Below are 1,153,433 nucleotides of genomic sequence, written 5' to 3' on the forward strand. Positions count from 1 at the left end.
TTCCTACCCCACCACACCCAGACAGCGCGCTCTGTTTCCTACCCCACCACAACCAGACAGCGCGCTCTGTTTCCTACCCCACCACAACCAGACAGCGCGCTCTGTTTCCTACCCCACCACAACCAGACAGCGCGCTCTGTTTCCTACCCCACCACAACCAGACAGCGCACTCTGTTTCCTACCCCACCACAACCAGACAGCGCACTCTGTCTCCTACCCCACCACAACCAGACAGCGCGCTCTGTTTCCTACCCCACCACAACCAGACAGCGCGCTGTCTTTCCTACCCCACCACAACCAGACAGCGCACTCTGTTTCCTACCCCACCACAACCAGACAGCGCGCTGTGTTTCCTACCCCACCACAACCAGACAGCGCGCTGTGTTTCCTATCCCACCACAACCAGACAGCGCGCTGTGTTTCCTACCCCACCACAACCAGACAGCGCACTGTGTTTCCTACCCCACCACAACCAGACAGAACGCTGTGTTTCCTACCCACCACAACCAGACAGCGCACTGTGTTTCCTACCCCACCACACCCAGACAGCACGCTGTGTTTCCTACCCCACCACAACCAGACAGCGCACTCTGTTTCCTACCCCACCACAACCAGACAGCGCACTCTGTTTCCTACCCAACCACAACCAGACAGCGCACTCTGTTTCCTACCCCACCACAACCAGACAGCGCACTCTGTTTCCTACCCCACCACAACCAGACAGCGCACTGTGTTTCCTACCCCACCACAACCAGACAGCGCACTCTGTTTCCTACCCCACCACAACCAGACAGCGCACTGTGTTTCCTACCCCACCACAACCAGACAGCGTACTCTGTCTCCTACCCCACCACAACCAGACAGCGCACTGTGTTTCCTACCCCACCACAACCAGACAGCGCACTGTGTTTCCTACCCCACCACAACCAGACAGCGCACTCTGTCTCCTACCCCACCACACCCAGACAGCGCGCTGTGTTTCCTACCCCACCACAACCAGACAGCGCACTCTGTCTCCTACCCCACCACAACCAGACAGCGCGCTGTGTTTCCTACCCCACCACAACCAGACAGCGCACTATGTTTCCTACCCCACCACAACCAGACAGCGCACTCTGTTTCCTACCCCACCACAACCAGACAGCGCACTCTGTTTCCTACCCCACCACAACCAGACAGCGCACTGTGTTTCCTACCCCACCACAACCAGACAGCGCACTCTGTTTCCTACCCCACCACAACCAGACAGCGCACTGTGTTTCCTACCCCACCACAACCAGGCAGAGCACTGTGTTTCCTACCCCACCACAACCAGGCAGCGCACTGTGTTTCCTACCCCACCACAACCAGACAGCGCACTGTGTTTCCTACCCCACCACAACCAGACAGCGCAATGTGTTTCCTACCCCACCACAACCAGACAGCGCACTGTGTTTCCTACCCCACCACAACCAGACAGCGCACTGTGTTTCCTACCCCACCACAACCAGACAGCGCACTCTGTTTCCTACCCCACCACAACCAGACAGCGCACTGTGTTTCCTACCCCACCACACCCAGACAGCGCACTGTGTTTCCTACCCCACCACAACCAGACAGCGCACTCTGTTTCCTAGCCCACCACAACCAGACAGCGCGCTCTGTTTCCTACCCCACTACAACCAGACAGCGCGCTCTGTTTCCTACCCCACCACACCCAGACAGCGCGCTCTGTTTCCTAGCCCACCACAACCAGACAGCGCGCTCTGTTTCCTACCCCACCACACCCAGACAGCGCGCTCTGTTTCCTAGCCCACCACAACCAGACAGCGCGCTCTGTTTCCTAGCCCACCACAACCAGACAGCGCACTCTGTTTCCTACCCCACCACAACCAGACAGCGCACTCTGTTTCCTAGCCCACCACAACCAGACAGCGCACTCTGTTTCCTACCCCACCACAACCAGACAGCACACTGTGTTTCCTAGCCCACCACAACCAGACAGCGCACTCTGTTTCCTACCCCACCACAACCAGACAGCGCGCTCTGTTTCCTAGCCCACCACACCCAGACAGCGCGCTCTGTTTCCTAGCCCACCACAACCAGACAGCGCACTCTGTTTCCTACCCCACCACAACCAGACAGCGCGCTCTGTTTCCTAGCCCACCACAACCAGACAGCGCGCTCTGTTTCCTAGCCCACCACAACCAGACAGCGCACTCTGTTTCCTACCCCACCACAACCAGACAGCGCACTGTGTTTCCTACCCCACCACAACCAGACAGCGTACTCTGTCTCCTACCCCACCACAACCAGACAGCGCACTGTGTTTCCTACCCCACCACAACCTGACAGCGCACTGTGTTTCCTACCCCACCACAACCAGACAGCGCACTCTGTCTCCTACCCCACCACACCCAGACAGCGCGCTGTGTTTCCTACCCCACCACAACCAGACAGCGCACTCTGTCTCCTACCCCACCACAACCAGACAGCGCGCTGTGTTTCCTACCCCACCACAACCAGACAGCGCACTCTGTTTCCTACCCCACCACAACCAGACAGCGCACTCTGTTTCCTACCCCACCACAACCAGACAGCGCACTGTGTTTCCTACCCCACCACAACCAGACAGCGCACTCTGTTTCCTACCCCACCACAACCAGACAGCGCACTGTGTTTCCTACCCCACCACAACCAGGCAGCGCACTGTGTTTCCTACCCCACCACAACCAGGCAGCGCACTGTGTTTCCTACCCCACCACAACCAGGCAGCGCACTGTGTTTCCTACCCCACCACAACCAGACAGCGCACTGTGTTTCCTACCCCACCACAACCAGACAGCGCACTGTGTTTCCTACCCCACCACAACCAGACAGCGCACTGTGTTTCCTACCCCACCACAACCAGACAGCGCACTCTGTTTCCTACCCCACCACAACCAGACAGCGCACTGTGTTTCCTACCCCACCGCACCCAGACAGCGCACTGTGTTTCCTACCCCACCACAACCAGACAGCGCACTCTGTTTCCTAGCCCACCACAACCAGACAGCGCGCTCTGTTTCCTACCCCACTACAACCAGACAGCGCGCTCTGTTTCCTACCCCACCACACCCAGACAGCGCGCTCTGTTTCCTAGCCCACCACAACCAGACAGCGCGCTCTGTTTCCTACCCCACCACACCCAGACAGCGCGCTCTGTTTCCTAGCCCACCACAACCAGACAGCGCGCTCTGTTTCCTAGCCCACCACAACCAGACAGCGCACTCTGTTTCCTACCCCACCACAACCAGACAGCGCACTCTGTTTCCTAGCCCACCACAACCAGACAGCGCACTCTGTTTCCTACCCCACCACAACCAGACAGCACACTGTGTTTCCTAGCCCACCACAACCAGACAGCGCACTCTGTTTCCTACCCCACCACAACCAGACAGCGCGCTCTGTTTCCTAGCCCACCACACCCAGACAGCGCGCTCTGTTTCCTAGCCCACCACAACCAGACAGCGCACTCTGTTTCCTACCCCACCACAACCAGACAGCGCGCTCTGTTTCCTAGCCCACCACAACCAGACAGCGCGCTCTGTTTCCTAGCCCACCACAACCAGACAGCGCACTCTGTTTCCTACCCCACCACAACCAGACAGCGCACTCTGTTTCCGAGCCCACCACAACCAGACAGCGCACTCTGTTTCCTACCCCACCACAACCAGACAGCGCACTGTGTTTCCTACCCCACCACAACCAGACAGCGCACTCTGTTTCCTAACCCACCACAACCAGACAGCGCGCTGTGTTTCCTACCCCACCACAACCAGACAGCGCACTCTGTTTCCTACCCCACCACAACCAGACAGCGCACTCTGTTTCCTAGCCCACCACAACCAGACAGCGCGCTGTGTTTCCTACCCCACCACAACCAGACAGCGCACTCTGTTTCCTACCCCACCACAACCAGACAGCGCGCTCTGTTTCCTACCCCACTACAACCAGACAGCGCGCTCTGTTTCCTACCCCACCACACCCAGACAGCGCGCTCTGTTTCCTAGCCCACCACAACCAGACAGCGCGCTCTGTTTCCTACCCCACCACACCCAGACAGCGCGCTCTGTTTCCTAGCCCACCACAACCAGACAGCGCGCTCTGTTTCCTAGCCCACCACAACCAGACAGCGCACTCTGTTTCCTACCCCACCACAACCAGACAGCGCACTCTGTTTCCTAGCCCACCACAACCAGACAGCGCACTCTGTTTCCTACCCCACCACAACCAGACAGCACACTGTGTTTCCTAGCCCACCACAACCAGACAGCGCACTCTGTTTCCTACCCCACCACAACCAGACAGCGCGCTCTGTTTCCTAGCCCACCACACCCAGACAGCGCGCTCTGTTTCCTAGCCCACCACAACCAGACAGCGCACTCTGTTTCCTACCCCACCACAACCAGACAGCGCGCTCTGTTTCCTAGCCCACCACAACCAGACAGCGCGCTCTGTTTCCTAGCCCACCACAACCAGACAGCGCACTCTGTTTCCTACCCCACCACATCCAGACAGCGCACTCTGTTTCCGAGCCCACCACAACCAGACAGCGCACTCTGTTTCCTACCCCACCACAACCAGACAGCGCACTGTGTTTCCTACCCCACCACAACCAGACAGCGCACTCTGTTTCCTAACCCACCACAACCAGACAGCGCGCTGTGTTTCCTACCCCACCACAACCAGACAGCGCACTCTGTTTCCTACCCCACCACAACCAGACAGCGCACTCTGTTTCCTAGCCCACCACAACCAGACAGCGCGCTGTGTTTCCTACCCCACCACAACCAGACAGCGCACTCTGTTTCCCACCCCACCACAACCAGACAGCGCGCTGTGTTTGCCACCCCAGCACAACCAGACAGCGCACTGTGTTTCCTACCCCACCACAACCAGACAGCGCACTGTGTTTCCTACCCCAGCACAACCAGACAGTGCACTCTGTTTCCTACCCCACCACAACCAGACAGCGCACAGTGTTTCCTACCCCACCACAACCAGACAGCGCACTCTGTTTCCTAGCCCACCACACCCAGACAGCGCACTCTGTTTCCTAGCCCACCACAACCAGACAGCGCACTCTGTTTCCTGGCCCACCACAACCAGACAGCGCACTCTGTTTCCTAGCCCACCACAACCAGACAGCGCACTCTGTTTCCTACCCCACCACACCCAGGCAGCGCACTCTGTTTCCTACCCCACCACACCCAGGCAGCGCACTCTGTTTCCTACCCCACCACACCCAGAGAGCGCACTCTGTTTCCTACCCCACCACAACCAGACAGCGCACTCTGTTTCCTACCCCACCACAACCAGACAGCGCACTCTGTTTCCTACCCCACCACACCCAGACAGCGCACTCTGTTTCCTACCCCACCACAACCAGACAGCGCACTCTGTTTCCTACCCCACCACACCCAGACAGCGCACTCTGTTTCCTACCCCACCACAACCAGACAGCGCACTCTGTTCCTACCCCACCACAACCAGACAGCGCACTCTGTTTCCTACCCCACCACAACCAGACAGCGCACTCTGTTTCCTACCCCACCACAACCAGACAGCGCACTCTGTTTCCTACCCCACCACACCCAGACAGCGCTCTCTGTTTCCTACCCCAGCACAACCAGACAGCGCGCTCCATTTCCTACCCCACCACAACCAGACAGCGCGCTCTGTTTCCTACCCCCCCCACACCCAGACAGCGCGCTCCGTTTCCTACCCCACCACAACCAGACAGCGCGCTCCGTTTCCTACCCCACCACACCCAGACAGCGCACTCCGCTTCCTACCCCACCACAACCAGACAGCGCGCTCCGTTTCCTACCCCACCACACCCAGACAGCGCACTCCGTTTCCTACCCCACCACAACCAGACAGCGCGCTCCGTTTCCTACCCCACCACACCCAGACAGCGCACTCCGTTTCCTACCCCACCACAACCAGACAGCGCGCTCCGTTTCCTACCCCACCACACCCAGACAGCGCGCTCCGTTTCCTACCCCACCACAACCAGACAGCGCGCTCCGTTTCCTACCCCACCACAACCAGACAGCGCGCTCCGTTTCCAACCCCACTACAACCAGACAGCGCGCTCCGTTTCCTACCCCACCACAACCAGAGAGCGCGCTCCGTTTCCTACCCCACCACACCCAGACAGCGCACTCCGTTTCCTACCCCACCACAACCAGACAGCGCACTCTGTTTCCTACCCCACCACAACCAGACAGCGCGCTCTGTTTCCTAGCCCACCACAACCAGACAGCGCACTCTGTTTCCTACCCCACCACAACCAGACAGCGCACTCTGTTTCCTACCCCACCACACCCAGACAGCGCATCTGTTTCCTAGCCCACCACAACCAGACAGCGTGCTCCGTTTCCTACCCCACCACAACCAGACAGCGCACTCTGTTTCCTACCCCACCACACCCAGACAGCGCGCTCCGTTTCCTACCCCACCACAACCAGACAGCGCACTCTGTTTCCTACCCCACCACACCCAGACAGTGCGCTCCGTTTCCTACCCCACCACACCCAGACAGCGCGCTCCGTTCCTACCCCACCACACCCAGACAGCGCGCTCCGTTTCCTACCCCACCACAACCAGACAGCGCGCTCCGTTTCCTACCCCACCACAACCAGACAGCGCGCTCCGTTTCCTACCCCACCACAACCAGACAGCGCGCTCCGTTTCCTACCCCACCACAACCAGAGAGCGCGCTCCGTTTCCTACCCCACCACAACCAGACAGCGCGCTCCATTTCCTACCCCACCACAACCAGACAGCGCGCTCCGTTTCCTACCCCCACCACAACCAGACAGCGCGCTCCGTTTCCTACCCCACCACAACCAGACAGCGCTCTCCCTTTCGTACCCACCACAACCAGACAGCGCGCTCCGTTTCCTACCCCACCACAACCAGACAGCGCGCTCCGTTTCCTACCCCACCACAACCAGACAGCGCGCTCCGTTTCCTACCCCACCACAACCAGACAGCGCGCTCCGTTTGCTACCCCACCACAACCAGACAGCGCGCTCCGTTTACTACCCCACCACAACCAGACAGCGCGCTCTGTCTCCTACCCCACCACACCCAGACAGCGCGCTGTGTTTCCTACCCACCACAACCAGACAGCGCACTCTGTTTCCTACCCCACCACAACCAGACAGCGCACTGTGTTTCCTACCCCACCACAACCAGACAGCGCACTCTGTTTCCTACCCACCACAACCAGACAGCGCACTGTGTTTCCTACCCCACCACAACCAGACAGCGTACTCTGTCTCCTACCCCACCACAACCAGACAGCGCACTGTGTTTCCTACCCCACCACAACCAGACAGCGCACTGTGTTTCCTACCCCACCACAACCAGACAGCGCACTCTGTCTCCTACCCCACCACACCCAGACAGCGCGCTGTGTTTCCTACCCCACCACAACCAGACAGCGCACTCTGTTTCCTACCCCACCACAACCAGACAGCGCGCTGTGTTTCCTACCCCACCACAACCAGACAGCGCACTCTGTTTCCTACCCCACCACAACCAGACAGCGCACTCTGTTTCCTACCCCACCACAACCAGACAGCGCACTCTGTTTCCTACCCCACCACAACCAGACAGCGCACTGTGTTTCCTACCCCACCACAACCAGACAGCGCACTCTGTTTCCTACCCCACCACAACCAGACAGCGCACTGTGTTTCCTACCCCACCACAACCAGGCAGCGCACTGTGTTTCCTACCCCACCACAACCAGACAGCGCACTGTGTTTCCTACCCCACCACAACCAGACAGCGCACTGTGTTTCCTACCCCACCACAACCAGACAGCGCACTGTGTTTCCTACCCCACCACAACCAGACAGCGCACTGTGTTTCCTACCCCACCACAACCAGACAGCGCACTGTGTTTCCTACCCCACCACAACCAGACAGCGCACTCTGTTTCCTACCCCACCACAACCAGACAGCGCACTGTGTTTCCTACCCCACCACACCCAGACAGCGCACTGTGTTTCCTACCCCACCACAACCAGACAGCGCACTCTGTTTCCTAGCCCACCACAACCAGACAGCGCGCTCTGTTTCCTACCCCACTACAACCAGACAGCGCGCTCTGTTTCCTACCCCACCACACCCAGACAGCGCGCTCTGTTTCCTAGCCCACCACAACCAGACAGCGCGCTCTGTTTCCTACCCCACCACACCCAGACAGCGCGCTCTGTTTCCTAGCCCACCACAACCAGACAGCGCGCTCTGTTTCCTAGCCCACCACAACCAGACAGCGCACTCTGTTTCCTACCCCACCACAACCAGACAGCGCACTCTGTTTCCTAGCCCACCACAACCAGACAGCGCACTCTGTTTCCTACCCCACCACAACCAGACAGCACACTGTGTTTCCTAGCCCACCACAACCAGACAGCGCACTCTGTTTCCTACCCCACCACAACCAGACAGCGCGCTCTGTTTCCTAGCCCACCACACCCAGACAGCGCGCTCTGTTTCCTAGCCCACCACAACCAGACAGCGCACTCTGTTTCCTACCCCACCACAACCAGACAGCGCGCTCTGTTTCCTAGCCCACCACAACCAGACAGCGCGCTCTGTTTCCTAGCCCACCACAACCAGACAGCGCACTCTGTTTCCTACCCCACCACAACCAGACAGCGCACTCTGTTTCCGAGCCCACCACAACCAGACAGCGCACTCTGTTTCCTACCCCACCACAACCAGACAGCGCACTGTGTTTCCTACCCCACCACAACCAGACAGCGCACTCTGTTTCCTAACCCACCACAACCAGACAGCGCGCTGTGTTTCCTACCCCACCAGAACCAGACAGCGCACTCTGTTTCCTACCCCACCACAACCAGACAGCGCACTCTGTTCCTAGCCCACCACAACCAGACAGCGCGCTGTGTTTCCTACCCCACCACAACCAGACAGCGCACTCTGTTTCCCACCCCACCACAACCAGACAGCGCGCTGTGTTTGCTACCCCAGCACAACCAGACAGCGCACTGTGTTTCCTACCCCACCACAACCAGACAGCGCACTGTGTTTCCTACCCCAGCACAACCAGACAGTGCACTCTGTTTCCTACCCCACCACAACCAGACAGCGCACAGTGTTTCCTACCCCACCACAACCAGACAGCGCACTCTGTTTCCTAGCCCACCACACCCAGACAGCGCACTCTGTTTCCTAGCCCACCACAACCAGACAGCGCACTCTGTTTCCTAGCCCACCACAACCAGACAGCGCACTCTGTTTCCTAGCCCACCACAACCAGACAGCGCACTCTGTTTCCTACCCCACCACACCCAGGCAGCGCACTCTGTTTCCTACCCCAGCACACCCAGGCAGCGCACTCTGTTTCCTACCCCACCACACCCAGAGAGCGCACTCTGTTTCCTACCCCACCACAACCAGACAGCGCACTCTGTTTCCTACCCCACCACAACCAGACAGCGCACTCTGTTTCCTACCCCACCACACCCAGACAGCGCACTCTGTTTCCTACCCCACCACAACCAGACAGCGCACTCTGTTTCCTACCCCACCCACACCCAGACAGCGCACTCTGTTTCCTACCCCACCACAACCAGACAGCGCACTCTGTTTCCTACCCCACCACAACCAGACAGCGCGCTCTGTTTCCTACCCCACCACACCCAGACAGCGCGCTCCGTTCCTACCCCACCACAACCAGACAGCGCGCTCCGTTTCCTACCCCACCACACCCAGACAGCGCACTCCGCTTCCTACCCCACCACAACCAGACAGCGCGCTCCGTTTCCTACCCCACCACACCCAGACAGCGCACTCCGTTTCCTACCCCACCACAACCAGACAGCGCGCTCCGTTTCCTACCCCACCACACCCAGACAGCGCACTCCGTTTCCTACCCCACCACAACCAGACAGCGCGCTCCGTTTCCTACCCCACCACACCCAGACAGCGCGCTCCGTTTCCTACCCCACCACAACCACACAGCGCGCTCCGTTTCCTACCCCACCACAACCAGACAGCGCGCTCCGTTTCCAACCCCACTACAACCAGACAGCGCGCTCCGTTTCCTACCCCACCACAACCAGAGAGCGCGCTCCGTTTCCTACCCCACCACACCCAGACAGCGCACTGTGTTTCCTACCCCACCACAACCAGACAGCGCACTCTGTTTCCTACCCCACCACAACCAGACAGCGCGCTCTGTTTCCTAGCCCACCACAACCAGACAGCGCACTCTGTTTCCTACCCCACCACAACCAGACAGCGCACTCTGTTTCCTACCCCACCACACCCAGACAGCGCACTCTGTTTCCTAGCCCACCACAACCAGACAGCGTGCTCCGTTTCCTACCCCACCACAACCAGACAGCGCACTCTGTTTCCTACCCCACCACACCCAGACAGCGCGCTCCGTTTCCTACCCCACCACAACCAGACAGCGCACTCTGTTTCCTACCCCACCACACCCAGACAGTGCGCTCCGTTTCCTACCCCACCACACCCAGACAGCGCGCTCCGTTTCCTACCCCACCACACCCAGACAGCGCGCTCCGTTTCCTACCCCACCACAACCAGACAGCGCGCTCCGTTTCCTACCCCACCACAACCAGACAGCGCGCTCCGTTTCCTACCCCACCACAACCAGACAGCGCGCTCCGTTTCCTACCCCACCACAACCAGAGAGCGCGCTCCGTTTCCTACCCCACCACAACCAGACAGCGCGCTCCATTTCCTACCCCACCACAACCAGACAGCGCGCTCCGTTTCCTACCCCACCACAACCAGACAGCGCGCTCCGTTTCCTACCCCACCACAACCAGACAGCGCGCTCCGTTTCCTACCCCACCACAACCAGACAGCGCTCTCCCTTTCGTACCCCACCACAACCAGACAGCGCGCTCCGTTTCCTACCCCACCACAACCAGACAGCGCGCTCCGTTTCCTACCCCACCACAACCAGACAGCGCGCTCCGTTTCCTACCCCACCACAACCAGACAGCGCGCTCCGTTTGCTACCCCACCACAACCAGACAGCGCGCTCCGTTTCCTACCCCACCACAACCAGACAGCGCGCTGTGTTTCCCACCCCACCACAACCAGACAGCGCGCTGTGTTTCCTACCCCACCACAACCAGACAGCGCACTCTGTTTCCTACCCCACCACAAGCGGACAGCGCACTCTGTTTCCTACCCCACCACAACCAGACAGCGCACTGTGTTTCCTACCCCACCACAACCAGACATTTCACTGTGTATCCTACCCCACCACAACCAGACAGCGCACTCTGTTTCCTGCCCCACCACAACGAGACAGCGCACTGTGTTTCCTACCCCACCACAACCAGACAGCGCACTGTGTTTCCTACCCCACCACAACCAGACAGCGCACTCTGTTTCCTACCCCACCACAACCAGACAGCGCACTGTGTTTCCTACCCCACCACAACCAGACAGCGCACTCTGTTTCCTACCCCACCACACCCAGACAGCGCACTGTGTTTCCTACCCTACCACAACCAGACAGCGCACTCTGTTTCCTACCCCAACAGAACCAGACAGCGCACTCTGTTTCCTAGCCCACCACAACGAGACAGCGCACTCTGTTTCCTAGCCCACCACAACCAGACAGCGCACTCTGTTTCCTAGCCCACCACACCCAGACAGCGCACTCTGTTTCCTAGCCCACCACAACCAGACAGCGCACTCTGTTTCCTAGCCCACCACACCCAGACAGCGCACTCTGTTTCCTAGCCCACCACACCCAGGCAGCGCACTCTGTTTCCTACCCACCACACCCAGACAGCGCACTCTGTTTCCTAGCCCACCAGAACCAGACAGCGCACTCTGTTTCCTACCCCACCACAACCAGACAGCGCACTCTGTTTCCTACCGCACCACACCCAGACAGCGCACTCTGTTTCCTACCCCACCACAACCAGACAGCGCACTCTGTTTCCTACCCCACCACAACCAGACAGCGCACTCTGTTTCCTACCCCACCACAACCAGACAGCGCACTCTGTTTCCTACCCCACCACGACCAGACAGCGCACTCTGTTTCCTACCCCACCACAACCAGACAGCGCACTCTGTTTCCTACCCCACCACGACCAGACAGCGCACCCTGTTTCCTACCCCACCACAACCAGACACCGCACTGTGTTTCCTACCCCACCACAACCAGACAGCGCACTCTGTTTCCTACCCCACCACGACCAGACAGCGCACTGTGTTTCCTACCCCACCACAACCAGACAGCGCACTGTGTTTCCTACCCCACCACAACCAGACAGCGCACTTTGTTTCCTACCCCACCACAACCAGACAGCGCAATGTGTTTCCGACCCCACCACAACCAGACAGCGCACTGTGTTTCCTACCCCACCACAACCAGACAGCGCACTGTGTTTCCTACCCCACCACAACCAGACAGCGCACTCTGTTTCCTACCCCACCACAACCAGACAGCGCACTGTGTTTCCTACCCCACCACAACCAGACAGCGCACTCTGTTTCCTACCCCACCACAACCAGACAGCGCACTCTGTTTCCTACCCCACCACAACCAGACAGCGCACGCTGTTTCCTACCCCACCACAACCAGACAGCGCATTGTGTTTCCTACCCCACCACAACCAGACAGCGCACTGTGTTTCCTACCCCACCACAACCAGACAGCGCACTGTGTTTCCTAGCCCACCACAACCAGACAGCGCGCTCTGTTTCCTAGCCCACCACAACCAGACAGCGCGCTCTGTTTCCTAGCCCACCACACCCAGACAGCGCGCTTTGTTTCCTAGCCCACCACAACCAGACAGCGCGCTGTGTTTCCTACCCCACCACAACCAGACAGCGCGCTCTGTTTCCTAGCCCACCACAACCAGACTGCGCACTGTGTTTCCTACCCCACCACAACCAGACAGCGCGCTCTGTTTCCTAGCCCACCACAACCAGACAGCGCACTGTGTTTCCTACCCCACCACAACCAGACAGCGCACTCTGTTTCCTACCCCACCACAACCAGACAGCGCACTCTGTTTCCTACCCCACCACAACCAGACAGCGCACTCTGTTTCCTACCCCACCACAACCAGACAGCGCACTGTGTTTCCTACCCCACCACAACCAGACAGCGCACTCTGTTTCCTACCCCACCACAACCAGACAGCGCACTCTGTTTCCTACCCCACCACAACCAGACAGCGCACTGTGTTTCCTACCCCACCACAACCAGACAGCGCGCTGTGTTTCCTACCCCACCACACCCAGACAGCGCATTGTGTTTCCTACCCCACCACAACCAGACAGCGCACTGTGTTTCCTACCCCACCACACCCAGACAGCGCACTCTGTTTCCTACCCCACCACAACCAGACAGCGCACTCTGTTTCCTACCCCACCATGACCAGACAGCGCACCCTGTTTCCTATCCCACCACAACCAGACACCGCACTGTGTTTCCTACCCCACCACAACCAGACAGCGCACTCTGTTTCCTACCCCACCACGACCAGACAGCGCACTGTGTTTCCTACCCCACCACAACCAGACAGCGCACTGTGTTTCCTACCCCACCACAACCAGACAGCGCACTGTGTTTCCTACCCCACCACAACCAGACAGCGCACTGTGTTTCCGACCCCACCACAACCAGACAGCGCACTGTGTTTCCTACCCCACCACAACCAGACAGCGCACTGTGTTGCCTACCCCACCACAACCAGACAGCGCACTCTGTTTCCTACCCCACCACAACCAGACAGCGCACTGTGTTTCCTACCCCACCACAACCAGACAGCGCACTCTGTTTCCTACCCCACCACAACCAGACAGCGCACTCTGTTTCGTACCCCACCACAACCAGACAGCGCACGCTATTTCCTACCCCACCACAACCAGACAGCGCACTGTGTTTCCTCCCCACCACAACCAGACAGCGCACTGTGTTTCCTACCCCACCACAACCAGACAGCGCACTGTGTTTCCTACCCCACCACAACCAGACAGCGCACTGTGTTTCCTACCCCACCACACCCAGACAGCGCATTGTGTTTCCTACCCCACCACAACCAGACAGCGCACTGTGTTTCCTACCCCACCACACCCAGACAGCGCACTCTGTTTCCTACCCCACCACAACCAGACAGCGCACTCTGTTTCCTACCCCACCACGACCAGACAGCGCACTGTGTTTCCTACCCCACCACAACCAGACAGCGCACTGTGTTTCCTACCCCACCACAACCAGACAGCGCACTGTGTTTCCTACCCCACCACAACCAGACAGCGCACTGTGTTTCCGACCCCACCACAACCAGACAGCGCACTGTGTTTCCTACCCCACCACAACCAGACAGCGCACTGTGTTTCCTACCCCACCACAACCAGACAGCGCACTCTGTTTCCTACCCCACCACAACCAGACAGCGCACTGTGTTTCCTACCCCACCACAACCAGACAGCGCACTCTGTTTCCTACCCCACCCCAACCAGACAGCGCACTCTGTTTCCTACCCCACCACAACCAGACAGCGCACGCTGTTTCCTACCCCACCACACCCAGACAGCGCACTGTGTTTCCTACCCCACCACACCCAGACAGCGCACTGTGTTTCCTACCCCACCACAACCAGACAGCGCACTCTGTTTCCTACCCCACCACAACCAGACAGCGCACTCTGTTTCCTACCCCACCACGACCAGACAGCGCTCCCTGTTTCCTATCCCACCACAACCAGACACCGCACTGTGTTTCCTACCCCACCACAACCAGACAGCGCACTCTGTTTCCTACCCCACCACGACCAGGCAGCGCACTGTGTTTCCTACCCCACCACAACCAGACAGCGCACTGTGTTTCCTACCCCACCACAACCAGACAGCGCACTGTGTTTCCTACCCCACCACAACCAGACAGCGCCACGCTGTTTCCTACCCCACCACAACCAGACAGCGCATTGTGTTTCCTACCCCACCACAACCAGACAGCGCACTGTGTTTCCTACCCCACCACAACCAGACAGCGCACTGTGTTTCCTAGCCCACCACAACCAGACAGCGCGCTCTGTTTCCTACCCCACCACACCCAGGCAGCGCACTCTGTTTCCTACCCCACCACACCCAGGCAGCGCACTCTGTTTCCTACCCCACCACAACCAGACAGCGCACTGTGTTTCCTCCCCACCACAACCAGACAGCGCACTGTGTTTCCTACCCCACCACAACCAGACAGCGCACTGTGTTTCCTACCCCACCACAACCAGACAGCGCACTGTGTTTCCTACCCCACCACACCCAGACAGCGCATTGTGTTTCCTACCCCACCACAACCAGACAGCGCACTGTGTTTCCTACCCCACCACACCCAGACAGCGCACTCTGTTTCCTACCCCACCACAACCAGACAGCGCACTCTGTTTCCTACCCCACCACGACCAGACAGCGCACTGTGTTTCCTACCCCACCACAACCAGACAGCGCACTGTGTTTCCTACCCCACCACAACCAGACAGCGCACTGTGTTTCCTACCCCACCACAACCAGACAGCGCACTGTGTTTCCGACCCCACCACAACCAGACAGCGCACTGTGTTTCCTACCCCACCACAACCAGACAGCGCACTGTGTTTCCTACCCCACCACAACCAGACAGCGCACTCTGTTTCCTACCCCACCACAACCAGACAGCGCACTGTGTTTCCTACCCCACCACAACCAGACAGCGCACTCTGTTTCCTACCCCACCACAACCAGACAGCGCACTCTGTTTCCTACCCCACCACAACCAGACAGCGCACGCTGTTTCCTACCCCACCACAACCAGACAGCGCACTGTGTTTCCTACCCCACCACACCCAGACAGCGCATTGTGTTTCCTACCCCACCACAACCAGACAGCGCACTGTGTTTCCTACCCCACCACACCCAGACAGCGCACTCTGTTTCCTACCCCACCACAACAGACAGCGCACTCTGTTTCCTACCCCACCACGACCAGACAGCGCACTCTGTTTCCTACCCCACCACAACCAGACAGCGCACTCTGTTTCCTACCCCACCACGACCAGACAGCGCTCCCTGTTTCCTATCCACCACAACCAGACACCGCACTGTGTTTCCTACCCCACCACAACCAGACAGCGCACTCTGTTTCCTACCCCACCACGACCAGGCAGCGCACTGTGTTTCCTACCCCACCACAACCAGACAGCGCACTGTGTTTCCTACCCCCACCAAACCAGACAGCGCACTGTGTTTCCTACCCCACCACAACCAGACAGCGCACGCTGTTTCCTACCCCACCACAACCAGACAGCGCATTGTGTTTCCTACCCCACCACAACCAGACAGCGCACTGTGTTTCCTACCCCACCACAACCAGACAGCGCACTGTGTTTCCTAGCCCACCACAACCAGACAGCGCGCTCTGTTTCCTACCCCACCACACCCAGGCAGCGCACTCTGTTTCCTACCCCACCACACCCAGGCAGCGCACTCTGTTTCCTACCCCACCACACCCAGAGAGCGCACTCTGTTTCCTACCCCACCACAACCAGACAGCGCACTCTGTTTCCTACCCCACCACAACCAGACAGCGCACTCTGTTTCCTACCCCACCACACCCAGACAGCGCACTCTGTTTCCTACCCCACCACAACCAGACAGCGCACTCTGTTTCCTACCCCACCACACCCAGACAGCGCACTCTGTTTCCTACCCCACCACAACCAGACAGCGCACTCTGTTTCCTACCCCACCACAACCAGACAGCGCACTCTGTTTCCTACCCCACCACAACCAGACAGCGCACTCTGTTTCCTACCCCACCACAACCAGACAGCGCACTCTGTTTCCTACCCCACCACACCCAGACAGCGCTCTCTGTTTCCTACCCCAGCACAACCAGACAGCGCACTCCATTTCCTACCCCACCACAACCAGACAGCGCGCTCTGTTTCCTACCCCACCACACCCAGACAGCGCGCTCCGTTTCCTACCCCACCACAACCAGACAGCGCGCTCCGTTTCCTACCCCACCACACCCAGACAGCGCGCTCCGCTTCCTACCCCACCACAACCAGACAGCGCGCTCCGTTTCCTACCCCACCACACCCAGACAGCGCACTCCGTTTCCTACCCCACCACAACCAGACAGCGCGCTCCGTTTCCTACCCCACCACACCCAGACAGCGCACTCCGTTTCCTACCCCACCACAACCAGACAGCGCGCTCCGTTTCCTACCCCACCACACCCAGACAGCGCGCTCCGTTTCCTACCCCACCACAACCACACAGCGCGCTCCGTTTCCTACCCCACCACAACCAGACAGCGCGCTCCGTTTCCAACCCCACTACAACCAGACAGCGCGCTCCGTTTCCTACCCCACCACAACCAGAGAGCGCGCTCCGTTTCCTACCCCACCACACCCAGACAGCGCACTGTGTTTCCTACCCCACCACAACCAGACAGCGCACTCTGTTTCCTACCCCACCACAACCAGACAGCGCGCTCTGTTTCCTAGCCCACCACAACCAGACAGCGCACTCTGTTTCCTACCCCACCACAACCAGACAGCGCACTCTGTTTCCTACCCCACCACACCCAGACAGCGCACTCTGTTTCCTAGCCCACCACAACCAGACAGCGTGCTCCGTTTCCTACCCCACCACAACCAGACAGCGCACTCTGTTTCCTACCCCACCACACCCAGACAGCGCGCTCCGTTTCCTACCCCACCACAACCAGACAGCGCACTCTGTTTCCTACCCCACCACACCCAGACAGTGCGCTCCGTTTCCTACCCCACCACACCCAGACAGCGCGCTCCGTTTCCTACCCCACCACACCCAGACAGCGCGCTCCGTTTCCTACCCCACCGCAACCAGACAGCGCGCTCCGTTTCCTACCCCACCACAACCAGACAGCGCGCTCCGTTTCCTACCCCACCACAACCAGACAGCGCGCTCCGTTTCCTACCCCACCACAACCAGAGAGCGCGCTCCGTTTCCTACCCCACCACAACCAGACAGCGCGCTCCATTTCCTACCCCACCACAACCAGACAGCGCGCTCCGTTTCCTACCCCACCACAACCAGACAGCGCGCTCCGTTTCCTACCCCACCACAACCAGACAGCGCGCTCCGTTTCCTACCCCACCACAACCAGACAGCGCTCTCCCTTTCGTACCCCACCACAACCAGACAGCGCGCTCCGTTTCCTACCCCACCACAACCAGACAGCGCGCTCCGTTTCCTACCCCACCACAACCAGACAGCGCGCTCCGTTTCCTACCCCACCACAACCAGACAGCGCGCTCCGTTTGCTACCCCACCACAACCAGACAGCGCGCTCCGTTTCCTACCCCACCACAACCAGACAGCGCGCTGCGTTTCCCACCCCACCACAACCAGACAGCGCGCTGTGTTTCCTACCCCACCACAACCAGACAGCGCACTCTGTTTCCTACCCCACCACAAGCGGACAGCGCACTCTGTTTCCTACCCCACCACAACCAGACAGCGCACTGTGTTTCCTACCCCACCACAACCAGACATTTCACTGTGTTTCCTACCCCACCACAACCAGACAGCGCACTCTGTTTCCTGCCCCACCACAACGAGACAGCGCACTGTGTTTCCTACCCCACCACAACCAGACAGCGCACTGTGTTTCCTACCCCACCACAACCAGACAGCGCACTGTGTTTCCTACCCCACCACAACCAGACAGCGCACTGTGTTTCCTACCCCACCACAACCAGACAGCGCACTCTGTTTCCTACCCCACCACACCCAGACAGCGCACTGTGTTTCCTACCCTACCACAACCAGACAGCGCACTCTGTTTCCTACCCCAACAGAACCAGACAGCGCACTCTGTTTCCTAGCCCACCACAACCAGACAGCGCACTCTGTTTCCTAGCCCACCACAACCAGACAGCGCACTCTGTTTCCTAGCCCACCACACCCAGACAGCGCACTCTGTTTCCTAGCCCACCACAACCAGACAGCGCACTCTGTTTCCTAGCCCACCACACCCAGACAGCGCACTCTGTTTCCTAGCCCACCACACCCAGGCAGCGCACTCTGTTTCCTACCCACCACACCCAGACAGCGCACTCTGTTTCCTAGCCCACCAGAACCAGACAGCGCACTCTGTTTCCTACCCCACCACAACCAGACAGCGCACTCTGTTTCCTACCGCACCACACCCAGACAGCGCACTCTGTTTCCTACCCCACCACAACCAGACAGCGCACTCTGTTTCCTACCCCACCACAACCAGACAGCGCACTCTGTTTCCTACCCCACCACAACCAGACAGCACACTCTGTTTCCTACCCCACCACAACCAGACAGCGCACTCTGTTTCCTACCCCACCACGACCAGACAGCGCACTCTGTTTCCTACCCCACCACAACCAGACAGCGCACTCTGTTTCCTACCCCACCACGACCAGACAGCGCACCCTGTTTCCTACCCCACCACAACCAGACACCGCACTGTGTTTCCTACCCCACCACAACCAGACAGCGCACTCTGTTTCCTACCCCACCACGACCAGACAGCGCACTGTGTTTCCTACCCCACCACAACCAGACAGCGCACTGTGTTTCCTACCCCACCACAACCAGACAGCGCACTTTGTTTCCTACCCCACCACAACCAGACAGCGCAATGTGTTTCCGACCCCACCACAACCAGACAGCGCACTGTGTTTCCTACCCCACCACAACCAGACAGCGCACTGTGTTTCCTACCCCACCACAACCAGACAGCGCACTCTGTTTCCTACCCCACCACAACCAGACAGCGCACTGTGTTTCCTACCCCACCACAACCAGACAGCGCACTCTGTTTCCTACCCCACCACAACCAGACAGCGCACTCTGTTTCCTACCCCACCACAACCAGACAGCGCACGCTGTTTCCTACCCCACCACAACCAGACAGCGCATTGTGTTTCCTACCCCACCACAACCAGACAGCGCACTGTGTTTCCTACCCCACCACAACCAGACAGCGCACTGTGTTTCCTAGCCCACCACAACCAGACAGCGCGCTCTGTTTCCTAGCCCACCACAACCAGACAGCGCGCTCTGTTTCCTAGCCCACCACACCCAGACAGCGCGCTTTGTTTCCTAGCCCACCACAACCAGACAGCGCGCTGTGTTTCCTACCCCACCACAACCAGACAGCGCGCTCTGTTTCCTAGCCCACCACAACCAGACTGCGCACTGTGTTTCCTACCCCACCACAACCAGACAGCGCGCTCTGTTTCCTAGCCCACCACAACCAGACAGCGCACTGTGTTTCCTACCCCACCACAACCAGACAGCGCACTCTGTTTCCTACCCCACCACAACCAGACAGCGCACTCTGTTTCCTACCCCACCACAACCAGACAGCGCACTCTGTTTCCTACCCCACCACAACCAGACAGCGCACTGTGTTTCCTACCCCACCACAACCAGACAGCGCACTCTGTTTCCTACCCCACCACAACCAGACAGCGCACTCTGTTTCCTACCCCACCACAACCAGACAGCGCACTGTGTTTCCTACCCCACCACAACCAGACAGCGCACTGTGTTTCCTCCCCACCACAACCAGACAGCGCACTGTGTTTCCTACCCCACCACAACCAGACAGCGCACTGTGTTTCCTACCCCACCACAACCAGACAGCGCACTGTGTTTCCTACCCCACCACACCCAGACAGCGCATTGTGTTTCCTACCCCACCACAACCAGACAGCGCACTGTGTTTCCTACCCCACCACACCCAGACAGCGCACTCTGTTTCCTACCCCACCACAACCAGACAGCGCACTCTGTTTCCTACCCCACCATGACCAGACAGCGCACCCTGTTTCCTATCCCACCACAACCAGACACCGCACTGTGTTTCCTACCCCACCACAACCAGACAGCGCACTCTGTTTCCTACCCCACCACGACCAGACAGCGCACTGTGTTTCCTACCCCACCACAACCAGACAGCGCACTGTGTTTCCTACCCCACCACAACCAGACAGCGCACTGTGTTTCCTACCCCACCACAACCAGACAGCGCACTGTGTTTCCGACCCCACCACAACCAGACAGCGCACTGTGTTTCCTACCCCACCACAACCAGACAGCGCACTGTGTTGCCTACCCCACCACAACCAGACAGCGCACTCTGTTTCCTACCCCACCACAACCAGACAGCGCACTCTGTTTCCTACCCCCACCACAACCAGACAGCGCACTCTGTTTCCTACCCCACCACAACCAGACAGCGCACTCTGTTTCGTACCCCACCACAACCAGACAGCGCACGCTGTTTCCTACCCCACCACAACCAGACAGCGCACTGTGTTTCCTACCCCACCACAACCAGACAGCGCACTGTGTTTCCTCCCCACCACAACCAGACAGCGCACTGTGTTTCCTACCCCACCACAACCAGACAGCGCACTGTGTTTCCTACCCCACCACAACCAGACAGCGCACTGTGTTTCCTACCCCACCACACCCAGACAGCGCATTGTGTTTCCTACCCCACCACAACCAGACAGCGCACTGTGTTTCCTACCCCACCACACCCAGACAGCGCACTCTGTTTCCTACCCCACCACAACCAGACAGCGCACTCTGTTTCCTACCCCACCACGACCAGACAGCGCACTGTGTTTCCTACCCCACCACAACCAGACAGCGCACTGTGTTTCCTACCCCACCACAACCAGACAGCGCACTGTGTTTCCTACCCCACCACAACCAGACAGCGCACTGTGTTTCCGACCCCACCACAACCAGACAGCGCACTGTGTTTCCTACCCCACCACAACCAGACAGCGCACTGTGTTTCCTACCCCACCACAACCGGACAGCGCACTCTGTTTCCTACCCCACCACAACCAGACAGCGCACTGTGTTTCCTACCCCACCACAACCAGACAGCGCACTCTGTTTCCTACCCCACCACAACCAGACAGCGCACTCTGTTTCCTACCCCACCACAACCAGACAGCGCACGCTGTTTCCTACCCCACCACAACCAGACAGCGCACTGTCTTTCCTACCCCACCACACCCAGACAGCGCATTGTGTTTCCTACCCCACCACAACCAGACAGCGCACTGTGTTTCCTACCCCACCACACCCAGACAGCGCACTCTGTTTCCTACCCCACCACAACCAGACAGCGCACTCTGTTTCCTACCCCACCACGACCAGACAGCGCACTCTGTTTCCTACCCCACCACAACCAGACAGCGCACTCTGTTTCCTACCCCACCACGACCAGACAGCGCTCCCTGTTTCCTATCCCACCACAACCAGACACCGCACTGTGTTTCCTACCCCACCACAACCAGACAGCGCACTCTGTTTCCTACCCCACCACGACCAGGCAGCGCACTGTGTTTCCTACCCCACCACAACCAGACCGCGCACTGTGTTTCCTACCCCACCACAACCAGACAGCGCACTGTGTTTCCTACCCCACCACAACCAGACAGCGCACGCTGTTTCCTACCCCACCACAACCAGACAGCGCATTGTGTTTCCTACCCCACCACAACCAGACAGCGCACTGTGTTTCCTACCCCACCACAACCAGACAGCGCACTGTGTTTCCTAGCCCACCACAACCAGACAGCGCGCTCTGTTTCCTAGCCCACCACAACCAGACAGCGCGCTCTGTTTCCTAGCCCACCACACCCAGACAGCGCGCTTTGTTTCCTAGCCCACCACAACCAGACAGCGCGCTGTGTTTCCTACCCCACCACAACCAGACAGCGCGCTCTGTTTCCTAGCCCACCACAACCAGACTGCGCACTGTGTTTCCTACCCCACCACAACCAGACAGCGCGCTCTGTTTCCTAGCCCACCACAACCAGACAGCGCACTGTGTTTCCTACCCCACCACAACCAGACAGCGCGCTCTGTTTCCTACCCCACCACAGCCAGACAGCGCACTGTGTTTCCTACCCCACCACAACCAGACAGCGCACTCTGTTTCCTACCCCACCACAACCAGACAGCGCACTCTGTGTCCTACCCCACCACAACCAGACAGCGCACTCTGTTTCCTACCCCACCACAACCAGACAGCGCACTCTGTTTCCTACCCCACCACAACCAGACAGCGCACTGTGTTTCCTACCCCACCACAACCAGACAGCGCACTGTGTTTCCTCCCCACCACAACCAGACAGCGCACTGTGTTTCCTACCCCACCACAACCAGACAGCGCACTGTGTTTCCTACCCCACCACAACCAGACAGCGCACTGTGTTTCCTACCCCACCACACCCAGACAGCGCATTGTGTTTCCTACCCCACCACAACCAGACAGCGCACTGTGTTTCCTACCCCACCACACCCAGACAGCGCACTGTGTTTCCTACCCCACCACAACCAGACAGCGCACTCTGCTTCCTACCCCACCACAACCTGACAGCGCACTGTGTTTCCTACCCCACCACAACCAGACAGCGCACACTGTTTCCTACCCCACCACAACCAGACAGCGCACTGTGTCTCCTACCCCACCACAACCAGACAGCGCACTGTGTTTCCGACCCCACCACAACCAGACAGCGCACTGTGTTTCCTACCCCACCACAACCAGACAGCGCACTGTGTTTCCTACCACACCACAACCAGACAGCGCACTCTGTTTCCTACCCCACCACAACCAGACAGCGCACTGTGTTTCCTACCCCACCACAACCAGACAGCGCACTCTGTTTCCTACCCCACCACAACCAGACAGCGCACTCTGTTTCCTACCCCACCACAACCAGACAGCGCACGCTGTTTCCTACCCCACCACAACCAGACAGCGCACTGTGTTTCCTACCCCACCACAACCAGACAGCGCACTGTGTTTCCTCCCCACCACAACCAGACAGCGCACTGTGTTTCCTACCCCACCACAACCAGACAGCGCACTGTGTTTCCTACCCCACCACAACCAGACAGCGCACTATGTTTTCTACCCCACCACAACCAGACAGCGCACTGTGTTTCCTGCCCCACCACACCCAGACAGCGCATTGTGTTTCCTACCCCACCACAACCAGACAGCGCACTGTGTTTCCTACCCCACCACACCCAGACAGCGCACTCTGTTTCCTACCCCACCACAACCAGACAGCGCACTCTGTTTCCTACCCCACCACGACCAGACAGCGCACTCTGTTTCCTACCCCACCACAACCAGACAGCGCACTGTGTTTCCTACCCCACCACAACCAGACAGCGCACTCTGTTTCCTACCCCACCACAACCAGACAGCGCACTGTGTTTCCTACCCCACCACAACCAGACAGCGCACTCTGTTTCCTACCCCACCACAACCAGACAGCGCACTGTGTTTCCTACCCCACCACACCCAGACAGCGCATTGTGTTTCCTACCCCACCACAACCAGACAGCGCATTGTGTTTCCTACCCCACCACACCCAGACAGCGCACTGTGTTTCCTACCCCACCACAACCAGACAGCGCACTGTGTTTCCTACCCCACCACACCCAGACAGCGCACTGTGTTTCCTAGCCCACCACAACCAGACAGCGCGCTCTGTTTCCTAGCCCACCACAACCAGACAGCGCGCTCTGTTTCCTAGCCCACCACACCCAGACAGCGCGCTTTGTTTCCTAGCCCACCACAACCAGACAGCGCGCTGTGTTTCCTACCCCACCACAACCAGACAGCGCGCTCTGTTTCCTAGCCCACCACAACCAGACTGCGCACTGTGTTTCCTACCCCACCACAACCAGACAGCGCGCTCTGTTTCCTAGCCCACCACAACCAGACAGCGCACTGTGTTTCCTACCCCACCACAACCAGACAGCGCACTCTGTTTCCTACCCCACCACAACCAGACAGCGCACTCTGTTTCCTACCCCACCACAACCAGACAGCGCACTCTGTTTCCTACCCCACCACAACCAGACAGCGCACTGTGTTTCCTACCCCACCACAACCAGACAGCGCACTCTGGTTCCTACCCCACCACAACCAGACAGCGCACTCTGTTTCCTACCCCACCACAACCAGACAGCGCACTGTGTTTCCTACCCCACCACAACCAGACAGCGCACTGTGTTTCCTACCCCACCACAACCAGACAGCGCACTCTGCTTCCTACCCCACCACAACCTGACAGCGCACTGTGTTTCCTACCCCACCACAACCAGACAGCGCACTGTGTTTCCTACCCCACCACAACCAGACAGCGCGCTCTGTTTCCTACCCCACCACAACCAGACAGCGCACTGTGTTTCCTACCCTACCACAACCAGACAGCGCGCTCTGTTTCCTACCCCACCACAACCAGACAGCGCACTGTGTTTCCTAGCCCACCACAACCAGACAGCGCACTCTGTTTCCTACCCCACCACAACCAGACACAGCACTCTGTTTCCTACCCCACCACAACCAGACAGCGCACTCTGTTTCCTAGCCCACCACAACCAGACAGCGCACTCTGTTTCCAACCCCACCACAACCAGACAGCGCACTCTGTTTCCTAGCCCACCACAACCAGACAGCGCGCTCTGTTTCCTAGCCCACCACAACCAGACAGCGCGCTCTGTTTCCTCCCCCACCACAACCAGACAGCGCGCTCTGTTTCCTAGCCCACCACAACCAGACAGCGCGCTCTGTTTCCTAGCCCACCACACCCAGACAGCGCGCTCTGCTTCCTCGCCCACCACAACCAGACAGCGCGCTCTGTTTCCTACCCCACCACAACCAGGCAGCGCACTCTGTTTCCTACCCCACCACAACCAGACAGCGCACTCTGTTTCCTACCACACCACAACCAGACAGTGCACTCTGTTTCCTACCCCACCACAACCAGACAGCGCACTGTGTTTCCTACCCCACCACACCCAGACAGCGCACTGTGTTTCCTACCCCACCACAACCAGACAGCGCGCTCTGCTTCCTACCCCACCACAACCAGACAGCGCACTGTGTTTCCTACCCCACCACACCCAGACAGCGCGCTCTGTTTCCTACCCCACCACAACCAGACAGCGCGCTCTGTTTCCTACCCCACCACAACCAGACAGCGCGCTCTGTTTCCTACCCCACCACAACCAGACAGCGCACTCTGTTTCCTACCCCACCACAACCAGACAGCGCACTCTGTTTCCTACCCCACCACAACCAGACAGCGCACTCTGTCTCCTACCCCACCACAACCAGACAGCGCGCTCTGTTTCCTACCCTACCACAACCAGACAGCGCGCTGTCTTTCCTACCCCACCACAACCAGACAGCGCACTCTGTTTCCTACCCCACCACAACCAGACAGCGCGCTGTGTTTCCTACCCCACCACAACCAGACAGCACGCTGTGTTTCCTACCCCACCACAACCAGACAGCGCGCTGTGTTTCCTACCCCACCACAACCAGACAGCGCACTGTGTTTCCTACCCCACCACAACCAGACAGAACGCTGTGTTTCCTACCCCACCACAACCAGACAGCGCACTGTGTTTCCTACCCCACCACACCCAGACAGCACGCTGTGTTTCCTACCCCACCACAACCAGACAGCGCACTCTGTTTCCTACCCCACCACAACCAGACAGCGCACTCTGTTTCCTACCCCACCACAACTAGACAGCGCACTGTTTCCTACCCCACCACAACCAGACAGCGCACTGTGTTTCCTACCCCACCACAACCAGACAGCGCACTCTGTTTCCTACCCCACCACAACCAGACAGCGCACTGTGTTTCCTACCCCACCACAACCAGACAGCGTACTCTGTCTCCTACCCCACCACAACCAGACAGCGCACTCTGTTTCCTACCCCACCACAACCAGACAGCGCACTCTGTTTCCTACCCCACCACAACCAGACAGCGCACTCTGTTTCCTACCCCACCACACCCAGACAGCGCTCTCTGTTTCCTACCCCAGCACAACCAGACAGCGCGCTCCATTTCCTACCCCACCACAACCAGACAGCGCGCTCTGTTTCCTACCCCACCACACCCAGACAGCGCGCTCCGTTTCCTACCCCACCACAACCAGACAGCGCGCTCCGTTTCCTACCCCACCACACCCAGACAGCGCGCTCCGCTTCCTACCCCACCACAACCAGACAGCGCGCTCCGTTTCCTACCCCACCACACCCAGACAGCGCACTCCGTTTCCTACCCCACCACAACCAGACAGCGCGCTCCGTTTCCTACCCCACCACACCCAGACAGCGCACTCCGTTTCCTACCCCACCACAACCAGACAGCGCGCTCCGTTTCCTACCCCACCACACCCAGACAGCGCGCTCCGTTTCCTACCCCACCACAACCACACAGCGCGCTCGGTTTCCTACCCCACCACAACCAGACAGCGCGCTCCGTTTCCAACCCCACTACAACCAGACAGCGCGCTCCGTTTCCTACCCCACCACAACCAGAGAGCGCGCTCCGTTTCCTACCCCACCACACCCAGACAGCGCACTGTGTTTCCTACCCCACCACAACCAGACAGCGCACTCTGTTTCCTACCCCACCACAACCAGACAGCGCGCTCTGTTTCCTAGCCCACCACAACCAGACAGCGCACTCTGTTTCCTACCCCACCACAACCAGACAGCGCACTCTGTTTCCTACCCCACCACACCCAGACAGCGCACTCTGTTTCCTAGCCCACCACAACCAGACAGCGTGCTCCGTTTCCTACCCCACCACAACCAGACAGCGCACTCTGTTTCCTACCCCACCACACCCAGACAGCGCGCTCCGTTTCCTACCCCACCACAACCAGACAGCGCTCTCCCTTTCGTACCCCACCACAACCAGACAGCGCGCTCCGTTTCCTACCCCACCACAACCAGACAGCGCGCTCCGTTTCCTACCCCACCACAACCAGACAGCGCGCTCCGTTTCCTACCCCACCACAACCAGACAGCGCGCTCCGTTTTCTACCCCACCACAACCAGACAGCGCGCTCCGTTTCCTACCCCACCACAACCAGACAGCGCACTCTGTTTCCTACCCCACCACACCCAGACAGTGCGCTCCGTTTCCTACCCCACCACACCCAGACAGCGCGCTCCGTTTCCTACCCCACCACAACCAGACAGCGCGCTCCGTTTCCTACCCCACCACAACCAGACAGCGCGCTCCGTTTCCTACCCCACCACAACCAGACAGCGCGCTCCGTTTCCTACCCCACCACAACCAGAGAGCGCGCTCCGTTTCCTACCCCACCACAACCAGACAGCGCGCTCCATTTCCTACCCCACCACAACCAGACAGCGCGCTCCGTTTCCTACCCCACCACAACCAGACAGCGCGCTCCGTTTCCTACCCCACCACAACCAGACAGCGCGCTCCGTTTCCTACCCCACCACAACCAGACAGCGCTCTCCCTTTCGTACCCCACCACAACCAGACAGCGCGCTCCGTTTCCTACCCCACCACAACCAGACAGCGCGCTCCGTTTCCTACCCCCACCACAACCAGACAGCGCGCTCCGTTTCCTACCCCACCACAACCAGACAGCGCGCTCCGTTTGCTACCCCACCACAACCAGACAGCGCGCTCCGTTTCCTACCCCACCACAACCAGACAGCGCGCTCCGTTTCCTACCCCACCACAACCAGACAGCGCGCTCCGTTTCCTACCCCACCACAACCAGACAGAGCGCTCCGTTTCCTACCCCACCACACCCAGACAGCGCACTCTGTTTCCTACCCCACCACAACCAGACAGCGCACTCTGTTTCCTACCCCACCACACCCAGACAGCGCACTCTGTTTCCTACCCCACCACAACCAGACAGCGCACTCTGTTTCCTACCCCACCACAACCAGACAGCGCACTCTGTTTCCTACCCCACCACAACCAGACAGCGCACTCTGTTTCCTACCCCACCACAACCAGACAGCGCGCTCTGTTTCCTACCCCACCACAACCAGACAGCGCGCTCTGTTTCCTACCCCACCACACCCAGACAGCGCTCTCCGTTTCCTACCCCAGCACAACCAGACAGCGCGCTCCGTTTCCTACCCCACCACAACCAGACAGCGCACTCTGTTTCCTACCCCACCACACCCAGACAGCGCGCTCCGTTTCCTACCCCACCACAACCAGACAGCGCGCTCCGTTTCCTACCCCACCACACCCAGACAGCGCGCTCCGTTTCCTACCCCACCACACCCAGACAGCGCACTCCGTTTCCTACCCCACCACAACCAGACAGCGCGCTCCATTTCCTACCCCACCACACCCAGACAGCGCGCTCCGTTTCCTACCCCACCACAACCAGACAGCGCACTCCGTTTCCTACCCCACCACAACCAGACAGCGCGCTCCGTTTCCTACCCCACCACACCCAGACAGCGCGCTCCGTTTCCTACCCCACCACAACCAGACAGCGCGCTCCGTTTCCTACCCCACCACAACCAGACAGCGCGCTCCGTTTCCAAACCCACCACAACCAGACAGCGCGCTCCGTTTCCTACCCCACCACAACCAGACAGCGCGCTCCGTTTCCAAACCCACCACAACCAGACAGCGCGCTCCGTTTCCTACCCCACCACAACCAGACAGCGCGCTCCGTTTCCTACCCCACCACAACCAGACAGCGCGCTCCGTTTCCTACCCCACCACAACCAGACAGCGCGCTCCGTTTCCTACCCCACCACAACCAGACAGCGCGCTCCGTTTCCTACCCCACCACAACCAGACAGCGCGCTCCGTTTCCTACCCCACCACAACCAGACAGCGCGCTCCGTTTCCTACCCCACCACAACCAGACAGCGCGCTCCGTTTCCTACCCCACCACAACCAGACAGCGCGCTCCGTTTCCTACCCCACCACAACCAGACAGCGCGCTCCGTTTCCTACCCCACCACAACCAGACAGCGCGCTCCGTTTCCTACCCCACCACAACCAGACAGCGCGCACCGTTTCCTACCCCACCACAACCAGACAGCGCGCTCCGTTTCCTACCCCACCACAACCAGACAGCGCGCTCCGTTTCCTACCCCACCACAACAAGACAGCGCTCTCCGTTTCGTACCCCACCACAACCAGACAGCGCGCTCCGTTTCCTACCCCACCACAACCAGACAGCGCGCTCCGTTTCCTACCCCACCACAACCAGACAGCGCGCTCCGTTTCCTACCCCACCACAACCAGACAGCGCGCTCCGTTTCCTACCCCACCACAACCAGACAGCGCGCTCCGTTTCCTACCCCACCACAACCAGACAGCGCGCTCCGTTTCCTACCCCACCACAACCAGACAGCGCGCTCCGTTTCCTACCCCACCACAACCAGACAGCGCGCTCCGTTTCCTACCCCACCACAACCAGACAGCGCGCTCCGTTTCCTACCCCACCACAACCAGACAGCGCGCTCCGTTTCCTACCCCACCACAACCAGACAGAGCGCTCTGTTTCCTACCCCACCACAACCAGACAGCGCGCTCTGTTTCCTACCCCACCACACCCAGACAGCGCGCTCTGTTTCCTACCCCACCACACCCAGACAGCGCGCTCTGTTTCCTACCCCACCACACCCAGACAGCTCGCTCTGTTTCCTACCCCACCACAACCAGACAGCGCGCTCTGTTTCCTACCCCACCACACCCAGACAGCGCACTCTGTTTCCTACCCCACCACACCCAGACAGCGCACTCTGTTTCCTACCCCACCACAACCAGACAGCGCACTCTGTTTCCTACCCCACCACAACCAGACAGCGCACTCTGTTTCCTAGCCCACCACAACCAGACAGCGCACTCTGTTTCCTACCCCACCACAACCAGACAGCGCACTCTGTTTCCTAGCCCACCACACCCAGACAGCGCACTCTGTTTCCTACCCCACCACAACCAGACAGCGCACTCTGTTTCCTACCCCACCACACCCAGACAGCGCGCTCTGTTTCCTACCCCACCACAACCAGACAGCGCGCTCTGTTTCCTACCCCACCACACCCAGACAGCGCACTCTGTTTCCTACCCCACCACAACCAGACAGCGCACTCTGTTTCCTACCCCTCCACACCCAGACAGCGCACTCTGTTTCCTACCCCACCACACCCAGACAGCGCGCTCTGTTTCCTACCCCACCACACCCAGACAGCGCGCTCTGTTTCCTACCCCACCACAACCAGACAGCGCGCTCTGTTTCCTACCCCACCACACCCAGACAGCGCGCTCCGTTTCCTACCCCACCACAACCAGACAGCGCACTCTGTTTCCTACCCCACCACACCCAGACAGCGCGCTCTGTTTCCTACCCCACCACAACCAGACAGCGCGCTCCGTTTCCTACCCCACCACAACCAGACAGCGCGCTCCGTTTCCTACCCCACCACAACCAGACAGCGCGCTCCGTTTCCAACCCCACTACAACCAGACAGCGCGCTCCGTTTCCTACCCCACCACAACCAGACAGCGCGCTCCGTTTCCTACCCCACCACAACCAGACAGCGCGCTCCGTTTCCTACCCCACCACAACCAGACAGCGCGCTCCGTTTCCTACCCCACCACAACCAGACAGCGCGCTCCGTTTCCTACCCCACCACAACCAGACAGCGCGCTCCGTTTCCTACCCCACCACAACCAGACAGCGCGCTCCGTTTCCTACCCCACCACAACCAGAGAGCGCGCTCCGTTTCCTACCCCACCACAACCAGACAGCGCGCTCCATTTCCTACCCCACCACAACCAGAGAGCGCGCTCCGTTTCCTACCCCACCACAACCAGACAGCGCGCTCCGTTTCCTACCCCACCACAACCAGACAGCGTGCTCCGTTTCCTACCCCACCACAACCAGACAGCGCGCTCCGTTTCCTACCCCACCACAACCAGACAGCGCGCTCCGTTTCCTACCCCACCACAACCAGACAGCGCGCTCCGTTTCCTACCCCACCACAACCAGACAGCGCGCTCCGTTTCCTACCCCACCACAACCAGACAGCGCGCTCCGTTTCCTACCCCACCACAACCAGACAGCGCGCTCCGTTTCCTACCCCACCACAACCAGACAGCGCGCTCCGTTTCCTACCCCACCACAACCAGACAGCGCGCTCCGTTTCCTACCCCACCACAACCAGACAGCGCGCTCCGTTTCGTACCCCACCACAACCAGACAGCGCGCTCCGTTTCCTACCCCACCACAACCAGACAGCGCGCTCCGTTTCCTACCCCACCACAACCAGACAGCGCGCTCCGTTTCCTACCCCACCACAACCAGACAGCGCGCTCCGTTTCCTACCCCACCACAACCAGACAGCGCGCTCCGTTTCCTACCCCACCACAACCAGACAGCGCGCTCCGTTTCCTACCCCACCACAACCAGACAGCGCGCTCCGTTTCCTACCCCACCACAACCAGACAGCGCGCTCCGTTTCCTACCCCACCACAACCAGACAGCGCGCTCCGTTTCCTACCCCACCACAACCAGACAGCGCGCTCCGTTTCCTACCCCACCACACCCAGACAGCGCGCTCCGTTTCCTACCCCACCACACCCAGACAGCGCGCTCGGTTTCCTACCCCACCACACCCAGACAGCTCGCTCTGTTTCCTACCCCACCACACCCAGACAGCGCGCTCTGTTTCCTACCCCACCACACCCAGACAGCGCACTCTGTTTCCTACCCCACCACACCCAGACAGCGCACTCTGTTTCCTACCCCACCACAACCAGACAGCGCACTCTGTTTCCTACCCCACCACAACCAGACAGCGCACTCTGTTTCCTAGCCCACCACAACCAGACAGCGCACTCTGTTTCCTACCCCACCACAACCAGACAGCGCACTCTGTTTCCTACCCCACCACACCCAGACAGCGCACTCTGTTTCCTACCCCACCACAACCAGACAGCGCACTCTGTTTCCTACCCCACCACACCCAGACAGCGCGCTCTGTTTCCTACCCCACCACAACCAGACAGCGCGCTCTGTTTCCTACCCCACCACACCCAGACAGCGCACTCTGTTTCCTACCCCACCACAACCAGACAGCGCACTCTGTTTCCTACCCCTCCACACCCAGACAGCGCACTCTGTTTCCTACCCCACCACACCCAGACAGCGCACTCTGTTTCCTAGCCCACCACACCCAGACAGCGCACTCTGTTTCCTACCCCACCACAACCAGACAGCGCGCTCTGTTTCCTACCCCACCACACCCAGACAGCGCGCTCTGTTTCCTACCCCACCACACCCAGACAGCGCACTCTGTTTCCTACCCCACCACAACCAGACAGCGCGCTCCGTTTCCTACCCCACCACAACCAGACAGCGCGCTCCGTTTCCTACCCCACCACAACCAGACAGCGCGCTCCGTTTCCAACCCCACTACAACCAGACAGCGCGCTCCGTTTCCTACCCCACCACAACCAGACAGCGCGCTCCGTTTCCTACCCCACCACAACCAGACAGCGCGCTCCGTTTCCTACCCCACCACAACCAGACAGCGCGCTCCGTTTCCTACCCCACCACAACCAGACAGCGCGCTCCGTTTCCTACCCCACCACAACCAGACAGCGCGCTCCGTTTCCTACCCCACCACAACCAGACAGCGCGCTCCGTTTCCTACCCCACCACAACCAGAGAGCGCGCTCCGTTTCCTACCCCACCACAACCAGACAGCGCGCTCCATTTCCTACCCCACCACAACCAGACAGCGCGCTCCGTTTCCTACCCCACCACAACCAGACAGCGCGCTCCGTTTCCTACCCCACCACAACCAGACAGCGCGCTCCGTTTCCTACCCCACCACAACCAGACAGCGCGCTCCGTTTCCTACCCCACCACAACCAGACAGCGCGCTCCGTTTCCTACCCCACCACAACCAGACAGCGCTCTCCGTTTCGTACCCCACCACAACCAGACAGCGCGCTCCGTTTCCTACCCCACCACAACCAGACAGCGCGCTCCGTTTCCTACCCCACCACAACCAGACAGCGCGCTCCGTTTCCTACCCCACCACAACCAGACAGCGCGCTCCGTTTCCTACCCCACCACAACCAGACAGCGCGCTCCGTTTCCTACCCCACCACAACCAGACAGCGCGCTCCGTTTCCTACCCCACCACAACCAGACAGCGCGCTCCGTTTCCTACCCCACCACAACCAGACAGCGCGCTCCGTTTCCTACCCCACCACAACCAGACAGCGCGCTCCGTTTCCTACCCCACCACAACCAGACAGCGCGCTCCGTTTCCTACCCCACCACAACCAGACAGCGCGCTCCGTTTCCTACCCCACCACAACCAGACAGCGCGCTCTGTTTCCTACCCCACCACAACCAGACAGCGCGCTCTGTTTCCTACCCCACCACAACCAGACAGCGCGCTCTGTTTCCTACCCCACCACAACCAGACAGCGCGCTCTGTTTCCTACCCCACCACAACCAGACAGCGCGCTCTGTTTCCTACCCCACCACACCCAGACAGCGCGCTCTGTTTCCTACCCCACCACATCCAGACAGCGCGCTCTGTTTCCTACCCCACCACACCCAGACAGCTCGCTCTGTTTCCTACCCCACCACAACCAGACAGCGCGCTCTGTTTCCTACCCCACCACACCCAGACAGCGCACTCTGTTTCCTACCCCACCACACCCAGACAGCGCACTCTGTTTCCTACCCCACCACAACCAGACAGCGCACTCTGTTTCCTACCCCACCACAACCAGACAGCGCACTCTGTTTCCTAGCCCACCACAACCAGACAGCGCACTGTGTTTCCTAGCCCACCACAACCAGACAGCGCACTCTGTTTCCTAGCCCACCACAACCAGACAGCGCACTCTGTTTCCTAGCCCACCACAACCAGACAGCGCACTCTGTTTCCTAGCCCACCACAACCAGACAGCGCACTCTGTTTCCTACCCCACCACAACCAGACAGCGCGCTCTGTTTCCTAGCCCACCACACCCAGACAGCGCGCTCTGTTTCCTACCCCACCACAACCAGACAGCGCGCTCTGTTTCCTACCCCACCACACCCAGACAGCGCGCTCTGTTTCCTACCCCACCTCAACCAGACAGCGCACTCTGTTTCCTACCCCACCACACCCAGACAGCGCACTCTGTTTCCTACCCCACCACAACCAGACAGCGCACTCTGTTTCCTACCCCTCCACACCCAGACAGCGCACTCTGTTTCCTACCCCACCACACCCAGACAGCGCACTCTGTTTCCTAGCCCACCACAACCAGACAGCGCACTCTGTTTCCTAGCCCACCACAACCAGACAGCGCACTCTGTTTCCTAGCCCACCGCAACCTGACAGCGCACTCTGTTTTCTACCCCACCACAACTAGACAGCGCACTCTGTTTCCTACCCCACCACACCCAGACAGCGCACTGTGTTTCCTACCCCACCACAACCAGACAGCGCACTCTGTTTCCTTCCCCACCACACCCAGACAGCGCACTGTGTTTCCTACCCCACCACAACCAGACAGCGCACTCTGTTTCCTACACCATCACAACCAGACAGCGCACTCTGTGTCCTACCCCACCACAACCAGACAGCGCACTCTGTTTCCTACCCCACCACACCCAGACAGCGCACTCTGTTTCCTACCCCACCACAACCAGGCCAACTTGAAGGGGTCTCTGAAAAACCACCACCAACCTATCACCTGTGGAACCAGAAGAACCAACACTGTTATATAACAATATAACAATTACAGCACGGAAACAGGCCATCTCGGCCTTTCTAGTCCGTGCCAAACTCTTACTCTCACCTAGTCCCACCGACCTGCACTCAGCCCATAACCCTCCATTCCTTTCCTGTCCATATAGCTGTCCAATTTAACTTTAAACGACAACATCGATTCTGCCTCACCACTTCTGCTATCAAAAATGCTTACCATGCCAACCCACACCCACACTTTGGAAAGTCCAATCACCTGGCTGTACTTTTACTCCTGGCATTCAGGCAGACACTAAAGATGGCAGCAGCAGTGGTGAGGACCAAGAATGCATCATCACGGGCAGAAGAGGGGCACTTACAGTACTGATTTGAACCGGTGGACTGGACAATATTCAGGCATACATCTTCGAATCTGAATGTCACGGACTTCATGAAGATCTGTGTGGCTTGAGTGTATGCTTGCAGGAACATACCAGGCATACCCAATCAAATGCCATGGATGAACCAGAAGATTTGTAGTCTGCTGAGGGATAGATCTGTGGCATTCAACACTGTTGATCCAGAGCTACACATGAAGTCCAGATCCAAGTTTATTTTTCTGATTGAGGTTAGAGATGGAATCGGATGCACATCAGCTCTGGCAGTGTTTGCAGGCTATTAGTTCCTTAATACCGAAACCTAATGTCAAAAAGAGCAGGGTGAGTTGCCTCAATGACCATCACCCAGTTGCACTCACATCTACTGTGATGAAGTGCTTTGAGAGGTTGGTCATGGCCAGATCAACTCCTGCCTGAGCAAGGACCTGGACCTGCTGCAATTTGCCTGTTGCCGCAATAAGCAATTAGTAGATGCAAACTCATTGGCTCTCCACTCAGTCTTGTATTATCTGACAATAACAACACTTACATTAGGCTTTTTTTATTGATTAGAGCTCAGCATTCAAAACAACAATAACCCCTGTTCTAATTAACAAGCTCCAAAACCTAGGCCTCTGTACCTCTCCCTGCAATGAGATCCTTGGCTTCCTCATTGGGAGAAAAAGTCTATACTGTTACGTAAATGGCAACAATGAATATCAATCGAGACAGGTTATATAAAAACAACCGAATATTTATTAAACACATATAAACGATAAGGGAAAAAAACAAAAGAAAACTTTAACTGGAAGTTAGCAGATATGCAGCTGTTCACCAACTCGTCACTTGGCTCTGGTTGTTAAAGTGTTAAAGGCAAAAACAGTTCTTAAAGCAATACAGTCAGATATAGTTCTAAAAGCAATAACTTCGAAAGTCCAACAGTTTTACACATTCAATTGGGGGAGACTTCCCTGGAGAAGGATTTCTTCACAGACGCACCTTTACTGCTGGTTCTGTCCACAGGATTCACGATGCCGAAAATAAACAGTTTACATCAACTGACCTTAAAATCCTTTAGGGAGAGAGAGAGAGCACCTTTTTGCATGAACTCCTTGCTCTTTCTGGCAAGAGTTATCTCGATGCAGGTACTCCTCCAACAAAGACTCAATAAGGTTGATTCTTTATTAAACTGCCAAACGATGCCGACTTCTCTCGATCCTTCGATAAATTCTTCACTCTCCCTTCAACTGTTGGAATTGAGTAAATTGGCACATCCAGCCACAAATTTCCAGTCCAAATAATATGGAATCTTTAAACAGAACGCACAACCGTTTTAAAAATGAAACTGAGTCACAAAAACAAACACAACAGAAACAGAGGCACGGCACGTTCTACCTGGAAATCTACAAACTTAAAAACCCTACTGCGTCACCTGAGTCGACCCTTATATAGTCTCGGGGTACATGTCATCACGTGACCTCACATCGGCGGGAAAATCACATCAGGTGACCTCCAAAAGACCATTACATCATTCTCACAAAAAAACGGATCTCCTTGAGCATGTAACACCTCCCTCCAAAAAAAATTTTGTTCTCTGAAGAACAAAATTTTAACAATTTATACAAAAAAATACAAAGGTATAAAATTTACAATATATACAATCTTATCTTTCAGCCCTTTACAAACTAATCTACAGTAGGAGTGTTACAAATGTTAAACTATCACTCCAAAAAAAAACAAATTTTCATTGTACATTTAACATCTAGACAAACAATCAGCGATCACATTGTCTTCACCCTTAATATGAGTGATCAAAATATTGTATTCCTGTAACATTAAACTCCAATTTAATAATCTTCTATTTTTGTTTTTCATCTTGCTTTAAAACACTAATGGATTGTGATCGGTATAAACTGTGAGTGGTTTATGCGTAGAACCAATACACACTTCAAAATGTTGCAAAGCTAAAACAAGAGATAACAATTCTTTTTCCATTGTTAAATAATTTCTTTGATGGGCATTACATTTCTTCAAAAAATAAGCGACCGGACGATCAACTTCATCACCATCATCTTTTTGAAGTAACACTGCTCCTGCAGCTTCATCACTAGCATCTACAGCTAACAAAAATAGTTTTTCAAAGTCAGGAGATTTAAGTACAGGTTGACTACATATTATAGCTTTCAATTTATCAAATGCCTCCTGACAAGACTCTGTCCAAACAAACTTCTCATTTTCCTTCAAGAGATTAGTTAATGGAAGAGCAATGTTTGCAAGATCCTTACAAAATTTTCTGTAATATCCTACCATACCCAAGAATCTTCTGAGAGTTTTCTACTAGTGGGAGTGGGTACTTCTAAAATTGCCTGAACTTTTGCTTGAACAGGTGCTAAATTTCCCTGACATACAACATAACCAAGGTAAGTCGCTGTGACATGCCCAAATTCACTTTTAGCTAAGTTAATAGTTAAGTTAACTTTTGAAAGTCTCTCAAATAATTTCTCCACCGCCGCATTATGTGCTTTCCACGTATTTCCTGTAACCCGATCATCAATATAGGCATCTGTATCTTTTAATCTCTGAATCACGCTATTAATCATCCTCTGAAAAGTACTTGGTGCATTCTTCATCCCAAATGGAAGAACATTATATTCATATAATCCAGATGGGGTTACAAATGCAGGAATCTCTCTACCTCTATCCGTTAGTGGAACACACCAATAACCTTTTAACAAATCAATTTTTGTAAGGAATTTGGCCTGTCCAACTTTATCCACACAATCATCTACTCTAGGGATTGGATATGCATCAGTTTTTGTCACAGCATTCACCTTTCTGTAATCCGTACAAAACCTAATACTATTGTCTGGTTTAGGCACCATAACACACGGTGAACTCCAATTCAAATTAGAATGTCTAATAATATCATTCTCTAACATGTACTTAATTTCCTGTTCAGCAAGTTCACATTTTTCCCTGTTCATTCGATATGGATGTTGTTTTATGGGTTTTGCATCTCCAACATCTACATCATGTGTAGCTACAGTGGTTCTTCTAGGGACGTCTGGAAATAAATCTCTATATTTAAAAATTAACTGTTTCATCTGCTCTGTCTGTCTGGCTGTAAATGAGCTAATTTTTCATCAATATTTTCCAGAATTTTTGAATTTGGTAACCTGGCTGAAATAATGTTGGGTTTAAAATGAGTTTTGGATGAATCCTCCAGTAAGTTTTCATCAAGATCAGTCTCATTATTGATCACAACAGTCATAGTAGCAAATTCTCTCTCATAATACAGTTTTATCATATGTATATATGACACAGCTGTGTTGTCTTCCTCCGATCAGGGGTTTTTTACCACATAATCCACCTCATTTACCTTAGATTTAATCTCATAAGGACCATGGAATTTGGCTTGTAATGGGTTTGTTTGCACTGGGAAGAGAACCAACACCTTATCTCCAGGCTTAAATGACCTCATCCTAGCTTCCTTATCATGCCACGTCTTCATCTTCACTTGAGCTAACTTAAATTTTCCTTGGCCAAACTACAAGCTTTGTACAATTTGTCTTTAAATTTCAAAACATAATCTAGCAAATTAGTGTGTACTTCTTTATTAATCCACTGTTCCTTCAGCAAGGCCAAATGTCCTTGAACTCTATGTCCAAACACAAGTTCAAAAGGACTAAAACCTAATGAATCCTGTTCTGCTTCCTGTACTGCAAAAAGTAGTAAATGTACGCCTTCATCCCAGTCCTTTTCATTTTCTACACAATATGTCCTAATCATAGTTTTAGCGTAGAATGAAATCTCTTGTGATTCTGGATGATAGGCTGAGGAAATAATCTGTTTTGCTCCCAGTTTATAAACTATTTGCTGAAACAACCCAGACATAAAATTACTACCTTGATCTGATTGTATTTCCTTAGGCAACCCAAAATAAGTGAAGAATTTTATAAGAGCTTTTGTCACAGTTTTGGCTGTTATATTCCTAAGAGGTACTGCCTCTGGAAACCTAGACGCTGTGCACATAATAGTTGATAAATATTGATGTCCAGTTTTAGTTTTTGGCAATGGACCTACAATGATTTTGGAGAACGGCTCACCGAATACTGGAATTGGTTGCATTGGGGCCACTGGAGTAACCTGATTAGGTTTACCAACAATTTGACACGTATGACACGTTCTACAAAATGTCACCACATCTTGTCTTAAACTAGGCCAATAAAAATGTTTACAAACTTTGTTCATAGTTTTCTTTACCCCTAAATGACCACCCAAAGTAATACTATGAGCCATAGTCAAAAGCCCATTTTGGTAAATTTTAGGAACAACAACCTGATGATTAACTTCCCATTCCTCACTAGCAGGAATTGTAGGCGATCTCCACTTTCTCATTAATACCCCCTTTTCAAAATAATATCCAACTGGTAGTTTTTCAATTTCACTGTCTGGAAGAGCTTGTTCTTTTAATTTAACTATCTCAGGATCTCTACCCTGCTCTGCTACCATCTCCTTCTGAGCTAAAGACAAATCTTGCTGATCAGACGTACCACCAGAATCCTGATCAAATAAGGTAGGTAAGAAAGTTTCTGATACATCCTCAAAATTCGAATCTTGATTTGAACTGTCATGGGTAACAACCTCATCCTTTACATCAGTCTTTTTAGCCATAGCTCTTGTTACAACACAGGAAGAATCTGTGTTAGTATCCCTCTGTGGTTCCTCAGAATTTGAATTGATTGTCAAATGCACTTCAGGAAAAACTTCAGGCTAGATCATTCCCTAACAAAAGAGAAACATCATTCACAGGTAAATTGGATTGTAATCCTACTTTAACAACTCCTGTAACTAAACCTAACCTTAAATTTACTGTATGTAAATGTACTGGCATAAGGGCACTCCCTACTCCTCTTATATGATTTACCTCACCAATGTCAGACTCATCACTAGACCTTAGCACACTGTCTAATATTAGTGATTGTGAAGCTCCAGTATCCTTATTGGTACTACATTGGATCCTTCTTTCAAGGATACAAATCCTTCTGTTATGAAAGCTTCATATCCCCTCCTAACTTGGTCAGACTCTGACACATCTTCATTAATATTTTCTAAACCCTGTGGTTTTACAGGTTTTCCAATATGCTGCACACAAGCATCTGGGGCCACTTCTTTCTCTTTCCGTTTCAATCGGAAGCAATTAGCCACTACATGTCCAGGTTTCTTACAATAATTACAAATAATACCAAAATGTCCTTCCTTCACATGTCTCCCTTCATCCTTACTTATCTCACTAACTTCAGATTTAATTTCTGGTTTACCTTGACTCTCTGTGCTAGTTTTCCTTTTAAAAATTTTACCTGGAGAAAACTTATTCTTGTGAATTAAAACATACTCATCAGCCAATTTAGCAATCTCCTGCAAAGTAGCAGTGTCCCGTTCATTTAAGTATGTTCTCACTTCAACAGGAATGCTTCTTTTAAATTCCTCCTGCAAATTCAGCTCTTTTAATTTATTATACTCCCCATTCACATTTTTAGGAAACCCATCTCTCAAAACACACAGATTTCTCATAGGCAAATTCCACATAAGTTTTTTCCACCAATTTCTTCAAACTTCTAAATCTTTCTTTATACGCTTCCGGAACCATCTCATATGCCTTTAATATTTGCTGTTTAACAATATCATAATCCAGTGCTTGCTCAGCATTTAAAGCTGTATAAACTTGCTGTGCCTTGCCTTTAATTACACTTTGTAACATCACTGGCCATTGCTCTTTCGGCCACTTTAAGCTCAGAGCAACTGTTTCGAAATGCTGAAAATATGCATCCACATCAGTTTCATTAAATGGAGGAGCCAAAACAACCTCACGACTAGCAATAAATAGTTTTGTAGAACCAGAAGTCTGATTCCCAGACCTTATTTTCTCCATCTCTAGCTCAAATTTCCTCTGGTTTTCAGCTTCTCTTCCTCTCATTTCCACTTTAAAACTTTCAAATTTTAACTGTTCAAGATGCAACTGCATTTCCAGATTACTCATTGGAAACTTATCTAACACCTCCTCCTCAAAATATTCCAAATTAATATAATGTTCAGCAATTTTCCTTTGTATGAAAGCCTTGGTGGAATTTCTTGTAATTCCTTTAATATCCAACTTCCTAGCAATGTCCAATACCACAGGTTTTCTCGCATTCTCTAAAAATCCCAAGTCAGGTGTCTTCAAAAACTCGTCAATATCCATTGTTGCCGAATACAACACACACACCAATCAAACCAAAAAAAATTGGGTATTTCCCTTTTCCAAATCAAAATGGCAATTACCAGCACTTAAATTCAAAATGGCAATATATCCTGGATGAGCCCCCACAAATTATGTTACATAAACGGCAACAATGAATATCAATCGAGACAGGTTATATAAAAACAACCAAACATTTATTAAACACGTATAAACGATAAGGGAAAAAAACAAAGGAAAACTTTAACCGAAAGTTAACAGATATGCAGCCGTTCACCAACTTGCCACTCGGCTCTGGTTCTTAAAGCATTAAAGGCGAAAACAGTTCTTAAAGCGATAACTTCGAAAGTCCAACAGTTTTACACAGTCAATTGGGAGAGACTTCTCTGGAGAAGGATTTCTTCACAGATGCACCTTTACTGCTGGTTCTGTCCACAGGATTCACGATGCGGAAAATAAGCAGTTTAAATCAACTGACCTTAAATTCCTTTAGAGAGAGAGAGAGCACCTTTTTGCATGAATTCCTTGCTCTTTCTGGCAAGAGTTATCTCGATGCAGGTACTCCTCCAACGAAGACTCAATAAGGTTGATTCTTTATTAAACTGCCAAATGATGCCAACTTCTTTCAATCCTTCGATAAATTCTTCACTCTCCCTTCAACAGTTGGAATTGAGTAAATTGGCACATCGAGCCACAAATTTCTAGTCCAAATAATATGGAATCTTTCAACAGAACGCACAACCATTTTAAAAATGAAACTGCGTCACAAAACCAAACGCAGCAGAAATGGAGGCACAGCATGTTCTACCTTGAAATCTACAAACTTAAAAACCCTACTGCGTCACCTGAGTCGACCCTTATATAGTCACGGGGCACATCTCATCACGTGACCTCACATCAGCGGCAAAATCACATCAGGTGACCTCCAAAAGACCATTACAGCATTATCACTAAAAAAAAACCAGATCTCCTTGATCATGTAACAATACAGATCAGAAATAACATCTCCACCTTGCTGACCATCAACCCTGGCACACCTCAGGGTTGTGTGCTTGGCCCACTAGTCTATTCTCTTTACACCCATGATTATGTGGCTAGGAGGAGCTCAAATGCCATCTATAAATTTGCCAATGACACAACTAACACAACTATGTTGTTCCGTTGTTTAAAAAAGGATCGTAAAGTAATCCGGGAAATTATAGGCCAGTAAGTTTAATGTTGGTAGTAGGTAAGCTATTGGAGGGAGTACTAAGAGACAGAATCTACAAACATTTGGATAGACAGGGACTTATTCGGAGAGTCAACATGGCTTTGTGCGTGGTAGGTCATGTTTGACCAATCTATTGGAGTTTTTCGAGGAGGTTACCAGGAAAGTGGATGAAGGGAAGGCAGTGGATATTGTCTACATGGACTTCAGTAAGGCCTTTGACAGGGTCCCACATGGGAGGTTAGTTAGGAAAATTCAGTCGCTAGGTATACATGGAGAAGTGGTAAATTGGATCAGACATTGGCTTAATGGAAGAAGCCAAAGAGCGGTAGTAGAGAATTGCTTCTCTGAGTGGAGGCCTGTGACTAGTGGTGTGCCACAGGGATCAGTGCTGGGTCCATTGTTATTTGTCATCTATATCAATGATCTGGATGATAATGTGGTAAATTGGATCAGCAAATTTGCTGATGATACAAAGATTGGAGGTGTAGTAGACAGTGAGGAAGGTTTTCAGAACCTGCAGAGGGACTTGGACCAGCTGGAAAAATGGGCTGAAAAATAGCAGATGGAGTTTAATACAGACAAGTGTGAGGTATTGCATGTTGGAAGGACAAACCAAGGTAGAACATACAGGGTTAATGGTAAGGCACTGAGGAGTGCAGTGGAACAGAGGGATCTGGAAATACAGATACAAAATTCCCTAAAAGTGGCGTCACAGGTAGATAGGGTCGTAAAGAGAGCTTTTGGTACATTGGCCTTTATTAATCAAAGTATTGAGTATAAGAGCTGGAATGTCATGATGAGGTTGTATAAGGCATTGGTGAGGCCGAATCTGCAGTATTGTGTTCAGGTTTGGTCACCAAATTACAGGAAGGATATAAATAAGGTTGAAGGAGTGCAGAGAAGGTTTACAAGGATGTTGCCGGGACTTGAGAAACTCAGTTACAGAGAAAGGTTGAATAGGTTAGGACTTTATTCCCTGGAGCGTAGAAGAATGAGGGGAGATTTGATAGAGGTATATAAAATTATGATGGGTATAGATAGAGTGAATGCAAGCAGGCTTTTTCCACTGAGGCAAGGGGAGATAAAAACCAGAGGACATGGGTTAAGGGTGAGGGGGGAAAAGTTTAAAGGGAACATTAGGGGGGGCTTCTTCACACAGAGAGTGGTGGGAGTATGGAATGAGCTGCCAGACGAGGTGGTAAATGCGGGTTCTTTTTTAACATTTAAGAATAAATTGGACAGATACATGGATGGGAGGTGTATGGAGGGATATGGTCCGTGTGCAGGTCAGTGGGACTAGGCAGAAAATGGTTCGGCACAGCCAAGAAGGGCCAAAAGGTCTGTTTCTGTGCTGTAGTTTCTATGGTTTCTATTGTTGGCAGAATTCCAGATGGTGATGAGGAGATACCAGACGTACAGGAGTGAGATAGATCAGCTGGTTGAGTGGTGTCGCAACATCCTTGCACTCAATGTCAGTAAGGCCAAGGAATGGACTGTAGACTTCAGGATGCGGAAGTCGAGGGAACACACACCAGTCCTCATCGTGGAATCAGCAGCGGAAAGGGTGAGCAGTTGCAAATTCTTGAGTGTCAACATTTCTGAAGATCTATCCTGGGCCCAACATATTGATATAAATACAGTTGCTATATTTCATCAAGCATGTGAGGACAATTGGTATGTCACCAAAGACTCTGGAAAATTTCTGCAAATGTACCACGGAGAGCTTTTCTAACTGGTTGCATCATTGTCTGATATGGAGGGGATAGTTCAAAGGATTGGAAAAGCTACATAAATTTGTAAACTCAGCTAGCTGCATCATGGGCATTAGCCTCCCAGCATTGTGGAGACCTTCAAAAGGTGATGCCTCAAAAATGTGGCATCAAGGGCCCCCATCACCCAGGACATGCCCTCTTCTCATTGAAGCCATCAGAGAGGAGGTACAGGAGCCTAAGGTCACACACTCAACATTTCAAGAACAGCTTCTTCCCCTTTACCATCCAATTTCTAAATGGACAATGATACCTCATCATTTTTTTAAAATCTCTTTTTGCAATTCTTATTTAGTTTTTCATATATACTTCATATTTTTTTTGTGTATTGCAATGTACTGCTACTGCAAAACAACAAATTTTATTACTTATGCCAGTGATACTAAACCTGATTCTGATTCTAGATTGAACAGATCACTTCCTTGATGGACAATAATGAAGAAGTTGCTTTTTTGTGACAACCCAGAAGTTATCACAGTGCTTTATGTTTTTGATACTTACCAATGATTTAGAAAATTTACTGAATTTGATTTCACCATTTCTATTGGCAGTATTTTGTTGCAAGATATCCTGGGTCCCTAAAGAATGCAGTAACCACGGTAATAGCACATCATATTTCTAGAACCACTTAGACTAAATATTTGCATAATCCTCAATCACTTTAGCTACCTCTTTCAGAACCCTAGAGCATGGTCTATCTAGTCCAGGTGTCTTACTGCCTTCCATCTTTTCAGCTTCCCAAACACCTTCTCCTTAGTTATAGCAATGACACCCACTTCTGTCCTTTGACACGCTCACATTTCTAGCTTTCAAGAATCACTAGATTCCAGAATGGTTCTTAAATACTGGAAAATTGCAAATACTGGAAAATTGCAAATGTCTTTAAGAAGGGAGTGAAGGCAGAAGAAAGGAATTTACAGGCCAGTTAGCCCGACTTCTGTGGTTGGAGGGGTGTTGGAGTCTATTATTAAGAATAAAATTTTCGGCCAAAATCAGTATGATTTTCTAAAGGGGAAATATTGTCTAAGAAATCTTGGAATTTTTAGAGGAAATAACAGGCAGGATAGGCAAAGGAAAGTCAGTGTATGTTGACTGCTTGGATTTTCTGAAGGCCTCTAACAAGGTGCTGCAGATGAAACTGCAAAATGAAAGAGCATGTATTATGCAGAAGGTACTAGAATGGACAGAAGATTGGCTGATTGGCAGGAGACAGAGAGTGGGAGTAATTGGGATCTTTACTGTTTGGCTGCCAGTGACTTGTGGTGTGCCACAACGGTTGGTGTTGGGATCACTGCTTTTCATGTTGTATATCAATGATTTGAATGAAGGCATTGAGAGCTTTGTGGCCATTTTTACAGGCAATATGAAGACAGGTGGACAGGCAGGAAGTGTTGAGGAACAGGGTGGCTGCAGAGGGACTTAGATTGGGGGAAAGGGCAAAAAAGTGGCATGGAATACCGTGTAGGGAACTGCATGGTCATGCACTTTGGCAGAAAGAATAAAGGCATGGACTATTTCATAAAAGTGAGAGCATCCAAAAATCAGAGGTGTAGAGGGAATTGGAAGTCCTTGTGCACGGTGCTCTAAAGGTTAACTTTCAGGTTGAGTTGGTGGTAAGGTAGGCAAATGCAATCTTAGCATTCATTTCGAGAGGATTAGAATACAAAAGCATGGGTGCATTGCTGAGGCTTTATAAGGCATCAGGCAGACTGTAGTTGGATTATTGGGAGTGTTTTAGGCCCTTTATCTAAGAAAGGATGTGCTGGTATTTAAGAGAGTCCAGAGGAGGTTCCCAAGAATGAAAGGGTTAACATACAAGGAACGCTTGATAGCTCTGGGCCTGTACTCGCTGGAGTTTAGAAGTATTAGCGGAGATCTCATTGAAACCTGTTGAATATTGAAAGGCCTAGATAGAATGGATGTGGAGAGAATGATTCCTATAGTGGGAGAGTCTGGGACCAGATAGCACAACTTCATAATTGAGGAATGTTCATTCAGACCAGAGATGAGGAAAAATTTCTTTAACCAGAGGGTGGTGAATCTGTAGAATTCTTTGCAGACCAAGGACTGGGTATATTTAAGGTAGAGGTTGATAGGTTCTTGATTAATCAGAGTATCAAAGGTTACGGGGAGAAAGCAGGAGAATGGGGTTGAGAGGGATAATAAATTAGACATGATAGAATGGCAATATAGACTTAGTGGGCCATATGGCCTAATTCAGCTCCTAGGTCTTATGGTTTATTATCCACCCACTACCAGCTCCCAATTCCCTCCCCTCTGTGGCACAACCTACCTGTCATCTTTCACCCCTCCTCAATTCACCATCACCTCAGGTTCAAACAAAAGAAAATCTGCCGATGCTGGAAATCCTCTTTGATCTGTACGCCCTGACTCCGTCTCGTAAATGCCTCGACCTCGCTCACCTTTGCCTTTGCTCGACTTTGCCTTGCACCCATACACTTCGACCCTCGACTCAGCCTCACCCTCTCTCACCTCTTCCTTGTTTGCGGTGATCATTTACCATAATTTTTTACAGGAAAAGTGTTATTAATAAAGAATTTAGTTGTATTCTGAATCCATTTTCAACAGTGACTTAGTGTTTTTAGAACAATGACAATATTCATAATTTTCAGTAATGGAGCAGTTCAGAGAAGGACACCTAATTCATTCAATGATCTAATAAAAACATCAGTGTTTTTGGATAATGGTTGATTCTTTATAAGAAAGGGTCCTAAGAAAATGTGCAGAGACTGAGGTGTTTGCTGTTCACAGAGCTGCTGAATTGGCTTAATCATGCTTAAGGTAAACTGGGTAACCAACAGGAGGATTGCACGGCTACATACAGGAAAATTAATAAGTCTGCAACTCCCATACAGGAAGTTTTCTCGGAGCTGCACTTACTGATGTAGAGTATAGGGAAGCTCCAGCAGGACAGGTAAAGAACCAGGATGACTCAACTTCACACAATGGAAATCATCCAAAGAGAAAGTTTCAAAAGGGTCAACCGAGGAAAAGATGGATGCAGCACCTAAGTGGAATTGTGAAGTGAGACAGTATTCTGTATGGGGAGTATTAGAAGAACTAAAGTTAGAAGGGTTTTTTTTTTTTAGTAATACACAAACCAGCTATCAGGAATTCCAATGACTCACCGGATGATGTTTGCTGCTCTTCATTTCACTCACCGGGGCCCTGTCTCCCATGCTCCCTTCCAACTCTTTGGTTCACACTCTGGCCCTGGTACACACTTTTGCTTTAAACTTATTGGATTCAATGGAAAATGTATTATATTACTATGTAGCATCTTTAAAAAACATGGATTTTGTCGGGAAGTTAAAAATTATGTTAGGAATATCATCCAATGGTCTGTACTGATTTGTGAGACTTGAGAATATATTGATATTGATTGATAAATGTGATTCCTGCCACAAATAATTGATTATATTAGTTTAAGTTTAGTTTGGAAGTTACAACTAATGTTTTCATAGTTACGTGTAGTCAAAGTAACACTCTAATACAGAATCTAAGGTTTGACAGAGGTGGAGCCTGTTGGAGAAGTCATCCATGGGATTTATCAGCATTCAGGATATATACTTCATATGTTGATTAGTATTATGGTTGAGAAGAATAAAGAAATGGGTAATATTTAGCAATAATTAGCAAATAAATAGTTACTCGTATGCTGATTGGCATGATAGCTAAACTTATATGAATAGTCATTTTTTGTTCTGGGTTTGTTGCATTCTTAAAGGGAAAGCAATGTAGTATATAGAGAGCATACATAATTTTAAGAAAAATGAGTATCACCAGGTAAGATTTTAGATATATTATTGCTTCAGCCGTAACTAGATAAAAATAGAAAATGCTAGAGATATTAAATGCTGCTAAGTATTAAATGTTTCTCGTCTTCAACATAGGATACTTAGAAGTTTTATTCCTGTTAATTGTCTTACTGAATAGTGATGTAGAAGAACAGATGCTGCATACCACATTAATCTTAGCAAGGAAGATGCTGCCAAAGTGTCAGGAAAAGTCGATGTCGGGCTAAAAGTTGAAATCTCCAAGAAGGCCATATCTTGTAGTGGTTTAGAGGCTTGTGTGCCTCAATGACCAGGAAGGCTATGCTGCCTGGAGTCAGGGCTTTGTGTTTTGGCTCTTGGTAAGTCACCCATGCCAAGCAGGTCAAAGGGTAGACGCTAGATTAGAATGGTCCACTGATTCTCCAGATTCGAAAGTTCAGCTCAGAGCTAATAACCCTGACTGGTCAAACAAAACTTTTATGGAAATATCAATGAAGAATCTTTCTGTATCTGTGTGCAGCAGTATTCTTGAATCTCTAACTGGGACATGATGGCTGACAGCAGTGAAAACCAAGAGGAAGCCACTGGCATGATGAAGGAAGCACCGAACACCAACAAGACCAAGACAAAAGTTGGCTTCTGGAATGTACAAATCATGAACAACGCTGTCAAAACTAGCATAAATAACAGGAGAAATGCATAGTTACAGCCTACATATACTGGGTGTCAGTGAAAGCAGATGGCAGACGAAAGGCAGAAACTGGTGAAACAGTTCTATACCCAGGAAGGGAAGGTGGTTAGCATCATGATGGTGTAGCTGTCGTTTTGAAGAAAGGCATTGAGAAGTGCTTGCAGAAACCAATCAACAGTAGGCTGATGAGAATCAGACTGAAAGGGAAGCAAATGAACATGACTGTGATCCATGCTGTGTTCGAACTACTGATAGTGACATTGATGAAAAGGAAGTTTTCTATGAACAGCTGCAATTGGAGGTAGAGTTAACACCACACCATGACATAATTATCGTCATGGGAGATTGAAATGCCAAAGTGGGAAATAACAACTCACTCTTCGCTAAAGTCATAGACACATGTGGATGTGGAACGATGAATAACAATGGTGAAAGGCTGGTGGAATTCTGCACCAAGAACAATCCAGTCATAGGAGTGACCCTCTTTCCACACTGTGAAAACCACAAACTAACTAGGTGTTCAACCAATGGATGCAATAAGAACCAAATTGACCACTTAATGATCAATGCTTGGTGGAGACGATCCTTGCAGGATGTAAAGGTGAAGAGAGGAGCAGATACAGGAAGTGATCACCACCTTGTTGTAGCAGTGATGAAACTCAAGCTGAGAAGCACTGAGATCAGAATACATGCACCAAGACATTTTGATGTTGAGAAAGTCAAGGGCATCAGTGTTAGATCTGCCTTCCCCATAGAATTGATTTCAGGCCTTGCAAGACTTTGAAGAGGATGCATCAGTAGAAAAGATTGACACAATGTGGAAACAGATTGCCTCAGTCTTCAAGGAGAGCAGCAAAGAATGTCTAGGATGCAGAGCTGGAAAGAAGAATAAAGAATAGATAAAGCAGGAAACATGGATAGTTTAGAAAAAAGATGGAAAATTAAGAAGCAAGTATGAGATGCAAAGTTAACATAACTTAAGGTGAAATTTCAACTAGCATTCACTGAAGCTAACAAGAAAGTGAAGAGACTTGTAAAAGTCTGCATGGAAGACCTTACAGTGCAGGCCAAAGAAGCAACCAGTCAAGGTGACCAGGGAAATATACGTAAGATTTCAAAATTGGTATGCGGAAAGTTCTAGGCCAGATCCAGTGGTCCAGTGAGAGATAACAACAGTCTACTTTTAACAAGAGAGAAAGAGCAAGAAGCATGATGGACAGAGTATTTCAGAGAATTACTGAATAGACCACCAGATGAAAAAACTGACATACAAGAGGCAGCAGAATACCTCAACATCAGCACAGATCCACCCAGGAAAGAAAAGATTGTCGCTATGATTAAATTACTAAGAAGCAGCAAGGCTCCAGCACATGACAATTTGAATGCTCAACTGTTCAAAGATGAACCAAAGTTGCAACAGAGACAACAGTGTGTGAATTTTGTGGACTTTGTGGCTTTTGACAGCATCCACAGAGAGAACCTCTGGTAAATTCTCAGATCATACAGGATCCCTTCCAAATTGTCCAGCTCATCCAGCTTACCACCTGCACAGTTAGGAGTGTAATTGGAGCTTTGAAGTCACGACAGGAGGCAGGCAAAGCTGTGTGATGTCGGCGATATTTTTTAACCTGGTGATTGGCTAGGTTATGATGTAAACAATGAAAAATTAGCAGGGCGGCGTTAGATGCAGCTTAATGTGAAAAAGACTAAGGAGCTGGTAGTGGACCTGAGGAGAGCTAAGGTACACCCGGTGACCCCTGTTTCCATCCAGGGGGTCAGTGTGGACATGGTGGAGGATTACAAATACCTGGGGATACGAATTGACTATAAACTGGACTGGACAAAGAACACTGAGGCTGTCTACAAGAAGGGTCAGAGCCGTCTCTATTTCCTGAGGAGACTGAGATCCTTTAACATCTGCCGGACGATGCTGAGGATGTTCTACGAGTCTGTGGCGGCCAGTGCTATCGTGTTTGCTGTTGTGTGCTGGGACAGCAAGCTGAGGGTAGCAGACACCAACAGAATCAACAAACTTATTCGTAAGGCCAGTGATGTTGTGGGGATGGAACCGGACTCTCTCACAGTGGTGTCTGAAAAGAGGATGCTGTCTAAGTTGCATGCCATCTTGGTCAATGTCTCCTAGCCACTACATAATGTACTGGGTGGGCACAGGAGTACATTCAGCCAGAGACTCATTCCACCGAGATGCAGCACTGAGCGTCATAGGAAGTCATTCCTGCCTGTGGGCATCAAACTTTACAACTCCTCCCTTGGAGGGTCAGACATCCTGAGCCAATAGGCTGGTCCTGGACTTATTTCATAATTTACTGGCATAATTTACATATTACTATTTAACTATTTATGGTTCTATTACTATTTATTATTTATGGTGCAACTGTAATGAAAACCAATTTCCCCCTGGGATCAATAAAGCATGACTATGACTATGACTAGGACTAGGTGGACTCTATTCTCTACTTTAGAAGACCTTGACTTTGCAGATGACCTTGCATTACTAACACATACACACCAGCAGGTGCAAGAGAAAACTCTGTGCCTGTGAACCTTTGGTGGACAGTTTGGACTCAGAGTCAGCCAGAGAAAGACTGAGTCCATGACCCTCAATGTAGGATCTCCTCCTCCCAACAAGGCATATGGTGTTGACTTACCCAGCACCGGCAGTTTCACCTACCTAGGTAGTATCATTCAGCAGGAAGGTGGGACCAAGGACAACATCCAGTGCAGACTCAGCAAAGTTAGATATGTCTTCACAGCGATGAGCAACATATGGGGATCAATCAAGTACAATGTCCACAGCAAGGTGAAGCTGTACCAGAGCTGTGTTCTGTCCACAGTCTTGTACAGTTCAGAATGCTGGTGGATAACAAAGAATGACCTTGCCAATCTGTCATTATTTCATACCATGAGCCTCTGGAAGATCCACTGCATCTTTTGGCCAAGAAGTATCTCCGACCATGCCCTACTCCTTCAGTGTTGGAGATGGATTGGGCACGTGATGAGAAGGGAGGTCAACTCCATCATCAAGACAGCACTTCACTGGACACCTGAAGGGTGGGGGAAATGTGGGAGACCAAGGACAACCTGGTGCCATGTCATATTGTAGAGGTAGAAATGAGGACCCTAAAACACATCTGGGGAACACGATAGCCGAGGACAGACAGAGGTGGGGGACCTGCATTGCTGCCCTAAACTCCAGTGATAATGGGCAGTACGTAAGTAAGAAGTTGAAAAGTGGAGGTGTCAGGAAGGCTAACGATATTTAAATTACCTTGACCATCTGGATTGCTGTGGGAAGGAATGGTGCATAGAGGCATCTATAGAATCAGGAATGGTGTCTGAGAACTGGACAATGTTAAATAAAGTCAGAGTCGTAGTTCACTACAGCACAGAGACAGGGCCTTCAGCCCATGTAGTCCAGGCCAAACTAGTCCCACTGACCGTAGCCCACCATACCCCTCCCATCCATAGGTTCCCCTTCAGGCAGAAACCTTGCCTTTCTTTAGTATTTGCCTGTTATTTTTTCATGAGGCCGAGTTGCGAGCTTGATGTTCAACCTAACGCAGATGGAAAGTGTGTAAGCAGCTGGGTGGATTTGAACCTGGGACCACTCGCCTCACGTCTGGTGCAGATGCCACCACACCACCAGCCATCCATGTACTTATCCAAATAGTTCTTAAATGTTGAAAGCGAATCTGCATCCATCTCGTCTGCGGGCAGCTGGTTCCACACGCACACCACCTTCTGACTGAGGAAGAGTCCCCTCAGGTTCCCCTTAAATATTTCACATTTTACCCTTAACCTATGACCTCTACTCCTAATAGCAACCATTTTCAGTGGAAAAAGCCTGCCTGCATTTACCCTATCATATTTTTGCATACTAATGTTACACCTTTGTTCAAACATTTTGTATAAATGTTACACCTTTGTTCAAATAAGGTCCTGAAGATAAATTTGGCAACTAAATTCAGGCAGTTTAATCTCAGTGAAACAAAGAAAATTTAAAAATAATAATTAGGATCAAAATTAACAATCATTTAGGCATGCATAGAGAAAGACAATATGGTTTTGCTAAAGGCAAATCGTGTTCAACAATATGAAGTGTTTAGATGAGAAAGGGAAAGGGTCAGTGAGGGAAATTGTTGAAATGGTGTGTAAGGAATGTTAAAAGGTATTCAGAATCAGAATTATTATCACTGGCATACTGTATGGTTTGAAATTTGTTGTCTTTACAGCAGCAGTACAATGCATTACATGATAATAGAGAAAAAAATCTGTGAATTACAGTAAGTATATATAAATTAAATAGTGCAAAAATAAAAATAAAAAAATTAGTAGGTAGTGTTCATGGGCTCAATGTCCATTCAGAAATTGGATGGCAGAGGGGAAGAAGGTGTTCCTGAATCATTGAGTGGGTGCCTTCAGGCTCCTGTACCTTCTTTCTGATGGGAGTCCTTAATGATGGATGCTGTATTTTTGAGGAATCACTCCTCGAATATGTCCTGGACACTACGGAGGCTAGTGCCCATGATGGAGCTGACTATGTTTACAACTCTCTGCAGCTTATTTCGATGCTGTGCAGTCATGCCCCCCCCCCACCTTAATAGACAGGGATGCAGCCAGTTAGAATGCTCTCCAATGTACAGCTGTAGAAATTTTAGAGTAACTTTGGTGACAAACTAAATCTCCTCGAACTCCTAATGAAGTATAACCACCATCATGCCTTCTTTGTAGCTGCATTGATATGTTGGGCCCAGGATAGATCCTCAGAGGTATTGACACCCAGAAACTTGAAATTGCTCATCCTTTTCACTTCTGATTCCTCTATCATAGGAGGACTGGTGTGTGCTCCCTCATCTTACCCTTTCTGAAGTCCACAGTCAGTTCTTTGGTCCTATTGATGTTGAGTGCAAGGTTGTTCCTGCAACCCCACTCAACCAGCTGATTACTTCCTACAATGAGAAACGTAACATCATGAATGACAGTGATACCTCCCTCCCAGATGAGCTCAACATTTTTTATGCTAGCTTTGAAGCTATAAATTACAAAGTGTATCCATTCAGATATTTGTGCCAATGTTGATTGTCAGCAAGGAAGAGTGGAGGAGATGCTTGATAGAGTGCTACTTTATAATGTTATCAAGATTGAGATCCACAGGATAAAACCAGCTGTAGCAGGATAGATAGAAAATTGGCTGAATAGTAACAAATAAAAAGTAGTACTGAAAGTTTGCATTTCAATCTAGAGAGAAATGTACAACAGAATACCCGTAGGTTCTATGTGAGTAATGTTGCGTTTCTTAATGTATGCTAATGATCTGTACTTGGTACATTGAGCCAATGTTTCCAAATTTGTAGATGACAGAAAACATATGAAAGCAATTATGGGGAGCACAGTTACAGATTTCAAGAGGAGACCAACAAGCTGGTAGAAATGGTGAATATGGAAAAAGCAAAGTCTTTCATTTTGCGGGAAAGGATGAGGAGAGACCATGTAAGGTACAGGTCACAATTTAAAAAGGAGTACAAGAACAGAGAGATCAGGGAGCAATATGCTTGAATTTTAGAGTGGCAAGCCAAGTTGAGAAAATGGTTTAAAAAAGCATACCAGATCTTGCAGCTTACAGAGAGAGCTGGTAGAGACCATTGTAAATACGTACCAAAACCAGAGACCCCCACGGTCGAGTTGCAGAGAATCGTTCTTACCAAACTCACATATCTCTACCCAAAAATTTGAGACATGGAATAAAATTCATTCTTAAGGAATTTATTTGTGTGGAGAAATAAATAAATGAACAAAACTAAAAAGAAACAACAAATTTTACCCCCTCCCTCACCTCCAATCAGTCCCTCTACTAGGTGAGGCGACACTTCACCTGCGAATCTGCTGGGGTCTTCAATTGTGTCTGGTGCTCCTGATGCAGCCTCCTCTACACTGGTGAGATCTGTAGGAAGTTGGGAGATTGCTTCGTCAAGCACCCCCACTCCATCTGACAATAGCAGAACTTCCCGATGTCTGAACATCTTGATTCTGATTCCCATTCCATGACCTCCCCTTGTGCCAAGTGAGGCCACCCTCACTGTGGAAGAACAGCAGCTTATATCCCATCTGGGTAGCCTCCAACCTGAAGGCATGAATATCATCTTCTTCTTCTGGTAAAAAAAATTCTCCCCCCTCTTCCTTTATTCCTCACCCTGACCTTTTACCTCTTCTCGCCTGCCTATCACTTACCCCTGGTGCCCCTACTCCTTCTCTTTCTCCTATGGTCCACTCCCCTCTCCTATCAGATTCCTTCTTCTCCTTCTCTTGACTTTTCCCATCCACCTGGCTTCAACACCTATCACCTTCCAGCTAGCCTCCTTCCCCTCCCCCAACCTTTTCATTCTGGTATCTTCCCCCTTCCTTCTCTGTCTCTGAGGAAGGGTCTCAGCCCCAAACATCAACTGTTTATTCATTTCTATTGATGCTGCCTGACTTGCTGACTTCCAGCATTTTGTGTGTGTTGCAACAAATTTCGTCTAATTTTATTTCTTTTAGCTCTCATCGATTGACACATGCACAGATAATTGTGTGTGTTTTAGTGTGCAAAATGCACTTCGCTGTCTAGCAGTTTTAACATTGTTATTGTTATTTGCTACATTATATTGGCATTGGCTTATTATTTTCACGTATCAAGAGAATGCAAAGCTTCTCTTAACTACTGTTCATGTAGATCAAAATCATTCCATATTACACTGAGGTAGAACAAGATAAAGTCATAACAATAAAGATCAGAGTAGGAAAGGAAGTTGAAATGGTGTATAAGGACTTGCAAGAGTTATGTTCTTACTCACCATTTTAATAATGAAGAATAAAGTGTAAAAACTACAGAGAAAGAGCAGTGCAGGTGAACAATGAAGTGCAAGATCATAACAAGGTAGATTGTCAGAATTAAAATCAGGTTTAATGTCACCGGTATACGTCATGAAATTTGTTGGCTTTGCAGGCTTTGCAGCTGCAGTACAATGAAATGAATATATAATATACTAAATAGTTAAATTAAATAAGTAGTGCAAAAATAGAAATAAAAAAGTAGTGAGGCAGAGTTCATGGGTTCAATATCCATTCATAAATTGGATGGCAGAGGGGAAGAAGCCGTTCCCGAATCATTGAGTGTGTGCCTTCAGGCTCCTGTACCTCTTTTCTGATTGTATCAAGGTGTGCCCCAGCTGCTGGGGGTCCTTGTGCGGTCAAGAGTCCATCTTATCTTACTTAGTCATCTATCCCACTGTTATCAAACGTCTGATAACAGTGGGATAGAAATTGTCCTCGAGTCTGGTGGCATGTCCTACTCTCTTATCTGTGCTTACAAGTATATGTCTTCAGTCAAATGGAAGGCTGGAAGGTGCTAAGTAGAGACACAAAATGGTGCTGCCTCTCCATCTTGCTATTCCCCCATATGGTTCCATCTCGCCTTTTTTTCTTCATTCATTATCTGTCTCCTCCAAGAGGATCACAATCTTGTCATGGCTTGGAGGGTTGCCTGCCTCAGTGACCTGGAGAGCTATGTTGGCAACAGTCAGGGCTTTTTATTTGGCTCTTAATAGGGTCACCCATGCCAAACAGGTCAAAGGGTAGAGGCCACACTGAGTGGTCCACCAGGTTCAGGGGTTCAGCTCAGGACTAACATCCCTGACTGGTAAAATAAAATTGTTACGGAAACAGCAATGAAGAATCCTTCTACATCTGAGTGTGATGGTGTTCCTGAATCTCCAAACTGCATGAGTGACAGTAGTGAAAACTGAGAGGAAGCTACTGACATGATGGAGGAAGTCCTGAACACCACCAGAGACAGAGGACCTTCAATGCTGCCCTAAATGCCAGCGGCATAATAATTAATTATCTGTCTTACCTTACAGCCTCCAATTTGTTGTCTCCAGTCACTTGTGTCTTGAATACAGCTACTGCCCACTTAAGTGTTCCCTGGCCTCCAGCTACAAATTAGAAGCTGCAGAGCTTTCATTACTATTGAGAGAAAAGCATCTTGTAGAAACATATCTCCACCTATATCATGGGGTTCAATGGGAAATCAGTTTCGCAATGTGGAAAAATCATAATACAGAGAGTTTTCTCGGAATGCACCCCCTCTGTAACATTGGGCGCAACCTGTATCAAAGTCAACTATCAGTTAGCAAGACTGTAATCTTATCTCATAAAACTTCTAAGATCATATAGTATGGACTATGTAATTTATCAGATACTGTATCCTGTCAAATACAACAACAAATATATTAAAAAACTGGTAGAAACAAACTGCTAATCCTTTGTCTACTTGTTCAATATTAAGTGGGTTAACAGTAAAATATCAAACAAAAGAACATCACCTGAATGAAGGGGCTCAGCCTGAAACATTGACCATCTATTAATTTCCTTGGATACTGCCTGATCTGCTGAGTTCCTCCAGCAATTTCTGGGTGTTGCTTTATCATTAAAATGTGTTAATTTTTTTTCATCATTTAAAATTGTCAATGCAATCCTCCAGACAAATAAAAAAAACCATGGTTAGTCAAGGCACCAATTGATGAATAGAGCAAATTAACTGGTTATCTTGATACCTTAGATGCAAGTGACAGAATAGGCAGTGAATATTAAAACTGCACAACAGTTGACCATCTGCCCTATCAATTGTACTTACTTGTAAGAATCAATGGATTAAACAGCAAGGGAGAAGACAACAGCTTATGGTTGCCTTCCAGATGCTGAATTTCAGCCTTTGCATACCAAGCCCTGTTTATTATTGTCAATCTGTTCAGTCCTCATTATTCTGCAGTGTGTTCACTGGTTAAGGATAAACCAGATGTTTCTGTAGAACTTAAAAATCATCGGGTATGCTGTTTTTAACAATCAGGATATAAACTTATAGGTCCTTAATATAAATTTGTATTTAAGCCTGCAGCACAAATACTTCCACAGATACAAATTCTGTCTTCCTCATTGAAAGAAATACTTAGATCATAAAGTAAGGCCATCAGTAGAATCAGATGCTTTAGATGTATGTACATATTGCAGAAATAATTAAAAATTGAAAAATACAATTAAAATAAAATCACTTTCCTGACACACCCTCTCAGCTGTCTATGCAATCTTTCTGAGACATGCTCTTCTGCCATTTACTATTTACATAGATGCAAAGCAAACAGAACAGAAAATGACATAATGTATTTCATTAAAGTGGAACATATTTTAGTGAAGAAAGATCTAGGATAATGGCATTTCTCAGCTTAAGTAATTTCCACATTAAGTGTTGGGAAGCATGCTCAATTTTAAAAAGGAAAACAGCTTCATAGAGATAACCAATCCTAATTCTGACTGTGAAATGAACCCATCATCCATAGAATTACCAGCAAATGGTAACCCATATAAAAACTGAATATGAACTTACTCTAGTGCTAGTTCAAGAATTATGTTTGAACACACATAAAATGCTGGCACAGCTCAGCAGGTCAGGCAGCATCTATGGAGGGGAATAAACATTCAGTGCTGTGTCCTCTAGTCTTAGACTCCTTCACCATAGGAAACATCGTCTTCGCATCCACTCTATTGAGGCTTTCAACATTCCATAAGTTTCAGTGAGGAAGTGCGTGAGATGTAGGTGTTCTGGTCTCCAACTGGAGACATGGTTTCCAATCCCACTCCTGGCATCTGCTGACTTTCACATTTGTAGGTTCAACTTCTCTTTAACCGGATGGTGATGAACATGTGAAATTCAATGGCTGTGGAGGCCAAGTCATTGGGTATATTTAAAGTGGAGATTGATAGGTTCTTGATTAGTAAGGGCATTAGAGATTACAGGGAGAAGGCAGGAGAATGGGGTTGAGAGGGATAATAAATCAGCCATGATGGAATGCCCTAATTCTGCTCCTGTGTCCTAAGGACTTGTGGTCTTGGTAAAGATTGTTGATAGATGAATGTTGGAAGTGTATTCCATTAATAGACAATAGATAATAGGTGCAGGAGTAGGCCATTCGGCCCTTCGAGCCAGCACCGCCATTCACTGTGATCATGGCTGATCATCCACAATCAGTATCCAGTTCCTGGCTTATCCCCATAACCGTTGATTTCGCTATCTTTAAGAGCTCTATCCATCTCTTTCTTGAAAGCATCCAGAGACTTGGCCTCCACTGCCTTCTGGGGCAGAGCATTCCTTATATCCACCACTTTCTGGGTGAAGAAGTTTTTCCTCAACTCCGTTCTAAATCACCTACCCCTTATTCTTAAACTGTGGCCTCTGGTTCTGGGCTCACCCATCAGCGGGAACATGCTTCCTGCCTCCAGCGTGTCTAATCCCTTAATAATCTCATATGCTTCAATCAGATCCCCTCTCATCCTTCTAAATTTCAGTGTATACAAGCCCAGTCGCTCCAACCTTTCAACATATGACAGTCCCGCCATCCTGGGAATTAACCTCGTGAACCTACACTGCACTACCTCAATAGCAAGAATGTCCTTCCTCAAATTTGGAGACCAAAACTGCACACAACACTCCAGGTGTGGTCTCACCAGGGCCCTGTACAACTGCAGAAGGACCTCTTTGCTCCTATACTCAACTCCCCTTGTTATGAAGGCCAACATGCCATTAGCTTTCTTCACTGCCTGCTGTACCTGCATGCTTGCTTTCAGTGACTGATGTACAAGAACACCCAGATCTCATTGAACTTCCCCTTTTCCTAACTTGACACCATTCAGATAGTAATCTGCCATTCCGTTCTTGCCACCAAAGTGGATAACCTCACATTTATCCACATTAAACTGCATCTGCCCACTCACCCAGCCTGTCCAAATGTGTTCTCATAACATCCTCCTCACATTTCACACTGCCACTCAGCTTTGAGTCATCTGCAAATTTGCTAATGTTACTTTTAATCCCTTCATCTAAATCATTAATATATATTGTAAACAGCTGCGGTCCCAGCACTGAACCCTGTGGTACCCCACTGGTCACCGCCTGCCATTCCGAGAGGGACCTGTTAATCGCTACTCTTTGTTTCCTGTCAGCCAGCCAATTTTCTATCCATGTCAGTACTCTGCCCCCAATACCATGTGCCCTAATTTTGCCCACTAATCTCCTATGTGAGACTTTATCAAAGGCTTTCTGAAAGTCCAAGTACACATCCACTGGCTTTCCCTTGTCCATTTTCATAGTTACATCCTCAAAAAATTCCAGAACATTAGTCAGGCACGATTTCTCCTTCGTAAATCCATGCTGACTTGGACTTATCCTGTTACTGCCATCCAAATATGTCGTAATTTCATCTTTTATAATTGACTCCAGCATCTTTCCCACCACTGACGTCAGGCTAACCGGTCTATAATTCCCTGTTTTCTCTCTCCCTCCTTTCTTGAAAAGTGCGACAACATTAGCCACCCTCCAATCCACAGGAACTGATCCTGAATCTATAGAACATTGGAAAATGATTACCAATGTGTTCATGATTTCTAAAGCCACCTCCTTAAGTACCCTGGGATGCAGACCATCAGGTCCCGGGGACTTATCAGCCTTCAGACCCAACAGTCTATCCAACACCATTTCCTGCCCAATATAAATTTCCTTCAGTTCATCCATTACCCTAGGTCCTTTGGCCAATATTATATCTGGGAGATTGTTTGTGTCTTCCCTAGTGAAGATAGATCCAAAGTACCTGTTCAACTCGTCTGCCATTTCCTTGTTCCCCATAATAAATTCACCCGTTTCTGTCTTCAAGGGCCCAATTTTGGTCTTAACTATTTTTTTCCTCTTCACATACCTAAAGGAGCTTTTACTATCCTCCTTTATATTCTTGGCTAGTTTACCTTTGTACCTCATTTTTTCTCCGCATAGTGCCTTTTTAGTTATCTTCTGTTGCTCTTTAAAAGTTTCCCAATCCTCTGGCTTCCCACTCATCTTTGCTATGTTATACTTCTTCTCTTTTATTCTTATACTGCCCTTTACTTCCCTTGTCAGCCACGGCCTCCCCTTACTCCCCTTAGGATCTTTCTTCCTCTTTGGAATGAACTGATCCTGCACCTTCTGCATTATTCCCAGAAAGACCTGCCATTGTTGTTCCACTGTCATCGCTGCTAGGGTATTGTTCTATTGAACTTTGGCCAGCTCCTCCCTCATAGCTCCATAGTTCCCTTTGTTCAACTGTAATACTGACACTTCCGATTTTCCCTTCTCCCTCTCAATTTGTAGATTAAAACATCATATTATGGTCACTTTCTCCTAATGGCTCCTTTACCTCGAGGTCTCTGATCAAATCCGATTCATTGCACAACACTAAATCTAGAATTGCGTTCTCTCTGGTAGGCTCCAGTACAAGCTGTTCTAAGAATCCATCTCGGAGGGACTCCACAAATCCTTTCTTAGGGTCCGGTACCAACCTGATTACCATCCTTTCTTAGGGTCCGGTACCAACCTGATTTCTACAGTCTACCTGCATGTTGAAGTCCCCCATAACAACTGTAGCATTACCTTTGCGACATGCCAATTTTAACTCTTGATTCAACTTACACCCTACATCCAGACTACTGTTTGGGGGCCTGTAGATAACTCCCATTAGGGTCTTTCTACCCTTAGAATTTCTCAGTTCTATCCATACTGACTCTACGTCTCCTGATTCTATGTCCCCCCTCGCAAGGGACTGAATATCATTCCTCACCAACAGAGCCACCCCACCCCCTCTGCCCATCAGTCTGTCCTTTCGACAGGACGTATACCCTTGAATATTCATTTCCCAGGCCCTGTCCACTTGAAGCCATGTCTCTGTTATTCCCACAACATCATACTTACCAATTTCCAACTGAGCCTCAAGCTGATCCACTTTATTTCTTATACTCCGTGCATCCATATACAATACTTTTAATTCATTACTCCCCTCACCTCCCATATCAGATCCTATATCACTTGGCCATACCATACAATCCCTTCTTGAGCTTTCTGCTCTGTTGATTCTGTTGTCATTCTCAACTTTTCTTATTCTCACTTTCCCTTTATCTCCATCCTTATATTTCCAGTTCGTTCCCTCCCCCCCACAACTTAGTTTAGACACACCCGTGTTGCAGAGGCAAACCTGCCTGCCAGAATGCTGGTGCCCCGCCTATTAAGGTGCAACCCGTCCCTTTTGTACAATTCATCCTTACCCCAAAACATACCCCAGTGGTCCAAGAATGTAAATCCTTGCTTCCTGCACCAGTTCCTCAGCCACACATTCAGATCCATTATCTCCCTGTTCCTGACCTCTCCAGCACAGGGAACTGGAAGCAAACCAGAGATAACCACCCTCGAAATCCTGCTTTTCAGCCTTCTTCCGAGTTCTCTGAAGTTGCACTGTAGAATGTCTTTCCTCTTCTTCCCGACGTCATTTGTGCCAACATACACCACCACTTCTGGACGTTCACCTTCACCCTTGAGGATTCCGTGCAATCGGTCCGTGACATCCTGGATCCCGGCACCAGGGAGGCAACACACCATCCTTAACTCTCGCCTGTTGCCGCAGAAACCCCTTTCTGTACCTCTCACTGTGGAGCAATGTGTAAGACTAGTTTAGCAGTTATTGGGAGGTAAGGTTTGAAGCTGTATTCTCTGCCCTGTGAAGTCTTTGAACATTTTTGCAGTGCCTCATTCAGATCCTAATGGCTTGATGCACCACATTCACATCAGTTTTTGTCTCTTTCCGCACCAGATTCCCTCACTGGATAATCTAGAAAAATCTGGAAATAATAATCATATAAGGAGTCAGGGTAAGGGAATAGCCTCTTAGGATGAAGATGAGGAGAAATTTCATTCGGCTTCTGGTTGACACCTTATAAAATTTTCTAGCCCTGATATTTGAATGATTTAAACGCTGGGCCAGATGGATTGAAAAGGCAGGGGCGAGGGTTGGGCTGGTTCTGCTCACTGCTCTATGATGTTTACTCCAGTACGTGCTGAACTGAAGCATATGCTGCTTGAACTCTGGGGTATCTTCAGTGTCCACTTTTATTTCAGATTTCCAGCAATTATTGTGTTCTGCATTTCATGGTTCCAGTATTTATTTTCTCTCTAGTTCCCTCATTCGCCTCCTTATATTTCCACATCATCTGATAAGCATCTCAAACACTTCTTTTTTTTTGAGATCTCCAACATCTGCTGTATTTTAGCTCTTCCCCTACGCATAAAACAATTGTTTGCCAGTTGCAGTTTGTCTTGGAAAATAACACCCCCAGGTGTTAAGTTGAAATTGTCACCCTTTATATTGTTTGACGACTATGGTCAAATACCTAAATTATTGAGATAACTCTACTGTTACACCTATTCATCCAAAATATCATTGCCATCCATTTTTTTTCAGAGAGACAACATTTATTGTAACTCTGCTTAGGAAATCTCTACATGGTAATGTCCATTCTTTGTACTCCATCAAAGTTCCGTAAAATTTTTTCCCTTAGATCAAAAATTACTTAGGAAACAGAATCACCTCAAAAGTTCAAAAATATGCACATTAATTATTCATTAGCCCAGAAGTTTCAACTCAATCCTGGTAATAGTAAATGCCACACTTTTTTTCTTTCTATATTCAGGCACCTTTAGGTGAATTCAGATAACTGAAAAGAAGATAATTTTTAAAATTAATTGTCATTCATTCATTTTAATTTGGACTGCATAAAACAAAAGAAACTTAGATGTAACATAGTCATTGTAAAACCAGAGTTTGGGCTTCAAAGCTGCACCTTCTCCCAGGAAAAAACACAAAGTTGTGGATGATTCATGCAGTTTAAATAATTTCAAAACCATAAAAGAACACTAAAGATCCACAAAAAATTTGTATAGGTTTGAATACTTCCAACAATGAAGATAAATATCACAAAAGGTGAAAAGCTTTCAATTCTTTAACAGAACAGAGGCTGATACTGAACACAAAGAGCAAACATTTCTACAGATGTACTTTCAAACAAGGAATACTGCAGCAACAAGACATATTTTTGCATGAGCTGAAGCTGCCCACTTCTTTTACTCACATGTTTTTATGGCCCCATCTTCATTGTGTAAAGGTTTCAGTTCTGATCTCATTTGAAGAATGATGTTGATAAGGTACCACTTCCTGGATCATGGATTTTATTCCTGGTTGTGCTTGGGTTTCAGTATTTGCCTTTTTCTGTAAATCATCCAAGTTTTACAGTATTAGAAATTCTCCATCTAGTGCCCCCGAGGCACTGCCCTGAACCCTTTGACCTATTGGCCCTTTGGCAGAGCAGTTGCCTTTTAAGTTGCCTAATCCACTGTCCACCTGTCCTATACTTTCCATTCTTCCACTGTCAACCTCTCAAGGTTCAATCAACGTGGTCTGTGCATTGTGGACTCGAACTCACATATGTTGTGTTTCTAGTTTTTCTGGTTGCTATTTCTTGTTGCTTGTTTGGGCAATTGTGAATCGGGGCGGACTGCAGATAACAAACACCGAGCTGATGCTTTTTGATTTTGTGCTTGATATTGAGTGCTTTTACTCTTATTTTTGTTGTTGTTCTGCAATTTTTTTGCACATAGTGGGGGTGGGGTGGGGGGGTTGATGTTCTTTTCTTTGTTTTGTGACTGTGGGAAGATGAATCTCAGAGTTGTATATACTTTGATAATAAATGTACTTTAAATTTGTGGCTCCGGCAAACCTGACACAGTGGGACAAGACACTCACTCTTTCACCCTGTACCCAAATACCTTCCACTCTTCAACTTTCTTTTACACTTCATATGAGCTCTTGAGTTTTAATGGGAACAATATGAAGCCTTCAGGATTTGTTGTTTAATTCTGCCTGATTTGCTCAATGACAATTACAGTTCTCTTCTTCTTCTCAGACTGATTCTGATCATTAATACATGTGTACATGTGTCTTCATATGAAACCATCAATCCTAGTCTTTCTCCTGCTGCTCTTCTCCAGAAGTGGCTGCGTGACCTTGGCTTCACTAGAAGAGAGATCAAGTCAACCAGCAGGGCTGTAGCTGAGGCAGCAGAGAGAGGATCATTATGGGTGTGGACCAAGTATGTCCAGAGGGGCAGATAGTCAGACAGTGTATACATATCTCGCAAACCCTTCAGTAGTTGCATAGACACCTGAAGAGCAGACTATCTGTTGGATGGAAGTGACCAACAACTCTGATAGAGGCAGATGCCAAGTTTTTAAGCTCACCAGTGGGATGTGGTGCTTTAGTACTGCTGGCCCACCACCTCGAGGGAGTCTTGATCATAAGCGGGCCGAAACTCCTGAAGACAGGTGGCAGATCAACTGATGATCCCACTGGTGATAGCACAGGACAATTAACATCTTAGTCCACATGTTTTTTGTAACGCTATTTGCTTCTGTTTCTCTCCTTTAGAAGTTGGTTTACTAAAGCTTCCCCATCAGAGGCTGCTGCCAAGGCATCTTCCATAAGACATAGAAGCAGAATTAGGCCACTCAGCCCACTGAGTCTGCTCCACCATTCCATCATGGCTGAACCCAGATCCCACGCAACTCCATACACCTGCCTTCGCGTCATATCTTTTGATGCCCTGACAAATCAGGAAACTAACAACTTCTGCCTTAAACATACCCACAGACTTGGTCTCCACTGCAGTCTGTGGCAGAGCATTCCACAGATTCACTACTCTCTGGCTAAAAAAAATTCCGCTTTACCTCTGTTCTAAAAGGTCACCCCTCAATTTTGAGGCTGTGCTCTCTATTTCTGGATACCCCCACCATAGGAAACATTCTCTCCACATCCACTCTATCTAGTCCTTTCAACATTTCAATGAGTTCCCCTGCATTCTTCTATATTCCAGTGAGTACACATCCAAAGCTGCCAAATGCGCCTCATGTGTCAATCGCTTCATTCCCAGAATCATCCTCGTGAACCTCCTCTGGACTCTCTCCAATGACAACACATCCTTTCTGAGATATGCGGCACAATACTCCAAGTGCGGCCTGACTAGTGTCTTATAAAGGTTCCTTGCTTTTATATTCTATTCCCCTTGAAACAAATGCCTTGTACAGATTAATTTTTTGACCCTCATTGTTTTTTCTGTTGTTGGTATGCTAATGGCCAGTTATCTCTCATAACTTCTCACTGCTGCATGAACCTGTGTCACCGGTTCAACTGCGTCTATCAGTCTATTCTCCTTCACAAAGTGCCTCATTCACTTGCCCAGAAAGACATTTTTGCTGTTCCCTACAGAATAATTTATTTATCTGTTATCTTTACCATTGTCTAATCCTGACAGGTCCCCAGTATATGTGTATATTTATTTGGAGAAACAGCACAGAACAGGCCCTTCCAGTGGAATGACCCGCCTAGTTAACACTAGCCTTATCACGAGACAATTTACAGTGACCAGTTAACCTACTAACTTGTGTGTCTTTGCACTGTGAGAGGAAACCCATGCTCATGGGGAGAACACCTCCTTACAGAAGGTGCTGGAATTGAACTCTGAATCACCCCAAGCTATAATAGCATTGTGCTAACTGCTACGTCACCATGGCGCCCTAAATTTAGTAGAGCCACTAAATTTTTTAAATATGCATGATTTACCCATCTGTTTTAAAAATCAGCAAGAGATTATTACTGATAGATTACAGGAATGAATTGAATGTCAATGTTGCATGTACAGTAATCCCTGATTACTAAAAGTCATGTACAAATGTACATATCTACAACCATCAGTATGTACATAACTCAACATTTCAACAAGTATTGGCTTAGACATGACTATATGTAGCTCTTCTGTGGGTGAGTGACCAGTTTGCTGCTTCTACTGAAGCTACGGGTATTGGTTTCCTGGCACATTTATATTCTCAGACCTAGGCTCTTATCTGTAATTTCATTTTGATGAAGGAAGGACAGTAGATGTAGTGTATATGGATTTCAGCAAGGCTTTTGATAAGGTACCCCATGCAAGGCTTATTGAGAAAGTAAGGAGGCATGGGATCCAAGGGGACATTGCTTTGTGCCTCCAGAACTGGCTTGCCCACAGAAGGCAAAGAGTAGTTGTAGATGGGTCATATTCTGCACGGAGGTCGGTGACCAGCGGTGTGCTTCAGGTCTGTTCTGTTCTGGGACCTTTACTCTTTGTGATTTTTATAAATGACCTGGATGAGGAAGTGGAGGGATGGGTTAGTAAGTTTGCTGATGACACAAAGGTTGGAGGTGTTGTGGTTAGTGTGGAGGGCTGTCAGAGGTTACAGCGGGACATTGATAGGATGCAAAACTGGGCTGAGAATTGGCAGATGGAGTTCAACCTAGATAAGTGTGAAGTGGTTCATTTTGGTAGGTCAAATATGATGGCAGAATAGAGAATTAATGGTAAGACTCTTGGCAGTGTGGAGGATCAGAGGGATCTTGGGGTCCGAATCCATAAGATGCTCAAAGCAGCTGCGCAGGTTGACTCTGTGGTTAAGAAGGCATACGGTGTATTGGCCTTCATTAAACGTGGAATTGAATTTAGGAGCTGAGAGGTAATGTTGCAGCTATATAGGACCCTGGTCAGACCCCACTTGGAGTACTGTGCTCAGTTCTGGTTGCCTCACTACAGGAAGGATGTGGAAGCCATAGAAAGGGTGCAGAGGAGATTTACAAGGATGTTGCCTGGATTGGGGAGCATGCCTTATGAAAACAGGTTGAGTGAACTTGGCCTTTTCTCGTTGGAGCGATAGAGGTTGAGGGGTGACCTGATAGAGGTGTATAAGATGATGAGAGGCATTGATCATGTGGATAGTCAGAGGCTTTTTCCCAGGGCTGAAATGGTTGCCATAAGAGGACACAGGTTTAAGGTGCTGGGGAGCAGGTACAGAGCTGACGTCAGGGGTAAGTTTTTCACTCAGAGAGTGGTGAGTGCGTGGAATGGGCTGCCGGCAACAGTGGTGGAGGTGGATACATATGGGAAAGTCTAGTAATTTCTAAGGTGGGGACATGTTTGGCACAACTTTGTGGGCTGAAGGGCCTGTATTGTGCTGTAGGTTTTCTATGTTCCTACGTTTCTATTTTCCTTGCCAAACTACAGCTCTTCCCAGAAATGATGAGACTGAGTCCTGTTCAAGGACAGCTATACCCAAAAGGATGGTGTTCTGTTCAGTTTATTCAAGCAGTCAAATAGGTCAGGTGTCCATAACACCACAGACTGAGTGAGGAATCCCCACAGTCCTTGTGTTGATAGTTATGGTAAAGTTAAGGATATATTAGATAATACACTTACAGATTGAGATGCTGAAATTCATGGTCCACACCTCTTGAATACCCCATTCAGAGTTTCCAGATCATTTTAGAATCTATCCCTTGAGCACCATTGCAGTATTGCACAATGTGAGTGTGAAGTTGAGTGGGGAGAGGACGTGACCTAGTCTCCATAAGGACTGTGCTATCAGTACCATTATAGACATCTGCAATGGGTAGATTGGTGAGAATGGGGTAGAGTACGTTTAACCCGTGTTGATTTGTCCTCCAGTTGTTGCATACCCAGTCCTGAGTTGTGTCCTTCAGGATGACCAGTAATGGTGACACACCAAGCTATTATCAGTAATGGACTTGAGGGAAAAGTAAAGATCAATCATTGTTGTGTATCTATCTATTTCGATATTACTTAATAAATTTGTTATCACACTAACCTTGAAACCATGAGTGAGAAGAAGGAATTACTTGTGACATTTCTCCCCAAGTCTTTGGGACTTTCTCCCAGTGCTGCTACATCTTTGTTTAGGCTTCTAGTATTTAGCCCTTCCCAGCATCTCTTGTCCTCATTAACTTGGACTATGATGCTTATATTAGTAAATCTGGCTATGAAAACATCCTTCACAGCTGGAAGTGTTCCAGAAGTAGACAATAAGTGGACAAGTAGACAGAAGTAGACACATGAAATAAAGTGGCTGGAGATCTGTACAGGGATATAAAGGGAAATAAAGCGATATAAAGGGAAATTTGTACAGGAATATAAAGTGGAAGGGTAAGGTCCCTCAGGGGATGTGTTAAAAGAGAGAAATAGAAAAATGGTAGTCTTCAGTGTATAAGACATGAAGAGATTTGCCATTGAGTTAGATATGGCCCTTGTGGCTACGGGAGTCAGGGGGTATGGAGGGAAGGCTGGGGCGGGGTTCTGAGTTGGATGATCAGCCATGATCATAATAAATGGCGGTGCAGGCTCGAAGGGCCGAATGGCCTACTCCTACACCTATTTTCTATGTTTCTATAACAGCGAATCAGGGAGGGAGGAGTTTAAAACAATCCTTATCACAAGAAAAAATGTACAAAGAACTAGTTTCATCTGGATCTGATATCCTGCATCTTGGGGTCTTAAAGGAAATGGGTGTACTGGTTATAAACTCCCATGATTTTGGAGAAGTCTTAGAGGACTGGAAAATTGTAAGGGTAATGCCACTTTTCAAGAAAGAAGGAAGACAGAAAGCAGGATAGCCTAATGTCTTTCATTGAGAAAATGTTGGAACCATTGTTCAGAAGATAATTGCTGGACATTTAGAAAGTCACAAAACTATCAGTTCAAACATTGTTTTATAAAAGGGAAACTTGGCACAAATTCACTGGACTCATTGAGGATGGATAAAGGTCAACCAGTAGGTGCATATTTAGATTTCCAGAAGGTATTCAATATAATGCCACATGAAAGGCTCCTGCACAAAATTATTGAGCACGGGTTTTTCATGGTTTGGGGAGTGCCTAACTGAGAGAAAACAAGGAGTTGGAATAAACAACCAACAAATTACTTGCTGGAAGAATTCAGCAGGCTGTGTGGCATCTGTTGGTTGAAAGAAATTGTCAATGTTTGGGGTTGATACCCTACATCAGAACTGAGAATGGAGAAGTGAAATGGCCAGTAAAAAGGATAAAGGAATCTTTTTTCAGATTGCGCTCAGTAACTACTGGGCTACCACAAAGATCAGTGTTAGTCCTCAACTTTAGGGTTCAAGTGTTCAAGAGTTCAAGAGACAATCTTGTCGGGGGGAGCCACAGCGATCAGGTCTCTGGCACTGAATCTGGTGTTGTGGCTCAGAAGAGCAGAGAGATGAAGAGTTCTGTAGTGTTGATAGGAGATTCCCTAGTCAGAGGAACAGAGATGAGGTGTTTGGGCACCATAGATATACCCAAATGGTATATTGCCTCCCTGGTGCCAGGATCAGGGATGTCTCGGATCGTATTCATGGCATTCTCAAGGGTAAGGGTGAGCAGCCAGAAGTCTTGGTGCATATTGGCACCAAAGACATACAAGGTAAGAAGGTCCCAAAGAGAGATTTTAGGAAGCTAGGTAGAAAGCTGAGAAAAAGGACCTCAGGAGTTCAGTTGTGGATCATTGGGATCTCTTCTGGGGAAGATATGACCTGTACGAAAGAGACAGGTTACACCTGAACCAGAGGGGGTCTAATATTCTTTACAATCTCCAGAAGAGATCCCAATGATCCATAAATCTGAAACCATGTCCCTGCAGCAGTTCCTCAGCCATGCATTCACCTGCCAAACCATCCTATTCTTACCCTCACTGGCACATGGCACGAACAGCAATCCAGAGATTAAACTAATTTGACAGGGTGATAGGAACTGGAGTACTGTAATAGTTCTGAAGATGAGGTAGCTGGTTTACAAACAGAGGCAATGTGTAGTGAGGAGAGGCTGTTGATAGGGCAAAATTGCAGTCAACAGGAAGAGCTGCAATGTAAAAAGTGGACAGAATCAAAAATGGTGAATACAGGATTGAAGGTGTTATATTTGAATGCACACAGCATACGGATAAGGTAGATGAATTTGTAGCACAGTTACAGATTGGCACGTATGATGCTGTAGGAATCATTGAATCATGGCTGAAAGGAGATTATAGCTGGGAGCTTAATGTCCAAGGATACACAGTATCAAAAGGATAGGCAGGAAGGCAGAAGGGGTGGTGTTGCTCAGTTGGTAAAAAATAAAATCAAATCCTTAGAAAGAAGTGACATAGGGTCAGAAGGTGTTGAATTGTTGTGGTTAGAGCTAAGGAACTGCAAGGGTTAAAAAGACCTTGATGGGAGTTGTACACAAACCCTCAAACAGTAGTAAGGATGCAGTCTACAAATTACAATGGGAGGTACAAAATGCATGCCAAAAGGGCAATGTTACAACAGGCAAGTGGAACTTCAATATGCAGGTAGATTGGGAAAAACAGGTTGGTGCTGGATTATAGGAGAGGGATTTTCTAGAATACTTTTCAGAGCAGCTTGTGGTTGAACCTACCAAGTGATGAGCTATTCTGGTTTGGGTGTCATGTAATGAATCGGAATTGATTAGAGAGCTAAAGGTAAAAGAACCCTTAGGGTCAAGTGATCTTAATATGATCAAATTCACCCTGAAATTTGAGAAGGACAAGCTAAAGTCAGATAGATCAGTATTACAGTGGAGTACAGGGGATTACAGAGGCATGAGAGAGGAGTTAGCCAGAATTGATTGGAAAAGAACACTGGCAGGGATGACAGCAGAGCAGCAATGTCTGTAATTTCTGGAAGCAATTCAGAAGGCACAGGATATATACATCCCAAAGAGGAAGAAGTATTAAATGCCAGATGACACAACCGTGGCTAACAAGTCAAAGCCAACATAAAAGCCAAAGAGAGGGCATATAATACAGGAAAAAAAGTGCAAAGATAAAGGATTGGGAAGTTTTTAATAAACAACAGAAGGCAACTAAGAAAGTCATTAAGAAGGAAAAGATAGAATATTAAAATAAGCTAGCCAATAATATTAAAGAGGATATCAAAAATTTCTTCAGATGCATAAAGTTCAAAAGAGAGGCAAGAGTGGATATTGGACCACTGGAAAACGATGCTGGAGAGGTAGTAATGGGGACAAGGAAATAGAAGACAAATTGAATAGGTATTTTGCATCAGTCTTCACTGTGGAAACCACTAGTAGTTTGGTAGAAATTCCAAGTATCAGAGGTCATGAAGTGTGTGAAGTTACCATTATTAGAAAGAAGGTTCTTGGGAAACTGAAAGGCCTGAAGGTAGATAAGTCACCTGGACCAGATGGTGTACAAAAATGAGAGAAAATATGCAGATGCTGGAAATCCAAGCAACACACACAAAATGCTGGAGGAACTCAGAAGGCCAGGCAGCATCCATGGAAAAAATTACAGTCGACGTTTCGGACCAAAACCCTTTGGCAGGGTTGAAGAGATTGAAGAGGCATTAGTAATGACCCTTCAAGAATCACTAGATCCTGGAATGGTTCCAAAAGACTGAAAAATTGAAAATGTCACTCCACCCTTCAAGGAAGAGAGGCAGGAGAAAGGAAATTTTAGGCCAGTTAGTTGGGAAGATGTTGGAGTTGAAGAATGAGGTCTCAGGGTACTTGGACACACATGATAAAATAGGCCATAATCAGCATGGTTTCCTCAAGGGAAAATCTTGCCTGACAGATCTGTTGGAGTTCTTTGAATAAATAACAAGCAGGATAGACAAAGGAGAATTGTTTGATGTTGTGTACTTCGATTTTCAGAAGGCCTTTGACAAGGTGCCACACATGAGGCTGTTTAAAAATCTACAAGCCCATGGTATTACAGGAATATTTCTAGCATGGATAAAGCAGTGTCTGACTGGCAGGAGGCAAAGAGTGTTTTTTCTGGTTGACTGTCGGTGACAGGTGGTGTTCCACATGGGTCTGTGTTGGGACTGGTACTTTTTACATTATATATCAATTATTTGGATGATGGAATCGATGGTTTTGTTGCAATATTACAGACAATATGAAGATAGGTGGAGAGGCAGGGAGTTTTGATGAAGTAGAGAGGGTACAGAAGGACTTAGACAGACTAGAATGGGCAAAGCAATGACAGATGGAATACACTGTTGGGAAATGAATAATCATGCACTTCGGTAGAAAGAATGAAAGGGTTGGCTATTTTCTAAATGGAAAGAAAATACAAAAAACTAAGATGCAAAGGGACTTGGGAGTCCTTATGCAGGATTCCCGAAAGGTTAATTTGCAAGTTGAGTTTGCGGTGAGGAAGGCATATGTGATGTTTGCATTCAGAATCAGAATCAAGTTTATTATCACTGGTATGTGTCGTGAAATTTGTTAACTTAGCAGCAGCAGTTCAATGCAATACATGATATAGAAGAAGAAGAAAAAAACATTTAAACATAAAAAATAAAATAATAATAAATAAATCAATCAATTACAGTACAGTATTAAAAATCATGCAAAAAACAAATAATATACATATATTAAAAAAGTGAGGTAGTGTTCATGGGTTCAATGTCCATTTAGGAATCGGATGGCAGGGGGGAAGAAGCTGTTCCTGAATAGCTGAGTGTGTGCCTTCAGGCTTCTGTACCTCCTATCTGATGATACCAGTGAGAAAAGGGCATGCCCTGGGTGTTGGAGGCCCTTAATAATGGACGCTGCCTTTCTGAGATACTGCTCCTTGAAGATATCCTGGGTACTTTGGAGGCTAATACCCAAGATGGAGCTAACTAAATTTACAACCCTCTGCAGCTTCCTTTGGCCCTGTGCAGTAGCACCCCCCGCCCCCCGCCTATACCAGACAGTGATGCAGCCTGTTAGAATGCTTTTTACAGTACATCTATAGAGGTTTTTGAGTGTATTGTTGACATATCAAATCTCTTCAAACTCTTAATGTAGTTGCTGTCTTGCCTTCTTTATAACTACACCGATATGTTGGGACTGGGTAAGGTCCTCAGAGATCTTAACACCCAGGAACTTGAAACTGCTCACTCTCTCCACTTCTGATCCCTCTATGAGAATTGGTGTGTGTTCCTTCATCTTACCATTCCTGAAGTCCACAATCAGCTCTTTTGTCTTACTGACGTTGAGTGCAAGGTTGTTGCTGCAGCACCACTCCACTAGTTGGCATATGTCACTCCTGTATGCCCTCTTGTCTCCATCTGAGATTCTACCAACAATGGTTGTATCATCAGCAAATTTATAGATGGTATTTGAACTATGCCTAGCCACACAGTTATGGGTATAGAGAGAGTAGAGCAGTGGGCTAAACACACATTCCTGAGGTGCACTAGTGTTGATCGTCAGCACGGAGGAGATATCATCACCTCATTTATTTCAAGAGGACTAGAATACAAAAACAAGGATGTAATTTTGAGACTTTATAAAGCAATGGTGAGGCCTCACTTAAGAGTATTGTGAGCAGATTTGGGCCCCTGGATGTGCTGAAACTGGAGAGGGTTCAAAGGAGGTTCACGAAAATGATTCCAGGATTAAATGGCTTATATGAAGAGTTTTTGATGTCTCTGGGCCTGTATTCACTGGAATTCAGAAGAATGAGTATACACTGGAACATGTGGGGTGTCCATGTTACCAAATGCAATGAAATTGAAAGGAGCAGAGAATAAAGTACAAATAAAAAATCTGGCATATAGATTTGGCTAATGAAATTATTTTTTTTCAGGGAATAAGGAGTGTCAAAATAGGACAGTTTGAAGGAATTTTACAGGATCCATGTTTGGATGTTGCATAGAACTTGGTCTCCATAATTAAGGACAGATGGACTTACATTGAAGATGGTGTAGAGAATATTCACTAATTTGGTTCTTGGTATGAAGGAGTTGAGCAGCTTGTGTCAATTCTCATTAGTCTCCTCTCTGTGCTGAGCTGAGGCGGTAACCTGGAGCGGCTGTAGTGCTGATGGCTTTGTGGCTGTGGACTCACTTTTGTGAGCTTCAGTTGTTTTTAGGCTTTTGTTGTTTGTACAATTTGCTTTTTCTCATGCACATTGGGTGCTTGATGGCCTTCTGTTGGGTTGCTTTGATTTGTGGTTGCCTGTAAGGAGATGAATCTCAAGGTTGTAGATAGTATAGATACTTCAATAATAAACATATTTTGTCCTTATCTTGACCCAGATGAAGTGGAGATTATCTTATTGAAACACAAGAGTCTGAGTGGGGTTGACAAAATGGATGCTGAAAAGATGTATCTCCCAATGGAGGTGTCTAGAACTAGAAGGCACGTTTTCAGAATAAGGCGTCACCCACTTCAGTCAGAGATGAGGAACAATTTCTTCCCTCTGACAGGGATCTTGGAAACTGAACACCAGCAAGATGGGGAACTGGAGTCAATAAATACGTTGTCAGTTATTTAAACCACAAGGAATTCAAGGTGTATGGTGAGAGAGCGGGAAAGTGGTACAGCAGAGTGTTGTGGTGATCAAGTATAATTTAGGAGCTTGAGCCTCACTTGAATTAACGCATAATCACTTTCCAGAGTGGCAGAGTAATACCTTACTAAACAACCCTTAGATGTAGCCATCAGGAAAATAGTACATATGCACTGAAAGTGTACACATGCATTTATGAGAACTGTGATTCTAAATTGTGTGTCAGTTGGTTAATAATAATGTATTGTAGAAGACAAACCATGTACCTATCCAGTTAATGTTTTTAATGGCAGAAGAATTTCCGGCTATCTTTTCTTTATTTATAATTTCTACATGATCTTGCTGCACAGTCTGATATATTTGCATTAAATGATCTCTCGCATTCTCATATAGTTGCTAATCCTGGTGTTGAATTGGGATGTGCAGGAAATCAAAATTGAGTGTGTGAAAAATTGGCAGAATTGAATTTCTTTGATACCTTTGAGAACATACTTGACTCTTCCCAGTAGAGCCATCCATTGATAACACAAGAAAAAAGATGACATTTTAGACACTTGTTGAAGGAAAATCTCTGTGGCAAAGATATACACTCAGCAGCCACTTTATCAGGTACAAATGTACACCTGCTCGTTGATGTAAATACCTCATCAGCCAATGCAGTAACTCAATGCATAAAAGCATGCAGTCATGGTCAAGAGATTCAGTTGTTGTTCAAACCGAAACATTAGAATGGGGAAAAAATATGAGCTAGATTATTTTGCAGCGGAATGATTATTGGTGCCAGACAGGCTGGTTTGAGTATCTCCTCGGATTTTCATGCAAAACAGAGAATGGCATGAGAAACAAAAAAACATCCAGTGAGCGGCAGTTCTGAGGGCAAAAACGCCTTATTAATGAGAGAAGTCAGGTGAGAATGGCCATAAGATCATAAGAAATAGGAGCAGAATTAGGCCATTCAGCCCATCACATCTACTCTGCCATTTCATCATGGCTGATTCCTGAATCAACTTAAACCCAAACACCTGCTTTCTCACCATATGCTTTGATGCCCTGACTGATCAGAGAACTATCAGCTTCCGCCTTAAATATACCCACAGACTTGGCCTCCACTGCAGTCTGTGGCAGAACTTTCCACAGATTCACTACCCTATGGCTAAAAAAATTCCCCTACTTCTGTTCTGAAAGGTTGCCCCTCAATTTTGAGGCTGTGCCCACTAGTTCAGGATACCTCCACCATAGGAAATATCCTTTCCACATTCACCCTATCTAGTCCTTTCAACATTTGGTAGGTTTCAATGAGATCTCCACACATTCTTCTAAATTCCAGTGAGTACAGACCCAAAGCTCCCAAATGCTCCTCATACGTTAACCCCTTCATTCCTAGAATCATCTTCATGAACCTTCTCTGGACTCTCTCCAATGACAATGTATCTTTTCTGACACATGGGGCCCAAAACTGTTGACAATACTCCAAGTACAGCCTGACTAGTGTCTAATAAAGCCTCAGCATTATCACCTTGCCTTTACATTCTATTCCCCTTCAAATAAATGCCAACATTGCATTTGCCTTCTTTACCACAGACTTAACTTGTAAGTTAACCTTCTGGGAGTCTTGCACGAGGACTCCCAAGTTCCTTTGCACCTTTGATATTTGAACCTTCTCCTCATTTAGATAATAGTCCGCACTATTGTTCCTTTTATCAAAATGCATTATCATACATTCTATCTGCCAACATTTTTTCCCATTCTTCCAATTTGTCTTAAGTCCTACTGCAATCACATTGCTTTCTCAGACTGGCTCAAGCTGATAAGAAGGTGATGGTAATTCAAGTAATCATGTGTTTCAACAGTGGTGTGCCAAAGAGCATTTCTGAATGCACATGGTGAACCTTGAAGTGGATGGGGCACAGCAGCAGAAGACTACGGACATACACTTAATGTCCAGTTTACTAGGTATCTAATAAAGCGGCCACTGAGTCTATATGGTACTATTGTAATTTCAGTAAATCAGTTATAAGTTTCTAAGTACTTACATCATAAACTTACTGCCCCACAAGAGATTTTATATACAAGAAACATCAAAGAGACAAGCTGCCTGGGTATTATCTATTAGTTACTCGATTTCTGTCATTTTATAACTGAGGTTAGACGGCAGACCAGTTATAAAAGAGTTCCATGTTTCTGCTGAAAAAGGAAGCTGACAGTGGTTCAGATCATCAACTACAACCAAGTTTTTTTCTGTATCACTTTTCAGTCATTTACTCCAGCATAAAACATGCCAGAATTTTGATAATCAGTAATAGGTTACGGCCATTTTAAGTTTACAAAGTTTTAAACGCCCCATGCCATAGCCAAAGAGAGTATTGCTCACATAGTGCTTCCATCAATACATAATGATGAAATGCAATATATAATGTAACAAATACATTTTACCTCACAATCTGCCCTGGCTTTGCTAAAAACTGAGTGATAATCTACAAAAAAATGGAGAAAACACCATAGTTTTGCAAACTGACAGGAGTTTCTAATCCAGGTAAAATGGAGCTCAATTTTCACAAATCTGGTGAAGAACAACAAGGCCCCCAAGTGGATGCAGAAGGAACATTCACAAGATTGAAAAGAAGGATTTTTAAAATTCAATGATTAGGGTCTGGGCATCACCCACAAAAGCAGCATTTATTAGCATTCATATCTGCCCTTAGAAGTTGGTGGTAAATCACCTCAGACTGCTGTAATCCTTCCGGGAAAGCAGAGCTGCTGAGGATCAACTTCCAGGATTTAGACCTGTTAACTAAAAAGTACCAGTGGTATTATTTCCAATCATGATGGCCTGTGACTTGGAGGGGAATATGGCAAGTGGTAGTACTCCTTTTCATCTGCTGCCATTGCCCTTCTGAACAGTAGAAGTTGCTGTTTTAAGAGAAACTGTGGAATAACTGAGCTGTGATGTCACAGCAACAACCTTGCACTCTATGTCAGGAAGATCAAAAAACTGATTATGGACTTCAGGAAGGGTAAGACGAGGGAACACACACCAGTCCTCATCTCTATGATCAGAAACAGAAAATGTGAGCAATCTCAAGTTTCTGGGCATCAATAACTCTGAGGATCTATCCTGGATCCAGCATAACGATGCTGCTACAAAGAAGCCATGACTATATTTCATTAGGAGTTTGAGATTTGATATGTCACCAAAGACACTCACAAATTTCTACAGATGTACTGTGGAGAGCATTCTAACTGGCTGCATCACCATCTTGAATGGTGGGGGTGGGGGGCTACTGCCCAGGATCAAAATATACTGCAGAGATTTGTAAAATTAGTCAGCTCCGTCATGGGCATTAGCCTCTATCCATACTATCTAGAACATTTTCAAGGAGCAATGCCTCAAAAAGGTGGTATCCATCATTAAGGACCCCCATCACCCAGGACACCCCCTGCTCTCATTGCTACCAGCAGGAAGGAGGTACAGGAGCCTTAAGGCGCACACTCAACGATTCAGGAACAACTTCTTCCCCTCTGCCATCCAATTTCTGAATGGACATTGACCCCTTGGACACTACCTCACTTTCTTAAAATATTCATTTTTACCCTAGTTATTTATTTAATATAAATATACTTACTGTAATTGACAGTTTTTTTTTATCATGCATTGCACTGTTCCTGCAAAGACAACAAATTTCATGACATATCCTGGTGATATTAAACCTGATCTGATTCTGCTGTGTATTTTATAGGCAGTACACATTGCAGCTATTGTGTACTGTTACAGAATGAACAAACGTTTATGGTGGTGGATGGGACAGCCGATCAAGTGGGTTGCTTTATCCTAGATGGATTCATCTTGGAGTTGCACAACTGTGGTCAAATCTTTATTTTCCATCACATGTATCCCTTAAGGATGGTGGAAAGAGGGCAGCAGGTGAGTCACTTGCCGTAGCATACCCAGACGCTAGTAGCCATGATATTGTAGTGACAGGTCAAGTTGAATGTGGTCAATGGTGGCCCTCAGAATGCTGATGGTGATGGCAATATCAATGGTAGGTGAGTAAGTGACACTTATCAGCCCACTCTTCCTTTTGCTTAGACTTTACTGCATGCAGACATATATTGCTTCATTTGTTGAAGAGTTGCAAATGAAAATAAATCAAGTCATCCCACTTCTGATCGTATGATGGAGGCTAGGTCATTGACAAAGCAGCTGTATATCGTTGGCCTGAGGAAAGGCAATGATGCTTTGGGGCTGAGATTACTAACATCAACAACCAAAAACCTTAGTGAAAAGGATGAGTCCAACCATTGAAGGCTTTCCCTTTGATCTCCATTTTCAGTTTTACCACACTTTGTCATCTGCTGCCTTGATTTAAATGGTAGTTATGCATACAAAATGCTGGAGGAACTCAGCAGGAGAGACAGCATCTATAGAAAAGAATAAACAGTCGATGTTTCAGCAGAGACCCTTCTTCAGGACTGAGAAGGAAGGAGTTAAGATGCCAGAATAAAAAGGTGGGGGGAGGAGAAAGAGGCTAGCTGGGAGGTGATAGGTGAAGCCAGGTGGGTGGGCAAGGTCAAGGGCTGAAGAAGAAAGAATCTGATAGGAAAGGAGAGTGGACCATAAGAGAAAGGGAAGGCTGAATGGACCAGGGGCAAGTTAAAGCCAGGTGAGAAGATGTAAAAAGTCAGAGTGGGAAATAGTGGGGGGGGGGTAATTTTTTTTGACTGGAAGCAGAAATTGAAATTCATGCCATCAGGCTGTAAGCTATCCAGACCAAATATAAGGTTTTGCACCTTCATCCTGAGGGTGGCATTATCTTGACATAAGAAGAGGCCATATTGGTTAGTACTGAAGAAGGATCTCGGCCTGAAACATCGACTGTTCATTCATTTCCATGGATGCTGCCTGACCTGTTGAGATCCTCCAGCATTTTGTGCGTGTTGCTTTAGACTTCCTGCATCTGCAGACTTTCTTGTGTTTATGAAATGGTACTTACTTCCATTTACCACTGGAATTCAACTGTTGGTAGATGTTTACCCAAAAGACAGAGCTGAAGCCCGGAGCAGAATGCTCCTATAAATCAGACTGAGCATCAGTGAGCACACTATTTATAAGTTAGGTAATTCTTGATGGCACTGCTGATTATAACTGTAGCACTTTGCTAATGATTGATAGCAGACTGACTCTTTAGTAATTAGTTGAAATGGATTTGCCCTGCTGTTTGTGAATAAAACACAATGGAATAATTTCCACATTTTCAAGCAGCTATCAATGTTCTAACCGTAGTGGACCAGCTTAAACAGAGTTGCAGCTATGCTGGAGAACAGGTTCTCAAGTTCATGTTTAAGTTCAGTTTATTGCAATTCAATACATGTATACCACCAAATGAAACAATGTTCCTCCGGACCAAGGTGCACACCACTGTACAGATAACTCACACACATATCACCTAAAGTAATATTAACACTAGTTATGAGCATGACATTATTACAGCTCAGGGCATCGGAATTCTGACGTCACCTGTAAGGAGTTTGTACATCCTCCCTGTGGAATGTGTAGGTTTGCTCCAGGTGCTCCAGTTTCCTGCCATAGTTCAAAAATGCAATGATTAGTAGGCTAATGGGTAATTGTAAATTGTCCCGTGATTAAAGTAAGGCATCCGTTAGTCTTGCGAGACCATGGATCTGCTCCTGGAAAGTCTTCACTCTCCAGGGCGCAGGCCTGGGCAAGGTTGTATGGAAGACCAGCAGCTGCCCATGCTGCAAGTCTCCCCTCTCCATGACACCAATGTTGTCCAAGGGAAGGGCATTAGGACCCATACAGCTTGGCACCAGTGTCATTGCAGAGCAATGTGTGATTAAATGCCTTGCTCAGGGACACAACACGTTCCCTCGGCTGGGGCTCAAACTCACGACCTTCAGGTCACTAGTCCTATGCCTTAATCAATTGGCCACATCCCGTGATTAGGCTGGGGTTAAATCAGGGGTTACAGGGCCTATTCTACCCAGTACCTCTGAATAAAAATAAAATAAATTAACAAATAATAAAGTGCATTTACGACTCAAGTTAAAACAATATACCACTAGCACTTTGTGGGTGATGAAGTCTCTGAGTGGTGGCAGGACATTCAGCAGTCTTACGGCTTGGGGAAAGAAGCTGTTTCTCATCCTAACAGTCCTTGTCTGAATGCTACGCTACCGCCTGCCTGATGATAGGGAGGTCACAGAGATTCTTCGACGTATGGGAGGGATTATTGACAATGCTAAAGGCCCTGTCAATGGTGCAAACGGACTTGGGAGTCCTTGTGCAGGATTCCCTAAAGATTAACTTGCAGGTTGAGTCTGTGGCAAGGAAGGCAAATGCAATGTTAGCATTCATTTCAAGAGGACTAGAATATAAAAGCAAGGTTGTCGTGCTGAGCCTTTGTTGGTCAGACTGCAGTTGGTGTATTCTGCGCAGTTCTGAGCTCCTTATCTAAGCAAAGAAATGCTGGCATTGGAGAGGGTCCAGAGGATGTTCACAAGAATGATTCCGGGAATGAAATGGTTAAGATATGAGGAGCATTTGATTGCTCTGGGCCTGTAGTTGCTGGAGTTCAGAAGAATAAAGGGAGGATTTCATTGAGCCCTTTCAAATATTGAAAGGCTTAGATAGACTGGATGTGGAGAGGAGTCTAGGAGCAAAGGGCACAACCTCAGAATAGTGGGATGTTCCTTTAAAACAGAAATGAGGAGCAATTGCTTTAGCCAGAGGGTGGTGAATCTGCAGAATTCATTGCCACAGATGTTGTAGAAACCAAGTCACTGGCCATATTTAAAACAGAGTTTGATATGTTCTTGATTAATTAGGGCACTAAAGGTTACAGAGAGAAGGGAGGAGAATCAGGTTGAGAGGGATAACAAATCAGCCATGATGGAATGGCGGTGGAGACTCCATGGGCATAATAGCTTAATTCTGCTCCTATGTCTGATGGTCTTACAGTGGTTTGATGATGAACTTCAATAAAAAATAAATTTTTAAAAAAGAGAGTTCAATCAATATCTGACCTCCCACAGCCTTGCTTACTATCCCTAATAGTCAACATTTTGGGCTGAGGCCCTTTGACAGGACACTGTCCTGTCCTGCCAAAGGGTCTCGACCCAAATCGTTGACTGTACATTTTCCATGGATGCTGCCTGGCCTGCTGAGTTCCTCCAGCATTCTGTATATATTGCTTTGGATCTCCAGCATCTGTAGATTTTCTCTTGTTTCTGGCTACTTTCCATGTTCTTCTCCTTGGTGATGCAAAGTACTCACTTAGTAACTCGCATACATTCTGTGGCTCCAAGCATAAATTCACTCCTTTGCTCTTGAGTGGTTCTACTCTCTCCCAAGTTACCCTACTGCTTTTAATCTATGCATAAAATAACTTGGGAATCTTTTAAATCCCGCTTACCAAGAACTTTCCATGGCCCTCCTGATTCCATTGAAATTCTCTCCTTATATTCCTCATTCCTGCCCTGCCCAATTTCACCTCCCGGTTTCTTACATATGCTTCCCTTTTCTTTGTTGTAATTGTCCTTTCCCCAATTTAGCAATTTACTACATGGTCCAATCTTATCCATATCCCTAAGTGACTTCTCAAAATGCTCTCCCAGCAAAACTCCAGTCACTTGTTCAAGCTCATTTCCCAATCCAAGGTCTAGTACAGTCCCTTCCTTGGTTGATTACCCACAATCTGTGTCAAAAGACATCCTAGATGCACTTAACACATTTTGCCCCTATCTAAGTCTCTGGCACTATGGGATTCCTGATCAATACTGGGGAAAATTAACATCATCCACTACAAGAAACATGTTGCTTTTATATTTTTCTGTAATCTGCCAACAAATCCATTCCTCTACGTCCCACTGGTTATTGGGAGAACTATAGATTAACCCTATCATAGTGATTGCACCTTTCTTATTCCTGAGGTGAACCCATATGACCTCACTGGATGAGACTTCCAGGATGTCCTCTCTGGGTGTAACTGTTAACATTTTCGCTGATTAGTAATGCAACTCCCCTACCTCTTCTACATCCCTGTCTACTGTGTCTGAAACTCCTGAATCCTGAAACTTTAAAGATTACAGATTATCTTTATTTGCCACATGTACGTTGAAACATACAGTGAACTACATCATTTTCTATCAGGTCAAATCAAATCAGTGAGGATTGTGCTGAGGGAAGCCCGCAACAGTTGCCACACTTCTGGCGCCATCACAGCATGCCCACAACTTACTAACCCTAACCTGTACATCTTTGGACTGTGGGAGGAAACCAGAGCACCAGGAGGAAAATCATATGGTCATGGGGAGAACGTGCAAACTCCTTACAGACAGTGGCAGTAATCAAACCCCGGTCACTGATTCAGGAGCCTGATGGTTGATGCTCTGCACCAGGACCTTGAGAGATAGTGCCCGACCAACTCAGTTCCTCCAGCAGTTTGTTCTGTGCTCCAGGTAGCAGCATCTATAATCTCTCCTGTCTTTACTTCAGTGGCTGGGCGTCATCACAGCACCACCAGGGATTCTGCATGTTTCTAGATTACAAGATAAGCCATCTGGCATCCAGTACAGGTCAATATGGGCACAGGCAACAGCAGCAGTAGCACGATCTGGCCTATTTGATGGAGTATCAAATTAAATGTACCCCTTATTTCCAGAATTAATACCATTTCTCTCATCCTTTAGTTATGTGTCCTATTTAACAGCTGCATAAATATTATAAACTAACTAACCTAATGATATCACAAAAGCAAAACTCTGCAGACTCTGGAAATCTGAAACAAAAAAAATGCTGGAAGACTCAGCAGAGCAAGCGGCAGCAGTGGTAGGAAAACAAGAACAGATGTATCAGAAAAGGATCCTTCATCAGACCTAGAAAGTGAGAAAAAAAGTATGTTTTAAGTTGTAGCAAGGAGAATCCGAATCAGCATATCACCAGCATATGTTGTGAAATTTGTTAACTTAGCAGCAGCAGTACAATGCAATACATAATTATATAGAAAAAAATTAGCAAATCAATTACAGTAAATATATATACATATTAAATAGTTAGATTAAAAATAGTGCAATAGAAGAGGGGAACAGGCTGTTCCTGAATCACTGTGTGTGTGTCTTCAGGCTTCTGTATCTCCTTCCGGATGGTAGCAATGAGAAGAGGGCATATCCTGGGTCACGCCACCTCTCTAAGGCACCACTCCTTGAAGATGTCTTGCATACTGAAGAAGCAAGTACCGAGATGGAGCTGACTAATTTTACAACTTTCTGTAGCTTCTTTCGATCCTGTGCAGTAGCACCCCCCCCCACCATACCAGAAAGCCTGTCAAAACACTCTTGACCGTATATTGTAGAAGTTTTTGAGTGTTTTAGGTCACAAACCAAATCTCTTCAAACTCCTAGTGAAATATAGGCACTGTCTTGTCTTCTTTATAGCTGCATCGATATGTTGGGATCAGGTTAGATCCTGAGATATTGAATTGAATTGAATTGACTTTATTTCTTACATCCTTCACATACATGAGGAGTAAAAATCTTTACATTACATCTCCATCGAAATGTGCAATGTGCAATCATAGTGATTTATAATGAATAGAACAGTCAATGTAACATAGAATATACTCAAATCAGCGTGAGTTCATCAGTCTGATGGCCTGGTGGAAGAAGCTGTCCTGGAGCCTGTTGGACCTGGCTTTTATGCTGCGGTACCACTTCCCAGATGGTAGCAGCTAGAACAGATTGTGGTTGGGATGGCTTGGGTCCCCAGTGACCCTTTTTACACACCTGTCCTCGTAAATGTCCTGAATCATGGGAAGTTCACAACTACAGATGTATTGGGCTGTCCGCACCACTCTCTGCAGAGTCCTGTGATTAAGGGAGGTACCGTTCCCATACCAGGTAGTGATGCAGCCAGTCAGGATGCTCTCATTTGTGCCCCTGTAGAAGGTTCTTAAGATTTGGGGGACCATACCAAACTTCCTCAACCATCTGAGGTGAAGGAGGCACTGTTGTGCCTTTTACACCACACAGCTGGTGTGTACAGACCACGTGAGGTCCTAAGTGATGTGGATGCTGAGGAACTTGAAGCTGTTTACCCTCTCAACCCCAGATCCATTGATCCTCCTGTAATCCACAATCAGCTCCTTTGTTTTTGCAACATTGAGAGAGATGTTGTTTTCTTGACATCACTGTGTCATAGAGATCCTCCTTCTAGGCCATCTTGTTATTGTTTGAGATAAGGCCAATCAATGTAGTTTTGTCAGCAAATTTAATTAACAGATTGGAGCTGTGTGTGGCAATACAGTCATGGTATACAGCAGTGGTCCCCAACCACCGGGCCGCGGACCAGTACCGGGCCGCAAAGCATGTGCTACCAGGCCGCGAGGAAACGATATGATTTGGCGATATGAGTCAGCTGCACCTTTCCTCATTCCCTGTCACGCCCACTGTTGAACTTGAACACACGCAAGGTCATTACTCACACGCCATCCATGTCAGCGCGGGAAGAAGATCAACTCCTCGAGCATGAAAATGATGACGGGCTGAAAAGTATGTTCGATATAACATCTCTGCCGGCATTCTGGATCAAAGTCAAGACTAAATATCCTGAGATAGCCACGAAAGCACTGAAAACGTTGCTTCCATTTCCAACATATCTCTGCAAAGCCGGGTTTTCTGCAATGAATGCAACGAAAACTAAATTGCGGAATAAACTGGACATAAGGAACCCCCTTCGAGTATTGCTGTCTCCCATTACCCCTCGATAGGACTGTCTTGTTGCAGGAAAACAAGGCCAGAGCTCCCACTGATTCAGCGATATTGGTGTGTTGCAATGATTTTATATGTTCATATGATGAAAATATGTGCTGTGTGTTTAATATCCAAACGTTACTTAAAATGTTATGATGCTATTGACTTATAAGTGACTTATAATTGAATTATCACTGTATTCATGTGATGCACTGTGTGATTAATATTAAATTCGTTAGATAAACCCTTTTAGAAACGAAATTGAGTGTATTAGCCACTTATAAGTGACTTATAGTTGACTTGTCACCTATATTCCAGTCATGATTAACACCCCACCCCCACTAGGGTTGCCAACTGTCCCGTATTAGCCGGGACATCCAGTATATTGGGCTAAATTTGTTTGTCCCATACGGGACCGCCTTTGTCCCGTCTTTCCCCTGCTAAGGTAGAGCGTTCCTATGAAATCCTTCATACTGAAATGGCGTAAAGCAAAGAAGCAATTACCGTTAATTTATATGAGAAAAATTTTTGAGTGTTCCCAGACCCAAAAAATAACCTACCAAATCATACCAAATAACACATAAAAGCTAAAATAACACTAACATATAGTAAAAGCTGGAATGATATGATAAATACACAGCCTATATAAAGTAGAAATAATATATGTACAGCAACACACGTCAAAGTTGCTGGTTAACAGAGCAGGCCAGGCAGCATCTCTAGGAAGAGGTACAGTCGACGTTTCAGGCCGAGACCCTTCGTCAGGACTAACTGAAGGAAGAGCTAGTAAGAGATTTGAAAGTGAGAGGGGGAGGGGGAGATCCAAAATGATAGGAGAAGACAGGAGGGGGAGGGATGGAGCCAAGAGCTGGACAGGTGATTGGCAAAAGGGATATGAGAGGATCATGGGACAGGGGGCCCAGGGAGAAGGAAAGGGGGGGGAAACCTAGAGGATGGGCAAGGGGTATAGTCAGAGGGACAGAGGGAGAAAAAGGAGAGTGAGAGAAAGAATGTGTGTATATAAATAACGGATGGGGTACAAGGAGGTGGGGCATTAGTGGAAGTTAGAGAAGTCAATGTTCATGCCATCAGGTTGGAGGCTACCCAGGTGGAATATAAGGTGTTGTTCCTCCAACCTGAGTCATTTTTACATCTTTATCTTCATCTTTACAGAAGAGGAGGCCGTGGATAGACATGTCAGAATGGGAATGGGATGTGGAATTAAAATGTGTGGCCACTGGGAGATCCTGCTTTCTCTGGCGGACAGAGCGTAGGTGTTCAGCAAAACGATCTCCCAGTCTGCGTCAGGTCCCGCCAATATATAGAAGGCTACATCGGGAGCACCAGATGCAGTACATCACCCCAGCCGACTCACAGGTGAAGTGTCGCCTCACCTAGTAGGACTGTCTGGGGCCCTGAATGGTGGTAAGGGAGGAAGTGTAAGGGCATGTGTAGCACTTGTTCTGCTTACAAGGATAAGGGCCAGGGGGGAGATCAGTGGGGAGGGATGGGGGAGACGAATGGACAAGGGAGTCGCGTAGGGAGCGATCCCTGTGGAAAGCAGAGGGGGGGGGAGGGAAAGATGTGCTTAGTGGTGGGATCCCATTGGATGTGGCGGAAGTTACGGAAATTAATATGTTGGACCCAGAGCCTGGTGGGGTGGTAGGTGAGAAGGCGGGAGGATGGAGTGAGAGCAGATGTGCGTGAAATGGGGGAGATGCGTTTGAGAGCAGAGTTGATGGTGGAGGAAGGGAAGCCCCTTTCTTTAAAAAAGGAGGACATCTCCCTCATCCTGGAATGAAAAGCCTCATCGAGGGAGAATACCTACGCTCTGTCCGCCAGAGAAAGTAGGATCTCCCAGTGGCCACACATTTTAATTCCACATCCCATTCCCATTCTAACATGTCTATCCACGGCCTCCTCTACTGTAAAGATGAAGATAAAGATGTAAAAATGACTCAGGTTGGAGGAACAACACCTTATATTCCGGCTGGGTAGCCTCCAACCTGATGGCATGAACATTGACTTCTCTAACTTCCGCTAATGCCCCACTTCCCCCTTGTACCCCATCCATTATTTATATACACACATTCTATCTCTCACTCTCCTTTTTCTATACCCCTTGCCCATCCTCTAGGTTTCCCCCCCCTTTCCTTCTCCCTGGGCCTCCTGTCCCATGATCCTCTCATATCCCTTTTGCCAATCACCTGTCCAGCTCTTGGCTGCATCCCTCCCCCTCCTGCCTTCTCCTATCATTTTGGATCTCCCCCTCCCCCTCCCACTTTCAAATCTCTTACTAGCTCTTCCTTCAGTTAGTCCTGACGAAGGGTCTCGGCCTGAAACGTCGACTGTACCTCTTCCTAGAGATGCTGCCTGGCCTGCTGCGTTCACCAGCAACTTTGATGTGTGTTGCTTGAATTTCCAGCATCTGCAGAATTCCTCGTGTTAATGTATGTACAGTGTAGTTTCACTGGACAGAATCGCCAAAACTGATTTGTAGAAAAAAAATTGGCACGTACACGCATGCATATGGCATGTACGTGCATGGGACGCATGCGCACACAGGTGCCCACACAAGGCTTCATGGTCATGGTAGTCTTTCTCAGGGTAAACACAGTGAGAAAGTGAGCAACCCTACCCACCCCCCCACCCCCCAGTCGGCTGGTCCGCAAGAATATTGTCAATATTCAACCGGTCCACAGTGCAAAAAAGGTTGGGGACCCCTGGTATACAGGGAGTAAAGGAGGGGACTCAGTACGCAGCACTGAGGGGCTCCTGTATTGAGAGTCAGAGGGTTGGCGGTGAGGGAGCCCATTCTTACAACCTGCTGGCGATCTGACAGGAAGTCCAGGATCCAGCTGCACAAGGCAGGGTCAAGGCTGAGGTCTCTGAGCTTCTTGTTGAGCCTGGATGGAACTATGGTGTTGAATGCTGAACTGTAGTCCAAGAACAGCATTCTCACATAGGCATCCTTCTTCTCCAGATTTGTAAGGACGGTATGTAGAGCAGTGGCTATTGCGTCATCTGTCGATTGGTTATGTCGGTAGGGGAAATGTAGGGGGTCCAGTGTGGGTGGTAGCAAGCTGCAGATGTAATCCTTGACCAGCTTTTCAAAGCATTTGCTTATTATTGAGGTAAGTGTGACAGGACGCCAGTCGTTCAGGCATGTTACCTCGGTAAGTGGCGTATCTAAGGTATGGCACGTTTCCTGGGTGCCACTGAGCAGTTTCTACTAAAGTCAGACAAGCCATCCTCGGATAGTGAAAAAATAATTTTCTTTAGATGTATGATCTGTCTTTGATCATCATGGGTGAGAAGCACTAGGATGGCCTTACTTCAGAGCATTGTGTAAGAAGACCATGAAATGTTTCTTCACGAAGAAGGAAAGTGGACCGAAGAGACAAAAGTTGGAGGTGGAAGAAGCCAAGAAGTTGAGCAAGTTCTTCATGCCCTTCTCTGAAAAGCCTGGAACAAGTAGTCTGACACGTTGCATGGAGTCGCCTGCACCTGCTACAAGTTTGTTAGAATCCGAAGGTGGATCAAGTACAAATGCGTTACAAGCCGAGGAGGAAATCAAGTCAGATAAATCCGAGTATATTGAGATTAAGAGTGAGGCTGCCACAGAGAATGTGGACATGACAGGAGGGGAAGACGATGGTGGTGGTGGTGATGTTGAGTTTATCGATGAGATTTTACCTGACGACACTGAACCTAGTGAACTGGATGGTGTCAAAGAGCCTCGAACTGTCATATCAGAAGTGATTGAACAGCATGACATTGGACTTCTGAAGTTCGACAAGGATACTGGAAAAGCAATTCTGCCTGACACGTTGAGAACAGAAATAATAAAGCTGGGTTTGAAGTATTTCCAGAACAATGAGGGGCTTTTCCTACTAACAAATAACCGCTCAATGAACAAAACTTAGTTCAAGAGGAAATTGGGAAATGGTCGTGGTGAGGAAGTGACTGGCTCCTGGCTGGTCTATTCCACTTCTAAAAAGTCTGCATTTTGTATCTGTTGTCTTCTCTATTCCCGGTCAGACCATCAATCCTCATTGGAGCAGGAAAGTGGATTCAACCAGTGGAAAGCACCTGAAAGGATTAGTGTTCATGAGAATGCCAAGAATCATCTGGAATGCTTCACACAGTGGAAAGAAATTTAGCTGGAAACAGAGGAGTTATTGACGTGGTATTTCAGTCCCAGATTGAGAAGGAAAAGCAGAAGTGGCATGATATCTTGATGAGAATCCTTCGCTGCATAAAATTCCTTGCAACTCAGAACCTGGCTTTGCGAGGACACAGGGAGTCACTTCAGCTAGACAATGACTCCAGTGTGGGAAATTCCCTTGGCTTACTGAACTACTGGCCATCCTTGACCCTGTCATAAAAGAACACCTCACTCATTTGGAAAGTCATCCTGGATCCACGTCTTATCTTTCACCAGGTGTCCAGAACGAATTCATCCACATGATGGCATCCACTGTTCGCCAGAGTTTACTGAGAAGCATTCGTAAAGCCAAGTATTATGGTCTCATGTTCAACTCGACTCCTGATTAGGCACATTGTGAGCAGGTGTCAGAAGTAGTGAGATATGTGGAAGTTAATTTTGAGAGGAAAACAGTCCGTGTTAGAGAGTCCTTCCTTGATTTTATCTAGATAAGCCAGAAGGATGCTGAGAGCTTGGTTGAAGACATCTTGAAACAGCTAGAGAAGGATGAAGTGGAGCTACAAGATTGTCGGTCACAGTGCTATGACAACGCTGCTGTGATGGCTGGACACAGAAGTGGTGTTCATCAAAGAATAAGAGAGAAAAACAACCTGGCAGTGTTTGTGAATTACGACAATCACTCACTCAACTTGGTGAGTGTACATGCAGCCAAGCAGGATACAATGATGGTCACGTTTTTTGGAACCATCGACACTGACGCCAAGTTTGGGTTCCTTCTCGATGTCGAGGACTGTGTCATGTGCTGACAGTAACGACCTAAAGAAGAAGTGCAAAAATTTGGGTGAATTGTACGATGTTGATGGACACCAGCTATATGAAGAAATTTTGGATTGCAGAATGTTGCTATCAAGGCGGGTCAACATGAAAATATCAAGACCTGAAGAGCTCCTTGAATTTATTGTTCAGTATGGAGATGAGAGCGTCTTCCCCAATCTTTGCATTGCTATTCAGATAATGCTAACCATCACAGTTTCTGTCGCCAGCTGTGAGAGATCATTCAGCAAGTTAAAGCTAATACTTTCGTATTTGAGAGCCTCCATGGGTCAAGGCAGACTCTGTGATCTTGCTCTGCTGAGTGTAGAAAGAGAAGAAACTGAAAAAACTGACTTTGATCACATCATAGACCAATTTGCATCAGTGAAAGCAAGGAAAGTGTAGTTATAATTTTCATGTAGTGCCATAATTTGTTAATTAAAAGATTAACGAGTTTGACTTGTATTTTTGAGCTCATATTATGGTAAAGTTATCTGAAAGATGGGTGTTAGATGTTTAGACAGGGGTGCAATTTCAGTGCTTGCCATAGGCGCTATTTTCCGTAGATACGCCCCTGACCTTAGTCTTTTTTGGTACAGGGACAATGGTGGATAATTTGAAGCAGGAAGGCACTCTACACTGGGAGAGGGAGAGATTTAAAATGTAAGCACACCTGCCAATTGTACTGCGCACATCCTAAGTACTGGGATGCTGTCTGGTCCTGCAGCCTTGCGGCTGTCCACTCATTGGAAACATCTGCATACTCCAGCCTCAGAGATGACCAGGTTGCAGGTTGTAGCGGTGGCTTTCCTTGGAGACTCAGAGGCTCAAGATTTAAAATTGCTCACTCTCTCCACTTCTGATCCCTCTATAAGAATTGGTTCATGTTCCCTTGTCTTACCCTTCCTGAAGTCCACAGTCAGCTTTCTAGTCTTACTGATGTTGAGTGCGAGGTTGTTGCTGCGACACCACTCAAATAGCTGGTATACAAGGGGTGATTGATAAGTTTGTGGCCTAAGGTAGAAGATGAGTTATACAGCTCTCGTTACATGCACACTCAGTCCAACATATTGAGTGATTATGCAGAAAGTTTGAAGTTGATAACTCATCATCTTCTATCTTAGGCCACAAACTTATCAATCACCCTTGCTGTGGACAGTTTCTGGAGGACCAAGATCCGTATGGTCCACGACCGCTGGACTAAGTGTGTAAATGTAGGAGGGGACTATGTTGAAAAATAAATGTGCTAGGTTTTCTAAAATTGACTCCTTCTACCTTAGGCCATGAACTTATCAATAACCCCTCCTATCTCATCTCCATCTGAGATTCTACCAACAATGGTTGTATCATAAGCAAATTTCTGGGCAGCATTTGAACTATACCAAGCCACACAGTAATGGGTATAGAGAGAGTTGAGCAGCAGGCTAAGCACACACCCAAGGTGTGCCAGTGCTGATCATCGGTGAAGAGGAGATATTACTACCAATCTGCACAAATTGTGGTCTTGCTGTTAGGAAGTCAAGGATCCAATTGCAGAGGGAGATACAGTGGTCCAGGTTCTGTAGCTTGTTGATCAGGATCTTGGGAACTGTAACTATAAACACTGAGCTATAGTCAACAAATAGCATCGTGACTTAGGTGTTTGTATTGTCCAGGTGATCTAAGGCCGTGTGAAGAGCCATTGAGATTGCATCTGCGATAGACCTATTGTGGCGACAGGCAAATTGCAGTGGGTCAAGGTCCTTGCTGAGGCATGAGTGATTCTAGCCTTAATCAACCTCTCAAAGCATTTCATCACCATACATGTGAGTGCTACTGGACGACAGTCATTAAGGCAGCTCACACCATTCTTCTTTGGCACTGGTTAAAGCCCTTTTGAAGCAGGTGGGAACTTCCAACCACAGCAGTGAGAGGTTGAAAATGTCCTTGAATACTCCCGCCAGTTGGTTGGCACAAGTTTTCAGAGCCTTACCAGGTACTCCAATAGGGTCTGCCACCTTGCAAGGGTTCACCCTCCTGAAAGACAGCCTGACATCGGCCTCTGAGACAGAGATCACAGTGTCACTGGGTGCAGCAGGGATCCTCACAGCTGCGAAGCGGGCATAGACAGTGTTGAATTCATCTGGTAGTGAAGTATCGCTGCCATTCATGCTATTGGGTTTCGCTTTGTAGGAAGTAATGTTTTGCAAACCCTGTCAGAGTTGATGTGCATCCATTGTTGTCACCAACCTCACTTGGAATAGCTTCTTCACTCTCGAAATAGCCCTCCACAAGTCATACCTGGTTTTCTTGTACAGTCCTGGGTCACCAGCCTGAAATTCCACAGATCTAGCCCTCAGCAAACAAACAACCTCCTAGTTCACCAACGGTTTTTTGTTTGTTATAAGTTCTATGCTCTATTTGAAACAAGCAATAGTCACCTGGGGTCTATCTTCATCCATCTTTGCCCCAACTTAATCAGTTTCAAGCATGACATGATGTTGAACTTTTCTTCTGCTGCCTTTATCTTCATGTCCATTGTCCTGGCCAGGGGACCTCATGGCAGACCGTGGGATCTTTTTCCTGTCTACAAAACTTCTAATCCAGCTGGAAAGCTGATTTCAAATTCTTTCCTTCTCTGGATCTGTACATAAAGGGTGGATGCAGGTGGGGGAGGGGAAGAAGGGTAATGTAGAATGGTGGGGAGGGGGATTTGAAAAGAAGGAGTGAGTGAGAGGACCTGGGTAATGAGAGGGAGAAAGAAACCAGCAGAGTGCAAATTATGCGTAACTGGGGAATTCACTCAAACACGAGGAAATCTGCAGATGCTGGAAATTCAAGCAACACACACAAAATGCTGGTGCAACACAGCAGGCCAGGCAGCATCCATAGGAAGAAGCACAGTCGACGTTTCAGGCCAAAACTCTTCATCAGGACTAACGAAGGGTCTCATCCTGAAACGTCGACTGTGCTTCTTCCTATGGATGCTGCCTAGTCTGCTGCGTTCCACCAGCATTTTGTGTGTGTTGGAGAATTCACTGTTCATGCCATTGGGTTATAAACTACTCAGGCAGAATATGAGCTGAAGTTCCTCTAGTTTAGCGTTCAGCTTCAGCCAGGCAGTGGGGCAGTGGAGGAAGCCAAGAACAGTCTGGTTGCTGCTGAACTGGGGAAGGAAGGGCAAATAACATGCTATCAGAAGCTCAGGATAGCATCTGTGGACAGAGCCCAGATGTTCAGCAAAGCAGTTGCCTAGCCTACACTCAATCTTGCCGATGCAGATGAGGCCACATCGGGAATGCTAAATGAAATAAATGAGATTGGAGGAGCTACATGTGAATCTCTGCCTTTTCAGTCATCCTTACAGTATCTAGTTTATTTACCCACCTTCACCTGGTCCCAGCTGCTTATCATCCACACTGAGTCCAATTCGCTCCCTTTGTCTTCCTACCCCTCCCCGCAACCCCCCCCACCCTATTTCCATCTGCCAGGCATCGCTCCCTAATCTGGTTCCAATCAGCACCTTCCATTTTTAACAGATTTCATAATCTGTAGCCCTCTGTTGTCTCCACAAATCACCTACAACCCTCACTCCATCTGCCCATCAACCCTTCCTCACCTAGATGCACCTATCACTTGATAGCTCTTGCCTTATGCCTCTCCACCATATATTTATATTGGCTATTTCTCCTTTACATTCAGACCTTTACAGATGCTGCCTGACCTGCAGTTACAAATTCTCCAGATCCCAGCATCTGCATAAGATATAGGAGCAAAATTAAGCCACTTGGGCCATCAAGTCTGCTCTGCCATTCAATCATGGCTGATTCTTTTGATCCCATTCTCCCACCTTCTCCCCATAACCATGAAGGCCCTTACTAATCAAGAACCTATCAATCTCTGCCTTAAATATACCCAACTAGCTCCATGGCTTCTGTGGCAATGAATTCCACAGATTCACATTCTGGCTGAAGGAATTTCTCTTCACCACAGTTTTGGAAGGGAAGTCCCTTAATTCTGGGGTTGTACCTGAAAATCCCAAACTTTCCTACTAATGGAAACATCCTTTCCACATCCACTCTATCCAGGTCTTTCAGTATTCCAGAAGTTTCAATGAGATTCCCCTTCATCCTTCTGAACTCTTATCAAAGTACAGGCCCAGGGCCATGAAACACTCCTCATATGTTAAGCCTTTCATTCCCGGAATCATTCTTGTGAATCTCCTCTGGAAGCTCTCCAAGGCCAGCATGTTGTTCCTAAGATATATGCTCCAAAATTTCTCAACAGTACTCCAAATGAGGTCTGACCAATGCCTTATAAAGCCTCAACATGCTTTAATACATATGTTTATATTCTGGATCTCTCAAAATGGATGATAACAGTACATTTGCTTTCATTGCTACCAACTTAGCCTGCAAGTTAACATTGAGGGAATCCTGCATGAGGACTGCCAACTCTTCTTTTCCTTTCCTACTTGTGAATTTTTCTCCATTTAGAAAATGGTATACACCCTTATTCATTTACATCTACCACTTTTTTGCCCAATTGCCCAACCTGTCCAGGTCCTTCTGCAGATTCCCCGCCTCTGCGACACTTCTTGTCCCTCCAACTATCTTGGTATTGTCTGCAACTATGGCCACAATGCTATCAAATTCTCCATCCAGATCAGTAATATATAACATGAAAAGAAGCGGTCCCAACACTGACCTCTGCAGAACCTCACTAATCACTGGCAGCCATTTTGAAAAGAACCCCCTTTACCCAACTCTCTAACTTTTGCCAGTCAACCAATCTTCTAACCATGCTAAAAGTACCTTGCCTCTAACATCATGGGCTTGTATTTTGTTTAGCAACCTTGGTTGTGGCACCTAGTCAAAGGCTTTCTGAAAATTCAAGTAAATAACGTCCAGTTATCCAGTTAGCCTTTGTCTAACCAGCTTGTTACCTCACAAGAACTCTAACAAGTTTGTCAGACAAGATCCCCCCTTAACAAAAGTGTGCTGACTTTGTCCTATCTTATCATATACAATCAAGTGCTCTGAAATTTCTTCCTTAATAATGGACTCTCTTACCAACCACTGAGGTCAGACTAACTGCTTATAAATTCTTGTGTTTTGCTTCCCTCCCTTATCAAACACATTTGCAATTTTCCAGACTGCTGAAACCTTCCTTGACTCCAGTGATTCTTGAATGATCACTGCTAAAGTCTACCCAATCTGTCCAGCTATCTCTTTCAGAATTCTAAGGTGTAGACTGTGTGACCCAGGCGATTTATCCATCTTCAGGACTTTCAACATCCCCAGCACCTTCTCCTTAGTAATATTCACCTCTCAACTTACCTTTGTTTCTTGACTCTCTTAAATCTCTGGCCTGTTACTGTCACTGTGAAGACTGACACTAAGTACTTCCTGCTACTTTACTGGTACTTATTAAACACTGTTCCACCCTCTTCTTTGCTAGGGAGAGCAAGTTTAGAAATCCAAGGTGCAAAGGGACTTCATGCAATATTCCCCAGAGGTTAGCTTGCAGATTGAGTCAGTGGTAAGGAAGGAAAATGTAATGTTCGCATTCATTTTGATAGGGCTAAAATATAAAAGGAAGGGTGTAATGCTGAGGCTTCATAGGCACCGACTGCACTTGGGAGTATTGTGAGCAGTTCTGGGCTTATCTAAGAAAAGATGTGCTGGCATTGGGTAATGTCCAGAGGAGGTTCACAGAAATGATACCGGGAAAAAAGGGCTATTGTATCTGATGGCTTTGGACCTTCATTCACTGGAGTTTAGAAGAAATGGGGGGGGGGGGGTAAAACCCATTGAAACCTATCAAATACTGATAGGCCAAGACAGAGTGGACATGCAGAGGATGTTTCCTACAGCCTCAGGGATCAAGGAGATTTCAATGAGACCCATTTCACTCTTCTACTCTCCAGAGTCATTTCTTTAACCAGACAGTGGAGAATCTGTGAAATTAATTGCCACAAACAGCCGTGGAGGCCAAGTCATTGGGTATATTTCAAGCACAGGTTGATCAGATCTTGATTAGTAACAGTGTCAAAGGCTATGGGGAGAAGACAAAAGAATGGGTTGAAAGGGTTTAAAAAAAACCATGATGGAATGGGGGAGCAGATTCAATGGCGAAATGGCCTGATTCTGCTCCCATGTCTTATGGTCTTATGTTGGTAGGCAATAGGTGAAGCTAGGTGAGGGGGAAGACGGGGGGGGGGGCACGTGAGGAAGGGGGATGAAGTGGGAAGCTGGGAGGTGATAGGTAGGAAAAGTTAAAGGGCTGAAGAGAAATCTGATAGTAGAGGAGAGTGGGCCATGGGAAAAAGGGAAGTATGAGGGGCACTAGAAAGAGGTGATGTGCAGGTGAGGAGGAGAAAAGTGTTGAGGGGGAGCCAGAATGGGGAATGGAAAAGAGAGAAGGAGGGAGGTAGGAGTAATTACCAGAAGTTAGAGAAACCAATATTCATGCTATCAGGTTGCAGGCTATCCAGACAGAATAGGAGGTGTCGCTCCTCCAACCTGAGAGTGGCCTCATCATGGCAGTAGAGGAGGCCATAAACTAACATGTTGGAATGGAGATGGACAGTTGAATTAAAATGATTGTCTACTGGGAAATCCTACCTGTTTTGGCAGACGGAGCAAAGGTGCTAATTGATAAACTGATTTCTCTCTCGTCTTACTGAACTTATTTCTTCCTACCTTGAACCTAAATAAGTAAGAAGTCTGCAACCATTTCAAACTATTAGTGGAAACCTTTGCATCAATAAACATTGGCAATGTGCTTCAATCCCAGGGTTGTCATACGGAGGCATAAAGCATTTTATTATTAAAAGCAGGGTGATAGAAGTTCAAACGTTAAACAAGCTGGTAATTTCAGTACTGGAATTTCATCCCTGGATACAATTGTGAAATTGTGCCTAACATATACCTGAAGATGTCTCTCGAAGGTGTATATGCATTCATGTTTTCACACACACAATTTAGTATCACCTTTAATTGTAGAACGCACATTAATCAGAGAAATCAATATCGATAATTGAAAGAAAATCTGGAAAAGAGTCAAAGAAATTTCCAAATGCTTGTTGAGAATAAACCCAGATAAACAAAATCCCTTTTAGATGGATCCTGGACACTGCAAGGAAAGCAGCAGTTTTCTCCACCCTCAAAACTTAAATATATTTGTGTAAATAACTGTCTTGAGACAATGAATTCTCTCCAATATTTCTTTATTGCAAGTGATTGACCACCCATACTCCAAGGCAAGGCTACCCAAAAGACGGTTGTCCATTTGGTTCAGAAACACGATTACCTCGATATCAGTATTAGTCACATCAAAATCACTGTATCCTCGGAAACATAGCCCTTGTCCAGGGAACTAAGCTGTCACAACTACTAAGATAGACAACTATTTTTGTATAAATTATAATGGTCTGATTAGTTCAGAAAATGCCAAGAAAGCTAGGAAACGTTCTACAGTGACCAATCTTATCGTTAGACCTGGGTGACAGGAACAAAGAAGCCAACCCATCATTCCTGCAGACAGGTAACAAATTAATGCAAAACACATTAATCATTTATTTTTTTCTCTTTGTGGTAACAGAATGTGTGTAATGCATATGAAAAGTTGCAAATCTAAACCTTATACATATTAAACAAAACAGAATGCCACTTTAAACTTAAGGGAAACTGCTAATCAGTTACAGCAGTTCTTTCATTTGCTTGTATTGCATTTCTCAAAGACTTTCACACAATGTTTCAGGAGGCAAAATCTTCTGTTAGTTGTGTTGAGTTGTCCTCTGATCTTGGCAATTTACTTGCAAATGTTTCATCACTGTACAAGGAGACATCATCAGTGCGCTGTTAATTGCGATGTGTTCTCTGAATGCTTGGCCTTTATATACTTACCAATCAGCTGACTGGATCTTTACCGAGCAAAGCTATTGAACAAGACCAATGTGGACTACAAAATCCAGTGCAGGGACTGCAGCAAATATTACATCAGCCCAACTGGGAGAAAGCTATCCACAAGGATCCATGAATATCAATTGGCTGCAAAGAGCTAGCTCTTCCTTCAGTTAGTCCTGATGAAGGGTCTCAGCCCGAAATGTCGACTGTACCTCTTCCTAGAGATGCTGCCTGGCCTGCTGCGTTCACCAGCAACTTTGATGTGTGTTGCTTGAATTTCCAGCATCTGCAGAATTCCTCGTGTTTACGTTTTTAAACTCTGCAGATGCTGGAAATCCAAAGCAACACACACAAAATGCTGAAGGAACTCAGTAGGCCAGGTAGTACCTATGGAAAGGAGTGAACACTCGATGTTTCAGGCCGAGACCCTTGTGTGTTGCTTAGAACTCCCAGAAGCATGGTTTTCCACAAACAATTCTGTCAACAGACATGTAGATCTCAATCCTATTTATGAGCCAATATAGACAAAATTCCAGACTATAATGCACAAAGTTTGCCACGTAACCATTCAGCAATGAGACTTCCTCCCTACATCACAATTGAGTTTCCATAAAGCTGACCAGTCAGCTGATTGGTAAGTACATAAAGGCCAACACATCACAATTAACAGCGTACTCACGATGTCTTCTCATATGGTGATGGAATGTTTGCAAATACATTTGTAAATTGCCAAGATTGGAAACCCAACCATCAACCAGCCGAGCTACCCATTCTTGTTACCTTATCCAGTGTCTCTACACACTTACATGCTTGAAAATGCCATCTTCATCAACATGCGGCAACATCTACAGATCCTCAATTATGATATTCTTCTTCAGATGCTGGAGAAACCAATGGACATGGCCTAATACTGAGGCGAAGTTACCCACTCTCCTGCTTGACTCTCTTTTTATTTATAATTTTTTTAAGCTGTCTGACGACATCAGTGGGATTTTTGTAGATCATCCGTCTGTCTGCCTCTTTAATTTTGATCCATTTGACCAAGGGATAATTCTGCGCACTGAATCGTTGCTGAAACTGGAACATGACCTGTAGTAAACATTAAAAGAGAATATTTAAACATAGTGTTTCTAAAACCAAGGCTTGGAAGTGCAAAGAGATTGATGGGATTACAGCAGAGAGAAGTTTAGAATTTAAATGGATATGAAACTGCAGAGAGTTTCAAGGTGAGGAGGGCCAGTTCTATTCATTTGCAACATTTTCCATACTGCTGCTTCTCTGCAAAGTCAAGCTGAAGTACCTCACCTCAAATGCTTCTACCACTTACTTACTTTAAATCCATACATCCTGGTTTTTGATCCCTCTGCCAAGTGATATAGGTCCTTCCAATTTATCTATGTTGGCACCTCAATTAAATCATGCTTCTACTGCAAAGAAAGCAACCCAAGCTTATCTAATCTTTTCTCTCAGGGACAATTTTCCAGTGTGGTAACGCATTTATAAATCTCTTCTGCCTCTCTCCAGTGCAACAACATTGTCTCTGTAATATGGGCCAACTACAATTATGTAAATTTCTCTGTTCTTGCATTCTGTGTCTTGGGAAAGAAAGCAAAATTTCCTGTACGTCTTCTCAAGCACCTGATCGATCTATCCTGTTACCTTTTAAGAATTAGTGCATATAAACTTCTAAATAATACTGCGTGCAACATTGCTCCATATTCTCCCATTTAGTGGATATTCCTTTGCCTTGTTACATCTCCCCAAAAGCATATCAAATACAGCATAAACAGAACCACAAGATCAATGTCTAATCTTTCAAGGCCTCACAAAAAGCTGGCTCTTCTGAGACAGTGCTTCATATAGACGATGCACTGACTTCTGGCAAACAGCAGCTACAGAGTGTCCACAGTCACAGAGTATTAGCATCATAGAAGACTACATCACAGAAACAGGCCCTTCAGCCCATCTAGTCTGTGCCGAACTATTATTTTGCATAGTCCCATTGATTTGCACTCAGACTCTAGCTCTCCATTCCCCTCCCATCCATGTACCTATCCAAACTTCTCTTAAATATTAAAATTGAACCCAGATCCACACACTCACCACCCTCTGAGTGAAAAGGTTCCCCCTCATGCTCCCTTTAAACATTTCACCTTTGACCCTTCCCCCATGACCTATAGTTCTAGTCTCACCCAACCTCAGTGGAAGAAGCCTGCTTACCCAATCTGTACTCCTCATAATTTTGAATACTTCCATCAGATCTCCCCACATTCTCCTATCCTCCAGGGAATAAATTCTTAACCTATTCAACTTTTCCCTACAACTCTGCTTCTCAAATCCCAGCAAAATCCTTGCAAATTTTCTGTGAACTCTTATTGATACCTTTCTTGCAGCTAGGGGACCAGAACTGCACACAATACTCCAGATTAGGCCTTATGGATAGCCTTATACAACTTCAACACAACATCCCAAATTCTGTACTCAGTACTTTGATTTATGAAGGCCAATGTGCCAAAAGCTCTCTTTACGACCCTATCTACCTGTTTATGGGCTACCCTGGAGTCCACCATAATCAATAGCTGTGAAAAGACTCTTGGCTTCTCCACCTAGAAAAATATCAGAACCTGACTGATAAAAATTATCAAGAGATCAAGGAGACAGCATGGTCGAAATTCACCACTGCCTTCAACACATCAGCAGGACCTTTGTTTAATTTAGCTACAAGATATTTAAAGATGAAGACATCAAACATAGCACAAAAATCATGGTTTACTACACAGCTCAGATCACTGCTTGAGACCAGGAATATTCTAACTGGATTCCCCAGGAATTGGAAAACACCATCAATGCTGTCTTCATAAAATTCTCCAAATTCACAGTAAGTATAAGAAAATCAACATTGGTGAGTTACCTCTCCCAAGCCCATAGTCCGAGGATTGCTTCAAATATATGAAGCAGATTTGTAACAATAAATATTAAACCATAATTTGACAATTTAGTTGAAATCCTTTCCCATATTCCCCTGGACTGTATTGTACAACCATCTAACTGCAACACTAAAATTAAGACTTTATGCTACCTATATGTATCAATGTCATGTCAATGCCATATGATATTGATTAACTATAGATAAACGATTAGAACATACAAATCACTTTTTTACTGATGCCCTGACCTTCATGATAATTGTTGGCTTTTAGCTTGTGTACTTTCCTGATTACCTTCCTGAAGTTTTTATTTTCCTGATCCACCTTGAACATCTTGGTCAGCCAATGATAAGAGACCTTCAGGGGTTCACATTACTATTGTTATGTTCACAGTTAATTACTTCCTTGTAAGTCATTACATCTGCACCCACAATTCTTTAATAGTCCCATGAAGATATTCGCAGGACTGCAAAACCCAGTTAAAACAAAAAGTTTGCATCAGCTAAGATTCTCTGCTTTGGAACAGAGAGACTGAAAGAAATTAAATTATCATAGAGTCATATAGTACTACAACACAGAAACAGGTCCTTTGGCCCATCTAATCAGTGCCAAACCATTATTCTGCATAGTCTCATTAACCTGCATCTGGACCATAGCTATCCATACCCCTTCCATTCATGTGATTATCCAAACCTCTCTTAAATGTTGAAATCGAACCCTCATCCACCACTTGTGCTGGCAGCTCGCTCCACACTCTCACCGCCCTCTGAGTGAAGAAGCTCCCCCTCATGTTTCCCTTAAATATTTAACCTTTTACTCTTGACCTCTAATGCTAGCCTCACCCAGCCTCAGTGGGAAAAGCCTGGTTGCAATTTACCCTATCTACAGCACTCATATAACATGCAAAATTTTAGGAGAGGCCTAGAGAGAATGTATAGAAAGGAAATATTCCAATTATCTGAAGGCTCAAAATTCAGTGGGCATACAGTAAATTTGAAGTAATACAGACATATATTTGGGAGGAGATGGAGAAACACGTTTTCACTCAGAGAGTAATAGAGTCTGTATAGACAGGTGGTGGAGGCAGAAACCTGCATCACACATGAATAGTCATTGTATTCAGAGAACTATAACCTTCAGGGCTTGGACCTATACTGGAAGGTGGAATTAATTTATGTAGCTCTTTGCTCTCTAGCAGACAGAATTGATCAAATGGCCCTTTTCTACTATAAGCTACTATAAATTCCTCTATTTCCTAGAGGGGAGTATTAGCCATTTATTCAGAACTTAAATCTTCTTTTATAAATAAAATTACAGACTTTAAATTCTAACCGGAATGAGATTAAACTGCATGTTTTGACTTGAACACCTGCTTTCATTATACAACTGAACGCTTTGAAATGTTTCCAAAACATTATGTGATGAGCTATTTGTTGTGACAGATCAGATCCAGAATGCAAACCTTCTTCAGGGTTGGAGTTAGCCAGGCCACTGAAAAAATAGCTGCATTTGTTTTGTGAAAACATTTAAAAATTCAAATGACAGTTCAAGTAAGGATTTCCTGCAGGCAGGTGAATAATCAACACAAAGACCTTGCCTGCTAACCTTGGAGTCAAAAACGTAGCTGGCATTGCAAAATTTTTAAATCTCTGCATGTATTATTAAGCAGTAATCCTGACCGCACTTCAAAAATTGATTTCAAAGCAGTTGAAGGTCTGGAGGTGCATTATTATTCTTTCAGAATGTTGATGGTTTGCTCCAGCTCTCCTTACATTTCATGAACAACCTACAGTATCATATAGTTTACCAATAACACCAAATGTGGCAGAAACGCAAACAGTGATGAACTTAAGAGAATGATCAAATGCTAAAAAGAGACAATCCATGAGTGGTGGAGTTCAGTGTGGAAAAGTGTGAAACATCTTACAATGGAAGCACAGGCATGATACCTTACTTAAATGGCATAATTTTGAAAAGTGTAGATAAGCTAAGAAACTATGTACGTAAGTACTTGGAAGGTGCTTTACAAGCTGATTATAGTGATAAAATCAGATGGGTTTATTTATTTAATGAGATAGAGGGTGGAATAGTCCCTTCCAGTTCTTTGAGCCACACCGCCCAGCAAACCCTAGATGTAATCCTAGCCCAACTACAGAACAAGTCCCAATGACATATTAACCTACCAACTGGTATATCTTTGGACTACGGGAGGAAACGGAAGCACCTAAAGGAAACTCATGCGGCCCATTAAGTCTGTTCCGCTTTTCAATCATAGCAGATCCTTTTACCTCCCTTCTTCAGCCCCACTCCCTGGCCTTATCCCTGTAACCTTTCATGCCATGTCCATTCAAGAACCCATCACACTCTGCCTTAAATATACCCAATGACCTGGCCTCTACAGCTGTCTGTGGTAATAAATTCCACAAATTCACTACCCTCTGGCTATGAAATTTCTTTGCTTTAAATGGACGCCCCTCTATCCTAACGCCATGCCCTCTTGCCCTAGACACCCTGACGATGGGAAACATCCTTTCCACATCAATTCTGTCTAGGCCTTTCAACATTCGAAAGATTTCAATCAGATCTCCCCTCATCCTTCTAAATTTCAGCAAGTACAGACCCACAGCCATCAAACGTGCCTCATATGATAACCATTTCATTCCCGAAATCAACCTTGTGAACCTCCTCTGAACCCTCTCCAATGCCAGCACATCGTTTCTTAGATGAAGAGCCCAAAACTGTTCACAATACTCAAGGTGAGGCCTCACCAATGCCTTCTCTGCTCTTGTATTATAGACCTCTTGAAATAAATGCTAACATTGCATTTGTCTTCCTCATCACCGGTTCAACCTGCAAATTGGTTCTTTAGGATGTTTGCACAAGGTCTCCCAAGTCCCTTGGCATCTCAGATTTTTGGATTTTCTCCCTGTTAAGAAAATAGTTTGCACATTCATTTCAACTACCAAAGTACATGACCATACATTTTCCAACATTGTATTTCATTTGCCTCTTTCTTGCCCATTCTCCTAATCTGTCTAAGTCCTTCTGTAGCCTATCTGTTTCCTCAACACTACCTGCCCCTCCACCAATCTTCGTATCATCTACAAACTTGGCAACAAAGACATCTACTCTATCATCTAAATCACTGACATACAGCATAAAAAGAAGCGGTCCCAACACCAACCCCTGCAGAACACCACTAGTCACTAGCAGACAACCAGAAAAGGATCCTTTTATTCCCACTTGCTTCCTCCTACTAATCAGCCAATGTTCTAACCATGGTAGTAACTTTCCTATAATACCATGGGATCTTAACTTGGTAAGCAGCCTCATGTATGGCACCTTGTCAAAGGCCTTCTGAAAGTCCAAATATACAACATCCACTGCATCCCCTTTAACTATCCTACTTGTAATCTCATCAAAGAATTCCAACGGGTTCATCAGGCAAGATTTTCCCTTAAGGATATCATGCTGACATTGTCCTATATTGTCCTGTGTCGGTAAGTACCCCATAACCTCATCCTTAATAATTGACTCCAACATCTTCCCAGCCACTGAGGTCAGGCTAACTGGTCTATAATTTCTTTCCTGCTGTCTTCCACCTTTCTTAAAGAGTGGAGTGACATTTGCAATTTTCCAGTCCTTTGGCACCAAGCCAGAGTCCAATGATTTTTGAAAGATCATTTCTAATGCCTCTACAATCTCTACCACTACCTCTTTCAGCACCCTAGAGTGCAGTTCATCATGTCCGGGTGACTTACGTATTTGAGCACCTTCTCCCTTGTAATAGTAACTGCACTCACTTCTCTTCCCTCGCACATCTGGCACACTGCCAGTGTCTTCCACAGTGAAGGCTGATGCAAAATGCTCATATAGTTCATCTGCCATCTCCTTGTCCGCCATTATTATTTTTCTGGCCTCATTTTCTAGCAGTCCTATATCCACTCTCATCTTTTATTTTTTACATGAAAAAGCTTTTACTATCACTTTGATATTGTTTGCTAGCTTGCTTTCATATTTCTTCTTGCGCATTTCTTAGCGCGCATGCGCCGGTCGTGCATGCAGCCTGTTACAGTTGCTCCGTCTAGTTTTCTTACTTTTCTTCCTTTTTAAACTTTTTTACCTTACATTATTTGTTGTATTTTTTTCACAGTAACACGTTGAAGCTGCACCCTCTCTAACATGCTGGCGGAGAGTTTTATATGGGTTTTTAGCACTGGAAATAGTTACATTCGGACACATCTCATTAGCGGGGCAGCAGTATGGTCGCATTGTTTATTCCAGGGACCAGCTGATTGCGCTTATGCTGGCCGGTTTAGCGAACAGAGTAGTGGACACCCCAGCTGAAATCTGGAGGAAAACACACTGAGGATGCAGAGGGGGATCAAAAAGGCAAGGGAAGAGGACCGGGTTGAGACAACAGCGACTTATGGAGAAGAGGAGTTATAAGCTGTGTCTTCCCTCTCTCATTATGGGCAATGTGAGATCGCTGGGTAATAAAGTGGACGAGTTGACGGCGTTAGCCAGGAGTCAGAGAATATTTCGGGAGAGCAATGTTATGTGTTTTACTGAAATGTGGCTGCACGTGGACATACCCGACCAAAACGTTTCCATAGACGGCTTCCAGACCGTTGGGGCTGACCGGAATTGCACTGAGAGCAGTAAGCGTAAAGGAGCGGGGCTTGCTGTTCTGGTAAATAACAGATGGTGCAATCCTGGGCATATTACGATCAAGGAATGGGTCTGTAGCCCGGATATTGAACTTTTTGCTGTTGGACTCCGCCCATATTATTTGCCAAGGGAAATCTCACATGCAATTGTGGTTCTTGTGTACATCCCTCCCTCTGCCAACCCGACGTCGGTGTGTAACATCATTTACTCCGTCATAGCCAGATTACAAACACAGCACCCGAGTGCCCTCATTACCATTTCGGGTGACTTCAACCATGTTACCATGGCTAGAACACTGCTCAACTTCATGCAGTATGTGAGCTGTACAACCAGAGGGGAGAGGACTCCGGATTTGATGTATGCTAACGTTAAGGATGCGTACAGCTCCTCTCCTCTCCCCCCACTGGGAAGATCAGATTACAACCTGGTGCATCTAAAACCCTGCTACGTGCCTCAGGTGAAGAGTAAACCTGCAACCTCGAGGACAGTGAGGAAATGGTCGGAGGAGGCTTATGAGGCACTCCAGGGTTGTTTTGAGGTGACAGACCGGCAGGCACTCTGTGAGCCACATGGAGTGGATATTGATAGGCTCACAGACTTCTATGTGGACTGCAATGTTCCAACAAGAACTGTCCTTTGTTATTCAAATAACAAGCCATGGGTAACAAAGGACATTAAGGACATTCTGAACGCTAAAAAGAGGGCGTTTAGAGATGGAAATAGGGAGGAGCTGAGGGCAATACAGAGGGACCTGAAAGCCAGGGTCAGGGAGGCTGAAGACAGGTACAGGAGGAAGCTTGAGCGGAAACTCCAGCAGAACAACATGAGAGAGGTCTGGAGTGGGATGAGGACCATCACTGGGTTCCGGCAAACTAGCAACAGAGGAGCTGAAGGCAGTGTGGACAGGGCCAACGAACTTAACCTGTTCTTTAACAGATTTGACATTGTGGCCTCTGCCCATCCCCCACATGATTCATCTGTTGTCAGCCCCCAACCAACACATATTTCACTCTCCCCTCCTACCCCTCCTCACAGTCCCCCACCCTGCTCTCATGACTATACCCCTTCCCCACACAAATTCACCACAGTGGGCTTCACAGCTGAACAGGTGAGAAGACAGCTGAAACGTCTCAACCCAAGCAAGGCTGCGGGCCCGGATGGTGTCAGTACCAGGGTGCTCAAAGCCTGTGCCCCTCAGCTATGTGGAGTACTTTGCCATGTCTTCAACCTGAGCCTGAGGCTCCGGAGTGTTCCTGTACTGTGGAAGACGTCCTGCCTCGTCCCAGAGGCCTCAATGACTACAGACCGGTGACATTGACCTCCCACATCATGAAGACCCTGGAGAGACTTGTTCTGGAGCTGCTCCGGCCTATGGTTAGGCCACACTTAGATCTCCTCCAGTTCGCCTACCAGCCCCGACTAGGAGTTGAGGATGCCATCGTCTACCTGCTGAACCGTGTCTACACCCACCTGGACAAGCCAGCGAGCACATGAGGGTCATGATTTTTGACTTCTCCAATGCGTTCAACACCATTTGCCCTGCTCTGCTGGGGGAGAAGCTGACAGCGATGCAGGTGGATGCATTCCTGGTGTCATGGATTCTTGATTACCTGACTGGCAGATCACAGTACGTGTGCTTACAACACTGTGTCCCCGACATAGTGATCAGCAGCACTGGGACTCCACAGGGGACTGTCTTGTCTCCCTTTCTCTTCACCATTTACACCTCGGACTTCAACTACTGCACAGAGTCTTGTCATCTTCATAAGTTTTCTGATGACTCTGCCATAGTTGGATGCATCAGCAAGGGAGATGAGGCTGAGTACAGGGCTACAGTAGGAAACTTTGTCACATGGTGTGAGCAGAATTATCTGCAGCTTAATGTGAAAAAGACTAAGGAGCTGGTGGTGGACCTGAGGGGGCTAAGGCACCGGTGACCCCTGTTTCCATCCAGGGGGTCAGTGTGGACATGGTGAAGGATGACAAATACCTGGGGATACGAATTGACTATAAACTGGACTGGTCAAAGAACACTGAGGCTGTCTACAAGAAGGGTCAGAGCTGTCTCTATTTCCTGAGGAGATTGAGATCCTTTAACATCTGTCAGACGATGCTGAGGATGTTCTACGAGTCTGTGGTGGCCAGTGCTATCATGTTTGCTGTTGTGTGCTGGGGCAGAAGGCTGAGGGTAGCAGACATCAACAGAATCAACAAACTCATTTGTAAGGCCAGTGATGTTGTGGGGATGGAACTGGACTCTCTGATGGTGGTGTCTGAAAAGAGGATGCTGTCCAAGTTGCATGCCATCTTGGACAATGTCTCCTATCCACTACATAATGGACTGGTTGGGCACAGGAGTACGTTCAGCCAGAGACTCATTCCACCGAGATGCAACACTGAGCGTCATAGGAAGTCATTCCTGCCTGTGGCCATCAAACTTTACAACTCCTCCCTTGGATGGTCAGACACCCTGAGCCAATAGGCTGGTCCTGGACTTATTTCCTGGCATAATTTACATATTACTATTTAATTATTTATGGTTTTATTACTATTTAATTACTTATGGTGCAACTGTAACGAAAACCAGTTTCCCTCGGGATCAATAAAGTATGACTGTGACTATGACTATCCGTTTCCCTCCTGATGATTCTTTTAGTTGCTTTTTATAGGTTTTTAAAAACTTCCTCATCTTTTATCTTTCTGTGAATTTTTGTTTTGTTAGATGCCCTCTCTTTTGCTTTTACATTAGCTTTGACTTCCCTTGTTAGTCATGGTTGTACTGTTTTGACATTTGAGTATTTCTTCATTTTTGGAATACATCTCTCCTGCACCATCCTTATTTTCCCAGAAACTCCAGCCATTGCTGCTCTGCTGACATCCCTGCCAGCATCTCCTTCAAATTTACTTTGGTTAAATCCTCTCTCATACCACTGTAATTTCCTTTACTCCACTGAAATACTGCTATGTCAGACTATTTCTCCCTATCAAGTTTCAAGTTCAACTCAATCATATTGTGATCACTGTCTCTTAAGGGTTCTTTTACCTTAAGCTCCTTAATTACCTCTGGTTCATTACATAACACCCCTAGTAGGCTCAACGCCAAACTGGTCTACAAAAATCCATCATGTGATTAGTCATTAATTACACCTCAGTTGATTTATTATGTACATTTCTGGATAGAAAACCAATCAAAATGTTAAAAAAACTGCAAATGTACTTTACTCTGATGTTGTTAAGTCTTCATTTTTGAGGGGTTAAGTCTGAATCCTTTGGAAGAGAGAAAATTTAAAAGCTGACTTAAATCAGGCATCAAAGATAATGAATACTAGTGATAGAAAGGATAGGGAAAAAGAAAATCCTCCACTCATTTTGTTAAAAACCACAGCTGATAAATTCAAAACCATTGCTGAAAGATCTTCACAGGAAATTATGAGTTCTTTTCAGTTCTGTTGTCAGTTTCCAAAATCTTTCCTGGAGAGTTTCAAAAGTTGTCATCCTAATTTTAAAATGTTTGAAAACTGAGTCTGAAAACCAGTGTGAGATTTAGTAAGTGTGTTTTTTCAAGGAACTTGTGCAGGAACAATAAGATGAGTGGCTGTAACTTTCTAATTTTCTTTCCTCTTCCTGCCGTGTCTGATATACGGTAGCCTCAAAAGAAAGACCTGTAGTCCAGAATGAACAGTTAGACCTTCAAGGGAAAATGGCGAGTACAAGTACAAAATGCTCCCTGTAGGTGGTGCCCAGGGGTTCTAGAAGTTCTATTTAATTAAAGGGATGGTGTGGGGGATGAAGGGGATGGGGGAAGTGGTATTAGATTGCTCAGCTATAATGTGAGTAGGTAGTGACCATTAGCATAAAATCCTGACAAAAGACTTATTCCAACCTGATTTAGCAGCTCCTTATACTGAGCAAAGAGCAAAAAGCATTGGATAGAATTGGGTACGAGGCAATCACCAATGGACACTTTGTCAGATCCATCTGTACACCTGCTCCTTAATGCAAATATCTCATCAGCCAATCATGTGGCAGCAACTCAATGTATAAAAGCATGGTATCATGGTTAAGAGGTTCAGTTGTTGTTGAGGTCAAACATCAGAACAGAGAAGAAATGTGATGTAAGTGACTTTGACTGTGGAATGATTGTTGGCGCCAGACGGGGTGGTTTGAGTATCTCAGAAACTGTTGACCCCCTAGGATTTTCACACACAACAGTCTCTTAGAGTTCACAGAGAATAGTGTGATTTTTTTAAAATCCAGTGAGCTCAGTTCTATGGGCAAAAATGCCTTGTTAACGTGAAGTCAGAGGAGAATTGCCAGACAGGTTCAAGCTGACAGGAAGATGACAGTAACTCAAATAAACACGCATTTCAACCGTTGTGTGCAGAACAGCACCTCTGAATGTGCAACACATCAGAACTTGAAGCGGATGTGCTACAGCAGTAGAAGACTACAACGGGTTCCACTCCTGTACTTAATAAAGTGGCCACTGAGTGTAACATCCATGCCAATGTCCAACCTTTATTCACTTTGGTCATCTTAAAGTCCTCAAGAAGATTCATCACTGAGATTAGTTGATGAGGTGTGCTGTAATTCAATGTACGGATCTTGATTACAACAATTTGCTGCTCGGCAATGTCTAGGACAGTTGCAAGCATGAAACTTGGGCCAATATCAACACTCAGCTGTTTGGTACAGTATATGGTTAAAATATTTAGCAATCACCTGCTTCTGTCCCCAAAACAATAGGCTCAATGTTATAAGTTTCAGATAAAACATTGACTAAAACAACTAGGTATTTGCAACTGCAAATATCTTGCTTCCCAGAAGTAGATGATGACACCATAAAGTTAATATATATTAGAAACCTGGTGCTTCCTCAACATTTGTTATTTAAACTGCATGATGGCTATCACATATCCATGATTAATACCCATTTTGTTAATTTTCATTAATATTCAAAACCAATTAGATAATTCAAAGATAATTATTCAAATAATTCAAAGTTTACTGTTGCATAACACAGGTCAAGTCAAGCTTATTGTCATTTAACTATATACATGTATACCATTAAATGAGACAACATTTCTCCGGACCAGGGTGTAAAGCACACATAAAGCACAGTGCAGCACAGGGTGTAAAGCACACATGCAACGCCCAATAACTTAAGAATAATATCTACAAATGAATTATGCATAAAGAGCATAAACTAAATATTGTAGGGTACAGAACAATAAACCTACAGAGTTTAGAAGGGCCATTTCATTCTTGAGAGCTAGGTGCCATACACATCTTTAGGAGAGGACCTTACAATCCTGTGACTATTGCACATTACGTAGACATAGTTTCAAATGGATTTTCACATTCTCTGCAGGGCAATACTGTAAGTTCCCATTGATCCAGGTTCAGTACTTGCCTTGTTCAGAGAATCAGGAAGCAGTTCATCATAAAGTTCTCCTGTGATCATCGTTACAGAAGTTGCACTGGACAGAGGTTTAAACTGTGAAATGTCTCTGCAATAAAAGAAAAAAAAATTAAGATGCCAATAACTTACATGAGATTGCATGCATAATTTACCACAATACCATGACAACAAACACAAACAGAAATAACTTCAAAACACTTTGCTTCCTCTCTCAAGTTACAAGTTTTACTGTAAATCACAACAGTTACTTATAATTATTACATTCACTAGGCAGACCCAAAGTCTGGTTACTATATCTCCAAAGAGATTAATGCTTTGCTTGAGGTTATTTAGTTTGTGTTAAGAATTACAGCTGACCAGGATAATTTATCTTCAGTTTCACCCTACTGTATACTCCATTATAAAAGCTTTCATAAAAAGGATATCCATGTTAAAAATGCAAGGAAGTATGTTTTTATCAGTAAAATGAAATAAAAGAACCAAGGAGCTATTGGCTAAACCTTTCCGTTTGCTCAATATATGAATATACTTTGCGTTATTGCCATTTTGCTTTCTGGATCGACTGAACTGCATCAGTAGCTGAGGGCTTCATTCCATTGACCTGAGATCCTTGGCTGTGTTCTTTCATGGATTGCCTTTTATGTGGAGCACAACTCACACTGCTTCAGTGAGGGAATACAGTGTAGGACCAGGCACAGCACAAGCAGCTAACAGCACTCTCAGAAAACCTTTGATGCACATTAGGTATGATTAATAAGTCTGTGGCAGCATGGAGATTGGTGGTGCTGTGGACACCAAAGTAGGTTGTCTAAGATTGCAGCTGAGTATGAATCAGAATAAAAATTGGACAGAATATTAATACGTAGAATTTCATCCTGACAAGTGCACGGTAATGCATGTCTAATAGGGGTGAGGCACATACAGAAAATGATAGGGTACAAAGAAATGAAGAACAGAAAGACCAAGGGGTGCAAGTCTATGGTTTCCTGAAAGTGGCAACACAGGCCTATGAGGTGAGCAATGCATTTTGCATGCTTGTCCTCTTAGGCTGGGTTATGGAATACACTGTAGGAGTTGAGACATTGTATTGCAACTTTACAAAGTTTGGAGTATTGTCTGAACAAGTCTGGTCACCACACTTTAGGAAGAATATGATTCCTTTGGAGTGGGTACAGAGGAAATCCACCAACATCTCAGCTAGACTGGATATCTTTAGTTATGTAGAGATTGGATAGAATGAGCTTGAAAGAAGTAAACTACATTACAAGAGGCAAAATCCTTTTCCCATGGTGGGAATATCAATAACAAGTGGTCATAGGTCTAAAGTGAGAGGAAGGAGACTTAGAGGATCTGAGTCATATTTTTTATTTTACACAGAGAATGCTCCCGAGGGACGGCCCCTGCATTTGAATGGTCTCTCTCTCCCTCGATGCAGTCGAAGGATGGTACCGAAGTTCTGAGTCAGCAGTTTATGGACTAGACTAACGAACATTGAGCGGCACTGAATATGGACTCTTTTGATTTTGTGTTTCATTTTCTGTGTTTTGACCCGTTCTTTCTTGTTGCTGTTTGCACGATTTGATTCTTTTGTGCGGGGGGGGGGGAGGGTTGAGGGTTTTCCTTTCAAGGGCTCCATGCTTTTCTTTGTTTTGTGGCTCTCTGTGGAAAAGATGAATCTCAGGGTTGTAAACTGCATACACACTTTGATAATAAATGTACTTGGAACCCCTTGAGTAGTTGATTTCTGAAACTCTGCCAGAGGTGGTGGTGGAATCAGATGCAACTGCAATGTTTCAGAGTCATTTAGATAGACTGTTAAATAGGCAAGGCATAGATGGACATGGTCCCCAATATGTTCAAATGAAAAGGTAGAAACGTCTGCGCAGATACGGTGGGCAAAGGGCCCCATTTCAGTGCTATACAACACTATCAATTTATAAGAATGGCAACAGTGACTCAAATCAAAGTATCAATGGTAGTCATGTGAAAACCATTTCCATATCACCAAGGAAGAGTATGTAAAATGCAGGATGATATGGTATAGAGATGGTGCCAGGGCTACACCAGGGACAGATTATATAACCACACTTTGTTATACATCATAGTAGGTAGTGGTTTGGTCATTGGATCTGCACTGGCTCTTTAAAAAAGCAACAATTTGCACTTTGACTTTACCCATCAATACTCTTTTGATAAGATTGGATCTGTATCTACTACCTTTCAGGTTCTGCATCGAAATCATATCTCCTCAATTCAAAACCAGATCTCACTTCACTTCCCCTTTGTTTTCTCTTTGTCAAATATCTTAATTCTCTGATGAACTACTTTTGAGAGGCAAATATTTGGTATGTGCCTCGTCCATTTGCAGTTGGAGGATGGCATTTTTATTTTATTGTCTCCATGGATTGACAGTGGATATGCAATGGCAAGCAGTTAAGGATTGCATGGATGAACTACAAAAATTGTTCATCCCAGTTTGGCAAAAGAATAAATCAAGGAAGGTAGTGCACCCGTGGCTGACAAGAGAAATTAGGGATAGTATCAATTCCAAAGAAGAAGCATACAAATTAGCCAGAAAAAGTGGCTCACCTGAGGACTGGGAGAAATTCAGAGTTCAGCAGAGGAGGGCAAAGGGCTTAATTAGGAAGGGGAAAAAAGATTATGAGAGAAAACTGGCAGGGAACATAAAAACTGACTGTAAAAGCTTTTATAGATATGTAAAAAGGAAAAGACTGGTAAAGACAAATGTAGGTCCCCTACAGACAGAAACAGGTGAATTGATTATGGGGAGCAAGGACATGGCAGACCAATTGAATAATTACTTTGGTTCTGTCTTCACTAAGGAGGACATAAATAATCTTCCAGAAATAGTAGGGGACAGAGGGTCCAGTGAGATGGAGGAACTGAGTGAAATACATGTTAGTAGGGAAGTGGTGTTGGGTAAATTGAAGGGATTGAAGGCAGATAAATCCCCAGGGCCAGATGGTCTGCATCCCAGAGTGCTTAAGGAAGTAGACCAAGAAATAGTGGATGCATTAGTGATAATTTTTCAAAACTCTTTAGATTCTGGACTAGTTCCTGAGGATTGGAGGGTGGCTAATGTAACCTCACTTTTTAAAAAAGGAGGGAGAGAGAAACCGGGGAATTATAGACCAGTCAGCCTAACGTCGGTGGTGGGGAAACTGCTGAAGTCAGTTATCAAAGATGTGATAACAGCACATTTGGAAAGCGGTGAAATCATCGGACAAAGTCAGCATGGATTTGTGAAAGGAAAATCATGTCTGACGAATCTCATAGAATTTTTTGAGGATGTAACTAGTAGTGTGGATAGGGGAGAACCAGTGGATGTGGTATATTTGGATTTTCAAAAGGCTTTTGACAAGGTCCCACACAGGAGATTAGTGTGTAAACTTAAAGCACACGGTATTGGGGGTAAGGTATTGATGTGGTTAGAGAATTGGTTAGCAGACAGGAAGCAAAGAGTGGGAATAAACGGGACCTTTTCAGAATGGCAGGCAGTGACTAGTGGGGTACCGCAAGGCTCAGTGCTGGGACCCCAGTTGTTTACAATATATATTAATGACTTGGATGAGGGAATTAAATGCAGCATCTCCAAGTTTGCGGATGACACGAAGCTGGGCGGCAGTGTTAACTGTGAGGAGGATGCTAAGAGGATGCAGGGTGACTTGGATAGGTTGGGTGAGTGGGCAAATTCATGGCAGATGCAATTTAATGTGGATAAATGTGAAGTTATCCACTTTGGTGGCAAAAATAGGAAAACAGATTGTTATCTGAATGGTGGCCGATTAGGAAAAGGGGAGGTGCAACGAGACCTGGGTGTCATTATACACCAGTCATTGAAAGTGGGCATGCAGGTACAGCAGGCGGTGAAAAAGGCGAATGGTATGCTGGCATTTATAGCGAGAGGATTCGAGTACAGGAGCAGGGAGGTACTACTGCAGTTGTACAAGGCCTTGGTGAGACCACACCTGGAGTATTGTGCGCAGTTTTGGTCCCCTAACCTGAGGAACGACATCCTTGCCATAGAGGGAGTACAAAGAAGGTTCACCAGATTGATTCCTGGGATGGCAGGACTTTCATATGAAGAAGGACTGGATGAACTGGGCTTGTACTCATTGGAATTTAGAAGATTGAGGGGGGCTCTGATTGAAACGTATAAGATCCTAAAGGGATTGGACAGGCTAGATGCAGGAAGATTGTTCCCGATGTTGGGGAAGTCCAGAACGAGGGGTCACAGTTTGAGGATAGAGGGGAAGCCTTTTAGGACCGAGATTAGGAAAAACTTCTTGACACAGAGAGTGGTGAATCTGTGGAATTCTCTGCCACAGGAAACAGTTGAGGCCAGTTCATTGGCTATATTTAAGAGGGAGTTAGATATGGCCCTTGTGGCTACGGGGATCAGGGGGTATGGAGGGAAGGCTGGTACAGGGTTCTGAGTTGGATGATCAGCCATGATCATAATAAATGGCGGTGCAGGCTCAAGGGGCCGAATGGCCTACTCCTGCACCTATTTTCTATGTTTCTATGTGTGTGGTATAATAAATGCAGTTTCTAACTTTCTGCATGCCATACGTATTGGTTGCTCAGTTCTGATCCAGATGGTCCCATGAAGCGTCAGGAGGGGTGGCAGTGCAATCACTTGAGTTGAGTACGATGCTCTTGTCTATTGGTGGGTCCTCAGGTGGCTGTAGAGGCCATTCATTGACTTTGTTTAACGTGGGGAGGCTGACCTTGACAGATCATGGTCAGGGTCAGTGGGGCTCCTTCACTGCCGTTGTGATGTGTCATCCTCTTCCACCGTTGAGAAGCACATAATGAATGAATATAAACTACTGAATGTCATCTTCACCTGTACTGAACCAGCATAATTTTTGGGAAGTTTCAAAATTCCAGTCATGCTGAGTGTAACCAAATTTACTTTCTGTGGCCTGCACAGGAAATTACTACTACATTAAATGCAGGAGAAATAAGGTATAAAAATGTAAGAGAGGAGAGCTCATATGAATCAGAAGCAGGAAAGGCCATTATGTCCCCAAGCACTGCTGCCATTCATTAAGATCATGACTAATCTGACTGTAATCTCAACTCCAAATTCTTGCCAAGTCCCATAATCTTTCACCCCCTTGCTAACTGAAACTTAACCTCTGCCTTAAAAGCTATTCTGAAAGTCTGCTACCACACCCCCTTCCCTACTTTGAGGAAAAGTTCAAAAAATTCACACCTGTCAAAGAAAATGTTTTATCACATCTTTTTTAAATATGCAGTCCAAGACAGTGACCATGGTTCTAGATCGTCTCACAAGAGGAAATATCCTCCCCATATCCATCCTGTCAAGATCCCACAAGGTATCATTTGCTTCAGTCAAGTCTCCTCTCATGCCTCTAAGCTATAGCAGATAGAAGCCAAGTTTCTCAAACCCTTTCCTCATTAAAAAATACTGCCTAATAATTAGCCGAATTAATCTTCTCTGAACCACATTCAGTATTTTACAGTATGTCTTTCATTAAGTAAGGAGCAGACCTATATACTGTGCTCCAGATGTGATTTCATTGATGCCCTATGTAAATGAAGCATAACTTCCCTGCTTATATATAAATTTCCATTCTAATTACATTCCACTGGAAGGATAAATCATACAGCATCTGAGTCTTCCCAGACCAACATCTCCAGCACTGACAAGCTAATTAAATTCAGCTGCCTCCACACTTCTTGCACAATCAACACCAACTCCCAAATCAGACACTCTACCTCAAACTGTCACAGGAAGAGACAGAGGGAAGAAATACAACTCATTGAAAAATCAAGTATTGACTGTGAGAATCACTGGCCCACAACCAACTCCATAAGGCAGAGGAGGAATGTTCAGTTGAGAACATGAAGTTGCTGTATGAAGCCCTATATGAACGGTTGAAGGAGTGTACTTCCTCACAAAGTACCCATCTATCCACTTACCCACCCCGACACCCATTTCCTGCTCCAACTGCGAAAGTATCTGTGCTTCCCTCACTAGCTTCATCAATCACCTCAGGATGCACACAAGGTAGCGTAGTGGTTAGCGCATCACTTTATAGCACCAGTAATCAGCGATTGAGGTTCAATTCCCGCCGCCGTCTGTGAAGACCTTGTACATTCTCCCCATGACCATGTGGGTTTCCTTCATGTGCTTCAGTTTGCTCCCACATTCCAAAGGGTTAGGGTTAGAAAGCCGTGGGTATGCTATGCTGGTGCTGGAAGCATGGTAACACTTACGGGCTTCCCTCGACACATCATTGGACTGTATTGGTTGGTGACGCTAACGACGCATTTCACTGTATGTTTTGGTGTCTAAGCTAAATACCTCACTTTTTAAATATACAGTATTTCTGTTTTTGCACATTTTTTAAAATCTATTCAATATATGTAATTGATTTACTTGTTTAATTGTTATTGTTCTATTTTTATTTATTATTATATTTACTCTCTCTGCTAGATTATGTATTGCATTGAACTGCTGCTGCTAAGTTAACAAATTTCATGTCACATGCCGGTGATAATAAACCTGATTCTGATTCTTATCTGTTTAGAAACGTCCTCAATCCCAATGAACAGCCTCAGAAGAAAAGCAGTAAAATCCTGTGAGTTTTCCTAATTACATACTTCCATGTTGTCAATCATATACTTGGGCACTGAGGTTACTTTGCATCTGAGATCTTTGCAATCACTCACCATCTGGACATATTCTTGTTATTTTTCTTGCCAAAATTAATACTTCCACATCATCCTACATTTTTCCCTCAACAGATTCTGTTCAGCAGTTTGTCTGTTCCAGCATCTACAGTCTCGTGTTTCCTTCCTACACAATGCTTCATTTGCTATTTTTGTACACTCTATCTACTTATATATCTTTGTAGCCTTCTTATATCTTAGAATACAGAACATACAATAGTACAGCACAGTACAGGCCCTTCGGCCCACAATGTTGTGCCGACCCTCAAACTCTGCCTTCCATATAAGCCCCCACCTTAGATTCCTCCATATACCTGTCTAGTAGTCTCTTAAACTTCACTAGTGTATCTGCCTCCACCACTGACTCAGGCAGTGCATTCCACGCACCAACCACACTCTGAGTAAAAAACCTTCCTCTAATATCCCCCTTGAACTTCCTACCCCTTACCTTAAAGCCATGTCCTCTTGTATTGAGCAGTGGTGCCCTGGGGAAGAGGCGCTGGCTATCCACTCTATCTATTCCTCTTATTATCTTGTACACCTCTATCATGTCTCCTCTCATCCTCCTCCTCTCCAAAGAGTAAAGCCCTAGCTCCCTTAATCTCTGATCATAATGCATACTTTCTAAACCAGGCAGCATCCTGGTAAATCTCCTCTGTACCCTTTCCAATGCTTCCACATCCTTCCTATAGTGAGGTGACCAGAACTGGACACAATACTCCAAGTGTGGCCTAACCAGAGTTTTATAGAGCTGCATCATTACATCGCGACTCTTAAACTCTATCCCTCGACTTATGAAAGCTAACACTCCATAAGCTTTCTTAACTACCCTATCCACCTGTGAGGCAACTTTCAGGGATCTGTGGACATGTACCCCGAGATCCCTCTGTTCCTCCACACTACCAAGTATCCTGCCATTTACTTTGTACTCTGCCTTGGAGTTTGTCCTTCCAAAGTGTACAACCTCACACTTCTCCGGGTTGAATTCCATCTGCCACTTCTCAGCCCACTTCTGCATCCTATCAATGTCCCTCTGCAATCTTTGACAATCCTCTACACTATCTACAACATCACCTACCTTTGTGTCGTCTGCAAACTTGCCAACCCACCCTTCTACCCCCACATCCAGGTCGTTAATAAAAATCACGAAAAGTAGAGGTCCCAGAACAGATCCTTGTGGGACACCACTAGTCACAATCCTCCAATCTGAATGTACTCCCTCCACTACCACCCTCTGCCTTCTGCAGGCAAGCCAATTCTGAATCCACCTGGCCAAACTTCCCTGGATCCCATGCCTTCTAACTTTCTGAATAAGCCTACCGTGTGGAACCTTGTCAAATGCCTTACTAAAATCCATGTAGATCATATCCACTGCACTACCCTCACCTATATGCCTGGTCACCTCCTCAACGAACTCTATCAGGCTTGTTAGACACGATCTGCCCTTCGCAAAACCATGCTGACTGTCCCTGATCAGACCATGATTCTCTAAATGCCTATAGATCCTATCTCTAAGAATCTTTTCCAACAGCTTTCCCACCGCAGACGTAAGGCTCACTGGTCTATAATTACCCGGACTATCCCTACTACCTTTTTTGAACAAGGGAACAACATTCGCCTCCCTCCAATCCTCCGGTACCATTCCCGTGGATTACGAGGACATAAAGATCCTAGCCAGAAGCTCAGCAATCTCTTCTCTCGCCTCATGGAGCAGCCTGGGGAATATTCCATCAGGCCCCGGGGACTTAACTGTCCTAATGTATTTTAACAACTCCAACACCTCCTCTCCCTTAATATCAGCATGCTCCAGAACATCAACCTCACTCATATTCTCACCATCATCAAGTTCCCTCTCATTGGTGAATACCGAAGAGAAGTATTCATTGAGGACCTCGCTCACTTCCACAGACTCCAGGCACATCTTCCCACCTTTATCTCTAATCGGTCCTACCTTCACTCCTGTCATCCTTTTTTTCTTCACATAATTGAAGAATGCCTTGAGGTTTTCGTTTACCCTACTCACCAAGGCCTTCTCATGCCCCCTTCTTGCTCTTCTGAGCCCCTTCTTAAGCTCCTTTCTTGCTTCCCTATATTCCTCAATAGACCCAGCTGATCCTTGCTTCGTAAACCTCATGTATGCTGCCTTCTTCCTCCTGACTAGGTTTTCCACCTCACTTGTCACCCATGGTTCCTTCACCCTACCATTCTTTATGTTCCTCACCGGGACAAATTTATCCCTTACATCCCGCAAGAGATCTCTAAACATCGACCACATGTCCATAGTACATTTCCGTGCAAAAACATCATCCCAATTCACACCACAAGTTCTAGCCTTATAGCCTCATAATTTGCCTTTCCCCAATTAAAAATTTTCCCGTCCTCTCTGATTCTATCCTTTTCCATGATAATACCAAAGGCCAGGGAGCGGTGGTCACTGTCCCCCAGATGCTCACCCACTGAGAGATCTGTGACCTGACCCGGTTCATTACCTAGTACTAGATCTAGTATGGCATTCCCCCTGGTCGGCCTGTCCACATACTGTGACAGGAATCCATCCTGGACACACTTAACAAACTCTGCTCCATCTAAACCCTTGGAACTAATCAGGTGCCAATCAATATTAGGTGCAAATCAATATCTTCTTCATAACTTGCTTTCCTACTTAAACTTTGCATCATCAGAAATTTTAGCACCATACCTTCAACTCCGTGTAAGGCATGAAAGTGCCCGACGCAGGTCTCTCATGGTCTGAGTGGACGTTCCCTCCCTGCCCCCTTAAACGCCCTTCATTCATATGAAGTGTAAGAGCACGAGGCAGCTCCAGCACAGAATGCTCTAGAATACCACATATTTTGAACAAATCTCTGCTTTATGTTGGACAACCAATCCTCCATTTCCATCACTATATGATCTCCTAAACCATAAGGGTCTACATTCTGTAATAACCTTTAAGGTGGCACTTTATTAAATGTCTTATGAAAATCGAAGTGTTCAACATGTACCAGTTTCCCTCAACCACAGCACAAATTACTTCAATAAATTGATTGGAAACAATTTCCCTTTCAAAAAACCATCTTAATTTTGGCTAATTACTTGGAACTTTTTTCAGTGACACCTTTAACAATAACTTCTCAAATTTTCCAAAAGACAGTTTTAAACTTATCATTCTTCCTTTTGAATGTAGAATTAACATTCACAATCTTCCAATCCGATTAACCTTCCGTATCTATGGTAAATTTTAGAAAATTAAAACATTTCGAAAACATGGACGTGAGAAATTCTGCAGATACTGGAAATCCAAAGCAACACACACAAAATGCTAGAGGAGCTCAGCAAGTCAGGCAGCATCTATGGAAATGAACAGATAGTTGATGTTTCAGCCAAGGACTGGACTGCAAAATCCATTTCTTTTCAAACCGTCGGAAGAACCCAGAGAACTGTTAGGTATAGTACTACTCCTCAACCGATTTTAGTTTTTCCAAGTTTCATCCTCGCTTCCACTTCCCGATTCATAGCTATTTGTGAAATGGTAAATGTATTTCCTATTAAAAAGACCGATGAAAAAGTTAATTCACTTGCTTATTTTCTAATACAAGTTTCCCCCGCTATCCGAAGGTAGAGCGTTCCTATGAAACGGTTCGTAAGCTGAAATGTCGTAAAGCGAAGAAGCAATTACCATTTATTTATATAGGAAAATTTTGTGAGCGTTCGCAGCCCCAAAAATAACCTACCAAATCATGCCAAATAACACATAAAACCTAAAATAACAGTAACACATAGTAAAAGCAGGAATGATATGATAAATACACAGCCTATATAAAGTAGAAATATTTTTCCACAATCATTGCCGGCACAGTTCTCCGTAGCGAAAATCTCATGCAAGCGCCGTTGGCAGAAAATCTCACGCAAGCGCTGTTGGCAAAGACACGGCGCAAGTGCTCTCCAGTAACCTTTAAACTATGAAGCTGCCAAATCATACCAAATAACACGTAAAAATACACAGCCGATATAAAGTAGAAATAATGTATGTACAGTGTAGTATCACTTACCAGAATTGGTTCAACACCGAGCACACTGATGATGGTGTGTTAGGCTGAGTTAGAATTTGGGTGGTGCAGTGGCCCCCACCCTCCGGGCCACTAACTGATACATTGCCGCGAAGCACGCAGTGGTCCAGCGGTAGCCGGGACGCACCCAGCACATCTTTAAGAAAAAAGCCAAAATAAACAAGCTAATTAATTACGTGCTGCCGGACACGTAATTGTCGGCCCAGATCAGTGCCGATTGCCAATTGCATCGCCTCTGATCTGGGCCGACAATTATGTGTTGGGCAGCACCTAATTAATTAGCATGTTTATTTCAGCTTTCTTCTTAAAGATGGGCTGTGTGCCTCCCGGCTACCGCTGCATTCTCCGCGAATCGGTACAGTATCTGTCCAAGGCCCAGGTGTTGGGGTGGTGGGACACGGGGGTGTCATCTCATCATCGATCAGGGCAGGCAACTCATCTTCTCCTATGACTGCCCGCCTCGATGTCGAAGGTCGAGGTTCGTCGTCTGCTGTGGCTGATGTGGAAGGCTTGCTTGACTGCTGAGCCTCGCGCATTTTTCTATCACACAGTTCTTTGTAAGGACTCAAAGAATCTTGCAAATATCCCCTAAGCCTACATACCCTTTCAAAATTAAAGGCGTATGTTATCATTACTCATTCGGTTGTTATCCTTTCCTCTTCCAATTGCATCAGCTCTTCATCTATCAGTTCTTGGTCATGAGATGCCAAAACCTCTTCAACATCATCTTCGTCAGCTTCCACAAGCCAAATTCATTTTGTCCTTGCTTCGTTCACCACGATCGAAACGCTTAATTATGTCTAGTTTTACGCCAAGTGTAACACCCTTACGAGCTCTTTCAGGCTCTTCCGACACCATAGAACTTATCTTGCAAACGACTGCTCACAGGCTCATGTTAAAGCAATGCTGGTGAGATTGCCGTTCCGAATCCGGGGAGAGTGGCTGCTCGGGGCGCACGCTGCTTTTTATCGCGCGCTGAATTTTTTTCATAACAGTGAAAACACCTTCTGAAAGCGAAAACAGGGTACTAATGTAGGTCTTTCGTAACAGTGAGGTTTCATAAAGCGAACATTGGAAAAGCGGGGGACACCTGTATTCACCCCCCCAGAATCACTTCTTATAGGACCAACTTCATTAATCTCCACCCCCTCCCAATAATATTGACATAATGTGTACTTTACCTTCTTTATTAATCTTTCAGTCATTGTTTTTTAATGTTTTGTCTGGTCTTTTAATCTGCCACTAACGGTACTATAGGCGTCTTTAACTTTGGAACTATATTTCTCTTCTGTAATTAACCAAAGATGGAGGATCCTCTACCAGGAATTTAGGACATATTCCCTTCAATGTCTGTTCCTTCATTTTGATTGACCAATCCCCTAACCTTATCTGTCAGTCCACTTCAACGCCCTCATAATTGCTCTTATTTAAGTTGAACATGCTGGCATTGCACCCCTCTTTTCAATCAAACTAACTGTAATATTCAATTATATCAGGACTACAGCTACATTCTATCTTGTTTCTCACCTCCATTAACAACAGGCATAGCTTGTTCTCCAACTGGCTCCAGAAAATGCTGTTCCAAGAAACTATCATGAAGACACTTCATGAACTTGTCAAAAGGCTACCTCTGCCAGACCATACATAGATTAAAATCCCTCATTATTACAAATGTAGCTTTCTGACATTTATGTTCTCTCTCTCTCTCTCTTGTCCCATGTGGTTACTGTTAGGGAGCTTGTACACCGGTGTTCTAGATGGTGTTTCATCTCACTGCAAGTTTTACATCCTAGTATTTTGAAGTTAGGTCATTTTTCTCAAACAAACCCACTGACAATTTTCTACCTTTTCCAACTTCCTGTCCTTAAATGTCATGTACTCTTCAATATTCCATTCATGGTCTAGGTTGCCTTACAGCCATGCTTCTGTAGTGGCTATCAAATCATACTTACTCAAGTCCATGAGTTTTGTTTTGAAATTAAGGTGCATTCAATGCAGACTGTTTTTAGCTTCTGTCCTTTCCCTATTTTTGTAATCTCTAGCCTTACCTGCTGATTTACTGTTAGATTCAAAATTCTCTATCCCTTTCTGCTGATCTGATTTTATTAAAGAAGTATGAAGCAAGAATTATAAAATCTTCAAAGATGGTTGAGTTCTACAATGTTTCTTCACAGTCTAACAGCAAATCCAGCCATTTGCAGTTCAATGGTTCAAAAGATGATGTTAAAAGATGTGATTGGAATTTTAAGTTCATTTATTGAATTTTACTTTTTTTTAAATTTAATATTGTAGAAGCATCATTCCTCGCTATTAGCCTCCAAACTTGGTGTATTAGGGCCAACAGAAAGGACTGATTTTCTCCTACAAAGTGGAAACATATTACTGAAGGCAGAGGTTGCTTGCTATAATCATTATCACCTTCACCTTCATCTGCAAAATACAATTGTTGTGTGCTACCAGCTCCACTTGAAGCTCTCTCGTACTGTTGACAGCTAGTTAGTAGATTTTAAATGGAGATGTGCTTTCCAGCTGAAGTATATGAGGTCAGATGTTCTACAGGTAAGCCAGCATGGGGAGAGAGCAAAGTATGGTGCAGATGGGAAAGCCCTTGCCCCAAGGCTTTCAACACTCTACTCAAGTCCCTGGTGGGCAGTAACAGATATGTTGGCTCTTCAGGACAAGATAACTTCAAGATACGCACTCAGAAGGCAAACAGAGTAGGTAGTCATGAAGATTCATGTTAGCCATGTAGCCAAGAAGGAGGAAAAAAATAATTCGTCTTCCAATTCATTGCTCAACACACAATCTGTGCACATGGCCAAATGTTCAATCACAATGGTCACATCACCCTCATATTTTACATTACACTTACTGTCAAGAGTTTTCTTGGTCTTGATGGACAAGTTGATACATAAAAGGAGGGATCAGCTCCTATCCTAAGCCCAGGGAGGGGATACAGTTAAACATTACTTGCTGAGAAATAATTCAGGGTGACATGGTAGCGTAACAATTAGCATAACGTCATTACAGCGCTGATGACTTGGGTTCAATTCAATGCTATCTGTAAGGAATTTGTCTGTTCTCTCTATGCCACTCAGTTAGCCACTCCCACATGGGAGGAGTTCACATACTGTACAAGCAGGGTTATCAATAAAGTTCAGTTGAGTATCCTGAAAAAAAGGAATTGGGGAAAGAGAAAGAGAGGGAGAGAGAGAAAGTGGGGGAGAGAGTGTGTGTGTGTTAAAAACAAAGAGAAAGACAGCTATAATGTTGGCAATTCTTTTTTATATTTATGTAAGGAGCATAATTTATGTGTTATCGTTAAAGTGAATGGAATTGCACAATATCATTAACTATAATTTCAATGCAGCTCTATAGACAAGAAGTATGTGCCTAGCTTTTATTTTTTTCAGGAAGGGAGATGTAGTGGCAGTTAATAGTGGTTTTCCTATGCCACTCAGTTAGCCACTCCCACATGGGAGAAGTCACATACTGTTCAAGCAGGATTATCAATAAAGTTGAGTTGACTATACTGCATGCTGGCATCCTGGTGTGCTCTGCACTATCCCTCAATAACGAACACAATAGTAACTGTGTGGGTTTACTCTGGATGCTCTGGTTTCTTCCAACTTTCCAAAGACACATGGGTTTGTAGGTTTATTGGTTGCACGGGTGTAATTGGGCAGCATGGGCTCATTGGAAGGGCTTACAACGCTGAATCTCTAAATAAGAAATAAATGAAACCATATTCTCATTATCCTCATACATAATCTTCTTTTGCACAACCAACCTCTCCCATTAAGCTCACTCAAGAGCCAAAAGTTGGAGCACTTAACAATATTGTCTAGATTTTATTTAAAATGTATTGACTGAAACTTGGCAAGCAAATGCAATGAATGTCACTTGATTTTATGCTCATGGCCATATTGACATAAAGTGGGATTATATTGGAGGTTAAAGGAAAGCATTATATCTGTCAGAATAAAAGTTGCAAAATGTAAACTCTTTTTTAATACATAAAGAGAGATAATCATCTGGACATATAAAGTTCTCCAGCAGTTCAAAATATTTTAGTCTGCACTGGGACCAAAATGGCTTGTAAAACTAAATGATCTCACTAAACACAGAAGCTCCAAGAGCACCCGAGCGTTGGTTGAAATAGGATAAGTCAAGCTAGAAGTTACATTTCAAACCCAAGACAACCGGTGAGTGACAGAGTCCAATATCAGCAAGCACTGGAAACACAGCTTGAGGAGAAACTCATGATAATATGAGCATAATTATGCAAGCAAAACAGAACATTTTATCAGAATGCTAAATAAATTTTGATTTGCATCACTCTTTAATAAAATGTTTGGAAGTCTAAGAATAAAAACAGTACTAGAAGTCCAGATAAGGACCTAGGCAAAACATTAACCCCCTTCAACACATTGGGACAGCATAAAAAGTTAATTTACCCTTTTAGAAAAATCTAATCCAGTTAATTACATTTCTTATCAACACTTGGCTTGTCTGAACTTGGCTGATGGTGCATACCCAGTAGTTTAGCATATCTGCAATTTTTTGCGCATCATTCTGGAGAAGAAGCATTTAAATGTAGCAACTTCAAATCTCATCCTGAATTTTAATTTTGACACATTTTATTAAACTGAACAAAGTCAAAACTGTGCCTCAGTGTGTAGTCTCCAAAAATAATCAAGACACTTTGCATAGTAAAAGCAGGTGCATAATACTCAATTTTTCATCTGTTTTACTGCTGGCCTTCATGTCAGCTGACAAGGCAGTAAGATTCTGATGGCAGGGTGGAGAGGTGGGGGTGGAACAATAATTAGTGTATGTTACAGCAGAAAGATTTAAACATATATAGGGATGTTGAAAACTACGGCTTTTTAAAATAATACTTCTTATAAGATTTGTACTTTTTAAGAAACAATTGTATTTTTCACACTTGGTGGCAGAAAGCAGTGTAGCAGCTAAACTAACAGTTTCTCACCTTTCTCATTTTTTATTAGCTAAGTAATCGCACATTACCCACGTGATGTAATTGTTTTAAATAAGTAGCCTATTAACTAATTCATTCCTATTTAAGGAATTTTCCTTAACTTATTATAAAAGTGATAGATCTTTCAGAGGCACCATTTTAGCTTCTCTATTCCTTTGTATCCATACACCTCTTCGTATCGATTCTCAGCTCTTTATTGAGTTTACTTAGCATTTATATGTTTCTTTGTACTCTAAAATAAACTGAAATATTGGAATTAAGACTGCTCATCATTCCTGACTCCCAGTAGAACCCCAAAGATCAGAAAATAAACAGAGGTTCATTCTTTGTTTCTTTGTTAATCTTTTTATTGATTTAAAAAAAAATAGATACAATCAAATATAATCAAGAGAATTAGTTCAAATATATATCAGTAACCAAAATTAAAATAGACACTGTCAAAATCATAGATATTGTTAAACTAGTATGAAATATATAATAAAAAAAAGAAAATAACAATTCTCCTCTTACCAGTTAAAAGGAGAAAGGAAAAAAAGGGTTTTAAATAGAGAGAAAAAAAACCCACCACACTATAAAAAAGACCAGAACAAACAAAACAAAACAAGACAAAAAAAAGGGACTGGGCAGTCCATTTTGAGGATACAACCAAAAAAAAGAGAAAAGAAAAACTTTCTGATCAAATCTAAAACATCAAAAAACTTGAAAGAGTAATAAATCAAATTAAATGAAAATATTGGATAAAAGGTCACCATATTTGTTCAAATTTAAAGGATGTATCAAATGTCCGCCTTCCTTTTTTCTCTAAACTTAAACAGGACATGATAGAGGAGAGCCAATAAAAGACCGTAGGTGGATTCGAATCCTTCCACTTCAATAAAATGGCTCTCCTAGCCAGTAAGGTCGAAAAGGCTATCACATGTTGAGCAGAAACAGGAATATTTCCTGCTTCCGTTGGGATAATCCCAAAAATTGCCGTAAGCAAGTGAGGTTGTAGATCCAAATCCAAAACTCTTGATAGTGTTTTAAAAACATCTCTCCAAAAGTTATCTAGCTTTACACAAGACCAATACATATGAGTTAAAGTGGTCAACTCAGTATTACATCTGTCACAAATAGGATTAATATTGGAGAAAATACGTGCTAGTTTATCCTTTGACATATGGGCCTGGTACACTACCTTGAACTGTATCAAGGAATGACGGGCACAAATAGATGAGTTGCTAACCAAATGAAAAATTTTACTCCATTGACTATCTGAAAATGACTCTTGAAGTTCCAATTCCCAAGTGCGTGTAATGTTATTGTTAGATATCATTCATAAACTCAATAACCGTTTACAGATTATAGCTATCAACCCTTTTTGAAATGGTTTAAACTGAAAGAGAACATCTATCATATTAGGTGGATAAGCCGAAGGGTAATTTGGTAACAAAACACTTAAAAAATTCCTGATTTGTAAATATCTAAAAAAAAGTGTACATTAGATAAATCATATTTATCTGCTAACTGAGAAAAAGACATTAAACAGTCCCCTAAAAACAAAACAGTGGTTCAACAGGGAGTACATTCCTCGAAGAATGGGGTTATGTTGGAAGGGGAACAATATGGGACTTGGCATGTTCATTAGTATGGATCAGTTGGGCTAAAGGGCCTGTTTCGGTGCTGTACTATTCTATGACTCTGCTTGAAGAAATTTCTCCTTATCTCAGGTTTACACAGATGTCCCTTTACTACTGAGGCTGTGCTCTTGGATCCTGACTTCTGCTAATGGAAACATCCTCTATGTCCATTCTAGCTGGGCTTTTCAGTATTCAGTAAGGTTCAATTACATCCTCCTCCTTTCTTCTTGATTGACTTCAGGCCCGTAGATATCAAATGCTCTTCATATGTTAAGCATTTCATTCCATAAGAACATAAGATATAGGAGCAGAAGTAGGCCTTTTGGCCCATCAAGTCTGCTCTGCCATTCAGTTATGGGCTGATCCAATTCTTCCAGTCATCTCCATTCCCCTGCTTTCACCCCATACCCTTTGATGCCCTGGCTAATCACAAACCTATCTATCTCTGCCTTAAATACACCGAATGATTTGGCCTCCACAGCCACTCGTGGCAACAAATTCCACAGATTTACCACCCTCTCACTCAAGTAATTTCTCTGCATCTCAGTTTTAAGAGGATGTCCTTTAATCCTGAAGTCATGCCCTCTTGTCCTAGAATCCCCTACCATGGGAAATAACTTTGCCATATCTAATCTATTCAGGCCTTTTAACATTTGGAATGTTTCTATGAGATACCCCCTCATTCTCCTGAACTCCAGGGAATACAGCCCAAGAACTGCCAGACGTTCCTCATATGGTAACCTTTTCATTCCTGGAATCATTCTTGTGAATCTTCCCTGAACCGTCTCCAATGTCAGTATATCCTTTCTAAAATAAGGAGCCCAAAACTGCAAACAATACTCCAAGGGTGGTCTCACGAGTGCCTTATAGAGTCTCAACATCACATCCCTGCTCTTAACATCTATACCTCTAGAAATGAATGCCAACATTGCATTCGCCTTCTTCACCACCGACTCAACCTGGAGGTTAACCTTTAGGGTATCTTGCACAAGGACTCCCAAGTCCCTTTGCATCTCTGCATTTTGAATTCTCCCCCATCTAAATAATAGTCTGCCCATTTATTTCTTCCACCATACACTTTCCAACATTGTCTTTCATTGGCCACTTATTTGCCCGTTCCCCTAAACTATCTAATTCTCTCTGCAGGCTCCCAACACTACCTGCTCCTCCACCTATCTTTGTATCATCAGCAAATTTAGCCATAAATCCATTAATACCGTAGTCCAGATCATTGACATACATCGTAAAAAGCAGCGGTTCCAACACAGACCCCTGTGGGGCTTCACTGGTAACTGGCAGCCAGCCAAAATAGGATCCCTTTATTCTCACTCTCTGTTTTCTGCCAACCAGCCAAAGCTCCACCCATGCTAGTGACTTCCCTGTAATTCCATGGGCTCTTATCTTGCTAAGCAGCCTCATGTGCGGCACCTTGTCAAAGGGGTTCTGAAAATCCAAGTACATCATGTCTACTGCATCTCCTTTGTCGACCCTGATTCTTGTAAACCTCCTCTGGACCGTCTCTCAGACCAGCACATCTTTCTGTGAAAACAGTGCCCAAAATTGCTCACAATATTCCATATGTGGTCTGACTAACACCTCATACACACCTTAATTATGGCATCATCCATCATTAAGGACCCCCACCACCTGGGACTGCCATCAGAAAGGAGCCTGAAACACACACTTAACATTTAGGAACAGCTTGTCCCCTTCCGCCATCAGATTTCTGAATGGACAATGAACCCATGAATGCTACCTCAGTACTTTTGCTCTCTTTTTATTTAATGATGTATTTATTTTACCACCTGTACCTAGTAAAGTGGCCAATGAGTGTATGTTCGTGGTCTTCTACTGCTGTAGCCCATCCAGTTCAAGATCTGATGGACTGTGCATTCAGCAATACTCTTCTACACACCACTGTTGTAACGTGGTTACTCTCACCTTCCTCTCCATTTGAACCAGTCTGGCCATTCAGTTCTGACCTCTCTCATTAAGTAGGATTAATTCTGAACTAGGATTCCCAAGTTCCTTTGCACCTCTGATTTCCAAATTCTCTCTCCATTTAGAAAACAGTTAGTGTAATACATATACACACTGTACATCTTTATTCTTTCTACCAAACCGCATAATGTCACACTTCCCTATGTTGAATTTCCATCTGTTACTTCTTTGCTCACTCTCCCAAGCTGTCCCAAGTCCTTCTGCAGACACCTTCCCTTTTCAAAACTGCCTGTCCACTTCTGCAGACACCTTCCCTTTTCAAAACTGCCTGTCTGTCCACATACATTAATGCATAAAGTGAGTTGTGATCTCTGTGGATCTCCACTAGTCTCCAGCAGCCATTCCGAAAAAGACACCTTTATTCCTACTCTCTGACTTCTACAAGTCAACAAATTCTCTATCCATGATAGTACTTGCCTCTAACACAGTTGGCTCTTCAATTTTTTGGCAATATTGTCAAAGACCTTCTGAAGATCCAAATAAATAATGTCCACTGACTTCTCCCTTGCCTGACTTGCTTGTTACTTCCTCAATAAATTCTAACAGATTTCTCGCTCTGTAACAAAACCTTGCTGACTTTACCATATTTTGCGTACTTCCAAGGCTCCATAATTTCATTCTTAATAATGGACTCTAAAATTTTACCAGCCACTGAGGTCAGACTAACTGGCCTCTAAATTTCCTATTCTCTGCCTCTTTCCCTCCTTAAGCAGAGACGTCACATTTGCAATTTTCCAGTCCTCTGGGGCCCCTCCCTGACTTCAGGTATTTTATTCAGCTCCCACTTTCAAGACTCTCAGGTGTAGTCCATTTGGTCCAGGTGATTTATCCACCTACAGGCCAGAAGGAAGTTCTCTATTACACTCTCCTGACACTTCATGCATGAGATGGTGGCAGGAAATGATGGGAAATTTTTACACTCAGATTGTATGGGATCTTTGGAATTCTCCAAGACACAGTCACTGACTGCAATCAAAACCAAGGTCACTGTTATCAAGATATTAGAGGATAAGGAGACAAGTGGTACAATAATGTAGAGGCAGAAAATAAGTCATGAAAATTATTTTCTTAGACCTTGTTTCATTTGAAATGCAATAACAAGACAATCAAGGTAGTGTGCAGATACAGGTCGACCTTCACTAATCCAACTATCTGTAATCCGGTTCCTTTAAGCACTGATTATGCTTAATGAGATCCTTCTGTAATTTGGCATTTTCACTAATCCAGCACCCTTCCGGTCCCAATAGTGCCGGATTAGTGAAGGTTAGCTATTGCTTAATGCGATCCTTCTGTAATTCAGCATTTTCACTAATCTGGCACTCCTCAGGTCCCAATGGTGCCAGATTAGTGAAGGTCGACCTGCAGTTGAGAAAATAACAGGTGCATATCAACAATGACACCTACAGAGATGATCTCTACTCTATCAGATGTTGCAACTTAAGGAAGGATTGTAACTTCTGCCAGACTAACTTTAATAACTAAGGCTCAACGTCCAGTGCAATGTTCTTTTCATCAAATGTAATTATGCCCCAGTGTCACATCAGGTAGATCTGCTAGCTTACAGCTTCAGTGACTGTAGCTCATTACTGACCCCCAGTGCTGTTTCTGTGAAGTTTGCATGTTTACCTTGAGACCATATGGGCTTTCTCCAGGTGCTCTGGTTTCCTCTCACATATGGGCTGGTAAGTCAGTTTACTACTGTAAATTGACTCTAAATGTGTAGGATAATTATAGAATCTAGCAATGGGGAGAGTAAAATGGGATGAGTGTGGACTTGTGTAATATGGGTACTAGAGAATTGGAATGGACCTAGTGAGCTAAAGAATCTGTTTCTGTGTTGTATGACTCTTTGATGTTGTGAGAAAGAATTGAAGCAAATTATGTGAAAGTGCTATTCTTAGTTTCCCCTGATGTAAATGACATTTTTTGAAGGTCATTAAATAATTATGCCAGAGCTCAGGGCACTATGAGTGAGCTAATAGTTAAGCAACTCTTACTACATTTTGATTGTGATAAGAAATATGAAATTTTCAGTATTCTTATTTGCATGGAGATGTTTGCATCTGAATAGTCACAATAACCTCTTACTGTGGTCTAAAGGAGACTCCATAAACTTTAGCATAATGTTCCAACAAGTCGGTCCATGGCCTCCTCTTGAGCCAAGATGAGGCCACCCTCAGGATGGTATTCTGTCTGGGTGGCCTCCAACTTGATGGCAGAAATGTCAAATTCTCCTTCCGAAAATGATTTCCCCTCCCAATTGCCTTAATTTATTCCTCACTCTTACCTCATCTCATCTGCTTATGACGTCCCCCTGGGTCCCCTCCATCTTCCCTTTCTCTTATGGTCCACTCTTCTCTCCTATCAGATTCCTTCTTCTCCAGCCTTTGACCTTTCCCACCCACCTGGATTCACCTTCAATTTCCAGCTAGCATCCTTCACCACCTCCACTTTTTTATTCTGGTATCTTCCCGCTTCCTTCTCAGTCCTGAAGAAGGGTCTCAGCCTGAAACGTCGACCATTTATTTACTTCCATAGATGTTGCCTGACCTGCTGAGTTCCTTCAGCAATTTGTGTGTGCTGCTTTGGCAAAACTTGTCTGCTTTGGACTCAGTAGCCTAGCCCACTGTAAGGAGTCTCTGTACAGTGTCCCTATGGAATGCATGGGTTTTTACCGGGTGCTCCAGTTCCCTCCCACTGTCCAATGATGTACCAGGTAGGTTGACTGGTCATTGGACTGGTCTGGGCCTATTCTATGTTGTATCTCTAAATAAAATAGATGATTGTCAATAATTTCGGATTCTTTGTAATTCCTAACTTGCTGAAGTAGTGAAATAATTTCATTTTCACTCCCAGCTATTTCTTGAATCTCTAAGCTTGAATGCTTGAAAATGCAGTTCGCTAAACAGTTTGGAATAGTCTTCATGCTTTTTTATCGTCAACTACAGAGACTAAAATTGCTGCTTTTTGAACACAAGAAGATGGAACTGATGCTATTTAAAAACTGTGTGGTCTAAGTACGGTGTAGTGACTAACAGCCACACAACTGGACACTAGTTAAAAACTGTTCGACAACAATCTCTTGCCCCAATTAAGCAGCAGAGTGTCCCAGATAAACAAAGGGAATCCTGGCTTTTCTCTGGATACATTTTTATTCTTTAAGAGTTGTCCCAAATAAGCGGCTGCCCTGATTACCTAATGGTCTAGCTAACCAGAATCCACTGTATATGCTGGCTCTTCTCAATTAACTCAAACATCTCTATTACCCTCACTTTATTCAGTTCCATTTCAATTACCTTCAATTGAATTTTTTTGTTTTTGAAGTAGTCATAGAAACATAGAAAACCTACAGCACAATACAGGCCCTTCAGCCCATGATGCTGTGCCGAACATGTACTTAATTTAGAAATTACCTTGGGTTACCTATAGCCCTCTATTTTTCTAAGCTCCATGTCATAAGCTCCTATCCAGGAGTCTCTTAAAAGATCCTACTGTATCCGTCTCTACCTCTGTCGCCGGCAGCCCATTCTATGCACTCACCACTCTCTGCGTAAAAAACCCTGACATCTCCTCTGTATCTACTTCCAAGCACCTTAAAACTGTGCCCTCTCATGTTAGTCCTGGGAAAAAGCCTTTGTCAATACACACGATCAATGCCTCTCATCATCTTACACATCTCTATCAGGTCACCTCTCATCCTCCATCGCTCCAAGGAGAAAAGGCCGAGTTCACTCAAGCTATTCTCATAAGGCATGCTCCCCAGTCCAGGTGGCATCCTTGTAAATCTCCTCTGCATCCTTTCTATGGTTTCCACATCCATCGTGTCGTGACGTGACCAGAACTGACCACAGTACTCCAAGTGGGGTCTGACCAGGGTCCTATATAGATGCAGCATTACCTCTCAGCTCTTAAATTCAATTCCACAATTGATGAAGGCCAATGCACCTTCTTAACCATATAGTCAACCTGTGCTGCAGCTTTGAGTGTCCTGTGGACTTGGACCCCAAGATCCCTCTAATCCTCCTTACTGCCAAGCGTCTTACCATTAATACTATATTCTGCCATCATATTTGACCTACCAAAATGAACCACCTCACACTTATTTGGGTTGAGCTCCATCTGCCATTTCTCAGCCCAGTTTTGCATCCTATCAATGTCCTGCTGATACTTCTGACAGTCCTCCACACTATACACAACACCCCCAACCTTTGCGTCATCAGCAAATTTACTAACCCATCCCGCCACTTCCTCATCCAGGTCATTTATAAAAATCACGCAGAGTAGGGGTCCCTGAACACGTCCCTGAGGCACACCACTGGTCACCGACCTCCATGCAGAATATGACCCGTCTACAACCACTCTTTGCCTTCTGTGTGCAAGCCAGTTCTGGATCAACATAGCAATGTCCCCTTGGATCCCATGCCTCCTTACTTTCTCAATAAGCCTTGCATGGGGTACCTTGTCAAATGCCTTGCTGAAATCCATATACACTACATCTACTGCTCTTCCTTCATCAATGTGATTAGTCATCTCCTCAAAAAACTCAATAAGGCTCGTAAGGCATGACCTGCCTTTAACAAAGCCATGCTGACTATTCCAAAGCATATTATGCTTCTCCAAATGTTCATAAGTTCTGTCTCTCAGGATCATCTTCATCAACTTACCAACCACTGAAGAAAGACTCACTGATCTATAATTTCCTGGGTTATCTCTACTCCCTTTCTTGAATAAGGGAACAACATCTGCAACTCTCCAATCCTCCGTAACCTCTCCCATCCCCATTGATGATGCAAAGATCATAAACCAGAGGCTCAGCAATCTCCTCCCTCGCTTGCCACAGTAGCCTGGGGTATATCTCGTCCGGGTCCGGTGACTTATCCAACTTGATGCTTTCCAAAAGCTCCAGCACATCCCCTTCCTTAATATCTACATGCTCAAGCTTTTCAGTCTGCTGCAAGTCATACCTACAATCGCCAAGATCCTTTTCCATAGTGAATACTGAAGCAAAGTATTGATTAAGTACCTCTGCTATCTCCTCTAGTTCCATACACACATTTCCACTGTCACACTTGATTCGTCCTATTCTCTCACGTCTTATGCTCTTGCTCTTCACATACTTGTAGAATGCCTTGGGATTTTCCTTAATTATGCTCACCAAGGCCTTCTCATGGCCCCTTCTGGCTCTCCGAATTTCATTCTTAAGCTCCTTCCTGCCAGCCTTATAATCTTCTAAATCTTTTTCATTATCCAGTTTTTGAACCTTTCCGAAGCTTTTCTTTTCTTCTTGATGAGATTTTCAACTGCCTTTGTACACCACGGTTCCTGTATGCTACCATCCTTTACCTGTCTCATGGGAACATACCTACGCAGAACCCCATGCAAATATCCCCTGAACATTTAAAAACGCAAACACGAGGAATTCTGCAGATGCTGGAAATTCAAGCAACACACATCAAAGTTGCTGGTGAACTCAGCAGGCCAGGCAGCATCTCTAGGAAGAGGTACAGTCGACGTTTCAGGCCGAGACCCTTCGTCAGGACTAACTGAAGGAAGAGTTAGTAAGAGATTTGAAAGTGGGAGGGGGAGGAGGAGATCCAAAATGATAGGAGAAGACGGTGGGGGGGGGGGGGGATGGAGCCAAGAGCTGGACAGGTGATTGGCAAAGGGGATATGAGAGGATCATGGGACAGGAGGTCCGGGGAGAAAGACAAGAGGGGGGGTAACCCAGAGGATGGGCAAGGGGTATAGTCAGAGGGACAGAGGGAGAAAAAGGAGAGTGAGAGAAAGAATGTGTGTATATAACTAAATAACAGATGAGATACGAGGGGGAGGTGGGGCATTAGCGGAAGTTAGAGAAGTCAATGTTCATGCTATCAGGTTGGAGGCTACCCAGATGGAATATAAGGTGTTGTTCCTCCAACCTGAGTGTGGCTTCATCTTTACAGTAGAGGAAGCCGTGGATAGACATATCAGAATGGGAATGGGATGTGGAATTAAAATGTGTGGCCACTGGGAGATCCTGCTTTCTCTGGCGGACAGAGCGTAGGTGTTCAGCAAAACAATCTCCCAGTCTGCGTCGGGTCTCGCCAATATATAGAAGGCCACATCAGGAGCATCGGACGTAGTATATCACCCCAGCCGACTCACAGGTGAAGTGTCGCCTAATCAGTTCTCCTCAACCACCACTCTGCTCCATCTAGTGGAATTAGTCCTTACTCTTAATACAAATGCTTGTAATTTCTCCTTTGGCTCCTCCCACTTCCTCCAAACTAAAGGTGTAGCTATGGGCACCCATATGGGTCCTAGCTATGCCTGCCTTTTTATTGGCTTTGTGGAATAATCTATGTTCCAAACGGATTCTAGTACCTGTCCCCCACTTTTCCTCCGCTACATCGATGACTGCATTGGCGTCAGGACTAACTGAAGGAAGAGTTAGTAAGAGAAGAGTTAGTCCTGACGAAGGGTCTCGGCCTGAAACGTCGACTGCACCTCTTCCTAGAGATGCTGCCTGGCCTGCTGCATTCACCAGCAACTTTGATGTGTGTTGCTTGAATTTCCAGCATCTGCAGAATTCCTGTTGTTTGCATTTTGTGTATGTGAGTAAGAATGTGGTCTAAGGAAAGGGAGTCAGCAAAGTGCGAATGGAGCAGATGCTAAAGTTTGTACTGATAACAAGGAGATCCTTGTTCAATTCTGAAGAACTTTAGGGCTCACCTGAATATTTCTCATGAGATCATGTTATTTCTGAGACACTAGGCCACACTATGAGAAGAGCCCTCCTCCTGCCAATAATCCCTGACTGTAGCCTAGTCTGACTGTAGTCTGCTGCGTTCACCAGCAACTTTGATGTGTGTTGCTTTTATCTCAGTTGTCTTCTTTCACTCTCTGTCTTCCTTTCCACATGTCCCTGTCCCTTTCTTTTGTCTATCTCTTATCTCTATCCTTCTTACCTTCTCTGCATATCTTTTTACCTGACTCTTCCCCTCTTCCTGCCCCTATATTCATGCCCACACACTCACTCTCTCTCTCTCTCGCATTTCTTTCCATCTCTGTCGGACTCTATCACTCATTTCTTGCTTTGTCTGCGCTGTTATTCAGTGTGAGAAAGTTTCCCTATGCATAACATCATTGTTTCTAACAAAGTTGGCTCTGTACTGGGTCAGAATCATACTGTAGTTGCAGGACAGTTGGGATCTGCTGCAGAGTGTTGTGAAGTGGTGGGGAGCTTCTGACATTGGTGAGGGGCAAGGTTCAAACATCCATCCTCCACAAAACTTCCCCCTCCCCTCCCCACCTCACCACTGAGCAACTCTCTCTCTTCCCTCATGTACCATACCCCAGCCTCTCACATAACACACGGTAAGTCTGTCCCCACTTCTGTCATCTGCCAAATTCTTCTCAAACACACAATACACACATTGACAACAACTCTGTCACTGCACTAGTGCACTTAGTTCTTCAGCCCATTCGTTCCCCAACATCCACCCTCAAGCACACATGACCGTCCACAAAAGCTTCCAAGGAGGCAATAATCTACTCAACAAACTTCGGAGCTTTCATCTGAGGTTGGCAAATATGCAGGAGATTAAAGGAGAGCATATGGGACTTCATAAATACTTGGACACGCAAACAAAGAGAAGCTTACACAAGGGCAAGGAATACTGCTGTCCAACAGACCATGAGTTTTGCACTAAGCAATCATAAAATTCTCGTTTTCTCAACATGATCAAGAGCTTTGCTAGTGCATTGAGAGCTATTGTGAATTCCATTATTAGAAATAGAGCAGGTCAAAGGCTAGGTGAGCAATTCACCTCCTCTGTGTCTTTTTCACCATCTACAAGGCACTAGTCAACAACATGATGGAAACTTCTCTGCTAGCCAGGATGAATGCACTTTCAACACTCAGGAAGCCTGGCACCACACAGGACAAAGCAACCTGCTTAATTGGCTTACATTCATCACGCAAGATATTTATTCTTCACATCATCTGCTCACAGGCTTTGTACCAATAACAAAATGAATGCCAGTTTCTGATCTGGACCGATTTGAAAGCACCTCACAGAAGACGGTGGCAGGTGTATGAGAGCACCACACCTGCAGCCTTCCCTCTAAGTCACACGTTACCCAGTCTTGGCAATAAATGGTCATTCTTTCAATACTATTGAATCTAAATACCAGGCTCCATATTGAAGAACACTGTGAGAGTACCTTCACTAGAAGGATTGCAGTTTTCCAAACAGTAGCCCTGTGACATCTTAGATCATTTAGGATGTGGCCTAATGAAGGGTTTTGGCCCAAGACATTGACTCCTTATTCCTCTCCATAGATGCTGCCTGACCTACTGAGTTCCTCCAGTTTTTTCTGCGTGTTATTCAGGATTTCTAGCATCTGCAGAAGCTCCTGTGTTTACAATTAAAAATGGGGTGGGCAATAAACACTGGCTTTTCTAGAACTCCACATATCTTAAAAAAGTAAACTGAAAGAATTTTATAAGGATGAAAAAATAACCTACTGTCATTTGCCACAAAATGACCTATTTTTGTGATCTTTTTCCATTTCTTTATTACATTCAATGGAGTTTTTTTAAATTGAGAAGACAATGACTGTGGCTCCTGACAAGGCTGTCCTTTCATACGGCCTCAGTAAGTTGTCCAGGTAACCAAGGACTGGCATCAGAAGCAACCAGAGCTGCCAATGGCAGCTTGTTATTATCAGGCTCTCTTACTGCGTTATGATTTAATGCTAGCAATCATTGCAAAATAAAGCAGATGCTTGAAAATGATATAATCCTTTAAAGGCAGAATTCATTAAAAAAAAATTGAAGTGGTACAGAGTGAAACCAAGATGGATCCAATCCTGTAAGGGGAGCAAGACACCATCTCCACCGAGCCATATCACCACAAGCTGCCAAACAGGCAGAAGGACGGGCTACCCTTCATGCCTTACAGCTACAGAAATGTCAATCTGTCCAAAGTTATTACTGGAGAAAACTCTCCATAGGGTAAAATACTATATATCTGCCTGAAGAAGGTTGTAACAAAGCTCTAGGGTCCCTTTTCGTTTCCAGAAGCTTCACAGGAACAGCAGGATCCCAGTGTGCTAATCAAAGTATTGTCTAGGTCTATAATTGTATTAATTAATTGCAAAGAAAGGCTGCAAAGTTACGAAATTAACAGCTGCTTCAATTTATGCCATGAGGTTAATGTGAGTCTTTTCTTGATCAAGTGTGAAGTCTACTTGCACCTGTTAGGTAAGCAATATTCTGTTTAATCTGGATGAGACTGATAAATGTCCTTCAGAACTCAGTGAGTTATCCTCATTGCTCTCATCCTAAATAAGCACCAGCACACTTAACTGTAAGCATTCTTAAGTAAATGACATGATGAGCACTTAGATGATTTCTAATAGTCAAGAGGATATTGTTACAAGGGTCACTCCTTAGTAATAATGATGAGAGAAGCACAGGAGAATCTGTGATTACCGACAAGTACCTTTACTGTCTAAACTATCAAGCATGTGACTTCATACATTAAGTACCTGTGTGCACACTCACTAGGTTTCCATGACCCCTGAATAGACAAAGAATAGAAAAGGAAAGAGCTGGGCAAAGGAGTCGACACTGGCCAGGTGTTCCTCATAGTCATATAACCATATAACCACATAACAATTACAGCACAGAAACAGGCCATCTCGGCCCTTCTAGTCCGTGCGGAACTCTTACTCTCACCTAGTCCCACCGACCTGCACTCAGCCCATAACCCTCCATTCCTTTCCTGTCCATATATATCTATCCAATTTAACTTTAAATGACAACATTGAACCTGCCTCAACCACTTCTGCTGGAAGCTGGTTCCACACAGCTACCACTCTGAGTAAAGAAGTTCCCCCTCATGTTACCCCTAAACTTTTGCCCTTTAACTCTCAACTCATGTCCTCTTGTTTGAATCTCCCCCACTCTCAATGGAAAAAGCCTATCCACATCAACTCTGTCTATCCTCCTCATAATTTTAAATACCTCTATCAAGACCCCCCTCAACCTTCTACGCTCCAAAGAATAAAGACCCAACTTGTTCAACCTTTCTCTGTAACTTAGGTGATGAAACCCAGGTAACATTCTAGTAAATCTTCTCTGTACTCTCTCAATTTTGCATCCTTCCTATAATTCGGTGACCAAAACTGTACACGATACTCCAAATTTGGCTTCACCAATGCCTTGTACAATTTCAACATCACATCCCAACTCAATGCTCTGATTAATAAAGACCAGTATACCAAAAGCTTTCTTCGCCACCCTATCCACATGAGATTCCACCTTCAGGGAACTATGCACCATTATTCCTAGATCCCTCTGTTCTATTGCATTCTTCAATGCCCTACCATTTACCATGCATGTCCTATTTTGATTAGTCCTACCAAAATGTAGCACCTCACATTTATCAGCATTAAACTCCATCTGCTATCTTTCAGCCCACTCTTCTAACTGGTCTAAATCTCTCTGCAGGCTTTGAAAACCTACTTCATTGTCCACAACTCCACCTATCTTAGTATCATCTGCATACTTACTCATCCAATTTACCACCCCATCATCCAGATCATTAATATATATGACAAACAACACTGGACCCAGTACAGATCCCTGAGGCACACCACTAGTCACTGGCCTCCAATCTGACACACAGTTATCCACCACTACTCTCTGGCGTCTCCCATCCAGCCACTGCTGAATCCATTTTACTACTTTAATATTAATACCTAACGATTGAACTTTCCTAACCAACCTTCCGTGTGGGACCTTGTCAAAGGCCTTACTGAAGTCCATATAGACAACATCCACTGCTTTACCCTTGTCAACTTTCCTAGTAACCTCTTCCAAGAATTTCAATAAGATTTGTCAAAACACGACCTTCCACGCACAAATCCATGTTGACTGTTCCTAATCAGACCCTGTCTGTCCACTTAATTATATATACCATCCCTAAGAATACTTTCCATCAACTTACCCACCACTGACATAAAAACTCACAGGCCGATAATTGCTAGGTTTACTCTTAGAACCCTTTCTAAACAATGGAACTACATGAGCAATACGCCAATCCTCCGGCACCATCCTCGTTTCTAATGACATTTGAAATACTTCTGTCAGAGCCCCTGCTATTTCCATACCAACTTCCCTCAAGGTCCTAGGGAATATCCTGTCAGGACCCAGAGACTTATATTCCACTTTTATATTCCTTAAAAGCTCCAGTACTTCCTCTTCTTTAATCATTATATTTTCCATAACTTCCCTACCTGCTTCCCTTATCTTACCCAATTCAATATCCCTCTCCTTAGTGAACACCGAAGAAAAGAAGTTGTTCAGAATCTCCCCATCTCTTTTGGCTCCACACATAGCTGTCCACTCCGATTCTCTAAGGGACCAATTTTATCCCTCACTATCCTTTTGCTATTAATATAACGGTAGAAACCCTTGGGATTTATTTTCACCTTACTTGCCAAAGGAACCTCATATCTTCTTTTAGTTTTACTAATTTCTTTCTTAAGATTCTTTTTACATTCTTTATATTCCTCGAGAACCTCATGCTGCCTATATTTATTGTAGATATCTCTCTTTTTCCGAAAAGTTTCCAATATCCCTTGAAAACCATGGCTCTCTCAAACTTTTAACCTTTCCTTTCAACCTAACAGGATCATAAAGATTCTGTACTCTCAAAATTTCACCTTTAAATGACCTCCATTTCTCTATTACATTCTTCCCATAAAACAAATTGTCCCAATCCACTCCTTCTAAATCCTTTCACATCTCCTCAAAGTTAGCCTTTCTCCAATCAAAAATCTCAACCCTGGGTCGAGACCTATCCTTCTCCATAATTATATTGAAACTAATAGCATTGTGGTCACTGGACCTGAAGTGCTCCCCAACACAAACCTCCGTCACCTGACCTATCTCATTCCATAACAGGAGATCCAACACTGCCCCTTCTCTAGTTGGTACCTCTATGTATTGCTGCAAAAAACTACCCTGCACACATTTTACAAACTCCAAACCATCCAGCCCTTTTACAGTATGGGCTTCCCAGTCTATGTGTGGAAAATTAAAATCTCCCACAATCACAACCTTGTGCTTACTACAAATATCTGCTACCTCCTTACAAATTTGCTCCTCCAATTCTCGCTCCCAATTTGATGGTCTATAATACTCCCCCATAAGAGTTACTACACCTTTCCCATTCCTCAATTCTACCCAAATAGCTTCCCTAGACAAGCCCTCCAATCTATCCTACCAGAGCACCGCTTTAATATTTTCTCTGACAAGCAATGCAACACCTCCCTCATTTTCCCTCCGATTCTATCACACCTGAAGCAATTAAATCCAGGGATATTTAGTTGCCAATCACACCCCTCCTGTAACCATGTTTCACTAATAGCTACCACATCATACTTCCAGGTATGAATCCATGCTTTAAACTCCTCCACCTTTCTTATAATGCTCCTAGCATTAAAATAAATTCATTTAAGATATTTTCCACTTCTTACTCTGTTTATCACTAATGGTGCAAACAACTTCACTATTTTCTTTTTCCTCCTTCTTCCCTATATCTGTTCCTACACTCTGGTTGCCCTCCCCCCTCGTATCTAGTTTTAATCCACCAGCCTCTCTAGCAAACCCACTTGCAAGAATATTTGTCCCCCTCCAGTTCAGATGTAGACCGTCCCGCCGGAACAGGTCCCACCTTCCCTGGAAAACTGCCCAATTATCTATAAATCTGAAGCCCTCCTTCCTGCACCATGTCTTCAGCCACGTATTGATCTGCTCAATCTTACTATTTTTAAACCCGTCTGCACATGGAACTGGTAGCAATCCTGAGATTGCTATCCTGGAGGTCCTGTCCTTTAACTTGGTGCCTAACTCCATAAACTCTCCTTTCAGGACCTCCTCACTCTTCCTACCCACGTCATTGGTCCCTACATGGACCACGACATCCAGCTGCTCACCCTCCCTCTCGAGAATACCATGAACTTGATCCGAGATATCGTGGACCTTGGCACCAGGGAGGCAACAGACCATCGGGGATTCTCGATCTCTTCCACAGAACCTCTTATCTGTCCGCCTAACTATCGAATCCCCTGTCACTACAGCTCTCCTCTTTTCCCTCCTTCCCTTCTGAGCTGAGGGTTCCGTCTCGGTGCCAGAGACGAAACCACTGCAACTTGTCCCTGGTAGGTCGTCCCCATCAACAGTATCCAAAACAATGTACTTATTATTGGTGGGAATGACCACAGGGGTGCTCTGCTCATTCTGTCTATTCCCCTTCCCTCTCCTGACAGTCACCTGTCTCCTGACCCTTAGGGGTGACTATCTCCCTGTAACTCCTCTCTATTTCTGCCTCTGCCTCCCAAATGATCCGAAGTTCATCCATCTCCAGCTCCAGTTCCCTTACTCGGTTTGTCAGGAGCTGCAGCTGGATGCACCTTTCGCAGGTGTAGTTATCAGGGACGATTGTGCTCGCCCTGACTTCCCACATCCTGCAAACTGAGCACTCAACTGCCCTAACTGCTGCCTCCATTACCTACTCTTAAGGTAATTAAATTAATTAAAGGAACTTATCCGGCCTTACCACACTTAGAGTGAAGTTCTTCCTCAGCTTCTGCTCGCCAAAGCCTCCCTATTCTGTCTCCCTCTGCTCCGTCACCCGCTCCGTTAATCTGCTCTCTTTTAAATACTTCCGCTGCCTCATGGTCCGACTTACACCCGCTTGCACAGTCATGCCCCGTTCAACTGCCGAAGAAAATGACTGACTTCCACAAACTGCTCTCTTTTAAATACTCCCGCTGCCTCACGGTCCGACTTACACGCATCCAGATTTATTCTCCACATGTTCCACCTAGGGTCGCTCACACTTGTATCTGTGATGGTTAATCTTTGAAGTTGTCACTACATTGTGTTCGAAATCTCAGCTTTTATGTTCATTCCTTATCAGTTCAAATGTTGCATTTCAGTGTCATTGACTGACCTATAACACCTCCTTACTGGCTCTCGTCCAGGTCAGCATCCATTCTTTCACGGGTGACAAATGGTAATTCTTTGGCTCTTCATTCGAAATCAGTTACGAAACCAGTAGTCAGCTTGAACCATTCAGGGTAGACACAGACCCCAGCATTCACAAACCTACAAATTATATCTAACCAAAGAACACCTCATAAATAAGTTCCTATTTGGAAGTTATCTATAGTCCAGCAGAATACCTGGAGCATCATTGTTTCTACTCAAGCCAAGCAACTCCAGCTCAAAAATAGAGGATTAAGAGCAGCTTCACAAAATGGCAGCCCCCATTCCTTCAACTTCATGGCAAAAACGAAGGCAATTGGTCCATCTGCTTCCACTGTCCTTCATTCTTTCGAATCCACTGATTTTAGACTGTAAGTTGTTTCTGGCCAACAATATTCACCATCTGATGAAATTAATTCAAGGCACAGAAGGAATCCCTCGTGAGAAGTGGAGTACAGTTAAATGAGTGTATACACTGAAATGTTTGTAAGGGGCATTGTGCTGAAAACAAACAAACAACCAGGAGAAACATGCACATGGTTACAGGGAGGACGGGCAAACTCCACACTGACAGCAACACAAAATTGATCTTGATTTGCTGGAGCCATGGGCCATCAATTTTATTAGCCAATCCCTCTAAGGTGCCAGAACTCATAAACTGCCCAGGGAGGTCTAGCTTCTCACTAATGGGAAAGACTAAGTCACCTGCCCGAAATCATGAATAAATCCTGTGGTGCTGCAGTGAAGATGTGGCAGCAGCTTCGGGAATAGCATTCTCGGAAGAGCACTGCAAAAATCCTGTGATGGTGTATAAACACAACACCCTTATTGGTGTGTGCGTGACAGGAGGATGAGCATGCTGCAATGTTTGAATTTTCTGAGCAGCATGAAAACTTCTATGAATCAGAAATCGCTAACTCACAGTACATGTGGGAATGAGATAGCCGGAGCAGTCTGGCACCGAGCTCCTGTCGTTGAGTGACTATACTGATTGGGTCCTGCTGTCTTCGCTTTCCTCTTCTTCTTGGTCTTCATGTTTGGCCTGATCCAGGTATTCACACTGCCAAAGTGCTGGTCTTCCCCTTAATCTGTGATTTCAAACAGCGGCTGCATTTGTGTGATAACCAGGATTATGGACTGCTACAAAGCATAACACCTTAGCTAATGTGCAGTGCAATGCAATCGAGAGTGATAAAGACACAAAATCTCGTTCTGAGTGGCTCTCCCAAGGTCAGCGTAATGCTCCTCGTGGTGGGAGGACTCTCCACATGGGGGTGCTCAGTGATTCTCACTGAAGTTCTGCAAGGACTGGAAAGCTACCTGAGGAATGAATCTTTAGTCTCCCTCAATATCCATCCCCAGAAGCAGTGCAGACCCAGAAAGATAACAATCTCTGACACTGTGAAAGAATCAGAGAATCACGAAAGCTACCAGCGTAGCTGGAATTGACAATGAAGAGGTCCTTGTGATGGCTGACCACCACAAGTTGCATGCTGAGTGAACACACTCCCTTCCAGTTAAAGAGTAGCTCAGGTTGTGAAGTAGATCTTTAACAGCTACGTTTGCTGTCTGTGAGACCTGCCTTGCAGGGAAGCTTGAAATGAGAGCAAATGCCCATCACCAGGTCTGCCTGTTCTTTTGCACTGGAGGAAAAGTAGGTGAATTCTCCCCTTTTAAAGATCCATATTTTAGATTTTTTTTTAAATCACTAACCTGAAACATCAACTCTCTGCACAGATGCTGCCTGGTCTTCTGAGTGCTTCTGACATTTTCTGTCTTTACAGAAAACACTGGAAATACTCACCTAGTCAGGCAACATCTGTGCAAATAGAAACAGCTAACGTTTTAGATTTAGGATCTCTCATCAGAACAGGGAAAACGAGCTAGATTTTAGGTTTCATCAAGGTCTAGTATGGAAACACCAAACCTCATGAATGAAAAGGACATGTTTAGCACAACATTGGGGGCCGAAGGGCCTGTATTGTGCTGTAGGTTTCAATGTTTCTATGAAAAAGGCTACAGAAAGTACAGGATACAGCTAGTCCATCACGGGCAAAGACCTCCCCACCATCAAATACATTGATATAGAGCACTACCACAAGAAAGCAGCTTCATCAAAAACCCCTACCATCCAGGACATGCCCTCTTCTCGCTGCTACCACCTAGCAGGAAGTACTGAAGCCATAGGTCCCACACCACCAGGTTCAGGAACAGCTATTTCCCTACAACCATCTGGCTCTTGAACCAACCTGGATACCTTCAGTCACCACGGCTCTGAACTCATCCTAGACGCACTTTCCAAGAATCTTCACAACTCATGTTCTCAGCATTATTTTTACTTAAATCGTTGTCTTCTTCTGCACATTTGCTGTTCGTCAGTTTTTTTTTCAGTTTATGGATAGCATTTTTGTAAAATTCAAGAACATAGAAACATAGAAAACCTCCACCACCATTGCCGGCAGCCCATTCCACGCACTCACCACTCTCTGCATAAAAAACTTACCCCTGACATCTCCTCTGTACCTACTTCCAAGCACCTTAAAACTATGCCCTCTCGTGCTAGCCATTTCAGCCTGGGAAAAAGCCTCTGACTATCCACACGATCAATGCCTCTCATCATCTTATACACCTCTATCAGATCACCTCTCATTCTCCATCGCTCCAAGGAGAAAAGGCCAAGTTCACTCAACCTATTCTCATAAGGCATGCTCTCCAATCCAGGCACCATCCTTGTAAATCTCCTCTGCACCCTTTCTATAGTTTCCACGTCCTTCCTTTAGTGAGGTGACCAGAACGGAGCACAGTACTCCAAATGCGGTCTGACCAGGGTCCTATATAGCTGTAACATTACCTCTCGGCTCTTAAAATTCAACCCCACAGTTGATGAAGGCCGATATACCGTATGCCTTCTTAACCACACAGTGAACCTGTGCAGGAGCTTTGAGTGTCCTATGGACTTGGACTCCAAGATCCTTCTGATCCTCCACACTGCCAAGATTCTTACCATTAATACTATATTCCGCCATCATATTTGACCTACCAAAGTGAACCACCTCACACTTATCTGGGTTGAACTCCATCTGCCACTTCTCAGCCCAGTTTTGCATCCTATCAATGTCCCGCTGTAGCTTCCGACAGCCCTCCACACTATCCATAACACCCCCATCCTTTGTGTCATCAGCAAATTTACTAACCCATCCCTCCACTTCCTCATCCAGGTCACTTATAAAAATCACAAAGAGAAGGGGTCCCAGGACAGATCCCTGAGGCACACCACTGGTTATCAACCTCCATGCAGAATATGACCCGTCTACAACCACTCTTTGCCTTCTGTGTGCAAGCCAGTTCTGTATCCACAAAGCAATGTCCCCTTGGATCCCATGCCTCCTTACTTTTTCAATAAGCTTTGAATGGGGTACCTTATCAAATACCTTGCTGAAATCCATATACACTACATCAACTGCTCTACCTTCATCAATGTGTTTAGTCACATCCTCAGAAAATTCAATCAGGGCATGTAAGGCACGACCTGCCTTTGATAAAGCCATGCTGACTATTCCTAGTCATATTATGCCTCTCCTAATATTCATAAATCCTCCTCTCAGGATCTTCTCCATCAACTTACCAACCACTGAGGTAAGACTCACTGATCTGTAACTTCCTGGGCTATCTCTGCTCCATTTCTTGAATAAGGGAACAACATCCAAAACCCCCTAATTCTCCGGATCCTCTCCCATCCCCATTGATGATGCAAAGACCATCGCCAGAGGCTCAGCAATTGCCTCCCTTGCTTCCCACAGTAGCCTGGGGTATATTTCATCCGGTCCAGGTGACTTATCCAACCTGATGCTTTCCAAAAGCTCAACCATATCCCTCTTTCTTAATGTCTATATGCTCAAGCTTTTCAGTCCACTGTAACTCAACCCTACAATCGCCGTAGTGAATACTGAAGCAAAGTATTCAGTAAGTACCTCCATTACCTCCTACGGTTCCATACACACTTTTCCACAGTCACATTTGATTGGTCCTAATCTCTTACGTCTTATCCTCTCGCTCTACACATACCTGTAGAATGCCTTGGGATTTTCCTTAATCCTGCTCGCCAAGGCCTTCTCAAAGCCCTTCTGGCTCTCCTAATTTCATTCCTAAGCTCCTTTCTGCTAGCCTTATAATTTTCTAGATCTCTATCATTGCCTAGTTTTTTGAACCTATCATAAGCTTTTCTTTTCTTCTTGACTAGATTTTCAACTGCCTTTGTATGCCACAGTTCCTGTACTCTATCATCCTTTCCCTGTTTCATTGGAACGTACCCATGCAGAACGCCATGCAAATATACCCTGAACATTTGCCACATTTCTGCCATACATTTCCCGGAGAACATCTATTCCCAATTTATGCTTCCAAGTTCCTGCCTGATAGCTTCATATTTCCCCTTACTCCAATTAAGCACTTTCCTAACTATCCTGTTCCTATCTCTCTCCAAAGCTATGGTAAAGGAGATAGAATTGTGATCACTATCTCCAAAATGCTCTCGCACTGAGAGATCTGACACCTGTCATTTCCCAATACCAGATCAAGTACAGCCTCTCCTCTTTGTAGGCTTATCAACATACTGTGTCAGGATACCTTCCTGAACAGACCTGACAAACTCCATGCCATCTAAACACTTCGCTCTGGGGAGATGCCAATCAATATTGGGAAGTTAAAGCCCCCCATCATGACAACCCAGTTATTACTGCACCGTTCCAGAATCTGTCTCCCTATCTGCTCCTCAATGTCCCTGTTGCTATTGGGTGGTCGATAAAAAAATACCCAGTGGAGCTATTGACCCCTTCCTGTTCTTAACTTCCACCACAGAGACTCAGTAGACAATCCCTCCATGACTTCCTCCTTTTCTGCAGCTGTGACAGTATCTCTGATCAACAGTGTTACGCCCCCACGTCTTTTGCCTCCTTCCCTGTCCTTTCTGAAGCACCTAAAGCCTGGCACTCTGAGTAGCCATTCCTGCCCTTGAGCCATCTGTCTCTGTAATGGCCTCAATATCATAGCTCCAAGTACTGATCCACGCTCTAAGCTCATCCGCTTTGTTCTTGATGCTTCTTGCATACAATTCTGCTGTATTTCTTTTTTAAAAACCTGCAAGAAGATGAATTTCAAGGTTGTAGATGGTAACATGTACACACTTCGATGATAAATTTACCTTGAGCTTGAGGTTTCAGTAGTGATCCTCCAATACCTCTCCTACTCCCCATATCCCTGATTTTCTCTGGTCCTCTTTAGAATCATAGATTTGTACAGCAAAGCAAAATCTCTTTGGCTATCGTGCTTATCCACACAAATCCCAATTCCTGCATTAATTCCGTATTCCCCTATCCACACAAATCCTAATTCCTGCATTAATTCCGTATTCCCCTATGCCTTGCTCAGTCAAGTACTTGTCCAGATACTTCTTACTGTTATTGCTGTACCTACCTCCTCCAGCTCCACCTGCAGCTTATTCCAGATAGCAACTTCTTCCAGTGATTAAGATTCACCCCTCAGGTCCCCTTTAAACCTTTTCCTTTTCACATTACACCTATGTCCTCCAGTATTAGACACTAGTACCATGGGAAACAGGCTCTGGCTATCTTCCAGAGGTCTTTCATATTTTTATATACCTCTATCATGTCACTTCTGAGCTTGCTCTGCTGCAGGAAAAACAGATCCAATCACTCCTGATAATGCAGGCAAATTCTTTGTGAAGTTTTTCTACACCTTCTCCAGCACAATCACACTCCTCTCTTGCATAACTGCAAAAAGAATCAGACACTAATCTCTAGGACTGGTCTAATCAGCATTTTATACAACTGTAACACGATATTCCAACTCTTTTCATTATTGCCTCAGCCGCGTAAGATTAACAGGCCATAAGCCCTCTTCACCACCCTGTCTTATTTGTGTTGGCACTTCCAGGGAACTATGTACTTGTACACCTAGATTTCTCTGTTTAACGACACTCGATAGGAGCTGTGTATGTCCTCACCTGGTGTAATTTACATCACAGTCATCACTACCATCCCAGTTCTCTCTAGTTCCACCCAGTTCACTCTGCCAGGCAGCAACAAACTATGTGTCCTCCTGCTTTCTCTGAGCCTCAGCACTTCCCTGCTCTTTGTCTCACATTTTCTGCATCTGCGTCCCTTCCCACTTGTTCCTTCTTCACCTTACTTCACTCCTCCCTGTTTCCCTCCCTCTTCTCTTCCTCCCTACCATCTTCTACTGGAGTAATTGGCCCAAAGATGTAGACTTCATTTTTTTTGCCAAACAGATTTTTACCAATATATGTTAACTAGATATCATCTAGTTTTAAAACATTTCTGACAAGATGTGGCAAAAAATAATCTGTCTGACAATGAAGAACATCAGTTCCATATTCTCAAATCTTATTGAAACTAGCGGATTCCTATTTCACATTATTGAGCTGTTTGCAATATCTTCACAAAAATGTAAAGGCTGTCTTTTTTTGATAATGATTATTTAGTTTGATCAGTTAAGCAGCATCCTTATTGAATAGGACACCAGTTTCAAAGGGTCGTATGACCCACTCCTGTTTCTTTTTATGTTCTTATATTCTTTACCTTTTTTACCTCAAACAAAATATCTTTATTGCTCAGAAAAAAATCACCACAGCTGAAGGATGCAAAATTACCAAACTATTTTGTGGATAACTCTGATCTATTAGTTGGTGCTGCAAAGAAGATGAAACAACAGAGGCTACATAACACTACAAAATGGAAAGGAAATTAAGATGGGAACGAGGATAAGGCAAACATCAGCTACCAGCAATGAAACAAATAAAAATTGGCAACAAGAATCCATAAGGCTTAAACAATTTGGAACAACTTAACAGCAGATGCTACATCAGAAAAAAACAAACAGGACTAGCTATCTTGAAACCATTTCTAGAATATCCTAGACATATTGAGAAAGATCAAGATATCATGACCAAAAGGAAGTCCACTTACTAAACGCAGCTTTGATTTCACTATCATTCTGGCTGCTTGACCTGATCATTCACTAAAGCACTGGCACTGCACATAAAGCAAATGAATCAGTGAAGGATCAAATCAGACACAAATTTGGCACATTACTCAAGGACACGCACTCAGAGGCCACTTTATTAGGTACACCTGCTCATTAATGCAAACATCTAATCAGCCAATCATGCGGCAACAACTCAGTGCACAAAAGTTGACTTGTGATGTTATCTTTATTTAAAACTGTGAACTCTGGCTGCACTTACTATAAAAATGCAGCTTTCTCGTGGAATGAAAATATAGTCCATTGATGATACAGCTCTGGTATTAAAGCACCAAACATCATTTCATAACTTCCTATTTTGTGGGACTGCTCTAGATAGCATGCCTGAAACTAAATTATATCTGACAAATATTTATATCTTCAATATTATTCCAGCTCTGAAGCATCTCTCAATCTCTTGCACAACACAGAGAAAAATGGGTTCTTCCGGTCTTGAATCTTGTATCAAAGGACTTCCTCTGGCCAAAGAATTACAAATGAGAATTGATTTTTGTGAATACAAACTCACCATATTCATTTATTGGGCTCCATATACCATAACTACAATTATACCTGCAGAATTGACTGATAATCTGGAACTAAAATAGGTTTCTTGCTGAATAGATGGGGATGGCCTGATTCACTTGGACGAAAAACTTAATTTTGAAATTTCAGGTGTAAAACATGATTCTTTTTCTCTCTCCTTCAGTTTTCCTTGTTAGGAAAATTTGCAACTTCTCTATCAATGTTATAATTATATTCTCTTAATATACTCTTATTTCATTTCCAGCAGCTAACATAAATTCTGGCCAGGGGCAAATCATATAATAGAGGTTACAAAATTTGTTTCTAGGTGCCATAAATTTTCATAAAATTTTCATTTTAAGCAACATTGTATCTTATCTTTTCATAACAGAACCACATTCAAATCAAATAGAAATTTATGTTTTAAGTTGATGACGTTATCAGAACTAAGAAAAGTTAGACATCAAATGTCTTCAGTTGCAGAAAAGGGGAGAGGTCTGGAGAGAACAAAGGGAATGTCTGTGATAGGATGGAGTCCAAAAGTGATTGAATGAAACAAATAAGGGTGGTACTGGCTGAGAGAAGGTAGCAGTATCTGTAGAAAGCCAAACTGAGTTAACATTTTAGATAAAAGATTTTCTATCTATCCCAATCAGGGAAGTAATAAACCAAGTTAATTTTAAGCTGCAGAGAGGGCGGAGAAGGGATGGATGGGGACATAGGGAATAGTGAAGCCAAAGTTGCCATAGGACCAAGCTATAGATTTGGAGAGCACAGGACAACTTTTTCAAGTTTGGTTTTCCTGACAGTGAACTCAATAGAAGATAAATATCAAAAGCCTGCAGAAACTCTCTCTTCTGCAGTTTCCTTTTTTTGATTTTCATAGAGAGTTAGACTGGCAGAGGGATGGAATTAAAATAAAAGACAACTGGAAACTCAGATTTGCCTTTGTGCTCTAAGTGACTCTCGTAATGACAATCCTAAAAACTGACACAATTGTCATTATGAAATATGAAAATAATTTGATACGTTTCAATTCTTGACAATAATTTTTAAGTTTATGCAAATATACTTCAGTTTCCTGTGCAATTAATTATTTAAAATTACTTGATTTCTATGGATGCCAAAGGAACCAGCAAATCACTATTTCCACTCCCATTCATATTGGGTCGCACGTACCATCACCCTGAAGTTGCTGTCCACCTGTCCTTGAGTCATGCAGCTTGTTCTAGTATTGCTACGGAGAGAGACTTCTGCATGGGATTTAGTTTCTAGAATACTGGCCGGCTGTACAGACACAAAGGTTGCAATAGCTAATGAGGTTCTATGCTCAGGTTCACATTTACCAGTGTTATTAAGTTAAACTGAGTGTCTGTAAATGTTTTTAGATTCACAAATTTTCAGAAACACCTAGAATCTGACTAGAAAAAGTATTATAAAAATTAATACAAAGAAGTTCTTTAAATATTTGACAACTATTAAACTTGCTAGCTAAAAAAAAATACTGAAACCAACAACAAAATAATTTATAAAAATCTCTTTAATGTTCTTATAGTAGCCAATTTCTCCCATTGCTCTGAATCAGAAATGTTGTGTTTGCTCAACATTTAGGCCCTCCAAAACTTGCCGATGTTCACACAACTTGGGTCTTAAGAGTAGCTAGTAAAGTATTTTAATTCCGATTCCCACTTCTGTTCCAACCTATCAGTCCATGGCCTCCTCTTGTGCCAAGAAGAGGCCACCCTTAGTGTGGAGGAGCAACACCTTATATTCCATCTGGGTAGCCTCCAAACTGAATACATGAATATCAATTTCTTCTTCCAGAAAAAAAATTCCCTCCTCCTCCCCCTTCTCTTATTCGGCACTCTAGCCTTTTACCTTTACTCACCTGCCTATTACTTCCCCGGAGATTCCCTCTTCCTTCCCTTTCTCTTATTGTCCATCCTCCTCTCATATCAGATTCCTTCTTCTCCAGCCCTTCACTTTTCCCACCCATTTGGCTTCACCTATCTCCTTCTAGCCTCCTCTCCCTCCACCCACTTTTTTATTCTGGCGTCTTTCCCCTTGCATTTCAGTCTTGAAGAAGGATCTTGGCCCGAAACTTAGACTTAATTCATTGCCTGAGCTGCTGAGTTCCTCCAGCATTTTATGTGCGTTGCTTTGGATTTCTCATATCTGCAGGCTTTCTCGTGTTAGTAAAATATTAATGTGTGGCTTTATTTGCACAAAATTTCTGAGGCTTTAAGAAGCTTCCAATAGATTGGAAAGTAGGAAGTGTGACTCTTTTGCTCAAAGGGGGAGAGAGGAAGTAGGAAAGTAAAGGCCAACCAGCTTAACATCCATCACAGGAAAATAGGAATTATTCTTAAACATTTTGTATCAGGACACTTAGATAATCAGGAAAAGGAAATCTTGTTTGACCAATTTACTGGCAATCTTTGAAGAAATAACATGTACTCTGGATAGAAGTGATGGAGACTGCACAAGGATTTCCAGAAAGCATTCAATAAGGTGCTGCATCAAAAAACTAAACACATGGTCTAAGAGATACTGGCAGAGACAGAAGATTGTCTGGCTATCGCAAAACAGAGAGAAGGCAGAAATATATTTTTTTCCTGCTCTACAATTTACTTATCTTTATTTATTGTGATACCTTTGGGATATGCAGAATAAACCCTTCCAGCCTTTCAATCCACACTGCCCAGCAATCCCCTAATTTACTCCTAGCCTAATCACAGGGCAATTTACAATGACCAATTAACCTTCCAAGCGCTACCTGTTTGGACTGTGGGAGGAAACCAGAGCACCCAGAGGAAACCCATGTGGTCATGGGGAGAACGTACAAACTCCTGCAAACAGCAGCAGGAAATACCTGCATTGCTGGTACTGTAAAGCGTTGCACTAATCATTACACTACCATGCCGCCCCAAGATGAAACAAATGGTGCTCCATAATGAACAATTTAAACAAACAACTTGTTCGATGGCTGGTTTGTTTGTGAAAAAGGATAGGTGGAAAAATAAATCCTGAAGAAGAGGAAGATACAGATATAGTAAGTGAGCAGAAAAATACCCGGCAAATGGAGCATATTGTGAACAATATTGAAATTGTCCACTTTGATAGGAAAAATTTTTAAAAATTGATTTCAAAGCTGAGACCAACAGTCCCGAATACCCATCCTCTCAACTGAGCATCTGTGTTGAAATGTTTATTTTCAGATTTTGGCTGCCCAGATCTCCTGCAATCTTACTTATTTAATCAGTTTGTCTGGTAGGTACTGATAATAAAATGTTAAATAATCAAATAATATAAATAAGATAATCAAATGTTATACAATGGAGTGAAAGGAATTAGAGTTTAATGAGTGGAGTGGGGAATAAATTAAGGGATTACAGGTTAGACAGGTCAGTGAGAAGCTCCTAGCATTCACTTTCAGGTTAGACCCATATATCAACCCCAAAATTATGTAATCCACTCATTAGTTTTCTCAGCAATAGAGGATCTTAAGAGCATTCCTGACTTCCAACAATTCAACTAACTCAAAACTGATTTATACTTCAATTTGATTTTCCTATCTTTGTTATTTTATATCCTATAGCCATGCCTAACATAAATCAATCAGCCATGCATATGTACTTTGCAAGTTCATTCCTACGCAGTCTAACTCCAACTTTACAATTACTCTCATTCCAGTGAGGTCTGGAACATCTCCAGTTATCCTTGCCAAGAGCCCAATGCTGAGAATGGAGCTTTGTCTTCTATTAAAGCTCACAGTGTTTTCAATGGTTTTCAAATGTCTCTGCAGTTTAAAATTACTAAGATTTAAATAAATAAATATTTTAAAAATATTTAACTAAATTAAAAGTGCTGAAACACTTCAATTTAACTAAATTAATAATGAGGTTTTTTTTCTCCCCGCTCTTGTTCTGCAAATCTAGAATCATCCCTGTGGTCCCAGATTCTATGCCATGTCAGGCCTAGTGTACGATCCAAATGGCGACTCACCAAAGCGGTGCTAGGGAATCTCAGCAGGACTGTGCTCCACCAGTGGATGCCATGTGGAGACATTACAAAGAGTGTTGTGGCAGATGCAGCACCATCTGTCATTCAGTAAGTCACTCACAACATGCATGTGCTGTTCCGGAACTGACTTTCATTCAGATGGCGTGGTGCCAGCAGTTCACAACCAACAAGATACAGTCCATCAGTTTACTCCCCCAGACTCTGCAGAGAAAGCAGGGGAGACTTCCAATGCTCCATGTTTTGTAGGCAAAAAAAATACACCTGACAGAATAGTAACAGTGTAGAACATCGCCCATTCAATGCTATACAGACATTACTTGAGAGGTATATACTGTATTTCCTGCTTCACATTTCCAACATCCAAGTCCTAAAAGTACAAAAGAAACAGGAATCTATGTGCACATCTACTGTCACAACAGTATGTGGTTTATCCGACTACAAGTGGTGACATTAATTCACTTTGCATATGTAGACGTGGGTTATCACACTTTGGATGTTACAATTCCCGCCAAAAGTTTAACACAAGTCCCTCCGTTGGTCGAGGTTGACCATGAATTTTGTAACCTAGCTGTCTACGTGATACACAAGCCAGGGCAGTACGATATGGACAGCAAGTTGTTGCCCATGCAGCAGGTTCCCCCTCTCCACACGGCTGATGAATCTAAAGGAATAACAGAGACCGACACAGTTTGGCACCAGTGGTGTTCCAGGAGTTGCCAGTCAGCATGGAACTCAATGGAGGACTGCCTTCGGGACTCTAGCTCTGGATATTTCCTTCGGGAAGACTTCCCCATGAATGGGTATAGCCACATAATTCTCTGCAACTTCCGCCATCTCCAACGGGATCCCACCACCAAGCACACCTTTCCTTCTCCCTCACTTTCTGCTTTCAGCAGGGATCACTCCCTACACGACTCCCTTGTCTATTCCTCCCTCCCCAATGATCTCCCTCTTGGCACAAGTGCCATACCTGTCCCTACACCTCCTCCCTCAATACCATTCAGGGCCCCTAACAGTCCTACCAGATGAGGTGGTCATTCAGCTGTGAGTCAGTTGGGGTCGTATACTGTGTCTGGTGTTCCCGGTGTGGCCTCCTGCATATCGGTGAGACCCGACCTAGACTGGGAGACCGCTTTGCCGAGCACCTATGCTCCATTCACCAGAAAAAGCGGGATCTCCCAGTGGCCACCCATTTTAATTCCACTTCCCATTCCGTTATGTCCATTCATGGCTTACTCCACTGTTGTGATGAGGCCACACTCAGCTTGGAGAAACTACACCTTATATTTCATCTGGGTAGCCTCCATCCTGATGAAATTAACATCAATTTCTCGAACTTCTATTAATTCCCCCTCTTCACCATTCCCCATCCCCTTTTCCCTCTCTCGCCTTATTCCCTTGCCCGCCCATTGCCTCTCTCTGGTGCTCCTCCCCTCTTTTCTTTCTTCCATGGCCTTCTGTCCTCTTCTATCAGACCGGCCCTTCTCCAGCCCTGTATCGGCATTTCACCAATCACCTTCTGTTTCCCTCTCCCCCCATCATTTAAATCTCCTCCTCAGCTTTTTTTTTTGCAGTCCTGCTGAAGAATCTCAGCCCAAAAGGTCGACTGTACTCTTTTCCATAGATGCTGCCTGGCCTGCTGAGTTCTTCCAACATTTGGTGTATGTTGTTTGATTTCCAGCATCTGCAGATTTTCTCTTGTTTGTCATTACAAGAGAAAATCTGCATTCTCTTGTTTTATATTTTTCTTATGAAGTTGCACTCTCAACAACATAAGGAATTCAATACCACAGATGGCTGTGGAGGCCAAATCATTAGGCATGCTTAAAGCAGAGGTTCAGGTTCTTGATTAGTACAGGTGTCAAAGGTTACAGGGAGAATGGGGTTGAGAGGGATAATAACTCTGCCATAATGGAAGGCAGGGTGGAGATATGTCTCCACCAAAGAAGATGTAAGGTGCTCCAACTCTCAGGCTATGTCCACATTAGACCGGATAATTTTGAAAACGCCGGTTTCAAGTAAAAACGACAGGCCTCCACACTAGGCGTTTTTCAAAATATCTCTGTCCACATTAAAACGGATATTTGGGCAATTCTACTCCTACCGGGCATGCGCCGACACATCTACAGAAACCATATAATATTTATGTTTCTGCTGCGGCGTTGTGCTATTTCCATTGGTCAAAAACTACAGTACCAACAACAGCGAAAGAAAGTTTTCAACAATGTCTTCGAGGGATACAAAGAAAACCTCCACTGGAAAAATCAGACCGGACTTCTTCGTTTAGACAGACAATGAAGGTGAGCTGTTTCTGTGAGTTACTAATGACTACAAAGTCAGCAAAGCAGTGGAGATGTTTAACTCCAAACAAGCTATTAACGTAGACAATAAAGTAAATAACACATGCATGAAGCCGTCCTCTACCCAAGATCAACAAGAGAGTGGAATCTTCTGCCGCCAGACCTGCGCAGTATTTCTGACATTAATATCTTAAAAGATTGACTCAATCAAATCAGTTTAGGGGATCTAGTCAAAAAAGCTCACTTTACAATTTAACTCTCACACCATTCACACCAACTGCACGTTATAACAGCCGTCCGGCAGTGCTTGCACAGTACCAAGCAGAAGCAGAAAAAGCATTGTTGTTGTGGTGTTGTCATGACAGCGTTTTAAAATATCTCCGTTTACCCCATCCACACTGCAATGCACAACAATCGTTTTCAAATTTACACACTCTGGAGAGTGTTTTCAAAAATCTCCGTTTTCGGGGGATGAAAACGCCGTTTCAATGTGGACGGAGGGTCAAAACGAAGAGAAAAAGCTTCATTTTCAAAATTATCCGGCGTAGTGTGGACGTAGCCTCAGTTAGCCTCTAGGTCACCCTTGGGCAAGGAGTAGCACCTGCTTAGTTCATCCCAATCAGGGTCACGTGAAACCATGGGAGCAGGTGGTGGATGACCGTATGAGCAGCTGGTGCACATCACAAGTCCTGGTTATGTGACAACTGCCACCAGGCAGACAATCTCTGAAGAGTACTGGTAAAGATTGGGGTCACCCATCTTGTAAAGACACTTCCCAGAAAAAGGCAATGACAAACTACTTCTGTAGAAAAAAACTCCAAGAACAATCATGGCTATGGAAAGACCATGATCTTCCACGTTATATGACATCGCACGTAATGAAGGAACGATAATGGAATGGCGGAGTAGACTTGATGGGCTGAATAGCCTAATTGTGTTCCTATGTCTTGTGGTCTTGTATGTTCCTGCAGCAACTCTTGCTGAGTGATGCTATGTTGAACTCACAACTACAAAAATTAGGTTTTGTAATACTTTAGCATCCAAAATCAATAGTGATGATTCACTTACCGGACTTGGGAGCAGCTCTCGTTGATAAGGAAGTGTTCATCTACAGCTGTGCTCAGATGGGCTGGATTGCTCAGCAAGTATTTCTACAGAGCAGAAACTAATTGGTAAAATGCTTAAATAATCTTACGAAAATTCACAACACAGGTACTGCCCCCCACCTTGACTGCTTGGTGCAGGCATGCTCAAAGATGCAAATTTCCCCTCATAAACAATGATGCAAACTAATCAAAACAAGCACTTTGTTCTGTTTTGCTCTCCTTCAAGTCACCTGATAAACTCTCTTTCATCAGTACACCATAAACACAAGAGATTCGGCAAATACTGGAAAGGCAGAGAAACACACACAAATTACTGGAGGAACTCAGCAGGTCAGGCAGTATCTATGGAGAGAAGTAAAGAGTCAACATCTTGGGCTGAGACCCTCCAGCATTTTCTGTGTGCTGCTCTTTCATCAGCACTGGTTCTCAACAGGTTTGAACATTTATGTTACATTTTGGTTCACATATATCCTAATCTATTGTAGGCATAATGCTGAAACTTGAGAAATCAGTTTTTTGTACTATTTATTGGAAGGGTAATTTAGCTTTTTTGAGACCCCTTTTAATATTTGTGTATACACATACTGTCAACAGAACTGGGAATGTCAAACATCAGCTTTATGGTGAAAAGAAGATGGCGAGGTTGAACAGTACAAATGGAATATCTCTGAAAAGGTGAGACCAGGTTCTGGAGGTGATCCCATTGCTTATGGATCTATCAGGCTGATAGATTAATGAGGATATTGAGAAAATAAAAAAAGGGACTTGTTAAAGCTGTGAAACACCAGTCACATTTATGGTAGAAAACTGAAACCAGAAGGCGGCTGGAAAATACCAAGGAACAATCACTGTAGAGCAGGGGTTCCCAATGTGAGGTCCACGGACCTCCCAGTTAATGATAGGGGTCCATGGCATAAAAAAAGATGGGAACCCCTGGGGTAGAGAGATAACTATGTTAATGTTAGATATGGATAACATTATTTACCAATCATGACCTGATGACTGTTTCCAGAATTTTCTGCTTTTGTGTGCTCTCCTGTTTTATAGAAAAGAATGTTCCAGACTTTTCCAGTCAATGAGACCACTCTTGTGCAGTTCCTTCATAGTTATCCAAGAATTATGAAAGTATCTAAGCAATGACTTCACTAGCTTGTCCATCATCCCAGGCGGTGCATAAGGATCTATCTTTGCCCATTTTCTCTTCCTCACTTACATGCTTTAACTTAACAAAGAAAACCTAAGCACAACACAGGCCCTTCAGCCCACAAGGTTGTGCTGAACATGTCCCTACCTTAGAAATTACTAGGGTTACCCATGGCCCTCTATTTTTCTAAGTTCCATGTACCTATCCAAAAGTCCCTATCGTATCCGCCTCCACCACTGTTGCTGGCAGCCCATTCCACGCACTCACCACTCTCTGCGTAAAAAACTTACCCCTGACATCTCCTCTGTACCTACTCTCCAGCACCTTAAACCTGTGTCCTCTTGTGGCAACCATTTCAGCCCTGAGAAAAAGCCTTCAATGCCTCTCATCATCTTATACACCTCTATCAGGTCACCTCTCATCCTCTGTCGCTCCAAGGAGAAAAGGCTGAGTTCATTCAACCTGTTTTCATAAGGCATGCTCCCCAATCCAGGCAACATCCTTGTAAATCTCCTCTGCACCCTTTCTATGGTTTCCACTTGGTCCTGTTAACAAAAGAACAGCAAACACGAGGAAATCTGCAGATGCTGGAAATCCAAGCAACACACACAAAAAATGCTGGTGAACGCAACAGGCCAGGCAGCATCTATAGGAAGAGGTACAGTCGACGTTTCCGGCCGAGCCCCTTCGTCAGGACCAACTGAAAGAAGAGATTTGGAAGTGGGAGGGGGAGGGGAGATCCGAAATGATAGGAGAAGACAGGAGGGGGAAGGATGGAGCTAAGAGCTGGAAGGTTGATTGGCAAAAGGGATATGAGGCTGGAGAAGGGAGAGGATCATGGGACGGGAGACATAAGGAGAAAGAAAGGGGGAGGGGAGCCCACTATAGTGAGAGGGACAGAGGGAGAAAAGAGAGAGAGAGAGAGAAAAAAAAGGGGGGGATAAATAAATAAATAAGGGATGGGGTACAAAGGGGAGGTGAGGCATTAACAGAAGTTAGAGAAGTCAATGTTCATGCCATCAGGTTGGAGGCTACCCAGACGGAATATAAGGTGTTGTTCCTCCAACCTGAGTGTGGCTTCATCTTTACAGTAGAGGAGGCAGTGGATAGACATGTCAGAATGGGAATGGGATGTGGAATTAAAATATGTGGCATTTTATAGAATCAGTTTCATACATAAACCTATTAAGCCACTCCATTGCATTTAATTCCCAGATCATCTACCAACAGGCAGGTGTTCTGCCTTACTTTGGGAACAGGAAGGAACGTCTGTTTCAGGCAGATATAGGTACCTGTATTTGAAGAACAATACAAATATATTTTGCTCTTCCACAAATCTATTTCTCTATCACTTCTCTGTTCCGTTTCCACATCTCAGTGACAGATCTGCTCTTTGAAGTTAGAACATTAGAAAGTTTTTGACAAGAACAGGCCATTCAGCCCAACAAAGCTTGCCGATTCCTCTTCACACAGTGTGTTGAAATAACTATCAAGTTTAGATTTGGAAGAGTCCAAGGTCCTACTCGCAACTACACAACAAGGTAGTTTGTTCCATGTGTCCACAACTCGCTGTGTAAAGAAATGCTTCCTGATGTTAGTCTGAAATCTCCACCTACGGCCCCATGTCCTTGATGATGGATTAATTTTGAAGTAGCAGCAGGCATCCACCTTACTTGTCCCTTTAATGGTGCTAAACACTTCTATCATGTTCCCTCTCATTCTACATCTACTTAGGCTAAAAAGATTTAATTCTTTCAATCTTCCTTCATAGCTCATACCCTGCAGACCTGGAATGAGTCTAGTCACTCCTCTTTGAACTCTCCTCAGTATCTTCACATCCCTCACAAAATATGGAGACCAAAATTGTACTCAGTACTCAAGGTTTGGTTTAGTCTGTGCTCCAAAAAATACACAGAGAAGTTAGCCTCTGTTTATCTGAATCTGTGCCATTCAACTAAACTGTCCTGTCCTGTGTTGAAGGAACTACTGGACTATCTTCATTTCAACCTGCTTATCTTTCCCATTGCAGTCCAGTGGAGTGCTTTGTTTCAGGCAGACCAAGAGTGTGCCAGCTGAGAGGGGTTTCTGCGAGACAAACAGAAAAGAGCATCTTGCTCTCTAATCACTACTTACTTCTGAATATTGATGGGGAAGGGATTTCCAGATAGAAGTACAGCCGGAGCCAAGACAAAGTGGGGATCAAACTGAGTGGATTCAGAAATTCTGGAGGGGTGAGCAGACAGAGGCTATTGTCAATAACAATGTGAACACCAAACACAGAAAACAAGATGAAGTCCTGTCTGCAGATTGATAGAGAGTTAGCTAAGAAGCAGGACCTCAAAGATAGTAACCTCCAGATTATTCTCAGTGTCAGGTGCCAGTGACCCCAGGGAGCGGAGGATGCATGGCTGGAGAAGGGATACAGGATTAGATTTTTGTGGCATTAGACCCGTTTTGAGGAAGACAGAACATGTACAGCCAAAATGGATTGTATTCAACAAGGCCAGGAAGAGGCAGCTTGCTGGTACTGCCTGGGAGAGTTGAAAGTAACTTGGCAGGGGTTGAAAAGCTGAGCAAGGTTCAGTAAGTAAAAGCAGAACTAGAAATAAAAAGTAGAAAATTAATGAGAGGATGGAATGCAGAGATTAGAAGGTAGACAACAATGGACCGCTCCCTGCTCTGAATGGTCTACCCCTAAATGCAAGGAATATGAAAAGCGGTATAAAGTATTGGTTGATATGTGGAGTATATGATAGATATTATGGAAATGTGGTTTAAGAAGGAACAGAAATGAGTTATGAGAAAAGATCAAAAGAAGCTGAATGGATTATACTGAAGGGCAAAATAGGATCAAATTAACAGTGTACTATCAACCTCCAAAAAGTAAGGCAGAGGCAAAAAGCTAACTTTCAGGCAAATTTTGGACCAAGGCATAAGTATCAAGGCAGTAATTCTGGGAGATTTTACTTACCAGAATATTAACTGAGATACAGTCAGTGTAGAAATGTATAGTGGGCCCAGAATTCATAAATTGAATTCAGAATAACACGTGGAACCAGTATAAAGAGAGGATTCTGCTTAACTGAGCCATCAGTTAAATGGGGCTTCTGCTTGTTTGGGACAAATCTTAAAGAACAAAAACTAATCAAGAAAATAGCTGGGATTCTCTTTGTTTATTTCAGACACTCTGCCACTTAACTGGGGCAAGAGATTGTTGCTGAACAGTTTCTAACTAGCGGTAGTCACATGCACTTGCATGGCTATTAGATGCTATACTGTGCTGAGTGTGAACAGTTTGTATACAGCATCAGTTGCACGTGTTTGTGTTCAAAAAGCAGCGATTTTTGTCACTGATAGTTATCAAGAAATAAGCAGTAAGACAATTCAGAACTGTTTTGATCACTGAAGTTTCAAGCATTCAGCCTTGGAGATGACAGAAACTGCAAGGAATATGAAAAGCGGTATAAAGTATTGGTTGATATGTGGAGTATATGATAGCTATTATGGAAATGTGGTTTAAGAAGGAACAGAAATGAGTTATGAGAAAAGATCATCAGAAGAAACCGAATGGATTATACTGAAGGGCAAAATAGGATCAAATTAACAGTGTACTATCAACCTCCAAAAAGTAAGGCAGAGGCAAAAAGCTAACTTTCAGGCAAATTCAGGCTGAGAATTTAATGAAACGATTTCACTACTTCAACAAGTTAGAGACATTGAAGAATCTGAAGATATCAACAATCACCTTGTATGTTACAATGAAAATGAAGATTTGGAGAATGCAATCATCAATAGCGTTGTATGAAGGAAGTCCACTGTCTACACTAAGTGTGCTGATTTTGTTCATTTACAGTCAAAAGAACACGGTAAGGACAAATTCCTCCATCCATAAGTATTAGGAACTAATACACAAGTTTTATAATACTCCAGTAGTATTGGAAGTGTTCTAATTTGTTCTATATTTCATTTAAATACATAGTTTATTACAGTTTGTAATTTTTATACCATTTTGGAGGAGAAGACAGCGGCGCGACACAGCTTGCGCGGCCACTCCGGTGAATGATATCTGTAATCTGTCAAGTAGGGTGCCGTGCACAATTCTGATTTGATGGAGATAGACGTGAGAGAACAGAGGAACATCTGGAGAAACCTCTGAAATGCCTTTTTTGTTGCCGTTGTTACCGTGTGATCCAGAAACTCCGGAGGGGAAGGCCTCGAATCCTTGGCTTTGCTTGTTGCTTGGTGGCTGGGACGGGGTCGAAGCGCTCGGCAGAAATGGTGCTCGGTGTTGAAGGGCTAGTCGGAGGCTCGAAGTTTTCGGACGGATTCAGGGTCAGCTGTGGTCAGGTGCTTCCAATGCATCGACAGTTGTCAGTGCCTGGAGGTTTATGGCAGAGAGAGTTTCTGCCTTCTGCCGCCTGCCATCGGGCACTATCGGGAGTCAATCAGAACTTTGAGAATTTTTTTACCATTCCCATGGTCTGCTCTTTATCAAATTACGGTATTGCTTTGCACTGCTGTAACTATATGTTATAATTATGTGGTCTTGTCAGTGTTAGTCTTTGGTTTGTCGTGTTTTTTTGTGATATCACTCTGGAGGAACATTGCATCATTTCTTAATGCATGTATGCATTTCTAAATGACAATAAATGAGGACTGAGTGTCCTCATAATCTAACCTAATCTAATTTCATGAACTCTGGCTAATTGCGACAGCCACTTAATTGTGCCAAGATGTGCTGGTCCCAGTGTGGTCAATTAAAACCAGAATCTGTCCTCACTGTTTGGAATTATGTGTTTTGTTTGACGGAAAGCGTATCAGTAGAGAGCTCCTTCATTCTGTTGCTCATAATTATGTTAGCTTAACACGGATATAGAAACTGACAGAAACAAAACAGGATCCTAAATTACAAGTTGGGATATGTCCAATCTTCTTCTTCTTCTTCTCCATCTTGTTTTACGGTGGTTGGCACCCAGCTTAATGGCGTATTACCGCCAGCTCCTGCTCCGGAGTGTGCAATAGACTTACATTCTAAATCCCTTCACCCAATCAAACACACACATACCCTAACCTACACTTTATCCTCCCACCTTTGGCCGTCCTAGTACCCTATTCCTGAGTATCTATCATATCCTATAAAAATCCCCTGTACCCCTTAAGAAAGCTAAAAATACCCTGACCTGTGCTCTCTCACCCATGCCCAGCAACCCTTTTAATGTGAATTCCTGCATCCCCAATTCTCTTAAATTAATTCTCATCATCTCTCTCTGTATCCCATGCTTCCTACAACTCAGAACTACATGTTCTCCTGACTCCTCTTCCTGACATTCCTCACACAATCCTGTCTGGTGTTTCCCTACCATTTTCAATATTTTGTTTAATGCACAGTGCCCCAGCCTTAACCTAGTCCACACAATTTCCTCTCTTCTGTATCCACTACCTACCCTAGTACCTATCCTTTGTAGTCAAAGGATACAGTAGGTTATAGATCAGTTGGAAATACGGGTGGAGAAATGGCACAAAGAGCTTTAAACTGGACAAGTGTGAGCTGTTGCAGTTTGGGAAGTTTATATGTTAAAAGACAGGACCTTTTGCTGCACTGATGTTTACAAGTTCATAGGTCCCTGAAAGCGGCAAAACAAGTAGATGGAAAAGTGTGGCGCACTTGCCTCTATCAATTGGAGATCGAGTTTAGGAATTAGCATGTCATATTGCAGCTCTATAAAACTTTGGTTAGACCACATTTGGAGGACTGTGTACAGATATGGTAACCGCATAGTGGGAAGGGTGCAAATGTTTTGGGAAGGGTGCAAAAGAAGTTCAATGGGGGTGCTGTCTGAATTAGAGTATTAGCTATGAGGAGAGGTTAGAAAAAGCCTTGGATTGTTTACTCTAGAACATCAGAGCCCGAGGGGTTATCTGATAGATATTTACAAAATTATGAAAAGCATAGACAGGATATGTAGCTAGTCTTTTTCCCAGAGAAGTGATGTGAAATACTTACATTGCTTTAAAGGTTAAAGTTAAAGTAGATTTGAAAAACAAGTCTTTCTTTCACACAGAGAGTGAGTGATCAGTGTCTAGCACTGAGAGGAGAGGTGTGGAAGCAGATACTACAGCAAAGTTTGAGAAGCATGCAGATAGACACATGAATATGAAGGGAACTCAGAGAATCAGGCCACGCGCAGGCAGATGGTCAACATAGACACCATGGGGTAAAGGGCTCTTTACATGTTCTAGAAAAGCCTGGATGGAATTATACAGAATAGTCACGGAATTAAAAGGGGAAGCAGAACAGCAGAGAGAGCACATGAGAAAATAAGGTTCAGCAAAACCACTGAAAACCCAAATATGTTTAGTAAATACAAGAGCAAGAGAATAACAAAATTATGAACTAGTACATATTTGGTACCAAGAATATAAATTAACGTGGTTAGGACTTTTAATAATTATTTTGCAGCCACTTTATCAAAAGCAGGGGAAAAAAGCTGACGTTGAAGTGGACCTTTGCAAAGTATTAGCTGAGATATCAATACTAAGGGAGCATCCCATATTTCAGCATCTTTTAAACTGGATAAGGAAGTTTTGGACTGCTGGATGCAAATCGTATGGTCAGTTGGCAGAGAAGCAGTAAGTATGATTTAATGCAGAGAAAACGTGAGGCAATTCATTTGGAGAAGTGCAGGAAGGGAAGAGAATATGAAATAAACGGGAAGACACTAAGAAAACTGGAGGAACAGAGGGACTGCTTTTACTGACTTTAATACAACCACAGACCATTTAAGGGAGTAGTACAGGTAGAAAAGATAGTAAAAAATATATATAAAATACTTTCTCTGTACCCTTTCCAATGCTTCCACATCCTTCCTATAGTGAGGTGACTAGAACTGGACACAGTACTCCAAGTGTGGCCTAACCAGAGTTTTACAGAGCTGCATCATTACCCCTCGATCCTTAAACTCTATCCCTTGACTTATGAAAGTTAACACTCCATAAGCTTTCTTAACTACCCTATCTACCTGTGAGGCAACTTTCAGGGATCTGTGGACACGTACCCCCAGATCCCTCTGCTCCTCCACACTACCAAGTATCCTGCCATTTACTTTGTACTCTGCCTTGGAGTTTGTCCTTCCAAAGTGTACCACCTCACACTTCTCCGGGTTGAACTCCAGCTGCCACTTCTCAGCCCACTTCTGCATCCTATCAATATCTCTCTGCAATCTTTGACAATCCTCTACACTATCTACAACACCACCAACCTTGGTGTCATCTGCAAACTTGCCAACCCACCCTTCTACTCCCACATCCAGGTCGTTAATAAAAATCACGAAAAGTAGAGGTCCCAGAACAGTTCCTTGTGGGACACCACTAGTCACAATCCTCCAATCTGAATGTACTCCCTCCACCACCACCCTCTGCTTTCTGCAGGCAAGCCAATTCTGAATCCACCTGGCCAAACTTCCCTGGATCCCAAGCCTTCTGACTTTCTGAATAAGCCTACCGTGTGGAACCTTGTCAAATGCCTTACTAAAATCCATATAGATCACATCCACTGCACTACCCTCATCTATATGCCTGGTCACCTCCTCAAAGTACTCTACCAGAGTATGCATTATGATCAGAGATTAGGGGAGCTAGGGCTTTACTCTTTGGAGAGAAGGAGGATGAGAGGAGACATGATAGAGGTATACATGATATTAAGAGGAATAGATAGAGTGGATAGCCAGCGCCTCTTCCCCAGGGCACCACTGCTCAATACAAGAGGACATGGCTTTAAGGTAAGGGGTGGGAAGTTCAAGGGGGATATTAGAGGAAGGTTTTTTACTCAGAGAGTAGTTGGTGCGTGGAATGCACTGCCTGAGTCAGTGGTGGAGGCAAATACACTAGTGAAATTTAAGAGACTACTCGACAGGTATATGGAGGAAATTAAGGTGGGGGGTTATATGAGAGGCAGGGTTTAAGGATTAGCATAATATTGTGGGCCGAAGGGCCTGTACTGTGCTGAACTGTTCTATGTTCTATACTTCCCTTTATCAACCAAGACAAAGAATACAAGATGCAGCCTGGCCTGCTGAGTTCCTCCAGCATTTTGTGTGTTGCTTAAGATCAGAGAGATTATGTATACAACACTGGTTAGATCATAGCTTGAATATTGTGTAAAGTACATCAGAGGAAAGATGTAATTGAACAAAAGATGACGCAGATATCTACAAAGGTGTTGCTAGTATGGAAATATAGTAGCCATGAAGAGAGGTCAGAAAGCTCAAACACGAGGAATTCTGCAGATGCTGGAAATTCAAGCAACACACATCAAAGTTGCTGGTGAATGCAGCAGGCCAGGCAGCATCTCTAGGAAGAGGTACAGTCGACGTTTTGGGCCGAGACCCTTCGTCAGGACTAACTGAAAGAAGAGATAGTAAGAGATCCCTTACTCACTCTTCCTTCAGTTAGTTCTGACGAAGGGTCTCGGCCCGAAACGTCGACTGTACCTCTTCCTACAGATGCTGCCTGGCCTGCTGCGTTCACCAGAAAGCTCAAGTTGTTTTCCTTTGAAAGGGAAGGCAGACAAAAGACTAAAGTGGGATATATAAAGGCATGTTTGGCAGGAGTATGGTAACCAGAAAGTGGAGGGATGGAGAGGAAGGTAGATGTCATAGCCAGTAAAAATAGGCAGGAATAAAATATTAGATATAATAGGACAGATAGTTTGAAATGTGTATATTTTAATGCTAGGTGTAAAATGGGTAAAGGCGATGATCTTAGAACATGGATCAGTACATGGAACTATGATGTGTAGCCATTCCAGAGACTTGTTTGAGAGGGGAACACAAAGAGGTGCTTAATGCCCCAGGGTTTCGATGTTTCAGTAAAGATAAAGGGAGAAACTGGGGGGGGGGGGGGGGGGGGGAAGAGTTACACTACCAGTTTGGGACAATATCATAGCTGCACTCCCTGGGGAAATAATGGAGGGCTCATCACTGAGTCTATATGGGTAAAAATAGGAAGGGTGCAATCACTCTGATGGGACTGTAATACCGACCCCATGAGTCGCCAGGACATATAGGAACAGACGTGCAGGTAGATTAAGGAAAGGTGTAAAATCAATAGGGTTGTTGTCATGGGAGACTTCAACTTTCCTAATAGAAACTGGGACCTTCTTAGCACAAGAGGTTTAGATTGAGCAGAATTGGTTAGGTGCATCCAGGAGGGTTACTTAAATCAATATGTGGATAGTCTAACAGGAGGAGGGGCTGGGTAATGAGCCTGGCCAGGTGATTGGGTGAGCAGTTAGGGAATAGTCAGCAAAGCTCCTTAAGTATTAAGATAGCTATAGATGAGGATAAGTATGGACCTGGCAGGAGAGTTTTTAAATTGGAGCAGGGCAAATTATGAGAGCATCAGGTAAGAACTAGGAGAGTTATTTGGAAACAAGTGTTTTTGTGCAAGTCCACATCTGCCATGTGTTGGATGTTTAAAGACCAACTGCACAGAGTACAGGACAGGTACATTCCAGTCAGAAGGAAGGACAAGGATGGCAAGGTCAGAGAACCTTGGATGTTGAGAGAGGTGAAGAATTTAGTTAATTTAATTAAGTTTAGGAAGCTAGAATCAAACAAAGCCCTTGAGCATTATCAAGATTGCCAGAAAAGAACTCAAGAAGGGAATTAGGAAAGCCAAAAAGGGCCATGAAAGGTCCTTGGCGGGTAAGATTAAAGGGAATCCCAGGGTGTTCTACACATACATCAAGAGCAAGAGGATAACTGTGGAGAGAGTATGACCACTCAACGATTAAAGGGGGAACTTTTGCTTCAGTGCAGAGGGTATGGGTTAATAAGACGTGACCTGCCCAAACAAACCCATGCTAGCTCATCAGTATTTCCCAAAGAGGAGAACATGAAATATGGCGAGATCAATGCTGGGTGTAATGATATGTCAGGGCATTTTGAAGTAAAGGAGGAGATAGTGTTGGATCTCTTAGAGAGCATTAAGTTGGATAAGACCCCAGGGCCTGATGGGATATACCCCAGGTTATTGAGAGAGACAAGTGAAGAGATTCTTGGGGCTTAACCTATATCTTCGTGTCCTCTCTAGCCACAGGTGAGGTCCTGAAGAATTGGTGAGTATCTAATGTTGTTCCACTATTCACGAAAGACACCAGGCAACTATAGACCGATGAGCCTCAAGTCAGTGGTAGGGAAATTACTGGAGAGAATTCTTAAGGATAGCACTTAAAAGCATTTGGACCTAATTAGGGAGAGCCAGCATAGCTTTGTTCGGGTCAAATCAAGTCTGGCTTGAGCTTTTTAATGCTGTGATGAGGGTGAATATTCAGCTGTGGATGTTGTCTATATGGATTTTAGTAAGGTGTTTGACAAGGACCCTCATGGGAGTCTCATCCAGAAGATTAAGATGCATGAGATCTGTAGCAATTTAGCAGTTTGGATTCAGAACTGGCTTGCCATAGAAGGTAGAGGGACGAGCTAGAGGTCTGTGATTAGTGGTGTTCCACAGGGATCTGCATTTATGATATAAATGACCAGGATGAAAATATAGATGGGTGGGTTGGTAGGTTCGCAGATGATATGAAGATTGGTGGTGTTGTGGATAACATAGAAGATTGGCAAAAAGTACAGTGCAATATAAACCAACTGCAGGTATGTGCAGAGAAATAGCAGATGGAGTTTACTTGGCCAAAGGTGAAGTGTTGCACATTGGCAGGTCAAATGTAAAGAGGCAGTACACTGTTAAGAGCAAGACCGTAACAGTGGCGATGAGCAGAGAGATCTTGGGGTCCACATTTAATATCCCTGAAAGTGGCTACACAGGTTGAAAGGGTGGCCAAGAAGGCATAAGGTATGTGTTCTAAAGTCAGAAAGTTAAATTGAAGCTTTATAAATCTCTGGTTAGACCTCACCTGGAGTATTGCATGCAGTTCTGGTCACCCCATTAAAAGAAGGATGTCAAGGCTTTAGAGAGGGTGCAGAAGAGGTTTACCAGGACGCTGCCTGGATTAGAAGGCATGTGCTATAACAAGAAGTTAGACAAACTTGGGTTGTTGTCTCTCTAGCGGCGAAGGCTGAGGGGAGAACTGATAGAGGTTTATAAGATTATGAGAGTCATAGATAAGAGTAAACAGACAGTAACTTTTTCCTAGGGTTAAAATGTCTAATATCAGAGGGCATGCATTTAAAGTGAGAGGGAGTAATTTCAATGGAGATGTGAGAGGGAAGTTTTTTTTATAAAGAGAGTGATGGTTGCCCGGAACGTGTGGCCTTGGGTGGCGGTAAAGGCAGATATATTAGATACTTATCACATTTAGATAGGCACATGAATGTGAGGAAAATGGAAGGATATGGATATCGTGTGGACAGAAAAGATCAGTTTAGTTGGCCATTTGATAACTAATTTAATTGGCCGAAGAGTCTGTTCCTGTGGTGTACTGTTCTATGTTCTAGGCTCATGAATATAGGATCCACCCATTGATTGGCAAAAGAATGAGCATGGGTGTGATACAATATGATGCAGTTACCCATTTCCCTTTGAAGCTGAGATCACAGCCTGAGATGTAGATTTTAAGAAAATGCTAAAATGATTAGCAAGGAAATAAGAGTAAATAAAAAATCATCAGGGGTGACTGGAACTCACTACCAGGACAGATGTTAGAAGTAGTAAAGCAATGAGCTGTAGGACTAGAGATCATGATCTGGAAGGTGGGATACACTGGCCAGGTAGTTTTTGACTGGCACAGACTTACAAATACTGCCAAATATTACAAATTTTCTATGATTCTACAGAAATACTGGTATAGAAGCCTGATACATCAAAGCCAAAAGTTCAAAGTAAATTTATTATATAAGTACTTATATCTCACCATATACGACCCTGAGATTCATTTTCCTATGGGCATACTATGGAATAGTAACCATAACAAGGTCAACAAAAGATGAACCAGAGTACAGAAGACAACAAACTGTGCAAATACAAATTATAAATGAATAGAGAAAAATAACAAGAATGTGAGATAATGAGATAAAAAGTCCTTATTGGTTGTGGGAACATTTCAATGATGAGGCAAGTGAGTGTAATTATTCCCTTTTATTTAAGGGCCTGTTAGTTGAGGGGTAGTAACTGTCCTTGAACTTGGTGATGTGAGTCCTGAGGCTCCCGTCATGAAGTCAATTATTTTTGAATGAATTCAAAGCAAACAAGAGATTGGCTAGTCAACAAGAACAGTCAAATCAAGTTAAATGTTTTGCTGCTGGTTATTTCTAACCCGGATGTCCAGACATGGATGGTTAAGAATTTTCAGTTATAAAGCCTCATCAATGTAGGCTTGCAAAGGCTTTGTGCATGACTAATTGGCTGTGGGTCAACAAACAAGCTACTTGAGGACATCAGCAAGTCAGGCAACATTTATGGAGGTAACTGGACTGTCGATGTTTTAAGACAAGAGCCGATGAGTTCGTCCATCACCAGGGATCCTCACCACTCAGGCCATGCTCTCTTCTCGCTGCTGCCATCAGGTAGGAGGTACAAGTGCCTCAGGACTCACACCAAGAACAGTTACTACCCCACAACCATCAGGCTCTTGAACAAAAGGGGATAACTCCTTTCACTTGCCCATCATTGGATGTTCCCAGAACCACTGATCTCACTTTAAGGACTCTTTATCTCATGTTTTTCTTATTTATTGCGATATATTTATATTTTGCATTTGCACAGTTTAGAGTCTTCTGCACTCTGGTTGATCTTTCATTGATCCTGTTACAGTTATAATTCTATCAAATTGCTGAGAATGCCCACAGGAAAATGTATCTCAGAGTTGTATATGGTGACATGTATGTACTCTGATAATAAAGCTTACTTAGAATTTTTGAACTTTTCACAGTATCTGTGTTGCTCCAGACTCCAGCATCTGCCGTTTCAGCTGTGGGTCAGCCTTCCGTTAAAGAATGAGTCAGGAGACACACTGGAAGAAACAGCAAGATCCCATTACTGTGATCATCCGAAAAGCAGGACCAGAAACATGCAGACTAAGAGACATTTCTAGTCATATGTTTGCTTAATGCAACAAATGTGTGCGCTTAGTTTGCAGTTTTCAATGATACTTACTTTTTAAATGAGTGAGTATCATGAAGAGAAGTAAAATTTAAAAGTAGTGGAATGGCCAAAAGCGTCTTTGCAAAAAATAGTTAACCTGTTGAGAGAGGTATTTATTTATTTATTGTGGTACAGCATGGAATAGGCCCTTCAGGCCCTTTGAGCAGCATCCTAGCCTAATCACGGGACAACTTACAATGACCAATTAAACTACCAACCGGTATGGCTTTGCACTGTGGTAGGAAACTGGAGCACCCGGAAGAAACCCACATGGTCACGGGGAGAATGCACACACTCCTTAAGGCAGCAGTGGTAATTTAACCTGGGTTGCTGGTACTGTAAAGCTTCGTGCTAACCACTACTCTACCGCACTGCCCCACAAGTCATGAAAGCACACTGGACCAAACATGATTTTTTCCTAATGCGGAGCTGCAATCCTTTCCTAAACTGCGGCAAACATTTGAGATCTTGATACTTTGCCACCTCACTATGGAGAAAACAAATTGATTTTAATAAAACTCCAGAAGAAAACACTAGAACTTCACAATACAATTTCCAGGTGGAGGTATGCAGCATCACTGAATTAAATATTTTGAAATACCACCAGAGGGCAGTATTTTCTATACATTTGACCCAGAAACCATACAAATTCCAAATAAAGTAGCAGAAATAGAGGAAGCCTCAACTTTTATAGATAAGTCCTCAATGAGAATTAATGTGGCAAAAATAATGTGTTATTAGCTTAGATTATTGCCTGTAAATGTTTTTTGTTCCACTTTTGTTGTGCCTACAACCATCAGGCTTCTGAACCAGCGCGGATAACTTCACTTGCCTTACAAGTTCCACAATCTACAGACTCATCTTCAAGGATGCTACAACTCATGTTCCCAGTATCATTTTTTTTATTTTTGTACAATTCTTTTGCACATTGTCAGTCTTTGCCATGTAAAGTTCTTAATAAATTACATTTTATTTCTTTATTTTCCTGTAAATGCCTGCAAGAAAACGAATCTCAAGGAGGTTTTGGTGACATATACGTAATTTGACAATAAATTTATTTTGAACACCACAATGCACTGATATACTAAATCAGGCCCCACTACAGAAATTCAGTTTTTAGCCCCTAATCACTGAGCAGGGGTGCGCCACAGCTTTGAACATGGAAAACCAATGGCAGCTTCAAATCTTATTTAGCTGTAACAAATTTGTTGCACAACAACCAAAGCGGGATTTCAGTCCTGAACAGCACTTCTGTGAAAGTCAGAAAGGAGAGAAATGAAGGCTGGAGAAGAAAGACCTGGAAACACCCTCTGGAATCTTCTACTTGACTGCCTTAGTGACAGCCCAGTTTATAAAGAGTTAAAATTGGCATGTCACAAAGGTAATTCTGCGGTTGTTATGGGGGATTTCAATATGCTGAATGGCCTACTCCTGTACCTATTGTCTATAATGGAAAACCAGGACCTCAACTAGACACATAACAACAAGCTCTACATCATAATGAAATAGTAATCATTTAAACCGGCTGTTATAGAGATAATCACTCTCCCAGCTCCCCAACCCACCCCGACAGACAGACACACATACACACACACACATCTGCACATGCACTCCAAGTTATAGAAAGGAAGTTACAGGAGGAAGACCTTCTCATGCACAGAGCCTCATCAGGTTGGAGAAGATCATCCTCCTCTTCTCTAGAAGGAGAACACTAATCTAAAACAAGGCCCAGAGCAAAAGCTGAATAATCTATCTCATATGAATGGCAAAAATATTTCCCTCTCATTAATCCATCCCCCAATATTGCTCAAATGTAAATATTACCACATGTGCTGCTCCAATCCTTCAGAGGTCACAGCTTGAGTCAAAACAAATCTTACGTTTTGCAAAATCAAATAAAACAAATGCAAGAGAAAATGCTTAACCCATACACAAGTACTTGGAAGCAATTTGTTAAAACATTTCAAATAAAGCTACTACTTTAAATTATGCCATATCGGCTGTCCCTGGGTTATGAACACCCTACATCTGGGTGTCCCTACAAACTCCCATAACATTATTACATTCAGAATGTAAATACTTCATTCCTACAAACAGCACATCTGGTTTCTTCTCTCTCTCTCTCCCTCCCTCCCTCCCTACATTTAGTAATAGTTCTTTCCTATCAGCCTTGTCATTCTTGGGGTGGCATTCATTACAATACCGTGGAGATATTGTTTCCATATCAAGTGCTTTTTATATATTTTCTAACTTGTGGACAAACATGAGTGATGGCTGTTTGTACGATCGAAACTCATTCATTACCTACAAATACCTGTATTTTATATCTGAGAACAAGACTACATCATGTGCAAATCCTGTCTATATTATGAAGGTTATGGTGATCAACACTTGCCTGTTGATGGAAACAGCAAGGCTACAGTCACCATAATATCCTATGAAGGTGACCCTCATGCAGTTCTGCTGAAGAGCAGATGAACTTACACCACAATGGACTGTCTCTGATTGTGTCTTTATTTAGTATAACCTTTTATCTTCACTGTCTTGGATAATTTGTATACTGTGTGTTACCTACATGTCTGTAATGCTGCTGCAAACACGTTTTCCATTGTACCTGTACCTCACTGTATTTATGCACATTACAATAAACTCAAATTGACTTTTGTTCATTGAAAATATGTGGCAACTTGGGGGTATCAGAAAGGTCCTACTGGACTGGCAGATGAGAGACTGATAGTTCATACAACCTCTCCTCGGTCACAGCAACGTGGGTTCAGTTCTTCCATTGTTGGTAAGGAGTTTGTACGTTCTCCCTGTGAGCACATGGGTTTCCTCTGGGTGCTCCAGTTTTCTGCCACATTCCAAAGGCATATGATTTAGTAGTTTAATAATTTAGTAGTTAAAGGGCCTGGTACTGTGACGTATATCTAAATAAATAGAAGTATAAAAATATAAAGCCTGTGAGAGATGCTTTGAAATATGGAGTACCACACTGTGCAACTGAAGATAAAAACAAAAATCTAACACCGTTCCTATACTGACCTTGAAATTCAGCCGAACCCAAGTATGATCACTTAATGCCAGTTGAAAGTTGCTCCAAAAACCCCTCCTCTGTATGAATGCTCCATACAGTCTTGATATACAGCTTTTTAAAGGAGGGATGTCTATGAGGGGGCTAAAGGCTGTGAACAAGACTTTGGGATCATCTCTCCAGTGCACTGCATGTTACAGTCTGCTTCAGCACTGTGTGGTTTTCAAAGTCGAATACACAGATCGGCTGCTGAGAGTTGAAAGCTGACTCTTTCTCCAGAGATCTGTACTAACTGATTGATTATTTGGTTGGACAGATTGTGAATTGATTATGCTGGTCAGGAGACAGTGTGCTTCTAAGAAACGTCAAATGGAATAATAATTTCAACAATGATGTCCTTAGACAAAGTGAGCTCAAAGAGGGTTCTCTCATTGATAGGTAAGCGTGACCATGATTATCTTGGAATTTTAAACCTTCATTGTGGTACGTTATCCTCTTCATGTCAGCCTAGAACACTGTGATCTTACTTTCCCTCAGGTATTTGTGTTACATGTGACTGCCACTGATGTAGTTCTGTTGGTCTTCCCTGAGGATCGTCACTTTGTCTTATGAGTCCTTGAGATCCCAAGAGAATGCCACCCGGAACACCGCTCCTGGAAGGGTCACATGTGGTGGTAAGGTCAAGGGGGACATTTCAAACAAAGAGCGACTCAACGATGGAGCTGGCAGGAGATGATGATGGATCACAACAGCAGTAAAGGTGGAGGAAAGCTGCAGCAGGGAAGGGTCCCCAGTCACCCTGCATTTCATGACACAACCCTGATCCCAATCTGTCACAAACCGTGTGGCGGCTGGGCATCAGCCTCCTCACAGTCATTCTCCATAGGAGAACAACCCCTTAGGAGAGCATCACACTCGGCTCAAGTGATCACACTACCACTAGTTCCATAGACAATTTTCAGTCATTTTACTACTGATGATACGGCAAAGTAGATCTCAAGAAAGCTTAAAAAGAGAGTTCATAGGGTAAGATTCCAAGTGATGTTCTGAGAACGAATTCCTTCATGTGGTTAGGGCAATGCAGATAGACTGTTAAGCAGATCTACCAAAAATGAAGGAGTGAAATATAGGAAATATAGTAGTGAACATGAAAAATTCCTCCTGTTATCAACAATTACTGGATGTGTGCTCTTATTATTGACATGTAGAGGCTTTAAATCAAGGATTTTTCAAGGCGATGCACATGGCTGTATGATCAGATGTCATAGAAACCATAGAAAAACTACAGCACAGAAACAGGCCTTCTGGCCCTTCTTGGCTGTGCCGAACCATTTTCTGCCTAGTCCCACTGATCTGCACACGGACCATATCCCTCCTTACACCTCCCATCCATGTAGCTGTCCAATTTATTCTTAAATGTTAAAAAAGAACCCACATTTACCACCTCGTCTGGCAGCTCATTCCATACTCCCACCACTCTCTGTGTGAAGAAGCTCCCACTAATGTTCCCTTTAAACTTTTCCCCCCTCACCCTTAACCCATGTCCTCTGGTTTTTTTCTCCCCTTGCCTCAGTGGAAAAAGTCTGCTTGCATTCACTCTATCTACACCCATCATAATTTTATATACTTCTATCAAATCTCCCCTCATTCTTCTACGCAAAAAAAGTATTTTTAAAAAACTAATTTCACCAGAGTGTCCATCTTGCATTTCTCATGTCACTGATTGTTAGTGATTAACCTAAATTAATGAATACAAAACAAAATCAAAGCAACAGTCCTGAGCATGCATCAAATCGAGATCTTCAGCAGCTCTGAGCCTGAAAGATCAGGCTTCAGGTTGCACTAGCCTGATGTGGGTCTGGGCTGGCTGAAGCAGTGGCAGTGAATGTGGCCGTCTGAGGGAATCACTTCTGTTCCACCAAATCATTTATACATTGTGCAGTGCCTCAGCATTCAAAATATTCCATCAGAGGTCAGAGTTCTGGAGTACAATACCTCAGAAACCTTAAAACACTGCTAACCTTGTATTTTGAGCTTCTAATTACAACATGTGGACATTGGACAAATTCTGCTTGAGACAATGCAATAAATGGATGGTTGAAAAAGAACTAGCTATCAATTCTGTACTAAGAAGGATGGGCTCTAGGCTCCACAGAAGAGCCATCTACTTTACATTTCACGTGGGCTTTGTAGCATACACACCAATGTAATGGATATCATATTGTTTAAGGAAATCATCTTTCTGCCATTTGGAAGTCTATCTACATCTTCTGAAGATCCTATGTGTGACGCTGCCCAGCAGAGGGCTGGAAGGGCTACCCTTTCCCGTTTCCCCCGCTCTGCAAGGCAGGCTATTCACACATGGTGAGTCCAAATGGAAGTCCTGTCTCCAGGCTGTCCTCTACACAATGCAAAGTGTCAGAAGAAGAGGTGGTGGCTGTAGGAGTAAACTCAAATAACAGGATGTATTCATTATTGCTTCTGTTAATCACTTTCAGGTCAAGTGACCTCTGTCTAGAGGTAATAAGGTACCGTACTGTGCAAAAGTCTTGGGCACATATATAGCTAGAGCTTCCCTAAAACCTTTGCACAATACTGAATTTGTCAACATAGAGCAGAGAGCAAGTTTGAGAGTCTGGCAGAAGCAAAGGAAGTTGGAATGGTGAGGATGAAGTGCTGCAGGTGGGTGTGCGACAGCTGGCAGAGAAGAATTGCTGGGAAGGGGGGTGATGCTGTGTATAGACACCCCTGCCTCTGAGACAACAGGCAAGGTCATTTGATTCCAAATGATCGGTTTACTCATCATTACAGAATGTCTCTCTGGTGCTTCCCAATCCCTTCCCCTTTTCTCAACCATGATTCCCTTCTCCCTGCCTCCTTCCCACTCTCAGTCCACAATAGAGACCCATATCAGAATCATCACTCACGTATGTCATGAATTTTTTAAATTTTTGTGGCAGCAGTACAGTGCAATATATAAAATTACTACAGTACTGTGCAAAAGTCTTAGGCACCCTAGCTATATATGTGTGCCCAAGACTTTTGTACACTACATTAATAGGATGGGGGAAGAGCATTAGAGGGGCATGTTTATACTGTCTGCAGATTGTAATGAGAGGAAAAATTGAGATGATTGGGGTAGGTAGGAGGGGGACTTCCGGTAGAGCTCATGGAGTGAAGTCGTGTTCTTGACTCGCTCCATTACCTCTGAGTTTTTCTTCTTATGATCAGCTATATTTTAATTAACCATTAAGGCATCGACTTTTACAATATTTTGAAATAAACTGGGCTCTTTGATAATCGGATGCTTTTAAGGTCTGCTATGTCTAAGAATGGGAAAAACGGGAAGGACGGCAAACCTCCGGTTAGACCGAAAGGTACTGATTTTCCTCCGACTGAACCACCGGTGACTTTGAAAGCTATATCGGAGCTAATTCAAAGGGAAATTTCAACCTCTATTACAGAGCTGATTCGTGCGGAAATTTCAATTAATTTCCAGAAAATTGCCGATTCAATCGATAAGGTACAAACATCTATTACGGAACATCAGTCGGCTATATCTGATCTTCAAAAATCCACGCAACAAAATGAACTCAAGATGGGGAAAATTGAAGAAACAATTACTATAATGAAGAAAAAACTTGACTTTCTGACCTTTAAAAACTCTGACTTAGAATCCAGAATGCGACAGCAGAATCTTCGAATGATTGGGGTGCGTGAAGCTGTTGAATCTGATAACCCTATGAAGTATTTTTCTCAACTTTTAAAAGATGCATTTCCTACTGTATTTCCTGACCAACCACCGTTATTGGATCGCGTTCACAGAGTTCCATCATACTCATCCAAGTCAGATAAACCTCGACATGTCATCTTACGTTTTCATTACTTTCAAGACAAGGAGAAACTGTTTCGTTTCGTTCAACCTAAAGGTTACATTGATTTTTTTGATCTTAAGTTCCGATTCGTGGAGGATTTCAGCAAACCAATTCGGGATCAACGGGTTCGTTACAGATCTGTGATGTCGGAACTCTACAAGATGGATTTAAAACCAGCGCTGCTTTACCCAGCACGTCTAAGGATTCGTACGTTGGATGGAGCTCTCTGTTTTTTTGAATCTCCATCGGATGCCCAAAGTTATCTGGGTCAATTTTCACCTTCAACATCTTAATCGTAATTTTTAACTATCTCCATTTGATCGGAGGCTGTGAATTTGTCGCCCTTAATTTTTTTTGCCTTATATGGGCAGAAAAGTTTATTTTTGATTAATTAATATGGTTGCTAAACTTTCTTTTTATCTGCGTCATTCCTTTCTTTTTCCCAGGGGATTCTGGGTGGTTATTCCCTCACCGTCATTCTACGTATTTCCTTTGAGGCCTTAAATTTTGTAGTTTTTAAATCTACTTCTTTTTGTAGGTTTTCATAACTAGTTTATGTTAATAATCTCATTTCTTTTTTTGTTTACTCATAGGGTCTGGGGTTTGTTGCGGTTTTTTTATATTTTCTGGCTTTTTCTCTGTTATATTAAGTGTTTGTTTTAATTGATTTACCTTTTTTTATTTTTTTTACTGGTTTATAATTAGCTGATCTTTTTTATATTTACACTTTTTTTAGGGAGCATATACCGGAAGTCATGGGGGTAGTTTTAGTGCTTGCTTCTTTCTGGCTGGTCTGTGTTAGATTTAGCCTTAGGGTCATGGGGTGGGGGGTGGTGGGAGGGGCTTCACGTTTTAGTTTCTTTCTTCTTGGGCTATGTACACTATTGAAGTATTGGTTGCGTTCTCCTTCCCGGTATCTCTTATTTGTTCTGTTCCCTTTCCGGCTTCATGGGTCGAGCCTATTGTCAATCCTCCTTGTTGCGGGTTGACTTTAGGGTTTATGGAGTCTATTATTAATTTTGTCTCCTGGAATACTAATGGTCTTAACCATCCTATTAAAAGGAAAAAAGTTTTTAAAGTGTTCCGGAGACTTAAAGCACAAATTTTATTTTTACAAGAGACCCATGTGCGGAGGGGGGACAGACTACGTTTTTTTTAAATTCTGGAAGAATCAACAGTTTCATTCGAACTCTAACGCTAAGATTCGAGGCGTCTCTATTTTTATAGACTCCTCAGTTACTTTTATACAACATGATATTATCTCTGGTCCGAATGGTAGATTTCTACTGGTTAGTGGTCTACTATTTAATAAAAAGGTAGTTTTGGTTAATGTTTATGCTCCCAATATGGACTGCCTGGAATTTTATAAATCATTATTCAATCAGTTCCCGAATTTGAATGAGTTTTCATTGATCTGGGGCGGAGATCTTAATACCTGTTTATCTCCAGCTTTGGACCGTTCGGCTCCTCTACGGACCTTACCTAATAAATCTGCAACTTTGATTAATTCATTCCTCTCTGATTCTGGGTCGACGGACATTTGGCGTTTTTTGCATCCTCAGGAAAAAGATTTTTCTTTTTTTTCACATGTTCACCATTCCTATTCAAGAATTGATTATTTCTTTATTGACTCTCGTCTTATTTCTTCAGTGATTAAATGTGATTATGACTCTATAACCATTTCGGATCATGCTCCACTTAAGCTTTCTATTAAAATTCAGGCCAATACACAAAATAATAGACAATGGCATTTTAATTCGCTGTTGCTTCAGGACTCGGACTTTGTTAACTTTATGAATGAACAGATTGATCTTTTTTTTACAATCAACTATACAGAGGATATTTCTGTGAACATTCTTTGGGATACTTTTAAAGCTTATATTCATGGTCAGATTATTTCATATTCTGCTGCTTTGAGGAAGAAGCTGAAGCAGGAGGAGATGGTAATTGTGGACAAGATTAAGGAAATTGATAAGAAATATGTTACAGCTCCCTCTGAGGAGTTATATAAACAAAGAACTGAACTTCAAATGGAACACAGTCTATTACTTTCGTCCTCGATTGTAAACCAATTAAAGAAAACAAGAAGTGAATTTTATGTACACAGTGACAAAATTGGCAAACTGTTGGCTAACCAATTGAAGTCTAACTCACCTTTTTTCCCTCTTTTTCGAGGTACTCGACAAGGTTGTCCTCTTAGTCCTTTATTATTTGATATTGCATTAGAACCTCTTGCAATTGCCATTCGAGAATCTCCAAATATTACTGGGATAACTCGGGGCTTAAAGTCCCATAAAATATCACTCTGTGCTGATGATTTACTTTTATATATTTCTAATCCTCAAAAATCCATCCCTGCTGTTTTAGAGTTATTAGCACAATTTAGTCCCTTTTCAGGTTATAAATTAAATCTTAGTAAGAGTGAACTTTTCCCGATTAATAAACAACTTCCCTTATATCATAACTTTCCGTTTAAATTGATTAATAATTATTTTTCATATCTTGGGATTAAAATTACTTGTAAATACAAAGATTTATTTAAGATTAACTTTTTACCCTTAATTGACCATATTATTCAACTTTCATCTAAATGGTTCCCTTTATATTTAACTTTGATTGGTCGTATTAATGCAGTTAAGATGTTTTTTCTGCCAAAATTTCTATATATATTTCAGGCATTACCGATTTTTGTTCCAAAATCTTTTTTTGATAAAGTTGACTCAAAAATTTCTTCATTTATTTGGCAAAATAAAAACCCGAGACTGGGTAAAATACATTTACAGAAAGCTAAGAGAGATGGAGGTTTAGCATTACCTAACTTTAGATTCTATTATTGGGCAATTAATATTCGACATATGAAATTTTGGTTACTTAACCAGGATATACTATCCATTCCTAAATGGGTAGCATTGGAATTACAATCTGTTCAGGGCTATACACTTGGCTCTGTTTTAGGTTCCTCTCTTCCTTTTGATTTGAAACGCCTCAAACAGGTATCTAACCCAATAGTTAAATATACCTTACGTATTTGGTTTCAATTCAGAAAATTTTTTGATCTTAACCAATTTGGGTTAGCGATTCCTATTTTAGGTAAAATATTTTTTCCTCCCTCTTTTACAGATCATGCTTTTCAAATTTGGAAGACTAAGGGTATTTCACGGTTTTTGGATTTACTTTTAGATGGTTCCCTTATGTCTTTTGAACAATTATCTAATAAATATAATTTATCAAGAATACATTTTTTTAGATATCTACAAGTTAGAAATTTCCTAAGTACTATACTTTCTTCTTTTCCAATGCTTCCTCCTACATACATTTTAGATACTATAATTAACCTTAATCCATGTCAGAAAGGTGCATCGGCTATTATTTATAATATTATTATGAAACTTAGGAAAGCTCCATTTGATAAGATTAGGATAGATTGGGAACAGGAATTGGGGTCTATCATTTCCGTGGATGATTGGGGGCAGATTTTACAATTAGTCAATACTTCCTCTATTTGTGCTAAACATTCCCTAATTCAATTTAAAGTTGTTCATAGAGCACATATGTCCAAAGATAAATTAGCTCGCTTTTATTCTCATATTAATCCTTTTTGTGATAGATGTCCAGGGCAGATAGCCTCTTTAACTCATATGTTTTGGTCTTGTCCTACTCTGGAAACTTTTTGGAGAGACATTTTTAATATTATCTCAAAGGTATTGAATATAGATATCTCTCCTCATCCTATTACTGCTATCTTTGGACTACCTAAAATTTCCAGTAATCTTTCTCCTTCAGCCCATTGAATGATTGCATTTCATACTTTAATGGCGAAAAGATGTATCTTACAACATTGGAAAGAGCTTAATGCTCCAACCACCTTTTTTTGGTTTTCTCAGACGATATTATAGAAACATAGAAAATAGGTGCAGGAGTAGGCCATTCGGCCCTTCGAGCCTGCACCACCATTTATTATGATCATGGCTGATCATCCAAATCAGAACCCTGCCCCAGCCTTCCCTCCATACCCCCTGACCCCCGTAGCCACAAGGGCCATATCTAACTATGCTTGAATTTGGAGAAAATTAGAAGCAATCTTTATGATTCCTCACTTAAATTTGAACAGACCTGGAGATCTTTTATTCAATATTTTCATTTAATATAATTTTTTTTTCTTCTCTTTTTTGCTCCATATTTATATACCCTTCTTGTTTTTTTTTACTGTTTTTAATGGAGGTCGGGTTTGAGGACGTGATTTTAAGTTCATTAACTCTACTTGGTTTCAAGTTAGCCCATTGCTTTGCTTTGCTTTTAGTTTAGCTGCACGGTGGGTTTTTTTTGGGGCTTTTTTTCTTTTTCTCTATTGAGAGAGAGAGATGTATATATATATATATAAATTAGTATACCATTATGTTACCTTAGTATGTTATGTTTAAATTACATTGTTTGTATCACTTATTTTTCTGTATTAATATCTCCTGTAATTTTATTATATTCTAACAGTGTATTAGTGCCTATATGGCTCACCTTTTTGTATACTTATTCAATAAAAAGATTTAAAAAGGATTGGGGTAGGTAGAGAATGTCTCATCACTGTAAAGTCTTTGTGCCTCTGCTGGCTATAGATCTGTGACAGCTGCTCTGATAAATCTCTCCTCTTACAGAGATACAGTAATGTGTGCTCCCTTCAGTTTCTGGAGCCGGCACCCGTGATGCGCCATCCCCTCCTGCAGAAGAGTAGCCACTTTAATCATTAATTTGCAACCTTCCTGCCATGGCAGAGTATGCTATCTGAGGTGTGGGGCATGGATTGGTGATACTTGAGTATGTGGTGGAACTTGTGAATGTTTGAAAGGAATGGGGATTGCTGTTACCTAGGTGATAGTAGAGCTACTAGGACTTGATGTTTCAGTCCCTATGGTAAGCCGGCACTCTCGATGTTGGCAGTGGGTTTGGAGTGGTGACAAGGAGGGAAGATGGGTACCTCATCGGGGTCATCAGGTGGGCACCCTCCTTCTTTGACGTTTCATTGATAACCCACGACGTCTCCAGAGGGCTCAATGGTGCTACCTGGCGTCCCAGACACACCACCCTCAGTTCCATACCCTCCTGTCTTCATCTTGCAGGCCAGTTGTTTTCTTTCCTTTTAATCCAAATCCAATTGCTGCTTTCTTCTACTGCATTTGACAAGGACTTGATTGCTTGTTGGAGGGAGTGACCCCTCACCCCCATCTTCTTCAATAGACTGGTTGTAGATGTAGCAACGAATCCCCTGCATCCCACTTCTACAGGAAAAATCCTGGTCTTCCAGCCATCCTGGACAGCTTCATTTGCCAGTTCAGAGTACTTGGTCTTTTTCCTCTCATAAGCTTCTTCAACACCATCTTCCCATTGTACTGTCGATTCCACAACATATGCCAGCTTGGCTGTTGTGGACCACAGGACCATGTCTGGCCAGAGTGTTGTAGTCACAATGCCTGGGGGAAACACAAGCTTTTTTTCCCAAGTCCACATCCATTTTCCAATCCCGAGCAACCTGTAAAATGTTTACATCTTTTGATGTTATAGGGTGCTCTGGAGGTTGGCCTGCTGGTACAAATCGTGTGATGTGGACATTTCCTGCTGACAGATGCACCATGCAGACGTGTGAAGTTTGCACTACAATTATGAGATGTTGGTTAATTGTGTCCTCATTTACCCTGAACACATATATGAGGTTATTAACCTGAACCCTCTGGATGTACACTAAAGTAATAAGCCACACAGACTGGTATAATGAGACCAGAGCATGTTTCCGCACCAAAACTGATGAGTTCAGTTTAAATCGTGCATAACCATCTTCATGAATACTTTCATTAACTTTCCAAATTAAGTCATCAGGTTTCCTCTCCTCAATCTATTTTGTCCACGCCATCTCTTTTTAAATTTATTCATGGTGATTATCATCCTCTCATTCCGTTACAAAGAGATTACCTTTGTCACGTGAGCATCAAAACATACAGTGAAAGAGAGAGCCTGTGGAGCCTTGGAGCTCGGAGAAGAGGCGCGGAATTGTAATATCGGAACAGCAAATTACTGGTCTCTGGTCTCAATGACTCAGGAGTGACCTTTCTCGTCCTCACTGGAGAGAGAGATCCTGTCTGAGATACCGAAGTGCCAGTTTGTGGCCTGCAGCTCGATGAGCTCTGGATCAATGGACTCTTTTGGTGCTTCTACCTGCTGCTCGCGGGGTGGGTGGGGGGGGGGGTCAATGCTTCTGCTGGAACGGGTGGGGGTGGAGGGGGATGTCGATGCTTTAGCTGCTGCTAGTGGGGGAGGGGCTTCGATGTTTCTATCGTTCTATGAGGTTTCTTTGTTTCTGGCCCTCTATGAAGAGGGCAAGTTTCAGGTTGTGTATTGTATACATACTCTGATGTTAAAGGTATTTTGAAACTTTGACATAGTCACTTCCACCAAAGATGTCCTGGAGGCAATCTCCAACTGTCAGCTTGCTTCCAATGTCAACATAGCGTGCCCAAAGCTTGCTAACCCTCACAATTATCTCATCGGAAATGTGAAAGCAAACCAGAGCACCCGGAGGAACCCCACACTATCATGGGGGGGGGGGGGGGCCACAGAAACGCCTTGCAGATAGTGGCGGGGATTGAACTCTGACCTCACAACTGGTGTGTTGTTAAGTGTTGTGCTAACCACTAAACTACTGTGCTGCCCATGTACTGTATATTCCTATAATACATAAAAATATTTTTATAGCATGTATAAAAATACTTTTATTCACTTTCATCAGACAATAAGCTCATTTACAGAAGTGTGTGAGTTGAAGTTATTTTAAAAATTGTACATTCAGCCCCCAAATATTCAGAAATAAATGAGAATAGTTGTAATGCAGGAAATTGGGGCAGTGAGTCTCTGCGTCATTTTATGGAGTTGATCTGTCAGATCTGCAATTATCTTCCAATGGTTTGGTTATTACTTGTTCAGCATTTTTCTGAAATTTCAGAATATATGTAATTGTCTTTAATATTATATACACCAACAGAACAGCAAAACTGTAATTAAAGGAGATGGGCTTGTGAAAAAATTAAGTAATCACATTAGCAATGATATGCATAGAAAATATACCTACTTTAGATCTCTCCCTCCACATCAACAAGCTGTAAATATGAAGCTACAAGTTATGAGGCACTTAAAAAATAATCACTGAAATGAAGCTATTATACTATAAGTAACATTAGATTAACTGCTAGGGGAGCCTGAACCATGAAATAATAATTGGTCTAAAAATTAATTTTTGGACATTAACATTATTGATACACATAAGTGGGATGCAATTGACTGTGAACTAATCTTTTAAGACTATATGGTCCTGAAAAATTGGTTTAAAAACCATAATCCATCAGTGAATTCTCTCAGAATGGAAGGTAATGCAAAGAGAAATTTTGGCCAATTTTGTTGCCTTGAATCAATATTTGAATGACCTTTTTTCATCTAGTCAATAATTATACACTGAGATTTTTAAAAAAAGATTCCAAGTACAGTTTATATGTACAGTATATGACTATTCTGCCTAGCTCCCACAAAATGCATCAGAATACAGCCACGTTTATGTTACAAGACTCCATTTCATTTTATACCACAGTTTCGCATTTGGCAACTATGTGCTTATTTTGATATCCAGCATCATGTTTATGCAGAAATCAATTTTAGCTGCGTGAATATTTAATTGTATAACAACAATATGAAAGATCTTATAACATCACTTCTGCCATAAGGCATTTACACAACAGATTTAGAATCTACAAGGATCTATGACATTGAGAATAAAAATATGTGTGTGTGTGTATTTATTTTATTTCGTATTACAGCATGGAATAGGCCCTTCTGGCCCTTCAAGCCACACTGCCCAGCAACCCCTGACAACCCCAATGTAATCCTAACTTAATCACGGGGCAATTTACAATGACCATTTTACCTACCCAGTACAACTTTGAACTGTGGGACAAAACTGGAGGGTCCAGAGAAAACCCACACATTCCAGAGGGAGGACATGCAGACTCCCTACAGAGGATGCTGGGATTGAACTCTAACCTCTGATGCCCCGAGCAGTAAAAGCTTTGCACTAACTGCTATGCTACCATGGTACTTCAACTGCAGACATCCCACCTCTCCCGGAAGTTCTAGGACTCTCCCGCATATTGATAGCGGTTCCCTGATGCCCGCAAATTATATACAATATCCCGGAAATCAATTTTTTTGAGGGGGAGAGAGGGAGAGGGACAGAGCGAGCATTCTGATTGGTCTCCCATTGTGCTAAGTAGATCTATCAGTTTTCTCTGTGGGCGGGCTTTATAGTCGGCCTCTTTCTCTCTTTCATTGTCCATCAGTTCAGTTTAGTGTCCTGCAGCACCATGGCAGAGTGTTCCAAAAAAAGAAAATATAAAACGTACTTCACCCCAGACTACTAAAGTGTACTCCTGCCTAATAGGGGTCAAAAATAATGACAGTGTTGCATGGTGCGTCACATTAAGACAGAATTCAGAAGTCAGCTGTCTCAGAAAACACTTGTGAATCTGATGCCTTGCAAAATTAACAAATTCATTGACACAGACATTACAAGGTTGAGACTTCCGGTAAAATGCTCAAATCTGCCAAGCAAGCCACATCACAGTACAAGGAAAGCTTGCAAAAGAAATAGAAAAGCTATTTGCATTTAGCTATTAGCATTGAGACTGCCAACAAAATACTCAACAAGGGATATATATATATATGTAAATAGTTTCAATATATGATCAAATAAATCATTGTGTTCTTTCATAATCAAATGTCCTGTATGCATACACCCTTGGAGGTCGACCGGGGGGGGGGGGTATGGAGTTGCAGGGGAGTTGGGATGGTGGTGCTACCTCCCCGAAATGAGTTTTTGCAGGGTGGGATGTCTGCAACTGTGTATGCGTGTGTGTGCAGGTGTGCGTATGTGCAACAGCTTACCTGTCTCATCACAAACTCCGAGGAGATATTTTCCCCTGTAATTGCTGGTTGCAGCAGCCCTGTGATTAAAAGCATTCGATTTAAACCTATAGCAGCAGAGAACTGTAGAATCTGATGATACGAGATCAGTTCTTTGTACCTGAAAAAAAAGCAAATAAGATGAGGGAATTTTACTCTGCATCACAATGGTAACAGAATTACTGAATACCAGAGAACAATTTGTTTCTCCAGAGCAGTAAATGGGAGGGGTTAAATTAGACAGACATTTCTTTCCATCTGTTTTAGCTGTCGTCACATTGATGCATACCATGATATGGTTGCAATATCATTAAGTCAAAACATACAGCACTCTGTATGTAAAGAACTTACCCTTGACATCCCTCCTATACTTTCCTCCAATCACCTTAACATTATGCCCCCTTGTATTAGCCATTTCCACTCTGGGAAAAATAAATTCTCTGGCTATCCACTTAATCTATGAATGACTTTGATGGGGTTCTGCCTCTCAATAATCAGCAGAAATTGAAATATCAGATATTTAAGCAGGTCACAGAGGGATGTAAAAAGAACAGGGGAATTTAACTTTACTGGTAGTGACTGGCATTGCCTTAGTCAAGGGGCTCATGCAGAGTGGAATTTGTAAAATACATCCAAGAGAGAATTTTCAACAGTATATAGAGAGCTCCTGGAGAAGTCATTACCTTGGGCGATGAGTGTAGACAGATAACAGAAATGTCTGTGCAAGAAACCTCGGTGGACAGTGACCACAGTAAGTTTCAAGGTAAACATCGAAAAAGTAAAGTTTAGAACTTGAGGTAAGCTGGGGTAAGGTGATTTTCAATAGCGTTAGTCAGTACATGAAGAAGAATACTGGGAGCAGCTGCTGGACAGGAAAACAGTATCTGATAAGTGAGAGGTATTTGAAGATGGCATTTTAAGAGTTCAAAGTTAGCTTATCCCTATAAGGCTAGAGGTGAAAATGGTAACGTTAGGGAATTTTAGTTAACAAGGGATATTGAAAATTTGATCAGGAAAAAGAAGGAAATGCATGTTAGGTATAGGAAATTTGTATTGAATGAGTCCTTTGAGTTTTATAGTGAAAAAGAGGAAAACTTGAGAAAGAAGTTAGGGGACAAAAAAAAAACATGGAATGACCTTGGCAAGTAGGATTAAGGAGAATTCTAAAACCTCTTTTAAATATATTAGAAACAAAGGGCAGCTAAGGAAAGAATAGATCTCCTCAGGGACCAAAACAGTAATCTATGTTTTGTGAGGGGATCCAGGAGTGCCCCTATTAACTGTTTGAAGAGAGACAGAGTTATTTACATTTATCATTGATGGTTTGTTTGGAAAGGAGAGAGAGACAGAGTTATTTACCACCAATATGTTGCTTTTGAAAAGAGAGAGAGAGAGACGAAGATTAACGGTTGGACTGTCACTTTAAGGCATTGGAAGTAACTTTGGATTTTTACTGAGTTTGGAGTTGTAGACAGCACTGAGTAAGTTGCTATGGCGACCGAAAGCAGTGTTATTTAATGAACTCTTGATGTTATGATTTTCAGCTGGTTGCTGATGTTACTTTCAAGGACAGGTTGCCTGCTTGTACATTTCTTCACAGACAAAGGAAGGAGGGACTCTTTGAATGACAGGTGATGCTCAGCACAGAGAAATAAATGGGAGGTCAGATGATACAGACCTCGGACACATGACACGATCTGGACACTGAACGAGCATTGTTGTGCCCGCAGAGAAAGTGGGTTTTTGGAGGATCGATCAGACAGATCGATTCCAACTTGCTATTCCAGTTTGAGGAGAAGGGGTTGACTGGTGGGGAGTTGTCTCGCCGGGGTGATAGCTCCACCACAGGAAAACTGATCCCCCTGGTTAAAGTCACAGTCGGGGACTTGTAAAGGATTTCGGAGTATGACAAGAAGATCGACGGCATCAGCTCACCTGAAGACTCAACTCACTCTCCCCCTCTCTCCCCCCCCATCGCTAGTCAACTAAATACCACGAACTGAACTGAACTTTACTCAACATCGTAAGACTGTATCTTTTTACCCCTCGACTTAAAGAAGCTTAGTTTTCATACATATATATTCCACACTTATTTTTATATATAATCATTGCTAACTTGTTTGATTTATCTACATTTATATTACTGTATTGCGTAGTTACTAATAAATATTAGTAGTTTATAGCAATATGAGACTCCAAAGTGGTCTCTATTTCTGCTGGTTTCTTTATTCCCGTCACGTGACAGTTTAGATTACTGGAACCCAGTGATGTGAGTAAGATCCTAAATTGGTATTCACTGGGGAAAGGATGTGGAGGCTGGAGAGCTGGAGAGTTAAGGGAGAGTTACACCAATAACAGCATATCTGTATCAGGAAGGAGAAACCCCATTTGAGATAGTGGATCAAATTATGTTGGATAAATTCCTAGACTTGAGATCTATCTCAGCATGCTAAGGGAAACAACGGAGGAGATTGCTGGGCTGAGATGGCAGGAAACTGTAGGACAATTCATATTGTTCCTTTATTCAAAAAAATGCAGTAGGGGTACATCTTTTACCTACAGGCCAATGAGCCTTAAATAAACAGTGGGAGTTATTAGAGAAGACTCTTAAGGGACAGGGTTATTATCCATTTAGAAAAACATCAGTTGATTAGGAGGAAGCTGCACAGTTTTGGTGAGGCAGATTATGCTTCATAAATCTGATTTGAGTTTTTGAGGTAACTGAGAAGCTGGTGAATGTAGTCATGGCTTACATGGGCTCCAGCAAGGCTTTTGACAAAGTCCCGCATGTTAGGCTGGTCCAGAATTTTAAGGCACAAGGGATCCCAGGCATGTTGGCAAACTGGATCCAGAATCGGCTCAGTGATAAAAAGCTGAGGGAGTGGTGCATTGATGATTTTTTGACCGGAAGTTTGCAACAAATGTTGTATTTCATGGATCAGTGCTAGGAACTTTGCTGTTTATTATACATGAAATGTCTGTGAGTGCAGGTGTCTGATTAGTAAGCTTGCAGATCACATGGAACTCAGTGCAGTTATCGGTAGTGGACAAAGCTGTGCAAAGAGACAGGGAAATATAGATAAACTGAAAAGTTGGATGGAGTGGTAGCAGATGGAATTTAATCCAGACGATAGGAGATAATGTACTTCGGTAAATCATATTCTGATAGGATATAAGTGGCAGGGACCTTACAGCTCTTTGAAAGTGATGATACAGGTGCCTAGGGTAATGAAGACGGCATTTGGTATGTTCCCTTGACAGATGTAATGAGTAGATCCGCAGAAGGCAGCTTGCAACAAGTCACCACGTACTGGCAAAATCTTGCTCTGCAGTCATCTTCCTGGCTAAGACATCCAGTACGAGTCTTGAGACATCATGTATATACAAAATATTGGTTGGAGCTCATCTGGGGTATTGCAAAGAGTTCTGATCGTCATACTACATGAAGCAGGCAGTAGCAATAGAAATTGTGGAGAAGATTCACTAGGCTGCTACCTGAAATGGAGACGTGTTATAAGGAGAGATAGGTTAGGCTGTGTTTATTCTCACTGGGAAGTTGGAGGCCGAAAGGTGACCTTTTTAAGCTTTGTGAAATCATGAGGGGCAGAGGTAGGACAGAAGGTCAAAATCTTTTTAAGGGCAGAGGAGTCTAGAATTGAAAGGCATAGATTTAAGGTGAAAAGAGAGATACTTAAAGAAGATCTGAGGAGAAAGTCGTCCCACACCAAGGGTAGTGAATATCTAAACTAGGTGACCAGCACAGGCAGTGCAGGCAGCAGCAATTACATCGTTTGCAGGGCATTTGGGGAGGTACTTCAGTGGGAAAGGCAGAGAGTGATGTGGGTCTGATACAGGCATATAGAATTAGCATAAATAGGCATCTTAGCACGAATGAGGTGGGCCAAAGGGCCTATTTTTGTGCCAAGCAATGCTATGTTTCCATGAATATTCTAATTATTAGGCTTTATTTATGAGCTTTATAACCCAGAAGGACTGGCAGTCAGCAAAATTATAACCTTTAATATTTGCTGGTTCATTATTAAACAAAATCAGATATCAGCCCATCACAAGTAAAACAAGTTATTAAAATAAATCCCTTTATGCAACTGTTGTTTCCAACCCACTATCCGTCAAAATTCAAAACCTGCCTGTGATTTGAATAAAAGTTGTTTTGATATGAATTGCTAAAAATGTAAAAAAAATGAAAATATTAAAGACAATGGATAAATAAAAACTGACACATTTTACTGGGAAACAGAACATTAAAAGAAACTGAAAAATTATATAAAAGTGCAGAAGGTTAAAATCTGAAATAAAAACACTGGAAATAGTTAGAAGGTCAACTAGTTGTGTTGAGGTAAAAACACAGTTAATGTGATTCTTTATCAGAGCTGGAAAAATGAGAAAATAAGTGGCTTTTAAATTGTTGATTTCCATCTTAATACAATTCCTCACACCTCTCCACTTTGATCAGTATCTTTTTGTCCTCTAATAGTTCCAACAAAGCCTAGCATAAGCTCGAGGAACAGAACCACAATTTTTGTCTGAACATTTTGCAGCCCTCAGCAATGATTTGTGGCACAGTAGCATAGTGGTTAGCGCAAACGCTTTACAATACAGGCAACCTGGATTCAATTCCCACCGCTGCCTGTAAGGAATTTGTACATTCTCCCCGTGACCACATGGATTTCCTCTGGGTGCTCTGGTTTCCTCCCACAGTCCAAAGACATACCGATTGGTAGTTTAATTGGTCATTGTAACTTGTCCCAATATTAGGCGAGCATTAAATTGGGGGATCTCTGGATGGCACGGCTCGAAGGGCTGGAAGGACCTGTTCAATATTGTATCTCAATAAATAAATATAAATTTTTCAGATAAACCAATGTGTTTTCATTAGAATTTGCAAGCCCACCTCCCCTTCGAAGGTATAGGCCGCCAACAGCAGCTCGCCAGGGTCCTCTGTCCTGGGCCAGTCTTTCCAGTTGTCGCCAGGTGTAACACAGCTTCAAAGATCCTTCCTCTCCCAGGTCTTTGCAGCTTCTGTTGGTATTTCTGCAGCTCTGGGTTTTTAACAGGACGTGTTTCCTAGACCTATGCCCAATCCTTCTCCTTTTACAGCTGGGTTTGGAACTGTCCGTGGCAGAGTTGCTGCAAGATCAAAGACCTGCCGTATTAACTCAAAATTTTCGAAACCGCCCGACAGCTGCACATTTCCAGCATTCTGTTTGCATTCAGATTACCAGCAATTGAAGTGTTCTGGACCTCACAGCTGCAGATGGCTCCACTTTTCTTACAAACGTTTGTACTTCTCTCTCACTAAGTAGCACTGAAACCAGCAGGTCACCTTGGTCTCCTACCTATCACAGACACTTTCTTTGGTCTCTCCTCCCTCCTTTACTCCGCATCTTAAAAGCAACCAGTTTTCTCGCATTTTCAGTTCTGATTAAGGGTCATGTATCGAAACATTAACTCTACAGATTTCCCTTTAGAAATGTTTTTTGACCTGCTGAGTGTTTCTGTCACTTTCTGGTTTTATTATAGACAAAAAAAAATTAAATATTTTATGTACAATGAGTTTGACAATTGACAGGTTCAATAATAACTTATTTGTACTCCTACCTTGGATACCAAGATTCAAGATTCCATCTCCATCCTCTCTTTATTTGCCCTTGAAACACCAATTTCTTTGAGTTTTAAGTTTTTGTTAATATAGGTAAACATTTAGTAGATGTTGTACTGTGCAAAAGTCTTAAGCACCCTAGCTATATTTATGTACCTAAGACTTTGGCATAGTACTGTATACTGCTGTGACATGCTGGAAAAAAACATCTTAAACAGAGATAAATGATGCCCTAATGGCAGCAAACGGAGGTTCTGATGAAGGGCCTCAGCCTGAAATGTTGACTCTTTATTCCTCTCCATAGATGCTGTCTGACCTGCTGAGTTCTTCCAACATTCTGTGTGTGTTGCTCTGGATTTCCAGGATCTCTGGAATCTCTTGTGTTAATGAGGTTTCTTAGCAGCACCTAGATTTGTGATTGAACATAGCAACAAAAATAGGACACCTAATGCTTCAAGTCTATTCCGCCATTTAATGAGATTGTTGTCATGAAAATTTTGCCCAAATACCATGTGGAAAGTTTTTTTTCTCCCCCATATCCTCTAATATCTTTGGCTAACGAAACATTTGGAAGGTTTTAACAGAAAGAAGGCTTGTCAATAAACAGTGCAAGCTCTGACTGTCATTTTTCAGTGTTCTTTGTCTGCAGCCGTGGTACCAGAGGATGGGAAGGATGCAGCAAAGTTTCAGGTAACAAAGTGTTGCTTGAAAACAGACAACAGAGAGACAGTTGCTACAGTGACAGCATAACCAAACATTAGAAAGGTAAAGGTTAATCTAGGACGGTCAGCATTGATTTGTTAAAGGAAACTACTTTTTGATTTATTTATTTGAATGTTTTGAGTAAATAATGGGGATGACCAATGAGGGTGCACATTTCAACACTCACAACACGCTGGAGGAACTCAGTAGGTCGGGCAGCATCCGTGGAAAAGATCGGTCGACGTTTCAGGCCAGAACCCTTCATCAGGCCTGAAGAGGGAAGGGGCAGAGGCCCTATAAAGAAGGTGGAGGGAGGGTGGGAAGGAGAAAGCTGGTAGGTTCCAGGTGAAAAACCAGTAAGGGCAAAGATAAAGGGGTGGGGGAGCGGAAGCAGGGAGGTGATAGGCAGGAAAGGTGAAGAAGGAATAAGGGAAAACACAATGGGTAGTAGAAGGAGGCGGAACCATGAGGGAGGTGATAGGCAGCTGGGGGAGGGGGCAGAGTGACATAGGGATAGGGGCAGGGAAGGGGAGGGAATTACCGGAAGTTGAATTCAATGTTCATACCAAGGGGCTGGAGACTATCTAGACGGTTTATGAGGTGTTGCTCCTCCAACCTGAGTTTAGCCTCATCATGGCAGTAGAGGAGGCCATGTATGGACATATCTGAATGGGAGTGGGAAGCAGAGTTGAAGTGGGTGGCCACTGGGAGATTCTGTCTGTTTTGGCAGACGGAGCGGAGGTGCTCGACGAAGCAGTCCCCCAATCTGCGTCGGGTCTCACCGACGTAGAGGAGGCCGCACCAGGAGCACCGTATGCAATAGATGACCCCAACAGACTCACAAGTGAAGTGTTGCCTCACTTGGAAGGACTGTTTGGGGCCCTGAATGGTGGCAAGAAAGGAGGTGTAGGGACAGGTGTAGCACTTGCGCTTACAGGGATAAGTGCCAGGTGGGAGGTCCGTGGGGAGGGACGTATGGACATGTGGTCGATGTTTAGAGATCTCTTGCAGGATGTTAGGGATTTATGATAGGAAACTTTGTCACATGGTGTGAGCAGAATTATCTGCAGCTTAATGTAAAAAAGACTAAGGTGCTGGTGGTAGACCTGAGGAGAGCAAAGGTACCGGTGACCCCTGTTTCCATCCAGGGGGTCAGTGTGGACATGGTGGAGGATTACAAATACCTGGTGATACGAATTGACAATAAACTGGACTCGTCAAAGAACACTGAGGCTGTCTACAAAAAGGGACAGAGCCGTCTCTATTTCCTGAGGAGACTGAGATCCTTTAACATCTGCCGGACGATGCTGAGGATGTTCTACGAGTCTGTGGTGACCAGTGCTATCATGTTTGCTGTTGTGTGCTGGGGCAGCAGGCTGACGGTGGCAGACATCAACAGAATCAACAAACTCATTCGTAAGGCCAGTGATGTTGTGGGGATGGAAATGGACTCTCTCACGGTGGTGTCTGAAAAGAGGATGCTATCTAAGTTGCATGCCATCTTGGTCAATGTCTCCTAGCCACTACATAATGTACTGGGTGGGCACAGGAGTACATTCAGCCAGAGACTCATTCCACTGAGATGCAACACAGAGCGTCATAGGAAGTCATTCCTGCCTGTGGTCATCAAACTTTACGACTCCTCCCTTGGAGGGTCAGACACCCTGAACCAATAGGCTGGTCCTGGACTTATTTCATAATTTACTGGCATAATTTACATATTACTATTTAAGTATTTATGGTTCTATTACTATTTATTATTTATGGTGCAACTGTAACGAAAACCAATTTCCCCCTGGATCAATAAAGTATGACTATGACTATAAAATTGTCCCAGTGAGGAAGATAAAGAGTGGTAGGGTGAAGGAACCATGGGTAACAAGTGAGGTGGAAAATCTAGTCAGGTGGAAGAAGGCAGCATGCATGAGGTTTAGGAAACAAAGTTCAGATGGGTCTATTGAGGAATATAGGGAAGCAAGAAAGGAACTTAAGAAGGGGCTGAGAAGAGCAAGAAGGGGGCATGAGAAGGCCTTGGCGAGTAGCGTAAAGGAAAACCCCAAGGCATTCTTCAATTATGTGAAGAAAAAAAGGATGACAGGAGTGAAGGTAGGACCGATTAGAGATAAAGGTTTGAAGATGTGCCTGGAGGCTGTGGAAGTGAGCGAGGTCCTCAATGAATACCTCTCTTCGGTATTCACCAATGAGAGGGAACTTGATGATGGTGAGAACAATATGAGTGAGGTTGATGTTCTGGAGCATGTTGATATTAAGGGAGAGGAGGTGTCGGAGTTGGTAAAATACATTAGGACGGACAAGTCCCCGGGGCCTGATGGAATATTGCCCAGGCTGCTCCACGAGGCGAGGGAAGAGATTGCTGAGCCTCTGGCTAGGATCTTTATGTCCTCGTTGTCCACGGGAATGGTACCGGAGGATTAGAGAGAGGCAAATGTTGTCCCCTTGTTCAAAAAAGGTAGTAGGGATAGTCCAGGTAATTATAACCAGTGAGCCTTATGTCAGTGGTGGGAAAGCTGTTGGAAAAGATTCTTAGAGATAGGATCTATGGGCATTTAGAGAATCATGGTCTGATCAGGGACAGCCAGCATGGCTTTGTGAAGGGCAGATCGTGTCTAACAAGCCTGATAGAGTTCTTTGAGGAGGTGACCAGGCATATAAATGAGGGTAGTGCTGTGGATGTGGTCTACATGGATTTTAGTAAGGCATTTGACAAGGTTCCACACAGTAGGCTTATTCAGAAAATCAGAAGGCATGGGATCCAGGGAAGTTTGGCCAGGTGGATTCAGAATTGGCTTGCCTGCAGAAGGCAGAGGGTCATGGTGGAGGGAGGACATTCGGATTGGAGGATTGTGACTAGTGGTGTCCCACAAGGATCTGATCTGGGACCTCTACTTTTCATGATTTTTATTAACGACCTGGATGTGGGGGTAGAAAGGTGGGTTGGCAAGTTTGAAGACGACACGAAGGTTAGTGGTGTTGTAGATAGTGTAGAGGATTGTCAAAGATTGCAGAGAGACATTGATAGGATGCAGAAGTGAGCTGAGAAGTGGCAGATGGAGTTCAACCCGGAGAAGTGTGAGGTGGTACACTTTGGAAGGACAAACTCCAAGGCAGAGTACAAAGTAAATGGCAGGATACTTGGTAGTGTGGAGGAGCAGAGGGATCTGGGGGTACATGTCCACAGATCCCTGAAAGTTGCCTCACAGGTGGATAGGGTAGTTAAGAAAGCTTATAGGGTGTTAGCTTTCATAAGTCGAGGGATAGAGTTTAAGAGTCGCGATGTAATGATGCAGCTCTATAAAACTCTGGTTAGGCCACACTTGGAGTACTCTGTCCAGTTCTGGTCGCCACACTATAGGAAGGATGTGGAAGCATTGGTAAGGGTACAGAGGAGATTTACCAGGATGCTGCCTGGTTTAGAGAGTATGCATTATGATCAGAGATTAAGGGAGCTAGGGCTTTACTCTTTGGAGAGATGGAGGATGAGAGGAGACATGATAGAGGTGTACAAGATAATAAGAGGAATAGATAGAGTGGATAGCCAGCGCCTCTTCCCCAGGGAACCAGTGCTCAATACAAGAGGACACAGCTTTAAGGTAAGGGGTGGGAGTTCAAGGGGGATATTAGAGGAAGGTTCTTTACTCAGAGAATGATTGGTGCGTGGGATGCACTGCCTGAGTCAGTGGTGGAGGCAGATACACTAGTGATATTTAAGAGACTACTAGACAGATATATGGAGGAATTTAAGGTGGGGGGTTATATAGGAGGCAGAGTTTGAGAATCGGCACAATATTGTGGGCCGAAGGGCCTGTACTGTGCTGTACTATTCTATCTATCTATGCACTCTGAATGAGTCACCAACTTCATTAAAACCTGTGTGCATGAGTGTGCTGTGTGCTGAAGAGAACTTACTGCAATCAAATCAAGTCGTGGATGAACCAGGAGGTTCGTAGTCTGCTGAGAGGGCTGGATTTGTGGCATTCAAGTCTGGCGACCTAGTACTATGCAAGAAAACTAAGTACGACTACAGAGGACTATCTCAAGAGCAAAGAAACAACCCTGTTTGAGATTGGAGGCAAATGGGAAGCACATCAACTTTGGCAGGGCTTACAGGCCATTATTTCCTACAAAGCGAAACCTAACACCATGAATGGCAGTGATGCTTCCCAGATGAGTTCAATGTCTTTTATGCTCACTATGAAAGGGAAAATAAAACTACAGCTATGAGGGTCTCTGCAGCTTCTGGTGACCCTGTGATCTCAGTCAGAACATCTTTCAAGAAGAGGGTGAAACCTCACAAGATGACAGGCCCTGATGGAATACCAGGTAGGGCTCTGAAAGTCTGTGCCAACCAACTGGCGGGTGTGTTCAGACATCTTCAGTCTCTCATTGCTACAATTGGAAATTCCCACCTGCTTCAAAAGGGCAACAATTATTCCAGTGGCCAAGAGCAGAGTGAGCTGCCTTGACAACTATCATCCGGTAGCACTCAAGTCTACAGTGACGAAGTGCTTTGAGAGGTTGGCCAAAAGAAACTCCTGTCCCAGCAAGGAATGGACCCACTGCAATTTGCCTATCACAATAGATCTCCAGTGGATGTGATCTATTGGCTCTTCGCGTGGTCTTGGATCATCTGGCCAATGCAAATACCTATGTCAGGATGCTGTTTATTGAGTATAGCTCAGCATTTAATACCATCATTCCTACAGTTCTGGTCAAAAAGGTTTCTGTACCTCCCTCTGCAACTGGATCCTCAACTTCCTAACCAGAAGAGTAGAATCTGTACGGATCAGAAATCGCATCTTCACCTCGCCAACGATCAACACCGACTCACCTCAGGGATGTGTGCTTACCCTTAGCCCACTCTCTTGCACCCACAATGTGTGGACAGGTACAACTCAAATGCCATCTATAAATTTGCTGATGGCACAACTACTGTTGGCAGAATTTCAAATGGTGACAAGAAGACGTACAGAAACGAGATAGGTAAGCTGGTGGAATGGTGTCTCACATTAACCTTGCACCTAGCGTCAGTAAGACCAAAGAGTTGATTGTGGACTTCAGAAAGGGTAACACACACCAGTCTTCATTGATAGATCAGAAGTGAGCAATTTCAGCTAACTTCGTGTCAACATCTCTGAGGATCTATACAGGGCCCAACATATCAATGCGGCTATAAAGAAGGCACAACAGTGGCTATATTTCATTGGGAGTTTGAGGATAATTGTTATGTCACCAAAGGCACTCATAAATTTCTACAGATGTACCCTGGAGAGCATTCTAACTAGCTGTATTGCCATCTGGTATGGGGGGAGGAGCAACTCTGAAATAAGCTGCAGACGGTTGTAGACTTAAGTCAGCTCCTTATGGGCACTAGCCTCCATAGTATCTAGGTCATCTTCAGGAGCAATGCTGCAAAAAGGAAGCATCCATCAGTAAGGGCCCCCATCACCCAAGACCTACTTTGTTCTCATTGCCACCATCAAGGAGGAACTACAGGAGCATGAAGTCACACACTCAACAATTCAGGAACAGCCTCTTCCCTTCTGACTTCTGATCTCCGAATGGACATTGAACCCATGAACACTACCTCACTCACACAATGCTGGAGGAACCCAGCAGGCCAGGTGGCATCTACGGAAAAGAGTACAATCGACATTTCAGGCCGAGCCCTTCATCAGGACTGGACTCCTCTTGCGGAATGTGGGAAGGCAAGGAGACTTCCAGTGTCTCGGATGACTACACTTGCAAGAAGTGCATTCAGCTGCAGCTTCTAACAGACTATGTTCAGGAGTTGGAGCTGGAACTGGATGAACACCAGATCATTCAGGAGGCTGAGGGGTTGATAGACAGAACATACAGGAAGGTAGTTACACCCAAAGTGCAGGGCAAAGGCAGCTGGATGACCATCAGGAAGGAGAAAGAGGATAGGCAGCCAGTGTTGAGGACCCTTGTGACTTTTCCCCTTAGCAAAAGGTATACCACTTTTGATACTGTTGCAGCGGATGACTTAGCAGAGGAAAGCCACAGCACTGAGTCTGGCTCTGTGCCTCAAGAGGGAAGGAAGTGAAGAGGCTAGCAGTAATGATAGAGATTTGTTGGTTAGGGGATCAAAAAGGAGGTTCTGTGGACAAGAATGAGATTCCTGAATGGTATGTTGCCTCCTGGATGCCAGGGTCAAGGAGATCTTGAATTGAGTCCACAGCATTCTTAAGTAGCAAGGTGAACAGCCAGAGGTCATGGTCCATGTAGGTACCAATGACATGGGTAGGGAGAGTGATGAGGTTCTATACAGTGAGCTTGGGGAGATAGGTGCTAGGTTAAAAGACAGGACCTCCAGGGTTGTGAACGCAAGATTGCTACCCATGCCAAGTTCTAGTGATGCCAAAAATAGGAAGATAATACAGTTTATCACGTATCTAAGAAAATGGTGCAGAACGGTGGGCTTCAGGTATTTGGATTCTTCCAGGGAAGATGGGGTCTGTACAGGAACAATGGTCGCACATGAACTGGGGAGAGAATGGGAACCAGAGAATCAGAACAGATAGTGCAGTGATTGTGGAGAAAGATGTTGTTAAGCCTACATACGATGTCAGGTCAATGAAATCTCTCTGACGATACGACGAAAGGAAGCCAGCAAATAATATCAAAGAGGATACTAAAAGCTTTTTCAAGTATATAAAGAGTAAAAGACAGGTGAGAGTAGATATAGGACCGATAGAAAATGATGCTGGAGAAATTGTAATGGGAGATAAGGAGATGGCAGAGGAACTGAACAAGTATTTTGCATCAGTCTTCACTGAGGAAGACATCAGCAGTATACTGGACACTCAAGGGTGGCAGGGAAGAGAAGTGTGCACAGTCACAATTACGACAGATAAAGTACTCAGGAAGCTGAATAGTCTAAAGGTAGATAAATCTCCCAGACCAGATGGAATGCACCCTCGTGTTCTGAAGGAAGTAGCTGTGGAGATTGCAGAGGCATTAGCAATGATCCTTCAAAAGTTGATAGATTCTGGCATGGTTCTGAAGGACTGGAAGATTGCAAATGTCACTCCGCTATTTAAGAAGGGGACAAGGAAGCAAAAAGGAAATTATAGACCTGTTAGCTTGACAACGGTGGCTGGGAAGTTGTTGGAGTCGATTGTCAAGGATGAGGTTACAGAGTACCTGGAGGCATATGACAAGATAGGCAGAACTCAGCATGGTTTCCTTAAAGGAAAATCCTGCCTGACAAACCTATTACAATTTTTTGAGGAAATTACAAGTAGGCTAGATAAGGGAGATGCAGTGGATGTTGTATATTTGGATTTTCAGAAGGCCTTTGACAAGGTGCCACACATGAGGCTGCTTAACAAGAGCCCATGGAATTAAGGGAAAGTTACATACATGGATAGGGTGTTGGCTGATTGGCAGGAAACAGAGCGGGAATAAAGGGATCCTATTCTGGTTGGCTGCCGGTTACCAGTGGTGTTCCACAGGGGTCCGTATTGGGGCCGCTTCTTTTTACGTTGTACATCAACGATTTGGATTACGGAATAGATGGCTTTGTGGCTAAGTTTGCTGATGATATGAAGATAGGTGGAGGGGCCGGTAGTGCTGAGGAAACAGAGAGTCTGCAGAGAGACTTGGATAGATTGGAAGAATGGGCAAAGAAGTGGCAAATGAAGTACAATGTTGGAAAGTGTATGGTTATGCACTTTGGCAGAAGAAATAAACAGGCAGACTATTATTTAAATGGGGAGAGAATTCAAAGTTCTGAGATGCAATGGGACTTGGGAGTCCTCGTGCAGGATACCCTTAAGGTTAACATCCAGGTTGAGTCGGTGGTGAAGAAGGCGAATGCAATGTTGGCATTCATTTCTAGAGGAATAGAGTGTAGGAGCAGGGATGTGATGTTGAGGCTCTATAAGGCGCTGGTGAGACCTCACTTGGAGTACTGTGGGCAGTTCTGGTCTCCTTATTTAAGAAAGGATGTGCTGACGTTGGAGAGGGGACAGAGAAGATTCACTAGAATGATTCCGGGAATGAGAGGGTTAACATATGAGGAACGTTTGCCCGCTCTTGGACTGTATTCCTTGGAGTTTAGAAGAATGAGGGGGGACCTCATAGAAACATTTCAAATGTTGAAAGGCATGGACAGAGTGGATGTGGCAAAGTTGTTTCCCATGATGGGGGAGTCTAGTATGAGAGGGCATGACTTAAGGATTGAAGGGCGCCCATTCAGAACAGAGATGCGAGGAAATTTTTTTAGCCAGAGGGTGGTGAATCTATGGAATTTGTTGCCATGGGCAGCAGTGGAAGCCAAGTCATTGGGTGTATTTAAGGCAGAGATTGATAGGTATCTGAGTAGCCGGGGCATCAAAGGTTATGGTGAGAAGGCGGGGGAGTGGGACTAAATGGGAGAAGGGATCAGCTCATGATAAAATGGCGGAGCAGACTCGATGGGCCAAATGGCCGACTTCTGCTCCTTTGTCTATCATGGCGGGACTAAAGTTCTATGATGCATATATTTCAATGCAAGGAGTATTGTAGAAAAGGCAGATGAATTCAGGGCATGAATTATGACACTGTAGCCATTAGTGAGACTTTGTTGCAGGAGGGGAAGAACTGGCAGCTCTGGGGTTCCGTTTTTGATGTGATAGAGCGGGAGGGATTAAGGGGTAGGACTGGCATCACTAGTCGGGGAAAATGTCACAGCAGATGAAGTATTGAAGAGTATAAGAAATGCAAAAGAACCTTTAAGGAGGAAATCAGGAAGGCTAAAAGACATGAGGTTGCTCAAGCAAACAAGATGAATAAGAATCCCAAGAGCTTCTACAGATATAGATATTAAGAGCAAAAGGACAGCAAGGGGTAAAATTGGTCCTTTCGAAGATCAGAGTGGTAATCTATGCATGGAGCTGATAGAGATGGGGGAGATCTTAAATACATTCTTTTGCATCTGTATTTACTTGGGAGATGGATAGAGTCTATACATGTGTGGTAATGCAGCGGGGACATCAACAACCCTGTACAGATTACAGAGGAGGTGATGTTTGCCATCTTGAGGCAAGTTAGGGTGGATAAATCCCCAGGGCTTGACAAAGTGTTCCCTCTGACGCCATGGGAGGACAGAGCAGAAATTGCAGGGACTCTAACTTAGATATTTTAAACATTTTTAGCCACAGGTGAGGCCAGGGGACTAAAGGATAGCTAGTGTTGTTCAGTTTCTTAAGGAAGGCCCTAAGAATAAATCAGAAATTATAGGCTGGTGAGCCTGTCGTTGTAGTGGGAAGGTTATTGAAGGGTGTTCAAAGGGACTGGATATGTAAGTACTTGGATAGGCAAGGACTGATTAGGTACTGTCAACATGACTTTGTGCATGGTAAGTGGTGCTTAATCAATCTTATAGAGATTTTTGAGGAAGAAGAAAGAAGAAGGAGAAAGCCCATAACTCCGAGTGGAGTCATCGGGACAGCGTCAGGACAGCGGTTTTTTTAGCAGGCTTTCTTATTTTTATGAGACCGAGTTGCTAGCTCGATGCTCAACCCAGCACGGATGGAAAGTGTGCAAAGGAGCCGGCTGGATTTGAACTCTGGAGCCATTGCTCCGAAGTCTGGCGCTGATGCCACTACGCCACCAGCCGGTGATTTTTGAGGAAGTTACCAGGAAAGTTGATGATGTGTACATGCACTCCAGCAAGGCATTTAACTAGGTCCCACAAGGGAGGTTGGTCAAGAAGGTTCAGTCGCTTGGCGTTCAATATGAGGTAATAAACTGGATTAGAGTTTGGCTTCACGGGAGAAGCCAGAGAGTGGTAGTAGATGGTTGCCTCTGTGACTGGTGATGTGCCATAGGAATCGGTGCTGGGTCCATTGTAGTTTGTCATCTATATCAATGATCTGGATGATAATATGGTAACTGGATCAGCAAATTTTCAAATGACATCAAGATTGGGCGTGTAGTGGACAGCAAGAAAGACTATTGGGATCTGGAGCAGCTGGGGAAATGGGCTGAAAAACGGAAGATGCAATTTAATGCAGACAAGTGTGAGGCATTGCACTTCAGTAAGACCAACCAGAGTAGGTCTTACACAATGAGCGGTAGGGCACTGGGAATGCAGATTCATAATTCTTCGAAAGTGGTGCCACAGGCAGATAGGGTCCTAAGGAAAGCTTATGACACATTGGCCTTTACAAATCAAAGTACTGAGTACAGGAATTGGGATGTTATGTTGAAGTAGATAGGGTAAGTGCAACCAAGCTTTTTCCACTGAGGTTCCACAACAACTAGAAGTCATGGGTTAAGGTTGAAAGGTGAAATATTTTAGGAACATCAGGGGGAACTTCTGCATTCAGAGGGAAGTAAGAGTGTGGAACGATCTGCCAGTTCAAGTAGTGGATGTGGTTTGATTTCAACCTTTAAGAGGAATTTGGATAGGTACATGGATAGGAGGGGTATGGAAGGCTATGGTCTGGGTACAGGTCAATGGGACTAGGCAAATTAATGGTTCAGCAAAGACTAGATGGGCCAACAGGCCTGTTTCAGTGCTGTAGTGTTCTATGACGCTCTAAGTTATATAAAAAAACTGGGCCAAGACAGAGTAACCATTCAGCCTGTATTGTTATAAGATTTATTTGTCCAAAAACTGGAAATCGTTCCAGTTTTCCACCCAGGCTTTGCCATTTTTGACAGAAATTCATTTGTCAAGCAAATGTTCCTGTGTGAATACTTCATGCTGAGTAAATAAATGATGGCGGAGATTTGTACCATTCATTTCTGGGTAACGGTAATGACAAAGGCACATACATAAAATCACGCTCAAGTTTTGCAATCAGACTTTGCAAACGTAATTATTTCCTCCAATTACTTAAATGGGATAGATGGATCTGTTTGGTTCACTGAACAAGTACAACACAAAGAGGAACAAAGATATAGCTTTTAAAATATCACAATTATTACAATAAAAGATCTTGCTAATAATATGTTACACCATGTTATTTCTGTCAGCATATTAACATTTCAGCACTGAAATATTAGTCATCTCAGGGTGCAATTGCTCTGCACTGGTCTAAGTTCATCTGTGATTAGTAGATGATGCCGTCAGCCCTCATCGATCAGCTGATGACCTCCAGCACATCCTTACTTTTCTACATTTGGTTGGATAGCACACTGGCTCGCATATATTTATTATTGATTACCATCATTTGGATTTCAATCAAGTTAGATTCACTACTGAACTGTTTGAATCAACTCCTATTTATCTTTGACAGAGAGGAAGGTGGCTAGAAAAAGCAACTGGAATGAATGTGTTTTGTCAGTTCTCTACCTTTGAAATATGTGCCGCTAATTATGGTTCATGCAGATGTTCAATTAATGGAGCTAATTCAGAACTCTGTTAATCAACCAGTTGAACTGAATTAAGTTCCAAAATTGCAATTAAGTTTTTATTTTTATTATTCTATTTACTTAGCAATATAGCACAGAGGCAACCCTTCCGGCCCTCTGAGCCATGTCGCCCAGCAACCCCCAACCAACCTGCTCAACCCTAACCTATTCACTGGACAATTTACAATGAGCACTTTACCTACCCATGCATTCGGCGGGATAACGTACAGACCCCTTACAGATGGCACTGGAATTGAATTCCTAACCACTATGCTGTCTTGACATTGTGGAGTTGTCGAACTCCTCATAGGAAATGAGCCAGCATCAGCCTGAGGACGTTGATTCCTGAATCTTGCACCAGATCTGATCTGGAACAGGACACAGGATCCTGGTGATCACCATGGAATTTGTAAAGCGCAGATTTAGGAGTCATACAGGAATACAGCACAAAAACAATGGCTACCCAAATGCCTCTTAACTGTTGTAGCTGTACCCACCTCGATCACTTCTTCTGGCAACTTATTCCAGGTATTCACCACCTTCTGTGTAAACAAGTTACATCTCAACTAAACAAGACATCCGTTTTAAATCTCTCCCTTCTTATCTTATATCTGGGCCCTCTAGTTTTGGACTCCACAATACTGGGTGAAAAACTGACTGCCCACCTTATCAATTCCCCTCATGATTTTATAAACTTCAATGAGGTCACCTCTCATTCTCCTGCAAGGCATCCTCGTAAATCTCTTCTGCATCCTCTTCATCTTAACTATCCTATAACGGAGTGAACAAAAATGTACACAATACTGCAAGTGCCAAGTCCACCTCATGTCCTTTTTGTCCTCCTGATTTTCATCTTAAACCTAATCTTGAACTTTTTAGATTAATCGAGGGATTAATTCATACCCAGCTGCCTAAATGTGATGTACTCTTCCTTCTTTTTCCTCACCGGAATCGCAATATTTTTCATCAGCCAGGGTTTCCTGAACTCGGTGTGTCTACCCTTCACTGTAACAGCAACATTTTGCCCCTGGACTCTTTTAAGTTAGATTCACTACTGAACTGATATAACCCTTTTAAAAGCCAACTATGCCTTTGCCTAAAAATAGTCGCCCTGTCCACCCCTACTAGATCCTGCCTAATGCCGTCAAAGTTTGCCCAGCTCCAGTTCAGGACTTTAACCCGTGGACCTATTCTGCTTTCTTCAATAACAATTTTAAGAATAATAAAATCGGGTAGAAAAAGTCGTTTTTTTTTAAACACTGCTCAGGGAGAAGGGTCTGCACTGCGCAGGCGCGTGACATAGCGCGCCAAGGTTTAAAAGTAGACCTCCATATACAGCGGCCATCGTTGTAGCGGCCATCGTCGGAGTGGACTGAGTCAGAGTGGGACGGCTTTGGCTCAACAGGCTTCGGCGAGAACAGGCAGAGGCCAGGGTAGGTTCCAGTAAGTTTTTTGTCCAGATTGTTTAGTGCAGAGAGAATGCCAGGTAGGATGTTGGAATGCTCCTCTTGCAGGATAGGGAAGTCAGGGAGCCCTCTGGTGTCCCTGACAACGACACCTGCAAGAAGTGCATCCAGCTGCAGCTCCTGACAAACCACGTTAGGGAACTGGAGCAGGAGCTGGATGACCTGCAGATCATTCGGGAGAATGAGGAGATTATAGATCGTAGCTACAGGGAGGTAGTTACACCAAAGGAGCAGAGCACAGGAAATTGGGTCACTGTCAGGCGAGGGAAGAGGAAAGGGCAGGCAGAGCAGGGTTCCCCTGTGGCCATTCCCCTCAACAACAAGTATACCACATTGGATACTGTTGGGGGGGATGACTTACCTGGGACAAGCTGCAGCAGCCGGATCACTGGCACCGAGTCTGGCTCTGCAGTGCAGAAGGGAGGGTGGAAAAAGAGGAGAGCAGTAGTGATAGGGGCTTCGATAGTTAGAGGTGCAGAAAGGAGGTTCTGTGGTCGTGACAGAGAATCCAGGATGGTTTGTTGCCTCCCGGGTGCCAGGGTCAAGGATGTCTCTGATCGATTGCATGACATTCTGAAATGGGAGGGTGATCAGCCAGATGTCGTGGTGCACATCAGTACCAATGACATAGCAAGGAAGAGTGAGGAGGTCCTGGAGAGTGAGTATAGAGAGCTTGGTAGGAAGTTGAAAAGCAGGACCTCGAGGGTGGTAATCTCAGGATTGCTACCTGTGCTAGGTGCCAGTGAGGGTAGGAATAGGATGCTCTGGAGGATGAACAAGTGGCTGAGGAACTGGTGCAGGGGGCAGGGTTTCAGATTTCAGGATCATTGGGACCTCTTCTGGGGCAGGTGGGACATGTACAAGAGAGATGGGTTACACTTGAACTACAGGGGGACCAATATCCTTTCAGGGAGGTTTGTTAATGCTATTGGGGAGGCTTTAAACTAGATTTGCAGGGGATGGGAACCAGAGTGCCAGAGCTGACAGTGTGGCTGGGGTGAAAATAAATGATGTTCAAAGTTCAAGCAAATCCGCTAATAGAAAGGTTGTGAGTGGTGGTAAAAATCTTCTGAGGTGAATATATTTCAATGCTAGGAGTATTGCGGGGAAGGCGGATGAGTTGAGGGTGTGGATTGACACGTGGAATTATGATGTTATAGCAATTAGTGAAACTTGGCTACAGGAGGGGCAGGACTGGCAGCTTAATATTCCAGGGTTCCGATGTTTCAGATGTGATAGAGGCAGAGGAATGAAATGTGGGGGGTGTAGCATTGCTTGTTAGGGAAAATATTACAGCAGTGCTCAGGCCGGACAGATTAGAGGGCTTGTCTACTGAGTCCTTATGGGTGGAGCTGAGAAACAGGAAAGGTATGGCCACATTAGTGGGATTGTATTACAGACCACCCAATAGTCAACGAGACTTGGAAGAGCAAATCTGCAGGGAGATAGCAGGCAACTGCAGGAAACATAAAGTTGTGGTGGTAGGGGATTTTAATTTTCCGTACATTGATTGGGACTCCCATACTGTTAGGGGTCTAGATGGTTTAGAGTTTATAAAATGTGTTCAGGAAAGTTTTCTAAATCAATATATAGAGGGACCAACTAGAGGGGATGCAATATTGGATCTCCTGTCAGGAAACGAGTTAGGACAAGTGACGGAAGTCTGTGTAGGGGAGCACTTTGGTTCCAGTGATCATAACACCATTAGTTTCAATTTGATCATGGACAAGGATAGATCTGGTCCTAGGGTTGAGGTTCTGAACTGGAAGAAGGCCAAATTTAAAGAAATGAGAAAGGATCTAAAAAGCGTGGATTGGGACAAGTTGTTCTCTGGCAAAGATGTGATTGGTAGGTGGGAAGCCTTCAAAGGGGAAATTTTAAGAGTGCAGAGTTTGTATGTTCCTGTCAGGATTAAAGGCAAATTGAATAGGAATAAGGAACCTTGGTTCTCAAGGGATATTGCAACTCTGATAAAGAAGAAGAGGGAGTTGTATGAAATGTATAGGAAACAGGGAGTAAATAAGGTGCTTGAGGAGTATAAGAAGTGCAAGAAAATACTTAAGAAAGTAATCAGGAGGGCTAGAAGAAGACATGAGGTTGCCTTGGCAGTCAAAGTGAAGGATAATCCAAAGAGCTTTTACAGGTACATTAAGAGCAAAAGGATTGTAAGGGATAAAATTGGTCCTCTTGAAGATCAGAGTCGTCGGCTATGTGCGGAACCAAAGGAAATGGGGGAGATCTTAAATAGGTTTTTTGCGCCTGTATTTACTAAGGAAACTGGCATGAAGTCTATGGAATTAGGGGAAACAAGTAGTGAGATCATGGAAACTGTACAGATTGAAAAGGAGGAGGTGCTTGCTGTCTTAAGGAAAATTAAAGTGGATAAATCCCCTTGACCTGACAGAGTGTTCCCTCGAACTTTGAAGGAGACTAGTGTTGAAATTGCGGGGGCCCTGGCAGAAATATTTAAAATGTCGCTGTCTACGAGTGAGGTGCTGGAGGATTGGAGAATGGCTCATGTTGTTCCGTTGTTTAAAAAAGGATCGAAAAGTAATCCGGGAAATTATAGGCCGGTGAGTTTAACGTCGGTAGTAGGTAAGTTATTGGAGGGAGTACTAAGAGACAGAATCTACAAGCATTTGGATAGACAGGGACTTATTAGGGAGAGTCAACATGGCTTTGTGCGTGGTAGGTCATGTTTGACCAATGTATTGGAGTTTTTCGAGGAGGTTACCAGGAAAGTGGCTGAAGGGAAGGCAGTGGATATTGTCTACATGGATTTCAGTAAGGCCTTTGACAAGGTCCCGCATGGGAGGTTAGTTAGGAAAATTCAGTCACTAGGTATACATGGAGAGGTGGTAAATTGGATTAGACATTGGCTCAATGGAAGAAGCCAAAGAGTGGTGGTAGAGAATTGCTTCTCTGAGTGGAGGCCTGTGACTAGTGGTGTGCCACAGGGATCAGTGCTGGGTCTATTGTTATTTGTCATCTATATCAATGATCTGGATGATAATGTAGTAAATTGGATCAGCAAATTTACTGATGATACAAAGACTGAAGGTGTAGTAGACAGTGAGAAAGGTTTTCAGAGCCTGCAGAGGGACTTGGACCAGCTGGAAAAATGGGCTGAAAAATGGAAGATGGAGTTTAATACAGACAAGTGTGAGGTATTGCACGTTGGAAGGACAAACCAAGGTAGAACATACAGAGTAATGGTAAGGAACTGAGGAGTGCAGTGGAACAGAGGGATCTGGGAATACAGACACAAAATTCCCTAAAGGTGGCGTCACAAGTAGATAGGGTCGTAAAGGGAGCTTTTGGTACATTGGTCTTTATTAATCTAAGTATTGAGTATAAGAGCTGGATTGTTATGATGAAGTTGTATAAGACATTGGTGAGGCCGAATCTGGAGTATTGTGTTCAGTTTTGGTCACCAAATTACAGGAAGGATATAAATAAGGTTGAAAGAGTGCAGAGAAGGTTTACAACGATGTTGCCAGGACTTGAGAAACTCAGTTACAGAGAAAGGTTGAATAGGTTAGGACTTTATTCCCTGGAGCGTAGAAGAATGAGGGGAGATTTGATAGAAGTATATAAAATTATGATGGGTATAGATAGAGTGAACGGAAGCAGGCTTTTTCCACTGAGGCAAGGGGAGAAAAAAACCAGAGGACATGGGTTAAGGGTGAGGGGGGAAAAGTTTAAAGGGAATATTAGGGGGGGCTTCTTCACACAGAGAGTGGTGGGAGTATGGAATGAGCTGCCAGACGAGGTGGTAAATGCGGGTTCTTTTTTAATTTAAGAATAAATTGGACAGATACATGGATGGGAGGTGTATGGAGGGATATGGTCCGTGTGCAGGTCAGTGGGACTAGGCAGAAAATGGTTCGGCACAGCCAAGAAGGGCCAAAAGGCCTGTTTCTGTGCTGTAGTTTCTATGGTTTCTATGGTAATAAAATTGAGATCACTGGACCTCAAGTGCTCCCCAACTGCCACTTCAGTTACTTGGCCCACCTGAGTCCCTAAGAGGAAGTCCAATATCTTTCCTTCTCGAGTAGATTCCTAAATATTTTCCATGAGGAAACTGTCTTGGACGCACTGCACAAAGTCTACCCCATTCAAGGCCCTCTACACTCTGGGTGGCCCAGTCGATACTGGGAAAATTGAAATCTCCCAATAGCGCAATTACATACAATTTCTCAACACAGCTCCTCCACGAGTTCCCATTAACTACTAGGGGGTCTATAGTACAGCCTTCCCAAGGTGACCATTCCCTTTCTTATTTCTAAGTTCGACCCAAATGGCCTCATTAGATGATCCCTCGCGAATTTCCTCCCCTCAGGTGAGAAATAAAATACTTACTTTTGTAAAATTAGTTTGCGATAACTTTAAATTATCCATTAGAATATAAATATGTTTGTAATTAATAAATTTTGTAAAGTATATTTTAATGGGCTGGAGCCAATTTAGAGATAATTTATTTTCTAAGTTTTACAAGGCCTCCCAACACTTTGGCATTTGCTTTCAGGTCGATTACATTATGTCAAGTTCAGCTGTGTTTATGGAATTCTGACACTCAAGCTTACATAAAATAAGGCTGATAGTACGTTTAACTGGTTGAGGGATCAGCCAAAAATCTGAAAGTATCTGTTGTCTGATTTTTCTTCTCAGTAAAGAGATTGCAATTGCAGCTCTAAATTCTCTTCAACAGCCACTAATGATATCCTTCCTACTGCCTTCAGCATAACAATGACACTAATCTTTTCCAATGTCTCTCAGTATCCACCTTTCTTGATTTCAAAGCACACTTATTATCAAAGAATGTATAAATTATACACCTTGAAATTTGTCTGCTTATAGGCAGGTACAAAGCAAGAAACTTGAATAACCCAATTTTTAAAAAGATCAAAAAACAGAGAAAAATACACATCATGCAAACAACAGAAGCAAGCCAACAGCATTCCAAACCAGACTGAGTTCCAGATCCGCTCCAGGAGCGGCCGGAGTAGACCTAATCTATTTGGAATGACCTTATTGACAATATGATAACATTATTTTTATCTTGATTTACTATTTCAATTAGTTCTGCATAGATCATTTTTCCAATGTATCTTTTAATTTCTCAAAAATTATTCCTTGATGAAGAAATATAATTTTTGCACAGATTATCCAATTTACTTTAACCAGGTCCTATCATCTCTTGAATTAGTTTGGTTTTAAATTTTTTCATAAGGTTCCATTACCTTAATTCATTCTTCTCTATATTATGTGGCCTATCATTAAACAATTTTGATTAATTTTATGATAAGTATTTGACACTAGAAATGGGGTGGACAACAGTTGAAAGTCAATTCATAATAGCTTGGTCATTTCCTAATGATGAGTAAATGAGAAATGGAAAGTTCATTATAAAGAGTCATTACAGAAATAAATACAAGTTTCACATATGTAAATTAACTGTAAAGCTGGGTACGTTTACTTACCAGTACTGCAACCATACGTCTTCCATGAATAGTTCTTCAGGGATTGGATCGATGAGGACAAGATCAGACACCTCCCTGTGGGACAGAGATAGGTTTGCCAACTGAGGGTGTATTTCAGCAGACAGAGTTCAAGGTACAGCAATAACCCAGCCAAATAGACATTACTGAAGATATACTTTATGGAGCAATTTAGCAGATATTGGAAAACTCTTGTGAGTATAGCATTTGTGATATCCATTTACCAGCTCTTTTTGGAATTGCACTCTAGTGTTGACATTAATCTTTATATCGCTGCATACGGAACATTAAACAGGGGCATATAAAACCAAATAAAAATGAACTTGGATAGTTTAGAAACAGAAATACTTGAAACACACTTATCAATCATCACTTAATCTTTGCTCTCCTATTGCAAATGCAAGCAAGCAAATCTTTACATCAACAGTGGTGGAAACTGCGAGCAGTGTCAAACACCCGGGCGTGCACATCACACCCAATCTCTCGTGTCCCAGAACACATTCTGCACAATCGAGAAAGCTCACCAACACCTCTACTTTCTGAAGAAGCTGAAGAGAGCTGCACTATGCACATCTACAGTGTATACACGACTTCTACAGATGCACAGTAGAGTGCATTCTAACAAGCTGTATTTCTGCATGGTATGAAAACCGTATTGTGGCAGACAGGAAGGCTCTACAACAGGTGGTCAGAACTGCGCAACGCATCACCGGTACCTACCTACCATCAAGGACATGTACTGAGAAAGGTTCCAGGAAAGAGCCAGTAACATCATGAAGGATCACATACACCTTGCTCATGCACTGTTTGTTCCACTCCCATCTCAGGGAGGAGGCTACATAGCATCCATGCCAGGACCACCAGACCCAAAAACAGTTATGCTCTTCAAGCAGTAAGGCAGATCAACACCTCCATCCACTAACCCGCACTTCCACCACTACTTTATCATTTCCTGTCAATCACCTCACGTACAGACCTCGCGTCTGTGCCGTGTCACTTAATGAATATACAATTAATATATGTATATAAGCTATCTTAACTATTTATATTTATTGAGTTTTTTTATTGTTATTATTGTGTTCTTTATCTTACTGCCTTTTTTTGTGTTGCATCGGATCTAAAGCAACAACTATTACCTTCACATACACTTGTGTACTGGAAATGACACCAAAAAATCTTGAATTTTGGTTAAATTTCAATGAACAGTTAATCATCTCTGGAAAAGGGTAACCAGTCAATGTTTTAAGCAGAGACATTTCATCAGGAGAGGGAAGATACATGACGTTAGAGCAAGAAGGTGGGGGAGGGGAGAAAGAAGTACAAGGTGGTAGGTGATAGGTGAAACTGGGAGGGGGGAGGGGTAAAAAAAGAGCTGGAAAGCTGATAGTTGAAAGAGATAAAGAGCTAGACGGGGGAAATCTGATAAGAGAGGATAGAAGACCATGGAAGAAAGGAGTTGCTCCTCCAACTTGAATGTGGTCGCATTGATATAGAGGACGCCACACCAGGAACATCAAATACAGTAAATAACCTCAATAGATTCACAGATTTGTGTCCTCCCCTCCCCCTACCTTCTTGCTGCAACTTCTCATCTTTTTTCCCCCAGTCCTGATGAGAGTCTCAGCTTGAAACATCAACTCTTTACTCTTTTCCATTGATACTGCTTGGCCTGTTGGGTTGCATTTTGTGTGTGTTGTTTTGGATTTCCAGCATCTGAAGATTTTGTCTTATTTATTCATTTCTGCTCTGTTTCAGTCTCTTAATCACTTCTCCACCTTCATCAAAATTTAAGCCCAAAGCCATCAACTTGTGGTTCTTGTCAAATGCTTGTTGAATGTCCACACAGGCAACCCCTGTGTTATGGGGATTGGGATGCAATTCCATTTGCAGAAAATAATCCTTGTCATGATCTTCCCCAATGGGAAGCCACATCAACTGTGCATACATCAAGGAATGAGTTGGAAAAAAATTATCTACTCATTTTCACTTAAATTTCCTGAAAGCATATCCCAGATTGTTTTGGCAGTGACATGTGAATTCTGAGAAGGTAAACTTCATTCCCAAAGTGCCATAATGCAGGATTCACCTGTATACTCAATTCACTAGTTCCCTCGTATCATTCCTGCCTCAATTAGTTTTATCAGAATCTATTTTCCTTTAAAAAAAACATGTTGCCTCTGCCTAATCATGCTATCATTTTCTGAATACTCTTCAATGATGGATTTTAGCATTTTGCAGACAAGCCAGATTAACACATCTGTCGTTCCCCCATTTTCTCTCACTTCTTGTTTGAAAAAGTCTTGCACTTATTACCTTCTAATCTGCTCAGACTGTTCGCAAAATTTTAGAGGAGTTATTATAAATGCAACAATCATCCCTGCAGTACATTTGAACACTTAGTTCAGAGGGTTCTGTTAACTTTTACTTCCCTTAATTTCTAATTTACTTCCTTTTTAATGATAATAATTACATCAAGTTACTTGCAGTGTTCATTTCCAATGTTACTGATTTTAATTATGTTTTCTAAAGTGATTATTTAACGTTTTCTTTTCACTTCCCATAATTATTTCTTCGGATCTTCTGTGACAGACACACTTAATTTCAATACTTTCTTTACTATATTGCAGATGTTCTTAAATCTTTTTTTAATATAATTCATGCCAATATATTTTCATTTTTCGTCTTTATGGCCATCTATTGATGGTTCTTAATGTTCTCCCACATGCCAGCTTTATTACCCTTCTTGACAACATCGTAAACCTTTCTAAACACCTTCAATCTAATACTATCTTCAGCCTTCTTAATGCTCAACATTGATGCTTCATTTTTACTATGAAATGCACATTTAATTAGAATAATGAAATTTTTTTTAACCATGTTCTAGTGTATATTTATCACAAATCTTTTAAAATAATTTCTCAGTTCTGTTTTGGCTAAATCAACACTCATAAATATATAATTGGCTTCATTTCAAGACTCTAATTTCCACCATCTGAAATGTCAAGATTTTTATCTTACCAGTTGTGAATGTGGGCATAAAATCTTGCATTGAGTGCCCCAAGCTCCGATCCCACGAGTACAAAGGGGCTCTGCAGCTTAGCTTCCTTAATAAGTCTGTGCAGATCATCTACCATTCTTTAGAAGAAAAAAAGCAAATTAATATTTACGAAGATCAACAGTGATGAATAAATCTCACTATCAAGACAGCACATTCCTCATATTTGCCAGCTTGTGTTATTCTAAATTAGTAATCCACATGGCTGTATACAAAAAAAAAGAATGCACAAAGCTTAACAATTTTACTCCTTCTAGTCATAGTCATACTTTATTGATCCCGGGGGAAATTAGTTTTTGTTATGGTTGCACCATAAATAATAAATAGTAATAGAACCATAAATAGTTAAATAGTAATATGTAAATTACACCCGTAAATTATGAAATAAGTCCAGGACCAGCCTATTGGCTCAGGGTGTCTGACCTTCCAAGGGAGGAGTTGTAAAGTTTGATGGCCACAGGCAGGAATGACCTCCTATGACGCTCTGTGTTGCATCTCGGTGAAATGAGTCTCTGGCTGAATGCACTCCTGTGCCCACCCAGTACATTATGTAGTGGATGGGAAACCTTGTCCAAGATGGCATGCAACTTAGACAGCATCCTCTTTTCAGACACCACTGTCAGAGAGTCCAGTTCCATCCCCACAACACCACTGGCCTTACGAATGAGTTTGTTGATTCTGTTGGTGTCTGCTGCCCTCAGCCTGCTGCCCCAGCACACAACAGCAAACATGATAGCGCTGGCCACCACAGACTCGTAGAACATCCTCAGCATCGTCCGGCAGATGTTAAAGAACCTCAGTCTCCTCAGGAAATAGAGACTGCTCTGACCCTTCTTATAGACAGCCTCAGTATTTTTTGACCAGTCCAGTTTATTGTCAAACTGTCAATAGTCCTGCAAAGGCAAAATGTATCTGGGTGCTTGGTGATGCATCTCCTCACCCAATACATGTATTTCATTAACTAATGTGATTTCACAAATTATCAGAAACTCAACAAACAGGATGAATGAATGCCATATCAGGGATGGAATGTAAAACAGAGAGTGTTAAAGGTTTCATTGCTGCTGTTTCTTACACCCATGCTGAGCTCATCAATTTCATCAACTTTGCTCAACTTCATTGGTGCTGTTTTCCTGCACCCATGCTGAGCTTGTTGATTTCATCAACTTTGCCTCCAATTTCCACGCTACCCTCAAATTTACTTGGTCCATTTCTGGCACCCCTCCCCTTTCTTGATCTCTCCATCTCCACCCCTGGAGACAGTCTACCTACTGATATCTTTTGTAAACTCACTGACTCTCCCAGTTATCTGCACTATACCTCTTCCAACCCTGCCACTTGTAAAAATGCCATCCCCTTCTCTCAGTTCCTCCACCTCCATCACATCTGTACTCAGGATGAGGCTTGTCATTCCAGAACAACTGAGATGTCCTTCTTCAAAGAAAGGGGCTTCCCTTTCTCTACCATCAATGCAACCCTTATCCATATGTCTTCCATTTCGTGCACATCTGCCCACACCCCATCTGCCCGCTGCCACGCCAAGGATAGGGCTCCTCTTGTCCTCACCTACCAACCCCAGTAGCCTCCACATCCAGCGCATAATTCCACACAACTTCAGCCACCTCCAACGGGGCCCCCCCCCTCGCCTCCTGCCTGTTTTCCGCAGTGATTGCTCCCTACACGACTCCCTTGTCCATTTGTCCCTCCCTATTGATCTCCCTCCTAGCACTTATACTTGCAAGTGGAACAAGTGACACACCTGCCCCTACACCTCCTCTTTCGTTATCATTCAGGGCCCCAAAAAGTCCTTCCAGGTGAGGCGATACTTCACCTGCGAATTATCTTGGGTATCCAGTGCTCCCGTTGTGGCCTCCTGTACATCGGTGAAAAAGCACAATCTCCCAATGGCCACCCTTTTCAGCATGTTCTCTACTGCCGTGAAGAGGCCACACTCAGGTTGGAGGGGCCACACTTTATATTCCATCCGGGTAGCCTCCAACCTGATGGCATGAACATAAATTTCTCAAACTTCCAGTAATGCCCCCACCCCTCTACCATTCCCCATTTCCTGATTCCCTCTCTCACCTTATCTCTTTAACTGCCCATTATCTCCCTGCTCTTCCCTTTCTTCCATAGTCTTCTACCCTCTCCTATCAGATCCCCCCCTTCTCCAATCCTTTATCTCTTTCATCAATCAACTTTCCAGCTCTTTACTTCACCCCCTCCCCCAGTTTCACTTATCACCTACCAACTTGAACTTCTTCCTCCCCTCCTCCCACCTCCTGCTTTGACTTGTCCCCTTCCTTTCCAGTCCTGAAGAAGGATCTTGGCCTGAAAAGTCAACTGTTTACTCTTTTCCATAGATGCTGCATGGCCTGCTGAGTTCCTCCAGCATTTTGTGTGTGTTGTTTGGATTTCCAGCATCTGCAGATTTTCTCTTGCTTGTGAAAGAAATACCATGAACAATTTCAATGAACACTCTTTTCATTACCATCATGGGTAAAGACCTACCCACCACTGTTGCAGGAAAGCAGCATTCATCATCGGGACCCCACCAACCAGGACATGCTCTCTTCTTGCTGCTGTCATCAGGAAGTAAGGTACATGAGCCGTAAGACTCGCATCACCAGTTTCAAAGTTTCAGCAACAATTATTACCACTCAGCCATCCGGCTCCTGAACAAAAGGGGGATAACTTCACTCGCCCCCATAATTGAAATGCTCCTACAACCAATGGACTCACTTTCAAAGACTCTTTAGCTCACGTTCTTGATATTTATTGCTTATTTATTTAGATTATTGTTCCTTCTTTTTGCATTTGCAGTCTGGTGTCTTCTGCACTCTGGTTGAAAGCCCTAGTTTGGAGGTCATTCACTGATTCTGTTATAGTTACTATATTCTATAGATTTGTTGAGTAGGCCCACAAAAAATGAATCTCAGGGTGACATATATGTACTTCGATAATATGGTGACATATATGTACTTCGATAATAAAATTTATTTTGAACTATGTCAGTATTTACCAAGGACAAGGTCATGAAGAATACCGGAGCATGTTAATATGCAAGGGCATTTTGAGATAAAGAAAGAGGTAGCATTGGGTCACTGGAATAATGTTAAGGTGAATAACTCCCCAGGTCCTAGTGGAATTTACACCAGGTTTATTGAGAAAGACAACAGGTGAGATTGCTGGGGCTTTGACCAAAATCTTTGTGTCCTCACTAGCTACAGACAAGGTCCCAGAGAACTATCAAATAGCTAATCTAGTTCTGTTTCCTCAAGAAAGGAAATAGGGATTTCACTCGTACGTAAAGACTGGAGAGGCTCACGTCAGTAGTAAGAAAACTATTGTAGAGGATTCTTGGCGATAGGATTCATGAGCATTTGTAAAACTATGGCCTAATTAGGAATAGACAGCATTCCATCTCCCACTAAAATAACAACTCAGATTCTCACTCTGGTACTCTTGTTTTGTCATTTATCATTTCTACAAAGCCTCTGGGAACATACTGATTGTTCAAAAAGATCACACATACCCCTAGAGCCCACTTTATAAGCTCCAACTAAACCCTTGCTCGTTAATGCAATTATCTAATTAGCCAATCATGTGGCAACTACTCAATGCAGTAAAACATGCAGACATGGTCAAGAGGTTCATTTGTTGTTCAGACCAAACATCAGAATGGGGAAGAAATTGTTCTAAGTAACTTTGACCGTGGCATACTTGTTGGTGCCAGATAGGGTGATATGAGTATCTCAGAAACTGATATCCTGGGATTTTCACACACAACAGTCTCTAAAGTTTACAGGGAAAGGTGTGAAAAGAAAACATCTAGTGAGCAGTAGTTCTGTGGGCAGAAATGCCATGTTAATGAGAGAGCGCAAAGGAGAATGGCCGGCTCTGGTTCAAGCTGACGGGAAGGTGACAGTAACTTAAATAATGACACATTACAACAGGGATGTATAGAAGACCATCTCTGACTGCAAAACACATACAACCTTGAATTAGGTGGGCTACAGCAGCAGAACACCACAAACATATAGTCAGTGGCCACTTTATTAGGTACAGGAATATTACAGTGGAGAGAGGAAACTCAGCCTAACTTTTTGTTTCCCTATTTAACCCAGAGATCTTTCTAGCACATCATACTTCATATTTGCAATTGCTTCCTTACAAGACCATCACCCCTTCATTTTTATCCCGTCCTTCTCATCTGAAAAATCCTGTTACCAGGGATATTGTGACACCATCTGTCTCTAACTTCCCCTTAGTATTCTGTGCCTTTGCTGCCAACTGGCACACTGAACAAGGTGCAGACTGTATGCCGAGGGATACATTCAAGTTTGGTGAAGCCACCACAGAGTCTTTGTAGGGAAGGACTACAGTGTAAGGATTTGCCTCCTCTGGGCATTGAGTGGGTGGGTCCTGTTTTACAGTCATTCAAACACTTTGTTGGTATATTGCTGAAGGAGGAGATGTGAGTGGCACTGGGGCATTGTAAGATAATGATTTGATTTTATGCTACAATAAAAACATAAGACCATAACACATAGGAGCAGAATGAGGCCACTTGGCCCATCAAGTCTGCTCTGCCATTTCATTATATCTGGTCCATTTCCATCTCAACACCAATCTCCTGCCTGCTTCCCACAACCTTTCATGCCCTGACTAATCAAGAATCTATCAATCTCTGCCTTAAATACACCCAACAGCCTCGCTTCCACAGCAGCCTGTGGCAACAAATTTCACATATTGACCACCCTCTGGCTAAAGAACTTCCTCCTCCTCCCCGTTCTAAATGGACATCCCTTTATTCTGAGGGTGTGCCTTCTGGCCCTAGACTACTCCACTACAGGAAATGTCCTCTCCACATCCACTAGGCCTTTCAACATTCGATAGGTTTCAACGAGATCACCCGAATGAGGAGCAATTGACGGCTCTGTGCCTTTACTCATGGGAATTTGGAAGAACGGGGGGTGGGAGGGGGGGATCTCATTGAAACCCATCAAATGTTGACATGCACTAAATGCATTTCATGTCTTTAATTATTATTAAAAAAACTATATTTTTGAAATTTAAAAGTCTGCAATTCTGCTATGAATAATTTCTTAGATTATTAGTTTATATACATTAACCAAAATCTCCCAAATTTCCTTCTCCTTCCCATCTCTATTTATACAGAAATGGCTTTCTATTATTGAATTCATCTGGACACTGTTCTGGTCAGGTTCAAATGAATTGTGTCACAAGAGAGCAGCTCCCTATACTCTAATAATCGTGCCAGTGCCCCACAATTTAAAGCCCTTGTCACACATGCCAGTTTGGGCCACAGATTTTCTCTATAGTTTCTTTGTTATATGGACTCAACTTATCAATACGGCTATAAAGGAGGCACAACAGCAGCTATATTTCATTAGGAGTTTGAGGAGACTAAGTCTGTCACCAAAGACACTCACAAATTTCTACAAATGTACCGTGGAGAGCATTCTAACTGGCTGCATCACTGTATGATACAAGGTGGGGAGGGCTACTGCATAGGATACAAGTAAGTTGCAGAGAGTTGTAAACTTAGTCAGCTCCATCATGGATACTAGCCTCCATAGTATCTAGGGCATCTTCAAGAAGCATTGCCTCAAAAAGGCTGCATCCATCATTAAGGACCCCCATCACCCAGGTCGTTCCTTGTTCTCCATGCTACCATCAGGAAGCCGGTACAGAAGCTTGAAGGCAAATACTCAATGATTCAGGAACAGCTTCTTCCTCTCTGCCATCCGATTTCTGAATGGACATTGAACCCATGAACACTACCTCACTACTTTCTTTTAACTACTTTATATATAATATATACACATCTATACATACGCATACTTACTGTAATTCACATTCTTTCTTTCTATTATTATGTATTGCAATATGCTGCTGTTGCTAAGGCAACAAATATCACAACGTATACTGGTGATATTAAATCTGACCCTGTGATTTCTTTTTTTGCACGCAATCTTGTACACTGCTCCACTTACATATAGACACTGCTCATTTTAAGCCCAAATTTTTAAATATTATTCTTGGCTCCTCAGTGATTCATCCCAGAAACATGCCTTTCACCCCACTTTATCCACTCTTTTGCCCATTACACAGCTAGCATTTAGGGCAGCAATGAAGGTCCTCTGTCTCTGGTGGTGTTCAGGGCTTCCTTCATCATGTCAGTAGCTTCGTCTCAGTTTATTACAGCTGCAGGGATGTGGACTACAAATTACAACAGGAAATAGAAAAGGCTTGTCAGAAGGGCAGTGTTATGATAATTGTGGGGGATTTTAACATGCAAGTGGATTGGGAAAATCAGGTCAGCACTGGATCTCAAGAGAGAGAATTTGTAGAATGTCTGCGAGATGGCTTTTTAGAACAGCTTGTTGTTGAGCCCACTAGGGGATCGGCTGTACTGGATTGGGTATTGTGTAATGAACTGGAGGTGATTGGAGAGATTGAGGTGAAGGAACCCTTAGGAGGCAGTGATCATAACATGATTGAGTCCACTGTGAAATTAGAAAAAAAGAAGCCGAAATCTGATGCGTCGGTATTTCAGTGGAGTAAAGGAAATTACAGTGGCATGAGAGAGGAACTGGCCAAAGTTGACTGGAAAGGGACACTGGCGGGAAAGATCGCAGAGCAAGACAGGTATATTCCAAAAAAGATGAAATTTTCGAGTGGAAAAAGGATGCAACTGTGCTTGACAAGAGAAGTCAAAGTTAAAGCAAAAGAGAGGGCATACAGGGAAGCAAAAATTAGTGGGAAGACAGAGGATTGGGAAGTTTTTAAAACCTTACAAAAGGAAACCAAGAAGGTCATTAAAAGAGAAAAGATTAACTATGAATGGAAGCTAGCAAATAATATCGAAGAGGATACTAAAAGCTTTTTCAAGTATATAAAGAGTAAAAGACAGGTGAGAGTAGATATAGGACCGATAGAAAATGATGCTGGAGAAATTGTAATGGGAGATGAGGAGATGTCAGAGGAACTGAACAAGTATTTTGCATCAGTCTTCACTGAGGAAGACAGCAATATACCGGACACTCAAGGGTGGCAGGGAAGAGAAGTGTGCGCAGTCACAATTACGACAGAGAAAGTACTCAGGAAGCTGAATAGGCTAAAGGTAGATAAATCTCCTGGACCAGATGGAATGCACCCTCGTGTTCTGAAGGAAGTAGCTGTGGAGATTGCAGAGGCATTAGCGATGATCTTTCAAAAGTTGATAGATTCTGGCATGGTTCTGGAGGACTGGAAGATTGCAAATGTCACTCCGCTATTTAAGAAGGGGGCAAGGAAGCAAAAAGGAAATTATAGACCTGTTAGCTTGACATCCGTGGTTGGGAAGTTGTTGGAGTCGATTGTCAAGGATGAGGTTACAGAGTACCTGGAGGCATATAACAAGATAGGCAGAACTCAGCATGGATTCCTTAAAGGAAAATCCTGCCTGACAAATCTATTACAATTTTTTGAGGAAATTACAAGTAGGCTAGATAAGGGAGATGCAGTGGATGTTGTATATTTGGATTTTCAGAAGGCCTTTGACAAGGTGCCACACATGAGGCTACTTAACAAGATAAGAGCCCATGGAATTACAGGAAGGTTACGTACGTGGATAGAGCATTGGCTGATTGACAGGAAACAGAGAGTGGGAATAAAGGGATCCTATTCTGGTTGGCTGCCGGTTACCAGTGGTGTTCCACAGGGGTCAGTGTTGGGGCCGCTTCTTTTTACATTGTACATCAACGATTTGGATTATGGAATAGATGGCTTTGTGGCTAAGTTTGCTGACGATACGGTGGAGGGGCCGGTAATGCTGAGGAAACGGAGAGTCTGCAGAGAAACTTGGATAGATTGGAAGAATGGGCGGAGAAGTGGCAAATGAAGTACAATGTTGGAAAGTGTATGGTTATGCACTTTGGCAGAAAAAATAAACGGGCAGACTATTATTTAGATGGGGAAAGAATTCAAAGTTCTGAGATGCAACGGGACTTGGGAGTCCTCGTACAGGATACCCTTAAAGTTAACCTCCAGGTTGAGTCAGTAGTGAAGAAAGCGAATGCATTGTTGGCATTCATTTCTAGAGGAATAGAGTATAGGAGCAGGGATGTGATGTTGAGGCTCTATTAGGCGCTGGTAAGACCTCACTTGGAGTACTGTGGGCATTTTTCTCTCCTTATTTAAGAAAGGATGTGCTGACGTTGGAGAGGGGACAGAGAAGATTCACTAGAATGATTCTGGGAATGAGAGGGTTAACATATGAGGAACGTTTGTCTGCTCTTGGACTGTATTCCTTGGAGTTTAGAAGAATGAGGGGAGACCTCATAGAAACATTTCGAATGTTGAAAGGCATGGACAGAGTGGATGTGGCAAAGTTGTTTCCCATGATGGGGGAGTCTAGTACGAGAGGGCATGACTTAAGGATTGAAGGGCGCCCATTCAGAACAGAAATGTGAAGAAATTTTTTTAGCCAGAGGGTGGTGAATCTATGGAATTTGTTGCCACGGGCAGCAGTGGAGGCCAAGTCATTGGGTGTATTTAAGGCAGAGATTGATAGGTATCTGAGTAGCCAGGGCATCAAAGGTTATGGTGAGAAGGCGGGGGAGTGGGACTAAATAGGAGAAAATGGATCAGCTCATGATAAAACGGCGGAGCAGACTCGATGGGCCGAATGGCCTACTTCTGCTCCTTTGTCTTATGGTCTTATTATGTCCATGTTGACCATCAATTAATCATCTAATCCTATATCTAAGCACTTCGTCTGTTCCTTTCAATGTCATAGCAATTCAGGTGCTTGTCTAGACCAGTGGTCCCCAGCCACCAGGCCGTGGACTGGTACCGGGCCGCGAGGAAAAGGTACGAGTCAGCTGCACCTTTCCTCACTCCCTGTCATGCCCACTGTTGAACTTGAACGCACGCAAGGTCATTACCCACGCGAGGACATCAGTCGGTCATTAACCTACAACTACCTGATAAATAAAAAAAACAAATGTCGCTTGAGAGTTTCTTTGGAAGAGATGGTAGGGGACATAAAAGGCCTAACGATGATGATAACGCAGAGACAACTGAGGCCGAGACTGCAAAAAAAAGAAAGCTTCCTTCAACAGAAAATACAACAAGTCATACATAAAATATGGCTTTATTGCGACCGGTGACTCGCACGCTCCAAGCCCCCTGTGTGTGATATGCGGAGACAGGCTGTCTAATGAGGCAATGAAGCCCTCAAAACTGCTTCAGTACCTTGAGTCCAAGCACCCTGCACTTAAAGACAAACCCGTTGAGTTTTTTGAGTGGAAAAAACGTGAGCAAGCGGGACAGAAGCAAGTGCTGAGAGCCACCACTTCCACAAATGCTGCTGCTCTGAGAGCGTGGTACTTAGCGGCTAGTCGTATTGCTAAGGCTAAGAAGCCTTTCACAGTTGGTGAGGAATTGATTCTGCCTGCTGCCAAAGACATGTGCCGTGAACTGTTGGGAGAAGCTGCAGCTAACAAGATGGCACAGGTTTCTCTTTCAGCTACCACAGTTTCGATGATATAGTGGAGGACATCGAAGCACAGCTGTTGGAACGGCTTAACGAGTCTGGTTTCACTACCCGAGTCAAAGAGGTTGCTCCTGAATGCCAGTCTACACACTGTGTCACACACAGGGAAATGCTGGTTCGCCGAAAAATGTCACTTGATCTTAACAGCGTATTGAATGACGTTGTTGAAGTTATCAATCACATCAAAGCAAAAGCCTTTAACTCACGTCTGTTTAAGCAGCTCTGCGAGGAAATGGATGCAGAGCACAAAGGCCTTCTCTTACACACTGAGGTCAGGTGACTACCAAGGGGGAGAGCCCTGGCCAGGGTTTCTGAGTTAAGAGAGCAGCTACAGAGATTTCTTTCAAGAAAAAAGTCAGCACTGGCAGTACACTTCAGTGATGAGGAGTGGATAGCAAAACTCGCTTATCTGTGTGACATCTTCAACCTGCTCAATGAACTCAATTTGTCACTTCAGGGGAGAATAACAACTGTCTTCAAGTTGGCAGATAAAGTGTCTGCTTTCACAGCCAAACTGGAAGTGTGGGGACGGTGAGTGCACAGGGGCATATTTGACATGTTCCCAACATTAGCTGGGATTCTGGGAGAGACTGAGGCTGCACCATCCTTCTCACAGCTGGTGCGCGATCACCTGTCTTCGCTGTCGACAGAATTCGAGCGTTACTTCCCCACCACAAATGACCCAAGACTTGCAAAGGAATGGGTCCGTGACCCATTTGTGAATGTCCCCGGTGAATCATCCATGTCAGCACAGGAAAAAGATCAACTCCTCGAGCCTGCAAATGACGGCGGGCTGAAAAGTACGTTTGACATAACATCTCTGCCGGCATTCTGGATCAAAGTCAAGGCTGAATATCATGAGATAGCCACGAAAGCACTGAAAATGTTGCTTCCATTTCCAACATCATATCTCTGAGAAGTGGAGTTTTCTGCAATGAATGCAACGAAAACTAAATTGCAGAATAGACTGGACATAAGGAACCCCCTTATGACTTATAATTGACTTATTACTATATTCATGCGAGGAAAATATGCACTGTGTGTTTAATATTAAATTCATTAGATAAACTCTTTTAGAAACAAAATTGAGTGTATTAGCCACTGATGAGTGACTTATAGTTGACTTATCACCTATTTTCCGATAGTGATTAACCACACCGCCCCCCCCCCCCGCCCCCCACTGGTCAGCCGGTCCGCAAGAACGTTGTCAATATTAAACCGGCCCACAGTGCAAAAAAGGGTTGGGGACCCCTGGTCTAGACAGTCACTCTTTAAATGTTACAAAAGTATCCACTTTCACTTGGCAGTCCACTGCAGACTCCACCATACTGTGAATGGAAAAAAAAATTCCACTGGTCCCCTCTAAACTTCATACCTTAAACCTATGGTCTCCAGTTATTGACATCTCTGTTATACAGAACACATGCTGTTTGTTCTGAAGACAATCAGAAACATATCCAATCCATTGTCACAACAACTTCTCCTCCAGCACAAGGAGATACCATTAGTTCTGACTGTTGGTAGTACACAATCAGGATTCTATGCTGTATATTAGATTTTGTAAAAATGGAAGTCCTAACAATTCCAAGTGACACTTTAACTTTTTGTGAGCTTGCAGCATGTATGGTATCTGTACAAGTTAAACACCAGGTTTGTTAAATGTTTGCTTATAGTGGTTGGATCTTCTTTGGCCTCAGGCACCAGTGGCATAAGAACAGAAGACCAAAGAGTTTATCTGTCCCTGCGTGACTCTAAATGCTTGTGGATTGAATCCCTATTTATCGAAAAGCCTTTTGCTTAGTTCTTAGGACTTCACCTATCCCAAGGAATCACAATCAATCGGTGCCTAGGAGGGACCCAGGGTTTGGGTTTGGGTATTTGATCCTCCACTATTCCACGTGGGAATTTAAACTGGAGGTGGCAGTGTTTTTTTTTTACAAGGTTGAGTTGTAAGCTCGACACCAACCTGGCATGGATGGACAGCACGCTCAGGAGCGGTCTGTCACTGGATCGAACTCGGGAACCCCCGTTCTCGAGCCCGGAGGTTCCCAAGTTCGTGAGTTCATTTCATGAGTCAGAATTCGGAGCTCCCCCAACAACAGCCACAATCAAGTTCCCCATCAACAGCAACAATTAATTGGAGACTAAGAATCATGAGCCCCAAAATCTCTGTGGAAATCTTTGTCTACGAGTATACCATTGAAAAACAAAAGAACTACTTCTGATCAAGATGGCACCTGTGTATAACGCTCCTTCAGTCGACATCTTCTGGATAGATTATGAAACCATATGTTTCACTTCTTTTATTTCTTTTACATTTGTTTTATTTTTATCTTGATTGTGATTCTGGAACTGTTGATTTACAGTTTGGAGATCATTTGGGTGTTTCAGCGCTCAGCAGTCTCCAAGAGGATTCCAGGAGGCAGAGACAGCCTACACGAATCTCGTGGCAAGACTGTTGGACAGCTGTGGGGTGCGAGCCAAAGTTTGATTCTATTTCACGGATTAAAGCTTCCATTGTTCGGCGATTAAAGCTACGAGGGAGATTGAAATATCTAGGAAAATGCAGAAGGTGAACACCAGCCTTTTGATCATTGGTGGGATCACACTGCTGCCAGAGAGGGGACACTGTCTTTTGATTGCTAGGGGATTACTCTGCTATCAGAGAGGGGAGACTGCTTTTTGATCATTAGTGAGATCACTCTGCTACTGGAAAAGGGAGACTACCTGTTAATTACTAGTGATGTTGCTCTGCTACGGGAGAGGGGAGACTGCCTTTTGATCCTGGCGAGATCGCTCCGCTATCAGAGAGGGGAGACTGCCTTTTGATCGCTAGTGAAATCACTCTGCTACCGGAGAGGGGAGACTGCCTTTTGATCGTTGGTGAGATCGCTCTGCTGCCAGAGAGGGAAAGGCCTGCCGCTGTGTCCAAAGAATGTTACCCAGCTTTTCTGTGTTTTGATATAGTTTTTGATATTGTGTTTTTTGCCCAATCTTTCTTGTTTTTCTTTGTATGCGGGGGAGGGAGGTTTGCAGGTTGATGTGCCTGTTCTGCTTTTGTTCATTTTTTTGTGCGCAGAGGAGGGATTTGGGGGTTGATGATTCTACTGTTGTTCTTTTCTTTCTTGGTTTCGTGGCTATCTGGAGAAGAATAATTTCAGAGTTGTATACTTCGATAATAAATGAACATTTGAAACTTTTATATATTTATTCCATACATCCACTTCATTCCTATTTACAGCCTCCTGATGAATGGAATTGAGTATCAACCAGTCACTTTGATTGTTTGCTTGTACTCACTGTATCTAAAATGGTACAATTTGTTTTCTGTACTTTGCTGGTCATACATACTTGGAATGGAATCATCCGAGAGAAGAAGATGATACTTAAATTTGAATCAATTTAGTATGGTTATAATCATATGGAAATTGTGAGGTGCTGTTTCAATAATGCACCAATCTTGTATTTTCATGAGTCACACACAAATGAGTAATCTGTTGTTTAGAGTAATAATGACATATGAAAGCAGTTGAACAGCAATTATTCAAAACATTGCAAAGTTCATAGTTACTTCAGATGTCAAAATTACATATATAGTTCCACACAAATTTTAAAAGTACATTTACGTTGAAAGAAGCAGACCCATTACATATTTAGCACCCCATTCAGAATCTTCTATGATAAACATGAGAGAGGCCTCCATTGGTCAGGTTCGACCACAGGTGGTGCATCCTAGCTGTCTAGATATGCAAGCCAGGGCGGTACAAATATGGAGAACAAGCTGTTGCCCACGCAGCAAGCTCCCCCTCTCCACACAACTAATGAGCCCAAAGGAATAGCAGTGACTGATGCAGTTTGGCACCAGCAGTATCGCTGGAGTTGCCAGTCAGCTTTGAACTCAACATAGGGCAGCCTTAGATGATAAACATGAAGATTCAATCAATCAAGCAAAGGAAAATGAGACTGCTGCCTGCCCTGGCAGTGACTGAATCTGATATGAATGAAGAGGCCAGTCAACATCAGGTTGGCTATGCGGTTGAGGACCTGACTGCTGTGGAAACACAATGGGCTGAATGTTACTCCAGAACGTATTACAAACCAGAGTTTGGAAAGTATTCCACTGAATAAATTACACTCCTTTTTGAACTTTTCAGAAAACTCTTAGAAAATAACATTATAGATCAGATTACAGTGGAACAATGAAAAGAGGCAAGTAAAACAAAAAGATAATTGGCTAGGAAACAGTGCTGATGAGTCTTGAGAGACAATTGAGACAAAATATAAAGTACACTAAAAAGAAATGACATGGGCTCAGATACTTCTTATGTTGATCAGAAGTTTACCAGATCAAAGTATGATTTCCACAATGAGTACCTTCCAGTTGTTGACTGAGTCCAAGGTTTATCCTGTCTAGTTTCTTCAGACTGGAATGTTTTCTTACTGAAGCCAAGCCCAGCTCTATCATATATACAAGCCTGTAGGATAAGAGAAAGTAAAAGGCATTTCTGAAGGGATGATGTATCGAATGGTCTTATTTTATCTCCTGAGTATCATTTCCTTTGTATGAGATATGCCTAATAAATAAGAATCCTTTCATCAGTGGTATTAGGATTGTAACTGGGCCATAGTAATATTAAGTAGATGAACTCACAACCCAGATGTACAGAAACTGTAAAAATGAGACCTAAGGTACATCTCTTGATACCTTTGCATAAACTTAATTTTGTTAATAGAAACAAAATGCTTGATCAAGTATCAGCTAATTAATTATTCCCCAAAACATCAGCCTAGCTTTTCCACACAAGCATCCAGCAGAGCAGAAGCATTAACTAAAGCGCTGCCATCACAACAAATTACATCCCATACACCCAGGCACATGCACAACAGCTGTAGGCATCTTAGCAATGTCCATCAGGATGGTGCAGACCTCCATGGGTACCCAGCTCCTCGCTTTGAGCCTGCAGCAGACTGACTCAGCACAAGTTCAGTAACCCTGGTGAAATCATTGGGAGGAAGTGTTTTTGAAGAATGGCCTGTCAACTGTTATATTTGATTTAGAGCATTATCGCACATGACCCACGATGTTGTGCTGACCTTTTAACTTATTTTAAAATCAACCTAACCCTTCCCTCCTACACAGCCCTCCATTCTTCTATTATCTATGTGCCTATCTAAATGTCCCTAATGAAACTGCCTTAACCATCACCCTTCCAGGTATGTTCCATGTACCCATGGCACTGTGTAAAAAGTTCAGACATACTTTGATAACTTTGAATAAGCTTAAATCGTTAAAACTTCAGGTATTTTGTGTTTAATAATAATTGTTAAGATATGCTTTTATATTTTTACTAGTTCTAGAGCTATTTTGAACAGTTACATTCACAAATATTTGATGCCATGGCAGCTTTTACGTGGCTGGTCACATGCCTTTTGTCAAAGCCTTTCTGGGATTAATTCTGGCTTCTTATAGTCATAGTCATACTTCATTGATCCCGGGGGAAATTGGTTTTCGTTACAGTTGCACCATAAATAATTAAATAATAATAAAACCATAAATAATTAAATAGTAATATGTAAATTATGCCAGGAAATAAGTCCAGGACCAGGGTATCTGACCTTCCAAGGGAGGAGTTGTAAAGTTTGATGGCCACAGGCAGGAATGACTTCCTATGGTGCTCTGTGTTACATCTCGGTGGAATGAGTCTCTGGCTGAATGTACTCCTGTGCCCACCCAGTACATTATGTAGTGCATGCAACTTCGACAGCATCTTCTTTTCAGACACCACCGTCAGAGAGTCCAGTTCCATCCCCACAACATCACTGGCCTTACGAATGAGTTTGTTGATTCTGTTGGTGTCTGCTACCTTCAGCCTGCTGCCCCAGCACACAACAGCAAACATCCTGGCCAAACTGCTGTACTGCCTGACTCTAATCCCAACAATACACATGCAGTGATGAAAAAGACAGAATTATACTTCCATACACAATGCGAATATAAGTGTTGAAATCAAATGCTCAAAAGCAGTCTATTATAGCATCAATACATAGAGATTAAAAGTGTAAATTGTTGCATCTTGGCTTTCAATTGGCCACATACAATTAAAATGCTGGATTATTCAAATAACCACTGATTCTTCCTCCCCACATACTTTTGGAAACAATTCCAGCTCCTTTCACCTGGCAGCTATGCCTGACAAAAGACACTCTCCAGATCATACTAATTTAAGGCATAGGACTCAGCCACTTGCTCGATTACATCAATACATTCTAGACTCAATCACACTTCCTAGCTCTACCAGTGCCGAACTTGGTATTTTGTAAATATATTGAAGGCTCAACCATCCCTTTCAACTTTTCCATTCTAAATCCCTACCAGGCAAAACGTTTAAAAAATATATTAATTCCCCAATAGACCTTCCACTACTTCACCTCAGAATCAGGTTTATTATCACTAACATATGACATGAAATATGTTGTTTTGCAGCAGCAGTACAATGCAATACATAAAATATACTATACATACATTTATAACTATAAATATACTAATATATGTATATACGGTAGTGCAAAAATAGAGCAAATATTGTGAGGTAGTGTTCATGGGTTTGTTCATTGTCCATTCAGAAATCTGATGGTGGAGGGGAAGAAGCTGTTCCTAAAACACTGAGTATGTGGCTTCAGGCTCCTGTACTTCTCTCTGCTGGTAGTAATGAGAAAAGTCCATGTCCTGGCTGGTGAGGGCCCTTAATGATGAATGCCGCATTTTTGAGGCATCGCTTTGTGATGATGTGCTCGATGGTGGGGAGGTTAGTGTCCAAGATGAACTGTATAACCCACTGCAGCTTTTTCCGATCCTGTGCAGATGGTGACGCAACTAATTAAAATGCTCTCCATGGTACATCTGTAGAAACTTGCTAAAGTCTTTGCTGACATATTAAAGACTCACTGAACTGATTCATCTCCCCTCAGTTTCTTTTGCACTGAAGAAAAACTTCTCCAATCTTGGCAACACCCTTGTAAATCTATTCGGCACCCTTTCTAGAGCCATCTCATCTCTCCTATAGTGCACTGATCAGAACTGTACACCGCACTGTAGTCTGTTTTATGGAGTTCAAACAATCTATCAACTCCTGTATTCTATGAGTTAGCCAATTAAAGCAAAAATTCCATCTGCCTTCTTAAGCAACTAATCAGAAATCATGTTTAATATCACTGGCACATGTTGTGATACTTGTTGTTTTGCAGCAGCAGTATATATATAAAATAAGTAGGCACTACTTATGAGAGCAAAAAAAGAAATAGTGCACATGGGTTCATTGTCCATTTAGAAATCTGATGGCGGGGAGGGGGAGAAGCTGTTCCTAAAACGTTCAGTGTGGGTCTTCAGGTTCCTGTAGTAGCAATGAAAAGAGGGAATTTTGTGCCTATGTGTCCAGCCATTTTCAGTGTTTTCTTTCTTATTCTGTTTCCCATCCCCAAATAAATTACCTCATACATTTTAGACCAAATTCTATTTGCAGCCTTTGTACCCACTTAACACTCCACAGATATTTTCTTGTAGATGGGAATATTTTTCCCTCAGTATTAAGGACTTTATTAACTTACACCTCGGACTTCAACTACTGCACAGAGTCTTGTCATCTTCAGAAGTTTTCGGATGACTCTGCCATAGTTGGATGCATCAGCAAGGGAGATGAGGCTGAGTACAGGGCTACGGTAGGAAACTTTGTCACATGGTGTGAGCAGAATTATCTCCAGCTTAATGTGAAAAAGACTAAGGAGCTGGTGGTAGACCTGAGGAGAGCTAAGGTACCGGTGACCCCTGTTTCCATCCAGGGGGTCAGTGTGGACATGGAGGAGGATTACAAATACCTGGGGATACGAATTGACAATAAACTGGACTGGTCAAAGAACACTGAGGCTGTCTACAAGAAGGGTCAGAGCCATCTCTATTTCCTGAGGAGACTGAGGTCCTTTAACATCTACTGGACGATGCTGAGGATGTTCTACGAGTCTGCGGTGGCCAGTGCTATCATGTTTGCTGTTGTGTGCTGGGACAGCAGGCTGAGGGTAGCAGACACCAGCAGAATCAACAAACTCATTCGTAAGGCCAGTGATGTTGTGGGGATGGAACTGGACTCTCTGACGGTGGTGTCTGAAAAGAGGATGCTGTCCAAGTTGCATGCCATCTTGGAAAATGTCTCCCATCCACTACATAATGTACTGGGTGGGCACAGGAGTACATTCAGCCAGAGACTCATTCCACCGAGATGCAGCACTGAGCACCGTAGGAAGTCATTCCTGCCTGTGGCCATCAAACTTCACAACACCTCCCTTGGAGGGTCAGACATCCTGAGCCAATAGGCTGGTCCTGGACTTATTTCATAATTTACTGGCATAATTTACATATTACTATTTAACTATTTATGGTTCTATTACTATTTATTATTTATGGAGCAACTGTAACAAAAACCAATTTCCCCCAGGATTAATAAAGTATGACCATGACTATGACTAACTTTGGTATTAACAGCAAACATTGTACTTGCTGTCCCAACTGCTCCATCCAGGAAAATCAGAAAATATAACATACTTGTAAAAGGTAATGGGCCAAATTTTGTGGCAGTCTGGACAGTGAAACTAGTTACATTTGCAATAGTCACACTGTAGCGGTGTGCTACACACAGCGCTAGAATAACCACACGGAGTCGGTGAGTTGGAGTTGCGATAAAAAGATTTATTCGCGGCCTGCTTTAAAGCCTTCCCGTTCCCGCCCTCCCTGGGGTGGGATTGCTGTGGGGAATGCATATTCCCAGACCCTTCCCGTGTGGGGGATTTTCCCCCTGCTGGTGAAGATGGCCTGGTGTCCTTTTTGGGGCCGGCCCTCTGCCTGCGTGCACGGTTTCGTGAGCCGGTTCGTGTGTGCTACAAAGTGGGTCGCCACATAAACCCCCCCCCCCCCCAGAACCGGCAATACCTCCCCCAATGTCCACAGTCTGGATCGGCCTCTGTTTGGGAGGTCTGCCCCTGCGCCACGGTGCCTGAGCCTGGACCGGCTGTGCCACGTCAACATGGGCTGGTTTGAGTCGGTCCACCGTGAAAACCTCCTCTCTCCCCCCAATGTCCAGCATGAACATGGACTCGTTGTTCCTGATCAGCTTAAACGGCCCCTTGTAGGGTCACTGTAGCGGTGCCCGGTGTCCGCCCCGTCGTACAAAAAGAAACTTACAGTTCTGCAGGTCTTTGGGTACGCAGGTCGGGCTCTGTCCGTGCTGTGAAGTGGGGATGGGGGCCAGGTTACCGAGCCTCTCCCGTAGTCTGTCCAGGACTGCTGTGGGTTCTTCCTCTTGCCCCCTTGGGGCTGGTATCAACTCTCCTGGGACGACCAGGGGTGCGCCATACACCAACTCGGCCGATGTGGTGTACAGATCTTCCTTGGGCGCCGTGCGGATTCTGAGCAGGACCCAGGGAAGCTCGTCCACCCAGTTAGGCCCCTCCAGGCGGCCCATGAGAGCCGATTTCAGGTGACAGTGGAAGCGCTCCACTAGTCCGTTCGACTGTGGGTGGTAGGCAGTTGTGTGGTGTAGCTGTGATCCTAAAAGGCTGGCCATAGCCGACCACAGGCTGGAGGTGAACTGGACGCCCCTGTCGGAGGTAATGTGGGCTGGTACCCCGAAGCGTGCTACCCAGGTTGCGGTCAGTGCTCAGGCACAGGATTCGGAGGTGGTGTCGGTGAGCGGGACTGCCTCTGGCCATCTGGTGAACTGGTCTATCATAGTTAGGAGGTACTGCGCTCCTCGCAACACTGGCAGGGGCCCCACGTTATCCACATGAGTGTGGTCGAACCTCTGACGGGTGGGTTCGAACTGCTGCGTCGAAGCCTTGGTGTGCCGCTGCACCTTGGCCCGTTTGGCACTGCATGCACGTTTTGGCCCATTCACTGACCTGTTTATGAAGCCCATGCCACACGAACCTGTTGGCGACCAGCCAGACGGTTGTCCTGATGGAGGGGTGCGCTAAGTTGTGAATGGACTCGAAAACCTGCCGGCGCCAGGCTGCTGGGACGACGGGGCAGGGTTGGCCGGTAGCTACGTCACATAGTAGGGTCCTCTCACCTGGGCCGACGGGGAGGTCTTGAAGCTGTAAACCGGAGACCGCAGTCCTGTAACTGGGGATCTCAGTGTCTGCCTGCTGTGCCTCTGCCAGCGCTGCATAGTCCACCCCCGGGACAGGGCCTGTATGGTCGGTCGGGGTAGTGCGTCGGCCACGACGTTGTCCTTTCCCGAGACATGCCGGATGTCCGTCGTGTACTCGGAGATGTAAGACAGATGTCGCTGCTGGCGGGACGACCATGGGTCGGACACCTTCATGAACGCAAAGGTTTGTGGTCTTTAAACGCGATGAAGGGCCTACCTTTTAAAGAAGTCCCTGAAATGCCGGATTGCCAGGTATAGTGCCAATAGCTCCCAGTCGAAAGCACTGTATTTGAGTTCGGGTGGTCGTAGGTGTTTGCTGAAGAACGCCAGGGGTTGCCAGCGACCCTCGATGAGTTGTTCCAGCACTCCACCGACTGCTGTGTTGGATGCGTCCACCGTGAGGGCAGTAGGGACATCCGTTCTGGGGTGCACTAGCATCGCGGCGTTTGCCAAGGCTTCTTTGGTTTTAACGAAAGCGGCTGCGGCCTCTTCGTCCCAGGTAATGTCCTTGCCCTTACCCGACATCAGGGTGAACAGGGGGCGCATGGTTCGGGCTGCTGAGGGGAGGAAACGGTGGTAGAAATTCACCATACCCACGAATTCCTGCAGGCCTTTGATTGTGTTGGGTCGGGGGAAGTGGCGGACCGTGTCTACCTTGGCAGACAGAGGAATTGCCCCGTCTTTAGTAACCCTGTAGCCCAGGAAGTCGATGGTGTCGAGTCCGAACTGGCATTTGGCTGGGTTGATTGTAAGGCCGAATTCACTCAGGCGGGAGTAGAGCTGGTGGAGGTGGGGCAGATGCTCTTGACGACTACAGCTGGCTATGAGGATGTCGTCCAAATAGATGAATGCAAAGTCCAGGTCGCGTCCCACCGCGTCCATTAGCCGCTAGAACGTCTGTGCGGCATTCTTCAGACCAAACGGCATTCGGAGGAATTCAAGAAGTCCAAACGGGGTGATGAGTGCTGTTTTGGGGATGTTGTCCGGATGTACCGGGACTTGATGGTATCCCCGGACGAGGTCTACCTTGGAAAAGATCCTTGCGCCGTGTAGGTTTGCTGCAAAGTCTTGAATGTGCGGCACAGGGTAGCGGTCTGGCGTTGTAGCCTCGTTCAGTCTGCGGTAGTCACCGCATGGTCTCCAGCCCCCCGTTGCCTTGGGCACCATGTGTATGGGGGAGGCCCATGGGCTGTCGGACCGTCGTATGATCCCTAATTCCTCCATCTTCTTGAACTCCTCCTTCGCCAGTCGGAGCTTGTCCGGGGGAAGCCTTCGAGCACGGGCGAGGAGGGGTGGTCCCTGGGTCAGGATGCGGTGCTGTACTCCGTGTCTGGGCATGGCTGCCGTGAACTGCGGTGTCAGTACTGACGGGAAATCCGCCAGGACCCTGGTGAATTCGTCGTCGGACAGTGTGATGGAGTCCAGGTGTGGGGCTGGCAACTTTGTTTCACCCAGGGAGAACGTTTGAAAAGTCTTGGCGTGGACTAATCGCTTCCCTTGCAGGTCGACCAGCAGGCTGTGGGCTCGCAGAAAATATGCCCCCAGGAGTGGTTGGGCTACAGCGGCCAGTGTGAAGTCCCACGTGAACCGGCTGGAGCTGAACTGTAGCCGCACCGTGCGTGTGCCGTAGGTTCGTATTGTGCTGCCATTAGCGGCCCTCAGGGTGGGTCCGGGTTCTCTGTTGCGGGTGTCGTAACTCGTTGGGGGTAAAATGCTGATCTCCGCTCTGGTGTCGATCAAAAATCGGCGTCCCGACTGCTTGTCCCAGACGTACAGGAGGCTGTCCTGATGGCCAGCCACCGTAGCGATCAGCGGTGGCTGAGCCTTAGTATTTCCCGGGAATTTGCAGGGTGGTCTACAACAGCGGGCCTCTGGGCCCCACCGCTGGTGGTAGAAACACCATTGTTCGTTGGGCTCTGCTGCCGGGCCTGGTCTGGTCTGTCGTTGGGCATGCAGCTTGGTGATCTGTGCGATGGATGCCCCTCTCTCCTTCTTGGCATTCCACAGCACAACTGCCTGGGCTGCCACGTGTCGGACAGCAGCAGGCACATGTCCTCGGGCAGTTGCTCTAGGAACGCCTGCTCAAACATGAGGCAGGGTTTGTGTCCTTCAGCCAGGGCCAGCATCTCGTTCATTAATGCTGACGGCGGCCTGTCTCCCAAACCATCCAGGTGCATTAAGCGGCGTGCTCGTTAGCGCCGTGAGAGTCCGAAAGTCCTTATGAGCAGGGCTTTGAATGCTGTATATTTGCCGTTCTCCAGGGGCGACTGTATAAACTCCTCAACTTGTGCAGCAGTCTCTTGGTCGAGGGAGCTCAGCACGTAGTAGTAACGAGTGGACTCCGAGGTTATCTGCCGAATGTGGAATTGTGCTTCTGCCTGTTCAAACCACAGACGGGGTCTCAGCGGCCAAAAGCTTGGCAGTTGTAATGAAACTGCGTGAACAGATGCGGCGTCGGTCATCTCTGGACCAAATATTGTTTGGGCCATCGGGGTCACCAAATGTAGCGGTGTGCTACACACAGCGCTATAATAACCACACGGAGTCGGTGAGTTGGAGTTGCGATAAAAAGATTTATTCAAATTTCGCGGCCTGCTTTAAAGCCTTCCCGTTCCCGCCCTCCCTGGGGCGGGACTGCTGTGGGGAATGCATATTCCCAGACCCTTTCCGCGCACGGGATTTTCCCCCTGCTGGTGAGGATGGCCTGGCGCCCTTTTTGGGGCCGGCCCTCTGCCTGCGCACGCTGTTTCATGATCCAGTTCGTGGGTGCTAGAAAGTGGGTCGCCACAACACAATGAAACTTACAGCAGCTTCTAGAGTACACTCTTTGATGCAAAAGCCTCAGGCTAAGCACTACAGACCTCACCAACACTGTTCAGTCTTTTCAAATTCCTGTCAATCCTTAAACTTTGCTATCTGATGATAAAGTAATGCTGAAATCAACTATCCCTTGGTTGTAATGGGATTGGTATGTCAATCACTGAATAAATATATTGATATATAACATCAAATGCACTGTCATTACATGCTCTTTGTTACCCCCACATAAAATTCAATTAAGTTTGTCACATTTAACAAATCCATGTTGAACATCCTCAGTTAACATCTGCCTCCCTAAATGCTGATTTACGTAAGAATTTTCCCAACAATTGTCCCTCTACTAATGACAGATCTGCACTATTGTTCTACTAATTTTTCCCTTTTTTAAAACTATCTTAAATTTCCCAATGTCTTTTCTCTGCTTATAGTGTCATAGAGAAATAGAAAAGTACAGCACAGAAACAAGCCTTGGGCCCATCTAGTCTGTGGCAAACCATTTAACCGCCTACTCCCATCGCTGTACATGGGGATTGCAGCCCTCCATACCCCTGCTATTCATGCACCCATCCAAACTTCTCTTAAATGTTGAAATCGAGCTTGCAAGAATCACTTTTGCTGGCAGCTTGATCCACGCTCTCACAACCCTCCAGTGAAGAAGTATCCCCTCATGTTCCCCTTAAACTTTTCAACTTTCCACCTTAACCCATGACCTCTGGTCGTAGTCCCACCCAAACTCAGTGGAAAAAGCCTGCTTGAATTATACCCCTCATAATTTTGTATATCTCTATCAAATCTCCTCCCAATCTTCTATGTTCCAACGAATAAAGTCCTAACCTATTCAATCTTCTCTCCAGACCCAGCAACATCTTTGTAAATTTTCTCTGTACTCTTTCAACCTTATTTATTTTTTTCCTGTACTATCATTACTGTATGTATTATCATTTCTAATATTTCACAGTATTTCTCTACTATTTCACAGTAAATGCTTGTATCAAGCCTGTATTCACTGGAGTTTAGAAGAATGAGGAGAGAATCTCATTGAAACCTATCAAATATTGAAAGGCCGAGATAGAATGAATGTAGAAAGGATGTTTCCAATACTGTGGGTATCTAGGACCTGAGGGCACAACCTCAGAATACAAGGATGTCTCTTCAGAACAGAAATAAGGAAGAATTTCATGAGCCAGAGGGTGGTGAATCCGTAGAACTCATTGGCACAGACAGAGGCCAAGTCATTAGGTATATTTAAAGTGGACGTTGATCGGTTCTCGATTAGCAAGGGCATCAAAACTTGGGGTTGAGACGGATAATCAGCTGTGATTGAATGGCCAAATGACCCAATTCTGCTCCTATGTCTTATGGCCCTATCTGTAGAGAGAGCATGCAAAACCTAGTTTTCCACTGTCTATCTGTACACATGACAATAATAAAACTATTATCAATGACCTTCCAGTCTAGATCAACGTGGGGTCCACAGACTCCTCAGTTAATGGTAAGGGCCCATGGCATAAAAAAATGTTGGGAACCCCTGGTCTAGATTAATGATCCAAACCCAAAACGTCAACTGTTTCATTCCCTTCCAAAGATGCTGAGTTCCTCCAGCAATTTCCCTTTTGCTCCAGTGAATCTTAGCCCTTGAAAATGTTCATCTCTCAGGTACAATGCTGTCAATGGCATGAACATCAATTTCTCGAACTTCCGGTAATAACCCCACCTCCTTTTTCACCATTCCCCATTCCTGTTCCCCTCTCTCACCTCATCTCCTTACTTACCCATCACCTCATTCTGGTGCTCCTTCCCTTTCCCTTTCTTCCATGATCTTCTACCCTCTCCTATCAGATTCCCCCTTCTCTAGCTCTTTATCTCTTTCACCCATCAACTTTCCAGTTCCTTAACTTCATCCCCCGCCCCTGGTTTCACCTATCACCTACTACCTTGTACTTCTTCCTCCTCTCCCCCCACCTTCTTACTCTTGACTTCTCATCTCTTTTTGCCAGTCCAGATCCAGATGAAGGGTCTCATCCTGAAATGTCGACTGTTTACTGTTTTCTAGTAGATGCTACCGCCCGCTATTCCTCCAACATTTTGTGAGTGTTACTATGTTTTTATCAGATCTAACTCCATATATTCTTTTCAATTCTACTTCCCATTCCCATATGTCAGTCCTTGGCCACCTCTATTGCGGAGATGAGGACCACTGAGATTGGAAGAGCAACACCCTTATATTCCATCTGGGTAGCCTCCAACCTGATGGCAAGTTCAAGAAACTTCTGGTAATTGCCCCCCTTCACCATTCTCCATTCCTGTTTCCCTCTCACTGTATCTCATTACCTGCCTTGGTGCTCCTCCTCCTTCCCTTTCTTCCATGGTCTTTGATCCTCTTCTATCAGATTCCCCCTTCTCCAGTCCTATGTCCCTTTCACCATTCAACTTCCCAGCTCTTTACTTCACCCCTTCTCCCCTCCTCCCCGTTTCACCTATCATTTGCCACCTTGTACTTCTTCCTCCCCTCACCTTCTTATTCCGACTTCTCAGAGTGTTACTTGCAATACTGATCCCGTAGCAGCCACCTGCAACCAGCTCTGTCCTTCACTCACATCACAATCCAATCACTGACATCCAGGTAGATCCCAACCAGCTGAAATCAGTGCACAAATCTCCCCCATCAAGCTAGCAGTCACTCCCAAACGTACCTGGGTTATGAGGGACACGTCCTTTTGAATCGAGAGCCATACATCAGAAGACATACCAGTGGGAGCATCAAATATTACTAGGGAGTAGATAGATATTTTAAGTTAGGTGGTAGATTGGATTTCAAACTAACCCATATTTAGTTCTGAGCTTTCATAACGAACAAACATTTCTATTTTTAAGATTCCAAATGCATTTCATAAAGAAAAGTCATCTAGTTGAAAAGGATGGTAGGACATTAAAGGAAAATTATTCAAGTGCATTTGAGAAAGGACGAGAGTAGTTAGAAATTCAGTTGTATTAAATTAAGCATTTGTTGCATAGAATTAGCTTCAAGTATTAAATAAAAAAGAGCACTTTAATTCAAGCTCACCAAACTTTGTGCATTGCACTTCTCCACAAAATTCAATTTAAAGCAGCAAGTTTCATTTTCAAACTTTTAGATCAACACTTGTAACAAAGGAACAGATTTGAAGCATCTGCAGAACTTCTTGTGTTTACAATCCAGGAAATTACTAGAAAATCTCACAAATTGTTCTGCAATCTAAACTGACACCAAACTATTCAACATAAAATCAGTTCAGGCAGTGTGAAAGTGCATTCTCTGTACCTTTCTCCTGACTCCAGACTAGGCCTCATTTCCTAACATTCTGCACTTCTCATCGTGAAAGCTTGCTGAAAGCTCTGTTCTCTAAAAGATGCCTCCTAATCACAAGATGATGGAAACCTAGTAAAGCCTGAAGAATCAGGACTACTCAATGACACCTAGAAAATAGTGCAACACAAGATAAGGGCATTCAGCCTGGTTTGCAGAGGCTCTTTCAAAAAGCAATTCAGACAATCGCATTCTTCCCAAATATTTCTTCCTCTTCATTTTAAAACGCTTATTCAATACCCTTTAAAATGCTCTACCTTACAGCCCATAATTTCAAATCATAACGTGTGTTGCATTAAAAATATTTATCAATATTGTTTTTCCTTTTGTTCATCAACCAGTCACCTTCATCCATTCGAAACAGTTTCTCATTACTTATTCCATGAACAAAAGTTCAAAGTAAATTTTATTACCAAAGTACACTTATGTCATCATATACAACCCTGAGCATACTCAATAAATCTCTAGAATAATAACGATAACAGAATCAATGTAAGACCGCCCAACTGGGACATTCAGCCAGAGTGCAGAAGACAACAAACTGCACAAATACAAAATGAAGAAACAATAATAATAAATAAATAAGCAATAAATTTTGAGAACATGAAATGAAAAGTCCTTGAAAATGAGTCCATAAGTTGTGGGAACATTTCAATGATGAGGCAAGGGAAATCAGGTGAAGTTATCCCCTTTAATTCAAGAGACTGATGGGTGGGAAGTAGTAACTATTCCTGAACCTGGTGGTGCAAGTCCTTCTTTCTGACGGCAGCAGCAAGAACAGAGCATGTCCTGGGTGGTGGACGCTGCTTTCCTGCAACAGCGTTTTATATAGATGCACTCAATGGTTGGGAGGGTTTCAGCCGTGATGGACTGGACCATTGACCATGACCTGTTGAACTTTTGGTCAAAAGTACATGCTTAGATGAACTCTTCAAATGACAGGTAGTTTGGTAACGTCCAGCTGACTGGGAAGCCCTGTGGTAACAGGGCCAGACCTATCCCTTACAACACCGGGGCAGATAAAACTTCAGCAGGCAGTGCCACTCGGTGCCAATGTGCTTTGGATACACACACAACCTGATGCAACCACGAGTGAAGATGGTCATCAGGATGGGGCAACATTGCCTCCATTCTCTGGGGATTTGTACCATTAAGACTTACCCACCTCCTGAAACCGTTAAGAGGAACTGGGAGATAGATTGGGTAGTTACAAAAGCAGAACACCAGGGGATGGACCACACTTGTGATAAGTACAGTAGCTCTGCGAGCACATAGTACTCCCAGTTATTGAGAGAGAGCAGCATTTCCACAGCCCCAATTTTTGTTTGCCATTTCCGATCCACTCCAGCCAATTCCTGTTATATGCCTCAGCACCTCCGAACCAGATTGCCAACACCTTCAAGTGGTCAGACCTGGCAGTGAAGGGGAGATTGGATCGGTTGGGCCAATGACCAAAGAGCATGACCTTGCTCTTACTGTGATTGACACTGGCTTCTGAAGCCAACCGGATGAGTTGATTCAAAGACCATTCCCACCGCCAACGAGGAGGAAGCATGGCAAATTATATGCCAAATGCAAGGTGAAGAATTTGCTGTCACCTTCAGACAGAAATGTAACATGAATAATCGCCACCAGTCTTCACAATCAAATACACACTATTTCATATTCGGTAAGGGAAGTCATCATGGATAGAAGCTAAGCAGCTAGATAAATTCTATGGCAATGAATACTACGGTATCTAGATTATTACTGCATCAATGCCTACAGGAGCAGGTCAGAAGGTGAAAACCCTATGAAAAATGCTAAATTCCTGCTTTTCCAAAACTCTTCCATAACTTAAAAGGCACAAGACAGAAGTGGGTTTGAATGCTCTCCACTGTCATTTGCAAGGATGAGCACAGCTCCAAAAACACTCATCAATATTCAGGCCAAGAAAGACCACAAGACATAGGAGCAGAATTAGGCCACTTGGCCCATTGAGTCTGCTCTGCTATTCCATCATGACTGATTCTGCCTTCTCCCTGTAACTTTTGACACCCTTACTAATCAAAAACCTATCAACCTCTACAATGAATATATCAATGACCTCCACCCCCATCCATAGCAAAGAATTCCATAGATTCACCAATCTTTGGCTAAAGAAATTCCTCATCTCTGTTTTAAACTGGGCATCCCTCTATTCAGAGACTGTGCCCTCTGGTCCTAGACTCCCCCACTATAGGAAACATCCACTCTATCTAGGCCTTTTTGTATTTGATAGATTTCAATGAGATCCCTTATTCTTCTAAACTCCAGTGAGTACAGGCCCGGAACCATCAAATGCTCCTCACACATTAACCCTTTCATTCCCAGAATTCTTCTCCTGAACCTCCCTCCTCTGGACCCTCGCCAATGCCAGCACATCTTTTCTTAGATAAAAGGCCTCAAACTGCTCACAATACTTCAAATGCTGTCTGGGCAATGCCTTATAAAGCCTCAGCATTACATCCTTGCTCTTATATTCTAGTCCTCTTGAAATGACTGCATTTGCCTAACACAATTTACCACTAACTCAACATGCAAGGCAACCTTTAGTGAATCCTGCATGAGGACTCCTAAGTCCTTTTGTACCTCTGATTATTGAATTTTCTCCCTATTTAGAAAATAGTCTACATCTTTATTCCTTCTACCAAAGTCCATGACCATACATTTCCCAACACTATATTCCATCTGCCACTTTCCCCCCCATTCGGGTTCACTACATAACACCCAATCCAGAATTATCTTTCCCCGAATGGGCTCAACCAGAAGCTGCTCTAAAAAGCAATCTACAAATTGCATCTCAGAGGATCCAGCAGCAACCAAGTTTCCCCAATCTACCTGCATATTGAAATTCCCCCATGATTATCACAACATTTCCTTTTTCACATCATTTTTTCATCTCCCGTTATAATTTATATCCCACATACTGGCGACTGTTCAGAGGCCAGTAAATAACTCCCATCACAGTCTTTTTACCCTTGCAGTTTCTTAACTCTACCTACAATCTTCCAATCTGATGTCACTTCTTTCTATGGATTTGATTTCATGTTTTACCAACAGAGTCACACCACCACCTCTGCTACCTGCCTGTCCTTTCGATATAATATGTATTCTTGGATGTTAAGCTCCCAACTATGATTTTCTTTTAGCCACAACTCAGTGATACCCATAACATCACATCTACCAACCTCTAAATGCACTACAAGATCATCTACCTTATTCCATATACCACATTCAAATATAGCAGCATCAGTCCTGTATTCATTGCCCTTTTTGAGTTTGCCTCCATGTTACACCTCAACTCATCCCACTGACTGTGATTTTGCCCATCTGCCTGTCCTTCCTCACAGTCTCACTAGACAATGCATTGACTTGTAAACCAACTGCCTCATCCTCAGCCCTTTCACTTGGTTTCCCAGCCCCCTGCCAAATTAGGTTAAACCCCCTCCAACAGCTCCCACAAATCTGCCTGCAAGGATATTGGTCTCCCTTAGATTCGGGTGTAAACCGTCCTCGTTGTACAGATCACACTTACCCCAGCAGAGATCCCAATGATCCGGAAATCTGAAACCCTGCCCCCTGTGCCACTCCCTCAGCCACTCATTCGCCTGTACTGTCATCCTATTCCTGCTCTGACTAGCATGTGGTACTGGACGTAATCCACAAACTACTACCACGGAGATCCTGTCTTCAGCCTCCTCCCCTAACTCCTTGTACTCACTGTAGAGGACCTCTTCCCCCTTCTCTACCTATGTCATTGGGCTGCTCACTTTCCTTTTTGAGCATCTTCTGCAGCCACTCTGAGACATCCTGGACCCTCACACTTGGGAGGCAACACATCATCCTGGCTTCTCTTTCGTGGCCACAGAATTCCCTGCCCATCCCTGTAACTATTGAGTTTCCCATCACCATTACGCTACCTGACTTTACCCTTCCCTAGTAAGCCTCTGAAACTGGCCTGGCTGCTGCTGCAGTGCTCTATGTCACTCTCTCCCCAGCAGTATCCAAAGGGGTTTATTTGTTGCTGAGGGGAATAGTCACAGAGGAACCCTGCACTGACTGCTTACTCCCCTTTACTTCCCTGGTGGTCACCCATCTACTATTTGAAGCCTGCACTCTGGGTGTGACCATCTCAGCGATGAGCTTTTCAGTCTCCAGGACGATCCCCAGTACATCCCCTTAACCTTGTCAGTCAGGAGCTGAAGTTGGGTGCACTTCCTACAGATGCAGTCATTAGGTTCACCGTTAGGAACCCTGAAATCCCACATATCACCGGAAAAAACATACCATTATATGAATTATCACCTATCACCTCTACCTTTGCCAGCTTAAGTTCTAGCCTGCACCTGTACTCACCCAAGCCTGTTAAGCCTGTCCACTTGAACATGGCCTGTGGCCCTGCCAAGTGTCTAAAACGTTATGATGATGCAGCCCACCGAAAAGTTCCAAAAAGGCCCCAAGCTCTTTTTAAATCTCGCGCTGCCTCACCAACAAACAACCATTTGCGATGACTGCAGCCCGCAGCAACCAGCTCGATTGGCTCACACCTACCAAGATTGTTGCATCATGGCTAAAGCATAGCATCTACAAAATGCGGTGAAACTTTCCACATTAAATCCAGCCCACTGGCACGTTCCTGCAGCTGGAACTTTCTTCCTCATTACCAATTGCACTATGAATTTTGGTATCATTCACAAACTTTTTAATTGTAGCCCTCACTTAATTGAACCAATTTAAATTAACTGCAAAAAGCAAGGGGCTAGTACTGAGACCGCACCCCGCCCCCCCCCCCCCCAGTCACACAACCCCGTAGTCATTAAATCATCATCTTGTGACTGAACCAATATTAAATCCAACCTATCTTTTTCCCCAGGAAAATACTTTCTTGATCAATCTCCCAGATCCTGTTAGCTTCCAACCTGATGGCATGAAAACCAACTTCTCTAACTTCCCCCTGCTCCTTCTCTCTTTTTGCATTCACCGTTCCGGCTCCCTTCCAACCTCTTTTTTAACTCCTCACTTGCCCATCACACCCCTGTGGTGCCCCTTCTTCTCTTTCTTCCATGGTCCACTCTCCTCTATCAGATTCCTTTACCTTTTCCACCTATCACCTCCCTGCTTCTCACTTCATTCCGCACCCCTCCCCTCCACCCAGCCACCTTCCACTGCACCTAGTTTCAACTATCACTTGCCACCTTGTACTCCTTCCCCTCCTACCATCAGCTTATTTGGACATTTTCCCTCTCCTTTTCCAGTCCTACAGAAGAGTCTCAGCCTGAAACATCGACTGTTTATTCCGCTAACTAACCTGCTAAGCTTCTCCAACATTGTGTGTGTGAGAATCTTCAATGTGCCTTCTCTCTCTCTCTTCCTCTGTTTATTTCCAGTGATAACCCCATTCTTTCTCTTTTATATTAAAGCTTAGAGTGTTCCTGTATCTTTGAAGTTAAATACCAAACCTTCAATAGGAACTTTACAGCTCTACCTTCTAGAATGCTCAGATTACCACTTCGGTGTCTAATGAGACTGACTCTTTTTAATTACCTTTACAAATATCATAAAACATATTAGAACTTTCCTCAGTTTTATCTACCAATTTTTTTCCATGCCCCTTACTGCTTGCCTAATTTCCTTTTAATTTACACCCTGTACCCTCAATCCTCCTCCAGACTTTCAGGGGTATGAAGTCCTTAGTATCTGTCAGCCCTGGGCACTCAGATTGGGAAATTCAACCTTTGCTTTAATGTGAATTCATTTGACTTGAAACTTTACCATCTTCATTTTAAAGGGATCTTGTCAGTACTGGAAAATAGTAACTGTAAGGAAAGACTGGATAGGTTTTGAGAATAGCGCAGTCTGTGGGAAAAGATAATTTTGCTCCATAAAATTATGAGATCTAGGTGAAGCAAATTAGATTTATTTCACATAGAAGAGATAACAAAGTGCAAAGTAAATTTATGATCAAAGTACATCTATGTTACCAAATACTACCCCGAGATTCATTTTCCTGCAGGCATTTACAGGAAAATGAAGAAATACATCAGGATTTATGAAAGATTATACATAACAAAGACTGACAAACATTCAATGTGCAAATAACATAAGAACATAAGAAATAGGAGCAGGAGTAGGCCACCCGGCCCATCGAGCCAGCCCTGCCATTCAATAAGATCATGGCTGATCTGTCCGTAAACTCAGCTCCATCTACCTGCCTTTTCCCCATAACCCTCAATTCCCCTACTATGTAAAAATCTATTTAATGGTATCTTAAATATATTTAGTGAAGAAGCCTCAACTGCTTCCCTGGGCAGAGAATTCCACAGATTCACCACTCTCTGGGAAAAACAATTTCTCCTCATCTCCATCCTAAATCTTCTCCCCTGAATCTTCAGGCAACAACTTTCCTACTTCTATCTTATCTATCTCTTTCAAAATTTTGTATGTTTCTATAAGATCTCCTCTCATTCTTCTGAATTCCAGAGAGCACAGTCCCAGGCGACTCAATCTCTCCTCACAGATTAACCCCTTCATCTCTGGAATCAACCTTGTGAACCTCCTCTGCACTGCCTCCAAAGCCAGTATATCCTTCCTCAAGTATGGAGACCAGAACTGCACACAATACTCCACGTGCAGCCTCACCATTACCCTGTATAGTTGCAGCATGACCTCCCTGCTCTTGAATTCATCCCTCTAGCAATGAAGGCCAACATTCCGTTTGCCTTCTTAATAACCTGTTGTACCTGCAAGCCAACTTTTTGCAATTCGTGAACAAGCACTTCCAAGTCCCTCTGCACAATAGCATGCTCCAATCTTTCACCATTTAAATAATAATCTGCTCTTCTACTATTCCTTCCAAAGTGGATGATCTCGCATTTACCAACGTTGTATTCCATCTGCCAGACCTTGGCCCACTCACTAAACCTATCTATATCCCTCTGCAGACTCTCTCCACATCCTCTGTACAATTTGCTTTTCCACTCAGATTAGTGTCATCAGCAAATTTTGCTATGCTACACTTCCAAATCATCAATATAAGTTGTAAACAGCACCAACCCCTGCAGCACTCCACTCACCACTGACTGCCAACCGGAGAAACACCCATTTATACCAACTCTCTGCCTTCTATTGGTTAACCAATCCACTATTCATGCCAATACACTTCCTCCGACTCCATGCATCCGAATCTTATTTATAAGTCTCTTGTGCAGCACCTTATCGAACGCCTTCTGGAAGTCCAAGTATATGACATCCACCTGCTCCCCTCTATCCACTGCACTCATTATGTCCTCAAAGGACTCCAGTAAGTTTGTCAAACAGGACCTGCCCTTTCCGAATCCATGCTGCGTCTGTCTAATGGAACCACTCCTTTCTAAATAGGAAGTAAAGGCCCACCAGTGCCTTTACTTCCTGAGAAAACTAAAGAAATTTGGTCTGTCCCCTAAAACCCTCACTAATTTTTATAGATGCACCGTAGAAAGCATTCTTCTAGAGTGTATCACAACCTGGTATGGAGGTTGTCCTGTCCAAGACTGAAAGAAGCTGCAGAAGATCGTGAACACGGCGCAGCACATCCCACAAACCAATCTTCCGTCCTTGGACTCACTTTACACCGCACGCTGTCGGAGCAGTGCTGCCAGGACACAACCCACCCAGCCAAGACACTTTTCGTCCCTCTTCCCTCCGGGAGAAGTCTCAGGAGCTTGAAGACTCGTACAGCCAGATTTGGGAACAGCTTCCTTCCAACTGTGATAAGACTGCTGAACGGATCCTGACCCGGATCTGGGCCATACCCTCCAAATATGCCTCTCGGTTTTTTTGCATTACCTTACTTTCCATTTTTCTATTTTCTATTTATGATTCCTAATTTAAATTTTTAATATTTACTAGTTTTTATTATTTTTAGTATTTAATATTTGTAATCCAGAGAGCGGGAAGCACAGAATCAAATATCACTGTGATGATTGTACGTTCTAGTATCAATTGTTTGGCGACAATAAAGTATAAAAGTAAAAATAAATGTTCCGCTATTTCGCCCTTAATGGCAACTTCAAGCATTTTCCCGACTACAGATGTTAAGCTAACTGGCCCATCTTTTGCCTACATCCTTTTTTAAAAAGTATCATGACATTTGGTGTCTTCCAATCTGCCGGGCCCTGCCCAGAGTCTAGAGAACGTTGGTAAATGATTACCAACGTGTCTACTATAACCTCCACCAATTCCCTCAGCACCCTGGGATGCATCCCATCAGGACCAGAGGACTTATCTACCTTCAGGCCCTCTAGTTTGCTCATCCCCATCTCTTTAGTGACAGTGATTTTATTGAGGTCCTCACCTCCCATTTCGTCCATAACATCATTCTTTGGCATATTAGACGTGTCTTCCACCGTGAAGACCGACACAAAATAGTCATTCAATGTCTCAGACATTTCCTTATCACCCAGTATCAACTTCCCTTTCTCGTCTTCCAAGGGACCTATGTTGACTTGAGCCACCCTCTTCCGCTTTATATATTTATAAAAATTTTGCTAACTGATTTACATTTTGTGCTAATTTAGTTTCATACTCTATCTTCCCTTTCCTTATTTCTTGTTTATTTGTTCTTTGTTGCTTTTTAAAGTTTTCCAACCTTCCAGTCTCCCACTATTCTTTGCGACTTTGTACATGAGTTTTTAATTTGATACTACCTTTTATTTCCTTAGTTATCCAAGGCTGGCTCTCCCCACACTTACTGTCCTTACTTTTGACAGGAATATATTTTTGTTAAGCACTGTGAAAAATCTCTTCAAAGTATTCCACTGTTCCTCAACTGTCCTACCGAATAGGCTGTGCTCCCAATCCACATTAAATCATATTATGATCACTCTTTCCAAGAGAATCCCTGACAAAAACCTGTCTCATTGCACAGGACTAGATCTAAGATAGCAGTTTCCCTTGTAGGTTCACTAACATACTGCTCAAGCAAGCCATCACGGATGCATTCTATGAAGTCCTCCTCAAGACTTCCTTGACCAAATTGATCCACCCAATCTATGTGGAAGTTAAAATCCCCCATGACAACTGCTGTTCCATTCTTACAAGCCTCAGTTATCTCTTGGTTAATTGCCTCTGCCACTGCAATATTTTTGTTAGGTGGCCTACGGACAACTCCCACCAGAGATTTTTTTCCCTTTATTCTTAATCTCTACCCAGATGGACTCAACATTCTGCTCCATAGATCTGATATCACCTCTCGCAATCGCCCTGAACGCATTCTTAATTAAGAATGTTACCCAACCTCATTTGCCTTCCTGCCTATCTTTCCGTATTACCTGATACCCTTTGATATTTAATTCCCAGCCATCTCCACCTTGCAACCAGGTTTCTGTAACGGCCACTAAATCATATGCCTTGATACTGATCTGTGCCACAAGTTCACTAACCTTGTTTCTAATACTACGGGCATTCAGATAAAGTTCCCTTATACTCGTTGTCCTTTTAGAATCTAGTGACCTAAGCGATTTTTGCTTTTTACTTTTATGCACTCGACTCTTACTTTTTCTTCACTAACTCTAGCTATGGTCTCTGCATCACTTCCTCCTTCTTTTCTGTGTGGGTTCCCATCCCCTACCATATTAGTTTATAACTTCCCCAACAGCACTAGCAAACAATCGCCCTAGGACATTGATCCTGGCCCTGCCCAGATGTAGACCTTCCAGACAGTACTGGTCCCACCTCCCCCAGAAGCAGTTCCAATGCTCCAAGAATCCGAAACCCTCCCTCCTGCACCACCGCTCAAGCCACATACTCATTCTAGCTATCCTGCTATTCCAACTGTGGCTAGCACGTGGCACCGGTAATAATCCTGTGATTATTACCTTTGAGGTCCTACTCTTTAATTTATCTCCTAGCTCCCTAAATTCAGCTTGTAGGACCTCATCCTGCTTTCTTCCTATAACGTTAGTACCTATATGCACCATGACAGTTGGCTGTTCACCCTCTCCTTTCAGAATGTCCTGCAGCCTCTCCGAGACATCTCTGACCCTTGCACCCAGGAGACAACACACTATACGGGAGTCCCGTTTGCGGCCACAGAAGCTCCTCTCTATTCCCCTTACCATGGAATCCCCGATCACAACAGCTCCGTCACTCTTTTCCTTGCCCTCTTGCACAGCAGAGCCACCCACGGTGCCATAATCCTGGCTACTACTGCAAATAATAAGTTTTAAATAAATAAATACTGAGAACATGAATTGTAAAGACCTTGAAAGTGAGTCCATAGGCTTTGTACTCCCTGCCCTATTGTAGTAGTGAGAAGGCAGCATGGGCTGGATGATGGGGTCCTGGATGATAGATGCTGCCTTCTTGTGGCTGCACGCCATGTAAGCATGCTCAATGATGGAGAGGGCTTCACCTGTGAGTTGTATCCATCACTTTTTGTAGACTTTTCTATTCCTTGGCATTGGTGCTTCCATACCTATAATTTCCGACTCTGAATGTACGTGCTATGTTACATACCCCGTAATTGGGTTGCCAAACCAGCAGAAATGGACCACTTAGTTGGAGTCTGGATTACTGGAACTAAGAAAGTTTTATTAAAGAAATAAGTAACACAGTTCTCTAATCAAAAGGATATAAATGCCACAGGTTAGCAATGGTAAAACACATATGTACACAGAACTATGATAATAGGATCAATCAAGCTCTATCGCAGTCTAGGGGTAAAATGATCAGTCTCAAGTGACGCAGAGTTCAGTTCAGCTTAGTACAGTTTGCAGCAATCGCTGTTGTGCTGTTGGAGAGAGAGAGAGAGAGAGCGAATATGCAAATTTCCTGATTCAAAACAGACCTTTGATGTTCCTCGCAGTTAGCTTTCGGGCGAGCCCTTTTACTGTCTTCTGAGGTCACCGACTGTGACCCCTCCGTTCCGGATACGATCGTCCTTCCGCGGTGAACCTGGCACCCAAGCAAGGGCGGACACACACACCAGGTTCCCGCCAATCGTACCTTTTCACCCTGTGCGTCGATGGTCGGTCCCGCGTCAGACCTCCAAAACTCCCACCAACTTGTGGGGGCACACTGCACTTCCAGGGTCTCGTTATCTCGTGATCTCGTGGTGTCTGTCTTGCCTTAGCGAACCTGTTCCTTTTATCCCCCTGCTGGGGTATCGCCTGTCCATCAAATTTCAAACAGTTCAGGTTCAAAGCAACCGGTCTGACAATACTCGGAACTGTGTCTCTTTTCGTTAATCTCTCTCGTCTCTCATTAACATTTCCAAATGCTGCTCCATTGTCTCACTCATCTCTTTCATTAGCATCAATCTTCTGATAACTTGGTCTTTCGTCACAGCTACCAGTAAGCAATCTTTGTTTTACACTTGTTCATCACACATATGTACTGATGCAGCCATACAGTATGTTAGATTTTCATCAGCAACTATTTTGGAAAACTCATTAATGAATTTCTCTGTTGCTTCATGATCAGCAGACACTATCATGACAATTTTTTTAAAATTTAATGACATGTTTTTTCTTAAATTACTACAATCAGCATACTGAATATTCACAATTATCTTCAATTTTCAGTTTGTCATTGTAGATCTTTGCTTGCTTCAAGATCAACATGACATTGAGTAGCATATGTTCAATTCGACACTGACAAATCCACTCTCTCAATACACAGTCAAGATCTTCATTTTACGCTTTATGGAGTGTTTTTCTATTTTTCATTAACTTCTGTTGATTATATGTGTGAGGTCACTTCTCAGAGCTATCTGTGATGTGCAGAAACTTGTGCATCGCCTGGAAACCCTCTGAGAACCTTGTAGAGTTCTCCATTTGTGGTGTCATGTCAGCGCTCAAAAATATTTCAGATTTTGGAACTGCGGATAAGGGGTACTTTCAGTACTCTGGATGAACTCAGCAGGTCGGGCAGCATCAGTTAGAAACGATGAGTCGACGTTTCGGGCCAGAACCCTTCGTCAGGACTGAAGAATGAAAGATGGGGAAGGATTTGAAGAATGCTTGTAGCTTCAGTTGAGTCAGGATGTGGTCGAAGAGTCAGAGAGAGGCGGAAATCACAGAGGAGGAGCAGTGAGAGAGGGTCTCACTGAACTCCCATCGAAGAGAGGATCTAAACTTCTTCAGGGTAGACATACCTCGAAGAGACTTCGCAGCGGAGTAACGAATCATAAACACAAAATAATCTGCAGATGCTGTGATCAAAGCAACACTTTCAGTACGGATAAGGGGTACTCAACCTGTAGAAGATGAAAGAGGAGATGGGGAAATATCTCTTTTATCTGGAGGTGATAAAGGTCTGGAACTCTGCCTGAGAAGGTGGTCAAGTCAGAAATCCTTAATACACATAAACACCATTGGAACATATACTTAAAGAGCCATGTTTGAATAGCTATGGCTTGGTGTTGAAAGCTGGAAAGATTGTGTAGCTCTTTGACTAGCACATCATAAATTTTCTGATTGAATGATTCCCGCTTGGATGCCTCTCACTGCTCTAACACTGATTTACATCCAAGTGGCTCTTTCCAGCTGTTTCAACAATTGGCTTGTCCCAATTTAGAACATTTACACCTGGTCTTTGGCCTTTCCTATAAGTAGGTTAAATTTATCTGAATGGTGACAGTGCCCACGAAAAATTTCCCACTGGAATCCACTCAACTTGACCAGATTCATCCTTCCTCTCTTGTTTGTTGTTTGCTCTGTACACTGAACAGTGCCACTGCTCTAGTTTATATTAAGGTAGTTAAATTACTCCATCTTCGCTGACTGATCATTTTGATTCCTTCTAAGTGGCCCACAGTACAGATTTAACAATGCAATTGCTCCTTTGATCCTCAGTTCAAATTCAGATTATTGTCATCCAACCGTACACATGTATCCCACCAAATGTAACAAGGTTTTCCCGACCAAGATGCACAAAACAGTACATGTAACTCACACAGATTACACACAAGGTAATAATACCACAAATACATTATCAAATAATAAGCAGCATTTACAACACGTTAAAAAGTAAACAGTAAAACTCTACTGGCACTTCATATGTGATGAGGCAAGGGCTTCAGTAGTCTTATGGCCTGGGGCAACAAGCTGTTTCCCATCCAAACAGTCTATGTCCTAATCCTGTGGTACTTCCTGATTAATGGTAGGGAGGCAAAGAGATTGCTGGATGGATGGTAGGGATCCTTGTCAATGCTAAGGGCCCTGTGTATGCAATGCTCCTGATAAACATCTCGGATGGGTGGACCCCAATGATGCACTCAGCAGTCCCCATAAACCTTTGCAGTGACTTACAGCCAAGTGCCTTGCAATTTATACACCAGATGGTGATACAGCTGTTCAGGACACTCTGGGCAGTGATCGTGTAAAAACTGGTTAATATTGGGGGAGGGGAGTTTGTGGGATCCTCACTCACCTCAATCTCCTCAGAAAGTGGAAACACTGCTGTGCTTTCTTCACTAAAGATGTGGTGTTGAGGGAACAGGTGATATCATCCATTATGTCTACTTCCAAAAACTTGGTGCTCCTATCTCTCTCCACAGAGGAGCTGTGTATGTGCAGGACTAGTCAGCATGCACATTCCTGAAGTTAACAATCATCTCTTTGGTCTTGTCTACATTGAAACCCAACCTGTGTTTGCACTGTTCTACCAACCACTCTACCTCCTCTCTGTGTGTCATCTCGTTGTCGCTGCTGATGAGACCAACCACTGTTGTGTCAGCAGTGAACTTGATGACTCAGTCTGAACTGGATCTAGCAGTCATCTGTCAGCAGCATGAACAGCAGTGGGTGGAGCACGCATCCTGGGGAGCGCCAGTGCCTAGCGTTTCTGTCAACACGGACTGACCTGGGCCTTTCTGTCAAGAAGTCCAGGATCCAGTTACACAGCGAGGTGTTGAGACCCAGTGAGGACAGTTTACCCACCAGCTTCTGAGGGATGATCATATCAAATGCTGAGCCGAAGTTGAAAAACAGCATCCTGGCGTATGAGGCACCATTTTCCTGATGGGACAGGATGGAGTGAAGAGGTTATGGCATCAACAGTGAACTGATTTGAGTGATAAGCAAACTGGAAAGGGTCCAATGAAGCAGAAGGATGGGATTTAATGTGGAGTACCTCACCATGTCTTCAACCTGAGCCTGAGTCTCTAAAGGGTTCCAGTGCTGTGGAAGACGTCCTGCCTCGTCCCTGTACCAAAGACGCCGTGCCCCAGTGGCCTCAATGACTACAGACTGGTGGCATTCACCTCCCACATCATGAAGACCCAGGAGAGACTTGTTCTGGAGCTGCTCCGGTCTATGGTTAGGCCACATTTAGATCCCCTCCAGTTCACCGACCAGCCCCGACTAGGAGTTAAGGATGCCATCGTCTACCTGCTGAGCTGTGTCTACGCCCACCTGGACAAGCCAGCGAGCGCTGTGAGGGTCATGTTTTTTGACTTCTCCAGTGCGTTCAATACCATCCGCCCTGCTCTGCTGGGGGAGAAGCTGACAGCGATGCAGGTGGATGCTTTCCTGGTGTCATGGATTCTTGATTACCTGACTGGCAGACCACAGTACATGTGCTTGCAACACTGTGTGTCCGACAGAGTGATCAGCAGCACTGGGGCTCCATAGAGGACTGTCTTGCCTCCCTTTCTCTTCACCATTTACACCTCGGACTTCAACTACTGCACAGAGTCTTGTCATCTTCATAAGTTTTCGGATGACTCTGCCATAGTTGGATGCATCAGCAAGGGAGATGAGGTTGAGTACAGGGCTACGGAGGAAACTTTGTCACATGGTCTGAGCAGAATTATCTGCAGCTTAATGTGATAAAGACTAAGGAGCTGGTGGTAGACCTGAGGAGGGCTAAGGCACCAGTGACCCCCGTTTCCATCCAGGGGATCAGTGTGGACATGGTGGAGAATTACAAATACCTGGGGATACGAATTGACAATAAACTGGACTGGTCAAAGAATACTGAGGCTGTCTACAAGAAGGGTCAGAGCCATCTCTATTTCCTGAGGAGACTGAGGTCCTTTAACATCTACCGGACGATGCTGAGGATGTTCTACGAGTCTGTGGTGGCCAGTGCTATCATGTTTGCTGTTGTGTGCTGAGGATAGCAGACACCAACAGAACCAACAAACTCATTCGTAAGGCCAGTGATGTTGTGGGGATGGAACTGGACTCTCTGACGGTGGTGTCTGAAAAGAGGATGCTGTCCAAGTTGCATGCCATCTTGGACAATGTCTCCCATCCACTACATAAAGTACTGGTTGGGCACAGGAGTACATTCAGCCAGAGACTCATTCCACCGAGATGCAACACTAAGCGTCATAGGAAGTCATTCCTGCCTGTGGCCATGAAACTTTACAACTCCTCCCTTGGAGGGTCAGACACCCTGAGCCAATAGGCTGGTCCTGGACTTATTTCCTGGCATAATTTACATATTATTATTTAATTATTTATGACTTTATTACTACTTAATTATTTATGGTGCAACTGTAATGAAAACCAATTTCCCTCGGGATCAGTAACGTATGACTATGACTAACCAGCCACTCAAAGCACTTCAATATTGTTAGTGGACGGTAGTCCATGAGGCAGGTTCCTGTCACCCTCGTGGGCACCTTGAAGCCTGAGGGGACAGTGGTCTGTTCCAGAGAGATGTTGAAGATGTCTATTAGAACTCCAGTTAACTTGATTGCACAGTCCTTCAGCACCCAATCAGATGTATTATTTGGCCCAACGGCTTTACTTTTGGATGACACTGACAAGTGTTTTTCTCACGTTTCAGCTGCTGCCAGACGGCTGTAAACTTTCAGTGACCATTCCCATTTTGCCTTCCTGATAGCGTAGCTCTATTAACCTGAGCGCTGTCACATTCCCCAATTTGAAGGCAACATTCCATTCTCTCAGCCATGGCTTCTGATTTGCCCTCACAGAGGTGTTTAACAACGGTGACGTCCTCAGTGCACTTCTCTATGTAACCAGTCACAGATCTCACATATTCATCGATGTTCAAAAACAAGAGGAAATCTGCAAATGCTGGAAATCCAAACAACACACACAAAATGCTGGAGGAACTCCATTGATGTTAATGTGATGGTCGTAGGTAGCCACATCCCTGAACATGCTCCAGTCTGTGTTTTCAAAACAGTTCTGTAATAGTGAGGTAGCTTCTTCTGGCCAGGTCCTTCTCTCCCTTTAAACTGGTTTGACTCATTTAATCAGTGGTACGTACTCAAGAATTAGCATAACAGGTAAGTGACTGGAGAAGTCAAGGTGGGGGTAAGAAGCACCAAGGATGTTGGCATAAACCAAATCTAATATGTTCTCGCCTCTGGGATCAAAGTCAACATGCTGACAGAATCTAGGCAGGTCTGCTTTTAAGTTAGGATGGTTGAAGTCGCAAGCAACAACAAAGAAACCATCAGGGTGTGAGGTTTACAGGTCAGTGATGGCACAGTAGAGCTCACACAGCGCTTCCCCAGCATGAGCACAGGGCACGGGGAGGGGTGGGAGGGGAATGTATACAATCACAACCACTGTAGCAATGAACTCCCTCAGTAAATAGAAGGGCCTGCATTTCACCGTTAAGAACTCTAGAAGGAGCAAACAGTACGTTGTTACTACCAAATTGTTTATACGCCAGATCTTATTAACGTACACCATATGGCTCATTTATTGACCTTTCCATTACACTGTATAGTAGCTTGGAAAAGTACTCAGCCCCTACAATTATGGTCACATTTTACTGTCTCATTTTCTACATTTAAAATATACTGAAGTAGGATTTTTAAGCTGACCTACAAAACATTGTGGATTATGTCAAATCAAAAGAAAAATTCCAAAACTGGTCAGCAATTTACTAAAAATTAAAAACCAAAGTTGTGAGGCTAAAAAAGTATTCATCCCCTTTGTAATTACTATGCTAACTTTCCTCAGATGCAATACTGAATATTAACTGACCAATTTGCCGATGTAGAAAATGAATTCTTAAGAATAAATACACCCTCTCTCTGTAAGGTCCAGTAATATGGTAGATTTTCAACAGACCAAACCAAAATGAAGACAAAAGAGCATTCAAGGTAAATCAGAGAAATGGTAATAGAGAGATACAAATCCGGGGAAAGATACAAGACCATCTCAAAGCACTGAACACACCTCGGAGCTCAGTTCAGTCCATCTTGAAAAAGTGGAAAAATATGAAACCACAGCCACACTGACTACATCAGGCCACCCCTCTGATCTTGGTCACCAGAGAAGAATGGCTCTTATAAGAGAGGCTACTGTAACACCAACAGTAACTCTGAGTTGCAGAAGCAACTAGAGATGAATGAAGTTCATGGCTCCACAATCTCTGTGGCCTTACACAAAAAAGGGATCTATGGAAGAGCGGCAAAGAAGAAGCCCGGACTAAAAAAACATATAATTGCCCATAAAGACTTTGCAAAGCATCACTTAGAAGATACTGTAAAAATGTGGAAGAAGGTCTTGTGGTCGGATGAAACTAAAGTGGAATGTTTTTGGCTTCAACGCTAAATGGTACATGCTGTGCATCAGACAGGTAACACCATCCTCACTGTAAAGGATGGTGGCGGTAGCATCACGCTATGGGGATGCTTTTCAGCAGCAGAGTCAAGAAACCTGGTCATGATTGATGGGAAGATGAATGCTGCTAAATACAGAGAGATCCTGGATTAAAAACCTTCTACCCTCTGCCAGAAAGTTTAATCTGGGGAGCAAGTTCATCTTTCAGCAGGACAACGACCCAAAGTACACTGACAGAGCAACCATGGAGAGGCTTCAAATGAGAAAAATTGATGTCCTTGAGTGGCCCAGTCAGAACCCTGACCTTAACCCGATCAAACATCTCTGGCAAAACCTCAAGATTACTGTCCACCATCTCCCTAACTAACCTGGCACAGCTTGAGCAATTTTGCAAGGAGGAATGGGCAAATTTTGCTCCATCACATTGTACAAAGCTAATAGAGACTTATTCAAAAAGAATACTGGCTGTAATAGCTGCGAGAGTACTGAGGTAAAGGGGGAATGAATACTTTTGAACTGCTGACATTTCAGTTTTTGTATTTTTAGTTTATCATGCTTTACAATTTCCCGTTTTTTGGGCTCCACTTTGAAAAAGGAGCACATGATTCAGAAATTAAAATTCTCAGTTAAATTGATCAAAATCCCTGGTTATACTACTCATTTACAAGGTTCTGTACATCCTGTCTGAATGCCAGCCCCATGGCACCCCCACCCAAACTCCTGGACACACTCTCATCCTGGCCCGGCCACTTTTCATCTTTTATTGCTGCTGTTACACATAGTTATATGACTGCTTGTTTTATTATAATAGTGCCAGAAACATTCTACTGTCCCACATAAACATGCACCTCACGCTTTACGTCAACATGTCAAACCTCAGGCCACGCCACTCAGGGACCCGTGTTAATCTTATCTTTACAACTATAAAAGACTGTTTACAAGAGGGGATAAGCAGACTCTATTTCTAAGGAAGCTGAGATTCTTCAGTGTGTGCAACAGTATGTTGGAGATTTTTTTTACCAGTCTGTTCTAGTGAGTGCAGTCTTCTTTGTGGCTTTATCTTGGGGGAGAAACATCGGTGCCGGCAATGCAAAAAGACTAAGTAAACTCATCAAAAAGGCTGGATCTGTCCTTTTGAGTTCGTGGTGGAGAGGAAGTCACTAAATAAACTGGTATCCACTATGGACAACACGGCACATCCTCTCCATGACCTTCTGAATAAGCAGTGGAGCACCCTTTCAAACAGACTCATATAGCTCCACTGTCACAAGGATCATTACAGAAAACCTGTCCTACCAAATGCAATAAGCATATACAACAGTTCATCTGTGTGTGACAGGAGAACACACATCATAGTACGATAGTCTGTTTTATTATTTCGTACATTATTATTGCACATTGGTAAATTATTATTGTGTATATTATTATGTACTTTATTACAAGTTAAGTCTGCACACTAAGTGTGTTTTTAAATATTGCTGTTGTAACGAAAGAATTTCTCACTTGGGATCAATAAAGTACTATTATTATATGTGCTGTACATGACTATATGTACTGTATTTGGCACGTTGACCCAGGAGAACAGTGTGTTTGTTTAGCTGTATACATGTGTATGGTTGAAGCAATAAACTTGAACTTTATCTACTCTTACAGCAATAATACCACAAATGTCCTATTTCACCTCATCTACACCTTCCAAAAGAGAAGAAACTCATTCCAGAAATGTACAGCTGCCACTCCTGCCTATCTTTAAGCCAGATTTCAGTAACAGTCACATTGTTACATTCTATATGATTTCTGTGTCCTAATTCATTATCTCTAATTTGCTGACACTTTCTAAGTTCTTGTTTCCTGTACCTTCGGCTTGTTAACTCAATTCTTGCCCTTCACATCCAGTTTTGTCATTCACTATTCTGAAAATGCTAAGTTCTAATTTCTCTCTCATTAATTTAAACCTTAAAGATATTAGTCCCAGCCTTATGAGTTAAATAACATTTAGTTTCTGTAAGTTTCAACTTTAGAAACTGTCCCAAGTTCTTCCTCTTTCTACCATCACCTGAACACAAGAGATTCAGCAGATGCTGGAAATCCAGAGCACCACACACAAAATGCTGGAGGAAGTTGACAGGTCAGGCAGCATCAATGGAGAGGAATAAACATGATGTTTCGGGCTGAGACCCTTCATAAGGACTGGAAAGGAGGAGGAAAGATGCCTGAATAAGGTGGTGGCGAGAGTGGAAGGAGTACAAGCTAGAAGGTGATAGGTGAAACCAGGTGGGTAGGGGGTTGGGGGGGGGGGTGAAGCAATAATCTGGGAGGTGATGGGTGTTTTCACCCTGGTTATTATATATAGTAGATTCTGGTTAATTGGGCCATTAGTTAATCGGGACAACCACTTATTTGGGACAGTTCTTACAGAACAAAAACTAATTGAAGAATAGCCAGAACTCCTTTCGTTTATTTGTGATACTATGCCACTTAACTGGGACAAAAGACTGTTCCCAAAGTTTCTAACTAGCATCAGTCATGTACATTTGTGTGGCCACTAAACACTACACTGTGATTAGAACGAACAGTTTTTAAATAGTGTCAATTACATGTGTTTGAGGTCAAAACGCAGTGAGTTTTGTCACTGATAGTTGGTGTGAAATAAGCAGCAAGACAATTTAGAACTACACGTGTCCCCCGCTTTTGAACGTTTGCTTTACGAAACCTCACTGTTACAAAAGACCTACATTAGTACCCTGTTTTCACTTTCAGAAGGTGTTTTCACTGTTATGAAAAAAAATTCAGCGCACGATAAAAAATCAGCGCGCGATAAAAGGCAGTGCGCCCCCAGCAGCCGCTCTCCCCCTGATTCAGAACTGCTTTGCTTTAACACGTGCCTGTGAGCAGCCGTTTGCAAGATGAGTTCTAAGGTATCGGAAAAGCCTGAAAGAGCTTGTTAGGGTGTTACACTTACAGTAAAACTAGACATAATTAAGTGTTTTGATCGTGGTGAACAAAGTAAGGACAACGTGAGTTTGGCTTGTGGAAGTTGACGAACATGATGTTGGAGAGGTTTTGGCATCCCATCACCAAGAACTGACAAATGAAGAGCTGATGCAATTGGAATAAAAAAGGATAACAATTGAAACCGAATGAGTAATGATAAAGTACGACTTTAATTTTGAAAGGGTACATCGGTTTAGGGGATATTTGCAGGATGGTTTGCGTCCTTGCAAAGAACTGTGTGATAGAAAAATGCGCGAGGCTCAGCAGTCAAGCAAGCCTTCCACATCAGCCACAGCAGACGACGAACCTCGACCTTCGACATCGAGGCGGGCAGTCATAGGAGAAGATGAGCTGCCTGCTCTAATGGAAACAGGTGACAAGATGACACCCCAATGTCCCACCACCCCAACCCCCAGGCCACGGACAGATACCGATTCACGGAGAATGCAAAGCTAGCCAGGAGGCACACAGCAGATCTTTAAGAAAAAAGCCAAAATAAACATGTTAATTATTTAGGTGCCACCGACACGTAATTGTCGGCTCAGATCTGAGACGACGCAATTGGAAATCAGCACTGATCTGGGCCGACAATTACGGGCGGCACCTAATTAATTAGCATGTTTGTTTCGGCTTTTTTCTTAAAGATGTGCTGGATGCCTCCCGGCTACCGCTGGACCCCTGCATTCTTCACGGCAATCTATCGGGTTGACGGCCTGGAGGATGGGGGCCACTACACCAGCCAACCTGCGACGGCTCAGTCTAACACACCATCATCCGTGTGCTCTGCGCTGTCTTCCCAATTCCAGTAAGTGATACTACACTGTACATACATTATTTCTACTTTATATCGGCTGTGTATTTTTACGTGTTATTTGGTATGATTTGGCAGCTTCATAGTTTAAAGGTTACTGGAGAGCACTTCTGCGTGTTTCTGCCGAGAGCGCTTGCGTGAGATTTTCTGCTGACGGTGCTTGTGTGCAATTTTCGCACGGAGAGCAGTGCAGTAATGATTGTGGAAAAGTATTTCTACTTTATATAGGCTGTGTATTTATCATATCATTCCTGCTTTTACTATGTGTTACTGTTATTTTAGGTTTTATGTGTTGTTTGGCATGATTTGGTAGGTTATTTTTGGGGCTGCGAACACTCACAAAATTTTCCCATATAAATAAATGGTAATTGCTTCTTCGCTTTACGACATTTCGGCTTACGAACCATTTCTTAGGAACGCTCTACCTTCGGATGGCAGGGGAAACCCGTATTTTGGTCACCAGTTTCCAGCATTCAGGCTTGTAGATGCCAGAAATGGTCAGGAGTGAAAATGAAACAATTTCACGATTTCAGCAAGTTAGGAACTATGAAGAATTTGAAGGTTTCAACAGCTATCTCAAATGTTACAATGAAAATGAAGATTTGGAGAATGCAATTGGCAAACACATTATAGGAAGGTAGTCAATTATCGGCACTGGGTGTCTGCACTGATATATTCAAGCGTTCAGTGGTTCCACTTAATTTCTGAGAATGTTTACAATATACAACCTGAAATTCTTACTCTTCACAATCAATCAAAAGAACACAACAGCATACAATAACTTTATCCGCTCAGGGGATCTCCCATCCACTGCTACTACCCTTATAGTTCCCACACGTCGCACTGCCCATTTCTACCTCCTACCCAAGATCCACAAACCTGCCTGTCCTGGCCGACCTATTGTCTCAGCTTGCTCCTGCCCCACCAAACTCGTTTCTGCATACCTCGACACAGTTTTATCCCGCCTTGTTCAATCCCTTCCTACCTATGTTCGTGACACTTCTCACGCTCTTAAACTTTTCAATCTGGACTATTCCTCTTCTCACCCTGTCTCTTGCAAAAACGCCATCCCCTTCTCGCAATTCTTCCGTCTCCGCCGCATCTGCTCTCAGGATGAGGCTTTTCATTCTAGGACGAGGGAGATGTCTTCCTTTTTTAAAGAAAGGGGCTTCCCTTCTTCCACTATCAACTCTGCTCTTAAACACATCTCCCCCATTTCACGTACATCTGCTCTCACTCCATCCTCCCGCCACCCCACTAGGAATAGGGTTCCCCTGGTCCTCACCTACCACCCCACCAGCCTCCGGGTCCAACATATTATTCTCCGTAATTTCCGCCACCTCCAACGGGATCCCACCACTAAGCACATCTTTCCCTCCCCCCCCCCCTGCGTTCCACAGGGATCGCTCCCTACGCGACTCCCTTGTCCATTCGTCCCCCCCCATCCCTCCCCACTGATCTCCCGCCTGGCACTTATCCGTGTAAGCGGAACAAGTGCTACACATGCCCTTACACTTCCTCCCTTACCACCATTCAGGGCCCCAAACAGTCCTTCCAGGTGAGGCAACACTTCACCTGTGAGTCGGCTGGGGTGATATACTGCGTCCGGTGCTCCCGATGTGGTCTTTTATATATTGGCGAGACCCGACGCAGACTGGGAGACTGCTTTGCTGAACACCTACGCTCTGTCCGCCAGAGAAAGCAGGATCTCCCAGTGGCCACACATTTTAATTCCACATCCTATTCCCATTCTGACATGTCTATCCACGGCCTCCTCTACTGTAAAGATGAAGCCACACTCAGGTTGGAGGAACAACACCTTATATTCTGTCTGGGTAGCCTCCAACCTGATGGCATGAACATCGACTTCTCTAACTTCCGCTAATGCCCCACCTCCCCCTCGTACCCCATCTGTTACTTATTTTTATACACACATTCTTTCTCTCACTCTCCTTTTTCCTCCCTCTGTCCCTCTGAATATACCCCTTGCCCATCTTCTGGGTCCCCCCCCCACCCCTCCTTGTCTTTCTTTCCGGACCTCCTGTCCCATGATCCTCTCATATCCCTTTTGCCTATCACCTGTCCAGCTCTTGGCTCCATCCCTCCCCCTCCTGTCTTCTCCTATCATTTTGGATCTCCCCCTCCCCCTCCCCCTCCAACTTTCAAATCTCTTACTCACTCTTCCTTCAGTTAGTCCTGACGAAGGGTCTCGGCCTGAAACGTCGACTGTACCTCTTCCTAGAGATGTTGCCTGGCCTGCTGCGTTCACCAGCAACTTTTATGTGTGTAGCATACAATGTGCATGAATTCCTCCATCAATAGCTATTAGGAACTACAGTTTTATAGTACAGTGGTAGTACTGTTAGTGTTCTAGTTTGTTCTGTATTTCATTTAAATACATGATTTATTACTCAGTTAAATAGTAGATTGTCTCTTACACTTTTTAACTATTTCCATGAAACTGGGTAACTAGAGCAGCCATTTAACTGGGCGAAAATGTTCTGATCCACATATGTCCCAATTAACTGGAATCACTGTATATCACAAACAGCAGAGGTCCTGAATGAGCACAACTTGTCACAGACCTCCAGCCGGGACAAATCCCTTTGACCACTACCCTGACTTATATAGATGGGCCAATTCTCCATGGATCCCATGCATCTTAGTCTTCTGAATGAAACTCCCATTAGAACTTTGTCAAATGCCTTACTAAAATCCATGTAGGTAACATCCACAGCTTTTCCTTTAACAGAGGAGTCAAAAGCTGAGAAACCATAGAAACCATAGAAAAACTACAGCACAGAAACAGGCCTTTTGGCCCTTCTTGGCTGTGCCAAACTATTTTCTGCCTAGTCCCACTGACCTGCACACAGACCATATCCCTCCATACACCTCCCATCCATGTATCTGTCCAATTTATTCTTAAATGTTAAAAAAGAACCCCCATTTACCACCTCATCTGGCAGCTCATTCCATACTCCCACCACTCTCTGTGTGAAGAAGCCCCCCTAATGTTCCCTTTAAACTTTTCCCCCCTCACCCTTAACCCATGTCCTCTGGTTTTTTTCTCCCCTTGCCTCAGTGGAAAAAGCCTGCTTGCATTCACTCTATCTATACCCATCATAATTCTATATACCTCTATCAAATCTCCCCTCATTCTTCTACACTCCAGGGAATAAAGTCCTAACCTATTCAACCTTTCTCTGTAACTGAGTTTCTCAAGTCCCGGCAACATCCTTGTAAACCTTCTCTGCACTCTTTCAACCTTATTAATATCCTTCCTGTAATTTGGTGACCAAAACTGAACACAATACTCCAGATTCGGCCTCACCAATGCCTTATACAACGTCATCATAACATTCCAGCTCTTATACTCAATACTTTGATTAATAAAGGCCAATGTACCAAAAGCTCTCTTTACGACCCTATCTACCTGTGACGCCACTTTTAGGGAATTTTGTATCTGTATTCCCAGGTCTCTCTGTTCTACTGCACTCCTCAGTTCCTTACCATTATTCTGTATGTTCTACCTGGTTTGTCCTTCCAAAGTGCAATACTTCACACTTGTCTGTATTAAACTCCATCTGCCATTTTTCAGCCCATTTTTCCAGCTGGTCCAAGTCCCTCTGCAGGCTCTGAAAACCTTCCTCACTGTCCACTACACCTCCAATCTTTGTATCATCAGCAAATTTGCTGCTCTAATTTACCACATTATCATCCAGATCATTGATATAGATGACAAATAACAATGGACCCAGCACTGATCCCTGTGGCACACCACTAGTCACAGGCCTCCACTCGGAGAAGTAATTCTCTACTACCACTCTTTGGCTTCTTCCATTGAGCCAATGTCTAATCCAATTTACCACCTCTCCATGTATACCTGGCGACTGAATTTTCCTAACTAACCTCGCATGCAGGATCTTGTCAAAGGCCTTACTGAAGTCCATGTAGACAACATCCACTGTCTTCCCTTCATCCACTTTCCTTGTAACCTCCTTGAAAAACTCCAATAGATTGGTCAAACCTGACCTACCACGCACAAAGCCATGTTGACTCTCCCTAATACGTCCCTGTCTATCCAAATGCTTGTAGATTCTGTCTCTTTAGTACTCCTTCCAATAACTTACCCACTACCGACATCAAACTTACCGGCCTATAATTTCCCGGATTACTTTTTGATCTTTTTTTAAACAACGGAACAACATGAGCCACTCTCCAATCCTCCGCCACCTCACCCGTAGACACCGACATTTTAAATATATCTGCCAGGGCCCCTGCAATTAAAACACTAGTCTCCTTCAGGGTCCAAGGGAATACCCTGTCAGGTCCTGGGGATTTATCCACTTTAATTTGCCTCAAGATAGCAAGAACCTCCTCCTTTTCAATCTGTACAGTTTCCATGATCTCACTACTTGTTTCCCTTAATTCAATAGACTTCATGCCAGTTTCCTTAGTAAATACAGATGCAAAAAACCCATTTAAGATCTCTCCCATCTCTTTTGGTTCCGCACATAGCCGACCACTCTGGTCTTCAAGAGGACCAATTTTATCCCTAACAATCCTTTTACTCTTAATATACCTGTAAAAGCTCTTTAGATTGTCCTTCACTTTGACTGACAAAGCAAACTCATGTCTACTTTTAACCCTCCCGATTTCTTTCTTAAGTATTTTCTTGCACTTTTTATACTCCTCAAGCACCTTATTTACTCCGTTTCCTATACATGTCATACAACTCTCTCTTCTTCTTTATCAGAGTTGCAATATCCCTTGAAAACCAAGGTTCCTTATTCCTATTCACTTTGCCTTTAATCCTGACAGGAACATACAAGCTCTGCACTCTCAAAATTTCTCTTTTGAAGGCCTCCCACTTACCGATCACATCCTTGCCAGAGAACAACCTGTCCCAATCCACGCTTTTTAGATCCTTTCTCATTTCTTCAAATTTGGCCTTCTTCCAGTTCAGAACCTCAACCCTAGGATCAGATCTATCCTTGTCCATGATCAAGTTGAAACTAATGGTGTTATGATCACTGGAACCAAAGTGCTCCCCTATACACACTTCCGTCACTTGTCCTAACTCGTTTCCTAACAGGAGATCCAATATTGCATCCCCTCTAGTTGGTACCTCTATATATTGATTTAGAAAACTTTCCTGAACACATTTTACAAACTCTAACCCATCTAGGCCCCTAGCAGTATGGGAGTCCCAATCAATATATGGAAAATTAAAATCCCCTACCACCACAACTTTATGTTTCCTGCAGTTGCCTGCTATCTCTCTGCAGATTTGCTCCTCCAATTCTCGCTGACTATTGGGTGGTCTATAATACAACCCCACTAATGTGGCCATACCTTTCCTGTTTCTCAGCTCCACCCATAAGGACTCAGTAGACAAGCCCTCTAATCTGCCCTGCCTGAGCACTGCTGTAACATTTTCCCTGACAAGCATGCTACCCCCCCCCCCCCCCACATTTCATTCCTCTGCCTCGATCACATCTGAAACATCGGAACCCTGGAATATTAAGCTGCCAGTCCTGCCCCTCCTGTAGCCAAGTTTCACTAATTGCTATAACGTCATAATTCCACGTGTCAATCCACACCCTCAACTCATCCGCCTTCCCCGCAATACTCCTGGCATTGAAAATATATACACCTCAGAAGATTTTTACCACCAATCACAACCTTTCTATTTGCGGCTTTGCTTGAACCTTTAACATCATTTATTTTCACCCCAGCCACACTATCAGCTCTGGCACTCTGGTTCCCATCCCCTGCAAATCTAGTTTAAAGCCTCCCCAACAGCACTAACAAACCTCCCTGAAAGGATATCGGTCCCCTCGTAGTTCAAGTGTAACCTGTCTCTCTTGTACAGGTCCCACCTGCCCCAGAAGAGATCCCAATGATCCTGAAATCTGAAACCCTGCCCCCTACACCAGTTCCTCAGCCACTTGTTCATCCTCCAGAGCATCCTATTCTTACCCTCACTGGCACGTAGCACAGGTAGCAATCCTGAGATTACCACCCTTGAGAAATAGCTTTAAAACAATTTGCGCGCAAACTAGAAAGAAGATTAAGGATTTTTTCTGACCCAAGGAGCTACAGGAGTCTGAAATCACTGAGTAAATAGGTGGTTAAGGCAGGAAGTTCATTGCTTTATAAAACTCTAGTTAAACTACATCTGGAGTATTGCATACAGCTCTGGTCATCCCCATTATAGGAAGGATCTCGAGGCTTTGGAGAAGTTGCAGAAGAGGTTTACCAGGATGCTGCATGGATTGGAGGGCATGTGCAAAGATGAGAGGTTGGACAAATTTGTTTTTTTCCTCTGGGCCAGTGGAGGCTGAGGGGGGGGGGGGGGGGGGATCTTATAGAGGTTTTTAAGATTATGAGAGACATAGATAGCATAGACCAGGACTATCTTTTACCCAGCGCTGTAATATCTAATACCTGAGGGCATGGTAAGAAGGGGAAATTTCAAAGGACGTGTGAGGGGCAAGATGTTTTTTCATACAGAGAGTGGTGGGTGCCAGAACTGTGCTGCCTAGAGTGGTGGTAGAGGGTTTATAGACTCTTAACAGACTTTTAGATAGGCACATGGATGTGAGGAAAATGGAAGGCTATGAATATACGTGTAAATGAACAAATCAACATTGTGTAAGCAGAGGGGATGAGTTGAGTAATTTACTAATTTAATTGGTTTGGTAATATATGTGGGTCAAAGCGCCTGCCCTGGGCTGTACTGTTCTATGTTCTATATTCTCTGTTACATATTTTCCCATGATTCTACATGGTTTAGGTCCCAATTTCTGCACCCTACCTCCCCCAGATACCCAGGGTTCAGACAGCAACTCTTAGAAAAAGCTCCAGGCCCACAGCGACCTGAAACTAACCCGCAAACAATCCCCATCCTCCAATCTTCTAAGTGACTTAAGCATCCAACCCATAAACTCCAATTGGTGGCCTCAGTCTCCATGTACCACTGCTGCTGATTGCCACCCAAAATCACAGCTTATTCATTTTTTTGTTGGACTCTCTTCAACCCTCACTCAATCCCAAGCAATAACCTCTTGACCTGTGGCCCCAGGCCATCTCGCCCCTCCATTGTCAGTCACTGGGATCCATTATCATTTTTGACAAATGCAGCCACAAACTTGAGATAAGCAACACACACAAAAAGTGCTGGTGAACGCAGCAGGCCAGGCAGCATCTATAGGAAGAGGTGCAGTCGACGTTTCGGACCGAGACCCTTCGTCAGGACGAACTGAAAGAATAGATAGTAAGAGATTTGACAGTGGGAGGGGGAGGGGGAGATCCGAAATGATAGGAGAAGACAGGAGGGGGAGGAATGGAGCCAAGAGCTGGAAAGTTGATTGGCAAAAGGGATATGAGGCTAGAGAAAGGAGAGGATCGTGGGACGGGAGGCCTAGGGAGAAAGAAAGGGGGAGGGGGGGAAACCCAGAGGATGGGCAAGGAGTTATAGTGAGAGGGACAGTGGAAGAAAAAAAGAGGAAAAAAGGGGGGGAATAATAAATAAATAAGGAATGGGGAACGGGGGGGGGGGGAAAGAGGCATTAACAGAAGTTAGGGAAGTCAATGTTCATGCCATCAGGTTGGAGGCTACCTAGACGGAATATGAGGTGTTGTTCCTCCAACCTGAGTGTGGCTTCATCTTGACAGTAGAGGAGACCATGGATAGACATATCAGAATGGGAATGGGATGTGGAATTAAAATGTGTGGCCACTGGGAGATAAGCTTCCACTTTTGAATCCCTCTCACAGCAACATCAGATGTGAAATAAAGGTATCTCAAATTCCAACAGGGCAAATAAATACATAATTCCACTACAGCAAAATACTTAAGGAGATCAAAATTTTTACTTACCAACAGGTTGTCCTTTCCCAGTGCAGGACAAATATAATTTTTGACCCTGTCCAATGTCAATCAGCTGACCTTCTGTCAATACATAATATCACAGATGAAAATTAGATTACATTCCTCAACAACGTCACACTCAATAGGATTGTGCAGCAGCAGAAGTATTTAAAATGAGAGCATGTGATGAATCATGCAGCTTAACTGCACGTGACTCAAACACTAATTAATTGCTCTCATCTAATTAATTCATAATTTCAATCCCTGTAAGTGCACTCATGCATCAACCCAGATTGTGCTGCATCTAGTTTTTGTTCTTCTTGTTCTGTTTGTTCAACTTTTTCACATGTCTCTTGGTTTTTCAAAAAATTGCACAAGTTTGCTAATGGTGGAAGCTGCTGACAGTGCAGCAGGACATCTGGGGTCTTAATGGGCAGTGAGACAATCGACATTAAGCTATCATTATCTCTTGTCCTTCCTTTATCACCAAAAAGGACTACAAAGGAGGATTACTAACCTTTGGGGAATTATGTGTCAAGTCAGGTATAGGAAGAGAAACAAAGAGATACAATTGGAAGAATATGGAAGGAGGAAACAGAGGCATGCTCGAAAATTTCAAAGTAAATTTATTATCAAAGTACATACATGCCACCAAATACTACCTTGAGATTCATTTTCTCGCAGGCATTTACAGTAGAACCAAGAAATACAATAAGACAATGAAAAACTACACACAAGGACTGACAACCAACCAATATGCAGCAGAATACACTGTGCATATAAAAAAGAGATAGATAGACAGACAGATAGATGATACTGAGATCCAGAGTTGTAGAGTCCTTGAAAGTTAGTCCATAGGTGTTGAAATGATTTCAGAGTTGAGGTGAGTGAAGTATCTACACTGGGGCAGCTAGTAGAGCTATTGCCTCAAAGTTCCAGTGATTTGGGTTCAATCCTGACTGCTGAGTTTGCACATTCTCCCAATGATGGTGTGGGTTTCCTGCAGGTATTCCAGTTTCCTCCCACAAGCCCAGTTGGTAGTTGAACTGGCGATGTTAATGGCCCCTACGTGTAGGTGTGTATAATGGCAGACTTTTGGAGGAGAACAAGATGAGGTGAGCATACGATTAACATAAATAGACTCAGTGCAGACATGTTGAGCTGAACGCTTATTTCTGTAAACACAAAATATTCTGCAGATGCTGGGGTCAAAGCAACACTCACTACAAGCTGGAAGAACTCAACAGGTCCACGGATGCTGCCCAACCTGCTGAGTTCCTCCAGCTTGTAGTGGCCCTTATTTCTGTACTGTATGACTCCATGATTAATTTTTTAACAGCAAACTTTAATGGGATTTTTAAGATCTAAAAACTTCGAAGGAATGACATTCCACACTCATTTATTCCTTTACATGAAAGAGGTTAATGAGCAGTCAATAACTATTACATCATCACACAAGTAATTATGGTACGCACTACAGGCAGGGGTATACTGGTTGAATATACTCAGTAACTGAGCCACCAAAGCCCAATGATTCACTGTCCTCTGGGTGAAGAAATTGCCTTCCTGAATGGCAAACACCTTACACTGAGACTGTGGCCCCTGGTTGAAAGGAAACATTATCCTTGAACTCACCCTGCCAAGCAGTCTGCTTATTCTCTTCTTATAGGATAAACTAACCATCAGTCTCACCACCAAACAATCCCAGGAACCAAGATTGTGAACCTTTATTGCAATCCCTCTGTCAAATATATTATTAGATAGTGAAAACAGATTAATGCAGATTTAACAGAGCAAATAATCACCAAAGTTCAAAGTACATTTATTATAGAAGTATGTATACCTTATACAACCTTGAGATTTGTCTCCTTACAGGCAGCCACAAAACAAAGAAACCCCAAAGAACCCATTAAGAAATACTGTCAAACACTCAATGCGCAGAGAGAGAAAAAATCAAATTGTGCAACCATAAAAGCAAGCAAGTAGCATTCAATACAAAAGTGAGTCCACAGATGCAAAGCCCGGAGCAGCCTGAGCAGGCCACAGCCTCAGCCTCAGTTCAGCACAGAGCCCACAGACACAAAGCCTGGGGCAGCCTGAGCAGGCCACAGCCTCAGCTTCAGTTCAGTACAGAGCCCACAGACACAAAGCCTGGGGCAGCCTGAGCAGGCCACAGCCTCAGCCTCAGCCTCAGTTCAGCACAGAGCCCACAGACACAAAGACTGGGGCAGCCTGAGCAGGCCACAGCCTCAGCCTCAGTTCAGCACAAAGCCCACAGACACAAAGCCCAGAGCAGCCTGGGCAGGCCACAGCCTCAGCCTCAGTTCAGCACAGAGCTGAGTAAACGTTACGGAGCCCAGAGCAGCCAATGTTCAAAATTCAATCACTATCACAACAAAAAGCAGATTATCTAGTCAATAGCTCAGAGATCACGTACATAAATTGACTACATTACAATTTTTCTACAAAGTGCTTTGGAAGGCATTATATAAATGCAAATCTTTCTTTTTGTTATAATATCACAGAGAATCATTTATTTTTATTTATGTATCGTGGATATCACTAACTATGCTATCCCTGATTGCCCTGGAACAGAGGATGCAGTTACAAACCAACCACATTAATGTGTTTGAAGTCACATATAAGACAGACCAGGTAAAGATGGAAGATTTTTTTCTTGAAGAACATTAACAGCTGTTTTGAAAACAAAAAGCAAGATATAAAGCAGGGAAGTAGGATCAATCAGAGCACTTGTGCAGTTTTGGTTCCCTTCCCTATGGAAGAACAGTGACATTGGAGGTGGTCTTATGCCACAATTCACCAGATTAACCAGGATCCAAAGGGAACTTGACAGACACATTGAGATGTCTTTACTCATGGAAGCACGAGTTTCCACTAGTGAAACTTGGGGTGGCACAGTTCCAGCACCAGTGATCGGGGTTCAATCCTAGCTGCTGTCTATAAGGAGTTTGTACGTTCTCTCTGTGACCATCTGGATTTCCTCCAGGTGCACCGGTTTTCTCACACATTCCAAGTACATATAGGTTAGGGTTAGGATTAGGAAGCTATTGGCACCAGAAGCATGCTCACATTTGTGGGATGCCCCAGACATCCTCAGACTGTGCTGGTCATTGATGCAAAACAGCCCATTGCACTGTATGTATTGATGTATAAATGTACAAATGACAAATAAAGCAGCATCCATTATTAAGGACCTCCAGCACTCAGGGCATGCCCTTTTCTCACTGTTACCATCAGGTAGGAGATAAAAGAAGCCTGAAGGCACACACTCAGCGATTCAGGAACAGCTTCTTCCCCTCTGCCATGACTTTGGACACTACCTCACTTATTTTACTATACAGTATTTTGCACATGTTTTAATAATCTACTCAATATACAGTACATAATTGGTTTACTATTATGTTTTATTTTTATTTATTATTATACTTTTTCTTTCTCTGCTAGATTATGTATTGCATTGAGCTACTGCTGCTAAGTTGACAAATTTCACATCACATGCCAGTGATAATAAACCTGATTCTGATTCTGATAACCTTTAGCGTGAGAGTCAGAGCAACAGTCAGAAGACAAGGGCCAACAATTTCACACTGGTGCATGGACTTTTCTTTCAGATGCCGTCCAGTATCTAATTCAGGCTACATACCTGGGAGAAGACAAGGCCTTTGCCACATTTCACTTTCCATCAGTACATTCCCCTCATCTTCACGATTTGCATACCACCACCAGCCACATCAACTTGTTTTTCCAGTAGGGTGCAATGTGAAGTCACAATCTAATGACTTGCTTTATTTGTAAAGCGTCTGTCTTTATTCCTCACTGTAAACGTAACTTTGCTGGATCAAATAATGACAGCACAAAAAGATCGTTACTTACCTTTTCACCCGTTTATTTCTTTGAGCTCAGCCAGCGAGTGAACTTGGAAACGACATCAGGGAGAGAACCTTTCTCATCTCTCCGGCGGTTCTACAAGTTCACTGCCCGATGTTAGAATTGTCAGAAGTTATAAGGCCACCGATACAAAAGAACAATCAATGTGATAAGTATTCCAGCCAAATCAATGGACTATTGATACAAAAGTACAGTCAATTTGTTAGACACTCCAGCCACCTTAATTAAAGAAAGGAATGTAACACCTGGTTTGCTGGAGCCACAACTTCATTACAAAGATAAGAACATCCGTCAAATTTATGCTTTAAATAAAAAGGAATGTTCTGTCTAATTTCCATCAGGTACTGCTTTTTGTCAAAATCAAAAGGTGTGAAAAGCCCAGAGATGTCTTATGTGGATCTGAGCGAACTTTAACCCTTATCTTGTTCCAAAGAAGGCAGCTGTGAGACATTATTCAAACACACTGCAGTCACAGACATAGTCAGTACTTAATTCACTGTTTACAGGGATCTGACAATCCCCCATTCTCATCACCTCTGCGCCTGAATTCATTCTACTTACTAAGACAACATATCATCTCTGTAGACTTGCTGATGAGCTGCAGGACAGGGTGTTGTGAAGCCATTAACCAAAGCTGGAATTACTTCATGAAGTGAGCACCTCTCATTGCACAAAGATGAAAAAAGCAAACCATTCTTTCTTTCCCTAGTGAGCTTTATAATGGGTAGCATAAATTAAAGGTTTGCTTGAATTGATGCATTTTCAGACCCAATGTGCATCTGATGAGGCCCAGACTTGCTGAACAAGGAATATGGTAATTCTTTTCAAAACGTGCACATATTTTAAAACTGTGACTTAAATGCTTACAAAACTATTGATGCATCCTCTCAGTTAACTGTGTCCATAATTTCTACTTATAAATTCAAATTTCCCCATTTACTGTAAAAACTGACTGTGCATCTGTGCAACAACACTCTAAGAACATACCATGTTGTGCTGCTTGTGTAACAGATTTATACATGTATTTTCCATTTTAAATGGCTTAAGTATATACAGAGAGGACGTCGAGAGGCTTGTCAAATGTTGAGAACAACAACCTAAGTTTCTTCCTGGACAAGAGAGAAGAGATGATTGTGGACTTCAGGAAGGCACAAGTCGGCCACTCTCCATTGCACTTCAATGGCTCTGCCGTGGAGAGAGTGAAGAGCACAGAGTTCCTCGGTGTGCATATAATGGCAATCTAACCTGGACCCATAACACCTCCTCATTAGTCAACAAGGCACAGCAGCGTCGACACTATCTGAGGAGATTAAGGCATGCAATGCTCCCCACCCCCCCATGCAATCATCTTTCTACAGGGGCAGCATTGAGAGTGACCTGTCTTGTTGAATCATTTTGTTTTACGGAAGCTGCAAGGTGTTGGAACACAAGTCCCTACAGAGGACAGTAAAAACCACAGAGGATTATAGTGGTGTCCTTCCCCCCCCCCCCCCCCACTAATGTGACATTTACTGGGAGAGTTGTACACAAAGGGCCCAAAGCTTTGTGGAGGATCCCTATCACCTATCCCACAATCTCTCTGACCCACTCCCAGCAGGAAGGAGGTACCAGAGCACCAGAACTAGGACTGTCCGACTAGGTAACAGCTTCTTCTCTCAGGCTGTGAGACTGATGAATATCCTGCCACCACTGAGATTTCTGCATTAGGACAGCAAGCAGTACGGTCTACCTGTGCTGCACACTACATGCACTTTGAATAATATTTTATTAACTTATTTGTGGTAATATATTGTTTTATGTGTTGAGTGGGTGCACCATGGTCTGAAGGGATGCTGATTCATTTGGTTGTAGGTAAGAATGTACAGTCAGATGACAATAAATTTGAATGATAGCACTGGCTTTGGGTTAAGATTCAAAATTGGAGAGAGGCTGATTATGATAACATCACAAAGGATGTGTAGATTGGAATAGGTTGTTTTCTGGCAAAGCAATGCTCAGTAAACGGGACACCTTCAAAATGAAATATTGAGAGTACAGAGTCTGTACATTCCTGTTAAAAATAAAAGATAAGCCTATCAGGTTTAGGAAACCTTGGTTTTTGAGGAATATCAAAGCCCTGGTTAAGAAGGAGGTGCATAGCAGGTGTAGGCAGCAAGTAACTTTGATGTATTTGAGGAGTATAAGAAATGCAAGAGAATATTTAAGATGAAAATCAGCTGTCACGCAGGTGAGAAACTGCTAGAAAGTTCTGCAGTCTGATGAACAAGGAGGCAATTAAAAGAGAGAGAGGGTACGGTGCGAGCTGAGGCACGAGCTGGGAAGTCACCATGGTAACAGCTCAGAGCGGTTGAGCTAACGGATGCTGGAATTTTGGATGGATTATAAAAAGTGGATCCTTCGGTCTGATAACGGCAGAGGAGACACGACACGAGAGAACTGCGGAAGCTACCCGAGAATCCACTGGTGGAGTTTAAGACCACCACGAGGGTGGAGGCAACAGACCGATTAATTTCCACCCGTGATTACCAGTGCAGATACGAGCTTGCCTGTGGTGGTCTGCTGTTGGTGAACCCGTGCCGTGGACCATTCCCTAGAAGGGGCTCTGTCCATCTGTGTCTGTGTGGGGGTCACACGAGGTGACTCTGAAGACTCCGGGAGCAAGAAAAACTAAAGCTGCCAACTGGAACATCAACTCAATTAACTCTCTCTCTCTCCATCAATTCAACTCGACGCAACACAAAGTGAACTGAACTGCTTAAGCTTACCTGACACCGTAATAAGTGATATCTACCTCCTGGACTATTATTTTTGTATCCACACACACATTTATGGATATATATATTAGAAAAAGTTGATAACCTGTATTGTATTATTCAGTTTAATGATATTAATTCGTAGTAGTAATAAATATAATCTTAATTTATAGTAAACCAGACTCCAGGTGTGTTCCATTTCTTCTGGATCTTTTCAACCCGTCACGGGGTTCGTGACAAAATTGGGGCCTGCGTCCGGGACAGGAACAAATTTGGTTGGAGCCAATTTTCGAAATTGTGTGGGGGCTTGTCTTGATTGGGGAAATCCCTTGTAATTAATGTGTGTGTGGAAAACAGCAGAAATGGAGGCTAGTAAACTTATAGAGAACCCTACTCCTCTGTTTTTGAGGACATAATAAAGGTTGGGAACCCCTCGCCAAGAGTTTACTTTGGAAGTATGACCACATTTTTTTAAGACTGGGTTACATTAAAAATAAGTCCAGATTTCAGGAATATATAACTGGCAAAAACCGTATGATATTTTCTTTTCCCTGTGTTATTAATTCAATATCTCATACAACATCCAGAATTACTCCTGTGCTGTTCCCAAGATCTGCTGAACCACGAGACTGTTGTGGCCCAGCCGACAAAATTCTCTCTCATTGTTGTAAATCCTCTTTTGATCATCCAGGCAAAATAAAACATTTCATTCTGTCTAAGCTTGTACATGTGGATGGATCTAAAATATCTCACCTTGAGGCTGAAGCAATGTTCCTTCTCTCTGGAGAGATGCATAATTTAGGAATGGTGGAATCACGACAATTAGAAGAAGGTACTTTAAAACTGAGGTAAGGCGAGAACAGATTCTCAAGAATGAAAATGAATCTGCATTGGTTTCTGTAGAACAACCTCGTGGTGTATTGGTTTTCTGGAGAAGAAAGAGACAAGTAAACAAAATGATGGCAAAACAATATTTGATGCAGGACAAATTACCATATCAAATTGTGCACATACCAGCAGTAATAAAATTAAATTAAATGCATTAGGAGTACGAACACATTGCTTTATCTCCCCTCTATCCAGTCTTCCACTGCTTGTCAGTGAAGCACTTACACAAAGCAAGCTGAATAGGAATTGAAATCTTCCTGCAGGGATTCATTATTAAAATATTGAACCAAACTTACTGGCCATATTATCCCTGGCTACAATTTTCAATATTCCTCCTTGATGTGTTCTGGTAGCTTTTATTACAATAATGAAATCATGAACAGCCATGAACTAAAAGAAAGCAGAATAAGCTTGAGGAGCTGAAAACATTGGAATTGTTTTCACACTGATAGTTCATGTTTACAACTACTTTCTTTACTTAAGTAGTATAAATCCAAGTTTATTGTCATTCAACCATACAGATGTATACAGCTAAACAAAATGTCATTCCACTGAGGCCGAGCTGCAAAACACAACATATATAGTTACATTCTAGCAAAATAACATTAGCACAAGTCCCTGAGACAACAAGATGTAGGAGCAGAATTAGGCCATTGGCCCATCAAGTCTACTCCACCATTTCATCATGGCTCATCAATTATTCCTCTCAACCCCAATCCCCATATCCCTTCAAGCCCTGACAAAGCAAGAACCTATCAACCTCTGCTTTAAATATACCAATAACTGTCATCCACAGATACTTGTGGCAAAGAATTCCACAGATTCAACACTGTCTGGGAAAGAAGTTCCTCCTCATCTCCATTCTAAAAGGACACCCCTCTATTCTGAGGCTGTGTCCTCTGTTCTTAGACTCTCTTACCATAGGAAACATCCTCTCCACATCCTTTCTATCAAGACCTTTCACCATTTGATAGGTTTCAATTAGGTCACCCCTCATTCTTCTGAATTCCAGTGAATGCAGGCCCACAGCCATCAAAAACTCTTCATGTGAAAAACCGTTCAATCCTGGAATCATTTTTACGAACCTCCTTTGAACCCTCTCCAATGTCAGTACATCCGTTTTAAGGTAAGGGGCTCAAAAATACTCACACACCAAGTGAGGGCTCACAAGGTCTGAAGATTGACAGGTAAACATAAAGTATGAAGTGCATGTTTATGTAGGAAAGCATAACGTTACTGGCATTATTATAGATAAAACAAGCAGTCATATAAATATGTGAAACACAGCAATAAAAGATGAAAAATGGCCAGTGCAAAATGAGAGTGTGTTTGTGAGTTAGGGAGCAGGGTGGGGAGGAAACAGAAACTTTGGAAAGAAAAATCAGGCAGGGACACTGCCCATTTACAGCTACATTACACCCTCACTTGTCAGTGTTTCATTTTCGTTTACTGGAAAGTGTGTACCATCTCAACCTAAGTTGATGACTGTGTTTCAAGGATCAATTCTGCATTAAAAATTCGAAGCTCAGCTTACTGTCAAATGCACTAGTGCAATGAAAACCAGCAAATGGTTGAAAGGACATAACTGTTCCTGAATCTGGTGTGGGGCTTTGGGTCCTACCCGACGGTAGCTGCGAAAAGATGGCATGGGATCTTTGATGAATGATGCTGGTTTCTTCAAGCAGCGTCTCCTTTCGATTACTGATGTTGGGGAGGGATGAGGCTGTGATGGGCAGAGTCCACTGCTCTCTACGGGTTCTTACGTTCCTACAGATTCAAAGTGCCATAACAGACAATGATGCAACCAGTCAGGGTACGTTCTACAGTGTTTCTGTAAAAATCCATTCAAGTGTTCAATGACAAACCAAAACTCATTAACCTCGGGTTAATGAGCAGGTGTTTAGTGCCGTTTGCCTGTGTTTGACTGGTCTCTCTCTCTCTCTCTCTCCCCCCCCCCCCCACGCGTTCGCTGCTGTCAAAGGAGGGTGCCTGCATTTGACTCGTCTCCCTCTCCCTCTCATTTGATGCTGCCACAGGAACGGTAGAGTGGTGGGTGTGTACCAGGCACTGCCAGCAGTGGTGGTAGAAGCACCTAGATTAGGGATATTTAAGACACTCTTAGATAGGCACATGGACGATAGAAGGAAGGGAAGGGGTAGATTGATGTTAGAGTAGGTTAAAAGGCTGGCACAATATCATGGGCTGAGCTGTATTGTTCTATATTCTGAAGAACACCAATATAACACACATTAATGTGCTGTTGATGGCATTGGATGAAAAGGAAATATTGGCACAAATGCTGGGAGAACTCTCCAGCGTTTTATTGAAACATTTTATAGCCACCTTATACAGTTATAAAATAACATTACCCCTAGGGAGAGTTGTAGAACAGAGACTGAGGGGTACAAATATATAGCTCAAGGGGTGCAAACACATAGTTCCCTGAAAGTGGCAAAACATTTAGTCAGGGTGAAGAAAGTATACTGTCTTTGCTAAGGTAGTGAAGTTTCAAACTAAAGGGCACAGGTTAAGGTCAGAAAAGGAAGGTTTAAAGGGAAATTGAAGAGCAAGTTTTTTCCATACAGTGTATGAACATGCATTGTATGAACATATGTGAAATGAACTGCTAATGAAATTGGCAAAGACAGGTACAATTACAACATTGAAAAGACATTTGGTCAGGTACATAGATAGGAAGGATTTAGAGGGATATGGGCAAAGCACAGGTGAAGGGGATCACCTCAGTGCATTTACTAGCTCAGTACTTTTTGAGTAATATTGTAAATATATTGTTTGATGAATCATTCTTTGTTTACAATTCATTATAGGTTATACGTAAGAAGTATGTGAACGACATTCATAATTACGCCAACACATCATATGCGAGTGCCACACTAAAAGAAAAAACTAAGTAGACATGTTTTTCAGGCTCCCGTGTCTTTCTTTCAATCAGCTTCTGGAGTTACAGAACATAACAAGGGCAACAAGGAAGTTTTAAAATGAACCCGAGATGACTATCTATCTGCTGAAGTGCAGCATGTTTTTTCTTTGCAAGGCAAGAGAGACATTTGAGTTTAAAAAAAAGAACAGCACATTTCTTCAGAAGGGGAGAGAGACTTCGAGTTTTGAAAAAAGGCAGTTAGTACTGGATGATAACAATAATAAATTTTAAAAAAGCAGAAATGACTGGCTACGTTGGAAAGACAGACACATTCGATTGCACAACAGATAACAGGATGATGCATACTGAATGAACTGAGCAGTATTTTGAAGCAAATTATATAACTAATGAAAAGTGAGTGCTAGAGTTACTGACGACAATAGGTCAAAAAGCATACAGTTTGCCTAGAAGTCTGAACATTCCAACCAAACCAGCTGAAATCCCACATCCTACAGATGTGGGAATTCGGGACACCTGACTGTCTCCCTGGTGTCTACATCTGCGGGAAGTGCACCCAACTTCAATGCCTGACTGACTGGGTCAAGGAGTTAAGAGCTAGAGTTGGATGTACTCAGGATAATTCAGGAGGCTGAAGCTATTATAGATGAGACTTTTGAAGAGGTGGTCACATCCAGAGTACTGGCTTTGGACAGCAAATGGGTAACTACCAGGAAAGGTAAGAGGATTAAGTCATCAGTGCAGGGTTTCCCCTGTGACTATTCCCCTCAGCAATAAATATATCCCTTTGAATACTGTTGTTGGGGGGTGGGGGGAAATGACCCATCAGATCACTGCAGCAGCCATCAGGCTGTTAACACTGTGAACAACAGGAATTCTGCAGATGCTGGAAATTCAAGCAACACACATCAAAGTTGTTGGTGAAATAGTTAAAAAGTGTAAGAGACAATCTACTATTTAACTGAGTAATAAATCATGTATTTAAATGAAATACAGAACAAACTAGAACACTAACAGTACTACCACTGTACTATAAAACTGTAGTTCCTAATAGCTATTGATGGAGGAATTCATGCACATTGTATGCTACACACATAAAAGTTGCTGGTGAATGCAGCAGGCCAGGCAGCATCTCTAGGAAGAGGTACAGTCAACGTTTCAGGCCGAGACCCTTCGTCAGGACAAACTGAAGGAAGAGTGAGTAAGGGATTTGAAAACTGGAGGGTGAGGGGGAGATCCAAAGTGATAGGAGAAGACAGGAGGGGGAGGGATGGAGCCAAGAGCTGGACAGGTGATTGGCAAAAGGGATACGAGAGGATCATGGGACAGGAGGTCCGGGAAGAAAGACAAGGAGGGGTGGGGGGGTGGGACCCAGAAGATGGGCAAGGGGTATATTCAGAGGGACAGAGGGAGAAAAAGGAGAGTGAGAGAAAGAATGTGTGTATAAAAATAAGTAACAGATGGGGTACGAGGGGGAGGTGGGGCATTAGCGGAAGTTAGAGAAGTCGATGTTCATGCCATCAGGTTGGAGGCTACCCAGACAGAATATAAGGTGTTGTTCCTCCAACCTGAGTGTGGCTTCATCTTTACAGTAGATGATGCCGTGGATAGACATGTCAGAATGGGAATGGGATGTGGAATGTGTGGCCACTGGGAGATCCTGCTTTCTCTGGCGGACAGAGCGTAGGTGTTCAGCAAAGCGGTCTCCCAGTCTGCGTCGAGTCTCGCCAATATATACAAGGCCACATCGGGAGCACCGGACACAGTATATCACCCCAGCCGACTCTGCTCCATCTAGTGGAATTAGTCCTTACTCTTAATAATTTCTCCTTTGGCTCCTCCCACTTCCTCCAAACTAAAGGTGTAGCTATGGGCACCCGTATGGGTCCTAGCTATGCCTGCCTTTTTGTTGGGTTTGTGGAACAATCTATGTTCCGTGCCTATTCTGGTATCTATCCCCCACTTTTCCTTGACTACATCGACAACTGCATTGGCGCTGCTTCCTGCACGCATGCAGAACTCGTTGACTTTATTAACTTTGCCTCCAACTTTCACCCTGCCCTCAAGTTTACCTGGTCCATTTCCGACACCTCCCTCCCCTTTCTAGATCTTTCTGTCTCTGTCTCTGGAGACAGCTTATCCACTGATGTCTACTATAAGCCTACTGACTCTCACAGCTATCTGGACTATTCCTCTTCTCACCCTGTCTCTTGCAAAAACGCCATCCCCTTCTCGCAATTCCTCCGTCTCCGCCGCATCTGCTCTCAGGATGAGGCTTTTCATTCTAGTACAAGGGAGATGTCTTCCTTTTTTAAAGAAAGGGGCTTCCCTTCCTCCACTATCAACTCTGCTCTTAACCGCATCTCCCCCATTTCACGCACATCTGCTCTCACTCCATCCTCCCGCCACCCCACCAGGAATAGGATTCTCCTGGTCCTCACCTACCACCCCACCAGCCTCCGGGTCCAACATATTATTCTCCGTAACTTCCGCCACCTCCAACGGGATCCCACCACTAAGCACATCTTTCCCTCCCCCCCCTCTCTGCATTCCGCGGGGATCGCTCCCTACGCGACTCCCTTGTCCATTCGTCCCCCCCATCCCTCCCCACTGATCTCTCTCCTGGCACTTATCCGTGTAAGCGGAACAAGTGCTACACATGCCCTTACACTTCCTCCCTTACCACCATTCAGGGCCCCAAACAGTCCTTCCAGGTGAGGCAACACTTCACCTGTGAGTCGGCTGGGGTGATATACTGCGTCCGGTGCTCCCGATGTGGCCTTGTATATATTGGCGAGACCCGACGCAGACTGGGAGACCGCTTTGCTGAACATCTACGCTCTGTCCGCCAGAGAAAGCAGGATCTCCCAGTGGCCACACATTTTAATTCCACATCCCATTCCCATTCTGACATGTCTATCCACGGCCTCCTCTACTGTAAAGATGAAGCCACACTCAGGTTGGAGGAACAACACCTTATATTCCGTCTGAGTAGCCTCCAACCTGATGGCATGAACATCGACTTCTCTAACTTCCGCTAAGGCCCCACCTCCCCCTCATACCCCATCTGTTACTTATTTTTATGCACACATTCTTTCTCTCACTCTCCATTTTCTCCCTCTGTCCCTCTGAATATATCTCTTGCCCATCCTCTGGGTCCCCCCCCCCCACTTGTCTTTCTTCCCGGACCTCCTGTCCCATGATCCTCTCGTATCCCCTTTTGCCTATCACCTGTCCAGCTCTTGGCTCCATCCCTCCCCCTCCTGTCTTCTCCTATCATTTTGGATCTCCCCCTCCCCCTCTCAAATCCCTTAGTCCTGACGAAGGGTCTCAGCCTGAAACGTCGACTGCACCTCTTCCTAGAGATGCTGCCTGGCCTGCTGCGTTCACCAGCAACTTTGATGTGTGTGGCCAGCTTTCAGCCTCGACAGGGAAGGGTAAAGTCAGGCAGTGTGGTAGTTACAGAGAGCTCTAGAGTTAGGGGGACAGAATTCTATGGCTGCTAAACAGACATCAGGATGGTGCATTCCCTCCCGGGTGCTAGGGTCCATGATTTATCACAGCCGCTGCATGATACCTCAAGGAGAAAGGGAACAGCCAGAAGTTGTGGTGCATATTGGCACCAATGACATAGACAGGAAAAGGGAAGAGGTCCTACATAGTGAGTATATAGAGTTGGAAGGAAGCTAAAAAGAACCTCCAAGGTTGTCATCTGCAGATTTTTCCTTGCACGATGGGTATTGCAGGTAGGAATGGGGTGACAGCACGGATGAATGAGTGGTTGCAGAGATGGTGCAGGGGGACAGGGTTTCAAGTTCTTGGATCACTGGAACTTTTTCTTGGGAAGGGGTGAACTGTACAAGAAAAGGTCCATTGTTATTTGTCATCTATATCAATGATCTGGATGATAATGTGGTAAATTGGATCAGCAAATTTGCTGATGATACAAAGATTGGAGGTGTAGTGGACAGTGAGGAAGGTTTTCAGAGACTGCAGAGGGACTTGGACCAGCTGGAAAAATGGGCTGAAAAATGGCAGATGGAGTTTAATAAAGACAAGTGTGAGGTATTGCACGTTGGAAGGACAAACCAAGGTAGAACATACAGGGTTAATGGTAAGGCACTGAGGAGTGCAGTAGAACAGAGGGATCTGGGAATACAGATACAAAATTCCCTAAAAGTGGCGTCACAGGTAGATAGGGTCATAAAGAGAGCTTTTGGTACATTGGCCTTTATTAATCAAAGTATTGAGTTAGAGCTGGAATGTTATGATGACGTTGTATAAGGCATTGGTGAGGCCAAATCTGGAGTATTGTGTTCAGTTTTGGTCACCAAATTACATTAAGGATACAAATAAGGTTGAAAGAGTGCAGATAAGGTTTACAACGATGTTGCCAGGACTTGAGAAACTCAGTTACAGAGAAAGGTTGACTAGGTTAGGACTTTATTCCCTGGAGCGTAGAAGAATGTGGGGAGATTTGATAGAGGTATATAAAATTATGATGGGTATAGATAGAGTGAATGCAAGCAGGCTTTTTCCACTGAGGCAAGGGGAGAAAAAACACCAGAGGACATGGGTTGTGGGGGGGGGGGAGTTTAAAGGGAACATTGGCGGGGGCTTCTTCACACAGAGAGTGGTGGGAGTATGGAATGAGCTGCCAGACGAGGTGGTAAATGCGGGTTCTTTTTTAACATTTAAGAATAAATTGGACAGATACATGGATGGGAGGTGTATGGAGGGATATGGTCCGTGTGCAGGTCAGTGGGACTAGGCAGAAAATGGTTCTGTGCTGTAGTTTTTCTATGGTTTCTATGGATGAGTTGCACCCGAACAGAAGGGGAACCAATATCCTGGCCAGCAGGTTTGCTGATGCTACTCAGGAAAGTTTCAACAAGTTTTGCTGAGGGCTGGGAACCGGAGCCCCAGGTCAGTAGGGGAAGAATTGGACCAGAAGGTAGATGTCAAGAAAAGTACTGAAAGGCAAAATCAAAATAAAAGGCATGATGTGTCAGATATTTTGAACTGTGTATATTTTAATGCTAGGAGTATTATGGGTAAGGGTGATGAACTTGGAGCATGGATCAATACGTGGAACTACGATGTTGCAGCCATTACTGAAACTTGGTTGAGAGCGCGGCAGGAAAGGGTGATTAATGTACCAGGTTTTCAAAGTTTCAGAAAAGATAGAGGAGGAGGTAAAAGAGGAAGTGGAGTTGCACTACTAATCAGAGACAATATCACAGCTACACTTAGAGGAGACAAAATGGAGGGGTCACACACTAACTCCATTTGGGTAGGACTCAGGGATAGGAAGGGTGCAATCACACTGATGGGATCGTACTACTGACTCCACAATAGCCACTGAGATATTGAGGAACAGATATGTAATGAGATTAAGGAAATGTGTAAAAATAATAGGGTTGTTGTCATGGGGAATTTCAACTTCCCCAATATAAACTGGGGCCTTCTTAGTGTAAGGGGTTTAGATGGCACTGAATTTGTTACATGCATCCAAGAAGGTTTCTTAAATCAGTATGTGTACGGTCCAACAAGAAGAGGGGCCATACTAAACCCGGTGTTAGGTAATGAGCCTGACCTTTCTGTGGGTGAACAGCAACCACAAATCTTTCAGGATAGCTGCAGACAAGGATAGGTATGGTCCTTGTGGGAGAGTTTTATATTGGATTTGGGAAAATTACAAGGGCATTAGGCAGGAACTAAGAAGCATTAACTGGGAACACCTTTTCTCTGGCAAGTCCACATCAGACATGTGGAGGGTGTTTAAAGATCAATGGCACAGAGTACAGGAAAGGTAAGTTCCTGTTAGAAGGAAGGACAGGGATGGAAAGATAAGAGAATCTTGGATGTCCAGAGAAAGGATGAATTTAGTCAAGAAAGTTAGTTGGAAGTTAGAATCAAATGAAGCACATGAGGAGTGTAAGTAAGCCAGAAAAGAACTAAAGGGAATTAGGAAAGCCAGGGGGTGGCGGGGGGGGGGGGGGGGGGGCGCGGTGGTCTGAAAAGTCCTTTGCAAGTAGGATTAAGGTGAATCCCAAGGCATTCTATACATACATCAAGAGCAAGAGGATAACTAGGGAGGGGGTGGAACAACTCAAGGATAAAGGACGGAACATTTGCTTGGATGCAGAGAATGTGAGAGATGTACTTAATGAGTACTTTGCTTCAGTATTTACCAAGAAAAAAGATATGGTGGACCAGGAGATCAGTACTGAGCGTATAAATACGTTACAGTGCTTAGAGGTCAAGGAGAAGGAAGTGTTGGGCCTCCTGAGTATTAAGGTGCATAAATCCCCAGGGCCTGATGGGACTTTCCCCAGGTTATTGAAGGAGGCAAGAGATGCAATTGCTGGGCCCTTGACCAGTATCTTCATTCCTCTCTAGCCACAGGTGAGGCCGTGGAGGACTATCGAGTGGCAAATGCTGTACCTCTATTTTTAAGACTGGAACATGGGAAAATCCTGGGGACTACAGACCAGCGAGTCTATCATCAGCTGTAGGGAAATTGATGGAGAAAGTTCTTTGGGTTTGGATATATAGGCATTTGGAAACCCATGTCTAATTTAAGGAGAGACAACAAGGCTTTGCGCATAGCAATTTGTGCTTTACCAACTTAATCGAGTTTTTTGAGAAGGTAACAAGAGAGATTGATGAGGGCAGGGTAGCGGATGTTGTCTACATGGATTTTAGTAAGGTGCTTGAGAGTCCCTCGTGGGAAGCTAATTCGGAAGATGAAGATGCATGGGATCTGCAGTGAATTGGCTGTTTGGATTTAGAACTGGCTTGTGCGTAGAAGACAGAGGACAGTAGTTGAAGGGAGTTATTCGAACTGCAGTCCTGTAACTAGTGGTGTTTATTGGAGAATGCATTATATTCTATATGTATTGCAGTATTTACTCAGCAGTATTTACCCAAATGTACACATTGTAACAGCATTTACTCAAAGGGACATTGTATTTTCTATATTCACTATGTAACTGCTGCTAGCTCAGTGGAAAGTATTCACTATGTAGCCATGACTTTTGACCTAATCACTATTAATTCATGAAGAGAACTAGAATGAAACCAAGTAGGAAGATAACGGTGGCGAGTAAGGTAATGAAATATGTGGCAGTATGTCAAAACAAGACCAATTAAGAAATAACTGTGGTTAGGGATGAGGGGACACCTGGTCTAAAAAGTAAACTAGGACATAATTAAATTGGGGAGTAAAACAATAGTGGAAGGTCGAGAGCGGATGTATTGATGATATGTGATCACAGGCCGTCTGGATATGATAATGTAGCTAAGATAGGAGATTGCTATAAAAAATGCTGTGTACAAGCCTCGATGGGCAGTCAGCTACTAACTTTCTGATTGTCTCAGCCTTGATTTGCAAATTAAAGTTTAAACCTTCTTGAAGGATTTTCTGCGTCTCCTTGTTGTTTGTAAGAAACGAGAAACCACGACATGTTCTGCAGGGTTCTGTGCTGGGCCTCTGCTGCTTGTGATGTATATAAATGACCTGGATGAAAATGTAGATGGATGGGTTGGTAAATTTGCAGGTGATACCAAGATAGTGTCGAAGACTGGCAAAGACATCGCGATATAGATCAGTTGCAGATCTGGGCAGAGAAATAGCAGATGGAGTTTAACCCAGATAAATGTGAGGTATTGTAATTTGGTAGGGCAAATGCCAGGCAACAGTACACTGTTAAGGGGCAAGATTCTAACAGCGATGCTGAGCAGAGAGATTTTCGGTTCCAAGTTCATAGCACCTTGAACATGGCTACGAGGTCGACAAGGTGGTTAAGACTTATGGAATGCTTGCTTTTATTAGTCGAGGCATCGAGTTCGAAAGTCAGGAGGTTATGTTGCAACTTTATAAAACTCTGGTTAAGTCACATCTGGAGTACTGCATACAGTGTCACTCACCCCACTATAGGATGGATGGTGAGGCTTTGAAGAGGGTGCAGAAGAGGTTCAGCAGGACGCTGCCTGGTTATACGTAAAAAGTACGTGAATGGCATACCTCATTACAGCACCATGCCATGAGTGGATGGCTTATTAAAAGAAGAAACTAAGTAGACATGTTTTTCCAGCTCCCTGCTTCCCCCCCCCCCCATTAGTTCTTGGAGTTACAAAACATAACAAGATAGGCATCTCACCCGGTGTAAACAACTTGGACAAAAAGGATATTTTCAGTGCTGCAGGATTGTACAGCTGACAGCCCAACAGCACAGCAGGGGCTGAGGGAGAGAGGATCTGCAGGGTGTGTGGGGAAGTGTGAAACAGAAACATGTGGCTGTACATAATACAGTAAAATTCATCAAATTGCCTGTTGCTACATTTCAGCCAGGTAGGTCTCTGCTGTGCCCATCTCAGTCCCAAACAGCCCGCATGGCCTACCTCACTCTCCCTGCAATTAATCTGTCAAGCACTTTAGGAATTTAAGATTTTACATTATAAAAATAAATTTGCTGTGTATTGTCAAAACTTCAGTTGTGCAGAAACTACATGTAGAAACATTACTTCGAACAACGTCCATGCCTCAGCTTTTGTTGTGGCAATGAGGGTTGCTTTGTTTTTTAATGGAATAATTCTGCAATAAAAGCAGGGTTTGTTTGTGCAATAAAAGCAGGGTTTTCAAACAGTCACGGGCAGGAGGACGGTCGTAATTTCACGTGGTCAAAATCCAGGTACAAACGGGACAGAAGAAGCGCGTATTTGGTGCACTTGCTAGACATTTTACTTAGTAACTCCAGCTAGTGAGTTTTAAAGGAAAGAGGAACATTGTTTTTACCAGCAGTGTGTCATACCCGCCAATACACCGGTGTCGTGCGCAGTGTGTAGGCGTCGATTCAAGCTGTTCCTGGCGGCTTTAGAAAGAGTGCACCCGGTTTATCAGCAGTACTTCCTTCAGGCCTGACCTTGCTGACACTCAGTACGTTTACCTGCTCTGTAGTTTTCGGGATTTGCCCTGGCGACGGCAGGTTCTGTCTCCTCTTCGATACTCCTCTCATTTCTCCGCTTTCCACGGACACTTCCGCTCCTCGCTCTCGGACGTCAGCGACGGGAGGCTGTCCCAGGCCACGTCCTAATCCACGCTGAAAGGTGCTGGGGGCAATTGCTGGGAGCATTGGAACGGACTGGAAACTCGGACTGAAAAATATGCATTTACAGACCTACAGTTGAGTTTTAAACAGATTGTTGATTTAAACCTGTTCTCCAGCATCATAATCAAAAATGTATACTTAAATTGCAGTCCTGCATAACCTTGAAAATTAAATTATATATACCCTCATTACCCTAAAGCATGGGTTCCCTTTTTTTATGCCATGGACCATTACCATTAACCGAGGAATCCGTAGACCCCAGATTGAAAACCCCTGCCCTAAAGCTTTTCATGTTTAAATGGATGTTTTGAGAATTTGGAGTTATGTGAAATCTAATATTGCTGCTAACATTTTATTGTGAGCATTTTACTGGTTGAGAAAAATAACTGGCGCCTGTCCTTATGCATTAATGTACGTTATGGCGTGCCTTCAACTAACATAGCTCAAGCATAGCCATGTTAAATAGTTGAAGTAAAAACACTGACTTGTCAATACTTATCCTGCATTCATTACCTTATGAACAAGACCTTCGGAACATGAACTATGGGAAATACTATTATGTGCACCTGAGGTGGTGATTTCATCCCCTCCCAAAATAAACCTTTGCACAGTAATCCTGCTGTTCTTAGGAGACAGCAAACTGGAACATTGCAATTAACACAAACCTGTTCTCAAGGCTAGAGATGTATTTCGTTACTGAAGGAGAGAATATAGATGAGGGAGTTGCAGCTGATGTGGTATTTATAAATGATAAACTGTCACTATAAATATGGGAGACACCATGTAATAAAAGTTCAAAGTAAATTTAGTATCGAAGTAGATATGTGTCACCATATACAACCCTGAGATTCATTTTCTTGCAGGCATACTCAATAAATCTACAATAAAATATTAACCATAATTGAATCCATGAAAGACTGCACCAACTTGGCCATTCAACCAGTGTCCAAAAGACAAACAACTGTGCAAAAACAATAAGAAATAATAATAATAAAAACAATAAGAAATTAAAATATCAACAGCATGAGCTGAAGAGTCCTTGAAAAGTGAGTCCATAGATGGGCAGAGCTACAATGGCACTAGCAAGTGGCTTCTTTGAGCTCATCTGCGGAAGTAGCTTAGATTCTACATTTAACATCTCTCTTTTTCCTTTTCAAGGTGGATGGGATTCTGTCGAAGAAACTGACGTACAATTCCACTCAAACTTCAGTTCCTTACATCGATGGTTCTGCTGTCGGGGCTCACCGACCAGCCGTTTTTTGATATCCCAATGACTTCACAGCCCTACGGACGAGCCGACTCCATGCCAGTGTCATTGACTGAAACGTAATGGGAGAAAATGGAATATTAGTCATGGTCATAGTCATAGTCATACTTTATTGATCCCAAGGGAAATTTGGTTTCATTACAGTTGCACCAACCAAGAACAGTGTATAAATATAGCAATATAAAACTATAAATAATTAAATAATAATATGTAAATTATGCCAGGAAGTAAGTCCAGGAGCAGCCTATTGGCTCAGGGTGTCTGACCCTCCAAGGGAGGAGTTGTAAAGTTTGATGGCCACAGGCAGGAATGACTTCCTATGACACTCAGTGTTGCATCTTGGTGAAATGGGTCTCTGGCTGAATGTACTCCTGTGCCCAACTAGTACATTATGTAGTGGATGGGAGACATTGTCCAAGATGGCATGCAACTTGGACAGCATCCTCTTTTCAGACACCAGTTCAGTTCCATCCCCACAACATCACTGGCCTTACGAGTGAGTTTGTTGATTCTGCTGGTGTCTGCTACCCTCAGCCTGCTGCCCCAGCACACAACAGCAAACATGATAGCACTGGCCACCACAGACTTGTAGAACATCCTCAGCATCGTCCGACGGATGTTAAAGGACCTCAGTCTCCTCAGAAAACAGAGACGGCTCTGACCCTTCTTGTAGACAGCCTCAGTGTTCTTTGACCAGTCCAGTTTATTGTCAGGAAGAGCTGATCAGCTGTGAGAGGGTGCTGTACTTGGCTCTCCCTCTCCCCCTCCCCCTCCCTCTCCCCCTCCCCTCCTCTCTCTCTCCCTCCCCCTCCCTCTTTCTCTCTCCCCTCCCCCGTCCCCCCTCTCCCCCTCTCTCCTCTCTCCCCTCTCTCCCCCTCCCCCTCTCTCTCCCTCTCCCTCTTCCCTTCTCCTACTCCCCCATCTCCCTCTCCCCCTCACCATCACCATCCCTCTCCCTCCCCCCCTCACACTCTCGCTCTCTCTCCCTCTCCCTCTCCCCCTCTCTCCCTCTTCCTCCATTCAATGACATTATGGTACCCATACATTTCTTCAAGTGCAGAGGGATCCATGTTAGGATTCCTTCAATATCCGAGATAGAGTGTCAGTTATCATTTTCTCAAGTGATTCTTTGCCTTCACAAGTAACTGTGTCCTCTTCGTCTGCAAACTGGTCAGTGTAAATTGTTAAATTGACTTCACCCCATAAATCTGTGGAGACAAAGGAAACCTGCTATCTCACTGAACTCCCACAGGAACACCACAACCTTACCATCACCTTCAGTAAGAGGGAAGCCAGCACCCTGCCACCTCACAGACCATATAACTGCACAATCAGCCGCCAATGTCATTTCCTTCCTGGGTCACAACCTTTCACCCCAGAGCATAACCATGGACCCACAGAAAGTGTGTGCCTATTTTGAATGGCCCCGACCGCACTCCCTCAAACAGTTACTGCATTTCTTGGGCTTCTGCAACTTCTACCACTGTTTTTCCCGAAACTACAGCCAAGTTGTAGCTCCTCTCTCTACCTTCACCACCACCTATCTCATGAATAACCTGGTCTACTGCCATGGGCCACGCTTTCGAAGAGCTCAGGAGACACTTCCCCACCAATCCCATTGTCCATTCTGGACCTTTTGTTAGAGGTGGATGCATCTGACGTGAGCGCCAGGGTGATCCTCTCCCAGCGAGGACTGGTGGAAAGACACATCCTTGTGCCTTCTTCTTGCGCAGGTTCAACTCTACACAGTGTTGTTATGGAGTGGGACACAGGGAGCTCCTCACCATTAAATGGGCCCTAGGAGAATCAAGATATTGGCTGATGGGAAACACTAAGCCCTTCCTGAAGTGGACTGACCATTGGAACCTCACATCCATGCAATAGACCCACCATCTCAACCCACTTCAGACTTGCTGGGTCCCCAGTTCAACCTCACCATCTCCTACCAACCAAGCTCCAAGACCACTCAGGTGGACACCCTGTTCAACACAACAGTTCAACCCAGATGAAATGGAGATGGTCCTTCAACCTATTATCCCATCCTCGCAGATCCTCTGCATGATCGTCAGGACCATATCTGCCAGGCCCTATGGCATGAGCCTGCTCCAGCCGACAACCCTGTACATGCTGGCAGCCATGCACTCTGAGGCACTACAGTGGGCCCACTCCTCACCCCTCTCTGGCCATCCTGGTACATGATGGACTCTGGAATGCCAGTTCTGGTGCCCCCAGGTGTACATCAGTTCATCTCTGCCTGCCCTCAATGTGCCCAGTCCAATTCCTCCAACCACTTGCAACTCCTATAGGTCCCTCAATGTCTATAGTTACACATCGCCATGGACTTCATCACAGGTTTAATACCTTCCGATGGGACTGTGGTGATCATGACAGTGCTGTCCAAGTTGGCACACTTCATTGCCCTTCCTAAACTTCAGCCACTGAGATGGCGGACCTGTTTCTCCAACATGCAGTTTACCTCCATGGTTTCTCTTGGGACATTGCGTCGAACCATGGCCCACAATTCTTCTCTCGCTTCTGGCGAGCATTCTGCTCCCCCCTCCACACCTCAATGAGTTTGTCCTCTAGCTATCATCTGCAGATCAACAGGCAGTCAGAAAGAGACAATCAGCAAGTGAAGAAGTTTAACAGTGCTAGCATTGCATTTGCCATCCTTACCAGTGACACAACCTGCAAATTAACCTTTAGGGAATTCTGCATGAGGACTCCCAAGTCCCTTTGCACTTCTGAATTTTGAAATTTCTTCCCATATAGAAAATAGTTTACATCTTTACTCCTTATACCAAAGAGCATGACTATACACTTCCTGACACCATTTTCCATCTGCCACTTATTTGCCATTCTCCTACTCTATCCAACTTCTTCTGCAGACTTCCTGGTTCATCAACACTATCTCACAAACTTGTCACAAAGCCATCAATTCTATCATTCAAATCTTTGACCCAGGACAATTTACCCCAGGAAAGACTACCATGACCATGAAGCCTTGCGTGGGCACATGTGTGTGCATGTGATGTGCGCATGCGCATATGTGCTGATTTTTTCCCCCACAAATTGGTTTTGCCTTCATCTTCCCGACTATACATACATTATTTCTACTTTATATAGGCTGTGTATTTATCATATCATTCCTGCTTTTACTATATGTTAATGTTATTTATTTTCTGTTTTATGTGTTATTTGGTATGATTTGTTAGGTTATTTTTTGGGTCTGGGAACGCTCAAAAACTTTTCCCTTCTTCGCTTCACGCCATTTCAACACGAAAGGTTTCATAGGAACGCTCTCCCTTAGCAGGGGAAATATGGGACAAACCAATTTAGCCCAATATACTGGATGTCCCGGCAAATACGGGACAGTTGGCAACCCTATGTTCAAGTTCAACAGTGCGTGGCAGGGAATGAGGATAGGTGCAGCTGACTCATATCGTTTCCTCGTGGCTCGGTAGCACATGCTTTGCGACCCGGTGGTCGGGGACTGCTATAGCATAAAAAGAAGCAATCCCAACTCTGACCCCTGTGGAACACTACCAGTAACTGGCAGACAACCAAAAGAGGACTCCTTTGTTCACACTCTTTGCTTCCTGTCAGTCATCCAATCCTCTATCCATGCCAGCATCTTTCCCATAATACCATGGGCTCTTATATTGTTAAGAAGCCTCATGTGTGGCACTATGTCAAAGCCTTATGAAAATCCAAGTATACAATGTCCACTGACTCTCCTTCACCTATCATGCTTGTTAATTCCTCGAAACATTTCAACAGATTTGTCATTCAAGATTTCTCTTCAGAGAAACCATGCTGACTTTGGCTTATTTTGTTATGTGCTTCCAAGTACCCCAAAACCACATCCATAGTTAGAAACATAGAAAATCTACAGCACAATACGGGCCCTTCAGCCCACAAAGCTGTGCCGAACATGTCCTTACCTTAGAAATTACCTAGGGTTACCTATAGCCCTCTATTTTTCTGAGCTCCATGTACCTGTCCAGGGGTCTCTTAAAAGTCCCTGTCGTATCCCTATTATGGACTCCAATGTCTTCCCGATCACTGAAATCTTGCTAACTCGCCTATAATTTCCTTTCTTCTGCCTCCCACCCTTCTTAAAGGGTGGAATGACATTTGCAATTTTCTAGTCCTCCAGAACCATACCAGAATCTACTGATTCTCGAAAGATCATTACTAATATCTCCACAATCTCTTCAGCTACCTCCTTCAGAACCCTGGGGCGTAGTCCATCTGGTCCAGCTAACTTGCCTACCTTCAGGCCTTTCAGCTTCCCAAGCACTTTCTCCTAAGTAATAGCAACTACACTCAATTCTGCCCCCAACACTCTTGAATTTCTGGCATACAGCATGTCTTCCTTAGTGAAGACTGATGCAAAATACTTATTAAGTTTGTCTGCCGTTTCTTTATCCTCCATAACTATCTCTCCAGCATCATTTTCTACTGGTCTAATATCCACTCTCACCTCTCTTTTACTCTTAGATTGCAAATGGGTATACTCACTAAAGGGACGTTACACTGTAACTACCTACACTTCAAGAACTACAAACGTTTGTAGTTCACTACCCTGTTTATCCTCCACAGTGAGTTTAGTTACCAAATACCCACTATTTGAGTGACAGGTCCCCCCTCCCTACCAAGAAGGAAATACTTCCAGCTAACAAAATAGTTTAAATGCAGTTCGTTTATTTACCGTGATACACATTTATATCCAGACAAAACTCTTGAAACACATTTAAAACGCAGAACATTTTCTATCTTACAAAACTTTTCGAATGACAAACAATTTCTAAAACACAAAGGATTTCCAAACCACAGGACAATTCCTATATGCTAAACAGACATACCAACAATGAATTGTTCATCACAGAAATCGAAGGCAGAGAAATGGATTCTGGTCACCCTGTCCTTCTATCATTCTTCTTCATGTTCTTTAACCATTCCTAATAATCTTGAACTGCTGTTTATACTATTTTTATATTTATACTACTAATGTATACTGGACAGAGAAATGTCAGGTGGAATTTGATATAGACAAGTGTGAGGTGTTGCACTTCGGTAGGACCAACCAAGGTGGGTCTTACACTGTGAATGGTAGGACACAGGGAAGTGCAGTAGAACAAAGGGATCTGGGAATACAGGTCCATGTTTCATTGAGTGTGGTGTCACAGGTAGATAGGGTCGCAAAGAAAGCTTTTGGGACATTGGCCTTCACAAATCAAACTATTGAGTACAGGAGATTGGATGTTATGTTGAAGTTGTATAAGACATTGGTGAAGCCTAATTTGGAGTATTGTGTGCAGTTTTGGTCACCTACCTATAGGAAAGATGAAAGTTGACAGAGCACAGGGAAAATTTACTGGATTACCAGGTCTAGAGAACCTGAGTTATAAGGAAAGATTGAATATGTTAGGTCTTTATTCCTTGGAATGTAGAACATTGGGAAGAGATTTCATGAAGGTATACAAAATTGTGAAGGATATAGATACCTTAAATGCATGCAGGCTTTTTCCAATGAATTTGGGTGTGACTACAACTAGAGGTCATGGGTTAAGAATGAAAGGTGGAAAGTTTGAGGGGAACATGAGGAAAAACTTCTTCACTCAGAGGATTGTGAGAGTGTGGAATGAGTTGCCAGCACAAGTGGTGGATGCAAGCTCCATTTCAATGTTTAAGAGAAGTTTGGATAGGTACATAGATGGTAGGGGTGTTGAGGGCTACGGTCCCAGGGCAGGTCAGTGGGAGTAGGCAACTTAAATAGCTTGGCATGGACTAAATGGGCCAATGGGCCTGTTTCTGTGCTGTATGTTTCTATGATTCTATGACTCTATACTTGAATGGGATAGACAAGGTTTAGAGGGATATGAGCCAAACGTGGACACATGGAACTAGCTTAGATAGGAATCTTGGTAGACATGGACCAGTTGGGCTAAAGAGACCATTTCTATGCTGTATGACTCTATGAGAGTCCAGACCCAGTAAATCCCCAACTCAGAAATGAGAAGGAATGTGGCTAGCTCTCGTGCTGGGAAGTGGATTGCTAAACATAAGCTGAATATTGTAATAAACAAAAAAGGATAGCAAATGAGATGCCCTGGTGATATGAGTTGTTCCATTAACACTGAGGCTTTAGAAGCAAATTTTAAATCCAGCTCTGTGATTTTTAACAGTTAATGAGTTATCAATAAATTTAGTTTGAGCTAAATTGCAAATAATTTTCTTCCCCATTAGCAGGTACCCTAGAAGGTAACGTGGCAAGTGGCTAGGTTTTTGGTGAACATGGAGGAGTGGACAAGATAGTCTAATGTTTTCCTTTCTTCTCAACACAGGATTCCATTCCACCATGGTTGACAAGGTCCTTATTTGCCCATTCTGTGCCGGCACTTCTGATCTCTCCTTTTTCCCTCCCTCCCTTCCATGCAGCTAGAACATATTCACTATCTCTCTCAATTCCCAACTCCAGTGATTCAAATCCAGAATTTTGTATTTCCTGAGTTAAAGATCTTGATAAATTTTTACACAGTTAAGCTGGTAAACTAATAAAGTAACGGGCATTATATTTTCAATCTCTTAATCTAACCCATTACCCTAATTTTCAGAACAAAACAGTGCTGCAGTTTTCTTTCGCCACTCACCAACTAACTTTCTTTGGCATCTGTCTGTCTGTCTAGGTACTATATCCGATGCGGACATTGGTGACCATGGTTTTCCATATAGATCTGTCCTTCGTTCTTTGGATGACTTCCATCTCCTCGATGTGTAACCACCTGTCTAGGCTTTTGATGTATATAAGCCAAGGTCTTCCTCTCGGCTTGCTCCCCTCGATCTTTCCAGAGAGCATGAGTTTTTCTAGCTCATCTTTCCACATGATGTGTCCTAGGAATCTGAGTTGTCTTTCTCTTATTGTTGGTATGAGTGATCGAACTGCTTGGGCTCTTCTGAGAACTTCTTCATTTGATGTGTGTGTGGTCCATGATATTTTTAACATTCTCCGGTAGAACCATAATTCAGCTGCTTCTAGTCTCTTTTCCGTTGCTGTGGAAATGATCCAGCATGTACTTCCTCAGGATAGAATAGAAAGATAGAATAAATGTAGCACTGCAGTATTCTATTTTTAGTGTACATGCTCATCTTTCTGTCTGTTAATATGGTCTTCATTTTTTGGAAAGCTTCTTTCGCCATTGCTATTCTGTATTTGATATCTGTGTCGCAACTGCCATTACTTGTTAATTAGGCTGCCAAGATATCTGAATTTGTTGACTTGTTTGATGTTTGTATTTCTGATCTTGATCACACATTGTGGGATGTTTGGCTTTCTGTCTTCTTAGTGTTGATTGAGAGGCCTCTGCGAATACTTTCTGCTGCCACTATAGTGAGTAGTTCTTGAAGTTTTGTTTCTGAGTCAGCTATTAGTATGCTGCCTCCAATTGTGAATCCTTTGATGTCTTTGATACCTCTCAAGATATTTTCACTATACAGATTGAATAAGTCTGGTGAAAAGACACAACCTTGCCTGACTCCTCTCATGATATTCACATACTCACTCACTTCTCCTTCTATTCTGATGGATGCTGTCTGGTCCCAGTATAAGTTTCTTAAGAAACGTATATCTTTCCCATCTATGTCAAGATCTTGAACCATATCTAGAAGATCTTGCTGTCTGACAGTGTCAAAAGCTTTTGTATAGTCAATGAAACATAGGTAGATGTCTTTTTGTACCTGGATGGCTCGTCCACTTATCATCCGTAGCATGAAAATTGCATTTCTGGTTCCAGTGTTTTCCACAAAGCCGTATTGTTCTTTACTGATTTCTGGTTTTATACAGCATCTTGCTCTCATCATGATTACTCTGAGAATAATTTTTGCCACATGGCTCACCAGGCTTATTGTGTGATGTAACTCACATTCTGTTGCTCCCTCTTTCTTTGGAACTGTGATGAACACTGATTTACTTAAATCATCAGGCATCTCCCCATGATCATAGATTTCATTTCTGTTATTTTCTCTATTCTAAAATCTTCTAAGGCCAGTATCATTTCAACAGTGATGTTGTCTGGACCAGTTGCTCTGTTATGTTTTGTTTTATTTATGGCTGCTCGAGTTTCTGATTTTAGAATGCTAGGTCCTTCAAGATTCTTCTTTATGTTCAGTTTTTCTCCTCTTCGGTCTTCAAAAATTTCTTTTATATATTCTGTCCATCTGTTTAGGATTTCCTCTTTGTTCATAATTAAGCTGCTGTCTTTTGCCTTGATGCATCCACTTGGTGAGTATGGTAACTTCCCCGTTAGTTCTTTAATCTTACTGTGCATCAACTTTGTTCCAGGGTTATGGGTTTGTAGCATTTCTATCTCTGAGCATTTCTCATTTAGCCATCTGTCTTTAGCTTCTCTGCATTTTCTTTTTATTGTCTTATCAAGTTGTTTGTATTCTTTGATGTCTCTTGGTTTGATGGTCTGTTTCTGTTGCATCAATTGTATTATATCTTCAGTTATCCATTTCCTCTTACTTTTCCATTCTTTTCGTGGGATGGTTTCTTTTGCAGCTACAATAATCAGATAATCACCAACACTTGGTTTAAACAACATCCAAGAAGGAAATGGACATGGAGAAGCCCAGATGAGAACAACAAAAATCAAATTGACTGCATGACAATCAATAACAGATTCAAAAACTCAATAACTCAATCTAAAAGCTACCCTGGAGCAGACTGTGGAAGTGACCACATACCAGTCATTTGCAAAATGAAAATAAAGATGAGAAAATTAAAGAAACCAAAAAGATCAGAACTACTGGATTATCAACAACTACAAAACAACACTCATCTGAAAACAGAATACACAATCAAGGTGAAAAACCGTTTTCAATTGCTGCAGGATGAAGGAGGCAAATCTTCCTGGGACATACTGAATCCTTGGCATCATTCCTTTAATTTGATTTTTTTCTAACTGAAGTTACAGGGTTTACTTACCTGCTCCTTCCCACTCTGGATGTAATTCGGTTTAGAAGCAATCATGGAACAGGCCCTTCAGCCCATTGAGTACCTGCTGGTCATCCATCATTCATTTACGTTAATCCTACACTAATCACATTGTATTCTCCTCACATCCGCATCAACTCCCCCAGATTTTACCACTCACCCACACAGTGTGCTTTACATCATTATCAGCATGGGGTGGCATGGTAGCATAGTGTTTAGCACAACGCTTTACAGTACAGGCACCTGGATTCATTTCCCGCTACTGCCTGCATGGAGTTTGCATGTTTTCTCCGTGACCACGTGAGTTTCCTCCGGATTTTCCAGTTTACTCCCACAATCCAAAGATCTACTGGTTGGTAGGTTAACTGGTCATTGTAAATTGTCCTGTGGTTAGGCTGGGGTTAAATTGGGGGTTGTTGGGTGGTGCAGCCTGAAGGTCTGGGAGGACCTACCCTGCACTGTATCTTGATAAATAAACACTAGGGAGCAGCTTACTGCAGCAATTGACCCTCCACCTGAAACAGGAGCACCCAAGGAATATGGTCACAGTGAGAACATGCAAATTCCACACAGACAGCATCCAAGGTCAGGAATACAAGTCTTCCACCCTGCTGGTGAAATCAAATCCTTGATTATTACATTGATTGACATATTCTGTTCCAGGTCTGATCATATCTTCTCCGCTTTGTCAATATGTGAAGAGACTCACAACGCTGAATAGAACAAAGAGTGGGTATGTTACGATTGAAAATTGATGTCTCAGTAAATCCATGTTGAAATATGTAAAATTTGCAAGGTATTGATAATAGTGTTATAAACACGAAAAAGCAGGCAGATTTTGGAAGTCCGAAGCAACACACACAAAATGCTAGAGGAACTCAGCCAGTCAGGCAGCATCTATGGAAAGTGAATAAACAGTTGGTGCTTCGGGGAGAGACCATTCTCCAGGACCGAAAAGGAAGGGGGAGGATACCAGAATAAAAAATGAAGAGGGAGGGAAAGAAGACTAGCTGGAGGATGAAAGGTGAACCAGGTGGGTGGGAAAGGTCAAAGGCTGGAGAAGACGGCATGTGATAGGAAAGGAGAGTGGACCAGAGGAGAAATGGAAGAACGAGGAGACCCAGGAGGAGTAATAGCAAGTGAGAAGAGGTAAAAGATCAGGTAGGGAATGGGGGGGGGGGGGAGGAATTTGTTTATCAGAAGGAGAAATCCATATTCATGCCATCCGGCTGGAGGCTAGCCAGACGGAAGATAAGGTGTTGCTCCTCCACCCTGAGGGTGGCCTCATCTAGGCACAAGAAGTCAATTACTTTCATAACTTTGGTGAAAGATCAGCAGAAACATGTGGAGCAGTTTACATTTCTTCACAGACCTTTGGAATTATAGACACTACTTAGTCTATTGTGACTGTGCTAGTCAAAAACGGAGCGAGCCGGCAAAATCCCATGTTTCAGCTCTTCATCCACAGCCTGCAGGAGAGGGCTTTTCAGACCAATGTAAAAGTGTTTTTTAATGTGGTGAGGGATTATGCCTTGACTGTCCTTTCAGAAAGTGAATAGGAGAAGGCCAATTGGCCTCTCAAGCCTGTTCGATTCTTCAATAATCATGGCTGATCTGCCCAATCCTCAACCTCTCCTCTCAGACAGCTCTCCATTGCCTTCAACTTGCCAATCTTTCAAAAAATCATCTATGCCTTCTTTAGATACTTCCAGTGATCCAGCTCCCATGTTTTTTTGAGGAAGTGAATTCCAGAGTTACACCACCTGACTTTCAAGACACTCAACCCAGTGAAAGCATCCGTCATGCCATTAGGATCTAATATCTTTCAATAAAATCACCAATCATCTGAGCTCCAAATAATGATTGTGATTGTGATGAGCGATACAACCCTGGAAGAAGTGACTTCCTTTGTCTATCTTGGAAGTGTGTGTGTGTATATGGTGCAATGGATGAGGGTGCCCAAGCCAGGATTAACAAGGCCAGAGTAGTTATTCAACATCTTGAAGAAAGTGTGGACATCCAGAGTCATATCAAGGAAAACCAAAATCAGAATCTTCAACTCAAATGTTAAAACAATGCTTCTTCCTGGAGAACAATAAAGAATGATCATGCAGAGAATGATCCTAAACATTAGAAAGACTGACAAAGTAACCAATCAGACACCTTGGGAAAACACTGACTAGGAATCCATAGAGATACAAATATGCAAGTGGGAATAGAGGTTGATTGGTCTCACCTTGAGGAAGCCAACCAACAACAACACCAGGCAGGCATTAAAATGGAATCTCCAAGGAAAGAGGAAAAAGGGGTATCCAAAGTACACATGGAGGAGAGACATCGAGGTCAAAACTAGATGATAGGCACACTCCTGGATCACTCTCAGGAAACTGGCTCAGAACAGAGCATGATGGAGACAGGAGGTCATTGATGGGCTATGCTCCACTGAGAGCTAAGGGCACAAGAAGACTTACTGTCCTCACCATTTACTGCACAAGCCTGCTTGCTTTTTCTTTTTTATGTACAGGATCACCTAGAGCTATTTGCACTCCATTCATTTACGATCTCTCTTCATTCAGATAATTGCCTGCCTTTAGATTCCTCCTACAAAATGCATGACCTTATACATTCCTATAATCTGTCCACTTGCTCAACCTATCTGTACCCTGTTGCAGAGTCTAAATATCCTCAATGCAACATTTTCTCCTATATAATTCAGAGGATCTGTCCTGGTCCAGCATGTAACTATCATTACAAAGAAGGTGTGGCAGCACCTCTATTTTCTTAGAAGTTTGTAAAAATTTGGCATGTCACTTAAAACTTTGATGAACTTCTATAAATTTGCATTGGAGAGTTAAATGATTGGATGCATCATTGCCTGGTATGGATACACCAATGCCCTAGAACTGAAAAGCCGACACAAAGTAATGGATACAGCCCAGTCCATCACGGGTAAAGCCCTCCCCACCATTGAGCACATCTACAAGGAGTACTGTCGGAGGAAAGACCCCACCATTCATGCTCTCTTCTTGCTGCTGCCATCAGGAAGAAGGTACAGGAGCCTCAGGAATAGTGATTATCCCTCAACCATCAGGCTCTTGAATTATAGGGGATAACTTGACTCAACTTCACTTGCCACATCACTGAAATGTTCCTGCAACCTATGGAATCACTTCCAAAGACTGTTCATCCTATGTTCTCGATATTTGTTGCTTATTTATTTATTATTATTATTTCTTTCTTTTTGAACTTGCAGTTTGTTGTCTTTTGCACATTGGTTGGACCTCAAGTTGGTTCAGTCTTTCATTGACTCTACTGTGGTTATTATTCTATTATGGATTTATTGAGTATGCCCACATGAAAACGAGTCTCAGCATTGTATATACTTTGATAATAAATTTACTTAGAACTTTGAAATATTTTAGTGTCATTGGCAAACCTAATTACTTTATCCTTTACCCTCTCCTCTAGTTCGTTAACATGAATAGCAAATAGTTGAGTGCCAAGAAATGAAGACTGGGGTTTTTCAATAGTCATGTCCTCCCATTTATTCTAAATCTTTGTATTCAATTATATAACCAGTCTTCAGTCCTCACTAATATACTTACCCCAATGCCATGAGTTCTTAAGTGGTGAATCAACCATTTATGTGACATCTTATCAAAAGCTTTCTGGAAATCCAAATTTGCTACTTTTACAAAGAATCTGAGTAATTGGAAATATCTCAAAAATATGGAGCTTGTGGTTGACAATTGGGTTGACTTATTCTCTGATCTTGGCAATCCATTTGTAAATGTTTTGTCTCCATATGAGAAGACATCATCAGCGTACTGTTTACTTGTGGTATGTCCTCCAAATGCTTGGCTTTTATATACTTATCAATTAGTTGATTAGTCATCAACTCTAGGTGGGCAACAACCAAGAAGTGACCAAGTGAGTTGTCCTTCCATACATTTGAAACATCTTGGAAATGAAAGCCCGACTGCTCCCAGAACATAGAATTTCGGTCTCGCATAAACCAACAGCAACGTTGAGGAGAGTACTTTGCAGACCTAAAGAACAAGCCAAGCTATTGGACGAGACCAATGTGGTCTACAAAATCCTATGTGGGGACTGCAGCAAATGTTACTTCGGCCAAACTGTGAGAAAACTCTCCACAAGGATCCATGAACATCAACTGGCATGACCAACTCTTTCTAGTCTCTACCCATGAAGATCATGAGGGGCACAAATTCGACTGGGCATCAATAAAAGTCATGGTGTAAGCAAACATGTGGCATGCAAGAGAACTTCTTGAAGCAAGTTTTTTTTGCAAACAATTCTTTAAACAGACATGTAGGCCTTGATCCTACTTATAAGTTCACGTGTGCAAAATTCCACACAATGCGCAGAGTTCATCATGCAACCAACCAGCAACAAGATCCCCTCCCTATGTTACAATTGAGTTTCCATAATGACGACCAATCAAATGATTAATATGTGTACATATTTATTTGGAGAGCACACCACAAGTGGACAATGCATGGATGATGTCTCCTCATATGGTGATAAAAAGTTTGCAAATGTATTGCCAAGATCAGTGAACAATTCAACCCAACAAATCTGAGTAATTGCATGAAAAGGGAATTAGTTATTTTCTTCATTATATCTTGCATAGTTATGAAAATTCTTATCCAGTTAGAGGTCCAGTTCACTTCACAAATTTTGTATAATGATTGCCAATAATATATAAAGTTGTATGCAAAGTGAATTTCTGGAAATTAGTTTTGTAATATTCAGTGGTCCCGGAGCTCCAGGTCACGGACCAATACCGGGCCGCGAAGCATGCAGGGGTGCAGTGGTAGTCGGAGTGCACCCAGCACATCTTTAAGAAAAAAGCCGAAATAAACACGCTAATTAGTTAGGTGCCGCCTGGCACGTAAATGTCAGCCCATATCAGAGGCGATTGCCGATTTCACTTGCTGTACGCGATGTTCACTCCTCTTTCCAGGGCACTGGAGCCTTTAGCTGTTCCATTGTTTGGTCAATTGAAATGCCAGCCCAGACAAGCTGAAAAGACAGGGCTGTCAGGATCGAGGTGACATGTTGAGCCTACACAAACTTCTAATAAGGTATAGGCGCTGCCATGCTTTCTTTGTAATGGCAGTCACGTGCTGGTCCCAGGACAGATCCTCTGGCACTTTTCGGTGAGAGAATAGTCAATCCTTAATCCTGAAGAATTTAAAGTTATTGACCCTCTCCACCTCAGTTCTTTTAATGAAGACTCGTTTCTGGGTGGCACCTAATTAATTAATTTGTTTATTTCAGCTTTTTTCTTAAATATGTGCTGGGTGCGCTCCGGCTACCGCTGCACCCCTGCATGTTTTGCAGCCCGGTGTTGGTCCATGGCCCGGAGGTTGGGGACCACTGAATTATGGATAATACAACTATAGAGTTTTCCAAGTTTGATCAAACCTAACCAAGGGTCCTTGCAATTTTAACTCACTTGCTTCTATTCTTTACTCCTTATTGTTTTGTTCATTTGACAACTGCTTCATTTTTCCAGTAAATTCATGTTCTGACACTGTAACATTATCAAAGGCTTAACAAAATAACTGAATAAGCTGTCCTTGATTTTGTCAGTGAGTTATTAAAGTACGTGAGTGACTGCACTTGGCATCAAGACTGCATTTGACTGATTCACTGTCGTATAGGGATGACTTAGTAAAGCCAAAGTCAATCAGCGTATTTTATTGGGTGGGTAATTGACCTTGACCAACCACAAAAGGTGATGTTTTTCTTGGTTGAGGTCATTTATCACAGTTCCATGTCATGATTGCATGAATTCCTCAGGGCAATGTCTAAAGCCCAATTACCTTTGGATTAACATCAATAAGTGTGGAAGTCACTGATGATTCCAGAATGTTCAATTCTGTTCAATTCTATTCAGGGTTGTTTGGAAATAAAGCAGCCCATATGTATATGACATGACCTACACCACATTCAGGTATGGGATAACAGTCATGCCACAAATATGCCAGTCAATGAATAGATCCAATGAGAGGTAATCTCACCACTGTTCCCTATTTATTTATTTATTGAGATACATCATGGAATCGTCCCTTCCAGCCCAACAAGCCACACCACCCAGCAACCCCCAATTTTTAACGCTAGCCTAATCAGAGGACAATTTACAATGACCAATTAACCTACTAGCTGGTATGACTTTGGTCTGTGGGCAGAAACTGGACCACCCAGAGGAAACCCATGTGCACGTGGGAAGAACGTACAAACTCTCTTGAAGAGGACCCTGGATTTGAACTCCGAACTCCAACACCCTAAGATGTAATAGCATCATGCAAACTGCTACGCTACCATGGCGCCAAAATTCTTTGGGAAAATAATGTCACTCCTTCATGTTCATTGTCTAAGTTCTGTTACTATGCTGTAAACAACATTCTGGGAGTATCTTCACCAGAAAGAGCACAACAGCCCAACAGCTGATTGTCACCTTCTTACGGGCAAAAATGTTGTGTTGCCAGGAATGGTGAACCTAAAAACATATAAAAATAGTTACATTCTTGTAGTCTGCTAGTTTTACTTCCAATTTGAAGTTTTACTGACAATTAACTGTGGCAGATTCAGCTTCAGATTCATTTATTTATCACATGTACGTCATTTGCATCATTAGTGATAAACAGAGAGAAAGAGGTGGAAAATTTCTTAAATGCATTTATTTTAATGATAGGAGCATTATAAGAAAGGTGGATGGGCATGGATTGATACCTGGAAATATGATGTTGTAGCTATTAGTGAAACATGGTCACAGGAGGGGTATGGTTGGCAACTAAATATTCCTGGATTTAATTGCTTCAGGTGTGATAGAATCGGAGGGACAAGAGGGGGAGGTGTTGCATTGATTGTCAGAGAAAATATTACAGTGGTGCTCTGGCAGGATAGATAAGAGAGCTCGTCTAGGTAGGCTATTTGGGTGGAATTGAGGAATGGGAAAGATGTAGAAAATCTTATGGGGGTGTATTATAGACCACCAAATGGGGAGTGAGAATTGGAGGAGCAAATTTGTAAGGAGATAGCAGATATTTGTAGTAAGCACAAGGTTGTGATTGTGGGAGATTTTAATTTTCCACGCATAGACTGAGGAAGCCCATACTGTAAAAGGGCTGGATGATTTGGAGTTTGTAAAATGTGTGCAGGATAGTTTTTTGCAACAATACATAGAGGCACAAACTAGAGAAGAGGTAGTGTTGGATCTCCTGTTATGGAATGAGGTAGGTCAGGTGACGGAGGTTTGTGTTGGGGAGCACTTCGGGTCCAGTGACCACAATGCTATTAGTTTCAATATAATTATGGAGAAGGATAGCTCTGGACCCAGGCTTGAGATTTTTGATTGGAGAAGGGCTAACTTTGAGGAGAAGCGAAAGGATTTAGAAGGAGTGGATTGGGACAATTTGTTTTATGGGAAGAATGTAATAGAGAAATGGAGGTCATTTAAAGGTGAAATTTTGATGAGAGTACAGAATCTTTATGATCCTGTTAGGTTGAAAGGAAAGGTTAAAAGTTTGAGAGAGCCATGGTTTTCAAGGGATATTGGAAGCTTGGTTCGGAAAAAGAGAGATATCTACAATAAATAGAGGCAGCATGGAGTAAATGAGGTGCTCAAGGAATATAAGGAATGTAAAAAGAATCTTAAGAAAGAAATAAGAAAAGCTAAAAGAAGATATGAGGTTGCTTTGGCAAGTAAGGTGAAAGTAAATCCCAAGGGTTTCTACCGTTATAGAAATAGCAATAGCAAAATTGGTCCCTTAGAGAATCAAAGTGGACAGCTATGTGTGGAGCCAAAAGAGGTGGGGGAAATTCTGAACAATTTCTGTTCTTCGGTATTCACTGAGGAGAAGGATATTGAATTGTGTGAGATAAGGGAAACAGGTAGGGAAGTTATGGAAACTATGATGATTAAAGAAGAGAAAGTACTGGAGCTTTTAAAGAATATAAAAGTGGATAAGTCTCCGGGTCCTGACAGGATATTTCCTAGGACTTTGAGGGAAGTTAGTGTGGAAATAGCAGGGGCTCTGACAGAAATATTTCAAATGTCATTGGAAACAGGGGTGGTGCCGGAGGACTGGCGTATTGCTCATGTTGTTCCATTGTTTAAAAAGGGTGCTAAGAGTAAACCTAGCAATTATCAGCCTGTGAGTTTAAGGTCAGTGGTGGGTAAGTTGATGGAAAGTATTCTTAGAGATAGTATATATAATTATCTGGATAGACAGGGTCTGATTAGGAACAGTAAACATGGAAGCGTGGAAGGTCATGTTTGACAAATCTTATTGAATTTTTTGAAGAGGTACTAGGAAAGTTGACGAGGGTAAAGCGGAGGATGTTGTCTATATGGACTTCAGTAAGGTCCCACATAGAAGGTTGGTTAGGAAGGTTCAATCGTTAGGTATTAATTTTGACGTAGTAAAATGGATTCAGCAGTGGCTGGATGGGAGACACCAGAGAGTAGTGGTGGATAACTGTTTGTCAGATTGGAGGCCGGTGACTAGCGGTATGCCTCAGGGATCTGTACTGCGTCCAATGTTATTTGTCATATACATTAATAATCTGGATGATGGGGTGGTAAATTGGATGAGTAAGTATGCAGATGATACTAAGATAGGTGGAGTTGTGGATAATGAAGTAGGTTTTCAAAGCCTGCAGAGAGATTTAGGCTGGTTAGAAGAGTGGGCTGAAAGATGGCAGATGGAGTTTAATGCTGATAAATGTGAGGTGCTACATTTTGGTGGGATTAATCAAAATAGGACATACATGGTAAATGATAGGGCATTGAAGAATGAAGTAGAACAGAGGGATCTAGGAATAATGGTGCATAGTTCCCTGAAGGTGGAATCTCATGTGGATAGGGTGGTGAAGAAAGCTTTTGGTATGTTGGCCTTTATAAATCGGAGCATTTACTAGAATGTTAGCTGGGTTTTATCACCTAAGTTACAGAGAAAGGTTGAACAAGTTGGGCCTTTATTCTTTGGAACATAGAAGGTTGAGGGGAGGGACTTGATAGAGGTATTTAAAATTATGAGGAGGATAGGTAGAGTTGATGTGGACAGGCTTTTTCCATTGAGTGCGGGAGATTCAAACAAGAGGAAATGAGTTGAGAGTTAAGGGGTAACATGAGGGTGAACATCTTTACTCAGAGAGTGGTAGCTGTGTAGAACGAGCTTCCAGCAGAAGTGGTTGAGGCAGGTTCGATGTTGTCGTTTAAAATTAAATTGGACAGCTACATGGACAGGAAAGGAATGGAGGGCTATGGGCTGAGTGCAGGTCGGTGGGACTAGGTGAGAGTAAGCGTTCCACATGGATTAGAAGGGTCGAGATGGCCTGTTTCCGTGCTGTAATTGTTATATGGTTATATTTGTATAATATAACCATCACACCAAGGATGTGTGAGGGGGCAGTGTTGCCACACATTCTGGCACCAACATACCATGCCCACCGTACTCATCAGAACAACACAGAACAAAACAACAACAAAACAAGCCCCGTTCCTACCTCTCACACACACACACACACACACACACACACACACACACACACACAAACAATCCTCCAACACCAGAACAGTAAACACAAAATAATCTGCAGATGCTGGGGTCAAAGCAACAGTCACAACCTGCTGGAAGAACTCAGCAGGTCGGGCAGCATCCGTGGAAACGAACAGTCAACGTTTCGGACCGGAACCCTTCGTCAGGACTGTAGGGGGAAAGGGCAGAGGCCCTATAAAGAAGGTGGGGGAGGGTGGGAAGGAGAAGGCAGGTAGGTTCCAGGTGAAAAACCAGTAAGGGGAAAGATAAAGGGGTGGGGGAGGGGAGGCAGGGAGGTGATAGGCAGGAAAGGTGAAGAAAGAACAGGGGAAATCACAATGGGTAGTAGAAGGAGGCCGAACCATGAGGGAGGTGATAGGCAGCTGGGGGAGGGGGCAGAGTGATATAGGGATAGGGGAAGGGAGGGGGAGGGAATTACCGGAAGGTGGAAAATTCTATGTTCATAACAAGGGGCTGGAGACTACCTAGACGGTATCTGAGGTGTTGCTCCTCCAACCTGAGTTTAGCCTCATCATGGCAGTAGAGGAGGCCATGTATGGACATATCTGAATGGGAGTGGGAAGCAGAGTTGAAGTGGGTGGCTACTGGGAGATCCTGTCTGTTTTGGCGGACAGAGCAGAGGTGCTCAATGAAGTGGTCGCCCAATCTGCGTCCGGTTTCACCGATGTGGAGGAGGCCGCACCGGGAGCACCAGATGCAATAGATGGCCCCCACAGACTCACAAGTGAAGTGTTTCCTCACTTGGAAGGACTGTTTGGGGCCCTGAATGGTGGCAAGAGAGGAGGTGTAGGGACAGGTGTAGCACTTGTGCTTACAGGGGTAAGTGCCAGGTGGGAGATCCGTGGAGAGGGACGTGTGGACCAGGGAGTCACGGAGGGACCGATCCCTGCAGAAAGCGGAGAGGGGTGGAGAGGGAAAGATGTGCTTAGTGGTTGGGTCCTGTTGAAGGTGGTGCAAGTTGAGGAGGATAATGTGCTGGATTTTTCCGGAGGCTGGACAGAACAGGCTGTCTCCAGACTTCAGCCCCCAGCCGACTCATGGATTCGAAGGCAGATATTGGGCCTTTGAGTTCTCCAGTGGGTTCACAGTGGATGCAGTGGTCTGGCCATTGGGACTCAACTTCTGGACTTCCAACCAACCTCCAGGCTTTGATTTTTGGCATTGACCCCAGGACTTGCCGATGATACAGAAAGAGCAGCCTGGATGGAGATTCCAAGCACTATTCTTGACTTTAATAAATCAAGAATAAATCCGTAGGTTATTATCAAGGCAAATAGAACAGCAAAGTTTAAGAGGCATTTAGATAGGCATATGAACAGACCACATGCAGGCAGATGAGTTCAATTCAAATTGTCATCATGGTCAGCACAGACATTGTGGGCTGAAGGGCCTGTGCAGTACTGTTCATGTGATTCATCCGTTCCAATCAGTGTGTGAGCGTCTTACCTAGTAGAATATTAAAGTAATAGCAGAGATAGAAGTATTGCCTTATATTTATGAGTACTCACTCTCAATACAGGACCAACTCCTTACTTTTCCTTTGGTGTATTATGATAACCTAACAGAGGTAAAATACAGATATTATGTATTTGTGAGAAGTCTCTTACTAATTTTATAAAATTTTCAGCTTTACTATTTGACATAGTGCAACGGTACCACATACTGAAAGCACCGTATTTCATCAAATGTTGCGAATTATACGGTAATACAATAAAGCTCCAGAAATCTACTATCCATTTGTTTGGATTGCTGATGGTTTGACATCTGGTTTCATGTGCTTCCTTTTGACTCATGGAGTCTGTTCAAAGTCTTAATAAACTCACCACGGCCCCATACCTATGCTTGTTTTAAACACACTAGAGCCCTATTCCCCATAATCCATTTCAGCACACCAGGGCTCCATTTTCCACTCTTCTCTTCTACTCAGCTGCTTCACTGAAAAAAAACTATTATACTACCCTGTAATATCAAAAATGGGGATTAAAATTGAGTTGTAGCATCAGTAGGACCAGCATCTAATAGTACAGAAAATCTGCAAACCAGGCACTGCCAAAGTCATGATATATCCTCCTCAGTTCGCCAATCATTCTGAAGTCTTTTCACGTCACTCTCCTTTCCTTCTATATGCTGACCACGTTGCCTCTCCACTCTGATCGAGGATTTCAACCTAAAATGTGAACAATTTCTTTTCTCCTATAGATGCTGCTTGAATCGCTGAGCTCTTCCAACATATTGTATGATCACCACCATCAAGTACATTGGAGTACATAAAGCTGCATCCATCGTCAATGACCCTCACCATCCAGGCCATTTTCTCTTCTCAGTACTTCCACTAGTAGGAAGAGCAGGAGCTTAGGTGCCACACCATCAGGTTCACGAACAGTTATTACCCTACAGCCATCAGGTGCTACACCATCAGGTTCAGGAGCAGTATTACCTTACAGCCACCAGGCTCCTGAATTGGCATGGATAACTTCACTCACCTCAATGCTGAACTAAATCCACAACCTACGGAATCACTTTCAAGGACTCTGCAACTCATGTTCTCAGTATTCTTTACTTTTTTATTTGCACAATTTGTCCTCTTTTGCTTATTGGCTCTTTGTCAGATTTTGGTTATGAATAATTTTTCATATATTATACTGTGTGCATATTCCTATAAATGTCTGCAACAAAATGAATCTCAAGGGAGTAACATGGGTAACACACTTGATGTTGACTTTGCTCCTGAAGCTGCTGGATGCTCATGAACTTTACTCAATCTATCAAACATTATTCAAAATGATTTTAAAAAGCTTTTAGTTATCATTGAAATAAGTCTAGCAACTTTAATGGAATTACTGTAGTAATCACACACAATAATTAGAACATGGTCATGCAATTTGCAAAGGTCAGCACCAGCCTTCTCCCATAGCCTGGCCACAATCTTGTGCCGAAATTAAGGTATCCTTGTTGGTGGACTTCAATGTGCTAAATAAATATTGTTTACACTGGCCCCAGGTTCTGTCTTGTTCCAAACCAAACACTGGTATATACGAATGACAGGAAGGCAGAATACCTTATTACTATGTATTAGATACTCTCAATGCACGCTCAGGTTTTCAGATGGGATCGTTCAAATTTGTCAACAGAAACAATGTCACAGTGTTTTAACAAGAAATCCACGCTAAATATCCAGATATTTACATGTGCTATGATACTTGTTGAATAACTGGCATTTCGAAAAAAAATTGAAGAAAAAAATTCCATTGACAATGAATGCAAAACGCAGGAAGGTAGACACTGAGTGCCGAAATTTCCAAGACACTTGGACACTAGATTACTTCTTCATCGAGCAAGCTTTGTCTCATTTGCCTAGAAAATGTTGCTGTGAAGAAGGTGGCAAGTATCAGGCAACATTACGAGACCCGCCATAGTGGAAAGAAAGCTGCAATTGTGGGAGTACCAGCTTCAAGAAGGAAATTGTGCACATTTTCCCACTGTTCAAAAAAGTAAAGCACAAGATCCAGGCATTTTTATGAATATGGTCCAAGAATTGAGAAAAGGGTTTTCATCTCGTTTTGCTGATTTTCACTTGCATGCAAATGAGTTCAAGCTGTTTGCTGCTCCATTTGATGTGGAAGTGGATACTGCATCAGAAATTTTAAGAATGGAATTGATTGAGATGCAGTGTGATGACATATTGAGATCGAAATTTCATTCTGAGGATTTGTCAGTGCTTGACTTCTATAGAAAAGATATTCATCCAAGTGGAAAGTATCCTAACTTAATGGACCATGCAAAAAAGATGGCATCATTGTTTGGCAGCACTTATCTGTGTGAGAAATTATTTTCAAAAATGAAGCACACCAAGAACCATTTGAGAACAAGATTAACTGATGCCCATCTGGATAATGTCTTGCTCTTGGCATGAACAAGTCTGACACCCAATATTGAGAAGTTTTCAAGCAACAAACAGCATCAAATTTCACATTGATTCATCAACTGTTTGCATTAAAATTTTCTTTATTATTATACTTAATTTACCACCATTCAATGCATCATGTTCATACGTTTTATGTTGAAAGATTCTTTGTGTCCTTTTAATAGATTCAAAAGATGCCTTGATTGAAATAATTTTTTCTTACATTATGAGGACATTCAGTCCTAGTTTATTGTCATTTAGAAATGCATGCATTAAGAAATGATACAATGTTCCTCCAGAGTGATATCACACAAAAATAGGACAAACCAAAGACTAACACTGACAAAACCATATAATTATAACATATAGTTGCAGCAGTGCAAAACAATACAAATAATTTGATAAAGAACAGACCATGGGCACGGTAAAAAAAAAAGTCTCAAGCCCCGATCGACTCCTATAGTCCCCAATAGCAGGCGGCAAAAAGGGAGAAACTCCCCTGTCATAAAGCTCCAAGCACCGACAACTAACAACTGCCGATGCATTGGAAGCACCTGACCACAGCCAACCGAGTCTGTCCAAAAACTTCGAGTCTCCGACCAGCCCCTCCGATACAGCCTCCCAAGCTCCATCCTCTGCTGAGCGCCTTCGACCTTGTCCCGGCCACCAAAACAAGCAAAGCCGAGGACTCAGAGGCCTACTCCTCCGGAGATTCCGAACCATACAGTAGCAGTGGCAGCAAAGCGGGCATTTCAGAAGTTCCTCCAGATGTTCCTCCGTGCTCTCACGTCTGTCTCCATCAAATCAGAATTGTGCACGGTACCTTACTTAATAAGTACGGATATCATTCCGGAGTGGCCGGGCCGCGCGCGCTGCATCGCGCCACCATCTTTTCCTCCTCTCCTTCGACTTTGCAACTAAACTGAGCTCTTTGATTACCAATTGGCATCCTTGGTTAAGCACAAATGATTTTCTGGCATGCGTTATTCATTAATTTGAGGCAAAACATATCTAGATGTACTTAAATTGTAATTCCCATATTTCAAGTTTTTTATGGCATTTATCTGGCCCACCGTCCACTCATTAATACACGATCCAGCCCACAGAGGCAGAGAGGTTACTGACCCCTGGTCTAGACATATCCAATATGCTCCATTTTTCTGGCACAATGACAAATGAGCTCACCAAACTGCCGGTTCTTCAATCTTTTGTATGACATTTATCAGTTCCAAGCGTGCTAGGTCTTGTTTGAGTTTATCTCTAAGTGCAAATGGAACTTTCCTGCATGCATTGACAACAGAAGGCACGGTCTCTTCTACACAAATTTTGTGTACATCAGGTAAGCATCCAGGCCCTTCAAAGGCATCTGCATTCTCCTCCATGAGTGTTAGGTAGTCATATTTGGTCTGTGAAGCCATTGTGAAAACTCTTTTCACCAGCTTAAGCCTTTCACATGCAATTAAACCTAATATTGGCAGAACTCTCTTTTCTACAATTATTAGCAGTGCTCTTGTGCTTGAAGGTTACTATGCAGCCCCCTTTACTGGAATGTTCTCTCCAGTATAGCCTGTCACTTTTAACTTCACCGGGTAAATCTTGCTCTTTACTTTGGAGCCTTGTAATCATCCATGGACAATGGATTCGTCTGGGCTCTGGTGTCATGCTTGAATGGAATTACTATCTCAACAGCAGTCACTGGACAATCCATTCTGCTTTACCAGCACCAGCAGTCTGTAGAGAATCTACAAAGACTTCCTTCATTTCCACGTTAACCATGTGCACCTCTCTCTTGGTAGGCCAGCTTTGCAGCACTTTGGATAAAGATTCTTCTTACCACAACTATAAGACCATAAAGCCATAAGACATAAGAGCAGAATTAGGCCAGTTGGCTCATCGAGTCTGCTCCACCATTCAATCATGGTTGATCCTTTTTCCCTCTCCTCAGCCACACTCCCAGTCTTCTCCTCATAACCTTTGATGCCATGTCCAATCAAGAACCTATCAAGCTCTGCTTTAAGTACACCCAATGACCTGGTCTCCAAACTTGTCTGTGGTAACAAATTCCACAAACTCACCATCCTCTGGCTCAAGAAATTTCTCCGCATCTCTGTTTTAAATGGCTGCCTCTCTATCCTGAGTCTCTGCCCTCTTGTCCTAGACTCCCCACCATGGGAAACATCCTTTCCACATATACTCTGTCTAGGCCTTTCAACATTCCAAAGTTTTCAATGATCCCCCCTCATCCTTCTAAATTCCAGTGAGTACAGGCCCAGAGCCATCAAATGTTCCTCATATGATAACCCTTTCATTTCTGGAATCCTCCTTGTGAACCTCCTCTGAACCCTCTCCAATGCCTTTATAAGTGCCTTATGAAGCCTCAGCATCACATCCCTGCTCTTGTATTGTGGATCTCTTGAAATGAATGCTCACATTCCATTTGCCCTCCTCACCACCGACTCAACCTGCAAGTTAACCTTTAGTGAGTTCTGCACAAGGACTCCAAAGTCCCTTTGCATCTCATATTATTGAATTTTCTCCATGTTTAGAAAATAGTCTGCACATTTATTTCTACTACCAAAGTGCATGACAATGTTTTTTCCAACTTTGTATTTAATTTGCCACTTTCTTGCCCATTCTCCTAATCTAAGTCTTTCTGCAGCCTTCCTGTTTCCTCAACACTACCTGCCCCTCCTCCAATCTTTGTATTTGGGAACAGTTTCTTTCCAACTGTGATAAGACTGTTGAACGGATCCTCACTCGGATCTGGCCGTACCCTCCAAATATCCGGACCTGCCTCTCGGTTTTTTTGCACTACCTTACTTTCCCTTTTCTATTTTATATTTATGATTTATAATTTAAATTTTTAATCTTTACTATCGATTTGTACTCCAGGGAGCATGAAGCGCAGAATCAAATATCGCTGTTATGATTGTACGCTCTGGTATCAATTGTTTGGCGACAATAAAGTATAAAGTAAAATAAAGTATCTGCAAACTTGGCAACAAAGCCACCTATTGCATCATCTAAGTCATTGATACACAGCATAAAAAGAAGCGTTCCCAGCACTGACCCCTGTAGTAAACCACTAGTCACTGGCAGCCAACCAGAAAAGGATCCATTTGCTGTCTCCTACCAATCAGCCAATGCTATAACCATGTAGGTAACATTCCTGTAATACTATGAGCTCTTAACTTGGTAAGCAGCCTCACGTGTGGCACCTTGTCAAAGGCCTTCTGAAAATCCAAATATACAACATCCCTTTTATCTATCCTGCTTGTAATCTCCTCAAAGAATTCCAACAGATTCACCAGGCAAGATTTTCCCTTATTGTAGGACTTTCCATCAGCAGAGCACATCCTTGGAATAAGGCTACCTGTACATTTGCTGATTTGCCCTTTGAGCCATTCTTTCTGCTTTGCTGTTGCATTGGGAAATGTCTTGTGCACTGTTCCTCTGTTTCCACAGCGTTCACTGTTGTGTCTGCCCTGTGCAGCTCATTAGCCTGAGATTGTGTGATCTCCATGCCCTGCTCACCTTCACAGCCTTTTCCAGGCATCAAATCTTTCTGACACAGCAATCTTTGTCTCAGCCCATTATCTGGAATTTTGCAAACTATTCTGTCTCTAACTAGTGAGTATCTCAAATCTCTAAACTCACAGGACTTAGTATGTGAAGCTCATCGAAGTATTGGTCAAAGTTAACACCTTGTTTCTGGTCACAGGAAAAGAATTTATACCTTTTAAACTGGATGTTTTAACTTGAGACAAAATACTCCTCAAAGTTGGTCACCGGAGTGTCCAATATAAAGGCTGTCTCATCAATTTGAAAGCTGTTGTAGATATCCAAAGCACCTTCGTCAATCACATGCAGAAAACTTTCAACTTTTCATCAGTTCCCCCCCCCACCACCCCCGGCTCTGGTAGCAGGTCAATATATGTTAAATCATTGTTTGAAGCATTTCCAGTTATTTATTAGATTGCCAGGTGAGGGATGACTTAGGTGTCCATGATGGAAACTCTTGGCCTCTCACCTGAATTTCTTGGTGAATTCGTTGAACTTCAGGACACAGATATTCTGGCCAGCACCATCTCTCCATTGCTAGCATCCCTTTTTCAGTCACACACAGTTCTCATGTACTGTTTGTGTTTAGACCTCATGCCAACTTCCAACACCAGGCTATATTCGTTGTTAAAAAAGACATACTTATTCTGGCTAAATGCTAGAACATTTTATTACTGAACTCTGTTCAACACTTAGCGCATGTGACCCGCCTACTATCGAAGCATCCGGTTCCAGGTGAACTGCCCACGTTGCACACTGGGAACTGAAGTTCTTTATTATGCACACATAATAACACAGATGAGTCAGGACCAGGGGGCACAGCTTCGTACTAGGGCAGGTGTTTCCAAACTTTTCTATGCCATAGACCCCTACCATTAACCGAGGGGACCACAGACCCTAGGTTGGGAACCACTGCAATAGAGGAACATCCATTTAGAACAGGGATGAGGAGGAATTTCTTTAGCCAAAGGGCAATGAAATCAGTGGTGTTCATTGCCATAGATGGTTGTGGAGACCAGGTCACTGGGTATATTTAAAACGGAGGTTGATAGTTTTTTGATTAGTCATGGTATCAGAGGTTACGGAGAGAAGGCAGAAGAATGGGGTTGAGACATAACAAATGAGTCATGATGGAATGGCAGAGAACACTTGGGTGCAAAGGATGTTGGGGATGGCAAGGTGGAGCACTGTGGGAGAGTTGTGGGTCATGTGGCAGCAAAGGAGTGCCAGGGACGGGAGGGTGGCGCAGGTGCAGACACAGCTCCCCAGTCATCATAGACTAACCTTTACTACTGAGCAGATGAGAAGGGCTCTGGGGAAACTCAGACATGGCAAAGCATTGGGACTGGATGGTGTGAACCCCAAGGTCCTGAAGGAGTGTGCTGAGCAGCTGTGTGGAGTTCCTCAGTGTATTTTCAATCTGAGTCCCAGCCTGGAAAGGGTCCTGACTGTGTGGAAAACATCATGTGTGGTCCCAGTACCCAAGGAAGGACAACTGAATATCTTAAATGACTACTGTCCAGTGGCCCTGACCTCACACATCATGAAGACCATAGAAAGGCTGATCTTGGCTCACTTCCAACTCCTGGTCAGATCAGCCCTTGATCCTCTGCAGTTTGCCTATCAGGAGCACATTGGAGTCGATGATGCTGTCATCTACCTGCTGAACAGAGCCTACTCCCATTTGGATAAGCAGGACAGCACTGTGAGGATCATGTTTTCTGATTTCTCAAGTGCCTTCAATACCATACAGCCCTCATTGCTGGGGGAAAAGCTCCACTCTATGCAGTTTGGCACTTCCATTGTATCCTGGATAATGGACTACCTGACTGACAGACCACAGTATGTGCGGCTTCAGAGCTGTGTGTCAGACATGGCTATAAGCAGCACTGGGGCCCCGCAGGGACTGTATTAGCTCCCTTCCTGTTTAACCTTTGTACCCCAGACTTTAGATACAACACTAAGTCATGACATCTGCAGAAATTCTCTGATGACAGCAACGGTTGGGTGTATAAAGCAGGGGTCCCCAACCTTTTGTGCACTGCAGACTGGTTTAATATTGACAATATTCTTGCAGACCGGCCAACTGGGGGGGTGGTGGGGTAGGGTTGCCAATGGACAAGAGTAGCAGTCGAATACGTTGTGTTTACCCCGAGAAAGACTACCATGACCATGAAGCCTTGCACGGGCACCAGTGTACGCATGCGTGTACGTGCCAATTTTTTTCTACAAATCATTTTTGGCAATTCTGTTTGGGGGGGGGGGTTTGTTAATCACGACCAGAATATAGGTGATAAGTGGCTAATACACTCAATTTCGTTTCTAAAGGGGTTTATCTAACGAATTTAATATTAAACACACAGCGCATATTTTCCTCGCATGAATATAGTGATAAGTCAATTATCAGGGAGCTTGAAGTAAGTGTTGAACGAACTTCCAGTAGAAGTGGTAGAGGCAGGTTCGATACTATCATTTAAAGAAAAATTGGATAGGTATATGGACAGGAAAGGAATGGAGGGTTATGGGCTGAGTGCAGGTCAGTGGGACTAGGTGAGAGTAGCAGTCGGCACGGACTAGAAGGGCAGAGATGGCCTGTTTCTGTGCTGTAATTGTTATATGGTTATATAAGTCACTTATAAGTCAATAGCATCATAACATTTTAAGTAACGTTTGGGTATTAAACACACAGCACATATTTTCCCCGTATGAACATATAAAATCATTGCAACACACCAATATCACTGAATCAGTGGGAGCCCTGGGCTTGTTTCCCTGCAACAAGACGGTCCCATCGAGGGGTGACGGGAGACAGCAATACTCGAACGAGGTTCCCTATGTCCAGTCTATTGAGCAATTTAGTTTTCGTTGCATTTATTGCAGAAATATGTTGGAAATGGAAGCAGCGCTTTCAGTGCTTTCGTGGCTGTCTTAGGACATTCAGCCTTGACTTTGATCCAGAATGCTGGCAGAGATGTTATATCAAACATACTTTTCAGCCCGCCGTCATTTGCAAGCTCGAGGTGTTGATCTCCTTCCCGTGCTGACATGGATGATGCGTGGGTAATGACCTCGCGTGCGTTCAAGCTCAACAGTGGGCGTGACAGGGAATGAGGAAAGGTGCAGCTGACTCATATCGCCAAATCATATCGTTTCCTCATGGCCCAGTAGCACATGCTTTGCGGCCCGGTGGTTGGGGATCGCTGGTATAAAGAGAGGACGGGAAGATGAATACAGGGCCCTGGTGGAGGACTTGCCAAATACTGGAAGCTGAATCATCTGCGCTTAACATCAGGAAGTCGATGGACTTTAGGAGCCTGAACTGCTCCCTGTTGCTGTTGATGGTGAGAACATGGATGTGGTGAGGATCTACAAGTACCTGGGGTGCACCTGGATGCCAAACCTGAGTTGTGCACCAACACAGAGGCTGTGTACAAGAAGGGCCAGAGTCACGTCTACTTTCTGAGGAGCCTGAGGTCCTTTGGAGTATGCAGTCCTCTCCTTCACATGTCCGACCGGTCTGTTGTGAACAGTACAATCTTCTATGTGGTGGTATGCTAGGGCAATGGCATCAACGTGGGTGATGCCAACAGGCTCAATAAACTGATTAGAAAGGCTGGCTCTGTTATAGGAGTCATACTGGACACACTGGGGCTCTGGTGGAACAAAGGGCCCTACAGAAAATCCTGGCAATTCTGGACAATGTTTCTCACACTCAGCATGCCACATTAGCTAAACAGAGGAGCACTTTTAGTCATAAATTAAGACAACTGCGCTGCTCCAAAGAGGGCTACATGAGGTCATTCTTATCCTCGGCCATTAGGCTCCACGATAAGTCAACCTATGGCCGGGGCAGCGACGAGTCCCCTCCTGTTAGACTCTTTTAGGTAACTTAATTTTTATTCTTTCTACTTCTCTTCTAATATTTATATCTGTGCACTTGTAATGCTACTGTAAAACTGTAATTTCCTTTGGGATCAATAAAGTATCTATCTATCTACATCCAGCCCTGGACACCAGGCAAGGCCATTTAATTACAAACAATTGGTTTATTGATCATTACAAAATGTTTCTCGTGCTCCCTCCTCTCTCCCAGCCCCTTCCCAAATTTCAGTTCCCAAACAAGACCCGTATCAGAATCAGGTTTATCATCACTCACGTATGTCATGAAATTTGTTTTTTTTGTGTGGCGGGCAGCAGTACAGTGTAGTACATAAAATAACGACAGCACTCTGCAGAAGTCTTAGGCACCCTAGCAATATATATATATACGTGCCGACTTTTGCACAGTACTGTATATATACCTAGAAGTAAAAGAAGAGTCATGCTGGTTCGGTGTTGCCTGGATTAACAAGGTCCCCGCCAATGGTTGGGAATCTGGGACTATTTGGTGATAAATTGGCTACTGGAACAAACCATAAATGGACAAGACCGGACGAGATGGAATTAATGGAATGCTACTTTAACAGCAACCCACATGAAAGAGGAGACATCAAGCACATGTGGGGACTCTGGCAACATTGAAGACCATCGTCCACATTCACAGGAAAACAACTGGCTACCCTGTGATCAAACATTGCCAACAGAGGATTGCCATCACATCTTGAAATGGAAGATGTACAATCACAATGCACCACAGCAACATCATCACAGAACTGAGCCGATCAGGACATACGATTTCAAGTCCTACCTCCACAACTCACAGATGGCGCAAAGGTAATAAACGTTGTGCACAGGAACTGCAAGTTGGAACCTCTCCTCAGGGCATATCGACGCTGGCTGCTGCAATCAGAGAGAATATCATGGCTAAACTGACCATTTTAGCCATGATATTCCCTCTGATTGCAGACTTAGTGATGAAATTCCAACAGACAGCATGCTGGAAGCAGCTAATGAAGCTCTACTCACAACTGCAACCTCCAACATAACTGAGACCAATTACCTGATATATGCATCAGAAACAGCAGTCCTAAAAATGCTGGGCCACAAAATGAAATACAGTGGAGAATACTGTCATAACCCCCCCCCCCCACCCTGGAGACAACGATTGGAAGTCAAGATGAAAACCACAAGGGTGGAGGTCAGCAGACTAAATGAGCTGCAGAAAGGTGGGAAGACCAAAGACTCATATTGGCTACTAAGGAAATACAGAGGAATGCCCATAGCTGAAGCCAGCAGTAGTTAACAGTTCTGGCTACCAGACGACAGAGGTACACTAAGGGTGCAGAGGCCAAGTGAATACATGCACTCTTAGAAACGTAGAAACATAGAAAATAGGTGCAGGAGTAGGTCTTTCGGCCCTTTGAGCCTGCACCGTCATTCATTACGATCATGGCTGATCATCCAACTCAGAACCCTATACCTGCCTTCTCTCCATACCCCCTGATCCCTTTAGCCACGAGGGCCATATCTAACTCCCTCTTAAATATAGCCAATGAACTGGCCTCAACTGTTTCCTGTGGCAGAGAATTCCACAGATTCACCACTCTCTGTGTGAAGAAGTTTTTCCTAATCTCGGTCCTAAAAGGCTTCCCCTTTATCCTCAAACTGTGACCCCTCGTTCTGGACTTCCCCAACATCGGGAACAATCTTCCTGCATCTAGCCTGTCCAATCCCTTTAGGATTTTATATGTTTCAATCAGATCCCCCCTCAATCTTCTAAATTCCAACGAGTACAAGCCCAGTTCATCCAGTCTTTCTTCATATGAAAGTTCTGCTGTCCCAGGAATCAATCTGGTGAACATTCTTTGTACTCCCTCTATGGCAAGGATGTCTTTCCTCAGATTAGGGGACTTCTCCAAAGAACCAGGAAAAGTATTCACACAATTTCAGAGCAACAGCATGCTAATATCTGAACCAACCAGAACAGCAACTGAGGAGCACTGGAAGACTATATAGGAGAAAGAAGCATCACATAACACCAGTGCCCAAGAGCCAGTCACCATCACAGCAGGAGATATCCAGCAACAGGGAGCAAGTATAAAGAACTGGACATCACCAGGGCCTGACGTGATCCACGCTTATTGGCTGAAAAGTCACGTACCCGTGATGGGTTAAAGAACCAGCAGAAATAGAAAACACTTTGGAGTCCAGTATTGCTACTAACTAATGGTATTTATTAGTAACTATGCAATACAGTAATATAAATACATATATATAGAAACATAGAAACATAGAAAATAGGTGCAGGAGTAGGCCATTCGGCCCTTCGAGCCTGCACCGCCATTTATTATGATCATGGCTGATCATCCAACTCAGAACACCACCCCAGCCTTCCCTCCATACCCCCTGACCCCCGTAGCCACAAGGGCCATATCTAACTCCCTCTTAAATATAGCCAATGAACTGGCCTCAACTGTTTCCTGGGGCAGAGAATTCCACAGATTCACCACTCTCTGTGTGAAGAAGTTTTTCCTAATCTCGGTCCTAAAAGGCTTCCCCTCTATCCTCAAACTGTGACCCCTCGTTCTGGACTTCCCCAACATCGGGAACAATCTTCCTGCATCTAGCCTGTCCAATCCCTTTAGGATCTTATACGTTTCAATCAGAGCCCCCCTCAATCTTCTAAATTCCAATGAGTACAAGCCCAGGTCATCCAGTCTTTCTTCATATGAAAGTCCTGCCATCCCAGGAATCAATCTGGTGAACCTTCTTTGTACTCCCTCTATGGCAAGGATGTCTTTCCTCAGATTAGGGGACAAAAACTGCACACAATACTCCAGGTGTGGTCTCACCAAGGCCTTGTACAACTGCAGTAGTACCTCCCTGCTCCTGTACTCGAATCCTCTCGCTATAAATGCCAGCATACCATTCGCCTTTTTCACCGCCTGTTGTACCTGCATGCCCACTTTCAATGACTGGTGTATAATGACACCCAGGTCTCATTGCACCTCCCCTTTTCCTAATCGGCCACCATTCAGATAATAATTTGTTTTCCTATTTTTGCCACCAAAGTGGATAACTTCACATTTATCCACATTAAATTGCATCTGCCATGAATTTGCCCACTCACCCAACCTATCCAAGTCACCCTGCATCCTCTTAGCATCCTCCTCACAGCTAACACTGCCACCCAGCTTCGTGTCATCCGCAAACTTGGAGATGCTGCATTTAATTCCCTCATCCAAGTCATTAATATATATTGTAAACAACTGGGGTCCCAGCACTGAGCCTTGCGGTACCCCACTAGTCACCGCCTGCCATTCTGAAAAGGTCCCGTTTATTCCCACTCTTTGCTTCCTGTCTGTTAACCAATTCTCTATCCACATCAATACCTTACCCCCAATACCGTGTGCTTTAAGTTTGCACACTAATCTCCTGTGTGGGACCTTGTCAAAAGCCTTCTGAAAATCCAAATATACCACATCCACTGGTTCTCCCATATCCACTCTACTAGTTACATCCTCAAAAAATTCTATGAGATTCGTCAGACATGATTTTCCTTTCACAAATCCATGCTGACTTTGTCTGATCATTTCACCACTTTCCAAATGTGCTGTTATCACATCTTTGATAACTGACTCCAGCAGTTTCCCCACCACCGACGTTAGGCTAACCGGTCTATAATTCCCCGGTTTCTCTCTCCCTCCTTTTTTAAAAAGTGGAGTTACATTAGCCACCCTCCAATCCTCAGGAACCAGTCCAGAATCTAAAGAGTTTTGAAAAATTATCACTAATGCATCCACTATTTCTTGGGCTACTTCCTTAAGCACCCTGGGATGCAGACCATCTGGCCCTGGGGATTTATCTGCCTTCAATCCCTTCAATTTACCTAACACCACTTCCCTACTAACATGTATTTCGCTCAGTTCCTCCATCTCACTGGACCCTCTGTCCCCTACTATTTCTGGAAGATTATTTATGTCCTCCTTAGTGAAGACAGAACCAAAGTAATTATTCAATTGGTCTGCCATGTCCTTGCTCCCCATAATCAATTCACCTGTTTCTGTCTGCAGAGGACCTACATTTGTCTTTACCAGTCTTTTCCTTTTTACATATCTATAAAAGCTTTTACAGTCCGTTTTTATGTTTCCTGCCAGTTTTCTCTCATAATCTTTTTTCCCCTTCCTAATTAAGCCCTTTGTCCTCCTCTGCTGAACTCTGAATTTCTCCCAGTCCTCAGGTGAGCCACTTTCTCTGGCTAATTTGTATGCTTCTTCTTTGGAATTGATACTATCCCTAATTTCTCTTGTCAGCCACGGGTGCACTACCTTCCTTGATTTATTCTTTTGCCAAACTGGGATGAACATTTGTTGTAGTTCATCCATGCAACCTTTAAATGCTTGCCATATGAAAAAGGGTAGCATTGAATATATATTTATGATTGAAATATATGAAAACCAAGCTTCTTCAAGTCTTGGGGTAGCTGTGTACATACATCTACTGATGCCTCTGGACACATCTTCAGTGATGCTCCTGGAATCATCGGGTGTTTCGGGTCTTTCAACATCATATACCCTCCTCCAGGTGACCTAGCCGGGGCTGATCAGACCCCAGTTTGTGTCCAGATGGCTAGTTACTTATGACTCCCCTCTTTTGAGCCACAGCCATCTTGAGGCACTCTCTGCTGCATCGGTGGTACTGCGGATGGCTCTCCTCTTCCTCTCTCCCTCGATGCCCAAATTGCTGAAGGCTCTAACTAAGGAACGGGCTGCAAATCCCCTACAACCAACCTCCACTGGGAGACACCTCGCTCTCCATTCAGCCTGCTGACAGTTGCTGACCAGTCCTGTGTACTTGGAGAGCTTCCTTTCAAAGGCCCCTTCCAAGCGATCTTCCCATGTCAGCTCCTGCAGTACCACTTGCTTAGTAGACTCAGACACTGGGACAATGTCTGGTCACAGGGTGGTGGCTGCGATATGGTTGGGGAACTTCAGCTGCCATTCGAGATCCACCAACAGCTGCCAGTCCCTTGCAGAGGTCAGGATGCCTGCAGATGTGCTTTTGGCAGGTATTGGCTGCTCCCCAGCTCTGACAAAGGCAATGGTATGCTTGGAGGGTTGGGATCGCTTCGCCCACTCAACTCCTGCGCTGACGGCTTCAGCGATGGTCTTCAGGACCTGATCATGCCTCCACCTGTACCGTCCCTCACCAAGTGCCCTTGCACAGCCACTGAGGATGTGCTCCAGGGTTCCTCGCTTGGAGTACAGTGGGCACGCAGGTGACTCTGCCTTGCCCCATGTGTGCAGGTTTGATGGGCTTGGAAGCACATCGTACACTGCCTGGATGAGAAATTGGATGCAGTGTGGTTTGACTTTCCAAAGATCAGCCCAGGTCACTTTCCTCTCAACCGCATTCTCCCATCTTGTCCAAGCTCCCTGTTGCTTCATTCCCATCGCCTTGCAGGCTCTCATCTCCTCCACTACTGCTCTCACCTCCTCCTGAACTAGACGACACCTTTCCTTCCCTCTGGTGTCCATTTGGGGAGTTGGAAAGGATGCTAGCCCAGTTCGGCCTCGTGTGACCACTCCCACCAGCCTCCTGTGATGCAGCCTTGCCTCTAGCCACCTTCGGATCACTTGAGTCCCTGTACTGTAGCACTTCTCTGGCTCTTGTTACCTTGAATTCTTCCTACAAGGATTTGTAGGGTAGTTGCAGTTTGTTGTGGTGTCCATAGTGTGCGATGCTGCTCAGGCTCTTTGGCAGCCCTATCCATCTCCTGAGGTGGTTGCTAACCCTCCTCTCTAAGGTTTTGACTGTCGAGATTGGAACTGCATGGACGAGGAGGGGCCACAGGATTCTGGGAAGAATGCCATGCTGATACACCCAGGCTTTGAACTTCCCAGGTAGGCCAGACTTATCCACAGATTTCAGCCAGCCATCCAGCTTGGTACAGGTTGCCTGAGTGGATGTCGTGCCCCTTAAAGAGCTGTCAAAAACTTTGCCTTAGCTCTTGACTAGTTTTTCTGTGATGGTTGGGACGGCTGTGCCTGCGATGCTGAACCAGAACTTGTTCTCCACTTTCCCTTTCCTCAGCACCATCGATATTGACTTGGTTGGTTTGAAACACATCTGGGCCCACTCCACCAGCTTTTCGAGCCCTTGCAGAATCCTCCGGCAGCCTGGGACTGATTCTGTGGTGACTGTGAGGTCATCCATGAATGCCCTGATAGGTGGTTGCCGTTGAGCGGAATTCATTCTGGACCCTCTGCACTCTGGTTCAGCAGACTTAGTGAGCATCTTCATGGCTAGGGAGAACAGTGTCACTGAGATAGTGCACCCTGTGATGATGCCAATCTCCACCTGGTGCCAGGTTGATGAAGAGACCCTCATCCTGAAGTTGCTGTAATAATCTGCGATAAGCTCTCTGATTCTGCTGCGGACGTGATATTTGGTCAGTGTGAGTTGCGCCAGCTTGTGCAGAATGGAGCCATATGCATTTGCCGGGTCGAGCCACAACACTGACAGGTTGCCCTTGTTCTCTCTAGCTTCCCTGATGAGTTGTGTCACCACACCGATATGCTCCAGACAGCCTGGCATCCCTGAAATGCCACCCTTCTGGACTGATGTATCAATATAGGTGTTCTTTGCTAGGTAGGTGCACCACCGGTTGGAAACTGCACTGAAGAAGATCTTCGCCTCGACACACAGCAGGGAGATGATGTGAAACTGATCTACCTGGGTGGCATTTTCCTCCTTCAGGATCCACACCCCTTCAGCCACTCTCCACTGTTCTGGGATCTTCCCCCTTCTCCAGAAGATTCTCAGGATCTTCCACAGACGCAGCAGGAGTTTGGGGCAGTTCTGGTACACCTTGTATGAGGTGTTGCTTGGTCCTGGAGATGAGCTTGCCCTTGCTTTGAGGACGACCTCTCTGACTTCCTTTAGTTGCAGCTCTGACATGTCGAACTGCACATCCGGTTCAGGTGGGTCTATTGCAGGTGGATGCTTTCCTGGTGTCATGGATTCTTGATTACCTGACTGGCAGACCACAGTACGTGTGCTTGCAACACTGTGTGACCGACAGAGTGATCAGCAGCACTGGGGCTCCACAGGGGACTGCCTTGTCTCCCTTTTCCTTCACCATTTACACCTCGGACTTCAACTACTGCACAGAGTCTTGTCATCTTCAGAAGTTTTCTGATGACTCTGCCATAGTTGGATGCATCAGCAAGGGAGATGAGGCTGAGTACAGGGCCACGGCAGGAAACATTGTCACATGGTGTGAGCAGAATTATCTGCAGCTTAATGTGAAAAAGATTAAGGAGCTGGTGGTAGACCTGAGGAGAGCTAAGGTACCGGTGACCCCTGTTTCTATCCAGGGGGTCAGTGTGGACATGGTGGAGGATTACAAATACCTGGGGATACGAATTGACAATAAACTGGACTGGTCAAAGAACACTGAGGCTGTCTACAAGAAGGGTCAGAGCCGTCTCTATTTCCTGAGGAGACTGAGGTCCTTTAACATCTGCCGGACGATGCTGAGGATGTTCTACGAGTCTGTAGTGGCCAGTGCTATAATGTTTGCTGTTGTGTGCTGGGGCAGCAGGCTGAGGGTGGCAGACACCAACAAGATCAACAAACCCATTCGTCAGGCTGGTGATGTTGTGGGGATGGAACTGAACTCTCTGACGGTGGTGTCTGAAAAGAGGATGCTGTCTAAGTTGCATGCCATCTTGGACAATGTCTCCCATCCACTACATAATGTACTGGGTGGGCACAGGAGTACATTCAGCCAGAGACTCATTCCACCGAGATGCAACACAGTGCGTTATAGGAAGTCATTCCTGCCTGTGGCCATCAAACTTTACAACTCCTCCCTTGGAGGGTCAGACACCCTGAGCCAGTAGGCTGGTCCTGGACTTATTTCCTGGCATAATTTACATATTACTATTTATGGTTCTATTAATATTTAATTATTTATGGTGCAACTGTAACGAAAACCAATTTCCCCCGGGATCAATAAAGTATGACTATGACTATGACTATTAGGAAGTTGCACTCTCCCAATTCCTGCTCTCTTTCAGGATCATCATATACCTTCTTCAGATGTTGGTCTATGTCTTCCTGCGAACAGGCCAGTTTCCCACTGCACTTCTCCCCCAGCAACTCCTTGGTGAACTTGAAGGGGTTGGCGATAAAGGCAGCACGTTTTTGGGCCCTTTCACGCCGCCACGTCCGATGCCACTTTTCCCGGCGGAGGATCCTGATCTTCTTTCGTAGTATGCTCATCAGCTGGGCCAAGCCAATGCACTCCTCTTCTCCTGCCTCCTTGTATTGGGACTTTAGCGCTTTCATCTCCTGCCTGATGTTGTGGATCCTCAATGCTCTTTGGTTCTTCGAGTAAGATGTTTTGGAGCCTTCCTTCTCCTCTTCTCCGAACCGTTCAGCTGTGATACTAACAATAATTGTTGTCATGGCTTGCAGCTTCCTATCAACCCCTCCCTTCGTCGTTGCCTCCAGAATTTGGTTAAATCTTCATCAAACTGCTTCCACAGTGATGTCATATTAGTTGCAGGCCATTTGATCCGCCTCCTGTTAGACTTCATGTTAGAGGGATTAGTTTGCAACACTTGGAGGTTCCGGGCACTATGGGGTGACTCCGGGCCTGGCCCCTCCTTCGTCTCACCAGGTTGGTTACCTACGCATTGTACTGCTCCTGCTCCCGCCAGACACTTCATCCTCGCTTGGTGGATCTTCGAGCCACGATCGTTCTTGCAGATTTTGCCACATGCACACTGCTTCCTCATCGTCATTTGTTCATTGCCTGAGTCTGATGTCGTTGTGTCCATCCGACTGGGGTGCTCATCCTCCCCGCCTCTCGAGCACTCCTGGGGTAAATAGATTGTCTTACAAAGATGAGTAAAGTTCAGTTCAGTTCGTGGTAATAAGTTGAATAGTGATGGAGAGAGAGAGATATTTAATTCTTCAAGTTATTAATGCGAGATGTTTGTAATCCAAAGGCGAATGTTGTGAGAAAGCAATTATGTCGATATTCCACAAATTCCATGACAGCAATACAGAATAACAATAGTGGTAGGTTTTATCTCCAAAGTTGTTCCACTCCACACATGAAGTATCACTGACAGTGATCTTCAAAACATATCCTTTCAACACATGTGGTACCACACCCGAATTCAGCTACGGGTCATCCCAAAGTGGTGGCCATGGGGTACTCCAACAGAATCCACGTAGGGATTATCACCAACGGTAGTCTATCACTAAGGGGACCCTCTTCAAGTGATAAAATTACCAACCCAGGCAAGGATTATCACACACAGGTAGTTTCCACACAACTGTGATAGCCACTTATCCAGTTCCACGACATATGAAATAACTCCAACAGTGATTTGCCACAGGGGTGCCTTTCTTCAGTGAACCACCACACCCAAACAAGGGTAACACACAAGTGGTATTCACAAAGGTACTCCCCTCACCAGAGAACCCACTCCTGTGGATTAACTACATGACAGTCACACCTTCATATTCGAATGGAATCAAACTCACCCTTACGGGCTACTTAGAGAGAGAGTCCAAACAGTGACCTCTTTGTCACTAGGTTTCTTCTGTTTCAAACCTTCTCTCCCCTCTTCTCTTCCTTTAAAGTCACCGAATGTGACCACAACAAAAGGGGACCATTCTTCTGTGGTGGAATTATCAACCCAGGTGAGGGTTGGACACATTAATAACTCCCCTCCAGTCACACCTTCTCCACACTGCGAGTGCCACTGATCGATTCTCCTGACCAATCCTCCAGAAACCCACCTTTCTGTAGACTCAACAAAGCTCATCCAGTGTCCAAGACCATGTGTCTGTCAATCTATCAGCTGACCTTCTATTTATCTCACCATGCTGAACATCAGCTGTCCATCAAGTAGCTCCTCCCTTCTCTCTCCCTGCAAACTCATTTCAGTTGCAGATAACTTGTAAGAGTCATTTATCAATACTCAGGATTGATCTCAACTCACCCCTTTTCGGGCTGCTGAAAGTTTAAACCAGGACCTCACTCACTGGTGTCTTTCATTATTCGAATCCATCTTGACTCCGAGTATGTGTTTCTCTGTGTCTGTAACTGTCCTTATAAAAAGTAAACATGCTGCAGAGAAACCATAACATCGATTGTCCATCAAATAATGCTGCCCTCAGTCACCCTGGTGACCCACAAGCTGCTCGGTGCCCTCTCTCTGAACTCAGCAGAAATCTAAAAGTTAGTCTCAGTTCTTTCTCATGCCTGAAAGTGACAGTCGACAGAAAAAATGAACCTTAGGGGTTCATAACATCATCTCAAAGCAGTCTTCGCCTCTCTCTCTCTTAATAACAAGGTGTCTGGTGTTGAACAACTCTCTCTCTCTTTTTAAAGGTATAGTCCATAAAAAATATGACCCCTAGGGGGACATAACAGAAGAAACTAGCAGCATTACATACACGGCTGGCAGCTCAAATGACCCAGCAGGCTCCCACCCTGACTGGCTAACTCAAGGAAGGACACCACACATAATGAAAGATCCTCACACAAAGGAGCAACACCATCAAGCTTCCGGCCTATAACAAACAAGAGAAAATTTGCAGATGCTGGAAATGCCTATCAACAATGTGGAACATGTGTGTAAATTCCTGAGCCTGCTCAGAGGGGGATTGGTAATGGAACCAGAGACTCCAAGCACCAAGTACTGGTAGACAAAGCTGTCATGCGAGACTCCAAGACCAGGCAAACCAACCTAAGCACAACCTGGACTACCAGAAAGCATACGACTCAATGCCTCCCACATGGATCCTGGAATATCTGCCTCTGTATGAAGTCAACAAGACCCTAAGGACCTTCTTCAAGATCTCAATGGGCCATTGGGGGACAATGCTAGAGTTAACTCAAAGCCAGTAGCACAAGTGATCATCAGATGTGGAATATACCAGGGTGATGCACTCTCCCAACTGCTGTTCTGCATAGGCTTGAATCCCCTCAGCCAGGTCATCTCAAAGAGTGGATATGGGAACGGGATCAGGAGTGGAGTGACCATCAGTCATCTGTACATGGATAACATCAAGCTGTATGCCAGAAAGGAAAGAGACATTGACTCACTAATCCACCTGAGAATGGTGCATAGCAGAAACATCGGGATGTCATTTGGACTGGAAAAATGCAGCCGGGTGATAGTGAAAAGAGGCAAACTTATCAAGACTGAAGGAGTTGAGTTACCTGAAGGCCACATACCAGGTGTACAGGACAGATACAAATACCTGGGGATACTGCAGGTGCATGGAAACCACAATGAGGACACAAGGAAGGCTGCAACATCCAATTACCTCCAAAGAGTAAGGCAGGTCCTAAAAAGCCAGCTGAATGGGATAGAACAAGATCAGAGCCATCAACACATTCGCCCTACCAGTCATAAGATACGAGTTGCAATAATGCGCTAGCCAAGGTTTGAACTGGAAGCCACTGACATCAAGATCTGGAAACTACTAACAATACATGGAAGATTTCATCCAAAGTCCAATGTCAAGCAACTGTACACCCGCTGGAATAAAAGAGGATGGAGACCTGTAACTGTCAAGGCCATAATCCTGGAAGAAATGCGAAACATCCATGAGTATGTCAGGAAGATGGCCCCTAACGATGACCTGCTGGAGAATACCTCAGACAGCAGGCAGGGGGTATGGAACTGGAAGTGCATGAAACAGAGCCAGAGGACCAGAGGCCATGGCAGGACAAATCACTGCACGAGATGTACTATCTCCATATCAGAGGTGGCTGACTTAAGTGCCACCAATGGCTGGAAATGGCAGGGCTGAGGGACAGCACAGAGGCACTGCTCATGGCTGCACAAGAACAGGCGCTGAGCACAAGAGCAATAGAAGCAGGAGTCTATCACACCAGACAAGACCCATGATGCAGACTGTGTAAGGAATCCGCTGAAACCATCCAGCACATAGTAGCAGGGTGCAAGATGCAGGCAAGGACAGCACACACCGAATTGCACAACCAAGTTGCAGGAATTGTGTACAGGAACATCCGTACTGAGTATGGATTGGACACTCCCAAGTCCAAATGTGAAGCACTTGGGACTGTGACACCTGGACTGGTAGAATGTCTCCAACAAATCCCAGGACCAATATCTGAGGTCTTGGTCCAGAAGAGCACACTACTAAGAACAGCAAGGATACAGCACCGAACCCTCAAGCTCTCAGGTATCTGGTAGAGGACCTGAGATTGGAGGAAAAATACACATACACTCCACCCATTAGGGGTGAGAAAAAGTATTATATATATTATATAAGTTGAGATGCATTCTATATTGAGTTGGACTTTATAGCTGAGCAAGGAGGAGTGCTGTGTGATTAATATTTCACTAATATTTGAGTAATATTGTAAATACATTGTTTGATTAAGCATTATTTGATGTTTCAATAATTAAGTACAGGTTATATGTAAAAGTACGTGAATGGCATATGTCATTATGCCACCATGTCACATGTGCACACCTCACTAAGGTGAAAACGTAACTAAGAAGTACACATGCTATGTTTTTCTTTCAATTAATTTTATGTTTTAGAGTTACAAAACATAACAAGTATAACTATAACCTCCCAGCATCCTGAAGTAGCCACTTCAGAATTCCTTCAGCATCAGCTGGAAGCATGGTGCCCTAGTTATATATATATGTGCACAGTATCATAAGCATATCAATTAGGAGGAAGGATAGGTCATTTTGGCTCATTAAACTTGTTCTGCAATTCAATAAGATCATGATTGATAAGATTGTAACCTTAACTCTGCATTGCAATTTTCTTATGCTGAGCTTTAACTCTCTTGTGTATATTTATCTGCTAGCATCTAGCCTTTTCCTGTTACATTTATAGCTCCCAATATTTTTTAGATAGTACAGGAGAAATTTGTTTGACATAGATCCAATGTTGTATTTATTGCCCTCTTCAACGAAACTTTTGAGTCATCACAGTTCTCACCTGCGGTAGCTCTTTCTATATTCCTTCCTTGACCTTTTTTACACTGGCTATCTTATCTATCTTTCCAAACAAATGAAGAGTCTTGACTTGAGTTGTCAACTGTTCACTTCCCTCCACTGTCACTGTCTGACCTTCTTAGTTCCTCTACATTCTGAGTATTGCTCCAAACTCCAACAATGGCACTCTCTTGTGTCTCCTCGTTCAAAGTGTTTCTGACTGGTCTTGTTCAGTCTTCTACTCCAGCTTTCCTGCTTAATAATTCTACCCATCTAGCCTGGATATTTCCTGCAATGTTTCCATGTCATGTCAAGTGCGAAGTTGTAAGAACAAACTTGCAGTCAATGTCAGCAAAACCAAGGAACTGACTGTGGACTTCAGCAAGGAGAAGTCAAGAAAACCTACACCAGTCTCCTTTGAGGGGTCAGCAGTGGAAAGGATAAGTAGTTTCAAGTTCCTGGGTGTCAACATCTAGGAGGAAATATCTTGGATCTGGCACATTCATGCAATCATGAAGGAGGAATGCCTATGCTCTACTTCATTAGGACTTTGAGGAGATTTGGTATGTTACAAAGACTCTTGCAAATTTCTACCTGTTGTATGGTGGAGAGCATTCTTATTAGTTGCATCACAGCCTGGGATTGAGTCTCTAATGCAGAGGATTACAAAGGGCTGCAGAGAGTTGTAGACTCCACCAGGTGCATCATTGGTGCAACCCATCCTGCCCTTGAGGAGATTTTCAAGAGGGAGTGCTTGAAGAAAGTAACGTCCATTATTAAGGGCCTTCACCATCCTGTACATGCCTTCTTCATGTTACAACCATCAGGGTGGAGGCACAGGATCCTGAAGACCCACAGCTGATGTCTTCTGCCATCAGATTTATGAATGCTCCATGAACCCACAAGCACTGCCTCATTAGTTGTCTTTTGGAGCATTTATTTAATTTTGCAACTTATCATAACTTTTATGCCTTACCCTGAACTGCTGCCACAAAACAACACGTTTCATAACAATTGATATTAAACCTGATGCTGATTCATCGTGTTTTTTTTTGAGAACTTGTGAGATGGTGAGATTTGTGTCAATGAGAAGTCAACTTTCATTTAAAATTATGTTAAACTTGGAAAGGATGGGGGTGGGGTGTCAAGTATTTTACTGACTATTTTTTATTGCTGCTGTCACAGAAACACACCCAGAATTGTCTGGGACAATGTAAATCAACAAACTTTTTCTTGCAGCCTCACTCCATCAATATTTAGTTAGTCAGGTCACAGATCTCTTTACATTCTGGAACACAAAATTCCAAAGATTCTCAACTTTATGTAGAAGAAATTCAAAGCACATTTAGTAACAAAGTATGTATGCAGTACACAACCCTAAGATGCGTCTTCCCAACACACAGCCATGAAACAGAAAACCATGCAACCCGTTCAAAGGAAAACATCAAAACTCCCCCCATGTGCAAAAAAACAGACAAATTGTGCAAGCTGCAACGAAAAGTATGAGCAAAAAACACAGAATATAAAACAAAAAATTGCAAGAGTCTTGGCATATTTAGTTCACCTCGGTGTCCATAATCTGCAGGTTGCCTTGATTCAAAATTGCCCAAAATAGCAACAAGAAAAGGCGTGACCAGAAGCCAGAAACACAACATTACAATTTCCTAAGTAGTTGTTCCCTTATTATGAGAGTGGACTATTTATTTCTGGATTTCCCCACTAGAAAAACATCCTTATAAATCTACCTGCTTTAAAATGTTACATTGCAATAAAGTTACTACAGTCTTTTGAACACATTATTGTGAGTTCTCTCCTTATGACCTTTTCTAATATGGCAAACTTTCATTTCAGGAATCAATCAAATGAAACTTCACTTTCACTGTCTTTAAGGCAAGTATGTCCTTCCTTGAATCAACATTGTAAGCACTATGTGGTTCCTTTACACCTGTGGCATTGCAGCGAGACTTAAGATACAAAGATTCAAGATTTCAAATACATTTATTATCAAAGTATGTATGCAGTATACAACCCTGAGATTCGTTTTCCCACAGACAGCCACGAGATAAAGAAAATCTTGGAACCCTTTCAAAGAAAAACATCAATTCTCCCCACGCACAAAAAAAAATCAAATCACACAAATGGCAAAAAAGAGCAGAGAAACAGAATATAAAGCACAAAATGTACAAAACTCTTTCCAGGCATATTCAGTTGAGCTCAGTTCAGTTCAATCTAGTGCCGTGTCACTCATCACCTGCAGGCTGCCCTGAACAAAATTGCCAAAAATAGCAGAAAAGGAAGGAGTGACCAGAAACCAGAAACACATTTGCTTTAAATGGTGAGATCAGTGAGAAATGGAGTCAGTCATGGGCTCGTGCACCGTCTCTGGCCTTCTTGGACTTGAGGATGCATGCTTCGCTCAAAACCACTTGGAAACAGTAAAGTGTCAGATCACACAATCAGGCCAAAAACACACCACCAAGATGTGGATCACAGGCTTCAACAGCAGCAGAACCACATTTAAAAGAAAGAAAAAAACATAAAAGGAGTGAAAGAAGTAGTTTTGTGAACCGTTTGGAGGATATGGCCCTTGGTCTCGTTGTTCACTGGTGCCATCTTCTTCCAAAATAACTGTTATTTTGGCAACACACATCAAAGGTGCTGGTGAATGCAGCAGGCCAGGCAGCATCTATTGGAAGAGTTTCAGTCGACGTTTCAGGCCGAGACCCTTCGTTAGGACTAACTGAAAGAAGAGCTAGTAAGAGATTTGAAAGTGGCAGGGTGAGGGGGAGGGGGAGATCCAAAATGATAGGAGAAGACAGGAGGGGGAGGGATGGAGCCAAGAGCTGGACAGGTGATAGGCAAAGGGGATATGAGAGGATCATGGGTCAGGAGATCCGGAGAGAAAGACGGGGGGGGGGACAGAGGATGGGCAAGGGGTATAGTCAGAGGGACAGAGGGAGAAAAAGGAGAGAGAGAGAAAGAATGTATGTATAAAAATAAATAACGGATGGGGTACTAGGGGGAGGTGGGGCACTAGCGGAAGTTAGAGAAGTCGATGTCATTCCCTTTCCGATGAATGCTAATATTATATCTTAATGCTTGTAGAAGCCCCACTAGGGCTAATATAACCATCACACTTAGTGGTTAATGTGTGTGAGCCACAAGCCAGTATGCACACACCAGTGAACAGCTGCAGTCCTGTCCCCACCTTGCAGAACTACTACGTTGTTTGATATCATATGCAGGCTGCAAGTGTTCTGCTTACATTCACTCTCACAAGGCTTTACTATTTTTGTACCTATACCTTGTTCCACATAATAATTTTTAATGTCAGAAGTTGCTAGGTTGCATGGAGCCATTTTTAATTGGGTGACTTGTAAATTGTTAGCTTTTCAGACTTGATGCATGTAATTCTATTTTTCATTGGACTGTAGCTCTGCATTTTCAGATATCTCTTTTACAGGTTGTTTTCTGGGTTGTAAATGTTGGCAGTGAGCTTACTGAGGGCAGTTTTGGGCCTATTATCTAAGATATGGTGAGTGTCCAGGGGACGCTCATAAGAATTATTCTAGGAATGAAAGGGTTAATGTATGAGGAGCATTTGTTGGCTCTGGGCTTCTACTCACTGAAGTCTCAAAGAATAAGTGGAGGGGGTCTCATTAAAACTTATCTACTATTGAAATGCTGAGATGGAGTGGACATGGAGATGGAGAGGGAGTTTCATATAATGGGGGAGTTTAACACCAGAGGGCACAGCCTCAGAACACAAGGATGTCCCTTTAGAACAGAGTTAAGTTGTAATTTCTTTAGTCAGAGGATGGTGAACATGTGGATATCAATGCCACAGATGGCTGTGGAGGCCAAGTCATTTGACGTGGAGGTTGGTAGGTTCTTGATTAGTAACAGCATCAGAGGTCAGGGGAAGAAGGCAGAAGAACGGGGTTGAAAGGGATGAAATATAAGCCATGATGGAATGGCAAAGCCAACTCAATGGATCAAATGGCCTAATTTTGCTCTTATGTCCCATGGTCTTATGGTCTTAATACTGACCATCTTGCAGAGGGATTCTTGTTCCTTTAAGAAAAACTAGGCAAAATAATGCCGATAGTCAGAAACGGCCAGTTCTGATGCAAAACGTACACAACTCATGCCTTCCTTCTTTCATATTAGTGTTGGCTATTTCTGCTGCTTTTTTATTATTATGGCTCAGTCTTTTTCTTTTATTTTTGTATAGTTTGTCCTGCTAGACATGTCATCCTGCCTTATCAATAGCAATACATTACACAAATAAAGAAGCTGAAACGTAAGTTAACTTTTCTTTAACTGCCACAATGGGGTCTCACCACATCAAGGATATTTCTTTTGTTTCACCCACCTTCCTCCCCATCCTTCTGAATGTTAAAACTAGGTTGTTTCTCGATTCCCTCTCTTTACCAGGTCCAGGACCTGAAATGTTAACCAATTCTCTTCCAGTAGTTGCTGGATGCCCATCTGAGTTCTTTCAACAACTTTTTTGCCCCCAGATTTCCAGTATTTGTAGTTTTGTTTTCTCCTTTAACTGGCTGGGTCGCTATAATATACGCCCTCTAGTGGAGTATCCAGCAGGATGCAATAGCACTGAACAGACGAACACAAAGTTGGTGGTGTACTCCCTGTAGTGTAAACAAGGCAATCATGACCTCTCTGTTCATTTTCATTGGTTTTTAAATATAGCTAACATGGAATTTATATTTCATAGTCTAAATTCCACGGCCAAGAGGATACCTGTCAATGGAAGGTATATTTGATTTTGTTGAACTTGCAAAAGACGAGAATGTGCTTTACCTTCCTCTTAGGTTTCAAGGTAAGCTTAATAAAGAAGTAGAAAAAACGAATGGTGACTTGCCATTGCTCTTGCTTATTGAGTGACTAGAATACTTGTAACCTTGTGTAAAGAAAGAGAGGCTGACATTCATCCAGTAGCAAACAATCTGTGAAATCTGATTTATCATTTTATAGTACAATGCATTTTTACATTCCAAACTGTTGTATAAGACTAGCCATTCAACAGTTTTATCATCTGTCTGGTGAAAGAGATGTCAGATTTAATTGTTTTGATTTTTGGTTTGCCCTTCAGCAAGCAGGTGCTTTTTAAAAAATCCTGGTTGTGGTTGAATCCAATTCCCCCTTCACTGATTGCAGCTTGGTAGGCTCCAGAATGAGATAGCCACATTACTGAGCATGTCTGAGGCAGAGCTGAGAGGTGATGCAGTTGGAGAAGTGGTGAATGTTAAGGCCTTGGGCAAGTTGTGAAATGAGAGATGTGTGCATCAGCATTGCGAGTAAGTAGCTGCGAATATCGATATCTGATTGGAAAGGAGCAGCGATGTTGTTGCTACCTCCTATTGTAGATAATGCACTGGGCTAATCAATAATTGATATGTGAGTGATGGTTAACAATTCTGTGGCAAATGATATTAAGAGCTCAAGTAAAAGCAGTGACATGGGTCAAGCAGGAAATGTTGGAGCTTTCGGACTGAGCGGTGCAGTAGAATGTAATGGATGGTGAATTAGTCCTGTTTCAGGTAAGCTGTGACACTGCTGCAGTGCCGCTCCAGAAGGTGTGTAAACGGCTGCAGATGAGAATTAATACTGAGTGATTGGAATTGACGGTTTTAATTAGATTACTGTCATTGACTGAGATACATAGATAGAGCATATCTCAAAGCTTCTGGATGAAGTGCAAATTCTGTTACCATGCACCGACAGTAATTTCTTGGGGACCCGTTCAGTAAAGTATACATTATACAGAAATTAACTCTGAGCACCCATAACAGAGTTTCTTGACAGGATTTATTTAATTATTCGATGAAGGTTATAATTGAAACAAAATGACTTCCAATATTTTGGCATTGCAACATGATATTAAATCTTAACCGTTAAGATATTAAAAAAATCAACCGAAAATAGTCTTCCAGACTGCATCCAAACATTAAAATATTGTAAAAGCATTGAAGCTGTTTATTAAATTAAACACAGTACTTGTACTTTTCTCCTCAAATTTGCATAAAGAGAACAGGTTGATCACACAGCTATTTTTAAAGGTTTGTGGTGTTGCAAAGAATTTTCAATGCTGCCAGTAATAAGATAACCAATGAAAGTGCCATTTTAAAAATTAATAATCTCAGATATGCTGAAAGGTTGTCAATGAAGTTTGAGCTGATCTTACTGACTGATTTTTTTTTCCCCCTATTTAGTTCCTGAAAGGTGGGAGCTTTGCCTCAGCAGCATTCCTTGGCTGCTGGTAAACCTCCTGTGACTTGCTAAAGTGGCCGTAATTGATGCGTAAATCTAGGGTATGAATGCCGTCAAATCATTGAATGACACGGATGAAACATTTCATTTTTCAACTACACTTTTCATGAGTGCTGCTGGCTACAAAGATTATAGGATAACAATCAGCAGATGGTTGCTCTTCTATCTTGCCGACTGAATGTTTAATAGTATAACAATTTTAAAAAAAAATTAAAATGTGAACAAATATTTAAGTTGTGCGAGTGGTAACGTCATGCCAACAAGTACTCGCAGGCAATATGTTACAAAGTTTTGTGAAACTACTGAAAATATAGTGCTTAGGGCACACATTTAATTTTCAATGTTATTTTCTATACATTTTAAGTGTACTTAAATTCGGACATGGAGTGCTTCTTTTATTGGGTGAACTTGTACTTGAAGTATTTGTAGGTTCTGTTGTCTAAATAGTGAAGCGTAATAATGTAAATATGCAAAGCACCTGGTTAAACAGGATTTATCATTATATTTATCATTATTATTTAGAAATACAATCAACACAGAATCAGTGATTGGACAGGCAGTGCTTTTGATTTAAGGGGAAAAAAAACTGTTATAGTTTGTTTGACTAGAAACAGCTGAGTTTTTAGTGTCAATCTGTTTCATAGTTATTGGAGAACATCTCCCCAGTCTAGCTTGGAAAAAAATATCAACAGGTAGATGTTTTAAAATTGCAACTCATTTCTAAGTTTTGTGTGCTACTTCAACAATTGTCTTTAATCCTGTATGCAGTTTACATTTTCAGTATAATAATTAAAGTGCGAATTCTAGTCTTTGCATTCCACTTCAGCTTTGGGATCTGGGAACTACTTAATGTGGTCAGCTTAGCAACATGCTTCATTTACAGTTTTTCTGGTCATCTTTTAGATAGAACCCTATTCCTAATCTACTCAAAATGACATTCATAGAAACATAGAAACATAGAAAATAGGTGCAGGAGTAGGCCATTCGGCCCTTCGAGCCTGCACTGCCATTCAGTATGATCATGGCTGATCATCCAACTCAGAACCCTGCACCAGCCTTCCCTCCATACCCCCTGACCCCCGTAGCCACAAGGGCCATATCTAACTCCCTCTTAAATATAGCCAAAGAACTGGCCTCAACTGTTTCTTGTGGCAGAGAATTCCACAGATTCACCACTCTCTGTGTGAAGAAGTTTTTCCTAATCTCGGTCCTAAAAGGCTTCCCCTCTATCCTCAAACTGTGGCCCCTCGTTCTGGACTTCCCCAACATCGGGAACAATCTTCCTGCATCTAGCCTGTCCAATCCCTTTAGGATCTTATACGTTTCAATCAGATCCCCCCTCAATCTTCTAAATTCCAACGAGTACAAGCCCAGTTCATCCAGTCTTTCTTCATATGAAAGTCCTGCCATCCCAGGAATCAATCTGGTGAACCTTCTTTGTACTCCCTCTATGGCAAGGATGTCTTTCCTCAGATTAGGGGACCAAAACTGCACACAATACTCCAGGTGTGGTCTCACCAAGGCCTTGTACAACTGCAGTAGTACCTCCCTGCTCCTGTACTCGAATCCTCTTGCTATAAATGCCAGCATACCATTCGCCTTTTTCACCGGCTGCTGTACCTGCATGCCCACTTTCAATGACTGGTGTATAATGACACCCAGGTCTCGTTGCACCTCCCCTTTTCCTAATCGGCCACCATTCAGATAATAATCTGTTTTCCTGTTTTTGCCACCAAAGGCCAATGGTTCTTTGAGTTTCTAATTTTATTTATTTGTACAAAGAACTTTTTGGAGGATAACTATGACCAATTATGTTCAGTTAGTTATTAGTGTGCTTATAACCAATTCACATTTCTTGCTGAAATGATTTTGTATTGGATAATTTTTACTAACACTTCTATGAACAGTCTTTTCGGTACTCAGTGTGAAAACTAGAGATTGAATTAACGAGCAAAAGAACCTATCTGACTTATTTATTTATTTTTAAATTTATTTCTCTCATATATGGGCATGGCTTTTCACCTTTCTTTTTCAAAATTATTCAGTAGTATTAATTTTGCATCTCATGAATCAACAAGTTAGTGCGATGTTCGTTTTGACCAAAGCAAATCTGAAGCCAGTTAAGCACATTATCAAGACACTATTGAACATTTTGGTTTCCTTTAATAGACCTGACTCAGTTAATTAATTTTAAGTGATGGCAAAGTTGATACTGACACAGCAGTTGCCTAAGTTCAGGTTTAAATTATGTGGTGACATTGAGTAAGTGGAGCTTTAGTCTGTCTCCATCATGCCCTGTATTTGGAATAGGAATGATGTGTATTTGTGCTGAATGACAGAAGATTGAAAATGTCCAGTAAAATACAGTATATACTTCAGAAGGAAGCCATTAACTTATTGTGTTCATACTGGTCAAAACCTGACTTTAAATTAACACAACTTCCCAACCATCAGTAAGTAAATTTAGGGCTCTTCAAAAGGCAAGTCAGGTATTTGATAAATCTGGTGAGGTTTACCGCAGTGATTCCTTCAAGAAGAAAGGCTAGACATGCTTCCACTTCAGGAAAGAGATTGTGAGTGCGCACAAAAGGTGGACTAAACTGCAAATGAATAGATGTCTCAGCAGGAAGCATGGAGAAACAAGACATTGTTCTTCAATAATAACCTGCTTCAATGTGAGAGGCCTGTGCTATCTGTAAACACTGAATATGAAAAACCGTATGCAAATAAACAGTGTCTGTGTGTTGTTAGCCATCTGACTATAATGTTTGCATGTTGGCCTTGTGTATGTGTGCGCATGTTTGTGTGTGTGTGTGTGTGCATAGTGATGGAGGAACCGCTCTCCTTCTGTAGTAGGGTGCTGGCCTTGGCCAGCAGAATGCATGGAGGTCTTGCACCATGCAGAAGAATTTTTGACCTAGTGCATCATTGCTTTTTGAAATGGCTGTTGCTTATATTTAAAGTGTAATTGTATTGTAGAATACTCTTATTGACACTTTTTACTTTTAATCATGCACAATAACACTTTTACACAAGTGCATTACTGAACCATTTGTATATTATGTTGTGTAAATCTAACGCAGGGATATCATAGAACATGGAACAGTGCAGCACAGGAACAGGCCCTTCAGCCCACAACTAATCCCTCCTACCTACACAATGTCCATATCCCTCCATTTCCCTCATATTCACGTGCATATCTAAACGTCCCTTAAAAGCCTCTATTATATTGGCCTCTACCACCACCCCAGGCATTGTAATCTAGGAATACACCGTTATGAGTTTTTTAAAAAAACTTATTCCTCACACCCCCTTTGAACCTACCCCCTTTCACCTTCAATGCATGTCCTCTGGTATTAGACATTACAACCCTGAGGGCAAAAATACTCCCTGTATTACATTTTTGTATATTACAATTTGACAGATGCATGTAAGTGCAATTTTTAAAAAGAATCCTCATTTGATTGCTTGAGAAAGGAAAGAGTAATGATTGGGGAAAAAAGAGTCTGGAAGCTTGATACTGTTGTAGTGCCCCCCCCCCCCCCCGCCTGGCCAGCCTCAGGGTCACCTGGCTCGCTGTCGTCGAGGGAAACAGCCTCGGCCCCGCCAAACGTGGTAATTAGTTTGTGTGGATGCTGTGTGATGTACCCCACCCCACCCAAATAACAGACAATACACCAGATACAATTAAATGAATTACAGTTTATAGATATTACTGGAACTATATAATTAATAGAGAATAAAATATAAAAGGAAAATAAAAGGCGCCACACTTATCAAAGTTCAATCTCTTCATGCACAAACAGTTGGAGCTCAGGACCCTTCTTCTTCAGCCTGCGACCCCTCGGACCACCTCGACCGGCCGCCTGGGACCAACAACAGTGGTCAACCAGGATCTCCACACAAGTCCGTCTCTGTCTCCTCTCCTCACCGAACGCCCTGCTTGGGGTCTGACCCCGTTAGCGGACATCACAGCACCTGGTCCATCCTCTGTCGCTCTCTTCTGCCTTCTCCCCCAAAACCCTGCGCATAGAATATCTTCAGATACACCAAAAACATAACAACTATCCCAATTGGTTCGTAATATATTCTTATCCCACTCTAACCCAAAAACAAGCTGCTAGCGCAAGAACTTTCTCAGTGTTTAACATAACAAAGAAGCATTCCCAAGTATAACATAACAAAGAAGCCATTTTAATTAGCCTACGCAGTAACATAAGAGACAAAACCCCCTTACACTCTCCCTGCCAAACAAAGTCATGTCCTCATGACTTCTAAATAACTCGCCAACCAGTCCTGCAGACACACAACAAACACATACACAGATACACACAGTGACAGTGCTCCCCAAACAGTGGACCTTACGGACACTACATAGGCCAACCTATCTGGGAGCTTCTTAATCCTCCGAGACCAACGTACCCCCCCGCCCCACCTAAACCCTAAAGGCTCAGACACTACTAGGGATACCTCGGGCCTGCCTGCCAACTCCTCTCTCATTCAGGCCACCATTCCAACTCGGAGCCCTCTGTCCCATGTCCGGGGCCACGCTTCTTTTCCTTCCTGGTCCTGCTGCAACTCAGACTGCCCACAGCTAACCCTCCCCACTACACCTGACTCAGTGGGAGAAGGGCCAAAGGTCTCTTCCTCAATCACGGGGAAGTTAGTGAAAGGCAGCATGTACCACATGTCCAGCACGTTATCCTTCGAATCCGTACTCTTCCTCATTCCCTCGATCGGTAGCTGCTGGTTAGGTTTCTCCAAACTGAAACATTTAGCCGGAGCTACCCCTTCAGCCTCCTGCAGTCGAGACGTCAGCTTCTTTGGGGACTCCTTCAACTCTCGCCACAGCCTCAGTAGTTCTGACTCACGCTTCTTGGCCATCTCAATCTGAGACGCAGTTACCCCACCAGCTTCTTCCACCCTGACCTGACAAGCAGCAGTTAAAGAATGTTCAGCCTCCGGTTGTTTCTTCCTGAGGACGTCTTCCAGGTCAACTTTCAGTTTTTCCACTTCATTTAAACTGTCGATAGTCATCTTCAGGTTCCTTTCAAGCGTCCGCCTCCCTTTTCCGAGATCTGTCCTCCATTTCTTCACTTCCTCGGGAGTGTAGTCAAACTCCCCTCCCTGGGCTCTCGGTTTCCTGTTGACCTTAGTCAGAACACTTCCTTGATCTTCCCTAACTTGTAATTCTTCCAATCTTTTCTGGATCGACGTCTTGAGTTTCTGCTGATCCCTTCGAAGGTGGGTCATTGTTTCTTCTCGCTGGATTAATTCATCAGTACATGACCGCAGTGTCGGCTCAGAATTCTGTTGCTTCTTCTCCACGTTGACGAGCGTGAATTCCAAGTCTGCAATGGTCATCCCACAAGTGTGGCACTCAGTCTCCAGCCGGCATTTCTGAGCACTCAGTTCAGCGGTGCAAATCCCCTCTCCCCCCTGTGTCTCATTCAGAGTGACGACCTGGGTTTCCATCCCCAGGTCCACCACCGTCTGTTCCAACACCAGGAAGTTCAACTGGTATGTCGGGTCATATTTCTCACATTGCACCAAACTCCTCCGGCCAAAAACTCCTCCACGTTTGACACTTCGCTTCTGTCGCCTGGGCTCTGCCACTCGCCTCGCCTCATAGTCCCCCCAGGCAAGTCCAAGCTCTAGGTGGTCATCCACATACGCCAAAACTCCACACATCTTCACTTTCCCCATGGTCTTCCTCATGCCCCGTGGGAAGGATGCAGGGGCTCCGGATATGCCCATGGGCATCTTTTTGGATTGGAAGAATCCTAGGGAACTATAGAGAACTGATAACGTCCGTCGTCAGCTCAACAGCTGCACTCCTCAGGATCTGGCAACATCCACTCCTCAGATCCAGCACATTAAACCACATCGCATAATCCACACAAACGCTGCCTTCATCTTCCACGCCGCCAGGGTCCAGTCGCCACGACCTCTCTCTCACTGAGGTGTCTTCAGCGGTGAACTCCCCTCCCTCGTGATAGTTCAGAGCATCTACTAAGAGGGTCTCACCCTCAGCTATTTTCCTCAGGCCGTACCACCGCTGGGTCTCGTTTAAATTCGGTACCAGCTCAAGGCTACTACACACGTCCTCAGAAGCAACTTGACACACAGGGTGCCCAGACAATTCCCCCATGAACTCCAGGGTCATTAACCAATCATCGTCTTCTGGATAACTACTGCCACTAGTACCCAAAGTCTCCGGTGCCCTTGCAGTTGTCAAGGGTAAATGCTTCAGACACTGTTTGTAAAACGAACTGTACAACAACTTGACCTGCACCCCGAGGTCAAGGATGGCTTTCACATCGCTTCCCTCTATCCGTAATGACACCCTGGGGCGTGGTCCCTCTAAGCCTTCAGGAATAGGGTCTTTTCCTTTCTGAAGTTCATTGGTACATTGCTGGGAACGTGCTTCCCCAGAGAACCCAAGCCGTTCCCCCACTGGGCCTCCACTAAGTTTCCCGACACCTCTCTGATCAGCTGAACAACTGGAGGAGGGGCTGATCTCCTGAAATGATCCCCCTGGCACTGCAAGCAATTTAGCCGCCCTCCTAGCCAGAGAAGACACACTGAAAACTTTCCCCCCTCTTTCAAATAACTGACAGCCGTCACTACGGTGTCAGTGAACCTGACAGCTCTAACACCGTCACCAACCCGCCTACTTAAACTTTCAACCAATCCCTGTCGCTCTCCCTCAACCGACCACTGCCACTCATCTAACAACTGAGAGATCCGCTCCGCCCGCGTCTCGCACGCCGTCACCCCTCCTGGGGTGGACACTATCCCAAACGCCAGGCGGAGCCTGCCAGAGGTGGAACATTTATTCGCAGACACTACCTCCAAATCAGACCACTCTTTCCTCTCTCTCCCAACAGCATGGACAGCCCCAATTTCCACCTCCAACTCGTCAATGCCAGCCCAAACTCGAATAAAGACCTCACCCACCACGCATACAGCAATAACCAGCAAATAACCCACAGAGACACACATTACTGATTGAAACAGGGCACCCACACAGCATACCAGTAGATCCAATCCTGGACAAAAGCCCACAATGTAGTCCCCCTCCCCCCCCCCCCCCCCCACCCGGCCAGCCTCAGGGTCGCTCGGCTTGCTGTCATCTAGGGAAACAGCCCTCGGCCCCGCCAAACTGGGTAATTAGTTTGTGTGGATGCTGTGTGATGTACCCCACCCCGCCCAAATAACAGACAAAACACCAGATACGATTAAATGATTTACAGTTTATAGATATTACTGGAACTATATAATTAATAGAGAATAAAATATAAAAGGAAAATAAAAGGCACCACACTTATCAAAGTTCAATCTCTTCGTGCACAAACAGTTGGAGCTCAGGACCCTTCTTCTTCAGCCTGCGACCCCTCGGACCACCTCGACCGGCTGCCTGGGACCAACAACGGTGGTCGACCAGATGCTCCACACAAGTCCGTCTCCGTCTCCTCTCCTCGCCGACCCCCCTGCTCAGGGTCTGACCCTCTTAGCAGACATCACAGCACCTGGTCCATCCTCTCTCTCTCTGTCCCGTCTTCTCCCCCAAAACCCCGCGCATACAATATCTTCAGATACACCAAAAACATAACAACTATCCCAATTGGTTCGTAACATATTCTTATCACACTCTAACCCAAAACAAGGTGCTAGCGCAAGAACTTCCTCAGCGTTTAACATAACAAAGAAGCATTCCCAAGTATAACATAACAAAGAAGCCATTTTAATTAGCTTACGCAGTAACATAAAAGACGAAACCCCCTTACACTGTGAATGTAGGGTCTTTAGTAATGAGACTTGAAAATTTATGCCAAAATTGTCTGCATTGTTCTTGGTGAGGAAGGGAGTCTTCAGCTGCAGGAAGGTTTTGTTGGACAGAATGCAGTAGGGACAAATGGAATTCAATCAAGAATAGTAAGGGAATATGTTTGGGAAGAGTGTGATGAGGTAAGGTACTGAAAAGTAGAGAATTAAGGGGACCCAGGACTAGATATACACACATATTACTGAGAGAAGCAGAATAGGTGTTTACGGCATACAGTATGGGGAAAGTTGGCTTGATCGATGTGACCTACTGCAGAAGAACGACCAAGTATTTTTCCGTTCGGTAAACACAAAAGAAAATCCCTCTTTCCTCTATTCCCCACTCTGACCTTTTACCTCTTCTCACCTGCCTATTACTTCACCCTGGGCCCCCTCCTCCTATGGTGCACTCTCCTCTCCTATCAGATTCTTTTCCCAGCCCCTGACCTTTCTCACCCACTTGGCTTCACCTATCACCTTTTAGCTTGCCTCCTTCCCCTCCCCCTCACCTTTTTATTTTGGCATCTTCACCCTTCCTTCTCAGGGGGAAGAAGGGTCTCGGCCTGAAATATCGCCTGTTTATTTACTTCCATTGATGCTGCTGAGTTCCTCCAGCATTTTCTGTGTGTTGCTTTTGATTTCTAGCATCTGCAGAATTTCTTGTGTTAGCAACTAAGCTGTATTTCATTACTGAAAACACCAGGGAAGCCACAGGTTGAAAGCTGTGTACAGTTCACCAAGGTAGCAAAAAGCTCTGAAAGCATTGGAGAGGAAGCAGGGCCGACTTGAGAATTACAGTGATAAGAGAAGATGGTCTCTGCTGCAATTATTTTGTTTGCAGGAATGGAGATGTGAGTTTTAATTGGTGTGTGTACACAGGGGGTGAATAGAAAAGAACGCATGCTGAATAATAAGTCAGCAATTTTGTGGAATTGAGAATGGACTTAACCTCAATCAAGCAAAGTTCACCTGCAAGCACCCAGCAGGAACTGTGACTTCTGAAATTCCAGTTGTGAAATCTGGAAATGTGATTCTAGATTTGAAGTTCTGTGACGCGATTCTGGAAATTTTCCCCCAAATGTGCATAATGCACAGTTTGCAACTGGAGTGCAATTCTTACTGCATTTTCCCAGAATGTGGCAATACTTGTGCACTCGGTCTCCAGTCACTTGTGCACTCAGCCAGTCACTTGTCATTACTAACCTTGTTTTCTATGAAGCTCTCACTTAACGAGTCAGTGCTCAAATTGTATTCTTGTCTTCACTGAGATCTGTGACTTCATGTGACCTCAAAATGCAACCTCAGAGATTTGCTGAACTCTGGGTCACTCTTGGGTTCCCAGTTTAGGGATCATTCCAATCTCCTGCTGAATCTGCCACATTGTTGTTTGCTTCTCACCACTGTATACGTGTGTACTCCACAAGCGCATTCCATAGTCACAGAGCAGAGACCTCCTCTCCTTTACATGTAGCTCAGCAGAGGAGTGTGCATCCAGGCCCTCGTGAAGGTGTGACTGGGAACCTCCTGGCAGGGGTGCATTTGAAGTTTTCCCTGCCACCCCCCCCCCCCCCAGGTGCATAAGGAAACTGCCTCTTGTGGGTTCTTCACCACCCTTTCTGGGACCTTCTGATCCCTGTTAGAAGTGTCAGAATTAATCTTGGAAAACCCAAAACAATTGCCCTATGGACTGTGCAATGAAGGTTTTGCTTCAAATGCAAACGATGTTATGGTGACTAACGATTCTATTTTGAAATGAATGCAATGGGACTAAGGAGTAAGAGACAGAATGTTCTCTGAAGTAATCCTAATGATGTCACGACTCTGACTTTTCTTTTTGAATGAAATGCTCAATACAAATCACTTCCAGATAGTTGCAGGGGTTGGAGTTGAAGGTGTACAAGCCCATCCCAAGGTAGTCTAATCAGGTTAGCTATGCACTACTTCTGACCAATAAGAAATTATATGGATCATATTCCACCTAAAACATAACAGAGCTTTAATTTGTATTGCTCCAAAAATCCTCATTTGTTTATGAGGAGCTTTAGCCACAAATCCACAATTTCATTATTCACATCTGGTAAGGTGGAGATGTTCCAGGGGCATGGCCTTATAGTGATCACACGAAGGGAGTTACATTGACTGTAGTAACCATGGAGGGGCAACTCTGTTGTCTGCCACAGCCATAACCAGGGTTCTTCTTAACTGCCTCCAGCTCGTGTTGGAAGAACTGCTCGCAGAATGACAGAGCAGATTCATCAATCCAAAAGCACAGGGAATGTGATTGTCACTGCACAATAACGCCATGGAAACGTAAGAAATAGCATCATGTTTTTCAGCTTCACAAAAGCCTTTGACTTCATTCATTAGAATAGACCATGGAGCACTTTTTCAGCACATTTTTCTCCCTATAGTAATTCATCTCCATTTTGTTCTGTGCCATTCATCTACCTGATAGGCTCACAACAGAACTAATCTCAGTGAAGACTGGTGCAAAACAAGCTGTCATTACTCCAAAGTATTTCTCAATCTTTCTTGCCTTGGGGTTATGCTTCATCTCTAACAAGTTCATTAGAAACGGAGCTAATCTTCACAACTGACAGCAATCTGTTCAAGCTATGACAACCACCCTGCAGAAACTGAAGTTGTCTGAACCTCAGTAACCCAAACTGCATTATGCAGATGACGCTTGTGTTTGCCCTTGCTAAGTCACAAACATGAAAATAGATTGCGTACTCAACATTCATGGGACCAAGGTCCTCCTTCAACCTGACCTTGTTACATCACACCACCTTCCAACAGTAAAGGTACATCGCAAGTCCCAGGAAAGCGACTTGTGCTACCTTGGGAGCCACCTCTTAGCATGAGCAGGTATCAGTAATGAAAGTTACCTCTGTCTTCAATGCACTAGCACAGTCTTTGGTCACTGGAGGAAAAAGTATTTGAGGACTGGAGCTTTTTACTGGTCCCAAAACTCCATGGCCTAATGTGTCACAGTGATCTCAGCTGTCCTCGTGTGATTCTGAAACCTGCAGAAAGCTCATCACAGAGAAGGCACCATCACTGCTGTTTCCTCAAAATTTTCCACATTCTCTGAAAGGATACATGAATCGGCGTGAGTCACCTCTCCCAGTCAATGCCCAGCACTGAATCCTGATTTGCACTCAGTCAATGATGTTGGGCAGACTATGTCATTCTTGTTTGATGCTACCAAATTCTTGACACACTTCCTATGTCAGAATTTGAAGCATATATTACCAGGAAGACTGGAAAAGATTCAAGGCTAACACAAAATCCTGGAGGAGCTCAGCAGGGCCGATAGCATCTGAGTTGATGTTTCAGGCTAAGACCTTTCATCAGGACTAGAAAAGGTTTGTATTTCCCACATTGGCTTATTAATCATTTTGGAGCTCTCAAAACTGGAGAGAAAATGTGTTATTCTCCCTTTCAAGGGTTTGTCTAAAGACAATCTGCCTCTGAAGTTTGTCTCCATTGACATACTATACAAATAAAATCATTTATATTACACAGTTATCCTGCAGAGTAAGTCAAAAGCCTAAAAATTTATTGACCAAAAATTTTAATCCTCAGAAATCGCATTATGAATAAAATATTCATGAATCTATATCATGAATAAAATGTTGGTGATTATTTTTCTGTTTGGGTCTCCTGATGACTTGTTATTTCAGTGTTAGATTTTGTTCAAATCCATTGGTCTACATGGGTTTAAGGCAAAGGTTCTCAAAATTCTTTATGCCATGGACAATACCATTAAGCAAGGGGTCCATGGAACCCAAGTGGGGAACCCCTGGTTTAAAGGATACCATTTTGCTCCAAGTTTTAATGAAAATAAAACCAATTGCTGGAGGGTTGGCAGCAACTGTGGAGGCAAAGGGACATTTTTGGGTGGAGACCCTGCTTCACCCTTGATGAACTCTCACTGCTCCCCTCTGAATTCTGCTGCTTCCCTGCACTCTGACCAGTCTTCACCTGAAACGCTGACAATTCCTTTTCCTCGCAGAAAGTCCCTTTCTCCCACAATCTGCTGGAGGAACTCTGCGGCAGCTCAACCTGCTGACTTCCTCGCGTAGATTATTATTATTTTAAATTCAACTCTGAAGTCTGGTTGATCCTCTAATTGTACCAACAATATTCTGTGTTGTGAAATGGAAACCACTTCTGCTGTTCAACTAAATCCAATGATACAACCCATCAATTAATTAATAATCATTTCCTTTAAAATGTGGTAACTGTTGGCAGCTGAACATGCAAGACCATGGAAATGTTCCTTCTTTGTCACAAATGTATATTCCTTTCTCCTGAGCAAAATATATTTACACAACCAGTTGACAGGACCTGCCATGATCACTTGAATTTCAGGTCAATGAAGAATTTACCAAAACAAATGAAACCAAAGCCTCAAAATAGTCAGACCTTTTATGAGAAGAGAATATAGAGGGGGAAGAGAGGGGAAAAACTGGAGCGGACAATTCAAACATAAAACTGGCAATGTCAGAGTATTTGCAGATTGTCTGTTAATGACACATCATAAGTCAAAAGGTCTGGACATAGTAGCAAGCAAATCAGGCAGCATCCATGCAGAGAAAAGCAGGAACATTGACATGAACATAATTAATTATGGTTGACCTGGATGAAGGAATGTCACAAGAGGTGCATGAATGGGGGTAGCTGTAGAGCAAGAGTTCCCAATCTGGGGTCCACGGACTCCTTGTTGAAGAGTATTGGCCCACAGCATGAAAAAGGTTGAGAACCCTGCCATAGAAGGGAAAATGTTGTAACTGAGATGTGGAACACAGCTGTTATTCAGTATTTTTTATTGTTAAAATTCATACCAAAAAGGCAAAACAGCGCCTTTATTTCCTGCGGAGATCAAGAAAGCTCATCTCTGTCCTAGGATACTGACGGACTTTTACCGCTGTACCATTGAGAGCATACTCACCAACTGCATCTCAGTGTCGTATGGCAATTGTCCCGTATCGGACCACAAAGCCCTCCAGCGTGTGGTAAAAACTACCCAGCAGATTATTGGCACCCAATTGCCCACTATTGAGAACATCTACCATAAACGCTGCCTGGGCAGAACGAAAAGCATTATCAAGGATGCATCTCACTCAAACCATGGACTTTTTACTCTCCTCCCATCCAGTAGGCACTACAGGAGCCTCCGCTCCCGCACCAGCAGGTACAGGAAGAGCTTCTTCCCTGAGGTTGTGACCCTGCTGAACCTCACATCACAGTGCTAAGCAGTATTGCATCCGTATTGTACTGTCTCAGTACTTTTATATTTGTGTGCTGTAGCACTTACTTTTTATTCACAGTTATTTTGTAAATAACACTATTCTTTGCATTTCTGGTTAGATGCTAACTGCATTTCATTGGCTTTGTATCTGTACTTGGCACAATGGCAATAAAGTTGAATCTAATCTAATATTGAGGAAAGAAAATCCCAAATTAAGATTCAAGATTCAAAGATTCAAAAAACTTTATTGTCATTCTAACCATACATCAGCTCTGCAGGGCAGAATGAGACAGCGTTCCTCAGGGGCAGTGCAATCATAACATAACAAATGCAACACTAAATAATAAACATAACAATAAATAGTAAAACACAATAGCCACATGTCAGTTAGATCGGTTATAAGTGTTCAGTGCAAGTTAAAAATGTCCAAAGCAGAGTCAGGTGGAGCAGCTATTTAGCGGTCTGACTGCCTGTGGGAGGAAGCTGTTTAGTAGCCTTGTGGTTTTAGTTTTGATGCTCCTGTAACGTTTGCCTGATGGCAGAAGAACAAACAGTTCATGGAGAGGGTGTGAGGGGTCTCTAATGATGTACCGTGTCTTCTGGAGGCATCGACTCTGAAAGAGGTCTTGGACAGAAGGTAGGGAGACCCCAATAACCTTCTCTGCTCCCCTAACCACCCTCTGCAAGGCTTTTTTGTCGACAGCACTGCAGCTGGAGTACCAGGTTGTGACGCAAAAGGTCAGCACTCTCTCAACCACGCCTCTGTAGAATGTAGTTAAGATGTTAGTGGGGAGTGATACTTGTTTAAACTTCCCAGAAAGTGCAATCTCTTCTGGGCCTGTTTCATAATCCCAGTGGTGTTCCTGGACCAGGTGAGATTGTCTGAGATCTGCACCCCAAGGAACTTGATGTTTTCCACTCTCTACTGTGGAGCCGCTGATGCTGAGGGGTGTGTGCTCAGGCTGAGACCGTCTGAAATCGACGATCATCTCCTTGGTTTTGGTGACATTAAGCATCAAGTTGTTATCCCTGCACCAGCTCTCTAGGTGTTTGACCTCCTCCCTGTACATAGTTTCATCATTTTTGCTGATGAGCCCCACCACTGTGGTATCATCTGCAAATTTAATGATCAGGTTCTCCTTGAATCTGGCTGCACAGTCATGTGTTAGCAGTGTAAACAGCAATGGGCTAAGCACACAGCCTTGTGGGGATCCAGTGCTCAGTGTGATGGAGTCAGAGATGTCAGATGTTACTGATACCTTGCATCAGAGCTGACCTGTTCCAAAACAAACCAAAGGCTCTGGTGATCAGAACTTGTTGAGTTCAGTATTGAATCCAATGTGCTAAACAAAAGATGAAGTGCTGCTTAACAAGGTTATGTTGGACTTTGAACAGTTCAAGTTGTGAAAGACTAAGAGGTCAGCGTGGGAGTACACTGACAGGCAGCTAGAACTTAAGGTCACTCTGGTGGGTCATTACACAATGAATTGGGTCATTGTCCTCTGTACGGCAAATTGTTTAAAGTGCAGTGCAAGTAGAGCTTGTAGCATAAGCTAAAACAAATTCTACTAATGAGAAGGAGAGTAATTTCTCCAGGAAAGTGGAATGAGTGAAAATTGGTTGATAACAAATGCTGTACAAAATCATTCAATGTCAGTTACTGCACTGTGATTGCCAGAAGATTGATAGCAATTAGAGTGGAACTCCATGGCAATGGTGGGAGAAGCCTCACTTTCTGGGGGGAGAAAGGGGGCATCTCAGTCCTGGAATGGAGTGCATCATCATGGGAACAGATGCAGTGGAGACTGTAGAACTGAGAGAAGACAGTAATGCCATTGCAAGTGACATGGTGGGAAGAGGTATAGTCAAAGTAACTAGGAGTCAGTAGGTTTCTAAAAGATAATCTGTCTCCAGAGATGGAGACACAGATGTCAAGAACAGGGAGAGAGATGTCGAGATGGATCAAGTGAATTTGTTGGCGGATTAACGAGTGCCGTACTGGTGTAGGAGGCAGCACCAATATCGTTGTCAATGTAGTGGAGAAAGAGTTGGGGATTGTTGCCATTGTAGGTTTGGAACATGGATTGTTCTATGTAGCCAGCTAAAAAGGCAGGCATAGATTGGGACCATGTGAGTGCCCATAGGTTCTCAAGAGAAAATGGGAACAACTGAAAGAAAAGTTGCAGTTCTGTCAGGTGGAGGAGGATGGTGGTGGTGGGGAACTGTTTGGGTCCATTATCAAGAAAGTGGAGAGAATTGAGACCTTCCTGATGGGGGTGGAAGTGTATAGGGAGTGGATGAAAATGGTGAAAATGAAGTGGTCAGGGCCAGGAGACTGAGTTTTTTGAAGTGATGGAGTCCATTTGAAGTGTCACGGATGTAGGTGGGGAGGGACTGAATCAAGGGGAAGAATATAGAGCTGAGATAACAAGGACAGGATTTTTTTCTTTGACACTATCAACAGAAAAAGACTTTTTCGTGTCAAATGTAAAATACAAAATAATTGATTGCATATGTATTCACTCCCTTCAAATCAGTAGTTAGTAGAAGCACCTTTCACAACAATTACAGCCCTGAGTCTGTGTAGATAGGTCTCTATCAGCTTTGCACATCTGGACACTGCAATTTTTCCCCATTCTTCTTTACAAAACTGCTCAAGCTCTGTCAGATTGCATGGGGATTGTGAGTGAACAGCCCTTTTTAAGTCCAGCCACAAATTCTCAATTTGATTGAGGTCTGGACTCTGACTTGGCCAGGACAAGAACTTTGTTGCTTTTAAGCCATTCCTGTGTTTCAGAGTCTCCTACATGCCTTCTGACAAACTCTAGGCAAGATATCATGTGAATGTTTTTTCAACAGTGACCTTTCCTTTGCCAATCTCTTATACAGCTGTGATTGGTGAAGCCACCCGGGCGGCAGTTGTCGTATGCACAGTCTCTCCCACTGAAGCTTGTATCTCCTCCAATGTTGTCATAGGTCTCTTGGTGACCTCCCTTACTAGTCCCCTCCTTGCATGATCACTCAGTTTTTGACAGCTGTGCCATATTCTTCCAATTTTTTGATGATTCACTTAACTATACTCCAAGGGATATTCAGTGACTTGAAAATTTTCTCATATCCCTCTCCGGACTTGTGCTTTTCAATAATCTTTTTGTGCAGTTGCTTGAGAGTGTTCTTTGGTTTCTTGGTGTAGCTTTTAAGACCATTTGGCCCATTGAGTCTGCTCTGCCATTCAATCATGGCTGATCCCTTTTTATTCCTCCTCAACCCCGGTTCCTGGCCTTCTCCCTGCACCCTTTGATGCCATGTCCAATCAAGCACCTATCAATCTCTGCCTCAAATGCACCCAACATCCTGGCCTCCACAGCTGCATGTGGCAACAAATTCTATAAAATTCATCACCCTTTGGCTAAAGAAGTTTCTCCACATCTGTTTTGAAAGGGCACCCATCTATCCTGAGGCTGTGCCCTCTTGTCCTAGACTCTCCCACCATGGGAAACGTCCTTTCCACATCTACTCTGTCTAGGCCTTTCAACATTCGAAAGGTTTCAATGACATCCCCCCCACTCATCCTTTTGAATTTCAGCGAGTACATTCCCAGAGCTATCAAAGCTTCCTTTCATTCATGGAATCATCCTTGTGAACCTCCTCTGGACCCTCTCCAATGCCAGCACATCTTTTCTAAGATGAGGCCTCACCAGTGCCTTATGAAGCCTCAGCATCACATCTTTACTCTTGTATTCTAGACCACTTGAACTGAATGATAATATGGCATTTGCCTTCCTCACCACCAGCTCAACCTGCAAGTTAACTTTCATGGTGTTCTGCACAAGGACCCCCAAGTCGCTCTGCATCTCAGATTCCTGGAATTTCTCCCCGTTTAGAAAATAGTCCGCACATTTATTTCTACTAACAAAGTGCATGACCATGTATTTTCCAACATTGTATTTCATTTGCCACTTTCTTGCTCATTCTCCTAATCTGTCTATGTCCTTCTGCATTCTACCTGTTTCCTCAACACTACTTGCCCTTCCACCAATCTGCGTATCATCTGCAAACTTGGCAACAAAGCCATCTATTCCATCATCAAAATCATTTATATACAGCATTAAAAGAAGTGGCCCCAACACCGACCCCTACGGAACACCACTAGTCACTGGCAGCCAACCAGAAAAGCATCCTTTTCCATTCTAATATGTCCCATTCCCATTCTGATATGTCTATCCACGGCCTCCTCTACTTTAAAGTTGAAGCCACACTCAGGTTGGAGGAACAACACCTTATATCCCGTCTGGGTAGCCTCCAACCTGATGGCATGAACATTAACTTCTCAAACTTCCGCTACTGCCTCACCTCCCTCTTTGTACCCCATCTGTTATTTATTTATATTCTCCCCCTCTCCCCCTCTCCCCCTCTCCCCCTCTCCCCTCTCCCCTCCCCCTCTCCCCCTCTCCCCCTCTCCCCCTCTCCCCCTCTCCCCCTCTCCCCCTCTCCCCCTCTCCCCCTCTCCCCCTCTCCCCCTCTCCCCCCTCTCCCCCTCTCCCCCTCTCCCCCTCTCCCCCTCTCCCCCTCTCCCCCTCTCCCCCTCTCCCTTGCCCATCCTCTGGGTTCTCCCCTCCCCCTTTTTTCTTTATCCCTAGGCCTCCTGTCCCATGATCCTCTCATATCCCTTTACCAATCAACTGTCCAGCTCTTGGCTCCATCCCTCCCCCTCCTGTCTTCTGCTATCATTTTGGATCCCCCCCTCCCTCTCCCACTTTCAAATCTCTTACTAGCTCTTCTTTCAGTTAGTCCTGACGAAGCGTCTCGGCCCGAAACGACGACTGTACCTCTTATAGATGCTGCCTGGCCTGCTGTGTTCACCAGCAACTTTTATGTGTGTTGCTTGAAGGATCCGTTCATTCCCACTTGCTGCCTCCTATCAATCAGCCAATGCTCTAACCAGGTTAGTAACTTCCCTGTAATACCATGGGCTCTTAACTTGCTAAGTAGTCTCATGTGTCACACCTTCTGGAAGTCCAAATATACAACATCCACTGCATCCCCTTTATCTATGTTACTTGTAATCTCCTCAAAGAATTCCAACCAGTTCGTCAGGCAGGATTTTCCCTGAAGGAAACCATGCTGACTTTGTACTATCTTGTCCTGTGTCACCAAGTACTCCAACACCTCGTCCTTAACAATTGACTCTAACGTCTTCCCAACCACTGAGGTCAGGCTAACTGGTCCACAATTTCCTTTCAGCTGCCTTTCTCCTTTCTTAAAAATTTTCAGTTTTCTAGTCCTCTGGCACCATGCCAGAGTCCAATGATTTTTGGAAGGTCATTTCTCATGCCACCACAATCTCTAACACTATCTCTTTCAGAGCCCTAGGGCGCAGTTCATCTGGACCATTACCTAGAGGCTCACACCTTCCGGTCCCCTGGGTCCGACCATTGTCTTGAGATTATAACTGTCGCGTTCCCTAGGTCACTGAGTGACCATTACCTGGAGATGCTTGCTGTCTGGACCCCTGGGTCACAGACTGGCAATTACCTTGAGACACACACTGTCTGGTTCCCTGGGTCACAGACTGAATATTGTCTTGAGATGCACACTGTCCGGTTCCCTGGGTCACAGACTGAATATTGTCTTGAGATGCACACTGTCCGGTTCCCTGGGTCACAGACGGAATATTGTCTTGAGTTGCATACTGTACGGTCCACGGGGTCTCAGAATGATCATTGCCTTTAGATACACACCGTCCGGTTCCCTGGGGTCACAGACTGAATATTGTCTTGAGATGCACACTGTCCGGTTCCCCTGGGTCACAGACGGAATATTGTCTTGAGTTGCATACTGTACGGTCCACGGGGTCTCAGAATGATCATTGCCTTTAGATACACACCGTCCGGTTCCCTGGGGTCACAGACTGAATATTGTCTTGAGATGCACACTGTCCGGTTCCCTTGGTCACAGACTGAATATTGTCTTGAGATGCACACTGATCGGTTCCCTGGGTCACAGACTGAATATTGTCTTGAGATGCACACTGTCCGGTTCCCTGGGTCGCAGACGGAATATTGTCTTGAGTTGCATACTGTACGGTCCACTGGGTCTCAGACTGACAATTGCCTTGAGACACACACTTTCCAGTTCCCTGGATCACTGACTGACCATTGCCTTGAGACACACACCGTTCGGTCCTGTGGATCATTGCCTTGAGATGCAGACTGTTCTGTCCCTTGGGACACAGACTGATCATTGTCTTGAGACATACACTGTCCGGTTCCCTAGGTCACAGACTGGCCAATACCTTGAGACACACTCTGTCTGGTCCCATGGATCACAAACAGACCATTGCCTTGTGATGTACTCTTTCTGGTCCCCTGGATCACTGACTGACCATTATCTCGAGACGCACACTGTCCAGTCCCCGGGTCACAGACTGACCATTACTGGGAGACGGATACTGTCTGGTCCCCTGGGTCGCAGATTGACCATTACCTTGTGATCTATGCTGCCCTGATCCCTGGATCTCATCCCATCCCGTAGACGATGAGTGACATGTAACAACTATTCAAGTCATTGGCAAAGTCTCACTTAGAGAGTTTTGTGTGCAGTTCTAATTGCTAATCTATAGGAAGGACATGATTAAGCTGCAAAGAGTGTAGAGGAGAATGACAAGTATGTTACTGTTGGGTTTTGTGTTATATGGATAGACTAGGACAGTTTACCCTGTACATAAAATAATAGGGTGTAGATGGGGGTTGATGGTCACAGTCATTTTCCCTGGGTAGGGGAATCTTAGAGCCGAGGGCAGACATTTAAAAGGGACCGAAGGTGCATTTTTTCACATGGAGGGTGATGGTTATAAATTTCATGCAGTCAGAGGAGGCTACAAACACAAATAAAATTACAAAGTTGAGAAGATTTGTGCTGGAGAAAGGATAGAAGTCGTCTATGAGGGAAGTTTGGGAAAGCTGCAGGGAAATGCGGCAAGCTCAAAGACTTTTAGATCAGCATAAGTTAGTTGGGCTGAAGGCCCTGTTACCAGGTTGTAATGTACTGGTTTATTCCACCTGGATTCACATAGTTAATCACAATCACAATGCCCACAGAGACAGAGATTGTTGGTCAATGGTTAGACCATAAGATATAGGAGCAGAATTTTTACAGTCATCCCCACTCCCATGCCTTCTCCCCATATACTTTGATGCCCTGGCTAATCAAGAACTTATCTATCACTGTTAATGACTTGGCCTCCACGGCCACTCCTGGCAACAAATTCCACAGATTTACCACCCTCTGACTAAAGTAATTTCTCCGCATCTCTGTTCTAAATGGATGTCCTTCAATCCTGAAGTTTTGTCCTCTTGTCCTTGTTACAAACCCACAGGTTCCGTTTACTGAGACTGTTTCTTTAAGAGCGCCTGAGTGAGGTGGGACTATGATGTCAGTCACAGGCTGAAGGAGTTTGCTTCAGACTTTTACACAGACAGAGAGGGAGAGGAAGAGGGAGAACGAACGAGAACCAGCTGTCGGGATTTCGGCTGGTCACTGCGATGGTTTGGGACTCTTTTAAGCCCAAAAGATTGGGTTAAACATCAGCACACGATGCACAACGAATGTGTGACTGTCACTTTATATAATCCATAGGAGTGGATTTTGGGATATCTTGTGGGACCACTTGTGTAGCCCTTGCCTGGGTATGTTGTGTGGTAACCACTGGAAGACGATATTCCTGTGACAGGTCACTTTTGGTGATAATTAGTACGTGGATTTGGAACATCACGGCGGACCAGATCTACGGCGACTGTTGTCTCATTTTACCAGCGTGGAACCTGTGGAATACTTCGTACTTGCCTTTCCTCTGTTTCACCCTGGATTACAAATATCTCTCTCCCATCATTTATTCTGTGGATTATTGAACTTTCCTACTTTACCATCTTAAGACTTCAAGCCTTATTCCCCAAAGCTCGATAGTTTAGGAGTTATATTTATACACATATATGCATATAACACTGTTAACTTTTGTTTATCTTGGTTTGAGTTACTATATTATAAGTAGATGCTAATAAAAAGTGTTTTTATCATTAAAACCTGACTCAGTGTGAAATCTCTTGCTGCTAGTTTGTTTCTAAAACATTACAGTTCATAACAGTCCTAGACTCCCCTACCATGGGAAATAACTTCACCATATCTAATCTGTTCAGGCCTTTTAACATTCGGAATGATTCTATGAGATCCCTCCTCATTCTCCTGAACTCCAGGGAATGTAATTTCCCTCCAGGGAGCTATAATTTCTTAAAAAAAATTGCAGGAAACCATGCTGGCTTTGACCTATCTTGCCATCTGCCTCCAGGTACACTGTAATCTCATCCCTAACAATCGATTCCAACAACTTTCCAACCACTGATGTCAGGCTAACAGGTCTATAGTTTCCTTTCTGCTGCTTCCCACCCTTCTTAAATAGCGGAGTAACATTTGCAATTTTCCAGTCATCCGGTACAATGCCAGAATCTATCGACTCTTGAAAGATCATTATTAAAGCTTCTGCAATCTCTCCAGCTACTTCCTTCAGAACCTGAGGGTGCATTCCATCAGGTCCAGGAGATTTATCCACCTTCAGACCATTAAGCTTCCTGAGCACCTTCTCAGTCGTGATTTTCACTGCACATACTTCACTTCCCTGACACTCTTGAATGTCTGCTACACTGCAGATGTCTTCCACTGTGAAGACTGATGCAAAACACGCATTCAGTTCGCCTACCGTCACTGCGTCTCTCATTACAATATCTCCAGCATCATTTTCTATTCATCCTATATCTACGCTCTACTCTTTTACCCTTTATATACCCTTTCGAATGTTGAAAGGCATGGACAGAGTGGATGTGGCAAAGTTGTTTCCCATGATGGGGGAGTTTAGTACAAGAGGGCATGACTTAAGGATTGAAGGGCGCCCATTCAGAACAGAAATGCGAAAACATTTTTTTTTAGCCAGAGGGTGGTGAATCTATGGAATTTGTTGCCACGGGCAGCAGTGGAGGCCAAGTCATTATTTAAGGCAGAGATTAATAGGTATCTGAGTAGCCAGGGCATCAAAGGTTATGGTGAAAAGTCGGGGGAGTGGGACTAAATGGGAGAATGGATCAGCTCATGATGAAATGGCGGAGCAGACTCGATGGGCCGATTGGCCGACTTCTGCTCCTTTGTCTTATGGTCTTAAAAGCTTTTAGTATCTTCTTTAATATTAGTTGCCAGCTTCCTTTGATAATTCATCTTTTCCTTCCTAATGACCTTCTTAGTTTCCTTCTGCAAGTTTTTAAAAGCTTCCCAATCCTCTATCTTGCCACTGGCTTTGGCTTCCTTGTATGCCCTCTCTTTTGCTTTTACTTTGGCTCTGTCTTTACTTGTTAGCCATGGTAATGTCCTTCCATTCAAAAATTTCTTCTTATTTGGAATATATCTGTCTTGCACTTCCCTCATTTTTCGCAGAAACTACAGCCATTGCTGCTTAACTGCCCTTCCTGTAAATGTTCCTTTCCAGTCAACCTCGACCAGTTCCCCTCTCATGCTGTTGTAATTTTCTTTATTCCACTGAAATACCAGCACATTGGAATTTAGTTTCTCCTTCTCAAATTTCAAAGTGAACTTGATCATATTGTAAACATGAGGAATTCTGCAGATGCTGAAAATTCAAGCAACACACATCAAAGTTGCTGGTGAACGCAGCAGGCCAGGCAGCATCTATAGGAAGAGGTACAGTCGACGTTTCAGGCCAAGACCCTTTGTCAGGACTAACTGAAGGAAGAGCTAGTAAGAGATTTGAAAGTGGGGGGGGAGGGGGAGATCCAAAATGATAGGAGAAGACAGGAGAGGGAGGGATGGAGCCAAGAGCAGCTAGTAAGAGATTCTTTCTCTCGCTCTCTCCTTTTCCTGAAAGAATCTCTTACTAGCTGCTCTTGGCTCCATCCCTCCCCCTCCTGTCTTCTCCTATCATTTTGGACCTCCCCCTCTCCCTCCCCCTCCCACTTTCAAATCTCTTACTAGCTCTTCCTTCAGTTAGTCCTGACAAAGGGTCTCGGCCCAAAACGTCGACTGTACCTCTTCCTAGAGATGCTGCCTGGCCTGCTGCGTTCACCAGCAACTTTGATGTGTGTTGATCATATTGCGGTCACTGTTCCCTAAGGGTTCCTTAACCTTAAGCTCTCCATCCCTTAGACATTCTACAAATTCTCTCTCTTGAGGTCCAGTACTGACCTGGTTTTTCAAATCCACTTTCACGTTAAAATCCCCAACGATTATCAGGACATTTCCGTTCTGACACACCTTTTCTATCTCCTGCTGTAATTTGTAATCCACATCCCAGCTGCTGTTTGGAGGCCTGTATACAACTGCCATTAGGGTCCTTTTACCCTTGCCATTTCTTAATTCTTAATTTAACCCATAGAGACTCTGCACCCTCCGATCCTATGTCATCCCTTTCTAATAATTTAATATTATTTCTTATACACCGGGCCATGCCCCCCCCCACCTACTGACCTATCTTTCTGATACTCTGTATATCCTTGGACATTCAGCTCCCAGTGGCAGCCATCCTTTAGCCAAGTTTCAGAGATGGACACAATGTCATACTTGCCAGTCTGAACTTCAAGATTGTCCATTTTATTTCTTGGGCTGTGTGCATTCAAATATAACAGTTTCAGTCCAGTATTTGTTGCTTTTTCCAGGATACTGACTCACCAGCAATTGTACCTTCCAGATACAGGTGTATTTTTACTACAATCAATTGAAACACCTTGACTGCACACAGGTCTCCAAAAACAGATCTCCATTTGACTAATTATGTGATTTCTAAAACCAATTGGCTGCACTAGTGATGATTTGGTGTGTCATATTAAAGGGGGTGAATATTCATACAATCATTTTATATTTGTAATTAATTTAGATCACTTTGTAGAATGATCTAAAATCTGTTTTCATTTTGACATGAAAGAGTCTTTTTGTGCTTATCAGTGTCAAAAAAGCCAAATTAAATCCACTGTGATTCAATGTTGTAAAACAATAAAACATGAAAACTTCCAAGGAAGGGGTGAATAATTTATATAGGCACTGTATATAAACTTTAATTCACCTTTTATTTTTCCCATTATCATGTTGCATGAAGCATTGTACTGCTTCTGCAAAGGCAACAAGTTTCATGACATGCCGTTGATATTAAATCTGATTCTGGTCCCTGCTCTTAAAGCAGCCCTGATCAAAAAGCTGGAGAGCTGAGGCCTCTGTGCATCTGGAACCTTGAGTTCCGAAGTGGAAGACCACATCTATGCAGATTGGAAAAAACACCTTCACCTCAGTGACACCTAACACGGGCGCTCCACAGGAATGTGTGCTTGGACCACTGCTCTACTCTCTCTCTCTACACCCATGACTGTGTAGCTCAAATAGCATCTATAAATTTGCTGATGATAATTTGAGATGGTGACGAAAGGGCGTACAGGAGCGAGATACACCAGTTAGTTGAGTGGCGTCACAGCAACAGCCTTGCACTCAATTTTTGCAAGACCAAAGAGCTGATTGTGGACTTCAGGAAGGGTAATATGAGGGAATATAAACCAATCCTCACAGAGGCTTCAGAAGTAGAAAGTGAGCAATTTCAAATTCCTGGTTGTCAGTACCTCTGCGGTCCTAACCTGGACACAATATATTGATAAACCTATAAAGAAGGCAAGACAGCAACTATATATCAATGAGAGTTTGAGGAGATTTGGTTATCAACTAAACATCTACAAATGTACCATGGAGAGCATTCTGACTGGCTACATCACTGTCTGGTATTGTGGGGTGGGGGGGGGGGGGGGCTACTGCACAGGATCAAAATAAGTTGCAGAAACTTGAAAAATTAGTCAGCTCCATCATGGGCACTAGCCTCCGTAGTATCCAGGACATCTTCAAGGAGCAGTGCCTTAGGAGGTTGGTGTCCGTCATTAAGGATCCCCACCACCCAGGACATGCCCTGTTCTATTTGTTACCATCAGGAACATGGTACACACTCATTGATTCAGGAACAGCTTCTTCCCCTCTGCCGTGTGATTTCTGAATGGATATTGAACTCATTAACACCACTTCACTTTTTTATTTCTGTTATTTTGTACTACTTATTTCAACTGAACTATTTACACTTAATGTAATTCAGTTTTTCCTCTATATTTATTTATCACGTAGTTCATTGTACTGCTGTAAAGTTAACGAACTTCACAACATATGCCAGTGTTTCTGATTATGAAATAAAAGACCCTTATTCTGACATGATGATTCCTGGGTCTAGATTCTTTAACAAATCAGAACTAATCACAATGTTTACATTGTCAATCCCTTTCCAATTGTTTTCCCTTGGTGAGGTTGCCTGTCATTTATCTAAACTCTAGTGAATATTGTCCGGTCTGGTACAGTCTCTCATCCAAATACACCGTCCTACATCTTAGAAAATGGGATATCACCTCCAAGGGAAGTAAATATGGAGATTACACCTGAAGTTCCATATTCAGTTTTAATCTCACTAATGCCATGTTCAACTGTTTCTTATTTTGAGGAAGTTTCAAGGAGCATTCAAATTTATTGGTAACCAAATGCATAATAGCTGTTGCAAAATATTACAGTTTGGAGAATTATGGGTCATTTTTGTCCAATAACTGCAATGACTGCTAGACATTTTCAGAGTTCAGAATTGCTTTAGCTTTCAAAATGTGCAGTATATTCCTTTAAGGAAAAAAAAAATGGACAAAATAATTCACCCACAACTGACAAAATAAGTTAAAGGTTATGTTAAATCCAAGAGAGAGGAAAATAAAGATGCCAGAAACAACGGTAGGTCTGAGATTTGGAAGTGTTTTAGAGTTTGGTAAAGGAGGAACAATAGGTCAATTAAAAGGCAGCAGGATAGAATGATTAGAAACCTGGCAAAATACATGGCAGGAGTTTTTGGAGAAAAGAACAAACTAGTGTTGGTAATTGTGGGTCCTTTACAAAGACTTTTTTTAAAACAGAGAATTAGGAAATGAAAAAGGAATTAAGCTATTACTTGATATTTATCTTCATGGAAGAAGGTGCACAAAACCTGCTCCAGAAATTAAAGAAAAAGAAGAGGAACTGATGGAAGTGAGTTTTAGTTTAAAAATTGTAACATTAGTGAAGATAATGAGTTTGAGAGTGTTTTGTATTTTAACTCCAGAAACTAATCGAGAGAAAAACATGGGAACCGGGAAATGGGTCCACTTGTTTACTGAGGCACTCAAATATGACATGATGGTGTAGTTACAATAGACAATAGGTGCAGGAGTAGCCATTCGGCCCTTCGAGGCAGCACTGCCATTCACTGTGATCATGGCTGATCATCCACAATCAGTATCCGGTTCCTGCCTTATCCCCATAATATATCATTCATTTACATATCTCTCATCCGTATATCATTTATTTACATATAATCCATAATGAATTGTGTAAACAGACAAAGAATGCTTAATCAAATAATATATTTACAATATTACTCACATTTTACTGGAATAATAAAAGCACTACATGGAGTTGAGGTTATCAAAAGTTATATTTACAAGTTTGATACTAAGCTAGGTAAATGCAGGGTAGGATGTAAAAATGAACTTCAAAAGGACTTGGACAAGATGAGTGTGCAGGTGAGAACGTAGCTTGTGAAATATGTGGAAATCTTTGAGGTTATCTATTCCAGTGTAAACTGAAGAATTTGTTAAACGATGATAGGGTGGATAAGTATGGTGTTCATGGGGACCTGGGTGTGCTTGTACCCAAATCACTAAAGGCCAAATTACAGGTGAGCAATTAAGGCAGTAGATGATATGTAGGCATGGTAAACTGTGAATACTGGAAATCAGGAGCAATGCACACTAAACACTGGAGAAACCCAAATGATCAAGCAGCGTCTATAGAGGGAAATGAAGAGCTGACATTTCAGGCTGAGAACCTTCATCAGGGCACTTGCATACTTGATTAGTTTTCCTTTTAGTCTTCTTACATAGAAAGGAAACCACTGAAAGAATGCAGCAAAGATCACAAGACTGGTTCCATATATAGTGGGTTAGATGCATAGGAAGAGATTGAATAGACTGGTACTATATTCTTTGGAAATTAGAAGGAATTGGAAAAAATTTCATTTAAACATGCACATTTTCTAAATGAATTGATGGTTTAAATGCAGGGAGGATATATCCCTTGTCGAAGAACTTAGAACCAGGGGCACAATTTCAGAATAAATAATAGGTCACATTGGACAGAAATGGCAAAAAATTTCTTCACTCAAAAGAAGGTAACCATTCAGAATGTTTTATTCATGAGCATGTAAAGGCTTCGTTGTATTTATTAAAAATAGATGAATAGAATTCTGGATGAAAAGTGAACCGTGGGATACAGGGTTACTGCTCGAAAATGGCATTTCAGTGGAAAGGTGGAGCAGATTTAATTAATCTAATATCCGACTGCTGCTCCAATTAATGATATTACGTAAATTTTCCTTTCTCATTTCTCTAGGTTGCATGTAATTAACAATTTTGTAATTGCACCTCGCCACTTCAGGTTCTGTTCTTGGGTGGGATAATGACCTGATTGAAATGTACCTTTTGAGTTTCATATGTTCAATTAGACTTCTATTGACTGAATATGTAAAATATTCCAAATTTTCCTCACTTGGTAGTGTTCTCACATTTGATCAGAAGGGTGTGTACTCGCCAAAGAGTTGAGCAGAAAACCTCAAGCTGGTTCCATCATGTGTTACTCACTATCCTTTGGCTGAGGTATTAAACTGAATCCCTATCTCCTCTGCCAAACTGCTGTAAGGGATGTTGTGGCTTTCTTTGAATGGAAACAGAGTTTTCCCTCATGGATAATATATATTCTTGCTTTAAACAACAACACAAGTCAGAACATATGGCTATTGTTACAATTTTGACGCAGTTTGATGTGAACAGGTTTTGAATGTTATTAAATCTCAGAACTTTATTATCTAATTGGACATTATGAGTTAGCAAAATATTGTTTTGCAAAAATCTATGGTGTTTGTGGGATATAAATAAAAAAAAATTAGTTGTGGAACCCCTGTAAATCTCATGGACTGGGGTGACTGTCCATATGTTGGTAGTTACACACAGCGCTCTATCCTGTAATTGCATCTCATGGACAAAACAAACTACTGATGTAGTCAACTAGAACATTCAGATTGGTTAAATGAAGTGTTGCAGTGTTGCTAGAAGGTTTCTGAACTCTTGAGAATTTTCTCTATTTCTGCATAAATATGACCTAAAATGTGATCAGATCTTCCTTCCATTAAGTCCTAAAACTAGATAGAGAACCCAATTAAATAAATAACACAAAAAATTATACTTTTTTCATTAACTTATTGGGAAAAATGATCCAATATTACATGTATTTGGTTTTTAAAAAAAAGTATGTGAACCTTTGCTTTCAGTAACTAGTGAGACCCCTGGGTACAGCAATAACTTCAAGCAAACATTTTTGGTAACTATTGATCAGTCCTGCACATTGGCTTGGAGGAACTTTTCGCCATTGCTCCTTACAAAACTGCTTCAACTCTGGGATGATGGTGGGCTTCCTTTGCATGAACTGCTTGCTTCAGGTCCTTCCACAACATTTCTATGGGATGAAGTTCAGGACTTTGACCCGGCCATTCAAAAACGTGAAATTTCTTCTGCTTGAACCATTCCTTGGTAGACTGACTTGTGTGTTTAGGGTCATTGTCTTGCTGCATGACCCACTTTCTCTTGAGCTTCAGTTCACGGACAGATACCCTGAGATTATCTTGTAAAATTTGCTGCTACAATTCAGAACTTGTAGTTCCATCAATGATGGTAAACTGTCCTGGTCCCAAAGCAGCATGACACGGCCACCACCGTGTTTCACAGACAGGATGAGCTGGAATGCAGTGTCTGCTTTTGGCCAAACATAATGCTTCTCATTAAAGCCAAAAAGTTCTATTTTGAACTCCTCTGGCCACAAAACATTCTTCCAGTAGCCTTCTGGCTTATCCACATGGTCTTTAGCAAACTTTAGATGGGCAGCAATGTTCTTCTTGGAGAATAGTGACATTTCCCTTGCAATCCTGCCATGAACACCATTGTTGTTCAGTGTTTGCCTGATGGTAGATTCCAACAGACTGCATCACTGGTGGCGGGGGTGGGGGGCGGTGTCTACTGCACGGGACCGAAAGAAGCTGCAGAGGGTTGTAAATCTAGTCAGCTCCACCTTGGGTACTAGCCTACAAAGTACCCAGGACATCTTCAAGGAGTGGTACCTCAGAAAAGCAGCATCCATCATTAAGGACCTCCAGCACCCAGGGCATGCCCTTTTCTCACTTTTACCATCCGGTAGAAGGTATCGAAGCCTGAAGGCACACATTCAGCGATTCAGGAACAGCTTCTTCCCCTCTGCCATGATTCCTGAATGGACATTGAACCTTTGAACACTACCTAACTTTTTAAAAAAATATATAGCATTTCTGTTTTTTGCACGATTTTTAATTATTCAATATACACATACTGTATAAAGTACACTGAATAAGATTTACTTATTTTTTTTCTATATTATGTATTGCATTGAATTGCTGCTGATCATGCCAGTGATCATAAACCTGATTCTGATTACTGACATTAGCCAGTGCAAAAGAGGCCTATAGCTCCTAACAGAAGCAAGAGAAAAACTGCAAATACTGGAAATCCAAGCAACACACACAAGATGCTGTCACCAGTCCTGATGAAGGGTCTTGGCCTGAAATGTTGACTGTACTCTTTTCCATAGATGCTGCCTGGCCTGTTTAGTTCCTCCAGCATTTAGTGTGTGTTGCCTGTAGCTCCTTAGATGTTACCCAGGGGTTCTTTGTAACCTCCTGAAATATTACACACCTTACTCTGGGAGTGATTTTTGTTGGTTGACCACACCTGGGGAGAGTAACAATGGTATTGAATTTCCTCCATTTGTACACCATCTGTCTGACTGTGGATTGGTGGAGCCCGAACTCCTTAGAAATGTTTTTGTATCCTTTTCCAACTTTTTTTTTCCTCCTGAGGTCCATCTGAAATCTCCTTTGATTGAGGCATGGTGCACTTCCAAAAACCTGTGTGGCGAAGATCAGACTTTGATAGTGAAGACCCAGGTTTATGTTCTTCAAATAGGGCAGGGCCTCCCAGACTCACACCTGATTGTCATCCCATTGATTGGAACAGCTGACTCTAATTTCCCCTTTAAATGAACTGATAATCCTGGAGGTTCCCGTAACTCTTTCCAACAGATATGTGTATTATTGGATCATTTTTCTCAATAAATAAATGAACAAGTATAATGTTTTTTGTTTTATTAATTTAATTGGGTTCTCTTTATCTAGTTTTAGGACTTGCTTGAAGATCTGATCACATTTTAGGTCATACTTTTACAGAAATAGAGAAAATCCTAAAGGGTTCACAAACTTTCTAGCACCACTGTATATGTTCTGTTCTGACTACAGAAGATTGCTACTTTACTGAGGCATTACAATGGGAGAAGCCTGCAGTGTATTTGGCAAGTAAGGGTAAACTAATTGGCAGATCATCTTGTGTTTTTTATATGGGTTTGACTCTTGTTTATCTTTTGTCACTGATATCTTCTCCAAGAGGGTCTCACATTACTTGCATTCTGTGCAATATCCAATTATTCATTGGCTGATCTGACAGTGATTGGGGTTGTGGTGTGGTGGATTAATGAGTCTTCCTCATTACACAAGTTGGATATCATGTTCTTTGCTGAGCTACTTCATGGGCCAGTTTATAGTTAACCATATCGGACTTGACTGGGACTAGAACCATACCTAACATGGGCAAGATCAACCCAACAGATAACTATTTCTGTGGAAGGTGAGTGAACCAGCATCATTTTTATGATATAAAAACCATATATTCTTTGCTTGAAATCTGTAAGTGAAAATACTTAACAGTAACATTTGTAGAAAGAGAATCAGTTAATAAGGAAGAACAAAAGGATGTGGAAGAATAGTTGCAATTTGAGTGTGATGTCAAATAAACTGTAAACAAGATTGAAACAATACAGAGGAAATTTACAAGGATGTTGCTGGGTCTGGAGGTCTTTAGTTATAAGGGAAGATTGCATAAGTCAGGACTAATTCTTTTGTACACAGAAGATTGAGAGAAGATTTGATAGAGGTATACAAAATTGAGGGGTATAGATAGGGTAAATGCATGCAGGCTTTTTCCACTGAGGTTGGGTGGGACTACAACCAGACATCATGGTTAAAGGTAAAAAGTTTAAGGTAACATGAAGGGAAATTTTTTCACTCAAAGGGTCATGAGAAAGTGGAACAAGCTGCTGGCACAAATGGTGCATGTGAGCTCGATTTCAATGTTTGAGAGAAATTTGGATAGGTACGTAGATGGAAGGGGTATGGAGGGCTTATGGTCCTGGGGCAGGTTGATGAGAGTAGACAGTTTAAATGGCTCAGCACCAACTGGATTGGCTGAATGCCCTCTTTCTATGTTGTATTTTCCTATGACTCTGTGATTTTGGAAAAATATATTGAAGGTCAAAAAAGATGTTGTAGTAGTTCATGAGAAGAAGATGCTTTTATTCAACAACACTTGGGACAGTAGCTTCCAGGTCCTGTCACTGGCTACTCTTGGTGTTGATATTGAAGGTTGAAGGTCAAAGTTGGTGAGTCCAGAAGGTGAGGCCCTAGGTCTGTGAGTCCACTAGGGAAGTCCAATATCTGTGGGTCTGCTGGAAGTCTGTAGGCGGCTCACCTTGGGGCTGGAGGTCTGTCTATGTGCCTGAGTGTGTGGGAGGATGACAAAAGGGCTTGTTTTGCAGTTGTTGTGGTGTTGTCTGTGTTGTTTCTGCTGAACATGTTGCATTGGTGTTGGAATGTATTTGCATGCTGCCTCCAGCACTTCCTTGGGGTGTGCTGGTTGTTAAGACAAACAATGCACAATGCATTTCACTCTTTGTTTTGGAATAAATGAGATAAATAAATGAATCTGAATCAAAAACCTTTCAGCAGTTCTACGACACTGAGCAATCCACCAAACCCTTTATTGAAATCAGCACAGAAGTATCAAGTAAAACTTGTATACTCCTGACCATCACTTTATAGTGTGAGGCTTCTCTTGGCCCTCTAATTTCTTTCCCTCAATCTTTTTTTAGATGTCGACTCAGCAAGAGGAGATGGAGCATCAGAAACTGGCTTGGACAAGTAAACTTGATGAATCTGTATTAGTAGGTAGTATTAACAAAAAAAAGATTAATGTCCTCTCCCGGATGGTTGAATGCTCCTCTTGTGGGATGAGGGAAGGCAGGGGACCTCCAGTGTCCCTGACAACTACAACTGTGAGAAGTGCATCCAGCTGCAGCTTCTGACAAACCACTTTAAGGATTTGGAGCTGGAACTAGATGAACTCCAGATCAGCTGGGAGGCTAAAGGGGGTGATAGATAGGATATTTGGAGAGGTAGTTACACACTAGGTACAGGACACTGGGTAACAGTCAGGAAGGGGAAAGAGGTTAAGGAGCTAGTGCAGAGTACCCCTGTGGACATCCCCCTCAACTACAGGTGTATCACTTTGGATACTGGGGTTTGACCTAACAGAGTAAAGACACAGTGGTGGGATCGCTGGCACTAAGTCTAACTCTGTGATTCAGAAGGAAAGGTGGGGTGGGGGTGGGGGAGGGGCAGGGAAGAGACACACTGTGGTGATAGGAGATTTGTTAGTTAGGGGAACAGACAGTTGGTTCTGTGGGTGAGAACGAGATTCCCAGATGGTATATTGCCTCCTGGGTGCCAGGATCCAGGACATCTCAGATTGAGACCTAGCATTCTTAAGTGGGAGGTTTAACAGCTAGAGTATGTGGCCCACGTAGGTACCGGTGATGTGGGTAGGACGAGTGATGAGGTTCTGCATAGGGAGTTAGGTGCTAAGTTAAAGGGCAGGATATCCAGGTCTGTGATCTCAGGATTGCCACCCGTGCCATGTGCTAGTGAGGCCAGAACTAGTAGGATTATACAGTTTAATATGTGGCTAAGTAGTTGGTGTAGGAGGGATATTTTTGGATCATCGGGCTCCCTTCCAGGGAAAATGGGACCTGTACAAAAGGGACGGTTTGCAATTGATCTGCAGGGGGACTAATACTGTATCCCAGCAGGAAGGTTTGTTAATGTTGCACAGTGGGGTTTAAACTAGAGTTGCCGGGGAATGGGAACCAGAGTACCAGAACAGTTAGTGGAGAGGCTGTGGAAGTAGATGTTGGTAAGACCTCAGACAAGGTCAGGAATTGAAAGGTCCAGAATGGTGGGAATAGTGTCCTGAGCTGCATGTATTTCGATGCAATAGGTATCGTAGAAAAGGCAGGTGAGCTCAGGACATGGATCAACACCTGGAATTATAACGTTGTAGCCATGAATGAGACTTGGTCGCAGGAGGGGCAGAACTGGAGGCTCAGTCTTCCACGGTCCTGTTTTAGATGTGACAGAGTGGGAGGAATTAAAGGAGGAGGGGAGGAGTTACTAGTCAGGGAAAATGTCACAGCAGTGCTCCGTCACGACAGACTGGAGAACTTGTCTAGTGAGGTGTTATGGGTGGAAATGAGAAATAAGAAAGGTATGACCACATTAATGGGGCTAAATTACAGACCACCCAATAGTCCTAAGGATTTAAAGGAACAAATTTGTGAAGAGATTGCTGACAGTTGCAAGAAACATAAGGTTATTATAGTAGGTGATTTTAACTTTCCACATCGTGACTGGGGATCCCATACTATAAAAGGACTAGATGGATGGAGTTTGTCAAATGTGTTCAGGAAAGTTTCCTTGATCGGTGCATAGAATTTTACAATTGACTGATTTTACAAGTTTCTTCAATGTATTTCGATCTTGTTCAGTAGCACCCCATTTCCCCCCACCCCAAACATACCAGATGGTGATGCAGCCAGTCAGAATGCTCTCTATGGTACATTTGTAGAAGTTTTCAAGTGTTTTAGTTGACAAACCAAATATCCTCTGTCCAAACCGCCTGTTTTTCTGCTTCAGCTTCAAGCTGTTTTTGTCGTAACTCAATCTCGAGCTGTTTTCCTCTTAACTCAGCCTCGAGTTGTTTTTGTTTTAACTCAGCCTCAAACTTTAGTTCTTCCAATTTGAACTGGAGCTTAAGATCACTGGGTTTACTTTTGGGAAACCTTTCTAACACCACTTCTTCAAACTTCCTCAAAGAAATATAGTGCTCAGCTATTTTCAGCTGAATCTGTACCTTTTTCATTTTCCGTTTTACCGCAGTAAGTCCCAGCTCCTTAGCAATGGCCAACAAGTCGTCCTTTCTGGCCTCCCCGAATGCCTTAGGGTCTGGCGATACAGCATCCATTGCTGCTGGTTTCCCCACACAAGTCAATCAAAAGTGTAGTCGCCAATGAGATCGATAATCAATCAATAAGCTCCAATTTTGTTCATTTTGTGGACGAGCCCCCAATTTTGTCACGATTTCGTAACGTACCAGCAGCAAGAGATGACAAATTGAGTTGGGTTTTAATATCAAAACCACTATATTTATTTACATCTACTCAAAAGTATAAAATATTAAATAAACTACTTTCTTAAATGGAAGTTAACAGTGTTATGCGTCTATAACTCCCTTACAGTCAAACTTAGAACCCAGTCTTAACAAATCTTACTCAAGCACAGTCGTAAAGTGGCAGTTCAGAGAGTCAGTAATTCACGAAATAGGTGAGAGGAGAGACTTGTGGATTCACAATGCAGCGACGAGGCGATCACAATGAATTCCAAAGATTCCACGGCTAGCGAACAAAGAAACGGTTACTGAAGATCTCAGCCGAGGAATACTGTTCCGAAGTCCACGAACAGCGATTTCACAAAGTGACTGTCATGAAATCCACACCCATGAATCATACGAAGGACAGACACATCTGCACAATGCAAAATGTGCTGCTGATTAACTCAATCCTTTGGGTTTGGGTAAGCATTAGACTTTACCCTTCTTGATCATGAGCTGTTCCCGGATAGATTGAAGTCTGCAATCTTCACTCCCTCCCTCTTTCCTTCGACTCCCTTCTCAGCAAAGTGCCCACATTTCTTTTATACCATCAGCATACGTAACGCTCACAGAAATGAAACTGTGGACACGCAACACCTCAAACTCCTATTGGAACATAGCCACTGTCTTGCCTTCTTTATAGTTAGAAACATAGAAAACCTACAGCACAATACAGGCCCTTCGGCCCACAATGCTGTGCCAAACGTGTATGTACTTTAGAAATTACCTAGGATTACCCATAGCCCTCTTTTTCTAAGCTCCATGTACCTATCCAGGAGCCTCTTAAAAGACCCTATCATGTCTGCCTCCACCACCGTCGCTGGCAGCCCGTTCCACGCATCAATATGTTGCCTCCAGATTAGGTCCTCAGTGATACTGACAGTCAGGAACTCAAAATTGCTCACTCTCTCCAGTTCTATTCCCTCTGTAAGGATTGGTTTTTGTTCCCTCACCTTACCCTTCCTAAAGTCCACAATCAGCTCTTTGGTCTTGCTGATGTTGAGTGCAAGGATGTTGCTGTGACACCACTCAGCTAACTGGTGTGTCTCATTCCTGTATGCCCTTTTGCCACCATCTGAAATCCTGCCAACAATGGTAATATCATCAGCAAATTGATACATAGCATTTGAGCTCTGCTGAGCCACACGTGAGTGCTGGGAGAGTTGAGTAGTGGGCTAAGCACTCATCCCTGTGGAATGCTAGTGTTAGTTGTCAACGTGGTGAAGATGTTATTTCCAATGCACACATTGTGGCCTTCCGGTCAGGAAGTCGAGGATCCAGTTACAGAGGCCAAGGTTCTGTAGCTTTTTGGTCAGGACTGTTGGAATGATGGTGTTAATTGTTAAGCTATAGTCAATAAACAGTATCTTGACATGGGTATTTGCATTGTCTAGATGATCCAAGGCAGTGTGGAGAACCATTGAGAGCCATTGTGTAGGGGAACACTTTGCATCCAGTGACCATATGCTATTAGATTTAAAGTAAATATGCAAAAAGATGAGTATGGTCTATAGGTTGAGATTTTAAATTCGAGAGAGGCCAATTTTGATGGTATCAGAAATGATTTGGCAAGTGTGGATTGGGACAGGCTATTTTCTGGCAAAGGTGTACTTGGTAAGTGGGAGGCCTTCAAAAGTGAAATCTTGAGAGTACCAAGATTACATGTGCCTGTCGGAATAAAAGGTAAAGATAACAAAAGCAGGGACCAAGAGAAAATCTGCAGATGCTGGAAGTCCAAGTAATACATGCAAAATGCTGGAGGAACTCAACAGCCCAGGCTTCATCTATGGAAAAAAGGTCCAGTTGCTGTTTCGGACTGAGACCCTATGGCAGAGTTCTGCCGAAGGGTCTCGGCCTAAAACATCAAGAGTAGGGAACCTTGGTTTTTAAGAGATATCGAGGACCTGGTTAAGAGAAAAAAGGAGGCGCATAGCCTGTATAGGCAAGTAAGAACTAATGAGGTGCTTATGGAGTATAAGAACTGCAAGCGAACACTTAAGAAAGAAATCAGGAGGGCTAAAAGAAGGCATCAGGTTGCTCTAGCAGACAAGGTGAAGGAGAATCCTAAGGGATTCTATAGATATGTTAAGAGCAAAACAATTGCAAGGGACAAAATTGGTCTACTGGAAGACCGGAATGGTAATCAATGTATGAGGTCAAAACAGATGGTGGAGATCTTAAATACATTCTTTGCATCTGTATTTACTCGGGAGATGGATACAGAGTCTATAGAAGTGAGACAAAGCAACATTAACTTTATGGATCCTGTACAGATTACAGAGGAGGAGGTCTTTGCTGCCCTGAGGCAATTCAGGGTGGATAAATCCCTAGGGCCTGACAAGGTGTTCCCTCGGACCTGACAGGAGGCAAGCACAGAAATTGCTGGGGCCCTAGCAAAGATATTTAAAACATCCTTAGCAACAGGAGAGGATAGCTATTGTTGTTCTGCTGTTTTAGAATAGGCTGGTGTGTCTGACATCAGTTGTGGGAAAGTTATTGAAAAGTGTTCTAAGGGACTGGATGTGTAAGTATTTGGACAGACATAGACTGATTAAGGATAGTCAGCATGGCCTTGTGCACGGTAGGGCATTCTAACCAATCTTATAGAGTTTTTCGAGGAAGTTACCGGGAAAGTGGATGAAGGCAAGGCAGTGGATGTTGGCTGCATGGACTTTAGCAAGGCATTTGACAAGGTCCTGCATGGGAGGCTGGTCAAGAAGGGTCACTCTCTCAGCATTCATGATAAGGTAGTAAATTAGATTAGATATTGGCTTTGTGGGAAAAGCTAGAGAGTGGTAGTAGAGGGTTGCCTCTTTGACTAGAGGTTTGTGACTAATGGTATGCCATAGGAATCGGTTCTGTTTGTCATCTAATCAGTTATCTGCATGATAATGTGGGGTTAACTGAATCAGCATATTTATGGATGACACCAAGATTGGGGGTGTAGTGGACAGTGAGGAAGGCTATCATGGCTTGCAGAGGGATCTGCATCAGCTGGATAAATGAGCTGAAAAATGGCAGATGGATTTAATGCAGGCATGTGTGAGCTTTTGCACCTCAGTTGGACCAATCAGGGTAGGTCTTACATAATGAAAGTGGCATCACAGTAGATAGGGTTGTAAAGAAAGCTTTTAGCTCATTATCGTTCATATATCAATGCATTGAGTGCAGGAGAAGGGATGTTATGTTAAAGTTATATGTCATTGGTGAGTTCTAATTTGGAGTATTGTGTGCAGTTTTGGTCACCTACCAACAGGAAAGAGGTAAACAAGGTTGAAACGTACAGAGAAAATCTACAATCATGTTGTTGGGTCTGGAGGACCTGAGTTGTAAGGAAAGCTTGAATAGTTTAGGACTGGGCCAAGCTCATTTCCTTGTCCTGATGCAGGCAGGGCGCTATTGAGAGGAGCACCAGAAGACGTATAAATACAAAGGCAGATGGTTTAATACGGAGTGCAGGTGGCACCTGGAAGGATGGGAAAGGCTTCAGTACCTTCTCCATGAACTGCATGCTGACTCTTCCTGGGGTCATGCTCTGGGCAACATGCTTCTCCTATTGCATAGTGTCTCCCTTCCAGACTGTTCTGAAAGGCACTCTCCTTTTTGATGTTGCACTGGGATTTGCTTGCAATGAACCTGGAGAGTGTTCATTGACATATCAACAATTGGTCTGTCATCAGAGAATGAGAGTGTGTGCCCGCTTGTGCCAGTGGATTGTCTGTGCATTTCCAGGTCTCATTAGGTGCGTTTATAGAATAAGAGAGAGATAAACAGGCCCCTTTTTGGTACTGAGAGACACTGACCATCAACCAGCCATTTACACCAATCCTACTTAATCCTATTTTTTCAATTCTTATTATGTTCTCTTCATCTCCCCTCAGCTTTTATCTCTGACTTTGAATAAGTATTCAGCATAGACTGGATGGGATGAAGGGCCTTTTGCTGTGCTGTAATGCTCTGACTTACACAAAAGGGACCATTTACAGTGTCAAATTAATTACCAAACCACAAATCTTTGGGATATGGGAGGAAACCAGAGCATGTGGGGGAAGAAATGCACAGGATCACAGGGAGCATGTGCCAACACCCACAGTCAGGATCAAGCCCAAGTCTCTCTGCACAGAGGCTGTGGCTCTGCTAGATGTGCCACTGTGTCTGAAATATAACTTGTATTCTCTCTAAATGATACTCTTATTTGCCAGAATGTTCCTGGTTTGTTATAAATCAAAATTTCCAGATACATTAATCATTTGAATTTTCTTCTGCCGAAAGAACAACAGCCTCTGTCTCACTGGAACCTACTTGCCTCCCATATGCTTCATCACCCACTGAGTTCTTCCAGCCATTTGTTTTATGTCGCACATTTTGTTAGACATTGTCCGTTTTAAACATTTGATGTTCACACTCGACATAACTGCCTTCTCTGCCTTCTGACCTCTGCTGTCAGTTGCGTTTGAATGTATTTTATTGAGTGTTTTCGTGGCTCTCACTGGAAGATGAGGAATCGGACCTGGGATGATGGAGAGCATGCAGTTTTGGATGGAGATTATGTAGGAAGAGGCAGACAAAACATAACAATGAAGAAAACATTATCCATCCTGAACCATCAGGGTTTACAAGAAGTCATTCTCCTAAATGTATCTTTCTAGGGTGTAATGTCTCAGCAGGCCAAGATGGTCATCATCGAGATCTTCAATCTTCTAACCCCTCAGCTGTAATTCAACTGCTTTGACAGTGACTTTCATTATCAGATTCCCACCTCTGTGATCATTCCAAGTGGTGCTGCTGATCATTGCCGTATTTTAGATTTTTACTCAGCTCAGCTTTAGGGAGATTACTAATTCTGCAAACCCTGAGAGGCAGCTTCTGCTACTTAAGCTAGAGCATGGGGCAGAGCAGGCAGATGCCAGCACTTTCCCCAAAATATAATGGCTACGTTTAGGTTGCAATTCAAGCTTCACTTCAGAACCTGAAACCCTTAATGAATTGAGAGAGATTCCATTCAGTCATTGTTTAGGTTGTGACTGAGCATCAGGAGAGTTTGCTCCTGCTCATGTCACTGGTGGATATCCTGGGAGTGGATGACTCATTCACTTCAAAGCACAGCTGCCTGTCAACATCCAGGGGGCACAGAATAGAAATAAAGATTCTGGCCTTTTTTTAAAAAAATCTTCTTCTGACATCTCCTACACAACTTGACCCTTTTTTTTTAACTTACATCTATGTGCCCGAATCTCTTAAGAGTCACTATTGTATCTCCATCTATCACCCCTGGCAGTGCATTCCGAGCACCTACCACTCTCCATGTTTTTTTCAAAACAAAGACTCTTTCTGACAACTTCTTCAAATGTTCCTCCACTCACCTTCTCCATAATCAATTTATCATCGTAGCAAAGCACTGCTAAAATGAAAGCCACATCAGCACAAGCTCAGAGGGGATTGGATCACTTATTTGTGAGTCGTGTGAATGCAGGGTGGGTGAGGAAATGTGTCACTTGCTGTTTTAATGGAGGGATCACTATTAGCTGACTGAAAATGAGATTCTTATGACTTCTTCAACTGCAGCCACTTACGGCTCAGGCTCCTCCCCTCTTCCATTCCCCACCTTCAACCAACTGTGGACTCACTTTTGGAGACTACAGTCTGATGTTTAATGTTTTGTATGGCATTTGTTCGCTTTTTGCTGTTGGCGTGATTTGTTCTTTTTTCTCCCACATCTGATAGTCTCTAAATGGTGGTGTTTTTGTGGCTGTCTGCAAGAAGAGGTATCTCAAGGTTGTATACTGTGTGCATGCAGTGCTTTGAACTTTGACCGGTGCAGTGATGTGTGCAGTTCTAAGATGCCCAAAGATGGCACCTGAGAGGGGTGGCCCCTTGCAAGCAGCTAACAGTCTCTGTAACGACCCTACTGTGAGAAATATTTAAATAAACCGCATGATGAAGTGAAATATGTACATATGACCTTTGTGTAAAGTGCAAACACAGTTTTAATAATGAGGCATGATTTCAACTCTTGAATTATTTATCATTGATTAATTCCACTGTTATGGAGCCTAATTGGTCTTACCTCAGTTTGAACTTACCAGCTTCTGATCAGCTTTGGTTTACAGTGCCTCAACCTCTGGTGTAAGAGTGATTCAGACATGTGCTGGCCATGTGCCTCTAGCATCCTTTGAAACTGTCTCCCAATACCCAAGGAGTTAGTGGGTTAAAAGAAGCCACTCTGTGTCTGTTAGTCTTTTCAAAAGAGGAAACTGCTGGGTGAACTCTGTATCAGTGAAGGCAAAGGGATTGCTGACATTTTAGATCAAGAACTTGTATCAGGACTGAGAGGGGAGATTGTCAATGTAAAGAGGGGTGGATGAGGCAGCAGCTAGCTTTGCCCACACCTTCCTGAAGTCAATGACCAGTTCTTTTGTTTAGTTGACGTTGAGAGAATGACTGAGGGAACCATGCCATCAGATTCGCTGTCCCTATCCTGCACTCTGATTCATCTTTATTTGAGATGTTGCTCATTACAATGGTATCGTCTGCAAACTGTGGCCTCTAATGAGTTTATAAGCCTCTATAAGGCCACTCCTCAGTTTCCTAGGGGGAAAAAGGCCCAGCCTATCCAGCTTCTCCCTTATAACTTAAATTCTCCATTCCCTGTAAATCCATTTTATGCCCTCTCCGATTTATGACATCCATCCTATAGCACTGTGATCAAAACTGTATGTAATACTCCAAATGTGATATTACCAAGGTCTTGTGCAGAGATAACATGACTGTCCCGGAAATTTTGATGTACTTGTTTGTTATAAGTTTGAATGCCTCTGTGATGGGATCCTGAATTATCCCTTATGAACTGTGCTTTTAAAAAGAGAGAGAGAGCTGTACAGCACAAACACCTTGTTATTAAGAGAGAGAGAGGCAAAGACTGCTCACAGTTTGTTTGGAATTTCTGCAAGGACACTGCCAGCTTCTGAGTTCCTACTGGGAGAGAAGGGAGGAGCTACTTGCACATTTTATTAGACATTGCCCAGTTTAAACGTTTGGTGTTCAGCATGCTGAGATAAATACAAGGTCAGCTGGTTGTTAGACACACATGATTTTGGACACTGGATGAGCTTTGTTGTGCCACAGAAAGGTGGGTTTTTAGAGGATCGATCAGGAGAATCAATCAGTGGCTCTCGCAGTGTGGAAAAGGGGTGACTGGTGGGAAGTTATTAGTGTGTCCAACCCTCGCCTGGGTTGATAACTCCACCACAGAAAACTGTCCCGTTGTTGTGGTCACATTCGGTGACTTCTAAAGGAATGCGCGCGTCTCTCTCTCTCTATCTCTATCTCTATCTCTGTCTCTATCTCTGTCTCTATCTCTGTCTCTGTCTCTATCTCTGTCTCTATCTCTATCTCTGTCTCTCTGTCTCTCTGTCTCTCTGTCTCTGTCTCTCTGTCCCTCTGTCTCTGTCTCTCTGTCTCTCTCCATCACTACTGAACTAAATACCACAAACTGAATTGAACTTTACTCATCACCATAAGACTGTATCCGTTTACCCCTAGGCTTGAAGAAGTTTGGTTTATATAATCATTGCTAACCTATTGGATATATCTGAATTTTATTACTGTATTGCGCAATTACTAATAAATAGCATTAGTTAACAGCAATACCAGACTCCAAGGTGTTTTCCATTTCTGCTGGTTTTTTAACTCGTCACAGGGTACGTGACACCTCATTGACTGCATCACTCAGACCACCTTCTTCCTTCAGGCAACACACATAAAAGTTGCTGGTGAACGCAGCAGGTCAGGCAGCATCTCTAGGAAGAGGTACAGTCGACGTTTTGGACTGAGACCCTTCGTCAGGACTAACCTTCCTCCTTCACCTGCAGCTGCTGTGAGAGAGACCATCACTCTGGAGTGGGGCTGTACAGCCACTGGAAAACGTGCAAGTAGCCCCAAGTCTACGGCTCCAAGAACCCATCAGAAAAAGTGTCACACCATTGTCTCTCGACGTACATTACTGAATGCAGTCAGTGGTAGCGGCGGCAGCATTTGTATGTCGAGAGACGATGGTAGGACACTTTTTCCGATGGCTCTTGGGGTTGTAGATGGGACTATTTGCACCCTTGGTAATACACCCTCATTACTTTTCTACTTTTCCAGTTGTATCTCTGCACCCTCTATAACCTGGGGCTTTTTGCAAGGTTATGCATAAGATCCTACATGTTGTGTACTGCTGTATACTTTCAGTTCCTTGACAACACTTTGGGAACCTCTTTTCTCTCTGATTTGATATAAGGCTTGCACTAATTTCAATATTTCTCTCCACCATTCTAACCTTCTGGTAGAGTGGGAGGGCGGCTACTGCACAAGATCAAAGGAAGCTGCGGAGTGTTGTAAGTTTAGTCAGCTTCATCATGGGTACTAGCCTCCGTAGTATGCAAGACATCTTTAAGGAGTGTGTGTGTGTGTGTGTGTCGTCCGTCGGTCGTGGTTGACCATGGGTACTGCGCCTCTGGTAGTCACTGGTTTGTCGAGCAGCGTCAACTGTGGCTATTGAGGCTGATTCGGGAACGGCAGGCTCTGCCACAGTTGCTGCATGTGTAGGGCGCTGTGGAATTGTTGTCCGCTGTGCTCTCCATTTAGCTCTCCTCTCCTCAAACTGACTCAGGATCACTCTTTCGCCTCGCTCTGAAGAGTACCTTGCCATTTGTTGTGGTCATCTGCTGTATCCTCCCAGCACTCTGTGTTGATTTTTAAGGCTTTCATGTCGTGCTTACAGAGGTCCATGAAGTGAAGCTGGGGTCTACCAACATTCCTCTTGCCTGTTGCTAGTTCTCTGCAGAGGATGTCCTTTGGCAGTCTACCATCCTTCATACAACAGCTGTGGCCTGGCCAGCGCAGTCTGCGTGGTCTTAAAAACGTGAACATTGTGGAAAGTCCAGTGCAGGAGAGAACCTCAGAGTCTGGGACTTTGTCTCTCCAGGTGAAGGGTTCTGATGAGCTGCCATTGTACTGAACAGTAGCCCTCATGTCGTCACGGAATGACTTGATGATACTTTGGAGTTTCAGGGGACAGCCGATCTTGAGGAGAATCTGAAACAGCCCATCCCTGCTGACAAGGTTGAATGCCTTGGTCAAGTTGATGAAAGCGACATAGAGGGGTTTCTGTTGTTCCCTGCACTTCTCCTGGAGTTGACGGAGTGAGAAAATCACGTCGACAGTTGACCTCCTTGCGTGAAAACCACATTGGGACTCAGGGTAGACCCATTCTTCCAGAGTTTGTAGACATGCCAGAGTTACACAAGCAAAGACTTTGCTGACAATACTCAGGAGGGAGATAGAAACAAGGAAAATAGGTGCAGAAGTAGGCCATTCGGCCCTTCGAGCCTGCATCGCCATTTAGTATGATCATGGCTGATCATCCAACTCAGAACTCTGTACCTGCTTTCTCTCCATACCCCCTGATCCCTTTAGCCACAAGGGCCGTATCTAACTCCCTCTTAAATATAGCCAATGAACTGGCCTCAACTGTTTCCTGTGGCAGAGAATTCCATGGATTCACCACTCTCTGTGTGAAGAAGCTTTTCCTCATCTCGGTCCCAAAAGGCTTCCCCTTTATCCTTAAACTGTGACCCCTCGTTCTGGACTTCCCCAACATCAGGAACAATCTTCCTGCATCTAGCCTATCCAATCCCTTTAGAATGTTATACATTTCAATAAGATACCCCTGTAGTTGTTGCAGTCGCTCCTATCTCCCTTGTTCTTGTACAGAGTGATGATTTTGGAGTCGTGCATATCTTGTGGTACGGCTCCTTTCTTCCAGCACTGACAGAGGACCTCGTGTAAAGGTTAGAGGAGTGGGCTCTTGCAGTGTTTGATCAGGTCTGGAGGAATCCCATCATTACCAGGAGCTTTCCCTGGGGCCAGACTGTCAGTTGCCTTGCTGAGGTCCTCAGTGGTTGGTTCGGAATCGAGTTCATCCATGACTGGTAGACAATCGATGGCATCAATGTCTGAGCTAACAACAACATTTTCCCTCGAGTAGAGCGTTCCATCTGCTTGCTTTTATTGGTGATTATTTCACCGCTGGATGTCTTCAGGGGTGCTGTCTTGCTCTGCGATGGGCTAAGGGCCTTCTTGATACCATCATACATCGATCTGATGTTGCCTGTCACAGCTGCTGTCTGAATGTCCTCACTGAACAGGAGCCAGTACGCGTTTGTGCACTGCCCTGCAGTCTGTTGCACTTTGCTTCGAAGTGGCTGGAATGTTTGGTCGGATGGTAAGCGCTTGTACTCTGTGGGAGCTGCATGCTTGGCTTTGATGGACTTTGCCTCAAACCAGTCACAGTCCTAAGGTGGTAATTTAATAATTCCAAGTGATTCTTGAAATATTCGAGAGGAAAGAGTTCCCAAATCAGCTTTGGACCAGTCCATGCAGTATAGACATCACTGCTGCTGCACCTCCCAGCCAAAATGCTTTATCCGAAGTTATGACGCAAAATACGATTTCTCAAAGTAAATGACCTTTCAACAAAGTGGTCACCACACAATACCCAAACCGTGTAAGGGTTAACAAAATTTGCGTGCCACGTATGGACGGTTCCAAATGTCAGTCACACCTGTAATGCGCCAAATGCTGCTGGTTAACCCCAATCCTTCTGGGGTTCTTTCGGAGCTGCTGATTCTCCACTCTCACTCTCTTCTTCTCCAATGGCATAACTATCAATGGTGAATTCCCACCAAAACTAACTACGCAACAACTGTGGTTTCCCCTTATATACCAGTTGGAACATGCCATCACATGACATCACATCACCCCACTAACACAAGACAATTACATCATTCCAATGGCACAAGAGCATTACATCATTCCAATAGCATAAGACAATTACATCATATTCATGAGATACTCACGGGACAGGTAACAACCCAATGAGGAAGACTGACTGTGGCGGGACAGCACCTTATTGGCTGGGGGCTGTCCAGCTTGAGGCCAGCAGTAACTCTCCAGCGAAATGTGATGGTCTCTCCCACCATTAGAAGCAACCCCTGGCGCCATGCTCTACGCCAATCAAGCATTATGACTTATAACTGGTAACTGCTGCTTCCTGCGTCTGTCTGACGCTATAAAGCGAAGCTGGAGCGGCCTCTCCAGGGTGCAAGCCAGGGCAGTGTTGATATGGAGATCCATCTGTTGCCCATGCAGTGGGACCTCCTTCTCCATGCAGATGACAGGTCCAAAGGAACGACGAGAGTCGGTACAGTTTGGTGCCAGCAGCATCACAGGAGTTGCCGTGCTGGTGCTGGGTACAGCAGTCAGGACTCCGACTCCAGGTTTTTCCTCGGGGTTTACTCCCAAAGGCTTTCCTGTGAGGGGTATAGCCGCAAGGCAGCGGAGGTTTGAAATTGGAGTTTTCCCTCTCCTAGATGAGCTACCATCCGTGGTTAGTCTGATCTGGGCCGACATTTACATGCCGGGCTAATTAGCTTGTTTATTTCAGCGTTTTTCTTAAAGATGTGCTGGGTGTGTTCTAACTACCGCTGCACCGCCGCATTCTTCATGGCAATGTATCGGTCTGCGGCCCGGAGGTTGGGTACCACTGTCTTAAAACCAGTTTAAGGAGCGGTACCTCAGAAATGCAGTATCCATCATTAAGTACCTCCATCATCCAGGACATGACCTCTTCTCATTGTTACCATCAGAAAGGAAGTACAGAAGCCTGAAGACACACACTCAGCTATTCAGGAACAGCTTCTTCCCCTCTGCCATCTGATTTCTAAATGAACATTGAACCCACGAACACTACCTCACTACTTTTTTTAATTTCTGTTTTTGCACTACTTGTTTAATTTAACAAGTTAATATACATGCTGTAATTCAGTTTTTTCTCTATATTTATCATGTATTGTACTTCTGCCATGAATTTAACAAATTTCACGATAAATGCCAGTGATAATAAACCTGATTCTGGTTCTTCTGTCCCTATTCTGTTTGATATCAATGCCATATGTATAGCATGTAGTTGGGTTCCTCTGGGATGCACTGTTACTGGTGGCCCTTCCATTGAGCATGAAGAATTGCTGACTTCATTTCCTGTATGAGCCCTTCTCTTGTGTGCTGTACATTCTGATAGGTAAAATTCTGCCATTTTACTGTTCTCCGTCCCAACTAAATGATCTGCAGGTTAATGATGGTTGCATACCTATACAAGAAACAGATTAGATTTTCTCTTCATTCTTCATGTACTGTTTGCAGACATTTTTATTTCATCCTCATCTGTGTTGTTTCCTGAGCACAACACTAAAGGTTGTTATTTATTTCTTGAGCCTCTCGTCTATCGCAGTAGTTGTGATCGTGACTGCAGCACACCCTCCTTTTGTATATGTCCATTTATTTGAGCTAATACTGAATGTTAACTTTGAATTCTGCAGTTGTCCTAACTCTCCTTGTTCTATTTGGTTCAGGCCCCCTCATCAGCAGTGTACCTAAGAGGGTCACACATGTCAACAGGATATTGGCAGTCTTGCATTTCAAGTACTTGATGTGGTATTGGGAAATGAACCTGGTCAGGTGTCAGGTCTCTTCGTGGGAGAGCATTTTGGAGATAGTGATTGCAATGCTACCTCCTTTATCATAGCATTGGAGAGGGATAGGAACAGACAAGTTAGGAAAGCACTTAAGTGGAGGAAGGGGAAAGATGAAGCTATCAGGCAGGAACTTCGAAGCATAAATTGGGAACAGATGTTCTCAGGGAAATATACAGCAGAAATGTGGTTAATGTTCAGGGATATTTGCATGGAGTCCTGCACAGGTACATTCCAATGAGTTGGAAAGGATGGTAGAGTACAGGAACCGTGGTGTACAAAGGCTGTTGTAAATCTAGTCAAGAAGAAAAGAAGAGCTTACGAAAAGTTAAAAAAAAACTAGGTTATGATAGGGATCTAGAAGATTATAAGGCTAGCAGGAAGGAGCTTAAGAATGAAATTAGGAGAGCCAGAAGGGGCCATGAGAAAGCCTTGGTGAGCAGGATTAAGGAAAATCCCAAGGCATTCTACAGGTATGTGAAGAGCAAGAGGATAAGATATGACAGAATAGGACCAATCAAGTGTGACAGTGGAAAAGTGTCTATGGAGCCAGAGGAGGTGGCAGAGGTACTTAGTGAATACTGAAGCAAAGTATTCACTACAGAAAAGGACTTTGGTGATTGTGGGGATGACTTACAGCGGACTGAAAAGCTTGAACATACAGTCATTAAAAAAGAGCATGTGCTGGAGCTTTTGGAAAGCATCAAGTTGGATAAGTCACTGGGACTGGTCGATATATACCCCAAGCTACTGTGGGAAGCGAGGGAGGAGATTGCTGAACCTCTAGCAATGATCTTTGCATCATCAATGGCAATGGGAGAGAATCCAGAGGATTGGAGGGTTGCAGTTGTTGTTCCTTATTCAAGAAAGATTGTAGAGATAGCCCAGGAAATTATAGACCAGTGAGTCTTACGTCAATGGTTGGTAAGTTGATGGAGAAGATCTTGAGAGGCAGGATTTATAAAAATTTGGAGAGGCATAATATGATTAGGAATAGTCAGCATGGCTTTGTTAAAGGTAGGTCGTGCCTTACGAGCCTGATTAAATTTTTTGAGGATGTGATTAAACACATTGATGAAGGTAGAGCAGTAGATGTAGTGTATATGGATTTCAGCAAGGCATTTGATAAGATACGCCATGCACGGCTTATTGAGAAAGTAAGGAGGCATGGGATCCAAGGGGACCTTGCTTTGTGGATCCAGAATTGGCTCACCCACAGGAGGCAAAGAGTGGTTGTAGACGGGTCATGGAGGTTGGTGACCAGTGGTGTGCCTCAGGTATCTGTTCTGGGACCCCTTCTCTTCATGATTTTTATGAATGACCCGAGTGAGGAAGTGGAGGGATGGGTTAGTAAATTTGCGGATGACACAAAGGTTGGAGGTGTTGTGGATAGTGTGGAGGACTGTCAGAGGTTACAGCGGGATATCAATAGGATGCAAAACTGGGCTGAGAAGTGGCAGATGGAGTTCAACCCAGATAAGTGTGAGGTGGTTCATTTTGGTAGGTCAAATATGATGGCAGAATATAGTGTTAATGGTAAGACTCTTGAGAGTGTGGAGGATCAGAGGTATCATGGGGTCTGAGTTCATAGGGCACTCAAAGCTGCTGCATGGGATGACTGTGTGGTTAAGAAGGCATACGGTGTATTGGCCTTCATCAATCGTGGGATTGAATTTAAGAGCTGAGAGGTAATGTTACAGCTATATAGGACCCTGGTCAGACCCTACTTGGAGTACTGTGCTCATTTCTCGTCCCCTCACTACAGGAAGGATGTGAAAACTATAGAAAGAGTTCAGAGGAGATTTACAAGGACGTTAACAACAGGAATTCTGCAGATGCTGGAAATTCAAGCAACACACGTCAAAGTTGCTGGTGAACTTTGCCGGTCAAAGTTGAGGCAACACTTCACCTGTGAGTCGGCTGGGGTGATATACTGCGTCCGCTGCTCCCGATGTGGCCTTCTATATATTGGCGAGACCCGACGCAGACTGGGAGACTGCTTTGCTGAACACCTACGCTCTGTCCGCCACAGAAAGCAGGATCTCCCAGTGGCCACACATTTTAATTCCACATCCCATTCCCATTCTGACATGTCTATCCATGGCCTCCTCTACTGTAAAGATGAAGCCACACTCAGGTTGGAGGAACAATACCTTATATTCCGTCTGGGTAGTCTCCAAACTGATGGCATGAACATCGACTTCTCTAACTTCCGCTAATGCCCCACCTCCCCCTCGTACCCCATCCGTTATTTATTTTTATACACACATTCTTTCTCTCATTCTCCTTTTTCTCCCTCTGTCCCTCTGACTATACCGCTTGCCCATCCTCTGTTCCCCCCCCGCCTTGTCTTTCTCCCCGGACCTCCTGTCCCATGATCCTCTCGTATCCCCTTTGCCAATCACCTGTCCAGCTCTTGGCTCCATCCCTCCCCACTCCTGTCTTCTCCTATCATTTTGGGTCTCCCCCTCCCCTTCCCACTTTCAAATCTCTTACTAACTCTTCCTTCAGTTAGTCCTGATGAAGGATCTCGGCCTGAAACGTCGACTGTACCTCTTCCTAGAGATGCTGCCTGGCCTGCTGCGTTCACCAGCAACTTTGTTGTGTGTTACAAGGACGTTGCCTAGATTGGCAAGCATGCCTTATGAAAATAGGTTGAGTGAACCTGGCCTTTTTTCCTTGGAGCGATGGAGGATGAGAGGTAACCTGACAGAGATGTATAAGATAATGAGAGGCATTGATCATGTGGATAGCCAGAGGCTTTTTCCCAGGGCTGAAATGGCTAACACGAGAGGACACAGTTTTAAGATGCTTGGAAGTAGGTACAGAGGAGGTGTCAGGGGTAAGTTTTTTACACAGAGTGTTGAATGCGTGGAATGGGCTGCCAGTGATGGTGGTGGAGGTGGATACAGTAGGGTCTTTTAAGAGACTCCTGGATAGGTACATGGAGCTCAGAAAAACGGAGGGCTATGGGTAACCCTAGGTAATTTCTAAAGTAAGTACACGTTTGGCACAGCATTGTGGGCTGAATTGTATTGTGCTGTAGGTTTTCTATGTCCCATATTTAATAAGTGAAGGTTTTTTTGTTCACTCTTGGCTTCATTGCGGAACCTGCGTGTACTTTTGTCTATGACGTGTGTCAGAGTTTTGGGTAATCAACAGTTCATTGTGTACTTGAATATAGATGAGGCTGCTACTGGCTGAGTATTTCTCTCATCAAAAGACTGTGCATGCGATTAGTTATTGCTAAAATCCACCCTGGCACACTTTGCAATATTGTACCTCTTCCAAATCCATTCGATGTTCCTCAGAACGTTACTCTTCCCTGACAGCTCCTATGCCACTTTATGCCCAGTGCATCCAACTGTTCTCCTACATGGCCTTTCTTGTTCTCTTACACACAGGACCTCTCCATTCTATGGGGGATCTCCTCTACTGAAACCACCAGTTCCCCACAAGTGAAGCTGAGTGTCTATCTCCTGTCCTCTCCTCACACTACACATGGCATTGGTTGTTCAAGTGTATTGTCATTCAACCATATACATCTATACCGTCAAATGAAATGTGTATACATCTGATGGTGGGAGGATGCTGTCCAAGTTGCATGCCATCTTGGATAATGTCTCCCATCCACTACATAATGGACTGGGTGGGCACAGGAGTACATTCAGTCAGAGACTCATTCCACTGAGATGCAACACTGAGCGTCATAGGAAGTCATTCCTGCCTGTGGTCATCAAACTTTACAACTCATCCCTTGGAGGGTCAGACACCCTGAGCCAATAGGCTGATCCTGGACTTATTTCCTGGCATAATTTACATATTACTATTTAATTATGTATGATTTTATTACTATTTAATTGTTTATGGTGCAACTGTAAGGAAAACCAATTTCCCTCAGGATCAATAAAGTATGACTATGACTATACCACCAAACAAAACAGTGTTCCTCTGAACCAAGGTACATGATGGGGAGACCCTTTTGAAGGTTTCATTCCAAGAGAATAGCTGCATTCCTGTGGATTTCTTTAACTGTGTGCGCTGATTGCCAAATGAGGTAGTATTTGAACAACACAGTTGTGCAGGTCCACAAGATTCTTGAAAACTGCAATCCTCTTGCAAGTTCTGGAGCATACTAGTGCAAACACCAGAGCTATTTCAATCATCCAATCATTGGCCCAGAAGAATTTTCAAGTCACATTGTTTTGTACAGCTGGTCCTTACTGTTTGTATAAGTTTTCTTTCCCTATCTGTTGCTAAAATCGTGGAAGTTCTTGTTGCTTTCAATTCTAATGTCTCAGTGTTTTCAACATAGTTAACTGAGTGTGAACTGCTTCTCCCTTTCAGCTTTTTACTCGGCTGTGGTCACCAGTGCCACATAAAGATGTTTTGATCCATGCCAACACCTTTCACCTTGAGGCATATGGCTTCCTTATAAAGTTAAGGGTTCTGCAAGTTTTGCTTACCAGATCATTGCTTAAATTCATCAGTACATCTTAAAACTACTTAAGAGTATTTCTAAATGCGATCTAATGATAGGTTTAACATATCTCTTGGAATTGAGCACCAATTATACACCATTTTATGTACTGAGGGAGTTCACTATAATTGTATTGGTAGCTGTATATATTTCCCTCCCCCCCCCCCCCCCCCCCCCCGGCTAATATCAACGAGGCTCTGCGGGAGCTGTACTGCACTATCAGTGACTTTCAAACCAAATGCCCTGATATACCTCAAAATAGTCCTGGCTAAATTCCACCAGCATGTTAGATTTGCCTCCAGAAATGAAAATATACTAGACCTGGTTTATGCTAACATGTTGTTCGTCCATCGTTGACGTCGATGAGGACCTCGACACCATAATGATGGTGTCGAGACTAGCACGTGATTTGGATTTAAGTGAGGGAGAGTTGCGCAGCGTCAGCCTCACTCTCTCTTCCCATACATACTAGGTGCATATAAATCAGTTCCTTGACTCCTCTTTGGGCTCTCAGATCATTTATCTATTATGCTAATTCCAGCATACACCGATCAGACAGGCCAAACCAGCTCTAATAGTACCTCCTGAAGAAGGGTGTCTGCCCAAAACAACATCAACTGTTTACTCTTTTCCATAGATGCTGCCTGACCTGCTGAGTTCCTCCAGCATTTTGTGTGTGTTGCTTTAGATCTCCAGAATCTGTAGATTTTCTCATGTTTGCAGCTCCGAAGGTGGTGTAAACCCAGCCTGAAGGCAATCTGCACTGTAGGACTGCTTTGAAAGCACGAACTGGAGAACGTTCAGGGAGCCACATTAACTGAGGAATATGTGGATTCTGTGACTGGCTACAGAGAGAAGTGTACTGACGATGTCACCACATGAAACTCCTCCATGTGAGGGCAAATCAGAAGCCATGGCTTACTGCAGAGATCCGTGTACAGCTGAGGTATCGTGATGCTGTCTTTAGATTGGGGGATGTGAAAGCTCTCAGGGAAGCAAGGACAGGAAGGCAAAATTGGAACACTCTCAGAGAATATACAGCCACTTCTGTGATACAAGAGACACTAGGTGCACGTGGCAGGGAATTCAGAGGATTCCAGACTACAAGTCTACCCTGTGCGACAGTGACCAGGATGCTTCACTCTCTGAGAGGCTAAATGCCTTTCACTCTGTTTGATGCACAGAACAAAGTACTGGTGAGGAAGGCACCGTTTTCCCCCCAGAGGAGCAGACACTGCTTCTGGCTGAAGTGGAGGTGAGGTCAACCCACCCAAAGCTGCAGGGCCTGATGATATACCAGGACGGGTTCTGAAAGACTACACAGTCCAGCTACCTGAGGTGCTGATGGATATATTCAACATCTCTCTGGAACAGTCCATTAGCCCCTCGGTTTTCAAGGCGGCAACCATCATTCTAGTGTCAGAGAAGGCAACAGTAATCTGCATAAATGACTATCACCTGGTAGCACTAACATCAACCATTATGAAATGCATTGAGCAAGCGCTGGTCATGGAGCACATGAAAGACTTTCTCCCAGCTACATTAGACCCTTTCCAGTTTGCTTATCATTTGAATCGATCCATTGACGACGCCGTCGCCTCTGCCCTCCACCCTGTCCTGTCCCACCTGGACAATGGGGCCTCATAATCCAGGCTACTGTTTTTAGACTTCAGTTCAGAGTTTAACATCAACTCAGAAACTGGTGGGGAAACTTTCCTTGCTGGATCTCAATGCTTCCCTCTGTAACTGGATCTTGGACTTCTTAACTGAAAGACCATAGTCAGTCCGTGTGGGCAGCAATGTCTCTAGTCCCGTTACGCTGAGTACATGACTGCATCGTAGGATTCAGATCAAACCATGTCATCAAGTTTGTAGATGACACAGCAGTGGTTGGCCTTCTCAAGAATGATGACAAGATGGAGTACAGAGAGGAAGTGGAGCAGTTGGTGGATTGATGTGATAAGAACAACCTAAGCCTGAACATGAAGAAGACCAAGGAAATGATTGTGACTTCAGGAAGGGGCAGATGAAACATCCCCCTCTGCGCATATATGGCTTCTTCATAGCGAGAGTTAAGTGCACCAAGTTCCTGAATGTTCATGTCATGGATAACCTCACCTGGTCCCTCAATATCACCTCCCTGAATAAGAAGACACAGCGGTGCCTCCACTTCCTGAAGAGACTGAGGGAAGCGAGGCTTCCCCATCTTAACTGACTTTTACAGGAACACCATTCTGCTCATGTATGACTCCATATCCAAACACCCGAGTAACCACATTTGTCAGCCTCACTGATGACACTACAGTGGTGGTGCTCATCACCAAGATGATGTGATAGTCCACAGAGAGCTTGAAGTTACCATATGAGAAACGTCTGGCAGCTCTTGGGCTATATTCCCTGGAGTTCAGGAGAATGGCGGGGGGTGCGGATCTCATAGAAACATTCTGAATGTTAAAAGGCCTGAACAGATTAGATATGGCAAAGGTATTTCCCATGGTAGGAGAGTCTAGGACGAGAGGGTACAACTGCAGGATTGAAGGATGTCCATTTAGAACAGGTGCAGAGAAATTATTTTAGTCAGAGGGTGGTAAATCTGTGGAATTTGTTGCTATGAGTGGGTGTGGAGGCCAAGTCATTGGGTGTACTTAAGGCAGAGATAGATAGGTTCTTGATTAGCCAGGGCATCAAAGAGTATGGGGAGAAGGCAGGGGAGTGGGAATGACTGTAAGAATTGCATCAATCCATGATTGAATTGTGGAGTAGACTTGATGGGCCAAATGGCCTACTTTTGCTCCTGTATCTTATGGTCTTATGGTCTTCAGTGCCAGACAACTTCTTCCTCAAAGTCAATAAGAAAGTCAGGGGAACTCTCACCACTCACACCCTGTATGCATCGGTGACACAGCAGTGGAAACTGCAAGCAGTTTCAAACTCCTGGGAGTGCACATCACACACAACCTCTCATGGTCCCAGAACACATCCTCCACAGTCAAAAAAGCTCACCAATGCCTCTGCTTTGTAAGAAGGCTGAAGAGAGCTGGACTATACACAGTATCTGTCTGCAACCATCGGACAAAACTCCTTCACAGGGCCACTGTGATTCATCTTGTCTCGGAACTGTGCAGCAAAAATGGGAGCTTTGCGGGCAGTCCCCAGATTAAACTAGGGTTCTGTTCCTGAGCATGGTTTAGACCTGAATCGTTTGTGTCAGAAATGAACAAAACTCTATTGTGGAGGATCTCAGAAATAGTTAAAAGTTCAGCGTAAGTTTATTATCAAAGTACATTTATGTCACTATATCTTACCCTAAGTCTAATTTTCTTGCAGGCATTCATGGCAGAACAAAGAAATATAATAGAATCAATGAAAAACTACACACAAAGACTGACAAACAATGATGTGCAAATAGTAAACTGTAAATACAAAAATGAAACCAATAATAATAAATAAAAAATACTGAGAACATGAGTTGTGGAGTCCTTGAAAGTGAGTCCATAGGTTATCAAATCAGTTCAGTGAGGTGAGTGAAGTTATCCATACTGGTTCAGGAGCCTGATGGTTGTAGGGTAATAACTGTTTCTGAACCTTGTGATGTGGAGACATAAGCTCCTGTACACCTCTGATGGAAACAGTGGGAAGAGAGCATGGCCTGGGTGGTGTGGGTCCTGTATGATGGGTGCTGCCTTCCTGTGGCAGCGCTCCTTATTGATGTCTTAATGGCAGGGAGGGCTTTGCCTGTGATGGACTGGGCTGAGTCTGCCACTTTTGTAGGCTCTTCCATTCTTCAGCATTGGTGTTTACGTGGCAGGCCGTGATGCAACCAGTCACAATACTCTCCATTGTGCATCTATAGAAGTTTGCCAAAGTTTTAGTTGACATTCCAAATCACACAAACTTCTAAGGAAGTAGAGGTACTTGAACATTTGAGCTGCCAGAGATGGTTGCAACAGCAGAGCAAGCAGACACGGAAGAGCGGCTGCCAGCTGGCTTCATTTGCTCAGTAAATAAGTGAGTGTGTTCAGTGTTTCCAGATCTGCTTGGCTCGGCCCAGCACCTGAATGTTGCGCCTTGTGGGGTGGGGGACAAGGGAGAGAACGTGTGCTCAAATGCCTACATGCCTGCAGTTCTGCAGCAGCAATCCAGATCCATCTCACCAGTCTACCAAATCCTCACCTGTATGCAGACAATCCCACCAGTCTACCAAATCCTCACCTGTATGCAGAGAGTCCCACCAGTCTACCAAATCCTCACCTGAATGCAGAGAGTCCCACCAGTCTACCAAATCCTCACCTGTATGCAGAGAGTCCCACCAGTCTACCAAATCCTCACCTGTATGCAGAGTGCCCACCAGTCTACCAAATCCTCACCTGTATGCAGAGAGTCCCACCAGTCTACCAAATCCTCACCTGAATGCAGAGAGTCCCACCAGTCTACCAAATCCTCACCTGTATGCAGACAGTCCCACCAGTCTACCAAATCCTCACCTGTATGCAGAGTGCCCACCAGTCTACCAAATCCTCACCTGAATGCAGAGAGTCCCACCAGTCTACCAAATGCTCACCTGTATGCAGAGAGTCCCACCAGTCTACCAAATGCTCACCTGTATGCAGAGTGCCCACCAGTCTACCAAATGCTCACCTGAATGCAGAGAGTCCCACCAGTCTACCAAATGCTCACCTGTATGCAGAGAGTCCCACCAGTCTACCAAATGCTCACCTGTATGCAGAGAGTCCCACCAGTCTACCAAATGCTCACCTGTATGCAGAGTGCCCACCAGTCTACCAAATGCTCACCTGAATGCAGAGAGTCCCACCAGTCTACCAAATGCTCACCTGTATGCAGAGAGTCCCACCAGTCTACCAAATGCTCACCTGTATGCAGAGTGCCCACCAGTCTACCAAATGCTCACCTGTATGCAGAGAGTCCCACCAGTCTACCAAATCCTCACCTGAATGCAGAGTGCCCACCAGTCTACCAAATCCTCACCTGTATGCAGAGAGTCCCACCAGTCTACCAAATCCTCACCTGAATTTATAGGACATAGAACATAGAATAGCACAGCACATTACAGGCCCTTCAGCCCACAATGTTGTGCCGACCCTCAAACACTGCCTCCCATATAACCCTCCACCTTAAATTCCTCCATATACCTGTCTAGTAGTCTCTTAAACTTCACTAGTGTATCTGCCTCCACCACTGACTCAGGCAGTGCATACCATACACCAACCACTTTCTGAGTAAAAAAAACCTTCCTCTAATATCCCCCTTGAACTTCCCACCCCTTACCTTAAAGCCATGTCCTCTTGTATTGAGCAGTGGTGCCCTGGGAAAGAGGCGGTAGCTATCCACTCTAACTATTCCTCTTAATATCTTGTATACCTCTATCATGTCTCCTCTCATTTTCCTTCTCTCCAAAGAGTAAAGCCCTAGCTCCCTTAATCTCTGATCATAATGCATACTCTCTAAACCAGGCAGCATCCTGGTAAATCTCCTCTGTACCCTTTCCAATGCTTCCATATCCTTCCTATAGTGAGGTGACCAGAACTGGACACAATACTCTAAGCGTGGCCTAACCAGAGTTTTATAGAGCTGCATCATTACATCGCAACTCTTAAGCTCTATCCTTCAACTTATGAAAGCTAACACCCCATAAGCTTTCTTAACTACCCTATCTACCTGTGAGGCAACTTTGAGGGATCTGTGGACACGTACCCCCAGATCCCTCTGCTCCTCCACACTACCAAGTATCCTGCCATTTACTTTGTACTCTGCCTTGGAGTTTGTCCTTCCAAAGTGTATCACCTCACACTTCTCCGGGTTGAACTCCATCTGCCACTTCTCAGACCACTTCTGCATCCTATCAATGTCTCTTTGCAATCTTCGACAATCCTCTACACTATCTACAACACCACCAACCTTTGTGTCATCTGCAAACTTGCCAACCCACCCTTCTACCCCCACATCCAGGTCATTAATAAAAATCACAAAAAGTAGAGGTCCCAGAACAGATGCTTGTGGAACACCACTAGTCACAATCCTCCAATCTGAAAGTACTTCCTCCACCACCACCCTCTGCCTTCTGCAGGCAAGCCAATTCTGAATCCACCTGGCCAAACTTCCCTGGATCCCATGCCTTCTGACTTTCTGAATAAGCTTACCATGTGGAACCTTGTCAAATGCCTTACTAAAATCCATATAGATCACATCCACAGCACTACCCTCATCTATATGCCTGGTCACCTCCTCAAAGAACTCTATCAGGCTTGTTAGACACGATCTGCCCTTCAGAAACCCATGCTGACTGTCCCTGATCAGACCATGATTCTCTAAATGCCCATAGATCCTATCTCTAAGAATCTTTTCCAACAGCTTTCCCACCACAGACATAAAGCTCACTGGTCTATAATTACCCGGAATATCCCTACTACCTTTTTTGAACAAGGGGACAACATTCGTCTCCCTCCAATTCTCCAGTACCATTCCCGTGGACAACGAGGACATAAAGATCCTAGCCAGAGGCTCAGCCATCTCTTCCCTCACCTCGTGGAGCAGCCTGGGGAATATTCCGTCAGACCCTGGGGACTTATCCATCCTAATGTATTTTAACAACTCCAACACCTTCTCTCTCTTAATATCAACAGGCTCCAGAATATCAACCTCACTCATATTGTCCTCACCATCATCAAGTTCCCTCTCATTGGTGAATACTGAAGAGAAGTATTCATTGAGGACCTCGCTCACTTCCACAGCCTCCAGGCACATCTTCCCACCTTTATCTCTAATTGGTCCTACCTTCACTCCTGTCATCCTTTTTTTCTTCACATAATTGAAGAATGCCTTGGGGTTTTCCTTTACCCTACTCGCCAAGGCCTTCTCATGCCCCCTTCTTGCTCTTCTCAGCCCCTTCTTAAACTCCTTTCTTGCTTCCCTATATTGCTCAATGGACCCTTCTGATCTTTGCTTCCTAATCCTCATGTATGCTGCCTTCTTCCACCTGACTAGATTTTCCACCTCACTTGTCACCCATGGTTCCTTCACCCTACCATTCTTTATGTTCCTCACCGGGACAAATTTATCCCTAACATCCTGCAAGAGATCTCTAAACATCTACCACATGTCCATAGTATACTTCCCTGCAAAAACATCATCCCAATTCACACCCACAAGTTCTAGCCTTATAGCCTCATAATTTGCCCTTCTCCAATTAAAAATTTTCCTGTCCTCTCTGATTCTATCCTTTTCCATGATAATGCTACAGGCCAGGGAGCAGTGGTCACTGTCCCCCATTTGCTCACCCACTGTGACCTGTGATCTGTGACCTGACCCGGTTCATTACCTTGTACTAGATCTAGTATGGCATTCCCCCTGGTCGGCCTGTCCACATACTGTGACAGGAATCTGTCCTGGACACACTTAATAAATTCTGCCCCATCGAAACCCTTGGAACTAATCAGGTGCCAATCAATATTAGGGAAGTTAAAGTCACCCATGATAACAGCCTTGTTATTTTTGCACCTTTCCAAAATCTGCCTCCCAATCTGCTCCTCTGTATCTCTGCTGCTACCAGGGGGCCTATAGAATACTTCCAATAGAGTAACTGCTCCCTTCCTGTTCCTGACTTCCACCCATACTGACTCAAAAAAGGATCCTGCTACATTACCCACCCTTTCTGTAGCTGTAATAGTATCCCTGACCAGTAACGCCACCCCTGCTCCCCTTTTTCCACCCTCTCTATCCCTTTTAAAGCACTGAAATCCAGGAATATTGAGAATCCATTCCTGCCCTGGTGCCAGCCAAGTCTCTGAAATGGCCACTACATCATAATTCCATGTATGTATCCAAGCTCTCAGTTCATCACCTTTGTTCCTGATGCTTCTTGCATTGAGGTACACACACATCAGCCCTTCTACCTTATAGTCATAGTCATACTTTATTGATCCCGGGGGAAATTGGTTTTTGTTACAATTGTACCATAAATAACAAATAGTAATAAAACCATAAATAGTTAAATAGTAATATGTAAATTATGCCAGTAAATTATGAAATAAGTCCAGGACCAGCCTACTGGCTCAGTGTGTCTGACCCTCCAAGGGAGGAGTTGTAAAGTTTGATGGCCACAGGCCACCTTACTAGCTTTACACCGTTTATTCTGCTTCTCTTTCCTCAAAGCCTCTCTATATGTTAGATCTGGCTTTACTCCATGCACTTCTTTCACTGCTCTGTCACTCTGGGTCCCATCCCCCTTGCAAATTAGTTTAAACCCTCCCGAACCATGCTAGCAAATTTACCTGCAAGGATATTGCTCCCCCTTGAGTTCAGGTGCAACCCATCCAATCTGTACAGGTCCCACCTTCCCTAGAATGATCCAAAAATCTAAAACCCTGCCCCCTGCACCAACTCCTCAGCCACACATTCAACTGCCATCTCCTCCAATTCTTACCATCTCACTGTCACGTAGCACTGGCAGCAATCCTGAGAACGCCACCCTTGAGGTCCTGTTCTTCAGACTTCTGCCTAGTTCCCAAAACTCATACTTCAGGACCTCATCCCTCTTCCTGCCTTTGCCTGGTAGGTAAGAAATTCCATGTTTTTCATTTATAAGAATTATAATTAGTTAATTAATACCCCTTGCCCATTTATTTGAGGACAGATGAAATCTGTGACTATTAGTTCAAATCCATTCATTCCACAGATAAGTCGACATTTTTTTATCATTCCTGTCGTACAAGACACTGGCGAAGTTCAGCTGGTGAAGTTTATGTATTAAGTTCAGCTTTGGTCATTCTACTATAAGAAATATATTATTAAACTAGAAAAAATGCTAAAAGAATTCCGGACTCAAGATTGAGTTACAGAGAGAGGTTGGGCAGGCTAGGATTTTTTCTCCCCCTTTGGTGCATAGGGAACTTGGAGATGATCTTGTAGATGTGTACAATATCATGAGTCTTTTTCCCATGGTTGTGGAATCAAGAACTAGAGGTCATAGGTTTAAGGTGAGAGGGGAATGATCTAATAAACTCTTGAGTGGCAACCTTTCTACACAGAGGATGGTTTGTATATGGACTGAGCTGCCAGAGCAAGTGGTTGAGTCAGGTATACGTAATAACTTTAAGAGGACAGCTGCAGAAGTACTTGGATAGCTAAGGTTTAGTAGGATATTGGCCACTGCAGGCAAATGGAACCCGCTTGAATGGTAATCTTGGTCTACATGGGCCAGATGTGCCAAAGGGACTGTTTCCATATTGTGTGACTTTGACTCTGACCTGCCACAGTGCAATGTCTCACACTTGTTCTGCCATTTGACCTTCTCTATTTCTGGCTGCTCCGTATCCTTTGGCAACCTTCCTCAAGTATCCATGTTCCGCTAATTTTTATGTTGCCTATAACCTTACTAAGCAGTCCACCTTAATTTGTTAATAATTTGTTAAATCATAGTCAGACCTCTATCACTACCCTTTAGCTTCTGTGACCAAACTAATTTTCAACCCAATCTACCTGTAGTTCCCATCTGCCTTAATCCTCAGGATCGGCCTACCACGAGGGACCTTATTGAGTGCACAGGAAAAGATCTGTTCTAGCTTTTGCAGGACTACAGTGCAGATAGGTCAAAATGTAATCAACTGTCTAAGAGTTAAATTATGAAGAGAGATTAAAAACCTAGGCTTTTATTTCCTGAAACATGGAGTAATTTATTTGAAGATTTTAAATTTGCGAAGGTAATTTATACAAGGGTTGTAATAAACCTTTTTTTTCTATTGGTAGCAGGATTTCTTTCTATCTAACCCAATTAGATAATTTAATTGTCTTGTGCTTCTAAATTACATCGCCTGCTGATCTTCTCCATTCAATCCTAGTCTATGGGATAAACACAACAATTAGTGAAGCAAATGAGATCCTGTATTTTAGAGACACAGACAATGAATGCCAGGAGATTATACTAAACCCTTGATAAATAGTAATTTAGTCCCAGTTTGTCATGTTGTGACCAAGAGTGCTATGGATTCTGATGAGATCGGTTTGAATGGAGGATGATAGCTGCACAGAAGCTTGGGTTGTTCTCATTCATGCAGGGCAGGTACAGTGAAAGTTCGGTGTTTATGTTTCAGAGGTTTTGATAACACAAATGTTTATGGTGACAGAAGAACCACTTAACAGAGGATACAAGTGGAGCTGATTGGCTGAACATCCAGTCGCAACATGAGGCAAAACAACTTCTCGCAATGAGTGAAAATAAACAACAAAGTAATTGTGGACATTGGAAATCGTTATTAAAAAAAAAGGACAATGTTGTTAACCATCAGCAGGTCAGGCAATGCCTGAGGAATGAGAAATAGGGTTAATATTTCAGGTTAATGGCTTTTCATCAGAATTGACAAAAGAGAGAAGTGTTAGAGAAAGTTAAGGTGTAATATATAAGGAAATGTCTCTGACAGGGAGAGGCCTGAGTTGCTGTGGGGATCAGTTGCAAAGGCTGTTTGAACGTTGGATTAATGAGGGTGGTTATAAAGCGGGGGGGAGTGGGAAGCGGAGCAGAAGCTATGAAATGAGGACAATCAGAAAGTGCAAATATAGGCAAGGAATACAGTATAAAAACTGTAAAATGCTGGGATGTGACCATGAGGTATCACTTTGCCAATGGAGAGAGAAAAATCAGGCCAATATTACAGATGGATCATTTTCAGCAGCAATGACCAGTTCTTGTACAAGGAAACACTCACAACCTGCTGGAGGAACTCAGCTGGTCGGGCAGCATCGGTGGAAATGATCAGTCAACGTTTCGGGCCGGAACCCTTCATCAAGACTGAAGAGGGAAGGGGCAGAGGCCCTATAAAGAAGGTGGGAGGAGGGTGGGAAGGAGAAGGCTGGTAGGTTCCAGGTGAAAAACCAGTAAGGGGAAAGATAAAGGGGTGGGGGAGGGGAGCAGGGAGGGGATAGGCAGGAAAGGTGAAGAAAGAATAGGGGAAAACACAATGGGTAGTAGAAGGAGGCGGAACAGCACCTGCAGAGTATTTTGTGTCTTGTACAAGGAAAGTGCTTCCTAAAGTTGTGGGAGTTGTTATAATGTCCAGAAGGTTGCTGTGTGCCAGATAGGAGATTAATTACTATTCCTCAAGGTTGTTTTGGAAATGATTATAAACATTGTAGGTGGCTGCAGACAAAAAAGTTGGTGTGGGAACAAATTGGAGAATTAAAGTGGTAGATTAGGACCATAAGATACATCAGAGCACATTGAGTCTGCTTTGCCAATGTCATCATGGTTGATCCATTTCCCTATCAGCCCCAATCTCCTGCCTTCTCCCTATAGCTTTTTATGTCCTACCTAATCAAGAATCTATCAACCTTTGCCTTAAATACTCCCAATAGCTTGGCCTCCACTGCATCACGGAGCCCTGAGCAGTCTCCAGTCTGAGTGAAGGTGTTCTGCAAAGTTGTCACCCAACCTGCATTTGGTTTCCCTGATGTGCCGACCAACATCTCTTTCCCAGTTCTAATGAAGAATCTTTGGTTCTATTTCTGTAGATGTTGTATGATCTGCTGAGACTTTCCAGCAGTTTCTGCTTCTGTTACACAATGACCTGTTTTGGGATGTCTGAGCGTCGTGGGCAAAGATTCAGTAGAGTCCTTCAAAAATGAAGTGGATAAAGACTTGGGGAAAAATGCAGTGATAAAATGTCCTTATCCATGCATTTTCCCTTTAATGAGTCATGTCTTGGAAGAGTAAGTAAGGATGTGGATCAAAGCTACCTAACTACAAAAACTTTATAGAGGGTTTGAAGTCTTTATCAACAAATACTCTCCATTAGGCAACAAAAGTTATATTGAATGTAAAGGTCAAAATCCTCACCACTGATTCTGGGCAAATTGGGTCCTGACACTGGAGAAGTGGGTCACTTTTTCCAGGCTCATATTGGCTTTTTATTTTTGGATAGCTGTTTTCTGCAGTGAAGGAAATTTGGAAGAGCACCTTTTTGTTTTGTGGGTGTTTAAATGCGAGGACTATTTTTCTGTATGCTTCACTCTGAACATGTTGATTGATCCTTGGGTGCGCTGGTTGTTAACACAAATGATGCATTTAGTGGTAGTCATAGTCATAGACATACTTTATTAATCCAGGTGGAAATTGGTTAATTTCACTGTATGATAAATGAATCTGAGTTAATAATGACTTGGAGTTCAGTTGCGGTATGCACATACCCAAGTGTTGTTTGTGTGCTGCAGGTTGGTGACTGGAGTTAGTGTGACCTTGGTTCTGGAATGGTGGTAAGATGGGTTGACCACTTGACCAGTAGATTACCTACACTTCAACATGTTTGAGGCATGGCACTGCAAGATGACAAATTGGAAAATGCCTCAGGGCAATGATACAACCTTTGTGGATACCATTTCCGTTGTGAGCCCGCTGGTTAAGATCATAATGTGCATATCATCATGTCGCTGATATGAGATGGAGGTGAATTTCTGTAGAAAGTTAAAGTTGAAAAGACTTTGATAGACCCTAATACCTGATGGAATAAAAGGATTTCTTGATGTCATGTACTGTGGTTCATATTGCTCCCTGCATTTCTGTTGGAGTTGACCTGTACTCAAGATTGTGTCTGTTGTACCTCCTACAACCAATGATCTTACTTTAAGGACTCTTTATCTCATTATCTCATCTCCTCATTATTTAATGCTATTTATTTATATTTGTATTTGCATGGTCTGCTGTCTTCTGCAGTCTGGTTGGTCTTTCATTGATCCTTTTATAGTTACTATTCCATAGATTTGCTGAGTATATCCCACAAGAAATATGTACTTTGACATGTATGTACTTTGATAATAAAATTTACTTTGGACCTCTTTGACTGTTCTCCTTCCCCCTTTGAAACTTTGACATGTTTAATTTCCAACTCTGCCTAAATCTGACAGACGGTCACTGATCTGAAAAATTATCACTGTTTCTTTCTCCCTAACTTGACATGAGAATTGCCAGCTATTTCATTTTTTCAGATAACCAACATTAGTATTTTTTGATGAGATTTGGATAGAATTTTTCTAAAACAGTGGTTAGGCCACAGATATGGTCACCGCTGTTTAGGAAGCTGGTGAAAGTGAGAGGGTGTCCTCGGACAAAATATTTCCAGCATGCAGAGTTTCATCTATAACATTAGACTGGACAATCTTAGATAAAGCTCGGGTGAGATGGGATTCAACCAAGATCATGAAGTAGAAAAGGTAAATAGCTGGGAACTCTTTCAGTTATCTGTGGTTCGGGGATTAGGGGCTCATTGATGCAAAGTGACAAGTAAACGATTTGGAGGGGATTGAGTTTTTTAAAAAACTTGCAGCCATTCTGTATTTCCACAACAAAAAAAATGTGCAACACAGTGATAGAATATCATCTCTGCTGCCATACAGCTTCTCTGACCTGTGTTTGATTCTCATGTGGGTACTGTCTCTGTGGAGTTAGCATTTTCTTTCTGTGCATGTGAAACTTTGCTGGGTGCAAAGAACGTGCTGGTGTGTTGGAGATTGGGTCAATTGACTGCTGTAATTGCCGGAATGTAGGTGAATATTAGAAGAATTGGTGTGGGGGCGGGGGTAGCTAATAGACATGTGAGAGAAGATGAGTTGCTGAGAAATAAGTGAGGGACTGGGATTGATGAAAGAGTTCTGCCAGGCAGAATAGATTTGATGAACAGATGGCTTCCCTTCCTTCTATTTTGGAGGAGAAAGAAAATGAGGGAAAAATTATGGGAATATGCTCACTTTAAGAATGGGCAGTCAGGGCTTTGAAAGGTCAAATGGACAAAATTTGTTGAACAATGTGGAGAGAAAGTAGGAGTGGGGCTGGTTGGAATGTTTGACGGCCAATGTGGATTTGATGGGTGGAAGGACTCCACGTGGGTTGCAGGGATTCCGTGACACTCCTTTATTATTCTACATGTATGGTCTGTTTACCTGAAATGCTTGTTGTTGGATAGCTGTTGGTGTATGCGAAACATAAAAGACGAGCCTTTTAGCAGTGCTGTGTCTGTGAGGTAGTGCAGAGTGCCAGTAGAGATTATTGATAGTTGAGTAATGAAGTGCAATAAGTTGAGGCTAGTGTCGTAGTTGGTAAAATTCAGCAGTTCAAAATGAGTTTAATAATCCTGATCATTTGTGAGACCATTGACTTTTTTATAACCCTGTACTGAGCTCCTGCAAGGTTTAAACCTGGTATTGACCACTGCAGTTTTCTTTTCCCACTGAAAGCTAGAGGATCTCTTAGAATTGCTGTAAGTACAACTTTGGTCCTACTTCATCAAAGTCTAATGTCACAATTAAATGTGTTCTCCCATGTTGTGCTTTTCTTCAATGTTTAGATGTAGGATCTAAATGTGAACTGTTTTTCCCCCAGATGCAGGCTGACATGCTGAATCCACTACCTTGCACTTCATCTTTTACACTATTTATTTACTTCTGCAACTTATGAATTTTATGTCTTGCTGCCGCAAAGCTTAACATACATGATGTATGTCAGTGATTATAAACCTGACTCTGATTCTTAATTCAGTGTTCCCCAGATAGTTTCACCTGGTCCATAACTACTCTAGCAACAATGTGCTAGTGCCCTTATTTTCCTCCAATGCCAAAGGGCTGCTTCTTGAATCATAATCTGGATTCTCTCCCTCTGGTCTAGAGGTGCAGAAGACTTGATCTTGATTACAGGTCAACTCCAACAGAAATGCAGGGAGCAATATGAACCACAGTACATGACCATTTTTTTTAACTTCACAAATTCCTTTAACTCTATCAGTTAACAGGGACCATGGAACAGTTTTTTTTTCCAAATTTAACTTCCTGCAAACATTCATCTTTATATTTATTAAAAATTCCTGCTTCATGATGACATGCATATGGCTGCATCACCATCTGGTATGGTGGTGGTGGTGGGGGCGGGGGGGCTACTGCACAGGATCAAAATAATCTGCAGGAAGTTGTAAACTCAGTAAGCTCCATTATGGGCACTAGCCTCCGGAGTATCCAGGACATCTTCAAGGAATAGTTCCTCAAAATGGTGACATCCATCAATAAGGACCCCCATCACCCAGGTTATGCCTTGTTCTCATTGCTACCATCACGGAGGAGGCACAGGAGCCTGAAGGCACACACTCAATGTTTAAGGAATAGATTCTTCCCCTTTGTTATCCGATTTCTGAACAGACACTGAACCCATGAACACACGAGCCTGTCAAATTTCACCCTCATTCCCTGAGAAGGATTCTTTTCAGGTTATGATGAGAATGTATCTATGAATGATAGAAAATCTCTCTAGTTTTTTCCAGCACCCCTCTCCTCTGCACATCAGTGCCTACTAATGCTTTCCATTTAAGTTCCATGAGTTGTTCCTAGCCTCATCACTTTGCTGAATTTGGATTTAAGGTTTTCTACCTCACTATTATTATCACTAATTTTTTAGAATACTCTATGATGAGGGCTCTGCTCATTTGTATCCCAGCATTGTGTCACAACGCTTGTGAGAGATTTAAGAAAAATTGTTCAACAATCCCTGAGTGAACCTTATTTGTCAGGAAGTTGAACATTTAGCATCGCAACATTGGCATTGAAGATGAGAATTGTGATTCCTCCTTGATGAAATTCTCAAAAGTTTGGAAAGTTTATCACTTGAAACTGGATCTTTCATGGGATGATCTAAGAAGCAGCAAGTTAGCGTAAAGCTGCAGTGGTCCCCAACCTCCGGTCCGTGGCCTGGAGGTTGGGGACCACTGCTTTACAGTACCAACGCCCCCAGTTCAATTCCCACCGCTGTCTGTAAAGTTTGTATCTTCTCCCCGTAACCCTGTGGGTTTGCTCCGGGTGTTCCAGTTTCTGGCTACAGTCCAAAGATGTACCAGTTGGTAGGTTAATTGGTCATTGTAAATTGTCCTGTGATTAGGCTAGGATTAAATTGGTGGTTTGCAGGCAGTGTGGCTCAAAGGGCCAGAAGGATCTACTCTGCACTGTATCTCAATAAAATAAAAAATACATTGGTCTGAATCAGGGATGTTCATTTGGATTTTCATTTCTTGCATGTCAGTCTTCTGCCATGATGATGATTACTATCTTGGAAACAACAGCAAACAGAGTTCACTGTTGCCTAGGAGAAATTTGGTGGTGATTCTTACCTTCAAGTAACTTCAGTTGTCCAAGGGCTGTGCTGATGCATAAGAGGTGAATAGGTATTTCATCTTCGATGTCTGACTTTGCTGAGAGGTGGCTCCAAGCTTTTGGGCAGTGGTCCTCTTTTCCACAGCCTTGCCATGAATCTTCAAACAAGAGAAAATCTGCAGATGCTGGAAATCCGAGAAACACACACAAAATGCTGGAGGATCTCAGCAGGCCAGGCAGCATCTATGGGGAAAAAAAAAGTACAGTTGACATTTCGGGCTGAAATCCATTCTTAAAATGTTGCTACCTCATTGTTAAACTTACTGCTGAAAAATGTCTGCACTTTCATAGTGCTGTGATTATTTAGTAATTTAATCAATGCTAAGTAACGTCGAGTAGTTTCACGCTATTTAAGTAATAGTTTGTTTTTTTTTACCCCAACTAGCAGGTTAGCTTCACATCTCCCCATGTTACATTCTAACTGACACACATCAAAGTTGCTGGTGAACGCAGCAGGCCAGGCAGCATCTATAGGAAGAGGTACAGTTGACATTTTGAGCCGAGACCCTTCGTCAGGACTAACTGAAAGAAGAGCTAGTAAGAGATTTGAGAGGGGGAGGGGGAGATCCAAAATGATAGGAGAAGACAGGAGGGGGAGGGATGGAGCCAAGAGCTGGGCAGTTTGAAAGCAGGATCTCCCAGTGGCTACACATTTTAATTCCACGTCGCATTCCCATTCTGATATGTCTATCCACGGCCTCCTCTACTGTAAAGATGAAGCCACACTCAGGTTGGAGGAACAACACTTTATATTCCGTCTGGGTAGCCTCCAACCTGATGGCATGAACATTGACTTTTCAAACTTCCACTAATGACCCACCTCCCCCTCGTACCCCATCCATTATTTATTTATATACACACATTCTTTCTCTCTCTCTCCTTTTTCTCCCTCTGTCCCTCTCTCTATACCCCTTGCCCATCCTCTGGGTTTCACCCCCCCCTCCTCCTTTTCTTTCTCCCTGGGCCTCCTGTCCCATGATCCTCTCATATCCCTTTTGCCAATCAACTATCCAGCTCTTGGCTCCATCCCTCCCCCTCCTGTCTTCTCCTATCATTTGGGATCTCCCCCTCCCCCTCCCTCTTTCAAATCTCTTACTAGCTGTTCTTTCAGTTAGTCCTGACGAAGGGTCTCGGCCCGAAACGTCGACTGTACCTCTTCCTAGAGATGCTGCCTGGCCTGCTGCGTTCACCAGCAACTTTGAGTGTTGCTTGAATTTCCATTATCTGCAGAATTCCTCGTGTTTACTTTCCAACTACTTACTTTTGCATCACATAGTTGTCCTTCTTGTGAGTTCTTGCTGGCTGTTTGATATCTTTATCTCTTTATGGGAGCAGACAGGTGCCAGAATTTTCGAGAATGATTTTGAGGATTTATGGCAACACAGTTGCTTAGCAATTAGTGTAACATTATTACAGTACCAGTGACCTGGGTTCAGTTCAGCCACTGTCTGGAGATTGTGTGTTGTCTCCATGGCTGCATGTGTTTCCCCCAGCTGCTCTGGTTTCTTCTCACATTCCAAAAACTTTTTGAGTTAATAGGTTAATTAGTTACATGAGTGTAACTGGGTGGTGCGGGCTTATGGGCCGGAACTGTCTGTTACTGTTGTATCTCTTCAGGAAAAAAACAAGTGCTGGTCCTCTTCTTCACTTTGAGTTGACAATGACTTTCGGTTTTGCCTTCAAACTTGTGAAATCTTGTGTCTTTAGGATACTGGATTAACTTCCTTCCGTGCATGGCCCACCCACAGAAGGCACTGGCAAGATGCCCGTGGAAGGATAAGGGAACCAATGTTAGTGACGTCTCTTAGGCCAACAGCTCCAGTAATGGGTTCTGAGTTACATTCAGTCAGTTGTGACAGGCAGTCTGTATCATCTGCATGTCCAACAGCACACTCCTGAAACAACCATGAAGTGAAAGGTCATCAACCAGAAATGTTTACTCTGCTCTTGTTTCGAGTGAAACTGGCTGAGAATTCCCACCATTTTCTGTTTTCATTTTTGATTTCCAATATCTGGTATTTTATTTTTAACTTTTCCAAAACTGCTTTGAGCTCCATCATAGAGTTATGGGGAAGTAAAACACAGAAACAGGCCATTCAGCCTATCCAGTCTGTGCTGGGCTTTTCAAACTGCCTGCTCCCATCGGCCTGCACCAGCACCATGGCCCTCCATACCCCTACCATCTATGTGCCCATCCAAATTCTCTTAAATATTGAAATTGAGTTTGCATGCACGACTTACCCAGGCAGCTTGAGTCATGGGAAAAGATTGCCAAGTGCACTGGAAAAAAACATTTAAAGAATATTCTTAAATCCTCTTGAAAAAGAATCTTAAAGCCTCTTTGGGCAAAGTAAATAGCCAAATTATGTGAATCACTGATTCATGAGCATGATCAATGGGATGTACTGAGAATCTTGAGGTAATTCATCAGGCTGTTGTGTAAACTGTGGAAATAGAACATCACCTCTTCAAAGTTCCCAGCTGTCCACCACATCCAGCACTCCTGCCCAATCTGTAATTGAAAGTGTGCTTTCCATTTTTGCTGATCACACTTTCAAATAGGTGTGGCACAGTCGCATAACAATTAGTGTAACATTATTCTAGCACCAATGACATAGGGTCGATTCTAGCTGCTGTCAGTAAGGAGTTTACCCTGTCACTGCATGGTTTCCTCCAGGTGTTCTAGTACCCTAGTACAGGTTAGTGGGTTTAATGGTCACGTGGGTGTAATTGGGCGACACAGGCTCATTGGGCCAGAAGAACCTGTTATTTTGATGTACTTTGAAATCAATAAAATAACCCAGTGAACCAGAGCCGAAAGAAGTCATCCTCGATTCTCCCCAAGATCAAGAGTCTTTAGAGATGTAGCATTGCAGGATGATATCTGTTACCAGGAACTTAACGATGCTTGAGTCACCAAGTGATGAAAGTCTCTATGAAAGTTCATCAGACTCCAACTGTTTATAAATAGTAAATATATTGATGAACTTATGATCAGAATTATAACTTGATTCAAAAGCACAGATACATTGAATTCATATTTAAACATGTCTGTTCTCTACAGTTTATTTACACTTTCTACTTGGAACTTTTGAAACAAGTACAAATATACTATACAATACTCAGTCGAGTTAATTACAAACAAGAGAAAATCTGCAGATGTTGGAAATCTAGGCAACACACACAAAATGCTGGAGGAACTCAGCAGGTGAGGCAGCATCTATGGAAAAGGTCTCCTGATGAAGGGTCTGGGCCTGAAACATCGACTGTACTCTTTTCCATAGACGCTGTCTGGCCTGCTGATTTCCTCCAGCATTTTGTGTGTGTGTGTTGCTGAGTTAATTGTCTAATGTGGCTCCTGTATCATTTCTGGGGTATAATTCCTGCTTCAAGCTGGTTTTAAATGGTTAGTTGATAATTGAAACTAATTAATACCTTGGCTAATTAAAATGTTGCTACCTCATCGTCAAACTTACTGCTGAAAAATGTCTGCACTTTCATGGTGCTGTGATTATTTAGTAATTTAATCAATGCTAAGTAACATCGAGTAGTTTCACACTATTTAAATAATAGTTTGTTTTTTTTTCCCCCAACTAGCAGATTAGCTTCACATCTCCCCATGTTACATTCCAACTGCTTATTTTTATATCACACACTTATCCTGCCCGTGTGTCCTTGCTGGCTGTTTGATACAGCAATTGGAGCTGATGGCTTTGGAGGAATATTCTTCCTATGGTTGAGAAGTGACCTGGGTCACTATGAAATGCAACAATTTCTGGGTTGTGTCATGTTTGTAGGTTTAACCTTTGTTGAGATGCTAGCTTCTTCAACTTCAAATATAAGCTCTCACATGCCTGGACTGTTCTGACAGTCGAGGTCAATGTGACTGTCACGACCATTCCATACTGTATTTCACATTGTGCTGTTAAACACATTATTATATATGGAACTGTTTAGCTATGGGAGCAGAATTTGGCAATCTTGCAGGCATACCCAATGGAAGGACTCAGACTATTCACATAGACATTCAAGCACCTGTTTGGAACCAAGAGTACTTCACTAAGGGATTCTATTCGGTTAAACAACAATTTTCAGTGATCAGGACGGGAAGCTCACAAGCATTTGAAGATATCCCATTGGCTCAATAATTCCTTCCTTCCTGTGATCATAACTGTTTGTTGACTTTCAGGGTCACCCTGTCTCATAGGATGTATTTTGCAGGATAAATGTTAGCTGCTCCTATACCAACAACGCAGTGAGCTTTAGGCCCCACTCCTGCTCAAGGACCCAGCAGCTCATTCAAAGCTAAGAGGGCAATAAAAGGGCAGTAGCCGTAAGTCAGCACCATCAACCCAGGAGCCTGCTATCAAGTTATTCAAAGAATCACAGGAGGTACCTATTGTCCTAAGTTAGTCAAAATGGACTTTCCACTTAATTCTAAGCACATCAAGAGCCAAAATTAAAGCATAACATCCAAACCAACACTGCATCTGCAGCAAGGTGGATGAATTAATGGCATAAATAATTGAAAATAGGATTTATTTCATTTCCTTTAAAGATGTGTGGCTGCAGGGTGACCTTAACTGGGAACTAAATATTCCAGGGTACTGAAAGTTAGGATGCACAAGAGAATGGGAGGAGGAGGTGGGGATGACATCAGTACTGTCTTTAGAAAGTATCTTGTCTTGGCAGACTGTGGTGTAGAATTAGAAACACAGAAAAATCAGCAGGATGCAGAAAATATCGGTGGGAGTTGTTATGGACCTCTGAATAGTAGTTCTGATGTAAGAGCACAATAAAAATAAGGAAGTTGGAGTTGTGAGTATGCAGTAATCATAGGAATACAGTCTAGGCAATTTAGTGCGAATGACGTAGCAAATTAATTCCTGGAGTGTATACAAAATGGATTTCTATATCAGTATGATGAGGAAGGAAAGGCTATTTTAGATTTTTTAACTACACAACAAAAAGGGTAAATTTAAAACCCTGCTGTAAAGGAGTCCGCAGGAAAAAGTAATGATACCATATAAAAAGCAGCACACACAAAATGTTGGAGGAACTCAGCAGGCCAAGGAGCTTCTATGGAAATGAATAGATAGTTGATGTTTCAGGCTGAGACCCTTCTTCCAGACTGAGAAGGAAGTGGAAAGATGCTAAAATAAAAAGGTGGATGAGGGGTGGAGGAGAAGGAAGCTAGTCCTGAAGAAGGGTCTCATCCCAAAATGTTAACTATCTATTGATTTCCGTAGATGCTGCCTGATTTGCTCAGTTCCTCTACCATTTTGTGCGTGTTGCTTTGGATTTCCAGCATCTGCAGACTTGCTAGTGTTTTTAGCATATGATAGAATTTTGTATTAATTTTGTAAGTGATGTATTTTAATCTGAGATTATGGTTTTCAATTGAAACAATCAGGTTTATTATCACTGTAAGGTCATGGTATTTGTTTGGCAGCAGAGTACAGTGAAATAAATAAAACAAAATCTAAGTTAAAATAAGAAATGTTAACAATAAGTAATAGTGCAAGAAGAGAACAAAATAGCATGTTTTGGGTTGATAGATCATTCAGAAATCTGATGGCGGAGGGGAAGAACCTGTTCCTAAAACATTGAGTGTGTGTTTTTAGCTTCCTGTATCTTTTCCCGAATGGTAGTAATGAGAAGAGGGCATGTCCTGGATGGTGAAGGTTCTTAATGATGGGTGCCATCACCTTGAAGCATCACCTATTGAATATGTCCTTGGTGGTGGGGAGAATACCAGATGGAGCTGGTTGACTTTTCCAATCCTGCACATTGGAGCCTCCATACCAAACAGTGATGCAACCAGTTAGAATGCTCTCTATGGTACATCTGTAGAAAGTTTCTGGAGACTTGAATGACATATCAAATATCCTCAAACTCCTAATGAAATATAGCTGCTGATGTTCCTGTCTCACAATTGCATCAATATGTTGGGTCTAGGATAGACCTTTAGAGATGTTTACACCCAGGAATTTGAAGCTGTTCACCCTTTTCACTGTTGACACCTTAATGAAGACTAGTGTGTTTTCTCCTGACTACCCCTTCCTGAACCCCACAATCATTGACTTGGTCTTACTGATGACAGGGCAAAGTTGTTGTTGCAACACCACTCAGCCAGCCAATCAATCTCACTCCCATACACTGCTTGTCTGCGAACAGAAGTTACGTCATCAGCAAACTTGTAGTTTGTATCCTGCTAATCATTCAATAGATTACAGATCTTGCCTCTGTTCATACACAGCGTTATTCATTGATTCCGCAGCATTTTAGTACCAAAGCCACAAGATTATGGAAAAGAAAAAATAAAAGGCATTTATCATCCAGTCAGTGGTGTCTCCAGCTTCTCTTAAGTTTTCAGGCATACAAGTGGAATGCACATGGTCACAGGAAGTCACTGATTTCCCTTAAAATTCAAAGTTCAATGTAAATTTTATTATCAAAGTACATATTACTTCACTATATTCAGCCCTACAATTCATTTTCCTGTGAGTATGCTCAGCAAATTTATAAAATAGGAGCTATCACAGAATCGATGAAAGATCAACCAGAGTGCAGAAGATAACAAACTGTGCAAATGCAAATATAAATAAATAGAAATAAATAACAAGAACATGAGATGAAGAGTCCTTGAAAGTGAGTCCATTGGTTGTGGGAACACTTCAATGATAGGGCAAATGAAGTTAAGTGTAGATTTTTGTTCCCCTTTTGTTCAAGAGCCTGATGGTTGAACTGTTCCTGAACCTGGTGGTGGAGTCCCGAGGCTCTTGTATCTTCTACCTGATGGCAGCAACAAGAAGAGAATATGTCCTGGGTGGTGGTGATCCCTGATGGTGGGTGCTGCTTTCCTATGACAGTGTTTCATGTACATGTGCTCAATGGTTGGGAGGGCTTTACCTGTGATGGACTGGGTCACAGCCCACTGTAAAACTGGTTGATTCATTATTACATTCAATCACATCAGACTGGGTTTTATACCGCCTTCTAATCATATATTGGCATGGTGTAAACATCCTCTTGGCAAATGTGTTTCGCCATTATCCAGCTGTACAGGTGTTGAGCCTTTGAGTCAAATATCTAGATGTTTTGCCTCTATAAAAGTCAGAAGAACAAGGTTACTATCTGGATGTTGTAAATGGACCAAAGGTTCATTTGAATGGATGTTCATCGCCATAAAGAACATGCATTGCACAACATCATTTAAATGTGGAGATACTAGGTTTTCCTCCAAGACGACCACAACCTTGACATAGAGTTTGGAGGCTTACATACCTCAATGACCCAGAGAGCTATGTTGCCTGGAGTCAAAGTTTTGTGCTTTGACTCTTGGTAGGGTTACCAATGCCTAACAGGTCAAAGGGTAAACCTGGTCCACCAGGTTCGGGTATTAAGCTCAGAGATAATAACCCTGACTGGTTAAATTTTTTTTATTGGAAACAACAATGAAGGATCCTTGCACCATCATTGCTGCCCTAAATGCCAGCGGCATAACAGGGAGTAACTAACTAATGACTAGGATATGAGACTTAAGTCAATATCGCCCTTGGTCTCTACAGTTATTGATGAAAACTTGGACCTGACCTAAACTTTTGTGTTCTAAGGCACAATGAAAGCAAGAGGACATTGGTATTCGTGAAGGATATGCTTAGCAGGAATCCAGCAATGGCTACAGTTCTATCAGTGGACGGCCATCATTGATTTCTGAGTGCTTGATATTTCACAGTAAAGAAGGCATTATGAATGCTACAGCCCTTTGCAATAAGCTATTTTGTGCTCTGACAACCAATGAAGAAATTTATGATACAGTATTTCTGAAACCATTTATTTTCACCAGAGTGAATGGACTACTAATTGGACATGAAACACAGTGCCTTGACCCTATCACCTTGCCAACGTCTAGTTTCACAAAGGTAAAGAATTGTAAACTTGCAAATGTGAAAGATCTTCATGCTGGGAGAGCTCAAGGCAATTGGAGACTGATTCCTCATAACCTAATGGAGTTTGATGATGTGACAGACACAAGTGCCGTCAGGTAAAATCGGATTCTGAGCTAGCATTGAAAATGGCAATGAACTTATTTTTGGACACACCATGTTAGGAAGGAATAAATTATTTTGATCCTGTACTTCTATCCTGTGGTTTTATTTTCAGCAAAGGCATTCACCGTCAGCCTCAGGAGCAGATGTCAAAACACCAGGTTGCATTAGTCTCATTTCCTGCATGAAATATAAGCCTTCCCATGAAACACACTAGATCAAATGTAACAGCTTTAGTCTTGTACTTCTGAAAGATGTGCATTTATTTATCAACATAAAAGACCTTCAAATCATGTTAAAGGACAAGACAGTTTAAATGAAAATGAAACCAAGCTGAAACAATTTCCTTGTCCATTCGTCCCTCCCGGCACTTGTCCTTGCAACTGGCCTAACTGCTCAGATACCTGCTCACTCACCCTCCTTTCGAGTGAGGCAACACTTCACCTGCAAATCTGCTGGAGTCACCTACAGTGTCTGGTGCCTCCAATGCAGCCTCCCTATTGTAAGTTGGGGGATCACTTCATCGTGCACCTCTGCACCATCCACAAGTAGGGTTTCCCAGTGGTCACACACTTTAATTCGGATTCCCATTCGGACATTTTGGTCCATGGCCTCCTCTTTTGCCACGATGAGGCCACTTTCAGGGTGGAGGAGCAACACCTTATATTCTGTCTGGGTAGCTTCCAACCTAATGGTATGAATATCAATTTCTGCTTCTGGTAAGCAAATTCCACACACCCCACCCCTTCCTCTATTCCCCACTCTGACCCTTTACCTCTTCTCATTTGTCTATTACTTCCTCCTGGGTCCCCTTCTCCTTCCCTTTCTCCTATAGTCCACTCTCCTCTCCTATCAGATTCCTTCTTCTTCAGCCCTTGACCTTTCCCACCCACCTGGATTCACCTATTATCTTCCAGCTAGCCTCTTTCCCCTCTGCCTATCATTTTATACTAGTGTCTTCCCCTTTCCTTCTCAGTCCTGCAGAAGGATCTCAGCCCAAAATGTTGCCCATTTATTCATTTCCGTAGATGCTGCCTGACCTGCTGAGTTCTTCTATCATTTTGTTTGAATTGTAACAGTCATTTCAGTCCAAATATGCGTCCTTCTTAATTGGTGCCATTTGTTAATACACTAACACCTTCACGATGTTGTAATGCTATTGTGTAGCTGTCATTTGCCTGTTAGAGGGATAACCCCCTCCAGGTAGGGATTGGGTTGCCATGGCAGCGATTGTCATGATGCTACTGCAGCTGGAGTTTGGAGTTCAATTCCGATGCCGTCTGTAAAAAGTTTGTACGTCCTCCCCGTGATTGCGTGGGTTTCCTCTAGGTGCTCCAGTTTCCTTCTACATTCCAAGGATGTACGGGTTAGTAGGTTAATTGGTCATTGTAAATTATCCTACAGTTACTAGGGTTAAATAGGTGGGTTTCTGGGTGGTGTGGCTCATTGGGTTGGAAGGGCCTGTTGTACTCTGTATCTCTAAATAAATTAAGTTTAAAAAATATATATTAGATGCCTTGTAATTGTCAGCCATGGAGGATTGGCTACGGATATGGGTCACTGGCAGGGGAAGTGCCTGAGAGGTTTTGGCTGAAGGGGAGACCCTGAGGTCCTGCCAAATAACAGGACACTCACTGTACTATCATGGAAATAAGTAGTCTGCAATTGCATCCTGACATCCTGTTTTCTCTGCTCCCCGATGGCTGCAATGAGTCAACTCTCCATCCATGCAGTCCAGCAGTGTGCTCACTCGAAACTGATCTGTTACTGACACAATTGCTGGGCTCATCTCCAAGTGAGTGCTGGGTGTGATGGAAGCGAGTGTGCAGCTAGTGGTGCCCCCTTTTTCCTTTGCCCCTGCCTGTTCTGGTAGAGGAGGTGACAGGTTCCTGAGGCTCATATAGTGTCTGGTTACATGGGTGCATCTAGTGTCTCCCTGGAAGCAGATGCAGCTCCATTTCCAGTGGTGTTTCCTCAGCATTGCTGGTGCCTGACTTAAAAAGTGCATGTCATGTGACTGTGTATTTGAGCTCACTTGGGTCCAAGCTACACAACAAGATGCTGGACTGAGCCCTCTGCAATTCAGATTGTCTCTTACGGCCCAGACTCTGGGGTGCACTGCCTGAGAAGGTTTCAGAGGTAGATATTTTTAGCGGTATCTTCAAGGTATAGAAGGAAAGAGACTAAATGCTGGTAAATGGGATTAATATGTATAGATACTGATGGTCCATGTGGACATGATATCCAATTGCGTTTCTGTGGTACATGATCAAGCATCCCAGTGTGCATGCCCTTGTATTTTTAATCTAACTGGCTCCCTGTGATGGTGCTCATTGTTTCCAGAGCAGTCAACAACATGGAAAGACTTCTACCTAGCTGGCACAGTGTCTCTCCATGCACACCTGCCTGGCATTAGCCCATTAGTGCCAGACATGTCTCCTCTCATGAATTGTACCACCTTTACTCTGCCATCCCCTTGCAGTGCCACTTGCTGAACTAATGTTTTGTTGGATAGTCACAATGTTGCTACACTCTTTACACCTTCCCATGTCCTGAGGTGATAGTTCCTTCTCCTACTGATACTCAACAGGGTAGTGGTAGTTCACGTCACCCCGTCAGCAACTATCTTGCAAAGACAAGGATAGAACATTCAGCATAGCTTTAACAGTCTATAATATCATTTTTATCTTACTAAATGTAGCATTCCTTAAATGTAAGAATTGTCCAAAGTTCATATTGGAACACTTTGCTCACCAGATGAAAGATCGATGCTACTCTTTCTATAACTTACTCTTGTCTCTAATGAGTCTTAGAATTTATTGTACTATTTCCTTTTTAAATGTCTCGAGTGAAATGGCTTCACTGCACCTGCCTGGTAAACAATGCTTTGTACAATAATTCCTAATGGACATACAGTGACATTCATTGCTGATGACTTGTAAGCCAATGTCAATTCTTGTGTTTGCTTACTCTTTTATCCAGAATATTTGGTCCACAAATTTCAGGCATTCTTAAAGCTGGACATTAACCTCACCTTCTCTTGATAAACAACAAGCCCCTTTACGTTTTCCCGTAGTTAAAATATACCTAGCCCTTCCACCTGATACCTTAAAGAATGCAGTTCCATTTTAACTCTATAATGTTGTTCCCAATGAATGCTTCCACATCAATTTTTTTTATGCTGGGTTACGAGCTGGTGATCTCTTTGGAAACTCACTCGGCAGAAGGCAGTGGCAAACCACTGCTGTCATTTGCTTCGTACGCAGTTCCCCACTATGTCAGAGAGGCGTGGAGGAAAATTGACTGCTAACCGGAGAAACTCCAGATGTGACGTACCTTTACCTTTGGGATGTGGGAAACATGGGTAAGGCCATCATTTAATGACCAAACTGGAGAAGATGGTGAGTCACTGTATCATAATGGTGGAAGTACTTCCACATTGCTGTTGGGTACAGGGTTTCAAGATTTAGATCCAAATGACAGTGAGGATGTGGTGATGAGTATTAAATTTGGGATGATGTATAGTAGTAGATACCCTTCTTCTCCTGGGTTGTAGATGTCTTAGGCTTGGGACTCTGTGGTTTAGATTATTCAAGTAACTGTATGGTGTGCTGGTGGCAAATGGAATGAATGTTGCATGTGGTGGATGAGGTGCCAACCCAGCAGGTGGTTTTGTCCTGCATAGTGTTGCAATTTCTACATCAATGATGCTGAGGATGAGAAGATTAAGAGTTTTATGTTCTTAGGAATGAACATCACTGGTAGTCTGTCCTGGTCTAACCACATTTATGCCAAGGTCAAAAAAGCTCACCAGTGCCTCTGCTTCCACAGGAAACTAAAGAAATTTGGTATGACCCCTTTGCCCTCTCCAATTTTTATCAATGTACCACAGAAAGCATGCTATCCAAATGTATCACAGCTTGGTATGCCAACTGCTGTGCCCATCACCACAAGAAACCGCAGAGAATCATGGACACAGCTCAATACATATTGGAAAGCAGCCTCCCCTCCCCCCATAGGCTTTTGTCTATATTTCTCACTGCCTTAGCAAAGCAGCCAGCATAATTGAAGACCCTACCCACCACCGACATTCTCTCTTTTTCCTCTTCTCTCCAGAAGATACAAAAGACTGAAGGCACATACCACCAAGTTTAAGGACAAATTCTATCCCACTGTTACAAGACCATTGAATATTTTACTAGTTTGATAAGATCTTGACTTCACAATTTACCTCATTATGATCTTGCTGCATTTAACTGTAACACCTTATTCTGCATACTGATAGTTTTATCTTGTACTTTCTCAATGCTCTGTTATAATGAATTGATCTACGTTTGTATATGGAGAATATGCAAGACAAGCTTTTCATTGTACCTTAGAATATATGACAATAATGAACCAAATTACCAGTTTACTGTAAGTGTTCTGTGGCCCCAGTGTTGAACGAGGTTGGATCCTCTGTCTAACTAGAATGATGTGAGATTACTAATTGCAGTAGACCACAATGGTTCTAATGTCCTGCCCATCTGAGAGCTGCCAGGTGTGTTCTGTTCCCTTTGGCAACACTGGTTAGGGAATCCTCTGTAGGAGGATCAGAAGCTGTTTTCACAATGTCTGTGCAGGGTGCAATCCCGTCAGTGCTCCACTGGAGAGCCGTAACTGTAACAGATAAATAGGTTAAGATGAAGTTAAGCAGAATATCTTTGTTGGTTTGATCACCTCCTACTGTGGAAACCATCTCACAACTATGTTCTTCAGGGCCACAGCTGCTTATCCCTGGCTGGGGGGAAAGGGAAGTCATGATATTCCTTGCTGATCTCATTGCTTCTGCACAAAGTTTACCAGAACTGAAGATCACTGATTCATTGAAAGAGAAGGCATAAAATGGAGCAAAGATTGGGGAAAATTTCAGAAACTAATAAGTGAAGAAAAAATAGATTGAAAGTAAGTGAACGTGAAAAACAAATAAAGACAGTAAGAGCTTCCGAAAGATAAATATAGCTAAGGTAAACATTGATTCCATAGAGACTGGGGAATTAATGACAGGAAATAAAGGAAATGGTTGAGATTTTGAACAAATACTTTGTAACTGTTTTCACAGAAGTAGGTAGTAAAGCACATTGAATTCTTCCAAATCCCAGTTGATTTGGAAACTCTTACCTTCCCCTACACTCGCGTGCACAGACTAACACACAGTGTTCCCATTTGGGGAAGGAGGGAGGGAGGTAGAAATCAGCAAACGACAGTGCTGGTAGATGTATATCTGCCTTTGGAAAGTGCTAGAATCCATTAAGGAGGCAAAAGTAAACTCAAGCCGAGTTGACATTGTTTTTTGAAAGGGAAATTGTGTTTGACAAATTCATTATAGTTCTTTAAGAGTGTGGATAAAGGGGAACTGGGAGATGTTTATTTGGATTATATATAGATATTTGAAAAGTGTGTTTTGAAGTTAAAAAAAATTATGGTCAAAACCAAAATTTATGGCAAGGATGTTAATATGGCACGGATTAAAATAGAAAATGGTGTTATTTTCCATTTGAAAATCTGCAATTATTGATGTCACAAGGATCGCAGCTGGGGCCTTAACTATTTCCTTTCTGAATTCAACACTAAGTGTACTGCAGTCAGATTTGCTGATAATACAAGAGTAGATGGAAAGGCAAGGGATACACATAGGTAAAATAAGTGGGCAAAGATTTAATAGAAGGAATAGAACATGTGGAAATGTGAAGTGATTCACTTCAGTCTTAAAAATAGAAAAACAGAGTGTTGCATGAATGGAGAGATGCCAATATCCAGTTTGCATTTGGACCAGTGGGCTGTGGACTTCATCACAGTGTTATTCAAATACAGTCCAACCTGCAGATTTCAGAGGTGAGAGGAGGGTGACTTGCAGGACTTCCTCAAAAGCTTATTATCAAAGTACATACAGTATACGTCATCATATATGACCTTGTGATTCATTTTCTTGCAGGCATTCACAGCAGACCAATTATACAATATAATTAATGAAAAACTATATACAAGCACTGACAAACAACTGAAGTGCAAAAGAAGACGGGCCACACAAATACAAAATAAATAAATAATAATGAGAATGAGTTGTAGACTGCCTGAAAGTGAGCTCGTGGGTTGTGAAAGCAGTTCCAAGTGAGGTTATTCATGCTGGTTCAGGAGCTTGATAGTTGGAGAGTAGTAACTGTTCATAAGCCTGGTGGTTTGGGATCTAAGGCTCCAGTTCCTCCTCCCCGATGGCAGCAACAAGAAGAGAGCATGGCCTGGATGGTGGAGGTCCGTGGTGATAAGGGCACTCTTTAGGTAATCTCCAATTCTTCAGCCATCAGAAGGTCAGATGACTGCACAATATTCAACTCTATTTGCTACTCCAACAAATGAATCAGTTGACAGTTGCATGGAGTAACTGGATTGGTTGTGTAAACACCATAGCAGGTCAGGGATTGGGTATCCTGGCACAACTGATTTGCCTGCAACCTTTTTTACTCACTGTTAGGCACACCAAGAGCATGATGGGTCACTCTCCTCTTGCCTGGAGCCATTCAAGACAAAACAATTGATATGGTTGACACCCACCCCTTGCCTACTTAATCACTCTGAACATCCATTTCCTCTGCCATCAGTATTCAAGCTGTAGTGTGTAGCACTTATAAACTGCAGTCTCTGTACTTGCCTAAGTTTCTCTACTAACATCTCACAAACCTGCAACTAACATCAGGAATATCAACAATGGTAGGCATGTGAGAAAATCACCACCTGCAAGTTCTGTTCTCAGTCACACACCATCCTGATTTTGAATTACACCTTGTTCCTTCAACGTAGGTTAGATGTCCTACCAACAGCATTGTGAGAGTACACTCATCAGAAGGATGCAATAGTTCACAAAGATAGCTCCCACTGTGAACCTTTCAGAAGAAACGAAGGCATTTCTCATCCTGCTTCACAAATCTGACCCAAATCTGAAGATGATATGGGATGACTTCAAGGTAAAGAGACACATAGCAATCAGGCATTCTCTGGAGACCCTCTTGGCAGAGTCTACTAGACCCAGGATACATCACATTTTTATATCCGCAAGATCAAATATAACAGCAAGTGATTCAATACAATTTCAATAACTACAATGTCATTGGCAGACTCAAAGCATTGCTGCCGTTGAATTATGCTTCTGCAATTGGGGGCACCTCTGACTGTACAAATATCTTTGCTGGGACTAAGTAATTCACAAGGATGATTTAAATATCTTTGCTGGGGCTAAGTAATTCACAAGGATGACTTAAATATCTTTGCTGGGACTAAGTAATTCACAAGGATGATTTAAAGCTTTTGGGGACAGGGAACCCAGACGGCCAAAATTAATGCTGTGTCAGCTGGCTGTCTTCAGTACACAAATGTCCCCACTGTTGATTGATCTACTCTCCCTCTGGTCATGTTTGATCTGCTGAGTGACTACATCAGTCTGGTCTGTAGACTTCTGTGAACTCAGTCATAATGGTGCAAATAAATTAGCCATAGTTGTCTGGTTTAATGTAGGTCAGTGAACATAACCTCACTGTTTGGTTGATGCCTACATCTAGTGGTCAGATCACTTTACGGACCACGTATATCTCTTGGGCAGTGAACCCTCTGCTGTGATCCAGCAGCCTGTGCTCTGTAGACATTGCCATTTGTTTGCAAAGCTGTCCTTTTAACTTCAGATTGATTACTGCTTGCAATTTGCATTAAGAATTGAAGATTACTTTTGTTTGGATTAATATTCATATAATTCCATAACTCATGAATCCCTACCATCATCACTTTGAATCTGTTCCCAACCCAATCCTTGACCCATCTGCAAATAAGATATGTTTATCTTGATTTATCTTCTGAAGAACGTGTCAAAATTGTGAATACCTCTGCCAAGTCTCTGCTCAACTTTCTTTCTCACTTTTTTTTTCTTATTTCAACTAAGATTTTGGCTACCTATCAGAACCCACTCCCACCTACTCTGTAACTTTAAACATTTCCAGGGTAACTTCAAGAAGTGCCATCTATTCATGATTCTAGGCTCTGCTGAGACTTTCGGCTAATCAGTAGCATGATTCATATTGCCACCTATAGCAACGTGAAATGTGTCACATGTTACTCTTTCCCCACCTGTAACAATGCAAAATGTGTGTCACATTATTCTTTCCCCATCCTTTCTTCCCAGTCTTGCCTTTAGTTTACTCAGTAATATCCTCACCTAAGTCTCTCCTCCACTTCACCTCCAGGCCCAATTCTCTCTTGCTCATTAATTAACAAATCTATAGATGTAATGGGCCAGCTTGGTTGACTGAACAGCTGCCTCCTCTACAGTAATGACTTCACCCCTTCTAATGCCTTCTCCTTTTTATAATCTTTTTAATCGTTAACAGTGCAAACAAGAGGCATTTGCCTCATCTGGTATGAAATAAACTGGGAATGAAAAGAAAAGCAATTGCTTAGAAAACTTGTGACCCCCCCCACCCCAAATTCCATTCCACTCTGTGCACTCATCATAAACAATTTTATAGATCCTCTCTTAATCGTAATTCAGAACTTAAAATTGATCATCCTTCCACTTGTCTGATTCTGTTACCTCCTTTAACCCATCTACTTAGATTGCAAATGTAAGATTAAAAGTACATTTATTATCAAAGAATGTATAAGTTGTGCAACCTTGAGATTTGTTTGCTCACAGGTACCAGAAGTAGTATCAAGTTACCACAATTCTCAAAAATCCTTGCACTAACTCTGGCTTATTATCTTTCTTGACCTATGAGGAAATAAATGTAAAGCTTGCTACTTTCAAAATCTGTTTCAGATAATCTTGCATGGATGTACAAGTACATTTGTAGGGCTCATCAGTCACCTAAGAACACACAGAATAGAGCGGAAACAAGATAGATACTTCATTGATCCCAAAGGAAGTTACGGGGTCACAGAGCATAACAAGTGCATAGATAGACAAATATACAAAGATTAAAAGAGAAGTAAGAAAGAATAAAAAAAAGTTACCTCAAAGAGTCTAACAGGAGGGGGGTCATCACTTCTCCGGCTACAGGTTGACTAATGGCCGAGGGTAATTTTGAAGCAGTGCAGTTGTCTTAGTCTATTACTAAAAGTACTCCTGTTCAGCCAAGGTGGCATGCAGAAGGTGAGAAACATTGTCCAGAATTGCAAGGATTTTCTGGACGGTCCTTTATTCTACTACAGCCTCCAGTGTCCTGTTTGACTCCTATAACAGAGCCAGCCTTTCTAATCAGTTTATTGAGCCTGTTGGCATTACCTGTGTTGATGCCATTGCCCCAGCATATCAACACAGATTGTATTGGCAACAACAGACTGATAGAATATGTGAAGGGGAGGCCTGCATACTCCAATGGACCTCCATCTCTTCAGTAAGTAGAGGCAACTCTGGCTCTTCTTGTACACAGCCTCTGTATTAGTGCTGCACTCAAGTCTGTCATCCAGGTGTACTTGTAGGTCCTCACCACATCCACATCCTCACCATCAATAGTAACAGGAAGCCGTGCAGGCTTAGTCTTCCTAAAGTCCATCACCATCTCCTTTGTTGAGCTGCAGGTGAATCAGCTTGAACCATTTGACAGTCCTGCACCAGGGCCCTGTATTCATCCTCTTGTCCTCCCTTTATACGCCCTACTATTGCTGAGTCATCAGAGAATTTCTGCAGATGATATGACTCAATATTGTATCTAAAGTTTGTGGTACACAGGGTAAACAGTAAGGGAGCCAATTCAGTCTGTGGGGCCCCAGTGCTGCTTATAGCCATGCCTGACACACAGCTCTGAAGTCGCACAAACTGAGAGATTGGCAAATAAGGGAGAAAGATTTGTCGAATGAGAGGATGGTTTAATTGGATTGCTGACAAGGACAGATACAATGATTTTTGTTTGGTTGTGAAAATTTGTATTGCATTGAGAAGTTGTGTGAAATTACAACAAGCGAGCAAGAAATCTATTCCAGTTTGGACTGGTTTTGGTTTCCACTTGAAATTAATATTTGCGTTTAGTGCTATATTTGAGTAGGGAATTGAAGGATTTTGAGCACTGCGGAGATGAATAGATGTATTTCCAAGTTATTGTACATGATCTGTAGATGATAATCCAGATTGCACTGTACCCATACATGTACTAGTCTTGTCCTTGCGGGTGGAAGTTGCAGAGTTTTCAGATAGGGTTGAAGCTCTGTGATTTGCTCACATACAGTATATCTGGCAGATGGCATGGAATGCAGGCTGAATGTGATGGACAGTTTTCAATTTAATGGCTGATCTCACAGGTTGGCTTTGTCCCCTATCATGTCAAGCTTCTTGAATTAGGGGAGTACATATGCGGGATAGTGATGAGCAATCTCACATCCCAGACTAAATTGTCACTTTCAAAAGACAAGAAAAGCAAGTACAACTCATACAGACTCTTGAGCTTTATCTGCCTTGTACTAATTCCACAGCTAAGCTAATCTTGGCTTCAATTCCTTTTTGATTTTAATTTCCAATAGAATTTGATTCCATTCAGTCCAAAAAAGTCTATTGCCATTGCCTTAAATACATAAAATGGTCCAGCTCTCAGTTCACTTGCAAAGAGAATTACCAAGGTTCATGACTCTAGGAGAGAAGTAATTGCTTTTCATTGTCATAATGATGGAACCCTCTTCTATGCTTCCATATTTCCAATCTCTCAGTGAGGGAAAAATATTCTGAGACTGAATTACCTTCAGATAATGTCCAGTTTACTTACACTAAATCACTTTGGTCTGTCAAAATTGGCCCCTCACCTGCTTAGTATCTTTATTCTCATTTTACCTTTATTCTTTTACCCTTTATGCCAAATCTAGTGGATTTATGATCATTACCACTGCGATCTTCTTGCACTGGCGCTCCTTCCCTCTGTCCATTTAATTCTTTTATCTTAAATTCATCATTGTTTCCCATCCCCATATCTTGTTGGGTTTACTGCAATTAGTCAAGAATTCTTGACTAATTACTGCAATTCTTCATTGTAGATATCTTGATTTTCCAAAAAAAAATGTAAGCCAGCACTTATCCAATTAAATTTTAGACCTCTTGCTTGATATCCAACATATCTGAATGTAACTGAGATCCTTCTAATTAGGGCAGGTGATCAATGCTTCCTCTAATTTGTGTACGCAAAAATCTTGTGTTGTGCAATTTTTTGCCAAGTGACAACATGTGTGGACTAAATAATTTCTTCAATAAAACAGTATAAATAAGCCAGTTCAAGAATCTGCAGACAAATCATCATATATTCCACATTCCACATTCCACCATCCACATCAGAAACCGGGAAAGGAAATGCAATTGTGTATGATCGTGAAATGTACTTAAACTGCCAATGAGGTGGAGGGTGATAACCTTTTGTGCGCAGTTTAAATTCTTTTGTATGCTAGTAGCAAAAAATGTGTGCATGCACATGTGCATACCTGAGAGGGAATATTAGTGATGATGAGTTCAAAGGCTTGATTTTCCATGTATGCTCCACAGAGCGTGTCAACTGCATTGGTGTGGCTCAGTCTGACACAGCAGGCATTAAATCAGTGTTACAGAAGAATTGACGTCATCAGCTACTTATTCTGCACCAGTCTATTTGCAAGTGGGATGAATTGTGCTTCAAATATGTCTTTGCAATTTACAGACACAATTCTGAGTCAGAATTGGGTTTTATTATCACTGTCTCATATGATGTGGAATTTGTTGTTTTGCAGCTGTAGTACAGTACAAAGATGTAAAATTTCTTTAAATTAGTGCAAAAAATCAATAATGAGGTAGTGTTCATGGATAATTCAAAAACTGTAGAGGGGAAGAAGCTGTTCCAAAATCATTAAGTGTAGGTTATTATGCTCCTGTATCTCTTCGCTAACGAGGAGAGGGCATGTCCTGGATGATTAGAGTCTTTGACAATGGATGCCATCATCCTGAGGTACAGCATCTTGAAGACATCCTCAGTGGTGGGGAGAGTTCTGAGATGGAGCTGACTGAATCCACAGTCTTCTGTGGCCTCTTGCAATCCTATGCATTAGAGTCTCCATATAAGGCTCTGATGCAACCAGTCAGAATGCTCGTCATGCTACATCTATACAAGTTTTCAAGTGTTTTTAGTGACATACTAAATCTCCTCAAACTCTTAATGAAGTAGAGCCACTGGCGTGCCTCCTTGATTACATCTTGGAGATGTTCACACCCAATAATTTAAAGCTGCTCACCTTTTCCACCAGTCACCCCCTCAAAAAGGACTCCCCAACTTCCCCTTTTGGAAAGACCACAATCAATTTCTTAGACTTGTTGTTGAGTGTGAGGTGGTTGCTGTGACATCACTCAACCAACTGATCTATCTCACTCCAGGATGCCTCCTCCTTGTCACCTGAGAACTTACCCACAAGACAGGCATCCTTTGCAAATTTATAAATGACATTTGAGCTATGTGTAGCCATAAAGACAAGTGGAGAGAATAGAGTAGTGGGTTAAGCACACATTTTGAGGTACACCTGTGTTGATTGTCAGTGAGAAGGAGATGTTGTCACTGATCTGCACTGACTGTGATCTCCCAATGAAGAAATTGAGCATCTAGTTGCAGAGAGAGGTACAGAGGTCTAGGATTTAAAGCTTGACAATTAATTTTGAGAGGTAATTTTGTTAAATACAGAACTGCAATTGATAACCAGCTGCCTGACTTGTGCTTTGCCGTTGTCTCGGTGCTCTAAAGCAGAGATAGGTTGCAACTGCTGTAGCCTTGTTTTGGTGGTAGGCAAATTACAGCAGGTTCAGTCATTGCTCAGGTAGGAGTTAATTCTAGCCATTCCTTGCCCGGGTAGAAGCTAAGTCTAGCCATGGCCAACCTCTCGAAGCACTTCACTATGATCGATATGAGAGTAACATTGCAGGTAATGTTGTTGAGGCTTCCCACCCTGCTCTCCTCAGGCACCAGTATATAACCATATAACAATTACAGCACGGAAACAGGCCATCTCGGCCCTTCTAGTCCGTGCCGAACTTCTACTCTCACCTAGTCCCACCGACATGCACTCAGCCCATAACCCTCCATTCCTTTCCTGTCCATATATCTATCCAATTTAACTTTAAGCGGCAACATCGAACCTGCCTGGAAGCTGGTTTCACACAGCTACCACTCTCTGAGTAAAGAAGTTCCCCCTCATGTTACCCCTAAACTTTTGCCCTTTAACTCTCAACTCATGTCCTCTTGTTTGAATCTCCCCCATTCTCAATGGAAAAAGCCTATCCACATCAACTCTATCAATCCCCCTCATAATTTTAAACACCTCTATCAAGTCCCCCCTCAACCTTCTACGCTCTAAAGAATAAAGACCTAACTTGTTCAACCTTTTTCTGTAACTTATAGTATAGTTGATGCCTTTTTGAAATGGGTTGGAACCTCCGACTGCTGCAGTTGAAAATGCCTTTGAACACTCTCTCCTGTTGGTTGGCACACGTTTTCAGTGGCCTGTTGGATACACTATCGGGCCCGAATGCCTTGCGAGGGTTGAACTTCTTGAAAGATGCTCTGACACCGGCATCTTAGACACAGAGTCCCCAGGTGCTGTAGGGACTCACACAAGTGTAGTGTTATTCTCCTTTTCAAAGCGTGCATAAAAGGCACAGAGCTCATCGGGGATTTGAAGCATCTCTGTCAATTATGCCGCTAGAATTTGCCTTATGGCATGCAAACCCTTGCACAGCTGTTTAGCATCTGATTGTGGATCTAATTTCACACACAGCTGTCTTTTCATTGTCACAATCACCTTCAATAGATCATACCAGGACTTCGTGCAGAGTTCTGGGTCCTTGCCATTGAAAACCACAGATCTAGCCCTCAGCAGAATGAAAATTTCCTGTTTCATTCAGAGCTTCTAGTTTGGGAAAACTCAGTACCTTCTCAATGACACACACTCATCCATGTAGGTCTTCATGAAGTCAGTAATGTCCTTGACATATTCAGATCCAAGTATGAATCTCTGAACATAGAAAACCTACAGCACAATACAGGCCCTTTGGCCTACAAAGTTGTGCCGAACATGTCCCTACCTTAGAAATTACTAGGGTTACCCATAACCTTCTATTTTTCTAAGCTCCATGTATCTATCCAAAAGTCTCTGAAAAGACCCTATCGTATCCACCTCCACCACTGTTGCTGGCAGCCCATTCCATGCACTCACCACTCTCTGAGTAAAAGACTTACCCCTGACATCTCCTCTGTACCTACTCCCCAGCACCTTAAAGCTGTGCCCTCTTGTGGCAGCCATTTCAGGCCTGGGAAAAAGCCTCTGACTATCCACACGATCAATGCCTCTCAACATCTTATACACCTCTATCAGGTCACCTCTCATCTTCCGTCGCTCCAAGGAGAAAAGACCAAGTTCACTCAACCTATTCTCATAAGGCATGCTCCCCAATCCAGGCAACATCCTTGTAAATCTCCTCTGCACCCTTTCTATGGTTTCCACATCCTTCCTGTAGTGAGGTGACCAGAACTGAGTACAGTACTCCAAGTGGGGTCTGACCAGGGTCCTATATAGCTGCAACATTATCTCACGGCTCCTAAATTCAATTCCACAATTAGTGAAGGCCAATATACCATATGCCTTCTTAACCACAAAGTCAACCTGCACAGCTGCTTTGAGCATCCTATCTCGGACCCCAAGATCCCTCTGATCCTTCACACTGCCAAGAGTCTTACCATTAATACTATATTCTGCCATCATATTTGACCTACCAAAATGAACCACCTCACACTTACCTGGGTTGAACTCCATCTGCCAATTCTCTGCCCAGTTTTGCATCCTATCAATGTCCCGCTATAACCTCTGACAGCCCTCCACACTATACACAACACCCCCAACCTTTGTGTTATCAGCAAACATTCTAACCCATCCCTCCACTTCCTCATCCAGGTCATTTATAAAAATCACGAAGAGTAAGGATCCCAGAGCAGATCCCTGAGGCACACCACTGGTCACCGACCTCCAAGCAGAATATGACCTGTCTACAACCACTCTTTGCCTTCTGGGGCAAGTCAGTTCTGGATCCACAAAGCAATGTCCCCTTGGATTCCATGCCTCCTTACTTTCTCAGTAAGCCTTGCATGGGGTACCTTATCAAATGCCTTGCTGAAATCCATATACACTACATCTACTGTTCTACCTTCATTAATGTGTTTAGTCACATCTTCAAAAAATTCAATCATGCTCATAAGGCACAACCTGCCTTTGACAAAGCCATGCTGACTATTCCTAATCATATTATACCTCTCCAAATATTCATAAATCCTGCCTCTCAGGATCTTCTCCATCAACTTACCAACCACTGAAGTAAGACTCACTGGTCTATAATTTCCTGGGCTATCTCTACTCCCTTTCTTGAATAAGGGAACAACATCCGGAACCTCTCCCGTCCCCATTGATGATGCAAAGATCATCGCCAGAGGCTCAGCAATCTCCTCCCTCGCCTCCCACAGTAGCCTGGGGTACATCTCATCTGGTCCCAGCGACTTATCCAACCTGATGCTTTCCAAAAGCTCCAGCAAATCTTCTTTCTTAATATCTACATGCTCAAGCTTTTCAGTCCGCTGCAAGACATCACTACAATCACCAAGATCCTTTTCCAAAGTGAATACCCAGTAGAGTTATTGACGCAAACAACAGGAGTTTTGCAGGTGCTGGAAATTCAAGCAACACACATCAATGTTGCTGGTGAATGTAGCAGGCCAGGCAGCATCTCTAGGAAGAGGTACAGTCAACGTTTCAGGCCGAGACCCTTCGTCAGGACTAGCTGAAGGAAGAGTTAGTAAGAGATTTGAAAGTGGGAAGGGGAGGGGGAGATCCAAAATGATAGGAGAAGACAGGGGCGGGGGGGGGGATGGAGCCAAGAGCTGGACAGGTGATTGGCAAAGGGGATATGAGAGGATCATGGGACAGGAGGTCTGGGGAGAAAGACAAGGTGGAGGGGAACCCAGAGTTATTTACCCCTTCCTGTTTTAACCTCCACCCACAGAGACTCCGTAGACAATCCCTCCATGACGTCCATCTTTTCTGCAGCCGTGACGCTATCTCTGATCAACAGTACCACGCCCCCACCTTTTTTTGCCTCCATCCCTGTCCTTTCTGAAACATCTAAAACCCAGCACTTGAAGTAACCATTCCTGTCCCTGAGCCATCGAAGTCTCTGTAATGGCCACCACATCATAGCTCCAAGTACTGATCCATGCTCTAAGCTCATCCACTTTGTTCACAATACTCCTTGCGTTAAAATAGACACATCTCAAACCGTCGGTCTGAGCGCGTCCCTTCTCTATCACTTGCCTATCCTCTCTCACACACTGTCTCCAGGCTTTCTCTGTTTGTGAGCCAACCGCCTCTTCCCCAGTGTCTTCAGTTTGGTTCCCACCCCCGAACAATTCTAGTTTAAACTCTCCCCAGTAGCCTTAGCAAACCTCCCCGCCAGGATATTGGTCCCCCGGGGATTCAAGTGCAACCCATCCTTTTTGTACAGGTCACACTCACAACACGCTGGAGGAACTCAGCAAGTCGGGCAGCATCCGTGGAAAGGATGAGTCGACGTTTCAGGCCGGAACCCTTTGTCAGGACTGTAGAGGGAAGGGGCAGAGACCCTATAAAGAAGGTGGAGGAGGGGGTGGGAAGGAGAAGGCTGGTAGGTTCCAGGTGAAAATACTGTATATTAAAAAAAGTGAGGTAGTGTCCAAAGCTTCAATGTCCATTTAGGAATCGGATGGCAGAGGGGAAGAAGCTGTTCCTGAATTGCTGAGTGTGTACCTTCAGGCTTCTGTATCTCCTACCTGATACAGAAGATTGTGTTTTCCCCTATTCCTTCACCATTCCTGCCTATCACCTCCCTGCTTCCCCTCCCCGCTTCCCCTCCCCCACCCCTTTGTCTTTCCTCTCACTGGTTTTCACCTGGAATCTACCAGCCTTCTCCTTCCCACCCTCCCCCAACTTCTTTATAGGGCCTCTGCCCCTTCCCTCTACAGTCCTGATGAAGGGTTCTGGCCCGAAACGTCGACTCATCGTTTCCACGGATGCTGCCCGACCTGCTGGGTTCCTCCAGTGTATTGTGAGTGTTGCCTTGATCCCAGCATCTGCAAATTATTTTGTGTTTACTTTTTGTACAGGTCACACCTGCGCCAAAAGAGGTCCCAATGATCCAGAAATCTGAACCCCTGCGCCCTGCTCCAATCCCTCAGCCACGCATTTATCCTCCACCTCATTCTATTCCTGTTCTCACTGTCACTTGGCACAGGCAGTAATCCCGAGATTACTACTTTTTGTGGTCCTGCTTCTCAACTTCCTTCCTAACTCCCTGTAGTCTGCTTTCAGGACCTCCTCCTTTTCCTGCCTATGTCAATATGTACCACGACCTCTGGCTGTTCTCCCTCCCACTGCAGGATCTCTTGGATGCGATCTGAAACATCCCGGACCCTGGCACCTGGGAGGCAGACTACCATCCGAGGTTCTTTCCTGCGTCCACAGAGTCGCCTGTCTGACCCCCTAACTACAGAGTCCCTCACCACTACTGCCTTTCTCTTCCTTTCCCTACCCTTCTGAGCCACAGGGACAGACTCTGTGCCAGAGGCACAGCCACTGTTGCTTCCCCCAAGTAGGCTGTTCCCCCCCCAACAGTACTCAAACAGGAGTACTAATTGTCAAGGAGTACTCTCTAGTACCTGACTCTTCCCCTTCCCTCTCCTGACTGTGGCCCACTTGACTGTCTCCCGTGGCCCCGGTGTGACCTCCTGCCTATAACTCCTCTCTATCACCTCCTTGCTCTCCCTGACCAAATGAAGGTCATCGAGCTGCAACTCCAGTTCCCTAACGCAGTCCTTTAGGAGCTGCAGCTCGACACACTGGGTGCAGATATGGCCATCGGGGAGGCTGGGAGACTCCAGGACTTCCCACATCTGACACCGAGCACTGGCCTCACACACTGGAATATGTTCCAGTCTATCAATTCTAAGTGCTACTGTCAATGTTCTTGGTCCTCACAACTGGTGATATGTTCCGCAGTCTCTGCCTGTACACTGTGAGTAGAAGTACAGCCAGGTGACCGGACTTGCCAAAGTGAGGTTGTGGAAATGGTACGGTAAACTTTCTGATTGAGTGTGTTGACTTATCAGGTTCTGTAGGTGACACCATCCAGACTATGCTCTCTTCTCACTAATACCATTTGCCAGGGGTTACAGGAGCCCTGGGTCCCACTTGAGCAGATTCAGGAACATCAGGCTCCTGAATCATTATGGATAACTTCACTCACCACTACTTCCACAAAGCACAGATACACTTTCAATGACTCTACAACTCATGTTCTTAGTATTAGTTATTTTTTATTTGCACAATATGTCTTTTGCACTTTGGTTGTCAACAAATACACTCAAAAACTTCTATAGTTGTACCATACTGTGGAGAGCATTCTGACAGGCTGCATCACTGTCTGGTATGGAGGGGCTACTGCACAGGACCAAAAGAAGCTGCAGAAGGTTGTGAATCTAGTCAGCTCCATCTTGGGCACTAGCCTACGAAGTACCCAGGACACCTTTAGGCAGCGGTGTCTCAGAAAGGCAGTGTCCATTATTAAGGACCTCTAGCACCCAGGGCATGCGGTTTTCTCACTGTTACCATCAGGTTGGAGGTACAGAACCCTGAAGGCACACAGTCAGCGACTCAGGAACGGTTTCTTCCCCTCTGACATCTGATTCCTAAATGGACATTGAAGCTTTGGACACGACCTCACTTTTTTTTTTAATATACAGTATTTCTGTTTGTGCACATTTTTAAATCTATTCAATATACGTAATTGATTTACTTGTTTATTTATTATGTTTTGTTTTATTTATTATTTTTTCTCTCTGCTAGATTATGTATTGTATTGAACTGCTGCTGCTAAATTTCACATCACATGCCAGGGATAATAAACCTGATTCTGGTTGTTTGTCAGTTGTTGTTTATGTACATTTTTGCGTAAATTATACTATTTATTTTCCAGTAAATGCTCACAAGAAAATGAATTGCAATAACATCTACATATTTTGATAATATGTAAATTCACTTTGACTTTGACATTGGTGGCACCTTATTAGAGACTTCCTTAAATTTGCCTGGTTGAAAACCCCCTGTGATGATCAAGATGAAATCAGGCTGTGCTGTTGAGTTATTGGCGGTCTCAGTGCTCAGCAACTCCAGTGTCATCTTGAGGTTCACCAGGGATGGCATTTACACTACTACCAGGATGATGGTGGAGAATGCTCACGGCAGATAGTACCAATAACACATGATTGCCAGATCGTCCAAGTCAGGGAACAGGACTGAGACAGAACTGCCCCATCTATGCCCCACGATAATTTATTCATGAAGCAAATGCTGCCACTTATTTCCTTACCTGATGCCATCATCTGGTGAATCCCTCTGTTGTGTCCAGAATGCTGAGGGATGGATGCCTCTGTGAAGCAGAGGACACAACAGCAGTCGCACAAATTGCAGGATGAACTTGGCAGTTCAGGCACCATCGATGGAGGGGAATAAGCTGTTGGTTTTTCCAGCTGAGACCCTTCAGGAATGGTCCTGATGAAGAGTCTGTCTGAAACATTGACTGGTTTATTCCCCTCTATAGATACTGCCTGAATTGTTAAGTTCCTCCTACATTTTGTGCGTGTTGCTCAAGATTTTTGGCATCTGCAGAATCTCTTGTGTCTAGAGGACTCAACAGTCCCTGATATCTCTACTGCAGCCTTGCTCTGAGGTCAGATTACGAATGTGACTCACTTCACTTCAAAAGCAGCAAACAGCCCATTACATCTTTCAAACTGTTGTGGCTATATTAAGAATTCTTTGCCATTCTGTCATGGACTGGGTTGACTATTTTGAGTGACCAGGAGGTGTGGGAATAAGCGTACAGCACAACAAAGTAACTTCAGCCTAATAATAATCATAAAACAGAAAGCACAAATAAACCACACTAAATACGACGCGGTAAATTACAAAGATTTCAGGGCTCATGATTCTCAGCCACTTGATTGTCGCCATTGTCGGTGACTTGATTAAGATCATAGACCGTAAGGCATAGGAGCAGAAGTAGGCCATTCAGCCCGTCGGGTTTGCTCTACCATTCAATCATGGGCTGAGCCAAATCGTCCAGTCATCCCCACTCCCCTGCCTTCTCCCTATACCCTTTGATGCCCGGGGAAACTCTGAATTCTGACTTGTGCAATCACCCTGGGTCCATCCTGGGCATCTATCAGTTGTGATTTTTCAGTCCGGGTAGCGCTCTAAAAACTGAGAGGAAGGTACACTGATAAATAGGAGCAACATGTACAAAATGCTGGAGGAACTCAGCAGGTCAGGCTGCATCTATGGAAAAAAGCACCCTTGACATTTTAGGCCGAATCCAGAGGCATTGAGGGACATGCAGAAACAGATAAACGCTTTGGTCTTTTGTTCTCAGTATGGTTTCCTTCATTCGAACAACTCGTGTCCATCAACAGACATCCTCATGCCACTTGTGCCTTGAGGCCAAGGAAGACTCCAGCCGCTATCAGCAAACATTAGACATTAACAAGTGTTTAACTTGTACAGATACCTTGACACCTTCCATGCTGTGAGTTCACAGAGTTAGTCAATTGTAGTTGTTCAGACTTTTATCCAATATTTTAATATAACACAATACACATTCTGCTGTCCTCCCCCAACTCAGCAAGCTCAAAGCAGAAGTCTAAAATCTCACTGATCAGCTTAATCAGCTTATATAATGAGTTTTGACCCAGAAATTGGAGCTTTATTCAGAAATAGACATGGTGCTGTCTTCCCACATCCATTGCAGCATTTGGAAAAGTTCCAGCTCATTGTATCAACTGAACTGATTTTCATTGGAGAAGTAAGTATCGGGCAAGGGGTGAATATGATACATTAGTTCTGTAAGATGATTATTTCATTTTATCAGCATCAGTTTTAATATCACCGGCATGTGTTGTGAAATTTGTTTTGGTGCAGCAGTACAATGCAATACATAATAATAGAGAAAAAACATGAATCACAGTAAGTATATATAATAAATAGTTAAATTAAATAAGCAGTGCAAAAATAAAAATTAAGAAAGGAACGAGGTAGTGTTCATGGGTTCAATGTCCATTCAGAAATCGAATGGCAGAGGGGAAGAAGCTGTTCCTGAATCATTGAGTGTGTACTTTTAGGCCCCTGTATCTCCTAGCTGATGGTAGCAGTAAGAAGAGGGCATGAGCTGGGTGATGGGGATCCTTAATGATGGACGCCACCTTTCTGAGGCATCGCTTCTTGATGATGTCTTGTATATTATGGAGGCTAATGCCCATGATGGAACTGACTAAGTTTACATCTCTCTGCCGATTCTGATTCTGATGAGAGACATTAGTTATGTAAGATGATTATTTAATTTTATCAGTGCTGGCTGACCTTGTTTCTCAGTTCTTATAAGAGCTGTACTCTTGTATTTGAACAGATTAGAATTTGATCCACCGTTTTAAAGTCAAATATAAATCACCCACTACAGTAATCTTGAAGTTTTTGTACATTTCTCTAATCTATCTGCATACCAGTGCAACAACAACTACAACTTCCATATCAGAGCACAAACACGAGGAAATCTGCAGATGCTGGAATTTCAAGCAACACACATATCATATCAGAGAATAGCTATTGAAGGAACTGAAATTTAGAAAGGCATGTAATGACATAGGTAGGAAGTTTACAATGAAATGTTGATTCAAGTACTAAGGAATTAAAAGAAATGTAAGTTCTTGAATGAAGCTGGTGTGGTCATCTGGGAAGGTTTTTTTTGTTACATTACTGGATTCAGAATGTTACATTAGGTCTCAATGGTCCATATTCCTGGATATAACAGCTTCAGAGAGAACTGGATATGTGATGCTGGAGTAAATTCTAATTGGGTCTGATGAGCCATAACACCGTTTTTAATCTATGCTTTATGTCTTTATGCCAAAACTTAAGTTATTTTTCCAGAAGTAGGTGAAGGAAAAGCAGAAAACACTATAAATTGCAGTGTAATTATTTAAACTGTTTCCTTTTTTTTAATCAGGATAACTGAAGGTGCCAGCACACCTACCCTATCCATGAAATCCAGAGCATTGTCAAAATGTTCAGCACCAAAAGGTTAGTTGGTTAAACATTGTATTTGTGAAAGTAATAGCACAGAAGTTATTCTGCTACAGTTATAAATTGGAAATGAATGCAACTATTGTCTTTCATGTCTTTCATTTCAAATTTGAATTATTTCAACCATCTCTTCTGTAATAAGGTAATGCCTGCACATCTTAGATAGCTTGGCTTTGATGGAATAGTTCAGTACAGAAACAGGCCCCTCAGTCAATGTCTATGCCAATCTTTCTTGCCATCTAAACTCATCCAATTTCCCTGCATTATGTCCTTACCATTCTATGCCTTGCCTTCTAAAGGGCTTGTCTAAATGCATTTTAAGATGTGTTGATTGTTTCTGATTTCTCCACTTCCTCTGGTACCATGTTCCATATATCAACCTAATTCTGTGTTTTAAAACTTCCCTCTCACATTGCCTTTAAAACTCTTTCATCCAGCTTTAAACCAGTGACGTCTGTTTTGATGCCCCTACCATGATTCTGACTATCATTATCTATGCCTTTCATAGGTTTATATGCCTCTATCAGGTCAACTCTCAGTCTGCTTCACTTAAGAGAAAACAAACCTTGCCCATACAATCTCTCCCCGTTACTTAAAGTCTTCCAATCCGGGTAACATCTCCTTTGCATTTCCTTCAGCGGAACCACATTCTTCTAATGACATGGCAATCAGAAGCTGAAATATGTGTATTTTATTACTAAGGAGTATTACGGGTTATGGTGATGAACTTAGAGCATGGATCAGTAATTATGATGGTGCAGCCATTAACAAAAACTTAGTTGAGAGAAGGACAAGAATAGGTGCTTAATGTTCCAGGGTTTTGATGATTTAGCCACTGGAATATTGGGAAACTGGTATGCAGATAGATTAGAGAAATGTACAAAAACTTCAAGATTACTGTAGTGGGTGATTTCAATATCCCCAATGTATTTATGGGGACCTCCTTAGTGCAAGAGGATGAGATCTGGCAGAATTTGTATGGTGATTCCAGAAAGGTTTCTTAAATCAACATGTAGGTAGTCTAACAAGACAGAAGCCCATACAGGACCTAGTGCTGGGTAATAAGCCAGGTCTGGTGGCTGACCTTTCAAAGGGAGAATGGTTAGGGAACAGTGATCACAATTCCTTACGTTAAGATAGCTATGAATAAGGATAAGTATGGACCTCGCGGGAGAGTATTGATTTGAAGTAGACCAAATCACAAGCGTATTAGGCAGGATCTAGGTAGAGTTAATTGAGTGCACCTGTTTTTAAGCAAGTCCACATTTGACATGTAGAGCATGTTTAAAGACCAACTGCACAGAATACAAGACGGGTATGTTCCAGTCAGAAGGAAGAAGAAAGATGGCAAGGTAAGGAAACTTGAATGTTGAGAGAGGTGGTGAATATACAGTGCCTTAAGAATATTCAGATACCACCACAACTATTTTTACATTTTACTGTCTCATTTTCTACATTTAAAATATATTGAAGTAGGATTTTTTGAGCTAATTTACAAAACATTGTGCATCATGTCAGATCAAAAGAAACATTCCAAAACCAGTCAACAGTTTACTGAAAATTAAAAATCAAAGTCATGAGGCTGAAAGAGTATTCATCTCCTTTGCAATTTCTATGCCAACTTTCGTCAGGTGCAATACTCTATATTAGCTCACCCACTCACCCAATTTGCTGATATAGAAAATTGGAGGATCAACTAACTTGAATGGATTCATAAGAATACTGTAAATACCCCCTATTTCTCTAAGGTCCAGCAGTATGGTAGATTTTCAACAGACCAAACCAAAATGCAGACAAAAGAGCATTTAAGTCAAGTCAGGGAAATAATAATAAAGAAACACAAATCTGGGGAAGGGTGCAAGACCATCTCAAAGTACTGAACATACCTTGGCACTCAGTGCAATCCATCATTTAAAAAAAAAAGTGGAAAAGATATGAAATCACAGCAACACTGCCTAAGTCAGGCCATCTCTCTAAACATAGTAGCTAGAGAAACATGGCGCTTTTAAGAGAAGCTACTGTGACACCAGCAGTCATTCTGAGTGAGCTGTAGAAGTCAATGCCTGCAACTGGAGATGAAGTTCACAGCTCCACAATCTCTAAGGCCTTGCACAAAAAGTGTATTTATGGAAGTGTGGCAAGGAAGAAGCCCTAGCTTAAAATAAAAAGCATATCCTTGCCCATAAAGACTTGACAAAGTGTCACTTAGAAGATACTCTTAAGCTGTGGAAGAAGGGCTGGTGGCTGGATGAGACTAAAGTAGAGGTCTTTGGGCTCAACAAATCTAATAACAAATTGGGCACATCAGCCAGGTAATACCATCCCTACTGTAAAGTATGGTGGAGGTAGCATCATGCTATTGTGATGCTTTTCAGGAGCGGAGACTGGAAATCTAGTCAGGATTGATGGGAAGAAGAATGCTGCTAAATACAGAGAGATCCTGGATAAAAACCTGCTAGCCTCCACCAGAAAGCTTAAACTGTGGAGGAAGTTCATCTTTCGGCAGGACAACAGTCCAAAGCACACTACCAGAGCTTCGTACAAAGAAAATTGATGTCTTTGAGTGGACCAGTCAGAGCCCTGACCTTAACTCGATTGAACATCTCTGGCAAGACCTCAAGGTTGCTGTCTGCTGCCGCTCCCCAACCATCCTGGCAGAGCTTGAGCAATTTTGCAGAGAGGGATGGGCAAATCTTGCTCCATCATGTTGTGCAAAGCTAGTAGAGACTTACCCAAAAAGACGACTGACTGTAATAACCGCAGGGCATGGTTCAACTCAGCACTGATCAAAAGAGATTTAATACCTTTTGAACTGCTGACGTTTCAGTTTTTGAATTTTTAGCTTTCCATGCTTTACAATTTTCCTGTTTTTTGTGGGGTTGTACTGTGGGGGGAAAAAAAGAGAATGTGATTCACAAATAAGAATTCTCAGTTAAGTTGATCAAAATCCCTGGTTATAATACTCATTCATGTGAAGCAAGGGTTGGGGGCTGATTATTTTTGCAAAGCACTGTAGTCAGGAAGAAAAGGGTGTATATGCAATGTTAAGGAAATTAAAATCAAACAGAGCCTTTGAGGATGGTAAAGAATGGAACTAGGAGAGCCAGGAAGGCCATGAAAAATCTTTGGCAAGTATGATTAAAGAGAACCCCAAACACTAAGGAGGGAGCATGTAGTTGGAGACAGAGGATGTGGGTACAGTCCGAAATGAGTACCTTGTGTCAGTATTTATCAAGGAAAATATGGAGCAATAAGGATCAATATGGAGCATGCTAATATTCTAAGGCATTTTGAGGTAAAGAAGGTGTGTTGGGTCTGTGAAAGAACATCACGATGGATTAGTCCCCATGGCTTGATGGAACATGTTCCAGGTTATGGCAGGAAGCAGGAGATGAGATTGCTGAGACCTCAACCAATATCTTCGCGTCCTCTCTAGCCACCGGCAAAGCTCTGGAGGATCAGCGAGTTCACTAGGGTTGTTTCAGTAATTAAGAAGGGAATAAGGATAATCCTGGAAACTGTAGTTCGGTGAATCTTGTGTCAGTAGTAGGGATTTTAAGGGATAGGATTTATAGCCATTTGGAAAATCATAGCTTAATTAGAAATGGTCAACATGGCGTTGTGTTGGGGAAGTTGTGTTTTCCTAACTTGATTGAGTTTTTCAAGGAAATGATGAAGGTAGAATGTAGATGTTTTCTACATTAATTTTTATTCAGCATTTGACAAGGTCTCTCATGGCAGACTCATCCAGAAGATTGGGATGAATTGGATCCAGACTGAATTGGCCATTTGGAGTCAGAATTCACTTACCCATAAAAAACAGAGGGCTGTGGCCAAAGGGCCTTATTCTGTTTGGAGGTTTCTGACTAGCGATGTTCCACAGGGATCCGTACTGCGAGTCTGCTGTTTGTGACTTAGATGGGTAGGCTACTAGGTTTGCAGAAGATATGAAGATTGGTGGTGTTGTGGATAGTGTAGATGATTGAACTTTGAAGATTTACAGAGGATACAATTGGAAATATATTAATTGCAGATATGGACAAAGAAATGGCAGATGGAGTTTAACACAGCAAATGTGAAGTAGTGCACCTTGAAGATCAAAATTTAAAAGACAGGACTGTTAATAGCAAAACCCTTAAGTGTTGATATGCAGAAGGATCTTGGAGTCCAAGTCCATTGCTCCCTGAAAGTGACTAATCGGGTCGACAGAGTGGTAAAGAAAGCATATTGGCATTTGTGCTTTTATTAGTCAAGGAATTGAGTTCAAGAGTGGGGAAGATATCTTGTAGTTTTGTAAACTTCCTGTTAAGTTACACCAGGAGTAATTAATTCATTTCTGGCTTCCGCAATTATAGGAAAGGTGGTGAAATTTTGCAGGACTAGGATACAGCTTAGATTAGAGGTCATGTACTGTAAGGAAAGGTTGGACAAACCTGTGTTGTTTTCTCTGGAACAGCAGAGACCGAGAGGAGGTCTAATAGAGGTTTATAAGATTATGAGAGGCATAAATAGTTAGCTAGTGTCTTTTTCCCAGTACTCTGCCCAAAACTCTATCAATTCTCTATTAAACTAGCTTGGACAACCTTCCTCACTATACACAACATGACCAGTTTTCTTGTCATTTGCAGACTTACTAATCATACCTCCTACGTTCACATCCAAGTTATTAATGTGTATCAAAAACAGCACTGCTCCCAGCACTGACCCCTGCTGTACACCACTCATCAACTTGATAAATAAATACCAGTGATTAACTCAAAAAAAGTAGAAGAGCTGAAGAAGACAACTGTAGTAATGTTCTTTTTTAAATTTGTGGATATCAATGGCATTTTATTGTACATTCTTTGAGCGCCCAATGATTCCAGGAACATCACTGAAGATGCGTCCAGAAGCATCAATAGATGTATGTACACAGCTTACACCCTGAGTTAATCAGTGACAACCAGGAAAGTCTGGGTGACAACCGCGAAAAGAGTGATGATGACTGGAGAGTCAGTGACAGCCCGGAGAGACAGCAACCAGGGCAGAACGGGCTGGCAACCCAATCTGTGTCCCCACAAAAGCTACAAAGAATCTAAGGAAAAGATACCCTCGGGGTGCCCGAGAGGGGGAGAGGATGAGCACCCCAGTCGGATGGACATAATGGCATCAGACCCAGGCAATGAACAAATGACGATGAGGAAGCAGTGTGCATGTGGCAAAATCTGCAAGAACGATCGTGGCTTGAAGATCCACCAAGTGAGGATGAAGTGTTTGGCGGGAGCAGGAGCAACACAACGCGCAGGTGTCCAACCTGGTGAGACGAAGGTGGGGCCAGGCCCGGAGTTATCCCATAGCACCCGGAACCTCCAAGTGTTGCAAACTAATCCCTCGAACATGAAGTCTAACAGGAGGCAGATCAAATGGCCTGCAGCTAACATGACTTCACTGTGGAAGCAGTTTGATGAAGATGTTAACCAAATTCTGGAGGCAACGGCGAAGGGAGGGGTTGATAGGAAGCTGCAAGCCATGACAACAATTATTGTTAGTATCGCAGCTGAACGGTTCGGAGGAGAGGAGAAGGAAGGCTCCAAAACATCTCACTCGAAGAACCAAAGAGCATTGAGGATCCACAACATCAGGCAGGAGATGAAAGCGCTGAATTCCCAATACAAGGAGGCAGGAGAAGAGGAGTGCATTGGCTTGGCCCAGCTGATGTGCATACTACGAAAGAAGATCAGGGTCCTCCGCTGGGCAGAGTGGCATCGGAGGCGGTGTCGTGAAAGGGCCCGAAAACGTGTTGCCTTTATCGCCAACCCCTTCAAGTTCACCAAGGAGTTGCTGGGGGAGAAGCACAGTGGGAAATTGGCCTGTTCGCAGGAAGACATAGACCAACATCTGAAGAAGATATACAATGATCCTGAAAGAGAGCAGGAGTTGGGAGAGTGCGACATCCTAATAGACCCACCTGAACCGGATGTGCAGTTCGACATGTCAGAGCTGCAACTAAAGGAAGTCAGATAGGTCATCTGCAAAGCAAGGGCAAGCTCGGCTCCAGGACCAAGCAACACCTCGTACAAAGTGTACAAGAATTGCCCCAAGCTCCTGCTGCGTCTGTGGAAGCTCCCGAGAATCTTCTGGAGAAGGGGGAAAATCCCAGAACAGTGGAGAGTGGCTGAAGGGGTGTGGATCCTGAAGGAGGAAAATGCCACCCAGATAGATCAGTTTCGCATCATCTCCCTGCTGTGTGTCAAGGCGAAGATCTTCTTCAGTGCAGTTTCCAACTGGCTGTGCACCTACCTAGCAAAGAACACCTATATTGATACATCAGTCCAGAAGGGTGGCATTTCAGGGATGCCGGGCTGTCTGGAGCTCATCGGTGTGGTGACACAGCTCATCAGGGAGGCCAGAGAGAACAAGGGCAACCTTCAGTGTTGTGGCTCGACCTGGCAAATGCATATGGCTCCATTCCACACAAGCTGGTGCAGCTCACACTGACCAATTATCACGTCCCTAGCATAATCAGAGACCTTATCGCTGATTATTACAGCAACTTCAGGATGAGGGTCTCTTCAGGAGCAATTACATCAACCTGGCACAAGGTGGAGGTCGGCATCATCACAGGGTGCACTATCTCAGTGACACTGTTCTCCCTAGCCATGAACATGCTCACTAAGTCTGCTGAACCAGAGTGTGGAGGGTCCAGAATGAATTCCGCTCAACGGCAACCACCTATCAGGGCATTCATGGATGACCTCACAGTCACCACAGAATCAGTCCCAGGCTGCCGGAGGATTCTGCAAGGGCTCGAAAAGCTGGTGGAGTGGGCCCGGATGCGTTTCAAACCAACCAAGTCAATATCGATGGTGCTGAGGAAAGGGAAGGTGGAGAACAAGTTCTGGTTCAGCATCACAGGCACAGCCATCCCAACCATCACAGAAAAGCCAGTCAAGAGCTTAGGCAAAGTTTTTGACAGCTTTTAAGGGACACAACATCCATTCAGGCAACCTTCACCGAGTTGGATGGCTGGCTGAAATCTGTGGACAAGTCTGGCCTACCTGGGAAGTTTAAAGCCTGGGTGTATCAGCATGGCATTCTTCCCAGAATCCTGTGGCCCCTCCTCGTCTACGCAGTTCCGATCTCGACAGTCGAAACTTAGAGAGGAGGGTTAGCAACCACCTCAGGAGATGGCTGGGGCTGCCAAAGAGCTTGAGCAGCATCGCACTCTATGGACACCACAACAAACTGCAACTACCCTTCAAATCCTTGGAGGAAGAATTCAAGCAAGCAAGAGCCAGAGAAGTGCTACAGTATAGGGACTCACGTGACCCGCAGGTGGCTAGAGCAGGGATCCAAGTAGGTACTGGCAGGAAGTGGAGGGCAGAGGAAGCTGTTCAGGAGGCAGAGGCTAGGCTGCGTCACAGGAGGCTGGTGAGAGTGGTCACACGAGGCCGAGCTGGGCTAGGATCCTTTCCAACTCCCCAAATGGACACCAGAGGGAAGGAAAGGCATCGTCTAGTTCAGGGGGAGATGAGAGCAGTAGTGGAGGAGATGAGAGCCTGCAAGGCAGTGGGAATGAAGCAACAGGGAGCTTGGACAAGATGGGAGAATGTGGTTGAGAGGAAAGTGACCTGGGCTGATCTTTGGAAAGCCGAACCACACTGCATCCAATTTCTCAGCCAGGCAGTGTACGATGTGCTTCCAAGCCCATCAAACCTGCACACATGGGGCAAGGCAGAGTCACTGTGCTCCAAGTGAGGAACCCTGGAGCACATCCTCAGTGGCTGTGCAAGGGCACTTGGTGAGGGACGGTACAGGTGGAGGCATGATCAGGTCCTGAAGACCATCGCTGAAGCCGTCAGCGCAGGAGTTGAGTGGGCGAAGCGGTCCCGAACCTCCAAGCAGACCATTGCCTTTGTCAGAGCTGGGGAGCAGCCAATACCTGCCAAAAGAACATCTGCAGGCATTCTGACCTCTGCAAGGGACTGGCAGCTGTTGGTGGACCTCGAAGGGCAGCTGAAGTTCCCCAACCATATCACAGCCACCACCCTGCGGCCAGACATTGTCCTAGTGTCTGAGTTGACTAAGCAAGTGGTGCTGCTGGAGCTGACAGTCCCATGGGAAGATAGCTTGGAGGAGGCCTTTGAAAGGAAGCTCTCCAAGTACGCAGGACTGGTCAGCAGCTGTCAGCAGGCTGGATGGAGAACGAGGTGTCTCCCAGTGGAGGTTGGTTATAGGGGATTCGTAGCCCGTTCTTTAGTTAGAGCCTTCAGGATTTTGGGCATCGAGGGAGAGAGGAAGAGGAGAGCCATCCGCAGTACCACCGATGTGGCAGAGAGTACCTCAAGATGGCTGTGGCTCAAAAAGAGGGGAGCCATGGAGTCATAAGTAGCTAGCCATCTGGACACAAGCTGGGGTCTGATCATCCCTGGCTGGGTCACTTGGAGGAGGTTGTATGATGTTGAAAGACCCGAAACACCCGATGATTCCAGGAACATCACTGAAGATGTGTCCAGAAGCATCAATAGATGTATGTACACAACAGCGAGCCATGTTATAGAGAACACTGTAGAGCACAGGAGCTAGCCCTTAAGTCAATAATGTTCAAGTCAAAAGTGATGCTGATTGAATCTAATTCTCGCTTATCTGAACATTGTCTGTATGCATCATTTCCATGCGTGGTCCATATCAGTTATTTCCCTGCACATTCCAGCTACCTGCCACTTGCCTTGTGGATTTCATTTAAACCTTCCCCTTCTCATCTTAAACCTATGCTCTCTAGTATAGACTAACTACCTAGCTTGTCTATACCTGTCGTAATTTTATATTCTTCAATCAGGTCACTCTTCAATCTCCCATGCTCCAAAGAGAACAATCTAAATTTGCTCAGCCTCTCCCTGTAACTAATGCTCCCTAATCCAAACAGTCTCATAAACGTCTTCTGCAGCCTCGTCGAAGCTTCTATATCCAAGAAGGGGAATTTGTAGAATGCCTATGAAATGGCCTTTTAGAGCAGCTTGTGGTTCAGCCCACTAGGGCATCAGCTATTCTGGATTGGGTGTTGTACAATGAACTGGAATGGATTAGAAAGTTTAAGGTAAAAGAACCCTTAGGGGAGTGGGATCACAATATAATGGAATTCACCCTGAAATTTGAGAAGGAGAAGCTAAAGGCAGATGCATCTGTATTACAGTGGAGTAAAGGGAATTACAGAGGCATGAGAGAGGTGTTGGCCAAAGCTGATTGAAAAAGAACACTGGCAGGGATGACGGCACAGCAGCAATGGCTGGAATTTCTGGAAGCAATTCATAAGGCACAAGGTGCATGTATCCCAAAGAGGAAGAAGTATTCTAAAGGCAGGATGCCACAACCATGGCTGACAAGAGAAGTCAAAGCCAACATAAAAGCCAATGAGAGGGCATATAATAGAGCAAATATTAGTGGGAAATTGGAGAATTGGAAAGCTTTCAAAATCTAACAGAAGGCAACTAAAGAAGTTATAAAGAACGAAAAGTTGGAATACAAAAGTAAGCTAGCCGATAATATTAACGAGGATACCAAAAGTTTCTTCCAAAAGAGTAAAATAGAAGCAAGAGCAGATTATGGACTGCTGGAAAATAACACTGGAGAGTTAATAATGGGGAGCAAGGAAATGGTAGATGAGCTGCATAAGCAACTTGCATCAGTATTCATTGTGGAAGACAATCAATGTTGGATGTTCGAGAGTGTCAGGGCTCAGAAGCATGTGAAGTTGCCATTACTAGGGAGAAGGTGCTTGGGAAACTGAAATTTCCTGGACTGATGGTGTATACCCCAGGGTCTGAAAGAGGTGACTGAAGAACTTGTGGAGGCATTAGTAATGATCTTTCAAGAATCAATTGATTCTGGCGTGGTTTTGGGGAATGGAAAATTGTTAATATCATTCCACTCTTCAAGAAGGGAAAGAGGCAGAAGAAAGGAAGCTATAGGCTAGTTAGTCTAGCCTCAGTGATTGGAATGATGTTGAAGTCAATTGTTAAGAATGTGATTTCAGGGTATTTGGAGGTACGTGAAAAGATAGGCCACAGTCAGCATTGGTTCCTCAAGGGAAAATTTTGCCTGACAAATTTGTTGGAATTCTTTAAAGAAATAACAAGTAGGATAGACAAAAAATAATTGGTGGTGTTGTGTACTTGATTTTGACAAAGTGCCACACATGAGGCTGCTTAATAAGTTGAGAGCCCATGGTATTACAGGAAAAAATTCTAGCATGGATAAAACATTGGCTGATTGGCAGGAGGCAAAGAGTGAGAAGAAAGGGAATCTTTTCTGGTTGGCTGCCAATGTTGAGTGGTGTTCCATAGGGATCTGTGTAGGGACTGCTTTTTATGTTACATGTCAATGACTTGGATGGTAAGTCATTGTCAATGACTTTGTGGTAAGTTTGCAGATGATATAAAGATATGTGGAGGGGCTCGTAGTGTTGAGCAAGCAGGAAAGCTACAGAGGGACTTGGACAAATGGACAAAGAAGTGGCTGATGGAATACAGTGTCAGGAAGTGTATGGTCATGCGCTTTGGCAGAGAAATAAAGGGATAGGCTTTTTTACACGGAGAGAAAATTCAAAAATCTGCAAAGGAAGTTGGGAGTCCTCGTGCAGGATTCCTTGTATGTTCATTTGCAGGCTGAGCTGGTGGTGAGGAAGGCAAATGTGATGTTAGCATTTATTTCGAGAGACTAGAATGTAAAAGCAAGGATGTAATGTTGGGGCTTTATAAAGCACTGATGAGGCCTCACTTGGAATATTGTGAGCAGTTTTGGCCCCTAAGAACAAATGTGCTGACTTTGGAGGGGGTTTAAAAGGAGATTCATGAAAATGATTCCAGGATTGAATATCTTGTCATATGAGGAGTGTTTGATGGCTCTGGGCCTGTATTCATTGGAATTCAGAACAATGAGTGGTCACCTCATTGAAATTATCAAATATTGAAAGTCCTCAATAGAGAGGATGTTTCGTATGATAGGGGTGTCTGAGACCAGAGGATAATTTTAGAATAGAAGGGTATCCTTTTTGGAACAGACTTGAGAAGGAATTCCTTTAGCCAGAGAATGGTGAATCTGTGGAATTTGTTGTCACAAGTGTCTGTGGAGAGCAAGTCATAGGGTATACTTAAGGGCAGAGGCTGATAGATTCTTTATTAGTCAGGGCATGAAGGGCTATGGGGAGAAGGCAGGAGATTGGGGGTTGAGAGGGAAATGGATCAACCATGATGAAATATCAGAGTAGACTTGATGGGACAAATGGCCTAATTATGCTACTATATCTTATGGCCTTATGGTCTTGCATTCTTCCTGTCATATGGTGATCACAATATTTAAAATGAACCTAAGTTTTATACAGCTGTAACATGACTTCCCAACTTTTATTCTCAGAACCATAACCAATGAAGGCAAGTGTGCCATATGCCTTCTTTACCAGCATATTTACCATTGTCATCACCTTCAGGAAACCATAGACTTTCACCACAAGATCACTCTATACATCAGTGCTCCTGCCATGTTTACTTTCCTCTTGCACTTGACCTCCCAAAGTGCAAAACCTCACTTGTCTGGATTAAACACCATCTCCATTTCTCTGCCAACATTTCCAACTGGTCTATTTCTTGCTGAATCTTTTGACCATAGAACCATATAAAAACTACAGCACAGAAACAGGCCTTTTGGCCCTTCTTGGCTGTGCCGAACCATTTTCTGCCTAGTCCCACTGACCTGCACACGGACCATATCCCTCCATACACCTCCCATCCACGTATCTGTCCAATTTATTCTTAAATGTTAAAAAAGAACCCGCATTTACCACCTCGTCTGGCAGCTCATTCCATACTCCCACCACTCTCTGTGTGAAGAAGCCCCCTTAATGTTCCCTTTAAACTTTTCCCCCCTCACCCTTAACCCATGTCCTCTGGTTTTTTTCTCCCCTTGCCTCAGTGGAAAAAGCCTGCTTCCATTCACTCTATCTATACCCATCATAATTTTATATACCTCTATCAAATCTCCCCTCATTCTTCTACGCTTCAGGGAATAAAGTCCCAACCTATTCAACCTTTCTCTGTAACTGAGTTTGTCAAGTCCCGGCAACATCCTTGTAAACCTTCTCTGCACTCTTTCAACCTTATCTATATCCTTCCTGTAATTTGGTGACCAAAACTGAACACAATACTCCAGATTTGGCCTCACCAATGCCTTATACAACCTCATCATATCATTCCAGCTCTTATACTCAATTAATAAAGGCCAATGTACCAAAAGCTCTCTTTACGACCCTATCTACCTGTGACGCCACTTTTAGGGAATTTTGTATCTGTATTCCCAGATCCCTCTGTTCCACTGCACTCCTCAGTGCCTTACCATTAACCCTGTATGTTCTACCTTGGTTTGCCCTTCCAACATGCAATACCTCACACTTGTCTGTATTAAACTCCATCTGCCATTTATCAGCCCATTTTTCCAGCTGGTCCAAGTCCCTCTGCAGGCTCTGAAAACCTTCCTCACTGTCTACTACACCTTCAGTCTTTGTATCATCAGCAAATTTGCTGATCCAATTTACCACATTATCATCCAGATCACTGATATAGATGACAAATAACAATGGACCCAGCACTGATCCCTGTGGCACACCACTAGTCACAGGCCTCCACTCGGAGAAGCAATTCTCTACTACCACTCTTTGGCTTCTTCCATTGAGCCAATGTCTAATCCAATTTACCACCTCTCTATGTATACCTAGCGACTGAATTTTCCTAACTAACCTCCCATGCGGGACCTTGTCAAAGGCCTTACTGAAGTCCATGCAGATAATATCCACTGCCTTCCCTTCATCCACTTTCCTGGTAACCTCCTCGAAAAACTCCAATAGATTGGTCAAACATGAACTACCACGCACAAAGCCATGTTGACTCTCCCTAATAAGTCCCTGTCTATCCAAATGCTTGTAGATTCTGTCTCTTAGTACTCCCTCCAATAACTTACCTACTACCGATGTTAAACTTACTGGCCTATAATTTCCCGGACTACTTTTCGATTCTTTTTTAAACAACGGAACAACATGAGCCACTCTCCAGTCCTCCGGCACCTCACCTGTAGACAGCGACATTTTAAATATTTCTGCCAGGGCCCCTGCAATTTCAACACTAGTCTTCTTCAAGGTCCGAGGGAACACCTTGTCAGGTCCCGGGGATTTATCCACTTTAATTTTCCTCAAGACAACAAGGACCTCCTCCTTTTCGATCTGTACAGTTTCCATGATCTCACTACTTGTTTCCCTTAATTCCACAGGCTTCATGCCAGTTTCCTTAGTAAATACAGTCGCAAAAAACCTATTTAAGATCTCCCCCATTTCCTTTGGTTCCGCACATAGCCGACCACTCTGATCTTCAAGAGGACCAATTTTATCCCTTAAAATCCTTTTGCTCTTAATATACCTGTAAAAGCTCTTTGGATTGTCCTTCACTTTGACTGTCAAGGCAACCTCATGTCTTCTTTTAGCCCTCCTGATTTCTTTCTTAAGTATTTTCTTGCACTTCTTATCCTCCTCAAGCACCTTATTTACTCCCTGCTTCCTATACATGTCATACAACTCCCTCTTCTTCTTTATCAGAGTTGCAATATCCCTTGAGAACCAAGGTTCCTTATTCCTATTCACTTTGCCTTTAATCCTGACAGGAACATACAACTTCTGCACTCTCAAAATTTCTCCTTTGAAGGCTTCCCACCTACCGATCACATCCTTGCCAGAGAACAACCTGTCCCAATCCACGCTTTTTAGATCTTTTCTCATTTCTTCAAATTTGGCCTTCTTCCAGTTAAGAACCTCAACTCTAGGACCAGATCTATCCTTGTCCATGATCAAGTTGAAACTAATGGTGTTATGATCACTGGAACCAAAGTGCTCCCCTACACAGACTTCTGTCACTTGTCCTAACTCGTTTCCTAACAGGAGATCCAATATTGCATCCCCTCTAGTTGGTCCCTCTATATATTGATTTAGAAAACTTTCCTGAACACATTTTACAAACTCTAAACCATCTAGACCCCTAACAGTATGGGAGACCCAATCAATATATGGAAAATTAAAATCCCCTACCACCACAACTTTATGTTTCCTGCAGTTGCCTGCTACCTCTCTGCAGATTTGCTCTTCCAATTCTCGTTGCCTATTGGGTGGTCTGTAATACAATCCCACTAATGTGTCCATACCTTTCCTGTTTCTCAGCTCCACCCATAAGGACTCAGTAGACAAGCCCTCTAATCTGCCTGGCCTGAGCACTGCTGTAATATTTTCCCTAACAAGCAATGCTACACCCCCCACATTTCATTCCTCTGCCTCGATGACATCTGAAACATCGGAACCCTGGAATATTAAGCTGCCAGTCCTGCCCCTCCTGTAGCCAAGTTTCACTAATTGCTATAACATCATAATTCCACGTGTCAATCCACGCCCTCAACTCATCCGCCTTCCCCGCAATACTCCTAGCATTGAAATATATACACCTCAGAAGATTTTTACCACCACTCACAACCTTTCTATTAGTGGATTTGCTTGAACTTTTAACATCATTTATTTTCACCCCAACCACACTGTCAGCTCTGGCACTCTGGTTCCCATCCCCCTGCAAATCTAGTTTAAAGCTTCCCCAATAGCACTAACAAACCTCCCTGAAAGGATATTGGTCCCCCTGTGGTTCAAGTGTAACCCGTCTCTCTTGTACAGGTCCCACCTGCCCCAGAAGAGATTCCAATTATCCTGAAATCTGAAACCCTGCTCCCTACACCAGTTCCTCAGCTTACATCAGACAACTTGCATTGTCTGCCAGTTTTTGCATAGTCTGCAATCTTTGATAATCAACTCATCTATATTTTTGCCAAAATTATTTGTCTGCATACCAAACAGTGGAAATCCTTGTGGAACACCATTGGTCACAGGCATCCTGTCACAATAATGCCACTCCACTAAAATCACTGTTTCTTTTGAGCAAGGTAATTTTAAATGCATCCCAATCCCATCCCATAAATCTCCTCTTCATGGATGCACTGTGCTTTAATTTTCTGGATCACTTGAAAATCAGGTACTTGGGAATCATCATCATCACCTTTTGGAAAAACCTGATTAAGGTAGTTAGACATGACCTCCTTTGTACAAGCTATGCTGACTATCCTTGATAAGCCCATGTTTTTCCAGATGTTAATACACCCGAGCCCTAAAAATCTTCTCCAATAATTTCCCTACTACTGAAAGGTTTAACAGCCCATAATTTCCTGGTTTGTCTCTGCTTCTCTTCTTTACACAGTGGAGCGTAGGTTAATTGGTCATTGTAAATTATATCGTAATTCGGCTAGGATTAAAGTGGGGGATTGCTGGGTGGCACAGCTCGAAGGGCCAGCAGGGCCTACTCTCTGCCAAATCTCAAATAAAAATAAAACAGCATGACTATAGTTCATGCTTACTTAAGACTATGTCAACTTGTATTTATCAGTGTTGTCATATACCCCGTGATGGGAATAAAGAAACCAACAGAAATAGAAACCACTTTGGTCTAGTATTGCTAATAACTAATAATATTTTTTAATAACTACGCAGTACAACTATGTGAAGATAAATCAAACAGGTTAGCAAGAATTATATTTATAAGTGAGTAAATCAGTAAGTGTGGAAAAATATGTATGAAAACCAAGCTTCTTTAAGTCTAGAGGTAAAAAGATACAGTCTTACAATGTTGAGTAAAGTTCAGTTCAGTTCGCGGTATGTAGTTGAATAGCGATGGAGAGAGAGAGAGTGAGTTGAGTCTTCAGGTGAGCTGTTGCCATCGATTTTCTCGTCGTCCTCCGAAATCCTTCACAAGTCACTGACCGTGACTTTAACAACAAAGGGGACCATACTTCGGTGTGGTTGAGCTGTCTACCCAGGCCAGGGTCGGACACATGGACAACTCCCCACCGGTCTTGCCTTTGAATTTTCACTGGCAGAGCACTTGGATCAATCCACCTGATTGATCCTCCAAAACCCACTTTCTCTGCGGACACAACAATGCTCATTCAGTGTCCCGATCATGTGACTGAAGTCTGTATCATCTGACCTCCTATTTATTTCCCTGTGCTGAGCATCGCTTGTCATTCAAAGAGTCCCTCCTTCCTTTGTCTGTAAAGGAATGCAAGCAGGCAACAAGTCCTTGGAAGTAACATCAATAAAGTCCTGTTAGTCACTATAGCAACCTTCGAGCTGCTCAGTTTTTATCTCCAAAGTAAAACTCCAAAGTTAACTCCCGTGACAGTCCAACCGTCAATCTTCGTCTCTCTCTCTCTCTTTTCCAAACAAACCAACAATGATAAGTGACTCTCTCTGTCTCTCTTCAATCAGTTAATAGGGCACTCCTGGATCCCCTCACAGTGTCTTGTAATGTATTGTGCTGATGTTGTAAAAGGAAATTTTCATGGCAATTATACACTGCTGTATATGCATACCTATGACAACAATAAACAAACTTGAATTTGGCTATTTCCCTGCACTTGGAAACTTCACAAGGCTAAAGAGTATATAACAATCTTTATTAAGGCCCAGGAACTGCTTTTGCCTCTCTCAGTGAACTGGTATAGATCACATAAGATCTTGGGGACTTATCTACTTTAACGTTCTTCAAGAGACTCAATGCCACTTCACTTATCTTGAAGTGCCCTGGAATGTTCTCCCAGCAGGGAGGAGTCTATGCAGTATCCATGCTGGGACCATCAGATTCAAAAACAGTTACTTTCCCCAAGCAGTAAGACTGATCAACACCTCCACCCACTAACCCACCTCTCCACAACCCCTACCAGCAGTAATTTGTTATGTTCTGTCAGTCACCTTATGTACAGACACTCTAGTGCCTGGTGTAATGTATGGACATCCAATCAATGTATATAAGCTAGCTTATACATTTATATTTATTGTGTTTCTTTATTATTGTTTTTTTTTATCTTATTGTGTTTTTCCTTATGTTGCATTAGACCTGGAGTAACAATTATTTTGTTCTCCTTTACACTTGTGTACTAGAAATGATATTAAACAACCTTGGATCCTGAATAGTGGCACACTGATCTTTCAGTCATCCATGTCAATCTGTTTGGTAAATACTGGTATAAAGTACTTAGCACCTCATCCATGTCTTCCACGTATGTCCTCTCCTTTGTACCTACGCCGTTCTACCATCTCCCTAGTGAGGGTTTTTAATGCATAAAAATACCATGACTCCTGTAAGATTTTTCCTGCTTCCTTTATATTCCTCATAGGCCCTACCTACATTCAGCTTTGATTGAATTTTCAACATCTCTTGTCAGTCAAGGTTCCCGATCAGAAAGCATCTGACCCAGATGGGGTACCTGGCTGAGTATTAATGACCTGAGCTGATAAACTGGCTGAAGTGTTCACCGATAGCTTTAACCCTTCCTTCGACACTGCCCACCTGCTTCAAGCTGTCGTCAAACACACTGTTGCCTGAGAAGAACATTGTAACCTGCCTCAATGACTATGTAGCACTTACAGAACATTCACAGTGAGGCAATGTTTTCAGAGTCTGGTGATGAAATGCATCAACTCCTGCTTGAGAAGTGACTCGGATCACTCCAATTTGCATATCGGCACAACAGGTCCACAGCAGGTGCCATTTCATTGGCTCTTCACCTGGAACATTTGAACAGCAAAGATGTATATATCAGAATGCTCTTTATTGACTATAACTCAGCATTCAATGCCATCATCCTCTCAATACTAATCAATCAGCTTCAAGACCTTGCCCTCAATACCTCCTTGTGCAATTAGATCCTTGATTTCCTCACTTGCAGACTCTAGTCAGTTCAGGTTGGCAACAATATCTCCTCCACAATCTTCTTTGGCACACATGCACCAGAAGGCTACTTTACTCTCTTTACATTTATGACCATGTGGCTAATCACAGCTGCTGATTACGTTTGCTGATGACATCACTGTTGTTGCTGAATCAAAGGTAGTGATAAATCAGTATATAGGAGGGAGATTGAAAATCTTGTTGAGTGGTGCCACGACGACCTCTCAGTCAATGTCAGCAAGACCAAGGAGCTGATTATTAACTTCAGGAGGAGGAAACTGGAGGTCCATGAGCCAGTTCTCATCAAGGGAATAAAAGGTGAAAAGAGTCAAACTCAGCAACTTTAAATTCCTCGGTGTAATGATTTCAGAGGTCCCATCCTGGGCCCGGCATGAAGAATGCACGGCAAAGCCTCTATTTCCTTAGAAATTTGCGAAGATTTGGCATGACATCTAAAACTTTGACAAACTTGTATAGATGGGTGGTGGAGAGTGTATTGACCGGTTGCGTCACAGCCTGGTATGGAAACACCAATGCCTTCGAACAGAAAATCCTACAAAAAGTAGTGGATTCAGCCCAGCCCATCATGGGTAAAGCCCTTCCCATCACTGAGCACATCTATACACTGTCTTAGGAAAGCACATCCATCATCAGGGAACACCTCCCCCCCCCCCCCCACCAGCTCTCTTCTCATTGCTGCCACCAGGAAGAGGACACAGAAGCCTCAAGACTCACACTAACAAGTTCAGGAACAGTTATTACCCTTCAACCATCAGGCTGTTGAATCAGTGGGGATAACTTCACTCAACTTCACTTTCCCCGTCACTGAACTGTTCCCACAAACACTGAATTCACTTTCAAGGACTCTTCATCTTTATATTTACTTCTTTTTTCCTCTCTTGTATTTGCCGTTTGATGTCCTTTGCCTGATGGATGTTCCTCTGCCCTATTGGGTGCAGTCTTGCATTGATTCTATTATGGTTCTTGGATTTTCTGAGTATGCCCTCAAGAAAGTGAGTCTCAGGATTGTATATGGTGACATATTTGTACTTTGATAATAAATTTTCTTTGAACTTCTGTTGAATCTAAATTCTGATCGGGTGGCTTTGAAACATCTCCCACATTCAGATGTGGACCGACCCAATAGCAGCTGCTTGCAAAATACCTGCTCCACCTAATGTTACTGTAATTTGCTTTCCCTAATTCAGCACTTTAGCCTGAGGTCCATATTGTGCTTCTCCATGACTTTCTGAAGGGGTGGGGATAATGTGGTAAGGTACTACCAGAGAAGATTATCTAAGACATTTATCAGCTCAAAAGTTGGGCAGAGTGGTGACAAACGGAATTTAATCCACGCATGTAATGTCTTTTGGGAGGTTAATTTCTGATCACTTGGGTTGTTGGATGCCTGAAGAGTCACCAAATTACTTAGAAGTATCATTTCAATTTTTGAAGTTTCCATTGGTTTTTATGATTCTCTTTATTCATGTTATTAATAATATTGTTATCAATAATATTCTTGTTATTGCTTTCTGGCTTCTGAGACCAGTTCAGCATTACTAACACAGCTATGGATTTAGAATTACACTCAGTCCAACATGCTCAAGAATGTAAATCAGTTTATTATTGTCACAAGTACCAAAGTACAGTGGAAAAATTTGTCTTGCATTCCACCAAGTAGATCAATTCATTTCAAAGTAAAACAAAAACAGAGTACAGAGATAGTGTAGGTAGACAAGAATGTACAAGGTCCAAACAATGTAGATTGTGAGTCTATCTAATTGTACTAAAGAAGCATTCTATAGTCTTATAACAGTGGGATAGAAACTGTCCTTGAGTATGATGATATGTGCTTGAATGCTTTTGTATCTTCTGCCTAATGGACTGACTAAATTCCCTGTATAAAGAATAAAAAAAATAGTGTTTACAACCATCTGGAGGTTTCATGGTTACCAATGCCAAATTTTTTTATTCACTAAACAGTACTTCTTCAGTTGCTATGGTAGGATTTAAACCCATAATTCCAGGTCTTTCTCTAAGTCTCTAAGTCAGTAACATAGCTACTGCAGAGTAGTTCTCAATATATGAAGGCTCGTGGTCCAATTCCATTTGTTATTTCTTCTGGTTTAGGATGGCGCTACCGAAGATGCGCAACAGCGTACAGGTCAATTAAACGAATCCGATTAAAACATTATTAGTAAACACCTTTTTGATGTAAGTTGTGGTAAACTATCAGCACAGACAATGAAAGGCAAGTGAAGGCAAAGCTGGTGTGCTGCAAAATCAATGCACTTGGAATTGGAGCCGTGCTTGTTGGCGTGGACAATTCGGAGGGGAGAAGATGGAGCAGAGGAGTTCTGATGCCTGTCCAGTTGGTCTGGGTATGAGGGTGGATCACTCTAAGCACCGAGCCGATATGGAGAGGTCAAGAATGACCCCTTTAGCAGCGAAGTGCAGGTCTGAAGCAAATCACTTAGCAGTGTGCTCTAGGCCTGGGACAATTTGGCTTGCTTGGACAATCTAAATACTGGCCCAGGTGGACTGGAACGTAGAGTGTCGAGAGTCGGATGAGGCTGGATCGCTCTGGATGCTAAATCAATTTTGAAAAGTCGAGAAAGGCTTGTCCGGCAGCAAAATAAAAGCCTGGAGCAATTTGCCACGGCAGGCCAGGTCCTAGTGAGAGGTTCAGACAACTTAAGCACCGGCCGGGATAGTCTGGGGGCTTGTCTTTCCTCAACGTTAAAGCTGTGAGACTGCTCCGGGCTGCTGTGCTTTGTGTCGGTGAACTTTGCAGTAATTTGCTCTGCTAATATGTGGAATTGAATTCTGAGACTTTGGGGCTGCTCTGGGGAAGTGGATCTAAGGACTCAATTTGGTTTGGAATGCTGTTCTGTTATTCACTTCTATTGTTTGCATAATTTGTTTGGTGTTTTTCTCTCTCTTTGTCTGTGAGGGGATTGTTGCTCTTTTTTATAATTGGATTCTTTCCGGTTGCTTGCTTTGCAACTGCCCGTAAGCAAAGAAGTTTCAAGGTTGTATAATTTGCACATTCTTTGATAATAAATGCACTTTGAATCTTGAATGTACTGGACCATAGAGTATGAGATTTGAGAACAGACACAATTAACGTTGTTTGTGCATTATTTAAATCATGGATTCCCTTTTCTTTAAATTTTGTAAAAATTGATGTATCTTTTTTGTATCAATATTGCTACACATTGCTTTCTCATTGGTGCATTAATGAGGTGTTCAGTACCTCTGCACTGCAAATACTAGGGTCAATATGCACTTTTATCTGAATTAGTCTTCCAACAGATGCAACACTTCTGGTAAGATGGTGGCACGTGCACATGCTGCGACCATTTGTTGGCCAACCAACATTTATTAAAGGTGTTTTTTTATGATTGTAAGACTATACTGCACTCCAATAACTATGGGTACAGCAGGTCAGCAGCATCAGTAAGCTGCTTATTGTTCAGAGTAGCTAGCTGGGGTGTTGTAGGAGCTGGCTGGTGGTTTGGAGAAGGGAGTTGTGGGCTGCTCGGGCCCCGGGAGGAGAGTGCAGGCCAGTCAGGCCTCCCGAGGAGCCAGATTGTGTTCAGAGGAGCTGGCCTGGGTGCAGATCGTGCTGCTGCCTGCTATTCAAAGACACCGAAGTTGGTGTGTGAAGGCAGCCTGCAGTGAAATTGCAAGAGACTCCCTTGGACGTTTCTCTTGCAATTGCAAGACCCTGTTGGACGTTGATAGCCGCAGGCCTGTTTCCCTTGTTTGGTGGGGAGACAGGCAGAGAGGCAGCAGTATAGCTTCAGTTGTAGTGAGGACTAGGCCCCAAGCCGCGAGCTTGCCTGCTGCTGCACTCCAGGTGAGGAGACGCTGGAGGCTGGTGTAGCAAGCGGTTGGAGTGGCCCTCTCCCATCAGTGCTGCCCTCTGGTGTTCAGTTGGTGGAACAGTAGGCTGTATTGCCAAGAACCATCAATTAGCTGGATTTGTTGCTCAGGGTCTCTGTCTGAAAAATGTGTTTTCTTATGCGACAATGTCTCTTTTATCATTCTTGCTATTATGAATGCTCATGTATGCTTTTGCAGCTTGGCCCCAGAGAAACACTGTCTCGTTTGGCTGGATCCATGTATGGTTTGAACAACAATTAAGCTTTCTAAACACACTCTGGCCACCATTGACCTGGCACTGGAGGAGCTGAGCACTGATCAACAGTCAAGAAACAACACATCCTGATGCCTTCTGGATCATTGCAGGCTCTTTAACCAGGCCAGCTTGAAGAAGTCTCTGACAAACTAGCACTTGTGGTACTAGAGGAGACAACACATTTGATCACTGTTACCACCATTAAGGGACCATTCTGGGGGCCTTAGCAGAGGTACTTAAAGCATATGTAAGTGCAGGTATGGTGCTAGAGGAATGGAGGATAGCTTATGTTATTCTGTTGTTCAAGAAATGCTCTAAGAATAAGTCAGTTAATTATAGGCCAGTGAGCCTGACGTCAATAGTGGGTAAATTATTGGAAGCTATTCAAAGGAATGGGATATATAAGTATTTGGATAGACAGGGCCTAATTAGGAATAGTCAACATTGCTTTGTGCATGGTAGGTTGTGTCTAACCAATTTTGTGCAGTTTTTCAAGTACGTTTCCAGGAAAGTAGATGAAGGATAGGCAGTGGATATTGTTTAGATTGTCTTTCACAAGGCCATTGACAAGATTCCACATGGGAGGCTGGTGAAGAAGGTTCAGTTTCTTGGCATTCTTAGTGAGGTAGTGCACTGGGTTTGATAATGGCATAATGGGAGAAGCCAGAGAGTGGTAGTGGATGGTGCAGGGATCAGTGCTGGCTCTGTTGTTGTTTATCATCAATATCAATGTTCTGGATGATAATATGGTAAAATGGATCAGCAAACTTGCAGATAACACCAAGGTTGGGGGCTTGGTGAACAGCGAGGAACTTACCAAAGCTCACAGTGGGATCAAGATCTGTTGTTAAAATGGGCTGAAAATGGCAGATGGAATTTAATGAAGACAAGTGAGCGTTGCACCTTGGGAGGGATAAACCAAGGTAAGACTTGCACAGTGAATGTAGGGCATTGAGAAGTGTGGTAGAAGAGAAGGATCTGGGAATACAGAGCCACAATTCTCTGAAAGAGGGGGTTCCTTCAATGTTACCTCTGGTATCCCTTATTTGCTGTTCTTGGATTTGTTGAACCTCAACTGCTGACATAATGTTGACCATTTCAGGTTTTCCACTCATACCTACTGATTTCCAAATTTGCAGCATTCCATGGGAGGGCATCATCGCCCACCATTCCTGCTGACTAGGGCAGCGCTGGTCTGCTTTGATAAACTGAACTCAAACACAGGAGATTCTTCAGATGATGGAAATACAAAACAACAAAATGCTGGAGGAACTCAGCAGGTCAGGCATCATCAATGGAGAGAAATAGAGTCAATGTTTCGGGCCTAGACTCTTGATCAGGACTGGAAATGAAGGGGGAAGAATCCAGAATAAGAAGTTGGAGGAAGGGGAAAGGAGGTGGGGGCAGGTGATGGGTGAAGCCAGGTGACAGTGTAGGTGGATGGTGGGGGAGAGGGAATGAAGTGAGAAGCTGGGAGGTGATGTGTGGAGTAGGTAAAGGGCTGAAAAAGAAGGAATCTGATAGAGGAGAGTGGATCATGGGAGAAGATGAAGGAGGTGATAGGCAGGTGAGGAGAAGAGAAGGGGTAAGAAGGGGAGCCAGAATGGGGAATGGAAAAATAGAACAAGGGAGAAATTTTGTGAAGTTAGAAAAATTGATGTTCATGCCATTAGGTAGGAGGCTACCCAGATGGGATATGAGGTGTTGCTCCTCCAGTCTGAGATTGGCCTCATTGTGGCGGTAGAGTGTGCCATGGACTGATAAGTGGGAATGGGAAGTAGAATTAAAATGGGTGGCCACTGGAAAATCCCGTGGTGACAGAGCAAGGGTGAACCTTTGTAGGAGTTGGTGTACCTGGCAGGGAACTGAAAGCAAGTCAACTGGTTGGAGTATTCAGGGACATCCTCAGCCTCTCATTGTTGTAGTTAGAGGTTCCCACCTGCTTCAAAAAGGCATCAATCATACAGGTGCTCAGGAAGAGTAGAGTGAGCTGCCTCAATGACTATCACTTGGTAACACTCACATCTACTGGACATGCTGTAATTTGACTACCACCACAACAGGTCTGCAGCAGATGCAATCCTTCTGACACTCCACTGGGCTTTGGACCATCTGGACAACAACAGTACCTCCGTCAGATTGTTCAGCATCATCATCCCCACAGTACTAATTAACAAGCTTCAAACCTGGCCCTCTGTAATCCTCGTTGAAGGACGAGAGTTAATATGGATTGGTGATAATATCTCTTCAGTGACAATTAATACAGGTGCACCTCAAGAATGCATGATTAACCCACTGCTCTACTCTCTCGACACCCATGACAGTGTGGCTAGACTCAGCTCAAACACCATCTGTAGATTCACTGATTCACAGGTGGCACCGCTGCTGTTGACTGAATCTCAGATGGTGACAAAGAGATGTACAGGAGTGAAATAATCAGCTGCTTAAGTGGTGTTACAATGAGAACCTTGCACTGAATGTGTGCAAGACCAAAGAATTTATTGTAGACTTCACAAAGGTGAAGTCAGAAGAACACGCACTATTCCACATTGAGAGACCAGCAGTGGATAGGGTGAGCAATCTGACTGGTTGCATCCCAAGCAAGAGAAAATCTGCAGATGCTGGAAATCCAAGCAACACACACAAATTGCTGGGAGAACTCAGGTCAGGCAGCTTCTATGGAAATGAGGAACTGGTGTGATGAGACTATACTCGGGTTAGAGGAGAAACACCTTGTATTCCGTTTGGGTAGCCTCCAACCAGATGGCATATACATTGATTTCTCAAATTTCCAGTAATTGCCCTCTCCCTTCACCATTCCTCATTCCTATTTCCCTCTCTCACCTTATCTCCTTACCTGCCAATCACCTCCCTCTGGTGCTTCTCCCCCTTCCTTGTCTTCCATGGCTTTCTGCCCTCTCCTACCTAGCCCTTTATCTCTTTAACCAATCGACTTCCCAGCTCTTACTTCACCCTTGCCACCTCTCCCAGTTTCACCTATCACCTACTACCTCGTACTTCTTCCTCCACTCCCCCTACCTTCCTACACTGACTTTTCATCTTGTTTTCTCCTGTCCTGCTGAAGTGTCTCGGCCTGAAACATCGACTGTTTACTCTTTTCTATAGGTGCTGCCTGGCCTGCTGAGTCCCCCTGAGCATTTTGTGTGTGTTGCTTGGTTGCTTCACTGTCTGGTGTGGAGGTGCCAATGCGCAGGTTTACAAGAGACTTCAGAGGGTGGTAGACTCAGCCATTTGCATCATGGACAAGAGCCTCCGCGCCATTGAGGACATTTTCAAAAGGCCATGCCTTAAGACGGCGGCATCCATAATGATGGTCCTTCACCATCCAGGACAAACCCCCTTCTTATTATTACCATCAGGGAGGAGGTACAGGAACCAGAAGACCCACACTCAATGTTTAGGGATGGTTTCTTCCCCCCGCCATCAGGATTGTAAATGATCCATGAACCGCGTATTCTACCTCGCTATTCCTCTTTTGAACTACCTATTTAATTTTTATTGTAACTTGTAGTAATTTGTTATGCCTGCACTGAACTGCTGCCACAAAATTAACAAATTTTCACGATTTATGTCAATGATAGTAAACTTGATTCTGATTCTGACATAGAAAGAGAAATCTTTTTAAACTGTTGCATGATTTCACTGCACTTTAGAAAGCTCTTCCAAGAAATCAGCTATTTCAGTTGGCTGTTGAGTGGTTTGATCATATGGAGCAAAACACCTAAAAGAAAATTTGCATTTTCTTTTGAATTTTTCTGCTGTAACTTAATTTCTGATGTGGATTGGTTTAATTAAAGTATCAAGCTGTTTTTTTCCTTCTAACCACGTCCAAACTTTGATAGTGCAATCTCCGTAGACCTGAATTGTGATTAAACCTTGCTGGTGTGTGCTTTTTCAAATCCAATGCCTGCAGTTAAGCCTTCTGGCACTTTAATTATCAACAGCTGTACTTAACAGGAGAATCAGTTCGCCATTTAAAACCTTAACTTTTCACTTTCTACCAGTTTTGTACATCGTTTTTAAGTTGGAAGGAAAACATGGACAGATACAAGGAATGTTTATTCGCCATCAAAAGCAGGGGTTCCCAACCTTTTTTATGCCATGGACCTCTACCATTCACCAAGGGGAACGTGGACCCCAGACTGGGAACTCCTGATCTTGAGTGTTCCTCAAGTAGTTCACTGATTTCAATCCAGAGTGGAAATGTTGTAGCCCAGCCAAAATGTCCCATTCTGTATTTATCCAGTGTATCACATCATAATTAAAATAGAATTCATTTTGTGTATCAAATGGGTGAAGGAATGGTTGCTTCTTACATATGGTGACCTCTTCATGTCTACTTTTTAGTAAGATCAGCTTGGTCTGAATGTAACCTCAATCCTGCATATCCATCTAAACCATAGACTTTCACTACCCCCCATGCCAAACACATCAAATAGCTATCTACCTCTGCATTAAAATTTCCTGGATTGTGTTTCCATTGCTGTTTTTGGAAAACATCTTGAAAAACTCGTAACATCTCCATTATTTTTGAACAATTCTCAATTCTCTGACAAGGAAACACACTTTCTACAAAAACTTTATCAAGGCCTTCCTCTGGACCTTGTATGTTTCAATCCTGTTCCCAGCCCTATCCTTGTTTTAAACTCCATACTAAGTCAGTCCAAGCTTTTCCTTGGCAGGCAAATGGTCTGTTCCAGATATGTCCAGTAAATGTCTGAGTAGCAGCCAGCACCTGATAGTGACAGGAATGGGCAGGTGCTTCTGTCGTCATAAACATCAATCCAGGACATTTTTTTTTTTAGCTACTTGGTGTCAGGATCAAGGATATTACAGAACAGTTGTGGAGTGAGCTTGGAGGAGGATAGGCATCCAAAGGTTCAAGTTCTTTCTAATGAGAGGCAAAAAAGGGATGAGGTCTTGCATCTTAACCCCCACCACTCAGCATATGCTCTCTTCTTGCTACTGCCATCAGAATGAAGGTACAAGAGCCTGAGGACTCACACCAACAGGTTTGGGAGCAGTTAAGACTTCTCAGCCATCTGGCTCCTGAACAAAAGGGATAACTACACTCAACTTCATTTGTCCCATCATAGAAATGTTCCCACAAGCAACCAGTGGATTCACCTTCAAGGACTCCAACTCATGTTCTCAATATTTAGTGCTTGCTTATTTATATTGTTGTTTCTTCTTTTTGTATTTGCACCATCTGTTGTCTTATGCACTCTGGTTGAAAGTCCTAGTTCAGCAGATGTTCACTTCTTCTGTTATAGTTACTGTTCTATAGATCTTTTAAGTATGCCCACAAAAAAAACAAATCTCAAATTTGTATATGGTGATATATATGTACTTCCATAGTAAAATTTCCTTTGAACTTTGAATTTAGAAAGTTAGACATCAGATTAATAGGCAAGTCCCTTCAGATTGTAACCCCTTGATTACTGCTCCCTTATCCTAGTAATGTTAAGACTGGGAAGAAAACTCTGATTAATGTGTGGTTAAAAAAAGATGGTGCAGAAGGGAGGTCTTTTGGTTTCTGGAACCCTGGGGCTATTTCTGGGGAAGGTGGAACCTGTGCAAGTGGAATGGTTTTCAGCCCAATTAGAACGTATCCAAAATCCTTGCAAGAGCATTTGCTAATGCTGTCAATATCAGTTTAATCTAATTTGATAAGGGAATAAGACATGGAATAGGAAGACAGTGGAGAATGAGAAGCATCCAAATGTAGATATCAGTTATGAATAGGCACGATTGGGAGGAATGCAAGGCTAGATTGTGTCTGTGTTATTGTGAAGAAGACGGAAGAATTGAGGGTGTTGATTATTGCTTGGGAATACGACACTGTTGGCATAACGGAGAGATGGTTGAGAGGTGGCAGAATTGTCAACTCAACATTCTAGGGCCTAGAACCTCCTGGGTTGAGTTAGTATTGGAATATTAACCAAGTGTTTCTATACTGAAGGAGGGAAAATATCCTTAAAGGGTCTTCAAATGAAGCTAAATGAGTGGAGTTTAGAAATGTAAAGGAAGGTTATCATTTTACTACATTTGTAAGATCAGCTCAGTGGGAGATAGAGCAAATTGTAGAGAAATGTAAAAAATGGGATGATAGTGGCAGTACCTATCAATTTCTTCAACGTTAACAAGGGTTATCTTGGATATAGATTAAGAGTTGGCTTTCAGTTCCTCTTGATTTTCACTATATTGTTCCATAATCTTTAGGCTTGTCCCCAATAAATAACTTTTTATGCTGTGAAGTGAAGAAATGTTGGGAGAACAGGAGCAGAAGTAGGTCTATTAGCTCCTCAGGTCTGCTTTACCATTCAATAAGGTCATGACTGATCCCGTCTAACTCTCCTGCTCTCTCTACACGCAACTTGACTCATTTGTCATTTAAATGTATGTTAATCTCTTTCTTGAATACCTTCTATAACTCTACCATCATGCTCTCTGGGATAGAGAATTTCAAAGATCCATGACACTCTGAGAGAAGAAATTCTTCTTAATCTTCATCTGGAATGGATGGCTCCAAAAGGGTTATCATCCTCCCAACACCCTCCTAAATCTCCTTCAGGGTTTCATATGTTTTCAATAAATTCACCTTTACTGTGTTTATGCACTAAAAAGATAAGGTCCAACCTGCTCAGCATTTCTTTCTATGTCACCACCTTCACTGCAGGAACCAACTGAGTTAACCTTCTTTGTACTGCCTCCTAGTGTATATATATCCTTCCTTAAATATGGAGAACAAAACTGCAGAGTACTTCAGGTGCAGTATTATCAATATCCTGTAAAATTACATCTAACTTCTCTTCTTTAATAATCCTAACCCTTTGCAGTAAAAGTCACCATATCTTTCTCCATCTTCATTACATGCTGCATCTGCATGCTAACTATTTGTTTTACAAATACTGGGATTTCCATAGAATGTTACAGCACTGTACAGGCCCTTTTGCATCAACCTTTTACCCTACTCCAAGATCAATCTAACTCTTCCTTTCCACATAGCCTTCCATTTTTCTGTCATCCACATATCTCTTAAATGTCCTGAAAGTACTTGCCTCTACTGTTACACCTGGAAGGGTATTCCACACATCCACCACTCTCTAGGTAAACAAAAACTTGCCTTTGACATTTCCCCCCCATATTTTCCTTCAATCACCTTAAAATTATGCCCCCTTGTATTAGCCATTTCTGCTCTATGCACAAAAATTTTGTAATTTGCTCTGCTTTTTGTTCTTCCATCTAAAGTGGATAGCTTCACTTTTATTCCATATTACTGCCAACTTCTTGTCCACTCACTAAACTGATATGTAATCCCTCTGACAGTTCTTTGCATCCTCCACAAAATTTGCTAACCCATCTACATTGGCATATTCACTGAATTTGGCTCCAGTACACTTGCTCACTCCGTCCATGTCATTCATATGCTAGATTGTAAATAGTTGAGGTCTATTACAGATAGACAAATCAAAAATGCCCAACTTATGCAAAGTCTCTTATTTTGTTAGTTAGCTACTCCTTTAACCATGCCAATGTAGCTGCTTGAAAGTGGTTATATGGATCGATAGTGTAGTTAAGAAGGCTTATGCAGTGCTTGCTTTTATTAGTCAAGATATTGAGTTCAAGAACCAAGAGGCTGTGTTGAAAATTTATAGAACCCTGTTTAGGCTATATCTGGAGTATTGCATACAGTTCTGGTCACCCCACTATAGGAAGGATATTGAGGCTTTGAAGAGGGTGCAGAAAGGTTCACTAGGATGCTGCCTGGTTTAGAGAGCATGTAATATCAAGAGAGGCTGGGCACACTTGGGTTGTTTTTTCTGAAGTGGTGACTGAGAGCAAATCTGATGGAGGATTGTAAGAGGCATAGATAGAGTAGACAGGCCGATTCCTGTGTTGTACTGTTCTAATATATTCATAATCCTGCATACTTTCATCTTGTGCGGTAATATTTTGTGTGGAAATGCCTTCCCTATTGCTTACTGGAAATCTATTATTATACACTAAATCTATTGATTCATCAGTATGCCCTATCTCAGTGTGGCAGATTTGTCAAATCTTATTTCCATTTCATAAAACCATGTTGATTCTGTTTGTCTTATGAATTTGAAAATGACCTGCTATTACCTCCTGTATAATGGATTCTAAAGTTCTTACAATAGATGAGAACGTTATGGAAACAATTTGGTTTAAGGCACAGACATTCTCCACAGCAAAGACATTCTCAGAAAACTGACCCCATTTTATGAATAGATATCATCTGTGTAGAGCAACTGAGAGTGGCAGTGGTGGAATACATGTTGGTGAATTGGTTGTTCCAATGTCATAAGGACAGCTTTATCGGGTCATAAAGAAAGCTTTTGGCACATTGGTCTTCATAAATCAAAGTACTGAGTACAGGAGATGGGATGTTTTACTGAAGTTATACAAGACACTGGTGAGGCCTAATTTGGAGTACTCTGTGCAGTTTTGGTCACCAGCCTACAGGAAAGATGTAATCAAGTTTTAAAGGATGTCGAGAAAATTTACAGGGATGTTTCCAGGTCTGGAGGACTAGAGTTATATGGAAAGATTGAATAGGTTAGGACTTTATTCCTTGGAACGTAAAGACTGAGAGGAGATTTGTTAGAGGTATGCAAGATTATGAGGGGTAAGGAGGGATTAAATGTAAGCAGGCTTTTTCCGCAACTGAAGTTGTGTGGGACTACAACTAGAGGTCATGTGTTAAGGGTGAAAGGTGAGAATTTTAAGGGATACATATGGGGAGACTTCACTCTGAGGGTCGTGAGAGTATGGAATGATAAGCCAGTGCAAGCAGTGCATGCAAGCTCGATTTCAATGTTTAAGAGAAAATTGGATAGATACATGGATGGTCGGAGTGTGGAGAGCCATGGTCCCTGTATGGGTCAATGGGAGTAAGCAGTTCAAATGGTTTGGCACAGACTAGATGGGCCGAAAGCCCTATTTCTGTGCTTTAACTCAACTTTGCTGGCAGAGTTATAGAAAAGTACAGCAATGATGATACCAGCTGTGATCTTTCTGGATGGCAATTAATGCTTGAATTACCATTTGGAATATCCTGCTTTTGGTTCTTCCATTTAAAATGTTATATGAGATTTACCTTTATGTTCCCAGGTATTCATCTTTCACTGATGGTGAGCATTATTGCCTTAAAGCAAAAACTGCCCTCAATAAATTGCAAATAAATATGAGTTCCAAATGCCATACTAAAAAGTAATAAATTCAGAGAGTAAGCCTTTCAGCGTTCAATTTCTGAAGAAAGAATGATTGTGTTCAACACTGAACCATCAGCTGTGTGTAAACCTGCAAGCAGGGCTAAAGGGGATGAAGTGATAACAATCTGATCAGATCAAACAATTAGTGTGAAGGTAAATATATTCACAAAGCTAATAAACAGTCACAAAGTCATTTAATTGGACAATTAAGACATTAATTTTTTGTAAGTTATAACTTATTGATTTCACATATATTTAGTACATATTTAGAAATTGTACTATTCACTGAACTGAGCTGAAACTGAACATTCCTGAACTGTTTCACTGACTTTGAGGTTTGATATTTTACATTGTTTCTTTTCACTCATTTTTTTGTCATTTGCGTGATTTGCATTTTTTTTCTGCGTATTGAGGGTTTGATGTTTCTCTTTGAATAGATTCAATAGTTTTCTTTGTTTCGTGGCTATTTGTGGGAAGATGAATCTCCGGGTTGTGTACTGTATGCATACGTACAGTAGCTCAAAATACTAAATAAATGTGTCATCTTTAACTTTATGTCTTTTGGAAATCAGGTCATCTTTTATTCGCTTAGCTATTCACAGTCACAGAAATTTTGACCGGGGTGCCTAAACTTTTGCATGCCACTGTACTTTGATAATAGATGTACGTTGAATCTTTTGAATCTTTGCAGCAATATCTTTCCTTATCCTTTCACAGATTAAAGAAAAAGTCCCAGTCAATGGACATGACTGCTGCTGGATATGGCAGTCCAATGGCAGTTCCTGATCCATCACCACAAAGTGATGTGGTACCAGCTGTCCTCAAGACAACCAGGTCAGAAGAGATGCAGAACAATGGTGCCAACACACAGAAACGTAATACTAAACGAAGCGAGCTCCACAGATATTATACAATAGGTAGGTATTGTCATGATTTGTCCAAGTGCAGATGTAGCAAAACATAAATATTCCTCTTGGCAATACCTATGAAATGTGGAACGTAGATGTTAAATGATATTAGAGGTATACATATATTCAAGTTTTTATGCGGTTTAATTACACCTTATCCTTATTATATCTGAGTGATACATGCCTCGAAGTTGACACATAATGTGAATAATTAATTAAATGGAGAAAATAGGAATGCATTCCAGAGGGCTTCCTAAATATGTTTTATCTGTAATTTATTTACATTTTCATACCAATACGACACAAAAGCAATACTACAAGACAACATTTGTATTATATTTAATCAATTTAAGGTAATATTCAATGTAATAAATCATAGACAGTTAACATCCTCTGGTGTACAGTACTCACCAACAGTGGCAGGTGTGTTGGCTCCGGGAGATGAGTGGTTATTGTGGTGTCGGGCAGCTTTACGCGGATAAGGTGGATGGTTGTGGTTGTCAGGATCCTATCAAGCACAGCAAGGGGTGTGAAGGAAGACTCACAGAACCCTTAGAACTGCTGGCAGCAGAAGATTACAGCGATTTGAATAAAGTGGTGAGGGTTGTTTGCTTGGCAGCATTTTGTTTTTCAGCATAAATTTGCTCGTAGAGAAGAAGGGTTGGCGGCAGGGAACGACTGAAATGCTGACTCCATTCTAAACTTGGGTCCATGTCTGTTGCCATTTGTGCCAAGTGTTCCGACTTCCACCATTCCCTCACCGTTGGTAAACTCCCAGGATTTTCAAAATCGTCGGTTGCTTGCAGCATCTGAGAGATAGTTTGCCGTAAAAAAAGAAACATACCCCTTTAACGTGGGTCACAACGGTCGAGTGGTTGAATCAGCGATGTTGTGTTAGGTGGCAGGAAACGCACTGTTATGTTAGCATGAATGCTGTCCAAATGTTTAGGATGGGCTGGCGCACTATCAAGCAACAAAAGAACTTTAAAGGCAAGATTCTGTTCCCAGCAGTAGCATCCCAGAGCTGTGTTACCTTCAGCTGATGCCACACTGTTCAGAATTTCCAACTTTTTTTCAAGTGTTAAAGCAGTTCTCTGCCACTCGGCTGATGGCTCAAGACATGACGTCAGATGCTTAGGAGGCATAGTTAAATATTTCAAGCACAAAATCACTGCACCATAGGTAAAACCAACAGAAGTTTAAGATCGCGCATCCACACCATGTGAAAACCAGTGAGAGTGGCGGGAGTGAAATTGTGAGGCGCGCGCACCTGACTTGTATTGGCGGGAAAGCGGTGCTGCTCGCATAACTGTGAATTTTGGACGCATATAACGAGACATTGGTAGAAATAAGTTCCTTGCATAACTGTGAATCTGCATAGTCTGAAGATGCATATAACAAGGATAGGGTGTAGAAGATGATTCACTGGCTTGCTTGTTGGTTACCATTTTTTATGATAAGTCTCATAATTTTGTAGCAACACACATCAAAGTTGCTGGTGAACGCAGCAGGCCAGGCAGCATCTCTAGGAAGAGGTACAGTTGGCGTTTCGGGCCAAGACCCTTCGTCAGGACTAACTGAAAGAAGAACTGGTAAGAGATTTGAGAGGGGGAGGGGGAGATCCAAAATGATAGGAGAAGACAGGAGGGTGAGGGATGGAGCCAAGAGCTGGACAGTTGATTGGCAAAAGGAGATCCCAGTGGCCACACATTGTGAGTTGGCTGGGGTGACATACTGCGTCCGGTGCTCCCGATGCGGCCTTCTATAGATTGGCGAGACCCAACGCAGACTGGGAGATTATTTCGCTGAACACCTACGTTCTGTCCGCCAGAGAAAGCAGGATGTCCCAGTGGCTACACATTTTAATTCCACATCCCATTCCCATTTTGATATATCTGTCCATGGCCTTCTCTACTGTAAAGATGAAGCCACACTCAGGTTGGAGAAACAACACCTTATATTCTGTCTGGGTAGCCCCCAACCTGATGGCATGAACATTGACTTCTCTAACTTCCGCTAATGCCCTACCTCCCCCTCGTACCCCATCTGCTATTTATTTATTTATATACATACATTCTTTTTCTCTCTCTCCTTTTTCTCCCTCTGTCCCTCTCACTATACCCCTTGCCCATCCTCTGGACTTCCCCCTCCCCCTTTTCTTTCTCCCTAGGCCTCCTGTCCCATGATCCTCTCATATCCCTTTTGCCAATGAACTGTCCAGCTCCTGGCTCCATCTCTCCCCCTCCTGTCTTCTCCTATCATTTCAGATCTCCCCCTCCCCCTCCCACTTTCAAATCTCTTACTAACTCTTCCTTCAGTTAGTCCTGATGAAGGGTCTCAGCCGGAAACGTCGACTGTACCTCTTCCTAGAGATGCTGCCTGGCCTGCTGCGTTCACCAGCAACTTTTATGTGCGTTGCTTGAAATTCCAGCATCTGCAGATTTCCTCTTGTTTGTGGTTTTACAATTGATGTTATTCTTGGGTGGATATGGTATATTTACTGCTAAACCTACATTTATCATTATCAGTGTTATCAGTTTATAGCAAATTGTCTATTCAGTGATTCAATTGAGAAACAAAATTGGGTTGTTATATCTGAGTTTCTGTAAACTCCAATTCATGTATCATGTACAAATTCTTCAATTAGTTTTTAAGTAAAGTAAGATTGGGTAGTCTGCTCAGGCCTCCAGAATAATATAAAAATACACCTCTCTGGCAGTGAAATAACATCTTGTCTTAAGAAATATTGTGGACAGTTTGGCTGCACATGCAGTAATTTGTCATCTGTTGATTCAGGGTGGCCTGTAATGATGAATGAAATGCCCTGAATTATTACCCTCAGTCTATTGCACCTATATTACCTGTATCCCTTGCACAGGGTCAATGTTGCTTTCCCCTTGCTGGTTCAGAATCTACAGTCCTTATAGAAATCAATTGGTCTTAGATTGTGTGCCTGGTTTTGCCTGGCACAAAGCCCAAGAAATTGCTAAGGTCCATCAAAGGAATGGAATAACAATTTTGACTTTCTAATCTGACAGACCTTTGCTTGGCAATCCTGAAGTTAAACTGCTGAACTCTGCCATTTCCAGTAGGATCCCTGACAGCATCTACTTGGACTGAAGCTGATACAGTATCCATATTTGTTCACAGTAGATCAGACTCTTTTGTGAAGGTGCATGTTAATTTTATGAATGGAAAGATTATGTGACTGAATTGTTGTAGGATGTAAGCAGACGAGATGAACATATTACAATAAGCTAGGCTTTCAACATTATGGCAGGCATTAACTTTATTAAAGTGTAATTGCTTCCAAAATTTTTGGATCTTTACTGTCCATGCCACCTGTATCTCATTGATGTTTCAATCTCAGCACCCAGCTGTTCATTCCATGATGCTTTCTATCAGACCCAATACAAGCTCTATTGCCACACCCCATCAAGGCTCTAGCAACATCATGTCACTATGAGGATGAAGGGTAGACTCGGCAAGTTTAAGGAACCTTGGCCAATAAGAGGTATTGAGGCTCTTGCTAAAAGAAATAAGGAAGCACTGATTGGGTTTAAAAGGTCAGGAAAAAGTAAATTCTTGATGATTAATCAGAATCAGAATTAGGTGTATTATCACAGGCATATATTGTGACATTTGTTGTCATTGTGGCAGCAGTACAATTCAATACATAATTATGTGTGTGAATATATATAGATAATAAAGATCTTATATATAATATAATCTTTCCATTCATAAAAGTAGTGAGGTAGTGTTCATAGATTCAATGTCCATTCAGAAATTGGTTGGCAGAGGGGAAGAAGCTAAATCATTGAGTGTGTGCCTTCAGGCTCCTGCCTCTCCTTTCTGATAGTAGCAATGAGAACAAAGATTGACCTGGGTAATGGGGGTCCTTAATGGTGTTTTGGAGAAAATTCATATTGCCAGGGGTGATGTATTTGCATCCTTACAGTGCATTGAGGCAGATAAATCCCCAGGGCCTGACCGAGTATGTCCTTGGACATTGTGGGAGGTTGTGGAACATTATGCACAGGCGCTGTGAAGCCTTTGTGTAGGTACTTGCTTAATTATTGGCCACTGGTGAAGCTTCCAAAGACTGGAAGGCGGAAAGTGTCATTCCATTGTTTAAGAAGGGTGACAAGGACCTGCCAGGGAACCATAGACTAGTCACCCTGATACCTGTGGTGGATAAGATACTGGAGGAAGTTCTAAAGGACAGGATCCATCTGCATTTGGATAGGCAAAGATTGATTAGGAGGAGTCACCATGGCTTTGTGCAAGGGAGGTCATGGTTAATGAATATTATGGAGATTTTTGAAGAGGCAAGCAACATGGTAGATGAGGGTAGGGCATTGAATGTTGTCTATTTGGACTTCAGCAAGGTCTTTGACAAGGTCCCATATAGTAGGCTGTCTGGAAGTTTAGGTCTTATGGAATCCGAGGAGACCTAGTTAAGAATCTCATGGTTACGAAGCATTGTTGGCATGGGCTCGTTGGCAAAAGGATCTTTATCTGTGTTCTATTGTGCTATGATTTTATGGCATCTTTCCACCCGGTAAGACATTTATACCATGATAAATATAGACAAAAACTGTAGCAGAGTTGCTTGCTGTTTGTTCAGTGATAAGCTTGTGATGTTTAACTCCAGCACCAGTGACATCTCATAGAAGAAAATTCAAAAACTCTCCTAAATATTTCATGAATCTGCGCTTTTGGTGTGGAATGCAATGCAAAGGGTGAAAAGCTAAAACTCATCCCGCCAAACTCGTGATCAGTGGGTCCTGTGGTCGATACACGGAGGTCAGTGAAGTCCAGAGGGTAAAGTCAAGGGTCAAAGTCCAGAGCTCAGGAAGTCCATAGGTAGAAAGCCTGAAAGGTCAAAGACTTATGTCGGCAAGTCTAGAGGCAAAGGGACAAAGGTTAAGTCTGTGCATCCAGGCCAGAGATTAGAGGTTAGAGGCCTGACGCCTTTGAGTTTAGGAGTCTGCGGCTGTTGGCTGGAAGGCTGGAGGTGGTTTGTCCTGGGGATGGAGGTGTGTGTGGGAGGGTGGGAAAGGGCATGTTTTGCTGTCGTTGTTGTTGTTGTGTTGAAAATTGTGGGCATGTTATCTTGGCACCAGAATGTGTGACAACTCTTGAGGGCTGCCCCCAGCACGTCCTTGGACACGTTGGTTGTTGACGCAAGTGACACATTTGTTTCAATATCCTGTACATGTGATGAATAAATGAATCTGAATCTGAATCATCCCTGAACTTCAGCCAGGTGAGAGGAGCATCCACTTTAACCTCTGCGCTCAGCAGAGCAGAGTCAAACAATTACAGTGTCATTTTCATATTCTGTCTTCTTTCTCACCTTTTTTAAGATGCTGAAGTTAAATTGAATCTTCCTATAGTGCCATTGTTAAATCTGAACAGAACTTAAAACTAGAATGTTTAAAGTTCAAAGAATATTTATTAAAGTATGTATCCAATATAAAAGCTTACAGGCAGCCACAAAACAAATAAACCCGAAAGAACCCATTAAGAAAAACACTGACAAGCACCCAATGTGCAAAGAGGGAAAAAAATGTGCAAACAATAAAAGTAAGCAAGTAGCATTCAGAATGAAAGTGAGTCCACAGACACGAAGCCCGGAGCAGGCCCGCAGCCTCAGCCTCAGCCTCAGTCCAGCACATAGCAGAGAAAGCATCGCTGAGCCCACAGACACGAAGCCTGGAGCAGGCCTCAGCCTCAGTCTCAGTTCAATGCACAGCAGAGAAAGCATTGCCCAGCACACAGACACGAAGCCTGGAGCAGGCCCGCAGCCTCAGCCTCAGCCTCAGTCCAGCACATAGCAGAGAAAGCATCGCTGAGCCCACAGACACGAAGCCTGGAGCAGGCCTCAGCCTCAGTCTCAGTTCAATGCACAGCGGAGAAAGCATTGCCCAGCACACAGACACGAAGCCTGGAGCAGGCCCGCAGCCTCAGCCTCAGCCTCAGTCCAGCACATAGCAGAGAAAGCATCGCTGAGCCCACAGACACGAAGCCTGGAGCAGGCCTCAGCCTCAGTCTCAGTTCAATGCACAGCAGAGAAAGCGTTGCCCAGCACACAGACACGAAGCCTGGAGCAGGCCACAGGCATAGGTATCATAGGAATGCTAACATTAAAAAAAATAGGTGAAACCATTCCATTCAACAGCTGTTTTCAAACAAGCACTGACTTTGACACCATCTGGAAGCAGTTCATGTTTTACAGTGTTAATAGGAATTCTAACAATTTCGTTGAAGCGCATTGCTGCTTGATGCACCAGTGAATACTGGGTGAAGTCCGTTTGAGTGTGAAACAACAAAAAAACAGAATATATTAAGGAGAGAAATATTGGAAATTTGGCATCAGTAGGTATGGTATTTACCTCCCCGACACCCTTAGCAACTTCTATGCCTGCTTCGAGGCATGCACACCATGCCAGTCATGAAAGCTATCCCACCCGCTTCCAGGTGAGCAGCCACTGTCTGTAACAGCAGCAGACGTGAGAAAGACTCTGCAAAAAGTCAGCCCATTTAAGGCTGTCGGTCCAGACAACATCCCAGGTTGAGTACCAGGGAATGTGCCCACCAGCCTACTGACGTCTTCAGAGAAATATTCAACTCTCATCCAAGTGGCTATCCCCATCATCTCTGTACCAAAGAACTCTGCACCTTCGGAACTAAACGACCCCCACCTGGAGGCACTGATGCCAATCATCATCATGAAGTGATTTGAATGGCTGGTAATGGCACATATCAAAAACTCCATTCCTGTCGCACTGGACACTCACCGACAGAACCACTCTACGACAAATACCTTGGCATCTGTTGTGCACTTGGCCTTGAAAAACCTAGAAAATAAGGACACACGTGTCAAAATGTTTTTGGATTTCAGATCAGCATTCAACACTACTATTCCACAGAACCTGGTGAATAAACTCCTGCTCCTCAGTCTAAGTGCAGCACTTTGCAACTGGCATTGGACTTCCTAACCTGCAGACCTCACCCTGCTCAGTGTATCTGAAGTCCAGGTCAGTGTGTGGGCATTAGTGCTGGAATGTGTGTCAACACTTGCAGGCTGCCCCAGGCATCCTTGGGTGTACTGGCTGTTGACAGAAACAACACATTTCACTGTATATGTGATAAATAAATAACTGAATCTGCATCTAATGGACAGTCCTCAGATCGTCAGTATGTACAACTGCTTCTCCTCAACACAGTCTCTTCTCCCCCCTCCCCCCCAGGCTGTGTGCTGAACTTATTGTTGTATATTTTGCTTACATATGACTGCACATGCAAACTCCCGAGTAATCACCTTGACAAGTTCACTGATGACACGACAGTGGTGGGGCTCATCATTAACAATGATGAGACAGCCTGCAGAGAGGAGGTGGAAGAGCTCGAGGCCTGGTGCCAGACAAATAACCTCTTCCTCAATGTCAACAAGACAAATGAGATGGTTATCGACTTCAGGAGAACTCGCACCACTCACACCCTTCTTTACAGCAGTGGAAACTGTAAGCAGTTTTGAACTCTTGGGAGTAGACATCACACACAACTTCTCATGGTCCCAGAACACATCCTACATAATCGAGAAACCTCACCAATGCCTCTGCTTTCTGAGGAGGCCGGAGAGAGCCGGACTGTGTACATCAATTTTCACGACCTTCTACAGACGCACAGTAGAGCACATGCTGACAAGCTGCATCACTGCATGGTTTGGGGACCACGCTGCAATGGACAGGAAGGTTCCACAATAGGTAGTCAAACCTGTTCAATGCATTACCAGCATCAGCCTACCCACCATCAAGGATACACAGTATATACAGAAAAGGTGCTAGAAAAACACAAGCAATGTCATGAAGGATCCCACCCACCAGGCTCATAGACTCTTTATCCCATCCCAACAGAGAGGAGGCTACATAGCATTGATACAAGGACCACCAGACTCAAAGGCAGTTACTTTCTTCAAGCAGTAAAGCCGATCAACATCACTACCCAGTGACTCACCCCATCAGAGCCCCCACCACCACTACTTTACCATTTCCCATTAGAGTCACCTTACGTACAGACACTACTGGACCTTGTGTCACTTCATGTACATACAATCAATCTATCTATATAAGCCACCTCATGTATTTATAGTTATTGTGTTGTTTTTATTGTTGCGTTCTTTTTATCTTCTTGTGTTTTTTTTGTGCTGTGTCTGATCTGGAGTAACAGTTATTTTGTTGTCCTTTATGCAAGTGTACTGGAAATGACCTTAAACAATCTTGAATTTCTGTGCAACTCCCTGAGATCATGTGCATTAGTGCCAGTGAGGTTGATCGGCCCAATTCTTGCGCTTTTTCCTGATTCATCTCCACAGCTTGGTTTCTAGATTATTGGAAAAGGGGAACTGGGTACCTTTGCAGAAATTCAGGAGCTTCATTGGTGACACAGGATGGCATTGCAATCTCTAGACTTGCTTATTGCCTAATATACAAGAACCAAACTCAAAAGTGCTTCCATGGGTGCTGGACATTTTTATCCTAACAAAGATACTGTTGTTTAGTTGTGACCCAAAGTGATAATCATAGGCAAGGTGCAAGACCACCAAAGCCAAATGTAGTCTGTTTCCAAAGTTTACAAGGTCAATGCAAATTGATTTTGAATGTGAGAACATTCTGGCTTAAATGGTAAAACTGAGGCAAAGTAATGCCAATGCTGATTGTAAAATAAATGCACAATATGTTGGAAATACTGAGCACCGCATGAACCATCTGTGGAAAGAGGAACAGAATTAATGCTTAGAATCAGAATCAGGTTTAATACTAATGGCATATGTTATGAAATTTGTTGTCTTTGCAGTAGTAGTGTAATGCAATACATAATAATTGGAAAAATGTGAATTACAGGTAGTACATAATGAATATCAAATAGTTAAACTATTGAGGCACTGATCATGTGGATAGTCAGAGGCTTTTTCCCAGGGCTGAAATGGTTGCCACAAGAGGACACAGGTTTAAGGTGCTGGGGAGTAGGTACAGAGGAGATGTCGGGGTAAGTTTTTTTACTCAGAGAGTGGTGAGTGCGTGGAATTGGCTGCTGGCAACAGCGGTGGAGGCGGATACGATAGGGTCTTTTAAGAGACTTTTGGATAGGTACATGGAGCTTAGAAAAATAGAGGGCTATGGGTAAACCTAGTAATTTCTAAGGTGGGGACATGTTCGACACAACTTGGTGGGCTGAAGTGCCTGTATTGTGCTGTAGGTTTTCTATGTTTCTAACTAAGTAAGTAGTGCAAAAATAGAAATTACAGAAAGTGGTGAGGTAGTGTTCATGGGTTCAATGTCCAATCAGAAATCAGATGGGAGAGAGGAAGAAGCTGTTTCTGAATCATTGAGTGTGTGCCTTCAGGTTTCTGTACCCTCTTCCTGATGGTAGTGTGAGAACAAGATGCGACCTGGGTGATGTAGGCCCTTAATGATGGAAGCTGCCTTTTTCAATGCACCACTCCTTGAAGATGTCCTAGATGCTACAGAGGCTAGTGCCTCCATGGTATCCAGGACATCCAGGAGGATGTATGACCCTTAATGATATGAATAGTTTTGTAGCTCATTAGCTAATTCATCATAAAGCCTACCTTCCTTTTGTTTTCAGATCCTAAATGTAAAACTATGTCAAGCAGCTCCATGTGCTGTTCAGTGGTACCTTTGACTCTGCTGAGCTATATTTCGATTTTTTTAATGTCCCACTACTACTATTTGCAAAATGGTGGAGAAGTCCTGACATGGTCAACCGCTGTGCAGTCCGTGGCATCTATTGTTCTGCAGGTACTGTAGGTCATCTCCTCAATGTCTTTTCTACCTCTCAACACCACCAATCATCTACTTCTCATCCCAGATGGTACCACTATTATTGGAGACTTTCCTTATATCCCTACAGTACCACCAGTATTTGATTTTCACTCTGCTGACTCGCTTCCATCACCAGCCTAGTTCTTGATCACCACCACCAACCTACTTCACATCTACCAAACATCCACTACCAGAAATTCTCATCCCACCACCACCATCCTTCCTGGGAGCTCCATTCCACCATATCTCCTAACCCAATCCTCACCACTGCTAGCCCTCTTGGACAATCTCTGCCCCAGCTACCATCGGATAGAAGGTACACAGTGAAGTCCCATACAACCATGTTCAAGAACAGCTGGTTACCTTCAATAACTCAGTTCTTAAACCAACCCGCATAACCCTTATCACTACAGTTTAACAGGATTATAACTAGTTTTATCACTTTGCACTGAAATGGACTTCATTCTTGTTCTTTTTCTATTTGTGTTCTTTCTTGTAAAAGTTGAGTATAATCTATGTGTAATTTGTTTTTCTGTCGGATACTTTGTGTCTGAGATGCTGATTTGCATTTAGTTGTTCATTTCACTTATGTGTAAATATATTTGTGCATACACTGCAGCAATAAACCTGACTTTAATGACTTTGACTTTGATGGCTTTGGACGCTCCCTCAGAAGTTTCAACGAGGAGCACTCTGTGATGTTCTCCTTAATCAGAAGTATACCTCTGCTTCCTCTCGTTTCTCCAACTCTATTCTGTCTACAGCATCTGTACCCTGCTTCTTGTGCTGTCCCTCCCTTAGCCATGTTTCTGTAATATCCCTGACCTGAGTTCATCTGCCTTACCTGTCAGATCTCTGCATGAAATAAATGCAATTTAATCCAGCAGACCTTCCTGCTCCTTGCCTGTCTTGTTTACTAATGTTACTGTCATTGAATTAGATCTCAACTTCTAGCCTCTCATCTGTCTCAGTTCTGCTTTGGATTCCCTCGCCACGCTGCCAATGTAGTCTAAGCCCTCAGATGGATTAGGGTGTATTGCTATTTAAATTTATTTTCTAGTATCACTTCTTTATGTTTGCTTATATGTTTGTAAAGGCACCAGTTTGCTTGTAAATTTTCGATAGGTTTTTTGAGTGATGTGTCCTATAGTTGATACTGTACTTCTGTAGTTTCCTTGTCTGTAAGCCTGAGATGTCATGTTTCACAGACTGTCCTTATCAGAGAAAACTCCCTTATCTTAAGTTGTAGCACTAGCAAATCTGCAACCAGAATATTGATCATCTTCCAGTTCAGGTGCAACCTGTCTATCTTACGCAGTCACCCTTGTCCCGGAAGAGATCCCAGTGGTTCACAAATCTGAATCCTTGTCCCCTGGGCTAACTCTTCAGCCACACATTCATCTGCCATGTCCTCTTATTCTTACCCTCACTAGCTCGTGGCAGAGGGAGTAATCCAGAAATTACTACTCTTGGACCTGGTTTTTAACCTCTTTCCTTTCTCCCTATATTAATTCTGCAGGACTTCATCCCTATTTCTACCTGTGCCTTTTGTGCCAACATCCACTCCTACTTTTGGCCGCTCAAGCTCCCCTTTCAGAATGTCTGCAACACTCAGAGACAGCCTTGACCCAAGCGAAAGGGAATACAACATACCATCCTAGGATTCCTTTTAATTTGGGGTGTAAGATTAATACCTGTATTTTAGGGGTAATGCAGTTTCTAGGTGATAATCCTCTGCACTGTTTATAAAGAATTGTAGGACTTGAGGCAGGCAATTAGGTAATGCAAAGCAGGAAAAAAATGTTTGCATAGAAGCCCAGACCCAGCAGAGAAACAGGATTTAGCCGATACATTACAGCCGATCAAAGCAGCATGTCTATCTGGCAGGATGCCTCTTAGATATGGAAGCTCATCTTCACCAGCCCTGCTACTTCAATGTAGGTTCATTCGGACTGCAGCCTCAATTGAAGATGCTTAGGCCTTTTAACAAAGACTTGGATCTCATCCCTGTTTTGTGCTAATCAAATTGATTGCTATCAAGTCTGTTGTAGGGAAGATGAAAGATTGACGAAGTGCTGTTTGTTATTCAGCAATTGCATGCTGTGTTGTGTGCACGGGGTGCAGATAAGATCCAAATTAATTTATTGCATACAGAGAGCTTTCATATATGCTTATAGCATCTCAAAGAACTTCAGACACCTCCAAAATAATTCATGCAAATTTTGTTCTCTGGACAAATTCTTAGCCACATTTAAAGCTGTACAGATAACAAATAATTAATGAACTTTTGAACTGTGCCAAATAGACATAGTTTGAGAAAATATTAAATAATGTGTTTTAAGATAGTAATTTCAGTGGCAAATATCCTTGAATTTCAAACCTTAATATTGTATATGTAAAAGGGAAAATTGTAGGAAATAGTGCATTTCAAAAATTTAAAAAGGAAATAACTGTTGTTCCCTTTATGTTTATGCAGAGAATCACAATTAAAAAATAAAAATGGCAGTCAAAATTCCTTTTTCAATTACTTAGCAGCTTCGAACATGATAAATCGCAGTACAATAGCCTGATCTACTTATTATCAGTCCTGGAGTGATATTGTTTCTGTTTTGTGCTTCATTCCAGACTGAAGGAAAGGAAGCTTTAATGTAATGCTCCTCCAGATATTTAGTTACACTGTTAATGCATATTTGATAAAGTGTGCTGCCTAGAAAGGAACTGCAGTGAGATACAATATGATCTCCACTGGAAAACAGCACCAATTATAGCATATCCTGCCTAGCAACTGTTATAATTTTATTACGTGTTTCAATAAATCTCCACTTAAGTATTGTTCCCCATGTGGGCTCTTTAAATTTTACTAACCAAGAACTCACCCCAGTACCGCAAGGATTTAACAGTAGTTCCAAAAGTGTGGATTTTTCTGTCTGCTGCTGGAGTTTGGCATAATTCCTATAAATCAGTGTGAAAGTATGGAAGGCTAATTTTCTGAACGGGAAGAATCTTATTCACAGGGAGCACATGTCAGGTTTAAAGAGAGAACCTACATTTGTGCAAATCCGTTCATTCCCTCTTGGCATCTCAAAGCATCTTGAGTTTTATTTTCTTGAAATACAACAATAATTAAACGTCTTTTCATACTGAACATGTGTCAGCCTTTACGTGCACAGGATAGTGAACAAACAAAAACAAAAGAGTCTCCTTTTTTGAATTAATTGAGGGATCAGTGTTGGTCATTGCTCTTCGGAAAGTGCAATGGGACCTCGGATGGAAGAAAGTATTTTGCTTTCCTCCTCTTCGGTGACTCTTCCATCATAGTTCTGTGTGTTCTGGTGAGGCCAATGTGGGAACTGCAAACTCTTTTCACAGGTCACATAGGAACTACTTGACAAGGTGGGCAGATTGATAGTTTATGAGGTGATGCACATCCCTTACTGCAGTACCTATACAAAGTATTCACCCCCCTCTCCCCTGGAAGTGTCCATGTTTTATTGTTTTACAGCATTGAATCACAGTGGATTTAATTTGGCTTTTTTGACACCAATCAACAGGAAAAGACTCTTTCATGCCAAAGTGAAAACAGATGTCTACAAAGTAATTGAAATTAATGAGAAATATAAAACACAAAGTAATTGATTGTATGAACATTCACCCCCTTCAAGTCTGTATTTAGTAGATGCACCTGTGTGGATAGATCTCGATCAGCTTTGCACATCTGGACACTACTACTTTTTCCCCATTCTTCTTTACAAAACTGCTCAAGCTCCGTCAGATTGTATGGGAATCATGAGTGAACAGCCCTTTTCATGTCTAGCCACAAATTTCTCAATTGGATTGAGCTCTGGACTCTGACTTGGCCACTCCAGGACATTAACTTTGTTGTTTTTAAGCCATTCCTGTGTAGGTTTGGCTTTATGCTTGGGATCATTGTCTTGCTGGAAAGACTGCATCAGGTTTTCCTGTAGGATTTCCCTGTATTTTGCGGCATTCATTTTACCCTCTACCTTCACAAGCCTTCCAGGACGTGCTGCAGTGAAACATCCCCACAGCATGATGCAGCCACCACCATGCTTCACGGTAGGGATGGTGAGTTTTTGATGGCTTACTTCAAACATAGCACTTAGCCGGATGCCAAAAAGCTCAATTTTGGTTTCATCGGACCATAGAGCCTTCTTACAGCTGACTTCAGAGTCTCCCACATGCCTTCTGGCAAACTCTAGCCAAGATTTCATGTGAGGATTTTTTTTCAATAGTGGCTTTCTCTTTGCCACTCTCCCATAAAATTGTGACTGGTGAAGCACTTGGGCAACAGCTGTTGTCTGCACAGTCTTTCCCATCTCAGCCACTGAAGCTTGTAACCCCTCCAGAGTTGTCATCGGCCTCTTGGTGGCTTCCCTTACTGGTAACCTTCCTACATGGTCACTCAGTTTTTGAGGCCGGCCTGCTGTAGGCAGATTTACAGCTGTGCCATATTCTCTCCATTTCTTGATGATTGACTTAACTGTACTCTAAGGGATATTCAGTGACTTGGAAATTTTCTTGTATCCATCTCCTGACCTGTGCTTTTCAATAACCTTTTCTCAGAGCCGCTTAGAGTGTTCTTTTGTCTTCATGGTAGTTTTTGCCAGAATACTGACTCACCAGCAGTTGGGCCTTCCAGATAAAGGTGTATTTTTACTACAATCAATTGAAACACCTTGACTGCACATGGTGATCTCCATTTAACTAATTATGTAACTTCTAAAACCAATTGGCTGCACCAGTGATGATTTGGTGTGGTGTATTAAAGGGAATGAATACTTACGCAATCAGTTATTTTGTGTTTTCTATTTGTAATTAACTTAGATCACTTTATAGAGATCTGTTTTCACTTTGACACAAAAGAGTCTTTTTCTGTTGATCAAGTGTCAAAAAATCCACTGTGATTCAATGTTGTAAAACAATAAAACATAAAAACTTCTGGGGGGGGGTGGTGGTGAATACTTTTTAAAGCCACTGTGTTTACACAATGGTTCTTTGTGCTCCCGATGCATAGACTTGAGGTTCACAATATCATCCTGAAGGTTGCTTCTCTGCTAAACAGTCATCGGATAGAAATTCCAGACATCATCAAAAATTGATACACTTTTAAGGAGGTTTTGAGCATAATCTTTAACTTCAGAAACCTGATGATGGACATGTGAACAAGGTGGCCTGCCTAACGTTACTGATTGAGAGTGACTAGGGTTTAGTGCTGGAGACGTTGGCCTGTTTGTTTATTTTCTTGTGAGTTTTGGAGGGTTTAGTAGAGAAACACAAGAGGTATTTTACCAGCGCTGCTCAAGGTCGTCCAGGTCCCTGAAGTACTGAGGAGGGTAGAGATCAAGGCTGCTTGATAAACCATGAGTTTTGTGCCAGGTCTGTATTCTTGATCTTCTAATATGTTTTACACTAAATGACTAAAGGCTAATCTTTGGCCTTCAATTGGCACATTGAAGTGGTGCTAAATTTCAGCATCAACCAACATATTCCTTTGCTGAGAGGTGATGCACAAGACCTGCTTCTCACTGTAACTTCAGACGGCCTGATTAATCTAGAACCTATCAACCTCCACTTTAAATATACCCAATGACTTGGCCTGCACAATCATCTGTGGCAATGAATTCTACAGATTCATCTCCCTCGGGCTAAAGAATTTTTTCCTTATCTCTGTTTTAAATGTATGTCTATCAATTCTGAGGCTGTACCCTCTGGTCCTAGATTCTCCCACTATAGGAAACATCCTTCCCCCTTCCACTCTATCCAGACCTTTCAATATTCAATAGATTTCAGTGAGAACCCCCCTCATTCTTCTAAACCCCAGTGAGTACAGGCTCCTCATATGTTAACCCTTTCATTCCTGGGATCATCCTCATGAACTTCTAATGTCAGCTCATCTTTTCCTAAATAAGGGGCCCAAAACTGTTCACAATGTTCCAAATGCAGTCCGACTAATGCTTTTTAAAGCCTCCTCGTTACGCCCGTGCTTTTTTTTTTATTCTAGTCCTCTCAAAATTAATGCCAACATTGCATTTGCCTTCCTCACCACTGACTAAACTTGCAAGTTATCCTTTAGGGAATCCTGCAAGAGAACTCCCAAGATCCTCTGCACCTCTCATTTTTGAAATTTTCTCTCCACTTATAAAATAGTCCACACCTTTATTCCTGTGCTAATGCACATGACCATGCACTTCCCTACATTATATTCCATCTGCCACTTCTTTACCCATTCCCTGAATCTGACTAAGTCCTTCAGCAGGCACCCTGTTTCCTCAACACCATCTTCCTCTCCACCTGTCTTCATATTGTCCACAAACTTGGCCACTAAGCCACCAGTTCCTGTATCCAAATCATTGACATACAAAGAGAAAAGAAGCTATCCCAAAACCAACCCCTGCAGTACACCAATACCCACAGGCAGACAACCAGAAAAGGCCCAATTTATTCCCACTCTTATCTCCAATCTTCTACCCATGTTTGTACCTTTCCTATAATACCATGGGCTCCTATTTTATTAAGATTCAAGATTCAAAAAACTTTATTGTCATTCCAACCGTACATCAGCTCTGCAGAGCAGAATGAGACAGCGTTTCCCAGGAGCAGTGCAATCATAAGCAGCCTCATCTGCACTATCTTGTCAAAGGCCTTCTGAAAATCCAAACAAACACCATCCACTGACTCTCCTTTGTCTATCCTGCCTGTTATTTCCTCAAAGAACTCCGTCAGGTTCCCCTGAAGGAAACCAGGCTGACTTTGGCCTATTTTGTCATGTGCTTCCAAGTACTCAGAAACCTCACCTTTAATGATAGACTCCAACATCTTTCCAACCACTGAAGTCGGGCTAACTGGCCTATAATTTCCTTTCTTCCACCTCTCTCCCTTCTTAAAGAGTGGAGTGATATTTGCAAATTTCCAGTTCTTGAAAGATCATTACTAATGCCTCCACAATCTCTTCAGCACCTCTTTCAGAACCCTGGGGTGTAGTCTATCTTATCTACCTTAGGTTTTTCAGCTTCCCAAACACCTCCTCAGTAACAGCAATGATACTGACTTCTGTCCCCTGACTCTTGCATTTCTGGTGTTCTGCTAGTGCCTTCCACAGTGAAGGATGTGAAGTGGTTCAGGTTTTTCAGGGCCTTGCTGTGAGACCTTATTGTTGCAGGGAAATGTGAGGCATCAGAAGCATGTTGATAAAGAGTTTCTCTCTTGGCATGTTGCTTGTAAGGCCCATCCTCACCATGCTTCGGTGTATAAGTTGATGGTGGCTTGGTTCTCAGCCTCCAGGTGACTATAAAAGTAAGCATTTGGCAGTTGGGCTACTAAAGTTTGTATGACCTACGTCCTTGATTCCGGAGAGTAATTACATTAGACGGGACAGCTTCTGATTAGTTATAAAGATTAGCTTCACTCCTGCAGGAAATTTTTTTGAATGTTAAGGAGCAGCACTGTTGCATTTCAAAGTGGGAAAAATATGCAACTTTGTGTAACAGAGTCTTCACTGAAATTGACTTGGAAGATGCTGGAGGAACGCAGCAGGTCAGGCAGCAGCTATTGAAATGAATAGATAGTCGACGTTTCAGGTTGAGACCCTTCTTCAGGAGAGAAGGAAGGAAGGGGGAAGATGCCAGAATAGAAAGGTGGGGAAAGAGGAAAGAGGCTAGCTGGAAGATGAAAGGTGAAACCTAGTGGGTGTGAAAGTTCAAGGGCTGGAGAAGAAAGAATCTGATAGGAGAGGAAAGTGGACCATAAGAGAAAGAGAAGGAGAAGAGGGCCCAGGGGAAGTCAAGGCAGGTGAGAGGAAGTGAAAGTGGAGAATAGGGGAAAGGAGAGTGGAATTTGTTTACCAGGAGGAGAAGTCGATGTTCATGCCATCAGGTTGGAGGATAACCAGACGGAATATAAGGTGATACTACTCCACCCTGAGGGTGGCCTCATCTGGCCTCAAGAGGTGGCCATGGACCAACACATCAGAATGCGAATGGGAGTCAGAATTAAAATGTTTGGCCACTGGGAAGTCCCGCTTATGGCAGATGGAGCAGAGGTGTGCGACAAAGCGGTCCCCCAATTTACGATGGGTCTCACCAACACAGAGGAGGCCATTTCAGGAGCACCAGAATTATAATTTGCTATAGACTGGCTGGTTAGGTACATGTGTTACATGCCGTCACAAAGCAAAGATAAGATGGAGGTTGCTGCACTGTTCTTCCAGATTGATGCCAAAGAATTTATTGAGATCAAGAAAAGGCATTTCTACATTTTTCTTGGAGTTGCCACATGGTGGCGATCATGTTAGCTGTGCCTCCAGATCAGGGGTTCCCAATCTTTCTAAACCCTGGACCTCTACCATTAACCGAGGGGTCCATGGACTCCAGGTTGGGAACTGCTGCTCTAGATGGATGGAATCCACATTCTGATTTGGGAAGCAGCAGCAAGAATTAATGAAGGAGGACCCTGGGGATGACTTTCCCTGAGCCCAATAACATCTGAAATTGCAAGTCTGATTCGTTTCCTTTTATGAAGATGGGTATGACCAGGTCATTCAGAGATATCCTCAAATATTCTCTTTTACCTAAATGTGGACAGTGAGATTGTGAATTCACAACTGAAGATCTTCACAGTTTTAGAGCATCACTAGGACGTTGCTGGCTTCTGAACCCTTGTTGCTTCAGGTGAAATGGGGTTTCATCAGCTTCTTGTTGGTCAGACAGCAAAGCGGTATGGCAGCTAATTCAAATCCAACAGGTTAATACTCCCCAAGTTGTGCCCTGGAGTGTTAGCAAGCCCACATTGTGCTGGGAGAAATGGTTGAAATCTTTGTTTCAGAAATACATCCAAACAAAATCAGTGCAAATAAAAATCAAGTTAACTCCCTTAACTGTTGAGAAATTCATCTTATTTTACAGCTGGATTTTCATTCTTCTAGAACTTTTTTCTGTCTGTATGTAACATGTGGTACAACTTGCAAAATTCATCTGTGATGAGATTTTTAACTTCACTGGACAGGAAAACAATTCCTATGTACTCACCAAACATTATTGTTTATTGACTCTGTTTACAGCAGGACTCAAGCACTCAATGATTTCCTTTTTCTCACAGATCTGTGATCAGTTCTGACCTCAGACACAATTCCACTAGATGAGGTCACTGACGCTAGTCTCTGCAACAACAGTGTCTACTGTATTAAACTCCAGGCTCAGGCAGAGTGGACCTTTCACTGTTTTGTAGCATAGGTATGTGCTGCTATTGCGGACTTCATCGCAGAGCTGGTGTGCACTGCTTGTACTTATGCTTATACAGTGCCCCATGTCAGTTTCCTTCCAGGATGAATAAAAACAATGCACTGGAGAAACTCAGCAGGTCAGTAAAGAGAATTAATGGCTGCTATCCATGACCCTTTTAAAGAGCAGTTCTGCAAAGTATTTCCTGTGTTTTCTATTTTTTACTTCAGATATCAGTTGTAAACTTGCTATAAATCATTTTCAAAAAACCTACAGATGAGGACATCCAAGATAAAAACAGAAAATGCTGGAATTACTCAGCAGGTAAAGCTGTATCTGTGGAAAGAGAACACTAATGATTCAGATTGAAGGGTCTGACCTCAAAGTTCAAAGTAAATTTATTATCAAAGTATATAGATGTCACCATGTACTGCCCTGAGATTCATTTTCTTGTGGGTATTCATAGCAGAACAAAGAAATAAGATGGAGTCAGTGAAAATCTACACACAAAAACTGACAAGCAAGCAAGGTGCAAAAGAAGACAAATTGCAAATAAAAACATATTAATGAACTAATAATACTGAGAACATGAGTTGCAGAGTGCTTGAAAGTTAGTTCATTTAGAAAGTTGTGGTATTCGTTCAGAATTGAGGTGAGTGAAGTTATCCATGCTGAGTATTTTCAGTGATTTCTGTTTCTATTTTAGATGGCAATAGTGTTTCTCTTTCGCACACACCACCAACACCCCAACCCACCACCGTCCCGAACGAAAAAACACACTTATTCTAAGCATGTTTTAACCAGATTATTCTGACCCACTGGGAGCAGTCTTCTAAGCTCCTACTCCACACCATTCTGACCCCACATCCCTCACTATTGCAGCATCTATTCATTTAGTAGCAATACCCCCAGAAGCTGGAAGTATCCCTTGCATTATGATATGTTCCTTTAAAAGTTGGCTGCAAAGAGCTGGTGCTGTACTGCATATTGATAACCACACAGTTTCCAACATCTCAGTAGGGAGCACCGCTCTGAAACCGACAATGTCAGTTTCAGAGCAGTGTTACACGTGAAAATGTAACCATGCTCTTGTTACACATGAAAATGTAACCACGCTCTTCTGTAATTCTTGCTGTTAGTGCAACTTTAATACATCAAGTTAAAGAGACCAACAGAACTGTATTAATGGCAAAGGAAATAATGTGGTGCAACTTCTCAGTCAGAATATTGTATTTAAATCCAGAGGTAAGTATGTTGCTCCTAAGCCAGGCTGATAAATGTGCACACTCAGAAGATAATAAATGAGGAGACAGGAAAACGCTGTTCGAATGTAAACTTTGCCAGAGTTGAATGTCAGGACAGGAATCTAACTACAAACGTATACCAGCTTTTAAGGTTTGCAGGAAAGTTTAAGAAATGGTAGAGGGTGAAAAATAAGCAGTTATTAATGATATAATAGTAAGACTTTTTGATAGAATTAAACGTTTAAAGATGATTGAAGGTTGTGTGTGGTGGCTGTGTAGGTATTGGGTAATGATGTCATAGGATACATAAATACAGAAATTAGACATCTGTCTCAAAGGCAGTAATGGTTTTATTGGAAAAAAAATTAACTTGTGTTTTGATTGGGACCAACTAACCAATTTATGTTTGAAAGATAGTAAATTCTTGGAATGTGTTCAGAATAACTTTATAAAGAATATGCCCTAAAACGAACAAGGAAATGAGATGAGCCATGTTAGATTTAGTGTTGTTGATGAATCAGATTTAGCTTACAATGTGATATTGATATATATTTACTAATATACATGGTGGGATGGATTATGTTGGAAATGGCCCACCAATGGCTTCTGGCGTCCACGGTCTTGCTATGATTGCTCTTACTGAGTGCAGAGAACTAATCTTGCTATTCCTCAGCTCTGTGAAAAAGGCATTGAAATCTGGACAGCTTTTAATGAGCTTCATTTTACTTTTGGCACTTATCACCAAATTTTCCCACCACACTAGACAGGATAGCTCTTGACAGAGATCAAGGGCTATGCTTCCCTTCTGTAGGCTGCAACGCTTGTCCACGGCCTGGTCAGTGCGGCTGGAATCTCCAGCGTGGGATTTCAGTCTCTGCACCACACCTCCCAGGTTGCTGAACTGTTAATCAAGTGCGAGTTGGTGTTGTCATTACCTCCTGCATCCTCCAATACCTCACCACCAAAAGGGCTCAGTGTTTGCCTAAAGCACTTGGGCAGGAAATGGAGCATGGAGCAGAGGTCACAAAAGAGGACAAGAGAGTGAGGGTCATCTCTAGAAGCATTTTAGTGCAGAGATTTGTACTCGTGGGGAAAAGGTAACGGGCAATGACAGGACATCTTCACATCATCTGGTTTTGTCTTCATTGGCCGAGGTCCTATATTAAATGTTTTCTGTTTGTTTCCAGCTGTACACTTTAAGTGCAGGAGACTTCATTTACTGTTGCTTAAGCATCTTGAAGGAACTTAAATCTGATGTGTATGCATCTTTTATTTATGGATGAATCATTCGTCAGACAGCATTGGAGAAGTGAAAATTATGGCAATGGTGTCACTTCCTTCTGTTGAATATGATTCTCTACACTAAGCAACCAAATCATCCTTGAAGGGTCTGATATAATGAGTTTCTATAAGATCTTAGAGCAGCACTAGCATTAAGAGGACTTCTCACTGTATCCACAAGAATTATTCTCTGTGAACAACATGTTTCATTAACATGTGGGTGTAGAAGTTATATTGCCACACCTAGAAGTACAATACAGTGGATTCTGCTTAATTGGGCCATCAGTTAATTGGGGCAGCTGTTTACTTGGGACAACTCTTAAAAGACCGAAAGCTAATCAGGGAAATAGCCAGGAGTCCCTTTGTTTATTTGGGACACTATGCCTCTTAATTGGGACAGGAGACTGCTACCGAACAGTTTTTATCTAGCGTCAGTTGTGTGCACTTGTGTGGCTGTTAAACTTGACACTGTGCTTAGAACAATCAGTTTTTAAATATCATCAGTTCCTTGTGTTTCTCTTCAAAAAGCAGTGATTTTTGTCTCTTGATAGTTGGCAAGAATACACAATTTTATAGTACTGTAGCAATAATGGTAGTGTTCTAATTTGTTCTGTATTTCATTTCAATACATAATTTGTTATTAAGTTAAACAGTAGTTTGACTTTTTTTTAATACCTTTTTAACTATCTTCATGAAAATGTGACTAATTGGGCCAAAATGTACTGGTCTCGATGTGTCCAAATTAACAAGAATACACTGTATTTACAGTTTCCGTGGCAGCAACTGACTGTCCAGACCTGGCTGAATTAGTGCTGACAGCAGCAGGAAGACTAGGTCAATGAGTCTGATCTCCATCCAAACATACCAGCAGCAACACAGAAATGCTAATTTAGAATGCAGCATAGAGTCTTGAGAACGGTCTTTGAATAAGTGACAACTTCTGAGACAATGTGTCAAGCATGGAGTTCTGTCATTATGGAACTATTCCCTTTTTTTTGCAATATTGCTTAATTTTGTGTTTTATGTAATTTGTATGTTTTTGCATTGTCCTGCTGCTGCTGAAAAACAACAAATTTCTCATCATGATGATAAACTTGATTCTGATTTTGTTCACAAACTCATGAGATTCTGCAGATGCTGGCAATCCAGAGCACAGTGCTGGAGGTCCTGATGAAAGGTCTCGGTCCTGAAGAAGGGTCTTGGCCTGAAACACTGACTCTTCCTTCCTTTCTGTAGGTGCCACCTGACCCGCTGAGTTCCTCCAGCATTTTGTGTATTGCTTCTGATTATGTTGCTGCTTTAGACAGCAGTCTAGTGGGCAATGCGATAGTGTTCGGCAGCACACTGAATGCAGATCATGAAGACTCCAGACCAGTGGACTACCTGAGGGATGTGTGGTGCATTATTGTGCTACAGTCAAGCATGGAAGACTTGGCAGCAGCTGCATCATTAGATGCGACAGTACCAATTCCAACAGTTCTCAAGAAACCAGCCTGTTCCATTTAAACATTGACTCAAGAGTGGTGAGTGATTTGTGCTCACTGTTCTACTAAACCTTAGGTCTATGCTTCCCAGACCAAACTTTCACTTGTATTTTAATATTTCCATATGACATGAAAGGAGGTTACTTGATTCATCAAGTCTTTACTGGCTTTCAGGCTTTAATATTTCTATTAATCTCCTTTCACCACTTAGTTCCCAGTGTTCCAATCTCTCAAAACCCATTCACTTTGCTGTCTTCTAATCTCCTAATGTCCACCAGAATGGGGTAATTTACTGTAGGCAATTAATCTACTGGCGCATCTTTGGGATGTGTCGGGAAACCAGAGCACCCAGAAGAAACTCACACAGTCACGGAGAATGTGCAAACTCAACATGACAGCACCTGAGGTCAGGACTGAACGAGGGGCTCCTGTGAGACCCAGTGGGCTGTGGTAATAACATTGTGTTACAGAGGGAACTGGACAAGCAGAGACATTGTCTATGTGGTTGGTGACAGGTCTGAGTAGGCAGTGATGATACCAGTGTGGTCAGCGATGCACACATGGAGCAGCGACACTTCTGATCTTTGCCGTAATGAATACACTGGAAGGAGGGGAATAACCTATAACGATATAAAATTGAGAACAAATGTTACAAAGACCATAATGATATTTCACCACTGATTGAGAAGGATAACAGATAGGTTATTGTTATTTTAAACCAACAGTGGTGGATCTATTAGCACACAATGACTCAGGAATTCAAAGTTGAAAGTAAATTTTATTATCAAAGTACATTTATGTCACCATATACAACCCTGAGATTCATTTTCTTGTGGGCATACTCAATAAGTCTATAGAATAGTAACTATAAGCAGGATCAATGAAAGACCACCCAACCAGAGTGCAGAAGACAATAAACTGTGCAAATGCAAATATAAATAAATAGCAATAAATAACAAAAACATTAGATGAGTCCTTGAAAGTGGTTGTGGGAATGTTTCAATGATGGGGCAAGTGAAGTTGAGTGACTAGTGCTCACTGCTAATGTTTAGGTTCGTGCATATGGTTTTTAGTGCAATGGTGTACAGTTGTAGTTAATAGAAAATAGACAGAAGTCAAAAGCTAGGGAAGAAGGCTGCCAAGATCCACACCTAAGGACAAGGGAAGTGTACCTAAACAATATATTTTAGGCAAGTGCACTGTCTATGAATGAACAATTACTGCCAGTTTCCCAAGTGCCTCCCAATGATTTCAAGAAAGTGTCTCTCAAAGTTAATGACTTGTAGTCGTAGCCTTTGCAGTTAGTAAAGATCTCTGGGATAAGAAGAGGAGGGAAGCACAAAGGACAAATTGAGTGCAAATCATCAACAACTGGGTCTCAGGGAAGCCTGCAATTCTACTAAGTTCTTTGCTCAACCTTGTGGAATCTGCTGAGAGGAACATCGATAGTATATAGTAACAGTGAATTCTTTGAGCAGCCAACACCAAGAGATGCAAAGATCAGATTTATTATCACTGACATTTGTTGTGAAATTTGTTGTTTTGTGGCAGCAGTAGAGTGCAAGACATAAAAATTAATGTATGTTACAAAACTAAATAAATAGTGAAAAAGAAGAATAATGAGGTAGTATTCAGGGGTTCATGGACTATTGAGAAATCTGATGGCAAATGGGAAAAAGCTGTTCCTAAAACTATGAATGTGGTTTTCTGGCTCCTGGGCCGCCACCTCAATGGTAGCAGCAAGAAAAGGGCATGACTCGGATGGGGAAGATTATTAATGTTAAAGTGATGCCTTCTTGAGGCACAGCCTTTAGAAGATGTTCTCCTTGGTGCCCTTTGATGGAACTGGCTGTGTCTACAACCCTGTGAAACCTCTTACAATCCTGTGCACTGTCATGTCCACACCAGACATTGATGGAATCAGTCAGATTGCTCTCCACAGTACATCTATAAAAAAATTGTAAAAGTCTTTGGTGAGTACTGTACGGTTCAATGCCTCTGATTACTTGACGATGATTAAGAGAGAAACAACATCAAAAATGTTGATCCAACTCTTCCTCTATTTTTCAAAATTTTGAAATTTTTAAACAAATTTATTTGGACCAGTGAATGAATAGTCAATGGATGCACCAATCCATCATTATTTGGACTCTTATTTTTCTACTTGAAAAATTAGAAATGCATTCATTGAACTATACATTTACCAAGTAATACAAAATTATCAACAAAACAGAACCACAGCTTTTGGCCCAGTTGATTTATGTTTATGTTTCATCAAACTTCCTTTCTTCTTTATCTAACCCCATCAACATAACCTTCTTTTTTCCCTCATGTTTACCTGGTTGCTGTTAAATGCATTCAAATCATTTGCTGCAATATCTCTAAATGCATCCCCAATGTAGTCCTAGAGTTCTTGATAAATTTTGACAAACTCTCCGCACCCACCCATCCCACCTCTCCACTAATCCCACTGGAAACTTGTCACTTTTGACTTCCTCAGGACCAAATCTCCTCAAACTTCTAATGAAGTGGAGCGGATGGCATGCCGCCTTCATGTTGGGCCCAGAATCGATCCTCGGAGATGTTGATGCCCAGGAACTTGAAACTGCTCACCCTTTCTACTCAATGATGTATGGAGCATGTTCTCCTGACTCATACTCCTGAAGTCTACAATCAGTTCTTTGGTTTCACTGATGTTGTGTGAAGTTGTTGTTGTGACATTAATCAACCAGCTCATCTATCTCACTTCTGTGCACTTCCTCATTACCATCTGAGACACTACCAACATCAGTGGTGTCATTGGTGAATTTATGGATGGTTTTCAGCTGTGCCTAGCCACCCCATTGTGATTGTAGAGAGAATAGAGCAATGGGCTAAGCATGTATTTTTGAGGTGCATGTGTGTTGATTATCAGTGAGGAAATGTTATTAATACCAATTCACACTGACTGTGGTCTCCCGATAAGGAAGCTGAGAATCCGTTTGCAGAGGCCCAGGTTTCACAGCGTGTTGATTAGTACTGAGGGGATTATGGTGTGGAACTCAAAGCTGTAATAGATAAATACCGGCCTGACATATGTATTACTGTAGTCTAGGTGCTTTGAAGCCAAGTGGAGAGTGACACTGCATCTGCTGTAGACCTATTGTGGCACTAGGCAAAATGCAGAAGGTCCAGGTCCTTCCTTCAGGGAGGAACTAATTCTAGCCATGACCAACCTCTCAAAGGACTTCATCACAGTAGATGTGAGTGCTACCAGGCAACATTCATTGAAGCAGCTTACCCTGTTCTCCTTGGATACTGGTATGAGAGATGGCTTTTTGAAGCAGGTGGGAACCTCCAACTGGATCAGTGAGTGGTTGAAGATGTCCTCGAACACTCCAACCAGTTGGCCAGCACAGGTTTTCAGTACCTGCCAGGCATACCGTCAGGGCCTGACACCTTGCAAGGCTTCACTCTCTTGCAGGAAGTTCTGTCATCCCCCTGAGAGACAGAGGTCACAGGGTTGCCAGATGCTGTGGAGATTCCCTTTCAAAGAATGCATGAAAGTCATTAAGCTTGTTGGGGAATGAAGCATCACTATCAATTATTATGCTACTAGGGTCAAGAGGCGTAGTATTCAAAAGCAAGGATGTGATGCGAGGCTCCATAAGGCATTAGTTGACCAGTTTGGGGCACATATCTAAGAAAAATTATGCTGGAATCGTCGAGGGTCCAAAACTGGTTTACAACAATAATCCTGGAAATGAAAGGGTTAATGTATACTCAGTGGAGTGTACCTAAGACAGGGACCACAGGAATGGAACACGGTGTGGTCTTCTGCTGCTGTAGCCGAGCCATTTCAGGGTTTGATGTGTTGTGCTTTTAGAAATGCTCCTCTGCACAACGCTTTTGTAACACATGATTATTTGAGTTACTGTCACCTCTTTGCCAACTTAAACCAGTCTGACCATTCCATTCTTAACTTTCTCATTAACAGTGAGCTTTCTCCCACAGAACTGCTGCTCACTGGATGTTTTGTTTTTTTGCACCATTCTCTGTAGACTCCAGAGACCTGAAAATCCCAGCAGGTCAGCAGTTTCTGAGATACTCAAAACCACTCAATCTGGCACCAATAATCATTCCATGGCAAAAGTCACTTCTTCCCCATTCTGATGTTTGGTTTGAATAGCAGCTGAACTTCTTGACCATGTCTGCATGGTTTTATGTGTTGAATTGCTGCCTCATAGTCGGCTGATTAGATTTTTGCATTAATGAGCAGGTGTACCTAAAAACGTGGCCACTAAGTGTATGAGCCCATTTGATGGCCCTGGGACTACCCAATCACTCCTTAAAAGTACAGCCCTCCATTCTGAACAATATTTTGATTACAAACAAGAGAAAATCAGGTGCTGGAAATCCGAGCAACACACACAAAATGCTGGAGAAACTCAGCAGGCCAGGCAGCATCTATGGAAAAGAGTACAGTCAATGTTTCGGGCCGAAAGCCTTTGGCAGGGCTCAAATCCTGATTCATTTTGATTAATCTTTTCTTTGCTCTTTTTAATCCTGCCATGACCAGAAATGTACACAATTCCTGATGATGCCTGAAATGTTGACTCTTCAATCCTCTTCAGAGATGCTGTCTGAATGGCTGCGTTCCTCCAGCTTTTTGTGTTTGTTGCTCTGGATTTCCAGCTTCTGAAGAATCTCCTCTGGAGATTTATAATGTATGCAATGCTCCAGGTGACCAATGTTTTCTACAGCTCCAACATTGCGTGTATGAGGAGGGCTTAAAATTGTACAGCTGGAAATCTGATTAATTTAAATGTCCAATGAAATAGAAGCTTTGGACTAACATGATCTAATTTCTACTGACAGCTTTCTAAAACTGCTTTTTCCACAAGAAATTACATTATGAACCCACCAAAGATGTAGAAAATCACTCATGCTTACAAACAAGATTCATGATAGGAACACAATATTTGAGCTTTTGAGTGCTGCAGTTCAGCCCATTTTCAGGGAGCTATACTCCAGGAAACAGAAATTTTCACATGCCTGGCACTGAGAAAATGCAAGGGAATTTCAAGGCTCTGGATTCCAAGGATTAAATTATGATCTGAAGTTAGAGAAAGAAACTTCGTGGTACGTAGAAGGTGATAGACACCAAGAGATCCTGCAGATACTGGAAATCCAGAGCAACACACACAAGATGCTGGAGGAACTCAGCAGGTCAGGCAGCATCAATAGAAATTAATAAACAATCGACATTTCAGGCTGAGACCTTTCATTATGACTAAGGGAAGAGGGAAGATGCTAGAATGAAAAAGGTTGGGGAAGTCAAAGTACATTTATTATCAAAGTATGTGTACTTTATACAGACTTGAGATTTGTCTTCTTACAGGTAGCTACAAAACAAAAGAAAGACTGTCAAACACCCAACGTGCAGAAAAAAAAACAAAGGAAGAAATTGTGCGCAAGTAAAAGTAAGCAAATGACATTCAGAACCGAAGTTCACAGAAGTGAGTTCACACTGTGATAGTGGTAGGCCATAGCCACAGTTTAGCGTGGAGATGAGTAAAACTCGTGGAGCAATGATTTGAACTGGCCTGTGTCTTGCTGCCAGCCCCAACATCTGGACCTTTTCGATCAGGCCTGGTGCTTTAATTGTCCAGTCCTTGCTTTGGACCCGGACCTTGCCGCTTTGATACGCTTTCTGGCTGCTGCCTCCTCAATTCGGCCCATACCCAACTTTTCCAGTCTGGCTCAGTGCTTTAATCAATCAAACTTTGGGTCTTTCCTTGTTCTCAGGCCCAGGGCTGGGCCCCGTCGCCTCGAGTCTACATTGCCTCTGCTCACCTCGCCTTGGTTCTGCTGAATTGAATTGCCTCCAAGTTTGCTCCAGGAATGGCCAAACATTAGCTCAATCCCCACTCTTCGACCTGGACCCCAATACCTTGATTCGACCCGTACAGATCGCGCCGCAGCCGTCCTGCACCTTAGAGACTTCAGTTCCCACTGCAAAAATTCCAGGTCATACAGGCAATTCAAAAGCTCAACTCCGACAGGAAAGTTACAGTCTATTGTTTGTAGTGATTGTTTGGCAGAAAAAAATATAGTTAATGATTTAGTTGTTTTCTTTGTTTCATTTGCCGCCAGCAAGCAGTCGCAGAGCTTCACCAACGTCACCTTAAAACGGTAGTTGTTTAAGGAGGTAGAAGGTACTGGTATGATTTCATCAGAATTAAGGGGACCTGCTAGAGTTTCTACGAATTGTCTGGTCATGGAGCCAGTAGCATGACACAGCACAGAAACAGGCCCTATAGCACACTCTGTACCAAGCATCAAACACCTAACCTTTTTAATTCTGCATCCCTTCCCATCAACTCACCACCAGCCTCAGCTACTCATCGTCACACCAGAAGCAATACAGTTTGAATCCAAGCACCAAGGATCAAGTTTATTTACCATATACATTTACGTATATTAGGAATTTGCTGTGTTGTGTTGGTCAGGGTGCAACATACAACAAAAAGCAAAAACATTCAACAATTATAAAGAATAAGGAGTTACATAAACAAATAAAGTTAGAAGTTAAATTACAGACATGGATTAAAATGTACATAAATGTCAGCATGTATTTACAATGCAAATAGGGTTATAAAAATGGTTTAAAATGTTTATAGTGTAGTGCAGTAACTGCGGTAATAGAGAAAGGGGTGGGGATGTTGGCTAGAATGGCTGATCAGATTAACTGCCTGGCAGAAGAATCTTTTAAGGTGACGTTAAGCTTTCGTACGCAGTTGCTAGTTGAGCTATTAATCCACACATACTGGGCATGTGGGAGGTAACAGGAGGACAATAGAGAGACTCGCACAGCCACAATGAGAACTTGCAAACTGCACCCAGACAGAACCAAGGTCAGGATTAAACTCATACCACTGGACCAGTGAGGCAGCAACAACACAGCTAAAAATTATAATCTGACCTGTTAAAATGCTTCTGCACACAGGAGGTGATAGGACTGTGGACCGTTCTTCTGCAGACATGTTAGATCATATTTTAAAGTGTGACGCTGAGATCTTTGTTAGCCAAAGAGATTAAGGAAGAGGGACAGAAGTACAGAGTTAGGCCGCAGAGCAGCCGTGATCTGACAGAATGGCAGAAAAGACTTGAGAGACTGTGGAAACAAACCCTCTTCCAATTATCCTTTACCATGGTGGCATCAGGGTGTTATATCAGAAACAGCAAGACTAGAATTTGTTTCAAAGTTCAAGGTCAGAATCAGGTGTACTATCACTGGCATATGTTGTGAAATTTGTTGTTGTGCAGTAGCAGTACAATGCAATACATAAAAAAAAAACTAAATTACAGTAGGAAGTAAATATATTTATTTAAAGGTTGAATTAAATAAGTAGTGTAAAAATAGAAAGAAAAGAAATGAGGTAGTGTTCATGGTTTCAATGTACATTCAGGAATCTGATGGCAGAGGAGAAGTTGGTCCTGAATCATTGAGTGTCTACCTCCTTCCTGATGGTACAATGATATGAGAACATGTCCTGGGTGATGGGGGTCCTTAATGATGGATTTTGCCTTTTTGAGGCATCGCTCCTTGACAATGTCCTGAATACTATGGAGGAGCTGACCGAGTTCACAACTTTCGATCCTGTGTAGTGTTTCCCCGCCCCCCCCAACACAGCCCATGATACAGCCAGTTAGAATACTCTCCACTGCACATCTGTAGAAATTTATGAGTGTTTTTGGTGACATACCAAATCTCCTCAAACTCCTCATAAGATTTAGCCACTGCCATGCCTTCTTTGTAACTGCTCATTATGTTGGGCCCAGGATAGATCCTCAGAGATGTTGACACCAAGGAACTTGGATTGCTCACTCTTTCCATTTCTGATCCCTCAATGAGGATTAGTGTGTGTTCCCTCTTCTCACCCTTTCTGAAGTCTACAGTCAGTTGCTGTGACACCATTCAATCAGCTGATCTATCTTGATCCTATGTACCTTTTATCTGAAATTCTACCAACAGTAGTTGTGTTGTAAGCAAATTTATAGACAGCATATAGGCTGTGCCTAGCCACACAGTCATGGGTGTAGAGAGAGCAGAGCAGTGGGTTAAGTACACATCCTTGAGGTACGCCAGTGTTGATTGTCAGTGAGGTGGAGATGTTATTTCTGATCCGCAAAGACTGTGGTCTTCCGATGTTGAAGTTGAGGATCCAGTTGCAGAGGGAGGTGCAAAGGCTCAGGTTTTGGAGCTTTCTGAACAGACTGTAGAAATGATTGTGTTAAATGCTGAGCTGTAGTCAATAAAGAGCCACTGGACATAAGTATTAGTGTTGTCCAGGTGATCCAAGGCCACGTGAAGAGCCAATGAGTTTGCAGACCTATTGTGGCAATAGGAGAATTGCAGTGTGTCCAGGTCCATGGAGTTAATTCTAGACATAACCATCCTCTCAAAGCGCTTCATCACCGTAGATATGTGCGGCTGGGTGATGGTCATTAAGGGAGCTCACTCTGTTCTTGGACACTTATATGATGGTTTATTGTCAAAGTACATGTATGTCACCATATACAACCCTGAGATTTGTTTTTGTGTGGGCATACTCTGTAAATCCAAGAACTACAATAGAATCAATGAAAGACTCTATCCGACAGGATGGACAAACAACCAATGTGCCAAAGGCATCAAACTGTGCAAATATAAAAGGGAAAAAAAAGCAATAAATATCAAGAACATGAGATGAAGAGTCCTCGAAACAACTGTTTGCATGACAATTTTACTTTCGGGTTTGTGTCCTGGAACATGTATATGCCTTTGGTTGATTATTGCCTATCTTAATCAGTGAAATTTGATGAAAAGATGAACAATTGTTAATATTAAAAATAGGGTGAGATATGGAAAAATGCATCATCATCTTTACTGAAGCCTGAAATTTGCTCCTATTTTTGGTCTTTTTGTGATTTCACAGTTCCCCATAGATTACAATGTAAGAAGGAAGCTGAACAGTTCACTTCATTTAGTAGCTTTTGTGTTTGAGCTAAAACCTTTGTGACAGGCTTGAAGCAAAAATATCTATGAAGGTATGAACGTGCACTGTTAACAATTCTGCAGGCAGTGTTCCTGGTGTAAAATATGGACTATATTTGTTCAAAATTACATTTTGGACAATGCTGCATTACCTTAGGAAAACTGATGGAAGAAAAAAATGTTTCAAAACTCATCTTCAATTAGTTGTTTCTTTCCTTGGAAGATATTAAACAAGAAATGTGTAGATCTGTTGTATTAATAGATGTTTGGTCACTTCTCAATGATAATTTCTGGTTGTCTCCAGGTTTTGATTAATTTATTCATAAATTCTTTGTTTCTGACTCCCAGCTGATTCCATATTGTAAACCCATCAACAAACAATGATAGGAGAACGCCATCTCTGAGTGCTTGAAGGAAAAGAAGAGATACATTTATAAGTGTTTACATGCCAAAGTTTGGAAAGTTTATCAGAGAATATTTACTTTTTAAGGGGGTTGAACATCTAATATAAAGAAACTGCCTGAATTGATCAGAATTAACTGAATTATATCTGTTCTTTAGTCATTTCTTCACATATATTCGTAGTTCCTAAATGATTTATTGTTGATACATGCATGAAAGTTAACCTCTAACTTTATTTTTATATATTTTTATTGTCTTTATAATTATTGAATGATGTTGCATGTCGTACCAAGAGACCACAGCAAATTCCTAATATAGTAAATGTATATGGTGAATAAGATTGATCTTTGAGTCACTGAGCATGACTTTCAGGAGCTAATTTGCTCAGTCCTGGTAGACCACATTTTAATGTAATCACAGCCCATGCTAATCTTATTTGTGGTGTAACTACCTTGTTAATTGTGAAATCTGATTTCATAACAGTCTTGTTCAATAATCTTAAGTCTTTTTTATCTTGGAATCTGTCAACTTTGAAAGCTATTTTAAATAGAAAAGTATTTTATACAGGGCAATCAACAGTTTTAAAGACAGGATTAACAACCGAACATCAGCAGCAATATCTGTGCCTTTCAATTACATCAAGTTAAATCACAATACAATTGAAAGCAGGTCCTTAGCAAGTCATTTTGTGTATCAATTAATGTGTATTTGCAAAAATGATACATATGCTTTGTTGCTTAATCAGTTTGAGGTTCTATTTAAATAGATTTGAGTTTGCCTCTCTTTGACAACTTTATGTTTGGTGTAATCAACGTCAGAACCATCCGAAGGCTTGTGCTCAATCTCCAGTTTGCTCTAAGGGTTATTTTGTCACTGCGCTGTTTATGATGTTTCAGATTCTGTGGCTGCAAAAGGTAATCCAGAATGTTGTGTTGCCTCCCTGGTGCCAGGGTTGAGGAGTGGTTGCTGAACATCGCAAGAGAGGAAGGTAAAAGAGGGGGCAGTAAGTTTCACTAATAATCAGGGACATATCACAGCTGCACTGAGTCTACATGGGTATTCACAAGGCAGGAGTTTGAGTGGCCTGAGGTCATTATGCACATAGGCACAAATGATATAGGTAGAAATAGGGATGAAGTCCTGCTGAATGAATGTAGGGAGTTAGGAAAGTGGTTATAAAGCAGAACTTTGAGGCATGTGCCATGAGCTTGTAAGAGTAAGAATAGAAAGACATGGCGGATGAATGTGTAGCTGAAAAATTGGTGCTGGGGCAGTGATTCAAATTTTTGGACTATTGAGATTTCTTCTGGGACAGAGGTGACCTGGACAAGAGGGACAGGGTGCACCTGAACTGGAGGGGATCAATATCCTGGTGGGCAGGCAGATTTACAAGAGTTTAAAATATATTGGTGGGGGGGTTGGATATATAGCAGCAGTAGGATAGGTGGGAGGTTAGAATTTGACACAGAATTGAATAGGAACCAGAGTACTAAGTCGGAAAGTGGAGGGATGGGGTGGGGTGCGGGTGGCGAAGATAGATGTCATGACAGGAAATTCTGTAAGGAAGGTCAGGCAAGAGAAAGGTGATGCAGACAACAGGTTGGAAGTTAGAGCACAGGTCAATACGTGGGACTATGATGTTATGGGCATTTCAGAGACTTGCTTGAGAGAGGAGCACAAATGGATGCTTAATGTTCCAGGGTTTCAATGTTTTAAAAAGAGATAAAGAGGAAGGTAAAAGAGGGGCAGGGAATTTCACTAATAATCAGGGACAATGTCACAGCTGCACTGAGAGGGTACAGCAATGGACGATGCATCCACTGAGTCTACATGGCTAGAACTAAAAAACAATGAGAAAGGTGCAATCACTGACCACCAATAGTTACAGGGACATTGAGGAACAGATATGCAGGCAGGTTAAGGGAAGGTGCAAAAGCAAACAGAGTAGTCATAATGGTTATTTCAGCTTCCCGAATATAGTCTGGAACCTCATGGTAAGCTCGTCCAGAGATTAAGATGCATAGGATCCATGGTGGCTTTAACTTCTTGGGTTCAGAATTGGCTTGCCCGTAGAAGACAGAGGAAAGTGGTCGATGAGTGTTATTCTGGCTGGAGGTCTATGACTACTAGTGTTCTGCAGTGATCCATATTGGAAGCTATGGTGTTTGCGATATACATAAATGACTCAGATGGGAACATGGATAGGTGGGTTAGTAAATTTACAGGCAGTACAAAGATTGGTGGTGGTGTGGATAGTATAGAAGATTGCCAAGGCATACGGCAGGATATAGATCAGTTGGAAAAATGGGCAGAGAAATGACAGGTGGAGATTAGTCTGACCAAGTATGAGGTGTTGCACCTTATCAAATATAAAGGGAAATTACACAATTAATCAGCGTTGATGTGCAGAGAGATATTGTGGTCCATTGCCATTGCTCTCTGAAAGTGGTCAAATTAATTGATAGTGTGGTATCAATTATATGTGGCATGTCTGCCTTTATTAGTTGAGAAGCTGAGCACAAGAGTCAGGATGTTATGTTGCAGCTTTATAAAACTCTGGTTCAGCTCTATCTCAAGTATTGGATTCATTTCTGGTTGCCTCATTATGAAGGATACGGAGGCTTTGGAGAGGGTGCATAATATGTTTGGATTAGAGGGCATGAGCTATAAAGAGAGTTTGGACAAACTTGGTGTGTTATCACTTCATGATGGAGGCTGAGGAGAGACCTGATAGATAATATTACCAGAGGCATAGATAGAATAGAAGGATAGCCAGGTATCTTTTTTTCCAAGGTTGTAATGTCTAATACTAAAGGGCACACATTTAAGGCGAGAGGGGTAAAGTTCAAAGGAGATGTGTGGGACCCTTTTTAATGCAGTGAGTGCTGTGTCTGGAATATGCTGCCAGATGGGGTGATGGAGGTTGATATAATAAATTCATATAAGAAACTCTTAAATAGGTACATGAATTTGTAATGAATGAATGAATGTGGACCATGTGCAGGCAAAAGAAATTAGTTTAATTTGGTGCTGTTAATTTGTATAGCACAAAATGGTGAGTCAATGGGCCTGTTCTTTAGCTGTACTATTCTACGTTCTAAAGCCAATAAGCTGAGCATTAAGAAAAGTGATACAGATTTGTATGAATGTGGATTAAAAAATCAGAAGGCCACAATGATAGGCAATGAAAGACTAGGATTTCAAACATTTTGAGATTAGTAAGGAGAACAACTTTGGCAAGAAACTTTTCTAACTTCATAAGAGAGTTGCACTGAGAAAACCTTATTTGGAGTAATCTTCCGAATTATCTGGGTGAAGAAAAGAGGCATGCAAATATTTGGAAAACAATGAAAATGTTATTGGATTTGTAGGATGCAAAATTTGACTCCATAATGCTCAGTGCTTGGGAGTTTGAATGGTCTCCAGTATAGCAGCTTACAGTTGTACTAGTTACTATATTGATAAAGATGATGATGCACATTCTGCTAACGTGCACCAAAAGTATCAGCAGAGAGCAGATTGAACAGAAGAAGCAGCTGATTTGACCACAGATGTGCTCAGATCTAAACAGATTCCAAGTGGAACAAAGGAAATGTGGCCATTTTATGCATAGAAACAAAATCAAGATGTGTGAATGTGGTAATCTTGACAGCACAAGTCCCATATCTCTCTATGCGCTGCTCATTCAAATAGCTGTCCAGATGCCTCTCAAGTGTTATTACGCTTACTGCCTCCACCACCTTCACTTGTAGTTCATTCCAGATACAGCTGCTTAGAGAGGGTCGTCAACAGTGGTTTCAGCAGCAAACTTAAATATGGCATTACATCCGTGCTTAGACTCCCAGTCATAAGTATGAAGTGAGTAGAGCAGAGGACTAAGCACACAGCTTGTGGTGCCCCTACGCTTCTTGTTGAGTGTGGAGGAGATGTTGAACTGACTGGGGTCTGTAAGTGAAGAAATTGAGGATCCAGTTGAACAAGGAGGTATTGAGGCCTCGGTCTTGGAGCTTATTGATTAGTTTTAAGGGGATAAGAGTGCTGAATGCAGCGCTGTAGTCAAAGAAGAGCATCCTGATGAATGCATCTTCACTGTCCAGATGTTGCAGGGCTGAGTGGAGAGCCAAAGAAGTGGTATCTGCTGTTGACCTGTTGTGATGGTCGGCAAGTAGGAATGGATCCAAGTCACTCCTCAGGCAGGTGTTGACAGGTTTCATTGCGAACCTCTTAAAACACTTCATTGCTGTGGGTGTAAGTGCAACTGGACGATAGTCATTGAGGTAGGTCGCCATGTACTTTTGGGCACTGGCATGATTGAAGCCTGCTTTAAATAGGTAGGTACCTCAGACTGCCAAAGTGAGAGGTTAGAGGGATCAGTAAATATTCCAGCCAATTCAGTATTTGGCTAGGTGCACCCTCTGGGCCAGATGCTTTCCATGGGTTCACAGTCCTGAAGGATGCTCTCTTGTCTATGTCAGACACTGAAATCATAGGGTTGTCAGGGGTTGAGAGAGTTCATAAAGGTTTTCTCAGTCAAAGTAAGCATGAAAAGCACTGAGCTAAACCTTGTTGTCACATATTTTGTAGCCTGGGGAAAATTACAAATGCATGACAACAAATAATTTTTCGGGTCTTTAATTCCTTTATCTGTTTGAGATGTTTCAATGCAGAAAGAGGGTATCAAAATAAAAACAATGAAATGAATTTTTTAAAAAAACAGTTCTTGCTGTTATAATCTCAGTTTAATTTTGGACCATACCCTTGTTACGTATGCAGTATGAAAATAAACATAACAAAATATACCAAGCCAATATGGTAGTGACAATTTTTGGCACATACGTGCTTAACTTCCAAACACATTTAGGTTAAACCCTGAAATGAGTTTTCCTTGCTAACACTATTAGGCCGATAAGGAAAGTCACACAGTACTATTGCAGTGCTGATCAATTTTCTCATGAAAATCTTTCCTTCTCAAACTTAGGAAAAACACTCGAATATCGTTCTCTCTAGAATATGGCAACTCTTCGTTCTACACTCGTGCAAAATGATGTCACCATTTTCTCTTAAAGGCGCAGGCAGCTATTTTAGCATTACCAAGGTGGGTGGGTGCACTTTAACAATAAAAAAAATGATACTCAACGGTCACCTGCTTACACGTATGTCGCTTGGTTTTAACTTTGTTAGGTGGTGATAGCATTCAGGCACTACTACAGCTGTTAAGCATCCTTCTGTGATTCACATTTGGTCTGGATTTGCCACTTCCACATGTGAGATGGCTTTCCAGAAGTCATACCCAGACCTGTTGTACTTCCCTTGGTTGCAAGACCTGAACACCCAGTGATCTAGCCTTCTGGTTCATCCAGGCCTTCTGCTTGGGGAAGACTTTGAATGATTTTGTGGGGACACACTGGTCCACAGGTGTCTTAATAAAGTCTATTTGACAACCACGCCACAGTCATTCACATCATGAGTTTTTGAACATGGCCGAGTCCACCTACTCGAAGCAGTTCCATAGCCACTCCACTGCCTCCCTCGGCCTCCTCTTTGTTGTCCTGACCACGAGTGTTTTGCTCTTTAGCCTCTGCCTTTATACAGATAGGTGGAGGACAGCCAGATGATCAGATTTACTGAAATGTGAACGGGGTGAAACATTGCTGATTGTAGTCTAACAGTGGTTGAGTAGGTTGGGCCTTGGTGCTACAGAAGATACGTTGATGACAAATGGACGAGATTTTTCCAAGCAAGTCTGATTGAGGTCTCCAGCAATGATGTACAAGCATCAAGGTAGGCTGCTTCTTGTTTGCTAAGTGTGGCCCTCAATATATCAAGTGCTTGCTTAACACCTGCCTTTGGCAATATGTAAGCTATAGCCAAGATCATGGAGGAGAACTCTAGCCTTTATACTGTTTTGCTACTTGTTGATATTATCTGCATGTGATGTTATTTCAGATATCTTTGTTGAGACGAACCTCTAAGCTCTCATTAATAAGGCATTTTCACACGCAGAGCTGATGCTCACTGGATGTTTTTTTTTCACCATTCTAGAGATTGTTGTGTGAGAAAATCCCCTGGAGATCAGCAGGTTCTGAGAAATTTATACCACCCACTCTGGCACAAAGAATCATTCCACAGTCAAAGTCACTTAAATCACATTTCTTCCCCATTCCTATGTTTGGTCTGAATGACAACTGACCCTCTTCACCATGTCTGCATGCTTTTGTACATTGAGCCACATGACCAGCTGATTAGTTATTTGCACTAATTCTTGCCACTGAGTGTATATGTACTCTGTTAATGAATTTACTTTGACTTTGAGAGATTGGCTAGACTGAGATACTGTCGTACAGTAGGTTGTGGAGTGACTGTGTAGAGATTTATGAGGGACAGAGATAAGGTAGGTAGTTGCAATCATTATTCAAGGGTAGGGAGTGTAAAGCTGGAGTACAAAGATTGAAGATGAGAGGGAAAATAGTTAAAGAGATTTGAGGGGCAGGTTCTTCATGTGGGGGGGGGGGAGGTGAGTATATGAAATAGGCTGCCAGAGAAGAAGTAGAAACAAGTGCAATCGCAACATTTTAAAAGCATCTGGACAGGTAGGTGAATATGAAACAAGTAGCTGGATATAAGCCAAATACAGTAAAATGAGTTAGCAACTCTGTCAGCATGGATGAGGTGGGATGAAAGGCCTGTTTTGACTGTGTGACTCAGACTCAGAATCAGGTTTAATATCACTGGCATATGTCGTGACATTTGTTGTCTTTGTGGTAGCAGTACAATGCAATACATAATAATAAACAAAAAGTGTGAATTACAGTAAATACATTAATTAGTTAAATTAATAAGTAGTGCAAAAATAAAAATTTTTTAAAAAAGTAGTGAGGTAGTGTTCATGGGTCCATTCAGAAATTGAATGGCAGAGGGGAAGAAGCTGTCCCAGTATAGTTGAGTGTGTGGCTTCAGGCTTCTGTGCCTCCTTCCTGATGGTAGCAATGAGAATGAGCCGTGAGCTGGGTGATGGGGGACTCTGGCACTCTGACGCATTGATTTTTCCAGCTATGCTGCTATGCCAAATTGTATTTGCCATTGCATTTAACTGACCTTAATTACAGGAGAGAGGTTAGTGAACTACTAACCCTGCACCCCCCCCCCACCCCGCCCACAGCCAGCGACTATCTTCCACTGCTTTAGTGGTGTGTTTTTGGAAATCCGCCTGCATCTCTACGGAGCAAGGACACCTCCTGGCCTAGAATAACACACGGAAAATGCTCAGCAAAAGGAACTCAGCAGCTCAGGCAGCAGCAATAGGGAGGAATAAGCAGTCAATGTTTCGGGCTGATGAAGGATTTCAGCCTGAAACGTCAGCTGTTTATTCCTTTCCATGGATGCTGCCTGATCTGCTGAGTACCTCCAGCATTTTGTGTGTGTTGCTCTGGATTTCCAGCATCTGCAGAATCTCTTGTGTTGGTCATCTCCTGACCTGCTGGAGCTTCTGTGCATCTCTCCTGCAAGTGATGCGGTCAGGATTTTCCGACTGAGAAAGCCAGAGGCCCGGAGGCCTGACTTGGGGTTGGAGGACTGGCTGTGTGTGGGGAGGGGGATGGGAGGAAAGGAGCTTGTTTTGCTGCTGTTGTTTTCTTGCTTCTTGTGCTCTGTGTCATTCTGCTGAGCATTATGGGCATGCTGCGTTGGTGCAGGAACATGTGGCAACACTTGTGGGCTGCTCCGAGCACGTCGTTAGGTTATGTTGGTTGTTCACACAAACGACACATTCACTGTATGTTTCCATGTACAGTACATGTGATAAGTGAATGAATCCGAACATCAAGTTGGTGCACTGCTTACTTCAGAAATGACATAATCAGATACAGTGATCCTCATATCTGTCTTCGGGTTATTATCAAATGAATCGGAGAATCTTACGGCTTGAAAGGAAGCCTTTGAAGTTCAAAGCCCAGCTCTTACTTGAACCCTGCAAATTCTTCAGCTTGTGTCCAGCCATTTTATCCAAGTAGCTGAGATTTTGATTTAATCCACAATTTAGGAAATGCAGTCAAGATTCCATTGGTAGGGCACTGAATGGTGTGGTGCTGTGGAGTGCACTGGGACAAGGATCTGGGGATACAGATCCATAATTCCCTGCAAGTGGTATCACAGGTAGGTAGGGTCATGAAGAGCACTTTTGGCACATTGGCCTTCATAATTCAAAGTATTGAGCACAGAACCTGGGATGTTATTTTAAAGTTGTACAAGACTATTTGGAGTATTGTGTACAATTCTGGTTACTTATCTACAGGAAACATATGAATAAGACTGAAAGAGTACAGAGAAAACCTACAAGGATGTTGCTGGGAGTTGAGGGCCTGAGTTCTCAGGAAGAGTTGAACAGGTTCGGACTTTATTCACTGAAGCATAGGAGAATGAGAGTAGATTTGATAGAGGTGTACAAACCTTTTTTTTTTAAGCGTGCCGCACCAGACAGTCAACCATTCTTGTCTGGTGCGTGGTGTTAGGATTGGTCTCCCTTTTGGATTAACCAGATCACGATATGAACGTTCCTGACTTGACCTTTTTTTTTTACAAGGCCGAGTGGCTAGCTCGACGCTCAACCCGGCACCGATGGAAAGTGTGCTTGGGGGGGTGGCCGGACTTGGATTCGAACTCGGGAACCTTCGCTCCGGAGTCCGGCGCTGATGCTATTGTGCTACCAGCCGGCCTACAAACCTATGAAATGTATAGATATGGTAAATGCAAGCAGGTTTTTTTCCACTGAGGTTGGGTGAAACTAGAACTAGAGGCCATGGGTGAAGGATGAAAACTGGAATGTGTGGGGGAACTTCTGAGCTCAGATGGTGGTAAGAGTGTGGAAAGAGCTGCCACTGGAAGTGGTGAATGTGGGTTCAATTTAAACATTTAAGGGCAGTTTGGATAAAGACCTGGATGTGAGGGGTATGAAGGATTGTGGTTGATGGGACTAGGCAGAATAATAAGGTATGGACTAGATGGGCCAAAGCACCTGGTTCTGTACTGTACTTTTCTGCAACTCTCTGACCATGGTGACTGTATAGTGGGAAAAAATTCTCTCAGTTTTCCTTCTAGCTCTTTTGTGACTTATTGTAAATCTCTGACATTTGATTGTCAGCTCACTTGCCACAGCAGAGAAGCACTGAAGTTACAGCAGTTAGAGATCAGATTAAGATATATTATCATTGATATATGTCATAAAATTTGTTGCTTTGTCACAGCAGTACAATGCAAGAAATAAAAATTACTATAAGGTCCAAAAATGTTTCAAAAGAAGAATAATGAGCAAATAGACCTCCTTAAATAATATTAAATCTCTCTTGGTAATTTCACCAACTTCCCCAAATAATGGAAGACCACTATCAACATTATTACCTGTGACTTCTCTGTGTGCAGAGCATCACTGTGGCATTGTTAAAGTGTGATGTCCGCAACTGCACGCATTGCTGAACTGCGCATCCAGTCAGTATTTGTTCAGTGTGCTTCCCGCTTCCTTAGTGTTTGCATTTAATACACCAGTCTGCAAGGCACAGTATTCTCAATTGCCAATCAATTTGCCCTCAGGGCATTGAATGTAGAAATTGGATTTGTTATGTTGCATTTGTGTAAGATATTGGTAAGACCACAATTGACCTTATAGCAGGGTGACTAAAACTGAACACGATGCTATAGGAAAGACTCCATGAAGCTGGAGAAAAGGCAGAGATTTACAAGGATGTTTCCAGGACTTGTGGGACTGGGTTACAGAGGATTGCTGAGCAGCCTGGATCTTTATTCATTAGCTTGTAAGAGAATGAAAGGTGGTCTTACAGACAGGTATAACAATGTGAGGAGTATAGATTGGGTCAATGCAAACACTCATTTCACTGGAATTGGGGAAATCAAGACCTAGAGAGCATATGTTTAATTGGAGAGGGGAGAGATTTGATAGGACACTGAGGGGCAAGTTTTGTACCCATATGTGAAATGAGCTACCAGAGGAAATGGTTAAGGTAAGTACATTAACAACACTTGAAAGTTATTTGGACAATTACAGCAGTAGGAAAGGTTAGAGGGAAATGGGTAAAACATAGGCAATTGAGACTAGCTTAGCTGAGAATCTTGATTGGCATGGAAACAGGTCCAAGGGAGATAAGGAGGTGGAGGAGGTAATGGGATTGATGAGATCACCCTGCTGGGTATTGGCCTGGACCTAATGAGTCAAATCACTTACTCTGATGTAGTAAACAAGCAAGTTGTCAAATAGAAAATGTTATTTAATGATAATTCAATTTTTTTAATATGCAAGATTACAGACAATTTTGCATTTATGTGAGCAGGTAATGTCAGCCCTCTTGGGCTCTTTATTGAATGTATGTTTCAACCTTGTCAAGACTTTGGTTACAGTGAGCCAGTAATAGGAGCTGGTTGCCACTGGTTGTGCTGTGGGTGATTTTATAACCCAAACCCTAACTACTCTTACATACACCACAGTTGAGGTATTCCAACATCTTGTGCCATTTATACAATAACTCCATTCTTCTCATGCTTAATTTTACCCAGAAATGATTGCTGACGCAATTTATTTACATTGAAATCTACTCAGGAATTTTTGAAAAAAAGCAAGTACAGTACTTGTCTATAACGATGCGTAAGGATTCTCTTAAGACCATGGGGTCCATGCTGGCTTCCAACAAAGCATATCCCATCAGCTCCTTTTCCCACTTCATTTCTATGTAGCTCTGCTAGTTTAATCTTTCTCATGTACTCATCATCTCTCTTTTGATCCTTTTGCCACTCACCTATAATTTGCAGTGACCACTTTTTGGTAGCAGGGAATCAAAACAGACGGGGAAACTCAAGTGTGCAAACAGCACACAAGGTTAGGACTGAGGATGGACTGCTGGAGCCATTGAGCAGCAGAACTAACTGCTGTGTTACTATGCTGCACACATGCTACAGGTTCTAGGCAGATGTACTGCAATGGTTTTGTTACAGGGGATAAGGAGAAACAACGCATATGGCACTTTTTGATATACGAAAGCTCTTTATAGATTATAATGTACTTCAAAATTGTAGTTGCTGTTATATTATTAGAGATTATTTTGTACATCTGAATGACCAAATAATGGCCAAAATCTCTACTTTTGTAATACTGAGTGAAAGATTGGCTATATATAACTACCCTATTTCTGTTGGAAACTATTGATTGTCTCCACAGCTACCATCGATGTCTACAACATTCAAGAAAATGTCAGTCAGAATCAGGTTTAATGTCACTGGCATATGTCATGAATTGTTGTTTTAAGGCACATTAAGGTAAATTGCAGTACTTAATAATAAATAAACCATAAATTACAATATGAAATATATTTTTAAAAAATCAATTAAATAAGTGTGCAAAAATAGAAAAAATATTGAGGCAGTGTACATGGGTTCACTGTCCATTCAGAAATCTGATGTTGGAGGGGAAGCAGCTGTTTCTAAAACATTGAGTGTGTGTCTTCAGGCTCCTGTACCTTCTACTTCATGGTAGCAATGAGAAGAGGGTATTTGTTTGAGCCCACTAGGGGAAAGGCAATTCTAGATTGGGTGTTGTGTAATAAACCAGATTTGATTAGGGAGCTTAAGATAAAGGAAACCTGAGGAGACTGTGATCATAATATGATAGAAATCACCCTGCAGTTTGAGAAGGAGAAGATAAAGTCAGATGTATCAGTATTACAGTGAAGTAATGGGAATTACAGAGCCATGAGAGATAAGCGAGTCAAAGTTGATTGGAAGGAGACACCATCAGGAATAATAGCAGAACAGCAATGGCTGTAGTTTCTGGGGAATATTTGGAATATATCCGAAGAATAAGTATTCTGAAGGGAGAATGAGGCAATCATGGCCGACAAGGGAAGTCAAGGGCACATGAAGCCAAACAAAGGGCATATAATAGAGCAAAAAAATTAGTGGGAAGGTAGAGGATTGTGAAGCTTTTAAAAACCGACAGAAGGCAATTAAAATAAGCCACGAGAAGAGAAAAGATGAAACATCAAGGTACATTAGCCAATAAGACAAAAGAGGATACCAAAAGTTTTTTCGATATAAAGGGTAAAAGAAAGGCGAGAGTGGATATCGGATTGTTGAAAAATGATGCTGGAGAAGTAGTGGGGGGGGGGGGACAAAGAAATTCCAGATGAACTTAAGTATTTTGCATCAGTTTTCATTGTGGAAGACACTAGCAGTAAACCAGAAATTCAAGAGTGTCAAGGGGCAAAAATGAATGTAATTGCTATTATTAAGGAGAAGGTGCTTGGGAAGCTGAAAGATTTGAGGGTAGGTAAGTCAGCTGGAGCAGATGGACAGCACCCAAGGGTTCTGAAAGAGGTAGCTGAAGAGATTGTGGAGGCATTAGTAAGGATCTTTCAAGAATCATGAGATTCTGAATGATTTGGAGAAATAGAGAATTGCAAATGTCATTCTACTCTTTAAGAAGGGAGGGAAGCAGAAGTAAGAAAAGTATAACCTAGTTAGCTGAACTTCAGTGGTTGGGAAGATGTTGGAGTCCATTATTAAGGACGAGGTTTTGGGGTACTTGGTGGCACATGATAAAATAAGCTGAAGTTAGCATGGTTTCTTCAAGGGGAAATCTTGCCCCACAAATCTGTTGGATTTTTTTGAAGAAATAACAGGCGGGATAGATAAAGAAGAGTCAGTGAATGTTGTGTACTTGGATTTTCTGAAGGTCTTTGACAAGGTGCCACACGTGAGGTTGCTTAACAAGGTGAAAACCTATGGTATCACAGTACTAGCATACAATGAACATTGGCTGACTGGCAGGAGGCAAAGAGTGGGAATGAAAGGAGCCTATTCTGTTTGCTTGCGGTGTTCCACAGGGTTCAGTATTGGAGGCGCTTCCTTTCACTTTATATGTCAATGATTTAGATGACGAATTTGATGGCATTGTGGTCAAGTTTACAGACGATACAAAGAGAGGTGGTGGGGTAAATAGTGCTGAGGAAGCAGGGAGTCTGCAGAAGGACTTGGACAGATTAGGAGAATGGGCAAAAAAGTGGCTGATGAAATGTAGTGTAGGAAAATGTACTTAGTAGAAGGAATAAAGGCGTAGACTATTTTCTAAATGGGGTGAAATTTCAAGAATTGGAATATGAAAATAAAAATAACCATAAGTTAGAATAAGAAATATAACAATTAAATCAAATAAATAGTGTAAAAGGAGAGCAAACCATGATAAGTTTAGTGAGGTAATGTGTATGGGTTAATTTTCCATTCTGAAATCTGATGGCCGACGGGAAGAAGCTGTTCTTAAAATGTTGAGTGTGAGTCTTTAGGCTCCTGTACCTTCTCCCTGATGGTAATAATGAGAAGAGGTTTTGGCCTGGGTGATGGAGATCCTTAATGATAGATGCTGCTTCTTTGAGGCATTGCCTTTTGCAGGTGTCCTCGATGTTGGCGAGGCTAGTGTCCATGATGGAGCTGGTTGAGTTTGCATAATTCTGCAGTTTTTTCCATTCTTGTACCAGATGGTGATGCAACCAATTAGAATGCTCTCTAAGGTATATCTGTATAAACTTACAAGGGTCTTTGGTGTCATATCAATACTCCTCAAACTCCTAATGAAATAAAGATGCTATCGTGCTGCTGTGTAAGATACAAGTTCTTCTCTGGGGAGAACACCATGTTATTCCTATACATCCACCCTAGAAAGCAGTTAAGGTCTCCAATTGATGATGTCTCCAATTGTCCAGCACTCCCTGTATTCAGCTATAGTGTCATGTTAGGTATTTGCCCTCAAATCTCGGATACAAATCAAGAATCTAGAAAGTTGAAAGCTAGAATTCTAGTAAAATCTGGTAAAATAGGACCCGGAACCTCTGGAACCTGTAACACAGAATGTACCTCTGGAAACTAGAACCCAGAAGCTACCTCTGGAGCCCAGAGCCATTTCTGGAAACTAGAACTGTTGCAATTCAGGAACTAGGGCCCAACTCTGTCACCTGGAACCCAGGCCTCACCTTGGAATCTAGAACCTGCAGAATCCGGATCCTGAGCCAACCTGGGGAGCATTGGACCTTAGTATACAATTCCCATGATGCTGAAGGCTGCAACACAGGCTCACAAGGTGGTGAAGATGTGTATTATGAAGAATAACATGACCTGGAAACTGCATGTTATTGAGAGAGGAACCCTTGTGCATATAACAGAAAACAGCAATCTCTGCAGGTGACACAGAGAACTGTAGGTTATTTAAATATTCTCTAGAATAGCACCACCTGTACAAAATAATGAGAAGAGCAGCCCCCATGTATCAAGGGTCAACTTTATTCACCATAAACTTTTACGTGTATTAGGAAATTGCTGTGGTGGTGTTAGCACTGCATTCAACAAAAACTGGCAACATTCAACAGTTATATAGAATAAAGAATTATGTAAAAATAAAGTTAGAAACACAGATGGAATAAGAAGTCCCTAAGTACATAAATATCAGCATGAACTTACGATGTGACACTGCAGTGACTGAGGTAATAAATAGAAAGGATAGTGTATGGGGGGCTAACTAGAATGATTGATCAGATGAATTGCCTGGCCGTAGAAAAGTTTCAGATGGTGTTATGAATTTTTGTGTATTATACAGAACAGCAACTCTTGTATTATGGATAATAACTGTACCTATGTGTTGTATAAAGAATGGCTGCCCCTAAATATATTTAAAAAAGAATATCAGTGCTTGTGTATTTTATAAAACGTCACATTAGCCTGTATTTATAACAGTAAATAATAGGCCCTTTCTTTGTCATAGGGAAATGGTGCATTACAGAGAACCATCAGTCTGTGTTTATTACAGAGATAATCAGATGGTGCTTGTGTCAAGTTACAACATTTAGGAGACATTTGGATAGGCACAAGGATCCAGAAGATTTTGAAGGATATAGGTCAAGCACAGGTAAGTAGGACTAGCAAACAACCTGGTTGGCATCGATGAGCTGGGTTGTAAGTCTGTCCTTGTACTGTGTGACTCTGTATTTCTGTGTGCACAAAAGGAAGGGACAGCTCCCGTGTGTGTTGCTGCGTACGAGTACATTCTAGATCGTGGCAGCCTGTTTGTCCATGTATGTCATGGGGACCAGCAATCACATGTGCAGTATATTATAAAGGGTAGAAGCTCCATTCATATTATAGACAAGAACAGCCACTGGATGAACTGTGGGGAACGGCAGTCCACTGTGTACATTATAGAGAATAGGAGCCCCTGTTTATATTATTGAGAATACCAGTCTCTGTGTAGATTATAGGGGATATTTGGAAGGTACACTGACAGGAAAAGTTTAGACGGGTATAGCTCAAATGGGACTAGCTTAGGTGGGTATCCTGGTCCACAGGGACCAGTTCTTCCAAAGGGCCTGTTTCCCCTGCTGTAATTTCTCAAATGTGGAACTCGAATCCCACCTGTGGAATCTGGAGCCCTGAACAGAGTGGTTAGCACAACGCTTTACATTAGCTGTGACCAGGTTCAGTTCCTGCTGCTGTCCGTAAGGAGTTTGTACGTTCTCCTAGTAACAATGCCAGTTTCCTCCAGTGCTCAGGTTTCTCCCCACAGACCAAAGACGTACCGATTGGTAGGTTAGTTGGTCACTGTGGATTGTCCCATGATTAAACTAGGGTTAAATTGGGAGCTGTTGAGTGGCATTGCTCGGGGAAGGGCCTAATCCATGCTGTATCTTAATAAATAAATAAATAAATATCACAGAACCTATGTCTAGCACCTCATTCCGGTCTCTGGAAACCAGAACTCAGAACCTACCACTCATCTATAGAACCTAGAATCAACAACTCATTTCTAGATCTAAAACCTCTGGACTGAATGGCAGAAGTTTTACTGGGGACCTTATCTGACAGAATTCCTTTATTCATGGCTTGTCAGAATGCTTTGTTTTTGTTTAAGCTCTTACAAATCTGACTTCTTTTGTGTGTTTTGGAATGTAAAAGCACAAATGATCATTATCAAGATGCCTATTAAAGAATAGATGTGGCAGAAACCTCTTACAATTTGTTTCATAGAAACATAGAAAATAGGTGCAGGAGTAGGCCATTCGGCCCTTCAAGCTTGCACCGCCATTCAGTATGGATCATGGCTGATCATCTAACTCAGAACCCTGTACCTGCCTTTTCTCCATACCCCCTGATCCCTTTAGCCACAAGGGCCATATCTAACTCCCTCTTAAATATAGCCAATGAACTGGCCTCAACTGTTTCCTGTGGCAGAGAATTCCACAGTTTCACCACTCTCTGTGTCAAAAAGTTTTTCCTCATCTCGGTCCTAAAAGGCTTCCCCTTTATCTTTAAACTGTGACCCCTCGTTCTGGACTTCCCCAACATTGGGAACAATCTTCCTGCATCTAGCCTGTCCAATCCCCTTAGAATTTTATACGTTTCAATAAGATCCCCCCTCAATCTTCTAAATTCCAGTGAGTATAAACCTAGTCGATCCAGTCTTTCATCATATGAAAGTCCTGCCATCCCAAGAATCAATCTGGTGAACCTTCTTTGTACTCCCTGTATGGCAAGAATGTCTTTCTTCAGATTAGGGGACAAAAACTGCACACAATACTCCAGGTGTGGTCTCACCAAGGCCTTGTACAACTGCAGTAGTACCTCCCTGCTCCTGTACTTGAATCCTCTTGCTATGAATGCCAGCGTACCATTCGCCTTTTTCACCGCCTGCTGAACCTGCATGCCCACTTTCAATGACTGGTGTACAATGACACCCAGGTCTCGTTGCACCTCCCCTTTTCCTAATCGGCCACCGTTCAGATAATAATCTGTTTTCCTGTTCTTGCCACCAAAGTGGATAACCTCACATTTATCCACATTAAATTGCATCTGCCATGAATTTGCCCACTCACCCAACCTATCCAAGTCACCCTGCATCCTCTTAGCATCCTCCTCACAGCTAACACTGCCACCCAGCTTCATGTCATCCGCAAACTTGGAGATGTTGCATTTAATTCCCTCATCCAAGTCATTAATATATATTGTAAACAACTGGGGTCCCAACACTGAGCCTTGCGGTACCCCACTAGTCACTGCCTGCCATTCTGAAAAGGTCCCGTTTATTCCCACTCTTTGCTTCCTGTCTGCCAACCAACTCTCTATCCACATCAATACCATACCCCCAATACCGTGTGCTTTAAGTTTGCACACTAATCTCCTGTGTGGGACCTTGTCAAAAGCCTTTTGAAAATCCAAATATACCACATCCACTGGTTCTCCCCTATCCACTCTACTAGTTACATCCTCAAAAAATTCTATGAGATTCGTCAGACATGATTTCCCTTTCATGCTGACTTTGTCCGATGATTTCACCGCTTTCCAAATGTGCTGTTATCACATCTTTGATAACTGACTCTAGCAATTTCCCCACCACCGATGTCAGGCTAACCGGTCTATAATTCCCTGGTTTCTCTCTCCCTCCTTTTTTAAGAAGTGGGGTTACATTACATTAGCTACCCTCCCTTCAGGAACTAATCCAGAATCTAAAGAGTTTTGAAAAATTATCACTAATGCATCCACTATTTCTTGGGCTACTTCCTCAAGCACTCTGGGATGCAGACCATCTGGCCCTGGGCATTTATCTGCCTTCAATCCCTTCAATTTACCTAACACCACTTCCCTACTAACATGTATTTCGCTCAGTTCCTCCATCTCACTGGACCCTCGGTCCCCTACTATTTCCGGAAGATTATTTATGTCCTCCTTGGTGAAGACAGAACCAAAGTAGTTATTCAATTGGTCTGCCATGTCCTTGTTCCCCATAATCAATTCACCTGTTTCTGACATTTGTCTTAACCAATCTTTTTCTTTTCACATATCCATAAAAGCTTTTACTGGATATTGCAATTAACCTCTCAGCAAATTGTCAATGCTACCTGATCCAAATGTTACTTTGATAGAAACATAAATATTTGTCTTTAATGTCCTGCAAGTCACATTATTTATTAATAATTCAGATCTCTTTGGACTGTGTTTCACATTCTTCAATATGCTTAGTTTCTACTGTGACATCAAACATGCAACAAAATTTCAGTTCATATTAATTCTTTTGTTTTAATTTTCTTTTGTTGACTCTCTTCTCCTTTTTCATCAAGTAAGGTACAAGAGGTACGATCTCTGGAAAGCCATCTCACGTGCAAAGTGGCAAGTCTGGACAAAACTTAAATCACTGAAGGATGCTCAATAGCTAAGGCAGGGCTTGAATTCCTTTTGTCTCTTACAAAGTGAAACCAAGCGATATATTGCAGATGACAACAAAGCTTTGCTCCCAATGAGCTCAATGCCCTTTATGCTCATTTTGACTGTCAAAGCATTCAGGCACCTTCACGAACTCCCACAGTCCGCTATGACTCTGTGACTTTAGTCTCTGAGGCTGACGTGAAAACATCATTCAGGAGGTTGAACCCACAGAAAACATTTGGCCCAGTTGGAGTACCTGGTCAAGTATAAAGACCTGTGCTGATCAACTGGCTGGACTGTTCACCGATATCTTTAACCTCTCACTTCAGTAGTCTGAGGTACCCACCTGCTTCAAGCAGGCTTCAATTATACCAGTACCAAAGAAGAACGTGGTAACCTGCTTCAATGATTATCATCCAGTTACATCCACTGTGATGAAGTGTATGAGGGGTTGTTGATGAAGCCCTGCTCCTGCTTGAGGAGTGATTTCGATCCGCTCCAATTTGTTTATTGTCACAGCAGGTCAACAGCAGATGCCAGTTCACTCAACCCTGGAACATCTGGATAGCAAAGATGCATATGTCAGGCATACATGCATACTTGATTAACTACAGCTGAGCATTCAATACTATCATTCCCATCAAAACTAATGAATAAATTTTAAGGTCTTGGCCTCAATACCTCCTTGTGCAATCGGATACTGAATTTCCTCACTTTCAGACCCCAGTCAGTTTGGATTGGCAAAAAAATCTTCTCCACAATCTCTATCAGCACACATGCACCACAAAGCTGTGCTCTTATGACTGCATGGATAAGCACAGCTCCAATGCCATATTTAAGTTCATTGATGACATAATTGTTGTTGGCCGAATCAGTATATAGGAGAGAGATTGAAAATCCGGCTGAGTGGTGCCACAATAACCTGTCACTCAATGTCAGCAAGACTAAAGAGCTGATTACTGACTTCAGGAGGAGGAAACTAGAAGTCTATCAGCCAGTCCTCATAGGGGGATCAGAGATGGAGAGGATCAGTAACTTCAAATAGCTCAGTCCTGTCATTTCAGAGGATCTGTTCTGGGTCTAGAACATAAGTGCCATTAGGAAGAAAGCGCTGCAGAGCCTCTATATCCTTAGGAGTTTGCGATGATTTGAAACAGCATCTAAAACTTTGACAAACTTCTATAGATGTGTGGTAGATAGTATATTGACTGACTGCATCACAGCCTGGTGTGGAAACACCAAGTCCCTTGAAAGAAAGTCCTACTGAAGGGTCTCGGCCCAAAACGTCAACTATACTCTTTGCCATAGATGCTGCTGGCCTGCTGAGTTCCTCAGCATTTTGTGTGTGTTGCTTGGATTTCTAGCATCTGCAGATTTTCTCTTGTTTGTGATTAGATCCTACAAAAAGTAATGGATACAGCCCAGTCCATCACAGGTAAAGCCCTACTGCCTATTGGGCACATCTACATGGAGCCCTGTTGCAGGAAAGCAGTATCCATCATCAAGGACCCCTTCCATCCAAACCATGCTCCTTTCTCACTGTTGCCAACAGGAAGAAGGTATAGGAGCCTCAGGTTCAGGAACAGTTATTATCCCTCAACCATCAGGCCCTTGAACCAGAGGAAATAACTTCACTCAACTTCACTTGCCCCATCACTGAATTGTTCCCACAACCGATGGACTCACATTTAAGGACTCTTCATCTCATGCTCTCGATATTTATTGCTTATTTATTTATTATTATTATTATCATTTTTTTCTTTTATATTTGTGCAGTTTGTTATGCTTTGCAATATGCTTGTTTGTCCATCCAGTTCAGTGCAGTCTTTCATTGGTAATAAATTTTCTTTGACCTTGGAGCCTTTATCAAGGTGCATGCACCTAGTGTCTTTCTGCTTGTGTTCCAAAAGTATCTTCTTTTGATTTTTTCCAGTTATATATATCACTCTGCAGTACAGTCAGTAGGCTAGATTGTACATTATGCGATAATGAAATAGGGATACTAGCAAATCAGTCGACTATGATTTGTTAAAGTTCTTTTATATTTCATAGAAACATAGAAACATAGAAAATAGGTGCAGGAGTAGGCCATTCGGCCCTTCGAGCCTGCACTGCCATTTATTATGATCATGGCTGATCATCCAACTCAGAACACCGCCCCAGCCTTCCCTCCATACCCCCTGACCCCCGTAGCCACAAGGGCCATATCTAACTCCCTCTTAAATATAGCCAATGAACTGGCCTCAACTGTTTCCTGTGGCAGAGAATTCCACAGATTCACCACTCTCTGTGTGAAGAAGTTTTTCCTAATCTTGGTCCTAAAAGGCTTCCCCTCTATCCTCAAACTGTGACCCCTCGTTCTGGACTTCCCCAACATCGGGAACAATCTTCCTGCATCTAGCCTGTCCAATCCCTTTAGGATCTTATACGTTTCAATCAGATCCCCCCTCAATCTTCTAAATTCCAACGAGTACAAGCCCAGTTCATCCAGTCTTTCTTCATATGAAAGTCCTGCCATCCCAGGAATCAATCTGGTGAACCTTCTCTGTACTCCCTCTATGGCAAAGGATGTCTTTCCTCAGATTAGGGGACCAAAACTGCACACAATACTCCAGGTGTGGTCTCACCAAGGCCTTGTACAACTGCAGTAGTACCTCCCTGCTCCTGTACTCGAATCCTCTCGCTATAAATGCCAGCATACCATTCGCCTTTTTCACCGCCTGCTGTACCTGCATGCCCACTTTCAATGACTGGTGTATAATGACACCCAGGTCTCGTTGCACCTCCCTTTTCCTAATCGGCCACCATTCAGATAATAATCTGTTTTCCTATTTTTGCCACCAAAGTGGATAACTTCACATTTATCCACATTAAATTGCATCTGCCATGAATTTTCCCACTCACCCAACCTATCCAAGTCATCCTGCATCCTCTTAGCATCCTCCTCACAGCTAACACTGCCACCCAGCTTCGTGTCATCCGCAAACTTGGAGATGCTGCATTTAATTCCCTCATCCAAGTCATTAATATATATTGTAAACAACTGGGGTCCCAGCACTGAGCCTTGCGGTACCCCACTAGTCACCGCCTGCCATTCTGAAAAGGTCCCGTTTATTCCCACTCTTTGCTTCCTGTCTGCTAACCAACTCTCCACCCACACCAATACCTTACCCCCAATACCGTGTGCTTTAAGTTTGCACACTAATCTCCTGTGTGGGACCTTGTCAAAAGCCTTCTGAAAATCCAAATATACCACATCCACTGGTTCTCCCCTATCCACTCTACTAGTTACATCCTCAAAATTCTATGAGATTTGTCAGACATGATTTTCCTTTCACAAATCCATGCTGACTTTGTCCGATCATTTCACCGCTTTCCAAATGTGCTGTTATCACATCCTTGATAACTGACTCCAGCAGTTTCCCCACCACCGATGTTAGGCTAACCGGTCTATAATTCCCCGGTTTCTCTCTCCCTCCTTTTTTAAAAAGTGGAGTTACATTAGCCACCCTCCAATCCTCAGGAACTAGTCCAGAATCTAACGAGTTTTGAAAAATTATCACTAATGCATCCACTATTTCTTGGGCTACTTCCTTAAGCACCCTGGGATGCAGACCATCTGGCCCTCGGGATTTATCTGCCTTCAATCCCTTCAATTTACCTAACACCACTTCTCTACTAACATGTATTTCGCTCAGTTCCTCCATCTCACTGGACCCTCTGTCCCCTACTATTTCTGGAAGATTATTTATGTCCTCCTTAGTGAAGACAGAACCAAAGTAATTATTCAATTGGTCTGCCATGTCCTTGCTCCCCATAATCAATTCACCTGTTTCTGTCTGCAGGGGACCTACATTTGTCTTTACCAGTCTTTTCCTTTTTACATATCTATAAAAGCTTTTACGGTCCGTTTTTATGTTGCCTGCCAGTTTTCTCTCATAATCTTTTTTCCCCTTCCTAATTAAGCCCTTTGTCCTCCTCTGCTGAACTCTGAATTTCTCCCAGTCCTCAGGTGAGCCACTTTCTCTGGCTAATTTGTATGCTTCTTCTTTGGAATTGATACTATCCCTAATTTCTCTTGTCAGCCACGGGTGCACTACCTTCCTTGATTTATTCTTTTGCCAAACTGGGATGAACATTTGTTGCAGTTCATCCATGCAACCTTTAAATGCTTGCCATTGCATATCCACCGTCAATCCTTTAAGTGTCATTTGCCAGTCTATCTTAGCTAATTCACGTCTCATACCTTCAAAGTTACCCCTCTTTAAGTTCAGAACCTTTGTTTCTGAATTAACTATGTCACTCTCCATCTTAATGAAGAATTCCACCATATTATGGTCACTCTTACCCAAGGGGCCTCTCACGACAAGATCGCTAATTAACCCTTCCTCATTGCTCAAAATCCAGTCCAGAATAGCCTGCTCTCTGGTCGGTTCCTCGACATGTTGGTTCAAAAAACCATCCCGCATACATTCCAAGAAATCCTCTTCCTCAGCACCTTTACCAATTTGGTTCACCCAATCTACATGTAGATTGAAGTCACCCATTATAACTGCTGTTCCTCTATTGCACACATTTCTAATTTCCTGTTTAATACCATCTCCGACCTCACTACTACTGTTAGGTGGCCTGTACACAACTCCCACCAGCGTCTTCTGCCCCTTAGTGTTACGCAGCTCTACCCATATCGATTCCACATCTTCCCGGCTTATGTCCTTCCTTTCTATTGTGTTAATCTCTTCTTTGACTAGCAACGCCACCCCACCTCCCCTTCCTTCATGTCTATCCCTCCTGAATATCGAATATCCCTGAACGTTGAGCTCCCATCCCTGGTCACCCTGGAGCCATGTCTCTGTGATCCCAACTATATCATAATCATTAATAACAATCTGCACTTTCAATTCATCCACCTTATTACGAATGCTCCTTGCATTGACACACAAAGCCTTCAGGCGCTCTTTTACAAATCTCTTAGCCCTTATACAATTATGATGAAAAGTGGCCCTTTTTAATGCTTGCCCTGGATTTGTCGGCCTGCCACTTTTACTTTTCTCCATAGTACTTTTTGTTTCTACCCTCACTTTACACCCCTCTGCCTCTCTGCACTGGTTCCCATCCCCCTGTTGTGAACTAACCTCCTCACGTCTAGCCTCTTTAATTTGATTCCCACCCCCCAACCATTCTAGTTTAAAGTCACCTCAGCAGCCCCCGCTAATCTCCCTGCCAGGATATTGGTCCCCCTAGGATTCAAGTGCAACTCGTCCTTTTTGTACAGGTCACGCCTGCGCCGAAAGAGGTCCCAATGATCCAAAAACTTGAATCCCTGCCCCCTGCTCCAAACCCTCAGCCACGCATTTATCCTCCACCTCATCGCATTCCTACTCTCACTGTCGCATGGCACAGTCAGTAATCCCGAGATTACTACCTTTGCGGTCCTTTTTCTCAACTCCCTTCCTAGCTCCCTATATTCTCCTTTCAGGACCTCATCCCTTTTCCTACCTATGTCATTGGTACCTATATGTACCACGATCTCTGGCTCTTCACCCTCCCACTTCAGGATATCTTGGACACGATCAGAAATATCCCGGACCCTGGCACCAGGGAGGCAAACTACCATCTGGGTCTCTGGACTGCGTCCACAGAATCGCCTATCTGACCCCCTTACTATCGAGTCCCCTATCACAACTGCCCTCCTCTTCCTTGCCCTACCCTTCTGAGCTACAGGGCCAGACTCTGTGCCGGAGGCACGGCCACTGTCGCTTCCCCCGGGTAAGCTGTCCCCCCCAACAGTACTCAAACAGGAGTACCTGTTGTTAAGGGGCACAGCCACCGGGATACTCTCTATTACCTGACCTTTCCCCTTCCCCCTCCTAACCGTGACCCACTTGTCTGCCTCCCGTGGCCCCGGCGTGACCACCTGCCTGCAACTCCTCTCTATCACCTCCTCACTCTCCCTGACCAGACGAAGGTCATCGAGCTGCAGCTCCAGTTCCGTAACGCGGTCCCTTAGGAGCTGCATCTCGATGCACTTGGCTCAGATGTAGACGTCCGGGAGGCTTGTAGACTCCAGGGCCTCCCACATCCAACACCGAGAACAGCAAACTGCCCTCACGCTCATACTGCCCCTCTCCTCAAATAACAACAGAAAATGAATGCCAAACCTCCCTCGCCTCGCCTGTTTCCACCTAAGCCCGTTGAGTCGAAGCCCTTAAGCCTTCACTCTGCTCCCGGCTCACTCCGCAGCCCACAAACTCCGCTGCCCGCTCTATGAGGCTCTGTTCCTTTTAAATCTGCCGCGCTGCACAGCCCGACCTCACACGCCTGCGCAGTCCCGCCTCTCAGAACGCCGTTGGAGAAAAAAAATAACGAAAATTTCAAAAATGTCTTTCTCGGCACTCCCACTCAGACTCTCAGACTCCTTCTTCGAATCAAACCCGAAGCAGGATGTCTGCCCTTTTAAATCTGCCGCGCCGCACTGCCCGACGTCACACGCCTGCGCAGTCCCGCCTCTCAGAACGCCGTTTAATTTCAGTTTAATTGAATGAAAATAAGAATCAGATATTCAAATCAGGAGTAATGGTTAATATCCAACACTCTCCCAGCATCGACCTCCCTGTTACAGAAAGCATTTGTTGTTTGGCAGACTCAAAGAGAAATAGACAGCTGATTGCACTGTCTAACGAGATAGCCACTCTGCTGTTAACGAGAGACTTCTATGACATTTCCAAAGCTCACTGGATACAACCACACACAACTTCCAAAGTACTTAGATTGCACTTGAATATTTGTGTGCTTTTACTAATTAAGATATTCATTTTAATGATGCCTCAGTTGCCTTTCCTCTGGCAACACATTAAGAGTGTAAGTTTTGGGCTAGGTTTCACAGGCAACTGAAGGAAGGTTGAAGATCGGGGGAGGATGCACAGGTATACACACCTGGATAGACTGTATTCCCATGGACCTTTCAGAGAGACAAGTCCACCGGTGGCCTGTCGGGGGGTGTGTGTGTGTATTTGTAATGTATGTGTGCGTATTGCTGGATGAGGTGAGGACCTCCACTGGTCAAACTTGATCACGGATATTGCATCCTAGCTGTCTAGATAGACAAGCCTGAGCAGTACAATATGGAGAACAAACTGTTGCCCATGTAGCAAGCTCTCCCTCTCCATGCATCTGGTGACCCAAAGGACCAGTAGGGACTGATACAGTTTGTTACCAGAGGAGTCGCAGGAGTTGCCAGTCAGCATTGAACTCAATGTATGATTGCCTTAGGGACTCCAACTGCGGATTTTCCCTTGGGGTTTCTTCATAAGTGGGTATAGCCGCAAGGCAGCGGAGGTTTGAGATCAGTTTTCCTTCTCCTAGATGAGCTGCCAACCCTGGCTGATAAGCTTCATCTGCCCGAAGCAACTGGTTTTAAGGTGCCAGTAACCTGGCTTTGCCTCTTCTGTCAGTAGAAACTGTTCCGCCGGGCTTAGTAGCTAAGCCACACATGAAGGCCAGGAACTGAACTTGGTTGTCAGAGGCTATTTGAGGCACATGCCATTGGGAGCATTTAATAGGCTATAACAACCTTAAGGAGGGTAAGAAGTAAAATTAGGGGCCTGTTTTGCTGCTGTTATTTTGTTAGTGTTGTTGTTGCTGCTTGCTGAACATAGTAGGCATGCTACGTTGGTGCCAGTGTTGGTGTCAGAATATGTTGTGATTCTGAAGGACCAGCCCAGCACATCCTTGAGTATGTTGGTTGTTAACACAAGCAATGCATTTCACTGTGTATTCCAATGTACATGTGGTAAATAAATCTGAACTTTCTACCTTGGCTTCTGCAAAGATTGATGTTGACAAGAGCTCAGCTGAGAGAGCCACCAAAGGCATGTTATCTTCCCTGGGACAACCTTCAGCAACACACAGGCCCAGACTGCTGTCACTGTGAAGGTTCAGATCATCATCACTGTCAGATTCTGAGCATCAGGATCATTCCTAATGGCTACAGAAAAACAGCTATGTATTGCAGTTTGTTGCTCACCACAATCTTTGGGACATTATACATTTTTATTATTCTAGGACCAATCTCCAGTATTTTTATTTCAGTGAGGAGCAGGTGATATTGCATGCACAGTGGTGATTTGCTACCATTCTAGCCTTCCACAAGTTTCAGAGTGTCATCAGCTCAACTCATGACCATGTTGCTTCACTGAGAAAATCCGAAGCTTTGCAGTAAAGGAAAGGACGACTTCTCCCTCTAGATCTAAATAGCTAATGAATATATTTTGCATGGTCTGTGCCACATTTCATGGAAGCTCCCAGGATATCAGGATTCATTCGTTCTTCACTTGTCAGACATTTCCCTAAGGACTAGATCTTGGGCGACAATGGCTACTCACTCTTTAAGTAACTTCCAAAATCTTTACAGACTACAGTTATTACAGATGAGTATTAGGACAAAGGGAGACAGGATGTGAACTGATCAGTAGTAGAAAATGTCATAGGTCTTTTCAAATTAAAAGACCTACATCTCCAGCAAACCATGGGGGTGCTTGAGTGTGGAGACTGGAGTTTTGCCTTTCATACTTCACACCTCTCCAACAGGAGGTCTGAAACCATGCTCAAGAAAAGGCCAGTTAGGAAGTGAGGAACAAGAAAACAATTGTCCCTCGGAAAATAATGTCAAAGTTGAAAGTGAATTTATAATCACAGTACATGTACATTATGTTACCATATACTATTTGGGAGTCACCTTCTTGCAGGCATTTACAGGAAAGAAGGAAATACAATAGAATTTATGAAAAACCATACATCACCATACAAACAGCCAATAAGTAAAAGAAGATAAATTGTACTAAGAAATAATATTGAGACTATAAGTTGTAAAGAGTCCTTGGAAATGAGTTGGTAATTTGTAGAATCAGTTCAGAGTTGTGGTGAGTGAAGTTATCCAGTCTGGTTCAGAAGCTTGATGGTTGTAGGATAATAATTGCTCCTGAACCTGGTGGTGTGGCACCTAAGGCTCCTGTACGTCTTGCGAGAGGAGCAGTCTTCTTGAATGGAGACAAGAGTGCCTGGTGAAGTGGCTCAACAAGCTCAGAGCTGGAACAGCACAGGGCATTGACGATGTGTAGGATTTCCAAATTTTCAGGAATAAGAGAACCATGGCTAAACTTGTTTTGGATTGTGACATTCAGTTGGTCATTTTGAGAAAGACAATGATTATTTAATAATGGAAGCTTACAACCGGCACGATCAATTTTCACTCTCCTCCTGTAAATCAAGTGTCCACTTAGACAAAAAATGCTGAAGGAACTCAGCAGGTCAGACAGTATCTATGAAAATGAATAAACAGTTGACATTCAAGCCGAGACCCTCCTTCAGGATTAGAAAGGAAGGGGGGAGAGGCCATAATAAGAAGGGGAGGGGAAGAAGTACAAACTGGAAAGTGATAGATGAAGTCAGGTGGATGGTGGTGGAGGGGGGAGAGAAGAAGAAAGAAGCTGGGAGGTGATAGGTGGAAAAGGTAAAGGACTGGAGAAGAAGGAATCTGATAGGAGAAGAGAGTGAACTATGAGAGAAAGGGAAGAAGGGGGACACCAGGGAGGTGATAAGGCAGTGAGGAGAAGAGATTGGGGGAGCAGAGAGGCAACTGAAGAAGAGGGAAGGAGGAGGGGGAAAATTACCAGAATCTGGAGAAATGGCTGTTCACTCCATCAGGTTAGAAGCTACCTAGACAGAATATGAAGTTTGCTCCTCCAATCTGAGGGTGGCCTCATCATAGCAGAAGAGGAGGCCATGGACAGACATGTCAGAATGGGAATGGGGATTGGAATTAAACTGGCTGGCTTCTGGGAAATCTTGCTTTTTATGGATGGAGTGAAGGCGCTCAATGAAACTCCATCAGGTCTCATGTTGTATCCCCCAATCTATGTCATGCATTTGTCAGTTGTTGCTTGGGGTTTCCAGCATCTACTGAATCTCGTGTTCACTTCATACATTCCTGGTCAAGGAACTACTTTGGATGAATGCTATTTGATTTATTCATTCAGCTTTGAAGGGAAGATGGACATGAGACAACAGGTGATAAGCTGTGAAGGTCTAGCTCCACATTGTAGCCCCCTCCCTGTCTGTAGCCCAGCAGACAGTGGGAAATGGGATTGCGTTGTGAGTCAGCAACTATGTTGCTGCTGCCTGGCTGCCATGGGGATTGTGCTTCAGTGGATTGAAGTCCAGCTCTCCTTTCTATGCCACAAACTTCTGACAGAATTCCCAGCACTGCCTTTGGGAACTATGCAGATAATGCTTTTCCCGCACCTTTAGGCTTTGAAGCTAGAACGGCAATTTTGCAGAGAATGTTGTGATCTTTTCAGAGAATCCTCTTGTTCCAAAACTGAAGCAAACTAATATTTTTGTCTTGTGTTAAATGATTATTAGTGTTGTTACTACCAAGCTAATTAGATGGTTTTAAATTCCTTTATTAAATATATTAATAGACTTGTGATATATTCAGGGTATGGTCAAAATTGGCAATTTCACAAAGCAATATAACTCAGTATTTGCCTTTCATCATTCCTGTCCCCTTTAGTTCCTTTGCAGTTTCCCAGCTGAGGTATTGAATGTGACACTGAAAAAGGTGCCATCTACCCTTATATTTATCAAATTGAATGAATTTTAACAAAGAGTCAATTTGATATTACTTGCTGACTTATTTTGTCCAAACAATGTGGCATTGAAAGAATAACTGAGAATTGGAATGGCTTGTGTTTTTCACAACTCTTATTCACATGCAAAACAAATCCACACCTCTAATGAAATAAATGAAGAGTAATGATGATTACTGTGATTCAGAGTAATCTGATGCTTGGGTATTCTTGAGAATCAGAATGGGGTTTAATATCACTGGCATATGTTGTGAAATCTGTTGTCTTTGCAGCAGCAGTACAATGCAATACATAATAGAGAAAAAACTGTAAATTACAGATTACAGTACGTGTGTACATATATATATATATATACATACACACACACACATACACACACACACACACACACACACACACACACACACACACACATACACACACACACACACACACACACACACACACACACACACACACACACATATACAATGGCATGCAAAAGTTTGTGCACCCCTGGTCAAAATTTCTGAATTTCTGTTACTGTGAATAGCTAAGCGAGTAAAAGATGAACTGATTTCCAAAAGGCATAAAGTTAAAGATGACACATTTCTTTAATATTTTAAGCAAGAAAACTTGTTTATTTCCATATAACCATATAACAATTACAGCATGGAAACAGGCCATCTCGGCCCTTCTAGTCCGTGCCGAACTCTTACTCTCACCGACCTGCACTCAGCCCATACCCCTCCATTCCTTTCCTGTCCATATAGCTGTCCAGTTTAACTTTAATCAACAACATCGAACCTGCCTCAACCACTTCTGCTGGAAGCTCGTTCCACACAGCCACCACTGTCTGAGTAAAGAAGTTATGTTATGTTACCTCATGTTACCCCTAAACTTTTGCCCTTTAACTCTCAACTCATGTCCTCTTGTTTGAATCTCTCCCACTCTCAATGGAAAAAGCCTATCCACGTCAACTCTATCTACGTCAACTCTATCTATCCCTCTCATAATTTTAAATACCTCTATCAAGTCCCCCCTCAACCTTCTACGTTCCAAAGAATAAAGACCCAACTTGTTCAACCTTTCTCTGTAACTTAGGTGACGAAACTCTGGTAATATTCTAGTAAATCTTCTCTGTACTCTCTCTATTTTGTTGACATCTTTCCTATAATTCGGTGACCAGAACTGTACACAATACTCCAAATCTGGCCTCACCAATGCCTTGTACATTTTTAACATTACATCCCAACTCCTATACTCAATGCTCTGATTTATAAAGGCCAGCATACCAAAAGCTTTCTTCACCACCTTATCCACATGAGATTCTACCTTCAGGGAACTATGTACAATTATTTCTCAAACCCTCTGTTCTACAGCATTCTTCAATGCCCTACCATTTACCATGTATATCCTATTTTGATTAGTCCTACCAAAGTGTAGCACCTCACATTTATCAGTATTAAACTCCATCTGCCATCTTTCAGCCCACTCTTCTAACTGGCCCAAATCTTTCAGCAAGCTTTGAAAACCTACTTCATTATCCACAACGCCACCTATCTTAGTATCATCTGGATACTTACTCATCCAATTTACCACCCCATCATCCAGATCATTAATGTATATGACAAACAACATTGGACCCAGTACAGATCCCTGAGACACACCACTAGTCACCGGCCTCCAATCTGACAAACAGTTATCCACCACCACTCTCTGGCGTCTCCCATCCAGCCACTGCTGAATCCATTTTACTACTTCAATATTAATACCTAATGATTGAACCTTCCTAACCAACCTTCCATGTGGGACCTTGTCAAAGGCCTTACTGAAGTCCATATAGACAATATCCACCACTTTACCCTCATCAACATTCCTAGTAACCTCTTCAAAAAATTCAATAAGATTTGTCAAACATGACCTTCCACGCACAAATCCATGTTGACTGTTCCTAATCAGATCCTGTCTATCCAGATAATTATATATACCATCCCCAAGAATACTTTCCATCAATTTACCCACCACTGATGTCAAACTCACAGGCCGATAATTGCTAGGTTTACTCTTAGAACCCTTTTTAAACAATGGAACAACATGAGCAATACGCCAATCCTCCGGCACCATGCCCGTTTCTAATGACATTTGAAATATTTCTGTCAGAGCCCCTGCTATTTCCACACTAACTTCTCTCAAAGTCCTGTCAGGACACGGAGACCTATCCACTTTTATATTCCTTAAAAGTTCCAGTACTACTACTTCAATCATCATAGTTTCCATAACTTCCCTACCTGTTTCCCTTACCTTACACAGTTTTTACATTTCTTACACAGTTTTTCCATCTTTTACAGTTTCAAAATAACAAAAATGGAAAAGGGCCTGAAGCAAAGGTTTGGGCACCCTGCATGGTCAGTACTTAGTAACACCCCCTTTAGCAAGTATCACAGCTTGTAAGCGCTTTTTGTAGCCAGCTAAGAGTCTTTCAATTCTTGTTTGGGGGATTTTCGCCCATTCTTCCTTGCAAAAGGCTTCTAGTTCTGTGAGATTCTTGGGCTGTCTTGCATGTACTGCTCTTTTGAGGTCTATCCACAGATAGACCTCAAAAAGTTCTATTCAAAAGGTTCAAAGGAACATCTAAACAAACCTGATGCATTTTGGAAACAAGTCCTGAGGACTGATGAAGTTAAAATAGAACTTTTTTGGCCGCAATGAGCAAGGGTTTGTTTGGAGAAAAAAGGGTGAAGAATTTCATGAAAAGAACCCCTCTCCAACTGTTAAGCACAGGGGTGGATCGATCATGCTTTGGGCTTGTGTTGCAGCCAGTGGCACGGGGAACATTTACTGGTAGAGGGAAGAATGAATTCAATTAAATACCAGCAAATTCTGGAAGCAAACATCTCACCGTCTGTAAAAAAAGAAAGCCAAAGATGAAAAGAGGATGACTTTTACAACAGGATAATGATCCTAAACACACCTCAAAATCCACAGTGGACTACCTCAAGAGGCACAAGCTAAAGGTTTTGCCATGGCCCTCACAGTCCCCTGACCTAAACATCATCGAAAATCTGTGGATAGACCTCAAAAGAGCAGTGCATGCAAGACGGCCCAAGAATCTCACAGAACTAGAAGCCTTTTGCAAGGCAGAATGGGCGAAAATCCCACAAACAAGAATTGAAAGACTCTTAGCTGGCTACAAACAAGCTGTGATACTTGCCAAAGAGGGTGCTAGTAGGTACTGCCATGCAGGGTGCCCAAACTTTTGCTTCAGGCCCTTTTCTCTTTTTGTTATTTTGAAACTGTAAAAGATGGAAATAAAAAAGTTTTCTTGCTTAAAATATTAAAGAAATGTGTCATCTTTAACTTTATGCCTTTTGGAAATCAGTTCATCTTTTACTCGTTTAGCTATTCACAGTAACAGAAGTTTTGATCAGGGGTATCCAAAGCTTTGCATGCCACTGTATGTATGTATATGTATGTGTGTGTGTATATATATATATAGTTAAATAAGTACTGCAACAATAACAGAAACAAAAAAGTAATAAGGTTGTGTTCATGGGTTCAATGTCCATTCAGAAATCAGAAGGCAGGAGGTGAATAAGCGGTCCCTGAATTGCTTAGTGTGTGCCTTCAGGTTTCTCCATTCATTCCTGATGGTAACAATGACAACTTGGGTGATGGGGATCCTTGGGATGCCATCTATTTTGAGGCATCACTCCTTGAAGAGGTCCTGGACCCTGCAGAGGCTGGTGCCCATGATGGAGCCGATGAAGTTTACAACTGTCTGCAGCTGACTTTGATCATGTGCAGTAGCTCCCCTCCCCCCAGACTAGACAGTGATGCACCCAGCCTGAGTGCCCTCCGCGGTACATCTGTAGAAATTTGCATATTGTGGAACCAGAGAATTGTGGTCTATTTTATTAGTTTGTTCTATTGATTTCAATTGCAATAAATTTCAGAAGCAGAATGTAACACTATCCGACTTGATATCACATACCTAGCCCTACTGACTGGCTGACCAGGGATGAAAATTGTATCTATCTTTGTATGTATGTTGTAAGGAAGGAGACCGTGTTGTGACTAACTTAAACTAAAGGAACAAGGATTTGGGAGAACGGACAAAATTGCAGGGAAGAATCTTAAGTGGTGAGGTTGTTCACAGCAGAAGGGTATTCTTTCTGGGATCATGCAAGGCTACAACCAGAAAAATGCCTCATCCAAAGAAAAATGAAGAGACCTTTAACTTAACCGTATCTGTAAAACCTATCAAATACTTAAAATGGCAGCATCTATGGAAAGAGCAAACAGTCGATATTTTGGGCTGAGACCTTTCATCAGGACTCTGTACCATGTTCTCTGTCAGGACTTCAAGGGTCTCAATCCAAAATGTGAACTGTTTGCTCTGTTCCGTAGATGCTGCCTGACCTGCTGAGTTCACCCAGCATTTTGTGTGTGTTGCTTTGATTTCCAGCATCTGCAGAATCTCTTGTATTTGTAATATTTAAAATACTTTGATTGTTTAAATACTTAAAAAGAAAAAAAAGGTCAAAACATTTAAAATTAATAAAAATAAAATACTTAAATAGCTAAGTAAAAACTAAAGATAAAATATGCTAGAATACTTAAAGCCTAAAATTAGGGTGGATAAATCTCCAGGACATGACAAGGTATCCCCTTGGACCTTGTGGGAGGCTAATACAGAAATTGCAAAAGTCCTGGTAGAGATATTTAAAGTGCCCTTTCCCATGGGTGAGATGCCAGAGGGATGGAGGATGCTAATGTTATTTTCTCATCAAAGAGTTCACTGGAAAATTTTAGGCTACTAAACCTGACATTAGTACTGCGTAAATTATTAGAAGGTTTTTTTTTAGGGGACAGGATTTATAAGTACAGTGGATTCCAGTTAATTTGGCCATCATTAGTTGGGGCGGCCGCTTATTTGGGACTACTCTTTAAAAAAAACAAAACTAATTGAGAAAATTTGGGACACTATGCTGCTTAATTGGGACAGGAGACTGTTGCCAAACAGTTTTAACTAGTGTCAGTCACATGCACTTGTGTGGCAATTAGACACTACACCATGCTTAGACTGAACAGTTTTTAAATAATGTCAGTGGCATGTACGTAGTTATGTTATCCATTTGGGCCAATGGATGCTGATTCAAAAAACAATGATTTTTGATCATTTTGGTTTGAAGACAGTCTATTATCTGCACTAGGTGCCTATGCTGATTTTGCTTATTTACATTCAATCAAAAGAACATAGTAAAGTACACAGGACGAATTCCTCTGTCGGTAACTATTTGGAACTAATACATAGTTTTACAATACTGTAGTAGTATTGGTAGTGTTCTAATTTGTTCTGTATTTCATATAAATAATAATTTTTACACAGTTACATGGTAGTTTGTCTTTTTGAGAGCTTTTTAACTATTTTCATGAAACTTCAGCTAATTGGGGCGGCAGTTTAATTGGGCTAAAATGTACTAGTCCTGAAATGTCCCAATTAACTGGAATCCACTGTACAGGTATTTGGATAGACAACACCTGATCAGGGATAGTTAGCCTGGCTTTGTGCATGGTAGATTCTCCCTAACCAATCTTACAGAGATTCTGAAGGCTGTTACCGGGAAAGCTGATGAAGGCAAGGTAGTGGATGTTGTCTACATGGACTTTAGCAAAGCTTTTGACAGAGTCCTGCACGGGAGGCTGGTCAAGAAGGTTCAAGTCACTTGGCGTTCAGGATGAGAGAGTAAAATGGATTCAACATTGTCTTTGCCTGTGACGTGGTGTGATGGGTCCACTTTCCTTGTCACTTATGATAATATGGTAAACCGGATAATATGGTAATATGGATGATAATATGGTAAACTGGATCAGCAGATATGCAGATAAAACCAAGATGGGTAGTCTACCTGGCAGCAAGGAAAGCTATCAAAGTTGGCAGAGGGATCTGAACCACTTGGAAAAATAGACCGAAAAATGGCAGATACAAATTAATGCAGATGAGTGTCAGGTGTTGCATTTTGGGAGGGAAAAACAGGTTAGGACTTACACCATGAGCACTGTGCATGGAGCACAGTGGGTTCTGAAGAGTGCAGTAGAACAGAAGGATCTGGGAATATAGATCCATAATTCCTTGAAAGTGGAGTCACAGGTAGATGGGTCATAAAGAGAGCTTTTGGTATATTTGACCTTCATAAATCAAAGTATTGAGTACAGAAGTTGGGATTTTATATTGAAGTTGTATAAAACGCTGATGAGGTCTAATTTGGAGTATTGTGTGCAGGACTGGTCACCTACCTACAGGAAAGATATCAATAATATGGTAAGAATTCAGAGAAAATTTATAAGGATGATGCTAGGAGTTTTCCTCTTAAATATACCTCTTTCGAAATACTTTCACTGCAATCTGCAGCATGTAAATTCCCTCTTAAAAAAGGACTACAAAATTATATCAGTGATCTTCAGAACTCGCATTTAATGGTTAAGTGCAGAGCAGTTAAGCACGGTGGCTTTAAGGGTCAATACCAAAGCCGAAAATGTGGGAGGAGAGATGGAATTCTAACCAGGCTGAAGTGTAGATGGATGAGGCCTTTTCTGCCTTCCATCTTGTTAACAAATGTGCAGTGACTTGCAAATAAGATTGACGGTCTCAGGGCAAGAATGCTCTGTCAGAGGCTGATCTCTCAACTGTTTGTTGCATTGAGACTTGGTTAACAGCAAACACGCCAGACACAGCTATCCAACCAGGAGGTTTTACGATTTTCAGAATGAGTTGAACCTCAAATTCTGGTAAGGAAAATGGTGGCAGAGTGTGCTTTTTCATGAATTCTCAGTGGTTCACGGGCACTGGTCAACTTCATCTTTCCCTGACTTGGAACAACTGATGATTAAATGTAGACCATTCTACAAGCCTCAGAATTCTTATCTGTGCTCCTGACCGCAGTGTGGCCGATTATAAGCAAGCGCTCGCGGAACTGCACCATGCTGTCCGTAAACAAGAAGCGGTTCAACCCGACGCGTTTGAAATTATAGTTCGCGACTTTAACCAGGTCTATCTGAAGAAAGCCCTGCCAATTTGGTTGTATTCCTACTTCCTGCATACAGACAAAGCCTAAAGACCAAAGCTCCAGAGATCAAGACAACCAGAGGTGGTCGCAGGAGGCTGAGGAGCGGTTACAGGATTGCCTTGAGTCAGTAGACTTGGCCATGTTCAAGGACTCATCTGAGGACCTGAGTGACTACATCAGGATCGTTACAAACTTTACACAAAATCATTCAGGGATTACCCCAATCAGAAGCTCTGGATGAACAATGAAATTTGGAGCCTGCTGAGAGCCAGGTCATAGGCAGTCAAGTCTGGAGATCAAAAGGTGCAGAAATGATGTCCGGAAAGCCATCTCTCGGGCGAAGAGGAGATTCTATACTAGGCTGGAATTAATGAGGGATGCTTGACAGCTGTGGCAGGATTTGAATGCCATAACCTTCTACAAAGTTAAATTTTGCAACATAGAGGACAGCAGAGCTTTGCGTCCAGAGGAGTTCAATGCCTTCTATACTCACTTTGACCACCAGAACAGAGAGGAACCATCCCACACCCCCATATCTCCTGATGACCTGATGACAACATGATGTGCGGGCTGCCTTCAAGAGGGTGAATCCAAGGAAAGTATCCGGTCCGGACGGAGTACCTGGCCGGGTACTAAAGACCAGTGCTGACCACTGGCTGGCATGTTCACAGATATCTTTAACCTCTCACTCCAGCAGTGTTTGGTACCCCACCTGCTTCAAGCAGGCACCAATCGTACCGGTGTCCAATAAGAGTGAGGTAACCTGTCTCAATGACTATCGCCCAGTGGCACTTACATCCACAGTGATGAAGTGTTTTGAGAGGCTGGCGTTGGAGCAGATCAGCTCCTGTACAACTCCCCTACCGAAGCAACAAGTCTAGGGCAGATGTTCTCTCGTTGGCTCTTCACACAGCTCTGGAATATCTGTACAGGAAAGATACATACATCAGAATGCTCTTTTATCGATTACAGCTCAGCATTCAACACCATCATCCCCTCAAAACTAATCAGTAAACTCCAAGACCTGGGCTTCAATGCCTCCTTGTGCAATTGGATCCTGGATTTCCTTACTTGAAGACCTCAGTCTGTTCGGATTGGCAACAAATCTCATCCATGATCTCAATCAGCGCAGGAGCACCACAGGGATGTGTACTTAGCCCCCTGCTCTACTCGCTTTACACCTATGACTGTGTGGCTGGTACTGCTCCAACACCATACACAAGTTTGCTGATGACACCACTGTTGTGGGCTGTATCAAAGGAGGTGATGAATCAGCATACAGGAGGGAGAATTAAAACTTGGCTGAGTGGTGTAATAACAACAACTTCTCACTCAATGTCAATAAGACCAAGGAACTGATTGTAGACATCAGGAGAGGAAAACCAGATGTCCATGAGCCAGTGATCATCGGAGGATCAGAGGTAGAGAAGGTCAGTAACCTGAGTGTCACTCTCTCAGAGGACCTGTCCTGGACCCATCATATAAATATAATTGCAAAGAAAGCATGACAGCTCCTCTACTTCCTCAGGAGTCTGTGGAGGTTCGGCATGTCACCAAAAACCTTGGCAAACATTGACAGATATGTGGTGGAAAGTGTGATGATTGGCTGCATTATGGCCTGGTATGGAAAAACCAATGCCTTTGAGTGGAAAATCCTACTACAGGTAGTGAATTTGACCCAGAACATCACAAGTTAAACCCTCCCAAACATTGAGCACATTTACATGAAACATTACAGTAGAAAAGCAGCATCCTTCATCAAAGACCCTCACCACTCAGGCCATGCTCTGTTCTCGCTGTTGCCTCAGGACCCACACCACCAGGTTCAAGAACAGTTACTACCTCTCAACTGTCAGGCTCTTGAACAAAAGAGGATAGCTAAACTCATTTAAGGACTCTGTTATATTGATGGATGTAATATTGTTATTTCATAAGACCATAGACAAAGGAGCAGAAGTTGGCCATTCGGCCTATCGAGTCTGCTCCGCCATTTTATCATGAGCTGATCTATTCTCCCATCTAGTCCCACTCCCCCGCCTTCTCACCATAACCTTTGATGCCCTGGCTACTCAAATATCTATCAATCTCTGCCTTAAATACACCCAATGACTTGGCCTCCACTGCTGCCCGTGGCAACAAATTCCATAGATTCACCACCCTCTGACTAAAAAAATTTCTTTGCATTTCTGTTCTGAATGAGCACCCTTAAATCCTTAAGTCATGCCCTCTCGTACTAGACTCCCCCATCATGGGAAACAACTTTGCCACATCCACTCTGTCCATGCCTTTCAACATTCGAAATGTTTCTATGAGGTCTCCCCTCATTCTTCTAAACTCCAAGGAATACAGTCCAAAAGCGGACAAACGTTCCTCATATGTTAACCCTCTCATTCCCGGAATCATTCTAGTGAATCTTCTCTGTACCCCCTCCAACGTCAGCACATCCTTTCTTAAATAAGGAGACCAAAACTGCCCACAGTACTCCAAGTGAGATCTCACCAGCGCCTTATAGAGCCTCAACATCACATCCCTGCTCTTATACTCTATTCCTCTAGAAATGAATGCCAACATTGCATTCGCCTTCTTCACTACTGACTCAACCTGGAGGTTAACTTTAAGGGTATCCTGTACGAGGACTCCCAAGTCCCGTTGCATTTCAGAACTTTGAATTCTTTCCTCATCTAAATAATAGTCTGCCCGCTTATTTTTTCTGCCAAAGTGCATAACCATACACTTTCCAACATTGTACTTCATTTGCCACTTTTCTGCCCATTCTTCCAATCTATCCAAGTCTCTCTGCAGACTTTCCGTTTCCTCAGCACTACCGGCCCCTCCACCTATCTTCGTATCGTCAGCAAACTTAGCCACAAAGCCATCTATTCCATAATCCAAATCGTTGATTTACAATGTAAAAAGGAGCGGCCCCAACACAGACCCCTGTGGAACACCACTGATAACCGGCAGCCAACCAGAATAGGATCCCTTTATTCCCACTTTCTGTTTCCTGCCAATCAGCCAATGCTCTATCCACGTCTGTAACTTTCCCATAATTCCATGGGCTCTTATCTTGTTAAGTAGCCTCATGTGTGGCACCTTGTCAAAGGCCTTCTGAAAATCCAAATATACAACATCCACTGCATCTTCATGTTTGTTATGATTGCTATTCATTTATATTTGCATTTTCACAGTTTGTTTACAGTTTAGTTCCTGATATTTACAGTTACTGTTCTATAGATTTGCTAAGTATGTCCACAGAAAAACAATCTCAAGGTTGTATGTGGTGACATGCATGTACTCTGATAGTAAAAATTACTTTGAACTTTGAACTTTTTTGAGGACCTGAGTTATAGGGAAAAGTTGAACAGGTTCGGACTTTATTCCCTAGAGCGTAGGGCAATGAGAGGAAATTTGATAGAGATGTACAAAATTATGAGGAATATAGACAGGGTAAATGCAGGCTGACTTTTCCTCTGAGGTTGGGTGAGACGGGAACTAGAGGCCATAGATTAAGGGTGAAAGGTGAAATATTTTAAAGGGTAGTCTGAGTAGGAACTTTTTCACTCAGATTGTGATGGCAGTGTGGTTTGTGCTGCCAGCTGAAGTGGTGGATGCGGAGTCGATTTCAATATTTAAGAGAAATTTGAAAACCTTTTGAATGTTGAAAGGCCTGATATGGTGGATGTAGAGAGGATATTTTCTATGGTGGGGGAGTCTAAAACCAGTGGACACAGCCCCAAAATACAGGGGTGTCCTTTAGGACAGAGATGAGGAGGAATTTCTTTAGCCAGAGAGTGCTGAATCTGTGGAACTTGTTGTCACAGACGGCTGTGGAGGCCAGATCATTGGGTATGTTTAAGGCAGAGGGTGATAGATTCTTGATTAGTCAGGGCAAGAAGGGATATGGAGAGAAGCCAGGAGATTGGGCCTGTGAAGGAAAATGGATCAGCCATGATGAAATGGTGGAGCAGAGTTTTTGGGCCGAATGGCCTAATTCCGCTCCTATATCTTATGGTCTTATGGGCTTTCAAATGCATTAAAAAGCTGACTTAAATTAATGCATTAGCAATTTATAAGTGATTTCTAAAATATTAATGATTACCTAAAAGACTGCAATAATGCCTTATGTTTATTTAATTTGATTCAAACAAGGGAATGCAGCTAGTTACACCTTTTCATTCTTGTTACTTCTTTGAGCATGGAATGTAAGTATAATGCAGTTTACTGCTCCTATGTTGATCTCCTACACAGAATCCAATGTTGCTGTGCAAATCAGATTTTCAGCTGCGAATCACTGTTAACAATTTAAAGATTTTCATGATCTCAAAAAAATCTGGAAAGGGAAATAGAAAAACTCAAAACTGGATGTTGCTGTCACGGGCACAAACTCTTGCCAATAATGCTTGATAAAATATTGGGCAATATAAATACCAGCTGATATAATCTAAACCATGCAATCAGACAGCATCATTAGCGTTAGATGTTCATTCAATATGTGCAGGCTTAAAGCCAGCATTAACTACAATGATTAATCAATCTCTTACGGAAATAATTCATAGAGTATAGCTGTTTGGAAAGACTTCATTCGGCCGAACCTACCTATATTGGCTCTTCAATCAAGGTCTTGCTCATTTGCTATAGTACTGTAAGAATTCTCCTTACAAAATATTATCCAATTTCCTTATGAATAGTCCTCTTGAAATGAATCTTAACATTGCATTTGCCTTCCTTACTATCAGCTCAACCTGCAAGTTAATATTTAGGGAAATCCTGCACTAGGACTCCCAAATGGCTTTCTACCTCTAATTTCTGAATTTGCTTCCTGTTTAGAAAATAGTCTACACGTGTATTCCTCTTAGCAAAGTGCATGACCATACATTTTCCTACGCTGTATTCAATCTGCCGCCTATTTGTCCCTTCTGCTAATCTTTCCAATCCTTCTACAGACTTCATGCTTCCTCAACAGCAATTGATCCTGCACCTATCTTTGAATGATCTGCAAACTTGGCCACAAAGCCATCAATTCTGTCATCCAGATCATTAACATGTAAAGTGAAAATTAGCAGACTCAACACTGACCTCTGCAGAATAGCACTCATCACTGCAAGTCAATCAGAAAAAGCCTCCTTTATTCCCATTCTTTCTTTCAAAGGCGAATACTAGAGGCAGAGCTAGCAACGGAGGTAGTAAACTCGTATCTTACGGTAGTGCCTGGTACAAAACTATATCAGAAGTTTTATTACATGATCTGCTCAGTTCCTAAAGACTTACTCAATTTGTCAACACCACATAAATCTTTAAGAAGATAGTAAATAGATGTATGAGTAGGTCATCAGCCATTATTGCCTGTCCCACCATTTAACAAGTTCATGGCATACATGTCATTGCAGTGTCAGTTTCCTGTACTAACCTTCTGTCCTTTGATTCGTGTCATATTCAATAACATATTGATGTTTGTTTTGAACATACTTGAGGACAGAGCCTTCACTCGGTGAGATAACTTCAAAGACTTGCCACTCCTTTATGAATAAATTACTTCTGATTTCCATCCTAAATCAGATAATCTCTCACCTCTCTAATGTGTGGAGAATATAATTGGTTTAATCGGTCCCTACAGGACATCATCTGCCTCTGCATTCTAGGAACCTCAAAGATATTGATAAAAGCAAGCCTACTGTGTGGTTCCCAGAATACAACATGCTTACCCAACACAAGTCAAATCAATGTTTTTGCTTTCTTTTTTTGTAATCTTTCTATTAATAAAGCCTTGAATTCCTTTCTCGAAATCCTTTTGCTATTATCATATCACAATTGAAGATTTATGTATGTACTAACCCAGGTCTCTGTCTTCTGCTTCTCATTCTTCCTGTCATAATGAATCGCCTTGTACTTGGCTGCACTAAATTTCATCTGCTTAACTTGCTAGTCTATGTTCTCCTACAATCTATTACATTCTGTTGCTGTTACTTGTCACTATTTATTGCATTTCCGAATTTCCTGTCATCTACTAACTTAGGAGTTATGTCCTCTTTAGCAAAGACCAAGCTATTAATATATATCAAAAAGATCATTGATTCTGAGGAATATCTCTGAATTTGTCCCTCATTTTTTTTTAAAAAAAGAACAACTATTCACCATGAATGATTTTTTTTCTGTACATTGGCTGCTTTCCCATATATTTCTCCTCCAGTAAACAACTCAATTACTATTGGGTTGTCAGCTGTGAACTGAGATCACGTCCTAACTCACATAGACAGAATGTATGCAGACAGAAACTAAATGAGAAGAATAATCAGAAGCATACCCTATTGTAAATTGCTATGTTAAGATTACTTTGTATATTCTGGTTAAAATAAGACATTATTCTTCTTTTGCTGCCACTACCTTCTTGGGCCCTTAACTCACAGTGAAGCACAGGCCAGTGATGACCTCCACTCTCCATTGTCCAAAGTCAATGGTCTGGTTGGAGTTCATCGATATTTCTGTAATCCATTGAATCCACTGTATGGGGGATTGGCCTATACAGCTTCCCCAGAGCCCTGTTGGCTGCTCTTACCTGCTTCCTTTTTTTTTTGTATTTATTTTTTATGGAAGTTCACCATCAAACAAAACTTTCCGTAAGATGTACTTCAGATACTGGGATGTAGGTTTGGACTTTGAGAGGCATTCCTCTTTTGCCTGCTGTTGTAAAATAACACCTGAGCTCTGACCTCAATTGTCTTTTGTCCTAGCAGAGATACTTTTACATTAAATCGTGCTTCTGTAGCATTGCCTCATGAGTGGTCATCATAGGCACCTGTGAAAAGTTGCAGTTACATCAGCATTCCTATGCTCCAAAATTAATCACTTTTCAGAAACAGTGGCTATGGTATTTATCACTCATCTTCATTGTACCCACCACCACAATAGGGAGAGAGTGGGTGAGTGAGGGATTAAACTGACAAATTATTCCCAACATTCAATGGTTCCATTTAATATCAGAGAATATACAGTAGACATATACAACCTGAAATTCTTATTCTCCACAGGTATCCTTGAAACAGAAGAAAAACTCCAATGACAGAAAAAAGCCTAAAAATCCCTCACCTGCATAAGCAGTAGCAAGCAGTGTCAACCCCCCCCCACTTCCCACTCCCCCCACTTCTCTAACATAAAGTATCAGCCCCCCTACTTCCTGCTCCCCCCACTTCTCTAACATAAAGTATCAGCCCCCCCACTTCCCACTCCCCCCACTTCTCTAACATAAAGTATCAGCCCCCCTACTTCCTGCTCCCCCCACTTCTCTAACATAAAGTATCAGCCCCCCTACTTCCTGCTCCCCCCACTTCTCTAACATAATGTATCAGCCCCCCCACTTCCCACTCCCCCCACTTCTCTAACATAAAGTATCAGCCCCCCTACTTCCTGCTCCCCCCACTTCTCTAACATAAAGTATCAGCCCCCCTACTTCCTGCTCCCCCCACTTCTCTAACATAAAGTATCAGCCCCCCTACTTCCTGCTCCCCTCACTTACTCTAACATAAAATATCAACCCCCCCGACTTCCCACTCTCCCCACTTACGCTAACATAAAGTATCAGCGCTCTCCCATCACCCACCAAGCAAGCAACAGCAAAGCCCCCAAGTGAGACCGCGCTCTACAGTTCATCGAAAACTAACTGTTCACTCCAACATTTCAACACTCCTCAGGCCCTCTCTCTCACTAACAAAGGAGAGACAGATATTGCTCCTTCCACAGCGAGAGGGGAGACAAACAATTGTTGTTTCGATGTTACAGTCACAGTCTGAAGTGTTGCTTTTTATTTCAAGTTCCCCGACTTGATAATCGACAGCATACTGTCACTCACCGTTGAGTCAGAGGGAGTGATTGCTCGCCGAGTGCAGAGCTTTGAACAGCTGCTCTCGCAGTCTTCGATGTTCCGGCTCCTGCTACACTTCAGTTTGCGACACTGGCAGGAATTCGCGTCCACAGGGGCTGTGCAAGGCTGCACCCCGAAGACGCCGGACTTCAGGCCGAATCTGGACGTATCGAAAATGTAGCTGATCGGCAAGCTCCGAGAACAAGAACACGCTGCCGTGCAAAACTGCAGTTTGGGTGCTGTTGTAAATCAACAACCCCAACAGGACCCCAGCCACACTGAAAGGGAAAGCATGGACAGTAGGAAAGGATGGACTGATGGGCTGGGAGAAGTCGCCGTCAGCCACCATGTTTAGCTCTGATTCATGTCCCGATTGCCCATTTGCACATTAGGATTTGTGATTGTCCTGCCATGGAGAATTAGGTCTTGTATGTCCATCAGAATACAATATTTTTGAGAGCCCAATTCAAAATTAATGGCAACTCCACAGCTATCCTGCAATTTAAGGAATTTTGTCGTAATGAGATTGAATGGCATTTGGTAAAGGTATTTATGAGTCAGAGGTCTAGTGTGAATAAAAGTTCAGGCCTTACAATTTCTTCCTTCTTTCCTTTAGGAAGTGGTTTGGTCAGAGCGCTTGTTGAGTGGTTATTCATATGGTTTGGTGGTGTATAAACAGTAAACGTCAGATAGCTGTGGTACCTTTTGACTTGGTGTTTGATGACAAAGATAATCCATAGCAAGGGAGGAACCTGTGCCAGAATCTGCAGGTGGCCAGAACAGAAGGAGGCAATGGAGGGAGAAGTTGTAGAAGGCACCATCTACTTACCAAGGTCCATGGACAAAGGCTTAACTTGCATGACCTTTTACAGAAAAGGAGATTCCAATTCCTGATCTAATTATATGAGATATTGCAAACATCACTACAGTTTACTGGAAAAAAATTGACTACTTTCCTTAGACTGTTTAGCTGCAAGTCTTTCTAGGGATGGAAGACAGAGTTTGGAGTGAGAGGTGGGGTTTGTCTTAGTCAGTCAGTCAGTCACTATCTCTCTCTCTCTCCTCACCTCTCACCTCTCACCTCCTCTCTCTCCCCTTCCCCCTTGGCAACACATTTCAGGCATTTCAGTCTCTGTGTGGAAAAAAATTTGACCGGCACATCTCATTTAAACTTCCTTCTTCTCACCTTAAATTCATACCCTCTAGTTTTAGACATGTCAACCCTAACCCTGGGCAAATGATACTGGCTGCTGATCTATGCCTCTGATAATATTATGAATTTCTATCAAGTCTCTCCTCAGACTGCTGTAAACAGAGAAAGCAACTCCATATTGTTCAGTATCTCCTGAAAGAACATGTCCTCTAATCCAGACATTCCAGGCAGCAAACTGGTAATCCTCTTCTGCACTCTTCCTGAAACCTCTATATCCTTCCTTTAATGGGGTGACCAGAACTGCATGCAGTACCCTTAGATATGACTTGAAGCAGACTTTTTTTTTATTTCAAAATATACTTTATTCAAAAATAAATATATACAATAAACCATTCAATAACTTTTCATCCTTTACATACGTTTCCATTATACTCAGTAAAATATCCGTGTTTATAGCCACCCACGTGGCACTCCAGTAGTTCAGCTTACCATGTCTTTGTTGAGGGGTATACTCCCCGCCCACTGACCCCTCTCACTCCCACGGGTGGAGAAACCTATACTGTGGTCCTTCCCCACCGGGCCCTTGCGGTGGCTGCACCGAGTTTCAGTGCGTCCCTCAGCACATACTCCTGCAGCCGAGAATGTGCCAGTTGGCAGCATTCTCCCACGGACATCTCCATGTGCTGGTTGATCATCAAGTTTCGGGCCGACCAAAGAACGTCTTTCACCGAGTTGATGATCTGCCAGCAGCACCGGATGTTGGTCTCCGTGTGTGTCCCCGGGAACAGCCCGTAGATTAGAGAGTCCTCTGTTACGCAGCTGCTGGGGATAAAACGTGACACTAGCCCGTCCATCCTCCTCCACACCCTGTTTGCGAACTGGCAGTGTGCAAAGAGGTGGGTCACAGGCTCCTCCTCACTGCAGTCCTCCCGTGGGCAGTGGGGTGCGGGGACGACATTCCGGGCGTACAGGAGGGCTCTGACTGGGAGGGCCCCTCTCACCGCCAGCCAGGCGAGGTCTTGGTGCCTGTTGGTGAGATCTGGCGATGAGGCATTTTGCCAGATGAACTGGACAGTCTGCTCAGGGAGCCACCCCGCTGTGTCCATCACGTCCTTCTCCTGCAGTGCCTGCAGGACACTTCGTGCCGACCACTGCCTGATGGCCTTGTGGTCAAAGGCGTTCTCCTGGAAGAACTTTGCTACGTGGGACAGGTATGCCGGCAACGACCAGCTGACTGGGGCGTTGCGCGGGAGTGGGGCCAGACCCATCCTTCGTAGCCAGGGCGACAAGTAGAACCTGGGCACATAGTGGTACTTGGTGCCCACATACCTGGGTTCTACACACAACCTGATGCAGCCACATACGAAGCTGGCCATCAGGGTGAGGGCGACATTGGGGACGTTCTTGCCCCCGTTGTCCAGGGACTTGTGCATGGCGGTCCGTCTCACCCGCTCCATCTTGGATCCCCAGACGAATCTGAAGACAGCCCGGGTGATTTCCGAGCTGTAGGAGCGGGGGACGGGCCAGACCTGCGCCAAGTACAGCAGCCCTGAGAGCACCTCACACCTGATGACCAGATTCTTGCCCATTATCGACAGGGAGCGCCCTCCCCACAGTCCCAGTTTCTGTTTCACCTTGGCAGTCCGCTCCTGCCAGTTCTTGTTGCACGCCTCAGCCCCTCCGAACCAGATCCCCAACACCTTCACGTGGTCAGACCTGATGGTCGGGCCAGTTGCCAAAGAGCATGGCTTCGCTCTTTGTGCGGTTGACCCTGGCCCCCGACGCTAGCTCGAACTGTTCGCAGGTGCCAATCAACCTGCGAACTGACCTCGGATCAGAGCAGAAGACGGTGACGTCGTCCATGTACAGGGAGGTTTTCACTTGGGTCCCTCCACTGCCTGGCAGCGTCACCCCTCTTATGCCCTCATCCCTCCTGATGGCTTCCACAAAGGGTTCTATGCAGCAGACAAACAAGACAGGGGATAGGGGGCAGCCCTGCCTGACTCCAGACCTGATGGGGAAGCTGTCTGTTTCCCACCCGTTGACCTGGACTGCACTACGGATGTCTGTGTAGAGCAGTCTGATCCAATTCCGGATTCCCTCCCCAAATCCCATTTTGGAGAGCACGTCCGCCATGTACGTGTGCGATATCCTGTCGAAGGCTTTCTCCTGGTCCAAGCTGACCAGGCAGGCGTCCACCCCCCTGTCCTGCACGTAGGCGATGGTGTCCCTCAGCAGCGCGAGGCTGTCTGAGATCTTCCTGCCCGGTACAGCACAGGTTTGGTCCGGGTGGATCACCTGTCCCAGAGCAGACTTGACCCTGTTGGCGATAGCCTTGGACAGGATCTTGTAGTCCACATTCAGGAGAGAGATGGGTCTCCAATTCCTAATGTCTTCCCTTTCCCCCTTCTGCTTGTAGATGAGGGTGATGATGCCCTTCCTCATGGACTCAGACATACTGCCGGCCAGAAGCATAGCGTTGTACACTTCCAGCAGGTCTGGGCCCATCCAGTTCCACAGAGCCGAGTACAACTCAGCCGGTAAGCCGTCGCTTCCGGGAGTCTTACCCGACCCAAAGGAACGGATGGAGCCTGTCAGCTCGTCCAGGGTCAGTGGCTGATCCAGACTCTCCCGCTTGCCGTCGTCTAAGATCTGCGTGATAGACGACAGGAAGTTGCGGGAGGCTGTGGATTCTGTGGCCTTTTCCTCGTACAGACCGGCATAGAAGGACTTGCAGATCCTCAGTATGTCGGTCTGCGAGGACGCGACTGAGCCGTCCTCTTCCTTAAGGTTGTGGATCACAGAGCTCCCCCTGTGCACCTTTTGGAAGAAGAAGCGTGAGCACGTCTCGTCCTGCTCCACGGTTTGGACCCTTGATCGGAAGATGATCTTGGAGGATTCAGCGGCGAGGTGCTGGGCTTGCCGGCCCTTCCTGATTCTTGAACTCACTGCCTCGACTAGTAAAGACAAGCTTCTTTACAATTCACCTCCTTTAACTTGTGTGACCACTTTCAGAGAATAATGGACTTAGACCAATATTTGGCCCCATTTCCCCACCCTCTGCCTGTAGCCCTGGCAATATTTTCCCTTCAGTGCTGCAGTTCAATTTGCCTCCTTTCTGGTGCAAACCAGCTCTGTTTCTAACTTTTGTCCAATTACTTGTAATTGTGTGCAGAGGCTAAATGGGCATTATTACTGTATGCAGCAGAATCCAGCCATTCGGCCCATCAGGTCTGCCCCCCCATTCGATCATGGCTGAATGTACCAACGTGCATATAGTAGGTTATGATCTGCTATAGTATACCATATGATACATATACATAATATACCAAAAAGAATGTAAACAACTCTGCCTTTATTATTACTGGCTCTAAATTCTGTAACTACACCCAACAACACTGTATAGGTACCTTCTTCAGAACAACTGCCACGAAGGTTCAAAAAGCTGATTTACCTCCACCATCTCAAACACAGAAAGGCTGAGCAATAAATAGTGGCCTCGCCAGTGAAAGCACGTACCAGGAAAATGAATAATAAACAAGGCACAGTTAGGTCCAAGGGTAAATAAATCCACTGGAACAAAACAGAGGAGAATTGATAGGAGACAGGAAGTTGGAGCAAGTACAGAACCTGTCTTCAGAACAGGGAAGGGATAGAACATAGAACAGTACAGCACAGGAACAGCCCCTTCAGCCCACAATGTTGTGCTGAATCAACTAAATTAGTAGTCCAAACCAATTAAGTTAGTAATCATTCGTTCATTATGTGCCATGTCATATGACATGGGCAATTATGGATGACTATGATTGTTCTTGGCAAATTTTTTTTTACAGAAGTGGTTTGACTTTGCATTCTTCTGGGCAGTGTCTTTACAAGACGGGTGACCCTAGCCATTATCAATACTCTTCAGAGATAGTCTGGTGTCAGAAGTTACATAACCAGGACTTGTGATATGCACCAACTGCTTACATGACCATCCAACACCGGCTCCCATGGCTTCAGGTACCCTGATCAGGGGCTAAGCAGTTACTACGTCTTGCCCAAGGATAACCTGCAGGCTAGTGGAGGGAAGGAGCACTTTACACCTCCTTTGGTGGAGACGCATCCCCACCCCGCCACTCTAGTAATCATCAGTGATCTGAAAACTGTAACCAGGGAGAACGTCAGATTCCTGAGATATTTTGTAAATGTTATATTTTGTAAAGTTTTGTGAGATAATATGTAAAGACAGCAGGTGCTAAGTTGGAGAATTCAGTGTTCTTGCTGTTGGGTTGTAGACCACCCTGGCGGAATATGAAGTCTTTCCTCCAGTTTACTGTGCCTGACATCATCTATATATCCCAAAGGCAGGGATATTGAATTCTCCAACTTCTGGTAAACTACATCCGTTCTATTCCTTTTCTCTCTTCTCCTGTTCTACTCAGTTCATCCTACACTTATCTCAGCTCCCATTACCCTGTTTCTTTTCCCTCCCGCACTCCATCTGCCCATCACCCTCACACTCATTCTACTGGTTCCCCTCCCCCACTGTTCTCATCTGCCCTCCTCATTTCCTCACTTGATTCCATATTCCACCATCCTGTACTGTTAGGTTTCATCATCTTCAGTGTTTTGACACCTTCACCTCTCACCTTTGAACTTCACCCTCCTTTCCTCCATTTGCCTATCACCCTGCACCCCCACTTCACCTATCACTAGCTAGCACTTACTCCATCCCTTCCCTTCACCTTTTATAGTGTTGTTTCCTTTCTATCTTTCAGTCCAGATGAAAAGCCTTGATCTAGAATGTTGACTGTCTATTTCCCTCTACAGTGCCTGACCTTCAGAGTTCCTCCAGTATCTTGTGTATTGTCCCAGATTCCAGTCTCTTGTCTCTCCAAGAATTGATTACAGTTTGTAATCAAAGAGTTTCAAGTCATTGAATAGCGTGTGGCCCTGTCATTTAAAAACAAAGAAGATTTTTTGAGGGATGTGGACGTCACAGGATGAGCCAGCATTTAATTGCCCACAGGATGAGCCAGCATTTAATTGCCCATCCCTGCTTCCACTTGAGAAGGGGTGGTGAGCTTCCTTCTTGAAATGGATCAAACTGTAGCTGCTTACAACAGAATTTTCGGTTTAAGGGTCATAAATATTTAACCTAATGCTGTTTCTCTGATGAACAGTGGAGGATTGACTAAAGAGCAAACCACCATTGGGGAATCAGAGTATACAAGAATTCCATGAGAAAGCATGGATACACTGGCCCAGACATTTCTTCCAGTCTTCCCTGTATTGTGAGCCTCCCTCAGTTATGCTTTGCCTTGTACAATTTTGTTTGAATAATCTGTACTTTGGGCATCCCCTCCTCCAGCAATTCAACCAAAGAACCTGCTTTATCTTTGGGTACAGCCTCCCCTCTTCTTACTTAATGTTATTCCTTAAAGTTTACAAAGCAGTTTCCGACGTCACTGGAAAACATTAATAAGTAATTTTTGTAGTTTGTTTGTGGGACTTAGCACAATTTGGATGTTGCAATCGTGTACAAAGTAAGTAACTACCCTTCAAAACTAAGTCTTGGATGTAATATTCTTTGAGACATCATGGCTTGATTTATCACTCCATCTATCTATCCTATCCATCTATCTAATCTATCGATGTTGTGTCTGTGCACAACTACATATTGATTAAATAAAAAGCACGCACATGGGAGATGGCTTTAACTGGTGTATTCACATTACAGCGAGAGAGAGAGAGCAACACGCATGCGCAGACAACAGATCAATAGGTAGTGCTAAGGGGGTGGGGGGTTATTGGTCTAAAAGAAATAGATCCATACGTTACCATCTACAAAGAGCACAGAACAGGCCCCTCCGGCCCCTTGAGCAACACCACCCAGCAATCCCCGATTTAACCCGAGCCTAACCACAGGACAATTTGCAAGGACCAATTCACCTTCCAACTGGTAGGAAGAAACAGGAGCACCCAAAGCAAACAATCATGGGGGAAATCGCAGTCTCTTAAACTGAAGGGTTTTCTTGAGAAATGGTGTCCATGACTAGATAACTATATAAATCTCAGTCCATGATGGCATTTAACCAAAGCAATGGCATAGCAGAGCTGTGTGTTTCTTGACCATTCTTTTGTATTTTGTGCCTTCACTCTACATGTTCAAATCCTCTTTCTGAAATGTTGTGGTTTCTTGGTGAAAAAGCAGACTTCAAAGGGGGAAAGAGGTAATACCATGTTCATGAAGTAATAACAAGAAGTAATAACATGTTCATGAAGTAATAAGAAGTAATACCATGTTCATGAAGTAATAACAAGAAGTAATAACATGTTCATGAAGTAATAACAAGAAGTAATACCATGTTCATGAAGTAATAACAAGAAGTAATACCATGTTCATGAAGTAATAACAAGAAGTAATACCATGTTCATGAAGTAATAACAAGAAGTAATAACATGTTCATGGTAGAAATCAACATGTATTATTAAGTAACTTTAAGAGACACTCCACACTATCTTTGCTTCAAAAAAACTGAGCTGCAGTTCGTATCAGTCACTACAGTGGCCTTGGTTCCTTAGTTCAACTCTGATATAAGGTTACCAGTACTGTAGATGTAATGTTGTCACTTTGATTGTACTACTAGATTTCTTCAATATTTATGAGACAGTAAATTATGTTCACTTCTGCTTGACTGAGTAGCTATACAATTAGCTTTCAGGGTTTTGTAATATGCCCGACACATGCAGTAATAATAATTTTCAGACTGATGGAGCTTAAAGGGGTGGTGTTACCTTACTGAATCATTCTCAGTAGGTTTTAATGCAAGAGCAGCCATTATGTGTTTGGTAGAATATTTATATATTGTGGATAGTATGTTAGCCATGCTGTATTTCAAAGGCTTGCTTTGTTTTAAATGGCCCACATTTCCAAGCCTAGAAGCCAGTTCCAGAGAGGCCCGAAGCCAGTTCCAGAAAGACCCGAGGCTTTCCAGCAATAGTAGTGCAATCACTGGACTTGAGTATGAAGTTCTCCTAAGGGGTTGTCTATTGGTGAGTCTTCAACTGGCTGTAGAGGCCGATCCAGGATCCCGATAAATAGGGAATGCCTGTGCATGACTTTGTTTTAACATGAGAAGGCTGATGCATCGGCATCCACCACAGTCCTCGACAGAGGTGCCTTTCACCACCTTCACTGCCATTGTGATGTGTCATCATCTTCCATCAGCTCCACTGCTGAGGTCATGATTGGATCGCTCTTCATCTGTCATCTTATTCACCGTGAGTGACCCTTCAAGGAGTTAGGCACCAGAGAGCTAAACTCCAGGCTGTATCACTTTCGGGAGCTCAGGAACTTGCATGCTTCTCCAACATGACAAGGTGGCAATCCTTGGAGAAATACAGGGAGAGGGGTAAGAGGATAGTTGGAAATCCTTCAAAGATGAGGGTAGCATGCTACCACTCCAATTCTGTGGGTGCATCAGGGACCTCAGAACCCAAGGTAGGGTCCATAAACTGAACAATTGGTGCAGCACAAGGTGTATGATAAGATGAACGAGTGGGTGGTTTGAGGGGTGGGGGGCTTACTGTCTGTTCTCCATGAATCGATTCAAGACACTGATTGGCATCTCGAATGTTATTCCTCCACTTTGAGTGGTCCAGGGATTTCCATGAGTAGGTGGAGATGTTACACTTTTTCAAGAAACTTTTAATATCATCAATGGATCATTTCTTCTAAGCACCTGATAGTCTTTTGTCATGTCAAAATGTGGAGGGGAATATCTGTATCAGGAGTCTACTGCCATGCAAACAATGTGACCTGGCCATTGAAGCTAATTAGAGCTTGTGACTCTATGTACAAGTGTGCAGCTGTGGTATCATCTCAGGCTTGCAGATGGTCTCAGAGGAGAATGTGGTCATGCAGTCATGAATGTACAGGGTGTAAAGTAGGGGCTGAGGGCACAACTTTGGAGTATAATTATAGTGGTGGTGTTCTCTGTCCATACTGATTGTGGTCGGTTAGTCAGGAAATCAAGAATCCAGTTGTTGAGGAATGTGTTGACTCCCAGGCTCTGGAGTTCAGCGATGAATTTGCTTGGAGTTCCAGTAATAAAGGTGAAGCTGTAATCAATAAACTGTAAGGGGGTTTCGACTTTTATGTTACTGCGGAGGCTAATTATGTCTTTGTTATGTTAATCTGGGGAATGCAGCTTTGTTGTGTTAAACGTTGAGAAAGTTTGCGCTAGCAGCTTGTTTTGGTTTAGAGGGTGATAAGAAGGTGCTATTAACCAATTGGGATATTTGTTGTGGTTTTGGTGTATTTGAAGATACTGTATGCACGGGGTTTTGGGGCAGAAGGCAGGAGAGTGAGACAGAGGGTGGACCAGGTGCTGTGATGTCCGCTAACGGGGTCAGACCCCAAGAAGGGTGTTCGGCGAGGAGAGGAGATGGAGATGGACTCGTGTGGAGTGTCTGGTCGGCCACCGTTGTTGGTCCCAGGCAGCCGGTCGAGGTGGTCCGAGGGGTTGCAGGGTGAAGAAGGTCCTTGAGCTCCAACTGTTTTGTGCATGAAGAGATTGAACTTAGATAAGTGTGGTGCCTTTTATTTTCCTTTTATATTTTATTCTCTCTTAATTAAATAGTTCCAGTAATATCTATAAACTGTAAATCATTTAATTGCATCTGGTGTATTGTCTGTTATTTGGGCGGGGTGGGGTATATCACACAGCATCCACACAAATGAATTATCCAGTTTGGCGGGGCCCAGGCTGTTTCCCTAGACGACAGCGAGCTGAGTGACCCTGACATACAGTAGGTGACCTTACTGTCCAGACGCTCCAGAGAAAAGTGTAGGGCTGAAAAGATGGCACCTGCCATAAGCCTGTTTCTGCAAATGGTGAATTGCAGTGGGTTGGGATTGTCAGGAAGGCCAGAATGGGTGCCGTGACCAGCTTCCTGAAGCACTTCAGAATGTGGATGTCAGAGTCGCTGGGTGGTAGTCATTAAGGCAGGTTATCTTGTTTTTCTTCTGTACTCTGTTGATAGCGGTCTTCTTAAAGCAGGTGAGAATCACAGATTGAAGCAGGGAGAAATTAAAAATATCTGCAAGTAACCTCGGGAGCCGATCTGCACACTGTCTAAAGGTGCAGTCAGGGGATGAGTATATTGGGAGCCTGTCCAGTTTCAGAGTTTCAAACAGAGTGTATGCTCTGTTTCAGTGTGAGGTCACACATGCAGTACCTGCTGGCAGACACAGTATCTTGTAAATTTTTGCTGTCATACCACATACAAGGTGTTTAATTTGTGCAACTCAAAATCAGAATCAGGTTTATTACCACTGACATTTTCCATGCATTGAAATTCATTGCTTTGCAGCAGCAGTACATTGCAACAGATTAGAAAATTACTGAGTTACAATAAGAAATATAAAAAAGAGCAGAATAGTGAGGTAGTGTTCGTGGGTTCATGAACTGTTCAAAAATCTGATGGCAGAGAGAAAGAAGTTCCTAAAATGTTAAATGTGCGTCTTCAGGCTCCTGTACCTCCTTGCATTTGAGATGTGGACATACAGACGAGTCCTCAGGGTATCATACATTGAAAGGAGATCCAACAATTTCATCCTAGAAAAGATTGGCACAAAACCAATACTTCTGGAAACCATTATTCAAAGGAAACTTTGCTATTTTGGACACACCTCAAGAACTGATGACACACTGGAACGCACTGTGCTTGAAGGCAGAGTAGAAGGAAGCCACTCGTGAGGCAGACAGAGGACAACCTGGATCGACAACATCAAGAAGTGGACCAAGCTCATTGCCAGAAATGCAAGAGGTTTGACTGCTGACAGATGGCAGTGGAAGAAAGTGGTTGCCGAGGCTCTGGCAGAGTGTGGCACATGATGATGATGATGACCTTGCTGATGGTAGTAAAGAAAAGAGGGCATGTCCTGGGTGATTGGGGACCTTAATGATGGATACCACCTTCTTGAGGCATCGTCTCTTCAAGATGTCCACGTTAGTGGGGCCTTGAGAGAGCTTACTACTCTCTGCAGCTTTTTCTAATCCTGTGTATTAACGTCTCCATACCAGCCAGTGATGCAGTTAAAATTCTCTCCATGGTACGAATGTAGAAATTTGCGAAAGCCTTTGATGACACACTAAATCTCCTCAAACTCTTAATGAAATGTAGCTGCTGGGTGCCTTGTTAGTAATTGCACCAGTATACTGGCCATCTCAGGCTACTTTACAATATTTTCTCTTCAGCATAAGCATTTTTTGAAGTTGCAGATATAATTCCTTTGATAGAAAGAAGTAACAACTAATATTGGTTCCTTTGCTGTAATATTTAAATAAAAATATCATGCAATTTTTTTTGTTCAAATCACTCCACACAAGTGTAGTGCTCTGTAATGTTGAAATCACCTGCTAGCTGTGTCTCAGGTTTTACCTTAAGCTGCTGCAGTAATGATACGCTCAGGCTGAGGTACGGCTTCCCTGCATTTGATAAATTATTTGCATATATGAAAAAAGCAAGTCAATTTTTACACATATACAGTGATAAAAACAATCAACATACTTATTTTCTTATGCACTCACATCTTCCCATCTAGTCATGTTCTCTTAACTGAGAAGGTGCATTTAATTTAAAGACATGGCAATAATAATTTTACATCTGTGCATTGTGTCTGATATGCACATACACATATGCACATATCATTTTACAGTCTAAATGCAGGGCTATAGGGGAAAGAGAAAACTGAATTGATTGTTCTAGTTCAAGTTTAATGCTGGCGCAGGCATACATAGGGTTTAAGTACAACAAAAACTCACTTTTTGCAGTAGCACAGTACATTACAAGACATGAACAAACATAAGTTCACAGAAACTTCAATTAGCATAAGTTACACATAGCTTATATGTGGGTAAAATATACAACAAAATAAATGTAACAACACTCATGCAAGATAGAGAGAAAGAATCAACTGATTTTTTCTGGTTGTTGTGAGAACCCGATAGCAGTGGGAAAAAAGCTGTGGTTGAACCTTGAAGCATAGTCGATGAGGCGTTTCCATACCAGGGCATGATGCAACCAGTCAGAATGCTTTCCGGTGTATACCTGCACATGTTCAACAGAGTCTTCGATGACATGCTGAATCTCTAAATTTCTAAGAAAGTAAAGGTGCTGGCGTACCTTCCTTGTGGTTGCATCTATGTGCTGGGCCTGTAGTAAGTCCTTTGAGATGTTGACACACATAAGAACTGGTGCATTTTTGCCTTCCTTTGCTTCCTAAAGTCCACAATCTTGTTAGTATTGAGCATAATATTGTTACATCAGCATTCAGCCAGCTGGCCTGTCTCTCTCTTGTATGTCACCTCAACACCATTCATGATTCTGCCAATAACAGTGGAGTCCTCAGCAAATTTGGAGTTGGAGCTATACTAAGCCACGCTATCAGAGGTATGGAGAGAGCTAAGCACACAGTTTTAAGGTGTGCTTGAGCTGATAATTATTGAGGAGGACCTGGTGTTTCTGAACCACACTAATGTGATCTCTTAATGAGGAAGTCAAGGATCCAATTGCAGAGGGAGGTGTGGAGGTTCAGGTCTTGGAGATGGATGATTAGGTTGCACGTGGCAAAGTATACAAATCATAACAGATTATATCCACCCTGCACATCAACGGCAACGATGCCTCCATTCCTGACAGGCTGAATGTTGCCGATACACGATTTGATGTAATGAATGATATGACATTGAGGAAAGTCCCCACTCCCCCTGCGGAACAGGCACTTGCCTCGCTGCTGCTAAGGTGAGGAGGTAAACCCACAAAGTTTGCAGGTCAAACAGCGTACCTGGTCAGGTGCTGAGGGATTGTGCAGCCCAGCTAACAGAGGTCTTAGCAGACATTTTTATTCTCTCTTTGAAACAGTCCACTCTCCCTGCAGGCTTCAAGGCAGCCACCATTATTCTGGTACCCAAGAGGACAAGAGTAACTGACCTAATTGATTAATGCCAGTGGCACGGACTTCAATAAGTGCTTCAGGAATGCTTTGAGCAGTTGGTAATGGATCGTATAAAATGCTACCTTTCAGCTACACTGGACCTTTCCATTTCACCTACCACTCAAACAGGTCCACTGATGATGCCATAACCTCAGCCCTCCACTCCATCCTGTCCCACCTAGAAAACGATACCTCATACGACAGGATGTTGCTCATCGACTTTAACTTAGCACTTAACATGATCTTCCCTCAGAGGCTGGTGTGTAAACTGTTCTTATTGGGACTCAACATCCCACTCTGTAACTGGACCTTGGACTTCTTGATGGAAAAACCCCAGTCAGTCTGAGTTGGCAGCAACATCTCAAGCCAAATCACATACAACACTGATGGCACACCAGGGCTGTGTGTTCAGCCCACTGCTGTTCACACTGCTGACTGACCCTGCACTGCCAGATCCAGCTCAAACCGTATAATCAGGTATGCTGATGATGCAGCAGTGGTTGGTCACATCTGCAACAATGATGAATCGGTATACAAGAAGAGGTAGAGAGGCTTGTCAAATGGTGCAAGAACAACAACCTGAGTCTCAGTGTGGACAAAAGAGATGACTGTGAACTTCAGGAAGGCACAAGTCGACCACTCTCCATTGCAAATCAATGGCTCTGCCGTGGAGAGAGTGAAGAGCACAAAGTTCCTTGGTGTGCACATAATGGATGATCTAACCCAGACCACAACACCACCTCACTAGTCAAGAAGGTACAGCAGCGTCTACGCTATCTCAGGAGATTGATGCATGTAAGGCTTCCCACCCCCACTATTACTTCTTTGAGGTCATATGACAAGAACGTACTTGGACCATGCAATTAGACTAATTATTTGTAGACTCAATTATCACTAGCCATTATCTTCAGAGAAAACTGTGCAAGCTCACACTGAACTGACCACAACAGACATATGGGTTTCGCCAACTATTCTTCAGACTGTTTTGGACTGTGGAAATGCAGTGGTGAAGACACCTCTTCATTACATGAAAAGATATTCTCTGAATATCTGACCATACAATACAAAGAATTAATGCAACTGAGAATGTTGCATGTGGAATTGTTGGCATCTATGCTCATTATAATTTCCAGAGGAATCAGTGATTTGATTAAAGGTGCTTAGAAGTAAGTCCTATGATTAAGACTTCTAGACCTGCACTCAGCATTTGTCAGTCCAATTCTGCCTATAAACTGTCTCTGTTAATGTCTGTCTTTTATACACAAGTCACACATAAAAGTAATTTAACCTGGAGTTAGATCATCCTGTTTTTCATTTTCAGCTGAAGTTGTAGCCAACTCTGCTATTTTCCTGACTTTCATGAAGGGAAGACATGCACCCAGGATGTCACAAGTCTCATCGTGCCATTTCTTCCCAGCTGCTCTGGATTACAGCTACTGTGTGCAATTTCTGATGTTTGCTATAAAAAGAGAAAATTCTGGAAACACTCAGTGAGGTACAATAGGTGCATTTAATGTCAGAGAAATGTATACAATATACATCCTGAAATTCTTTTTCTTTGCAGACATCCACAAAAACAGAGAAGTGCCCCAAAGAAACGTTAGAACCCCAAAACCCCCCCAGCTCCCCCCCTCCCACGCACAAGCAGCAGCAAAGCAATGACCCTCCCTCCCCAATCAGCAAAAAAAGCATCAGTATCCTCCACCGAACAATCAAGTGTTAGCAAAGCATCAATAAAGACACAGACTTGCAGTACCCCAAAAACTACTCATTCACCCACCAATTCGACATACTATAGGCTCTCTCCCTAATAAGGGAAAAAGCGATATCCCCATTTCACAGCGAGAGGGGAGACATAACAAGTAACTTCCTGATTTATGATAATGAAAGTCTGATGCGTCACTTTCTCTGAGCTCTGCACCCGGAGGGAGAGTCGGCACCAAAAAGGCACAGCTCTCTGGACACACAACCCCGGGCAACTAACCTGCTGCTCCCGATGTTCTGCGTTCTCCCGCGATGCCTCGGGGCACCGGCCTAGAATCAGCCCATCCCCAGAGCCACAAAATCCCGGAACACTGAAGGTATGCTGGTCTTGCAGGCTGCATCCCTGGCATATGGAAAAGCGGCAGGTCGTGAGGCCCTGAGAGTGGATCACATTCCTGCAAAGAACGAAAGTCAGAGTGTAGCTCCAGGTCAGGGTCTTCAAAAAATACACACACACACACACACACACACACAAAAAGAAAAATAGAGATACCTAAGATAGAAATAAAGCTGTTTCCAAAGATGCAAGCAAAGGAGTCACCATTTTGTGTCATCTTAACTTCACCCTGCCTTCTCAGAAAATAAGTTAAGCCACTCAACAAGAGAATCAGTTGGTGTTTCTAGTCTGGGACCACTAGATTTGGGAAAGAGAGAAACAAGTTGGTTCAGATGGCAGAGAAGATGGGGAGGGCTCATAAGTGAATTGCTCTGATAGGTTGAGACAGCATGACCTCATGTGACAGCTTGTTCACTCACAATGTAACTAGGTATACAGCATGCAACTGATTGCACTTGTGCCAACTTTAAAGGATGTGCCACTGATATTGCTAGATCCTGTGGTGTAGCCTCAGAACTCACTGCAAGCTGATTGAATGTTTTTCAGAGTTTGGTAAGTCTGGTACAGCTAATGGGAAGCATTTTCTGTAGCATGCTGATGTTGGCATACTTGTTTAATAGTCACACTGCTGGCAGTAGTTTATTACCAAACACATTGTTATGCATGACTTTTAGAAACCAGTTCAAGTTCAAGCAAACAAACTTTATCAATCATTAAACTTTATCGATTTTGAGACTGTGTGCCCTGGTTCTGGACGCCTCAGCTAAGGGGTGAACTGTGGGAAAATTCTTTGGATTTGATAAGGTAGATGCAACGTCCCTGTATCTACCTTATCAAACCCAATGAATTTCTACAGTTCAATGAAATTATCTCTTACTTTCCTAAAGTCAAGAGTGAATAGGGAGTGACCTGCTTAATTACCCCTTGAACATCAAAGCTGCTGTTCTATCAGACAAGCTGGCAAAGCTTTGCTGGACTTGCTCCATTGCAAGAATATTCTTCCTTACATAGGGATACCAGATTACCACAGTACAAAGACACAAAAAAAGGATCAGGAATAGTCCACCCTACCCCTCAAGTCTGCCCCACCATTCACAATGAACAAAGCAGATCAGTACTCCAGGTGCAGACTCCAGGGCCTTGAATAATTGGAGGTAAGATGTCCCTACTTTCGTACTTGAACACCTCTGTAAAGAAGGTCAACTTTCCATTTGCCACCTTCATTTCTTGCTTTATCTGTTGATTTTCAGTGATTTATATTACAATAACACCAGGTCCCATCTGTCATTCCCACTTAGCTTTCTATTATTTATTTATTTATCGGCATACAGCATGGAGTAAGCCCCTCCGGCTCTTTGAGCCACGCTGTCCTGCAATCCCTCAATTTAACCCTAGCCTAATCACGGGACAACTTACAATGACCAATTAACCTATCAACCAGTATGCCTTTGGACTTTGAGAGGAAACTGACCCACCCAGAGGAAACACATGAGATCTTGGGGAATAAGTAGAAATCCCTTATAGATAGCGGTGGGAATTGAACCCATGTTGTCTGTACTATGAAGTGTTGTGCTAACTACTATGCTACTGTGCTACCCTACCGTTCTACATCATGATTTCACATTTTTCCACTAGATGTTCCTTTTGTCATGTCTCTGCACATTCAGTAATCCTGTCTATATTTCCCAGAAGCATCACTGCATTCTCCACAAACAACATTGCCACATAGTTTTGTACCATCAGCATACTTGGACATATTACAGGTGATCCCCTCAATCATATGGATATGGATTATGAACAGCATAGGCAACATCTTCATCCTGAGGAAGACTAAGTTGCCCGATATTTTCAGTGCTTAGTGCCGCCACAAGGGATAGATCCCTTGGAGCAAAGGCTGCTGTCCATCTCCACAGCTCTTCATACCTACAATGGCTGTAGAACACTGCTACAGCAAGAGCAACACGTGTCAGAATGGTGACTAGGATTCCATTGGTACTTGGAAATGAATTTCCACGGTGTCTTTGCAATACTTGCCCATCATGTTGCTTTGTTCTACGTGGTCTTGCTACATAGTCTTTAGCCAGCACAGTAGCATAGCAATTAGCATATCGCTCTATAGTGCCAGCCATCTTTCACCAATCAGGGTTCAATTTCCCACTGCTACCTGTAAGGAGCTTGTACGTTCTCTCCGTGACCGCGTAAGTTTCCTTCGTGTGCCCTGGTTACCTCCCCACATTTTAAAGCATACCGTTAGACCTAGTGAGTTGTGGGTATGCTATGTTGGCACATGAAGCATGTCAATACTTGCGGGCTGCCCCCAGTACATGCTCGCTGATTTGATTTGATGCAAACGACACATTTCATGCAATGTTTCAATGTACATGTAACAAATAGAGCTAATCTTCATCTTATTCTCTGCTCCTCATAGACAACAGCTAGGCTTTAAGTGACAGAAGCACGTACAAGAATTGTAAGCAGGGTCATGCCATTTTGTCCTTTTCGATTGTTCTACCATGCATCAAGATCATAGTATCATTTCCAGCTCTATCATTAAATCTCTTGATTCCCTTAATACCCAGCAATCTATCAATCTCTGTTACAAAACAATTCAGTGACTGAGCCTTGGTGGCCCTCACGGGTACAAAATTTCTAAGTTTCACCACTGTGAGTTTCATCTCAGTTCAGAACAGTCCATTTCGGAGGAAAGACTGGAGGGAAGAGGGTGTCTGATGGTATAATGGTCACAGTCTATCACTGATGCTTTTCAGAGACTAGAAGTGCAGACACTGAGCAGCTGTGGTTAGAGGAATGCACATTGTAGGAAAATAGACCAGTAATTTGCAGTCTGGCATCAGGGAAGAGAATCTGATGTGGGGTGATTGGGGCATGGTGGGAGCAGTGGGTGGAGAATTGACATATCTTTATTGTCCCAGAGGACTTATACTGGGGCTTTGTTCGGAATCCATTCAAGACAGGCTGATGCAGATATGTATCAAGATTGTTGGCAGCTGAACAGGTATGCCAGGCCAATTGCAGGAGATGATAAGAAGCTTGGAGAAGTTCCATTCCCTCCACCTCCGTGCTCTAGTTGTGCAGATGCAGGATATCCCTTTAAAACAGAGATGAAGAGGAATTTCTTTAGCCAGAGGGTGGTGAATGTATGGAATTCATTGCCACAGGTGGCTGTAGAATTGGATATATTTAAAGCAAAGGTTCATAGCTTTTTGGTTAGTAAGGGTGTCAAAGGTTACAGGAAGAAGGTAGGAGAGTGGGATAATAATGATTAAATGGTGGAGCAGACTATGTGATGAAAATTCTGCTCCTACTTTTTATGGTTTTATGATCATGACTTCCGTTTTACAAGGCATGTGCAGCTCTTTGAAAGGCCCCAGTGAATATCTTGTCACATAGAACTTACTGGAACAGGTAATAGTGAGGAAACAGGAATCCTTTGTCCTCCCGGTATTAAGGATGCTGGATTTGTGTTGGACCCCTGCCTTCTGGCACCTGCAAATCTGTGAGGTGCAGCTCACAGCAATCCTGCAATCCTTTGAGCCACGACAGAATTTCCAGTTCAGACTGTTCTATGTTTTATAGTTAACTGCTGGATCTCCTGTCCATTTCCCTCAGAACTGGGAATTATCTAACGAAGTGTCATATTCTTTGGAACATTTCAGGATGTCAGATGTGTCAGTTGAACTTTCCCAGCTGATTTTTGGTGGACTGGTGTGCTATTCAGTATTATTGGGAAGAGTGGATGAATTAGCTTGTAGAGGGAATTTCAATATGTAGACTCCTCATAGAAATTGTCTCTATCCTTGGGATTCCCCTTATACCTTGTGTAGTCAATATCTGCATCTTCTGCTCAGCTGGGAGATGAGGTTATAGATGTTAAGCAAGGCAGGACATCTGCCTGGTAACCATCTTCTTCTTGCTGATGCTCCTGCTCATAGTTCTCAGGGTCCAGTTCTCTTCCTTCCTTTGGTACCGTCTGTTGTCTTTGGCAAAGTTTCTGCAGCTCGCAATAGATGATAATGTAATCTTCACATTAGTGTTGTGTACAATGCAAAGCAATGAAATTTCATCTTCAGGAGACACGTGTCAATAGTCTTAGTGCTTGTATGGCTCTGGTTGTACCTGCACTTAGCTGGGGAGTGTAATCTTCCAGGATCCATCTCCTGAACAGTTTCAGCAAAAGGAAATGCTGGGTATTATTGATTCCCCCAGACTATGTGTTCATGGCAGTCTCCATGAGGAATTTACTTTTTGATCTCCAGTGAGGTACTGATTGAGGATTTAAAAAGCCTCTCTTGTTCATTAATGATCTGGAATATTAATAGGATACCTTTAGGACGTGTCAGTTCAGAAAATAGTTACAGTTACACTTGTGGGAAGCCAACAATGTTGGCAAATCCCAGTGTCCAAGATGTTATTTCTTCCTGACAGAAGGTAAATTGTGATAGTTGCTTTGCAATTGCAGTGCCCCGTTAGATGCAGCAGTGAGCAAAAAACTGGGAGAGTGGGCACAGATCTTCTAAGTGGAAGAAAAATGCAGGTCAACAGTGCCTTGAATTCCATGGAGAGAGCTGATTAGGTAGGAAAGCATGGCAGAATGTCATGTATTTCAGGGATCATAGCCTTGGTGAACCAGAACCTGCAAATAGATGGTTCATTGGAGAGATCTAGTTTGGAGCTGGGAGTAGGCAGTTTACTGAGGGGCACATTATTGTTTGCTGTCCAGAGCTTTCTGACCTATCCCAACTGGCCACTTGTTCCTCAAATAGCAATTTCATACCTGGGATACTCCAGGTAACTCAACCCGTAATAATTTAATTGACAGCAAATAGGCCTGAAAAGCTTAATGGCCAATTCCTGTTCCTATGAATAGTTTTATGTTTCTCTAACTGCATGATAGAGATGAACTAAAGACAGCACACTTTTTTTTATATACTCTGTTTAACAGTGTGATGAGTTTTAATTACTGCCAAATAAGCACACTGGCACTGGAAATTAACTGTCACAATTACCCTTCAGCTTTCATGACAGCACAAGAAATAGAAGCAGGAATAGTTCATTCAGATTTTGTACACATTCACCAGCCAGGAATATTACCGTTAATCTTTTACTCCAGAGCCACCTTCTTGCACAAGTCCCTCCAAGCCTGACACCCGCATCTCCCAAAGTCCTGCTGAACTCTGTCTTGGATATACTCCACAACTAAATTGCCACAACCCTTGGGTAATGAATTCCAAAATTTTCCCTTCTCTGGGTGAATATATTTGTCCTCATCCTGTCTGGAATGGCTGACTATTATTTTGAGACAGTGCTCCCTAATGCAAAATGCCCTGGCAGGAAAATATCAATTCTGCATCAGATGTCAAATGGTTTAATGAAATTTATCAATGAGATCAAATGTGAGAGTCTGTTTATCTTGCCATCGCTGGATGTCTGGATCGTTGTGTTATCTCACTGGTCTCAGCTTCCCAACCTGGAAGTGACTTATATATTTGGAGGGCAACACACAAAATACTGAAGGAACTCAGCAGGCCAGGCAGCATCTATGGAAAAAAGTAAACAGTAGACATTTCAGGCCTGGAAAGAAAGATGAGAAGACAGAGTAAGAAGGAGGGGGGACGGGAGGAAAAAGCACAAAGTGATAGGTGATAGGTGAAGCCAGGAAAGGGGAAAGGGGTGAAGTAAAGAGCTCCGAAGGTGGAAGAGATAAAGGGCTGGAGAAGGGGAATCTGATAGGAGAGGATAGAAGACCATGGAAAAGAAGTAGGAGGAGGAACACTAGAGGGAGGTGATAGGCAGGTAAGGAGATGAGGTGAGAGAGGAAAATAGGAATGGGGAATGGGGAAGGAGAGGTGGGGGGCAATTACTGGAAGTTCGAGAAATCGAAGTTCATGCTATCGGGTTGGAGGCTACCCCAGCAGAATATAAAGTGTTGTTCCTCCAACCACAGTGTGGCCTTATAGCAACAGTAGAGGAGGCCATGGACTGAGATGTTAGCAAAGGAAGTAAGATTGAAATGGATGGCTACTGGGGGACTCACCGATATACAGGAGGCCACACCAGGAGCACCTGATACAGTAGATGACCTCAACAGACTCACAGTTGAAGTGTCACCTCACTTGGACGGACTGTTTCTGGCCCTGAATGGTAGTGAAGGAGGAGGTATAGGAGCAGGTGTAACACTTGTTCCACTTGCAAGGATAAGTGCCAGGAGGGAGATCAGTGTGGAGGGACGAGTGGACAAGGGAGTCGAGTAGGGTGCATTCCCTGTGGAAAGTGGAAAGTTGTGGGGGGGGAGGGAAAGATGTGCTTGGTGGTGGCAGAGGTTAGGGAGAATTATGTACTGGTGCCTCTACACCTCCTCCCTCACTACCAATCAGGGCTCCAAACAGTCCTTCCTGGTAAGGCGACATTTCACCTGTGTCTGTTGGGATCATCTACTTGTAAGGGGTTTCTTCTCTTATGTTACTGCGTAGGCTAATTAAAATGGCTTCTTTGTTATGTTAACTGCTGGGGAAGTTCTTTCTCTAGTAGCTTGTTTGGGTTATAAAGAGAATTGTTTTCATTTGCTAACCAATTGGGATAGATGTTATTCTTTCTTGTGTGTCTGTAAGCTATTGTGTTGCGTGGGCTTTGGGGCAGAAGGCGCGATGGGGACAGAGAGAGAGGAGACGCGATGCTGTAAACTGGCCGATGGGCCGGACCCTGAGCGGGAGTCCGAGGCCCAGGGTCTTTGGCGAGGAGAGGAGACGAAGACAGACTTGTGTGGAGTGTCTGGTTAACCACCGTGGTTGGTCCCAGGCGGCGAGTTGAGGTGATCAGAGGGGATCAAATGGTGGAAAGATCGTTACTTGAGCTGCAACTGTTGTGCACGAAGTTGCTGAACTTTGATAAGTTTGGCGCCTTTTACTTTCCTTTTATATTTTATCTCTATTAATTACATAGTTCCAGTAAGATCTATAAAGTGTAGCATATGGTGTATTGTCTGTTATTTGTCGGGGTGGGGTACAATCACACAGCAGCCACACAAACTTGATTACCCAGTTTGGTGGGGCCGAAGGCTGCTTCCCCTAGACGACAGCGAGCTGAGCGAGCCTGAGGTTTACCGGGGGGCTACATACTGTATCTAGTGCTCAGAGTGTGGCCTCCTGTATATCGGTGAGATCTGATGTAGATTGGGAGACTGCTTTGCTGAGCACCCCACCCCCTCTCCTCACCATTCCCCATTCCTCATTCCTATTTCCCTCTCTCACCTTATGCCTGTCTGCCAGAAAAAAATGGGATCTTCCAGTAACCACCCAGTTCAATTCTATTTCCCACTCCCATTCTGACATGTCAATCTATGGCCTCCTTTACTGCCTTGATGAGGCCACACTCAGGTTGGAGGAACAACACCTTATATTCTGTTTGGGTGGCCTCCAACCTGATGGCATGAGCATCGATTTCTCGAACTTCTGGTAATGCCACCTCCCCCCACCCCCCATTCACCATTCCCCATTCCTGTTTCCCTCTCTCACCTTATCTCCTTCCCTGCCATCACCTCGCTCTGGTGCGGCTCCTCTTTCCCTTTCAATAGGTACATTTAATGTCAGAGAAATGTATACAATATACATCCTGAAATTCATTTTCTTCACAAATATCCACGAAAACAGACGAGTGCCCCAAAGAATGAATGACAGTTAAACGTTAGAACCCCGAAGCTCCCCCCCCAGCTCCCCCTCCCACGCACAAGCAGCAAGGCAATGACCCCCCCCCCCCACTCCCACCAGCAAAAAAGCAACAGCGACCCCACCGAGCACTCAGGAGTGCAGTAAAACATCAAATTCTTCCATGGTCTTCTATCCTCTCCTGTCAGCTTCTGTGCTAAGTCCAGAGCTTTACTCACTTTATCCCTATGATTGTGTGGTTACAAATAGCGCCAATGCCATATTTAAGTTTGCCGACAATAGCACTGTTGTTGACTGTATCAAAGGTGGTAACGAATATGTATATAGGAGTGAGGTTGAATGGCGCCACAACAATAATTTGTTACTCAATATCAGCAGAACCAAAGGGCTGATTATTGACTGCAGGGGGAGGAAACTGGGGAGTCCATGAGCCAGTCTTCATTAGGGGATTGGAGGTGCAGAGGGTTAGTAACTTTAAATTTCTTGTTGTTATCATATCAGAGGATTTATCCTGGCACCAGCACATAAGTGCCATCACAAAGAAGGCATGACAATGGCTCTACTTTCTTAGAAGTATGTGTAGAATCAGCATATCACCAAAGCTTTGACAGACTTCTGTAGATCCAGAGTGGAGAGTATTCTCACTGATTACATCACAGCCTGGTATGGATGTGCCCAGGAATGGAAAAGTCACAAGCAAAACCCTCTCCACTATCGAGCATATCTATATGGAGCACTGCAGAAGAAAGTAGCATACATCATAAAGGACAGCCACTACCCAGGACATGCTCTCTTCTCACTACTACGTAATATTGGGCAGGAGTTATAGGAGCCTTTGGTCCCTCACCACTAGGTTCAGGAACAGTTATTACCCTACAACCATCAGCCTCCTGAACCAGTGTGGATAACTTCATCCCGAAACCTGAACAGATCCCATAACCTACAGATTCACTTTCAAGGGTTCTACAACACATGTTCTTAGTATTATTTGCATAATTTGTCTTCCTTTTCACATTCTTGTTGGTCTTTGTTTATCTCTGGCTTTTCATAAATTCTATTGTATTTCTTTACTTTCCTGTAAATATCTGCAAGAAAATGATTCTCAGGGCAGTTTATTGTGACATATATGTACATGGATAACAAATTTCACTTTGCCTCCTGCTTTGACCTCTGACACAGTTGTCAAATATGATTCCTCTTTCAGTCATCCATCTTCACTGTGTCTGCACCAATCATTCCTCTCAAGGTGCTACCTTAACACTTATTTAATACTGTAATAGATTCTGGAAATTTTCAGACTACTGATTTTGACTAACAGGTTTGTAGTGGTTTATATTGAAAGGTCAAGTACATTTATTATCAAAGTGTTGTTACGTACCCCGTAACTGGGTTGCCAAACCAGCAGAAATGGATCACTCAGTTGGAGTCTGGATTACTAGAACTAAGAAAGTTTTATTAAAGAAACAAGCAACACAGTAATTGAAAGGATAATAAATGCAACAGTTCAGCAATGATATACACACATGTGCGCAGAATTAAGATAACAGGATCAATCAAGCTCTATCGCTGTCTAGGGGTAAATGACCAATTTCAAAGTGACACAAAGTCCAGTTCAATTTAGTTCAGTTCGCAGTAATCGTTGCCACGGCGATGGACAACGTGGGGGGAGGGAGAGAGGGAACAAGAACGACTGATCATTCAAAAACGGCTTCCACACACAGACCTGCGATATTGCTCACAAGCAGCTTTCGGGCGAGTCCTTTGTGATGTCATCTGAGGTCACCAACTGTGACCCCTCCTCCAGATGTGGTTGATCCTCTGCAGTGAACCCGGCACCCAAGCAAGGGCGGACACACACCGGGTTCCCGCTGATCGTACCTTTCCACCCTGTGCGTTTAAGGCTTGGTTCCGTCACCAGCCTTCCAAAACAACTCCCGCCGACTTGCGGGGGGGCACCGCTTCCAGGGTCTCGTTACCTCGTGGTGTCGTGTGTGTCCTGCCTTAGCGAACCTGTCCCTTTTTATCCCCCTGCTGGGGTATCGCCTGTCCATCACTTCAAACAGTTCAGGGTTCAAAGGGGGAGCCACTCTAGACAGCTCTCTCTCCCGTCCCTTCATTACACATCTCCAGATCGCCTGTCCATCACTTCAAACAGTTCAGGGTTCAAAGGGGGAGCCGATCTTGACAATACCCAGACTGATGGTTCCTTCATTAACATCTCCAAATGCTGCTTTATTGTGTTCCTTATCTCTCCCTCCCCTGAGGACAGGTGGCAGACCAACTGCTGATGCCACTGGTGCTAGCCCAGGCCAGCAAACATCTTAATTTATGTGTATTCTCGTCACAGTGTGTATACTGTATACATACTTGAGACTTGTCTTATTGTAGGCAGCCACAAAACAAAGGTGGCGCCATCTTGTCAGATGTCAAAACTGACATATCCATTTTCTCAATAGCCACTTCTTTTTCAAAACTAATATAAGTAAATATTTATTGACTTACTTTCAGTAGGCTGTAATTATTGCTACTGCTTCACTGCTCCAGTTTTGATCCTATTCTTGCCTTCTTGCAGTGTGGCTTTTGCATGTTCTCCTGTGACCATCTGGGTTTATTTGGGTGCATTGGTTTCCACCCACATGCCAAAGATATGTTGGTGGTGTTAATGGATAGTTTCCATTTGTGTCGGCTAATAACTAAAAAGAGTTAGAGTCATAGGGATGTCTGAGAAGGAATAAGTTGCAGCAGTACAGAGAAAATAGAGTGGAGAAATGGGACTCGTGAGATTACTCACCTGGGAGCCAGCATAGACCCAATGGTTTGACTGATGACAATTTGTGTTAAGTATGAGTATATTGATACTTATGGCTGGTTTTGTTTAGTTCATTATTTTCAAATTCTTTGTTCTCTGATACTTTTTTGACTTATTTTGTGTCTGCAGTGATGACAAAAGGACTTTACATATTAAGCTATTCCTGTCTTGTATTTCAGATTTGTTTTTTTTTCCTCTCACCTTCCGATACTTGTGTCATTTGCCTGCTGCAATCATAATGATCCATTAGGCACCCAGCAGGGAACAATTAAAGAAAGCAGGTGTAAGCAGGAGCAGCCATTGTTGGAGTGGACAATGTCAGAGTAGTCCAGCTTTGGCTCAACAGGACTACACAAGAACAGGCAGAGGCTCTGAGTTTCTAGTAAGTTTTTTACATAGGTAGTGCAGTAAGAATGGGTCCAAGGTTAGTGTATGTTCTTTGTGTAAGATGTGGGAACTCTGGGAGACCTCCAGTCTCCCTGACAATTACATCTGCACAAAGTGCATTGATCTGCAGCTCGTTAGAGACCACGTTAAGGAACTGGAGCTGCAGCTTAATGATCTTTGACTCAAATGGAAGAATGGGGAGGTGATAGATAGGATCTATAAGGAGGTTGTCACCCCTAAGTTGGAGGAGGCAGGTACATGGGTGACTGTGAGGAGAGGGAAAGGGAAATGGCAGCCAATGCAGGGTACCCCTTTGGCTGTTCCCCTCAATAATAATAATAATAATAATGATAAGCATACTGCTTTGGATACTGTTATCGGGGGAAGAAGCAACGACCAGGTTTCTGGCAGAGTCTGGCTCTGTGGCTCAGAATGGAAGGGGGAGAAGAGGAGTGCAGTAGTGATGGGGGATTCCATAGTTAGAGGGCCAGACAGGAGATGCTGTGGACATGAAAGAATCACCTGGATGGTATGTTACCTCACTGGTGCCAGGGTCAAGGATGTCTCTGATCAGGTACACAGCATTCAAAAGGGAGAGGGTGAGCAGCCAGAAGTTGTGGTACATATTGGTACCAATGATACACTGTAAGTAGAAAAAAGGAGAGGGCCTGAAGAGGGAATCTAGGGAGATGGGTAGAAAAGCAGGACCTCCAGGGTAGTAATATCTGAATTGCTGCCTGTTCCATGCACCAGTTAGGGTAAGAATAGGATGATTTGGCAGATGAATGTGTGTCTGAGAATTGGTGCAGAGAGAAGGGTTTCAGATTTCTGGACATTGGTATCTCTTCTGGAAGGTATGTCCTGTACAGAAATGCTGGGTTACACCTGAACCAGAGGGAACCAGTAACTTTGCGGCAGGTTTGCTAGAGCTGGTGGGAAGGGTTGAAGCTAATTTGGTGGGAGGATAGCAACCTCAGTGATAGGGCTGAGGATGGAGCAGTTGGTATACAAGTAGGTGCAGTGTGTAGTGAGACAGTGAAGAAGGGTAGGCAGATGATAGGGCAAAGTTACAGTCAGTGGGATGAACTGAAGTGTAATATAGGGGCAAAGTTGAAAAGGGTGATGAATACAGGACTAAAGGTGTTATATTTGAATGCACACGGTATACGGAAGAAGGTAGATGATCTTATAGCTCATTTGGAGATTCATACAAGAGTTTCTGCAGATACTGGAAATCCAGAGCAATGCACACAAACTGCTAGAGGAACTCAGCAGGTCAGGCAGTTTCTGTGGAAATGAACAAACAGTCGATGTTCAGACTGAGACCCACCTTCAGGACTAGAAAGGAAGTGGGAAAATGCCAGAATAGAAATGTGGAGGGAGGGGAAGAAGGACTAGCTAGAAGGTGATAGGAGAAGCTGGGTGGTGGGAAAGGTGCAGGGCTCGAAGGAAGGAATCTGATAGGAGAGGAGAGTGGACCATGGGGAGGGGGGCACTAGGATCAATATGATAGGCAGGTGAGGAGAAAAGGTAAGAAGTCAGAGTGGGGAATAAAAGAAGAGGGAAGGGAAAAATGACTGAAATCAATGTTCATGCCATCAGGTTGGAGGCTGCCCAGATGGCATATGGGTTGAAACTTCACCCTGCAAGTGGCCTGATCATGGACTGACTTGTCAGAACGGGAATGGGGAGAGTAACTAAAATTGTTGGCCACCAGGAAATTCTGTTTTTGGCGGATGGAGTGTTGGTGCTCGACGAAGTAGCCCCTCAGTTTACAGCGGGTCTCACCATTGTCGAGGGGGCCATATGGGGAGCATCAGACACAACAGACGTGCACATAAAGTGTGGCTTCTCCTGGAAGAACTGTTTGGGGCCCAGAATGGAGTTATGGGAGGAGGTAAATGGGCAGATGCAACATTTCTGGCACTAGTAGGGATATGTGCCAAGAGAGAGATTAGTGAGGAAGGACAAATGGACAAGGTCCAAGCGGAAAGTGGAGGTGGGGGAGGTAAAGATGTGTCTGGTGGTGGAATCTCATTGAAGATGGCAGAAGTTGTAGAGAACGAGTACTGAATGCGGAGGCTCATAGGTTGGTAGGTGAGGACAAGAGGAAATCTATCCCTGTTAAGTGGCTGGAAGATGGGGTGAGTTCAGATGTCCAGGAAAAGGAGGAGATGCAGGTGAGGGCAGCATCAACGTGGAGGAAGGGAAACCACGTTCTCTGAAGAAGGAGGGCATCTCTGATGTCGTACAAGGGAAAGTGTCATCCTGGGAACAGAGGGCAGTGAATCTGTGGAATTTATTGCCGCAGACAGTTGTGAAGGCCAAGTCATTGCATATGTTTACAGTGCAGGTTGAAATGTTCTTCATTACTTAGGGTATCAAAGGTTACGGGGAGGAGGCAAGTGAATGGGTTTGAGAGGGTTAATAATCAGCCATGATGGAATGGCGCAGCAGACTTGATTGGCTGAATGACCTAATTCTATTCCTATGTCTTACACTTTTATTCAAACTTTTCCCATCTCCACCCTATCCATTTTGTTTTCTCCACTTCTGTCCCTCTTTACATGCATAGTAATCATTTTATCTCCATCTTTTGTCAGTTGTAAGGTCATTAACTGACACATTAACTCATCTTTATCATAGATGTTACTTGACCTTTTGATTATTTCTTGTATTTTCTACCTATATCTGCAGCCTTTCCTTTACAGAGATATCCTACAACTTTTCCTGTTTAAACTGTACCAAAATCCTTTTCTATCGTTATTTTGTTTGGATCTCTAACTGCAGCACCTTTCACCTCAAACACTTAGAGGAACGACATGGGCAAGTCATATCTGCTATCCACCTCAGCTGGCATTGTGGCACAAAATATTCAGCAACAATTAAAGAGATATTTGTGAAGAAAGTGGTGAAAATGTGGAACTTGCTACCACATGGAATAGTTGAGATGAATAGCATAGATGCACTTAAGATAAAACTGGCTAAATGTACGAGGAAGAAACGAATATTTTGAGAAGTTGAAATGCAATTTAGGAGGCTCATTTGATGTCAAGACTAGCAAAGGCATCACCAGCCTTCTATGTGGTAAACATAATACAATAAACAATAAGGATATGAAACTGCTCATGAATAAACAGCCTTAAAGATGACTTCAGCACTTAAAAAGTGCCCACAATTATGACAACTATCTGATATCAAACAACTTTGATACTTCACTGAATTTTACCCTCGTCACGCCACCATTATGAAATTCAAACATCAACCATTAGGCTCCTGAACCAGTGTGGATAACTTCACTCACCTCATCACTGAACGCATTTCACAATCTAGGGACTCACTTTCAAGGACTCTACAACTCATGTTCTCAGTATTATTTATTTATTTAATTATTTCTCCTTTTTTTTAAAAATTACTTATTAGTTTTTAAAAATTTGCACAGTTTGTCTCTTTTTTGCACATTGATTGTCTGTCAGTCTTTGTGTGTAGTTTTTCATTGATTCTGTTGTATTGCTCTGTAATGCCCGGAAGAAAATGAATCTCAGGTTAGTATATGGTGACATATACAAACTTTGATAATAAATTTACTTTGAACATTGAAATTATAATCCAGTTTATCTTTTATACACATATTAGGTTTAATTTACAGTGTGCAAAGAAAGTAACAAATTAAAGCAAAATTGCAAAACGAAGATCTGATCGTCACCATATAATCTGGCAGACCCCTCCGATCTAATAGCTCTTCAATTTATAACTGAGCAGAGCTCCAGTCATGTGTGGACAGGAATCGGCCTTCTGCACAGGTACATGATGGTTCTACAATAACTGTATAGCGATGTTGGGGGTCCATTCGGGAAAAGCGCTGATCTTCACATCTCCCTGTACACAATGAGGAAATCAGACTGCTGAAGTTGTACCAGCATTCACAAGCCCATTGGATTCAAAGGGAACCGATGGCTTCAAGAATAGTTAAATCTGTAAATTTATTTTAATTTAATTTAATTTACTTCATTAATGTAGTTAAATGCCTTTAATTGTGTATATCTTTGTAATGTTTTTGAGAACATTAAAATTAAAACTTTAAAAAATGCTTGAGTATTTTAGGATATGCCTTTGGCATTCACAAACACTAAATTTAAATGACAGTTTTGACAGCTGATAAATCTAGGGACAGAGCCTCACCAGTTGTCAATGCTATTTTGGGGCCAGAGCCTGCCACTTGTGCTTTGTACTAAGTTGAAGACTATTTGTTCTGCTGGGGACTAGTTTCCCAATGCTACTCTGCATCTGGGATTCTGTTGTGAGAACGACTGCTCCAAGGGCAGGAGTCTGGTGAGTTTGGGATCACCCTTCCAAAATATTTTCATTCATTATTATTGGCGTACAAAGTTTGCTGCAAGAGTTACAGATTTTATTTCAATCTATATTTATTTGCCTCCTATTTCCTCAATTATTTACTTGTAACCTTGGGCCTAATTTTAACTATGCAGCATGTCTCTGTCCTGCTTAATGTAAATTAGCACAGGGATTGGTATCGCTGTATCTAGCCAAGAAGACCATCCATCCCCAGCTCCATGAAAGAGATGGTACAACCCATGGGACAGCTATTCTATTCTCTTCCCTTTCTCTCCCTTTTGGAAAGAACCACACACGATGACTGTTACTGCTTTCGAGACTGCTGTATAAACTCAGTGGCCACTTTTTTAGGTACTCCTGTTCGTTAATGCAAATGCCTAATCAGCCAATCTTGTGGCAGCAACTCAATACATAAAAGCATGCAGACATGGTCAAGAGGTTCAGTTGCTGTTCAGACCAAACGTCAGAATGGGAAAGAAATGTGATCTAAGTAACTTTGACCGTGGAATGATCATTGGTGCTGATGGGATGGTTTTCAGAATCTCAGAAACCGCTGATCTCTTGGGATTTTCACAAATGGCAGTCTCTAGAGTTTACAGAGAATGGTACAAAAAACAAAACAAATTCAGTGAGAGGCAGTTCTGTGGATGAACATGCCTTGTACTAGAGTTTACAGAGAATGGTACAAAAAACAAAACAAATTCAGTGAGTGGCAGTTCTGTGGATGAAAATGCCTTGTAAGTGTTTATGATAATACCCCCACCTTCCTGCTCTGATTTTGCATCTTTTCTTTCAGCCCTGAGGAAGGGTCTCAGCCTGAAACATCGACAGTATACTCGTTTCCATAGATGCTTCCTGCCCTGCTGAGTTCCTCCAGCATGTGTTGCTTGGATTTCCAGGATCTTTTAATTTTCTAGTGTGTGTTAACGAGAGAGGTCAGAGGGGAATGGCCAGACTGGTTCCAGCTGACAGTAACTCAAATAACCACCCGTTACAACAGTGCTGTGCAGAAGAGCATCTCTGAATGCACAGCACGCTAAACCTTGAAGTGGACGGGCTACAGCAGCAAAAGACCATGGACATGCACTCAGTGGCCACTTTATTAGGTACAGGAGGTACCGAATACAGTGGCCACTGAGTGTATTTTGGACATGGAGTGTAACATTTAATTTGTAGGATTGTTTCTCTAATAGGGGTGTATTGATTAGGGCTCTGGAACTACCCATTTTATGGTGGTTTTCTTTAAAAAGTTGAGCTGCAGATTGGACTGTGTGGATTAGTTCTGCACCAAACACAATACTTAATAAATCGCTGAATAATGATACAGATTTGAACAGCAAAGCAGGTTTGTTCCAAATAATATGCTTTTAGCTTCAGCCATTGTGACAGGTGTTGCAGATACAGGGGTTGGCCCAGGCCTAACCATCTTTAGTTGCTTCTTCACTGAAACTTACCTTACACAAATTCTGAACTAGAATTCATAACTGGGTGCTGAGTATCATCGGATTCCTCAAATGATGAACACTCCACAGCCACAGGTAGGAAGAATGGACAACATTTAGGCTTGGGCTGATCACTAGACAGACACATTGGAGCAGGTGATCATCTCTATCATGACAGAATTCAAACACCAGTCAGCAGTATTACCATCTCCAAGTCCTGCACCATTGACCAGAACCTAAACTGGCTCCCTCAGATAAATATTGTAGCTACAAGGGGTTAGAGGCCAGTAATTCTTTAATGACAGAATCAAAGCATCTGCAAAGCACAGTTCAGGATCTGTAAGAGGGTCAGCACTCATGAAGATCCTCAGTTCTCATACAACGCAGCTCATCCATCCCTTTAAACATTTACACCCTCCAGCACTGACTGACGTGGCTGCACATAGTCCAGTGCAACAATCCTAGTTTACAGCCTCCAACACTTACGATACAAGCACAAAGGAACATTGCTTCCCGCCAAACCACACACCATCCTGACTTGGTCAGAGATGACTGTTCTTTCAAAATCTTGGCACCGGCACTCCATCATTTGGCGCTGTGAAGTACTTTCACCACGTGGTTGGCAACGATTGAAGACGGCAGTTTAGCCCCACCTTGTTTTGTGATGTGCAGTGAAATTGTCCTCATGCTTTTTATGCATGAATAGAGCATTTTTCTAAAGTTAAAATATTTCTAAGGAAATCCCCAAAAAAACAATGTGTATCTGGTTCCAAATTAAACGTGCTGCAATTAAACAACGTGTAACCTGGCAGAGAATCTGTACGGGGCAGGCCTGATTGTACTGAGACCTGTGCAAAGCTGCAGTGACTTTAGGACGCGCTTATCTGGCATACGTCGCTGCTTTGGTGAATCTCTCACCCCCCCCCCCCCCCACCCGCGCTGAGGTGTTCCCTGGGCGAAGATGGCGACAGTGAACTGGTAAAGCTGAACCATTTCACTCCTCGCATACCAGCAGTCAGACAGCATGGAGTATTTCAGCAGTTTTTCCGGCAGGGGGGCCCGCTTGCTGCGGGGGACTTCGAACAGACTCTGGGGTAGTTTGCGAGAGATTTATTTCCTGGATTCGGTTAAAGAAACGGACGCTGACGGGCAGGATCCCCAGCACGGAACCAGTTCCTTTGGTGAGTAAGTTTGTTTGCAAACTTTGGGCCGAAGTTTGGACTCGTTCTGTTTTGCTTCTCAGACTTCTTACTGAAGTATCTGTAGCAGGGATGAGATCGGAACGTTTTAACACTATTTGAGCGGAAAACAAAATACAAAATCTAGGCTGTAACTGTCATTGCTTTTTTAAAAGGAAGTTAACTAAAGTTGTTGAAAGACTCGGTGCGTCTCTACTCTCTTGAACTGAGCAAACGAACACGTCAGTTGCATGCCTGTGTTTGCATTTTCAGTTTGATTTTAAGCGAAGGCCGACTCCCTTCTGCCATGTAGCAATAATCACAGGTTCAAACAGTATTTGTGTTGAGGGATTCCAGTTTACGTAGGCTCGCTGGCCGGAGAGGGTGAGGGAATGAACTCCAGTACATCTCCGGGCTGTGCATGAATTCAAACCTTTGCAGATGCTGGAGATCGAAAATAAGGTCCGAACGCGCTGGGAACACTCAGCAGGTGCTGAATGGAGCCTGGCCCGCCGTGTGTTTTTGCGTTTCTTTGGGATTTCGTGCACAAACTGCTGAATCTGAAAGTCCGAGATTAGCAGGGTGTCGGGCTGTTTAAACGCTCCTTGGCAGGACTCAGTCTCGCTCAGTCTTGATGAAGGGTCCCTGCCCGAAACGTTGACTGTTTATTCCTTTCCATAGATGCCGCCTGACCTGCCGAGTTGCTCCAGCATTTTGTATGTATTGCCTTGGGCTTCCAGCATCTGCAGGTTTTCTCGTGGTTGTAATTTTACATAGAAACATAGAAAACCTACAGCACAGTACAGGCCCTTCGGCCCACAAAGTTGTGCCGAACATGTCCCTACCTTAGAAATTACTAGGCTTACGTATAGCCCTCTATTTTTCTAAGCTCCATGTACCTATCCAAAAGTCTCTTAAAAGACCCTATCGTATCCGCCTCCACCACCATTGCCAGCAGCCCATTCCACACACTCACCACTCTCTGAGTAAAAAAACTTACCCCTGACATCTCCTCTGTACCTACTCCCCAGCACCTTAAACCTGTGCCCTCTTGTGGCAGCCATTTCAGCCCTGGGAAAAAGCCTCTGACTATCCACACGATCAATGCCTCTCATCATCTTATACACCTCTATCAGGTCACCTCTCATCCTCCATCGCTCCAAGGAGAAAAGCCGAGTTCACTCAACCTATTGAATAACAATTCCAAGATTTATGTCTTGGAATTGTTATTCAATCCACCCCTGCCCTGGGGCACGAGCTGAGAGCCCATTAAGGAGGCAAATAGATTAGAGGCTTTTAAGAGATGTTTAGATAGGCACGTGAATATGAGGAAGATAGAGGGATATGGACATTGTGCAGGTAGGAAGAATTGTTTTTTTGGGATTTTTTGATTTACTTTTGAGCTGGTTCGTGCAGCTTTGTGTGCCGGAGGGCCTGTTCCTGTGCTGTACTATTCTATGCTCTTAATTTCAGTGATACTCTTGGTCTGCAGGTTAGAAGATAATTCCAAAGTAACAGTGTTAAAATGCACAAATTTTAAACAAGGATATGTTACAGGCCAGAAGACAACTTTTCAGTTGGAGGAACTTTTCAGAGCTTTTCGCTGGCACTAATTGACTTCAAAATAAAGTCCTCAGACTTTGGATTGGGAGGCAAAAGGTTCATTTTCTTAACTGACCCAAATCTGACCCAAGGGATGACAGGTAATGGCTGGCTGGTCCTTGGGGAGCACAGGCAGCAGGGTCAATGCAGGGTGACCTGTCCTGTTATTTCTCACAGCCTTTGGTCTGTCTAACTGTGTTTTAAATGTTGTTACTGTTTCAGCCTCAACCAGTTCCTATGCAAGCTGGTTCCATACATCACCACCTTCTATGTGAAGAAATTGTTCCTTTGGTTCCCTATGAACTTTTCCCCTCTCAACTTTACCTATGTCCTCTAGTTTTTAGTTTCCCTTCCCTGAGGAAAAGGCAGTGTACATTCACATTATCTATGCCCTTATGATTTAATACAAATCCAGAATGTTATTCCTCAATCATCTGCACAAAGAAATAAAATCCGAACCTGCCCAGCCTTTCCTTATAACTTAGAGTTGTGGCAAATCCCAATGTGAGTCTCATTCTGTCCAGCGTATCTGCAGCACCACTTTAACTGAGGTTTCGGTTAGTTTCATTCCCTCTATCCGTATTCCTCATTCCCTCAGTTTAAATGTCTAATTCCCATCTGTAACTTGCAATTGAATGTGCTTCTATTCAAGCAGAATATTGTAGACAGTAACTCAGTTCATCATCATTGCTTCTAGTTCTTTTGCCAAATGCCCAAAAGTTTGTCCTCCATTTAGAAATGCACCTAGCCCAGCATTCTCCTCTCCCCAATTCTGTGTCCTCCCCTCAGCATCCCCTGAACCCTATCAAGTATCCAACAGCATATCCTATCTTCCTCAGTCACCCCATCCCCTCTCCTCTTCCTGCACTTCCCTCCCCAGCCATTCCCCAGGCTCTCTGTCTCTCCCCCCGCCCCCCGATCATTTTTCCTGCAGGCATACTCAACATATCTATACAACAGTAACTGTAAACAGGATCAATGAACAACAAACTGTGCAAATATAAATAAATAGCAATAAATAATGAAAGCATGAAATAACAAGATAAAGAGTCTTTAAAGTGAGACCGCTGGTTATGGGAACACCAGAAATAGAATGAGTGTAGCTATCTCCTTTTGTTCAAGAGCCTGATGGTTGAGGGGTAGTAACTGTTCTTGAACCTGCTGGTGTGAGTCCTGGGGCTCTTGTACCTTCTATGTGATGGCAGCAGCAAGAAGAGAACATGGCCTGGGTGGTAAGGAAATCTGATGATGGATGATGCTTTTCTTTGACGGTGTTTCATGTCAATGTGCTCAATGGTTGGGAGGGCTTTACCTGTGGTAGACTGGGCTGAATTCACTACCTTTTGTAGGATTTTCTGCTCATAGGCATTGGTGTTCCCGTACTAGGCTGTAATGCAGCCAGTTAACACACTTTCCACCACACATCTGTAGAAGTTTGCCAAGGTTTTTGATGACATGCTGAATCTCCACAGACTCCTGAGGAAGTAGAGGCTGTGTCGTGTTTTCTTTGCAATTACTTTTATACAATGTGTTCAGGACAGGTCCGCAGCGGTAGTGACACCCAGTAATTTAAAGTTGCTGACCCTCTCCACCTCTGACCCTCCAATGAGGACTGGCCCATGGACCTCTGGTTTCCCTCTCCTGAAGTCTACAATCAGGGTCTTAAAATAAAATGTGGCTGAAGAATTAAAGGTTAGCTTTATTTGTCATATGTACATGAAAACATAGAGTGTAATGTGTTGTTTGTGCCATCGACCAACACAGTTGGAGGATTGTGCTGGTGGGCTGTGAACAAGTGTTTACGTGAACACAGCATTCCCACAATTTATCCTAACCCATGGAATAGAGAGAGGAGGAGCTAACAATGGTGCCAGAGGGCGACTTCTTGCAATTCAAGCCACAAAACAGTTTAATTTCTTCACTCACAACACGTTGGAGGAACTCAGCAGGTTGAGCAGCATCCGTGGAAAAGATTGGTCGACGTTTCGGGCTGGAACCCTTCGTCAGGACAGGATGAAGGGTTCTGGCCGGAAACGTCGACCGATCTTTTCCAGGGATGCTGCCCGACCTGCTGAGTTCCTCCAGTATGTTGTGAGTGTTGCTTTGACCCCAGCATCTGCAGTTTATTTTGTGTTTCGTTTAATTTCTTCTCTTTTATGTCTTTTTCCTTTTTGTTGATGGGCTCCAGATCATGATCTCTTTGTGGGACTTTGCACGGCTTGCATGGTGGGTTGGGGGGACGGTTGATGCTTTTGCCGAAGCCAGTTAATGCTTTAGCTGCTGCCTGTGACGGGAAGAGGGAGGGGGCTTTTGTGTTGAAATGTTTTTCTGACGTTCATCCTTTGGGGTTTTTCTTCTGTTTTACGGATGTCTGCGAAGAGTAAGAATTTCTGGTTGTATACGTTCTCTGATATTAAATTGAGCCTTTGAACCACTGAGCCATTGAGCCATGCACCTTTGGAACGTGGAGGAAACTGGAACCAGAGGTCACCAGGAGAACATACAAACTCCTCACAGACAGTCATGTGAATTGAACCCAGATCGCTGATACTGTAAAGTGTTTTCTAACTGCTGCACTACTGTACTGCCCGCAAGTTATTACCCACACAGATGGTATGGATCAGGTGGGTTGAGAGGTGCTGTATGTTTCTATGATTCTGGAGCTATGCCGGCAGATTTGAAAACTCCATCTGCTCCACCTTGTTAATGTAGGAAAAGGAAGGCAAGGAACTGTAGAGCCAGTTTGCCTGTCATTAGGGAAGTTCTGGAATTAATATTGAGAAGGCCCAGGTGGGTTAAGATAATCATAACATAATCAAACAGAGCCAGTGTGGTTTTATTAAAGGGAAATTACTTAATACATTAACTTGAATTCTTTTGAGGTTGCTGAGAGCATTGTGAATAGAAAGGAAGGAAGCTAGTACACAGATGCAATGTATTTCGATTGCCCAAGGCAATTGATAAGATGCTACTTAACATTTTCCTACCTAAGAGCTTGTGGCTTGAGGCTGAGATATGGATAGAGGATTGGCTGGCTAAATACAAGATGCAGAGACAAAATAATTGAATTGTTTACAGATGGTCAAGCTGTAACTGATTATTGCCGAGGCCTCAGCTTTTGCAATAAATGTTACTGAATTAGATGTTGGACAGAGTGTTTTCTAGCCAGCTTTCCTGGTGATACAGAAGAAGAAATGTGGGAAGCAGATTTGTGAGGAGTATGGAAAGTCTGCAATGTTAGCTTTGTGGACTATAAAAACTAGTTTGAGATTCCAGGACAAAGTGGCACAATAAAAGATGAGTGGGTAAAAAATTGCAAATTGAATATAATACAGAAATTTAGAGGTTACCCTGTATGAGACCCATCATTGGTCAGGGCCGACCATGGATGTTGCTTTTTAGGTGTCTGTGTGATACGCAAGCCAAGGCAGCAGAGTATGGAGAATAAGCTGTTGCTTATGCCAGTGGTCCCCAACCACTGGGCCACGGACCAGTACCGGGCTGCAAAGCATGTGCTGTCGGGCCGCGAGGAAACAATATGATTTGGCGATATGAGTCAGCTGCACCTTTCCTCATTCCCTGTCACGCGCACTGTTGAGCTTGAACGCACGTGAGGTCATGACCCACGCGTCATCCATGTCAGCATGGGAAAGAGATCAACTCCTCGAGCTTGCAAATGACGGTGGGCTGAAAAGTATGTTTGACATAACATCTCTGCTGGCATTCTGGATCAAAGTCAAGGCTGAATATCCTGAGATAGCCACAAAAGCACTGAAAACGTTGCTTCCATTTCCAACATATCTCTGCAATGAATGCAATGAAAACTAAATTGCGGAATAATAGATTGGACATAAGGAACCCCGTCTGAGTACATAGAACATAGAATAGTACAGCACAGTACAGGTCCTTCGGCCCACAATGTTGTGCCAACCCTCAAACCCTGCATCCCATATAAGCCCCCACCTTAAATTCCTCCATATACCTGTCTAGTAGTCCCTTAAACTTCACTAGTGTATCTGCCTCCACCACTGACTCAGGCAGTGCATTCCACGCACCAACCACTCTCTGAGTGAAAAACCTTCCTCTAATATCCCCCTTGAACTTCCCACCCCTTACCTTAAAGCCATGTCCTCTTGTATTAAGCAGTGGTGCCCTAGGGAAGAGGCGCTGGCTATCCACTCTATCTATTCCTCTTATTATCTTGTACACCTCTATCATGTCTCCTCTCATCCTCCTCCTCTCCAAAGAGTAAAGCCCTAGCTCCCTTAATCTCTGATCATAATGCATACTTTCTAAACCAGGTAGCATCCTGGTAAATCTCCTCTGTACCCTTTCCAATGCTTCCACGTCCTTCCTATAGTGAGGTGACCAGAACTGGACATAGTACTCCAAGTGTGGCCTAACCAGAGTTTTATAGAGCTGCATCATTACATCGCGACTCTTAAACTCTATCCCTCGACTTATGAAAGCTAACACCCCATAAGCTTTCTTAACTACCCTATCCACCTGTGAGGCAACTTTCAGGGATCTGTGGACATGTACCCCGAGATCCCTCTGCTGCTCCACACTACCAAGTATCCTGCCATTTACTTTGTCTCCCATCACCCCTCGATGGGACTGTCTTGTTGCTGGGAGACAAGCCCAGGGCTCCCACTGATTCAGCAATATTGATGCGTTGCAATGATTTTATATGTTCATACGGGGAAAATAAGTGGTGTGTGTTTAATATCCAAACGTTACTTAAAATGTTATGATGCTATTGACTTATAAGTGACTTTTATAACCATATAACAATTACAGCACGGAAACAGGCCATCTCTGCCCTTCTAGTCGGTGCCGAACGCTACTCTCACCTAGTCCCACCGACCTGCACTCAGCCCATAACCCTCCATTCCGTTCCTGTCCATATACCTATCCAATTTTTCTTTAAATGATAATATCGAACCTGCCTCTACCACTTCTACTGGAAGTTCGTTCAACACTTACTTCAAGCTCCCCTGATAATTGACATATAGTCATAGTCATACTTTATTGATCCTGGGGGAAATTGGTTTTCGTTACAGTTGCACCATAAATAATAAATAGCCATAGAACCATAAATAGTTAAATAGTAAAATGTAAATTATACCAGTAAATTATGAAATAAGTCCAGGACCAGCCTATTGGCTCAGGGTGTCTGACCCTCCAAGGGAGGAGTTGTAAAGTTTGATGGCCACAGGCAGAAATAACTTCCTATGACGCTCTGTGTTGCATCTCGGTGGAATGAGTCTCTGGCTGAATGTACTCCTGTGCCCACCCAGTATAATTATGTAGTGGATGGGAGACATTGACCAAGATGGCATGCAACTTAGAAAGCATCCTCTTTTCAGACACCACCGTGAGAGAGTCCAGTTCCATCCCCACAACATCACTGGCCTTAAAATGAGTTTGTTGGTTCTGTTGGTGTCTGCTACTCTCAGCCTGCTGCCCCAGCACACAACAGCAAACATGATAGCACTGGCCACTACAGACTCGTAGAACATCCTCAGCATCGTCCAGCAGATGTTAAAGGACCTCAATCTCCTCAGGAAATAGAGACGGCTCTGACCCTTCTTGTAGACAGCCTCAGTGTTCTTTGACCAGTCCAGTTTATTGTCAATTTGTATCCCCAGGTATTTGTAATCCTCCACCATGTCCACGCTGACCCCCTGGATGGAAACAGGGGTCACCGGTACCTTAGCTCTCCTCAGGTCTACCACCAGCTCCTTAGTCTTTTTCACATTAAGCTGCAGATAATCCTGCTCACACCATGTGACAAAGTTTCCTACCGTAGCCCTGTACTCAGCCTCATCTCCCTTGCTGATGCATCCAACTATGGCAGAGTCATCCGAAAACTTCTGAAGATGACAAGACTCACTATTTTCATGCGAGGAAAATATGCGCTGTGTGTTTAATATTAAATTTGTTAGATAAACCCTTTTAGAAATGAAATTGAGTGTATTAGCCACTTATCACCTATATTCCGGTTGTGATTAACACCCCCCCCCCCCAACGATTTGCAGAAAAAAACGGCACGTACACGCGTGCGCACTGGTGCCCGTGCAAGGCTTCATGGTCATTGTAGTCTTTCTCGGGGTAAACCCAACGTATTTGACTGCTATTCTTGTCCGTTGGCAACCCTACCCCCCCCCACCCCAGGGTCAGCCAGTCCGCAAGAATATTGTTAATATTAAACCGATCCACAGTGCAAAAAAAGGCTGGGGACCCCTGGCTTAGGCAACAGGCTCGCCTTTTCCACGCAGCTGATGAATCCAAAGGAATGGCAGAGACTGATACAGTTTGACACCAGCGGCATTGCAGGAGTTACCAGTCAGTGTTGAACTCAGCATAGGGCTGCCTTAGGGACGCCAGCTCCGTACTTTTCCTCGGGGTTTACTTCTGACTAGCCGCAAGGCAGCAGAGGTTTGAGATCAGAATTTTCCTTCTAGAGGAGCTGCCAACCACGGCTGACGAGCCCCATCTGCTTGAAGCGACTGGTTTTAAGGCACCAGTGACCTTCCTTTGCCCCTCTGTCAGTCGAAATGGTACCACTGGGCTGAGCCACACGTGAAGGTCAGGAGCCGGACTTGGTTGTCAGAGGCTACTTGAGACGCATGCCATTGGGAGTGTTTAATAGGTAGTGGGAGTGTATCCCCACTACCACCCCAACTACAACAACCTCAAGGAACCACTCAGTTTGAAAGGAGCAGACAACTGTATAAATGGAGAGTGACTAAAGAATGCAGCTATATTGAGATTTAGCAATTTTAGTATGTGAAACACAGAAAATTATAATGCAGATGCAGCTGTAAATGGGGAAGCAAATGGGAACTTGGCCTTTATTGGAAGAGGAATGGATAATAGAAGTAATAAAGGCTTGCTATAAGTGTGCACAGATTTGTTTTCCTATCTTAATAATATTGGACTAGACCCAGACCAGAGAAGCTTCTTTAGTTTGACTCTTAGATTGAAGAAGTTGATAGAAGGAAAGTTTGACTAAGTTAGGCATAAACTCTTTTTAGAAAACAGATAGCTATAGAAACATATGGGATTTTGTGGGGGCTTGACAAGGTAGATGCTGAGAAGATGTACAGTGGCCACTGTGTTAGATACACCTGCTCATTAATGCAATCATCTAATCATTCAATTATGTGGCAGCAACTCAAAGCATAACAGCATGCAGACATGGTCAAGAGGTTTAATTGTTGTTCAGACCAAACATCAGAATGGAGGAAGAAATGTGATCTAAGTGATTTTGACTGGGGAATTGTTCTTGGTGCCAGATGGGATGGTTTGAGTATCTCAGAAACTGCTGATCTCCTGGGGTTTTCATGCACTGCAGTCTCTAGAGTTTACAGAGAATGGTGCAAAATACAGAACACATCTAGTGAGCAGCAGTTCTGTTGCGCGAAAACGCCTTGTTATTATTACAAGAGGTCAGAGGACAATGGCCAGCCTGGTTCAAGTTGACAGGAAGGTGACAGGAACTCAGATAATCATGTGTTACCACAGTGGTGTGCAGAAGAGGATCTTTGAATGCACAACATGTTGAACCCTGAAGGGGATGGGCTGCAGCAGCAGAAACCAATTTCTGGCTGAATATGGAATACAGTGCTTCAGCCAGAAATTGGATCACTCAATGTATTCACAGCGAAAATGCAGCTTTGATTTATAGAATGTGGGAGATGGGTGAAGCCAAAGTCAGATCAATCGTGTTTTTGTTGAACGGCAGATCAGACTTCAGAGGCCATGCCGGCTACTTCAGCTTCTGTCCTATGTTCTTATTGTGTAGATGAGTAGTCAGACCATGTCATATTTGACACCCAAAACTGTAAACAATATGGTTCCGTTGTAGGCAGATATACCTGGTGTGAAGCTTGTGATAAGGGAATGGATTTTATGATAGGATCAAACTTGATGGATTCTAGACATGAAGTAAGGGAGGTCAAAGGGTGGCTGAAGTAAGTTGCAGAGACTTGTAAAATTAGTTAGCTCCATTATGGGTACTAGCCTCTGTACTGTCCAAAATATCTTCAAGGAGCAGTGCCTTAGGAAGGTGACATCCATCATTAAGGATCTCCACCACCCAGGACATGCCCTCTTCACAATGTTACTGTCAGGAAGGAGGTACAGAAGCCTGAAGGCACACGCTCAGTGATCCAGGAACAGCTTCTGCCCCTCTCCCATCGGATTTCTAAATGGACATTGAACCCTCACTATTTTTTAAATTGGTTTTATTTGCACTACTTATTTTAACTCATCTATTTAATAGATCTATATATGCTTAATGTAATTCAATTTTTTCCCCTATATTTATGAAACCCCTTTTTACTGGCTGTCTCTATAGAGACACGGCTCATTAGCCACTGGACTCGGCATTGAGGAAACCACCTTTTTCAAACTCCATATGTCTAGGGTCGGTATGATTTGCATCCCACCAAAACCGAGAAGTTGGGATGTTTCAACCACCTGAAATCCGATCTGTGCAAACACTATAAAATTACATGCTATTAGCCGTTGGCAAGAAATAAAAGATCGTACACTGCATACAACTATAAAGAAAGTATATTTACAAATTTCATCTTTATCGAACAGTTAGTAGATAAAAGAAAAGGGAAAAAAAAGGGCCCATTACAGTTAACCCAGTCCAAGTGTGCACATAAGTTGGAGCTCATCTTGAAATTGTTCTTAACTCGCGCGCTGGACCACCTTCTGAATGTCACTTGAAATCCACCGTGAACAAACAGGCTCCCCCACAGGAGTATTGGTCTTTCCTCTTGGAAGCCATTCATCTGCAGAAAGCACCTTGTGCAACAGGGGTGGCATGCTCAGCGACCTTTCCTCCTGCCTTCTCCCAGCTCCCACCAAAAAGACCTCGACCCACACCAGTGTCCGTCACAAAAACCTCTTCACCCAGCGTTCTCTTGAACCTTCTCCCAATTCCACCACATAGCATTCCTAAGTTGAACAACATAGCCCCTTATCTTTAGCTCAAACCCAAACATGCTAACAGCATAACAGACTGCTCTTAAAGAACTGCTAAAATGAATTACCCTACAGCAGAGAGTAAAAATCTTAACCAGGGCATTACATTTATTTAGCATGTGTTTGATAGTACTGCTGCCATAAAGTTACCAAATTTCATGACATATGCCAGTAATATTACACCTGATTCTGATAGATCCTTAGAAGACACCAAAGAGACGTAGCTGTAAGAAGAATAGATACGATTAGAACCATAGAACATTACAGCACAGAAACAGACCTTTTGGCCCTTCTTGGCTGTGCCGAACCATTTTTCTGCTTAGTACCACTGACCTGCACCTGGACCATATCCCTCCATACACCTCCCAAGTACCTGTCTACAAGTTTTTCTTAAATGTTAGAAGTACTTACCACTTCATCTGGCAGCACATTCCACACTCCCACCACTCTGTGTGAAGAAGCCCCTCCAACTTTAAACTTTTCCCCCTTCACCCTTAACCCATTTCCTCTTTTTTTTCTCCCCTAGCCTCAGTGGAAAAAGCCTGCTTGCATTCACTCTATCTATACCCATCATAATTTTATATACTTCTATCAAATCTCCGCTCATTCTTCTACGCTCCAGGGAATAAAGTCCTAACCTATTCAACCTTTCTCTGTAACTGAGTTCCTCAAGTCCCGGCAACATCCTTGTAAACCTTCTCTGCACTCTTTCAACCTTATTAATATCCTTCCTGTAATTTGGTGACCAAAACTGAACACAATACTCCAAATTTGGCCTCACCAATGCCTTACACAACCTCACCATAACATTCCAACTCTTATACTTATACCTTGATTAATAAAGGCCAATGTACCAAAAGCTCTCTTTACGACCCTATCTACCTGTGACGCCGCTTTTAGGGAATTTTGTATCTGTATTCCCAGATCTCTCTGTTCTACTGCACTCCTCAGTGCCCTACCATTTACCTTGTATGTTCTACCTTGGTTTGTCCTACCAAAGTGCAATACCTCACACTTGTTTGTCTCCATCTGCCATTTTTCAGCCCATTTTTCCAGCTGGTCCAAATCTCTCTGCAAGCTTTGAAAACCTTCCTTACTGTCCACTACACCTCCAATCTTTGTATCATCAGCAAATTTGCTGATCCAATTTACCACATTATCATCCGGATCATTGATATAGATGACAAGTAACAATGGACCCAGCACTGATCCCTGTGGCACACCACTAGTCACAGGCCCCCACTCAGAGAAGCAATCCTCCACTATCACTCTTTGGTTTCGTCCATTGAACCAATGTCTAATCCAGTTTACTACCTCTCCATGTATACCTAACAACTGAATCTTCCTAACTAACCTCCCACGCGGGACCTTGTCAAAGGCCTTACTGAAGTCCATGTAGACAACATCCACTGCCTTCCCTTCATTCACTTTCCTGGTAACCTCCTCGAAAAACTCTAATAGATTGGTTAAACATAACCATAACCATATAACAATTACAACACAGAAACAAGCCATCTTGGCCCTTCTAGTCCGTGCCGAATTCTTACACATGACCTACCACGCACAAAGCCATGTTGACTCTCCCTAATAAATCCCTGTCTACCCAAATACTTGTAGATCCTATCTCTCAGTACTCCTTCCAGTAATTTACCTACTACTGACATCAAACTTACCAGCCTATAATTTCCTGGATTACTTTTAGAGCCTTTTTAAAATAACAGAAGAACATGAGCTATCCTCCAATCCTCCGGCACCTCCCCCCTAGACACCGACATTTAAAATATATCTGCCAGGGCCCCTGCAATTTCAACACTAGTCTCCTTCAAGGTCCGAGGGAATACCCTGTCAGGTCCTGGGGATTTATCTACTCTGATTTGCCTCAAGATAGCAAGCACTTCCTCCTCCTCAATCTGTATAGGTTCCATGACCTCACTACTTGTTTGCCATATTTCCATTGACTCCACGCCAGTTTCCTTAGTAAATACAGATGCAAAAAACCCACCTAAGAACTCTCCCATTTCTTTTGGTTCCATACATAACCGACCACTCTGATCTTCAAGAGGACCAATTTTATCCCTTACTATCCCTTTGCTCTTAATATACCTGTATAAACTCTTTGGATTATCCTTCACCTTGACTGCCAAAGCAACCTCATGTCTTCTTTTAGCCCTCCTGATTTCTTTCTTGAGTTTTTTTTTTGCACTTTTTATACTCCTCAAGCACCTTATTTGCTCCCTGTTTCCTACACATGTCATACATCTCTCTCTTCTTCTTTATCAGAGTTGCAATATCCCTTGAGAACCAAGTTTCCTTATTCTTACTCACTTTACCTTTAATCCTGACGGGAACATACAAACTCTGCATTCTCAAAATTTCTCCTTTGAAGGCCTCCCACTTACCAATCACATCCTTGCCAGAGAACAACCTGTCCCAATCCACGCTTTTTAGATCCTTTCTCATTTCTTCAAATTTGGCCTTTTTCCAGTCTAGAACCTCAACCCGAGGACCAGATCTATCCTTGTCCATGATCAAGTTGAAACTAATGGTGTTATGATCACTGGAACCAAAGTGTTCCCCTACACACACTTCTGTCACCTGTCTGAACTTGTTTCCTAATAGGAGATCTAATATTGCATCCTCTCTAGTTGGTACCTCTATATATTGATTTAGAAAGCTTTCCTGAGCACATTTTACAAACACTAACCCATCTAGACCTTTAACAGTATGGAAATCCAATCAATATGTGGAAAATTGAAATACCCTACTATCACAACTTTTATGTTTCCTGCAGTTGTCTGCTATCTCTCTGCAGATTTGCTCCTCCAATTCTTGCTGACTATTGGGTGGTCTATAATACAACCCCATTAATGTGGTCATATGTTTCCTGTTTCTCAGCTGCACCCATATGACATCAGTAGACAAGCCCTAGCACTGCTGTAACATTTTCCCTGACAAGCAATGCCAACGCCCCACCCTTTATTCCTCTGCTTCTATCACGTCTGAAATATCAGAACCCTGGAACATTAAGCTGCCAGCCCTGCCCCTCCTGCAGCCAAGTTTCACAAATGGCTATAATGTCATAATTCCATGTGTCAATCCACGCCCTCAGCTCATCAGCCTTCCCCACAATACTCCTTGCATTGAAATAGACACACCTCAGAAGATTATTACCACCACACACAACCTTTCTTTTTGTGATTTTGCATAAACTTTTAACATCATTTATTTTCACCCCTGCTCCACTATCTGCTCTGGCACTCTGGTTCCCATTCCCCTACAAATCTAGTTTAAACCCTCCCCAAAAGCACTAACAAACCTCCCTGCAAGGATATTGGTCCCCTTTTATTTCAGGTGTAACCCGTCTCTCTTGTACAGGTCCCACCTGCCCCAGAAGAGGTCCCAATGATCCTGAAATCTGAAACCCTGCCCCCTACACCAGTTACTCAGCCACGTGTTCATTCACCAGAGCAACCTATTCTTACCCTCACTGGCACATGGCACAGGTAGCAATCCTGAGATTACCACCCTCGAGGTCCTGCTTTTTAACTTCCTACCAAGCTCTCTATACTCACTCATAGGGAAACAGTTGCTGTGGCTACTGTTAATGATGATGACTTATTTATGGAACTAACTGAATTTTAGATTTCCCAATTATTGTGGTGGCATGTTTGCCTACAGAGAGAATTGTGGAAATTAGATCACAAAGGATCCATTGTTCTAATTCTTTAACTGAAGCTATCTACAGTAATTCTATTTTCCTGCTGTTTCCCCAGAATACAAAAGGGCTTTTTGCATGTCATGTTAATGAGCACTTGATCACACACCCTCTGTTTAAGACTCAGAAGACGTGAAACTCATCGTATTTATTTTGCAGTTCTCCAAGAACAAATCATCCTCACTTGCATAATTTTCAGATCCCTATTCTGATATGCTTTTGTTTGTTGATTGCCATAATCTGCTCTGTTTTTGAAATTTATTGAGAAAGGGCAGTATCCATTGAAGTGGTTATTTATTGTAAATTGCTTTGAAGTTAGGACAGGAATTGTTATAGAACAAATATTCTACATTCTGTGTTGGTCATACTATCTCTCTTAACCCCTCCCCATGGCCCTCCAGTGTCATTTTGATATTCATTCGCCGGCAAAGGAGACGCTGGAGATGGCTGTGTACTCCTGGATTCCGTACTTGGTGGGGGGGCTGGACCCTCCCATCAGTGCTGCTCTCCAGTGCTCACTCCTGGGAAGATAAGCTGGATTGCATTTGACTACGGCTGCACTTGAGTGAAATGAGCAACTGCTGCGGCTTGTTCTTGCAGAGGTGTGGTTCCAGGACAACACCCATGCACCATCAGTCTGCAGGTCATGATTTATTTTTTCGTAACTGTATGCTGGCTTGGAATGTGTGGCGACATTTGTGGGCTGCCCCCAGCACCCTGGTTAACACAGATGACTCATTTCACGTCTTGATGTACAAGTGATAAATAGACTTGAATCTAGCCCTTCTACAGAGCAGATTTGAAGAACTTGAGCCAAGCCATTGCCTGTCTTCGGGGAGGAATAGCCGGAAAGGATTATGGCCTGGAAAAGTACAGCTGAAGATGCAATCTCACCCCTCCAGAAGCAGCAGTTTTACTCCAGCCATACTTGAAAGTCTTTTCTACAGAATCTGCTTTGGCAATATCTCATCCCTAGGGCAAATTTAATTAAAAAGAAATTTTAAAAGAAAATTAAATTAGGTCTGTGTAGTCATAAACATGCAGTTCTAATTTGCTTTGAGATGGCTTGACTGATTCCTGTTTATTGGCAAATTAGGACTGTGAGATATCAGAGAGGCTGTTGATGTAGTTGCTTCTCATCTGCTTCCTTTGAAAGTAGTGTGCTGTCTAAGAATTTAGCTGCATCATCAAGATTGTTTAATACTGAAGAGAACAGAACCTTTGCAAGTCCTGCACTTGGGTCATTCCAAGGTGTTTTGTAACTGCTGAAATACTTATTCAATCCTTTTGAACTAATGAAGAGTGCAGCTGCTTATTTATGTAGTGCAAGCTTTTTCAGTGATTAACTATGTGATCACGACATCTATAAACACTGACCAGGACACTAAAGGGATTGGGGGAGCGAAGGAGACTCCCTCAGTTTTTTGTAAATATTAACTTGCTTTACAATCACCTGAGTGTCGTTAATATAATGTCACAACTGAAAAACAATTGCCCAGGAGTTGGAATGCAGTGCATTATTTATTGATCTTCCTTTGATCCTGGGAATTACTTAACCTTGAGCAAATTGCTAATTTGGACCATTTCTAAGTTAATCATAAAATTCAGTCAATCGATTTTTGATTCAGACAAATCCATCTGGCATTCTCTGTGGATGACAGCACACACCTAAAGACAACAGTCGTCATGCATTGTTTTTCAACTTGCTCATATAGAGCGCAGGTCCATATTGTGTAACTCAATAGTTTTCTGCATTTTGTTAAAAAAAATCTACTATCTGCTGAGATCTCAGAATGACATTTAAAGGAACTTGTGCTTAATAACAGGGGTCTTCAGAAAACAGCCTCCTATCTCATTGTAGTTTGCTCCTCCCACACCTACCAATGTGTTAAAAATTAGTTAAAATCTTGTCATAAATTTAGTTGGTAATTGTATTATGCCTTTAGGAAGAGGGCTTTAACCTTGTATTATAGGTGACTAAGGCTGAGTCAGGGATACTGGAAAGAAGCACAAGAGATGTGAAGACTCTTTAGTTAATGAGTTTTCAGATCCAATTTTATGCTCTCTGTGGAACAAGTTGTTCTCAGGTGGATTTTCTCCACATGAAATGTAACATTCTGCACTGGGCCTAGACTGATCTCGTTGCAGAGGCCAAGGTATTGGATGCTCTCAATTTTGTAGTCTTAAGAATGTTCCAGGTAATGACTGCTAATTTATTTGTTATACGATTTTCTTCCTACCATGGGATGATTGAGGACACTGATGCCCTCAGCTTGAGGAGAATAGCTTCATATCATGAAGAAATTGCATGTCCTTGGATTTGCTACTGTTGAAAGCTGCCACTCCTCTGAATGGGGATATTGTCAGGGGAAACGAGGTTGATCCTGATACTCTGCAAAGAGGAAAGATGATTGATTAGGAATGGCATCCTTAAGGGAGTAAGTGAACACAAATGTTCTGATACCTTTTCGCACATTTAAAAAGAATAAATCGGTTTACATTCCAAGCAGATCTTTGACAGTTTCTTGTCACCTGCATCAGGGACTTGCTGGCTGCTGTGTCCATGAGGAGTCGGACAATTTCCTCAGCGTTCAGATGCTGACGACTAGAGGTCTCCCATCCCTCTGATTGCTGGTGATCTACATCTAAAGTGAGAAGACATGGTATTATTTTTGCTGGAAGGTAGATGGGAGAGAATGGGCTGTGCGAGTATATAAGATATGAGGAACTCAACTTGATGTATTTTGAGGTTATTCTCTACAGTTTATTATCCAGGAGATGTTACTCATTGGCCATCTCCCTCAACCTATGGCAAATACATTGGTTGTTTGTTGACTTCAGAAGGAGTAGCGGACCACACGACCCAATTTAGATCAGTGGTGTGCAGGTGGAACAGGTCAAAAGCTTTAAGTTCCTTGGGGTCAATATCACAAATGACCTGACTTGGTCCAACCAAGCAGAGTTCACTGCCAAGAAGGCCCACCAGCGCCTTTACTTCCTGAGAAAACTAGAGAAATTTGGCCTGTCCCCTAAAACCCTCACTAATTTTTATAGATGCACCGTAGAAAGCATTCTTCTAGGGTGCATCACAACCTGGTATGGAAGTTGTCCTGTCCAAGACCGAAAGAAGCTGCAGAAGATTGTGAACACAGCACAGCACATCACACAAACCAATCTTCCATCCTTGGACTCACTTTACACCGCACGCTGTTGGAGCAGTGCTGCCAGGATAATCAAGGACACGACCCACCCAGCCAACACACATTTTGTCCCTCTTCCCTCCGGGAGAAGGCTCAGGAGCTTTAAGACTCGTATGGCCAGATTTGGGAACAGCTTCTTTCCAACTGTGATAAGACTGCTGAATGGATCCTGACCTGGATCTGGGCCGTACCCTCCAAATATCCGGACCGGCCTCTCGGTTTTTTTGCATGACCTTACTTTCCATTTTTCTATTTTCTATTTAAGATTTATAATTTTAATTTTTAATATTTGCTAATTTTTACTATTTTTAATATTTAATATTTGTAATCCAGGGAGTGGGAAGCTCAGAATCAAATATCGCTGTGATGATTGTACGTTCTAGTATCAATTGTTTGGCGACAATAAAGTATGAAGTATATCTTTGGCAGTCCTAATGCATTAGCCTCCCACTAGCATTAATTATCTGCATCCACACTCAGTGGCTACTTCATTAGGTGCCTCATGTACCTACTGAGCATATGTTTGTGGTCTTCTGCTGCAGTAAGCCCATCCACTTCAGGGTTCAACATATTGAGATGCTTTTCTGCACACCACTGTTGTAACACTTGGTTATTTGAGCTACCATAACCTTCCTGTCAGCTTAAACCAGTCTGACCATTCTCCTCCAACATATCTCATTAACAAGACATCTTCGCTGACAGAACCCCCACTCACTGGACATAATTTTGTTTTTTTGTATCGTGCTCTATAAACTCTAGAGAAAATTATGCATGAAAATTCTGAGAGATCTGCGGTTTCTGAGATACTCAAACTACCCCATCTGACACCATCAATCATTCCATGGTCAAAGTTATTTAGATCATATTTCTTCCCTATTCTGTTGTTTGGTCTGAACAGCAATTAAACTTCTTGACCATGTCTGGTTCCTTTATGTATTGAGTTTTTGCCACATGATTAGATAATTGCATTAATGAGCGGGTGTACAGATGTACCTAATGAAGTGACCACCAAGTGTATATCTCCATGTTCCCATTGGCCCTGCCCTGATTACCATATAGCAAGCTGTTAGCAACTGGATGGAATTCACATTGTTGATATCACTACTTGTGCTAGTTGCTGAATAAGAAACATTCAGTGTCAGGAACGCAGTGGTGGTTTTACACACTTTATTAGGAACCAATACGTCAATCCTTGGTGGAGGCGTGCCATTAGTTCTTTGTTTAGTGCGATGAAAACAGAACAGTTTTCAGGCAGACTTTAAAACATAACATATAGGAGCAGAATTTGGCTATTTGCCCATTAAGTATGCTCCATGGAGAGGATGTTGCCATTTCAGGGCAGAGCCTCAGAGTAGAGCAACATCCCTTTACAACAGAGATGAAGAGAATTCAATGCTTTTATCCTTGCACAAAAGTGCGTGACCAAATGGTTACCTATGCTGTTTAATTACTAACTACATTGTTAATAATGCAATACTCCTTCAGAAAAGCCATATATACTGAGATCTCAGATGTTGTTCCTGGGATTTGTTGGAGCCACTGTCCCAGGCCAGGTGTCACAGCTCCAAGTGCTCCTATCACCACTGGGATTACTCTAGTTTATCCCTGTACCTCCTTTCTATCTACTCTTTCAAGCCCTGGTATTTCCAGCTTCTCATATTTTTTTCTTGGTGTTCAGGATTGCCACATCTATTACTATTGCTTTCTTCTGTTCCTTGTCCAGTATTACTATGTTGGACTGGTTGGCTAGTACCTGGTTATCAGTCTGTATTTGGAAGTCCCACAGGATCTTAGCTGTGTCATTCTTCACTACCTTCTCGGGTATTTCCCATTTGAACTTGGGAGTGTCCAATCCATATTCAGCAGAGATGTTCCTGTACACAGTTCCTGCATTTTGATTGTGCCGTTCAGTGTATACTGTCCACACCTGAATCTTGCACCCTGCTCCTATGTGCTAGATGGTTTCAGTGGAATCCTTGCACAGTCTGCATCATGGGTCTTGTCTAGTGTGATAGACCCTTGCTTCTATTGCTCTTGTGCTCAGCACCTTGAGCAGAGCCTCTGTGCTGTCCCTCAGCACTTCCAGCCATTGGTGGCACTTTCTTAAGTCAGCCACCTCTGGTATCTGGCGATGGTACATCCTGTGCAGTGGTTTGTCCTGCCATGGCCTCTGGTCCTCTGGTTTTGTTTAACCCATTTCCATTTCCACGTCGCCTGCCTTCTGTCTGAGGTATTCTCCTAGCAGGTCATCCTTAGGGGACATCTTCCTGACATACTCAATTGCATTTCTTCCACGACTGTGGCCTTGACACTGCAAGTCTTTGTTCTCCTTTATTCCGGTGGGTGTACAGTTGCTCAACATTGGACCTTGGAGAAATCCTCCAAGTAGTTTCCGGGTCTTGATGTCAGCGGCTTCCAGTTCATTCCTTGGCCAGGCACACTATTGTGGCTAGGTATCTAGGTATCATGACTGGTAGGGTGAATATGTAGATGGCTCTGATCTTGTTCTATCCCATTCATCTGCCTTTTTAGGACCTGCCTCACTCTTTGGAGGTAATTGGATGTTGCAGCCTTCCTTATGTCCTCATTGTGGTTTCCATGCACCTGCAGTATCCCCAGGTATTTGTGCTGTCCTGTACATCTGGTATGTGACCTTCAGGTAACTCAGCTCCTTCAGTCCTGATGAGTTTGCCTCTTTTCACTACCATCTGGCTGTACTTTTCCAGTCCAAATGACACCTCGAAATCTCTGCTGTGCACCCTTCTCAGGTGGATTCAATGTCTTTCATTTCTGACATACAGCTTGATGTCATCCATATACAGGAGGTGGCTGATGGTCACTCCACTCTTGATCCGGTTCCCATATCCACTCTTAGAGATGATCTGGCTGAGGGGGTACAAGCCTATGCAGAACAACAGTGGGAATCGTGCATCACCCTGGTATATTCCACATCTGATGGTCACTTGTGCTACTGGCTTTGAGTTAACTCTACTTTATACTTTATTGTCGCCAAATGATTGGTACTAGAATGTATAATCATCACAGCGATATTTGATTCTGCGCTTCACACTCCCGGGATTACAAATATTAAATATTAAAGATATTAAAAATAGTTAAAATTAGTAAATATTAGAAATTTAAATTATAAATCATAAATAGAAAATAGAAAAATGGGAAGTAAGGTAGTGCAAAAAAACCGAGAGGCAGGTCCGGATATATGGACGGTACGGCCCAGATCTGGCATTGTCTTCCAAAAGCCCATTGAGATCTTGAAGAAGGTCCTTAGTGCTTGTTGACTTTCTACAGAGACAGGCACTCAGGGATCCATGCGTGGAGCATTGAGTTGTATGCTTTCTTGTAGTTGAGCCAGGTTGTACTTATGTTGGTTTGCCTGGCCTCGGAGTCTTGCATAACTGCTTTGTCAAACAGGAGTTGGTGTTTGGAGCCTCTGGTTCCATTGACAATTCCCCTTTGAGCAGAGCTCAGGAATTTACACACATAATTCCTTCAGTTTGGGGGCTATGATGCCTGATAGGAGCTTCCATGATGTTGACAGGCAGGTTATAGGCATTTCCCGCATCTGCAGATTTTCTCTTGTTTGTTATAGGCCGGAAGTTTGATGGTGTTGCTCCTTTGTGAGGATCTTTCATTATGAGTAGTGTCCCTCGTTGAGTGAGCCAGTCAGGATGGGAGGCTGCTTCAAGCAGCGGGGTCATTTGAGCTGCCAGCCGTGTATGTAATGCTAACAATAGGAATTCTGCAGATGCTGGAAATTCAAGCAACACACATAAAAGTTGCTGGTGAATGCAGCAGGCCAGGCAGCATCTCTAGGAAGAGGTGCAGTCGACGTTTCAGGCTGAGACCCTTCGTCAGGACTAACTGAAGGAAGAGTGAGTAAAGGATTTGAAAGTTGGAGGGGAGGGGGAGATCCAAAATGATAGGAGAAGACAGGAGGGGGAGGGATGGAGCCAAGAGCTGGACAGGTGATTGGCAAAAGGGATACAAGAGGATCATGGGACAGGAGGTCCGGGAAGAAAGACAAGGGGGGGGGGACCCAGAGGATGGGCAAGGGGTATATTCAGAGGGACAGAGGGAGAAAAAGGAGAGTGAGAGAAAGAATGTGTGTATAAAAATAAGTAACAGATGGGGTACGAGGGGGAGGTGGGGCATTAGCGGAAGTTAGAGAAGTCGATGTTCATGCCATCAGGTTGGAGGCTACCCAGACGGAATATAAGGTGTTGTTCCTCCAACCTGAGTGTGGCTTCTTCTTTACAGTAGAGGAGGCCGAATGGGATGTGGAATTAAAATGTGTGGCCACTGGGAGATCCTGCTTTCTCTGGTGGACAGAGCGTAGGTGTTCAGCAAAGCGGTCTCCCAGTCTGCGTCGGGTCTCGCCAATATATAAAAGGCCACATCGGGAGCACCGGACGCAGTATATCCCCCCAACTGGCTCACAGGTGAAGTGTTGCCTCACCTGGAAGGACTGTTTGGGGCCCTGAATGGTGGTAAGGGAGGAAGTGTAAGGGCATGTGTAGCACTTGTTCCGCTTACACGGATAAGTGCCAGGAGGGAGATCAGTGGGGAGGGATGGGGGGGACGAATGGACAAGGGAGTCGCGTAGGGAGCGATCCCTGCAGAATGCAGAGAGATGGGGCGAGTGGTGGGATCCCGTTGGAGGTGGCGGAAGTTACGGAGAATAATATGTTGGACCCAGAGGCTGGTCGGGTGGTAGGTGACGACCAGGGGAACCCTATTCCTAGTGGGGTGGCGGGAGGATGGAGTGAGAGCAGATGTACGTGAAATGGGGGAGATGCGTTTAAGAGCAGGGTTGATAGTGGAGGAAGGGAAGCCCCTTTCTTTAAAAAAGGAAGACATCTCCCTCGTCCGAGAATGAAAAGCCTCATCCTGAGAGCAGATGCGGTGGAGACAGAGGAATTGTGAGAAGGGGTGGCGTTTTTGCAAGAGACAGGGTGAGAAGAGGAATAGTCCAGATAGCTGTGAGAGTCAGTAGGCTTATAGTAGACATCAGTGGATAAGCTGTCTCCAGAGACAGAGACAGGAAGATCTAGAAAGGGGAGGGAGGTGTCGGAAATGGACCAGGTAAACTTGAGGGCAGGGTGAAAGTTGGAGGCAAAGTTAATAAAGTCAACGACTGTCTGTAATGCTGTTCGTTTCTTCAGCCAATAGGCGCTGGTGATATCCAGTTCTTCATGCTTGCTACCTGTTGCTGGATATCTTCTGCTGTGATGGTGACTGGTTCTTCATCTGGGAGATTGCAGAGGCTTACTTGTAGGTCTTTCAGCCATTGGACACTCATGTTATGTGATGCTTCTTTCTCCCATATAGTTTTCCTGTACTCCTCCGTTGCTGTTTGGGTTAGTTCAGGTATAGGCATATTAGAACATAGAACAGTATGGCACAGTACAGGCCCTTTGGCCCACAATGTTGTGCCGGCCCTTAAACCCTGCCTCCCATATAACCCCCCCCCTTAAATTCCTCCATATATCTGTCTAGTAGTCTCTTAAATTTCACTAGTGTATCTCCCTCCACCACTGACTCAGGCAGTGCATTCCACGCACCAACCACTCTCTGAGTAAAAAACCTTCTTCTAATATCCCCCTTGAACTTCCCACCCCTTACCTTAAAGCCATGTCCTCTTGTATTGAGCAGTGGTGCCCTGGGGAAGAGGTGCTGGCTTCCCACTCTATCTATTCCTCTTATTATCTTGTACACCTCTATCATGTCTCCTCTCATCCTCCTCCTCTCCAAAGAGTAAAGCCCTAGCTCCCTTAATCTCTGATCATAATGCATATTCTCTAAACCAGGCAGCATCCTGGTAAATCTCCTCTGTACCCTTTCCAATGCTTCCACATCCTACCTATAGTGAGGTGACCAGAACTGGACACAGTACTCCAAGTGTGGCCTAACCAGAGTTTTATAGAGCTGCATCATTACATCGCGACTCTTAAACTCTATCCCTCGACTTATGAAAGCTAACACCCCATAAGCTTTCTTAACTACCCTATCTACCTGTGAGGCAACTTTCAGGGATCTGTGGGCATGTACCCCGAGATCCCTCTGCTCCTCCACACTACCAAGTATCCTGCCATTTACTTTGTACTCTGCCTTGGAGTTGGTCCTTACAAAGTGTACCACCTCACACTTCTCCGGGTTGAACTCCATCTGCCACTTCTCAGCCCACTTCTGCATCCTATCAATGTCTCTCTGCAATCTTTGACAATCCTCTACACTATCTACAACACCACAAACCTTTGTGTCGTCTGCAAGCTTGCCAACCCACCCTTCTACCCCCACATCCAGGTCATTAATAAAAATCACGAAAAGTAGAGGTCCCAGAATTGATCCTTGTGGGACACCACTAGTCACAACCCTCCAATCCGAATGTACTCCCTCCACCATGACCCTCTGCCTTCTGCAGGCAAGCCAATTCTGAATCCACCTGGCCAAACTTCCCTGGATCCCATGCCTTCTGACTTTCTGAATATCGTTGCTCTGGAACTGTCCAAATAATTTTCCTGGTTTTTTTGAGAAGAGTGCAGTTATTCACTTGGCCTCTGTCTCCTTAGTGTACCTCTGTAGTCTGGTGGTCAGAGCTGTTAACCGTTGCTTGGCAGTTTTCAGTGCTTCGGCTATGGACATACCTCTGTCCTTCCTTGGTAGCCAATATGAGTCTTTGGTCTTCCTCCCCTTCTGCAGCTCAGTTAGTCTGCTGACCTCCACCCTTGTGGTTTTCATCTTGGCTTCCAATCATCATCTCCAAGGGAGGTTATGACAGTATACTCCACTGAATTTAATTTTGCAGCCCAGGATTTCTAGAATTGCTGCTGGCAATACATTTGGTAGGTTAGCATCCATCTATCTCGAAGGACAGTGGGTGATGATGATCATCATCACAAGCCTGGATGGAAGGTATGGAGATCCTGAGATACTCAGTTGTCAAGATCCCTCTCACAGCCTCACCAGTGTAGTCCAAAGGAAAGCTGGTGAAACAATATTTTTGGCATCAGCTTGGCTGCAGGAGTTCCACTCCAGATTTGCTGTCTGGGTTTACTCCCGTAGCCTTCGTCTTTCCCGAGGTTGCCCACAAGGCAGTGGGGCTATTTACCCATAGCTGGGGATCTGGTTCATGAGCACCAGGGTTTGTCCACACACTGGTGGGCCTGTGTGCTACATGTGCAGGGGTCAGACTTCCTCCCTGTCCTCTGTAGTTCATCCTGAGACCAAAAGGAGTTCAGTTTTCATGTGTCGCCAGTGAGGAGGCACTACACGAGGCTTGCTGTTGGAGAGGCTTACATATTCAGCTCCCTTTTTTGCAAGACCACTAACTAGCCAGTGGTGGAAGCTGAAAATGAGAGCAACGAGCACTACCTATTACACTACCACACTAGATGTGTCACAAAAATCATTTTGACACCAGTGTGGGTTGCTGTTGAAGTAGCATTCCAATAACTCCAGTCTCGTCCATTTATGGTTTGTTCCTGTAACCAATTTATCGCCAGATGGTCCCGGTTCCCCAACCATTGGCAGGGACCTTGATTATCCAGGCAATGTGTGGGCCGGCATGACTCTTCTTGTTCTTGTCACTCTCATCTGGAGTTTTGTGGCCAATGTAGAGTTAGCATGAGGGGTCCAACCCAAGACCCCTACTGGACCGCCACCACCAGGACCCAAACTCCAGACCCCTATGGCGGGTGGTGGGGCGGAGCCAGGTATCAGCCTACGCTGGTGGTCGCGTCCTGCTGATTCTTGCGCCCAGTGTCCTCGCAGCAGCCCGTGCTACCTGGCCCCTAATTGGGGCACCTGCTCATTTGGGACAATTCTTAAAGAATAAAATGTAATGGAAAAAGTAGCGAGGATTCCCTTCGTTTATTTGGGACACTATGCTGCTTAATTGAGGCAGGAGACTGTGGCTGAACAGTTTCTGTCCGATGTCAGATGTGTGTACTTCTGTGGACATTAGACACTACATCATGCTCAGAGCAAACAGTTTTTAACTAGTGTCAGTTGTGTGTGTTTGTGTTCAGATCCTCTGAAATGATAATGCCAAGGAATTTACAATTTTGTCCCTCCCCACCTCTGATCCCCTGATGACTTCCTGCTGTAGTTCATGATAAGCTCTTTGGTTTTGCTGGTGCTGAGTGAGAGTTGTTGTTGTGGCACCACCCAGCCAGATTTTCAGTCTTCCTCCTATATGCTGATTTGTCACCACCTCTTCATAACAAATACGAAGTTCTGGAACATAGTACTTGAAAGGGCATTGAAATGAAGTTATACAGGAACTTTCGAAAAGGATTTGATGACTTACATGGGAATCATCTGAGAAGTGGTTTATGAAAACTGGCTATGGGCACAGTGGTCTCTTGTGCTGCAAGATTTTGTGAAGTTTGAAGGTTATGAAATACATTTGATGAAGCATATGCTGTTAATCCTACCCACATATTCTAGGTTTGGATCCAGTTGTATCAGAGGAAAGCTGGAAAGAAGGAAACTGTAGACATCCCCTCGTTCTCATCTTCCTGAAACTATAGAAAATAGCCACAGGAAGAGTGGCCTTTAGAAACAGAAATATTCAAAATAGAATCTATGTGGATTAGTCATGTTAGTTAGGATATTAAACAGACCACCTAATACCAAAAGGAAGTACAGGTCAGAATCGGGTTCAATATCACTGGCATATATTGTGAAATAACACATAATTTAAAAATGTATAAATTACAAGAAGAAGCATATGGTGACTGTCCTTCATGTCTGAGCCTGTGTAAGAGAGTTTTTAAAGTGGAAAGACCTTTGTACTGGGGCAGTTTCACTCTGAAGTCCAAGTCCAGTGGTATGAACAAGTGTCACAATCTGGGGTCTTCCTAGGTTGCAATGGGCAACCATGACATTCTTTGCCTTGTTGTGCCCTTCGCTCCCCATGCAGTGTTGCAGTACTGCCTTCCTGGCCATTTGATCTCACTAGATGGCATTCGCCCAGTCCGCCGGGCTGACTTTATATTCTGGGACAGATATGTCCCTAACTCACTGGGGTATGAGGTCACTGGCTACCCTCACCTGGTTTAGCCCACCTGTTAAAGAGGTGTACCAGGGTGTGGCCGCTGTCATGTGCAAACAGCTGCTTGGAACCACATGAGAGCTGAGTGTCTGACAGGACCAAAAGTAGATGCACCTTTGGCAGCAATATCGACCTTGAGTCTGTGTGGGTAGGTCTCTGTCAGCTTTGCCACATCTGAACATTCAAATTTTCCCCCATTCTTCTTGACAAAACTGCTCCCGCTCTGTCAGATTGCATGGGGATTGTGAGTAAACAGCCTTTTCCAGGTCTAGCCACAAATTCTCAATTGAATTCAGGTCTGGAATCTGACTTGGCCACTCCAGGACATTAATTTTGTTTTTAAGCCATTCCTGAGTAACTTTGGCTTTATGCTTGGAGACATTGTCCTGCTGGAAAACAAATCTTCTCCCGAGTTGCAATCCTTTTGCAGACTGCATCAGGTTTTCCTCCAAAATTTTCTTGTATTTTGCTGGATTCATTTTACCTTCTACCTTCACAAGCCTTCCAGTGAAGCGACCCCACAGCATGATGCAGCCACCACCATGCTTCCTAGCAGGAATGGTGTGATTTTGATGATGTGCTTACGCCAAGCATAGTGTTAAGTCTGAAGGCCAAAAACTCAAAGTTTTGGTTTTATCAGACTATAGAACCTTCTTCCAGCTGACTTCAGAGTCTCCCACATTCCTTCTGGCAAACTTTAGCCGAGATTTCATGTGAGTTTTTTTCAACAGTAGCTTTCTCTTTTCCAATCTCCCATAAAGCTGTGACTGGTGAAGCACCCAGGCAACAGTTGTTGTATGTGCAATTTCTCCCATCTCAGCCACTGAAGCTTTTAATTCCTCTGGAGTTGTCATAGGTCTTTTGGTGGCCTCCCTCACCAGTCACCTTCTTGCATGGTCACTCAGTTTTTGAGGACAGCCTGCTCTAGGCAGATTTACAGCTCTGCCATGTTCTTTCCACTTCTTGATGATTATCTTAACTGTACTCCAAAGGATTTTCAGTGACTTGGAAATTTTCTTGTATCTATCTCCTGACTTGTGCTTTTCAATAACCTTTTCGCAGAGCTGCTTGGCGTGTTCTTTTGTCTTCATGGTGTAGTTTTTGCCAGGACACTGACTCACCGGCAGTTGGACCTTCCAGATACAGGTGTATTTTTACTGCAGCCAATTGAAACACCTTGACTGCACACGGGTCTCCAAAAGCAGATCTCCATTTAACTAATTATGCGATATCTAAAACCAGTTGGCTGCACCAGTGATGATTTGGTGTGTCATATTAAATGGGGGGAGGGGTAAATACTTATGCAATCAATTATTTAGTGTTTTATATTTGTATATTACTACTTAGCGTTCAAGACCAACATCTCCTCAGTATTAACCAATAAGCTTTAAAACCTGGGCCTCCGTACCCCATTCTGCAACTGGATGCTTGGCTTCTTCATCGAGAGACCAGTCAGTGCAGGTCAGTAATAGCATCTCAGTGTTGTCAAGCAGCACCCCAGTGATGTGTGCTTAGCCCACAGCTGTTCTCTCTACCCTCATGACTGTGTGGCTAAGCACAACTCAATCATCTATAGATTTGCATATGACCCCACTGTTGGTTGAATCTCAGATGGCAATGAAGAGATGTACAGGAATGTGATAGATCAAAGTTCAAAGTCAATTTTATTATCAAAGTACATATATGTCACTGTATTTATAGGCATCCATTAGTCTCGTGAGACCATGGATTTGTGCCTTGGAAGGTTTCCAGGGCGCAGGCCTGGGCAAGGTTGTATGGAAGACCGGCAGTTGCCCATGCTGCAAGTCTCCCCTCTCCACGCCACCAACGTTGTCCAAGGGAAGGGCACTAGGGCTGATGTCACTGTATACAACTCTGGGATTCATTTTCCTGCGGGTATACTAGGCAACTCTATAGAATAGTAACTATAACAGGATCAATGAAAGATCAACCAGAATACAGAAGCCAACAAGCTGTGCAAGTGCAAATATAAATAATGAGAGCATTAGATAATGAGGTAAAGAGACCTAAAGTGAAGATCATTGGTTGTGGGAATATCTCAATGGATGAGCAAGAGAGTGTAGTTATCCTCTTTTGTTCAAGAGCCCAATCTGATTTTTGAGGGGTAGTAACTGTTCTTGGACCTGATGCTATGAGACCCGAGGCTCTTGTACCTTCTACCTGAAGATGGCAATGAGAAGAGAACATGACCTGGGTGGTGGCAATCTGCTGGATACTGCTTTCCTACGACAGCGTTTCATGTAGATGTGCTCAGTGGTGGGAGGGCTTTACCTGTGATGTACTCGGCGGAATTCACTACCTTTTGTAGGATTTTCCGCTCAAAAGCTTTACTGTTTCCATATCAGGCCGTGATGCAGCTAGTTAATACATTCTCCATTACACACCTATAGAAGTTTGTTAGAGGTTTTGAAGTTATACGGATTTCTGCAGACTCCTAAGGAAGTTGAAGCACTGTGTGCTTTCTTTGCAATTGCAATTACATCCTGGGTCTAAGGCAGGTCCTCTGAAATAGTAACACCCAGGAATTTAAAGTCACTAACCTTCTGCACGCCTGATCCTCTGATGAAGACTGGCTCATGGATCTGTGGTTTCCCTCTCCTGAAGTCTACGATCAGTTCCTTGGTTTTGCTGACATTGAGTGAGAGGTTGTTGTTATGAAACCACCATGCCAAATTTTCAGTCTCCCTCCTGTATTCTGATTCATCACCACCTTTGATTTGGCCCACAACAATAGTGTTTTCAGGAAACTTGAATATGGTAGTGGAGCTGTGTTTAGCCACACAGTTAGTTTATTAGTTTAATAGGTACATTTAATGTCAGAGAAATGGATACAATTTACGTCTTGAAATTCTTTTTCTATTTAGCATCCACAAAACAGGAGTGCCCCAAAGAATGAATAGCAGTTAACCGTTAGAACCCCCAGATCCCCCCCAGCTCCCCCTCCCACGAGTAAGCTGCAGTGAAGCAACAGACCCCTTTCCCCATCAGCACCCCCCACTGAGCACCCAAGCATGCAGCAAGCATCAATAAAGACACAGACTTGCAGTACCGCAAAGACTACTCGTTCACTCAGTAATTCAACATACCACAGGCTCTCTCTCCCTCTCTAATAAGGGAGAAAGGGGTGTCTTCATTTCACAGCAAGAGAGGATACATAACAAACAGCTCGCTAATTTATGATGTTAAAAATCTGTTACGTTGCTCTTTCCGAGCTCTGTTCCCAAAGAACTCGGGTCTCTGGGCACGCAGCCAGCTTGTTGCTTTTGATTTTCTATCTCCCATGACACACCGATTTCCTGCAGAGGCACTGACCCTGAGTCTGCCCACCTCTAGGGACATGAAATCGCAGAAACCCAAAGGCGTGCTAGTCTTCTAGGCCGTGTCCTTGGTATATCGAATAGCAGCCAGTTGTGAGACCCCGAGTGCGGGTCCCATTCTCACAAAGAACCAAAATCAGCGTGTAACTCCAGGTCAGGGTCTTCAAAAGAACCCTGAAAGGGAAAGATAGAGATATTAAAGATAGAAATAGAGCTTTTTCTGAAGATGCAAGCAGAGGAGTCACCGTTAGGTGCCATCGACTCCTAAGCTCTATCCACTTGCAACACAGAATAAACAAAAATAAACACAATATTAGTGCAAGTTGCAGGAGGTATGGACTTTGATAGAATTAGGGTTTTTCAGGTCAGTTCTAGAACTTGATGTCACTGGGGATTAAACTGTTAATGCACCTTGAAGTGTGAGTCTTCAGGTTCCTGTATCACCTGCTTGATGGCAGCAATCAGAATAGGGCATGATTTGAATTGTGTAAGTTCTCAATGATGGATGTCACCTTCCTGAGACATTGCCTTTTGTAGATTTTGTTAATAAGGAGAGCTGAACCCATGATGGAGCTAGTCAATCCAGCTCTCTCTGTAGCTTTTTACATGCATGTGAATTGCAGTTCCCATTGTAGGCCAAACTGCAACCAGTCAGAGTGTATTCCACTGTATGTCTGTAGAAATTTGTTATAGTCTTTGATGTCATACCAAATCTCCTTAAACCTCTAAGGGAGATGCTGGTGCACTTTCTTCATGGTTGCATTTGTGTGCTGGGCCCAGGATAGGTCTTCTGAGACATCGGCAGCCAAGAACTTGAAGGTGCTCACCCTTTCCACCCCAGACCCTTCAGAGAAGACTAATACGAGTTCATCTGACTTCTCCTTCCTAAAATCCATGATCAGTACCTTAGTTTTGCTGATGCTGAGCATTGCCACTCAATCACTCCTCTTCATCACTATCCGTATTCGGCCAACAACACTGTTAATTTGTCAATGATGGAGTTATACTTGGCCGTTAGAGAAGATAGAATAGGGGGTAGAGCAACTCTGAGATGCATCTGTGTTCGTGGTCAATGAGAATTAAACAAGGTTTCTGACCTGTCCACATTGTGTGCTCCCAGTGGGAAGTCAAGGGTCCAGTTACAGAGGGAGATAGAGAGGTTTACATGTAGGAGCTTAATAGTAGGGTTTGAGGAGTATGATGTTATTGAATCCCAAACTGTCATTGAACAACCCCTGATGTATGTGCTCTGATTGTCCTGATGATCCAGAGCAGGTTGGAGATCCAGAGAAATTGTGGTATCAGAGAAATGAAGTAGATCTAGGTGCTTGCTGAGGCAGGAGTTAATTGAGCCACAACTATCTTCTCGAAGCACTTTATTACAAAGGATGCAAGTGCCACTGGATGGTAATCATTGAGGCAGTTGTCCCCATTGATCCTTACCAATTACTTACAGTGTGCTGTACAAAGCATCCTATCTGGATGCATTACGGCTTGGTATGGCAACTGCTCTACAGGTAATCAAAAGTAATTTCAGTAAGTTGTGGACAGACCTCAGCACGTCACAGAAACCAGACTCCCCTCAATGGGCTCTGTCTACTACTCGCTGCCTCAGTAAAGCAACCAGCACAATTAAAGAGCCCTAATGATCTTGCACCATATTGTTAACCTCCACCACACATTCCCTGTGGCTGTTACACTTTATTCTGCATCGTAATTTTTTTCACCTTGTTCTATCTTAGTGCACTGTGTAATGAAGTGATCTGTATGAACAGTATGGAAAAAAAACTTTTCTCTGTATCTTATACATGTGACCACAAACCAGTTCCAATTCTACTTGTGGGTAGTGCAGGAAGATTGCCAAAGAATGTAGCAGAATACCGATCAGTTGCAGATAACGGGCAGAGAAACAGCAGATGGAGTTTAATCTGGCCAAGTGTCAGGTGTTACATTTTGGAAGATCACATAGTACACAGTTAATGGCAGGACCTTGTTGACGTACAGAGAGGCATCCTGGAGTCCAAGTCCAGAGCTCCCTGGAAGTGTCTGCACTTTACTAGGTTAGTAAAGAAGGTGTATGGCATGCTTGCTCATTAGTCAAGGGATTGTTTTCAAGAGTCAGGAAGGTATATTGCAATATTCCACATGCAGCTAGTTTGGCCGCATTTGGAGCACTGCATTCAGTTTGGGTTGCTTCCTTATAGGAAGGATGTAGGTACTTTGGAGAGGATACAGAAGAGTCCTAACAGGACACCACAGTCTGGATAACAGAGCATATTCTATGAGGAGAAATCAGATAAACGGGTTGTTTTCTGTGGAGTGCCAGAGCCCGAGGGTAGATCTGTGGTCGAAGGTTAGAAATTTATGAGAGGCACTGAGAGTAAACACCCAGTATCTTTATACAGTACCAGAGTTGAAATGTACCACTAGAGGGCATGCATTTAAAGTGAGAGGGGGTAATTCTAAAAGCGATGGCTTGGGGGAAGTATTTTTTACAGGGAGTGGTGGGTGCCTGGAATGCTCTGCTGGGGTGGTAGTGGAGGCAGATGGGATAGAGATGTTAAGAGGCTGTTAGATAAGAAAATGACTATGCAAAGAATGGAGGGATATGGATATGTGTAGGCAAAAGAGGCTAATTTAGTAGACCTTTAGTGACTTGTTTCATTAGTTTGCTGCAACGTTGTAGGCCATTGTGCACAGTCTGTTCCTGTGCTGTTCTATGTCAAAGTTCAAAGTAAACTTTATTATCAAAGCACATATATGTCACCATACGCAACCCCGGGATTCACCTTCCTGTGGGCATACTCAGCAAATCTATAGAATAGTAACTATAACAGAATCAGTGAAAGATCAATCAGAGTGCAGAAGACAACAAACTATACAAATTCAAGTAAGTAGCAATAAATAATGAGAATATGAGATAAAAAGTCATTGGTTGTGGGAAGCATCTCAACGATGGGCAAGTGAATGTAGTTATTTCCTTTTATTCAACAGCCTGATGGTTGAGGGGTAGGAACTGTTCCTGAACCTGGTGGTGCGAGTCCTGAGGCTCCTGTACCACTTTCCTGATGGCAGCAGCAAGAAGAGAGAGATCTGTTAATACCCAATAATACATTAATGTGATTGAGGTCCAACACTTTAACCACTCTAGTGCTTTTGCTGGATAAAAGAAGATTATTGGATGCAAAAAGTATGGCTGTAATTGGCAAGAGTGCCCAGAAACCATTCAATGCGCTCTATGTAAGATTATTAACAATATTTGGATTGCATAAAAGTAGAGTGGTTGGTTGCCCAAGGTTAGGAATTTTTGAGAATGAGGAGATAATGGTAGGAGCAAAGGGAGTGTCACAATGTGGTTCTGAGGCTCTTTTGCAGGGAATCGCCTGTTCACTACATTTAATAATGTATCAAGTTGGCAGGAATATAGGCTGATTGTTGTTTAATTGAATAAATAAGATCTGTTACAGATCCTGTTTGAAGATGGGCCAGTCTGAGGCCTTTGAATTAGGACTTAGGAAAATAAAGTAAAATAATTTATCGTTGGTGAACAAGTGCAGACTGAGATCTCAAAAATTTGAGAATCCATGTGCTTAATTTGTTTTTAAAATCATAGATAAGAGTCAATTACATCCATGTGACCAATGAACCTACTAACCTATACATAGAGACATAGAGTACTACAGTGCAGAAACAGGCCCTTTAGCCCATCTACTCCATACCAAACTGTTACTTTGCCTAGACTTATCGACCAACTGGACCATAGCCCTCCGTAATGATCCCATCCATCTACTTATCCAAACTTCTCTTAAATCAAACCCTCATCCACCACTTCAATACTTGCACAACCTTCTGATTAAAAGAAATTCCCCCTCAGGTTCTCCTTAAATATTTCACCTTTAACTCTTAACCTATGACCTCTAGTTCCAGTCTCACTTAACCTCAGAGGAAAAAGCCTGCTTGCATTTATCCTATCTACAGGACTGAAGGTGTTATATTTGAATGCATGTAGTACACTGAATAAGGTAATTGAACTTGTAGTGTACTTAAGGATTGGTAGGTATGACATTCTGGGCAACATTCCTTCATGGCTGAAAGAAGATCATAGTTGGGAGCTTAACATCAAAGTGTGCACATCGTATAACAATGACAGGCAGTTAAGCAGAAGGGGTGGGGTGACACCTTAGAAAGTGTTGACGTAGGATTGGAAGATGTAGAATCCTTGTGGGTAGAGTTAAGAAGCTGCATGTGTAAAAAGGCCCTGCTGGAGTTAGATACAGACCTCCGAACAGTAGCCAAGATGTGGAATACAAATTATGATGGGAGATAGAAAAGACAGATAAGAAGGATGATGTTAGGATAGTCATGTGGGATTTCAATATGCAGGTAGATTGGGAAAATCAGGTTGGTGCAGGAAGCCAAGAAAGGGAAATTGTAGAATGCTTACAAGATAGCTTTTTAGATTAGCTTGTGATTGAGTGCACTGGGGGAAAGGCAATTCTGGATTGGGTGTCAGGAGTTTAAGGTTAAGGAAATAATCATAATATGATAGAATTTAAACTGTAGTTTCAGAGGGAGAAGTCAGATGGTCATTATTACAGTGGAGTAAAGGGAATTACAGAAGCATGAGAGAGCAGTTGGCCAAGGTTGTTAGTTTGGAAGGGGCACTACAGGGATGACAGCGGAATACCAGTGGCTGGAGTTTCTGGGAACAATTCAGAAGGTTCAGGATAGATATATCCCAAAAAAGAAGTATTCTAAAGGGAGGATGAGGTAAACGTAACTGACAAGGGAAGTCAAAGGCAGCATGAAAGGAAAAGAGAGGGCATATAATATAGCAGAAATTAGTGGGAAGTTAGAGGATTGGGAAGCTTTTAAACAGAAGGCAACAAAAAGAATGAGTGAAAAGATGATAATATGAAGGTAAACTAGCCAATAATATAAAAGATACCAAATTGTTTTGCAGTTATATAAAGAGTAAAAGAGCAGAGAGGAGCACGGCGCGGGTCTGAGCTCACCTGCCATGTCAGAGCAACCGATGTTAGCGGGAGAGGACCACGAGAGAAAGGGAAGAACCCGCTGGGGAAGTCGAAGACTTGTCTGTGAATCTTTGCGAATCAGTCCTTCGCCTTGGCCCTTCTTCGCCGAAGCCCCTTTTGAGCCAAAGTCCTCTCACTCTGCTGCCCGCTGTATATGGCGGTCTTCTTTTTTAAACTCTTCCTGCTCTCCACTGGCTGGCACCTGCACAGTCTTGCCTCTCTTTACCCCGAGTAGTAAGATGCCTTCTCTCTGAAAATTCTACAGATTTAACACCCTGACTGAGGTAATTTCTCCGCATCTCTGTTCTAAATGGACGTCCCTCAATCCTGAAGTCGTGCCCTCTTGTCCTGGACTCCCCTACCATGGGAAATTACTTTGCCATATCTAATCTGTTCAGGCCTTTTAGCAACACACATCAAAGTTGCTGGTGAACGCAGCAGGCCAGGCAGCATCTCTAGGAAGAGGTATAGTCGACGTTTCAGGCCGAGACCCTTCGTCAGGACTAACTGAAGGAAGAGTTAGTAAGAGATTTGAAAGTGGGAGGGGGAAGGGGAGATCCAAAATGATAGGAGAAGACAGGAGGGGGAGGGATGGAGCCAAGAGCTGGACAGGTGATTGGCAAAGGGGATATGAGGATCATAGGACAGGAGGCCTGGGGAGAAAGACGGCGGGGCGGAACCCAGAGGATGGGCAAGGGGTATAGTCAGAGGGACAGAGGGAGAAAAAGGAGAGTGAGAGAAAGAATGTGTGTATAAAAATAAATAACGGATGGGGTACGAAGGGGAGGTGGGGCATTAGCGGAAGGCCTTTTAGCATTTGGAAAGTTTCTATGAGATTCCCCCATCTGCTGAACTCCAGGGAATACAGCCCAAGAGCTGCCAGACATTCTTCATATGCTGAACCCTCTCCAATGTCAGTATACCCTTTCTAAAATAAGGAGCCCAAAACTGCACACAATACTCCAAGTGTGGTCTCATGAGTGCCTTAAAAGAGCCTCAATATCACATCCCTGCTCTTATATTCTATACCTCTAGAAATGAATGTAAACATTGCATTGGCCTTCTTCACCACTGACTCAACCTGGAGGTTTCCTTTAGGGTATCCTGTACAAGGACTACCAAGTCCCTTTGCATCTCTGCATTCTAAATAATAGTCTGCCCATTTATTTCTTCCACTAAAGTGTATGACGATACACTTTCCAACATTGTATTTCATTTGCCACTTCTTTGCCCATTCTCTTAAACTATCTAAGTCTCTCTGCAGGCTCTCTGTTTCCTCAACACTACCTGCTCCTCCACCTATCTTTGTATCATTGGCAAATTTAGCCACAAATCCATTAATCCCATAGTCCAAATCATTGACATACATCGTAAAAACCTATCCAAACTTTTCCAATAACTCAGGTCCTCAAGAGCTTTGTAAATTTTCTCTGTATTCTTTACCTTTCCTACCCAGCTGGCTTCACCTTTTACCTTCCAGCAATCCTCCTTTCCCCCTCCCCCCCACCTTTTTATTCGGGCACCATCCCCCATCCCTTCGAGCCCTGAAGAAGGGTTTTGAGCCAAAACTGCTACTGTTGTTCACTTCCATTAATCCTGTCCAACCCGCTGAGCTCCTGCAGCATTTCGTGTGTGTTACTGACATATTCAGTTCCATACAATACCTTCCAATAATTTACTCACTACTAAACTCAGTCTCACAAGCCTATACATTTCCGGGCTTATTCTGAGAATCTTTCCAGAGCAATGGTACATTAGTGGTCCTCCGGCACCTTATCCATGGCCAGGGGTGTTTTAAATACCTCTATTAGTACCCTGCAAACTCTGCACTAGCCTTCCACAAGGGCTGAGGGGACTTACTGACCCTAATTTGCCTCAAGGCAGCAAGTACCTCCTCTGCCGTAGTCTTGAAATGGTCCATGATCTCTCTATCATTTTGCCTCTGTGTCCATCTCCTGAGCACATACAGATGCAACAAATCCATTTAAAATCTCGCCCCATGCTCACCATGCTGATCCTCAAATGGAACAATTCTGTCTCTTTTGCTTTTAATAGATCTGTAGAGGCCCTTGAGATTCTCCTTCACCTTGTCTTCTAGAGCAATCTCCTGCCTTCTTTTAACCCTCCTGATTTCCCCCTTAAATGTTCTCTTGCATTTCTTATACTCCTCAAGTACCTTGTTGCCTATACCTGCTATGCACCACCTTCTTCTTAACCAGGGCCAGTATCTCTCGAAAGCCAAGGTTCCGTTAATCAGTTAGCCTTGTCTTTTACTCTGGGTGGCATGGAGGGTAGCAGTTAGCTCAATCACTTTACAGTGCCAGAAATTATCAGTCAGAGTTTAATTCCCGTTGCTGTCTCATTAGGAGTTTGTATATTCTCCCTGTGACTACATGGCCTGGTTGCCTTCCACATTTCAAAGGTGTAAGGTTAGGGTTAGTGTGGGTTATGTTGGTGCTGGAAGTGTGGCAATACTTTCCAAGATGTTCCTAGCACAACCCTCGTTGATTTGATTTGACGCAAATGATGCATATCACTCTGTTTTGATGCTCATGTAACAAGTAGAACTAATCTAATCTAAAACCAGGAACATACTCTGTACTCTCAAAATTTTCCAAAGAAGGCCTTCCACTTTCTAAGGTTACTTTTGCCAGAAAACTAACTATCCTAATCCACACCTGTCAGATCCGTTCTGATTCCATCAAAATTGACCTTTCTTCAGGTAGCTATAAAAGATGTTCAAAAATATCTAAAAAGTCAGCTTCACTCACGTGCTCCTGGAAAAATGGAAGCCAACTTGAAGGATGAATTTGAGTGGGTGGGAAGGGTGGAGATGGAGATGAATTTAATCCAAGCTGGCGACTGTCGTATGTCTCAAGTCTATGCGATCTGGAGCAGTTCAAGGAGGTTGAAGAACTTGGGCAAGACGTTGTGCTTTTTGTCACACAGGACTGTTGCAAAATTGTCTTTGGGTTTTTTCCCTTTGCTTTTTGTATTGGAGTATCCAATTTTAAAAAAATTGTGAATTCTAAACTGGTACACAAGTTTGAGTTATTCATATATTAATCCCTAATAACTAGTATTGGGAGAAGTTGGATGTTTGATCTCTGAGTCTTCAATAAGATCAATTAAGAATTCTCTTCCTTAAAAAGGCATGATAGTCTTGAAAAGTGAAGAGTGCTGTTGTGGAACAAACCACCAAAATGATGGGTCTCACTTGTGAAAACTCTTGTGCATGATGTAGGTCTGATTTACCATCAGTAGATTTGGTTGCAGTTACCAGCTTGGGCATTGACAATACAGGTCTTATCCTGACTTGTTTGATTAAACTCACCATTGTGGCACAGTCTTGTAGATTGTGTGTCATTTAACTCTTACCTTGGCTATTACCCATGCTACGTTGTCAGGATCAGAATCAGGTTTAATATTACTGGCCTAAGTCGTGAAATTCGTTGTTTTCTGGCAGCAGTGCATTGCAATACATGATAATAGAAAATGTATAAATTAAATGAGAAATATAGTTCTAAAAAAGAATAAATTAGTGCAAAATGAGAGCAAAAAAGAATAAAATATTGAGTTAGTGTTTTTTGTACATTCAGAAATCTGATGGTGGAGGCAAAGAAGCTGTTCCCAAAACATCCTCAGGCTCCTGTACTACTACTTTGATGGTAGCAATGATAAGAGGACTTATCCTTGGTGATGGGGGTCCTTAATGATGGATGGTGCCTTTTGAAGACGTCCTTGATGATGGCTACTTTCAGATAGTTTCCTGCAAGTTTTTGTGCTTAATTTTCAGTTTCCCTTGATGTACAGTCCTTGCTATTGTTGATGAAATTCTATGACACTATGCTGAAGTAAACTTGCTTCAATACATATAAAGCCACTGTTATTGCACTGCTTGCAATCCTGTCCTCCTGTGATAGATTGTTTTGAAGACAGCACAGACTGGAATGCAGTCATTAAATGCTAATTTTTTTTCATTGTTGCAGAGTAGTGAGGGTAATAAATAACAATTCAGGAACAGCTTCTTCCTTTCTGTTATCAGATTTCTGAATTGTCCATGAACACCGCTTTATTATTCCTTTGCACTCTTTATTTATCTTGTAATTTAGAACTATGTGCACTGTGCCGCTGTTGCAAACAGTAGATTTTCTCATCAGGTAAGCAGTGATAATTTACCTGATTTTGATGCGAAAGCATGTTTGTTTGTTTGTTTATTTATTGAGACACAGCTTGGAGTAGGGCCTTCTGGGCCTCTGAGCCACGCCACCAAGCAACCCCAATTTAACCCTAGCCTAATCACAGGGCAATTTACAATGACCAGTTAACCTACCCGGTACATCTTTGGACTGCAGGAGGAAACTGGAACTTATGAAGGACTTCGGATGTGGGAGGAAACTAGAGCATCTGGAGAAAACCCACATGGCCACAGACAGGAGTAGCAAACTCTATTCAGATAGTACTTGAGGTGAGGAATGAGACTTGCTTCTCTTGGATCCTGAAGGCACCAACACTCACTGTAATTGTGCTCTTGCCAAGAATTTTTCACAACAAATCGAGCCTTGAACATCTCGGTTGACCTCTTCAGCTGTTTGGTTGAAGCGATTTCACTTGTATTTGGTAAATTGGTTTATTATTGTCACATGTACTGAGCTACGAGAGTATCAAGTTGGTATCAACAATAATGAAACTACTGGATTGTCATTAAAACTGATGTGGCTCGCTGCTGGATTCCTGAAAGATGTGGACTTAAGCATTATTGAGATGAAGCTGCAGGTCAAAATTTAATCCTGCAAATGTCCACTGCCAACTTTACAAACTGAGCTCTGCTTATAATTGAGGGACATTTCGGTCATGGAGTGTACAACTGCTCCAATTTGTTAATAATTCTTCATAATATTGAACTCTCATCATGGCATTTGAGTAAGTTTATGATGTTTTAATATACGCCATCAAGGAAACTTCCGCCTGCTTTATGTTATTTAGACTACCTTAGTCGCAAAGTCTCATTCGAGTTTACTCTTTGCAGAAAAGAGTTATACCCCTCAAGTCCTCATAAACTTCCTCGCTTCCATTCTAAACCTATAGTTTTAGATATCTAACTATAGAAAACAGATTCTGCGTATATAGGCTATTTATCCATCTCATAATATTATGTACATCTAAGAACTACATGGTTGTGTGGGTTGGTGGCAAGAGTGAGTCACCCAATTTCAGTAAATGCTGGGCCAGATGGATTGAAAAGGCCGGGTGTCAGGACCAGGTGGATTGAAAAGGCCGGGTGTCGGGACCAGATGGATTGAAAAGGCTGGGTGTGGGGACCAGAGGTGACGGTCGGCTGGTTCTGCTCACTGCTCTGCAATGTTTACTCTGCGCTTTGCTGCTTTGAGACTGAGGCTCTGGGCCAGCTCCAGCTTCTCTGGAATGTGTGCCTGCAGGCTCCTTGATGTTTACTCTGCTGTGTGCTGAACTGAGGCTGAGGCTGCAGGGCTTCGTATCTGAGGATTCACTTTTGTTCTAAATGCTATTTGCTTACTTTTATTATTTGCTTGATTTGGTTCTTCTCTCCCTCTCACCATCCACATTTCAGTGTCGGGTATTTTGCTTATTATGGGTTTTGTTGGGTTTCTTGCTTCGTGGCTGCCTATAAGGAGACAAATCTCAAGGATGTATAATGTATACATACGAGGGGTGACTGATAAGTTTGTGGCCTAAGGTAGAAGGAGTCAATTTTAGAAAACCTAGCTCATTTATTTTTCAACATAGTCCCCTCCTACATGTACACACTTAGTCCAGCTGTCATGGAGCATATGGATCCCTTCTTTGTAGAAGTGGTCCACAGCAGGGGTGATTGATAAGTTCGTGGCCTAAGATAGGTGATGAGTTATTAACTTCAAACTTTCTGCATTATTGCTCAAAGAGTTGATCTGCACGTGCATGTAATGAGAGCGTCTTGGACCTCCAGGTGATTGATAAGTTTGTGGCCTAAGGTAGAAGGAGATGAGTTATACCGCTCTCGTTACATGTGCGTGCAGTTCAACTCTTTGAGTGAAAATGCAGAAAGTTTGAAGTTAATAACTCATCTCCCCCTACCCTAGGCCACGAACTTATCAATCATCCCTGCTGTGGACCACTTTCTGGAGGTCCAAGACGCCGAATTCTACAAAGAAGGGATCCGTATGCTCCATGACCGCTGGACTAAGTGTGTAAATGTAGGAAAAATAAATACGCTAGGTTTTCTAAAATTGACTCCTTTTACCATAGGCCACAAACTTATCAATCACCCCTCATACTTTGATAGTAAGTGTACTTTGCACTTTGAACATTGAGTCATTTACCACTCACCACTCTTCTAAATTGTTCCACTTGGCTTTAGCTAATCTCCTTATCTCACATACCATCTTCTGTGTGCAAGTATGTGGCTGTCTATCTTTTGCTTTCATTAATTATTTTGCATATCGTTATTTGTATGTGTCATTCTCAGCCTTTCAACTACTTCCTATGTGACATCTTAGAGGGTCTTACTAGCTTTTAGTTTGTTTATCTTGGTTTGCACTTTCTCTTGCTCTGCTCCTCCCTTCAGTTATCCCTTGAGTTGCCAAAGAGATGTGTTTCTGGAAAATAAAGCAAAATACTGCGAATTGGAAAGTCTGAGGAAGTGAGCCGTGTGATTTTGTCATATTCTTAAAGGGAGCACAGTGTTCATTATAGAGGAAAAGAGATGGCAAAGCGTCAGTGGTGTTACATAGAGCACGGAACAGTACAGGAGCAGGTCTTTCAGCTCATAATGTTGTGCTGAACCAATTAAAGTAATAATCAATGGGTTAACTAAACTAATCTCTTCTGCCTACTCAATGTCCATATCCTTCTGTTTTCCACACATTCATGTGTCAATTTAAATGTCTCTTAAAAGTCTCTAATGCATCTGCCTCTACCACCAGCCCAGGTAGTGCAGTCCTGTCATCCAACACTCTCTGTGTAAAATAAAACTTGTCCTTTTCATCTTGTTTGAAATTACCCCATCTCACTTTAACTTGCATGCACCTGATATTAGACATTTCAACCCTTAGAAAAATATGTTGTCATTTGAAGTTAAATTGGATAGGTATATGGACAGGAAAGGAATGGAGGGTTATGGGCTGAGTGCAGGTCAGTGGGACTAGGTGAGAGTAAGAATTCGGCACGGACTAGAAGGGCCGAGATGGCCTGTTTCCGTGCTGTAAGTGTTATATGGTTGTTATTATATGTTATATGTTGTCTGTTTACTCTATCTATGCCTCTCATAATCTTACAAACCTCTATCAGATCTCCCCTCAGCCTGCGCCACTCCAGAGAAAACAACTCAAGTTTGTCCAGCCTCTTGTTATAGCACATGCCCTCTAATCTAGGCTACATGCTGATAAGCCTCTTGTGTACTCTGTCCAAAGCCTCAAGATCCTTCCTATAATGAGGTGACCAGAACTGAATGCACTACTAGATGCAGATGCAGCCTAACTGAAGTTTTGTGAAGCTGCAACATAACTTATTGACTTTTGAACTCAATGCCTTGACTAAAAAAAGCAAGCTTGTCATATCCTATCTTAGCCGCCCTATCAACCTGTGTGGCCATTTTCAGGCAGTTATGAACTTGGATCCCAAGAACCCCCTTGCCCTTGACAATGTATCTTTACATTTGCCCTGCCAAGATGCAACACTTCACATTTGGCTGGGTTAAGTTCCATATGCCATTTCTGTGCCTATATCTGCAACTGATCTATATCTCACTGTATTCTTTGCAGTCGAACAACATTGCCAATCTTCATAGTATCTGCAAACCTATTAACACACCCATTTACATTTATATCCTGTACATCACAAACAGCAGAGGTCCCAGTACAGATCCCTGCGGAACACCACTCATCACAGACCTCCAGCTCAAATAAGTCTCTTTGACCACTACCCTAGTCTTCTATGGGCAAGCCAGTTCTGAATCCAAACGACCAGTTTACCATGGATCCCATGCACCTTAATCTTCTGTATGAGCCTCCCAGGAAGGACCTTGTCAAATGCCTTACTAAAATCCATGTAGGCGACATCCACAGCTCTACCTTCATCAGTCAACCCTTATTACTTTGTTAAAAAACTCAATCAAGTCAGTCAGATGTGACTTACCCCACACAAACCCATGCTGCCACTCTTCAGTGAGGCCATGGTTTTCCAAATGCTCATAAATCCTATCCCTAAGAATTCTCTCCAGTAACCTCCCTACCGTTGACATGTGAGTCACAGGATTATTCCTGGTTGCCTTCTTGAATAATGAAATAACATTAACTACTCTCCACTCCTCCGGGACCTCGCCTGTGGCTAGGAAGGACATGAAGATATTGGTCAAGGCCCTAGCAATCACTTCTTTTGCCTCTCTCAATAACCTGGGGTATATCCTGTCAGATCCAGGGGACTTATCCACCTCTAAAGGTTCTTTAAGAGACCCACCACTACCTCTTCCTTTACCTCAAAATGCCCTAGAATGTCAGTACATCGGTACTGATCTCCCTATCGTCCACGTCCTTCTCCTTGGTAAATACTGATGTAAGGTATACTCATTAAGGTCCTCACGCACATCCTCCACGTCCCTCCTCCGAGCTATCCCCTTGCTCATGACATATGGAATTCTCTTTAATCCAATGTGCCAACTTTTCATGGCCCCACCTGGTTTTCCTAATTCCCTTCTTGAGATCTTCTCTGGCTTCTTCATTATCCCCAGGGCTCTGTTTGATTCTTAGCTTCCTAAACTTTACATATATTTCCTTTTTCTTCCTGACTAAATTCATGACCTCTCTCAATATCTAGGATTCTCTTACCTTGCCATCCTTGTCCTTCCTTCTGACTGACACATACCTGTCCTGTACTGTGCGCAGTTGGTCTTTAAACACTCTCCGTGAGTCAGATGTGGACCTGCCTAAAAACAGCAGTTCCCAATTAAATCTCCCTACTTCCTGCCTAATGTTCTCACAATTTGCCCTGCTCCAATTAAATACTCTCCCGTAAGGTCCATTTTTATCCTTGTCTATAGCTATTTTAAAATGTAAGGAGTTGTGGTCACTGTTCCCCAACTGGTCACTCACTGAAAGGTTGGTCACATGGCCAGGCTCATTACCCAACAGCAGGTCCTCCTCTTGTTGGACTATTTACATATTGATTTAATAAACCTTCCTGCACGTACCTAACAGATTCTGCCCCATCTAAACCTCTTGCACTCAGAAGTTTCGAGTTTATATTAGAGGAATTGAAGTTCCCCATCACAACAACCCTATTGTTTTTATACTTCTTTAATCGGCCTGTATCCAGTATGTATTTGTCAGTGTGTGGGTGGCTATCATGGGGGGGATGGGGTGGTCTGTGGTACAATGCAATCAGAGTGATTGCACGTTGCGGTTTTGGTGTTCTACCCATTTTGACTCAATGGGCTAGGCCTCCATTATGTCCCCTCTGAGTGCAGCTGTGATACTGTCCCTCATTAGCAGTGCAACTCCCCCACCTCATTTACCTTCCTCTCTATCTTTTCTAAAACATTGAAACCCTGGGACATTAAGCACTCATTCCTGTTCCTCACTCAACGAAGTCTCTGTAATGGCCATAACATCATAGTTCCATGTACTGATCCATGCTGTAGGTGAATCACCTTTACCATAATACTCATAGCTTTAAAATAGACACACTAACCAATCATCTGTCCCATCGTATCTATTAACTTGCTCCTGCCTATTTTTGCTAACTCTGACATCTACCTTCCTTTCCACCCTTCTATTTTCTGACCTGGTGCTCTGGTTCCTGACAAACTAGTTTAAAACCTCCTGAGTAGCACCAGCGAACCTCCCCAGCCAGGATATTGGCTCTCCTCCATTTCAGGTGCAACCTGTCCCTCTTGTACAGGTCACCCCTGCCCCAGAAAAGGTTCGAAACCCTGGCCCCTGCAGTAGTTCCTTAGCCACGCATTCATCTGTACTGTCACCTGTTTCTGCCGTGACTTACACATGGTACTCGGAGTAATCGATAGATAACTATTTTGGAGCTCCTGCTCTTCAGCCTCTTCCCTAACTCCCTGTACTCCCTGGCAGGACCTCTTCCCCCTTTCTACCTATGTCATTGGTGCTAATGTGCACCACGAGCTCCGGCTGCTCACCCTCCCCCTTGGGAATATTCTGCAGCCGCTGTGAGACATCTTTGACCCAAGCACCTGGGAGGCAACCCACCACCCTGGCACGTCTCATGGCCACAGAATCTCCTGTCCATCCCCCTAACTACTGAGTCCTCTCACTGTAGCTCTGCCTGATTTTTCCCTTCCCTGCTGAGTCTCAGATCTGGGCACATTGCCACTGACCGAGATACGCTGAAAACTTATACATTGAATGTTGTAAATCAAAGAACAGCTGTGAATCTTCAGTAACCTTCAGTTCTGATGAAGAGTTATATCCGAAATGCCTGCTGATTTAACGAGTATTTTTTTTCTTGCTTGTTACATTGTACAAACTCAATAGCATCTAAATAACTACTTTGCTTTAAGATTAGGACAGGTTTATTGATCCAACCTATTTTAATACAGTATTCGTTTGTCCGTGCTGCAGAATTAAAAACATGAGATATTCTGATTCTGGAAATCCAGAGTAACGCACACAAAATGCTGGTGGGTCCCAGCAGGTCAGGCAGCAGCTACTCAGACCTGATGAAGGGTTTCGACTCGAAATGTTGACTCTTTATTTCTCACCATGAATGCTGCCTGACCTTTTGTGACCCTGCAGCATTTTGTGTGTGCTAAGGCTGATTTATACTTGTGCGTCAAATGTATGCCGTAGGTACTGCGTAGCCGTTACCCTACGCTGTACTCTACGCCGAACCCTACACTGTAGCCTAATGCGCACCCCTCCCAAAATGTAACTATGTGTCGCAGACCGCAACAACTGTGATTGGTCCGCTTAGTAGCATCACATTTCCTCCTACGCTGCAATAGCTTCTCATTGGGCGACTGAAGGACAGGGAAGGAACTCTGGCTGCAGTGCTTTCCATAAAGCTTTACAGACCTCCGAAATTATGAAGGACCCTGTGCTTGACGCCAGTTTGTAGCTAACTGCTATAGCCTGTTGATTTCCACCTGAAGCTAAAACTCGAATGGTAATTGCCAGTCTCTGAGTATACTGTGCGTACACTGGTGCGAAATAAGTGGTTGGAGATGATGAACCAAATCGTCAAATCTACCTGCCAACATCCGAAAATATTTGAAATGCATTTCCTCGTCCATGCCTCTCAGTGGCCGGACAAGCACAGAAAATTCACCCTCCTTCAGTTTCAGTCGCCATTATTTGAAGTTTGAGTTTCTTCGTGTTGAGTTTCAACACGAAGAAACTTAACACAGTGGCATAGAAACCCCACCGCCAACTAGCGTTTTGGCGGTGAGTTGCAGGGTGAGGCAGACACACCAATGCACAAGTATAAATGCTCACAATGGTGTAGCCCACTTACATAGGCTACGGCGTAAGCTAGTACGCACAAGTATAAATCAGCCTTTGCTGTGCCCAATTGCGACTGCCAGTAATCACAAAAGCATGCTTAATTGCTGTTGGTAGTGTGTAGCGTAATGCTGCTGTTGAGCATTGCCACCAAAAGTTGGGTTGCGTGAGCCAGGCTTGATTCCCACCGCTGCTTTTAAGTTTGTACGTTCTTCCCCGTGACTGTGTGGGTTTTCTCCAAGTACTCCGGTTAATTGGTCATTGTAAGTTGTTCAGTGGTTAGGCTAGGGTTAAATTGTGGGAATTGCTGGGCGCATGGCTGGAAGGGCTGGAAGGGCCTATTCCATACTGTATCTCTATAAATAAATAAGCATTGTCCCCCATTTAAAAGGGGAAAAAAACACACAAGGAAGCATCCCTTCATGAAGCACGATGCTTTCTGCGTTATAATTGTTTTTTCACAAACATATTTCATGTGGGTTCCTTAGATATTGGGACAGTAGAAATATGTGAGAGAATACATAGTAAAGAAATTAAAGAAATACCTGGGATGTGGTTACAAGGAAGAAGTCATTGAAAACCACCCAACCACTGAAATGGTGAACTGCTCGTTTGAAAGTGAAACTCAGAAATTAGCATTAGCTAAAGAAAATTATCAAGTAAATTACTGGGTCTGAAAGTAATAAATACTGAGGTAATGACATGCATCCTAATATTTTGAGGTAACACACACAAAATGCTGGAGGAACTCAGCAGATCAGGCAACATAATTGGAGATGAATAAACAGTCAATGTTTTGGGCTAAGATGCTTCATCAGAACTCATCAAAAATCATATGTCTCTGATTTTGCTAATATTTTGAAGAGTTGGAAAAGGTGGATGCTGTATTTCAAGCTTTTACTTTAGAATAGTTCCACAGCCTGGAAAATAGAAAATGCAGCCTCACTAGCAGAACAGTTGTGTAGCGGTTAGCACAACGCTTTACCGTGTCAGCGACCCGGGTTCATTTCCCATTGCTGCCTGTAAGGAGTTTGTATGTTCTACCTAGACCATGTGGGTTTCCTCCGGGTGCTCTGGTTTCCTCCAGCAGTCGGAAGACGTACTGGTTGGGAGGTTAATTGGTCATTGTAAATTGTCCTGTGATTGGGCTGGGATTAAATCAGATTGCTGGGCAGCGTGGCTCAAGATGCCGGAAGGAACTATTCTCAATAAATAAAATAAATATAAATATTTAAGAAAGGAGGGAGAAGAATATGTTTAATGAGCATTTAGCCTGATATCAGTAGTGGGTAAAATTCTGCAAACTACGGTAAGAAAATGGTAATTGGGCAATTACAATGTAAACGTTGGGCATGGTCTAATTTATGGACAATTGCGTTTGACATCTCTGTTCAGAAAGTTTTGAGGTTGTATTGATGAGTTTAGCTAAGGTTAAACCAGTTGAACAAAAAGCCCTTCAATAAGGTCCACTGTTCCCTTTAAGCTGCGCGGGTACGTGGCTGCACAGTAACTGAAATGCTCCCACACACATAGCCTTTGTTCCTGCACAGTTGAAATTATCTTTTATTAAAGTGTTGGACAGTTTTCAGGCCATGTAAAAATTTCTTGCTCAGAGCAATGGTTGGTCAGCACAGCTGTCAAAAAAAATGAGAGAGACCATTGATAAGGTCTCATACCATGTTGCAGACAGGGGGGAGGTGAGGTCATATTCTGGCATTGGTTAAGGGTCACTTCATGAACAGAGAACGTTAGAAATAAATGCAACACATACAAAATGCTGGACATGCCCTTTTCTCACTGTTACCATCAGGTAGGAAGTACAGAAGCCTGAAAGCACACATTCAGCGATTCAGGAACAGCTTCTTCCCCTCTGCCATCCAATTCCTAAATGGACATTGAACCTGTGAACACTACCTCACTTTTTAAATATATTTAAACAGGGTGACCCGTTGGGGCACTCTTTGAGAGAAGGGTAGTGCAGTCTGATATGACCAGAATGAACATTAAATTTTCCTGAATGCTATTGCTATCTCTTTGATTTGGAAATTAAAGGAAAAAAACTCAGCTTATTAAAGAAGAAAGATGCATAGCAAGACAAATATGTGACCAGAATGAACATTAAGTATCCATGAAGTAAATTTGAAGGAATCGGGCTTGCTGGATCGGGTCTGGAATTAAATGTCCGATGTAATGATGGATTTGGCCTTGAATAATCACAGGAGGATTCCATCGATTCCTAGTTGGAATGACTTCTTTGGCACCAAAGGATGTCATTTGGAAGAGGCAATTATATTGTCTGATGTTCTTCCTGAACTCATTTGCAATAGGTTCATCATTGCTGTACAAATTGAGGAGCTCATTAGGTAGAGGCTGCAAATTGCCTATCCTGACCTGTCCCTTCATACAGCAGAAATGTGTGGTTTCTCCAGTGAATAGGAAGGCACGACAGTGAGGGCATACTCTGGTCATCGAACCAACATCAGCAGAAACGTGACGGCATGGGAGTCATGCATTTTGCCTTGCTCTTCCTCTGTTGAGGTATTGTTGTCGAAAGCGGCCATTGTTGTCTTCAGCAACTCTCGCAATAATTACTTTGTGCCGCATATTCGAGTTGATCTTTCCTTTTCTCCTCTGTCTCTTCCTCTCTCCTCCTCCTCTGCCTGTTTTTGTCATTCTGGAGACATGCAGCCCTTTCGTCCTTCGTCTCTTCCTCTCTTCTACCATTTGTTCTTTCTCTCTGATCCTGGAGTCGTGCAGCCCTGGTCTGATCAGATTCTTGTTCTCTCCTCCGTCTGTGCCTATTGTTGTCATTTTGGAGATGTGCATGCCTGTTCTCCTCTGTCTCATCTTCTCTCATCTTTTTTGTCCTGACTCTTTGATCCTGGAGTCGTGCGGCCCTGGCCTCATCGGATTGTTGTTCTCTCCCTCTCCTTGCCGCTTCCCGACGACGTTTGGTGTCATCTCTTGACCATAATGTCCTCCTTCTCTTTCCACACGGCATAATTAGGCTATCCATATATTTTCACCCTAATGCTTGATAGAAGATAGGAAGCAGTAACACCCAAGCCTCCAAGCTGCTGAGGCTGGCTGTGCGCATGCGCAGTGGTGTGGCGTCGCAGTCTCCATGGACGGTGGAGCCAACTCTGTGAGCATCGTGAGGCACACTGAGGCTATCCGTGCGCATGCGTCGAGCTGTGGCATCCCGATTTCCATGATGGCCAATCGGGTCTCAGGTGAAAGAGAGCCTGTTGATTTTTGGCGAATGAGCAATTTTGTATGAATATATAACCCTGAACTTTGCCTGCATTTCGTAAGTTAGCGCATTTTAATTCGATTTAGCCAAAAAAAGTGCCGCTCTAATGCACTGTTTGCACTAGTTGGAGGTCACAAACAGACAGACAGACAGAGCATGAGAGTTTTATTAGTATATAAATATTATTTTTGTTTTTTGCTTGATTTTTAATCTACTCAATATACATATACCGTAATTGATTGATATTCTGAGTCTGAGGAACTCAGCAGGCCAGGCAGCATCTATGGAAAAGAGTAATCGACGTTTCAGGCAAAAACCCTTCATCAGGACCTGATTGATGCTGCCTGGCCTGCCGAGTTCCTCCAGCATTTTCAATGTGTTGATTTGGATTTCCAGCATCTGTGGATTGTCTCATGTTTGTGATTGGAAATAAATGGGTTGTCTTCAGGTGGGATGCTGCAGGGACTGGTGCTGGGGCACCAGCTGTAATAATTGATAAAGAAATGAATAAATCAAATTATGTTATTCTACCAAAATATTCAGCATTATACTTCACCTGCCGCTTGCTTGCCCATTCCATCATTATGGTCATTGTCACAGTTTATCCCACCAACTTTTATGTCATCTGTAAACCTGGAAATTGTATACCGTTCTCAATAGGTTATTAATGTACAGTTTCGTAAAGCAGTGTTCATGGTACTGAGTCCTGTGGGCACCGTACACTTCCCTTGTTCAAGAAATAAGCTTGCACTTCTAAATGACATCAATGTAATTCAACCAAAAAAGAAGCAGAGATGAGTAAATAACTCTCGGAGCAGCGAGCTGGACGCCGGCCCATCCCTCACCTCTGGCCACGATACCCTGATCTTTTCAATTTGGCCTAGCGCTTAAATCGTCCTAACCTCAGGTCAGTCCTTGATCTCGGAGCCGGACCCCTGCCACTTTGATGCACGCTCAGATTGAGTATCTTGGGCTTCAACATTTTGATGTTACAAAGTTTTGCAATTCTTTATCTCAACTCTTTCACAGACACTATCTGGCTGTGTAAACACATTTACAAAAGGCAAGGAGGATTTTATTGTATTTAAATTTGTTTGCCTCACTTGACCTGTTTCAGCATTGTTCAGAAGTTTTGCTCAGTTGCAATAATTGGCTTCCATTGAATATTTTGAATAGAGTGCTAGGTGAGCCCTGATAATTAGGTTATCAAAGCTCTAGGTGTTCAATACTTTGGGTATTTGTGCTGTGCCAGAAGTCACGTTGTTATCTTTGAAAATGCAATATGAGCGGTAGGAACTTGTTAGGAGATGTAATCATCCAGCGCACACAGCGCAGGGAATGTTGCATGCACAGATTAGGTAATGGCATCCTCACTAAAATGAGCCAAAACAATGGCATCTGACATTTTTGTAGACCCAGGTGACTTCTTCCAGATCTTCCTCGGGGAGGGTCAATGCTTCTGCTGCTGCCCGTGCACGGGAGGGGAGCTGGGAGGCTTTGGGTTTCTGAAGTTACTGTCATTCATTCTTTGGGGTTTCTTGTTTCGTTGTTGTCTCTATGAAGTGTAAGAATTTCAGATTGTATACTACATACATTCTCTGATATTAATTTCAAACATCTGAACACAGGTCACAAACCTGTGAGAGAAAACAAATTTTTGAATTTCTGAAGGGGTGGAAATTGGGTGGTGAAGGGGGGAGACGGGCCACAGAAAATATCTCTTGACCGTTTGAACCAAGGTTGCCATGGTGATAACCTGTTGATGAAGTCATTTGGTTATTAATGAAGAAAGTTAGAAAGAGAAATAAAATAAAGGAGCTTGTAAAAACTGAAATGCTGGTGAGGTGTGTGGGAAGTGCTCTGCACAGTTGTGATGATAGAATTCTTCTCTTTGTCAATCTTTTTATTAATTTAAAAAAGTACATATATAGAAACAAGTGGAGGATTATCTCAGATATCTCTATCGATAACAATACATATAAAAGGTAAAATAAATATTATCAAGATCATACATAGTATTAATCTAATAGTATATAATAAAAATAAAATACTCAATTCTCCTCTTATTTCATAAAAAGAAAAAAAAGATAAATTTTATAATTTTTGTATATAGAAAAAACCCACTATTCTCTATAAACAAAAAAAAATTAATAAAAAGGAAAAAAAGGACTGAGCAGCCCATATTGAGAGTAAAGCAAGAAAAAAGAAAAACTTTTTGATCAAATCCAAAGTTTAGAGAAACTAACTGGAAGAGCAATAAATCAAGCCATGTGAAAATATTGAATAAAATGTCGCCAGGTTTTTTCAAATTTAAGGGATGTATTAAATGTCCGACTTCTTATTTTCTCTAAACTTAGACAGGACATAATGGAGGAAAGCCAATCAAAAACAGTAGGTGGATGAGAGTCATTCCATTTAAGCAAAATGGCTCTCCTTGCCAATAAAGTTGTAAAAGCTATCATCTGTTGAGGGGAAACAGGTGGTGATGGAATTCTGAGTTAATATAACAAATGGATAACCTGGAGCAGAACTGGCCTGTAGCCCAGCGCCTCCTTTCACCACTCCATCGGAAAACTTCTAGGTGGCAGTGGGTGGTAGTGAAGGGCTGTTTTTCAAATTGGAGGCCTGTGACCACAAGGGTAGGTGCTGGGACTTTGTTGTTTCATTTGAATGGGAATGTCGGTGGCATAATTGTAAGCTTGCAGTTGACACCAAAATTGCGGGTGAATAAGATTATCTCAGGTTATGACAGGATATACAGGTAAGTACATGTTTGGCACAGCATTGTGGGCGGAAGGGCCTGTATTGTGCTGTAGGTTTTCTATGTTTCTATGTAGATCACCTGGGCAATAGGCAAAGGAACAGCTTATTTAACACAGACAAAACAAAAGGTTCATTTATTATCAAAGTACACAATTCTGAAATTCTCTACAGATAGCCACGAAGTCAAGAAATAAAAGAATGGTTGCATGATCATCAACTCCCAAATCCCTTCTCCATGCAAAAAAAACTGGAGCAGGCACTTTGACCTCCAAAACTACCCTCCCCCACACACAAAAAAAACTGAAAGATTGGGTGAAAACACAGAATATAAAAAAACTGTAAGACTGAAAAAAAGTATATCGTCCCAAGTCCACATCCTAATCATAGAAAACCTGGGCACAGTGGCAGGCCTTTCCCTCTCCGTTAGCAGAGTGGACTCACCAGCAATCAAAGTCAGGCTCCCCTCTCCAGCAGCAGAGTGATCCCACTGGCAATCAAAAGGCAGTCTCCCCTCTCCAGTAGCAGAGTGATCTCACCAGTGATCAAAAGGCAGTCTCTCTTCTCTAGCAGCGGAGAGATCTACCAATGTATCAGTGGAACGGAGTCCAACATTGTCTCACGCCCTGTTCCACAGCCTTCTTACCTCGAGGTTCCCATACGCTGCCTCTGCCTCCCGGAATCGTTGCGGAGACTGCAGAGCGCTGAAACACCTAAATGATCTCCAAACTGCAAATCACAGGATCCACCAGTTCCAGAATCACATTCAAAATGAAAAATAAATGTAGAAGACATAAATGAAGTGAAGTTTATGGTTTCATGATCTATCCGGAAGATATCAACCAAAGGAGCACTGTACACAGGCGCCATCTTAACAGGAAGTCTTGGCAAGTGTGCAATGATGTATTTTGATAACTTAATCCAGACCAGGACATCCATAGTTAATGGCACACCACTGAGGAGTGTCGTTGAACAGAGAGATTTTGGGATACAAGTTTGAAATTGGGAACATGGGTAGACAGGGTGGTGAGGAAGGTATATGTTATGCATGTCTTCATAACAACAGGGTATCTGGATAGATTCCTAAACAATCAAGGCCTAAAGGTACAGTACATGGAATTAATGTGGGCTCAATGGGCAATCAAAAGGGCTGTTTTCTATGCTGTGCAATCTATGGCTCTAAATTGAAGATTTTGCTGAACATTAATTTCAGAAAGTTAAAGATGGGGAGAATTTACTAATAATGCAGTGGTCCTAACTAATTGTTCTTTTCCTTTTGCTTAGCCTTCAGCCTCTGGTGATGTGGCTGATTTATTGCTTGCTCTGGGCCTGGTCTGGTTGTGAAAGATTGATCTCCTTTGTTTGGCGAGATTGTAGCTGTCGATCTGAGTGCAGCTCTGACCCTGGATGGAAAAGCTGGCAGCAACAGTGTTGTGTTCTGTGTGGCTACTCATGAGTACACATGGGGCCATTGTCTGATAATCAATTATAGGAAGGTAGTGCTTTCACAGGTGATATATTCTGTGTGTAATTCTGCCAGTGTAAGATTTTTTCAGTGGGTTTCTTAATCTGGTGTGACCAAATCAAACAATGACAAATCCTCAGACCTCTCTCCAGCAACACTGACAGTTCTCCCACCATCACCAATGTGCTCCCTGATGACAACATGCAGTAAATATATGTATGAATGAATTGACAAGAGAAAATCTGCAAATGCTGGAAATCTGAGCAACACATTCAAGATGCTAGAGGAACTCAGCAGACCGGGCAGCATCTAGGAAAAGAGTACAGTCGACATTTTGGGCCTGCCACAGGATGTATGTACCAGACATTCTGTGTATGCTATTGCCTGGACCAGAAGTGTTGTATGACCTTACAAGTAGTTATATCCTCTGTGTGATCTAACTAACCTGCAGCAACCAGGAATCTCTCCACTTCAACATGAAGGCTTCATGTCCAGCCTGTTGCAGCTCTCTGATGCCCATATCTGAGTTGTGTCAGAGCACATAATGAGCTTCCTCTCCCAGCCATTGAACTTATCTACATGAAACTTCATTGTAGAAAAGCAGCATCCATCATCAAAGACCCTCACCACCCAGGCATGCTCTGTTCTCACTGCTGCCATCAGGTAGAAGGTACAGGAGGCTCAGGACTCACACCACCAGGTTCAAGAACAGTTACTATCCCTCAACCATCAGGCTCTTGGAACAAAAGAGAGTAACTATAATCATTTAAGAACTCTGTTGTGTTGTTAATTAATGCTTGTTATTAATTGCTATTTGTTTATATCTGCATTGCGCAGTTAATTTACAGTTTATAGTTCCTGATGTTTACAGTTACTGTTCTATAGATTTGCTATGCATGCTCGCAGAAAAGGAAGCTCAGGGTTGTATGTGGTGACCTCTCATTTTATATCTTGTTGTACTCTTTTGTAGAAATTCTGGAGACAGGGTGTAGTAATAAGTCAAGTGAGGTAATGATGCAGGGTCCAAACCTGAAATGTTGACTTAAGCCTTTTGTCTCTGCAGCTGCTGCTTCAATGGCTGTTTTTTTGTCTCATGGTACTGTTTCTGTGTTGGGTTCTCACATCTGGTACTGTTTCTGTGTTGGGTTCTCACATCTGGTACTGTTTCTGTGTTGGGTTCACACATTTGGTACTGTTTCTGTGTTGGGTTCTCACATCTGGTACTGTTTCTGTGTTGGGTTCTCACATCTGGTACTGTTTCTGTGTTGGGTTCTCACATCTGGTACTGTTTCTGTGTTGGGTTCTCACATCTCGTACTGTTTCTGTGTTGGGTTCTCACATCTGGTACTGTTTCAGTGTTGGGTTCCAGCATCTGGTACTGTTTCTGTGTTGGGTTCTCACATCTGCTACTGTTTCTGTGTTGGGCTCTCACATCTGGTACTGTTTCTGTGTTGGGTTCTCACATCTGGTACTGTTTCTGTGTTGGGTTCTCACATCTGCTACTGTTTCTGTGTTGGGCTCTCACATCTGGTACTGTTTCTGTGTTGGGTTCTCACATCTGGTACTGTTTCTGTGTTGGGTTCCCGCATCTGGTACTATTTCTGTATTGGGTTCTCACATCTGGTACTGTTTCTGTCGCATCTGGTACTGTTTCTGTCGTGTCTGGTACTGTTTCTGTATCGGGTTCCAGCATCTGGTGCTGTTTCTGTGTTGGGTTCTCACATCTGGTACTGTTTCTGTGTTGGGTTCTCACATCTGGTACTGTTTCTGTGTTGGGTTCTCACATCTGGTACTGTTTCTGTATTGGGTTCCAGAATCTGGTACTGTTTCTGTATTGGATTCCAGAATCTGGTACTGTTTCTGTATTGGGTTCCAGAATCTGGTACTGTTTCTGTATTGGATTCCAGAATCTGGTACTGTTTCTGTATTGGGTTCCAGAATCTGGTACTGTTTCTGTGTTGGTTTCCCGCATCTGGTACTGTTTCTGTGTTGGGTTCTCACATCTGGTACTGTTTCAGTGTTGGGTTCCAGCATCTGGTGCTGTTTCTGTGTTGGGTTCCAGAATCTGATACTGTTTCTGTGTTGGTTTCCCGCATCTGGTACTGTTTCTGTGTTGGGTTCTCACATCGGGTACTGTTTCTGTGTTGGGTTCTCACATCTGGTACTGTTTCTGTGTTGGTTTCCCGCATCTGGTACTGTTTCTGTGTTGGGTTCTCACATCGGGTACTGTTTCTGTGTTGGGTTCTCACATCGGGTACTGTTTCTGTGTTGGATTCTCACATCTGGTATTGTTTCTGTCGCATCTGGTACTGTTTCTGTATCGGGTTCCAGCATCTGGTACTGTTTCTGTGTCGGGTTCCCGCATCTGGTACTGTTTCTGTGTTGGGTTCTCACATCGGGTACTGGGGTACTGTTTCTGTGTTGGGTTCTCACATCTGGTACTGTTTCTGTGTTGGGTTCCAGCATCTAGTACTGTTTCTGTGTTGGGTTCTCACATCTGGTACTGTTTCTGTGTTGGGTTCCAGCATCTGGTACTGTTTCTGTGTTGGGTTCCCGCATCTGGTACTTTTTCTGTATCGAGTTCCCGCATCTGGTACTGTTTCTGTGTCGGGTTTCCGCATCTGGTACTGTTTCTGTGTTGGGTTCTCACATCGGGTACTGGGGTACTGTTTCTGTGTTGGGTTCTCACATCTGGTACTGTTTCAGTGTTGGGTTCCAGCATCTGGTACTGTTTCTGTATTGGATTCCAGAATCTGGTACTGCTTCTGTGTTGGGTTCCAGAATCTGGTACTGTTTCTGTGTTGGTTTCCCGCATCTGGTACTGTTTCTGTGTTGGGTTCTCACATCTGGTACTGTTTCAGTGTTGGGTTCCAGCATCTGGTACTGTTTCTGTGTTGGGTTCCAGAATCTGATACTGTTTCTGTGTTGTTTTCCCACATCTGGTACTGTTTCTGTGTTGGGTTCTCACATCGGGTACTGTTTCTGTGTTGGGTTCTCACATCGGGTACTGTTTCTGTGTTGGGTTCTCACATCGGGTACTGTTTCTGTGTTGGGTTCTCACATCGGGTACTGTTTCTGTGTTGGATTCTCACATCTGGTACTGTTTCTGTGTTGGATTCCAGCATCTGGTACTGTTTCTGTGTTGGGTTCCCGCATCTGGTACTATTTCTGTATCGGGTTCTCACATCTGGTACTGTTTCTGTCGCATCTGGTACTGTTTCTGTATCGGGTTCCAGCATCTGGTACTGTTTCTGTGTTGGGTTCTCACATCTGGTACTGTTTCTGTGTTGGGTTCCCGCATCTGGTACTATTTCTGTATTGGGTTCTCACATCTGGTACTGTTTCTGTCGCATCTGGTACTGTTTCTGTGTTGGGTTCTCACATCGGGTACTGGGGTACTGTTTCTGTGTTGGGTTCTCACATCTGGTACTGTTTCTGTATCGGGTTCCCGCATCTGGTACTGTTTCTGTGTCGGGTTCCCGCATCTGGTACTGTTTCTGTGTTGGGTTCTCACATCGGGTACTGGGGTACTGTTTCTGTGTTGGGTTCCAGCATCTAGTACTGTTTCTGTGTTAGGTTCTCACATCTGGTACTGTTTCTGTGTTGGGTTCCAGCATCTGGTACTGTTTCTGTGTTGGGTTCCCGCATCTGGTACTGTTTCTGTATCGAGTTCCCGCATCTGGTACTGTTTCTGTGTCGGGTTCCCGCATCTGGTACTGTTTCTGTGTTGGGTTCTCACATCGGGTACTGGGGTACTGTTTCTGTGTTGGGTTCTCACATCTGGTACTGTTTCTGTGTTGGGTTCCAGCATCTAGTACTGTTTCTGTGTTGGGTTCCCGCATCTGGTACTGTTTCTGTATTGGGTTCTCAGATCTGGTACTGTTTCTGTGTTGGATTCTCACATCTGGTACTGTTTCTGTGTTGGGTTCCCGCATCTGGTACTGTTTCTGTGTTGGGTTCCCGCATCTGGTACTGTTTCTGTGTTGGGTTCCCGCACCTGGTACTGTTTCTGTGTTGGATTCCCGCATCTGGTACTGTTTCTGTGTTGGGTTCCCGCATCTGGTACTGTTTCTGTATTTGGTTCCAGAATCTGGTACTGTTTCTGTGTTGGGTTCCAGAATCTGATAATGCTTCTGTGTTGGTTTCCCGTACTGCTTCTGTGTTGGGTTCCAGAATCTGATACTGCTTCTGTGTTGGTTTCCCGCATCTGGTACTGTTTCTGTGTTGTTTTCCCGCATCTGGTACTGTTTCTGTATTGGGTTCTCACATCGGGTACTGTTTCTGTGTTGGGTTCTCACATCGAGTACTGTTTCTGTGTTGGGTTCTCACATCTGGTACTGTTTCTGTGTTGGGTTCCAGCATCTGGTACTGTTTCTGTGTTGGGTTCTCACATCTGGTACTGTTTCTGTGTTGGGTTCCAGCATCTGGTACTGTTTCTGTGTTGGTTTCCAGCATCTGGTACTGTTTCTGTGTTGGGTTCCCGCATCTGGTACTGTTTCTGTGTTGGGTTCTCGCATCTGGTACTGTTTCTGTGTTGGGTTCCCGCATCTGGTACTGTTTCTGTGTTGGGTTCCCGCATCGGGTACTGTTTCTGTGTTGGGTTCCCGCATCTGGTACTGTTTCTGTGTTGGGTTCTCACAGCTGGTACTGTTTCTGTGTTGGGTTCCCGCATCTGGTACTGTTTCTGTGTTGGGTTCCAGCATCTGGTACTGTTTCTGTGTTGGGTTCTCACATCTGGTACTGTTTCTGTGTTGGGTTCCCGCATCTGGTACTGTTTCTGTCTTGGGTTCCCGCATCTGGGACTGTTTCTGTGTTGGGTTCTCACATCTGCAGTCTCTTACATCTTCGTGGTAGTGCTGAGTTCCTGCTACAATTGGGTGAAGTGGCTGACACTACTGTATATGCAGTATGTGTATATATTGGCTTCTGGTTAATAACCGGAATAAACCAGTGCATTTTGGCCCAATAAGTGGCTGCTGTAATTAGCCAAAGTTTTATGGAAATAGTTAAAAAAAAGTGTTTAAAAAAGACAAACTGCCGTTTAACTGAGTAACATATTATGCACATAAATGAAATACAGAACAAATTAGATTGCCACCAATACTACTGGTGGTTGTCTGTCATATCTGATGATGACAAGAAACCTGTGCAGGAGAGTTTTAAAGTGGAAATGTTTTAAAGTTGCTCTGGGGCAGTTCCACTCTTTTGACTTCAGATAACCAGTGAGACAAATGGATGTCACAACAGGAGACTTCCCTGGTTGTAATGTGTGACCACAGCTGGGTTGTGCCTTGTCATGCCCTTCCCTCTCCACGAAGCGCTGCAGAGCCGCCTTCCAGGCTATTGGCTCTCACCCGCCATGTCTGCGGGAGCTGACTTCACATGCACGGACAAGCGTATCCCTATCTCACCGGGGTATGAGACCTGCCAGCTACCTCCTGTCGAAGTGGCATATTGTCACAAGTAAAGAAAGGGTATCCTTGCTGTTGTCTTGATTTGTTTTTGTAGCTGCCCAATTAGCCGAGTTCACTGTGTGTATATATACATTTGCACTGAATGGACTGATTTTAAATTAGTGTGAAGGAAGGTATAGTCACTGTTCAGTAGATACCATCCCTGTCACATGCTCAACTTCATTGGACTTGTGGTTCATTTTTTTGAGCGCATTAGTGGGAAAGCCTTCTCCTCTAGCCTAATATGCATTTGGGACTGGAAGGAGCTCCTTCACTATGAATCAACAGGCATCTGTTGTAAGCCACTCTATCCTGGCAGGCGAAGTTAGTTTTGAAGTATTGCTGTGACTGTGAGCAGATACGTGCATGATCTGTGCATTTATCAGGAAGGACCAAGGCATGGGATTCAAGTGCCACCTAGAGAGATGTCTGTCCTTGTGGTCCTGTGTTTCAGGAGTTAGTGAGAAGTGTAACTGTGTATCCTTGTGTATGTAAAGGAGATGTATAGGAGAGAGATAGATTGGCTGGTTGAGTGGTGTCACAACAGCAACCTCACACTCAACATCAGTAAGACCAAGGGTTTGATTATGGACTTCAGGAATGGGAAGTTGAGAGAACACACACCAGTCCTCATTTAGTGGTTCAATGGCTGAAAGGATGAGTAGCTTCAAGTTCCTGGGTATCACCATCTCAGAGGACCATTCCTGGGCCCAACAAGTTGATGCAATCACAACGAAGGTACGCCAGTGGCTGTTCTTTATTAGGAGTTCAAAGAGACTTGCTGTGACACCAAAGACCTTTTCAAATTTCCACAGCTGTTTGTATGGTGGAGCATATTCTGACTGGTTGCTTCACCACCTGGTACAGAGGCTCCAATGCACAGGATCGAAAGAGGATTGTAGACCTCGCCAACTCCATCATGGACACAGCCCTCCCTGCCTCTAAGGACATCTTCAAAAGGCTGTGCCTCCAGAAAATAGCCTCCGCTATTCGGGATGTCACCACCCAGGACATGCCCTCTCATCATTGCTACCATCAGGGATAAGGTACAGGAGCCTGAACACCCACACTAAGCATTTTAGGAACAGCAGCTTCTCCACTATCAGATTTCTGGAAGCCCATGAATACTACCATGCTATTCCTCCTTTCCCTATTTATTGTAACTTATAGTTATTTTTATGTCTGGACTGCCGCAAAAAAAACGACAGATTTCACAACATATGAACCTGATTCTGATTCTAAAGTGCAGTGTCAGGTGTCAGAGCACTAATCTGGGCATATCTCTCGTTGGGAGTTCCTGTGACACTGCATCAGCAGCTGCAGGTGATCTCCGTGGCTGCTGCCTACCATTTGTATTTCCTGGTCGTTTTGTTGGACAGTCTACAGCGGTTGGCAAAAGCCTGAGACCCCTCATTTACCAGCTAAAAACAAAACATATGGCAAATACTCAGCAGGTCAAGCGGCATCTGTGGACAGGGGAACAGGTCAAGTCTCTTTGCCATGAACATAATCAGAGCCTTTGGAATTCTGACCATGTTCACAGTGAATGGACTTGATATGTTAGCCCGTCCACAGATGCGACTGGACCTTCGGGTGCCTCAAGATATTTCAGTATTTCTTTCAGCTTTCCAGTGTGTGCAATTTTCATCCACCCAGGCTGTTAAAATCCTTCCAGTGGAGAGCCTCTCAGTGACAGCACACAACTCAGCAGTCAACAGTGCACATTGAAAGGTAAAGCCCTGCATCGTGAGTTGAGAGGTGGTTGATGTTGAATCAGTGATCCTACATATTAACAGATTAAAGGTAGCACTGCACCCTTTGGAGCGTAGTGTCTATCATCAAGGACCCCCGTCTTCTGAGTCGTGCTCTCTTCTTGCTGCTGCTGTCAGGAAGGAAGTGCAGGAGCCTTAAGTTAACCACCACCAGGTTCAGAAACAGTTATTGCCCTCAACCATCAGGCTCCTGAACCAGAGGGGAGATCACTTCACTCAACTTTACTCACCTCTACACTAAACTGTGGAATGGAGGGTACTGGGAATCAGGACGGAAAGTGGAGTTGAAGTCAGTCAGCATATTACTCACGATAAACACGAGGAATTCTGCAGATGCTGGAAATTCAAGCAACACACATCAAAGTTGCTGGTGAATGCAGCAGGCCAGGCAGCATCTCTAGGAAGAGGTACAGTCGACGTTTCGGACCGAGGCCCTTTGTCAGGACTAACTGAGGGAAGAGCTAGTAAGAGATTTGAAAGTGGGAGGGGGAGGGGGAGATCCAAAATGATAGGAGAAGACAGGAGGGGGAGGGAGAGGGAGACCCCTCCTGTCTTCTCCTATCATTTTGGATCTCCCATTAACTCCACACACATTAACTCCAGCTGCCCAGACAACCTCAACCCACTGCAATTTGCCTACGGCTGACACTGGTCTATAGTAGAATCCATTTCCCTGGCACTATGCTCATCTGGACAGTAAAGACACTTATGTTAGACTATTGTTTATCGACTACAGTACTGCCTTCAATACTATTAGTTACAAGGAAGCTAGTCTTAAAATTCCTAGACCTGGGGGTCACTACCTCCTTTTGTAACTGGATCCTTGACTTCCTGACCAATAGATTGCAAGCAGTAAGGATTGGCAGCAACACCTCTGCCATGATTATCCTGAACACCGGTACCCCACAAGTTGTGTCCTCAGGCCCCACTTTACTCCCTGTACACTCACAACAGTGTGGCCAGATTCTGCTTTAATTCCATCTGCAAGTTTGCAGATGACATCACAGTAGTGAGCTGTATCTCAAATAGCTATGAGTCAGAGTACATGAAGGATACAGAGAGCTTAGTAACATTGTGTCAGGACAATGACCTTTCCCCTAATGTCAGTGAAACAAAAGAGCTGGTAAATGACGTCAGGAACCGGGGTGGTTAACATACTGGTGTTTACATCAATGGTGCTGATTGATTGAAACAGCCAAGAAAGCTCACCAATGCCTCAACTTCTTCAGGATGCTAAAGATGTTTTGACGCTCATCAATTTTTATTGATGCACCATTGAAAGCATCCTGTCTGGAAGCATTTCATGGTTTGGTATTGCAGCTGCTCTGCCCAAGACAGCAAGAAACTCCAGAGTACCTGGAAATCAGCTACCCCTCCATTGACTCCTCTCTGCTTCTTGCTGCCTTAGTAATGCATCAAACCCAGCCTTTCTGGACACTCTTCTCCCCTCCTCCTATTGTGCAGGTACAAGAGACTAAAAGCATATTCCACCAGGCTGAAGGATAGATTCTATCATTATAAGACTATTGAATAGTTCCCTAAGATGGTAAACTGAGCCCTTGCCCTCACAATCGATCTCATTATGACCTTGCACTCTATTGTCTATCAACACTGCACTTTCTCTGTAAATGAACCACTTTATTCAGCACCCTGTTAATGCTTTACCTTCCTCTACCTCAGGCTACGTCCACACTACGCTGGATAATTTTCTCTTTTTCTTAAGCTTTTTCTCTTTGTTTTGACCCTCTGTCCACACTAAAACGGCGTTTTTATCCCCTGAAAATAGAGATTTTCAGAAACGGTCTCCAGAGTGAATAAATCTGAAAACGCCTAATATCCGTTGCGGTGTGTACGGGGTAACCGGAGCTTTTTAAAACCGCTGTCATGACGTGCCGCAACAGATGGCGGCAGCACATTTCATTGTTTTATTGTTATTACTTTATTGTCGCCAAACAATTGATACTAGAGCGTACAATCATCACAGTGATATTTGACTCTGCGCTTTGCAGAACCTAACAATTTCAGAACAGATGGCAACGAGACTGAAGCCAGAAGAGTTAGAAATGTACTCACCAAATACTTTAACCCATAGCTTACTGAATAAATAATTATACCCACTTTGCCTGGTTTTCTGTCCTTGCTTGTATGAAAGTAAGGACAGAAAACACCCTCCGCCACCTCCAGTTTAAATTCCATGCGGAATATTTTGGAGGATCAAGAACCAAGAGCCAAGAACCAAGGTGGTTTACCTATTTATGCAAGTACTTCTCTGACAATAGATGTGTAACAGATAATGTAACATTGTGTGGAAATAACCTATTTATGCAAGTACTTCTCTGACAATAGATGTGTAACAGATAATGTAACATTGTGTGGAAATAACCTATTTATGCAAGTACTTCTCTGACAATAGATGTGTAACAGATAATGTAACATTGTGTGGAGATAACACTGATGCAGACGTTTTATACATTTAACAAGGCGCTTTATTAATGCAACAGGATTAGTCAGTTTTTCAATGTTCGTCGTCAGCTGAGTCATACTGTCCGTGAACTCCCTGTCGGTTGCCTCCATACGCTCCAGTATTTGTTTTTTTTTAGTTTTAAGTTCTCCTGCGCGAGAGCCAAGAGCAATTCCTTGGAAGTTTTTCTACTCTGTAACTGGACAAACGCACACCAAGTATACCGTCTCCTCTTCGCTTGTTTTCTGTGTGTCCTGCGCATGCCCAGTAGGAGGAGATTCGCCCAAATATCCGTATAATGTGGACAGAGATATTTTGAAAAACGCTTAGTGTGGATGCCTGTCGTTTTTACTCGAAACCGGCGTTTTCAAAATTATGCAGCGTAGTGTGGACGTAGCCTCAGTGCACTGTTGTGATGATTCGTATGAAAGGTGTGCACGACAAAGCTTTGGGACAATAGTAAAAGTTCCCACACCCCGCACTTCCCGTTTCTACCTCCTACCCAAGATCCACAAACCTGCCTGTCCTGTCCTGGCCGACCTATTGTCTCAGCTTGCTCCTGCCCCACCGAACTCATTTCTGCATACCTCGACACTGTTTTATCACCCCTTGTTCAATCCCTTCCGACCTATGTTCGTGACACTTCTCACGCTCTTAAACTTTTCGATGATTTTAAGTTCCCTGGCCCTCACTGCTTTATTTTCACCATGGATGTCCAGTCCTTATATACTTCCATCCCCCATCAGGAAGGCCTCAAAGCTCTACGCTTCTTTTTGGATTCCAGAACTAATCAGTTCCCCTCTACCACCACTCTGCTCCGTCTAGTGGAATTAGTCCTTACTCTTAATAATTTCTCCTTTGGCTCCTCCCACTTCCTCCAAACTAAAGGTGTAGCTATGGGCACCCGTATGGGTCCTAGCTATGCCTGCCTTTTTGTTGGGTTTGTGGAACAATCTATGTTCCGTGCCTATTCTGGTATGTGTCCCCCACTTTTCCTTCGCTACATCGACGACTGCATTGGCGCTGCTTCCTGCACGCATGCAGAACTCGTTGACTTTATAAACTTTGCCTCCAACTTTTACCCTGCCCTCAAGTTTACCTGGTCCATTTCCGACATCTCCCTCCCCTTCCTAGATCTTTCTGTCTCTGTCTCTGGAGACAGCTTATCCACTGATGTCTACTATAAGCCTACTGACTCTCACAGCTATCTGGACTATTCCTCTTCTCACCCTGTCTCTTGCAAAAATGCCATCCCCTTCTCGCAATTCCTCCGTCTCCGCCTCATCTGCTCTCAGGATGAGGCTTTTCATTCTAGGACGAGGGAGATGTCTTCATTTTTTAAAGAAAGGGGCTTCCTATATCAACTATGTCCACTATCAACTCTGCTCTTAAACGCATCTCCCCCATTTCACGTACATCTGCTCTCACTTCATCCTCCCGCCACCCCACTAGGAATAGGATTCCCCTGGTCCTCACCTACCACCCCACCAGCCTCCGGGTCCAACATATTATTCTCCGTAACTTCCGCCACCTCCAACGGGATCCCACCACTAAGCACATCTTTCCCTTCCCCCCCCCCTGCATTCCGCAGGGATCGCTCCCTACACTACTCCCTTATCCATTCGTCCCCCCCATCCCTCCCCACTGATCTCCCTCCTGGCACTTATCCCTGTAAGCGGAACAAGTGCTACACATGCTCTTACACTTCCTCGCTTACCACCATTCAGGGCCCCAAACAGTCCTTCCAGGTGAGGCAACACTTCACCTGTGAGTCGACTGGGGTGATATACTGCATCCGGTGCTCCCGATGTGGCCTTTTATATATTGGCGAGACCCGACACAGACTGGGAGACCGCTTTGCTGAACGTCTACGCTCTGTCCGCCAGAGAAAGCAGGATCTCCCAGTGGCCACACATTTTAATTCCACATCCCATTCCCATTCTGACAGGTCTATCCACGGCCTCCTCTACTGTAAAGATGAAGCCACACTCAGGTTGGAGGAACAACACCTTATATTCCGTCTGGGTAGCCTCCAACCTGATGGCATGGACATCGACTTCTCTAACTTCCGCTAGGCCCCACCTCCCCCTCGTACCCCATCTGTTACTTATTTTTATGCACACATTCTTTCTCTCACTCTCCTTTTTCTCCCTCTGTCCCTCTGAATATACCTCTTGCTCATTCTCTGGCCCCCCCCCCCCCCCCGTCTTTCTTCCCGGACCTCCTGTTCCATGATCCTCTCATATCCCCTTTTGCCTATCACCTGTCCAGCTCTTGGCTCTATCCCTCCCCCTCCTGTCTTCTGCTATCATTTTGGATCTCCCCCTCCCCCTCCAACTTTCAAATCCCTTACTCACTCTTCCTTCAGTTAGTCCTGACGAAGGGTCTCGGCCTGAAACGTCGACTGCACCTCTTCCTACAGATGCTGTTTGGCCTGCTGCGTTCACCAACAACTTTTATGTGTGTTGCTTGAATTTCCAGCATCTGCAGAATTCCTGTTGCTCACTGTTTTTCTTTTTGTTACCTTTTTACGTCACAGCCAGCCAGCTGATTTGGTTCGGATCCCGATCACCAGCAAATACATAATCACCCTGCACTGCATATTACTAAATTTAGAGCATACACTGCACTGTGCAGAAGTTTCAGGCACATAGATATAGCTAGAGTGCCTAAGGCTTTTGCACAGTACTGTAGTGATTTTATGTATTGCAAAAAAAACAAATTTTATGACATATGCGAGTGATGATAAATCTAATCCTGATATAGGTCTCTATTGTGGACTGAGAGTGGGAAGGGGCCAGGGAGAGGAGAATTATGGTTGGGAAAAGGGAAAGGAAGAAGGGAGGGAGTGGGAAGCACCAGAGAGACATTCTATAATGATCCATAAACCGATTGTTTGGAAACAGATGACCTTGCTTGGTGTCTCAGGGCTGGGTGTGCTAACACACCCCTCCTGCAGCACTTCACCCTCCTGCAGCACTTCATCCTCGCCATTCCCAATATCCTTTGCTCCCGCCAGATTTACAAACTTGTTCTCTGTTCCCAAATTGACAAATACAGTACAGTGCAAAAATCATAGGCACCCTCGCTACACACACATGCTCACAACTTTTGCACAGTACTGTACCTGCCACAAGATGTACTTCATTTGTGTCCATAAGACCATAAGATATAGGAGCCATTTGTCCCATTGATTCTATTCTGCCATTTCATCATGGCTGATCAATTTTTCCTCCACTCCAGTCTCCTGACTTCTCCCCGTATCCCTCCATGCCCTGACCAATCAAGAATCTATCGACCTCTGCCTTAAATGTACATAAAGATTTGGCCTCCACAACTGCCTTTGGCAACAAATATGACAGATTCACCACTTGCTAGCTAAAGAAATTCCACTTCTTCTCCATTCTAAAAGGATACCCCTTTATTCTGAGGCTGTGTCCTCTGGTGTTGGATCTCCCACCAAAGGAAACATCCTGTCCACAAACACTATCAAGGCCTTTTATTATTTGATATGTTTCAATTAGGTCACCCCTCATTCTTCTGAATTCTAGTGAATGCAGGCACAGAGCCATCAAATGCTTTTCAATGACAGGCCATTCAATCCTGGAAGCATTTTCCTGAACTTCTCCAGATTCAGAATGTCCTTTCAAAGATAAGGGGCCCAAAACTTCTCACAATACTCCAAGTGAGCCTCATCAGTGCTTTGTAAAGTCTCAACATTACATCCTTGTTTATTTTATTCTAGTCCACTTGAAATTAATGCTAACATCACATTTGCCTTCCTCACCACAGACTCACCCTGCAAATTAACTTAGTGAATCCTGCAGAAGGACTCCCATGTCCCTTTGCGCCCCAGTTTTTTCGTACTTTCTTTCCATTTTGAGAATTAGAGTTACAGAATACATGTGGACTAAGATGTTAACTGTCCTGTGGTATCACCACTGGGATCATTAGTTGATCTGCCACCTGTCTTCAGGAGTTTCGGCTCGCTTATGATCAAGACTCCCTGAAGGTGGTGGGCCAGCAGTGCTAAAGCACCACCTCCCACTGGTGAGCTTAAAAAAAACTTGGCATCTGCCTCTATCAGAGTTGTTGGTCGCTTCCATCCAACAAATAATCTGCTCTTCAGGTGTCTATGCAACTGCTGAAGGGTTTGCAAAAGATGTATACACTGTCTGACTATCTGCCCCTCTGGACATACTTGGTCCACACCCATGCTGATCCTCTCTCTGCTGCCTCAGCTACAGCCCTGCTGGTTGACTTGATCTCTCTTCTAGTGAAGCCAAGGTCACGCAGCCACTTCTGGAGAGTGAATGTAATAAACCCGCGGCAGCCTATTTCGAATGGATAGCATGAGACCTTCCACCCTCTGTCTCTGCACTCTGATCTTAATTCTGCATATTTGGTTAACTTGCGCTCATGGGCTTCATTGATGTTGTCTTCCCAGGGGACTGTGAGTTCACCAATAACCACTTCTCTACTGGTGTCAGACCGTACGATTATATCTGGACGCAATGTTATGAAAGCTGTTTGCTCCGGGAAACTGCCTTTCCTGTCCAGGTCAGCCTTGACACACCAATCATTGTCTGAAGAAAGTATGCTTGATTGTGAGCCTGTGCTGTACACCCTTGACTTGGAGCCTTCTTTCACAAATGATATACGATGTTCTGTGCAGCATGGGGCATGAGATACGTTGTGCTGCAGTACTCTCTGCTCAACCGCTTCCGTTACAACTTTGAGAACATCGTTATGTCTCCAAGTGTACATGCAGCTGGAAAGATTGACTCTGCATGCACTCAAGATATGTTGAAGTGTTCCCTTCTCGCCACAAGCAGCACACCTGTCTGTCTCATCTTCATACCAGGTGCTGAGGTTGGCAGGTGTTGGGAGCAGATCGTACGTGGCTCTGCATAGAAAAGAAATGCGGAGCGGTTCCATCTGCCACAGAACATTCCAAGATAGATGTCGTTGTTCAACACTTTCCCACCAGGTCCAAGCCCCTTGTTTGGCCAGGCCAGCTGTTTTAGTTAACCTCTTCTTCTCTTCTACCTCTCGTATTTCTTGTGTTACAAGCTCACAGTGCTCCTTAGAAGATGACCACCACTTGTGGGTTGTCCATCCAAGTCCCTGGCGGCCTAGCTGGATAGCCCCAACCATCTCTTTGTACTTCAATCTAGACTCTGCCTCATCAACTGCTACACGGGCTGACCACTTCCTGCCTGATCTCACATCCAGCTGGGTGTTCTTGATGACAGGGTCTTTTGAGTCTCGAAGCATCAAGAATGCTCTTACCTCGGCTACCTTGACCTCCTCAACAAGGGATTGCACTGGGATGGTAAGCTTTGTCTGGCTATTGTGGATTGCAACACTGGTGAGGCTGCTCGGTACTCCAAGCCACTTCTTCACATACTTGTTGATCTTCCGTTCCATTGCCTCAACATGGGACATTGCCACTTCATAGACAGTTAGTGGCCACATTATCCGTGGCATCAGTCCATACTGCAAGCACCACAACTTCTACTTGCCAGGCAAGCCACACTTGTCAACAGACATCAGACCTCTCATTTTGAGAATAGTCTACCTTTTCATTTCTTCTACCAAAGTGCATGACCATACACTTCCTGACACTGTATTCCATCTGCCACTTCTTTGCCCATTCTCCTAATCTATCTAGGTCCTTCTGTAGCCTCTCTACTTCCTCAAAGCTACCTATCCCTCCACCTATCTTCGTATTATCAACAAACTTTGCAACAAAGCCATCAATTTCATCATCCAAATCATTGACATATAATGTAAAAAGAATCTGTCCCAGCACAGACCCCTGTGGAACACCACTAATCACTGGCAACCAACCGGAAAATGCTCCCTTATTCCCACTCTTTGCCTCCTGCCAGTCAGCCACTGCTTTATTCATGCTAAAATCTTTCCTGTAATATCATGGGCTTGTAGTTTGTTAAGCAGCTTCAAGTGTGGCACCTTGTCAAAGGCCTTCGTAAAAATCCAAGTGCACAACCTCAACTGATTCTTTTTTGTCAGGCATTATTTTCCCTTGAGGAAACCATGCTGACTACAGCCTATTTTATTGTGTGCCTCCACATCCTCAACAATCAGCTCCAACACCTTCCCAATCACTGAGGTCAGACCAACTGGCTTGTAAATTCTTTGTTTCTGCCTCTGTCCCTTCTTGAAGAGTGAAGTGACATTTGCAATTCTCCAGTCTTCTGGAATCATTTCAGAATCTAGTGCTTCTTGAAGGATCATTACTAATGCTTCTACAATTTCTTCAGCCACCTCATTCAGAACCCTGAGATATACAACATTTGGTCCGGGTGACTTATCTACCTTCAGACCTTTCAATTTTTCAAGAACCATCTCTCTAGTAATGGTAAATTCACACACTTCATGACCCCTGACACCTTAAGAACTTCCACCACACTGCTAGTGTCTTCCACAGTGAAGACAGATGCAAAATATTTATTCAATTTGTCTGCTATTTCCTTGTTCCCCATTACTACTCCAGCATCATTTTCCAGTGGCCGTTATCTGGTTTAGGTATAGCCCATCCCTTTTAACTTCCCCAGAAGAGATCCCAATAATCCATTACTCTGCCACCTACACCAGTTCCTCAACCACACATTCACCTGTCAAATCGTTCTATTCTTACACTCACTGGTGTGTGGCACAGGCTTTGCTGGATGACTTTGACAATAAACTTCCACAATGACAGGAATAATAGGTGCATCAGACCACCAACTCAAGTTGCCCTAAATTCATGTCCAGCTTTCAGTCTTTAATTTATCGCCATACCTTTGTTGTTGTTTTCAGATATTGGAATCCCCTATCAAATATTAATGTGATCAACCATTTCACCTGAAGACATGGGAGCAGAATTAGGCCATTCAGCCTGTCAAGTCTTCTCCCCCATTCCACTATGGCTTCCCCCTCAACCCCACTCTCCTGCCTTCTCCATTACTAGCTGTGCAAAAGACAACCTATCAACTCTGAGGGATATTAGAATGGGGTCTAAAAGCCAACCTTGCATTCCTGTAGATTAATTTTGAAGCAACACACATCAAAGTTGCTGGTGAACGCAGCAGGCCAGGCAGCATCTGTAGGAAGAGGTGCAGTCGACGTTTCAGGCCGAGACCCTTTGTTAATTTTGAAGTCTTGTTTTAGACTATGAGTAGCTGTAAGTACATCAGTTGAAATTATATTAGCACGGAAAGCAAGTTGTATCTAGTATAATTCTTATTATACTTTCTAAAGCAACAAGTAAAATGATGAATTGTGTGCATCATTTTGGAGAATTCACATTTCACCAACGTGTTATGAAAAATGGAAATGCAGTTATTAGAAATCTGAAATATAAACAGAAAATGCCTGAGGTACTTAGCAGATCAGACTGCATATATGGAGAGAGAAACGGAGTTCATGTTACAGGCAAGGGAAAGCATTGAAAGAACAAAAATGCAGGTGTGTGATCACTTGAGACTTGGAGAAACCGAGTAACAGTTGGCGCTGGTGCCAGCAGAGACAAGCTGACGCTACTTGTCTGAATGAGATGCATAAAGAAGATGGTTGTACAAAGAGGTGGGTTTAAAAAATCAGATTCAGGTTTATTATCACTGACACATCATGAAATTTGTTGTCTTGTAGCAGCAGTACAGTGCAATACATACAATTATTGTAATTTAAGATAAGAAATATAAATGTAAATCTTTATTATAAAGTACATGAATCTTTTATGCACTGCTGCTGCAGAACAACATTCTGATTCTGAAAAGAAAAACAACACTCAGTATGAGATGCAGTACACAGGAATTATCTTAGGGCCCCTTATCTAAGAAAGGATGTGCTGACATTGAGAGGGATCAAATAGATTCATGAAAATGATTCCGGAATTAAAGGGCTTGTCATATGAGTGTTTAATGGCTCTGCTCCTATACTCACTGGAATTCAGAGGAATGAGGGGGGACCTCGTTGAAACCTGTCGAATGTTGAAAGGCCTTGACAAAGTGGAAGTAGAGGGGATATTTCCAATGGTGGGAGAGTCTAAGGCCAGAGGACACAGCCTCCAAATGGAGGGATGTAGATATGGAGGAATTTCTTTAGCCAGAGGTGATGAATCTGTGGAATTCATTGCCACAAGTGGCTTTGGAGGCTAAGTCATTGGGTATATTTGAGCATATGGGGAGAATGCAGGAGGTTGGGGCTGAGAGGGAGAATGGATCAGCCCTGATGAAATGGTAGCGCATGCTCGATGGGCCAAATGGCTTAATTCTGCTTCCATATCTTATGGTCTTAATTGCTCGAAATAAAATAGAATGCTCCAACTGGTTAGAAGGCCAGGAAGCATCTGTGGGGAGTGAAAAACTGAGTAATGTACAGCTGGATGAATTCCAGGGACTGCATTCTGTCCACATGCATTTTTTTGAGGTGCTGTTCCTTGGTCTTTGTTGGAACTGTGTAGGAGACCAAACTCTGAATGGAATGTAGGATCAAAGTCTTCGGCAGTAATAGCCAGGATCATTCTCATGGACTGACTGGTGGCGTTGTTCTGAAGACTTATGGGTATTATGCAGCACTATAATGAGCGCTGCCACAAGGAAGCAGCATCCATCAGCAAGACCCCCCTTCCCCATCCAGGCCTTGCTCTCTTTTTTTCTGCAGCCATCAGGAAGGAGGTACGGGAGCCTTGGGTCCCACACTACCAGCTTCAGGAACAGCTGTTACCCTTCAGTCATCAGGCTCCTGAACCAGCGTGGATAACTTCATTCACTTTACCACTGAACTGATTCCACAACCTGTGAATGCACTCACAGCTTATGTTCTCATATTTATTTATTTATGTTTGTATTTGCAGTTTGTCTTTTTTAAATTTATTTTTGGCTGTCTTTGTGTGTAGGTTTTCACTGATTCAATTGTATTTCTTCATTCTCCCGTGAATGCCTGTGATTAAATTAATCTCAGGGTAGTATATGGTGATGTATATGTACTTTGATAAATTTACTTTGAACTATTAATGATCTTTTCGGTATGCTTTTCAAAAAGTGGTTGGATCCCCAAGCTGTTTCTGAGTTAGAATTTTATAGTTTGGTGAGCTAGTTAGCAGGACTTACTTTCTTGTGCTACAGTTAAAGTTAATTGTTGTCGATTATTTGCTTGTATTTCGTGGGCTTTATATCTGACTTCAGGTATCACATCCATGGTACCATTAGTTTCTTCTTTTATGGCTCTGTTATGCTGTTACCTGCCTCAGAACTGTACTATTTGGGTTTGATTAGACATGTTTGACCAGTTTTCTCAAGCTCAAACAGCTGATTCTGTCAATTTTATCAACTTTTTGCAAATCTACCACTGCTTCTTGAACTTATTCCCTCATCTGCCCATTCTGGTTACCTTTCACACCCTAAAGGCATGCAGGTTGTTAGGTTAATTGGCTGCATCAAATTACTGCTCATGTAGGTAGGTGATAGAATGATGGAAAAATAGGGAATTTGAGCTGGCATAGATTTGAAGAGCAGTCTCCTATGTTGTAAGGAAATAGGGTTTTGAGTTATCCGGGCTCAGCAATTACCTCAGCTCGGACATCTTTCTCCCTAAGTCTCCAACAGCTGCCCAACAGTTCTCCAGTTCTGCTTGCTTAGTTGAACTGACAAAATGCCTGTTTCCAATACATCCATTACTCCACTGGTTTAGCCATTGTGTTTGGATCCATTTGGACTTTGTCAAGCTAATATGACTCATTTGTTTTATGGTAGACTACTTCCTAACCATTTTTCTGAACCAAGAGTTGTAAGAAAGGTACATGAAAAGAACACGGGAGGAGAATGGGCCTTTCTTCATCTCTCAGCCCATTCATTCCATCTGACAATCTGTAGTTAAAATCCTTTTTTATTCTATAATCATATAAACATTGCGGAGCAAACAGTGATCAACCTAACTTTTGGAATTAACCACCTGATGTCACCAATCATGTCCTAATTTAAATGTCTCTCTATCTACCTCCTCTTCCCCATTTTAGCCTTTCTTGCCAGTAAAATTGTGGCTACGCAGATTGATTAGGGTGGCTAAGAAAGCAATATGGCATGCTTGCCTTCATTAGTCAAGGCACTGAGTTCAAAATTTATGTTGTAGCTTTATCAAACTCTAATTAGGTCACATTTGAAGTATTGCATACAGTTCTTTTCCAAGGGTGGAAGTGTCTAATACCAGATGACATTCATTTCAGGTGAAGGGATAATTCCAAAGGAGATGTGAGGAGTAAGTTTTTTTTACATAGAGCGTTGTGGGTGCCTGGAATGCACTTACTGGGGTGGCAATAAAGGCAGAAACTTTGGGAACTTTTGTTTAGATAGACACATGAATGTGGGGAAAATGGAAGGGTTTAGACAGAAGTGATTAGTTAGCTAGTTGGTTATTAATTTAATTGGTTTGGCACAACATTGTGGGCCAAAGGGTCTGTTCCTGTGCTGTACTGTTCGATGTTTATGAAATCATTGTGTTTTCTATATTCTTCACTGCTGTTATCTGTGTTATGCTGTCAATGCTTCACTAAACTCCTTTAACAAGTTCTTTAGCTCTGTTGATAGATCTTGACCATCAGGGTAATGATGTGTGTGCCATTGTCATCACAATGGTGTTGCCAAAAATGGCAGACATTCCAGCATATCAAAAAAAATTTAGACAAGGATTTCTGAACAAGCAGTGACTAAATATTTTATTAGTTTAGGTTTTCATAAATTCTCTGTGGGAATATTCCCTTTAGTCTGCTTGCCAATATGTGTTATGACTTTGAAATGTCTGTCCTGCTTAAATCCTAACCTGCAACTTCAGTGCAGAACACTCAGTATCAAATTACAAGCAAGACGTGTTTGGGTGGACAAAAATCATCCAAAGTGCTGTATGTAGGGGTGTGCAAACTCATAGACATACTGAATTTTAGTAGTGCAAGGGTTAAGCACTGGAATGCGTCCCTCCTATTGGAAAAAAACAGCTTGCGGATGGAGAATGGATTCAAATGAATTGTGCATTGGTAATGAAGGCAAACTCCTTCAGATGCGTAAAGCCATCTTCAGCATTGATCAAGCTCCTTGAAAGCTGATTCATAATTCATTTGTGAACAGTCTAAACTGGTCCAGTAAATTAGAGACTGGAAGAAGAAAGTGCTGTTTTATTATTATGAAATTAGAGGCATTGCTTTTGAGTGTGAGTTTTTTTAGGTAAATGAGTTTGTCCCTCAGCCAAGCTGGGTTCAAAAGCCCTGTGACTAGCCGGGGGGAACAAAAGCATGGAACTAATACGCACCTTGCCTCGCCTGTTTTCAGATACCGGACAGAAGAAGCTTCAAGAGAAGAAAGATACACGGTGGATGTCTTCCCAGAAGCCCAAAGGGACCATAGAATACACGGTGAGTCAGGCTAGCTGGTTGTGCAGGAAGCAAATGTCTCTTCAGATTCTTTTTATAATGGAAGACACTCATTTAGTTAGGGGGAAGGAAAATTTCAGTTTCTCCTCTTGTACGCATGCAGAGACAGAGACACAGACACGCGCGCACACATACACATACACACACACGGGCACACATACACATACATACACACACACTCTCACCTCTCTGGAATTTGGAATTGATCTTCCTGTGTAACTGACCTCTATTTACCAGTATTAGAGGCAAAATGGAGCCTGTTTTCTGTCAATGATATGCTCTTGAAATGACCTGTGATAAATTGCAGTCTGTGTAGGAGAATCACTTCTGAGATATTCATTTATGTGAATTTCATATGGCAATTGAAAACGTCAGACTGCCTCTTCCACTTGGTTTACTGTTTATTGAACTTGTAATTACGTCAGGTTTTTGAAAGTCTTTATATGAGTATGTCATATCAAAAGTGTGCTGCTTAGTTTCTGGCTATCTTGCCATATTTTGTGGTGTTTGTCTTCAAATATTTCTATTTTAAACCTGCTTGTCACAAGAACCGTCGCAACAGTTTTGTTGATATCGATGAAATTTGGGTACGGAATTACTCCTATTTGCAAGTAATCTTATCAGTTACTTTGTTACTGAATTTATTCCTCAGCCACCGCCACCAAAATCGAAATATTAGGTTGATTTTTTTTGGTGTTTGCCTGTGTGCATGCGAGTCTGTGCGTGCGTGCACGTCTGTGCGTCTGCACGTCCATGCGTGCGTCCGTGATGATGTCTTTTTCATGGCTTTTTACAAGGCACGGAGCGAGAGAGAGAGACGGTGTGGCGCACCACTCCTCACACAGATACTTTCGCAGTATTTTCCCTTTATTTTACGAGGTCGAGTTGCGATTTCGACACTCAACCTGGCATGGATGGAAAGCGTACTCGGGAGCGGACCTGACTAGTTTCGACCCCGGGAACCTCCACTCCTGGGTCCGGCGCCGATGTCGTTGCACCACCAGCCGGCCCGAGGTTGATTATTTATTTCAATTGTGTAGTATTTTACTGCATATGTAAATTGCCAGTGATTGCAGACTCAACAAAGTGACTGGATTTCAAAGGTAGTTCATTAGTTTCACATTGTTTTGGATGTCCTGAGATAGTGGAAGGCAATATACAAATTAAAGCTCTGTTTATTACGGACCTGAATTTCAGGACTGGAAAAGAAGGGGGCAGAAGCCAGAATAAGAAGGTGGGGAGGGGAAAAGCTAAGTTCTGGTAATTTCTCACCCCTCCCCCTCCTCTCTTTTTCCATTCCCCATTCTGGTTCCCCTGTCACCCCTTCTCACCTATGCACCTCCCTCTGGTGCTCCTCCTCCTCCTCCCCTTTCTCCTATGATCCTCTGTCATCTCCTATCACTTTCCAGCTTCTTACTTCATTCTTCCAGCCTCCTCACCTGGTTTCACTTATCACCTGCCAGCTTGTCCACTTTTCCCTTCCTCCCACTCCCCACCTCCTTATTCTGGCTTCTGCCCCCTTCCTTTCTGGTCATGAAGAAGGGTTGCGGCCTGAAATATTGATTGTTTACTTGCTTCTATAAATGGTGCCTGACTTGCTAAGTTTTTCCAGTATTTTGTGTGTGTTGCTATTGTTTCAAAGAAGAGGATAATAAGATTGGAAATAGGAGCAAGAGCCTCCTGGATCCTGCTATACTATACAATAAGGTCATAGTTGATCAGAATTTGGCTACCTCTTTTCTTGCAGTTTGTCACATCCCTTGATTTCTCTGCAATTCAAAAAAGCAAGTTTGATTTTCAGTGCATTCACGGGGTCAACCTCCATAGCTCTCTGGAAAAGAGAGTTCTGGAGAAGACCAGCCTGAGAGAGTGTTCAAAGAGTTCAGATTAGATTTATTATCCAATTACCATATACTACCCTGAAATTCATTTTCTAGCAGACATTCACTGCGGAATGAAGAACTACAGTACAATAGAGTCAATGCAAAACTACATATAAATAAAGACTAACAAATGACTAATGTGCAAAAGGAGACAAATTGTACAAATGGGCAATAGTTATTAATTCATTCATTAACACTGAGAACATGAGTTGTAGAGTCCTTGAAAGTGAGGTCCTGTTCAGTGTTGACCCTTAATTGGGACTGGAAAGGAAAAAGGACAGAAGCCAGAATAAGAATCATTTCAGTGTTGAGCATAAATGCGGGTTCTTTTTTAACATTTAAGAATAAATTGGACAGATACATGGATGGGAGGTGTATGAAGGGATATGGTCCGTGTGCAGGTCAGTGGGACTAGGCAGAAAATGGTTTGCACAGCCAAGAAGGGCCAAAAGGCCTGTTTCTGTGCTGTAGTTTCTATGGTTCTATGAAGTTATCTGTGCTGGTTCAGGAGCCTGATGATATGTAGGCTAATATCTGTTCCTGTATCTCCTTCCTAGTGGCAGCAGCAAGAAGAGAGTATGGCCTGGATGTTGGGGGTCTCTAATGCATCTCTGTCTTAAATGAATGACTTCTCGTTCTGAAACTATGCCCGCTAGTTTAAGACTAGATTCGTGTATGGAGCGGCATGTTTTCAGCATCTGCCCTTTCAACACCCATCCCTTCCCCCAAGCAGAAAAGCCTTGTGCATTTCAACAAGAACTCTCGTTCTTCCAATCTCCAGAGAGTATCGACAAAATAAGAAATCCCATAAGGACAAAATCAAAGTTCATATGTTGCCTTACAAAGTGAATTTCAGCCACATCTGTTTTAAAGAAAACAATATCTGATACCTGATATTCTCAAATTAGTATATCCACACAGTTCAGCACCAGACGAGTCCCATTCTTTGCTGGCTGCACCACTGCCATCAGTATTACCGCCTTTCAGCTTCATCGACCTGAGTTTGATTTGCAACTCAGATCCCGTGTTTGGAGTTTGTATGTTCTTCCTGTGACCGCGTGGGTTTCCCCTCTTACTCCAGTGTCCTCCCACATCCCAAAGACACAATGGTGGGTTAATGTGCACAGGACAGGTAAGTAGCAAAAGAGTCAAAGGGGAGTTAGTGAGCAAGTTGCGGGTTTACTGGGAGATTAGAGAGATGACGGGACTGGTGGGTTTGCTTGGAGCTGCCTCCGCTGGTGTAATGGACTGCTAATGCACAGGCTGCCTGGTCTGCAGACATGCTGAGTCTTCCTTGCACTTGTGTCTCACTGGAAGATGTGGAAATGGACCATAGACCCAGGAAACACTACAGGCAGCCACAAGGACTATATGGGGGAAGATAATTTGCCTGGCTCCTTCATTCTGGGAGTGTCAAAACTACCTGTCATTAGGTCCTGCGGTACTCCAGGAGTAGGTATGTAGGGCAAAGTGATAGCCATCTTAGAAGTGCCTGTGAGAGGTCCAGGCAGATTGCACTTATAGCAAGAGCCCTGACACCAACGGAAGCTTTATAAAGACCAGGCAAGGCCTCTTTAAATCGTGATGGTGCTGTCTGCAAAGTGCCTACATTCCTCACCAAGCAAGGTCTCGTACCATGTACTCACCTGTATGAACCATTAATTTAGGGTGCCTGTGTCAGGCTGGCCAAAGAAAACTCATCTGGCAGGGCACCTCTCTCTCACAAACAAGATTTTAAGCATTAGGAGGATTTGCAGCACAGTCATTCTCATCTCACTTGCAGGTTTGTTTAAGGGATTACTATATTTTATGACTGCTCATAAGTCACTCGCAAGCACATATCAACTGCAGCACCACATAAATTATTAATGATTTGAAGGAAAAAAAATCTTTCTCCCACACACAGGAGTCTGATTGTGCTCTAACACAGTTCACAGTCTCTGGCAACACTTGACTGATTGCCTAATGGTCTTTATTGTCATCACAGTGATCCATTTCCATGTCTGTGAATGCTGCTCGAGATTAGATGTCCAGCTGCTTTAGTCTTCATGCACATCAACTGCTGACTCCTGAACGAATCTCCTCAATCTCCTCTGAGGTTGAATACCATCACGGCAGCAGTTCTTTCCATTCGCCCATCTTGCAGGCACTTATCAAATGACACACACACTGTATAAAATTATAGAAATTCGTGGCATAGAGCGATCACAATAACTAGGCCTCCCTGCTGCTACTACGTAACTGCAGGTTAGAGCTTTCCCCCTGCTCATCCAAGTGTTTTTAGATGAGATGATGATTTTTAAAGCAGTGAGTTCCATATCCCTAGCACTGTAAAATGACTTTAATTCAACTATCTTTAGCCTTTTATGCTCCCTGTTTACTTACCACCCTGTTAGAGCTAGTAACTCCTTACTATTTGGCTTGCCTAGGCCTCTGATAACACTGGACAACAACAATTTTGCTTCCTGAATCCTTCTGGTGTATCTCGATGTATTTTGGACTGCTGATCATGAAAAACACCATGAAATTTCCCTATCATGCACCATTTAAAAAAAATCCTATTTCAATTCATAATTCAAGTCAGAATTACTGATGCCAAGATTAAGGAAGGCATTTCTGTTGGTCTACAAGTCAAACAGGTCATCAATGACAGGCAATTTGAAGAACTTCTGATGAGAGCAGGGAAAATCGCATGGAAGACTTTCAAGAATGTTGCTGAAACTTTCCTTGGCAACTGCAGAGCACCAAGCTGGTTGACAACATGTTTCTAACGTACAAAACCATGAAGTGCAACATGTCACTAAAGATTCATTTTCTACATTCCCAGTCAGACTTCTTCCCTACAAGTCTTGCCGTTGTCAGCGACGAGCATGGTGAGAGGTTTTGCCAGGATATTGCGGTCATGGAGAAACAGTGTCAGGGCTACTGGAATCCATCGGTGCTGGCTGATTATTGTTGGACGTTTAAGTGAGAAGCCTTGGGCACTGAGTACAAATGAAAATCAATGACAAAGCATTTTTTAAGCTTAGTTGAACTGTTGCAAAGCGTCAGCACCATTATGCAAGTAAACATATTATATTCAATAAAACTTAATTTCTTTTCTCCAAATTCCTATGTGATACAAGTGGTCTGAAATGATATTTGTGTTCAGCTTCAGGTGGTCTATCATAACAAGAAAATATTTATGAGAAAGCAACACTTCTGAAAAAATTTGTTGTCCAGTGTAAGTTTCACACTTTAATTAATTCTCCTCCATCTCTTGTTTGAAAGAAAACAACCCCAGAATAGACATTCTTTCCTCTTTAACTTCAGTTCTGTAGTTGTGGAACCATCCTTGTAAATCTCTCCTGCAGGCTCTCTAATGCTATTGAATCCTGCCTGGTGTTCAATTACCACAGTTAACAGTACTCTAGCTGTGATCTAACTACTCTAGGTCTTGCATGATCTTCCCCAGCCTCACTGTTGTAATTTGTGTCTCTGTCAATAAAGGCAGGGATCCCATATACATTCTTACCCACTTGAGCTACATGTCCTGACATCAGTTGACATACACTTCAGATTCTTTGTGCTCTAAAGCTCTTCTGACAACATATGATCCACTCCCTTTGCTTTGGCTCCCTTCCCCAAATGAATTACCTCCCATTTCTACAGTGAAATCTGTATGGCCACCTTTGTGTCTAGTCAGGCTATTGATCTCTTCCTATGGCCTAGAACCAATTTCCTCACCCTCAGTGATGTTGCCAATTTTGATACTGTCAGACCTTTTAATTATGGGCCCTACGTTTAAATCCGGGCCAAGTGCAAGGTGTTGCATTCCAGTAAGATAAACCGGGGCAGGACTTGCAAAAGTAAATGGGAGAGCCATGGAGAGTATTGTGGAACAGGAGACCAAGGCATGTGGTTCCCTGAAAGTGGTGTCACAATGTAGACGGAGTAACAAAGAATGTATTTATCACGCTGGGCTTCATCATTGAGGGCACTGAGTACAGGAGTTGGGATGTTATGTTACATCTCAACAAACTGTTAGTGAGACCACACTTTGTAGTTCTGGTTGTCCAGGGAAGAGAAAGATGTCATTAAGCTGGCAAAGATCAAAGTAGGTTCGTGAACATGTTTTACAGGGATTGGAGGGCTTGAATTTAATAGAATAGGCTGGGATCTTTTCCTTGGAGTGCAGAAGGCTGAGAGGTGACCCTGTGAATAAAATCAAGAGGGGCAGAGATATGGAGGATGGTCACAGTATTTCCCCAGGGTCCAATTTGTGAGAACATAACTTTAAAGTTAGGGTGAAAAATCAAAGGGCAATTTTATTAATAGAGGCTGGTGGGTATATTGAAAGGGTTTCAGGAGATGCAGGAAAGTGGGACTAGCTCAGGTAGATGGTTGAGTTGAGCCAGTGGGGCCTTTTTCAGTGCCGTTTATCTCTATGGTTCTATGACAGTTTGTATGTACCACAAGCTAAAAGTGGCCTTATTCTGAGCCCTGCGGGGCCTATCTGACTACAGCCAATCAGTGAAGTTATTTGTTGATCCTTTGCTTTCTGCTTGTTAACCAGTGCTTAATCCAGCCTCTACTTCATTTGAGATCCTTGGCCTTTTCTTTTTAATCTGTGTGGGATTTTAGCAAAGGCTTCCTAAGATCCATGTTAAGTACATCAAATGTTGTACTTTCATCAACTCTATTTGCTACCTTTTCAATATAAATTCAAGGAAGCCAGATCCGAACCTCCCATTACATATTATCCTTGCTGAATTTGTCACCCTAGAAGCAGATTTAGGCTGACTGTTGGAAATTATTTCAAAAATTTGACTACTCTGAATGTTAGTCTGACTGCCGTGCTTTCAATTCCTCAATCCCTCCCGCTCCCTTTAAACAACAACATCACATTGGCAACCTTCCAATTCTCCCAACACCATGTCTGTGTCCAAAGAGCCTCACCACCAGATTCAGGAACGGTTATAACTCTTCAACCATCAGGCTCCTGAACCAGCGTAGATACCTTAACACTGATCTGATTCCACAACCTATGGATTCACTTTCAAGGACCCTACAACTCATAAACATGAGAAAGTCTGCAGATGCTGGAGATCCAAAGCAATAGACACAATATGCAGGAGGAACTCAGCAGGTGAAGTACCATCTATGGAAATTAATAAACAGTCAACGTTTTGGGCCAAGACTCTTCTTCAGGACTGAGAAAGAAGGGGAAGATGTTAGAATAGAAAGGTAGGTGGAGGGAAAGGAGCCTCACAACACGCTGGAGGAACTCAGCAGGTCGGGCAGCATCCGTGGAAACGATGAGTTGACGTTTTGGGCCGGAACCCTTCGTCAGGACTGTAGAGGGAAGGGGCAGAGGCCCTATAAAGAAGGTGGGGGAGGGTGGGAAAGAGAAGGCTGGTAGGTTCCAGGTGAAAAACCAGTAAGGGGAAAGATAAAGGGGTGGGGGAGGGGAAGCAGGGAGGTGATAGGCAGGAAAGGTGAAGAAGGAATAAGGGAAAACACAATGGGTAGTAGAAGGAGGCGGAACCATGAGGGAGGTGATAGGCAGCTTGGGGGAGGGGGAAGAGTGAAATAGGGATAGAGGAAGGGAGGGGGAGGGAATTACCGGAAGTTGGAGAATTCTATGTTTATACCAAGGGGCTGGAGACTACCTAGACGGTATATGAGGTGTTGCTTCTCCAACCTGAGTTTAGCCTCATCATGGCAGTAGGGGAAGCCATGTATGGACATATCCGAATGGGAATGTGAAGCAGAGTTGAAGTGAGTGGCTACCGGGAGATCCTATCTGTTGTGGCGGACGGAGCGGAGGTGCTCGACGAAGCGGTCCCCCAATCTGCGTCGGGTTTTACCGATGTAGCGGAGACTGCACCGGGAGCACCGGATGCAATAGATGGCCCCCACAGACTCACAAGTGAGGTGTTGGAAAGGGAAAGGAGCCTACCTGGAAGTTGATAAGTAAACCCTAGTGGGTGAGAAAGGTAAGGATCTGGAGAAGAAGGAATCACAATTCCTTCCTCATGTTCTCAGTGTTACTTATATACTTAATTTTTTTTGTTTGTTTGCACTGATAGTCTTTGCACATTGGTTGTTTGTCCTTCTCTTTGTGTAGTTTTTCATCAATTTTATCGTATTTCTTTGTTCTATTGTGAATGCCTGTAAGAAAATGAATCTCAGGTTAATATATGGTGACACATACGTGCAGTACTTTGAAAATAAATTTACTTTAAACCTTGAATAATGTCAGAGTTTCTGCTGTTCCTCCCTTTCTCTTAAAGAGCCTGTGATGTGTTGTTTCTGGACCTCGTATCTTACCCATTTTTGAAAGTAAAAGCACTGTTATTGTGTGCTCTCTCCTGTTGTTGCCAATACCTAATATTCCTTGTCCTTAATGTCAATGCCTATTAACATAACATTCTGTGATGATTTGGGCCTCTAATTGGACTTGCTCTTGGTAATCATCTTTGCCATGATTATGTCTCTGTTTAACTGAATAGCTTGCATATTACAGACATCCCTGTATTAACATGGAACATAGAACGTTACAGCACGGTACAGACCCTCTAGCTTACAATGTTGTGCTGACCTTTTAACATGCTCTAAAATTAATCTTATCCTTTCCTCCTATTTAGTCTTCCATCTTCTGTCATCCATGTGCTTATCTATAAGGTCATAAGATCATAAGATATAGGAGCAGAATTAGGCCATTTGGCCCATCGAGTCTGCTCCACCATTTCATCATGGCTGATCCAATTTTCCTCTCGGCCCTAATCTCCCACCTTCTCACTGTATCCCTTCATGCCCTGACCAATCAAGAATCTATTAACTTATGTCTTAAATATACATAAAGACTTGGCCTAACATATAACAGTTTAAGAATTCACTCTTACCGTCCCAAGGTATTGCTGCAGAAGTCATTTGACGGCAAAAACAAACTGGAGTTAGGTATCATGAACCTTGATCTCCACGACAACAGTGACATTGCATATAATCCTCTCCCACCACCATCCCCACTTAAAACATGCTGTTTTCTTACTCATCCAGTTCTGATGCAAGATTATCAAAATATTATTTCTGTCTCACTTCCTACAGTTGCTGCATAACTTGCTAATTATTCCAGCATTTCAATTTTTCGACATTCCCGTACAACATGGTAGGAGGAGATGAACTCTATCTAATCTATGCTGGTTCACAGGGCAATCACATTTGCTCATTAATTCTCTGAACATTCCCATCAATTCCACCACTCACATTACACTTGGGGCAACTTTCTTTTATACAAAATATTGAATATTTCAGGGTTCCGTTGTTTTACATGCAACAGAGTGCAAGGGGTTAAAGGAGGGGTGGCATCACTAGTCAGGGAGAATTTCACAGTAATACTCTGTTAGAACAGACTGGAGAACTCATCTAGTGAGGCTTTATGGGTGGAACTGAGAAATAAGGAAGGTATGACCATGTTAATGGGGCTATAATATAGACCACCCAGCAGTCCAAGGGGTTGAGAGCAACAAATCTGCAGAGAGATCACAGAGTGTTGCAAGAAACATAAGGTTGTTATCGTAGGTGATTTTAACTTTGCACATACTGTATTATCTGGGTCACCCAAAAGAATAGATGGGATAAAGTTTGTCAAATGTGTCAGGAAAGTTTCCGTAATCAGTACGTAGAAGTCCCAACGAAAGAGTGTGCAATACTTGATCTGCTATTAGGAAATGAGACAGGGCAGGCGAAAGAAGTTTGTGTAGGGGAACACTTTGCACCTAATCATCACAATGACATCAAAGTAAATGTACAAAACTCACCTCCTAAGTTTACTTATTTTATTTGTTTATTTTTTTTATATTGAGGTCCCAGTATAACTGCTAGGGGAATAATGTTGGGAAATAAAGATCCTTATTTCTACAATCCTTTGTGAAAAGTGCCCCTTGGACAGCCCAATTCTAATTATTCCATCTTGTAAAGTCATTGTTCGAGGTGTCTCAATTGCAAATAATGCACTGAGTTCTGAGATTACTACAGAGCTGAAATGTTATTGATTATATATAAAATTAGATAGGCTGTAAAGGGCTGGTGGGCTCTTGGAACTGAAGAATCAGAATCAGGTTTATTATCATGTGACGTGAGATTTGTTAAATCAAATGCATACAGCCTCACTGTGGACTTTCTCCAATGCTTAATTGATTGTATTATATTATTTCAGCTGGAACTTTACTTAGTTTCCTGTCCCCAGGCATTGATCTCCTCTGTTCCAAATCATACAGTTACTCTTCATGAATACAAAATAAACCTGAATTCTCCTACCCTTGTTTGCAATTACCTCACTTTCAAACTTTTCTTCACTCGTGTTTATTCAATTGGTCACAAGCAATGGCTTGTTCTGATGAGTATCACCAATATGAAACACTTCTCTTCACAAATCCTACGTAATTTGCTAATAATAACCAGATTTTTGGTTTTAATTCATTTTCTCTCAAAGGTCCTTCAATGTGCCCTTCCCTCCTCATTTTTGCTATATCACTTTCAATCCCATGACCAATATCTTTCAGTCAGGTTGTCATTTTCCAGCAATAACAAAACATCTCTAACTATAGTGTATTACCTCTCCTCAACCTCTCTTATTGTCGTGGTGTAGAATGATTGTCTTATTCCTCCTGTAATGGCCCTCCACTGTTCATGAGTTCATTTGATTCTCCTTTTACAGGAGGTAAAGCACGGTGACAAAAAACAGTCACTGCATTCCCACCACCTCACCACTGGAATTTCTCCATGAATGCATTGCTGGTCCTTCTTTCTCATCTTGCTGTTATCTCTTGATGTCATTCTAATAAGTCTCAAGATCAGATAGTTCTTTTGCATGTGGATCTCAACAGGTCAAAGTCTAGAGGCTGTCAGTTCTGACACAAACTCTGTACTTGTGTTACTGGATAGAATCATGTTTGAGCTGGTTTAGGAATCAGAAAGTTACTCTTACAGAATCCACAAAACACTATCCAAAATTTTAAGTATGGAACACAATTTGCTCTCATAGAATTTACTTGGTGGAGGGAGTAAATAAAGAAATGCAAAATTAATTTATTTTAATGGTGATGTCTAGTTTCATAACCTCTTTGCAATGCTGATATTACTTGTATAGTTTTTTGTCAGCCACTCCCTTGGCCCCAGGTTCACTCTGCTTTTACTTGACTCTTGAGTCTATGCATGAATTCTTTAAGCTAATGTGCATGCACAGACATGCACACATGCGTGCATGTAATCTTGTATCCTGTCCCTCCCCCTCACACCCAACCAGCTGGCTGAAGTATTATGGGGATATAAACTTTTCCCAGACAGTTTCTGAAGAAGATGCAGGTTGTGTCAGGACTTCCCAGTTATGTCCAGTTAAATTTGCCATGGTGTGACATTTGCATTTTGAAAATATTAGACATTGCAATTTGCATTCTGACACTTGGGGTGCATGTACACATCATTGTGCTGCATCATGGCTGCTGCAGAAGACAGAACATTGTAGCTGTGCACATTGGTGCTTCAAGGACTTTTATTTTCCCCCGAATCTTCTCTGAGCAATGACGTATCACTAACAGGCATGTCTCCAGTGACGTGCTGCACAAATGTTCCATTCCTATAGTATTTCGAAAAACTGGAGCTGTTTGTATTTACAATGACATATTTACTTAGTGGCCCAGTTATGGTTTCTGGCTTGTTTATGTTTTCTCTCCACTGAAATGCAAGCTTCTTAGCAAGGTAGCATTATAAGTATGACTGCAAGTTAATGCCATCCGATGGATATGATCGACTTGAAAATTAATGTATGTTCATCAAATCTGTTAACGTGAAAAAATTCTTCTAATAGAAAATTAATTGGGACTTTTGATGAGATTCCCATCTTAATCTCAGCAGGCTGGCCCTGCTGCCAATTGAATTCACCCATATTCCTGTTGAGTTATGATGTCACTGTCCAAGGCAATCATCAGGCTTTTGTATAGTCCTAGAGTATACCTTGGCCCTGAGTTTTCTCCCAACAATGACTTATCACTTACAGACACATTTCTGGTCACGTGCTGCAGGGATGTTCAATTCCTGGTAATACTTTAAGATACTGGAGGCGTTCCTATTTATGATGCCATCTTTAGTTGGTTAAGGTTTCTGACTTAATATGTTTTTCTCTCTACTGGCTGTGTAGGAATTTCGGTAATGCAGGCCTGAAATGTCAGCTGCTTATTCCCCTCTGTAGGGGGAGCTCAGCTAGACCTGCTGAGTTCCTCCAGCATTTTGTGTGTGCTGCTCTGGATGCTCAGCATCTGCAGAAACTGTTTGACTCGTAGAACACTGTAGCACAAGGCAGGCCTTTTGGCTCATCTAGTCCATGCTGAACTATTAATCTGCCTGATCCCATTGACTTAACACCCGAACCATAGCCCTCCGTACCCTTACTGTTCTTGTACTATCCAAGTTTCTCTTAAATGTTGAAATTGAACCCAAATCTACAACTTCCACTGGTTCTTGTGTTAAATGTCCTTTTTTTCACCCCACATTGTTGCTATCAAAATGAATCCAAGGTTTTGTTGTTATGTTAAAAATTCATGGTTCTTGATTAATTACAGTTAAGCTGTTGCATTAATTGAAATGCGTTTCTTATGGTTATCAATGGTTTTTAAAAAAAACAAATAAAATGAAATGTGTTCTACCTGTTGGTTTCTTGTAGTGGATTGTTGTGAAGGAACAGAAGAGGGAAGGAAGCATCTGTGTGAAGTTCAATATCTATGCCTTGAAGTGCAGGAATATTTGGCTTCAGCTTCAGCTTGCTCATTAGTTTTCCAGTCCCTACTCCAACCCTTCAGGCTGTGCTGTAGTAGACAAGCAAATATACTTTGCATCTGAAATAATCTGCCAGGGGTGTGCAGCTTAAGATCAGAGCATGTCAGAGAGGAGGTGAGGGAGCCCATGGTATGATGGTACAGAGATTTGGGGAGAGGGGTGAAGGAGGTTGTTAGCAAGCCTTTCTCATTTCTGTGCATATGTACCACCTCTACATATGACCACCTCTACATATGACCACCAGGTTGAGCCTGGCCTTGAGCTACTTGTCACTGGAACAAATTCTCACTTTGGTAGTTGGTTGGAAATGGTTACCCCTCATCACATACAGGCAACTTCCACTTCTCATGAGGTTGACAACCCAGAATGACAGGTCCAGGAGTGACAGAGCTGATCATTATGCTGCTGTAGCTTGAGTGGTTAGAAGCTTGGTGTGGGTGCTTGTCTGGAAAGGGTGGGCAGAATTGTTTAAACGGTGCAAATTTGAAGAGGCATACCTTTGTGACGGGCACTCAGTGGCTCAGTGGGCTGGGAGCTTGTGAGATGCTCTTTAAAAAAATTTACAGTGTTCTTGAGGACTTCAATATTGATCTTCTTGCAGTGTTTCCATTGACACTGTCATGGGATCAGATTGATGGAGGTAAACGAGCAGGTTAAATGTCAGTCCAACAATAACTGATGCATGTCACAGACTCAGTTGATGAGCCATAAATGTAATCAGAGAGGTGTCTGGATCGACAATACTGCCGAGAGGTCTCATGCTCCTCTCTGATGAAATGGAGGATTGCGTCTTTTGCAAGAAATAGTGGATGCATTAGTGATAATTTTTCAAAACTCTTTAGATTCTGGATTAGTTCCTGAGGATTGGAGGGTGGCTAATGTAACCCTGCTTTTTAAAAAAGGAGGGAGAGAGAAACCGGGGAATTATAGACCGGTTAGCCTAACGTCGGTGGTGGGGAAAATACTAGAGTCAGTTATCAAAGATGTGATAACAGCACATTTGGAAAGCGGTGAAATCATCAGACAAAGTCAGCATGGATTTGTGAAATGAAAATCATGTATGACGAATCTTAGGGAATTTTTTGAGGATGTAATTAGTAGAGTGGATAGGGGAGAACCAGTGGATGTGGTATATTTGGATTTTCAAAAGGCTTGACAAGGTCCCACACAGGAGATTAGTGTGCAAACTTAAAGCACATGGTATTGGGGGTATGGTATTGATGTGGATAGAGAATTGGTTGGCAGACAGGAAGCAAAGAGTGGGAATAAACAGGACCTTTTCAGAATGGCAGGCAGTGACTAGTGGGTACCACAAGGCTCAGTGCTGGGACCCCAGTTGTTTACAATGTATATTAATGACTTAGACGAGGGAATTAAACGCAGCATCTCCCAAGTTTGCGGATGACACGAAGCTGGGCGGCAGTGTTAGCTGTGAGGAGGATGCTAAGAGGATGCAGGGTGACTTGGATAGCTTAGGTGAGTGGGCAAATTCACGGCAGATGCAATTTAATGTGGATAAATGTGAGGTTATCCACCTTGGTGGCAAGAACAGGAAAATAGATTATTATCTGAATGGTGGCCGATTAAGAAAAGGGGAGGTGCAGCGAGACCTGGGTGTCATTGAAAGTGGGCATGCAGGTACAGCAGGCGGTGAAAAAGGCGAATGGTATGCTGGCATTCATAGCAAGAGGATTCGAGTACAGGAGCAGGGAGGTACTACTGCAGTTGTACAAGGCCTTGGTGAGACCACACCTGGAGAATTGTGTGCAGTTTTGGTCCCCTAATCTGAGGAAAGACATTCTTTCCATAGAGGGAGTACAAAGAAGGTTCACCAGTTTGATTCCTGGGATGGCAGGACTTTCATATGATGAAAGACTGGATCGACTAGGCTTATTCTCGTTGGAATTTAGAAGATTGAGGGGGGATCTTATTGAAACATATAAGATCCTAAAGGAATTGGACAGGCTAGATGCAGGAAGATTGTTCCCGATGTTGGGGAAGTCCAGAACGAGGGGTCACAGTTTGAGGATAAAGGGGAAGCCTTTTAGGACCGAGATTAGGAAAAACTTCTTCACACAGAGAGTGGTGAATCTGTGGAATTCTCTGCTACAGGAAACAGTTGAGGCCAGTTCATTGGCTATATTTAAGAGGGAGATATGGCCCTTGTGGCTAAAGGGATCAGGGGGTATGGAGGGAAGGCTGGTACAGGGTTCTGAGTTGGATGATCAGCCACGATCATACTGAATGGCGGTGCAGGCTCGAAGGGATGAATGGCCTACTCCTGCACCTATGTTCTATGTTTCTATGTTTTCTCAGACTGTTGTTGTGTCTTCCTTGAGGATGCAGGCCAGTGACTTTTTCAAGTTCGTAACCAAGGACTTCTTTTCCAGTGGTACCTTTCAGGTTAGGGGTATATGCAAGTTTGGGACGTAACCACGACATGCTCTTTAGAAAAAAAAACTATGGTTCACTCGTCCCACCAAGAGAGCTGCTAAGATACCAGGCAGTTTTATAGTTGCCAGCAAAATTTACTTCAGGAAGACACCTTGCCTCTTGCTTTGCCTTCGAGGAAAACACATACCCATAGCTGCAATCCTCAGTACAGTTGCCTCAAAACCGGAAGCTATGGTTATGACCAAGTAGAACTTTGAAAGTAACACACACAAAATACTGGAGGAGCTCAGCAGGCCAGACAGCATCTATGGAAAAGAGTTAACAGTTGACATTTTGGGTCAAGACTCTTCATCAGTACTAACGTTGAAGGGATGATTTAAACTTCTTCAGGGTAGGTTGACTTCACAGTAGTAGTAGTATCACAAACACGAGAAAATCTGCAGATGCTGGAAATCCAAAGCAACACACACAGAGTGCTGGAGGAAGTCAGCAGGCCAGGCAGCTTCTATGAAAGAAAGTACACGGTCAATGTTTCAGGCCAAGACCCTTCTTCAGGACTTGATCATTGATTTGAACTTGCTTGTTCCCCAGTTGGTCAGTGGTAATCATTCCCATTTCTATCGTTCTAATTCAAGTTCATTGAGCCAAGCCTATGATGAGATCTGGGGCTGAGTGCTCCTGACAGAATTAAAAAGCGTCCCTCAATAGTTGTTGGTCAGTTGTGCTTCATCACGCTGTCAACAGCACCTTTCATGCTTTAGTCATGATCTGATTTCTCTGGGTACGTTTCCACATTGTGAAAACAGAACTTGTTAGAAATGCTCTGCAGATCAAACTATGGCCTTGGAGAAGGTAGCATTGATTTTCCAGGTCCATCACCCATCATTGGCAGCTGAATCAAGCTGCACTGAAGATCGTGGGATGAACTGGACCAAGTGAATGATGCAGTTAGTGGAGGTGTCAGCTGGGACAGGTGCTGATGGCTTGTTAATCACAGATTAGCTGCCTGGAATGGATGTTTAGAAGGTGAAAGAGGGGAAGAGAATTATGAAGTACCAAGTACTGTAATTACTGGAAATCAAAAATAAAAGCAAAGGTGTTAATACCTAGCAAATGTGGCAGACTCCCCACTCTTTCCTTTTCTATTCTTCATTGTGGCTTACCTTATGGGTGCACCCTTGTAAATTTTTTCGGTAGTCTTTCTGGTTTCATACACTTCTCGTGGGCGGCTTGTGGGTTGGGCTCTGTAGTTCACGTTCTGTTGTTTTTCTGGTCACTCCTTTTGTTACTATCTTGGGCAACTTTGAGTCAGGACAGCGTACAGCCTGCAGATAAAGAAAACTGAGCTGAACTGAATATGCCTGGGATCTTTTGATAATTGGGTTTTATATTCTGTTATTTTCACACCATTTTTTTTGTTGCCATGCACTATTTGCTTTTATTGCAGGTGGGGGGAGGTTTGATGCTTTCGTTCGACCAGGTTCCATGGTTTTCTTTGTCTCATGGCTTTCTGTGGGGAAGACTAATCTCAGGGTTGTATACTACATACATACTATGATAATAACTATACTTTGAATCTTATAGTAAGGCAGCTAAAACAGAACACAATACCCTTCCCCAACTGCTGTCTCAGCAGCGTCCTGTACAACTGCACTATAAACCCCTAACTTTTATACTCAATACCCTTACTTATGAATTTCTGTGTGCCAAAAGCCTCCTTCATCACCATGTTTACCTGTATCTTCACTTTCAATGAACCATGTGATTGTAGTCCAAGCTTCCTTTGATCTGCAACACTCCCTAGTGCCCTGCCATTGACTGTGAAAGTCCTACCTAGATCTGACTTTACGAAATGCAACACTTTGTACTAATCCAATACTACTGTAATTAACTGTTCTCCAATTTAGCACTTCCCATGAAGGATCATTCCTGTCTTTTCCATAACTATCTAAGGTTTTATGGAGTAATGATGACAGTTCTCAAAATGCTCTCTCGCTGAAACACTGATCATCTGGCCAGGCTCATTTTTCAGTACAAGGTCTTGTGTAGCTCCTTGCTTATTTGGACTGTCTACATACTGTGCAAGAATCCTGAATGGACTGAGAAAATTCTGCCCCATCTAAGTTTCTGGCACTCAGGGAGTCCAAGTTAGTATTGGGGAAATTAAAGCCACTGCCCCGCAGTTTTAAAATGGTTAAAAGTCAAGAAAAAGAGAATAGGAAAAAATGTTTTAAGGTATAAGGCTATAAGATATAGAAGTAGAATTAGGTTATTTGGTCCATCGAGCCTGCTCTTCCATTCTATCATGGCTGATTTATTATACCTCTCAATCCCATTCTCCTGCCCATTACCTGTAGCCTTTGATGCCCTTATTAATCAAGAACCTATCAACCTCTGCTTTAAACATATCCAGTGACTTGCCCTCCACAACCAACCGTGGCAAAGAATTCTACAGATTCACCACCCTCTGGCTAAAGAAACTCCTCCTCATCTCTGTTCCAAAAGGACCTCCGTTTATTCTGAGGCAGTGCCCTCTGGTCTTAGACTTCCCTACTCTAGGAATATCCTCTGCACGTAGACCCTATCTAGGCCTTTCAATATCTGATAGGTTTCATTGCAATCTCGCCTCATTTTTCTAAAGTTGAGCGAGTACAGGCCCAGAGCCATCCAACATCCTTCATAAGTTAACCCTTTAATTTTCAGGATCATTTTCATAAAATTCCTCTGGGCTCTCTCCTGTGCCAGCACATCCTTTCTTAGATAAGAGAACCCCAAACTCTTCATAAGTATGGGCTGACCTTATAAAACCTCAGCAGTAACTGGTGAAGACCACAGGAATTGATTGTTGGGCTTCAGTTTAGCATAATAAGCATGAACAATCTGGATGAGATAACAAGATGTTTCAAGGTTTGCCAATGATACTAAACTGGGCAAGGTTTACTCTGTGAGGTGGGTACAAAATGGTTTCAAGGCCATTTAAATGGATGGTGTGAGTGTACAAAACATTGCAGGTTCATTGGTAGAAAAACAAAGTTGGCAGATTATTTTAAAAAGTATTAAATTAGAATTGTTTATGTAAGAGGAGACTTGGATAACCTTGAACAGCAGTCACTGAAAGCCAATATGCGGCTTCAGTAAACTGTTAAGACACAAGAGACTGCAGATGCTGAAATCTGGAACAACATACAATCTGCTGAAGGAACTCAGTGGGTCAGGCAACAGCTGTGAAGGAAAGGGATTGTGGACATTTCTGTGCATCAGGAGTAAGAACAGGGAAGGAAAATAGCTAGTCTACAACCCAATAGTATGAACATTGGATTTTCCAACTTCAGGTAATCCTCACTTCCAGAATCTTTTCCTTCCAACCTCATCCTCTTATTCTCAGTTTATCTCCAGTCCTTTCATTTCCGTCCCCCTCCTGGTTGCATCCATCTAGTTCCCACACATTTTACCACCTGGTCCTGAATCCTTCCCCATCTGGTTCTGGCTCGATCTGACCTTCACCTATACTCTAATAGTTCCCATTATCAAGTTATTTACTTAACAGATTCCGGTGTTAGCAGCCTTTGTGTTTCTCCGTACAGCTGAGTTCGACTTCACCCTCCCTTCATCCCAGCTGGTTCAACGTGCCTCCTTTTTTATCTGCCCTTATCTATCATTCAGCCACCTTTGCCTAGTGACTCTCCCCTCCGTCTTCCCTCTCCACTATCTGGTTCCATCTTCCCGTCATCCATTACACTTCTTTGGGCTACCATTTGGCCCCTCTCTCTCCATTCTTCGTCCTGATGCAGATAGACCACAACTGGAGTACTACGTGCAGTTTTTACCTCCCTCTCTAAGAAGGGGTACACTAGTTAAAGAGGGAATAGAGAAAGAATGCCTCAAATTGTTTCCTGGGATGGTGGGAGATTTAGTTGTCTAGGTTTGTATTCCTATAGCCTGGAGGTGATCTATTTGAAGTTTAAGAAATGTTGACAGAAGTAAGTAGAGTGGAGGTGGGAAAGATCGTTCCTGTGATAAGGGTGTCCAAGTTTGAGAGGTCACGGACTCCATTTAAACTGGAGGTTTAGTACTGAGATGAGGGAACATTTCTTCACTCAAAGGGAGGTGAATCTGAAGACTAGGAATGTGTTGTCTTTGAATTTTTTTTTGGAGAAGGAATTAGAGGCATCGAGGGGTTTGGGATGGGAATGAAAGTATGGTATTGAGATGGAGCATCAGTGATATTTGTTTTGATTGGTGAAGCAAGTCCAAAGACCAGGTAGTTTACTCCTTTTCCTATTTTATATGTGAACATTTTGTACTTTACAACTTGTCCATTTCTTGTTTTCAACCAAATAGTACCTTTCACTGTTCATCTGATGCGCTTCTTTGATAATTGCATCCCAACAGAAGCAGGCCATGCATGTACATTTAAATGTCTGCATGGCTGCTGCCGTGTTCTCAATCTGTAGGATGTGACACAGACATAGAGAATGCTACACATTGAGTAGTGTATGTGCAGAGAGAGGAGGCATTACTGTGTCAGGTCAATGACCCTTCATGATTTGCATAGTTTATAATGACCAGCCTGATGACAAGTAATGTCACCTAATTAATAGCCATGGAGGCTGCCTCAGTACATACAGTGGTACGTAAAAGTTTGGCACCCCTGGTCAAAATTTCTGTTACTGTGAATAACTAAGTGGGTAAAATATGAACTGATTTCCAAACGGCATAAAGTTAAAGATGACACATTTCTTTAATATTTTAAGCAAGAAAACTTAATATATTTCCATCTTTTATGGTTTCAAAATAACAAGAAAGGAAAAGGGCCCAAAGCAAAAGTTTGGGCACCCTGCATGGTCAGTACTTAGTAACACCCCCTTTGGCAAGTATCACAGCTTGTAAACGCTTTCTATAGCCAGTTAAGAGTCTTTCAATTCTTCTTTGGAGGATTTTCACCCATTTTGCCTTGTAAAAGGCTTCTAGTTCTGAGAGATTCTTGGGCTGTCTTGCATGCACTACTCTTTTGAGGTCTATCCACAGATTCTCGATGATGTTTAGGTCGGGGGACTGTGAGGGCCATGGCAAAACCTTCAGCTTGCGCCTCTTGAGGTAGTTCATTGTGGATTTTGAGGTGTGTTTAGCATCACCTGTTGTGGAAGCCATCCTCTTCTCATCTTCAGCTTTTTTTTTTTTACAGACGGTGTGATGTTTGCTTCCAGAATTTGCTGGTATTTAATTGAATTCATTCTTCCTTCTACCAGTAAATGTTCCCTGTGCCACTGACTGCAACACAAGCCCAAAGCATGATCGATCCACCCCCGTGCTTAACAGTTGGAGAGGGGTTCTTTCCTTGAAATTCTTCACCCTTTTTTCTCCAAACATACCATTGCTCATTGCGGCCAAGGAGTTCTATTTTACCTTCATCAGTCCACAGGACTTGTTTCCAAAATGCATCAGGTTTGTTTAGATGTTCCTTTGAACCTTTTAAATACAGCTTTGAATTTTTTGAATAAAAAAAAATTTTGAACTTTTTTTGAATAAAAAAGTTTTCTTGCTTAAAATATTAAAGAAGTGTGTCATTTTTAACTTTATGCCTTTTGGAAATCAGTTCATCTTTTATTCACTTAGCTATTCACAGTAACAGAAATTTTGACCGGGGTGCCCAAACATTTGCATGCCGCTGTATATTTAAGACAAGGTTGGATAAATTTTTGCACAGAAGGGGAATTAAGGGTTATGGGGAAAAGGCAGGTCGGTGGAGATGAGTCCATGGTCAGATCAGCCTAAACCTTATTGAATGCTGGAGCAGGTTGGACAGGCCAGATGGCCTACTCCTGCTCCTATTTCTTAAGTTCTTATGTTCTTGTTAGAGTCAAGTGTATTGTCCTATGGCACAAGTACAGATACACTGTTGCAGTGAAAAACTTACTTGCTCAGCACCAAAGACGCAAATATTGTATCTAAACAATTTGTCAACAAATTTCGGTAGTATCTTCAGCGCCATACAAGTCATCCGTTCATGGGGGCGGACCATCTGTCTGTTCCCTAGCTGATCAGGCATCAATGCCAGACAGTCGTCAAACTTAGAATCAATTTAGTGCCTTTGTGATCTGGGTGTGTGTATTTTTTTGGAAATCTTCCTCACTTACTTACTGGCCTGAACTTTTGCTGTGGCATTGTAAGACCTCACAATTTGACCAAGTCATATTGACCAGTTTGCAAGCAGTGTGACCAAGACCAGGGTATACTTGTCCGTTGTAAACAGTGTTATCAGTTGTTTGCATTTTTTACTTTTTTGCTTAACCATATTAATGTCCTTGATTTGACTTTCTAACCATTGTTCTTGGGTCTGTTGAACACTGGGAGCAACTACAATTTATACCAAAGCATCAAATTTTCCTGTGAAGTTAAACCGCAATGAGCAATAGGACCAAAGTTTTACAACTTTCATTGTTCACTTTACTCCTCTGTAACCCATTTCTTCCACTGCCATAACTCCTTCTATTTCTCACTTTTCAGGTTTTTCAGTCTGTACCTTGTATTTCACTTGTAAATCTCCCCTTTATCTTGGTAGTACTGTTCACTGATATGAACCAGTGTGATGTGTATTTGTGTTGGAGTAGATTGTGTGAACTCCTAAGCCTCTTCCTCCATTTAGCAAGATTCTTGGCCTGAACTCCACCTTCTTGTCCCCACACTCTTGAAGTCCCTTGCTCTTCATAAAATTACCATTCTCAGCATCGAATGCTGAGCAACTGCTGAACCACAGCTCTGTGAGACCGACAATTTCAGATTCACGACCTGTCCAATCCTTCATCCTGCGACTATCTTCCCTTGTTCCATAATCGCCAATCAGAAGGAACAACTTCTGACGTCACCTCAAGCCTTCTCTGAATCTTCAGTGCTTTACTGATCTTCACTCGTTCTACTGCAGGTGCTGCTGAATCGTTGCTCCTTCCAAAAATCAAAACTGGAAAGCTTCCTTCACAGCACCTTTAGTAAAGCAAGTTTACTCCCATGACTTCAGATTCTGGTTTCCCAACATATGAAAACATACACCATCAATCTCCTTAATTATCTTCAAGGTCTGTGTTAGGTCACCAGCTTCTTCTTTCCTTGATATCTTCAGCCTGAGAATATGTAATAAATATTGAATGTTGCGTGATGAGATTTGGCTGGATAGGAGTTTGCACGAATGCGGTAGGCCAAATGACCTGTCTCTGTATTGTTTGCTTTCTGTGATTCTTTGAATAACTACTGATCTTCTGACCTTGCAGAGTGGTTTCTTTGACAGGTTGAATCAAGGGACTCGTTGAATAGCATTGCTCTCAAGTTTGACACTACGCCTAATGAGCTTGTGCAGCTGAATAAGTTATTCTCCAGAGCTGTGGTTCCAGGCCAGGTAACGAGCTCTCTTGTACAATCATGAAAGAGCTGTTTATATTTTACAGACTATATACATTATATGTTAATAAATATAACTATATCTATAAATAGTTATGTGCTGTTATCTTTGATTACCTTAAGATTTACATAATTTCTCACACACGCTTACCATGTAGAGAACCCGAGGGCAATGAGTAGGATGAAGAAGGAACTATTAGCCAGTGAACATAATTGTTCCTCAGACACTGCTTTGTACTTCAGTCAGGTGCATCCAAACAGCAGACAAAATTTAGTTTTGTTTAATTAGATCAAAGTACATATTTTTCACCATATACAACTCTGAGATTCATCTTCTTGTGGGCATACTTAACAGGATCAATGAAAGATCAACCAGAGTGTAGAAGAGAACAAACTGTGCAAATGCAAACATAAATAAATAGCAATAAATAACAAGAACGTGAGATAAGGACTACACAAAGTGAAGTCATTGGTTGTAGGAACAACGGTGGGGCAAGTGAATGCCGTTATCCCCTTTTATTCAAGAGCCTGATCGCTGAGGGGTAGTAACTGTTCTTGAACCTGTGGTGCAAGTCCTGTGGATCTTGTACCTTCTACCTGATGGCAGCATCGAAAAGAAGACTTGGCCTGAACGGTGGGGACCTCTGATGATAGATGATGATTTCCTATGGCAGAGTTTCATGTAGATGTGCTCAATGATGAGAGGGCTTTGCCCATGAAGTACTGGGCCGAATCCATTGCCTTCATAGGCATTGGTACTATCATACCAGGCCGAGATGCAGCCAGTCAGTGCACTCTCCACTACACATCGAGGGAAATTTGTTAAAGTTTTAGATGTCATGCCGAATCTCCACAGACTCCTAAGGAAGCAGAGGCACTGCCGTGCTTTTTTCACAGTTACACTTCCTTAAATGTGAATGCTTCCTGAATACAGTACACTATTAGCCATTTATTTGGTATCGTTCTAGCTTCGAGTGATAGTTTGAACATGCAATCTCTGACAGGATCAGATTGCTGTCTGCTGAGCCAAGGTGAACATCTCTGCCATGTTGGTGAGTTGTCTCTGTGATGTGACCTGAGGCTTCTGGCATCAGACTGGAGTCTCCTCAGATTGACTGTTTACAATGACCAGTATTACAGGAATTGTAGGCTGACTAGAGATTTCTTTTGGTGAATAATAACTAATCAGAATTCCTTATTCTGTAATGAAATGTCTTTATTTGAAGTTAAGAGATTATAACAATCCCCTTCCTTCACTAGGATCCCCTTCCTTCTTTCCCTAACGCTCCTTGCCAGGTGCCAACTATTTATTATACTCACAACCATTCTGGTAACCGGTCCAACAATGATCTCATGATTTCCCCAGCACACTTCCTTTGGTGATTTATCTGCTGAATGTTTTGAGCTTCCCTGTCCTGACTACAACCTGCCTCAGTGGTTGAGTTCCTAAAACACCACATAAACACTGTGGCCACCCTGTGCCAACAAGTACCCCAAATCAGCCAACAGTATATGTTGCTCATATTTTCATTCAGTCACCAGTTGCCCCTTTTCTCTTTCACTTTCTATATCCCTCTTCCGCTTCACTTTTCCCAGCTCTAATGTTGGGTCATCTGTCTGAAACATTAGGAGACAGAAGAGACTACAGATGTTGGAATCTACAAAAACCAACTGCCAGAAGAGCTTAGCAGATGTCTGATTCCATTTTTAGCATCTGTAGAGAGAAATGAACTGTGGACATTTTGGATCAAAACCCTTCACTTGGACAGAATATGACAATCCAGATGAAGTGTTTGACCCAAAACGTCAACTGTCCATTTATTTTGTATTATTTATAGACACAGCATGGTAACCGGCCCATCCAGCCCAATGAGCCTGTGCCGCTCAGTTATACCCATGTGACCAATTGTGCATTTTCGGACTGTGAGAGTAAACCCGAGCATCCTGAGGAAACCTACACGGTCACGTAGACAGACACTCCTTACAGACAGCAGTGGGAAGTAAACCTAGGCCCTGATGATGCTGTAAAAGTGTTGTGCTAACAGCTACGCTACAGAGCTGCCCCATTTGCCTGATGAATTCCTCTAGCCGTTTGTATTTTTAAATCCGTTTTCCATTTTTACAGTTGCTGCTTGGCTTGCTGAGTATTTCAACTATCTTCTGTTTCTTCATTCACAAAACTCAGTAGTGTTAGGAGTTTGAGCAGATTTGTTTTGTCACCTAAAGCACTCAAAAACTTCAGTAAATGTACAGTGGAGAGTATTCTGACTGGCTACATCACCGTCTAGTATGGGGGAGGGGAGGAGGCTACTGCATAGGATCAAAATAAACTGCAGAGAGTTGTAAACATCATGGGTACTAGCCTCCATAGTATCCAGGACATCTTCGAGGAGCGGTGCCTCAGAAAGGTAGCAGCTATCATTAAGGACCCCCACCACCCAGGGCAAACCTTGTTCTCATTGCTACCAACAGGAAGGAGGTACAGAAGCCTGAAGGCACACACTCAAAAATTCAGGAACAGCTTCTTCCCTTCTGCCATTCTAAATGGACATTGAACCCATAAACACTACCTCACTTTTTCTTATTATTTCTGCTTTTGCTCTGCTATTTTAAATTTAACATATATATATATAATTTAACTTTTTCTATATTTATCATGTATTGCATTGTAGTGCTGGTGCTAAGTTAACAAATTTCACAATGTATGCTAGTGATATTAAACTTGATTCTGATTCTGAAAGTAATTGTGCAAAAGATCAGTGTCAAGTCTATGATTTGTGCTTGCCCTTAATGTTGATAAATCACACTTCCGCCGGTGCGTTCCAGACACTGATGTGGAACAGCAATTCCTGTTTTTATCTTCCTTTCTCTCTTCCTCCAAGTTCAGTTGTACATTCCTGCCAAATGCCATTGCTACATTTATGAAGCTGCATTCTGTTAAAATGATGAAGTAGAAGATAAAGTCTATCTTTTGTCTTCTGTATAATTTCTTTATTGATTTTAAATCAGCTGTTTAATGGAGTACTTCAGAAAAATTTGGAATAGCACAGATCCTACAGTGGTTTATAATTAGTTGTTGAGTGCCTTTTTTTGCTCTCTCTTCTGTAGAATCTCTATGTTCCTGATCCAGACTATATTTCCAGTGTGGAGAGTTCACCGTCACTGAGTCCTGTCAGTCCTTTGTCTGCAACATCTTCAGAAATAGAGTTTGAGAAGCCTTTGGTAAGAACCTGAGAAAAGGGAGAAAGTATGACTCATAGCAGAAATGGGAGCTGCTTTAAAATGAAAACTACAAGAATGAGCTTGTAATATAATGTTAATGTAGTTTGTATATTTTTATATCAATGGAAAATGGTGAGTAGGAGTAATGTGAGATCTGTGACGTTGGATATGTGGATGTATTTCAAGGTAAGGAGATGGCAGACTTATTTGAATACATGCTGAGCGTTAGACTTCATAGGTTGAGGATGCAAAGAGAAACAAAAAATAATTCACATGTTGTCATCTTGAAATGACAAATTGCTGAAGTCGTCCCATTTCTTAAAGGGAGAGAAGGGATTCTATCATTGTCTAGTGTGTGAGAATTTTTTTTTCTACTCTATGTATAAATGAGAAGTTGCAAGTAATGTTTGTGGACTAGCACAAACCATTTAGTAATTTTGCAAGAAGAAGTTGCTAATAAAAATCTGAAAACCTGGATTTAAATTCATTTCATTGCCCTGGGAGAGGTGAATGGCTGTCCTCCTCAGGGTTTGTACTCACACCTTTGTTGTATTTGCAAATCTAAGTAAGGATTAGTCAGCTCCATCATAGTATCCAGGACATCTTCAAGGAGCAGTGCCTCAAAAAGGCAGCTTCCATCATTAAGGATCCCTCACCATCCAGGTCATGACTTGTTCTCATTGCTATCCTCAGGAAGGAGATACAGAAGCCTCAAGACACACACTCAATGATTCAGGAACAGCTTCTTCCCCTCTGCCATCCGATTACTGAAATGGATATTGAACCTATGAACACTACCTCACTACTGTTTTATTCCTATTTTTGCACTACTTATTTAGTTTAACTATTTAATATAATACAATCTTACCATAGAACCATAGAAACTACAGCACAGAAACAGGCCCTTTGGCCCTTCTTGGCTGTGCCGAACCATTTTCTGCCTAGTCCCACTGACCTGCACACGGACCATATCCCTCCATACACCTCCCATCCATGTATCTGTCCAATTTATTCTTAAATGTTACAAAAGAACCCGCATTTACCACCTCGTCTGGTAGCTCATTCCATACTCCCACCACTCTCTGTGTGAAGAAGCCCCACCTAATGTTCCCTTTAAACTTTTCCCCCCTCACCCTTAACCCATGTCCTCTGGTTTTTTTCTCCCCTTGCCTCAGTGGAAAAAGCCTGCTTGCATTCACTCTATCTATACCCATCATAATTCTATATACCTCTATCAAATCTCCCCTCATTCTTCTGCGCTCCAGGGAATAAAGTCCTAACCTATTCAACCTTTCTCTGTAACTGAGTTTCTCAAGTCCCGGCAACATCCTTGTAAACCTTCTCTGCACTCTTTCAACCTTATTTATATCCTTCCTGTAATTTGGTGACCAAAACTGAACACAATACTCCAGATTCGGCCTCACCAATGCCTTATACAACCTCATCATAACATTCCAGCTCTTATACTCAATACTTCGATTAATAAAGGCCAATGTACCAAAAGCTCTCTTTACGACCCTATCTACCTGTGACGCCACTTTTAGGGAATTTTGTATCTGTATTCCCAGATCCCTCTGTTCCACTGCACTCCTCAGTGCCTTACCATTAACCCTGTATGTTCTACATTGGTTCGTCCTTCCAACGTGCAATACCTCACATTTGTCAGTGTTAAACTCCATCTGCCATTTTTCAGCCCATTTTTCGAGCTGGTCCAAGTCCCTCTGCAGGCTCTGAAAACCTTCCTCACTGTCTACTACACCTCCAATCTTTGTATCATCAGCAAACTTGCTGATCCAATTTACCACATTATCATCCAGATCATTGATATAGATGACAAATAACAATGGACCCAGCACTGATCCCTGTGGCACACCACTAGTCACAGGCCTCCACTCAGAGAAGCAATTCTCTACCACCATTCTTTGGCTTCTTCCATCGAGCCAATGTGTAATCGAATTTACCACCTCTCCATGTATACCTAGCAACTGAATTTTCCTAACTAACCTCCCATGCGGGACCTTGTCAAAGGCCTTACTGAAGTCCATGTAGACAATATCCACTGCCTTCCCTTCATCCACTTTCCTGGTAACCTCCTCGAAAAACTCCCAACAGATTGGGCAAACATGACCTACCACGCACAAAGCCATGTTGACTCTCCCTAATAAGCCCCTGTTTATCCAAATGCTTGTAGATTCTGTCTCTTAGTACTCCCTCCAATAACTTACCTACTACTGACATTAAACTCACCAGCCTATAATTTCCCGGATTACTTTTCGATCCTTTTTTAAACAACGGAACAACATGAGCCATTCTCCAATCCTCCAGCACTTCACCTGTAGACAGCGACATTTTAAATATTTCTGCCAGGGCCCCTGCAATTTCAACACTAGTCTCCTTCAAGGTCTGAGGGAACACTGTCAGGTCCCGGGGATTTATCCACTTTAATTTTCCTCAAGACAGCAAGGACCTCCTCCTTTTCAATCTGTACAGTTTCCATGGTCTCACTACTTGATTCCCTCAATTCCATAGATTTCATGCCAGCTTCCTTAGTAAATACAGACACAAAAAACCTATTTAAGATCTCCCCCATTTCGTTTGGTTCCGCACAAAGCCGACCACTCTGATCTTCAAGAGGACCAATTTTATCCCTTACAATCCTTTTGCTCTTAATATACTTGTAAAGGCTCTTTGGATTATCCTTCACTTTGACTGCCAAGGCAACCTCATGTCTTCTTTTTGCCCTCCTGATTTCTTTCTTAGGTATTTTCTTGCACTTCTTATACTCCTCAAGCACCTGATTTACCCCCTGTTTCCTATACATTTCATTGTAATTGTAATTGTAATTCATAGTTTTTTTTTCTCTACTATGAATTGCATTGCAATGTACCGCCATTGCACTGTTCGATGGTAGAAAATGCATTTAAAATTGTCATTCATTAGAGGAAAGGTTTAGAAACTGACATTACAAAATATGAAGGAACAGAGACATTTTGGAGATTCAAAACAAATAAATTAAAGCCAGTGGAATGATTCAGAAACTGAATTGTGGACTGTATGTGGAACTGAAAGTTGAGTAATAGGCATTTAGAGCCTATGAGAGGCTGGCTTTTGGCATGCACCGAAAGCGGGGTGAATGTGTTCCGAGAGGGATTGCAGTGGATTTAAGGGATTAAATAATGAGGGTAAGTTGTGAATATTAGATTTATGTTTTTTTTTGCATATGGATGATTAAGTGACCATTTAACTCAGAGACGCAAGAGGTACTGCAGATGCTGGAAATCTAGAATCACACACACAATGTGTTGGAGGAGACCAGCAGGTCAGGCAGCATCTATGGATGGAGATAAACAGGCAATGTTTCGGGCCAGGGTGTTTCATCAGGACTGGAAAGGAAGGGGGATTTCTGACTTCTTCCCCCTTCCTTTCCAGTCCTGATGAAATGTCCTGGCCCGAAGCATCGACTGTTTCTTCCCGTCCATAGATGCTGCCTGACTTGCTGGGCTCCTCCAGCACATTGTGTCTATTGACCATTTAATTGAGGTGTTTAAGATGACTGAAGGAATTAGTAGAAAAGAAGTAACTTTTCCTTCTGAGGGTTGGGTGGTTCTGAAGAAGTCGTTGGCTTAAATCTACAGTAGAGCTCTCCATTCTGCTGTGATGTGATGAAGTGGTTCTTCATGTAAAGGTTAATGGAAATCTTATTCTACAAAAGATAAGGTACCTGACTAGAATATTTCAGAACAAAGACTGATGCATGTTTTACAGCCAGATATATCACAGAAGCTGAGATGGAATATTAAATTTGTTTACTGGGCTTTGTTTTCAAACTAATGTGCTCAATTAACTTGCACAAGTTCCAATCTAATGATTTCAATTAAATGTTGTGCTCTTCTCAACACTGATGATGAAACACAAATGATTCAAATTTTTGACCCTGTAATTGGGCCCTTGCAGACTTTCAGCTGCTTCTCTATTGATAGTGTTGAGATTTAAAAGCCATTAATTGCACAATTGCCGTTGGTACTGGCGAGTGTCTGTTAAAGGAAGCTCTGCAGTTTGTTCATCAGCCTCTTATTACAAAGAGGCTGCAGTTCCTGTTGCGTATTTCTAAATATATTTGCCTTAGCAGCAGGAAGCTGGCAAAAAGGAAGTACAAGAGCCTTAATTTGCTATGACATGCATTCCGGAAGTCCTTCAATGACTTTGTGATTGCAGTTGCTGTCAGCGTGTGTTTTTGTTTCTAAATTATAACATAGAGAAATTGATGGTTCTTGTTAAAGGGGTAGTGACATAAAATTAAATGGAGCAAGTTGTGATGTGTTATAAATAGCTTTTGGCCACCCTTTAGATCTTATTTGTACTATAGAAATAAAAGACCTTTTAATTTTTGTGGACTAATCATCAGGCAAATGCATCTCTGGCAGAAATTCAGGAAAGGGTGTGATGTCTTGCTTTTAGGAAATAGTGTCAGTGTTCAAAGCTTAAAGTAAATTTATTATCAAAGTACGTATATGTTACTATATATATCCAGAGATTCATTTTCAAGGTTCAAGATTTTTAATGTCATTTTTAATGTCATTTTCAGTACGCAAGTGTAAAGAAATAATTGTTAGCTCCAGATCTGATGCAGGATAAAAAAAAACACATAAGATAAAGAACACAGTAATAAAAAAAACATTAAAAGGTGTATCCTCAAGAAGAGTTTCAATGCTCATCCGCCTAACCCGGGTGCGAGGTTGGATTGCTCAAAGCGCCAAGCCTATTTGGGGAGATATAGAACAGCCTGGGACTGTGTGGTCTGGGTATGTCGCTGTGCCGGAGCCCAGGTTCTAGACCAAGACACTACTCAGTGCTTGGACAATTTAAAGGCCGTCCCAGATAGATTGGAAAGCCTGTGTGTGGAAGCGCGGGTCGGGCTGACTTCGCTCATTCTCCCGCAATGTTCATTCTTCACTGTGGTGGCTGTCATCTCTGTGAGGTTTACGGCGTTTTTGCCCACTAGTATGATGAACTGAGTTTGAGGCTTGGGCCTACTACACCAGCTGCTCCAGAGAGTGGATCTAAGGACTCAATCTGGTTCAGAGTGCTGCCATTTGCTCCCATTGTTGGCATGATGTGTCTTTTGTTTTTTCCTTTTTCTGCACAGTAATTATGTTCTTTCTTTTTTTTTAATTGGATTTTTCAGTTTTCTTTCTTTGTGGCTACCTGTAAGCAAACAAATCTCAAGGTGTATAATTTATACATTCTTTATAATAAATGTACTTTGAGTTGATTTGATTTGATTTGAAGAAACGTCTCAGCCCAAAAGGTCGATTGTTTATTCACATCCATAGATACTGCCTGATCTGCTGAATTCCTTCTGCATTTTGTGTGTTACATTAAAATATAAATACATAAGATAGCTTATATACATAGATGGTCTGGCCACAAAGTGGCGCTAGGTACACGAGTGTCTGCGTGTGAAGTGACTCTGACAGGAAATGACAAAGCAGTGTTAAAATATGATAAACTGGAAACCGTTGTTTTGCAGGCATTCACAGTGGAACAAAGGCATAGACTAGAATCAATGAAAAACTACACACAGACTGACAAACAACCAGTAACCAAAAGGAGACAAACTGTGCAAATACAAAATAAACAAACAATCATAAATAAATCCATACATAAATACTACTGAGAACATGAGTTGTAGAGTCCATGAAAGTGAGGCCATAGGTTGTGGAGTCAGTTCAGAGTTGAGGTGAGTGAAGTTATCCACTCTGGTTCAGGAGCCTGATGGTTGAAGTGTAAAGAAAGGGTGTATCTTCGGGTCTCTTTTACTTCAATCGCAACGACAATTTCATGCATAACTTAGCAAAAGATTGCAGGGTACTTTGCAAGAATATATCCAACAGGATTTGACACTATATCACATGAAAGCATCGGGGCAGGTATTTAGAATGTTGTTCGAAGCAGTAGCTTTTAAGAGGTGTCAAAGGAGAAGAGAGAGGAAATGAGGCAAATGAATCTCAGGGCAGAAATCCAGAACCTTTGCAAAGATTGCAGTGTATAGATGGAGAGTTAATTCAACATTATTAAAACGTCAAGATTTTTGTGATTTTATGAAAAAACAGATCCAGTTTTTTTTGGATACAAACTCTCATTCAGTGGACGATAAATTTATACTATGGGATGCGATGAAAGCATATTTGAGGGGTCAGATAATAAGTTATACGTCTAAAATTAAGAAAGAATATATGGCAGAACTATATCAATTGGAAAAAGATTACAAAATTAGAAAAAGAATCTCAAAGACATACGACAAAAGAAAAACGAAGACAACTTGTCAATGAGAAGTTATAATATAATACGCTTCAGGCATATAGAATGGAAAAAGCAATCATGAGAATTAAGCAAAGGTATTATGAGTTAGGTGAGAAAGCACACAAAATTCTTGCTTGGTAGTTGAAAACAGAACAGGCTTCCAAAACGATAAATGCAATTAGAACAAGTGCAAATAAAATTACTTATAAACCTTTAGAAATTAATGAAACCTTCAAAAGTTTCTATTCTGAATTATATCAATCGGGATCACAAAATGATGTTAATGAGATAGAAAGGTTTTTATCACAAGTAACTCTTTCAAAATTGAATTCGGAAGAACAGAAAGGATTAGATATGCCTTTTACATTAAAAGAGGTTGAAGAAGCTTTAGGATCACTTCAAAGTAATAAATCTCCAGGAGAGGATGGTTTTCCACCTGAATTTTATAAAAAGTTTAAAGATTTATTATTTCCTCCTTTTATGGAGTTAATACGTCAAGCGGAAAAAATACATAAACTCCCAGAATCTTTCTCAACAGCGATTGTAATAGTATTGCAAAAAAAGATAGAGATCCTTTAGAACCAGCATCACATAGGCCTATTTCTTTGTTGAACACGGATTATAAAATAATAGCAAAAATTTTATTGAATAGATTATCTAAATATTTACCAAAATTAATACATATGGATCAAACAGGATTTATTAAACATAGATAATTGGCAGATAATGTAACTCAGCTACTCAGTATAATTCATTTGGCACAAAAAAGAGAGGAGATGAGTATAGTAGTAGCCTTGGATGCAGAAAAAGCATTTGATAGATTGGATTGGGATTTTTTATTTAAAGTATTAGAAAAATATGGGTTAGGAACACCTCTTATAAACTGGATTAAAACTTTAAACACTAACCCTAATGTTAAAGTAGTGACAAATAGTCAAATTTCAACACCATTCCAGTTAAAAAGGTCAACTAGACAAGGTTGTCCATTATCACCTGCTTTATTTGTATTGGTTTAGAACCATTAGCAGAACTAATTAGAATTGATTCAGATATTAAGGGTTTTAGTGTTAATCAGGAGGAATATAAAATTAATCAATTTGCTGATAATGTTTTGATTTACTTAACAAACCCACAGCATTCGTTACGTAAATTATAGATTGGATGAATATGGCAAAGTATCAGGGTATAAAATAAGTTGGGATAAAAGTGAAATTTTACCTCTTACTAAAGGAAACTATAGCCAATGTTGATTAGTAACCCAGTTTAGATGGCCGGTAAATGGTATGAAGTATTTAGGTATAAGACTTGATAATGATGTAAAGGATTTAGATAAATTTAATTATTTACCACCGTTGAAAAAAATTCAAGAAGATCTTGACAAATGGATGATACTACCAATAACATTAGTGGGTAGAGTCAATGTTGAAAAGATGAATATATTTCCTAGATTACAGTATTTGTTTCAAACATTACCAATACAATTGCCACAGAAATTTTTTCAAGAGTTAAATAAACGTGTGAGAAAATTTCTTTGGAAAGGGAAGATGTCAAGAATATCATTGGAAAAATTGACATGGAAATTTGAGTTAGGAGGGTTACAACTTCCAAACTTTAAGAATTATTATGAAGCAAATCAACTTAGATTTATTGCATCTTTCTTTGACGAACAAAAACCAGCATGGATTAGAATAGAATTAGATAAGGTAGGAGAAAATACACCTGAAGATTTTATATATAAATGGGAATCTAAATGGATACGGGAAAAGAAAGAATCTCCTATATTAAAACATTTGGTTGATCTATGGAATAAGATAAACGTTGATAATGAAATAAAGAAATCTTTATTAGCAAGGAGACCTTTGATTTAAAACAGACTTATTCCCTTTACAGTGGATAATCAACTTTTATATAATTGGTACCAAAAAGGGATTTGATCTATAGGAGACTGTTATGAACGAGGTATATTGATGTCATTTGAACAATTAATGAATAAATATAAAATATCAAATAACACTTTCTTTTGTTACCTTCAATTAAGGGCTTATTTAAAAGACAAACTGGGTCAAACAATGTTTTTGCCAAAACCCAATGAAATTGAAATTTTAATTCAAAAAGGAAAATTTAAAAAATTTATCTCTTATGTATAATTTGATTCAAAAACAGACAATTAAACAAGGGATCCGCAAGTCAAAACAAAAATGGGAAACAGATCTGAATATTAATATTAATGAAACAAATTGGTCAAGACTATGTCTTGACAGTATGACAAATACAATAAATGTTTGACTTAGATTAGTACAATATAATTTTTCACACCAATTATATATTACACCGCAAAAAATAAATAGATTAAATTCAAACTTATCTGATCAATGCTTTCCGTGTAATCAAGAAATTGGTACTTTCTTACATTCTATTTGGTCTTGTTCCAAAATTCAACCTTTTTGGATAAATTTAAGAGTATTATTGGAACAAATTACTGGAACTCAACTTCCACATAACCCTATATTATTTCTATTAGGTGATATTGAAGGGATAAAACCAAAACTTAAACTGAATAAATATCAGAAAGAATTTATAAAAATTGCATTGGCGGTAGCCAAGAAGGCTATAGCATTTACTTGGAAATTGGATTCGTATTTAAGTATAGATCGTTGGAATAATGAAATTTCTAGTTGTATTCCACTCGAAAAAATTACTTATAATTTAAGAGATAAATATGATACATTTTTGAATATTTGGCACCCATAGTTACAAAAGATAGGATGGCATATTTAGTTGCTCTGATGATAAAGATGTTGGTCCCTTGGGGAAAGTAATAAATAAATATACTAAATTTATTTTGAATCCCATGGAGCTTGTGGAAACCTTCCAATATCCAGGCAGTTCTTCTTTCTTCTTTCTTTCCTTTTTTTTCCTTTTTTTTTTCAGGTAGGTGTATATATCAGGGGGGGGGGAGGGGAGGGTAGATATTATCATTCTATGTAATCATTTAGAAAATTCAATAAAAATTATATTTAAAAAAAAGATTGCAGTGTAGGAGATGTTGCTTTGATTGTGTGCTTGGCCATCACTGAGCCTGTGATCAGTAGAAGATGCCGTTTTTGTCCATCAATGTACCAATACCTTACGCCTCAGCCCATTAGACCAGACCACTTCACTCACCACCTGCACTTAGATGTCTTTCAAGGATGTCCTTCATCTGTTTCACAGCAAGTGCACAATTGCCCAGCAGTGAGTGGTATGGTAGCATTGCAGTTAGTGCAGTCATTGTACAGCACCGGTGATCACTGATCAGGAAGTGAGAATGTTAGTGGAGAGTACCCCTGTGGCCATCCCCCTCATCAATAAGTACTCCATTTTGAGTACTGTTGGGGTGGATGACCTACCTGAAGTAAGCAACAGCAGCCATGCCTCTGGCCCCTGTGTCTCGGAAGGGTAGAGAACTGAAGAGAATGGCAGCAGTTATAGGGGACACTATAGTCAGGGGGACAGATAGGCAATTCTGTGGACACTAAAAGGAAACACAGGTGGTAGTTTGCTTCCCAGGTGCCAGGGTCCGAGATGTTTCTGGGTACGTCCACAATATCCTGAAAAGGGAGGGTGAACAGCAAAAAGTCATGGTACATTTTAGTACCAATGACAAAGGAAGAATAAGGGAGGAGGTCCTGAAAAAAAAATACAGGGAGTTAGGAAGGAAGCTGAGAAGCAGGACCTCAAAGGTAGTAATCTTGGGATTACTGCCTGTGTCATGCGACAGTGAGTATAGGAATAGGATGAGGTGATAGATAAATGTGTGGTTGAAGAATTGGAGCAGGAGGCAGAGAGTCAGATTTCTGGATAATTAGGACCTCTTCTGGGGCAGGTGGGACCTGTACAAAAGGGTGAGTTGGGAGCGGTTTAAACTAATATGGCAGAGGGATGGGAACGAAGATGATAGAGCTGAGGATGAGCCAGCAGGTTTACAAGTAGAAGATAGGTGTAACATGAATGTAAGGAAGGACAAGCCAATGATTTGGGTACAAATGCAGCCAGAGCAAAGTGTTAAATTGTACCACAGAAGCAAAATTCAGAAGGGTGAAAAATGCAAGACTGAAGGTGGTGTATTTAAATGTGTTTAGCATTCAGAATGAGGTGGATAAACTTGTGATATGATTGGAGATTGGTCAGTATGACGTTATGGGCATCACTGAGTTGTGGCTGAAAGGTCATAGTTGGGAGTTTAACATCAAAGGATATACTGTGTATTGAAAGGACAGGCAGGAAGACATAGGCAGTGATGTGGCTCTGTTGGTAAGAAATGGAATTACATCTTTTAGAGGAGGTGACGAAGGGTCAGAAATGTTGAATCTTTGTGGGTGGAGTTAAATTGTAAGGGTAAAAAAGCTATTATGGGAATCATATATAGGCCTCCAAATAGTAGCCAAGATGTGGGGTTGAGATTGCAAAGGGAGCTAGGAAAGACATGTAATAAGAGTAATGACACAATTGTAATGGGAGACTTCAATATGCAAAGGGATTGGGAAAATCAGGTTGGTGTTGGATCGCGAGAGATGGAATTTGTTGTATGCCTATGAGATGGCTTTTTAGAGTAGCTTGTGCTTACTCAGGGAAAAGGCTATTTTAGATTGGGTGTTGTGTAATAACCTAGATCTTATTAGGGAGCTTAAGGTAAAGGAATTATTAGGAAACAGTGATCATAATATGATTGAATTCATACTGCAATTTGAGAGGGAGAAGCATAATTCACGTGTATCTGTATCGCCGTGAAATAAAGGAAATTACAGAAGCATGAGAGAGGAGATTGCTCAGGTGGAGGAGGATACTGGCGGGGATGACAGCTGAAGTTCTGGGAACAATCCACAAGGCACAGGGTAGATATGTCCCACAGAGGAAGAAGTTCTCAAATGGCAGGGGTAGGCAACCATGGCTGACAAAGGAAGTTAAGGACTGCATAAAAGCTAAGGGAAGAGCATACATATAGCAAAAGTGAGTGGGAAGTTGGATGATTGGGAAGCATTGAAAATCCAACAGAAGGCAACTAAAAAAATGTAAGAAGAGAAAAGATGAAATATGAGGGCAGACTAGCCAATATATAAAGCAGGATACCAAAAGTCTTTTCAGTTATATAAAGAGTAAAAGGGAGGTGAGAGTTGATACTGTACCACTGGAAAATGATGCTGGTGAGGTGGTAATGGGTGACAAGGAACTGGCAGATAAATTTAATGGGTACTTTGCATCTGTCTTCACTGTGGAAGATACTATCACTGTGTGAATCCATGAGTATCAGGGAGCAGGAGTGAGTGCCATTGCTATTACAAAGGAAAAAGTGCTAGGCAAACTCAAAGGTCTTAAGGTGGATGTCACCTGGGCCAGGTGGACTACATCCCAGAGTCCTGAGAGAGGTTGCTGAAGAGATAACGGATGCATTGGTCATGATCTTTCAAGAATCACTTGATTCTGGCATGGTCCCGGAGGACTGGAAGATTGCAAATGTCACTCCACTCTTTAAGAAGGGAGGAAGACAAAAGAAAGGAAATTATAGGCCAGTTAGCCTAACTACAGCGGTTGGGAAAGTGTTGGAGTCTATTATTAAGGATGAGGTTTCAAGGTACTTGGAGACTAATGATAAAATAAGCATGGTTTCTGTAAAGGAAAGTCTTGCCTGACAGATCTGTTAGAGTTATTTGAGGAAGTAACAAACAGGGTGGACAAAAGAGAGGTAGTGGATGTCATTTACTTAGATTTTCAGAAGGTATTTGATGCCACACATGTAGTTGCTTAACAAGACGAAATCCAATGGCATTACTGGAAAGATACAGGCATGGATAGAAGAGTACCTAACAGGCAGGAGGCAGCAGCGAGTGGGAATAAAAGGAGCCTTTTGTGTTTGGATGCCGGTGACCAGTGGTATTCCTCAGGGGTCAGTGTTGGGACCACTGCTTTTCACATTGCTTATTAATGATTTAGGTAATGGAAGTGATTGTTTTGTGGTAAAGAATGCAGATGGTACCAAGATAGGTGGTGGGGTTGGTAGTGCTGAGGAAGCAATGCGATTGCAGTGGGACTTGGACAAGTTGGAATAATGGGCAAAAAAGTGGCAGATGGAATACAGTGTTGGGAAATGCATGATAATGCATTTTGGTAAAAGAAACAATAGTGTGGACTATTATCTGAATGAGGAGAAGGTTCAAACAGGAGGTGCAGAGGGACTTGGGAGTCCTTGTGCAAGACTCCAGAAGGTTAATTTGCAGGCTGAGTCTGTGGTAAAGAAGACAAATGCAATGTTGGCATTTATTTGAAGGGGAATAGAATATGAAATCAAGGAGATAATGCTGAGCCTTTATAAGACAGTAGTCAGGCCACACTTAGAGTATTGTCATCAGTTTTTTGCTCCATATATCAAACAGGATGTGTTGTCTTTGGAGAGAGTCTAGAGGAGGTTCATGAGGATGATTCCAGGAATGAAGGGGTTAACATATAAGTAGCGTTTGGCAGCTTTGGGCTTGACCTCACTGGAATATAGAAGAATGTGTGGAGATCTCATTGAAACCTACTGAATGTTGAAAGGACTAGATACTGTGGATGTGGAGAGGATGTCCATATGGTGAGGTATCCAGAACTAGAGGACACAGCCTCAAAATTGAAGGGCGGCCCTTTAGAACAGAGGTAAGGAGGAATTTTTTTTAATCAGAGAGTAGTAAGACTGTGGAATGCTTTGCCTCAGACTGAGGTGGATACCAAGTGTCTGGGTATATTTAAGGCAGAAGTTGATCGTTTCCTGATTGATCAGGGCATCAGAGGATATGGTGAGAAGGCAGGCATATGGGGTTGGGCGGGATCCAGGATCAGCCATGACAGAATGGTGGAGCAGACTCGATGGACTGAATAGCTTAATTCTGCTCCTATGTCTTATAGTCTTGTGGATTCCTGGTGCTGCCTCTAAGGAATTTGTATGTCCTCCCCGTGACCACATGGGTTTCCTCCGGATGCTCCAGTTTCCACACACATTCCAAAGACATTTGGTTGGAGTTGGGTTTAGTGACTTGTGGGCATGTTACATTGGCTGGAAGCATGGCGACACTTGGGGGGCTGTCCTTGGCTCAGTCCTCGCTGATTTGATTTAATGCAAATGATGCACTTCACTATGTTTTGAATTTGTGATGCACATGTGACAATTAAAGCTAATCTTTAATCTTTTTAACCTTCAGTTTGGAAAAGCCACTGGAAAAGCTCTGCATAGACTTATTAGGGTAGGCAAAGGTGTGCAGAAGTTGGGAAGTAAACAAAGCAAATAAATTGAGTTCAAAGTAAATTTTAGTATCAACGTACATATATGTCACTGTATACAACCCTGAGATTCATTTTCCTGTGGGCATAGTCAGCAAATCGATAGAATAGTAATTATAACAGGATCAATGAAAAATCAACCAGAGTGCAGAAGACAACAAGCTGTGGAAATGCAAATATAAATAAATAGCAATAAATAATAAGAACATGAGATGAAGGGATAAAGAGTCCTTATAGTGAGATTATTGGTTGTGGGATCATCTCAATGGATGGGCAAGTGAGTGTAGTTGTCCCCTTTTGTTCAAGAGCCTGATGGTTGTGGGGTAGTAACTGTTCTTGAACCTGGTGGTGTGAATCCTAAGGCTCTTGTACCTTTTACCTGATGGCAGCAGTGAGAAGAGAGCATGGCCTGGGTGATGGGAATCTCTGATGATGGATGCTGCTTTCCTACGAAAGCGTTTCATGTAAATGTGCTCAGTGGTTAGGAAGGCTTTACCCGTGATTTACTGGACTGAATCCACTACCTTTTGTAGGATTTTCCATTCAAAGTTTCCATACCAGGCCATGATGCAGCCAGTCAATACACTGTCCACTAGACATCTACAGAAGTTTATCAAAGTCTTGGTCTTGGTTGGGTGTATAGAGTGTTTGGCATGTTGATTTGTTTGATTCTGGCTTTCATCGTTCATGCAGAATGATTGATAGTTTTAGAGAAATGTGTCACCACAGAGATTTGGGTTTTTCTTTCTGTTATCACTTTTTGCTTGGTGTTTCCGGGAGCTCAGCAACTGTTGCTTATCCCTAATCATTGTTGTGAATGCTATGTCACCAGCCTGCAGTGCTTGTATTCACCATTGTCTGACAGTATTACATGGCAGCTGCAGAATAATGAATGAGTGAGCACACAGGAGAGAGAAATACATTTCTAAGTGATGATGTTTAGTATTTCTAGCAGACGTGGCTTGTGATGGGGAGGAAGGTTTGATGCTCTGCTGCCATCTATTTGTTGCAAAGTACGCTACAACCTATTTGTTACAAAGATGTGCTGGTGTTGGTTAGCGTCCAGAGAAGGTTCACGAGAATGATCCCTGGAGTGAACGGGTTAACCTATGAGGAGTGTTTGATGGCTCTGGGCCTGTATTCACTGGAGTTTAGAAGAATGAGAGGGTTCTCTTTAAAACCTATTGGATATTGAAAGGCCTAGATAGAGTGGATGTGGAGAGAATGTATCCTATAGTGGGGGAGTCTAGGACCAGAGGGTGATGAATCTGTGGAATTCATTAGCTCAGACAGCTGTGGGAGGCCAAGTTATTGGGTATATTTAAAATGGAGGAGATTGATAGGTTCTTGATTAGTTTGGGTGTACAGGATTATGGAGAGAGAGCAGGAGAATGGGGTTGAGGGGGATAATAAATCAGCGATGTTGGAATGGCGGAGCTGACTCAATGGGATGAATGGCCTGATTCTGCTTCTATGTATTATGGTCTTATATTCTGCAGATGTTTTATAATTTATGGACTGTGATTAGGCCCGGTTGACTCCTGGAGAGTCAGTGGAAGGGAATGCATTATTCTGAATAAGGTATAACATTCTTCTGGGCCTTGGAAGCTGCTAAGCTTTCCCCTTAGATTGAAGACATGCCTTGTCCATAGTAGAATAGCTTCTTGAAATAAGGTCAAATAGGATTTCCAGGATGATACTTTCAGGGAACTGACCAATGAACCATTCAATGTCAGGGGAACGTAACAGGTTTCTATCTAGTTCTGTTGATCATTGTTAGGCAGTACTGTAGATCAGTGCCATCCTGCCACTTGTCTTTCCCCATCTAATATGCAAGGATTTGTTTTACTTGGCCGTGTGTATCATGAGCTGGAAGACTAAGAATCTCTCAGCCAGGACAACCTGGGAGCTATGTAGTTCAAAGGGATTATGAAGAAAACTAGCAGTCACTGGATGGGAGGGGTACGGAGGGCCATCATCCAGGTGGAGGTCAGTGGGATTAGGAAGAGTAATAGTTTGGCATGGACTAGATGCACCAAAAGGCCCGCTTTTGCACAGAAACAGGCCTTTCAACCCATCTAGTCTGTGAGAAACTATGACTCTGTGTAGGTCAGAGTTCTATGACTCTGTTCATGACTCTTTGCAGGTCAGAATTCAGCACCAACATGATGTTGTGAAAGGTGAGGATTGTTAGGTTGCAGGATTTAGTCAAGAAGAGAAAGGAACAATATATAAAGTTTAGGAAGCTGAAATTGGACATGGCCTTTGAGGAAGCAGGAGAGAACTAGAGAACTCTTTACCTGGCGTTTTTTTTTTGACATCTGTGTTTCCCAGGCTCATTCTCTCGATGGGAGGCCTGCCACCAGTGGATTGGTCAGGGTCTCCCTGACCCATGTGGTCAACTGAAGCCCTACATGGATTTGACAGTAGACAAAGCCCTGCCCTCAGGCATACCATCTGCCGAAGTATCAGATGGCCAGGAGAAGCATCTGCAGAGCTACTGGAAATGGATTGCATGGGAGTACTTCTCTCCCCAGAGAAGATGGCTTTCTTACCCTGCTGACCTGGCAATCCAGATACTGTGATTCCATGCCGACTGACCACTGTGCCCACCTAGCTGATCTGTTACTTCCATGCGGTGCTTACCTCCCCAAACCCCTCCCCTCCACGTTCCTATCCAAGAGCTTCTTAAATAATACTATTGTTACCTGTCTCAACCACTTCCTCTGACAGCTCATTCCATAAACATACCATCCTCTGTGTGGAAGAAGTTGCCCCTCAAGTCAGTTTTAAATCTTTCCCCTCTCACCTTTCTAGTTTTGGGCTCCCCTAACCTGGGGAAAAGACTGTTAACATCCATCTGGTATTGTATAATCCTCTCACAATTTTCAACACCTTCACTCTACTCTGTTCTGAAGAATAAAGGCCTAGCTCAGCAAATCTCACACTATAACCCAGGCTCTCTAGTCCTGGCAATATCCCTATGAATCTTTTCGGCACTGTTTCCTGTTTGATCACGCTTTCCTATAACAGGGTGACCAAAACTGTACACAGTACTCCAAGTGTGACCTCACCAACCACTTATACACTGCATTATAATATCCCAACTCCTACACCCAGTGCTTTGACTGATGAAGACCAGTGTTCTAAACCACTCTGTTTATCTGTGACGCTGCTTTCAACAAACTTTGCACTTGTACTCCAAGGTCCTTCTGTTGCATTGCACTCCATTGTTCCCTACCATTCATAGTGCTTTGACTTTCCAGAATGCATCACCTCACACTTACCGGTATTGAAATCCACTTCCCTAGCTGATCAAGATCCCCCTGTAATCTGCAATAATCTTCTTCACTATCAGTAACACCTCCTAATTTGATGTTACCTGCATGCTTACCAATCAATCCTTGTTGAAGCCTTATCAAAAGGTAAAGCCAGACCCCATCCACCAGTACTACTCTCCAATAAATTGAATTTTTTTCTTTAATTTATCATCATTCACTTTGCTTCCTCCAAGTGAATGATAATGATCTGGTTCCTAGCTTGCCCCTTTTTATCATAGCCTTGTTTGACCACAACTCATGAGTTAACCATCCCCATGAAATACCTGCCTTTCCTTCTCTCCTCATAGCAACTAAATACACAACAGATCAGATGGATTACCTTTATTTGTCACGTGCATTGAAACATGCAGTGAAATGTTTTATTTGCATCAACAACCAACACAGTCTGAGTTTTGACATGTGTTACCATGCTACCATACCCACAACTCCCCAGCCCTAACTCTAACCAAGGAAACCGTAACACTTAGAGGAAGCCCACACCATCATGGGAAGAACATACACACTCCTTACAGACAGGGATGGCAATTGAACGATGATTGGTGACTCCTGCCAGATCCCCCTAGTTTTGGGCTCCCCTAACCTGCAACAGATACTGTTACCATCCAGCTTTTATAATCCTCTCACAATTTGAAATACTTCTGTAAGGTCTTCCCGCACTTACTACACCACCATGTCACTCTATTAATTATAATAGTATTATTTTCTTGCACTTGATTCAATGGTGCTCACAACCTGTAATGCAGTCTCTTATGCTGTGAAGTCCAAAGTTAGATTTGTTGACTGTATAGAAATTTTCATCCAATTAGTTTCCAAATATAGTCAATTGTCACTCCAATTCTCTGCCCCATTTGCAGACTGCTATCACATTTATTGTGCATAATGAAGCTCAAAGCACGAGGGGTGGCACACTACCTCTTTGACTTGGTTCCTTATCTGTTTTTGCCTTGCACCATCATTCCAAGTTGTCATTTCATCTCTCCCTATTTTTGCCTCATCACAGACCTTGTATTTTTCTTCTTTTCTGCACAGTTCTCATGAAAGGAGGCCAACCTGAGTCTTTCAACTGCATCTCCCTCCACAGATGTTGCATGTTTAGATGTTCCTAAGTTAAAGGCCAGCATTTGTGTTTACATTGATAATTGTGTAAGAAAATGATCTGTTCTTTGATTCTCATAGATGACCATAAGATAAGCAGATGCTTGTGATGTGAATTGACAGTTATTGAGATAGTTGTTACAAATTATATTCTTTAGGATCTTGAACTATTGCTTTCATCCTTTTTTAGAGTCTTAGAACACAACAGCACAGAAACACCTTCAGTCATCTAGTCTGTGCCAAACTACTATTCTGCCTAGTTCCATTGAATTGCACCTGGACCATAGGCCTCCATGCCCCTTTATCCATGTTTTACCCAAACTACTCTTAAATGTTGAAATTGAATCCAGCACCTCCACAGCTCACTCCACATTCCCATTACCCTCCGAGTGAAGAAGTTCCCCCTTGTGTTCCAATTTTACCCTTAACCCATGACCTTTAATTCTAGTATCACTCAACTTTAGTGTAAAAGGCCTGCTTGCATTTACTGTACCTATACCCTTCATAATTTTAGTATAGCTAGACTTGTAAACTTACCTGCAGCATTTCTTGAAGTCAAGTATTCTGAGATCCTCAATTTTCACCCCTCTACTATCCAGATGGGTGGAGATCTCACTGTTCCATTCTGTTGATAATCTGATGACCCAAATCTCTTTGCCTCGATAGCATGGACACCACACAGCAGTAGTTACTGTTGATGCTCATGGTCTTATGATGTAAAATCAGATGCTCATACTCTTGTGATATAAAGATAGATTTCTTATGATATAAAGACAGTTTTCTTATGACGTAAAGACAGATTTCTCAGTGAGCTGAATGCAGTAATAAAGTCTGTGCAATGCAAAAACAGTTTCTAAGTGGAGACGTTGTAGTGCACATTGGTTGTGGTGCAAACTTTGAATGGTCAGCATGCCATTTTAACTAGGAGAGCAAGTGACATGTTGTTTGTTTTTCAGGCAGCTTGAGCTGACTCACGTCAGTACCATGCTCCAGCAAGCAAACAAGTTAAAGTCTTCAAAGGCATTACTCCATAAGTCTCCTTAGAAGAGAGACAATGTTCTCTATGTGACTGCTTTGAATCAGATTGGTCTATGTGCATAGCCTCAGCAGCCAGTCTAATGAGTATGTCACAACCATCAGTTAATGTGTTGCACAGTGTATACCAGTGAGGAAAAGGTGGGCATTCACAAACAGGAAACCATGGATGAACCAGAAGATCATCTTCCCTGCTGATGTCCAGATCTGCAACTTTCAAATCAGATGACACTGACCTTCACAGAAAATTGAGATACCTCTTCCATAAAGCAATCAGAGGTGCTGAGGGACAATTCCAGACCAAGTTAGCGAACAGTAGCTAGTGCCAAATGTTATAGAGTTTAATGGCCTGTTCATGAACAGATAACTCAGAATACGTGAAGATTTCCTTGAACTACATGGTAAATTAACATACCATGGAACCATTTATTTAATAAGGCATTAGTGTTCGCAATGGCATATGCATAGGCAATATGAGTTGATGCAATGATGATCCCAGTTTTAATCTATACTTTTTCTTGAATATGTTCTTGCAAGTCCTTCAAGTGTCTGTTAATGTTAACATAGACTATGCTAGACCTTTACATCAGTTCTGTTTGGCCGCCTTTGTTCCATTTCTACAAATGCTTCATTAAAAAATCTCTCAATTTTGGGTAATGAGAATTTCCATTGCCTCTACATCCAGTCTGTTGGCAGGAAAAAAATGTATTCTAGATTTTAACCTTTTTTTGGTGGGAAAAAGATTTCACTTTTGACCAGCTTGGCTTTAATTTTATATTTGTATGTATTATTATTCAAGTATATTATTGAAAATTGTATGATTGGTGCTTTGTCCAAATTTTATTTCAAAATGCAACCATGTTGATAGTGTGTTTGTTTTGTGTTTCTGCATTTTTTTGGGAAAGGACTATTCACTGAACATGTGCTCACATGGTGACCTTGTGTTTGGTTGTTTTTCTTTTAAAGTTGAAGTATAAAGAAATTTTTGTTTTGGGGTAAACTTGAGCATCACGTGACTTCAAATTTGACACCTGATTTAGGTGTATATATTTTTGAGCGTGTTCCCGTTACACTAATCCCAGTATATTCTCCTGTTCCCTTCAGCTTCGCTCCTGATTCCGTCACGAATCTACACACCAGACACCATTTACAAGACTATTTAACCAACCATCCCCTGTCTTTGTAATATGGGAGGAAAGTAGATCTCTGAGGGAACCCTGTGTGCTCACAGAGAGAATGTGCAAACTCCACTCAGTCAGCACAAAGGCCTTAAAGGTCTGAGACAGCTGTGGCGTTATGTTGCCCAGAAACCTATGCCAAGATTTTCAGATGATTTATTTAGTTGCAACTGTTCCATAAAACATGGGATCTGGAATAGGTCTTTGAGCATCAGAGCATGTCTGCCAATCATTCTTTACCTCTCTGAAGAATCTCAGCAATTCTGTTAGATCAATTTGTAGAATAAAACCCAACCCAACCAAATTGTCGTCTTAATTTAACCCTGTTGGAGTAGGTATCATATTAGCATAAATGTTTCACAGAATGGAAATGGACCAAAGTGCTTTAAATTAGATTTGGTCAGGTCTTTGTAGGTTTAAAATAGCCTACACATGCAGTATCTGCTCCAGAACACCTAATGCCATATAATTTAAACAAATCTACAAGATCACAGCAAGAACATCCATTGAGACCATGTCTTCTCAAGATAATTGAGAAAACAATTTTTTCCTTTATTTTATAATACAGCATGGAATAGTCCCTTCGAGCCATGCTGCCTAACAATCCTCCCATTTTCACCCTAGCCTAATCACAGGACAATTTACAATGACCACTTAACTTACTAACTGGTATGTCTTTGGACTGTGGGAGGAAACCAGAGCACCTAGAGGAAACCCACGTGGTCACAGGGAGAACGTACAAACTAATATGGGCAGCAGCAGGAATTGAATCTCGGTTGCTTCAGAAGATGCTCCAAATTATCATTTTAAATCTCTCAAGGAATAGGGACTCTAGCAAAAGCACCATTTAATTTTCATCCTTTATCTTGGTAACTAAGAGGGCATTTTTGTGATTGTTACAGTGAAGGAATAACAAAATATTTCCATCAGGGAAATGACAATGAAATCCACAGGTTTTCATCTTATTCCTGCTCTTGCCTTTTGATGTGGTGGTACTATTGCGTTTTATAGAAAGCACACAGTGGTGACGGTGACTTCATTAGAATGTTCAATAATTTGAATGATAATTAATAAAGTGCACAATTTTTCCATGGTAGGATGATACTGTATTCAGTTTGATGCATTGTGAAGACGTTGAAGGTTCAGGAGGTGGTGTCTGAGTCCTCTTCTAAGGCAGTCCCTCTGGATTGGGGTTAACTTGCTTATACTTAGTTGTGTAGGTTTTCAGATGGCTAATCAGGCCAGTGTGGTAACCTGAGACTCTTCCACAAATGAAATATAGTGAGCAAATGTTTGTCATATGGGTTGGTTATCAACTAAGAGGGTGTGTTATCCTCTTAGCTAAGTATTTTTGAATTCAAGATTCAAGATTTTTTAATGTCATTTCCAGTACACAAATGTAAAGGAAAGTGAAATAATTGTTACGCTGGATCTGATGAAGCACATAAGAGCACACTAAGATAAAGAACACAATAATAAATATAAATACATAAGAGAACTTACATCTATAGACTGATAATATGTACATAAAGTGACACTAGGCATACAAGTGTCTGTATGCACAGAAGGTGATACTGATAGGAAATTATGAAGTAATGATGCTGGGGTGAGTTAGTGGGCGGAGTGTCAGTCAGCCTGCTTCTGAAGCTGGTGGTCCTCCCATGGATGCTATGGAAGTGGGACAAACAGTCCGCTCGCAGGGAGAATGGGATCCTTCATGTTATTGCTGGTAGTTTTATGTATATACAGTATGTCCTTGATTGTGGATAGGCTGGTGCTGGTAATGCGTTAGGAAGTTTTGACTACCCATCTGCCTTCCTATCCGCCTCAGTGCGGTTTCCATACCATGCAGTGTTGCAGCATGTTCGAATGCTCCAGTGTGCATCTGTAGAACGTCGTATTGAAGCACAGAGTCCAGCTGTCCTCAACTCCTCAGAAAGTAGAGGCACTGGTAAGCTTTCCCATTTGTGTAGAATGTGTTCTGGGTCCAAGAAAGATTGTGCAAAACACAATCAGTCGGCCCAAAACGTCGACTGTACTTTTTCCACGGATGCTGCCTGGCCTGCTAAGTTCCTCCAGCATTTTGTGTATCTGTTGCTTGGATTTCCGGCATCTGCAGGTTTTCTGTTGTTTGAAGATAGTGCAAAATATGCACTCTCGGGAATTTGAAACTGCTTGCAGTCTCCACTGCTGTGCTACCGAAGTAAAGAGGGGTGTGAGTTCCCCATAAGACACAGGAGCAGAATTAGGCCATGTGGCCCATTGAGCCTACTCTGCTATTCCATCTTGGTTGATTTATTATCCCTCTCAACCCCATTCTCCTGCCTTCTCCCTGTAACCTTTGACACCTTGACTAATCAAGAAGCTGTCAACCTCTGCTTTAAATATACTCAATGACTTAGCCTCCTCAGCCTTCTGTGGCAATGAATTCCACATATTCACCACTCTCTGGCGAAAGAAATTCCTTCTCCTCTCTGGTTCTAGACTCACCCACTACAGGAAACTCTCCACATCCATTCTATCTAGGCCTTCCATTATTTGATAGGTTTCAATGCGATTCCCCCTCAACATTCGAATGAGTACAGGCCCAGAGCCATCAAACGCTCCTCACATGCTAATCTTTTCACTCCCTGGAATCATTCTCATGAACCTCCTCTGGACTCTTTCCAATACCAGCATCTCTTTTTCATAGATAAGGTGCCCATAGCTATCTCCTTTGTCTTGTTGACATTGAGGAAAAGCACCAGGTCTCGAGCTCTTCCAGCTCCTCTCTGTCTGATCATTGTAGTGTCACCAGAAAACTTGACAGTGTGATTACTCAGGTATTTGTGCAGTCGTGTGTGAGCAGAGTAGTGGGGCAGACTACAGCAATGTTGTTGGAGTTCACTCAATCAGGCAAATGAAGATTATTTAACACACCCCCTAACATGCCTTGTAGATGGTGAAAGCCGTTGGATGTCAGAACATTCAAAGTTCAAAATAAATTTATTATCGAAGTGCGTATATGTCACCATATTATTTCCGAGATGCCTTAAAAAGGTAGCGTCCAACATTAAGGACCCATGTCATGCCTTGTTCTCATTGCTACCATCAGGAGGTGGTACAGGAGCCTGAAGGCGCACACTCAATGATTCAGGAACAGCTTTTTCCCCTCTGCCATCCGATTTCTGAATGGACATTGAACCCATAAACACTACCTCACTTTTTTTTTTCCATTTTTGCACTACTTATTTAAACCAATTATTTTAAATATATATCGTGCCAGTTTCTGATGCTGATTCATTTTCTTGCAGATATTCACAGTAGAACAAAGAAATACAATAGAATCAATGAAAAACTACACATAAAGACTGACAAACTGGTGTGCAAAAGAAGACAAACAGCAAATATTTTTGAAAGATAGATAAATACATACATACAGGCTGAGAACATGAGTTGTAGAGTCCTTGAAAATGAGTTCATAGGTTGTGGAATCAGTTCAGTGTTGAGCTGACTGAAGTTATCCATGCTGGGTCATGAGCCTGGTGGTGGTTGTTGAAGGGATGAGAGTCATTTGTCCCAGGATATTAGAGTGATAGAATTATAGAACAGTGCAGTATAAAAGCAGGCTCTTCAGCCCATCTAGTCCATGCTGAGCAATTAATCTGCCTAGTCCCATCAACCTGCACCTGGACCAAAGGCTTCTACACCTTTCCCATCCATGTACCTGTCAAAATTTCTCTTAAATATTCAAATTGAACCCTCATCCTCTGCTTCTGCTGGCAGCTTGTTGCACGTTCTCACTTCCCTGTCAATTCCCCTTAAACATCTCACCTTTCAACTTTAACCCATGACCTCTGGTTGTAGTCTCATTCAACCTTAGTGGAAAAAGCCCTCCTTGCATTTACTCTATTTCTACCCCTCATCATTTTATATACTCTATCAAATCTCCCGTCATTCTCCTACACTGTAGGGAATAGAGGCCTAACCTACTTGACCTTTCCCTATAACTCAGGCCCTCAAGCCCTAGCAACATCCTTGTAAATTTTCTCTGCACTCTTTCAGTCTTATTGGTGGTTTTCCTGTAGGCAGGTGACCGGAACTGCACACAATGCAGTGGATTCTGGTTAACTGGGACACATCAAGACCAGTATGTTTTGGCCCAATTAAGCAGCTGCCCTAATTAGCCAAAGTTTCATGGAAAAATTAAAAGGTTTAACAAACTATTGTTTAACTGAGTAACAAATTATGTATTTAAATGCAATACAGAACAAATTAGAACATTATCAACACTACCACAGTACTATAAAACTATGTATTAAATCCTAACAGTTTAACAACAAAGGGTATTCATTTTACATTGCTGTGTTCTTTTGAATGACTGTAAATGAACAAAATCAGTGCAGACATCTAGTGCAGATAATGGACTACCTTCATTTTCTTCCTGCATAAAGTCAAAATATTATATAAAATTATCAAAAATCACTGCCTCTTGAATTGGCTTCCATTAGCCCAAATGGATAACATAACACAAGCGTACTATTTCAAAACTCTTGTTCTGTTGCTTCTAATGGCCGCACAAATGCACATGACTGACACTAGTTAGAAACTGTTTGGCAACAAGTCCTGTCCCAGTTAAGCGGCATAGTGCCCCATTTAAGCAAAAGGAATCCCAGCTATTTTCTTTATTACTTTTTGTTCATTAAGAGTTGTTGCAAATAAGTAGCTGCCTTGATTAACCAATGACCCAATTAACCAGAATTCACTGTACTGCAAATTAGGCCTCACCAACATCTTGTGCAACTTCAACATAACATCACAACTCCTGTACTCAATACTTTGATTTATGAAGACCAATGTGCCTAAAGCTCTCCTTAATACCCTATCTACCTGTGACACCACTGTCAAGGAATTATGTATCTGTATTCCCTGATCCCTCTGTTCTACCACGCTCCTCGGTGCCTTAATGCTCACCATGCCTGGTTTGTCCTCCTAAAGAGCAAAACCTCACACTTGTATGCATTAAATTCCATCTACCATTTTTTCAGCTAGTCCAGATCCTACTGCCAGATTGTTGGTATAGATGACAAATGGACCCAGCACTGATCCCTGTGCACTCTACTTGTCACAGGCCTCCAGTCAGAGAGGCAACCATCTACTACCACTCTCTGGCTTCTACTGCCAAGCCAATATCTAATTCCATTTACTAACTTATTTTGAATGCCAAGCTACTGAATTTTCTTGACCAATCACCCATGCAGGACCTTGTCAAATGCCTTGCAAAAGTCTGTGTAGACAACATCCACTGCCTTGCCTTCATCAGTTTTCCTGGTAACTTCATTTAGAAACTCCATAACATTGGTTAGACACGATTTATTATGCACAAACTCATGTTGACTATCCCTAATCATTCTCTGTCTGTCCAAATACTTGTACTGTCTATCTGGTCCCTTTGAGTATCTTACTGTAACTTTCTCACTATTGATGTCTGGCTCACCAGCCTATCATTGCCCATCTTATTTTTAGGGCCTTTCTTAAACAACAGAACAGCATTGTAATCCTCTAGTCCTCTCACACCTCTCCTGTAGTTAAGGATGTTTTAAGTACCTGTGCTAGGGCCCTTGCAATTTCCATACTAGCTTCCCACAAGGTCTGAGGGAACATCTTGTTGTCAGGCCCTGGGAATTTATTCACTTTAATTTGCCACAAGACAGCATACACTTTCTCCTCTGTAATCTGTATATGGTCCATAACCACACTACTGTTCTGCCTCACTTCAATGGACTCTGTGTCCATCACCTGAGTAAATACAGATACAAAAAATCCATTTCAGAAATCCCCCATCTCTTTCCACTCCATGCAGCGATAAGCACTCTGATTTTTAAGACGACCAATTTTGACCCTTGCTAGTCTTTTGCTCTTAATATATCTGAAGAAGCCCTTTGGATTCTCTTTTACCTTGTCCACTAGAACAACCTCATGCCTGATTTCCTTCTTAAGTGCTCCCTTTCTTGTCAAGTACTTTGTTTGCTTCTTCCTGCCTATACCTGCAGTGTGCCACCGCCTTCTTAACCAGAGCCTCAATATGTCTTGAAAACCAAGGTTCTCTAAATCTGTTAGCTTTGACTTGGATGTTGCAGCTACAGGATTGACGAGGCTAGTTCAGTTGTGTTTCCAGTCACTGGTGACTGCTGGATGCCTGTGGTGGGTCTTTGATAATGTTGTCCAATATTTAGGATTGGCTTTTTTGTTGGAGCTGGTCGTTGCTTGGCATTTCTGTAGCGCAAGTGCAGTTTTCCAGTTATCATTAGTTGATCATGCAGCCAGACAGCAAATAGGGAGGTTCTTTGATCCAGCAAGGGTGGCCATCAAGCACCCATTTATATTTGTCCACTCTTTACTATCCTCCCCATGTTCGCATCAACTACCCTCGGATTTCACCTCTTACTTATATCCTAGGGCTAATTTACAGTTGCCATTTAACCAACTAATGTGTAGTTCTTCGGCAAGTGGGAGGAAACCCATAAAGCCACATGCAAGCTCCACATGGCACTGAAGGTCAGGATTGTACCAGATGGGTTACCAATGATGTGAGGCAGCTCCGTGACTACCCACTGCACCATGTCCAGGTATGCTGCATGCAGGAATGCATTGTCTAAATTTTTGGCAAATTGCAGATTGAACTGTACATTGTTCAGATATCAGCAAATCCCCCTTTTCTGACATAATGGAAGAAAGGTCATTGATAGGTAGTTGAAGATGGGAACATTGCTCTGGAAACTCCTGCAGTGATACTGTGTGGTTGAGAAGACTGACCTCCAGCAGACAGAAATATCTGACTTTGTGTGAGGTGTAGGGTTGCCAACTGTCCCTTATTAGCCGGGACATCCCATATATTGGGCTAAATTGGTTTGTCCCATACGGGACCGCCCTTGTCCCATATTTCCCCCACTAAGGTAGAGCGTTCCTATGAAACCATTCATAAGCCAAAATGGGGTGAAGCAAAGAAGCAATTACCATTAATTTATATGGGGAAAATTTTTGAACGTTCCCAGACCCAAAAAATAACCGACCAAATCATACCAAATAACACATAAAACCTAAAATAACACTAACATATATTAAAAGCAGAATCGGGAAGATTAAGCCAAAACCGACTTGTAGGAAAAAAATCGGCACGTACACGCATGCACACACTGGTGCTCGCGCAAGTATTCATGGTCATGGTAGTCTTTCTCGGGGTATACACAAGTGTCCTGTATTTGGCTGCTACTTTGTCCCTTATTTGGGAGTGAGAAAGTTGGCAACCCTAGTGAGGTGTGACTCCAGTCACAGGGCTCCCCCCCCCCCGCATTGATTCCCGTTATCCATTTCACCAGGCCTGTTGGATATCACGTTCATTCAGTTGCAGCCTCACTGTCAAAGACTGCCTTCCTCGCCTGATTCATAGAATTCAGCTCCTTGGTACTTATCTGAAGCAAGGCTCTGAGGTCTGAATTTAAGAGAGCACATTGTGTTTTGGCAGCAGGCCTCAACAGTTTATTGATACGAACCTGGACTGAAGAGCTGTATTTGAGAGATGAGGTAAGAGTGACAGCCATTGAGGCTGCGTTAGTGAGTGAGGTATCTAAGTGCTGCTTTATGCCATGTAGCACAGAAACTCATTCATGTTGACCAGCTTGCATACTGAGCTTGTCCCACTCGCCTGCGTTTGGCCTGTATCACTCCAAATCTTTCCTGTCCCTGAACCTGTCCAAATATCTTTTTAATGTTGCAATTGTATCTGCCTCTACCAGTTCCTCTGGCAGCTCTTTCCATATACTCAACCATATGGAAAATCTTGCCCTCTTGTCTCCTTTTAATCTTCCCCCTCTCACCTTACACTTATCTTACACCAGTGGCCTTCTGTATTGGATTCCTCTTTCGTGAGGTGACTTTCCACCTTATATATTCTCCTTGTGATTCTATAAACCTGTCGGGTCACCCCTTAGCCACCCTTGCTCCAGAGAAAGAAGTACCAACTTATCTACTCTCTCCTTAAATCTCGAGCCCTCCATAATCCAACAACATTCTTGTGAATATTTTTCTGCATTCCTCCCAGTTTAATAACATTCTTAGTACAGTTAGGCACACAGAACGGCACACAGTATGGTGTTGCCAGTGTATTGTACGGCTGTAATATGGTGTCCCAGCTGTGAAACTCAGTGCCATTTCTGATGGAGCGTGAAACCAGCCTGTCAAACTGTACCAGCACTTTTGGGGTACTATATGCCAGGGGTTCCCAACCTTTTTTGCACTGCGGACCAGTTTAATATTGACAATATTCTTGCCGACTTGGGGGGGGGGGGTGTCGGGGTGGATGTTCAAGTAGGGTTAAACTCACCCCAACATGTCTTTTACAGTTAGGGTTGCCAACTTTCTCACTCCCAAATAAGGGACAAAAGTAGCAGTCAAATCCTGGGACACTTTACCCCTGGAAAGACCACCATGACCATAAAGCCTTGCATGGGCAACAGTGTGCGATTCCCCCCCCCCCCCCAGATCAGTTTTGCCTTCATCTTCTGGACTATACTGTACATACAGTACATTATTTCTACTTTATATAGGCTGTGTATTTTTCATACCATTCCTGCTTTTACTATATGTTAGTGTTATTTATTTTCGGTTTTATGTGTTATTTGGTATGATATGTTAGGTTATTTTTTGGGTCTGGGAATGCTCAAAATTTTTTCCGATATAAATTAATGGTAATTGCTTCTTGGCTTCACACCATTTCAGCACGAAGGGTTTCACAGGAATGCTGTACATTAGCGGGGGAAATATGGGACAAGGGTGGTCCCGTATGAGACAAACCAATTTAGCCCAATATACGGGATGTCCCAGCTAGTATGGGACAGTTGGCAACCCTATGTTCAAGTTCAACAGTAGGTGACAGGGAACGAGGAAAGGTGTAGCTGACTGATAATCGTTTCCTCATGCCCGGTTGTACATGCTCTGCGGCCCGGTGGCTGGGAACTGCTGCTACATGCCATTCATTATGTCCTTCTTCCTGCTGTAGGTTCTCAAAGTGCATCACTTCACACTTCTCTGAATTCAATGTTCCAAACTTGCCAGAAAAAGAAAACGTAAGTAAAGCTGATAATCGGGAGCAGTTTAGAATCAACCAAGGATAAACAATAAATCAATAAAGAAAGGGAAAGTGAATATACGAGCAAAAACCATTATAAAAAGCAAGCTGCAAGAACTTCTGTAGGAGCCGTTGGGTATCCCCTCCAGACGGGGAAGGAATGGAAAATGCAGAAAGGCCATAGGAAATAAAAAATTTCACAGAGCAAGGCACAAAAGCAATAGAAATAGAAATACTCAATTCCAGTACAAATGAGGAAATACAAGAAAGAAATACGAGCAAAGAAAATGTAAAGTTAATGAGTTACAGGACATGCTGATCTGCATTCTAGAGTTTTGAAACAGCATCCACATACCTATGGGCGTGGTGATTATCGCTGCTAAAAATCTATAGATTCTGACATGTTTGTCTTAGACTGTAAATAGTTTGAGAAAGCAGGAAGAAAAAAAACGCAGAACTGCTGACCTGTTCAGTTGTTTATAAAGTGCTGCACACTATGACAAAGGATATGACATCAAGCCAGTTAGAAAATAAAAGACTGAATAGAGTCAACACAGATTTACGAAAGGGAAATCATGGTTCTCCTACCTGGGCAAACCGCCATTCTAAAAGCAGAATAGATAAAACCAACAATTCTGCTGCAGGCATACAACAAGACCCCCTTGAAACCACCCGATAGGCATGTTCAGAAAGCGAGGCCATGGGAATATTCAGGGTTCAAGTTTATTTATCACGTGTACATCAAAACATACAGTGAAATACAGCCTTTGTGTTAACAACCAACAGACCCAAGGATGTGTTGGGGGCAGCCTGCAAGTGTTACTACGTTTCAGCATCAACGTGACATGCCCACGGTGTTTGGCTGATCTGTGCGGAACTGAAAAAGCAACAAAACAACAGCAAAAGCAAGCCCCATTCCTCCCTCTCACCCACTCACATATACAGTCCTCTAACCCCAAGACATTCTGCATTCTTTGGCCTCCAGCCTCCACCTGACAAAGGTTTGGACTGGGATATGCAGACATCAGGCCTTCGACTACCCTAGCAGACTCGCAAAGATTTGCAGACCTGGGGCTCTAGCCCATAGCCCTGACTTGCGAATCGACCCTCGGGCCTCAGTCCTTGGCATCAACCACAGGACTTGCTGATCACTGAACATTAGGTCTCAAGCTCCGGTCTCACCGATTCACAAACCCTGAGGGCCATGGGACCTTGTTCCTCCTGCTCGCACAGAACTCCAACTCTGGAACTTGTCGACAATTCGCTAATCCTAGGGAGCTACCAGGCTACGTCCGTGATGGTGCATCCACCAAACGTAATAGAGAGGTCTGTTATAGATTTCATTGGAGCATACCTGGCAAATGTCATACTTGTTCCACTAACTATACAATACTGCAGATGGCGCACTAGTTATATTTTCAGGACATTAACTTCGGCTTGAGCTAAACAATCCTAAGAAATTATTATAGACCCAACCATGGCAGTTGTGGAGGTTAAATTCAGCTAACAGGAATGTAAGAAATAGGATTAGGTCTCCTGTTGTATCTCAGATATATGTAGTATTTATTCCCTCAGTCTGGGCTCCTAGATCCAACAAAAAATATGATTTCAGATCAAGTTTTTCAAATTTATAAAACTGCCATTGTCTGCTAACAATCTTATCTCCAATAATTATTCTCCTTGCCCCTGGTTGAAAGTAAAGAACAGGTAGTATTCACCAATTTCATTTCAAGGCATTTCACTGAGATCTTGTTGTTTCTCTCCATGTTTTGGAGGAGGCAACCTTTGCCATTTCCTTAGCATTTGTCTGTTTTTCATGGGGGTGAATTGCTAGCTCAACGTTCAACCCAGCACAAATGGAAAGCGTGCAAAGAGCCGGCTGGATTCCACCACTCAGCTCAAAGTCCGGTGTTGATGCCACTACACCACCGGCCAGCTTGTAGAGAACTTAATACATTTGAAGTGCAGAACAATTCTTCTTTCTGTACTTCTGACCAGTAAAATATAAGATCTTTGAAAAAGGATTTAGTGTTTTTCCAGTGTATATGATGCATAAACTTTTCTCAGACTTCCAGCTGAGTCCAGGTATCAATTTTAACCACAAACACGAGGAAATCTGCAGATGCTGGAAATTCAAGCAACACACACCAAATGCTGGTGGAACGCAGCAGGCCAGGCAGCATCTATAGGAAGAGGTACAGTTGACGTTTCGGGGTCTTGGCCCAAAACGGCGACGGTACCTCTTCCTATAGATGCTGCCTGGCCTGCTGCGTTCACCAGCATTTTGTGTGTGTTGCATCAATTTTAACCGATGTTTTGATAACAAACTTTGCCATCTTCATCAGGGATGATGCCTAGGCCTGTCTGGCCCAGTGGTATTTATACCCCTGTCGTCCATCCCTCCTGATTGGTGAGTCTTCAACCAATCAGGTTTTCCGCTGTCCCACCTTGTTCAAAATCATATTCCAGTTCTTACTTAGACTGAGACCTTTGTCTTTCTTGAAATTCTTGTTCTCTAGTCTTATTTCAATGGCTTCCTTCAGCAGGTGGTCTCAAAAATCTTGGCACGACACAGTCGTTTTGTGCCTTTGAGGTCAATCCTGTGGTCATAGTGTATGCATTGTTCTGCTACTGTCGATTTCTCGGGTGACCCAAACGGATACACATCCAATGCTCCCTGATGCGGGTTTCCACAGTGCGCCCCATCTGGCCAATATACAAAATAAGACTAGAGTATAAGATCTTTTCCTGAAGCTTCTCTGGGTTATGCAACAGAGGCAGATCATTATAGAACGTAAGTTCTTAGCAGCCTCACTGAAACATGTAACTTGCCTAGAAATCCAATGTACTGGTCCATCGTGTGTTCCCTTAATCAAATTGCACATCTCTGTGAACATCCACATGTTATCCTACTTGCCGTTGGGATCGGGCTATGGAGTTTAGCTTTTGTATATTTGTCAAGCAGAGCTTTTGACACCATGTGTCAGTATCTTTCCTCATTCATTCACAAAAACTACTGAAGCTTAAACAAGTTATTTGAACTAACAATGAAAGTGCAGCATTTATTTGATTTTAAGCAAATTTTAAATAAATTGAAAGCTCAGGTTAAATGTGTTATGCAATTTTAGTACAGGGTGTATTCATTGAGTTGGGAGTGGCTAATAATTATGACAGGAAATAGAGCTGTATATCAAAGGTTCATATCCCAATGAGTCGATAGCATTAACAGCAAATAAAAGGGTAAGCATTGTAGAAAGCAGCATTGCTCTCCTATCACATACTTCAAAGTTCAAAATAAATTTTATTATCAAAGTACGTATATGCCACCATATACAACCCTGAGATTCATTTTCCTCTGGGCATAGTCAGCAAGTCGACAGAATAGTAATTATCAAAGTTGCTGGTGAACGCAGCAGGCCACTTCCTAGAGATGCTGCCTGGCCTGCTGCGTTCACCAGCAACTTTGATGTGTGTTGCTTGAATTTCCAGCATCTGCAGAATTCCTGTTGTTTGCGAGAATAATAATTATAGCAGGATCAATGAAAGATCACTCAGAATGCAGAAGACAACTTGCTGTGCAAATGCAAATAGAAGTAACAGCAAAAAATAACGAGAACATGAGATAATGAGATAAAAATTCCTTAAAGTGAAATCATTAATTGTGGGAACATCTCAATGGATGAGCAAGTGAGTGTAGTTATCCCCTTTGTTCAAGAGCCTGAACCTGAACCTGAACCTGGTGCTGCATGTCCTGAGGCTCTTGTACCTTCTACCTGATGGCAGCAGCGAGAAGAGAGCGTGGCCTGGGTGGTGGGGATCTTTGATGATGGATAAATGCATTTCACGTAGATGTGCTAAGGTTGGGAGGGCTTCAGCTGTGATGTGCTGGGTGGAATCCACTGCCTTTTGTCGGGTTTGCAGCTCCTTTCCAGATGCAGATAGGAAATTCCTGAAATATTCTATGATAAACCTTCATGCAATGCTTACAGAGAACGATTATGCTCTTGGTATAATGCTTAAAATCATACCAATCCAATATGACCTGTCAATTATTTGGATGAGAGAATTGCCCTATTGAGAGAGGTTAAACTGTTTGGATCTGTATCTTTTGGAATTTAAAAGAAGAAGGGGTGATCTTATTGAAACATTTAGGATCCAAAGTGGGCAAAACAGGGGAGCTGTTTGTCAAGCAACACACATAAAAATTGCTGGTGAACGCAGCAGGCCAGGCAGCATCTATAGGAAGAGGTACAGTCGACGTTTCAGGCCGAGACCCTTCGTCAGGACGAACTGAAAGAAGAGATAGTAAGAGATTTGAAAGGGGGAGGAGGAGATCCGAAATGATAGGAGAAGACAGGAGGGGGAGGGATGGAGCTAAGAGCTGAAAAGTTGATTGGCAAAAGGGATATGAGAGGATCATGGGACGGGAGGTCTAGGGAGAAAGAAAGGGGGAGGGGGAAGCCCAGAGGATGGGCAAGGAGTATAATGAGAGGGACAGAGGGAGAAAAAGGAGAGAGAGAAAAAAAATTAATAATAATTAATCAATAAATAACGCATGGGGTACAAAGGGGAGGTGGGGCATTAACGGAAGTTAGAGAAGTCAATGTTCATGCCATCAGGTTGGAGGCTACCCAGACGGAATATAAGGTGTTGTTCCTCCAACCTGAGTGTGGCTTCATCTGGACAGTAGAGGAGGCCGTGGATAGACATATCAGAATGGGAATGGGACGTGGAATTAAAATGTATGGCCCCTGGGAGATCCTGCTTTCTCTGGTGGACAGAGCGTAGGTGTTCAGCGAAACGGTCTCCGAGCCTGCGTCAGGTCTACCAATATATAGAAGGCCGCATCGGGAGCACCAGACGCAGTATATCACCCCAGCCGACTCACAGGTGAAGTGTCGCCTCACCTGGAAGGACTTTCTGGGGCCCTGAACAGTAGTGAGGGAGGAAGTGTAAGGGCATGTGTAGCACTTGTTCCGCTTACAAGAATAAGTGCCGGGAGGGAGATCGGTCAGAAGGGATGGGGGGACGAATGGCCAAGGGAGTCGCATAGGGAGCAATCCCTGTGGAAAGCAGAAAGGCGGGGGAGGGAAAGATGTGCTTAGTGGTGGGATCCCATGGAGGTGGTGGAAGTTACGGAGAATTATATGTTGGACCCGGAGGCTAGTGTGGTGGTAGGTGAAGACAAGGGGAACCCTATTCCTGGTGGGGTGGCGGGAGGATGGGGTGAGAGCAGATGTGCATGAAATGGAAGAGATGCGTTTGAGAGCAGAGTTGATGGTGGGAGGAAGGGAAGCCCCTTTCTTTAAAAACGGAGGACATCTCCTTCATACTGGAATGAAAAGCCTCATCCTGAGAGCAGATGCGGTGGAGACGGAGGAATTGCAAGAAGGGGGTGGCATTTTTGCAAGAGACAGAGTGGGAAGAGGAATAGTCCAGGTAGCTGTGAGAGTCCGTAGGCTTATAGTAGACATCAGTAGATAAGCTGTCTCCAGAGATAGAGACAGAAAGATCAAGAAAGGGGAGGGAGGTTTCGGAAATGGACCAGGTAAACTTGAGGGCAGGGTGAAAGTTAGAGGCAAAGTTAATGAAGTCAACGAGCTCAGCATGCGTGCAGGAAGCAGTGCCAATGCAGTCGTCAATGTAGCGAAGGAAAAGTGGGGGACAGATACCAGTATAGGCTTGGAACATGGATTGTTCCACAAAGCCAACAAGAAGGCAGGCATAGCTGGGACCCATACGGGTGCCCATGGCTACACCTTTAGTTTGGAGGAAGTAAGAGGAGCCAAAGGAGAAATTATTAAGAGTAAGGACAAATTCCGCTAGACGGAGCAGAGTGGTGGTAGAGGGGAAATGGTTAGGTCTGGAATCCAAAAAGAAGCGGAGAGGTTTGAGACCTTCCTGGTGGGGGATGGAAGTATATAGGGATTGGACATCCATGGTGAAAATAAAGTGGTGGGGGGCAGGGAACTTAACATCATCAAAAAATTTCAGAGCGTGAGAAATGTCACGAACATAGGTCGGAAGGGATTGAACAAGGGGGGATAAAACCGTGTCGAGGTATGCAGAAATGAGTTCGGTGGGGCAGGAGCAAGCTGAGACAATAGGTCGGCCAGGACAGGCAGGTTTGTGGATCTTGGGTAGGAGGTAGAAACGGGAAGTGCAGGGTGTGGGAACTATAAGGTTGGTAGCAGTGGGTGGGAGAGGTGATGGTGTGGGAGACAATGGCCTGGTGCTCCCTAGTGGGGTCATGATCGAGGGGTAAATAAGAGGAGGTATCCGCGAGTTGACGCTGTGCCTTGGCAAGGTAGAGGTCAGTACGCCAGACTATAACAGCACCCCCCTTATCGGCAGGTTTAATAGTAAGGTTAGGATTAGTGCGGAGGGAGTGCAGAGCAGAGCGTTCGGAAGGAGTGAGGTTGGAATGGGGACAAGGTGCGGTGAAGTCGAGACATTTGATGTCCTTTCGGCAGTTAGCGATAAAGAGATCCAGAGCAGGCAGAAGACCAGAGCGGGGTGTCCATGAAGAGGAGGAGGGTTGAAGACAGGAGAAGGGGTCATCAGTGGGGGTGGGGGAGTCCTTGCCGAAGAAGTAGGCTTGAAGATGGAGCCGGCGGAAGAAGAGTTTAGCGTCATGGCGAACGTGGAACTTGCTGAGGTGCTGTCTGTCAAGATTTTTTCACTAGAGGGACAATCTTCAATTGGAGGGCATAGTTTCAAGACAAAGGGATCAAAGCTTGGGTAAGTAAAAATTTGTTCTAGTGTATTTCTACAATTCTGTGCCCCATAGAGAGTTGGAGGCTAGCTGAAATGAAGTACAGGTGGCCCCCGTTTTCCTAATGTTCGCTTTACGACACCTCGCTGTTAAGAAAGACCTACATTAGTTACCTGTTTTCGCTAACAGAAGGTGTTTTCACTGTTATGAAAACAGGCAGCGCGCGCCCGAGCAGCCAAGCTCCTCCCCCGGAACTGCATTCTAGCTGACATTGCTTAAACACTTGCTTTATCTCGATTTTTTTGGTGCACCCGTTAGCAAGATGAGTTCTAAGGTATTGGAAAAGCCTAAAAGAGCTCGTAAGGGTGTTACACTTAGCGTAAAACTAGGCATAATTAAGCATTTCAATCATGATGAACGAAGTAAGGATATTGTCCGTGCGTTGAACTTGCCTGCATCCACCATTCGCACTATTTACACGCAAAGAGAAAGAATTCTGAAAGCTGCCGATGTTACTGTTGGTTCTGCTCATAGCAAAGTGGTCTCTCTCAGTCGGCATCCAATAATGGATAAAGTGGTAAGTCTATTGCTTGAGTGGATTGATGGGTTTACAAAGCGTGGTGTTCCGTTAAGTTTTTTTATACTTAAGGAGAAATCAATCAGTCTTTTTAATAAGCTGAAACAAAAAGCACTGGACGATGGTGATGAAAGTGGAATTTAAAAGTAGTCATGGGTGGTTTGATCGGTTTCTGAGGCGAGGGCAGCTTCATAGTTTAAGCAGTGGTCCCCAACCTCCGGTCCGCGGACTGATACATTACCGTGAAGAATGCAGTGGTGCAGCGGTAGCCAGGACACACCCAGCACATCTTTAAGAAAAAAGCCGAAATAAACAAGCTAATTAATTAGGTGCCGCCCGGCACGTAAATGTCAGCCCAGATCAGAGGCAATTGCCAATTGCGTCAGGTGGTTATTCGTATAAGCAAGTGTTGAACTGTGACGAAACTGCAATTTATTGGAGTCTTCTCGATTCCAGTAAGTGAACCTACACTGTACATACGTTATTTCTACTTTATATAGGCTGTCTATTTTTGTGTGTTATTTGGTATGATTTGGCATCTTCATAGCTTAAAGGTTACTGGAGAGAGTGTTTCTGCCGAGAGCACTTGTGCCGTGTTTGTGCCAAGAGTGCTTCAGCGAGATTTTCGATGTGCTAGACCGTGCTGCAGAGAAGTATTTCTACTTTGTATAGGCTGTGTATTTGTCATATCATTCCTGCTTTTACTACATGTTACTGTTATTTTAGGTTTTATGTGTTATTTGGCATGATTTTGTAGGTTATTTTTTGGGTTTGGGAATGCTCAAAAATTTTTCCCATGTTAATAAATGGCAATTGCTTATTCACTTTACAACATTCCGGTTTAAGAACTGTTTCATAGGAGCACTCTACCTTTGGATAGCGGGGGAAACCTGTAGTTAAAGTAGAGGAATTTGAAAGATTGGAATATTCAAGTTTATTGGATTTGAGGGGTTCTTGGTCATGATCTTATTGAATGGTGGGGCAGTTTAAAGGGCCAGATAGTCTCCCTTGTTCAAACTACATGCGTTCTTGTGGTTTGAAATCAGCTGACTCCAGTCGTGGTCCAGCAGAGAAACTGTTTCGCTTTTCAACAGAATACAGGTCAACCTTCACTAATCCGGCACCATTGGGACCTGAGGAGTACCAGATTAGTGAAAATGCCGAATTACAGAAAGATCACATTAAGCATAATCAATGCCAGATTATCAAAGGAACCAGATTACAGATAGTTGGATTAGTGAAGGTCAACCTGTACTAGATTAAAAAAATGCGTTGCACTTTGTAACATATCTCATGGTAAAATGTTACCTGATGTTTTGAGACACAAATTCTAATAAAGGTGATAAAAGAGAAGGATTAAATTGTAAAGAGTAATTAGATCAAGGCCTGAAGAGTGAATTAATGGTATTTGAAATGGGCCCTCTGCTGTCGATCTGTCCTAACTGCATTGATTTATTTGATAAGTTTCTCAATTTGTTTTTGAATCTTGTGACTAAGATAATAAGCAGGAATTTATAGAACAATATATTTCATTAGTAAAGAGGCCCACTTTTGGTCTGGGTCAACCATGGGTGTTGTGTCCTGACTACGTGTCGATACACAAGCCAGGGCAGTACGATATGGAGAGCAAGCTGTTTCCCATGTGGCAGGCTCCCCCTCTCCACGCGGATGATGAATCCTAGGAAAGGCAGATACAGATACAGTTTGGCACCAGTGGTGCGCAGGAGTTGCCAGTCAGTGTTGAACTTAATGTAGGACTGTCTCTAGGGACTCCAGCTCCAGATTTTTTCTCAGGGTTTACTCCTGAAGCCTTCCCCATGAGTGGGTGTAGCCCCAAGGCAGCGGAGGTTTGAGATCAGAGTTTCCTTTCTCCTCGGTGAACTGTCAACCATGGCTGATGATCCCCATCTGCCCAGAGTAATGGGTTTTTAGGCAGTAGTACTCCACCTTTGCCCCTTTTGCTGTCAGTAGAAATGGTGCAGCTGGACTTAGTAACTGTGTCACATGTGCAGGCCAGGAGCTGGTCATGATGGTCAGAGGCTCTTTGAATTTCACCCTATTGAGAGCATTTTATAGATAGTGGGAGCTCATCCCCCCAAGCCCCCAGCTATGACAGCTGTAAGGAAACTTCATTGCACATTATCAAAATTTAAAGTAAATTTATTGTCAAAATATATTGTGTCAACATGTACAACCCTGAGATTAATCTTCTTGTGGGCATACTCAAATCCATAATAGAATAATAACCATAATAGAATCCATGATAGACCTCACCAGCTTGGGCGTTCAACCAGTGTAGAAAAGACACAAACTGTGCAACTGCAAAAAGAAAGAAATAATAAGCTAATAAATACCACAAACATGAGATGAAGTGTACTTGAAAGTGAGTCTATAGGCCCATGGGAACGTTTCAATTATGAAGTGAAATTGAGTGAAGTTATCCCCTTTGGTTGAGGGGTATTAACTGTTCCTGAACCTGGTGGTTGTGAGTCCTGAAGCTGCTGTACCTTCTGCCTGATGGCAGCTGCGAGAAGAGAGCATGTCCCTGGTGACGGATGCTGTTTTCCTGCGACAGCATTTCATGTAGATGTGCTCGATGGTGGAGAGGGCTTTACCCAAGATGGACTGGGCCATGCCCCCCACTACTTTTTGTACCTTTTCTGTTCAAGAGTATTGGTGTTTCCATACCAGGTTGTGATGCAGCCAGTCAGTATACTCTCCATCACACATCGAAGTTTGTCAGAGTTTTAGATGTCACGCCGAATCTTCACTAACCCCTAAGGAAGTAAAGGTGCTGCCATATTTTGTTCATAATTGCACTTATGTGTTGGGCAGATACAGATGTATTCCTTCGAAAGAATAACACTGAACAATTTAAAGTTGCTGACCCTCTCCACCTCTGATCCTCTGATGAGGATTGGCTCATGGCCTCTGGTTTCCCTGAAGTAAATAGTCAGCTCCTTGGTCTTGCTGACATTGAGTAAGATGTTGTTGTTATGGCACCACTTAGCCAGATCTTCAGTCTCCCTCCTATATACTGATTCGTTACCATCTTTGATTCGGCCTACGATAGTGGTGTCATCAGCAAAATTAAATGTGGCATTGGAGCTGTGCTTAGCCGCACAGTCATTAGTTTAAACCAGCGGTCCCCAACCACTGGGCCGCGGACCGGTACCGGGCCGCAAAGCATGCGCTACCAGGCCACGAGGAAGCTATGTGATTTGGCGATATGAGTCAGCTGCACCTTTCCTCATTCCCTGTCACGCCCTGTTGAGCTTGAACGCATGCGAGGTCATTACTCGCGCGTCATCCGTTTCAGCGCGGGAAGGAGATCAACTCCTGGAGCTTGCAAATGACGGCGGGCTGGAAAGTATGTTTTACATAACATCTCTGCCGGCATTCTGGATCAAAGTCAAGGCTAAAAATCCTGAGATAGCCATGAAAGCAATGAAAACGTTGTTTCTATTTCCAACATATCTCTGCAATGAATGCAACGAAAACTAAACTGTGGAATAGGCTGTACATAAGGAACCCCGTTCGAGTATCGCTGTCTCCCATCACCCCTCGGTAGGACCGTGTTGTTGCATGAAAACAAGCCCAGGGCTCCCACTGATTCAGCGATATTGGTGTGTTGCAATGATTTTATATGTTCATACAGGAAAAACATGCTACGTGTTTAATATCCAAACGTTACTTAAAATGTTATGATGCTATTGACTTATATAACCATATAACAATTACAGCACGGAAACAGGCCATCTCTGCCCTTATAGTCCGTGCTGAACGCTACTCTCACCTAGTCCCACCGACCTGCATTCAGCCCATAACCCTCCATTCCTTTCCTGTCCATATATCTGTCCAATTTTTCTCTGAATGATAATATCGAACCTGCCTCTTCCACTTCTACTGGAAGTTCGTTCAACACTTACTTCAAGCTCCCCTGATAATTGACATCACTATATTCATGCGAGGAAAATATATGCTGTGTGTTTAATATTAAATTCGTTAAATAAACCCTTTTAGAAACGAAACTGAGTGTATTAGACACTTATCACCGATATTCCGGTCGTGATTAATACCCCCCCTCCGGAACAGAATCACCAAAAACAATTTGTAGAAAGAAATCATACACGCTTGCCAAAGCACGCATGCGCACTGGTGCCCGTGCAAGGCTTCATGGTCATTGTAGTCTTTCTCGGGGTAAACCCAGCGTATTTGACTGCTACTCTTGTCCGTTGGCAACCCTACCGCCACCCCCCCCCCCCCCCACCAGTCGGCCGGTCCACAAGAATATTGTCGATATGAAACCAGTCCGCAGTGTGAAAAAAGTTGGAGACCCCTGGTGTAAACCAAGTAGACCAGGGGTCTAAACACACAGCCGTGTGGTGCACCTATACTAACGGACACCGTAGAGGAGATATTGCCAATCCAAACTGACTGTGGTCTTCAAGTGAGGAAATTAAGGATCCAATTGCAGAAGGAAGTATTGAGGCCAAGGTGTAGAAGCTTCATTGTATTTATTTGATAATCATGACATTTGTGTGTGCAGCGTAATTTAAAACATTTTATTCAAACATTTTGTACAATGACATTTAATCAAGACACAAATACACTTATAGCTTGGGACATAGCATTTAGGGGCAAGGACTATCTGTGAATGCAGAAGGAACATTGTTGTAACATGTTAAAAAAGAGGATGTGCTTGTTAAGAACAACAGCTTTTGAAAAACATTAGGATTGATAAGTCCCCTGAGCCAGATAAGGTATAACTCAGGTTACTACGAGAAGTGAGAAAAAAGATTTCTGTGCCTTTGGTGAAGATCTTTGCATTTTCACCGGTCTCAGGAGTAGTTCCAGAATATTGGACAGTGGGAAATGTTTTTCCTTAGCTGAAGAAAGGTAATGTGGATAATCCTGGGGATTCTAAGCAAGTGAGTCTTCCATCAGAGGTGGGCAAACTATAAGAGTGGATTCTTAGAGACAGAACTAAATAGCATATGGAGAAGGACATCAGTATGTCTTTGTAAGGGGCAGGTTGTGATTCATGATACCTGGTTGAATTCTTTGAAGAAGTGACAAAACAAATTGAGGAAGGTTGAGCAATGATGTGGTGTATCTGGTTAGTAAGGCATTTGATGAGGCTCATACAGAAAGTCAAGAGGCATGGGATCCAGGGAAACTTGGCTGCAAGGATTCTGAATCAGCTTGTCTGTAGAAGGTAGAGGGTCGTGGAAGATGGAGCTATTCTGCCTGGAGGTCGGTGACCAGTGGTGTCCCACAGGGATTCGTTCTGTGACCCTGCTGTTTGTGATTTTTATAAATGACTTGGATGAGGAAGTGAAAGGTTGGGTTAGTAAGTTTGCAAATGACATGAAGCTTTGAGTTGTGCATGAGGTAGATGATTGTTACATTGATAGGATGCAGAGCTTGGCTGAGAAATGGCTGATAGACTTCAATCTGAAAAAGTACGAAGCAATTCATTTTGGAAGTTCGAATTTGAAGACAGAATACAGGGCTGATGGAAGGATTCTAGCAGTGTGGGGATACGGAGAAATTGAGGTCTATGCCCATAGATTCCCTCAAAGTTGCCACACAAGTTGACAGGCTGGTTAAGAAGTTGCGTGGTGTGTTGGCCTTCATTACTTGGGGACTGAGTTCCAGAGCTGTGAGGTAATGTTGCAGCTCAGTAAAACACTGGTTAGACCACAGGGTAAATTCTGTTCTGTTCTGTTCTGGTCACCTCATTATAGGAAGGATATCGAAGCTTTAGAGACGGTGGGGTGGAGATTTACCAGCATGCTGCCTGGATTGGAGAGCAGGTCTCCTAATAAAAGTCGAGCAAGCTAGGTTTATTGTCTTTGGAGCAAAGAAGGAGAGTGATGACTTGGTAGAAGTGTATAAGGTGATAAGAGACGTTGATAGAGTGGACAGCCAGCTCCTCTTTCTCAGGGTGCAAGTGGCTAATACGTTAGGACATAATTTGAATGTGATTGGAGGGAAGTTTAAGAGGATGTTAGAGGTAGAGTTTTTATACAAAGAGTATAGACCATGCTGTAAGAGGTGGTGGTAGTAGAAGCAGGTACATAAGGGACATTTAAAATACTCTTAGACACATGTATGAAAGAAAAATAGAGGGCTATAAGGAAAGGAAATGTTAGATTGATCTTGGAGTAGGTTAAAAGGTAGATACAACATTGTGGGTTGAGGGTCCAGGACTGTGATATACTGTTCTCTACTTATGAGAAACAACTCCCACTTCAGTGCTGCAGGAATAGCAAAGTGGCCATTGCACAATATAGGCAACAAACTGGACTGGCTAATCAGACCCCAACATGAAGTAGGCAATGACCTTGGTTAGGGGGAGGGATGAGAGGGGTGCTGCAGAGTGGTAGAGTAGTTGAATTCAACAGAAAGTTCCTCTAGCCAAAGTTACAAATTCCATCCCTCCTGGGTATACTCACGGCTTGGAAATGTATACTGTGAAGTCCATGTGCAAGAATTCAAAACGTCAACATCTGCCTTTGCATCTCTGTGCTGTGGATTGAGATGATATTGAATTGCTGTGCTCAGTTGCTTGCTATATATCCTTAGAAATTAGAGTAGTTTAAACTGTAGCACGACTTTCGTTGTCTTCCATTCCACTCAGACCTGCTCAGAGTCCAAAGAATTATGGTAAGTTATCACAAACACCTCTAGTACAACTTCCACTCTGGCTTGCATACCATCATACCTGTAGTCCCAGTAGCTGGCTAAGCAGGACCTCTTTAGTGACAGCGATTGTATCGAGGAACTCATCTTCCATATCATCTGTAACATCTCTCTTTGGCACGTTAGATGTGCCCTCCACTATGAAAAGCAAAACAAAATAGTTGGCAAGGCCTTGGCCATTTCCACTGTTATGAACTGTAATGTTTTAGAAACAAACCAGCAGCAAGAGATTTCACACTGAGTCAGGTTTTAATGTTAAAACCACTATCTTTATTAGTATCTACTTATAAAATAGTAACTCAACCAAGATAAACGAAAGTTGACAGTGTTTCATGTATATATGTGTGTAAATATAACTCCCGAACTATTGAGCTTGGGGGAACAAGGCTTAAAGTCTTGAAATGGTAAAGTGGAAAAGTTCAGTAATCCACGAAATAAATGATGAGAATGATATTTGTAATCCACATTGTAATGGAGAGAGAAGGTAAGTACGAATTATTCCTCAAGTTCCACATCAAGTAAAACGAGTTAACAGTTGTCATAGATCTTGTCCATCCTGACGTTCCAAATCCACATACGAATTATCACCGAAAGTGACCTGTCACAGGAATATTGTCTTCCACTGGTTACCACACAACATACCCAGGCAAGGGCTACACAAGTGGTCCCACAAGATATCCCCAAAATCCACTCTTATGGATTATACAAGGTGACAGTCACACATTCATTGTGCACCGTCTGCTGATGTTTAACCCAATCTTTTGGGCTTAAAAGAGTTCCAAACCATCACAGTGACTTGCCGAAGTCCCGACAGCTGGTCTCCTCTCTCTCTCTACTACGACTGGAAGTGTCTCCCTCTCTGTCTGTGTAAAAATCTGAAGCAAAGTCCTTCAGCTTGTGACTGACGTCATAGTCCCGCCTCACTCAGGCACTTAAAGCAACAGTCTGCAGTAAACGAAACCTGTGGGTTCGTAACACCACGTTGCCCAAACTCTGGGTCCTCCCCCCCCCGTCTTTCTTCCCAGACCTCCTGTCCCATGATCCTCTCGTATCCCCTTTTGCCTATCACCTGTCCAGCTTTTGGCTCTATCCTTCCCCCTCCTGTCTTCTCCTATCATTTTGGATCTCCCCCTCCCCCTCCAACTTTCAAATCCCTTACTCACTCTTCCTTCAGTTAGTCCTGACGAAGGGTCTCGGCCTGAAACGTCGACTGCACCTCTTCCTACAGATGCTGCTTGGCCTGCTGCGTTCACCAGCAACTTTGATGTGTGTTGCTTGAATTTCCAGCATCTGCAGAATTCCTGTTGTTAGCATCTACACAAACTCGATTACTGAGTTTGGAGGGGCCAAAGGCTGCTCCTCCTAGACAGAAGTGAGCTGCATGAGCCTGAGGCTTACCAGGGGGCTACATTGTGGAGTTACTTGTCCGGAGTATGGATTTTTTGTAGGAAGTTGTGTGATCGCCCTCTTTAAATTATGCATGCTGTGGGGACGGAAAGCTGGTGTGCCTCTGTGGGATTGTTGGTTGTTACTGCATGCGTGTTGGGTGGGGTGGCGGAGGTCTTTGTTCGAGTTCAGACTAGCGCGGACGAGTTGGTGGTGGGACTGCCAGTGTCTATTAGTGCCCCAGGTGAGGCGGGACCATGGGCTGTCCATACTGTTAGGAGAGAGAAGAAAGAGTGGTCTGATTCGGAGGTAGTGTCTGCGAATAAATGTTCCAGCTATGGCAGGCTCCGCCTGGTTTTTGGGATATTGTCCACCCCTAAAGGGGCGGAGGCATACAAGACATGGGCGGAGCGGATCTCTCAGTTGTTAGATGAGTGGCTGTGCTTGGTTGAGGGAGAGCGACGGATTGGTTGAAAGTTTGAGTAGGCGGGTTGTTGACGGTGTTAGAACTGTCAGGGTCAATTACCCTGTAGTGACAGCTGCCAGTTATCTGAAAGCGGGGGAAAATGCGTCTGGTTTGACTGGAAGTAAAATGCAGCAGCTGGGGGGTTTTCCATACCTGTGTCAGGAGATTGGGGAAAAGCTTTCAGTGTATCTTCTCTGGCTAGGAGGGCGGCTAAATTGCTTGCAGTGCCAGGAGGATCATTTAAGTTGATCAGCCCCTCCCTAAGTTGTTCAGCTGATCAGAGAGGTGTCAGGAAACTTAGTGGAGGCCCAGTGGGGGAAGGGCTTGGGGTCTCTGGGGAAGCATGTTCCCAGCAATGTACCAAGGGACTCCCGAAAGGAAAAGACCCTATTCCTGAAGGCTTAGAGGGACCATGACCTCAGGTGTCGTTACGGATAGGTGGAAGCTATGCTAAAGCCATCCTCGACACCGGGGCACAGGTGAAGTTGTTGTACAGTTTGTTTTACAACCTGTTTCTGAAGCATTTACCCTTGACAACATTAAGGGCACTGGAGATTTGGGGTACCAATGCCAGTGGTTATCCAGACGACGATTATTAGTCAGTGAAACTGGAGTTCTCGGAGGCCAATTTGTGGGTGTCAGAGGGCCTTGAATCGTTAATGCTGATGTGTCCAGACCCTTATGCAACGGGCAGTGTTTCGATTCAGGAGGGGACCAACACCCCGCTGGTGAGGAGGTGCATGGGGGCCTGCCAGGAGGAGGCGGGTGAGAGCTGTTTTGGGGCATTGTCTGTGCACCCAGTGTTCCGAGCTGCTTGTGAGGACGTGTGTAGCAGCATTGGGTCGGTACCGAATTTAAATGGGAGCCTATTGTGGTACGGCCTGGGGGAAGTATCTGAGGGTGAGACCCTCTTAGTAGATGCTCCGAAATACCACGAGGGAGGGGAGTTGACCGTTGAAGACACCTCGGTGAGAGAGAGATCATGGCGACTGACCCCTGCAGCCATGGAAGACGTAGGCAGCGTGTGTGTGGATTATAGGACTCTGAACAGGCGCACTGTCATTGACCAGAATACGGTCCTGAGGGCCGAAGGCGCGATGGTCTGTTTGAGTGGTGTGATATGGTTTAATGTGCTGGATCTGAGGAGTGGATGTTGCCAGATCCCAATGAGTGAGGCCGACAAGGAGGAGACGGACGTTATAGGTCCCCTAGGATTCTGATTCTAGTAGTTGAACTCTGATAAGTTTGGCGCCTTTTACTTTCCTTTTATATTTTATCTCTATTAATTACATAGTTCCAGTAAGATCTATAAATTGTATTCTGTAAATCACATATGGTGTACTGTCTGTCATTTGGTGTGGTGGAGTAAATTACACAGCATCTACACAAACTCGATTACTGAATTTGGAGGGGCCGAAGGCTGCTCCTCCCAGACGGAAGCGAGCTGAGCGAGCCTGAGGCTTACCGGGAGCGGGGGGTGGGGGGGGCTACACTGAAGTTTGTGGAAGTGAGTCCACAGTGAGATACAGTGAGCTGAAAATCCGACATGAAGCATGGATTCACAGCAGCCGATTCAGGAGTCCATTAGTTACAGGCGGCAGCCGCAGTTCAGCGCAGAGACGAGTGAACCTCACAGAGCAGCGAGCTGAACCAGCTCATCCCTCATCTCTGGCCCCGACCTGCTTATCCTTGCATATTGTCTCAAATTGAATTTTATTTAATCACTTCTGTATTATTCCTGATAACGTGCAATTTTTAGTGTTCTTGAGAAACTGTAAATTGGATTCAGAATTTCAATAATTTAACATTAACTGAAGTAATTTTAATGAGGCAAAATAATAAATGGCAATTTTGAAAACAAAGCATGTTTTTTTAGTTATTTGTTTCATTTCTGTATGCAAGTTGCTTTGATACAGAACTAAAGGATAATCAGTCTTTTTCCTCCTGGTTAATTATGTTGGCTGACACGTTTCAGAAATTTTATTCCATGAATATAATGGGTAAAAATTGCATGTCATCTGAAATTTCTGTAAATTTTTCCCAATCCCCCTGTTTTAATTACTGCTCCTTGCCCTCTGCCTCCCACTCTCCCACTTCCCCCGTCTCCTGCTCTCCCCCTTGTCTCTGTACTGCCTTCATCTTGCCTGCCTTTGGCTCAGTCGTCACCCCTCATTTTCTGTTCTGTCTGTGTTCATTTTTTTACAAGCAAGGAGATAAAGCCAACGTTAGTCATGTTGAACAAGTAAAATAGATATATAATTGAAAAGGTACAGCTTTATAATTAGATACTGTCTATTTAACTTTCCATTTTTGGCTCTCTGTCTTCATTCTAATTAGTGAAAGTTTGTATTTGTATATTATATCTGTCAGGATTATTCATTAGTCAATTGAATTTACTTGTTTTCAGGATGTGGAAAATGTTCAACATAAAGATTCAACTATTTCACCAACTCACAGCGGTATCCGGCCTGCAAGGGTGGTATCCTCCACTTCCGAGGAAGAAGAAGCTTTTACAGAGAAGTTTCTTAAAATTACATGCAGATACGTAACTTATGACAAGGTAACTATGAACTTTTAACTTCTTTATATTACGCCTTTTCACACTGTCTAAGTCAAATAAACTGTGCGTACCAGGTATAATTTTCTTCAGTGTTATTACTGGTGGATTTGGAGGAGAAAAGTGTGACTCCTGACTCTTCCTTCTGTCTGCTCCATTAATGCTGATTAATATGTAAATATGTGTGAGTACAATTTAGACAAGGCCTAATTGTAATGGAATAACACTGTTGACCATCCTTGCCGTTAAGCAGCTAACAGTTGGCCCAGCACCTTTTGTCTGGCCTGTGTATTCAGAGATTGCTCGGTTTAGCTGCTCGTTGTTGTATCAGCAGTTAGACGCAATCGATCACTGCCTGCGTCAGAGAGGCATCGGAGGATTGAGTGGGTGAAGGTGGTATGCAGTCTAACAGTGAGTGATCATCTTAGTTGCTTTGCTTGTGGTTGCAAGACTCTGTTGGATATTGTTGGTGTGAGTCTAATTCCTTGGTGTATTGGGGATGGAGGAACTGCGTGGTATCAGTCATAGTGAGGACTACGCCTTGAGCTGTGGTGTCGCCTGTCTGCATCCGCCCGGGGAAGGCATCGGAGCCAGGCACTCCACCGGAGTGCGGTGTTCAAGTGGGAGCTGGTGCTGCCCTAGTGTTTGCTTAGCAGAAATCAAGCTGTATTGTGTTCAACTGCAGACTGCTGCAACATTCATGGACTCAGGGATTTGGACTATATTTTTGTGTGACTGTATTTTACTGCCATCTTGTATGCACTCTATGTGTCTTGTGCTGTGTGTGACTGTTGTTTTGCTCCTTAGCCCCGTAGTAAAGCTATTTGGTTTGGCTGTACTCATTGAGTATTCAGGTATAGTTGAATGACCAGTAAACTTCAACTTGATTCACCTAACTTCCGACTGAAAGGGTGTTGTGTGGAACAAAAAGTGCTGGCAGTCACCTGAATTTATCCCATCACAGATCCTTTCCAATTCCTCAGAAACTTGAGTCAATCGACATGTAAGTAGACTTCTAAGAAAATTAAAGTCTCTTGAGAGTTCAGCATGAGCCTTAAGAGCAGCAGAGCCAAAATGCTATTGTAACTTCATCTAGTCAGATATGACATACAGTCAACTGAATAAGGACTTGAAACCACAGTAATTCTCCTTCCCACAGAACACTTATTCCACTTATGTACATCTATATACACTCGGGGTAGATATGGAGAGCTGTTTCTGTTTGCAGCAGCTATTACTGGTGGGGTTATACACAACACTAACATCCATACTGAGTTTTACATCAGTGATCAACTTTTGGGGCCTTGTATATTTGTTGGCATTTGCGAACAGTAACCAGCATTTCCACTCCCCTCAGTGGTAAATCCTGTCAGGCTGATTGAGTACAATGTTTGTGCACTGATTATATGAGCAGACATTAGACCCCAAAACACTAGCTAACAATCCAGAGACATGAGATCAGCTACTAACTTATCAGGCATGGAATTTGAAAGTTAATAATCTAGGAAAAGTCATTTTGGGATCATTTTTCCTATAAAAACCTTTAATTATTAAATAATTAATTAACCTTTCCTCATTGGCATTTAAATGGTTTGACATGGACTAGATGACTCAAAAGGCCTGTTTCTCTCTGTACTTTTCTATGACTCTATAATCTGTATCCTTATTGATTCACATCTTATATACTACATTAATTAATCATTGGTAATATTATTGCTGGTCTGCAAACACAAGGGAATCTGCAGATGCTGGAAATTCAAGCAACACACACAAAATGCTGGTGGAACGCAATAGGCCAGGCAGCATTTATAGCAGGAAGTACAGTTGACGTTCCGGGCCGAGACCCTTCGTCAGAAATAACTGAAAGAAGAGATAGTAAGAGATTTGAAAGGGGGAGGGGGAGATCCGAAATGATAGGAGAAGACAGGAGGGGGAGAGATAAAGCTAAGAGCTGGAAAGTTGATTGGCAAAAGGGATAAAGAGCTGGAGAAGGGAGAGCATCATGGGACGGGAGGCCTCGGGAGAAAGAAAGGGGGAGGGGAGCACCAGAGGAAGATGGAGAGCAGGCAAGGAGTTATTGTGAGAGGGACAGAGAGAAAAAAAAAGGGGAAAAATAATAAACAAATAAATAAACAAACAAACAAATAAATAAATAAGGGATGGGGTAAGAAGGGGAGGAGGGGCATTAACGGAAGTTAGAGAAATCAATGTTCATGCCATCAGGTTGGAGGTTACCCGGACGGAATAAGGTCCACACGCAAAATGCTGGTGGAACGCAACAGGCCAGGCAGCATTTATAGGCAGAAGTACAGTCAACGTTTTGGGCTGAGACCCTTTATCAGGTCTAACTGAAAGGAGAGATAGTAAGAGATTTGAAAGTGGGAGGGGGAGGGGGAGATCCAAAATGATAGGAGAAGACAGGAGAGGGAGGGATAAAGCCAAGAGCTGGAAAGTTGAGTGGCAAAAGGGATACAGAGCTGGAGAAGGGGGAGGATCATGGGACGGGAGGCCTAGGGAGAAAGAAAGGGGGAGAGAAGCACCAGAGGAAGATAGAGAGCAGGCAAGGAGTTATTCTGAGAGGGACAGAGAGAGGAAAAAGAAGAAAAAAAAGGAAGGAAGTAATAAATAAATAACCAAATCAATCAATCAATCAATCAATAAGGGATGGGGTGAGAACGGGATGAGGGGCATTAATGGAAGTTAGAGAAATCAATGTTCATGCCATCAGGTTGGAGGCTACCCAGACGGAATATAAAGTGTTGTTCCTCCAACCTGAGTGTGGCTTCATCTTGACAGTAGAGGAGGCCGTGGATAGACATATCAGAATGGGAGTGGGATGTGGAATTAAAATGTGTGGCCACTGGGAGATCCTGCTTTCTCTGGTGGACAGAGTGTAGATGTTCAGCGAAATGGTCTCCCAGTCTGTGTCCGGTCTCACCAATATATAGAAGGCCGCACTGGGAGCACCAGACGCGGTATATCACATCAGTCGACTCACAGGTGAAGTGTTGCCTCACCTGGAAGGACTGTCTGGGGCCCTGAATGGTGGTGAGGGAGGAAGTGTAAGGGCAGGTATAGCATTCCCATTCTGATATGTCAATCCATGGTCTCCTCTACTGTCAAGATGAAGCCACACTCAGGTTGGAGGAACAACACCACCACATATTCCGTCTGGGTAGCCTCCAACCTAATGGCATGAACATTGATATGTCTGACTTCCGTTAATGCCCCTCCTCCCCTTCTTACCCCATTCCTTATTTATTTATTTATTATTCCCCCCCCCCCCCCTTTTCTCTCTCTGTCCCTCTCACAATAACTCCTTGCCTGCTCTCCATCTTCCTCCGGTGCTCCCCTCCCCCTTTCTTTCTCCCCAGGCCTCCCATCCTATGATCCTCTCCCTTCTCCAATTCTGTATCCCTTTTGCCAATCAACTTTCCAACTCTTAGCTTCATCCGTCCCCCTCCTGTCTTCTCCTATCATTTCGGATCTCCCCCTCCCCCTCCCACTTTCAAATCTCTTACTAACTCTTCTTTCAGTTAGTCCTGACAAAGGGTCTCGGCCCGAAATGTCGACTGTACCTCTTCCTATAGATGCTACCTGGCCTGCTGCATTCCACCTGCATTTTGTGTGGTTATTGCTGGTCTGGTTTGCCCAATCAATACATACACTTAAATTTCCCTGTGTGGAAAAATGGGGCCATCTGGTTTGGTAGATAAAAATAGTACTTCTCTTAATAAAAACCAAAAATGCTAGAAAGATTCAGCACGTCAGACATCAATTTATAAATAGTGAGATGCTGAAATGTGTCAGTGTTCACAGGAATCCACTGAAATTTAATATGTAGACGCAGCAAGAAATTATGAAGGCAAATGATGTGTAGGCCTTAATTGACAGGGGGCTTCAGTACTAGTGTGAAGTTATCTTACTGTAATTATTTGGGGCCCAGGAAAAACTAACCTGAAACTTTATGTTTCAGTCTACACATATATAAGGAAGGATATACAGTGGATTCTGGTTAATTGGGACACATCAAAACCATTTTGTTCCAATTAAGTGGCTGCCACATTAGTTGAAGTTTCATGGAAGTAGTTACAAAGATATAAAAAAGACAAACTACCATTTAACTGAGTAATAATCATTTATTTAAATTAAATACAGAACAAATTGGAACATCACCAATGCTACTACAGCACTATAAATCTGTGTATTAGTTATCGATGGAAGAATTCATCCTCTCTTCATTTGATTGACTGTAAATGAACAAAATCAGCGCAGACATCTATGCAGATAATAGACTGTCTTCATACAATGATTTCAACAATTACATCCTCCAAATCTTTTTTTTAATTGTAACATTCAAGCTGACTGTCAATACCTTCAAATTCTTTGCGGTGCCTAACTTGTTGAAGTAGTGAAATTGTGTCATTTTCATTCCCAGATATTTCTAGCATCTCTAAGCCTAAATACTTGAAACTAGAGTGAGCAAAACGATTTTGATTGTCTTTCTGCTTATTACTCGCCAACAGCCAGTGAGAAAAATCACAGCTTTTTATTTTAACCACAAACAGATGCAAATGATGCTATTTAAAATCTATTCGCTCTAAGCATCGTGTGGTGTCTAATGGCCACATGACATGCCGGTGACTGACACTAGTTAGAAACTGTTCAGCAACAGGCTCTTGCCCCAATTAAGTGGTATAATGTCCCAAATAAACTAAAGGAATCCTGGCTATTTTCTTGATTTGATTTTGTTCTTTAAGAGTTGTCTCTTATAAACAGCTACTCTGATTAACCGATGGCCCAATCAACCGGAATCCACTGTATTTTTAAAAAGTTTCATTAGATTTATCCCTGGAAAGGGAGAGCCTCTCAAGTGAGGAGGGAATAAAAATCAGACCCTGTACCCTTCGAGGGAAAGATGAAATAAAAAATAAAATCCTTAAGTGGCTTGACAGGGTGTCCAGGACCAGGGCCCGAATGCCCTGCCTCAGATTCAGCGGTGACTACTGATGGACATTTTTGTATTCCCTTGCAAAGTTCAAAAGAGGAATGCACAAGCAGTAACATAATCCACTGATGTTGAAGTTGGGACAGCAGTGAATAATTCTATAAAGTGCTGAGTTGAATTTGCAGATCAACATTAAACAATGTAGAAGTGGTCTTTGATTTCACCTGACTTCCGATGAAGTCAATTTTTAATTGTGCACCAATTTCCAGATCAATGCATATGTGGACATATTGGCAGATGAAAGCCGTAGAACTGGAAACAAATTATGACACAGAATGTCATTATTGATTAACTGGGCTCTGAAAACTTACAGTAATTCCTCAGTTATGCACAAAGGAAGATCTGCAGATGCTGGAAGTCCAAGCAGCACACACGAAATTCTGGAGGAACTCAGCAGACCAGGCAGCATCTATGGAAAAGAGTACAGTCGACGTTTCAGGCCAAGACCCTTCCTCAGACCTGCTGAAATAGAAACAGTTGAGTCCCTTCATTATGGTCATGGTTCATAAGTTATCTCAGTTCCACCTTGCTATACTAACCCCATAACCCTGGATTCCTTGGATAATCAAAAGTTTAGTAAAGCTGTTTTAACTATATACCGAGTGGCCACTTTACTAGGTACCTCCTGTACCTGATTAAAGTGGCCACTGAGTGAACATTTGTGGTCTTCTGCTGCTGTAGCCCATCCACCTCAAGGTTTGATTTGTTGTGCAGTCAGAGCTGTGCTTCTGCACACCGCTGTTGTAATGTGTTCTCTTGCCTTTCTGGTTTTGAGTTCTATCCTCTCCTGTCAGCTTGAAAAGAAATAAAAATAATAAATAAGCAATAAATATCGAGAACATGAAATGAAGAGTCCTTGAAAGTGAGTCCGTAGATTTTAGGAACAGTTCAGTGGTGGACCAAGTGGACTTGAGTGAAGTTATCCCCACTGGTTCAAGAGCTTGATGGTTGAGGGATAATAACTGTTCCTGAATTTGGTGGTGAGAGTCCTGAAACCCCTGTACCACCTTCCTGATGGCAGCAGAGAAAAGAGAGCATGCTGCTTTCCTGTGACAGCACTCCATAGAGATGTGCTCAGTGACGGGGAGGGCTTTGCACATGATCGACTGGGCCATATCCAGTACTTTTTGTGAGACTTTCCATTCAAGGGCATTGGCATTTCCATACCAGGCTGTGGTGCAACCAGTCTGTAAACTGTAAACTCCACTGTACATGTTTTAGATGTCATGCCAAATCTTCGCAAATTTCTAAGGATATAGAGGCACTGTCATGCTTTCTTTGTAATTGCACTTATATGCTGGGCTCAGCACAGGTCCACCAAAATGATAACAACAAGGAATTTAAAGTTGCTGATCCTCTCCACGTCTGAGGACATAGCTCATGGACCTCTGCTTTCCTCCTCCTGAAGTCAGCTCCTTGGTCTTGCTGACATTAAGTGGGAGGTCATGGTTATGGCACCACTCAGCCAGATTTTCAATCTCCCTCCAATATGCAGGTTCATCACCACCTTTGATTCAGCCAACGACAGTGCTGATGGAGATTGTGGAGGATTATGCACTGAGTTGCTACTACATGATTGGCTGATTAGATATTTGCATTAATGAGCAGTTGTACTGAGTGTTCATATTACGGATAGAGAATGTAAAGTTAACTTCTGTTTGGCTGGAAAAAAATATTTTATCTCTGACCTCATGGCTGAGCCCTCATTATTTTAACTGGGTTAATAAGGCTTTACTAGATGTTGGTAGATAAGTTATTTGTACAGATTTCGTCCTCTTCCCGCCTGCCCCAAGTACATCAGAGTCCTTTGGTGAGGCCCTCTCTGATCTATTCAGTGGCCCAAATGGAGGTCTTGATCTTAGCTATTTTGAGGTTTGAATCTTCAGTATTTCCATCTACTGCCAATCTTTTCACCCTGCCCAACATAGCTATTTATTAGACCCCGTCACTGATACTTCCAGGCAACTCCCACCCCGTCTAAAATTGATCCACACTGCATCCTGCATTCATAGACCTTTCTTTATATCTCCAGCCTACACCTGTACCAGCCCCACGTGGTACAGATATGCAATGTGCAGCTGAGAATTCAGTGCAATGAAAATGTGTAATAGAGGAGGAAAAAGTAATACGGTAGCTCCCTCTTACTGGAGTACACTGGAAATTGTAGGTAGTTCTACTCCCAACTCCCGTTTGCCAGTTGAAGTTTATTTATTTAATTTATTTAGCGGTCTGGTGAGGAACAGCTCCTTCCAGCCCAATCAGCCACTCCGCCCAGCCACCCTCAATTTAACCCTCGCCTAATCACGGGATAATTTACAAGGACCAACTAATCTGCTAACCAGTACACCTTTGGACTGTAGGAGAAAACTGGAGCACACGAAGGAAGCCCATAGGGAGAACATACCAACTCCTTACAGATGGCGCCGGAACTGAACTCAGAACTCTGGATTGCCAAGAGCTGCAATAACGTTGCACTAACCATTACTCTACCGTGCAGTTGGCCTCACTATCTTCTCTGTAGCCCAATTTTAGTACTCATTTTGCAAAATGGAAACGTCTCTAGCCCTTTAATTTATGACATTTAGTTCCTTAAAATAGAAACAAGAGGGTGATTTTGAAAGCATTTCTGCCATTACTAAAACCTGTTCATGTATTGCCATAACTCTGCTTCTTTAGGCATTGCATTTGCAGATTTTGTGTTTAAGGCCTTTGAGTATAATGTTTTATTCTTTGCTAGCCTGGTCATTCAGGAGAAAATTGAATTCCTTATGCTTTCCCAGTAATTCAGTTGGATGCACCAAGATGTGATTCACAAATGCTCACATATATTTAATCTGGCATTTCAGTTTGTTCTAATTTTGTGCAGAAGAAGAACAGAAAAACTGTTAACACAAAATAATCTGCAGATGCTGGGGTCAAAGCAGCACTCACAACACGCTGGAGGAACTCAGCAGGTCGAGCAGCATCCATGGAAAAGATCGGTTGACGTTTCAGCCAGAACCATTCGTCCTGACGAAAGGTTCCGGCCCGAAACGTTGACTGATCTTTTCCACGGATGCTGCCCGACCTGCTGAGTTCCTCCAGCGTGTTGTGACAGGGAAACTGTTGATTTATACTTTCAGGATACACATTCTGGCCGCTGAGCCGATGTTCATGGGCTTTCGCTGCTGTAGTCCACCTACTTCATAGAAACCATAGAAAAACTACAGGACAGAAACAGGCCCTTTGGCCCTTCTTGGCTGTGCCGAACCATTTTCTGCCTAGTCCCACTGGCCTGCACACGGACCATATCCCTCCATACACCTCCCATCCATGTATCTGTCCAATTTATTCTTAAGTGTTAAAAAAGAACCTGCATTTACCAACACACATCAAAGTTGCTGGTGAACGCAGCAGGCCAGGCAGCATCTCTAGGAAGAGGTACAGTCGACGTTTCAGGCCGAGACCCTTCGTCAGGAAGGCGACCTAATTATTTAACAGCTCTCACTGCATTTACCACCTCGTCTGGCAGCTCATTCCACATTCCCACCACTCTCTGTGTGAAGAAGCCCCACCTAATGTTCCCTTTAAACTTTTCCCCCTTCACCCTTAACCCATGTCCTCTGGTTTTTTTTCTCCCCTTGCCTCAGTGGAAAAAGCCTGCTTGCATTCACTCTATCTATACCCATTATAATTTTATATACCTCTATCAAATCTCCCCTCATTCTTCTACGCTCCAGGGAATAAAGTCCTAACCTATTCAACCTTTCTCTGTAACTGAGTTTCTCAAGTCCCGGCAACATTCTTGTAAACCTTCTCTGCCCTCTTTCAACCTTATTTATATCCTTCCTGTAATTTGGTGACCAAAACTGAACAGAACACTCCAGATTCGGCCTCACCAATGCCTTATACAACCTCCTCATAACATTCCAGCTCTTATACTCAATACTTTGATTAATAAAGGCCAATGTACCAAAAGCTCTCTTTACGACCCTATCTACCTGTGATGCCACTTTTAGGGAATTTTGTATCTGTATTCCCAGATCCCTCTGTTCTACTGCACTCCTCAGTGCCTTACCATTAACCCTGTATGTTCTACGTTGGTTTGCCCTTCTAAAGTGCAATACCGCACACTTGTCTGTATTAAACGCCATCTTCCATTTTTCAGCCCATTTTTCCAGCTGGTCCAAATCCCTCTGCAAGCTTTGAAAACCTTCCTCACTGTCCACTACACCTCCAATCTTTGTATCATCAGCAAATTTGCTGATCCAATTTACCCACATTATCATCCAGATCACTGATATAGATGACAAATAACAATGGACCCAGCACTGATCCCTGTGGCACACCACTAGTCACAGGCCTCCACTCGGAGAAGCAATTCTCTATTACCACTCTTTGGCTTCTTCCATTGAGCCGATGTCTAATCCAATTTACCACCTCTCCATGTATACCTAGCAACTGAATTTTCCTAAATAACCTTCCATGCGGGACCTTGTCAAAGGCCTTACTGAAGTCCATGTAGACAACATCCACTGCCTTCCCTTCATCCACTTTCCTGGTAACCTCCTCAAAAAACTCCAATAGATTGGTCAAACATGGCCTACCACGCACAAAACCATGTTGACTCTTCCCTAATAAGTCCCTGTCTATCCAAATGCTTGTAGATTCTGTCTCTTAGTACTCCCTCCAATAACTTGCCCACTACTGACGTCAAACTTACAGGCCTATAATTTCCCGGATTACTTTTCAATCCTTTTTTAAACAACGTAACAACATGAGCCATTCTCTAATCCTCCGGCAACTCACCCGTAGACACCGACATTTTAAGTATATCTGCAAGGGTCCTGCAATTTCAACACTAGTCTCCTTCAAGGTCCGAGGGAATACCCTGTCAGGTCCTGGGGATTTATCCACTTTAATTTGCCTCAAGATAGCAAGCACCTCCTCCTTTTCAATCCGTACAGTTTCCATGATCTCACTACCTGTTTCCTTTAATTCCACAGACTTCATGCCAGTTTCCTTAGTAAATACTGTGACAAGAATACACATAGATTAAGATGTTAGCTGTCCCGTGTGATCAGCAGTTGGTCTGCCACCTGTCTTCAGGAGAGAGAGAGATAAGGAAAACAATGGAGCAGCATTTGGAGATGTGTAATGAAGGGACGGGAGAGAGAGTAACAGAAGGAGGGAGCTGTCAAGAGCGGCTCCCCCTTTGAACCCTGAACTGTTTGAAGTGATGGACAGGCGATACCCCAGCAGGGGGATAAAAACGGACAGGTTCGCTAAGGCAGGACACACACGACACCCGAGGTAACGAGACCCTGGAAGCGGTGCGCCTCTCACAAGTCGGTGGGAAGCTTTTGGACGGCTGATCGCGGGATCAAGCCATAGACACTCAGGGTGGAAAGGCCCGATCAGCGGGAACCTGGTGTGTGTCCACCCTTGCCTGGGTGCCAGGTTCAGCGCAGGGAAACGATCGTATCTGGAAACGGAGGGGTCACGGTCGGTGACCTCAGATGACATCACAAAGGACTCGCCCGACAGCTGACTGCGAAGGTCTGTGTGTGGAAGCCGTTTGAATATTCATTCGTTTTTGCTCTCTCTCTCCTTCCCCCACACTGTCCATCTCCCACGGCAGCGATTACTGCGAAATGAACTGAACTTTGCGACACTTTGAAACTGGTCATTTGCCCCTAGACAACGATAGAGCTTGATTGATCCTGTTATCTGAATTCTGTGTACATGTATGTTTATCATTGCTGAACTGTTGCATTTATTATCCTTTTGATTAGAGTACTGTGTTGCTTGTTTCTTTAATAAAACTTTCTTAGTTCTAGTAATCCAGACTCCAACTGAGTGATCCATTTCTGCTGGTTTGGCAACCCAGTTACGGGGTACGTAACAATACAGACACAAAAAACCCATTTAAGACCTCCCCCATTTCTTTTGGTTCCGCACATAGCTGGCCAATCTGACCTTCAAGGGGACCAACTTTATCCCTTAGGTTCGATATGTTGTGCGTTTCTTAAAGCCACTTAGATCACATTTCTTCCTCAGTCTGATGTTTGGTCTGAACAATAACTGAACTTCCTGACCATGTTTGCATGCTTTTATGTATTGAGTTGCTGCCACGTGATTGGCTGATTAGATATTTGCATTAGTAAGCGGGTGTACAGATGTACCTAATTAAGTGGCCACTGAGTATGTGTGAGTAGATATCCAAGACTGACCGTAACCATAATGTTTGACATTAATACTGTAAGTTTGTTCACATATGTGAGGTGGTCATTCAAGGGAGTTGACTGTAAGGGCGAGCCATTTGATGTGATCTAAACAATGAGGAATTATTGTTTTCTAAAATGATTAAGGAATTTGACAGAATAAACAGAGAGAAACCAGTTCCCCGGTGAGGAATCCAGAACAGCAAGGCTGTGTTGAAATTTGAGCAGGGCCTTTAGAAATGAATCTTTTTTGATGGGCAGATAATGGAAATACAGAATTCTGCTGTCAACCATTGATGAAAACATTACTCTTTTTGAGGATCAAGTAGTTAAATTCACAAAAGTACAATACATGATAGATGTTGGAATAGTCCAGTGGCTCTGATCACCTACCTCTTTCTAAAAATACACAGTAAAAATCAAATGTGACTTTCCACAAGGTCACTCAGTGAGGCAATTGATTAGAAAGCAGAATATGCAGTTTTTACCAGCTTTATGTTGAGATTTATCTTGTTTTATTACCTCTTTGATACTTCTTGTATGGAGAAAAGATATTTACATACCTGTAGCCTGTGACATTTCTGTTGCCATTATACAGTACTGTCTTCCACACCGCCCAGGCTTTGTCAGGCTAAATCTTGCTAACAGAGAGTTCCTGAGTGTTGATTAAACATAAGTTCTGTGTGTTTGCTTCATACTTTGTGACCGTTAGTGTTCCATTGTGACAAGAAAAATCTCAAGCATACTTCTGCTTCCCTCTGAGTTAATTTTACAAGCTCTAGGAACTCAATAAAAATATAAAGGCAACCTCAGCTTATTACTTTAATACATTATCCCCTACAGAAATAAATGAGATATTGAGGAAATAAAATTTGTTTCTTTTTTAATTTATTTCCCAGGATAGTTTTGTACTTCACTTGTAATGCATGGTGATGGAATTTTATAAGTATATGGTTGTGACTTGATTGCTGTTGGCATTTGTGAGTCTCATTTTTGATCAGGCTGAAGGTGATGAGATAGGACTAAGAGAAAGGGTTCCCAGCCTTTTTTATGCCATGGACTAAAACCATTAAGCAAGGGGTCTATGGACCCCAGGTTGAGACCCTTTAACTTAGAGGTTCATAAGTTACTGATCAACAATGGCATGTGCAGTGTGTGTGGGGGGACGGGGGAGGAATACCTTTGTGGTTATGGGTATAGGTCTTAAATTGACTTGCCTGAAGCCTAAACTGAAATTTTAGTTTGGATATGGTATTTCAGTGGTATTTTTAAGATGACTGATTTTATTTGATTCAACCAGAATATCCCTCTCTTAATTTTTAGGTCTGGGCCAAGCATATCATATTTTAGAGTCATTATGTCGTAGAAAAGTACAGCAAAGAAACAGACCCTCCTGTCCATTTAGCCCTTTTAATCTGCCTAGTCCCATCGACCATACCCCCTGCTATCCAAGTATCTATCCAAACTTTTCTTAAACATTGAAATCGAGCTCACATGCACCAATTGGGCTGCCAGCTCGTTCCACACTGTCATGACCTACTGAGTGAAGAAGTTTCTCTTCATGTTCCCCTTAAATTTTTCACCTTTCATCCTTAACCCATGACCTCTAGTTGTAGTCCCATCCAACCTCAATTTACCGTCTCCTCATAATTTTGTATACCTCTATCAAATCTCCCCTCAATCTTCTCTGTTCCATGGAATAAAGTCCCAACCTATTCACTCTTTCCCTATAACTCAGGTCCTCCAGACCTGGCAACATCCTTATAAAATTTCTCTGAATTCTTTCAACCTTATTTACATCTTTCCTGTCGGTAGGTGACCAAAACTGCACACCTTGTTTTGAGCAGAGATCTGATTTTGCAGGTTCCACTGTTAATCTAATTGTGTGCCTTACATTCCCTTTTATCAATCACAACCTGGGAAATTAATGCTGGTTAGGTGATCAAGTGGCAGACAGAAAGGCCTTCTAATTTCTGACTTATCTGGGGACCCATCTGAGATTACCACCTTGTTTTGTGTCTAAATCTTGTTCATTTACCTGCTTAAGCCTCCACCCCACCTCACCACACCACAGTACCAATGCAGGCAAATATATTTGCTTAAAGGTTTTTTTTTGCTTTAGGCTATTAGAAATATTCTTTTCTCCGTGCATGACAGAATTTTAGACATTGTCTCTGAGATAATGTAGCTCGACAACAACTTCTGCGACTCTAATGCAGTTACTGTCATGCAAGATGACCTTATTCTGCAGACATTGCTCCTTTTCTGCAAATAAGGGAGATGTATTCCCAGATGCCTTCCCTTCCTTCACAAATGCATTCAATTCTCTTATTCAGGTCCTCCCCCTAATTTGCTCTATGGTCAGCTTTGAACTAGGCAGCACATTCTTTGAATGCAGAAGCGTGCAATAGCGTGTCTCTTGGAGTTGCACACTGATGTGATTACAAATTACCTTGGTATCCCAACTTGAATGTAACTGGAAGTTGCGCACACAGATCTTTAATTTTCAGCCTCTATGCCTCCTTAGCAGGTGTTTTTTTTTAATGTCCTGGATTTCTAGAAAGATGTATTTGTATATTTGAACCATACACTTTAAACTGACCATTATGGGAGATAGTAAGATCATATTAGTTAATTTGTCTATAATAGTTATGGTTTTCTCCCTTTTAATTTCAAAAATTATCAGCAGAATACTGAGTCACAGATTATAGAGCAGACAGGAGGCACTGTCAGTCAAATGTACCTGTGACAGTTTTTTGGAAGCTGTATACGTATTGATATTGCACATTCTTTCTTTATAGCAAGGTAAGTGTTTCCAGCTCACTTTTATTCATCAACTCCTTTCTGGTATATTCTATATAAACTTTTCTGATATATTTTAATTCGTAATACCTGCTTCATGGAAAGAAATTCTTCTGGTCTTGCCTCTGCTTTTTCAACTGATTGTCAACAGTCCTTGAAGTGAAAACACCTTCTCCATATTTACTCTTAATTTTTGCATGATTGTGAACACGAACAAAAGAAGAGATCAGTAGGTCATTGACCCCCTTGACTAATCTGTCATTCAATCTCTTGGCTGCACCTTTACCTCTGGACCATTGTCCTATTGGTTTCTCATTTCCCTTGGTTCCTCTCCTAAAGTAGAACTTGATGATCTCAGACTGAGGTAGAGTCATGGAGGGTACGGAGTTATACAGTGTGGAAGCAGCCTCTTTAGTCCACCTTGTCCATGTTAACTGAAGTGCTTATCTGAGCTACTCCTGTTTTTGCTTGTGTTTTCCTCGCCCACACCCGCAGCGATCACTCCCTCTGCGATTCCCTTGTCCATTCGTCCCTCCCCACTAATCTCCCTCCCTGTACTTATCTCTGCAGGAGGTCTAACTGCTACACCTGCCCATTCACCTCCTCCCTCACTTCCATTCAGGGCCCAGGAGAAGTAACACTTCGCCAGTGAATCTGCTGAGGTTGTCTACCGTGTCCAGTGCTTCCGATGTGGCCAGTGAGACCCATCATAAATTAGGGAACCGCTTTGTTGAACACCTCTGCACCATCTGCGGTAAACGGGACTTCCCGGAGATCAAACATTTTAATTCCAATTCCCATTCCTGTTCCGATGTGTTCATCTATGGCCTCCTCTTGTGCCAAGATGAGGCCATCCTCAGAGTGGTGGAGCAGCACTTTATATTCCGTCTGGGTAGCCTTCAACCTGATGGCATGAACATCGATTTCCTCTGGTAAACAAATTCTACCCCGCTCCTCTATTCCCCACTCTGATCTGTCAGTTCTCATCTGCCTATTATTTCCCCCTGTGTTCCTTCCTCCTTCCCTTTCTCCTATGGTCCACTTTCCTCTCCTATCAGATTCCTTCTTGTCCAGCCCTTCACCTTTCTCACCACCTGGCTTCACCGAGCACCTTCCAGCTAGTCTCCTTCCCCTCTCCCCACTTTTTTATTCTGACATCAACCCCCTTCCTTCTCAGTCCTGATGAAGGGTCTGGGCCCAAAATGTGTCTATTCATTTCCATAGGTGTTGCCTGACCTGCTGAGTTCCTCCAGCATTTTGTATGTTTTGCTTTGGATTTCCAGCATCTGCAGACATACTGGTGTTTCTGATTAGCTAGTCCTGTTTGCCTACATTTGGTCCATATCCCTCAGAACCTTTCCTATGGATATACCAGTCCAAATGTGTTTTAAAGTTTGTAATTGTACCAGCCTCTGCCACTTCCTCTGGAAGCTAGTTCCATACAACACCTTTCTGTGTGTGAAAAATCTGCCCCACAAGTCCCCTTTAAAATCTTACTCCTGTCACATTAAACCTATACCCCTGGTTTTAGACTCTCCAGCCTTGAGGAAAAGGCTGTGACCTTCCACCTGATCTATACCCCTCTTGATTTTATAACCCTCTATCAGGTCGCATGCCCCAGAGAAAACAGTTTCAGTCTATTCAGTTTTTCTTTATAACTCAAGCTCTGGTGCCAGCAACATCCTTATGAATCTCTTCTGGACCCTCTCTAGCTTTATCACGTCCTTCCCACAGTTTGGCGACCACAACGTCATGCAATACTTAAAGTGTGGTCTCACTAATGTCTTAACGCAGTTGTAATATGTAATATGACAATTCAACCCTTGTATTCAATGCTCCAAGCAATGAAGGCAGGTACATCATACGCTGTATCACCTTGTCTATCTGTGTTGCCACTTTCAGGGAACTATGTACTTGCACCCCAAGATGACTTTGTTCAGCAGAGCCATGTCATTCTCTGTGTATTAACTTCCCTGTGTATCCAACGATATAAAAACCATAATCCTATAGACTAAAAAGACACACCAGATAATTGGAGACGAACAAGTCATCAGTTGCAGAAATTGAAACTGGAGGAATGGATTCCAGTTCACCCCGTGTTTCTTTCAAAGTTGTTGATGTTCCTTGTCACATTCCAAATAAGCCTGAACTGCTCTCTATACTTATACCCTTTTCCACCACTTGGATTTCACATGCATATATTTTCACAGATATTCTTTTTACACACATAGTCTAAAAGCATCTTGGAGACATAGTTCCACAGTTAATGTTGTAAAGCTAACTTCCTTGAGTACATAAAACTCCCAACTATAAACACATCAGTTATTGATATGCTAAGTCATTTGCTTCCATCTGGTCTACAAGCTTAGTCAACATTGCTTGTTTTGAAACAAGCCAAATTAAACAACTCATTGTCAAATGCTGCATTCTTCAGCAATATATCAGATGTAGTGTGATAGCATTTTACTTCTCATAGACAGAGTTTCTTCTAAGTACAGAGCTTGTTTGCAAAATCTGTTTTTAACTGCAAGCTGATTACTGCTTTCCATATACATTTTAAAAGGAAGGCTAACTTCATTTATGACCAGAAGCTAAACAAAACAAGAAATTGGAAGTTTTCATCTGTTTGTGATCTTACAAGTCGCAGCTGCTGTATTTAAAAAGCAAGCTTAGCAGAGAACCAAGAATTGATTACTTTTCTGGGAAATGTTAGAGGTTTTAAAAAGTTTTAAGATGCACAGAAAGCTGGATGGAGAAAAGAAAGGGAAGATTAGTAATAGACAACTGAATTCTCTTGAAATGACTCCTTATTCACATCCTTTCCAACCTTATCCCACCTATTTATCCTCCTTTGTTTGATGCCCAGAACTGGTCACAATACTACTGTTGCAGTCCAACTAGTACTTTATTCTGATTCAGCACAATCTCCTTATTATGTTGTGCAGCCTGGAAATTATGAAGAAACAAAACCATATTTTCTTCTTAAGGGTTTTCACAGTTTGTGATAGATCCATGTATGTGTCCTCCTTGGTGATAGGGCTGCAAGTCCAGAAGGTGCTGTCAGAGTAACAGGACAAATAACTACTGCGCACTTTTATAGGTAGTGCATACTGCAGGTACTACAACTCAATAATTTAGATGTTATTTTAGAATCAAACACTTTCTTACAGAATCTTCACATGCTAATTACATGATTACCATTAATGGCCAAGAAGCTTATTTTCACATTTTAAACAAATTAAGCACCAATTACCCAATTGTTATAAGATGCTAACTGGTAATTTTAGTGTTGCTTCTACCTATATGATAATGTCCAACAGTGAAATGTCACGAAGCTATAGCTGTGTTAGGAATAAATGTTTTGCATTGGCATCCTACAAAGAACAGTGGGCTGAATTTTGTTGGCTGGAGTTGGAATCACTGACTCTTGGCCATTGAAACCACAGCGAGTCTCAGACTTCCATGCAGATGCTGATTGTAGGAGTCCCTGTAGTTGCTGAGGGATTGGAGATCACATTGATTTCAATGTCACTTCAGGCCTGAGGGTTTGGAGACAAACGAAAGGCAAGTTTCTTCAATTAATTTATGCGTTTTAATTAACTTTAACATCTTTAAAGTGTATTTTAATGATTTAATAATTACACATTATTGTTTTTAGATATTTCTAGATGTCAGAGATAGAAACCTTTGGAATATTTGATGAAAGGCAAAGTTCTGTCCTCAATAGTATCTTGAATCGGAAGATGTTTGGAGCACTCTAGGAGTGGGGTTCTGCAGCACTGTGTCTGAAACTTTATTGTCACTGAAGCCTTGCCATCCAGTTCAAGGATGCGGAGGGCTAGGGAGGTTCGCCCTTTGTACCTGAGTGAGGTGTGTGGAGATGTAGGCAGCAACTGCTGGTGACAGGCCGGGCCAAACAAGACCCAACACAATGAAATCTACAAGCAGAAAGGTGTGTTGGCAGGAATCTATTTGTGGAGCTCAGGATCGTTTGCCATTTTATAGAAATTATCTGTCCTTTGAAACAATGGCATAACTTTTGTGTCCTTGGAATAGCTTTCGTACATGATCAGCTACCTTACTGCATGGCCTCAAGCCATCAGCTTACTAACTAGATCCATGAGTGTTAGAAACTGAGATAATTTATTGTTTCTGTGAGATAGATTATGGTACATAGAGTATGTCTTAATTGCATTGGGAATAGAAGATAATACCAGCCAGGTGAGTTAAACATGTCTTTTTCCATTGCAGGGAGCAGTCTCTGGTGTCCTTCTTGTGACTCCCAACAACATTATGTTCGATCCTCACAAGCATGATCCTTTAGTAAAAGAACATGGCTGCGAGGAGTATGGCATCATGTGTCCCATGGAGGAGATCCTTTCTGCTGCTATGTACAAGGATGTTTTGGACAGTAAAATCAAAGAATCTTTGCCTCCGTAAGATCCAACATTTAATCTCTGTTAACAATAATTTAATATAACATTTTTGTACTGTATTGGAGTTCATAATTAAAATTCCATACTTGGGGCCAAGAGGACCTCCCTTTCTTACTAATAAAAAAAATAGCCATTTATTCAGAAATGTATGGCACAAGTGCATTTCACTCTATAACATCTAGTCCAATTGATTAAAAGCTCTCCAGGCTAATTCTAACTCATGACATGCCATACTACACCAAATGCTTGTCAAGTTTTTTTTCTCTCTCCTTATTACCATTTCAGACAATCAGTTCTTGAGGCGTGGTAGCATAGTGGTTAGCACAGTGCTTTACAGTACTAGCGACCTGGGTTCATTTTCCGCTGCTGCCTGTAAGGAGTTTGTACATTCTCCCTGTGACTGCGTTGGTTTCCTCCGGGTGCTCCAAAGATGCGCCATTTGGTAGGTTAGTTGGTCGTTGTAAGTTGTCCTTTGATGAGGCTAGGGTTAAATCAGGGGTTGCTGGGCAACGTGGCTGGAAGGGCCAGAAGGGCCTATTCTGCACTGTATCTCAATAAATAAATAATTATCTATTTGAGGACAAGAAAGGCAAGTAAATACTCATTGGTAGAACTCCATGTGCAATAGTGGAAGAGGGACTCTGGAACTGCACTGCACATTGGCCAGATCAGGCAGATTTCCTAGCCTGCAAGAATCTGGTAGGTTTTCACAGCAATTCATTAGTTTCATATTAATTGTTATTGATGTTAGTGTTATTTACATAGCACACTAACAAAATTACTAATGAAATTATTAAAATGCTATTTTACTGATGTAAATACCTGATTATTTTGGTAGCTTCATGTTCATTCAATGATGTATTATTAAATGATACATTTTAATAGGATATTAACTCTATGATATTCAGAGTTATCAGTCAGAGATCTGCTTCACAGTTTAGTTAAAATAGGTGCCATCTGGATAAAAACCAGGGATGGGGCCTTTATAAATAAGCTGCAGCATACCCAGATCCTGTAGGTTCACCGGAGTTAGATTTGCGTGTTTCCTAATATTGTCAAAATTACTGTGGATTAATCATTTAGTTTATCCTGAAAGTGACTAATATGCTTAAACTTCAATTATACTGTTATAAACTTCTGAAAATACCAACAGTAAGCATTTTAGTACAGTTTTGCTTAAAAATGTTAAGTTAGCTTAACTTTAAATTGTAGAATGTCAAATGTGCATTTTGTTTTTTTAAAATAAATTGCTATTACATTGATTACAGGAAAATAATTTGGGTTTGTAAAGCTTCAGTACACTTGTCCTCCAATTACTAAGAATGAGATGTTTATAAAAGCTTGTAGAACTTCAGTGTAAAGGAAAACCTTCCTATTAATATTGAATAGAACTTAGTCACTAACCTTCCTGTACACTAAACAAGCCATCACATCTGTGATGATGAAGGTGCTTTCCTAAACAAATCCCAGTTGCTTACATTTGACCCTCGAAACCTTTCCTATCCACAAACCTGTCCAATTGTATTTTAAATATTGTTATTGCAGCTGCCACTACCACTTCTTCAGTCAGCTTATGTTATATGGCTACCCTCTGTGTTAAAATATTTCCATTGGACCATGGGGAAATTGGATTGCTAGATAAAAGTTTAATCCTATTTACTTAAATAACTGAACCTGAATTCTTTAAAATGGTCATAGAGTACTTAAAAGGGTAACTTAGGAAATTAGAGGCTGCAACTGGCAGAATAGGCTGCAACCTTTTCCTGGGGCCTTTTCTCAAGATGAAGATCTGAACGATTACCTGATCGCGTCCTTTAAAGTTAGGACTATTTTTTCCCGGGTAGACAGGGTGTTTGCTTCCAGGATGTGACATAGCCCGTGCATACCAGCCATCGCCATCCCTGAAGAAATAGTTAATGATTTCAGGTGAAAGTTCCTGATCTGTGGTACTCTGCGACTGGTATTGTAGCAGTTACATTGAACTGATCATCCAGAGGCCCAGTCTAATGATCCGGAAGCACATGCAAATCCCACCATGGCAAGTGTGAAATTCAAATTAGATGTGGAATAAGTTAATATCAGTAAAGCTATACACACACACACACACACACACACACACACACACACACACACACACACACACACACACACACACATATATATATATATATAAACCATTAAACAGAATAACAAATTATGTATTTAAGTAACATAGAGAATAAATGAGAGCACTATCAATACAACTACAGTACTATAAAATAGTGTGTTAATTCATAATAGTTATCAACGGAGGATTTCATCCAGTGTACACAGTTGCATTCTTTTAATTGGTTGCAATTGAACAAAATCAGTGCCGACACCCAGTGCAGATAACGGACTGCCTTCACACAATGCTGCTGACAATTACATCCTCCAAATCTTCACATTTTCAGAATTGATTTACAAGCTGGTTCTTTATTGCAAATCCAACACCTTGGATCCTGGGCTCAGCAGCTGCCTTCCCTTTCTAGAAAAGGGTATAACTACCCTTCTCCTCCTTTAGTTGCCTTTCTTCTGCCAGATGGGTTTCAGAAAGAGCAGCTATGTCAATCTATCAGTCTGACATCTCAGTTCTCTGCAGTGGTTGCAGTTGTCCCCTCTGGTTCATCATTGGTTGCACTACTAAGTTAGCAAATGTCACAACACATGCCGGTGATAATAAACCTGATTCTGACTCTGATTCTATCAATCAGTGTTCACACATTCCAGGTTCCTTGGGTCACGTTTCATCGTTTCTGACCCTTCTTGATCCCTCTAGACACAGTAATCTGGTTAGCAGGTTTTGAAGACACTTTTTCCATTCCCAGTTTCCACCCTGCCCTTCAATTCACTTGGTCCATTTCGGACACCTCTCTTCTTTCTTGGATCTATGTGGCTCCATCTCTAGAGACAAACTGTCCACCAACATCATTTATAAACAAACTGATTCCCATGGTTATCTTGACTATACCTCTTCCCACCCTATCTCCTGTAAAAATAATATTTACTTTACTCAGTTCCTTTACCCCAGAGATGTCCTCCTTCCAAGAACAAGGTTTCACTCCCTCCTCTATTCATGATTCCCTCACCCACATCTCCTCCACTTGTGCAATTATCTGCGCTCACTCCCTCTTCCCATCACCAAAACAGTGATCAGGTTCCTCTTGTCCTTACGTACCGCCCCGTAAGCCTCTGCATCTAACACTTCATTCTTCACAACTTTCACCATCTCCAAAGGAATCCTACCACCAAACATATATTTACCTCCTCCCCCACCCCCACACCTCCACTGTCCGCAAGGATCGCTTCCTCCATGATTTCCTTGTTCATCTGTACCTCCCCATTATTCTCCCTCCCGGCACTTATCCCTGCAAGCGGCCCAAATGCTACACCTGTCCATACAGCTCCTCCCTCACCTCCATTCAGAGCCCCAAACACTCCTTCCAGGTGAGGCAACACTTCACCTGCGAATCTGCTGGGGTCATCTATTGTGTCTGGTGCTTCTGATGCAGCCCCTCTACATTGGTAAGAGGTATCGTAAACTGGGGGGGGGGGCTGCTTCATTGAGCACCTCCGCTCTATTGGCCAAAAACAGAAATTCCTGGTAGCTAAACTTTTTAATTCCAATTCCCACTCCCACTTGGACATGTCAGTCCATGGCCTCTTCTTGTGCCACAATGAGGCCACCCTCAGGGTAGAGGAACAACACCTTATATTTTGTCTCAGTATCCTCCAACCTGATGGCAGGAAGTTTGATTTCTCCTTCTGGTTAAAAAAAGAATCTGTCCCCCTCCCCTCTTCTTCTATTCTTCACTCTGTCCTCTTACAGTGGTGCTAGAAAGTTTGTAAACCCTTTAGAATTTTCTCTGTTTCTGCATAAATATGACCTAAAATGTGATCAGATCTTCAAATAAGTTCTAAGACTAGATAAAGAGAACCCAATTAAATTAATAAAACAAAAATATCATTATACTTGTTCATTTATTTATTGAGAAAAAAGATCCAATATTACATGTACTTATTGGAAAAAGTATGTGAACCTCGAGGATTATCAGTTCATTTAAAGTGGAAATTAGAGTCAGGTGTTTCAGTCAATGGGATGACAATCAGGTGCGAGTGTGGGAGGCCCTGCCCTATTTGAAGAGCATAAACCTGGGTCTTCACTATCAAAGTCTGATCTTCGCCGCACAGGTTTTTGGAATTGTGCCATGCCTCGATTGAAGTGGCCTCAGGAAAAAGAGTAGTTGATGCTCCCTAGGCTGGAAAAGGAGACAAAACCATTTCCAAAGTGTTTGGGCTTCACCAATCCATAGATAGGCAGGTGGTGTACAAATGGAGAAATTCAACACCATTGTTATTCTCCCCAGGAGTGGTCAACCAACAAAAATCACTCCAAGAGCAAAGCATGTAATATTTCAGGAGGTGACAAAGAACCCCAGAGTAACATCTAAGAAGCTGCAGGCCTCTCTTGCATTGGCTAATGTCAGTGTTCATGAGTCTACCATCAGGCATACCCTGTACACAGTGGTGTTCATGGCAAGATTGCAAGAAGAAAGCTGCTACTCTCCAAGAAGGTCATTACTGACCATCTAGAGTTTGCTAAAGACCACGTGGGTAAGCCAGAAGGCTATTGGAAAAATGTTCTGTGGACCAATGAGTCCAAAATAGAACTTTTTGGCTTAAATGGGAAGCATTACATTTGAGGAAAAGCAGACACTGCATTCCACCTCATCCCATCTGTGAAACATGCTGGTGGCAGTGTCATGGTCTGGGCCTGCTTTGCTGCCTCGAGACCAGGGCTGCTTGCCATCATTGATGGAGCTATGAATTCTGAATTGTACCAACAAATGCTGCAGGAAATCTCAGGGTATCTGTCCGTGAACTGAAGCTCAAGAGGAAGTGGGTCATGCAGCAGGACAACGACCCTAAACACACAAGTCAGTCCACCAAGGAATGGTTCAAGCAGAAGAAATTTCACGTTTTTGAATGGCCGGGTCAAAGTCCTGAACTTCATCCCATAGAAATGTTGTGGAAGGACCTGAAGCAAGCAGTTCATGCAAAGGAAGCCCACCATCATCCCAGAGTTGAAGCAGTTTTGTAAGGAGCAATGGCGAAAAATTCCTCCTAGCTGATGTGTAGGACTGATCAACAATTACCGGAAACATTTGATTGAAATTATTGTTTTACAAGGGGGTCACATCACTTACTGAAAGCAAAGGTTCACATACTTTTTCCAACGAATACATGTAATATTGGATGATTTTTCTCAATAAATAAATGAAAAAGTGTGTTTTTGTGTTATTTATTTAATTGGGTTATCTTTATCTGGTTTTAGGATTTACACGATCACATTTTAGGTTATATTTATGCAGATATAAAGTTCTAAAGGGTTCACAAACTTTCTAGCACCACTGTACCTCTTCTCATCTGCCTATCATTTGCCCCGTGGGGGTCCCCTCCTCCCTCCCTTTCTCCTACGGTCCACTCCTCTCCTATCAGATTCTTTCCTCTCCATCTCTTTACTTTCCTTCCCACCTAGCTTCACCTATCACCTTCGAGCTAACCTCCTCCTCCTCCCCTCACCTTTTTATTCAGGCATCTTTCCTCTTCCTTTCCAGTTTTGAAGAAGAGTCTCAGCCTAAACTGTGGACTGTTTATTCATTTCCATGGATGCTGCCTAACCTGCTGAGTTCCTCCAGCATTCTGTATGTGTTGATTTGGATCACCTTCCTCTCAAAGTGAAAGTAATGACACAATGGCAAAAGTCAGCCGCTATGCATTTAAGATTCTGGGTCACAGAGTATAGAGTAATCTCTCTAAAATGTTAATGCTACTTAAAGTTGAGAACTTGTATTTCTATTTGTACCACTAGGCAATATCAGAATAGTTTCTGATCTCACTAACTTTGTTTGTATGTTGGTTTCATAGCGTTTTTGTAGAAAATGAAAATCATTAAAAATAAGTTTTTTAATAGGACTAAATATGGGTAGTTCAGAGCTGAGTAAAGCAAAACGTCCAGGAATCAAAAACATGACATCTGCAGTTCAGTTGTATATTGGAAGCAGTCTGGAAACCATAAATAGTCTAAAGAGTACAGCTACAGAAATATGCCTAATTGAATGTTCACTTGTATTTGACAATTTTTTCTTTTCTATTAGAGAACTAAAATATTCTGCATCAATCAAAGATGTACATCAATCACACCAGATTACAAGAAGCAATGCAGAAGAGATTGATTCCAAATTACGGGACACAGGGAACGACAGCACTAGTACAGCACCCCGAAGCACAGAGGAGTCCTTGTCTGAAGATGTATTCACTGAATCGGAACTCTCCCCTATTCGAGAGGAGCTGATGTCTTCTGATGAGCCTCGGCGAACGAAATCATCAGGAGCCTCTTTGGAATCTGTGCAAACAATAAACCAGGCTGCTCTGGAAGGATGCCTCTTGCCTTCATCTGTGGAGATGCCAGAAACTAATGATGAAAAATTATTGGCTCATACTGACGACATTCCAGCTAGCAAAGCAGTTGAAGTAAAGGGAAATGGACACCAAACTGTGGAAAAATCTCTGAGCAACGGCAGCACTGCTGATTCTGGTGCACATCAAAGGGAGGGCGAGCAGCGTCCCCCTGATAGTCGTAATGTCAGCAGCGAGCACCAAGACGCTGAAGCTAATGAACTAAATGTAGCAAACAGAACAACTCCGACTGCACTTGCTTTGGATTCCTCAGAGGTGTGCGCGCAAGAGAGCACGGACGAGACAAGGAAATCGGGGGAACGGTGTGCTCGGGATTCAGAGACTGAGGTGGAGGAGCTGCGAAAGCTGTGGAAGACTCATACTATGCAACAGACCAAGGAGCAAAGGGAAACGGTACAACAGGCTTCCAACAAAGAAGTCAGGCAGAAAACTGGGAAAGTTACAGAAGGATCTCTAGAAGGTACATTATCCTAATAAAATCATTGTACTCATGTTGGCATTATGACACAGATTGTTGTGGGGGATAGGTCAGGTAGAACTGATGGGTGAGTTATATGAGGTGTAGTAAAAAGTATCTGATGAGGTACCTGGTAAAAGGATATGACATTAAGTGAGGGCTCATGGTGTGAACAGATAAAGAATTACTTACAAAGCAGCTTGCTTTAAGGTTGGCTGGCTGTTTGTCTGCAGTAGACATCTGTACTTTGCCTGCATTTACATTTGATGTTATTGCTATTACATGTAACATATCTACATTTGTTGATTATACAAGGCAAGGTGTGAGGACAACAGAGGTCTAGAAATTGGTTGGCCTATTAGCCAGTTCCTCACATGCAGGAAGGCCTTTCCTGTTGAAGGAAATTGGACACAATGCAGGGCTGAGACACAGGGAGAGAGGCAGAGAGTGGTGAAATGGCCGGAGGTTGAGTAACCACTCATTGGTCAGTAGGGGGAAATTAGAGTGAGACTATCTTGTTTAAAAAAGAGAAAGGTTGGATGAACAGCAGGTGTGTTGGATAAGTCTCTGAGGTGATGTTACTATAGGGGGAGGGTGGGATGGTCATAGTGGGTGATGGGCAGAGATCCGGTCAGCTAGTGTAATGAATCCAGTTAGCCTGGCGTGCGTGTGTGTGTGTGTGGGGAGGGGAACGCACATGTTTAGAGTAAAAAGTTAACAAAAGGAAAGAAAACCTAGGTGGACCAGTGGGAGTGGGGAAAAGTTGTGTTACTTAATACTAGAAAATTCAATGTTCCTACCATTGGGAGGCAGGGTATGCAACCAATAGCTCAAGGTGGCCATTGTGATGAGAGTGCAGATTCTCCATAAAAACGGCTGCCTGCTCTATGCTTGGTCTCGCTACTGAAGAGGAAAAAAACCTGAAACTCAGGAGAATGGTTGTGACAGAGAAAAGGAAACTGAGGGAAAAGCATGGCATCCTTGCAGAGAACAGGGTGAGAGGAGGTGGATCTTTGGTAGGTATTCGTGAATAGTTTGTCTCCTGTGATAGAGACAGAGAGATCCAGAACGCTCCCTGTACGTGGCCCATATAACCCCTCCCATTCCCTGCCTGTCATCTGCCTGTCAAAATGCCTCTTAAACATTGCTATCATGTCTGATTCTGCCACTTCACCTGGCAGCATATTCTTGGGACCTACTAGTCTCTGTGTGTGAGAAAACCATTTTGATTTAAAATATCTGTGTCGGAACTCTATTTCTGCTAAGTTGCCCGAGTCCTTTCTAGCCTTATTTGTGGATACTCAGTATTTGCAATACGTTGCTTTTTGTGTCTAGAAGGGAGCCTGGTGCAAGTTATGCAGAAAGAGCTCCTTGGTGCAGTGACTACCATTGTGTGATTGATCTTGGCTGGAAGGACTTGGTTTTTGGTGACTTCCAGTCCTGCTCCTGTGATCCTCTGAATTACTGTAAATACTTTTTTTAAAGGGGACTTTGAGTAAATCCTTAAAATATTTTGTCAATTCTGGAAATTGCTTGCAGAGAGCAATCTCTTGTGTCTGGTGACAGATATCAGACATCCCACCTTACAAAAACTCATTTCAGGGAGGTAGCACCATCAACTTGCGGGAGACTTCTGGGAGAGGTGGGATGTCTGCAATAGAGTAGCTCCCTAGCAGCTGGCCAGCTAGTTTAAATAACGTTAGCTATGCTAATGAACGAATGACACCTGTTAAACTCACCTCAACATGTCTTTTACAGTCTTAACCCACCATGGGCAATAGAAAAGTCACTGTTGCAGACAGTGCAGCGAGCAACACTGTCATTATTTTTGACCCCTATTAGGCAGGGATACACTTTAGTGTAGTCTGGGGTGACGTACGTTTTAATTTTGTTTGGAGCACTCTGCCATGGCGTGCTCTCGCTCACTTTCTCTCTCTTTCGTGGTTGCTTGCATGCTCTCAAGCACTCTCGCTTGCTCTCTCCCTCGCTTTCTCGCTCGCTCTCCCCCTCGCTTTCTCGCTCGCTCTCCCCCTCGCTTTCTCGCTCGCCCTTGCTTTCTCGCTCTCTTACTCGCTTGCCTTTGTGCTCTCTTGCTTTTCTCTTGCTCGCTCTCAAAAAAATTGATTTCCGTGATATTGTATATAATTTGCGGGGATCAGGGAGCCACTATTAATATGCAGGAGACTGCTGGAAGTTCTGGGAGAGGTGGGATATCTGAGATATGGACACTGGGGCCTTCCCAGTGAAGCTGACTGAACCAGTTGGAGCCTTAGTGTGGATGTTGAGAATGCTGGTATTGGTTCACTTATCTTGCCAGTGGATTTGGGGGATTAGTGATACCTCTTCAATGCTTTGAGATGTCCATCTGTTAGTTGTCTATGCCTGGGAGGCATATAGGGGGTGGGGATTATTGCTGTTCAGTAGACCTGATTCTTCTTGGTAGCATATTTGATGTGTTGCCCTTTGAGTACTGTCTTCTGCTGGCAGTTGCAGGCTTTTCCAGCACATTGGAGACAGAGAGGTCTTGATATCAGTGTCTAACCTCACAAGAACTGATTTCAAAATATCTATTTAACCTTGCTTTTAACTGACATCATTTTCATGAGTACTTCATGCCATTGTAAAGCACTTTGAACTACATTGTCTGCATGAAAGATTTTCTATAAATGAGTTATTCCAAGTAGTGTTCGATCATTGGAAATTTTATAAGCCTTCCCTATAATCTGCTTCATTTAAGAGGTTGAATGCTCTTGTGAGGGCTCCCTGTACATTTTCTGAAGTTTTATTATTGAAGACTGTTCTCAATATGCTTTTTGTTCAGTACGTATGTCCTTGATGGCACTTGCCTACCTGCTGTATATACTGAAAGGTGCTGGGAAAAGGCCAGCAATACCCACTCTCCTTATGGACTGTTATGCCCCACTTCCATCTGTGAACTGATGATGGTGAGTTAGGCTGAGTCGTCGGAGGTTGAGGTGGTGCATTGGTCCCCAACCTCCAGGCCGCCAACCGATACCGATCCGCGAAGCATGCAGTGGTGCAGCAGTAGCCGGGCTGCAGCAGTGGCTGGGATGCACCCAGCACATCTTTAAGAAAAAAGCCGAAGTAAACAAGCTAATTAATTAGGTGCCACCCGGCATGTAAATATCAGCCCAGATCGGAGGCGACGCAATGGGCAATTGCCTCTGATCTGGGCCGACATTTACGTGCTGGGCGGCACCTAATTAATTAGCTTGTTTATTTCGGCTTTTTTCTTAAAGATGTGTTGGGTGCGCCCCGGCTACCGCTGCATTCTCTGCAGCAATGTATCGATCCGCAGCCGGGGGGTGGGATGGTGGGACACTGGGGTATCATCTCATCGTTGTCTGTTTCCATCAGGGAGGCAAGTCATCTTCTCCCATGTCTGCCTGCCTCGATGTCAAAGGTCAAGGTTCGTCGTCTGCTGTGGCTGATGTGGAAGGCTTGAAAAACGTCAGTATGTTTGACTGCTTAGCCTTGCGCATTTTTCTATCATACAGTTCTTTGTAAGCACTCAAAGCATCTTGCAAATATGCCCTAAACCGACGTATCCTTTCAACATTAAAGTCGTACTTTATCATTGCAGTGAAAATCTCACGCAGTTGCTTCACATTCAGTTCCTGGACGACTTCACTTTCGGTCCGTTCGCTATTGCATTCGGGTTCGATTGTTATCCTTTCCTCTTCCAATTGCATCCACTCTTCATCTATCAGTTCTTGGTCATGGGATGCCAAAACCTCTTCAACATCATTTTCATCAACTTCCACAAGCCAAACTCACTTTGTCCTTCCTTCGTTCACGATCGAAACGCTTAATTATGTCTAGTTTTACGCTAAGTGTAACACCCTTACGAGCTCGTTTAGGCTTTTCCGATACCTCGGAACTGATCTGCTAACGACTGCTCACAGGCATATGTTTAAGCAATGCTGGTGAGAATGCAGTTCCCGGGGAGGAGCTTGGCTGTTCGGGGCGCGCGCTGCCTTTTTTCGTAACGGTGAAAACACCTTCTGTTAGCGAAAACAGGGAACTAATGTAGGTCTTTCGTAACAGTGAAGTTTCGTAAAGCAAACGTTCGAAAAGCGGGAGACACATGTACAACTGAGAATTTTTACTTGTGAATCACATGCTCCTTTTTTCAAAAAAACAGGCAAAATTGTAGAGCATGAAAAACTAAAAACTCAAAAGCTGAAATGTCAACAGTTCACAGGTACTCATGCTCCTTTGCTCAGTCCTTAGTTGAACCACATCTTTCAGCTATTACAGGCATCACATTAGCTTTCCACAATGTGATGGAGCAAGATTTGCCCATTCTTCCTTGCAAGATTGCTCAAGCTATGCCTGGTTAGTTGGGGAGTGATGGTGGACAGCAATCTTGAGGTCTTGCCAGAGATGTTCAATTAGGTTAATGCTTTGACTGGGCCACTCAAGGACATTAATCTTCTTCATTTGAGACCACTTCGTGGTTGTTCTGGCAGTGTGCTTTGGGTCATTGTATTGAAAAGCAAACTTCAGAACTTCCTCCCCAGTTTAAGCTTTCTGGCAGAGGCTAGCAGGTTTTTATCCAGGATCCCTCTGTATTCAGCAGCATTCATCTTTCCATGAATCCTGACCAGATTTCCAGTCCCTGTTGCTGAAAACTATCCCCATAGCACGATGCTGCGTCCACCATGCTTTACAGTAGGGATGGTGTACACAGTGTTAAAGTTACACTACATGTATCACTTAGGGTTGAGGCCACAAAGTTCCACTTTAGTCTCATCCCACTGCAAGACCTTCTTCCACATCTTTACAGTATCTTCTAAGTGATGCTTTGCAGTCTTTACAGGCAAGGATTTTTTTTAAGCCAGGGCCTCTTCCTTGCCACTCTTCCATAAATACACATTTTGTGCAAGGTCTTAGAGATTGTGGAGCTATGAATTTCATCTCTCGTTGCAGCCACTGACAGGCATCCCACTAGCCTCTCTTACAACTGCCATTCTTCTCTAGTGACCAAGATTAGAGGGGTAGCCTGAACTCAGAAGTGTGGCTGTGGTTTCATATTTTTTTCCACTTTTTCATGATGGGCTGCACTGAGCTCCGTAGTGTGTTTGGGATGGCCTTGTACCCTTCCCCAGATTTGTGCTTTTCTATTATCACTTCCCTGATTTGTCTTGAATGCTCTTTTGTCTTCATTTTGGTTTGGTCTTTTGAAAATCTGTTGGACCCAGAGAGAGGGTCTATTTATTCAGATGTTCTTCCAATTTTCTACATAACAAATAGGGTGAGTTGGTAAGGTCATATACAGTATTGCACATGTGCAAAGCTAATATAGTAATTGCAACTTTACTTCATCAGCCACATAATTTTGGTTTTTAATTTTTAGTAAATTGTTGACAAGTTTTGGGACTTTCCTTTTGATTTGACATGATACACAATGTTTTGTAGATGAGCTTAAAAATTCTACTTCAATATATTTTAATTTTAGAAAATGAGACAGTAAAATATGAAAGTAGTTGTGGGGGCTGAATACTTTTTCTTGGCACTGTAAACTAATCTCTTCTGCCTACACAATATCCATATCCTTCTCACATTCGTGTGTCTATCTCACTGTCTCTTAAAAATCTCTAATTTGTCTGCCTCTACCATGACCTCAGGCGTACCGGGCACCCACCACTCTGTGTAACAAAACTTGCCCCTCATCTCATTTGAAATTACCCCCTATTACCTTAAATGCATGCCCTCTGGTATTAGACATTTCAACCCTTGGAAAAAATATATTGTCTGTCTACTCTATCTATGCCACTCATAATCTTATAAACCTCTATCAGATCACCATTCAGTCTCTGCTGCTCCAGAGAAAACAACCCAAGTTTGTCCAAACACAAACAAGAGAAAATCTGCACATGCTGGAAATCCAAGCAACACGCACAAAATGCTGGAGGAACTCAGCAGGCCAGACTGCACCTATAGAAAAGAGTACGGTGAACATTTTGCGCTGACACCCTTCATCAGGATCCGAAACATCGACTGTACCCTTTTCCATGGATGCTGCCTGGTCTGCTGAGTTCCTCCAGCATCTTGTGTGTGTTGCAAGTTTGTCCATACAAACATGCCCCATAATTCAGGCAACGTCCTCGTAAATCTATTCTGCATCCTCTCCAATGCCTCAACATCCTTCCTATAATTGTACGACCCGGGGTTCTCAACCTGAGCTTCAAGACCCCTTGCTTAATGGTATTGGTCCATGATATTAAAAAGGTTGGGAATCCCTGGGGTAACCAGAGAAGTATGCAATACTCCTCCAGATGCAGCCTAAATAGAGTTTTATAAAGTTGCAACATAACTTACTGACTTCTCAACTGTTAATTAATAACCTCTTGTTAAAACATTCAAGCATCAAAAGGGCAGTGGTGTTTGCCAAAGTAGTAGCCCTTTATAGCAAATATGCAATGTTTCGAGACTAATGCTTTGCAGAATGTTGACCCTTGTTGTAACTCAAAAACTTAATCAATTGTTTAGTGGAAATATAAACAACGGTTATGTGCTCTTTGAGTTCATTGAGACACAGCTGCCAAGGCACTTCACTGTTTGCAGATCCACTTCTCGCAGATCAGCTTCTGAGCTGGTGTTCCAGGTTTCAACGAGTAATGTACCAAATAGATCCACAATTATTGATGAGAAGATGCAGATCTTTTTCTATGGTCTAGCATCACATCACATGAAAAGGTTCTCATGCTGTTCCTGAAATCCTGGTAAATGATCAAGGTGAAGTCAGTTGTGGCCTCTGCATTCATGAATTTAGCAGCCAATGCATTCTGGAGGTTGGCTTATAGCCAAACTATTCTGAAACAAAATGAGGCACACTCGTACAGTTTCCCTAGCCAAATGTATATCTTGCTCATTTTGCAACCACAGATACCTCCAGGTTCAAGAACAGTTACTACCCCTCAACCATCAAACTCTTGAATAAAAGGGGATAACTACACTCAACTTCACTTGCCCCGATATTGAAATGTTCCTACAACCTATGATCTCACTTCCAAGAATTTTTATCTCATTAATTACTGCTATTTATTTATATTTGTATTTGCACAGTTTGTTGCCTTCTGCACTCTGGTTGATCTTTCATCGATCCTGTTATGGTTACTATTCTATAGATTTGCAGAGCATGCCCATAAGAAGATGACTCTCAGGATGAATATGGTGACACATACATACCTTGATAATAATATTCACTTTGAACTTCGATGTCAGAAAGATTGATGGGTGCTGTTGGCGATGTGTAGGATCGCCTGAGATCAAAGGGTGTTGCCAATGTGTTGGTGAAATGGTCTGAGAGATGCAGCTGACAACTGTGAGATGATGAATTCTTGGGAGTATTAATGAGGCTAGGACAAGCACAATGACTGGCAGAGAGTCCTTGGGAGTATTGAGGAGTGGAGGGACTGTGATACGCAAGGCCAGTAAGCATTGAAGGTGGCAGTGCAGGTAGATTAAAGGATTAATAAGATGCAATAGACTATTTTTGTTTAAGCATTAAATAGTATATATAAAACTATTATATACACTGTATAATATTTCCCTCCCCCTCTCCTCTTCCTCTATTCCCCACCCTGATCTTTACTACTTCTCACCTGCCTATCACCTCCCCCTGGGTCCCCCTCCTCCTTCCCTGTCTCCTATGGTCCACTGCCCTCTCCTATCTGATTCCTCCTTCTTCTTCCCAACCCCTGGCTTCACCTATCACCTTCCAGCTAGCCTCCTTCCCCTTCGCCCACTTTTTTATTCTGACATCTTCCACCTCCCTTCTCAGTCCTGAAGAAGGGTCTTAGCCTGAAACTTGGACTGTTTGTTCATTTCCATACATGCTGCCTGACCTGCTGAGTTCCTCCAGTATTTCGGGTGTGTCTCTTCGGAGCCCCAGCATCTGCAGACTTTCACGTGTTTATAATATACTGACATTTATTAGTTAAGGCATTGAATACAAGAGCAGGGAGGTCTCGTTCCATCTTATAAAACATTGGTGAGATCTTTGCTTGGGTACTGTGTGCAGTAGTGTACTGTGCACTCTTTCCAGCCCTGTCACTGGAGAAAATATTGCCTGGAATGAAATGTTTCATTATGATCACTTTATTTTCTCTGAAGTGGAGGAGGTTAAGAGGAGAAATGATTAAGATACAAATAATAATGTGAAGTATAATTGGCTAGACTGTAAGATCCTTTCCTCCATATCAGTGGTAGATAAAACCAGAAGACGTGGACATAACAACACACATAAAAGTTGCTGGTGAACGCAGCAGGCCAGGCAGCATCTCTAGGAAGAGGTGCAGTCGACGTTTCAGGCTGAGACCCTTCGTCAGGACTAGCTGAAGGAAGAGTGAGTAAGGAATTTGAAAGTTGGAGGGGGAGGGGGAGATTCAAAATGATAGGAGAAGACAGGAGGGGGAGGGATGGAGCCAAGAGCTGGACAGGTGATAGGCAAAAGGTATACGAGAGGATCATGGGACAGGAGGTCCGGGAAGAAAGACAAGGAGGGGTGGGGGGGGGTGGACCCAGAGGATGGGCAAGGGGTATATTCAGAGGGACAGAGGGAGAAAAAGGAGAGTGAGAGAAAGAATGTGTGTATAAAAATAAGTAACAGATGGGGTACGAGGGGGAGGTGGGACATTAGCGGAAGTTAGAGAAGTTGATGTTCATGCCATTAGGTTGGAGGCTACCCAGATGGAATATAAGGTGTTGTTCCTCCAACCTGACGTGAACATACATATGGTAAGATGCCAGAGATTTGGAGGGGATCTGAGAAGGATGTTTTTGAAATAGAGAGTGGCGAGTACCTGGAATGCACTGGTGGAAGCCAAGTTGCTGGCAGCATTTAAGAGATATGTAGGTGAGCACTTCAATTGCCCTGGAATAGAGGCCTGTTGGGCAAGTGCTAGAAAATGGAGTGGACGTGGATGATCAGTGTGGATGTCATGGGCTGAATGACCTGCTTTCACACTCTTTCACTTCTAGTCCTATGAAAGATGTGCCATGTAATAACTTTTATTTGACAGTTAATTCCATGCATGTGTGATTACTGAAAGACAGCAATGTCCATGTTAAATCTGCATTGGCAAGGTTAAATATGCAAGGAACACACACAAAATGCTGGAGGAACTCAGCAGGCCAGGCGGCATCTATGGAAAAAAAGTACAGTGGATGTTTTGAGCTGAGACCCTTCACCAGGCATGTAACGCCGACTGTACTTTTTCCCATAGATGCTCCCTGGCCTGCTGAGTTCCTCTGGCATTTTGTGTATGTTGCTTGGATCTCCATCATGTGCACACTTTCTCTTGTTCAGCAGACAGGGTTTAGCTTTTCATGGAACCTTGATGTGATCAACATATTATTTGAAATGTATCTGCATGCTTTTGAGTTGATTAACATTGTGTCTGTGATGTAAATTACTTTTCTTTTAATATTGCCCATCAGGTTTTCTGGTGTCCATCTGCTTTATGTAGCAATGGCAGCCACCGGTGATTTGGCCCATTAACTGGATAAGCAACTCCCATCGAGGGAAGAGTTGCCAATACTTTAAAGCAGTTATTTTGAAATAATTAGCTTATTGACAGTTATTAGACTGATGAAATTAGAAACACAAAGACATCAAAAGACCTTCAATAAATGTAACTGATTTAAAATCTTAAATGAGTCTTATTGAAACCAACTAATTGGTGTTAAATAATGCTTCATGTTTCTTTGAGAGGTGGCTCTAACCACATCTTCAGTGGGTGAATACTGATGTGGCTTTATTTTCAGTATGAGAAGCCTTCAAAGAGCCCCTGCTGTACTGATTAATCTTGGGTGCATTAAAACATCAGCATTGATCCTTTTTGTAATTTTCCTTGCTACAGGTTAGAAAAATGTTATTTTGTTATGAGCAAACTCTCCACATGAGTTTTTACATATGGTTTCAGCCCCATTGTCTGCAGACGAGATTATGTCTTTTAGTGGCTTCTGTTGTGTCTGTGCACAACTACATTTCGATTAGATAAAAGCACACAGGTGGGAGATGGTTTTAACTTGTGTATTCACATTGCAGAGAGAGAGAGAGAGAGAGAGAACAATGCACATGCATAGATAACAGTGCATCCACAGACAACAGACAATACTTAGTGCTGGGGGGGGGTGGTTATTGATCTAAAAGAAATAGATCCGTACATTACACTTCCTCCCCCTTTAGATTAATGCAAGATAAAACTGTATATGTACAAAGCAATCATTTTCTCTTTTATAAACCCATATTCCAAATAAACATGCTTTCACAATAACAGTCCATGACTAACTTCACAGTTCTAAAGGTTCAGTCTTTTGGGTGGTGCTCTGCCTCTTTCAGGATAGTGCCTCTGGACCTGTGGAGTGGCATTAGGTTTGCTAGGTGTCTTGAATAAGAGAACGTTCTCGGTTTTCGGTGTCACGTGGCTGTCCGTGATATCATCACTGAGAGGTAAGTCCGGTGACTGTAATGTGTCCGTCTTGTTGGATGCAGTCAGCTCAGGTGTGTTTTTCGGTTGAGCATCCAGTATCTGGTCCACATGATGTCTCCATATCTGAGCTCCAACATCCACTGTGTACGTCAGTAGTCTGGTTCTTGTAGCTGTCCTATTGAGTGTCCACTTGACTTTTCAGTAATCACGCACTGGGACTTCCTGTCCAACCTCGAAGCTCTTTGCCGCTTCACTTGGCAACTGGCTGAACTGTTTATTCTGTACTTCCTTCCGTAGATTTGGTTTCAGGAGGTCTTTGCAAGATCTCAGATTCCTGATCATGAACAACATTGCAGGTGTTTGACTTGTTGTCACATGAACAGAGTTCCAATACACAAAAAGGAAATTGTCCTCCTCATCCATAGCTTTGATGGACTTCTTGAAGGTTTGGATAAAACTTTCAGCTAACCCATTCATTGCTGGGTGGTGAGGAGCTGACTTGAAATGTGTGATGCCATTTTCCTTTATGAATAGTCTGAATTCTTCTGACGTGTAATGTGGTCCATTGTCACTCGTAATTTGTTCTGGTAAGCCATTTCTGGTGAAGATAGTCCTCAGAGCGAGACAGTCTTTACTGTGCTGGTTGACTTCATTGGTACTGTATTACCTCCAGCCACTTCGAATGAACATCCACAACAATTTGGAATGTGGAGTCTATGAATGGCCCAGCAAAGTCAATATGTACTCTATGCCGTGGTGAAGACAGCCACTCCCATGGTATAGCAGTGCCTGTAGGGTGCATTTTGAACTTCTGGCTAAGTCTTCAATCTGTTTATCTATTCCCATCTCAAACACCTTTTCATTAGCATTAAGCAGCCTCTGGTTAGTGCTACCATTTGGGCAGCAGTAGCCTGTTGATGCCACACTGAGAGCTCTGAATGAGTGCCAGTCTAGTTGGATTTTTCTCAACCATTCACGTCTGAACAGTGCTGGTCCTCCACTTTTCTTCAATACATAAAGCTCTAACTGTTGTGTTTGGCCTCCATACATCACTTTCATTTTCAGTTTGCCTTTGGGGGACACTTTTTCATCTGCGTAGCTCTTTACCATCACTGGGGTCTTCTCTAATGGTATCTTAGAAAACAGTCTCTGGAATTATAGACAAAGCTGATCCTGTATCTAGCTCCATTTTCAGTTTTACACCAGACACATCTGTTGTGATCCGTATTATATTGCGATCTGCTTCAGTAACACTATTCTAGGCATGAGAGTTCACCTTTGTCAAACTCGATGTTGTGTGATACTGTTTTACATTTGGTAACTTTATACATTTGTTTAATTTTGTGTTTGAGACTTTTTGCTCAGCTGTGCTTATTGTCTGCCTTGCACACAATGTGACCTCTATGGGACCTTTCCTGTGACACTTTCTGCAGACTTTTTCCTTTGGTACAACAGTCATTTGCATCACGGGTGGATTTGCCACATCGACAACATCTTTGGCTTTTTGCTCCATTCAGGGACATTTTGTTCATTTCACATTCTAACTTTTTTTGTAGTACTGCTGCATTCTTTGCTGCGGTCACTAATGATATTGCAATGGTCAATGCCCATTCTAAGGTTGGGTCCCTTTCAGACAATACCCTCTTTTGAGTGCTTTGAATATGCATGTTACGTACAAGCCTGTTCCTTAATGCATTAGAAAGTCCATCTCTAAAGTCACAGAAGTGCGTAAGTTTGCGCAGTTCTCAGAAAGGCTTTCATCTTTTGACTGGTTCCTGTTGTAAAATCTAAATATTTCAGCTATTACCACTGGTTTAGGGCTCAAGTGATCTTGTAAAGTTGTATCAATTTCATTGAACACCTTGCTTGTTGGCTTTTCAGGGGTTACTAGGTTGCATAATGGGCCCATTAACTAAGAAGTATAACCCTCTCGATATACGACTTCCAGCCTTCATTAGTGCTGTCAAATTTATCAAATTTCCCAACTGAAGCCATCACCACGTTATTTTCACTTTAAATTTAGTGCATCTTTCACTGTTCTCACGCAATCCTTTGTTAGCCTCTGTGATGGCCTTCTGGTGTTGTTTAACTCTCGCTGTTTCATCCCGTAACTGTCAGTGCCATTGGTGATACTCTCTGACATCTGACATTCAGGTTCACACTTGTTGCCAATTTATTGTGCCTGTGCACAACTACATATCGATTAAATAAAAACACGCATTTTAACTGGTGTATTCACATTGCAGTGAGAGAGAGAGAGAACAATGTGCATGCGTAGACAACAGTTCAATACGTAGTGCTAAGGGGGTGGGGGGTCATTGCTGTAAAAGACATAGATTCATACATTACAGCTTCAGTACTGACAATCCATTGAAGTTGAAGGGAAGGATGGCTATGCAATATTGTTCAAAAAATAAAATCAGAAAATCTAGAAATTGTTCTGTGTTCTATGTTATGCTACTAATGAAAAATTGTTGAAGTTAAAATTTCAAAGTAAGTTTTATAATCAGATAAATCACATTAATGTCACCACATACAATCCGGAAATAGTAGGGGACAGAGGGTCCAGTGAGATGGAGGAACTGAGGGAAATACATGTTAGTAGAGAAGTGGTGTTAGGTAAATTGAAGGGATTAAAGGCAGATAAATCCCCAGGGCCAGATGGTCTGCATCCCAGAGTGCTTAAGGAAGTAGCCCAAGAAATAGTGGATACATCAGTGATAATTTTTCAAAACTCTTTAGATTCTGACTAGTTCCTGAGGATTGGAGGGTGGCTAATGTAACTCCACTTTTTAAAAAAGGAGGGAGAGAGAAACCGGGGAATTAAAGACCGGTTAGCCTGACATCGGTGGTGGGGAAAATGCTAGAGTCAGTTATCAAAAATGTGATAACAGCACATTTGCTAAGCGGTGAAATCATTGGACAAAGCCAGCATGGATTTGTGAAAGGAAAAATCATGTCTGACGAATCTCATAGAATTTTTTGAGGATGTAACTAGTAGAGTGGATAGGGGAGAACCAGTGGATGTGGTATATTTGGATTTTCAAAAGGCTTTTGACAAGGTCCCACACAGGAGATTAGTGTGCAAACTTAAAGCACACGGTATTGGGGGTAAGGTATTGATGTGGATAGAGAACTGGTTAGCAGACAGGAAGCAAAGAGTGAGAATAAACGGGACCTTTTCAGAATGGCTGGCAGTGACTAGTGGGGTATCGCAAGGCTCAGTGCTGGGACCCCAGTTGTTTACAATATATATTAATGACTTAGATGAGGGAATTAAATGCAGCATCTCCAAGTTTCTCCGAAGACACAAAGCTGGGTGGCAGTGTTAGCTGTGAGGAGAATGCTAAGAGGATGCAGGGTGACTTGGATAGGTTAGGTGAGTGGGCAAATTCATAGCAGATGCAAATTAATGTGGATAAATGTGAGGACATTTATCCACTTTGGTGGCAAAAACAGGAAAACAGATTATTATCTGAAATGATGGCCGATTAGGAAAAGTGGAAGTGCAACGAGATCTGGGTGTCATTGTACACCCCATTGAAAGTGGGCATTCACAGCAGGTGGCGAAAAAGGCGAATGGTATGCTGGCATTCATAGCAAGAAGATTCGAGTACAGGAGCAGGGAGGTAATACTGCAGTTGTACAGGGCCTTGGTGAGACCACACCTGGAGTATTGTGTGCAGTTTTGGTCCCCTAATCTGAGGAAAGACATCCTTGCCATAGAGGGAGTATAAAGAAGGTTCACCAGATTGATTCCTGGGATGGCAGGACTTTCATATGATGAAAGACTGGATCAACTCGGCTTATACTCGTTGGAATTTAGAAGATTGAGGGGGGATCTTATTGAAACATATAAAATCCTAAAGGGATTGGACAGGCTAGATGCAGGAAGATTGTTCCCGATGTTGGGGAAGTCCAGAACGAGGGGTCACAGTTTGAGGATAAAGGGGAAGCCTTTTAGGAGCGAGATTAGGAAAAACTTCTTCACACAGAGAGTGGTGAATCTGTGGAATTCTCTGCTACAGGAAACAGTTGAGGCCAGTTCATTGGCTATATTTAAGAGGGAGTTAGATATGGCCCTTGTGGCTAAAGGGATCAGGAGGTATGGAGGGAAGGCTGGTAGAAGGTTCTGAGTTGGATGATCAGCCAGAATCATACTGAATGGCGGTGCAGGCTCAAAGGGCTGACTGGCCTACTCCTGCACCTATTTTCTATGTTTTTCTATGTTTTCTAACTATAACAGGATCAGTGAAAGATCAACCAGAGCGCAGAAGACAACAAACTGTGCAAATTCAAATTAATAGCAATAAATAACAAGAACATGAAATAACATGATAAAGAGTCCTTAAAGTGAGATCAGTGGTTGTGGGAATATCTCAAAGAATGGGCAAGTGTGTGTAGTTATCCCCTTTTATTCAGGAACCTGATGGTTGAGGGGTAGTAACTGTTCTTGAACCTGGAGGTGCTGTCTCTCTCAACGTATACTCCCTGTTTTGAGTATTTCTTGCAGTTTTTGTTCCATGTCAGATTTTACTTTTGGATTATAGTTTATTAGTTTCTTGTTTTCTCCCAATTGTCAGTTTTTCTTACAATCTGATACTTTTTTTAAACTTTAATTAACTGTGGATAGTTTCCCTTTCCAATTGAGTATTGCCTACTGAAATATTTGTTGAAAATTATGAAATATTTAAATGTCTGACACTGCTTTTTGTATCATTTTGGCTAGCTCTCCCTTCACATGTAATTGCCACAGAAACAATATGAGAACCCATTTTCCAACCTATTTAGTGCTCTCAGTTTGAAATTCTATCATAGTCCCTCTTCCCCAAACAATCTTCCATCAAGAGATCACTAAGTAATCTGAAGTAGATTGTTCCTACTTAGGTCCACAAAATATTACTCCAGAAAACTGTCTTGAATATATTCGTTGAACCTGTCCTTAAGTCTAGCTTTGGTAAATTTGGGCCAGTCCTTCTCTAAATTAAAGTAGCCAATAATTATGCATATTCCTTATTACATATTGTCTTCTTTGATCCATATGCTATCAAGTTCAAGTTTATTGCCATTCATCCCTACACATGGACACAGCTAAATGAAACATTGTTCCTCCGGGGCCAGGGTACAAAATACAGTAAGTATAGTCATACACAGCACATGTAGTTATGATCCAGCACATACAGTCACAAAATAACGGTAGCACAAATTCCTCAGTGGCACGGTCGAAAGACTGACAGGTTGACTTAAAATGGGAGGTGCATGTTTATGTTAGACAACATAATGTTACAAGCAGTGGTATTCTGCAAATACTGGATGAGCTCAGCAGGTCGGCATCTATGGAAATGAATAAAGAGTCAACGTTTCGGGCTGAGACCCATCTTCAGGGCTGTAGTATAAATGTGTAAAACAGTTGCTAATAAAAGACCAGTGCAGGATGAGAGTGTGTCTGTGAGCTGGGGAGTAAGAGAAGCTCGCGGCAGGACATTCAGACAGTGTACGTGTGTGCTGGGTGGCAGCAGGGTGTTAAGAAGTCCAACAGCCTGGGGAAAGAAGCTGTTTCCTAGCCTGACAGTTCTGTTCCTTATGCTGAGGCACCTTCTGCCAGATGGCAGAAAGTCAGAGAGATTGTCGGAAGGATGGAAAGGGTCTTTCACAAGGCAGGACGCACTGCGTATTCTCTGCGTCTGATCTATGTCCTGAGTGCGGAGAAGAGAGACTCCAGTGATGTTCCTCACCCCTTGCACCCAATTCAATGCAGTCAATTTTAAGGACCCTATAGACCAGTGAATTATTCTCCCTTTGGTTTCCCCTCTGACTTCTAGTTCAGCCCGTGCTCGTTGACGCCATATTCGATCAAATGCTGCCTTGATGTCGAGGCAATTAATCGTATTTCATCCCTGGAGTTCAGTTCTTGGGGCCATATTTGCATTGAGGCTGCACCAAATTGATTAGTGGTTTGCCTAGTACTGCTTCTGGCATCCCCCCCACCCCGTGCCCCCCCCCCCATTGAACCAATGTTGATCCTCCAGTTCAGTGACAGAAATGCAGCTGCGACAGGTGGCTTGCTGAGAACGAGATCAAGTAGGCTTTTCCCATTTGTTTGTTCCATTTCCCTACAATATTTAATGTAATCTGTGCTCTTTGGGTGTCATTGGGTGTATTTAAGTCAGAGATTGATAGGTATCTGAGTAGCCAGGGCATCAAAGGTTATGGTGAGAAGGCAGGGGAGTGGGACTAAATGGGAGAATGGATCAGCTCATGACAAAATGGCAGAGCAGACTCGATGGGCCGAATGGCCGACTTCTGCTCCTTTATCTTATGGTCTTATGGTCTCATGGTCTCTTTACTTTGTTTATTTAAGTGTAATTCATTTGTAGATTTAATTGTTACTTTCCTACGTTATTGTGTGTTATGTGTATTACTGTGCTTTACTCCCTGGTCTGGTCTGGAGAAATGTTATATATAGTTCAATGACAATAGACTTGACTTGATTGACTTGTCACCTGTCAATGGCAAGGTCGATGTTGAGATATTACTGCTAATAGGTGAGTCTTATAAGGAGAGAGACTGAAGGTTAAGGAGAAACAATAATAACTGAATGCATAAGAATATATTTTAGCAGAGGAAGGCAAATCACTCAAATTTTCTATTCAATGGCTGTAGATGCTAGATCATTTTAAGTATTTAAAGAGGAAGTAGATAAATTCCTGGAAGATTGGGGACTGACACAGAAAAGTATATTAAGTGGTAGGCTCACTACTACCATTGGGCAGGAAGTACAGGAGCCTTGGGTCTCACTCAGACAGGTTCAGGAACAGTTATAATCTTACAGCCGTCTGGTTCCTGAACCATCGTGGATAACTTCACTCACCTCACCTACAGACTCACTTTCAAGGACTCTACGACTCATGTTCTCAATATTATTGATTTTATTTTTACTTGCATATTGGTTGTATGTCAGTCTTTGTTTATGTATGGTTTTTATTCTATTGTATTTCTTTATTTTCCCATAAATGCCTGAAAGGAAATGTATTTCAGGGTAGTAAATGGGGGCATGCATGTGCTTTGATAATAAGTATACTTTGACTTTGAGAGGACAAGTGGCTGACTCTTAACGTCCTCTGTTCTTGTAGGTATTCTCTTGAACTGTTTATCCTCCCTGTTTTCACATCTGTACCAGATAGCAAGTACCTTATGCTTGCTGGACAACATCAAAAGCTGAGTCCTGCTTCACTACATCTGGATGCTCATACATGCTTGACTCAATCATATGCTTCTATCTTGGGGTCATTTATTGTGTTCGGTGCTCCCGGCGCGGCCTCCTGTATATTGGTGAGACCCGATGTAGATTGGGAGACCGCTTCGCTGAGCATCTACGCTCCGTCCACCAGAACAAGCGGGATCACCCAGTAGCTACTCATTTTAATTCCACTTCCCATTCTGATATGTCCATTCGTGGTCACCTCCACTGTCATGATGAGGCCACACTTTGGTTGGAGGAACAACACCTTATATTTTGTTTGGGTAGCCTCCAACCTGATGGCATGAATATCGATTTCTCAAACTTCTGATAATGCCCCCCACCCACTCTTCACCATTTCTTATCCCCTTGTCCCTCTCTCACCTTATCTCCTTGCCTGCCCATCACCTCCCTCTGGTGCTCCACCCCCCCCCCCTTTGTTCTATCTTCTGGTGTTTTGCTCTTCCCCCTTCTCCCACCTTTTAAATCTATTCCTCATCTTTTTTTCTCCAGTCCTGCCAAGGAGACTCAGCCCAAAATGTCCACTGTACTTTTTTCCATAAATACTGCCTGGCCTGCTGAGTTCCTCCAGCATTTTGTGCGTGTCACAAAGTATCGCAGGTCTCGGCGACTAAAAGCAGCACCTCTTTTTGTTTTCATGAACTCCCAAGATTAATAAATACCCAAAGTTTGCATTCTGTTGAAGCTGCGCCATAGTAATCGATAAAGAGCAACGTGGAGTGTCTTTTGCCTTTGTTTAGGTGCTCCAAAGCCAAGTGGAGAAGTTGTACCTTGTGAACTCACAAAGCAAAACTTTGAGCTCCGAACAAAAGGTATTAATTATTGTGTTTTTATTATTACATTTCAGGTAATATTGTAGCAAAGGAGAAAAGGCGGCATCGCTCTCATAAGTTCCTGTGCTTGAGAGTTGGAAAACCAATGAGGAAGACGTTTGTGTCTGTAGCAAGTGCATCCATGCAACAGTATGCCCAGAGGGACAGGAAACATGAATATTGGTTTGAAGTGCCACATGAAAGGTAAATCTACCTTGGGCTCGCACTGGAATTCTACCGAGGTTCAGGCTCTGATAGCTACACAGTGCAAACTTCCCTGTGCAAACATCTTGTGCGTGGTAAATAACCTAACTGTCCATTTGAGTCTTAGTTAAATCACTGACTTTTGTACAATTTGTTGATGATGAAAGACGAAAATGTTTATTTTGATAGGTCAGGATGGTTCCGCCTAGGGCAACTTGAAAGGCCTTCTATCCACTCTTACAAATATTAGAAGTGTACTGCTTATTAAAATAGGAGATATCCACTTTCTACATTAATGAACCTAAATGAATAGTTTATGTGTACCTTTGTTGCATAATTTGTGTTCAGTTGAAAGTAGGTCATTTAATATCATTCAAGTGTTACTAAATTTTTAGTGTACTTAGAAATTAAACTGTGTATAAAACCCTGGACTAAAATGATAGTGTCTGGGAGTGTGCATGGGTTGTTTCAATGCCATTTGTGCATGTTTTTCATGAGCGTATCTGATGTAATGACATGTCCATTTTGGAGGCAGGAATAGAACTGTTTTTAACAAATTGTGCTCAAAAATGTGTGCCATTTCAGAAGGCTGTGAACCTGGTAAACTGATGTTAAAGAATAGCTTCAAGATAAGGAAAGCCATTCAGCCTTTCATGTCTCTACGTCTCTACCAGAGTAACTTTAACAGTTCCACTCACTTGCCTGTTGTGTGTAGCCATGCAATTTTTTGTCGGGTTATATTTATCTAGTTCTCTCCTAAAGGCCACAGTGAAACCTGCCTCCATTGCATTTGCATGCAGTGCTGTCCACATTCCAACTATATGTTGCATAACAATATATCTTCCTCTGACACAATAATTCTTTTCCCCTTTATACATGTGACCTCCAGTTCTCCAACCCTTGACCAGAGTAACAGCCTCCCACTACAGGTGATCCTATTATCATGGGGACGGTTATGATCCTAGAAAGCAGTTGTACCACAATTTTCTGTATCACATGTTGATTTATTTAGTTTTTTCCCATAAATTCCAGAGAGAAATTTATATTTTGTATCGATAACACTGGACAACGATTTTTTTCAGAAGTGTTTCTTCCTCTGAATTTTTTTTGTTTATGATAGACCACTTGAAGTTGAACACAAATATAATTTCAGACAACTTGTGTCACGTAGGATGATGGAGAAACGAAATTATCTTTTATTGTTATGGATGCTGACACTTTTCAATAGTTGAACTGGGCTAAAAATGTATTGTTGATTATTTTTGTTTGTACTGAGTGTCTGAGACTTCTCACTTCAGTGTCCAACAATAATTAGCCAGCATTGATGGATTCCAGTTGCCCTGATAACTGTTTCTCTATGACTGCAATCTCCTAGTGAAACCTCTCACCATGCTCGTCACTGACAGCACCAAGATTGGCAGGGAGAAAGTCTAAACGGGAATGCAGATAAAGAATCTTTAGTGATGTGTTGCACTGCGAGGTTTTGTATGCTTAAAGTACATTGTCGACCAGCAGCATGTAGTTTGGTGCTCTGTAGTTGCCAAGAAGGATATCAACAACATTTCTGAATGCCTTCCATACAATTTTCTCCAGTCCCACCTGAGGTTCTTAGAATTGTCTGTCATTGATGACCTGTTTCATTTGTGGTCTAACAAAAATGCCTTCCTTAATCTTGAAATAACAAATATAAAAGATTTTTTAAAAAATGCTGCATGACAGGGAAATTTCCTGATGATTTTAATGATCAGCAGCCCAAAATACTAAGAAACACCCAAAAGTATTCAGGAAGTAAAGTCTTCGTTGTCCAGTGTAATTTGTGGGTAAAATTTCATAACCCTAAAGGCAGGAGTTGCCTTTACCTATTTTGTTCAGGCGTCTGAGGAGCGGGTGTCAGAATAGTGGGAGACAGAGTAGGAAGGGTTTGGCTCAATGGGGCTTTGGCAATAAAGGGTTGAGGCCAGGTAGGTTATCTGTTTAAAGTAAAGACAGAGAGTATGTGTGTGAGGCCGGTTTTCTGTGCTCGGTGTCAGATGTGGGAGGTCCTAGAGACTCCTGGCCTCCCGGACGACCACATTTGCACCAGGTGCATCGAGCTGCAGCTCCTTAAAGACCGCGTTAGGGAACTGGAGATGCAGCTCGATGATCTTCGTCTGGTCAGGGAGAGTGAGGAGGTGATGGAGAGCAGCTATAGGCAGGTAGTCACCCCGGGACCACAAGAGACTGAGAAGTGGGTAACAATTAGGAGAGGGAAGGGCAAGAAGCAGGTGCTAGGGAGTACCCCAGTGACTGTCCTCCTTAACAAAAAGCTTGAGTACTGTTGGAGGGGATGGCCTACCTGGGGGAAGCAACAGTGGTCGGCCTCTGGCACAGATTCTGGCCCTGTGGCTCAGAAGGTTTGGGAAAAGAAGAGGATGGGGGCTCTATAGTTAGGGGGTCAGACAGGTGATTCTGTGGACGCAGGAAAGAAACGCAGATGGTAGTTTGCCTCCCAGGTGCCAGGGTCTGGGATGTTTCTGATTGAATCCACGATATCTTGAAGTGGGAAGGTGAACAGCCGGAGGTCGTGGTACATATTGCTACCAACGACATGGGTAGGAAAAGGGAGGAGGTCCTGAAAACAGACTACAGGGAGTTAGGAAAGAAATTGAGAAGCAGGACCTCAAAGGTAGTAATCTCGGGATTACTACCTGTGCCACGTGACAGTGAGTGTAGGAATAGAATGCAGTGGATGATAAATGTGTGGCTGAGGGATTGGAGCAGGGGGCAGGGATTCAGATTACTGGATCATTGGGACCTCTTCTGGGGCAGGTGTGACCTGTACAAAAAGGACGGGTTGCACTTGAATCCCGGGGGGGACCAATATCCTGGCGGGGAAGTTTGCTAAGGCTACTGGGGAGAGTTTAAACTAGAATTGTTCGGGGGTGGGAACCGAACTGAAGACACTGGGGAAGAGGCGGTTGGCTCACAAACAGAGAAAGCCTGGAGACAGTGTGTGAGAGAGGATAAGCAAGTGATAGAGAAGGGATGCGCTCAGACCGATGATTTCAGATGTGTCTATTTTAACGCAAGGAGTATTGTGAGCAAAGCGGATGAGCTTAGACCATGGATCAGTACTTGGAGCTATGATGTTGTGGCCATTACAGAGACTTGGATGGTGCAGGGGCAGGAATGGCTACTTCAAGTGCCAGGCTTTAGATGTTTCAGAAAGGACAGGGAGGGAGGCAAAAGAGGTGGGGGCGCGGCACTGTTGATCAGAGATAGTGTCACGGCTGCAGAAAAGGAGGAAGTCATGGAGGGGTTGTCTACGGAGTCTCTGTGGGTGGAAGTTAGGAACAGGAAGGGGTCAATAACTCTACCGGGTGTTTTTTACAGACCACGCAATATTAACAGGGACATTGAGGAGCAGATAGGGAGACAGCTTCTGGAAAGGAATAATAGTAACAGGGTTGTTGTGGTGGGAGACTTTAATTTCCCAAATATTGATTGGCATCTCCCTAGAATGAGGGGTTTAGATGGGGTAGAGTTTGTTAGTTGTGTTCAGGAAGGTTTCTTGACACATCATGTAGATAAGCTTACAAGAGGAGAGGCTGTACTTGATCTGGTATTGGGAAATGAATCTGGTCAGGTGTCAGGTCTCTCAGTGGGAGAGCACTTTGGAGATAGTGATCACAATTCTATCTCCTTTACCATAGCACTGGAGAGGGATAGGAACAGACACGTTAGGGAAACGTTTAATTAGAGTAAGGGGAAATCTGAGGCTATCAGGCAGGAACTTGGAAGCATAAATTGGAAACAGATGCTCTCAGGGAAACGTACCAAAGAAATATGGTAAATGTTCAGGGGATATTTGCGTGGAGTCCTGCACAGGTACGTCCCAATGAGACATGGAAAGGAAGATACAGTACAAGATCCGTGGTGCTGTTGCAAATCTAGTCAAGGAGAAAAGAAGAACTTACAAAAGGTTCAAAAAACTAGGTAATGATATGAATCTAGAAGATTATAGGCTTGCAGAAAGGAGTTTAAGAAGGAAATTTGGAGAGCCAGAAGGGGCCATGAGAAGGCGTTGGCGGACAGGACTAAGGAAAACCCCAAGGCATTCTACAAGTTTGTGAAGAGCAAGAGGATAAGATGTGAGAGAATAGGACCAATCAAGTGTGACATTGGAAAAGTGTGTATGGAACCGGAGGAAATAGCGAAGGTACTTAATGTATACTTGCTTCAGTATTCTCTACGGAAAAGGATCTTGGCGATTGTAGGGATGACTTGCAGTGGACTGAAAGGCTTGAGAATGTAGATATTAAGAAAGAGGATGTGCTGGAGCTTTTGGAAAGCATCAAGTTGGATAAGTCACCAGGACCGGACGGGATGTACCCAGGCTACTGTGGGAAGCGAGGGAGGAGATTGCCGAGCCTCTGGCAATGATCTTTGCATCATCAATGAGGACAGGAGAGGTTCCAGAGGATTGGAGGGTTGCAGATGTTGTTCCCTTATTCAAGAAAGAGAGTAGAAATATCTCAAGAAATTATAGGCCAGTGAGTCTTACTTCAGTGGTTGGTAAGTTGATGGAGAAGATCCTGAGAGGGGATTTATGAACATTTGGAGAAGCATAATATGATTAGGAATAGTCAGTATGGCTTTGTCAAAGGCAGATTGTGCCTTACGAGCCTGACTGAATTTTTTGAGGATGTCACTAAACACATTGATGAAGGTAGAGCTGTAGATGTAGTGTATATGGATTTTAGCAAGTAATTTGATAAGGTACCCCATGCAAGACTTATTGAGAAAGTAAGGAGGCATGGGATCCAAGGGGACATTGCTTTATGGATCCAGAACTGGCTTGCCCACAAGAAAGCAAAGAGTGGTTGTAGACGAGTCGTACTCTGTATGGAGGCCAGTGACCAGTGGTGTTCCTCAGGGATCTGTTCTGGGACCCCTACTTTTTGTGATTTTTATAAGTGACCTGGATGAGGAAGTGGAGGGATGGGTTAGTAAATTTGCTGATGACACAAAGGTAGGAGGTGTTGTGGATAGTGTGGAGGGCTATCAGAGATTACAGCAGGACATTGATAGGATGCAAAACTGGGCTGAGAAGTGGCAGATGGAGTTAACCCAGATAAGTATGAGGTGGTTCATTTTGGTAGGTCAAATATGATGGCAGAACATAGCATTAATGGTAAGACTCTTGGCAGTGTGGAGGATCAGAGGGATCTTGGGGTCCGAGTCCATAGGGCACTCAAAGCTGCTACACAGGTTGACTCTGTGGTTAAGAAGGCTATGGGGCATTGCCTTCATCAATCGTGGGATTGAGTTTAAGAGCCGAAAGGTAATGTTGCAGCTATATAGGACCCGGGTCAGACTCAACGTGGAGTACTGTGCTCAGTTCTAGTTGCCTCACTACAGGAAGGATGTGGAAACTATAGAAAGGGTGCGAAAGAGATTTACAAGGATGTTGCCTGGATTGGGGAGCATGCCTTATGAGTGAACTCAGCCTTTTCTCCTTGGAGCGACGGAGGATGAGAGGTGACTTGATAGAGGTGTATAAGATGATGAGAGGCATTGATCGTGTGGATAGACAGAGGCTTTTCCCCAGGGCTGAATTGGCTAGCACGAGAGGGCATAGTTTTAAGGTGCTTGGAAGTAGGTTCAGAGGAGATGTCAGGGGTAAGTTTTGTACGTAGAGAGTGGTGAGTGCATGGAATGTGCTGCCGCCAGTGGTGGTGGAGGCGGAAACTATAGGGTCTTTTAAAACACTCCTAGATGGTTACCTGGACCAATATCCTGGCAGGGAGATTTGCGAGGGCTACTGAAGTGAATTTAAACTAGAATGGTTGGGGGAGGGAATCAAATTAAGGAGACTAGGAGAGGGGAGGTTAGTTCACAAATGGAGAAGGCAGGTAGGCAGTATGTGAGGGAGGATAGGCAGGGGACAGAGATCAGGAGCACTCAGACCAAAGATGTAGGGGACAAGGAAGAAAAAGATAACAAAGTTGTTTGCTCCATTAAGGATAAACAGAGAGTAGGAGGTGGAGAGTTTCTTAAGTGCATCTATTTTAATGCTAGGAGCATTGTAAGAAAGGTGGATGGGCTTAGAGCATGGATTGATACCTGGAAATATGATGTTGTAGCTATTAGTGAGACATGGTTGCAGCACTAAATATTCCAGGATTTCGTTGCTTCAGGTGTGATAGAATAGGAGGGGCAAGAGGGAGAGATGTTGCATTGCTTGTCAGAGAAAATATAACAGCGGTGCTCTGGCAGGATAGATTAGTGGACTCGTCTAGAGAGGCTACTTGGGTGGAATTGAGGTGTAGGAAAGGTGTTGTGATGCTTATAGGGGTGTATTATAGACCACCTAATGGGGACCAAGAACTGGAGGAGCAAATTTGTAAGGAGACTGCAGGTATTTGTAGTAAGCACAAGGTTGTGATTGTGGGAGATTTTAATTTTCCACACATAGACTGGCAAGCCCATTCTGTCAAAGGGCTGGATGGTTTGGAGTTTGTCAAATGTGAGCAAGATAGTTTTTTGCAGCAATACATAGAGGTACCAACTAGAGAAGGGGCAGTGTTGGATCTCCTTGTTAGGGAATGAGATAGGGCAGATGACGGAGGTATGTGTTGGGGAGTACTTCGGGTCCAGTGATCACAATACCATTAGTTTCAATATAATTATGGAGAAGGATCGGACTGGACCTAGAATTGAGATTTTTGTTTGGAGAAAGGCTAACTTTGAGGAGATGCAAAAGGATTTAGAAGGAGTGGATTGGGACAGTTTGTTTTATGGGAAGGATGTAATAGTGAAATGGAGTTCATTTAAAGTTGAAATTTTAAGGGTACAGGATCTTTATGTTCCTGTTAGGTTGAAAGGAAAGGTTAAAATTTTGAGAGAGCCATGGTTTTCAAGGGATAGTGGAAACTTGGTTCAGAAAAAGAGAGGGATCTTCAATAAATATAGGCAGCTTGGAGTTAATGAGGTGCTCGAGGAATAAAAAGAATCCTAAGAAATTAGAAAAGCTAAAAGAAGATACAAGGCTGCTTTGGCAAGTAAGGTGAAAATAAATCCAAAGTGTTTCTACAGTTATGTTAATAGCAAAAGGATAGTGAGGGATAAAATTGATCTCTTAGAGAATCAGAGTGGACGGCTATGTGCGTTGCCAAAAGAGATGGGGGAGATTTTGAACAATTTCTTTTCTTCGCTATTCACTAAGGAGAACAATATTGAATTGTGTAAGGTAAGGGAAACAAGAAGGGTAGTTATAGAAAGTATGACAATTAAAGAAGAGGAAGTACTGGTGCTTTTAAGGAATATAAAAGTGGATAAGTCTCCGGGTCCGGACAAGATATTCCTAGGACCTTGAGGGAAGTTAGTGTGGAAATAGCAGGGGCTCTGACAGAAATATTTCAAATGTCATTAGAAACTGGGATGGTGCCTGAGGATTGGCGTATTGCTCACGTAGTTCCATTGTTTAAAAAGGGTGCTAAGAGTAAACCTGGCAATTATCGGCCTGTAAGTTTGACGTCAGTGGTGGGTAAGTTGATGGAAAATATTCTTAGAGATGGTATATATAATTATCTGGATAGACCGGGTCTGCTTGGGAACAGTCAACATGGATCTGTGTTTGATAAATCTTATTGAATTTTTCGATGAGGTTACTAAGAAAGTTGATGAGGGTAAAGCGGTGGATGTTGTCTATATGGACTTCAGTAAGGCCTTTGACAAGGTTCCACATGGAAGGTTAGTTAGGAACTTTCAATTGCTAGGCATTAATATCGAAGTAGTAAAATGGATTCAGCAGTGGCTGGATGGGAGACGCCAGAGAATAGTGGTGGATGACTGTGTGTCAGATTGGAGGATGGTGTGTAGCAGTGTGCCTCAGGGATCTGTACTGGGTCCAATGTTGTTTGTCATATACATTAACGCTCTGGATGGTAAATTGGATGAGTAAGTATGCAGATAATACTAAGATAGGTGGAGTTGTGGATAATGAAGTTGGTTTTCAAAGCTGGCAGAGAGATTTAGACCACTTAGAAGAGTGGACTGAAAGATGGCAGATGGAGTTTAATTCTGATAAATGTGAGGTGCTACATTTTGGTAGGATTAATCAAAATAGGACATACATGGTAAATGGTAGGGCTTTGAAGAATGCAGTAGAACAGAGGGATCGAGGAATAATGGTGCATAGTTCCCTGAAGGTGGAATCTCACGTGGATAGGGTGGTGAAGAAAGCTTTTGGTATGCTGGCCTTTATAAATCAGAGCATTGAGTATAGGAGTTGGGATGTTATGTTGATATTGTACAAGGCATTGGTGAGGCCAAAGTTGGAGTATTGTGTACAGTTTTGGTCACCGAATTATAGGAAAGATGTGAACAAAATAGGGAGAGTACAGAGAAGAATTACTGGAATGTTACCTGGGTTTCATCACCTAAGTTACAGAGAAAGGTTGAACAAGTTGGGTCTTTATTCTTTGGAGCATAGAAGGTTGAGGGGGGACTTGATAGAGGTATTTAAAATTATGAGGGGGATAGATAGAGTTGACATGGATAGGCTTTTTCCATTGAGAGTGGGGGAGATTCAAACAAGAGGACATGGGTTGAGAGTTAAAGGGCAAAAGTTTAGGGGTAACACGAGGGGGAACTTCTTTACTCAGAGTGTTAGTTGTGTGGAATGAGCTTCCAGCAGAAGTGGTTGAGGCAGGTTCGATGTTGTCGTTTAAAGTTAAATTGGATAGGTACATGGACAGGAAAGGAATGGAGGGTTATGGGCTGAGTGCAGGTCGGTGGGACTAGGTGAGAGTAAGAGTTCGGCATGGACTAGAAGGGCCGAGATGGCCTGTTTCCGTGCTGTAATTGTTATATGGTTATATGAAGCTTAGAAAAATAGAGGGCTATGGGTAAAGCCTAGGTAGTTCTAAGGTAGGGACATGTTCGGCACAGCTTTGTGGGCTGAAGGGCCTGTATTGTGCTGTAGGTTTTCTATGTTTCTATGTTTCTCATCATTTTATATATTTATATCCGATCTTCTTTCAGCCTTACCTTTAATGAAAACATTACCTCAACAACTTATCTTTGAGGCTGTAGTTCCCCATCCGATGAACAGCATCATTTCTGAACTTTCACAAATGCCTTTGCATCTTTCCTGTTATGTGATGACCATAATTGAACAAAACAGTTCTGTGTAGATCAGACAACAGATTTATATGGTTTCTGCTTGCGTTTTCCATTTCTAATCTCTGCACGTTTTTTGATAAAGCCCAGCCTTATTAATTGCATTCTCAACTTCCCTGTGCTCCTGCACCCCCTTTTGGAATGTTGTCCTTCATTCTTTATTGTGTCTCCTCAATTTTCTACAAAGATACACCACCACACATTTCCCTGCATTAAACTTTGTCTGCCACTCGTCTACCCCTTCTACCTGTGTGTTTACATCCTACTACAACTTCTCACTCTGCACTTTACAATGCACAATACTGCCAAGTCTTTTGGAAGTCATTGTGCAGAGTGAGATGGACTGAGCCATGAGAAGGATTCTCATTTAGAGAATCCCACTAGAGAAAGGTGTTGCATTGTCTGCGGGTCCATTTATTCTTGTAGACCAAAAAATGCAGAGGCAAGGGGACAAGAAATAAATGCTCGACTGCTGATAACGAAACTGATAAAGGAGAGCAAATTCTGTCTACCAAACATTGCGCTGCTTGCAGTTTTGCATCTCTATGTACTAACATAATCTCTTTCAATCAGCACTTGCACTTAACAAACTGGTGCAATTGTCAGAATACTATGACCAAGTACATCACATCTTTCACACTTCCAGGTATTCAAACGCAGCAGGTACTTCATTCCAATATTTTAATGATGACTTGTTTTTACAGGAGAAGCACAACGCTGCAGCTTGCAGCGGTACATCAGCCCAGGTAGAAGTGTATTGATAGGCTAAATTGTCTGCGGACATCAGAGCACTGCCGAGCATTGAGGGTGACTATAGCATTGTGGTTATGTTAATGAACTTGTCGTCCACATTTTCTCCTTTAGGAAAATAGATCTTCTACCTTTTATCAATCTGGGTTACATATTATTCCAGCACACAAATACATGACCCATTTGAAATAATGCTCAGACCATGCAGTCTTCACTGAACACTGCAGTGGATAGACAAGGCAGTACCCCCATATCCTCAAGGCAATTAGGCATGCACCATAAATGCCAGCCTTGCTGACATTATCCATATTTTATAAATGAATTAGACAAAAAGTGTATATCAAATTCAGCTCCTCACCATCCATTTCCCTCTCATTCCGTGGTCTCAGGTTTATGGGGATGATCCTAGGAATGAAAAGTTAATGTAAGAGGGGCATTTGATGACTCTAGGCCTGAAATCACTGGAATTTAAAAGAATGGTGAGTGGTTGGGGGAATCCCATTGAAACCTAACGAATATTGAGAGGCCTAGATAGAGTGGAGATGGAAAGGATGTTTCCTATAGTGGACCTGAGCGCACAACCTTAAACTACAAGGACAGAGATGAGGAGGAATTTCTTTAACCAGAGGGTGGCGGATCTGTGCAATTCATTGCATGGATGGCTGTGGAGGCCAAATCAATGGGTATATTTAAAGTGGAGGTTGATAGGTTCTTGAGTAGTGAGATTATGGGGAGAAGGCAGGAGAATGGGGTTCGGGGGATAATAAATCTGCCATGATTGAATGGCAGAGTAGGCTTAATGAACTGAATGGCCTAAATCTGCTCCTATGTCTTATGGTCTCTTTTGCCTCAGAAGATTCCAGTGACTTCTTATCCTCACCTTTTCCGTCACCATGAGAATGTCCTTATATCTTTCACATTTTCAAACCCCAGGAAATCTCCCGCAGAGAGGCTGGCTATGGAGCCTCTGCATTGTCACAGTGTCACTCAACCAGCCAATTGCGTTCACCATCTTGGGTCCCGACATTTCACTTGGAGCAGTGGGATTGACTTGTTGCAAGTCACTGATAACATGGACTAGTGTGACAGCAAAGCAAGGGGATAGTTTGTGTGCCAGCTCACCACACCTATTCTGCTTCAGAGTACCGACAAGGATCTCAGTTGTGTAGCCTACAGACAGAAGTTATAGATAATCACAGTGCTGTCAAGTGCATTGCCTAACCTGCTGGGATTCCTTTCTGATGTGCCTGGAAGCCTGGGTTTGAATAGCTCTTAGCTTCTGCAAAGAGTCTTCTTTCCAGTCTAGGAGTGGTAAGCACTTAAGTGTCAATGATTGTGGTGCCAAAGTGAGGTGTAGTATTTTATGGCGGAAGTGACAAACAGAAGTCGTACGATATCAGAGAACTGGTCTGGAAGTTTTGAATTCTGTTATCCACGTTTAATTCACTGCTATCTTCATTAGAACCTGAATCAGGTTTGTTATCACTGACATGCAGCATAAAATTTGTGATTTTGCAATACCAGTTTAGTGGAAGCAACATTCCCTCTCACTTTTGTTTACAGCTATATGAACCAAACATTGCTCTGAGAAGGAAATTTTCACACATCCTGAAAACTTTGCTGCAACTTTTTTTTTGTAACATGCATACTATGAATATTTAGAGTAAAAATTGAGAAATCACACACTTTTGATTTTATTTCTTAATTGATGGTGTAATGGAAGAGTACATCAAAAAATCTTTCACTTTTCGTAAACTTTTTCTTGACTGTCTTTATTACAAATCCATTGTCTATAAACACTGTCCAGATTAATTTTGTATGCACATGAAACATTTTGATACTCATTAGATCATCAAAATGTTCCATTCTAGTCTGTTTCTGGATGTACATTTGATTGCATTCCTAAGACTGAATCCACATTCGTAGTCAGAAATAAAAGCTTGAAATGTTCCAGCGATGTCAATGAGAATTGACAGTTCTTCAAATTCTTCATTTCTAAGCACATAGTTCAACATATCAGTGAACCAGTCTTAACTTTCTCAGAAATGACAACTTTGAAATCAGTAATTCTGAAACACTTTTGAGGCAAAATGTTCATCATAGTTCATAATAGTAGTTGAATATTTTTTGTTCAACAGGCCAGCGGTTTATTAACAATGAGCTACTGACTTCCATTCTGTGTTTATTGTTACAATTTGTAATAGTGTTGGAACATGAAACACTGACAATGTAAATATGTTGAATCTCTAAATTGTTTCAAAGTAAAGGTTGAACATTTATTATTTTTTTAAAAATTATGGATTATATTCATTAACACATTACAGGGTATTTTTACAATTATATTAACATAGATTTCAAAATATATATTAATATATTTTAAAAATTCCATCTGTGCAACAGCAAAGGCTATGTGCATGGGAGCATTTCAGTTACTGTGTGGCCAGACACCCATGCAGCTTAGTGGGAATAGTGGGGGTGGAAGACATAAAAATTACTTTAAGTTAGAGAAATCAATAAATAGTGAAAAGGAGGAATAATGAGATAGGGTTCCTGGGTTCATGGACTGTTCAAAAAACAATACTGGAGGGGAAGAATGTTCGGATTATAGATGAGTGTGAATCTTCAGACTCCTGTATCTCGTCCCGAGTGGTAGTAATATAAAGGGGCATGTCCACACCCATGATGGAGTTGACTGAGTCTCTGGCATCCTTCAGACCTGCACAATGGATCATCCATACCATATGGTGATGCAACCATTTATGCTCCACAATTTGTCATTCTGCCTGTGTATTCCTTGTTGCCCACTGCCCAGAGCACTGTGCTCATGGCAAATTGGTGAAGTCCAAAGCTGAGCCACCTGAGCCCGGAAATATACTGGTCTTTTTTTTAATGGGTATTGGAAGGAGGGGCCAGGCCCGGAGTCACCCGATAGTGCCCAGAACCTACAAGTGTTGCAAACTAATCCCTCTAACATGAAGTCTAACAGGAGGCGGATCAAATGGCCTGCAGCTAACATGACTTCACTGTGGAAGCAGTTTGATGAAGATGTTAACCAAATTCTGGTGGCAACGGCGAAGGGAGGGGTTGACAAGAAGCTGCAAGCCATGATTCATAGCCCGTTCTTTAGTTAGAGCCTTCAGGATTTTGGGCATCGAGGGAGAGAGGAAGAGGAGAGCCATCCGCAGTACCACCGATGTGGCAGAGAGGGCCTCAAGATGGCTGTGGCTCAAAAGAGGGGAGCCATGGAGTCATAAGTAACTAGCCATCTGGACACAAGCTGGGGTCTGATCAGCCCCGGCTGGGTCACCTGGAGGAGGTTGTATGATGTTGAAAGACCTGAAACACCCGATGATTCCAGGAACATCACTGAAGATGTACACAGCTAAGATTTCTTCTACTTGAAGTAAACAATGATCTATTAGATTGGATGTATCAGCGTTCAAAATACATTTATTATGAAAGTATGTATACATTATACAACTTTGAGATTTGTCTCCTAACAGGCAGCCATGAAACAAGAAACCCGGAAAAATCCATTTAAAAAAAGAAGACAGTCAATGTGCAGAGAGAGAGAAAAAAACAATTTGTGCAAACTATAAAAGCAAGCAAATAGCATTCAGAACTGATGTCCACAGAAGGGGTCTGTCCACAGACACGAAGCCACAGCCTCAGTTCAGCCCAGAGCCAAGTAAACGTTGGGGAACAGCGAGCTGTCCCTCTCCTCCAGCCCTGGCACCCTGACCTTTTAAATCTGGCCCAGTGCTTAAAACGTCGAAACATCGGGTTCTGTCGCTTTGATCCACTCTGGGGCCTGGACCCCGCCATTATGAATCAGCGTGTACCCGACCTTTCCAATTTGGCCAGCACTTACATCGATCGAACCTTTGGCTGTTCCTCACTCGCGGGGACGGGTCCAGACTCTGCCTCGCCTTGCTTCTGCCACATAGAATTACCTCCGAGTCCAAAGGGAAGTTACAGGCTATTTTTTTGTGATGATTGTTTACCAGAGGAAGTATTATTAACGAAGTATTTAGTTCATAAACAAGAGGAATTCTGCAGATGCTGGAAATTCAAGCAACACACATCAAAGTTGCTGGTGAACGCAGCAGGCCAGGCAGCATCTCTAGGAAGAGGTACAGTCGACGTTTCAGGCCGAGACCCTTCGTCAGGACTAACTGAAGGAAGAGTTAGTAATAGATTTGAAAGTGGGAGGGGGAGACATCCTGCAGTGAAGTCGAGATGGTTGATCTTCTGTCGGCAGTTAGCAATATGAGATCCAGAGCAGGCAGAAGACCAGAGCGGGGTGTCCATGAAGAAGAGGAGTGTTGAAGACGGGAGAAGGGGCCATTGGTGGGGGTGGAAGAGTCCTTGCGAAAGCAGGATCTCCCAGTGGCCACACATTTTAATTCCACATCCCATTCCCATTCTGACATGTCTATCCACGGCCTCCTTTACTGTAAAGATGAAGCCACACTCAGGTTGGAGGAACAACACCTTATATTCCGTCTGGGTAGCCTCCAAACTGATAGCGTGAACATTGACTTCTCTAACTTCCGCTAATGCCCCACCTCCCCCTTGTACCCCATCCATTATTTATTTTTATACTCACATTCTTTCTCTCACTCTCCTTTTTCTCCCTCTGTCCCTCTGAATATACCTCTTGCCCATCCTCTGGGTTTTCCACCCCCACCTTTTCCTTCTCCCTGAGCCCCCTGTCCCATGATTCTCTCATATCCCCTTTGCCAATCACCTGTCCAGCTCTTGGCTCCATCCCTCCCCCTCCTGTCTTCTCCTATCATTTTGGATCTCCCCCTCCCCCTCCCACTTTCAAATCTCTTACTAACTCTTCCTTCAGTTAGTCCTGACGAAGGGTCTCGGCCTGAAACGTCGACTGTACCTCTTCCTAGAGATGCTGCCTGGCCTGCTGCGTTCACCAGCAACTTTGATGTGTGTTGCAAAGTATTTACTTGTTTCCTTTGTTTTGTTTGTTAGGTTGTTAGGTCTTTTTGGGGTTAGCTCATAGAGCAAATAACTTCAGCAACTAACTTTAAGCATCAATTTTGAAATCTGAATATAGATTAAATTTAAAATGCAGCTCTGCACAATGGGTTCCTAAGAGTGATGAATCACAGTTAATGGGAAGACCAGACAATGCAGATTAGAATACATTTGGGTGTCTGTCGCGTGGGTGCGAAGAGGGAGGTGTGAAGGTTGTGTGCCATTTAGAGGAAGCATTGTGGATGCATTGTAAAAATGGAACTGTCCTTTGATCTTTAGCAATAAAATGCCGTGTAGCGTTAGTTGAGCAGGCTTCTTCCTCTGAAAAGGGTCTCAGTATGAAGCCTGCTGTGTCTGACTTTGTCAGATAAAAAAACTGCTTCGTATCTACCAGTACTTCTGTCCAGTGACTTTGTTCATTCAACAGCATTGTTTGCTACCAATAAGTAGCTGTTGGGCTTCACCAGTGCTATCTTAAACCGGAAGCTACTGAACCAGAACTGGAACTGGTATGTACTAAATGCTGCAGAAGAAAGTAGAGAGCAACAGAATGGACAAAGGTGATTGTGCCATTTTGGCCTTAATTGGTTGTGTGAATATAATTGGCATGTTTTGGGACGAACGAGATACTGAGATGATTGCTTACAGAACAATGGCAATATGCAAGCCATTGTCACTGTGCGTATTCAGGTTTCTTGCTATTATTTGTTTATTTGTTATCGCTTTTGGATGGTGAGCACCACTGTGAGGTTACCATAACTCACTTTATAGGTAATGCAGGGTAACGGGGTGAGGGCACTTAGACATTGGTGTGGTGGAGTGAATCAGCATGGAAGAATGTGGCAATATATTGTCAACCAGAATGGTGTACAACTTGGAATAACATACAAATCTTGCTGTAGAATGACCTGGCTTCGAATGTCTGGAAATAATGTGAGATCATACAGAGATTGGAACATTATGAAGAACACTTAGCCACTTATGCAAATATTTGGATAGCTATTTTCTACATTGCGTATTGTTTGTGTTATCACACTTTTACTGTTCTGTGCCTTATTTGATTCTGATGTATCGACAGTACAGTTACAATAACCTATTTGTTCCACTAAAAATAGATTACATTTCCAGGAATCTGGGTCTGAATTATTTTGTACTATCTGTCTTATTGTTTTGAAGGTGTGTGACTTTCTTGTAGACTCTGATTTATGACTCAACCTTTGGTCAAATGGTTCTATTGCTCTGCAATCTTATTTTGAATTTGAAACACAGTTTGCATATCTGTAGTAATTAGTTTTATATTTTTATGGTGTGATTACATCATAAATTTTGCACTTTAAGTGAGTAATATTGTATTTAAGTTTCCTCTGATTTACATTCTGCAGATCGATTTCCACACAGAATATTTTATAATTCCATAGAAACCAGCAAGGCTAAAACAAAATACTTCAGATACAGAAATCTGAAATCAAAGCAGGAAACTCAAAATAAACAGCCTAAGTGGTATCTTTAGAGAGGGGACCAGCTTGAGAAAAGTGCTATCAATCCCAAAAAGACTGCTTCTCTTGTCACTGATTCTGCCTGCCCTGTGAAATATTTACATTGTTTTCTTCAGTGGCTAGAATACTGGGTGGTTTCCTTTTTCTCCTGTCCTCTCATTTCCGGATCTCATTTGCTGGTTGTTTGGTTTGCAGTAGTTTTGGTTCAAATTTTATGATTTGGGAAGAGAAGAGGTATACAAATGACAAATGGAAACCCACCCAATTGCTCCCTCATTTCAGGTTATGTTGAATTAGGCCATTCAGAATATTGTATTCTGAATTTAAGACAAATGTCTTTGTATTTCGGTAGCATCATTCCTGTGCTAGCACTTCGAAAAAGCTATGTATCCATTCCAGATCACATCAATTTGCTGTTGTGTGTCGGAGTTGCACTTGGAATTCTCTTCAACTGACACCTGGCTCCTTTCTCAGATTTCTTCTATCTGTTTTGGGGTAGTGGCAGTCTGGTCAGTGAAAATACATTCTCTAGTAGGCTTGTGGGGTGGTAGGTGAGGATAAGGGGAACTCTATCCCTGTTATGTTTTGAGGTGAGGGATAGTTTGAGGCCAGAAGTATAGGAAATAGGGAAGGTGCAGATGAGAGCACTGTCAACAGCAGTGGGGTCGGGGGTGGGGGGGGTGCAGGAGGGGGAGCACCGTTTTCTTAAAAAGGAAGATGCTTTCAATGTCCTAGAATGGAAGGCCTCATCACAAGATGCAATGGAGATGGAGGAACTGAGAAGAGTGTATTAAATCCTTGCAAGTTAAAGGGTGGGAGGAAGTGTAGTTGAGATGGCTAGGGAGTCACCAGGTTTGTAGTAGTTATTGGTTGATAATCTGACACCAGAGATGGGGGCAGAGGGATCAAACTTATCTGGATGCTCTTGGGTAAAAGAGACTTGAGATGAGAGGGAGATGAATTGTGTGAAGAATTGGATGTGGGCTTTAAGTTACCTCAGTGATCTCTGGCTCACTGCTTACCATTAGCTCTGTTGCTACTAAGCCTCTATTTTCTCTAGCCAACTGCATCTGTGGGCTTTTTGAGCCTCCTGAAATCAGGACCTCCCCATACATGTCTACTTCATCCACCAGGATTTCTAATTGTCCCATCTCTTTAAAATCCTAGCTGAAATTGTGTTCCTGCTCCCAGGCTCACGTTGCCATATGCTGTTGTCAGCGCTCCCGAAACTGCACAGCGATAAAGGGGTCAGTGATCACTTAAGAGACTACTAGAGGCAGCACAGTAACATAGCAGTTAGAGTAATGCTTCACAGTGCTGTCTGTAGACCAGGGTTCAATTTTTGCCACTGTCTGTATGGAGTTTGTATGTTCTGCCCTTGACTGCATGGGTTTCCTCCAGGTGCTCCAGTTTCTCACTATATTTCAAAAGATCTGTGCAGGTTAGAGTTAGTCAGTTGTGGATATGCTCTGTTACTGCCGGAAGTGTGGCAACACTTCCAGGCTGTCCCTAGCACATCCGGGTTGGTCATTGCTGCAAACAACACATTTTATTGGATGTTTCAATATACATGTAACAAATAAAGCGAAGCTTTAATGTTCAGCTGGTGTATAGCATGTGCATAGCATTCCTGACATTACTCATTCTTAATGAATACTAATGAGACATAATCTGGACAACATCCATCTATGAATACCGTGGGCTGACAGCGCTGGGAATTACTGCCATTTTTTCCCACGGAGCAACGTGGAAACAGCCCTTGAATTTTCAACGGCTTATTCTAGATTGAAACTCAAATATTTGATATTAAAGATATAAGTTTATTTTGTTGGTTTGGCACTACTATGCCACACTCAGTTGTCGCAACCCCTTTAAATGTGCTCCATTTTATTTATATTGCCTCTCCTCCAACTTACAGAGGAATCACTTCACACTTCCTGTGCACTCAACTCCACTTGCCCATCTCACTGCCAAATTTCCAAGTTTGGTGTCATCTGCAAACTTTTACATTGTGCATTTAATGTACTGTATGTCAAAAAGAGCAGTGATTGTAACACTTGCCTTTGCCAGTGCTCTCCCCGTTAGGAAGGTTTTCATTGGGAGACCTGATGAAGGATCTCAGCATGAAACGTCGACTGCACTCTTTTCTATAGATGCAGCCTGGCCTGCTAGTTCCTCCAGCAATGTGTGTGTGTTGCTTGGATTTCCAGCATCTACAAGTCTTCTCTTCTTTGTGTTTGAACTTCGAACTTTTGAATAACATAAGTACCTTTGCGTCTGATAAGGGTTTCTACCTTTACAAGCTGCGAGTTCCAAACCCCTACCCTTGGTCTGCAAATAGACTTTTATACTTTCCCGCCAATCCTTCGACTAATAACTTCAAAATTACAATTTTCCATTTCTGCTAAAATCTTCATATCCATCTTCTTCACCCTCACCCAAACATTGTTGTCTGCAGTGTGGTGATGAGATTTGTAAATGGCACAGAAGTTCTGGTCCAAACTGTGTTTTATATAGTTCTGGCATAAATTCCCTGATGAATTCTGCATCTTTGCTTATTAAGGAAAGACTCCCTTGTGCTTTTTTAATCACTTAACTGACCTGTCCAGCTACCATTAAAGATCTATGGACATACACTCGAAGTTCTCTCCACTTACACACGCCATTCCATGTCCTGCCATGTTATTTATGTATTGCTTTGCCTTATTTCCAATATCCAAGTGCATTACCTCGCACTATGTGAGGTGGCATGGTACTGTTGTGGTTAGCACAACACTTTACAGTACCAGTGACCCGGGTTCAATTCCCACCGCTGTCTGAAAGGAACTTGCACGTTCTCCCCGTGACCACGTGAGTTTCTGCCAGGGGCTCCAGTTCCTCCCACTGTCCAAAAATGTACCACTTGGTGGGTTAGTTAGAAACATAGAAAATAGGTGCAGGAGTAGGACATTCGGCCCTTCGAGCCCGCACCGCCATTCAGTATGATCATGGCTGATCGTCCAACTCAGAACCCTATACCTGCCTTCTCTCCATATTCCCTGATCCCTTTACCCCACTAGTCACTGCCTGCCATTCTGAAAAGGTCCCGTTTATTCCCACTCTTTGCTTCCTGTCTGCCAATCAATTCTCTATCCACATCAATACCATACCCCCAATATTGTGTGCTTTGAGTTTGCACACTAATCTCCTGTGTGGGACCTTGTCAAAAGCCTTTTGAAAATCCAAATATACCACATCCACTGGTTCTCCCCTATCCACTCTACTGGTTACATCCTCAAAAAATTCTATGAGATTCGTCAGACATGATTTTCCTTTCACAAATCCATGCTGACTTTGTCTGATGATTTCACCGCTTTCCAAATGTGCTGCTATCACACCTTTGATAACTGACTCTAGCATTTTCTCCACCACCGATGTTAGGCTAACAGGTCTATAATTCCCCGGTTTCTCTCTCCCTCCTTTTTTAAAAAGTGGGGTTACATTAGCCACCCTCCAATCCTCAGGAACTAGTCCAGAATCTAAAGAGTTTTGAAAAATTATCACTAATGCATCCACTATTTCTTGGGCTACTTCCTTAAGCACTCTGGGATGCAGACCATCTGGCCCTGGGGATTTATCTGCCTTCAATCCCTTCAATTTACCTAACACCACTTCCCTACTAACATGTATTTCGCTCAGTTCCTCCATCTCACTGGACCCTCTGTCCCCTACTATTTATTTAGTATATTTACAATACACTAGTTATTGTAAATTGGCCCATGATTAGGCTAGGGTTAAGTCTGGGGACTGCTGGGCAGCCTGGCTTGAAGGCCCATTCTGCACTGCATCTCAATAAATAAATAAATATTTTCCTGACCAATTGACCATACTAGTTGAAAGCTTTCTTCCTTACTCTCAGTCCCATGGATATTTGGTCGACAAACCTCACTATCATGTCTCTTGAATTTAAGTTATATCACAGGAAGTAGCACCAAGCACTGAGTCTGAAACTCCACTGGTAACAGTTTTCCAGTGACAAAACTCCCTTTCCTGTCTTCAACCAATCTCCAAGTCACTTTGCCACTTTTGGATCCCTTGGGCTTTTACTTTGTTTGACCAGCCTGCCAGATGGAATTTTTAAGGAGAATCTCCCCCTCCCCCTCCCACTCCCACTTTCAAATCTCTCACTAACTATTTTGGATCTCCCCCTTCCCCTCTCACTTTCAAAATCTCTTACTAACTCTTCTTTCAGATAGTCCTGACGAAGGATCTCGGCCTGAAACGTCGACTGTACCTCTTCCTAGCCTGGCCTGGCCTGCTGCGTTCACCAGCAACTTTGATGTGTGTTGCTTGAATTTCCAGCATCTGCAGAGTTCCTGTTGTTTGCGTTCCTAAAATTCATATCAATTACTTCAAATGAATGGAGCCTTATCAACACTCGCTACAACCACAACATTTCCAGCCAAATTCATCAGACAGAAACAAATGTAATCTGGTTGTAGCTGACTAATTTATGTCTTTCTAAATCAGTTTAATACTTTTTCTTTGGAATCGATTCCAATAAGTTTCCTACCACTGAAGTGGAATTAACTAACTTTTTAATTTTTCCGTTTCTTTCTTCTTCCTGACCTGTACAACAGCACAGTGTTATCAGTCGTCTGGCACCGTTGCTATGGCCAAGATGAAATCGGGAAAAAAAGCTTAGAGCTTTTTCAGTGCCCTCTCAATAGTTTCGCATGTATTTCAGTGAGGTTTGGCTATTTATCCACTTTCAGAGAAGCTCCCTTTTCCATTGTTTTTTTTAAATCCAATACTCCAGTACTTTAAATCTGTTCTTTAACTGCAGTGTAAGCATTAGTCCCCAATTATGCCTCACATACCGTTTTATGTTAATGGCCCCTAATGATTTGACCTCTCATTTCCTAGTTATTCTCTTTCCTGTAATGTCCTTTCAAGATTTTTTCAGAAATAATTCAGATGATATATAGTTCAGTTGGTTGATGGTTGGGTTGAGTTGTTCCCTGATCTTGGCAATGTTTTGTCACCATGCAAGGAGACATTGTTAGTGTGCTGTTGATTGAGGTGTATCCAGCTAATGCTTGGCCTTTATATATTTTTCAATCAGCTGATTGGATGTCATTTTGGAAACTCAATTGTGATGTAGGGAGGAAATCCCGTCGCTGATTGGCTGTGCGGCAAGCTTTGTGCATTCTGCTCCGGAAATTTGCCTGCATCAGTCTACATGTTCATTTACGGAATTGCTCTCGGAGAACCATGCTTCTCGGAATTCTCTTGTGCTCACTTGCACCATGACTTTCACTGATGCCCAGTTGAATTTGTGTTCCTCTCGATCTTCATGGGAAGAGACTAGGGAGAGTTGGCCACACTGCTTTACAGCCAGTTGATGGTCATGGATCCTTGATTTTCTGATTTAATTTTGTTTCATTTGCTTTTATGCTTTCCTGCCTCACCTTTTTGGCTTCACTTACATATGTTCTTTATTCTTCTATGTGTTATGCATACTGAGTTCTCAGTGTAAATGGAAGCTTCTCACTTTTTTTGCTTTATTCTACCCTTGATACATCAAGCCATTTTAGGGACTTTAGATTTAATGTTCCTAGTCTTTTTTTTTGTGGGATGGTGCTTATCTCAGACCCCTTGAACCTCCTATTGCTCTTGAGATTGATTTAGTAAATGAGAATGAGCAATAAAATCAGATGCCAGGATTCTGAAATGAAACTGAAAATGCTGGAAGTGCTCAGCAGATCGGGCAGCATCTGTGGGATGAGGTTAATTTCAAAGGTAAAAGAAAAGTTAGTACATAGCGTCTCCGGACAAAAATACTTACCCTGCTTCTCTTCCTACAGATGCTGCCTGACATCTCAAGTGTTTTTAGGTTATCTTCTGTTTTTATGATAAAACAGTAACTGTAGTTCACTTCAGTTAAATCACTTGGTCCAGTAAAATTCACCTTGCCCCAATTTAGAACATTTACCCCAATTTTAACTTTGTCCTTTTCCATATAAATGGAACTGAATTTTGATTACTGGCACAAATTGCTCTGCCACCAGTAATTCTGTCTACCTGCCCAACTTCTTTCCCTAAAACAAAGTCTGGAATTGCCACTCCATCACCCTTCCCATCCTTTGGGTTTGCTGCATTATTGGTTAAAGAAATTCTCCTGAATTAATTTTAGAAATCTGTTACCCACTATACCATTCATATGGACTCCAGCCCAGTTAACATATGGTGAATTGAAATCTATAATTATTATTGTCCTAATATTACCTAAATTTGCTGTTACTTCAGCTGCTTGGACATTTTTAGTACACTTCTGACATCTGATTGCATCAGTGTGAGTTCTTGTTCAACCCAATGTAGCTTCCTTTTCGTTTCTAATCTTTTACTTCTATAGCCCTGTATTTCCCTGTTGCTGACCATAATGACAATTGTTTTTTTCAAATTTTAAATTATTGAGATACAGTATGGAATAGGCCCTTCCGACCCATCAAGCCGTGCCACCCAGTAATCCCCCGATTTAATCCTAGCCTAACCTTGGGTCAATTTACAATGACCTACCAACCCCTATGTCTTTGGACTGTGGGAGGAACCCTGAGCACCCAAAGGAAACCCACCCAGCCACGGGGAGAATGTAGAAACTCCTTGCAGGCAGCAGTAAGTTTTGCTCAGAAGAGAGAATTTTAAGAATATTTAATCCTTATAAAAATGTAATTCAACTTTATTCTGCCTGAATGTTATAAATATGCTTGTATGATTTTTAAAAAATGTTTAAATGGAAACTTATTTGTTGATCATTCCAACATATCATACTATACCTGCAACAAACCATTATTTCTTCAACTAATATTGTCTCCTTACTCTTTTTCATCCTCTATCTGAAAATCCTGAAATCACGAATTTCAAGCTGTCAGTCCCATTCTCGTTTAATCAGTCACATATAGTTAAGGGAGATAGAGAAAAGGCATTGGGGGGGGGCATATGACATGGATAAGCCATTAGCTGTTTGGAAAACACAGCAGGCTCAAAGGGCTATGCTTCTGTCTCTTTCTCGTGGACTGTTATCACCGTCAGCTGAATAATTCTAACCTGAATTCTGATTTTTTAGCAGCTGTGCAGCAAGTGTCTGTCAATCTCTACCATCTGGTACAGTGGACCAGAAGAGCAGTTTATTCAGAGGGGACCCTTTGTTTTGCAGGGCCGACCACTTGTATGTTTTCTTCGTACAGTGGTCTCCTGACATGTATGGCAATGAATCCGGAGAGTCATCAAAGGAGCCAGGATTCATGGTTGCATCAAGGAACGAGGAGTCTGAAATGAGCGAGTGTTCCATCAATGAATCAACATTAAAAGATTGGGAGGTAGGTGTTTTCTTGTCTTTGTTTGGAAAGCTACACTGAAATAATCATATTGTGATTTTTAAATCCCTGCATGCTTTTATTTTATAACAACTTGCTTGTGGGTGTACTTCCAGTGTTTCATGCCAGTGATCATCTAGAAAGCCAAGTTGCTTCATTTCTGGTATTGTATTGTCTGTGAATTTGTATTCTTCGTAGTAGCTTTTTATATTATTGTGTTTCCTTCTGTCCTCTGAACTGTTACCTCTGTGGATCAATATTGTATGCCGAGTATATGGACAATTTTAAGATTTTAAATTCTTATAAATATCTGACCTGACTCAGTCTGCCTGTGATTGTATAAATATGTTTGTATGGTTAAAAACAGTAAGTTGGCTTAACTGGAGCAGAGGCTGATTGAATAACCTGCTTTCCAGTGGACAGGTTAGTAATTTAATAGGATTCTGTGCCAGGAGAAATTGTCTGCTATGAGTATTAAGGAAAAATGTTGGAAGTCAGGGAACCTCACAGTCTCCCTGATGATGATATCTATGGGAAGTCCACCCAGCTGCAGTTACTGACAAATCAAGTGAAGGAATTGGAGCTGGATGTATCCTGGATCATCTGACATTCTGTGGATATCATAGGTGAGAGCTTTAGTGAGGTGGTCATACCTCAGGTGCAGGTCACAGATAGACGGGTGACTGCCTGGAGTAGTAAGGGGAGTAGGTAGACAGAGCTGGATTCCCCTGACTAACAGGAATACCCTTTTGGATACTGTGGCTGGAGGAATGACCTTTCAGAGGCCAGCACCACCAGCTGGGTTAGTGCCACACTGTCCAGCTCTGAGGCAAAAAAAGGGAAGGGTGAAGTCAGGCAGCAAGATAGTGATGAGACCCAATAGTAAGGATGCAGGTAGGGGTTTCTGTGGCTGTAGTCAAGACTCCAGGGATGGTGTGTTGCCTCACAGTGGATACAGGACATTCTGAGAGGGGAGAGCATGTGGCCAGAGGTCATGGTCCATTTAGGTACCAATGACATAGGCAGGAGCAGGGATGAAGTCCCACAAAGGGATCATAGGGAACTAAGCAGAAAGTTAAATGCCAAGAATTCTAGAGTTGAAATCTCCGGATTATTCCTAATACCCTTGGCCAGCGAGGTGGGAAATAGATGCGCAGTGCAGTTCAAAATGTGGCTAAGGAGCTGGTGCAGGACGGAGGACTTCAGATTAATAGTTCATTGTGCTGTCTTCCATGGCAGGTGAGACCTGTACGAAGAAGGTGGTTTGTATCCGAATTAGAAGAGAGCTAATATCCTCGGTAAGAGTTTTGCTGGTGGTGGGACTGAAGAGCTGAAATGTATTTATTTCAGTGCTGTGGATAAGGAGCGTGAACTTACAGCCTGCATCAGTACATGGAATTACTATGTCTTTACCACTATGGAGACCTGGTTGTGTGAGGGATGGGACTGGTAACTCGATGGTCTTGAGTTTCATTGTTTTACACATGATAGAGGGGGAAGGTAGAGGAGGTGGAGGGGTTGCACTACAGATAAGGGAGAATGCAACAGCAGCACTCAGAGGTGACACACTGGAGGACTCATCCACCTAGGCAATTTGGGTAGAGCTCAGAACCAATAAAGGTGCAGTTATGTTGATAGGATGATACTGTGGGCTCCCCAGTAGCCACCGAGTGGTGGAGGAACAGATAGGTAGACAGATTATGGAAGGGTGCAGAAGCAACAGGGTTGTCACCATGAGGGACTTTAACTTCCCCAGAATGGACTGGAATATCCTTAATACTAGGAAGGTTAGAAGGAATGGGAATCTTGGGTGAACGGAAAGGTCTTAAATTTAGTCAACAAGGCCCCTGTAATGGGAACAACGTAGTAATTCCATGTTCTGATCCAGGCTCTAAGTTCATCCTCCTTATCCATAATGCTCCTAGCGGTGAAATTTGAGCCCATCAGTCCCACCACATTTTTTCAGCCTGCCAATTTTTGTCCTTCCTTTCAGTCTTACTTTTCTCTCTGTAAGATTGAGGAAGCTAAAACCAGACCGGACCCAGGGCAATAAAAGGTTAGTTGGGAAGTGCTCAAGCAGGCAGTTAAGAAGGCCAAAAGGGGCATTGCAATGTCCTTGGCGAACAAGATCAAGGAAAATCCTAAGGCCTTTTATTATTATATATTAAGAAAAAGAGGATAACTCTGAAGACGATATACAGTCGAAGTCAGAAGCTTACATACACCTTGGCCAAATACATTTAAACTTAGTTTTTCACAATTCCTGACATTTAATCCTAGAATCCTAGAAATTGTAACGGGAGATAAGGAAATGGCGGAGGAACTGAACGAGTATTTTGCATCCGTCTTCACTGAGGAAGACATCAGCAGTATACCGGACACTCAAGGGTGGCAGGGAAGAGAAGTGTGCGCAGTCACAATTACGACAGAGAAAGTACTCAGGAAGGTGAATAGTCTAAAGGTAGATAAATCTCCCGGACCAAATGGAATGCACCCTCGTGTTCTGAAGGAAGTAGCTGTGGAGATTACGGAGGCATTAGCACTAATCTTTCAAAAGTCGATAGATTCTGGCATGGTTCCGGAGGACTGGAAGATTGCAAATGTCACTCCGCTATTTAAGAAGGGGGCAAGGAAGCAAAAAGGAAATTATAGGCCTGTTAGCTTGACATCGGTGGTTGAGAAGTTGTTGGAGTCGATTGTCTAGGATGAGGTTACGGAGTACCTGGAGGCATATGACAAGATAGGCAGAACTCAGCATGGTTTCCTTAAAGGAAAATCCTGCCTGACAAACCTATTACAATTTTTTGAGGAAATTACAAGTAGGCTAGACAAAGGAGATGCAGTGGATGTCGTATATTTGGATTTTCAGAAGCCCTTTGACAAGGTGCCACACATGAGGCTGCTTAACAAGATAAGAGCCCATGGAATTACAGGAAAGTTACGTACGTGGATAGGGTGTTGGCTGATTGGCAGGAAACAGAGAGTGGGAATAAAGGGATCCTATTCTGGTTGGTTGCCGGTTACCAGTGGTGTTCCACAGGGATCAGTGTTGGGGCCGCTTTTTTTTACGTTGTACATCAACAATTTGGATTATGGAGTAGATGGCTTTGTGCCTAAGTTTACTGATGATACAAAGATAGGTGGAGGTAGTGTAGGTAGTGCTGAGGAAACAGAGAGTCTGCAGAGAGACTTGGATAGATTGGAAGAATGGGCAAAGAAGTGGCAAATGAAGTACAATGTTGGAAAGTGTATGGTTATGCACTTTGGCAGAAAAAATAAACGGGCAGACTATTATTTAAATGGGGAGAGAATTTGAAGTTCTGAGGTGCAACGGGACTTGAGAGTCCTCGTACAGGATACCCTTAAAGTTAACCTCCAGGTTGAGTCAGTGGTGAAGAAGGCGAATGCAATGTTGGCGTTCATTTCTAGAGGAATAGAGTACAGGAGCAGGGATGTGATGCTGAGGCTCTATAAGGTGCTGATAAGACCTCACTTGGAGTACTGTGGGCAGTTTTGGTCTCCTTATTTAAGAAAGGATGTGCTGACGTTGGAGAGGGTACAGAGAAGATTCACTAGAATGATTCCAGAAATGAGAGGGTTAACATATGAGGAACGTTTGTTCGCTCTTGGACTGTATTCCTTGGAGTTTAGAAGATTGAGAGGGGACCTCATAGAAACATTTCGAACGTAGAAAGCCATGGACAGAGTGGATGTGGCAAAGTTGTTTCCCATGATGGGGGAGTCTAGTACGAGAGGGCATGACTTAAGGATTGAAGGGAGCCCATTCAGAACAAAGATGTGAAGAAATTTTTTTAGTCAGAGGGTGGTGAATCTATGGAATTTGTTGCCACGGGCAGCAGTGGAGGCCAAGTCATTGGATGTATTTAAGGCAGAGATTGATAGGTATCTGAGAAGACAGGGCATCAAAGGTTATGGTGAGAAGGCGGGGGAGTGAGGCTAAATGGGAGAATGGATCAGCTCCTGATAAAATGGCGGAGCAGACTCGATGGGCCAAATGGCCGACTTCTGTTCCTTTGTCTTATGGTCTTATGGTCTCAAACATTCCCTGTCTTAGGTCAGTTAGGATCACTACTTTATTTTAAGAATGTGAAATGTCAGAATAGTAGTAGAGACAATGATTTATTTCAGCTTTTATTTCTTTCGTCACTTTCCCAGTGGGTCAGAAGTTTAGATACACTTTGTTAGTATTTGGTAGCATTGCCTTTAAATTGTTTAGCTTGGGTCAAATGTTTTGGGTAGCCTTCCACAAGCTTCGCACAGTAAGTTGCTGGAATTTTGTTCCGTTCCTCCAGACAGAACTGGTATAACTGAGTCAGGTTTGTAGACCTCCTTGCTCGCACACGCTTTTTCAGTTCTGCCCACAATATCAGAATGGGTCTGATATGTCTATCCACGGCCTCCTCTACTGCCAAGGTGAAGCCACACTCAGGTTGGAGGAACAACACCTTATATTCCGTCTGGGTAGCCTCCAACCTGATGGCATGAACATTGACTTCTCAAACTACCGCTAATGCCCCACCTCCCCCTCGTACCCCATCCGTTATTTATTTATATACACACATTCTTTCTCTCTCTGTCCTTTTTCTCCCTCTGTCCTTCTCACTATACCCCTTGCCCATCTTCTGGGTTCCCCCCCCCCCTTTTCTTTCTCCCTGGGCCTCCTGTCCCATGATCCTCTCATATCCCTTTTGCCAATCAACTGTCCAGCTCTTGGCTCCATCCTTCCACCTCCTGTCTTCTCCTATCATTTTGGATCTCCCCTCCCCCTTTCAAATCTCTTACTAACTTTTCCTTCAGTTAGTCCTGACGAAGGGTCTCGGCCCGAAACGTCGACTGTACCTCTTCCTAGAGATGCTGCCTGGCCTGCTGCGATCACCAGCAATTTTGATGTGTGTTGCCTGGATATTATCTACAGTTGTGGACATTTGAGGCATTTGAAATGCTTTCTTGTGGTAGGTTGATTCAGAACAAATAGATGCATGAGTTCTGGGGTGATTGCAAATTCAGATTCAGGACTGGCTTACCTATAGAAGACAGAGAATACAGTTGGAAGGCTGTAATTCTGATGAGAGGTGTTCCACAAGGATCAGTGCTGGGAACTCTGTTGTTTATGATCTGTATGATTTCGATAAGAGTGTAGGTCAGTGGATTAGCAAGTTTACAGATGACATCAAGATTGGTGGAGTAGTGGACTGTGTAAAGACTATCAAAGAACACAGCGGAATATAGATCTGTCACAGATATGAGCAGAGAGAGGTAGATGAACCTTAATCTGGGCAGGTGTGAGATATTGCACTTTGAAAGGTCAAAAGAAAGAAGAAAGTATACAATTACTTATAGACCTTTTGATAGTATTAAGGTACAGAAGGATGTTGGGGTCAAGGTGGATTGTTCACTGAAAGTGGTTATGTATGTTGATAAGGCTTGCATAGGTGTAGGCATGCTTACATTCACTGGTAAGGATATTGAGCAGAAAGGTAACGAAGTCATGCTGCAGCTTGACTTCCAGATGTGCAGATAAAAGCAGTCAGACTGCACTTGGCAAATGTACTATGTGCAGTTCTGCACACCCTGTTATAGAAATATGTAAACACTGTGGAAAGGGTGCAGAAGAGATTTGCCAGGATGCTTCCTGGATTAAAGAGTATGAGCTATATGGAACATTTGGACAAACTTGGGCTCTTTTCCCTAGTGTGTCGGCTGCTGAAGGGAGACCTGATAAAGGTTTGTACAATTATGAGAGGTATATTAGGGTAGATGGTCCGAATCTTTTCCCCAGGGTAGAAATGTCAAGTACCTGAGGACGTGCCTTTAATGCTGGAGGGAGAGGAACTTAAGACAATGTGAGGGGCAATTTTTTCATGTAGAGAGTGGTCAGAGCCTGGAATGGGTTACCAGGGATAGTCATGGAAGCAGGCAGTTTGGTAGTTTAAACACAAAGGGAATGGAGGGATATGGATAACACACAGGAGGATATTTAGTGTAAATTGGCATCAACATCAGCATTACCTGTATGGCCTGTCCAGTGCTGCACCCTTCTTTGTTCTATGAAAATATCTCTCTTGTGAAGGATGAGCCATAGAAAAGTACAGCACAGAAACAGGCCTTTTGGGTCATCTAGTCCATGCTGAACCAATTAAACTGCCTACTCCCATCAACCTGCACCGAGACCATAGCCCTCCATAACCCTACCATCCATGTACCCATCCAAACTTCTCTTACTGAGTGATGGAATAGTTACAAGGGACTAAGTAATCCATTCCTACTCCTGTTCTGATTAAAGAAATCATTCTTTGTATCTGTTGTCTTCCCATATCCTTAGATCTTCTCCAAGCTGAGGCCTGGTCTCTTGTTTCCCCCCTACCCCTCACCTCACAGTCTCTCCTATGACTTCACCCTTTCCTCTGCACCTTAATGCACTCCCTTACTGCAAACCTTGAGTGACAAAAAACAGCATTTCAGCTTTCCAGCAATTATTGAGTGCCATGGTAGCTCTGTGGTCAGTGCGTTGTTACGCCTTGGGGCATTGGAGTTCAGAGTTCATTTCCAGCAGGATTCTGTAAGAAAGTTTGTGTGTTCTTCCCATGTGCACATCTGGGTGCTCCAGTTTCCTCCCACAGTCCAAAGACATAACAATAGGTTAATTGGTCATTGTAAATTGTCCTAGGGTTAAATCGGTGGATTACTAGCTCGGTGGGCCAGAAGGCCCTGTTTCTCTAAATAAAATAAAAGATTCACCATCACCATCCCTCCCCATCTCCGCTCTATATATTGTGGTGTTTGTGATGTGTTGTTACTGTGAACATCGCGTTTCTTTGCAAATGGCACAAAGTATTGGTGAAAGATGAAATGTTTGCAGTTTGAAACTTGAGATTAATTGTTAGTTGCTGGTTATCTTTGCTCTTTGGGGGATGTATAATGGGTACCATTTCAATTGGGTTGTTGATAGTAATGGACTTGATGTTTTGCCAGTTGAATTCTGAGATACGTCAGTATTAAATTGGAGAACTGCCAACCGTAGATCCCAAAAATCAGTGTTGGAATCCATTCTAGAAAATCACTGAAATAGCTCTAATACGTGGCAGAGCTATTCTTCATGTATGACATCCCAAAAGTTCAGTTTCTTGCAGAAACACTATTTTTAAAAATTATTTCTATGTGTGTGTCATTGGATATTTGGGAGCCCAATTACGAATGTGTATGAAAAAATTATAAGTAAGTTATATAAATATATGAAATGGCAATCAGGTAAAGAATTGGTACATTGAATCTTCGTAATCGCTGGAGCATCATGACCAGACATCTGCCCAACTATTTCTTGGTGGCATGTACTCTGTTGGTGGTGGCAAGCAAAGGAAGTTGTAATACATAGGCAAAAACAAATTGGACCGTGCTTTAGCCCGTTTAGGCAATCAAACCAGAATCTCATAGACTGGATGTTACCCAGATAACTACATGATAAAATCTCTTTCCCCATCAAGAACAAATAAAGGTCCTCTATTTCAAAGGCTCAGGGCCATCTGGGAGAAGAAGGACTAACTGTCCAACATCAAGTATTCCCTTATTCTGGTACAATTTAAATTTGAGCAGGACTATTAATGGAGATAGTCTGTCAGTAGGCACATAATCCAGCCCTCCTTGTATAATTTTATTTTATAATTTGACCTCTTATAACTTAACAGTTTTAGGTTCAATATCATTTTCATGAATCTAAGGACAACTTCTTTGCTGATATAGAATATTCTGAATGGGTCAAAGCAAATCTTTTTATAATCACAAGCTTCCATTCCTTTCTATTTTAGCCTCCTAAGGTAAAGACCAACATTTCAGTAATATCACAATTAGATCTTTTCCTGGATTACTCACTTTAGTTTTTAAATCTCTCTGCTCATCCACTATTGCCAATATGGAGAAAATCCTCTGATTGATCTGAATTTACCTTATATTTCCTTGTATTTCCAGTGAAAGTTTCTGTGTTAATCTTACAACTGATAAACTGACCACTTTGGGCCACTGTTTTCCTTGCAAATCAATGTATGCTGATTTCCAGCTTGTTACTGCCCCCGCTGTGCCTGTTTCCATATTTGTAAGCATAACGATTTCATAATCATTTTAGGATGCCACTGTAGCGTAAGATTAACGCGGCACTATTACAGCTTGGGGCGTCAGAGTTCAATTCCCGTGCTGTCCATAAGAAGTTTGTAATTCCTTCCTGTGAGCACATAGGTTTCCTCTGGGTGCTCCAGTATCCTCCCACATTCCAAAGATGTACCAGTTAGTAGGTTAATTAGTTGTTGTAAATTGTCCTGTCATTAAGCTAGGGTTAAATAGTGGGTTGCTGGACAGTGCCGGAAGGGCCTGTTTCCTGTAGTATCTCTAAATCAGGGGTTCCCAACATTTCTTTATGCCATGGACCCCACCTTTAACTGGGGACTCACTGGTCCCCAGATTGGGACCCCCTGCTCTAAATAAATAATCATAAGAATATGATTGATCTCAAATGGTGGAAACTAATAAAGTTTTTCTCTTGCGCCTACTCCTACTTGTTGATAATGAGGCTGAAGCAGGCCTTCAGGGGAAGACCTTATAATATTTCATAGCCTGTAATCTCTGTGTTATCTTTGAGCCTGTTATGGTTAGTGATCTACTCCAGAAGCATTTGTATCATTTGGGGACCCTTGAGAGGAATTCCTTCTGGAGTCTTCTCAAAGGAGATAACAGCAAAATATTTAGAGTTGTTACTGGTATGTTTTGTAACTCCAGAAATTAATTGAAAGAAAAACATGTCTGGGAATAACACGTCTACTTAGTTTCACTTTAGTGAGGTGAGCACATATGACATGGTGGCATAATGACATATGCCATTCACGTACTTATACATATAACCCGTAATGAATCATGTAAACAACGAAGGGTGCTTAGTCAAATAATACTTTGTATTCTTCCCCACAGTTTCTGTACTGAGAGAAAGAGCATTGGTCATGAAGAACATATAGAGCTGCTGGAAAAACAACCTTGTACTCCCACACTCTGCCACCTTCCACCAAGTCAATTTTGTATTTAATTGGCTAGCTCATCTTGTCATAACAGATAACTGTTCAGATCATCTTACCATCCAGATTTTATCAAAAGACTTAATTAAACACGTTGTTAGTGTAGCCATCTGCTGTATCTTTAAAGGAAGGAGAGAGAGGAAATTGAGGGTACTGGTGATTGCTAAAATATGGCACTAGGTAGAAGATAAATCCTGATCTTAGTGAATATCACAGCCTGATTGAAGTGGAATAATCTATTTCTGCACCTATAAACAACCGGCTGGAGGAGCTCAGTGAGTTGAGCAGCATTGATGGGGGGAGATGGGGGGAGATGGAGGCAGGGAGGAGAACAGGAATTGTCAACGTTCAGTGTTAAAACCCTGCATCAGGACTGACAATTCCTGACCACCCCTCAGATGTTGCTCACCTCGCTGAGCTCCTCCAGCAGGTTGTTGCTCTAGATTTCAGCATCTGCAGTCTCTACTTCTAAACTTCTTTCGTCTCTACTTGCATTCAATTTCTGCCCAGGCAATCTGTAAACAGTTGCAGAAGTTACCTTGCATTGCTCACCTGAACAGAATTGTGCTTTGGCACTATTGGAAAAGTTACAATTTACATTCAAAACTAAATTTCTAAATTCTTAAACAACAGGAATTCTGCAGATGCTGGAAATTCAAGCAACACACATCAAAGTTGCTGGTGAACGCAGCAGGCCAGGCAGCATCTCTAGGAAGAGATACAGTCAACGTTTCAGGCCGAGACCCTTCGTTAGGACTAACTGAAGGAAGAGTTAGTAAGAGATTTGAGAGGGGGAGGGGGAGATCCAAAATGATAGGAGAAGATCCTCTCGTATCCCTTTTGCCAATCACCTGTCCAGCTCTTGGCTCCATCCGCCCCCCCCCCCCCGTTCCTGTCTTCTCCTATCATTTTGGATCTCCCCCTCCCCCTCCCACTTTCAAATCCATTACTAACTCTTCCTTCAGTTAGTCCTGACGAAGGGTCTCGGCCTGAAACGTCGACTGCACCTCTTCCTACAGATGCTGCTTGGCCTGCTGCATCCACCAGCAACTTTGATGTGTGTTGTTTCTAAATTCTTGTTATTTTGCATTCAAAGTTCATTAGTTACCCAGCTTGACTTTTCTGTGTATCTTTGACCATTGTCTGTTACATGGTATTAACTTCATAACTAGACCATGGTTGTTGGTAAGCTGGAGGTATCCGGGGAACGTGACCAGATGGCCTCAGAGGAGAATTTCAGATTGCTCTGGCTCAAGTGGCTGTGGACTCTTTCACCTCAGTATGAGTATCAGTGCTGTGGGATAGTTGGCTAGCAGTGAACATCAATGACACTGGTTGGAGCGACAGGGTCTGAGAGAGGACTACAGAACTGATGCTCATTAGAGCCACCTGGTAGTGACTCAGTGAGCCCTTTTTGCAAACTATAATCTATCGAATGAAAGCTCCGACATTTTATTTTCTGACCTTTCACTAGGCAACAGGTGAATGGCCACTCTTACTGCAATTAATGCTATGATACGCACGTCAAAATCAAATGCTATGCTGTTCATCCTGTCCAGCTGAGAAAAGAAAGAGCCAGCCAACCTAATCTCATCATCCAGCACTTGCAAGTTCATGTCCAAGTATTTATGCGAGGTATTGGGAATCTTTAACACAAAAAAAACAGTAGGAGGAGCCCTCTCAGCCCCCGATGTTTGCAAAGTGAGTACGTCATATTTCCTCATGATGTACAAGTAGGCCATTTGTTTAAAGTCTGTGCCAGTTCTTGCAGCAGTCCTGTTACCCCACTAATTTTTCCTATCATCTCTTCTCTCACTTGTGTCCATTAAAGCACCCCCCCCCCTTATTTTCCAATTGCACAGCTGCACCATAGATAATTTATTTGGGACTGCTAACCTAACAATACACGCCTTTTGGATGTGGGAGGAAAGCAGAGAGCCCACAACCATGGGGAGGACGTACAAGCTCCACCAGTGAAGCATCAGACCTGTAGGGCTCTGGGACAGTTGCACCACGAACAATACTACTCTGCTGCCCAAAAATCTTTTGATCTCTGTGACGAAGTATTTAATCTATACTAACTTTTCAAGCAGTGAGTTCCAGCCCTCTTTCACCTGATGAGTGAAAATAGTTTTCCTTATCTCCTCTCCGTTCCTATCAGTTATTTAAAAATTTCCCATGGTTTTTGATCACTCTGTTAAAGGAAACAGCTTCTTCCTACTTACTATATCTCGGCCCCTGGTAATTTTACCTTCTCTTTCTCAGGCAGTTCCTTGGGGCCCAGGATGACTTGCTGCCATTCCAGTTCTGTGAGTTCTGAGGTGGCTGATGAGGCCTATTTGAGATCCGCAGACTCTGCCACAAGTGCTTGACAGGCGGGTAGGTGGATAGTGTGGGAGGTGGTGCACTTCTTTTGCTATTTTCACTTTGCACCCGCATGCTCTGAATGAAAGAACTCAAGTTCCCAGTGCTATCCTGGATGCTGCTCCTCCATTTGGAGAGGTCACGGGTCAGAGATGCCCACGTTGATGAATTCAGGAAGGACTTGAAAACACCAGGGAAATGTTTACTCTGTCTTTCTGGTCGTCTCTCGTAATGACAGAACTTGTAGGAGGGTACAATGAATGTCTTTGGACTCTGGCTTTAGAGGTGACTGTGTAATGAGAGTCTTGTTGGTTGGAATAATGGACAGTGACATGGTTCACTTACCTTTCAAATGGATTTTGATGATTTTGGAGATCAGCTTTGGCAGCAACTGTAGTAATTTGAGTTCCCTCTTTGAACTCTCATTTCTCAGCCAACCAAAGGATATGCTAAACTTCTACTTTCTTAAAGAGGTGACTCTTAATATATGGGAAATGAGCTATGTTTCCTAGGGTTTTCCAGTGGACTGTGTTGTACAACAAGGTTGGCTGCTAGCGGACACTGTTGTTCTGCTGACATTGAGTGTAAGGCTCATCCCGTCAGTAAACACGTCGAGGATGACCCAGAGCTATGGCTGTTTATGTGCTAGCAATGCTCTTTGTTCTCGAGTGGAGGCAACAATGATTCAGCAGTTTACAGTTTGTCCTATAGATTGGCTCGCTCCAATAGAAAAACTGTTGGATTTGAAATGCATTACTGAAGTGAAAAAGATTGAATGTTGGAGTAATTATTGCTTTGGTTGATTCTGGTTTGTATTGGGATTGATTTGGAGGTAGGCTGTTGGTTGGAATTATAGGTTGGATGTCATCACATAACAGATATACGGTAGAGCCAAATTTAAGAACAGTGATCTACAATCCTTTATTTAGATAAGTTGATATTTTATTTGTAAAACTGCTGCATTTTTAGAGGGCTGTCACATGGTAATACTCTCGTCCTTTGCACCTCTAATGGAAACAATCTGCACTGGCCTTTGGGGAGAGGCTGCTTGGCCAATTACAATGACTTTTTGGGTATTTGCAATTGAATTGTCTTCTTTTGAAGATTCTAAAGGTGATAGCACCTTCAACATTCCTACATAAGGGAGATGAGGTAATGAATTAATTAATATCACAAGTTCCTCTCTCTAAAGTTTTACAACTGTGGAGGGATAATATCTCTTCCTGAGCTAGTGGCAGTATGCTCCTTTGTGGAATGGAGTTGAGATAAGGCCACTTGCATGTAGTCTTGAATTTGAAGTTGTTCCAACAACCCTTCCATTGGACTTTGACTGTTTACATAAGATCTCCAGTCTTGATAGTCAACAGGCTTGGCCTTTCGGCATTTAAGATTTAGTTGAAGAATTTGCACATATGGTGGTATCAATGATTGCTGCATCTCCTGTGCTCTTTCCACCTATTATCTGTTCTTTAGATTTTTTTGTCAAACCATAGTTTTGATGTTTATTTTTTCCTTGAAATTTGATAGCATTTCCAATCCAAAAATGTCGGATTTGCACTTATTTTCGCTTCAAGATCTCCTAGTGATTCTTATTTAGTTCATCCCTCTTTCGTGCTGGTGGAGAAACCAACAGCATCATCATTTGTGTTATTTCTGTTATTCTTGTTCGTTGGGAGTCACGAGGTTGTCAGGGTAATAAATTGATAAGGAATTTGCACATGGCACAGAGATTGGCAGAGTTGATGATGTAGAAGGCAGTCTGAGGCTGCAGAGATATCTACATGTTGGTGAAATGGGCTGAAAAAAAATGGCAGTTGGAGTTTAATCATTCTAGACAAATGTGAGGTGATCCATTCTGGAAATATCGATGAGGCTAGGTCATACACCATGAATGATAGGATCTTGGGGAGTACTGAGGAACAGAAAGACCTTGCAGTATGAGACCAAAGATCCTTAAAGATGGCAACATGGGTAGATGATGTGATTTGGGAGGCATAAGGGACACAGGCGTTCCTTTGTTTATTGAATACAGAAGTAGGGAGGCAGTGCTTCAACTTCGTAAGACATCAGCTGAAGTACTATGTACAATTCTCTTGGAAGGATGTGATAGCACTGAAGTAGCGCAGAGGAGATTCAGAGGATATTGTCTGGATGGAGCAATTCAGTTGGAGGTGAGACGAGGGACTGTACATCTGTTTTCCCTAGAGTGGACATTAACAAGAGACATATTTGTGTTATGAGGGGTATAAAGAGAACAGACTGCAGGAATCTTTTTTCCATATGAGAGATGGATAAAACATATATGCTAATGGGGAAGAGATTTAGAGGTAATATGAGGGATCCCTTTTCTACGAAAATGTCCTGGAATGCAGCACCAAAGAGAGTGGATGAAGCTGGGTCAGTGATGATCACGAAGAAGTGTCTAGGCATAGAAGGTTATTGAGTCTGTGCTGGGAGATGGGATTAATGTGAAGGGGTGCCTACTGGTAGGCAAAGGCAAGTTCATATTGAACCAAGTTCCATGCTGACTGTATCTATGACTTTGACTTATTTTGTGGAATTCTCAAGACCCTGGACATGAATTTTCTTTCTGTTGCTGCGATTCTTTTGGAGCCAGGCTGATGGTAATGATGGAGCAAATTAGTTACTGTAAAGTTATAGACAGTTCTGGCATCACCACCTGCTCCTATATTTTATGTCTTGACTCACTGACTAAAACATCCAAAAAGCATCAACAGGAGTTGTGTTAGATCAAAATGGGAATTGATTGTAATGTTGTCAAGAAGGCAGGAAGCTTGAGGACTTAGTAAATTTTAGGATTCATTGAAGGGGTGTGGCAGAGAACTTAATTTTTTTTATATCTGCCTTCATGGTAATATGCACTGGAAAACTTTGGAGAAAGATTGGGAAGCGTCATCCCCAAAGGCACTACACAATAGTTTTAAACAATTAGGGCTACACAGTAATATCTGTGTAAATCTTCAGAAAACTACAGTACTAATTACCACTAGAATAATCCAGAAATTCCTAGCAATTGACAAATGAGTGTGCTTGGCAATGTCTGTGCCTCAGGTTTTACCAGCTTGAGCTGAGAAAAAAATGAAAATAATAATAATAAATGAGCAATAAATATCGAGAAAATGAGATGAAGAGTCCTTGAAAATAAGTACTTTGGTTGTGGGAACATTTCAGTGATGGGGCAAATGAAGTTGAGTGAAGTATTCCCTTTGGTTTAAGCACCTGATGGTTGAGAGGTAGTAATTCTTCCTGAACCTGGTGGTGTGAGTCCTGAGGCTCCTGTACTTTCTTCCTGATGGCAGCAGTGAGAAGAGAGCATGACCTGGGTGGTGGGGGTCCCTGATGGTGGGGGTTTCCTGTGATAGCATTTCACGTAGATGTGCTCATTAGTTGGGAGGGCTTTATTACTCGTGATAGACTGGGCCCTATCCACTACTTTTTACCCAACTATTTCATAAAAACAGATAGAGCAAAGCAACAGATCAATGAGCCTGATGCAATAGAAACAGCAGAAGCTGGAAATCTGGATTGACACACGCACACAACGCTGGAGAATGCTGGTCAGGCAGCATCCATGGAAGAACATGCATAGTTTACATTTTGGGCTGAGACCCTGCATGGATGCTACCTGACCTGCTGAGTTTATCCAGCGTTTTTTGTGTTGCAACTATTAGCATAAGATCAGTTGTAAGAAGATGCTAGAATCTATTATTGAGAAGGTAGTAACAAGGATTTAAAAAGAAAGTAGACAAGAACACTAGTCAAGTCAAGTCACTTTTTATTGTCATCTCAACCATAACTGCTGGTACTTTGTCAAGCCCCCTTAGGATTTTATACAGTATGTTTGAATAACATCGCACAGTTACTGTTCTAAACTCCATGGAATACAGGCCAAAACCTTTTGGTCTCTCGCATTACGACAAAGTTCTTATCTCAGGAATTAACCTGGTTAATCTGCTTCTTCCTGGCTGTGCTGCCCTTGGTAAGGGGACCAAATCTGTGTTTAATATTCCAGGTGAGACCTCAGCGACTACCTGTACAGTTGCAACAAAACCTCACCATTTTTAAACCCTGACTCATTTTGCAGTGAGGGACAAAATGCCATTTGCTGGCTTCACTACTTGTAGTGGGCTAGGGACGTGGCGTGACACTGAACTGAACTAAACTGAATACCACTGGGCTGCTGGTTGGATGTCTGACATTCTATGTGTCGTTCGCTTGCGTTTTGCCATTTGCACAATTTGTTCTTTTTCTCACATGCTGAGTGGTTTGATGTTTTCTTGAAAAGGTTCCATGGTGTTTCTTTGAGTTTCGTTCTCCCGCAGGCAGTCACGGAACAGAGCTATATTCTGTATACGTACCTTGAGAATAAATGTATATTGAATCTTCATTGGTCTTGCCTGCTAATTCATACACCACAACACTTTGACCCTCTGGTATTTCACTCATAGGCAGTGAAGGGCTTAGCTGAATCAGCGTTGATTAAGAAAGGAAAGCCAAGTCTGATAAGTCTGTTGGAGTTCTTTGACTAACTGAATAGAAAAAGATCAAACAGTGATAAATAAATCTGAATCAGAAGTGGCTGTGGTTAGCAATGCAACAAAGATCAGTACTGGCACCCCAAGTGTTCACTATTTATGTCAGCGATTTAGATGAGGGGACCAAATGTCACATATTCAGCTTTGCTTGATGTAAAAAGTTGGTGGCACTGTGGTACGAGGATGATTGGGGGGTTCTGGAGCTCCAAACTGGCTAACATCGAAACCTACAGCACAATACAGGCCCTTCGACCCACAAAGCTGTGCCGAACATGTCCTTACCTTAGAAATTACCTAGGGTTATCCATAGCCCTCTATTTTTACTAAGTTCCATGTACCTGTCCAGGAGTCTCTTAAAAGACTCTATCGTATCCGCCTCTACCACCGTCACCAGCAGCCCATTCCACTCACTCACCACTCTCTGCATAAAAACCTTACCCCTGACATCTCCATTGCACCTACTTCCAAGCACCTTAAAACTGTGCCCTCTCATGCTAGCCATTTCAGCCCTGGGAAAAAGCCTCTGACTATCCACACGATCAATGCCTCTCATCATCTTATACACCTCTATCGGATCACCTCTGATCCTCCGTCGCTCCAAGGAAAAAAGGCCAAGTTTACTCAACCTATTCTCATAAGGCATGCTCCCCAATCCAAGCAACATCCTTGTAAATCACCTCTGCATCCTTTCTGTGGTTTCCACATCCTTCCTATAGTGAAGCGACCAGAACTGAGCACAGTACTCCAAGTGGGGTCTGACCAGGGCCCTATATAGCTGCAACATTACTTCTCTGCTCCTAAACTCAATCCCACAATTGACGAAGGCCGATACACCGTATGTCTTCTTAACCACAGAGTCAACCTGTGCAGCAGCTTTCAGTGTCCTATGGACTCAGACCCCAAGATCCCTCTGATCCTCCACACTGCCAAGAGTCTTACCATTAATACTATATTCTGCCGTCATATTTGACCTACTGCAATGAACCACCTCACACTTATCTGGGCTGAACTCCATCTGCCACTTCTCAGCCCAGTTTTGCATCCTATCAATGTCCTGCTGTAACTTCTGACAGCCCTCCACACTATCCACAGCACCCCCAACCTTTGTGTCATTAGCAAATTTACTAACCCATCCCTCCACTTCTTCATCCAGGTCATTTATAAAAATCACAAAGAGAAGGGGTCCCAGAACAGATCCCTGAGGCACACCACTGGTCACCGACTTCCATGCAGAATATGACCCATCTTTGCCTTGTGTGGGCAAGCCAGTTCTGGATCCACAAAGCGATGTCCCCTTGCATCCCATGCCCTCTTATTTTCTCATTAAGCCTTGCATGGGGTACCTTGTCAAATGCCTTGCTGAAATCCAGGTACACTACATCTACTGCTCTTCCTTCATCAATGTGTTTAGTCACATCCTCAAAAAATTCAATCAGGCTCGTAAGGCATGACTTGCTTTTCACAAAGCCATGCGGACTATTCCTAATCATATGACGTCTCTCCAAATGTTCATAAATCCTGCCTCTCAGGATCTTCTCTATCAACTTACTAACCACTGAAGTAAGAAAACGGGGAAGAGCATGACAGATAGAAAATAATAATTAAAAATGTGAGGTTAGCACTTTAGTAGAAAAAGTGGAAAGGAGGGATATTTGGTAAGCTTGAAATGTGTCGGTGTTTAAAAGTTCTGGGTCTCCTTGTACACAAATCACTGGAAATCATGAAGTTACTAAGCTTTAATATAGCAACCAGTTACCGTCTATTGCAAAAGGAGACATCTTATTCCTGTTATATGAGGTCCATCTGCAATTCTGTGTATATTTCTTAACTAAAAATGGATAGACATGAGTTAGAGAGAGTGCAATAAAGGGTCTCCAGAGTAATTCGTGGATTTTGTCTGGTGTGGAGAATTAACATGGGATTGTGCCAGATACTGCACTGCTTCAGGCAACATAATTCTTTGCTAATAACAATTGCAGCAAACCACTAGAATGACGCATTAGTATTAGTGTTACCAAAGACTGGGACAAGTAAACTTTCTGATTGAGATGATGGAACTGAGATTGTGAAAGATGAAAGTGGGGGTGATAGAGATCGAGAATCTAGGGTAAAGATTGAGGCATTTCTAGCAGTTCCATTTTAAATAGGTGACTGAAAGGCTAATCTTGATAGCATTAGACAGGTTCATTGAGAGAGGCGGCTTGCAGGAAACAGGATGTTTGCTAAGGGGGTGGCCTTTAAAAATGAGAAAAAGAGAGTTCAGAGTCAGCATGCTCCTGTTGGAGTGCAGGGCAGGGCTGGCAGAATTACAGAACCCTAGTTAACTAAGAATATTCAGGGTCTGGTCAGCAGAAAGAAGCAGGCATATGAAATGTTTGGGCAGCTGGGATCAGTTAATCCTTTGAAAGACTACAAGGAATGTAGAGGTACACTTACTATGGAAATCAGGAGGACATAAACATGGTCTCGTAGATAAGATAAGGTAGATAAGATAAGATAAGGGAGGCTCCGAAGAGTTTCTGTAAACATTTTAAGCAAAAGGTTAACAAGGAAGAGAATAGGTCCCTTAAGGATCATTGTATCAATATCCTAAACAATTCCTTTCATGAGTGAAGACAAGTACTGTAAAAAGGAACACTATCCTCATTCCAGTATTCTCACTGACTGTTGATGCACTTGTACCGAATCCGGTCTCTTCCATTTCCTCCAAGCTGTCACTTTGCTCACAGTTGCATACGGTTCCCTGAGCAGAAAGGTCTCTTGCTTCTCCCATTTGCCAGAATTCTGCACTGTGACAATATATTTTAAATGTTATCTTTCCAACAGGAGCATGCTGACCATTTGCTAACTTCCTTAGATGATACTGCCACAGAGGTGATTTTATCTCATCTCCAATTTCATTTTCTCTGCACTCCGGGGGATTATTTGCCGTGGGCGGTGCAGTATTTGGACCAGTTTGTTCTGTCCTATCTTTAATCAGAGAGCTTGATTCCACCTCACAATAGATACCTGCTGCAGTTGGTCTTTTTCAGCAGTTCAAGTTTTCCAAGATGATGGATAGCCCCACAAGTCATCATCAACATAAACCAATTTTACAATATAGCTATCTTGGTTTATAGTACTCAGAAGTGGTATCACTGTGTCTGAGTACAGAACCGAAGCCCTTGCTATTATTTATTAGATGGGCATCAATTTCATTGTGTGATGACATTTCACATCAGCAATGGTTCAGGCTTCTGTACAGGTGGACTAGTTCTTGTGGATAGGGTAGAAGGTTGTTGTTGGATACAATGGGACATTGATCCGATGCAGAGCTGGCAGATGGAGTTCAGTCTGGGAAAATGTGATGCTGCACTTTGTAAGGTGGAATTTGAAGGCAGAATGCAGGGTTCTTAGCAGTGTGGAGGAACAGAGGGATCTTGGGGCCCATATTCATTAATCCCTCAAATTTGCTGCACAAGTTGATAGCGTAGTTAAAAAGGCTTATGGCCTTCATTAGTCAGGGGACTGAGTTCAAGAGCCGTGAGGTAATGTTGTAGCATTATAAATCTCTGGTTAGACCACACTTGGCATATTGTGTTCATGTCTGGTTGTCTTATCATAGGAAGGATGTGGAAACTTTAGAAGATGCAGAAGATTTACCAGGACTGAAGAACATCACTTGTAGATAGGTTGAGCGTGCTGGGGCTTTCCCCTTTGGAGAGAGGGAGGATGAGGGGTGACTTGACAGAGATGTACGAGATGATAAGAAGCATAGATAGCGTGGAGTGCAAGCACCTTTTGCCCAGGGTGGAAATAGCTAATATGAGGGGCATAATTTTAAGGTGATTCAAGGAAAGTACGGTGGGGGGGGGGGATGTCAGAGGTAATTTTTTTTTTACACAGAGAGTGCTAAGTGTGTGGAACTTGCTGCCAAGGATAGTGGTAGAGGCAGATATATTTGAGACATTTAAGAGATTGTTTGATATGTACATGGATGAAAGAAAAATAGAGGGCTATGCGAGAGGAAGGAGTTAGAATGATCTTAGAGTAGGTTAAAAGTTCAGCACAACAATGTGGGCCGAAGGGCCTGTACTGTGTTGTAACATTCTATTTTCTGTGGAGAAAATGGAGATGGGTGAGATCTTAAATGAATATTTCTCATTTGTGTGTATCATGAAAAGCCTCCTGGGTGGAAATTCAGGGAGAATAAATCTCTGTTGCCTAACCAAGCATACCTGGGGGAACCCACGCAAGGAATTGCTGGAGCCATGGCAGGTCCAATCAGGGATATTAACATTGCTATGCGTATGGGAAATCATGCATCTCGTATTTGAGTCCTTCTGAAGAACTGACTGATTGGATTGTCGAGCAGGGCAGTAGACATTGTCTATGTGAATGGTAGGTTGATCCAGAAGGTTAGAGCACGTGGGATCCAGACGTGAACTAGTCAAATGGTTTGGTAGTAGGAGTCAGAGGGTAGTGGGGATTTGTTTTTCAGACTGGAGGCCTGTGACCAATGGTGTGCTACAGGAATCAGAGTTATTTATTGCAACTGCTAATGATTTGGATAAGAATGTAGTGGATTTAAAAACGCAATCACAAGAAAACCTGCAGATGCTGGAAATTCAAGCAACACACACAAAATGCTGGTAGAACACAGCAGGCCAGGCAGCATCTATAGGAAGCGATACAGTCGATGTTTTGGGCCTGATGAAGGGTCTTGGCCTGAAACATCAACTGTACCTCTTCCTATAGATGCTGCCTGGCCTGCTGTGTTCTACCAGCATTTTGTGTGTGTTGCAAGAATGTAGCGGTATGGTTAGTACATTAACATACCAGCCTTAACATTCAACAAGCAGAAAGCACCACAACTGCTCTCTTTTACTGTGTGCTAAAGCAAACGACAACTCAAATGAAGATCAGGTACATCCAACCTTGCTGTTTTATTTCACATTTTTGAATCCAAATTCTCTTTTCAGAGTATTTTGTACTTTTAAAGGATAATGAAATACTGTTCTCCCATAATTGCAATGATTTGCAGATGGTATTGACTCTACCTGTTGTTAATTTAAGGAATATTTAATGGACAGCAAAAGCAATTTAGAAAAAAGGGTTTTCATAAACTGGAATGGAAATACAGATTGTTAAGATTACAGTTTATGCTCACATCACATAGATTTGTAGAAGCAGGTGAGGGTATTTCACCATTGTACTAGTTGAAGAGTTCTTTGAAAGAGATAGTAAATTATTTCACCCTCCACAATTGGATCAGCTTCCATCAGCCTTTAATTCCATAATTGGTATTTAAAATTATTTTCCTATTCCTTTGCTTTTTGTTAGTTTTCCTAAATTTGCGTTTTGATTATCATAACTCAGTGATAGAAAATAATTGAAAAGCAAAATGGTGCAGATGTTGGAAATCCAAAATCAAACCTGATGTGGCTTGAATTACTAAGCAGAGTAATTGAAGCATGTTTAGCTTCTCTTTTAACCAGTAATCAGTTTTAACCTGTTTAATCATTATCTTTCCTGTAGTATGGTAACCACAACTGCACAAAATACTCAAAGTGAGGTCTAACCACTGTTTTGTACATTATGAAGCAAGTTCCTGTATTATTTAACAAAAGACAGAAAATAATACAAACATGCATGACCATTCACGAGAAACCAAGATGTTGAGCCCACAACTCATAAGGCCTTTAGTTTAATGTCAATGCAGCGCAGCTCTTTATGGCCATCGGAATTTCATTGCAGTGCTGGATGAACCTCATGCTTTCCTGGAATGTCATTGCAAGGAATGGAAGTTGGCGTAAAATTCTGTTTCTGTCCATAAGAACTAGAACTGTATATTTGGACTTGACTTTTTGCAAAGGTCTTGCAGCTCCTTATCAGCGTTGCTCTCCATTCCTTTCTTCTTTATATGTGTATCTTTGCACTCCTTTCATATATCGGTATTGTTTACCTCACTTCTCCCTGTAGTTCCATATACTCAAGAGTAAATACATTTCTTGTATTGAACATGTCTAATTTTAATCTTTCCCAACCCTCCACCAGCTTAGAAAAGAAAATATTTGTTAGCCTACAAGTTGATAAGAGCTGTAGTCAAAGGGCATGGAACTGAAGGCTTGGTGGATATGTAAGTACAGGATTGGGAAACTGGCAGAAATCAGAGAAAGCAAAGGCTGTCAGATCTATTGGGATTTGTTTATGGATGAGTGCTCTGGGGATTGGGATTGGAGACCAGGAACTTTTCCATGCCAGTGAAGGATACACGTGATATAATTTCAACTTTTAAAGATGGAATGAAATTTAGAAATGTAGTCAATGAAAGTTAAAGTCATCAGTTGCAACACCAGTGAAAACGACGGACACTTAGATCTCAAGATTGCTTATTGTGTTTTCTTTGATTTTCGGATAACTTTGAAGGTTAACTTTTGTGTTGCACAAACAGCCAGAACTTCCAGCTACAGGATATCCCAGAACAGTACAGCACAGTACAGGCCCTTCAGCCCACAATGCTGTGCTGACCTTTTAACCTACTCCAAAGTCAAATTATAACCCTTCCCTCCCACACAGCTCTCCATTTTTCTTTCATCCATGTGCCTAGGATTATCGGAAATGCCCCTAATGTATCTGCCTTTTCCACCAACCCTGGCAGTGTGTTCCATGCAGTCACCATTCTGTTGAAAGGAAAATCTACCCCTGACATCCAGAACGCCTGCTGTGTTCTACCAGCATTTTGTGTGTGTTGCCTGGCATTCCCCCCTACACTTTCCTCCAATCACCTTAAAATTATGCCCTCACATATTAACCACTGCGACCCCAGGAAAATGTCTATGGCTATCCATTCTATGCCTCTTACTGTCTTTCCATCTTCCTTTTTTCCAAAGAGAAAAACCCTAGCAAATGCAACTTTTCCTCAGAAGACATGCTGTCTAATCCAGGCCTCTCAAAAGCTTTAACATGCTTTCTGTATCGAGAATCCTGCCATTAATCTCGTACTCTGCCTTCAAGTTTGACCTTCCAAAATTTATCACTTCACACTTCTCCGGGTTGAATTCCATCTGTGTTGTGTTTTCCTATACAAAACTGTGCTGAAGCTGTCTTTATTAGATTTGGATCACAGTTCGGATAGATTAGTTGCAAATTCTCTCAACTGTCAGCATGCAGTGCAGCAGGTGGAATCTTGGTACCCAGTGCCTTTGCTGACATAATACAGCGGTGGTTTTCCAATTAAAGAACATTACGACGGAGTAAATGGATGCTACAATGATTGATATTGGGCTGGTGGTTGGGCTTTCGAGGTGAAAGGTGCTGCAAGTAGTCTATAGGGTGAGGATTGCCTACAGAAAGTATACTTTTTTGTGCGGCAGAGCATTGGAGAACCTTTGTGAAAATGGGGCAGGGAATTTCCATCAAAGTTGCTTTTATCAGAATCAGGTTTAATATCATTCATATATGTTGTGAAATGTCTTGCTTTGTGACGACAATACAGTGCAAGACAAAAATTACTATAAGTTACAAAAATAAACAACAATTTGACAAATAGTGAGGTCATGTTCACAGGTTCGTGGACATTCAGAAATCTGATGACAGAGGGGAAGAAACTGTTCCTGAAACATTTAGTGTCATAAACCTCCTCCCGAATAGTAGTAACGTAAAGAGGGCATGTCCTGGATGGTGAGGGTCCTTAATGTTGAATACTTCCTCCTTAAGGCAGCGCATCTTCATGATGTCCTCAAAGGTTGTGCTGTGATGGAGCTGGCTGTCTACACCCTCTGCAGCCTTATTTGATCCTGCACATTGGAGCTTCCATACCAGGCTGCGAGCAAACCTGCAGAACGCTCTCCACTGTACATCTGTAGAAATTTGCAAGAATCTTTGGAGTCATACCAAATCCCTTCAAACTTCTAATGAAGTAGATCCACTAGTGTGCCTTTTTTGTGATTGCATCAATGTGTTGGGCTGAAGATAGATCCTTTGTGATGTGCTGCCCAGGAACTTGAAGCTGCTCAGTCTTTCCACCACAGACCCCCTCAATGAAGACTGGTGTGTGTGCACCCAACTTTCCCTTCCTAAAGACCACAATCAGGTCCTTGGCCTTGCTGACGTTGAGTGTGAGATTGATATTGCAACACCACTCCATCAGCCAATTTAACGCACTTCTGTCGGCCACTTCGTCACCATCTGAGATTCTGACAACAGTGGTGTCATCCCTAATTTATAGATGGCAGTTAAACTGTCCCAGGCACACAGTCATAGGTGTCGAGAGTAAAGCAGTGGGCTTAGCATGCATCCTTGAGGTACACCTGTGTTAATTGTCAGCAAGAAGGAGATGTTAATATCAATCCACACTGACGGTGGTTACCCGATAAGGAGGTCGCGGATCCAGTTGCAAAGGGAGGTACAGAGCCCCAGACTTTGAAGCTTGTTGATTTGTACAGAGGGGATGATGGCGCTGAACACCAAAATGTAATCGATAAACTGCAGCATATCGTTATGTGCCTATCATTCCCTCTTACAATTTAAAGTGGTTCATAGAGCTCACGTGTCTAAAGATAAGCTACCTCGTTTTTATTCTGATATATCTCCTTTCTGTGATAGGTGTAATAATGGAGAAGCTTCATTAATTCACATGTTTTGGACATGTCCGAGCCTTGAAAGATACTGGAAGGAAGTATTCCAAACTTTCTCGGTACTTTTCAAGGTAAATTTTAAGCCGAACCCTTTGACTGCATTATTTGGTATTGTTGGAGGAAAAGACTTTATTTTGGAGACACCTGATTTGCATATTTTGGCTTTTATATCTCTTATAGCTAGGAGGGTGCTCTTGCTTAAGTGGAAGGATGTCATTCTGCCTACTCATGCTCAATGGTTACGTGATGTTATGTCATGCTTAAATTTAGAGAAGATCTGTTGTTCAGTTTTTGAATCTAGCCAAGACTTTTATACATTTTGGGGACCAATTTTGAGTTAATTTCAAAACCTTTGATTTGTTGTAAAAGTACAGATGGTGGCTTATAATATATTTTATTATATGATAAGGGTTTTTTCCCCTTTTTTCTTGCTTTTCCTAACAGTTCTGACTTTCGTAGTGGGTTTGGATTTTTTTTCTGTATGGCAAAATTATTATATTTCAATATTACGATTTAATTTAATTTTTATGACTCCAGGGTTTTGTGATTAAAAATTTAATACAATGTATCTGGTACTATTTTATCTTTTTTCTTTTGACTTATAATATATATCTTCTTGTACTCTGCATTCTTCTATGCAGAAACTAATAAAAATATTGAAAGAGATGAACTGCAGCATGATATTTGCTTTGCTGTTGCTAGGTGCTCCAAAGCTGAGTGTAGAGCCAGTGAGATTGCATCTGCTGTAGGACTGTTGTGGCAGAAGGCAAATTGCAGCTTGTCCTGGTCCTTGCTCAGACACAAACTAATTCTAGAATTCTAGCCATGACAGACCTCTTAAAACATTTCATCGCAGTAGATAAAGAGTGCTGGCATGCACCCGTACATTGGTGTTGCCTTCGCCCCAACAAATTCACCCTAATTCACCTCCCACCAGAGCCAATCGCACTCGGATTTTCTTTCAGTTATCTATGAAGTTGGCCCATCTAGAGCTATGAAGGATATTTGAGAGTACTTGAGGAGAGAGGGAATAGACTTCCGCCAGCCACATAAGGCAAGATTGTAAAATGTGAAAGGCATTTAAAGATGTCATATAGAAATAAATGTCACAATCTTCAATTTGTGTACGATTTCTTTATGTGTTGTAAGTGTTTCTCAGTGCAATCTGTTAGCTTTTGAGTCGTTCTCATTTCAGTGTGCTGCTGTCTTAAGTCACAATGGTGTAGCAGATTCTGTGATGCTATTTCTGGAAAGGTTGTTGATGTGTTGCAGTGATATGAATGTGTGTGATGAACCCTTGACTGTCCAGGATTATGAAGTATTGGTAGCTGCCATGTTATCTGAAAATGATAGCTTATGACCTGCACTGTGAAATTGATTTTTTTTTAAATCTAGCAATTATATTCCTGTGCTTCCTCTGCTCATAGAATCCTTCTCAATGTAACCTGTTGGTCTTGGGGGGCGGGGGTGGGGGAGGAGCTCCCAGAAAGATCTGAGAAATTTGTTAGAAGTAGAATGGTGAAATAAAAAATCATGCTCATTTTCTCGGAGGGGAATTCAAAGCTGTAGAAATAGATGAGAGGTTAGTCAAAAGTAATAGAATATGCAGAAAAGTATATACAGCATCAATCATCTCCAGTAGTCTGAGATGGGTACGGTGTCATACTTCAATATTGTTACTTTCAGTTCTGTCATACTGTGTACTTGAAATGTCAAATGAACCTTGCTTGGAGTTCTCTATGGCATTTCTAATTGTCCCATGAGTTTGGACTTCATTGGCTGATAAGTCAGTGCATCACTCTACTCACTGCATGCCAGCTTGCATACACAGAATTTTTCATTGCATAATACGACATAGCCATTACGCTAAATAGGATGTACTCAGAATGGATTTGGCACCTCAAGAGTTGAACATCTACAAATATTCAGGATTGTATTCCACCACAACACAAGGGGTATGTTCCCCGTGTGGAAATATACATGTAACCCTGAAGTCTTTATGAATTATAACTTTTGTGGAATGTAATGTGACAAAATGGAACCTGTGTGATCTCAGAGCGTTTTGCTGATGTGATTGGATGGGAAGCTTGCAAGGTTATGTGATTTATGGCTAGGGGTATTTTTCATTTGTTGCTTGGTATGCTTCATCCTGGGTTGCTGGATGACGGGGGAGAAGCCTCAAAGACAGATGCAAGATAAGACAGCAATGCAATTAAAGGATGGAACAACTTCAAAGACATGAAGTTGATAAATTATTGGACTCTGCAAACGTATAAAAGTGATCTGTTTTGAACTGTAAATTTGAAGCTACCTATTGATGACTTGACATATGGAGGTAGTCTTCCCTTGTAAGTAATAAACGTACTTGTAATTTGATCCACTCTGAGTTTGGAGTAGTCTATTCCTGTATATTTAGAAGACCTAGCTGGACGGTACACAACAACCTGTATCAATTACAAATTCACCAGCAGATCAGCCATGATTCAATGAGCTTACCAAAAATAGGCGCCTAACCTGGCAGACCAGCAACATAGGATGAAGCAATATGAGCACCAAATAAAACACATAATACACAGAGCTAAGTATTTCCACTACAAATGACTCAAAAGTTCTACAGATCTGTTACATTTGACTGTTGTCTTCTGCCTTCTGTATCAAATGTTAGCCAAGTATTAAAGGAATTATCAATAGTGCAAGCAACTTGCTCATAATCACTTGTGCACAGATGCATAGTTTGGTTTCATCAGAAAAACATCTGGAGGAACTCAGCAGGTCAGGCAGCATCTATGGAGGATACAGGAGCCCCTCAGGGCTGTGTACTAAGTCCCTTCCTTTACTCCCTGTATACCCATGACTGTGTTGCCACCCACAGCTCTAATCTACTGATTAAATTTGCCGATGACACTACATTGATTGGCCTTATCTCAGACAATAATGAGGTAGCCTACAGGGAAGAAGTCGTCTCTCTGACACAGTGGTGTCAAGAAAACAACCTCTCCCTCAATGTCGCAGAAACAAAGGAGCTGGTTGTGGATTACAGGAGGAATGGAGATGGGCTAATCCCTATTGATATCAATGGATCTGGGGCTGACAGGGTAAACAGCTTGAAGTTCCTTGGCATCCACATCACCGAGGACCTCACATGTTCTGTATACACCAGCTCCTCTTTACGTTACATGCAATCATAGTATTTATAATAAATAGAACAGTCAATGTAACATAGAAATACACTCAAATCAGTGTGAGTTCATCAGTCTGATGGCCTGGTGGAAGAAGCTGTCCTGGAGCCTGTTGGTGCTGGCTTTTATGCTGCAGTATCGCTTCCCAGATGGTGGCAGCTGGAATAGATTGAGGTTGGGATGACTCGGGTCCCCAATGATCCTTTGGGTCCTTTTCTCACACCTGTCCTTGTAAATGTCCTGAACCACGGGAAGTTCACATCTACAGATGCGCTTAGTTGTCCGCACCACTCTCTGCAGAGTCCTGCGATTAAGGGAGCTACAGTTCCCATACCGGGCAGTGATGCAGCCAGTCAGGATGCTCTCAATTGTAATCAGCACCTCTTTCACCTCAGACGGTTGAGGAAGTTTGGGATGCGCCCCCAAATCCTAAGAGCTTTCTACAGGGGCACAATTGAGATTGTGGTTGTTGGAAGTCAATCATCCCACCCACAGAGAGGTTCTCAGCAGGGTGCCTTCACCTGCTCCTTCACATTGTAAAATAGGGAATAAGGATGTTTTCCAATGCACAGACAATATTCAGTCCCGTTTTCAACTCTGAAACCAAAGCCGTGTGCATTTCTATGTCTGGACAACATTCTTACAGAGGTGATAAGTGGCAAGTAATATTTGTATTGGGTGTGTTCATTTTCAATAACATCTGTTTCAGGTAAAATCATTTTTGATCACCAAATGATTTAAACAAAACAGCTGTATACAATCCATAGGATCACAGAATGGTTACAGCAGGGAAGGAGGCTACCCACACTAGCTCAGTGCAAGAGCAAACCAGATATTCCCACTCCTCTTCTTTTTCCCCCAATATTCCTGCAAATTATATGCCTCGTGTTTTGGTTCATTTAACAAGCATCCTCTTCGATGTTCTCTACTTGTTGAATATTGTGCTAGTAGGAAGGATTTATCTCATTAACACATGGAAACAGGAGAGGGTGTGGGACACCAGGGCCCCACCACTCAGTACAATCATGGCTGATACGTGCTGACCTCAACTCCTCTTCTGTGCATGTTCCCTGTAACCCTCAGTTCCTTGTTTTTTTTAAATATTTATCTATCTCCACCTTAAATCTATCTCAGAATCTGGTCTCCACTATCCTCAGTGACTAAGATTTCCAGCAATTTATTCTGCCTATCCCCTGTACAATTTTAAAACCTCAATCAGATTCCCTTCAAAGTAGAACAACTTCGGCATTTCTAATCTGTATATCAAGGCACCTTATCTCTGGACCCAATTTAGTAAACCTCCTTAGTATCTTGTCTAAAGCTTTTGCATCTTTTCTACGTTATGGTGCACAGAACTGGTCTAAATACTACAATTATTGCCCAACTAGTTATTTTATAAACTTCAATCAAGACTGACTTGTTTTTTTTAAATTCAGTGTGCCTATTTATAAAGCACAGAATCCCACATGCTTATCTGAATCACTTTCTCAGTCCATTAGAGTCATATACGATTATAGTACCGAAACAGGCCCTTCAGGCATCCGGTCTATACCAACCCAATCTTCTGCCTCGTTCCTTCTATATGAACCCAGACCATATCCCTCCCAACCTCGCTCATCCATTTACCATTTCTACTGGCAGCTCACACTTGCACCACTCTCTGACTGAAGAAATTTCCCCTCCGATTCCCCTTGAATATTTTGCCTTTCACCAGAAACCTATGACCTCTACAAATTGGATGACTTGTAGCCTCGCCCAATCTGTGAGGAAGTAGCCCTTATCTATAGCCCTCATAATTTTGTATACCTATCTGCTATTCTTAAAGTACTGCGTAGATATAACCCCGGTTCTTTACTGTAAATGGTAGTTAATTTTCCTCCTTGTTGCTGTTACCATAATTGCTGTTACCAGGAATAATGACTCCTGGCAAACTTCATTTACCTCTAGTCCAAACACAACTTTCAATACAATGCAACACATAAAATGCTGGAGGAACTCGGCAGTTCAGGCAGCATCTATGGAAATAACTAGATAGTCAACGCTTCAAGCCAAGACCCTTCTTCAGGACTGGGAAGGAAGGAGGAAGCTGCCAGAGTAAAAAAAAAGGTGGAGGGAGGGGAAGGGGTCTAGCTGGAAGGTTATGGGTGAAGACAAGTGGGTGGGAAAGGTCAAGGGTTGGAGAAGAAGGAATCTAATAGGAGAGGAGAGTGGACCATAGGAGAAGTGTACTATTACTGCTTCCTGTATCTTGGACTCATTTTTTAAAATTCACGAGGCATTCCCTTTTATTCCATGGGCTTCAATCTGATTAATCCTTTCACTAGGCTGGCCGCTATTACCTTGTGCACTGTATGACAAAACGTAATCCCTCGAACCCATCAATCAAAGACATCAGGGTTGGCATTTCAGCCTCCCTGCCCTGATCCAAAGGCGATGAAAAAGCTAGAGGAGGGCGAGGATGCTGATTGGAGGGGTTGCCTGCTAATCCTCGGGTGGTGAATGGTCGGAGCCGCTGTCCATCAGGGACAGCGGGCCCGCCCACTGTAACTGCCGACGGGCTTGAGTCGGGCGGTCCGTAGCAGTTTGCGGTTTGCGGTGTGCGTGTGGGGCTATGGCTATTGTGTGTGACGATGGAACGGTAACGATGGGTGGCGGGTAATGGTGCTGTGCTGAGAGAACAGCTGGAAATTATGTCCCGATTCGTGGTCGGCAAGATGAAGACCCCAGTAACTGGACGCAAGGACCCGCGCGTTGGATACAAATACTCAATGGCAAGTAGGGAGGGGGCAGCCGCAGGGCTGGGCCCGGTTTCGCATGGGGGATGCAGCCGACCCTCTTCCCAATTGACACCCGCGGTGAGCTGTCTCTCCGGCGGTGAGCTGGAGCCAGCCGCCTCTTCCGTTCTGCCTTGCTTAGCTTGTGCTGGTCACCTACGCCCTTAGCCGAAAGGACGTCTTTCCCCGAATCTCTCGCTCTCAAAAGTACTATTTACTTTTTCAACCACCTTTCCGGGAAACACAAATTCACCTTCAATTTAAAATTAACCTCGGTATGTTTTTAAAACACAGATTATCTTCACTTTTTGTACTTAAAGTGGAATTATGTATATAGAGGCAGGCACAATCTATCTTATCCTCTGAAGGCAAACCTATTGCCGACCTTCAGACTAAATGTTCCCTGTCCGCCAAGCCTGTGCAAATTAACCTAGAGTTTGGATATTGTTTTATTTTAAAAATGTTAAAATAGATGCCAGAGTAAGTTCTTGGTTGTGTTTTGTCTAGTTTTCAAATGTTTTTGGGTGTGTTTACGACTGGATATGTCTGTTAATATTTGTCTCCTGGAATCGATTGAAGCATCATAAATATTTATATAAAATATGATGGCGTTTAAAACCAGCACGCTGGAGAATGAAACAACAGACAGAAGTTGTTGCATGATGAGGCCCTATTTGAAGGAATGTAGGCTCATGGAACAAAAGGTCTCAAAGGCTGAAACAGTGGAGAACTGTAAGTTGTGGATTTGCTCAGAGGACAGTTCAGACACCTCATGATATCAGGATGGATGTGCAGGCTAAAACTCAAGATTTGTGGATGACACCAACCTAGGGGTATGATAAATAGCAGGATCGGTAGAAATAGCTTACAAGAAGATGAAGGCTGGCAAGATGGGCAGGTCAGTCACAACTTAAACTTAATAGCAAAATGTGATTGATGCATTTGGCTAGAAAGAGCAAGGCAGAAGAATACAGTCCTCACAGCAGACTGCGAACAGAGACCTAGTGTACAGGTCCTTGGAATTGGCAGGGCCTGTTAAAACAGTGATTGCTGAAGTATACCGAATCTTGGGCTTCTTAAATAGTGGCTTAGAACCTAAGAACAGGGAGGAAATTGTGCTTAATCTAGTAACTATATTTTTAAAAAGATGTGATATTCCTAGAGAAGGTGGTAAAAACATACTAGAGTGGTTTTTGGGATGACAGATCTTGATCTCCCAGTTGTCTGAGTTTTTGGAACATGAAATTGGAAATCAAAAGAACAGTGGATGCTGGAAATATTGAATAATTGGAAATGTAAGAAGCAAGTTAATTGGAACCTGTACCTTATCCCTTTTTGTGGAGGTAGGTGGCAAAGGAAGGAAAGGGCAGTTTTTGGAGGGATGGAGGGAGGGATTTACTTACAGGGGACTAAGTAGAGGTGAGATTGATGTGGGGGGCAGCACTAACTGAATGGCTGCCTCCTGTAGTCTGATGAATAACTATTTGGCAGGGCAGGGAATCACAGTTAACATTTAGGATTGGTGGCCTGAAAGCAGATTTGATTGAAGTTTATTTAATTGTGACTAGACCCTTTCCGGCATGTGGAGAGAATCTATTGTATTTACAGGTAGTTGTGGGGCCAGGAAATACATTCAGAAGGGAGTGTGGGGGGGGGGGGACTTCGTTAGTGGCAAAAGTAGTCAATTGGGCTTTTAAAATGGTTAGGTATTTAAGATAAAATAATGTTTTGGGCTATGGGGAAGAGCAGGCAAATGTGACTGAGTGGTTGTAGGGAACTGGCAAGGAGTCATTAGGGTGGATGGCCTTATTCTCTGTCTTCAAGAAATTCTGTTCTCCACAATGGTAATATTGGGCACATAACTACCAAAAAAAAAGGCCAAATATCTCCAGCAATGATTTACCTTTGCTTTCTCCCAATAAAGAAAGCCTCAGAGAGCCCAGGCTAAGGCCCATACCTGAGCCAAAAACATTGCAAGTTTCTCTTTGATGGTGACCCTTTGTATTGATGGTGCAGGATTTACTGAGTTCATTCCACAATCTTTACTGTCACAGAGGTCAGACTTCAGCCAGTGTGATTCACTCCACTTGTTGCATCCTGAAGGACATGTGTCAGATTTAGCTTTGCTTCTACCCAAATTGTACCAGAATATCTACAGCAGCAATCGTCACCCAGCAATGCTGAAAGCTGCCCAAGTTTGTGATGTCCATGAAACATAAATATAGTCCAATCTGACCAAACAGTGTTAACTGACTAACTTGTTTTATTTCTTTCCTACTTGGGTGTCCAGCCTGAAGCATCAACTCTGTACTCTTTCCACAGATGCTGCCTGAACTACTGAGTGTGCCCAGCATTTTCTGTTTTTAATTTCAGCTTTCCAGTTCTGCAGCTTTTGAGTTTCTTGTCAGCAGTGTGCTCTGGTGTGCGGTTTGCTCATCAGTAAAACAAAACCAGAAAATGCTGGCAATACTCTGCAAGTTGAGCAGCATTTGTGGAGTAATAAGCGGAGTTCAACTTTTAGGTCAATGAGCTTTCATCAGAGTTCTTGTTGTTAGAGACATCCTTGCCTCTGGAACTTTGCTGCGGTCATTCCTTGATCCATTGATGGAAAAGCTTCTCTTCATTATAAGTTCAGAGATGTTTGTTAATAATCAGTGTTTGCAACAGATACTGAAGTGGTCCATGCTCATGAGATCTAACCAAGCTCACGCTTGGGCTGATAAGAAGGAAATAATATTCATGTTGCAATGACCAACTTCAACAAGATAGCATGCAACCACTTTCTCTTGATGCTCAGCAATTACTTTATTGTTCGAATTTTCCATCTTGGACCATTGATTCTGCTGTGGAGCTAGACTTGCTGGCCACACTGCATCCAATTTCTCATCTGCCCTTTTATTCACATATTTATGGGGCTGCTTCAGTTGAAGTTCTGGCCAGTGGCAGTCCTTTGATTTTGATTAACTGTTGGGCTTTCACTGATACTACTGCCGTTGATTGCCAATGGGATGTGGTTCTGCTCAGTCTGTTAGAGAGTGTCACAATTCTAATACAAACAAAGGAAGTTACCAAACTTTGTTGGATTCAGTACTGGGTCATAGTCTGCAGAGTGCTTAGTTGAAAGCTGAGGTGCTGTTCTTCAAGCTTGCTTTGGGCCTCAGTAAAATAGTGCAGGAAGCTACCAATAGGCCAGGGTGACCTTGCCACTTTAATTTGTCATTCCGCTCCCACTATCAAGTTCAGACAATTGTGCTTTCTCTGTCTGTATCAGCTTTAGCTGGTTGTGTTGCAAATTATTATCAGTTTTGTCTCCTTTAGCAAGGGTTAGCATGCCAGGCCCTTGCGTAATAACCTTTATATTCTTTGTGTTTTGCTTTCTCCTTCTAACTGCCTTCATTAACCCATCAACAGCTTATCACCATGGCAACCAAGACCACGCCCTACCAAAGAGGATTTCTTTTGTACCATGGCATCCCTCTCTCCTCTGTCCTTTCTGCAACTTGAAACTAACTTGTTTTCTTGTTCCCAGTTTCTGTGAAGGGCCCTCAACTAGATGAATTAACATTGTTTATCTTTCCATTGATGTAGCCAGCATTTCTGTTCTTATTTCAGATTTCCAGTAACCTGCAGTGCTTTTTTAAAATTTCACCACCTTTTGTGTCTTTATTAAATTTTGCTTCAGCGTTTCCCATCTTTTGCTGTAATTTTTTTTTACATATGTTCTGTGACTTAGAAGTTTCTTTGTACCAGTGCTCCTAATCTCTTTCTTGAAAAAGGCATTAGAATTGACTCTATCCCGACAGAATGATCATCATCTGATCTAATGTTATAGCCTGTGTCTGGTCCAGTAGAATTTCAGGCCAGTAATGAATCCCCACCCTCCAGATGTTGATAATAAATTAGGCAATGATAATACCTTTGAATGTGCTTAGAGGATTCCTAGTGTTACTTAATACCACCTTTGCCACTGTATCATATCCTGTCCTACTGGCAAGGACATACCGAGAGATTATGGAAGAGGAGATGAGCTGTCTGCAAGCATTACAATGCAAGGGACAACCTTTCCAATTTCAACACCAGCCTGGACTTGTTTGTTGGAAACCTTTACAAAGTTGACTGAGCTGAGATTGAGTTTGCCAATCAGAATATGGTTCCTACATGGATGCTAAAAGTTCAAAGTAAATTTTATTATCAAAGTTCATATATGTTACTATATACAATCCTGGGATTCATTTTCCTGTGGGCATACTCAGCAAATCTATAGAATAGTAACTATAACAGGATCAATGAAAGATCAACCAGAGAAAAACGCTGCAAATGCAAATATAAATAAATGGCAATAAATAACAAGAGCATGAGATAACAAGATAAAGAATCCTTAAACTGAGATCATTGGTTGTCATTGTAGTTATCCCCTTTGTTCAGGAGCCTGATTATTGTGGAGTAGTAACTGTTCTTGAACTTGGTGGTGCAAGTCCTGAGTTTCTTGCACCTTCTACCTGATGGCAGCAGCGAGAAAAGAGCATGGCCTGGGTGGTGAGGATCTTTGATGAATGCTGCTTTCCTACGACAGCATTTCATGTAGATGTGCTCAATGGTTGGGAGGGCTTTACCCATAATGTACTGGACCAAATCCACTACTTTCTAGATGATTTTCCATTCAAGAACATTGGTGTTTCCATGCCAGGCCATGATGCAGCCAGTTAATACACTCTCCAGTACACATCTGTAGAAATTTGTCAAAGTTTTAGATGTCATGCCAAATCTCTGCAGACTCTTAACGAAGTAGGGTTGCTACTGTTCTTTCTTCACAATTGCACTTACATGCTGGGTCCAGGACAGAAAATAATGAGGTGAATGCATTTAATTCTTTCCATGCTTGAATGTAACATTATTGGTGCAGTCAGAGTCTTTTCAGAGGACTTTTAAGAGTCATTATGATACATAATCACTGGACCATAAAATTTGAGGCAGACATTTATAATGCTGTTTTCTGTCAGTCTTTAAATTGTTCCCCATCTTTTACGATGGGTCCTGATGACATCACCAAGCTTTGACCTGATCTAATGTTTGTGGAATTCCTGAGCTTCCTCATCTCACCTTGGCTTTATAAAGTTGTCCTGCATTCAGATGGCACTTCAGTTTTACTGTCATTGGTGTTGTCGTGGCACAGTTTTCTACACTCTGCATGAAAGAGGGCTCATCTCCGGATCTAAAGGATCTATTCTAGTGAGGAATGTGGTGGCCCATGATTTGACATTATAATAGCATACATTTCCCCTACTGCTGATATCCCATAATGTCTCATGAATGTTCGACCCAGATACTGCAAATTTCATAAACACATCAGAATAAGTGTCTACATATAAGCCAGCAAAGATTCTGAGCAGTTAGCCGTACAGTGAATAGCAGCCGAATCCATAATCCAGACCATTACCTATCTGGTCCTTTTCAGAGTGCTATTTGAGGGACTTTGCTGGGTGCAGATCAGTTTTCTCATCATTCTGAGAATGACTGCTCTTACAATATTATTTCATTGGGCATAAAATGCTGGACATGCCCTGGGGACAAAGAAATCAGTATAGGAAATATTATTCTTACACCATGTTAGAAGTATGTTCAACAAAATGCAATGTTGTCGATATTGACTATGTATTAGTTGGAGAGAGCAGTCACAGCCAATTTTGAACTTATCCATGTACAATCAAGATATGTGGCTATTCATGTTCACAGCAAAAGATTTGTTTATAGAAAATGAGGTACAGTAAAGATGAGAATTTCTCTTTTGCCTCAGGATTTCTCATTAGTTGCTTGTCTTTATGCACTTGCAGTTGAGGGGGAATGTTTAATCCAAATTACCCAGTTTGTCCACACCAAATTGTCCTTTTCTGTCACATTGGTGTTTACAGGAAAAATGGAGTTGGGTTAAATATAGATTTCTACTAGAGCTGGGTAATTTACAAAAAACTGCACCATCCATAATGTTTGTCCCATGAAGAATTCCAGAGCGGAGGGGGCAGGGATAATATAGGAGTCTGGTAGCCTTAGGGTTATTCTGAATGCCAAGAAATTAAGAATTAAAATAATCATGTTTAAATGTATATGGTGTGTGATATGGCAACAGATTACTTGTTATAGATATATAAAATCTTTCAGTATAGAGATGGGTCCTTCCGCATGCTGACCAAATGCCTATCCCATTTGGTCGTGTTCTGCATATCCCCCTAACCTTTCCTATCCAAGTACCTGTCAAATGTACCCACCTTTACCATTTCCTCTGGCCACCCATTCCATTTACTTAAAGAGAATGAGGAGCAACTGTATCGTGCTTAAAATGATGAAAGATATAAATAAGGCACATGGTAACAGACATCCCCAGGGTAAAATAGAGGAGGGGTGAAGCAGGTACATAGAACAGTACAGGCCCTCCGGCCTACAATTCTGTGCCAACTTTTTAAACTACTCTAAGATTAATTCTAACCCTTCCCTCCCACATAGAATTGATATGCCTATGCAAGAGTTTCATAAATATATATCTGCCTTGACAAGTAACCCTGGCAGTTAAACACACCTGTCACTCTACCTCCTAATCTTCCCCTATACATAACACCTATACTTTCCTCCCAACACCTTAAAGTTATGCTCGCTCGTATTAACCATTTCTGCCCTGAGGAAAAAGTCTCTGGCTATCCACTCTATCTACGCCTCTTGTACACATCTATCAAGTCACCTCTCAACTTCCTTCACTCCAGAGAGAAAAGCCCTAGCTCACTCAACCTATCCTCATAAGGCATGCTGTAATCCAGGCACCATCTGGTAAATTTCTCCACCCTCTCTAAAGCTTCTACATCCTCCCTAAAATGAGGTGACCAGAACTGAATGCAATACTCTGCGTGGTCTAACTAGAGTTTTTAAGAGCCGCAGCATTACCTCACAGCTCTGAACTGAATCCCCTGACTAATGAAGGCCAGCTTTGTTAGGGTGGTTACACCTTCTTAACAACCCTATCAGCTTGCATGGTAACTTTGAGGGATCTATGGACCTAGACCTCTGTTCTTCCACACTGCTAAGAATCTTGCCATCAACCTTGTAGTTTGCTTTCAAGTTCGACTTTCCAGAGTATATCATTTCACGCTTTCCATATTGAACTCTGTTTGCCACTTCTCAGTCCGTCTCTGCACCTATCTATGTCCCATTGTAACCTATGATCCACAACATCACCAATCTTCGTTTCATCTGCAGACTTACTAACTCACCCTTGCATTTCCAAGTCATTTATAATAATCACACAGCAACGGTCCCAGAACAGTTTCCTGCAGAACTTTGGTGGTCACCACCTTTCTGGAGCTCGTTGATATTAAGGGAGAGGAGGTGTTGGAGTTATTAAAATACATTAGGATGGATAAGTTCCCAGGGCCTGATGGAATATTCCCCAGGCTGCTCCATGAGGCAAGGGAAGAGATTGCTGAGCCTCTGGCTGAGATCTTTATGTCCTCGTTGCCTACGGGAATGGTACCGGAGGATTGGAGGGAGGCGGATATTGTCTCCTTGTTCAAAAAAGGTAGTAGGGATAGTCTGGGTAATTATAGACCAGTGAGCCTTGCGCCTGTGGTGGGAAAGCTGTTGGAAAAGGTTCTTAGAGATAGGATCTGTGGACATTTAGAGAATCATGGTCTGATCAGGGACAGTCAGCATGGCTTTGTGAAGGGCAGATCATGTCTAACAAGCCTGATAGAGTTCTTTGAGGAGGTGACCAGGCATATAAATAAGAGTAGTGAAGTGGATATGATCTATATGGATTTTAGTAAAGCGTTTGACAAGGCTCCACATGGTAGGTTTATTCAGAAAGTCAGAAGGCATGGGATCCAGGGAAGTTTGGCCAGGTGGATTCAGAATTTGGCTTGCCTGCAGAAGGCAGAGGGTCGTGGTGGAGGGAGTACATTCGGATCGGAGGGTTGTGACCAGTGGTGTCCCACAAGGATCAGTTCTGGGACCTCTACTTTTCGTGATTTTTATTAACAACCTGGATGTGGGGGTAGAAGGGTGGGTTGGCAAGTTTGCAGACGACAGAAAGGTTGACGGTGATGTAGATAGTGTAGAGGATTGTTGAAGATTGCAGAGAGATATTGATAGGTTGCAGAAGTGGGCTGAGAAGTGGCAGATGGAGTTCAACCCGGAGAAGTGTGAGGTGGTACACTTTGGAAGGACAAACTCCAAGGCAGAGTACAAAGTAAATGGTAGAATATTTGGTAGTGTGGAGGAGCAGAGGGATCTGGGGCTACACGTCCACAGATCCCTGAAAGTTGCCTCACAGGTAGATAGGGTAGTTAAGAAAGTTTATGAGGTGTTAGTTGTCATAAGTCAAGGATAGGGTTTCAGAGTCGCAAGGTAATGATGCAGCTCTATAAAACTCTGGTTAGGCCGCACTTGGAGTATTGTGTCCAGTTCTGGTCGCCTCACTATAGGAAGGATGTGGAATCATTGGAAAGGGTACAGAGGAAATTTACCAGGATGCTGCCTGGTTTAGAGAGTATGCATTATGATCAGAGATTAAGGGAGCTAAGGCTTTACTCTTTGGAGAGGAGGAGGATGAGAGGAGACATAATAGAGGTAAACAAGATATTAAGAGGAATAGATGGAGTGGATAGCCAGCGCCTCTTCCTCAGGGCACCACTGCTCAATACAAGAGGACATGGCTTTAAGGTAAGGGATGGGAAGTTCAAGGGGGATATTAGAGGAAGGTTTTTTACTCAGAGTGGTTGGTGTGTGGAATGTACTGCCTGAGTCAGTGGTGGAGGCAGGTACACTAGTGAAATTTAAGAGACTACTAGACATGTATATGGAGGAATTTAAGGTGGGGGGTTATATGGGAGGCAGGGTTTGAGGGTCGGCATAACAATGTGGGCAAAGGGCCTGTACTGTGCTGTACTATTCTATGTTCGGCACAGCCAAGTATACCTGGATCCCATGCCTCCTGACTTTCTGAATGAGTCCACCAGGGGAACGTTATTAAATGCCTTTATAAAATCCATGCCCACCACTGCCTTCAAAAATATGTTTTATCACTTCCTGAAATAATTCATATCAGATGCATGAGGTACCACTGATGTAAGACTCTAATCCCAAGATTATCGCCATTACCTTTCTTGAAATAAAGGATAACATTTACCACCCTCCAATTTTTGGTGTTGCTCCTGTGGCCAGTGAGGACTCAAAGATCGTCACAGCAATCTCTTCCCTCACTTCCCGTAGTAACTTAGACAATAGAAGGTGCAGGAGTAGGCCATTCGGCCTTTCAAGCTAGCACCACCATTCACTGTGATCATGGCTGATCATCCACAGTCAGTATCCAGTTCCTGCCTTATCCCAGTAACCTTTGATTTCGCTATCTTTAAGAGCTCTATCCATCTCTTTCTTGAAAGCATCCAGAGACTTGGCTCCACAGCCTTCTGGGGCAGAGCATTCCATATATCCACCACTCTCTGGGTGAAAAAGTTTTTCCGCAACTCCGTTCTAAATTGCCTACCACTAATTCTTAAACTGTGGCCTCTGGTTCTGGACTCACCCATCAGCGGGAACATGCTTCCTGCCTCCAGCGTGTCCAATCCCTTAATAATCTCATATGTTTCAATCAGATCCCCTCTCAGCCTTCTAAATTCCAGAGTATACAAGTCCAGTTGCTCCAATCTTGGAGTATATCCTGACTAGTCCTGAAGTCTTACCTATTCTAATGTTTTTCAAAAGTTCCAGCACATCCTCTTTCTTAACGTCAACATGAAGAAAGCTCTCCAAAGTCCATATCAGCCTGTTTTATGCTGTTTTCACAAATGTCAAGAAGCCTCTCATTGAGAATACTGAAGCAAAGTACAGTGGATTCTGGTTAATTGGCGCACATTGGGACCAGTACAGTTCAGCTCAGTTAAGTGGCTGCCCCAATTAGCTGAAGTATCATACAAATAGTTAAAAATGTATTTGAAAAAAAAGACAAACTATAGTTTTATAAAATATAGAACAAATTAGAACACTAGCAATACTACAACAGAACTATAAAACCGTATTTTAAGTTCTAATAGCTATCAGTGAAGGAATTCATTCAGAGTACGTAATGCATTATACTGCAAGACATATTTCATGCTGTATGCCAGTGGTATTAAACTTGATTCAGATTCTTTTGACTGTAAATGAACAAGTCAGCACAGACACCTACTGTAGGTAATGGGCTGCTTTCACACAATACTGTCAATGATTGCATCCTCCAAATGTTCAATTTCATACCTTCAAATTCTTTGTAGGTCCTAACTTGTTGAAGGAGGAAATAATTTCATTTTAACTCCCAGCCATTTCTGGCATCTCCAAGCCTGAAATCACTGTTTTCTGAACACAAGCATACATAGCCGGCACTATTTTAAAGCATGGTATGGTGTATTAACGGCCATAGGAGTACATGCATCTGACAACACACATAAAAGTTGCTGGTGAACGCAGCAGGCCAGGCAGCATCTCTAGGAAGAGGTGCAGTTGATGTTTCAGGCCGAGACCCTTCGTCAGGACTAACTGAAGGAAGAGTGAGTAAGGGATTTGAAAGTTGGAGGGGGAGGGGGAGATCCAAAATGATAGGAGAAGACAGGAGGGGGAGGGATGGAGCCAAGAGCTGGACAGGTGATAGGCAAAAGGGATACGAGAGGATCATGGGACAGGAGGTCCGGGAAGAAAGACAAGGAGGGGTGGGGGGGGTGGACCCAGAGGATGGGCAAGGGGTATATTCAAAGGGACAGAGGGAGAAAAAGGAGAGTGAGAGAAAGAATGTGCGTATAAAAATAAGTAACAGATGGGGTATGAGGGGGAGGTGGGGGCATTAGCAGAAGTTGGAGAAGTCGATGTTCATGCCATCAGGTTGGAGGCTACCCAGACGTTGGATAGCCTCCAACCTGATAAGGCGTTGTTCCTCCAACCTGAGTGTGGCTTCATCTTTACAGTAGAGGAGGCCGTGGATAGACATGTCAGAATGGGATGTGGAATTAAAATTTGTGGCCACTGGGAGATCCTGCTTTCTCTGGCGGACAGAGCATAGGTGTTCAGCAAAGCGGTCTCCCAGTCTGTGTCGGGTCTCGCCAATATATAAAAGGCCACATCGGGAGCACCGGACACAGTATATCACCCCAGCCGACTCACAGGTGAAGTGTTGCCTCAGCTGGAAGGACTGTTTGGGGCCCTGAATGGTGGTAAGGGAGGAAGTGTAAGGGGATGTGTAGCACTTGTTCCGCTTACACGGATAAATGCCAGGAGGGAGATCAGTGGGGAGGGATGGTGGGGGACGAATGGACAAGGGAGTTGTGTAGGGAGCGATCCCTGCAGAATGCAGGGGGTGGGGGAGGGAAAGATGTGCTTAGTGGTGGGATCCCGTTGGAGGTGGCGGAAGTTGGGATCCCGTTGGAGGTGGCAGGAATAGGAGAATAATATGTTGGACCTGGAGGCTGGTGGGGTGGTAGGTGAGGACCAGGGGAACCCTATTCCTAGTGGGATGGCGGGAGGATGGAGTGAGAGCAGATGTACATGAAATGGGGGAGATGCGTTTAAGAGCAGAGTTGATAGTGGAGGAAGGGAAGCCCCTTTCTTTAAAAAAGGAAGACATCTCCCTCGTCCTAGAATGAAAAGCCTCATCTTGAGAGCAGATGCGGCGGAGATGGAGGAATTGCGAGAAGGGGATGGCGTTTTTACAAGAGACAGGGTGAGAAGAGGAATAGTCCAGATAGCTGTGAGAGTCAGTAGGCTTATAGTAGACGTCAGTGGATAAGCTGTCTCCAGAGACAGAGACAGAAAGATCTAGAAAGGGGAGGGAGGTGTCGGAAATGGACCAGGTAAACTTGAGGGCAGGGTGAAAGTTGGAGGCAAAGTTAATAAAGTCAACATGCATCTGACGCTAGTTAGAAACTTTGGCAATAGTGTTTTGCCCCAGTTAAATGACATTGTGTCCTAAATAAATTAAGGGAATCCTGGTTATTCTCTTGAACAGTTTTTTCTTTAAGGGTTGTCCTAAATAAGTGGCTGTCCCAATTAACAGATAACCTAATTAACCAGATTCAACTGTATCCTCTCCTACCTCTTTTGACTCCAAGCACATGTTCTGTCTTTTATACCTGATCAGTCCTACCCTCACTCTATCATGTTCTTGCTCTTCACATGCATGTAGAAAGCCTTGGGGTTTTCCTAAACCTTACTTGCCAAGACCTTCTCATGTCCCCTTCTAGCTCTCCAAAGTCCATTCTTGTGCTCCTTCCTGGCTACACTGCAGCTCTCATGAGCCCTGTTTGATCCTTGCTTCCTCAACCTTAAATGTGCTGCTTTCTTCCCCTTGACTAAATGTTCCACATCTCATGTTAACCCTGCTTTCTTTATCCCACTATCCTTTCCCTGCCTCAATGGGGAAACCCTTGCAAAACCCCATGCAAGAGCTTCCCAAGCAACCTCCACATTTCTCTTGCTTTCCCCCAAGTATATCCATTTCCTATTTACCCTCCCAAGTTCTTGCCTAATAGCAATCATAATTTGCCTCTTCTCTCCCCCCCCCCCCCCAAATACTTTTACACACCATCTATGCCTATCCCTGTCCTGGGCTTTGGTAAAGGTCAGGGAGTTGTGGTCAATGTCTCTGAAATGCTCATCCACTAAAGAGATCTGATACCTGCCTGGTTCATTACCGAGCACCAGATCCAGTGTGGCCTCTCCTCTCATCTGTCTGTCTACATATAATGACAAGAATCCTTCTTGGACTTGCCTAACAAATTTTGCCCCATCTAATTTTGGGACATTGATAGGATGCAGAACTGGGCTGAGAAGTGGCAGATGGAGTTCAACCCAGATAAGTGTGTGGTGGTACATTTTGGTAGGTCAAATATGATTGCAGAATATAGTATTAATGGTAAGACTCTTGGCAGTGTGGAGGGTCAGAGGGATCTTGAGGTCCGAGTCCATAGGACACTCAAAGCTGCTATGCAGGTTGACTCTGTGGTTAAGAAGGCATACGGTGCATTGGCCTTCAATCGTGGAATTGAGTTTAAGAGCCGAGAGGTAATGTTGCAGCTATATAGGACCCTGGTCAGACCCCCCTTGGAGTAATGTGCTCAATTCTGGTCGCCTCACTACAGGAAGAATGTGGAAATCATAGAAAGGGTGCAGAGGAGATTTACAAGGATGTTGCCTGGATTGGGGAGCATGCCTTATGGGAATAGGTTGAGTGAACTATCGGAGGATGAGAGGTGACCTGATAGAGGTGTGCAAGATAATGAGAGGCATTGATCGTGTGGATAGTCAGAGGCTTTTTCCCAAGGCTGAAATGGCTAGCATGAAAGGGCATAGTTTTAAGGTGCTTGAAAGTAGGTACAGAGGAGATGTCGGGGGTAATTTTATTTTATGCAGAGAGTGGTGAGTGCGTGGAGTGGACTGCTGGCGGCGGTGGTGGAGGCAGAAACGATAGGGTCTTTTAAGAGACTCCTGGGTGGATACATGGAGCTTAGAAAAATAGGGGGCTATAGGTAAGCCTATGTAGTTCTAAGATAAGGACGTGTTCGGCACAGCTTTGTGGGCTGAAGGGCCTGTATTGTGCTGTAGGTTTTCTATGTTTCTTCTTTCTAAACTTTTGCCCGAAGAAGGTGCCAATCAATATTGAGGAAGTTGAAGGCAGCCATGATACCATGGTTGTTATATTTGCACTTTTCTAAAATCTGTCTCCTGGTTTGATCCTCATTGTCACTGTTGCTGTTGGGGGTCCAAAGAATACTTCTAATGGTGTGATTGCTCCTTTCCTGTTTCTAACTTGCATCTGCACTATGTAGTAGCTGATCCCCTTCTGACATCCTCTCTTTCTGCAGGTGTGATACCATCCCTGATTAGCAATCAGCCACTCCCGCACCTCTTTTACCTCCCTCTCTGTCCCTTTTGAAACATCTAAACCCTGGAACATCCAATAGCCCAATAGCTATTTCTGCCCTTGTGACAACCCAGTCTCTGATATGGCCAAAAAGGTGTAGTTCCATGTACTGCTCCATGCTATAAGTTCATCACTCTTGTTCCCGATATCTTGCATTAAAGTAGATACTTTTCAACCCATCCAATTGACGGTAATTATGCACTGTCCAATGCCTCTCGTTCCTTACAGTCTCCCTATGTATTGCATCTACCTTTACACCAACTGCTCCATCGTCTGACCTATTGCTGTGGTTCCCTTCCCCCTGTCAAACTGGTTTTAAAGCCTCCCCAGCAGCTCTGGCAAGCCTGTCTACAAGGATATTGGTCTCCCTAAAGTCTGCATGTAACCCGTCCCTTCTTTGCTGATCTTGCATTCACTAGAAGAGGTCCCAATGATCCAGAAATCTGGAACTATTATACCCCTATCACCACTGCACTCCTCTTTTTTCCCCCCCTTCCCATCTGAGCAAGAGCCATGCTCAGTTCCTGGTGTGTCAACGTTCCCAAGAGTCCAAAGTGGCATATTTGTTATTGAGGGGAAAGGGTTCTCTGCACTGCCTGCCTGTTGCTTTTCTCTCTCATGAGGCACCCAGCTACCTGGCTCCTCCAACTTTGGGAGTGACTACCTCCCTGTAGCTCCTTTCACTTCCTCATTCTACCGAATGAGCTGTAGGTCAGCTCCAGCTCCAGTTCCCTAACACAGTCTGTAACAAGCTGCATCCAGATGCAGTTCTCACCGATATAGCAATCAGGGAGAGTGGAGGTCTCTCAGATCTTCCACATCTTGCAACAGGAGCACACAACTGACCTGGATCCATTCACACTGTTCTAGCTAGGCACTAATTTTTTAAAAAATGGAGGAATTTAACAGAAGTTTCAATCTGGCTTCCATATTGCCAAAACCTCAGTTTCCCAATCTAACTCTGTCCACTTCTGCTACGTCTGCTTTACTTAAACCTCACTATTAGTTTTATTGGCCCTTGCCAATTGCCTAATAGCCGAAGTATCTCAACCTCTGCAAAAAGTCCTAACAGACCTGGTTTGTTCTTTCAGTCTGGTGCTAGAGATATGAGGTAGAATAGAAGCACTTGGACAGGTACGTGAAAGGGCTTGGAGTGATATGGGTTCAATGCAGGAAATTGGTACTAATTAGGTAACATGGTCACCATAGACTGGTTGGACCAAACAGCTTATATCCATGCTGTGTTCCTCTGTGACCTCTTGTGGAAAAACTTGCCCCTCACCATCTATGTCCTCTAGTTTTACAATCCACTATGCTGTGGAAAAGACAATAGCAATCTACCTTAAAATATGACCCCATAATTCTGTAAATCTCTTTAAGTTTACTCCTCAGGCTTCATCACTTCAGGGAAAGTAGTCCTAGACAGTCCAATCTCCTCATATAACTCAAGCCCTCCGGTGTATTCCTGTGTAACTCCTCTGCCCCCTCCCTAGCTTAATCACATCCTTCCTGTTCATTAAATAAATTCTGATATAAGCATAACTACTGTTGAAAATTGGTCTGCCTGCCACTTCTCATTGTTGTTACACTTGGGTGACAGATGCTTGAAATGCAACAATATTCAGGTTTATGTTAAGAAATTGTGATCACATTATTTGGGCTTAGAAAGATATGCATAGAATGTAGTTCCAATTGCTTTGAGATGAATACAATTGTCTCTGCTGGTTTAAAAAGGCAACGTGAATAATGATTCTGGATTCACAATCCACAATTGTACACAAATTTAATCCACAATTGTACACTGTTTTAATCTTGGTTGTTATGAGTTGTTTGGGGTAAATAAAGTGAAGAATGTAAGCTATGAGAATTGATCTTGGTATCAAAATTCTGTTTCATATTATTTCAGAATGTCTTACATTTCCAGCATTATCATTTCATTTTAAGTGCAGCAATTTAAAAAAAAGGTTTTAGGATTTCCCTTTCCAGGTATTAATTACAGAAAAAATCTTTATGATCAGTGTATTATAATATTTGAAAGCAACTTATTTGTGTAAGTTATCTGGACAGCTCTTCGTGAATAATATTTTTCAAACAGTGTTGCATGAAAATTAATGACCTTTTTATGATAGATTATGATAGACTTCCAGTATTTCACTATTTAAAAGCATTTCAACATATTTAATTATCTAACGATTTTCAGGTACCGTATGGGTTTTTAACAGCCTAACTTAACCTTAGTTTTTGCTGATTTCCTTCCTCCACAAGTCCCACAAAACTGCCTTTATTTCTTTAAGGTTCCATTCCAGACTTAATATTCCTGTTTTTCTGTCCATAATCTTCATCTATCTATTTATTCCTTTTTTAAAATGTTAGTGGAATTGTTTTCTTCCTGTCTCTGTATTTAGGTAGTATCAGTGACTGAGTACCATCGCAGGATCGATGCTCTTAACACTGAAGAACTGTGCAAGCTCTGCAGACGTCTCAAGGTGCCCATCTGTAGTTAAGCCTATTATTTATTTGCCCAAAAGCTAGAGCAGATGTGCTGTATGCATCCTTAAGTTTTACAAGTGGCAAATATACCTGCATCATATTTGCCTCAGCAGCAGCAGTTTATCAAAGCTGTAGAAGTTTTTTTTTGGTTTTGGTTTTAACCAACACACCACTGGATAATAAAAGCACATTGCATGCAGGGGAGTTAATTATGGAACAGAGGGAAAAGTGGCAATATTCTGTCCTCTGTATGATGGGTTCCTCAAACTGTGCTCTTATTATCACATAACCATTGTGATACTAAGCAGCTTCTCTATGTTACTGCTGAACTTAATGTGTGCAATTTGATGTGGAGCGAAATTATAGTGTTCAGAATGTGAAAAGTTGAATAGAGATTTTGAGTGCTTCATTTTAAGGTAGCGTATTGTCAATATATTATCTTATTGCTTCCATTCTTTTCAAATTTCATTGTAGATTGTAGAAGTAACACTGTATCGTCCAATTAATGTGCATCCCAGTTTTCCAGTGGCACCACCGAACGAACCTGCACTATATACTAGAGCCAACATTAATTCTGCAATGTGTATTGATGTTGGTAGCAACATTGTCCTTCACAGCCTCTGCTCCTGAGCACTTCCAATTCAAAATCAAAGTTTCAATGCATATTTCAGCTATGATGTCAGATTAATGCACTAATGATAATTAAGGGGAATTGACCGTTCTTGGTTTGTTATTGTTTGGCACCTTTGGTGCTAAATCTTGAGTTTTCAAATTAATACTGTTGGAAGCTAATTTTCTTTCACCTATGAATTTATGCATTTCTTCCTTGCATATAGCTTACTGCTCAAACAGTATGGAATTTGTCTTTAACATTATCAGAAGCCAAATTTTTCAATCGTGCATATTTTTCTTGCATATTCTTGGGAGCTTTGCTTCTGAGCTTATTTTATTTCAAAAAGGCAGTGAAATATTTGAGAGGTAAACCTGAAACATTCTGGGATTGCTAGTTAATTTTAAGTTGGACTTACTTTGCTTGGGACCTTGCACCAATTCATCGAACTTGCTTCAAGTGACTGACTAAGTAGCATTGTGGTTAATATTATCCCTGCTTTTAGATAACGACACGGGAAGAAACCAGTCTAAGGCAAAATGCAACTTCAAAGCCTGACTTGGAACCTGAAACGTTTCGGCCAAACCTGAGTGAAAAGAGTGAACTGCTCCAAACAGATCAGATTGAAAAGGTAAGGTAATTGTAGTTCAGAATATATGCTAAAAATATTGCTGAATACCTGATTGTTTTGCTACTTTACATGCACTTTTTATTGATACAAAAAAAGGTTGTGCTTAATTCAATAATTAAAGGATGACCTCGATTTTTACACTACAATGACTATATTAAGTTGGTATTGTGTGTGTGAGGTCTTAACAGGGAATTAAATATTCTTACATTGGAGAGTGGCAATCATCTTTTATTTTCTTTTCGTGTTTAAAAATTATTTGCAAATTTGACAGCTTTAAATAAAAACTCAATTTCAGAACTTTATAGTTTCAGACTTAATAGAAAGTTATTGGTGAGTCAATAAAACAAATGTATATTAGTGATGTAAAAATGATTTGTGGCAAAGAAACTGAGGCAACATTGCAAGTTGTTCTAAACTGTTGGATGATTCATACTAAAGAGACAAGCTTGCCGGAACCATTCCATGAATTCCCACAAACTACTTCCAGTGTGTACTATTAAGATGATATAGCTGTGAAAGTTGAGGCCAGTTTCACGTAACATTCTGTGAAATCATGTTAGCATCTCTTTAATAAAGAAAGACTTTAATTGGTTCCATCTAAAAGTAATTTGGATTACTTTTCAAGTGCAGTCACTGTGATGGAGAATGGTATAATTCTTGCTACAGTGCTTGTAAAAAGTATTCACCCTCCCCGAAGTTTTTTCTATAATTCAAATTTTTATTATTTCACAGAGCAGCACAGCATATCGTAGTATAGTCATTGTCATACTTTATTGATCCCGAGGGAAATTGATTTTCATTACAGTTGCCCCAACCAAGAATCAAGAGCAGATACAGTACAACATATTTACACAGCCATCCCATGACAGGAAAACAAATAAAACTTAGAGACAGAAAGAAGTTCTAATTTAAGTTTAAATTAACGTACAACCAAAATTGATCCCACGCGTCTTCCACTTTTCCCTCACTGTTAATTCTTCCCAACGTGTGTTCATATGATGAAATCTTAATCATTTCCTCAGTCCATTCCTTCACAGTGGGACATCTGGGTTTTTTCCAGTTTCGCAATATAATTCTTGCAACTGTGATGAGACCCACCTTTAAAATAGTGAACTTGTCATTGTTTACATTAGGTACCATTGTCCTATCACCCGGGAGACAAAGGCGTGGGCACAAGGGCAGTGTGGAACACAATCAACTCCCCAACAAATCAAGAACTTTACACCAAAATGGATGAGCCATGGAGCACTCCCAAATCATGTGAAAATATGTGCCCACCTCATTTTCACATTTCCAGCATAAATTATTATCAACAATCCCCACTTTGTAGAGTTTAGTTACTACTACTACTTCGACGCAGGCCTAGGGGGCCGGCGTCGGGAGTCTAGTTGGTGTCCAATAACATCCGTGTACTATCTTATACTGAATAAATTTCCCTCTCACTTCCCTAATATGTCTACCCACATTTGATAAAATACTTGACCACTCATTATCTTCAATATCGCTTCCAAGATCCTTCTGCCATCCTGCTTTGAGATTGTTACACAATTCACCCACAGAATGCTTGAACGTTTTATAAAACACTGATGCTTTATGAACCTCCTGTGGTAATGGAAAGTGTTCAGTTAGAGTTACTTTGTGGGTCACCGTTCTTAAATATGCTACTAATGCAATGTCTTATTTATAAATACTTCCAAAAATTCCCTTTATCTACAAAGTTATATTTCCTCTGCAAATCCACGTGACATAAAAATCCCATTCTCATAGAGATCACATACTGTATTTACAACTTTAATCTTTGATTCTTTCCAGTACACCATTCTTTTTCCAATGCATATCTTAGGGTTATTCCAGAGCGAGGAGTATAACTGGTTTAAATGTGACATTCTGCAGGTTTTATGAATTGTACTCCACACACTCCTTGAGTGAAATAGTATAGGATTTAGATTAGTCTTATTTTCCACATGTTGTGAGAGGATGTTAAGGGGAGAATGTGGTGCAGCCAGGGTCCTTTCTATAATTACCCAATCTAAATCAACATCAGCCCTGTCCCAATGTTTAGCTAACTTGGTCGTTTCAAAGGATACTGAGCCCACCCATGTCCCTGGACATACACATCTTACTCATTTTAATTCCGGGCTGCTTCTTATCCCATAGAAAATCACTGATAATTTTGTTGTATTGCTTGTAGATCAACTCTGATATATTTAAAGGAAGCATCATAGAAAGATAGTTAAACTGAGGTGCTATTTTAACTACATTGACTTTACCCCAGAGTGACAGTCTCAGTGCCCCCCACTTGTCCAGATTATTTTTTTATCCTACTCAATAATGGATCATAATTTAAAGTAATTATTTCGTCCAAATTCTGACTGAGTTTGACCCTTAGATACTTCATTCCAACTGGCATCCATCTAAAATTAAACTGAAATAGTGAATTTGAATAACACAATTTTGACATTGGCATAGCCTCAGATTTATTGCAGTTGATTTTATAACCAGGTACCTCAGGATATAACTGAATTGTTTTCATTAGTGAGGGTAAGGAATTAGGAGGGTTGCTAATCAGTAATAAAATATCGTCAGCATATAGCATCAGCTTATGCTCCTTTTCGCTTCCTTCACCCCTCTGATATTTGGATCTGCTCTAATCATGATTGCCAATGGTTCCAAAAAAATCATAAATAACAGTGAGGAGAATGGGCAGCGTTGGCGTGTACCCCTTAAAATGTTGAAAAATGGGGATATGATACCATTTGTAATAACTTCAGCCTTAGGGTTTTTATACAAAATTCTAATCCATGATTTAAAGATAGAGCCAAACCCAAAGAATGACAAGGCTGTGGTTAAAAATCTCCACTCAACCTCTCAAAGATCTTTTCGGCGTCCAGGGAGATGGCAGTAACTGGGACACTACTTGTGTTTTCAGAAGTTTTCGGATGACTCTGCCATAGTTGGATGCATCGGCAAGGGAGATGAGGTTGAGTACAGGGCTACGGTAGGAAACTTTGTCACATGGTGTGAGCAGAATTATCTGCAGCTTAATGTGAAAAAGGCTAAGGAGCTGGTGGTAGACCTGAGGAGAGCTAAGGTACCAGTGACCCCTGTTTCCATCCAGAGGGTCGGTGTGGACATGGTGGAGGATACGAATTGACAATAAACTGGACTGGTCTAAGAACACTGAGGCTGTCTACAAGAAGGGTCAGAGCCATCTCTATTTCCTGAGGAGACTGAAGTCCTTTAACATCTACCGGACGATGCTGAGGATGTTCTACGAGTCTGTGGTGGCCAGTGCTATCATGTTTGCTGTTGTGTGCTGGGGCAGCAGGCTGAGGATAGCAGACACCAACAGAATCAACAAACTCATTTGTAAGGCCAGTGATGTTGTGGGGATGGAACTTGACTCTCTCACGGTGGTGTCTGAAAAGAGGATGCTGTCTAAGTTGCATGCCATCTTGTTCAGTGTCTCCCATCCACTACATAATGTACTGGGTGGGCACAGGAGTACATTCAGCCAGAGACTCATTCCTCCGAGATGTAGCACAGAGTGTCATAGGAAGTCATTCCTGCCTGTGGCCATCAAACTCTACATACAACTCCATCCCTTGGAGGGTCAGACACCCTGAGCCAATAGCCTGGCCCTGGACTTATTTCATAATTTACTGGCATAATTTACATATTACTATTTAACTATTTATAGTTCTATTACTATTTATGGTGCAACTGTAATGAAAACCAATTTCCCCCGGGATCAATAAAGTATGACTATGACTATGAGGAGTTCAGCCATGTTAAGTGCAGTAATCTCCTTAAATTGTCAGTTGGGGATCTGCCTTTAATGAAGCCAACCTGGTTGGTATTAATTATAGATGGCAATACTTTCTCTAATTGCGAAGCCAATTTTCTAGTTAGTATCTTACAGTCCACGTTAATTAAGCTTATAGGCCTAGAATTAGAAGGATCTATGGCATCCCTGTCTTTTTTTGGGATCAACAATATTAATGCTTCATTAAATGTATTAGGTAAAGATTCCAAATTAGATGTTTCTGAATAGATTTTTGTTAGAATAGGAACCAGTATGTCCAGAAATTTCTTATAATATTCAACTGAGAAGTCATCCATATCTGGAGATTTCACAATTTTCATAGCTGCAATAGCCCATCTGGCCTCATCCTTAGTAATTGGGGCATCCAAGGACTCGGCCATTTGTGGGGATAATGCAGACAATTTTACGTTAGCAAAAAACTGATTCAGCTCCTCCTGGTCATGGTTAAATGGTGATGCATATAATTGTTCATAGAACTGTTGAAAGACTTCATTTATTTCTTTCGATGATGACACTAATGTATCCCCTTTCTTAATTACAGGTATAACACTATTCATATTCTGCTTTAAATATCGTGCCAGCAGCTTACCAACTTTGTCACCATCTTCGTAGAAACTTGTTTTTAATCTTAAATAATACATATTCTGCTTTGTTATATATACTATTTAGCTGGAATTTTAAATTACACAGATCTTTGTATAAGTCATCAGTATTGTCTTGATAAGATCTTTTCCAATGTAGTTATTTCTGCTTCCAGATTTTTTATTTGCTTCATACTTTCTTCCTTCCTTTTAGATGTTTGTGCTATTAATTTTCCTCTTATATTTGCCTTGGATGCCTCCCATACCGAGGACAGCTTTACTGTGGTCCCTACGTTCAGTTCAAAAAATTAAGTCAGATCCTCAGGCAACTTAACACTAAAATACTCATCTTTTAACAGCATAGCATTCATTCGCCATCTACCCCTCCTTCCCCTTTCAGTATTTAAATCAATTTGAATTTCAACTGGTGCATGGTCTGATAATGCTATTGGGCCAATTTTACAGTCTATCACCTGTTCAACAATAGAGTTGGATATTAGAACAAAATCTATTCTAAAGTAGGATTTATGTCGATGAGAGAAAAATGTATATTCTTTTCCGAATGGATTCCCCAATCGCCATATATCCACCAGACCGATATCCTCAATAGATTGATGTAAGGCAGCCCTGTCCCTAGGTACTGGTGATGTCTGAAATTTGCTTTTATCAATAACTAGGTCCATTACTTGGTTAAAGTCTCCTGCTAAAATTATTTTTCCTTCCTTGGTACTTAAAATTTCGTTCACCTTGTTAAGAAAGTCTGGGTCTTCCTTATTAGGTGCGTATATGTTACAAAGTACTACTTTCAGTGCATCTATACAAATTATCCTGCCTTCCTTGTCTTTAAATTCCCCAAGCAATGCAAAAGTAAGTTTTTTTGTTAACTAAAATCATTGTCCTATTTTGTTTGCTATTAAATAGTGAATAGAATACCTGGCCCACCCAATCTCTTCTAAATTTCAGTGCTTCAGCATTTTTAAAGTGTGTTTCCTGGACAAATTCAACATCAATTTGTTTACCTTTAAGGTATGATAAAATCTTTTTCCTCTTGATTAGGTTTCCACACCCATTAATGTTCCATGATATGAAATTAACCATTTTCATGTCCCAAACTTCATGCACACCTGTGCAAAAATATACATTTACCTGAATGGCTGAGTCTGGAATGCAATAAAATGAAAACTCCAAAAAAAAACCTGTACTCTAACCACATGCTCAATTATTACCAACGAACACTGCAAATGCTGCGCTCTCAAACAGCAAGTAAACAATCAACATAACCCAAAAACATAGAAATAATATATTCCTGCCAGATTAACTAACAAATAAAAACAAACAGGCAGGATAAACTCCACAAAGAAACAGAAAAGAAAAAGAAAAAGACACACGATATGGTCCGCAAAGTTCTGTGCCAGCTAATAAGCCTAGCCCTAATCAGATGCTTTAACCAGCTCCCCACCCACCTCGTTATACCTAAAAGGTTATCTCTACCTCTTACTGTAATCATATCCTGTCTCTGTCAGTGCCAGTGCTGCAGTTTTCCCTGAATGAATTTCTCAGCTTCTGCAGCAGTAGTAAAGAACTTGTTTTTTCCTTTCCATGTGAAGCGTAGAACTGCTGGATAAGCGAGTGTATACCTCACGTTGACTTTTTGCAGCATTTTCTGAGCCGTAGTAAATGCCCTCCATTTTTCAGACAATTCTCTGGACATATCTGGAAAGAAGGAAACTTTGCATCCCTCCCACTCAACTCCTCTCTTTGCTTTGGCTGCTTGCAGCACTTTCTCTCTGGCTGAAGAGCGCAAGAATCGTAGTAGGACCAGCCTGGGAGGGCGATTCTCGCCCGGCCTAGGAGCCGAGGCCCGATGTGCCCTCTCAATCTCAAACTCTGCGTTCAGCTTGATACCAAATCCTTCGGACGTGATTCTTTGCACATACTTAATCAGAACGGCCGTTTCTGCACCCTCCTTTAGACCGATCAGCCTGACGTTGTTGCATCTGCTCCTGTTCTCAAGCTCCTCAACATGGTTCCACAGCAGGTCCAAGCATTTATTGTTCTGCTCGCTAGCACCCACCAGTTGCACAGTGGTGTCCTCCACACTAGAGAGGTGGCCCTCGGCTTCTGTCAGCCTCTCTTGAATGGCATTGATGGAGTTCTTCAGCTCCGTTGTCATTTCCTTAATCGTAGATACATGAGCAGCCACCACGAGTAGAGTGGAACTCATATGACTAACCTCAGCCAGTAAATTCTCTATGTTGGAGCCTTGGTCCATCTGTGTCGTTAGTGTGGCTTGAACTTCGGATTGTGGGCTCTGTCTTAGAGCCACGCGGCTTGTGGTAGCGTTCTTAGAAGGTCTTGACATTGTACAGAGTTGTCTCACAAAGTTGTTATTAGCACTTTAGTGAAGAAAACAAGCCATTTCTAACTGGGACAGCTGTATCCAGACAAGGTGAGATAAATATGCTCTAATTAATAGAATTTCGTGGTGGGTTGTTGGAGCTTCGCTAACGTGCGGCCATCTTGCTCGGCACCCACGTGACTCCCCCCCCCCCCCCCCCGCCCCGGAAGTTTTCATGTTTTATTGTTTTACAACATTGAAAAGTGCTTTTGATTTGGCTTTTTTGCCACTGATCAACAGAGAAAGACTTTTTCATGTCAAAGTGAAAACAGATCTCTGCAAAGTGATCTAAATTAATTACAAATATAAATCACAAAACACTTGATTGCATATGTATTCCACCCCCTTTAACATGACACACCAAATCATCACTAGTACAGCCAATTGATTTTAGAAGTCACATAATTAGTTAAATAAAGATCTGCTTTTGGAGACCTGTGTGCAGTCAAGGTGTTCCAGTTGATTACAGTAAAAATACACCTGTATCTGGAAGATCCAACTGTTGGTGAGTCAGTATCCTGGCAGAAACTACACCAGGAAGACAAAAGAACACTCCGTGAAAACTCGCAATGTAATGGTTATTGAAAAGCGCAAGTCAGGAAATGAATACAAAAAAATTTCTAAATCATTGAATATTCCTTGGAGTACTGTTAAGTCAATCATCAAGAAATGGAGAGAATATGGCACAGCTGTAAATCTGCCTAAAGCAGGCTGTGCTCAAAAGCTGAGTGACTGTATAAGAAGGGCACTTTTGAGGGAGGCCACCAAGAGACCTATGACAACTCTGCGGGAGTTACAAGCTTCAGTGGCTGAGATGGGAGAAGACTGCACATACAACAGCAGTTGCCTGGGTGCTTCGCCAGTCGCAGCTTAATGGGAGAGTGGCAAAGAGAAAGCCACTTTTGGGGGAAAAAAAACTCTCATGAAATCTCAGCTGGAGTTTGCCAGAAGCATGTGGGAGGACTCTGAAGCCAACTGGAAGGAGGTTTTATGGTCTGATGAAACCAACATTGAGCTTTTTGGCCATCGGACTAAACACTTATGTTTGGGTAAACCAAACACTGCACATCATTAAAAACACACCATCCCTACCGTGAAGTTTGGTGGTAGTTGCATCATGCTGTGGGGATGCTTCACTGCAGCAGACCCTGGAAGGCGTGTCAAGGTAGAGGGTAAAAGTGAATGCAGAAAAATATAGGGGAATCCTGGAGGAAAACCTGTTGCAGTCTGCAAGTGAACTGCAACTTGGAAGAAGATATGTTTTCTAGCAAGACAATGACCCCAAGTATAAAGCCAAAGCAATGTAGGAATGGCTTAAAAACAACAAAGTTATTGGCCTGGAATGGCCAGGTCAGAGCCAAGACCTCAATCCAATTGAGAATTGGTGGTTGGACATGAAAAGGGCTATTCACTCATGATCCCCATGCAACCTGACAGAGTTTAAGTAGTTTTGTAAAGAAGAATGGGGGAAAATTGCAGTATCCCGATTTGAAAAGCTGTTAGAGACTTATCCAAACAGGCTCAAGGCTATAATTGCTGCCAAAGATGCTTAATACTGACTTGAAGGGGGTGAATACTTTTGCAATCAATTATTGTGTGTTTTATAATTCTAATTAATTTAGATCACTTTGTAGAGATCTGTTTTCATGACACGAAGAGTCTTTTTCTGTTGATCAGTGTCAAAAAAAAAGCCAAGTGGATCATAGTGGATTTAATTGTTGTAAAACAATAAAACATGAAAACATCCAAGGGGCGTGAATACTTTTTATAGGCACTGAATGTTGTTCAGCCTTTCCCAACATATCTTCCCAAAGTTACTTGGAAAAAGAACAGAGCAGCAGTGGCTGGAATGGATGACCCATTGAAGCCTACATTTGCAATTTGTGCCACTCAACTAATTTGAAGAAGACTGCATCTTCTATATATGCACATTGGAGAGAACCCTAACTGGTTGCCTCATGGCCTGATATTAAAACACCAATGCCCACAAAAAGTGGAAGATACAGCCCAGTCCATCCAGGAAAAGCCTCCCCATCATTCAGCATAACTACAAGGAATGCTGCCACAAGAAGGGAATATCCATCATCAAGGACCCCTACCATCGAGGCCACACTTTCTTCTTGCTGCCATCATGAAGGAGATACAGGAGTTTTAGGTTCCACGCCACCAGTTCAGTAATAGTTCAAACATCAGGTCCTGCACTAGTGTGGATAACTTCATTCACCTCAACACTGAACTGATTCCACAACCTATGGATTCACTTTCAATGACACTACAACACATGTTCTCAGAAATCATTATTTATTTATTTGTTTGTTTGTTTATTGCATTTGCAAAACTTGTCTTCTGCACATTGGTTGTCTTTGTGTGTAGCTTTTATTGTTTCTGTTGTGTGTCTTTGTTCTACTGTGAATGTCTGCAAGAAAATGAATCTCATGATTGTATATGGTAACATTTACTTTCAACTTAAAATCAGGGTTATTAAGTCCAATCTGCAAGGTGGTCAATTCAAGGGTTCCTGGTTTTATTAGACAACCTTGCTAATTGTATCTAGATTTTAACAACAGAAATTCTCGGAAGATTATGAAGATAAAACGTAGAATGTCATTATACAACCCATTTTATCAGTGTTGGCTTTTCCAGAGATGCAGTTAGTAACAAGTTACTGGCATCCTGGCAAAGATTTTGAAACACTCCCACTACATAACACCATGTCCATTTGTAAAATCACAACTTCAGCATAATTCAGCTGTGCACCAGCATCTACCCACTCAAGCATTCTGTGAATGTTGCGTCGGTTTTGATGCATGCAGACATGGGCTTCTTTTAAAAAGGTGCTGTAAATGAAAATGAATATTGCGCATCAAAAAGGGAAAAACTACGCTTTTGATCTTATTCGAAGACAATTACTGATGAAGTCACTACATGGTGCAAAAGGACTCTGCCCTGAGAAGATTTTGCAGTGATAGTAGATAGTAGAAGTCTAGGTGGCTCAGTTTCCGAATATAATGATGTCCCTTTAGAACATGGATGAGGAGAAATTTCTTTAACTGGGGTTGGTGAATTTGTGGAATTCATTGCGACAGACAGCTGTGGAGACCAAGTCGTTCAGTATATTTAAAGTGGAAGTTGGTAGGTTCTTGATTTGTAAGGGCATCAAAAGGATATAGGAAGAAGGCAGGAGAATGAGGTAAGAGGGAAAATGAATCAGTCGTGATCAAATGATGGAGCAGACACGATAGGGTTAAATGGCCTCGTTCTGCTCCTATTGCTTAAGAACCTCCTGATGGAGAGAGTTTTCCCATAATTCCCATTGATTTCAGTTTTATCAGAACCATAAGGCTAAAAGACCCAGGCCATTCAGCCATTCAAGTCTACACTGCCATTTCATCATGGCTGATCCTGAATCCCACTCAACCCCAGACACCTGCCTTTTCGCCACATCCTTTGATGCCCTGACCAATCAGGAAACTATCAACTTCCGCTTAAATATACCCACAGACTTGGCCTCCACCGCAGTCTGTTATGTACCCTGTAACAGGTGAAAAAAAACAGCAGAAATGGAACACACCTGGAGTCTGGTTTTGCTGTTAACTAATGCTATTTTATTAGTAACTACGTAATAAAGTAATATGAAACCAGGTAAATCAAACAGGTTAGCAGAGATTATGCATATATATAGGTGTGGAAATATAAAACCCAAACTTCTTCAAGCTTAGGTGGTAAGGGATACAGTCTTACGATGGAATGTAAGATAGTTCTGTTCAATGCTCAGGTTAATTAATGAGAGATATTTGTAATCCAAAAGGCGAATGTTGTGAGAAGGCAATTACGTCGATATTCCACAGATTCCACGACAGCAATACAAAACAACAATAGTAGTAGGTTTTACATTCGAAGTTGTTCCACTCCACACATGAGGTATAACCGACAGTGATTTTCAATGAATATCCTTTCAACACAAGTAGTACCGCACCTGAATTCAGCTACGGGTCATCCTAATGTGGTGGCCACAGGATACTCAAACAGAATCCATGTATGGATTATCACCAACAGTAGTCTTGTCAATGAGGTACCGTCTTCAAGTGGTAAAACTACCAACCCAGGCAAAGATTATCACACACAGGTAGTTTCCACAGAAGGTTACCCCAAACACTGTGTTCGTCCATCGTTGACGTCGATGAGGACCTAAACACCATTGTGATGGTGTTAAGACTAGTGCGTGATTTGGATTTAAGTGAAGGAGAGTTGCGCAGCGTCAGCCTCACTCACTCTTCCCAGTTCCCATCTGGATCCAGCGGCAAGACAGAGTCGAGACAGCTGGAGATGGGACTAGGCGCAGTGGATGACCAGAACGTCTTCTGTGTCTTGTCCTGCTCTACACGTTCCATGATGCTTGCAGAGACCGCCTTCTTGACCGTTGGACCTTCCATTGGTTTCGTCCGCTCAATCCGCCGGAGTCTGTCTTCACATGCTGGGATAGACAACTCCCTATCTCACCGAGGGTTTGAGACTCATTGGCTACCCTCACCTGGTTTAGCCGGCTTGTCAAAGCCATTGCCCGGGGTGTGGCCCCTGTCGCATGCAAACAGCTACGGGGAGCCACAAGTGAGAGCTGAGTATGAGGATGATTCCTGGAATGCAGGGGCTAACATATGAGGAGCATTTGTCAGCTCTTGGACTGTATTCTTTAGGGTATAGAAGAATGAGAGGGGATCTCATAGAAACATTTTGAATGTTGAAAGCATTGGACAGAGTAGATGTGGAAAGGCTGTTCCCCTTGGTGGGTGAGTCCAGGACAAGAGGCCACAGTCCTAGAATTAGAGGGTACCCATTTAAAACAGAGATGAGGAGAAATTTTTTTAGCCAGAGGGTTGTGGATTTATGGAATTCGTTGTCACATACTGTTGTGGAGGTTGGATCATTGAGAGTGTTTGAGGAGGAGATTGATAGGTATCTAATTAGTCAGGGTATCAAGGGATATGGGGAAAAAGCCGGAAATTGGAACTAGATGGGAGAATAGTTTAGCTTGTGGTGGAGTGGCGGAGCAGACTGGATGGGCCAAATGACCTACTTCTGCTCCTTTGTCTTGTGAGTGCCAGGTAGGGACCAAAGGTGGACTAACCGCCTTGAAAAGGACGCGACATGCTCCCCAACCAGAGGTGCTACCCCTCCCTGACACTCCATATACCCCAAACACCAACTGTGATTGCCACTTATCCAGTTCCAGAACATACGAAATAACTCCCAACAGTGATTTGCCATGGGGGGCCTTTCTTCAGTGAACTACCACACCCAAACAAGGGTAACGCACAAGTGATATTCACAAAGATACTACACTCGCCAGAGAACCCACTCTTGTGGATTAACTACGTGACAGTCACACCTTCGTATTCGAATGGAACTCAAACTCACCCTTACAGGCTACTTAGGAGAGAGTCCAAACAGTGAACTCTTTGTCACTATGTTTCTTCTGTTTCAAATCTTCCTCTGCCCTCTGCAAACTTCTTCTAGTTGCAGTACTTGTGACAGTCGTTTATCAATACTCTGGATCGTTCAAAGAGCAAAGTTACTTTTAACTGTACATTACAGAATATATAAAGCAATACATATGTGATTATCATGTAGCACATTACAGAAGTGTATACAAATACTAGTTTCTATTTCACTTTTAAACTTAACATTCAGTCAATCTACCATGATATTGTCTTTATCTTTCACATGCTTTGTTACAAAAAAGTCAGATTCCTGCAAAACCAGATCCTGTTATTCAAAATCTCATTTGGTCACCCATTTTCCCTTTTCCACTTCACCACAGAACACTTAACCATCACGTGATCAGTTTGCTTACTGGCTCAAATAGATGCTTGCACAGGTGCCAACTTATTACTCCTGTTTTCTAAACTAAACACATTCATAGAACTGCCAAACAAGTCATTAATTCCAAACAACTCATTAATTTTATTTCCACGATCATTAATTCTATATACTTCCATAATAATACCTGCAGATGGTCCCTCTTGGTCAAAGCAACACTTCCAAGTTTTGTCTCTCCACACCACAAACTTGGTAAACAACCCCACGTTTATTTTGAAATTCCAAAACAAACTGTAACAGACTAGCAGGCACCTTGTTACCAAACCACTGTCCCTTCAGCAAAGTCAACGGTCCTGAATCCAATCCAGACTTCAAATTTACCTTATTCAAAGGTTCAGAATCAACACCTTTTCCAATACCATCATAATTTCAATATTTTCAAGCTTGCTATACTTCTCAAAGTAATCTCTTAAAGCTGATTTATACTTGTGTGTGCTAGCTTGCGCCGTAGCCTATGCAAGTGGGCTACACCGTTGTGAGCATTTATACTTGTGCATTGATGTGTCTGCATTGCTCTGCAATTCACTGCCAAAATACTAGTTGGCAGTGGGGTTTCTATGCCACTGTGTTGAGTTTCTTCGTGTTGAAACTCAGCACGAAGAAACTCAAACTTCAAACAATGGCGACTGAAACTGAAGGAGGGTGAATTTTCTGTATGTGCAGTGTAGTGTCACTTAACAGAATCAGGAATTTTGAGCCAAAATTGATTTGTCGAAAAAAATCAGCACGTACACGCATGCGCACACACCTGCCCATGCAAGGCTTCATGGTCATGGTAGTCTTTCTCGGGGAAAACAAGTTTAAAGCGAGCGTCTTTTTCTGTTAAAGCAAAAATCCTCTTTCAGTTAACCAAAACAGGTACTAATGTAGGTCTTTCTTAAAAGCAAAATGTATCCTCCATAATTTCGGATGGATGTACCTGTTCCAACTTACTTAGTCAGAGAACTTAGGTTTTTTTTGATCCTGATCCTCCCGTATACTTTAAATCATCTCTAGATTACTTATAATACCTAATATAATGTTAATGCTATGTAAAATAGTTGTTATACTGCATTGTTTAGGGAATAATGACAAGAAAAAAAATCTTTTACATACTCGAACAACAAGTGCTGGAAGAGCACTTCCAGGTTTTCTCGATTTGCGGTTGGTTGAATTTGCGCGTGCGGAACTGGCGGATAAGGAGGGCCAACTGTACTTCCGATACACTGGAATAGGTCACAAACCCAAATTCCCTTGAACGTTTTGATGCCGCTTCCCTCATCACCACACAATCTGTTAGTTGTCCCCATTGCTCGAAGTGCTTCCTTATCGCCTCTGACTCTGACCCTGACCGCAAGTGGAACCACGGCCTCTCGGACATGGGCACTAACCCCCAGCGGGTCGTGGACTCACTGGTCTCTGACTCAAACCTCAGTTCTGGCACCATGCAGGCTACAGGCTCTGCCACCCCCAGCTCCAGATCCAGCCTGGACCGAGGTCCTGACCCTCTCCAGACTGGGACTGCTCTTACTGCCACTGGGTCCTACTGCTAGTCTTATTCCTCCACTACCCTCTTTCCTCCCTGCGACTCCCAACCTTCCCCCGACACCTCATCACCCCTCCATTCCTCTGATCCCATATCCTCCCCTAACCCTGCTCTCCCTGAATAACCCCACCCCCTCCCTCCTGAGACCTCCCACTCTTCACCCTCCCCTGACCCCAGCCCCAATCCTTGCCGTGTCTTCACCATCCTCTCTGACCTTCCCCTCTCTGAGGCAGAATGTTCTGTCATTAGCAAGGGCTTCACTTTTGTCCCCCTCGGTCCACATCTCAGTGAGTTCTGTGCCCGCCATGACACTGAACTATTCTTCAGTCGCCTAAGTCTCCGAGCCTACTTCTTTGGCAAGGATTCCCCTCCCCTTACTGATGACCCCTTCTCCTGTCTTCAGCCCTCCTCCTCCTCCTGGACACCTCGCCCGGGCCTTCTACCTGCACTCGATCTTTTCATCTCCAACTGTCGCTGAGACATAAACTGTCTCAACTTCACCACTCCTCTCTCCTGTTCCAACCTCACTCCCTCTGAACACACTGCCCTCCACTCTCTCCACACTAATCCTAACCTCACCATCAAACCCGCAGACAAAGGTGTTGCCGTAGTAGTCTGGCGGACGGACCTCTACCTCACTAAGGCTAAACGGCAGCTCTCTACACCTCCTCTTACTTACCCCTGGAACAGGACCCCACCAAAAAACATCAAACCATTGTCTCCCGTACCATCACCACCCTTATCAACTCCGGAGGCCTTCCATCCTCAGCCACTAAGCTCATAATTCCACACCCTGTACTGCTCGGTTTTACCTCCTTCCCAAGATCCACAAGCCTGACTGTCCCAGTAGACCCATAGTTTCTGCCTGCTCCTGCCCCACCGAACTTGTATCTGCATACCAGACTCCATTTTGTCACCCACAGTTCAGTCCCTCCCCACCTACATCTGGGATACATCCCATGCCCTCCACCTCTTCAATAACTTTCAGTTCTCCGGTCCCGACTGCTTCATTTTCACTATGGATGTCCAATCCTTATACACCTCCATTCCCCATCAAGAAGGCCTCAAAGCCCTCCGCTACTTTCTGGACATAGACCTCACCAGTTCCCCACCACCACTACCCTCCTCCGGTTGGCGGAACTGGTACTCACACTTAATAACTTCTCTTTTGGCTCTTCCCACTTTCTTCAGACCAAGGGTGTAGCTATGGGCACTCACATGGGCCCCAGCTATGCCTGCCTCTTCGTTTGTTATGTGGAACAGTCTGTACTCCAAACCTATACTGGTACTGCTCCCCAACTTTTCCTTTGCTACATTGACGGCTACATTGGTGCTGCTTCCTGCACCCATGCTGAGCTTGTCAATTTCATCGACTTTACTTCAAACTTCCACCCAACCCTCAAATTTACTTGGTCTATCTCGGACACTTCTCTCCCCTTTCTCAATCTCTCGGTCTCCATCTCTGGAGACAGACTGTCCACTGACATCATCTACAAGCCCACTGATTCTCATAACTACCTCGACTATACCTCTTCCCCACCCTGCCACATGCAAAAATGCCATTCCCTATTCCCAGTTCCTCGGTCTCTGCTGCATCTGCTCCCAGGATGAGGCTTTCCGTTCCAGGACATCTCAAATGTCCTCTTTCTTTAAGGATTGTGGTTTCCCTTCTGCTGTCATCAATGATGCCCTCACCTGCATCTCCTCCATTTCCTGCACTTCGGCTCTCACCCCATCCTCCCGCCACCACAACAGGGACAGAGTTCCTCTTGTCCTCACCTACCACCCACCAGCCCCCGGATCCAGCACATTATCCTCTGCAACTTCAGCCACCTTCAACAGGACCCCATCACCAAGCACATCTTTCCCTCTCTGCTTTCCGCAGGGATCGTTCCCTCTGCAACTCCCTGGTCCACACGTCCCTTCCCACGGATCTCCCACCCGGCACTTATCCCTGTAAGCGTAAGTGCTACATCTGTCCCTACACCTCTTCTCTTGCCACCATTCCAGGTGAGGCAACACTTCACTTGTGAGTTTGTTGGGATCATCTATTGCATCCGGTGCTCTCGGTGCGGCCTCCTCTACATCAGTGAAACCTGACGCAGATTGGGGGACTGCTTTGTCGAGCACCTCCACTCCGTCCACCACAATAGACAGGATCTCCCGGTTGCCACCCAGTTCAACTCTGCTTCACATTCCCATTCGGATATGTCCATACATGGCCTCCTCTACTGCCATGATGAGGCTAAACTCAGGTTGGAGGAGCAACACCTCATATACCGTCTAGGTAGTCTCCAGCCCCTTGGTATGAACATTGAATTCTCCAACTTTCGGTAATTCCCTCCCCCTCCTTTCCCCTGTCCCAATTTCACTCTGCCCCCTCCCCCAGCTGCCTACTACCTCCCTCATGGTTCTGCCTCCTTCTGCCCATTGTGTTTTCCCCTATTCCTTCTTCACCTTTCCTGCCTATCTCCTCACTGCTTCCCCTCCCCCACCCCTTTATCTTTCCCCTTACTGGTTTTTCACCTGGAACCTACCAGCCTTCTCCTTCCCACACTCCCCCACCTTCTTTATAGGGCCTCTGCCCCTTCCCTCTACAGTCCTGACGAAGGGTTCCGGTCCGAAACGTTGACTGTTCGTTTCCACGGATGCTGCCTGACCTGCTGAGTTCCTCCAGCGTGTTGAGAGCGTTGCTTTGACCCCAGCATCTGCAAAGTATTTTGTGTTAAACTATCTTCATTTGTTTCAAAACGCAATCCGCCAATGTTCAGTCCTGGTTCTTTAGTTTCTGGACCCTTCATTCTGTGCGATGAATGGAGGGTATTCCACAGATTCACTACTCTCTGGCTAAAAAATTCCTCCTTACTTCTCTTCTGAAATTTTGAGGCTGTGCTGTCTCGTTCTGGATACGCTCACCATCGGAAACAGCCTCTCCACAACCACCTTATCTAGTTCTTTCAACAAACGGTAGGTTTCAGTGAGATCTCCTGCCCCCACATTCTTCAAATTTCCAGTAAGTGCAGGCCCAAAACTGCCAAACCTTATAGATTAATCCCTTCATTCCTGGAATTTTCCTCGTGATCCTCCTCCGGATTCTCTCCAATAACAACACATCCTTTCTGAAATATGGGACCCAAAACCGTTGACAGTACTCCAAGTGGGCCTGACGATTGTCTTATAAAGCCTCAGCATTATCTCTTTGCTTTTATATTCTATTCCCTTTCAAATAAATGGCAACATTTGCATTTGCCTTCTTTATCACAGACTTGACCTGTCAGTAAACTTTTTGGAAGTCTTGCCTGAAGACTCCTTAGTCCCTCTGCACCTCTGATGTTTGAATATTCTCCCCATTAAAATAATAGCCTGCACTATTGTTCCTTTTACCAAAATGCATTGTTATACATTTCCCAACATTCTTCCAATTTATCTAAGTCCTTGTACACTAAGTAGTCTAAAGGCTATTTGGTGTCAGTCAAATGTTGTCTTTTCAGGAACAACTACCCATGACTCTTGGGTAATGTTGGCTGTTCATTTGTGGAATACCAGGTTGTACCGAGCCTGGAGCCACCTTGTCAAATTAAAAGTATTGTTTTATTTTGTTATGTCATAGAAGGAGGCCATTCTGCCCATCAAATCTATGCTAGATCTCACAGCAATCCTATCATAACCTATTCTGTCACACTTTCCCCTCTTCCCACCCCTCTTCTGCTCCAATTTTTCCCATCGGCTACTAGCCCTGGGGAAAATCATGATGGCCAATTAACTTAATAACCAGCAAGTCTTTGGGATGCTGAGGAAAGTGGAGCATCCTTGACGAACCCACAGAATCATAGGGGGAACACTCAAACTCCAATCGGATGGCACCAGTCAGAATCGAACCCCAGTAATTAGAGATGTGAGAGTTAGCATCAGAGAGAATGTTACTGGTGAGAAAGCGTTGCTTAATAGCTCTATCAGCAATATCTTTTCATTCAGAGTAGTATTTGGTGATGTATATGTACTTTGATAATGTACTTTAAACTTTTTAAAACGCTCACTGTGTTTTTCTCTTTCCCAGCTAATGAATTGGGCCATTGAGCATGGTTCAAACTACAGCATTAATGCTGCATCTCTCCAATACAACTGAAGCACAGTTAACAATTAGTTAAACTTGCCCATGCATGTTTAGATTTTTCAGACTTTTTTTTGCATGGGAGGTTGATGAGAATGCAAGTTTATATGGCAGAACAAGTGAAATCAGATACTTGAGAAAACAAGTCAAGCAAATGTTATCTCCTGAGAGAATCTGACTGAAGAATTGTGAAACTTACGGAATTGATAAACTAAGTTCAAAGTAAATTGATTATCAAAGTACATGTATGTTACCACATACTATCTTGAGATTCATTTTCTTGCAAGCCTTTACAGGAAAATAGAAACACAATAACATTCTACATAAATATACGCCATTATGCAAAAGAAGACAAACTGTTCAAATTAAAAAATAATACTGAGAACATGAGTTGTAAAGAGTCCTTGAAAGTGAGTCTGTAAGATGTGGAATCAGTTCAGTGTTGAGGTGAGTGAAGTTATCCATGCCATTTCTGGAGTCTGATGGTTGTAGGGTAATAACTGTTCCCAGACCTGGTGGGTGTGGGACCGAAGGCTCCTGTACCTCTTTCCCAATGGTAGTAGCGAGAAGAGAGCATAGCCTGAATGGTCATCTACTTGCGTTGCAAGCACATAGAAATGGAGATGAAGTGAAAGTTTGGATTAAGAGATAGACAAAGATAAAAATATTTCAGGAGTTTTGAAAATTGTCCCTTATCAATTAATTTCTGAAAGAATGAGAATCTATACTTGTGATTGTTTGAAGAGCCATCCAGATTGATAAGCACATACATAAATGACCATGATTCAGGATATGGACTTGGAAATAATGGGTCAGATTTATTTTCTTTGTATCTGCCTTGCTAGTAATGTAATTTCATACTGGTTAGTGGTGAGGCAGACAACAACATGCTTCCATTTTTCTAAAGCTAATAACAGAGCAACATAAACGTCTGTGCTTAAACTTACATCTTCCACTTACTGAATTTGCTGGGCCATTTGTGCCATGAGCACAAAATCATGTCTTTAAAAACAAATTCCAGCTCACTAAAAGTTCACATTACAAAAATTTACAGTATGAATATAGTATGAAAGTAGAAAATCCAGTTATCCAATGTTTAAAACTGTATTCCTTTGAGACCTGATAGGAAAAAATGATTCATCCACAGCTGACAAGAGAAGTTAAACATAGTGTTAAATCAAAGGAAGAGATTTATGAAATTACCAGAAATAGCAGTAGGCCTGAGGATTGGGAGCACTTTAGATCTCTTCAATTTCTTGGTTCACCTCTGCTAAGAAAAGGGTAATATGCAGTGTTGGAGTAGATTAGTGAGAAACTTAAACCTGGATTATATGAACTTCAGTCAGTGTGCAGTTGTGTGCATAAAAAAAGTTGCCCGAAACATCAAAGGCATAGAAAGAGGGAGGAACTAAGGAATAAGTAATTCTAGAGTTTATTGTTGAACTTGTTGGCTGATAAAGTTCAAGGAGCAGATGATCAATGTCCCAATATTTTCTGCTTTAGTTTTGTAAGTTTTGTCATGACCTGTTAGAAACAATAAAGATTGTGAGTAGGGCTGGCAAAAATGTATTGAATACCTTCCTCTCCATGAAATGCTAATTATGCTGCTTTTATTTTGATTCAAGCTGTCCATTGGATTTTGTTGCAAAGAAACATCAATCTTTTAGAAAATTTATTTAGTAAAATCATCAGTTATGTTCCACTTTTCATCATTTGATTTGGAAAAATCCTTTATTTATCAAAAATTTAATTTGAAAGATACAGCAAATTTAAGTTAGTAAAACAAATATTATAATGCTCAGCCACATGTCAATAATTTCCACTCTGTCATATGTTAATTTTATTGAGCATTGTGTATTCTATGTAATAAATCTGTTGACTCGTCTTTGGATGGAAGCAGTGGCCACACCAGCTCCAACCAATGGTGAAATTTCTTGTCCTGTTCATCTTTTCTATGACCCTAAAACACTGCTGAACATTAAGAACACTAAAATCTGCAAGTTTACCTTGCTAGTGAGAGGAATATGAAGGTGCTGCGCAATTATGAGCTAACACGGGGAGTGGGCTCTCATTCTATGCTGCAGTCTACTACAGCTACTCGAAAAAGTGGTGTGCTTGAATGCAGAAGTGTGGTAAGGGCAGTGGTATTAAAGCGAGACTTGAAACAGATCCCTGCCGGCTTGATTCTACTCGCTAACTTCTGAAAATAAACTGGATTGTCTGCCTGAACCAGCGGGGGGCCATTGCATACTCACCTTGACAGAGTAGTCATATCTTAAAGACTGCATTCCAGACTCAGGATCATTGGGGTCTCCCTCTCTCCCCCCCCCCCCCCATTTGTGATATTTACTAGAAGCATTGCAGATGAAGGGCCCAAAGCATTGTTACCGATCCCTACCATCCATCCCACTATCTCTTTGACCCACTACTGTCAGGACTAGGACTGGCAGACTGGGTAACAGCAGCAGCTTCCCTCTGGCTGTAAGACTAAGGAATACCCTGCCACCACTGAGGTCTCATCACTGGGACAGTGAGCTGTTTATTTGTGTTATGTTTTACTACACACATTTGGATTTGTATTTTATTAACTTAGAGTATAAATATTGTGGTTTATGTGCTGTGTTTGATGTGTTGTCTGAGTGCATTGTGGTCCAGGGGAACATTGTTTCATTTGGTTGTATATGTGCACAGTCAGATGACATTAAACTTGAACTTGATAGATAATTTTATTGAACATAGTGTATTCATGAAGTAAACGTGTTGACAGATCTTTGGAGTTAGTCTTTGTGGTAAAAGTATAAGCAATTATTTTGCAGAAATTAGTTTCTATTTATATTACAGAATTCTACTATTCTTTTGGCTTGGCAAGTGTTTTTTTTGCATTATTCAATGATGGCAATTAAAATGGACTCCCATGCTAACTAAGAATATATACTAATGGTAAAACTGTATTTTAATTCTGTGTCGGTCAATTCATTATTGATGACTTCTTTTGTCTGAATTTCAGCTTGCTAAAAATCTGCCTCCTCGAACTGTTGGCTACCCGTGGACTCTAATTTACAGCACTTCAAAGCATGGCATGAGTCTGAAGACACTGTACCGTAGTATGACAGGTGTCGATACACCAATGCTGCTAGTTATTAAAGACAGCGATGGCCAGGTACAGCAAAGACATTTAAAAGACAGAGGTAACACACATCAAAGTCGCTGGTGAACGCAGCTGGCCAGGCAGCATCTCTTGGAAGAGGTACAGCCGACGTTTCAGGCCAAGACCCTTCATCAGGACTGTCCTGACGAAGGGTCTCGGCCTGAAACGTCGATTGTACCTCTTCCGAGAGACGCTGCCTGGCCTGCTACGTTCACCAGCGACTTTGATGTGTGTTGCTTGAATTTCCAGCATCTGCAGAATTCCTGTTGTTTGCGTTTTAAAAGGCAGATGTGTTACTTTTATGTCATACATGAAAAAATATACTGTTAACTTTGCACAAAGGTAGTATTTCAAAACAGTAAAATATACACATTCCTATAGTATTTCACTCTGCCTTGCTGATTTTCAGAATTTTGACATTTTTTAAATTTCAGTTGGGTGGTGCTTTGGTACTATGAGTGTTGTCACTTGATAGGTTGTATGATATTTCAAGCCATGACGGCTGGCTTTGTTCCCCATTGCTGTACAGACCCTTCCATCTACTCCACCTCAACAACTTGCATTCAGTTGTGGAACATAAAACTGCTGGAGGAACTCGGTCTGTTGTGTTTCCACTCAGTTTTGGGCTTGTGAATTACTGTACTGGGAGTCTCAGAAGTTAATAGCATCAGCAGCCTATGAGTATAACTTGTTTACAATTTTGGTAGTTTAAGAAATATTCAAATTAATTTCTATTATCCTGTTCTATGCCCACAGCTATTTGGTGCACTAGCATCAGAGCCATTTAAAGTTAGCGATTGTTTTTATGGCACAGGGGAGACGTTCCTTTTCACATTTTATCCAGAATTTAAGGTAAGAAAACAAATTGATCAGATCCACTTCCCAGTTTTAAATGTTGTTACTTAATAACAATATAAACAGTGCAGCCAAATTTTTGAAGTACTGGAATATTTGTATTTAACAAACAGTTGAAATTAAGTGATTTGAACAAAAAGAGTTGACTGTAGTAAGTGATTAGAACAATTGTAATGGTGTTGACATTTTGATTAAGAAAAATAAATTCAATTGAATCTTTTACAAATAATTTTAATGTCAATCACATGTAGCACTCAATATTGATCAAGGGTATAAAATGTGATTGCATTGAAATTTCAGACAAGTGATTTGAAAGAACGAGCTTTGTTTTCCAACCTTTTTCTTATTGCAACCTTTTTACAACTCCAACAATAATGCAATTGTTATACGTACATGTCATAAATATGTATTGATATATATCAATGGTCTTTAAATTTCAAATGAACGGATTCTGTTTTGATATTTGTGGCTGATCCAGTTGAGTTTCTGGTCAATGTGACTCTTAGGATCGCTGGAGAATTAACATACATGAGCATAGACCAGAAATTGTGCCTTAATGCAACATCACATGTGAACAAGTACTACCTAGATGTCGAGGCCATTTAAGAGTTAACCACATGGAGTGGCTCATTGAGTAGACACGTGCTGTTTAAGTGGCGGTATATTAGCTACCCTGCCAATTTAGGGGTGAGGGGGTGGGTTATATATTTTATGCCAACAAACATTTGCCCAGTTAGTGGCTATTTTGCTGCATATGGTTTCTGAATGTATGCTGGCAGCATATATGCAGAAAGGAAAGCCCTTTGCATCCTCTACTGTTGGCACCAGTGATCTGCCTGTATGTCCAAAATAGGGCAGCACAGTTGCATAGTGGTTAGCAGAATGCTTTCCAGTAAAGATGACCATGGTTCAATTCCAGCTGCTGCCTGTAAGGAGTACATTCTCCCCCGACCATGTGGGTTTCCCCTCTCAATCCAAAGACGTACCTGTTGGTAGGTTTCTTGGTCATTTTCAATTGTCCAGTGACTAGGCTATGATTAATTTGGGGGATTGCTGGGCAGTGTGGCTCAAAGGTCTGGAAGGGCCTGTTCCACACTGTATCTCAATAAATAAATAAAATTATTTTTGTGAAGATAGGAATAGCAGTCAATGGATCAAGTGCTGGTAACTGGGATTAATATGTTTGGGTACTTGATGGTTGGTATGGACAGGGTTTCTGTGCTGTTAAACTCAATGATTTTGCTATAACCCATTTGCTTCATGTTCAGAGTTGCTCCCATTCAGCAAATAGTGCTAGACAAATCACACCATGGAACCTACCTCAATTCCACTTATCTTTGAATTCACTGAACAGTGGAGGATGGAAATTGTGACTTGAGATCGATCCTTTTTATGCTGTGCTTTGGTTAGATTTTAAATGGATATCTGATGAAACGTGTCTAGTAATTTTTTTGAAAAAGTGACGTTCCTAGGGGAAAATATCTTCACTGTTAAGCCCACAAGAGGAGAGGCTGTACTTGATCAGGTATTGGGAAATGAACCTGGTCAGCTGTCGGATCTCTCAGTGGGAGAGCATTTTGGAGATAGTGATCACAATTTTATCTCCTTTACCATGCATTGGAGAGGGATAGGAACAGACAAGTTAGGAAAGTGTTTAATTGGAGTAAGGGGCTATATGAGGCTATCAGGCAGTAACTTGGAAACATAAATTGGGAATGGATGTTCTCAGGGAAATGTACGGAAGAAATGTGGCAGATGTTCAGGGGGTATTTGCATGGAGTTCTGCATAGGTACGTTCCAATGAGACAGGTAAAGGATGGTAGGGTACAGGAACCATGGTGTACAAAGGCTGTTGGAAATCTAGTCATGAAGAAAAGAAAAGCTTACGAAAGGTTCAAAAAAACTAGGTAATGATAGAGATCTAGAAGATTATAAGGCAAGCAGGAAGGAGCTTAAGAATGAAATTAGGAGAGCCAGAAGGGGCCATGAGAAGGCCTTGGCACCTCAAGGCACTCTACAAGTATGTGGAGAGCAAGAGGATAAGACGTGAGAGAATAGGACCAATCATGTGTGACAGTGGAAAAATGTGTATAGAACTGGAGGAGATAGCAGAGGTACTTCATGAGTACTTTGCTCAGTATTCACTACAGAAAAGCGATTGTAGGGATGACTTACAGCGGACGGAAAAGCTTGAGCATGTACATATTAAGAAAGAGGATATACTGGAGCTTTTGGAAAGCATCAAGTTAGATAAGTCACTGGGACCGGATGAGATGTACCCCAGGCTACTGTGGGAAGCGAGGGAGGAGATTGCTGAGCCTCTGGCGATGATCTTTGCATCATCAATGAGGACGGAGGATTGGAGGGTTGCGGATGTTGTTCCATTATTCAAGAAAGGGAGTAGAGATAGCTCAAGAAATTATAGACCAGTGAGTCTTATACTTAAGTGGTTGGTAAGTTGATGGAGAAGATCCTGAGAGGCAGGATTTATGACCATTTGGAGAGGCATAGTATGATTAGGAATAGTCGGCATGGCTTTGTCAAAGGTAGGTCGTGCTTTACGAGCCTGATTGAATTTTTTGAGGATGTGACTAAACACATTGATGAAGGTAGAGCAGTAGATGTAGTGTATATGGATTTCAGCAAGGCATTTGACAGGGTACTCTATGCAAGGCTTATTGAGAAAGTAAAGAGGCATGGGATCCAAGGGAACATTGCTTTGTGGATCCAGAACTGGCTTGCCCACAGAAGGCAAAGAGTGGTTGTAGACGGGTCATATACTGCATGGAGGTCGGTAACCAGTCGTGTGCCTCAGGGATCTGTTCTGGGACCCCTACTCTTCATAATTTTTATACATGACCTGGATGAGGAAGTGGAGGAATGGGTTAGTAAATTTGCTGATGACACAAAAGTTGGGGGTGTTGTGGATAGTATGGAGGGCTGTCAGAGGTTACAACAGGACATTGATAGGATGCAAAAGTGGGCTGAGAAGTGGCAGATGGAGTTCAACCCAGATAAGTGGGAGGTGGTTCATTTTGGTAGGTCAAGTATGATGTCAGAATATAGTATTAATAATAAGACTCCCGGCAGTGTGGAGGATCAGAGGATCTTGGGGTCCGAGTCCATAGGACTCTCAAAGCTGTTATGCAGGTTGACTCTGTGGTTAAGAAAGCATATGGTGTATTGGCCTTCATTAATCGTGGGATTGAGTTTAAGAGCCAAAATGTAATGTTACAGCTATATAGGACCCTGGTCAGACCCCACTTGGAGTACTCTGCTCAGTTCTGGTCGCCTCACTGCAGGAAGGATGTGGAAACCATAGAAAGGATGCAGAGGAGATTTACAAGGATGTTGCCTGGATTGGGCAGCATGTCTTATGAGAGTAGGTTGAGTAAACTCGTCTTTTTTTCCTTGGAGCGACGGAGGATGAGAGGTGGACCTGATAAAGGTGTACAAGATGATAGGCATTGATCGTGTGGATAGTCAGAGGCTATTTCCCAGGGCTGAAATGGCTAGTACACAAGGGCACAGTTTTAAGATGCTTGGAAGTAGGTACAGAGGAGATGTCAGGGGTAGTTTTTTACGCAGAGAGTGGTGAGTACATGGAATGGCCTGTCGGTGACGATAGTGAAGGCAGATACAATAGGGTCTTTTAATAGACTGCTGGACAGGTACATGGAGCTCAAAAAAACAGAGAGCTGTGGGTAACCCTCGGTAATTTCTAAGATAAAGACATGTTTGGCATAGCTTTGTGGGCCAAAGTGCCTGTATTGTGCTGTAGGTTTTCTATGTTTCTATGTTATTGTTCATTAATCTTTAGATCCATGTATTAATGCTGAGCAGCTTTTGAACAATAAGTAACAAAAGCTGAATATTTTTCAGATCTTCAAATGGACAGGCGATAATATGTTCTTCATCAAAGGAGATATGGATTCCTTGGCTTTCGGTGGCGGAGGGTAAATCTCCTTTAATAGTTTTAGCACCTTGGGTGACTGTACAGATAGGAGGCTGTTCCCTATTAGTAAGAAATCTTGCTAATAATCTTCACAAAGGATTTTATGGGATGGCAGATTTTACAAAAAGTATTTTATCTTATAACAATGCCATTAGAAAAGTAACTATAAGCTGTTCCATATGCACAGTTAAATTGATTCATCAAAATTTTAAAGCATATGGCAATGAATTTGTTTTGGAACATGGGTATTATTATACAGGCCACAAGAAGATCAATGCAAGAGGATGGGCTGTTAATCTGGTTTGATGAAATTTTCCTCAAGCACAGGGAAATTCTGTTTGTGTGGGGCATCTCTCAATGTAGAAGGCTGACCCTCATCACTATCTCAAGTCTATGTCATGAATACATTCACACTTTTTAGTTGTCATTCTTAAAACACTAACTTTTAGCAAATTGGTTCAGCAAGTTACATGTTTAGGAGCAGCCTCTCAGATTTCTTAAATATTCCTTTCAGATGAAAAATTTTGTCAATGAAAAATTGCTGCTTACAACATTACATTTATGATACCTGTTGTCTATCAACATTTGCTAATAAATTTCAGTTTTCTAACTTAAAAAGTTACTTTGTCACTTTTGATCTACTCACATGCATGTAAAAAGCTCAACAAAATCATGCATCCTTATTACCAGTGCCTTATAAAGCCTCAACATTACATCCTTGCTTTTATATTCTAGTCCTCGAAATGAATGCTAACATTGCATTTGCCTTCCTCGCCACCAACTCAAGCTGCAAATTAACCTTTTGGGGACTCCTGCACGAGGACTCCCAAGTCTCTTTGCACCTTGGATTTTTGAATTTTCTCCCTGTTTAGAAAATAGTCTATGCTTATATTCTTTCTACTAAAGTGCATGACAATACACTTCCTGATACCTGCTCCATCTGCCACTTCTTTACCCATTTTCCTTGTATGCCTAAGTCCTGCAGCTTCTCTGCTTCAGCACAGCCTATCCCTCCACCTATCTTTGTATCATCTGCGAACTTGACCACAAAGCTGCAATGTTTGAATATGACCATTGGGTCACAATTCCTCACCCAATTACAGCTAAAGATGCACAAGGATTAAGCTTTGCTACTCAGTTTCCCACAAAAAAATAGTTGTGGAAGTGGTTTATTTACAAATTCAATTTTAGATAAAAGCTATATTAATACTTAATTATTTAAATTTCTTTATTTGAACTTGTATAAAAGGGCACAAAACATTTTTATTGTTCTATTAATTTCTCATTCCTTCATGTTGTGTTCAGTGATGGTTATATTTTGCTATGCCATTTATGTAGTACAGCATTAAATCAGACGTTTGCAGTGTTGGATTACTGCCAGGGGTTATGCACCCTGTATACACCTTTATCTTCCCTTAACGGCCTATCTTTCTACTTCATTTTCATTCCTGTTCATTGCTAGCTTATCCTTTAAATCTTAGCTTTAATTTTTCCAGCTGTTGGCCATTTCCACATTTCCTACAGATGTTCTCTTGAATTCCTTATGTATTTTTAAATGTTTGACCCTGTCTCCAATTGTACCATCCTCTTATTCACTCCCCCATGTCCCACCAACCCAGTGGAAACATCTAGCATCTTCCCCCCTCTCTAACTATTCAGATTAATTCTTTGTAGTAGAATATCTGGTGCATGGAACAATCTAATTTCCCCACGATTGGGTCTGGGATCTATTCCTCCCCAGTGGTTCCCCCACCATGTTGCCATCAACTCCCCCTCTGTTTTCTACCACTCCCACATACCAGGGGCAATTTACAGTGACCTATAAGTATGAAGGATCAACTTGTTTATCATATACATTTACATGTATTAGGAATTTACTATTGTGTATTGGCCTGACGTACAATAAAGACAGCATTCAATTATAAAGAATTATATAAGAAATAAACTTGGAGGTTAAACTACAGATATGGAATAAAATATGCACAAAAAACATAAATGATAGCATTATAAAAGCAAAAGTGGTTTAAAGCATTTGCAGTGCAGTGACTGGGGGGCGGGGGGTGTGGTTAACTGCCTGTGGGAAGAAACATTTGCAAAAGCATGAAATTTTTGCTTTTGCCCTATAGCACTTTCCAGAAGAGAGCCTTTGAAAAAAGTAGTTTGCAGGGTGGGTAGGGTCTGCACTGATTTTCCTGCCCCTGTCTCTGTCCTGGACACATACGAGGCCTGCCGTGATGGTAGACTGCAGCCAGTGACTTTTTCTGTTGACCTGACAGTCCAGCACCCACCAAGCTGCATATTTTTTTTAAGAATTGGAAGGAAATCAAAGAAGCAAAGGAGTAACCCATGTGCTTACAGGGAGTGGGCAAACCCCACGCATACTGGAGATCAGGATTGAACCTGGGTTGTTGCTACTACAAGGCTACAGCTCAATCAGCTGTGCCATTATGTAGCTGCCTCCTTTCCTAATTAACCATAATCTATGTTCTCAGATAATCTGGGATTTTTCTGGAGTAAAGACTTGATTGAACTAACATCAGTATGTTTCTGTTCAACTTCCCCTACAATGAATTCAATGTGTTCTTTGCAGAGGAGAAATTGGACTGTGGTTGGATGGAGATCTGTACCATGGGCGTAGCCATGCTTGTAAAACATTTGACAATCGCATCCTTTCAAAGAAAGAAGATTTCTATGTACAGGACATTGAAATATGGGCTTTTGAGTGAAAAATACTTTGCATAAGCACTAAAGAGATTAAAGTCTCTCACGAATGTCGGACCCCAAAACCCACGTGTATCAGTACAGCAAAGCTGAGTCTCGGCATATCAAGACTGACACTTGCTCCCTCATTCCTGTCTTCAGTAGAGCAACCCAGCCACTTTTGTTAAAAGGTTAATAGAGTGCAATTGCTTTAAGTGTTGAAGCTTATTGAACATAACTGAAGTGTTGATGTCACAGTTGTCTGATATATAACATACTTAAATTCTAAACACCAGCCTTTGGGTTTTCTTGAGTTAATTTGATTTCAGTTTGATGGCACATCAGACTGAATCCTGACTTGCTGCAATCAGATACATGATCAGGTCAAAACCAAGCAAATAAATATTAATAGCTCATGGATGTAAATCAAATGGAACTTGGTTTTGACAGGGTAAAACTGTTCCTCATGTGTTACTTCAAGTTTAGGATAGACACTGTAAACATTTTGGGTTTGGTGACAAAAGAAGCTCGGATTGCTCCACATGTTCAACTATTTTTAAACAATATTGCAGTCGTGTTGCAAAACTAATGAAAAAGAAGAAATGTGTCAAGAAATTTAAAATCCTCATGTCAGCAAAATGTTACAGGTTTGTCTAATTCTGCGAAGATGGAGTGTATTTAATATTTATTGGGCAAGCTATATCCATCCTACTATTGAGCTTCATAGCACACTAAACTCCCAAGCACATACAGAGTACTCATAGTTGTGCTGTCTGTCAAGGTGTGTACATTGTGACTGCAACTAATACCACAGGATAGTGTAGGCACTGTTGAGAGTAGGATCATTTTTTTAGATTTGTGAAATTTGCAGATTAGTGGTGACCTCAAACAACCTTGGCCAGCAATGTTTCACAGTAATTTCTGGCCCTGTCAAAGCAAATGCATAGAGCCAGCAGTAGATTAACAGTCTCAGAAAGCAAAGGTTTCTCTGTATTTAGTCAAGTTTGAAACCTGTTTTTTGAAAAATAGAAATATTTATGTTTTGGGCGTGATGGTGACTTCTAGTGCTGAAAATCCAGCTGTTCCAAATGCATTGTATATTAACCTGTAAATTAAAGTAAAATATACTCTGTACTGCAGCTTAGAAAACTGGAAATGGTGAATTGATTATAATGTTTTGAATTACAATAGAAATTAACTCAGGCCATTTAATTTCATTGGCTTTAGTTGCAGCCAATTCTTTAGTACATTTCCAAATATAAGTTTTTGGATTGTTGGAAGAGAGTTTGCTGCTACAGTTCAAAAAGGCATATTTTCTGAACTATGTTTATGCTGAATGTGAAAAATACATTAATTTGCTCTGTTTTTGCCTAATGTACTGTAACTTTGATAGGATGTGGCCTGACTGTTTACAGATTTTTTTTCAAATTGAATTACAAAATAAATATAGCAGCTTTTCTTCCCCTTCAGTCTTCCACAGCAGTATTATTGTCTTTGTGGAGTTGCCGCTACCTATATAAAAAAATATATTTAAAAGTCCTAGAATTATCACAGTACTGCAATGTAATGGTGATGTATAGTAGAATAAATTATTGGAACCATTTATCCTTGTCTGAATTCATTTGGTTTCATCAAATTATACAATACAGGTGGTCAGTCCACCATAATGTGTGCCAGAGTTTGCAAGTGTTAATGGGTTTCTCACACAGTTTTTCAATGTTTCCCACCAAGTACAAGTGCATTTCCTTTTGAAAGTGATTATTAAATCCTTTTTAGATGGTACATTCAAAGTTATAACATCACTGTAAAAAAAAATGAAATAAAAGAATCTTTCTTTTCTAGATCTTTTGACCTTTATTTTAAATCTGTGTCCTTTAATTATTGATGTTCCTGATATTAAAATAGTTGCTCATTTTGAATATGTACTATTTCTCCCCTTAATCTCTCCGCTGTAAGACCATTCCCCAAATTCTCTACTCTTTACCTGACAGTAACTCAGTTTTTATCATAGATCATGAAAATTAAAAAAGAGATTGCAGATGCTGGAAGACTAGCAGGTCCGACTTTGATGAAGTGACATCTACCTGAAATTGAAGTTAGCTGCAGAGAATTGTAAAATTATTCTGCTTCATCATGGATACTAGCCTCCGTATTATCCAAGACATCTTCAAGGAGTGGTACCTCAGAAAGGCAGCGTCCATCATTAAGGACCCCCACCACCCTCTTCTCATGGTTACCATCAGGAAGGAGGTACAGGAGCCTGAAGGAGCACACTCAACGTTTCAGGAACAGCTTCGTCTTATGTGCCATCTGATTTCAGAATGGGCATTTAACCCATGAACACTACGTATATGTTTACTGTAATTCACAGTTTTTTCTCTCTATTAGCATTGTACTGCTACCACAGAGTTCAATTTCACAATGATGATATTAAACCTGATAACGATTCTGATTTTGTGTAGACGTCTACTGCAGATGCCAGACCATAGAAGGTCAGACTAGAGTGTTTTAACTTGTTGTACTATTGTGAAATCAATGATGAGCTGTTCAGAACCACTGGTGAATATATTGTACTCTCTTTCCCAGAAAACTCATTGCTTTGCTGCTACATTGCATTGTGCTCTGTTGTTTGAATGTCTGAATGCCCCTCAGCCGTTGCTATTGCATCTGCCTCCACCAGTTCCCCGGCAGCATATTCGAGGCTTCTAGCATTCTCTGGGTAAAAATTTACCTTGCAAGTCTCCTTTAAACATTCCTTTCTCAGCTTAAATCTATTTTCTTAACTTTCACTGTATACCTAAATCCATAAAACCTAGTTGAGTCAGGTAAACCTTTCTGAGGAGAGAACTCTCCAATTTTTATGTTATTTTTAATCCCTGGCAATAGCAGTTGAGCCATACAAAATATGAATCTAGTCCCACAATTCCTAATTTATACCCAAAGTAAGTTCAATGACTTAATTTCACATAGTGAACTGTACTGACTTGACCTCATGCCACAGTCATTTGACAATAGTTTAAAAGATGATTAGATGAGTTCAAATGTTTAGGAAATCTTGTTAAACAAGATAACTCAACTGTTTCTCTGACAGTCATGTAGTTCAGAAACAGGTCATTTGGCCAAATGGATGATGCAACCTTCAAATCTATTTACACTAATCCTGTATTAACGTCATTTTCTCTCACAGTACAGCACAGGAACAAACACTTCATGATGTTGTACAGAACTAATTAAGCTAATTGCACCAATATTGATGAAATTGCTTCTTTCTCCAATTTTAAATATTGCTACAAATTCAATCTCTGCTTTTCATTCATTTCTGACAGTTTTTCCAACATTCTTGTGTTAAATTTTGCATTCCATCTCAGCTGAAGACCTCCCACTTTCACCACAGACGTGAATTCATCTAAAATACTGTGCCTATATTCACCCTCGTGCCAAGTACCCACCATGCTATGGACCCTGTGCTCACTCATTTAGAATGCAATTATTTTTAAAATTCTTACTCTTTTTAATAATTGCCTCCATACATTCAAAGTCTCAAACTACCTTCAGCTTTGTCATAAAAATTGCCTGTCCAAAGAAATCCTCCCAGCATTAAATTTTGCTTTGTTCAAATCAAGCAAAATCATGTATGAAACACTGCAAGTTACTAGTTTAACATAAAATGCGGTATTTTGTAAAAAAAAATGTGTTATTTAATTTACGGCAGAGTAGTTTTCCATCAAAACTCTTGGCTGTTATTACTGTAAGTGTCATGTATGGATCTATTTGTTTTAGTGCATGACTTCCCTAGCACTATTGACTGATAACTTACCCATGTACATTGATCTGTTGTTTTCTCACTACAAGGAGAATATTACCAGTTAACCTCAACTCCATGTGCATGTCTTTATTTAATTGATATGTAGTTGTACAGGCACAACAAATTGGCAACGAGTACAAACCTGAATGTCAGTGAATATCACCAACAGCACCAATAGTTACAGGATGACAGAATTTGGAGGAAGTTAGAGAGACAGCGAGAGGAAAGAGTGAATCAGTACCGAGAAGGCCATCACGGATGCTAATGAAAGGATGCCTGAGTAATAGTGCATGGTACACAGTGAGAGATGCACAGCTAGCAAAGTTAAGGTGGTGATGGCCTTAGTTGGGGAGGTTGACAATTTTGATAGTGCTATTGAGGGCTGGGAATTGTATATCGAGAAGGTTGAATTGCATTGCAATGCTAACAACATGGATGATGAAAAGAAAGTCTCCATGACTTTTAGCTCAATGAGTACTAAAACGTACAGGCTTTTACGCAGCTTAGTAACTCCTGAAAAGCCAGCAAGTAAGATGTTCAATGAAATTGTTACAACTTTACAAAATCACTTGAGCCCGAAACTGCTAATAATTAGCCGAAAGGTGTAGATTTCACAAAAGGAACCAGTCAATTGATGAAAGCATTTCTGAATACATTGTACAACTGCGCAGCCTTTCCCAGCCTTGAAACTACTAAATTCCATGAAAAGATAAAGCTTCTTAATGAAAAGCTTGATGTTACCGCAGGGAATTGTTTTGATGAAACTACTTGAAATTAAGTTTTAATGAATGTAAATCAAAGACAGAACCTTCTCTTACATGGCTTATAGAAAAAATGTTTTAAACATAGAAACATAGAACATAGGTGCAGGAGTAGGCCATTCGGCCCTTCGAGCCTGCACTGCCATTCAGTATGATCATGGCTGATCATCCAACTCAGAACGCTGTACCAGCCTTCCCTCCATACCCCCTGATCCCTTTAGCCACAAGGGCCATATCTAACTCCCTCTTAAATATAGCCAATGAACTGGCCTCAACTGTTTCCTGTGGACGAGAATTCCACAGATTCACCACCCTCTGTGTGAAGAAGTTTTTCCTAATCTCGGCCCTAAAAGGCTTCCCCTTTATCCTCAAACTGTGTCCCCTCATTCTGGACTTCCCCAACATCGGGAACAATCTTCCTGCATCTAGCCTATCCAATCCCTTTAGGATTTTATACGTTTCAATCAGATCCCCCCTCAATCTTCTAAATTCCAATGAGTATAAGCCTAGTTCATCCAGTCTTTCATCACATGAAAGTCCTGCCATCACAGGAATCAATCTGGTGAACCTTCTTTGTACTCCCTCTATGGCAAGGATGTCTTTCCTCAGATTAGGGGACCAAAACTGCACACAATACTCCAGGTGTGGTCTCACCAAGGCCTTGTACAACTGCAGTAGTACCTCCCTGCTCCTGTACTCGAATCCTCTTGCTATAAATGCCAGCATACCATTCGCCTTTTTCACCGCCAGCTGTACCTGCATGCCCACTTTCAATGACTGGTGTATAATGACACCCAGGTCTCGTTGCACCTCCCTTTTCCTAATCGGCCACCATTCAGATAATAATCTGTTTTCCTGTTTTTGCCACCAAAGTGGATAACTTCACACTTATCCACATTAAATTGCATCTGCCATGAATTTGCCCACTCACCTAACCTATCCAAGTCACCCTGCATGCTCTTAGCAGCCTCCTCACAGCTAACACTGCCACCCAGCTTCGTGTCATCTGCAAACTTGGAGATGCTGCATTTAATTCCCTCATCCAAGTCGTTAATATATATTGTAAACAACTGGGGTCCCAGCACTGAGCCTTGCGGTACCCCACTAGTCACTGCCTGCCATTCTGAAAAGGTCCCGTTTATTCCCACTCTTTGCTTCCTGTCTGCCAACCAATTCTCTATCCACATCAATACCATACCCCCAATACCGTGTGCTTTAAGTTTGCACACTAATCTCCTGTGTGGGACCTTGTCAAAAGCCTTTTGAAAATCCAAATATACCACATCCACTGGTTCTCCGCTATCCACTCTACTAGTTACATCTTCAAAAAATTCTATGAGATTCGTCAGACATGATTTTCCTTTCACAAATCCATGCTGACTTTGTCCGATGATTTCACCGCTTTCCAAATGTGCTGTTATCACATCTTTGATAACTGACTCTAGCAGTTTCCCCACCACCGCTGTTAGGCTAACCGGTCTATAATTCCTTGGTTTCTCTCTCCCTCCTTTTTTAAAAAGTGGGGTTACATTAGCCACCCTCCAATCTTCAGGAACTAGTCCAGAATCTAAAGAGTTTTGAAAAATTATCACTAATGCATCCACTATTTCTTGGGTCCTTAAGCACTCTGGGATGCAGACCATCTGGCCCTGGGGATTTATCTGCCTTCAATCCCTTCAATTTACCTAACACCACTTCCCTACTAACATGTATTTCCCTCAGTTCCTCCATCTCACTGGACCCTCTGTCCCCTACTATTTCCGGAAGATTATTTATGTCCTCCTTAGTGAAGACAGAACCAAAGTAATTATTCAATTGGTCTGCCATGTCCTTGCTCCCCATAATCAATTCACCAGTTTCTGTCTGTAGGGGACCTACATTTGTCTTAACCAATCTTTTTCTTTTCACATATCTATAAAAGCTTTTACAGTCAGTTTTTATGTTCCCTGCCAGTTTTCTCTCATAATCTTTTTTCCCCTTCCTAATTAAGCCCTTTGTCCTCCTCTGCTGAACTCTGAATTTCTCCCAGTCTTCAGGTGAGCCACTTTTTCTGGCTAATTTGTATGCTTCTTCTTTGGAATTGATGCTATCCCTAATTTCCCTTGTCACCTCCCCCACCCTGCAGGGATCGCTCCCTCTGCAATTCCCTTGTCCATTCATCCCTCCCCACAAATCTTCCTCTCGGCACATATCCCTGCAGACAGCCTGACTGCTACGCCTGCCCATGCACTTCCTCTCTCACCCCATTCGGGACCCCAAGCAGTCCTTCCAGGTGAGGCAACATTTCACCTGCAAATCCTCTGGGGCTGTCTAGTTGGAGACGGTGGTCTTGATGTGGCCTCCTGTACATTGATAAAGCCCGTCATAAATTGGGGGACTGCTTTGTCAAGCACTTACGCTCCATTTGCCACAAGCGGGACTTCCCAATGGTCAAACATTTTAATTCTGATTCTCATTCCCATTCCAACATGTTGGTCCACTGCCTCCTCTTGTGCCAAGATGAGGCCACCCACAGGGTGGAGCAGCAACGCCTTATTCTCCATCTGGGTAGCCTCCAACCTAATAGCATAAATATCAATTTCTCCTTTGGTAATTTTTCCCCTCCCCTTCCCTCTTCCTCTATTCCCACTCTGGCCTTTTACCTCTTCTCACCTGCCTGTCACTTCCTCCTGGGTCCCCTCCTCCTTCCCTTTCTCCTACTGTCTACTCTCCTCTCCTATCAGATTCCTTCATCTCTGCCCCTTGTCTTTCCCACCCACTGGGCTTCAACTATTCCAGCTAGCCTCCTTTCCCTTCCCATCCTCTGTGTTCTGGCACTTTCCACTTTCTTTTCCTGTCCTGAAGAAGGGCCTCAACCTGAAATATCAACTGCTTATTCATTTCCATAAATGCTGCCTGACCTACCGAGTTCCTCCAGCATTTCTGTGTGTTTATTTGGATTTCCAGCATCTGCAGACTTTCTCATGTTTGGGAAAGATGTTATTTCATAAATGAACTCATCAATTCTTAATTGCAAAAAGCTTCTTTCATCACTTGTCATAAAGTAATGCAGCAGGCTTTGGCCTACCAGTTCCACGTCAACCTTCCTGCACCCACTTACACTATTCCTCTTCTATTCTCATCATGCCCCCTAGACTCTAGCCTTCGCCTGCTCACTGGGGCAATTGAGCAACCCACCAACCTTTATAGTTGGACGAGGAAGGAAATGAGTAGCCAGAGGAAATCCAGATGATCAGAGAAAATGCACAAACTCCTGACAGCATTAAAATGAGGCCAGTGGAGCTGGGAGGGAGCCACTGTCTTAGCTGTGCCAGGGACAGCATTCATATCAGTAAGTGACCTGAAGGACCATCAATAAATGGAAGGACCCTCTACAGGCAAACACAGTATACTGATTGATTGATAGATTAATGATAAATGGAAATTAAGCTTCATAAATAACCTCTTTCCAAGCAGAGTCAATAGGTTAACAAAGTGAAAACATGATCTAAAAATTTAAAGTTGCTTTGTTCGGGTCACTTGTGCACAAAGTAATGGAAAGATATTTTGCCATCAACTGCTTACTTCTTCATGGTTTCTTAACGTTCTGTCATAAAATGTTGTATTCCTTCAATAATGAAAAACCTACTGTTCTTTGATTTGAAGTTAATTCCATATATTTCTTAAAAGGGAGTGCTGAATATCAGTTATAATAAAATCCATCTTTTATTACTTGGCTGGATAACAGATAGATTGGATTAAGCAATCCAGACTGTGATGGAAGAGGCAATATTAGATGGCAAGAACTTCTTCACTGTCAATGCCTGCTTTGACTAAGTAAACCTTTAAAAGAAACAACTTCATTAGTTTCTTCATTTCATGTAAAAATAATACTCTGTTCAGATTGTCGATGAACTAATGTTGGGGACTTGGTCTGATGTAACATTCCTCAGAAATTTACTTCAATGTAAAATGCACCTTTACCCACCTTTATTAAAATTCATAAGAAGCTTTAAGATAATTATCATCAGTATTCTGTGCTGTCTTGTATGATATAGGCAATCATGGATGTTCATGATTTTTCTTGGCAAATCTTTCGATGGAAGTGATTGACACTGCCTTCTTCTGGAGATTGCCTTTACGAGATGGGTGACCCCAACCATTATCAATACTCTTCAGAGATTGTCTGCCTGGTGTCAGTGGCCGTATAACCAGAACATGTGATACACACCAAATGCTCATACGACCATTCACCGCCTACTCCTATGGCTTAAGACTATGAGACCATAGATATAGGAGCAGAAGTAGGCCATTCAGCCCATCGAGTCTGCTCCACCATTCAATCATGGGCTGATCCAATTTTTCCAGTCATCCCCACTCCCCTGCCTTCTTTTCTTACCCTTTGATGCCCTAGCTAACCACGAACCTATGTATCTCTGCCTTAAATGCACCCAATGACTTGGCCTCCACAGCCACTTGTGGCAACAAATTCCACAGATTTACCACCCTCTGACTAAAGTAATTTCTCCGCATCTCTGTTCTAAATGGACATCCTTCAATCCTGAAGTCGATCCCTCTTATCCTAGACTCCCCTACCATGGGAAATAGCTTTGCCACGTCTAATCTTTTCAGGCCTTTTGACATTCAGAATAATTCTATGAGATCCCCCCTCATTCTCCTGAACTCTAGGGAATACAGCCCAAGAGCTGCCAGATGTTCCTCAAACGGTAACCCTTTCATTCCTGGAATCATTCTCGTGAATCTTCTCTGAACCTTCTCTAGAAATGAATGCCAACATTGCATTCACCTTCTTCACCACCGACTCAACCTGGAGGTTAACCTTTAGGGTATCTTGCACAAGGACTCCCAAGTCGCTTTGCATCTCTGCATTTTGAATTCTCTCCCTACCTAAATAATCGTCTGCCCATTTGTTTCTTCCACACTTCCCAACATTGTATTACATTTGCCACTTCCTTGCCCATTCCCCTAAACTATCTAAGTATCTCTGCAGGCTCTCTGTTTCCTCAACACTACCTGCTCCTCCACCTATCTCTGTATCATCGGAAAATTCAGCCACAAATCCATTAATGCCATAGTCCAAATCACTGACATACATCGTAAAAAGTAATGGTCCCAACACCAACCCCTGTGGAACTCCACTGGTTACTGGCTGCCAGCCAGAATAGGATCCCTTTAAAAACATAGAAAACCTACATATGTGGCTGGGCATTACTAAGTACGCAAGGAAAAACAGCATGGACTGTATCAGTGATGGCTCTGTCCCTGATGCTCTAAGCAACTTTTATACACAAACCTGTGCCAAACATGTCCCTACCTTAGAACTACCAAGGCTTTACCCATAGTCCTCTTATTTTAAAAGCTCCATGTACCCAACCAGGAGTCTCTTAAAAGACCCTATTGTTTCTGCCTCCACCACCACCGCCGGCAGCCCATTCCACGCACTCACCACTCTCTGCGTAAAAAACTCACCCCTGACATCTCCTCTGAACCTTCTTCCAAGCACCTTAAAACTATGCCCTCTCATGCTAGCCATTCCAGCCCTGGGAAAAAGCCTCTGACTATCCACACGATCAATGCCTCTCATTATCTTGTACACCTCTATCAGGTCACCTCTCATCCTCCATCGCTCCAAGGAGAAAAAGCCGAGTTCACTCAATCTATTCTCATAAGGCATGCTCCCCAGTCCAGGCAACATCCTTGGAAATCTCCTCTGCACCCTTTCTATAGTTTCCACGTCCTTCCTATAGTGAGGTGACCAGAAATGAGCACAGTACTCCAAGTGGGGTCTGACTAGAGTCCGATTTAGCTGCAACATTACTTCTCAGCTCTTAAACTCAATCCCATGATTGATGAAGGCCAATGCACTGTATGCCTTCTTAACCACAGAGTCAACCTGTGTAGCAGCTTTGAGTGTCCTATGGACTCAGACCCCAAGATCCCTCTGATCCTCTACACTACCAAGAATTTTACCATAATGCTATATTCTGCCATCATATTTGACCTACCAAAATGAACCACCTCACACTTATCTGGGTTTAACTCCATCTGCCACTTCTCAGCCAACTTTTGCATCCTATCAATGTCCCGTTGTAACCTCTGACAGCCCTCCACACTACCCACAACATCCATAACCTTTGTGTCATCAGGAAGTTTACTAATCCATCCCTCCACTTCCTCATCCAAGTCATTTATAAAAATCACAAAGAGTAGGGGTCCCAGAACAGATCCCTGAGGCACACCACTGGTCACCGACCTCCATGCAGAATATGACCCGTCTACAACCACTCTTTGCCTTCTGTGGGCAAGCCAGTTCTGGATCCACAGAACAATGTCCCCTTGGATCCCATGCCTCCTTACTTTCTCAATAAGCCTTGCATGGGGTACCTTATCAAATGCCTTGCCAAAATCCATATACACTACATCTACTGCTCTTCCTTCATCAATGTGTTTAGTCACATCCTCAAAAAATTCAATCAGGCTCGTAAGGCACGAACTGCCTTTGATAAAACCATGCTGACTATTCCTAATCATATTATGTCTCTCCAAATGTAACAGCAGCAGATGTGAGGAGGACTCTGCAGAGAGTCAGCCCTCTTAAGGCAGCCAGGCCAGATAACATCCCAGGATGAGTACTCATTGACATCTTCATCCAGGCTGTTGTCCCCACAGGCTTCAAACCAGCCACCATCATCCCTGCACCAAAGAACTCTGTACCTTAGAACTAAACAACTCCCATCCAGAGGCACTGATGTCGATGATCATGAAGTCTTTTGAATGGCTGGCAATGGCACATATCAAAAACTCCATTCCTGCCACACTGGACACTCACCAATATACTTAAAGACAGATCCGCTCTGCAACAGATGCCATAGCATCAGTCATGCACCTGGCCCTGATATACCTAGAAAACAAGGACATTTATGTCAGAATGCTGCTTCTGGATTTCAATTTGGCATTCGACACTATTGTCCCACAGACCTTGGTGAGCAAACTCCTACTTTTCAGTCTAAATACACCACCGTGCAACTGGGTGTTGGACTTCCTAACAAATAGACCTCATTTAGTCAGGATACACAACCACTCCTCCCTCCCCATCATCCTCAACACAGGTGCCCCCCACAGGCTGAATGCTGAGCCTACTACTGTACACTCTACTCACACATGACTGCACAACCAAACACTCCAGTAATCACCTTGTCGAGTTTGCTGATGACACGATAATGATGAAGTCATGACCAACAAGGATGAAATGGCCTACAGAGAGGAGGTGGAAAAGCTCGAAGCCTAGTGCAGGCAAATAACCTCTTCCTCAATGTCAACAAGACAAAGGAGATGGGTATCGACTTCAGAGGAACTCGTACCACTCACGCCCCTCTTATATCAGCAGCACAGAGAACTGCGAGCTGTTTCAAACTCCTGGCAGTTCACAACCTCTCATGGTCCCAGAGCACATTCAGAAAAGTTCACCAACACCACTGCTTTCTGAGGAAGCTGAAGAGAGTTGGACTTTGCACATCCATACTCACATCAGATGAGCAGCAGAGAGCATCCTAACAAGTTGCATCACTGCTTGGTACGGAAACTGCTCTGCGGCGGACAACAAGGCTTGACAACGGGTAGTCAAAACAACCTAACACATTACTGGCACCAGCCTGCCTGCAATCAAGGACGTACGTACAGAAAGGTGCCAGAAAAGGGTCAGTAATATCACAAAGGATCCCCCACACCCTGCTCATGGACTGTTTGTCCCACTCCCATCAGGGAGGAGACTACAGAGTCAGGATCCATGTCAGGATCACCAAACTAAAAACAGTTATTTTCCCCAAGCAGCAAGTCTGACGAACACCACCACCCACTAACTCCACTATTGTTTCCTGTCAGTCACCTTGTGTACAGCGTAACATCACTTTATGGACATACAATCAATCGATGCACGTAAGCTATTTTATGTATTTATATTTATTGTGTGTTGTTATTATTATTGTGTTCTTTATCTTTTGTGTCTTTTTTTGTGCTGCATCGGATCTGGAGTAACAATTATTTTGTTCTCCTTACCTTTGTGTACTGGAAATGAGATTAAACAATCTGGAATCTTGAAGAACAATGAAGGTGAAGGGGTATGTAAAAAGTATGATTCTAACAGGGTGCATGAACAGGGAAACCTGGGTATATAGTGGCAAGACTGACTGAGAAGACGTTTTTTAAAACACAATAACATAAGGGGTTTCTAAAAACAGCATAATATCAAAGATATTATGACTGTTTAATCTACTAGATCTACTAGTTTGGCAACAATTTGTGGGCTGAACAATGGAGCATCCTCTAGAGTTGCTGCCACACAGCTACAGGGACCCAGGGTCAGTCTTGTTGTCCATAATGTGTTTGCATATTTTCCACAGATATAGTCCATAGGACACTCAAAGCTGCTGTGCAGGTTGACTCTGTGGTTAAGAAGGAATATGGTGCATTAGCCTTCATCAATTGTGGGATTGAGTTTAAGAGCCGAGAGGTAATGTTACAGCTATAAAGGACCCTGGTCAGACCCCCCTTGGAGTACTGTGCTCAGTTCTGGTCGCCTCACTACAGGAAGAACGTGGAAATCATAGAAAGGGCGCAGAGGAGATTTACAAGGATGTTGCCTGGATTGGGGAGCATGCCTTATGAGAATAGGTTGAGTGAACTCGGCCTTTTTTCCTTGGAGCGACGGAAGATGAGAGGTATACAAGATAATGACAGACATTGATCGTGTGGATAGTCAGAGGCTTTTTCCCAGGGCTGAAATGGCGAACACAAGGGGGCATAGTTTTAAGGTGCTTGGAAGTAGGTACAGAGGAGATATCAGGGGTAAGTTTTTTACGCAGAGAGTGGTGAGTGCGTGGAGTGGACTGCTGGCGGCGGTGGTGGAGGCAGAAACGATAGGGTCTTTTAAGAGACTCCTGGATGGATACATGGAGCTTAGAAAAATAGAGGGCTATGGGTAAAGCCTAGGTAGTTCTAGGGTAGGGACATGTTCGGCACAGCTTTGTGGGCCGAAGGGCCTGTATTGTGCTGTATGTTTTCTATATTTCTATGTTTCCCTGTTGCTGCCACACAGCTATAGGGACCCAGGTTCAGTCTTGTTCTCCATAATGGAGTTTACATATCTTCCGTGACTGTGACCCTACAGGTGTTCCTGCTTCCTCGTGCATCTCAAAGACACGTGAGTTGGTGACACAAATAACTACAGATGCTGGAATCTGGAGCAAATAACCTAATTGCTGGAGAAACGCAGCAGGTCAGGCAGCATCTGTGGAGGTGAATTCATGGCCGATACTTTAGGTTGAGATCCTGAATCAGGACTAAGAACAGAGAGGAGATAGCCAGTATAAAGTATTGAGAGGGAGGGGTGACAAAGTTCCTGGCAGATGATACATGATATCAGAAAACCAGGTAGGGGGACACATCATGGTGCCAGGTGGTGGACAGGAAGTGGAAGTCAGGATACAGTGAGTGGGGTGTGGAGCCAGATGGGGGAGAGGAGGATGATAGTAGATTGTGAATTGGTAGCTTACTTGACAACTGCAAATGTCTCCCAGTTTGTAAGTGAGCTGCGGACTCTGAGGGATATTGTTCAGAATATGAGAAGAATAAATAACAGGGAAAATTAATGGGGGAATGGAGTTGTTCTGTCAGTCAGCATAGTCTTGAAGGGCTTAAATGTCCTTCCTCTTTGTCAGAGGGAGATATAATATGAATAAGCACATGGTACTGAGTTGCATATTGCTAGGATGTTGAGGCTTTAGTGATGGGTGCAGAACATATTTATTTTAAATGGTCTCCATGATGCAGGAGTTTAATTACAAGAACAAACTGGAGAACTTGGATTGCTCTGCTAATGCAAGAGAAGGTTGAGAAGATTTAGTCTAGCTGATGAAGGGTCTAGGCAAAGTATTTCAACTGGTAGAATGGTAAATAACCACATATTTCAATTGACAATGTTTGTCAAGATAAACAGTGTTACATCCAATAAACCTTCTTCAAGGACACCTGGAAATTTCTGAAATGGAATTGGACAGATTCTTGAGAAAGAAAAACCATGGAAACATAAGAAGAGCTGGGAGTGGGACTGACTGGAATACTTCTGCATAGAATCCAATGAGATTCACCTTTCAAGAGGGTGAACCCTCGCTAGACAACTTGTCCTGATGGTGTACCTGGTAGAGCACTGAAAACCTGTGCCAATCTACCGGTGAGAGTGTTCAAGGACATCTTCAATCTCTCACCGCTGCAGTCAGAGGTTCCCACCAGCTTCAAAAGGGCAATAATCATACCAGTGCCCAAGGAGGGCAGGGTATGTTGCCTCAATGTTTTTCACACTGCTGTACTCACATCTACTGTGATGAAATGCTCTGAGAGGTTAATCTAGCCAGAATCAATTTCTGCCTAAGCAAGGACCTGGACCCACCAGAATTTGCCTATCGCCACAATTTGTCCACAGTGGATGCAATCTCACTGGCTCTCCACTTGGCCTTGGATCACCTGGACTACAGCAATACCAATGTCAGGCTGCTGTTTATTGATTACAGCTCAGCATTCAACACCATCACACCCTCAGTACAAGAAGCTCCAAAACCGGGGCCTCTGTACCTCCCTCTGCAACTACATCCTGACATCCTCATTAGGAGACCACAGTCAGTGCAGATCAGAAATAAAATCTCCTCCTCATTGACAATTAACACAGCACACCTCAATGATGTGTGCTTAATCCACTGCTCTACTCTCTCTGCACCCATGACTGTGTTGCGAGGAACAACTCAAATGGCGTCTGTAAATTTGCCGGTAACACAGCTACTGTTGGCAGCAGTTCAGATGATGACAAGGAGACACACAGGAGTGAGACTGATCAGCTGGTTGAGTGATGTCACAACAACAACCAGTGTCAGTAAGAGCAAGGAATTAATTATGGATTTCTGAAAGGATAAAACAAGAATAACACACAACACCCTTCATAGAGGGATCAGAAGTGGAAAGGGTGAGATGTTTCAAGTTCCAGGCTGTCACCATCATACTCTGCAGATCTATTCTGGGCCCAACATACTGATGCAATTACAAAGAAGGCATGACAGCGGCTATATTTCATTAAGAGTTTGAGGAGACTTGGTGTGGCACCAAAGACTCTCGCAAATTTCTACATACTATGGAGAGCATTGTAACTGGTTGCACCACCATTTGGTATGGAGGGGCCACTGCACAGGATCGGAAAAAGCTGCAGAAAGTTACAAACCCAGCCAGCTCCGTCATGGACACTAACCTCCCCATCATTGAGGACATCTTCAAAAGGTGTTGCCTCAAAAAGGTAGCATCCATCATTAAGAAAACCCGTCAATCAGGACATGCCCTCTCCTCATTTTTACCATCACAGAGGTGGTACAGGAGCCTACAGGAGGTACAGGACACACAACCAATGTTTTAGGAACAGCTTCTTCCCCTCCAACATCAGATTTCTGAATGGACAATGAACCCATGTGCACAAGCTCACTTTTTTCTTTTTTTCCTTCTTTTTGCACTATGTATTTAAATATATATATATATATATGTGTGTGTGTGTGTGTGCGCGCGCGCGTATATATGTAAATATATATATGTGCGTGTATAATATATAAATATATTATATTCTTTATCGGAATTTGTAGCATTTTTATCACTATGAATTACAATGCACTGGTGCCACAAAACAAATTTCATGGCATATACTGGTGACATTAAAGCTTATTCTGATTCTAAAATGGTCTTCTGTGCTATAACTGCACTACTATTCCAAGGAATGTTTTGCTCACCGATATAATCTCCATAGTCTGTTCTAATCTAAATCTTGTAGATGTATATCGAAAATAAATGGCCAATGCTTTGCTCCATTTCAGCAATTTATTTAGTTTGAGATCAAACAGTGACCATAAATTCTGATGAATCACCAGATGTCCTATCCAACCTGTCTGATGTAGTGTTGCAGTTGATTGAATGTTCTCTGAGGACAAAAATATATATATTGTTAAGCTTATATTCTTAGGAATGGGAAGTCTACATTGACAAGGAACAAATATAACGTAAACATAAATACAAGTAACTGTTAATTTTCTTGTTTGGGGATTGACAATTCAAAAAATGATCTCACTTCAAGGACTCTTCACCTTGTTAACTCATGTTCTCCTTATTTGTTGCTATTTATATATATTTGCATTTGCACATTTTGCTGTTTTCTGCACTCTGGTTGATCTTTCATTGATTCAAAAAGGTCCAAAAGGTCCAAAGTTCCAAATGTTCATTTCTTATTAAAGTCATCTACAACTCTGAGAATTGTCATCTCCAGAGAGCCGCGAAACAAAGAAAAACCATTAAAGTCATTCAGAGAGAAACATCAAGCCTACCCGTCTGCACAGAAAAGAACGACAACCCAATCATCAGCTCCCCAAACCCTCCTCCCTTGCACAAAAAAATCAAACAAAACAGGACAAACACATTGACCCCAAACCCCCCACCCCTGCACAAAACATAACAAGAATATTGACCCCAAACTCCCTCCCCTGCACAAAACGCAACAAGAACATTGACACCCCCAAACCCCGCTTCCCTGCACAAAAAAAATCCCAAAAACCCCTCCCCTCACACAATAAAATGGAAAGGAATGGGCAAAAACACAGAATATAGTAACCATAAGTCTGAAAAACTCCACAGTTCATAAATGCAATAGTCCAAAGCATAAATGCAGAATCACGGTAACATCCTCCGACATCACTGTAACAGACAGACACCACACAAACGCAGAGTCCTACTTGCCTACCTACCACAATGAGCCGCCACACAATGACAGACTCCTTCACCGGCAGCAGAGGGGTCACATCAACAATCCCTGTTATAGTTACTAATCAATGGATTTGCTGAATATTCTCACCGGAAAATGATTCTCAGAGTTGTATATGGTGACATATATGTACTTTGATAATAAATTTACTTTGAACTTTGAAACATCAAGGTGAATGCATAAGTTTGGAGATCATTAGGGTGCTACTGCTCTCTGCAAAGGACTCCGGGAGGCAGAGGCAGCATGCGCGAAACTTGTGGCAGGCAGGCTGTGGGATGGGGCACAAACCGATGTTTGTCATAGAAACAGGCCCTTCAGCCCATCCAGTCCATGCTGAACCATTTAAACTGCCTTGTCCCACAAATCAAAGCCATCCATCTCTCCCATCCATGTACTAACCAAACTTCTTAAATGTTGAAATCGGGGACTCCATTCGCCAATTAAAGCAACGAGGGAGATTGAAACATTGAGGCAAATGTGGAAGGTGAGCACTGGTTGACTGCCTTTTGATCGCTAAGGATTACTCTGCTACACTACCAGAGAGGGAAAGGCCTGTCATTATGTCCGGAGAATATTATCCAAGTTTTCTGCATTTTGGATATGGATCCTGAAGCTCCTGTATCTCCTTCCCAATGGCAGCAGTGAGAAGAGAGCATGGCCTGGATGGTGCAGGTCCTCGATGATGGATGCTGCTTTCCAGTAACGGTGCTCCATGTAGATGTAGTCAATGGAGGGGTGGGCTTTACCTGTGATGGACTGGGTTGTATCCACTACTTTTTGCTGGTTTTCCCGTTCAAGGGCATTGGTATTTCCATTCCAGGCTGTGATGCAGACAGGTAGAATACTCTCCATTGCACTTCTATAGAAGTTTGCCAAAGTTTCAGACGACATGCCAAGATTGTGCCAACTGCTAAGAAAGTAGAGGCACTGCCATGCCTGCTTTTGTAGTGGGACTTATGTGCTGGTCCCAGGATAGATCCTCTGAAATAATAAAACCAAGGAATTTAAAGTTACAGACCCTCTCCACCTCAGATCCCTGAAGAGGAATAGCTCATGGACCTCCAGTTTCCTCCTCCTGTAGTCAATAATCAGCTCTATGGCTTTGCAGACATTGAGAGTGAGAGGTTGAGGGCACCGTTCAACCACATTTGGCCAACAATAGTGGTGTCGTCAGCAAACTTGAATGTGGCATTGGAACTGTGCTTAGCCTCATAGCGATCTATTAGTCAATTGCACATTTACACTGATTCCATTCTATTATCCCCACATTCCCACCTAATTCCCCCAAATTCTACTTTTCACCTACGCAACAGAAACGATCTATATTAACGTAACAACCTGTATGTCAATGCAACATGGGAGGATGCTGGAGCAGCCCGTGGAAAACCACAGGGGTCACTGGGAGAATATGCAGACTTGACACAGACAGAAACAGAAGGTTAGGATTGAACCTGGGCTGCAGGAACTGAGAGGCAGCAGCTCTACTGCATTGGCACTGTGTTTGATCTTTAACCAAGCTCTTTATCATCTGTCCTGTTGTGTATTTAATGCAGTATTTCAGTAATATCTGAGTAATATTCTAAATATTAATGAGGTTGTCTGACAGCCAGGTTCACTTTCAAGAACTCTTCACAATTCATGTTCTCAATACCACTTCTTTATTTGCACAATTCATCTCCTTTAGCACATTGTTTTTCTGTCAATCTTTGCCTGTTCTTTTTTGTAAATTCAGTTGTATTTCTTCTTTCCATGGAAATGCCTGCAAGAAAATAAATCTCATGGTAGTACATGGTAACACACATGTACTTTGATAATAAGTTTGAAAAAGGTTTAAAGGTTCATATATTATCAAAGTGTGCACATTTCAGAAATTCTTCTTGTCCAGATAGCCATGAAACCAAAAAAGACAAGGGTAACAGCCTGATCATCAACCCCAGTTCCCTCCTCCCTGCACAAAAATGGAACAGACACATCAACTCCTAAATCTCCCTCCTCCACACAAAAAAAATGGAGAAAGATTGGGGTGAAAAACACAAAATATAGACTGCAAACATGACAGATGCTGGAAACTCAAGCAATACACACAAAATGCTGGTGGATTGCAGCAGGCCAGGCAGCATCTCTAGGAAGAGGTACAGTTGACGTTCCGGGCCGAGACCCTTCGTCAGGACTAACTGAAAGAAGAGATAGTAAGAGATTTGAAAGTGGGAGGGGGAGGGGGAGGGGGAGATCCGAAATGATAGGAGAAGACAGGAGGGGGAGGGATAAAGCTAAGAGCTGGAAAAGTGATTGGCAAAAGGGATACAGAGCTGGAGAAGGGGGAGGATCATGGGATGGGAGGCCTAGGAGAAAGAAAGGCAGAAAGGAGCACCAGAGGAAGATGAAGAGCAGGCAAGGAGTTATTGTGAGAGGGACAGAGAGAGAAAAAAAGCGGGGGGAGAGAGAGAGAGAAAATAACAAATAAATAAATAAATAAATAAATAAGGGGTAAGAAGGGGAGGAGGGGCATTAACAGAAGTTAGAGAAACCAATGTTCATGCCATCAGGTTGGAGGCTACCCAGACGGAATATAAGGTGTTGTTCCTCCAACCTGAGTGTGGCTTCATCTTTACAGTAGAGGAGGCCGTGGATAGACATGTCAGAATGGGAATGGGACGTGGAATTAAAATGTGTGGCCACTGGGAGATCCTGCTTTCTCTGGCGGACAGAGCGTAGGTGTTCAGCAAAGCGGTCTCCCAGTCTGTGTCCGGTCTCACCAATATATAGAAGGCCACATCGGGAGCACCGGACGCAGTATATCACCCCAGCCGATTCACAGGTGAAGTGTCGCCTCACCTGGAAGGACTGTCTGGGGCCCTGAATGGTGGTAAGGGAAGAAGTGTAAGGGCATGTGTAGCACTTGTTCTGCTTACAAGGATAAGTGCCGGGAGGGACAGCGGTGGGAAGGGATGGGGGGAACGAATGGACAAGAGAGTCGTGTAGGGAGCGATCCCTACGGAAAGCAGGGGGGGGGGAGGGAAAGATGTGCTTAGTGGTGGGATCCCGCTGGAGGTGGCGGAAGTTACGGAGAATTATATGTTGGACCCGGAGGCTGGTGGGGTGGTAGGTGAGGAGAAATATAGACTGCAGAGTGCTGAAACACCCAAACGATCTCCAAACTGTAAATCATAGGCTCCAACAGTTCCAGAATCACATTCAAAACAAAAAACAAATGTAGTAGACATAAAAGAAGTGAAACATATGGTTTCATGATCTATCTAAAAGATGTCAACTGAAGGAGCATTGTACGCAGACGCCATCAAAATTTATTTTGAACTGTGAAGATTATAAAAGGATATCAATCAACTGGGAAAGTGGGTGAGAGTGGCAGACGGAATTTAACTCAGGCTAACTTTGTGATAAGTATTCATTAGCAAAACTCCATGTAAATGTAATGCCAGTAGTCCACATGTATAACAGGTGTTGAAATATTGCATGAGAAAGCAATCCTTGTTCACCGGGTATCATCTATTGGCACATTTGTACCATTATTGTATTATTTTTGAGACAAAAACGTGAGAGAAAGACTACAGGTGCTGGAAACCCAAAGCAACATACATAAAATGCTGGAGGAACTTTGCAGATCAGGCATCATCTATGGAAAGAGTAAATGTTTGATGTTTCAGGCCAAGCCCCTTTTTCAGGACTGAGGAGGAAGGAGGAAGATGCTTGAGTAAAAAGGTGGGGTGAGGGGAAGGAGGCTAGCTGGAAGGTGATTGTTAAAGCCAGTTGGTAGGGATAGGTCAAGGCTGGAGAAGAAAAAATCTGATAGGAGAGGAGAGTGGACAATATGAGAAAGGGAAGGAGGAGAGGATCCAGGAGAGGTATTAGGTAAGAGGAAGTAAAAGGTCAGAGTGGGGAATAGAGGAGGGAGGGGGGGAGAATTTGATCACCAGAAGGAGATATTCATGCCATCAGGTGGGAGGCTACTCAGATGGAATTTAAAGTGTGGCTCCTTCACACTGAAGGTGGCCTCACCTTGGCATGGGAAGGCCATGGATTGACACATCGATATGGGAATTAAAATATTTGGCCACTGGGAAGTCCCACTTGTGGCAGATGGTGTGGAGGTGATTGAAAGAACTGTCCATTAATGTAATTGTTATGTATCCTTTATCCTTGTCACATATCATGTAAAGAGAACTAGTTTTAGGAAGAATTGTCTACTGCTGTGGAGCTGCACTTTTATAAATCGGATCCCAAAAACAGAGTCACTTATCACTGAATAAAGAAACATAATGATAATCTTTACTGTCCTATTAAACAGAACCATCAAATCTAATAAAAATGCAACTGGTCTTTGCGATTGTCCTCATCCAGGTGATTAGTCTATAACTCCCCCTGCCTTCCCTGATGGCTCACCCCTTATTGTGTATCCTCAAGAAAAGGCCTGATAGCTAAATCAAAAGATTTTAAACAACAGATAACTACACAATTTAACTGTGGTTACACAATGAGGAATGTTCTTTGCTGGTTGGCCACAAAATGCTCGTGAGAAATCAGGATATATATGATTAACAAATAGCTCAGGATCTCACAGGGGCACTTGAAAGGCCCCATAAGTGCACTTCCTGAGTATCCGTTTTTTTGTGGAAGTCTGCAAGGGTACCCATCACCAATCTGCCTGATTCTCTGGCTGCAGGACAGGCAAATAACATCGTGTCTGCTTGAGTGTACAGCAATGATTAGATTAGCATTCATAGCAGGTTCTGTCAAAACTCATTAAAAGCAACAATTCAGTGCAGAAATCTTGATGGAAGTTGGAAGGATGACTTGGCTAAGTGTGAGCAGTTTATGTCAGCATTCACAGGTTGTGACATAGGCTGGTAAATATTGCAATTAGAACTTGAGAGGTACTTCAATTAATGAATTACCAGGGGAAAATAAGAGTTAGTAAAAGCTAGCTGATGATCGTGAAAACACGAGGAAATCTGCAGATGCTGGAATTTCAAGCAACGCACATAAAAATTGCTGGTGAATGCAGCAGGCCAGGCAGCATCTATAGGAAGAGGTACAGTCGACGTTTTAGGCCAAGACCCTTCGTCATGATAATCAAGATGATAATCATGTTTATCAGAAGAGACTGGGGAAAAGGAGGTTGGCTCACAAATAGAGAAAGTTTGTAGCCAGTGCGAGAGGGAGGATAGGCAGGTGATAGAGAAGGGACGCGCTCAGACCGAAGGTTTGAGATGTGTCTATTTTAACGCAAGGAGTGTTGTGAACAAAGCGGATGAGCTTAGATTGTGGATCAGTACTTGGAGATATGATGTGGTGGCCATTGCAGAGACTTGGATGGTTCAGGGACAGGAATGGTTACTTCAAGTGCCAGGTTTTAGATGCTTCAGAAAGGACAGGGAGGGAGGCAAAAGAAGTGGGGGCGTGGTACTGTTGATCAGAGATAGTGTCAGGGCTGCAGAAAAAGTGGACGCCATGGAGGGATTGTTTACGGAGTCTCTGTGGGTGGAGGTTACGAACAGGAAAGGGTAAATAACTTTACTGGGTGTTTTTCACAGGCCGCCCAATAGTAACAAGGATATCGTGGAGCAGATAGGGAAACAGATCCTGGAAAGGTGTAATAATAACAGAGTTGTCGTGATGGCAGATTTTAATTTCACGAATATCGATTGGCATCTCCTTAGAGCAAGGGGTTTAGATGGGGTGGAGTTTGTTTGGTGTGTTCAGGAAGGTTTCTTGACACGATATGTAGATAAGCCTGTATGTAGAGACTGTACTTGATTTGGTATTGGGAAATGAACCTGGTCAGGTGTCAGATCTCTCAGTGGGAGAGCATTTTGGAGATAGTGATCATAATTCTATCTCCTTTACAATATCATTGCAGAGAGATAGGGACAGACAAGTTAGAAAAGCATTTAATTGGAGTAAGGGGAATTATAAGGCTATCAGGCAGGAAATTGAAAGCTTAACCTGGAAACAGATGTTCTCAGGGAAAAGTACGGAAGAAATGTGGCAAATGTTCAGGGGATATTTGTGTGGAATTCTGCACAGGTACGTTCCAATGAGACAGGGAATTTATGGTAGGGTACAGGAACTGTGGTGTACAAAGGCTGTAATAAATCTAGTCAAGAAGAAAAGAAAAGCTTACAAAAGGTTCAGAGAGTTAGGCAATGTTAGCGATCTAGAAGATTATAAGGCTAATAGGAAGGAGCTTAAGAAGGAAATTAGGAGAGCCAGAAGGGGCCGTGAGAAGGCCTTGGCGGACAGGATTAAAGAAAACCCCAAGGCATTCTACAAGAATGTGAAGAGCAAGAGGATAAGACGTGAAAGAATAGGACCTATCAAGCGTGACAGTGAGAAAGTGTGTATGGAACCAGAGGAAATAGCAGAGGTACTTAATGAATACTTTACTTCAGTATTCATTGTGGAAAAGGATCTTGGTGATTGTAGTGATGACTTGCAGCAGACTGAAAAGCTTGAGCATGTAGATATTAAGAAAGAGGATGTGCTGGACCTTTTGGAAAGCATTGTCACGTAACCTGTGACGGGAATAAAGAACCAGCAGAGATGGAAAACACTTTGGAGTCTAGTATTGCTATTAACTACTAATATTTATTAGTAACTACACAATACAGTAATATAAATGAAGATAAATCAAACAGGTTAGCAATGATTATATATATATAAAAGTAAGTATATCAGTAAATGTGGAAATAGATGTATGAAAAACCAAGCTTCTTTAAGTCTAGGGGTAAAAAGATACAATCTTACAATGTTGAGTAAAGTTCAGTTCAGTTCACTTCGTGGTATTTAGTTGAGTAGCGATGGAGAGAGAGAGAATGAGTTGAGTCTTCAGGTGAGCTGTTGCTGTCGATCTTCTCATCCTCCGAAATCCTTCACAAGTCACCGACTGTGACCTTAACAACAAAGGGGACCGTAATTCGGTGTGGTGGAGCTATCTACCCAGGCAAGGGTCAGACACATGGACAACTCCCCACCGGTCTTGCCTTTGAATTTTCACTGGAAGAGCAATTGGATCGATCTGCCTGATCGATCCTCCAAAACCCACTTTCTCTGCGGGCAAAACAATGCTCGTTCAGTGTCCAGATCAGTGTCTGAGGTCTGTATCATCTGACCTCCTATTTATCTCACCGGGCGGAGCATCACCTGTCATTCAAAGAGTCCCTCCTTCCTTTGTCTGTGAAGAAATGCAAGCAGGCAACAAGTCTTTGAAAGTAACATCAATAATGTGCTGTCGGTCACCATAGCAACCTTCGAGCTGCCCGGTGCTGTCTCCAAAGTAGAAATCCAAAGTTACCTCCCGTGCCCTGACGTGACAGTCCAATCGTCAATCTTCGTCTCTCTCTCTTTTCAAAACAAACGATCGATGATAAATAACTCTCTCTTTCTCTCTCAAACAGTTAATAGGGGCACTCCTGGATCCCCGTCACTGTGGAAAAGGATCTTGGGGATTGTAGGGATGACTTGCAGCAGACTGAAAAGCTTGAGCATGTAGATATTAAGAAAGAAGATGTGCTGGACCTTTTGGAAAGCATCAAGTTGGATAAGTCGCCGGGACTGGATGAGATGTACCCCAGGCTACCATGGGAGGCGAAGGAGGAGATTGCTGAGCCTCTGGCGATGATCTTTGCATCATCAACGGGGACGGGAAAGCTTCCGGAGGATTGGAGGGTTGCGGATATTGTTCCTTTATTCAAGAAAGGGAGTAGAGAATGTGACTAAACACATTGATGAAGGAAGAGCAGTAGATGTTGTGTATATGGATTTCAGCAAGGCATTTGATAAGGTACCCCATGCAAGGACTTATTGAGAAAGTAAGGAGGCATAAGATCCAAGGGGACGTTGCTTTGTGGATCCAGAACTGGCTTACCCACAGAAGGCAAAGAGTAGTTGTAGATGGGTCATACTCTGCATGGAGGTTGGTCACCAGTGGAGTGCATCAGGGATCTGTTCTGGGACCCTTACTCTTCGTGATTTTTATACATGACGTGGATGAGGAAGTGGAAGGATGGGTTAGTAAGTTTGCTGATGACACAAAGGTTGGGGGTGTTGTGGATAGTGCGGAGGGCTGTCAGAGGTTACAGCGGGACATTGATAGGATGCAAAACTGGGCTGAGAAGTGGCAGATGGAGTTCAACCCAGGTAAGTCTGAAGTGGTTCATTTTGGTAGGTCAAATGTGATGGCAGAATATAGTATTCTATATTCTTGGCAGACTCTTGGCAGTGTAGAGGATCAGAGAGATCTTGGGGTCCAAGTCCAAAGGACGCTCAAAGCAGCTGCACAGGTTGACGCTGTGGTTAAGAAGGTGTATGGTGTATTGGCCTTCATCAATCATGGAATTGAATTTAGGAGCAGCTATATAGGACCCCGGCCAGACCCCACTTTGAGTATTGTGCTCAGTTCTAGTCATCTCACTACAGGAAGGATGTGGAAACCATAGAAAAGGTGCAGAGGAGATTTACAAGGATGTTGCCAGGATTGGGGAGCATGCCTTATGAGAATAGGTTGAGTGAACTCGGTCTTTTCTCCTTGGAGCAACAGAGGATGTGAGGTGACCTGATAGAGGTGTATAAGATGATGAGAGGCATTGATCGTGTGGATCATCAGAGGCTTTTTCCCAGGGCTGAAATGGTTGCCACAAGAGGACACAGGTTTAAGGTGCTGGGGAGTAGGTACAGAGGAGATGCCAGGGGTAAGTTTTTTACTCAGAGAGTGGTGAGTGCATGGAATGGGCTGCCGGCAACGGAGGTGGAGGCGGATATGATAGGGTCTTTTAAGAGACTTTTGGATAGGTACATGGAGCTTAGAAAAATGGAGGGCTGTAGGTAGGTAAACCTAGTAATTTCTAAGGTAGGGACATGTTCGGCACAACTTTGTGAGCCAAAGGGCCTGTATTGTGCTATAGGTTTTCTATGTTTCTATACTTCTAACAAAGTGGTTGAAAACTGAACCGCAATGGTGGAAACCAACACTATACTATTGATATTACTGGTGTGTATTATGGGGAAAAAAGTAGAAATGGAATATTTGAGATTGCTCTTCAGAATTTTCAGTAAAGACTCAGTGGGTTAAATGTCAAATTCTGCGTTATTCTGTTCTACAGTTAAGATTCTAAATTGCACAAATCAGATGTCTTACCTCAGGCGAGCTCATTCCAATTTCTTCTCCTTCACTTGTTTCTTAATCTGCTTTCTATGTTTTGTAGGCTGCCTTCATCAGCAACACTCCGTCGGAAGTTTGTAAAGTCTGGCCAGAGTTTGAAGAGAATATCAAAAACTGCCATCTGTAGAGGAAATATCAAAGCTTTTGTAAATGAGGTATTTCTGGATTAAAAGACAAACTAGATTACTTTTATTTATCACATTTACATTGAAACATATAGTGAAACTTGTGTAAAATCAAATCAGTAAGGATCATGCTGGGCAGCCTGCAAGAGTTGTCACCCTTCCTGCAGCAACATACCATGCCCACAACTCACTAACCCTAACCGTTATGTCTTTGGAATGTGGGAGGAAACCAGAGCACCTGGTGGAAACCCGCATGGTCACGGGGAGAACGGTCAAACTCCTGACAGACGGTGGCAGGAATTGAACTCCAATCAGTAATCACTGCCGCTGCAATAGGATTACGCTAAACGCTCTGCCACTGTGCTGCCTTCAGATTACTGAAGCACATATATTTCAAAATTCCAGATTAGCAAATCAACCTTTGAAATATGTTCAGCTATTATTTGCAATCAGCCATAAACTATGCAATGGAAGTATAAGAGAGAACTTCATAATTGAGCCATTGAGCCCATTCAATATGAAATCTTACAACCACTGCACTGAAGTCAAAATTAACTTATTTTACCATAGAACCATAGAAACTACGGCACAGAAACAGGCCTTTTGGCCCTTCTTGGCTGTGCCGAACCATTTTCTGCCTAGTCCCACTGACCTGCACACGGACCATATCCCTCCATACACCTCCCATCCATGTATCTGTACAATTTATTCTTAAATGTTAAAAAAGAACCCGCATTTACCACCTCGTCTGGCAGCTCATTCCATACTCCCACCACTCTCCGTGTGAAGAAGCTCCCCCCAATGTTCCCTTTAAACTTTTCCCCCCTCACCCTTAACCCATGTCCTCTGGTTTTTTTCTCCCCTTGCCTCAGTGGAAAAAGCCTGCTTCCATTCACTCTATCTATACCCATCATAATTTTATATACTTCTATCAAATCTCCCCTCATTCTTCTACGCTCCAGGGAATAAAGTCCTAACCTATTCAACCTTTCTCTGTAACTGAGTTTCTCAAGTCCCGGCAACATCCTTGTAAACCTTCTCTGCACTCTTTCAACCTTATTTATATCCTTCCTGTAATTTGGTGACCAAAACGGAACACAATACTCTAGATTCGGCCTCACCAATGCCTTATACAACCTCATCATAACATTCCAGCTCTTATACTCAATACTTTGATTAATAAAGGCCAATGTACCAAAAGCTCTCCTTACGATCCTATCTACCTGTGACGCCACTTTTAGGGAATTTTGTATCTGTATTCCCAGATCCCTCTGTTCCACTGCACTCCTCAGTGCCTTACCATTAACCCTGTATGTTCTACATTGGTTTGTCCTTCCAACATGCAATACCTCACACTTGTCTGCATTAAACTCCATCTGCCATTTTTCAGCCCATTTTTCCAGCTGGTCCAAGTCCCTCTGCAGGCTCTGAAAACCTTCCTCGCTGTCTACTACACCTCCAATCTTTGTATCATCAGCAAATTTGCTGATCCAATTTACCCACATTATCACCCAGATCATTGATATAGATGACAAATAACAATGGACCCAGCACTGATCCCTGTGACACGCCACTAGTCCCAGGCCTCCACTCGGAGAAGCAATTCTCTACTACCATTCTTTGGCTTCTTCCATTGAGCCAATGTCTGATCCAATTTACCACCTCTCCATGTATACCTAGCGACTGAATTTTCCTAACTAACCTCCCATGCGGGACCTTGTCAAAGGCCTTACTGAAGTCCATGTAGACAATATCCACTGTCTTCCCTTCATCCGCTTTCCTGGTAACCTCCTCAAAAAACTCCAACAGATTGGTCAAACATGACCTAGCACGCACAAAGCCATGTTGACTCTCCCTAATAAGTCCCTGTCTATCCAAATGCTTGTAGATTCTGTCTCTTAGTACTCCCTCCAATAACTTACCTACTACCAATGTTAAACTTACTGGCCTATAATTTCCCGGATTACTTTTCGATCCTTTTTTAAACAACGGAACAACATGAGCCACTCTCCAATCCTCTGGTACCTCACCTGTAGACAGCGACATTTTAAATATTTCTGCCAGGGCCCCTGCAATTTCAACACTAGTCTCCTTCAAGGTCCGAGGGAATACCCTGTCAGGTCCTGGGGATTTATCCACTTTAATTTTCCTCAAGACAGCAAGGACCTCCTCCTTTTTGATCTGTATAGTTTCCATGATCTCACTACTTGTTTCTCCTAATTCCATAGACTTCATGCCAGTTTCCTTAGTAAATACAGACGCAAAAAACCTATTTAAGATCTCCCCCATTTCCTTTGGTTCCGCACATAGCCGACCACTCTGATCTTCAAGAGGACCAATTTTATCCCTTACAATCCTTCTGCTCTTAATATACCTGTAAAAGCTCTTTGGATTATCCTTCACTTTGACTGCCAAGGCAATCTCATGTCTTCTTTTAGCCCTCCTGATTTCTTTCTTAAGTATTTTCTTGCACTTCTTATACTCCTCAAGCACCTTATTTACTGCCTGCTTCCTATACATGTCATACAACTCCCTCTTCTTCTTTATCAGAGTTGCAATATCCCTTGAGAACCGAGGTTCCTTATTCCTATTCACTTTGCCTTTAATCCTGACAGGAACATACAAATTCTGCACTCTCAAAATTTCTCCTTTGAAGGTTTCCCACCTACTGATCACATCCTTGCCAGAGAACAACTTGTCCCAATCCACGCTTTTTAGATCCTTTCTCATTTCTTCAAATTTGGCCTTCTTCCAGTTAAGAACCTCAACCCTAGGACCAGATCTATCCTTGTCCATGATCAAGTTGAAACTAATGGTGTTATGATCACTAGAACCAAAGTGCTCCCCTACACAGACTTCTGTCACTTGTCCTGACTCGTTTCCGAACAGGAGATCCAATATTGCATCCCCTCTAGTTGGTCCTTCTATATATTGATTTAGAAAACTTTCCTGAACGCATTTTACAAAGACCCCTAACAGTATGGGAGTCCCAATCAATATATGGAAAATTAAAATCCCCTACCACCACAACTTCACGTTTCCTGCAGTTGTCTGCTATCTCCCTGCAGATTTGCTCTTTCCAATTCTCGTTGACTATTGGGTGGTCTGTAATACAATCCCACTAATGTTTTGTACAGTTACATCTATTAAATACCCACAGATCTCTAGAAAGGCTTATAGGAAAAATGACTCATCATTTTATTCCTAAATGACTAATTCCTGTTATGGATTCTCCAGTCAAGGGACTGACAGTCAATTCCTGGGGAAAAATAATACACATTTCTTTCATTTGCTTCTTTTAAATTCTGGAGAAAAGCAAATGATTACATAAGTTCAAAGTTCAAATTTATTATCAAAATACATATATATCACCATATATTAGCTTGAGATTTGTTTTCTTGCGGGCATTCACAGTTGATACAAAGAAACACAATAGAATCAATGAAAAACTACACTCTAAGGTGAACATATAATGTGCAAAAGGCAACAAATCGTGCAAATACAAACAGAAAAACAAAACACTAGTAATAAATAAACAATAAATAGCGAGAACATGAGTTGTTGAGTCCTTGGAAGTGAATCCACAGGTTCTGAAATCAGTTCAGTGTTAGGGTGAGTGGAGTTCTCCCCTCTAGTTCAGGACTCTGATGGTTGAAGGGTAATGACTGTTCCTGAACGTGGTGGTGTGGGACCTAAGGATCCTGTACCTCCTTCCTGATGGCAGCAGTGAGATGAGAGAATGTTCTGGGTGGTGGGGGTCCTTGATGATAGATGCTGTTTTCCTTTGACAGCGCTCCTTGTAGATGTGCTCAGTGGTGGCAAAGGCTTTACCTATGATGGACTGGGCTCTATCCATTACTTCCTGTAGACATCTCTGTTCAGGTTGGTGTATCCATACCTGGCCATGATGCAACCTATCGGTATACTCTCCACCATGCATCTTTAGAAGGTTGTCAAAGTTTTAGATGACATACCGGAACTTTGCAAACTTCTAAGAAAGTCAAAGCACTGCTATGCCTCATTTGTAATGCTGGACCCAGGGCAGATCCTTAAAATGGGATAACACTGAGAAATGTAAAGTTACTGACCCCCCCACCTCTGATTCCCTGATGAGTACTGAACCTCCAGTTTCCTCCTCCTGTAGTCAATAATCAGCTCTTTGGTTTTGGTGTTGTTGTGGCACCGTTCAGCCAGATTTTCAATATCCCTCTTACGTGCTGATTCATCACCACCTTTTATTTGGCCAACAACAGCACTGTCGCTAGCAAGCTTAACAAAGGCACTGGAACTGTACTTCGCCTCACAGATACAGGTATAAAGAGAGTAGAGCAGGGGTCTAAGAACAGAGCCTTGTCATGCATCTGTTATGATAGCTATTGTAAAAGAGATGTTGTTGCCTACCCGAACTGACCATCCAACTTGCTTGTATTGGGGCTCCGTTTCTCATAGTCCACTCTATAGTGACACAGGTCCTGCATTCTCTCAAGCACATAGGACTCTGGATCCTTTCACCTTTGAACACACCAGGGCTTTGGATTTGCACTCAGCCAAGCCCTAGCTTATGAGCTTCCTTTTATTTTGTGGACTTCCTACTCCTATGTTCACTGTAAACTTGCCTGGTTCATTGAAAATTTATCATCATGTAAAAAAACACACACAAAATGCTGGAGGAACTCGGCAGGTTAGGCAGCACCTATGGAAATTAATAAACAATTAAGATTAATTTTCAGGCCTGAAAAGAAAGGGGAAAGACGCCAGAATAAAACTGTGGGGGAAGGGGAAGGAGGCTAGCTAGAAGGTGATAGGTGAAGCCAGGTGCATGGGAAAGATATCATAAAGGGGGAGCAGTACAGAGGGTTTCACTAGCTCCCACAAAAGAGAAAATTTAAACTTCTTCAGGGCAGGCATCTTTCGAAGAGGCTTTGCAGAGGAGCAGCAACTGCTAAGTTCCTCCAGCATTTTGTGTGTGGTGCTTTGGGTTTCCAGCATCTGAAGACTTTCCCGTGTTTATCATACTGTATAAAATCTGAAAAAAGTGAATTAATACGAGTGCGAAGGTAGTAAAGTAATATTTAATAGTCTGTTAGATATACCGGTCTGGCATTAACAAAGTCCCAAGCATGTTAGATTATCAGAGTGCTGGTGAGGCAGGATAAATGCATAACATCATGGAGTTTAGCATAAGACCCAGAATTTGGAAAGGGATTGTTGGCCTATACTTCTGCTTTGCACCAGCGAAAGGATGCTTCGCCACATTAGAGGAGATGCAGAATGGATTTTCCCAATGGCTTGTGAAAATGGGAAGAGCTATGTGAAACTTTAAGTGAGAGCTTGTTAATATAAAACATTGTCAAGAAGATCTGTGATGGGATTACTTGTTCCATTCTTTTTGCTCATTATGATATTTTTAAGAAGTGTTTACATGTATTTTGAAATCATTTGGAATGGTTTGCATTACAATTTACTTATTATTCATTCATTACTCCATTTTTTTTCAGAATTTTTAATGTATTTTAAGTCTTTTGCTCCTAATTTAAAAAAATAAAAAATATTAACTTTTAAATTGAATGTTAATAAAACATCTTGAATGTTGTAATCAGCGCTCTCTTGAAATATTTCCTGTTGAGAAATGCTACTGTTAATATCCAAGATTTGTTTCATAATTGTTCTCATCTGCCTCAGGGTGCTCATGGAGAGAGTTTGTAGAAAATATATACAACAAATTTACTAATAATCACTAATAATCTTTGATAACCAAAACTCCTCTTCATCTCTGTTCTAAAGGGGCACCCTTCTATTCTGATGCTGTACCCTATGGTCCTAGGTTCCCCCACTATAAGAAACTTCCTCATTCAGAGCTCTTTTCTGTTTAGAAAAGCTCTCATGAATAATATCTACAGTTCTTGCTAAGTAACGCAGGATGTTAATATGGCACAGAAGAACCTCCAAGTCTACGAGACTGAACTGGTTGGAACTATTTCCCTGCTCTATCTCTGTCATTCTTTTTCTGCCTTTTGCTCCAAAGTTGCATATTAATATCTGCTGTCCTTTAACTTTCTCTTAACATGAACAGTTGCCTTCTATCTATCCCAAGTCTATCTTTTTTCTAGACATTTCCTCAGCGCTTTTTTTCTACTGCTCTTCTGTGCATTTGAGATGACTCCAGTGTCCTCTCAAATGGGATCTGCTCCATAGACTGCTACAGGTACAGTGGGTGATTCCCATTATTAATTAAGCAATAACTTTTATGAGTAATATCCACAGTTCTTGCAAAGTAACTCAGAATGTCAATATGGTACAGAAGAACCTCCAAGTCTACTGGACCAAATAGGTTCTTTCTCTATAGTTCAGCATATGTTTCTCAAGTTCTTACCCAATATACCTTTGATTGAATTGATTGATTTTGTTTCCTTTCAGGTAGTGAATTCCACTTCATAAAACCTGGAGGGTGGTGGGGTGGTAGGTGAGGATAAGGGGAACCCTATCCCTAGTGGGGAGGATGGGGTGAGAGCAGATGTGCGTGAAATGGGAGAGATGCATTTGAGAGCAGAGTTGATAGCGGAGGAAGGGAAGCCCCTTTCTTTAAAAAAGGAAGACATTTCCTTCGTCCTGGAATGAAAGGCCTCATCCTGAGAGCAGATGCGGTGGAGACGGAGGAATTGTGAGAAGGGGGTGGCATTTTTGCAAGAGACAGGGTGGGAAGAGGAATAGTCCAGATAGCTGTGAGAGTCGGTAGGCTTATAGTAGACATCAGTAGATAAGCTGTCTCCAGACACAGAGACAGAAAGATGAGGAAAGGGGAGGGACGTGTCGGAAATGGACCAGGTAAACTTGAGGGCAGGGTGAAAGTTGGACGCAAAGTTAATGAAGTCAACGAGCTCAGCATGCACGCAGGAAGCAGCGCCAATGCAGTCATCAATGTAGCGAAGGAAAAGTGGGGGACGGATACCAGTATAGGCTTGGAACATGGACTGTTCCACAAAGCCAACAAAAAGGCAGACATAGCTGGGACCCATACAGGTGCCCATGGCTACACCTTTAGTTTGGAGGAAGTGGGAGGAGGCAAAGGAGAAATTATTAAGAGTAAGGACTAATTCCGCTAGACAGAAGAGAGTGGTGGTAGAGGGGAACTGGTTAGGTCTGGAATCCAAAAAGAAGCAGAGAGCTTTGAGACCTTCCTGGTGGGGGATGGAGGTATAATAGGGCCTGGACATCCATGATGAAAATAAGGCAGTGGGGTGAGGAACTACACCTTCTCTAACTTCCGTTAATGCCCCTCCTCCCGTTCTTACCTCATCCCTTATTTATTTATTTATTTATTTATTTATTCATTCATTCATTCATTCCCTTTTTTCTCTCTCTGTCCCTCTCACAATAACTCCTTGCCTGCCCTCCATCTTCCTCTAGTGCTCCCCTTCCCCTTTCTTTCTCCCACGGCCTCCTGCCCCATGATCTTCTCCCTTCTCCAGACTTGTATTCCTTTTTCCAATCAACTTTCCAGCTCTTAGCTCTATTCTTCCCCCTCCTGTCTTCCCCTATCAATTCAGATCTCCCCATCGCCCTCCCACTTTCAAATCTCTTACTATCTCTTCTTTGTAAGTCCTGATGAAGGGTCTTGGCCCGAAACGTCAGCTGTGCTTTTTCCTTTGGATGCTGTCTGGCCTGCTGCGTTCTACCAGCATTATGTGTGTGTTGCTTGAATTTCCAGCATCTGCAGATTTCCTCATGTTTGCGTCAGAAAGCCCTCACCATCTTTGCTATTTACTCTATTATTAGCTGCAGTTGATGGGGGGTGGGGATGCAGGGAAAACAAGCTCCCACTACCTATTAAATGTTCCCAATGGCATGCACTTCAAATAGACTCTGACAACAAAGCCAAGCTCCTGGCCTTCATGTGTGACTTAGCTACCAAGCCTGGCAGAATCATTTCTACTGCCAGGAGAAGGGGCAAAGACAGATGACTGGTGCCTTAAAACCAGTCACTTGGCAGCTCATCTGGGAGAAGGAAAACTCTAAAGTCAAACCTCTGCTGCCTTGTGGCTATATCTATTCATGTGGAAGGCTTCAGGAGTAAACCCTGAGGTAAAAATCCAGAGCTGGACCCCTAACTACACTGAGTTCAAAGCTGATAGGCAACTGCTGTGGTGCCAAACTGTATCGGCTCTGCCATTCCTTTGGGTTCATCAGATGCAGAAGGGAAGCTTGCTACATAGGCAACAGCTTGCTCTCCATATTGTACTGCTCAGGCTTGTGTATCTAGACAGCTAGGACACAACATCTATAGTGGACCCTGCCCGATGGAGGCCTCACGTATATCTGCCTTTGACCTCTCAATGACCTACTTCCCTTCCAGCTCAGTAAAATATTCCACATCAGCACTAGCATCTCATTTCCTTTTGCTGTGTCTCCTCTGTGGCCTGGAACACTGAATGTCTAGTTTGAGTCATGTTTCAGTATCATTGTTACATCCCAATCCTATGAGGCTGGTTTGCAACTTACATGTCAACAATAACTTTTAGCACAACTGTGTTTACACATATGTAGACTAAGCTCATTTTATTAGTCCCTCTCCATGTGTTGCCATCAAATACTCTTTCATACAATCTCGTTCACCCTGCTGCTTTGTTTCTATTGCTGTATACTCGTCCCCAACCCCTAACAATTTTTAAACCCATTCCAACCATTTTCATGAGGCTCCTCACTGGAACGTTCTACTTGGAAATCTTATTAAGCTATTTTGCATTTATTTTCATATACCTGTGCTTCTCTGAAGATATATATTCCCTGATTTTCCATGTCATTTACAATCTTATCTGCACACTCTTGTGAAATATCAATCTGCAAAGGTGGCATGACGTTGGAATTGATGAAACAATTAATGATGGATTTGATCTTATTCTGAATGCTTTCATCAGTTGCTTTAGAATGGCACATGTCCTGAGGGAACAAGAAAGGTGAAAAGTCGTTACTTTCTCTGTGTCACTGAAGCTACAGAAAACAGTGTTCTCACACACATGCACACAATGCTTATATTTTTAAGCATACATGCAATTCTGCTATACAGTCGATTCCAATTAATTGGGATACATTGGAATCAATATATATGGCCCAATTAGCCAAAGATTCATGAAAATTGCTGAAAAGGTATAAAAAAAGATAAACTACCATTTAACAAAGTAACGATTTATATATTTAAATGAAATACAGAGCAAAGTAGAAAACTACCAATACTACCACGATACTATAAAACTGCGCATTGGTTCCCAATAGTTAACAATGAGGAATTCATCCTGTGCACCTGTCGTGTTCTTTTGATTGAGTGTAAATGAACAAAATCAGTGCTGACACCAATGTAGATAATTGACTGCCTTCATATAATGCTGCAGGTATACCCTGCTTTTCGAACGTTCGCTTTACGAAACCTCACTGTTACGAAAGACCTACATTAGTTACCTGTTTTCGCTAATAGAAGGTGTTTTCAATGTTACGAAGAAAGGCAGCACGCGCCCCAAGCAGCCGCTTTCCCCCGGATTCGGAACGGCATTATCGCCGGCATTGCTTAAACACATGCCTGTGAGCATCCGTTAGCAAGATGAGTTCTAAAGTATCGGAAAAGCCTAAAAGAGCTCGTAAGGGTGTTACACTTAGCGTAAGACTAGACATAATTAAGCGTTTCGATCGTGGTGTACAAAGTAAGGACAAAGTGAGTTTGGCTTGTGGAAGTTGACGAAGATAATGTTGAAGAGGTTTTGGCATCCCATGACGAAAAACTGATTGATGAAGAGCTGATGCAATTGGAAGAAGAAGGGATAACAATCGAAACCGAATACAGTAGCAAACGGACCGAAGGTGAAGATGCCCAGGAACTGAATGTGAAGCAACTGTGTGAGATTTTCGCTGCAATGATAAAGTACAACTTTAATTTTGAAAGGGTACATCAGTTTAGGGCATACAGTATTTGCAAGATGGTTTGAGTGCTTACAAAGATCTGTATGATAGAAAAATGCGCGCGGCTCAGCAGTCAAGCAAGCCTTCACATCAGCCACAGCAGATGATGAACCTCAACCTTCGACATCGAGGCGGGCAGACATAGAAGACAATGACCTGCCTGCCCTAATGGAAACAGACGACACCTCAGTGTCCCACCACCCCAACCCCCAGGCTGCGGACAGATACCGATTCGCGGAGAATGCAGCGGTAGCCAGGAGGCACAAAGCACATCTTTAAGAAAAAAGCCGAAATAAACATGCTAATTAATCAGGTGCCGCCCAGCACGTAATTGTCAACCCAGATCAGAGTTGATTGCTGATTGCATCGCCTCTGACCTGGGCCGACATGTACGTGCCAGGCAGCACCTAATTAATTATCATGTTTATTTCTGCTTTTTTCTTAAAGATGTGTTGTGTGCCTCCCGGCTACTGCTGTGCCCCTGCATGCTTCGCAAATCAGTATCGGTCGCTGCGCAGAGGGTGGGGGCCACTGCACCACCCCAACCTGCAACGACTCAGCCTAACACATCATCATCAGTGTGCTCAGCGCTGTTCCAATTCCGGTAAGTGATACTACACTGTACATACATTATTTCTACTTTATATAGGCTATGTATTTTTACGTGTTATTTGGTATGATTTGGCAGCTTCATAGCTTAAAGGTTACTGGAGAGAGTGTTTTTGCCAACAGCGCTTGCGTGAGATTTTCTGCCGAGAGCACTTGCGTGAGATTTTTGCTATGGCGAACAGTGCCAGCAATGATTGTGGAAAAGTATTTCTACTTTATATAGGCTGTGTATTTATCATATCATTCCTGCTTTTACTATATGTTACTGTTATTTTAGGTTTTATGTGTTATTTGGTATGATTTGGCTGGTTATTTTTGGGTCTGCGAACACTCACAAAATTTTCCCATATAAGTAAATAGTAATTGCTTCTTTGCTTTATGACATTCCGGCTTACGAACTGTTTCATAGGAATGCTCTATCTTCGGATGGCGGGGGAAACCTGTATAGACGATTGCATCCTCCAAATCTTCATTTTCATTTTAACATTCAAGATGATTGTTGATGCCCTCAAATTCTTCATAGCTCCTAACTTGCTAAAGTAGTGAAATCACTTCATTTTCACTCACATCCATTCTGGCATTTCCAAGCCTGAATGTTTGAAACTGCAGTGAGCAAAACGGTTCCGAATTGTCTTACTGCTTAGTTCTCGCCAACAATTGCAGACAAAAATCACTGCTTTTTGAACTCAAACACACACTTCTAACCCTATTTAAAAATTGTTCACTATAAGCCTGGCAATAGTGCCTAATGGCCGCACAACTCCATGTGACTGACGGTAGATAGGAACTGTTTGGCAACAGTCTCCTTTTCTAATTAAATGGCATAGTGTCCCAAATAAACAAGTGGAATCCCGGCCATGTTCTCAATTAGATTTTATGTTTTCTTTCCAATATTTTTATTAGTTTTTACGTAGAAGAATACAGAGTACAAGAAAGTATATATGAAAGGTCAAAAAAGATTTAAAAACTATCAATTACATTATATCTATTCATAACAACAATCTCATTACCCTGTATTCATGTAAGTTAATCAAAAGTTATATTGAAATATACTAATTTATTACAAAAAAAGCGTCTAACCCCCACCAAGACCGAAGCTGTTTACTAAGGAGAGAAAAAAAAGGTAAAGTACCTTCTCATATAATAAAAATTAATAATAGCCAACATCTGAATTTAAACAACAAATTGAAGGTTTTGAAAATAATTCAGAAAAAGTCCCCAAAATGTTTGAAAGTCTTGATGTGATTCAGAAATTGAACAATGCATCTTCCCTAAATCTAAGTGTGACATAACGCCGCATAAGCATTGGGCATGAGTAGGAGGAAAAACATCTTTCCATTTAGACAAAAGCGCCCTCCTAGCTTTAAGAGAACTAAAGGCCAAAATATGTAAATCAGATGTCTTCAGTTTGATATCTTGTCCTGCAACAATACCGAATAGGGCTGTCAGAGGATTAGGCTTAAAATTGACTTTGAAAAGTAAAGAGAAAGTTTGAAAAACTTCCTTCCAATATTTTTCAGGACTCGGACAAGTCCAAAACACATGAATTAATGAAGTTTCTCCATTATTACATCTGTCACAGTAGGGAAGTATATCCGAATAAAAACGAGATAGCTTATCTTTAGTCATATGGACTCTATGTACCACCTTAAATTGTATGAGGGAATGGCGAGCACATAGCGATGAAGTATTAACCAGTTTAAAAATTTCATTCCAAGTTTCCTCAGATATTGATGTCTGTAAATCTTGTTCCTAGAGATTCTTAATTTTGTCTAAAGGAACGTTCCTCGTCTTCAGTAACATACCATAAATATTAGATATTGAACCATTATGAAAATGTGTCAAATTAAAAATTACATCTAGTAGGTTCTTATCTGAGCTTATAGGAAATGTACATAATTGAGATCTTAGAAACTCTCTGACTTGTAGATATCTAAAAAAGTGAGTTTTGGGTAAGCTATACTTAGCTGATAATTGCTCAAATTAAAAAAGATTTCCTCCAACAAACAGATCCCAAAAACATTTAATACCCAACCTGACCCATTCTTTAAAAACTAAATCAGTCAGGGGAGGTTTAAAAAAAATTAGAATAAGTGGGACTTGAAAGGGAAAATCTCAATAAACCAAAACGTTTTCTAAATTGTATCCAGATCCTCACAGTATGTTTAACTATTAATTTATCAGTTAGTCTACTTACAAATAAAGGAAGTGAGGATCCAAGAAGAGAAATAATAGAAAATTTATTAACAGAGTTAGCTCCTAAAGAAACCTATACCAGACAGTCTACATGATTAATATAATATAGCCAAAAGGTGATTTTATGCTTTAAGAGTTGTCCCAAATATGTGGCTGCGCCAATTAACTGATGTGTTCCAATGAACCATAATCATATATAAGGTTACACAAATAATTCACAAGAAAAGTACAGGTTTGGATTTTGTATCACTGTACTGTATTTACTTATTTACCTTATATTTTTGAACCTCAAGCCAGAAAAGAACATTATTCTCCATTAATTCTCCTTTGAATGACACAAACTGTTGAAATTGTTGGGCTGTTACTGGATTTAGCAAAGCTTTACGGAACACCACGATTTCTTTTGATGTGGAAATCCATTTGTTATTCATAAGCTGTTGGGAATATAACTTATCAGCGTCACTTACATCAGCTAATTTTCAAACACATTGGAAGAGAAATTAACATAGAACATTGTACTAAAATTTTGAATTGCCTGTGTTTACAATTTTCTGCAGTTGCTTTGCCATTGCCAATCCTTAGCTACCGTATATTGGACCAATGGGTTTTAGGGAGGGAAACAAGCTAACGGCAATTCATACCCATAAACTCCTTCAAACTACAAATGATGGGTTTTTTTTAAATCAATGTTAACTCTAATGTTTCACAGTAAAGAAAGATAGGCTTGGTGTGCTGGGATGGAGTTGTGAAATTTTTTGTCCCAGAAAGTGGACATAATTATTGATATATACACATTTAGTGTACGTCTTAGTCATGCTGTTTATCTGCTGGTTACTTTGGCAAGTCTGGAATTGCTGACTTGGGTTTGCCACTTGCACCATCTACTGATATACATCAATATTACACAGAGAACACAAGAAACTGAGGGTGCTGGATCACAAATTACTGGAGTAAATCATTGGGTTTGGCAGCATCTGTAGAGGGAAATGGACAGTCAAATGTTTTGGGCAGAGACCCTTCATTTGTCCCAGTTCTCTTCAATCCTTTAGCATGAAGAAATATTCTCCTTTTATTGAATATACTTAAATGACTTAGCCTCCATTCCATTTTGTTGTAGAGAACCTCACAGGTCCATCACCCTTTCACTAAAGAAATTTCTCCTCATCGCGGTTCTAAAGTGTTGGGTAGAGCAGGTGCCTCACAGCACCATAGACATTATTCTGGCGTCTTCCCACTTCATGTTCAGTCTGGAAGAAGAGTCTTGGCCTGAAATGTCGACTGTTCATTCATTTCTGTAGATGTTGCCTGACTTGCTGAGTTCCTCCAGCATTGTGTGTTTGTTGCCCCGGCTTAATTTTAATTGTTGCCTGGGGTGCTGTCCATGTGAAGTTGGCATGCTCTCCCTGTGACCCTATGGTGCTCCAGATTCCTGCTAAACCTCAAGGATGTGCACAGTGGTAGGTTTATTTGTCAATTTAAATTGCTCCTGGAATGTAGGTAAGTGGTAAAATCCAAGAGGAGTTATTGAGACGGTGAGGAGAATAAAATAGGATTACATAATTGGAGAGTTGACAGTCAGCATGGTTGAAAGACTTGTATTTGTGCATTGTTTCTGTCAGTACCTCCAGTTGAACTCTTGTCTTTTTGTGTGTTTCCCCCTAGATGTCAGTCCGTGGTTTTGTATTGCCATGTGCTCCTGTCCCTGCTCCAGCCCCTGTATTACTGAGTACTCCGTCTCTCAACTGTTTCTCATTATTACCTGTATTGCTGTCACCTTTGTCTCATTGTGCTCCACCTATCATCTGCCTCTCTGTTTATTGCTCAGTGTATTTCAGTCCTGTGTTTTCACTTGTTTGTTGCCAGATTGTGCCAGTGAGTTTTCCTGACCCTTTCCAGCATTTGTATCTGTACTCTGCCTGTCTGAATATTGACTCTGCCTATTTCCCAATTCTGGTTTTTGGATTTCTCTGAATGTTTTGATCTCTGCCTGTACTTTGACACCGACTTTTTTTGCACCTTGGGATTTGTTACTCAATTAATATCATTGTGTGCACAGCACTGGGTCTGTGATTGGATCCCTGCTCCAGTATCCTGACAGTTTCTCTATAATTCATGACTGTAAATACCAGATCCTACATCTCAAAGCTGTAACTCCTGGTCCGAGTGTCTCTGGCTATTGGGAACATATTTTCTGTATATAGTTGGTCAAGAACTGTTAGAGTTACATGGGTGTCTATGAGATCTCATCTCATTCTTCTAAAATCTAGTAGGCATAGGGCTAATTGGCCTTATCATTTCCTATACAGCCGTTCTGCTGCTCTAGGAATTAGTATAGTAAACTCCTTGAACTCCTCCTGTGACTAGAACATACTTCCTCAGAAACGCACATAAAATGCTGGAGGAACTCAACAGGGCAGACAACATCTATGGAAAAGATTAAACAGCCAATGTTTCAGGCTGAGTCCCTTCTTCAGGAATGAGAGGGAAGGGGGAGACAACTGAATTAAACTGTGGGGGGAGGGGAAAGAGGCTGGCTGGAAGCTGATAGGTGAGGCCAGGTGGGTGGGAAAGTTCAAGGGCTGGAGAAGAAAGGATCTGATCGGATGGAAGAGCAGACCAGAGAAAGGGAAGGAGGAGGGGACCCAGGGGGATGTAATAGGCAGACGAGAAGAAGTAAAAGTTTAGAGTGGGGAATAGAGCAAGAGAGGTGAAATTTTGTTCACCGGAAGGAGAAATTGATATTCTGGTTGAAAGGTATGCGGATAGAATATAATGTGTTGCTCCTCCACCCTGAGCGTGGTCTCATTTTGGCACAAGAGGAGGCCACGGATTGACTCGTAAGAATGGGAATGGGAATTGGAATCAGAATTAAAATGTTTGGCCACTGGGAGGTTCAACTTTTGGCATATGGAGTGGAGGTGCACAATGAAGCGGTCCCCCAAATTACAATGGGTCTCACAATTGTAGAGGATGCTGCATCGGGAGAACCAGACACAATAGATGACCCCAGCAGATTTACAGGTGAATTGTTTCCTCAACTGAAAAGACTGTTCGGGGTCCTGAATAGAGGTGATGGAGGAGATGTATGGATAGGTGGGGCACTAGGTCGCTTGCAGAGATAAGTGCCCGAAGGGGATTAGTGTGGAGGGACGAATGGACAAGGGAACCCCAGAGGGAGAAATCCCTGCAGAAAGCTGGGGGGGGTAGCTAAAGATATATTCAGTGGTAGGGTCCCTTTGGAGATGGCAGAAGTTGCGGAGACTCAAGGGGTGGTAGGTAAGGAAAAGAGGGACTCAATCACTATCATGATGACAGGAAGATAGGATGAGCTCAGACGTATAGGAAATGGAGGAGATGAGGGTGAGGGGGGCATCAATAGTAGAGGGAGGGAAACCCTGTTCTTTAAAGGAGGAGGACATCTCTGATGACTTGGACTGGAAAGCTGTGTGCTGGGAACAGGTGTGGCAAAGGCAAAGAAACTGAGAAAAGGGAATAGCATTTTTACAGGAGATAGGGTGGGAAAAGGTATAGCCAAGTTTACTATGGGAATCAGTAGGTCTATAAAAAATGTTGATTGTAGTTTGTCCCCAGAGATGGAGACAGAGAGATCAAGAAAAGGGAGGGAGGTGTCAGAGATGGTCCAAGTGAATTTTAGGGCAGGTTAGAGTTAGAGGCAAACTCAACATGGATGCATGAAGCAGCACCAATACAGTCGTCAATGTACTGGAGGAAGAGTTAGGGAGTATACCTAGACAAAGTTTCTAATATAGACTGTTCTACATAGCCATAAAAAAGGCAGGTTCAGGTTGGGCCCATGCAAGTGCCCATGCTATCCCTTGGGTTTGGAGAAAGTGGGAGGAGCTGAAGGAAAAATTGTTTTGGGTGAGGACTAGTTCTGCCAAGATGAGACCACCCTCAGGGTGGAGGAGCAACACCTTATATTTTGTCTACGTACTCTCCAACCTGATGGTATGAATATCGATTTCTTCTTCTGGTGAGCAAAATTTCTCCCCCACCCTCCATTCCCCACTCTGACCTTTCACTTCTTCTCACCTGCTTATTACATCCCCTTGGGTTCCGTCCTCTTTCCTTTTCTCCTATTGTCCACTCGCTTGTCCTATCAGATACTTTCTTCTCCAGCCCTTGACCTTTCCTGCCCAGCTGGCTTCACCAATCACTTCCCTGCCAGCCTCTTTCCCCTCCCCCACCATTTAATTCAGGCATCTCCCCCCGCCCCCAGTCCTGATGGAGGGTCTCGGCCCGAAATGTCAACTGTCTACTCTTTTCCATAGATGCTCTCTGAACTGCTGAGTTCCTCCAGCATTTTGTCTGTTGCTTTGGATTTCCAGCATCTGCAGATTTTCTCGTCTTTGTGATTTAATACTTCCTCAGACATGAAGACCAAAACTGCATATAAAATCCAGATGGATCTCATCACACTCTCATCAAGACACCCTCACCTCAGCAATCAATCCCTTTCTTAATCTGTCATCATTCAGAAAGTAATCTGTCCTCTTGTTTAGAAGAACAAGCACGTATCCATACTCATATACATCTGTCATGTCACTCATCTAAACTATCTAATCACAATTTCTTTGCATCCGCCTCATTCTTAGATTACCCTTAGTTTTATGTCATCTGCAAATTTGGAGGTATTACATTTAACTTCATCTTCAAAATTACTGACCCATTGTTATGAAGAGCTTCAGTGCTGCAGTACTTCACTGGTTATGCCAGTTACCTGGAAAAATCTCAAAATTCAAGTTTATTTATCACAAGTACTTCGAAGCACATGTGAAATGCACGGTTTGTGTTAACAAGCCAAAGCACCCGACCATGTGGCTGGGGGCAACTCGCAAGTGTCGTCACACATTCCCGTAATGCTTGGCAAAACGACAAAGTACACAACAAGCAATAAAACAAGTACCGTCCCTCCTTCCGGCCCATGCAATTACATAGACCTTCAATCCCAGGACAGGCCATCTTCATTCTCCAGCCTCCAGAGGACTCAGACTCAGATTCTTCGGCATTAGGCCTTTAACTTCCCCAATGGACTCGCAGAGATTCACAGACTCAGGGTCTGGCTACGGGCCCTAACTTCAGACTTCCCATTCGACTCTCTAGCCTCAAGCCTCAGCATCAACCCCAGGATCCGCCAATCACCATACACTAGGACTCCACCTAGACTAGCTTATTCCCACTCATTGTTTCCTACCTGTTAACCAGTTATTAATCCAGGCCTGTACATTATCCCTCAATTCTATATGCCTTAATCTCTTATGTGGGATTTTGTCTAAAGCATCCTGATGGACAAAATACACATCTTCAGGATCTCCTTTATCTATTGTGCCAATTATATCCCAGTAGGTTTGTTAAGTTCTTCCCCTGCCGTAAACACATGCTGACTTTGTCCAATCTCATTCATGCTTTCTGAGGATTCTGTAACTGTACCTTTATGATAGATATTTTTACCCCATCAATCCATTCTCATATCCAGCTTTAACACTGCTCAAAGCTTCCTGACAAGAAATCACACTTTGTAGACACTCTCAACTACTCAACCATATTTCTACATGACTCAAACTCTGACAAACACCTCTCCAGATGCAGCCAGTTAACTCTGTTCTAGAAGCAAAATCATTGGTCGTATTGTCAGTGGACAGTGCCTATTTACCTGAGGCCTCACTTTTGGTTGCCAAGGCAATTCAAATATGTTGTGTACAGTAAACAATCACAGAATGAAATTCATCCTGAGAGTGGGCAGAACCTTGGACATTACCTGACTGAGGCTACAACAGTCGGTATTGTAGGCAACACATTCAGTAAGATATTTGGTTAACATCTGCTGGCCAAAAATGTTTTTCAGTAAGTTGTGAGAGACTAGAAGACCTTCTTTCCAAGCTCCTATGTTGTTCTGTAATACTGTACATCAGGAGTGGCCAACCTTTTACATTCCATGTGTCAATTTTTTCACATACAAGTTCAGATGTGCCATACAACTCTTGTACCCCCATTCAATTCTTGTAAAAATGTTAATATAGACATATTTAGCATTTTTACATATATTGATTTGATATAAAAACAAGATAAACGTTACTTACCTTAATGAGACTTTTAACAAATATATTTTGTCTTCTTTTGATTTCTTCCTTTTTCTTAATCACATATTCTTTCCGTAACTCAGACCCAAGCACTAGCTTCAGTTTTCCTTCCATTTCAGTCTGATGTTGTGTTTTATAGTGTATATTAAGATCATGTCTTCTATTATGTGGGAAAGTGTTTTCACAAACAATGCACAACGGTTTTCCTGACGGACCCGCTATAAATAAGAACTCATTTTCCCACTGTTCATTGCGCCATTTCTAATCGTCCAATGCGCCACTTTTGGCGCATGCACCATAGGTTGGCCATCCCTGCCGTATATGATGTCATGATGGACATAATCTTTTACATTGTAATTCTGTTACTTAATCTCAAAAGGAGTTCTGAACAGTGTTTCTGTACAATTTGTGAAGAGTTCTTGGTTACATGGCAGAAATAAACTGCATTGACAAACTAAACTACTTTCTTCGGCATTATTGACTAAAAATTCATACTAACATTACTTCTGTAAACAACCCAAGAAAAGCTGGCTGTATTTCTCCACTTATTTCCCAGTCGTCCTCTGCAGCTGGATCCCACAAATCCTCACCTTCTTACTCTGCTGCAACATATGGTCCTCCAACACATCCAGCATTTTTACCTGGAGAACAAAGAAATAAAAGGTTAGATTTTAGGATCAGATTCTACAGAGAACCTAAGGATGTGAAGTGCTCTCTAATTAAACCTTTGCATATGCAGTGGCATACAAAAGTTTGGGCGCCCCTGGTCAAAATTTCTGTTACTGTGAATAGCTAAGTGGGTAAAATATGAACTGATTTCCGAAAGGCATAAAGTTAAAGATGACACATTTCTTTAATATTTTAAGCAAGAAAACTTTTTTATTTCCATCTTTTACAGTTTCAAAATAACAAAAAAGGCAAAGGGCCTGAAGCAAAAATTTGGGCACCCTGCATGGCAGTACTTAGTAACACCCCCTTTGGCAAGTATCACAGCTTGTAAATGCTTTTTGTAGCCAGCTAAGAGTCTTTCAATTCTTGTTTGAGGGATTTTCACCCATTCTTCCTTGCCAAAGGCTTCTAGCTCTGTGAGGTTCTTGGGTGGTTTTGCATGCACTGCTCTTTGAGGTCTATCCACAGATTCAGGGGACTGTGAGGGCCATGGCAAAACCATCAGCTTGCGCCTCTTCAGGTAGTCCATTGTGGATTTTGAAGTGTGTTTAGGATCATTATCCTGTTGTAGAAGCCATCCTCTTTACATCTTCGGCTTTTTTATAGACGGTGTGATGTTTGCTTCCAGAATTTGCTGGTAATTAATTGAATTCACTCTTCCCTCTACCAGTAAATGTTCCCCATGTCACTGGCTGAAACACAAGCCTAAAGTATGATCGATCCACCCCCGTGCTTAACAGTTGGAGAGGGGTTATTTTCATGAAAGTCTGCACCCTTTTTTCTCCAAACATACCTTTGCTCACTGCAGCCAAAAAGTTCTATTTTAACTTCGTCGGTCCACAGGACTTGTTTCTAAAATGCATCAGGCTTGTTTCGATGTTCACACGAGGAAATCTGCAGATGCTGGAATTTCAAGCAACACCCATAAAAATTGCTGGTGAACGCAGCAGGCCAGGCAGCATCTATAGGAAGAGGTACAGTCGACGTTATGGGCCGAGACCCTTCATCAGGACTAACTGAAAGAAGAGATCCTGACGAAGGGTCTTGGCCCGAAAGGTTCCTTTGAACCTTTTGAATAGAACTTTTTGGTCGCAATGAGCAAAGATGTTTGGAGAAAAAAGGTGCAGAATTTCATGAAAAGAACCCCTCTCCAAATGTTAAGCACAGGGGTGGATCAATCAGCCAGTGGCACAGGGAACATTTACTGGTAGAGGGAAGAATGAATTCAATTAAATACCAGCAAATTCTGGAAGCAAATATCTCATCGTCTGTAAAAAAGCCAAAGATGAAAAGAGGATGGCTTCTACAACAGGATAATGAACCTAAACATACTACAAAATCCACAATGGACTACCTCAAGAGGCGCAAGCTGAAGGTTTTGCCATGGCCCTCACAGTCCCCCGACCTAAACATCATCGAAAATCTGTGGATAGACCTCAAAAGAGCAGTGCATGCAAGACAGCCCAAAAATCTCACAGAACTAGAAGCCTTTGGCAAGGAAGAATGGGCGAAAATCTCCCAAACAAGAATTGAAAGACTCTTAGCTGGCTACAAAAAGCATTTACAAGCTGTGATATTTGCCAAAGGGGGTGTTACTAAGTACTGACCATGCAGGGTGCCCAAACTTTTGCTTTGGGGCCTTTTTCTTTTTTGTTATTTTGAAACTGTAAAAGATGGAAATAAAAAAAAGTGTTGTTGCTTAAAATATTAAAGAAATGTGTCATCTTTAACTTTATTCCTTTTGGAAATCAGTTCATCTTTTACTCGCTTAGCTATTCACAGTAACAGAAATTTTGACCAGGGGTGTCCAAACTTTTGCATGCCTCTGTATTTCACTTGATGATTTTCACATATTTGAATGTCAATTGTTTCAAAGTTCAGAAGTTTAAAGTTCAAAGTAAATGTTATTATCGAAGTACATATATGTCACCATATACAACCCATATTCATTTTCTTGTGGGATATACTCAGCAAATCTATAGAATTGTAAATATAACAAGATCAATGAAAGATCAACCAGAGTGCAGAAAACAACAAAATGTGCAAATGCAAATATAAATAAATAGCAACAAATAAGGAGAACAATACATAATAAGATGAAGAGCCCTTAGAGTGAGGTCATTGGTTGTAGGAGCATTCCAATGATGGGCAAGTGAGTGTAGTTATCCCCTTCTATTCAGAGCCTGATAGTTGAGGGGTGGTAACTGTTCTTGAACCTGGTGGATAGTAATGACCAATTGCTGAATTGGTAACTCTTTTACAGTATTCACTAAATTGCATTTTTCTACATTTTATGGCGAGTAATAATTAAAATAGATTTACTGTGTAGTTCCGAGTTGCTTGTTTTATTTCAAGATGCAGCACAGTAACAATAAGCCCACACCACCCAATTACATCCATGTGACCAATTAACCTAATATCCTGCACGTCTTTAGAATGTGGGAGGAAACCAACAGGGTCATAGACCCTGGGCTGCCACTTCTCAGCCCAGTTTTGCATCCTATCAATGTCCCACTGTAACTTCTGTCAGCCCTCCACACCATCCATTACACCACCAACCTTTGTGTTGTCAGCAAATTTACTAACCCATCCCTCCACTTCCTCATCTAGGTCATTTATAAAAATCACAACGAGTAGGGGTCCCAGAACAGATCCCTGAGGCACACCACTGGTGACTGGCCTCGATGAAGAATATAACCTGTCTACAGCCACTCTTTGCCTTCTGTGGGCAAGCCAGTTCTGGATCCACAAAGCAATGTCCCCTTGGATCCCATGCCTCCTTACTTACTCAATAATCCTTGCATGAAGTACCTTATCAAATGCCTTGCTAAAATCCATATACAGTACATCTACTACTCTACCTTCATCAATGTGTTTAGTCACATCCTCAAAAAATTCAATCAGGATCATAAGGCATGATCTGCCTTTGACAAAGCCATGCTGACTATTCCTAATCATATTATGCCTCTCCAAATGTTCATAAATCCTGCCTCTCAAGATCTTCTCCATCAATTTGCTAACTCACTGGTCTATAATATCCTGGGCTATCCCTACTCCCTTTCTTGAATAAGGGAAAAACATCTGCAGCCCTCCAATCCTCCGGAACCTCTCCCATCCTCATTGATGATGCAAAGATCATCACCAGAGGCTCAGCAATCTCCTCCCTCACTTCCCACAGTAGCCTGGGGTACAACCCATCCAGTCCCGGTGACTTTTCCAACTTGCTTTCCAAAAGCTCCAGTGCATCCTCTTTCTTAATATCTACATGCTCAAGCTTTTCAGTCCCCTGTAAGTCATCCCTACAATCGCCATGATCCTTTTCTGTAGTATATACTGAAGCAAAGTATTTCGAGAGGCTTTGAACTTTTTTTACTGTGCCCATGGTCTGTTCTTCATCAAGTTATGGTATTGTTGCACTGTTGTAACTATATGTTATAATTATGTGGTTTTTGTTAGTTTTTCAGTCTTGGTCTGTCCTGTGTTTCTGTGATATCACACCAGAGGAATGTTGTACCATTTCTTAATGCATACATTACTAAATGACAATAAAAGAGGACTGCGTGTCCTCATAATCTTAAAAAAAAAAGTAACTTTTCTATTTCCTCCGGTTCCATACACACTTTTCCACTGTCACACTTCATTGGTCCTATTCTCTTACATCTTATTCTCTTGCTCTTCACATACTTGCAGAATGCCTTGGGGTTTTCCTTAACCCTATCTGCCAGATCCTTCTGGCTTTCCTAATTTCATTCTTAAGCTCCTTCCTGCTAGCCTTATAACCTTTTAGATCTCTATCATTACCTATTTTTTTGAAATTTTTCTAAGCTCTTTTTTTTTGACGAGATTTACAACAGCCTTTGTACACCCTGGTTTTTGTACTCTACCATCCTTTCGCTGTCTCACTGGAACATAGCTATGCAGAACCCCATGCAAATATACCCTGAACATTTGCCACATTTCTTCCATAAGTTTCCCTGAGAACACCTGTTTACAATTTATGCTTCTAAGTTCCTGCTCGATACCCTCATATTTCCCCTTACTCCAATTAAACGTTTCCCTAACTTGTCTGTTCCTATCCCTCTCCAATGCAATGGTAAAGGAGGTAGAGTTGTGATCACTATCTCCAAAATGCTGTCCCACTGAGACAGCTGTCACCTGACCAGGTTCATTTCCCAATACCAGATCAAGTACAGCGTCTCCTCTTGTAGGCTTATCTACATATTGTGTCAGGAAACCTTCCTGAACATACCTAACAAACTCCACCCCATCTAAACTCCTCACTCTAGGGAGATGCCAATCAATATTTGGGAAATATTGTTACAGGGAGGACATATAAATTTCTTACAGACAGCAGTGGGAATTGAACCCGGGTCACTGGGGCTATAATGGGTGTTTTGCTAACTACTGTTCTACCTCATAAACCATCTATGGTAAGGAGTTAATTTCCAGACTCTCTGCTTTGAAAACCAGATACATTATATAGCTGAGGAGAGGAGTGTTTTCAGAGCTTAGGCTTTCAGAATTCTCTCAGTAGCTTTACTTTACAGCAAGAAGTGATAAATATTTTAACTTCCCTAATGTTAACTGGATCACCAACAGAGCACAGGTTTTGTACAGTGTGGAACTCTTTAATATTTAATATGTACAAGAAAGTTTCCTTAATCGAAATATAAAGGGCCCTAGTAGAGAGGGTGTAACACTGAATCTCCTCTTAGAAACTGAGGTACAGCAAGTGACTGGTGTATCAGTGAGAGGGCACTTCAGGGCCAATGACCATAATTCCATTAGTTTATTTTGGAGAAAGGTAGAATTGGTCCACAAATAAGGGTTGTAAGTAGGTGCAAGGTCAATCTCTTAGGCACTATGCAGGAACTTAAAGATGTCATTTGGGTGACAGTATTTGAGGGTAAAGGGATGACTGCAAGTGGGAGGCTCTAAAATGGTGATATCGGTTCAACAGCAGGTTCTTGTCGGGGTGAAAGGAAAGCTTGCGTGTTTTGGAAGTCCTGATGGATGAGATGGTCAGGAAAAAAGTGTATAGTACGTGAGGTCTAGACAATTAGGATCACGTGAATCCCTCAATGAATACAAGAAGTGTAGGAAAACACTTAAGCAGGAAATCAGGATGGCAGAAACATAACAGGATCTGGCATTCAAGTTTAAGGAAAATTTCAAGAGATTTATTAAGAATATAAAGGGGACTAGGGAGAGCATAGGTCCCCCTTAAAGATCAGCATGACCCATCTATGTATGGAACCACTGTAGACCGAGTGACATTTTTAAAGAACATTTTTATCAGTTTTTTTTTTACTGTGGAGAAGACCATGGAAGTTAAGACATTGAAGCAAATTAGTTGCAATGTCTTGAACCATTTCTAAGTTAACAAAAAGCAGGTAGTCGTGACCCTAAAGCACATGAAGGTTGATAAATTCCCTCTGCCTGACCAAGTGCATCCTTGGATTGTGTGGGAAGCTGAGGACAAAATTGTTGAGGTCCCTACAGAGATAGTTGTATCTTCTTTAACCATGGGTGAAGTTCCTGAAGACTAGAGAGTGGCTAATATTATGCTGTTATTTAAAGATGGCAACAAAGACAAGCCAGAGAACTACAGGCCAGTGAGCCTGATATCAATGGTGGGCAAGTTACTGGAGGAGATACTGAGGGACAGCGGCTATCAGTACTTAGATGGACAAGGAGTGATTAGGATAGTCAGCACTGCTTAGTGCATGGGAAATCATGTCCCACAAATCTAATAGAGTTCTTTGAAGACGTAATAACGATAACAAGGGAGTGGTTGGACAAGCTATGTCTTTAGTAAGGCTTTTGGTAAGATCCCACATGGAAGGCTAGCCTGGAAGGTTAGGTCACATGGCATCCAGGAAGAGCAGCAATAGTGAAGTGGATACAATATTGGTTTGATGGTACAAAGCAGAGGGTGTTGGGAATAGGGTGTTTCTTGGAGTGGGCATCTGTGACTATTGGGTACAACAGGGTTCAGATCTAGACCCTGAAATGTTGTTCGTCATTTATATAAATGATTTTGTTGAGCCTGTAAGAAAATGAATCTCAAGGTTGTATAATGTATGTATACTTTAATAATAAATGTCCTTTGAATTTTGAGCAAGGCACAGTTGGTAAGTTTGTAGATAACACAAACAGGTGCTGTTGTAGACAGTGGTTATCAAAATAGAAAGGGATCTTAATCCACTGGGTAAGTGGGCTGAGAAATGGCAACCAGATAAGTATGAGGTGCTTCATTTTGTGGAGTTCTTCGTAGTGAACAGTAGGACCCTGAAAAGTGCTGTACAACAGAGAGATGAAGGAATACCAGAACATTCTTCCATGGAAGGGGCATCACAGGGAAACAGGGTGGTAAAAGTGTTTCACATTGAGTATAAGAGTTGGGATATTAAGTCGTGGAAGCACAAGATATTGATGAAGCCGCACCTGAAATATTATGTGTAGATTTTCCTTCTGTGTTACAGAAAAGACTGGAAAAGATGCAATGAAGATTTACAACATTGTTGCTTGGACCCAAGAGCAAAGGAGTGCCAGGGTAAGCTGTGACTTCATTCCGTAAGACATAGGAGCAGAATTAGGCTATCTGGCCTATTGAGTCTGCTCCACTATTTTATCACGGCTGATCCATTTCCTTCTCAACCCCGTTCTCCTACCTTCTCCCTGTTACCCTTCATGCCCGGACTAATCAAGAACCTATTAACCTCCACCTTAAGTATATCCAATGACTTGGCCTCCACAGCTGCCTGTGGCAATGAATTCCACAGAGTCACCACCCTCTGGCTAAAGAAATTCCTCGTCACCTCTGTTCTAAATGGACATCCCTCTTTTCTGAGGCTGTGCCCTCTGGTCCTACACTCCCCCACCAGATGAAACATTCTCTCCATATCCACTCTAACTAGGCCTTTCAAGATTTGATAGGTTTCCATAAGATCCTCCATCATTCTTCTAAATTCTAGTGAGTAATGGCCCAGAACCATCAATTGGTCTGCTTACGATAAGTGATTCATTCCCAGAATCATTCTTTTAAAATTCCTCTGGACCCATTCCAAAGTCAGCACATCCTTTCTTAAATAAGAGGTCCAAAACTGCTCATAATACTCTAAGTGAGGCCTTACCAGTGCCTTATAAAACCTCATCATTACATAGAGTCCTAGGGAAGTACAGCACAGAAACAGGTCCTTGGCCCATCTAGTCCACATTGAAACCATTTCAACTGCCTACTCCCATCGACCTGCACCAAGACAATAGCCCTCCATATCTCTACTAGCCATGAACCTATCAAAACTTCTCTTAAAATTGAAATCGAGCTTGCATGGACCACTCTCTCACGACCCTCAGAGTGAAGACGTTTCCCCTCATGTCCCCCTTAAACTTCTCACCTTTCACCCTTAAGCTATGACCTCAGACTGTAGTCCCACCCAACTTCAGTGGAAAAAACCAGCTTGCATTTACCCTAGCTATAGCCCTCATAATTTTGTATACCTCTATTAAATCTCCTCTCTGTCGTCTTACGTTCCAAAGAATACAGCTCTAACCTACTCAATCTGCCCTTCTAACTCAGGTCCTCCAGTTCCAGCAACATCCTTGTAAATTTTCTCTGCACTCTTTCAATCTTGTTTACGTCTTTCCTGTTTGTAAGCATCCAAAACTGCACACAATACTCCAACTCAGGTCGCACCAACGTCTTATACAACTTCAGCATAACACGCCATCTCCTGTGCTCAATACATAGATAGTACATATGTACCTGTACTCCCAGATCCCTTTGTTCTACCACATCCCTCAGTGCCCTACAGTCCACTGTGTAAGACCTATCCTGGCTGGTCTTACCTCATCCTAAATACCGAGTGACCTCCTTGACCAGCCTCACATGTGGGATCTTGTCAAATGCCTTACGAAAGTCCATGTAGACAACATCTACTGCCTTGCCTTCATCCACTTTCCTGGTAACTTCCTCAAAAAACTCTACAAGATTGGTTAGATATGACCTAGAAGCTATGCTGCCTATCCTTAAACAGTCCACATCTATCCAAATACTTATACATCTGGTCCCTTAGAACATCTTCCAATAACTTTCCCAGAACTAATGTCAGACTTCCCCTTTCCCCTTACTGGTTTTTCACCTGGAACCTACCAGCCTTCTCCTTCCCACCCTCCCCCCACCTTCTTTATAGGGCCTCTGCCCCTTCCCCCTACAGTCCTGACAAAGGGTTCCAGCCCGAAACGTCGACCGATCTTTTCCACGGATGCTGCCTGACCTGCTGAGTTCCTCCAGCTTGTTGTGGATGTCAGACTCGCCAGCCTATAATTTCCTAGTTTATGTTTAGAGCCTTTTTTAAACAGCAAAACAACATTGGCTATCTTCCAATCCTCTGGTACCTCTCCTTTCACTAAGGGTGTTTTAAATATCTCTGCAATTTCTGCACTTCCTGAGGAAACACCTTATCAGGCCCTGGAGATTTACCCACACTTTTTTGACTCAGGGTAGGATACACCTCCTCCACTATAAATCTGTACAGGGTCCATGAAGTTGATGCTGCTCTGCCTCACTTCTAAAGACTCCATGTCTGTCTCCCAAGTAAATACGGATGCAACGAATGCATTTAAGATCTCTCCCATCTGTTTAGGCTCCACACATGGATAACCATTCTGGTCTTCCAGAGGACCAAATTTATCACTAGCAATCATCTTGCTCTTAATGTATGTAACCAGGTGACTGTTGAATACCATTTTTTATTGTTAAAGTGCACTAGTGCTACAATAGCTTCCTGTGCCTTTAAGAGAAAACAGTGGTGTCATTTTGCATGGGTGGAGTAGAACGAAGAGTTGCCATGTTCTAGAAAGGACGATGTTTGAATGCTTTTCCCAGGTTTGGTGAGGAAAGATTTTTGTGAGTAAATTGATCAGCCCTGGACAGCACGATTGCTAAGTTCCTTAATTGGCCTACTAGCGTGAGCGAGGAGAACTCATTTCAAGGTCTAGCCTATATGTGTTTGGAAGTTAAGCATATGTGTGTCAAATGTGAGTGACCTATTTATCATGTGCAGGTGGTTCTAGTAGACTCACCACTCTGGCTACAGTGGAACTATTTAGTGATGCTACAGCATAGTTTGGTATTGTTCGTGGTGATTTTTTGCAGTGTGAAATGGGCTTCAGCCTGTGCAATCCACATGGTAGCATGCTACTCCCAAAATGCCGCAGCTTCAAGTTACAGTATGTTATTTAGTAACTCTGGGATCGCCTAAGTCGTTTTATGTGCTTAACAAAAGCCACAGCCCTTTACTTCCATTACAAACCAACCAAAAGCAGTCGCCTTTCACTGATGTGATTATGCCAGACACTGTCTCCTAAAGTGAACACAACTCAATGAAGGCATTTATGAATTATGTAGAACAGTTTAAATTATGAACAATTTGTGTCATCTGTCACCTATTACATTACTCTAGGGGTGTATGAGGTGTCAGGGAGGGGTAGCACCTCTGGTGGGGGAACATGTCGCAGCCTTTTCAAGGCGGTTAGTCCACCTTTGGTCCCCACCTGGCACTCAGCTCCCACCTGTGGCTCCCCGTAGCTGTTTGCATGCGACAGTGGCCACACCCCGGGCAACGGCTTCAACAAGCCGGCTAAACCAGGTGAGAGTAGCCGACAGGTGAGATAGGGAGTTGTCTATCCCAACATGTGAAGACAGACACCGGTGGATTGAGCGGACGAGACCAGTGGAAGGTCCAACAGTCAAGAAGGTGGTCTCTGCAAGCGTCGTGGAACGTGTCGAGCACGACAAGACACAGAAGACGTCCTGGTCATCCACTGCGCCTAGTCCCATCTCCAGCCGTCTAGACTCTGTCTTGCCACTGGATCCAGATGGGAATTGGGAAGAGAGAGTGAGGCTGATGCTGCGCAACTCTCCCTCACTTAAATCCAAGTCACGTGCTAGTCTCGACACCATCATAATGGTGTTGAGGTCCCCATCGACGTTGACGATGGATGAACATACACATTACCCTACAATAGAAAAATGAAGGGCTATATAGGAGAGAAGGGTTAGATTGATCTTAGAGTAGGTTTTAAGGTCAGCACAACATCATGCGCTGCAGGGCCTGTACTGTGCTGTATTGTTCTATGTTTTATGCGACTATATCTCTTAGTGAGATGAGATGTATTTATTCATATTTTCAATGTGTATAATGTACAGGGTTGGTGGGATTCTAATGTTGTTTGTATTGTTTTTTAGAATTGCCACTACCATATTGGTTTTGTATATTTTGTTTTAGTTATTTTCGTAATGCATACGTAACAAGGGTGTAGTCTGAAGTTAAGATGAGATTGTAATAGCGGGAACTGTTTTTCTTATTTATTTTGTCGACTTTATTTTGATACCCTCTTTCTGCAATAAAACATCTAAAACAGATAAAGGAATTTAATACACGAAAAAGTATTTGTTGTCTTGTGTGTGTATTTTTCCCCAGGCTACATGTACCAGTAAAATCCCTTAGGATTCTCCTTCATCTTGTTATGCTGCCTTTTTGCTTTCCTGATTTCTTTCGTAAGCGTTCTCTTGCATCTTTGTACTCCATAAGCACCTCATTTGTTCCTACTTGCATTATCTGCTATGAAGCTCCTTTTTTTCTCATAACCAGGGCCTCAATATCTCTAGAAAACCAAAGTTCCCTACACTTGTTATACTTACCTTTTATTCTGACAGGCACATACAAGCTCTGTACTCTCAAAATTTCATATTTGAAGGCCTCACACTTTCCAAGTACACCTTTGACAGAAAATAGCTTGTCCCAATCCACACTTGCCAGATCATTTCCGTTACCTTCAAAATTGAATATTAACCCACGGACCAGACATATTTTCTATGAAACTAATGGCTTTGTGGTCATTGTGGCAAAGTATTCCCCTACACAAACTCCTGTTACCTGCCCTGTCTCATTCCCTAATAGCAGTTCCAGTATCGCACTCTCTCTTGTTGGGACTTCTGCATACTGATGAAGGAAACTTTCTCGACCAGATTTGACAATCTCTATCCCATCTAGTCCTTTTACAATACGGGATTCCCAGTCAATATGTGGAAAGCTAAAATCACCTACTAATACAGCCTTACATTTCTTGCAGCGGTCTGTGATCTCTTTACAAATTTGTTCCTCCCAGTCCCTCGGACTGTTGGATTGTCTGTAATATAGCCCTATTAATGTGGTCATACCTTTCTCATTTTTTATTGCCACCCATAACACCTCCTGAGTTCTCCAGTCTGTCCTGACGAAGCAGTATTTTCCCTGACTAGTAATGCCTCCCACTCTGTCAGGTCTAAAACAACAGAACTACAGAATACTGAGTTGCCAGTCCTGCCCCTCCTGCAGCCAAGTCTCACTACTGACATTAACTTGTTTTATTATTGTCACATGTACTGAGGTACAGTGAAAACTTGTCTTGCAAACTGTTCATACTAATCGATTCATTATAAGTGTGTTGAGTAGAACAGAGAATAGAACAATAGCAAAATGTCAAAAAAGTGCTATAGTTACAGAGAAAGTGTAGTGCAGGCAGATGGTATGGTGCAAGGTCACAACAACATAAACTGTGAGGCCAAGAGTCCATCTTATTTTACTAGGGAAGTATTCAATAGTCCTATAATAGTGGAATAGAATCTGTCCTTGACCCTGGTGGTTTTATCCTTTGGGATTTTTTTTATCTCTGCCTAATGGAGGAGAGAGAAGAGAACATTTCTGGGGTGGGTGGGGTCTTTAAATATGTTGGCTGTTTAGTCATGGAAGTGAGAAGTCTAGGCAGAGTCAATGAAAGGGAGGTTGGTTTCTGTGATCTCTTAAAGATGAGTAATAGTGTTCATAATTTTATGGACTATTCAGAAATGTAATGGTGGAGAGGAAGAAACTGTTTTAAAATGTTAACATGAGCCCTTACACTTCCTCCCTTACCACCATTCAGGGCCCCAGAAAGTCCTTCCAGGTGAGGCGACACTTCACCTGTGAGTCGGCTGGGGTGATATACTGCGTCCGGTTCTCCCGATGTGGCCTTCTATATATTGGTGAGACCCGACACAGACTGCGAGATCGTTTTGCTGAACACCTACGCTCTGTCCGCCAGAGAAAGCAGGATCTCCCAGTGGCCACACATTTTAAATCCACATCCCATTCCCATTCTGATATGTCTATTCACAGCCTCCTCTACTGTAAAGATGAAGCCACACTCAGGTTGGAGGAACAACACCTTATATTCTGTCTGGGTAGCCTCCAATCTGATGTCATGAACATTGACTTCTCTAACTTCTGCTAATGCCCCACCTCCCCCTCATACCCCATCCGTTATTTATTTATATACACACATTCTTTCTCTCTCTCTCTTTTTTCTCCCTCTGCCCTCTGACTATACCCCTTGCCCATCCTCCGGGTTTTCCACCCCCCACTTTCCTTCTCCCTGGGCCTCCTGTCCCATGATCCTCTCATATCCCCTTTGCCAATCACCTGTCCAGCTCTTGGCTCCATCCCTCCCCCTCCTGTCTTCTCCTATCATTTTGGATCTCCCCCTCCCCCTTCCCCTCCCACTTTCAAATCTCTTACTAGCTCTTCTTTCAGTTAGTCCTGACGAAGGGTCTCGGCCCACAACGTCAACTGTACCTCTTCCTAGAGATGCTGCCTGGCCTGCTGCGTTCACCAGCAACTTTGATGTGTGTTGTTTTAAAACGTTGAGTGTTTTAAGTCTCTTGTACCTTCTTCCCTGTTGTAGTAATGAGGAGAGGGATGCTTCTGGATTGTGCGAGTCTTTATAATGAATACCACCTTCTTGAGCTACCGCCTCTTGAAGGTGTCCTCAAAAGTGGGGAGGGTTTTGCCCGTGATGGAGCTGGCTGAGTCTACAGCCTTTTGCAGTCTCTCTTGATGCTATGCATTGGAACCTCCATGTCAGCCAGTGATGCAACCAGTCAGAATGCTCTCGACTGTACATCTGTAGAACCTTGTTAGTCTTCAATGACAAGATGAATCTCTTTAAGCTTTTAACAAAGTAGAGATGCTGGTGTACCTTCTTCATGGCTGTATCTGTATTTTGAGCCCTGTATGTTGACACCAAGGAACTTGCAGTTGCTCCCACTTTCCACCACTGAACCCTCATTGAGGACAGGTGCATGGTCACCTGTCTTCCCCTTCCTAAAGTTCACAATCAACTCATTGGTCTTGCTAACGGAGAGGACAGGAACATTTTTAATTGGGGAAGGGCAAATTATGAGGCTGTAAGGCTGGAACTTGCGGGTATGAACTGGGATGCTGTTTTTGCAGGGAAATGTACTATGGATGTGTGGTTGATGTTTAGGGATCTCTTGCAGGATGTTAGGGATAAATTTGTCGCAGTGAGGAAGATAAAGAATGGTAGGGTGAAGGCAGCATGGGTGACCAGTGAGGTGGAAAATCTAGTCAGGTGGAAGGCGGCAGCATACATGAGGTTTAGGAAGCGAGGATCAAATGGATCAATTGAAGAATATAAGGAAGCAAGAAAGGAGCTTAAGAAGGGGCTGAGAAGACCAAGGCGGGGGTATAAAAAGGCCTTGGCGAGTAGGTTAAAGGAAAACCCCAAGGCATTCTTCAATTATGTGAAGAACAAAAGGATGACAGGAGTGAAGGTAGGACCGATTAGAGATAAAGGTGGGAAGATGTGTCTAGAGGCTGTAGAAGTGAGCGAGGTCCTCAATGATTACTTCTCTTCTGTATTCACCAATGAGAGGGAACTTGATGACGGTGAGGACAATATTAGTGAGGTTGATGTTCTGGAGTATGCTGATATTAAGGGAGAGGAGGCTTTGGAGTTGTTAAAATACATTAGGACGGATAAGTCCCCGGGGCCTGACGGAATATTCCCCAGGCCGCTCCACGAGGCGAGGGAAGAGATTGCTGAGCCTCTGGCTAGGATCTTTATGTCCTTGTTGTCCACTGGAATGGTACCGGAGGATTGGAGAGAGGCGAATATTGTCCCCTTGTTCAAAAAAGGTAGTAGGGATAATCTGGGTAATTATAGACCAGTGGGCCTTACGACTGTGGTGGGAAAGCTGTTGGGAAAGATTCTTAGAGATAGGATCTATGGGCATTTAGAGAATCATGGTCTGATCAGGGGCAGTCAGCATGGCTTTGTGAAGGGCAGATTGTGTCTAACAAGCCTGATAAAGTTCTTTGAGGAGGTGACCAGGCATATAGATGAGGGTAGTGCAGTGGATGTGATCTATATGGATTTTAGTAAGGCATTTGACAAGGTTCCACACAGTAGGCTTATTCAGAAAGTCAGAAGGCATGGGATCCAGGGAAGTTTGGGCAGGTGGATTCAGAATTGGCTTGCCTGCAGAAGGCAGAGGGTCGTGGTGGAGGGAGTACATTCAGATTGGAGGGTTGTGACTCCTGGTGTCCCACAAGGATCAGTTCTGGGACCTCTACTTTTCGTGATTTTTATTAATGACCTTGATGTGGGGGTAGAAGGGTGGGTTGGCAAGTTTGCAGATGGCACAAAGGTTGGTGATGCTGTAGATAGTTTAGAGGATTGTCGAAGATTGCAGAGAGATTTTGATAGGATGCAGAAGTGGGCTGAGAAGTGGCAGATGGAGTTCAACCCAGAGAAGTGTGAGGTGGTACACCTTGGAAGGACAAACTCTAAGGCAGAGTACAAAGTAAATGGCAGAATACTTGGTAGTGTGGACGAGCAGAGGGAAGTGGGGGTACATGTCCACAGATCCCTGAAAGTTGCCTCACAGGTAGATAGGGTAGTTAAGAAAGCTCATGGGGTGTTAGCTTTCATAAGTCGAAGGGTAGAGTTTCAGAGTCGCAAGGTAATGATGCAGCTCTATAAAACTCCGGTTAGGCCACACTTGGAGTACTGTGTCCAGTTCTGTTCAGCTTACGATAGGATGTGGAAGCATTGGAAAGGGTACAGAGAAGATTTACCAGGACGCTGCCTGGTTTAGAGAGCATGGATTATGATCAGAGATTAAGGGAGTTAGGGTTTACTCTTTGGAGAGAAGGAGGATGAGAGCAGACATGATAGAGGTATACAAGATATTAAGAGGAATAGATCAAGTGGATAGCCAGCGCCTCTTCCCCAGGGCACAACTGCTCAATACAAGAGGACATGGCTTTAAGGTAAGGGGTGGGCTGTTCAAGGGGGATATTAGAAGAAGGTGTTTTACTCAGAGAGTGGTTGGTGCGTGGAATGCACTGCCTGAGTCAGTGGTGGAGGCAGATACACTAGTGAAATTTAAGAGACTACTAGACAGGTGTATGGAGGAATTTAAGGTGGGGGGTTATATGGGAGGCAGGGTTTGAGGGTTGGCACAACATTGTGTGCCGGAGGGCCTGTACTGCTCTGTACTATTCTATGTTCTAACACTGAGTGAGAGATTGTTGTGTGGCACCAGTCAATCAGCCTCCTCGTTGGACATCTGAGTTTCTACCAACAACATTGGTGTATATGAAGCTGGTATTGGAATTATGCTTAGCCATGCATTCATATGCATAGAGTGAGTAGGGAAGAGGTCTAAGTACAGAGTCTGAGATGTGCCTGTGTTGATGTCCACGAGGAGGAGACCAGGTTTCTGATCTGTACTAATTGTGATCTTCCTGTGAGGAAGTCGCAGATCCAATTACAGAGGTAGGTACAGATGCCCAGCTCTTGGAGCTTAACAATAAACTTTGAGGGATGGTTGGTATTGAATGATGACTGCAGTCAATGAACAACAGTGTGATATACATGTTCCGGTTGTCTGGGTATAAGAGGTGAATGTTATGCAGGAAATTTCAATGTAAGGTTTACAGGAAGCAATATATTACCAATAAGGCTTGATAAATAATTTGGTGAATTGCAGAATTACTGTACCTGCATGCTGTGTCTCTCAGCAAACTCTGGTGTGGCCAGGAACATTGGCAACCATGTATTTTCTATATGTCTTCTTATATATCTTTGTACTTCAACTAGAACCTCTGAAGACAATTGTTCATGGAGCAATTTGCCCCATCCTCCAGCTAACATCATTATCTAGAAAAGGATAATTTTTAAATGGTTTCAACATTTTGAAATTACTCAGCTAGATTGCACCAGTTTGAGCATGCTCCTTGTAATCAATATCACCTGGGCAACACCCCCCCCCCACACTCTAGTCTTTAATAGTGGCGCAGTTACTAATAATCTTGGAGCCTCCCAGTCCTATGGTAAGTTGGGCCTAGCGAAGCTTCGCTATCATGAAGAACCACACAATTTTTTGAAGGCAAATAGTGATAAATAGTGACTAGTTTTCGGGCAATGCAAACTAAGATAACCTGTGCATTATTTCCTGTGTTTGATCATCAGAGACATCCAGAATCACCTGAGCAAAATACAAAAATAAATATATTAATAAGACCATACAACATAGGGGTAAAATTAAGCCATTCGAACTATTGAGTCATCATAGCTGATTTATTATCCCCCTCAAGCCCATTCTTCTGACCTCTCTCCATCACCTTTGATGCCCTTAACAATCAAGAACATATCAACCTCCACTTTAAATAATGGTTTGGGCTTCACAGCCATCTGTGGCAATGGATTTCACAGATTCACCACGCTCTGGCTAAAGCAATTCCTCTACATCTCTGTTCTAAAGGTACATCCTTGTATTCTGACACTGTGTCTTCTGGTCTTAGACTCCCACACTATACAAAACATCCTCTCTACATCCACTCTATATAGGCATTTCAATGAAATCCCCCCCTAAATCTTCTAAACTCCAGTGAGTACGGACTCAGAGCCATCAAACACTCTTCATAAAGTAAATCTTCCATTCCTAGAATCTTTTTCATGAACCTCCTCTGGACCCTCACCAATGCCAGCACACCCTTTCTTACTAAAGGACCTCAAACTGTTCACAATACTCCATGCAGTCTGCCGAATGCCTTATAAAGCCTTATCATTATAACCTCCTTTTATACTTAGGTCCTCTTGAAATAAATGCTAACATTACAGTTGCCTTCTTTGCCCATTCTCCTAATCTACGCCCTTCTGCCAACTCCCTGCTTCCTCAACACTACCTACCCCTCCACCTGTCTTTGTATCATTTGCAAACTTGGCCATAAAGCCAACAATTCAGCCAACACTGAGATCTTCACAAATCTACTGGCAAACTGTCAATGCAATTTGGCCCACTGATTTCTTAAAAATAGCATTATAATTATGCAATGCTGGTGCAAGAAATGTGTCTTCTAAATGTATATATTAAGGTTAATTGGAGGGATCAAATTCCCCAATTGTGCACATGGCAGTCTTTCAGCTAGGTTCATAGAATTGCACTTTATGTCTAAATATGTAACATTTCAAGTTTTTTATTAAATGTTTAAATTCCCATGGCAATCATACATTGGGGAAACTGATGCAAAGAGAAACCAAAAGATTTAAGAGCTGATTTTAACCTTTGGTAGTGGTGGAAATAAGCCGGGAAAGAGTTGGCCAACTATTGCTCAGGTAACAGATTCAGTCTCCATGGAAATTAAAGAAAGAAACTGACTAAGTTATTTCTGTATTTTATTTGATGGATACAACAGGAGTCTCTAATCCTTTAAATGCACATATCTTACATCATCTACATGTGACCTACATGCAAAGATTCTATATTAGGAACTCATGAAGGAATTTGTAATGGAAGCCCTTGGTCCATGAATTTGTTCTTAAAATGGACGAAAATAATTGCAGCGGATACAGAAAGTGCTGGAGGAACTTGACGGTTCAGGCAGCATCTGTGGAGAGAAATGGCCAGTCAACGTTGATTATCCATTTCCCTCCACAGATGCTGTTTGACCTGCTGAGTTCATTCAGCATTTCACGTATTGCTCCAGATTTCCAGCATCTGCAGTCTTTCTTGTGTTTCCAAAATAATGGAGACGTATTTTTAAAATTTTCTAATAATTTTCTTCCAGAGGTTTCATGGATGCATATTCTGTAAGTTTATTATCTGCACTGTGAATAACCTCATTAGTTACAGAAATACCTTGTTAGCTCAATGAACAACATTAGCACATCAAGCCCAAAATTCCCAACTTACATTATTTTTAGAGGTAGTAGTGAACCATTTATAGAAACTCATTTTCAGATCCTGGACACCTTTGGCAAGGCATGCAATGTCTGACAATCAGAAGGTAGTGTCGAGCCATCTTTTTCAACCAGTGAACTTCTTCTGGTACTCCTGTTGTGCTGTTGGGCAGGTAGCAGCCAGAGTAATGTCAAGTATCTCATTGGGTTCTGGGAGGACATTTCTGGCTAGAAAGAGATGCTGGCAATCAAGAACAAAGATACAAACTGAAGGAAGGCCACATGATTGATAGCTGGACTGAATCAACGTGAGAACTTGGCCAAGAGAGTGTTACATGTACTCATATGGTAACGATTGAAATGGCAATCTTTGGAAAGTATGCCAAGGAATGTACAAAAAGTTGCCTTATGACACTAGAGACAAACCGCTGAAGGAGATGACTCTGAGTCAGGGATTCAGGGAACTCGTCAAGACTGAACCCCAGCCAGGTTGAACAACCTCCAAGAGGACCACAACCATGTCAAGGTTTGGAGGCTTGCGTGCCTCAATGACCTGAAAGCTATGCTGGCTGGAGTCAGGGCTTTATGCTTTGGCTTTTGTTGGGTCACCTGTGCTAAACAGGTCAAAGGATAGAGGCCAGACTAAGAGTATTCTACTGTTCCTCCAGGTTCAGGGGTTCAACTCAAGGCTAACAACTCTGACTGGTCAAAAAAAAACTGTTACGGAAATAACAATGAAGAATACTTCTATATCTGCGTGCGGCCGGTGTTCCTGAGTTTCTACCCGGGACTTGTATGACAGACATTAAACCGAGAGGAAGCTACCTACATGATGAAGGAAGCCATGAAAGCTGCCTGAGATGGAAGACTTTCATTGCTGCCCTAAACAGCAATGATGCAACAGGCAAAAGAAGGTGGTTGACCAAGCGTGAGTAATGTCCAAATACAAGTAGTGAGCTTTGAAGGTTGAGAAAGTAAATTAAAGAAGTGTGTGACAAAGAGTTGTGAAATTAAAGATTCAATGAATCTTGTTTGAAACTACAAAGAGAATTCTTGTGTTGTTTAAACTAATTGTGATTATTCAGGAATTACTGTAGTTGACAGCGAGTAGACAGATTGGACAGTATTTTGCCTGACTGGATTTGGCCCATTTCTAGTGAATGTACCTTAGCTTTGTTGGATAGATGGGAATATTGTAAAAGCTGGAACAGTTTGATTGGAGGCACTGCTACTTCTAGAGAGCACATCTTCAATAATGGAATGTTGTTTGGTCCCATAACCTTTGCTGTATCCTGTGTGTGCAGCCATTTCTTGATCTTATTTGGAGTGAATTTAGTTATCTGGAAACTTGCTTCGATGATGATGATTCAGGCAGAAGCCCAAACGGATAATGTACAGTATGTGGTATTTCTGGCTAAATGTTGTTGCAAGTGCTTCAAACTTGCCATTAGGACACTGGTGCTGAGTGCTGCCATCATTGAGAATGGAGATATTTTTGGAGCCTCCTCCTTCTTTTACTGTTCATTTGTCCACTACTATTCATAACCTGATCAAAGATTAAGAATATGCTTAAGAAGGAAATCAGGAGGGCAATGAAAGAGTATGCTGGTAAGATTAAGGTAAATACCAAGAGATTCAATGGCTATATTAAGTGTAAAAGTGTAGCTACAGAGAGAATAGGTCTCCTTGGACATCTTCTGGGCTGCCGATGTCTTGATCAACAGGGAATCTGCAGGATTTTTAACAGATATTTCTCCTCGATATTTACTAGGGATGGGAGAAAAAAAAGGGGAGATGTTTTGAAAAGAATTCATTTTACACCAAGGAGGGGATATTTGCAGTCTTACAACACATTAGGATGGCTAAATCTATAGGGTGTGACAAAGTGTATCCTTGGACTTTGAGTGAGGCTAAAGAGGAATAAGAATAAGAAATAGGAGCAGGAGTCGGCCCTCTGGCCTGTCAAGCCTGCTCTACCATTGAATTAGATCATGACTAATCTGGCCAGTGACTCAGCTCTGATTCCCCCACCCCCGTAACCCTTAGTTTCCCCAGATATACAAAAATCTATCTAACCATGTCTTAAATGTGCTTAATGAGGCATCCTCTACTATTTCCTTGGCAGGGAATTCAATGGATTCACTACTCTCTGGGAAAAGCAGTACCCCCTTATCTCCGTCCTAAATCTACTTCCCCAAATCTTGAGGCTATTGTCTCCTAGTTCTAGTCTCACTTACCAGTGGAAACAATTTTCCTTCTTCTATCTTATCTAGCCCTTTCATAATGTTATACATTTCTATAAGATCCCCTCTCGCTCTTCTGAATTCTAGCAGTATAGGCACAAGTGAATCAATTTCTCCTTATGAGCTAACCTCCTCATCTCTGGAATTAACCTGGTGGACCTCCTCTGTACCGCCTCCAAAACCAGTATATATTTCCTCAAGTAAGGAGACCACAACTGCATACTGTACTCCAGGTGCAAGCTCACTGTTACCCTGTAGGATTGCAGCATAACTTCCCTGCTCTTAAATTAAATCCCCCTTATAGTGAAGGCCAACATTCCATTTGCCTCCTTGATAACCTGTTGCAACCAAACCAATCTTTTGTAATTCATGCACAAGCACTCCTAAGTCATTCTGCACAGCAGTATAAATCTTTCACCATTTTAAATAATAATCTTACTTCCTATTTTTCCTTCCAAAGTGGATGACCTTGTATTTACCAATGTTGTACTCCATCTGCCAGACCCCTCCCTTAACCACTTAACCTATCTATCTCTCTGCCAACTCTCTCCATCCTCTACAAAATTTGCTTTTCTACTTAATTTAGGGTCACCAGCAAACTTAGATACATTATACATGGTCCCATCTTCCAAATTATCAAAACCAGACATTTATTCCAACTTTCTGCATTCTATTGATTTACCAATCCTCTATCTATACCAATTCATTATCCCCAACTCCATGCATCTTTATCTTGTGGATAAGTCTTTTCTGTGGCACCTTCTGGAAATCCAAGTATATAACATCCAACTGTTCCCCTCCATCCACTGTGCTCATTATAACCTCAAAGCACTCCAGTAAGTTTGTCAAACAGGACTTGCTGTGTCTGCTTAATGAAACCACTTCTATCTAGAAGTCTCACTAGTTCTTCCTTAATAATAGCTTCAAGCATTTTCCTGACTGCAGGCATTAAGCTATCTGGCCTATAGATTTCCGCCTTTTGCCTACATCCTTTTTTAAACAGTGGTGTGACATTCACTGTCTTTCAATCTGCCGAGACCTGACCAGTGTCTAGAAAATTTTGGTAAATTATCACAAACATGTCAGCTATGACTTCTGCTATTTCTTTCATCTCAACAGGACCAGGGAACTTGTTTACTAGTCTTCTAGTCTTGCCCAGTAGTTTTCTCATCACTACCTCTTTAGTGACAGCAATTGTATCAAGATCCTCAACTCCCACTGCATCCCTTTGGCATGTTAGATCTGTTCTCCATGGTGAAAACCAACACAAAATAAATGCTCAAGGCCTTGCCCATTTTCACATTACCCAATATTAATTCCCCCGTGTCATCTTCTGAAGGTTCAACATTCAATTTAACCATTATACAAACTTTTACTATCTGTTCTTACATTTTGTATTCTACTTTACTTTCATTATTACTTGCTTAGTGATTCTTTGCTGCTTTTTTTAAAGTGCTCCCAATCTTCCAGTTTCCCACAGCTCTTGCCGACTTCGTACACAGGAGTTTTTAGTTTGATAGCCCTGAAGAGGGACCTTGGCCCAAAATGTCAACTGTTTATTCAATTTCCATAGATGCCGCCTGGTCTGCGGATTTTTTCCAGCATTTTGTGTGTGTTGCATTTAGTTTGATGCCTTCTTTTATTTCCTTAGTTTTCCAAGGCTGTTTCTCCCCACCCTTACTGTCCTCGCTTTTTACTGGAACATACTTTAGTTGAAGTGTTAGACCGAACTATTGCATCTTCCATTTGAGTGAGAATTTCAATTATACTGCAATTTATATTAATTATTTATATAAATGATTTGCATGCAAATACACATGGCTTGATCAATAAATTTTCAGATAACCCAAAATTAGGAGGTATTGTTGAAGGTTATCATAGACTACAAGTGGACCTTGATCAGTTAGGGAAGTGAGCTGAGGAGGGGCAAACAGATGTGAATACAGATAAATGTGATGTGATGCACTTTGTAAAGTCAAGTTTACATCAGACACGTATCATGAATGGTAGGGTACTGGGGAGTGTAATGGAATAGAGGGACTTGGAAGTACAAGTTCCCAATTAATTGTAAACAGCCTCACAAGTAGACAGAGTGGTGGAAAAGGTATTTAGCATACAGGCCTTCATCACTCAGGGCATTGAGTAGAGCAGCTGGGACATCATGTTACAGTTGTGTACATCGTTGGTGAGGCTGCACTTGGAGTGCATGTACAGTTTTAGACTCTTTGAGTCTATAATAAGGGCTACAACCCCACTATAGGAAAGCTGTGGTTAATTGATTGATGAGGATATTGCTGGGACTGGACGGCCTGAGTTACGGAGAGAGGTTGGCTAGGCTAGGTCTTTGTTCCTTGGAATGTAGGGCAATGAGGGTGATCTTATAGAAATGTTTAAAATTATAGATGAGGTGGCCATAACAGGCTATTCCCCACGATCAGGGAGGATGATCTTATAGAAATGTTTAAAATCATAGATGAGGTGGCCATAACAGGCTATTCCCCACGATCAGGGAGGGTGATCTTATAGAAATGTTTAAAATCATAGACGAGGTGGCCATAACAGGCTATTCCCCACGATCGGGGAGGGTGATCTTATAGAAATGTTTAAAATCATAGACAAGGTGGCCATAACAGGCTATTCCTCACGATCGAGGAGACTGTATCTGTGCTGTATTGTTCCACGACACTTTAAGTCTATAATAGGGCTACAGATCTTTGCTTAGATCTATCTATTGCATGGTATTTTTACTGTTTAGCATGTAAATAGTCATGTATTATAGCTTCATTAGGCTGGTATCTTATAAATTTCAGATATGCTTAGTGCTGCTCCCAATGTGCTATTTGCAGTTCTTACCAATGCAGGAATGATGGTCTAGCAAGAGAGTGAGGGATAGATATGTCAGTCCTATGTTAACAGATTATGGTGTTGTAATTTCTGCTGGTGCTGATGGTCCACAGCGCCTCATAGACACCCAGCTGTAAACTGCCAAATGTTGAGAATCTAACTAACTTTACAAAATTGATGGTGCCGCACAGCAAGATGTAGGGTTGATAAGGTCAATGGTGCTGTGCAAAGATATCAAGCACTTGAAATATATACAGGCAGAAAAGAAGCACAGGAATATTACAGCTGAAATAGCCACAAGAGGAAAACTAGCCCATCTGAAATTGTGATGTTCAAATATTGGGTCCTGAGGAATTATTATTGACTGGTTTTCCAATGGTGTAAATCTTCTTGCAAATTCTCAGGCATGCCTGATTTTGCCCAGACTTTGCTTTGTTCAGGCACGGACTACTTCACTTACTGAAATGTGGTAAATAGAACTAAATAATGCCCAATGTCTGAACAGCCCACTTCAGTACTTCCCATTAAAGGAAGCTCCTTGACGAAGATGGTTGGGCCTAGAGAACTCCTACAGTGAATTACTGTAGTGTAGTTAGTTAAACTCCAACAAATACTCCAGCGTTCCTTTGTGCAAGGTATGACTGAATGCTTTTAGCTTGATTTACTCTCAGAAGTTGCAAAAATGACAGAACTTGTAACAGTGTAATTAGGTGGCACTTGCTAACCAATAATAAACACCAGAAATTCTGCAGATGCTGGATATCCAGAGCAACACACACAAAATCCTGGAAGAACTCAGCAGGTTAGGCAGCATCTGTGGAAACAAATAAAAAAAGTCGTTATTTTGGGCCGAGGTCCTTCGTCAGGACTCGCCAGTAATCTGCTCGTTGAATCAAAATCAGAATCAGGTTTATTATCACTGGAAACACGAGAAAATCTGCATATGCTGGAAATTCAAGCAATACACACAAAATGCTGGTGGAACGCAGCAGGCCAGGCAGTATCTATAGGAAGAAGTACAGTCGACCCTTGGGTCTCGGCCCGAAACGTCGGCTGTACTTCTTCATATAGGTGTTGCCTGGCCTGCTGCGTTCACCAGCATTTTGTGTGTATTGCTTTTATTATCACCGGCATGTGCACTGGAATTTAACTTACTAACAGCAGTACAATGTACTGCTACAGAAGGATGATACAGAAGGAAAAAATTAAGTAAACCAATTACAGTAAGTATATATATGTATATTAAATAGTTAGATTAAAAAGAGTGCACTACAGAAATAATATATAAAAAAAGTGAGGTAGTGTTCATGGGTTCAGTGTCCATTTAGCAATTGGATGGCAGAGGGGAAGAAGCTGTTCCTGAATCATTGAGTGTGTGTCTTCAGGCTTCTGTATCTCCTTCCTGATGGTAACAGTGAGAAAAGTGCATGTCCTGGGTGATGGGGGTCTTTAATAATGAATGCCACCTTTCTGAGGAACTGTGCCTTGAAGTTGTCTTGGGTACTACGGAGGCTAGTACCCAAGATGGAGCTGACTAGTTTACAATTTTTTGTAGCTTCTTTTGGTTCTGTACAGTAGCCCCTGCACTCCCCTTATACCAGACAGTGATGTAGCCTGTCAAAATGCTCTTCATGGGACGTCTATAGAAGTTTTAGAGTGTTTTAGGTGACAACCCAAATCTCTTCAAACTCCTAATAAAGTATAGTCACTATCTTGCCTTCTTTATAGCTGCATTGACATGTTGGGACCAGGTTAGATCCTCAGAGATCTTGACACCCAGGAACTTGAAATTGCTCAGTCTCTCCACTTCTGATCCCTTTATGAGTATTAGTTCGTGTTTCCTCATCTTACCCTTCCTGAATTTATACATGGCCACCAAATGTGAGGTTTTCCATGACTAATCAACTCCAGATCTCAACACAAATTTTGTCCGATCAAGGACCAGAGTTGAATTCCAGAGACAAAGTGGGAGTGATGGATTTGACATCAAGGCATTATTCAACCAAGAGTGACATCAAGGAGCATTGGTGAATCTAACTTCAAAGTGAAACACTGTTATGGCTGCAGTTGTATCTTGCACAATGGAAGGTGCTCGTAATTGTTGGAAATGAATCATCCCAGTTCCAGAAAGTCACTGTAGAAGTTCTTCAGGATAATTACCTTGACTCAACTGTCTTCAGTTACTCCATCAATCGCATGGCTCAACCATAAACCAGATGCAGATATATTTGTTGATGATTGTTCGTTTGTTATGTGTCATATGATTTAGGTGATTATGGTCTTTCCATGACCATGATTATTCCTGGCAAAGTTTTCTACAGAATCGGTTTGCCATTGCTTTCATCTGGACAGTGTCTTTACAAGACAGGTGACCCCAGCCATTATCAATACTCCAGAGATTGTCAGTGGTCACATAACCAGGATTTGTGATATGCACCAGTTGCTCAGATGACCATCCACCTGCTCCCATGGCTTCAAGGGGGCTAAGCAGGTGCTACACTTTGCTCAAGGGTGGTCTACAGGCTAGTGGAGGCGAGGAGCTTTGTTCTGATGATTGTACAAAGTTCAATTCCATTCACAGTTCTTCAGACTATGGTATATTCAGTGCTTGCACCAGTGAGTGCTAGGCAGGCATGGTGCAGGTGGGGGAGAGGAATGATAAGTGGTAAGTAATATGCATGTCACAAAATGCCAGGCAAATCTAACAATCTACCCTTGACGCTCACTGGTATTATCATGGACAATTCTTCCACTGTCCAAGTCAGAGGCTGGTAAACTTGAAGATAGACTCACTTCTTGACAGTACAAAGACTTCCAAATTCTAAAATGGATGTTTACATAGAACAGGCCTTTTGGCCCACAATGCTATGCCAACCTTATAACCTACTCTAGGACCAATCTAGCTCCTATAAGCCCTCCATTTTTCTATCATCCATATGCCTATCTAAGAGTTTATTAAATGTCCGTAATGTATCTGCCTCAACCAGTAGCCCTGGCAGGGTGTTCCATGTGTGAAAAAACTTACCTCTGACATCCACCCTTAGTGGGATTTTATAATGGACATGTCAGGACTGTGAAAAAATACTCTCCATTTGCTTAGATGAGTACAGCTTGAACACAATTCAAAAAGCAAAAGTAACTACTTGACAATTTATTTGTCATCCTAAACATTAATTCCCTCCATCACAGGTGCACCATGACTGCAGTGGATACTGTCTATAAAATGTGTAGCCAAAGCCATTCCAACAATTTTTTATGTTTATGAGACACTCTACTGCCATGAAGGACAATGGCTATCAGCATAGGGATTAATCCTAGAGCTCCCTACACAAGGATCACAATAATGACAGGAGTTTAGGGGAACAGCCCACCACTGGCTTCTCTGAGACAATTAATTGTAACCCTTACATGCTGGCATTGCCTCTGATGTTCACGTCTTGTACATTAATAAAACTATTACTGTATGAAGAATTAATTTAAAACAAATATTCAGGCATTACTTCATTCTGTTGTGCTTTTGTAGCAGGGCTGCTGGGTCCGAAGAAATACTTTCGATTCAAATATTTGTTCTTTATCTCTCTGGACTTGTTATTCCTCTCTTCTTCTGCATTGTGTGGTATTTTTCTAAAATGCTCAATATCCAACCAGCAATTAAGATCCACACTACAAGAGATAAATGCCCACAAATCAGCAATATCGTACTATTATAAACTGCTATTAAAACAGTGGTGTATTGCTACATTTGGTTAAAGCTCAAGACTAATTAATCAAACTGGGATCTGTACATTAACCTTGTGGTTACTGTTGCTATTAATATAGGGAAGTATACTGATCAAAAACAGGCACTGGTGAAACAACAAAAGTGATCCCAGCTAGAGAGAGTGAGAATGTAGCTGATTTCATCCTTAACTCAAGATCAGATACTTCACTAAAACTTAGTAAGTTGATGGTAATGAAAGCTTCTAGATTCATTTTGTGAAAAATCATATTTTGTCCCTTTCCTTTCTGTAGATGCAAGTTGAAGAGCTCCTCGCATATTTTAAGGACAAAATTTTTAAAATATTTCTGAAGAATCCATGAGTTCAACCACTTTTAATCTTTCTTTAGTTACATAATTTTTAAATTGCCTGAAGAAACTTCCAAGAAGCTCTGACGAGAGAACAGCAAAACGATGTGACTTTCTGGGTTTGTCAAAGTAAATTTATTATCAAAGCACTTATATATCACCATATACAACCCTGAGATTCATTTCCTTGCTGGCATTCACAGGAAAACATAGAAATACAATAGAATTTATGAAAAACTATACAGAAACACTGACAAACAACCAAAAGAAGACAGATTGTGCAAATTAAAAAAATAATACTGAGAACTTGAGTTGCAGAGTCCTCGAAAGCCAGTCTGTTGGTTGTGGAATGTTTAAAGTTGAGGTGAGTGAAGTTATCCACACTAGTTCAGAACCCTGATGTTTGTAGGGTAATACACCAACTGTTCTTGAACCTGCTGGTGTGGGTCTCAAGGCTCCTGTAACTCCTGCTGATGGTAGTGGCGAGAAGAGAGCATTCCCTGGATGGTAGGGGGCCTTGATGTTGAATGCTGTTTTCTTGTTCCAGCATTCTTTATAGATGTGCTCAATGGTGAGAAGGGCCTTTTCTGTGATGGACTGGGCTATATCCACCAGTTTTGCAGGACTTTCCATTCTTGGGCTTTGGTGTTTCCATACCAGGCTGTGATGCAGCCAGTCAGGATACTCTCCACTGTGCATTTATAAAAGTGTGTCAAAGTTTTCGATGACATACTGAATCTGCACGAACTAGGAAAGAAGAGGCACTGCTATACCTGTTTTTTGATATACTTACATGCTGGTCCTGGGACACATTCTCCAATATTACACCACCAAAGAATTTAAAGTTACTGTATCTCTGCACTTCCAATCCCATAATGATGACTGGCCCATGGACCTCCGGCTTCTTCCTTCTATAGTCAATAATCAGCTCTTTGGTTTTGCTGAGATCGAGTGAAAGATTGTTGTTGTGGCACCATTCAACCAGATTTTCAGTCTCCCTCCTATATGCCGATTTGTCACCATCTTTCATTCAGCCAACATTCTCAGTAAACTTAAATATGGCGTTAGAGCTGTACTGAGCCATGCAATCATAGGCAAAAAGCAAGTAGAGCAGGGGGTTTAACACACCATCTTCACGTGCACCTATGCTGATGGTGATTGTGGAGATGAGACTGTTACCAATCTGAACCGACTGGAGTCAGCAAGTGAGGAAATCAAGGATCCAGTTGTGCAGAGGGGTATCGAGACCCAGGAGCTGAAACTTAGTGACGAGTTTCAAGGGCAGGATAGTGCTGAATGCAGAACTGTGCTCAGTGAAGCATATTGTGATGTATGCATCTTCATTGATTCAGAGCATAGAAAAATAGAAAACCTACAGCACAATACAGGCCCTTCAGTCCACAAAGCTGCATCAAACATGTCCCTACCTTAGAACTACCTCGGCTTTACCCAAAGCCCTCTATTTTTCTAAGCTCCATGTAACCATCCAGGAGTCTCTTAAAAGACCCTATCATTTCCGCCTCCGCCACTGCCTCCAGCAGCCCATTCCACATACTCACCACTCTCTGCATAAAAAACATACCCCTGACAGCACCTGCTTTCAAGCACCTTAAAACTATGCCCCCTCATGCTAGCCATTTCAGCCCTGGGGAAAAGCCTCTGACTATCCACAATATCAATGTTTCTTATTATCTTTTACACCTCTATCAGATCACTTCTCATCCTCTGTCACTCCAAGGAGAAAAGGCCGAGTTCACTCAACCTATTCTCATAAGGCTTGCTCCCCAAACCAGGCAACATCCTTGGAAATCTCCTCTGTACCCTTTCTATGGTTTCCACATCCTTCCTGTAGTGAGGTAACCAGAATTGAGAATAGTACTCCAAGTGGGGTCTGACCAGGGTCCTATATAGCTGCAACATTACCTCTTGGCCCTTAAACTCAATCCCACCATTGATGAAGGCCAATGCACCGTATGCCTTCTTAACCACAGAGTCAACCTGCGTAGCAGCTTTGAGTGTCCTATGGACCCAGACCCCAAGATCCCTCTGATCCTCTACACTGCCAACAGTCTTACCATTAATGCTATATTCTGCCATCATATTTGACCTACCAAAATGAACCACCTCACACCTAGCTGAGTTGAACTCCATCTGCCACTACTCAGCCCAGTTTTGCATCCTATCAATGTCCCACTGTAACCTCTGACAGCCCTCCACACTATCCACAGCACCTCCAACCTTTGTGTCATCAGCAAATTTACTAACCCATCCCTCCACTTCCTCATCTAGGTCATTTATAAAAGTCACAAAGAGTAGGGGTCCCAGAACAGATCCCTGAGGCACACCACTGGTCACCGGTCTCCATGTAGAATATGACCCATCTACAACTACTCTTTGCCTTCTGTGGACAAGCCAGTTCTGGATCCACAAAGCAATGTCCCCTTGGATCTCATGCCTCCTTACTTTCTCAATAAGCCTGGCATGGGATACCTTATCAAATGCCTTACTGAAATCCATATTCACTACATCTGCTGCTCTACCATTATCAACGTGTTTAGTCACATCCTCAAAAAATTAAATCAGGCTTGTAAGGCATGACCTGCCTTTGACAAAGCCATGCTGACTATTCCTAATCATATTATGCCTCTCCAAATGTTCATAAATCCTGCCTTTCAGGATCTTCTCCATCAACTTACCAACCACTGAAGCATAATGAAGAAGCAAAGAAATGGGCTTCTGCTGTCGAACTGTTGTGAAGGTTGGGGTGAATCTAGGTCACTCCTTAGGCAGGAGCTAATATGCTTCATCATCAACCTCTCAAAGCACTTTGTCACAGTGGATATATATGTTACTGGATTATAGTCATAGAAGTTTACCACTTGATTGAAGCTTCCTTGAAGCAGATGGGTATCTCAGACTTGTGAATAATGAAGAATATAAATTGCCAAATGTAAATTATGAATTGACATTTTGGGATTGCCTTCCTCAATGATACCTTCTTTCTTTAGGTTCATAATATTAGGTTCTGATTTTCTATTTGGTGTTGTATTCTTAAGGTAAACTTAGTCTGAGGCAAAACTTCAAAAAAGAACATATTTATTGTTGTAACACCCAGGCTTTGTAAGTTGAAATACTGCCAGATGGATAAAGCTCAGTCAATGATCCTTTTATGTGAAAGCTCTTTGGTTGAGGTTGTTTGATTTCAAATGGGTATTCTTCTGAAAGTGACAAATTAATGCTTTGAGCTCTTAAGTAGTGCTACAATAGAGAATTATCCTTTTTATAACTTTAAAATAGGTGATGATGGTGTTTGAACTTCTAAGAAGAGCTCTAAGAACTTTTGCTAACATCAGATGCAGCAAAATGACAAGTCAGGCTTAAGGATTTGCATGTGTAAGATCTGAACGAACCTGGTATGAACATGTCCTGGAGTTGGAGTACTTTCCATGTGTGTGGGTAGGTGGAAAGGTGAGAGGGAGGAAAGGGTCTTGTTTTGCTGATATTGTTTGGTTACTTGTTGTGTTCTATTTTATTGTGTTCTGTATTGTAGGAAAGCAGCATCCATCTTCAGAAATTCCCACCACCCAGGCCATGCTCTCTTCTCATAGAAACATAGAAAACCTACAGCACAATTCAGGCCCTTCAGTCCACAACGTTGTGCCGAACATGCCCCTACCTTAGAAATTACTAGGCTTACCTATAGCCCTCTATTTTTCTAAGCTCCATGCACCTATCCAAAAGAGTCTTAAAAGACCCTATCGTATCCTCCTCCACCACCATTGCCGGCAGCCCATTCCACGTACTCATCACTCTCTGCATAAAAAACTTACCCCTGACATCTCCTCTGTACCTACTCCCCAGCACCTTAAACCTGTGTCCTCTTGTGGCAACCATTTCAACCCTGGGAAAAAGCCTCTGACTATCCACACGATCAATGCCTCTCATCATCTCGTACATCTCTATCAGGTCACCTCTCATCCTCTGTCGCACCAAGGAGAAAAGGCCGAGTTCAATCAACCTGTTTTCGTAAGACATGCTCCCCAATCCAGACAACATCCTTGTAAATCTCCTCTGCACCCTTTCTATGGTTTTCACATCCTTCCTGTAGTGAGGTGACCAGAACTGAGCAAAATACTCCAAGTGGGGTCTAACCAGGGTCCTATATAGCTGCAACATTACCTCTCCAGTTACTTCTCATTGCTGTCATCAGGTGGAAGGTACAAGAGCCTCAGGACTCACACAACCAGGTTCAAGAGTAGTTACCACCCCTCAACAATCAGACTGTTTAACAAAAGGGGGTAACTATACTCAACTTCACTTGCCCCATATCTAAAATATTCCCCCACCAATGAATTCACTTTCAAGGTCTCTTCATCTCATGTTCTTGACATTTATTGCTATTTATTGAAACTTGCATTTGCAGTTTGTTGTCTTCTGCACTCCAGTTGATCTTTCATCAATCCTGTTATAGTTATTATTCTATAGGTTTGCTAAGTATGCCCACAGGAAAATGAATTTCAGGGTTGTATACGGTGATGTATATGTACTTCGATAATAAATTTACTATGAAAATTTTCCGTACTTTGACTTTGTTCTGTCAAGCATTGTGGGCATGCTATGTTGGTGCCAGAATGCGTGGCAACACTCGTGGGCTGCTTAGGTATATTGGTTGTTAACGCAAATGATCTATTTCATTGTATGCTTCCACATACATTCACCTGAATCAGAATCAGAACTACATTAAGGATTTTTTTTCTTATTTGCCAGAACAAAATATACAAGGATAAATTTACACAAATACATGGGAATGACCAAATCTTATCAGTAACTAAAAAAAAATTGAGAAAAGCATTCTGGCATTTTGTTGTATATTAAAAACATAGAAACATAGAAACATAGAAAATAGGTGCAGGAGTAGGCCATTCGGCCCTTCGAGCCTGCACTGCCATTCAGTATGATCATGGCTGATCATCCAACTCAGAACCCTGTACCAGCCTTCCCTCCATACCCCCGATCCCTTTAGCCACAAGGGCCATATCTAACTCCCTCTTAAATATAGCCAATGAACTGGCCTCAACTGTTTCCTGTGGCAGGGAATTCCACAGATTCATCACTATCTGTGTGAAGAAGTTTTTCCTAATCTCTGTCCTAAAAGGCTTCCCCTTTATCCTCAAACTGTGACCCCTCATTCTGGACTTCCCCAAAATCAGGAACAATCTTCCTGCATCTAGCCTGTCCAATCCCTTTAAGATTTTATACGTTTCAATCAGATCCCCCCTCAATCTTCTAAATTCCAACGAATATAAGCCTAGTTCATCCAGTCTTTCATCATATGAAAGTCCTGCCATCCCAGGAATCAATCTGGTGAACCTTCTTCGTACTCCCTCTATGGCAAGGATGTCTTTCCTCAGATTAGGGGACCAAAACTGCACACAATACTCCAGGTGTGGTCTCACCAAGGCCTTGTACAACTGCAGTAGTACCTCCCTGCTCCTGTACTCGAATCCTCTTGCTATAAATGCCAGCATACCATCTGCCTTTTTCACCGCCTGCTGTACCTGCATGCTCTCTTTCAATGACTGGTGTACAATGACACCCAGGTCTCGTTGCACCTCCACTTTTCCTAATCGGCCACCATTCAGATAATAATCTGTTGTCCTGTTTTTGCCACCAAAGTGGATAACTTCACATTTATCCACATTAAATTGTATCTGCCATGAATTTGCCCACTCACCTAACCTATCCAAGTCACCCTGCATCCTCTTGGCATCCTTCTCACAGCTAACACTGCCACCCAGCTTCGTGTCATCTGCAAACTTGGAGATGCTGCATTTAATTCCCTCATCCAAGTCATTAATATATATTGTAAACAACTGGGGTCCCAGCACTGAGCCTTGTGGTACCCCACTAGTCACTGCCTGCCATTCTGAAAAGGTCCCGTTTATTCCCACTCTTTGCTTCCTGTCTGCCAACCAATTCTCTATCCACATCAATACCTTACCCCCAATACCATGTGCTTTAAGTTTGCACACTAATCTCCTGTGTGGGACCTTGTCAAAGGCCTTCTGAAAATCCAAATATACCACATCCACTGGTTCTCCCCTATCCACTCTACTAGTTACATCCTCAAAAAATTCTATGAGATTCGTCAGACATGATTTTCCTTTCACAAATCCATGCTGACTTTGTCCGATCATTTCACCACTTTCCAAATGTGCTGTTATCACATCTTTGATAACTGACTCTAGCAGTTTCCCCACCACTTATGTTAGGCTAACCGGTCTATAATTCCCTGGTTTCTCTCTCCCTCCTTTTTTAAAAAGTGGGGTTACATTAGCCACCTTCCAATCCTCAGGAACTAGTCCAGAATCTAAAGAGTTTTGAAAAATTATCACTAATGCATCCACTATTTCTTGGGCTACTTCCTTAAGCACTCTGGGATGCAGACCATCTGGCCCTGGGGATTTATCTGCCTTTAATCCCTTCAATTTACCTAACACCACTTCCCTACTAACATGTATTTCCCTCAGTTCCTCCATCTCACTGGACCCTCTGTCCCCTACTATTTCCGGAAGATTATTTATGTCCTCCTTAGTGAAGACAGAACCAAAGAAATTATTCAATTGGTCTGTCATGTCCTTGCTCCCCATAATCAATTCACCTGTTTCTGTCTGTAGGGGACCTACATTTGTCTTAACCAATTTTTTTCTTTTCACATATCTATAAAAGCTTTTACAGTCAGTTTTTATGTTCCCTGCCAGTTTTTTCTCATAATCTTTTTTCACCTTCCTAATTAAGCCCTTTGTCCTCCTCTGCTGAACTCTGAATTTCTCCCAGTCCAGGGAAGCAATTCTCAACTTCAATAAAACCTATTGGTTTGACAGTAAGATTTAGAATTTTTTAAAAATTGTAAGAACTCAGTGGGTCAAACAACACTTGTGGAGGCAAAAGGTGCAAGTTGATGCTTTGAGTCAAGAACTTGCATCAGGTCTGAGTGAGAACAAGGAAGATTGCCAATTAAACAGCAGTACAAATGGGGATGGCATAGAGGCTGGAGGGTGTAGGCAGAACCAGATGGGAATATGTAAACAGATAGCTAGAGAGGTTGGGAGGGATGAGCAAAGGGAGAAGAAAACTAGGTGAATCAGTGAATGTGTGTGAGAAGGGAACCCTGCTAGTGGAAAATTCAATATTCATACCACTGCTCTGTAACCTACCTGTGGAATAAAAATGTTGCCCTTCCAATTTGCGTAAGGTCCTCCGACACTGGAGAAGATTGAGTGTGGGAATGTGAAAGAGAGTTAAGGTGACATGCAAACATAAATTCCAGATGGCTGTGATAGATCTCACCTAGTCTAGACTTGACTTCACCAGTGTACAGGAAGCCACATTGTATGCATTGAATTCAATAGACTAGGTCGAAAAAGGTGCAGGTGAACCTCTTCCTCACTCAGAAGGGCTGTTTAGGTTGCTGGCTGGTGGTGAGAGCTGAAATGAAGAGACCGGTGTTATACCTCCCTCTGTTGCAGGGGAAAGTGCCAGGGGATGGTGGAAGTGGTGAGCAGACCAGTGTTTTCCAAAAAGAGCAATCCATTTGGAAAGGGAGTTTGGGATGGGGGTGAGATAACTGGTGGTAGGATCACATTGGAGCTGGCAGAAATAGTGGAGGATGTCATGTTAGATGAAAAGACTGGTAGGATGAAAGGTGAGGACCTTAGCAACTCTGATGTCCTGCTTACAGAAGGGTGGGTGAGAACAAACATTGCAGTGAACAGTGGGAAGTGCATGAGGACTACAGCATCTGCAGCAGAGGGGATGCCAGAATTCTAAAAAGAGGAGGACAGTTCAGATTACCTTGCCTCCATTCAGGGACCTAAAAAGTCCTTCCAGTCCATGTGCATTCCTACAACCTGATCTACTGCATTCAGTGTGAGTGATGTATCTTCCTCTCCACTAGTGAAATAGTGTAGACTGAGTGACAGCCTCTACCTGCAGCTGCATTCTGAGTGAGATCACCTGCCCTCTGTCTGCAGTGGCTATCTCAAGCTTTACGTTGTCAGTCATTTTACCTCTATCATCAGCCCATCAGTCCTCAGCCACCTCCATTGCTATGGAGAGGCAACGTGCAAGCTGGAAGAACAACATCTCACTTTCCACTTGGGTAACCTACAGCCCAAATGGTAAGAACAATGAATTTTTCATGCCAGGTAACCCTCGTCCCCAATGCTTTCCTTACACACACACACACACACTCACTCATTAACTCTCAGCTTTCCATCTAGTTTTCTTCTTCCTCTGTTTATCAATTCCATTCCCTTACCCCAACAGGTTCCACCTTACCATCAGCTCCTTCCCACATAGCTCAGTCTTCACCACCTGGTTCAATCTTCTCATCATCCCCTCCCCTTTAATTCCAACTATCGATCATCAACCTCTCTCTCATCTCCCTTGGTACTGCTATATACCTGTTACCTTTCTTGTTGCCACGCATACCTGATGCACAGTCTTGACCTGAAATGTCGACTCATGCCTTTTGCCCCCACAGATGCTGTTTGACCTGTTGAGTTCTTCCTTGCTTGTGTAAGGGGTTTCTTCTTTTATGTTACTGCTAGGCTAATAAAATGGCTTCTTTGTTATGTTATAATAAAGTGGCTTTTCTGTAATGTTAACTGCTGAGTTAACAGTAGCAGCTTGTTTGGGTTTTAATTACTGATAACGATAATTGTATTCATTTGCTAACCAATTGGGATAGATGTTATTCTTTCTTGTGTGTCTGTAAGCTATTGTTTTCATGGGCTTTGGGGAGAAGGCGCAATGGGGACAGAGAGAGGAGACGTGATGAGAGAGATGCTGTAAGATGGGCGAGGATCGGACCCACGAGGGAGTCCGAGGACCAGGGCTTTTCTGGAGGAGAACCGAAGAGGACGTGCTCTGGTCAACCACCATGGTTGGTCCCAGGCGGCAGGTCGGAGAGGATCGAATGGTGGAAAGACTCTGTTGGAAAGACTCTGTTAATTGAGCTCCAACAGTTGTGCACAAAGCGGTTGAACTTTGATAAGATTAGCACCTTATACTTTCCTTTCATATTGTATCTCTATTTATTACATAGTTCCAGCAAAATCTATAATGTGTAATCATTTAATCACATATGGTGTACTGTCTGTTATTTGGCGTGGTGGGGTACATCACACAGCATCTACACAAACTTGATTACCCGGTTTGGCGGGGCCGAAGGCTGCTCCGCCTAGATGAAAGCAAGCTGAGCGAGCCTGAGGCTTACCAGGAGGCTACATTTGTTATTCCAGATTCCAGCATCTGCAGTTTGTTTTATCTTCAATTAATAGTCTGAGAACAGGCCCGGTCATTATTTGAGAAAATTTTAACATTTAGATTTAGATTAAATTATGAGGACATTCAGTCCTCGTTTATTGTCATTTAGAAACGCATGCATTAAAAAATATGTTCCTCCAGAATGACATCACAAGAAAATACAGGACAAACCAAGACTAAAACTGACAAAACCACATAATTATAACATATAGTTACAACAGTGCAAAAAAATTTGATAAAGAGCAGACCATGGGCACGGTAAAAAAAGTCTCAAAGTCCCAATAGACACTTCATCCCACACAGACGATAGAAGGGAGGAACTCTCCCTGCCATGAACCTCCAAGCGCCGCCAACTTGCCGATGCAGCACCATTGGAAGCACTCGACAGCAGCGGACTCTGAGTCCGTCCGAAAACTTTGAGCCTCCGACCAGCCCCTCCGAGCACCATCCTCTGCCGAGCGCTTCGACCCCACCCCCGCTGCCCAGCAACAAGCAAAGCCGAGGACTCTGGGCCTACTCCTCCGGAATATGAATATTTATGAATATTTCATATTTGCAGCTCATTCCCAACTCTCAAGTGCCTCTTACAAAACCTTTTAAAAAGGAGAATTTTAATATTTATTTAGTGCACTATTTGTTGGAGAGAGAGCTGGTGAATGCAGAAGTGGTACAGGTGCTTGAAAATTAGCAGAAGGGTAAATTGTGGAGTCACTCTCTGTGCAAATAATGGCCCCATTTCCTACACAAGTTTAGAAAGTGTGGATCTGAATCTTTACTATTGCACACCTTTTCTTGTAGAGCTTCTATTTCACTGTACTGTACTTATTTAAAAGAAATACTTATTGGGACCTACCCTGCAAAATGTTTTCCAAGGAAATCCTGGAAATTCCGAATTTCTAACCGATTATCAATGATTGAATCCAATGTGCAATTGCGGAATTTTTCAGGAACTTTCTGCCAGTAGTTTTTACTTTTAGATTCATCGTGGATTTGTACATAACTGGGTGAATGATCAGGAAGAATAATTTCCTAAGAAGATTTTAAAATCACAATTAAATCCACATCAATTTAATCAATTCAATCAGCTTTTCCTTAAATGCATCAGAAGCTGCACCCCCACTGTGGTAGCACAATCTACATTTCCATCATATTTTGAGATTCCTTCCAAATCCCCTTTGTGACTGTATAATATTCATGGCCCCAAAATGAAAATATGCTGGGCACAAAATATGGCTGCTTGGTGTTTCAGTTTCATACAGTTCTGATTGCCCCATTATAGGAAGGATGTTGAGGCTTTGGAGAGGGTGCAGAAGAGATTTACCAGGATGCTGTCTGGTTTAGAGGGCATAAGCTGGATAAACTTGGGTTGTTTCCTCCGGAGCAGCAGAGGCTGAGGGGAGATTTGGTAGAGGTTTATAAGATTATGAGAGGCATCGGCAGAGTGAACAGTGAGTATCTGTTTCCCAGGGTTGAAATGTTTAATAGCAGAGGACTTGCATTGAAGGTGAGAGGGGGTAGATTCAAGGGGGAAGTGAGGGGTAAGATTTTTACTAAGAGAGTCATGGATGCCTTTAATGTGCCTGGTATGGTGGTAGAGTTAGAGGTATTGAAGAGATGATTAGATTGGCACATGGATGTAAGGAAGATGAAGGGATATAGACATGGTGTAGATAGGAGGGATTAGTGTTTGGGTGTTCAGGAACTGTGATGTTCTTGTTTCCTGTAAGTATGTGGAGTTGTCAGATCGTTCAAGTTCCAGGCAGGATCAAATATTCATCCGTAGGAAAAACCTAATCCATAATGATTAAAGCAATCAAAAGCCTAAAACCCCTGCATATCATGGAAATCTGAAATAAAAACAGAAAACGTTAGGAACACTCAGCAGGTCAGGCAACATCCATGGAGAGAGAAAGAGGGTCTCTTGTTTAGGGTCACAACTAGGCACAATTAGAAAACAAGGATATTCTAAATTGTAAATAAGGGATAGAGTGTAGAAGAAAACAGCAGTATTTGTGATAAGGGTAGGCCATGAGCGGCTGTGGTGACACTGGTGGAGTCAATGAACAGAAGGTGGCGAAGGATTATTGCAGCTGATCAGTCTGTGATGGACATAAAAGATGAATGAAAACATGACAGAAAGAAAGAATGCTGAACTTTGCTTCCCCTTCCAACATACTTTATACTGTATAGAGTGCTCAAGATTATGTCTTAGCACTCAAATTTGAATTATGCAATTTCAGAAACACAGCCCCATGAAAGGTTGTCAACATTAATTAAGTTCTCCACTCTTCGCAGATGGTACCTGAGCCGTTGGGTATTTTTAGCAGTCTCTCTTAATTCAGCCATAGTGTTTTGTAATGTAGCTCACAGTTTTTTTTTCTTTTAACAAGATATCTGCACTATCCAACAGTTTTGGTGACCAGCTAATAGATGGATCCGGGGAGATAAAGGCTATCCTCTCCTATTGCAGTTTCCAACACCTGATGGCAGCCCAACCATGAGCCAACTGGAGATCTATGACAGCCTGGCAAATACATGCTCATGGTCCAGAATACCACCAGTTTTCTGAAGACCATGTTCTGTTGCCTCATTGGCTCAAGGGGGATATTGCAAGATATGACCAAACAACATGGAAACATCACAGCAATCATACTTTATGACTGGCAAAAAGAATTCCATAGCCAATACCGAGGGAAAACAACAGTGAGGAGAACCAGAACCTAAGGACCTATCATATGCAAAGAACAGAAGATGGAGGAGACTGAAAGTTCTGGGAGGATGTGCCTGCCCAACATCAGCAGCTTCATCTTCCAGTGATGGGAAAGGCGCACAGTCAGGGTGGACAATAAGAGATTTCTTTACAGAGATATTCCTCAGGTCAATCAAAGTCTCCATACAAAACAAGTGACCACCTTCAAATTTGTTACCACAGTATATTAATTTAAAAGAATTACATTTACAGTGAATTCCGGTTAATCGGGCCATTGATTTATTGGAGTGGCTGCAGATTTAGGCCAACTCTTAAAGAACAAAAGTAATTGAGAAAACAGCTGGGATTCCCTTCATTTATTTGGGTCACTATGTCACTTAATTGGGACAGGAGACCGTTGTCAAACAATTTCAAACTAGCTTCAGTCACATGCACTTGTGTGGCTGTTAGACACTACACCATGCTTAGAGTGAACAGTTTTTAAATAGCGTCAGTTATGTGTGCTTGTGTTATGTTATCCATTTGGGTCAAAGGACGCTAATTCAAAAAGAAGTGATTTTTGATAATTTTCCTTTTTTTTAAATTTTTGAATTTAACGAATTTCATACCATTCCAAGATGCCACAAAAAGATTTGTTATTTAGTATCTGCAACAAGGTGGTGCTGAGACATCAATAGTCATAAAATCGGTATGAATCAGTCACCAATACAGAAATGTGGCTGCAAGGTGGCTGAAACTGTGAACTTCATATTCCAGGGTATTTAACATTTAGGAAGGTTAGATAAAAAGGAGAAAGATGTGGTATGGTGATGTTAGTACAGCAGCATGGAACTATTTTGGTTCAATGGTATTGAATCATAATTGGTTGAGTTATAACCAAGTAAAAGTAAAGCCACCAAGGGGAGCTATCTACAGAACTTCAAGTAGTAATTGTGGGTTCAAGTAAATGTGGGTTCTGTGTGAATAAGTAATATGAGTAATATGGTAATCATGAAAGACCTTAATCTATGGTAGACAGCTCGATTCAAATCAGTGCTAACAGTGTGTTTCTGGAATCCATTCTTCGTTCTAGCCCGCAGATTTCAGGTATAGATAATGTTTTGAATTGACCCAGGGAAGAAATTATTTTCAACCTAGTACTGTGCAGCAAGAGGGGATATAAAACATAGTTCTTGACCTCTCAATCTACAATCTGCCTCGTTATGATTTAGTACCTTATTGCCTACCTGCACTGCACTTACTCTGTATTTTTATCATCTTACATTGAATGATCTCTGTGCACTGTGTAATGATTTGATCAGTATGAACAGTATGCACAACAAGCTTTTCACTGTACCTTACTACATATGACAATAATTAACCAATTCCAATTTCAATGTTACTAATCTTGTAGTGAAGGGAGCCTCAGGAAAGAATACCCATAATATGATAGAGTTCTATAGTCAGTTTGAAACTAATGTAGTTGAATGTGAAATTTGGATTTTCAGTCGGTACAAAGGCAACTGTGAAAGTATGGGAGACAATTTGGCTGTGGTAGGAAGGCAAGCTCTGTTAAAATGGGCAGATAATTAACAGCATTTGATGAAATATTGAATAATTAGTGACAAGTATAAGCATGGGAAAGTCTGCAGATGCTTGAAATCCAGAGCAACACACACAAAATGCTGGAGGAACTCAGCAGGTCAGGCAGCATCTATGGAAACGAACAGATGGTTGACATTTCAGGCCAAGACCCTTTTTCAGGACTGATGAGGAAGGGGGAAGATGCCAGAAAGTGACAAATATATTTATTCCTTGAGGTCAACAGGAGAATTTACCCAATGGGAGAAATTAAAAATAGTTTCCATTGCTTATGGATGACCTGACTTATAAAAATACAATTTCATGCTAATTCCCTCATACATTTTTAAAAACATTTTCAAGCTAATAATAATAAAAATGGTTTATGGTACTCATTGATGACTGGATAAAGTATATATTTCATTAGGTGTTGGGTAGTGGTTGGCTGATTATTCAATAAAATGGAAAAAATGTAGCAAGTGCATACAGAATGCAGTTACTATCAAAAATGGACATTTCTAACCAATTCTTAGGAACAAACCCCTTGTGTAAATGTGGCTGTCTGAACTACATTTAGGAAAATTATTAGTTGCCATAAAAAGCAGTAAGCCTAAAGTCTTGGAGCATTTTAGAATCTATTGAAGGATAACCAAGGGAAACTGTTAAAATGAAAATCTAAAGTTAGAGGAACATAAAAAGGCACTGATGGATTTGTAAAATGAAAGCTCCAGTGAAGGTAATATATTGAGATGGGAGAATATCTAACTGCTAATACAGAAATGGCAGAGCAATTAAACAAATATTTTGTAGAATAATAATCAAAAATAATTTCCCGAAATACCAGTGAAACAAAAGTCCATGGAAAATAAGGACAAGAAAACAAAATAGTAAAACAATATACCTCAATAATTTAATGTATTTATAAATGGATAAATCCCAAGGACCTGATGATCTAATCCCTGAGTTTTGAAAGGGGTGACTTTAGAGAGAGTTTAAGCTCAGTTAATTATCTTACAAATTTTATGGGTTCTGGAATTCAATAGTTCCTGCAGATTGGAGCATAGCAAATGTGAGCTTACTATTTAAGAAAGGAGAGAGAGAGAAAACAGGGAACTAATCAAATTACTAGTTTAACAGTAGTAGTTGGGAAAATGCTGGGGTCTATAACAAAAGGTGTGATATCAATATGTTTAGAAAATAACGTGGCTAGACAGTGTCAACATGTATTTTTTGCAGGGTAACCATCTTTGATTAATCTATTCTGGTGCCGTGAGTTTGTATGCAACAGAATAGACAAAGGAACCAGAGGACTTTCAGAAGGCTTTCTCAAAGGTTCAAGGAGATTGGCAAACAAGATTACAGTATTGAAATTGGGGAGGAAGGGGGTATGCATTGAGAGTTGGCAAATAGAAAACAAAGTGGGAATAAACAAATTCTTCCCAAGTTGACAGACGATGACTAGTTATGTATTGGAGGGACCAGCTATTTACAACCTATATTGATGCTGAGATACATCCTAGGATGCGCTGGGACACAACATCAGTGATGTAATCTGGGATCATCGGGTGTTTTGGGTCTTTCAACATCAGACAATCTTGCCCAGGTGATCCAGCCAGGGTTGATTAGGCCCCAGCTTATGTCCCAGCAGCAATGGTCCACAGGTCACACGTCTTGATCCATAGCTGTCTGGAAGCTTGCTCTGCAGCATCTGTGTCAGTCCTAATGGCTGCTTTCTTTGCAACCCCCGTAATGCCAAGGAGAGAGCAGGTTCTGTAGAACGAGCAAAACCTCTACACCCCACCTCTATAGGTTCACATCATGCCCTCCACCCATGTCTCGGACACTACCTGCTCCTAGTATTGGCTTTCTTAAGTTCAAATGCCTCTTCAAACTAGTCTTGATGATTTAGCTGAGGGTATCAAATGTAACACTTCTAAATTTACTGATAACACAAAACAATAAAGAGGTATGAGTAACCTTGAGGATGTCAAGAGATTCAAGAGGATCTAGTCAAACACAGTAAGTAGACAACGTCATGTCAGATGGAGTACAATGGCGAAAAATGTGAGGTTTTCCACTTTGGTAGGGAAAATCCTGTGGATGAGGTGCAGGTCTGTCAGGGTATCTGGTGCTCCCATGCAAAATCCTCTTCATTAGTGAGATCCAACAGAGACTGGGGCACTGCTTCATTGAACACCCTCATTCTGTCCACAACAGCCAGGATCTCTCAGTGGCTATCCACTTCAGTTCCACTTCCCGTTCCCATACAACATGTCTGCCCCTGACCGCTCTACTGCCATAATAATGCTAAGTGCATTTTGGAGGCCAAATACACTTCATATTCCTTCTGGATAGTCTATAACCTGATGGCAATTTCTGGTAACCACTTCCCTCGGTTCCCCTTATTCTGGTGGCCCTCTAGTGCTTTCTGTTCCTCTCCCCCACCCTCATGACCCGCCCATACCCTTCCTCTGGTTCCACAACTTCTTCCCTTTATCCTATGGTCCAGCATTCTCTGCTATCAGATTATTTTTTCTTCAGTGTATCACATAACTTTCTCCCCCAACCAGCCACCTTCCCCCTCACCTATCAACTGCCAGCTTGCACTCTTCCCCCTCCCCCCACCTTCCTATTCTGGCTTCTGTTTGCTTTTTTTCCAATCCGGGTGAGGGGTCTTGGCCTGTAACATCAACTGTTTATTTCCCTCCATAGACGTTGCCTAACCTGCAGAGTTCCTCCAGCATCATCACTAATGGAATGCTTACTTATGTTCATTAGGTGCTTAAGCAACAGGGTTACACCTCTAAATAAAACTTAAGGCAAAAGTTATAAATGCTGGTTAAGATTAGGTACATATTCAAGAGTGCCACAGCCTGAGTGTCTATAGGCATTGTGATAACCACTACACTACCGTGCCACCCCCAAAAAATTATATTAACAAAAATAATCAGTGTGGCAACTGAGACTGGAGACTCTTACTTCTTATGCTTGGTGTTTCTGTAAATATACCTAATATTCCTTTTTTTCAAAATACACAGAGCTATTTACTTTATTTGGCCAAATCTTATTTTGCAGTTTTTGAAGTTTCTTGTAGTATGCTGTATCCAAATGTCGAGTCTCTCTTACAAGGTTCACCTGGAAATGAAAGATGACCAGAGTGTCACTGAACAATACTAACACAAGGATTAAAGAGATTGTAGATTAGCTTTATTTGACCCAGGTACTGTACATCAAAACATTGAAACATACAAAGAAATGTGTCACTTGCATCAACAGCCAACACAGATGTGCTGGGGCAACCTGCAGTATTGCCATACCCACAACTCACCAATCCTAACCATTGGAATGTGGGTGGAATGTGGAGTGCCTGGAGGACACCCATGCAGTCATGGGAAGAAAGTACAAACTCCTTACTTTTTTTAAGTACAAACACCTTACAGCTGGAACAGTAAAACACATCATTCCAATAGTATGTACTGGATGATGATGAGAATTTCAGTCAACTTTCAGTATAATTTCCATTTACTTCAGGAGGTATTTTTGCAGAAGGAGACAAAATAAAAACTGTCTAACGGGTTCACTCTAGAATGGTATATATTTTCAGATCAGCTACTTTAAACATACACAGTGGGGTCCAATTAATCCAGGCAGCCGCTTATTTGAGCAACTCTTAAAGAACAAAAACTAATTGAGAAAGTAGCCTGGATTTGCCTTCCTTTATTTGGTGCTTAACGGGGACAGGGGATTGATGCCAAACGGTTTGTAACTAGAGTTCATCTTGTGCGCTTGTGTGTCCGTTATACACGACACTGTGCTTAGAGCAAACAGTTTTTAAATAGCGACAGTTGTGTATGCGTTCAAAAAGCAGTGACTTTTAGTCACTGACTGTTGGTAAGAAATAAGCAGCAAGACAATTTAGAACTGTTTTTATCACTGTGATTTCAAACATTCAGGCTCAGAGATGCCAGAAGTGGCTGGGATTGAAAAGGAAATTATTTCACTACTTCAGCAAGTGAGGAACTATAAAGAATTTGAAAGTAATAACAACCATCTTGAATGTTGCAATGAAAATGAACATTTGGAGGATGCTATCGTCAAAAGCATTGTACGATGGAGTCCATTATCTGCAAAAGGGGTCTGCACTGATTTTGTTTGCTTACAATCAATCAAAAGAACATGGCAGTGTATGCTGAATGAATTCTTCCATCAATAACTATTAGGAACTAATGCACAATTTCATAGCTCTGTGGTAGTATTGGTAGTCTTCTAATTTGTTCTGTATCTATCTAAATATATAATTTGTTACTCAGTAATTTGTCTTTTTTATACCTATGAATAAATAATATAATGGGACAGTAAACATACAGTAGATAAGTTTACACAAGCACAATAAGTTTTCTAAAGATTGGCTTATTTTTTATCTTATGTATAGCAAAACATTGCAAGATATGTTACTTGCATCAAATCTAATCAGCGAGTATTGCACTGGGTGTGTAAGTGGTGCCACGCTTCTAGTGCCAACATGGCATGCCCACAACTTAATAACCCTAACTTTACATTTTTGGAATGTGGCAGGAAACCTGAGTACCCAGAGAGCATAAAAATTCCTTACTGACAGCAGTGGGAAACAGACACCAATAGCATTTTTGTAAAGTGTTGCTTAATCATTGCAATACTGAGTCACTTACCTTGCATTTCTCCAATTTGAAACCCTTTGACACAAAGATAAAAACATTTATCAAAATAATAGCAAAATAGACATTTTATTGAGGGAGTTGGGAGGGTGTGAGGATAGTCATGCTCAGTGAGATTTTTCTCTTTTCCAGCAATAAATGATCTGTCAGCAATCACTGAGATCCTCATATTCAGTTATTAAAGCTCAGTCATCATATCAAGAAGATCTAGAAGACCAGTGCTCCCTTAGAGATAACTATTTCACACATGGTCCTTATTAACAGAATGGAGATCAAATTATCTGCTAGTTTTATTAATGAGGAAAGAATAAACAATATAGAAAAACACAGAAATAAAGTAATACAAAATGACCAATTTCTAGTCTAGTTGGATAAATACCGTAGATTATACCTTTCTGAACCTTGACATGTCTATTTCAATCATATGAATCCATGGTACCAGAAGCAAGATAAGAGTGTGTTCCTCTATTTGATCAAACAAGTCTTCAAAAGGTGGCTCCAATTGTTTATAGATGCTTTTCCTATTCTCTGCATTTAATTCAACATCTGATGAAGACCCATCAACAATGTATGTTGCAAAAATGTACTAAAACATATGGAAATAATACGAAAAGCTCAGTCAGAAATCAGTAAAGTTTAAAACATAGAACATAAAGTTCCCTAAGAATATAAAATATTATTTTGGCCTAAAATAAACTGGATTACAAAATCAGGCAAACATGAGCGATTCAATTACCTAAAATTTCCAAGGAAGTCCAGTCAGTAGGGCTGTTCATCTCATTCTTAAAATATTAGAGGAATCAACGTGACAAGAAACTAGTAACAATAATTTCCCCGACTATCTTACCACCCTCCCATAAATCTTCCACTGAGTTGTGGAATTATTTAAATATGAAAATATCCCAGTTTGTAACTCATAACTCTTACAAAACTGTGGTGAGAATAATCACGTTACAGACATTTATACTGTAGCTTATTTTCAAAAGCTAGCTAATTAATGAGAATATCGTTAAAGAAATCCCAGCTAAATAAAATCATTAAAAATGTTGGAATTCTTCTGCTCTTCCACTCCAACTCAGACATATTTTATAGCCCTGATGTCAGCAATCAGATATGAAGAAGAATCAGTGTGTTTTTTTTTATAATAGTTCGCTAACTACAGCTTAGTTATTCATTGGGGCTGATTAGGTTGGAGGCTGGGATGTGGTGTTGAAGGTGATAGGGCAGCACTTGGACATAGAAGTCATGGATCAGAGTTTCCGCATGTGATGTGGAATTTTAACTCCATGCATCTTTTGGGCCTGACGTTGAGAAGTCAGCTTGATTGGCTTAAAGTTAGATGGGAAAGACTCAATGAAGACACAAGACCAGAATGTTTAGATTCCCAACTTCAAGGCTAGGGGAAGGAGAGGGCGGGTGCAGGGGCTGTGATGGGCTTAATCTCTAACCATGGAAAAGAGCTTTCAAATTAATGCAATCTTTACCTGTAGAAGTTTGAGAGACTTCTAAGTTTTTTTTTACAATGGAGGTGCAGGGGGAGAAGCCAAATGTTTGGATGGAAGTACTCTGCTCCGATTGGTTCCCAAAGGAATGTGTGATAGTGACAATTTCGAGGACAAAGTATGCACTGCTTCACTGCAGTTTCCTGGCCACACTAGAACCTATAAAGCAGGTTGAATTGGAACTTCAGAAAAAATACCTTGATGAATAACCTTGTCTCAATGGAATGTCTTGTCCTAAAACTTCAGCTGTTTATTCTTTTCCATAGAATCTGCCTGACTTACTAAGTTCTTCCACACTTTGTGTGTGTTTCTCTGGATTTCCAGCATCAGTAGAATCTCGTGCTTAGGAAAAAAAATCCCCCTGGAGGCTAGTTATCTGCTCACTCCTTTTATAGCTCCAATAGAGCATTCTGTCTGTTGGTTGGGCAAGCTGCTTGACTTTCTGCAAAATATTTCCAAACCTCATACACTTTGACAATAAGACTTGCCCCATTATTAGTTTTATAACTTGCCTGAGCTTGTCTCTTGAGTTTGAAAGGTTGGAAAATTTCTGCATAGAAAAGTTGCTGATATTCCCTCAGGTCTTTCCACAGGTTTATAGCATTTCTCCATAACTGGAAAATAGTGAGGAAAAGAGTTAATACTTTACAATCAAGAAACTTCAAATACTGAGCCTCTGTACCTCCTTCCGCAAATGAATCCTTGACTTCATGATCGGGAGACCACAATGAGTGAGGATCAGAAATCTCCTCCTCACTGTCAATCAACACAGGCACACATCAAGGATGTGCCCTTAGCTCATTGCTCTAACTTCCTTACACTCATGACAATGTGATTAGACTCAGTCAAATGCCATCTATAAATTTGCCGATGACACCACTATAGTTGGCAGAATCTCAGATGGTAATGACGAGGCATGCAGGAGTGAGTTAGATCAGCAGGTGGTGTGGTGTCACAGCAACAACCTTGCACACGATGTTTTGGAGCATGTTGATATTAAGGGAGAGGAGGTGTTGGAGTTGTTAAAATACGTTAGGATGGATAAGTCCCCAGGGCCTGATGGAATATTCCCCAGGCTGCTCCACAAGGTGAGGGAAAAGATTGCTGAGCCTCTGGCTAGGATCTTTATGTCCTCGTTGTCCATGGGAATGGTACTGGAGGATTGGAGGGAGGCGAATGTTATCCCCTTGTTCAGAAAAGGTAGTAGGGATAGTCTGGGTAATTATAGACCAGTGAGCTTACGTCTGTGGTGGAAAAACTGTTGGAAAAGATTCTTAGAGACAGGATCTATGGGCATTTAGAGAATCATGGCCTGATCAGGGACAGTCAGCATGGCTTTGTGAAGGGCAGATCATGTCTAACAAGCCTGATAGAGTTCTTTGAGGAGGTGACCAGGCATATAGATGAAGGTAGTGCAGTGGATGTGATCTATATGGATTTTAGTAAGGCATTTGACAAGGTTCCACACAGTAGGCTTATTCAGAAAGTCAGAAGGCATGGGATCCAGGGAAGTTTGGTCAGGTGGATTCAGAATTAGCTTGCCTGCAGAAGGTAGAGGGTTGTGGTGGTGAGAGTACATTTGGATTGGAGCGTTGTGACTAGTGGTGTCCCACAAGGATTGGTTATGGAACCTCTACTTTCGTGATTTTTATTAACGACCTGGATGTGGGGGTAGAAGGGTGGGTTGGCAAATTTGTAGACAACACAAAGGTTGGTTGTGTTGAGGGTAGTGTAGAGGATTGTCGAAGAATGCAGAGAGACATTGATAGGATGCAGAAGTGAGCTGAGAAGTGGCAGATGGAGTTCAACCCGGAGAAGTGTGAGGTGGTACACTTGGGAAGGACAAACTCCAAGGCAGAGTACTAAATAAATGGCAGGATACATGGTAGTGTGGATGAGCAGAGGGATCTGGGGATACATGTCCACAGATCCCTGAAAGTTGCCTCACAGGTAGATAGGGTAGTTAAGAAAGCTTATGGGGTGTTAGCTTTCATAAGTCGAGGGATAGATTTTAAGAGTCATGAGGTAATGATGCAGATCTATAAAACTCTGGTTAGGCCACACTTGGAGTACTGTGTCCAGTTCTGGTCGCCTCACAATAGGAAGGATGTAGAAGCATTGGAAAGGGTACAGAGGAGATTTATCCGGATGCTGCCTGGTTTAGAGAGTATGCATTATGCTCAGAGATTAAGGGAGCTATGGCTTTACTCTTTGGAGAGAAGGAGGATGAGAGGAGATATGATAGAGGTATGCAAGATATAAAGAGGAATAGATAGAGTGGACAGCCAGTGCCTATTCCCCAGGGCACCACTGCTCAATACTAGAGGACGTGGCTTTAAGGTAAAGGGTGGGAAGTTCAGGGACATTAGAGGAAGGTTTTTTACTCAGAGAGTGGTTGGTGCATGGAATGCACTGCCTGGGTCAGTGGTGGAGGCAGATACACTAGTGAAATTTAAGAGACTACTAGACAGGTATATGGAGGAATTTAAGGTGGGGGATTATATGGGAGCCTAGTCATCATATGGGAGCCCAAGCATGGGAGGATGAACCCTGGGCGCCCTCCCTAGACTATGGTCAACATGCTCCTAGAAGACAGCAGCGCAGCTAATGTAGATGAACTGAACACATCGATGAGGGAGAGGGAGAAGTGGAGAGTCCTTCATCATGCCCGACACCGGCCCCCTAGGCCTGAGTTGACGTAGTAGTAGTTATATGGGAGGCAGGGTTTAAGGGTCGGCACAACATTGTGGGCCGAAGGGACTGTACTGTGCTGTACTATTCCATGTTCTATGTTCTTTCCACCTCTGATCCCCCAATGAGGACTGGCTCATAGACCTCCGGTTTCCCTCTATTGAAGTCAATAAGCAGCTCCTTGGTCTTGATGACATTGAAAGAGAGAAATTGTTGTTGTGGCACTATTCATCCAGAATTTCAATCTCCCTCCTATATACTGATTCATCATCATCCTTGATTCAGCCAACAGCAGTGGTTTTGTCAGCAAACTTAAAAAATGGCATTGGAGCTGTGCTTTGTTACACAGTCATAAGTGTAAATCGAGTAGAGCAGGGGGCTAACCACTCAGCCTTGTGGTACACCTGTGCTGATGGAGATTCTGGAGGAGATGTTGTTATCAATCCGAATTGACTCTGGTCTGCAAGTGAGGAAATTGAGAATCCAATGATGGTTGAATGGCAAGTGAGATTAAATGACAAGAAAATGGATGGAAATGGGGCATATAACAATTACAAGATGGTGTAATATAAACAATAATTTATGAGATTGTTGAACTTTGTGAACAATTAAAATTTTAGTTTATATCTCATTCCCTTTGGCCATAGAACATAGAATAGTACAGCACAGTACAGGCCCTTTGGCCCACAATGTTGTGCCGACCCTCAAACCCTGCCTCCCATATAAGCCTCCACCTTAAATTCCTCCATATACCTATCACTTAGTCTCTTAAACTTCACTAGTGTATCTGCCTCCACCACTGACTCAGGCAGTGCATTCCATGCACCAACCACTCTCTGAGTAAAAAACCTTCCTCTAATATCCCCCTTGAACTTCCCACCCCTTACCTTAAAGCCATGTCCTCTTGTATTGAGCAGTGGTGCCCTGGAGAAGAGGCGCTGGCTATCCACTCGATCTATTCCTCTTATTATCTTGTACACGTCTATCATGTCTCCTCTCATCCTCCTTCTCTCCAAAGAGTAAAGCCTTAGCTCCCTTAATCTCTGATCATAGTGCATACTTTCTAAACCAGGCAGCGTCCTGGTAAATCTCCTCTGTACCCTTTCCAATGCTTCCACATCCTTCCTATAGTGAGGTGACCAGAACTGGACACAGTACTCCAAGTGTGGCCTAACCAGAGTTTTATAGAGCTGCATCATTACATCGCGACTCTTAAACTCTATCCCTCGACTCATGAAAGCTAACACCCAATAAGCTTTCTTAACTACCTTATCCACCTGTGAGGCAACTTTCAGGGATCTGTGGACATGTACACCGAGATCCCTCTGCTCCTCCACACTACCAAGTATCCTGCCATTTACTTTGTACTCTGCCTTGGAGTTTGTCCTTCCAAAGTGTACCACCTCACACTTCTCTGGGTTGAACTCCATCTGCCACTTCTCAGCCCACTTCTGCATCCTATCAATGTCTCTCTGCAATCTTTGACAATCCTTTACACTATCTACAACACCACCAACCTTTGTGTTGTCTGCAAACTTGCCAACCCACCCTTCTACCCCCACATCCAGGTCGTTAATAAAAATCACAAAAAGTAGAAGTCCTAGAACAGATCCTTGTGGGACACCACTAGTCACAATCCTCCAATCTGAATGTACTCCCTCCACCACCACACTCTGCCTTCTGCAGGCAAGCCAATTCTGAATCCACCTGGCCAAACTTCCCTGGATCCCATGCCTTCTAACTTTCTGAATAAGCCTACCATGTGGAACCTTGTCGAATGCCTTACTAAAATCCATATAGATCACATCCACTGCACTACCCTCATCTATATGCCTGGTCACCTCCTCAACGAACTCTATCAGGCTTGTTAGACATGATCTGCCCTTCACAAAGCCATGCTGACTGTCCCTGATCAGACCATGATGCTCTAATTGCCTATAGATCCTATCTCTAAGAATCTTTTCCAACAGCTTTCCCACCACAGACGTAAGGCTTACTGGTCTATAATTACCCGGACTATCCCTACTACCCTTTTTGAACAAGGGGACAACATTCGCCTCCCTCCAATCCTCCGGTACCATTCCCATGGACAACGAGGACATAAAGATCCTAGCCAGAGGCTCAGCAATCTCTTCTCTCGCCTCGTGGAGCAGCCTGGGGAATATTCCGTCAGGCCCCGGGGACATATCTGTCCTAATGTATTTTAACAACTCCAACACCTCCTCTCCCTTAATATCAACATGCTCTAGAACATCAACCTCACTCATATTGTCCTCACCATCATCAAGTTCTCTCTCATTGCTGAATACTGAAGAGAAGTATTCATTGAGGACCTCGCTCACTTCCACAGCCTCCAGGCACATCTTCCCACCTTTATCTCAAATCAGTTCTACCTTCACTCCTGTCGTCCTTTTTTTCTTCACATAATTGAAGAATGCCTTGGGGTTTTCCTTTACCCTACTCGCCAAGGCCTTCTCATGCCCCCTTCTTGCTCTTCTCAGTCCCTTCTTAAGCTCCTTTCTTGCTTCCCTATATTCCTCAAGAGACCCATCTGATCCTTGCTTCCTAAACCTCATGTATGCTGCCTTCTTCCACCTGCCTAGATTTTCCACCTCACGTCACCCATGGTTCCTTCACCCTACCATTCTTTATCTTCCTCACCGGGACAAATTTATCCCTAACATCCCGCAAGTGATCTCTAAACATCAACCACATGTCCATAGTACATTTCCCTGCAAAAACATCATCCCAATTCACACCCACAAGTTCTAGCCTTATAGCCTCATAATTTGCCTTTCCCCAACTAAAAATTTTCCTGTCCTCTTTGATTCTATCCTTTTCCATGATAATGCTAAAGGCCAGGGAGCGGTGGTCACTGTCCCCCAGATGCTCACCCACTGAGAGATCTGTGACCTGACCCGGTTCATTACCTAGTACTAGATCTAGTATGGCATTCCCCCTGGTCGGCCTGTCCACATACTGTGACAGGAATCCATCCTGGACACACTTAACAAACTCTGCCCCATCTAAACCCTTGGAACTAATCAGGTGCCAATCAATATTAGGGAAGTTTAAGTCACCCATGATAACAACCCTGTTATTTTTGCACCTTTCCAAAATCTGCCTCCCAATCTGCTCCTCTGTATTTCTGCTGCTACCAGGGGGCCTATAGAATACGCCCAATAGAGTAACTGCTCCCTTCCTGTTCCTGACTTCCACCCATATTGACTCAAAAGAGGATCATAGAAACATAGAAACATAGAAAATAGGTGCAGGAGTAGGCCATTCGGCCCTTCGAGCCTGCACCGCCATTTATTATGATCATGGCTGATCATCCAACTCAGAACACCGCCCCAGCCTTCCCTCCATACCCCCTGACCTCCGTAGCCACAAGGGCCATATCTAACTCCCTCTTAAATATAGCCAATGAACTGGCCTCAACTGTTTCCTGTGGCAGAGAATTCCACAGATTCACCACTCTCTGTGTGAAGAAGTTTTTCCTAATCTCGGTCCTAAAAGGCTTCCCCTCTATCCTCAAACTGTGACCCCTCGTTCTGGACTTCCCCAACATCGGGAACAATCTTCCTGCATCTAGCCTGTCCAATCCCTTTAGGATCTTATACGTTTCAATCAGATCCCCCCTCAATCTTCTAAATTCCAACAAGTACAAGCCCAGTTCATCCAGTCTTTCTTCATATGAAAGTCCTGCCATCCCAGGAATCAATCTGGTGAACCTTCTTTGTACTCCCTCTATGGCAAGGATGTCTTTTCTCAGATTAGGGGACCAAAACTGCACACAATACTCCAGGTGTGGTCTCACCAAGGCCTTGTACAACTGCAGTAGTACCTCCCTGCTCCTGTACTCGAATCCTCTCGCCATAAATGCCAGCATACCATTCGCCTTTTTCACCGCCTGCTGTACCTGCATGCCCACTTTCAATGACTGGTGTATAATGACACCCAGGTCTCGTTGCACCTCCCCTTTTCCTAATCGACCACCATTCAGATAATAATTTGTTGTCCTGTTTTTGCCACCAAAGTGGATAACTTCACATTTATCCACATTAAATTGCATCTGCCATGAATTTGCCCACTCACCCAACCTATCCAAGTCACCCTGCATCCTCTTAGCATCCTCCTCACAGCTAACACTGCCACCCAGCTTCGTGTCATCCGCAAACTTGGAGATGCTGCATTTAATTCCCTCATCCAAGTCATTAATATATATTGTAAACAACTGGGGTCCCAGCACTGAGCCTTGCGGTACCCCACTAGTCACCGCCTGCCATTCTGAAAAGGTCCCGTTTATTCCCACTCTTTGCTTCCTGTCTGCTAACCAACTCTCCACCCACACCAATACCTTACCCCCAATACCGTGTGCTTTAAGTTTGCACACTGATCTCCTGTGTGGGACCTTGTCAAAAGCCTTCTGAAAATCCAAATATACCACATCCACTGGTTCTCCCCTATCCACTCTACTAGTTACATCCTCAAAAAATTCTATGAGATTCGTCAGACATGATTTTCCTTTCACAAATCCATGCTGACTTTGTCCGATCATTTCACCACTTTCCAAATGTGCTGTTATCACATCCTTGATAACTGACTCCAGCAGTTTCCCCACCACCGACGTTAGGCTAACCGGTCTATAATTCCCCGGTTTCTCTCTCCCTCCTTTTTTAAAAAGTGGAGTTACCTTAGCCACCCTCCAATCCTCAGGAACTAGTCCAGAATCTAACGAGTTTTGAAAAATTATCACTAATGCATCCACTATTTCTTGGGCTACTTCCTTAAGCACCCTGGGATGCAGACCATCTGGCCCTGGGGATTTATCTGCCTTCAATCCCTTCAATTTGTACATTACCCACCCTTTCTGTAGCTGTAATAGTATCCCTGACCAGTAATGCTACTCCTCCTCCCCTTTTTCCGCCCTCTCTATCCCTTTTAAAGCACTGAAATCCAGGAATATTGAGAATCCATTCCTGCCCTGGTGCCAGCCAAGTCTCTGTAATGGCCACTACATCATAATTCCATGTATGTATCCAAGCTCTCAGTTCATCACCTTTGTTCCTGATGCTTCTTGCATTGAGGTACACACATTTCTACCTTACTGTCTTTACCCTGTTTATTCTGCTTCTCTTTCCTCAAAGCCTCTCTGTATGTTAGATCTGGCTTTACTCCATGCACTCCTTTCACTGCTCTATCGCTCTGGGTCCCATCCCTCTCGCAAATTAGTTTAAACCCTCCCGAACCATGCTAGCAAAACCATGCAGGCCCTGATTCATTAAGCCATTGGTCAGTTAATCAACCTTAAATCCAATTAATCCAAATGGGCATGGTCTAGATAAACGATCGTGACCTGAAACTTCCTCAGGTGCTTGTTGAACTATTGAGTTCCTCAGCATCTTGTTTTTTTGTGCAAGAATCCAGGATATTAATTCTGCTGGTGTCCCATGACTAACCAAATGGTCTGAATTTTGTAGTCACGTGTAGAGGACTCACAATCATGAGAAAATCTGCAATCCTGGAAATCTCCCCTCCCCGCACCTTCTTACTCTCTCATCTCATCTCTTTTTTCCCCAATCCTGAGGGCAGGTCTCTGCCCGAAATGTTGACTGCTTAATCTTTTCATAGATGCTGCCTGACCTGCTGAGTTCTGCCAGCATCTTGTATGTGTAGAGGACTGTCGGTTTGTCACTGATCTCTGAAATAAATTGAAATCTAGTTTGGAAATGTTTTCTCCAGAAAGTGCCAGAAGGAATCCTTCCTGCCAAGGTAGCTTAAGTTTCATCTACAAAAACAAACTGACAAACCCACACTCCTAAAGTAGCCAACAGGCAAAGCTGTGAATCACAACATGATCTAACAGCACTGAAGTAGCAAAAGAAACAAAAACATTGACCATCACCTATCATTTGTTTTCAAATACAATGTGGGTGACATGCATGTTAGCAGAGGCACGTACTCGCTAGTTACAGGGGTCCAGAGCTCTGTGTCCATCTCTATTAGAAAGGCAACTTCTTAACAACTGCTGAGAAAAGGAGCTGCAAGCCGGTGGCTATTGCAGTTACTCTGACCATACCGAGCCAATTGAATTCATACTTTCAAGCAAAACTCTCTTCCGATCAACTTATCTGCTGGATACAAATGGCCCCTTCCTGACTGTTGTATTTTAACTGTTATGCTCAGTCTGGTATAGGAAGAATTTCATTAAGCTGGAAAGGGTGATGAAAATATTCATGTAAATGTTACCAGGATTAGAGGGTATAAATTATAAAGAGACTGGGTAGGCTGGCAGCACAAAAGACTGAGGTATGACCTTATGGAGGTATATAAAAACATAGGGAACACGGATAAAGTAAATGGCCATATCTTCTCCCCACACACCCCCACCCCCAGGGTAGGGGATTTTAAAACTCAAGTACATAAATTTAAGGTGAGAAGGGTAAGATTTGAAAGGGATCTGGGGGATAATTTTTTTCGTACAAAGGGTAGTGGGTATTTAAAATGAGCTGCCCTTTTCCATCCCACCCACTGCCCATCATCTGTTCTGCTTGAGGCACTGAGAAACTACACCTGCCTCCCATTATGCGGTGCACTCTTCACCATGATCAGACTATCAATGTAGTTAACACTATTCTGGGAATCTAAATGCAAACTTTTGTCACCTTGGTTCAGTTCACATTTGAGATTCTGTCACATTAACTCACCAAATTCCCCCTACCTCCACCATCCTCTTCCTACTCTGACTTTTCTGTCTTGGCCACCTCCACCTTCCACCGAAGCTCAACAGAACAGAGATCATGGAACAGGCCCTTTGGTCACAATGTATGTGCTGTGTTGTTAAATTAAATTAATTCCCCCCCCCACCACCACCACCACCATCTACACATGATCTATATCCTGCCATTTTCTGCCTACCTATCTGAAAGTTGCATGAATGCCATCTACTTCCACTACTACCCTAGAAGCCCATTTCAGGATGACCACTTCTGAACCTTGTATGCTTTCAGTAACACTTTTTGCACTAAAATCTTCTCTGTATAAAAAAAAACTTGCTCAGCACATCCTCTTTACCTTCTAGTATTCAACATTTCTACTCTGGGGGAACTAAATAGCTGGCTGTCTACCCTGTCTGTGCCAGTCCAGTGTGTTGGGACCGCTGGTGCTACAGGTTATATACTGATGGTAATTGAGCAGAGTTTTCTTCAAACGAGCCTGGTTGAAGTCCCCAACTATGATTTCAAATGTATTGGGATGGACTATTTCTTGTTTGGAGACAGCATTATGCAGTAACTCATGCGCTTGATTACAGTCTGCAATCATGATCACAGATGAGAACTCCCAAGTGAATAGAATGGATGGCAGTAGTCAGTTAGCTGTTTAAGGTCAGGGGAACACAAGTTTGACAAAACTGCCACATCTGAGCACAGGCAAGAATTTACCATGAAATTTTGTCTTTTCCAAATCAGCATTTTGGTCCATCCTGTAAATCGCGAAGCCTTCAAGTCTGATCACTGTATCAGGCATGCTGTGGCTAAGCCACATCTCAGGCAGACATAGAACATAACAATCTCTCATTTCCCTCCGATACATCAATCTTGCCCCTGATTTTGTTCTCCAGTGACTGCACATTTGCTAACAAAATGTTGGATAGAAGGGGTTTCATTCCTTTGTGTGCACCTGTGTTTAACAGGCCATACAACCCACCACATCCAAACTGACCAGTGAGCACCCATCCATATTATCCCCATCTTCTAGTACATGACCCATAGTCTTCAATGCCTAGCCTACTCCAGCGCTTGTCTCGACAGTTTTTAATTCATGTCAGTGACTTGACTTCTGCAACTCTCTCAGGCAGTGTATTCATGGTACATTTCACTCTCTGGTTACAAGGCTCCCCTTAGATCCCATCTAAATCGCTGATGCCTAAGTAAATATCTCTGTTACTTTGTGTCTGAAATGAGGAAAAATTTCCGGCAGTCAATCTTTTCTATGTCCTTCATAATTTTATATATCAATCATGACCCTCTTTACTTCCTTTGCTCCAGAGGAAACAGACCCAGCTTCTGCAGTCTCTCCTTATGAATGAAACTCTTCCTTCCAGGCTTCATCTTGGTGAATATCCTCTGCACCCTCATATATTTTCTAACATGTGGTGACCAGAACTGCTTGCAGTATTCCAGTTGAGTCTGATCCATGGTTTATTTATTAAAGGCCAGCATCCTATTTGCTCCTTAACCACATTACTAATCTTTGCTGTCACCTTCAAGGATCTTCAGCGGGGGTGTCCCCCGCTTTTCAAACGTTCACTTTATGAAACCTCACTGTTACGAAAGACCTACATTAGTTCCCTGTTTTCGCTAACAGAAGGTGTTTTCACTGTTACGAAAAAAGGCAGCGCGCAGGAAAAGCAACGCGTGAAAAAAAGCAGCCGCTCTCCCCTGGATTCGGAACTGCATTCTAGCCGGCATTGCTTAAACACTTGCCTGCGAGCATCCGTTAACAAGATGAGTTCTAAGGTCTCGGAAAAACCTAAAAGAGCTCGTAAGGGTGTTACACTTAGCGTAAAACTAGACATAACTAAGCATTTCGATCGTGGTGAACGAAGTAAGGACAAAGTGAGTTTGGCTTGTGGAAGTTGATGAAGATGATGTTGAAGAGGTTTTGGCATCCCATGACCAAAAACTGATAGATGAAAAGCTGATGCAATTGGAAGAGGAAAGGTTAACAATCGAAACCGAATGCAGCAGCGAACGGACCGAAAATGAAGTTGTCCAGGAACTGAACGTGAAGCAACTGCGTGAGATTTTCGTTGCAATGATAAAGTACAACTTTAATTTTGAAAGGATACGTCGGTTTAGGGCATATTTGCAGGATGGTTTGAGTGCTTACAAAGAACTGTATGATAGAAAAATACGCGAGGCTAAGTAGTCAAGCATTCTGTCGTTTTTCAAGCCTTCCACATCAGCCACAGCAGACGACGAACCTCGACCTTCGACATCGAGGCGGGCAGTCATAGGAGAAGATGAGCTGCCTGCCCTAATGGAAACAGATGACAAGATGACACCCCAGTGTCCCACCACCCCACCCCCCGGCACCAGACAGATACCGATTCGCGGAGAATGCAGCGGTAGCTGGGAGGCACACAGCACATCTTTAAGAAAAAAGCCGAAATAAACAAGCTAATTAATTAGGTGCCGCTCAGCACGTAAATATCGGCCCAGATCAGAGGCGACGCAATCAACAATCGCCTCTGATCTGGGCCAACAATTACGTGCTGGGTGGCACCTAATTAATTAGCTTGTTTATTTCGGCTTTTTTCTTAAAGATGTGCTGTGTGCCTCCCGGCTACCACTGCACCCCTGCATACCTTGCAGGTCGGTATCGGTTTGCTGCCCAGAGGGTGGGGGCCACTGCACCACCCCGACCTCTGACGACTCAGCCTAACACACAATCATCACTGTGCTCGGCGCTGTCCCAATTCCGGTAAGTGATACTACACTGTACATACATTATTTCTACTTTATATCGGCTGTGTATTTTTACATGTTATTTGGTATGATTTAGCAGCTTCATAGCTTAAAGGTTACTGGAGAAAGTGTTTTTGCCAACAGCACTTGAGTGAGATTTTCTGCCGAGAGTGCTTGTGCCGTGTTTTTGCCAAGAGCGCTTGCGTGAGATTTTCGCTAAGGAGAACAGTGCAGGCAATGATTGTGGAAAAGTATTTCTACTCTATATAGGCTGTGTATTTATCATATCATTCCTGCTTTTACTATATGTTACTGTTATTTTAGGTTTTATGTGTAATTTGGCATGATTTGGTAGGTTATTTTTGGGTCTGAGAACGCTCACAAATTTTTGCCATATAAATAAATGGTAATTGCTTCTTCGCTTTACGACATTCCGGCTTACGAACTGTTTCATAGGAACAGTCTACCTTCGGATGGCAGGGAAAAGCTGTATAGAGCACAACAGCAACGAAACAGGTCTGGTATAGCCCATCTAGTCTCTATCAGCCTGGTTCTCTGCCCAGTCCCAGTAACCTGCATCTGGACCATAGTCCTCTATACTACTCCCATCCCTGTACCTATCCAAAATTCTTTTAAAGATAAAAATTGAACTCACGTATACCACTTCAGCTGGCAGCTCATTCCACATGAGCACTAGCTTCTGATTGATCTTCCCAGTCCAATTCCCATTAAATGTTTCACTTTTCATCCTAGTCTCACCCAACCTGAGGCGGAAAAAAGCCAACAAGCATTCACCCAATCTGTACCCTGCAATTTAATATACTGCACCTCTATAAGATCTCCCCTTATTCTCCTGCCCTCTAGTGATTGAAGTCTTAACCTCTTCAATCTCTCTGTATAACTCTGGCCCTCAAGTTCTTCTGATAACAAAGTAACCAAAACTGTACATTATCTTGTACAACTGCAGCACAGGGCTTATTTCTACCCCAGACAACTCTATAGCTCTAATTTTGTAGATCTTTGAGATTCATTTTTCAGTCCCCCAAATACAAGCTAAACTGACTCAATCTCTCCTCATGCATCCTTCCTGCCATCCCAGCAACCTCTCGGCATCATGGTTATACAATTAGTGTTTTTGGAGAGCTTGTGTACAAACTGACTGGCCTGTGGACATCTATATTACAATACTTCAAAAAGTATTTCAGTAGCTGAAAGGCACTTCGAAACTTCTCCAGCTTACAGTTATGGCAGGTACAAAATAAATGATGCTCTCTCTAATAAAAGGAAAATAGTCTAAGTAAACTATTCTCAAAATGATTAACAGAAACCAAGCAGTGCGGAGTTTGCATTGTTACGTACCCCGTAACTGGGTTTCCAAACCAGCAGAAATGGACCACGTGTTGGGAGTCTGGTTTAACAGAAACTAATAAAGTTTTATTTAAGAAATAAGTAACACAGTACTCTAATCGTAAGGATATAAATGCAACAGGTTAGCAATGATAAAACACACATGTACACAGAACTAGGATAATAGGAATCACCCAAGCTCTATCGCAGTCTAGAGGTAAAATGATCAGTCTCAAGTGAGGCAGAGTTCAGTTCAGCTTAGTACAATTCGCAGTAATCGCTGTTGTGCCGTTGGAGGGGGAGAGAGAGAGAGAGAGAGAGAGAGAGAGAGATGTGCAAATCTGATTCAGCAGACCTTTGATGTTCTTCACAGTTGGCTTTCGGGCAGACCCTTTTTTATGTCTTCTGTGGTCACCGACTGTGATCCCTCCGTTCCGGATACGACCGTTCTTCCGCAGTGAACCCGGCACCCAGGCAAGGGCGGACATACACACCAGGTTTCCACCAATTGTACCCTTTTCACCCTGTGCATCTATGGTCGGTTCCCGTGACCAGACCTCCAAACTCCCACCAACTTGTGGGGGCACACCGCTCTTCCAGGGTCTCGTTATCTCGTGATCTCGTGGTGTGTCGTGCCTTAGCGAACCAGTTCTTTTTATCCCCCTGCTGGGGTATCACCTGTCCATCAAACTTCAAACAGTTCAGGTTCAAAGCAAACGGTCTGTCAATATTCTGAAATGTGTTTCTTTCTCATTAATCTCTCTCTTCTCTCTTATTAGCATTTTGAATATTTCTCCATTGTCTCCCTTATCTCGCTCTCATTAGCATCAATCTTCTGATAACTTGGTTTTTTTCGTCACATCCTTATCCTTCAAAGGATTTTTACCGGGGTAAAAATTATGGGCATGAATACATTATTAGATACATATTAATATACAGGGTCATCAGCTATTTGGCTAATACAGAGAACTTTAAGTTGTCAACATCTTGACAGACAGTCAGCAATCACATTTTCCGTTCCTTTTATATGTGTTATTTTAATATCCTCTAAGACCAGGCTCCAATTTAGCAACCTTTTGTTTTTATCCTTCATAGTGGCCAAAAACACTAATGGGTTGTGATCAGTGTAAATTATCAGTGGTTTCCATGCCGGACAAATATAACAAAGGCCATCCCACACCAACTTCGCATTCTTTGGCAAGAGCTTAGTAAGAGGGAGGGTAATATCCGCAAATTTTTTTTTGCAAAACTTCTGATAGTACCCCACCATCCCCAAGAACTTTCTCAGGGCTCTCTTGTCTGTCGGGGTGGGGACTTCAGAGATAGCCTGCACCAGAGCCAGCTGCCCCTGTCCTACTACAAATCCCATATAAGTGACCTTCGCGTGGCCGAATTCACTTTTTGAGAGGTTCACTGTCAGGTTGGCTTCTAACAGCCTCTTAAACAGCTCCTCTACTGCCACAATGTGCTCCTCCCATGTGTCACTCCAGACCACTAAATCGTTAATATACGTTTCTGCATTCTTTAGCCCTTTTGTCACTGAATTAATCATCCTATAGGGGTGTTGCTCACTAGGCTGACCTGATGACAACAACACCATGTACCGTCTCTTTGCATTGCCCCGGGACATCCGGACATACGTGTGCGTGCCAGTTAATTAGTTTCTTCAGCGGCTCGCTCTATTCGGGGGTTAAGGGAGAGACCTTATCAGCAAAGCTGGCCAAAACAATGGGGTTCCCCCATCTGGTCGGCACCATAATTATCTTTTCAAAGTGGGTTTTCCCTTTATCAGGTGGCACCCCAGCCTCATTAATTTTCATGATAACACCGACTAGGTCTGCTCGCTTATCGTGGCAAACTGTTAGCATATCAATAGCCTGTAACTGTGTTAGCTCACGTCTACAATAGTCAATAGCATCCTTCCTCCTGTGCGGCCAGTAAAACTCTTTCATGATTCTATTGACTGCTTTCCTCACCCCAAAATGTCCACCGAGGGGTATCTTGTGGGCCAGGTTAAAAATCTCGCCCCTGTAAATTTTTGGCACTACCACCTGGTGTATCACCCCCCATTCCTCATCTGCGGGCACGGTACTTGGTCTCCATTTCCTCCTTAGTACTCCCTCCTTCACATAATAGCCCACTGGCTCCCTTTTTAATTCTGCTTCGGAGAGAGCTGTCTCCGTCAAAACCATCAGCACCTCGTCTCGTTCCTGTGCCTGTATAAGTTCCTTCCTTGCTAATGATGTCTACCTCAACTTCCGTTTCACTACGCCCCTTCTTCTCACTTTCTAACCCCTCCTGGTACAAGGCTGATAAAAATCTCTTAGCTAAATCTACATTCACTTCGGCAGCCTTTCTGGACATGCGTCGAGTCACTGCGCAAAGGGGTTAAACCTGTGAGTCCTTGGGCGGGGCCTCAATGCTGGCAGGCTGGCTTGTCAGTTTTACTGCTGAGAAAACATTTCCGCCGTCAAGGTCATCACCGAGTAAGGCCTCCACGTCTTCCATGGGTAGTTCGGGCCTCACCCCGATCATGACCGGTCCGGAGACCAAGTCGCTTTTTAGGTGTATCTGGTGCAAAGGTACTGCTTCAGTCCCTTTCCCAATGCCTTTTATCACCCTGACCTCCCCAGTATGGATCTCTGAACTAAAGTCTAACACACTCTTTAAGATCAATGACTGACAAGCTCCAGTGTGTCTCCAGATCCGTACTGGAACCGGGTTTAACCCCTCCTTCACCGATATCAAGCCGGCCGAGATAAACTTCTTGCGCCCTTCCTGAACTTTATCAGACCTCTTCTCCCCTAGCAGTTTGTTTGCCAGCTCAATACAGCCAGTTGGAACCGTCCTTTTTCCTTTCCCCGTCTCCTTCTTTGGGGCAAAGCACCTGGATGCAAAGTGACCGGCTTTCCCACAATTATAGCATACGACCCCAGGAGACTTCCTACCAAACTGCTCCCGGTCTTCCTTATCCTTCTCACTAGTCCCCGGCTTACTTTCTGACTTTTCTGGCGGACTCTCTCTGCCCTCTTGACTACCCTTCTGGTAGCTTCTACTCGGGGTAAACTTCGCTTTGTGCATTAACGCATATTCATCCACTAACTTAGCAGTTGCGGCTAAGGTTTCTGCCTCTTTCTCATCTAGATAGGGCCTCATACCTTCAGGGACACAACCTTTAAATTGCTCAATCAGTATTAGCTGTAGCAGTCTGTCATAATCCCCATTGACCCCTTTTGAGGCGCACCAACGCTCACAATACATCTGCATCTCACGGGCAAACTCTAAATACGTGCGGCCCCACTGCTTCCTCACATTCCGGAACCTCTGCCGATATGCCTCCGGGACCAACTCATAAATCCTGAGTATAGCCTCTTTCACCACATCATACCTCTGGGCATCTTCTGCGGATAACGCTGAGTAAGCTTGCTGAGCTTTTCCTTTAAGTACGCTCTGAAGCAAAACAGCCCACTTATCCCTCGGCCAGTCCTGACTTGCAGCAACTTTTTCAAAATGTAGAAAGTACCGATCGACATCAGCCTCCTCAAATGGGGGAACCAGCCTAACCTCCTGGGTCGCCCTGAACCCTCCACCTTGGTTCGGCATGGGCCCCTGCACTAGCGTCATCCTTAACTTCTCTAGCTCAAATTCCCTTTCCCTCTGTTTCTCTCTCTCTTGTCGTTCTAACCGCTTCTCTTCTTGTTCTAGCTGTTTTATTCTCTCTTCTCATGCTAACTGCCTGTCCCTCTCTTCTCATTCCAGCTGTTTAACCCGGAACTCGTGCTCGAGTCTCAATTTTTCCATCTGCAGCTGTACTGCTTCTCCACCAGGTTTGCCCATAGATACCACCTCCAGCTCCCCTTGGGGAAACACACCTTTAGACACATAATGCTCTATGATAGCTCTGTGCATCTCCGCTCTCCTCATTGTCGACTTCCCCTGAAAAAGATTCAACCGTTTGGCCACAGTTGCCAATTCTGATTTCCTGGCATCCTCTAATGCCTCCAAAGTTGGCGCCTTTAGAAATTCTTCAATCTCCATTTCTGCTGTTTGCCCTTTCTTTCTTTTGGGAATTTTAACCCAGTCAATTTACCCAGTCCCAAATTTGGCGCTCAAAATCACGGACGAGATCCCCACTTATGTTACGTACCCCCTAAATGGGTTGCCAAACCAGCAGAAATGGACCATGTGTTGGGAGTCTGGTTTAACAGAAACTAATAAAGTTTTATTAAAGAAATAAGTAACACAATACTCTAATCGTAAGGATATAAATGCAACAGGTTAGCAATGATAATACACACGTACACAGAACTAGGGTAATAGGAATCAACCAAGCTCTATCGCAGTCTAGGGGTAAAATGATCAGTCTCAAGTGATGCAGAGTTCAGTTCAGCTTAGTACAGTTCACAGTAATCGCTGTTGTGCCGTTGGAGAGAGAGAGAGAGATGCGCAAATCTGATTCAGCAGACCTTTGATGTTCTTCGCAGTTGGCTTTCGGGCAGACCCTTTTTTATGTCTTCTATGGTCACCGACTGTGACCCCTCCGTTCCGGATACGACCGTTCTTCCGCAGTGAACCTGGCACCCAGGCAAGGGCGGGCACACACATCAGGTTCCCACCGATTGTACCCTTTTCACCCTGTGTCGGTTCCCACGACCAGACCTCCAAACTACCACCAACTTGTGGGGGCACACCACTCTTCAAGGGTCTCATTATCTCGTGATCTCGTGGTGTGTCGTGCCTTAGTGAACCAGTTCTTTTTATCCCCCTGCTGGGGTATCACCTGTCCATCAAACTTCAAACAGTTCAGGTTCAAAGCAACCAGTCTGTCAATATTCTGAAATGTGTTTCTTTCTCATTAAGCTCTCTCTTCTCTCTTATTAGCATTTTGAATGTTTCTCCATTGTCTTCCTTATCTCTCTCTCATTAGCATCAATCTTCTGATAACTTGGTTTTTTCATCACAGCGTATCGATATCAGATATAACCTAAAGCTTATGTACCCTCATTTTTATGGTACATCTGTTTTGAGCAGTGGACTGGAGCCATAGAATTGGCACAAAGAAAAACAGATAGCACATATTGGGGGATATTGGGGGACCTTATTCACACGGTCCCTTCTGAACCTCGTATGCTTTCCTTTCAACTTTTGTGGTAGAAGTACCAGACTCCTGATCACATTAGATCAAACAAAATCAACAAAAGGTCTAACCAGGTGATATTACGATATAGAACCCACAACAGTACAGCATCATACAGGGTCTTTGGTATCTGTACAGGGTCATCTGGTATGGTATGTGGCGGGGGGGCGCTACTGCACAAAACTGAAAGAGGCTACAGAAAGTTGTAAAATTAGTCAGCTCCTAGCCTCTGTAGTATTGAAGACATCTTCTTCAAGGAGCGGTGCCTCAGAAAGGTGGTGTCCATTATTAAGGATCCCCATCACCCAGGACATGCCCTCTTCTCATTGTTACCATCAGATAGGAGGTACAGAAGCCCGAAGGCACACACTCAGCAATTCAGGAACAGTTTCTTCCCCTCTGCCATCCGATTCCTAAATGGACATTGAACCCATGAACACTACCTCACTTTAAAAAAAATATTATTTCTGTGCTGCAGTATTTTTAATCTAACTATTTAATATACATATATACTTACTGTAATTGATTTACTTATTTACATTCGTAAACACATGCAAGCAGTCTGTGATAGTTCCTGCCTTTTCAAATAATCATTAATCTTATCCTTTAGACATTTTGTTCGGTGGCTTCTCTATTACCACTGTTGTGAAGTGATTCGTGATGAAATATATCAACTCCTGCCTGAAGAATTACTTGGATCTATTTCAATTTACCTACAGGTCAACAGCTGGCTCTTCTCTCAATCCTGGACCATTCTAGACCGTGATCAATCCCATCATCCCCTCAAAACTAATCAATAAACTCCAAGATCTTGGCTGCAACACCTCCCTAAGCAATTGCATCCTCTATTTCCTCACTTGCAGACCCCAGTCAGCTTAGATCGGAAACACCATCTCCTCAACAATCTCCTTCAGCACAGGTGCATTAGGGTGCTGTGTGCTTAACCCACTATTTTAATCACTTTGATACTTACGACTGTGAGGCTAAGCACAGCTCCAATGCCATATTCATGTTTGCTGATGACATGACTGTCATAGGCAGAATAAAGATGGTGAAGGATCAGCATATAGGAGGGAGACTGAAAATCTGGCAAATGGTGCCACAACGACAACCTCTCACTCAACATCAAAAACAAAGAACTGATTATTGACTACAGAAGGAGGAAATTGGAGTCAGTCAGGGGATCAGAGGTGGAGAGAGTCAGCAACTTTAAATTCATTGATGTTATCATTTCCGAGAATCTGTCCTGGTTCCAGCACGCAAGTGCCAATACAAAGAAGGCTAACTTTCTTAGAAGTCAACAAAAATTCGGTATGTCATCGAAAACTTCGACAAACTTCTATAGATGTACAGTGGAAAGTATACTGACTGGCTGCATCACAGCCTGATATGGGAACATCAATGCCCTTGAATGGAAAACCTACAAAAAGTAGTGGATACAGCCCAGTCCATTACTGATAAAGTCCTCTCCACCACTGAGATTATCTCCAAGGGGTACAGTCACAGGAAAGCATCATCCATCATCAAGGACCCCCATCATCCAGGCCATGCTCTCTTCTCCCTGCTGCCATCCAGTAGGTGATGAAAGAGCCTCGAAACCCCCACCACCAGGGTTTAGAAACAGTTATTTACCCTCAGCCATTAGGCTCTTGAACCAGAGGCGATAACCTTACTCAACTTGACTCACCCCAACACTGAACTGGGCCCACAACCTATGGACTCTTCATCTCATGTTCTCTATATTTATTGCTTATTTATTTATTATTTATGTATATGTACAGTTTGCTGTGATTTTCACATTAGCCATCTGCTGTGTGCCGTTTTTCATTGATTCAATTCTGTCTCTTTGCTGTCTTTGTATATACTATGAAGGCCCACAAGAAAATAAATCTCAGGGTAGTATATGGTGACATATGCTGTATGTACTTTGATGAATAAATTTACTTTGAATTTTTGAACTTTGATTTATTACCAATATTAGACTCACAGGTCTGTAATTACCATGTTTGCCCTTACCTTTAAACAAGCCTTTGATCTCAAAGATTGAATTCAACCCTAACTGAAATTTGCCACCTCATAATCCAAGGCCCCAACCTATCTCTGATCTGGCACACTATGATTGCACCCCTACACATTTCCCTGTCCCACTGGAGGTCCTGATTTAAATCATATTAATTGGAGTCTATTGGCAGTCTAAACCATGGTAGATCACTGACGTGGATTACTACAATACTTAAATATAGATGACAAACAACAATGGACCCAGCACCTATTCCCGCAGTACACCACTGGTCACAGGTCTCCTTTCAGAAAGCCAACTATCTACCACCATTCTCTGGGTTCTCCCATGAATCCAGCTATTTCACCCTGAATGCCAAATGACTGAACCTCACAGACCAACCTCCCATGTGGGATTTTGCCAAAGGCCTTGCAAAGTCCATGTAGCCAACATCCACTACCCTTCCTTCATCAACTTTCCTGTAACTTAAGTGAAAAACTCCATAAGATTGATTAGTCACAACCTACCATGCACAAAGCAACGTTAACAACCACTAATCAGACCCTGTCTATCCAAATACTTATATATCTATACCCTTAGAATATCTTCCAATAATTTACCCACAACTAATGTCAGGCTCATTAGCCCATAATTTCCTGGCTTACACTTGAAACCTACCTTGAATGATGGAACCACATTGGCTATCCTCCAATCTTCTGGCATCTCACCTCTGGCCGTGGACGTTTTAAATATCTCTGCCAGAGCCCCTGCAGTTTCTGCACTAGCCTTTCACATTTTCTGAGGGAACACCTTGTCAGGCCCTGGGGGGCTTATCTACCATAATTTGTCCCAAGACAGCAGATACCTCCTCTTCTGTAATCCATGACCTCGCTACTGTTTTGTTCTGTCAGATACACTGTGTCGGTCTCCCAAGTAAATACAGATGCAAAAAATCCGTTTAAGATCTCCTCCACCTCTTTCAGCTCTATGCATAGATGACCACACTGATCATCAAGTGGAGCAATTTTGTCCCTTACTATCCTTTTGTATCCGTAGATGCTCTTGGGAATCTCCTTCACCTTGTTAGACAGAACAATCTCATGCCTTCTTTTCACGGAACAAGTGCTACACATGCCCTTACACTTCCTCCCTTACCACCAATCAGGGCCACAGGCAGTCCTTCCAGGTGAGGCGAAACTTCACCTGTGAGTCGTCTGGGGTGATATACTGCGTCCGGTGCTCCCGATGTGGCCTTCTATATATTGGCGAGACCCGACACAGACCTGGGAGATCGTTTCGCTGAACACCTACGCTCTGTCCGCCAGAGAAAGCAAGATCTCCCAGTGGCCACACATTTTAATTCCACGTCCCATTCCCATTCTGATATGTCTATCCATGGCCTCCTCTACTGTAAAGATGGAGCCACACTCAGGTTGGAGGAACAACACCTTATATTCCATCTGGGTAGCCTCCAACCTGATGGCATGAACATTGGCTTCTTTAACTTCTGCTAGTGCCCCACCTCCCCCTCGTACCCCATCTGTTATTTATTTATGTACACACATTCTTTCTCTCTCTCTCCTTTTTCTCCCTCTATCCCTCTGACTATACCCCTTGCCCATCCTCTGGGTTTCCCCCCCTCCCCCTTTTTCTTCTCCCTTGGCCTCCTGTCCCATGACCCTCCCATGTCCTTTTTGCCAATCACCTGTCCAGCTCTTGGCTCCATCCCTCCCCCTCCTGTCTTCTCCTATCATTTTGGATCTCCCCCTCCCCCTGCCACCTTCAAATCTCTTACTAACTCTTCCTTCAGTTAGTCCTGATGAAGGGTCTCGGCCCGAAACGTCAACTGTACCTCTTCCTAGAGATGCTGCCTGGCCTGCTGCGTTCACTGGCAACTTTGATGTGTGTTCCTTCTTTTCACATGCTGATTTCCTTCCTAAGTAGCCCCTTACATTTATTATACCCTCAAACACTTCATTTTTACTTTGCTGTCTATACTTGCAATGCTTCTCCTTCTTGTTAACCAGGGCTTCAACATCCTACAAACCTAAGATTCCTTAAACCTGTTAGCCTTGCCTATTATTCTAACATGAACCTATAAAGTGCAGTAACCAGAACTGAATTGGCTCTTCTGAACTTGGCGAGTTTCTTCATTGCACTGTTGAAGTACTCCACTCTAAATGTTTCAGATAATACTGTCTGAAGAGCCACACTGCAGGGCGAGTATCCATGTAGTAAAGTCAATGGGTAAGACTGAAGTGGTGAACATTACACTGGATGTAGACGAAAAGAACTCACAATTTATATGGAAGTCCCTTACAAACATTAAACTTTCACAAAGTACTAGCTTGAACGTGGTGGAAGTGTGGTTCCAGTCCTGATCTCAAACTAATCATGAAATCGGTTCGTTAATCCACAACTTGCTTACCGGATTTCCTGTTTGTTCACAAAAACGTGTGAAGATGTATCCAGTTCTACTTTCGTATTGGAGGGCCTGCAGTAAGTCATCCATTTTATAACTGCTCAGAGCCTCTTGGAACTTCGTGATCTGCATCTATTGAAACACATACAAAATAAGGATATTTTAGTTTGGTATTCTCAATAGCCTAGAAATGGATCCAGAAAGAATTCCAAAACTAACATATCCTGACAATTTTTGGATCATGTGACATTGATTATAGAAATAGGACTTTGGAGAAGAACACAAGACTAGACAATTGATTAAAAACAGTAAGGGAGGGGTTCGTGAGTGCCATTACTGGGATGAAACCTATCATGATGGAACTGAGCTTCTAAAACCCAGATCAATTACAACTCAAAGAGACAGGTCATTCCTGGTACTCATCACCCTCTATGTAAAGAAGTTACCTTACAAGTCTCTTTTAATTGTCTCCCCTCTTCTATCTGTGCTCTCTAGTTTTGGATTCCCAAACCCTTAGTAAAATAATATGACCATCCTCCTTATCCATACCTTCATGATTTTATAAAATTCTATGAGGACCACCATCCCCCCATTTTGCTGTGTTTCAGGGCATAAAGGACTAAAGGACTAACCTCTCCTTATTACTTGGCCCTTTATTACAAGCATTATCCTTGTAAATCTCTTTCGCACTCTCTCCAGCTTGACAATGTCTGCACTGTAACTATGCACAATATCCAAGTGTGGCCTCACCTATGCAGATGATACAAAGATAATTGGAAGGGCAGGTAGTGTTGAAGAAGTAGAGAATCTGCAGAAGGATTTAGACAGATTAGGAGAATCGGCAAAGAAGTGACAGATGGAATGGAATACAGTGTAGGGAAGTGTATAATCATGCACTTTAGCAGAAGGAATGAAGGTGTAGACTATTTTCTAAATGAGAAGCAAATTCAGAAATCAGAGGTGCAAAGGGACTTGAGAGTCCTCATTCAGGATTCTGTAAAGATTATCTTACAGATTCAGTTAATGGTAAGGAAGACAAATATAATTTTAGCATTTATTTCAAAAGGACAAGAATACAACAGCAAGGATGTAATGCTGAGTCTACGTAAGGCATTGGTTATACTGCACTTGGAAGTACTGTGAGCAGTTTTTGGCCTTTGATTCTATCGTGTTTCTTCGTATTTAGTGTGAGTGCCCACAAGAAAATGAATCTTAGGGTAGTACATGGTGACGTATATGTACTTTGATAATAAGTTTACTTTGAACTTTGAGGGAGACCTGATGAAGGGCCTTGGCATGAAAGGCAACTGTTTACTGCCTGACCTGCTGAGCTCCTCTGGCATTTTGTGTGTATAGGTCAGACATCTCAATAACTGTTGGATTAGCAGAAGAGCCTTTGCTAATCTGATTTGCAGTATAAAAGGAGGCCACAAGAACAAGTTCTTTATTACTTTGTTTCACTGGCTTTACTTGATGTTACTTCATATTATTTGCCGTCTCTGCCTGACCTGTATTTTGTAGAACAGCTAACAAAAAATGGCTGTAACCATCAGGTTTGTGTCATGCTTTGGTCTGATCACTAGGGGGCACCAGAGTTCTCCAAGCTCCAATGCTCCTCCACCCCTGATTATTAGATGATTATCTTCAACTGTGTTTTATTTTAATTTTCAGTGCACCCGTGCCTTGCTTTGTTTGTCTTTGCTCAGTCTTGAGCTTACCTATCCTGTGTGTAGTGATCCTTGAATCTTAACCTGTGGTCTCCACAAATCAATCCATTCTTTGTTCAACTCCATTCTTGTCTTTAGTCTCCTCTGCACTTGGATCTAAGCCTTTCCAGATGGTCCACTGGTTGAAGGCAGGGAACTTCACTATGACAACCCCAAATCAAACCCAGCCTGGCAACCACCCCTGTTACAGCAAGACTGAGCCACAATATGGACCCAACAGAGGACGAGCATCACCAATCGTTGCCGGCCAACCAAGAAGTCACAGTGAGTGGACATGAGCTGGACCACTTTGCAGATACTCAGCAAGATCATCTGGTTGAGCCAGCAAGCCCCTGCTGATAACCCAACTACTGACCTACCAACCTGCTGGCAGCAAAGTGATTTGATGGCAACTCAGGGACATGTAAGGGGTTTCTTACTCAGTGTTCTCTGACTTTTGAGCTGTAACCCACTAAGCTTCCCTCTGACCACTGCAAAGATGCCTATATCATCTCTGTCCTCTCTGGCAAAGCTCTTGCCTGGGCTATGGTGCCCTGGGAGAAGAACTCCCACGTTGTGCAAATGTATCCCTCTTCACCAGGGAGATGAAGAGGGTCTATGATCACCCAGCTAGAGGATAAGAGTTGGCTAATCAACTCTTCCAACTTCCTCAGGGTACCCGTAGTGTGGCTGACTACGCAATCGAGCTCTGCACCCTGGCGAAAGACTCTGGTTGGAACACTAAAGCCCTAATAGGCATGTTCCACCATGGGCTATCAGGTGAAATTAAAGATGAATTGGCAGCCAGAGACTCTGTTGAGGATCTCGAGACTCTCATCAATCCAGATTGACAATTGTCTTCTGGAAAGAAGAGAACCCTGAAGTGAGTCCTCTAGGGCTGCCAGTCTCTGAGTCTTTTCGTCCCCTGTGTGGTCATGCACACCCCCAACTCCCCTCAGTTTCCTTCGGGGGAGTCAATGCAACCAGACAGAACCTCCAGCTGAACAGAACTGGAGAAAGGGAAAGTGCTGCCCCTACTGTGGTGAGGCAGCCATTATTGTCCTGCTTGTCCTGAGTTGTTGGGAAAAGACGTAGACCCATCCAGGGAAGGCATGTCTGTGACGGATTCCACCATTCCTCCCACGTCATGCTGTCTACCTCTATCTCCTGGGGAGAGCAACATGCGCTTGGAGCCTTCATGGATTCTACGCCAGTAGGCAGTTTTATGGAGCTTCAGTTAGCAAGTCATTCCCAAGCTCTCCTGGCCTGTCTTGACCAACCAGTCATGGTCACAGCTCTGGATGGAAGACCTCTGAGCCCTGGAAGTATCTGCCACCTCACTGCTCCCATTTTTCTACATGTAGAACAACATACCGAGACCATCCAGTTTCATTTTATTCATTTTCCTGAATTCTCATTGATCTTAAGACCTCTCTGGTTGGTTCTCCACATCCCATAGACTGACTGGTCCAACAGTGCACTCCACATATGGTCTTCTCACTGCTGGGCTGATTGTCTACCCTACTCTCCTCTGTCATCTGAGTACACAGACCTGCTTTTACTTTTTAGTAAGAAAAGGTTCACAACACTCCCACCTCAATGAACCCATGATTGCGTAACTGAATTGCTGCTTGGAACTTGGACTCTACTTCCTATCAGCCCCAGAAACAGTGGCCATCGAGGAGTACACCCGTAATGCACTAGTGTCCTGTTTCATTTTCCCCTCCACATCTCTTGCTGGTGCGGGTGACTTCTTCGCAGTGAAAAAGGATAATGAACTCAGACCATGTACAGATTATCAAGCCCTTAATAAGATTACAGTGAAGAACTGGTACTCCTTGTCACGAATGACCACGGCTTTCAAGTTGCTGCAAGAAGCAACCATCTTTACTAAAATAGACCTCCAGAATGCAGAAAACCTGGTCCGTATTCAGGAGGGTGATGAATGGAAGACCGCTTTCAACACCTCTACTGGCCACTATAAATATTTCTTGATATGCTCTTTGGTTTAGTCAACATCTCAGTGGTCTTCTAGGTCCTTTTCAATTATGTTCTCCGACCCATCCAGGCTGGTAGCACCTGTCTGATGGGAGGTTGAGACCATCATCATGAAAGCACAACAAGAGGCTGACCCAAGGAATGGTCCATTGGGTCACCCTCTCATCCTAACTCTGTCCTATCAGATACGTTGGAGTGGGGCATGCACCATGTATCACAGAATGTCTGGGAATGGTGGAGCTCATCAAGAGTTGGTTCTGGTGGCTGTGCATGGTTGAGAGATGTTTAATTTTATGTGTTCGTCTGTCACATCTGTGCCCAGAACAAGGAACCCAGATCATGTCCACAGGGGCAGCTACTTTCACTGCCCATTCCTTCTTGGCCCTGGTCCCATATCTTCATGCCCTTCATTACTCGTCTGCCCCCATTGCAAGGTAGCATCATGATTGTGGTGGTGGTGGAATGGTCCCTCAAGGCCTGCCACTTTGTGTCCCTGCCCGAGTTTCCTTCAGTTCAGGAGATGGCCAACCTTATTCTGCAACAGGTGGTGAGAGCACAAGGCAGGTCCCGGGACATTGTTTCTGACTGAGGCCCTCAGTTTACCTCTAGTTCTGGAAGGCCTTCTGCTGGATCATTGGAGCTATAGTCAGCCTTTCATCAGGTCCAATGGGCAGATGGAGACGACCAACCAGGACCTGGAGGAGACCGTGAGGTGCCTTGCGTTGGGCAACCCATCCACTTGCAGTTATCATCTACTCTGGGAAGAGGTTGCTCATAACACTCTGTGCCACTCTTCTAGCGGTATACCTGCCTTTGAGTGTCTGTTTGGATATCCACCCCATTTCTCGAGCAGGAGTTTGAGGTGGGAGTTCTGTCTGCTCAACAGGAGTAAGTTGTTGCAGGCAGAGGTGGAAGAAAGCTTGGGCAGCCCTGCTGAAGGTCTCTCTGCAACAGCAATGGCATGCCAACTGCCAAAGGCAGCTGAGGCCTTCATTCTATCCTGGTCAAAGGGTTTGCCTCTCCACTGAAGACTTTCTTCTGCAGGTTGAGTCTGGGAAACTGGTGCCATGCTATATCAGTCAGTTCAAGATTCTCTGTCAGATCAACCCAGTCACTTACCATCTCCAGTTGCCATTCACTAAAACGTATCAACTCCACCTTCCATACCTCCTGCCTAAAGCTCCTTCTGTGCAGCTTGCTGGCACCAGTCCCGAGACCACCCCCAGCGTCATTAATGATCAGATACCATACACCACCCATCGATTTCTGGACTCCCATCTGGTTTGTGGCCGTCTCCAGTACCTGGTGTATTGGGAGCATTACGATCCAGAGCAAATGTTGTGGGTTCCCTCCTGTGGCGTCCTGGACCTGGACCTGATCAGGTTACCATTTGGATTGCCCTGAACCACCAGATGCTAGCTGTACAGGGGATGAAGAAGTTCTGTCGTGCTTTGATCTGATCACCAGGGGGCACTAGAGTCCTCCAGGCTCCAATGCTGCTCCTCCCCAACTATTAGTGGATTATATTCACCTGTCTCTCATTTTAGTTATCAGTGCAACTGTGCCTTGTTTCATTTCTCTATTTAAATTATGTCTGTTTTATTTGTCTTTGCTCAGTCTCAAGTTTACCCATCTATCCTGTGTGCAGTGAATCTCAAATCCTAACCTGAGTTCTCTACAAACCAACCACAATTAAAGATTGTTTGTTCAACTCCATTCTTGTCTCTGATCTCCTCTGCACTTGGGTCCACCTGGTCTAAGCCTCTCCTGGTAGGCCTGAACAACCCTGGATCAAACCCAGTCTGGCAACCACCCCATTACAGTTTGCACCTCAAACTTGACTTCATCAGGACTTCTGACTAACATAATCACCAAGTCAAAAATTACTTTAATGCATAATGTTCAAAACAAATTTTTAATGCTTCTGTTAAACAATTACCTGTAAAGTAGTTGTTGCCTTGTTAGGATTTTCTTAGTACATTTTTTGCTGTTTTGGACCTTGAAATTTATACTTACTAACTTCTCCAAATTGCGAACTGGCTTTGATCTATGTAATTCTAGATCCTCAAAAGATTTTGAGACTTCAGACCTAAAACTGTTCATTGAGATGAGAAGTTTGCTGTGGGGAAAAATATTAATGACTACTTAGTAGCAATAGTTGAGATATGAAATAATATGCTACAAAAGTATAACTATCCAGGTGCCACTAACACTGAAGAACCTATAGGCAATTGAGATTATATGAGGAGTTCTTAAACATTTTAGGACACAGGACTGAAGGTTATTTAGCTAAATGAGCAATTGTGCCTATTCTGTGGCCTAACTCCTCATCACTGCCTTGGCCCAAGAATAGTTTATATAGCCCACAAGATATAGGATCAGAATTAGGCCATTTGTCCCATCAGGGACATCCCTCCCTCCCATCAAGTCTGCTCTACCATTCCATCATAGCTGATTATTATGTCTCTCGACCCCATGCTCCTGCTATTTCCCTGTAACCTTTGCCTTACTAATCAAGAACCTATCATCCTCTGCTTTAAATATACCCCCACTCTTTTTTGGCAATGAAATCCACACACCTGCTAGACAAAGAAATTACTCCTCATCTCTTTTTTAAAGCAGTGTCCTTCTATTCTGAGACTGTGCTCTTTGGTCCCCATTATAGGAAACATTCTCTCCATTCTAGATAGGCCTTACAATATTTGATAGGTTTCACTTCAAAATAATATAAATTATCAAGTCCAGATGTCAAATGAGTAACTTACCCAGCGCTAATTACATTTCATAAAAGAGCAAAGTCAACTTCTTTACTTGCCTGAACAATTTCTAACTTCATTCTTCCATCCTACTCTGGTTATTCATTGGCTTCACCAATGCCAAATCCCCATCATTGACCTCCTGAAGGTCTATGATTAAATACCATTGTTACATGACCTAGACAGAAGATGGGTACCTCACGGCACCCGAAACCCTTTCCACCATCTACAAGCCACAGTCAGTAGAATGATGGAATACAGAATTTCAGTTGGTGACGAGGAAGCTTTCAGCAAGATAGATCAACTGGTAGAGTGGTGTCACAACAACAACTTTGCACTCAATGTCAGTAAAAGAAAGGAATTGATTGTGCACTTCAGGAAGGGGACATCGAGGAAACACATACCAGTCCTCATTGAGGGATCAGCAGTGGAAAGGGTGAGCAGTTTCAAATTCCTGGGAGTCCATATCTCTGAAGATCTATCCTGGGCCCAACACGCTCATGCAATTACAAAGGTGGCATGACGGTGACCATATTTCATGAGGAGTTTGAGGAGACTTGGTATGTCACCAAAGACACTCGCAAATTTTTACAGATGTACCGTGGAGAGCTTTCTAACCGGCTGCATCACCATTTGGTATGGAGGGGCTATTGCAGAGGACAGGAAAAAGCTGCAAAAAATTGTAGGTTCAGCGAGCTCCATCAAGGGGCCTAGCCTCCATAGCATCAAGGACACATCAAATGGCAATGCCTGAAAAAAGGTGACATCCATCATTAAGGACCCCCTCACCCAGGACATGCCCTCTTCTCATTGCTACCATCAAAGAGCAGGTACAGGAGCCTGAAGACACACACTCAACATTTCAGGAACAGATTCTTCCCTTCCACCAGCAGATTTCTGAATTGCTAATTAATTCATGAGCACTACCTCTTTACTTTTCCTCCCTAATTGCATTACTTATATAAAAATTGTAATTTGTAGTTTTTATGTATTGCTGCCACAAAACAACAAATTTCGTAACTTATGCTAGTGATATTAAACCCGACTGATTCTTATTCTTCACTTTCTTGAGTATAGATCCAGCAATTTTCAAGAAGCTGAACACCAGGACAAAGCAGTCAATTTGATTGGCACACTAGCCTAAATATTCTTTCTGTTCACCATTAGTGCACATAGCTGCAGTGTGAATCTGCAACAGAAAGTGCCACAGTTACTCACCCAGCGTTATCTCATAGCACACTGAACAGTAAACAAACAACTTCTACCACCAAGAAGGAAACGAGTAGCAGGCAGATGGGAACACTGCCACCTATAGGTTCTCATTCAAGTTGCATGCCACACTGGATTACTAACACCTTTTTAGATGAAATTAGAAATAACTAAAAATATGACAGCCACGTACAAATGAATAAATTTAATATTCAAAGGTAGCATGGGACTCTGTCTCCCAGAGACATATAAACCAGTTGAGACTTCTGAAGGTAGTGGACCATTTGTTTCCCCATTTTCCATTATAAAAATTATGCCCATCAGATGAGTAGTTATCTATATCTCAATTTGCACCGTGTTGCTTATTTTTCTCCTCTGCTTGTTGACATGCGTTTCTAGTAAAATAGTCTCATTTTCCTTTCCAAATCCTGTTTTGACCTCACATTTTCACTTTCATATAACCATCCTAGTCCAACAACCACCTGAGTTTGCCTTGCTTCTCCTGTTAGTGTCTCTTGATACATAATCATTTTAAATTGTTACACCACCAGAGGCAGTGTCTTCAGCCACTAAGGCCCAAAGGATAGGAATCCTCTGCTGAAAATGATCCTCTATCCTTCTTTAATATGCTCCATAGAATTTGATCAGACATCCACTTGTGGCTCACAATAGTACTCAGACTATACTCTTCAAAACAACAAATATCGAGAACATGAGGTGAAGAGTCCTTGAAAGTGAGCCCATAGATTATGGGAACAGTTCAGTGTTGGCATGAGTGAAGTTGAGTGAATTTATATCATCTGTTCAAGAGTATGATGGTTGAGGGGTAATAACTATTCCTGAATCCGGTGGTGTGGATCCTGAAGCTCTTGCACCTCCTTCTTGATGGCAGCAGTGAGAGAAGAGCATGGCCTGGATGGTGGGAGCCCTTGATGATGGATGCTGCTTTCCTGCAACAGTGCTCCATGAAGTTGTGCTCAATGGTGGGGAGGGCTTTACCCACGATGAACTGGGCTGTCTCCAATACTGTACTTTTTGGAGGCTTTTCCGTTCAAGGGCATTGGCATTTCCATACTAAGCAGTGATGCAACTAGTCAATGTAGTCTCCACTGCATATTTATATATTTTGTCAAAGTTTTAGATGTCATGCCAAATCTTTACAAACTTCTAGGAAAGTAGAGGCACTGACTTCCTTTCTTTGTAATGGCACTTGTGTGCTGGATCTAAGACAGGTCCTCTGAAATGAAAACACTGAGGAATTTAAAGTCGCTGACCCTCTCCAACTCTGATCCCCCAGTGATGATTGGTTCATGGACCTCCAGTTTCCTCTTCCTGATGTCAATAATCAGCTCCTTGGTCTTGCTGACATTGAGTGAGAGGTTGTTGTTAAGGCACCACTCAGCCAGATTTTCAGTCTACATGTTGATATGTCACTGCCTTTGAATCAACCAACAGTAGTGGTGTTGTCAACAAACTTAAATAAGGCATTGGAGCTGCACTTCGCCTCACACTCGTAAGTATAAAGCGAGTAGAGCAGGGGGCTAGGCCCACAGCCTTGTGGTGCATCGGTGCTGATGGAGGAGATGTTGTTGCCAATCTGAACTCATTGTGGTCTGCAAATGAGGGAATCAAGGATTCAGTTGCATAAGGAGGTATTGAGGCCTGGAATTTGGAGCTTTTTGATTAGTTTTGAGAGGATGATAATATGGAATGCTGAGCTGTAGTCAATGAAGAGCATCTTGCTGCATGAAACTTCACTGTCCAGATGTTCCAGGGTAGAGTGAAGAGCCAGTGAACTGCCAGCTGTTGTTGACCTGTTATAACATTTGGCAAATTGGAGCAGATCCAAGTCGATCCTCAGGCATCCTCTCAAAGCACTTCATCACAGTTGAAGCAAGTGCTACTGGACAATAGTCATGGGGGGGGCGGGTTACCACGTTCTTCTCAGGTGCTGGTGTAATTGAAGCCTCCTTGAAGCAGGTGGGTACCTCAGACTGCCGAAGCACAAGGTTAAAGACATCATTTAAAGATAACAGTACAGCCAGCTGATCAGCACAGGTCTTTAGTACTTGGCCAGGTACCCTGTATGGGCCTGATGCTTTCTGGGGTTCACTCTCTTGAAAGATGCTCACACATCAACCTCAGAGACTGATATCATAGGGTCGTTGCAGGCTGTGGGAGTACTTGAAACGTCTCCATGTTTTGATGGTCAAAGTGAGCACAAAAGGTATTGACTTCATCTAAGAGTGAAAGCGTTTTGTCACCCATGCAGGTCACTTGGTTTCATCTTGTGGAGGCGATAGCATTCAAGCCCTGACACAGTTGTTGAGCATCTCTCAGTGAATCAAGTCTGATCTAGAATTGCCACTTTGTAGGTGAGAGGGCTTCCTGGAGACTATACGCCTCCGCAAGAACCTGGACCCATTGTAATTTGCCTATCGCCACAATAGGTCAATGGCAGACGCAATCTCTGTGGCTCGTCACATGACTTTAGACCACCTAGACAACACCAACACCTACGTCAGGATGCTGTTCATCGACTATAGCTCAGCATTTAATACCATCATTCCCACAATCCTGATTGAGAAGTTGCAGAACCTGTGCCTCTGTACCTCCCTCTGCAATTGGATCCTCGACTTCCTAATTGGAAGACCACAATCTGTGCGGATTGGTGATAATATATCCTCCTCATTGATGATCAACACTGGCGCACCTCAGGGGTGTGTGCTTAGCCCACTGCTTTACTCTCTCTATACCCATGACTGTGTGGCTAGGCATAGCTCAAATACCATCTATAAATTTGCTGATGGTACAGCCGTTGTTGGTAGAATCTCAGTTGGTGACGAGAGGGTGTACAGGAGTGAGAGATGCCAACTAGTGGAGTGGTGCCACAGCAACAACCTGGCACTCAACGTCAGTAAGCCGAAAGAGCTGATTGTGGACTTCAGAAATGGTAAAATGAAGGAACACATACCAATCCTCAGAGAGATCAGAAGTGGAGAGAACGAGCAGTTTCAAGTTCCTGGATGTCAAGGTCTCTGAGGATCTACCCTGGTCCCAACATATCCATGTAGTTATAAATAAGGTAAGACAGCGGCTATACTTTATTAGGAGTTTGAAGTAATTTGGCACATCAAAAAATACACTCAAAAACTTCTATAGATGTACTGTGGAGAGCATTCTGACAGGCTGCATCACTGTCTGGTATAGAGGGGCTACTGCACAGGACCAAAAGAGGCTGCAGAGGGTTGTAAATTCGGTCAACTCCATCTTAGGTTCTAGCCTACAAAGTATCCAAGACATCTTCAGGGAGCATTATCTCAGAAAGGCAACATCCATTATTAAAGACCTCCAGCACGCAGGCCATGCTCATTTCTCACTGTTACCATCGCTAGGAGGTACAGAAGCCTGAAGGCACACACTCAGTGATTCAGGAACAGCTTCTTCCCCTTTGCCATCCGATTGCTAAATGGACATTGAACCCTTGGATACTACCTCACTTTTTTTAAATATACAGTTTTTTTGCACATTTTTAATCTATTCAATACACGTATACTGTAATTTAATTTATTTATTATTTTTCTTTTTTTTTCTCTTCTGTATTATGTATTGCATTGAACTGCTGCTGCTAAGTTAACATATTTCATGTCACATGCTAGTGATAAGAAACCTGATTCTGATGTCTTGTATCTAACTTGGTAGCCAGACCTGAAAGCCACTGATCTCTTTAGCCTCTGCTTGTATGCAGGTAGAAGGACAGACAAGTGTTCAAATTTTCTGAAATGCAGTCTAGCATAGAATGGTAGGCATTCCTTATCATAATATAGTACTGGTCATTTTTGTTGGGACCCCTGGTGCTGCAGGTTATATGCTGATGATAATTGGGCAGTGCTTTATTCAAACAAGCCTGATTGAAGTCCCCAGATATTATTTGAAATGTATCAGGGTGGGCCGTTTCTTGTTTGATCAGAATCAGACCAGGCAGCATCAGGAAGAGGTACAGTCGATGTTTCGGGCCGAGACCCTTCGTCAGGACTAACTGAAAGAAGATATAGTAAGAGATTTGAGATAGTAAGAGGTAGAGGAGAGGAAGAGAAGGTGGTGGTGCGACGCAGCGCACACGGCCACTCTGAAATGATATTGTATTTGTAAGTAGGGGCCATGCACAATCCTAATTTGATGGAGACAGATATGAAAAGCACAGAGGAACATCTGGAGAAACTTCTGAAATGTCTGCTTTGCTGCTGCTGCTACTGTGTGATTGAGAATCTCCAGAGGGGAAGGCCTCAAATCCTCGGCTTTGCCTATTGCCTGTTGCCAGGGCTGGGGTCAAAGCGCTTGGCAGAGATGGTGCTCGGTGTTCGGTATCGGAGGGCTGGTCGGAGGCTCGAAGTTTTCGGATGGACTCAAGAGTCGGCTGTGGTCGGGTGCTTCCAGGGTGCTGCATTGGCAAGTTTGCGGCGCTGGAGGTTCATGGCAGGGAGAGTTTTTTTTTCTTTCCTTCTACTGTCTGCGTGAGATGATGGGACTTTCGAGAGACTTTGAGACTTTTTTTTTTACCGTGCCCATGGTCTGTTCTGTATCAAATTACGGTATTGCTTTGCACTGTTGTAACTGTATGTTATAATTATGTGGTTTTTGTCAGTTTTTCAGTCTTGATTTGTCTTGTGTTTCTGTGGTATCATTCTGGAGGAACATTATATCGTTTCTTAATGCATGCATTACTAAATGACAATAAAAGAGGACTGCGTGTCCTCATAATCTAATCTAATTATCACCAGCATGTGACGTGAAATTTGTTAACTTAGCAGCAGCAGTTCAATGCAATACATAATCTAGCAGAGACTGAAAAAACATAATAATAAATAAACAAGTAAATTGCATATACTGAATAGATCATTAAAAAGTGTGCAAAAACAGAAATACTGTATTCAGGTCCACAATCCCTTATCCGAAATCCTTGGGGCCAGTTGCATTTTGGAATTTTTTGGATTTCAGACCCCCCACCCCCCGATACCAAAAAACACGTATGCTCAAGTCCCTTATTTAACCTGCCTCAGTGCAGTGGACTTTAGGACCCAGCGGCGCACCAAACCTACACACATCCTCCTGTATACTTTAAATTATCTCTAGATTATCTATAATACCTAATACAATGTAAATGCTATGTAAATAATTGTTATACTGTATTGTTTAGGAAATAATGACAAGAAGAAATTTTATTTCCAACAAAAACATTCAATAAAACAAAAATATACAGCTTCAAACGAACCAAATCAAACACATGGTAAAATGACTTATTGGAATAAATGTAGAACGTCACTGTCACTCTCACTATAAAACTTCAGTAACTTGTCTTTCTGTTTATTTAAATCATATACAGTGGTAGTTCCAACACAATTTTCTTCAGTAAGACACCGCACATACACACTACGATCAAACTTCTGCAATAACTCCACTTTCTGCATTATTGATAATGAAACAGATGCTTCCTTCTCTTTTTCTCATTGTTACCCATAGGGATATCTGCAGCTCTTTTTGACATTTTCACAGCGAAATTAAACACAAATTCAACAGTGAACACAAAATATCAGCGAACAGCAAATGCACGTATAACCAATACGAGTGCTGAGCTACAAGTGACATCTGGTGGCCTCTGCTAGTGCTGCCACGTCACACCTGAGTGACATCAGCTGTCAGCGACAAAAACTTTGGTTTTTGGAGCTTTTTGGATTTCAGAATTTTGGATAAAGGAATGTGCACCTGTATTAAAAAAAGTGAGGTAGTGTACAAAGCTTCAAAGTCCATTTAGGAATCAGATGGCGGAGGGGAAGAAGCTGTTCCTGAATCACTGAGTGTGTGCCTTCAGGCTTTTGTATGTCCTACCTGATGGTAACAGTGAGAAAAGGGCATGCCCTGGGTGCTGGAGGTCCTCAATAATGGATGCTGCCTTTCTGAGACACCGCTGCCTAAGGATGTCCTGGGTACTTTGTTGGCTAGTGCCCAAGATGGAGCTGACTAGATTTACAAACCTTCTGCAGCTTCTTTCAGTCCTGTGCAGGAGCCCCTCCATACCAGACAGTGATGCAGCCTGTCAGAATGCTCTCCATGGTACAACTATAGAAGTTTTTGAGTGTATTTGTTGGCATGCCAAATCGGTTCAAGCTCCTAATAAAGTATAGCTGCTGTCTGCCTTCTTTATGACTACATTAATGTGTTGGGATCAGGTTAGATCCTCAGAGATCTTGACACCCAAGAAATTGAAGCTGCTCACTCTCTCCACTTCTGATCCCTCTATGAGGATTGGTATGTGTTCCTTCGTCTTACCCTTCCTGAAGTCCACAATCAGCTCTTTTGTCTTACTGACGTTGAGTGCCAGGTTGTTGCTGTGGCACCATTCCACTAGTTGGCATATAGTTCACTCCTGTACGCCCTCTCGTCACCACCTGAGATTCTACCAACAATGGTTGTATCGTCAGCAAATTTGTGAATGGTATTTGAGCTATGCCTAGCCACACAGTCATGTGTATACAGGCAAGGCTAAGTACACACCCCTGAGGTGTGCCAGTGTTGATCGTCAGCGAAGAGGACATGTTATCACCAATCCACACAGACTGTGGTCTTCCCGTTACGAAGTTGAAGACACAATTACAGAGGGAGATACAGAGGCCCAGGGTCTGCAACTTCTCAATCAGGATTGTGGGAATGATGGTTTTTAATGCAGAGCTATAGCTGATGAAAAGCATCCTGACATAAACAACAAGAATTCTGCAGATGCTGGAAATTCAAGCAACACACACCAAAGTTGCTGGTGAACGCAGCAGGCCAGGCAGCATCTCTAGGAAGAGGTACAGTCGACATTTCAGGCCGAGACCCTTCGTCAGGACTAACTGAAGGAAGAGTTAGTAAGAGATTTGAAAGTGGGAGGGCAAGGGGGAGATCCAAAATGAAAGGAGAAGACAGGAGGGGGAGGGATGAAGCCAAGAGCTGGACAGGTGATTGGCAAAGGGGATATGAGAGGATCATGGGACAGGAGGCCTGGGGAGAAAGACAAGGGGGGGGAACCCAGAGGATGGGCAAGGGGTACAGTCAGAGGGACAGAGGGAGAAAAAGGAGAGTGAGAGAAAGAATGTGTGTATAAAAATAAATAACGGATGGGGTACGAGGGGGAGGTGGGGCATTAGCGGCCTCCTCTACTGTAAAGATGAAGCCACACTCAGGTTGGAGGAGCAACACCTTATATTCCGTCTGGGTAGCCTCCAACCTGATGGCATGAACATTGACTTCTCTAACTTCCGCTAATGCCTCACCTCCCCCTCGTACCCCATCCGTTATTTATTTTTATACACACATTCTTTCTCTCACTCTCCTTTTTCTCCCTCTGTCCCTCTGACTATACCCCTTGCCCATCCTCTGGGTTCCCCCCCCCTTGTCTTTCTCCCCAGGCCTCCTGTCCCATGATCCTCTCATATCCCCTTTGCCAATCACCTGTCCAGCTCTTGGCTTCATCCCTCCCCCTCCTGTCTTCTCCTTTCATTTTGGATCTCCCCCTTCCCCTCCCACTTTCAAATCTCTTACTAACTCTTCCTTCAGTTAGTCCTGACGAAGGGTCTCGGCCTGAAACATCGACTGCACTTCTTCCTAGAGATGCTGCCTGGTCTGCTGCGTTCACCAGCAACTTTGAAGCATCCTGACGTAGGTGTTTGTGTTGTCTAGGTGGTCTAAAACCATGGAGATTATGTCTGCCATTGACCTATTGTGACGATAGGCAAATTGCAATTTGACCAGGTCCTTGCTGAGGCAGGAGTTCAGTCTAGTCATAACCAACCTCTCAAAGCATTTCATCACTGTCAATGATAGTCGTTAAGGCAGCCCATATTATTCTTCTTTGGCACTGGTAAAATTGTTGGCAGATGAGACCTCTCTTACTAATTAGAACAGGTATTAGATGTTCTAGGTTGTGGGATCAAGTGTATGACAAAACCACCAGATCGGAGTGCCACAAAGGGTTTCTCATGAAACACAGACGCCCATTATCTGCCTTCTCAGAGTCAGCAGGCCAGTTCATCCTGTGAATCAAGTATCTGGCGTGTACAGAGTGAGCCATGTCTCTGTGAAGCACAGAACACAGCAATTCCTCATTTCCCTCAGACAGAGCAATCTTTCCCTTAGATCCTCATTTTTGACAGAGAGCACCCAGATTGAACCCACATCTCTGGCGTGATGAGGCAGTGACTTTCTCAGTTGTGTCACTCTCTTGGTCTCTGTGATACTTGTGGCAGAACAGTCAATTAACAATTAAAAAAAACCTTTTGCAATGTCCTTGAGCCATCCTGTTTGCTCAAAACTGTGGTAATTCAACTGAATGGTGTTTTGAATTACCTTGAGTAATAATCTCTTAGATTGCAATTTTTGTAATAAAAAATCCAAACAGGAAAAGATTGATTTTAGTCCCAATCAGCATTTCAATATTAAAACTAGTAACTAATTATCAAAACAGTAAGGGAATTGCAACTCACTCCAAACTCTCTTTCTGGGCATCGGGGCCATTGTTCAATAACTTCCCACGCTGCATAACTTTCGGTTGAGTCAGAAAACTAGCTTCTTTTCGTTTCTTTTCCTTCACTGAGTCTTTCTCCTGAAAGTCAATCAATGGTTGAAAATACTGCAGAAACATAATTAAATGGAAATTATTTTTATTTTCCTTCAAAGCAACCTATATTATATATGTAATAATATGCATGACTTATGCTTTGCAAAAATGTTTTGATCACATCACACTTGCCTTTATTTACCTTTTTCTCTCTATTTACCATTAAATGGTTCCTTTGAGTTTTGTTATGTTGATGGTTCTGGGAAGCCGGGTGGCCCTGAATAACACACACAAGAGTTGGAGGTAAGGAACAAACATACAGCTGTTTATTTTACTTGTACATCATCTACTCAGAATATCCTCTCACTGAATACACCGGGAAGCTTGACAGCAATCCGTAAGGGTCAGAACATACATGAATACAGTGGCATGCAAAAGTTTGGCACCCTGGTCAAAATTTATGTTACTGTGAATAGCTAAGTGAGTAAAAGATGAACTGATCTCCAAAAGTCATAAAGTTAAAGATCAAACATTCTTTTCAACATTTTAAGCAAGATTAGTGTATTATTTTTGTCTTGTACAATTTTAGAGTGAAAAAAGGAAAGGAGCACCATGCAAAAGTTTGGGCACCCCAAGAGATTTGAGCTCTCAGATAACTTTTACCAAGGTCTCAGATCTTAATTCGTTTGTTAGGGCTATGGCTTGTTCACAGTCATCATTAGGAAAGGCCATGTGATGCAAATTTCAAAGCTTTATAAATACCCTGACTCCTCAGATCTTGTCCCAATAATCAGCAGCCATGGGCTCCTCTAAGCAGCTACCTAGCACTCTGAAAATTAAAATAAATGATGCCCAAAAAGCAGGAGAAGGCTATAAGAAGATAGCAAAGCGTTTTCAGGTTTGCCGTTTCCTCAGTTCGTAATGTAATTAAGAAATGGCAGTTAACAGGAATGGTGGAGATCAAGCTGAGGTCTGGAAGACCAAGAAAACTTTCTGAGAGAACTGCTCGTAGGATTGCTAGAAAGGAAAATCAAAACCCCCATTTGACTGCAAAAGACCTTCAGGAAGATTTAGCAGACTCTGGAGTGGTGGTGCACTGTTCTACTGTGCAGCGACACCTGCACAAATATGACCTTCATGGAAGAATCATCAGAAGAAAACCTTTCCTGCATCCCCAACACAAAATTCAGTGTCAGAAGTTTGCAAAGGAACATCTAAACAAGCCTGATGTATTTTGGAAACAAGTCCTATGGACTGATGAAGTTAAAATAGAACTTTTTGGCTGCAATGAGCAAAGGTATGTTTGGAGTAAAAAGGGTACAGAATTTCATGAAAAGAACATCTCTCCAACTGTTAAGCACAGGAGTGGATCGATCATGCTTTGGGCTTGTGTTGCAGCCAGTGGTACAGGGAACATTTCACTGGTAGAGGGAATTCAATTAAATACCAGCAAATTCTGGAAGCAAACATCACACCATCTGTAAAAAAGCCGAAGGTGAAAAGAGCCTGGGTTTTACAGCAGGATAATGATCCTAAACACACTTCAAAATCCAAAATGGACTACCTCAAGAGACGCAAGCTGAAGGTTTTGCCATGGCCCTTACAGTCCCCCGACCTAAACATCGAAAATCTGTGAAAATCAAAAGAGCAGTGCATGCAAGACAGCCAAGAATCTCACAGAACTAGAAGCCTTTTGCAAGGAAGAATGGGCGAAAATCCCCCAAATAAGAATTAGAAGACTCTTAACTGGCTACAGAAAGTGTTTACAAGCTATGATACTTGCCAAAGGGGGTGTTACTAAGTACTGACTATGCAGGGTGCCCAAACTTTTGCTTCGGGCCCTTTTCCTTTTTTGTTATTTTGAGACTGTAAAAGATGGAAATAAAAAAGTAATCTACTTAAAATATTAAAGAAATGTGTCATCTTTAACTTTATGCCTTTTGGAAATCAGGTCATCTTTTACTCACTTAGCTATTCATAGTAACAGAAATTTTGACCAGGGGTGCCCAAACTTTTGCACACCACTGTACATAACACATCCCTCCCCTCCCCACGTATTTTAGAGGTTTCTCCCCCTTCCCATACACAGACCAGCTGCTGACATTCAGTGGAGTAATCATCAAATTCAACCAACAACAAAAGACATCTTTTTTTTCTAAGCAGGGGACTGTTTCTACACCCAGACATAACCCTGGGGATTATTCTTCCCACGTGCTGAGGGTTAGTCACTAAACTGGAGATTCAATCTGTCTGGAGGCTGCCTGTTCCTGTGAAGGAACTGACGACCTGGAGGATGACGCCAAAGACATTTTATCTCTTGGTGGTGTATGTATAGATCTTGACTTGGGCACTGCATTGTCAGTAGGGAGAATACTCAGAAAGCACAGGTGATGGAGGAGCAATGTCTGTGTTATTTGATCTTAACAGAAGTTTTGCAGTTGTTGCCTTAGAATCCTGTCCCATTTCTACAGCTGGATCTGGATTGGTCAGTTTGCGTTGGTTTTCAGTAGCTTCAGAGTGGGAACAGCTGATCAACTTGTCTGCTCCAGATGTTGTGGTTACTAGGTTCCACTGTGTATGACACATTACCAGTTTGTACCACCACTGTCACAAGTATCAGCTTTGTTCCAGAGATGTAGTTCTGGGCAAGCACAGGTGTCCCCTGCTTTTCGAACGTTCGCTTTACGACACCTCATTGTTATGAAAGACCTGCATTAGCACCCTATTTTCACTTTCAGAAGGTGTTTTCATTATTACGAAAAAAAAGCAGCGCGCGATAAAAAAATCAGCGTGCGAAAAAATCAGCGCACAATAAAAGGCAGCGCACGCCCCAAACAGCCACTCTCCCCCGGATTCAGAACTGCATTCTTGCTGGCATTGCTTAAACTCGTGCCTGTGAGCAGTCGTTTGCAAGATGAGTTCTAAGGTATCGGAAAAGCTTAAACGAGCTTGTAAGGGTGTTACACTTAGCGTAAAACTAGACATAATTAAGCGTTTTGATTGTGGTGAACAAAGTAAGGACAAAATGAGTTTGGCTTGTGGAAGCTGACGGACATGATGTTGAAGAGGTTTGGCAACCCATGACCAAGAACTGATAGATGAAGAGCTGATGCAATTGGAAGAGGAAAGGATAACAATCGAAACCGAATGCAGTAGCGAAAGTGAAGCAACTGCGTGAGATTTTCGCTGCAATGTTAAAGTACGACTTTAATTTTGAAAGGGTACGTAGGTTTAGGGGATATTTGCAAGATGGTTTGAGTGTTTACAAAGAACTGTGTGATAGAAAAATGCACGAGGCTCAGCAGCCAAGCAAGCCTTCCACATCAGCCACAGCAGACGATGAACCTCGACCTTCGACATCGAAGCAGGCAAACATAGGAGAAGATGAGCAGGCTGCCCTGATGGAAACAGATGACGATGAGGTGACACCCCAGTGTCCCACCACCCCAACCCCTGGGCTACGGACAGATACCGATTCGCGGAGAATGCAGTGGTAGCCGGGAGGCACACAGCACATCTTTAAGAAAAAAGCTGAAATAAACATGCTAATTAACTAGGTGCCACCCGACAATTACGTGCCGGGCGGCACCTAATTAATTAGCATGTTTGTTTCGGCTTTTTTTCTTAAAGATGTGCTGTGTGCCTCCCGGCTACCGCTGCAACCCTGCATGCTTCGCGAATCGGTATCGGTTGGTGGCCCGGAGGGTGGGGGCCACTGCACCACCCCAACCTGCGACGACTCAGCCTAACACACCATCATCAGTGTGCTTTGCGCTGTCCCGATTCCGGTAAGTGATACTACACTATACATACATTATTTCTACTTTATACAGGCTGTGTATTTTTACGTGTTATTTGGTATGATTTGGCAGCTTCATAGCTTAAAGATTACTGGAGAGCACTTGCGCCGTGTTTTTGCCAACAGCGCTTGCGTGAAATTTTCGCTACGGAGAACAGTGCAGTAATGATCGTGGAAAAGTATTTCTACTTTATATAGGCTGTGTATTTATCATATCATTCCTGCTTTTACTATATGTTACTGTTGTTTTAGGTTTTATGTGTTATTTGGCACGATTTGGTAGGTTATTTTTGGGTCTGCAAACACTCACAAAATTTTCCCATATGAATAAATGGTAATAGCTTCTTCGCTTTGCGACATTTCGGCTTCCGAACCATTTCATAGGAACGCTCTACCTTCGGATGGTGGGGGAAACCTGTATACTCTCTGCTGTAGTGAAACTTTTGTACTGCATTTGGTACATCTCTCTGCTTGGGTATTCTGTTCATTTAGCACAATGTTTTTGTTGCATATTTAATATTTTAGTAATCTTGTGTGTGTGTATATGATTAAGTATTCTTGTTCATTTAAATAATTCATGATGAGTTCTGTGTATAAATAGCAAATTGCATACATCATCACGCTGCCACTTGATACGTGTGCACCTCACTTAAAGCAAACATTAAGTTAGACTCAAATTTTGGACTCCCCTGTCTTCCTTTGTATTAGTTTAAGTTTTTGAAGTTACAAAACATACAGTTTTGTGTTTGGGGTCTAAGCAGGTCAAACTGGGTGCAAAGCTGTCTTTTCATCAGTGCAGCAACTGGAGCCATTTTGCTGGAGGCGTTGAGGTGTGTTGTGGACGTCAGCAAGAAAGTGCTAAGATGCTAGTTGAAGGATCCACTTCCCACTGAGAACTTGTTTCAATGTTTGTACGAATCATTCAGCAAGGCCTTTAGTGGCTAATGATATGGTGTTGACTTGATGTGCTGAACCCTGTTTCCAACCATGAATGTCTTGAACACTTCAAACATTGTCACTTACAAGCTGTCGAGGAAGCCCAAAGCAGCTGAAAATGGAACTTAGCTCCTCAATGCTTTTTCCATATGTGGTGCTATTCGTGATGGCAATCTCGGGTCCTGCAAAATCTATGTGAATCCCCTGCCATGGTTCTTCAGGCCATTCCATGGATGTAAAGGAGCACGTTGAAGAACATTTCTCACTCACTGACAATGTGGGCATGCTTTGGCCTTCTCTTCAATAGTTACATCTCATCCTGGCCACCAGAAGTGACCACATGCAATTACTTTCATGCACACTATGCCTCTGTGTCCTGCATCAAGCACTTGCTTTCATAATACTGGAGGAATGACAGCACAGTAGCCCCATAGTAAATATCCTGCTTGGACTGTGAGCTCCTTCCATTGAGCCTGGTAAGGTTTCAATTCTATGGCTGGCTCTCCTTTCCAATCATGAGTCACCGTGTCCACCACTTTAGATAGAACAGTACATGTGTACTTCCAGACTTGTACCAGAGATATTGAGCTGTAGGTACTTCCCTGTAGTAAAAGATCTCTTTCAGAGATGGCTCTGTAGCTATAACAGCTAAGAGAAGTCTGGATAGACCGTCAGCTTTCAAATGGTGGTTGGATCTCCTGTACTTTGCATTGTACTGATGTGCAAAACTCAAATGATTTTACAAGATAGCAGCTTTTGTCCACATTATATAATTATTTGCATGTTTCCACAATGTGAGATAAATTTTGACAGCAGACAATTCAGCAGGAATTTACAATCTATTTTAGCAAGTTCCATTCTTATCTCAATCGTAGCCCTACATGTCCCTCCACATACATTTTCCTTCAGAAATCGCTAATTGCAAGAACTTAATATGATACTTACTGGTTTTTGACTGTGGTCCAACTTGGTATCAAACAGGCATATGTCAGCAGTCTTAGGAAAGGGGCCTACATTACGTTTAGATCTCAACTGGTGATGCTCCCAATCTTTCAGCACAACACCAGCTTCTCTTATGGGATATTCTTGGTTCATGCAATACCTTGGACCCCTAAAATAGAAATAAAAAGTAAGAATTCAAACTTTTTCTTGTTGGGATTCTTGTCAATTTGAAAGACTAATGTGCAGAAAAGAGCCCTTTGAACATCACAAATAGACATTTGTTAAATCACTATTGCAAAAGGAAAAACCTACTTTGCAATATTTGACTGCTTCTTACTGACACTGAAATTCTTTCTTATTTAATTTCAGAGATACAGCACGGATACAGCTCCTTCCAGCCCAATGGGCCCATGCCACTCAATTACACCTATGTGACCAATTAATCTACTAACCGGTAGGCTTTTGGAATGTGGGAGGAAACTGGAGCTTCGGGAAGAAACCCACACAGTTACAGGAAGAACGTACAAACTCCTTACAGAGAGTGGCAGATTTGAACCCGGGTTTGTTTATGTTTACATATAATCAATAATTTTCAGTGCTAATAAAAATAAAAATAAATCCAGTTTCACCTCAGATTTATGGCATTCTTCTTCTATAATAACTATGGGTAAACCATTCTATCTCATAGCTAACATTCACAATTTTTTAATTTTGCTTGGAACACTAATATAAATTTACTAGTGCTCTTCCTGTGCTCACCAGTATAAAAGTAGAGGTTCTGCTATCTCTTTCTGAATCTGACATAATTTTTCCATTGTCCATTGTGATGTGAATGACAATCCCAGCCTTGCTCGTGCCTCTGCACTTATGTAGTATTCACCATTGCTAAACAAATACCGATTCTGTATTATGTTCAGATATCTTTAAAATGAGGAACAAATAAACATTAATTATTCATACAGGAAAAAAACAGAAAACCTTAACATGCAAAATTACTTGAACGAATAGTAAAGACTAAAGTTGGATAAAGGTCAGTGTTAATAGTATGTATTCAGATAAATAGAATTGTAATTAAACAAATCTGTGCATATTTCAGTGGGTTTAGTTTTATTTCAAGTAGAATGGAGACTGGAGAAAATCAATCTAAAACTGACAGGGAACTAAAGTACATTTGTAACCTTAACAGACACAAATGTAAAAAATTAAAATCCCATCATGGCAGCTCCACAGTGCAGTAAATATCATAGAATTCTAAGAATAAATTATCTGCACTGTTTGTGACTCTGAACCTATCAGATTGCTGTAAAAACACAATGGTATCTACCTCACACAACAGGAATTCTGCAGACGCTGGAAATTCAAGCAACACACATCAAAGTTGCTGGTGAACGCAGCAGGCCTCTTCCTAGAGATGCTGCCTGGTCTGCAGCGTTCACCAGCAACTTTGATGTGTGTTGATGGTATATACTTCTTCTCATCTACCTCTTAATTTCCTCTGGGTCCCCTCGTCCTTTCCTTTTTTCTATGGACCACTTTGCTCTCCTATCAGATTTCTTCCTTTCTACCACTTGACCATCACCTATCACCTTCCAGCTAGCCTCCTTCCCCTCCCCCCATCTTTTTATTCTGGCATTTTCTCCCTTCCCTTTTCAGTCCTGAAGAAGGGTCTTGGCCCAAAATGTCGACTATTTATTCATTTCCACATATGCTGCCTGACCTGCTGAGTTCCTCCAGCACTTTGTGTGTGTTGGCTTGGTATACATTGTACTTCAAGGAAATCAGCTATCCATGGTGAGGTCTCCATGTGACTCGTAAAGCAGAAGTACAGAAAATGAAACTGGCACAGGTCAGAGCCCTGTTACCTGTGCTGGAAGCCATAGTTAAGGAAGAGGACAAACAATTTCAGAACATCGTTTATAAATTTGCTTTCCTATTAAATAATTCAATTTAAGAAGCATAGGATAGGTACAAGGAGGGGCAAGGCTTAGAGAGATATGGGCAGGAAATTGACACTAGCTGGGTGGGCACAGTGCTTGGCATCGACTTGTTGGGCTGAAGGGCCTGTATCCATTCAGCATTGTTCTACGACTTCATATTTCTCAAACTTGAGAGATCTACAGTAACTTCATGACATGTGATCTTCTCCCGTTTTGGTCTTTAGTTTTGGATTATCATTTGATGATCATTGGAACAGATCAGCCCTTCTCAGATTGTTTCATTAACCAATACGGCTAACACTCACACAACATTTTTTATTTCATCAGTAGATTCTGTAGGAATGTTAAGCTCCCAGTCCTGCCCATCCTTAATCTATATGTACACAATACTTATAATTGTATACTCCCATCTAACCAAAGATCTAACCTGGACATTAAATGTTTCACTCTCCATATTATGCTATCTGGACCATGAAATGTCTCCAGCATTTTTGATTTTAGATCAAACTTCTGGCATCAATAACTATACTATACTTTCCTGTCTCAACTTGTACTCTCAACTGTTTACCTCATTCATTGTACTCCTTGGATTTAGTTATTTACAAATAAGCCCAAAGAGACTTCAGTTCTGTCTTGTTTTCATCATTTCAAACCCTCTTACTATTTCTGTCTTCCACTTATGGTGCCGTCTTTCTCCCTTCTGAATCATTGCACAGCTTCCCATCCCTTTGCCAATCAAGTTTAAATGTTCCCCCAAAGCATTTTAGTTACTTCCAAAGATATTGGTGCTGTGAGTTTCCTGAAATAGGTTTTTAAATGTGAGCCCTTCTATGCTCCCACTTTCTTGCCCCCAAATCTCCGTGACATCTAGCCAAAAGCCTCTAGTAAAATTACCATAACATTTCACAACACTATTTCACCTGCCAATGCACTCCAACAATTTATTATTTTCATGCTCCCTGTTTACCTTATCTCTAATGTGGAATCAAATTTCACTTTGTGTACTATAACCAAGCTTTTAATATACATTAGAAAATGGAATGGCCCAACACTGGTACCTGGGGTACAATATGCATCTCCCAGTGTGGGAAACTTTTAGTGATTTTTTTTTGCCTTTGAGCCGTTTTTATTTATTCAAGCTTCCAGTGGTGCCTTTAGAACACAGTCTTCAATCCTGCCTGGCAGAATTTAATATAGGTATTTCCACACAACTTCTTATACACTTGTCCCATCAATCCTTTCAGTTACCTCAGCCAGAAATGCAAACAGGCTACTCAAACATGATTTATTTTTGATAAATGAAATAGCTCTCTCCATTCATTAAAAAATCTCAAAATGCCAATTTATTTTCCTCCGAAAGATTTCTAAAAGATTCCCAGCACAGAACTTAAACTGACCAGCTCGTAGTTGTCTTATACTGGGTTTGAATAAGGGTGCCACATTTCCTATTCTCTAGTCCTCTAGCATTCTCTGTATCTGGGGAGGATTAGAAGAATATGACCAGTCTTTCTGCAATCTTTATCATTAATTTAGATATAACATAGAGAGCATCCATTAACAATTCCAGCCCCTCAACTGTCCCACATCAATATTCCATTATTCTGCTTCCTAAGAGCAGATAACAAAATCCCCTTCAGCATCTTTGCATACAACACCTTCTTTTGTTATAAGTGCCACTACCTTCCTACCATAAAAGACTTGTAGTATCATATATATTTTAACTGATATTCTCTTCTCTTATTCCTTCGGCTGTAATATTCTCCTCTTCATTTTCTTCCTCTCCTCATATTCAGCTTGATTCTTACTGAATGAATCAACTGACAGGTTGCATAGGCCTTTTTTTTTAAAAAGTTAATCTTTCATTGATCTCCTTTCTCATTCATTTTGATTCCTTTAGTCTAAGCTTCTAAAATAAAATTCTGTCTCACCTCTGTCTCTTTTTGCCATCTTCTATAGCCTTTAGTCGTTCAATATCTATCCACAACCACCAGTATTTCTCACCAGCTGTTCCCAGAATGAACTTCCTGAATTTTTCAATACCCTTTCTGTTCTTGAAATTATAGCGATAACTTGGTGTTGTGTAGAAGTCTCTGTCACCTTCACTTGAAGAATCAGATTCTGTAATTTCCTCAATCAAGTTGCCTGCAAAATGTTGACCCTTTCCATTATCCTTCACTGTCAACAGGCTCTCTGCAGTTACATCAGGAGAGTTTGAAACCACAGGCTCAGTCTCTGTGACACTCTTTGCATCAGTACTGGAGGGTTGGTCACCCCATGAATTCTGTAGTATTGTGGCATCTTCTGCTCCCACCTTGTATTCATGTGTCTTTGTTTCGTCTTCTGTAATGACTTGGTCATCCGCTTCTACCTTGTGCTCAGTTCCACTCTCTGACTTCACTTCAAGAAAAGTTGTTCCTGACATATGCAAAGGATATTCAGGCACGAATGCAAACAGTTCATTATCCACAACTTTTGGTCTGGAAAGATCTTTGATGCATTTGTCACGATCACTCATTAACTTTATTGCTTTTGAGTAACGTCTGCTTCCTAGGGATCTAACTTTTGGTTTTTCAACTTCAACACTGACCAGAACTTCCTCCAATAGAGAAATTCCTAGAGCAATTCAAATACAAAATAAAATCACTAAGAATAAAAATAAAAATTACAGCAGTCATGATAGTGAACTGCTTTCCTTTCTTTCAACTAGTAAGGATAACATAGGAACAAACATAAATAGGAACAGAAATAGGCTCACTTAGCCCCTTGAGTCATTTAATAAGATGGCTGATATGATTATAATCCCAAATCTGCAGTTTTATTGACGCACATTAACCCTTCACACAGTGTAGTTTGAAAATATTCAAAAACACAGCTTCCATTGTCTTTGAAGAGAGTTCCAAAGACTTCTCACACCTTGGTGGGGGGAGGGTGGGGAGGGTTGTAAAAATCACTAACTCCTTGTCTTAAGTGAATGATCTTTTAAGAATTATTACTAAATTGAGGCTTTGTACTAGATTCTCCTACAAAATGAAACAATCTCTAGATCCAGCCTATCAAGCCCTTGGGATCATAACACCCCTTCCAAACTTGAGCAGGTACAAAATTAGCCTAATATTTCCTCAAAAAAGCTACCTGCCCATTTCTAATATTGCACTCTAAGCTGTTTCAACACATTAGCATCACCTCTCACATATGAAGAACAGTATTGCACATAGTACTGCAGATATGGCCTCACCAATATTCTACATAGCTGAAACAAAATCTTCTTAGTTTTGTGGTAAGTTCTTCAAGCAGCAAACAATAACATTCTATTAGTCTCCTGAATTACTTGCTGCATCTAATACTGGCCTTTTATGTATTATTCACCTGGGCACTCACCATTCATCATTATCCACTGTGCATGTTACTTCTTAAGAGAACTCAATAAATTGATGAAACATGGTTGGTTCACCATTCACACTAAACCACATTACACTGAATTTTTCCAAGACCTATTGGAATGTCCTTGATAATAATTTCTAACATTTTCCCAATCATAGATTATTAAGATAGATGATAAACACAACAGATTCGAGAAAGACTGGAAATCTTGAACAACATACAAGAAATGCTGGAGCAAGTCAGCGATTCAGGCAGTATCTATGGAGAGGAATAAACATTCAACATCTTGGGCTGAGATGCTTCATCAGGACTGGAAAGGAAGGAGATAGAAGGGAGAACAAGGTGACAGGAGGGATAGAGTACAAGCTGGAAGGTGAAAGGTAAGACCAGGTGAGGGGGAAGGTGAATGGGTGCAGGACAAAGCTGAAGTAAAATCCTGGGAGGTGATAAGTGGTAGAGGTAAAGGGCTGAAGAAGGAGGAATCTAACAGGAGAGGGCAGTGAACAAATGAATTAAGGGACGGGGGGGGGGTGGAGGGAACCAGAATGAGGCGATGACCATGGGAACAGAAGGGTTGAGAGGGTAACTGGAATGGGGCCTGGAGAAAGAAAAAGGTTGAGAAGGGCAAGTGATTACCAGAAGACAGAGAAATTGATGTTCATGCCATTAGGTTGGAGGCTACCCAGATAGAATGAGGGGTTGCTCCTCCAACTTGAGTTTGGCCTCACTATGGACAGACACTTCAATATGGGAATGGGAAATTGACTTCAAATGGGCAGTCACTGGGACATCCTGCCTTTTGTGATAGCCAGAGTATAGGTCCTAGGTGAAACATTCCTCCAATCGGTGTCAGGTCTATAAGCTATCTGGTGTATATATTCAAGCATCTCCCTCTCTTTTTGAGTGCAAGAAGTACATTTTGCTATTTTCTGATCAAATGGAACCTTACTGAATTTAGAAAATTTTGGACTAACACATCAAGCATTTGACCAGCAACTCCTTTTAAAACCCTAGAATGAAAACAGTCCAGGATCTTCTGATTTGTCAGCCCATGGCACCAATAATTCATCACTGAAGACAGTAATTGCACCACCCCCCACCTGAGTTCCACCTCCCAGTTCCTGGTTTACAGCTACTTCTGGGATGGTACTTGTAAAATAATGGCTGATACAAAATTCTTGTTTTATTATTCTACCATCTCTTTGGTTTAGACCATAGGACATAGAAGCAGAATTAGGCCATTCAGCCTATTGAGTCTGCTCCGTCATTTCATCATGGCTGATCCTGGATCCCACTCAACCCCATACACCTGTCTTCCCGCCATATCCTTTGATGCCCTGACGATCAGAAAACTATCAACTTCTGCCTTAAGCATACCCACAGACTTGGCCTCCACCGCAGTCTGTGTCAGAGCATTCCACAAATTCACCCCTCTCTGGCTAAAATAGTTCCTCCTTACCTCTGTACTAAAATGTCACCCCTCAATTTTGAGGCTGTGCCCTCTAGTTCTGGATACCAATCCACAGGAAACATTCTCTCCACATCCACACTATCTATTCCTTTCAACATTCGGTAGGTTTTAATCCCCATGCATTCTTCTAAATTCCAGTGAGTATAGGCCCAAAGCTGCTAAATGCTCCTCATATGTTAACCCTTCATTTCCTTTATTAATTCCTCAGACCCAATATTTATTGAACAAATACTCACTTCATTGTGGGCACGTGGCCAAGTGGTTAAGGTATTGGACTAGCTACCTGAAGGTCCTGAGTTCGAGCCCCAGCCGAGGGAACATGTTGTGTCCTTGAGCAAGGCACTTAATCACACATTGCTCTGCGACGACACTGCTGCCAAGCTGTATGGGTCCTAATGCCCTTCCCTTGGACAACATTGGTGTCATGGAGAGGGGAGATTTGCGGCATGGGCAACTGCTGGTCTTCCATACAACCTTGCCCAGGCCTGCGCCCTGGAGAGTGAAGACTTTCCAGGAGCAGATCCATGGTCTTGCAAGACTAACGGATGCCTATATATATAACTCACTTCATTAACATTTTTTAAATATCTATGTACACTCCTGTTATTATTTTTTTTCATTCATTTATTTGTCACTCAATGATTTTGTTAATACATTCTGTCCAATAAAACAGAATTTCTTCAAGCTAGATGGACAGGAACATCAATCAATCCTGCAATTCATATCATCTGGCACGGAAATTAACACTTCGGCAGCCCATCTCTCATCTTTTATTTGGTTACTCAACATATTAATTGGTGGAGAGAAAAGAAAGAAATGTATTCTCCTGGCCAGTTGTTGACCCTTATGGTCAATGACTCTCAATCTGCAGATGCCTAAGCTACCGTTGGCAGAATGTGAAATGACAGTATCTAAGCTTATGCCTGTCTTATTACTGATCTACTGTGACTGGGCCATGCAGGAGTTAGCGACCCAACAGGATAGTACTGAGTCATGCGACACACATCAAAGTCGCTGGTGAACGCAGCAGGCCGGGCAGCATCTCTAGGAAGAGGTACAGTCGATGTTTCAGGCCGAGACCCTTCGTCAGGACTAACTGAAGGAAGAGATTTGAAAGTGGGAGGGGGAGGGGGAGATCCAAAATGATAGGAGAAGACAGGAGGGGGAGGGATAGAGCCAAGAGCTGGACAGGTGATTGGCAAAAGGGATATGAGAGGATCATGGGACAGGAGGTCTGGGGAGAAAGACAATGGGGGAGCGGGGAAACCCAGAGGATGGGCAAGGGGTATAGTCAGAAGGACAGAGGGAGAAAAAGGAGAGTGAGAGAAAGAATGTGTGTATAAAAATAAATAATGGATGGGGTACGAGGGGGAGGTGACGTCGACTGTACCTCTTCCTAGAGATGCTGCCTGGCCTGCTGCGTTCACCAGCAACTTTGCCGTGTGTTGCTTGAATTTCCAGCACCTGCAGAATTCCCGTTGTTTGCATTTTTAAATTAGTACTGAGTCATACTCCTTTGCACCATTTGCAGCACTATCCAACTTTCTTCCTGCATATTTGCAAATTTTGGCAATTCCATAATGGGAAGATAAATTATTCTTTTTAGTCTTGAGTCTTCAGCAGAGGGTTTGGAAATGAATTGACTTATGATGATTTTGTTAGAATTAGACAATTCATTATTGCGCAGAGAAAGGCCATTTAGTCATTATGTCCACTAAGGCTCTCTGCTGGGGCAACTCATTAATCACAAATTGAACAAAGGCTCACTATAGCTGATTTCCAAACTCCAAATAGGCCTTGATTCCCAAAATTTTGTGTTGGCCATGAAGGAATTAAAAAACAATGGACAACAAGGATTTTGTTTCCTGGGGGTCTGCTATTGCTTGGAGGGTGGATGCATTCTGTTAGATGGTGAGGGGAGGGTGAGGAGGGAAGGATATGCTTCAGCTGCTGCTTGTGCATGGGGGGGAGGGGGGGCTTTGGGATTGTATTTTTCTGTCATTCATTCTTTGTCTTGTCTCTCCATTTCACTGATATCTGCAAAGGGTGAGGATTTCTGTTTGTATACTGTATACATTCTCTGACATTAAATTGAACCATTGAACTATTGAATACCTTTGGCTGTGTCTTATGGATTTTGGACTGCTGATCATGAAAATCACCGTGAAATTTCCCTGATATCACCTTTTTTTAAAAAAATTGACTAACATGTTATTTCAATTTATAATTTAAGTCAATTAAAATGTTGGCCACAATGTAAGATTTAAAGTTTTCTATCTTGTCCGGGTATGCCTGGACAGGATGGATGCTGCATTACAGGACAGGTTTTCGAAAGGCCATATATTTCCGGGAAGGATTTCAATATTTGAGACAGATGTTTCCCAGAATAACTGATGTTAAAATCAAGGAAGGTATTTTTATTGGTCCACAAATCAAACAGATCAGCAATGACAGACAATTCAAATAAATTATAGTAGGACCGGAGAAAATCACATGGAAGATATCCAAGGATGTTGAAAATTTTCTTGACAACTACAGAGCGCCAAACTATGTGCAGTTGGTTGACAACAAGCTTCAAGCACACAAAAACATGAAGTGCAAAATGTCACTACAGATTCATTTACTGCATTCCCATTTAGATTTCTTCCCTGCAGGTAATGGTGCAGTCAGTGTTGAGCATGGTGAGAGGCTTCATCAGGACATTGAAATCATGAAGAAATGGCATCAGGGCAACTGGAATCTATCAATGCTGGTTGATTAGCTAACGAACGAATTAATTAAAGCACAGTAGAGGTGAAGAAGGGGGCTTTTATTGGACTTGTGATGGGGATATGCTACTGCAATTTCTATGGTAAATACGCTAGATATTACAGAAGTAAACCAGCTGAGTTACCTACAGAAAAAGATGAAACTGAACTGAGATTGAGGACACGAGAGGGATCAATACCTTGAGCAAGCAACAGGCAAAATTAGTTTTGGTAATGCTCTATGTTTTAGAACACTTGGGAGATGAGACAAATTGAATTATTGGCAAGATTAATAATGAAACCACCCAAGATGCTGCTTATATCTCAGAGTTATTTTCTGAAATTGGGGTTAATATGGTGCAATTAGAGAACCATGGAATTCTTGATTAGATTTCAATTAAATAACATAACATTGGGAAATGGATCAATATGGATATTACTTCATAATACACCCGTCATGGAAAGCAGCAGGGAGCCAGAAGGGAGAAAAATGTGGATTCTTGTGATCAAAGGAGAACGTTGGGCCTACAGAGGGACTGAGTTAGGCAAGGTTAGCAGTTTGTGATTTTTTTGTTATGATAACTTTTCTCTATAATTTTTGCCCATCAGTAATGGGGTGTTCTGAAAATTTGTCTTGCTGAATGATATTCTCACATTATCACTTCTAGCACATGCCATTATAAGAGTTCATTAAATTTCAATCTGAATAGCACTAACATTGCTGACTCTGTTGTTTCAGAAGACTTAGTTTTGGTTGGGCAAGCCTTACCTAAACCTGTCATAGAATCGCTCAATTGCTTTAGTACACAAATTAAGGATATTGTTGAAGACTTGCTGAATATATTCCTACTGCCCTCCCACCCCCCGACACACCACCTCTTATTTTACTGCAGAATGAAGCCGTTATTAACCATAATGAGGCTATTATCAAACTGTGGTGTTATCAAACAAGATTTAGCTAACAATATTTTGCAGAACTCATTCAATTTGGAATGAGGTTTGGTAGTCAGGTCTGAACACTAATGTACTTCCTTGGATTTGTATTCTTTCACACATTATTATTGCTCTACTTCTGAATCTAATAATTATTTAATGTATTTTCCTAAGCATTTTATTTTAATGGTAACTCAGACAACTTAGACACTTGCTTGCATCAATAAATATCAAGGATCCATCACCTCATGTTCTCAGTATTTATTACTTTTTTATTTATTTTTGCATTTGCACAGTTTGTTTGTTGTCTTCTGCACTCTGGTTGATTGCCCTTGTTGGGCAGTCTCACATAGATTCTATTGTGGTTACTATTCAATCAATTTGTTGAATATGCCCACAAGAAAGTGAATGCCAGAGGTAAAATGGACAAGAACGATAGAGAACAGTTATCATGAGAAACAAAATCACAATCTGGCAACACCCTTCCTCGGTTTAAATTGGAGCAGTGGTTTGGGTGAGTACTGGTACAAAAGGACAATGGTATCCATGAATCAAAGTTATTGGCCAGAGCTAGTATAATTTACATGGATATTTGTGCTGCTGCAATAAAGTGTAAGTTTTAAATTAAGATTTGTGGGGTTCTTGTCTAACCCAAGTTAGTTGACCAAAGTTAGCATCAACGCTTTGAATTAGACAATTTTCTGAAGATGAAGCTTCCAAAATCTTATTTGGATACTCAACATGATTTAAAGTATTTTTTCTATCATGCCATTGCTAAAATGCATTCATATTCACATAACATTTTGCATGGAAATTAAAATGATAAACAAGTCAAAATATGGACCACAAGGCATAGGTGCAGAATTAGGCTATTTGGCCCACCAAGACTGCTCATATAATCTATGTAACTTACCAGGCAGGTCACGTTCAACTGATTTAGAAGGTTCTGAAGAAAGATGTGAAAATTTCTGTTCACTAGTTGTAGACTGATGATCAGAATGAACTATCGTTGTTGTGGTTTCTTCATTTGCCTCAGTGTACAGTAACTTAGGTTGGGTAGCAGCAGCCTAAGGAGACATTGTTTTTATTACTTGCAATGATTGTGAATGAGAAATTCCACTAAAAGGGAAAATCCAATTAAATTGAAGCAATTGCTTGTAGCTATTGAGTTATGGGTTATGGACAGATTCAGACCGCTCATAGTGAGAAGAGGAAGGGAGGAAGGGAAGTGTCAGCTGTTACACTGAGGTTACAATAACTAACCCCAAGTAGAAGTGTTTTCTAGGCACAGTTGTCAGAAATTCAGTAAGCAGGGGTGAAACCAGTGCCAAGATAGCATTCATATTTTACAAATGGGATAACCTAACACAGAAATTGAAATGCAGAAGGATCCAAGAGTTTTGGTACACCAAATACAAAGTTAACATGCAGACACAGCAAGTAATTATGAAGGCAAATATTAGCTTAATTTCTATTGCAGGATGATTGGAATACGAGAATAAGTAACTTCTGTTTCAATTGTATGGATCACGGTGAGACAATGCTTGAAATATAGTGTTTGATTTCCATTTGCATTCCTACAGAGGGATCAGTGATCTCAGGGCCAAGTACAAAACTAAAAGTCAACCAGGCAAAACCACTCTGCAGGCAACCTTTAGAGCTATTAACTACTAACCTGACTGTCACCAAGAATATTAGAATCTCAAGACATCGTATTGCCCAGAATTCAGCCCTACCCCAGCACACGGTATGAGCACATTCAACACTGCAAATTTCCTGCATTTGCTATACTGTACATGTCCAGTCTTTATATTAAAAAAATCATTCCCATAGACAACACTTGGTTCATTTCCCTCTGCTCTTCCATTCAAACCCATTGACGATCTGTCCCAGAGACCTTCTGAACTGCAACTGCAGTTTTTGGGATCTCCCTGCCCCTCTCAACAGCATCCTTACATAGACTGCAGGTGACTGGAAATGAAAGACAGTCTGTTTAACCTTTATTGCCAGAATGAAGGCCACTCCAACCTCAGTTGCTAACAATGTCGATTTTATGTGTCAGCCGAAACCTAGCTCCATTCTACTGTTGACTTGTTTACTGGAGTTTACAAGAAGATGTCAACATGGTGGGCCAAGTGGCTTGTTTCTATGCTGGATGATTCTACAACTCTGTATTCACTGTCTTGAAGGTAGTGTCATTCACCACAGTGAGAAAACAGCTTTCAGGCACTGAGTTACTATGATCTTGGATGGACTGCCTAAAAGGGGAATGGAAGCAGATCTAATAATGACTTTCAAAATAAAGCTACATGGAGTAGCAATTACAGTTGCCCTTTAAATCTGTAGTGAATATCTGTGAACCAAAGTTCACCAGTTCTGATAATCTACCATTTCTGTTTTCTTTGAAGAGCAGATCCATTTGAAGCCCATGCTGCTTACCCCCAACCAATCAGATGCTAGCTTGGTGCACAGCAAGTTATTCCTCATCCCACCTTTGCTCATTTTACTAATCACTTTAAACTTGTGTCTTCTATTCTTGAACATTTGCAATTTCGAAAACAGATTCTCTTCAGCACTTTATCCATCATCACTTTGGAACTTATTTGTCACAATTCCTCTCAATTCTTTTCTGCATAAAGAACAAACCCAATTTCTTCACCCGATTCTCATAACGGAGTGCAAAATGGAATTTAACTCAGACAAGATTGAAGAGATGCATTTTAAAGGTTTTTCACTATTCAATTTCATTTTTGCTGTCAATCTTTGATTCAGTATAGTCACAATAAGTTCACTCTGAGCTCCCAAAGTCTGGCCCTCCTGTAATCAAATATTTCAACTATTTCCATTTTCCACAACACTGGACAACAACTTTTTTTTTTCCAAAAGCGTTGCTTACTCAGAATTTTTTTGTTTATGATAGACTGCTTGAAGCAGAACACAAATATTATTTCAGACTATTTGTATCATGTAGGAATTTGGAGAAACAAATTAATTTTTATTGAATTATGTGTTTAATTTCATAACAGTGCTGACAATTTCCAGTAGTTCAACTAAGCTAAAAATGTTTTTTTGACGATTTTCATTTGTAATCAGTTTCTGAGGCTTCTGCCTTAAGTATCCAAGAATAATCAGCCAGCACTGATTCCAGTTGCCCTGATACTCTTTCTCCATGACCACAATGTCCTGGTGAAACCTTTCACCGTGCTCGTCACTGACAGTGAAGACGTCTCAACGGGGATGCAGAAAATGACGTGCTGCACTTCACGGTTTTGTATGCTTTGTCAACCACCTGCACGCAGTTTGGTGGTCTGTAGTTGCTAAGAAAATTTTCAACAACGTTCTTGAATTCCTTCCATGCGATTTTCTCCAATCCCACTAGAAGTTCTTTGAATTGCCTGTCATTGATGACCTGTTTGATCTGCCTTCTTTAACCTTGGCATCAGTTATTCTGGGAAACACCTGTCTCAAATATCGAAATCTTTCATGGAATTTTTTTGTGCCTGGTGACAGCAGATTTCATCCTTTCAGTCTTGAACCCAGTAATTCTGCTTTTGCCTTTGACAAACCCAAGTCACTTAGCTCACATTGAGTTATCAGATGCAACTGACTCGACATAAAGGTTTCAAAATCTGAATCAATATCAGCATTGTTTTCCATTCCTGGCTTGTGCATCATGGCATCTTTGTCTGCATTGACAATAAAATGGACTGGTCAAAGAACACTGAGGCTGTCTACAAGAAGGGTCAGAGCCATCTCTATTTCCTGAGGAGACTGAGGTCCTTTAACATCTGTTGGACGATGCTGAGGATGTTCTACGAGTCTGTGGTGGCCAGTGCTATCATGTCTGAGGCTCCGGAGGGTTCCTGTACTGTGGAAGACGTCCTGCCTCGTCCCTGTGCCAAAGACGCCGTGCCCCAGTGGCCTCAATGACTACAGACCGGTGGCATTGACCTCCCACATCATGAAGACCCTGAAGAGACTTGTTCTGGAGCTGCTCTGTCCTATGGTCAGGCCACACTTAGATCCCCTCCAGTTCACCTACCAGCCCCGATGGAGTTGAGGATGCCATCGTCTACCTGCTGAACCGTGTCTACGCCCACCTGGACAAGCCAGCGAGCACTGTGAGGGTCATGTTTTTTGACTTCTCCAGTGCGTTCAACACCATCCGCCCTGCTCTGCTGGGGCAGAAGCTGAGTGATGCAGGTGGATGCTTCCCTGGTATCATGGATCCTTGATTACCTGACCGGCAGACCACAGTACGTGTGCTTCAACACTGTGTGTCCGACAGAGTGATCAGCAGCACTGGGGCTCCACAGGGGACTGTCTTGTCTCCCTTTCTCTTCACCATTTACACCTCGAACTTCAACTACTGCACAGAGTCTTGTCATCTTCAGAAGTTTTCAGATGACTCTGCCATAGTTGGATGCATCAGCAAGGGAAATGAGGTTGAGTACAGAACTATGGTAGGAAACTTTGTCACATGGTGTGAGCAGAATTATCTGCAGCTTAATGTGAAAAAGACTAAGGAGCTGGTGGTAGACCTGAGGAGAGCTAAGGTACTGGTGTTTCCATCCAGTTTCCAACCAGTGTGGACATGGTGGAGGATTACAAATACCTGGGGATATGAATTGACAATAAACTAGACTGGTCTAAGAACACTGAGGCTGTCTACAAGAAGGGTCAGAGCTGTCTCTATTTCCTGAGGAGACTGAGGTCCTTTAACATCTGCCAGATGATGCTGAGGATGTTCTACGAGTCTGTGGTGGCCAGTGCTATCATGTTTGCTGTTGTGTGCTGGGGCAGCAGGCTGAGGGTAGCAGACACCAACAGAATCAACAAACTCATTCGTAAGGCCAATGATGTTGTAGGGATGGAACTGGACTCTCTCATGGTGGTGTCTGAAAAGAAGATGCTGTCTAAGTTGCATGCCATCTTGGTCAATGTCTCCCATCCACTACTTAATGTACTGGGTGGGCACAGGAGTATATTCAGCCAGAGACTCATTCCTCCAAGATGTAGCACAGAGCGTCATAGGAAGTCATTCCTGCCTGTGGCCATCAAACTTTACAACTCCTCCCTTGGAGGGTCAGACACCCTGAGCCGATAGGCTAGTCCTGGACTTATTTCATAATTTACTGGCATAATTTACATATTACTATTTAACTACTTATGGTTCTATTACTACTTATTATTAATGGTGCAACTGTAATGAAAACCAATTTCCCCCGGGATCAATAAAGTATGACTATGACTATGACTATATTTGCTGTTGTGTGCTGGGGCAGCAGGCTGAGGGTAGCAAACACCAACAGAATCAACAAACTCATTCGTAAGGCCAGTGATGTTGTGGGGATGGAACTGGACTCTCTGACAGTGGTATCTAAAAAGAGGATGCTGTCCAAGTTGCATGCCATCTTGGACTATGTCTCCCATCCACTACATAATGTGCTGATTGGGCACAGGAGTACATTCAGCCAGAGACTCATTCCACCGAGATGCAACACTGAGCGTCATAGGAAGTTATTCCTGCCTGTGGCCATCAAACTTTACAACTTCTCCCTTGGAGGGTCAGATACCCTGAGCCAATAGGCTGGTCCTGGACTTATTTCCTGGCATAATTTACATATTACTATTTAATTATTTATGGTTTTATATTGCTATATTTCTACTCCATTCTTGTTTGGGGCAACTGTAAGGAAAATCAATTTCCTTCGGGATCAATAAAGTATGACTATGACTATGCATCCTCTGGACTCCAGGCCCTGTTTTTCTAAAACCTGTCCTGCCTTGCAGCATCCACCCTGCCTAACCATGCACAGGCATGCCTTGTCAAGATAGAAAAATTTTCAGCTTACACTGTGGGTAACATTTTAAATGACTTGAATAATGAATTGAAATAGCATATGTAGGCAATTTCAAAACAATGGTGCATGATTGAGAAATTTCATGGTGAATTTCATGATCAGCATCCCAAAATCCATAAGGTACACCCAAAAGTATTCAGGAAGCAAAATCTTTGTTGTTCAGTGTAACCTAATGACACTTCCTTAACCTGACCAATGTCATTTCCCAAAAATCCAGCAGGCCAAGTTTCTCACTGGGGCAAGCAAACTTTGATCAACGAAGTTTTGCAGAACACGTCTGAAATTTGTCCCCTTTTCTGCACTTTACACAAAGTGTTATTCCCACACCTCTCATCATTCCTCACACCACAGAAAATGATCCCCACTCTGATATCAACGCTAACCTCTTTGCCTCTTTATGATTCCCATGATTTTCAACATCAAGCCTTGATTTAGAAACATAGAAACATAGAAAATAGGTGCAGGAGTAGGCCATTCGGCCCTTCGAGCCCGCACCGCCATTTATTATGATCATGGCTGATCATCCAACTCAGAACACCGCCCCAGCCTTCCCTCCATACCCCCTGATTCCCGTAGCCACAAGGGCCATATCTAACTCCCTCTTAAATATAGCCAATGAACTGGCCTCAACTGTTTCCTGTGGCAGAGAATTCCACAGATTCACCACTCTCTGTGTGAAGAAGTTTTTCCTAATCTCGGTCCTAAAAGGCTTCCCCTTTATCCTCAAACTGTGATCCCTCATTCTGGACTTCCCCAACATCGGGAACAATCTTCCTGCATCTAGCCTGTCCAATCCCTTTAGGATTTTATACGTTTCAATCAGATCCCCCCTCAATCTTCTAAATTCCAATGAGTACAAGCCCAGTTCATCCAGTCTTTCATCATATGAAAGTCCTGCCATCCCAGGAATCAATCTGGTGAACCTTCTTTGTACTCCCTCTATGGCAAGGATGTCTTTCCTCAGATTAGGGGACCAAAACTGCACACAATACTCCAGGTGTGGTCTCACCAAGGCCTTGTACAACTGCAGTAGTACCTCCCTGCTCCTGTACTCAAATCCTCTCGCTATAAATGCCAGCATACCATTCGTCTTTTTCACCGCCTGCTGTACCTGCATGCCCACTTTCAATGACTGGTGTATAATGACACCCAGGTCTCGTTGCACCTCCCCTTTTCCTAATCGGCCACCATTCAGATGATAATCTGTTTTCCTATTTTTGCCACCAAAGTGGATAACTTCACATTTATCCACATTAAATTGCATCTGCCATGAATTTGCCCACTCACCCAACCTATCCAAGTCACTCTGCATCCTCTTAGCATCCTCCTCATAGCTAACACTGCCACCCAGCTTTGTGTCATCCGCAAACTTGGAGATGCTGCATTTAATTCCCTCATCCAAGTCATTAATATATATTGTAAACAACTGGGGTCCCAGCACTGAGCCTTGCGGTACCCCACTAGTCACCGCCTGCCATTCTGAAAAGGTCCCGTTTATTCCCACTCTTTGCTTCCTGTCTGCTAACCAATTCTCCATCCACATCAATACCTTACCCCCAATACCATGTGCTTTAAGTTTGCACACTAATCTCCTGTGTGGGACCTTGTCAAAAGCCTTTTGAAAATCCAAATATACCACATCCACTGGTTCTCCCCTATCCACTCTACTAGTTACATCCTCAAAAAATTCTATGAGATTCGTCAGACATGATTTTCCTTTCACAAATCCATGCTGACTTTGTCCGATCATTTCACCGCTTTCCAAATGTGCTGTTATCACATCTTTGATAACTGACTCCAGCAGTTTCCCCACCACTGACGTTAGGCTAACTGGTCTATAATTCCCCGGTTTCTCTCTCCCTCCTTTTTTAAAAAGTGGGGTTACATTAGCCACCCTCCAATCCTCAGGAACTAGTCCAGAATCTAACGAGTTTTGAAAAATTATCACTAATGCATCCACTATTTCTTGGGCTACTTCCTTAAGCACTCTGGGATGCAGACCATCTGGCCCTGGGGATTTATCTGCCTTCAATCCCTTCAATTTACCTAATACCACTTCCCTACTAACATGTATTTCGCTCAGTTCCTCCATCTCACTGGACCCTCTGTCCCCTACTATTTCTGGAAGATTATTTATGTCCTCCTTAGTGAAGACAGAACCAAAGTAATTATTCAATTGGTCTGCCATGTCCTTGCTCCCCATAATCAATTCACCTGTTTCTGTCTGCAGGGGACCTACATTTGTCTTTACCAGTCTTTTCCTTTTTACATATCTATAAAAGCTTTTACAGTCCGTTTTTATGTTCCCTGCCAGTTTTCTCTCATAATCTTTTTTCCCCTTCCTAATTAAGCCCTTTGTCCTCCTCTGCTGAACTCTGAATTTCTCCCAGTCCTCAGGTGAGCCACTTTCTCTGGCTAATTTGTATGCTTCTTCTTTGGAATTGATACTATCCCTAATTTCTCTTGTCAGCCACGGGTGCACTACCTTCCTTGATTTATTCTTTTGCCAAACTGGGATGAACAATTGTTGTAGTTCATCCATGCAACCTTTAAATGCTTGCCATTGCATATCCACCGTCAATCCTTTAAGTGTCATTTGCCAGTCTATCTTAGCTAATTCACGTCTCATACCTTCAAAGTTACCCCTCTTTAAGTTCAGAACCTTTGTTTCTGAATTAACTATGTCACTCTCCATCTTAATGAAGAATTCCACCATATTATGGTCACTCTTACCCAAGGGGCCTTTCACGACAAGATTGCTAATTAACCCTTCCTCATTGCTCAAAACCCAGTCCAGAATAGCCTGCTCTCTAGTCGGTTCCTCGACATGTTGGTTCAAAAAACCATCCCGCATACATTCCAAGAAATCCTCTTCCTCAGCACCTTTACCAATTTGGTTCACCCAATCTACATGTAGATTGAAGTCACCCATTATAACTGCTGTTCCTTTATTGCACACATTTCTAATTTCCTGTCTAATACCATCTCCGCCCTCACTACTACTGTTAGATGGCCTGTACACAACTCCCACCAGCGTCTTCTGCCCCTTAGTGTTACGCAGCTCCACCCATATCGATTCCACATCTTCCCGGCTTATGTCCTTCCTTTCTATTGCGTTAATCTCTTCTTTAACCAGCAATGCCACCCCACCTCCCCTTCCTTCATGTCTATCCCTCCTGAATATTGAATATCCCTGAACGTTGAGCTCCCATCCTTGGTCACCCTAGAGCCATATCTCTGTGATCCCAACTACATCATAATCATTAATAACAATCTGCACTTTCAATTCATCCACCTTATTACGAACGCTCCTCGCATTGACACACAAAGCCTTCAGGCGCTCTTTTTCAACTCTCTTAGCCCTTATACAATTATGTTGAAAAGTGGCCCTTCTGAATCCCACCATCTGGTGCCAATTTCTGTCCCTCATCTCTGGCCAAATCTATCAGGCTCTCTTCTACTGATTCCCCGCCTGATCTTTGTCCAATCTTGGCTCCTCCCAACCCAAATCAATCTGCTGAAACCTCAACCACAATTCAAACATTAAGTGCTACTTTCCTTCTTCTGATCCACCCTGCCATAACCTTTCCGTCCCTCGTTAAATGTGGAGTTCTGACGCAGCCATCCTCTCAACTCACAGCAAAGACACCCCAGAGCAAATGACATACTTTACTCCACATTCCTATCCCTCCCTTACATGTTTTAAGATTCAAGGGCACAGATGTTGGACATTTCCTTGTCAGACCAATCCACGTAATTGGGATTTTGTCTGTAATAAATTTGTTTATCTAACTTTGATCAAGGCATGACTGCGCAAGCTCATGGATGTCAGCCAGTTAGAACAGCAAGAAGAGTTTAAAAGGAGGAAGCTTTATAGAGCGGACGACAGAGTATAGGTGGGCAGAATAGGAGGGCTTTGGTTCAACGGGGCTTAAGCGACAGTGGATCGAGGCAAGGTAGGTTGCCTGTGTAGAATACAGACAGGAAGTATGTGTGTGAGGCCGGAAGTATCTGTGCTCGGTGTCAGATGTGGGAAGTCCTGGAGCCTCCCAGCCTCCCGTACAGCCACATCTGCACCATGTGCGTTGAGCTGCAGCTCCTTGGGGACCGCATTAGGAAATTGGAGATGCAGTTCGATGACTTTCGTCTGGTCAGGGAGAGTGAGGAGGTGATAGAGAGGTGCTATAGGCAGGTAGTCACACTGGGGTCTCAGGAGACAGATAAGTGGGTAACAGCCAGGAGGAGGAAGGGCAGGAGTCATATTTTAGAGAGTAACCCCTGTGGCTGTTTCCCTTAACAATAAGTACTCCTACTTCAGTACTGTTGGGGGGGGAACGGCCTACCTGGGGGAAGCAACGGTGGCTGCTCCTTTGACACAGAGTCCTTTTCTGCAGCAATGACACTATCCCTGATCAACAGTGCTACGCCCCCACCTCTTTTGCCTCCCTCCCTGTCCTTTCTGAAACATCTAAAGTCTGGCACTTGAAGTAACCATTCCTGCTCCTAAGCCATCCAAGTCTGTAATGGCCACAACAACTAGCTTCAAGTACTGAACCACGCTCTAAGCTCATCTGCTTTGTTCATAATACATGGAGGTATTATCTATGGAGTCTCCATGGGTGTAAGTTAGCAACAGGAAGGGGTCAATAACTCTACTGGGTGTTTTTTTATAGACCACCCAATAGCAACAGGGATATTGAGGAACAGATAGGGAGACAGATTCTGGAAAGGTGTAATAATAACAGGGTTATCATGGTGGGAGATTTTAATTTCCCAAATATCAATTGGCATCTCCCTAGAGCAAGGGGTTTAGATGAGGTGGAGTTTGTTAGGTGTGATTAGGAAGGTTTCTGGACACAATATGTAGATAAGCCTAAAAGAGGAGAGGCTGTACTTGATCTGGTATTGGGAAATGAACCTGGTCAGGTGTCAGATCTCACAGTGGGAGAGCATTTTGGAGATAGTGATCACAATTCTATCTCCTTTACCATAGCACTGGAGAGGGATAGGAACAGACAAGTTAGGAAAGCATTTAATTGGAGTAAGGGGAAATATGAGGCTATCAGGCAGGAACTTCGAAGCATAAATTGAAAACAGATGTTCTCAGGGAAATGTACGGAAGAAATATGGTAAATGTTCAGGGGATATTTGCATGGAGTTCTGCATAGGTATGTTCCAGTGAGACAGGGAAAGGATGGTAGGGTACTGGGACCATGGTGTACAAAGGCGTTTGTAAATCTAGTCAAGAAGAAAATAAAAAGCTTATGAATGGTTCAGAAAACTAGGTAATGATAGAGATCTAGAAGATTATAAGGCTAGCAGGAAGGAGCTTAAGAATGAAAGGGGCCATGAGAAGGCCTTGGCAGACAGGATTAAGGAAAACCCCAAGACATTCTACAAGTATGTGAAGAGCAAGAGGATAAGACGTGAGAGATTAGGACCAATCAAGTGTGACAGTGGAAAGGTGTGTATGGAACTGGAGGAGATAGCAGAGGTACTTGATGAATACTTTGCTTCAGTATTCACAACGGAAAAGGATCTTGGTAATTGCAGAGATGACTTACAGGGGACTGAAAAGATGAGCATGTAGGTATTAAGAAAGAGGATGTGCTGGAGCTTTTGGAAAGCATCAAGCTGGATTAGTCACCGGGACCAAACAAGGTGTACCCCAGGCTACTGTGGGAGGTGAGGGAGAAGATTTCTGAGCCTCTGGTGATGACCAATGGGAATGGGAGAGGCTCTGGAGGATTGGAGGATTGCGGATGTTGTTTCTTTATTCAAGAAAGGGAGTAGAGATAGCCCGGGAAATTATAGATCAGTGAGTCTTACTTCAGTGGTTGGCAAGTTGATGGAGAAGATCCTGAGGGCAGGATTTATGACCATTTGGAGAGGTATAATATGATTAGGAATAGTCAGCATGGCTTTGTGAAAGGTAGGTTGTGCCTTACGGGCCTGATTAAATTTTTCGAGCATGTGACTAAACACATTGATGAAGGCAGAGCAGTAGATGTAGTGTATATGGATTGGATTTCAGCAAGGCACTTGCTAAGGTACCCCATGCAAACCTTATTGAGAAAGTAAGGAGGCATGGGATCCAAGAGGACATTGCTATGTGGATCCAGAACTGGCTTTCCCACAGAAGGCAAAGAGTGGTTGCAGATGGGTCATATTCTGCATGGAGGTCGATGACCAGTGGTGTGCCTCAGGGATCTGTTCTGGGACGCCTACTCCTTGTGATTTTTATAAGCGACCTGGATGAGGAAGTGGAGGGATGGGTTAGTAAATTTGCTGATGACACAAAGGTTGGAGGTGTTGTGGATAGTGTGGAGGGCTGTATAAGTTACAGTGGGACATTGACAGGATGCAAAACTGGGCTGTGAAGTGGCAGATGGAGTTCAACCCAGATAAGTGTGAAGTGGTTAATTTTGGTAGGTCAAATATAATGGCAGAACATAGTATTAATGGTAACACTCTTGGCAGTGTGAAGGGTCAGAGGGATCTTGGGGACTGAGTTCATAGAACACTCAAAGCTGCTGCGCAGGTTGACTCTGTGGTTAAGAAGGCGTACAACGCATTGGCCTTCATCAATCGTGTGATTGAGCTTAAGAGCCGAGAGGTAATGTTGCAGCTGTATAGGACCCTGGTCAGACCCCACTTGGAGTACTGTGCTCAGTTCTGGTCACCTCACTACAGGAAGGATGTGGAAACCATAGAAAGGGTGCAGAGGAGATTTACAAGGATGCTGCCTGGATTGGGGAACAGGCCTTATGAGAATAGGTTGAATGAACTCGGCCTTTTCTCCTTGGAGCGACGGAGGATGAGAGGTGACCTGATAGAGGTGGATTAGATGATAAGAGGCATTGATCGTGTGGATAGTCAGAGGCTTTTTCCCAGGGCAGAAATGGCTATCACGAGAGGGCACAGTTTTAAGGTGCTTGGAAGTAGGTATAGAGGAGATGTCAGGGACAAGTTTTTTTTAAACGCAGAGAGTGGTGAGTGCGTGGAGTGGGCTGCTGGCGATGGTGGTGGAGGCGGATACGATAGGGACTTTTAAGAGACTCCTGAATAGGTACATGGAGCTTAGAAAAAGAGGGCTATGGGTAACTCTAGGTAATTTCTAAGGTAAGGACATGCTCGGCACAGCTTTGTGGGCCGAAGGGCCTGTATTGTGCTGTAGGGTTTCTATGTTTCTAACAACATTTAATTAGTTCTTAGTACACTGTACCCCTGCTTTAAAGAAATGTATTAACAAGCACCAAATATCCAAAATTTAAATACTTACTTCCTGAAAGTCACCCATCACCAAAATGTTCAGAGTTATCACAGCATTTCTTTTACATGTTAGCATTCTACTTGATTTCTACAGTTTTCAGGTTCTCTGTGTAACTTCTTATACAGTAAGCAAATGACAGTGAAATGGGATTGGTGAAAGGAAGCAGAACTGCAGACACAGAAGCTTAATAATAAATTCTGGAACAAGGGGGCCTATACAATTGAAAATCACTTTTCCAATTGGACCATCTAAAGAAATTGTAAAAATCTTGAATTCAAAATTAATGGTTAACAATACTGACCACAAAACCATTGGAAAGCTGCAAAATGCTATTTGGTTCAAGTACATCCTTCAGCAATGCAAATTTTCAACCTAATGTGATCAACTTGCAGCAAGCTCTGACAGCTGAGGGATCCCAACCTAAAGAGGCAGCTGATACTGGTGCCTACTTCTTCCCTGAGACTGTCTCAGGAGATTTGGTGTCACTGCAGAGCAGAGAGAGGCTATAACTCACGTTGAGTTGCTTGCTGGAATTACTTAGGTGGTCCTTCAGTTCAGTTGGTGTGGGCATGGGTAAGTACTGGTTTTCCCAGTAATGCCTGTATCCCGTGAGTAAATAAATAAAACTGATTAGAAAGTTGACAAATGGTCTTCTGTGCTGCATCATACTCATTGATGAAAACTAAGAATGTGCTGGACATCATTCATTTCTCAACAACACCATTACAATAGAACTTAAGGGTTATTTATCTCACTCGTAGGATGTTGCTATGCAAAAAAAAATTGACTAGAGAAACAAATTGCTTTTCTTTGATTACAACCATGTGAAATATTGCACTGTTTTAAGAAAGCTCTTTTGGTAACTCTGAGTTAAGACAGGTGGCATGTAGATGCAATCTTTCTCCTATGCTCCCAGCAAGATCCTGGTTGAAAGACCCTCTAATTAAAATTCTTGATTGTGAAAATGGGTTTAGTAATATCAGTTAAAAAAAAGAAAAACCTGCAGCTGCTGGAAATCCAACCACCACACACACAAAATGGCGGAGGAACTCAGTAGACAAGGCAGCATCTATGGAAAAAAAAAAACAGTGAAGGTTTCAAGCCAAGACCCTTCCTCAGGACAGCAGAAAAAGGATCAGGAGTCAAAGTAAGAAGGTGGGGAGAGGGGAGGAAGAAACACAAGGTGATAGGGAAAACCGGAAGCGGGGAGGGGTGAAGTAAAGAGCTTAGAAGTTTATTGGTGAAAGAGGTACAGGGCTGGGGAAGGGGGACTCTAACAGAAGACAGAAGGCCATGGAAGAAAGAAAAGCGGGAGGAGCACCAGAGAGAGCAGGCAAGGAGACAAGGTGAGAGAGAGAAAAGGGGATGGGGAATGTTGAAGGAGGGGGGTGGGGTTGGCCATTACTGGAAGTTCGGGAAAAAAAATCAATATTCATGTCATCATGTTGGAGGCTACCCAGATGGAATCTAAGGTGTTGCTCCTCTAACCTGAGTATGGCCTCATTGCGACAATGGAGGAGGCCATGGATTGACATGTCAGAATGAGAACGGGAAGTGGAATCAAAGTGGGTGGCAATAGGGAGATCCCGCTTTTGCTAGCAGACGGAGCATAGGTGCTCGGCAAAGCGGTCTCTCAATGTACGTTGGGTCTCACCGATATACAGGAGGTCACAGAGCACCAGATACAGTAGATGACCCCAACAGGCTCACAGGTGAAGTGTCGCCTCAACTGAAATGACCGTTTGGGGCCCTGAATGTTACTGAGGAAGGAGGTGTAGGGGCAGATGTAGCATTTCTTCCGCTTGCAAGGATAGGTGCCGAGAGGGAGATCAGTGGGGAGGGACGATTGGACAAAGGAGTCGTGTAGGGAGCGATCCCTAGTAATATCAGTTTTTGGATAGTAAAAGACCTGTTCCAGCACAACCACATGTTTATTTCTACCAGGAAATGTGGTGGCTGCCTTGCTTTCAAAGGGTTTAGGATGCGAGCATATTAACCTCACCAGCAGCATCAAGAGATAGCTGGCAGACCATGTGGGCAAACAATTTTGGACATTTTGTGGCATCACACAATCGAGATTTCACTTCTGCATTGCAGAACGTGTCATTAACATCTATGATTAATGAAATGTTATTAGTCAGACCAGTTGCTCCCACCCATGAGTTTATTAAACCCATTTAATCTTATACTCTAATAAAGTGGTACAAGTTCCAGAGAACATAGGTTCACTTTACCCAGTCTTTCTTCATAGGACAGACAGCACACACATTCCAGGAATCAATCTTGTGCATAGCTCATACGGCAAGTAATACTTTCTCAATGAGAACAAAACTACGCACAGTACTCTAGACATCATCTCAACAAAGCCCCTACACTAGTGCAGAAAAAGCACCGTAATCTTTTACTTTGTAGTCTGAGCTTTCCGGGTACATGTAGGCTGACTTCTGTGATTCATGTGCAAGGACGCTCACATTAAAGAACGTTTTGTTTCTTCATTCTCCACTGGGTAACCTCATATTTCCCCAAAATATATTCTGTTACTTTTTTTATCCATCATTTAACCTGCTCGTATCCATTTATGGATGCAAGCGTGTTAGACCCACCAGCAGCATCAAACACTTACAGCTCACTTCCCTTTGTTTTATCATCAAACCTGGATGAGTTCCAGTCAGATTCTACATTCAATGACATAAACAGTTGTCTTTCAAGTATTAAACTTTGGAATCATAGTACACTACAGCAGAGAAACATGCCCTTCAGCCCATCTAGTCTGTGCCAGGCTATTATTCCGCCTTATCCCATTGATCTGCACCTGGGTGATAGTCTTGCACACCCCTCCATCCATGTACTTAACTAAATTTCTGGTTAATGTTGGAATTGAACCCCATCCACACATCCGTTGACAGCACATTCCACACTCTCACCACCCCGTGTGAAGAAGTTCCCCATCATTTTCCCCTGAATTATTTCATCTTTCACCCTTAACCTACGACCTCTATTAGATGACCAGAACTGCACGCAACACTCCAAATTAAGCCTCACCAATGGCACATACAACTTCAACATAACATCCCATCTCCTTTACTCAATACTTGATCTATGAAGGCCAATGTGCCGGAAGGTCTTTTTATGACCCTATCTACCTGTGATGCACTTTCAATGAATTATGACCTGTATTCCCATATCCCTTTGTTCTACTGCACTCCCAAGCACCCTACCATTTACTGTGCAAGTCCTACTGTGGTTTGTTCTTCAAAGTGCAACACACCACACTTTCCTGCATTAGATTCCATCTTCCATTTATCAATCCATTTTTTCCATCTGGCCCAGATCCCACAGCAAGTCTTGATAGCCTTCCTCACTGTACACTATGCCCCCCAATCATGGTATCATCTGCAAATCTGGGGACCCAGATAACCACATTATCATCTAGATCATTGACATAGATGACAAACAACAATGGATCCAGCACCGATCTCCCGTGAAGGCAGTGTCAAATCCACAGTGAAAAGTGTTAAACATAAGCAATTGTGCAGATGCTGGAAATCCAGATTAACAAACTGCTGGAGGAACTCAATAGGTCAGGCAGCATCTATGGAGGAAAGAAACAGTCAATGCTTTGGGTTGCAACCTTTTCACCAAGACAATTTACTATTTCATCATTTATGCTAAGCAACTTAGAAGTTCTTGACCAACCTCCCATGCTGGATCTTGTCAAAAGCCTTGCTGCAGTCTATGTAGACAATATCCACTACCTTTCCTTCAGCAACTTTCCTGGTAATCTCCTTGAAAAACTCTACAAGATTGGTTAGACACACCTACCATGCACAAAGCCATGTTACCTATCCATAATTAGGCCCCATCTATCCAAATACATAACTCCACAATGGATGGTCCCAAGCCCAGTTGCAAAAAGGCTAGCAACCCCATCCCAAAAAATCCAGTATGACAGAAATGGCAACAAAAGTTCCAAAGACTCTTCCCTGGGAGAGGATGGATCTTCAAAGACAGGCTATACCTGGAGACAAATTGAAAGCCTGGACCAGGTCAGAGCACTCTGATGAGCTGCAGTTGGCATTAGGGGTGATGAACTAACAACAACAAAAATATCAACAATCCAAATACTTATGCATCCGGTCCTTTAAAATACCTTCCAATAACTCACCCACTAATGACAACAGGCTCACCACCCTGTAATTTCCTTGTTTATTTCTAAAACCTTTCTTAAACAGTGGAACAACATTAGCTATCCTTCATTACTCTGGCATCTCAGCCGTGGCTAAGAACCTTTTATACACCTGTGCTAGAGCCCCTGCAATTTCTGCACAAGCCTCGCACGAGATTCAAGGGGACGCATCTCTTTCAGCTTCACAAGTTAGAATTTCATGCTGAATATTATACTCATGGACCAATTTTCATTAACCAATCTTCTATCTATAATGGCATACAACTCCATAATCTATTAACCTTGATCTTGTGTTTGAATCCTTAATATGGTACTTCACTGAATACTTTCTTAAAACCTGCTTTACCAGTCACACCATCAGTAAACTCTAAAATCCATCCACCCTGGTTTCCTTCTCATAAAACCGTGCTCCAATCTATTTGAACATGATTTTTTAAGTGCCATTACACTTTCTAAGCATCACTTTCTGCATTTTCACACTTGGAAGTCAGGCTAAACTTTGCTTATTTTCTTGACAAATATCTGCTGGTTTTTTTGCAGTCACTCCATTTGGAACCAAACAGTAGGCCATTCAAGTCTGGTTGATTTGCTGGCTTTTAGTCACTAGCTTAGCTTTGCTTATAGTTATTCCTTTCTCAATGGTAACACATTCCAGTTATATCAATAAAACTAGAAGAAGACACAAATGCCTCTCTGCACACTGATGTCGTGAGAGTTTGGCCTTTACCTCTCCGAAGAAAATACGTAACTTTTTCATATCTTCAGCCTTGTCTACAATTTTAGGTTCAGGTGTTTCTTTTACTTCAAAGTGCTGTGGGACCATCAGAGGGCCATTTTTGCATTCCAACTGAGACAGCAGCTTTGCAAGTCTATATTTAATAAAAGGAACAGTCTTTGATCAGTGGGTGGTGCTTGGATAACTAAGCTTTTCTTTTTTTAAAACGATAAACCATTAAAATACCACATTGCAAATTCATTCTTTACATCAATGCTATGAATAATCTATGAAGATTAATCCAATGATATACATCATACTACAATAGTGGCACGCTGGCTGGTGGCATAGTGGCATCAGCGCTGGACTTCGGGGCGAGAGGTTCCAAGTTCAAATCCGGCTGGCTCCTGTGCACACTCTCCATCCATGCCTGGGTTGAGTGTCGAGCTAACAACTCGACCTCGTAAAAAAAAACCTGGAGAGGGATTGGCTCCGCCAGGTTTCACATGCCCCAGACGACCCAGACACGCCGTACGATGAGCATACCAAAAAAAAGCTTGTCATGACAGCAACCCGACGACTCCACCAGGAGTTAAGGGCACGCGCGCGTGCGCGCGAACACACACACACACAACAGGTGACAATCTCAATAAATTTGAGATTTGTGATGAATCTCTAAGAACAACATCCATATATTCTGAAAGAACTAAGAAGAATATTTAAAAATTGGAGAAGAGCATGATATTGTAAAAGAATGCTTGCTTTTCAATATATTCTTGGACTTTGAATTGGAACACAAACAGTTGTGTCTTTCAACCTGCCATTCATGTACTGGCTCTTTGATAAACTAGCTATGATCAGCTTGACTAAGTTTTCTGTCCATAATTCTCCAAATCCTGCAACATAAAGAATCTTCCTAACATCTAGCTTTTCCCCCAAGATTTTCCTCTCCAATTTAGGTACAGCATTTGAGATAATCACAACCTTTGAAAAAAACAATACTTACCTATTGTCTGAATCTTTTCTTGTTAATTTTAAATCTACAGCTTCTGGCTCTGGATCCATCCACCAAATTTTCCAAGAAAGGTAGCTTTGTGATTAAGCAATTTTAAATTTTACATTATCGTGTGGTGCGGTGGTGATACGCCTCTGCCAAAGGATGTGCCAGGTGCTCCTTCCCTCTGTTCGCCTGTAGGTCACCCTTAGGCAAGGTGTAGCACATGATTATCCCCCCGATTAGGGTCATGTGAAGCTGTAGGAGCAGGTGGTAAATGGTCGTATGAGCAACTGGTGCATATCACAAGTCCTGATTACGTGACCAATGACAATAGGCAGATAATCTCTGAAAAGTATTGATAATGATTGGGGTTACCCGTCTTGTAAAGAGACTGCTCAGAAGGCGGCAATGGCAAACCACTGCGTAGAAAAATTTGCCAAGAACAATCATGATCCTGGAAAGACCATGATCACACATGCCATACAACAGGCACATAATGATCGAACAATAGAGGTAAAAGCAGAACATCTTGGAGATAGTTGGAAGTGTCTGTTGAAAGAGAAACAGCAATAATATTTCAAGACTGAGTTTTCAAACCTGGGAAAATGTACACTCAATGGTCACTTTATTTACCTCCTTTACCCAATAAAGTGGCCGCTAAGTGAAAGTTTGTGGTCTTCTGCTGTTGTGGCAAGGTTCAACGTGTTGTGCATTCAGAGGTGCTCTTCTTCACACCGTTGTTTTAACACGTGGCTATCTGAGTTACTGTCACCTCCCTGTCAGCTTGGAGCAGCCTGGCCATTTTCATCTGACCCCTCTCGTTAACAAGATATTATAGCTCACAGAACTACTGCTCACTGGATTTTTTATTTTTGTTTTTTTTTGCACTATTCTCTGTAAACACTAGAGATTGTTGTTCATGAAAATTCCAGGAAATCTGCAGTTTCTGAGATACTCAAACCACCCCATCTGGCACCAACAACCAATCCAGTCAAAGTTACATGGACCGCAATTCTCCCACATTCTGAGCAGATTCACTGGTGATTGAATAGTTTTCCATTTGGAACTATTTAGATTCAGATATTGAATACAACAAAATCAATATGCAAACATGTTCTGTTTAACTAACGTTCGTACCACACAATACCAGACGATGGTTACCTCTAATATAAACAGTTCTCTAAGACAGTGGTCCACAACCTCCGAGCCGTGATACCGATATCAAAGGATGCAGCGGTGCAGCGAGAGCCAGAGCGCATCCAGCACATCTCTAAGAAAAAAGCCGAAATAAACAAGCTAATTAATTAGGTGCCACCCGGCAGGTAAATGTCGGACCAGATCAGAGGCGATTGCCGATTTCACTTGCTGTACGCGATGTTCATGCCTCTTTCCACGGCGCTGGAGCCTTCAGCTGTTCTATTGTTTGGTCAATTTAAACGCCAGCCCAGACAAGCTGAAAAGACAGGGCTGTCAGGATCGAGGTGACATGTTGAATCTACACAAACTTCTAATAAGGTATAGGCGCTGCCGAGCTTTCTTTGTAATGACAGTTACATGCTGGTCCCAGGACAGATCCTCTGGCACTTTTCAGAGAGAGAAAAGTCGATCCTTAATGCCAAAGGATTTAAATTTATTGACCTTCTCCACCTCAGTTCCTCTATTGAAGACTGGCTTCTGGGCGGCACCTAATTGTTTCTTTTCGGCTTTCTTCTTAAAGATGTGCTGGGTGCGATCCGGCTACCGCTGCACCCCTGCATGCTTCGCGGCCCGGAGGTTGGGGACCACTACTCTAAGATGCTTGCAGGTGATCACTCAGGTTTTGGAGCCTTTGCCGCAATTGCCCCATTTGTCCCTGTGAAAAGGAAGATTTGCAATAGCATATTGAACACTATTTCAGGTGGGTGCATGTGGGTAACGTGTGTAAAGATCTACAGAGGAGTTAGCACCATCAGTCCCTTCCTGACCACCTTCTCTCTGTTGGATCAGAAGGACATCCACATGACTTTCCTCAGGAGTGCAGCTTGAAGGAAAGCAGAAGTATCTTTAAATTGTTGGTATTTTATGTCAATGGATCGAAGGTAGGATTCATGACAGGAATAAAACTGACAAAGCTGCTGCTTGAATCTGAAAGATTACTTTCATCAACTTCTCCAGATGGGGCCAAACTCTCTCTGAAACATTGTACTTCTGATGGATTTCATTTTCTCAAGAAACAGCAGAGACACAACTACAGCTAAATAAAAATACATTAGATTAGAGAATAATGTCAGGGCCCTGGAAGAGAGCATATATTATTGCTATGCTTAAAAGTGGGGAAAAAAGTCAAAGGGACAGTAGTAACAGAGTAGAGCAATTGGAACTGTAACTCAAATGGATAAAAAAAATCCAAAAAATTAAAATATAACAAAGAATAGTGAGACGGATTTCATAGTTTAATAAAAAAAACTTACAACATAAAAGGTCATTCGGCCAACCAAGTCTTGTCCTTTTTCCAAACTTTTGCCTTTCAGTGACTCCAATAGAGAAAAGAATAGACACTTGAAAGAGAATTATTTGCTGGGCTATAAGGAAAGTGAGAATGAGACAGATGAAGATGCTCTAATAGGTGCTAGCATTAACTGGATGGATTGAATGGTTTCCCCCTATGCTGTAATAGCTCTGTGGTGTCCTGAAGAAGGGTCTTAGCCCAAAACATCGACTGTTTGTTCATTTCCTTTACTGCGTGTGTTGCTTTGGATTTCCAGCATCTGCAGAATTTTTCATGTTTATAAAGGGAACTTTTTCTCTCCATAGATGCTGTCTGGCCTGCTGAGTTCCTCCAGCATTTTGAGTTCGTTGCTCTGGGTTTACATACGTTATGGTTACCAGTATGAAAGCAACATTAAACATTAGCACAACATAGAAAGGAAAGTTCATTGAGCATTCACCTGTACTCAAAATAATTGTCACTCTTCAGAAATGCTGGAAGTCTTTCATTTATAATCCATGTAATACCCTGCTCCCGATCCAAGCACTAAAATTGACAGAGATAACATGACTTCAAATTAGTTTCCTTTACCATGTTATAGTTCCTCTAATTAAAGATTTAACTATAAATGGAAGAATAGATTTAATTAACACCTGAGGAAGGCATAACAAAACTCTATAGAGATCTTCAGTCATTGATAGAATTTTCTCAAGTTCAAGTTTAGTTGTTATTCAACCATACACATCAAAACAGTCAAACGAAACAGTGCTCCTCTGGAGCCAAGATGCAAAACATAGCACCAACAGTCACACACAGCACACAGTACATATAGTTATGATAGGAGATAAACATACATTCACAAAAAATAGTATAGCCTAAGTCCTGGCATGCCCTATAGATTGATGGTGCATGGGATGTTGTTGTGGAACCACTTTTCTGCAAGAACAAGGACACAGCAGTTCCTCATCATGAACTCGTAAAGCCACAGATGAAAACAAGCCGGCTTGTTTTCCACTGGGCGAATACTGGAGAGCAGCACTGGTGGGAGCAACCAACATAGCACAACTCTTTTCTCTCCTTCACCCCCTCCAGCTTCTTCTTCCAAAGGCGGATATAACAGGTGATGCCATGGCATAAGAGCCTAGTCCACTCAACAACTGAGGCCATGCAGCTTCCCCACTGTTTGTCTCACCAGAGAACTGGACCTGCAGCATTCTATACAACCAATATTCAACAGGGCCTTGCAATCACAAGAAGAACGTCCAAGACAATCATTCGGGAGCCATGATCGCATAGCAATTAGCACTAAGCCAACTGTCTGGGTCACTGGAGTTTGGAGTTCAATTTTGGCACCATCTGTAGGGAATCTCTGTACTTCCTCCCCTTAGAATGGAAGGGCCTACTCCTGCTGTATCTCTAAATAAAATAAATTTTTAAAAATTTGCACCATTTGTTGGACTGTGCTCTGCCTCTGTGCAACTACGGTATGCAACAAGACCAGCAGGCGACAATATGGTACACAACAACTCCAGCTCCATTGCTATCCAGCAACTCACCAGTGGGGTAGACCTGAGGTACTTAATGTTCTTAATATCCAGCAGTGACTTGCAATTGTATAATTGCATAAAGGATGAACAACTACACCATTGGTTGGACCCAGAGTGGCTGCACTGCCATCTTCCCAAAGTTCAATAGATTTGATAGGCTTTAAATAATTCCACAATATCCAGCTAGTGAAAGTATCACTTCTAGTAACTTCTGATGACAAACTGAAGGTGTACACTATTTGATTAAAATCTCAGTAATTTAAAAAGTAACTATATTAAAACATGATCCTCCAAAGCAGTTCCCACTTTTGAATTTAATCCTTTACCAATGCTTTTTGTGAAAAATCTAAAATTTTGTTCATTCTTCTGAATAACACAAGCAGCATGATTTTCTAAGTTGGGATTTACCTGCTAACCCTGAAAAATGTAGCATGAACTCAAAAGTTACACCCAGACCCCCTGCTATCCTGGAATTTACTCTACACAACAATTTTAATTGAACTTATCCTGAAAGATTGCTGGTTAAAACGCCAGGGTTATTTATCTTCCGGGAGTTTGCCAGCATTGTCTAATTTCCAGTTTTAACAAATTCTTCGGTTATTGTTTAAATAAGCAGGACAACTCAGACAAAGCCAGTAAAATTCTCATTAACATTTCACTTTGGGACCTGATGATGCCCAAGTCTCACACATAAAAATTGCTGGTGAACACAGCAGACCAGGCAGCATCTATAGGAAGAGGTACAGTCGACTGTACAGTACCTCTCCCTATAGATGCTGCCTGGCCTGCTGCGTTCACCAGCAATTTTTATGTGTGTTGCTTAAAATACCAGCATCTGCAGATTTCCTCGTGATGCCCAAGTCTTTTATATTTATTTACTTGTTTAGAGATACAACATGGTAACAGCCCTTACAGCCTAACGAGCCCACGCTGCCTAATTACACCCAGTGGACAAATTAACCTATGAACCCGCACATCTTTGGAATGTAAGGGGAAACCGGAGCACCCGGAGGAAAACCACATGGTCATGGGGAGAACGAACCCAGATTTAGCTATGCTGTGGCCTGACTAAGATAGCTGTTGTAAATTTCTGGCCAGATGAAGGCAGGGGGAAGAAAATCAGGAAGATACTGTGCACTAAGAGGGAGAAAGTAAGCGTATCTAAAAGCAATCAAGCTAACTTTGATAATTAGCTATTTGTTGGAAAAATTCCTGCACATGTTAAAATTCAACAAGTAGGACCAGTAACCATGGATTTGTTAAGGGAAGGTCATATCTGAACAACTGAATTGAATTTTTTTAATAGAATCACAGAATGATACACCATGCAAAGAACCCATTTAGACTGTAAATTCCATACTAAACAATGCAAGAGTAATTCATCTAGTTTACTATACATCTCTGTCCTCAGCCAACAGCCTGCAAATTCTTTTTCAGATACTTATCTAGCCTCATTTTGAACACCACCATTGAATCTGCCAACACTGCAACCTCAGCAGTGCCTCCATATTGGACGCCATCTATTATGTGCCACCTTACCAAAAGCCTTTGTGAAGAATATATAATATGCTTACTAGGTGGCATCTTATCAAATGCCCTTTGGTAGCTCATTTATACTACAAAGGTCAAAGTAAAATTTATCATCAGAGTACATACATGTCAACACTTACAACCCTGAGATTCTTTTTCTGCTGGTATACTTAGCAAATCTATAGAACAGTAACTGTAAACAGGATCTGTAAACTGTAAACAAACTGCGCAAATGCAGATAAATAAGAGGCTTAAAATAGCAAGATAAAAGAGTCCTTAAATGTGTAGCTATCCCCTTTTGTTCAAAAAGCCTGATAGTTGAGGGGAAGTTACTGTTCTTGAACCTGGTGGTGTGAGTCCTGGGGAACTTGCACCTTCTACCTGATGGCAGCAGTGAGAACCGAGCATGGCCTGGGTGGTGAGGATCTTTGATATGGATGCTGCTTTTCTATGGCAACATTTCATGTAGATGTGCTCAATAGTTTTACCCATGATGTACTGGGCCAAATCCACTACCTTTTGTAGGATTTTCCACTCAAAGGCATTGATGTTCCCATACTAGACCATAATGCAGCCTCTCATTATGTACATCAGCTTCCTTTCGGTCACTGATTCCCTCTATTACACCATCAAAAATATTATGAAATTATTTTGATATGATTTGCCTTTAATAAATTGATGCAAGCTTTCTGTAATTAATCCAAATTTGTCCATTTGATTGTTAATTTAGTTTCCTGCTTATTACTTGCTGAATGTTCCACACTGATTGGTGTATTACTGGGATTTATCCAAATACTCTCCTGAGTAAGTCCATACTGTTCTACAATTTACCATATTCCAACCCACAGGCACCGCTCATGAATCAGATCTTTGAAAGATTATAGCCAGGCCTCTGTAGTGCCCACTCTCATCTCTCACAGTAATCCACAATGCAACCAATCTTGACCAAAAGATTTTAATCCCTTTATTTCGGGACCCTTCTGTAGGTTGTAATCCTAATGAGATTTTAACTACATCTTCTATTACTGATATTCTATCAGCATCTTCTTCCTTAGAAAAGACTGATGTAAAGTAGTCATTTAGTAACAGCCACACCCTGTGCCTGCATAAAAATATTTTTTTCAAATGTCAGCTCCACCTCCAGTCTTACACCGTTTTCCTGATTAAATGCCTGTAAAATACTTTTGGATTCACTTTAAATTACCTTCAAGACTTTTTTTTATGCCCCCTCTCTCTTATTTCATTTTCTTTTACTGTAACTTCCAACAAACTTCTACAGTTGTCCATTTGAAGGTATCCTGACTCAATGCATCCTAATCTGATATGGCAATTCAAATGCACAGGAATGTAAGAAGCTGCAGAGAAAAGTAGACTCGGCCAAACGGCACATCCCTCACCACCACTGGTAGTTTTTACAGGAGGCACAACCTCAAGGAGGCAATAAGGATCATCAAAGATCCCCACTAGCCAGACGATGCCAGCTTTTCATAGCTACCATCATGCAGAAGCAGGCAGGAGATATAGAAGCCTGAAGTCCCACATTACCAGGTTCAGAAAACAGCTATTACCCTTCAACTATTTAGTTCTTGAACCAACTGGCAAAACCCTAGCGTCACCATGACAACTTTGAAAATTTTGTACTAAGATTGACCATTTTTCATTCTAGTTGTGTTCACTCGTGTAAAAATTGTGCATAATTTATGATTAATTTGTGTTTTTCTTATGAAAAATACTTAAAAGACCACAAGACACAGGAACAGAATTAGGTGATTCAGCCCATCGAGCCTGCTTCACCATTTGATCATGGCTAATTTATTTTCCCTCTCAACCCCATTCTCTTGCTTTCTCTCCATAACCTTGGATGCTCTTGCCAAAAACCTATCAAACTCCACTCTAAATATACCCAGTGACTTTACCTCCACAGCCATCTCTGGCAATGAATTCCACAGAATTACCAACCTCTGACAAAATAAAGCTCCTTTTCAGTTCTAAAGGGACATTCTTCTATTTTTAGACTGTGCCTTCTGGTCCTAGACTCTCCCACTATTGGAAACATCCTCTCCATGTCCACTTTATTTAGGCCTTTCAGCATTTGGTACATTTCAAGTGATTCCCCCATAATTCTTCTGAACTCCTGTGAGTACATTCTCAGAGCCATCAAATGCTCCTCCTCTATTTGTCAGAACAGCCTCAACAGTTTCTCTTTCGCCTCCTCCCACTTCCTCCAAACTCAAAGTGTAGCCATGGGCACCCACATGGGCCCTAGCTATACCTGCCTTTTTGTTGGCTACATAGAACTGTCCTTGTTCCAAGCCTTCCCTGGTAATACTCCCCAACTCTTTCTGCACTACATAGATGACTGCATTGGTGCTGCTTCATGCACTAATGCTGAGCTCATCAATTTCATCAACTTTGCCTCCAACTGGACAGTGACCACTGCTCCCTGGCCTTTAGCATTATCATGGAAAAGGATAGAATCAGAGAGGACAAGAATTTTTAATTGGAGAAAGGTCAATTATGAGGCTATGAGGCTATAAGGCTAGAACTTGCGGGTGTGAATTGGGATGAAGTTTTTGCAGGGAAATGTACTATGGACATGTGGTCGATGTTTAGAGATCTCTTGCGGGATGTTAGGGATAAATTTGTCCCGGTGAGGAAGATAAAGAATGGTAGGGTGAAGGAACCATGGGTGACAAGTGAGGTGGAAAATCTAGTCAGGTGGAAGAAGGCAGCAATACTTGAGGTTTAGGAAGCAAAGATCAGATGGGTCTATTGAGGAATATAGGGAAGCAAGAAAGGAGCTTAAGAAGGGACTGAGAAGAGCAAGAAGGGGGCATGAGAAGGCCTTGGCGAGTAGGGTAAAGGAAAACCCCAAGGCATTCTTCAATTATGTGAAGAAAAAAAGGATGACAGGAGTGAAGGTAGGACCGATTAGAGATAAAGGTGGGAAGATGTGCCTGGAGGCTGCGGAAGTGAGCGAGGTCCTCAATGAATACTTCACTTCAGTATTCACCAATGAGAGGGAACTTGATGATGGTGAGAAAAAAATGATTGAGGCTGATGTTCTGGAGCATGTTGATATTAAGGGAGATATTAAGGGAGGTGTTGGAGTTGTTAAAATACATTAGGACAGATAAGTCCCCGGGGCCTGACGGAATATTCCCTAGGCTACTCCACGAGGCGAGAGAAGAGATTGCTGAGCCTCTGGCTAGGATCTTTATGTCCTCGTTGTCCACGGGAATGGTACTGGAGGATTGGAGGGAGGCGAATGTTGTCCCCTTGTTCAAAAAAGGTAGTAGGGATAGTCTGGGTAATTATAAACCAGTGAGCCTTACGTCTGTGGTGGGAAAGCTGTTGGAAAAGATTCTTAGAGATAGGATCTATAGGCATTTAGAGAATCATGGTCTGATCAGGGACAGTCAGCATGGCTTTGTGAAGGGCAGATCGTGTCAAACAAGCCTGATAGAGTTCTTTGAGGAGGTGACCAGGCATATAGATGAGGGTAGTGCAGTGGATGTGATCTATATGGATTTTAGTAAGGCATTCCACAAGGTTCCACATGGTAGGCTTATTCAGAAAGTTAGAAGGCATGGGATCCAGGGAAGTTTGGCCAGGTGGATTCAGAACTGGCTTGCCTGCAGAAGGTGGTGGTGGAGGGAATACATTCAGATTGGAGGATTGTGACTAGTGGTGTCCCACAAGGATCTGTTCTGGGACCTCTACTTTTCGTGATTTTTATTAACGACCTGGATGTGGGAGTAGAAGGGTGGATTAGCAAGTTTGCAGATGACACAAAGGTTGGTGGTGTTGTAGATAGTGTAGAGGATTGTCAAAGGTTGCAGAGAGACATTGATAGGATGCAGAAGTGGGTTGAGAAGTGGCAGATGGAGTTCAACCCAAAGAAGTGTGAGGTGATACACTTGGAAACTCCAAGGCAGAGTACAAAGTAAATGGCAGGATACTTGGTAGTGTGGAGGAGCAGAAGGATCTCGGGGTACATGTCCACAGATCCCTGAAAGTTGCCTCACAGGTAGATAGGGTAGTTAAGAAAGCTTATGGAGTGTTAGCTTTCATAATTCGAGGGATAGAGTTTAAGAGTCGCGATGTAATGATGCAGCTCTATAAAGCTCTGGCTTGGCCACACTTGGAGTACTGTGTCCATTTCTGGTCACCTCACTATAGGAAGGATGTGGAAGCATTGGAAAGGGTACAGAGGAGATTTACCAGGATGCTGCCTGGTTTAGAAAGTATGCATTATGATCTGAGATTAAGGGAGCTAGGGCTTTACTCTTTGGAGAGAGGGAGGATGAGAGGAGACATGATAGAGTGTACAAGATAATAAGAGGAATAGATAGAGTGGATAGCCAGCGCCTCTTTCCCAGGGCTCGATACAAGAGGACATGGCTTTAAGGTAAGGGTGGGAAGTTCAAGGGAGATATTAGAGGAAGGTTTTTTACTCAGAGAATGGTTGGTGCGTGGAATGCACTGCCTGAGTCAGTGGTGGAGGCAGATACACTAGTGAAGTTTAAGAGACTACTAGACAGGTATATGGAGGAATTTAAGGTGGGGGCTTATATGGGAGGCAGGGTTTGAGGGTCAGCACAACATTGTGGGCCGAAGGGCCTGTACTGTGCTGTACTATTCTATGTTCTATGTTCTATGTTCAACTTCCACCCTGTCCTTAAATTCATTTCGTCCATTTCTGATCCCTTTCTTGATCTCTGTCTCCATCTCTAGAGACAAACTGTCTTCCAACAACACACCTAAAAAATGCTGGTGAACGCAGCAGGCCAGGCAGCATCTCTAGGAAGAGGTACAGTCGACGTTTCGGGCCAAGACCCTTCGTCAGGACTAACTGAAAGAAGAGATAGTAAGAGATTTGAAAGTGGGAGGGGGAGAGGGAGATCCGAAATGCTAGGAGAAGACAGGAGGGGGAAAGGATGGAGCTAAGAGCTGGACAGGTGATTGGCAAAAGGGATATGAGAGGATCATGGGACGGGAGGCCTAGGGAGAAAGAAAGGAGGAGGTGGGAAGCCCAGAGGATGGGCAAGGAGTATAGTGAGAGGGACAGAGAGAGAAAAAGGAGAGAGAGAAAAAAAATTAATAATAATAATAATAAATAAATAACAGATGGGGTACGAGGGGGAGGTGGGGCATTAGCGGAAGTTTGAGAAGTCAATGTTCATGCCATCAGTTTGGAGGCTACCCAGATGGAACATAAGGTGTTGTTTCTCCAACCTGAGTGTGGCTTCATCTTTACAGTAGAGGAGGCCATGGATAGACATATCAGAATGGGAATGGGACATGGAATAAAATGCATGGCCACTGAGGTGAAGTGTCGCCTCACCTGGAAGGACTGTCTGGGGCCCTGAATAGTGGTGAGGGAGGAAGTGTAAGGGCATGTGTAGCACTTGTTCCACTTACAAGGATAAGTGCCAGGAGGGAGATCAGTAGGAAGGGATGGGGGGAACGAATGGCCAAGGGAGTCGCGTAGGGAGCAATCCCTGTGGAAAGCAGAAAGGCGGGGGAAGGAAAGATGTGCTTAGTGGTGGGATCCCATTGGAGGTGGCAGAAGTTACGGAGAATAATATGTTGGACCCGGAGACTGGTGGGGTGGTAGGTGAGGACAAGGGGAACCCTATTTCTAGTGGGATAGTGGGAGGATGGGGTGAGAGCAGATGTACGTGAAATGGGGGAGATGCGTTTAAGAGCAGAGTTGATAGTGGAGGAAGGGAAGCCCCTTTCTTTAAAAAAGGAAGACATCTCCCTCGTCCTAGAATGAAAAGCCTCATCCTGAGAGCAGATGCGGCGGGGACGGAGGAATTGCGAGAAGGTGATAACGTTTTTGCAAGAGACAGGGTGAGAAGAGGAATAGTCCAGATAGCTGTGAGAGTCAGTAGGCTTATAGTAGACATCAGTGGATAAGCTGTCTCCAGAGACAGAGACAGAAAGATCTAGAAAGGGGAGGGAGGTGTCGGAAATGGACCAGGTAAACTTGAGGGCAGGGTGAAAGTTGGAGGCAAAGTTAATAAAGTCAACGAGTTCTGCATGCGTGCAGGAAGCAGCGCCAATGCAGTCGTCGATGTAGCGAAGGAAAAGTGGGGGACAGATACCAGAATAGGCACGGAACATAGATTGTTCCACAAAGCCAACAAAAAGGCAGGCATAGCTAGGACCCATACGGGTGCCCATAGCTACACCTTTAGTTTGGAGGAAGTGGGAGGATCCAAAGGAGAAATTATTAAGAGTAAGGACTAATTCCGCTAGACGGAGCAGAGTGGTGGTAGAGGGGAACTGGTTAGGTCTGGAATCCAAAAAAAAGCAGAGAGCTTTGAGACCTTCCTGGTGGGGGATGGAAGTATATAGGGACTGGGCATCCATGGTGAAAATAAAGCGGTGGGGGCCAGGGAACACAAAATCATCAAAAAGTTTAAGAGCCTGAGAAGTGTCACGAACATAGGGATTGAACAAGGGGGGATAAACCAGTGTCCAGGTATGCAGAAATAAGTTCAGTGGGGCAGGAGCAAGCTGAGACAATGGGTCTACCTGGACAGGCAGGTTTGTGGATCTTGGGTAGGAGGTAGAAACGGGAAGTGCCAGGTGTGGGAACTATAAGGTTGGTAGCAGTGGATGGGAGATCCCCTGAGCGGATGAAGTTGGTGATAGTATGGGAGACAATGGCCTGGTGCTCCTTAGTGGGGTCATGATCGAGGGGTAAATAAGAGGAGGTATCTGTGAGTTGTCGCTGTGCCTCGGCAAGGTAGAGGTCAGTACGCCAGACTACAACAGCACCCCCCCCCCCCCGCTATCAGTGGGTTTTATAGTAAGGTTAGGATTAGTGTGGAGGGAGTGGAGAGCACAGCATTCGGAAGGAGTGAGGTTGGAATGGAAACAAGGTGCAGTGAAGTCGAGGTGGTTGATGTCCCATCAGCAGTTAGCAATAAAGAGATCCAGAGCAGGCAGAAGACCAGAGCGGGGTGTCCATGAAGAGGAGGAGGGCTGAAGACGGGAGAAGGGGTGGGAGGGTCCTTGCCGAAGAAGTAGGCTCAAAGACGGAGCCGGTGGAAGAAGAGTTCCGCATCATGGTGAACACGGAACTCACTGAGTTGTGGGCGAAGGGGGACAAAGACGAGGCCCTTACTGAGGACAGAGCGCTCTGCCTCAGACAGTTGAAGGTCGGAGGGGATGATAAAGACCCGGCATGGATGAGAAGTGGGATCAGAGGGGGGAGGAGCAGGGAGGCTGGGGGTGTCAGTGGAGAAGGGAGGGTTAGGGTGAGAGGAAGATGGAGCCTCTGAGGACCCAGGAGTTGACGGTGGGATCTGAGGGAGACGGGGTTGCAGAATGGTGGTGGGGGAAGGGGAGACGGGAGTCACAACAGCAGCACATAAAGACCCGGCCTGGAGTTCAAGGCTGGGGTCGCAGTTGGTGGTTGTGCAATCGCTTTGAAGGTGTCCATGGTCATTGCTGGAGTCCGGGTTTTGAATATGCCCTGGGGTGTTGGCGCCGCCGAGATCAATGGCAGGGGCCGCAATCTGAAGTTCATGCCGGCTGGCCCCGTGTCTTCCAATATCATTTATACACCTATTGATTCCCATGGCTAAACTGCAGGGATTCACTTTCTGCAGGGATTGCTCTCTCTGTGATACCCTTTGTCCATTTATCCCCACTCATTAGTCTCTCTCCTGGCACTTATCTCCGCAAACAACAGAGATTCTTCACCTGCCCATTCACCTCCTCCCTCACCTCCATTCGAGGCTCCAAGTAGTCCTTCCAGGTGAGACAACACATCACCTCCAACACTGTGTACTGTGCTCCCAACGCAGCCTCCTCTACACTGGTGAGACCCAGTCTAAACTGGGGGACTACTTTGTCAAGCACCTCCACTCCATCTGCAAAAGGCAAAATTTCCCAGTGGCCAAGCATTTTAATTCTCACTCCCTTTCCATTCTGACATGTTGGTCCAGGGCTTCCTCTTCTGACACAGTGGGGTCTCTCTCAGGTTGGAGGAGAACACCCCATATTCCATCTAGATAGCCTCCAACTTGATGGCATGAGCATTGATTTCTACTTCTGATAATTTCCCCTCCTCCTCCCTCGCCTTCTATTCACCACTCTGGCCTCTTACTTCTTCTCCTCATGGGCCTATCACCTCCCCCTGGTGCCCAAACACCTTCTCTTTCTCCCAAGGTCCACTGTCCTATCAGTTTCCTTGTTATCCAGCCCTTTACCTTTTCCAGTTTTTTACTTCATCCCCCATCCCCACCCACTTGGCTTCACCTATCATCTTCCAGCTTGACCTCTTTCCCATCCCCCCCATCCCCCCCATCTTCTTATTCTGGCATCTTCCCCTTCCTTTCCAGTCTTGATGATGAAGGATCTCAGCCAGAAACAACTCTTAATTCATTTCCATAAATGCCAGACCTGCTGAGGTCCTCCAGCATTTTGTGGGAGTTGCTTCTCATAAGTAAACCGTTTCATTCCTGGGATCATTTTCATGAACTTCTTCTGAACCCTCTTCAATACCTACACATCCATTCTTAGATATGGGGCTCCAACTGCTCACACGACTCCAAATGTGGTCTGACTAATACCTTATAAAGCCTCAGCATTATATCCTTGCTTTTATATTCTTGCTCTCTCAAAATGAACGCTAACCTTGCATTTGTCTTCCTTAGTACCAACTGCAAATGAACCTTTAGAGAATCCAACACTAGGATTCCCAAGCCCCTTTGTATCTCTGCCTTCTGAATTCACTCCCCATTTAGATTAGTCTTTGCCTCTGCTTCTTTTACTAAAGTGTATGACCCTACATTTCCCCATTCTGCCGCCTCCTTGCCCATAAACCTAATCTGTCCAAGTCCTTCTGCAGACCCCCTGTTTCCTCAACACTATCTGTGCCTCCACCCAACAAGTCAAACGCTAGTTATCCTGTGACTTGCTGACACCTCAATGCTTTATCACTATCCACATGGCACAAAGCAGCATCTTCAAGCCAGGATGGAATACTCTCTATCTGCCTCGATAAGTACAGTTCCAGCAACACCCCAGAAGCTCAGTGACAGCCAGGACAAAGAAGCAGGCCACATTAGCACCTAATCAACCACCATAAACATTCCACCATTAATGCACAGTAGCTATCATGTGTACTATCTACAAAGCTCACTGTACCTCCTAAATCCGTGATCCAACAAGGAAGGACAAGAAGAATCTGGTAAATGGAAAGTTCACCACTGCTTGTTTTCCTCCAAGTTGCATACCACTGTAACTTTGAAATATATCACCAGTTCTTCTTTGTTATTGGGACTAAATCCTGAACTCCCCATCCAAAAACATGCAGGAGTTTGAAAGACAGTAGTGGTTCACTAGCACCTTCTCAAGGGCAGACAGGGATGAGTAACTAATGCTGGCTTTCCCAGTGATACCTAGACCCTAAAAATAATTAAAACAAGATTCCATGTCCCAGAACTTCTCAGTTTCTGAGAAGTCCTTACTCAATCTAGATGTCCATTTGATTGAAAAGAAGATGGTGATCATTGCCGAAAATGACTTTCAATTAGGTGGCCATTTGTTGTTATTTTGGCAACAATGGGAGAAAAGACCAGAAATGTGAAACCTGTGATGGTTTATTTTTCACATCTAAAACCAAATTTCCTAGTTGGTTGATTGTTGGATCACCTGATTGATGGATGTACATGTAGGTTGGAACTTTTGATGAGGATAGGCTGTTGTCTTACTTGAGGTAACGTGCTTTAACATCATAACAAATGTGCGTATTACTCCCTTTGCCCTAGGTCCACTGTTCTGTGCCCTTTATAGCTATTGCTAGATAACTCTAACCGATTAATCTCACTGATGAATGACTCTATCGTCTGTTATTCTTGCATTGCAAAACCCGAAATCTGTACACTCAAGCTTTCGTGACATGAGGATCTGATGGGTGGCTGATGTCACTGTGTTGTTAGAATCCTAAAACCCTCCTGTAAAAACTGCATCCACTCTTTTCCATCCTCATGTGATGAATCAGAATTTTGAAGGCAAATATAAATAAATCCCATGTTCAGTGTTTTAAGTGATCTGGTGATTGATCATTGAATGATGGGATATGTAATTCTGCAATATGATATCCCTGAAGGAGGTAGTTTTAAAGAAATGAAAGCAAGAGTAATTAGCATAATCAGATGAATTTTCATGCAATTAAATTTTCTGTGGAGGCAAAGCCAAATATAGCTCCATCCTGTAACGAATGAGTAATATGTTCTTGAACTTCTTGCAGCTGCTCTTCCTGTTTAGGCTCAGCCCCATCCTCGGCAGTACTCACAAGCAATCACAATACTCTCGTATATGGTCTATTCAAAGTTTTATGAAAATTTAACCCTGTAATTTCTTTTCTACAGACTAATTAGAAAATATGACAGTACACATTATATACAACCATGCAAGTTGAAAGTTATACATATATATACTCAGATCCCTGTTTCTGAAAATTCATTTACATGAAAAACATGAAATATTCAAGTGTTTTCTTTTGAACATAGGACATCTGCAGTGATTTTGTTCTAATTGAGATTTCCGCAGGCACCATCTTTCTTATTTTTACTCTCTGATGGGCATATTCAAAAGGATGGCCTGGTAGTGTAGTGGTTAGCACAATTGCTTTGTAATGTCAGTGATCACTGATTAGGGTTTGATTCCCACTGCAGCCTGTAAGGAGTTTGTACATTCTCCCCGTGACTGCATGGGTTTCCTCCAGGTGTTCTGGTTTCCTCCCATAGTCCAAAGACATATGGTTAGGGTTATGATAATGAGATGTGGGCATGCTATGTGGCACTAGAAGTATGTTGACACTTTCGAACTGCCCCCTGCACAACCCTCGGACTCTGTTCGTCATTGACGTAAATGACAAATTTCATTGTACGTTTTGATGCAAGTGTCAATTAAAGCTAATATTATCCTGTAATTATATCGCAAATCATCTACTAACCTCCACAGTGAACTTGTCATCAAATTTCCAGTGCTGAGCGGTGATATTTCGTTCAAATTTAGGATATTGTTCTTTTGATTTGACTGTCACATTGTAGATCGGGTCAATAGGCATGTAAGCCTGCACCAAACCTTTCAGCTGTTTCAAAAGATTTTTCTTGGCGCTGTCAATAATTTCAAATAACTGTCTTTCTTTGTTATACCAAATTTGCTTTGGAAAGCTCTGAAATAAAAAGAGAATGTATATTTAAATATACAAAGACAGAACTCCAGACATCCCACCCTGCAAAAACTCATTTCAGGGAGGTAGCACCCCTGCTTCCCCCGCCACAACCCCATATCTGCCTCCCCCAGTCCAGTTGACCCCCAAGGGTGTATGTAATACTTTGTTTAGTGATTTTGTCTAATCTGTAAATCTGTAAACAAAGTTGCAGAAAGTGTGACATTAAAATATGTACTTATATTACCATGTTTATTCTATTACAACTTTAAGCAAGTCTACATGGAGTTTGGCCTCATCACATAGGACATTTGTGTAGCTCCTTAGCAGCTAGCCAGTTAGTTTAAATAACGTTAGCTATGCTAATGAACGAATGACACCTGTTAAACTCACTTCAATGTGTCTTTTACATTTTAACCCACCATGGGTAATAGAAATGTCACTGTTGCAAACAATGCAACAGTGCAGACAGTGCAGATAGCAAACAGTGCAGCGAGCAACATTGTCATTATTTTTGAGGTCGACTGTAAAGCCCGCCCACAGAGAAAACTGATAGGTCTACTTAGCACAAAGAGAGACCAATCAGGATGCTCGCTCTTCCTCTCCCTCTCAAAAAAAAATCAATTTCCAGGATATTGTATATAATTTCTGGGTGTCAGGGAGCCGCTATCAATATGCAGGAGACTCCAGGAACTTCCAGGAGAGATGGGATGTCTGGAATTCTAATCTCAGCCATACACTTTGCTAACACGGTTACATTGATTAGGAATCTCCATAAAGAATATTTCACTAGCAAGGAAAATATCATCTGAGCATAAGAAATAAGTATGCATTGTTTCATCTTCTTTGAAAACAGTTTTTAATTTGGAAAAATATTGGAGAAGGGGAAAATATCTTTTGACTGTGCTATAAGATTAAAGTGCCATGTGATGAACCCATGAAAAATGTATCCAGATAAAGATGAAGAAATACTTAGAATGATGCAACAATTCATCCTTCTTTCTGACTCTTTGTGCTGCCCTATTATGAAGTCCAACACATAACATCTATAGAGGAATAAAGTATTAACTGCCTAGCTTATTTGTGTCATGGAGCAATGGACTAGGTTCAAATTGAATGCTGATCAAATGTGCAAGAACAAACAACATATTTTACGTCAAAAAATGACATACCAAGAGATAAGTTACAGTAATTATGTCAGCCTTGGGTTAATTATTACTTAAGTGGCAAAGGTAGGAGGGATCCGTCAGCAAGAAAGAAAGTTGGTGGTTGACAACCTCATACATTAAAAATAATTATATACGGGGATAACAACTATAACTGCTTGAATGAATAATTTGACTTCAATTGATTTTGGAATAGATCCAGGAATCTTAACCATAATAATACAGACAAAATATAGTATTTAAAGCAGCATAATTTCCAACATATTCCTATGAATCGGCCTGAAGCATTACTTCAATTTCTCCCTCCAACATTGCTGTTTGCCTACTGAGTATTTCTAGCATCTTATTATCCTAATGTTAGATTTCCAGCAACTGCAATATTATGCTTTTGGATTCAATTTTTCAATAGTGTCCTGCAGCACTTAAAAAAGTTCTAGGGCACTGGGAAATGGATGTTCTTTTTTTTAGCGTTGTGTGCTTTTTTTTGAATCTGGATTGAAGAAATCCACTGACTGAGAAATTGAGTGTCATGAAATCAGGTTATGACTACATATGGAAGTTGCAGTTGTCACAAGGACAGACTCTGCTGTGCAGTCTGAGTGCCTCGCAGGCAAACAACTGAAAGGGCTCGGCAATCACACTCATGAGTATGCATGTTCCAGACAATTACAGGTCCTTGTGATTGTACTTAACTCCCTTCCATTTGTTTCAGTCTTTTCATGTCTTGACTGAAGCGCAATGACAGCAATGCTCCCTGTTTACCTTAGTCCTCATTCTGGGAAAGTGCAAACTGAGCGCAAGATTGACATTGTAAAGGGGAGGATTTAATTTAGAATATTGTTACTGCTTCTGAGCTGCAGTGTTGCCGCTGGTTTTAGTTTGAAAGTTTCAGCTAACGGCCCTGTTGGCCTAACATTTACTATTTTCCTTTTCTTCTACACAGTTCTACAAAAAAAAATCAGCGAACTGTTCAATCTGCTTCAGTGCCTCTCCCTCTGCACTTGGGACATCACTGTACACTGTGGCAGCAAGATTCGACCATCAAAATGGACGCAGTGGAGAGAGAACAGGTAACCATAGCCCTGACATTCATTTGTCAAGTAGGAGAGGAGTTAAAGTCAGTGGAGGCTGGGTGAGCACAAGTAGCTCGTGCAGTGTGACAGCTACTCTCAGAGTGGCAAGCCCAGTCCAAACCGAAGTTCATCGGTAAGATGGAGGTGAAGTTGGAGTCAGTAAAGACTGGATTGACAGTACAGTCTCACAGTGGAACAACTGCTTTCAGAGTGGCAAACACAGTCCAAGCAGAAAGAACAGATTTGTTAGGATTTGCAGCAACAGTTCAACAACTCACCAGAGACAGCCAGAAATCAGGTGGCAGCCATTACTGCTCTTGCTGCTGCTACTCAGCAGCTTTCTGCCAAGACAGTCCCACTCCCAGCATCAGCATCTCCCACATCCTCCTCGGTAGCAGTCTCATTAGCCTCAGCAACTATGCCCCAGTTCCCTTGGCAGCTTGCAGACCTGAACTGAGTATTCCTCCAGCAATCTCCAGGATACAATAGGGTCCTATAAGACAAACTTAGATAGGTTCACGGAGCTTAGAAAAATAGAGGGCTATGTGCTAGGGAAATTCTAGGCAGTTTCTAGAGTAGGTTGCATGATCGGTACAACATTGTGGGCCAAAGGGCCTGTAAAGTGCTGTAGATTTCTATGTTCTAATCAGATACTTAAGTGACCTCAACAACTGCAAGAACCTCATTACCCAGTGTGAGCTGACTTTCTAAGCTCAGCCAGGTTAGTTCAGTTACATTCTGCTGAACTGGAGTCAAACAACAAAGAAACGGACTCATGCCCAGTGAGTCTGTGTCACCAAAAAATATCTGTTTGCTATTTTACACTAACTACATTTTGTTCTCCCACATTCACATCAAATCCCTCAGGATTCTGACACTCACATGCACACTAGGGATGGCTAATCAACCTTCAAATCTACATAAATTGGCATGTGGGAGGAAACCATTTTAGAAATCATAGGTTGAACTCTGATTGCTGGAGCTGCATCTAAAAAGTAAATGCAGTTACAACACCCAGTTATCGTGTTCAATATGAGCTAGAAAGACTAAAATTTTTTAAGCACAGCTGAGATCATTGTCAGCAGAGGTCCCCACCAGCACAAAAGCTGGTCAACTCTCCCAAAAGCCCAGCAAGGGTAAGATAGAGGGGGTGGAACAGGCAAGCAGTCTGAGAGGCTGGTGGCATGATAGGCAGTAAACACTGCCAGCAGTCAGGCTACCTGCTGGCCTCAAAAGAAAGGAAGTGCCGGTAATTACAGCACTAACTTGATGTCATGGAATAGATGATCTGGTCCAAGATCAGAGACAGCACTGGCAAAATGCTTGAAACATATACAGTAATTATATTGACTGCATAATTACTAGGTTACGGATCAGTTTGAATTTATATTGGAAGATATTTCTGCTGTGTATTTAATATTTCAGTAGTATTTGAGTAATATTGTAAATATATTGTTTGACAAAGCATTCTTGTTCATAATTAATTACATGTTATATATAAAATGAATTGCATATATCATGACATTACCATGTGGTATGTATGCACCTCACTTAAACTAAACACAAAACTAAGACTCTCATCCTTTTGGACTCCCGCCTTTTTACTACAATTAGTTTTTCTGTTGTGAAGTTGCAAAACAAAACAGTGGTGATGAGGAAGTTTTAAATAAACCCATGCAGCAAGACGTTCAAGTTTTAAAAAAAAGGAACAGTTGAGTTTAAATGAAAATGCAACGCAGCATGTGCAGAGACAATCAAGTTAAAAATGAAAGGCAGAAAACCTAAGAATTAACGGGTTCATACACAATGAGTACTGGGCGAAAAGAATCATTAAAAAAAAGAGCAGAAATCGGTGGCTACATTGAAAAAATTGATGTGTTTGATTACATAAAAGATAACTGGATTTTGTATACTGAACCAATTAAGCAGTATTTTAAAACAAATGAAATAGCCAATGAGAAACAAGTATTAATTTTGCTAAGTGCATTGGTTCAAAGGTCAAGTTTACTGTCAGAGAAATGTATACAATATACATCCTGAAATGCTTTTTCTTCGTAAAACATCCACGAAAACAGAGAAGTACCCCAAAGAATGAACAACAGCTAAACGTGAGAACTCCAAAGTACCCCCCCAGCTCCCCCCTCCTGCACATAAGCGGCAACAAGCAATGATCCCCCTCCAAGGGTTAAAAGATTCAAAGATTAACTGCTCCAATCAAACCAGCTGAAATTAACTTTGCTAATATAGTAAAAGTAATGCAGGAACATTTAGAACCAGAATACTTTAGGTTTCATAAGCAAAATGAAAAAGGAGGGGAGTTCATTTCATCATGCTGAAATTGATGAAATTGGCTGAATTGAAGAGATTGGGCATTGTCAGTTAAATGATGAGCTTAATGATGCACTGAGAGATTATTTAGTTTGTATGGAATCTTATAAGAAAGCATTTAAAAAATGGCTTCTAACTGAAGTACAACTTAGATTTAAAAGAGCAGTTGAAATAGCTGTATCAATGGCAACTGCAGACAGAGATGCAATTGAGTTGCAGTCAGGAATGAAAGTGAGCATGAACAAAATTACAGCATCTAGATGGAGGCCAACCGAGCTGATCACGTTGTGTTACCTTTATGGCAGGGGCTCACATACACCAGATCAATGCAGGTTTAAGAGTGAAAATGCAGAAAATGCAACAATGTAGGACACATACAAAGAGCATGTAGGGCAGACAGGAATTAATGGACTGCACAGGGAAGAGAAAAAAGCTAAAAAGTAAAGTTGTAGTTTCAAATCCAGCACTAATCCGCAGACTGTTGATGAAAATTGTGATAATGATGAGAGTGACACTGGACTGAGTAGCTTTGAGATTTACAATGAGGAAGCTAACAATAGGCAAGCAATAAGGCTTACACCAGAAATGAACAACAAATTAATTAAAATAGAATTGGACATCTGCATGGCTGATTCAGTCGTTCCACAAATGAGTTTGAACAGCATTTCAAAGATACTGAAATGAAGTCTGCAGATATCCAACTAAGAACTTATACCAGAGAAAAGATAACCCTTGTGGGAATGACATCTGTTACAATGAAATACAACAACAAACATGCCACAATGGGCTTGTATGTGGCAAAAACAAGAGGGCCAGCACTGTGGAGGCATGATTGGCTGAGATAACTACAACTTGATTGGAAACCTATCCACTATTTCCATGTCGCATTCCCTGCAATAGAGTCAACTGAAAATAAATTTAAATAGGTAATGACGATGCCATAACTCTCTCCATGCTGGACGCCATAAACAGTTGTATAACAGGCAGCAAATAGGAATTGGTGTCAAGCTCAGGGCCTCTGGTTGGAAAGCATATTGGACCAAAGACAGACGATGCTGCTCAGAGGAGTCGTGAAAGTGATGAAAGCAGTAATCAGACTACAACAGTTTTTATACGCAACATATCTGAAAAAGCTTCTGATATGTTAATCAGGCAGTTACTTGAAAAATTTGGATTGGATTTAAGTTGGAACGGTCTTCAAGGAGTTACAGGAAAGTTGCAAGCATTTGGCTTTTGTGAATATAAAGAACCAGAATCTACTCTGCGTGCATTAAGGTTATTGCTTCTGAACATTTAAAGAGAATTCAGGAAACAGTTAACAGGTCTTTAGTGTGTTGACCAAAGAAACCAATAATCACAATACTGGCAAAAGGATTTTAAAAGTTAATTAAAACACATTCTGTTAAGCTTGCACTTATGGGAGGGGAAATAATGAAATTCCTGCTAAAGGAGAACTTATAAAATCATCTAGAAAACAAAAATATTGAATGGTCATTATTTATTCTTTTCCTCCTTCATTGTAGCATAGGAGGCAGTGCCTGTAACTATCCACGAAACGTACTACAGTTAATCACAGACCGACAGTGTGTCCAAAACCCAAGGAAGGAGCATGCATGCATGGGGTCATCATCAGCTGCAGATTTCTCTGGATCAAACACTACCCTGAGTTAGATAGTTAGTTATGTAGACCAAACACTCCCCCGAGTTAGTTAGTTATGTATGTAGATCAAACACTACCCCGAGTTAGTTAGTTATGTATGTGGATCAAACATTACCCCGGGTTAGTTAGTTAGTTATGTAGAGATACAGTGTGGGATTGGCCCCTCTGGCCCAATGAGCCACATCACCCAGCAACGTAATCACAGGACAATTTAAAATGATCAATTAACCTACCAACGAGTACATCTTTAGCCTGTGGGTGGAAAATTGAACAACCAGAGGAAACCCATGCATTTACAGAGAGGATGTACAAACCCCTTACAGAAGACGCTGGGATTAAACTTCGAGCTCCAAAGCTCCGAGCTATAATAGCGTCACGTTAACTGCTACACTACCATGGTGCCTTGGGAATACATCTCCATTCTTTCATTAGTGCGGGGCCTAAATCCTGGAACTCATTCTTTCAACAGTGTCATGAGAATTAAGAAATGTGACAAGCAGCATTTCAATGTGCCAGTTCACCATTACCTTCTCAAGGGCAAATGGGATGGGCAATATGTGTTGCCTTCACCGGTGATGCTCAGATGGCAAAAATTTTGAATAGAAATCTCAGGAGGGGTCAACATTTAGAGCTGAGTTGATGACAGATTTTTGGAAACCATCCACTGGGTTTTGCACATACAAGTCACAGGATGATGAATTTTTGTTTAAAGAAATGAAGGATAGGAGGAGTGGTTCAGAATATGGAGGAGGTGCAAGATTAGTAAGAAGCAATGATGAGGATGGGGGAAGAAGCGGCTGTGAAGATGCAGATGATCTAGCCTTCACAAACACAAGAAAATCTGAAGATGCTGGAAGTCCAAAGCAACACACAAAATGTTGGAGGAATTCAACAGGTCAGACAGCATCTACGGAAATGAACAGTTGATGTTTTGGGCTAAGACCCTTCTTCAGGGCTGAGAAGGAAGGGGGAAGACAGCAGAATAAAAAGGTATGAAGAGGGGAAGGAGGCTGGCTGGAAGGTGATAGGTCAAGCCAGGTGGTGGGAAAGGTCAAAGCTGGAGAAGGAAAAATCTGATAGGAGAGGAAAGTGGACCATAGGAGAAAGAAAAGGAAGAGGGACCCGGGGGGCGGGGGGTGGGGGAATTAAGCAGCTGAGAAGTGAAAGGTCAGAGCCGGGAAAAGAGGAGGCAGGGGTAGAATTTGTTTATCAGGAGGAGAAATTGAAATTCATACTATTGGGTTGGAGGGTACCCAGACACAATACAAGATGTTGCTCCCCCACCCTGAAGGTGGCCTCTTCTTGGCACAAGAGGAGGCTATAGATCAACATGTTGGAACGGGAATCAGAATTAAAACGTTTGGTCACCGGGAAGTTTTCACACTTTCTTAAACACTTTTAACATACCTACTACGCATTTACTTATATTCCTTGCGCAAAATGATTAAGTCTAAATTAACTGATCCAAGAATATCCGAGTAACTAATATCCACACAATGAAGAATCAAAACCACAGAGAAAACATGTCAATTATTATTTTCATTAATTTATATATTTTTAATTGTGGTTACAACGTACCAGTTTTATCTGCAAACAAAAGAATTGTAGCAATAACAATCTATTCTTGATTTCCAAGACTATGAAATTTTTACAACAGGAAAAGCAATAGGAAAACATGTACAGTGAATCTAGAATGAGAGACAACATAGCAAATGGAATGGTATAGGATAGCATTTTCAAAGCCTAGATTGTCAGGAGGAGACCTGCTATATTTTAAAACAGTCTTGCTGTTAATCTTTTAACAAAATGAAGTATTGTGCATTTTCTTACTGACTCTGCATTGCCATATCTTTCAAGGTGATTTTTAACAGTGGAATCTGCTGAAGGGCTTGAAAGGTGGCCATCAACTGCTGTGGGTCTTGAGATCCTGGCATTTGATTGAGCTGACCTGGACTAGGGATAAACGAGGACTCGCAGGACAGAGGTATGGTGTTGTCATAGAAAATGCCCCTTGGTCTACTTTGTACATCCCTATCACCAACTAACCATCTACACCAATCTTTTTTCCAACATTCATCCTGTAGCTTTCTATGCCTTGCCATTAGAAGTCAAGGGAAGGGGTTTGGACTTCCTTTGTTTCAGATGTGGCACTTGAGAACTTGAATAGAATTTTCCCTATCAGCTCGAAGTTGATTAAAAGTAAAACAACAAAAACTATTTTGATGCTGGAAGTCTGAAATAAAAACAGAAAATACTGGAAGGGTCAGGCAGCATCTGTGGAAGGAGAAACTGTTAAATGTTCAGGTTGACGACCATTCATCAAAACCAAGAAAGAGAGCAAGTTAGTCTAAGCAGCAGAGGTAGGTTCATCAAAGAGAATATCTGAATTAACTGATTCCACCATCTCCTCTACACTTTCGGCGTTAAAAACCTACCCCTCAGATCCCTTTTAAAACTCCTGTCATTCACTTCAAAATTGTGCTTTCTTGTTTTTGGTAATCCTACCATGGGAAAATATATTTGATTACTAAGGAAAACAAGCCCAGTGCATTCAATCTCTCCCCATAAATAAAATCCTCCAACTCGGGCTATGTCATGATGAATATCCTCTGCACTCTGTCCAGCACAAACCCATTCTTCTTAGAGTGTGGCCCCCTCTACAATGGACTGGGTGATTGCTTTCCGGAGCTCCTGCAATCATTTTGCCAAAGTGACCCTGACTTTTCAATTTAACATCTCACACACTCCCATCTTTCATTGTTACAATGAGGTCCAATGTGGGAGTGCAAGAGTAACATCTCATTTCTAGTCTGAAATCATTGCAGCCTGCAAGACTGTAATGAATTCTCCAAATCTGACAACTGGCTTTTGCTTTCTGCTTAAATCAGGGCCCGCCATTCCTATTTGAAAATTCTGGCACATCATCCTGACTTAACATTAGCAATATATTACAAGAGCAAAGCAGTTTAACTGACCACTTAATGGTTACATGCTTTCACCTACTACAGTCATTCACTTTATTCTACATTTACTAATCAGCCCACCCATATTTTTGACAAATCAGCTGAGATCCCAGCACTGATCCTTAAGAAACATTGCTGGTAATATTCCTCGGATCCGAATAGCACCCTTCCGCCACTACCCTCTGTCAGAGATGAGGAGGAAAATTTTTAGCCAGAGGGTGGTGAATCTGTGGAATTCATTGCCACAGACATCTGTGGAAGTTAAGTCATTGGGTATATTTAAAGCAGAAGTTGATAAATTCTGGATTAAGGGTGTCAAAGTTTACAGGGAGAAGGCAGGAGAATAGGGTTGAGAGGGATAATAAATCAGCCATGACGGAATGGGGAGAAGACTCAACAGGTCGAATGGCCCAAATCTACTCTTATGTCTTATGATCCTAAGGTGATGAACTTATAAACATATTGAATTGATATTAACTTCACCCATTGAAGAATTTTAATTTTTCCTGATTTTTATTAATCAAAGTTCAGTGTTTTTTTTTACAAAAAATGCTAGGATCTGTGCTCAACGGCTAAAGAATGTTAAGGAAGTCCAATGCTCCTGTTTGTTAATTAATGTTCCACCAAAAATCACCATGAGATCTGTTAGGACAACAGAAGCTTGACGTGTGGTGTTGGTTGTGAATTACTTAACTCTGTTTACAGGATGCTGCTTCAGGTCTAAATCCATCCTGCTTATCACAGCGATTGTTCTAGGTGAAAGTTTCCACACTGAACTCAAGAATTCCTCCATAAGAATAGCACAGAATCTTCCCAAATTGGCACAGATACTTACATCTGAATAGGTCATTGGTGAGGATGATGCCTTAGAGGCTTTCCACTTCATGTTAGTGTTCTCACTCTAGTACACAACATAACTAGCCTAGCAACTATTTCCTTCAGTCAGTTTGGTCAATAAATCTAAAATTGTTGCTGGACATACTGGATATAGCACCACCTCCAGCTTTTCTAAGTGTTTATTTCAAACAAGAAATAATACGTATGCATCAGCATCATCATAGGTGATGAACAGCGCATTTCTCTGCTATGAAAAATGAGCTTACTTATCACATGTACAGTGAAACATAGTAAAATATGACATTTCATCAAACCAAATCAGCAAGATTTATGCTGGTGGCTACTTGCAAAAGTAGTCACACTTCCAGCGCCAACAACTCCAACCCTAACAGAATGTCTTTGGAATGTGGGAGGAAACCAGAGCACCTGGAGGAAACCCACACAGTCATGGGGAAAACATACAAGTTCCGTACAATTAGAGGCTGGAATCAAACTTTAATCAGTGATCTCTGTCACTATAAAGCAACTGTGTTAACTGCTACACAACCATGCCACCCCAGCAGGGTGCATTGGGCCAGGTCATATTGGAGTAGGTACGTTACCAAGAATCATCCATCCATGACATAAGGCCATTAGATATAGCCGCAGAATTAGGCCATTTGGCCCATTGAGTCTTCTCCAATATTTCATCATGGGGGATCCATTTCCCTCTCAGCCCCATCTGCCACTTCTTTGCCCATTCTCCTAATCTCTCTAAGTCCTTCTGCAGCCTCCCTGCTTTCTCAACACTACCTGCCCTGCCACCTATCTTTGTATCGTCCACAAATTTAGACACAAAGCCATTAACTCCATCATCCAAATCACTGACATACATACAACATAAAAAGAGGCGGTCCCAATACAAACTCCTGTGGAACACTGGTAGCCAACCAGAAAAGGCTCCCTTTATTCCCACTTCTTACTTCCTGCTAATCCATACTGGTATCTTTCCTGTATACCATGGGTTTTTAAACTTGTAAAGCAATTTCATGTGCAGCATCTTATCAAAGGATTTTTGAAAATCCAAGTACACAACATCCACCGATTCTCCTTTGTCTATCCTACTTGTTATTTCTTCAAAGAATTCCAACAGATTTGTCAGGCAAGATTTTCCCTTAAGGAAACAACGTTGACTTCAACCTATTTTATCATGTGCTACCAAGTATTCCGAAACCACATCCTTAACAATCAACTCCATCCACTGAGGTCAGAAACCTAGGGTGTAGACTATCTGATCTAGGTGATTGATCTACTTTCAGACCTTTCAGTTTCCTAAGCACCTTCTCCTTAGTAATGGCAACTTCACTCCTTCTGCCCCCGGCACTCTCAAACTTCCACCATACTGCTTGTGTTTTTCACAGTGAAGACTGATGAAAAATACTTATTCAGTTTGTCCACCATTTCCTTCTCCCCCATTACTACCTCTTCTGCATCATTTCCAGTGGTACGGTATCTACTTTTGCCTCTCTTTTACTCTTTATAAATCTGAAGAGACCACTGGTATCCTATTTAATAATATTGGCTAGCTTACCTTTGTATTCCACCTTTTTCCTCTTTATGACCTTTTTTATTTGCCTTCTGTTGGTTTTTAAAAGATTCACAATCCTCTAATTTCCTACTAATTTTTGCTCTATTATATGCCCTCTCTTTGGTTTTTATGTTGGCTTTGAATTCCCTTGTCAGCCACGATTGCATCATCCTGCCATTAGAACACCTCTGCATTTTCCAAATTGCTCCCAGAAATTCCAGCCATTCCTGATCTGCCGTCATCCCTGCTGATGTCCCCTACCAATCAACTTTGGCCAGATCCTCCCTTATTCCCACATTGCTCGCATTGACTTGATTTAGGTAGTCTGGGCTTTACTTGCTGGACCTCCACACTTAAGCCCACAACTGAGGACCGGACTAATCAGCAATGCTGGGTTGTACAGAGGATCCACAACCAAAACAGAATGGTGGGATTGTCACCTGTCAAAACTGTCACAGATGTTAAGTTTTTAAAATATCTCTGACATTCAGTAACATTTAAAAAACAATTACATTTGAAGTGAAGTTAAATGTCCAAAATAACAAATAATTTAAAACCTTACATTAAAGCAAAAAGATTTAATTTAAAACTTACTTCCACCTTTTCCTCATTTGCAGGTTTGAAAACCCCATTGGAATGCAGAATCAGCAACACAACAATCTGACAGATTCAATTCTCCAAATATGTCAGAGTGCCAGATTTACTCCATGTAAATGCAACCAATGCAGCATAGAGGTAAATACATAGAAATTTACAGAACGTTACAGGCCCTTCGGCCCACAATGTTGTGCCGACCATGTAACCTACTCTAGAGATGGCCTAGAAATTCAATAGCGCATAGTCCTCTATTTTTCTAAGCTCCACATACCTATCTAAGAGGCTCTTAAAAGACCCTCTTGTATCTGCTTCCACCATCACCGCCAGCAGTGCCTTCCACACATCCATCACTCTGTGTGAAAACTTACCCCTGACATCCCCTCGGTACCTATTTCCAAGCATCTTAACTATGCCCCCTCATGTTAGCTATTTCAGCCCTGGGGAAAAGCCTCTGTCTATCCACATGATCGATGCCCCTCATCATCTTATCAGGTCACCTCTCATCCTCTGTCATTCCAAGGAGAAAAGGCCAAGTACACTCAACCTATTCTCATAAGGTACGCCCTCCAATCCAGGCAATATCCCTGTAAATCTTCTCTGAACGCTCTCTATAGTGCCCACAATACACTATGATTTGATAACCTATGCACTCACTTTCAAGGACTATCTTTTTTTTCTTTTGTATTTGTACAATTTGGTGTCTTTTGCAGTGGTTGTTTGTCTGTCCTGTTGAGTGTGGTTTTTCAATTATGGTTCTTGGCTTTACTGAGTATGTCTGTACGAAAATAAATCTCAGGGTTGAATATGGTGACATGCATGTGCTTTGATAATAAATTTACTTTGAACTTTGCTTTTGGGTTAAGCCTCCTCTACACGTCCTGACACTTACCAGCAGACTGAGGAATACGTTGAAATAATCTACCAGTAAATCATCTGCCACCAAGTAGTTTTCCTAGAAGTGATAATAATAAAAATCAGGAAAGAAAAAAATAGTAAATTCTATTATGTAAATATTTATTTATTTTCCACTATTAATACTTAGTTTTTCAATAGAGGACTTATAATGAAGTTATCAATCAGGTTGAAGAATTCTCATGTGAGATTAAGAAGAAACTGAAATATTGTAAAGTTTCAAAGAGGCACAGTAGTGTCATTGTCAAATTACTTGACTAACAACCAAATTTCTATATAATTCACCTTTGAATCCCACCCTGGAGCGTGGGGAATTTAAAATTAAGTTACAAAATAAATCAGGTATACTCAAAAAAACACTAATACTGGTAACAATTAGGTCAGTCTACAATAGCAGAACACACTAAGTGCTGAGGGAACTCAGCAGGTCAGGCAACATCTATGGAGGGGAATACACAGTCGACATCTGGGCCGACACCCTTTATTGGGAATGGAAAGGAAAAGGGAAGAAGCCTGAATAAGGTGGGTGGACAGGAAGGAGTACGACCCAGCAGGTGATAGGAGAAACCAGGTGAGGAGGAAGATGGATGAGTGGGGAAGGGTCTGAGGTATAGGGAGCTAGGGGTGATAGGTGGTTGAGGTAAAGGGCTGAAGGAGGAATCTGATAGAAAAAGACAGTGGACCATAGAAGAAAGTGAAGGAGAGACACCAGAAGAAGGTGACTGAGCAACACACACAAGGAATTTGGTAGAGATACACACACACACACACACACAGTTTTTGCAACTGAAAACTACCCCTCCCACCAAGAGTTTAATGTAATTATTGTGCTGTTTTCCATTATTCCAGAAATTTGACAACACACTTCATGGAGAAACTTGCTTGTATGAGTGGTCTAATTTTGGCATGTAATGCACAGCCATTGATGCTAATTGCTGTGCAATCCAAACTGGAGCCTTTGTTTGAGATTTGCTGTCATTGTAGCTCAAGTGTTAGTCGCCACTAACAAACCAATTAGGTTTTAATTGTGGTTTATCCTGCAATTTTGTTATTTAAAGGGACAGCCACATGAGAAATTTCTCCTCAACTCTTTCCTAAACAACTTACTTCTTATTCTTAAAATGTTCTATCACTCAGCCAAATGAAACAATTCCAGCCTGTTCAACTCTAAGACTTCTGTAAATTTCAACAAAATCATTTTCTTCTAAACTCTATGAAACACAAGCCTGAACTATTAAAACTCTCTTCAATCATTAAACCTACTATCTTTGTAATCTGTCCAGTAAATCATAGCCAGAGTTGCAACATTGACAATTCCTTCCCCCCCACCAACCCCAACAGATGCCATTTGATTAGCTGAGTTCCTCCAGCAGATTATTTGTTGTTCCAGTAAACCTTCACTACATTTCCTCTAAGGTGAGGAAATCAGACTTGTACACACAATACTTTAAGTGCAATCTCATCAAGGACCCACACAAATGCAGCAAGACATCATTACTCATGCACTCAAAACTCCTTGCAATAAAGGTCACAGCTTTCTACTGAATTGCTTGCTGTACCTGCATGTTAGCCTTGAGTGACTTATGTACAAGGACACACTGGTCCCTAGGAACATCAAAGTTGCTCAATCATTCACTATTTTTTAAAAAATTAATTATCTGCTTTATACACCAAACAGATGAGCTCATCAGAAATATGTGAGATGACCCCATATTTTTTGCATTATACAGTATTGCTATCTGCCATGTTCTCACCCACACGTTCGTTTATTGTATGTTCCTTAGAAGTCTCTTTACATCCTCTCTTTGATGCACAATCCCAACAAGTTTGTATCACCAGTGAACTTAAAACTATAACATGTGGTCATCAACTGTCACCCACTCAACTAAATTGCTGACATATATTATGAATAGCTGGTCCCTAAAGCACTGGTCTCTATGCACCCTATTTGTTACAACCCTTACAACCCGTCAGCTCAAGAAAGAGCACTGCCATCCTGCTCTCATGACCCCTAACATGTGTGTCTAAATTTCTATACAATCCCCCTCGCATGCAACTTTATTGATAACCTTCCAAAACCCACACACCACAACCCTGTTATCTATTCTATTTGTCACATCCTCCAGGGACTCCAGCACATCAATCAAATATATGTCTCCTTTCATGAATCAATGCTGATTCTCCCCAGAGTGCCTTACGTTTCCTACACTTATGCTGCACCTCACCCCCGAATAGAGTTCCCTTGGTCATTATTGTTCACCCACCAGCCAATGCAAGAATCAAATTGATATTCCATTGCCAGTCATATCATCCCCCTACCACCCCCCAAAACCCTCTCTGCTTTCTGTACAGTCATCTGCCTTTATGGCTTCCTGGTTTACCCATCCCTCTCCTTTCTTAGGTACTTAACCCTGCGACCATAAGAGGTGTAACACCTGTTCCTACACCTGCAACCTCACCCCTATCTAGGGGCCTAAACAGCCCATTCCAGGTGAGACAAGACACATGCACCTCCTTCAAACTCATTGCATTCAGTGCTCTCAGTGTGGCCTCCTCTGTGTGTGTGCAGACTAGGCAACCTTGTCATTGAGCTGCCAGGTACTGCCACAGTGGCCAAGTGGATCTACAAGTTGCCAATCATTTTTAATTCCCATACCCACACCAACCTGTCTGCCCTCAGCCCCCGCTGCTGACGAAGTGAGGTCAAACGCAGACTAAATGAAGAGCACCTCATATTTCTCCTGTGTAGTCAACAGCATTGGATTCTCCAAATTCAGGTCAACTACACCCTAACTTCTCTTTCTCTCTCTTTCCAATTTATCCAAATTCTTCCACACACATCCTTCTATCCAAATGCCCTAAGCAGTCCCGTCACCCTGTTTCTCTCCCCATCCCGCACCTACTCCATTTGCCCATCATCGACACATTCCTCCATATGGGTCCCCTATCTACTCCCCACAACATTCCTATCTGTCCAGCATCTCTGTGGTGGAAATGGTTAAAACTAGTGTCTGACGGGATACTTGACCATTCTGGAACAGCTGGGCTTAAGACTGTTGATGCATGTCGAGAATAACCTTGGATGATAAGTGCAGTATCAGGAACTCCAATTAATAAGACACTAGGCCCCTGGAACCTGGAGGGAGGATGCACCTGGGGGTAAATTATGAGCCCTGATAACAGGGAACAAAGAGGACTGTTAGACTAGTGCTGAGAGAATAAGTGACGTGTCTTTTAAGTGATTGATATTGTACTGACCTTGGGATGCCAAACAAAGTTATGTGAAGTTGTTTGTCTTGCTGTATAAATATGAGCTCTGTATAACCTAGAATTCAGAGTTCTGGTGGTGGTACAGACTGCTGCAGACTCTCCATGATATCATGTTAATATACTCTTAAAACGAAACTCGAAGTCACTCTGGTTAGTATTTCCACGACAATCTCTCTTCACATTCCTTTATTATCAGATCCCATCAGTTCAGCCGTTTGTTGTCTTCTCATCACCTCTATTCTATCTTCATCTCCCCCTTCCTATCTGACACCATCTGCCAATCAACCCCCCCCAACTTGAATCCACCTATCACTTGAAATCTCTTGAGCCACCCTTTCCCCTCACTTCTTTATGCTGGTTCTCCCCCCTCTACTCTTTTAATCCAGATGAAGGACAAAACATTGACTGTCCATTTCTCCCAGTGGCCACACATTTTAATCCCATGTCCCATTCCCATTCTGATATGTCTATCCATGGCCTCCTCTATTGTAAAGATGAAGCCACACTCAGGTTGGAGGAACAACACCTTATATTCCATCTGGGTAGCCTCCAACCTGATGGCATGAACATTGACTTCTCTAACTTCAGCTAATGCCCCACCTCCCCCTCGTACCCCATCCGTTATTTATTTATATACACACATTCTTTCTCTCTCTCTGCTTTTTCTCCCTCTGTCCCTCTGACTATACTCCTTGCCCATCCTCTGGGTTTTCCCCCCTCTCCCCCTTTTCCTTCTCCCTGGGCCTCCTGTCCCATGATCCTCTCATATTCCTTTTGCCAATCACCTGTCCAGCTCTTGGCTCCATCCCTCCCCCTCCTGTCTTCTCCTATCATTTTGGATCTCCCTCTTCCCCTCCCACTTTCAAATCTCTTACTAACTCTTCCTTCAGTTAGTCCTGATGAAGGGTCTCGGCCCGAAACGTCGACTGTACCTCTTCCTAGAGATGCTGCCTGGCCTGCTGCGTTCACCAGCAACTTTGATGTATGTTGCTTGAATTTCCAGCATCTGCAGAATTCCTTGTGTTTGCTGTCCATTTCTCTGCTGTCTAACCTTATTTTTTTTTTAACTTTCAAAGTGCTGGCTCACTTCTGTTATTAGTGACTTGCCATTATTGAATGCTGTGTGATTCTAGGCATTTTAATCTTTGCCCTGAATTTTTTTTGGAAAGCTATTTATTCGGATAGATTTTCAGCTAACCAATAGCTAAAATATGTGATGCAGAAGTCTGCTGCTTAGATTCTCCAATAACTGGTGCAATGTAGAAACCTACAATTAATTAATTCAATATTCAGTGCCTATGGTCCAGCTCCTGGCCTTCAGGTATGGCTTAACTACTAAGCCCAGCGGAACGGTTTCTACTGACAGGGAAAAGGGCAAAGGTGGGTTAGTGGTGCCTTAAAACTAGTCACTTCAGGCAGATGGGGCTCGACAGCTCATCCAGAAGAAGGAAAACTGTGATCCCAAATCTCTGCTGCCTTGCAGCTTAGCCCACTCATGGGGAAGGCTTCTGGAGTAAAACCAGAGGGAAAATCCCACAGCTAGAGTTCCAAAGGCAGTCCTACACTGAGTTCAATACTGACTGGCAACTCCTGCAATACTGCTGGTGCCAAACTGTATCGGTCTCTGTCATTCCTTTGAGTTCATCAGATGTGTGGTGAGGGGGAGCTTGCTCTCCATGTTGTACTGCCTAGGTTTGCGTATCTAAACAGCTAGGATGCGATAGCCATGATCGATCCTGATTGATGGGGGCCTCAAGTCCTATGTTCATTTTGTGATCTCGGCCTTTTCTCCTTGGAGCAGTGGAGGATGAGAGGTAACCTGATCGAGGTGTACAAGATAATGAAGGGCATTGATCATATGGATAGTCAGAGGCTTTTTCCCCAGGGCTGAAATGGCTAACACGAGAGGGCATAGTTTTAAGGTGCTTGGAAGTAGATACAGAGGAGATGTCAGGGGTAAGTTTTTCTTTTAAAAACACAGAGAGTGGTGAGTACGTGGAATGGGCTGCCAGCGATGGTGATGGAGGCGGAAATGATAGGGTCTTTTAAGAGACTCCTGGATAAGTACATAGAGCTTAGAAAAATAGGGGGTTATGGGTAAGCCTGGGTAGTTCTAAAGTAACGACATGTTCAGCACAACTTTGTGGGCTGAAAGGCCTGTATTGTGTTGTAGGTTTTCTATGTTTCTATTCACACTGATTAATTGTGGCAATTGCTCTTTTCATCAAATACCAGTGACTATCTTCCCACAAATTCATGGTTCTTCATATGTGCTAACAATTTGGTCATGGATGTCCAGACTTCAGGACATTGAAAAAAGATCTAGATCCTCCTGAAAGCTACCTAGGAAAATAAAGGTTTTGCCAAGTGCTGCCAAGATTGTCTCATTCTGCCTGCTAGCTGAACATTGTGAAAGCCAGAGAGCTATACCATGCCCAGTTATGTGACCAGCCACTCACCCATGATCCAACACCAAATATTTTAATCCCTTTCAAGCTCATGTCAATTTAGCAGCAACTTCAGAACCAAGATAAGATCAAACTTCAAGTAGAAACTGACAGATACCATCCACACCAGAAAGTCTACAGATGCTGGAAATCTAAAGCAAGACAAACAAAACACTGTTGGGACTCAGAAGGTCAGGCAGCATCTATGGAAAAGAGTAAACAGTCAACATTTTGGGCTGAGACCCTTATTCCTCAGGACTAGGCTAGCAGCACTAACAAACCCCATTTTCAGTTGCTTTAGACTACTGAACAACTGAGAAATGCTTATCCACCTGCCTTAGGAACCATCCACATTCACATGATAGTTATTTATCTTAAAGTTACCAGGATCATCTCGGATTCACAGAAATCAATGCAATTGAAGTGGCATCCTTATTTTCATAGGAAGACTACCCACTGGCTGCCTATAAACAGACAAGGGGCCTTAAAATTACATCTGCACAAGCCCAAACCCTGCAGCCCACACTGGAACACACAACACTACAGTCTCATGACAGCCTCACCTCTCAATGCTGCCCCTCTTGGCTGACCAGAAACATCGCCCACCACAGCCTGGCAACTGACCCTCCAAGGAAAACTGGACAATCTTTGATCAGGAGGACAGGCCAGAGAAGATACGGCCACCTGCTCCACAAGTTAAATACCAGGGACAAAGTTTGTGACGGTAGGGGCTAAGCTAGACCTCCACCTACACACAGAATTCCTTCCCAGAGAGATCAGGATAAAAGTGTGCCCTATTACTTCATACAGTAAATTGCCCAGCAGGATGAGTACATGGTTTGAATAATTGGGAGGAAAGGGGTATTTTTAAAAAGAAAAAAATATTAAGACCAGCTTCTATCTTCATTTAATTGATTGTCCAGAATACCTCTGCCAGACTGTTGGCAGTCTGGTCTCAGAAAATGGCAAACGCAGACAAATATTTTTTATTTAGTTTTATTGAAGTTTCTTCCCAAGTCTCAATAAGCTATATACTTCCCACCATTCTGTATGAGGACAAAATCGCGGGTATGCAGGCTCCAGTGCTACAAAAGTAAGCTCAAAAACACGGGGAGCAATTGGCGTGAACGACGCATAAGATTTGAAGCTGAAAAATTAGAGCATGAATGATCAATGTGCACCTGATGAGGCACCCACCTTCCACTTGAGAAGTGAGTATAATAACTTCGGTTACTCTGCTAATTCAGCGCACGATACTCATACACACTCGCATTCGCAACATGCAGCTACACACCAAGCAACACTGGTATTTATATAGCGTAATAATCACACTTACGAAGTTGCCCACTGTTATGGTCGGAGGCTCTGAAAAACAAATTTCAAGGTGAAATGTGTAATTAATACTATCTACATTACATGGCTAGTTTATTATTTTTAATTTTAATTTCATTGAGATCCAGCGTGGAATATGCCCTTCGAGCCACGCCGCCTCGCAGTCTCCCGATTTAATCCTAGCCTGATTACATGACAATTTATAATGACCAATTAACCTGCCAACTGGTACGTCTTTGGACTGCGAGAGGAAATTGGAACGGGCAGCGGCGGGAATTGAACCTGATTGTGCTAAGCACTTCTGCCGTATGCAAAATTTCCAGTGCATTATTCATACTCAAATTACTATAACATTTGTAAGACACCGGCCTTCAATTATAACAATCAGCTGAAGCTGGTGACGCTTTTGTCACATACCAGAACCTAAGTATATGTTGTTTCAAATCGCCAATTGCCCGCTTCAGAGGTAGAAGCACCAAGCATAGGCCTGTCTGTTAGCTTTTTTTCGGCGTTCTATATTGAGTATGGTTTCATCAAATTCTTCAGCTGACTTGAAGTATAGTACAACTAATTATGTACAAACGGATATACAGCGATAAACCCAGTAAAAAAAACTAACTGCTATGAATATAACGTTCTCATTTACACATACCAGTAGTTAATTTGCCTGGTGGTAGGTTTCGTTGCTCCATTGTCATACACCAGTTTCAGAGCAATGTCAACAAAAGTCTGTGGACCATTGATCGACAGAATACTGTGATTTGTCAGGACTTTATTCTTAGAAATATCCGATAATCCCGAGTTACAAAATTCTCGGGATTCAAGTCAGTGCCGTTGGCCAAAACCAGTTCGCGAAGCAATTCTGTGGGAAAGGGGATGGAAGGAATTTTGTGTCGTATTGATTGAAGTTGCAGTTTAAAAAAAAGGCGCGCACTTAGCAAGCAATTCTGCAGTCCCGTCCTTTGACTTGGATGAGCACCTTAACGAGTTTTCAGCACAGGGAGCATTTGGTCAAAGAAAGATCAAGAAGCTATCTTGACCCAGGCGAGGGAATTTTCACCTAGGTCCATCCAACACCAGTAAATTCACTTCACTGAAACGATTAAGACCATCACACGCCTTTGGATTGAAAGGCCGTCGACGTGACCTCCACTGTCTGTCATTACTTTTAGTTAGTTAGTAAACAAACGTCATAAAGTAGCACGTCACAAACTAGCTAAGGAAGATTTCGCAGATTTGGCTGCAAATGATTTAAAGCGGGATGCTCAATCTGGGGTCCATGGAGCTCTTGCTCAATGATACTGATCCATGGCATAAAAAGTTGGGAGCCCCTGTTTTAATGGAAGGCTAAATGTTAGCAACACACAAAAAAGTTGCTGGTGAACGCAGCAGGCCAAGCAGCATCTCTAGGAAGAGGTGCAGTCGACGTTTCAGGCCGAGACCCTTCATCAGGACTAACTGAAGGAAGAGTTAGTAAGGGATTTGAAAGTTGGAGGGGGAGGGGGAGATCCAAAATGATAGGAGAAGACAGGAGGGGGAGGGATAGAGCCAAGAGCTGGACAGGTGATTGGCAAAAGGGATACGAGAGGATCATGGGACAGGAGGTCCGGGAAGAAAGACGGGGGGTGGGGGGGGACCCAGAGGATGGGCAAGGGGTATTGTCAGAGGGACAGAGGGAGAAAAAGGAGAGTGAGAGAAAGAATGTGTGTATAAAAATAAGTAACAGATGGGGTACGAGGGGGAGGTGGGGCCTTAGCGGAAGTTAGAAAAGTCGATGTTCATGCCATCCGGTTGGAGGCTACCCAGACGGAATATAAGGTGTTGTTCCTCCAACCAGAGTGTGGCTTCATCTTTACAGTAGAGGAGGCCGTGGATAGACATGTCAGAATGGGAATGGGATGTGGAATTAAAATGTGTGGCCACTGGGAGATCCTGCTTTCTCTGGCGGACAGAGCGTAGGTGTTCAGCAAAGCGGTCTCCCAGTCTGCGTCGGGTCTCACCAATATATAAAAGGCCACATCGGGAGCACCGGACGCAGTATATCACCCCAGCCGACTCACAGGTGAAGTGTTGCCTCACCTGGAAGGACTGTTTGGGGCCCTGAATGGTGGTAAGGGAGGAAGTGTAAGGGCATGTGTAGCACTTGTTCCACTTACACGGATAAGTGCCAGGAGGGAGATCAGTGGGGAGGGATGGGGGGGACGAATGGACAAGGGAGTCACGTAGGGAGCGATCCCTGCGGAATGCAGAGGGGGGGGAAGGAAAGATGTGCTTAGTGGTGGGATCCCGTTGGAGGTGGCGGAAGTTACGGAGAATAATATGTTGGACCCGGAGGCTGGTGGGGTGGTAGGTGAGGACGAGGGGAACCCTATTCCTAGTGGGGTGGCGGGAGGATGGAGTGAGAGCAGATGTACGTGAAATGAGGGAGATGCGTTTAAGAGCAGAGTTGATAGTGGAGTAAGGGAAGCCCCTTTCTTTAAAAAAGGAAGACATCTCCCTCATCCTAGAATGAAAAGCCTCATCCTGAGAGCAGATGCGGCAGGGACAGAGGAATTGTGAGAAGCGGATCGCGTTTTTGCAAGAGACAGGGTGAGAAGAGGAATAGTCCAGATAGCTGTGAGAGTCAGTAGGCTTATAGTAGACATCAGTGGATAAGCTGTCTCCAGAGACAGAGACAGAAAGATCTAGAAAGGGGAGGGAGGTGTCGGAAATGGACCAGGTAAACTTGAGGGCAGGGTGAAAGTTGGAGGCAAAGTTAATAAAATCAACGAGCTCTGCATGCGTGCAGGAAGGAGCGCCAATGCAGTCGTCGATGTAGCGAAGGAGAAGTGGGGGACAGATACCAGAATAAGCACGGAACATAGGTTGTTCCACAAAGCCAACAAAGAGGCAGGCATAGCTAGGACCCATACGGGTGCCCATAGCTACACCTTTAGTTTCTTCTCACCCTGTCTCTTGCAAAAACGCCATCCCCTTCTCGCAATTCCTCCGTCTCCGCCGTATCTGCTCTCAGGATGAGGCTTTTCATTCTAGGATGAGGGAGATGTCTTCCTTTTTTAAAGAAAGGGGCTTCCCTTCCTCCACTATCAACTCTGCTCTTAAACGCATCTCCCCCATTTCACGTACATCTGCTCTCACTCCATCCTCCCGCCACCCCACTAGGAATAGGGTTCCCCTGGTCCTCACCTTCCACCCCACCAGCCTCCGGATCCAACATATTATTTTTCGTAACTTCCGCCACCTCCAACGGGATCCCACCACTAAGCACATCTTTCCCTCCCACCCCCCTGCATTCCGCAGGGATCACTCCCTACGCGACTCCCTTGTCCATTCGTTCCCCCCCATCCGTCCCCACTGATCTCCCTCCTGGCACTTATCCGTGTAAGCAGAACAAGTGCTACACATGCCCTTACACTTCCTCCCTTACCACCATTCATGGCCTGCTGCATTCACCAGCAACTTTAATGTCTGTTGCTTGAATTTCCAGCATCTCCAGAATTCCTGTTGTTTGCGAGGCTAAATGTTAGACAGTTTGCCCATCCTAACCCAGAATAGAGATCCCCGATCCCATTTACAATCAGCATTTTGCTTCTTCAATATCTGTAAACCTGCTCTTTGGGAAAGCAATGTTCCAAATGTTCATTACATTAATACTTTCACTCGGAGTGGGAGTATAAGATAGAAGGAAAAGTTGAAATCCAAACATTAAATCTTATTAATTTGAATAATAACTTGTCAAATTAAATAAAACAGTCCAAGAGTTAAATATCACTTGCCTATCATTGCTCTGCTGTACTTTGAAAAGCTACATGCTACAACCTTCTTAGAGCAATAGAATTTCCGGCTTGGCCAACTGGAATATTGTATCAAGTGCTGGATACTGTATTTTGAAAGAGATGGTAAGACTCCAGTGAGGATACAGAAAAGATTTACCATGCATGAAAAATTTCAGTTAATTGACTAAATTATAGAGAAAACCAAATTACATCCTGTTCTGATGAAAGGCCATCAACCTGAAATATTAACTGTTTTTCTTTCCACAGCTGTTTTCTGGAGTAGGAGCAGCACAACGCGCAGGTGTCCAACCTGGTGAGACGAAGGAGGGGCCAGGCCCAGAGTCACCCCATAGTGCCCGGATCCTCCAAGTGTTGCAAACTAATCCCTCGAACATGAAGTCTAACAGGAGGCAGATCAAATGGCCTGCAGCTAACATGACTTCACTGTGGAAGCAGTTTGATGAAGATGTTAACCAAATTCTGGAGGCAACGGTGAAGGGAGGGGTTGATAGGAAGCTGTAAGCCATGACACACCAACTGTCAGCAGGCTGGATGGAGAGCGAGGTGTCTCCCAGTGGAGGTTGGTTGTAGGGGATTCGTAGCCTGTTCTTTAGTTAGAGTCTACAGCATTTTGGGCATCGAGGGAGAGAGGAAGAGGAGAGCCATCCGCAGTACCACCGATACAGCAGAGAGGGCCTCAAGATGGCTGTGGCTCAAAAGAGGGGAGCCATGGATTCACAAGTAGCTAGCCATCTGGACACAAGCTGGGGTCTGATCAGCTCCGGCTGGGTCACCTGGAGGAGGGTGTATGATGTTGAAAGACCGGAAACACCCAATGATTCCAGGAACATCACTGAAGATGTGTCCAGAAGCATCAATAGATGTATGTACACAGCAGTGATCCAGCTTGCAATCTTTCTAGCAAATCGAATTAAATCTAGATAAATGAGAGGTAAACACAAGAGATTCTTCAGATGCTGGAAATCCAGAGCAACCCACTGCTGGAAGAACTCAAGTCAATCAGCATCTATGGAAATAAATAAATGGTTGACGTTTCAGGCTGAGACCCTTCATCAGGACTTTAAAGGAAGGGGGAAAAAGCCAGAATAAGAAGATGTAGGGGAGGGGAAGGAGTACAGACTAGAAGGTAATTGGTGAAGCCTGGTGGGTGGGGGAGAGGTTGAAGTAAGAAGCTGGGAGGAGTAGGTGGTAAAGGTAAAGGACTGGAGAAGAAGGAAAGGAGAGTGGACCATAGGAGAAAGGGAAGGAGGAGGAGCATCAGAGGGAGAAGATAGGCAGGTGAGGAGAAGAGAAGAGATAAGGAGGGACTAAGGTGGGAAATTGAAGAGGAAAAGGGAAGGGGAAAATTACTAGAAATTGGAGAAGCAGCTGAAAATAGTTGGTCCTAGGACACTTCCCTGAGGAACTCCTGCAATGATGTCCTGAGGATGAGATGATTGACCTCCAACCACCACAACCACCTTCCTTTGCATCAGGTAGGAATCCAACCAGCTGAAGGTTTTCCCTCTAATTCCCACTGACTCCATTTTAGCAAGGGCAACTTGATTCCATACTCCGTCAAATGTTGCCTTGATGTCGAGGGCTATCACTCTCACCTCACCTCTGGTATTTAGCTCTTTGGTCCATGTTTGGAGCAAGGAAGTGACGAGGACTGTTGCTGAGAGGCCTTGGCGGAACCCAAACTGGGTATCCGTAAGCAGGTTATTGCTGAGTAGGTGCTGCATGATAGCACTGTTGATGACCCCTTCCATCACTTTGCTGATGATTTGGAGTACGCTGATAGGGTGGTAATTGGCTGGGTGGATTTGCCCTGTTTCTTGTGTATGGGACATACCTGGGGCAATTTTCCAAATTGCCAGGTAGATGCTGGTGTTGTTGCTATACTGGAACAGCTTGGCTAGTGGTGCAGCAAGTTCTGGGCCACAAGTCTTCAGGACTATCACCAGGATTTTGTCTGGGCCCATAGCTTTCACCGTATTCAATGCTTTCAGCCATTTCTTGATATCACATGGAGTGAATTGGATTGGCTGCATACTGACATCTGGGAAGCTGTGGACTTCTGGAGGAGGCCGAGCTGGATCATCTACTCGGCATTTCTAACTGGAGTTTGTTGCAAATGCCTCAGCCTTTTCTTTTGCACAGATGCTCCGGGCTCCTCTATCATTCAGGATGGCGATATTTGTGGAGCCTCCTCCTCCAGTGAGTTGCTTGATTGTCCACCACCACTCACGGCTGGATGTGGCAGGTCTACGGAGCCTGGATCTGATCCGTTGGTTGTGGGAGCACTTTGCTCAGTCTATTACTTGCTGCTTATGGTGTTTGGCATGAGAGTAGTCCTGTATTGCGGCTTCACCAGGGTGACATCTCGTATTGAGATATGCCTGGTATTGTTGTCGGCATGCCCTCCTGCACTCTTCGTTGAACCAGGTTGATCCCCTGGCCTGGTAGTAATATTAGTGGTGGATATGCCGGGCCATGAGGTTACAGATTGTAGTTGAGTACAATTCTGCTGCTGCTGATGGCCCACAACACCTCATAGGTGCCCAGTCTTGGGCTGCTAGATCTGTTCAATGTCTACCCCCTTTAGCACGGTAGTAGCAGTGGAGGATTTCTTCAATATGAAGACAGGATTTAGTCTCCACAAATACTGTGTGGTGTCACTTCTACCAATGCTGTCATGGACAGATGCTTCCGCAGCAGGCAGGTTGGTGAGAATGAAGTCAAGTATGTTTTCCTCTCTTGTTGGTTCTCTCACCACCTGCTGTCATCCCAGTCCAGTAGGACCTGGCCAGCTTGGTCTGTGGTGGTACTAACAAGCCACTCTTGGTGATGGACATTAAAGTCCCCACCCAGAGTACATTCTGTGCCCTTGCTACCCTCAATGGCTCCTCCAAGTGCTGCTCAACATGGAGAAGTACTGATTCGTCAGCTGAGGGAGGACGAGACGTGGTAATCAGTAGATTTCCTTACCCATGTTTAACCTGGAGCCATGAGACTTCATGGGGTCCAGAATCGATGTTGGGAGTTACCAGGGCAACTCCCTCTCTGCGGTATACCACTGTGCCACTACCTCTGCTAGATCTGTCCTGCCAGTGAGACAGTACATACCCAGGAATGGTGATGATGGAGTCTGGAATGTTAACTGTAAGGTCTGAATCTGTCAGTACAACTCTGTCAGGCTGTTGTTTGACTACTCTGAGACAGATCTCCCAACTTTGGTACAAGTCCCCAGATGTTAGTAAGGAGGACTTTGCAGGGTTGACAGGGCTGGTTTTGCCATTGTTGTTTCCAGTGCCTGTTGATGCTAGGTTATCTACTTGGGTTCATTCCTCATTATTTTCTTTTTAGCAGTTGTTTACAACTGAATGGCTTGTGAGGACATTTCAGAGGGAATTTAAGAGTCACCCACATTGCTGTGGGTCTGGAGTCACATATAGGCCAGGTAAGGACAGCAGATTCCTCCCCTAAAGGACTTTAGTGAACCAGTTGGATTTTTATGACAATTGACGTGGTTTCATAGTCATCAGATATTTTTTTGAATTCGAATTCACCATCTGCCATGGTGGGATTCGAACTCATATCCCCAGAATATAACTGGGTCTCTGGATTACACATCCAGTGGTAATTATCACTACGCCAAATCTCCCTTAAAAATGTGTTACTGAAACCCGTAACACATTTTATTGAACTCCAAAACGTAAACATAAAAACATGTTAAAACTCTTTACCTAACAATGTCATCACTTCAGACCAGCCTCTTAAAGTGAAACCCCTAACTCAATGTTGGTGGTTGTGTACATTTCACTCAATTACGTCACCCTACACAGGGCCCCCACCCCCCAGAATTCACTAAAACTGGAATTGTGAGCCAGTCTGGAGCTTGACAAGCCTTCCAGCTCAGGTCTTGTGTTCCAAGGGTGCAGGTGCCTTTGGCTTGTCCAGAAGTGCAGGCGCCTTTGGTTCGTCCAGAAGGACTCTCACAGTCCTCTTTCACCTCAGACGGTTGAGAAAGTTTGGTGTGGGCCCCCAAATCCTAAGAACTTTCTACAGGAGCACAACTGAGAGCATCCTGTCTGGCTGAATCGCTGCCTGTATGGGAACTGTACCTCCCTTAATCACAGGACTTTGCAGAGAGTGGTGCGGTTAGCCCAGCGCATCTATAGCTGTGAACTTCCCATGATTCAGGACATTTACAAAGGCAAGTGTGGGAAAAAAGGGCCCGGAGGATCATTGGGGACCTGAGTCACCCCAACCACAAACTGTTCCAGCTGCTACCATCTTGGAAACAGTACCACAGCATAAAAGCCAGGACCAACAGGCTCCAGGACAGCTTCTACCACCAGGCCGTCAGACTGATTAACTCACACTGATTTGAGTGTATTTCTATGTTAAATTGACTGTTCTATTTATTATAAATTACTATGATTGCACATTATACATTTATATGGAGATGTAACATAAAGATTTTTACCCCTCATGTATGTGAAGGATGTTAGAAATAAAGTCAATTCAATTCAATTGAATGATGTGACACCAGGGGCATGCAGTACAATACTCCAAATCTTGGCGAGACAGTTTAAGGCAATCTACCAAAACGCCTTTAGGTTTACCCCTCTTATTTATGATAAAAGTCTTTTCTCCCCATTCCAAAATGTGGAACAGCCATCATAAGGGGGCCTAAGGGGATGCTGGTGTGCATCATGGTGGACGAAAACAAATGAGGCAGAATATAGGTCAACAGGAACCCAGGAGTAACCTTACACTGAGGTTCTGGGGCCATCGCAGCCTAGAGGTCTGAAATGAACTGGGGACCGTGGTCAGGGGAAGAATCAGATGGCGTACCAAACCGAGCAACCCAGGTGCTGATGAAAGCTCGAGCCACGTCTGCAGCCGTCATCAATGTTAGCGGGATGACCTCTGGCCACCTGGTGGTACGGTCCATCATAGTAAAGAGATGTGCGAAACTGCGGGGGGCGGGGAATGACAACCGCCAAGGTCCATATTGACATGGTCAAATCACTCCAAGACCTCAAAAGGCGCCAATGGTACCTGAACATGACAGTTAATTTTTGCCCACTGGCTCTCCACACAGGCTGCAATCCAATCACACATATCGTTTCTGAGGCCATGTCAAACAAACTTTAGCACAAGCAGTTTCTGTGAGACCTTCCAGCCCAGATACGAGAGGCCATATATGGAGTTGAAAACAGTCCATCTCCAGTTTCTGGGTGAGAGCGATCGATTGAGACATCACACATGAGAAACCCCAGCTTCCTTGAACTTAATGTCAGACAACAACAGGCCCATTACTGCTGCTTGGTAAGCATGGACCTTGGAGTCAGTAACTTGGTCGGCTGCCATGCTGGCACAAGAGGCAATCGGCCACAGCATTATTTTTCTCCTTGATATGTTGTATATCAATTGTGACTCTGATATGTAGGCCAGATGGTGTTGCTGCCATTCAGACCAGGGGTCTGATATTTTGGCCATCGCATGCACAAGGGGATTGGGGTTAATGAATGTGACCCTCTAGAGGAAAACAAAAGACATCAGACAGCCAGATAGAGCGAGAGAAGTTCAGGGTCAAATGTGCTATACTTCCTTTGGGGTGAGGGAGATAGAGGGCAAAGAAGGTGAGTGGCTGCCACAAGCCTCTAACCAACTGCTCCCGCGCACAGCACTGACAGTGTCGTCTGAAGCATCAGTAGTAATGGCTATGGGTGTGTTAGGGAGCGGTGTGTCAGTAGGGTTGCATTAGATAGAGCTCATTTGATATTATCAAATCTGCTGACCAGTCAAGCACTTGATTAGAGATATTGCCTTTAAGTGCACTATACATGGGGACCATAAGTTCAGCAGATCGCAGAATGAAGTGGTGATAGAAGCTCACCATATCTAAAATCTCCTGTAGTTTTTTTAAGTAGTGCTGGATGGTGGGAAATCCATAATAGCGACTACTTTAGATGGGAGGGGTTTTGCACCTTCTGTGGAGATGCGATGGCCAAGCAAGTCAATGGTTGACAACCCAAACTGGCATCTAGCAGGGTTAATAATTAAACTGGGTTGGCTTAAGTGCTCGAAATGCAATGGGATATGCTTTCAGATTTGGGCACACTTGTGACAAGTATATCATCCAGGTAAACCAGAAGAAAATCTGAATATTTTAATATAGAGTCCATCAGCCGTTGGAAAATCTTTTCTGTATTTTTCAGCCAAAATGGCACACACAGAAATTCAAAAAGGCCAAATGGGGTTATCACAGCTGTGTTGGGAATATCTTCTGAGCACACAGGCACCTGGTGATGGCCCCTATCTAAATCGACTTCGGACATAATTAACTTTCTAGGTAAATGTGCCGAAAAGTCTTGGATGAGTGGGATTGGGGCAAGTGTATGAAGGTACTGTAGTTGTGGTGCCTGCTGCTCATTCTTTCCATAATTCTTGTTTCCTTTTTGCTTCAATGTTGCAAATCTTTCTAACTTTGGTGGCACCTTTATTGAGAAGGCTGTGCCAGGATGAATGATTCAAGGCTGCATGTTCATGAGAAGTGTGATCCATCTCAAAAGTCTTGAGCGAAGTCTGAGCATGTCCTTGAATCATTTTTGCTGACCATCACGAGAACACTTCCCTGTGGACAGTTCCTTGAAGAACAACAGCTTGGAGATGTGCTCGTCTGACATCCTGACGACAGGGCCTATCCATCTGACTTGATGTTTCGTCAGCGATATGTGGATGGTGGGCATATCTGCTGCAGACAGCACTTTCATATCAGGAATTCTGTCTTGACAGTTGATTTTCGTGGAAAATTTGTGAGCAAGTAGGAAGTCTCTCAGCACCATCTCTTTGACCTTAGTAACGCTTGAAGCCTGTACAGGTTGAACAGCTTGCCATCCATCCTGTATTTGATGTGGATTCCTGGATTGCTGTCCCAGAAGGCATCAGTCAATGTCGCACTGAACTTTATGCTGAAGAGGGTGGGTGCCAGCACACAACCCAGCTTGACCCCGTTTGTGACAGAACAGTCACTATCATTGAGCACATAAGCTGATATCCCATCATGAAACTGTTTGACCATGGTGAGGAATCTGCCAGGGCAGCCAGACATCACCATGATCTTCCATAATCCCTCTGAGCTCAAGGTGTCAAAGGCCTTGGAAAGATCAACAAAGGTGGTCCTGCTGAAGGGTCTTGGCCCAAAACGTCAACTGTGCTCTTTTCCGTAGATACTGCCTGGTCTGCTGAGTTCCTCCAGCATTTGGTGTGTGTTGAAAGCTGGTGTACAGCTGTCTGTTCTGCTCCTGGCATTTTTCCTGGAGTTGTCTCCCGGCAAATATCATGTCAATGGCTCCTCTTCCTTTCCTGAAGCCGCACTGAATTTCCGGGAGATGACCTTGTTCCAGATGAGCATTTAGCCTGTCTAGCAGGACTCTAAGATATTTCCAGCTACTGAGGGCAAAGAGATGTCTCTGTGGTTGTCACATGCTTGGCGGTTTCCCTTCCTCGTGTACAGGTGTACGATGGATGCATCTTTCATTTCTTGTGGAATCTGATCCTTTTCCCAGAAGGACTGGAAGAGTTCTGTCAGTTTGTTGGACCATTTGCTTTGTAGACCTCCGCTGGTATAGCATCTGCTCCAGGAGCCTTGCCACTTGCCAGCTGGCCTATTACTTTCTTGACTTCCTCTTCTTGGGGAAGAGAGTCCGTCTCATGGTTGATGTCTACTTGATCAAGACGATCAATTGCTTGCTCATTTATGGTGGATCTTCTGTTCAGTACAGATTCAAAATGCTCTGCCCATCTGTCCAGAATCTTGGCCTGCTCAGTGAAGAGTGTGGTGCCAGCTGTGCTGAGGAGAGGCAAGGTCCCAGAAGGCTGAGGCCCGTACAGTGTTTTGATAGCATCAGTGAATCTCTTTGAGATGTGTCTACTGGGGAAGTGCTGAGTCTCGGCAAACTTTTTGCAAAGCCAAGAGTCTTGCATCATTCTGAGTTTGGCTTGAACTATTCTGTATGCATTGGCAACTGCTGTCTTCTTGGTGATGCAGGAAGGGTCCTTCTGATAGGCCTGTGCTTTTCCAGTAGGAGAGCTTTTATCTCCTCGTCATTCTCATCTAACCAGTCTTGGTTCTTCTTGTATGGCTGAAGACCTCAAAGGAGGCAGAGTGAACACGATCTCTGAAAGCTGCCCAGTCTTCTTCAATACAAACATCAGCGAACTGTGACTGGAAGCTATTAACCAGGTGGTCTGCAGATTTCAGCCTGCTGACGTTGAACTTCTTGGCAAATTTCCTTGCCTGTGGATGTCATTTCGGTTGGATGTGAACGTTAAGTTTGGAAATGATCAGACCATGGTCTACCCAGCAGTCTGTACCACACAAGGCTTTGGTCACTCTGATGTCATGTCTTGTGGTGATGACGTGTCAATCAAATGCCAGTGCTTAGAGTAAGGATACATCCAAGACATCGTGTTACGGTTTGGCAGGAGGAAGACTGTGTTGCTGATGATCAGGTCAGGCACGGCATAGGTTTTCAGAAGAAGCAGGGCCATTGCTGTTGTATTTGCCTACCCCATAGTGCCCTAGGACTCCACCCCAGGTATTGCAGTCTCTTCCCACTTAAGCATTGAAATCTCCAAGGACAAGGAGCTGTCTGACCTTGGTACAGCCGCAGTCAGGGAATCAAGCTCTCCGTGGATCTTGTCTTTGGCTTCCTCTGGGTCGGTCATCGTCAGGTCATAGGCATTGATCAGTGTGACACTGCATTTTTGTTCCTCAGGGGTAGATGATGGTCATTCAACAACCGCTGAATCCTTTCGGCAGACTGGTAAGCTTTCAGACAAGGTGCTTCTTGACAGCAAATCCAACTCCTGCTTCGTGATGTTCGATGCAGCTGCATCCATTCCAGAAGAGTGTGTAGCCACTTGTGTCAGTTGGTCTTCGTCGGCCAAGCAAGTCTCGAAGAGAGTTGTGATGTAAAAATCTTTATGTTATATCTCCGTCTGAATGTGCAATGTGCAAATTATAGTAATTTGTAATAAATAGTATGTACAGTAAGATGTACATCAGAACAGTCAATATAGCTCAGAAGTACAATTGTGTCAGCATGAATTAATCAGTCTGATGGCCTGGTGGAAGAAGCTATCGCGGAGCTTGTTGGTCCTGGTTTTAATGCTGCGGTACCATTTCCCGGATGGTAGCAGCTGGAACAGATTGTGGTCGGGGTGACTCGGGTCCCCAATGGTCCTACTGGCCCTTTTTACACACCTGTCACTGTAAATGTCCTGAATAGTGGGTAGTTCACATCCACAAACACGCTGGGCTGTCTGCACCACTCTCTGCAGGATCCTGCAATTGAAGGAAGTACAGTTCCCATACCAGGCAGTGATTCAGCCAGTCAGGATGCTCTCAATTGTGCCCCTGTAGAAAGTTCTTAGGATTTGGGGACCCAAGCTGAACTTCTTCAACCGTCTGAGGTGAAAGAGGTGCTGTTGTGTTTTTTTCACCACACAGCCCGTACATACAGACCAAGTGAGGTCCTCGGTGATGCGTATACCAAGGAACTTGAAGCTGGTCACCCTCCCAACCATAGATCCATTGATGTCAATAGGGGTGAGCCTGTCTCCATTCCTCCTGTAATCCACAACCATCTCCTTTGTTTTTGTGACACTGTAGGAGAGGTTGCTTTCTTTACACCATTGTGTCAGGGTGATGACTTCTTCTCTGTAAGCGGCCTTGTTATTATTTGAGATAAGGCCAATCACCTGCAAATTTAATTAGCAGATTGGAGCTGTGGGTGGCGACACAGTCATAGATGTACAGAGAGTAAAGGGGGGGGCTCAATCACTGAGGGTTCAATCGAACCCTGATGGCTACTTTCACCACATTTGGCTGGGCTGTCGAAGCCATTGCCTGGGGTGTGGCCACTGTCACATGCAAACAGCTTACTTGGAACCACAAGTAAGAGCTGAGTGCCGGGTGAAGACCAAAGGTGGAGGACCTACCTCAGAAGATACAACAGGTCTTCACACCAGAGGTGCTAGCCGTTCCCTGACACCCCATCTCAGCTTGTACAAACCAAGCGATGGCACTTTGCTCCCAAAACTCCAGCAGTTTCAAAGCGACTGTATTGGCTGACATGTTCAATAACTCTGGAATCGTCCTACAACATCGGGGTCACCAATGTAGGTTTCACAAGTAAAATGAAGTGTGGCGTTTTATGTTTAATAAAACCTGTAACACATTTAATTGAACTCCAAAACCTAAACACAAAGCACACTATAAATCTTTACATAATTACATCATCACGTCAGACCAGCCTCTTAAAGTAAAACCCCAGCTCAATGTCAGTGGTTGTGAATTATGTTTACTTCCACCAATTATGTTACCTTACAGGATTGTCTTGGATGGGTTGGACTCAAGGACCCGATAGATACAGAATCTTTTCATACCTTATCTACAGATTTTTGCTTTTCCAACCTGGTTAAGATCTGCTAGTGAATAAATCTAGGTGTGAATAACTATTTGTTACAGATACATCTGACAAAGGTAAAGGCTCAGCGGCCTGAAATTCTCCCAGGGAATTTCCTAGAATCTCCTAGTGCATTCAAGCTAACCCTGTCTGAACCAAACCAATCGCAGAACTGTCCCTTAATTTAACTGTGTTACCACAATCTGATTAATTATTTGTTTTTTTTTGCTCTTTAATAAACACAGATCATGAGGTTTCTTCTTGACTCACTGACATGCCCTTTTCTCATTACTACAATCAAGGAGAAGATCCAAGAACCCGAAGATCCACAATGAACGTTTTATGAACACATTCTTCCCCTCTGCCACCAGATTTCTGGACAATCCATGAACCCATGAACACCACCTCACTATTTTGTAACATGCTGAAGGCCAGGTAGCATCCATGAAAAAAAAGAGTACAGTCAACATTTTGGGCAAAGACCCTTCGGTAGTACCGCATTGTGCTCTCTTTTTGCACTATTGATTTTTAAACAAAACACACAAAATGCTGGAGGAACTCATCAGGTCAGGCAGCATTCATGGAAAAGAGTGAACAATTGACGTTTTGGGTTCCTCCAGCGTTTTGTGTGTGTTGCTTGGATTCCCAGCATCTACTGATTTTTAATATTTCTTACAGTAACTCATATTATTTTATTGCAATGTACTGTACTGCTGCCCAAAGCAACAAATTCTGATAATTGTAATTCCAACAGATTTTGTACACATGCATGCATTGACTGTAATTTGCATTACAATTTTCCCCAACTACATTCGTACGGTAAAGGCCAGGGTAGGTTCCGGTAAGTTTTTTGTTCAGATTGTTTAGAGTAGAGAGAATGCCAGGCAGGATGTTGGAGTGCTCCTCTTGCAGGATGTGGGAAGTCAGGGAGCCCTCTGCTGTCCCTGACAACGACACCTACAAGAAGTGCATCCAGCTGCAGCTCCTGACAAACCGCGTTAGGGAACTGGAGCAGGAACTGGATGACCTGCGGATCATTCGGGAGAATGAGGAGATTATAGATAGTAGCTACAGGGAGGTAGTTACGCCAAAGGAGCAGGGGACAGGAAATTGGGTCACTGTCAGGCGAGGGAAGAGGAAAGGGCAGGCAGAGCAGGGTTCCCCTATGGCCATTCCCCTCAACAACAAGTATACCGCATTGGACGCTGTTGGGGGGGATGACTTACCTGGGACTAGCTGCAGTAGCCGGATCTCTGGCACTGAGTCTGGCTCTGCAGTGCAGAAGGGAGGGTGGAAAAAGAGGAGAGCGATAGTGATAGGGGATTCGATAGTTACAGGTGCAGATAGGAGGTTCTGTGGTCGTGACAGAGAATCCAGAATGGTTTGTTGCCTCCCAGGTGCCAGGGTCAAGGATGTCTCTGATCGATTGCATGACATTCTGAAGTGGGAGGGTGACCAGCCAGATGTCGTGGTGCACATCGGTACCAATGACATAGCAAGGAAGAGTGAGGAGGTCCTGGAGAGTGAGTATAGAGAGCTTGGTAGGAAGTTGAAAAGCAGGACCTCGAGGGTTGCTACCTGTGCTACGTGCCAGTGAGGGTAAGAATAGGATGCTCTGGAAGATGAGCAAGTGGCTGAGGAACTGGTGTAGGGGGCAGGGTTTCAGATTTCAGGATCATTGGGACCTCTTCTGGGGCAGGTGGGACCTGTACAAGAGAGACGGGTTACACTTGAACTACAGGGGGACCAATATCCTTTCAGGGAGGTTTGTTAGTGCTGTTGGGGAGGCTTTAAACTAGACTTGCAGGGGGATGGGAACCAGAGTGCCAGAGCTGACAGTGTGGCTGGGGTGAAAATAAATGATGTCAAAGGTTCAAGCAAATCCGCTGATAGAAAGGTTGTGAGTGGTGGTAAAAATCTTCTGAGGTGTATATATTTCAATGCTAGGAGTATTGCGGGGAAGGTGGATGAGTTGACATGGATTGACACGTGGAATTATGACGTTATAGCAATTAGTGAAACTTGGCTACAGGAGGGGCAGGACTGGCAGTTTAATATTCCAGGGTTCCAATGTTTCAGATGTGATCGAGGCAGAGGAATGAAAGGTGGGGGAGTAGCATTGCTTGTTAGGGAAAATATTACAGCAGTGCTCAGGCAGGACAGATTAGAGGGCTTGTCTACTGAGTCCTTATGGGTGGAGCTGAGAAACAGGAAAGGTATGGCCACATCAGTGGGATTGTATTACAGACCACCCAATAGTCAGCGAGACTTGGAAGGGCAAATCTGCAGAGAGATAGCAGGCAACTGCAGGAAACATAAAGTTGTGGTGGTAGGGGATTTTAATTTTCCGTACATTGATTGGGACTCCCATACTGTTAGGGGTCTAGATGGTTTAGATTTTGTAAAATGTGTTCAGGAAAGTTTTCTAAATCAGTATATAGAGGGACCAACTAGAGGGGATGCAATATTGGATCTCCTGTTAGGAAACGAGTTAGGACAAGTGACGGAAGTCTGTGTAGGGGAGCACTTTGGTTCCAGTGATCATAACACCATTAGTTTCAATTTGATCATGGACAAGGATAGATCTGGTCCTAGGGTTGAGGTTCTGAACTGGAAGAAGGCCAAATTTGAAGAAATGAGAAAGGATCTAAAAAGCGTGGATTGGGACAGGTTGTTCTCTGGCAAAGGTGTGATTGGTCGGTGGGAAGCCTTCAAAGGGGAAATTTTGAGAGTGCAGAGTTTGTATGTTCTTGTCAGGATTAAAGGCAAATTGAATAGGAATAAGGAACCTTGGTTCTCAAGGGATATTGCAACTCTGATAAAGAAGAAGAGGGAGTTGTATGAAATATATAGGAAACAGGGAGTAAATCAGGTGCTTGAGGAGTATAAGAAGTGCAAGAAAATACTTAAGAAAGTAATCAGGAGGCCTAAAAGAAGACATGAGGTTGCCTTGGCGGTCAAAGTGAAGGATAATCCAAAGAGCTTTTACAGGTATATTAAGAGCAAAAGGATTGTAAGGGATAAAATTGGTCCTCTTGAAGATCAGAGTGGTCGGCAATGTGCGGAACCAAAGGAAATGGGGGAGATCTTAAATAGGTTTTTTGCATCTGTATTTACTAAGGAAACTGGCATGAAGTCTATGGAATTGAGGGAATCAAGTAGTGAGATCATGGAAACTGTACAGATTGAAAAGGAGGAGGAGCTTGCTGTCTTGAGGAAAATTAAAGTGGATAAATCCCCGGGACCTGACAGAGTGTTCCCTCGGACCTTGAAGGAGACTAGTGTTGAAATTGCGGGGGCCCTGGCAGAAATATTTAAAATGTCGCTGTCTACGGGTGAGGTGCCGGAGGATTGGAGAGTGGCTCATGTTGTTCCGTTGTTTAAAAAAGGATCGAAAAGTAATCCGGGAAATTATAGGCCAGTGAGTTTAACATCGGTAGTAGGTAAGTTATTGGAGGGAGTACTAAGAAACAGAATCTACAAGCATTTGGATAGACAGGGACTTATTAGGGAGAGTCAACATGGCTTTGTGCATGGTAGGTCATGTTTGACCAATCTATTGGAGTTTTTCGAGGAGGTTACCAGGAAAGTGGATGAGGGAAGGCAGTGGATATTGTCTACATGGATTTCAGTAAGGCCTTTGACAAGGTCCCGCATGGGAGATTAGTTAGGAAAATTCAGTTGCTAGGTATACATGGAGAGGTGGTAAATTGGGTTAGACATTAGCTCAGTGGAAGAGACCAAAGAGTGGTGGTAGAGAATTGCTTCTCTGAGTGGAGGCCTGTGACTAGTGGTGTGCCACAGGGATCAGTGCTGGGTCCATTGTTATTTGTCATCTATATCAATGATCTGGATGATAATGTGGTAAGTTGGATCAGCAAATTTGCTGATGATACAAAGACTGAAGGTGTAGTAGACAGTGAGAAAGGTTTTCAGAGCCTGCAGAGGGACTTGGACCAGCTGGAAAAATGGGCTGAAAAATGGCAGATGGAGTTTAATAAAGACAAGTGTGAGGTATTGCACGTTGGAAGGACAAACCAAGGTAGAACATATAGGGTTAATGGTAAGGCACTGAGGAGTGCAGTAGAACAGAGGGATCTGGGAATACAGATACAAAATTCCCTAAAGGTGGCGTCACAAGTAGATAGGGGCGTAAAGAGAGCTTTAGGTACATTGGCCTTTATTAATCAAAGTATTGAGTATAAGAGCTGGAATGTTATGATGAGGTTGTATAAGGCATTGGTGAGGCTGAATCTGGAGTATTGTGTTCAGTTTTGGTCACCAAATTACAAGAAGGATATAAATAAGGTTGAAAGAGTGCAGAGAAGGTTTACAAGGATGTTGCCAGGACTTGAGAAACTCAGTTACAGAGAAAGGTTGAATAGGTTGGGACTTTATTCCCTGGAGCGTAGAAGAATGAGGGGAGATTTGATAGAGGTATATAAAATTATGATGGGTATAGATAGAGTGAATGCAAGCAGGCTTTTTCCACTGAGGCAAGGGGAGAAAAAAACCAGAGGACATGGGTTAAGGGTGAGGGGGGAAAAGTTTAAAGGGAACATTGGGGGGGGCTTCTTCACACAGAGAGTGGTGGGAGTATGGAATGAGCTGCCAGACGAGGTGGTAAATGCGGGTTCTTTTTTAACATTTAAGAATAAATTGGACAGATACATGGATAGGAGGTGTATGGAGGGATATGGTCCGTGTGCAGGTCAGTGGGACTAGGCAGAAAATGGTTCGGCACAGCCAAGAAGGGCCAAAAGGCCTGTTTCTGTGCCGTAGTTTCTATGGTAAAAGGGTCTGCTCAACACCGCATCCAGCGTTAAGTCTTGGTGAACTTGGAGTACTAAAGTACAGTAAGTCATTGAGACATTTAACGACAGTAACAGCGATAACCCCACGTTATCGAGGAACGGAACTCTCACCCCAGTCTACAATGCACTGTTCAAACCCATCTCGCGTTGCTGGGTCGCGGCCTCATCTCTGATTGGCTGATTGGCAATACTCCACGCGCATAACTAAGGAGATTCTAATTGGACAGACTTGTTATTCGCATGCGCACTGTAGGTTGCTCGGTTGTGCTTTGGTTGGTGGACGGGAGGCTTCGCTTTGCCTTATGGGAAGATGGCGCTGAACTCGACTAATCCTTCGCAGCTGTTACCGCTGGGTTAGCATTGGGGTGGAGCGGGGAGTCCGGGGATAGGGGGTTAATTGAGGAGCTGAAGCTGTGGAATTTATTCAGTGAAGAGACCTGGTGGGGAGGTGTGGTCGGGGGAAAGGAAGTTGGTTTATGGCGGGGGGTGGACGCGGTTTATTGGGGGCCAGTGTGGAGTCGGGTTAGTTAGGGAGCATGGGGAGGGGGGGAGATGTCATAGGGGTTTCTGGTTCACCTGGGGGGGCTATAGCAAAGGCATCAAAATCTGATTTTTAAATCAGAAAATGCTGGAATACTCTAATAAGGCAGAACCTAAATTATTAACTCTGATTCTCAACAAGTTTCACCCACTTATATTTTTATTCTTTAGCACTAGTGAATTTGTTTTGCTTATGGTATTGTAAGGTGGGAGAGGGACTGGAGGAGCTGTTGGTAGTGCCAGTAGAGGTGTGGTGGCATTAGTAGGGAAAGAGATGATAGAAGGCATAAGTGATCCATTTAATGACAGTATGCTGTGATTCTGTTGCATAAATGTGATTTCATAGTTTCATGTAACCATAGATAAGTTGCAAACAGAACATTTTCAGATGCTGGAATCCACAAAATGCTGTGCTTTTTTTTTATAAAGCACAGTTGGTGTTTTGGGTTGAGACCTCATGAAGGGTTTTGGCCTGAAACATTGATTGTTCACTCCTTTCCACAGATGCACCCTGACCTGTTAAGTTCCTTCACCATAGATAGGTTAACTAGTCACAGTTAAGTTTAAATGTTTTATTTCTGTGTATTCATATTCCTCTTCTATTTCAGAGCTGGTGGACAAATGCATTGGTTCACGCATTCATATTGTCATGAAAAATGATAAAGAAATTGTAGGAACGCTACTAGGTTTTGATGATTTTGTCAGTATCCTTTTATATTTTACTTACTATTAATGTAGTGTGATTTAAGATTCTAACACCGATCTTCTTTAAACTGACTAATCCAGATGGCAAGCAGTGTTGGTGTAACCATAGAGTATTTTGTGTCCCTTGCACAAGGGCGGAAACACTTAGAACTCAGAAGGGATTCACCAGGCAAGGGGTTGTGTCATAGGGCTGCATTTGATTGGGTTCCATTTGATCCTCATTGTGTAACTTTTGATCGTGCTTTGTGTTTAAGGTATAAACATTTACGACAAAAGTCATAGGCACATGAGTACAGCTAGGGTGCCTAAGACTTGCACAATACTGTACTTATCAACGTGGTGTGGAGAGCAAGTTTGTATATCTGGCAGGAACAAAAGATGTTGGGAGTGGTGAGAGTGGAGGGGTGTCTGACAGATGGCAGAAAAGGACTGCTTGGGCGGGGGGTGGTGTGGGTGCAGAACACACAGCCCTGAGACACTAGGCAAGGTAATTTGATTCCAAGCAATTCGTTTATTGATCATTACAGAATGTCTGTCTGGTGGTTCCTGGTCCTTCCCTCTCCCTTTCCTTTTTGCGACTATGATTCTCTCCCCTCCCTGCTCCCTTCCCATTCTCAGTCCACAATAGAGACCCACATCAGAATCAGGTTCGTCACTCTCGCACAGTATGTCATGAAATTTGTTTTTTGTGGTAGCAGTACAGTGCAATGGATAAAATTACCACAGTACTGTACAAAAACCTTGTGTATTCTAGCGATATATGTGCCTAGGACTTTTGCACAATACTGTATGTACTTGTTTTAATTGGATATTGTAGCCAGTATTTCTCCTTTCTTGAAGAATTGGAGATGGGCTACTTGCATCTTTTACGTCAAATGTTGGAAAATTAGTCTAGGAACGTAGTGCTTGCATCTGATGTGTTGAGTTACAGAAGCTTTCAGGAAGTTTCCATGGTGACTGACAGATATTAGAATTAACAGGAGGTTGTCTGCTTGAATACTGAGTAGAAGGTGGCATTAGTAGCAGGAGTATTTCATATCTACACAAATTGGCAGAATGTGATGAGTGACATTTTCTCATCCAGAAAGCCTCTGGCCCTATCCAGAGATTCTTGGGTTAAAATGGCACGAAACAGACATTAAGTGATAAATCTAGGCTAGTACTCATACAATCATAGATGTTTTTGGCACAGGCCATTTGGTATCCATATTAGTCAAAAGTGGACTCGTGGTTAAGCCAATTCCCAGCTCTCGGTCTGTAGTACTGTTGGTTCCGTCTCTTGTACTCTTCCAAGCACTTGGAAATTTAGTGTTTTCTGCTTTTGCCGCCCTTTTAGACATTGAAAGCATTCACCCACCCTCATTCATTGTGATTTTGTTTTCTCTATCTATATCATTCAAATTAAATTTCTTCTCCCCACCAGTTGCATACCCTATTGGAGCTTAATACAATTGTAGCCCCATTTACTGCTGTTACACAACTAAACACAAAAGCAAGATTTAAGGAGGGTAGAGTCTGCAAAGGATTATAGATAGATTAAATGAATAGGAAGATGAGGTTATCCACACTGGAAGAAAGAGCAAAAATAGTAATTATTGTAAATAATTTGGAAAATACTTATCTCAAGTGGTTGATGGCTGGCTTGAGTTGTTCTCCAATCTTGGTAATTTACTTACAAAGGTTTCGTCACTTTGAGATATCAACAGTGCACTGATGATATATCCTCGTATGATGACAAAATGTTTGTAAGTAAATTGCCAAGATCGGAGAACAACTTAACCCAACAATGGTCATTATCTATATAGTCAGTTGTATAATGTTACAATACAAAGAAATTGGAAGTCCTTTTGTGGGGGGAGGGCTGCATTAAAGGACAGGTGTGACAACTTTGGAGAGGGTCCAGAAATTTGGTTTAGAGTATTAACTCTAAGGAGAATTTGGACAAACTTGGGTTGTATTCTCAGGAGTATTGGAGGTTAATCAGTGACCTTATAGAAGTATTTAAATTCAGAGGCATAGATAAGGTAAATGATCAGTGTTATCTCAGGTGAAAATGCAAAATACTAAAAGGCATAACTTTAAGGCAAGGGTTCCCAACCTTTTTTATGCTATAGTCCAATACCATTAAGTAAGAGGTCTGTGGACCTCAGGTTGGGAACCCTTGCTTTAAGGTGAGGGGGTCAGTTTTTTCTGCACAGAATGGCAGATGCCTGGAGCATGCTGCCTGGGAAAGTTGTGAAAGCAGATACATTAACAGTATTAAAGAGGCAGTAAGGTAGGCACATGGGCTGGTAGGGATTAGAGGGTCAAATCGTAGATCATGTGCAGAAAGATGGAATTAGTTTAAATAGGCATTACAGCTGGCACCAGTGTTAAGGGGCAAAGCACAGATATCTGTGCTATACTGTTCTGTGATTGGAAATCTGCCAATGAAGCATCTCTACTAAAAAAAAAGGAGGCAAGTGTAAAGGCTTGTCATTTGTTCTAACATCCATTGTTGAAAAAATACTTCCATAAACATTGAAACAAAAACAGCATTTGGAAAATCCTAATCTAATCAAGCAGAGTTGTGGTTTCATGAAATGGAAAATCATATGTGCCAAACTTAAATGTTTTTTGTGGAGATTTTGATCAGAGTGAATAAAAGGTTTTGTATTTGAAAGGTATTCAAGATGCTTTCCTTGCTGATGAAAGAAACAGCTTCATGTGCATGGAGGATTGGGAAATAGGCAAGAAGTAGCAAGTATGGGTGGGGGCGGGGTTCATTTTTAGTTTGTCAACCTGTGACTACTGGTACGCCATGGGCTGCAGTGTTGGAACTTACACCTGCTTACAATGTATATTAATGACATAGACAAAGGAAGTAGATGTGCTGTAGCTGCATTTACAGATAATTCAAGACTGACATGACATTGAGAGTCTTTGGAACTCTGACAATGGATGCAGAGTTCTTGTGTATACTGTGTGTTGGAGAGAGATTTGTTAGATTTCTAATTATTGAGGAAATAGAGGATTATGGGGGGGGGGCAGTAAAGTGGACTTCAGCAATGGCAATTTGGCCATGGTTGTACTGAATGGTGCAGCAGACTTGAGGGGCTGAATGACCAGTTCCTGTCTCTGCATCACGTGCACTTGGGATCATAGAATCATTGGTTCAGTGGCAAATGAAAGGAGGAGGAAGTTCAAAAGGACATCAGAGACTAGGTTTATTGTTTGTTGCAGATACAATTGCAGGCTGATATTTCACATCTTTTGGATGCTTCACATCGTGGTTACCAATATGTGGCTGCAGAACATTCTGGAAGGCGAGGGCGAACAACCAAAGGTTATGGACTATTAGAAAATCAGTAGTGGTGGGGTGTTGTGTTGAGGTGAGGTCCTGAAGCCATTTTGTTTAATGTGTTTGGAAATGCACAGATGTACACAATCCAGCGTATTCCACTGTAAAAACATCGTCAGTGCTAGCCTCCAGTGTTTGCATGGTGGAATGATAAACTGGATAGCATGGGCACATTCATCTGCTGATAACATCCATGCACCATCAACTTGAATGGGGAAAAAAGTCTTAAAATCTGCAGTGCACATGTGGAGATCGAGACTCTCTGTGGCCCAATTAGAATCTCTTTAGTTATATGCATGCGGAGTATTGCCAATCAACCAATCAGAGCTGAGGCTGCGACCTGACAGTGATTGATGGGTTTCATTCATAAACTGGAGAAGGAATCAGCTAGAAACCCTGAGAAGATTGCTCTGTTAATAATTAGGTTATAGAAACATAGAAAATAGGTGCAGGAGTAGGCCATTTGGCCCTTCGAGCCTGCACCGCCATTTATTATGATCATGGCTGATCATCCAACTCAGAACCCCGCCCCAGCCTTCCCTCCATACCCCCTGATCCCCGTAGCCACAAGGACCATATCTAACTCCCTCTTAAATATAGCCAATGAACTGGCCTCAACTGTTCCCTGTGGCAGAGAATTCCACAGATTCACCACTCTCTGTGTGAAGAAGTTTTTCCTAATCTTGGTCCTAAAAGGCTTCCCCTTTATCCTCAAACTGTGACCCCTCGTTCTGGACTTCCCCAACATCGGGAACAATCTTCCTGCATCTTGCCTGTCCAATCCCTTTAGGATTTTATACGTTTCAATCAGATCCCCCCCTCAATCTTCCAAATTCCAACAAGTACAAGCCCAGTTCATCCAGTCTTTCTTCATATGAAAGTCCTGCCATCCCAGGAATCAATCTGGTGAACCTTCTTTGTACTCCCTCTATGGCAAGGATGTCTTTTCTCAGATTAGGGGACCAAAACTGCACACAATACTCCAGGTGTGGTCTCACCAAGGCCTTGTACAACTGCAGTAGTACCTCCCTGCTCCTGTACTCAAATCCTCTCGCTATAAATGCCAGCATACCATTCGCCTTTTTCACCGCCTGCTGTACCTGCATGCCCACTTTCAATGACTGGTGTATAATGACACCCAGGTCTCATTGCACCTCCCCTTTTCCTAATCGGCCACCATTCAGATAATAATCTGTTTTCCTATTTTTGCCACCAAAGTGGATCTGGCCTTAAACTCCCATTTTTCTGTCTATTCTGCATTCTTCATTACCCAGCACAAAAATCCTATCAGTCTCAGTGCCTGACTCTGCCTCCACAACTTTCAGAGTAGAGAATTTCGGAGATGATTAACCCTCCTTGAAGAAATTTGTGTGCTGTACTACCCCTTTTTCTGAATCTTTGCCACCAGGTCAAGATTCTTCCATGAGGATCTTCATCACAGAAATTGTCCAAGTGAGCCTCCTGAGTGCAAGTAAATAAGGAGATCAAATTTGCATGTGTGTGATGTCACCAAATCCCTGTATAATAATATCAATATGCTTATACCCTATTCCTCTTGCAGTAAAAGACCAGCACCCTGCCTTTTTAATTATTTGCTGTACATGCATGTTAACTTTGTTTTACTTTATATAAGACTGGGATCCTTCTGCACAAATGGATCTGGTTGTTGATCACAAAGTTCAATAAATCTTCAATTGTAATACTCTGGATCTTTGATTCAATCCATCTCTTCACTCTAGTTTATCTATTGCCTTGTATTAACTATTTCTGATCTTATCTCCTCAAATTCTGAGCAATTAATTATAGCTCTAGGTTTTGACTTTATTTCCTAACATCGAAGCTCAATGTAACATTGAATCTTTTGTGGCATGAACCTTTGTTTTTTTTTTACCTCGACTAGAGATCTTCTCCCCAAATTTACTATGTTCTTCCTGTTTTCAGAATTCCTAATCTACTTGATCAGCCACGTTCAAGATCTGTTTATACAAAACTGCCTGCATGCCTTTGACCTTTTCCAATTTTCCAGTGCCATGTCTTAATCGAAGCCACACTTCTGAATATGTAACACTGCTCACTGAGAGCAGGCACAGTCAATTTCATCTGTCTTAGAAGTGTGGTGCTGTAGTTTGGTGAACTGGCTTCTGCTGTACTGAGGCTGCATGCCAGCATTCTAGCACTGTTTTATATTTGCTCCTGGACTACCACCCCTACCACTGTATAACACATTGACTACATTCTTTTAGAAGTATTCCTTTCCTATTGTAGGTTTTCATCTGTCCATCACCTGCTTTTACATCTTCCCTGAGATCCATAAGTAGAATTAGACCAAAGGGCTCCTCAAGCAAGCTAATTGAGATCATGGCTGATCTTATTTTAAATCCACTGTAATTTTTATGACTCCACCTTTCCTTTTGCTCTTTTGTGGTTCAAATCTCTGTCAACTCTGCCTTGAACCTGTTTAATCATTCTGACTCCACAGATATCCAAGTAAAACAATTGTAAAAATCCATGGTCCTCTGAGAGCCAAAACTATTCATCACTGGAATAGGAAATTGATTATTCTGAAATAGTGCCTCTTATCCCCCAGTTCTAGATATCCCCTTTAAGGAAATGTCCTCAGAATCAATCCATTGAATGCCTGTCAAAATCTTGCAGATTTCAACAAGCTAGCCTGTCAGTTTTCCAAATAGCTGTGAATATTGTATCAACCTTGTTTTTCATATGTCAATTACTTAATTGCAGGAATCAATTTATTGAGCCTTTTCCATGCTACCTGGATTGAAAGTATTACCTCAATATAGAGATAATAACTTGCACTCACTAATCACATCAAATTTTGGCAGCATTCTGTAAACTTGCACCAGGAGTTCCCTGCTTTCATACCTGTACCCCCCCTGGCCAGCCTCAGGGTCTCTGGGCTCGCTGTCGTCTTACAATTAAAGCCAACATTTCATTAGTCTTCCTCAATACTTGCTCTACCTGCATGCTAACCTTTTGTTGAAGGTACCAAAAGTCCTTCAACCACTTAAACCATAACAATTGGTGGTCTCTCCATTTAAATTTGCTTTTCCATACTTCAGATTTTTCCTCAAAATCCTCTCGCATGCCATTTTTTTTGGTCTAATCCAGACCTATCCATAGTTGAGTAAATTTTATTAAAAATTTTTTTAAAATGTTGGAATTGCTCAGCCGGTTAGGCAACACCTGTGGACAAAGGAACAGATAAAGCTTCAAGTTTGGGATTACTATCCAAAACTCAGGGCCAGAACCAGACCTGAACTGTGAATTGTTACTGTTTCCCAGATGCTGCTTGACTTGAGTTTTTCCCAATATTTTCTGTTGAGACTAGTTTGTTCTTAAATCCAAACAGCACTCTTCCTTCTTTCCTCACCCCTAATTCATGGTTTTCCCAGTTCCTTGCTCAACATCCTTGCCTGTACATTCTACAGAAGCTTCACTACAGAAATGAAAACTATTGGTATCAATTTGTAATAAACTAAGTACATTTCTGTTGTAAGTGGATTTCTTAACTCCGATCTCTGGATATGGTACTTGAAGATGTCACGGAATTGTAAGTATTTTAATTCCTTTTTATTTTGCTATGTAAGACTACTTGCTAGCAATATTAAAATGTACACCAAAATTTCTTTATTTGCTATTCTGTCCAGATAATCTGAGGAAATGTGTTACTGCCTTTTTAGCACGTTCTTTATTGTGAAGTCATAGAAGGCTAATGTTTGTATATAATTATCCATTGAATGTAGAATAACTGAAAAATCAATTTGCTTTTAATCTTGTGAGTATGTTCTTTGCTGGATGACTTGTAGTTAGGCCTTCAGGGAATCACTTCTTCAATAGATCTGTAGCTGAACTAGTTTTGATTCCAGTTCTTTTACTGGAGTAATTTGTTGAATCATTCTCAAGGATGACCACTGCATCCAGGTTTTGTCAATGACTTGTGTTCCCATTATAAATGCGTTTTGGAATTCAAGCTGTCCTGCAATTTTATGTCCTGTAGAATATTGCGCATTCTATGTAATAGAATTAAATATTAGTCCTGACAGAAACCATCTTCGGCTCTAACTGAAGCCTTGCACCCTAATTCACTTTTGGACTTGTATTCAAGTCTGGTGCTATGTTGTAACTGCTAACTGTAGTGGCTATATTCTTTTACTCTTTATTTTCTATAGTGAGATCACGCCAGAAGGAAGAAGAATCACAAAACTGGATCAAATCTTATTGAATGGGAATAACATAACTATGGTATGTAATGGTAACAAAAAAAATTCAAAATGTGTCTGAATTATTAAAGCTTTCTGGTATTTTTAGTCAGAGACACATAGAAAGTAGAATGAGGCTGTACTTTGAACTCCAGGCAGATTTCTGGTATTAAGTTTTCATGTATATTTAAAAAAAAAACAATAAAAATTGAATTTGTAATTTAACTTTTCAGGGATCATTTGTTCTTTGTCCCACCAAATAGAGATCAAAAGAGTACTATTGTCCCTCATTTAAAACAATTATATATAGCATTTAAAGCTTAAGGCTGCACTTGAGTCTTGTTTAATTCTGTGTCCATCGACACTCCTCAGTGCCTCTTTATTCTGCCATCTTACAATCAGAGCACCTTGGTTCTCTTGCCAAGATATTGCCTCATACAATACCTTTATTAAAATTTGTAAACGGGTACAAAATTCTCAAATTTCAATGTCATATACTACATCAAGGACACTTAGAAGCACATACATTCAGATGTGCTTGACAATGGAAAGATGGCTCAACAGAATGCCATTATTTCAGCTGTTTCATGCCTGTCGATTTTTCATTGGGATCCTTGTGCAGCAATCAACATTTATGAAGCCAGCAAATCAAATCCTTGGTTTATTTGGATGAAGCTTGCTGCTGACAGCAGTTCTTGCTTCAGAGTTGTACAGCATAGCAACAGCTCCTCTGGCTCACCGTTATCCCTATTTACAATAATCCCATTTGCCTGTGTTGATTTGATATTTCTGTATGGCCTGCTCATTCAAGATGCCTCTTAAATGTTGTTTATGTTCCTGCCTCCTCCATCTCTAGTGACAGCTCATTCTCAGCAATTATATTATTATACCATGTTTTATCATTTTGACTCTATCACATGCATGTACTACTATCATCCATTACGTGTTTTTTTTTCCTAAATCCTTTGCCTTTATTCATCCATGTTGGCCCATTAGTCTAATATATTTTTATTCTCCAGACTTAAAGCTGTTATTTCTGTCATCAGACATATGCTGATTAAAAGTAAATATCCCTCATCAGGATGTTCTTGTGAGATCTATCATCTCCTATTATAAGAGGCTGGACAAACTTGGGTTGGGAGTGGTGGAGATTTATAAGATTGAGACATGTAGATAGAGTAGATGGGGAATATCTTTTTCCCAGGGTAGAAATGTCTAATACCAGAGGGCATGCATTGAAGGTGAGAGAGGGGTAGATTCAAAGGGATGTGTAGGGTAAGTTTTTTTTTACTCAGTGGTGGATGCACCATGCACTGCCCTGTATGGTGGCAGAGGCAAATACATTAGAGGCTTTTAAGAGACATTTAGATAGCCACATGAATATGAGGAAGATTGAGAGATTTGGCCATTGTGTAGGTAGGAGGCATTGTTTTATTTTGGGGTTTTTGATTTACTTAGCTGGTTTGGCTGTGGGATGAAGGGCATGTTCCTGTGCTATACTGTTCTATATTTTAACCACTTAAATATTTTTTTTAATTATAAAATAGACTTGTAACTGGATGCAAGATGACATCTTTGTGGTTCTTCCTTAAATTTATAGGATTATGTAATCCTGTAGTTTGCCAACTCTGTTTAATATTATTTGTATTTATAAATCATCTTTAACCTTTGCAGCTTATACCTGGTGGTGAAGGCCCTGAAGTATGATTGAACCTCTCCAACTTTCCACTGTGAAGCTTTGAATCTGGTTTTGTTTTTTCTAACTTTCTACAATATAATTTCATCAGAATTGCCAAAAGTTTGCTAATATTTTGTATGTTGAGTGAAGAGTATGTGGTCTCAGAAGAGGTGAATCATAACCAAGAACATGTAAAACTTGTTTTTTTTTTAGGAAAATAAAATGTTTTAAGTTATAACTTCAGTTTTGCGTTGTGTGTGGTTTTGCATTTTTATGAAATAACAGCTTTTTTTAAGTAGATCTTGACAATCTTTGGTATTAATTCCTTTTTGAAACCACATTTTGCTGAAACATTTCATTCAATTTTGTTAGGTACCTTGTAAATGGATCTATGTTAAAATCAACTGTGGAAAAGAATCAGAAATTTTCCACGTGAAGGCGATCATTGTTAGTGAATTGAAAGGAAGTCTTCTTGCCCTATGTTGGTTTCTACTTGCTTTAAATCTCAATGAAATTTTCTCGCAGCCTGTTTTATTTCAAAGAAAATGAAGTGTAAAATAGTGCTTAAGATAGTAAATTTAATTCTGACCCAATTTATTTTGTGCTTTGTCTGCATGGTAATTTGGGACAAAGTTTAACATGGTTACTTCTATAAATTTTAATCCAGGGTGTTGAGCAAAAAACTAATAATACTTTAGATACGATGCTACATTGTGTTATGAGCATTATTGTGTGCTGTTCAGCTAGTTCTTTTAATATAAAGTAACAAGCTACAACAAGTTCAGAATGGATCAAATAATAAATTAGTACATTTATTATTTTACTTGCAAGTGAAATTCTATTTTCCAGCCAAGTATTGTCTGGAAAAAATAGCTTTGATCTTGTCTCAAACAAAGCACTTTTATACTTTTTACAGAGAAAATTAATTATGTTGTTCCATTCCTGTTACAGTATCTTCATCCTTATCTGGTTCTGACATATGTTCTTTAGAAGCACAGTTCTGTTTATCTGTTGTCAAAACATCCCACCCCAAAGAATAAAACAAATCTGTCATAAAGAATACAGTTTTCTACCATAAAACATACACAAAATTCTGGAGGCACTCAGCAGGCCAGGCAGCATCTATGGAAAAAAGTACAGTTGACATTTCTGGCTAAAACCGTTTGGCAAGACTGGAGGGAAAAAAAGCTGAGTAGTAGATTTAAAAGGTGGGGGAGGGGAGAGAGAAACACTGATAGCTGAAACCCAGAGGGGGAGGGATGAAGTAAAGAGCTGGGGAGTTGATTGGTGAAAGAGACAAAAGGCATGGAAGAAAGAAGGGAGAGGAGCACCAGAGGGAGGTGATGGGTGGGTAAGGAGATGAAGTGAGAGGGGGAAATGGTGAAGGGGTGGGGATGGCATTACCGGAAGTTTGAGAAATCGATGTAGATGACATCAGGTTGGAGGCTACCCAAATGGAATATAAGTTGTTCCTCAAACCTAGTGTGGCCTCATCGTGACAGTGGAGGAGGCCATGGATAGACATATGGGAATGTGAAGTGGAATTAAAATGGGTGGTCACTTGGAAATCCCACTTGTTCTGGCAGATGGAATGTAGATGCTTGGTGAAGCAGTCTCCCAATCAGCGTTGGGTCTTACTGATACACAAGGCCACACCGGGGCCACTGAACACTGTAACTGACCCCAACAGGCTTACAGTTGCCTCACATGGAAGGAATGTGAGGCCCTGAATGGTAATGAGGAAGGAGGTTTAAGGGCAGGTGTAGCACTTGTTCAGCTTGCAAGGATAAGTGCCAGGAGGGTGATCAGTGGGAGGGATGAATGGACAAGGAAGTTGTGTAGGGAGCAATCTCTGCGGAAAGCAGGAAGTGGGGGGAGGGAAAGATGTGCTTGGTGTTGGAAGTTTTGGAGAATTATGTGCTGGGCATGGAGGCTGGTGGGTGGTAGGTCAGGACAAGAGGAGCCATATCCTTGGTAGGGTGGTGAGAGGATGGGGTAAAAGCAGACGTGTGAAGTGGAAGAGATGTGGTTGAGGGCAGTGTTGATGGTGGAGGAAGGGAAGCTCCTTTCTTTGAAAAAGGAGGGTATCTCCTTTGTTCTAGAATGAAAACCCTTATCCTGAGAGCAGATATGGTGGAGATGGAGGAATTGAGAAAAGGGGATGGCGTTTTTAGAAGTAACAGGGTGGGACGAGTTGTAATCCAGGTAGCAGTAAGAGTGCATGGGTTTGTAATAGACGTAGGTAGATAAGCTGTCTCCAGAGATAGAGACAGTGTGATCGAGGAAGGGAAGGAAGGTGTCAGAAATGGACCAGGTGAATTAGGGCAGGATGGAAGTTGTAAGCCTCCCAGCCAAACCAGCAAAACACCTTGGAATTCCATAGGTTCCTTTTTGTCATATTTTACAAAAGTTACAAATCCATAAGACTTCATGGTTACATCCTTCTTTTTGCCTTTGATGACAACATGATAATCATCAAAACATAATTGTTAAGATACAAGTACAGTAATTAGTGATTTATAGTATTCAAATGTTAGTCTCAGAACATTAGTTAAACAAAATTCCCTTTCCTAGTTCAGATCAACGGGTACCCATTTTCAATATCTTTAGATCGACGATAATACACAAAAATCACAAAAGCATAACTATTGTTGTAATACCAGTGAATACGCTATTATGTAGGATAGTCGCCCACCATCCTCTTCCTGGAGTGTTATAATTGTGAAACTGATCTCCCACTTAACCTTTTCGGTGACCTCTTGGATATGATCCACAAAGAGAGTTATGCTTTTGGATTCATCTGGTATGTAAATGTAACATTCTTGTTCAATAAGAGTATGCAATCATGCTCTCTTAATTTAAACAAAGTCCAAAGCCATTCGGTTCTGCAATGGTATTGTAGAGATCACCACAAATTCTACCAACAATGTAGATATTGCTTATTGGGTGTGAGCGAAAGTTTCATGTGCTGATGCGATGTTAATCGGTTCCTATGCTGCTTTACCAGTTCCATAGTCAAGTGTTACCTTCCCCAGGGAAAACACAAAGTCCTTTTACTCTGGAGTTAGCATTGCCTTATGGAGATTTATACCATCCTCAAAGACACTTGTTTCCAAATTTATATCCCCATCTTCTCCCAGTGACTTTCTGACTGTACTGATAAGGGGAAGAAGAGGTCTACCAATATATCCAGGACAGAGGGCTTGGACCAATTAGAATAATAGTTCATCCCTGTTCAATTAAAGGGCACGGGCAAAAGAGGCACACCCATTTCCACATGTGCCTGGACATCTATACCAACTCAGCAGCTTTGGATATTAGTCCTGTTTGCATATTTGTAAGAAAGTGTTCATGGCAGTTTAGTCTGTCAGAGAAAAGACAAGGGCTAATTGATCCGCTGTCATCGGGACTCTCAGTGGTGTTATTTTTTTCCCTCACATTTGAGTCACCTTATAGTGAGAAGCTTGAATCCATGACAGATTTTTGTTTTTACCTTAAAGGCTGTATTAGTAACCAGAAATACCTGAAATGGTCCTTCAAGTAAATGTTTCAAACAATTCTTTCTTTTAAATATCTGCACCACAATGTAATTTTCGGGCTTGATGTCATATACAGCATAAAAAGAAGCGGTCCCCACACTAACTCCTGTGGAACACCTCTAATCACTGGCAGCCCATCAGCAATGGATCCTTTTACTTCCATTCACTGCCTCCTACTAACCAGCCAAGCATACCACGCTAGTAACTTTCCTGTAATACCAAGGGCTCTTAACTTAGTAAGCAGCCTTGTGTGACACCTTGTCAAAGGCCTTCTGAAAGTCCAAATATACAACATCCACTGCATCCCCTTTATGAATCCTACTTGTAATCTCCTTAACAAATTCCAACAAGTTCATCAGGCAAGATTTTCCCTTAAGGAAACCATGCTGACTTTTTCCTATCTTGCCCTGTGTCACCAAGTACTCCATAACCTCATCCTGAACAATTCACTCCAACATCTTCCCAACCACTGAGTCAAGCTAACTAGTATATAATTTTCTGCCTTCCTCCTTTCTTAAAGAGTGGGGTGGCATTTGCAATTTTCCAGTCCTCTGGCACGATGCCAGAGTCCAATGATTTTTGAAAGATCATTACTAATGCCTCCAGAATTTCAGAACCCTAGGATGCAGTTTATCTGGTTCGGGTGACTTATGTACCCTTAAGTCTTTCAGCTTTTTGAGCACCTTCTCCCTTGTAATAGTAACTGCACTCACTTCTCTTCCTTCACACGCTACAACATCTGGCACACTGCTAATATCTTCCACAGTGAAGACTGATGCAAAATACTCATTTGATTTATCTGCCATCTCCTTGTCCCCCATTAATATTTCTCTGGCCTCATTTTCTAGCAGCCCTATATCTACTCTTATCTCTCTTTTACTTTTTACATACAGTACTTGAAAAAGTTTTTACTATCCACTTTGATATTGTTTGTTAGCTTGCTTTCTTATTTCATCTTTTCTCTCCTAATGATTCTTTTAGTTGCTCTCCGTAGGTTTTTAAAAGCTTCCCAATCCTCTATCTTCCTGCTAATTTTTGCTTTGTTGTATGTCTATCCTGCACCTTCCTCATTTTCCCCAAAAGCTCATGCCATTGCTGCTCTGCTGTCATCCCTGCCAGCAGCTCCTTCCAATTTATGTTGGCCAACTCCTCTTTCATACCACTGTAATTTCCTTTACACTACTGTCAAAGTCTGCCACATCAGACTTTATTTTCTCCCTATCAAATTTCAAGTTGAACTCATATTGTGATCACTGCCTCCAAGGGTTCTTTCACCTTAAGCTCCCTAATCTTCTCTGGTTCATTACATAACACCCAATCCAGTGTAGCTGATCCCTAAGTAGCCTCAAAGACAAACAGCTCTAAAAAGCTATCTCATAGGTATTCAACAAATTCACTTTCTTGAGATCCATTACCAACCTGATTTTCCCAATTGACCTGCATGTTGAAATCTCCCATGACTATCATAACATTGCCCTTTTGACACACCTTTTCTATTTCCCATTGCAATCTATGGTCCACATCCCAACTACGTTGAGAGGCCTGTATATAACTGCCTTCAGGGTCCTTTTACTCTTCCAGTTTTGTAACTCAACCCACAAGGATTCAACATCTTCTGATCCTATGTCACTTCTTTCTACCGATTTAATGCCAGCAGAGCCACGGCACCCCCTTTGCCTACCTTCCCATCCCTCCAATACAATGTGTAACCTTGGACATTCAGCTCCCAACTATAACCATCCTTCAGTTGTGATTCATCATACCTGACAATTTGTAATAGTGCAAGGAGATCATCTGCATTATTTCTTATACTCTGTGCATTGAGTACTGTATTTGCTACCCTTTTTGATTCTGCATCTCTAATGTACTGGTGCTCACTTTGCTGGCTACAATTTTGTCCTATCATCTGCCTGCCCTTCCTGACAATCTGACTGCATGCTAGCTGTGCTTTTTTACCATCCATCCTATCCTGAATCCCTTCACTCTGGTTCCCACCCTCCCGCCAAATTAGTTTAAACCCTCCCTACCAGACTTGTCTAGGAGAATATTGGTCCCCCTCGAGTTTAGGTGCAACCTGTCCCTTTTGTACAAGTCATACCTCCACCAGAAGAGATTGCAATGATCCAAGAACCTGAAACCCTGCCCCCTGCACCAGCTTCTCAGCCAGGCATTAATCTGCCAAATTGCCCTTTTTCTGCCATCGGTGCATGGCACAGACAGCAATCCAGAAATTAATATCCTCGAGGTCCTGCTTCTCAGCGTACTGCCTAGCTCCCTAAATTTTCTTTTCAGAACCTGAGAAACGGGTACCCTTGTGTCCAGATAGCTTCCAGGGGATCCCAAAATGTGGGATTATTTAACAAACATTCCACTACTGTAACTGCATCATTTTTTCTACAAGGAAATGCTTCAACCCATCATGAGAACACATCAATAATAAGTAATACATACTTACACCCTTCACATGGAGGTCCATCTGTAAGTGCACAAAAGAGCCATCTGATGGTGGGGTATGAGCCCTTGTTACTTGTTCCAATTTTCCCAGGTTCTGTAAGACACATAGCATACATTGTCTACAGACATGTTCTGCAACTTGAGATACTTCAGGAGCATGCCAAGTTTGGTTTATTTGATCAATCATTCCACTTTTGTCTGCATGTGTAAACTTGTGAACACATCGGGGAATCTACGGTACCAATTTTTCTGGGGCCACAATGAGTATATTGGGGTGAAGCCATATACCATAGTGCTGCTTGCAGTCCAGCTTTTCCCACTTTGCCCTTTCATCCCATGGAGCAGCAGGCTGGTATGCTCATATGGTCTCCACAGTGAGGGTGTCATCAGGGTGCTTGTTTCTGGAACAACAAGGGCAGGCCAATTGCTGCCTCTTTTGCAGTACAATCTGCCAATTTATTGCCCTGAGAGGCCTCATCCATTTGTCTGGTATGTACTGCACATTTAATAATCACATCCTGTCTTTTACACGTTCAAATGCTTCCTTAGTTTCTAGGGTAACATGGGTCTGGTTGACTGGGAATTGATATTTTCAGGAGGAGCCTAACAATAGCGGCATAATCTGAAATCCACTGTATACAATATGCAGTCATCCCCGGGAAATGCTTAATTTCCCTATGAATCATCGGCTGCATAGCTTTAACTACTGTTTTAATCTGGGTTTTAATCAATGACCTTGCATTGGCAATTGGGTATGTCCCAGATATATAAACTTATGGTTGCACAAACTGTAGCTTCTGCTTTGATACTTTATGACCTTTCTTAGCTAGTTTATGTAACAGGCAGAGGGAGCCCTGCTCACAAGTTTCCTTGTTTGGGAAGGTCAACAGGAGGTCGCCCATGTACTATATTAGAGAAGAGCCCCCCCCCTCCTCCTTCCTGGGGAAACTCCTGACCTTTCTTCTTTTTGCAATTACATGTCAAAATACTGATTGCATCAAAATTATTTTCCAAAGAATTTCAAACTCAAAATCAATATGTCAAAGGTCTTGGACAACATCTTTCACATTCTGTAAAAGAAAGCAGTCTCATTAGTAAAGCATCTTTTAGAATTGCTCCCACAATGATGCAACATCTTAAGGGCACGATCTCTTAAAAACAGCCTTTGCACGCTCCCTCTCTATCTCTCTCAAACACTACTTCAAATGAACTCAGTATGATTCAATGCACTTTACATAATTGAAGTATGCAAACCATTCATACTTTAAACCATTTCAGAAGAACTTTTGCTCCTAGTGGTTAAACCATTGCCACTATATTCAGTTACAATGAACAAGATTGAGGAAACGTGTTACTCAAGACTTTAAAATAAAGAAATGTTGAAGTTATTCATTATGCACAAGTAAACAACATTCAACATTTAAAGCATGAAGTTCTCATATTAATCAAAATTTCAACATATTCTGACCCTTTGGAACTCCATTTTGTGATTTTTGTTATAATTTAAATTGTATGAAGAGTTTGCTGTACAGTTCCGGACATAATGACCCACATTACCGCAGCTGAAACAGCATATTTGACACTGTACTGCTCCTGACAGCAGCTTCCCTGATTGGGTGAAGACACACTTCAGTGCTGTTTAGCGTGCCTTCTACAATCTCCGTTGGCTTCTCCACTGACCTGCATTGCTCCACACAATATCCTGTGTATTTTCTCGAAAGGAAAACACTTGAGCTGCCTCTGGTATTCCTAAAGTTAGAATCAAACTCCTGCACTTTGTTCTCCTCTGCTCTAATCATTTTCCTAAGTACCATGTGTAGGGTACTGGGATCAAAAAGTTTCAACATCTTTCTAGATTCATCAGCGCTATGAAACCCTAATGTTCTTAAACATCTATTTGGGGGTTCTGGCCTAAATGACCTTGATCTAATGTTGATCCATACACCCCTTGGAACACCATCCACAAACAGGACACAAATGCAGTAAGGTGTTCTCCTTTCCTCAGGTAGCATTTATGCAGACATCCCACCTCTCCTGGAACTTCCGGGAGTCTCCCGCACATGAATAGTGACTCCCTGATGCCCGCAAATTATATACAATATCACGGAAATCAGTTTTTTTGAGAGCGAGAGAGAGCAAGCAAGCAAGAGAGAAAGCAAAAGAGAAAGCGCGAGAGCGACGACGAGAGAGAGCGAGAGCAAGAGCGCGCGAGCGAGAGAAAAAGCAAGCGAGAGCGTGAGCGAGAGAGAGAGAGAGCGCAAGCAAGTGAGAGAGAAAACAAGCGAGAGTGACCACGAGAGAGAGAGAGAGAGAGAGAGAGCAAGCAAGAGTGCGCCATGGGAGAGTGTCCCAAAAAAAAGAAAATATAAAACGTATGTCGCCCCAGGCTACCCTAAGGTGTACCCCTGCCTAATAGGGGTCAAAATAATGACAGCGTTGCTCGCTGCACTGTTTGCGACAGTGACTTTTCTATTGCCCATGGTGGGTTAAAATGTAAAAGACATGTTGAGGTGAGTTTAACAGGTGTTATTCATTCATTAGCATAGCTAATGTTATTTAAACTAGCTGGCTGGCTGCTAAGGAGCTACTCTATTGCACACATCCCACCTCTCCTGGAAGTCTTCTGCAAATTGATGGTGCTACCTCCCTGAAATGAGTTTTTGCAGGGTGGGATGTCTGTTTATGTAACTCATCTATTAGGTCCCCATTGTATTGCCATAACAGTCAGTATCACATTCTTTAATTCCTCATTTATTCCTGAACATGTTGCTGTGCTTCTGGTAAAATGGAGTGTGAGTTCTGATGCAAGCACATTGTACTCAATCTCCTTTCTTCCTGTATCACCTAGAATGTGTATTGCTCTCTGGCAACTAGTTACTCTTGAGAATCATCCCTGGGTAAGGCTATGTCCCGTTATCCTAGGCAATATTCCTCAGCTGCTGTACCCCAAACAGGGTAATGTGTGTAGCAACACCAGCAACTTTGATGTGTGTTGCTTGAATTTCCAGCATCTGCAGAATTCCTGTTGTTAGGGTAATGTGTGTTATATTTTGGTTTAGATTTCTTGCTCCAGCTCCTCCCTCTTGGATAGTAAGTAGGGGGCCCAATTGTGCAGCTCATAGCACCGGCACCTTTTGGTTGTACATCTGAGGAGGGGATCCTTGAGAGGAGGCTCCTTAGCACCAGCATATCCAGTCACTATCTGCTAAATGGTTCCAATCCACATTTCCATGTCTGTGCTCTTCACCTCTTTCAGGTCCAAAAGCATATATTATTCCTCTCAGTGCAGCAAGTTGACTCTGCAGCTTTAAGCACTCTGTAAGATTTCCAATGTTACTTTTTCTTTTTAGGTGCTGATTTCTCTTTCTGGATCAGGGAAAGTCTATTCTTTTATTTTATCCTTATTGTTTTCCATTTATGTTTACCAATATTAATATCAACTTACCTGTTTTCACTATAGCATCCTGTGGGTTTTAATAAATTTCAGTATTTAGTTCCAACGCCTGATATCCCTGACACCCTTTCATTATTGGATGGTCTACTAACTTCCTTCTTCATAATACCGCAGAAAAGTTTCATGCATTCCTGATGCTATGGCGCTAAAACCATCCAATACATTTCTGCATATCTCTTTCACGCATCCCGAATGCTAGGTCAGCCTGTATAAGTGTTCACCTCTTTTCTTACTGAAAATTTGTGTTGTCATGCTGAATGTGTCGGAATCAAGATGAGGAAGCAAGTCCACTCAAGACCATACCACTGATTACAATGTATAGGGTGAAAGCGAGACAAAACTCAAGTCTAACTGCTAAGGGTAAAAAAATCAACAGAAGTGGAAAACACTCACCTTCCTTCAGCAACTGCTGCTTCCGAGAAGTTTCCCCTCAGCAGTTCTGTCCTTGGAACTTACTGTGTCGTTGTCACACTTAGACAGCAAATCTTGATGGAGCCTCCAAATTCTGTTATGTACCATTCAGCTAGGTCTTCTAATATAAAGTAACAAACTTAAACAAATTCAGAGTGGATCAAATTATAGTGCATTTTAAAAATTTTACTTGCAAGGGATTATCTAGAAAAATAGCTTCTATCTTATGTCTCAAACAAAGCACTTTTATATTTTTTACAGAGAACACCAATTAGGTTGCTCCATTCCATAACATTCCTCTGTTATCTTCATTCTTATCTACTTCTGACATTTGTTCTTTAGAAGCACTGTCCTCTTTATCTCTGTTATCAAAACATCCCCCGGTCATAAAACAAATCTGTGATATAAAAAAAGAACACACAGCATCCCATCATAAAACACACACAGATGTGTACGCCTCCATCCTAACTAACAAAGTACCTTGAGATTTCATGAGTTCCATTTTGTCACATTACACTTTACAAAAGTTACAAGGTCATAAAGACGTCAGGGTTACAGATATACTTCCACACTCTTAGATAGGCACATGGATTATAGAAAAGTGGAGGGCTGTGTAGGAGAGAAGGGTTAGATTGATCTTGCAGGAGGGTAAAAGGTCTGTGCATCATTGTACAAAGGGGCTGTACTGTGTTATAATGTTCTATTTTCCAAGGTGGGGGTGATTCTGCCACATGGTGTACCAGAAGTGCACCAACTCATTGCAAGTTATGAGGTAAATTTTGATTGTGATCAAAGGCTGAATTTGGTCACCATTGTGCTGTTTTACACAGAGGGATAATCTGATTAGGGATAGTCAGCATGCTTTTGTCAAGAGCAGGTCATACCTTATGAATCTGATTGAATTCTCTGAGGATTTAGCAAAACACATTGTTGACGGTAGAGCAGTGGATGTAGTTATATGGATTTCAGTAAGGCATTTGGTAAGGATCTCCATGCAAGGCTCATTCAGAAAGTAATGAGGCATGGGACTCAAGAGGACCTTGCATTGTGGACCCAGAATTGGCTTGCCAACAGAGACAAAGGGTGGTTGCAGATGATTTGTATTCTGCTTGGCGGATGGTGACCAGTGGTGTTCTGTGGGGATCTGTTCTGAGACGCCTCCTCTTTGTGATTTTTATCAATGACCTGAGTGTGGAAGTAGATGGTGGGTTAGTAAGATTGCTGATGACACAAAGGTTGGGAGTGTTGTGGATAGTCTGGAGGATTGTCAGAGTTTACCCTGGGACATCGATAGGATGCAGAACTGGGCTGAGAAGTGGCAGATGGAGTTCAACACAGATGAGTATGAAGTGATTTATTTTGGTAGGTCAAAATTGAAGACAGTATATAATATTAATAGTAAGACTCTTGGCAGTGTGGAGGATCAGTGAGATCTTTAGGTCCATGTCCATAGGACACTCAAAGTTGTTGCGCAAGTTGGCAGTACTGTTAAGAAGTCTTATGGTGTGTTGGCCTTCATCAACCATCGGATTGAGTTCAAGAACTATGAGATAATGTTACAGCTATATAAGGCATTGGACTAGCGACCTGCAGGTCGTGAGTTCGAGCCCCAGCCGAGGCAATGTGTTGGGTCCTTGAGCAAGGCATTTAATCACACATTGCTCTGCGACGACACCAGTGCCAAGCTGTATGGGTCCTAATGCCCTTCCCTTGGACAACATTGGTGTCATGGAGAGGGGAGACTTGCAGCATGGGCAACTGCTGGTCTTCCATACAACCTTGCCCAGGCCTGCGCCCTGGAGAGTGAAGACTTTCCAGGCGCAGATCCATGGTCTCGCAAGACTAACAAATGCCCTTTTTTTGATAAGACCTCAGTTAGACCCCACTTGAGTACTGTGTTCAGTTCTGGTCACCTCACTACAGAAAGAATGTGGATACTATAGAGAGAGTGCAGAGGAAATTTACAAGGCTGTTGCCTGGATTAGACAGCATGCCTTATGAGAATAGGTTGAGCGAACTTTGCCTTTTCTCCTTGGAGTAATGGAGGATGAGAGGTGACCTGATAGAGGTGTATAAGATGATGAGAGGCATTGATCATGTGAATAGCCAGAGGCTTTTTCCCAGGCTGAAATGGCTAACACGAGAGGCATAGTTTTAAGGTGCTTAGGAGTAGGTACAAGGGGGATGTCAGGGGTAAGATTTTTACACAGAGAGTGGTAGGTGCGTGGAATGCACTGCTGGTGATGGTAATGGTTTCGGATACAATAGGGTCTTTTAAGAGACTCCTAGATAGGTACATGGAGCTTAGAAAAATAGAGGCCTATGCGGCAGGGTAATTCTAGACAGTTTCTAGAGTAGGTTACATGGTTGGCCCAACATTGTGGGCCGAAGGGCCTGTAATGTGCTGTAGGTTTCTATGTTCTATGTTTTATTGAAATTATGCCTGCGTTTACAGTGCTGTAAAAATGTATGGGATTGATTCTGCCCCATTTATTACTTGAAGCATAATTCATTCTATCCATTATACACCAATTTGGTGACAACTGCAAGCTTATTAACAGTACCACCTCCATTCTTATCCAAATCATTTATTGATGACAAACAATGGGGAACTCAGTATCACCTTTGTGATGCAATACTAATCACAGGCCTCCATTCGGAGAGTAACTCCCCAGTAATCCCTTACTTCTTAATACCAAGTCAATTTGGTATACAATTGACTAACTCACCCAGAAAATATGTATTCTAACCTCACAGACAACCCAACAATTGGGGACATTGTCAGAGTCTACTGACCTGTCCTTAATTCTCTTGACAAAATTCATGAGGCGTGATGTGCAATGCTCAAAACTATGTTGACTAACCCAAACCAGTCCTCTTCTTTCCAAATGCAAATAAATCATAGAAACATAGAAAATAGGTGCAGGAGTAGGCCATTCGGCCCTTTGAGCCTGCACTGCCATTATGATCATGACTGATCATCCAATTCAGAAGCCTGTACCTGCCTTCTCTCCATACCCCCTGATCCCTTTAGCCACAAGGGCCATATCTAACTCCCTCTTAAATATAGCCAATGCACCGGCCTCAACTGTTTCCTGTGGTAGAGAATTCCACAGATTCACCACTCTCTGTGTGAAGAAGTTTTTCCTCAACTCAGTCCTAAAAGGCTTCCCCTTTATCCTCAAACTGTGACCCCTCGTTCTGGACTTCCCCAACATAGGGAACAATCTTCCTGCATCTAGCCTGTCCAATCCCTTTAGGATTTTATATGTTTCAATAAGATCCCCCCTCAATTTTCTAAATTTCAGCGAGTATAAGCCTAGTCGATCCAGTCTTTCTTCATACGAAAGTCCTGCCATCCCAGGAATCAATCTGGTGAACCTTCTTTGTACTCCCTCTATGGCAAGAATGTCTTTCTTCAGATTAGGGGACAAAAACTGCACACAATACTCCGGGTGTGGTCTCCCCAAGGCCTTGTACAACTGCAATAGAACCTCCCTGCTCCTGTACTCGAATTCTCTTGCTATGAATGCGAGCATACCATTCGCCTTTTTCACCGCCTGCTGTACCTGCATGCCCACTTTCAATGACCGGTGTACAATGGCACCCAGGTATCGTTCCACCTCCCCTTTTCCTACTCGGCCCCCATTCAGATAATAATCTGTTTTCCTGTTCTTGCCACCAAAGTGGATAACCTCACATTTATTCAAATTAAATTGCACCTACCATGAATTTGCCCACTCACCTAACCTATCCAAGTCACCCTGCATCCTCTTAGCATCCTCCTCACAGCTAACAAAGCCGCCCAGCTTCATAACATCCCCCAAACTTGGAGGTGCTGCATTTAATTCCCTCATCTAAGTCATTAATATATATTATAAACAACTGGGGTCCCGGCACTGAGCCTTGCGGTACCCCACTAGTCACTGCCTGCCATTCTGAAAAGGTTCTGTTTAATCCCACTCTTTGCTTCCTGTCTGCCAATCAATTCTCTATCCACATCAATACCGTACCCCCAATACCATGTGCTTTAAGTTTGCACACCAATCTCCTGTGTGGGACTTTGTCAAAAGCCTTTTGAAAATCCAAATATACCACATCCACTGGTTCTCCTCTATCCACTCTACTAGTTATATCCTCAAAAAATTCTATAAGATCCGTCAGACATGATTTTCCTTTCACAAATCCATGCTGACTTTGTCCGATGATTTCACAGCTTTCCAAATGTGCTGTTATCGCATCTTTGATAACTGACTCTAGCATTTTCCCCACCACCGATGTTAGGCTAACCGGTCTATAATTCCCCCGTTTCTTTCTCCCTCCTTTTTTAAAAAGAGGGGTTACATTAGCCACCCTCCAATCCTCAGAAACTAATCCAGAATCTAAAGAGTTTTGAAAAATTATCACTAAAGCATCCACTATTTCTTGGGCTACTTCCTTAAGCACTCTGGGATGCAGACCATCTGGCCCTGGGGATTTATCTGCCTTTAATCCCTTCAATCTACCTAACACCACTTCCCTACTAAAATGGGCTAAAAAATGGCGGATGGAGTTTAATACTGACAAGTGTGAGGTATTGCACGTTGGAAGGACAAACCAACATAGAACATACAGGGTTAATGGTAAGGCACTGAGGAGTGCAGTGGAACAGAGGGATCTGCGAATACAGATACAAAATTCCTAAAAGTGGCGTCACAGGTAGATAGGGTCGTAAAGAGAGCTTTTGGTACATTGGTCTTTATTAATCAAAGTATTGAGTATAAGTGCTGGAATGTTATGATGAGGTTGTATAAGGCATTGGTGAGGCCGAATCTGGAGTATTGTGTTCAGTTTTGGTCACCAAATTACAGGAAGGATATTAGTAAGGTTGAAAGAGTGCAGAGAAGGTTTACAAGGATGTTGCCGGGACTTGAGAAACTCAGTTACAGAGAAAGGTTGAATAGGTTGGGACTTTATTCCCTGGAGCATAGAAGAATGAGGGGAGATTTGATAGAGGTATATAAAATTATGATGGGTATAGATAGAGTGGATGCAAGCAGGCTTTTTCCACTGAGGCAAGGGGAGAAAAAAACCAGAGGACATGGGTTTAGGGTGAGGGGGGAAAAGTTTAAAGGGAACATTTGGGGGGCTTCTTCACACAGCGAGTGGTGGGAGTATGGAATGAGCTGCCAGGCAAGGTGGTAAATGCGGGTTCTTTTTTAACATTTAAGGATAAGTTGGACAGATACATGGATAGGAGGTGTATGGAGGGATATGGTCCGTGTGCAGGTCAGTGGGACTAGGCAGAAAATGGTTTGGCACAGCCAAGAAGGGCCAAAAGGCCTGTTTCTGTGCTGTAGTTTCTATGGTTTCTATAGTTTCTATGTATTTCTCTCAGTTCCTCCATCTCACTAGACCCTCAGTCCCCTACTATTTCCGGAAGATTATTTATGTCCTCCTTAATGAAGACAGAACCAAAGTAGATGTTCAATTGGTCTGCCATGTCCTTATTCCCCATGATCGATTCACCTGTTTCTGACTGTAAGGGACCGACATTTGTCTTAACCAATCTTTTTCTTTTCACATATCTATAAAAGCTTTTACAGTCAGTTTTTATGTTCCCTGCCAGCTTTCTCTCATAATCTTATTTCCTTTTCCTCATTAAGCTCTTTGTCCCTCTGCTGGACGCTGAATTTCTCCCAGTCCTCAGGTGTGCCGCTTTTTCTGGCTAATTTGTATGTTTCTTCTTTGGAATTGATACTATCCCTAATTTCCCTTGTCAGCCATGGGTACACTACCTTCCCTGGTTTATTATTTTGCCAAACTGGGATGAACAACTGTTGTAGTTTATCCATGCGATCTTTAAATGCTTGCCATTGCATATCCACCGTCAACCCTTTAAGTATCATTTGCCAGTCTATCTTAGCTAATTCACGTCTCATACCTTCAAAGTTACCCTTCTTTAAGTTCAGAACCTTCGTTTCTGGATTAACTACGTCACTCTCCATCTTAATGAAGAATTCCACCATATTATGGTCACTCCTACCCAAGGGGCCTCGCATGACAAGGTTGCTAACTAACCCTTCCTCATTGCTCAATACCCAGTCTAGAATGGCCTGCTCTCTAGTTGGTTCCTCGATATGTTGGTTCAAAAAACTATCCCGCATACATTCCAAGATATCCTCTCCCTCAGCACCCTTACCAATTTGGTTCACCCAATCTATATGTAGATTGAAGCCACCCATTATAACTGCTGTTCTTTTATTGAACGCATTTCTGATTTCCTGTTTAATGCCATTCCCAACCTCACTACTACTGTTAGGTGGCCTGTACACAACTCCCACCAGCGTTTTCTGCCCCTTAGTGTTATGCAGCTCTACCCATATCGATTCCACATCCTCCCGGCTAACGTCCTTCCTTTCTATTGTGTTAATCTCCTCTCTAACCAGCAACACTACCCCACCTCCTTTTTTTCATGTCTATCCCTCCTGAATATTGAATATCCCTGAATGTTGAGCTCCCGTCCTTGGTCACCCTGGAGCCTCTCAGAATCCCTTCCAACAACTTTCCCAGTAATGTTAATCTCACTGGCCTGTGGTTTCTTGGCTTGTCCTTGCAGCTTTTCACAACAGTCAAAGGACTATCAAAGGATAGAACAAGATACAGGTCAGTTATAGATATGGATGGAGAATTAGATGGAGTTTATCTACCACCACATCCTGCCTTCTGTGGGCAAGCCAATTCAGAATCTATGCAGCTAAGCCTCTAAGGATCCCATGCCTCATGACTTTCTGGACAAGCCTACCATGAAGAACATTGTCAAATGTCTTACTAAAATCCTGCCTTCCCTCCTGAGCCACAGAGCCAGGCTCAGTGCTACGGACCAGAGGTCATCCTCTCAGCAGTATCCAAAGCAGTATACTTGTTATTGAGGAGAATAGATACAAGGGTACCTTACACTAAGTGCTTATTCCTTCTTCAGGCAGTCACCTGGCTACCTGCACCTTGAAAACTGCACAGGCATGACTGCCTTCCTGTAAGTCCTCTCTATTGACGGCTCAGCCTTCCGAATGATCTTAAGTTAATCCAGTTCCCAGTTCCCTAATGAGGACTGTAAGGAGCGGTAGCTGGATGCAGTTCTTGCAGATGTAGTTATCAGGGAGACTGGCTGTCTCCTTGATTTCCCACAAGCTGCAAGAGGAGAACACCAATGCCTTTACTGCCATTGCCACTGCTCTAACTGTGCAACAACAAAGAAAGAGATCTTACTAGAACATCACCTTAACCTCTGCTCACTTACTCCTACTCTTTATTCCAAAGCCTCAAGGTCCCACTCTTACACTGGGCCACTCATACAGCGGCCACTCCACCTGAGCTGACCTTTTTATTGTCCAGTTACCTAATCAATGAGATTTACTCTTTTAAATCCTTCCCACTCTCTCTCATATTCCTGTAAAGTGAATAGCCTCAAAGGAGGTAGGCAAACTTAGATGCTTTTGGAATTAATTAAAATAGATTTAATTGTAGTTTGGTGTATAGTGTAACACATTTTAATCTTAATGTTTTAAGAAATAAATATTAACAGCTTGTAGCGGTGTGCTACACACAGCGCTAGAATAACCACACAGAGTCGGTGAGTTAGAGTTGCGATGAAAGAGATTTATTCAAACTTCGCGGCCTGCTTTAAAGCTTTCCCGTTCCCGCCCTTCCTGGGCGGGATTGCTGTGGGGAATGCATATTCCCAGACCCTTTCTGCGCGCGGGATTTTCCCCCGCTGGTGAAGATGGCCTGGCGCCCTTTTTGGGGCCGGCCCTCTGCCTGCGCGCGCTGTTGTGAGCCGGTTCGTGTGTGCCAGAAAGTGGGTCGCCACATAACCCCCCCCCAGAACCAGCGATACCTCCCCCAATGTCCACAGTCTGGATCGGCCTCTGTTTGGGAGGTCTGCCCCTGCGCCACGGTGCCTGAGCCTGGACTGATTGCGCCAAGTCCACATGGGCCGGTTTGAGTCGGTCCACTGTGAATACCTTCTCTCTCCCCCCCAATGTCCAGCACGAATGTGGACCCGTTGTTCCTGATCACCTTAAACGGTCCCTCGTAGGGCTGCTGTAGCGGTGCCCAGTGTCTGTCCCGTCGTACAAAAAGAAACTTACAGTTCTGCAGGTCTTTGGGTACGCAGGTCGGGCTCTGTCCGTGCTGTGAAGTGGGTATGGGGGCCAGGTTTCCGAGCCTCTCCCGTAGTCTGTCCAGGACTGCTGTGGGTTCTTCCTCTTGCCCCCTTGGGGCTGGTATGAACTCTCCTGGGACGACCAGGGGCGCGCCGTACACCAACTCGGCCGACGAGGTGTGCAGATCCTCCTTGGGCGCTGTGAGGATTCTGAGCAGGACCCAGGGAAGTTCGTCCACCCAGTTAGGCCCCTCCAGGCGGGCCATGAGAGCCGATTTCAGGTGACAGTGGAAGCGCTCCACTAGTCCGTTCGACTGTGGGTGGTAGGCAGTTGTGTGGTGTAGCTGTGTTCCCTATAGGCTGGCCATAGCCGACCACAGGCTGGATGTGAACTGGGCGCCCCTGTCGAAGGTAATGTGGGCCGGTACCCCAAAGCGTGCTACCCAGGTTGCGATCAGTGCTCGGGCACAGGATTCGGAGGTGGTGTCGGTGAGCGGGACTGCCTCTGGCCATCTGGTGAACCGGTCTATCATAGTTAGGAGGTACCGCGCTCCTCGTGACACTGGCAGGGGCCCCACGATATCCACATGAGTGTGGTCGAACCTCTGGCGGGTGGGTTCGAACTGCTGCGTCGAAGCCTTGGTGTGCCGCTGCACCTTGGCCGTTTGGCACTGCATGCACGTTTTGGCCCATTCACCGACCTGCTTACGAAGTCCATGCCACACGAACCTGTTGGCGACCAGCCGGACGGTTGTCCTGATGGAGGGGTGCGCTAAGTTGTGAATGGACTTGAAAACCTGCCGGCGCCAGGCTGCTGGGACGACGGGGCAGGGTTGGCCGGTAGCTACGTCACATAGTAGGGTCCTCTCACCTGGGCCTACGGGGAGGTCTTGAAGCTGTAAACCGGAGACTGCAGTCCTGTAACTGGGGATCTCAGTGTCTGCCTGCTGTGCCTCTGCCAGCGCTGCATAGTCCACCCCCGGGACAGGGCCTGTATGGTCGGTCGGGGTAGTGCGTCGGCCACGACGTTGTCCTTTCCCGAGACATGCCGGATGTCCGTCGTGTACTCGGAGATGTAAGACAGATGTCGCTGCTGGCGGGACGACCATGGGTCGGACACCTTAGTGAACGCAAGGGTAAGCGGTTTGTGGTCTGTGAACGCGGTGAAGGGCCTACCTTCTAAGAAGTACCTGAAATGCCGGATTGCCAGGTATAGTGCCAATAGCTCCCGGTCGAAAGCACTGTATTTGAGTTCAGGTGGTCGTAGGTGTTTGCTGAAGAACGCCAGGGGTTGCTAGCGACCCTCGATGAGTTGTTCCAGCACTCCACCGACCGCTGTGTTGGATGCGTCCACCGTGAGGGCAGTAGGAACGTCTGTTCTGGGGTGCACTAGCATCACGGCATTTGCTAAGGCTTCTTTGGTTTTAACGAAAGCGGTTGCGGCCTCTTCATCCCAGGTAATGTCCTTGCCCTTACCCGACATCAGAGTGAACAGGGGGCGCATGGTTCGGGCTGCTGAGAGGAGGAAATGGTGGTAAAAATTCACCATACCCACGAATTCCTGCAGGCCTTTGATTGTGTTGGGTCGGGGGAAGTTGCGGACCACGTCTACCTTGGCGGGCAGCGGGGTTGCCCCATCTTTAGTAATCCTGCGGCCCAGGAAGTCGATGGTGTCGAGTTCGACCTGGCATTTGGCTGGATTGATTGTAAGGCCGAATTTGCTCAGGCGGGAGTAGAGCTGGTGGAGGTGGGACAGATGCTCCTGACGACTACTGCTGGCTATGAGGATGTCGTCCAAATAGATGAATGCAAAGCCCAGGTCACGTCCCACTGCGTCCATTAGCCGCTGGAAAGTCTGTGCGGCATTCTTCGGGCCGAATGGCATTCAGAGGAATTCGAAAAGTCCGAACGGGGTGATAAGTGCTGTCTTGGGGATGTCGTCCGGATGTACAGGGATTTGATGGTATCCCCGGACGAGGTCTACCTTGGAAAAGATCCTTGCGCCTTGTAGGTTTGCTGCAAAGTCTTGAATGTGCAGCACAGGGTAGCGGTCTGGCGTTGTAGCCTCGTTCAGTCTGCGGTAGTCACCGCATGGTCTCCAGCCCCCCGTTGCCTTGGGCACCATGTGCAGGGGGGAGGCCCATGGGCTGTCGGACCGTCGTATGATCCCCAATTCCTCCATCTTCTTGAACTCCTCCTTCGCCAGTCGGAGCTTGTCCGGGGGAAGCCTTCGAGCACGGGCATGGAGGGGTGGTCCCTGGGTCGGGATGTGGTGCTGTACTCCATGCCTGGGCATGGCTGCCGTGAACTGCGGTGTCAGTACTGATGGGAAATCCGCCAGGACCCTGGTGAATTCATCGTCGGACAGCGTGATGGAGTCCAGGTGTGGGGCTGGCAACTGTGCTTCACCCAGGGAGAATGTTCGAAAAGTCTTGGCGTGGACTAATCGCTTCCCTTGCAGGTCGACCAGCAGGCTGTGGGATCGCAGAAAATCCGCCCCCAGGAGTGGTTGGGCCGCGGTGGCCAGTGTGAAGTCCCACGTGAACCGGCTGGAGCTGAACTGTAGCCGCACCGTGCGGGTGCCGTAGGTTCGTATTGTGCTGCCATTAGCGGCCCTCAGGGTGGGTCCCGGTTCTCTGTTGCGGGTGTCGTAACTCGTTGGAGGTAAGATGCTGATCTCCGCTCCGGTGTCGACCAAAAAGCGGCGTCCCGACTGCTTGTCCCAGATGTACAGGAGGCTGTCCTGATGGCCAGCCACCGTAGCCATCAGCGGCGGCTGGCCCTGGCGTTTCCCGGGAATTTGCAGGGTGGTCTGCAGCGGCGGGCCTCTGTGCCCCACCGCTGGTGGTAGAAACACCATTGTTCATTGGGCTCCTCACTCCCGTCGCCGGGTTTTGTAGGCTCTGCTGCCGGGCCTGGTCTGGTCTGTCATTGGGCACGCGGTTTGGTGATCTGTGCGATGGATGCCCCTCTCTCTTTCCTGGCATTCCACAGCACATCTGCTCGGGCTGCCACCTCCCGGGGGTTGCTGAAATCTGCGTCGGACAGCAGCAGGTATACGTCCTCGGGCAGTTGCTCTAGGAACGCCTGCTCAAACATGAGGCAGGGTTTGTGTCCTTCAGCCAGGGCCAGCATCTCGTTCATTAATGCTGACGGCGGCCTGTCTCCCAAACCATCCAGGTGCATTAAGCGGCGTGCTCGTTCGCGCCGTGAGAGTCCGAAAGTCCTTATGAGCAGGGCTTTGAATGCTGTGTATTTGCCGTCCTCCGGGGGCGACTGTATAAACTCCTCAACTTGTGCGGCAGTCTCCTGGTCGAGGGAGCTCAGCACGTAGTAGTAGCGAGTGGACTCCGCGGTTATCTGCCGAATGTGGAATTGAGCTTCTGCTTGTTCGAACCATAATTGGGGTCGCAGCGTCCAGAAGCTTGGCAGTTTTAACGAAACTGCGTGAACAGATGCAGCGTTGGTCATCTCTGGTCCAAATATCGTTCGGGCCGTCGGGGTCACCAATTGTAGCGGTGTGCTACACACAGCGCTAGAATAACCACACGGAGTTGGTGAGTTAGAGTTGCGATGAAAGAGATTTATTCAAACTTCGCGGCCTGCTTTAAAGCCTTCCCGTTCCCGCCCTCCCTGGGCTGGATTGCTGTGGGGAATGCATATTCCCAGACCCTTTCTCCCCCTGCTGGTGAAGATGGCCTGGCGCCCTTCTTGGGGCCGGCCCTCTGCCTGCGCGTGTTGTTGTGAGCCGGTTCGTGTGTGCTAGGAAGTGGGTCGCCACAAGCTTGACTAATTTTTTAAGATTTCATATATTTATCAATATGGGAGATTTTCACATGTAATTAAATTTTTAATAGTTTTGACAGCTTGGAGGCATAGCTTAAACAAATGGCATGGCATTCTCTCTGGGCAAGGGCTTACATTTGCAGTGTGGAGGCCCTGTGTATCACGTGATGGTGCTCATCTCAACCAGCTTCGAAACCAAGTTACCTCCTTGAGTTGGGCTATGGCAAATGTAGGCAGTTTCCCACTCTGCAAATGACTGGGCTACTCTATAATAAGGCATCTGGGGCCACATGCATTACATTTCTTACACAAGAGGGCAGCAAAATTCCATGAACGCTGAAAATATTCCAGATTTTGCTGGGTTTTACCAACAGTTCCTGAATTCTCCAACATTCACAGTAGGAATTGCAATATATTTTATTATTGATGTCTTTTTAATGTTTTAAGATATTTTTTAATTTTAAAAATTGATTTTGAATACCTAGACGTTTCTCCAGCCATTTTGAAGGCAGTGTCTGAGCAGGTCCTTCACCTGGCCTGACTGCATCACATGAGGATCTGTTGCTGCTGTTCCTGTGGAATTAATACGTTCTTCCTATGACCATCTGGGTTTCCTGTGATTGCTCCAGTACCCCACCATTTCTCAAAGACTCAGGCTTATAATTGATGATAGCATACAATCCCCTTCCAAATAGCTTGACTAACTACATACCCTCTTTCTGTGATTGCACAAAGATTTCCAAATTCCTCTGATTAACATTAATTACAACTAATGATTTTTAATTTTCTAAAACAAATATTCAGCTTTTCAATTTGTTTTTGTAATTCTACCAAGTGGACTAATTCACCTGTTTGGATGAGTGCAGCCTTAACAACACTCAGGAAACTTGCCACAACATCGGACTCAATAGCCCACTTAACATTTGCAACTATTCTTTCACTTTCACCATCAGTGTAGAGCAGCAGCAGTTTGTACCTTCTACAGGATGCACTGCAGCAACTCATAAAGACTCTTTAGACTCGCAACAGCCATAAAGACCAACGCAGCACAAATATGGGAACACAGTGGTCTGGAAGTTGCCCTCAAAGGCACACACCATGTTGACTTGGAGGTATAACGCTATTGCTTCACCATCACTTGGTTAGGTTCCTGGAACTAGCTGTCTAACAGCATTCTGATCATGCACTCTGCAGCAGTTCAAGAAGACAGCTCACTGCCACTTTCTCAGGGGCATCTTCTGATGGGCATTAAATACTGCTTCAGCCTATGAAGACTACATTCCTTGAATGAATTATAAACTTCTTTTAATTAGCAATTCTACTTTCCTCCACAGACTCTTATGCAGTTACTTGCACAATAATTCACTTGTAATTTTCTTTGCAAATCAGGAAGCATAGTTTTCTGCCCAAGCTGGCAAATTGACTATTGCACAGCCATATGGATCAAACATGCAGTAATCAGAATCAGAATCAGAATCACTTCATTACCCAGATGTGAAACATACCAGAATTGTTTTGTCACGAAGGTGAGAAAATTTGCGGATTCTGGAAATCCGAGCAGCATACACAAAATGCTACAGGTTAGGCAACATCTGTGGAAACGAGTGAACAGTCGATGTTTTGGGCTGAGACCCTTCATCAATTTTTACTTTTTTCCATAGATGCTGCCTGACCTGCTGAGTTCCTCCAGCATTTTGTATGTTGCTAGAATTGATTGTGGTTCAGTGCCAAGCAGAAACCACAGGACAATACAACAGCAGGCAACACAACAGCAACCAGCAATTTTTAAGACAATAGTGCAAACAGCCATGAGCCATGTAGGATTAGCAGAGTGTTCACGTGCGCAAACATCAATCGTCAAACTTAAATGTGAATGCGTGAACAGAATAAATAATTAACAGCAGAACAGAAGAGCAGGAAAGATGATTTAACAAATGTTGTGCTGGGACAGTAGGGTATTATTACACTTGAGTGAGTTTTGTTGAGAAGCTAGGTAGCTACAAGAAAGAAACTTCGGAGATGACATGTAGTCCTGGTGGTGTTGGACTTGTGGCATCTCAATTTGGTGAATAGGTGACTGCTAGGTTGTGTAGAGTCAGCAGTAATATTTTCAGCTCTTTTCATTGCTTGGGTGATGAGCAGGTCTTTTCATGTCATTACTGATAGCCAATGATCTCTGCTGAGTGGGCCACTCACAACAAGTGGACTTGGAGAGTGAGGAGGCAGTGGGAAATCAAACGACAATAGAAGTAGTCACAACACTCTCAATGATGGCTGTCTACAATGTCGCTGTCTACAGGAGAGGTGCCGGAGGATTGGAGAGTGGCTCATGTTGTTCGGTTGTTTAAAAAAGGATCAAAAAGTAATCTTGGAAATTATAGGCCAGTAAGTTTAACGTTGGTAGTAGGTAAGTTATTGGAGGGAGTACTAAGAGACAGAATCTACAAGCATTTGGATAGACAGGGACTTATTACGGAGAGTCAACATGGCTTTGTGCATGGTAGGTCATGTTTGACCAATCTATTGGAGTTTTTTGAGGAGGTTACCAGGAAAGTGGATGAAGGGAAGGCAGTGGATATTGTCTACATGGACTTCAGTAAGGCCTTTGACAAGGTCCCGCATGGGAGGTTAGTTAGGAAAATTCAGTCGCTCGGTATACATGGAGAGGTGGCAAATTGGATTAGACATTGGCTCGATGGAAGAAGCCAAAGAGTGGTAGTAGAGAATTGCTTCTCCAAGTGGAGGCCTGTGACTAGTGGTGTGCCACAGGGATCAGTGCTGGGTCCATTGTTATTTGTCATCTATATCAATGATCTGGATGATAATGTGGTAAATTGGATCAGCAAATTTGCTGATGATACAAAGAATGGAGGTGTAGTAGACAGTGAGGAAGGTTTTCAGAACCTGCAGAGGGACTTGGACCAGCTGGAAAAATGGGCTGAAAAGTGGCAGATGGAGTTTAATACAGACAAGTGTGAGGTATTGCATGTTGGAAGGACAAACCAAGGCAGAACATACAGGGTTAATGGTAAGGCACTGAGGAGTGCAGTGGAACAGAGGAATCTGGGAATACAGATACAAAATTCCCTAAAAGTAGCATCACAGGTACATAGGGTCGTAAAGAGAGCTTTTGGTATATTGGCCTTTATTAATCAAAGTATTGAGTATAAGATCTGGAATGTTATGATGAGGTTGTATAAGGCATTGGTGAGGCCGAATCTGGAGTATTGTGTTCAGTTTTGGTCACCAAATTACAGGAAGGATATTAATAAGGTTGAAAGAGTGCAGAGAAGGTTTACAAGGATGTTGCTGGGACTTGAGAAACTCAGTTACAGAGAAAGGTTGAATAGGTTAGGACTTTATTCCCTGGAGCGTAGAAGAATGAGGGGAGATTTGATAGAGGTATATAAAATTATGATGGGTATAGATAGAGTGAATGCAAGCAGGCTTTTTCCACTGAGGCAAGGGGAGAAAAAAACCAGAGGACATGAGTTAAGGGTGAGGGGGGAAAAGTTTAAAGGGAACATTGGGGGGGCTTCTTCACACAGAGAGTGGTGGGAGTATGGAATGAGCTGCCAGATGAGGTGGGAAATGCGGGTTCTTTTTTAACATTTAAGAATAAATTGGACAGATACGTGGATGGGAGGTGTATGGAGGGATACGGTCCGTGTGCAGGTCAGTGGGACTAGGCAGAAAATGGTTCGGCACAGCCAAGAAGTGCCAAAGGGCCTGTTTCTGCGCTGTAGTTTCTATGGTTTCTATGGCTGAGTGAAAATTAATCAGCATAGACCCTGAGATGGTATGTTTCCTAAGCTGGCGTAGGAAGAACGGTTTCTGCTGGGCTTTTCTAGTGATAAGCGCAATGTGCTTGTCCCATTTCAATGTTTTGATAATGTTAGACCCCAGGAATTAGAATGACTCAACTACAGACACAGCCTTACCATTAATTTCCAAGTGGGGCAGATAGAGGATTGTCAGTGGAAATCAAGACTCTGTCTTAATCACATTAAGCTCCAAGTTGTTATGAATATGCCATGCTGCATGACGGTCTACCTCTCTCTGATAGCAGGTCACATCGTTATGAGAAATGAGATCAAATACAGTCACGTCATCTGTGAACTTTAGGATTTTCATGGATATGTCTGTGGAAGTGCAGTCATTTGTATAGGAGGGGTGAATGAACACAGCCCTGGGGAGAGCCTGTGCTTATAGACATTGAATCAGACAAGTAGGAGCCCAGTCTTACATACTGCTTCCTTCCTGTTGGAAGGAAATTGGTAATTAGTAATTGTAATTGGTAATTAATGCATGCATTAAGAAAGGATATAATGTTCCTCCAGAATGATATCACAGAAACACAAGACAAACCAAGACTGAAAAACTGACAAAAACCACATAATTATAACATATAGTTACAACAGTGCAAAGCAATACCGTAATTTGATAAAGAACAGACCATGGGCACAGTAAAAAAAAAGTCTCAAGGTCTCTCGAAAGTCCCATCATCTCATGCAGACGGTAGAAGGAAGAAAAACTCTCCCTGCCATGAGCTTCCAGTGCCGCAAACTTGCCGATGCAGCACCCTGGAAGCACCCGACCACAGTCGACTCTTGAGTCTGTCCGAAAACTTTGAGCCTCTGACCAGCCTTCTGACACCAAGCACCGAGCACCATCTCTGCTGAGCGCTTCGACCCTGGCCCTGGCAACAGGTAATAGGTAAAGCCGAGGATTTGGGGCCTTCCCCTTTGGAGATTCTTGATTGCACAGTAGCAGCGGCAGCGAAGCAGGCATTTCAGAAGTTTCTCCAGATGTTCCTCCGTGCTTCTCACATCCGTCTCCATCAAATCAGGATTGTGCATGGTATCTACTTACAAATACAATATCATTTTGGAGTGGCCGTGTGCGCTGCATCGCGTCGCCATCTTCTCCTCCCCTCCTAATCCACTGACAGATACTGTAGGGTACAGCTAGCTGGGTTAACTTGCTGTGGAGCAACTCCAGAACAATAGTGTTGAATGCAGAGCTGGAGCCCACAAACAAGATCCTCACATAGGTCACAAACAAGAGAAAATCTGCAGATGCTGGAAATCCAAGGAATACACGTGAAATACTAAAGGAACTCAGCAGGCCAGGTAGTATCTATGGAAAAGAGTACAGTCGACATTTCGGGCCTGTTGAAAGGTCATGGCCCGAAATGTTGACTGTACTCTTTTCCATAGATGCTGCCTGGCTTGCTCAGTTCCTTCAACAATTTGTGTGTGTTCCTCACATAGGTGATGAGGGTGTTCAAGTGTTGAAGAATGTAATGAAGGCACAAGTTAACTGCATCCTCAGATGAAAATTTTGCTCTATAAGCAAACTGTAACAGGTCAAGAAGATCAGTAATGGAGTTAAGGTAGATCAATATCAGATGTTCAAAGGTTTTCATAACTAGTGATCTAAGGCCTATAATCATCAAGTCTAATGACCCTGTCTTTTTTGAGAAATGGAACAAGTGTAGCAACTTTAAAGTAGTCTGGAACACTACATAATTGCAGGGAGATGTTAAGTATCTCAGTAAAAGCAGGTGCTAGCTGATCTGCACAGTGCCTTAGAGTACCAGGTGAGACACCATCTTGGCCTGCAGCTTTCCTAATGTTTTACAAATAGTTTGCAAACATCTTCTTGGTTCACAGAAAGTACAGGGTGGGATGGAGGGTGGGAGCAAGAAGTAGGGAGGCTGAAGAAGGTAAGTGGGCCTGGGGTGAAGGGGGTTGGTGACATTGGAGTGTTTGTGAAAGGGACAGGGGTAGGGACTCAGCATATCAGAGCAAGAGAGAAGAGATAGATATTGATTATACTTTTCAGATCAGCATTAAAGCTGATTGAGCTGATTGGCCAGAGTAGGGGAGGGGGAGACTTGGGAGCACCTCTATTTGAAGTTGGTAAAACTTTGCAGGAAACTCCAGTCTGCCCCGCTATTTTTGATTAAGTCTCTCTCTAGCCGATCCTTGCGTGGCTTTTTCCACTTTCATAGCTTTATTAAATGGCTGTTTCCAGACCTGATCCTTTGTACAGTCCTCTTCTGAGAGTCCTCAACACCTTGGTAAACCACGACTTGCTGTTGTTATATCTCACAATTATCTTTTTAGAAAGACACACATCTTCACAGAAGGGCATGTAGGATGTTACAGTGTCAGCATATTCATCTATACTGCTACAACAATCTTCCATGGCTTTCCAATCTGTGGAGACAAAACCATCTCTCAGCCTTCCTACAGCCTCAGGAATCCATTGCTGCCTGATGGTCCTGGTTGGTTTAGTCTGTTCCAATTTTTGTTTATAGCTCGGAACAAGCATGATCATGGCATGGTCAGAGTTGCCAAAATGTCCTCGGGGAAAATGGTGGACTGTCTCTTTAATGTTGGTATAGAAGTGATCCAAGTTCTGTCCTTACATATGGGGCAACACGGTAGTGCAGTGGTTAGTACAGCACTTTAGAGTACAGGTGACCTGGGTTCAATTCCTGCTGCTGCCTGCTAGGAGCTTGTATGTTTGTGATTGCATGGTTTCCTCCCAGTGCTCTGCTTTCCTCTCACAGTCCAAAGGCATACCGGTTGATAGGTTAATCGGTCATTGTAAATTGTCCCGTGTTTGGGCTAAAATTGCTGGGTGGTGTTCTCAAAGGGCCAGAAGGGCCTATTCCACACTATATCTCAATAAATATATAGATAATCATCTGATGGTATTTAGGCAGGTTATTTTTCATGTTGTAATGGTTAAAATGCCCCATAATACAAATGACAGAATTGGGAAATTTATTTTCCAAGTCATAAATGTTATCAGTCAAAGGCCATTGTGCAGATTGAGCATCGGCATGAGGGGAATGTAAACACCAGCCAGGGTTACTTACTGCCCATTACACCATTGGCACTTATACCAGTAATGATGTCTTTGGCCATCTTCTCTATTGTGCTTCAGGAATGGTTCAGGGTTCTCAGTCGCATGCAGACATAGAAGGATTCTTCCTTGCTGTTTCCATATATATCTTTTGGCCTCAACTTAACCCCCAAACCTGGAGAATCGGTGGACCACTTTTAGACTGGCCTCTACCCAGAGGCATGGGTGACCCTACCAAGAGCCTAAGCACAAGGCTCTGGCTCCAGCCAACATAATGTCATAAGGGCACGGCACTAACAGACACAAGTGCAAGACACAGACACTGGAGTACTAGGGGCAGGGCTAGGATACAGGGAGATGGCAAGGACATGGACAGGAAAACCAGAAACCTGGAACAGGACTGGAAAAGAGAGCTAGGAGCCTGGCTTGGACTCCGAGCCAGAGACTGGACAAGGACCCAGTACCTGGGTCTTGCCTCTGGCTCGGACCCCAGAAGTAGGCAAGGACATGACTTGGCTGGCAGGCAGGATGAGGCTGGAGTCTTCAGGCTTGAGGCTAGAGACTAGAAATTTGGCTTGGCAAGAGGCTAGAGGCTAGAGGCGGCAGTCGTCAGGCTTGCGGCTTGGCAGGAGGTGGCAGTCGTCAGGCTCGCGGCTCGTCAACAGACGAGGCGAGGCTTGGCAGGAGGCCAGAGACTTGAGGCAAGTCGAGGCTGGAGGCTGGAGGCAGGAGACGTGAGGCGAGGCTGGAGGCAGGAGGCTGGAGACTTGAGGCGAGGCTGGAGGCTGGAGGCAGGAGACTTCAGGCGAGGCGAGGCTGGAGGCAGGAGACTTGAGGCAGGGCTGGAGGCCGGAGGCAGGAGACTTGAGGTGAGGCTGGAGGCAGGAGACTTGAGGCGAGGCTGGAGGCTGGAGGTAGGAGACTTGAGGCGAGGCTGGAGGTTGGAGGCAGGAGACTTGAGGCGAGGCTGGAGGCTGGAGGCAGGAGACCTGAGGCGAGGCTGGAGGCTGGAGACTTGAGGCGAGGCTGGAGGCTGGAGGCTGGAGACTTGAGGTGAGGCTGGACGCAGGAGATTTGAGGCGAGGCTGGAGGCTGGAGGCTGGAGGCTGGAGACTTTAGGCGAGGCTGGAGGCAGGAGACTTGAGGTGAGGCTGGAGGCTGGAGGCAGGAGACTTGAGGCGAGGCTGGAGGCTGGAGGCAGGAGACTTGAGGTGAGGCTGGAGGCTGGAGACTTGAGGCGAGGCTGGAGGCAGGAGACTTGAGGCGAGGCTGGAGGCAGGAGGCAGGAGACTTGAGGTGAGGCTGGAGGCTGGAAGCAGGAGACTTGAGGCGAGGCTGGAGGCTGGAGGCTGGAGACTTGAGGCGAGGCTGGAGGCTGGAGGCAGGAGACTTGAGGTGAGGCTGGAGGCAGGAGACTTGAGGCGAGGCTGGAGGCTGGAGGCTGGAGACTTGAGGTGAGGCTGGAGGCAGGAGATTTGAGGCGAGGATGGAGGCTGGAGACTTGAGGTGAGGCTGGAGGCTGGAGGCAGGAGACTTGAGGCGAGGCTGGAGGCTGGAGGCAGGAGACTTGAGGCGAGGCTGGAGGCAGGAGACTTGAGGTGAGGCTGGAGGCTGGAGGCAGGAGACTTGAGGCGAGGCTGGAGGCTGGAGGCAGGAGACTTGAGGCGAGGCTGGAGGCAGGAGACTTGAGGCGAGGCTGGAGGCTGGAGGCTGGAGGCTGGAGACTTGAGGCGAGGCTGGAGGCAGGAGACTTGAGGCGAGGCTGGAGGCTGGAGGCTGGAGGCTGGAGACTTGAGGCGAGGCTGGAGGCAGGAGACTTGAGGCGAGGCTGGAGGCAGGAGATTTGAGGCGAGGCTGGAGGCAGGAGACCTGAGGTGAGGCTGGAGGCTGGAGGCTGGAGACCTGAGGCGAGGCTGGAGGCAGGAGATTTGAGGCGAGGCTGGAGGCTGGAGGCAGGAGATTTGAGGCGAGGCTGGAGGCAGGAGACTTGAGGTGAGGCTGGAGGCTGGAGGCTGGAGACTTGAGGTGAGGCTGGAGGCAGGAGACTTGAGGCGAGGCTGGAGGCTGGAGGCTGGAGACTTGAGGCGAGGCTGGAGGCAGGAGACTTGAGGCGAGGCTGGAGGCTGGAGGCAGGAGACTTGAGACGAGGCTGGAGGCTGGAGGCAGGAGACTTGAGGCGAGGCTGGAGGCTGGAGACGAGGCAAGGCTGGAGGCTGGAGGCAGAAGACTTGAGGCGAGGCGAGGTTGGAGGCTGGAGGTTTGAGACGAGTCGAGGCAGGAGGCAGGAGACTTGAGGCGAGGCTGGAGGCTGGAGGCAGGTGAATTGAGGCGAGGCTGGAGGCTGGAGGCAGGTGACTTGAGGCGAGGCTGGAGGCTGGAGACTTGAGGCGAGGCTGGAGGCTGGAGGTTTGAGACAAGTCGAGGCAGGAGGCAGGAGACTTGGGGAGAGGCTGGAGGCTGGAGGCAGGAGACTTGAGGCGAGGCTGGAGGCTGGAGGCAGGAGACTTGAGGCGAGGCTGGAGGCTGGAGACTTGAGGCGAGGCTGGAGGCTGGAGGTTTGAGACGAGTCGAGGCAGGAGGCAGGAGACTTGAGGAGAGGCTGGAGGCAGGAGATTTGAGGGGAGGCTGGAGGCTGGAGGCTGGAGACTTGAGGCGAGGCTGGAGGCTGGAGGCAGGAGACTTGAGGCGAGGCTGGAGGCAGGAGACTAGAGGCGAGCCTGGAGGCTGGAGGCAGGAGACTAGAGGCGAGGCTGGAGGCTGGAGACTTGAGGTGAGGCTGGAGGCTGGAGGTTTGAGACGAGTCGAGGCAGGAGGCAGGAGACTTGAGGAGAGGCTGGAGGCAGGAGGCAGGAGACTTAAGGCGAGGCTGGATGCAGGAGACTTGAGGTGAGGCTGGAGGCTGGAGGCAGGAGACTTGAGGCGAGGCTGGAGGCTGGAGGCAGGAGACTAGAGGCGAGGCTGGAGACTTGAGGTGAGGCTGGAGGCAGGAGATTTGAGGCGAGGCTGGAGGCTGGAGGCTGGAGACTTGAGGTTAGGCTGGAGGCTGGAGGCAGGAGACTTGAGGCGAGGCTGGAGGCTGGAGGCAGGAGACTTGAGGCGAGTCTGGAGGCTGGAGACTTGAGGCGAGGCTGGAGGCAGGAGATTTGAGGGGAGGCTGAAGGCTGGAGACTTGAGGCGAGGCTGGAGGCTTGATGCAGGAGACTTGAGGCGTGTTGGAGGCTGGAGGCCGGAAAATTGAGGCTGGAGGCTGGAGGCTGGAGACTTGAGGCGAGGCGAGGCTGGAGGCTGGAGACTTGAGGAGAGGCTGGAGGCAGGAGGCAGGAGACTTGAGGAGAGGCTGGAGGCTGGAGTCAGGAGACTTGAGGTGAGGCTGGAGGCAGGAGATTTGAGGCGAGGCTGGAGGCTGGAGGCAGGAGACTTGAGGCGAGGCGAGGCTGGAGGCTGGAGGCAGGAGACTTGAGGCGAGGCTGGAGGCTGGAGGCTGGAGGCTGGAGGGAGGAGACTTGAGGTGAGGCTGGAGGCAGGAGACTTGAGGCGAGGCTGGAGGCAGGAGACTTGAGGTGAGGCTGGAGGCAGGAGGCAGGAGACTTGAGGCGAGGCTGGAGGCTGGAGACTTGAGGCGAGGCTGGAGGTTGGATGCAGGAGACTTGAGGAGAGGCTGGAGGCTGGAGGCCGGAAACTTGAGGCGAGACTGGAGGCTGGAGGCAGGAGACTTGAGGCGAGGCTGGAGGCAGGAGACTTGAGGCGAGGCTGGAGGCTGGAGGCAGGAGACTTGAGGCGAGGCTGGAGGCTGGAGACTTGAGGCGAGGCTGGAGGCTGGAGGCAGGAGACTTGAGAAGAGGCTGGAGGCTGGATGCAGGAGACTTGAGGCGAGGCTGGAGGCTGGAGGCAGGAGACTTGAGGCGAGGCTGGAGGCCGGAGACTTGAGGCAAGGCTGGAAGCTGGAGGCTGGAGACTTGAGGCGAAGCTGGAGGCTGGAGACTTGAGGCGAGGCTGGAGGCAGGAGATTTGAGGGGAGGCTGGATACTTGAGGCGAGGCTGGAGGCAGGAGGCAGGAGACTTGAGGCAAGGCGAGTTTGGAGGCTGGAGGTTTGAGACTTGAGTCGAGGGAGGAGGCAGGAGACTTGAGGCGAGGCTGGAGGCTGGAGACTTGAGGCGAGCCTGGAGGTTGGATGCAGGAGACTTGAGGAGAGGCTGGAGGCTGGAGGCCGGAAACTTGAGGCGAGACTGGAGGCTGGAGGCAGGAGACTTGAGGCGAGGCTGGAGGCAGGAGACTTGAGGCGAGGCTGGAGGCTGGAGGCAGGAGACTTGAGGCGAGGCTGGAGGCTGGAGGCTGGAGACTTGAGGCGAGGCTGGAGGCTGGAGGCAGGAGACTTGAGAAGAGGCTGGAGGCTGGATGCAGGAGACTTGAGGCGAGGCTGGCGGCTGGAGGCAGGAGACTTGAGGCGAGGCTGGAGGCCGGAGACTTGAGGCGAGGCTGGAAGCTGGAGGCTGGAGACTTGAGGCGAAGCTGGAGGCTGGAGACTTGAGGCGAGGCTGGAGGCAGGAGGCAGGAGACTTGAGGCAAGGCGAGTTTGGAAGCTGGAGGTTTGAGACTTGAGTCGAGGGAGGAGGCAGGAGACTTGAGGCGAGGCTGGAGGCTGGAGACTTGAGGCAAGGCTGGAGGTTGGATGCAGGAGACTTGAGGAGAGGCTGGAGGCTGGAGGCCGGAAACGAGGCGAGACTGGAGGCTGGAGGCTGGAGACTTGAGGCGAGGCAAGGCTGGAGGCTGGAGACTTGAGAAGAGGCTGGAGGCAGGAGGAAGGAGACTTGAGGAGAGGCTGGAGGCTGGATGCAGGAGACTTGAGGTGAGGCTGGAGGCACGAGACTTGAGGCGAGGCTGGAGGCTGGAGGCAGGAGACTTGAGGCGAGGCGAGGCTGGAGGCTGGAGACTTGAGGCGAGGCTGGAGGCAGGAGACTTGAGGCGAGGCTGGAGGCAGGAGACTTGAGGCGAGGCTGGAGGCTGGAGACTTGAGGTGAGGCTGGAGGCAGGAGATTTGAGGCGAGGATGGAGGCTGGAGGCTGGAGGCTGGAGACTTGAGGCGAGGCTGGAGGCTGGAGGCTGGAGGCTGGAGACTTGAGGCGAGGCTGGAGGCAGGAGACTTGAGGCGAGGCTGGAGGCAGGAGATTTGAGGCGAGGCTGGAGGCAGGAGACTTGAGGTGAGGCTGGAGGCTGGAGGCTGGAGACCTGAGGCGAGGCTGGAGGCAGGAGATTTGAGGCGAGGCTGGAGGCTGGAGGCAGGAGATTTGAGGCGAGGCTGGAGGCAGGAGACTTGAGGTGAGGCTGGAGGCTGGAGGCTGGAGACTTGAGGTGAGGCTGGAGGCAGGAGACTTGAGGCGAGGCTGGAGGCTGGAGGCTGGAGACTTGAGGCGAGGCTGGAGGCTGGAGGCAGGAGACTTGAGGCGAGGCTGGAGGCTGGAGGCAGGAGACTTGAGACGAGGCTGGAGGCTGGAGGCAGGAGACTTGAGGCGAGGCTGGAGGCTGGAGACGAGGCAAGGCTGGAGGCTGGAGGCAGAAGACTTGAGGCGAGGCGAGGTTGGAGGCTGGAGGTTTGAGACGAGTCGAGGCAGGAGGCAGGAGACTTGAGGCGAGGCTGGAGGCTGGAGGCAGGTGAATTGAGGCAAGGCTGGAGGCTGGAGGCAGGTGACTTGAGGCGAGGCTGGAGGCTGGAGACTTGAGGCGAGGCTGGAGGCTGGAGGTTTGAGACGAGTCGAGGCAAGAGGCAGGAGACTTGAGGAGAGGCTGGAGGCAGGAGATTTGAGGGGAGGCTGGAGGCTGGAGGCTGGAGACGTGAGGCGAGGCTGGAGGCTGGAGGCAGGAGACTAGAGGCGAGCCTGGAGGCTGGAGGCAGGAGACTAGAGGCGAGGCTGGAGGCTGGAGACTTGAGGTGAGGCTTGAGGCTGGAGGTTTGAGACGAGTCGAGGCAGGAGGCAGGAGACTTGAGGAGAGGCTGGAGGCAGGAGGCAGGAGACTTAAGGCGAGGCTGGATGCAGGAGACTTGAGGTGAGGCTGGAGGCTGGAGGCAGGAGACTTGAGGCGAGGCTGGAGGCGGGAGGCAGGAGACTAGAGGCGAGGCTGGAGACTTGAGGTGAGGCTGGAGGCAGGAGATTTGAGGCGAGGCTGGAGGCTGGAGGCTGGAGACTTGAGGCGAGGCTGGAGGCTGGAGGCAGGAGACTTGAGGCGAGGCTGGAGGCTGGAGGCAGGAGACTTGAGGCGAGTCTGGAGGCTGGAGACTTGAGGCGAGGCTGGAGGCAGGAGATTTGAGGGGAGGCTGAAGGCTGGAGGCTGGAGACTTGAGGCGAGGCTGGAGGCTCGATGCAGGAGACTTGAGGCGTGTTGGAGGCTGGAGGCCGGAAAATTGAGGCTGGAGGCTGGAGGCTGGAGACTTGAGGCGAGGCGAGGCTGGAGGCTGGAGACTTGAGGAGAGGCTGGAGGCAGGAGGCAGGAGACTTGAGGAGAGGCTGGAGGCTGGAGTCAGGAGACTTGAGGTGAGGCTGGAGGCAGGAGATTTGAGGCGAGGCTGGAGGCTGGAGGCAGGAGACTTGAGGCGAGGCGAGGCTGGAGGCTGGAGGCAGGAGACTTGAGGCGAGGCTGGAGGCTGGAGGCTGGAGGCTGGAGGGAAGAGACTTGAGGTGAGGCTGGAGGTTTGAGACTTGAGTCGAGGGAGGAGGCAGGAGTCTTGAGGCGAGGCTGGAGGCTGGAGACTTGAGGCGAGGCTGGAGGTTGGATGCAGGAGACTTGAGGAGAGGCTGGAGGCTGGAGGCCGGAAACTTGAGGCGAGACTGGAGGCTGGAGGCAGGAGACTTGAGGCGAGGCTGGAGGCAGGAGACTTGAGGCGAGGCTGGAGGCTGGAGGCAGGAGACTTGGGGCGAGGCTGGAGGCTGGAGGCTGGAGACTTGAGGCGAGGCTGGAGGCTGGAGGCAGGAGACTTGAGAAGAGGCTGGAGGCTGGATGCAGGAGACTTGAGGCGAGGCTGGCGGCTGGAGGCAGGAGACTTGAGGCGAGGCTGGAGGCCGGAGACTTGAGGCGAGGCTGGAAGCTGGAGACTTGAGGCGAGGCTGGAGGTTGGATGCAGGAGACTTGAGGAGAGGCTGGAGGCTGGAGGCCGGAAACTTGAGGCGAGAGTGGAGGCTGGAGGCAGGAGACTTGAAGCGAGGCTGGAGGCAGGAGACTTGAGGCGAGGCTGGAGGCTGGAGGCAGGAGACTTGAGGCGAGGCTGGAGGCTGGAGGCTGGAGACTTGAGGCGAGGCTGGAGGCTGGAGGCAGGAGACTTGAGAAGAGGCTGGAGGCTGGATGCAGGAGACTTGAGGCGAGGCTGGCGGCTGGAGGCAGGAGACTTGAGGCGAGGCTGGAGGCCAGAGACTTGAGGCGAGGCTGGAAGCTGGAGGCTGGAGACTTGAGGCGAAGCTGGAGGCTGGAGACTTGAGGCGAGGCTGGAGGCAGGAGATTTGAGGGGAGGCTGGATACTTGAGGCGAGGCTGGAGGCAGGAGGCAGGAGACTTGAGGCAAGGCGAGTTTGGAGGCTGGAGGTTTGAGACTTGAGTCGAGGGAGGAGGCAGGAGACTTGAGGCGAGGCTGGAGGCTGGAGGCCGGAGATTTGAGGCGAGGCTGGAGGCATGAGATGAGGCGAGGCTGGAGGCAGGAGGCAGGGGACTTGAGGTGAGGCTGGAGACTGGAGGCTGGAGGCGAGGCTGGAGGCTGGAGGCTGGAGATTTGAGGCGAGGCTGGAGCCTGCAGGCATGAGACGAGACGAGGCTGGAGGCTGGAGGCAGGAGACTTGAGAAGAGGCTGGAGGCTGGATGCAGGAGACTTGAGGCGAGGCTGGACGCTGGAGGCTGGAGACTTGAGGCAAGGCTGGAGGCAGGAGATTTGAGGGGAGGCTGGATACTTGAGGCGAGGCTGGAGGCAGGAGGCAGGAGACTTGAGGCAAGGCGAGTTTGGAGGCTGGAGGTTTGAGACTTGAGTCGAGGGAGGAGGCAGGAGACTTGAGGCGAGGCTGGAGGCTGGAGACTTGAGGCGAGGCTGGAGGTTGGATGCAGGAGACTTGAGGAGAGGCTGGAGGCTGGAGGCCGGAAACGAGGCGAGACTGGAGGCTGGAGGCTGGAGACTTGAGGCGACGCAAGGCTGGAGGCTGGAGACTTGAGGAGAGGCTGGAGGCAGGAGGCAGGAGACTTGAGGAGAGGCTGGAGGCTGGATGCAGGAGACTTGAGGCGAGGCTGGAGGCTGGAGGCAGGAGACTTGAGGCGAGGCTGGAGGCAGGAGACTTGAAGCGAGGCTGGAGGCTGGAGGCAGGAGACTTGAGGCGAGGCTGGAGGCTGGAGGCTGGAGACTTGAGTCGAGGCTGGAGGCTGGAGGCAGGAGACTTGAGAAGAGGCTGGAGGCTGGATGCAGGAGACTTGAGGCGAGGCTGGAGGCTGGAGGCAGGAGACTTGAGGCGAGGCTGGAAGCCGGAGACTTGAGGCGAGGCTGGAAGCTGGAGGCTGGAGACTTGAGGCGAAGCTGGAGGCTGGAGACTTGAGGCGAGGCTGGAGGCAGGAGGCAGGAGACTTGAGGCAAGGCGATTTTGGAGGCTGGAGGTTTGAGACTTGAGTCGACGGAGGAGGCAGGAGACTTGAGGCGAGGCTGGAGGCTGGAGACTTGAGGCAAGGCTGGAGGTTGGATGCAGGAGACTTGAGGAGAGGCTGGAGGCTGGAGGCTGGAAACGAGGCGAGACTGGAGGCTGGAGGCTGGAGACTTGAGGCGAGGCAAGGCTGGAGGCTGGAGACTTGAGGAGAGGCTGGAGGCAGGAGGAAGGAGACTTGAGGAGAGGCTGGAGGCTGGATGCAGGAGACTTGAGGTGAGGCTGGAGGCAGGAGACTTGAGGCGAGGCTGGAGGCTGGAGGCAGGAGACTTGAGGCGAGGCGAGGCTGGAGGCTGGAGACTTGAGGCGAGGCTGCAGGCTGGAGGCTGGAGGCAGGAGACTTGAGGTGAGGCTGGAGGCTGGAGAGTTGAGGCGAGGCTGGAGGCTGGAGGCAGGAGACTTGAGGCGAGGCTGGAGGATGGAGGCAGGAGACTTGAGGCGAGGCTGGAGGATGGAGGCAGGAGACTTGAGGCAAGGCTGGAGGCTGGAGGCTGGAGGCAGGAGACTTGAGGCGAGGCTGGAAGCTGGAGGCATGAGACGAGGCTGGAGGCTGGAGGCTGGAGGCAGGAGAATAGAGGTGAGGCTGGAGGCAGGAGACTTGAGGCGAGGCTGGAGGCTGGAGGCTGGAGACTTGAGGCGAGGCTGGAGGCTGGAGGCAGGAGATTTGAGGCGAGGCTGGAGGCTGGAATTTTGAGACTTGAGTCGAGACAGGAGGCCGGAAACTTGAGGCGAGGCTGGAGGCTGGAGGCAGGAGACTTGAGGTGAGGCTGGAGGCAGGAGACTTGAGGCGAGGCTGGAGGCTGGAGACTTGAGGTGAGGCGAGGCTGGAGGCAGGAGACTAGAGGCGAGGTTGGAGGCTGGAGGCTGGAGACTTGAGATGAGGCGAGGCTGGAGGTAGGAGATTTGAGGCGAGGCTGGAGACTTGAGGCGAGGCTGGAGGCAGGAGATTTGAGGCGAGGCTGGAGGCTGGAGACTTGAGGTGAGGCTGGAGGCAGGAGATTTGAGGCGAGGCTGGAGGCTGGAGGCTGGAGGCTGGAGACTTGAGGCGAGGCTGGAGACTTGAGGCGAGGCTGGAGGCTGGAGGCCGGAGACTTGAGGCGAGGCTGGAGACTGGAGGCTGGAGACTTGAGGTGAGGCTGGAGGCTGGAGGCCGGAGACTTGAGGCAAGGCCGGGGGCTGGAGACTTGAGGCGAGGCTGGAGGCTGGAGGCCGGAGATTTGAGGCGAGGCTGGAGGCATCAGACGAGGCGAGGCTGGAGGCAGGAGGCAGGAGACTTGAGGTGAGACTGGAGACTGGAGGCTGGAGGCGAGGCTGGAGGCTGGAGGCCTGAGATTTGAGGCGAGGCTGGAGGCTGCAGGCATGAGACGAGACGAGGCTGGAGGCAGGAGGCAGGAGACTTGAGGCGAGGCTGCAGGCTGGAGGCAGGAGACTTGAGGCGAGGCGAGGCTAGAGGCTGGAGACTTGAGGCGAGGCTGGAGGCTGGAGACCAGAGGTGAGGCTGGAGGCTGGAGGCACGAGATTTGAGGCGAGGCTGGAGGCTGGAGGCATGAAACGAGGCGAGGCTGGAGGCTGGAGGCATGAAACGAGGCGAGGCTGGAGGCTGGAGGCATGAGACGAGGCGAAGCTGGAGGCCGGAGACTTGAGGCGAGGCTGGAGGCATGAGACAAGGCGAGGCTGGAGACTGGAGGCATGAGACGAGGCGAGGCTGGAGGCTGGAGGCATGAGACGAGGCGAGGCTGGAGGCTAGAGGCAGGAGACTTGAGGGATGGCTGGAGGCTGGAGACAGGAGACTTGAGGCGAGGCTGGAGGCTGGAGGCAGGAGACTTGAGGCGAGGCTGGAGGCTGGAGGCAGCAGACTTCAGGCGAGGCTGGAGGCTGGAGGCAGGAGACTTGAGGCGAGGCTGGAGGCTGGAGGCAGGAGACTGGAGGCGAGGCTGGAGGCAGGAGACTTGAGGCGAGGCTGGAGGGTGGAGGCTGGAGACTTGAGGTGAGGCTGGAGGCTGGAGGCCGGAGAATTGAGGCGAGGCCGAAGGCTGGAGACTTGAGGCGAGGCTGGAGGCTGGAAACTTGAGGCGAGTCTGGAGGCTGCAGGCATGAGACGAGGTGAGGCTGGAGGCAGGAGGCAGGAGACTTGAGGCGAGGCTGGAGGCTGGAGGCTGGAGGCCGGAGACTTGAGGCGAGGTCGGGGGCTGGAGACTTGAAGCGAGGCTGGAGGCTGGAGGCCGGAGATTTGAGGCGAGGCTGGAGGCATGGGACGAGGCGAGGCTGGAGGCAGGAGGCGGGAGACTTGAGGCGAGGCTGGAGGCTGGAGTCTTGAGGCGAGGCTAGAGGCTGGAGGCAGGAGACTTGAGGCGAGACTGGAGGCTGGAGGCATGAGAAGAGGCGAGGCTGGAGGCTGGAGTCTTGAGGCGAGGCTGGAGGCAGGAGGCCGGAGATTTGAGGCGAGGCTGGAGGCTGGAGGCTGGAGAATTGAAGCAAGGCTGGAGGTTTCTAGCCATGAGTAGGCTGGAGGCTGGAGGCTGGAGACTTGAGGCGAGGCTGGAGGCTGGAGGCAGGAGACTTGAGGCGAGGCGAGGCTGGAGGCTGGAGACTTGAGGCGAGGCTGGAGGCTGGAGACCTGAGGTGAGGCTGGAGGCTGGAGGCAGGAGATTTGAGGCGAGGCTGGAGCCTGGAGGCATGAGATGAGGCGAGGCTGGATGCTGGAGGCATGAGATGAGGCGAGGCTGGAGGCTGGAGGCATGAGACGAGTCGAAGCTGGAGGTCGGAGACTTGAGGCGAGGCTGGAGGAATGAGACGAGGCGAGGCTGGAGACTGGAGGAATGAGACGAGGTGAGGCTGGAGGCAGGAGACTTGAGGCGAGGCTGGAGGTAGGAGACTTGAGGCGAGGCTGGAGGCATGAGACGAGGCGAGGCTGGAGACAGGATATTTGAGGCGAGGCGTGGCTGGAGGCTGGAGGCATGAGACGAGGTGAGGCTGGAGGCTGGAGGCATGAGACGAGGCGAGGCTGGAGGCAAGAGCCTTGAGGCTTGGCTGGAGGCTGGAGACAGGAGACTTGAGGCGAGGCTGGAGGCTGGAGACTTGAGGCGAGGCTGGAGGTTGGATGCAGGAGACTTGAGGAGAGGCTGGAGGCTGGAGGCCGGAAACTTGAGGCGAGACTGGAGGCTGGAGGCAGGAGACTTGAAGCGAGGCTGGAGGCAGGAGACTTGAGGCGAGGCTGGAGGCTGGAGGCAGGAGACTTGAGGCGAGGCTGGAGGCTGGAGGCTGGAGACTTGAGGCGAGGCTGGAGGCTGGAGGCAGGAGACTTGAGAAGAGGCTGGAGGCTGGATGCAGGAGACTTGAGGCGAGGCTGGCGGCTGGAGGCAGGAGACTTGAGGCGAGGCTGGAGGCCGGAGACTTGAGGCGAGGCTGGAAGCTGGAGGCTGGAGACTTGAGGCGAAGCTGGAGGCTGGAGACTTGAGGCGAGGCTGGAGGCAGGAGATTTGAGGGGAGGCTGGATACTTGAGGCGAGGCTGGAGGCAGGAGGCAGGAGACTTGAGGCAAGGCGAGTTTGGAGGCTGGAGGTTTGAGACTTGAGTCGAGGGAGGAGGCAGGAGACTTGAGGCGAGGCTGGAGGCTGGAGGCCGGAGATTTGAGGCGAGGCTGGAGGCATGAGATGAGGCGAGGCTGGAGGCAGGAGGCAGGGGACTTGAGGTGAGGCTGGAGACTGGAGGCTGGAGGCGAGGCTGGAGGCTGGAGGCTGGAGATTTGAGGCGAGGCTGGAGCCTGCAGGCATGAGACGAGACGAGGCTGGAGGCTGGAGGCAGGAGACTTGAGAAGAGGCTGGAGGCTGGATGCAGGAGACTTGAGGCGAGGCTGGAGGCTGGAGGCAGGAGACTTGAGGCGAGGCTGGAGGCCGGAGACTTGAGGCGAGGCTGGACGCTGGAGGCTGGAGACTTGAGGCAAGGCTGGAGGCAGGAGATTTGAGGGGAGGCTGGATACTTGAGGCGAGGCTGGAGGCAGGAGGCAGGAGACTTGAGGCAAGGCGAGTTTGGAGGCTGGAGGTTTGAGACTTGAGTCGAGGGAGGGGGCAGGAGACTTGAGGCGAGGCTGGAGGCTGGAGACTTGAGGCGAGGCTGGAGGTTGGATGCAGGAGACTTGAGGAGAGGCTGGAGGCTGGAGGCCGGAAACGAGGCGAGACTGGAGGCTGGAGGCTGGAGACTTGAGGCGACGCAAGGCTGGAGGCTGGAGACTTGAGGAGAGGCTGGAGGCAGGAGGCAGGAGACTTGAGGAGAGGCTGGAGGCTGGATGCAGGAGACTTGAGGCGAGGCTGGAGGCTGGAGGCAGGAGACTTGAGGCGAGGCTGGAGGCAGGAGACTTGAAGCGAGGCTGGAGGCTGGAGGCAGGAGACT

General features: G+C 43.3%; 4 protein-coding genes across 6 annotated transcripts; 2 read left to right on the plus strand and 2 right to left on the minus strand.

Moving 5' to 3' along the window:
- Window positions 1-98,845: 98,845 nt before the first annotated feature.
- Window positions 98,846-293,565, minus strand: LOC140191983 (uncharacterized). Of its 2 annotated transcripts, XM_072249886.1 has the most exons (11): window positions 293,464-293,565; window positions 281,479-281,653; window positions 274,073-274,144; window positions 244,175-244,251; window positions 232,840-232,940; window positions 218,864-218,980; window positions 215,828-215,902; window positions 191,154-191,292; window positions 160,992-161,074; window positions 112,546-112,642; window positions 98,846-100,623 (listed from the first exon to the last, which is right to left on the minus strand). In XM_072249886.1, exons 1-11 carry the CDS (start codon window positions 293,530-293,532, stop codon window positions 100,456-100,458), a joined length of 1,173 nt encoding a protein of 390 aa, XP_072105987.1. In that variant the 5' UTR covers window positions 293,533-293,565; the 3' UTR covers window positions 98,846-100,455. The 2 variants fall into 2 exon arrangements, with proteins under 2 accessions (XP_072105987.1, XP_072105988.1); XM_072249887.1 differs by lacking the exon at window positions 274,073-274,144.
- Window positions 293,566-343,089: 49,524 nt separating this feature from the next.
- Window positions 343,090-879,298, plus strand: oxr1a (oxidation resistance 1a). 2 transcript variants are annotated; one of them, XM_072249890.1, is made up of 17 exons: window positions 343,090-343,164; window positions 442,262-442,335; window positions 474,294-474,493; window positions 658,827-658,909; window positions 681,302-681,409; window positions 684,520-684,633; window positions 732,241-732,393; window positions 750,655-750,839; window positions 757,016-757,797; window positions 776,366-776,534; window positions 800,139-800,301; window positions 847,196-847,276; window positions 848,396-848,521; window positions 869,847-869,999; window positions 870,744-870,839; window positions 874,725-874,798; window positions 877,388-879,298. In XM_072249890.1, exons 2-17 carry the CDS (start codon window positions 442,319-442,321, stop codon window positions 877,521-877,523), a joined length of 2,640 nt encoding a protein of 879 aa, XP_072105991.1. In that variant the 5' UTR covers window positions 343,090-343,164; window positions 442,262-442,318; the 3' UTR covers window positions 877,524-879,298. The 2 variants fall into 2 exon arrangements, with proteins under 2 accessions (XP_072105991.1, XP_072105992.1); XM_072249891.1 differs by lacking the exon at window positions 847,196-847,276 and having other exon boundaries at window positions 343,092-343,164.
- Window positions 879,299-896,557: 17,259 nt separating this feature from the next.
- On the minus strand, window positions 896,558-1,101,412 carry LOC140191985 (regulator of G-protein signaling 22-like). The gene is made up of 24 exons (XM_072249889.1): window positions 1,101,348-1,101,412; window positions 1,061,789-1,062,010; window positions 1,048,188-1,048,273; window positions 1,044,276-1,044,417; window positions 1,043,381-1,043,453; window positions 1,019,622-1,019,883; window positions 1,016,516-1,016,677; window positions 1,015,760-1,015,925; window positions 1,010,282-1,010,356; window positions 1,010,006-1,010,151; window positions 999,538-999,640; window positions 993,824-993,949; window positions 971,261-971,362; window positions 969,638-969,832; window positions 967,601-967,687; window positions 961,136-961,311; window positions 950,387-950,549; window positions 939,619-939,777; window positions 923,639-923,699; window positions 923,554-923,561; window positions 917,230-917,391; window positions 912,962-913,141; window positions 904,056-904,200; window positions 896,558-896,660 (listed from the first exon to the last, which is right to left on the minus strand). Exons 2-23 carry the CDS (start codon window positions 1,061,900-1,061,902, stop codon window positions 904,087-904,089), a joined length of 2,862 nt encoding a protein of 953 aa, XP_072105990.1. The 5' UTR covers window positions 1,061,903-1,062,010; window positions 1,101,348-1,101,412; the 3' UTR covers window positions 896,558-896,660; window positions 904,056-904,086.
- Window positions 1,101,413-1,101,494: 82 nt separating this feature from the next.
- Window positions 1,101,495-1,111,962, plus strand: lsm5 (LSM5 homolog, U6 small nuclear RNA and mRNA degradation associated). Its single transcript, XM_072249888.1, has 5 exons — window positions 1,101,495-1,101,589; window positions 1,102,385-1,102,480; window positions 1,109,365-1,109,392; window positions 1,110,012-1,110,084; window positions 1,111,716-1,111,962. Exons 1-5 carry the CDS (start codon window positions 1,101,547-1,101,549, stop codon window positions 1,111,746-1,111,748), a joined length of 273 nt encoding a protein of 90 aa, XP_072105989.1. The 5' UTR covers window positions 1,101,495-1,101,546; the 3' UTR covers window positions 1,111,749-1,111,962.
- The last annotated feature ends 41,471 nt before the right edge of the window (window positions 1,111,963-1,153,433 follow it).

The sequence above is a fragment of the Mobula birostris genome (genome assembly GCF_030028105.1).
Source record: "Mobula birostris isolate sMobBir1 chromosome 1 unlocalized genomic scaffold, sMobBir1.hap1 SUPER_1_unloc_1, whole genome shotgun sequence".
Lineage (NCBI taxonomy): Eukaryota > Metazoa > Chordata > Chondrichthyes > Myliobatiformes > Myliobatidae > Mobula > Mobula birostris.

What these genes read in the sequence shown, in the direction of transcription:
- LOC140191983 (XM_072249886.1), bottom strand. Translation starts at nt 293,532, where the DNA reads ATGAGAGGAGTATCGAAGAGGAGACAGAACCTGCCGTCGCCAGGGCAA. An exon ending in TATGCCCACATTCACAACTG is followed by an intron (nt 215,903 to 218,863) that starts GTAAGATAAAAA and finishes TCTGTCCCACAG; the next exon opens with GGAGGTGTCTGATCTTGTCC. An exon ending in TTCCTGATTCTCTGAACAAG is followed by an intron (nt 100,624 to 112,545) that starts GCAAGTACTGAA and finishes TGTTTACTACAG; the next exon opens with GTCATGTTCCAGTTTCAGCA.
- lsm5 (XM_072249888.1), top strand. Translation starts at nt 1,101,547, where the DNA reads ATGGCGCTGAACTCGACTAATCCTTCGCAGCTGTTACCGCTGG. An exon ending in TTCGCAGCTGTTACCGCTGG is followed by an intron (nt 1,101,590 to 1,102,384) that starts GTTAGCATTGGG and finishes CTTCTATTTCAG; the next exon opens with AGCTGGTGGACAAATGCATT. An exon ending in AGGTTTTGATGATTTTGTCA is followed by an intron (nt 1,102,481 to 1,109,364) that starts GTATCCTTTTAT and finishes TCCGATCTCTGG; the next exon opens with ATATGGTACTTGAAGATGTC.
- LOC140191985 (XM_072249889.1), bottom strand. Translation starts at nt 1,061,902, where the DNA reads ATGCCTATTGACCCGATCTACAATGTGACAGTCAAATCAAAAGAACAA. An exon ending in TTGAGGTTCAAAAATATAAG is followed by an intron (nt 913,142 to 917,229) that starts GTAAATAAGTAA and finishes TTGTTCCCTCAG; the next exon opens with GACATGTGCCATTCTAAAGC. An exon ending in ATATCTTCAGAGAAGCACAG is followed by an intron (nt 904,201 to 912,961) that starts GTATATGAAAAT and finishes TTTCCTCTACAG; the next exon opens with ATGGCAGTTTTTGATATTCT.
- oxr1a (XM_072249890.1), top strand. An exon ending in CCACAGATATTATACAATAG is followed by an intron (nt 474,494 to 658,826) that starts GTAGGTATTGTC and finishes GCCTGTTTTCAG; the next exon opens with ATACCGGACAGAAGAAGCTT. An exon ending in TACAGAAGGATCTCTAGAAG is followed by an intron (nt 757,798 to 776,365) that starts GTACATTATCCT and finishes ATTACATTTCAG; the next exon opens with GTAATATTGTAGCAAAGGAG.